The 1153433-nt window shown below is 37.9% G+C and overlaps 47 protein-coding genes and 9 long non-coding RNA genes across 197 annotated transcripts in view; 23 read left to right on the plus strand and 33 right to left on the minus strand.

The window, feature by feature from the left end:
* Positions 1-19156: 19156 nt before the first annotated feature.
* Positions 19157-31107, plus strand: LOC126914597 (uncharacterized). Of its 50 annotated transcripts, none has more exons than XR_007709732.1 (6): positions 19167-19211; positions 21583-21605; positions 23478-24058; positions 25910-25956; positions 27557-28853; positions 30454-30838. XR_007709732.1 is itself a non-coding variant. In XM_050718732.1 (4 exons), exons 1-3 carry the CDS (start codon positions 19621-19623, stop codon positions 28843-28845), a joined length of 750 nt encoding a protein of 249 aa, XP_050574689.1. In that variant the 5' UTR covers positions 19218-19620; the 3' UTR covers positions 28846-28853; positions 30454-30713. The 50 variants fall into 50 exon arrangements, 6 of the variants coding, with proteins under 6 accessions (XP_050574689.1, XP_050574685.1, XP_050574688.1 ...); XR_007709700.1 differs by lacking the exons at positions 19167-19211; positions 30454-30838 and adding exons at positions 19218-20048; positions 21762-21877 and having other exon boundaries at positions 20148-21625; positions 27557-27758; XR_007709729.1 differs by lacking the exon at positions 23478-24058 and having other exon boundaries at positions 19157-19211; positions 21583-21741; positions 25114-25956; positions 30454-30837.
* Positions 22149-29074, minus strand: LOC126914620 (uncharacterized). Of its 2 annotated transcripts, none has more exons than XR_007709742.1 (3): positions 29060-29074; positions 27163-27348; positions 22149-22325 (listed from the first exon to the last, which is right to left on the minus strand). It is a non-coding gene; the product is annotated as an uncharacterized LOC126914620 (long non-coding RNA). The 2 variants fall into 2 exon arrangements; XR_007709743.1 differs by lacking the exon at positions 22149-22325 and adding an exon at positions 23936-23950.
* A 107500-nt stretch (positions 31108-138607) lies between the features above and the next one.
* On the plus strand, positions 138608-231197 carry LOC126914244 (proteoglycan Cow). The gene is made up of 10 exons (XM_050717890.1): positions 138608-138631; positions 139985-140042; positions 158231-158333; positions 161650-161781; positions 201242-201387; positions 204641-204798; positions 223262-223478; positions 226784-226943; positions 228104-228330; positions 228408-231197. The coding sequence occupies exons 1-10, from the start codon at positions 138608-138610 to the stop codon at positions 228536-228538; spliced, it is 1356 nt and encodes a 451-aa protein (XP_050573847.1). The 3' UTR covers positions 228539-231197.
* On the minus strand, positions 187068-197351 carry LOC126914316 (RNA polymerase-associated protein CTR9 homolog). 12 transcript variants are annotated; one of them, XM_050718078.1, is made up of 22 exons: positions 197162-197351; positions 196749-196847; positions 196437-196676; positions 195785-196357; positions 195593-195712; positions 195193-195503; positions 194595-195120; positions 194334-194528; positions 194143-194259; positions 193746-194056; positions 193336-193673; positions 193075-193249; positions 192090-192565; positions 191811-191969; positions 191610-191720; positions 191400-191519; positions 190170-191309; positions 189870-190109; positions 189300-189659; positions 188493-188519; positions 187652-187922; positions 187068-187554 (listed from the first exon to the last, which is right to left on the minus strand). In XM_050718078.1, exons 3-21 carry the CDS (start codon positions 196557-196559, stop codon positions 187813-187815), a joined length of 5532 nt encoding a protein of 1843 aa, XP_050574035.1. In that variant the 5' UTR covers positions 196560-196676; positions 196749-196847; positions 197162-197351; the 3' UTR covers positions 187068-187554; positions 187652-187812. The 12 variants fall into 12 exon arrangements, with proteins under 12 accessions (XP_050574035.1, XP_050574036.1, XP_050574038.1 ...); XM_050718079.1 differs by having other exon boundaries at positions 187652-187919; positions 188490-188519; XM_050718081.1 differs by having other exon boundaries at positions 187652-187919; positions 188490-188519; positions 189300-189329; positions 189960-190109; positions 197162-197350.
* A 55-nt stretch (positions 231198-231252) lies between the features above and the next one.
* LOC126914348 (alcohol dehydrogenase class-3) lies at positions 231253-233297 on the minus strand. Its single transcript, XM_050718164.1, has 7 exons — positions 233130-233297; positions 232640-232883; positions 232333-232553; positions 232050-232266; positions 231845-231975; positions 231486-231760; positions 231253-231398 (listed from the first exon to the last, which is right to left on the minus strand). Exons 1-7 carry the CDS (start codon positions 233148-233150, stop codon positions 231374-231376), a joined length of 1134 nt encoding a protein of 377 aa, XP_050574121.1. The 5' UTR covers positions 233151-233297; the 3' UTR covers positions 231253-231373.
* LOC126914322 (E3 ubiquitin-protein ligase listerin) lies at positions 232834-242260 on the plus strand. Of its 2 annotated transcripts, none has more exons than XM_050718096.1 (22): positions 232834-232981; positions 235597-235806; positions 235881-236147; positions 236233-236348; positions 236433-236787; positions 236858-237042; positions 237114-237249; positions 237331-238017; positions 238088-238292; positions 238373-238724; positions 238795-239272; positions 239357-239472; positions 239548-239701; positions 239767-239927; positions 240005-240188; positions 240271-240445; positions 240517-240853; positions 240917-241063; positions 241165-241295; positions 241372-241775; positions 241872-242039; positions 242114-242260. In XM_050718096.1, the coding sequence occupies exons 2-22, from the start codon at positions 235639-235641 to the stop codon at positions 242171-242173; spliced, it is 4986 nt and encodes a 1661-aa protein (XP_050574053.1). In that variant the 5' UTR covers positions 232834-232981; positions 235597-235638; the 3' UTR covers positions 242174-242260. The 2 variants fall into 2 exon arrangements, with proteins under 2 accessions (XP_050574053.1, XP_050574052.1); XM_050718095.1 differs by lacking the exon at positions 232834-232981 and adding an exon at positions 235151-235299.
* On the minus strand, positions 233549-245158 carry LOC126914361 (phosphatidylinositol-glycan biosynthesis class F protein). Of its 4 annotated transcripts, none has more exons than XM_050718193.1 (2): positions 245033-245158; positions 233549-234783 (listed from the first exon to the last, which is right to left on the minus strand). In XM_050718193.1, the coding sequence occupies exon 2, from the start codon at positions 234763-234765 to the stop codon at positions 234067-234069; it is 699 nt and encodes a 232-aa protein (XP_050574150.1). In that variant the 5' UTR covers positions 234766-234783; positions 245033-245158; the 3' UTR covers positions 233549-234066. The 4 variants fall into 4 exon arrangements, with proteins under 4 accessions (XP_050574150.1, XP_050574149.1, XP_050574148.1 ...); XM_050718192.1 differs by lacking the exon at positions 245033-245158 and adding an exon at positions 235058-235191; XM_050718191.1 differs by lacking the exon at positions 245033-245158 and adding an exon at positions 235079-235183.
* LOC126914364 (uncharacterized) lies at positions 242558-245627 on the plus strand. Its single transcript, XM_050718198.1, has 4 exons — positions 242558-242683; positions 243696-243895; positions 245056-245199; positions 245396-245627. The coding sequence occupies exons 1-4, from the start codon at positions 242677-242679 to the stop codon at positions 245480-245482; spliced, it is 438 nt and encodes a 145-aa protein (XP_050574155.1). The 5' UTR covers positions 242558-242676; the 3' UTR covers positions 245483-245627.
* A 3062-nt stretch (positions 245628-248689) lies between these two features.
* Positions 248690-262921, plus strand: LOC126914342 (solute carrier family 46 member 3). Its single transcript, XM_050718144.1, has 6 exons — positions 248690-250207; positions 257290-257391; positions 258763-258900; positions 259426-259509; positions 261073-261229; positions 261780-262921. The coding sequence occupies exons 1-6, from the start codon at positions 249220-249222 to the stop codon at positions 261964-261966; spliced, it is 1656 nt and encodes a 551-aa protein (XP_050574101.1). The 5' UTR covers positions 248690-249219; the 3' UTR covers positions 261967-262921.
* A 1786-nt stretch (positions 262922-264707) lies between these two features.
* LOC126914336 (angiotensin-converting enzyme-like) lies at positions 264708-274136 on the plus strand. The gene is made up of 13 exons (XM_050718127.1): positions 264708-265160; positions 269347-269534; positions 269652-269810; positions 269877-269958; positions 270036-270176; positions 270264-270446; positions 270525-270619; positions 270689-270840; positions 271749-271876; positions 271941-272187; positions 272277-272366; positions 272448-272555; positions 272628-274136. Exons 2-13 carry the CDS (start codon positions 269349-269351, stop codon positions 273247-273249), a joined length of 2193 nt encoding a protein of 730 aa, XP_050574084.1. The 5' UTR covers positions 264708-265160; positions 269347-269348; the 3' UTR covers positions 273250-274136.
* Positions 274137-275063: 927 nt separating this feature from the next.
* On the plus strand, positions 275064-293183 carry LOC126914323 (uncharacterized). Of its 10 annotated transcripts, none has more exons than XM_050718106.1 (13): positions 275064-275194; positions 277244-277286; positions 286291-286441; positions 286518-286731; positions 287098-287193; positions 287524-287761; positions 287833-288134; positions 288232-290163; positions 290256-290361; positions 290445-290787; positions 290875-291115; positions 291209-292077; positions 292349-293183. In XM_050718106.1, the coding sequence occupies exons 3-13, from the start codon at positions 286311-286313 to the stop codon at positions 292518-292520; spliced, it is 4644 nt and encodes a 1547-aa protein (XP_050574063.1). In that variant the 5' UTR covers positions 275064-275194; positions 277244-277286; positions 286291-286310; the 3' UTR covers positions 292521-293183. The 10 variants fall into 10 exon arrangements, with proteins under 10 accessions (XP_050574063.1, XP_050574060.1, XP_050574054.1 ...); XM_050718103.1 differs by having other exon boundaries at positions 275068-275489; XM_050718097.1 differs by lacking the exons at positions 275064-275194; positions 277244-277286 and adding exons at positions 279110-279255; positions 281600-282403.
* On the minus strand, positions 292774-301403 carry LOC126914343 (activin receptor type-2B). Of its 2 annotated transcripts, none has more exons than XM_050718146.1 (9): positions 300801-301403; positions 300104-300294; positions 299843-300020; positions 299624-299763; positions 299128-299507; positions 298869-299055; positions 298662-298799; positions 298448-298579; positions 292774-298379 (listed from the first exon to the last, which is right to left on the minus strand). In XM_050718146.1, the coding sequence occupies exons 1-9, from the start codon at positions 300847-300849 to the stop codon at positions 298194-298196; spliced, it is 1581 nt and encodes a 526-aa protein (XP_050574103.1). In that variant the 5' UTR covers positions 300850-301403; the 3' UTR covers positions 292774-298193. The 2 variants fall into 2 exon arrangements, with proteins under 2 accessions (XP_050574103.1, XP_050574102.1); XM_050718145.1 differs by having other exon boundaries at positions 299609-299763.
* A 435-nt stretch (positions 301404-301838) lies between these two features.
* On the plus strand, positions 301839-304405 carry LOC126914349 (uncharacterized). Its single transcript, XM_050718165.1, has 8 exons — positions 301839-302246; positions 302330-302503; positions 302613-302815; positions 302887-303040; positions 303126-303394; positions 303517-303732; positions 303808-303916; positions 303951-304405. Exons 1-7 carry the CDS (start codon positions 302198-302200, stop codon positions 303859-303861), a joined length of 1119 nt encoding a protein of 372 aa, XP_050574122.1. The 5' UTR covers positions 301839-302197; the 3' UTR covers positions 303862-303916; positions 303951-304405.
* A 474-nt stretch (positions 304406-304879) lies between these two features.
* On the minus strand, positions 304880-315354 carry LOC126914328 (protogenin-like). 2 transcript variants are annotated; one of them, XM_050718113.1, is made up of 20 exons: positions 314927-315354; positions 313821-314083; positions 313611-313743; positions 313373-313529; positions 313228-313302; positions 312902-313128; positions 312422-312567; positions 312184-312343; positions 311823-312107; positions 311537-311701; positions 311269-311460; positions 310999-311183; positions 310688-310835; positions 310502-310600; positions 310269-310422; positions 310046-310179; positions 309610-309972; positions 309242-309519; positions 309053-309160; positions 304880-308971 (listed from the first exon to the last, which is right to left on the minus strand). In XM_050718113.1, exons 1-20 carry the CDS (start codon positions 314991-314993, stop codon positions 308762-308764), a joined length of 3549 nt encoding a protein of 1182 aa, XP_050574070.1. In that variant the 5' UTR covers positions 314994-315354; the 3' UTR covers positions 304880-308761. The 2 variants fall into 2 exon arrangements, with proteins under 2 accessions (XP_050574070.1, XP_050574069.1); XM_050718112.1 differs by having other exon boundaries at positions 311537-311704.
* A 109-nt stretch (positions 315355-315463) lies between these two features.
* LOC126914337 (cell division cycle protein 16 homolog) lies at positions 315464-318763 on the plus strand. Its single transcript, XM_050718128.1, has 11 exons — positions 315464-315880; positions 315968-316120; positions 316259-316417; positions 316512-316671; positions 316747-316999; positions 317069-317148; positions 317228-317317; positions 317398-317707; positions 317876-318038; positions 318135-318327; positions 318409-318763. The coding sequence occupies exons 1-11, from the start codon at positions 315770-315772 to the stop codon at positions 318690-318692; spliced, it is 1956 nt and encodes a 651-aa protein (XP_050574085.1). The 5' UTR covers positions 315464-315769; the 3' UTR covers positions 318693-318763.
* An 826-nt stretch (positions 318764-319589) lies between these two features.
* On the plus strand, positions 319590-327987 carry LOC126914333 (cytoplasmic polyadenylation element-binding protein 1). Of its 4 annotated transcripts, none has more exons than XM_050718124.1 (12): positions 319590-320051; positions 322007-322310; positions 322971-323107; positions 324672-324931; positions 325012-325138; positions 325215-325581; positions 325657-325889; positions 325971-326063; positions 326145-326310; positions 326372-326499; positions 326575-326655; positions 326723-327987. In XM_050718124.1, exons 1-12 carry the CDS (start codon positions 320031-320033, stop codon positions 326885-326887), a joined length of 2082 nt encoding a protein of 693 aa, XP_050574081.1. In that variant the 5' UTR covers positions 319590-320030; the 3' UTR covers positions 326888-327987. The 4 variants fall into 4 exon arrangements, with proteins under 4 accessions (XP_050574081.1, XP_050574080.1, XP_050574079.1 ...); XM_050718123.1 differs by lacking the exon at positions 319590-320051 and adding an exon at positions 320431-320499; XM_050718122.1 differs by lacking the exon at positions 319590-320051 and adding an exon at positions 321225-321348.
* Positions 327988-329350: 1363 nt separating this feature from the next.
* Positions 329351-331334, minus strand: LOC126914362 (peroxisomal membrane protein 11C). Its single transcript, XM_050718195.1, has 5 exons — positions 331056-331334; positions 330652-330918; positions 330327-330505; positions 330189-330257; positions 329351-330078 (listed from the first exon to the last, which is right to left on the minus strand). The coding sequence occupies exons 2-5, from the start codon at positions 330880-330882 to the stop codon at positions 329862-329864; spliced, it is 696 nt and encodes a 231-aa protein (XP_050574152.1). The 5' UTR covers positions 330883-330918; positions 331056-331334; the 3' UTR covers positions 329351-329861.
* Positions 331335-332269: 935 nt separating this feature from the next.
* Positions 332270-385579, plus strand: LOC126914314 (protein lap4). Of its 16 annotated transcripts, XR_007709627.1 has the most exons (36): positions 332270-332723; positions 333090-333207; positions 366186-366264; positions 366388-366477; positions 366582-366702; positions 366810-367102; positions 367178-367311; positions 367416-367527; positions 367605-367771; positions 367856-368016; positions 368235-368345; positions 368416-368637; positions 368717-368962; positions 369051-369135; positions 369644-369808; positions 369902-370077; positions 370134-370268; positions 370359-370514; positions 370602-370682; positions 370764-371564; positions 372425-372532; positions 372601-372780; positions 373213-373242; positions 373580-373738; positions 373811-374191; positions 374282-374437; positions 377861-378304; positions 378590-378701; positions 378781-378837; positions 378910-379027; positions 380449-380554; positions 380721-380834; positions 380927-381055; positions 381272-381472; positions 382063-382155; positions 382431-382578. XR_007709627.1 is itself a non-coding variant. In XM_050718062.1 (35 exons), exons 1-35 carry the CDS (start codon positions 332562-332564, stop codon positions 382698-382700), a joined length of 6180 nt encoding a protein of 2059 aa, XP_050574019.1. In that variant the 5' UTR covers positions 332270-332561; the 3' UTR covers positions 382701-385579. The 16 variants fall into 16 exon arrangements, 14 of the variants coding, with proteins under 14 accessions (XP_050574019.1, XP_050574024.1, XP_050574022.1 ...); XR_007709628.1 differs by lacking the exon at positions 381272-381472; XM_050718062.1 differs by lacking the exon at positions 382063-382155 and having other exon boundaries at positions 382431-385579.
* On the minus strand, positions 333117-333679 carry LOC126914375 (uncharacterized). The gene is made up of 2 exons (XR_007709642.1): positions 333531-333679; positions 333117-333451 (listed from the first exon to the last, which is right to left on the minus strand). It is a non-coding gene; the product is annotated as an uncharacterized LOC126914375 (long non-coding RNA).
* LOC126914371 (uncharacterized) lies at positions 351481-352968 on the minus strand. The gene is made up of 3 exons (XR_007709637.1): positions 352834-352968; positions 352157-352437; positions 351481-352068 (listed from the first exon to the last, which is right to left on the minus strand). It is a non-coding gene; the product is annotated as an uncharacterized LOC126914371 (long non-coding RNA).
* Positions 359520-361198, minus strand: LOC126914373 (uncharacterized). The gene is made up of 3 exons (XR_007709640.1): positions 361009-361198; positions 360749-360918; positions 359520-360336 (listed from the first exon to the last, which is right to left on the minus strand). It is a non-coding gene; the product is annotated as an uncharacterized LOC126914373 (long non-coding RNA).
* On the minus strand, positions 363992-365090 carry LOC126914374 (uncharacterized). Its single transcript, XR_007709641.1, has 3 exons — positions 364949-365090; positions 364230-364433; positions 363992-364140 (listed from the first exon to the last, which is right to left on the minus strand). It is a non-coding gene; the product is annotated as an uncharacterized LOC126914374 (long non-coding RNA).
* On the minus strand, positions 368645-369322 carry LOC126914369 (uncharacterized). Its single transcript, XR_007709635.1, has 3 exons — positions 369170-369322; positions 369059-369096; positions 368645-368977 (listed from the first exon to the last, which is right to left on the minus strand). It is a non-coding gene; the product is annotated as an uncharacterized LOC126914369 (long non-coding RNA).
* On the minus strand, positions 385249-386925 carry LOC126914359 (axonemal dynein light intermediate polypeptide 1). The gene is made up of 6 exons (XM_050718188.1): positions 386744-386925; positions 386485-386640; positions 386288-386420; positions 386064-386209; positions 385790-385987; positions 385249-385711 (listed from the first exon to the last, which is right to left on the minus strand). The coding sequence occupies exons 1-6, from the start codon at positions 386834-386836 to the stop codon at positions 385676-385678; spliced, it is 762 nt and encodes a 253-aa protein (XP_050574145.1). The 5' UTR covers positions 386837-386925; the 3' UTR covers positions 385249-385675.
* A 125-nt stretch (positions 386926-387050) lies between these two features.
* On the minus strand, positions 387051-389079 carry LOC126914350 (alpha-2-macroglobulin receptor-associated protein). The gene is made up of 7 exons (XM_050718166.1): positions 388793-389079; positions 388509-388650; positions 388266-388436; positions 388073-388183; positions 387873-387984; positions 387597-387753; positions 387051-387519 (listed from the first exon to the last, which is right to left on the minus strand). The coding sequence occupies exons 1-7, from the start codon at positions 388991-388993 to the stop codon at positions 387316-387318; spliced, it is 1098 nt and encodes a 365-aa protein (XP_050574123.1). The 5' UTR covers positions 388994-389079; the 3' UTR covers positions 387051-387315.
* Positions 389080-389437: 358 nt separating this feature from the next.
* LOC126914331 (programmed cell death 6-interacting protein) lies at positions 389438-393739 on the minus strand. Its single transcript, XM_050718119.1, has 15 exons — positions 393510-393739; positions 393073-393188; positions 392788-392915; positions 392399-392677; positions 392220-392321; positions 391918-392140; positions 391717-391840; positions 391471-391648; positions 391242-391403; positions 391011-391154; positions 390722-390937; positions 390477-390626; positions 390265-390406; positions 390000-390188; positions 389438-389919 (listed from the first exon to the last, which is right to left on the minus strand). The coding sequence occupies exons 1-15, from the start codon at positions 393713-393715 to the stop codon at positions 389813-389815; spliced, it is 2466 nt and encodes an 821-aa protein (XP_050574076.1). The 5' UTR covers positions 393716-393739; the 3' UTR covers positions 389438-389812.
* A 414-nt stretch (positions 393740-394153) lies between these two features.
* LOC126914351 (transmembrane and ubiquitin-like domain-containing protein 1) lies at positions 394154-397122 on the plus strand. Of its 3 annotated transcripts, none has more exons than XM_050718167.1 (5): positions 394154-394273; positions 394854-395171; positions 395247-395544; positions 395658-396056; positions 396209-397122. In XM_050718167.1, the coding sequence occupies exons 2-5, from the start codon at positions 394874-394876 to the stop codon at positions 396267-396269; spliced, it is 1056 nt and encodes a 351-aa protein (XP_050574124.1). In that variant the 5' UTR covers positions 394154-394273; positions 394854-394873; the 3' UTR covers positions 396270-397122. The 3 variants fall into 3 exon arrangements, with proteins under 3 accessions (XP_050574124.1, XP_050574125.1, XP_050574126.1); XM_050718168.1 differs by lacking the exon at positions 394154-394273 and adding an exon at positions 394450-394469; XM_050718169.1 differs by lacking the exon at positions 394154-394273 and adding an exon at positions 394618-394641.
* A 130-nt stretch (positions 397123-397252) lies between these two features.
* On the minus strand, positions 397253-401474 carry LOC126914327 (isoleucine--tRNA ligase, cytoplasmic). Its single transcript, XM_050718111.1, has one exon. The coding sequence runs from the start codon at positions 401298-401300 to the stop codon at positions 397551-397553; it is 3750 nt and encodes a 1249-aa protein (XP_050574068.1). The 5' UTR covers positions 401301-401474; the 3' UTR covers positions 397253-397550.
* A 195-nt stretch (positions 401475-401669) lies between these two features.
* LOC126914335 (ADAM 17-like protease) lies at positions 401670-405616 on the minus strand. Its single transcript, XM_050718126.1, has 13 exons — positions 405097-405616; positions 404732-404971; positions 404528-404649; positions 404294-404444; positions 404020-404222; positions 403748-403942; positions 403537-403675; positions 403306-403460; positions 403093-403173; positions 402810-403018; positions 402431-402669; positions 402243-402358; positions 401670-402158 (listed from the first exon to the last, which is right to left on the minus strand). Exons 1-13 carry the CDS (start codon positions 405152-405154, stop codon positions 401850-401852), a joined length of 2217 nt encoding a protein of 738 aa, XP_050574083.1. The 5' UTR covers positions 405155-405616; the 3' UTR covers positions 401670-401849.
* Positions 405617-405741: 125 nt separating this feature from the next.
* Positions 405742-407655, plus strand: LOC126914356 (cysteine and histidine-rich domain-containing protein morgana). Its single transcript, XM_050718177.1, has 4 exons — positions 405742-406080; positions 406228-406790; positions 406910-407098; positions 407176-407655. The coding sequence occupies exons 1-4, from the start codon at positions 406002-406004 to the stop codon at positions 407365-407367; spliced, it is 1023 nt and encodes a 340-aa protein (XP_050574134.1). The 5' UTR covers positions 405742-406001; the 3' UTR covers positions 407368-407655.
* Positions 407656-408056: 401 nt separating this feature from the next.
* LOC126914245 (piggyBac transposable element-derived protein 4-like) lies at positions 408057-409769 on the plus strand. The gene has a single exon (XM_050717891.1). The coding sequence runs from the start codon at positions 408057-408059 to the stop codon at positions 409767-409769; it is 1713 nt and encodes a 570-aa protein (XP_050573848.1).
* Positions 409770-410039: 270 nt separating this feature from the next.
* Positions 410040-411692, plus strand: LOC126914360 (esterase OVCA2). The gene is made up of 5 exons (XM_050718189.1): positions 410040-410415; positions 410519-410678; positions 410782-410976; positions 411086-411226; positions 411291-411692. The coding sequence occupies exons 1-5, from the start codon at positions 410347-410349 to the stop codon at positions 411428-411430; spliced, it is 705 nt and encodes a 234-aa protein (XP_050574146.1). The 5' UTR covers positions 410040-410346; the 3' UTR covers positions 411431-411692.
* A 1259-nt stretch (positions 411693-412951) lies between these two features.
* On the minus strand, positions 412952-414037 carry LOC126914367 (elongin-B). The gene is made up of 3 exons (XM_050718200.1): positions 413874-414037; positions 413684-413777; positions 412952-413509 (listed from the first exon to the last, which is right to left on the minus strand). The coding sequence occupies exons 1-3, from the start codon at positions 413874-413876 to the stop codon at positions 413253-413255; spliced, it is 354 nt and encodes a 117-aa protein (XP_050574157.1). The 5' UTR covers positions 413877-414037; the 3' UTR covers positions 412952-413252.
* Positions 414038-415286: 1249 nt separating this feature from the next.
* On the plus strand, positions 415287-441177 carry LOC126914346 (phosphatidylcholine:ceramide cholinephosphotransferase 2-like). Of its 11 annotated transcripts, none has more exons than XM_050718152.1 (6): positions 415287-415882; positions 433789-434165; positions 437153-437363; positions 437662-437936; positions 438062-438237; positions 438360-441177. In XM_050718152.1, exons 1-6 carry the CDS (start codon positions 415821-415823, stop codon positions 438513-438515), a joined length of 1257 nt encoding a protein of 418 aa, XP_050574109.1. In that variant the 5' UTR covers positions 415287-415820; the 3' UTR covers positions 438516-441177. The 11 variants fall into 11 exon arrangements, with proteins under 11 accessions (XP_050574109.1, XP_050574116.1, XP_050574113.1 ...); XM_050718159.1 differs by lacking the exon at positions 415287-415882 and adding an exon at positions 416555-416935; XM_050718156.1 differs by lacking the exon at positions 415287-415882 and adding an exon at positions 416555-416891.
* On the minus strand, positions 418295-419304 carry LOC126914370 (uncharacterized). The gene is made up of 2 exons (XR_007709636.1): positions 419080-419304; positions 418295-418987 (listed from the first exon to the last, which is right to left on the minus strand). It is a non-coding gene; the product is annotated as an uncharacterized LOC126914370 (long non-coding RNA).
* Positions 441178-441327: 150 nt separating the features above from the next.
* LOC126914321 (uncharacterized) lies at positions 441328-452070 on the plus strand. Its single transcript, XM_050718094.1, has one exon. It carries the CDS (start codon positions 443553-443555, stop codon positions 448962-448964), a length of 5412 nt encoding a protein of 1803 aa, XP_050574051.1. The 5' UTR covers positions 441328-443552; the 3' UTR covers positions 448965-452070.
* On the minus strand, positions 449699-733514 carry LOC126914329 (protein pangolin, isoforms A/H/I/S). 5 transcript variants are annotated; one of them, XM_050718118.1, is made up of 12 exons: positions 731556-733514; positions 731225-731303; positions 696818-696921; positions 488453-488600; positions 478682-478772; positions 476180-476275; positions 474983-475120; positions 469958-470040; positions 469727-469857; positions 467832-467997; positions 462703-462772; positions 449699-456119 (listed from the first exon to the last, which is right to left on the minus strand). In XM_050718118.1, the coding sequence occupies exons 1-12, from the start codon at positions 731703-731705 to the stop codon at positions 455663-455665; spliced, it is 1713 nt and encodes a 570-aa protein (XP_050574075.1). In that variant the 5' UTR covers positions 731706-733514; the 3' UTR covers positions 449699-455662. The 5 variants fall into 5 exon arrangements, with proteins under 5 accessions (XP_050574075.1, XP_050574071.1, XP_050574072.1 ...); XM_050718116.1 differs by lacking the exons at positions 696818-696921; positions 731225-731303; positions 731556-733514 and adding exons at positions 459727-459967; positions 489891-492750 and having other exon boundaries at positions 455976-456119; XM_050718117.1 differs by lacking the exons at positions 467832-467997; positions 696818-696921; positions 731225-731303; positions 731556-733514 and adding exons at positions 459727-459967; positions 465646-465805; positions 489891-492743 and having other exon boundaries at positions 455976-456119.
* A 2868-nt stretch (positions 733515-736382) lies between these two features.
* Positions 736383-742129, minus strand: LOC126914332 (transient receptor potential channel pyrexia-like). Of its 2 annotated transcripts, none has more exons than XM_050718120.1 (9): positions 740866-742129; positions 740293-740545; positions 739965-740167; positions 739657-739878; positions 739242-739570; positions 738628-738901; positions 737719-738009; positions 736735-736994; positions 736383-736605 (listed from the first exon to the last, which is right to left on the minus strand). In XM_050718120.1, exons 1-9 carry the CDS (start codon positions 741244-741246, stop codon positions 736440-736442), a joined length of 2379 nt encoding a protein of 792 aa, XP_050574077.1. In that variant the 5' UTR covers positions 741247-742129; the 3' UTR covers positions 736383-736439. The 2 variants fall into 2 exon arrangements, with proteins under 2 accessions (XP_050574077.1, XP_050574078.1); XM_050718121.1 differs by having other exon boundaries at positions 736383-736602; positions 740866-741760.
* Positions 742130-742808: 679 nt separating this feature from the next.
* On the plus strand, positions 742809-751292 carry LOC126914368 (cysteine-rich protein 1-like). Its single transcript, XM_050718201.1, has 3 exons — positions 742809-742977; positions 750328-750480; positions 750972-751292. The coding sequence occupies exons 1-3, from the start codon at positions 742938-742940 to the stop codon at positions 751013-751015; spliced, it is 237 nt and encodes a 78-aa protein (XP_050574158.1). The 5' UTR covers positions 742809-742937; the 3' UTR covers positions 751016-751292.
* Positions 751293-752120: 828 nt separating this feature from the next.
* On the minus strand, positions 752121-948679 carry LOC126914338 (paired box protein Pax-8). 8 transcript variants are annotated; one of them, XM_050718131.1, is made up of 12 exons: positions 947324-948679; positions 897906-898184; positions 888398-888427; positions 789757-789922; positions 783593-783790; positions 766345-766601; positions 760706-760791; positions 760183-760498; positions 758474-758572; positions 757556-757786; positions 757090-757185; positions 752121-755923 (listed from the first exon to the last, which is right to left on the minus strand). In XM_050718131.1, exons 2-12 carry the CDS (start codon positions 898078-898080, stop codon positions 755694-755696), a joined length of 1884 nt encoding a protein of 627 aa, XP_050574088.1. In that variant the 5' UTR covers positions 898081-898184; positions 947324-948679; the 3' UTR covers positions 752121-755693. The 8 variants fall into 8 exon arrangements, with proteins under 8 accessions (XP_050574088.1, XP_050574087.1, XP_050574086.1 ...); XM_050718130.1 differs by having other exon boundaries at positions 757556-757783; positions 897879-898184; XM_050718129.1 differs by having other exon boundaries at positions 897879-898184.
* A 32844-nt stretch (positions 948680-981523) lies between these two features.
* LOC126914366 (uncharacterized) lies at positions 981524-983886 on the plus strand. The gene is made up of 2 exons (XM_050718199.1): positions 981524-981653; positions 982581-983886. Exons 1-2 carry the CDS (start codon positions 981533-981535, stop codon positions 982895-982897), a joined length of 438 nt encoding a protein of 145 aa, XP_050574156.1. The 5' UTR covers positions 981524-981532; the 3' UTR covers positions 982898-983886.
* A 19961-nt stretch (positions 983887-1003847) lies between these two features.
* On the minus strand, positions 1003848-1007466 carry LOC126914340 (maternal embryonic leucine zipper kinase-like). Its single transcript, XM_050718138.1, has 13 exons — positions 1007227-1007466; positions 1006990-1007140; positions 1006781-1006890; positions 1006554-1006707; positions 1006376-1006482; positions 1006147-1006314; positions 1005881-1006075; positions 1005691-1005808; positions 1005537-1005614; positions 1004973-1005045; positions 1004753-1004903; positions 1004579-1004682; positions 1003848-1004518 (listed from the first exon to the last, which is right to left on the minus strand). The coding sequence occupies exons 1-13, from the start codon at positions 1007368-1007370 to the stop codon at positions 1004251-1004253; spliced, it is 1821 nt and encodes a 606-aa protein (XP_050574095.1). The 5' UTR covers positions 1007371-1007466; the 3' UTR covers positions 1003848-1004250.
* A 619-nt stretch (positions 1007467-1008085) lies between these two features.
* LOC126914341 (uncharacterized) lies at positions 1008086-1015489 on the minus strand. 4 transcript variants are annotated; one of them, XM_050718140.1, is made up of 9 exons: positions 1015307-1015489; positions 1011046-1011349; positions 1010880-1010967; positions 1010101-1010130; positions 1009875-1010020; positions 1009703-1009796; positions 1009361-1009613; positions 1009128-1009223; positions 1008086-1009064 (listed from the first exon to the last, which is right to left on the minus strand). In XM_050718140.1, the coding sequence occupies exons 1-9, from the start codon at positions 1015343-1015345 to the stop codon at positions 1008357-1008359; spliced, it is 1758 nt and encodes a 585-aa protein (XP_050574097.1). In that variant the 5' UTR covers positions 1015346-1015489; the 3' UTR covers positions 1008086-1008356. The 4 variants fall into 4 exon arrangements, with proteins under 4 accessions (XP_050574097.1, XP_050574098.1, XP_050574100.1 ...); XM_050718141.1 differs by lacking the exon at positions 1015307-1015489 and adding an exon at positions 1012186-1012302; XM_050718143.1 differs by lacking the exon at positions 1015307-1015489 and adding an exon at positions 1011633-1011780.
* LOC126914357 (motile sperm domain-containing protein 1-like) lies at positions 1012153-1015912 on the plus strand. Of its 8 annotated transcripts, XM_050718180.1 has the most exons (8): positions 1012370-1012422; positions 1012719-1012736; positions 1012968-1013144; positions 1013212-1013375; positions 1013472-1013631; positions 1013747-1013857; positions 1014176-1014319; positions 1015804-1015912. In XM_050718180.1, exons 3-8 carry the CDS (start codon positions 1013000-1013002, stop codon positions 1015881-1015883), a joined length of 804 nt encoding a protein of 267 aa, XP_050574137.1. In that variant the 5' UTR covers positions 1012370-1012422; positions 1012719-1012736; positions 1012968-1012999; the 3' UTR covers positions 1015884-1015912. The 8 variants fall into 8 exon arrangements, with proteins under 8 accessions (XP_050574139.1, XP_050574136.1, XP_050574140.1 ...); XM_050718182.1 differs by lacking the exons at positions 1012370-1012422; positions 1012719-1012736 and adding an exon at positions 1012153-1012289; XM_050718179.1 differs by lacking the exon at positions 1012719-1012736 and having other exon boundaries at positions 1012274-1012422.
* A 1067-nt stretch (positions 1015913-1016979) lies between these two features.
* LOC126914363 (uncharacterized) lies at positions 1016980-1018418 on the minus strand. Of its 2 annotated transcripts, none has more exons than XM_050718196.1 (4): positions 1018090-1018418; positions 1017688-1017886; positions 1017424-1017617; positions 1016980-1017305 (listed from the first exon to the last, which is right to left on the minus strand). In XM_050718196.1, exons 2-4 carry the CDS (start codon positions 1017882-1017884, stop codon positions 1017127-1017129), a joined length of 570 nt encoding a protein of 189 aa, XP_050574153.1. In that variant the 5' UTR covers positions 1017885-1017886; positions 1018090-1018418; the 3' UTR covers positions 1016980-1017126. The 2 variants fall into 2 exon arrangements, with proteins under 2 accessions (XP_050574153.1, XP_050574154.1); XM_050718197.1 differs by having other exon boundaries at positions 1017978-1018093.
* A 505-nt stretch (positions 1018419-1018923) lies between these two features.
* LOC126914325 (uncharacterized) lies at positions 1018924-1025889 on the minus strand. 4 transcript variants are annotated; one of them, XM_050718107.1, is made up of 22 exons: positions 1025728-1025886; positions 1025066-1025235; positions 1023617-1024993; positions 1023321-1023556; positions 1023135-1023248; positions 1022917-1023069; positions 1022679-1022845; positions 1022515-1022605; positions 1022250-1022432; positions 1022030-1022168; positions 1021867-1021960; positions 1021582-1021784; positions 1021278-1021476; positions 1020956-1021210; positions 1020764-1020883; positions 1020542-1020684; positions 1020267-1020453; positions 1020110-1020197; positions 1019911-1020039; positions 1019669-1019824; positions 1019503-1019592; positions 1018924-1019430 (listed from the first exon to the last, which is right to left on the minus strand). In XM_050718107.1, the coding sequence occupies exons 2-22, from the start codon at positions 1025217-1025219 to the stop codon at positions 1019251-1019253; spliced, it is 4458 nt and encodes a 1485-aa protein (XP_050574064.1). In that variant the 5' UTR covers positions 1025220-1025235; positions 1025728-1025886; the 3' UTR covers positions 1018924-1019250. The 4 variants fall into 4 exon arrangements, with proteins under 4 accessions (XP_050574064.1, XP_050574065.1, XP_050574066.1 ...); XM_050718108.1 differs by lacking the exon at positions 1025066-1025235; XM_050718109.1 differs by lacking the exons at positions 1025066-1025235; positions 1025728-1025886 and having other exon boundaries at positions 1023617-1024633; positions 1024707-1024850.
* Positions 1025890-1026158: 269 nt separating this feature from the next.
* On the minus strand, positions 1026159-1028147 carry LOC126914358 (60S ribosomal protein L7). Its single transcript, XM_050718187.1, has 6 exons — positions 1028028-1028147; positions 1027464-1027581; positions 1027201-1027376; positions 1026876-1027123; positions 1026520-1026617; positions 1026159-1026314 (listed from the first exon to the last, which is right to left on the minus strand). Exons 1-6 carry the CDS (start codon positions 1028036-1028038, stop codon positions 1026204-1026206), a joined length of 762 nt encoding a protein of 253 aa, XP_050574144.1. The 5' UTR covers positions 1028039-1028147; the 3' UTR covers positions 1026159-1026203.
* Positions 1028148-1028652: 505 nt separating this feature from the next.
* Positions 1028653-1073482, minus strand: LOC126914318 (uncharacterized). 5 transcript variants are annotated; one of them, XM_050718089.1, is made up of 28 exons: positions 1072760-1073482; positions 1057705-1057887; positions 1054368-1054508; positions 1052787-1052822; positions 1051520-1051702; positions 1051042-1051185; positions 1050478-1050660; positions 1050243-1050374; positions 1049424-1049738; positions 1049121-1049303; positions 1048581-1048712; positions 1048148-1048462; positions 1047402-1047731; positions 1046717-1047037; positions 1046064-1046246; positions 1036040-1036171; positions 1034904-1035227; positions 1034178-1034366; positions 1033961-1034098; positions 1032569-1032673; positions 1031696-1031793; positions 1031436-1031520; positions 1031227-1031358; positions 1030934-1031116; positions 1030708-1030848; positions 1030317-1030640; positions 1030041-1030223; positions 1028653-1029952 (listed from the first exon to the last, which is right to left on the minus strand). In XM_050718089.1, exons 1-28 carry the CDS (start codon positions 1073187-1073189, stop codon positions 1029765-1029767), a joined length of 5433 nt encoding a protein of 1810 aa, XP_050574046.1. In that variant the 5' UTR covers positions 1073190-1073482; the 3' UTR covers positions 1028653-1029764. The 5 variants fall into 5 exon arrangements, with proteins under 5 accessions (XP_050574046.1, XP_050574047.1, XP_050574049.1 ...); XM_050718090.1 differs by lacking the exon at positions 1052787-1052822; XM_050718092.1 differs by lacking the exon at positions 1032569-1032673.
* LOC126914372 (uncharacterized) lies at positions 1036731-1072034 on the plus strand. Of its 2 annotated transcripts, XR_007709639.1 has the most exons (3): positions 1036731-1036845; positions 1070562-1071053; positions 1071123-1072034. It is a non-coding gene; the product is annotated as an uncharacterized LOC126914372 (long non-coding RNA). The 2 variants fall into 2 exon arrangements; XR_007709638.1 differs by having other exon boundaries at positions 1070562-1072034.
* A 1230-nt stretch (positions 1073483-1074712) lies between the features above and the next one.
* LOC126914347 (kynurenine 3-monooxygenase) lies at positions 1074713-1080135 on the plus strand. The gene is made up of 11 exons (XM_050718162.1): positions 1074713-1075183; positions 1075304-1075373; positions 1075792-1075982; positions 1076098-1076146; positions 1077489-1077576; positions 1077646-1077817; positions 1078100-1078351; positions 1078953-1079039; positions 1079175-1079315; positions 1079654-1079815; positions 1079907-1080135. The coding sequence occupies exons 1-11, from the start codon at positions 1075133-1075135 to the stop codon at positions 1080003-1080005; spliced, it is 1362 nt and encodes a 453-aa protein (XP_050574119.1). The 5' UTR covers positions 1074713-1075132; the 3' UTR covers positions 1080006-1080135.
* Positions 1080136-1080660: 525 nt separating this feature from the next.
* Positions 1080661-1084924, minus strand: LOC126914354 (diacylglycerol O-acyltransferase 2-like). Of its 2 annotated transcripts, none has more exons than XM_050718174.1 (6): positions 1084752-1084924; positions 1083590-1083882; positions 1082631-1082905; positions 1081422-1081608; positions 1080979-1081178; positions 1080661-1080854 (listed from the first exon to the last, which is right to left on the minus strand). In XM_050718174.1, exons 2-6 carry the CDS (start codon positions 1083814-1083816, stop codon positions 1080697-1080699), a joined length of 1047 nt encoding a protein of 348 aa, XP_050574131.1. In that variant the 5' UTR covers positions 1083817-1083882; positions 1084752-1084924; the 3' UTR covers positions 1080661-1080696. The 2 variants fall into 2 exon arrangements, with proteins under 2 accessions (XP_050574131.1, XP_050574132.1); XM_050718175.1 differs by lacking the exon at positions 1084752-1084924 and adding an exon at positions 1084064-1084204.
* A 5651-nt stretch (positions 1084925-1090575) lies between these two features.
* LOC126914353 (2-acylglycerol O-acyltransferase 1-like) lies at positions 1090576-1095013 on the minus strand. Of its 2 annotated transcripts, XM_050718173.1 has the most exons (7): positions 1094832-1095013; positions 1094691-1094745; positions 1093664-1093956; positions 1092873-1093147; positions 1091702-1091888; positions 1091259-1091458; positions 1090576-1091093 (listed from the first exon to the last, which is right to left on the minus strand). In XM_050718173.1, exons 3-7 carry the CDS (start codon positions 1093888-1093890, stop codon positions 1090936-1090938), a joined length of 1047 nt encoding a protein of 348 aa, XP_050574130.1. In that variant the 5' UTR covers positions 1093891-1093956; positions 1094691-1094745; positions 1094832-1095013; the 3' UTR covers positions 1090576-1090935. The 2 variants fall into 2 exon arrangements, with proteins under 2 accessions (XP_050574130.1, XP_050574128.1); XM_050718171.1 differs by lacking the exon at positions 1094691-1094745 and having other exon boundaries at positions 1094832-1095012.
* A 1499-nt stretch (positions 1095014-1096512) lies between these two features.
* LOC126914355 (2-acylglycerol O-acyltransferase 1-like) lies at positions 1096513-1101806 on the minus strand. Its single transcript, XM_050718176.1, has 6 exons — positions 1101528-1101806; positions 1100358-1100650; positions 1099471-1099745; positions 1098272-1098458; positions 1097823-1098022; positions 1096513-1097699 (listed from the first exon to the last, which is right to left on the minus strand). The coding sequence occupies exons 2-6, from the start codon at positions 1100582-1100584 to the stop codon at positions 1097542-1097544; spliced, it is 1047 nt and encodes a 348-aa protein (XP_050574133.1). The 5' UTR covers positions 1100585-1100650; positions 1101528-1101806; the 3' UTR covers positions 1096513-1097541.
* Positions 1101807-1103450: 1644 nt separating this feature from the next.
* Positions 1103451-1107759, minus strand: LOC126914352 (2-acylglycerol O-acyltransferase 1-like). Its single transcript, XM_050718170.1, has 5 exons — positions 1107448-1107759; positions 1106546-1106820; positions 1105961-1106147; positions 1105097-1105296; positions 1103451-1104933 (listed from the first exon to the last, which is right to left on the minus strand). The coding sequence occupies exons 1-5, from the start codon at positions 1107672-1107674 to the stop codon at positions 1104776-1104778; spliced, it is 1047 nt and encodes a 348-aa protein (XP_050574127.1). The 5' UTR covers positions 1107675-1107759; the 3' UTR covers positions 1103451-1104775.
* Positions 1107760-1110072: 2313 nt separating this feature from the next.
* LOC126914376 (uncharacterized) lies at positions 1110073-1111445 on the plus strand. The gene is made up of 2 exons (XR_007709643.1): positions 1110073-1110254; positions 1110348-1111445. It is a non-coding gene; the product is annotated as an uncharacterized LOC126914376 (long non-coding RNA).
* A 2318-nt stretch (positions 1111446-1113763) lies between these two features.
* LOC126914344 (protein GDAP2 homolog) overlaps positions 1113764-1153433 on the minus strand; it is a 67081-nt gene continuing 27411 nt past the window's right edge. For 2 of the 3 annotated variants that reach the window (XM_050718147.1, XM_050718149.1), the window contains exons 2-12: positions 1145154-1145342; positions 1144939-1145081; positions 1144734-1144866; positions 1144552-1144661; positions 1144237-1144476; positions 1143995-1144163; positions 1131902-1132055; positions 1120481-1120620; positions 1119685-1119739; positions 1118920-1119063; positions 1113764-1118463 (exon numbers count right to left, since the gene is read on the minus strand). In XM_050718147.1, the coding sequence (XP_050574104.1) occupies positions 1118401-1118463; positions 1118920-1119063; positions 1119685-1119739; positions 1120481-1120620; positions 1131902-1132055; positions 1143995-1144163; positions 1144237-1144476; positions 1144552-1144661; positions 1144734-1144866; positions 1144939-1145081; positions 1145154-1145338 (1536 nt within the window). In that variant the 5' untranslated portion in view covers positions 1145339-1145342 and the 3' untranslated portion in view covers positions 1113764-1118400. Of the gene's footprint in view, positions 1118464-1118919; positions 1119064-1119684; positions 1119740-1120480; positions 1120621-1131901; positions 1132056-1143994; positions 1144164-1144236; positions 1144477-1144551; positions 1144662-1144733; positions 1144867-1144938; positions 1145082-1145153; positions 1145343-1145402; positions 1145562-1153433 lie in introns of those variants that run through there. The other variant, XM_050718148.1, reaches the window with a different exon arrangement.

Consider the following 1153433-nt stretch of genomic DNA (forward strand, 5'->3'; position numbering starts at 1 on the left):
GATCAAAGAAAAGCTGATTGAATTTTTCGTATCAAAGATATATTATGGTATGCATGTTATAATATAGTCTACGGTATTATAATACGCGTATTCGTATTTGCCTAAGAAGGCGCGATCGTTTCTTGAAGAAAGGGGATGAAACGAAGGCATGAAAAACACGGAGCACATAACTCGAACGTTCTGGAAACGAAGATTATTGCGAAAAATGTTGCCACGCAGGATCATCGTAGAGAGAATTTTTCGTGGAATCTTGTCGGTATGCTTTCGTCGCGACGATATCGTGGAAAACAGCGTGCAAAATGAAACGATTTGCAGTTAACGTATCCTCAGAGGTATAGGAAAATGATCGAAATCCGATGATTATTATTTCTAATATTCTCGGGTTTTCTCGATTAGAAGTTGAAACTCGGAACGACGTTACTTTGATCATTGTATTTCTTATTCTTTGACAATAAGCGAATAAACCGAGTTCGGTTAAGTTGTCGAACTTAGTCTTAGAGAATGTCATGGGAATGGTTAGTGGTACAAAATGAAATTGAGGGGAATAATCGTGGATTAATTTACTGGAGTTAGGAAGGAAAAAGTTTGAAAATATTGTTGACTGGCTGCTAGAACTCGTGGAACTGCTTGCACTTGTTGAAGAGTAAAAGGAAGTTCTAACGAAGAAGCGAACTCCAGGCTTGGAATTTGTTAGGACGGGAACTTCGATAGACGTTGTAACGCTTGTAGGCACTTTCACGTTGAGCTTTGGTAAATCTTTGCCATCCTTTCCGATGTCGTCGACAAACCACTGAAAGTATAGACAGGAACTTGTTGCAGATCAATCTCAAGTATCACGAGATCACGTGAAATCGATTACATCGTTATATAAAAATCTGAACTGTATATTTCCGCAGCTTATGATTTTATTTCGTTGCCACCTATCTCTTTCGTATCGAATACAATCGTATCTGTATCTGTACAGATAAGTTTCTCTTGTTTATTCAATTTAGTGCAGCTTATCAGACAAATGGTGTAACTTCTGCAGCTTGTAGTTTCGTAACACGTGCATGAACTTTCATAAATACCATATACAATAAGATGGTGGAGTTGCATCTGGCAAATACGTAAATTAAAGTCATAAATCTTTGTTTATAATACATTAAGAGCTAACGCTCCATTAATGCCATGTTTCTGAATTTTTGAATGTTCAAATTTTTAAATATTCGAACAACCAGAGACTCAAATTCTTCAATATTGAAATTTCAGAATTTTTAAGAATCGAACTACCTAAATACTTTCATCTTACGAATTTTCTAATTTCCAAATTTCTAAACTTTCAAATTTCCAAATACTCGCTAATTATATACATATAAAATTTCCATTACACATAATTCGTTCTATAACATAGCGTGACCACAACTTACACGCATTATTTCACTGTTTCACCCTTAATCGCTTAACCCGATAGAAAAGAAAAAGAAATTAATATCACCGGTACTAGAACTGTCTCAGAATCGCTTAATAGCGAAGCGTGTACGAAACTTGTGAAATACACGGCGAAGTCCCAGCAGTGGTTAGAGGACGTTGTTAAATTTCCGCAAGAAAATAACGAGCCGGTTTTTAAAAAAGCAGCCGGGGTTGGTTTGCAGGGGTTGTCGCGTGACAGAACGGTGCGTAAAAGAGGGGCATAAAAGGACCGCCTTCCTCATTAGAGAATATAATCCGCGATAAAATTGTAACATGGTCGACACGTTGATGGTAACCAACGAACCAGCCCAGAACGTGATAAGTATTCCCCTTCCTTGTGCCGCTGTGTTACCAGGATAGCGTGACTACCTCCGTGAACACGCAGGTGGACACGCACCTGTAAATATCTTCGACACCCACGCCAAACCAAAGAATCTCCTAGAATCGTGATACCTTTCGTGTTATCCTTGGTTGAGCCTTGTATGTAACGATCGAAACGTTAGATAATCGATGGCCTTGGATGTTGCTTTGATTCCAGAGAATGTAGATTTGCTTACTTATGTAATATTTAAATAATTTTATACGAAGAAATTAAGTGTTTCTTAATTAATTCTGGTTGATGGTTGATGTTGTTTGTTTGATATTTCTTTAATATTCTGAAGAATTAGAAATTTGAAAACGTTTGAGTTAAAATATTGTGACTTGTGGTGGTTCTTAATTACATGGACGGCTCTAGCCAGAAAGTTGAAGCAAAAGGAGGATTTAAGAAAGTTTCTAGTTTACAACGGAAAAATGTGGTTGATAATTAGCATGCAGGCTGGCGAATTCTCAGGCTAGAGAATCCATAATTAGAGAAAGTATCAGATTTCAGAGTCGAGGCTCGTTTAAGAATGATATATTAACAGTTTTCTAGAAAATCTTAGGATCTTATAATTTTATGGGTAGAAAATAAGAAATAAGTAAAAATTTCGAAAATAAATAGTTGATGGATAATTGTCCATAGATATAGTAGGAATCGTAGAATATAGGAATTTGTATGATTTTTATAAGATATTTTACAGAATTTTATTATTATTATACAGTAATTTTTATACTTTATCTAGTGTTTTTATACAATATGTTATGAAATATGTAACAACTACTTTTTCTCCTCGGATTATATATATATATTTTTTATATGCTATTCGTTCTAATCCCTCCCATAAATTTGTTACGAAATCTTAGAATTCGCGTAACTTCCACTTCCACTCACCATATACACAGTCGCTGACTGTTTGCGATGAAAACTCCAGGCAATAATCTTGGCGTGCAATCGGGCAAATTCTCGAAACAGGCAATCGATAAGGAAGGGAGTACGTGAACGGTGTACACGGTGCAGCGTGTCCGGGCCGATGCACGGACATATATTGAGGATGTACGCGGGTATATTGAATTATCAGGAATTTGGGTCACGTTCACCGGGCAGTATCGGAAATTCGTTGTGGGCGGTCGCGATCGATCGCGATTGATTAATTTTGGAAAACTGCCGGAGGAACCATCGTGAAAGGACCGGTCATGTCGAATTTTCCGCGGGTCCCACGGAAGGGCAGTTGAAACGCGAAATATCAAGTTGGCCAGTCGGTTGTGAATTTCCCCGAGCCGCAAAGATGCACTTCATAAACTTTGCTCAATACATTGAGAGCTAACGTTCCGTTAATGCCATGTTTCTGCATTCTTAAGTGTCCAAACTTTCACATATATACATTTTCAAATATCCACATTTCCAAGTATCCAAGTTTTTAAAATGTTTGCCAACTTCCAAAGCTTCGCAATTTCAAATCCTCCAACCTTCACGTTTTCGATCTTCTAAATTTTCGGATCTCCGAAACACGATCTTTTCCTCGCTGTGTCTACGTCATTGTGTAAGAAGTTGACTTTCGTTTTGAGAAAGATCGAAGATGCCTTAAAAATGTCTAAAAATACAGGCGAATACAAATTAATTATTCAGTACATATACAGTGTACCTTCTTTAAACCATATTTATTTACCCAAACTTTTTACTAGAGTCATTAATTTGTCGAAGTAGTTCCTGTTCCACACCGTGTATTTTATTCGTACAAAAATGTTTCTTTTTTCTGTTAATTTTTTATCGTAAGCAGCGTTACAGACCAGAATATAAGAGCCCTTCACCGATCATAAAAAGTTGATCTGAATCCTTAGCTCGTGAACCATAACGAAGAGCCCAGAGGGAGTCGTATCGACGGATTAAGGGCGTTTTAATTTATATTACCATCGAACTAGTCCAGCGTACGCGTTACGAGAGAAGCGCTCGGAGTGTACTGGCTATGCGGGTTAATTGAAAGCAAACGCTTTCTGCTATTGTTTCAGTCTGGCGAAGCTCTATAGTATTCGTCTACAATGAAAATCGCATCGATGATATCCAGTAGTATTTCGAGATATTCGTGAGCCAGGGAAAATTATTTCGGAGCGCAGATGCCAAGGAAGATGGATCGGGTGATTAGTCGCGAACGACCAGGTTTTGTCGAAGACCGTACGGATAATCGAGCGATGGGCGCACTTGGGTGCACCAGGGAAATAATTCGAATTAAGAAACTCAGGCACCGCCCGTCCGAAGAGAATGCCGGATGGATGAACAAAATGTACTTTGATGGCACTATGGAGAATGGGAGAGAAGCAAAGGTTCGAGCACTTAATCGAAGGGTTGCAACCCTGAATTTGCCTCACCTTATCGGTTCGTTTCAAATTAAATTTTCTATAGAAGAAAATACCCTTGATAGTGATGAAATTAAGTTGAACGTTGTTATAAATTTAAGTCGATACCGGTACATAAAAGTTTCATTTCGTGACATTCGGATTATCGTTTCAATTATTCAGAAGCCATGCCGATCGAATCTACAAATTAAAATACAAAGAACAACGACGATTCTAAACACTCTATTCTTTTAAATTTATCTGGAAATTCGCAATTATTTATACTATCTGCCTCTAACAGATAAATTCACAAAAATAAGTGTTATCATCTCCAACAAGTATTAGTTTTTGTTCAAAAAACCAGATCGCGTGTTACTTGCTCGTATTGGACAGGGAAGTGGCGAACGAAAAGTTCATTCTGGTGCATCCTGCATCATCGGCGATGAGAGAAGAAACCGAAAGATCTGGGGGCGTTTTCATCGAGCGCTCCGCGCAACCTTCCCTCGAATTTTCTCCTTTTTCCACCCCTAACCACACTTTCCGGTATTCTCTATCCCATTCGGTCGGATTCGACTCGTTTCCTCTTTTTCGCCGCCATTGGCCACACCACGAGAAAGAAACGGCACGGATAATGGTGGCGCGAGGGGTGGATGCAGAAGGGGTAGTCAGGGGTGGCTGGTGTTGGATAGTAAAATATTGGCCAGACCGGCGGGCGCCACCAACGACTTTTTCATCGGACGACGACGACGACGTCGAGAATGTTCGGTTCTCGCCCTCTTTTTCCAGCCACTGACCCCTCCGTCCGCGCATTCACCCCTTTTCCGGTCTCAACATCCCCTCTATGACTCTCTGTCTCTTCCTCTAGTCGTCTGCATGGCGACGCTGCGTGGTTCAGAAACTTTCGTATCTTTCTTGCCCTCGTATCTTCGCTTGTTAGGTGTTGCATTAACATTGGCGCATGCGAAATGTAGCTTCGACAGTTTGTACCTGACAGTTTGATATCACATTAAATTATGCTCTATCTAATTACGAAGATCACAAGCTGAAAACATAAGTGGTATTCTTCGTTTCTTTATAGAAAAACGAATTTTAAAATTCAATATGTTATTTTTATATTTTTACGAACGTAGTTAAAGAAATAGGATAGATAGATGTAATAGAAATAGAAATAGAACAATAGATGTTATAATAAATATTCCACTCTGGATAATTTACATATTGTTGTATATTATACAACGTATAATTATCGTGCGTAGAAATCCGCAACTTGGACATCAAACAATTCCATATCAGAACTATCTTTTCATTTGATTGTGAGATTAAATATATGTTTCTGTCAGTGACTCGTATATTTAAAGATTATTGATAACGTCAGCCGTGTAGATTATCGTTAATCAAATTGAACTAACTAAACAAATATTATTAGCTTGTTATAAATATCGTGGGATTACCCCTTGTTTTTTGAAGTCTTATTTTTAAAAGCCTTTCATTGTAATCTTTGAATCTACCAGGTCATTCACTTTTTCCATCGTTCCTCTGTTTTCTCGACTGTCTTTCTTTTCGTACGTCTGCTGCAATCGAATGACGTTGCGGTACAAAGGGATGGTTCCGTGCTCGCGGAAAGTGCAGCGAAAATATAAATGCAGACACGGAGGTTAGAGGTCGGGTTATGGAGCGATCCTTCGGTCGATGGCTTCGCAGATCGCTCGTTCGATCTGTTCGCCCGTGGAATTTCGAATGGACTCTGCGGACTTCTCGGTTCCCCTATTCGTCCATTCTAGTAAATCTCTTTCCTTGTGTTTTGGAGAATTTACATTGATCGTGGGTATTCTTTTTGAGAATTTTCGCGAACGGTTTTATTCATGTATTCCGAGATCTTCAGGTATGCAAGTAAATAAAGTTTACGAATCTGATTTTAGTAGAAAGTTGGAGTAAAAAGTTTGATGCGAAAGCATATAGATTCAAACGTGATAGAAAAATTGAAGAGTATTTTTTACGAACAAACCTTCTTATACGATCGTGAATTAAATATATTTTCCTTTATAAATTATAACTCGAGTTTCAATACGTAAATTATATTTCTTGTCGAATGTTCCCACTTTCACGGTTTTAAGGTTACGAATTTATTTGTCCAATTTACTTATTTTATTCTTTCGTTTATTTTTCATAGACCATTCCCCTTTTCTTGTTAGAGTTCCAGTTACATTTCTCTTTGATTTACGCTTATGGTTTACCTTTTCAACTAGCAAGCTTCTCTGAACATTTCTTCTTAACATTTCTTAGCATTTAGACTTAAAATCTGCAACTTAAATTCAACCTCGGTATGTATATATTTCTTATATTCTCTACACCTTTACATACATATGTATGTATATTCTCGCAGTGTCTAAACCTCAATAACATACAAATGCCAACAGAAACATAAAATATGGATCTCCAACAACGTAAAATCTAAAAATACAAAAATATAATATATAATAATATAATATAAGTATGCAGCTATTCTTTACTCTTCTTTGGTCCTTTTTCTCCTGTTCTCCTCTCTTCCTACTTTCTTCTGAATTAATTTTTATTATTCCATCTCACGATTTCTCGCTTGTAATTCACATCTTGATATACAAACAACATTTTCTTTTCTTTTCTACTGAATCCTGAATGTTTCCTGACTTACGATTTTAAGGCAACGAATTGATCTCTATGCGTTCGCCTGATGAATTGCCTGTTCCTTATCACAGTGTTAAAGCATGTAGATTAGATGGCGGTATAATAGTATGATATTGTCCCCGGGAAGGGCGCGAGATAGATAAAATTTTGAAATTTTTATTCCGCGGTACACTTTTATTACCTCTACACCAAGTCTATTACTTGTTTCATCTCCGGCGCTAAACGAAGTTATAAGGGGTGCCCGTGGCCGTGGCAGAAGTTACAAAATAGTATGTAAATTTTAAACTTATCGCCGTATAAATTTTAATATTTTTCGAAAGCCTTTGAGGCGGCACCTGATGAAATTGCGTTCGCCACGGCAGTCGAGTGAAAATTTCATTCAACGCCGTTCAATTTCGCTATATCCTGATGAATTTTATTTTTTCTATCTCGTCGAACATTCTATTCACGCGGATCGTAATTTATTCGCTGACAAATTTGTATCTACTCTTCCTTTATTCTTGTCGATCGTATATTCCAAAGAAAAACACGGCGCAATATTATTATGAAATGTCAAACTTGATAGAGCTATAGTTGACAGAACTGATGTAGCGAGATTGTAAATTGAAACATCAAATAACAGCGAATGATGTGTATTTAGGATGTCTCGTAGGAGCGATGCGAATATCAGGTTCCAAAAATCATTTACTTACCGTGACAGTGCTAATGCAATATTGTTAATATGAAAATCATTTTTTACGTCATTTTAACGGATAACAAGCGAAAAATTGCGGATTACTATTATATAAGTTTCCTTTCTGAAACAACATGTTTTGTTTGAAAAGCTTGAAGTTGATCGATTGTATTATACAAATTTTCCCAGTATACAAAGTTGAAAGTTCTTTGTGATATGCGTGCATTAAGCAAAAGTAGGAAATTACATATTTATAAAACCTGTTTATCAAATCGTATATCGTACACAATTTTCTAAAATACTTTCTAAAGAACAATATTAAAAAAGATTTTTGAATCGATACCCTACGACTGAATCTTATAAATGAAATTTGAATTTTTACCAAAGTTCTATGTGCTTGGAATCGCTGTCTTTATTTGCTTTTGAATCGTGTTTCACTAATTCTCGAAGACAAACTTGCGTCCAACTTTCACCGACTGTACATTCTCTTCGTTTCCTTTCATTACGTCAAGGAACGGAACGAAAAATCGGAAAAAAACAGTGCGAAAAGTCGTAGCTTTCCCTCCGCGGAAGAAGTTCCGCTTCATTATTCCAGCGTTCCACAAAGCGTCTCATCCGATCTCTTTCGCATTGATTCTCGAGGGCCGAAAGTAAGATGAAACAGTCGCGACAGTTGCATATTCGCCATTGTTACTCCACCTTCTGTCTACTGGAGCGGTTTTCGCGTGGGTTGTTTACGTAGACAACCGATTTGAATTGTGCAATCTTCGCGCCCCATTTTCTCTGGATACAGAGAATCGTTTCTTCCGATCTTTATCCATTGCTTTGGTTAACTAAACCTACTATCGAGTGCTAAGGTACTTTTTTATATTTTCAAACGTTACAAGTCCTCAGATAATTTCTCTTCCTGAAATTATTAACAAAACTGATTAAAGGCTCGTGCAAGGATAATCCTTGTTCTGCATTTTTTTCTAGAAAAACGAAGATTATTTTATAAAAATGTTTATTTTTTGTATACGCGCGTTGCTATCCAAAAAGTAGACAAATTTGATAATTATTATCTAAAAGATGAGGAAATTTGATGAGAGTTGTTTTCGTTCCGTGCCTCATAATTTTTGATTACTCTTCCGGATGTTCAGGGAAATTAATTTTTAGTAGGATATTAATTTTCTTGCCGGAAGCATGAAAACGCAGCACGTGCTGCAAATTCCCTGGAAGTACCTTTGAGCAAGTTAAAGTTACATCGTGCGGGGTAAAATAAAAGTTGAGAGGAAACACGCTTCGTACGTGATACATTTGTATCTCGAGTTTGGCGTAGCTTGTGTATACAGCCAATTCGACCGACTGAAATGTTATTTAACAGTGCAAACATTACGGCCGCTATTCTAGCGCGAATCCACGGTAAAGAAAAATGGAGGCTAAAATTTAGATCATACACGGGCTTCAACTACTTCCTGGATAAACTTTGCATCTTTTTATGGCAACGACTCAAATTAATATGTTACTCGAATGTGAACCGTTTTAAGCGCCGTTCAGAGATTATAAAAATAGGAAACATTACGAGAAAACATAATGAACTTCACCCGATACAATGGCTCGTTTGGTTAATAATTTCTATCGATATTTCTCTTGAAAATATTATTCGTCTCTAGCAACGCAAGATTTACCTCGGCAAATAGTTCAAAATGGATGTATACTCGATAAAATAAATTCACAATGTATCAATTCCCGCCATTATAAATATTAATCCCAATTCCACTCAGACAGAAACTGGACGAAAAGTGGCAATGACGAAGAAAATATCTTCAATCGTAAATCATCCTACACGTTAAAGACAATTAGTCTTCGTCAGAACGTGGGAACAAACGATTTTTTGTCTTACCATCGTCGAATAGGCAGCCAGGTAAAGAATATCGTCGCAACACAAAGCTACGTGTCCCAGTTTCTTTCTCGGCTGGTCGTTTCGTGGTAAACGAGGCTTGTTTAATTTCCCCCAGTCCCATTCCAGCAGGGGAGGAAGAAAAAAAGGAAGAAAGGAAGAAAGAAGGGAACAAGAAAAAAAGAAAGAGAAACATCGGTGTTGGCGCAATTTGCACGCGCGCGTGCCATTATTACGAAACTCGTAATACGTGCGAACATCCCGTGGAACCGCGGCCCTTTTACGCCTTGTGATGCAACCAGACTGGCTGTCCCGCGAAGTTGCCGCCACTCGACTGACCGCCTAATGGTCGCGACAATTCCGAATTGCGGCTGAATCCACTAATGCACTCCACGTTGCCCTCTAATACCGTGTGTTCCAGTCGATTTTCAACCCTATCGAAAGACGTTGTTACGGGGCAGAAAGAGTGGAGAATGAAGTTCATGGGTCGACTGGCACGGTGGTAGCTGGTCGTCGGTAAACCACGTTACTACACTTTTTAACTGGAGTTATTAACCAATTAACTGGGTTCGACGTGTATACACGTCAATGTAAAGTTTTATTTCGGTGCGGTTGACGTGTATATTCATGTTGTAAAATAAAAAATTACCATTTACTATAAAAATTGAAAATTTTCGTAAAAAGTGATATAAATGACATTTAGTGGTGTGTTTCCTTTATGCTTCCAGTAAACCTATTATGTATTTTATGAAAAAAAATTTGATTATTTGATTGTTCTCTTTGATACGTATATTGGTTATTCTCCAAATTGTTTTGTGTTTTATACCGGCTTTATACCAGCTACAGCATCAAAAGCGAATCCACTTCGAAGATATACCGTCTGATCAAAAAATAGAATCCGTAAGCAGCTACGTTATTGGTGCTCGACCTGCGAAGTACCACTAGGTGTGCTACCACCTTGCTTTGAAAAATATCACACTGAAAAATCAAACGAATTTCTCAAAATTGTTCTTCTTCGATTTTTCTTCTTTACCAATCTTATTATTTTTTGGTAATTTTTAAGTTTCCAATAACAATATACCTTTTCCAACGACGAATAGCCAACTTTTTATCGAATAAAAATGTAATCCTTCCTCGTTTTGCTTTACTCTTTTCGTCAAATTTATGGTACGATCATTTGCTCTGCTTTCGACCAGTGTACGTTCATCGTTGCTTGATTTTACCTGCGCATCCCGTAAGTGATTTCTGAAACTAAATTCTGCAGTTAATAGGTTAGAGCGGGATAAATTTTATGGACTAGAAGATCGTCAACAATGTCAGGCTATGCGGATACTAGCGACGACAATTTGTCGCGCAACCATTTCGTCGTTCACGAAAAGGTCATTCGTTTATTTCCCATCGTAGAGATATAAGAAACGAGTGCACGAGTTATTTGTTACCGTGTAAGTGGTTCAGATGCAGGAATAGAAAGAGAACGCTGCATATAAGCCCCTTATATGCAGGTCTAATCAGGCATGCACATTGAGGTCGCTCGTTGCTCGCTGTTACGTTTACATATTTACTGTATCAATACGCGTGCATTATTAGACAAGGACACAAGGGATCTCTATGCAGAGTTCTCTTTCCATTGCTATATCTGGTTTTCAACATGCCCATGCTATATCTCTATGGTTAATATGGACGTATGCGCATTGGATAACGCGACTTTAGGACGATCTTCTTGTTATTAGAAACTGTGGTGGACAGTGTGACGTGTTATTAGTTAAGATAATAACAAGACGAGTTAATTTAATTAACTATATTTACAAATATTTTGAAATGCAGAATACAATGATATTCGTTGTGAGATTGCGCGATACTGCGGTACTGATACTAATTGTCATGCTGATTCGCTACATAGATTCGTTATACCTATTCGCTCGACTGACTGATTGACTCGGTACTGATATTAATTCGTGCGACTGACTATGTCTAGAGGTCGTCTATACTGGTCGAGGGGGTACCGAAACGTTCAGATAACCTTAGATAACAGAAATAATATTGCCAAAGGGAAACCGTGAGATGTAACATTTTGTAAAAATTAAACGTTACGACGTAGCATAATTTCGATCTATCGCGGGTTACAGGGAAAAATATATAAAAATAGTAGTTTACGTGTTAAAGGATCTCCTGAATATTCAAGATTATGAAATTGCAATTAGCAACCTTCCGATAAAAGACTATATTTCCGAGACTCAATTTTATCCTTTTCTTCTTCTTTTTCCACAATGTCATTCGCCCTAATCTAGCGACAGACACACGAACATCTGTTAATTTTTTCTCCACGTCTATCGAGATTCGCCCTTCTGCAGACAGCACAAGGACATATCTGCGTCTGGCTCTTGATCCGCTTTGATCGAATATCCTTTTCGCCTCGTGACACAGCGAATAATAATCCCCTCTTACGGGATCACTTTTACGGACTCTCGTCATAATGGCGTCTGAGTCTCGTCTTTTCGACGACCTGCTCTTCTCCTTCCATCTATTACAAAATAATATTTAAAAGCTAATCGAATGAAAGGAAACTTACGTTGACTTTTACGATCCTATTGACTTTTCATTGGCCATTTTGTTACATTCACATTGATTTCTCTAATAATTTCAACATTATACATTTGATCTTTCTGTGTTCTTTGAATCATTGAGTCATCCAAGTTTGAGGAAACTCGCTATCGATACGACGTCTGACTTGCTCCTTCTAAGTCTGCCGAACATTTTCTTCAAACATTAAAGTTCCGTTGTCTATATAAATTTTGTAAATACTTGTATATAATTCTCATGAAGTTCCAAAGGCTTAGTTAAAAAATGGAGCAGGATAGGCACATAAATTAATTAAACAATTCAGAAACCGGGTTTTTCATTTTCATCGTCATTTAGTATCTTATTACGCAAACCTACTATTAAAATACATTTAATTTTTCTCATACGTTTAACATTCCCATTGTAATTGTATTTCGATTGACAACGTATAACGTTACTGCGCGTAACGCTGCAAAATAATCCCCGCACAGAGATTCCAATTACCTCAATTAAAAAAAAAAGAAAAAGAAATTCTTTCCCTCGATCGAAGCGAGGTTGAGTTGAAAAAAAAGAGGAGAATCCCAATAGGGATTCCAATTGATACGAAATCGTCATTTTCTCCTAATTTTCGTACTTTTTGATGGAATTCCAAGTTTGCAAATTTCAATATCTCCGCGCGTATTTTTCAGCCAGGACGCGAGTTGAGAATGGAAAGCGTAATTTTTGTAAAATTCGCCAATTCGAAGTGCAACGTAGATTTGGGGTGGAGACGTGGGGAGAGGTTTGCAAGTGGTGGGCCGAGGTGATATTTCATACCAGTGTTCCGTATATAATTAATGGCAGGTTCTTCCGCTTCCTCGGCCAATTCCGTGGTCCATGAACGCCATTAACTTCGTCTCTTTCGCGTCACACCGACGTAAATGATCGTATTGTGCCGTGTCGTATTCATTTACCTTCTAAATCTCGATTATTACTAGGTTCTGAAGCGGCGAGAGAATTATAAAGAACCCCGTTGCTCTTCGGTGCCATTTATGGCCAATAAAAGTTCCTCGTGCTTCACGGTCCCGGCAATCCGTGAATTTATCTCGACCCGTAATTGTCTCTTTTTTATTACTATTACGATTTTATTAGTTCTCACCAACGGATACCGGTATTTTCATTGAGACCGACAAGTTTCTATCTTGCGAAAGGAGCGCGCGAGAAAATAGCCAGTTTCCGAAATGAAGGATTTGTTCGGGTCATTAACCCTTTATGCCCTGAGAATACTTTTAGAGCGCCGTATACTTTCGTTAGAATGATATCATGAATCAAATATACTTGCAGTGACTCGCGGCAGTATTTCAATAATTATCGTGGTAAATTTTTTTCCATATACGACGTGCGTTACGCGAGACATTTTGAAATTTCAGTAGCAGCGTAGCGAGACACGTAATTATATTGGTAGGATTCGGAACTAATGTGGGAATGCACGTAAGTAGAAATTGCAAGATATTTACTGCAAATACACACGCACTTAATATGACCACGATTATTATCAATTACATGGTACGTAACTTCGTAGCTCGTAGACGAATCCAACGAATTGGAAAACAAATAGTTTTTCATGTAATGGCATTCAGTATGGTATTTAAATGGTACGTAATGAAGCATCCTCGTTTAAAAAATTTCATGCAAACGCTGTTTTACCTTGATATATTCGAAGCATCAACGTTTCTTTGACATAGGAACGTACGCGCACGTCACAACCCACGCCCCTGTGTAATTGTACACTGTACACTCTTCTAGTTGCTAGCTAATGAGTTAAATTGAAGTTAGCTTTGCGTTACACGTGAGTCACACTCTTACGTTAGGCCAGCTTTGTCCCATTAGATTAATGAATAAAATTAGTTGCGTCTTCCGCCGAAGCTCGCCAGTGTGCTTTCATCGCGTACAACATCGTTTGCATAATTTATGCCTGTCTTAACAGTAAAACGTTGGCAACTAGGTGATTGCGGATTTTGTGATTATCACCTAATGACAAAATCCGCAATCACTTAATTGCCAACCCAATAGAATATACCCAATATATATCATAGTTGATCGCGTAAAAGATTTTTGTCTGGAATGCCACTGACCCTCGATTCACACGCTTTCATAAAAGTATCGTAAGCGATCTGAATTACGCCACTTAGAAATATTCCACGTTGATCAATTTTGTAAATCAAAAAAAGCGAAGGAAATAATTCTATTACAAATGTTCGTTTTCTTAGAATTCAGCTTGGAATTTTTTCAGAGAAATACAAATATTTCTGATTTTGTCGCGTTGGTCGATAGACTGCGGATTTTTATGGATTTCTGGGAAAATGCAGAGAACGTACATAATATGCAGATACGTATAAATTATCAGAAGCACAGTGTATTTGTTACAAAATATAGTTTACATAGACAAAATTACAGAACAATTTTCCGAAGTCCATCTTTTTTTAATTAACTTCATAGAAACATGAATTTGTATAAATATCCGTGATCGTCGATCAACTCTTATAAATAAGAAAATAGACAAATTTGTGTATAGCATTGCAAAATTAATTACTTAAACAACGCTCAATAATTTACAATGAAAATACATCGTTAATAAAATACAGCTTGTTAATCGTAACAATAAAGTTTATTGGACAGGTATTTCGATATTTATCATCGCGTTATTCGCGCGTACCTTTCAGCTAACCATCCGTGTCGATCTGTTCGCGAAAAATGGGGAAAAAAAGAAAAGGAAAAAGAGAAGGAAGAAAGGAGAAATGCACAGAAAAGAGGATGGTAGGTGAAAAAAAATGGCTGGACGAGTCTCGTGATTTCCATTCAGCCGGCTGGTTTTCGTATTTGCTTCCCCCTATCATGAAATCGCGTTTATTAGAGCGCCTTTTATTCTACGCGTGTAATTTTTACGCTCCGTTGATGCAACGAGCCTGACCCGTAATTCGAAACCGTGTTTTCAGCCTGGGAAAGGCCGGGCTTTTACATCGATACTCGTCGCATCGACAAATCCAGCGTAAAGTTATCGATACACCACAGCACCGTCGGTACCCATTAATCAGTTCCCCGGTTACGCGCCTCGAAATTCTCGAAATTGCTCGTAATTGGTGCTATTATGGCACCGCACCGTACCGCCAGAAAGCACACGATCATCCCGAACCGAGAATTTTCTATTCCGTTTCACTTTCAGTCGGTTCGTTTCCTCTTTCGATACTGTGCTTTGATAATCCGGCAAATAGATAAGGTTTCATTTCAATAGAACATCTCTTAGATCTGAAGAACTCAGTTGCAAACTCTACCTTTTATTTATTTCGTTAAACCTTTTTAGAAAAAGGTTGATAGGATCTTGTTCGGTTAGTTTGTCAATGGATCGAATTACTTGTTATCAGATGTTAATTTTGTAAAATATCGTAGAAAAACATAGAGAAGTTTGTATTAAATACTATCGTTTATATTCAAGGATTCTGACTGCAAATTATGTATCTTCCTCTGGAAAAGACTGAACCTTTATTTGTTACATGTAGCAATTATTTGTTTGCGATGGTGAAGGTTTGTACGATGAAATATGATTAAATGTATTAGTAAATTATTGTAGAATATCTTTGAATAATTGTTTACAACTATCGCGTCGTGTAATGGAAAAATATTCAACGAAACTTAGACATAAATGTCCGTTATGTAGGAAAATTTATTAACACCGATAAGTTGTAACTCACAGCTTGGAGAATCTCACTAACAATGTTGCGCAAGGATAGCCAACAAACTTCGATTCCACTTTACCAAATTCAGACGGCGTTCCACAATTACTTTACTCCACATAGAATACCACTACAGCGCTTTTACCTTAAAATTCTCCGCAATAACCGTCTCACGAACTCATTTCCTATTTTCTGATTAAAAGCAAATAGGCTTACTTCCACTTTACCTTGCCTTCCTCCAACCAACTTTTATTCAAACAATCGCCAACTTCCTCCAACCTTGTCCTTCCTCGATACACCGCGTAATTGAACGATACAGCGTTAGGTATCGAGGCACGAAGGCGAAGAAAGTCATGTGTAAGGGTGTTTGAATGGGGTCGATACGTCGAAGCTCGGTCTTGTGGATGGTAAGAAGGTGGAGAGGCATGGCAAGTGGTCGATTACACGTTATTGCTCCGTGTGCTACGCTTCCGGGTGGCTGCATCTGCATAAACACGATGTCGTTGCCGAGGCTCGGTCAGAAATTCCAACTTGGTTATTTTGCTAGGGAGTGGCGTGAGCGTATCGATTTTCCGCGCTCACCTCCCGAACCACCGTAAACGGAAAACACCGCCGGTATCGTTCGCGAGTTACAGCTTATACATCGCCTCAGATTCGAACGCTACCTTGTTTTCACGTTGCGTTTCCACGTGTGATGCACGTGTGTTTGTACCGAAGTAGGTTACAGTTATTCGTTTCGCTATTCACAGCGTTATTCGAATCGAAGGTTTAATAAATTGGGGAAATTTATTAGGCAAATAGATTTGAAAAAGTTGGTTCATTTTCGTGGTGGAAGATTTGATTGGATTTCAAGCTGTATAATTACGTCTGTAGGAAATCTGTTAGGATATAAATTTTGTCTGCATATCACTGTGGTTTTACTCATTCGCAATTGTATATGTGATTGGGTTTAAGGTTTCGTGATCCGCGGGATTTATCAGTTTCAATGGATTTGAAGAAGTTGATTTATCGTTCGCGGTGGAAGATGCGATTGGATTGAAAGTTGTGTGATTACATCTATAGGGGATTTGTTAGGATAGAAATTTTGTCTTCGTACGATTGTGGTTTTGGTTATCCCGTTATTCGCAATTGAAAATGTTCTGATTGGATTCAAGGTTTCACGATTGCAGGAATTTATCAGCGAATAGGTTTGATTGACTGTGTTCGGGTGTGTTTGAAAAAGAAGAAGTTCATTCTACGTGGACGAATTTGGATCGATGGTTGTATAATTGTATAGGGGAATTTGTTAGGATGCATTTTTATGGATGTAATTTTCGGTTACTTGTGATTGAAGGCGTCGTGACTAGATCGGAGATCATATCATAAAATTATGCAGAGAAATTTATTGGGAGATTGATTTTGTTAGGTTGCAACCCGATATATCTCAATCTAAAAAACGTAATTTTATTCGCATAATTAAACTTTGAGCTTCAACCGAAAATCAAAATACCCTTTGCGTTTTAAATAATAATTAATGGATGCTGAAATATTTTTACAAGGTAATTCGATCAAGACACTGAAATCACTATCCAACGAAATCAGAGGCGAAAGTTGGAAATTCCGTTTGTTAGCTCTCTTATTTTCAAATGGATTTTCAGGCTCGACCGTGTTTGAAGCGCATTTAAATTGGTCAGACGTAACCAAACAGATTACGGGCCGTGCAAAAGCGTCGGATGGTTTGTCCGTACCGAGTTTTAAGGGAATTAGGTTTTTCGATGCGATCCCGACCGCGTCGATCTCCAAATTGATATTACAAATTACCAGAACAGTTAATTAAAACTATGCCGTAGTCCCGTCCCAATTAAGCTTCTGTCGATTCTTCCGGAGCAGTAACTCATAACTCTGTGAAATCGTATGAAACTCGTTTCAGTTATACAAATTGTTTGAATAGTTTGTTATTCCCGCGTGATTACCTCTAACATTTACAAAAGAAATGCTCCATTAACTTTAATTTTAATTAACAATGCTGTTATAAAAATAAAAGTTGGACGTTTCATTTTCTTTTCGCCTAATAGTCCAAGAATCGGTTTCATCAACCAGTTAGCTTTTTGAAAATACCTAACATGTGTCGCAAAAGATATACTCGTCAAACGCACAGTACGTTACGTTTGTGGTAAGTAGTAATGAAACGACTGTTTTATTTCTTAATTTTATTGCTAACAGAGCTTGTTATAATACAAAATGTTGCCATTTCTTCATGAAGAGCGTGACATATTTTCACGAGTATACTCGTTAAAAACAAATGACTGGTTAAAAATATGAAAATAGTATGTGATCTATCGACACTATCGACTCCAAAGCGAAGATATTCAATCGATAAGTCAAAGCCGAACGATGAAAGAAACTCGGGCATCGTCTTGCTAGTTTTAATCGAATCGCCGGTCCCACAAAGTTGATACGTCTAGTTTTGCCGTTTTATTTGTTCTCGGTTAGTAATCCGCATCGTCGAGTCTCGACTTTTCAAGTGAAAACCTTTGGCAATCGCGTTCGGTACACAAGCGTGCCGAGAGTGGATGAGTTGGGAACTGTGCTCGTAACGAGGCGACGACGCGAGGTTGACTTGCAGGAACCTCTGAAATTGAAACTTGGACCTGTTCGAGTGCTGCAACGTTACAACTTACATCCTCGTCCGGGACTCTAATTTAAGAACTTTATATGGATTCCAATTTCCTCGCGCCGGAAACCGTCGGCGTGCGCGACACTTTCTTTGATCCTGGAATTCTTTGTTTACCCTGTCTATCCTGGCGACCTGTTTAAGGTGTCGCGTCTCGACGATCGATCTTTCTTCAGGCTAATCAGACGCGGTTTATCGGGTTGTTATTAAAGCGATGGTTGGATAAACTGAAACGTAGGATTTCCAAAGCTTGTGTTTTTTCCCTGAGTTCCGGCAACCTGCTTTTTTAATATACAAAATAAAACAGAAACGCAGAATTTTTACAGCTATTGTTTTTTCGTTGAATCGTTATACACTAATATTGGCTTGGCAACTAAGTGATTGTGGATTTTGCCAACACCGCCTATTGACAAAATCCAATAGGTGGTGTTGGCAAAATCCACAATCACTTAGTTTACCCAATAATAGATTCTATTATTATAACATATTGTAGCTGAGCAAAATCTCCTTATTTCGTTCTGATACACATAGCAATTCTTTGGAATTTTCAAAAGGATTGCTGGACACACCTATCACAAACTTTGGATGCAAGAATTTATATTCCTCATCATGCATGGATAATACTCTAAAATAACACAAATTACAAAATAATGAGAAAAAGATATGTTGATGATATGATGAAGATATGACAACGTGAGTTCGTGCTCGCCCTTCGCATGCGGATGCACTAGTTACAAAAAGCAGTAACTAGAAAATTGTTCCAGATGCTATCGATAGACCCGATCGATATTTTTTAGATGCTCCTTTGTTTTTTTCCCTAGTCTACGCAAGCGCGTGCAATAAAGGTTTTTTTCGGCTCAGAACGGTGTGATTATTTATGCAATATTGTAATAACTATTGTGATCCTATCTCTGAATGTAAAAATAACAACAGGTTATGAGCTCAAGTTCAACAATTAGTTATTATTTTTGTTGAAAATATTATTAATAGTAATAATATTGAGGAGCACGGGAGATAACCTAAAAATAAAAAAAAGGGGGGGGTGCGTGATCGATGATTCAGTGTTGAATATCGTAAGGGCGCTTTATCAAATATATAATAATTGCTTGCGTGATAACACAGTTATCAAAAGAACATAAAAATGTCGAGCGGAGCGAGTTCAAGTATCGAAAAACTAAACAAAGAAAATTACGACACGTCGAAATTGCAAATGGAAGCAATACTCATCAAAGATGAATTGTGAGAATATGTAAACGGTTCAATAATCTGACCTGAAACAGCGAATGAAGCCTCTTTATGGGATAAAAAGGATGGTAAAGCTAGGGCCGATATTATTCTTACCATGAGTTCGAGTGAGCTATGTCATGTGAAGCATTGCAAAACTTCACATGAAGTATGGAATAAATTGAAGGAGGTTTACGAATCCAAAGGACCCGCAAGAAAGGCTACGCTCCTGAAGCAATTATTATTCACGAAAATGTCCCGTAGTGAAGATATGTCCGATCACTTAAATAATTTTTTCAGTCACGCGGATAAATTAAAAGAAATGGATATTGTAGTCGCTGATGATTTATTGTCAGTCCTATTATTATATGGCACCCCGAATACATACGAAAATTTTAAATGTGCGATCGAATTACGGGATCAATTACCTACCCCAGATGCGCTTAAGATAAAATTACTAGAAGAAGCTAATTCTCGTCATAATTCAAATGCTGTGTATGATCACCAGGAAGCTCTACAAGTGGAAGATCTAAATAAACACACGAGGTATGATAAAAATAGAAAATCTTCAGATAAAAATGGGTTTATTGAAACTAATCAAGTAAAACACATTGAATGTTTTTACTGCCATAAACGTGGATATAGGGCACATCAATGCTTGAAGAAGAAAAGGGATAATCATAAAGCTGAACAAGCACAGGTTCCTGGAATATCCAAAACTGAAAAATGCTTACGTGCTTCCAATATTCAGTATGAAGATAATCAGGATAGTATTATCACTGTTTATTATCATGTTTCATTGAATATAAACAGGGAACCACTAATGGAATGGTGCATTGACAGTGATGCTACATCACATATATGCTGTGACATAAGCCGTTTTGAATCCATACAGCCAATCAAAAATCAAAAATCAAAACGTGAAATCAACGAATGGCAAAAGCCAGCTGAAATCAAAGGTACCGCAGTATTATTTAACTGTATAAAAAACAAGCTGTGGAATTTTGTCCAATTTCAATTGGAAAACAAGTTGCACGTACCAATATTGAAAGCAAATTTGATTTTGGTATCAAAAGTTGCACCGACTGAAAAAAGGTTTGTATTTACAAACGAAATGGCTACAATATTTGAAAAGAATGATGAAAAATAAATTCAAGCAAATATTACAACTCACCTGAAATTGATTTGAACATCCATCAGTCTCTGATAGGATCATTAATGTATTTCTGCCATTAAGTTGTTTTAATAACAACCCAAAGAAGAGTCATTGGTTATCTGCCAAATTGGTCTTATGTTATTGTTAATGGGAATGTCTAACATTGGTCCATGTTTCAGAAATATTAGTGAAGATCTAACAGGATATGTCAACTCCGACTGGAGAGGTGATATTGACGATAGGAAATCCAGAACTGGCTTTGTATTCAAACTATCGAATGGTGTTATATCTTGGGAATCCAGAAAGCAAGAAAGTGTGGCTACTTCCAACAATGAAGCCAAATACATGGCACTAACAGAATCCATTAGATGATTTCTAAGCAGGTTTGATGTGATGACTGAAGAAAGAGCAACCAAAATATATTGCAACAACCAGAGTGCAGCTAAATTGGTAAAAAATCCAGTGTTCCACGGTCAAAGGAAGCATATAGACATCCGCTATCATTATGTTCGTGAGATTTTCCAAAAGGGAATCATTGGAATTTTCTATATGCCCACAAATGAGATGCCAGCTGATTTACTAATAAAAAGCTTGGACAAGCCAAGTCACAATGCTCACCTAGAAACTATTGGTTTGACGAGCATTCGAATTCCGTTGAGAGGAGATGTTGAAAATAACAACGTGAGTTCGTGCTCATCCTCCACATGCGGATGCGCTAGTTCCAAAAAGCAGTAACTAGAAGATTGTTCTAGATGCTATCGATACACTCGATCGATATTTTTAGATGCTCCTTTGTTTTTTTCCTAGTCTACGTAAGCGCGTACAATAAAGGTTTTTTTCGGCTCAGAACGGTGTGATAGATTTATCCGTGCAATATTCTAATAACTATTGTGATCCTATATCTGAATGTAAAAATAACAACAGGAAGATCCAAATAAACACACGAGGTATGATAAAAATAGAAAAGGTTTTTTTCGGCTCAGAACGGTGTGATAGATTTATCCGTACAATATTCTAATAACTATTGTGATCCTATCTCTGAATGTAAAAATAACAACAGGAAGATCCAAATAAACACACGAGGTATGGTAAAAATAGAAAAGGTCTTTTTCGGCTCAGAACGGTGTGATAGATTTATCCGTGCAATATTCTAATAACTATTGTGATCCTATCTCTGAATGTAAAAATAACAACAGGAAGATCCAAATAAACACACGAGGTATGATAAAAATAGAAAATCTTCAGATAAAAATGGGTTTATTGAAACTAATCAAGTAAAACACATTGAATGTTTTTACTGCCACAATCGTGGATATAAGGCACATCAATGCTTGAAGAAGAAAATGGATAATCATAAAGCTGAACTAGCACAGGTTACTGGAATACCCAAAACTGAACAATGCTTACGTGCTTCCAATATTCAGTATGAAGATAATCAGGATAGTATTATCACTGTTTATTATCATGTTTCATTGAATGTAAACAGGGAACTACTAATGGAATGGTGCATTGGCAGTGATGCTACATCACATATATGCTGTGACATAAGCCGTTTTGAATCCATACAGCCAATCAAAAATCAAAACGTGAAATCAGCGAATGGCAAGCCAGCTAAAATCAGCGAATGGCAAGCCGGCTGAAATCAAAGGTACTGCAGTATTATTTAACTGTATAAAAAACAAGCCGTGGAAGTTTTGATTGGAAAACACATTGCATGTACCAGTATTAAAAGCAATTTTGATTTCGGTATCAAAAGTTGCAGTCACTGGAAAAAGGTTCCTATTTACAAACCAAATGGCTACAATATTTGAAAAGAACGATGAAAAATATATTCAAGCAAATATTACAACTCACCTGAAATTGATTTGAACATCCATCAGTCTCTGATAGGATCATTAATGTATTTCTGCCATTAAGTTGTTTCAATAACAACCCAAAGAACAGCCATTGGTTATCTGCCAAATTGGTCTTATGTTATTGTTAATGGGAATGTCTAACATTGGTCCATGTTTCAGAAATATTAGTGAAGATCTAACAGGATATGTCAACTCCGACTGGAGAGGTGATATTGACGATAGGAAATCCAGATCTGGCTTTGTATTCAAACTATCGAATGGTGTTATATCTTGGAAATCCAGAAAGCAAGAAAGTGTGGCTAATTCCAACACTGAAGCTAAATACATGGCACTAACAGAATCCACTAGATGATTTCTAAACAGGTTTGATGTGATGGCTGAAGAAAGAGCAACCAAAATATATTGCAACAACCAGAGTGCAGCTGAATTGGTAAAAAATCCAGTGTTCCACGGTCAAAGGAAGCATATAGATATCCGCTATCATTATGTTCGTGAGATTTTCCAAAAGGGAATCATTGGAATTTTCTATATGCCCACAAATGAGATGCCAGCTGATTTACTAACAAAAAGCTTGGGCAAGCCAAGTCACAATGCTCACCTAGAAACCATTGGTTTGACGAGCATTCGAATTCCGTTGAGAGGAGATGTTGAAAATAACAACGTGAGTTCGTGCTCATCCTCCACATGCGGATGCGCTAGTTCCAAAAAGCAGTAACTAGAAGATTGTTCTAGATGCTATCGATACACTCGATCGATATTTTTAGATGCTCCTTTGTTTTTTTCCTAGTCTACGTAAGCGCGTACAATAAAGGTTTTTTTCGGCTCAGAACGGTGTGATAGATTTATCCGTGCAATATTCTAATAACTATTGTGATCCTATCTCTGAATGTAAAAATAACAACAGGAAGATCCAAATAAACATATCATATCAACCAATATGTTTATATATTATGTATATAGGAGGTATGATAAAAATAGAAAATCTTCAGATAAAAATGGGTTTATTAAAACTAATCAAGTAAAACACATTGAATGTTTTTACTGCCATAAACGTGGATATAGGGCACATCAATGCTTGAAGAAGAAAAGGGATAATCATAAAGCTGAACTAGGACAAGTTACTGGAATATCAAAAACTGAACAATGCTTACATGCTTCCAATATTCAGTATGAAGATAATCAGGATAGTATTATCACTGTTTATTATCATGTTTCATTGAATATAAACAGGGAACCACTATTGGAATGGTGCATCGGCAGTGATGCTACATCACATATATGCTGTGACATAAGCCGTTTTGAATCCATACAGCCAATCAAAAATCAAAACGTGAAATCAGCGAATGGCAAGCCAGCTAAAATCAGCGAATGGCAAGCCAGCTAAAATCAGCGAATGGCAAGCCGGCTGAAATCAAAGGTACTGCAGTATTATTTAACTGCATAAAAAACAAGCCGTGGAAGTTTTGATTGGAAAACACATTGCATGTACCAGTATTAAAAGCAAATTTGATTTCGGTATCAAAAGTTGCAGTCACTGGAAAAAGGTTCCTATTTACAAACCAAATGGCTACAATATTTGAAAAGAACGATGAAAAATATATTCAAGCAAATATTACAACTCACCTGAAATTGATTTGAACATCCATCAGTCTCTGATAGGATCATTAATGTATTTCTGCCATTAAGTTGTTTCAATAACAACCCAAAGAAGAGTCATTGGTTATCTGCCAAATTGGTCTTATGTTATTGTTAATGGGAATGTCTAACATTGGTCCATGTTTCAGAGATATTAGTGAAGATCTAACAGGATATGTCAACTCCGACTGGAGAGGTGATATTGACGATAGGAAATCCAGAACTGGCTTTGCATTCAAACTATCGAATGGTGTTATATCTTGGAAATCCAGAAAGCAAGAAAGTGTGGCTAATTCCAACACTGAAGCCAAATACATGGCACTAACAGAATCCACTAGATGATTTCTAAGCAGGTTTGATGTGATGGCTGAAGAAAGAGCAACCAAAATATATTGCAACAACCAGCTAAATTGCTAATTGCAGCTAAATTGGTAAAAAATCGAATGTTCCACGGTCAAAGGAAGCATATAGACATCCGCTATCATTATGTTCGTGAGATTTTTCAAAAGGGAATCATTGGAATTTTCTATATGCCCACAAATGAGATGCCAGCTGATTTACTAACAAAAAGCTTGGGCAAGCCAAGTCACAATGCTCACCTAGAAACCATTGGTTTGACGAGCATTCGAATTCCGTTGAGAGGAGATGTTGAAAATAACAACGTGAGTTCGTGCTCATCCTCCACATGCGGATGCGCTAGTTCCAAAAAGCAGTAACTAGAAGATTGTTCTAGATGCTATCGATACACTCGATCGATATTTTTAGATGCTCCTTTGTTTTTTTCCTAGTCTACGTAAGCGCGTACAATAAAGGTTTTTTTCGGCTCAGAACGGTGTGATAGATTTATCCGTGCAATATTCTAATAACTATTGTGATCCTATCTCTGAATGTAAAAATAACAACAGGAAGATCCAAATAAACATATCATATCAACCAATATGTTTATATATTATGTATATACGAGGTATGATAAAAATAGAAAATCTTCAGATAAAAATGGGTTTATTAAAACTAATCAAGTAAAACACATTGAATGTTTTTACTGCCATAAACGTGGATATAGGGCACATCAATGCTTGAAGAAGAAAAGGGATAATCATAAAGCTGAACTAGGACAGGTTACTGGAATATCAAAAACTGAACAATGCTTACATGCTTCCAATATTCAGTATGAAGATAATCAGGATAGTATTATCACTGTTTATTATCATGTTTCATTGAATATAAACAGGGAACCACTATTGGAATGGTGCATCGGCAGTGATGCTACATCACATATATGCTGTGACATAAGCCGTTTTGAATCCATACAGCCAATCAAAAATCAAAACGTGAAATCAGCGAATGGCAAGCCAGCTAAAATCAGCGAATGGCAAGCCGGCTGAAATCAAAGGTACTGCAGTATTATTTAACTGTATAAAAAACAAGCCGTGGAAGTTTTGATTGGAAAACACATTGCATGTACCAGTATTAAAAGCAATTTTGATTTCGGTATCAAAAGTTGCAGTCACTGGAAAAAGGTTCCTATTTACAAACCAAATGGCTACAATATTTGAAAAGAACGATGAAAAATATATTCAAGCAAATATTACAACTCACCTGAAATTGATTTGAACATCCATCAGTCTCTGATAGGATCATTAATGTATTTCTGCCATTAAGTTGTTTCAATAACAACCCAAAGAACAGCCATTGGTTATCTGCCAAATTGGTCTTATGTTATTGTTAATGGGAATGTCTAACATTGGTCCATGTTTCAGAAATATTAGTGAAGATCTAACAGGATATGTCAACTCCGACTGGAGAGGTGATATTGACGATAGGAAATCCAGATCTGGCTTTGTATTCAAACTATCGAATGGTGTTATATCTTGGAAATCCAGAAAGCAAGAAAGTGTGGCTAATTCCAACACTGAAGCTAAATACATGGCACTAACAGAATCCACTAGATGATTTCTAAACAGGTTTGATGTGATGGCTGAAGAAAGAGCAACCAAAATATATTGCAACAACCAGAGTGCAGCTGAATTGGTAAAAAATCCAGTGTTCCACGGTCAAAGGAAGCATATAGATATCCGCTATCATTATGTTCGTAAGATTTTTCAAAAGGGAATCATTGGAATTTTCTATATGCCCACAAATGAGATGCCAGCTGATTTACTAACAAAAAGCTTGGGCAAGCCAAGTCACAATGCTCACCTAGAAACCATTGGTTTGACGAGCATTCGAATTCCGTTGAGAGGAGATGTTGAAAATAACAACGTGAGTTCGTGCTCATCCTCCACATGCGGATGCGCTAGTTCCAAAAAGCAGTAACTAGAAGATTGTTCTAGATGCTATCGATACACTCGATCGATATTTTTAGATGCTCCTTTGTTTTTTTCCTAGTCTACGTAAGCGCGTACAATAAAGGTTTTTTTCGGCTCAGAACGGTGTGATAGATTTATCCGTGCAATATTCTAATAACTATTGTGATCCTATCTCTGAATGTAAAAATAACAACAGGAAGATCCAAATAAACATATCATATCAACCAATATGTTTATATATTATGTATATACGAGGTATGATAAAAATAGAAAATCTTCAGATAAAAATGGGTTTATTAAAACTAATCAAGTAAAACACATTGAATGTTTTTACTGCCATAAACGTGGATATAGGGCACATCAATGCTTGAAGAAGAAAAGGGATAATCATAAAGCTGAACTAGGACAGGTTACTGGAATATCAAAAACTGAACAATGCTTACATGCTTCCAATATTCAGTATGAAGATAATCAGGATAGTATTATCACTGTTTATTATCATGTTTCATTGAATATAAACAGGGAACCACTATTGGAATGGTGCATCGGCAGTGATGCTACATCACATATATGCTGTGACATAAGCCGTTTTGAATCCATACAGCCAATCAAAAATCAAAACGTGAAATCAGCGAATGGCAAGCCAGCTAAAATCAGCGAATGGCAAGCCGGCTGAAATCAAAGGTACTGCAGTATTATTTAACTGCATAAAAAACAAGCCGTGGAAGTTTTGATTGGAAAACACATTGCATGTACCAGTATTAAAAGCAAATTTGATTTCGGTATCAAAAGTTGCAGTGACTGGAAAAAGGTTCCTATTTACAAACCAAATGGCTACAATATTTGAAAAGAACGATGAAAAATATATTCAAGCAAATATTACAACTCACCTGAAATTGTTTTGAACAACCATCAGTCTCTGATAGGATCATTAATGTATTTCTGCCATTAAGTTGTTTCAATAACAACACAAAGAAGAGTCATTGGTTATCTGCCAAATTGGTCTTATGTTATTGTTAATGGGAATGTCTAACATTGGTCCATGTTTCAGAAATATTAGTGAACATCTAGCAGGATATGTCAACTCCGACTGGAGAGGTGATATTGACGATAGGAAATCCAGAACTGGCTTTGCATTCAAACTATCGAATGGTGTTATATCTTGGGAAGCCAGAAAGCAAGAAAGTGTGGCTAATTCCAACACTGAAGCCAAATACATGGCACTAACAGAATCCACTAGATGATTTCTAAGCAGGTTTGATGTGATGGCTGAAGAAAGAGCAACCAAAATATATTGCAACAACCAGCTAAATTGCTAATTGCAGCTAAATTGGTAAAAAATCGAATGTTCCACGGTCAAAGGAAGCATATAGACATCCGCTATCATTATGTTCGTGAGATTTTTCAAAAGGGAATCATTGGAATTTTCTATATGCCCACAAATGAGATGCCAGCTGATTTACTAACAAAAAGCTTGGGCAAGCCAAGTCACAATGCTCACCTAGAAACCATTGGTTTGACGAGCATTCGAATTCCGTTGAGAGGAGATGTTGAAAATAACAACGTGAGTTCGTGCTCATCCTCCACATGCGGATGCGCTAGTTCCAAAAAGCAGTAACTAGAAGATTGTTCTAGATGCTATCGATACACTCGATCGATATTTTTAGATGCTCCTTTGTTTTTTTCCTAGTCTACGTAAGCGCGTACAATAAAGGTTTTTTTCGGCTCAGAACGGTGTGATAGATTTATCCGTGCAATATTCTAATAACTATTGTGATCCTATCTCTGAATGTAAAAATAACAACAGGAAGATCCAAATAAACACACGAGGTATGGTAAAAATAGAAAAGGTTTTTTTCGGCTCAGAACGGTGTGATAGATTTATCCGTGCAATATTCTAATAACTATTTTGATCCTATCTCTGAATGTAAAAATAACAACAGGAAGATCCAAATAAACACACGAGGTATGATAAAAATAGAAAATCTTCAGATAAAAATGGGTTTATTGAAACTAATCAAGTAAAACACATTGAATGTTTTTACTGCCACAATCGTGGATATAGGGCACATCAATGCTTGAAGAAGAAAAGGGATAATCATAAAGCTGAACTAGGACAGGTTACTGGAATATCAAAAACTGAACAATGCTTACGTGCTTCCAATATTCAGTATGAAGATAATCAGGATAGTATTATCACTGTTTATTATCATGTTTCATTGAATATAAACAGGGAACCACTATTGGAATGGTGCATTGGCAGTGATGCTACATCACATATATGCTGTGACATAAGCCGTTTTGAATCCATACAGCCAATCAAAAATCAAAACGTGAAACCAGCGAATGGCAAGCTAGCTAAAATCAGCGAATGGCAAGCCAGCTGAAATCAAAGGTACTGCAGTATTATTTAACTGCATAAAAAACAAGCCGTGGAAGTTTTGATTGGAAAACACATTGCATGTACCAGTATTAAAAGCAAATTTGATTTCGGTATCAAAAGTTGCAGTCACTGGAAAAAGGTTCCTATTTACAAACCAAATGGCTACAATATTTGAAAAGAACGATGAAAAATATATTCAAGCAAATATTACAACTCACCTGAAATTGTTTTGAACATCCATCAGTCTCTGATAGGATCATTAATGTATTTCTGCCATTAAGTTGTTTCAATAACAACCCAAAGAAGAGTCATTGGTTATCTGCCAAATTGGTCTTATGTTATTGTTAATGGGAATGTCTAACATTGGTCCATGTTTCAGAAATATTAGTGAACATCTAACAGGATATGTCAACTCCGACTGGAGAGGTGATATTGACGATAGGAAATCCAGAACTGGCTTTGCATTCAAACTATCGAATGGTGTTATATGTTGGGAAGCCAGAAAGCAAGAAAGTGTGGCTAATTCCAACACTGAAGCCAAATACATGGCACTAACAGAATCCACTAGATGATTTCTAAGCAGGTTTGATGTGATGGCTGAAGAAAGAGCAACCAAAATATATTGCAACAACCAGAGTGCAGCTAAATTGGTAAAAAATCGAATGTTCCACGGTCAAAGGAAGCATATAGACATCCGCTATCATTATGTTCGTGAGATTTTTCAAAAGGGAATCATTGGAATTTTCTATATGCCCACAAATGAGATGCCAGCTGATTTACTAACAAAAAGCTTGGGCAAGCCAAGTCACAATGCTCACCTAGAAACCATTGGTTTGACGAGCATTCGAATTCCGTTGAGAGGAGATGTTGAAAATAACAACGTGAGTTCGTGCTCATCCTCCACATGCGGATGCGCTAGTTCCAAAAAGCAGTAGCTAGAAGATTGTTCTAGATGCTATCGATACACTCGATCGATATTTTTAGATGCTCCTTTGTTTTTTTCCTAGTCTACGTAAGCGCGTACAATAAAGGTTTTTTTCGGCTCAGAACGGTGTGATAGATTTATCCGTGCAATATTCTAATAACTATTGTGATCCTATCTCTGAATGTAAAAATAACAACAGGAAGATCCAAATAAACATATCATATCAACCAATATGTTTATATATTATGTATATACGAGGTATGATAAAAATAGAAAATCTTCAGATAAAAATGGGTTTATTAAAACTAATCAAGTAAAACACATTGAATGTTTTTACTGCCATAAACGTGGATATAGGGCACATCAATGCTTGAAGAAGAAAAGGGATAATCATAAAGCTGAACTAGGACAGGTTACTGGAATATCAAAAACTGAACAATGCTTACATGCTTCCAATATTCAGTATGAAGATAATCAGGATAGTATTATCACTGTTTATTATCATGTTTCATTGAATATAAACAGGGAACCACTATTGGAATGGTGCATCGGCAGTGATGCTACATCACATATATGCTGTGACATAAGCCGTTTTGAATCCATACAGCCAATCAAAAATCAAAACGTGAAATCAGCGAATGGCAAGCCAGCTAAAATCAGCGAATGGCAAGCCGGCTGAAATCAAAGGTACTGCAGTATTATTTAACTGCATAAAAAACAAGCCGTGGAAGTTTTGATTGGAAAACACATTGCATGTACCAGTATTAAAAGCAAATTTGATTTCGGTATCAAAAGTTGCAGTGACTGGAAAAAGGTTCCTATTTACAAACCAAATGGCTACAATATTTGAAAAGAACGATGAAAAATATATTCAAGCAAATATTACAACTCACCTGAAATTGATTTGAACATCCATCAGTTTCTGATAGGATCATTAATGTATTTCCGCCATAGCTACCAGGTCCGATGTAATGTATGCCATGAGCACATTAAGTTGTTTTAATAACAACCCAAAGAAGAGTCATTGGTTATCTGCCAAATTGGTCTTACTTTATTGTTAATGGGAATGTCTAACATTGGTCTATGTTTCAGAGATATTAGTGAAGATCTAACAGGATATGTCAACTCCGACTGGAGAGGTGATATTGACGATAGGAAATCCAGAACTGGCTTTGCATTCAAACAATCGAATGGTGTTATATCTTGGAAATCCAGAAAGCAAGAAAGTGTGGCTACTTCCAACACTGAAGCCAAATACATGGCACTAACAGAATCCACTAGATGATTTCTAAGCAGGTTTGATGTGATGGCTGAAGAAAGAGCAACAAAAATATATTGCAACAATCAGAGTGCAGCTAAATTGGTAAAAAATCCAGTGTTCCACGGTTAAAGGAAGCATATAGACATCCGCTATCATTATGTTCGTGAGATTTTCCAAAAGGGAATCATTGGAATTTTCTATATGCCCACAAATGAGATGCCAGCTGATTTACTAACAAAAAGCTTGGGCAAGCCAAGTCACAATGCTCACCTAGAAACCATTGGTTTGACGAGCATTCGAATTCCGTTGAGAGGAGATGTTGAAAATAACAACGTGAGTTCGTGCTCATCCTCCACATGCGGATGCGCTAGTTCCAAAAAGCAGTAACTAGAAGATTGTTCTAGATGCTATCGATAGACTCGATCGATATTTTTAGATGCTCCTTTGTTTTTTTTTCCTAGTCTACGTAAGCGCGTACAATAAAGATTTTTTTCGGCTCAGAACGGTGTGATAGATTTATCTAACTATGGTGACTATGGTGACTATATAACTATGCTGATCCTACCTCTGAATGTAAAAATAACAACAAGATAAATTTATATAAATTATAAACATAAAAATTACTTTTTACCTTTAATATCTGATATAATATTTTTGCAGTAAATCGACGTTGTACGAAAATAATACAGCAAATTCCTGATCATTAAATTTGTTATTATAAAAGTCCTTTAGTACTGTAGCAGCACATGAGTCAGAGGACAATTCAAATCATGTTGTCTTGCCTCAAAGTATCAAAATCGTTAGGATACAAGTAATGTAAGAACAAATAGACTCCGGGCAAAACAATATCGTCGCTACATGCTACCGTCGAATGAAGACAAATTCAAATTTTCCAATTTCCTTCCGACCAGTTTAAATAAACGGATGCGATCACGAGCAAGAGAGTTCATACCGAGTATCTAACAGTATCTACAGTATCTCCGAATATCACTAGTATCTACCGAGTTACGCGACGAACGTTAACCAGTATTTATCCGCCATTTTATTTTATGATTTATACTTTGTACTAACGACTCACGTATATAGGCTGTACATTAATCTATTATTTTAAATATAATCGACGGTTCCAACAACGAGCAATCTCGTCCTTTAAACCTCGCGTACCAACTATCCTCTACACATAAACCTCTACAGTACTTTGACAAGTTTTCGAATCTGATCAGATGAATAATTGAAATTCCATGATATTGTTTCAAAATATTGGATTGGCAACTATGTGATTGTGGATTTTGTCATTAGGTGGTAATAATATAGTTGCCAACCCAATATATAAAATACGATAACGGTTGTTTACTTTACTTTGCTTTAGTTTTAAAATATGGAATTTTTAAGGTTTCTATTTTTCCAATTGCTATACAATTGTGTATACAAACGTAATATAATTTTTAATTCTTCCATTTTTGTCAAGTATTACGATGCAAAATACAACAGAGAATAGATAGAAATATAAAATTTTCCAAGCTTCTGTTTTTAGAAGATGCAGTACATTAAGACACGGAACAAGGAAGTAACTTATTTTAATTAAAAGTACTTGATAGTTTCTTCGATATTTAAACGATTCAAATTGTGCCTCAAAAATTGTATCGAAATCGATTACCCGGCACAGAACTGCACCTCCAGTTTCAAAGCTATTCATCATGCCAAAGCATCGTTCCGTTGAAGGTTCGGTCTATCCGCGCCAGTCGTAGATAACCAGCACCTAAAGACACCCAGCGCTCTAACGGGGTGATTAATCGTCGACAACCGGCGTCTCCGGTCTCGTCTATTTTCTTATCTCTCGATTAATAATCTGCAACAGAAAGAGCGTTGCTCAGCCAGATGTCGATGACTACAGGCCTGTCTCCTCCTCGTTTCACGAGAGTTCAGCTACGGCTCGGTTCACGATTATTAAAGCACGATCGATCCATGGAATGACTTATTTTTATAATTCGTTCATCGCAAGAACATCACACAAATAATCGTAAATCCCAAGGAAAATTTAAGAAACACAGCGTTTTGTAACACTATCGCCTCTTCAATTCATGAAATCGGTCAATGTAGTTTCCTAGCGCCTCATTCGCATTAAGTTCAAGGCAACTGTTCGTACCGTATCTATATCAGTTTTTTTATTAATCAGCCACGTATTTGTAACGAATTCCTCGTAACTCGCGATCGCTGTAATCTCGACAGTTCTGTTCCGCTATACCACCGATGAAATTTCAGAAATTTTTCGTACGAAACACACGAAGCGTTCAGAAAAAATGTTCTACGGTAAGCGTTCCAATACTTTCGCGATTATCAGTGTATCTCACGGTTAGTATTCTGAGTTTTAACGATCCCTGCGGGGCAATTATGCCCGTGTTCTGCCCCTCGTCACGTAATTGCCTAAAAATTGGGTGAACCTTTCCAATGCACGCGTCGCCAACCGAAAATGTATGCGGAAAGTTTCGCGTTACGGTTTTTCCCTTGGCCAACATTAAGGGAAACTTCGTCGTTGACGATGTTATAATGCGCGACTAGACTCAATGAAAATTCCAAGTTCCTTCGTTCTTGTTCGAACGACGGCGAAAGTTATACCGGTTGATCGCGAAGAACTTGCTAAATGCTGACAAAACGCGGCGAATTTTTGCGGCTGCCAAGATCATTGCGAATTCTCTCGGTGACCTTAATTGACTCAGGAAATAGGCTGGAGACGGTTCAGAACGTTGGTCGATCACTTCGACGAAAGAAATTGATTGGCGATTGTTGAATGGAATTGCCTTTTTGAATAGATGTTCGAGAAGAGGTAACTGATGCTTCGCTAAATCGTAAAATAAAATTGATTTTTTCAAACGAATCTGTAGAAAATTCAAATTGTTACGATAAGTAGCAAAAGCGATAGCGATAATATTAGAAGAATTTTGTAGAATATCAAATAGAAAGGAGTAAACAATTCGTACAAGCTACTGATAGAATAAATTCTTAATTAAACTTGGTTTAGGGGTTCATCCATTTTTATACTTTGTGATAGGGTTTGACGAGTAGGATTCACAAATAAATTCGCTACTCGAGGGACTAAAAATTTCATAGAGGCGAAGAATACGCGAAAATATAATTTATTATAGTAGTAAATAGTCGACATAATGAAATACACGATATATTTCAAAGAAATTCATAAACATATATATTAGAATTAATAAAACTGCTGGCGATACAATATCGGCAAAATAAATTCTCAAACATCACCGAAAATATCGGTGGAAAGTTCATTTAAAAAAGTTCAATTTATCGAGCTGTCTGACTATGACGTTGCGCCAGTGGTAGAAACTTAAAACAAAGCCGACAGTTTGAATCATTCTCGTGCCGTTTCTTTTCTATAAAGAAGAATGAATTCCCAATTGCACGCTGCGTCTCTCAATGCACGAAAATCCTCTCCTATCTATCAACCACACGCACCAGACAGTAACGAACTTAACGAACGCTTCCAATCACGCATAAATCTTCAATCGAACATCGTGAAAAATCCACGAAAATCGATTGAAAAGAGACACGGCCGCTCTTTCAGCGTGCTACGCGACTTCGTTTTGAAAAAAATACTTTTCGCTGCAGGTCCATTGTTCGCGCGTATCTGGTTAACGTCCGCTGCCACGGAGAATACGTACTCCCGGGGTTTATTGTGCGAAACATCCAACGCGAGAAGTTGGCGATAATTCGTAGCCGCGCGGATATCGAGCGGATGTTCTTTCCCGGCGCGAAATGAAATTTCAGTGAAAAGTTGTTCCCGCGCGGTTCTTCCTGTGCCGGGTCCAGGCTCGCCACGAGTTCTCCCATTAAATCGTTGCAACACGCGCCGCATATTTACCGACCTCCTTCTTTTTTTCTCTTTCCTTTCATAAGAGAGACGTACGCGTTGTCGCGGTTGTACAATAACTATACCGAATGTCTAAATCTCCTGGATTTATAGATCCAGAAGAATTTCGTTTGAATGGTCCGGCTGAAAACTTGTGTCATCCGTGATTCCTTTCGTTCAAGAGAGACAGTTCTGGAAATTATTGTACTGTAATTTAGACGTATTGATTTCTTACGTATTTGTAAGAATATCGGAAACTCCGAATTTATGAGAATTACGTATGGCAATTGATGTATTCGGCGAAGTTTTTGTACGGAGAAAGTTTTTCGTTTGCTGAAAATTCCTTTAATTTTATTAATTACAGCGAACTATTTTCGTGAATTTTTAGGTTCATCACGGGACGGATATTTTTCACGGAAAGTGCAACTTATTGTAAAGAATAGTATGAAATTTGAAGGTATGACAATTCTTTCTGAATTTTGTCAACTACAGACCTTCCTATTCGATTCGATCATTCTTTGTTAATTTTCATTTTCGCAATAGAAAAGTGTCTTTCTCAACTAAACGTCAATCTATTAAGCGATTTAAAGATTGGCCTACGTGGCGATTCACGAAAAATTCTCTCACCCCTGACTCCCTTCATTCGCCTTGATTCTACCAATTTTCGTATTCGTCATGGAAAGCTTTGCTTCGCAACAGAGCTATTAACTTTTACAAGGAACACTGTGAAATTCGAGTTATTTAGTGAATAACAATGTCGACATTTTTACCTAGCGTGTAGCTGATACCGAAGGGAACGAGAGAGGAAAAAAAAGAACATTTCAGCAGAAATTTTAGGAACGTTCCGGGGATTACAACTCGGCGAAGCCATTTATTTTAAACAATATCGATCCGCCGGCCGTTTTAATTGAAAATTCAGTCGCGTGTTTGGGGGTGGTTCGAGCGAATATCAGTTATCGATGCTTTTTTTTTAACTTGTGCATAACAATTTCGAAATTTTACGAACGATCAAACCGTTTGTCGTTTCCCTTGGACAAACAGACCGGACGAAAAATTATATCCGAAAGGATATGAACATTTTATGCACGGCATAAAATGCTCGCGTTTACAACGTACGAACGTTTCGCTGTTTCCAACGTGTATAAAAAAGATATACGTCCGGAAGAAGCTTATTTCGATGCAGTACAGAGTCTGGCGAATTAGCTTCTTTTTTTCAACCGGTCTCACATTTTTTTTTTTTTTTTTATGTCGACTAAACTCGTCCACCATACGTTGGATCGGATCTCGTTCAGAGACGCGAGAAATAATGCGCGACACTCGTAATCGCGCGAATAATTGCGGCGTGACATAAATTAAAGGTATAATCTGTGGCCCGTGTAATATCCCCTGGGAAAAATGCTGATAATAAAAAGTGCCTCGGTATAAACATTTGTCGGCGATGTTCATATAAATCTGCAGATTTTGCTTGGGATTTTGTAACACAGGCAAGGGGCCGAGAAGTAATATTTTTTGAAAATTAAAACATCGCACGACGTTTTCCTAGTTTTTTCTTCGAACAAACAATCTAACTACGATAAATTCAATTCTTATAGCTCAGATCGTGATGTAGCGTTCCGAATGAAATTCCGCGCTCTTTTGTTAAGATTTATCGTTACCGTGTGAAACTGATAGGTGTCAAGAGTTTATTCCGACTCGAGATGCGTAAAATACTTCTCTTCTCTTATAGTTATCACAAATTACAAGTTTCTTTCGCCGGATTTTTATTATTTTAATAAATAACGATAAAGTATGATTTATTCGTAATACTCAAACAGAGTAATTTGTCTGGTCGTTAATAATCTTACGGTTAATGAATATCTTAAATGTCATTTTTACAGACATTTCAACGTTGAAGATCTTTTAAATCTGCTACTCGTTCATCAACTATAAAATACGATATAAAATGTATGCAAAGTAAATTGATCAATGAGATATACCTTTGTATCTCTTAAGGATCGCAGAGTGTTTTATTTAAAGGTTTTATATAGCAGAGACGTTGGAATAGGAGCATGTTAATGTTAAGGTCGCACGTTGCTGCACTTTGGCTTACAAAAATTCACGTGAAATTGCAAGCTATAGCGAGGCAAGTTAAAAGAATAGGAAGAAAAAGAAAATGACTTTAGAGCGGCTAGAACAACGTCCGCGTAAAACCCTCCGAAAACCGAAACGCCACATGCACTGCATCTAAAATACGCGAAGAATATACAGGGTGTTTCCGCTAACAATCTACGGTCGCGCCTAGTAATTTCAATTGTTTCGTTGCAACTAAGTTTCGTGACCCGCGTTCGAATTACGTTTCTCCGTTTCTCGCATTAAGAGGGGAAAAAGAAAGTTATTCTGAAAAAAATGTTTACGGATTTTAATTAAAATACACAAATACTAATAGGAAACCAAACTTTGTAATGAAAAAAGAGAAGAAAAAGAAAGAAAGAAGAAGAATAATACGTATGAAAGTTGACACGTTCGTTAATTAAAAATGTATCGCGGGAATCGTTATGGGAAAATTTATCGGTTGATTTAAACTAAATGTCAAGTAACATAATTTTGTATTTCAATTTTCAAATTTTTCGTAATATCGAACTTCAATCGTTGTCAATTTGTTAAGTACAAAAATGGGTTATATGAATTGTAGGTTTTTAATGTATGAAACGTTTCAAATAAAATAGGATGTACGTTTAATAAAATTGAATCTATATAATGCTGCCTCGAGCAACGCGGTTTCCATTATTTCTTTTTATTTTTGACAAATTTCATTTTCTATTTACATTAATCACAAATTAATTCATTTAACGGCTAGTACGTCTCTGTCAGCTGCATAGCTACAGTTTCGCTGTGCGTACGCGAAAAATAAATGAATTCTTATCCTTTTCTTCCTTCAAATAGTTTGTCAAATATTCGAATTCGATTTTGTTGCTCGATACATACGGCGATGATTTCGGAAAGACAGTTGCGTCTAATGCTTTCGTAGCGAAGACTACAACGAGTGAATTTAACAGACGTAAATTTTAAGATATAATATACATTTTAAATAGTACATATTATGCGTATGTGCTGGAAATATATGAACATGCGTACGTACGTGAATATTTCAATTTTTGCGGGAGAGAAAGAGGTTCCGCACCTACGCGGATTTAACTCCACGCAATTAACCGACGTGCCTAACCCTTGTTTTAAGCAACGCTGTCGAGCAATTCTTAATTCTATTCACGAATCATGAATGTCATCCCCGACTGATTCAATGATCAACTTGATAACAAAAATAGCACGTTTATAGGGTGTTTCGCATTCTACAAAAAAGACAAAACAACGTTTCAACGTGGTGCAACGCTATCACATTCTTCTATCCTTTATTTTTGCCTAAGAGATTTTTTTCCTAAAAAAAAACATACTCAGTAAAATAACATAAACGAAATAAACATTGAAAGTTTAATACTTAACTGATACAGTTCGGTGTCTTAGAAGCTGATACAAATCAATTCGACCGAACGAATCGTCGCTGCGTCTTGAAACCTTCTTGTTCTATCGATTTTCTGAATCTCAATCAATGATATCAATTTTCATTTAAAGAATTATTAGAACCAAATTATCCCCGTACGTTATATCCTCTACTCGAATCACCTTGTAGACTGGAGAGTACGCCACTGGATAAACCTTCGCGTGTCACGTACAGAGAGAAAGGAAGGGACCGCATTGTACGTACAGGTGCGATGCACTTTTGTGGACGTGCTGCATCTCCATTGTTGCGTCGTGAACATGGACACGGATTTAGCGCGTTTCACGCCACGGAGAAAAAGGAGCAGACAGATCTGCCCTAGTTTGCATGCTCCAGGATTTTGCATATTATGCGACACCCAGGACTTTGCCTCTATATCGTTACGTTTGTAGCAAACTGACAGAAATCTTCGCTCTTACAACGGTGCCTCCTCTGATCTCACGTTCGCTTGATTATTTCACCGAGTTGATACGAGTTTCGGACAGAATTTGTGGTAAAAGGCTTGATTGTGCAAGGGTTGAAAGCTTCCAAGTTTTTATTCGAAGGCATTCGAACAAAAGAATTTTCTTCTAAGGGAAAACTGGGTTTTGGGCGTGTTGGCTGATCGTTAGTTGGCTGCAGATGTTTGTAGGAGGTATATAAAATTATATATATGTATATTAAAATATTTAGAAAATTCTTCTAGAAAATAAAGTGTTTCTTCAGTGTTCGAGAAATTTACTAGACAGTAAATACGTATCAATACCAGGTGCGGTAACAAAATATTATATTTTATTATATTTTTCCAGTGAACCAGGTAAAATGTCCACGGATATTAAAAAGTACACAGGAACTCGTTTCACGTATTTTCGCAGATACTCCATTTTTCCACTTGAAATAAACTTTCGTTAAAGTTTGAAACGCTTAATGAGAAAAAAAAGTACAAATATTTTAAAGACCATCGGTGAATGACACGGATATATTCTAATCGTTGGTCCCGGAAAAAAATCACAACTTTAAAACACGAACCTCAATATGTGTACACAATATAAAATTCTCGAAACAAATAATTTATAAATCAATATACTTCCTATACCAATATTGAAAGTTCTAGGAAAGTTCAGGCGATACGAAAGTTTCTTTACTTTCCACGTAAGAACACGAGAGAAGGGAAGTTGGTATTCTGCGGTATTTTTGTGGCGTTGGTACGCCGTCGACAGAGAAATCGATGGACGTATAACGCGATGTCAGCCGACGTTCTTACACACAACTAACAGAGTCTAGGCTTCCTAATCTGAGCAGCTTAACCTGGACAGAATACTGTCTTAATCGCTCGTGTTTCGCTACAACGCTAGGCTGCAGCTGCGTCCATAGATGTCGAAGTTGCGCCAACACTTGGCACGATACCGTGGGTCCGCTAGGCTACAACGACGTTATGTTATCCCCATCGCAAATTAATGCGACTCAACTTGCCGTATATAGCCAGAGCATACAAGGTATTGAATTATTTCGACGCCTCAATCACTCTGTTCCATTCTAATACGATTCTAATACACGTTACATTACAAATCTGATACACTGCATATCAGTACAAATGTAATTCTTTTAAATGCACCTATATACGTATATTGTTCATATTATTCATACGTAAGCTATTAGGTTGTCCGAAAAGTTTCTTTCGTTCCATAAGGTGATAATAGATGAACAACAATTTCCCTTTTATATTATTTTATTGAATATGATTCATTTCGTTATATTTCTATTATTACGTTTGTGCATAGTTGAATAAACTAATATAAAAAAAATATTGCGCGTCTATTATTTCCTTATAAAACGAAAGAAACTTTTCGGACAACCTAATACATACTCGAAAATCATGTTACCATTCCTCGCGTATCCATCGACAAAATTCCAAAGCGGAAAACCCATCCTGAAAGATCGTTTAGCTCGATCAGACTATACCAAATCAATCAAACGCAAAAATCCGTGACAGACTAAAATCCCTTTGAAAATTCCCGGAGGGATAACTAACGTCCCGAAGAAGTCAGGTCTCGTGTTCGTGTACATCAATCGCGACTACCGCCATTTGTTAAGTTACGCAGTAAAACGGAGATTTACGATGGCGCGTGCGGACCAAACGATGCAAACAAACGAGGGAGAGAGAGAGAGAGAGAGAGAGAGAGAGAGAAGAAGTTTGAAAGTTGTACATATCCAGTTCGAACGCAGATTCGAACATTTTGCGGCTAATCTTTCAAAGGATAAATCCACTTTGTTCGATGAAGAATGTCGAATGAGCGCTTAACTATGGCGAATCGAGCCGGACCATATCGTTAGTAACGCGCAACAGGGGAATTTCGTTGGGCCTCTTCCCCTGTTTCTCTTGATCGTAGCGACCTGCAGGTACAGCTGCGCAACACTGATTCACCCCGTCTGGTTGCGGTGTAGTTTACAATTGGCGGATCTGTAAACACATTAGCCCCAGAGGCAACGACTACGCGTCCTTAATACAACGAATTCCCCGAGCCTGTTTGTACTCGTGACGACGGTCGTGAAATCGCGATTCCTGGCACGTGCTGCACCCGCGCAATACGAATCACTTTCTGCATTCAACGGCGCTGAATTATCGCGTAAGAAATTACGAAAACCATCGACGCGTACCTTTATTTTCTACCGAAGCGTCCTTTAATCAGATTCTGACTGTACATTTGGTCAAATTTGTATAGTTGTCGCAGCGCAACGATACGATCATGAACCCGTCAAATCCAAGGTTTATAACCAAGGAAAAATCAAGGACGCGGAATTTTTTGGAATTAGCATATTTTTCCTCCTTTGCTTGAAGTCTGATCACTTCAGAACTCGTCGCTACCTAATGTGACTGGTGCGTAGGGGTTGGACTTTCTCCTTCTTCGAAACGTGTATTCGCCAATTGCTTATTATCGCCATCCTGTCCTGTTTTCGGAAGAAAATGCCAAGTCAGGTAATTCCAGGTCCACTCGCAGCCTAACATTAACCATTTTTTCTATCATCGCTGTGTAATGGAGCCTCGACAAGTGAACGCGCATTTCTTCTACAAGTCTATGCGTCTATTATAAATTTTTTCCATCCTTACGCTTCAGAGAAACTCGATCGCGTCCAGTTGAACTTCAAAGTAGTCGAGCGATAGTTCACGCGAACGATCTCTCGTACTGCAACGATAATTATAATACGAAAGTGCTGGCGAATGATGCGAAATTTAACATACTTGGTTCTAATTAATAGTATGTAAATACTAGGATAAATATAATGATGTGATAATACTTCTTATGGCCACATATTCTGGTATTATATATTATTGGCTTGGCAACTAAGTGATTGCGGATTTTGTCATTAGGTGGTGTTGATAAACTCCGCAATCACTTAGTTGCCAAGCCAATAGTACGTGAATTACCAGCGTAGTTTTCCGATCGTTTGTTCGAAATTCTTTGGTTGTTTCGAGGTGACGACGAGAGGTATCGTGACTATTGTCGGCGATACGATTGAATTCTCGTCAGAGGCGAGAGAATGGAATGTTGAGGTAGACACGTGTCTACACGAGTTTGTGTGGCATTATGATGGGACGATGGGACGTGTAACGAGACACGAAACGTTTTCATAATCTATTCAATCGATTCTCGTTATAATTGTATGATTTTTAGACAGATTAATTTTTATATTGGATCATTTGCAACGATAGTTTTCATGGACTATTCGATTGACTGTTGCCGTGATACGTTTTTATTGGCAATTTTTAAACCTTCCTTTTTGATCACTGCGTTTAATGGTTAACTAATGATATTTACGTTGAGGTATTTCCACTGAATTTCGTTCTATTAATTTAAACGCGAATATGAAAAATATGTGGAAGCGGCAAGAACTTGAAAAAAGAAGATAGCCAATTAAAAAGTTGCATGCAAAGGTAGCCAGGTAAAGTGCTAATGAGAGATCATTCGATAGAAAATTCAGAAAGCGTTCGAGAGAAGAAACGAGGAACAGCCGGAGTAACGATCGTATCAACCGACGTTCAAAAGACCCTTCGTGTAAATTGCAATGAAATTTATCCTTCGGAACTTTTCGCACGTTTTGGGAATTCATTATCTTCTTAAAAGCAGTTCAAATGTAATTAGTTTGGCGAACTATCATTAAAAGGACCACCGTACGTAATTAGCACGTTGGGATTTTCCCAGTTAACGAAGCGTCTTAAGTTTCTTTAATAAGTTGCCGGCGATCGTACCGAATAGACAGAAAGGATTCTGTACTAACAATGACTTCCTTTTAATTCTCTGTTTCAGGTGAGTATCTTTTGAAGTTTCCACTGTGAACAACCGTCCGTTCTTCAGCTATTATCTACGTCACTGTAAGTTCTTTTGAATCATGTTCTTGTAACGAGGATATCTTGCCAACAAGAAAAAAAAAAGGAAAAGAAAATGAAAGAAAATTCGATACGATCCTCGATGATGGCTTTTCACGGAAATATTCGCGAACTCGTAAATACTTTTTATAAATATATCGTGTGTGTTGTACGAAACATTTTAAAATTTTGTTAGCACTGTAACGAAACTCGACTATTTTGTCGGTATTGGTAAAGTTTGGAACAAATTTGAAAACGTACATACGTTTGAAACGTACGGAAACTACGAGATATTTGGTGTAAAAATAATATATCGGGGAAAGTCTGAAACAACTCTACAGTCTGTTTTTGAGGTAATACTTTGAACTTTGCTATCTGGCTTTCGTGACATGTAATCAATATCTGTCTTTTATGCTTCAAATTGATAGCAGAAATACCCAGAACTATTTTCGATTTGGAAACGTTACAAATCGAATGAAATATCATACAACGACATATATCTACGTATTTCTCAGAGATCATAAAATTATTTAACCAGTCAATCATCTACTATATTAATTAACGAGCCTCGTTATTTTATATTATCGCCATTAAGATAGATATCCATGTCATATTTTAATTTTCTATTAAATACAATTTATTTAAATATTAAATACAATTTCTTTTACTAAATCCTGCAACTTTCACGTACATATTTCAGGTCGTTTTCAAATTTGACTATTTTGATCGTGACAGTCGTGTCTCGTGTTACAGTGCTAATACAAAATATTTTATACGATCAAAGTTTTTTCTATACTAACTGTTGTACAAATATTTGTTTGACTCACGAAACTTGGATATCTACATTCTTCGAAGAAAAATATTTTGTTTTGATCTTTGAAAAAAGGGAAGGAGCGAAGGTATCGTATGAATTTCAACGCGAATAACCAAGAATGTATAAATAGAGTAATGGAGGAAACAACGCTGGTCTCCCGTAGGGAATCACCGATGTATATATATCTCGCCGAGAACTTATTAAAAGTTTTATCGAGAGGACCGTGGATAGGAGGGAGGAAAGTTGAGGCTCAAACACGTGGAAAACATTTTGTGGGGAAATATGGAGACGGTCGTGACTTTCATCCATTGCAAATTGCACGACCTATCGCGAATCTATTGGTTCCCAGTATTTTATTTCGGTCATAATTTTCCTCTTGAAAGTTGCAAACTTGCCTCTGCCGACTGAACAGCGATGCTCCATTAATTTTTCTTAAATCGATATATTCGCATTTCAAATAAGAAAAATGTTGTTCGCAGGCTGTTCGTTCATTGAATTTGTATGTAAAGAGTGAAGCAGTTAGACGATAAAATTAAATCGAATAGTCTTAGGTACAACATTTTCACCCTCTTGAGCATTTACAGGAAATTTTATTTTTATTAAAAAATCGACTTAACAAATAATTGTACGTTAAACAAACCAACAAGGTCGCCAGAATTTTTATAAATTTTCCGAAAGTCTACCACGGTGCAAAAGAACTGTGCTTTAGCACAAGCGAATCATTTATCAACGAAACGTAAGAAAATAAGTAGATACGATCGAATGAAAGAAGTGAAAATTAAATAGGTAGCAAAATAATAAAATACTTGGAAAATAAGCGTTGAATTATGTATATTTAAGAAATTTATATGCATCGGTACAACGTATATTTTTCCTTAGCATTCAATTTTCCTAGATTTATTTTAATACCATTAATGGCGTAAAAATCAGCGTGCGTAACGACTGTAGACTTTCTCTTCCCCTTTCACGCCATCTGAAAAGTTTAGCTGCGCGCGTAACGCCGGGTAAATTTTCTCTGGCTCCCTTGTTACAACGGCCAGTAAGTGTATTTCCCCTTTTCCATCCCTTGTTTGATTCACGAGCGAGAAAATAGCAGTTTCCACGGTCTATCGTGTCCAATGTGCTTCTCTATGCGCGTCGCACAACCGGTTTTTATATTCTAACGCGGACAGGAGTTGGCTTCGGTGACGTTTTTACGTCCGAAACACGGCAGTATTTTAACGAGACGAACTCTGGAAGTACCGGCGTTCCCGCTCGGTTGCATAGGTACACACACGAAACGCAACGCGGCCTCGTGTGTATCACAGTTGTAAGAAACTCGGTCGCGGAGGGAAAAATATGCACACGCCCGGGACATCGTTTCCCCGCGTTATTTGCGAGCTTTCCCGCGCAAAAATACCGACCCCTTTCGGTCAATTATTTTAACTCCGCGCTTCGACAAAAATCCATCCATCGCGAATTCTTTCATTAAATTCCGTTTCTTCCACTCACTTCCAATTCGAGACGAGTATAATTGTCGCTTGAAGGAAGATATTTCGAGGAAGAATTGGATGTGCAGCTAAGCTTCGATATAAATTTGATTACCGATCGCGTTTACTTTATAATGAAATAGCCGTTTTAGAAGATTGTTTTTATCGCAAGAAGGAAAAGCAAAGCAGAACGGTGAAGTATTCAATCAAATGATGAAAAAGAGACAATGAATGGTTAAGACACTTCTTTAACTTACAAAGTTCTGCTCTACATTTAATCAACGCCGACACAAATAGCGTTCAACCCCTGTGATCTTCTAGTCGATTTTTGGTCCAAATTTTCTACCACTCGCCGCTCCTGTCAATATACCTAAAACGACGCTATGCTTGACAAAATTTATTCCTATAGCCAATTAATTGGAGAAGATCCCTAAAGAAGAAAAATATTTTCACTTTGAACAAAGAATTCCCTCTCGACGAATCAAGAATCGAGCGAAAAGGTGTTTTCAACCCCGTCAATTTCCACGACTTTTCAATCGACTCTACTATTCCTATCCCAACCCTGTCGTTTCGTAATAGATCGAAAAATACGTTCGATTCGCGTTGACACGTTTCGCGGCGGTGGTGACATAGGCGCGTCGCGAATTGTTTCTCGGCGTGAAGCAGGCCGCGATGTGTAATCCGCCGGCGGTTCTGTAAGGAAATTTGCACCGTGCCGGATATGACTGACTCTGTGGAAGAGGGAGACTAGTCTCGGGTGAAATTTTTCACCGCGGAATTTCACGGGGTCGCGGAACCGCCGTAGGCGTAACGTTGGCGTGAAAATGGAAACGCGATACCCGCGCGAGTTCTCGCTGCTCCCTGAACCACTCGCTCTCGAAATGCGCGTTTCCCTTGCTTATTCTTCGCTCGAAAAATATTTGAAACGTGTATCGGCCTTCGTGATTCTTGCCCGTAGCGAGAAACGCTCGGGAATTTCACCGTGTTTCAGCGCGCGCGCGTTCCTTTAGCTCGTTTGTGCAATCTTCTTTTCTTTTTTTATGTAGAAGGATTTTGACTTTCTTTTTCCAAGTTATTATCAAATTGGATGGTTCCCTATTTCTTGATATTTTCTGAATTTTGTATTGAATCGTGGACAACAAAACGCTGATAGTTTTACCTTTCGATAAGGTTGTCTCTTAATCGGAAGATTTTATAGCTGCAGGGAGTATTTTTACAATTTTAGAATTTTTATGTTTCAGAAGATAACGAAGTAGTGAGAATCCGATAGATATGATATGATTATTTATATTATGTTGACAATAGGAATCGCATACTGTTACTATAAATTGATCGATTATTTACCATCAACGATCGATGACTATATCCTTACTTTCATCACGAACCGGACAATTACGTTATTGCTCGTAACTAGGGGAAATTGTGAACTGCGTAATGGATATTTTATTACAATGGCATGAACGATCGATTATTCGTATATAATATTATCGATAACAGTAGTAAAATTCTCGACGTTTATTACATGAAACGATGAGCTTCGTATTTCAACAAAATATATTAATACTGGATAAATATTCGCGATATTCACGCGCACGTGTTCTATGAATTACACTTTGGAAGTTCATTACGGGATATTGCAAATTGTGCGAATTCACAGTGAACGAACTGCTTATCGGAATATTAATTAACATAATGTGTCAGCAGGACTCGATTTTGTTAACAGCCACGTTAATCGTTCCGTGTAATCTGAACTTTTCAATTACACCAAAACTCGTTTCGCCAAATCGTGTCGTACCTCTCAACGTTTTGCTGGAATTTGTATAATTCGCGCAGATTTATCCTCTTTTACAACATGTTCGGTTAATTTCAGAAATTATTCTAAACACGCTCATCTCTCTATATTACCGAACACGTTTCTATAATCGAAAAGAAAGCAAGTTGAGAAACGTTAAAATTCGAGTAAAAATATTATTCGGAGAAAAACAGCCTTCGTTTCGTTAGAGAAACCGAGCATAATTTATAGAAAGGTAACGATTCTCTACTGTCGATTTCTTTCATATTTCTTTCCGATCATTGAAACGCGAGTCTCTGGCGTTTAATTTGTTCAAACATTGTATCGCAAGATATTTGTCTTCGTCTAATGAAAATTAATTTTCGTTGGTCGCGTAATTTATTAGACGATCAAATTGAAATGAAATTCTGGTAATCAAGGGTAGCGACAATTAGTATAATGTTGTGTTAAGTTGATAATGGTATTCAGTTAAGAGGGATAGATAAGAAGTGCTTTGGCATAGGGATAGTGATAGGAGGTAATTAGGTCTTCGGTGTTCAGCATCGGTAGTCGAGGTTTGTGTTAGATTTCTCAGGAATTTGCCCGCGATTTCGATATTAGTGTTTCCAAGTTTATTTACACAATTTCCACTGTAGATATTTCCCTTGATACATTCGTGTTGCACTGATTTAACTAGATTGATTCCTTTATTACCATTGATAAAAGTACTTCATAATAATTAACATCATCGTATCGCTATTATGACAGTATTACAACGGTAATTACATATTTCGTATAGATCAACTAATTCTTCTTCTTTCAGTGAAAAATAAATAATTTATCGACTCAGAAAATTTTTTGAAATATAATTGATTGAACGTAATTGAAACATAGTTCGACGTGAGATTCTATACTATCGTCAATTGTCAAGAATTGTGTATTATTTAAATATGAAAAGAGTATCATAAAAATTGTTAGAAACATGCATTTGGTAAATTTCTAATGCGCAAATTATTCAAAAGAATTTCATTCCAAGAAATTTGTAATTCTCTAATCGACATTTCGTACCAAAGAAATATCTGTAAAATTCACGCAATTGACGCAGGGGGAATTTATATAATGATATTGGCCTAAATAAATATTTTCCAGAGTGAAAATAACTAATTTCGCCATTTTCTCAGTTATTTTGAAGACATTTCACTGTCGTTTCACATTAACACTCTCTACGGACGAAGTAAATAAAATTACCACGGTAGCAGTGGAACGTATCTCCGTTAGGAAAATATTTTTCGTATGCGCGACATCGACTACACCGGAAGGATAATGAATTTATTCGTGCTCCAATTCTGTCGCAGACGTAGGCGCGCCGGATAGTTCGTGTTCGAGCTAATTAATTATCTCCTGTTGATTTTCTGGATTTTCTTGGGCAAACAAGCCTCTCTTTCCCTCTTCCCGAGGGAAGCTTTCAAACATCAGGCCCAGATTATACCGTTCGTACAAGTAGATTAAAGGCCGAATATATATATATATTCTTCGGAATAAGACAAACGTGCGATGTTATAAGGAAAAAATTGAGCCTTCATTAATTATTATTATTTATTGGCGATTAAATTGGTAGGTGGGAAATTGAATTAGATTTTTTTAAAACGTCGTCAAATTAAAGGTGTCGTTAGCAATAAAATTATCGATAAATGAGCTACAAAGTGGAAGTGTTTCTTTGAGATTCGATTTGGAATGTATTTTACCTTCGAATTACTTCACTGGAAGATCAACTCGTATTTAAACATACGTAGCTTCATGTGATTCGCAACTTTCCCATTCGTTGTAGGAAATACACCACCCTTTTCGCTATTCCTTATCGATATTTCTATTTCAATACGTCATACGTCGATACGAGTATCTTGCAACCATCTGTAGCGCCAACTTTTTCACGTGTTAAATACCGAAATCGAATGAAACTATCGAACGAGTGATTTTCTATTTTCATTTATATATTAAAATTTCGAAATAATCACGCAGAAAGAAATAGATCGCGTGGATATTACGCAGCATTTGTCTATGATTTATCTTCTCCGCGTCTTCCCCTTCCAATTTTCCAAATAGCAAAAACTATCGTCGGAGAAACTCTAAATTACGGCGACTGTTTACGCGGGAAGAAGTTCGTTCTTTCGTACAAAGAAGCTACCAGGGATGATCGATAACGTTACGTAAGCATGCAACAAAGTGTTCGTTCATTCATCATCCCCTTCACCAAGCACACAGAGAAAGAGGAAGGGGGGCGGGAATGAAGAAAGGAAATTGGATAGAAAAACAACCGGAGAACGCATCATCTCGAGCTACGAGAAAGTTGATCATGTAATAAATAAAGATTTTTCTCGTCTCGTTCGTTCGCAACGCCTCGTTTGCGTAATTGCCTTTTATATCGAGCCGTTTTACAGTAATTTCGCCGGTGACGTAACGAAAATCCGATTCGTCGGTTGTTAGTTTCGTAAAAACGAAAAAAGAAAAAAAAATCTTATATAACGACGTATCACCGCGAATTATGTCGCAACGAATCGTAGACGAGATCGAAGTTTGACCCGAATTACCTAACACGGCGGAAATCGAAGAAGACGAGGAACTGGAGGAATTGGCGCGAAATTCGAAAGTCGATCTCGGAAATATCAGTCATTTGTCGTTCGATTCGTTAAAAATAACTGACGTAACGACGTGTAATATTACCGCGAATTAATGATTCTTCGACGAGATCAAATTGCCTAGCACGGTGAAAGTGGAAGAGATCGAACAACTGAAGGAATTGGCGCGAAACTCGAACGCGAATCACGAAAATTCCATTTATTTGTCATAATGATTCGTCGACGGGATCAAAGTTTTACTCGAATTACGTAGCGCGATGGTAACCGAAGAATAGGAGAGAGGTGGAGGGACTGGCGCGAAATTCGAACGTAGATCTCGGCCGTGGCCTAATAAAACGGGACAGGAAAACAATGGAGGGTTAACGAGCGGTCTTTACTCCGGAACAACGCCATTTTTTGTTGTTCTTTCCCTGTCAACGGGGACAAAGGCTGGCGTTCGATTTTTTGATCCCACGGAGCCGATGTATCTCTCTGCTCTTTGCTTCCTTGTTGCGTTTTTCCTTTGACAAGCGTTCATCTTTTGTCACGGGAATAATTGCGAAGTGGATTACAAATTTTCGATCTCGATCACGAGGTATTTGTTTCATTCGTATTCTATTCAATCCTTTCACGTCGTTTCCACGATTTTACGCTCGTTACACGAACTTTCTCCTAGCGAATAGCAGTTAGTGAAGCGATAAAGTCACTTACTTAACCTGATTTTCAGTTTACTAAAGAGAGCTTGTTCGCGCCGATTCGTTTTAATCTTGTTCTTTGGTCAGAAAGGATTTATCTTATTTCATCATCTTTCACCATGAATATTTATAGCAAGGATAAATATTTACGAGACATGACCAGAAACTTGGAAAATGTAGTAGCATTTCCCGTATTCCGCCACGTCAGAATAATATAAACCCGGAAAATTGGTCGCCCGTTATATCGTTATATCAGCTAAATGAGTTTTCAGGTGCAGGAGCCGCTACGTTTGAAGATGCGATATGTACGTATGCGCGATGTTTCGTTTGTTAAAGAACTAGGAGGGAAAATCAAGTAGTAGGAAGCAACGATTGCATTAAAAAGCTAAGACGATAATAACGTGGATACAATTATTTCAAACGCGAATTCAGCATGTTGGAAGTTGCTGACAATTAGAAACTCATAGAGACGATCCCGTACAGTCGCGGATCTGCGTTGAAAATACCAGGTTGTTAACGCAGCCTCAACGATGAATTTAGCGAGAACGACCGAAGCGATATTAGAATTATTGTAGAAACACTAATGAGCATCCGCACGCAATACCATAAACCGGTGTACGTGAGCCGTAGGGCTTTGGTTTGTCTCCAGAACGCGCTCGACAGCCCGAAGATTATGCAATTTAGGATGATGTCTTTCGGTCGTGGATGCAGCAATTCCTGCGGTTGAATCAATTAAACACGCTCCCCTTCGAACAAATTCCCGCGTATTTTCCTCAACTTCCGGCTTTCCAACTCTAACCGAATTACAGGCCGAAATAAATTTCCTCACGTTGGGACTTTCGATTATTCAAGTTCTTACGCGTTCAACATTTCGCATATTTCAATCTTCAAGTATCGAAAATTCCAAGTATCCAAATTCTCAAATATTCAAACATCAAAAGTTTCAAATACCTGAGCTTCTGAAATTCTTCATCATCAAGATTGTAAATATTTTAATGTTCAACCCATCGAATCTTCCAAGTTTTATTGTTGATCCTTCCATAATGTTGCATCTACCCAACTTGCACTGTATATTCGGTAGTTCATCGTCGAATCCTTAACGAGTTGATCAAGAAATTTTTAAATTTCATTAACAATAGTATCTCGGTGTTGGAGTTTACTATTGTCGGATACAATCTTCAGGAAGTCTTTCAACGTCTGTTTACCCGCTTATCGCTACTCGTCCTATTGAGAACGTCGAAGTTTGGTTGGCTGGAGGATCGGGAACATTCGAAGTTTCATCGAACTACCTTGTTTTCTTCGGCGGTAGTTGTTCGACGGCAAGAAAACGCTCGAGTCATAAAGAAATTCTGTCAGAAGCTCGTTCGTTTTGCCGGCGTTTCCTGAATGGGGCGCGCGTTTCTCTTCCAGGACCCGGATGACGTTCATGTCTGAATTGCTGCAGAAGTCATCTCGGTTTTATTGTCCTCGCATTAAGTTATGAAACGTTATAACCCTTAAAGAAGCACCGCGCGAGTATCTTCCGCTAGTTCCATGGAATTCTGCCCTTAAATTTATTAAATTTAGCAAAAACACGAACCTCTGTTACTATTTCACTCGAAATGACGCACACGAATCTTTAAGACGAAATAGTCCTGCGAGTCATCTTCCGATGCTTGCAATTTTTCATAGGTTACAAGTTGGATAAAGTAATGTTTAAAAAATAATGAAATATCATATTTTATCCTCCCCCTGGGGTTCATAAATCTACGTCAACCAGATACCTGTTTTTCTTCGCCATCGTTCAATCTTTTTTTAAAGTCGTTTTATCGTTAGGATGGACTCCCACTGTCGCTCAATTTTTCTAAATTCGTCCTAATATTGGTCGAAACTGGTTTGAAGCTTTTCGTATATTTAATACGCATATTTTAATACACATATTCTGTGTAGTTTTCTTTGCGAAAACGAGAACAACAAGCGACACAACATATACGATACCTATAAAAGCGGTGCAAATATCTTTGTTTGTATAGTTGGGATGTGTACAGTGATACAATTTATAGGTTTTGTAAATTTCTTTTTATTGCAGTCTACGCAATAATCTTTTTATCGTCATAACGACATCCGAATATTCGTGAACTTCTTTTCTATTGTAGTTCTATACACAAATTTGACTCCTATAGTTGTATCTCTTCCTATAACTGTAGCCACAGTCTGCCCAATTTAAGGACTCATCGCTCGAACCACTTCTACTTATTCGCTGGAGCAATTTCTGCTTTGCACCGAACTTCCTACAAAATCGTCGTCTGTCTGTAAATAACTGTGGAAACTTGCAACTATATAACGATTGGATCCAAAGCAATCCAGTTACTCAAGTTGCCAGTTTTCACGCTGTGCAAGCTTCCAGTCACATCGATCTACCGACTGGCTTCCGTAAATACACATCTGCAGGTACAAGTTTTAATCGCGAGTCCCAGGCTTCGACTAGTCAGCTTCGAGTTGATGAAACGTGGACTAATGAAGCGTCGCAATGCGTAGGGAAACGTGATACGCACACCTTATAATGGTGGATATGTCGTTATTAAGATTGGTCAGTTCGCACCCCGAGGGAAACGCGATATTGCCGATACGTTTGACACAGAATGCCAGCTGAATTCGATTAAAGCTGACGATAGTGGCAGCCATACGCGATCTGCCTATCCCTCTTTCTCTCGTACAACGTCCTGTTGAAGATAATCCCTTGCCAGTGGAGCAAGGAGAAGCCCCGACAGGTATTTACTTACCTTCGCTGATGTAACCAATAAGGTTGACTCTATGGATTCGTTTGTGTCGCATAGAGAGATAGAGAGAGAGAGAGAGAGAGAGAGACAGACAGACAGAGAGAGAGAGAACACAGCACGTGTAATTTGTAATACCTTCTAATCGAATTATTCGACGTCTAGTTTCATGCAGACGACGTGAATAATGATTGATGATCGCGATGATTAGTGAAAAATGGTTGATCTGCAGTGTGAGTAGAGTCGAGAAAGAGAGAGATACCTTGAGGTAGATTAATTCCAGGCTGAGCTGTAAATCGCGCGTTCTTAGTTTGAAGCATGCAAACACTTGCGTTGTAATCCTAATTTCTAGAACCGTAATCGCGAATGAAGGCGTCCAATTGAATTATTTGCTATCTCGTTTCGCGTACACTTGCAAGACGTGGATGCCACGTGAGCGACGCGATGATTGATGAAAAATACTTGATTATTCTAGATGAGCTTCCAAGTGGGAGAAGATACCTCGAGGTAGATTAATTCCACACGAATTGTATATTAGTTTCATAGTTTCAAATAGAGAAACACTTGCTTTATGATCCTAATTTCTGGATTCTTAATGGGCGAACACGGTTGAATTATTCGCTGTCTCGTTTCGTGTCAACGTTTGAAAGACGCGGACGACACGCGTGGGTGTTGCGATGATTAACGAACGACCGTTTGGTAGGTTCTATGAGATGGATTTATTGCAAACAAACTATAACGTACGTTTTACCATTCTGAAATATAGAAATATTTGTATCCCGATTCTAATTTCTACTACACGTGATTCACGTTATTCGTATATACATACGCGCTTACCAGGAACAAGTTGATCGCGCACGAAGTTGTTCCATATTTCGCGTATACGCAACCGCTATCTTCCACTTCTAACGCGCAAAGATGATAAAGAGGAAGACGAAGGAAAAGAAAGAAAGAAAAGAAAGCAGAGAACAGGAGAAACGACAGAAAGGCAAACTACACGGAAACGTATTACGTATGCATCAGCGAGATGTTAGGGGCACAACAAGGCGCGAGAGCTTTCTAAAAATTGAAAGGAACCCTTTTAACGCTAGCATCTTTGATGCTTCGACCTTGGAACGCGCCAGTCTCTCTACCAGGCTGAGTTTCCTGTCTTCTTTATAGCTGTTTCTATCCCGGGCGACCTCCTTGGAAAGCAACCCTACAAGCGCTCACAATACACACATCTGCATACCGATTCACCGCCGCGTATAGAACCGTACGAACGTGCTGGCTCCGCTTTTTTCCACTTTTTGCATTCTTCCTTTCCTCGCTCTTTCTTACCTCTCTTACCTTCCTTTACCTTTCCGTTTCTTCCACTTGTGTTCATCATCATCTTCTTCATCTTTGTGTCCTCTTCCCTCTCTACAAGGTTCTTTCCTGGTTCGTCCTGTCTCAACCTTTCCCACCTATCAACCTTTCCTGGCTGCTTTCTGTTCTCGACCCTCTCTCCCTCTCTCTCTCTCTCTCTCTTCAGAGTGGTACCAGAGGCAAGCAAGGCAGAGAGGCCCTCTCTCGTTATCGATTCGCGGAAAACCTCCTCCATCATTTCTCTACCGCCCCCTTTTCATCCTCTGTGTCTCTCTTGTGCAACGAAGCGGCAAAAATCTGTCTAGAAATTCCTCGTACTCGGCGATCCTTCGTTACGAGAAATATCGGCAAAGAATCTTCTACTTATTCTTCCTCTTTTTTTCTCTTGCCTGCTCTTTCGCTGCCACTGCTGGAATGCTAATCGAAGCTTGAGCATGGAAGCTTGTTCGTGGTATTCCAGCAGAGAAAGCGTAGATGTTTTCGAGTAATTTTGCGGATCGATGGATTGGGAATTTAACATGGAATCGGTCGATGGATTTATTCATCAATTATGGAAAAGTTATAGTCACGACGCCTTAAGAGCGTACAATCTCTCGTTTTTGACTGTTTTTATTTTTATCTCTAATGCAAATGATGAGCATAGCGACGAAAAGCGTGAACGTTGATACTTAAAGAAGTATGAACAAGCAATTATCAAAGGATTATACGCGCATGAATCGTGTAAATAATCCTAGAAATACATAGATTCCACCGGTTTATTTTCTATAGCCTGTTCGATGCTCTCGATAATAAATTTTCTAGCTTCTTGAATTTTAATCCGCTTAAGCTTAAATTCTAATACAGAAATTTTCTCTCCATTATCAGAAATAAAATTGATCATCTTGTCACTCGTATCATTTTACCTTCGAGCCTCTCAATTATCCTCAGAGGTTCGAGTTTTCTTGAAGATTTACCGCACTCGCTCGCGTCTTTTGAAAGCTATCGAAGCGTGAATCGCGATGTTTAGCGCGTATCGTTTTAAGTACACGCCGTACGTTTCACGTTTCTTCGAGGATAGTACATTAATCTCGACCGAAGGATCGTCTCGAGCGTAGAACTTTACTGCCCTATTGACATCCGGGTCTACAATAATATTTTATGTAATGAGGCCAGCATTAATGCGCGTCACTGACGCGAGAGATAGTTCCCCGAAGACGTAAGCGATTTTTGAAAAGACACCAAGAGTCACGTAGATTATTTCTAAAATTCTGTAAAATTCGTGCGAAAATATTCGTCGATGCTGGAAACTTACAATCTGTAATTTGTACAATTTCATTGATAATTGTATACAAGTGGACTGGGAATTTTTGTCCTTTTGTAGGAAATTTAAAAATGTAAAATTGCACAAAATGCAGGTAATAGGAAAAAACGTATAAAATATCCAAAGCATAGTGATTCGTATAATACTTGATAGGTAAGACAATTTTCCACCGAGATTCTAACTTTTTAATTATATCCTCGAAGATATTAATTTACGCAATTCAAAAATTCGCAGTTTGCGCGCACAAAAACAACTAGCGAAAAAATGTGGAACGTCAATTTTAACGAATTTTGAGTTTAACATTGTTTCGTAAGCTGCTATGTGCGCTCTTTGTCGCTGGCTGTGTCACGATTTCGAATTAAAATTCTCCGAGTTTTACGGTAATTATACAAAATTGAGGCGTACAACGGTGGGGGAAAAATGGGGAACGTGAAAGAAAAGCAAGTAGACGAAATATTTCGGGGCTCGCAAAAGTTGGAAATAGCGCGGGATAAAATAAAGAACGAAACGATGTTCCATTTTAATTTACGAGAAAATATGAACTCGTGATATTATATATCGAAGAATAAATTTCCGTTTCCGGAGCAATGCTATTAAAACTTGACATTCTCCCTTTTTTCCTCCCACAGTGCCTTCGTATAAGAAACTTGTGACAGTTAATTTTCATCTGAATGCTGTTAATTCGCAAAGAAACCAAAAATTCTTGCCACCGACATTTGACTAGTGAACAAAGAACGAGTTAATGAAATGCAGATCTCGCGAGGAAGTAGCTTGCCGCATGCATAAGCGATTTTTAAATTGTTACCAAGTCATCAGGGGATGGAATTACACCGTTTGCACGCTTTGACGTTTTCCTTTTTCTTTCTCCTTTTTTGTTTTCTTTTTTTTTTTTTTTCTTTCTCTGTCAAGAGTTCTCCACTTGCGAGGATACGTCGTTTCTCGTAGAATCTTCAGTTGGATGTCGACGTCGGTTTCGAGGAGAGTCGTGGATCGTCGATCTCGCGGCCACTTTTCTGACACGTAGCAAGGTAACGACGTGCAAGCACGGGGTTGCGGCGACGTGCGTCGCATACAAGCGAGCGTTGCAGAGAAAATTCATTTCACCCCGCGGCCTGCTCTCTTCTCCTGTTTTTTACCCTCTCGACGCGGATATTACGTTGTAACGTTGCTTCATGATTGCATGGCGACGCGTGCCGTTGCGTTGCCAGGCGATCCATTACACTGACGCACTTAATTCTCCCAAGACGTTTCCTTTGGAACTTCTTCTTCTCGAATTTTATTCGCTTCTTCTCGGCTATCCGATACACGACAATAAAAGTTCTTCGGTTATTAGAATTTACAGAGACGTAGCTCAGAGTTAGGATCGTTTAATTCTCAATTGGTATAGTTAGTCGCTTAATTCAGCCAGGATACTCGCTTCGCAACTTCTTCTTTCTAATTTCGTTATCGTTATGAATTTTGTCTTGTTCATTCGACAGAAGGGGATAAAAATGATTTATTTTAAAAATATATAAAGATGTAAATTTAAGATTGTGGTTTTCTTCTCGTAATTGATACCACTAACGGTTCTATAAATTTCAATGAAGTGTCAATGATCAATGCTTAATCTGCATATTTAACATATACAAAGTGTATAATATGCTTCAATTTCTTAGATAAACACGAAAGCCGGATAGAAACTAAGACATTAATTCGTTCAGTACATATAGAAGCACATGTATTATTACCATATTTAATTATTCTTTCTCGTATAATAGCGAGGGTGGTGAACGACACGCGATGCTTTAGTGGATTTTACAGCAGATCCTAGATGGTTGCGGATGATAGAACAAACTGTTTTACAGCTGCTCAAATTGCATCGCGGTATAACAATATCCCCTTTATACGGAGAATTACGCGTTGAAATATTTGATCAACGTTTCGAGATCACGCTGATACACGAGTCGTGTTCAGTATGATTTAAGTCGCGGATAATGAAAATTACCCGGGAGAATCGCGTTTCTTTGTTTACTCGCGCTGGTATTTAATCAACCAGCCCACGGAATTATCTGATAGCACGGCTGTAGCGAATGAAAGAAAAGGTCTACTCGGTACCTGATTCTATCGCAAATTGAGTCCAAAATTGATGGAATTTATCGAAATGTAACGCAAATGAGATTTTCGCGACGTTTGAAAATTCCAAGAAATAATTGAAAGTATTGCACAATACTCGAAAAAAGGTTATTATATCGACACGTCGGATCGGCATAATTTCAATTTCTTCGCACAGACAGAAGATATTGCGCGATCTTTTGCAACGCTTGTAACAATAACAGGCAGCTATCGTTGCACGATATTCATCAGAAAATTAATCACCCTTCGACGACATTACGTGGTAATTTCTATCAACGCGTAACGTCTCCCTGGAATTCAATTAGTTTTATTAATTCATCGATCGGAGAATTTTGCGGGGCGATGAATCGCGTCGCGAATTTCCATGGTATACGCATATAAAAGATTCGAACGTGAGATCGTCGTTTATTAAAATCGTGTGTATTTCACGAGCACGGCGTTTGGTATACGGCTTGTTCGGGCACTGGGCTTTACGTTTCAATGCAGACGTAACATTCTTCTGCAAACAAAGAGAGAGAAAGAAAAGGACGATGAAGCACGGGAAATCTCGTAAATTTCAGTCGCTAAAAACAAGGTGCTTCACGTTTCGTGATTTTGTTCACTCCATTATTGACACTCTCCTACGCGCGAATGAAAATATTCCTCGCGACGAATGAATTCTCACAAATTTTTTCTCCCGGATATCCTTTCTTCCTTCGTTAAGTAAATGAATTATGTGTATATAATTGTTGATTATGCGACCATAAAGTGCACCAAAGTGCACGCGTACCGACCGAAAATTCAAAGTCGATTTTCTTGAAAACAAAGCCTCAAACGAAAAATTTTTATTCTATATTTTCGACTTCTTTTTTCGCGTAGAATCACTCCCTTTCCGCTTGTACCACCAGTTACCAACCACTCTGTATAATAGTAAGGTATGTGCATACTTCGAACTTCAATTATATGATTATAAAGCAGCATTTACGATTATTTTATAGGGTGTGTTTATAATAATATTCGTAGATTACTCCTCAAAGATATGGATGCAAACACAGTGCACCGTTAGATACAAGATTTGTTCTCATTTCTTTTTTTATTGATGTTCTAATAAAAATGTTCAATTATTCAATGGGGCACTTTTTATTTCAAAGTATCTTCTGTTTATCGGTTATATTCAAAATGCCCTAACTGTTAATTTTTATACAATTTTTACAATTGTAAGAAGTTCAAGCGCTCCGGTCATCAATGACCACCGTGGCAGTCAAAGTGTTAAGTTGTAATATTAGTTTGTTCTCTTATCATTTTATCGAGTCAATTACAATTATTTTTCCTTTTTCTTCATATTTCAGTGCTAGCAGTAGATTGGATTTGTTGCTAATCGCCAAATTATCTATGCTTTTTTATTAACAGCATATAGTTGAACGAAATTGATTATTTAATGAAACTGGTAATTTAATGAAATTATACGAAAGTTCCTGCTTGACGCGCTTTCGAGATTATCGTCTTCATTGTGAGAGCTTTTTCGACGATTTCTTTTATCCTCGTTCTATGGCGAGACGATCAAACCTTTCACCGAATCTTTTGTTCCACGTACGAAAGAGCGCGGTCAACTTCTCTGAAAGAGATCGTCCACGTCTTCTTCTCTTCCTCTTTGAATATTCACCTGTTAATGAAAAACCAGTCAGCTGTCTGCCAAGAATTCTCTGTTTTCCTGACGTCCGCGGTAATTAATGATCGAACCTCCGAGATATTATTCGCGGCATTATTCTCGGCGATTCCACTTCGTCTCTTTCTTCCCTTTGCTTCGCCCCGATGATGATAGTTCGTCGATAATTGGAAAATTCATAAAATAGGAGAAGCTCGGAGAATGAGAAATTTGGGGAAACAGCAAAACTCGAGGTAACTAAATAGAATATCGAACGAAAAATTCTGAGGCCCATAGAAAGACTACGACGATTCTCAAGCGCTGGAAGTTGTAAGAAATTTAAAAAAAATCGCGAAGCTTGGAAAGATAGAAGCTTGTGAAATTTTGAAAAATTTTGTTAATTCGATCCAAAGTATACCTTTATTGCGAATTCCCATTGACTGCAGAATTCTTCAAGTAGTTGGGAATTTTCCTCTGTTAAGGGGACTACGAGATTGCCAAAGTGGTGGAAATAGTGATCGGAAATGCGCGTCGCTGTTGTCGGAATATCATGAATTTTCGCGCTGTTAAACAACCATTTTTCGTCGAGTCTCTTTGTGCGTCGACAGATCGTCGATAAGTACATCGAGCATTGCTCAACTGAAAATAGAAAAGGGGAAATATTTTTAGCGTCGATACGAATTGATGACGTTCGAGCCGCTATTTACGTGTATTATAGGTATCACGTTTGTTCTCGTAGCTCGTATCGTATCAGTTCTTTGAAATCATTTACCAATAAATAATCCATCCGAGAGAATCATTCGATAGATACCTATGCAGAATATTTCATTTATTCCAGTCGAACCTTTTCCCTATGTTCTATGACCTATAAGAACAAACAGGAATATATTTTTCTAAAATGTTAGAGCAATAATAAAAGATAGAAGAAATAGAGTTTTATATATGAACATTGAAAGTGTATAAATTATTGACTGAAGCAATGATACAAGAAATTATTTGTACTCACAAAGCATCTTCTATTGCTCGTATTCATAAAGCATTTTAACAAAGTTATTCGTATAACCGATGCTCACGAATTTTCCCCGTTAGCTATAGTTTTTCGTTAACACAGCAATAACCCACGTTCGGATAACAGTGAAACTTGAATCGCAGTTAATCTAGCGAGGCTCTAACTATAAAATTTTGTTGAAATAAATGGTGTTACGTTATAACAGGTTTTAACACATTGCAAGTATATATTTATTATCCACGCTCATGTGTATCCTGAAAAATAAATATATTACGTGGCATATTACATATATTACATTATAACGAGCGAGGTTCGAGTTAGGTTCGTGCGGGTCAATTGTCGCGCGTGTCGTACATGCCATTTAATAATAACGTATAATTAGCGAGCAATCGTGGCGGAAATGTTTACGGCCATTATAACGAAATGCACGTGACTAAAACGTCGGAATGATCGTATATTCGTTAATTTCGAGTTAGTACCTAGACCCTTCGTTGTTATGCATTATCAAATTCGTACCAATTATACCTTTGTAATTGCGTATTAAAATTGGATTACGCGCGAAACATTGGAGAGGAACGAGCTTTTGAGAACAACTGGGTCACAGACGTGACGTTGACGCGAGAACTTCTATTTCCTATCGGAACTTGTATTATTAATTTTTAACGTTTGTGTCTGCAGGGAATAGCGCGCTCGCGACCGTAAGTAACATCGTGTAACGTACTTCAGTACGTTGCCTAAAACAGAAACTTCAAAACAATATGACGCGATTGTTCGCTCAATTAATTCTACTATTCGTGTTATAGTCAAAGAATTTTCTCCTTTTACAAGCGCAACGCCTCTGGTTAGAACGGCTTTCGTAATACGGTTGAAAGTCAATGAGATTGTGAATTAAAGTGAATATATAGCGATACTTGGCATCGCTTGCGATATTTCACCTACTTCGACAGAGATTAAACGAAGGCTAGCGAATACTGAAAGCGACCCTAATTCACGTTTTCGATGCTTATATTTTCTGCTTCCCGTTAATTCGCTCTGCGACGCACTTAGGCATCTAGGTTTTATTCCGATCGATTATCGCCAGATTCGTTCAACTCTTTTTCATTTATTCGCTTAATATTGGCAAAATCGAATGATTAATATTTGGAATAATTAGTAGTCTCCTGGATGCTCATGTATCTTATAAGAACAGTCAAATGTGAAAATAGCACAAAGTATAATCACCAGATGCTATCTTGGACTAGTAATTCCTCGTCGAAACTCATCTACAAATGAATGATCGCGGATCCTTCAAGAACGAATCGAATTAAATTGAACTGAACTAAATCTTTCTTTTGATACCGAACGCTCTAAGCTATTAATTATCCTCTTGCTCGAATACTTCACGTGGATCGCGTCTTTCTCATGCCCATCCAGTGATAGTCTCTAATGACTATTCTCTTTGAAATCATTCTTGACAATTATTTGATTACTATAGGGATTATTGATTAATTTAGGGATTCTCTTCTGGTTCCAGGTATTTTCACGAATAATATACATCGGGTTCAGTGGTGGGAGTTAATTCATTAGTCTGCTGAATTTATTAGTCTCTTACTCTTCGATAATGTTATTCTGAGGCATGTCGTAGCCTAATGAGGGTGGAACTTGGGAAAAAATTATACATTTCAGAAAACGATTCTGTCATGGTGGCGGGTTCTACAGAGAACTTTACCAAAGAGAACGTCTTATGTTTCTAGGGAAGGACAAAGTAAAACGAGAAAGGTTTAAAAAGCGGTATAAGTACACCGGGACTGAGAAATTTCAGTCATAACGACGGCAAAAGAAATGGAATAATAATAAAAAAAAAGAACAGAAGTAATAAAAGGGGACACAATTGGTAGGTAAGAAAGAAAGAAAGCTGTTCACCTATTAACAAGAAAAGCAGTTGTAACTGATTGCCAGAAAAAGGCAGGAACGAATAGTAAAACAGGTTCGGTATAATGGCAGCAAAAGAAGACTCTGAAGTGCGATAGAAACAGCGGCGTAAAGCTACTAGAACAGGAGTTACAGAAACGCGCAAAGAAAGAAAATATAGAAAGAATAGCGCAAAGATACCAAAGAAAGAGCTGCAGCGGTAAAAAAAAGCAGCGCAAATTCACCGCGAGAAAGAATCGCGATAATAGAAGCGCGTAAGAAACACAAACAAGCTTGTACGAATAAAAGCAGAAGAATTCTAACAACGAAGAAAATTATTTTCACACGTAGAATCATCTTCGAATCTTCATTTGTTCAAATTTCACTTTACACGCTCACTTCCCGTTTTTTTTTTTTTTTTTTTTTTTTTAAACTACTATTTCGACAATAAATGTTGATATCACCCAGACAACGTCCACACCATCGTGCGAGGAAAATTGATCCTTCGAGTATTTCCCCTTAAAATTATTGAAAATTATTGAGGTTTCAGGGCTAGTTGGGGGTTAGCAACCCCCACAGTATTTTTTCTACGGTGTCAAAAAATGTTCGTGGCAAATTTGGTGCGTTGAACGGTACACAACATTTTGCAGAACGTACACACATGTATACAAATGTTGACTTTTATATTATACAGATATTTGTCGATTTGTTCAAATGCCTGCGATATGAAGAAGCTAAATCAATCCAACACGTTGCTCGTCGTTATAAAATTATTGTAAATATTAATTAACATTTATTTACTTATAATTCTCAATGAGAATTGATTGTAAAATTCATCCAAATAAAAAAAATATTTATTAACGGTAAACACAACGGAATGATCTGGTGCCGATTACCTTCTGCTGCCCAGCTAGAAATTTCATCGAATTTACAAATACTCGACAAGTTTTCAGATCCCATTGTCCCGGAAATGGCACCATCCGGCGTAATTTAATTATCGTTTATTTTCCTTGATTTTCGTTTCATTTTGAGCCGACGTATAAGAGTACTTCGTGAATCTCCCGGATGTTCTTCGCGTCACGAATTTAGAATCAGTATTTTAGATGTATTAGGAAGTCTTGGTACGTACTAGTGGTAAATTACAAGCCAGTGTAACGGTGTTTTGTCACGATGTTTCTGTCCAGGCCAATAACGAGACGGTTAATCAGCATATTAACGCGGCGGATAATCACGGGCAGGCAAATTGTTAGTAGAAATTCGTGGCCCGTGAACGAAGATTATAATTTAGCCGGGGCAATGTAAACGCGTTTGGTATGCACGTCGCGTGTTTCAAAGCGGACATTACGCACGAGCATTGGTTTCACGTCACGGACGATCATCGTCTAGAATAATCGACGTGATCGAACGTGATCGAACGTGATCGAACATGAAGAACTGCATGCGCGTTTTCAACGGCCAATCAAACTATTATCTAATGATTGTCCAATGGACCGTTGGAAACTCGATTCTACGGAATAAATAAATGAAAATTAAGCACCGGACTAGTGGAGAATGGATTCAGTTTAGTAAGCATTCGAATTTGGTCATTTTGATTTTCATAACGCTATTTAGGACGTGGATGATATCGGTGTTTAAGCCCGGCTGATTCGATACTTCGGACAAACGATCTGTCCATTTTTTTCTGTCCATTTTTCTCAACGTAGAATAACGCTACATGAAACTAACGAGATCGTTTAACATCTCATAGTCGAAATAACGATAAAGAATACTAATAATAAAGTTTCTGATATACGGTTAATTGGAATGGTATTTTTCATTCCGATTTCGTTCTCGTTACGTATCAACGGAACCAGAAAAAAGCCATCGCTTACGAAACGATGCACGGTAAAGACGTAACTTCAATCCATTAACGAGGAAACAATGGAATAATACCCAACAGTTACATAAAAGCTATATAAAGAGTTACGAAGGACATATTAGAATAATAGAGACTTTTCAAAAGTCTGGCATTCAAACCAGAAACAAGGAAACGCTTATGATTTCTGAAAGATATAGTTTATATCATGAAATATAATTAATCCTCCAATTTACTCGAAATTTATAAAATCAGACAATCCACATAGAAGAATGATAGTAAGAAAAGAAAAAGAAGAAGAATTATTAGCAACTATTAATTTATTAATAACTACTAAATAATACTGAAACAATAATTACTAACGACAATGAAAAGAACATACACCATATTCTTAGGCTTCTTTTTATGAACGCCATAATATCAAAGAGATCACGGTTTCACGATATAAATCAACAAAAAGGAAAAAAAAAGAAAAGAAAGAGAGAAAAAAAATGATATTGCGGGAATAAAGCGTTTGCACGTTCGATACGTTGATCCTTATGTAATCGGTTAAACGAACGTAATATCAGCCATAAATCTACACTGAAATAAATCACATTACATTGTAACAACCTCCAACAAGATATCCGTTCGCAACAATCACTTTCACCGGTTCTTTGATCGAACGGCAAACGTTTGAAATTAACCACAACATCGGAATAAATTGAACGCGCTGGGAATTGCTGAGGAAATCACGGGCGTTTAAATCCCCATTGAAATCGGCGGCGATTAACCTGGCATCCAGTGCGAAGACAGAGGTGAAACGAATAGATCTCTGTCGCGCATTTGTGTATTTTAATTTTCCTCGGTTCTGCGAGCCTCGATTATTACGAGAGCTAAATAGAGAAATATTGCATATCGCGAGAATGGCGGTAATTCGGCGAATGTTCCATTCAAAAGCCAAAGAGCTGAGCAGCCATCGCGCAATTGCCAACGATAACGTCGTAATGGGAGCGCGTATCATCGTGAATTTTTGCTACATGTTCGATTAGCCAGCTTTCGACTCGGTCACGCATTTATTCGTTCGTTAACGTACCTCCTGATAACCCAGATACGGCTGATATTTTTCCAGAGGAACGGCCGTAACATTCATTTTATTTGAGGTTTCAGACCACCAAAAAGAACTAGATAATAGCGCGCGTAACATAAAAATTTAATTAACGTATCTAATTGCGACTCTCGTACGCTTTTGGAAGAATGGCTGTAAGATAATTTTGTTTGATCATTGCTTCTGTTTATATCCGACAGAGTGTAATTTAAATACAAAGTTATCGATAAAAGAATTTGCTATTCTGTTCATTGATATAATCGTATAATAACATTTCTATTGTAATCAAATTATTATTATCGTAATAAAATTATGGTTTAGATAATATCGAGTAATTATTCTGCCCCTTATAAAATGTTATTGGTAGAAAATTATATTCCTAATTGGACGTTGTAGAAAGATAGTTAGATTCTGGATGGCTGTTTCGTTATTCGAAAATATGAAATTGAATTATAAAATTATAAAATTGTTAATAGACAGCGAGATATTCGTAATTGTAATTTACAGGCAGGCAAAATCGTTTCAGATTCAGATAACGTTTAAAATACGTTTATCAAACTTAATGACGTGGAAATTATGAATCTGTGCAAGACAAATAAGGCGAGATATTAAAAGTAAGAATTTAAACAGCGACATATACTTTGTCATTGAGATGGATGCTTTTTGTCGAGCAACCTTCTCGATATTTTCCAACGATCGTTGGTGCGTTCCATCGTGACGCAATTCTCGTCGTGGGCGCGCCGGCTAAACGAGTTTAACTTTGTTTACCGGATCGAGAGAACCAGCGAGCGAGCGTTTCGATTAAAAGTGGCACCGTGTCGTTCATTTGAAATGGCAATTGTGCTCGACTGCCGGAAAGAGCAGTCCTTGGAGCAACACGTGCGACTTTCTAGCGAATCGACAACTTTTGGATCGTCTGAATTGCCGACATCTAAGTTCCAACAGTGACAATCTGTAAATGTAACAACAATAAATTCTTTTCTTGTCATTCTATAAATTTCATTGAATTTGTCTACAATTTGGAGGACAGTTTCTTTCTTTTTCTTTTTTTTTTTTTTTTTATTAAACATTAACAAAGTTCGTGAGATCGAAATACTAGAAAATGTTATAGAAATTAAACTCAAAGGAGGAATTGTTACATAATTAGTATTAATTAAGAAATATTTTAAAAGCAATTTCCAAACCGGTATGTTTATTTACAAAGACTTTTCAATCGACAACGGATAACTTTAAGAATAGAAAAGAAGAATTATTATAGAATAGAAATTATAGGAATTCGAAGTAAGAGAAAATTAGAAATTCGAATGATTTAAAAAATAATTTAAAACATTTCCAGATAACGAAGGAATCATCGATAAAGTATCAAGAATTTACAGCCACGTTCAGGAATTTTAGACATTTATTGAAAAAATAAAAACTTCTGTTATTCGAAAAAGGAGGATAACTATTATACGGTACATACATAATATAGCATAGTATAGTGTAGTATAACATAGCTGCACGATGTTTTTCGAGTATATATCCGATACTTTAAGTAATCCGAACTCTCTCGATTTATGATCATTCAGGTGGAAGTATATTTGGAACGGTGCAATTACTCTTTCCCGTGGTCGTAATCCTACGTTGGCAGCTTCGACAGGAAACTTACCCATCTGTTTCGGAGATTTTTTAAAGTTGGTAATTTCTTGGGAAACTTTGCCACCATCCTGTCCTAATTTTTATCTCTCGCGTCCGTTACGTAGACTGTCTAAGAAGTTCCGCGCCGCGAGATAAATCGAGATGACCTACATTTTTGAGAAACGACGCTGTTCCTTTTAAAATATAGAGATCTCCCGGTTTTACACGTTTTTCAAGGACCCGCATAAATCGAGATCCGCCATCAAAACGAGAAAGCTACACCGTTCCCCGCAAATGTCTTGGGCTGGGAATTTATGAAGCGACTTACCTTGGCAAACTATTGGGCTGAAGTTTGAACATTACAATCCAATAACTCGTCCGATAAGAATATGTAATCTCTAAATTGGACTCTGTTCAAAGAAATCGTTCGAGGTAGATCGTATATTGTACATTAGGAGGCAAATTATATACACGTTATTCTTCTTTATATTTTTAGACGCAATTTACCATAAGCATTGGAACATCTATTGGTCATTGAACGATTCTGACAAATTCTATTTTATTTAGTACTCTACGTTAAAAACCTATGATCCACAGAAAGAGATCAACGAGATCAACGAATCTTTGTTGAGAAGAGAAAGTTTAAGAAATTGATAAAACAAAATTCTTCGGTTCTTTAGAATCTAACACCGTTCAAACATATCCCAATTACGCCTTCAAACATTAATTTTCTAATTAAAATATCAGATGTTAATATAGCAGAATTTCTGTAATTACGAAGAGATTTTTAGCAGAAAATACTTCCGAACGCACAAACTTTATCGATACGAGGACACGCGCGAATTGAAAATCAGCATTTCGCTTGTCCATCCCCTAATTTGTGGCCAAAAGACAGTACAGTGCAATGGTAAAAGTAAATCGGCACGGTCAATATTTGAGGGAATTCGATTAATATCGGACAGATTGGCAGAGTTTGCTTGTTTCCTGGCTAGTTTTCGACTTTCCTTCCTCGCCCTAAATCGGCCAAATATTTGACGTTCTCTCTTTTTCCACGTGACGCCCGTTTATCCCTCGTGTGGCCCCTGCGCTCCGTAGCGGCATTAATTAACGCCGGTTCGCCTTTTAATTTGCCACGGCCCCTCGACAGAAATATTGCCGAGGTTTGACGGACAGTATTGATGGAATCTCGCTAGCGGCTGGCTGGCTAATCAATCAGCGGCACCGACATGTTGGAATTAGTCGCGGATTTCCAGGGATTCACCAAATACTCCAACTATTGCGAAAGATTTGGTTAAGGAAGGAGATTATCGTATCGTTGTACGACAGATGTTTTTGTAGGAAATTTTAATCTGTGACACGTTCTTTCGTTCTCGATCATCGAGTTTCTTAGAATATTCCAAAATGAATTTGCATATTTATATACCTTAGATAATACAGTTACGATGGGATTCATAGAAGTTTCTGTTGCTTAAATTTTCGCAAAAGAATTTATATATCTGGTATACATTTTAAAATATAAATTGTACAGTTATCTGTGCGTTTTAAATTCAAATCGAACGAAAAATAAAATACTCCTTTGTCGTCGATATCTTTCGCATTTATGCTATCACACACCAATAATTTGTTCTTTCGAATTTCCACACAATCACATTTAAGATGTGAAGTTTATGCGTGTACCTCTTATTCAGCATTCTGTAAAGAGTCTTTTCTTCAGCGGCTAAATCTTCAGGAAATTTCTTTTTAAAATACTCCCATCTTCCTCCAAATTTTACTTTACACATTCACTTCCCGTTTTTTTTTTTAAACTACTGTTTTGACAATAAATGTTAACATCATCCAGACAGGGTCCGCACCATCGTGCGAGAAAAATTGATCCTTCTAATATTCCCCCTTGAAACTATTGAAAATTATTGAGGCCTTAGGGTTGGTCGGGGGTTGGCAACCCCTACGATATTTTTTCCAAGATGTCGAAGAATATTCGTGCCAAATTCGGGACGGTACAGAACCTTTTACAGAAAGTATCAGAAAAGTTTCTTTCGTCTCATAAGGTGATAATAGATGAACAATTTCTGTTTTATATTATTTTATTGAATCAGGTATGATCCATTTCGTTAGATTTCTATTATTACGTTCGTGCATAATTCAATAAACCAATATAAAACAAAAAACATTGTGCGTCTGTTATTTCCTTATAAAACGAAAGAAACTTTTCGGACAAAATAATACATACGTGAATACAAATTTTGATTTTTATATTATACAGATATTTGATATATACCTACGATATGAAAAGGCTAAATCAATCTAACATGTTACTCGTCATTGTAAAATTATTGTAAATATTTATTAATGGCAAACACTCTTTAGAATGTTAACATTTTATTAGCGGTTCAACAGCATACGTCCGACCGGCAGCTTAGACGCAGATTTTCCCTGGCGCCGGCTCTGTTTCGACTTAGGCTCTCCAATAACATTCTTTTCGTTCATCGCGAACGTTAAGTTTTTCAAATTGGTATAAAACTGTGGGAGCTTAGAAAGCAACGCAACTGAGCAAGGTACCTTAGTACTAAATAACAAATTACTGCTCAAATAACGAGAAAGATTGTCGGCGACAAAAAACCGATTAATAGGCTATCGATTGGTAAGCGTCGACAACAAAAAGACGATCAATAGGCTATCGGTCGGTAAAGTGTTAAATACCATACGTAAGAATATGGGACGAGCACAATGGGTGGAAAACGAGGACAATAAGTAGGATGAAGGAAATAACAATTGAGAATAGTTGATTACAAGTAACAGCTGTTGGCGATGGCTCGCTTCGAGGCTGTTACAGAATCATGAAAAATATCACTTTTGTTGTCAAGCTTGTTGACCAAGATACACGTTCGGTTAATAGGACTAAATTTACCGTAAGAGGTACAGCGTTGTTGTACAAAAAGCGTAAATGGGAATCTGCAAGCTCCCCGAGGAGCGTAGATTTTAAAGAATTCGACAATTGCCGCACAATTTATGGCACCACTTAACACACATTGCGAACGAACAAGATGTCGTACATGGCGCGTCTCTGCTCAAACGTTAATATATTTAAATTAGAAAGAGTAAACGTGCAATTTTTTACGATTAAAAAAACATGGATCAACCCGTACTCATATGTCGCTGCTACCCTTAAGAATCTACGTTGTACAACTTCGACAGCGGAATGTAAGCGATGCTGACAATTATCGTTGAAACCTCTGCCCTTATAACGCACGAATAAAAATGAAGGGACGCGTGGATCTCGTGAAATCAAAAGTAAGATACTCGAGAACAAAAAGATATCAACCGCGCCGTGTATGCAATTTTTTCATCCTAACTTGCTACGAAGAAAGTGTCGAACAGGCATGTGCGACGATGTTCCGTTAACGAGCCGACCTCGAAGCTCGCAGACCATTAAATTCTTCGAGTTTCCACGAAGCGACTCGGTAAAACTGACAAAGCGTCATTAAATCTCCACCCTTACCCTCTTTACTTTACTTGTCGCGAGAAAACGTAATTGCGCGGACGTTGCCGAGATTCCTTGCTTGTTTCGCGGCTAATGCGGCTGCGTAAATACCAGGCAGAACGATAGGTGCCCACTGTGTAAAATGCAAGTCTACCACGATCAGCCAGGGTGAAAGAGAGTGTAAAGAGAATGCATAACGTTATTGGAACACGCGTACACGAAGCTGCGTACGGGGTAAGTCGAAACTCTCGATGAAGTTAGGAAAAGATTCGGTAATGGAGCAGAAACAAATAGAAAATTTTGTTACTCTATGAATTTCTTTAGAAAACTTTGAAAAATACACTTAAATTCTTTAATCCTTGTAAATAGGAAATTTCGTAATTTATTAAATAGGTACATTTTTATGGGTAGAAATAAAGGATACAAAATATACGGATAAAAGAAAAGCGTAGAAACAAATAAGATTTCTAGGGATGGAAGTAATTACTAATTAATAATGTAATTAATAATTGAAATAAGGGGTAGCAATAGACAGAAAGTTTTTCAGGATGGAAATTAATATTTCAACAGCCAGTAAATATTAAGAGATACGAATGGATAAAATAAATTAGGTTGAATTAAATTAAAATTATGAATATAAAATTGATCAATATAGAAACGAATGGAGAAAAGAGTTAAAATAAATAAGAAAATTTTCAGAGGTACATAGAAATATTTCAGCAAAATCAAATATAATATTTCAAAGATAAGAACGAATGAAGATGTTGAAGATGGTAAAAATGAAAGGTATAGTTAAATAGTTTGGTTTCCAAGAGATTGAATAAAGATTTACTTTCAGGGCAATAAAGTTTGGAAGTTAATTGTTGTACACGCATACTTAAAATTCTGTATAGTTCGGTTCTTGCTAGGATTTTAATGTTTACCAAAAGGCTAATAAAATAGGTATTATGTATACATTACTAAAATAGTTTCAAAATGAACAAATGAATTTGTGTTATTACGTGAGGAACCTGCGCTGTACTCGTTATTATATCTTATCCTATAACTTATTCAACAGAGACTTACAGTTTCCGCGGAAAGTTAGCTCGGGAACTTACAGTTACCTGCGCTATCGATCACTCTCGCTAAATAATTAATCGAATAAGTAACTAGGATAAGATAGTTATTTATTAACTAAAATGCATCTATGAATCGGTTCAATCGATATGACATACAAACATATTCGACTGGAGCTGCCATTAAAAAATCTAAATAGGAAAATAAATACCAAAGAGATATTTCCTCTATACTCTGAGTATCCTTCGTACAAGAAGGAAAAAATCAAGAAAGAAGAGGAATACTGCGAAGTTCCCGCGAAACGATGGAAAACCAATTAAACAAAGTATCGAAGGAATCACGTCAATTTCGCCGCGAGCCTGCTTTGCCGAGAAGATTGGAAAGTTAAACGAAAGACAGGAGAGCGTCGCCGAGAGTAAAAAGGGAAGCTTTCCGATAAAATGGTGAATAAGAGAAAGCCGATATAAAAAAAAGACGGAGGAAGACGAAGAAGAAATAAAAAAGAAATAGGAGAAAACATCAAAATCCCTGACACGAGAATTTCGATCGAGCCCTGCCAATAGCACGGAAATCAGGATCCTGATGGATTGCGTTCCTGCCAGGCCCAACTTCCTCGCGTTCTCGCCCAACCGATAGAGAAGAAGTGACCCTGTCAGAAAGGGTAAGAGACCACCTTACCATCCCTGTCGATATCTTCTACTGATTCACGAGGGCACGAGGAACTACGTACATCCTGCACCATAAGTTTCTAGATACTTGATTGGTAGAAAATGGTAAATTAATTTTACCGTAAATTTAGTTATCAAATCTTCAAACTGAAGATGCTTATATCGTAAATTATACATCGTTGTCGCAGCCTACAATCTTGAACACTTTCCTATCTCCAAGAAAAATTGAAATAGTCAGCTCCATATTTTTTATCATTTCGTTTTGTCACAATCCGATGCTCGCACTTAACACTTATACTCAAACATCTTCCTAAATCCAATTAAAATTATGTCCCTGTCACAGGGATTTTTAAAGACGGAATTTTCAAACGCGATCAAAATATCTTTCTCTGTTCCTCATTTCGCTACGCAATATTCGATCCTTCTCACGCAGGTACCTTCAAATTACTCGCACCATAAATTAAGCCAAGAATCTGCCTAAAAACTAATTATAGTCTTGTCAGTCAAATTTTAAAAAAACACCGCACAATGTTCCACATGTCCTCGTGATTCCAAAAGGAATCAAAATATCTGCCTTTTCTCTTCCCCGATTTTTCGTCTCTCGTCTCGCTCAATATAATTCGATACCTCTTGCACAAGCCCCCATGGCTCTCCCATAAAGCCAACCAAGAGACCTTCTAAAAGCTACCATACTGCCACTGCTTGGAGGAATTCAAAAGCCAGAGTCCTCTGTTCCTGGAAAATTCGTTTCGATAACGGCCACCAACAGCAGCAGCCTGGTCGTAGATTATTTCTGCCGGTCCTCGAACAAGTTGCCCTTTACTTTGGCGCGTCGAACCGGCTGAATAAGTTTCGATGCAGTGGCCCGGCCGATCCATTATCGGGAAACTCTCCTTTCGGACGCGGCCTCGTGAAACGCCGCGATAAAACCCCTTTTTCCGGGCCACGGGAAATAGGGTTGCAGCTTTGGCGACGGAAGTGGCCCAGAACCAGGGCGAATTCCATCGGCCCTCTCCGCTCTGCCCAACAGGGATTCGATTTCGGCGTTGAAATCAGCTTTATAGCGGAGAAAGAGGCGCCCGTTCACCTTTGTGCGCTCCAGGGCTAAAAGTCGAACGGTGTCTTCTCCTATTTTTCCAACAGATATTACCCGTCAACTGACCTGCTTTCAACCTCCAACGTAAATGGCTCCATAGTTACTTTTTTCAGGAGACGAATAGCAGGTGGATAGCGTATTGGCACTTGATACGTCGCTGGGAGATCTTTATCGGAGTGGTAACAACGATGGATGATGACGGCGTTTTGTTTGTTTCGCGTGTGCTTAGATTTTGCTGGACATTTCTTTTTAGTAAACTTTAAGTAAATTTTACATTTAATAGAAGATAGTCTCGTGAGAAGCTCGTTCGTCGCTGTAATAGATAGAAGAATAGTAAAGATATAAATGTTTATAACTGTTGATTAATTAAAGAGCGACAGATTTAAAAAGATGCCAAGTATCTTCTTCGCATCCGTGGTTCTTCAAATTAAAACATGGTAAATTATGGTAAAATATGGTATTATGGGGAAAAAATAGAACTACTACATCTTAGTGTCTTGTAAAATTAAACGAGCAGCTTCAACAAGTACCTTTCGTTTGATAGTGACGAAACGTTTCAACCGAACAGTTGCTCTGTTCTAGTTGCTTTTTCACGATCGAGAGAATAGTTGGCACGATCCATCGTGCACGAAAGGAATTCGTGGAAAGGGTGATCCGTCGTAGACGAGGCAGAATGGAAGTGTAACGCTCATAACGAAGCGTGCATCGACAGTATCGGAAAAGCGTTTATATAGAAATGTCCAGCGCGATAGAGTAAAACGTCGGTGAACGCGGTCACGGGAGGAGAAAATGGCGATCGGCCGGAAATTGCTGAAAGAACGTCAGGTCGATTAGCAATTTATTGCCACGACCATGGTACGACGGTTGACCTGCAACCTACGACGTAGAAGAAATATTATTAGCCATTAGATTTGCGGTCCGCGATATTTTCACTCGTCTAACCCTTATATACGGGTGTCCTGGCTGCAGCTTGCTCGTAAAGTCACGTTAAAGTAAGGAGAACTTTCTTGAGTGCCCCTCAGAGTTATATTCTATCTTTGCGAAAGATATAACTGGAATTTTATATGTAAATTTTCCACGGAGCGAATTTATCTTTAAAATATGTTTTTCCTAGAAAAGTGATTTTCAATTTGAACCGCGATCTAAGTGTATCGACCAATTAGTTTTTCGCATGATGGTTTTTGGAACTAATGAATGTTCAAATTATATTTATACAAAAAATTTGATAATCCAGGCATTTGATTAATTATACTTCTGAATGTTCGGAATGATGATTCAGGTTCTGTGAAATTAAAATAATTAGCATCACTTTGTGCAAGTTACGCAATTTGGTTATTTAATAGAAGGTACGAATTCTACAACTCGCTTGTTACACGTGTACGTAATTGATAATTTAATGCATAATTTAATCCAAGAAGTTTATTACTGATTAAAAAGAAAAAAGAACAAAAGAAAATTGACTAATTCTAAAATGGATGCGAATTAAAAAGTTGTTAGTTCCAAAAGAATTGTTACCTCTAAAAACTCTAACGCGATATCTCTCGAACAAAGGAAATTATCTCACGGGCAGCGTGTAGCTTAACGTTCCTTCCAGCAAAACGAAAGGAAGAAGAATAAATGGCCGACCATCACAGTGGTTTCTCACAGAGCGAACGTTCGCTCAAAAAATCATGCAGCTTCCGGTGCAACACATTTCTGCGTGATTACGAGAATAGCTGGAACATTCCGGATGATAAAGCGAGACGACACGACACGCGCACACGCGAGTGCAAAAATTGGAATTGCCCCGGTGTCCAGGTGGATTTACGAGTCAGATTAGCTCCCACATATTTTTATGCGAGATGTGTTTTACGAGATTAACAAGGTTCACGTTCGTATTTTATTTTAAAGCCCCTTCCTCCTTGATAGAAATAAATGTCATTTTTCGAGGAGCGTGCCTTGGAAAATTTATGATCTTGTTTCGTTGCAGCCTACGTTAAACTACTTATAATTTCGCCTAGTTAATCTGGTAACTATTAAGCCACTCAAAAAAATTCAATTTTTGTATTTTGTCCCATATACTACATTTAATAAGTCGACTGCGGATGTTAAGGAAAGTCCTATTTTTATGGATTAAATTAAATAGATGGAAGCCAACATTTTTCACGTGTTAAACGTTCCAACGAGTACTATAGATTAAATATCTTATATATTTTACAGTATTCTATTGAGAATTTAAAAATTCTTTTAAATTGACATAACTTTGGGATTAATCAATTTTTAGTAAATAGCAATTTTTATTTCAAATGTAATTTATTGTATTCCGTACACGTTTGTACCGTTAAATTTCACGTCGTAGCTGCGTAAGGATTGACAATTTTAAGGTAGTTTTGCAATTAAGAGATGCAGTATAATTGCGTGTATACAAGACGGAGACGGCAATTTCATTTGGCACGTTTTTAACGACGAACTCATAAAGTTAATCTTGAAGGTAATCGTCGATGAATTAAGACTCTTCTCTTTAGACGAAGGAATTAATTAAAGGACGGTTCCATGTCCTACCGACAGAAGCTTAAGGCTGTTCTCAAACGAACGAGGGAAAGAAATATCTATATGTTTGCACGATGCGACGGAGAACATCTATTCTCGGGTTTATTTGGACCAGATCTGTTCCGAATGAAAAGATGATCCGCTTTTCTTGGAATAGACGCCGTAAAGCGTGTTACATATTTTAGCGGATATTTAATCCAGAATAATAGCGAATGTATGTTCGATTTATGCCGCGTTATACTTGGAACGTTATACTTGGAACGAGTGGTTTTATTTTATTAGATCGTTTCAGTTGAATGATTGAGTAATTGGGATTTGAAAAATGTATGAAAATGAAACTGAACACGATACAATTTGAAGATATAGTTAATTCAAAAGATGAGAACGAAGATTCAGTGAAATTTATTGAAGCTAACAGCGTTTGAAGTTTGAAGTTATTCATGAGAACGAAGCTTTAACATTCTCCTCGATAGTTCTATTCGACGGAATATTCGACAGAATATTCCCAACTAAATAGGGATAATGATAGCTGGTACCTAAACAGAATGATTCATGCGAATGCGGCTTAAGACCTTCGAAACCGATAACTCGGTAATTCTACCAATTTCTAGGATAACGTTGATCTTCGTGTTCATCAAACAGACTCGCAAATTCGAATCAAATTGAACGCTATGTGAACGCGGCTTAAGTTCTTCTGAACCAGCGATTCAATAATTCTACGAATTTCCACAATACTGTTAATCTTCGTAATACCGCTAGGTTCATCCAGCCGAATTATATACGAATTTAATCACGCTCAACCGAATGTGAACATGGTCATTCATGTAAATGGGGCTTAAGGTCTCTTAAGCCAAGCCAATAATTCAATAACTTCTTTAACTTTTTGTCGAGAATATTTGTTTGCTTATTCGTCTACAAGTTCTATTGATTCGCTGAACTCCGATAACACGGCAACAAAGCGTTCGTGAAAACGCGGTTCAAGCTCCAGTAGATTTAGAATTAAACTCAAAATTGATTATATAATTCTTTCTATCCCTTTCGTAGAATTGTTCTTTCTCTATGCTTGTCCACGAGGATCTTCGAATTTCATCAAAGCCGAATAAAGTATAGGTAGAAAGTTACATGGAAATGTGACCCAAGGTTCGATAGGCTCAAAATTAAACCCACAGTTAAACAATTCTTTCGTTACAAAGAACCTTATCTTCATACTTATCCACTGAAAAGCGGCAGATTTCTATAATCCCAATGAAACGAATGTGGCGACACTCGACCTCGGAAATTTCCAACGGTTTCGCGGCACGAGGCGCTTTATCTTAAGCGCTATGCCGACGAGCCTTAGGTGTCATCGATATCCCTACGGCTCCTTCGCCGAACTTTCGGGAGACCGCACACGTGGCAGTCGTCGCGGACTTCTAAACAAACGCGCGCGATATCGATGGCTAACAAAGAAATGAATCAGCGTGGCTTTTGAATCAAAGAGATTCAGTCTGCCCCGAGCTGCGAAATGCGAAGGATTACATGATACGAGCGTTCTACTTCCTATAACCTGCGTTAAGCACTGATCGTTACCAAGCGAGCTAACTGTTAATTGTTAATTGTTACTTGTGTTAATTGTGTTTGTTGCTTGTTGTTATTGGACGTCAGTTGCTAAGTTAATAAACGTTTTTTGTTGAGACATCTGAGCATTCCTTCTACACCTATCACGACATACCACTTCACGAATTTAAGGAACATTTCATGGAAACGCGATTAAGGTTTCGATAAACTGATAATTAAACTTTCCATTTTTCACGAACGATGTTTTCTGTGTTTGTTCACGAAGATGCGCAAATTTATCTAAACTCGATAAAACGAAAGCGTATGATGGAAACGCGGCTTAAGGTAGCCTTTCCACAGCTTCTGGTAACCACGCAAATTTCTACGAACGACGGTTCCCGGGAGACTCGATCGCAAGGCGGAACACAAACGTCGGTCTCGTGAAATTCTTACGCGCGTTGGAAAGTCGGCTTAATGAATATTGGAAGGTCTCGTTGCATTGCGCGCGCGCACCCTACTCGCCGTAAGTACCTGGAATATATTCATTCGACGGATCTCTCACCATTTATCCGGAACCCTTTGAGGGCAAAAAAGAGGGAGGATGGCGAACGAATGGTCGACATCTTCCACTCTTCAAAACTATCACCGACATTCTACTTTTCCGTCGTATATGAGAGGGTTATTATTATTTTTGCTGGTTGGTTTATTCAAAGGATCGTCACGGTTCGCCCTTGATCCTCCCGCCAGGATAATTATAGAATAACACGGAGAGAGAACGAGTCTGTCGTGTCATTTGAAAATAGAATGTGAAATCTCCAGGCTTTTCCTGTCTATTCGATTTGTTCCAGGAAAACGATGAAAAAATAATATTTTAGGCGTGATTGAGTTTCACACGGATGAATCGTTAAGGAGCGAAATTTGTTTGAAGCTTTGATTAGATTAGCCATGTTATTAAAGTAATTCGAGTAATTAGTTCAGTGTCGTTGATGTCTTTATATTTTATATACAAATATGTCCATATGTTCTGTTATGTTTTTTATATTGTTACATTGTTGCACAGATACTTGGAGTTGATTTTTATATTCTTCTTTACCCTTCGTAACTAGATTTTTTAATGAACCTCAATTACGTAAATGTCTGATTTTCCTAATCAATTTTCTTACACAAATTACCTATATCTTTCGAAAGTATTGTTTTTCAAAATTTTCAACAATTCTTTCATAGTTTCTGTATATACATCGCAGCAAGCTGTTCGATGTTATTTCAGGTATCCTATATACTTAAAGTTAAGATACTTAGTTGAATGCATACTACTTCGAGTCATATATATTCGAAGTAGAAAAGGAATTATCTAGACGGACAGTTAGAATACCGTACGTATTATTGGAGTTCCAGTTATGTCTTGATGAACTCGCTCCATTATCCAATGTTCTCTTAAGCAGACTCCGTTATTTGTCACCAGTTTAAAGTAACAGTTTAAATGTTCTTAGTTTGAATACAACATAGTATCGTTTACGACGTTCTCCATTGCTACGATCATTTATGATTACACGATTAATTCGCCGCATGAGTCGTTTAATGTAGAAATGGCGTAAGTCAATTTTTTGCCTATTTGCTTTAACAGAGCATCCTCGGGAGCTTCGTTCTGTTTTGTGCAGAAGTCGCGCAAATATATCTTCGTTAGTTTCTCGGTGGATAAGGGAATGTGTAAGAATCGCCCACTCGACCCCTTACAAAAGTTTTGCTTCATCCCTCATTATTCGATGATCAAGTTTTTCAACTTACAGCACTTTTGCATTAAGCGATTCATGTACCAGTAATACAATTATACGCTATAGAAACGATTAGAATAATCATTTTCGACTTGTCTGATTACTCTTTATGTCTGTACGTTCCTTATTTCCGAAGTCAATTTTTATATACAGCATCGAAGAACGTGTAATCTGTCTACGCTGTTCAATTTTACCGTCATTTTCTTAGTTGATACAATAAAATCGTTCGTAACAGCAATCGTGCGACAGTTTCAAGCAGCGTGTATTAGTTAAACATATGAATACCTAACATGAGACACGCCTATCGAGCAAATATTCCATTAAGTTGCCGCTCGAAAAAGGAAACTTTAAATTGCAATCACGTTCAATTCGAAACGCAGATCGGAACGAGCCATCGTTTTCAATCAGCGCTACAATTTCCACGTTACCGTTACATCGGAAAAAAGATAGGCCGGCGGGGAAGAGAGGCGGAAAAATCCAGTCAGCAATCGACACAGGGCCCAACGTATTGGCCGGGCGTTTTCTATTTAAAAGCGGCGAATTAGTGAGGAACGCGATCGAAATGATTTACATCGTTTCCCTTTTAGCGTGACCACGCCAGACGGCGTCGTCTCTGTATAAACAGACGCCAATCATTATTAGAGCGTTTCATAAACGATTCAGCCGATAGAATATTTAATGAGTCGGTTGGAAAGCCCGCCGTGTAAAGAGACAGACAGGTAAGTGACACCAGCGAACAGGAGAGAGGAAGATAAAATTGGCGCGTGCGTCGCCGCATTTGCAAATTCTACGTGAAAGTTTCCACGCAGACAGAGAGAATGGAAAGGTTCGAAAAATTTGAAAGCTCTATGTTGAGTCACGGTGGAATTTTTGAGAATCCCTTCCAACGTTGGCCAAAGATAAATTATCGCTATAACGCTGGCTAGCATCGCGCCTCGTGTTCGTCTCTTTTCTTCTCCGTTTAATTTCGTTTCATGTTTCCTGTATTTCCTCTCTTTTCATTTTTCCCCCCGAGTGTTTGAAGTATTATAACGAACGAATATTTCTCCTTGTTGCTATATTTATCTTCCTATTCTCGGTTTGATGGCTAAGACCAAGTACAGTTAGTAGTACATTAATCTGTTCTACTGCAGATGTTACGAGCCGTTGCTTAAGTAGATGCTTACTTCGCTTAACCAGACATTACTGGCTTTTTGTATAGACGTGATATATCGTTCTAGATATGTAGATTTGTGGTAACGATATAAAGTAATGACATCGATAGTGATCTTACTAGATTAGCTACTAAATAGTACATGATACGTATATGTTGAAACCTCCGTTTTGTGTATTTAAATATAAAGTTAGACAAATTGTAGAATCGTAAGTCCTGGCCAGATTCATAGTTACATTATATTTATTTAGTATTTTAATATACTAATATACCAATTTAGTAACTCTTGTTCTTCCAATTTGACCATCGACTAAATACCACATTACGTCCATTTCTCTTTGTAGCTCGGTTCAACTCATCTCCCTCGCATATTTAAAACGCAATGAATATCCTTCTTTATTACACCGTTTACTTTCTCATCAGCTCGGAGATCCTACTCGCTCGCTACTCGCACCAGCTAAAATCAGCAGAAATTAATCAAGCTTAAACGTTCTCATTTAACAATATTAACAACATACCGCCGTCTGAATATCCTTTGTTACAACCAGATTCCACGCAGATATCAGTTACACGAAATAAGTTTAGAAACTATCATCAAACCCAACTGTCGGCTAATTGCAAATATCGTTCCACCGCTAGCCACCATCATGGCAACCGTGTTCCATTCCTCCATGTCCATTTCTCTCCTTTTATTTCTCTCTTTACCTTCGCCCAACCTTCCCAAAAGCCCTTCTCTCTTTGCATTTCCCTTTTTCTCCTTTTTCGTTGGTTCTCCGGCTGGTTCCTTGCGCCACTCCACAGGCAAACGCATCAGGCTAGCTTCCTGGTACTTGTGGCTTTAATCTCGTTAATGCAGGTCCGTGCAGTTCGGCGGTCGTTTCGTTAATTCCCGGCCATTTCAATCGCTCCATCGAGCGAACCCTCGTTATGCCGGATGCATATACAATGTACGCCCCTGGTTAACCCCTTCGTCCAACCCCTCCAGCCCTTCTTGCCGACCTCGTCGACGTCCAATTTCATATCCGATGGCTGATTCGTGTCGGGAACGCGTGTTCGATAAATAATAAAATGACTGGTTTCAGGTGCTACGAGATGATATTTTCGATGTAGCATGCTCTAATTGTTGGTTATACCGCGTTTGATTAATTTGTATTAATTTGGCTGATGGATGGTAATGATGCGCGCTGAGACGTCGAGGATTCCCGTGGTGATTATAGGGGGTAGGGCGGAACTACAGAGGATTTCGAGTAGCCCGGTTGTTGTTGGTTTTCGTTTCTGTCGCGTTCGAGTGATTCTTGCATTAATTGGAAGCTTAATGGGAAGGGATTTTTATCGATTACGGGGAATAATTTCGCTGGGATCTTTGGTGCGAAGAATAATTAACAGAGAAAATGAATAGAAAAGAAGAATACATATTGCGAAGAATTTTTTTGTATTATACGTTATTTTTAACCATATTCCCATACAAAATTACAGCTTTCTGTTTCGTTCAACGAAGAGAGACACACTTCGATACATACGGGAATGCACAAACAATGTGTTTACGCATAAATATGAAAATCATCGATTCCAGGAAATTTCATATTTGCAGGGCTGATTACCGCGTTACGATACAAGTTTATTTTCGCTGTCGTTCTTCGAGTTATGACATTGTAAAAATGCCCTCCCTCTAGTAAACTTGTGACGTAATTATGATACTAAAGGGATGATATTTCTGAAAGTTCAAATACGTGACTAAATTCGAAGTGTGATCTTCGGCCCGTCGTTCAGCGATTTATAGGAGAACGGTAGAGCATAAAGTGTTTATCTATTCTAGTAATTCGAGCAGTAAATCCAGGCTGATCCATCAGGACGATAAGCAATCGTTATCATCTTTGGTAAATTTCGTTGTCGAACGATGTTCACGGCGTGGCATCGAGATATCGATTTTCCAGTGCTTGCATAGAGGATGGAAAAGCGTGCGTGGCTCGTAAGTACCGAGGAATTCTGATTGTTCGCTAATTAACCTCGGGGCCTGGATTGGCCCGATGACTTTTCGATCGCGGCTTCCAATTTATCCGTGGACGCTTCGGTTGCACGCGCGTCCCTCGGAAAATGATAGTTTCGCGTCGTTAACGTGCTCTTCAATAAACAACGCATTAATCGGGCCGTGAAGCGTTTTCCAATTTATCCATCGCGAAAGAAATAATTAACATAAAGGACCGAGGGCGCCGAATGAATTATCGGTTCGAGTGGCATTCCGTTTTTACGTTTCTGTTCCACTCTTTCTTTATCAACTGCGTTCTTATTTTCAGAAATACTTAAACATTTAAAAATGCCAATATTGAGCGGCAAGGGAACGTAACTTTTTAAATATTCATCCGACATTTTTAGGATTCAAAGATTTACAGGAAAATTTCGCTCCCTGAGACGTCTGCTCTAGTTTTCTTTATAAACTGCGCCGGTTACCTTCGTGAACGATTATTTTAGAATATTATTGAGCGATAGAGTGCACAGATTTATTTATTTTTAAAGAGCGTTCAGACGATCAATATTGTTGTCAATATTTAACACGTTCCAGCAGGCGCGATTTTTCACACGTTCCTTCTCCAATAGCATTTGCATTTTATTCCAGTTTTCGTTAAATTACATTTTTGTAAATTAAAATTGGGAACGTAGATGCCGTGAATAATCGGTGGATCAGGCCGATCGATGATAAAAAAAAGCTACGACTCACCGGTGATCTGTCAGATAGAAGCGCAGATCTGTGGTCCATCGGTGGGCCACACCAGTTTCAACGTGTTAAGCTTCTCAACATTGTATTGACAAATTCGCGTATATTGATCGTCTAGAGGGTCCCTTACGTGTGATAATGTGAAGGACCTTAAATATCAACGATAACATTCACTGTCGCAGCGCTCATCAAATTCGTTTGACGTTTTTAGAATCCAGAATTTGTTCGAAAAATCCCGTTTCTCCTATGTTTCAATCTATTTCTCAACAATTACACGATTATAAAAAACAAACTTCGTGCTGTACATTTTAAGTTTGTTTGTCTTAATCCCTGATACATTATCTTCAGCCATTTCATAAAATTCTATTAATCATATCAGGACGATTCAAACGACTCACCTCTCAAGAGCCTTTTCCTCTGTCTTTGAATTCTTTCTTTTCACGGCCCTTCCGTTATCCTTCTCTTTTCCGATTGTTTAAACTTCCACTTCTCGACACTTGGTCTTGTATTTCTCTCGCGTTCGACCGGCTCTTGTTCGCCAAATTGCTTCACCGTCCAAGCGGAACCGAACCGAATCCGCGAGGAAATCGTCGATTTTTCCTGCAAATAGCTTCACGTTCCGCTCAATTCGTGGCTAACCGTCGAATTACTCACTCGGTAGTTAGCGAAGTGGATGCCACGGGGGATTTTCGTCGCGGGAAGCACTCGAGACGTAGGTTCGTTGCCGGGTCGTAAGATCGTTTTTGTATTTGAATTAAAAGAATCAAAAATTGAATGCAACGAAACAAGATTTACGATGGCGTAGTTCGTAGAATTTCTGAATTTAATTTCTTGTAAAATATATGGAAAAGAATTAATTTTCTCATATGCTTCTTTTTAACGATATCCTTCGTTTTATTATCGATCAATATTTTTATCATTTAATTTTATCTTCTAATCATTGTTTTACTTTAATTTTCTGCCGTAAATTTCAATTAAATGTTGCAAAACAAATTTTAGTAAAAAAAAAAAAAAAATAATAGAGCGCTCTGTATGTTCTTTAATCGCGATAGTTCTAATGTAAAGAATATCCACCGCAAAGTATATCCCTTTAGCGCTTTCTATCTTCCACGCTACGGAACTCGATGCCTTCGTTTGCTCGTCTAATGGCGTGTCCTACATCTCGAACACTCTGTCGCCTCTCGAACGATGAAAAATGATAGGGGCAGTTTGTTGTCTCTCGATAGAGCGACGGAGTGACGTTCGGCTCGACGAGAGGGTTGCTCGGACGTTGTTTGCCCAGGATGATTGAATTTTTCCAACAATGGTTTTTTTGGAGAAGTTTTTGGCTCCGCTGGAGTTGTTAGTCAGTGTTGATAGTAGAAAGATCATGGATTTTTAAGCGAATTCATATCTTTAGAATAGAAGATTATTTCATTTTTTAAATATTGCAAGGAACGCTTTGTAACGAGCAATTACGATTATCGAAAAGTTCTCTTGTGTGCAAAGTCAAATTGAAACGATATGCATAGAAAGATAATAGGAAAAGAGCGACGAGAAACTTATTTCAAAAAGAAAGATATCGATCAAGTTGAGATTAATGCCAATATGGATACTATAGATTCATCCTTCTAAAATCATCCAAGTACGTTTTCAACAGAAACCTGATCACTGGCAGATTTTTATTCTCAACGTTTTAACTACTCTAATAATTCTAACATTCTATTCCAGTAGTATTCTGCTATTATATTAATTTCACTAATATTCTCCTAATGTTCTGCTATTCCAACAATTCTAACAATCCCCTACTAACATTCTATTATTTCAGTAATTCCAACAACATTCTACTATCACTCCGTTACTTTAGTAATTTCCAACATTCTAAACAACATTTTACTATCCTAATAACCTCTAACCCTCCAACAATTTACCACTTGTTTAACGTTTCACGTTTCCTCCGCCAGTTATTCGTACTCGAAACTCCGTCATTCGGGAAAATAACAAACCTTCGTATTCCTCGTTCAACATAACCGACCAAGGAATCCCGAAATCCATTGTAGCGACCGCGCCGTACAATAGAAAAATGGATACAAAGATCCTCTCGACCGTTCCGCCAACAATAACCGTATTCCTTAACAAGGTCCAATCGTTGAAAAAAGGCGGAGTAAAATTCAAGTCGGATGCGTTTCACAGTCCGATTGTTCGCCTAATAGCAAAGACGCGTGTTCCCCGGACCCACGAAAAGACGGACGAAGACAGAGACAGAGACAGAGACGGAGACATAAAGAGAGAGAGAGAGAGAGAGAGAGAGAGAGAGAGAGAGAGAGAGGGAGAAAGAAGCAGGAGAAAGGCAGATGGGAAGTGGAACGTCGACAGTCGGGATGGAAGTCTTCGGTAACGCGGATGGAACTCGTTATCATCCTCATTCTCGTCGTCGGGATGCTTCTTATCTGGCCCGTTGGAAGCTGGTCTTCTTCCCCGTTTGTTCTAGTAATAGGTAGCCCGACCTGCTAGCTCTAGGAATACTACTTGCCGTGTTCCACTTGCCTGGCTCTGTCTGCGCTCTACTCTCTGTTTTTACACGCGACCCGTTTCGCAAGGCAAAACCTTCTTCTCTGTAATTCCGTGGCTGCTGTTAGAACTCCTAACCCTTTTTATTTTTACTTTTAAATGTGGCAACGAGATTAGAGACGTCGTTGGCGAGCTTTTTCATTTTTCCACTTTTGTGTCCTGCAACTTATGAATCTTTTAATTTTCGTACCGCGCAGCTTGGGAATTTTTAATCTTCCGAATTCGCGTGTTTGCGGAACTCGAGAATACTTTCAGCAACGTTTGGCGAGTATCGTTCGTTACTTTAGCGAGCAAGTACGTTAAAAATAGGTGTTCCCCGTTGTTTCGTTCGGAGAATTTTAATCCACATCGGAGAGTACGTTCATTAGAAACAGATATCCCGTCTGTCTTTTTATTATTAACATGGCAGCTACTTCGAACAAGTTCCGGCCTGATACTTAACTATTTACGAAGTGCTGCTCGGTTTCTTAGAAACAGCTGAAATGAAACGAATTGGAGGAGCTGCTGTAGTACTCTAGTTACTGTATTCGAGAGTTGCGATTGTTTTTAGCGTGTCGATTAGTGGAATTGCTTTGGGCGTGTAAAGTGTTTCTCGAGAAGCGTTAATTGTTTGGCGATTTAGCGAAGCGTCCCGAGGGTGATCGACGATGCGATCCCGAGCGAAGGGATTAATTTAGCATTGAGAAGCTGACAGGGATCGTTGAAAATCCTCTGGTGGCGAATCTCCGGTCTTGAGCGTTCCTTGTTCCTCTGATATTAATTAACGCGACTTTGTGTTCGGGCAACGCGACGATCGCGGTGAACGTCGTATAACACGCGGTTCTTCGACCAAGTAAACTTTTCTTCCAAGTTTTGGTAGATACGCGACGAAATTCTCATTGCGTTAATTACAACAAATTTACAAATCATTGTGCTAATTTACTCGCACACTTATTTTTCTGTTTTTATTTCTAGTTGTTTCTTTGCATCCAGTTTGGTTTGTTTACGTCCGCTGTAGCCTGCTTGCATCTTAGGCTTATCTCTTTTTCAAAAAAATCTCTTTTCCTTCAATCTTCCCCAACATACTTCGACATCTACAAACTCGTACTTTTACTTTTCCTCTCAACCTTTTTTTCTCGCTAGGAACGTTACGGTGGAACTTCGTTTATCCGCGCCTCGTTTATCCGAACAAATTAATGCTAAGCTTCTTTTATTCAAACTACGATCGAGCGTAATTTCGTAAAATACTTATTCGCATAATGAATATACTCGTGAATGTCTATTATAACAGCTTCTCGGCTGTTTTGTCCACCGACGTGTTCGGATAAACGACCTTCTACCCTATTTGAATTTTCAATTTGTGTATTTACGTGCTCTTTCTATTCGTTTGCTTGCATCTTGTACCTTAAGTAATTGCAATTACCTGCTTATCACACTGACAGTTCCACACGCGGAGAACCGAAGAAGCGTAACATTCGCGACACAAAAATCACTGTAAAACACCTGCCGATTGAGCGCCCAAAATTCCAAAACGTATAGTAACAACGCAACGTTTCAAGCAACCTGAAGAAGATGCTAAATAAGAAGGAAGAAACAAAGCTTCTTCTACAGTTTCCAAATGACACGTATCTTTCCCAATCCACTCTTTTCCAATAATTTAGCCGCTGAAAAGTAACGACATTCGTTACTACTGACAAATGTTATAGGTACATCAGCGTGCCATTAATACAATGTAAATATTACGTACCTATATTAGCAATTAGCTAGTATCAATTTATGTTAGAAATATTATACACATTTCTGACCAAACAACAACATACTAGTCTGATAGAATATCGCATAAACCTATGAAATCCAACAATGGACAACTGTAATTGCTAATAACACTCAAAGGTGAATGAGACTCCAAATAAATAAATTAAGAAAAGGAAAGAAAGAAAGAAAAGAAGAGCTGGATACGCCTTACAGCAACAAACAACTCAACGATTCAACCAACACCCCTTCTTCAGCCATCCTCGACGAACCTTCACGTCTACGAAATCCACGAACTTGTGTACTTCCATTCTTCATCGACGTTTCCAACCCTCTTCAACCCTTCTCAGCCTTACTCATCTCTCTCACCCTCTTGGCATTCCTTGAGATAATCCTTATCCCGAAACAAGTCTCGCGTCTTGTGTAGTTGTTGCGGCTGTTTTTTTGCGCCACAATGGTCGTCGATATAAATGCAGCGATAAAACGTCGCGACGCCGCCATTCGTTACCGAAGCGGGCGTCGCGATGCCTGGCCATCCCTCCACGATCTGTCTACGACTACGCTTTAACGCCGGTTTATTGTTAATTTCGCGTTACGCGTTTTCCGCGCCGTGAATCCAACGACGGGACTCGAGACGAACGAGACGACGAACCATCGTAAAAGACGAAGCAACTTGGCATTCCGTGGAAGGAGAACCAGGAAAGTAGGTTATTACATGGTCGTTGGTCGATTACCTTTGGGTCGCGCGAAGGCTGCTTTGGCGGCTGATTAGATTTCTCCGAGAATTTCGGCTCGGATTTTCCGCGATCCTCCGGAGGAAATAGGATTTACAGGACGGGTAAGGGTACGTGGATTTCATAATGGAAGAATTTTGATTCCTGTTTGCTGGTTGAAGAGAATTTTTCGTACGTTTTAAATGGTTAACGTGTGTCAGGTATGGCGGATACGTTTTAATTTTACTTGTTAGAAAAATAATGGAATCTGCTTTTTTTCAAAGCAGACAATTCAAATCATGTCGTTGTTTTGCCTCGGAGTATCGATATCGTTAGGACATACATAATATAATAATAAATAAACTCCGTGTAAAACAATTTCGCCGCTACGTGCAACCATCAAACCAGACCAGTATAAATAGACGACCATGTTCTCCAGAAGTCAGTCAGTCGTGCGAATCAATACCAGTTATCAGCGATGTTGTTAGCGACCTATACACTGTCTTTAGCGAATTTATTAGTACGAGCGTCTTTGCGAATATTATTTGTATTTATTTATTTACTATTTTAAATACACTTGACGGTTTCAACAACGAGTTATCTCGTTATTCGAACAACAAGCCGCATAACTATCCTCCACACGGTTTGTATTAAAATTTTGTTGGATTAATGGAAGAACGAATTATGTGTTCAGAAAGATTGAACAGAAGTAGCCGTGTTACGCGTCTTCAAATTTTTCCCTCCAATTCATAGCATATGCGTAGGTGTATATATCGTATATCGATAACGATATTTTTATGCTATCTTCGAACTTCAGAAGATTCTGAATGAAATATAAACGCGTTATCATATCTCTGTAGATTTTTTGCTTAAGAAACTCAATTTTCCTGTGATACTGTTTGAATATCTGGCAAAATCCCTGGCGAGTCTCACCATTCACCACAACTCTGTCTTCCTAACGCCCCAATTACAAATCCATTTAAACCGTTCGCTCAACCTCGCTCGGAAGAAGCTTAAAATTTAATTCCCCACCATTCCCACTCTATATCAATATTCATCTCGCTGTTCCCGGAAGAATAAAGGAGCAATAAATTCCAGACACTCTTGGTTCATCGCGAATCCTTACACGATTAATATGTGTTTCCTTGCTGTTCTAGTGGAATTGCTAAATATTCTACAGTTCCACCTAATCGCGTCCGAATTTGTAAAATTTGAGAAAGAAAAGGGCAACTTCGATTCTCCATGCCGTTTTAGAATATAAAAGATTGTTTAAAAAATTCAGTTCAGGAACGTGAACTCTGTTTTTTGAAGGGGGCCCAGGACCAAAATTTTATTATTATTCTATTATTCTTGTTACGTTTTACTATTTAAATTTGAAATTTAAAACTATTTGTTTTACTTGAACGATGCCTTTTGAGATCTATAATGGAAAATTTCAACCAATACAGTAGTTGCTGCCACCAGAAACAGTCTAAGGACTGTTTCAATTAGATATTTTATCGTTGAACTAAATAGCGTTAATTAGAGTTCAAGGCTACTGGTCAATAGTCTCCACGTTTCGGCTAACCTGCTGTGTGCAGGAATACTAGCACGGGAGAGGATTGTTCGAAATAAACAATTATTATTGGCACGCGTGTTGATTTCGTCCGGCTTGATAATGTTGGTATAGATATTTTATGATTTTTATTCGAGAGACAAACCGACAGAAATATTACATAAATGCTTCGATTGGCAGAATGGTAACGAATTATTAATATTAATAAAAATTTGACTCATCTGATGTAATCTGTCATCATCATTGTGCGACATTTTTTCACAAAGACTCGCAGTTTCTCGTGCAAAATTTAATGATCTTTTAATTTTCTGCAGCAATACGTTAATAATGAAACTATTGTTTGTCACAGCGAGGAAATTATTTCTAGGAACAGGTTGGCCGAAATAAAAATTGGTATTAGCGAACTACTGATTTTTATGCATTTCTGAAAAGATTTAAAAGCGCAAAAATACCGAGAATGCACGTAACATGAAAAATGTTAATTAAATTATAATACATAGGAAGTATTCCTATAGTATTTGGTAAGCGAAGAAATTTTTTACCGAGTTTCTATTTTTTTTTATTCGTATCCTCATTTCTGCAACGTTTCAAATTTCGCCCTTAGCATAACGTCCAGACCGCAAAATATTCGGCTAGAATGCCGCTCTTTAGGGATTTTTGAGATCGCCGAAGCCGAAAATGAGAGTCGTTTTTCCCGGGAATAAGACGTAAAAAATCCTAGTCAACCTGTTGATGCGTTATGTCCTCGTGGATTTTGACAGTTTCTTTTTTAGAATTTCCGGCTTTTGACCTACCATACGTACGGCTTACTCTGTATGCGTTTCAATCGCATAAGTATCGCATTAGCTTTGCACCATTTTTTATTATCCGGACGCTGCCGTTGAGGCATCCGGTTATCCCATAATCATACAGAGAGCAATAAGCGGTAAAATTGGCATTGATCGTTTCATTACCTGTCTTGCCACTTACTACCTTCTGTATGTTCACGCTCTTACGCAAATTTCCAAAGTTAAGACCTTGTCGGCCAAATAGAACAGTTTTCCAATTGTGAATCCGTTGAAAAAAGATCTTCATTTTCAGCTTTAGCATTTTGTCATCCAAAATAACTCCGAAAGAACACGTCCAAATTAAAAATTTTGTACTAAATCACAATTTTCTTCTTTTTTTTTTTGGACTGTCAAATTGCCAAACTATTCTCGTGAGTAATATTCTGCGAAAGATTCTTCCTGTCGTTGCTTGCAACGCGTACGTAAGCGTGTCTTCCCTTCTCTCTCTTTTTTTTTTTGTAGAGAAGGGTGAAGAAAAACTCGTTTAGCACGCGTCAAGTTGCACCAGAGGTAGTTTTTGTTTAATTGTAAGCAGGGTGCACCGTTGGGTGCACCGGGCACGAAGACGACGAATACGACGATGCTTGGGTGCAGACGCGGAATCTGCAGTCTGTGCAGGTCGTTTAAATTTCATCCACGTCGTTCGTTTGTACAGTCGCAAGACAGGATCGAGTCCCTTTGATTACTCCTGGGATTCCGTGGATTCCGGTTTTCTATCTGCCTCGCTCTCTGCTCTATTTTTAATTCATTATACGCGGTACGTTCTGATGTTACGCGAATCACGGGATTCCATTTGTAAGGAGATTGCAACAAGCGCGTCAAAGCGAAAACGCGATATGCTTCTCTACATTTTCCTTCTTAGCTTCTTCGATCTAATCTTGTGTTTTGTCTTTTATTTTCATGTTTCTTCTCCTTTGTTTAGTACTGATGTATTTTTGGAAGAATAGGAAATTGGCTCGCTTCCTTTCCAAGAGGATATTTGACGGAACTATCGTTGGGAAACTGTGCGTTTTTACTGGGAAAATATTGGCTTGGAAACTAAGTGATGGCGGATTTTGTCAATGCCACCTAATGACAAAATCCGCAATCACTTAGTTGCCGATCCAATAGCGATTTAATAGGTTGAGGGAAAGCTGTTGACGAAATGAATCGAAGGAACTTTCGTAGAAACTGAGAATAAAATTAATTTGAATAGAAGAATCTGTATGCTTTTAGATATTAACACGTCAATGCCCGGAAAAATGTGGTCTAAAACGAAAGTTCGTAAAAGCATGATTTTTGTCGACTGCTCGCGAAATGCCAGAGACATAAATAGGGTTTTACCTATTGTGCGTTAAATGCCGCCAATTTATAAATCTAATATGTGGTATCTCTTATCGATTAGATTAAAGAAATGATAGTTTTAAGCGTAGTTAAACTGAATCTGTAATTATACTCGACAAGTAGTTTTATGCAAGACACGAAAAAACATATAGTAGGAAGAATGAAAAGTAGTGGAAAAATACGCCACCCATAGAAACGGTGCCGCGCGTGCAGTAAATATAATAAACGCGGCACAACGATTTACATCTGCAAACATTGCAATGTAGCTTTTCACAGATGTACACGCTTCGAAAAATATCGCACAATAAAAAATTACGAGCATTGTAATATCGCAGAATACACACGCTTTATTTAAAATAAAAAATTCAATCGTAACGTTTATTTAATTGAATTTAAGTGGAACTTATTTTGAATGGAGCAACGTATCTTGTAAATTAATTGTAAGATAAAGTTACTATCGAAAAATCTTGTCTTCAAATTTCATGGAAAGATATATCATATTTGAAAAATTACAACGATTTTTGCAAAGCGACGCAATGTAGACGGAAACCTTAAAATATTCCGACTAAACGCATTAATTTTCACGTTGATGCACGTACGCGTAAAAACTTGAAAATTTATAACAAATTCTTTTAGAACTTAAATGAATATTAAGTTGTAGCATATGAAATGTCCAATTTCATGCTGTCATTTTATTTGATTTTTAAGCTGAACATGTACTTTTACATCCACTGCAACAATATTTTCAAAGTACTACATGTCGTAATATTAAAATATCAACAAATTATATCTCGCCTTTCAGAAATCTTCGTCAACGTATCAACGTCATTTTTTAAATATTTATCTTCTAGAGCCTATCAAATTATTTTCTCTTTCGATTATACCATATTAACCTTAAGTTAACTGCAGCGATCTCCTTAAAAAGTGTGCACCTAAAGTGTGTCGCAAAACGTAAACGATGTCGCGTATACTCGTCAAACACGTGGCTGCTATGATGTAGAATTAAGTCGTAACGTAATTACTATCTTATTTTTTTAATTTTATCACCGACTGGGCTCGTCGTAACACGAAATATCGTCATTTCTGCATAACGGGTGTACTCGTCAAAAACAGTTAACTAACTGCGATTCTCTTATTTAATCAGAAAGTAACGTCAAAATAAAACCCATAGAAACAAAATCCTCGCTGCATATTTTTATCAACGATCTTCGCGTACAATGAATCAAAATTCTATCGCGCGATCAAAAACAGAAGCAAGAATTGCCAAGCACAGTCAGGAAATTTCATTCGCGATTATTCCTTTCGTTTTATCGTATCTTTTGGTCTCTTTGGTTGCCGGTGTCTCGTCGCGTAGCGCACTTCCTTCGCGTTATCAGAGCCAGGGCTTCGTTTTATCGAGACGCGAGATCGCTGCTCGCCCAGAATTGCTACACTTTAAATCTCAGACTGCACTTAGCCAGTCTTATCAGCGCCGGCGTATTTCATTCATATTTCATATTGTGTCTCGCGCACGAATAAGCCGCGCTCCGCGTTTGGTCACAGCGATTGCTAGCGAGGAAAAAGGCAGAGGAAGAGAGAGGATAAAAAAAGAGAAAGAAGTCAACGATCTGTATCGTGCCGCCGTATATCGCTTTTCCACGCGAACGAATAAATTAACAGCTGGGTAGGGAAAGACTCTGCGTCGTTCACGGGTGCTCCCATGAACCGAATAATGGTTCTACGATGGTGTTAAAGTTGTTTTTAATTCTGCTCTGATAATACGCTTCTTAATTTCCCATCGTTGTACTCGTAATTTTCTGGATTTTTAGTAATTTTAGCATTTCTGAACAAGTCTCAAGGTGAACTGTCGAACGTTTCGCGAATTACAGATTGAAATTGTAATTCTTACGTTTGTACGCCGTGACTTGCAGTATTGTGTTCGCCATGTGTTTTCTCTCGAAGTAAACGATTGTATATCAACGATTAGCCGGTGACGTATCTTCTCCAATTTTCAACAATTGTTTCCAGTCTTTCGATGAAGTTTCCTATGTCTCTTCTGCAAAAGTTGGACCGTAACGAGTTTCGTTGTTTGAAACTTAACTGGCAGTACTTATGGGATGACCTAATGGAAAAACGAAGGAATTGAAGATGTCTAAAGAAATCTGGATAGAAAAAGTTTCGAAAAAGAAACAGAGAAGATCTTTACTCGAAGGAAATTTTTATAGCGATATGAGAGCAGCGCTGTGTGTTTCGTCGACTTTGTTATAGTTAAAGTTACAATAACGAAAACAAAGTTCAAATTGAAAAAATGAACAATCTTTTAAAACCGCTCGACTGTTTATAGAATTATTTTCTTCTAATAATTCCAATTTATTGCATTTACCGTTAGGAGATTACCATTTTTAATTCGACCATTCGAAAATTTGAAGTTTCGCGTTCCTCGTTTCGCGCAGTGAAAATTTGATCGTTTCGCGTAGCAAGACACAACATACTTTTTCATGAAAGTTATTCCAAGTGAAGGAAATTCGTAAAGAGTTTCGTTACAGTTGTATGGGGGGAGGGGGGGGGGGAGAAATATAGTTTGCAGCTTTCGCACTTGGATTACCAGAAGCTGCTGCGTAGTAGCTGCGTTCTTTTGCGAATTTCTCGAGGGAAATTCTCTGAAAACATCGAAACGCTCCGACAACATTGGCGAAGGCGCTGGCTACCACTTAAACGCCGTTTAAATCATCCCGTTTCTCCCTTTTAATTGTTTGGCTAACGAAAATTTACGGCCAACGATTCATTCTTTAAGCGATATTTATTATTAGTTCCCAGTCTTGGCGAATGCTAGTTATAAACTACAGAAATGTTTAAGAAAGAGCATAGAGAGGAAAATATAACGAAAATATATACCGACGGATAAAAGAAAACTCTCTTACAGAGCGATTCTCAGGTTCGTCTAAATGTATTCAACCGGCAGAAGTTGATTCGGAGTTGGTTCAATCATACAGCTTTGGCCAAATAAATTGAATTCATCTAAGTATAAAAGTACGTATAAGAGTATAATACATCATAAAATCGCGTACCAACATCAAATATTCCAACTGTACTTGCGCTATTTTATTTTAACGATTATTTACGTTATTTCATTTCAACGACCATTTAAGTTACTTTATTTCGGTAACACCCGTTGAAATACAATTTTCATTTCGGCTCGTACAAACCCGCATATAAACAACAGTGTTAAACATCTGTAACGGCCCATGGCCGTAGAAAAAGTTTCAAGTTGAAACGAAAAATTCAAAACTAACAGATCCATAATACTGTGCCTCGGAACACTAACTGTGTTTTAGGTTCTACAAGCTAAAGAACTTTGAATAGCTTGTTATTGCTGTTTCTTGTGGTAACGTCCGTTGATATAAATGTAGGAACGTGCTCTCTATTTTATTATTATCATTTCTTTGATTGATATAGTAGCACTGAGCGAGCGACGATTAAAACCCGCATACACTGTTTTTTCTACCAGTTGCGGGGAGACGCGATCGCAAGGAAGCGCGTCAACGGGAGTCGTAAATTCTCGTTACGATTAGACAATCGACGCCACAATCTGTTCGGTCCCCTATTTCGATTAGGATAATAGAGGTACTTTAATGAGTATAATGGTTGATTAACGGTTCAAAGATAGTATGTATTTCCAACAACTTTGTAGAAAAGATAGTTACGCTGATGCGTAAGATATAAGTTAAGTAGATGAATGATTGAAGGTTGGAAACACGATAAAAAGATGTTGACTGTTCTAAAGTCGATGAAACAGAGAAGTCCGGTGACGATGCTGTTGCAAAGGAAAACTCTTACTCGGTGGTGATCGCCCCACCACTGGTCGCTTGCGAGTGGAATCCCGGGAAACATGGGAAAACCTTCGTTTCCCCAATTTTTGGTTGATGGAACAATCACTGTTACAACTGTTGCGGGGAGACGTGATCGGGAGGAAAGCGCGTCAGCGAGAGGCGTAAATTCTCGCTACGATTCGGATAATCAACGCTGCGAATTAGTCGTTCCCCTGTTTCGATTAAGATAACAGAGGTGGTTCAATGAGTTTAACACCGAATTAACAGGGTTAACATAAACTTGTATATTTGACAATATTTAAAATAATATAATGAACACGCCACAAATTATTTAACGATTATACTATTAGTTTGATACAGGAATTTGACCCAACTTTATAATATTTCTTGATGTATTCGGTAGACTAAGCGACTTTAATGTTATTCGTCAGAACCTCTCGATGCATATCGTTTGAATCCTCAAATGGTACTGATTACCCTTCGATCTTTTCTTTGTCTTCTCTGGGAGACTAAACCCACTACGCTCGGGTCACCCCACTGTTCGCGCCTATGATCATGTAACGTCAATCCACATCAGAGACCAGGCCACACACCGCGGGCAAGATTATAGCCAGATGTCTACACATCCTTGGCGCGTATTCTCAATAGGCTTAAGGACCCACCATGGGTCTTGGCATTTTTCATAGTTAAGGTCCTTTAGACCAAACAAGTATCTTTTATCTTAAGTGCCCCTTTTATATTTATTGTTTACTACGGGTTAACACGGGAAAGTTGGTTTTCCTCGAGTTCGGTATCTTCTGTTAGCAGCTTTCTCTCGAGGGCGTCTAAAACTCTTCCTGGTTCACCAACCTTCTTATTATCCAATCGGAAGCGGTGTCTACTGTCCTCACTTTCCTAACCAAAATTGTCATCAACAAATCCGATGGTTCCGTGTTCTTAGACACACCCCTAGCTTTCCTCAGACACAGTATCGTTAGTAAAACTTCACTTATTCTGTATCCTTAGAAGATACAGAGAGAAGAGTAGAGAAGAAAAGGGTAGACTTTCTACCCTTAGATCAGTCGCGTACTTAATGTATCAGTGTAATTAGCTTTTACATAAAGTTGTTGGAGTGAATTGTGATTTATGTGTGTTAATTCAGTGTGTATTCCATTGTGATTGCTGAATTCATAATAAAGTTTAATAAAAGCAAAATTGATAGTCGTGTTACGACTCAGCTATTTTATTTTATCATCCAACCTTCAAGTTTACGTGACAATCACGTATGCCACCTTCTTCGTGTCGATAAAATAACGCTCACGTTAAACGAATCGACGTTTTTAGAACTCGCTGCTTGATGAACTATGCGCTTGCCGCTACATTGTATATTTTTCGTCGGTCAGACAAGACTGTCTGTAGTGCCACAAGCGACGGTTAGGAATACGGCCTATGGTAAGCCTCGTGGCGTAACAATAACCATAAGGAACCTATTGGCTCGAAAATGTTTTATGTCAATTGACGGTAAATCAAAAAGCCTCGATCTATGACAGTTCCTTAGGATTATTGCGATTCACTTAATTCCATGTGCACAGCTGGTGGCCACCTCGAACGTAAAGAGTCACCGGACGTAACTATCTCTATACTTATTTTAATACATCTGACTATTGCAAATTCATCTACCCATTACTTTATTAAATACGCCTACACGTTATAACTACCTCATATCGACTGAATGGAAACGACCAAGTATGGGCTAAAAACTTTCCCTATAAGAAAAACAAAACGGCGAGAGCTAAGTGGAAACGCGGGGACGAAACAACGTAGGAGCAATTTCGCCGTGTCATCTCGAGTTTGCGAAGTCGACTCGACGAAATCGAGGCGGACAATCTTATTACGGCACAGTAACTGTCGCGAATTGGATGTTTCGATAGACCAAGAGGGTCCTTTCGGTCGAAAGTCGATTCACCCTACAGTGGTGACTGTGTCCAATAAAACGAGGACGTTGTGCTCTCTACTTGGAGACGTCCCGAAGGTTAACTGCGTCAGAATTCTGCCTTCGGTATCACGAACTACGATCTAAGCCCTACAGAACAGAATAGGGACAAGCGTAAATGACCTTCGTCCGCGAAATTTCATAGAAGCAAAGGACGAAACAGGAGACCCGGCATTGCAGGTTTTAGCTTGGGTTTGTCAGCGACACCGGTTTACTGCCGAATGATCTGACTGGGTTCAAAGAGACAGAGGAAAAAGGGTTTCAGGACTGATCAAAGGAGGCTTGTAACGAGCTTGGAAGCTTTCGAAGGACTGACGAGACGTTGCAAGATGGCCAGGATCAAAGCTTGTCGGAAATTTTGGGTTCGAATAAGGGTCGCAGGTTGAATGGATCGTTTATAGTTATCTCAACGAAAAAGCTTTATGTTTTTGTCAAATAAGGTTTTTTTTCTTCCTTTTGTATTTTAGAGGTAGAGAGGATTTGTCGAATAATTCAAGCAGATAAAGATTGTTCGTTAGAAAATTTTATCTCTATATTTATATATTTATAATAGAAAGAAATATAAGAGTGGAAAGACTAGTGAAATAGGTAGAAACGTCAATTTAAAACGAAATTGGAATAGATGTATAGTGGAAATTGTAGAAAATATTAAAATCGCGTTTCAACCAATAATAACTTTCTTTTCGTCCTCTGTTTCAGGTGAGTACTTTTCCAAGTTTCCATCGTGAACAACCATCGTTCTCCTGCTATTGCGTACGTAAAAGCGAGTTCTTTTGAATCATAACGAGATTATCTTACGAACAAAGATAAAGAATGTAAGAAAGAAAGATGAGAAAGTATTTATTCGTTATCATGTGAAATCTCCAAAAACATAGAAATCTATTACACAAAATTTCAATGAAAAATCGTAAATTTCTTATTTTAATCGTTCTAATAGTTGCCAAGCTTTCTATCTTGACTACCTTAATCAAATTCTAATACAACGAATAAACCTCTGATAAAACAAGAATAATATCTTGTAGTAACGAGCTGCGCTGAATTGTTCGTAAAACATGGTAACAGTCGTTTCTTGTCTCCGCTTGCTTCACGAGGAAACAAGGTTTTTGCAGTGACGTTTTGCGTACGGAATCTCAGTCGATGGACAGCGTAGAAACGCGGGAAGAACAAAGACGTGGAAGATCATGGCCATACCACGACGTTTCCCCTAATAAAGGTAAATCCGCTTTCACGGTCCCGGACGCAAACTACAAATTGCTGCGTTCCCAACGATCGACCGTGCTCCCTTTGCCACGACATTATAATCCTCCCGGTTGTCCTGACGTCGAATATTCTTCGCCAGAGAATTTCCTTCTGTCTCCCGCGGCGAACGTCGCCAAGAGATTCTTCGAGTTCGATGCACCCGCGGTTTAATCGCGAATTTTCTCAAATATATTTTCTCTCGAAGATCCCATCTCTTTACCTTCCGAGATTCTTTTTCTTCGAGAGTCGTTTGGTAGCAGACCGTATTGTAAAACGCCGAAGATAGATGGAACGTGAACCGAGAAGGATCGTTAGGTGCGCGTTTCAGAAGAAATTTCCAGAGATATAGCGCGGTACGAAACAAAATTTTAACAGCGGAGTGCTCTTTTGAATTTCACGAAACACCTTCGTCCCGAAGAACCGTCTTTCTTTCTCGTTCGACGTTGTTTCTCTCGCAGATTCGTTCGATAGGGTATGTCGTAAAATATAAAAGATGGCCGGTACGTTTATTAGGTACGCGTCGAAAAGGAAATCGCAGAGATATAGCGTAATGTGAAACGTAATGAAAAATTCGAAGAATTTCGCATTTGCAATCTTCGCGATGATCAATGAAACCTGCTTTTCCCGATCGATCGCACGGGAGGTTTACTTGAAAGAGAAACTTGGTCGCGAAACTCTTCTCCACGATGTTATATAAAGAGAAAACGCTCCCTGCGATTTCTTACTTAGCTTTAATTTTTACGGCGCAATAGCTGGATGGCTAACAATTTTACGACAGAATTCGAAGGATTAAGTCGCGAGATGGCATCGTTTCACGGACCCGTCATGTCGCTACTTTCTCATTCTACGGATAAGATGAGCCCTGGGATCCAATAAACCGTGTGTATCTCTCCTTTGTGCTCTTACGAGCTTGGAAGTCGCCTACAGCCTTTCAAATTCTCGCCAGGCCAGCGTAGTTTCAGCAAAACTGCGGCTCTTACCCCGTTTTCCGCGACAATCCTATCGCGTTTATTACGCCGCCTTGAATTCTTCATGCTCGATTTATCGCCACTTTCATATCCGACCCGAATGCTTCTCCATACCGAACTTCTCTCTCCCTCTCCTCTCGCGTGTTTTCCCTTTTTGCCCTTCGAAAAATCTCAATCCCTTTTCACCGGCTCCGATTGATATTCGATCCGATGGACTCTATGAAAAATCTGTGTCACCGGTTTTTAACATGCCCCTCTTTTCTGCTTGGGAAAAAATTCCCTTTTTTCCGGAGGGAAAATTCGAACGCGTGGTTCTTTAATCGCGAATCGTCGAAATAAGCGCGTTTGGAAGCCAGATACGCGAGTTTTCATGGACTGGCTATAGAAGAGCTTAGGCTAATATCGCTTCGAAGACTTTAACGAGAAAAGTTCACGCGAATATGGTTTATGAGCAGTGGAGTTTTATTTAATACGCGATTTTTGGTTTATTCGATGTTAGATTACTGTTATCCAAAGCAGCCATTTCATATTTTCTACTTTTAAAAACGGTTTACGATTGTTTCCAATTACGTATGCATTTTTGAATATTATTTATGAGAATCTATAATCGTTTAACGAGAGAATTTAATTGTTACGTCTTCAGGATTTTTTCATTATTTTTTCATTTAAATCACGGATGCTTTTCACGCGGAAAATGGATGCTTTCGCGGCTCTTTTTGTTTCAAATTTGTTGACATTCCACCTTTACGGGACACGATCAAACGTCAATTCGAATTTCACCGATTTCTCCACAAAGAGATACAAAGAGATTCTTCACTCAGTCGCTTTACGTTCTCCGAAACTAACGTCAACGCAACTCTGTTTTCCAATGTATGTTTTCTAGGAAACGTAATCCTGGAATTTCAAACTGGCACCTTATACAAATAGGAGAATATTTTTTCACGCGGTCAAGTAGCTTGAAATTTTTCGGTTCAGGACTGGCATCGGCGTCTCAGCTTCTCGAAACACGATCGAATTCCACCGATTCTTCCATAAAGAGTTTCTTCGAATCTAAAATCAACAAAACGCACTATTTCTACAACCGTGCATAGAAAAATACTTTTAAAATTTTCCATCCAAGATTTTTCTTCCTCCTACACGAGCAAACAGCAATCGAATCTCAGTGATTCCATCGCAAAGACTCTTCCATCCAACGTTCTCTAAAACAGTCCAAGAAACAATTTATTGGAAGAGAATGCAATCCTCGAACGTGGTGCTATTTTATACAAATAGAAAAACAGCAACAATAGAAAAACTTCTTTCGCGTGAACCTCTGCTTGCTGCAAGAACACGTTCAAATTTTTCCATCAAAAATGGAAAGTGCTAGTTCTTAAACACAAACAGATATCGATCGAATCTTAGTAATTTCTGCGCGAAAGAATACTCTGCTCGCTCTTTCATCCTGCATTCTCTAAAACCAATGTCCGGGAAGCAATTTATTACAAGAAAAGGCAATCCTCGAACGCGCAACCATTTGATGTAAGTAGAAGCAACGGACAAAAAGCGTCGAATTGAAAAGCTTCTTTCGCGTAAGCATCTGGTTCGCGGGAGGAGAACACCTCCAAATCATTCCATTCGAGATTCCTTTTTCTCAAACACAAGCGAATAGCAATCGAATTTTCCTCGCCGCCCTTTCACGCTTCTCCAAATCCATCACCAGCGAGACTCTTGTCCCCTCGAAAATCCTGCACCTTTGCTTTACCAATCTGCCGATACAACAATCTCAAACTTGAAATCCAATTTCCAAAAACCAACCGTAAACGCGCCTGTCTCCAGCGTACAATCTCACCTTTTCTGTCCGCGATAAGAAATCGTTGAACGAGGTTTTCGATCAGAGAAACCGGAGCAGAGAAAAGCGTGGAAGAGGAGAATCAGTGGGCCACGTTTGCCAGTGTTTTCGATAGCATGTAGATAAATCGATTCCGCAGCGCGGCAACACAATTTCGTGGTTGTCGTCGTGTCGGTGACCTACGATAAGAGTAAGAGAGGAAGGCAGAGGGCAGAAACAGAGAATTGGTGGAAGGAGCAGGTATTTCCATTTGGCGGAGTGCAATCGACACGGAAAAGCGGCTCGCCGAGGCTTCTCCATTTCCGGATGAGTTTAGCCTGACGCAGCGACGGCGGCGGCTATCGAGAATTGATTTGTCCCGGGAAAACACGCGAATTGTTGGCGACCACCGTCGCGATTCACCGCATCGAGATCGACACGTGGCCACCCTGTCACGCGTCCCGTCTGTTTGCTCCTCTTACGCAAGATTTTCTCTTTTTTCATGCTCGTGCGTTTTTCTGTATATACACGGTGGTCATAAATTCACGTGATACGAAGAATAGAAATTCTATGAATATCTCTATCGCCTGCCACGGCTATCGATCGATGCTGTTGCCTGATCGTGCAAAGTGGAGGAAAGTTTCGCGATATTTTATTTGCACGTAAAATGTTTAATGAACTCGTAGACTGTGCCAGAAAGAGAGAAAGGTGGTGGAGGAGAGTGGAGAGTTCCAAAATTAATGTTCCTATGAGAAATCTGCGGCATCGTGAAATTTTCTACGTTCAACCTCGTAAAACTGAGTTTGCTCACCGCATTGACGTAAATCACACGGCCGTTAATATTGATATTCTGCTTTACGTAATTGAAATATTCTTCGAATCTACTTTTACTATGAAAAAGTCGAATTTTTACCAGCACGAAATTGAATTTTTCTAATTTTAATTGTAGCAGCAGTCGCTGTATCTTTTCGTATGCAAATATGTGTATTAACTCCGTGTAGCCTAACGGGTTATCTCCGTAAACGATAAACGACAAAGTAAAGTAAGACGAAAGTCGAGAGCAATAAAATTGCGAGACAGCGTGTTCGAGAAAATCGGGTTTGAAAATTTGCCAAGTACGCGTGTAATTGTTTGGCAAAGTACATGTTCAAACTCTATTTTCTTTAAAACAAGGAAACTTTATTCCACATTTTCCACTTACTTTCGCCGATAGAATAATTTCCTGGCAATTGTCTATTCTTGTCTAATTGGAATTAAGCAATTTACATGTACTCGACAAGTTTTCAAACTTGCTTCTCTCGAAAATGAAGCTTCCCAAGCAATTTTATGTCTTGATTTTTATCTTATTTTGCGCCCTACTATCTGCCCGGTTTTAATTGTACGACGAATTTACAACCACCGTATATATTCGTTCGTAATAATATCAATGAATTAATTGCAGTTTAATATAACAAATTGCAATACTTGTTCCGGTTAATAGGAACATAAATTTTATTCGCTTAACGTCAATACCATAGTGTTCGAATATTAATAAGAGTCACTGTATAACAGAGAATTGATTTGTCTGGGGAAAATACGGGTTGTTGGCAACCAATCGTCAACCAATCCCGAGTCGAAATCGACACGTGGCCATCCTATCACACGCCTCGTCTGTTTGCTCCTGGAATTCAAGAGTTTTCCTTTTTTTTTTTTTGCATATGTGTGCATGAGATGGTGTGTTTTGGGTGTGTGCGGCATGGGAGACAGGTTGATGGATTTCGATTGTTTCGTTTGGTTAAAGTTCAATTCGCTTATCGAACGAATCGTGAGGTTTTAATTTAGTTGGAGCTTGGTTCGCGTGTGTGGAAAGTTCGTCTTTCGGAGAACTCTTCCTTTCGCCCTTTTGTTTCGAGTGATTCGTTGGGAAAAATTTTCGGTACGAGGGTCGTGAAGTTTCTGCTTGATAAGAGTTTTGTTTGTAGCAGAGGATTTTTCTATTTCACAGCAGATTGCTTCGTTTAAGGAGACTGTTCGAGTAATAGTTTGATTAAATTTCCTGTTCGTGATATAAATTGCAAAATTTATATTCGCTCGGAGCTTCCTGTGTATCGTGGAATTCTGTATTCCGAGTGGTCCATAGAATTTTGGCTAATTTATTGGATGAAACTGTAATTTATTTACGTCGTGAGCTTATACAATTTTCTATTTGCCGAAAATTTCATTTCTAGATGTATGGAAAGCTTCTTCGTTGTGGAATCTTCATTTACTTACGAGTTTCGTTCGCATCGTGTAATACAGACATTTGTATTTGCATAAGTTCAACGAATTTTTCTTAATTCGTCGAACGAAGATAGAATCGGACAATGTCGTGGGTTTCGAATTTCTTATTTGCTTGGAATTTGATTTGCACGTATATAAAACAACTTTTTATTCGAGAAGAAATTTCTAGTTTCCAATGAGAATCTTACAAACTGACACAGTTCAGAAGCCATTTTATGCATGCAACACTCATGTAGAAAAGCGATTGCGAGTTTATTTAAGACAGATATATAATGTTGTCTTAATGCGAGTTCGTGTTATGATAATAGTCATGGCTTAGGACGAGCGAGTGGATTAGGCTAGACTACACTAAATTGAACTAAGCTTAGGCTAAAGTAGATCAGGCAAAAGTAAATTTCGGTTAAAACTAGACCGGACTAAATCAAACTTAAATTATGCCTGAGTAAAGTGCAGGAGATTTCTCTAGGTCAGACGAATCTAGATTAATCCAAACTATATCGCAATTAGAATGAACCTTTCTCATATTCCAAAATTAGAATATTTAAGATACTTATAGTCTTCTGTCTACTGTGATATTCGAGAATAATTTTCGAATCTCAGAGAAAATCTGCACGCTACGTAGTTAACTTTGAAAATGTCAGAACTGCACGATACACAGATATACGTAAGATACTCGAAAAAATATAGCAGTCTTTTTATAATATTTCGTAAATAAAACAATTGCCTACCTAGGTTTCGATTTTCTAAACTATATTCAAAATTTGACTATATTCACAAAAATATGAATTTCCACTGTTGAAAATTGTGGATCATAATTGCCGAAATAAAAGTAAAGGAACGCTAAGGTTACACTTAGAATTCATATTAAAATAGTTTTAGATTTATTTAATAAACGATTTCCAGGATCTTCGTCGATATACATTTGCACGCGTCTCAGCACTTTCTTTGTCTCACCATTTTCTATACCACGCTGCCAAGGGAACAGTTACATTCATCTATTTTTCGAGACGCTGTGCACACACATACTTCTGTAGCGGCACTCGACAGCAAAACTTTCCAACGGTTTCTGTTCCGTGGCTTGCTACATGAAGACCCTATCCTTAGCTGGACGATGGCAGCGCAGTGGCTAGCGTAATTGGTTACGAACGTTCAAGACCCAGGTTCGAACCCCGGCACTCATAGTCCTGTTTTTCACGATTCCTAAATGAGAAGAAGTCAGCGGACCGGATGGTTGGAAGAAAATCCCCAACCCGAACGAAGAAAAACATCATATACACCAGCAAGTAACACTATCTATATCCACCTTACTTCCATACACTCATATTCACATATACGTGTGTCACTACTACGCGGCTAATCTAGTCTAGCACAGAAAATTATACATATCTTTATGCACAAATACTCACAGTCTACTCGTTACCATCGTCGCGAAATTACATGCTAAACGTAAGTTGCATATAAGTATAAAATCGAGGAAAAAGGAGAAAAGTTTATCACGATCGCTATATAGACGTTGTCGAAAATGAACAGAGCCGAAAAGTGTTGACCGTGTATCAGGGTTAATTTACCCCTAGCTAGTTCTTCGTTGTTTTCCCACCCCTTCTTTCTTCTCTCTTCGTTCCTCCTTTCTAACCTGGCGCATATTTTCCAGAGTTATTGCAACGCTAGTAAATATAGCGATAAGCTTATCGAAGTTTTCCGCCGGACTGTGAGTTTCCCGTCGAATTTATATCCGGCCTCGTGAACGTTTCGTTACGTATCTCACGATAAATATTTATTTATAGAGCGCTTTCAGCGACGCACATTTCAGCCTCGATAACGAAAACCTTTCACCGATTCGCTAGCCGTGGCACGTTATTTTCTAAATAACGCGAGCAAATGCCCGGCGTCAAATTTTCGTCGCGAATTTATCTCCATCGTCTGCTTGTTCACTCGTTTCATCAATTTCCTGTGTATTGTATATCCCATCGTAATTTTGATGCGGCTATTACAAGAATATGACATTCGAAATATACTCACAAACATATATATTTAGTTTATAAAAGAGTGTCTGTCAAGGAATTGCTGGAATATATTTTTATAAAATTTCCTCTCTATCGCTACAATGTCACGCGCGAAATTCCCCAGAGTATCGAAGATGCGAAGGAAGAACGTTTGCAGTGAGTGAGCGCTTGAGACCGCAGCACGGTCGAAGGGTGAACTACCCCGGTGCGAACGTGTTTGAATGTCTTCTAGAAATGACAGTATCGAATGAAAGAGGTAGAGTACGTGTACGACGATAAATGGTTGGGGAATATGAGCGAGTGTATTAGTTAAGAATAGAATTCAGTTTATAGTTTCCACTCAGATACACAACTCACATGGAAACAGCATACTAAATCAATAATAGACAAAATACAGACAACAAGGAGACAAATGCATTGGCTAACGAGTCGAAAATCCAAATTAAGCATAGAAAATAAATGAAAAATATATAAAACGATCATAAAACCAATCTGGACGTACGGAATACCACTATGGGGGACAGCAGCAATGAGCCACATAAACAAAATAGAGACAATGCAAGCTAAAATTCTTAGAACGAAAGTAAACGTACCGTGGTACGTTAGAAATGAGGGACATACGGAGGAACCTGGGAATCCCAACGGTCAAGGAAGCAATCAGCAGCTACGCTGAAAGATACAAGGCAAGAATAGGAACACACCCAAACAGCGGAAATGATCAACACTTTAAATATGGAAGGAAGGCTAAAAAAGAAACACCCAGCAGACCTCACAAAGGATATAACCTAGCAAACGCGAGGATGGTACTCCGCTGGGGGTAGTCACCCACATGATAATAATACCGCTAAAAAATTCATCCTAATGTCCAAGTGGACAAATTGAGAATGTAAAGAAGTAAATAAATTAAAAAAAAAAAAAGGTTTATAATTTGTATGGATCAAGCTGTTACAGTTCAAAGTTGAAAGTAGAAAGTTAACAGGGGTAGTTTTTGAGTAAATTAAGGGTGGTAAATTTAACGAAATTTAGAGAAAATGCAATATATTTGATACTCGTTAATTAAATTATCATAAGTTATTGTTTTTATAAATATTATTATTATTATTTTTATCGTTACTAAATATAGTTTATTATCTTTCATTTGAAATTTCCCGTTTGGAAAAACTGTTCGTAAAGTTATTACTATACTCTTATACAAAATGTTTAGTAGAATTCAATAAATTAGTCGCACATGATCTATTTATTGCAAGACGTAATTTAATAACAATTTGCTCCTCGATGAATTTAATTGCGGATAAAAAGGAAAAAGAATTTAGCGAAATTTATCGCAGGAAAAAACGACCGGTTCGAGAAGAATGATGTTTACGATGGATTAATACGAGGAAAAGTGTGGCTCGTTAACCGTGTCGAAGATAAATGTTTCGCGTTGAAAAGCCCGGTGACTTTCCCGTGGAAAGCTCAACTTGATTGTTTGCTCGGCGTCTTTTTTCCTTTACCTCCCGTTGCTTTTTACACGTGTTGTAATTCCGCGTCAATGCGATGTAATTTGAGAACGACAGGGAGCAAAAGATGCGAGAACACAGGACGGCGAAAGGAATTGAATTCCCGTTGAATTATTTTACAGCAGAAACAAGGCGGTGTTTGTCGCATCCGCCGCACCGTTTTTTAACAGATTTTTTCGTACCATTGTTCTCGTGATCGCGTAGAATTTAAGAGAATGAGAAAGAATTCGAATAAATTCTCCCATCTAGTTGTTCTAACGACTAAACTTTATTATTGATCGGTGCAATCTAACTTTATATTTCTATTTTTTTCCACCGAATATTTGACCCTTTCCTGTTTTGTTTATATCGCGAATATTATTATTTTGTTAATATTCGAAAGATCAGATAACGTGACATCTACAAAATTCGCGAAAAAATGAACATTCTATTATTGTATTATTTATATACTCTGTTAACCAAGAACGCAAAAGAAGAATACAAATTGATCTTAGTATATTCTAGCAGTCGAAAGACAATATATCCAACGTTTTAAAAATACCAGTAGTAAATCGCGAATATAAAAATGTGACATATACCAGCTATTTATTGAAAAGAAAAAAAAATACAAAGAGAGGGAAATGTTACAGACTAGTTATTATGCACAAATGCACGATGTACGAGTGTAACTCTCAACGCTCTGAAAATCAGTGATAATACTCAACCATTCCATCTACCGACGCTTCAGCGATGTAGGTCAACAATACCGCAGACAGCTTCAACTATTTCGGAGCTACAAGATTCGAGTATAGAATATCTTGAAAATTATTGATCACTCGTAGCACCTAAAATCTACATACACGAGGATGAGTATGTGAATTGTGTATTCTCTTAACACCAGAATTATTTTTAATATATCTTTAAGTATATACTTAAATATGTCGTACGTAGTTCATATAGAATTGAAGCAATGCGACGAAAAGAAATAAACGTTTCGTAAGAGCGAATTAGCAATTTAATTGTACCAAAATACTATTTGATATTTTCGATATTTCATGGCTTTTGGTAATTATAAACACGAAATATCAGAAATCAATCATTTTCATTGGTTTACTACTTCTAATGTTATAATTAGACTGTATGTAGATAATAAAATTATGAATATACATAAACCGCGTATTGAATCAGCCGACATTGGAGGACACTAAGAGAAGCTTGCTGACATTTCTGTTTCATTTGAAATCATCAACGATTGGATCGACAGTGCTTTGTTGCTTCAACCTGATTAATTTCAATGCTTGCTCACGTTCTTTAAAGGTAATACTTTGGTATTCTTGGTTCACATCTTCTTAACTGATTTCAAATTTGGCGATCACGTCACCAGATTACGCAACTGTGCAAATAGCATCTCCGAACGAGTCGATCTCATCTTTGGACCTTGCCATAAGTCAAAGCGATCAGCGTTGCGATTATTTAACTCGTAGCGTGCTATTATAACTTAACGTTTCTCGTCCACATAATTCCCTATATATTTATATATTTCTTTCCTTTTCTTGGTTGTACATCTGTTGTTCATTATCCTAACTCATTTTCTTCTTCGTACCATAAGGAATTGTACCATACCAAAGTAATTGTAGGTAGTAATATAATTATGCTTTAAGCACATACTGTATGCAAATGGAACGTAAATGAGAAACGATCTTAAGCCGCAAGACAAGGATTAAGAATAAAATAACAATAGATGAAATAATTAACGAAGATAATTAGCCAGTTTAACGATTTCGATATTACAATTTCGAGTCACGCTCGAACGATACACCTTCCAGTTGCCTTTCACCGGAGCTGCATTACGAACGAAGAAAAATTCCGCTGGCAATTTTTATTGGCCACACGTGCCAATATATATGACATAGGATAGGATAGGCGCGAAAATGAAATCCGAACAGTTGCTTGCTCAACGATGAATCGACGTCGCCTTCCATTCCTCTTTCTCTATCTTCTCTCTCTCTCTCTCTCTCTCTCTACCTTTTACTGTGCATGCATTATGCATATCGATTCGGGCAGACGTATGCAAAGCGTGCAGCTCGCTCGCACGCGCGTGTTCCTCTGTTTCTCTAGATTAATCGGATTAGAGGGATAGTTGGGAGGCATAGCAAGACGAGTTCTCGCCTGCTGTCAAACTTTTGCATTACATCGTATCGTCGAAAAGGGAGTTTCCAGTGTCCTTCTTGGACGCTTCCGCTCTTTCCAGCACGTCACACGTACACACGATTATGTGTGCACGTGATAACGCTACCAAGCTATGGCGAAAGGCTACTCGTTAATCCTTTGTAGTTTACCGACGTCGTTGTTTCCACGATTGTTGCAAATTCTTACATAGCTTTGTTTCTATTGATGAAACGCAGGGAAGAGAAACGTAGATTCATAAATAATTTACATTCTTGTTTCTCTTTTTCTTCTTTGTTTTTAGAACGTCGTTTTTGGTTTTGGAAGAAATTTCACAAAATTTGAAAGAGAGCGTTGAAATTGTTGAGCTGTTAGGTATATTACATCGGTTGGTTTTTGTCATTATTGGCTCTCGCAATTTTCAGATGGACTGCTTGAGTCTTTATTAAAGCTAAATGGAAACGTTCACGCGGTATTATTGGCGGAAAGTTCAGATATGTTATTGATGCAATATTCGGTCCAGTGGGTTGATAATAATACGCATTTGTAGACTCGACAAACGAGGATGAAGATAAAGGTAAGCGAGATACTAGGTGGAATGTGTTAGATAAGTTAATATAATTTATAGAAGAGTTTTGTAGTATATTCGGATAATATCAATGTCCAGACAATGTGCGTGCAAAGTCTGGTGAGTTGAAAATTCGGATAATTGAGGGGTTTAGTATATCGATATTAACATAGATACCGGTAGCCAGATTAGTGTTTGTAACTGTTTCGTGCCTGTTAAAGTTATAGAAAAATTTTGCCAAGATCTGATTATCGCATCAAATATTACATAGTTCGTGTGTTTCAATCGTTCTTCTACCTCCATCGATTCTTTAAAAAATAATCCTCAACATAATAGCCACTCTGAGATAATCCTAATATTAAACTGTCTATAAAACATATGCTAGCAGATAAACGCCCTTCTACAATCAAAGAATATCTAACAAAAAATATATATATCCTTTATAGAACAACTTAAAATAATAAAGCAATAAGAAACCAAAATATATAAAAATATATTAGTCAGATAAATTCTAATAATTATATATAGTAATTATAATTAGTTATTATATAATAATATATATAATATTATATAATAATACAAACATATACTAGAAGATAAATGTCCTTCCACCATCAAAGAATGTCCAAACAAAAAAAAATATATTCTTTGTAGGACAACTTAATAATAAATAAAGTAAAAATAGTAAAAAATAATAAAGGAAACATAAACTAGCAATAAAAAACCAAAATATATAAAAATATATTAGTCAGATAAATTCTAATAATTACATATAGTAATAATAATTAGTTATTATATAATAATATATATACTATATATAATAGTATATAATAATTAAATATTATACAATAATAATTAGTTCTAATAAATATTAGGACCTAAGGTATGCAATATTAAGTAGAAATAAAAGAAAGAAATATTTTACGACGTCGTACAATAATATATAGTAATGCGATATATTGGGTTGGCAACTAAGTGATTGCGGATTTTGTCATTAGGTGGTATTGACAAAATCCGCAATCACTTAGTTGCCAACCCAATAATAGTGATCGCTAGTAGCTTTAAAATTTGATGCGACATTGTAATAAAGAACTAAAACGAAAGAAGAATAATCCCTACAAATTCCATCGACTCTCCAACTTTCAATACATTTCCTCGCTACTGAAAAAAAGATCAGCCTCATTCAGCAACCAAACGATACAAAACCTTTCGTTACAGGAAAGAAACTTTCATCCACCAAACAGACCCATTCTCAAGCGGAACAACGGTACGAAACGAAATTTCCCTTGTCAATCATCCATTCTCTTGGCTGTTTATAACCAGAGAGGAGAAATTATTCGCGCGATTCGCGAACCGTTTACCAACACGGTAGAGCGGATCGAAAGCTCGCGGAGGAAACAGTCGACGAGGCCGATTCATTTTCCGGCGAAAACGTACGTCCGTCAAAATGTACATCCGGCCGTGCTGTTGGCGCATACGCGCAAAAATATTCGCTTACGTCCGTCAGCGGGCCACGATATGGAAAATCTGTGATGACGGGAGTTTTGCTCGTTGCAAGGTTTTCGCGCGCGCCAATGTACGCTTTTGGTACACACGCAAAGCCATACAAGAGAAAGAGCGAGAGAGAGAAAGCGATCGATCCATGTTTTTCCTTTTTCTTACGAATTAGTAGGACAATTTTGGAGAGAATCGCAATAAGATTCCGATGTGTGAACGTTATACGAAGATTCGCGGACAAAGCCAAACATCAGGAAACGTTTGCTCGTTCGCTGACGTTGGTAGAAGTTACTTTCTCGAAGTATAATAGAGGGATGTTAATGAGCAAAGACAGGAACGTATATTTATATTCCTCTTTTCAACGTTATTCGAGCTTCTTTTTGTTATTCGTTCATAATATTAATAATTTAAAATGAAAAAATTAATAATTAACGGTAGATTATCGAGCGTAACGTGCGTTTGGCGGTGTTTTCGAGAGGAATGATATTTTCATTGTTACGATAGAACCTCGTAGCTACGAACCTCTATAATCCGACAAAATTCCATAAGACTAGAATTTTACTCGTTCTCTTCTTCTCTGCTGTAAGAAGATCTCTGTAAGTCGAAATATTAACTTCCTCTACCTAGGATTATTTTTTCCTCGTTTAGCTGCGTTACTTTACCCGTGTAACTTAAATCACAGACTAATTGAGACTAGATAACTGAAATAACAGAAAAGCTGTGTACATCGAGGTTTGCATCTATAAGTTACCGCGTACTATGATCCCTTTTCTTCCAGATTGTTTTTCGTCACTAAAGTAAAAAGCGCATATGCACAATTTTTACCTTTAATTTTAATTTGTTCCTTTTCTCTGCGTCCTTGGATATCTATAAACCGAAACTTAACTCGTGCGTAACAAAGCCTCTGTAAGTTGAACTTTCGTTTGTAAAAATTGCCTATTTACTCGAGAACTTCGATAAATGGAAACCTTCACAACTCGAAAGTTTAAACTCTTCCCTTTCGAATCGAGTTACCGAAGTACGTTGTTTATTTATAGTTTCGATAAGACAAAGAGAACAACGTTTGCTCGAGGAAGAACAAGCGGCACAAAGGTTGCTAATAAAATCAGCCACGTCGGACTATTTGGAAGCGTCTGATCGTGGAAGAAACAGTTGGAACAGCTGTGTGTCTGCCTTGTGTAACTCATTCGTAGCATGTAACCGCGCATTTCCCGACAACGCGATCCGCGCGAGGAACGCTGGCTATGTTTTACGGCTCGCCATGGAGCGTGCACGAGCGTGTGGCACGAGGATTTGAAATATCGCGACGATCCGAACCGCAAGCCCGCGGGAAAACGCGCCAATTTCTGGTCCATTTGTCCCGTCTTCCCTATGGAAGAGCCGTTTCCACGAGTTAGAACCGAATCTCCGTTTACTTTGCCTTTTAGCGATTTCTAGGAAACATAACCTGCGCGTGAATCTTTCTTAAATTATAAAACTCTTGGTGTCTTAATAATCAGAGTTGAGAAATATCGGATACTTTTATGAATTTTAGAAACTTTCAAGGTAATTTAGAATACGGCGCTGATGTCTGTTTTAAGCAGATTGGAAACGATACTTGGAATATTCTGTAATTTAATGACCAAAGCAGAGGATGGTGTGTGCTGGTATCTGTCTTCGTGAATTCTAGAATTCTTGTAGATAGCTTGTAATAATTTATTTATTCATTTTGCGATAATTAAAATAATTATTGAAATTGTTGGTCAGATAGCATTCAATATTGCTATTTTATATGTCGGAGATGAAAGAACACCGGAACTCCTCCTTGGATTCGCGGGAATACCGCAACTCTGTAACTTAGATTAAACAAATGCCGCTCCGATTATTCGAGATTTATGATCATGAGCTTGGGCTCGAGGCGACAATCAGTCGCCGAACGTAGCCGCGGTCAAAAGGATGAACGTTTTATCTAACAAAGGCACAGAGTAACTCTATACTTCTCCTTAAAAGAAATAATCGTAGCGATACGTGGCAGTAAATACTTCAATAGTTTCTATCCCGCGGCCCGCCACACGCAGATTTTGTCCTCCGGGTAAGATGATCGCCGGGTGTCGGCATGCCTTTGTAGTGTATGTTTAGCTAACGTGAGGACCCGCTATAGATCTTAAGATTTAGTCAAGCGAAGTCCGTCAAGTAGTCTTTGTTGTAACTACGGAAAGATAGGAGAAACCTATCTTCCACGAACGATGCCCCCCGTCAACAACCTCCCCTCAAGGGCGGCCAGCATCTCTTTCAAAACGCCGATATGGAGATCGACTAATTAGCAACAGCGCTAATTTCCCTCTCCTTTGGAACGAAAGCTTTCTTTGACGAATCCGAGGATCTCATATCCTTAGACCCACCCAATATAGTTTTTCTCGACGACATCGTCGAGACGGAGAGTCTTTCTTTCGTACGATCTCATCGACGAATGACAGTGCCACCTTACAACCAGTGAATACCTCACATCTAGTTAACAAAGAGTTAGACTTGAACTGTGCGAGAACGTACGTTTACCATCCCGTGACCGCGGATTCGTTTCGAACCTAAGGTCATTATCACTAGTACTACGAGTGCTTAATCTTGTTAATAAGCCCGTGCTAATAAACTCTCCGTTGTATCACGACAATGGCTAATTCTAATGAAAATTCATTAAACGCCCATCTCCATAATCCTGACTTCAATCCGACATATATAATAGACTAAAGACTGTTTAATCCAAAAAATTTTTTTTTTTATTTGGAAGTAGTTTACAATCAATTCTCATTGAGAATTATAAGTAAATTATTTTGCCGTGGTACTATGACGTGAATAATAAATGATTATCGTATGTTTGATTCTAGTTGAATCTAATGTTTAAATCTAAAGGATAATGTCTTTTTAGCCTGAGGATCTGATCCGTCGTGTTAAGTAATTAAGTAACTAGTGGGTTTTAGTTGTTAATTCTTATGTTATATCTATTACTGAATTTGGATATTTGTTCTTTAACTGCAGGTATCTTAAGCTTGCGAATACAAAAATCGAGAAATTATTCAAAAGTGTTAAGTTAATCGGTTTGACTTCTAATTCTATGTGTTATCAGTGTATTATTCTGGTGGAAAATTTGGTTGATACTAGCGGGATTCTTTCATTTATGTTCTCTTCTTTTTTTATAGCTATAACGTCACGTTAGGTGCTACCTATGGGTATTTTGTTGCTCAAATTGCAGGCTAGAATGAGAAACTGCAAGTTAGAAAGTGGATGTTGTATGTTAAATTAATGCTCACGTTTGATGCAGCAATTGCAGCCGCGGCACGCACATTTTATAGCTGCTACGTCTTTACAGCTCGTGTGGAACGTTCATTTCAACGAATTTAATGCTGGCTCGTTGGTACGATCGCCTGCTCGAAATTCATGCGCATGCATCCCGAGATATTCCGAACGTTCCGACTATTTCCACGAATAATTTCAAGATATCGTAAAGAAGTATCGCATCGAATGGCATAAACCGCCAAAAAATATGTTGTATCCTGTAAAATAATAGGCTCGATGTTCGAAATTAATTTGAACATTTCAAATTATCAAATTGCCGCATTATCGAAGTACAAAATTCATATACACAAAACTTGCCAATTCATGTATTCAGAATTCTGATTAACTTATTAATAAAATGATTATTTCGAATTTTCACTAACTTATTAAAAAGCTAATAATTTGACATTTTGTCTGATTAATCAGAAACTAATTATTTCGAATCTCGACTCGTTTATCGAAAGGGTAATTATTTCGAATTCCTAATGATTTATTACTGCACATGATTCAGTGCTTTAGAAATAGTTGCATCTGGTTTACGGTTTCATGACGTTCAACCGTCCAGCTCAGCCGTGTAGTTGAACATAGTTAACGGTAGACCGAGATTGTGTGGTCTGGGATATTTCTATAGTGACGCGGTTTGATATGGGAGCCTCGAATCGGAGAAATGGCATGCAGGCATGGCGCGCTCCAATTCGAAAGTTGGATGCTGAGGACCGACAGCCTGTGGAATAGACTATATAGCGAGGATCTTAGGATCATGGAAGTGGAAGGTAGAGGTTTTAGAGTCACGGCATCGGATTCTACGACGCGACGGCTAAAGTTGAGGACTCAGGTTGTTTAAAGCTATAGAATTTAGGACAAAGGAATGGGTAAGTTGCTGTTGACGATAAAATAAAAAAATATGAGAATTTGCAGAATCGTAGATGATTATGATAGAAAAAATATGTTGAGCCGTGAATTTTCCAATGTCTGTGGAATTAGGAAACTCAGATTCAACGAAAAAGATAGTACAACTCGATATACGGTATGATAGGTGACGAAGTTTGATAGAAAAGATGGATCAAGGAACGTGATAAAGATATTGGAATATAGAAAAATTGAAAAATGAAATTATATTATATTGTATATTTCTATACTATATTATATTATATTGTATATTTAATTTCATTCGAATCAAATGGCTTTTTAACGTGCGAGAGGAAATTCTTTTTCTATCGAATATTAACTTTTGTCTAATAATTTTGTTTCTAATATTGGGAGCAATTTTACCAGGAACAAATTTCTACTTGTATAATACAAGTGGTTAGATACATCAAACGTGAAAATGTTACTAACACGTAACTAATATGACAGCAACTAGATACTAAATATCATAGTGAAACTTTCTCCTGCTCTGTCAAAAATTCTGACACTCGCTCTGAACTCTCAACTCCAACTAACTGATCTCAACTCTGACTCCTACTCAACTGACGCTTGCATCCATTTTCTCTGGCCGTTTATGCTCGTGCCTGCACATTCTCCGTTTATTTATTTCCACGTTTCGTTGTATACGATATTTTTCAAAAGGCATTTACATTTTTTCAGACCTTTGATACGCATTGCCATCTCGAGTATTCGGTGCAGATATTCTTCTCTCGTCATTCGTTTTACACATTTATCACTCCGTATAACTAGACCGAACACCTCCGATTCGCTCCACGTAAATTCTAACATTCCTTCGAGAAATATCAGAATCGTGGAAGAATGCATATGAAGAATTCCTGAGGTCGTCGGATTTCATGCATAAAATATTTAACGTTAGGATTATGTGACACGTTAACTGCATAATGATCAACATGAATAACTCGTCATTTTTCGTACAAATGTTATACATTTACCTACGATGTTTTTGGCAGATTTGAATAATTTTTTATCAACTACGCGTATCGATGAATCATCGTTTTTCTCTTCAATTGTGTATCTCGTTGTATATTTTCCATCTTAATTTTTCGAAAAATAATTTTTTTCACTGTATTACGTCAAATTAGATTATTGAATACCAAAAAACAGTAACATCTCGCTACATAATGTATCGGAACTCCAGTTTCAAATACAGTAGAGTCCCCTTTATCCAAACATAATATTTCCCGATAACGTATGCCATTTCAAATATGCACATATTTTATTAGCGTTCATATACGATATATTCTTTCCTTTATCCGATTCAGTGAATGATGAATGCAAGAACTTAGTATGAAATTAATCACGTTCTAACTGTCCAAGCAAAACACGAGAATAATCGAAAAACTGGAAAGCGGCGTGATTGGAAGAGAATTAGCAAAAATACACGATGTTGGAAGAGCCATGATCACGGACATTAAGAAACAAGAACACGATATTGGAAATTGCATGCAAACGTTGGTCTGATGCTGGCAACGGTAGAACAACATTGAATATACTGATGTAATGAAATGGTTCCACTGCGATAAAGACAATAGTAACGACGATTTTATACAAATGGAAACAGAGAATGAAAATAGTAATGAGAAGAATTCCTCCTCATGCCGAAACTTTCGTAGCATTCGAAAAAGGTCCTCGCTGATTCGAAGCATAAAAAGAATATAACTCTTCGCGGTTGCCTATGTTGAAAGAAGAATTATATGATTTAGCAGCCAAATAAAAATACAGGATCCGTAAATATTTCATTTATTCGTCCTACCATCTGAAAATTCCATTGTCCGAACAATCCTGTCGTGTCTTCTCATTAGTTCGGGTAAGGAAGGCTGTAATTTCAATATTGACTCTCGTAATTTTGATTTTTCTCCCTTGTGTTACATCTCGTTACACCAAGTGTCTTTCCTTTAGACCTTCATAACCTCTAGTTTCCGCGATATTGGATTCTACAAGGTTGGTGTTTCCCGTACCGAGTCTCATAATCTTGATGTGCCTGGTATCGGACTCGACGATCCTCAGTGTCCTTGCTATCGAATTCTTCGTCCTACTTTTCTTTCTATCGAGACTGCCGCGACTCTGATATCTCGCTTGCCGAGCCTTGCGGGCGCAGAATGCTTCGTATCGAACTCAACAATCGTGGAATTCCCAGCTATCGTGCTTCTCCATCTAAAACACTCTGATCCTCCGCTTATCGATAAATCCCGTTTGCAACTGCGGTCTTCTTATCAGAAAGACATGCTTTCCAAGCACATTACGTGAGACCATTGCGCATCTGTGTGTATACGCGCGCCTGTGTTTACGTTAGGATAGATGATGCGAGCGACCGGATGACGAATGATACGTGATCCAGGACGTAGAAGCGTAAGCCAGTGACCATTCTGCGGCTGCATTCGTACACATAGAAGACGTTCTTAACACTAGAGCTACCACATCAGTCGACTGGTTTTACAATTTTATTTTTAAATTCCTAAAAATTCATGTTATATTTTTTCCCGCAATGATGTAATCACTTTCGCAACGATAATTAAAAGAATAATACGATGAATTTTATTTTGTTTTTTATGTATTTAAACTGAAAATAATTTTGTATCAAGGCTACTTATACCAATATCAGTCAAAATGATTGGTAATTGTCGAAGTGTAAAAGGGTGTTGCAATCTGTTTATCGAACCCCAATTAACCAGTTTCCTCGTTTTGTACAACTTCCCACACGTTTTTACAATTTTTACTGCGTATCATTCGATATGATGATATCAGTTATCACTAAAATCCCGGATCAATCGCTAGATCACTAGAAATATCACACCAGTCAAAATGACTGATTCTACAATTTTATAAATGTGTTAACCCTCGTTTAGAGGTCATGGTCCTAGATGGATTAATAATATGTATTATGTATTACACAAAAATGTATTACATAGCATGGAATTTCTTCTGTAAGAAAGTAATAAATCAATAAATATAAAAATATTCTATTATTACATATTTTTTAAAGTCCAGTCATTTTGACTGGTTTTAGTAGAAATAGCTTTGTGTTAAATATCGGTAGTTCTAGTGTTAATAAACAAAATCTTTTTATACAGATTCCTTGTAAAATCGTCAGAAAGTATGCTCGCAAAACCGTCACTGGCTGAACGACTGTATCTTCAATCACGTGTTATTTGTAATTCGACGCTATGAGTTTTTATGAATATTCTGTGGTATATATTATATTTATTCATGGTCCTTGTTAAATATGAATCCATTTTATAAGACTGTGGTATCTTCTTGTTTTATGAAGCTTCTTTATTAGCAGTTATTTTATTCACCAGTGTATATCGGTTTATAAATTAATTCGACATCAGTAGACATTTGATAAACTATACTTTTACAAAAATTACCAGTATATATACGTTTTTAATTATTTATCATAGTGTATTCAACTTACTGTAACCTACAGATCTTGTATATCGATGTATTATAACACCTTGAAAATTCCTGCGAATAGGAAAAGTGAAAATGGAAAATTGAAAAAGTCGACTGAAAGAGAGAAACTGAACGCTCGCACCTGTCGGATGCACGTCGAAGAAGCAGATGGCCGCGATTTGTCTAGGCGGATAGGATTCGAAATGGACGAAAAACCGGTCGTTTCAGCCGCAGTCGGTCCGTGATGGATGATCGTAGAAACTTTCGAAGCTTTGTGACCGGTTCGAACGGGAACGAGCTTTATCGACTCGATCGACCGAAGGATCTATGCTAGCCTCGATTTCCAATACAAATGCAAAGGAAGAAAACGAGAAGAGATGATTATCACAAGTGGTCGTTAGGACTAGATTTGACCGATTATCGATTATTGTTACGTTTGATTGTTGACTTCCGCTTGATCCATTTCTCCACCTTTAATCATATTGGGTTGGCAACTAAGTGATTGCGGATTTTGTCATTAAGTGGTAATAACAAAATCCGCAATCACTTAGTTGCCAACCCAATATTTTTCTCGCATATTCTTCACACGGTTCCATAATAGTCTTACTATACGTATTTCCATAATTAATTAATCGATTTATTCTATTTAAGATTCAAAGTGAAAGCGCGATTAAAATTCTTATATTGTCACTCGTTTATTATATTTCATCTGTCCAAGCAAGACGATCTGTCAAGAATCATAGAATCGATAGAGAAAAATTATTTCTTGAAAAATGACAAACGTAAGTGACAAATCTATTTCCAGTGTTTTATGGTATTTTCTCATCTTCCTAAATTTTGGCGACGTGGAAACCTACTTCGACACCGATTTAAACCAGTAATATGAAAACGAGGACGATCGTGATGTATTCGCAGTCACGATTCCTACATCTCGAAGGGGAAAGCCACAAATAAGCGTGATCTTTCGAGGCGTGGCGAGGCGAAAATTATAACCGAGCATTTTACATCAGTTAAGCTGGTGGTGGTACGAGGTAGGCGTAAATTATGGATAATGTACATCCACTACATTAGCTCACTCCGACGCAATTAACTCGTCGAGTTGCCCGCATTTCGCCATTTACTGTTCCCTTCCTTCTCCGGCACCGCCCAATTTCTTTGTATTCCTATGCCTTTACCTGTCACGCGTCTTCCATTTTCCTTTCATATATCTGTTCGATCTTTCGCCACGGAAACACGTTTCTTCTCTTCTTTAACGATCCTTCAAATTTTCTATACTTTCCTTTGACTGATTGTCGCTGCCATGAATTTCGTATTATTATCATATATTTGGTTAAAATTTTCATTAAATTTCACGAGACTCTAGTTTCTATCGTCAGAGTTAAAATATTATAAATCTTGGTATTAGATTCTCTTTATGAGTAATATGCAAATGGCGTAGCGTGTACTGAAAATTCAGCAGCAAAAGAATACTCGAGGTTTATGACGCGAACGTTTAGTACATGTTAATGTAAAAAAAGAAGGAAAGTCTTTCATTGCTTATTATTATTATTTCATTAGATTAATAAATTTGTTTAAGTAAATTCAAAAATCAAAGACCAGAAACTATTTTATAAATGCAATTTTTCATATTCGGCTGCTTCTATTTGTATCTTGTATTCGGGTTAGATTTTTTCGTGTATTTCCATTACTGTAAATGATAACAGATATGTCATAAAACAGAAACACGCCATCGGTGATCACTGAACACGGGACTACTCCCCTTTACGTCTGACTCTCCATTGACCTATGCTCCTAACTCGTTACCCTTCGAATCATCTTGTTACTCACAGGCCCATAAGGACTGTCCAAAGGAAATTCATTTACTGATAAGATTAGACATCTGTCCACTATATTTTAAGATTAAAGGTTAAAGAATCAGAAGATCGAAGTACAAAGGTTCAAGGCTTAATTAACCTAATTCGTTGCTGCTGATGCGTCTTGCGTCGATTCGTGCGTTACACATCTCTACAGTCGTATCTCTGCAGCATTTAACAGTTATATTTTTGCAACGGTATATTATGCAGCGTTCTTTCAATAGTAATTTTAAATTATAAAAGTTGAATGACAAGGGGCAGAAAAACGATAGTCGAAGGATTAAAGAAGAGTAAAAACCAGTTACATTATTAAACTCAAGTTGAATTAATTTTCGTATCTATCTTCTTTTGCAACTGTAATTACAATTTACGAGGAAATTCGTTACATTTAATAGTAATATTCGCCGTTGGCGAATAAAGCGTAGAAATCTCGTCTGAGTAATTCGTTCTTCTAATCCGCGGTTCTTCCAAGCGGCACGAACAGTACACGTTATTTCTTCGTTCGTACTAATTTCACGCTGCGTTTCTTCGTTCTTCGTCGCGAGGCTGGCCCAATTTCTATTCCAGCGAAAATAATATCGCCGCGAACGCATTACGGCGTTACGTGGCTTTCTCCTGTACACAATGCGACCAAAATACACGTCATTTCCAGTTTTCCCAGTTTACCTGCAATAGATATCTAATAAAATCAAATTAAAATCTACATACAATCCTTTTCTTCTCCTATTTCGAGTTTCCCATTTTTAATTCAAACTATAACTTACGAACTATATTTAACATTCGAACATTGCATAATATTTTCTCACGTTATCAACTTCTGACCGACGTTATCGCAGCCACAGAGCTAAAGACAATCTTTTAGAGACGAAGAATCCTTTTTGCTAGAGAATTCCATTTCTCGAAGATGCCTCGCGATGCTGGTATTTCGAGATGTTTACTGTAACAGAACTGTTAAAGTAATTACTTGAAGAAAACTTCTACATATTTTTCTTTTGTACACCCGTGACCTGGAGATCGCTGTTACAAAGAGAATAGAATTTAGCGAAACAAACAAAAAATTTCAAAAGAGGAAGAGGTCTATATTACTGTGCCCTTGAATATAAATGTTGTTTTGGGTTGCAAGGTCTAGAAACAAAAGAACTATAAGTAGATTTATATTGCTGTTTCTTGTAGCCTTCAGCTAGAGCTACATACCAAGGTTAACTTTTTTGGTAATGTCCTTTGCTATAAATGTATGAACGTGCTCCATATTACATACTATTGTATTGTAACACTGAAAGAGTGAGGATCTGGATCAGCATGCACTGTACCTGTACTTATTTCAATATATTTTTCTATTAAAAATTCATCCACTCGTTCCTTTATCAGTTACAAAAACCATGCGATAAGAGTCCCGATAAATCAAGCATTCCTTGCCGCGATAGACTTTTATTTATTCCCTTTATCGTTTCTACTACACCTTGGTAAATTGGTCATTTCTTCCATAGAGTGTTTTTGTCCATCGTTTTCGTTTACTTTGTCGAGGATACGATGAACGTTCGAAAGACAATCGCTTTAAAATGTCACACTCGGTAGATATTGATAATAATCACGTGCCATTGATCGAAATTAAGAGATACGCGGTAACGTTGGAAACGGAATTCCTTTCCAACGTGCAAGGAAAAATGGGAAAGACGCTATTTTATTGGCAGAGCAAGGGTCGAGAATGAAAAATACAAGGGCGCCCGATGTATATTCCGGATTAACGGCAACGAAATGCAGTTACCTGATAACTGAGATTAGAAAGACGGATGGCCGGTGACCGGGTTCCCGGATTACAAGCGTATCCAACTTAAATAAATCTGGATTAAGCGTAAAAGCATTAGCCCCATGGCACCCTTCGCGATGTGTACGACAACCCCATTACACTTATGGAATAGTGCACGCTCGATTCCACCCCTATAAAGATGGTGCTCCCTGTGGATCGAAAAGTCTGCCTATTAATATCGATAATGATAGTTTCGAATGGGATTAATTGTCGTTCTAACTTCCAGTATACTGAAGTATCGGATGCTCTAAAAAGTTTTATTTCTTATCGGTATCTAAATATCAGATTCTTAGCCATTAGAATCGTTGATGATATTTTTGGCATCAAACTTGCTGATGTAATCTGTACGAAAGCTTTGGATCCTTTTGGCGGAAATGAAGGAAATTGATATCACACGCAGAGATATCCAATTGTATAAAATAATATTTCTATTTAATTTACAGTGCGAGTGTTTCAAACAAAATTACTTAAATATTTCAACCCTTATTTTAACGCGTCCCTTATTTTCGCAACTTGATATATCTCTGTATGAAATCGACATAACGATAAGACACGAGTGCAACGAACACGAATAATTAATTTTGTCCCTCGTCGTTCACATGCATCCGCACGAATTCTGCTTAATCGAATTTCATTCGCACGTGCTCCACTTCGTGCTGCTTCGATCTTGCCGTTCTTAACTTTGTCTCGCGACAAAGAGAAAAACGAGGAGAAGCCACAAGCCTCTTCTTCATCGTGTTCACACCAAATTTCGATATTCAAAGCCGTACACGTCTGGCTACATGTTGAAGGAACTTGTGCAATGAAGCAGTGAAATGAAATACAGGATCTTTCTTATAACAAATATCGTCACACCTTTTTATCGCGTGTTTTTCCATTCATCAAAACGAAATATATATATTTCTGTAAAGTTATAGAATGGATTCGGAAATACAAATAATTCCCTTTATTTAGCACACAACAGTTATACATATATCTTATACTCTAAAGACCTCGAAATCCTACTCGCACGCACGCTTGTTGTCAACCGATTCTTCCAGATACTTCTAACGACTGACTCTTGTCTTTTGTCCCAACTAAGGCCTGGACGTCCTCTGACGCTTACACACACATTCACATGTACAGTGTAAATATATCACGTTCCTAACAATTTCCAAGTATACTTGATCACATGAAAACTAAACGTTAAATGAAAAAATTATATTCCATATTTTGTTCTTATTCTTTCATAAGGAACCACCTCGTGTCCAATACTTGTACGCGTTATTCGACCGCACCCTGTACATATTATATTATATTTCACGTTAATAAAATAAAAGTCACGTAGTGATAGGTCCAGTTTTCTACAAATGGCAGTATAACGTCATCCTTTGCGTGAAAAATTGACACGAGATACGGGAGGAAGGAATCGACAAATCAATATCTACCAAAATTCGATTTATTCTACAAAACATTCTACATAACTCGTCCACTTACAAACCAAACATTTCGCATAAACCAGTCTTCCTTTCTTCCATCTCAAACTTATCTAAATATTGTAAAGTCCGAGATCGTTCGAACCACGCGTAAAAATCGATGATCCAACCTCGTTGAAACCCTCTGAACCCCTAGGATTCCCCTTTCAAAAGTCCCTCTAGCGGCGAGTGACCGAAACACGGTCGCATCCCTATCGATCCCAACATAGGGCCAGCATTTTTTAGCGAGCCACCCTATTCGTACGCGTTTATAAATAAAGCTTGGCCGTCGAGCGTACGTCAAGGCTCGCGAGGGTTAAATCCCTCTAATTAACTGCAGCGTGGCGTCGTCGCACGTTCTTCCGGTGCGACTGGATTAAAGCGTGCTTATCGTTTCGCGAGGGGCCGCGAAAGTCGCTTGAACGGACGCACGAAGGAAAGTGGAACGAGATTCAGTCGCGAATAGACGGTTTTATTTGACCCTGGCGGGGCACGCGGGGTATTAATCATGCAAAGTGGTCGGTACAATCACATCCAACTTCGAAGGTTACACGGTTAATCCGCTCTATTTTTGGTCATCAAGGTTGCAGGCTCTCGTTTGCTTTCAAGTTTGGATTTTAGCAGCGTCGCAAGACATTAGGTTGTCCGAGAAGTTTCTTTCGTTTCATAAGATGATAATAGATGAAGAACAATTTCTGTTTTATATTATTTTATTTAATTACGTATGATCTATTTCGTTATATTTCTATTATTATGTTCGTGCATAATTCAATAAACTAATCTAAAACAAAAAACATTGCGCGTCTATTATCTCCTTATAAAACGAAAGAAACTTTTCGGACAACCTAGTACAAGGGATACGTGTTTGAGTAATTATTGTATCGGTACTTGAGTATGTTTGTGTCTGTGTAACGATATTTAACTGTGCTGTTGCGTGTTCTTACTAATGTGAGAAACTATCTGAAGCTGGAACAAAATATGAGAATATTGTTATTCGTATGTGTTGGTTACTTTAAACTGGTTTCAACTTTATTTTAAACATTTTCTTGAAACGTTACGAATCTGTTTTGTTCGTATTATGTAATTGTTTAACTGTCCGTTGCTAATGTAGAAATAATAATCAAATTAATTTGTCAGCCTACCGTGGTTAGATCAATTTTAACACTTGAAAGACAGGCCATGTAGATTTAGATATTTGCATCTATCTAGTACGAGCCGCGTTGATTCACGTTTTTTTGCATAGTATGTATTAGGCTGGGTGGCATACGAAACGCGACAGGGCGATGCTATCCATTAAGTTTTTAGAGGATGAAGCGCAGAATATAATTTCTTCGGCCTTTGTGTACGGCGCAGCATGTATCGATTACTCGCACGACGCGTAATTAGATTATTACTCGGCTGTTTTTTTTTTTTTCTTGTTAACCTCGTATTTCCTGAGAATTTTATTTTCCGTCGATGTACGCGCTATGATGTTTCAAAATATCGAATTACGTTTCTCCACGTACAGGCAGAAAATTGAAAATGAAAACATAGAATGAAAAATAAGATATCCAGGTGTAACAATTTACGTGACCCACCCGTCACATGGAACAAACGGAATCTATTAGAAGATGATAAGAAATTTAACGCCAACTCTTTCATTTCTCCATACAATGGTTTTCACCAGTCACGTGTTTCTACCAAAGGCAGCAAAATTTTTCCCCTTTAGAATTTCGAACGATCTCTAGAAAATCATTCTGAACAACAGAATTCATTCCTTTGCGATGCAAGAATTTTTCTAGAAATTTTCAAAGCCTAGAAACTTCACAAACTAATCTTTACACCTCATGTACTTCTTTAACAACCACGCGAGCAGACTTACGAATTAACCCATCAACAAAACACCAGTACTGCTTCTGCTTACTCCACGACAAACTAAAACCTTGACCATACACAAGAAGCCGAGCGTGGAAGTCAAAACAGGAACAAACTCCCTCCGATAATCGAACTATCCTCGCGTCCAAACCAATTACCCTGGAAGCACGTATCCAAACCGAAAACCTCGATCCAACCTTAACAAACCAGATTTCTCAAATAAATCTCAATAAATCATTTCGCAACTTGTTCAAGTTTAACCGAGTATCTCGGCTTAACCTCGTTCGGATGCTTTTATGTTCGGAATTCGAGCGGAAATCGAAGTTTCTGCTAAAGCGGTCGATGCGCTAGGATAATGCAACGAAGGAGTAAATCGATTCGTTTGGAAGGACGAAAGGGTGGCCGGCGTAGAGAAGAGAAGAGGCGGGCAACCTCGGTTGATCGAGCACGAGGCCAGAGGTCATCGTGGTCGATCTCCGTGGACCGAATTGCGGAGGAATGTCGCGCGGTTCCGCTACAAAATGCATTACCTCCGGGATGCTCCCGTGTCCAGCTGTATGTTCCACGGCAACGGAATCCCCTTTCTCCGCGTAAAAGCTGCTCTCTGACAAATTAACTTACATTGTCCTTCCCCGCTCGTCCTTCGTTTGTCTTAACTCGACCGAGGAACAAGAACGGTTGGTCGGGATGATTTTTGACTTTTGTAACTTGACGTTCGTGCGATTGGTTACATATTGGATCAGAGATTGGAGTTCTTACAATTTTCGTTCGATATTTGGGAGAATATTGGGTCGGTGGTGGTGCTTGCGAAAGGTCGGGATAATTTTGGTGGAAAGTATCGTAACGTATAATCTTCTTTATCTTGCAGTTTTGTTGAAGGATAGTAGGACGTGATGATCTTCTTGAGTCAATTAACAAATTGTTTGAGAGTGTATATGTATGTGGTGGTTTATCTGTCGCCTAATTGTGGCGTTCAGAGCAAACTGTTTTACGAAGGGTTCGTCTAAATTAGATTGGTTTTCGCGTAACGTGTAATTTTCTTTATCTCGAGTCAATTATCAAATTGTGCGAGAACGTATATGCAAAAGGTCGTTTATCGATCGCCTAATTGTGGGATTCACAGCAAGCTGTTTTCTGAAGGGCTCGTCTAAATTAGATTGGTTTTCGTGCAATTTGTAGTTTTCTTTATCTCCGGCTAATCGTGAAGTTTAATCCAGTTTATTTGAAAAAACCTGTTTATTTATCACTGAAGTAATTGTTGGATTTAAAGTAATGTACTTTGCGAAACGATAATTCCAGTTACATCGGTGTTCGCGTATGTAAGTATAATTTTCTTTATCTTCAGTGAATTATCGAAGTTAAGGCATTAGTCTAATTTATTCGAAAGCGTATATGTAGAAGCTTGTCGATCGATCGTTTAAGTAATTGTGCGATTTAAAGAAACATGTTTCGCCAAGAGTTTACCTAAATTAAATTAGTTTCCACGCGGTGCGTGATTTTCTTTATCTCGAGTTAATTATCGAAGTTACTAATCTAGTTCGGTCGAAAACGTATATGGAAAAGCTCGTCCATAAATCACTTAGGTAATTGTGGGATTTAAAGTAAGATGTTTTGTGAAGGGCTAATCCGAGTTAAATTGCTTTTCACGTGACGTATAATTTTGTTTATCTTGTGTTAATTACCAAAGCTACTTGCACCAGTCTGTGTATTCATTCGATAACGTTAGAAGCTCGTTTGTCTGTTACTTGAAATTACTCTAAAATTCATGATCGTTCTGTCCCTCGAAAAAATATTTTTCTTCTCTTTAAAAAAGAAAAAATGAACTCTAAAATCTATATCTCCTTTCTATACGTATAATCCAAAAAGACACAGATTCGATGCAGTGCAGAAGGACGAGCGCAAATCCTCGAGAATAATCCGTTTAGGTCTGGTCCGTGGAAAATCCAATGCGATTTTCGAAAATCGCACATCGAGAACCGCTCGATCGTAGTGGAACACAGAGGGTGAAACAAACAGAAACAAAATATTCTTTAGGGTAAAAGCAAATCTACTGGCGAATAGATCGAGAGTCGAAAAGGGGAAATGAGGATGAATTCGACACGGATATTCATCGAACTATCGATACGGGGTTGCATCGGTTTCATCGATCGAAACCTTGAATACTCTCGAATACACGTTCGGCTTGGTTTCATCGTTCAGAGATCTTCAACTATTTTGTACGCCGTGTCTGAAAATAGCCCTTTACACGTCCGTGACTCGATCGATTAAATCGGGACAAATGAAAATTCGGTGTCGGCTGTAATTGGAGCGTGAATCAGTAAATTCACAGGGCGGAAAAATTAACTAATCGAAGATAGTATGTGGAAACGATGAAACCGTGATTTTTCTAACGAAAAAATATTCTCTTCGTTTGTGTATCGAACAAAATTTTGTACGATACAGTTTAGATCTTGCTTTCGTGTTAATGTTCTAACAAGATGTTTTTTACCTGAAATTAAAATTTTTTAACTAGAGTTCTAATATTTTGGCTGTGATAATTCATCTATTCAGAAATAATTTCTTTTCTTCATCTTTCATAAATAATTGCCGCGTGTAGAATGTACTATATCATATTTCTATTCACAAGACATCACTATATTATAATATTTATCGATCAAAATTATTTCCAACTAAGAAATAGTCCGTTCGATAAATTAAACTCGTGAACTTTTATAATTTCATGCATTTTCAAGCCCCTTGTGTTCTTTTATTCCCCGCGTGTTTCAATATCAAATACGTACAATAAAAGAAAACAAAGCTATTGGATATATTCTTTTCTCTACAGTGTCTCAGTCAAACGTAATTCTACTACAGATCAGCTAACATCTAAATAGAACGATAATGTACACGTACAGAATTGATCTCTATCATTGACCTACCCCACAATTAGATCGTCGATCGGATCCACCAAGTTCTATCATAAATCCGAGCAAGGGGTCGAAGGATTTCGGTTAATTGCAGAGGATCCAACGGGAGAAATCTCTTCGACTCTATCTCGTGAAGGCAACGAAATGGTTTTGAAACGTGGCCAAAGCCTTAAGTCACCTCCGATCGGTCGGAGTCCTGATGGACGTGGCCACCGAACAGTTCCATTCGATTATCGGCAACGCCGGTTTAACGTCTTCTCGACACTTTGCGTAGATCCACCGACAACCGCCATTATTTTACCGAAAAATCGTCGACAAACGACTAGTTTCTATTCTTAGCAAATTTTGCGGAAGATCGGATCACAAAAAATGAGAATAGGCTACCGCGATACTAGTTAAATTTGTTTCTAAACTGATTTGATAAAATCTTTTTATTGAGATATGTATAATTTTATGTACTAGACTATGTTAGCTGCGTAGTGGTGATACTTGTATGTGAATATGAGTGTGTGGAAGTATATGTGTGCGCGGCGTCTCGAAGACAAAGGAATGTAAACTGTTCAGTCGGTTAATAGTCTGCTATGGAAGAAAGTGCTGAGACGCGTGCAAGTGTGTATTGATGAGTATCTTTGAAATCGTTTATCAGATAAATATACAACTATTCTAATATAAATTCTAAGTGTAAATTTAGTGTTCCTATACCATTATTTCGGCTATTAAGATCCAAAATTCTCAACACTTTTAACAACTTGCAAGGACAAAGTTTAAGGAAGATTCGTAAGAATAATATTTAACAAGATTTTTTAAGCATCTTCGAGGAGGAAGATATGATAAAATTTCTTCATAGACGTTTATATCAATTTCATTGATGGATTATACTACGCTAGGTTGACAACGATGGACGCTTGTTTCGCGTACGATCTATTTTACTCGATAATCGCGGTATCCTTCAGAAAAGAAATTACAATTAAATAAACCGGTAGAACAAAAACACTGATATGAACAAACTATAAACGAATTATATTTTACAACGTTATATACCAAGAGGAACATCACTGGAATTTGAAACTAATCGGTCATTTAATTTTTGACGCGTCGTAAACTATGACAGAAAACTACCATCATAGATAAAACTATTAAGATAGACAAGTCACGAACAAACTATATTTTACAGATTAAACTACAACGGGGAAATGATTGAAAGTTAGGAACAATCGATCATCGTGTCACTATAATTAAATTTTTGATGCATCGTTTCGCTAACCCGACTTTGCTACCACTTGCGATATCGAACGCCGGATTTTCAAAATAGTTTGAAATAGGGGAGGGGGGCGGGTTGTAGGCGATCCTGGGTGAATTTGAGGGAAACGATGACCGATGACGACCGCGGATAATCACGGGGCACAGAATTTTCGAGGCAGTGATCGAGGCTCGACCCTCGAGCCTAGAATAACAGTGAAAAGGCGCGCGACAGTCTGCTTAATTGGTAAAGTTTCGCGTTTACGGTGACCGCCTCGTTCCGGACACTGTTCCACTCACTTTTAATATAGTGGCAGGCAAAAGGGCAGGTATTAATAGCGGGGAAAAAGTTGATCGTTCCGTTGGGTCGCTTTGCAGATTGAATGTTTAAAGAGGAACTGCTCAGAATACGACGAGCCGACGATATTTGTGCCGATACTTTCGTTCAGACGAGAATTCTTTCATTGTTATACGTAACTTTCGTGTGATTATTAATCTTGCGTTATCCAGACGACGCATGATTAATATTCAACGTCTGGAAAATGATATTTTATTTTCATTAATTTATTTATCATAATGAGATAGCACGCGAAGATTACAGTGGTAGAGTTAATTTGAAAGAATATCGTTCGTTGTTGTCGCTTGTCTATGCATTTAGATTTTTAGAGTTAATCAGAACATGACTTTCGAGCGACTCGTGTATCAGCGTCACGTAAATGTCTTTTTCGTGTCATATCAGTCGACCATCGTTCGCGGAAAATATACCTTTGTGTCATATTTTAGCGTATTATTATATCGCGATATATTTTACATTGGCATTGAACAGCTTCCTAGTTATAACAACGTTTCTCCACATTTTTATCGTACAATTTTCGCTTAAAATTTTAGATTGTCTAATAAACATAGCTATCTCGCGTGATAATATCGCGTAATAAATATGTGACCGGTAAATGAACGCTTTTATTAGGAATAGTAAACATTGCTATATTTATCGTTAGTCGATATCTCTGCTAAAATCCGACGTAAATTGATCGCTCATTGTCAATGTCTGCATTTGTTAAGCTTTACATTTTCACCGTGATATGTCGGTTTATAGTACATCTCGTCTGCGTATTTGTTTTTACATGGACTTTATGTGCAGAAACAAGCAATGACGATAAATGAACCGAAGAGCATCTTTGAATCGAGACAATTCTAAAACTTGGAACGTCTTGCTGGCTTTAACAGATCACCACTTTACCAAATGAGAAATTAACAGTAGAAACGCTTCCAAATTCCTCGGCAATGCCGAACAATTCGACAAACTATTAGACGCTTATCCAATCTCTAAACTATCGTAGATTATCTGCTCGAAATGCAGCCAAAAAACGGGGAGCCAGCAATTGCGAGACACGAGACATCATAGGGTGGAAACGCGAAAACGCCAAACTAGAAAAGTTCCCGACCCAATTAGCTCGTGCACAATTTCCAGACACACGTTTCCACCTTCCTCTTCGGTGAACTCTTCTGCGGAAAACCGTAGACACGGTCGACGTGGTACGTGGAATCGACTTATAAAAATGTCGATGCCGTTCTCCGCGTGCAGAGCCATTTTTACAGGACGCTTCCAGTTGGCGCCTCTCCAACCTCTCTTAACCCTCTCCCCTCCACGTATCATTTCTCTAGACGTCCAGACGACGAAAAGAGATATTTGCCAGCCACCAGAAGAGAAGATCTCTAGATCGGAGGGGACGTTTCGCAATATTCTTGGATCGTGTTTGAGCGCTTCGCGTCCGTGGACGAAATATCTCGCGACGTGACGTCGTGCAATGTTTCGCATGTTTGGATATTCCGTAATACGATGTCATTTATTTTCCGCGTAACGCTGGCTATCATTGCTATTAATACGAATATTAATGCCGTTATTATTATTCGCATTGTTGTATCATTGCTATACTTTAAGGATGGTAGAAAACATATATATTCCATTGATATGAAAATCTTGGGAGTAAAAAACAGTTAATAACAGAAAAATCTTGCTAACGAAATTAATCAATTTAGTGAAATCGTTGATAGGATAAGATGGGATAACGCGATTGATCTTTATTCAAAAAATCATCTCTTTACTGGATGTGAAGAAGTTAATGGTAATTGTGTGAATGTTTATGATTTATTGAAACAAATTTCTATCCGGATATCATCTCTTAAAGTATTAGGGAAATATTCTCACAGATTTCGTAATACTTAATTTACGTCCGACATATAAAAATAAGCGTTATTGCTTGTGGAAAATTATTAGTCTCTGTATTATAGGGGTCCTCGGATGATGGGAAATAATTTTGCTAAATCCACATCAGATTTTTTGTCTTATTTATCGTTATACGTACTTTAAAGAATGTTTATCAAACGAGTGGAAAGAAAATTTCACAAACGAAACTGCATCACGAGATATTTTAGCTGCGGACAAACAAATACTAAAACAAACAAGGGATTCGTCGGGAATGTTTTGTTTCGCCGACGAGTCGTTTACCTAGGAAGGAAACCAGACACGCGTTTGCGGTTCGAAACAAGTTCAGACCAAGTAGCTAGAGCTGTGGAAAGGCACTTAATTGGCCAACTTCCGTGGCCCAGTTCCTCCGTAGATTCTCCCCTTCGCTTTTTCTTTCTTACAAATCTTGCTCACGTCTCGAATTTGGATTTGCGGAAAAAAATTCGTTGTTGATAGAAGAACAAGCTTCAAGTAAGCATGTTAATTGATGATGATCGTCTCGAGTTACTTGACGTCAGACTAATATCCTGTCCTGCAAGATGATAACGAAGTGAGTGGTGAATGTAATCAGACGCGATGGCCACGAGATGAAACGAGGAAACAAGATTGAAGACAGAATCTGCTAGGAAATATTCGAAATTAATTAACAGGAAATTAAACGAATGACTTTTAGAACGAGAAATTCATGAAATATTGCAATTATGATGTTAGATTTTGTTATTTGAAGAGTTTTCTAATTGCATCTCCGTTATTTCTCGAGTTTCTTCGTTGAGAACACCGTCTGACTACACGCAATCCGTTTCTACTTATTCCACTGCGCTATAATTTGTACCGACAGGCTTGTTTCCTTCTTGTTGCTTCTTTCTCTTCTTTCTTTGTTACGTGCCTTGGTATACTTGCTGCATTTAATTCATTATTTACATAAGAAAATATTCACCGTTGGAAAATATATTTACATCGTTCTCATCTGATAGATGCTATTCTTCGATACTACAAAGATCTGTCGGTCTCTTTCAGTCATTTTCCGTTGGTTTTTAAATTTCAGAAAATTCCACGATATTTCTTCATTCCGGATTCCTAGTATTTCTCATTTTCACGACACTATATTAAAATTGAATATTTCTCCGAGCGACAAAAAGCAAAATAAGAAGGCGAATCTAATGTTCTAACTTTAGCCAACAGAGAGAAATCATTCTACATACGCGCAATCGTCGTATATCCAAAAATCATGCAAGCACTTTAAAAAGTCGAGAAAGTTAGCAGAAGCGTAACGGGATGAATGAAACCGGAAGAATAGTGGCGCGTCTCTCGAGAAACGTTATCCGGTACTGTTTAACGCGGCAGCATGTGCCCGGGAATGCATACACCGTAGACGAGTGAGACCTGCTCCTAAAAGCAGTTCTTCATAGACTTGAAAGGCCATTTTCGGCTCGACGAATAATTCAGTCGGCTCGCGTCGGGCGAAAAGTGGCAGGTTATCTCGACCGGGAGTAACGGAATAACGATGCGATAGGAGGTTATGCACCTAGTTGAAACGACGCACATCTACCCCCTCGGAAGAGATCCTCGTGTATCCGGCGAACGACCTTGTTAAATTCATGTGGATCGATACGCGATCTCGTACGAGCCTCGAGAGTTAAGTAGCACGAAAATTTCATTCGACGATAGAGTAAAAAGTCGAACGTGTCAAGTTTATTGATGAGCAATTGGAAAATCTTGAAATCGAGATGATTGGAGGAATTTTTATTAGAAATAAAAATTTTTCACGTCTCGCTATGATTCTAGATAGATAGATGGATAGATAGATACTCGATGATTCTAAAGTTTTAAATTTGTGAATTCAGATTCTATAGTATTAATAATTTTCGTAATTAAACTTTTGCTCCGGCAGAGAGAACGAAACGCGTGTAGAATTTGTCGATGAGGAATTGAAGAATTTTTATTGGCAATAAAAATTTCACGTTTCGGTATACGTGAATAGACCTTTGATATCGCGAATCTGGATTCTTTGATGTTAATAATTTCGGAAATTAATTGAACAATTTCATAAACTACTTTATTGAAGAATTTTTAGTGGGAATATAAATTTTACGTTTCGGTGTACGTGGTGAATAGAGGTTTGAATTCGTGAATCTGGATTCTTTCATATTGATAATTTTAGAAATTAAACCAGGAAAGAGTCAAACGTGTGTGGTATTTATCGACGAGGAATTAAAGAATTTATATTTGTTATTCACATTACATTTCAGTGTATAATTCTGCAACTTTGAATTTCTGAATCTAAACACTATAATATGTATTACACAATTTTAGAAATTAAACCTTTGCTCCAGGAAAGGCTCGAATGTGTAGAATTTCTTGACAAGTTTTTAGTTTCTATCCTCTTTCATTTTCTACCCTTTTTGTTTCTGTCGTTTTTATTATTCAATGGTAATTTTGTAAGTTGCTTTGTAATTTTAATACCTTCAATCTCGAAAAGGTAGCTTAGGTAGCTTTCTAAGAGGCATAGTTATGTATTAATATTTGTAGGGTAATTAGCTCTTAGAGGCTTGAGAGGAAATCCGTGGTACAAGTTGTTGCTGTTAATGTAACGCAATTGTGTGTTGCACCTAAGGCACATTGTTTAACCAACATTGTTGAGCATCTAATGCGACTATCTTCATTATCGTAGTCTTATTTAAACGAAAATATCTTTAACCTTCCTCATCGTATATCTTGTTTCATGAACCGGATTGAAAGAACCATTTATATATTCTAATAATCAGATCAAAAATATATATTGTATGTATAAAAAAAAGAATTTGATTCTTTGATTCTTTTGATCTTAGTATGCTGAACGAAAATGGAGAATCAAGAAAATTCGTATAATGATTCGTGAAAAATCCTTCGACGTTATACAAACATCATTTCTTCTCCCATAAAATAGATAATGAACATTTGATCCGCAGCGAATTATTAAACTCTTCTCAGAAATTTTCCCCTTGAACCACAAATTTCAATTTTAATTGCAATTCTTCCAAAAAGTTGCCCGATTCCAGTTTCTTTGGAAAAGCTATTTTAGTTCAAATCAATAATAAAATTATGCCATGAACCCGAGCAATTCACTATGCATACAACATGGACCGCTGACTGACGTAATTTCTTGAGAAATTAATACCTCGAATGCTCGAAACCAGCTCGGGAATCATGACAATGGCGTAGCCCATATAAAATGATTAATTCTCGATCAGCAGGCGGCCGAATTATTCGGCTGCATATTTTCGGATTGACAGCGACATAATTCCATGCATTGTAGAAGAGATGATTCCGCGAAAGCTGATTACGTCGCTGATTAATTATTGATCAACGGGAAAACGGACATTTCCATAATCGGAATGCCGAGTGTTCCGCTCGTCGTTTGGGGAAACTTGTCGTCCGTTCCATATTTATCGGCGCTCAAAGGCACAAGAAAATCTGTTCTACACTATCGTTCATAAATAATGCGTCACCTGATATAGTTTCATCAAAATGTCGATGTCTTTTTCTATACAGTGGCTCACTGCACGTTTACACCTCACACGCGTCATCACGTTTTAAAAATATTCTACGACTCTGGTTATAAATAATATTAATCTTCAAGAAGACACAAAAGTCAATACACGACAGTTAATACGTACAGTTTAACACACGAGGAGCATAATTTCGAAACCATTATCACCTAATGACAAAATCTGCAATCACTTAGTTGCCAAACTAATATGTCCACTTTGGACCAATTTGAGATATTTATGGTTTTTAGTTGTTAGAATATTTAAAGTGAAAATTTGGACACATTTTCTGCGAAGCGTGATACTAATATTAATTGAAACTATTATACGAAGATTAAAGAAATTATTTTAATAATTTTTGAAATATAGGTGATAGATTGGACATGTCAATGATCAATAATGTCCGTTAAACGTGACCAGAGTTTTCATAGCAAAGTCATTCAGATGTATTCGGATTTCAAAGGCAAAGAGTCAGGGAAATCATGACAGGAGGAAGCGTCTTGTTCTTCACGCCCCCTGTTAAAATACACGAAGGGTGTCTGATAAATTTCGAGAGGGCCGGCATTAGCAACGTTCCCGATCACTGTAATTACTCGCAGAGACAAGGAATTCGTTTCTAGGTGAGGACGATGGTTTGGCTGCAGTAAATTCGACGTTGCGCCGCGTTTCACAAGCTAAGCTATTCCTTATTCCATCCGATGATAATTACAGAGTGTCGAGTCTCGTCGTTTGCAGCGATTCGCAGCAGGGCAATTTGAAAGTCCGAAACGCGGCGAAATAGTTGAAGCGGCACCCCTCGTGTCTTCGAATTTCGCTCGAGAAACTACCGTTATCCTGCTAATTGTAAAATATCATTCCGTTCTAATTGCATACTCGTGTGAAACGCGACGAGAGCGAGGCTCTCTTGTTTAACACGTTGACGATGGTCATCGGTAATTCACGTTCCTTCGCTAAATTCTTTAGAATTATCGAGATAAGTTTCGTGAACCAAGCAATGTTCAACAATGCAAATGATTTAAGGGAGTGTCCTGAATTAGAATGTTCTAAAACAGCGTATTTTTGTGATTTTTTTTTAGAAGGAAAAAAAGAAATGAAGTTATTGAATTTTATGGTATGGTTTTATATATATTTAACGAATACAACAAATTTTTTTTTAAAGTAGAAAAAGAAATTATAACAGATTTCTAAGCCTATTTCATGGGCTGTAGTTTTCAATCGGCGGGAAAGATCCACCTCGTAATTCTTGACCGAAACAAAAAACCAAAAAAGGATTAAATTATTATATACTTTTCTCCTCGATGAACTTGAAAACTGCAGCCTTAGAAATCTTTTATAATTTCTTTTTTTACTTTAAAAAGAATTTTGTTGTATTCGTTAAATATATATAAAACCACACCTCAAAATTCAATAACTTCATTTCTTTCTTTCCCTTCTAAAACAAAAATCAGAAAAAGACGCTGTTTTAGAACATTCTAATTCAGGACATCCCCTTAAATGCACATCCTCTTGAAAATAAGTGCGCAAATATAATATAATATTTCGTGGAAATGAAGTGTCTACGGTGTATATTTACAGTGACTACAAAAAGTATTTGTACAAAAGTTTGTAATTAATTAAGACCCGGTATATTACATTTCGTACTATCTGATAGTACCTTCAAAAATTTAATGCTATGAAAATGAAATGTGAAACTTGATAAAAAATGTTTCGTCGGAAATTAATGGTATGTACAAATACTTTTTGCGGCCAGTGTATTTGAATTTATTGCGACTGCCAGAACAAAATATGTGAAATTCGCGTGGCCTTCCATCGCCGTTAAAATATTTGTCTTTTGAAACTCGTCGATCTTTCCTACGACATTTCAAAGCTATTTGCACGTGACGCTAACATGCCGTCACCCACCTTCCAGGTCATGACGTCAACGTTGAGTCATCAGCAGTCCACGCGTTAATGCTTGTTATGTTACGTTACACAGCAGTGAGAATGTTTAACAGAAAGTAGCAGAAAAATCGACTTTTAACGGAAGCCTGGTAAATTGATGATTCGGACGCGAGTACGCGAACGCTCTTCACCGAAATGCCACGTACATAGCGTGGGCGCAATTTGCATGAAAATTAAAATATCACTCGGTAAATGGATATTGTAAATCGGTGTCTAAAAATGTTACGTTTTATTTTTCCTTGTGCACAGCAGAATATCATTAAGATAGTGTGAGAGTGAGGTAGTTGAGTGAGAAAAATTGATCAGCTCTTGTTGTAGTACCGCGAAGTTAGAAAACTAATTGCAAACAATGTAAAATAAAAATGCAACGGGTATAAGAATCGTTAAAGCAACGTTCACACGTTCAATATTATTGTCAATATTTGAGGTTCTCTACGTTGTATTGACGATATATTTACATTAATCGTCTAGAAGATTTCGTACATACGATAATGCTGAGAACCTTAAATATTTACTAATACTATTGATCATAATATTGATCTTCCGAACGTCCCGTAAGAAATTCTCGAGAAGCAAACAGTTCTCGAAAAGGGAAAAATATGAAAGGAATTCTCTTCTCTTACGTAGCAATAAGATTCATTGAAGAAAAAAACGTCAAACGAAAAAGAAAACAGGGAAACAAAGGAAAGAGCAATACCGTAAAAGGGACGAAAAGATAGAAAATCGAAAAGGAGAGAAATAAAACAACAAACGATGTCTAGAAAGAACGCGAGTTATAGAAGGTAATTCTGAATTCACCAAGCACTCTCTCAGAATTTTGTCCGCAACCTCTCCAATTTCTGCAACCTCTCGGAAAACACGGTCGAAAGATCTCGAACTCCACTCAGTTTCGTTGGAAACTGTTGGTCAGCAATAATATAGCCTAGATGATGAAGCCAGTTTCTCCTTCGGTATTTCAGATATTATCCTGGAATTGTTACAAACTGGCACGTGAACTATCACGCGAGCATTTCGCGATATCCCTTCGTTTCACTCTTGGTATTCGCTAGCACGGGACGACCTCGGCCTAAACTTTGAAACGACTCGTTTTTAACCGCGCAACCCTGAATTTTATGCACGTGATGAGCGATCGTTGTTGGTCATTTCGCCCACAACCGCAACCAAGGTTGTTGCGGTACTCGACGAAAGACTGTTGGCGCAGGACAAGGCTGAACCATGAATCTCGTGACACGAGCCACGACCTTCGATACCGGCCGTGCTAAAAATGCGAGCTGCAGTATTTTAGCTCGCGAAAGTATTTCAACATTTATACAAAATTTTTTTATAGAAAAATCCACATATTATGCGTATAGATTCATCGTCACTGTAGCGAGGCACAAGCGTTACGATTACGTTGGTAAATTCTCTGAAACCGATCTAATAATAAATGTAAGACAACAAGTTTGTTCTGATCATTGATCTCAATACATCTTGAAGATCTTCCAATGTGCTATATATTTTTCATTAGAATGCCACTTTAAACAAGATATAACCACGAAATTATTTGAACGCTTACCATAGAAAACTTTTATGTGAATATCATGTATATTTTATAAAACATTTCAAAATTTCATTAGCGTTGTAACGAGACACGATTGTCGTTATTATATTAGCAAAATTTGAAACGAATCTGAAACTGTTTACTGAAGTTACGAGATGTTTACTATGAATTTACGAAGTGAATATCCATTCTAAGTATTTAATAATCAGTATTAAAAGATGATCCTACTGAATAGCGAGACTTATTAATATTACGGATATAATCATAGTCGAATGTCATGACAGTGCTAATGAGTTTTTGAAAATGTTCCGTATAATACACGTGAAATATTCATGGAACGTTTGTACAAGTGTTTGAATATTTTCGCGAGCCAGCGTACGCTGCTTTTACGACGCATACTTTGCATCGAGAAAAGATCATGGAGGATTTATGAAAATTCCAGGAACGGGAAATGGGTTTTGCTTTAATTGTCTCGAAGGAAGCAACGATCGTTCCGTTTGCTTCCATTTCCTTCCCTTTACTACAGACCAGCTTTGTTATCATTTTCGTGTTTGTAACCTCGGATTACGCAAAGCACGGATTACTCGTTGTTACGTAACAATGAAGAGAATTTCATTATTGGATTTCATGTAAAATCGTGTGCTCGCGGCGGATTATTGAAAAAATACCTTCAGAGATGTTTTAAATAAATAAATTAGCGAAATAGAGCGGAGAAGGATATCGCAGGTGTACGATTTTAATTGGAAATATTCTTTTGTTACAGGATGATACGCGTATAATGAAAGTGGGCGATAAGAAAAGATGGATACACGACCCAAATAGTAAGTATCGAATATTCAATTAGATATGAAAATAAAGCTTCATATACAACGAGACGAGCGTGATGTAGTTGCATTCGTTAAAAAATATTTTTAATCCTAAATTTAGGATTTCCCCCGATAACTTCTAATTTAATTAATTTTAATCAGATCTATATTTTAAAATCAGTGTAATGACATAGAAAGAAAGAGAAAGAGAGATTGAATATTTTATAAATCATAGAATTGCTGGAAGCAAATTTGAAAGAATTTTACAAATACTCTAATAATATTCAGATTCGAGATATTAACGTTAATTAACTGCTCTATAATCAGAATTTTGTTAATCTTGTTCTTTGAAATGATTATCCTATATAAATATATAGAAGAATAAATTTATCGATACAATTGAACGAATCGAATTTCAGTGAAATTTATCTATCAAATAATCGGATTAATTTCAGGATCCAATTTCTTACGATCAGAATAAAGTATGGCTAGATGGTGTAAAATTTATTACATTCATATTTATCAATTAAGATATAAATATGAAAATAAAGAGGTGACTGTGCAAATATTTTACAATTCACTGTATATTTTAACGTTACATAAAACAGTCGGTAATGATCACCGGCTAAATGTCGGATCACGCTATTATTCACATATTAAAGCTGTAACAATTAATCAGATTTTAACGTGCCACCAAATTGCCCATTTTTTCATATCCTGGAAAACAGACCGTACGTTGTAATTTAATAATCGCGATATCTGTTAATTGACGACTCTGGCGCGATCAGAAATTTATCATCGAAAAACGATTAAAATGATTGTTACTCGTGTGATTGGAAAGTTAGTCGCTTCTATTCTACCTGCTCCATCGATGTGTTCTTTTTTATTCCCAGGCTAAATAGCCAATTACTTCGAACTTTGGGTCTAACCCACTTCTTGAAGTGCAAATTCTCTTACTAAAAGAAAGAAAAAAAGAAGGAAGAAAGAAAGGAAAAAAGATAGAGAGAGGGGGTGGGTGTGTTAAAGTTCGCCAAGAAGTTCGGCGAACCTTTGGTAGGGAAATTATGTTAATCGGTCCGAAGGATACGTAACTTTTTTCTTTTCCTTCCAGCTACTTTGTGCCACGGTTGCAAATACTGTTACGAAATTTGCTTCTGATTAACTTTTCCATACGCACCCTACGATGAAACTGTTCTACTTTCCAAACTCTAAGTTTCTTAAAAGAAATAGATTGTTCGCATTGGCTATAGAAGTATTCCCTAATTAACTAATAACTAAGATACATAATTATTTACCAATTAAATTCGCTAATTAATCGACTAAAGTAAAGTTTATTTGTTACAAAATATATATGGTTGTTTGAAATTTCATATTTTATGGATTGGTATGTATGAAGCGTAATGTGGATTTTAAAGAGAATCGATGTATTAAAGAATGTAATATAAGGTAAATCCGGAAATTCTTTATACAAACTCGATAGAGGAAGTCTAGGTTAAATAAATAACAAAATAATATACTAAAGCAACTGCACCATATTAAATGTGCAAACATTATTGACATATTTACGTATTTATAGAATACGTGTAAGTCGTAGTTGCTAATGCCGTATCGAGAGATGTGGTTTAAAAAAATAAACAAAAAACAGATACTATACTCTGTGCTCGAGTTATTGTTAAAATATTTTATCATATTTGAGGAAACCATTTATGGAAGGGTGGATCGTTCAAAGTTTCCGAACTTCATTAGATTCCCCTGTTATCTCTCAAATTTCTTAAACTCCATAAAACCTCGCAGAGACAGTCAAGCAGAAATTGATTACACATTGCTGTTCAATTGTTTCAAATTCGAGACAAAGCTTACGTATTCTACGTTTGTCACTATTTAAAACCATCGTATCGTTGATGGTTTTGTGACCAAGCTAGTGGCGAATTTATCGGTGGAAAAAGAAAGCATAAATCCGGCGGAAAACGTAATATCAACGCATTCTGTCATTTGCGCAGAAAAATCCTATGAAAAGTATATTTATCGTGTTTTCTCGTCTCTAGGCCGGCCAATATGTTTTCAGGGCTGTGCTCGTTTAATGCACACAATGTTGCCGCACAGATTCCATAAATATTCAACATTTGCTAGGCACCAATATAATCCGCAAATAAATTCGTTTGCCGCGGTTTCCTCGATCTATCCGGTTAATTAATCATTTCTTTCTATCGTTCGTTGCTGTTATTATTTTCTTTCATCTACCAGCAATAAATATCGCGCTCCTCTACCCTTGTAATCTAAAAAATCCATAGTGATTTTGCGATAAAAATGCGAAACACTTTCGATGCTTTCATACCTTTCTTTCCTTTTGCGTATATTTCAGTTATGTTCCTCCATTTATCTCCTTTTCTCTTTATTACGCGTTTCCAAAGTATCTCTGCTTCTGCTCCAAATTTCATAATTTTCATCTGCTTTTAATTCCTAGATCCTTTATCACATGTTCACACGTTTCATTAAAAACTCTTCTAAAAATATTTTCCTAGTCGTAATCAGAATGTTCATAATAAAAAATGATTCTCCTGAGCCAATTTCCGCCTTGATATAACATTTCAAAAGGTACGCAAAGTAATTTTTTCGCCTTGCCAATAATAGAACCAATTACTTTGACCAACGAGAATTCATTCATCTCTCGCATATTTTCCTTTCGTTTTAATTATACACAGAGTGCGTCCGATTCCATGCCCGTGTTATTTTTTTCCCCTCTTCTTTTTTCTTTTTTATTTTTTCGTTTTCAGTGAATTTGTTTCACCGCGGAGAGCGCGTCTTTGAAACTATACGAGGCGGAATCGGTGCTGCATCCTCAAAAAGAAAGGGGATTCCGTTTTGAATCGTTAGTAAAGGAGCTATGCGATTGTACGGACGAAACAAATACAATTCTTTTGTAAATTGCGCGGTTAGATCAGCTTGGCGAACGACAAACAAAGAATGAATGTAATCGTGCGCACTCGTTCTGTTATTGCCACGATTACAGTTCTGCCGTTTTATCTTTTATCGTACCGTCCATCACGTTACGTCCTTTCACTGCTTTTACTTCCATATGTTTGTTTTCCTTTCTTCCTTTTCCCCCTGCTATTTTTATTTCTTTCATTTACCAACATGTACAAACGGTATCATACTTTTTGTTCGAACAGGTTTATTGAAATCCGTTTGACTGTTCGTAGGTAGTTTTTGATCATTCGTCGTTTTGTTCCTGAGCTGCGTGTAACGAAGAAAAATGAGTTTACATTTAATCTCATGGTATCGATATTAGACAGGAAAAATCTATGCATTATTTTTTAATGAAATTATTTTAATTTTCACCTTATTTGTATTCGCGCGTTTCTATATACTCTTTGCGGGTTTGAGTATTGTACACTCGATAGATGAAGCATATTTACTTGTTTTCACTATGCATTCCATTTCGTTTTCAAATTGTTAGACTGTCTCTGTACGGGTTTCGTAAATGAACAAATATTTCTTAGAAAAAGGACTTTGAAAGATATAACAGAACTTTATTCTACATCTTCGACTCGCTTCTACGACAGAAATCACATCTTTTCCGCTGTTATCATCATTTCGCAAACGTTCTGTATACTAAGATTATCTTCCGATCAGGATTGATACGTTCCAAACGTATAAATCACTGCCAGTAAATTATCACACTATGTATATTCGTATTCGATTCAGCTTTCCATAAACGCGATCAGAGAAACGGAACCCAGGCAGAAATTCGTTTCAACCACTAAATATCGTAATGAGTACCGCACATTTTGTACATTTTTGCGCGTCATGCACTTTCGCATCCTTAAATTTCTCATAAACGTGCAAAAATCTACAGTCTGCTAATTACAAACGGTACGATGATAATATTATAATGCGAACTTTTACTCAAAGCCGTGTGTCAAAAGTTGAAAGCATGAACGCGTTGCACATGAGTCGCTGGAAAATTTCGCCGAGCAGCAGTCAGAGAACAAAGGTAGAGGAATCGATAAATCAGATTTGTCCCCTTCCTGGAGGCGACGTTTTTCCACTGGTTCGTTCGTTAAATTGAATCGCGAGGCGAGAGAGCCGCGCGCGCGTCCAATCGCCGGTATACCCGCCGCAATTACTTTGTCCCCTTTCGCCGGAAATAACCGCGGATCCGGCCGCTGATTCCTGGCTGGTCATAATAATAGCCCCGTCGCGTCGGTTAGCCCTTTGTGCATGCCGCGTTACGTTCTTCTTGCTACGACCGAATGTAAGCGTGGCAGGGTTGCGTTTAGGGGGTTGAAACGAATGTTACGTGTTCGTCGGTGGGAAGGGGTTGAATAGTCCGGCGTGATTACTGCGAATCAGAGGGAATAATCGATGGGGTTGTTGGAAGGGTTCGATTTGTGCAAGTGTTTTTTTTTCCTGCTTTCTCCAGAGTCAATGGTTAATAGTTTGGGGCAGATGGTTTTTGGTAGCAATTGCAACTGAATTTTTTCTAACGGTGGTTGGTTAGTTGATGTCCGGTTTCAATTTGTGCTGGTGTTTGTCTTCTGTTTTCTCGAGGACGAATGGCTAGTAGTTTAGGGCAAATGGTTTTCGCAATGAATTCTGAAAGCATTTAGAATTAAATATTTCTAGGGATGGTTGGATAATTAATACTCGGCTTCGATTTGTGCTAGTGTTAGTTTTTCCTGTTTCCTCCAGGGTCAATGATTAATAGTTCGAGGCAAATGGTTTTTGGTAGCATTTGGAACTTTTGGAAATTTTTCTACTGGTGATTAGTTATTTAATGTTCGGTTTCAATTTCTGCTGGTGTTTGTCTTCTGCTTTCTCGAGGACGAATGGCTAGTAGTTTAGAGCAAATGGTTTTCGCAATGGATTCTGAAAACATTTAGAATTAAATATTTCTAGCGATGGTTGAGAAGTAGCATATAATCTTTAATCTTTGACCCATCCGCTACGAGAATAGATCAATGAAGTAAGAAGTTGCATGAACTTTAAAGAAACTTTATAAAGATCTTAAAACGCCCACCTCTCGATCGAACTCTTTCGTGCGGATCGCGATTGAGGAAATATCGTTATAAAAATACATTTCTTCTGGAAAATAGACTATTTTTTATTTGCAACGTAATCAAGACTTCGTGACCTGTTTCGGAATTGCAGAGTAGATTGAGAGAAGAGATTGGGAGAAAATTGAAGAAGAAGTTTGAAAGTAAAATGGAAAGATACAAGAAGAGGAGTGGTAGTGTTAGATTAAAAGTGTCTAGTAGAATCATTTATGTTGTGACATGAACTGCCTATGAATTAATGCTGAACGAACAGAAAGTTGTTATTCGTAAATTTGATTTTGAAAATGAAATAGAAAGAATTTGTAGCATCAAAAATTTCGTGATTCCTTTTAACAATGAATGATAACAGACTAAATTTTCTGAATTAAAAAATATCTATCTTTTTTCTCTTTCATAAATTCATCGAATAATTAATTTTAAAACAAGAGAAGCAGTAATGGTAAATAAATAAAAATTTCTTATTAAAAAGAATGGAAAATTCTAATTTCAGGAAATTAATGACTATATTAATATGAACGTGATATCAACATAATGAAACAAATAATTTCAAATTACGAGGATAAGGTACGATACGTATATCAAAAAATGTAATTATAGTGATGTGTTTTATGAATATACTTTTAATTATAAAATGTAATATACATATGAAATATACATGTTAAAATGCATGATCCAACGTCATAAATTTTTTTCCAACTTTTCTACTCTTCCAATTCTTCTTCAAACATGAAGTGACCGGACCACATTGTTCAATGATAATCACAAACTCATCTAAAGAATTAACGCAAAACAAGAGAAAAGGAGATTAGCTCAGAGAATTTCTCCTTCTGTCGCTCATACGTTAAATGCTGAAACAAAGATACGCGCTAACTAACAATAGGAAGAGCTGCTCGACTACAAGAGAAAGTACAGTAACTATAAAAATATAAAAACGAATTTCTTTGCAACTCGGAATAGTTGTGAACACCTTGTGTCTTGATTTAACGCAAAATTGCAGTAAAATCCAATATTCTGCTAAAGAAACATCAATAATATACTTATTGTCCACAAAAACAGGGAAATCGATAACTATATTACAAAGTACTATCGTTTAAAATATTAATAACTGAAGCTGTCGAAGTTTATGTCAACTTGCCACTAATTAATTCTTTACCAAATACTACACGGAAACTATGGTTTCTCCGTAGCTATTTCTCCGTATAATACAGGATGGCTCGTAAGCACCACACTTCAGCAGTGGTTTTACACACGAAAACGATAAAAAGAATGTTCGCGTATCTTCGCAAGCTGCGTTCAAGATGACCTGCATGTGTACGAGCACAGAACGTGGAGACGATTTATCATCGATTGGAAGCTTTTACAAGATTAGAACACAAGCTTCGACGTTAAATATCGAGCTCTGTTTGTGGCCAGATAGGCGAAATTAGTTCAACTACATTCGTCTTTCAATGAAATTACTCCAACGATAAAACTCGTTGTAACTCGGAAACGACATGAAACAGAATATACGTTTGTACGGACATTTTTTATTATTTCTACGTGCAGAATCTACCGTCTAATGCCGAACAGTCCGTACGATCGAAGAAACGGCAAAGACGTTGTTCAACCTGTAAATCTCGTCTCGCGTGACACTAGTTGTCTGATTTTAATGGCGGTATAAATCGCTGTCGAAAAAGCGTGGCCGCTCCCGATCCGCGCGTACAACTTGTTACTTTGATTCCAATAACAGCCGTGCCAGCCGCTCGTAAATTTTATCGGCGTAACGATACGAGCAATTACGCGATATCTATATAATTTAATCGTGTATCGAAACCGGAATAACCGCGTGATCCTTCCCGCGAACGCGTCCACGCTCACCATTCCACCAACCTTATCTTTCCCGTGTATCTTTCGTTGCCTCAGGCGATACACACACGAACCATCGTTCTTTGTGTTACCGTTAGGTACGAATCTAAGTATGTGTGGGCGCATCCCTAATTCGGATGCAGCGGCACGTCGTGACTCTCCGCTGATATACAGCCACGAGGACAGATTTCCTCGCTTAATTTAAGCAGTGACCGAGGAATTTTCTTCCTTGAGAAATTCTCGCGGACCAGGGGGTGTGTCTTCGCGAAATATCGCAAGCGGGTGCGACGTGTTTCTTGCCTTCGTACATTCTTCCTGAGTTATTCAGTCAGCAATATCTATTTTCTTTTGGATCTTTTTTTTTTTCTTTCTGCTTCTTTCGGATCTTTTCTAGTAGTCGGAGGTAGGTTCTTTAGAAGGGAAAGTTTCTTGAAGGGAGAATTATTACTATAGTTATCGTGGACTGCGATAGTTCTATAAATCACGCGACTATTGTAATCTTCTCTGGAACTTTTCTATCGTAGATATCGATTTTTCTGTTTTTCATTGGAATTCGCGAATATTGTAAATGAGCTGTCTAAAATAAAGTATTCTTCAGCGTGCCTTTCATCGAACGCGAAGCTGCCATAAATTCGGAAAATTTGCTATTTTCTCGTCGGCTTCTTTCCTTTGAGGCATTTAAAAGTTTCATAGAAATTATTTAGATACGAAGTGAAATGGTATAACTCTACAAGTTTTATCGTTCGTCATAAAAGATATAATTTTCTGTATCTATAAACAAATTTCTGCGTTTTAAATTAGCCGATATGAACAAAAATCCTTTAAATTGAAACTAGAACAGCCCTTGGCAATATAATTTACTACGTTCAGCCATCAGCATCAAAGTTACGTGATTTCCAAGAGTTATTACAATTAACTTGTATAGCTATCATTTTTCTCTCCTTTGAAGCATTCGTAAACGTGACAGAAATTTTCTAAATACAAAGACAAGTACTGTCTCTCGCAATACTTCATTATATCCGGCCTGAAGGCTAGATTTCCATAAATTTCACAAATACTGTAATTTCCTATACAATTTACCTGAACAGGAAACTTCTTTCTTCTTGGCTACCTATAATTTACGTGGAAATTTTTATTATTATATAACTTTATCACATACATCGTTCAACGTTGCAATTTTCTGTCTGACCTATCTAATTATCAAATAGCTACACTTCTCTTAACTATTTTATTACCTAAACTTATGACACTGTGATATAATAATACATCCACCATTCAGCATAAAGCTTTCATAATCTCCAGAAAAACATTATAATTTCCCTACGACTTTTCTAGCAACCCGATTTTCTCTTCTTACCTAACTATAAGCTTCTCAGAAATATCCCAAATGTAAAGTAAAACACTGTGCCTTGCGATGTTTTCCCGGATCCGCTGTTTGACATAAAAGTTTCACAAATCAAACAAAATATCTCACTATATCTAGCACTCTAATCTCGATCCATCGATTTCCTCCCTTTAACGAGTTAAGAGCAACAGCAGACAATTTTTCTTCTTTTTAATTATCTATAAATTTACCAGCTAAATTGAAGAATCCTCTACACATAAATCAAAACACCATTGGATACATACGTTTAACAGGAAACTTACATAAATTCAAGAGATATTGCGATATTTCCAGTGAAATGAATCTAATGTTGGAAGAATTGTTCAAAGAGCAACCGAGACGCCTATTGTTACGTTCACGATTCAGCATAAAATTTCCATAAATTCAAGAAACATCTAAATATAGCCAGCAACTTCCTTATCCATTGATTTCCCTCGTTCGACTGATTAAAACGGTATCCCTCGCAATATTCGTATAGCAGCGTTCGCGCAACTGGCCATAAATCTGGCCTCTAAATCATCACGCATTCCGAGAATTACCAAGGAGCCGTGGCGAACCAACCGTTATAAATTGCTATTACCTTCGTTACATTGTTCCATCGTGAATCGTGATTAACTTTATCGCGCAACACGATACTGTTTATTATTTATGTCTTTATCAGTGGATACTTAATCGCTATTACTCACCGGTCATAATATTTTTCTTAGCGGTATAGGACAGCCTGGGCCACGTGGAATATAGCGAATCCACTTCTACTACAGATATGATTAAACGTGACTACGAGATAATAATACGATCTTATCGCAGGACCACAGACGCCGACCTTACGGACAGCTAATTATATATTACGTGGTAATAGGCACGTATGAAATTAGATGCGTGATTATCTTGCTTTTATCTCGATCGCCGTTCGCTATGACGAACGTGTCCCTGTCTGAAAATCGAGGATATCAACATATGTTACATGTAAATACGTGATTGGATATCGTGGAATGTGATCGTTCGTATCAGACTATCGGGGGGATTTTATTATATTAGAGTTAGTCGCGTTTGTTGTTATTTCGTTTCGACATTTAGAGTTACTTCGGTTACTTTGATAACAATTTTCAGCTATTTTGTTCGTTTAACGACTGATTTGATTTTCGTCGGCTTCTGAAAGGAAAGGTAGACTTTTTGGAGATTTATTAGAAGATCGTGCGATTTATTTCTAAGACGTGTATGAATCGTCTAGTTTCAATTTGAATTACGCTATGTTATTTTTCGTCGTACAAATTGTAAAAGTAGTTCGCTTGACTGTTTTATAATTTGATTGATCTTGGAGGAAGAGAGCATTTACTGGTGGACCGTAAATCTTGGATCCTTAGTTCGCTTGATTCGTTGGATGATTGCGTGATCGCGATGAATTAGTCGAGATTAACCCGATAACGCCAAATTTTTCCAACTCATCCACCAAACAATTTACTCGAAACAATTTACGCGTGTCATCCTGAACTTTGGCCTTCGTTCTTCAAATAATGGAGCATCGATTCACTCGGATGACTCCTTCGACCTGAAACAAGACCTGACATTATCGTCGATGACTTATCCCACCATCTTGGCCATTAGCATCGTCGATTATTCGTCAGGCAAAATGCACGATCGATCGGCACATTATCTCCGTTTTGCAACGTCTAATTCACGCAGAAGTCTGACCATTTTGGGCCGCATTGTGCGCCGTAATTGTCAGTAGCGTAATATATGCTATAATCGATATCGTAATGCGGTTTCGAAGGGACAAGGGCTGATATTGGGAGAGAGAGAGAGAGAGAGAGAGAAAGGGAGAGGGAGAGGAAGAGGGTGGGTCATCGTACATTCGACAGTAAGATAGACGGATAATTTATGGGGTTAATGGGTTCTTGAAGCTATTACACCGCGGGGTTGAGTGGACGCGAGTTCACCACGCTCGTTAATTTTTTAACGTGACTGACCTTGACGTTAATGAGGCTCAGCGTTTAGTTAGATTGTTCTGAAAGCGGTTACCATCTTCTGAGGAATGAGTTTCGTGATAAGTACTTCATGTTTAAATTTTTCATCGCGGCTTGAGAAAATTTGGTTCGTTTTGAAAATGGTAATTTATGCTTCGGAAATTGTGAAACATAAACCGATGCCTGCGATAATGACGCGGTACTATGAAAGTATCATGTATATGTAAAGTTACATATAATTCAAATAATCTTCAGTGTATAATCATATTGAAATAAAACCGATCTTTTACGAGATTTTTTACTTTTGATTATTAGATATTATTTACGTATTTTGAATTAGAATAATTTTCTCGGTTATACGAAATATAAATAAGGAAGTTATTTGTTGTCGTTACATTCAAATATCGCAATATCCAGCACACAAACATTCTCACAAATAAAAACCAGCAATGGAACAATTTCGGATCAAGTATCAAATATCCCATAAAATATCGAATATCGTGTCCATAAAATGATGAACGCTGCAACAAATAAAACACTTCTTCCTGTATAAAAAAAAAAAGACATTATTTGTCAGGATTCATCTATCTCGATGTTACAAACGATCGATTCTGTTTCAATGATATTATCAATAGACGATAAAAATCGCGAAATTAAAACACGAACACGCGAATGGACAAAGAACAAGTAAAATTTCTGCATAGCAAACGTGGGGAAAGAGGGTTGGAACGACGTCAGGTGGCAGAGGAATTGAGCGTATTATAATTGCAAAGGAACGTCGTATCCGGTGAGCACGCTAATTCGCTTGGAACGATTCCACCGAGCCGATTTTTGTTTCGAAAGTTCCCTCGCGGAATCCACGCCACGGTCCATTGTCGACCGACTTGAGGAACTTCGAACATGGTCCGCGATAACTTGCCTCGATTAGCATATTACAAGCATAGATGTAATTACTTCCGTGGACAGGAAGTTGTTTATCCGCTGTCTCGTTCAGATTTCATACGAACCGATCTTGCGAATAAAATGGGTAAATGCAAAATAATCGAACGAAGAATTGGGAAGATTTCAAGCTGTAAAGTTTCTATCGGAATTTTGAACTTGCAGATTTATTTGGCTTCCGCTCGGTTCGGATATATCGAAAAAGCGGTATTTAAATAAGCAAAACGTCACACAGAAATTATCGTAAAACAAAATTTAACGAATCGCCAAATAAACATGATCTGATTATTATATTTGAGCTATACAGATGAAAAGCATAGCCAATTTATGGTTTTTCACAGGAGTAATTTTATTTGATCGACGTTAACCGCATCAATTAATATATTCAAATGTAGACACTGAAAACAATTTAGAACAACTGAAATTTCGCTGCAATTTATATTGTGACATGTATACGCACGAATTAGTCGAAGATAGAATAGGTTCGAACAAGAAGATGGCACGAAACCCTATTAAATTTCCATGTTGCTCGAGCTGTTTCACTGACCAAGCACGATAAATCTACCTTGGAAAGATGGTTCGTGACGTCTGTCAGAAAGCAAACGTCCGTAGAAATCGTCGAAGAGACGTTGGATCCAATTCACTCGGCGCGAAGCCCCACGTGGAAACTGTCGGCTCGCATCATTGTCTTCCGCCTTCTTTGAAGTGGCACGCAAAGTTCCGGCGAACGGATTACCTTCTTGTCGATTCGTTTAGAATTTCTACGAATCTGACATAAATCTTCGTCATTGCAAATGTTTTACAAATATCGAAGATTCGCTTCTTGTACCTTTTATAAAAAAAACATCGTACTTTTAACTCTATTGTATTAATTTTCGAATTTTTATATCCGCCAATGTTTCGAGCAACTCATTGAAAATTTCAATGATTCTAACGCGAATATATCTTTATAAATATTTTACGAACATCGAAGAACTTCTTCCTTGTTGTTTCTTTTTTTCATTATAAATTGAAAATTGTTAATCTTCGAACGTATAATTGGGTTCTTTGCGCCTGAAAGATTAGGTTGAACAGTTGATTGAATGGGACAGAATTGAAAGAACAATAACGCAGTAGTTGAGAGAGGAAAATAAAATTACCTAGCATGAAATTCAAAAAAACACGGGGCAGACAGATTTAACAGTATAAAAACAGTGATAGGTATTTTAAACCTACGCTCGAACAAAATAATAAAAATAAAACCGATCCTTGTATAAAATATATCGGAACTTTTTTTTATTCGCTGTCTCTGGTAACATATAAAAATGGCATTTTTGAACAGTTCTATGCGATATGTCAAATAAAATATAAATTATATTAAATTCTTAATTAAATGTAAATGAACATATTAAATCCAATTTAACGATAGAAAACGATTCAAAAATACAAAACTGTCATTATTTATTGCCACGATATATATATGTAGTATCTTAATGGGTCTTAGAGGAAAGGACAAGTAATGATGTTTTGATTTAATAAATAATGTTCGAAGCAACGAAATGATTACAATGCTGTCGTACGTCTTATTCTCATAGACGGCTTCCGACTTCCCGATTCACACTCTTCGGCTTCTACACTCGCTCGCTCTCGCTTCTCAATTCACACTCCGCACACCTTTTGCATCCGTCCTCTCCGGTTTCTCACTAATACTGCCTTTAACGTCTCTTTGTCTTTTCCCGCCGTTCGAGACACGTGTCCCGAAACGCCCGTGGCCAGGGTCACGCGGGTCCTTTCCACGAAACTATCCACTTAAAAAGGACCGACGACACATTGATGTACCCGACGATGCCGCGGCTCTCGCGACATTGTTTATGGTTCGGCAGATATCTTAGGCCTTTTGTCCACGATACTACATATATGTACATCGTATCAATATCACATTCTTTCCTTCTCGGTTTTATATATCACACACAATTTCAGATAAACTATTAGGTCATCCCATAAGTTCGTGCCGTTTTTCGAGCGGTTATATATGTTAAGATTATTTACTTACCTTTCAATTTCATGAAAAAATGTAATCCCCCTTTCGTTGTACAACTTCTTTCCATTTTTCTGGTATGGCCATTATTCCGTCTCGATAAAAGTTCTCTTGTTTTTCTTTAAAATATGAAATCTATGCACAAAAGCCGGCACGAACTTATGGGATGACCTAATACGTAAAATTGGCATTCCTAGATATTCATTTACGCTCACCTAAAATCTTCTCTGGTTACAGTAAAGCTCCTTATGTCATTCAAAACGTTTCAAAATGCTCGTTTCAACCCTCTAAACTGTAAAACAGTTTAATGTCTTTAATGTCAGCGCAGTTTTACAACGACTATTAACTTAACTCGTTTTAACGTCAATTTAACTCGTCTACTAAAACAATTCAAAAGTTCAATTCACCTCCCAATTTGCACCAAAATTCCCATTATCGCGCGGAACAAAAGTTCCTGCGTCCGCTGTACGCGAGAGCGCAGCACACCTTTATCTATCAAACGCCTTTATCTCGCAAATCCAACAAAATGCCATCGATCTCGGTATTCCAATCCCCATTTGCCGCAATTACACCGTTCCTCGAGGTACCTGCTTTTTAGCGGCGTTCCATTTGCGAAAAAGTTCGTTCGCAGCACCGAGAAGAAGACTTCGATACCGAGCCCTTTGAACGATCAGGTTTTTTTCCTTTCTTTTTTTCTCCTCTTTTTCTTTTCTTTTCAAATCGTGTACCTATGCAAATGGCCTCCTAAGTCAGAGAAATCGGACCGAGAGGCCTCCTTAATTCGTGCCCAAGCTCCACTTTAATTCTGCCTGCCTCCTTTCCAGCGGATATTACGCGACGAAAACTCGAACATCGCGAGACAAACCTTTAATTAGACGCGTAATGAATCGCGATCTCACGCCAATCCATTGCTTATTTGCGATAGATGTTTTCGAGTCACTGTATTGAGGATGTTCGTCTAGAGAGACAGAGAATGTAAATTAGAGTAATATTTGGGAAGAATTCTTATTGATATTTATTATTTAATTTAATCTAATTTAATTTGATTTAGTTTAATTTATTCTTAAACGGGTTAAATATTCTTTTTAGTACAAAGACAGTACACAGTCGTATAAAGAAGAAAAGTGAAAGGACAAAAAGAAAAAGAAATAGCAAATTAGCAAATAACGGTACAGAGGAAAGAAACACACAGTGGAAGAAGAATGAGCAATTAAGTAAACGTAGACAATAAGATAAGTCGATTTAACATGGAGAAACTCGGCCTCGTTATCGAGTAGTACATTGTATAGCGAAGATTTTTATTTTAAGATTTTTTATTTATATTTCCCGGAGAAAGGTCAATTTTTCTTGTTATACGAGTTAGCAAGGATATGTTGGGCAGAATGGAACGACAAACATTGAATCAAAACGAGCGTAAAGACCATTGGAAAACCATTTAAATGGACGAGCTGGTGTCTTCAAATTGACAAGTGATAAGACGGTGAAGTTGTTGGTTAGTCTGTGCATAATCTTCTAAAGAAAACAGGGATCTGTGATAGTCGTTCAAATTTTGAGTGAAATGATACTTGAACATTTATGATCATAATCCAGGAACGACATAATTTTGTTATTACAATATATAAAGATACGTAAGATATCGAAGGTAGAATATACCTTGTAATTTTTAGCAGGTGGAACGAACTTTTGTTCAAATTAAGTTTACGTAAAAATCCGCGTGAAATAAAATATTAATAAAAACAGAGATTAACGCTGCTGTGATTGAAAGAACGAGCTCGTAATGTTAAAAAAATATTTTAGTAAAAAACATGGTGTCAAGGATTTATACGATTAAAAAGTAGAACTATATATAAATATATGTAACGTATACATATGTGTATATAGGGCAGTACTCTTGGTTAAATGGTTGGGAAAAGCTTTTGTAAAACAGGTTGATGTACTGTTTTAAAATACGGTGACGTAATTTCTCGATGGAAGTAAAATGCACTCAAATCAAGGAGATCCTCACAGTCGCTGTTTAGAATGCGAATATCCGTGAATTCATTGAGGTTACATTAAGTACAGTAGTCGCGTAAAAGCAACGTGGAGACTGTTCTGGCGAAGTAAAATAGACCTGTATATAGTCAGACACGTAGAATGGATCGCATATCTAGAACTACACCTTCTACAGTCAAATGAAATGAGACTGTTCTTGTTTGGACAAGTAGAACATGACAATTTGTAGTTGAATCAGTGAAATTGGACAGTATATAGATCAGACAAATGAAATTTAAGCAGAGGAACGTATAAAGCAATTTTCCTTATCTATCTTCAAATAAGTATTAGAATACGTTTAAATGAATGGAATTAAAAGTAAAGTAAAAAGTAAGTAAAAGTAATTCAAAGTAAAAATCACGAATAAATCTATTACAGTAAACATAATAAATGTAAAAATGATTGGTAGACACGTAAGTAGTACAAATTCGTATATAAGTAAAGAACTAGCAGAGGAGTTAGCCGTAAGATAATAGAACAGATAGAAATAAAGATGAAATAATAGAATGGATAGAAATAAATTTGTACACAGTTAAATAATCAGTATAAATGTATTAAATTAACAGGTAGGAATATCTTTCTATCAATCGAGATATCAGAAATAGAAATTCAACCGTAAAATGTCGTTAATCTGAGAATACATGTTACGCATCGAATACATCAACTATCGACCGAGAACGATGCAAAGTCAAAGGTACTTGGCTCACCAATTAAAAATGAAATCTACATCCAAAAATCCCACGCAGAACCGTCGATCAAAATTTCTGAAACCATCAATAAAAAGAAAAAAAAAATGGTAAAAGAAAGAACGATACAAATCTCATCGATCAATTGCCATCTGAAAAACCTCCGAACCCATGCACCACTTAAATCGTCAATTTAAAAAACCTCAAATGCAAACATTCCATGTGCGACGATCAATCAAAATTTCGAAGACCATCGCTGGAAAAAAGGAAAAGCATGCGTGGTTGCCACTGCAATCGAGTTACGATTTTGCCGAAAAAAATCCTCACGTGGTCGTTGGACATGCCGATCCGGTCGAACGATCGAACACGAATAGCCAACGATCAGAGAATCACGATAGTACGTCAGGACAAATCCTTATCGGTTTTACAGGTGAAAAGGTAATCGCGATTCGCGAGTGCAGATGCGCGATGGCTGAGCCATGTTCACGGGCTCGGGGTTAATGGAGAAGAGAGAAATTCGATCCGATGCGGTATGCTCTCTGAAACGACCAATATCGCTTGTCGACTATTTCCACGCGAATGCAATTGCGCCTGGCCATTGAACGTTCGGCCACGGCACGCTACATCAAAGAAACGAATCATTTCGCCCGGTGAAAATCCCGAATTGCTTCCTTGCGTTCAACGACAGAATTAGTTTCACCCTCTCTCTCTCTCTCTCTCCCTCCCTCCCTCTGCCTCTAGCCTTCGAGTCTGGTTACTCCAACAAACCCGATCAACCGTAACCCTTTCGCGACTTCGAAATCCATTTTCGACCTTTCAGAGGGGAAAAAAGGCTTTTCACCGGTCGCCTTTGAGAAATTGATTTTTGGGCGGAGTCGATGCCGATTGATCCATTGGAATTGCTTGGGGATTTGCGACTCCTCGTTGACGATAGTTGCTGGCATAGAATTTTTGTTTGCCAGACATCTACATAGTTTGGAAATTTCAAAAGGTAGAATTTGAAAGGTGAATTTCATACTACAGCGTGGAAGAATGGATAATTGAGGTAGAAAATTCTAGGTTCGTTGTTTAACGATGGTTGTTCCGCGTGCAAGTCTTGTTCAAGCTTTTTTAGATATTTTTTGGAAAGTTGGAATGAACGGTGAAAAAGAGAACGATCGTGGATATTTTGCATTAATAAGAAATATTTGTAAATATCATTTGGAAATATTTGCGCGACTTTTCTAAATTGCAGAAGGACTATTGATTCGTTATGAGATTGATATTCAATTCTTTCTATCGCCACCCTTTTCACGAAATAGAATTCCAACTTCGAATTACATTATCAACAACCACCATTATCGTCGCATTATCGTCGCATTATCGTCGTCATTCTCGTCGATTCTTCTCTGTAGAAAAATCCTCTCCAACTTTTTTCTACGAGGAAGAAACGAACATTCGTGGCGAACAATATCGTAAAACGCGAGGAAATCAGGTAGATATTCCTCGGCCGGAAGCGGTCTTAAAATTTAATAAGGCGAAACTGCGCGCGTTCCAAGGCGTCAATACGCTGGCGGATTACGAGGCCGAGGCGTAATATCGACGTACGAAGGAAAAAGAGAGAACGGCAGAATTTTTCCACGTCGTCGATCGTGACTACGAATGCTATAGTTTAATTCTGACGAACGTGAATCCGCGTCTTCGACGTCGTTTACAAGCGTCACCGAACGAGAAATTTTTCCGCCTTTTTAATATCGAGCCGCGTTCACAATCGTCAATACCGTTCTTCGATGCTTCCTGGATCTTCCTTTTCTTTCCTCTTTTTTTCTTTTTTTGTTTTTCTCTTCTCTTTTTATCTCTCGGTATTCTATAAAACGAAACGATCGCGGCGTTGCGATGCAACTCTCAAGAAATTGAAATCGATTGGACGCAGGAAGTGTTGTTAAAAATGGCAGAGACTCGAAAGTCTTGGGAATTAAATTAGTTTGTTGTACTTAAGAGGCTGTAATAAAAGATCGATTTATGTAATCAGTTCCGGTTTGTAGTTATAAATTGATGTAACGAAGAGAATTCGCTGTGGGAAACGCAATTAATAAACAAACAATTACCTTTTGTATCTTCCAAACATTACAATTAATATTTAATTGCCATTATACAAATTATTTAAATCACTACTTCGGATATTACTATTGCTGTACATTTTTCCGTATTACAGCGACGAATAAACACACGACGAATAATTTAAAAATCGTATTAGATAATTGGAATCTTTCGCTTAATATGGATTTTTGCTGATTTTAGGTGAACTTTGTCGCCCGCTGAACTGCAAGAAGAAGGACTTGTGTCTTCTGAAGGATACGTTCACCGCTGTTTGCGTCTCCAAGAAGGAACTTGAGAAATCAGGGTAAGCATTCATACGTTGAAACGCATAAATCTGATAGATGCAAAATCGGAAAACATTCTGTCAAGCAACAGGATATAAAGCAATTTTTACGCAAAACAGACTCGAACTCTCATAAATTTCATTAAAAATAGTTGCCACGTTTATCTCCGATAACTGTCTCGCCTGATCCTGCATATCCTCGTTTTGGAATTCGAAATTCTAATTAGAAGCTAACTAGCGTGAAACTTGGATGCCTCACTGAACAGCGATTGACGTAACACAAACCACGAGAACGCGAAAATATAAACCTATACATAGCGATTGCCAGCTGCTTCGCCAACTAATCGCTTGGATAGTTAAAATCGTATTTGGAATACGAAATCCAAAGAAAAGTTCACGTGTCTTCCCTACAATCTCGATTTATCCATAAAAAGAACACGAAAACTCCTATAACCGAATACCTTCCACGATCCACTCTACGAATTAACCAATGCTACACCGACCTCGAAGCCTATCTATAAAATCTGCGAAATTCCTGTTCCCTTCCTCAACGTGCCATCAAATTCCCCCAGAACACCTATTACAAGCCGAAACCTCTTAAAACTTGCAAAACTTACGCTGCAAAATATTCTCCGCCCCAGTAGCCAAACAGCTGCCAGCCCCGTAGATACCATTCAATCCCATTTAATCGCGTCGAAAGTTTTCGACTTTCTGCCTTCTAACGCGGCAAGAGCCGAGGAGTATGGCGCGATCGAGGCGAAGTGCCACTCGAATCCGGAACATCGTTTCGCCGAGAAGAAATAAACAGGAAATAAACGGTTCTGTTTGAGGATCAGTCTCGTGGAATCGGCGAATTCGTTGACGCGGTCACGACGGATGATTAATCGCGGCGATATTATCCATCGAACACGGCATTAAACCGTGCAGATCCTCGGCTGTTGTGGGTGGAGAGGAGGGTGCGGGGACGTTGATCATTGATTTCCGAGCGTGCTTATTGCCAGTTAACGGTGATTGCAGGTTTCCACGTGGATATGGAGGCATTCAGACGGCCCCTGGAATTTATCTTGAACGGTCCGCGCGAGACATTAAACGGCCTTTCATGGCCAATTAACGCGTAGAACGATCCGCGTACCCGATGCTCTTCTCTTCGTGTACCTATGGGAGATACAGGATGAACAATCGCGAGCGAATTCGATCGTTTATAATTGGCGTATTATAACCGGGGAATATCACGTTTCTCGGATGCGTTGATTGGGATTCGGCGAAGTGCGAATCGCAGCGTGAAACGTGTCCCGGATCGATTACCGAGTTTGATACGTTTGTGAATTTGTTAGGACTAACGCGTTGCCGTATTGATATGATTACAGCGGAGTAAATTACGAATTGTTAATTGTTAATGTTATTGTGTTCTCTTCGCGCGTTGATGTATTCTCTTGATGAAACCAGCGAAGAAATTTGTAACTTTTGATTGGCATTTGGTGGCGGAATCTGTCGTGATGTTTGATCAGTTGGCGAATTTGTTGTAATTAGAGTGTTCCTGAATTGATAGGTATTGTTAACGGAATTTGATAAATTACGAATCGCTGGTTATCGATATTATTGTATTCTCTTCACACAGTCATAAATTCTCTTAATTAACAGTAGCAGGTTTGCTAATAAAATATGTAGTGATCAAGAAAGTTTATTAGAGCTTGTGAATCGTGGCGTGAAATATGTTGAATTTCTTAAGTCGAGAATTTTTCTTGCACCGAGATGTCATTAATGAAATTTTATCACTTACTATTGTAGTATGATAAAAGGTTAGTTGCTTATCCTCTTTCGTATGAAATTGTGGAATTATAAAAGAGATCCTTCTGACACGTTGATCGTGGTCGTGTAGAATTATTTCAGTTTTTAAAAGGCAGCCTAGGGCGATTTTAAACACCGCACAGAGGCTCGAAATTTAGTCGAAACATTGCAAAATGTTTCCCAAACAATTTTCAACGTTCTGTTGTAGCGATGAAAAGCAGCCCTTGGCTGCTTGAAATATTGTTCGAAACTCTCGTCAATGTCGTCCTAACGCTCGAAAAATACATCAAAGATAATAATTTTCATCTATCGTTATTTTACTCTACAACATCGTTTAAATATCGTTGAACGTCGTTCGATGACACTAGAACTGTGGATTTCGCGAAACGGTTATTTCATCTTCGCAAAATGCATCTAAAATTCTTTTCTAATTTTCTTCCTGTCTTCTTTTATCGCGTAAAATTTTATATTCTGCTGGAGATATTACGCGCTAAGGAGCAGAGAATGGTACAGATCGACGAGTTCTCGCGTAAACGCGAGTCTCGCAGTATGAAACATGTTATGAGTAAAAATCTTCCATTGGACCGTGCAAACTGAACGTCGTTATCGACGATAGAAATTTTTCACGCGGCCTCCTAGGAAAATTTCTCTCTTTCTGTCTCTCTTTACCACTCTCCTCCGCCACCTCTTCTTCCTCTTCGTTTCGCACTCCATTCTACCCCGGCGAGAAATTATATTCGAAAGCGTTCCATTTTCCGTAGCCAGAGAAATCGCTTTTAACTTATTCCATTCCCAGAGTGCGACCCCGGTATCTTGACACAGTGGATCCGCTTAAATTTTTTAAATTCGCCAGACCTCTTTCGCCCCGAGAACACGAATCGAGGAAACCGGTTGCGTTACTTTTAGCGCCACCCGATCTGCCTAATATTAAATCTGCTTTTAATTATTTTCACTTATTTTTACTTAGATTAATTAATTGAAGCGATTTCAAATAACATCTCGGGATTTTCGGTATTTCTTGCGTGAGAGTCAGGCGCAGGAATTAATTCGATATCTTTTTCGTAGAAACAGAAATCTTGTCTTATTCATATTTATTAATATTTTTTGGGATTATGTACAGTGGCTACGAAAGATATTTCTACGCCGTCGTATTTATCATAGAATTTAATGTGCTAATTAATTAGGTTCGTGTTAATTAATTAAATTTCGTTCCATTTAGTGGTACCTTCGTATGACCATAAAAAGTTGACGATGAGAATGAAATATAAAAATTGGAAATGAAACGTAGGTAAGAGAAACTAACAAACAGCTTCATTGCAAAGTAAGGTTGTAATTTGCGTACAAATACCCTGTTTCTGTTGCTGCTACGCGTGTGGATTTGAAGATTTTAAGAACGTCAAATGGCGGCAAAATAAAAGCGTAGCTTTCAGTGGTAAAATTTAGCGGAAAAAGCGCATTGGCTTGGCAAAAGCAATTGCAGAAGGATAACGTGGTTCAAAAGCTAGATCAAACACAGACCGTTTCTACTTGCTGGTTCTTCTTTTTTCAGAGACATCGTAATCCCGAAATCCCGGGCGATTCAACAGAACCGACGAATGAGAACGGAAACTTCGATTGACGCAGAGGACGACGATGCCTTCTTTGACTCTGAGGACGATGACGAAGATCAGGATGAATCCAAGTAAGTATTTAACACGTCGATTTAAAATAGTATCTACTCTAATCGTTAAATTATTATCCAGATTAGTGTAGTTAGTGAATTATTACGAATATTCAAAACTCGATATCGCTATTAAAATATCGCTTCTAGGTATTAATTATCTTTTATTATCGCGTTATCGACGAGGCGCGATATTAATATCAAATGAAATTAATATGAAATTAATGTGAAATTAATATGAAATTGAAAGGTTGTATCAAAGAGAGAGAGGATTGTTATTATCTCTACGTTATTTGTTTAATATTATTCAGATGAAATATTGCTTGAAACAATTACATATCTCGTTTTTATATTACAATATGAGATTTTATTGAATCGTATTTATTACACATTCGTTATACAGTTACATGTTATCGATTCTTTAGATGTATTTTATATTCCATGTTCACCGTCTTTCTTTTTTAATCAGATGACCAATGTGATTATTTTTCAATTAACGCGTTAACCGGTCCGTCGATAAAGCGTTAACGTATTTCAGTTGTCGCTTATTAATTTCACCATTGATTTAATATTTTTTAACAAGTTAACGGACGAAACTTTTAACAAGTCAAAATCTTGTTAAAATTCCAGTTTGCAATGTTTCCAAAGCATCGAAGATTTATTACATACATAGATATATAATTAAATGATAGATACAAATATGAAACCGCGTTTCCCCTCGTTCCCAAAATTTTCACCATTTTTACTCCGAGCCCTACATTAATTTAAAATTCTATTTTCCCGTTTTCTCGCCGAGAGCTGAAAGAATTTCGTTACGCTCGGCTAAATTACCAGAAAAAAGAAACATGAATTTTAATTAATTTATATCTCGAATGAAACACTTGTGCAAGATGAAAATCAGCCGAATGACAGACGAGTCACTGACGAGAAGAAATAACACATTCGAGCGACCCGAGGCAAAGATAGAGAATCCGGTGAAAAATTGGAACGACGACGGACTATTTTCGTTAGTTTCCAAAAGTTGAAGAAATTTCTTTTCGTAACACCAACCAGTCCGAAAAGTTTGCACCTGGCCTGGTTATTAAAAGAGAAGAAGACTTCAATTTCAAGGTGGGAAGTGAAAAATCTACTTCCGCCGTTGTTTTTCCCTGGGCGTGTAAAGTATCTTTCGCGAAAGCAACAAACTTTCAACGTCGAGAATAAAACACCTGGATCGCGATATCGAAAGTTTTAGTCTTCGAACAATACGAATTTTCTACTTTTATTTTCTTATAGAACACAAAAGGAATTAAAAAAAAAAAAAAGAAAAAACAAACGTTTATCGGTAGAATTTATTTCAATTTCGTCACGAGTTATGCGATGGCAAATAAAAAAAGAATAGAAAAGAATACTCGTGTATGTGACCGCGTGTGCGTAGACTGAGCGATTTTGTGGTAAAAAATAGAGAAATTCTGTGTAACGAATAGTCGAATAATTCGGTTTAATTGGTTTCTCTGTTCCATGTCGCGTAAGTCGTATTGTGTTTTGCTAAAACGAGGAAAGAACATTAAACAAATAGAAGAAGAATGCAAAACAAAAAGAGAACAAACACGCGTGTAAAGGGAGAAATAAAATGCGAAATGGTAGGAAAGAAGAGAAACGTGAAATGGACGAGTAGCAGACACGGCCTCTGTTTCGTTTTTCACGAGACATTAAGCTGAAATTATTGGTTTCGCTGGTTCTCTTTGCGTGTCGAACGCAAACCTACTACCCCATGGGGCACGATGGAATAAAAGGTTAGCTTTATGGGTCACGTTTTCACGGATGCGTGCCTCTTAAGTTTCAATGCGATCATCCGCACCTGAAAAAAAGTGCCGTGCCTTAGTTTCCACCTCGAGTGCTCTGTTTGATGGTTTTCATAGCGTGTGGAAACGAGTTCCGAGAATTTTTTCGACACAGAGAGACGAGTTCGTGAAAACTTTTTAATTAGTCATTTGTGGAAGAATTCTTTTTTTCTTTTTTTGGTATGAGATGACTCGGATATCTTTGGATACATTTTACTAATTAATAATTTGTAGTTATAGAGCGTACAACTTTCAATTTTGTTATATTTCCATTTTTATATGAGATGAAGCTATTTTACACAGACGAACCTCGTTTTATAGAAATGAAATTAAAAAAATGAAACATAGAATATTCTTGACAAATGCATTCCTTTATAGACAATCGTCTAAGGATTCTTATCGTTCTACGTATTTTTCTAAATTATCGAAAATTTCGATCGACCCATCGTCTTTCTTATTTTCATTTTGTGCAAAAGAAAGCTTCCGACGTAAGAAACAAGGTAATGACGATCCAAAAAATCGATGTAAATTTCCAAGACTTTCGTACAGTGCCGCAGCTCCAATGTCTGACGGTACACATTCCTCTACTACTGAAACTACCTCGACATATTCCTACTATATAATGAATGACAACGAACCGTCCAGCAATTTTTCCTATATACAATATGTTTAATAATTCAACGCACTGCTACCATAAACCGTCTGATACGTTTCATTTCTTTGCTAATTTCCTATTTTAAGGCCATACCTGAATGAATCCTAAACCATCAGATACGTACGACACTGTTAGCGATCGTATTAATCCAACGAGTTGCTTGCAAAAAGCAACACATAGAACGATAACATTCATGACTTAAACTCCCAAAACACGTAGCTACATCACGAATGATGAAATATGCAAGACGAGGGACGTAACAATTTCGCGTCGACTAAGAGAAAGCCGTGGCCGAATTCGATATTGTCTCGAAACGAGTCGGATTCCCTTAAAATTCAGACAATCCCGTATCCACGTACACGTACGAATACACGGTACAACTTTGCGAAAGAATAAAAAATGAATTTCGAACGACACCGTTGAGGGCCGGAAGAAGAATAACACGGAAATAGAGGTGAGCGTTGTTGGAGGAACACGTGAAACCGGATGCGTTTACTTTAGCGCGAAGCCACGTCAAACAGGAGTTACCCCGACGTTTTCTGACGAGGATATAGGAAAAGTGAGGGTAAGAGGGTGGGAAAGAGAGAGAGAGAAGGTTCCGAAAGGGAGCTTGGTCGCGGGAGAAAGAAAAATTCCACGGGAAAAACAGCTCAGACGGAAGATGAACGAACGGAGAAAGGGCAGGTAGAAAAAGCCAGCGTTGCTAGCGAAACATTTCTTCCTACTTAAATTTGCACGAGCGAGCAAAGCAAAGAGGGTTTTCCATCCACAGTCTCCCACTTTGTTCCTCTCTCTTCTTTTTTTTTCAATATTTTTATCCTGTATTCCTCGCCCGTTTTCATTCTTCACCCCCTTTTTCGCTACTCCTGTTTCATTCCGAGCGTATCCTTCGGAAATCCCACCTGGAACGTCGTGAAAGATGAGCGAGAAACGAGCCTAATTGCACGGTAATGTGGCGAACGGTGATGTTTCACGCGAACGCCATCTCATTGCCATAAGCACAGCTTGTACCTTATATTATCCAACAGACTTGTCTGTTTTTAACATTAGAACAAACTCGTTGAAATAACGGAATCTCAGGTTTCCTATTTTTGCCATTACCAAAGGCAAAATTAATTTTGATAGTTATTTTCAATAGCAATTTTCAAATTCTCTAGAACCCACAAATAGCCGAATAATCAATTTTGTTCAGAAATGACCAGTGGTCTCCGTATATGTTATAAAACACGGTAATCTGTTACATCACCATCGGACGTAAACGTCTGGTTAATTTTTGGATCAGCGTTGCGTGGTAGTGTCCGACCAGGCACTGTTTTATTGTATTCGCCCGGAGATCCGCTGACCTGTTCTACTTGTCACGCGCAGTCGAACGTGCGATTTCATTGTGCTCGAAGGTGTTTAATGGTTTGTTCTACTTGTCGGCCGGTGTACCGCGTCAAGCTTTTGTTCCGTTTAAGGGCTTAAACTGGAAAGCTGTGACGTGTTTTTATGGACGATCCTCGCGCAGGGGAAGATAGAATGTCCGAACTGAATATTGAAATTTCCGTTTTTTTTTGTCCAGCCGTTAGGCTAGAAAATGCGATGTTTCGATATTTCTAATGCGATAAAAGAAACCAATTCTAACTAAATTAACATTGGACGTAATTAAAAAATTGGCCAAATATGGACCAAAGAACTGAAATTGTAATTCAGTAAGAATCACGCAAACAATATTGGAAAGTTTGGTAATTATACAGTTCACTGACTCGTCCCAATTTTTAATATTTGATTCTAGCCTTCCGTTTCCTTTCTTTTCTTTTTCACGAAGCAATTTTTTAAATTTGACGTTCAATCAATGAAACAATAAAAGCTATTAGGTTGTCCGAAAAGTTTCTTTCGTTTCATAAGGTGATAATAGATGAATAACAATTTCTGTTTTATATTATTTTATTGAATTAGGTATGATCCATTTCGTCATATTTCTATTATTACGTTCGTGCATAATTCAATAAACTAATATAAAACAAAAAAACATCGTGCGTCTATTATTTTCTTATAAAAAGAAAGAAACTTTTCGGACAACCTAATACATTAGTTTCTCAAGCTGTACCCATTAATGTCTTAATTTGGTAATAAAGTAAAGCTTGTTAAAAGCGACTGGAGAAAGTTTACTGTAAATTGCGTCATTTTCGCAAAAATTGCTAACTTCGACAAATTCGCGTACTCGTGTATATGTTTCACATTTCACGTATCCGTTTTAAAACGTCGTTGCAACGAACGTCAGTGTCTCCTTTGTTACCAAAAAAGAATCTTCTAATGGAAATCGACGACAAAAGGGTCGGTGTAGGTCACGTGGAAGACTGGCGAGCACGTACAAGCTTGAACGTCGCCAGAAAACTGTACCAAGGATCGTTAACGAGGAGTGGCCGCTTATCCGCGCCCCTAATGTGCCTTTGTCCACTGGCACGCGACTTTTCCGGCGAATTCCGCGGCATTGCCCGGATTCCTCTTCGTTCCGTACGATATACGAGGAAAAATTATAATAGCAGCCGGAAAAATTTCAAGCTTCTGTTGTATGCAAATTATTTTTGAATTGTACCCGGAATTATCCACCAGTTGGTAAAATATTTTGTCGAGAAGTTTATTAAATATGCGCGAATACTTTTACCGCGATCCTCAAGTAGAATATCTCCGAGCAATACAATTAAGATGGGGCTATTGAAATTACCTAAATATAGTTCACTTTATTAAGAGCGGATGATACTAAACGTCAACAGTTTTCATTAGAAGAGAATAGAGATTAAGAGTTTTTCATTTTTACATTTAATTTAATTTAGAAACAAAGAGGCGGTCTCTCTTTTGAAGCTCACGAGAATCTTCAACGCGAAGGACAATTATTACCGAGACGTTATGGTCGTATCTCACCCCTATTGGCGTCGCAATTGCTTTATTTAATTCCATAATAGTAAATTCCATAGTAAGTAAAATAGAAAGTGATAGAACAAATGATTAAAACATATATTGCAACCCAGAAGGAATAACTATTGTATACGAATATACATATATATAATCTTGAAAATAGTCGTAGAAAGTTGTATGTATTAGTTAGCAGTAATTTAATTAACGATGAAATTAAAGAGCAATTTCATTTAGAATTTTATTTGAAAGTTGATCGGAGAATGTATGAAGAAGAATAGAGAGGAAAAAACAAATGACTAACGCAGAACATAGGAAACGAAAGAGGAATTGTTTTTGAAACGATTGAGAAACAGTGTGAACGAAACAGGCTCGATTCTGCCCGACGACTAAAGGATATTCTCCGCTAGTCTAAAAGCGGATTTTAGCGAGCTTCGCTTTCCGGTTCGCAGAAACGATCTTGGCTGCCCCATTTTCAGAGGAGCTGTGTTCTACCATTCTCCTTTTACGCGTCTCTTTGTTATAATTAACGGAATGCAGGCCTTTCGAAAACGAAAGTTTCGCCCGACCGTGAAATATTACTCTTTCACGATCACGCGTTATTCTCCTTAAAAATAATCCAAACCCAATCTTATTTGATTAGGCGATAGTTTCGAAATGAATAAATGTAGAAAGCTTTGATGATCGAGAAATAGCAAAGGAATAGAATACTCGGAAATATTTTCAAAAATTAATAATGCAAATTGAAATATGGATTGGTGAAAATATCGACGAATGGAATATTGAACGAAAATGCTTTAGAATTCTTAAATAAAATCGGTATATAAATCTAAGGAAAAGAAACGATAAGAGATAAAAATATTTGTAAAAATTGGATGGAATATCGATCGGTGGAAATATTAACGGGAGGGATAATCGGAATTCCGTTGACGTATCAGCAGAATGTTTTTTACTGGCGAGTTGATTGCAGCTAATAAATATAAATCGTTTAATTTCCGAATAGAAATCGCAGGAAACTTTAGCGGTGGCCATAAATCGGCGATCGTAAATGATCGCGCGTAAACACGGATATAAAATGGATCGTGATTTCTTATTTTCGCAGACGGATCTTCGAGTTTGAGCGTGAGACGCGTTATTGCTAATAAATCATTTTATTATTCTTGCCAAATAGCGTCCGCTATATTTCTCGCTCTTTACCACACGAAATACGTCAGATACGCAAGACAATTCCATAAATTTCACCAATCGCGAGATCTAACATTTATTTCGAAATTTCTATTTACAATCAATATTATAAAAAATTGTATTACTCCACCGTATCATTTATTTAAGAGAAGGAAACATTTTTCAATTTCTCCCTTATTCAAAAATTTCAAACATTCCCTTCATTTCCCTACGTACTCTAAAAAAGAAAAAAAAAAGACAAGAATACCAGTTACAATCATAACTTTCGTTGCTAAATATAATCAAACAGAATCGACGTAATGTAGTGTAAAAATAAAAAAATAATACAACGCAAATGAACACGATTAAATATAATAACGAAACATTTGCTTACTTAAGAAAGCCATTACTGCCTTTGAAATCGCAACGTGCCAAACTTTTCCATCGTAACAAGTTTTCCAACTTCGACTAATCACATTTACAACGACTATTATCATTCTTGATTGTCCCCTCCACCGGTCAATTACATTTAATTCGCCGAATCGTTTATCAAAGGATTCCAGCGAACCACGTTTTCCGCTCACAATTTACAGTTCAGTAGAAGTCCTTAAAAGCACCGTGAACAGAGAAAATAACGCGTCCATTCCTGGAGACCGCCGGAAACGCGGCGAACACTCGAAAGACGTCGCGGAGTTCCTTTAATGCCCGAAGTTATTCCCGGACCCACCGTAAAGGATAGTTTCCTTTCCTCTTCCCTATTTTGCTTCTCCTGGCTCGATTCCTTCCGGGAACGAGAAAGGGGAAAAGGCTTTTGGCCCGGCGAAACGTGTATTTACGATTCCCCGTACGGGAACGAACATCCGGCTATCGATGCCGTTTCCACTTCTCCTTCCTTGCCAAGTGAAACAATTCTCGATACGTTGAAACGATAGTGCGAGCAGAAAATGAAATTTTATAAACATCGCGATGTAACGGCGGTTGGTCGCGCTCGTACGATGCTTCTGTGCGCTCTTTGGTCGTTGGAATTGCCTAATAGATGCATCGATATGGTAAACTCGAGACATTTACGATTTTAAATGCAGCGTGCAATGTTTCACGACCTTCCTGACGATTATTTTTCATTATTCTTTTTCTTTTTTTTTGGTGTTTTTCTATGTTTTCTCCGTTTCCCCCGCGTGTTGCATTTTTATTTTATTTTACTTTGTTGGTTTTTGGTAAATTAGTTGATTGGATTTACGTAGAAACTGGTGATACGGAGGATTGTAAAGATTTAAAGGTTTTAGGCATCCCGTTAGGGGAATAGAAAGTATTTGATATCTTGTTCTGTCTTTTTTTTTTTCTTTTTTGTCAATTATTAGTAGATAATGTTACTAATATTGCAACGCGAGTATCGCAAAATTCGAGAGATAAAAGAAGCAGCAAACGGTGTTTTAGTATAACCGTCGCTATTTGAAGAGAAAAATTCGAAAGAAAACTTTTAGATAGAATGTGCAATTCGCAAGATGTGATATTTCCATAACAAATGTGTCAAGTTTCTCACAAATGAAAGATTACATTTTACATGAAGAAAGCATAATTTTAAATTCCAGATTGATCGAACATTTTCATCAAACGTTTTCATGACACTGCGCGACATTCATTTCATGGCATTTTCATTTTATTTTTTAACACGTTGTATAATCCGTATACAACATGTATCGTACGTGTAATATTTTCCTACGTTTTAAAGATGGATCCCTTTGCTGACAAAAAGTATCGTTATTTTCCGTTTTACAAATAAATCAGAAAGTTTATAAATATCATGTATCTACCGTTCAGTAGAATAACAAAATAGATTCGCACAAAGAAGCTTGAACTGCACGTGCGCGTCCGGAGGAAATAAAAATAATCGCTCGCAAAGAGCGGAAACTACTTTTTTTTTCACCTTCAATACGATTTCCATTATTCCCATCAAGAATAGACTGTTTGGTCGATTTGTTTCGACGATCGAACACCGTAAAAATTCCATTATTACAGCCCCGTGGAAATTCATTACAATCGGAACTCATGCGGCCACGCGTATCGTTCAGCGCAACGAAAATCGCGGCGATAATGGAATTTTTATGATCCCAACTCGCGAGCCTTGGCGAAGCTTTGGGATAACTGCGCGATATTCAATGCGACGGCTATCCATCGAGAACCTTGAATTATTCTGGGAAATCGTCATGTGCGAAAACTTTCGAGGGAATTATTCAAAAGTTTCGAATGTGATCGTGGAGAAAGCCGGGAATTTCAAAATGTACAGTATATACTTGTAGATCTTTTGTATGTCTCGTTGATATAAAAGAGATTATTGAAACAAAGATTTAATGACTTTTCCTGCGTTTTATACTATGTCTCTTGAAGCACGGTAACTCTTTCGTTTGGTTTGCACGATAGGACCATTTATAACGGCCACCCTCTAACTACTTTGAACAGTAAAATATTACTTCGTTTATTACTTTCAGACTAAAAGTAGGAGAGTAAAAGCCGAATTAAGAAACTTTCAATCAGAGAGAATGAAAGAGATTTCAATACTTTCATGGAACCTAGAATTATATCCATAGAACAGCCCAGTAGAATAAACTGAAAATAGAAAATAGGACATGTTACATCTTCTGTGACTTCCACAAATAACGAAAGAAAATCTGAATTATGAAACTTTCGATCAGGCAAAATTGAAAATATCGTATTACTTTCAGGCGGTATACTACGTTGAAAATAGAAAATGCTACTTCTTAAATATAATTAGAAATATTACTTGCAGATCGAAAGTGGTAGAATAAGACCTAAATTATGCAACTTTTAATTAAAGAAGAGCGAAGAAATTTCAATACCTTCAATACTATTTCGAACTGTATTCTTACGATTGGGATTAGCCAGTATAATGCTGCCCTGTTAAGCCAAAAACAATGACTACCAGATAGCACTGGTTTATCTATACGTATGTTAAATAAGAAAGCCGTATCTGCATTGAAACTTGAAGATATAAAGTTTATGTACGCGAAATCGATGTCTGGTTGTTGAATAGTAAAAGTCGTTTTTCTCAAAAATCACTTTTTGACTAGATACGTCTTTTTGTATTAAGACGGCAGACTATAAGGTGGACGACAGACTAAGGTGGAAAGAAAAATTCTTAAGGGAGGATTCTCATGTAACAATAATAAAAGCGAGTGATTTTTATGAATTGTCTCTTTTGTGGAGGCGGCTAATTATCAGTTATATGAGACATTGGATTTTTTTGGGATGTAAATATAATCTTGAAGCACAAAAGTAGTCTTTTCCTATTTCAATTCTTCTTATCGTTTACTAACTGGCACGCACGCTGACTAGTCGATTTTCGGACGAAGCTTATTCGCTTCGTTAGAAATTTCCCCAGAGATTGAACCTCAAATTCCTATTTAATTACTCACTCACATTTTCTTAAACGATACAAGCTCAATTTATCCGGCGAAAGAAGTAAATTTTTCTTCTTAACGCTGCAACATTCCAATTTTTCATATTTCTCTTTCAAAAATAAGTTCAATCACAGTATGAATCATCTGGCCTTAAGAAAAATTCCTCACTTTTGTGTTCTCACGACAGTGACAGATTCTACGCTACGCGCCAACGATGGATGCATCATCGAAGACGATCAAAAGACTCGTATAATATACCCACAGCGAACGAGGAGAGTAACTGTAACAGAAAAATAGAATTTACACTTGAAGACTATTTACATTGAAAAAACATCCAGCCTCACATAGTCGGTAGTTATTCTAAGAAAATATTCATGGAAATCGCTTGATTTTATTGCCTGTACACGAGAATCCCTCATAAAACGACTAAAAATATTCCAGCTCAGGCCAGAAATAGTGGAGTGGAAACCTAATTAAATTAAGAAACTGTCGGTCAGGGAAAATTAATGAGATTTCGATACCTTCCTTGTGACCTAGAATTATATTCTCGGAAGCGGCCCGGTTAATACACTGAAAAGTACAACGTAATGAAGAAAAATTCCGACAAAACGTCGTTTCGACAGCGACTGCCAACGGAGTACGGTTCCGCTGGTCGTTTCTGGAAAGTGGAACGACGTGGTAGCAAGGACAAATGGCGGAAAGAGTATCTTCAGTCGATAAGCAGCCAGGTAATGCGATGATGGACGAGCATCAGGGATCCGTGGCGCACATTTTGTCACCGTTTCTCGAGCCCTTCCGCGACGAGAGGGCTTCGTCTCGTCTTTATTGCCGAGTAAGCTTCGCTCGTGCCCAAGGTGAGCCCTCGTTTCTTCGTCATTCTTCGTTCTCTCTCTCTCTCTCTCTTCCTCTCTTTCTCTCTCTTCGACTCTCGTTCCTCTTCATCGCGGCTGAATTGGCAGCTCGTCGAAACAAGCGGCATGTAAAATTGCACTCGGCAGTGCCGAGCTCGCGGTCACTGGACTATTTATCGATTTAAAAAGCCTCTTCTTGCCTCGTGGAAACCTTGTCACGTTTTCGGGACAAAAGGAAAATCAATCCTGTTCTTCTACTGTTCGCCCGTGGCGTGAATAATTGGAAATGGACTGGATGTCAGGGTTATTCAATGGTCTTCTTAGCTTCTTGCATTTACGCGACGAGATGAAGTGGTGGTTCTTTATCTCGGTTGATTCTTTGATATTTTGGGCTGTCAACTGGGTAGCTTTTTTTAATGGATAGAGCACAAGGTGTTTATTCACATTCGTATCTGTGTGAGTGTAAGTCAAAAGAGTAGAAGAAATAATAATTGTTTTATTACCGGGAAGAGAACGAAGGTGTTGGAATTTCTAATTTGCTATGAAAATTTTGGACTATTATCCACTAAAATCCACTAGTATCCACTAAAACTTTTATTCCATACATTTTAGCATAAATTGAAAAGTTTTATTCTCGTAGAGGAAGAAAGAAATTCCAGATAACAAGAACATTTATTTTGCTTTGAAAAAGTTAAAGCCGAGTGTTCTTGGTGATCTTAGGACGAACATTATCCAATGAAAGTAATTTGGAAGATACGATATATTACTCTGCTTTTTCCTCTCTTCAGTTGTCCCCTTGTTCTTAGTAAAATAAAACAGTTATATATATCCATAAAAATCAGAAGTTGCTTTCTTTTCTGTACTTGTGCTGCTTCCAACTGCTTAAATAACGCTAATTAAAAACTAATTCCAACTCTCATATTTTTACCTTAAAATATCTGTTAAAAAGCTATACGATCCTTTAGGACTTCTGTTAACGCAATGCAAAGTAACAATTGTAACCGAACTTTTACGACACGGTAAATAAATTTTATTTATGTTTTATAAATGTTAACAGTTTCGTTCGATTCCCGCTTTCAACACGTTCAATGCGGCACACAAAATCGAAGAGAGTCCCTGGTGGCGGAAATCGATTTTTCTATACCGTGTTTCCATTTATCCAGGCGTCATCCGCAAGGAAAATAGGAAATCCCGATGACGCGTACGTTCACGTCTTTCGCATTGAACGTGTTAGGTTCGAACACTGAAACGAAGAACGTTCGAACAGAGTAAAATATTTTCATTTCTATAAACTGAATATAACAAATGACGAAGATCGATAGATACTTAATGACGTATAAACGTTCGAACGACTAGTATAATCTGAATTATACGATATATATTTCCTCTATTTGCACGAGACAAAGATAGAATTCAATATTCATCTCTACGTAAGAAAAAGAAAAAAGAAGAAAATCTTGAGATAACGTTTTCAACGGATGAATCGAATTCCTTTGATTTCTTTGGGTCGCATCAAGAGGAATATCGTGACGTGCTGAAAAATTACAGGAGACACTTGTACGAGCGCGGTTGAGGACGACATTACAAGCGTCGTAAATTTCGTGGCACCGCGGAAGATTAATTTCTACCTGTCCCCTGACCGCCGCGGAAAAATTTAACTCGTCCTAGACGTCGTAAACAGAAATTTCTTTGAAAGTGCAACGCGTTGGAACATTCCTCTCTTGTTAAAAGTAGCGAAGAAACAGTTTTTAAAGCAGATTTTAAAGTAGATCTTCTATTCGTTTTCTTCTCAAAATTTCGATCAGAATTTACAGCTTAGTAGGAAAGTAAAAATTAAATTTCCCTCGCTAGTGTCTGATTACTCGTTGACCTATTCTACTCTGTGGTCGACGTCGCGTTAATTATAAGACTGTTCTACTTGAGAACGCCTATTATCTCGTTAAAAAATATGCGATATGTCGTATTCGCTGTCGTTTCATATTTTTCCCATATTCTATTAACGATTATATATCTTAACGAGTCTACGATACTGAATTATTTAAAAAATAGCATTATTAAATTTTAACATATGGGAACATTTGTTACATTCGTTTGTAACTTACAGAAACAAGAACGATCCTAATTAGCCTTTTCACGGCATAACGAAACGAAGAAATACACCAGACGAACAGCTGAGAAAATAATTATTTACTCGACAAAATTTCTCCCATTTCCCATCAAACGTACAATATTTTGCCGGTCTCTCACAAGCGATAAATTTTAACACTCTTGTTGCTCATTCTACGTAATGATATGTACAATACACGATTCATAATGCGCCGTATCTGACTTGTCCGAGTTTACTTTACTCTCATGCTACACTGACACAGGATTAAAATTAATATTTGATTCCATGATGGGACCAATTTCATCGATAACAAATACTGATCCCCAGATATCGAATTAAAAAATCAATATCCCTTGTTCTTCATCGACTAACAAAATGCACATTCACACACATATATATAATCTTTTATTTTGTAACCAAAGGAACTTCTGATCAACGTATAACGCAATTCGGTGAACGAATTGAAATAAGAGGAAAAAACAGAGAAACAGATGGGTGGAATTTATCGACCAACACCGAATTACCTGTATATAGGGGTGCAGGATTAACAGCGGGCTCATTTCGAGCGGAAACCGCGTGTTTGCGCGCGGAAACGTATCGACGAGCCACCGTGCGAATTAGTCTAGCCGATTGGATTCCTTGCTGCCCTTTGCCGTCTCTCTGTGCACGCGTCTCGGCCAATGACACTCGCACGAATTAGGCTTTGCATCGTCGTGTATGCGTGTCCCTAACCGGACGCCGAAATGAATGCCGCTACATGCAATTCCAACTGCAATAGACTGCGGTCTCCAAGCGTATTTTGCGGCCATGGCTGCCACGCGCTCGCGGGACCTAGTTAATGCACTGTCGCCCGGTACACTGTGCGCTGTTGGATTCGGTTTCGGTTGTTATTCGTTAATCGATCCCTACGAACGACCGATAAATCGCCACTGTATGCTTTATTTCGGTGTTCGTATTGTTATGTTTCTCGTTTCACTGAAACGGCTGGTAAAAGTTGCGAGAAAGTTAAATGTTAATCGATCGTTGCGAATGATCGAGAAATTACGCTTGTACTAAATTTTGAAAAATTTGAAACTACATAGTTTCTGCTGCGTTTCATTCGGTTCATTGTTTCGTTGAAATTACGAGGAAATTGTGAGAGAGTTCAAATCGTTTTCATCGAGCGATACGAACGATGAATAAATTGTGATCCTCTCTAAACTTCGCCTGAGATTTGTTGTATCATTGGTTTTCAAGAGCAACAGAGATAGTGACGATGGATGATGCCAATAGGTTTGCGTTAGTAGCGTCTGATCATCGATGGGTTTCTTCTACTTAAGAACGTTCTCATTCAAGTAGATATCAATAAATCGTGCGCGATAATATTATTTTAATTTAATAATTGCAGTTAGACAACAATCGCCAGTATGCGAATATGTGTTCTTCTAATAAGAGACCTTTATACCGATATTTTATAAATGGAAGATTTTACGTAATAAATTAAATGACAGGAGCGGTGTCTTCGTAGATGGAATTTTCTAATTGCAATTATCAAAACAATCGAATATTTCTGGAAATCGAGGATATCTACGAAACAGTAATTATAGCATTTTCTTGTGCACAGCGGTTGTTGCGACCGCAGAATGGAATATTCCGGGCGATGAACAAGAAACAAATTGAACCAGACTTTTAATTTCCCCGGAAATAATGGCCTCCGTCTCTGTTACCCGCCAGTTTTACGAAAAATCGAAAATTCATGCTACGATGAACGACCAAATTTGTTCTCCGGTAAACTCTACCTATCCACCATAATATCCTCGCTAAAAAAAAAAAAGATTAAAGAAACGAAAGAAAAGATATATAAAGGAAGAGATGAGGAAAATTATACTTTTTATACGTAATACAAATTAAAAACAAAAACACGTGCGCTTCTTGAGAATTAAAAAAGTATTGAAAGAATTAAACGATTAGATTCTTTAGATATTTTTAGAATCACTCACCATGGGTTAGAGACGTCACTTCGAAATCCATTCACCGTGTGATAACGATCGCCACATTGAAATCGGGTTAACAACGTTTAAACTTTACACGAGCTTGCCATTAACCACTTGAATTCAGCCTGCACGAGCTACCTTCCTCCTTTCGCGGTAATTATTACAAGAACAAAGTAGCGTTTTATACTTTCTACTGGAACGACGCTTCACCTTTCTTTTCCTCGGAATTAGCAGAAGAATAGGCGACGATTCTACGAAGAAACTCTCGAATCTTACCGCCGTGAAACGTAAAGTATTCCACGAAAAGAGATCGTCGCTGAAAAGAACGCTGAAATGTTTAAAAGTATCGCGATGATCCCAGAGATTTTGTTATTCGCTGATCCTTTTCAGATACGATACCATGCGTGTAAACGCAGCAACGTTTGCTTGTAAATTAAACTATAAACGTAGCGTGGCAAGTTCTTCTGTGTAAATTTTCTGTGAAAAGAATATTGTCTGCGCGTTGTTCGCGAGAAGTATTTGTTCTTTGACGAATAGGATCTAAAAATACATTTGTCGTATGTTGAAAGATTGTGCATATAAAGCGACAAATTTTTCATTAACGTTTTGATTAGAAATTGTTATAAAAATAGTCGTATCTTTTCTACACATAGGAAATCTTTCAACGATAGGAAAAAACACACGTTGATTCGAAAATGATTGTATCACGGCCAATAGATATAACGAATATCTTTATTCGTTAATACTGCAATTACGCTAAAACACGTTTCGATTGTTTTCCACTTTTCCCCTGATATTGTTTCATCGAAATTGCACCGTGGAAATAGATTATTTTCCGATCTTTAGATATTTCCATGCGTGACCATTTTCGCGACTATGTGTTTCGTTGGTAGCGAACCGCGTTTAGAAACTATCAACGAAACAAAACGGAACGGAAAATACAATAAAATAAAATCACCTCGTACAGGTATCGCAAAAAGAACGTGGAACGATTGTTGCGTTCGATACGCATTAAAACGTGAATCGTGATTGAAAGTTACGCGTGCAGGTACTCGACGTCGAACACTCGAGCCCCCTATTATTTCGCCAAGTTACGAGCCAGGGATAATTCCGCCTTTTAATATGCATCGAACCGGTATAAAATTTCAATGGCCCGGCCAATAATAGAGCTACGCGGACATTTTACTTCCATTTGTATTCCACTTGGTCGACTTAAACACGCTGGGCTGTAAGGCTTTGCTATTCCCCTTCGTGCCGCGGTTAACATTTACGTCGAACTGTTCTGCTGTTACTGCACGATCATAAAAATAAAAAGAAGAGGAGGAAAAAGAAAAGAAAACACTCGTATGTAAAACGGCAGTGAAAGTTTCTGCTTCCATTTTGTCGGCCATTTAATTGCCTAACAATGAATCGGAAAATGCTTTCATCGTTTAAATAAGTTCGCAGGAAACGAACGCTACGATTAAAACGATGTGATTGCAAGCTGTTTATATAATATACGATCTTCTGTTAATGATCCGTGGCAGTTTATTAATTGGTTAAAACGTTCGAGAGTAATTTGCTGCACTTAAATATAATCTATGGAAACTCGATCGGAGTGCAGGATATACGTGAGAATTCAAGTTACGTTACCAAACAGAGTCAGTAGAAAATAAAGTAAAATTATGACCATGTGGTGAGAGTAATTTCAGGCGCAACAATTATATTGTAACACGGAGGTTACTAAAAGCGGAAATAAAGTTACGAACGTGTAATTAAGAGAATGCTTTTGAATACAAGGAACTAAGTTATCGAATAAATTCTTCGGAAGCTGAATTAAAATTATTAACAGGCAGTAAGGGGAATAACGTTAAGTACAAAAATTATGTTGTTAAACGGTATGGCCAAAAGCTGAACTAAATGACCAACGCGTAATGAGAATAATAACTTTGAACGCAAGAATTACGTTATCAAATAAAGTCTTCGCCAGATGTGGATGAAAATTAGATGCACGGAATAAAAATAATAATTTCCAGCGCACCTCAAGTTGCATCATATTATAGAAAATTGTACGAATATCAGTCTCGACGCCTAATACATACACGTTATATTGCATTTTCTCGAACGAAGCATACTCGGCAGACCACTTTGATTACCAGCAAACTCGTAAAACCATGATATCACTTTTTACCAAGCAGCAGCTTCGCTTCCCACGATCCACCTATATCTTACACAAAGCTGTCATCCTGTCTTTTATCTTTTTTTCTTCGCTTTAGAACATGCCTTTGGCGACGATCACACTTTGAGAGCCACGGAGAACGACAGGGAAACGGGACAGACAATTAGATGCATCCTAAATGCGGACTCTCGATGTCCATTAACCGAACTTTACAGTTTTCTGTGGGTGTTTTTTCTACTGGCGAAGAAAAAACTGCGAGAATCGCCCACAGAGACGTATTATGCCAATGGACGAATTCTTTCTGCGGGAATTTTAATTATTCGCTGAATTCGGTTCGTTAAACTAATTTGCGTGGAATTGTTTTTCAGCTAATTCTTTTCTGTCCCTCTCAGATCCCACCGGTTTTTCTTCGTTCTTCTCAAAATGATTTCTGTCGTGCAGAATTTCCTAATTGACGGATGATTAAAGGGTTTATGTTTGGTTTAATTTTCACAGAATAATTTCCGCGTGCGAAAATATCGTTCGCAAAGGATAGTTAATCGGAGGTCATAAATTCCACGCATTTAGGCATAGAATTTTTGTAAAGGAATTTTTCTACCACTTCGTAGATAACATTTCGTCTTTCCAGCTTTATTTGTTTCTTATACATCTCAAATTGTTAAAAAGAATTTTTATTAAAACTATCATACATTCTGTACGCGATACTTTTCAAAACGAAACCTCTCGAATAATTCTTTACTTTCTTAATTCGAAATCTTCTCTCTCCCTGAATAAAATTTCCTATCACGCGGTAGATATTTCCTATATAGTGAACACACCCTATGCTTCTTATTGCCAAAACTACTCAACACAAATAATCCAATCCCGCTAGATCCAACCACACCTCATTTCCCGCCTCACATCGTAAACAAGCAGCCTTATAAAGACATTAGCAAGCAAGTTCCTCCGAAACTTTATCATCGAACCGATATGTTCGGCGAAAGAGAGCGAACAGACAGGGGAACCATTGGTAAACGTCGTATTTCGTCGCGAAGACGGCTTGACGTCGTTTGTTATCCAGTTGGGCCGATTGAAAGGCAAAGTTTCCGCGGGCCGGTCGACTGCCAGAAATATAGCGACGTAGGAACGCGATGGGACAGAATCATGGAAGCGGTGTAGGAAGGGGCCGAAAGAGGAACGGCCAGAGGATTACATTTCGCATTCATGGAATTCCATGGTGCTCGCGTAAATCAAAAGTTCCGTGTAAGGGTACGGGAACGTGTTCGAAAATGCGTGTTCGACCGAACAAACCGTTGTTCGATCGTAATGCGCTCCGGCATTGCGACGTCACGAGAAATAAAAATCGGCCGTGTACGGAAAACGATGAGAAGTACAGCAACGTAGTAGCATTCGTCCGAAATCGACCGTAATTCTTTCGCTTATGTTCAAATGATCTGACTTAGGCGATGCTCGGTGTCTTGATTTCGATGATCCAACTTCAACTATCTCTGAGTTGGTGCAATTCGAACCTAATAACGAAGGCGGTAAGTGTTGGGTTGACAACTAAGTGATTGCGGATTTTGTCAATACCACCTAATGAGAAAATCAGCAATCACTTGGTTGCCAACCCAATACTACCCCTGTAAATCTAACAAAAGCTTGGCTAACGAAATATAATACGTAGAATCTCGATTATCCGAAGTCTTGTTATCCGAATTCTCATTATGCGAATGTTCCATTATTCGAACACGTCTCGCGCGTGAAAGGCTCAATCTCCTAGAATAATTTCTATCGACCATCAACGATACTATTGGCGAAAAGATGATACAAGCAATTGCTGTTATATGCTGGCATACGCTTGGGTGGACGTCAAATGTGTGGCGCTAAGAAGAGCATGGAAAATCTAGCGAACTACGTTGGAGACACCCTGTAGGAAAAAATGGAAGATAATATTATGATAGATGCGGAAGAAATTCCTTCTGCGTTGAATATAATAGTCCATAATATAATAATCCACAATTAGGGGATTGTGATAACGGCGTGATAGAACGGTTTCAATCTGATGAATCTTCTTCAATTGACCATAATACCATCGTTGTATTACGGCTCGATTAATGAATTGAAACATGAATAGGATGGCGATGATGATATTCCTCAAGGTTTTGACGTATCTGAGACTTTAAAAATAGAGTTAAGATGATAGAAGATGGGAAAGGAAGGTAACTTTACATAGTATAAATCTTGAATCGAATTATACTCCGTTTCGTTATTTGCATTGCTATTATTAACATTTATGTTCTGTTTTAAATATATACATGAAGATGAACATCGGGAAAGTAAGTACTGTATTAGCATTGAAATTCCTTTATCTGCAAACCCTTTTGTCTACCATTTAGTTCGGATAACCGAAACTCTACTGTATATTAAAATTTTTGTAATAAGACACTACCTAGTAAAATTAAATTCTAATAATAATAGGTAGATAAATGGAAAATAGAAATCAAAATTTTCGTTTGTTATGTAGCAGAGAATAACGAACAGACAAAATGTTGCTGGGAACATTCAAAATCCAGAAACAAGAGTAATTTGTCATCCCCTCATAAAAATTTATATTATTTCTCCCATTTATTTCACATCGGCATAATGTGATCTTGCCGTTTGTTTTATACAATATCATAACGTTCTACATTTTCCAGGAAAACTTTAGCACTTCTAATCGGCTTAGTGCTGTGTATTCCATTCAATGGAAATCTTATTGCAAGAGATAGTAAGCAAAAAGGTATTACGTCTTCCTCGTTTGTTCTCGTCAGATGCATTCTCTTTCGTTGTCGAGAGGCGGTTGCACGGTATTCATAGCACGGAATCGATACTTGTTCAATGAAATTTAAGCGAGCATTACTACACAATAGAGAAAGCGAGCTTCGACTTTGGAGAATAAATATTCTAGCTGGTGACAGGTTTTTAAGCGAAACGCACTTTGTAAGGGGGTGCAAAACGCGCTACAAACGTTGTAGGCGAGCTGTGTACGAGTTCTGTTTGGTTCGAGGAAACTCCTTCGGGTATACAGTATGGTAAACGGGCCTTCGTGTAGTTACGGAAGTGGCAGCGAATGAAATTCGGGAATTTGAATACAAATTGAGGCGAGGACACGGGGAATGGAATGGGATTCAGGGTGTGTTGATAAACTCTCTTTTCCCCCTTTTACGTTTTTCTTTTTTTTTTTTTTTTTTTTTTTGTTTCGAGGGTGAGAAATGATGGATCGGTTTTAGCGTAAACGATATTGCGAATTTGATGAAGCGAGGAAAGTTCGTGTTAGCTAACTTTTGATTTTTTGCTGTTAAATATTATTACGACAGAAGCTACATTTACCTTTAGCAGAGAAAAAGAAATCTATGATAAACAGAACGAAGAATTTTGTAATGGAAGTTTACTAAGAAAAGCGTAAAGAACGTTAAGTTGATCCCCAAAGAAAATTGCTGCAGATAATTTTTTGTCGTTACGCGTGATTTGAACGAAAATTGTAGCTTTTCTTTTAAAACTAGCGAAATAAATTCTCGTACCCTCGCGACAAACGTTCGAAGTTAAACAACCTTCGCTTCAAATACGAAAATTTCATAGAAAGAAAAAGAGAGAGAGAGAGAAGAGTTCGAAAGACCGCCGGGCTTGGACCAAAAGTTTTTTTCCCCAATGATAGCACCTGATCGAAGTTTCGTGCTTCTCACGGGCCGGATCGATATAGAAGCCTTGGATTAAAGACGGATTGGCACGTTCATTATCAGCGAAGCTTCCGCTTTTCTTTCTCCCTATTCCCTGTCGATCGAAGAATTTAGGAAGATATGAATTCAACAGCTAAATTGGAAATCTTATATTCTTTCAGTAATAATTATCCACGAAAGTCTTTGTACACTTTATGAAAAGGTCATCTTCGGGAGTGTCATTTGAGCAACTATTTTTATTGAAATAAAACTATTTTTATATGGCTATACAATATATATGTATATATATGTAGTAACTGTGTAAATTAGTACCTGTGCAAAGCTATGAAATTTTATAACATTTTCTGATGTACGAAGACTATCACAGGTCACTGTGTAACGATCGAACGTGTATCAGAATTCTTCGTACTTTGCAAAGAGAAAAATATTTGATGCTATTTTTTAATCGTACACGTTCGTTTATGTGCAAACAGAATGTAAATAAGATAATTTTGTATGTTTATTTCAATTAGATTTATAAAAGGAATGGTAAACAAATGTCGAGCTGTTTGCTTCAAAGTGAGAAGAAAGTGTCGGAGGAAACATTTTCTACGAAAAAATTCGATCTCGGGGGGAGAAAATTCCATTTCCATGGAAGTGAAACATATTGTATCAGGAAACATTTATTTTAATCTTCTTTGGTAAATAGTCGACTAAAAAAATTCCACGGCACTTTGGATTACATTCCTCCATCCTTTTCTTCTTTTCTTCTTTTTTTTTTGCCTTCTAACATTTCTAACGAAAAATTGCCTTTGGATTCGATAACTTCGAATTCAATTATTTCTTGTCACCTGACGTCTATTTAAAAGAATTCTTCCTTCTTTGACAGCAAGAAACTTTGAAACATAATTACGAAAAGTATTTAAATATGTCGATATATTCGACCAGAATCCCGAAATTTTTTTTTATTAAACCATTAATCGTATTAATTATACATATTTATATTATTATATTACATACCATAATATTATGCATGAGACATAGTGCCCTTACGTTAATATACATGAATGAGAAACGATGAAGGCAAAGTACTAATTAAACGATATCAAACTTCCTAAACCGCCCTAATGGATTTTAACTTTTTAATGCGGTGCATCCACCATAAAGCAGAAGAATAAACATTTCGTCGAACGGCGAAATTAAAAGCGAAGAATTAAACGCTTCTATGATTCGCCGCGGCTCCGGCCAGCGTTTACGGAGCTTATCAGGCTTTTAAAACCTTATCGGCACGTTTTAGTCGAGCAATTTCGTCAGGGATAAACTTTGGGAAACGCGAAGGCACGTAACAGTGGCGCGTAAATTCACTTGGCTAAGGCTCGTAACGTGGCCGGTCTCTCTCGTTTCGCGCATTCTATCGTCAGCCTCAAACGAGACCTCAAAACTGGCGAAAGGCACTCGAAACGTCCTCGTGAAAACCCATGGTACACGTCGGCGTGACGGCGATGGTGGCCGCGATAAGAACTCGTTGAAACTGTGGTCGGACAGACGAAAATCCATCCGGCATAATGTGAAAAGACGAGTGCTTTTTCTCTCGGTCCCCGGATCTTCTCGAAAGAGCATTTTCCCCCAAGAAGCTAAAAGAGACTTCTTGTTTTATTCTACCGCAGCCTGGTTTCTCGCAATTTTATCTTCTGCTCCTTTCTCGTTCGACGTCTCTTAAAAGCAAGGTTTAGCAAGGGTGCAGAGGTTAATCCGTGACGTGAATCTGTTTGAAGTTAGGGTAGGCTAATTACGGTTTGATCGTGGCTGTTTGGGATGCGTTTATAGTTTGCGAATATTAAATGTGATAGACAGCGAGTTATTAGAGTTGGAATATTGAAGCTACATGCTTAGTATTTTGTTCTGTGAAGTATATTTTCGCTGATTTTATTCCATATGAAAGTATTAGGTTGTCTGAAAAGTTTCTTTCGTTTTATGAGGAAATAATAGACGCACAACCTCTTTTTATTTTATATTATTTTGTCGAATTACATACGATCCATTTTGTTCTGTTGAGATAAACACCGCGACATTTCACAGACTTTGTTTCACGTTTGTATGAAGGTGCATTGTAAAAAACACGTTTGCGAAAGAAGGACACTTTCTAGGCAATCTAATATATACGTTGTGATAGGAATTTATTAAATTTATTAAGTAGCAGGGTAAACTATTAGAAAATTAGTTTGGACATGATATGAAAAATGCGATGTTAAATGTAAAATTCGTGCTACGTGCATCTACCTGGATGCAATAAATATATAAAATATTGGAATGCTATTTGTTACGCATATATGTTACACGTGTGTATCAACAGTCTTGGAAAATTTATAGGGAAAGAAAAGGAATATTTGGTGGCGAATTCTTGTTCAAAATTTAAACATTTCAGACGTAAGTTTGCGAGCGTCCGCAGAGAAAAGTATAGAGAAAAGGAGGGCGACTAGTAGTTTACATAAATATGAACATTCTAGCCAGTGCGCAACGAAATTCGATTCGAATTTCTCTGTTCCCGAAAACCATCTCCAGGGAAAATTGTGTTCTCCGTGCAAAGAAGGGTCACGAGCGTATTTCTTCTACCGTAAAATTATTGCAAAGCACAGTGCTTGAAAAATTCAGCGAGAATATTTCGAGTAATTTCTCTCTCAGCATAAAAGCAGCAATTTTTTTCTTTTTTTCATTTTATTTTAATACCTTAATCTTCCTCCCTGAGGAAAGAAAGATGTTTAACACTAGGTTTACGGGACCCGTCAATTTGATGGAGTTCAAACTTCGAAATGAAATATCCCAAAAACCATAACATTGATTTTAATCATTTTGCATCGTAAATTAATCATTTCATCTAAAGAATTTATGCACAAAATTATCTTTTTCCTAGGCTTTTTAATTTTTGACATCTGTATGTAGTATACCTATCTCTACGAAAACCCGTCAAATTGACGGGATAGCTGATTTCATAAGCAAACTATTTTTCAAAGACAGTGTGCAAAAGTTTCAGTTATTGTAGACATTCCCTATTATTGTCTCCGCTTATTGTAAGTATTTACAATAGGATAATTGAATTTGGGCACAGTATTTTCTTTTTTTGATCAATCCGCCTTTTCTAGCAATCGTGAGTAAATCCAGAAGATATAAGATATTGAACAAAATTGTCAACATCAATGAAGATTGTTCTGAAGAGACCTCCGAAGAAGATCAATATGAATTAGGCCAAAGCGAAGCTGACAGCGAAAGTTCTGAATACACTGAAAGTGGAGAGATAGAAGGATCTTCGGATAGTGAAGAGGAAAACTTCTTGAAAGTGCGTCGTAACAAGAAAAGGATGCGTATTTTTTCTAGTTCTGACTCCGAAGATGAAACGACGAGCATTCCAAGCACATCCCAAAATGTAACGGGTAAAATTGAAATTGCAATTGACGGGACACAGTGGATAAAATTGATAGCAGGCGGATCTAGAGGTAGGACGCCCGTTCGTGTGATATTTAAGGATATCACAGAGCCTGCTGGCTATGCTAAGAGAAATATTATGTCGGGTTGTGTAACTAGTGCTTTCGAATTGATAATTGACAGACACATAATGGAACACATAAAAGAACACTGAAACCGAGGCGCATCGAGTTTTGAGAAAAGACGGACAATCACAATTGGTGAGTTACGAGTTTTCTAGGATATGAAATGAGATCATTGAAAGTCTCCGAAAGATTATAAACAGATAAATTTGCGCTGATATCCGAAATGTGGAACAGATTTATAAGTAATAGCCAGGCTTGTTACAAGCAATATGAAAATATCTCAATAGATGAACAATTATTTCCAACGAAAGTCCAATGCAAGTTTACGCAATATATGCCGAATAAGCCTCATAAATTTAGCATTAAGTGTTGGTTTGCAGTTGACGTCCAAACAAAACATATTTTGAATGGTTTCCCTTATATGGGGAAAGATCCCTTCGTTTTCCTCAAATTTATATAAATCAGAAAACTGCACGCTTACTGTGTATAAAAGTAAATCTAACGTAAAAGTCCTCCTTCTAAGCACCAAACACAGAGGTATACAAGTAGAAGACAATTATAAACATGTTCCAGAAACCATTGCTTTTTATAATAAAACAAAGTTTGGTGTGGACGTCGTTGACCAAATTGCATGCAAACATAGTGTGAAAGCAGAGAGTTTCCGATGCTCCATTCAAGTATTTTTTCAATATTTTGGATTTGGTAGCGATAAACGCATGGATATTATGCAAAGAGTGCACCAGATTAAAAATATCCCGAAAGGAGTACCGTTAGAACATATAATGCTCTATCAAACGATCTAGATGAATGTCTAGTAGAAAAAATTGAATTAAAAAGCATTATAAATATGTTGTTAAGTTGATTGACTGTTGAACATAATTATTAATGACAACGTAATGACATATGAAGTGGCACCAATGTTATTAACCTCTACAAAACTTTGATTATTTGTTTCATGTAACTGTCTTTATTAATACATGAAAAAACTTTAATCGTGCATATATAAAATATTTTAATTGTGTAATACATTTCAGAGAGACATAATGAAACCGTCAGTTTTTATAATCTTTTATTTATCATTTTTGATATAAAACAATACGTTGGTTGTTAACACAACCTTAACATTTCTTTTATGTTAAACAATGTAAGTGTATAATAACAATTAAAACTATTTGCTTATCATACAAAATATCAACAGATAACTAGTCAAAATTAAAACGGTTTATACAATGAACTAGATAAAATATGAAATCGTAATAATTTTACATAAAATTACCTTACATCGTAAAGTAATACTTCGTTTTAAATACAATGTGAAGAACATAAACACACGGTTTCGACTAAAACTACGAGGTGTTTTTATACCCCCCGAACATAAACTAAATATTCAATTGTCGGAGATATTACGTTCGAAACACTGAAGTCGCTCCATCTAGAGATCGTTTAAACTGCGCTTCGATAAACGATAATTCGCAATTACTCATAAGTTCGAACGATTGCCAATTGCCGCGCCCCATCTTGACGCCAACAGTCCTGTTTCAATTCGAACGGTTCTTTCAAACTTGTGTTAACAAATATATCGCGAAAGTTATATATATATATATTTCATTTATATAAATTTGGCTCTTACAAAATGTACGTAATCCAAGGTTCTTTTCATTTACTTTTCCGATCCACTTGGACTGCGATTTCGAGAACCATTTTCTTTGACCGTGAGCCGGAACGCGATCTAACTCTTGGCACAAATTTAAATTTTGATCGGCTTCTGCTTCTTGATAAACATCCCTCCGACTATGAACCACTCCTTGATCCAGATCTTGACCTTAACCTTGATCGCGAAGCTACTTTTCTGGAACCACTAGGAGACCATGATCTCGATCGTGCACTAACTGCAGAGTCTAATCTCGATCGTGCGCTAGCTGCAGAACCCGATCTTGATTGTGCGCCAGCTGCAAAACCCGGGCTTGATCGTGCACTAGCTACAGAACCCGGGCTTGATTGTGCACTAGGTGGAGATCCCCAACTTGATAGCATACTAACTATAGATCCCCAACTTGATAGTATACTACTTATAGATCTCTGTCTCGATAATACACTACCTGCAGATTCCGATCTGCAAAGAGCACTACGTGCAGAGCCTGATCTCGGTCGTACACTATCTGCAGAACCCGATCTTGATCGTGCGCTAGCTGCAGAACTCGATCTTGATTGTGCGCCAGCTGCAAAACCCGGGCTTGATCGTGCACTAGCTACAGAACCCGGGCTTGATTGTGCACTAGGTGGAGATCCCCAACTTGATAGCATACTAACTATAGATCCCCAACTTGATAGTATACTACTTATAGATCTCTGTCTCGATAATACACTACCTGCAGATGGCGATCTGCAAAGAGCACTACGTGCAGAGCCTGAGCTCAATTGTGCGCTAGCTACAGAAACCGAGACTGATCGTGCACGAGCAGTAGAACACGATCTCGATCGTGCGTTAGCTGCAGAACCTGAGCCTGACCGTGCATTAGCTACAGATCCCGATCTCGAACGTACACTAGGTGCAGAGCCTGATCTCGATCGTGCACGAGCTACAGATCCCGATCTCGAACGTACACTAGGTGCAGAGCGTGATCTCGATCGTGCACGAGCTACAGATCCCGATCTCGAACGTACACTACGTACAGAGCCTGATCTCGATTGTTCACGAGCTACAGATCCCGATCTCGAACGTACACTACGTGCAAAGCCTGATCTCGATCGTACGCCAGCTACAGAACCCGAGTTTGATCGTGCGCTAACTGCAGATGCTGATCTCGAACGTGCGCTGCGTGCAGAGCCTGATCTCGATCGTGCGCTAGCTGCAGAAGCCGATCTTGATCGTACGCCAGCTACAGAACCCGAGTTTGATCGTACACGAGCTGCAAATCTCCATCTCGAAAGTGCACTACGTGCAGAGTCTAATCTCGATCGCGCACCAGCTACGGAACCCGAGGTTGATCGTGCGCTAGCTGCAGAACCAGATCTTGATTGTGCGCCAGCTGCAAAACCCGGGCTTGATCGTGCACTAGCTACAGAACCCGGGCTTGATTGTGCACTAGGTGGAGATCCCCAACTTGATAGCATACTAACTATAGATCCCCAACTTGATAGTATACTACTTATAGATCTCTGTCTCGATAATACACTACCTGCAGATGGCGATCTGCAAAGAGCACTACGTGCAGAGCCTGAGCTCAATTGTGCGCTAGCTACAGAAACCGAGACTGATCGTGCACGAGCAGTAGAACACGATCTCGATCGTGCGTTAGCTGCAGAACCTGAGCCTGACCGTGCATTAGCTACAGATCCCGATCTCGAACGTACACTAGGTGCAGAGCCTGATCTCGATCGTGCACGAGCTACAGATCCCGATCTCGAACGTACACTAGGTGCAGAGCGTGATCTCGATCGTGCACGAGCTACAGATCCCGATCTCGAACGTACACTACGTACAGAGCCTGATCTCGATTGTTCACGAGCTACAGATCCCGATCTCGAACGTACACTACGTGCAAAGCCTGATCTCGATCGTACGCCAGCTACAGAACCCGAGTTTGATCGTGCGCTAACTGCAGATGCTGATCTCGAACGTGCGCTGCGTGCAGAGCCTGATCTCGATCGTGCGCTAGCTGCAGAAGCCGATCTTGATCGTACGCCAGCTACAGAACCCGAGTTTGATCGTACACGAGCTGCAAATCTCCATCTCGAAAGTGCACTACGTGCAGAGTCTAATCTCGATCGCGCACCAGCTACGGAACCCGAGGTTGATCGTGCGCTAACTGCAGAGTCTAATCTCGATCGTGCGCTAGCTGCAGAACCCGATCTTGATTGTGCGCTAGCTGCAGAACCCGATCTTGATTGTGCGCCAGCTGCAAAACCCGGGCTTGATCGTGCACTAGCTACAGAACCCGGGCTTGATTGTGCACTAGGTGGAGATCCCCAACTTGATAGCATACTAACTATAGATCCCCAACTTGATAGTATACTACTTATAGATCTCTGTCTCGATAATACACTACCTGCAGATTCCGATCTGCAAAGAGCACTACGTGCAGAGCCTGAGCTCAATTGTGCGCTAGCTACAGAAACCGAGACTGATCGTGCACGAGCAGTAGAACACGATCTCGATCGTGCGTTAGCTGCAGAACCTGAGCCTGACCGTGCATTAGCTACAGATCCCGATCTCGAACGTACACTAGGTGCAGAGCCTGATCTCGATCGTGCACGAGCTACAGATCCCGATCTCGAACGTACACTAGGTGCAGAGCGTGATCTCGATCGTGCACGGGCTACAGATCCCGATCTCGAACGTACACTACGTACAGAGCCTGATCTCGATTGTTCACGAGCTACAGATCCCGATCTCGAACGTACACTACGTGCAAAGCCTAATCTCGATCGTACGCCAGCTACAGAACCCAAGTTTGATCGTGCACTAGCTACAGGTCCCCGTCTGAAAAGTGCACTACGTGCAGAGTCTAATCTCGATCGCGCACCAGCTACGGAACCCGAGGTTGATCGTGCGCTAACTGCAGAGCCTGATCTCAATCGTGCGCTAGCTACAGAACCCGATCTCGATCGCACGCCAGCTGCAGAACCTGATCTCGAACGTGCACTACGTGCAGAGTCTGATCTCAATCGTGCGCTAGCTACAGAACCCGATCTCCATCGCACGCCAGCTGCAGAACCTGAGCTTGACCGTGCATTAGCTGCAGATCCCGATCTCGAACGTACACTACGTGCAGAGCCTGATCTCGATCGTGCGCTAGCTACAGAACCCGAGACTGATCGTGCGCTAACTGCAGATCCTGGTCTCGAACGTGCACTACGTGCAGAGCCTAATCTCGATCGTGTACGAGCTACAGGTCCCCGTCTCAAAAGTGCACTACGTGCATAATCTAATCTCGATCGTGCACCAGCTGCGGAACCCGAGGTTGATCGTGCGTTAACTGCAGATCCTGTTCTCAAAGGTACACTACTTGCAGTGCCTAATCTCGATCGCGCGCCAGTTACAGAAGCCGGGCTTGATCGCGCGCCAGCTGCAGAACCTGATCTCGAACGTGCACTACGTGCAGAGCCTGATCTCGATCGTGCGCTAGCTACAGAACCCGATCTCGATCGCGCGCCAGCTGCAGAACCTGAGCTTGACCGTGCATTAGCTGCAGAACCTGATCTCGAACGTGCACTACGTGCAGAGCCTGATCTCGATCGCGCGCCAGCTGCAGAACCTGAGCTTGACCGTGCATTAGCTGCAGAACCTGATCTCGAGCGTGCACTACGTGCAGAGCCTGATCTCGATCGCGCGCCAGCTACAGAACCCGAGCTTGATCGCGCGTCAGCTGCAGAACTTGATCTCGAACGTGCACTACGTGCAGAGCCTGATCTCGATCGTGCGCTAGCTACAGAACCCGATCTCGATCGCGCGCCAGCTGCAGAACCTGAGCTTGACCGTGCATTAGCTGCAGAACCTGATCTCGAACGTGTACTACGTTCAGAGCCTGATCTCGATCGCGCGCCAGCTGCAGAACCTGAGCTTGACCGTGCATTAGCTACAGAACCTGATCTCGAACGTGCACTACGTGCAGAGCCTGATCTCGATCGTGCGCTAGCTACAGAACCCGATCTCGATCGCGCGCCAGCTTCAGAATCTGATCTCGAGCGTGCACTACCTGCAGAGCCTGATCTCGATCGCGCGCCAGCTACAGAACCCGAGCTTGATCGCGCGTCAGCTGCAGAACCTGATCTCAAACGTGCACTACGTGCAGAGCCTGATCTCGATCGTGCGCTAGCTACAGAACCCGATCTCGATCGCGCGCCAGCTGCAGAACCTGAGCTTGACCGTGCATTAGCTGCAGAACCTGATCTCGAACGTGCACTACGTGCAGAGCCTGATCTCGATCGCGCGCCAGCTGCAGAACCTGAGCTTGACCGTGCATTAGCTGCAGAACCTGATCTCGAACGTGCACTACGTGCCGAGCCTGATCTCGATCGTGCGCTAGCTACAGAACCCGATTTCGATCGCGCGCCAGTTACAGAACCTGAGCTTGACCGTGCATTAGCTACAGATCCCGATCTCGAACGTACACTACGTGCAGAGCCTGCTCTCGGTCGTATATTATCTGCAGAACTCGATCTTGATCGTGCACTAGCTGTAAATCCCGACCTTGATCTTGGCTGCGATCCACTTTTTTCCGAACCACTACGCGATTTTGATCGCAATTGACTTTTCCACGATCCTGATTTTGAGCGTGAACCACTTTTCGCTGAAACGGATCTTGATCTCGGCGGACTTTTCGACCGCGATTGACTTCTCGACTTGGAACCTGAACGAGATCTAAATGGTGAACGAAATACGGATCGAGGTTGAACTTCTGATCGCAATCGTGAGCTACTTCTAGAACGGCTTCTAAATTTCGATCTGGAACTAGACCTGGATCTTGGTGTACTGGATTCTTGTGAGTCATACATAATTCGTCTATTTATGCGTACGCGACCTTCGTTACGGCTTTCACCTCTAAAAAACAAATTAACAACTCCATTAATTTATTTATTACACACCTCAGTATATTATATTCATGTAGCGGCACATGAGTCAACGTTGTGTTGATTGGCTAGGTTCAAAGGTAAACGAACTCCGGACAAATTATTATCACCGTTATTTGTAATCATCAACCGGATTTGCATTTAAACTTTTTGTAATACTACCGGTCGATACAAATAGACGAACATGCTCTCTAGGATGATTAGTATAACGAACCAGTATAGCGAATAAGTATAACGAATCAGTATAGCGAATCATTATAGCGAGTCATTATAGCGAGTCATACAGTCGAATAACAAGCGTAGAGTTGAACAGTAGCACTGAGTGAGCGACGATAACGACCGGCATACACTATCTCTGTACTTGTACTTAAAATGATTTTAATATACACTAACTATTACAATTTTATCACTCGTCTCTTTAATAAACCAACCAACACATATAATAAACCACCTCATTCTCATAAAATGAATGATCCTTACCTGCTAGCAATTTTAGAACCTCCTGAATTGCTATCAGATTTGTTCATTGATATAATTTCCTTCGATAAAGGCATCTTTCCTGTTGCAATCTTAGCTGTACTTTTCTGAAATGCTCTGTCTTTCTTAATAATCCCTTTTCTCCCACGTTTCGGCTTGGATCGATCACTTTCTGAACCTCAATATTGCGAAATAAAATATATATTTTTTTAAAAACGCAGATTAATGACGCGTATATTCGAAGATCATGAAATACTATCTTACTATTTTCTCCATTCCCCATTTTTTTCTCGCGCATTCCTTTATCCTTGCCCCTTTTTTCTTTATGTTCGCCACTTGCTTTTCTTTTGCGTTTCTTTTTTCTACGAGTTTTCTCGCAACCTTCCTCACTTTCAGAACCACCATTGTCACTAACGTATTGATCAGTGCGTGCTTCTCTTCCTTTCCCTCTAGGTCTTTTTGGAGGCATTGCAGCGATTACCAAAACGTTCTTTGTCTTTTCAACGTACTCTTGACGTTTCTGTATCATTTCCTCTTCTTTTTGTCGTCGCATTTCTTCAGATTTCCGTTTTTCTTCCGTTTGTCGAATTTTAAATACTTGTCTATACATTAATACAAGATCATTATTATGGTGTTTGATGTATTCCATATGCTAATTATGTTCATATAATTACCTTTCTTCTTCTTGTTTTCTCTTAAATATTTTTTCTTCCTCGTCCAATCGTCTAGCTCTGGCAACATGATATTGCGCTTGCGATAAAAGATCTTGACAGCTCCCTGCTTCTGCGTTCGCAAGTTGCCGTATTTTATCACCATGCCTTGATAGATATTGGAAGTATTTATGTGAGAGTGCCAATTCGCGAACTGCCTCGAGCACAGTTGTTAATGTGGATCTCGCATCCTTCAAAGTTTGTATCGCTAGACATCGAAGGACAAATGCAATATTGTATAACAAAACAGTGTCCTGTGGAGCTACTCTTATTCCCTAAATTGATATAATGAAATTGATTAGTTATTCTTTCTTAATCAATATTAACGATATCAGAGCATGACACAATGTTTTTCGCTCACCTTTAATAATGTCAATTTTGCTTCTTTTAATTTACCAGCTTTAAAGTAAGCTCTTCCAAGATATTGCAAAACTTCGACATCATGGTATTTATAGAACTTCCGAAGGCAGTTTACATACTGTAAAAAATATATTTTATAAAATAGTTGCCGAAACATTATCATATCGTATTACATACAAAACGGAAAGTTACCATTTGGATAGCGTTAAAGAATTGTTGTTGCTCTACATAAATGTGCGCAATATTCAACCATACATCGGGAAATTTTGCTGTTGCATCTCGAACTTGAGCAAAAATATCTCTAGCTTCATTTACATAACCTTTATGCGCCAGTACAGCTCCTATTCCATTTGCAGCCCAAATATTTTTAGGATCGTTTCGCAAAACCTATGAATTTCAATATCTATATATGTATATACAAATAGGAAGATTTATTATTTTTTAGTATCATACCTTTTTATACATAGCCAATGCTCTTTTTTGATATTTCTTGTTTCGATTTTTACCTTCTTTATCTTGATACAACGTTTCCAACCAAATGTTACCCAAAGCAATCAAAGAATAGGCATCGGTACTTGTTTCTGGTTCGTTTATAATTCTTTCGAATTTCTTCTGGGCAAGACCCCATTGCATTTTAGACAAATGTAAGTTACCCATAAGAATCCATGCATCTGGGTGCCTGCTATTTATGCTTAAAGCATCCTTAAACCAATCAAACGCTTCATAAATTTCTCCTTTATCTCGAGCCATACAGCCAAGTCGTAAATAACAATCTATATAGTTTGGATGTTTCTTTAAAATGGCTCTGTATAATTTTTCTGCTTCATCAAATATGCATAAAGCTTCGTTTAAACGAGCCAAATTATATTTTGTCGTAACTGTAATTGAGTTATAGTATACAGGATCGTGTAAGGCATCAGCTTCAGAACTCATTAAAGATACCTCCAAATTTTTCTTAGCTTCTTCTAAGTTTCCAAGTCTATGATAAAGTAATAAATTTTAGCCTTAATAGCGGATAAAATAGATTAAAATAAGGAAATATGAAACATACCTATAATGTAGAGCACCAACATTGTTTAGAATTTCTGATGGTATATCTGTCTGGTTTTGTTCTTTTAAAATCCTAATTACCGTACCATATGCATTTAAGGCGGCTTTATGGTCACTTTCCTGCAATATTTGAGCCAATTCAATCCATGCTTCAATATCATCCGGAAATTGTTCAGTTACTTTCCGAAGGTAGTTTTTAGCAATATCGCGTTTGGATTGAGAACCTGAATTTGCGTAAAGAGATCCAAGAATTTTCATTGTTTCACAATTATCTGGATGAACTTCCAACACTTTTTCGAAACATTGTTCTGCCTGTGATTTAAAAACAGTGTATGTAAAATTTATTAGTTTTACCCTATCATATATAGTACATAATAATATATATAATACGTAATGCTTACTTTTTCTACATCATCACGATAAATATACATTTGACCTAAGCCAAAGTGTGGTAATACAAAAGTTGGAGACGCAAATTGTATGGCCTGATAGTAATATTGAAACGCTTGGTTATACTTACCCTGAAATAGTTAAATTATTTTTCAAAATTTTAAGTATGTATGTATGTAATCTTACTTATATCGTACACTTACTTCGATATGAAATACTCTGGCTAATTGATAGCAACTTTCTGCACGTATAACATCGTTTTCAGTATTGTGAAATGCATGGAGGGCTAAGTTGTGTACTTTGTTATAGTTCTTTTTAAAGAAAAAATGATTTGCCAAATGATTCAACACCATGGAATTAGTCGGATCAATGATATAAGCTTTCGATAACATTTGAATACCAGTTCTGATACTATCAGGCTGTTGTTCATTCAGTTGCATAATTGAAAGTCCAACTAATGCTCCAACACATTGGCCATCTAACTGTAAAGCTCTTTCAAATGCTAAACGAGCTTTTTCCTGATTATTTAATTTCATAAAACAATGCCCCATCCCCAACCTCACAGCAGCTGGACAATTTGGATTTATTCTCAATGCCTTTTTATAAAAGGCAAGAGCACCTCTGTAATTTTTTCTGTTAAACGCTACGCATGCTTTTCCTAATAGGCAAGGAATATTGTTTGGAGACAGATTTAATATAAAATTAAATTGGTTATCAGCCTGATTCATCTTATCCCTTTCCAGAAGGCATAAATAAGCTCTGCCAAGTATATGATTCTGTAGCACAAAGAAGTTTTATATAAATAATACATAAATATTTTCAAGCATCAAATAAAATACTAGAAATGATATATACCTGGTCATACATAATAATCTCATCTGCATTTGTATGTAATTGGGCAGCTTTTGTAAATAGATGTCTCTTTTTGACTTTATTCTTTTCTCTGTTGGCTTCCTGCATATAACATGCAGCCAACATATCGAGCACACGTATTTGATCTTGTTCATTGCCACGGTAATCAACACTAGCATTGCCCCGAGAAGATTGAAGTACTTTAATGAAATCTTCGATTCTGTGTTGTTTGTAATAGTCAAGCTATAATGAAATACAATACGTTTAATGTCTTGTAGCTTTTCTATTATATCTATTATAATTCGAGATACCTACGGCCAAACTGACCCAAACATTAAGTTGTGCATGTCCTTGACGTAAAGTACCAAGAACCTCATCTACTTCTGGTAATTGATCCAGGTCTAATTCGATTACCTAATAAAATGTAATTTAATATATTAAAAAAATTAACCAGCGAAATATGGTGATGGATTTAAGTAGACAAAAAGTGGATAAAAGATTTGTAGAGGACTTGTGTAGAGGAAGTTTGATCGGTGAGATTTACTAGATGTTATTGCTCGTTGTCGTAACCGTCGAATATATTTAAAATACTGAATTAGTATACAGTATAGAGTATAGAGCATAAATCGCAAAGTAAAATTGCTAATTAATACTCAGCAAATGCTCGCTCGATAACTCGGTAGATAGTCGATACAGAAAGATACTTGTAGATAGTGATAGATACTAACTCTAATAATAACTCGGATAATAACTCAGATAATAACTACCCGTTCGCGAACGCGTCCGTTTATTTATACTGGTCGGGGGAAAGTCGGAAAATTCAAATTCGTCTTTATTCGACAGTTACATGTAGCGGCGACATTGTTTTGCCCGGAGTTTATTTATCATTACGTTTCATGCGTCAAGGCTGTGTCAATGTCCCGAGGCAAAACAACAGCATGATTTGAATTGTCCTCTAACTCATGTGCCGCTACAGATTCAATTTCAATTAACAAATGTCTAATGTTTAACATTTTACTGTACATGACATAAACGGGAAACATATTGGAAACAATATGAACAAAATAAGATCAAAAAATTAGTCCAAAATTATGCGATGAAAACAAATATGAAACAATAGTAATTTATATTTCATATCGAGGACAAATTTCAAGATATTTAAAGAACGGATAAAGAACCATCCGTTTCCCATCAAAACAAGCCAGGGATTAAATCGTCGATTAACAATCTGTAACGATGCTCGATTAATTACGACCAGCGGTTTCGTTTCATCGAGCGAACGAAATTGCACGAATGCAATCGAATGCACGCGCGAATTAATTCGTTCCCGGAAGCAGGTATCGAGATTACGTGGCCAATCGACTCTGACGTTATCGAACCGATCGAATAATTGATAAGTAACAATTTTAGTCTCGCGGTTTCGACAAAAACTTTCCATTTAACAGACTGCAGAGATGTTAGTTCACATTATTTACAGTCAACATTGTGGTTTCAGAAGTTATCGAGTAAGTAAAGGATCAATGTATTTGCTTTGGATAGAGTTGATTTTGAACCTTTCTGTTGTTAACAACTAGACTGCGAACGTTTGTGCAATTTCTTATTTTTATCGACACAACGAAAGAAATGGAACTTGAGCAGAAATTTTGTTAATCCAACGAACATCATATCTCATATATTTTCGCATATCACGCGTATTATGTACCTTCTTGCACCATCAAACTTCCCATAAATGCGTTAAACAGTCTGTTAGCCAAACAAATTTCCTATCGCCAAGGAACAATCCATCGGTATTAATCGGTATTAAATATCTTCGTCAAATATTTGGACCTAAGAATGATAAATTCTTGAAAATTTATTTATACAAACCTATGAAATTCACAACCATTCTACAAGATTCTTTTTTTTTTAATAAAACAGAGACAACTGGAATCGAAATTTGTTCCTGAAATATTAATATCGAATCTTCCTGATATCAAAGCTTCGTTGTCTTTCATCCTTTAGAAATATGTCCACGAACGTTGCAAGTCACCTAGCTCGAGTCAGAAGGCGAATTCTCGTGGACGACGAGAAGAGGTGGCCGAGAAGCCGCAGGCCCCCGTCTTGATAAAGGAGTTAAACCGGCTTAATTACCGCGTTACTCGGTTTAAACTAATTACGCGTTTGCCGACAACCACAAATTCTCGAGGCGCAACCTAGCGGGTCGGCATTGTGGCCGAATCCGCAGAGCGACCCTTCTTTATTATGCCGCCATAACCGCTCGTAATTCTACGCGGTACCATTTATACCGTGCTCTTCGTAGCTACAACTGTTGATTCGAGCTTGCTAATCGAGAAACCGGCTCGAGAATTTCAGCTGACGCAACCTGAAGGAGCGTAATTTCTTCTTTTTATTTTCGTTTCGAGGATTAAAGATGGAGGATGAAGCGGAGGAATGATTAAGCGCCTAGTGGATTCTCTGTAGAACGAAAAAGAGATTGTAATTTATGGTTGAAATTTTTGTGGTTCGATCGAATGGATGTAATTAAGAAGTTTTTGTAATATCGCATGTACATTTTCATTAGCTTCTGCTATTGCAGGAAAATCGTTGTAATCGGGGACAAGCATTATAAGTTTATGGTTGAAAAGTAGGAAGATCATTGCCCTTTTTGACTGGTTAATTGCGAAGAAAATCGATGTGATGCCTAAGAGAATGAAACGAGCGAAGAGTGGAATCGGTTTTTGTAAATATCGCGCGTATATCTTCGTTAGTTAAAGAGTTGAGAAAAATTGTTGCAATTAGAGCAATTGTTATAATTTTATGATTGAAAAGAAAGAGGATCATTGTCTTTTTTTATTGTTTAATTACAAAGAAAATTGATGCAAAGCGTGAGAGAGTAAAACGAGTGTAACGATAGAATCAGTGTTCTCACAAATCAGTTACACACCCGAAGAAACTTATTGCAATATATTTATGACAATTTGTATCGTTCCATTAGGAAGATTCAACGTGATTTGATTGTAGACAACGACTTGTTTAAATCTACGATAATCACATGATAATTTTGATGATCTAGTTAAGAAGGCTAACTAAATCAGTTGTTCATTGATCAGTCGATACAATCTCAAAAACCATTCTATCAAGAGAATTCCAAAATCCCGAATAACGGAAACATCATCAACACGGTCATAAATCACTTAATTCACACGATGCCTATCGTCTAACGAATAAATTCCAAATACGAGGATGCTTTCATTATCGAAACACAGGAAGAATACACTGATGTTCACAGGTTACACGATTCGCAGCAATATTTATCTGGCTCTCTGCCATGCGCCATCGCGTTTCCCAGTGGTTTCCGGTGTCGGGAACATTTTTCACTGTCCCGTTAAGGGAATTCTAAGCAAAGAAAATTTAATGGCATAATATATGCAGGAAGTAATATTATAAAATTATAATTAACATAGCCGCTCGTGTGAGCACGCTAAACGCATTATAATAGTATTTCAGTTTACGAGACATCCCTGTTCATGAGACGTGCAACATTGTTGGTGCGCGCAGACGGGCGCCCAACCCTTACAGCCTGGTAATTTCGTGTTACGACGATGCAGTGCTTAACGATTATGAAGCTCTCCCTCTCTCTCTCTCTCTCTTTCTCTCTCGTCTAGCGTTACGGAAATTCCGGAATTTTTTCCGCCCTACGCGAGGGAGGGAATGGCGAGCGAATTTTGACAAAGAACTCAACCATCCCTGCTCCCAGTACTTTATCGACGTTATTATGTTATATAATTACGATACACGACACGGGCTGAAAAGCGAAATTTAGTTTTTAATACAGTTCCTTTATTACGTTGAGGAACGCTCCTCGCTATATGCAAAATCCATTTAATTACCCTTTGTTCTAGTAAAAGAAAAAAGAAACAGATACGAAAAGGAATAATAGAGTAATTTACTTTTTTAATCAAGCTATGCTACGCTAATGAAAAGCATCCTCTGAATCGCCTTTTATCGTATTACGTTAAAAGCCAGCTATTTCGACTTGTTTTGGAAACATTGTAGATTTGTTTGGAAGAAAATTCCTCTATTTAACGAATAGGGCATGATCACTTTTGCCTTGGTTATTATCTTTGTACGGTATAATCGACACAGTTTGAGCGAATGAAAGAATAAATCCAAAAATTAAAGTCATTCTTCAACTACTTGCTAGAAATTCGTAATTAACTATTCGTAATTAAATCTAATGAAATTTATATGTTTGTCGTAGAATTATCTCGTTACTCGACGAGTTCTCTCTTTGGTAAATTGGAAATTTGATAGTGGACACCGCTGATTATAAACTGATATTCGAATCCATTGCACGAAAATAACACGTCTTCTATCTTATAACTGACAGACTAATACTTTAATCGAGACATGGAAAAATGCATAATGAGATAACACAGATTTTGTAATATCAAAGCTAAGTTGTTGCTATTATTATCAGAAATGAAATATTAACAACGAGTCGCTAATTGCAGTCGTATCAACGACGACAAATGCAAAGCAGGAAAATACCGCGTTTGAATGTCTACTACCAAGCGAAAGTTTATCAAAACGAGGGAAGATCGTTAAAAGAGGGGAAACAGAAAGATCTAAAAATGTGAGAATCTGCTCGTAGGGAGCGTAGGTTCGCGGTATTTTAATATCGCCCACTTTGTGCGGTGGAAACAAAGTTATGGAAATAGAGAATGAAGGGAAAATAGAAGGGAAATGCACTCGAGCAATTAAAGCGTTGCGCGGAGAACAGTTTCATTTAACGACGCGCGCGCGCGTGCTTCCCCCTTTTGTTCCAGATGTCAAGAATGTCCTGTGGTGAAGCCGACGTTCCTTTGCGGAAGCGATAATCGCACGTACAGTTCGCCATGCCGACTGGAATACCACAATTGCATCCACCACGCGTCAGTTCGCATCGCCTGCAAAGGATTCTGCCCCTGCAAAGGTGAGGATCGCGTGTATCTCGTCGCGGAAACGTTTTCTAAACGCTGGAAATCGGTGTCATGCTCGCGTGAACATCGTTCTTGCGTATCAAACTGCTTATGGAACAAGCCTTATTGCAAGTTAAAAGGTAAAACAGGCGATACGGATAGAACAGATGTTGCTATTTGGTCAATGAATTTGAACGGAAGGAAAATTTGGAATAATAGAATATTAGAGAAATTAGAGATCGAGTATTGTTTCGTTTAGTTCCGTTATTATTTTGGTAAAATTCCATCAACTTTGAAAACGAATCTAATCTATTGAGACGAAGGATTTGTATACGAGATTCTTGGTAAAAATTCAGTTGTATATGAAAAGACCAATTTTAGGATTCAATATATTGGCAATCGATTTTATATTTTTTAAACTTTCACTTTTTTAGTTTGATTTCGAGTCGAAGTACGTTATTTATGTCTTTACCTATGTCTTTTGTATTTTGTATATTATTACAAACGAATCGGTGGATTATTATACATTGTTCTTTAAAGACTCGTGTTAGCTGTACTCCTCTTGTTAGCTACGACAGATACAAATGCTTCTCTTTATCCTTCAAGCGACATGAAAATCAAAAAATCAATAGAGATGTAGCTTTTATATTCTAAAATACGTATGTGGATAAACGAATAACAAATGACCTGATTCTCATAAAGTTTAATATTAAAAAAAGTTACTCTAAAAATAGGGATCATCTATATGGGATCGGAATAGAAATCAACCCCTTGGCGTCAAATGACATTTGAGCGTGGCGTATCACATGTACGTTTCTCACGCCAGAATATAATTTAATTATTAGTACAACGTCATTTAGTATGAAATTCTATCTATTTCAGAAAGAACGTTTTAATTTTGAAATAACATAAATTTCCTTTTACCACAGTCTGCATAGAAACTCGCACGAAAATAGATGGTACTCTGTAGTTAAATATTATTATGTAGTATTATATAATAAATTTAATCATTTCTACATGAATTCTATTTGAATTTAATCACACGCCAAACACGCCAACGAAACTTAACGTAAAACGATATTACAGTTATTTCAGGGTTCACAAAAACTCGCGTGTCGTGATTTGCATAGCGCACCCTTTTAAAGCATCCAGAATAAAAACTACATATATCTAACTTGATATAAAATTTTGGAGGAGATGTAGAAGTTTATACAGTAGTTTCCGCCAAGATAAAGTACCAAGAGTTGAAAATTAGATTTCCGTGAAAGTCTAAAGTAGAAGAATTTTACAGTTCTTTCAGCCTTGAAGAAACTCGCGTGGGGCAATTTATCCGCGACATCCTCTCTTCGCGTGCAGCCAAGTATTCAGGTCAACTTCGTGTAGAATCTGCTTAAAATACTCGAGATACCGAAAAACTTTGATATTTCTCTGCTTGCATTAACCGATTACGTTGCATTTGATCGCTTCGGCTCATTTTCTCTCTGCGTTCATTTCCGATCGGATCGTGCTTTTCTCAACCGTAAGACGCAAAATATTAAAAGAAAATATTCACGTTTTATTCGAGACCTCTAAAACTTGAAGCGTCTTAGGACTAATACGTTAAAAATCTTCTTTCCGATCGGCACGTACAAAATTCATGGATTGCAATAAAGTTGGAAATTGAATTAACATAACAAAACGCAGCTTTCGCGATGTTACGTAAAAAGGGATACAGGAATGAAGGATACACGAAAGATAGGGAAAGGCGAATATAGGCCATGCAAACTCGATTTATTATCCAGAAAGCCGGTTTGATTTATCGCAGACAGCTTTTGAGAGGCGAATTAATGGTTCCAGGATACTCCTTTGTGGCGTATCGAAAATTCAGAATCGATATCGATAGCGGTATCAAACCGGAGAACGTCCCCGATCAATTTCCCAAAACGAATTTTCACGCGTTTATAAATGGAAACATTTTTTCTTATCTCTTTGTAGAACGACCTTTTTTATTTCTTCCTTTATTTTTGTAATGAATGTATTGCAATGTTCTTTTTTCTTATTATATATTTTGAAAATAGGACGCATATAGGGACGGGGGAGACGTTTAATTACCTTAACGAACCGTTCGTAATCTCGAATTCGCGCGAACGTTTTCTGATTTTACAGCTGGAATTAATTCGTTAGTTTATTCATAGGCAACCGCGCATTGTCGGTTTAGCAGTGGAGCTCGTATTTGCGTCTCTCCGCCTGCTTCCACGGACAAACACATCTACTATGAATATTCATAATTGCCTGTTAGAACAATAATGTCACTGTTAAAGCGTACGAGGCCGCGTGTTCTCGAAGTGAGGGAACGAGTCCGAGTCTAAGGAAACGTATTACGCTTTGAAGTTCAGAAACATTTCCATCATTTTCTTTTCTTTCTCGATATACATAGATGAACTTGACGCATCGCTTAATTAATCAGATGGAATATCGTAAATGAAATGACAAGCGTATATCGTACAGTGTTTTCCTACGATATTTCCTGTTAAGGCTGTCCATTAAAGTTTCATACGTTGAATTTTTAATTATGTTATTCTAGAAATCGAGATCCATAAAGTCCATCAACATCAATCTAGTTTACATAAGTAAGAGTACAGTTTGAAGATAATGGAAGGGGTTCATATATTTCTCTGAAACAATAGATTATCGTGGTATTGTTTGAGAAAATCCGAATTGATGGTTCGGTTATATTCGAGGAACGGAAGTTAAAATATCTATCAACGTCAATCTAACTGCGTAAGTGGCAATACACGTATGTATGTTCAAGACATCGATCGAATGAAATTATTGGAAAACATCCACATCCATGAACGTTTCGAGATATCTTCAGAGATTAACTCGATGTTGTCGAATGTTATTTTAAATACTTTTCATTTCACCTCCGTTTTTATGTTTAATTATAGACACGGGCGGAAAACAGCATTGGCAGTTAAACGCGATGCGAACGAACCCAGGTCGGCTAATAAAGCTACGGCGGACAAGGCATAAAATATTCGGAAACGGCCGTGTAAACGTCGACAACCGAGTTTTATCGCATTGTGGCCGACAGTGTCGTCGCGTTTGTTTAAAAATCATGGGAAAGCTTGTCGCCGCGTGTGTCGAATGCAAATGCTCATTTATTTACACGCGTTTAATGAGTCTTCGTTTCGCCATTCCGAATTTCCAGCGGTGAACTTTCCCATGATTTTTGCTTCATCGTGCATTTCGTTTATGAAAATCTACGTTACGAATTGAATTTTCCAGCGACCGACCTGCGTGCACACAACAAGAAGATGCAGCTGCAAAGACAGAAATCACTCTCTGGCAAGATGTCGCGGAACCGTGACATCACTTTGACTCCTCATGTCTTCAACTATGACAATCATCATTATCAATACCTGAAGTACACCAAACGTGCTAAGGTAAGTTCGGTTTTATTGAAAGACCTGTTTGACAACTTGCATTTATTTCTAATATAAGGTTTCCCACGTCTTCGTTAACTGTTGTCCTTTTAAAGAAGACTTTAGATCGATTGACTGTCTAGAGTCGTCATTACAAATAAATTTACGATATTTATTGCAATTCTTATTGTTTCAATAATGATGATTTAAATGTATGATAATATGGTAACTATTACAATCTAATATCAGCTAAAAAGACTAACTACTTCTGAGGTATTTCGTTTCTTTCGGAACGTACTAAATATAAATGTTACTAAAGCAAATATGAAGTTATATCCTAATAGAACTTTCGTCAATTGGCTAAAACGATTCCAAATAAGTTAACTGCTCGAAAAACAGGTTACCAAAGTAGTTTAACTTCTAAACTTTCCTCAAGCTCCTATAACATCTAATACAATCTCCGCCAAAATGTATCCGCAGCGAGATCAAAAGTGGGGTTATCCGATGCCAGTAGCCGCTGAACTGATATCGTAATACCCGTAATAACCTCATGATGTAACGTGTACTATCCATTAAACAGATCAACCGAAACTTCCATCATAGTTTACAATAACCTAACGTAACATCTCTTACCATCTATGCAACCAGTAATCAACCTTTATAATCAAAGTTTCCGAACACGGTAGGAGCAACAAATTTTAATTACAACATTTACGGTGTATACGTAGGAGATCAACTGGCGTTTTCACCCCGTTGTAATAACGCGATAATGCCTCGCGCTTATAACGTAACCTAATATACAGAGAACCGTGTTCCGACTATCGTTTTCGGCCGGTTGTTGGCCGCCGTGGCGAGGATATTAGTCAATTAAACGGAAATTATGACGTATAATCGTCTCTGGTAGGGATGAGAGAACCGGTCGAAAGGAGGATACGGCAAAACTGGTGGTTCGCGTGGCATAAACACGGAAGCCACCGGGGATGGCACCGGATAAAACCGCGAGAACGGGAAACAGAAACGCGTGGCAGTCAGCAATTTCGGATTCTGCTGAATCGTGTCGCATCCAACGCTGTGCTACGCGCGAATCATCGCCACGATCGCAATTTTCAGAGCTAGTTCGCGAAACATCTTCCATTTCGAGACATCGCGTTCCTTCCTACTTCTGTTCCTTCCTTATGCGATATTCGTGACGATATTCTTCCGGAGTTTCTCTTAGGAAAAAAAAACACCAGCTCTTTAATGTTTGGAAAGTTAACAATTAATTTTTATTCTCAAAATCTTACGATCTAGAGAGTAGCTTTGTTCAGTCGCAATTCAAGCAAGATTGTGTATATAGAAAAGAGCATTTTTAATCAGGTAAAAGTATATTGAAAATTGGTATTCCAGAACGCAATTGTTATTAAATATTTAGATAGGCATAAAAATATTTATATAGGTTGGGAATCCGGGTTTTAAAAGAACACACTGGAAATGGGAATTTTATTAGGCTGCAAGAAGAAACGGCAATCTTTTTTCTTCTTGCAAGGTGCTAAAAGATGAAGGAAGTGTTAGTAGGTGAAGAAGGAAGAGCATTAAAAATAATATGGTTACTTTTTAATGTATTTGTTAGCGAAGGGGATGAACGGAAATTTTCTTAGTTTATGGTTAAGAAACTAAGACTCAAAGGTGGAAAGTTTCTTATCTTTTGATTAGAAAATGAAATAGAAGGTAATTAAAATTCTCTTATCTTCTTTTTTTAAATATCTCAAAATTAATCTTGACTACACATATCCAATTATTTTTACATCGTACGTATAATATATTGATACATATTAAAGATCAATGATTCTACCATTAAATTCTCAAATCTCAAATTAAAAGTGTAACTTTTGCCGCATTACTAAACTAAATATCGAACGAAATGTCAGACGTACGGATTCCTTCAAATAAAAAAAGAAAGATAAAAAAGATGCAACAAAAATGACCAAATTCTTCTTTCGATTTCTCTGATTCCAACATCACCACTCGCTCTAACAATGATCGCCTGTTTCCACGCTTCCACCTACCCCCGTTGGTCAGCAACGGGATTCAAATTAATGGTTCACCCTGTCTTTCTCTCGTTGAAATATTCCTGGCGTTGTTTTGATTTACAATCGTTAATTCAATCGTCACGTAAACAGTTATGGTTTCGTTTATTTCGTCGACGGAGGCGATGGAGGAAAATTCTTGCGACCTGAATATTTCAACGAGACAGGGATTTTAAACGGCCGTCATTACTATTCGTATTAGGGGCTATGAATTATTTAAGTTGGAAATTACAGATTCGCGAGATGAACAGCATACTGTCAGGCTAAATTGCAAAATAAATCTGGTCCGAGGGGTTTAAATCGCTTTCCATTTAACCATTCGCGAAACCACCCCTTTACTCCTCAACATTCTCCTCCGCTTTCCCTCTTGAATCATACTCGTTATCCTATTTCATCCGACAAAATGGTGAAACTATACGCGTCATAGAGTCTCACGACAATTTTCTATAGCTTATCAACGTGGATGATCCGCTTTTGATAGATCGTGATGTATAACGGCTGAAAGTGTGGGAATTCAGGTAGAACTGATGCGTGGGAAGTAGCTTACTTCCTATTTAGAAAGTTAAAAGGTACTGGACATCTTCATAATTTGTTATATTAGTGGGGTTTATGCGAATTTATATTATTTTCATGAATACAACTATGCAAAGATCTGTTTCACTGTTTTATTTTTTCTTTTTTTTTCTTATTATGCGCATTCTATGTATTTGCAAGATATTCGAAGGTGAAATTTCTCGCAGAAGTAGACTTATAAAGAGATTTATTACAATTTTTATTTGTAATTTTGCATTAAAATTTGTCAAAACTAATTTATGTATTTATAAAAATGTCTATAAATACATATATTTATATATTTATAAATATGTGATATGTTTCTAATCAATTCAATAAATCAATTTCCGTAAATATTTCAGCAGATATGTCTGGAATAAGTAGCACATATTTTTACCTGACCTACTTGTCCAGGTCGTCTCTTATTTAGAAATTCTTTTAAGAATTATTGATGAAATACATGACTAAGTCAACAACACAGACAAGCCAAAAGAATAGCTTGATTCGTCCTTTCAGACTGAGAAGTTAAAATTGAGAAAAATATTTGTTGACGAGAGGATGGACATGTTTTGACACACCTTGTTAGCCTCCAGTTGGATAACGATGATGAATCTAGGTTAAAATAATACCGAGCAGCTAAATTTCCTGTTATAGAGTCTTTAATCCTTTTAGATTCTAGTGTCGTAAATTCCATGGTGCTAATCCTTAGAACGCTAAATTTCAAGCTCCCAAGATATATAATCCTAAATCCCAGGAACCTAAATTCTAAGGATCTACATTTTAGAGATACGATTCTCTAGAGCCCAAAATCTACCAGTTTAAATTCCACAGTTTTTTCTTTTTTTATCTTACAATCAGAATAAAAATGTCAATATTCCAACCAATAAAATCTTACTATTCTTAGCCATAAAATTCTGAATTTAAAAATCCCACCATTTCGAGATCTCTAATTCCAAATCTGCAGTCGTTAAAAGCATCCACAATCCCTACAGTTAAAAATCTGACAAATTAGCAGTTAGTTCGACAAAATTGCAGACTGAAGATTCCAACGATCGTATTCCAACATATCCCAATTTTTTAATCCTCGATATCGTATAATCTAATCTTCCTTCCAGCTATGGATAACAAGCAATACGTTTTTCGTCAAAACATTCTCGAATGAAAATTCACCAATTTTTTAAATTAGAAACACCGAATTCTTTCGATGAAAATATTTCTATCTATCGAATAAAAATTCATCGTCTACTTCGAAAAGTGCTCAACCTTGAAGTACTCTGTACAAGTCACCCTGTGCGTCGTTCGAATCAAACACGATAGCGTTTCGTTAACAACGTTCGAGTCTTCGTCCCTGACACGACGACTTACACGCTAGGGAATACCTGTGCTTTGCGGGCTTTCTATAGCGGCGACCTTGTAATTTAAGGTTGAAGGTAGGCTGTGGCACGGGAACCGCTCGATAAAACACCAGCAGTGATAGAAGTCTCACGAACGTAGGGGTTGCAGTGGAATCGACCTGGCCACCCCTTGATTTACGCGACCCAGTCGATTCTGCTTACTTCTTTTTCCCCCCTTTTTCTTCCCCTCTTGTGTCTTACGCGGGTCCTTTTCCTTTTTACGTCTCTCCACCCATTCTCTCGACTCGGGAAAATTTATGTATCGATTATCTTTACGATTTTCATTGTCACGCGGGTTCAATGGATGTCGCAAATCTAAATCAGACGGATCCATTTATCCGAAACTTCTTTTCTCGTCTCTCGTTCTTGTTCCCAATGTTTTCTATGATTTCAGCTACTGCTCAAGTTACCCTTGGATATTAATATCTCGTCCTGAGAGCAGGATACTTGCTCTTTGGTTAGATTCGTTGTTCATCGCTGGAGAATTTTGGTAAATCAGATGAGGATTAAATAAACATCGTCGTCGTTTCTTACTTTTTATTTAATATAACTCGTGTCTGTTATTGTGCAATATGTAAATATATTGCAATTTGTCGTAATTCAATGTTTTAATCCTTGGTATACCAGGCTTGGACCATTTTCGGAGACCTCATTCGTAGTACACTCATATAGTAATTTTCTTCTTAATATTTGTATCATAAGAAATTCAACTATAAAAGATATATTCTTACACATTAAAATTCTTGAAGCTGCAACATTTATTTCATACTAAAAAAACTCTTGTAGGAAGACTATTATATATAAAGTTATAGTCTATAAAAACCGTAAATCTGTTACCCATAAATTAGTCCATAAAGACCATTTAGCCATAAATTCAAAGTTGATAAGTATATCTTCATGCACAGTAGAACTCCGTTTATATCAACCTATCAGGAAACAAGTTTTTCTCCCCACCATCTATAATTTTTCGTTCAGTTAATAGGAGTTCGTGTTCGTATCAGAGAATTCCACGAGATATATATTTAACAGGAAATATCTCGTTTAACAGGAAATAATGTTGCAAACTTCTATCGACTGCAAAGCACATGAATGTGTTACGTAACTCGTGCCCTCACTCTTTATGTCTTGTTGTTACACGTTCATATAAGTGGATTGACACTCGGCGATAGTTCAAATAATAAGAGCTGAGCTAAAGTTCAGTTTATCAGACGCTATTAAAATTTTGTCCCTATAAGTGCGAATACATACGAGCGGATTTGCACTGTATGCTATTTCGTATCTTGCTTGTTCTATCATACTGTAATATAATTCCTTAAGCTTCTGCTGCAATCTTCATCAAACTCTAAACCCTTAACAAATCAGAATACTCTAGTTGCTTGAAACTTGAAACTTCTTTCCGCAATTCCAACGATTCTCGTTCATGTCGTCGTGTCTGCTATTCTCTTTTTCAACCCTCCGTTCAAACGTTCGTCACGCTGTTCTGGAGAGAAGGCGATTTCGATCCAGGGGTAGCACAATAACTGCATTTCCCCTTTTCCCGTCCCGTCAACTTAATACGCGGAACCTTTGTTACCGGGGCAAAAACAAACTGAACATATCCAACAGCCCTCCGTGATCCCGCCTCTCGTATTTACCCCATTTCCGCCCTTTCCGTCCGTATAAATAGACGGAGCTCGAGCCACCAAGAGAAGAGGCAACGGTATGGTGTCTTTCACCGTTGGATCGAGGATCTGCATGTCACGTGGAACGACTCGTAATTTCCTGAAAACGTTATCGCTGCGTCAGAGATCGTTCTCCGTCGATATCCGTGGATTTATTTTAATCGTTTTCGAAGAAAGTGATTCGACACTTCGTAAATTGGTAGATTTCGTTTCACATTATTTCGAAGTTGATGTAGCGTCGTGGAAAATCGAGGAGGCGGTAGTTTTGATAATATAATACCGTTCGACATCTTCGCTACTATAATTAAATTAGATTTTTAACTACGACTACCGATAAAACTGTTAGGTTTTTCCTTTGACGAAAAGAACATCGAAAAAAGATGTTAAGATGTTAATTGAAGAAATTTAAGGATTAGGAAACGGACTGCGTGGAAAGGTAAGGATATTAGAGAAACAATTCCAAGTTAGTAATTGCAGAAAGAATATTATTGAGAGAATAGTTCGATATAAATTTAGAGTTTGTGATGATTTCATTGAAACGCTCTGAAGAAGGATAGAAGAATATTATTAAAAACAATTTCAATTTGGTAATTGGAGAAAGAATGTTATCAACAGAATGATTCAATAAGTTTGCAGATGAGTGTTGTCGATGGTTTCGTTGGAACATCACGTAGGGAAGAATGTTGATTTTATGCGTGATTATGAATTTTGCAGGAGCCTGTAGAATGGGGGTTCACCCTTCGAATCCCGTTAACAAGGAAACCACCCTCTATCGTCGTCGTTCGCAATTCAATGCAGGAATATCACCGATAAATCGCCGCCTTCTTCGGGTTGCGCGCGTGCTGTGCGACGAATAAAATCACTTACGAGGGACCGTAGGTTCAGTCACGGGCTAAGAGAGAAGTGTCGCCCTCGTTCGTGACATTTAACGAAGTTTTAACGATGCAACTTTAAAGTAAAAATAAAAAATCAACGGTTATACTAACCCATCTTCGTTGCTAAACACACAATGCGTGTAACAAGCAAAGATATATAAAATATCCAAGATAAAGTATTTATTATAATATTTGATAGATGAAACAAATTTTTATTTAAATTCCACTTCTAAAGTTATGTTAATGAAAATATGGAAAATCACAGCCTAATCATTACAAATTTATGACGCAACGATGATCTTTTTAATGCAAAGGTAATTACAATTTTTGGATAAAGTATAGTGTATCGGGACTGTAAAATTTGTTATCTCAACGTATGTTTTCGACGATATCTTAAATCGCTATGACGAAAATGAGGATCGTTTTTGACGGAAGTGAATGGTTTCGAAAATTCGACTTTATGAACATTTGACACCATAAAGGCGTTAACTGGAGAAATCCGCCTAAGACCGTGACGATACAGAGAAATTTAAAAAAAGAAGTGTATCTTGAAAATCCACGAGGATATTGTACATCAACAAAATGTCTTACGCCCTGTGACCGCAAGCAACGATTATCAGTTTCGGCTTCAGCGACCTCAAAATCCCCTAAAAAGCGTCATTCTGGTGGAACATTTTTCAGTCTGAATACTACAGCCATCAGAGCCCAATTTTTTAACGCGACAACTTACAGCGCAAAGATCGATACGTCTATCTGCACATCGTTCGATTTTTCCGCTCGTATGAGAATCCCTCTGAAGTCCCTTAACATATTCACTTTCAGTTGCTTCTTTCTCAAGACGTATATAATACCGGAAACAGAAAGAAAAGTGGAGTGTAGGCGGACGTCGCGGAGCTGCTCGAAATAAATAACGTAGTGGAAAGAAGGGAAAGCAAAAAGGACGAGCAGGATATCAATAAATAAAAGTTAGGAGCCGAGCGAGAAGCGTCTAAACCGGCGAGGGGGTTGTTTGCGTATGCGGCGACCCGTCTGAAATTCCCTAGCGCGGAAACTACAGCCCCACGCCCGGAATCGGAAATTAGCGTGTTGTGCCGGTAAATCATAACTTTCTTTGGGAAATAGTTTACGCCTCGCAGCCGGCCAACGACGTTTCCAATGCGAATACCGGAGTTCGATAAACGTCGAATTTATACAACGCGAGAGCACCAATTATTTTTCGTCGCCCTTTTTTTGTGAAGAGGCAGTGGTATAGGAAATTGAATATTTCAAATTATTTCTTCTTTGTCGTTAAAAGTGGAGTTCATAAATATTAGGACTCCTTTTGGCTTCGTATGAGACGTCATAATTCGATCGTTAAATCAAGCAGATGATTAACTGATCACAGATTTGTATTCGTGAAAGGAGAAAATTAATGAATAGGTATGGTAAAATTTATGGTTAAATTAATTGTTTCTATGCGTTTCGAAACGAGAGATAAATTCTGTAATTAATGGAGGTATCGTGGCTAGTCAAGGTCAGATTTTCCATCGTGAATTATAACTTTTATCGCGATATTCCTGCCGTCTGATTTTGAAACAGTTTTTCTATTTCTATCGTGAAGGCTAGATAAATATGTCTATTGCAATTATATTCCAATCTAAAAGATATTTTAGAAAATACGACTTCAATGGAAAATAAACGGTATTAAAAATATAATCTTCTTTGAAAGCTTGTTTTTGAACAAATTTCTCATCCCTTTAATATGGATCGTCGACAAACGTTGGAAAAATAGATTTATTTTACCAAGAGCTATCCTCTAGTGCAAATTTCATTAAAATCGACGTGCGCGGATTTAATATATTCCCCTGCAAATGTGTACAGCGAGATGGTGAAATGTGTACAGCGCTTTTTTTATATATTCATAAACTGAAATCTCCTGCTAGCGAAACATGTTATAAAGCATTTAATGGTGACTTAAAATTATTAAAACAAGCCACGTCTATATATTTTTCAACCTAACATACATATATTATTTCTTTCATTATATCATGTTAAAATATTTAACTGTTAAATAAAATAAAAATCCAAAAATCGTATGTACGTGTTCCACAATTCTTTTGATATTCTCTTCATTCGAATAAATGAAGAAAAAGCAGAAACGAAAGATTGAGAGATAACGAATTAAAACAGAAGAACTTGTTATTCGCTCGATTTTCCATCTAGACTCTATATTATAGTCTTTTTCCACTTAGAGCAGAAGGAAATGAAGCGGTAAAAAGTAGCCAGAGGCAAAGTAAACCGCAAAGTGTTCGCGGTCCAAGATGTTCCAAGCGTCTCCACCTCGATAAATGTAACGTCCTGTAGTCGTAACGTCGACTTAATTAAATCAACGCTTTAACAGAGCCGACAAACATTCTCGTATTCTCCGCGACACTTTATTCCTATCTTCTCGAAGGTTATTTCCATTCGCCCTTTCTCTCTTTTCTTCCCCCTATTCTTTCTTTCGTTCTTTCTACCATTGTTTTCCTCTTCGTGGAACATTCTTGAGGAAACCTTAGGATAACGGAGCCCTTCGTCACTGGGGACACTTCACTTTTATGATTTTCATTCCAGACGCGGGCTTTCACGTGGAACATTTGTTCAAACGTCGCGTCGCGCTTCTACCTCGACAGAAAACGATAATCACGCAATCTGGATAACTCACTTCTTCGTACAAACTTCTAGATTATTCAGTTCTTTCTTGTCACAGATTCAAAGATTCAAAGATTGGAAGATTCAGAAATTCAAGGATTCAAAAATTCGAGGATTCGAAGACTCGAAGAGTCGGAGATTCGAAGATTCAAAGATTCAAAAATTCAGAAATTCAAGCATTCAAAGATTCAGAAATTCAAGCATTCAAAGGTTCAGAAATTCAAGGATTCAAAGACTCGAAGACTCGAAGATTCAAAGATTCAAAGACTCGAAGATTCAAAGATCCAAAGATTCAAAGATTCGAAGATTCGAGGATTTGAAGACTCAAAGACTAGAAGGCTCGAAGATTCAAGGATTCGAGGATTCGAAGACTCGAAGATTCAAAGATCCAAAGATTCAAAGATTCGAGGATTCGAGGATTCGAGGATTTGAAGACTCAAAGACTCGAAGGCTCGAAGATTCAAGGATTCAAAGATTCAAAGATTCAACGATTCGGGGATTCGAAGACTCGAAGATTCAAAGATCCAAAGATTCAAAGATTCGAGGATTCGCGGATTTGAAGACTCAAAGATTCGAAGGTTCGAAGATTCAAGGATTCAAAGATTCAAAGATTCAAGGATTCGAGGATTCGAAGACTCGAAGATTCAAAGAGTCAAAGATTTAGCCGTTCAATGACTCAAAGATTCAAGAACTTAAAGGTTCAAAAATTCAGAGATTCATTACTAACCAAACTACTTACTTCTCCACTATTTAACGTGGACTAACTTGTCTTCACCGAATACTTCGAAAGGCATGTTTGCAAAACAAAATCTAAAAATCTGAGAAATTACATCTTCTAATTCCTCGCGACACGAAAATCGTTGACACGGCAATTAATATAATGAGCCTACGGAGAAGCAAGGTGGTTGTTTGTGCAACGTCACCCAGGGCGCGCGATTGAAATTTGTTCGCCGTGTGTTCGGCAGAGGCAAGTGGAAAGTTTCGAACCCTGTATTCCCCCGCCCCTTCGCCTCTTCCAACGGAGACAGGATCGATCGAGTAAAATTAAATTTCGAGGCGAAAGTATCTCGAGAACAGTGAAAAAAAAAAGAGGAAGCGAGAAAAAATAGAAGAAAGTTTAACGTTGGGGGGGGGGGGGGGGAGCGCGCGCCCACGAAAATCCGGGCTTATTGTGAGGGCGAAACAGAACTTTTAACGAGACAAACCTTTTTACTCGCAGTCGACGTTTTACCAACGAGCGCGAAATGAAGTTCGGCCAGCGGTATTTTTAAAAAGACAATACAGCCACCGTGAAACGCCGGAGGTTTGGATAAAAGAACGGAGGAATCTGGTAACTAAGACAAAGGCGGGAATGCATTGAAAATCGAGAATGGAAGACACAGACCGGTTGGAGGCAACACGCGCGGTGAAATGTTCATTGAATCGACTAATCTATTCAAATGACAAGAGCCCGTGAAGCGGAGACTAGAATGGAAAAGGAAGACCGGTGGTATTATTGGACAAAAGCTTTCCGTCGCGTTGCTCGAAAAAAAAACCTTTTTAAATTGAAAATCTGTCGTATTGTCCCTTTCTAATATGGCCAGTTTTCATCTCCTTAGTAGTCGTTCCCGCTGTGTCTCTTTTTTCCTTTCTTCATTTCCTTTTCTTTGGATGATGACCTGTTCACTTTGTAACTTTCTTTCTCTATCAACGACGACAGCTACTTTGTCTAATTGAACGTGAATGTAATCGAACGAAGTGGCGATCACAGAGGTTTGCGTGACAAATTTTTCTAGGAAATTATTTTCTCAAATTTCGAACGAAGAATATTTGACGGTACTGTGACTTCCTTTGTTATCACATAAAACGTAACGATCGAATTACGAACGTTCGTGAAAACGTTCACGAAGAATTCTTCTCATATCGAAGAATTTAGACTTTATGATAGAGTTTCCAATCTTTTGAGTAAATTACGCCATCCTATGATGTCAAGATTACCTGGAGATTCTTTATGTCAAGACTATGAGATCTTCCAGATTCTTCCAATAAATCCGATAGATGGTTTTCATTATTGCACAAGTCTCCTTTTTCTATTTTATCTTTGAATAGTATCCAATCTATTACAATAGTAGAAAATCTGAATTGTTTGTTAACTTTTCAAACTAGAACTTATCCTTAATGCATGTTTCTTTGTTAAGAGTGTTTTTTAGTTTATTTTATCATTGAATAGCAAATTCGTTAAAATCGAAGGAAGTTCTAGTCGGCCGCTAATTATTCGAACGAGAATTTATAGGATTTATAGATCCAAGTTCTGTGAAAGTCTGATGGAGAGAAAAAGGAGAAAGGATTAGGAGCAGCAAGGGCTGGCTAAAAGCGATCGAAGTTCAACCTGCGATTCGGTAATCAACGTTCGCCTGAAATCTGGAAATCCATCGTCCGCGGATTTCCTTTCGAGGATCTTAATTAATCTCCACCAGCTCTTGAACCCGTAGTTTCGCATTTTCCTCGACAACGTGCTGATCTCGACACTTCGCAGCCTCGAAGATTCCATCACTGCGTAGTCAGTAAATATCATTTCGAATTTAACCGCTGTTTTCGGTTTCGATCGACGGTGAAATTTCTAGAAATTCAGCGAGATCGATAAATTTCCATTTTAAAATAGAAATCCAATATCGGTTGGATGATTTTTGCTCGCTTTTAATCGAATTTTAATTAAATTTTTGCGAGTTGATACTAATTATAGGAAAAAGGTATTCGATAATTCTGGATGAAATTTAGAAAGAAGAAAAAGAAAGAAAGAAAGAAAGAAAGAAAGAGATTTAATCTTTGATCTTTCAATTTTACCGATTATTTTCTTGTATCTTCAATCCTCCTTCAGCAAAAGACAATTTTTCTAATGCGGTGCTGCGCTCTTTAATCCTTTTCGATCGCTTTTTCTTCTCTTCCTTTTCTAACGAAATATCCATGTTCTTCGAACTCAATGCCGTCTATTAATCCCATTCGACTATAACTCTGTTTTAAAATTCATTTCTTCGCATTGAATCAATATCTTTAATTTTCTGCGCCAGTAAGAAACGATTTCTCACGTAAGGTGCCTATACTTTAATCCTCTCTGTGCTCTTCTTATTTTTCATCTCTCCACGACCCAATACTTGGAGAGTGTACACGTATCTTGAAAAGTGACAGGGACATTTGGATGAAACCATTCAGACGTGTCTCTGGCCGAGTTCTCTGTGTATAAAAACACCTCTTGCCCGTTTTCTGTGCTGCAAAACAGAAACGATAAAAGATTCAAGCTCCATTCCGCCAGGATTCTCCTATTGGTCCGTGCTATTTCTTTCTTCTACGGGAGAAACAGCGGAGGAAAACGAAGAAAAACAATAAGTCGCGCGGCAAGATTGAAGATAAACAACTGAAGGAAAATGTATAGAGGGACGCTGGTGAATAAAGGGACCTTGAAATAAAGAAAGAAAGAAAATAAAAGAAAAGAAAAGAAACAGAGAGAGAGAGAGAAAGAGAGAGATAAGAAGAGTTTAATTCGGGAAGCTGTACGGGAGCAAAATTAATCCTGGAAGCCTTCTTAAATTATTCCTCACCACGCCGGTAATTAATACTTATCTCCGTTTCTTTATCACGTCGGACTGTCTCCCTTCCCTGTAAAAAAGAGGAAGGAGGGTGAAAGAAATGGGATAATTCACTATTGACTTCCCCTTGAAATTAGACTAGTTTCTGATAAGTACGATTGGTTGAGTTACTTGACATTCTTCCTTCGATCGTATCAAATCACTGTTATCATTCGATGAACTTTGGGAAATTCTTTTTCGCACCTTCAACCCCACATGATCCTTAGAAAAAGAGATTCTTTACAACTATGAAATTACCATCGAATTTAAATCTCTTCGCTTTAAGACTTCCTTGAACCGTACGAACTCCTTTTCGTTCGGATCCTTGCGCGTGATCTCTACAACTTTACAACGCTGTGTATTTACGATCCTTATCCATGCAAAATCCTGATCGATTAACGCGTCGTTATTTTGTTAATCATATCTTACTCGATTATTTTATGATAAAATCCATTCCATACGAGGCGCGTATATCTTGATATATATTTTCTCGAATAATTAAATAAACCGACGAATAAATGATTATTTCCTCAAACAGTGAAATATTCGTGTAACACTAATTACATCGCATCAACGTTTCCACGAGAATTATTCTCGGGGAAAAAAAAGAGGGCGGGGGAAATTACCTACCGCGTGACGCTAATGAACGCTCATCAACAACAAAACCGAACGATTAATTAATCGTTCGGCGGAGTGGCATTGAATTTTCCCGAATCTGGAAGTACAGGGGAAAATTAGCCGGGGATTGTCGAATACGTAACGAAAAGGATCATACGACGCATCGATTATCTTTCATAAGCCGGATTCGTTGGACGTGTACGAGGAAGATCGAGGGAAATTATCGAACGATCACGGTCCATCGTCGAGGTTGTTACCAATTATCGAACTAATTTTACATAACGGACGATACCGGATTATTAAACGCGGATATCCCTGTATAATTTTGCTTAATCACGCGTGCCAACCTGACGAGATTGAAATATCGTTCGAAAGACGCGATTCTCTCGCGATAATTAAAACAACTTTTCGATGCAATAACTTTCCGATAATAGCTTGTTATGAAGAAAAATATGACGTATAATTAGCTATCGTATTATAAAATTAATTTCGCGAACAGCGAAGAATTGGTTCATTTTCATCCTGTCAACCATTTCGATATAAAATTCTAAACATGAAAGCATTAAAAATATTTGGCAGCTCGCGAGCAAAATTTTCAATACAAAAGTTAAATAAACTACGTGTTTGCTTTATAAAATCATTTTATCTTTTTTTTATATCACCTCTTGCACACATGGCGGAGGATTCGTGAATATTTACGTTTTTCGCTGTTCATATCGGGCACGTTTTATTAAATCAACGTATTCGATAAAAAACTCCACGTATGACTCGAGAAATGAGAATGTATTTTTATATAACGTCGGACATGTACGTGCGACTTCGATTAATGTGTAAAATAATTCTCATCATTTACTAGAGGATCATCATTTACTAGAGATCATTTACTAGAGATTGACGATTTTCAGTCGTAAAATACGACAGACGTTTAGAAAATTTTACGTTAAACGTTTCGTGATTGCTACCTGCCGTTCTTAAATATAAAATTTGGGAACACTTGGAAAATTTCTAAATTCGTAAGCTCGTGTTTTCCATGAGATTACAGACCTACCGGCTCTGATTAAAGCTTCGGTCTATTAAGGGGATCCGTTAGATCTGTTATTTTAGCCTTCAGCGTGTTAATAAACTAGTCCCGCTATTGATTCAGTGTTTCCACGGTAACGTAGGGTTATCATCCCTCGAAAGGAAATTCTAGATTCTGCCCCCCTCCGCCGTTTCGAGGTTTAGACCATCCGTAATACACCATCAGCGAGATAAATATGAGTTTTCCTCAGCTAATTAAAGGATCAACGAAACGCCGTTGTGTTTCTTCAAATTGAAACGTCGCTCGTCTTTAATCCACCCAAGAATCCTCCCTCTTGATTACTTTTCTTTTATCATTCGCCCAGTTTTCTTCGCTGGCCAGGTCCCTGCTCCCTCTAATTCAGAAATTAAAATCGATTTCCTCAATTTCTTGCCTGTTCCCCAACGGAAAATCGATCATTTTGCGTTTAAGAAACATTGAAATTTGTATTTCTTCGTGTCTCTTAAAACGTTTTCTATATTCAAGAAACATTAGTTATGAATAGTAAAATTAAATGTTATATATCTAAATGGAAATATGAATGAACAGCAGTCGTAACAAATCGTCGATTTAAAAGGAAAAAGAGAAAAGAAAAAAAAAGAAATACACAAGCTTCGATTTCCTATATCTCGCGCACGTTCTGATAGGAAATAGTTAAGGCAAATGTGGAGGATGGTCAAGATAGTGAAAATAAGGATACGATTCCATAGACGTCTAGCGAAAATCGAGCCTCTATCCTTTATTTTACGAGAAGGTTGAGCATCCTTCAATGGCGGTGAAGCTGCCATTGGTCGACCGTAAGCCGCCACGAGTCGATGGCTCGTATTTTCGAGCAGCCTAGACGAGGCGTCTTTCCCATCGATCCGACGGAAAGCGTCGCCAGACGACGAGGAGCCGTAATATCGTTACGGACGGTTGCAACCCCGTAAGACTCGACGACGTGCATGCCACGAGTAAAGCAGATCCGTCCAACGATTTTAATCCTCGGTGATTCTCATCGTTTTAGAATCGTTTCATAGAAGTTATCGTTTATATAGATCTTACGAGATGTTTTCGGCTTTACAGACGTTTGCATTGAGAATTGAGAGAAAATTACGACATGTATACAAGTAGGATCTTTTGATTCTCGATAAATATTATTAGCCAGCAGTGCAATACATTATATTGTGTTATATATTAGAGTACCGATGACTCAGAATAATTATTTCTTCCACTATGATAGTAACGCATTGGTGGAAAAATTGCATGGAGAATTCCAACGATCCGCAACAGTGTTCAACGTAAATACAGCATAGAATATAAGAGATACAACATTGATTTGCCAAAGATTAGAAGGTGCAATAAGCAAACAGGCGGCGGTGAAATAATATCAGGTCGTCCGAAAAGTTTCTTTCGTTTTATAAGGAAACAATGGATGCACAACATTTTCCGTTTTATATTATTTTATCGAATTACGTATGATCCATTTTGTTCTATTAAAATAAAGATCATAACATTCGACAGGTTTCATGTTTGTATAAAGATGCATCATTGTAAAAGACAGGTCTGTAAAAGAAAGACACTTTTCGGACAACCTAATAGTTTTAGAATAGGAAGAACTTCAAACGTAAACTCTTGATGTGTAATCGCTAGGTGAAGAATAACGTACAATTAAAGTATGGAAGGATGAGTGAGAAGACCAGACGAGGGAGCGTGTGGTTGGAAAAATTGTAACCAAGTGGAATTTCTTAGTCGCCAGATCGAGATCAAATAGTTATTATTATTATCGTAACGTTAATTTGGAAGAACATTGACTATAATATAATTTATATGAATTATGATACGATTTAATCTTTGTATATCGAGAATCATAAAAATCCAAAATAGCGAGTAGGCTCTTTCGAACACCAGAAATCAACTAGAGACGTAATTTTAGGAGAAGAAAATTGAATGAGAAGAATGGAAAACCATAAACGCATGTTGGAAGCATCGAAAGCATGCCCTCGAGGGTTGAACGAAGGGATGGCGAGCTACGGTAAAAGAAAAGAGGAGGAAGAGACGGAAAATGAAGACGAAGCTCGATTGTTTTTACGAGGGGAGGGCAGCGTGTCTAAAGTGGCGAGGTCGGCAAGATTTGTGAGATAGGAATTTAGAATGGGCCGGAGGCGAGATACGTCGTTTCTACTTATTGTTAGCAACTCTCCGAGGGGAGAAAATTAACGCGGTACAAGCTCGACGTTCATGGCGCAAAGAGCTGAGAAGAGAAGTGAAAAACGAGAGACTCGTCGTGCACGAAAGCCTCGATGCTTCAGGACCTTTTATCCTGGTCCCGTGCATCAGACGCGTAGCTACATTTACATTACACCGAAATTACATGTATAGTTAATGATCGCCCTTGTCAACCTTTACATCGTTTTCCCTCGCCGTGATACAAATCACAATTTACTCTATAGGAAACAATAAAAATTGTAACGTTCCTTGGTAATAGTTTATCGATTGCTAGCTTTTCTTATATCAAATTTTACATTGCAATCGTTGATTTAATATTCCATCAGTCTAGTACATGTATATGATAAATTTGTAAATTTTTGTTCTCGGAGTCAAAGCGTCTGGCGTAAAAATCTTATTCTACATTTTCCACTTATTCTCGCACGTAGAATGATCTGCCGTCGATTATTTAGTCCGGTCTAGACCGAAATTAGCCACGTCCAAGTATACTTGATAAATTTTCAAACTCGATTTTCTTCAAAAACCAAGCCGAGAATGAAAAAATTTGATTCTATATATTTTTCTTATTTTATGGCAAAGAATCGCATCGTTCCCGCTTTTACATATCATCTTTTACGTGTTACTCGGCCGGACTCTGCACGTACACGTTTACTTTATTTATGAATTGTCATAAAAGAGCTTGCGAAAGCCACCTCGTAACTTTTAATTCACAACGCGTGCGCAATAAACGTCTGAAAACACAGCGTTATTAATGCGTAATGTAAACCATTTTTCAATAAATGCTACGTCTCGTATTACTAATTGACCATTGCTAGTCCTATTAATCTCAACGAGTTGCTTTAAACGTACATAATCAGGCTCGAAATTACAATCAAAGGATCATTGAACAACGCATTAAAAGCGTGTATGTAAATTCGTATGAAAAGATTGTTGATTAACGGACAACGATTGTATTAGGGTAGAAAGTTATTATTATTACTGGTTCCTACGAATTCGAGCCCGCTGATGATTAATCGCAAACGAAACACGGATGCAGCTTTATTTCTTCGTGGAATCAGCGATGCTTCCTTCGTTTCTCGATGGTTACAAAAAATTTGTAACTTTTTCTGAAAAAAGTGCACCGCTCAGAGGTGGAAATTTTCGCTAGGACGATAGTAACGAGACATTTAATTATTCAAAACGACACAACTCGTGGCGTAACGCAGATGTTCAAACGATATTTTAAAAAATGCAACAATGAGAAGATTATATCTACTAATATAGCGTAAATAATAAATAAGCCTTATACGTAGCAGAAAAGAAACCCAAAAACGTTACTTTCTGTTCCTTGCATATTCATATTTTATGTACTTAATTCCATTTCTATCCGGTGAACAGTAAAATCGTTAAAATTATCCAAAACGTTATAAATCGTTAAAATTATTTCGTATCTCTTTTACAATATAAAAATAATCTTATGAATTATTTAAATTTTTCGTCGTCGAGTTTTCCTATCGTTAAAAAATTTCACGAATCTGAGAAAAACATAAAAAAATCATTGATACACTTAAACTTGTTCAGTATCTATCTGAAAAAACGGAATTAGAATTATCATTTTTCCTAGCGTTCACCTTTCACAACTGAGGCAATTGATTTGCAAATTTACAACATCTTTTCCACTGGTTATCATTTCAAGAAGAATTTTAATCAGTTACTGTAATGAATTATAATTAAGAAGAATAGAATTAAATAGAAATACAAATTCAACGGGATTGTTTACTTACATTTTCATGTTTCAGGCACTTGCTGGAAGTAAATATGACGACAAGCATCTGATGAGCAACGAAGTGATGGAGAAGACACCATCTCCTTTGAAATCAACGTACAACTCCCAATCATCGCGTAACTCTGATTGCCCGCCGTCATCCAAACCCGCAATGGCAAATCGTTTGTTGGATTGGTTCTCCGTCGTGATGGCTGACTCTAAGCACCGTCGACCGCATCCTAAACCGAAAGGTACGAATATACAGACGGTAGAACTAGGTCAATCTTGAGTTTATACTTCGCAATATGACGTTTCAATTGAATTTCGATAATTACTACGGTGAATAGTAAGACCCGTAGATTCTCTATGTCATTCTGTTTCGTTGATTGGTTACCTTATTTAAATAACGTTGTACACGTATGATAAATAATTAGAAAAGTAATAGAAATATGAACAATATATTATAAGACAATAATTTTATCAATGTCCAATATTTATTGAACGAATTTTGAAATCTTTCTTAACATTTTTCGATTTTCGTACGTAATTCAAGAAGAACTTACGATTTGCTTCCATTTGGCTATCCTAATTAATATTTTTAATAACATTTTTTATTGACTGCGAAAAATATATTCATCGGATTACGAGGAATATTAATTAACTCTTCGATGTTGCGCACAAACGATATGCAACGGCCTATAACTTTCGTCAATTTATTTTCGTTATTCTAAATTTCATCTTATTTTTCATTTCATTTAATAGAGAAATTTAATCATCTACTGTTAGCAATAGATTAAAAAAATGTGTACGTAAGTTGAGTGGTCTATATAATATAAATAAATAACGTGAGAAACATTAAATAGAAAGAGAGGGAGAATTAAAAAGGATTAAAAAGACTCCAGTGGCCGTTAATTACACTTTGGAAGTAGATAGCCGATCTGTTTCTCGAGTAATGAGTAAAATATTCCTACCGAGCGATAATTTCAGTTAATTTCAGCCGCGTAAACAATAGACGGGCTTAAAAATCGCGTGACCACTGTAACGATAATTGCTCCGCGTGTTCTGCTTAACAGCTGGTAGAAACGGAAACGGTGGTGACGTGCTAAAAGTTGCTCTAATTATCAGTGAACTGCACATGCGATGACGTGGCGCAGCAAATTAGTAACAGGGGTAACGGCCATCGAAATTCTTGTAGTCATTCGTGTTATCGTGAACGATGTACAACGATGGCAAACTAGTTTGCAAATCATGAGTTTACTTCTAAATAAATCCCGATCGACAATAATCGAATGAAAAGCTTCCTTAGTTTTCGGCGATTGTCTTCGCAAATTTGTGAGAAATATAGAAACGAAGAAAGATATTTTTTTAAAGAAGTAAAATTCTGCTGTTTCAAGAAACAGAGAGAAGAACAAAATTTTACTACAAATAGATTCTTGAAATTTGCTATGGTTTCTATCGCGTAATAATAAGGAGAATAATCTTATCGTTAATTTCCACGTGATAGCAATTTTTCGATATATTTTATAGAAACAACAGAAGGAAAGATAATGTGAATTATTTAAATTTTATATTTTCTGAAACCCTATACTTTTATATTCCATTGTTATGTAATTTAAGTTATTCGAACAATTGTCAAGTGAATAAAACTTTCCTTTTGAAGGAATTACAGTGATATAATAGGGGACTTACAGGGTTAAGATAATCTCTAGACCATTAAATCCTATGGAGATGATTCCCAAGTTGTCAAGCCCGAATCGGATAGCTGGTGATTCGTGAAAGCTCGTTAAAACAGTTCCTAAATCACTGGTCCCGATTAGAACGATCATCAAACCGAGTAATCCAGTCGCGATGACCCTAAAACCGATAGCGAGACTCTTGTAACAAGCCAAAGTCATCAATGTAACTAGAACAGGCACTACGATAATTTCGCTATTTTGTAAAATTAATAAAATTGATGAAATTTATAAAAAATAATTCATGATGCAATTACCATCTGTCTCGATATTGTAGATATAGTGTCATGGTTTATTGCTGTTGATTTTTCTGTCAGTAAACGCTAACTGTGTCGGTGTTATGGAACAAAGTTTTTTTTATTCAAAATATATATATAATTCGTCAACGAGTAGAACGTTTTCATTTAATAATAATTTCAGTCACGAGTATGCACATGACATGTGTATCCCAACTTCTGAACCCATACTACACTTATCGCGATCAACAAGAACTTGACATATTTGAAAAACGTAATGAGAAAAATTGATTCAAATTTTGTTGTAATATCTGTAACGATGTGCTTCGATATTTTTGGGCAAATGTCCGAAAAAATGGAATTTTCTTGAATTAAAATTTCGAAGATTTAAAAAATGCTTAATAATTAATTTTAGATTTTATCACTGTACACCACCATTCCTCTAAATTCCTCGTTTCACATTTTTATCGCTAAAAGTGCTCTAATTACAACTATAAAATACTTAAATCCCACAATACAGAAAATTGATGAACGGTCCCAAGAAGACAGCAAATTTTTACAAAATCTTGTCGATGTTCGAGAAACTGATAGGATTCTCTTAATCTTGTTGACTGGCGATACGTTTAACATTATTTGGAAAAACATGGTTGGCAATAGACCCGTCGAGAATGACCAAGTCTCTCGTTATAGAAACTCGACAATCGAGTTGAATATACAAGAGACTAATTGCTCAGCACGAAAAGGGTGGCCTCTGGACATTACAACGTTCACGATCCGGCGTAGTTTGGAACTGCGGGAACTGCCTCACATCACTGCACGCTATTCGACTTCGGTACAATCGCTTTCGTACCAGCACGGAATTGTCCCGTTCAAAGGAATCGCTTCCACTTGAGATCTACCGATTACTCGGCTCTATCTCCGTCGATACTGTTTCCAGTTTGTAACATCTCCATTTGATCTTATCACTGAAATCAAAGACCATTTATTTATTAGGATCTTCCATCAACTTCGTGTATCGTAGAGTTTTACTTGCTTTCATTTCCAACTAAACATTCTTGAATGGTATTTAAATATGAAAATAGAAATCTTTAACTAATTCATTGGAAAACTTCGAAAAATTGATAAAAGTGTTCGTTATAGTAATAAACCTCGTTATTCAGTAGGTTCATATTTGACATTTATTATACGTCTCACATGGTTATTCATATCGTATGCTAATCTTTTACTGGATACATGTTCGCGATAAATAGCTCGTAACTTCCGTATACATTTTCAGATTGCTTTCAAATTTGACCAATGTGATCGTGCTACACCAGTCATGGCTCGCTACAGCGCTAATGAAATTTCAATATATTTCATACGACACATATATAGAATACGTCCTCTTAAGAATTCTCTATGATAAACGTTCAAACATTTGCGTGAGATAACGTAACTGCATTCGATCGAGTTACTTTCATTTACTATAAAGTACAAATGAACAAAATGTACCTGTAGATGCATCGATATTTATATTGCATTGGTGGCGTCTGTCTGCAGAGGCGCGCGGCCATCGGAATTCATATTTCATTCCCGCACCATTTCCAGGTCACTTCCCCATCGGTTGCCAGAGCGAGGTCAGGTGGATGTTCGGACACTTGGACAGTGACAACGACGGCAGGCTCTCTCTTTCCGAGTTGTACGGCCTGGAACACGATCAGAACGAGCCATGTCTGAAACCGTTCCTCGACGGCTGCGACACCGACGGGTAAGAAGATGACTTCCGCCCATGCGATTATTCCATCCACGTACCTTTCCGCCACGTTGTAATCCGTTTGTCACATCGCGGCGAATTTTTCTTCTTTCTTTGTTATTTTTTTTTCCTTTTTACGTAATCCCGTCGTCCGTTGCTTGTAAATCATTAAACTCCGCGGATACGTGACCTGAAAAGGGAACGAAGAGAAACAGGGCGAGTTGAAGGAAAGGGAAGAAGATAGAGAAACCCTTTCAGTTTTTAATACCTTCGAGGGGCTTGACGCTCGAGCGTAATAGGTCTCGAGCGTACGTGCCTACGGAGCGGAGTGGTTGGTCGTTAAGAGGCAGACACATGGACCGTGTGTGAAACTTTCATTCCGAGTCGATTGCTTTTTACTCGCATGCAAACCGGGAAATAAGAAACGATGCCACGTTGCGTTTGTTACTCTCAAGAAGCGGAATTTCCGTTCTCTGTTCCAGAGTATATATAGAGATTAAGTTGAAATGTTAAGGGGTGTTATGTAGTCTCCATGAAAGGTTTCCTCGCCATTCCGGGACGGTGAACTCTGTTACCCAGTCTGTGGATCGTCTTAAATAATTAATTCATAGTAGCTTCTTGGTGTAAGACTATTAATGAGATATATAATACATATACGGCATACATGTAACTTTCATATCTATGACGAGGACCAAATGTAATAGATCAAAGGCATTGGAGATCCAACTACCACGAGATGAAGGATATTAGCTGAAATGAAGATTAAATTTAGTGGCTTGATTAGTTGACTAACTAACTGGCTATGATTAGGTGATTTAAAATCCTGATAAGATGACAGAATACCTACATAAGAAAGTAATATACTTTGATACTCTAATAAAAATTTGCATAGTTTCTTAGCTTCCATAAATTTGCAATAAACATTTATCTTGTTTCTCCGTTCCCATTTAACGCGATGAAATTTTGTATTTAATTAAAAAATCAAGCTTATGTGGTATGTGACTCGTTATATTTGAGCTATTGTACAGTCCAAAAGTAATATGTAAATTTTAAATGATTTAGCCATCGCAGCCTGAGAGTTAAAGTTGACAGGAATCCCTTTCTGAGAAACCAATACATCACTGTACAATAATAAAGTAAAGTACCAAATATCTATCACGTTCGACAATTTTCAGAGACATTTTCGTGAATGGTCCCGAATGGTGCGGATGTTTCTCGAAGGCTGAACGTCCCTGCGCCGCTGTACGCAAGCGATCATCCCCCGACGTTGCACCTGCTTGCGATTCCCGAGGGTATTACCGAAGCACCCAATGTCACCGTGGTCTAGGACTCTGCTGGTGCGTGGATCCTCACGGCGTGGAATTCGCTGGAACTAGAACACGTGGCAGCAAGCCAGACTGCGGTGAGTGTTCCTCGATTGCCAAGAAAAATACTTTTTCCAACGATTATTCGATTATACTTAACCTGCCGATATTTCAGACACGATCGTGAACAAGATCAGCAACGGAGGATTAAAGACAAACAGCGTGGACTTGGATGACGACGAAGATGGTGGTACAGATTCTGCTCAGGATCTCGAGGGTTCCGCCGATCAGCCATTGGACTTCTAGACTCCTTAGAATCAACCAGTAACAACAGCAACGGGAGCAGCACCTTAACGTAATGTCGAACAGCCGGACGACATTGTTTCCCCTTGTAAAGGGGAACGGGGAATGCTCGTCCTGGTCGTCCGCTGATTTCGAGTATCGCCGTTGTGATTGGAGGTGTCTTCAAGTGAAACAGGTCGGCGAAGGCTGCAACCCACGCGTGAGCCTAAAAAAAGAAAACGTCAGAAAAGCAACGAACAAATACGAGGATTGACGAGATGTGACACGAGCAGCGGATACACCCTCTGGCATCGTGATTGCACGAATTCAATTGCGTCCTCTTTAGCGATTGATCATGATCCTCAACCCGGGAATGATCATTTTTAAAACAATTAATTTCCCGTAGCGATTTGTTGATTGATTATTTATAGATTGAATTGAAATAAGAATACTGTGTATAAAGGTCTTATTTTTCTGATATTTTTCTCGTCATTTTACGTTTACGGTTAATATAAATTAATCTATTCGAAAACACAAGTGCCAAACGGGTTAAGAAGCTGCTGAATCAGAAAATCGTAGGAAACTTGTACAGTGCAATAAACAAGGGGCAACATCGTGCAATGGCAATCTTGTGTGATGCTCTATTTTGGTCAAAGACCACGGTAAGAGATGTCGATGTTCGACGCGATAAAGGAATAGTATCGATGATCCTTGATGAGACACGTTGTATCCTGTGTGCCCGTCGAGGTACCTCCATGCACAACTCGTCTATAAATAATATAATTATATACTATTTATGCATATACAAACTAGAGGTTTCACGAGAAAGGAAAGAAAGAGAAAAGACAGATGAGGAAGTAAGAGGAAAAGAAGGAAAAGAAGCTCATTCTCCATCGAATAAAATTCACATGTCCACTCCACGACATATAGAGATTATAATACCTTTAACAAGAAGAGATACAAAAAAAGAAAAAGAAATGAAAAAGAATGCTCTATGTAATTATGATTTCTAACTACGCTAGATTAACGATATCTCGAATTATAATGTCTAAGCATAATATATATATATAAATATACATATAAATATATATATATAATACTGTCTATGACTTACGATAATACAGCGGACGAAGACAAGCTGGCTGAGAGAGAAAACCTGGCTGATCGTCAGCGGACGCGAAGGACTCGTCTAACACACTCTTAGAGAGATGCACACGCTTGAAGATGTAGAATATTAAACGGAAAAAGTATTTGCATAGTCCGAATCACGAGTTTATAGGTTTAATTGAGCTCTCTCGTAATAAAGCACCTTCGCTGGTTCTTAACACAGGAAAAAACGTACGCCGACAACTAATATAGATTTCCGTCGCCACGCTTATTTATTTTCTTCGCGCTAAACGATTAATCTTTCTCCACCAATTCTGTCCTTTCCTTTTTTAATTGTCTTTTCTCTCGTAGCCATCTTGCGTTGCGAGGTTTAGTGTAAGATATATTGCATAAAAAAGGATGACCTATTTCATACTCGCTAACTACTAAACTGTAGTTCAATCACGACGAGCAAATCATTTTTTAAGCACTATTTTCATGGATATAATTAACGTCTGACTTTTTCTTGGATCGATAGACTTGGTTTCTACTGTTGAAAAAATATTTCTTTTTTTATTGCAATAATTTTACATAATTTATATTGTAACAATCGAGAATACCTGAAGAACAAACATTCTTATAATGTTTAACGAACACGTCGTGATTTAGCTGTGTTTACTATAATTATAAGCATTTTTACTTAACGACTTTTACTTAACGAGTGTGTGGTACACCGTAGGTACTAGAGTATAATAACATGTAACCCGTAGAAAATTGATCAGTGTGACTATGTGAATATGCCCTAGTATTAGATGGCAATTTACGTAGGGATAGCCAGTGCAAATTATACGTATCTCTCATCTAGAACAAACATGGAGATTGAGTTTTCAAGTTTAGGGTACACATTGTTTCGTTGTATTCGATCAAATTCGAGCCATTTAGCGCTCTAATGTATTATTGATTAGAGATACATCTACTCTGAATTTCAGTACTTATATTCTAATCAAATCTCTATTCTTTTTCCAAACATTTGATCGATGGTATATGAGATAGACAACATCGTTATGAAGTATTCACACCGAAAGTAAACTGTACGTTTTATTATTCTGCGTAAACTGTGAGAGTAAAGTTTTTGCATTTTAACGAATAACGTAATAGATACTGCATCACTTTGAAACATTTAAAGTAACATAAAATAAGAATTCGTAGAAACTCTCCGTGTCATTAAACATTTGGTGTACGGGAACCTCGTCCGCGATGAATTAATTAATTAACGTGTATACTCTTTGCTATGTTGAGCGCAATTTATATTCTGCCTGAATTATTATTATACCGTCGACCTAGATTAACAAGCATATTAACTTCAAGCAAACATACATAGTTTTACCGAAAGTCTTGCATATTGTATATACATAATTATATACAATGGAAAATCATCTTCTATGATCTTCGTACCGTGATGATTTTGTAAGGTATGCACCTGATCAAAGCGTAAAGAATTTTTACTTCATTCCAGAGCTACTATTAATATTTCACCAAATTGGTATTGTACATGTGGCTGTAAGAATTCTTTATGAATAAAGATTGTTGTAGAAAACTGGAGGTTTCGATTACTTTCAACCTAAATAACTACACAGAAGTAAAAAAATGTATTTATGAAGGAATATATTATCTTTATTCACAAAAAGTATATGTTACAAAATATCAAATATTTTAAGCCATAATTGAAATACAAATGATACAAAACCTAGTAAAGATATAATGCGCTCTTTTTTAATATTTGAGCACTACTCTTAAGCTGCAATTAAAAAAAAATCACATTTATTATCAAAGAATAACATCAATATTTATTAGAACTTGTTAAACGCAGATTATTGAAACTTACCAGTTGCCTGAATGCAACAAATCGAATCCCTCATTAATCTTATTGAACGGAAGATTATGTGTAATAAATTCATCAAGAATTAATTTTTTTGCCATGTAATCTTGCACCAAGTTGGGAACACTATCTTTGGACTTCCATCCACCAAACGCAGTCCCTTTCCACACGCGTCCCGTTACCAATTGGAATGGACGAGTGCTAATTTCTTGACCAGCTGCAGCTACACCCACTATAACGGATGTGCCCCAACCCTTATGACAAGATTCCAATGCAGCTCTCTAAACATAAAAAATATACTAAGACCTGGGTGGTAAGCCAGCCAGCAATTTATTAAAGATTTTGATTCAATATTTAAAACTTACCATAGTGTTCACATTACCAACACATTCAAAAGTAAAATCTAGTCCACCATCAGTTAATTCTACTAACACTTCCTGGACTGGTTTGTTATAATCTTTAGGGTTAAGAAATTCAGTACATCCAAACTTTTTAGCTGGAAAGAATAAATTTTTTGTATTACTTCTCAACATTTTTCATGCAAAACTTCAATAAGTTCTTTTTTCTTACCCAACTCAAATTTACTTGTATTCAGATCTACTCCAATAATACGCTTGGCACCAGCTTGCTTACAACCAAATGCAACTGCCAATCCCACTGCACCTAATCCCCATATAGCACATGAACTTCCAGGTGTTACGTTAGCAGTGTTTACAGCAGCACCATATCCAGTAGGTACTCCACATCCCAACAAACATACTTTATCAAGTGGTGCAACAGGATCAATCTGAATTATATAATGTCTTTAAATTATTTCAAGCAATTTTGAAATATCTATGTAAAATAGAAATACCTTAGTAAGAGAAATGTCTGCCACTACAGTATATTCAGAAAAAGTAGAGCAACCCATGAAATGGGCAAGGGTTTGTCCCTTGCAAGTAAATCTAGAAGTACCATCAGGCATTACACCTTTGCCTTGTGTAACACGAATTTTGCTACATAAGTTTGTGCTTGGATGTATACAGAATTTGCACTCTTTACATTGGGGAATATATAATGGAATCACATGATCACCTGTAATTTATATATGATATCTCTTAGTAGTTAGTAAACATGTAATAATATATAATATAATAAACAATATAACAGTAGTACAATACCAGGTTTAAATTCGGTAACATCTTCCCCAACACTTTCAACAATACCACTGCCTTCATGACCAAGAACACAAGGAAAAATTCCTTCTGGATCTAACCCATCTAAAGTATAGGCATCAGTATGGCACAAAGCTACAGCTACAACTTTAATTCTTACTTCATGAGCTTTTGGTGGTGCAACTTCAACTTCTTCTAACGAGAGAGGCTGTTTCTCCTTCCACGCTACAGCAGCTTTACATTTAATTACCTAACATACAAAAATATTTTAATTCGTTATTTATTTGATCACAAATTATTGATCGCTATCTTTAACTTGAATAAATAGCTATCAAAGAATATGAAAAGGTATGTATAATTCTTAAAATAACTGTTTTTTAATTAACCGAAAATCATTTCAAAGTAATTTCAACGGCTTATTGTAACAAATGAGTTACTTAGATTCAATTTAATCGTAACAATGGAACAAAACAATTTGTCAGAAAGAAATAAATACCTTTCCAGTTGTGTTTGACATTATTATAAAATGCAATAGTTAATAAACGGTGTAAAAAGAAGTAAAAGTTGAACAAATGGTACTACGATGAATATTAATCACACCGGTCACTATATATTCAACAAGAAATGAAAAAAATTGAAGGTCGTTGTTTTAATACTACTGACATCTAGTGCTTGAAAATCTGTACTCTAAAATCAACACAAAGATCTATACAAAATTTTAATAAATAATAATCGTTTAATATAATTCAAATAAAGTTATTCACAATCTAGCTGTAATAATTTTGTATTATCCAATATATCAACATCCTATTATATAAAAATAACCGTACGAATTCGTATGAATTCTTAAATGAAAAAATAAAGTTTGTTATTGGAGAGAAGATTAGCATATTTCAAAAATAGTAATTAGCAAAATTTGTATTTATGTAATTTATTGAACACAATATTTTAATAAAAAGTATATAACAATTTTTATTAACAAAGTTTTATTCTGGGAACATTTTAATCTCAAACATTATCAAATTATTACATCAGAAACATTATATAATTTGACCTAATATGACTTCTATCGGAGATAAAGCCCACTTTGTATGGTACAATTTTTATTCTGTTTAGCTGTTTCTACAACTTGTACATAGATTTATAAATCATCCTCTTAACATGTTTATCTTTCATATTGCATTGTACAAAGTAGCAAACAATTTTGGTGCCATTAATAAAGACATTAAACAATTTTTCATTGCATATCATTCAAAATGCACAATCACTCTTCAGTAGTTTCAAGTTGCTTCAAAACTATGATAATACAGAAGAGATCAATTAATTATAAACACATCTCAATGTTGAAATAAATTATTCCATGTACAAAATGTTACATCTATCAATTGGAATTTATCACTTTCAATTTTATTTATTTGCACAATCACTAATATTTATCTGTGAACTTTCTTATCTAATGCCAACATAGGTAATGTTTTTACAAGTGTAATAAAATGTGCAACTGTATAGCCAAGGAGAGCACCTAAAACACATGGAATTGGCCAAGTTTGCCATGGTCGATCCCAGTCTAGTGGGATCACAATAGCACCCAACCATGTGCCTAAAAGAGTAGCTTGAATGTTTGTCTTTATAGCATCTACTAAAACATTGCTTTTCTGTGATTGTGCTCCTGTTATTATTTCTAGTGCACCATCCACTCCTAAATGCAAACTTGCAGGAACAAATGTAAGTGTAGTCAGTGTGACAGTGAGCATAGTAGTTTCTTCATGATGCATGAATACTGGCGCACCAAACAATACAATTACAATGTAATATACAATGGATAAAAGGAAACCAGCTAACAGAAATTTGAAAATTACTTTTAGATATCTAGACCAAGTTCTTTTAGCTCTTGAAGATGTCCTTAATTCAGTTTTTGTTATAAGCGTAGTTTCAGAGTGAAACATGGGAAACATCAATTTGATTACTTCTGCAAAAAGCAGAATCAATAGTACTGGAATGAATTTATACTTTCCCACATTATACAAATTATCATTTAACTTAAGTAATATCAGAATACCAGGGAAGTAAATGCAAGTAAATGAACAATATGACAATAGCAACCTTTGACTCAATTTGTTTCCAACACTCATCTCCCTTATTTTCCTAACCTGTAATAGAAAATTGAAATATATTCATACTAACAAAATTTTCAAAATATTTTAAGTATATTTAGTAATTACTATTTACTTGATACAATACTAAATAATTCTTCCTAATTTAATATTCGATACAATGCTAGTTATACTATATATAAGATATATAATAATATACTAGATATAAATATATCATTATATTTTGTTAGATCTTTTTAAATCTTTTAAAAAATCTAACGAGATTTTCATACATATTATCTTTTAATAAAATAGTAGTATTAAGACGTACAAATAAATAAAAATTACGCACAATTTCAGCTTTTAATTGAATGGGAAAAAGTATATCACAATAAAAAAAAATATATTCACATGTACACAAGCATTAATAGATCAGCTGTTCCAAACGTTATACTAGTAAGAAAGTCAATGCTCAAAATTTATGTGTAGTCACAATATTTCTTGTTTCTTGTTGTTTTTGTAATTATCATGGGAAAGAACAAACAAGCACAACGAACCAAAAATAATGTAAAAGTAAGGGAAAATTTATATTAATTGAGAAGATTAATTTGTACAAAAACTTTATAGGTTAAGTTTTATTATTAGGTTAAGTTTTATTATCATAACAATTTTTCTTAATCCAAAATTATTATATTTCCATAAAAAAATTATATAGTAATAACAATTGTATAAAATCATATCTTTTTAAAATAGTTATTTAGTTTTAATTATTGTATCAAAATTTTTTATATTCTTTGATGCAATCTGTCAATGAAAATTTTAAATCATTATTACAAATATTTCAATATTATTGTTATTTATCATTTATAGCCATCAAATAGCAGCAGAAGTGCAGAACTTCTGGGCACTTCGATGCCAAATTTTGTTGGTTTCTCAGCTGTAAAGGATGGAGGATACGTACCTATATTACCAGGTTTAGCACTTTGCAATACAAATGAGGTTGAAATGAACAATGTTGATAGTAATTTTCAAATAGTACTAAAAAAAATGAATAAGAAAGATTCAACAACAAAATGCAAGGTGACAAACAATTATCTCTATTATTTACAAAAATAATATTGAGATTAAAAATTTTTGTTTTTGATATTTTTCAGGCATTAAAAGAATTTGCTATTATGTGTAGAGATTCAGAAATGTCAGCTGTGGAAGGAATGTTACCATTCTGGCCACGATTGTATTGTGCCTTAGCAATTGATATAGAACACAGAGTAAGAGAAACTGTACAGTTAGCACATGCAGCTGTTGTAAAACGTGTAGGCAGAGGTATAGCAATGTATTTAAAACAGCTAGCTGGAGCTTGGTTCACTTCTCAATATGATACATATCCTCCAGCTGCATCTGCTGCTAGTAATTCATTTAATGTAAGTGACTATAATTTATTAATAATAAAAACTTGAAACTATCAAAATTAATACCTACTTTAATGTGAATATTTTTTACATACAGGATACGTTTCCACCAAAAAAAGTTATTGATGCCATTGTGCATTGTCAACATGAAATCTTGACTTATATCTGTGATAATATTACTGTTCATAGTGCCCAGACTTTATCTATACAAAAGTATGTTTCTTATGCAAATATATATTTTTTTAAAAATGTAAGAGATGTAGATTTGAGACTTATTATGTTACAATTTATTATTAGGAACCTTACTACAGAGGAAATGGAATTAAAATATCAGAGTGTGCTAATATCTAGTTTATATGGATACAGTGTTTATTTCAAGAAAGTTCCTATCCAAAAAATTGAGGATATGATTGATATTCATAATAAAATTATAAACAGCAACAAATTTTGGAAACTAGCTAAAAATGATTCTGTCCCAGTCAAAACAGCTTTCTTTAGTGTACTAACATCAATGATTGAGAATGCTAATCTATTACTGCAAAATGAAAAAAAAAGAACTGTAACAACTATCATGAATAATCTTGATGAAACAGAACCTGCATTGTTGACAACTGTATGGGAATCTATGCTTAGTACTATAAATAAAATAGAGGTAAATGATTATTATCTATACTGTCTGACATCATGAGTTTACAATATTAAATGACATATTATCTTTTCAGGACTGGTACACTGTAGTAAATATTGAGAAACTAGTATTACCGGCATTATGGCGTGTTTTACGAAGTGGACAATGTTGCGCTAGTATTGTTTACCCGAATTTATTACCCTTTATTAGTCAATTTCCAAAACTAAATGTTGATCCTCATTACTTGTATATATCATTCTTCAACCATATGCGACAAGGGTATTTAATTAATTAATTGAATTAATGTCTTAATTATATTAAATTACGCAGTATTCATTAATTTTTTCCAGATTTTCCGTTAAAAATGTACAAATGAGCCGTTCTGAGATGCTTGCGGTGACGACATCGTTCGCCGAATGTTTGCGTTATACAGTATTTTCAAATGTTAATAATAGAAACTTATGTAATGCTCTGCTCATAGAACAGGTTTTTATTTTATCCACTTATGTACTACCGTGATGATTTCTACAAAAGGAATATTTATAACTAATTGATTAATTATTTCAGCTCATACCATCATTAGAAGTGTGTTTGAAAGAAAATAGTCCAATGAAACAAATATTTTTTTGTGAAATTACTCATTTAATACGATATTGGAGTAAAAATCGGCACAATGATGATTATAAACTTTATTCTTGTTTGATACAAGAATTTTGGCGAAATCTTGATATATTGTTCACTTCGCTTTTAAATGTCACTGAAAGATCTGAAACATTTGATACTCCAGATACAAATAATTCTCAAATAGAATTTTTAAACATATTAAAGACGGCCCCTGAGCAGGGTCGGAAAAATTTACAAGTGAAATTTTGTGATCCGGAGGAGAATGTAACGACTCAGTCTCAAATGCAAAATGTGGAAAATGATACCGATACTGAATTTGTTGCTGAGCTTAATAAGTTTGTCAGTTCCCTTTGCATAAAATACTTTAACCATATTATTGGGAAACGTGAAAAACAATATGTCACGTACCTAAACAAGCTTATAACTTGTTTTGAAAGCGATGAACTTTTTAAAAATCTATCCGATTTTCTTAAAACTCAAAATAATTTACTTAATTTCTGTAATGAAATTTTACAAAATTGGTTATTGGAACGATCAAAAGAAACTGAACATATAATAGAACTAATATTCAATCTTATGAAGTACATGGATCATTCTGAGAAAAACGAAATTTTAAAATCATTAATAGAGGTAAAAGATAAACATTGTTTTATGTGTTATTAAAAGGATATATATCACTGTATATTTTATTTGCTTTCAGTTTGATGATATTATAACTACAAAAAGTGTCATACAGTGCGCTTTATCTAAGAAACATAGAAATGATGTTATAGTACAGAAATGGTGTTCACAATCTAAGATTAGTAGTATATTGATAGAAGTAGCAAAGGAAATTGCTTCAAACAATTATTCAAGTAAAAATCAGAATCTTATATTGTTATCTTTTGAACCTCTAGAGGATGGTAGTAAGTTCTTGATATTTATTTAATTTGATTGCATTTTGTACAATACAGATAAATATTACATATATATATATCTTTTTTAGGTTTGCTAATAAAAGAAGAAGCGGTCAATGAAATTATATCTATACTTTGCAATTCTTTCTATGAAATAGATGAGATGTGTTTGTTAGATTTCACGCATTTAATTTGCTGTATTGTTCCATTAGCATGCTCTCATAAGGGAACAACAGCAGGAGCAATACAAATATTAGGAACCCTTTTCGAATTGCGTTCACATAATTATTTCAGTAATAATTCTGACTACTATTTGATAGATACAATGCGAGATGTATGGACGAAAGAACTTTTGAAAACAATTCGAAAACTTTCACAATCTGAATTTATTAATTTGACTAAAATGTTTGCGACTTCTATGTGGAAAAAGATATATAATCGGTAAGAAAATATGTTCATTATTTATAAAGTATTTTAATACACTTTTTATAATATTTTCATTATGTTCCAGAAATGAAGAATATGATAAAGAAATATTGGTTCACATAGCCGTTGATTTTCTTGAAACTATACTTCATAGTGGAATCTTCTATGCAGAAGAAATTATTTTAACATTTTTAACAGATTCTGATATCACAACATGGATAGCTGAAACAACTGGAATAATCATATATGGTGAAGTAATAACTGGTGAACTGCATGTGTCATCTCTTGATCAAAATATACAAATTCACCAGAAATGTATGTCTATTGATTTAACCAGTAATACAATAACGGATAATACTGAGAGTTGCTTAAAATGGGCATTGTTTAATATAAATTTATTAAATAATCTATGTTTGAGATCAATTAGTAAATGTAAATCAGAAGAATCCAGTACTGAAGAATTATTGATACACAATTTGAATTTACCTGGCACTACAAATTTATTAATTAACGTTATATATTCGATTATTTTGGGCGAAATTTACTCCAAACATTATAAATCTGTAAGTATAGTCATAACTTGTAATATAGGAACACTTAATTTCAATAAGAAAGGAATTAATATTTCACTGAACAATTATTTTCAGACCAAATGCTATGATAATGTAAATAAAACTTTAGTGACTGTACAAGATAGTTTTAAACAGTTACAGATATATATTAATGAAGATACATTTAATGAAATTCGTGAGTATATAACAATGTATGTATTTTGAATAAGTCTTTTTAATAAGAGAATTATTTTATAAAATATTAATCACTTTGATCATATTTGCAGGAATTTTTCGAAATACGGAAGTATGTTATCATATATAATATACTTTTGTTGTACAGAATTATGTCCTACCAAAGAACCTAAAGAATTATTTGAATGTTACAAAAGTAATGACATATTTTCTCTAAATGGAGAAATAATGCTTCAAAGGCTACAGGTATTGCACTATTAATTTTAAAACTAATTTTTAATTCCATAGAATAACAGAAAATTTTATCTTAGATTCTATCCAAATTTGAAAATTTGGATAATATCTTATATACATGGAAAACAGATGATAATGTTTCTGAATTAATACTGACAAGAACCATGTTGATTAAAAAAGAAGATATTTCGAAGTACTGTAGAATTGTGGAAAACAATCCTTCATTACCAGATGATTGGTAACATGTGTTTTATATCATAAATATCAAATTTCTAAAAATCAAAAATATATAACACTTTTACGTTTCTTTTACAGTGAAATTTCTGAAATTTCCTGGGATAAATTAAATATACCTTTGGAACTTATAAGATTGTCAACAGAACTCGTAAAGAAAATTCCATCCAAATTAACATATAAACATTGGAATTTTATATTAATATCTATAGTCCTGTGGCCGCTTTCTGTTACTAATTCAAAACAAAATATTAATAATTTTAAGGTGCGCATCTAATTATCTATATTGTTTGAAAATAATGTATATTATAAATTTGGCTTATTTTTATTTATATTGGTATCTACAGGTATCTACAATGATAGTAGCCATTTGTCAACTTTATCACGCAGTGCAAGATTTAATTAACAAGCATGAACAGGAAAAAATAAATGTCATGTCACCAAAGATATTAGATGAATGGAGAAATGCTTTCGTCAGTGATGCACAAAGTGGAATTGTTCAATGTTGGATGCTTTATGCAGGTATATTTATGATTTAAATTTTAATTCATTGACTTTTTATTTGTAATTTATAACTATATTTTGTGTTTCAGATTCGTATAATGAAAAAACAACAGCTTTGAAACCTGTCCTATTGTTGGATCACTTAGGAAAAGCTATAAAAATGGTGGATGGAAATGTAATTTTCAAAAGTTACATACCTCTCACAACAACTGTCGAGCTGGCATTGAAATTACTTCAGTCTCCCATAGCTAGTATACAATTAGGAGCATATCATATATTAAAGCACGCAGTACCAGAGCTTGTGCAACAAGACAAAGATACTGCTGAATTAGAAAATTTCGATGTAAATAGTCTGAACATTAAAAAAATGGAACAAGTACTTCAGAATACGCAAAATATCGTAAATATCATTCTAATGGATTTCAAGTAAGTTTTCAGTTATTTTTTTATTCACTGAAAATAAACTTCTAATTTATGATATTTTTTTAGATTATGTGATACTGTGAGTTGTACTATTCAACCATACACAGATTCTTATACTTATACTGTCGGATATTTATTATCGTGGGCTATCATCCTAGAAATGTGTGCAAATGCTCATGGAGATTTACTATATCAATATGCAGAGATACTTAAGTACATATGTTACTTATTTTCAATTGAAGATTCACTTTCAGAGATTTTATTAATTCTAATTAATATTAAGGTTTCAATACTTATATATATATGTGTTTTAGGGATAATTTTTTTCCTAATCTATTAAATAACATATTTCGATTAATGCCAGTGGAAGTGCTTCAAGACAATAAGAACAAGGGTGCTAAATTAATGGAAATTTTTTCTACTGAACCATCTCTAGATTTTTTCGGTACTAATATTTAAATTGCCTTTTGCTTTTGTTACATATAATTTTTGTTTTAATATTTTTCATTTATATCTCATAGAAAGTTGGACAGAATGGAGACTTGACCATATCGTATGTTGGTTATACACGAATAGTTTAAGACATTTACCAGTGTTAGTGAGACAATGGTGGAGTACTGCTGACAGTAGAGTCAGTGCCGCCGTGGATAAGATTACAACTCATTATGTTAGTCCTATGCTTTGTCAAGAGGAACTTCTCAACAATAAATTACAAAGCATCGAAAACATGCAAGTGAAGGTACATCCAACATTCCGCGAAGTGGTAGCTTTGTATCAAATGGATGATACAAAATTGGAACTTAATATTGTATTGTCACCTAATCATCCATTGGGACCAGTTACTGTTGAACCTGGACAACATGCCGGTGGTACAGTGAATTGGAGGAATTGTCACATGCAATTGTCCATATTTCTTACACATCAAGTAATAATTTATCAACATTAATCAATTAAATTAATTAATTAATGTTTATAAGCATAAAACAATTAAGGAAATTTGTATTTTATGTCCTTTTTATAGAATGGATCCGTATGGGATGGACTCATATTATGGAAAAGAAACTTAGACAAGAAGTTTGCTGGCGTAGAAGAATGTTGCATATGTTTCAGTATTTTTCATATAAACACATATCAAATACCAAAATTATCTTGTCATACATGTCGCAAGAAATTTCATACTGCATGCCTGGTAAGTTTTTAGTATCCTTAATATTTAATAAAATTTCGTACGATTAATGTCGAAATATTCACTTTGCTTTTCAGTATAAATGGTTTAGTACAAGTCAGAAGCCCACATGTCCGATTTGTAGGAATATATTTTAATCTATTATATCATTTATAAAAAATAATTTGTACTCCTGTGTAAGTAAATAAGTTAATGTCTGTACATAATAAAATTAATGAAAGAGATCTATTGTCAATCAATTGTATAACAATGTATAAATTTTCTGCCCAATGTAAATTATGTACAAAACCGATAAGCTTAAATTTACAGCAAATGATTCAAAAAGTTGATTCCGATTAAATCAAGCTGCCTATACTTTTTAATGTGTTTCATTAATCAATTGAACGTCATTTAAAATTATAAAAATGTGTACATGAAATGTTTAATATTTCATCGAAAATTATTTAATATCGATAAGAAATTTCTACCTAAGATATGATTGATCAATCTATGGTATTTTCCGCAAAGAACTGTTTCATACGGTTTAAAGAGAATGCAAATAATACAGAATGTGATAAGATTACAACTGCTTTTAATCAGGTGTAGGTAAAAGATAAGCATCACTCTTTTGGAAAATTCAGTAGTATCATCAGGTTCAAAGATGCCAGGTAAGCTGTACTATAACTTTATACAAATCATGTCATTATATCAACTTGTTTCATTAATAGTCAATAATTGTATCTCAATATAGAGTATTTCATGTTTATCTCATATTTATTATATTTAATATAATTAAACATAAAAAATTGTTATATAAACATAGGTTCGTGAATAATTTATTACGAAATTATAACAAAAATATTAAAATTACAAGTGAACGGATTCGCATTCGATCGATTAGTTATGTTTACTGAAGTTCTTGTTCAAATAGTCGTCAGCCCTTGTAAATACAAATAGCAAAGCACTTATTACCCCATGTTTGCATAAAATTTTGTTCTTGTTTTTAATCGTAGAATATGCTGACACCGTTTGGCGGGATAAAAATAAAATATCTTGTATATCTTCAACAGCATATTCTCTATTTGGGAAATTAAAAATGTAAACTCTCCTATTAATCCTATACTTATCGCCAATAAATTGAAAGATATCCAAATTCTAATTCTATATTCATTGTCTACATGTAATAAAAATAATCACTCAGAAATTTCGAACATTAAATAACGAAGAATGAAATAATTCCATTATAAATGCTGATATTTATCTTTTCTTTTTTTCATATTTAGATTTTTATTTTCATTTATACGTATGGGCGCCAGACACCTTTTATTTGTTCTTCTCTTATCACTCGGGAAATTGAATTCTAGAAAAGTCTTATCGAGAAATACATGCAATCGACGCAAAGTCTTATCGACGATTGCTTGCAATATCGTATATGAATCATATTACGGTTACAGTCATACTATTTATATGCTTCTATTTTATAATATAACTTTTCATGCTAAACTTATCTACATTATATTTAAGTACTTATGAAAAAAATAACTTTATAGTTACGATAAGCAAACATCAATTTTTTGTTACGCAACCGATCCAAGCCAAAAGAAAATATAATTATAGATAAGAATATAAATTTGATAAAGAAAAATTATTGGTAAATTAAAAAAATTTTTTTCATCTAAGCCTATAGATGGATTAATCGAAGCGCAGGACAAAATTTGCCGGAAACCGCGGTCAGCGGAGGTCGTGACATAGATGGGTCAACTATCTACGTCGGCAGAGCTTTCCACGACGGTGACATGATTCCAGCGAAAGTAATCCCCGACAAAAATATCGCCTATGTCTGTCACAATGGCGAAGAACACCAGAAACATGATTTCGAAGTAAGTCAAACGCAAAACGCTACGCATCATTACATTCAAATCGTTTTCAGTCTTTTATAGACGACCATTCATTAATCACTAATAATTTAGAAGACTGAAAACTAAAATTAATTCCGGAAAATAAATTTATCTCGAGTGATCATCTTTGAAAAACATTAACAAAATGAGTTGAAGTTAACAAGGAAACTTGCTATAGTCTCCAAACTTTTTAATGAAATTAAAGACATTCTTAATATTTTAAAATAATCCTTTATGTGAAATTCATTTGAGAAATATATTAATATGGCATATTAACAATTATTTCTTTTACATTCTCCTATATCTTCCGCTATCTTCAACTATCTTAACTTTTTATTCCGAGAGTGAGCGATTGGAGGAAATTAAAAACAGCGGGAAACTGAAATTCGGTCGAGTGATTTTAATAAATAATACATTTTTCCAATGACGAACCTAATCATCCGGTGTAACCATATAATCAACCTCTTTACACACACAAACACGGAATCGAGATTTTGTGTCAAGGCGAAGTCGTTTTGCGGCACGGGATTGGAATACGGTTTATACGATCTGCATCATCCTTTAGCTAGTTTGTGCGATTACGAATTACGCGGTTGCCTTGGATTTTGAAAAGCTAAAACTAACGATTCGTTACTTGCATTTCTCATGTAATCATCTTTCTTTCATTTAAATGGCTTACTACCCTACGTTTTCGCTCGTCTGTCCGCGTAAGGCAAAACAGCTCATGAATCATAAGAGATCATTCAAACTCTTCATCAAATATTTTGCATTCCAGATAAGAAGTTATTTTGAATAATCGCCTAAGAAACTTGTTATCATCCAATCCATGGAGAAATATAAAATACTGTCAAAGTATTCAGATAATCGAGTCGCATAAAAGTCAAACTGTAACTCCATCGAAGTTAATCGTTCGTTACTGAAAAATTACATTATTATGTACATTAATTATGTATATTCTGATATTTTATAACTAAGAAACTTTCGGAAAATAGAGTCGATCAGCTGAACCTTTACACCACTCAATCATTGTGTTTCCAATGTGATATTTAAATTTAACAATTGTATTTAGTGACTTATGAAAGAAGATTGTTCAGATAAGATTTTAATAAAATTAATTACCGATTTATTTTTATTTTCTGCAGGTTTTGTGCAAAGGAGAATTCGAATGGGAGTTTTCCTCCAACGGAGCAATCCCAGGCGACGCGGTGATCGCAGGACAGACCTCCGATGGAGAACCTCTGTATGTTGGCCGTGTTCTCCATAATGGATCCCAAACAGTTGGCAAGGTCGGAGTTTACTGTTCCTATAACCGTACAGAAAATTTATATTCCTAATGTAACATTGATCTTAATCAAGATTGATCAGTGTCACAGAAAAAAAGTACAAGAAAAAACATGACGCTAGATCTAATAGAACAAAATACCTTGAATTTGAAAGAACGTTTAAAAATGAGATTATTAATGAAAATATTGTTTCCTACAGGTTCAACCTAGCCATGGATGCTTATACATCCCCTTCGACGGTGAAGAATTGTCTTTCAAAGACTACGAAGTGCTCGTAATTCATTGAGTATAATAAAACTAAGGTTGCCAGTTATTATTAATGGGAATAGCATTCTTTACATGATATGACACATAATATGCCATTTTTATTGAAATTGTATACACTAATCATCTCTCAAAATAAATAAATTATTACCTGTTCTCTTTTTCAATCTTTGACTTGCTGTAAAATCTCTCTTATCCAAACCACACGAATTTAAAAATAATATAAAACTGAAACGTAGTCGATAAGATAAGAATGGTGATACTAATTATTTGTTAAATATTGTATTTAAATGTGAAGTAATTCATCCTGACTTATCGTAAGATATTAATCATCTTTAAGAATGAATTTAGGAAATGTAGCTCTTTTGACGTTGTTAATGGAACGACTTTATGCGTTCAAGAATATTTGGTTGCAATGATGAATAATAATATTAACACAGACTATATGTAGATACATTTCAGTCAATTTTTTTTATAAATTTTAATGATATATTTAAACTTTTGATTTAGAAGTTACATTTCACCAAAAAATTAAGTGAAGAATTATATTTTTTTACAAATTTACACAGAATTTTGTAAGAAAGACTAATCTACGTTAAATAACCGACGGTCTTGTTAACCGACTTAAACGTGCAGGATGAAAGGAAAGAACGAGATGACCGGATTTCGGCTGGTCGCTCGACCATCGAGCCGGTCTGTTCCGAGATGAAGCGCGCGATGTCAGCGGACGTGCCGGAGAAACACGAAAACAACGGGTCTGTTACGACTCTGAATCGAATATTTTATAGCATTGCTTGAATTACGAGCATTACTCACTTGACGGCGTTATGACGATCGACTTAAGAGCCAGGGCCGTAACTTACACCTTTAATCCTGCCACGAGCTATTTTTACGTTTTTCAACCCTACAATTCCTATAAAACATCCCTTGAATATCATATTTTAACTCCTTCGACCTAAACTTTTTCTATTTTTCTTCCTTGCAGAAATTGATAATAATTAGTCTGATAGTTTCAAAATGCGGACATGTAAGACTCGATAGCTTGAATAAGTTTATAGACATTGACTAGGTCACGCTGAAATAAAAGAAAATCCTTTGTCAAACTACCATTGTCTCTCCAAACAAATTTCTAAAGTAACTTAGCAATTCATAAAGGAATCTCCAATTGTAGGTAGAAATAAAAACATGTTGAGACATATTAACGGTAGGATGAATAAAAATATTGTGAACATATTAGAGCATTAGAACTGCCGGACTGCATTATAACGTATATTAGATTAATTAAAAGTAAAGAGATCAGAAACACTCATTGGATATATATGCTCCATTAAGAAAGGAATAGATCATAGCGAATACTAAATCATTGTGTTGATAGTGAAACTCGATGAATATCTATGAAGCTGAGTGAAAAATGTTATAATTGCATTTTTTGTCCAGAAAGCTGGATAAATTTCCAGATTTCCATGAGCACATGTAATAATGTATTTTAATATTTAGAAGCATAGACGTGTCTCTATTAGAATTCATGTATATTCAGTTTTCCTACCCAAAAGAGATATCGTCACTTATATTTGTGAACTACTTATTCATTAGCGAATAGAGGTATCACGGCAATGACCAAATTTCAACGAAAGCTCGATGGTCTAGAAAAATCTTGAGGCCATCGGGCAACGCGGGAACGAAGGAACGTAATTGCCAATTCGTCGCAATTGGTCGCCCAACAAAACGTGATTACGGGACCAGAAAGGTCCGGCGCGCATATCGTCGTCGTTGAGTATATACCTACTTAATACAATCTTTGATTTATCGTTCTATATGGCCTCAGAAGGGTTGGGACACGGCCCTGCCTGAAATAGGATCTAGTCGTAGAAGACAAGACGGCCAGATATGATTATTTTATCAACAAATTGCTACATTTAAACGGCTCTTCGGTACTGCCCTATCGAGAGAAGTCGCACTCAACGGTACTCGCTATGTTTACGCGTATCTTCGACCACGATCAGAATAACAAGGTGTCTTTACATCCTTTCTAGCAGTTAGTAGGATAAATAGACGAAAGGCGACGAGTTGCTTTGGATTTTTATGAGATAGAGGAATCTTTGATTCGTTGAATCGTTCATCGTTGATAAAATTAACTCTTTCAAGATTGAATTCTTTTTTAATCCGTGGAAAAAATTGTTTTTTATTAATTATTGATAAGAGACACACATCTTGGCGGATGGTTTTTTAAAGAAGATCAATAATACATCAAAATTTGAGGTCAGTTTTATCGAAAATAAATATAATACATTTATCGTTTAGTTAATTAGTAGTTTTTTAATTGTTGCGTCATCATTCGATATTTGTCAGGAGATTTACAAAGGATTGCCTGCCCAAGGCAATATCAAGGCAAGGTAAGAATATTGTGGAACGATTTCTTACAACATACCGATTCTAAAAACGCTACCACATCAGGACTAGTTGTCCTCATACTTCTAACACATCGACATAATCTTAATAAAGACGAAAAAAGAACGTGATATTCGACGAGACAAACATGAGTTTCGCGCTTGACCCACATTCGTCTGACTCTAGTAAAACGTTCGGGACATATGAAAACAAACAGAAACAAATCGATGAATTAAAAACCTTACCTCTATACATAAATTACAATTCGTGCTAATGTAAGATATAAAAAAGAAAATGAAATCTCTATAAAATTTTGAAGAATCAAATCTCATATCTATAGACAAATTACAATTCCCTTTAATACATTACAGTATGATTAAACGATGATTTCTTAAATCTTTCTGACGAAACAAAGTCTAAATTAGAAATTTCCTAAACCCTATAAAATCCCAATGGAATTTGTATTTTCCTAGCTAATTAAAATATTGTTTGTAATTTCAACAGAAATTTCTGTTGCATACAATCTCTTATAAAATCTCAAAGACCCTCCGTTGCGATTGTAAAACTGAAAGGAACCCTCGTGCATCGACTCTAAAAGTTAACCTTGACCCGAAAAGCGTCCAAGAGCGGAACCGGAAGCGTGGACGTTAGCGCGTGGTTGTCGATCGTCGCAGAAACGATTGGCACCGACGACGTTTCATCGTGTTACGAGTGTTATATTCAGCTAGGTGGATGTACCCTCGGATGTACTCTCCCCGCACGTGGAGTAGGATCGTCGAAGAGTTTCAGAGGGGACAATATGGAGGGAACACGAGGTGGTGGAGGAACAGCACGGAGCAGGAGGTGGCCGAGAGGAAGAAGAAGGGAAAAGAGGTAACATGCGTATCGTAATGCACAATGGTGCATTAGCCAGGAGTAGACAGTTAGACGGTCTCTCCCGCGGACCGGTTGAAATTCAACCAACCGGTATATCAACGAATAAATACAATTTCAAAGAATACGTACATCTAAAGTCGGTCCAGAGGTAATTAGTCAACGAAGAAGTATCGAAAAAGGAAGAATCGTCCAATTGAACTGATTATCAGACGATGTGAATAATTGAAAAAATCTACCATATTAAAATCCCTGGAGAACGGTTGAATATTTGGTACCAGTTAAGACTGTATCTTCGCATCCATCCGCATGATTTTAATTATCTTCAAAAATTCTTGGAAGTTTCACTCAACACCAAGGATCTGCAAAGGAAAACAGTTATCAAAAATTTGGAGCAAAGCGAGTTATATGACACAGACTCTACAAGAAACGTAGCACACCACGAAGAATACTTCAGTACCATTGACATAGCTCAGTCTGCCCTTATTTATTAAGGAAATGGCTGACACGAATAATTCATCGACGATGGAGAAGAAACGTGGTGACACCACTGGAAACCAGGTAGTATCTGACAAAGCATTGGTCTGGAAGTCCATGACATTGCGCCAGAAATGGTCTTACTTCACCAGTAATATCACCGTGGAGCCTATGATCGCCTGCTACGTGATACCCTGTATGCTAGCTTCTCTGGCCACACAGAATCTCAGCTTGGAAAAAGCGTGTAGAGTAAACCTGGCTTATCCTGATGAAGTCTGCACAGCATTGGCTAGAAGGAACACGACTGGTTATGAGATGGAAGAAACTGCTGTTCAACAATTGGTTGCTGGCATGCAGACATGGAAAACAGCTTTGTCTAGCGGTTTACCTACCATCTTGATCCTCTTCATGGGTGCCTGGAGCGATCGTACAGGATTGAGGAAGCCGTGTATGCTTCTACCTATCATTGGTGAATTTTTAAGCAGCGTTAGTATGTTGTTGTGCACCTACTTCTTTCACGAGGTTCCTATGGAAGCCACAGGTATCTTCGAAGCACTTTGGCCAGCGTTAACGGGAGGCTGGTTCACCATGTTCATGGGTGTTTTCAGTTATATCGCGGATATCACGTCGGTAGAGTCCAGGACGCTTCGAATTGGTGCTGCAAATGTTTTCTTGTCGCTTGGTGTACCGATCGGAATGGCGTTGTCCGGAATACTGTATCTGAAAATTGGATTTTATGGTGTATTCGGTATTTCGACCGTGTGTTACGTGTTGAGCTTCATTTATGGGTTAGTGGTGATTAAGGAGCCACCTAAACCCCATTTGTTGCAAAGGGCGGAGAAAACGGAGACGAAGAAGATGACCGTGTGCGCATCGATCTTGGACTTCTTCGCGTTTAAGCATATTGAAGAGACCTTTCGTGTTGCTTTTAAACAGGGTAGAAATAATCGGCAGAAAAGGGTATTGGTGCTTATGGTCATCGTTATGGTTGTGATTGGTCCACTTTATGGTAAGATTTTTATTTATTTTCTTCTTATTACTAATAGATCATAGGAGTGGAACTAAAATAGGAATTTGTATCTATTTTAAATTCCCATGGGTACTTAGCCCTTTACTTTGGGTATTTCTAAAGAATAATTGAATACTTACGCATTTTGTGTGAATTTTTGCACTTTGAAAGAATTCCTACAAATGCATGAAATCTATAAATCTAATTATTAGACTTTTACTTTTGCGGAAGCAAAATTCTTATTCCTTAAATAAGAATTTCTATTTTGAAGAAAGTATTAGACGTTTGACGTAACAATTAATTGTTCGATGTAATAGGAAGGTTGCTAGTTCGTATCGTAAGTTTGACAAGGGATGAAAGCCAGAAATTTCGAAATCTATAAGAATTTCTTAACTCGTTATCTCGAAAGTTACGCAAAAATTTGATCGAATTAATCCAAAACGACGGAGCGTGAACTAGTTCAGCTAGTTTTGTAAATTTCATTAACAAAAACATATTTTAATCCTTGCATCTGACACGTTCGTAATTACACTTTCCTTTCTCTCTTATGGTCTGTGGCCTGTGTGTATGTGTAGCGATCTCTCTGTTATGTATCTTTATCTATTCTACGTTTACCCTTTGCATCATAATACTCAGAGGTAGATCGTTCTTATCTAATACAATTATATATTGAATCGAAAAGTCTCGTTTTAATCAATTCCTGAAAATCTCCAAATAACGTTGTAAATATTTTAATCTAATGCGTAGATCTTCTTGAGTCTATCGTGTTTTTTGATCGAATGATTATCGAGAGAAAGACATTGAAATAAACCACTGAGAATTTGCCTACAAATCCAAATTAAATTTACAAAGATTCACGATCCGAATATTGGCTACTACTACAATATTTATAATTTTATTCGAAGATTGTTTACAAACCTGATAAATTCGCGCGTCATCAAACAAATACTTGTCCTTCGCTAAACGTCTCTTTCCAGCAACTTTCACGATTTCCATATCGAAGAAGTTTCACACGTCCAATCAAACATTCAGAGATCTCCTGTTCATCAACTCTTGTATCGAAGCCTGTATCGGGCGAGTGAAAGTAGGAAAAGTTTCGCATAACTCTCGTTAATCTCGCTAGTATTATTGCGGTAACCAACAGAAGTTTCCAAAGGTAATTGCAACATTTAGGCCACTGAAAAGAGCGGAAACTGCTAGGTACGGTATAAAAATGATAAAATCGGGGTTTTCGAGGTAGAACGAGATAGAGATAGATGTAATGAGCTGTAATTATCGACAACAAGTAGATGGATGTAGTCCGTGCTATGCGTTTCCAATAGTTTCTGCATATATTCCATACGATGAGCGGAGATACGCACGTAACATGAAAATTGCGATAGCTCGCGCAGGGGCGCTAGTGAAAGTGTGATTAATTGTCCTGTTCTTTCACGATCCTAACAAATGTCCTTGTAACGTTGTAATTATTGCTTTTTTATAGGATGTTCGTTCGACTTTTACTCTTCGATAGATCTTTCGATAAGGAAATTCTTCTGTGAATTTTTCTTATTCTGTAAAATTGACCATCTTCATCTTTCTCCTGTTTTTAAATAAAAATATCTCGAACAGCATACGCGTATCTAGTTCTCAACTGCAATCTTGTAATATCTATGTTAAATTTGTTTTTATATATCGTCCATGTATATATATTTCCCCATTGAACTTATCTTTTCTCTATATTTTAAATACAAATATCTCGAACGAATGTTAATATACATCTTTGGCGTATCTAGATGATAATTATCTCATTAATCCAATAAAAATGTAGTTTAATTTAACCAATATTAAATTTAACGTGATTATCTCTTTTATCAATTATTTTTCTGATCGGAACAACGAGTGAACTTAGTGTCCCCATTTTCTCCGAATGGTTACGATGCTAATCTCGAACGACAATACGGTTCCATCCGTCAATTACGGATTATTAGCGCATCACGAATTCGTATTGCAACAGGGAATTCAAGGCGAGCGTCCTTGTCATAATTTAATTAGACCGCTAATACGCCGGACATTATAATGTTTCGTTGCGTCTTTATTCGTCTTACTAAGAGCACTGAGTAATCATGCTGCTTATAACAATTTCGTGTAATGGCCTTCTTCCTGATTTTGAAAGGCCAACAATTAGACGTCCGTGCATATTCCTATGGTTTCTGTTTGTCTTCCTTGTAATATTGTCCTCGGTTTGACATTACAAAAGGAAGATTAACAAATTTATGTTTCTAAAATGACAAAAAGGAGTCGCAGATAAAGATTTTATCGATAAGAAATCTTGTTCAGTTGTCAGAAGATCTTGGTGGAATTTCGAATTTGTGTCTTGATGTGTCTCACATGTTTGAAATATAATAAACTAGCTTGCAAAGTTCAGAAATACAATATTTATTCTTACATCGTAGATTTTTATACAAATTTATATTTTTATGAAAACGATTAAAGAGAGGGAACTTAAGCAGAGATTTACGTATCTATATGCATTCTGTGCATTTTTAGATTTTGCGTAAATTCGTAAAAATCCGCGATCCGTCTATTATATATTATTTCAACTTATAGAAATAATAAACAATAATAAAAAATAGTAATAAACAATGCTCTAGAAATATGAGATTAAAGAATTGGTACGATAAGTGATCTATTGACACGTCAATTACAGAAGGTACATTAATATCAATTATCCGAAACATTGTATAATTGGACCGTGCAATTGACGTACGCTAATTCATTAATCATCACTGTTTAATTCGATCGAGTTCAAGTGTACTCCCTTTCGACATTGGTTCGCACATGAACGCGTTATCGATCAAAGAAAATCATCAACAAACCTTCATCACGTTATTAATTACAATTACCTATCGACAGGAACGACTACCGAAGGACGAGAGAATGGAAACGATAACCGATACTTAGATATTTTTGTAATTTGTTGCTGTAACATAAATCCACGTTTGTTTCAAAGAAACCCCTACTGAAATTACACGACCTTCTAATACTTCTCTATAAGTATATTTCTTCGTCTTTTAAGAAATTTTTAATAAACCAATGAAACGTTTGAATCTTTCATTAAAAATACCGAAGAAATAAATTATTTTAATTAACGTATTGAAATCTCTACGGCACAAAGAAATATTACACTTATAAAGAAGAAGAGAGGAGAATCTATTTCTTCAATTTTTACAATGAAACATTTAAATATTTAATTAACACGTGATAATAAAACGGAGAAATATATTGTTAAAGAGGAGGAGGAAAGAAAAAGGAAGGAAGATACGAGACCGTAGATATAGAAAGCGAGACAATAAAGACAGTGGCCTGAAATTTATGACCGGTAGTGCGTCTGCGAAGTCAACATACCTATTAGAACTAGATTCTATACGCACGTATGCTAATGCGGTCTGATGGCCTAAGTAGCTTGATGTAATTTCAGATCTTTGACCGTCGGAAATCGGTCTAATCTTGATGGTTTGAAGGGTTATAGTAACTTTTATGATATAACGAGATAGGAAAATCGGTCATGTGTCAAAGTTTATATATTATAAAGAGAAGAAGAAAATTGATAGAAATCTTAGGAGTCTTCTTGATAGAAAAATCTAATTTTTTATTATATAAATTTTCTTTCCCATATCTCTTTGCAATATATTTTCTTTTCAACGATACATTTCTTTTCTTTTTTTTTATGCCTTGCATTGCTTTGTCTATCATATCCTCTATCTTCTAAGGTTATCGCCTTATTACCCTTTTTTATTGCTAAAATTTCTTTTCGCATCCTTATTTAATCACTATTGATCGTAATTGCTTGATTCATTAACGAGTAAATTAATTAAATTAGAAACGAAATATAGTATGAAGCAATCTTAACTCTCTGATCTTCATTATATCAAAACACAAAGTAAATTCCTACATACATTTCCCTTTTAATAATTATTTTAGCATTAGAACTTGGATTTAATTTCTTTGCCGTTTATGATAATCTCCAAGCAATTTTCAACATTCCTTACGGTCTTCAAATGTGATCCTCGAATTAAATGAAATTACACAAGTCGGTACACAAATCGCGCTGTAGTCTGCATGCAAATTAGATCGACGACAATAAGATAATTGACGAGTTTCGTGGAAAGGAACGTGACCAATTTTGTACCAATATCTTTTCGTCGAGTTTTTCTTTTTCGTGCCAATTATTCCTAAATCGTATTGAGAAATTAGTGTTGCAATTTTTAGAGGTAATTTTTTTCTGGTATTTATATCCTTCATCATTTCGCTCGATTAATTTTTTCAAAAACTAGATAGGCATGCCGATCTTCTCTCCTTTCTTCTTTTTCTAGTTCCATTAGAATTTTTGTTTCAAGCGACGAGGAACTATATTTAAAAATACTGCTTCAATGAAAAATAACCAGCATGACGAGCTGTCGAATACCCAACATTATTGTTTTAAGCGCTTATGCTATGATTAAAACAATTACACCGAACTCATATCTAAGTCTAATTATACTGTGTGAAATGAATTTCCAAAGGATGAAGAATTCAAGAAAAACCAGCATTTATCCAGTAACATAAAATTTGAGAGATGAATCGATCGATAAAAATACAATCGTGGAATTGTCTCTGACATTCTGAAGGAATGTTCGTGAGAAAAGCAAAGCAATGATGTGATAATAGCCTAAACTCGACGGAAACGATTAACTCGACAACCTGATGAACGAACTTGTTGTGTAACGCCGTGTATATCCTTATGTAATACAGCTTAATAACGCGTCGAAATCATTCGGAATAACTTTTGATTGTGTTTATAGCTTCTCAAGCCACCCGAAGGTTCAACCACGATTAAGTTATTCCAGTTACCTCTGTGAAAGATCGACGATCCGGAATAGTAAATGATGTAAATTCCAGGAATGGAGATTTTCAAAATCAAAGAAAGTTAAAATAAATAAATAGATTGTTGCAGCTAAAAATTCGAAGAAATTATTCCAACATTTGCAGGCTGGAATTTACCTGTTTTTCTACTTAAAGAACATAACTCTTTTTCTTCCAATACTCGTATCGTTCATCGCATAAAATTCTGCAATTTTTATCGATCATTAATCGTTCGTAATTTCGTTTTTAAACGCTTCCCGTCGATAGAGATTTGCATGCATTCATATACAATGGGATTATGAGGAAAGGAAGTCCGGAGAATAAATAAGTAGATAGGAAAAAGTAAATTTCGTAATGGCCATTGAAGATGGAAAGGATAAAGTCAGCATTTTTAAGTGCTTCTTCCAGTAGGCAATATTTTTCAAAATGTCAGAGACAATGGACGAAACACGCATAATTGTGTTTTCAGTTCTTCGCTCAATCATGGTATGATGTTGAATATTTCATTATTATTGTCGACGTGATCTGACTGAATTTTACATGTATTGGGTTGACAACTAAGTGATTGCGGATTTTGTCATTAGGTGGTAATGCCTTAGTTGCTAACCCAATATTATGCCAGAGTCTCACAACCTTTTTTGAGTCATGACCCTTATTTATTCATAATATCTGAATAAAAAGACAGCTAATATCCTATCCGACGTAAAATCGTAAGATCGTAGAAATTATTCAGGTAATAAAGACCAACAACCCAACAACTCGTCAACTTATCAATTCATTAATGTTATCTAAGTTAGTAAGTTATAACTCAAGACAAGTTAACTATACAATTACGTTGATATGCAAAAGTGTTGGATGAGAAAGATTTCTCGCATCTTGTTCCAGAATTGATATCAAACAGAATTTCAAGTAATGTTGAGTTTAAGAACATAATAAGCGAAAGAAGATAATACAACGAATAGACGCTGTTATACAGCGTTGTTACAGGATGTTAGATAGAACTTGGTAAAATATCATTTTTTAGAGTATAAAGTGAGAAATCTATCTGATTGGAAACCTTCGCACGCTATTGTATACGTATCGCAATATTCTATCAAAGAAGAGGTGTCAATGGTGGTTGATCCTTTCGTGGATCAATTCTCGAAAGCAATAATTTATTCGACTGTAAAAAGTGACAGGCATAACGGGCATAACTTTTTGCTTGTTTCAACGCCTAACCTTAAGCGGCCTTCCGCGTGTCATTTTCAACTTCGAGGCCCATTACGTACAGTGGAACGATGAAGCAACATTGCAGAGATAGCAGCGAACGCGAGCTGCCAATTCTGAAAAACGTTTTGACCATGATCTTTCATGCTGTGCAAGCGGAATCGTTCCACCTACATTGAATTTAGAACATTGTAACCCGTGGTTCGCGAAATTACAACACGTACGGGATGATTGTAGTTTAGAGTAAATTAAATTATCGTTCTTGTTATTCGGAATTCAAACTTATTTAACCCTTTCGCACGCTCGTACACAGAATATATTGTACCTTCGTAAATTCTTAATTAAATAAACGATAAACGTTTTGTTTTAGGTAAAATAGGTCTCAAATTTCAATACAACGTCTTCTTTATAAAACCGTTTGAAAATATGCCCCCTATTATTAATAATTAAGTATTAACATTAATCTTACCAGACCCGGTCAAATGATCGGTTTCAAAATTTAATTTTAAATTGTATATTCGTCGTTATTGCTTTTGTTCATCAAACTTTATGTAAATTCTTATATTATATTATCTGATCAATCAATTTCTCAATTATCGTTAATATAACAATTTACATAAAGTTAGACGAATAAAAGAAATAACAATGAATGTAGAATTTTAAAATAAATTTTGAAACCGGTCATTTGACTGAGTTTGGTAAAGTTCATGATGAATACTAATAATTCATAGGCTAAGAAAAATTTTATCTTAAACTTTGCAGGGTTAACCCTACAATAGTATTCTTTTATTATTAACAAAATTCCTTGCTGTTCACCTTAAATTCTAACAGATTCAAACAAAATTAGAGAAAGAATAAAATTGAGATATAACAATAAGACTGCGGTAGAGCTATGGACACTATTATTATTACTCTATTCTTTTAAATTTTTAATTCGCTAAGAGGTACGAAATAAGTGAAAATCGAAGATCTAAAGCAGATAATTGTTGTTATAGGTGAAATGGCAGTGATGTATCTTTATATGAGATACAGGTACCACTGGAACGAAGTTATGTTCAGCATGTTCACCACGTTCGCCATGGTGACGAATTTAATCGGTGAGTAAATATTTGAGAAATAATATAATCTACAGATCGTCTCGGACTGGTCAGATTATAAAATAAAAAGCTACAATCTCTTCAAGCGAATGAAACACGAATCGCCATAACTCATGATGATTCATCGATAGTATATCAATACATTATCGCACATTTATGAGTAAATGTCTATGTCAATTATCAATTACTTCAAGTAAAGGAGAATTTTTTGTTCACTAGAGTTGATAATAATTGATAAAAAGATTGATATCTGAGAATCGAATATATTAAGGTCGAATATGAAGACAATGTAAGGAAGATAACAATTCCTCCGACAATTTCCAGAATAACATTTAATACCCTATTATTATCGTAGTTACACGTGATTATTAATGAAAGAAGCAAAAAATGCCGTTTAGAATTGGAGGAAACACGTGAATGAATAAAACTCAAGGAACTAACGATCGTCTGGAATATCTTACACGCTCGAAGCTGCATTTTAATAAAATTCAATCCTACACAGAAAACATGTCGTTACGAGTGTAATTATATTTCTTACAAAAATAGAATCTTTGTCGGCGATAACTGCCTCTCAAATAGAAGTATCTTTTACGAAAACAATTGTTTCTAAGGACACATATTCCTAAAAGATATCTTCTAGTGGAAAATTTTTCCAATAAGATCGATTTTACAAGGAAATACTTTTCTAATATAATCTCTACTGCCTTGAATTTTCTTTTCTCTATTTAAATAATTTCATAATTTTTGGTAGATTAAAATTCGTTCACTATTCAATTATGGTACTTTTATACTTTTTTACTGCACCTTTCTAGACGTTTTCTCCCTCTTTTTTTTTTTTTTTTTTTTTTTTTTAAAGACCTTGACGAATTCACGTTAAACTCGTACTCACTCTTTTTGGCCTATTCTATCCATGAAAGCAACGGAAATCGATTATATAATAGGTTGCACTGTTACGAAACGAAATCGTTGGCCATCGTTTTCAAGTAAATCACAGAAACCTCGAAACCCATAGCTATGAGGCTGAAACGTGAATTAATGAACGGAGTTGCCTTTTGTATTTTACTGCCTTTTTGTATTAAACTTATAATTATTTAAAAATAAAAAGAAACTAGTTTTACATATTTTTGTAGTCATTTGCTTCTTTCATAACTGAACAGCTCGTACGATCATTGAACCTTGCAATGTTCTCGTTGACAGAAACCAAAAGATGCAAAAATTGTACTTGTGTCAAGTAAAATTGTTATCAATCAACTAAGCATTCTCAACCATTCTGCTAGAGACTTGGATGATGGTGAAAGGAGTAATTTTTAATTCTTCACAGTACTTATCATGTAAATCACTTTTCAAGAGTGAAATTATTTTTGTTTATAGGAACCGCGGTATCTGTCGGTGTGTTCAGTCACATTTTAAAAATCGACGATGCTATAGTCGGGATTATGAGCTCTATGAGCAAGATCTTAGCTGGTTTCGTCTATGCATTTGCAATCACGGACTGGATGATTTATTTAGGTAAATGTTCACATAAATGTTAAATCAAATGAACATCTCGAACATTAACGCATTACCAATAGCATGAAGTATATTTTACTAGACTCTTTTGAAAATGCATATTTCTAATAAGAATCTGCGAAAATTATTAACGTGAAAATTGAATACAAATGGAATAATATTAAAGAGTAACATTTCTCTCTTTGAAACGGTGCGAAAATATTATTATACGAAAAAAAATACATAATACATACATAAAACAATATTACTATACGAAATTAATAGTACTTGTATATATCTGTATATATAGTATAATAATATATAACTAATATTAATAATAGTATATAAAAATATTATTCCACCAATCTTTTTTGCAATACTTTACTTTCAATGAATTATAATTTTTCAAATGTAGTCATATCGTATATTCATTATAAATTTTAAAGTGAAAGATGGCACATTTACCCACACAAATTGATAATGCGTTAAGTTCCAAGAAAGGAAATCAATAAGGTAAAATGTCTTTTTTGTACATCGTTGTTTCAGCGGCTATCGTCGAGATCGTGAATGGTACATCTTTCATAGCGATGCGATCGATAGCATCTAAACTCGTATCTACAAGTGAACTCGGTAAGTGAATACAGATTTATTACCTTGGCATAGCAGACTGACATTGAAACAAATGCGTCTTTTTTTTGTAAGATCGGAAAAACATGTAACAGGTACCGTTACGTGAACGTTATGATACAAGTGTTAAAAATATTCCTTTATATAATTTGTAAAACATCTATGCTCAAAGGCCTTTGTAAAGTTGGAATAAATTAGGCACGGAAGCATATTACGCAGGTATGACAGAAATACATGTATCACGAACTTGGTATTATACAAGTTTGATAAAACATGCAAAAAAATACAAGAAACTATTTTGTTATTGATATAAATTTAGAAGGAACGACAATGGAATAATAGATATTCCTAATAGATAATCCTAAAGAATAGATCATATTCTTTAGAAACTCGATCAGAGTATTCTATACCAAAATATTTCATACAACTGAGGACAAACATTTAGTTATGAAATGATAGACAATAGAAAAAGAAATGTCATTTTTAAATCACAAATATAAAAGTTTTAAATAGTATATAACATAGCGTACGCTCTAATGTCTTCTAATTTCAAAGATGTCAAGTTATCTAATTTTAAAGATCTCGCTTTTAATTCCAAGAATTTTAAATCACCTTAAATTACAAAAATTATAAATCACTTATAATCTGAATAATTCCAAATTATCTCTCCATTTTCTTTTAAAAAATGAGACATTCGTTTGTTGAGTGGGATCTCCACCGTTCTAAAGCTATGACTTGATCTCATTGCATGAAATATATTGTATATGTAATGAAACGTATCTATTTGCACTTAAATGCTCGAAACATGACACCATGAATTAGAAACTATATAAACTGGTCCAGCGTGATATAGCGGCCTTCGTCCTAATCGGATCATTTTGAGACGCCTTTTTACCTTCGTACATTTTCTTAGAACCGCGTAAATAGGATAATCTTGTTTCATCGTATCTTCGTGTCAAATCGACACCGTTTTTAAGCAATTTTCCACGGGTTTTCCTTTCAGCTGGAATAACGTCTAACAACGTTTTCCTGTCTAGCTAACAATCCAACTATTCTCGAGATCATCTTTCTTCCTGTTTTTTCTAATACCGGTATTTTATCTCATATACTAAGATGTTATCTTAATCATTTATATTAAGACTTAACCAGTATCATGAATCATATATGACAAACATAAGAATTTCAGTTAAATTACTCAATTTTAGCGTACTTTATCTGACTTTATATTCATTTCGTTTTAGTCTATTTTAGTATGATCTAATAATGTTAGATTATATTAACTTAAAGTAATATAATCACAATACTATGATCCTACCATACTATTAAAGATTTTACCCTTTATATTCCATTGGTGCCATTTTTGCGATATTCGTAATATGCAAATTGATTTTCTTCGTTATTTGGTTTGAGAAGAAGAATATTATTAACAAAGAAATATAAATAAAAATTTCAAAGAGCCCCGCTACAGAAGAGTGTTTGGAGTACACAAGATTATGCATAGAAGCGGAGAAAACTGTGTATATTGATTAAATAACGAAGTGTACCTGAATTTTCGTTGATTTGCAGGCAAGGTGAATTCGTTGCTTGGTGTCTGCGAATCTCTGATGCCTCTCATCTATGGGCCTATGTACAGTTCTATTTACGCTGCAACCATGAAAACGTTTCCGGGGACGTTCTTCATTGTCGGCGCCTGCATGACCATGCCAGCCGTCGTCGCGTTCTTGTAAGTTCTACCGGTTGTAAGTCCTCCATATCATAGATATTCAGAATGTGAATCGTGAGCTAATTTTGAATGGGTCGCGTTAACATTATATATTAAAACATGAGAGTAATTTACACGTTCATTAGGAGAGCTTCACTCATAGAAAATCATCAGATAAACGATTCAAAATCGATTCAGTTAAATACCACATTAGTAATGTTACTTCCGTCTAGTTTCTTTCAGCTCGTAGATCATCTCTCGACGGCAATTATATCTCGTGTAATCTTTGAGTGTGTCATGAAAAATTACCATTTTCGAAAGTACTCCATTCGAGACATCCTCATGGTCACTAAATAAATAATTTTATAGAAGTATCAGTTAGTAAAGGAAGAGAAAAATAATAAAAGATAATAAAAGAGGAGGAAATATTACAAACATTTTTTCTAGATTTGCTCACTAATATAATGTACAATTACTGTACAATTAATGTACAATTAATGTACAATGACTACTTTGTCGTCTTTGATAAGACAGGAAGTTAGAGAGCTAACATGAATTTTTGTATGGACAGCTGGCTATACACAGAGCACAGGAAGGATCGTAAATTGCTGGAGCAAGAGAAGAAAGCGAAGAGCAAGGAAGGACCAGAAGAGAACGACTCGAAAACTATGAAATGGCAAGTCGTTGGCGAGAAGAAGCCAGAAGTTCCTACGATGAACGGTGTCGCAAATACAGCTTTCGAATCTGATCATTTATAACACAGAACTTACTATGGAAAATATCCCATTGAATATACATAACATGTATATTTCGTACATCGTTAAGAAAACAAATTTTTCAGTTATACTGAAATAACTTCTACATACAACTAACTTACACCGAAAGAAATTTTTCATTTAACGTACAAAATGCTATTAAGGTATGAGAAAAGATCCGGAATATAATCATATTATCGCGTTTACGCGGTAAATCTGAAATAAAGACAAGACGGAAAAGATGAGAAAGAGAAACCAAAATCTTAATAACAAACGAAGTTATCCACTTACTCGACATGGAAAACGCGTTTTAAATAAAGGATAACTTTATTTATTCAATCAGAAAGACAAAATGGAAATAGGGAATGTAAATGTTGGTATTCATGATCTTTTCAGTCGATCTTGCTGATCGATAATTCGAAACTGTTATCCTTTATTTCAAACCCTAGTACAAACAGTCTCCGGTACTTAATAAATAAATGGTTAACAATAGACAATGTAGAACAGACATGTGTCTGTTCATGTATATCAGTATTACAAATGCTACTTGTGTGTACTATTTCCAAACTATCAATATTGAATGAAAATACGAATACGATAGAGAAATTTAAAAAAGACAAGAGGTTATACTTACAAAATGTAATGTAACTCTTGAACAAACCGAGACATGAGTTTCATCTTGTGTTCGATATTCTTAAATCGATGTAAGTCTCATACTCGCGAAGAGAAACCAACAAGATATCATATATGTGTATCGTTTCTTTTATTTTTCTGTAGATCATGCATTTTACGAGAAAGTACGTCACGTGAACAAAATCGATCTGTTGTACGTTTTTATCAAAATAGTATTTATGTTAAGGTACTGCATCATTCACGTACATACGTGTATTATAGTTTATTATGTGATATAGTACGATAGTTTTATATTTAGGAAATAAAAATGAAGTTTACAGAAAAAGACTACATGCTGTTTTGATTATTACTGCTAATGATGACGAATAAAGAAGTCTAGCGTAAACTTCAAATTAAAAAGGACACTTGAATGAAATCTTATATTTAAAAAAGAAAGAGTTATTTCTATTATTAATTTATATAATAAAATTCAATTCAAAATAATTTCATATTAAAACTTAGTTCCAATTTTAACCACTGCAAATGTTCCACCATTGACAAAGAACAGGATAGATGTGACATTAAATGAAGCTTCGTATCTAACGTTCTGAAATACCGACCTCGAAAATAGTGTTTCTCACGCCCTCTACAATTTATAACGTCGTGTTGCATCGCGACGATTGTAATCAGTCCGTTTATTCAAACAAAACTTTAATCAGTGATCGATTAAAGAAACTTCTCCGACTTTATACTGAATGGGAACACCTTAAAATTCATAAATAAATAAACTTCTGATCATTAGATTCATTTATCTGAACTATTATATGAACGAGAAATCGTAAATAGTAAGGATATAAGTATTTGTCATATGACAGATTTAAATAAACTGAATTCTATTATATATTAAATACAAATTACAGACGTTATTAAATAAAATAATATAAGTAATCAAATTAATAATTGAACGAAAACAATACTTTAACATAATCTTATATTAGAAAGTAAAACAGAATGGTATGCGTGAAAATATTAAATTTATATATTTAATGATTAATTGCTGGACAACGGTATATACTTAGAATTAAGTTAAGAAAATTTATAAATTGTTATAAAATACTACAATGGGTTATAAAAATAAAAAATCTTGTAGAAGAATTTCGAAAACTATAATTATTACAAACTGAAGTATTATATAAATTCTTTTCCCTTTGGAATGCGTGAAACGGAAACTAAAAATTTCTTCTCTTTTGGCCCTCTCGTTTACATAGAACAAATTGTTCTCGCGGTTTATCGGTTCGCAATTGCTCAATTCCTTTGCATAATTGCGTATCCCGGACGCGCGTGAGTCAACGTGTACTTGATAATTCCTTGTATTCGTAAGTCGTTTCAAGGACACCTTTGTCTTGGTACTACTGGTCGAGAACTACTCGCTGTTCATGTCCAGTTGCAAAAGTTATTATCGCGTCGATGACGCTTGCAGAGTCTAAAAAGTCTGCCCGATTGGTACTTCGGGTCGGATTAGAAGCTATAATTTGATGTTCTTCGTAACATTGGTCAGTAGTTCCGCCTATAGGAAGTGGACCTCACTAGTTCTATTAGGACAAGTTCTTCGTAATCCTGTTCTAGTGGGGATCCACTATTCCTGTACCTTATGTCTGTGCTTATACCTCGTCTATGATTTTACTACTATAGAGATATAAAGATAGAGCACATGAATCATATGTTAATGTGTAAATGGATGCGATAGGAGAATAGAAAAAGAAAGCTACATAGAGGTGTCTTCTGTCTTGTCTAGTCAGACATGCACACTGATGCTAGTTCGTTGGTGATGTTATACTTACACATTTACTATATCGCTTTTTCAGCTGGCTAACGCACTCTGTTTTTACATCTCTATAGTCACTACTATACTTAATCGGTAATGTCGCATGTGACACGAAAATGATAAAGAAGTTATATGACCAAAACATAAGATATGAAAAAGTTATCTATCAAGTCTAGCTTGGTTTATATGTACCTCGTCTGCGCTACTTCTACTCTAACTTGAGAAATCACAAAATCATTGAATAATATGCTCTATATAACTATATTCTCGATGACTGTGTATACGTCACACGTCACACGCTACACTACCTACAGTACAGTACGCTGAGTATGCTGTCGAGACGACTAGCATGATGTAAAGGAATTTGGATCGTGCGAACTTTGAACAAATAGTCATATTGATCATAGTCATATAGTATACACGTGATGAGTTGTATATTATTTGCAATAAGATAAAAGTGAGATAATCAATCAACTACTGTGCATATCCGCAGTAGTTTTTGTTCGATTTTAATCATTCTACGTTTTTTACGACAATCTTTGGTCGTACTTCTGGTTTTTCGAGAAATAGAAAACATTCCAACGAGAGAGACGCGAGTAACTTCTTCACGTTTGTGTGCATACGTTTACTCTTTTCCTCTGCGTGTTCGAACGCATTCTGACGTGCAGTTGATCCTTGTTCGTCACACAAATCGAAGCCACTTATCGGAAACAAAATCGAAAACGTGAACGTCGAGCGAAACGACGCTCGGCTAGCTAAGGTGAGCAAGATCAGGAAACTTAAACTAGATCTAGTCTTTTGACAATGGTCCAAGTCACAATTGATTATTCTTTGTGCCTTGAATTAAATAAATTTTATCGTTTATTCTGAACACTTTATTCAAGAACACCATGAATGAGACAAAGATTTTTAATTTTTATTTCAATTCTAAATTTCATAATAATTTATTATTTCTGAATTTATATATTTTAGTACCATTCGTATTCTAAAGATTTTAAGGTAGTTCTAGAAACATATGTATATGTCAAATATAAGTATTTTTTACAATTATTAACGCATCAATGCAAATAATAAATGTAAATAGTGCTTTAAAATACTGTTATAATGTAAATTGTAAAGGTTAAAAATATAAAAGCTTAAAAATTTGTAATTGGGCCAAAAATAACAATGCGTCAAATATCGTGCGTTGCATCACTTACTATGTATGAATTGAACTAAATGCAAGAAATTTTCCGTTATTCAAAGTCACTCATAATTGATGCACATGAACTTATCTTAATCATAAAAAAACAACCTCAGTAGTCGTTAACATATCAATTACAATTTTCATTGAACTTATTTGATTTCGAAGATGGATCGATCGAGTTTCATAGACGAAAGCGAAACGAAAATTCGTTGCTCTCTACTTCTCTAGTCAATGTTATTGAATCGATGATTGCGATATCGAAGAAAACGAAGTAATATATATATATCTTTCCAAGATAAAATCTATAATATACCCCGAGATTACTAAACGACTTTAAAAACAATTTCTTAAAAATAATTTGAATTTCGCGCTATTTATATTTGGATTCCATTTACTATGGGAGTTTGGTTGTTTATCGAAATATTACTATTAAAATCATGTAACATTAGTGTTAATACAAACAATAAGTTATGAAAGTATGTATGCATCTTTTAAATTCTGTGTCTTTGATTTATGAAAAGAAAATTAAAGACGTATTTCATTGTCGGAAAATCGTTGCAGTTATATGTTAACACAGTATTATTTTGGACTTATTCCCAAGGTGCAGACACGAATATGCAAATCATCTTTGGAACGATGCTGGATATAATTTGTTGTACACATCGAATGTTACAAAACTTTAAGCAATTTTGAAATGATTTATTTTTAGATATTTGTGCTTAAAATTCTAAGCGTCTAGTAACATACAATTAGTTACGTGAACAATTTGACCAAACAGCAATTATTAGTATAACCATAGAATATTCAGTTATAGAGTAGCAGATTATATATAATTTTTATGAAAAATTACAAGTTAATTTATTTTCATACTAGGATACTAATAATAATTAATAAAAAATTAAATACTAATAAGAATTACTAGAGTAATTTCTTTATTACGATATTTCCAATTTAAGTAGTATGTAGACTTTATGTAATCTTTGGTAATCAATTGTAAATATCTTAAATTCGTAATTAAATGCTATGTCGGTTTCTGGGAATCAATATTAAACTTTTCTCTTTTGTTTATATATAGACGCATTTTCTGTATTTACTCGTCGCCTAAATCTAAGTGGAAAATAAAACAAAATTAGCTCTGTCTTTAATGCGTTTAACATTTAGTCAATACTGGCTGAAGGTTTATTGTTGTTATACACAGCTATTTTTGCACACACATGGCAACTTGCAAATCCCTCTTAATTTTGATGCGCGAATACTTGTTTATGAGTCTGAAATATTTCATTAAAAAGCATTTACGTTATATATCTATAATAAAAATGCGTCATTATTTCGTTAACATTAATCTGGCTGTACTTTTGAAAGGTACCGGTCGCCGATGAAGATGAAATTTGATGGATATCATGGGATGAGATAGTAGATCTGAGATATAAGATCGTAGTGTTAAGAAATCGTGCATGCAGAAAGTATAGATCTTTATGTAATAGATTTTTATTACTATTAGATGCCATGTTCGGCAATTAGTATAATAATGTGAAGATAGATAATGTATATAGCTGGGGGATAAATATATGTATGTATATATTAAGCTTAAAAATGTTCAATGAGTAAAAAAAATAATCACTTCCTCTTAAACAGGGGTATTGGTGTTGGTTTGGGCTAGGTAAATCTTGCCAGAAACACTGTCGCCAACCTAATAACAGCAAGGATTTATTATATATATCTTTAAGCACCTGTATCTTCGGAACGCATGATTTCCCAATACCAAGATTTTATATTTCAGGCCTATTATCTCATCTAGCGATACCCACAAAATTTTGTCCCAGTTCGCCACCAATGCCATTCGGAATAATATCCATTGATTTCTTTAAAATTCATTTCCTTGAAATCTTTCCTTTTCGTGTAGCAAAAGTTTATTGTATTTATAGGGACTCCCGATTTTTAAGGATAGTCATGTATTCCAAGCTTTTACATGACTCGAGTCCATTTATATGAAAAAATATACACTTTAAAGGAATTCACAATGATGAAACCCAGTACCGGTTGAATCAGTTTAAACAAAACAAATCTCTTCCTTTCATTATTTTCTACGATAGTTCTCATTTAAATGACATATGTATGTATCTATTTACATATATTGTCACGTTGCCTAAATTCTAACGTACATTTCATATGCATTTAAATAGTTAACATATAATACATACCACACAACATTTTAATTAATTAAAAAGAGATCTTCATTGGACTTTGTTGTAATGATTCTAATCATAAGCAAAGATGATTAATAGGGAAATTTCATTTATAGTCTGATGACCCTGATGTACATGGGTTCAAAATGTATTATTTATCATCGTGACGCTTTCCATTGTCTTTCAGATCAACGTTTTTTTATACGTATCTTAATTACACAACATATTTACGCAATTACGTATTTAATAAAAAACAACATTAGATGAATTTTTCTAATAATTAGATACGACAAGAAATTTTTCCGTTATTAATTCTGTTATAATAATTTTCATGTTATTACTATATCTGCAAGATAATTGAAAATAATAAGATTCAAATAACAAAAAATAAAGACAGTAAGCCACCAAGCTATATAGCAGTGAGCAATGAAGCTCATTTTCGTTTATCTGTTAATTAATAGAAAGTGCATCAGTTCTCACTGCATTCTCTCGATTTTCCCATTCACGACGTGTAAATAATATTACTCACGTATTAAAATATACATATAGACCGATGGTCGTTCAGTTCAAGATGTCAATAAGTTCCCATAACGACATTTATGAACAGAATTATTTGCTTGAGCATGGTATCAAATTGAAAGCAATTAAATATGCGAATATGGTGTGACTACGTACAGTTGGTCGATTCATGATTATTATGCCGACTTCTATGAATAATAAAATCGCGCTTGATCTTCCAAGAAAACATAGCAATAGCTCATGCATATATATAGTATCGAAGGAATATATATATATATATATATATAGTTAAAATACATTAAGTCTGTATTAAAGTTTCTATATTTCAAAAACCAAAATAATAATTTTAAACGTATAAGAGAAAATAGGGAATTCGAGATCTTATCCAGGATCATACAGCGTCAAAATAGAAAATTGTATAGAGTATAAAATACACCATACTTCCATAAAATACATACGGATCTGGATGCATCAATCGATATAGTCAAAAATTAATGTGTTAGTTCGCGATCTCTTTTTTGAACTATAAATAAAGATCAAGTATACTATCCACAATAAATTGTGGAATACCTCACTCGTTGAACTCGTGAAAATAAAAAAAAAATAAAAGGGAAAGTATTTTAGACTTTAATTGACTCATGATTACGAAAGTTACATATATAATTTTCACAGAGAAGGATGACCATAATGAAATGAGTCGCTTAAGAACAAGTAATTGCTTTGACAAAATATATTCAAATACGTTTCAATGTACAGTTTTTATCATAAAAATCAATGTTTTATAACAAAAACATACCTCAACGGGCGCAGATATTATTAACAGATATTATACGCGTATGCCTAACATTTAAAAATTTCCCGCGTTGTGTAAGACATATTTTAATTATTTACTTCTATCCACTTTTTTATAATAAAATAATCAAGTATCTTATTAAAATTAGAAATTGAATGAATTGACAATTTTCTATTTATATTTTTTAATATATTTTCTTTTACGACTTAGTAAATATTTCTTATTTTTATAAATAATAATATCTTCTTTCTTCACCGTAAAGGGATGCCATCAAAATGGGTTTGCATAATCTTTAATCTGATAGTGTATGTGGTTGCGTCAGTAGAAGATGAAAAGACTAGAGCTTTCATAAAATTAACCGAATTCGCTTACGAGGATACTTGTATGAGTACAGCTGAAGCGGAATGGGAATTCATCAATTCACCATCGAATGAAACATTATCAAAATGGGTATGTTTTTCAAATTATAAGCACAGAATACATAATTCAACAAATATGCAAATAATGCATAAATATGCAAATAATATCCAATTATGCAAAATTATTAATACAATAATTTTTTTATAGGAAGACGAATTAATTTCTTATGCCTCCTTTAAGAACTTACAAAAAGACGAAGTTGGTAACATTTCAAAAGCTGATATCAGAGATGAATCTTTACAATACAAGTATGATGTTGCTGAAAAAATAGGCGATGCTTTATTGGATACCGAAGATTTTAAAAGCGTGAGATTTCATTTTACTTGAGCAAAAACAATTATTTAAATAAACTTAATAGAATCTTACTTGTAGCTTGTTCATTTTTCTGGGACCATAGAGTTGCTGAGATTATCTACAGTTCATAAAGGAATTTTAAATAATCACACAAGAAAAGGTAACAGAAATTTCAATCCATCATAAACAGATGCACAATTACATGGTAATTAATTACATATATATTGAGAACTTTAGATGTGGAACGTATACTGCCTCGTGGTAATGATATTAGAAATAAGAACACTGTTTGGATAGCATGGCATCAAGAACTAGCTTCATTAGTTAAAAATTTCTCTGTTATCCTACCACTTGTTGATAAAGCTGCCAAAGCAAATGGTAAATATTTTCGGAAAATAAATTGTATTTTGTACACTTTAAAGTTGACAATTTTTAATTAAATGTAAAAATGTTATTCAATTTTAGGTGTCAAGGATGTTAAAGAATATTGGGAACTTTTAAGTGGATATGGTGATGGTTATAATAAAGTTGAATATATATGGAATGGGATTGTCGATCTTCATAAAAAAATATTGAAATTCGTAATAAGTAGCTTATCTCAGAAGTATGATATTGCTATGAATGATACAATACCAGCATACTTACTTGGTAAACTATAACACCGTTCAATTATACTCTTAAATGAATAATACGAATATATTAAATAAGTTGCATTTATTCCAAAAGGAACCTTGCAAGGAAACGACTGGATTCCTATATCAGTTGATGTAACACCTTATCCAGATCTTATGTATAATATTAAAAAAAATCTTTGGAAGAAGGTAATAGTTACATTTGTTGCCTTAATGATACATGAATTGTACAGAAAGTGTAACTAAATTTCTTTTTAGAAACTTCATGCAAGAACACTGTACAAAATTGCTTCTGCTATGAGTACACAAATACTAAGTCAAGCGCCACAAGCAGATTTTTGGAAAAATAGCTATTTCTATGGACAGTGTCCTTCAAAATTAGTTAATTTCTGCAAAGATGCTGTTTTGAGGTACTTTATAAGTAAATGTTTTAAAAATTGTCATTTTTTATTATTTAAGTTAATGTATTTTCGACCGTTCAACGGGAGTCGTAAATTCCTATTATGATTTGAATAATCGACGTCACGAATCGTTCGATCCCTTATTTCGGTTAAGACAATTAGGGTGGTTGAATGAATATAACGCTGATATTAACAGGTCAATATATATTTTCAATAATCCAATAACTTCAATGTTGCATATATGGAATGACAAACTATGAATGAGTACAACAACAATGAATGAGTAATGATGTATCTTCTGTCAATTGACTGTCTTCGACTTGGCGATTCTGCTGACTTGACTTCTGACTCCTTCTGTTCTACGAACTGTGTTTTAACTCTAGCTGGTTTTAACCGTTACTGATGAGCTTTGAATGTTACTAGAATGTTACTGTGGAATAAGTCTAAAGATCAAGTGATTGCTCTGTAGTTGTGAGAACAAGCGAAGTTCGTTCTTGTGTGATTACGAAGGAAAGCTCGGAGTGAATGTCTTTGTTGTATGAAGAAAGCGGATTCATTGCTCACACTTTTCGTTAGGAAAGTGAGTAACGAACCGTTACCCTCTACGAACCGAAAGGTACCTGAGAGTAACGAACCGAATGAGCCATTGGTTATGGCCAACGTTAGGAATGATTCATAGGCGGAAGCACCTTCCTACCTACGTGACCCATGGGTAATATTGTTTATAGGAAAAACCTACTTTATCGTTAGACAAATATCCGCTTTCTCCGTAATTTGTAAGAACGTGCAATAAACCCAAGGACTGTTCTATAATGAGGGTCCAAATAACGGCACGCTGATCCTTGACAGCTAGACAATGAAGAACGGCGCACGGATTCCATGCGACGTAACAGTTAATTTAAATCTTTACATTACAGGGTATCTACTTGCTTTGAACCTACTATAAGTAACTATCTCTCTACTCACAAAAACGTAGGAAAGATTGTGTTCAATCAATTATCTGTCGAGGATACTCCAATACTTAATACGGCTAATCGATATTCAGGTAAAATATTAACAACGAATACATATTTGACTCATTACAAATAGTATTAACATTTTATTTGCAGCGCTAGAAGAAGGTGTGTCGGAACTCTTCGGTATTTTAGCGGCAAGTCCTGCTTGGTTAAATTACACACGTATTATCGATGACTCTAGCAATAATGATCAAAATTTAATTATATCTCTTATGATTACTGCACTGAATACGCTACCGCGGATTGCTTATTATATATCTGTAGATATGTGGAGAATTAATGCTATTGAAAAAAACTTAACAAATCCTGAAGATTTAATATCATCTTGGTGGCAATATAGGTACTAATTGCTTGGAATATTAAGATTATATTCAATATATTTTGAGAGCTTTTTAATACTAATAAACTTTATTAAAATTTTCATTCTAGGGAAAAATATGAAGGAATCAAATCTAATGGATCTAATTTACCCACATTTTTAAATGATGATCATATCACGAACAATAAGCCATATTTGCCGTAAGTAATAATAACAATGTCGAGACAATAACATATTTACGTTGATGTATCGATAAATTATTGCATATTACTCTCTTACAGAAAACTAGTTGGTACAATGTTGGCATTTCAGTTGTATGAATATCTGATGGAATCCACAGAAATTAGATATGATTCGATCGTAAGAAAACAGATAAATATTAATTTTTTGTGAGTACTACTTATAAACAAAAATTTTACAACAATTTTGTAAGAAAGAAATTAAGAACATTTTTTTAACAGAAAAATGATTCAGCAAGGTGCCGATGATTGGATGAAAGTAGTCAATAAATATTTAGAAATAGATGAAATTTCACTGGATTCGTTACTTTCATTTTTCTCGCCGCTGGAAGATTTCATTGACGAGCAGTATGAGGATCTCCAATACAAGGCAGTTACAGCCAAAGAGTCAGAATTAGATGAACTAGAAAAGAAACTAATTATGGAAATAAATGCCACGACTACTGATGCTCCGCCAACCACTACAATTGCCACTTTGAAACAAACTATAAAGAAAAAAACAGAAATAATAAATAGAAAGTCTCTAAGTAGACAGGATGATAAAAAGAGCGATATAAATATTGTGACTAATTCGAGCAAAGATTTAAAGTTTAAATCGCCTATATATGAACAAGTCGAAAAACCAGAAAATCGTAATCCACTACAACCAGTGACAACTGAGGCTCCTTTTGATCCATCACTTGACACCCAAGGCATAGGAAATGACAATAAACCAAAGACAAATACTAGTAAGGCAGCGTGGGCCGTGGGCGCAGTGCTGATAGGAATAATAGTTATTTGTATAATTGCGATCTTCGGGAGACAAAGATGTCGCAAAGTACCAAAAAATAGACGATACGTTTAATGGTATCTCTCTACGCTAAAAATATCTACATATTACGTATATTTATTCTTGCATTTAGTTTGTAATATTTGCCTGTGTAAGTTATTGTTATGGATCGTTTCGTGTAGAAAGACATTTATTAATTCACAATATCTAATATTGTACATTCCTTACTGTTCATTGTAAAAGAAAAGAAAAGAAAAAAAACAGAGGCTACTTTCGGAAATATAGTGTGAATACTAGTCTCTCGATACAGTTGAGCAGTATACATAAGAGAGTGTCGTAAGAAGAAAATTAGAGCTTGATTAACAAAATGAAAAGTATTAACGCGTGGATATATTATATTCAATTATATCTTCTAAATCGGATTTATTTAATTTTCATTGCATTATGTACATATGTATACAAACTTAATATGTATCATTTTTGTAGAGTAATATTAGTCTTAAAAATAAGAAAGGAATGTCGTAACATACATACCAAGTACAATAGTTCCTCTACCACTATGCCAAACTATAAAAAACAAAAAGGTTTTAATAAACGCACAAAGCGGGAAATATCTCCCTTTTTTTTAAATTTATAGGACATGTACTTCAATGGTACCTTTATTAGTCTATACTATATCTACCATATTTTTCAAACTAAGGCTTGTACATAATCACTTATACAAAATTGTAAGATGAATGGGTAATTATACAAATGTGTAACTATCACAACGTGAAGGATGTCACAAAACCAATGTCATATATATTTTTCTTACATAATACTACCATGTATGATACTTATATAAGTATATGTAATTTGTATACGATGTACTCTCTGTATTGAGAATTTATATTTTTTATAAAAGTATTTATTTTGTACCGTATAAAGGTATTTAATAAAGTATTCTTCTGGTACAAAATTAATATGCATCAATTTTTAAATATTAAAAAAATTAATTTATGTTGTCCACGCTATTGAGAACCATTGATCATTTTATCAAATCATAGATATGAATGAAAGGATATGCGTGCATTTATAGCATTTGCTTAACTAAACTATATCTACAAGTCGTACCTATTTAGAAAAGTCAAACCAACAAACTAATTCTAGTTTTAAATAAAAATTTCTCTCTAATTTATAAATCTAATTGATAAATTCTGAAAAATTCATTAACGTCCAAGTGCAATAAAAATGAAGTAGTAATAAAGCAATTTTTTCTTTAATGCTAATATCTACCAGCAAGCTAATAATGCTAATGTCTATACTAATGACTTCCTATAAAATTTTCTAATATCATGAATAAAATATAATACAATCATTAAATTCTTTTCTTGACAATAATAACAATGAAAACAGTAAGATTAGCTGAATACAATAGATCTTTTGATATTCAACAATGTATTAGCGCGTATTTATTCCATCGTTGAACAAGTTTTTTATAGATATCTCGCTGTATACAAGACATTAGTCATATAAGTAAATGTTTTTAGTATCATATTCGTTACAATCGCTCTTCTCTACACCTATACCCCAAGCATAAGATGCAGGTTGTGCAAAGAAGTAACAGCCTTTTCGGACACGGATATCAAAGCGCAGAAAATCAATATGAGAGGCGAAGTCGGTTCGCAATCGTGGTACGATTACATATTCTTGCTCAGAAAATAGTATCGTAAAATCAGTACTGCAAATCAGTAGCATTTACTATTTCTTAACAATTACTTATGCGTAAGCAATCTCAATACATGGATTAACCAATTTCCAAAAGTATTCAGAAAAACATTTGTTGAAGATAAGTAGGAAGCTATGAATCAGTTGTTCGATCATCAACGACTGGAGAGGGTGTTTAGGACATGCGCAGTATAGCTCGAAAACATTAAGGGATGGCCGTACCATCGACGGTTCATTATCATTGCGCCCTTCGCATCAAGCCGGACAACAGTGCTCCAGACATTAGTGGTTAAAATTCGCACGCGAAGAGAACGTAAGTGTGAAACAGAATCATCCCCTTTCTTCGTAAACGACCGTAAATTCGGGAGCATGCGCGTTCGACATTAGACAGGGGTTGTTGTAGTCAGGGAGGGGCTCTCTTCACCAGAATGACTCAGAATATGCATTCCGAAAAGTACATCTTCGAGTGATTTTTAAGAAGTGACATGCATATATGACTACTATATAATCGTACAGTGATATTCTCTTGGAATTCTACACGATGTCATAATTCGTGGCAGTGTTAAGTGTTACGTGGATCGACTGTCAGCTGTCCCTTCACCATGAACGTGAGTACTTTAGGCCGCCTCTAATATCGACTCGTTTTCTAGCACCGAAGAATGTGGGCGTGTGTTTCTCTATTCTCCGGTTAATATACACCTTGTGTGTGTATTAACATAATCAGAAGTAGGAATGCAGTGACGTTTATCTAGTAAATGAAATAGGATCGAGAAATTCTTGTTAGTTGTCTCCTTATCTTAGTAAATTCCTAATTGTAAGACATAGTTGAACCTAATACGTCATTGACCTCTGTTACATATAAAATCGATGTGAAGGTTACTCTAATCAAGAAGCTTTTCGTCTTGTACTGCGTTTTGTGCAAATATACCGATCAATACGCTGTATCTAAAAAATATACCCAATTATTGATACGTACTCCACAAATCTTTAGTTTTTTATATTCGATTATTCCAACATTTCGAAATATTTACTAAAACTTGCTTAGTATTTATAAATTTTCTTTAAACAAATACAATTAAAGATCTTCTCAGAAATTATCTTCTTCTAGCATTAATAAATTCACTTTTGTAAAAGTTAAAGCAATGATAATTTTGCAAAGTACAATATGTATAATAGATTGCAGTTATCATTTTCACCATTTGTTGGCACGACTTTGTTTATATGAAATTAAAGATACGGGCGATAATGATCAATTTACGAAGCTCAAGTAGCTGAAGATAATTGTAACAGGAGTGATTCATCCGTTTCTCATTTAGGCACGAACTCTTATTAGGATCCAGTGACCTTGTTCCCCGGAGTACTCGGCCTTTTTTGTTTGCTTGCGTCGGAAAAATGCTCGCAGCCTATCGTGTTCTTCTTGCTAATTACAATCTGCCACCTTTATTCACTCGTTGAGATTTATATGGATATATCATGTATTCTCTAGAGAAAAGGAAAGAGTAGAACAAAGCCATGTGGGCTGTAGAAAGAAAAACGTGTTTCGGAATTGCAAAAGAATGCCCACATATCTGATAATTTTATCATCTATGTTTTTTGTCTAATCTCTGATTGAAATATACGAATTTTGTTATCAATATAATATTCCTTTTCTATCACTGAAACAATAATGAAAAAATAGTACTGACATAATAAATTTAAACAAATTGCTAGTTGAAAAAGAATTATAATATAAGTATAAATATTTGCTTAAATGATGCAACTGTTATTAGCTTACAAAGACAAGTTCATAATATGTAATTTGATAACAATTAAGGTAGATCGTACCCATAATACATAATGATTATAAAACGGAAAAACGAGAAGTATTCTCCTCTTAACAATATTTATCTTAGTTCCCAAGTTAAGAAAAGGAGAATGCATTGCAATCTTTCCAAGGTACTGCTTCGCTGCATTTGTGAAGGTTCAAAAATAGTATCATATTTTATAACTTGCTACTTATGAAATAACTTAAGAATGCAGATTTCTTGTCTCAGCCCTTCAGTTCAAATTCAATGGTGTTGGAAAAGTGAAAGATTATTTAACTATTGAGAACTTAAAGAACTTAAAGAACTTAAGAACTCAATAAGACCACGCCGTGCTTACTTCCGTCAATAATATGTCACTATATTTTAAATATCAGAGGTAATATCGAATTTGACGAAAACTCAGTCAACCCTAAATGTCATTATATTTCAATCTGAAAAAGTTTCTAACATGGTAACACGATACAACAAAGAAGAACAGTTGGCCTTCATTTTTTTAACATTACATATATTGGCAATACGCCGGCAAACAGGATTAACAATGTGACCATATTTTTCAGGCCTTGGCGACGGGTATTGTCTGCGGCAACGGAGAACGCGTTGGTGAGTTCAGTTTATATTATACATTTTCGTAATTTATGCTTCTGTCAATCCATATCAAATGTAGATCAATCTATGAAAATCAAATACATTGTATTCTCATGATAATTGACGTTTAATTATTGGACGGTGGATATTTATGCAAATTTATGAATTATAATTGTAATTATAATTAAAAAGATAGAATCCAGATAGAAAACTGTTTTACTCCCGACAAAATTTGTATATTCTATATATTTTGCGATTATATGCATTCTGTATATCTATGCATTTTCCGCAGTTTACTAATTATTTTTAAACTCAGATATACCTATTATCTTTCCAAAAAGGTGATTGGAAAATAATTCTATCTTGTGATTTTCGTGAGAATTCGGGCATATTTAAGTTGATATTTACTCCGTTTTAATTCACTTATGTATTTTATTGAACATGTTTATTGCGCATACGCATTAAGGATAGCAAAACATGAATATTTCTTTGTCATTGATATATAAAGGGTGGTAGTTTCTTTTTCAATGTCTTATTGTTCTCATAAGTATCTAGAAGTGATTGCATTATGGTGTATTGATCTACAGTACTACATACAAAGAAAAGCTTGTAATGCAATTGTCACAAACGTGATTATTTTCGTCCTCCTGTTTCTTTCTACCCATTTCTTTAATTTTTTTTATCTTGATCAATTTTCTATTGATCTTCTATTGTATTTCGCGAACTGGAATTAATTGCTTTACTATTATTAAAACTCTAAAGGTGATTGTGTGATAACTCATACAGAATAATCAATAACTTGAAAATTAGTCAATTCTGTATTCACGATCTTTAAATTCTATTGAACTCTCTCGATTTTATGCATATATTAATACAGATATTGAATACGTAATTTCCTTGCATTTTGTTTCATCGGAAAATGTATTATATTCATGAGTTTATCAATTTGTTAAATTGTTTATATTTAGATATCTTAGCACCTAAATCTCAAAGCTAACATTACGGTACTTATGTATATGAATTAATAATTCTTTTTGAAAATATCATTTATATTTACCTATAACAGAAATAAAATAAAAATAAATGCTGCATAGAAATTTGTATTTTTTCATAAATAAAACCGTATTCAATCCAAAAAATGTCGCGTTCTATCTAATTGAAAAGCTTCTTTAAGCTATTTTTAATGTTTATTCTGCAAGTTGATTTTTCGTAACAGCAGTTCAAGCGCTGACTCAAATTTGAACTGGTGATCAACCGATATACATCAAATTTTTTTATTCTATAAAGACACAAAAAAATAAATTTTGAAAAATTTTAATAATTAACAAGATTTAAACTCAGAATATGAAAAAGCCGTAAATTATGTCAAGCTCTAATTTGATCGTACATTGTTTCCTTGTTACCGTAATCTAACCTCTCGCCGTGAACCTATCGATAAAAATTAATTGAAGACGAAATCAACTCGCGTTTGCTACGAACTCCGATATGAAACACCTCGTATGCATTCAATGAGCCGGCAGTGGAGAGCTGCTCTCTATTCTGGCCGAGGCAAAGCGGGTATTTATTAATAGAGATTAAACTCCGCGTCGTGTCGTGCCGTGTGCAAACGCTCTCCCGCGCAGGACACACGCTGTTAGAGCAGTCTGACTCAGACAGCGGTCCAGAAACTGATTCCGCCAAAATAAACGTGGAAAAATTGTGTTGCCCATCGATCATAATCTGTGTCCGTCGTTTCAGATCGAATCAAACCTATCTGTTATCTGAAAACAAGCAAACGTGTGTTTGTGTCCAGTGCCGTTTTATAAACAGCAGTTTTACAAAAATTTATACATGTGATGGTGTATTTGGTGATTAGCGAATAAACTATTATGAAAAGGATGAATTCGTGAGAATTATGTGAGCATCCGGTATGAGGATGTCATTTTTGTACTTGTGTGTTTCTTGTGTAATACGTTCATGAGAACTCTTTTACGAGGAAGTACAGGTTCGCCCTCTTTTGCTAGAGTATTGCACGGAACGTATGACTTGCGGAAGATAGTCTTTCCGTTTTTGAATGTCCCATACAATTAGTGTTTAAGTTCATAAAGATCATTTAGGTTCATTTAGAGAGGGATACTTAACCTAATAGTAGCATCCGTAGTCCTTCATGATTCTAGGGAATTTTCTATATTAATAAATATAAATAGTGATTTATTTTATGTGACCATCTCTACTCTCAATAAAATGCTCGTACTTACATATAAGTTAGATAATTATGGCAAAAAATATAGGCTATATTTTGAACAGTAAAAAGTTTAAGACAAGGCACGAAAGATTCCAGTATGACTCCAGTTTCTAAAATGAGAAGTTTATTTGACATGACAAAAGATGTGAGGAAACTATTTCCGCAGCAGGCATATACATTAGTTCTATGTTTAGCGATGTCGCATTTGATTCAAATATTTTATGCAATTTGAATTTGACAATGGACAAATAGATAGAAGACAATTTCAACTAAATATTTGAAAGTATCGCAATAAATTTTGTGAGATTTTTTTATGTAGTTTAAGCTAGCCAATGTCACATCGAACTGAAGAGACTTCAACATACCATATGATAAAACATACAATAAGTATACACGATTGTTGTTAATTTTGATTTACTAGGTCGTCATTCCTATATACTTTATCGTAAAAATTTATACAGTGTATGTAATGCAATGATAGGTTCGTCGAGCGCATACTTACTATAATGAACGTTTATTTATCTACATTTAGTCTGCATTCGTTTACTATGACACCGACAAGGTTAATCGTTCGACATTATCGATAAACTATCAGCGTATAAACAAATTGTATACTCTTTATTCTTATTGAATATATACACATCTCATCAAATACAATTGATAAATAATTGCTACTTTTTTAAATTTACTACTTCGAATTTGAAGTTCATATTAGACTGAAGAAAATTTAGGATAATGTATTATCAATAGATTTTTTTCAGCAACTTGAAAAATCTATGCATTTTATGCATTACAATAAGCAATTTCGCTGAGTCAGTTACTCCAATAATCTTCAGACGATCAGTGTGACTCAACATTTCAACAATTTTTATCTTTTGCTCGTATTTCAAAGCTTTAATCGGTCCGACGAACCCTCGTTATCTTAACGTTCGATTAACTCGGAACAATTGCTTCACCACTTGTTGCAATTTAGGCAGTTGAATGCGTCTACTGACGTAACAACTATTATTACTATTGTCTTCTAGAATATTAGACCGATGCCAGAACTACATATGTTTCGCAAATATTCTTAATCTTCCGTACCTTTGTTTAAACTTTATACTTCTCTATTTTTATATCTAACATATCTCTTAGTTTGATACCTAGATGTGGTTTTTGTTAAATTCCATGAGTCATCTTGATAGGCACGCCTCTTTGATATGTTACTTTAATGACTGCAAATACTAAACAAATTCTGAACTTTTTACTGTTTAGAATGCAGTTCATAACTTTTTAATATTCCTAAATTATAACTATCAGTACGAAAATTCTGTAAGAAATATGATAATATAACTCTATTAAACGTGCAAAAGAATATAAGCCAAATTTTGGTCAAAACAGGATATTCTGATATATTCTACATTGCTGTCTTTTGTTTATGATTTTAATAATACAAGTCAATTTCATTTCTTTCCCCCTCTTGTATCTGAGATTCTAATAGTATGTACGTATATTCGAAATCTAATACTTGATCTTACATTGTATTTTAAATATTATACCTTGTAATATTGTAAATGCTACTATGTAAAACTAATAATTCTGACTTATACTTTTTTATCTACTAGAGATGAAATAAATCACTAGTTATTTATTTATTATAATTCTTTTACCTAATCCTTTCGGATTTGAACCAACTTCCGGTTTTGCATTATATTACATTCTTTAATTCTTTGGTTCTTCCTAAAATCTACATTTCACTTCACGTACAGCAATGCATAAAATATAAAATTTTAAACAATCATATATATCTTATAACAAATAATAATATCTTATTTAAAACTTTTAAGAATAAGGTTATGGAATTATGATTCTAGTTAGTTTTTACCTATTAGTTATTTATTAATATAAAGAATTTTTCTGGTCCACGAAAGACATCGGTGTGCCATTACAAGATTAATCTACTTACAATATTTGAAACGCCATTTTGTTTCGCGTGTTTAGTAAGAATTAGAAATCAAGTCTGTCTCGTTTTGTTTAATCTTAAAATGTAAACAAAGATTTCGTTTGACAAATAATTCAAAATACATAAGACTTAAAAATTGTAATATGTATCTCTTTTTCGCAGTAGAAATCAGTGTAAAGTGTTTGATACTTGAATTCTTCAAGATTCGTGCGGTTGCACACTTTTCGCGCATGGACATCGCGTTTATCTGGCAGTAAAACCGGAAACGTGGGTTCAACTACGACGATATGCCTGTTCATTGTTCGCGATGTAAACGTAGAAACGAAGTGGTGTGCTATAAACAAAGGCATCTTTGAAAGGTGTCATCGGCTCGAACAGAGACGTGTAATCGACTGTGTTTTACGCGTGCATATTTTGTTCTTCAAAGTGCAAATATCTTTCATATAGGAAAGCGGCGGAAGACCGTGGAGTGTCGCGGGAGTTGTTCCCATTCGTGATGTAACTTTGAAGTGATAAATGTACATACATATGCGTACCGTCTATAGTGAAATAATGAAAAGTGAACATTTTAAAAAGATTAACAAAAAAGCTTCGATATACTCGCATCTGAACGATTAATAAACCTTTGTGTAAATATTATTCATTTGTTAGATTATTAAAACGCGTGTGTCTTGGATCGAGTTTCTCTCGAGAATCTTCGTGAAATACTTTTAACTGGTTACCCAGTGAGAAAGCGTTACTACTATGTTGTAACGTGATAGAACAGTAAAAACGCTGAATATTGACAAATGATGATAGTGCTTTTGTTGTGCGTCATCATGAAAATAGCAGAGTTCTCTGTGGGTCGTATGAGTCCACCATTCCAAGCGCCTGCACGACCGCCACATCTCTACTATGGCAAACCGAGGAAGGAACGAAAGTATTACCGACGACTTAATGAAAAATGCAATTGCCTATTTTATAATCGTAAGAATATAGAAAATCAATTATGCTTTATATGTAACATATTTTTAGTTCATGTTTAGGTGTTAGTATCTGAATATACTGTCAACAACTTATAAATACGAATTTTGTTAATGAGTTGAACAGCTCATTTGATAAAGTAGTAATCTAATATGTATGTAATGGAAAAATTTAGGTTCGAGTCCCAAATTTTTTCTTCGTATAAAATCCATATATGATTTTGATCTTCTTGCTTCTGTTTCATGTTTGGTCAGCTTAATTATCATTAACCTTGCTGTTTTCCTCGCTTCTTCATCACGTTTGCATCTCTTCAGATATCTTCCTTATTTTGAAATACTTCATTTACAAAAAGCATGGAATATACAAAAAGTAGTAAACTCATGTTGAAATTATTTTATTATCCAAGGCTGCGCGTATTAACAGTCACTAATAAATAGCTATTGTTCAATATGATAGAATAATAACATCAATTCAGACACACAGTTTGAAGAATTGCATTTCCATACAAGATATGTAATTGAAACATATATGCTACTATTAAGTTCTCTGAAAAAGTTTAAGAAATGTCTTCTAATTTAAAATTCTCCCACGGCTACATATGTAAGAAATGACGCCTTGTTCCACTATTTCGGATAGCGTATTCGGTGTGGGAGTGTTTTACATGTGTGCACAGGCAAAAATAATTGTACGACATCCGAAACGTTTAAGTATATATGTACGCGCAACATGATCGTATGGTGATTCATAATATATGCGCATCACAATTTCATTTGATTTAAGATCATTAAAAATCTCTTTTTATTTTTTCAAAACAAAACCAAATAGTAAGAAATAATGTTCCTAGATTTTAAAGAAATATTGCAACTATTACGGATATGAATTCGAATATGAAAAAATGTCGAATCAAGTACAGAAGAAGAATTTTGTTAAACTAGAATAGATTTGTTGGATTTATTTGGTCATGAAAAAATTGCAAATGGAAACCAAGCCAAGTGAATTCAGTTTCTTTGGCAAAAAGATCGCGGGGTTAAGTTTCATCAGTTCACGCATAAAATTTTCGTCGAGTCGCGAAGTTTGACTCTTGAATTTCTTCCCTCGCTTCTTCTGCGATTTGCTAAAATTATCCAGTACCTTCGACACTGGCGAACGAAGTACCATGAAAGATTTTTCCTCAGACGGGTAAAACCGCGACTAACACTTGATATTAAGACTTCAGATACATATGTACAACCTTCGACAGGTTCAACTATCTAATACCATATCAATCACGTTTACTCAATTTAATAATATTTAAGTTGCATCTTGAAATAAAATTAGCTAAAGCTTCGCAAAAATGCGAAAAACAAATTACTTAGCAATGTCAAGTTTCTGTATTGCTGAAACATCTTAGTAGATTACTCTTCGTGGTATTAACCTAGTAAGAGACAAGCAGTAAAATAATGCGACTTTAATACATGAAAGAAGAAAGAAACATAAAAATTAAGCAAGAAATAATAATATTTTTGTAACTTAGACCGATATGTCGAGGGTATTTTCTTGCATACAGGTTTTCCTTGTTTACTAAAGAAGTTGCATAAAAATATTTCTTAAGCTGAAAATTTTTTTCATCTATAGTTTCTAGAACAGGTGTCAGTTTGACGTAATTTATAATAATTCTATAAATAATTCAATTTCACTAAACTTCGTACAATTATAAAAGCTAAGTAAATTAGCAAAACCCAACTTTCAATGAAGAAACGTGGAATTCAATAATGTATATTGACTAAAAAGGATTATATATAATAAGGAATATGAATTGAAATATCAACACAAAGATTTTATTAGCATATCCGAGTGAATTAAAGTAGAATTTTAAGCAATGAGGAAGAATGTAGAAACAATCTTTTACTCAAATGTGAATGTTTCCGATAAGCGACAAAAGAAATCTAGCGTATCGTATCGTAGCCTTAATTCAGACGTGTTGTATCCGATTTCCTTTTGCCCACCCTTTACGCTGGATTGGTAATGCTCATGCGCCGCATGAGCAATCGTACTCCATAGTCCATAGGCGCAGTTGAAATGAATTCCTAAGTCCTATGAGTGACGGGCGGATTGTCGCCATATGGTCGTGAGCATGAGTGTTTTCGGATAACATTTATCAAATGTAAATATTTTCTGTAGAACAAAAAAACCAAGCGACCGTGGCGATGCAATGGAAAAGAATTATTCGAGGTACGATTTGGAACTCGTATTCAAAACAATCTTTTTCTTTTTCTTCTCATTATACTATATCAATGCATTATTTTAGTCTGTCTATGAAGATGAATTGAAGATTCTTGAAAACGTGTATGGCTATTCATTGAGTTGTTAACTATAGTCGTTAACTATGAATGACAGTGAACTATGAACTATCTTACTATATCTAGTTTACGATGTTTATAACTTTGTCTATTGTTGTGTCGCCTACATATGTATCTGATACTAAATATAGAAGTAAATCTAACATGTACATACATATAATAAAGTTAAGTCACGTAGGATATTTATACTTTTACTTAATGTTTTTAATTACTTTCATCATATGCATGGTGTGGTATGAAATATTATGTTAACAATCAATTTATGTACGAAATTCATGCTTTTTAATCATATTTAACAAATAATAAGCATCTCTATAGAATATTATCCAATTATTGATTTTGATGTTTCGATAATTCCTAAACAAGTTATTTGTTATGTGCTTAATACCTAGTAATAAACATTTACATTTGAATTTCGAAATGATTCGAACATTTCTACTATGTACTGTGAACATGATTCGATATTCAAAATTCTTGAAAGCCTTGATGGGTTTCATAATCTTCAAAAAAGTCTATCTTATATTTTATATGTTATGTATCTTATATAAAATATTGAAGATCGAATATACTATAAAAGATCATGCATATGAGATATTAAATGCCTCCAAATTTAAGAAATTCAATATCTATATATCAAGATTTAAGATTCAATCGTCAAGTTTTTCAAAAATATCGAATTATATTCGAAGAGATTCTAATTTTTTGTCATACGTGTATATTCAAAGCGATTCAAATCATTTCGAAGCACATCGCTATCTACGTCGTGCATGTATCTCTCACAGCATCATCGATTTCCCAAACTAAAATTAATACATTGCGGTCGATTAATTAATTATTTATTACGAGACAACTAACCTTAAAGCACGCCCTCTTAACTGTCTCGATGACGCGCAGCCTTGATCATCTCCGATACGGGACACGAGCGCATTTACTTAAATGCGTCCGCCATAACCTTAGCCTGACGTCATTGGCTGACACTTCTTTATCTATCGTGAACATTCCACGGTGCACGAAGAGAAACTCCTGACATGTTTATCAGTGCATCGTTGATAACTTTATCAATAATGTCGGAGTAAGTGATCTACCGTGGTGCTCCAGAAATGTAATTCGTTACCATTACCGTGATACTACGACTACGTGAGCGTTACATTAATAAAGAATGGTTATCATGTACCATTATTTTTCTTGTAATAATGTAATAACACCGAAGCCACGTTCAGTTTCATACGCTCAATCCTTATTTTCCTACATGATTTGTGTGGCACGCGGAATACAACGTTATAAAGGTTTGACAGACTTGGGAGCCTGTCATGAGCTGTAATCAGAGTATAAACAATGTAAATACATTAATTTTGGTCAACCCACGTAACTTTTAGTAGCAGAAATCGTTGCGTTATGCGTGATTTCCAATGTTATATTGATGAAAAAAAGAAACATGTTTAACAAACCACAAAAACACTTTGTCTATGCAAGATATGGTCTGTTTTTCATGGTTTTTTAACTATTGTATAATTTAATGATTACTTATTGATGATGCATAATGTATTTTAGGTGCAGGCAAAGGGGCTGCAATGATGGAAGATCCACAAACACCAGGATCTGATTGTAACTCCAATCCTGCAACAGATTCTATTCAACATGATTTAATTAGCTCTGAATTTGTGCAGGACAATGTGGAGTATCAATGGTTCATTGATTATGGGTAAGATTTTAGTAACAGTTATAAAATACATTTATATATTGTAGACATATATATTTATATTTATATAAAATGCTAGCTACAGAGATGGAGGGCTTCATGTTCATCCAAGTGTATTATCCTCACTCTCTGCTTCATATTCTCGAGAAGATCTGGGCTATTATGATGACCTTGCCCGTAATCTCGATGCTAATTTGGCAGAAATTGATATGGAAAGCTTTCGTACAGCAGATATCCATACTCTGCTTACAGCATTGCCTGTCATGTGCACAGATCCAGTTCAGCATTCAGAGGTAAACAAAATTCATTATTATGTATGTTATTCATTTTATACAATCTTTTATTTATATTGTAATATAAGTTATATAATCTAATTATCAGAAACAATTATTTTCATTGTGGATAGTTTGCAAGCAAATATATTATATAAATCTTTTTTGATATTATAAGAACTAATTTAATTAATTTAGTCTAACTAATTAATTTAGTCTTATTAACATTGATAAACTGAGGTATCTTTCGGTAAATGTTATTTTTTTAATTTATAAATGGTTTTTAATAGTGGTTTTTGGTTATAACATTTTAAGATATTTCCTGTTTCTTCATTGTTGCTGTAAATAATATTCTAAAAGTATTCTATATCTTCATTATCATGGCAGTTTAACTATCAAAGGGAACGATATGCCAGTATATCTGGATCTGTTATGGAAAAACTTGACATCGGTTCATCAATCAGCCCTCATACCAGCAGCCAGGTATGATAATGGCTGAAAATGTTGAATTCCTTTTACTGATGTTTCTTTAATACCGAAGATAATATAAAAACATCTATATTGACATGAATTTTGCTTAACATGAAAATAAAACTTGATTTGCTTGCAATTCCTCTGCATGATTAATAGAAGAAATAATTATAAACTGATTTGATTATGTAACAACTATAAAAGATTAAAAATATTAAAATTAATAAATCCAATTCTCAAATTTAAACAGTGCATGAAAATGAGCTGTGCTAGTTTTGCAAAATGCATGAAATTATTTAGGAATGTGTTGAATCTACTCTAAAATCACTCTTTGTATTAAAGGGAGAAGATTCCGCCTGTTCAACAACAGATACAATTTCCATATGCAAATCATCATTACTCTTCTCTCCTCTGAAAGAGACACCCATACTACCACCAGGGGGTAGTTATAGCGTCGACTCTCTGGACTGTGAGGATATGCTACTAACATGCCAGACAAATAATAAAGAGAACTATACTATTGCTTTTGAGGGTAGTATTACAATGTATTCAGATGGTTCACAAGATTTTGATAATCAAGGTATAAAAGTAAATGCTTTAAAATATGTATAAGTAATGTATAAATTAATTCTGTTAACTTTCTTTTTATAGAAAAACAACAAAAAGCTTATGAAACTGTAGAACCATATTATAATAGAAATGCGGATTTGAAAAATGTATTAGACTTATCAATGGCATGTTCTGATTCTAAGATATATACAACATGGAGCAATTTGAAACATTCTTCTATGAATAAAATTATAACCCGTCATCCATCAGGCAATAATAATACAATACCGGAATTTTCACATGGTGTGGAAAATATCATATCTGTAACAAACAAGAGAAGTCAAAGTTTGCCAGATCTTACTCAGGCTACACAATTCCATCTCAATATGCCTCTCAATTTTTCTGTAAGTTTTAAATACATATTATATTCAAATTCTAAGGAAAAATATTTCATAATATAACTTTTTATATTTTGAATATATTTGAATATTTTTGAAACAGGTTGATTCTGCAGAATCAAATAATCACGTACAACAATTACATAGTTCAGGATCTGTAATGAGTCGGTCTATAAACGAAGAAAGTTCTGATAATGGGGAACATAATTCAACAGGAAAGAAATTACAAAATTTAAGTCTTGTAAAATTATTTATGAAACAAAAAAGTATGAGTGCTGAAGGAATGAGTCTTACATTGGATCAATCAGACTCTGCTAGTGATAATGGATGGCCTACAAACAATAGTGCTAGTGATAGTGGTACTAATACAAATACGCAAATACAACGGCAAAATATAAATAATATCCCTAAACGTCAAGTTCCAGAAAGTGATTTTTCTATTAATTGGGTTAAAAGTGATCAACATAACAATCAAGATACGGAAAATCAGAAAGACAGCTTTAACGACATTCCAAAATATACATCAACGATAAGTGAACAAAAGGATGAAATAATATCATCCGCATCTTTAGAAGAGCTATCAGAGAATATGTCTAAATCAGATCTAACACACGATAATGATGCCGACCAAAATGACATTGATATTATTCCTAACGTTTTCGAACATCAGCGAAAAACTGCATGGGTCAAATCATTAGAAAAGAAATATCCAATTTGCAAAACGACAGGTATTCAAGCAATAGCTGAGACAGAGGATAATTCAGTCCAAACATCACTAGTATATATACCACCTATAAAAGAAAAAGAAAATCCATCTTTACGGGAAACGATTGTTAATAAAAAGCCAGTTTATGTTGTATATCCGAACTACGTTTTACCGGACTTATCATTTCTCAATATTAAAGATACAAAGTTGGATTGTGTAACTTTAAAGCCGCAATGTTTTGGAAAAAATAGAGTTAGCTGGAAACATACTGGTAGATCTGGTAGACCATTCTCATGTAATGATATAGACACGTTACGTCAACGTGGATTTTCACATGTTAAAGACTGGGAGTCGTTAACATTCCTTTTGCCTACTGAGTACAAGAAAATTTTGCACGATGTACCAGAAGTTTCGAGGCATATCAATATTCACGAAGAAACGAAGAAGCCTCTATTTTGTTTATCTCCTCCAATGCGTCATAAAACTCGTACTATAAGCGAAATCATACCAAATAATTCATCCTCTACTAGTAGTACCGCGACACAACCATCCTCCGGATATCGAGGATCTTCTACAATATTAACTGATTCTTCAACAAATCAACAAACGTTAAATAATGCAACCAATCCATTGTATCTTTACCGTTATGATAGTATTAGTTCTGAGGCCAGTTTAGTAAGTAATGATAAAAAGATTCATAGGCAAATTAGTAAGACAAAAACAGCCTGTCCATCTTTTCCAAAACGATCGATTTCTTTACCACATGGAGATCGTGAATCCGAATTTTCTAGCGGTAAAGTGCCACCAAGGCCACCTTTACCCAGAAGTATTTTAAGGAAAAATAAGGTTCCTGCAAGTAAGAGATATAGCATGTTCGAAATGGGAGATGTAGAAGAAATAGAGGATCAATCACCTGAAACAAATAAAAGAATGTCTTTACAAGAACCATATTATATGAATAATGATTTACAATTAGCATGTCGTGGTCGAGTCGCTGATCCAGAAAAAGATGTCGATGAGACGGAAGAAAGATATCATACAGAAAGAGTAAATGAAATAGCTAATACCGGAGACTTAGAGACTGAAAATTCTGAAAATAGCGAAGATGACGTAAAACAACTGGAAGAATTTCTGAAGCGCAGCGGTTTCTCGTCACAGAGTAGTGATGGGGATACTGAAGATCCCGATGTTAAATTAAGATCGTATGTAAGAAAGTTTTTAGCTCTCAGGATGAATAAAGATGTTACCAAAGCTACTGATATGATAGAATCACAGAAAAAGACTGTCAGTTTTGCCGTAAACCAAAGGAAAAAGTATTTAGACAATAAGGTGATTTTATTCGACTTTTGTATTATTATTATTATTATTATTATTATTTGTGTTAAATTTCGTACGTGCTTAACTTTTGAAAAATATTTTAGGGTAACTTAAACGTTACTACAAATGAACAAAGTAAAGATATTGTATTCCCAGATGAAAGAAGAGCAATGAGTCCAGATAATAAATTGGATTTAGATGAAAAGAGAAGTAAATATATTACTAATAATTTTAACATAATTTTAATTTTTACGATACAATATAATAAATTATGAATACATGTAAATTTCCAGAAATGATATTATCCGTAAATAAGGCAGTAGATTTGTTACTGAAATATTGGAACACTGAATCAATCCATAGTAGACAAAATTACAATGACAAAAATGAATGTGCTCAAATCTGTGTTAGCAACTTATGTCCAGCTTTGTATGCCATCATGTCAGATGGATTGAAATCACATTTAAATTCAACATTTGGACCAATAACAAATAGTGTTTGGCAAGTGGTTGAAGCATCTTCTCAACAAGGTCCAGTTACTAAAACATTGAATGAATTAGTGCAAAAAATTAATGGTGAAGATGTTATTACTGAGGGAATGCTAAAGTTTCATGCATTTGTATTTGGTTTATTAAAGTAAGTTAATATTGCAATATAAAAAAATCACATTATTTCATATACATGTATTATGATTATATTATAATCGAATTATAAACTTTACAGTTTAAGAGCTTTGGACGCATGGTTTGCATATTTATGTACAAGGGAATCCATCTTAAGGAAACATTATAATAATAACAGCTTATTTGTAGCAGCTTTGGCCAATGCAAATGTACGAGAAGTTGTGGATGCTCTTTTACATATTTTAAATCCTCTTGCGTTTTGCCCATTTCAGCTTGACCTTTTATATCAATATCGTCAACTTCATAATAGTTTCGGCAGTTTAAATAATCATACAATAAACGTTAGTATTATCGAATAATTTCCAATATTTGTTTTGTTAAAATTTTTATCACCAAGAATAGTATTAAAGCTATATTACAATAATATTTCACAGGCTGTAAACTTTAGAAATGTCGACCTTGCTGCAAACGAACATCATTTTGATAAAACGGATACATGTGCAATGGTTTCTAGTCCCAGAAAAGTACGTCCACGATCGTGCGTCGCTTATACAAACTACGACGATAAACCTGGTGGTATACATAAGTCAGATATGGAAACTGTTAAAAAACGCTTAAGTAATCCTATAGGTTCGAAAATATTTCGTGCTCTCGATAAACTGGCTTCCGAAGATTCCGAAGATTATACTGATAGTTTAGAACATTCACCATTGAATAGAGCATCAAATAGACAACCTATATCGAGAAAATCTCATAGTCCAGAAAATAAAATAGATGATGAAGACAATATATCCGGAGAAGAGAAATTTAGGAAACTCCAAGAAAAATGGGAATTAATGGTCGGAAAAGAAGATGCAAAGATTCAACCACCGATATCATCACCCTTGTCACCCACAAGAACGCCTACCAGTGTAGGAAAATCTAAAATACCTAGGCTTCTTACTTCTCCGGTAAAACAATCGAATACAACAACAGGACCTGTTAAAAGCACAAAATCTCCCATTTCGGGAATTCCATCATTGAAAAAACCGGTCATGTTATCAACGACGAAAACTACTCCAAAAAAGCCAGTAGAAGTAAGGAACAAAGATACAACAAAGCGTACTAGTAGAGTGGATCAGGAAATTGTAGGAGCAACAAGAACTCATTTAACACGACCTAGTTCGCTACCGTACAAGTCTTACGGGGTAATGTCTAAGGATAAACATTTAGTATCTCCTCAAAGGCGAGCAGCGTCTACGTCTTTACCACGACCAACTACTACTAGTACCACAAGAAACCATCCTACAAAAAAGCCACTTAAGTAAGTAAAGAAAAAGTGGATACACTCAATGCATTGTTAAGTGTATCAAATCCATTGAACTTTTAATTATTAAAAGTTATAATATTTTTTGTTTTTATTATTTTGCATTTTATTAATTCTTGTACAATCTTATCATATTATTTATAATCTTTACTATATTGTTTCATTATACTCGTTATTTTATTTCAAGTTTAGTGCTTAATCTTTGGTTGTCCTTTCTGTTTCCTTTTTATAGATTAGTAAAATAACAGATCGCGCATCTCAATTCCAGAGAGGTTCGCACACTCACGCATAGAATGCCATCAGATAATGGGCATCTTGCATTTGCGGAAGGAGAGAAACTGAAAGTAATTTTAGAGGTAGATAGTAAGTGGTTGTTATGTGCCAGAGGTGATCGAAAAGGTCTAGTTCCGCGGATGTGTGTGTATAACATTCAGACTTAGCCCCAATAAATATCAGCAAACAGAGAAATAATTTAAGTGGAACAAAGATATAAGACTTTAATGTTATGAAGATATTCGATGATATAAAGAAGAAATGTGTACAGTGTATTAAAGGAGAGGCATAGAATTGTTTTTAAATTATGATATAGTAATTGTTATTACCCATAATTGTTTGAAGCTTCATTTATATCGGATTGCGATAGTATTATCTCAGTCATACTATCATTGATGAGAAAATAGGTATCACTAGTCATAGGCTTTCAAACCAGATTATATTTAATTAATTGAACATACACCTATTTATAACCAAAATGTACATATATACAGTAAAATATGATAATAATGATGATAAAGACGATAATGACATGTAATAACTTACAATAATTATGAATGTAACTGTGATCATAGTGTATAGGTAAGTTTATTAATGCGACTGTGCGATAACGTTGAATTTTATTTTTAATCTTCTAACTTATATTTTAGTCTTATCTATTCCGTACATCGCACGATTAACAGATATCTCGTTTAGTTTTATCTGGTGTATAAATTATTACATCGCGTGCTTGTGGTTCGCAACAATCACATTTTTTTACTTGCTTCATGTATTCTTTAGTATGCTGAAGCATACAATGTAATCAAATAAAATCTAAAATTGTAATTGTATCCCTGTATATTTCCTCCATACATCAGTATATTCCCTGTAAGGCATCTTATTTATTTAGAATATGAAGGTAGTGTAAATAAACGAATAAATATAAGTAATAAATATAGTGTATAAATTAAAAGAAATATTGTTCCGCATTGTCTAAAAATATAAATTCTTTAAAATTCTTAAATACCTTCTGAATTACCTTAAATTATGTTACCTATTTATGCAAATTAAACAGATTTGGTGCAATTAAAGGTATCTGAGAAAAAGAAAATTATGGCTCAAAATAAGCGGCAAACAAAAAAAACGTGTTACTAAATATATGTTTATAAATAAACTTTTCATATTTATTAGATATGCTTTTTAAATGTGTTCCTGCTTTTTGCGAACTTTGGTAAACCAATTTTAATTATCTCACTTATTAAAATGTTTATTTTGCGTGCTTTTAACTATGCAATTATATTATATGTTACATTATCGACAAAATAATTAGTTGTAATGGTATGATAAATGATAATTCGTTTTCGGTCCTAACACATTAATAACGCTATTTTATTACAAACAAAAGCGATGTTATCTACATATTTAGATATTAAAAAATTTTATATTTTATATTATCTTTCCAAGCACCGCTTTATTCCCTCTTCTATAATGTTAATATCTACGATCGATACCATGATCGTTTCAAATGAGGAACTTTATCTGCAACCAACACTCCTTTACATACAATTTCATGGAAATGATTATTTCTGCTAGAATTGATACATTTCATCTGTTACTTCGTTCGTTTGAAATAACATTTTCTTGTATATTCTTAATGTATAAAAAATTTGTCAGGCCAATGTTACAAAAATCTGTTACTACATAATATAATTTTGAAAACAGTTACATCCAATGTGCATAGGAACATTCTATTGCTATGAGTCACATTATACTTAAATTATAAGTAAGAAATTACCTTTTTCTTTAATGGTCTTATTTCTAAAAATTACATTTCACTAAATCCTATTTACAGATCTCCTATCTTAGACTGAATGCAGATATAAAATATGTCTGATTAGGCTATTTATAATACAATGCAATTCAAACAAAAGATATATAATCAAACAAAGTTTACCAAAAATGTATTACACAATGAATTACTCAAAATTGTATATCAGTAGTAACAACAATGCCAAAAGTAGACAATATGATTAAATTACACATATACATATATCATGTATGATATGAAACAAATTATGGTATCGGAAGTATTTTGATATTTTAATACTAAATATTACAAAAAACGTTCATCATATTTACAAATATGATTTTATCAGATATTTTATATCTCACGAGACAAAGAAACTTTGCATTGAACTAATGTGTGAGTATAGAACTAAATGGTAAAATTAATATCTTCTAAATAAGAATTTCCTTTCTGGAGTATATTTTTTCAGTTATGTTTCATGACATTTTTTAGTAGTTTTATATGGGATTGGATAAAAAAATTTAAAAATATGATGTAACCAAATAGCAAAAAAGTAATTTAAATAGCAAAATATTAAGAATAAATCTCTTAATTTATATTGGCGACATCAATAAGAATTACTATAGCCTTAGAAGTCAGAAATTATAATATTGATTTACATTAATATACAATATATTATATGTGACTGGAATGCCATTGCGGTACTGTCAATATTAAAACCTAAATTCTTTATATATTCATGGGATATGATTCAATAAAAGATAAGCAATGTAACGTGATACGTTGTATGCATGTCTATGATTTGTGTATCTATTTATATACAATGCGTTTCAAAATATTACCTCACCATTGCACTCTCTTAAAATGAATATATGCTGAACAGCATAAAATTGCAAACATTCTTCTCTTTCTCTTTATTGTAGATAACTGTTTTATTCATAATTCAGTCTTATGAGAATAGACCGATTTCTCTGTCAAATGCACTGTTTCCTAACTTTTTACACGAAGATATTGTTGAATTATGTAATTACATAACAATTAGCAATGATGAGATTATAACATTCCTATTACACAATTTTTACAAATAAAATTCGCAGCATATACAGCATATATGAAATAAAAAATTTCTTCATAAATGCAGTCACCTGCTTTTCGATATGTAAAAGTCCAAAAATTTGTTAAATTCTAGATAGTGTTGTAATTAACCCATAATTGATTTCCATAATTGATATGAAATTGTGTGATACATAATTGTGTACTAACTGCTAAATAAACTATGATTCATTTGATAAATCAACATTATTATAATTATATTGCATTGTAAAGATGGATATTATACATAAAGTTCTTGCTTTTTTGGAAAATAATAAAAAAATAAAATAAAATTTAATAAAATAATATATAATCAATTACAGGTTAATTTCTCATTTATAACATGTTAAAGATTAATAGGTACATGTTACCGATTTCAGTATCTTACTTAGCTACAAATTAATATACAAAGATGAAGCTATAGTGTGTGCATATATTACCCTTTTGGCACTGCTAAAGTCCAACATCAGAGATAAAACAACCTACCGATTCTCTACTTGCTCTGAGAAATTATAATTGTGAATTATGGAAAATATCTAAAATTCAGTTAGGCCTTATTTATTATTACAATACTTAAATTTTATACTGATTATCACAGCTTGTGTAATGCAACTATCCAATCTTGATCAACTTTCAACTTTCAACTTTAAGTTCAAGAATTTGGCTATTCACAAAATAAAAGACTATTATAACATAAATTTGATTTGTAATGGAACTTTGCTTTCTTTAACTAACTTTTTTAACTAAAATAAATCAGAGCAAGTAAAAGAAATCATTTGTTTAGAATTGATACATTCAAATCACTATTTAAATAAAACAGTATCGTCCGAAACGTGCATCTTGAATAACCATCGTTTTCTTAAAAACAATTCTATATTGTCACTCTTAGACCACTATTACGGAATTATTAGTGAACAAATAAATTAAATATTTTTACGACCGTTTTAAAGATTATCCAGTCTCGTTATACAGTCTTCAATAAAATTGGAAGAAATTATAATATAAAACTTATAATATGAAAAACAACATTGTGTGTATGTGTGTGTGGAACCTGAATTTAGTGAAAATATTTTTTAGTTAGACAATATATGTCATAGAAAAATTGTACATATCGTAGAAAATTGGTTCATACAAAATGCTCCGTTTCATTTAATAATTTCAACATATAAATAACACATACATATATATAAAATTATGTATTCAAGACTTCTCTTACATAACCACTGTGAACACACTGGATGCAAGATTTATTTCAAAGCTAGATCATATATATAATAACTAGAAATCACTTTCCTCAAGAAAACTGTGTGCTGCTATAATGAAATCATTATACTTAAAAGTAAAATACATAAGGAAGACTTTTACTAGGCTTAATAAAATTTAATCCATGAGCTATGAGTATGCAGTATTAATTTTGATTGTTTAATATAGTTTTATAATATACATTTTATATACTTCGAATTAATAAGAAAATTATTAAATTTAATAAATAAAATATATATCATTATGTATTTACGCAATGTGCTTTTAATAAATTTTTCTTCGCTTCTTACATTATATAATATATTATTTAAAATTAAAAGAGATCATGGAAAAAATCTTATTTTGCGAAATAAATTAGTCACCTTAAATATTATACTCTTTAAAATGCAAAATAATTAAAATAGTCATCTACTTCGAGCAGAAGTTCTAATAAATTCCTCATGGCTTCCAATCAGTTAAGTTGACTGTTTCTACCAGGTACTTTGTATAAAATTGTTGAGTTATCTTTGTAACAATTCACATATGATAAGACTTTACAGATAAAAATTATGCATTGAATATCATCTTGGCTAGTGTTTAATTCATTTTGTTATCTCTGACCTATTACTGCGCGATTGCTAATATCAATGAGGAATACAACTGCGTAAACAAACAAAAAGATATTAATAGTATGTATTTTATCATTTGATACAATAACTTGGAACTCATTTCGGCAAAAACTAAAGGATAAGAATCTCAACATTTATGTTTATCATTAATACTGTACATATAAAGAAGTATTTCTAATTGCATTTGAATTTTTACTTAAATGAGATTTATAAGTGAAATGTAAATTTAGCAATGAAGTTTTTGTTTCTCATTGTAGATCCCTAATTTTATGTATACAATACGAATGAAGAATTGATTCAATTGATTCCAAATTTTTATATAAAATAGTTACTAATATTTAATAAACTATATTAATTATAAAATTTTAGTGATATATATATATATATATATATCACGTGAATGATTTATATACAAGTAATCCAGAGATGAGTACTACATTAAGACAATAATTATATTTAATAAATAACGATTATTTAAAAAAGTTATCTTCGTAAAAATATTTCTACTTGATGCTGTAGTATCTAATTAACAAAAACAATTTTGTTCGCGATGATTTACGTTACTTTAAAACATTAACCCATTTGCATCATGGCATACTTAAGAGGATTGATCCCTATCAACGCGTGCGGTCGGACGTAGATGCAGTAAATGACATCAGAATTCTTCATGGAGTTTATCGAAAATTTACTGTTCAAAACGATTGGTAGACAATGTTACTTCGCAAACATCGCATCTTACATTCTTTATAACAGAGGAAAAAAGTAAAAATTATTTAGATTAAAATGAAAATAGAAAAAGGAGTCGTAGCGCGCGTAATAATCCGCGCTTGATGATAGGAGACAGTCGTCCGATTGCGTAATAATCCGCGCTTGGTGATAGAAGACAGTCGCAGCGCGCGGATTAATCTTGGATGCAAATGGGTTAAGACTTATTTTAATTTAAAACAAAAGAAAAAGCCAATAAAAAGATAAAAAATAATCATTACAAAATAGCATGCAATATTTTAACATTCCTCATTGATGTATGCATAAAATTATGATACAGAAAATGGTTGTGCAATTTAACTAAAACTATAATACATGTAGATTAACTACATACTAGATTCCTTAGTGGTAATAGTCTCGTTGGTATTATCAACTCGTATCAACGTTGACGAATTTAAAACAAGCGTCCTACTCAATGTAGCAACCCTTTCCATTACACAAGAAGCTGAAAGACGTGCTTCGGCATCATGATCCCAGCATTCTTCCATTGTATCACAAATTGATTGCAGCCCCTTAAAAAGGAATGAAAAATTTAGTAAAAATCAGTTGCTTACAACATTATGTACTAAAACTTACTTACAGGATGTTTACGCCATGTTTCTAAAATGATTGGCCTTTCTTTTTTATGCACAACACTTTCTTGCATATCTTCCAAAGTGGGATGAAGACCTACTTCATCCTCAAATGGTAATCTATACTCTCCAATTGGTCCCTGAAACAAATAGACATAACACAACTTAGTAATCAATAATACAATAATTAATGAATCAATATATATGTAAATAAGAATTTACATCTTGTACAGTGCATCGCGAAGCTAACTCCCAGAGCACCAGACCACAGGCATACATATCGATTCGTAAAAATGAATCTCTTGTAAAATTAATTGCTCCTTCCAAAACTTCTGGAGCCATATATCTTCTTGTTCCAACCTTCAAATGACAAAAAATATGTTGAACTTTACATGTTATAATAAATGTATGCATATGAGATATACATACCTGTCCATGAGTATCTCCACAAGGTTTCCCAGGATGAAATATCAATGCTAAACCAAAATCTGCTATACAAGCACTCATATCAGCTTTAAGCAAAACATTTTTTGACTTAAAATCTCTATGAGCCACAGCAGGTTTGTATCCATCTGCTTTATTGGCTGGAATTTCTTCATGCAAGTGCATCAAACCCCTAATAAATTAAAATTTTCATTACAAAAGAAGATTATTTGAAATATTGCTTAAATTCATACTAAAACGTTACCTTGCCATAGATTCTGCTATTCTACACATCTCAGGCCATGTAACAACATTTGCCTTTAAATAATCACATAGTGAACCTTTTTCATGGTATGCAGTGATTAACCAGAATTCAGCTTGTAAATTATCACCTCTTTTTTCAACGCCTATGAAACGTAATATATCTTCATGATCCATATGGGCAAGTTTGAAAATTTCTTGTTCAGTTTGCCACGATTGCTTATCTTGTATTGGAAATACTTTAACAGCAACAATCTCATTTTTCAATTGTGCTTTCCATACAGCTCCAAAACGACCACGAGCTTTTATTTCAAGCAATTGTATCGGCCGCAATCCCAAATTAGGAGACGGTTGCGGCAGTGGCAGAGGTTCTAGTGTTGGTACCTACAAAAATCATTTTATGTGATACTCATACAATAAGGATAGTTTATAATTTAGTACGTAAACAAAAGATTTATAACATTAAGTAATTAAGAGATCTGTACATATGCCTTCCAAACCTCGTTGAAATATCCCGACTTCCGACGTCGGTAACACCAATATAATAATGGCAATATAATAGCAAGTAGTAGCATAGGTATCGATATTGACAAAACAAGTATTATTATTTGTTGCTCTGTGTTTGGAACAGGTTCTGATTCTGGAACATAATTATGTATATATATATAATCATATAATGTTTCAATTAATATGATATATTATTTAAAGTGTGTATTTACCATGAAAAACAGATGGTTGAATAGGTTTAGAAGAAGAAGTTGGATGTGGATCCCATGTGAAATTCTGATTGCACATGTTACCATCACAACAACAGAAAAATAATTCCTTTTTTCTTTCTGCACTGTTTTCAATACAATGTGGCCTATCATAGCAATCATTACTATCCAAAAAACATCCCTGAAAATTCAGTTAAGGATAAAACAAACTATTGCAAAAAAGCTATTAAAAAATATAACTATACATATATGTCTTATGTTTACCTTTAATTTAATTATAGATTTCTTAGTAACATTGTCAATTTTCCATAGCACATAACAGTGATTTCTTTTGCCAGGATCATGTGGCCCACATTCTTCTCTTCCCGAGCATTCCTGCTGGGATTCTGCACATATTGTTTCGTTATAAAATTCACAAACTGATGAACCCTTGACATCATGTCCTAATGTAAATCCTAAAAATTAAAAATTTTTTCATACATTTTTAACATTGAAAGAAAATTAATAATTTGTATAATGGTGTCAAAAATTGACAGTTGCAGAAACATTAATAAAATTTAATTAAAGAAAAGAAACATTACTTGTAATTGCAAAAAGTTTATGTTATTTTCTTATACCTAAATACAGCTTTACTCTTTTGTTTGTTTCAAGAATATATAATAAATAAATGCATTCGATCAAAGTCTCCTGTTAGAGGTTGTACTAAGAAACAAAAGGAAATGAAAAGTTCGAACTGGATACTTGTCATTCGATTAAATGCATATATGATAATAAACTACGTTCATAAACATAAAACATATGTATAATATCGGTCCATAAAAGCGCATAAAATTTAGTAACAGTTCGAAATGCATTCGGTGAAAGGAAATGATATTATGAACCCTGGAAAATCTCACATCAGTTGATATTTTAACTCGCGGATGCAACTGTCAAACGAAAGATAATGGGAACAAACAATTACCTAACAATCCTAGGATGAGATATGGCAGTATCGTCGCATATAAGGACATCGTGAACAGATCGTAAAAAGCATACCAGAAATTTTTAAAGTCTAGACGCACGGTGTTCACGACCGTGGCTAAAGCGCCGGACTTTGGTGCGCAAGGTCCGGGATTCGCGCTTAGCCGTCACATCTGGGTTATTTCTACGTAATCCACACCATCGTGCATGTCTCTTTCTCAAATATGACTTTCTACGGCACCATCTTTCCCGTATGAGTACGTCGAAACCGTAACAAATTAAAAAAAGAAAAATAAAGAAATTGAGTCTATTAGCTATTAAGCAAATTATAGTAATTCATCCACCAACACATCTCTCTTCCTCTCCTCTCCCACGTTTATGTCGGAACGCACACACCATGGATTTATGTCATATTTTGACCACTAGAACATTTCGATTTTAGTCACTTTCGAGTTATTACATTTAGCTTTAAGAATGAGCGAGCAAATTTTTTAGTTTTGAATACACCTTGAATGCAATATTGTTCGCAAAAATTGGTAAAGTCAACTAAGATTAAGGAGTTACAAAGCTACATGCCAGATGCACCGCAGATTAATCATAAACTAATGGATCGCAATAGAACTACCACGCTGATAAAAAATTGGTGCGCTTGGTATTTTTACAGTTTGAATTTTATTATCTCTTATAAAACGTAGGAGACGTACAAAATAAAGATATGAACTATTCAATATGTTATCTAATATAAGTTAAGAGGGAAAAACAAAAATCACAAAGTCCATTTCAAAAATGTGTATATTGTGTTATATGAAAACAATAATTATAATATGTATACATATATATCATTATGTTATAAGTTTATAAGAAAAGTATGTTTTTAAATTTATAAAAATTATTAGATGAATCTTATAATAATTTATACATCATCACTCTATCGATAAGGTAGAGAAGTATCTCTATCGACCGCGTTCGCATCAGGTTTGAAACTCGGCCAGTAGCATATTGATCATTCATAATCTCGTTTTTCGGTAGGTATTCTTCATATTTTGTTTGTTAGTGATTGATGCGCGACTTAGGAGAAGGCATTTTTAAACTGCAACCGAGAATCGTCAGTGAACGGTACCTCATGATTCTGTCTTCTTCTAACTTAAGGCAATCAAAAACTACATTCAGCATCGATGATTCTGACGAAAGGCATCGGTATAGAACGGTGGTAGTGGTAACACATTTATTTGCGGCATATTTTTGAGGTTAGGTGAAGGCTGGTCGCACAGTGATTTGATAACCATATCTCTAACTGAAGTCTTTTTATGAAGTGTCATAACGCATAACGTTCTTCTTACTTTGACAAAAGTGGACGAAACTTAACAAAGGAATAACGGATTTAAATGACAAATAATTATGGCAACGTCTGGTTCTAATAAAAAGCCAAGAGTAATAATTTTAGGAGGTGAGCATATTCCACTTCATATGATAGCATACAGCGGAAGTGACAAACAAAACAACTAAAAAGAAGTTTTATCGTTGAAACAGGATGCGGTTTCATAGGACGTAATCTCGTGGAATATCTACTGGATAACGATCTTGTGTCCTTTATACGTGTCGTGGATAAAGTGCCGCCGCAAACTGCTTGGCTGAATACTAAACATCAGCAATTATTCGAGCATCCTTTGCTCGAATTTAAGAGCGCAAATTTAATCAACATTGGTAATTTAAAGTTTGATAAGCGCCTATCTATTTTCAACGAAACAATTACGATAATAATTGTTTTGTTGAACATGTACTTCATAATTAGCCTTTGAATATTTATTTATAGTATCTTGTCAAAATGCATTTTTATCTGACAATCCGATTAATTTTGTAATCAATTGTGCTGGAGAAACAAAGAGCAGTCAAACAGATCCTGTATATAAAGAAGGAATTTATAAGTTGAGTATGAATTGTGCTCAACAAGCTGCAAAATTACAAGTTGATCGTTATGTAGAAATATCTTCTGGTAATTTTAGTACCTCTGACAAAGTATGTGAACTTTGATATTTTTGTATTAAACAATCTATTGCAAAGATTAGTAATCTGTAATATTTCCATAGAATTCTCTCAAAGAAGAAGATGCTGGAGAACCATGGACATTTGTTGCAAAGTATAAGTTACAAGTAGAGAATGATTTAAAAATCATACCAAATTTAAACTTTACAATCCTTAGACCAGCCATAGTATATGGCTGTGGTGATAGAAATGGATTAGGTAATAATAATTTATTGCCTAATAGAAAATGAACAAATAATTTGTTCAAATATTTTATATATGCAAATTAATTTCCCCTATGTAGCACCACGTTTAGTGGTAGGAGCTGTTTATAAACATTTGGGAGAAATGATGAAGTTACTTTGGGGACCAGATCTTCACATGAACACAGTTCATGTGAGGGATATAGCCAGGGCTATTTGGCATGTAGTAAATAGGCCAGAAACTGTAGGTCAAACATATAACGTTGTTGACGAAGGTGATTCAACTCAAGGATCAATCAGTGCTATAGTTTCAGAATTATTTAATATCAATCATGATTATTGGGGTACTGCACTATCTACACTAGCCAAAGTATGGAAGAAAATTTGTTACACTATTTCTTTCTCTTACTACTAAGAAATTCAGATATAATTTCTTTGAATTATAATGCAGGTTTTAATTCTGATGTGGGTTATTTTGTTTATTTATTTTAGACAGATATGAGTTCTGTTGTTGAAGAAGTCAATGACAAACATATGGGACCTTGGGCAGAAGCTTGCAATAAAGATGGTGTGGAAAATAGTCCTCTATCTCCATACATAGATCAAGAACTTCTTTACAATAAGCATTTATATCTACAGACAGGAAAATTATCGAGTGTTGGGTTTACATATCTTTATCCAAAACTCACAAAAGATGCTTTGAAAGAGGTAAATAATTATTTATGTGGCTAAGAGAACATAAATTCTAATGAGGAAGGTATTATGTCAATTATTTATTTATAGGTTCTTGATGATTATGTAAACATGAAGATATTTCCACATTCCTTGGTTCTATGAATTTTAGCAATATAGACTGCCAAGATCAAATATTGAAAAAGCTTACAATAATTTGTAAGCTTTTTAAAAGCTTACAAATACATAACATTTATGAAATAACATTTGGAGCGTTTCACCTTGTGCCTAGTAATCTATGCAAGTTACATACTCTATTGTATGTTACACACCTTACTCGTATTTTACCTTCTAACAAATATTGTTAGTCGAGTTTATAAAAAAGTACAGATGGAATATGAAGATTTCATGTATAAGCCTATTGCAAATGTGATAAAGTAGGAATTAATGTACTTAATTTTACTATAGTTTGAGGTATAAAATTTTTGCACCTTAGGGTTGCTAGTCAGTTTCGACATTATAGGAATAACTAAGTTGAAAAATATTGAAGAATAAAACTAGACTATTTACATGCCTAAACACGATATATTATAACATGTAATGTTATTTGGATAAATATTTTAGAGAATTATGTACATCGCCAAAATGCTTTTTATACTGAATTTTTCAAGACTGGAAGTATAAATAAAAACTGTTAAACAATTAATAAGATCTATAGAAGTAGAAGGATTTTGTGTTTTTATATCCATTGCATTCCACTTAATATGTATCTTCCAAAAGCTGTGACTCATAACTTAGAAATCTTTTTATTCCAAGTAAATGATATCTTATGGTTATATACATTTAATAAATTAGATATATTTAAATTATATAATGTATTAAATCAAGTACAAATAACATTAAGTTAGAAAATATTTCCAAACGCCAAACAAAAAAATTAATAAGTTTATTATATAAAGGTAAACATAATTTTTACACAAAATAATATATAATAAAATGGCAATAACTGCCAAGTAAAATTAATAGCATTACTATTCTGAAGCAATTGTTATTAATTTCATAATAAAGTTACTCATTTACGCATTTATTTACTTGTTTTACCTGTACCTTTGCAGTTCTTCGTAACTGAATGTTTTTCTAGGGCTAGGTATTATTTTTTACATATATTTTAACACAACCAACATCGATACACTGTTTTAATTTTATTTCAATCATTGGTTACAACAAGATACTGCATCAGAAGGGTCAACAATATCATTAAATATTTAGTGTATCGTTTTAATACTTTAAACAATAAGATTATAATTTGATGTAGTTCATTATACATAATATATTAAAATATATACTTTTAATATTTTTTAATATATATACAATCGTAGATAAAAATATTTACAAAGTAACTGCACCCTAAAAAACAGCATAATTATAGCAATACATTAATCGTGTATGTTCCAGTAAAAAAATGATAAGGATTTATGAAAAAATAAATTAATAAAGTTTTCTCGATATAGAATAAGTGCTATAATTAACGGCAATGATACAAACATCAAATTTCTTTTACCGGGTTTGCTTTTTCATATATATCTTATATAAAATAAAATATAATGTCTTGGCTATATCTACTCACTGTAATAAATTTTTTGAGGTAAATCGTGTAAATCTAAATTATAGTGCTGTGTAATAGGTACTGAGATTAAGTTAAAATTAAGTAATATAACATACCTACCCCTTGTATAGGGTGGCAATTATGGAGGTATATTTACTTGACTAGAGTCGCCGTACAACATAATTAATACTTTGTCTGTGTATGGCCAATACTATTGGATTGTTACTTTGTGAAAGAACTATTGCAAGTGAAATGAAATAATATGTACTATGCTCCTTATCATTTAGTAAAGGTACAAGTTCGAATGATATAATAGAAAATTAAATTTGATGCATAAATGACAAAAGTAGTATGAATAATACCTTATGCATATCCGAAACATTGCTTAGCGTAATGCAGTAAAGTAATAGATTATGATATTTCTAAATCAATGTATATAATAATTTATAAGATAAACAAATACTTTTTTTTTACATTGTAATCAAAATAGCCTCAATTCTAATATTTTTCTTTCATATAAATCGTTATACTCTAAATATAACATTTACAATACTTGCTGTTTCCTATTTGTAGCCTAAAGATAACAATGTTTATTGCTTTGTATTTCAATACTGTGTAATCAATCTTTTGAAGCAAATAAAACGCTCAGATAACAGCACGGCGACTCTATTTTTTGCTTTCTCTTTTTTTTTTTTTTTTTTTTTTTTTACAAAGCTTGAAACTTATCACATTCACTCAATTAATCAAAGATATTATGATACCAATCCAACTCCATACGTTTCAATCCATTTCAAATTTACGAATGTTGTCTTATAAATTGAAAACTTTTTATATAAGGTACAAATTAACGCAAATAAATGATTTTTTATATTAAAATTACGTTCATAGCAGACAAAACAATATCGCGCTTAACAAATACAGTACATTATGCTGCTAAAAAGTAAAATGATCAAAATACAATTTAATTCTACAAACATTAGTTAAGATTTGTATACAATAAAATCAAAACATTTTTTAAAATGACAAATGCGTAATATTTGCCATGGAATATTTTGTCGCCATATTAATTATTATATCTCTTTTTCTTTATTAATGCTTTTGATCTATCTTTTCTTCCCTTAAAAATAATACCTTTTTCTTTACAACTATTTTTTTGTTCTTTTTTTTAAATTCCATTAATGTTAGAAAATTGTACAAGCTTAATAATTAACATATACATACAGTGCAAAAAATATTTAAAAATATTTTAAGAATTTTAATGCAAAAAGAAAAATGAATTCATGAGCGATCAGTTACTAGTTGCCTACTATTATATATCAATTCTTGTTTCTTATTTAACTCTAAGAAGAGTAACAAATACCTTCAACAAATATAAAAGTATACCACTATATGTCAGTAACATAAAATGTAACAGGTCGTGTTAAATATGATAACAAATGGAAAACAAATCATTTAAATAAAAATCACAAAACAGGCATTCTATCTGTGAAATGTTTATGTTTCATAACAAACATAATTTGTTGTAGAACTGTCAAGTCAGTAAATAGCTATGATAGTTTATCTTTAATTGAGATTCTAATAATCGTGATCGTAGAATATGTAACGAATTTCATAAATAGTGTTTAAATGAAGTTACTTATTTTCATAAAACTGCAATCAGATCTTGTGAAATTTTTCAGTAATCCACTAGTACTGAGTTTTCATAAAAATAGGTAAATCATGAGTTATATTCAAAAAAGTTTAGTTATAGAATATACAATATAAAAAATCTCTATTAATAGCAACATCATTTCAACACAAGGCAGAATAATTTTTTCAAAAATGACTTTAAATTATATGTTTAACAAATTATCTCGTACAAAGATGTAAAACTCTGTGTAATAAATATATGGTAAAATCTCTAGCATGTGCAGATTGAATTAATTCTATTTTTACATGATTTCATACTGTGCTTGTAGTGACTATATTATTGCATAAATTCAGTGTAATGTGATCATTTAAAATAGTACTGAATGTAAAATGTAATAAATAACAATTAATGGAGGTACAATAATAACATGACATATCTACGTCTCACTCTAAAAGATATAGCTTATTCTATCAGGTACTGTGTTGGGTTTTTCTGTCATGGTAACATGCACCAGTCTGGAATATGTTTATAATTTTCTTTCGCATTTTTCACTTTTTGCTTTTGTATGATGTAGTTAACTTTAAATATCTTGTACAACATAAGGTTTATTTTTATCATATGAACAGGAAAAAATACATATATTATATTATACATTTCTAGTGATTAAATTAATATTATGATTTAAAATTGTTTCGATTCTTTTTGTAGATTTTTTTTATATTACAAAATTTTAATGCTATTTTTACAAATTTCATTATTTTTTCCTGTTCTCAAATGTCTCAATAGTGTATAATACAGTTATCAAACTTGTAGTATAAAAAAGATTCTGCTAAATTATATAATATGGACATTTCAGATACATTTTTTAAAAATGTTTGTCAACGTCTTATTTTTCAATAAAATAAATATTTGCCAAGATTTGCGATGCTATATGTATACTTACAGTATTTGTAATAAAAGAAAAACCTAGACTATACTTTTAATACATAAAATCTGATTATATAGTACTTCTTTTTAATTTCTTAGAACCTAAGAATCATCTCTTGCTAATTTAAATTTAGTTAATGGAAAACATAAGATTTTGGAATGATCAGTACTATTGCTCTCTATAAAAGCAATATATATCATGAAATAAATTAGGCCATACCCGTAATTTGGATATTTAACAATTTTGTCTTCTAGTGTGAAGGAATGCATTATTTACTTTTTCACTATTATTCGAAATATGATATTTTATGAACATACTCATAATTAACAAACACCCAGGTGCACATCAAGAATTTTCATATCATCCCACTTGCTTATTTTTCATTTTCATACTTTTCTTTTTTTAATAGATGTCAATATACATATGAGCAAGTTACCTAATGAATATTATTAAGTATCATTTGCATGATATATCTGTGCCACGGTATTATTTCATACAAAATGAAATCTAAAAATTACTAGATTCCTTGCCGAACTGCTAATGCAGAAATACTGTGTTATCAATAATAACTTGCTTTCAAACATTATATACAAGATAATAGTTGAAGTGTCCAGATTCAACGCACTTTCAAAACATTATTATTTACATTAATCATGTATGCGTTAGTATTTTTATTCACAAGTTATGTCGTGTTAAACTTGTAAAATATAGTAACTTGCATTGCTTCTAACTTCCTTGAGAATTCTGTTCTTGTAATTCATACATACGTATGTATGTACTTTTGTGTGTATATTCATCTTGCAATCAAATGATTCAAGTTGCACGAAAAGTTTTACATCCTACCTGTTGCATGGAAGCATAGGAAGAAAATGTGAACACGCAAATATATTGCCTAATGGTTTCATCCATTTGGTCCAAGCGCCGGAACAGATATACATATAGGTTTTGGTAAGGACGTATCTCCATCTGGACAACCAGAATTATTATTTAAACTGCTATTGCTACTGCCTAAAGTACAATTGACCACCGTAAGCTGTGTGCCATCTAAATCTTGTTCTGGCTCTTGTTCTTGTTTTTGTGTACTTAAGACAACACTGTCCATTGTTTTGTACTATATTTCAAGACATATATTAGTTTCATATATAAAATTATTTAATCATTTTGTATTATTCAAAATGAAAATTTTTCGCACCTGAGAATTTTTTGTTATATGAATATCTTTCGGTTCACCATTTATTTCCCATGATGGTAATAAAGGCTCTTTTACACAAGATTCAAGAATTCCATTAGATTTGCCACCCTGCAATGATATATTTTCATAGAACTGTTTATTCAAATATAAGCTTATGTTTATATACACTACAAAAAAACATTTACATACTTTCGTGTCTAAATGTGGGTTAGTTGTGATTGGAGATGTGGGACAAAGAACAGCAAGTTCAATTTCATTAGGTGTTATTCTGGTATTCATCTGTTGACTCACTGATGTAGAAGACTGATCCGCGCAACATCTATTTCCATTTCGTACCGAAGCACGACCTTTTGTAGATTGCGCACTTTCTCTCAAAATACGAGCATTCTCACATTTTTTTCGACAATATATACTGCACAGGCAAATTGTAATAAATCCAATACTTATGCTTACACCAAGAATTACACCTAAAATAAGTAAATATGAAATAATTATAAGATTAAATTTTATTACTTTAATTAACTTCTTGTACAATTGAAGCAAATAAGTTTGTTTACCAAGACTCTGATCGGGTTTTGTATTTTGTGGTGGTTTTTGTTCATCTGGAGGACTTGGTACCTTTGATGAACCGCCAGTAATAATGATTATAGGATCTGACGGTTTACCATAACCGGCCTTTGTCATAGCTTGAACCATGACAAAATACCGTTTTCCTGGAGTTAGACCAGGTAAAGTTGTCGATGTTTTATTACCAAGTACTGTTACATTTCTCCATGCTGTGGCTGAATCCGTTAAGTCCATTGTATATATAACGAAATAGTTCTGTATTATACCATTTATATTACTCGGTTCCTTCCATGCAATTCGGACTTTTGTATTATTTACTAAAAACCATTGTACTTCTTCTACTTTGCCAGGGACTGAAATAAATTGTTAAATTACCATTTCTGTAATACGAACGTACAAATAAATATAATTTATTTCTACACTTACTATCTTCATTCGTATAACATTCTACAGATTCGCTATAAAAATTGCTTTGGTTTGTATTATTTTGAATGGCCCTTACTTTAAACTGATATAACGTAAATGGTCTGAGTTTGTCAATATTTGCTTTTGTATCATTCCTATCAAGAGGATGTTAAAAATATTTAGTGCAAAGATGTTGATTGAAATTATAATGAAAAAAAGATTATACATAATTTATATTACGTACAATATAAAACATTTAGGACCGTCTGAATTTGCGACATGAATTGCATGATAACATAATTCAAAAGAGTTCACTTCATGCACACCATTTAAGGACCATGTAACATTTATGGAAGTAGGTGAAACAGGAATTGCTTCCAAGGCCATTGGTACATTATCTGATTAATAAAAGAAAAAATGATATATCTAATTAACTCGTTTATGTTATAATAAAATTTATATTTATAATATACTTACTTGTATCAAGTTGAATAGTATGTATTTGTTTTGTTAAACAGCCTGTTGTTTCACCAGAACTTATCATACATAAGCCCATTGTATAAGAAACATTTACATCTAATTATGAACAAAAAATAAATACATAATTAAAGAAGAACACAACATATACATAATTTTTTGGAAATGATTCTGACCAATACCTACCAAGATTAGTAAATACATATTCTGTAACATTTTGTGGTAAAAAAATAGTTGCTAATTTATGTCCACTTTGATTCTCACAATAAATTTGCCAAAGATCAAATTCCGTTTCAATTATGTTATTTTCCCTAACATTTATTTTCCATTTCATCTAACATGACAAAATTTATTTCAATATTATAGAAATACAATATAATATATAATAATATTATATATTATTCATATATATATATGATATATATAATAAATATTATATTATATACAATAATACAATAATATTAAAAAGATTTGATTAACAAAATTTGTATACTAACCTTTACAATTGAAGCATTTATTATTAATACTTGTACATCCACAACATTTTTGATAATAAATTGATTAGATTCAGCTGGTGGCATAGTTACAGTAATCCATTCTAATTGCGATTCGCTCACGTTAGGCCAACCTTGTTTTGTTCTGGCTAGTACTCGTAGGTCGTATTGTGCTCCAGGTATTAAATCTTCAAGAATATGATTAGTAATCTTCAAATAAAATTAATACAAAAGAGTGTACAAAAGACTGTACAAAAAGAATTACATACATACCAGAAAATACATAAGAATCCACGTCAGCGGGTAAGTGAAGAACCCGAGAAGATGGATGTTCATGCAGTCTCAACTGTAATTTATATTGTACCACAACACCACGAGACTCCTTTTTAGGTAATGGCTCCCATGATACATTTAACTTTGTACTACTAAGTATATTCGCGTTTACTTTTGGTGCACCTTTAGGAACTGAATAAAGAAAATAAACTATACTTTTGGCTTTTTGTTACGTTTATGATAAAATTTAAATTAAAAAATAACGCACCACTTGGGTCTGTAGAACACAAAATGGTGGCTGATTGATCGCTAGGACCATAATTGTTCCACACTCGTATGTAGAAGGAATAATTAGTATATGGTTCAAGAAGCTTCGTCACTTCTACTGACGTAGAATTACCCGGTTCAGGTGGAGAAACTTCTTCTTTGCCTCCTTCTTGATGAACACAACATAAGATGTTGAAAAACATTATAAAATATTTAACTAACCACTATATAAAATATTTAACTAATTATATAAATATTTCTATGTATATTAAATCGTTTAAACTTACCTACGGGACTATAATGGACGGTATAAGCTGTAATACTGCTATGTGATAGAGACTTTGGTGGTTCCCAGGAAATAAAAATTTTAACGGGTGACAGAGCACGACATTTTAAAGAGGTAGGTGCAGCAGGACTATTACGAGATGTGTTTACTTGAAGCCGACCTGCGGCCCAAATTTCTCCCACAGAATTTACAGCAACACATTGATAAATACCAGAATCAGATGGAACTGTTGCTGATATTGCAAGTTCCATCTTATTAAATTCTTTTGTATATATAGTCCTACGTCCTGCAAAAACAGTTTATACATAAATTATACGTATTATAATATGAATATAAATAAATATTGTAATGAATAACTTTACCATTAATTGTTATATTCAATGAATCTTTTAACCAATATATTTTAGGCACAGGTAACCCTTGTGCTTGACATTCAAATCTTGCGGTTCTCCCATTTGGACATACTTGATTTGTAGGTATCTTCACAAATGATGGTGGTATTAATATATCCACTGTTACATTCTGAAATGTTTTTTGCAGCATGTTATTAAAATTATGAACAACTATGTTCATACTTAATAATAATTTTTAATAACTTACTTGAATCTTCACATTATTTGTAACAAAGTTCTTTACAGAACATACATAAACTCCTGCATCAGATGCACTCACATTTACTAGTGACAATATATTAATACCAATACTAGAATTAAGCAAAATGCGAGGTTGTGCAACATTATGATTACCTAAAAATGAATAAATCACTACATTTGTATATTATAAATATAATCTATATATAATGTTTGAGTCCCAAGCAGCATGATCGCGCTATTTAGATTTTCTCAAAAAGTCCCAGTACATTTGAACGCAATAATTTTTATTGATCAAAACTTGAAATATTTATAAACTAATTTACGCATATATAATAATATAGATGTATTTCATAAAGTAACAAATATGACAAACGCTATTGTGCCGCAATCGATTAAGGCAAGCACTATCGCGCTGCTCGGGATTTTTCGACCCTGTTTTTTCAATGACCCCTGGGACTCAAATGGTTAATATATGTATATCAAATACCAGTATAGCGAGGAATAAATGACCACATCATAAGTGGTGGTGGATATCCAGATGCAGCACATACTAAACTAAGATTCGATCCATTTAACAACCAATGATTGTATGAAATTTGTGGAAATAACAATGGTGGTATATGTGATCCATTACCCTCTGGTCGTGAAATAACAGTTAATTTTGCTTCCTTACTTTTTTTGGTTTTCTTTAGGAATTCATTATTTACTATGCATCTGTGAATATAGATAATATATTATATAGTTTTCTCTTTACTAATTTAATTTCACGAATTGTTTTGATCACAATTGTATGATACTAGTACGGATACAAACCTATATGAACCAGCATCTGATAACTTCGTTGCTTTTATATACAGAACACCTGGTGGTACCATTATATACTTACTACTGCAAATTAAATAATCTCAATTAATATAAAAAATAATTTCATTGTTAATTCTTGACAAAAATTACTTACTTTAAATTACTCTGATTGGGCAACAATATTTTTTCATTATGCTGCCATGTGATATTAGGAGGAAAAGGAACACTATCTATTAAACAAGATAATCTTGCAATTTCACCTTCTTGTACAGTTATATTTTCTGGTGACTTTTTAAATACATGGGCAAGTTCTAAACAAATATAATTATATGTTTTAACATCATCTATAAAATCAGGAAGCTTAATAACAATATGTTAAACAGAAAACTTACCTGCTATGTGAATAAATGTAGGAGATGATCTTAGAAGCCCTAAATTAGTACGTGTTACACAACGATATTCATCTTTGTAATAATCTTTAAAGTTAACTGTAGTAGAGTTTTTTTCTTTAAACTTTTGCACCATCTATTATAACAATAAAATAAAATACTTAGTTGATTTAATTTTAAGATAAATAACAAATAAAATTTTTCAATATGTACCTTATGTAAGTGAAGAGAACCATTCTTGAGAATAGTACAACGTGCAATACCGCATGGTGGTGCAGGTATTCCATTGTGTAACCAAGAAATATTTTGATTTGGTCCAGTTATACAAGTAAGTGTAACTCCTTTTTTTCCTAATATCACATGACCACTAGGTTGAATTTCTAATGTTATGCCAGAACTTTTGATTGGACTAATGTTGAAACTTTCTGATTTTGACACGTTTTTGTTATATAGACCAGTTCCAATTTCTTTGACACCTAAAGTATAAAACATAAAGCACTATCTAAAAATGTACTAGCTTACAATTTTTATAATGATGTGTTAAAAAATATTTTGAATATTATAAACTGTCACATTCAAGATGGCATTACATCACCCCCCCTCCCCTCTATCAATATTATGAAGATGAAATTTAATATATTATATAATAGAATGTAAAGTAAATAAAACATAAAATTATCAGATGATTCTGCAAATGGAAAATCAAACTTACAGCATAACTAATTTATGGAATACATCTAGAGTATAATGATTATAAAATCATTGTTATATTATATATAGTATATTATGTCACATTTATGTTTTAATTTATATATTTAGGAACAGAAAAAAAGGACATATATCCCATTTGTTTACTAAAAAAAATATGATAATTTTCACATAATTTTGGTATAAAAAGGATGATATGTGATCACTGAATTCAAATGTATACATATATTCATGTAAAATTATACTAATCGAAATTTTAAATCATTAGAGTAAATCTACCATATCATAATTCAAATAATCTTTTACCAATGAAATATCTAAATATTTTAAACTATTTGTTTTACAACAATTTCTTTTCATACATGTCACAGTAATATAAACAAAATATTTAGGAAATATAATTATTTTTCTCAAAAGGCTATATAATCGAAAATATTCGAATTTTGACTCTTATTTTAATCAGATAATGCACAGTTCGTAAAAAAAGAAAGAGTATCAGGATTGTAACCATCTATAAGAGTACAAAAGAACGAACGTTAGGCGCGTGGTCCAGCGTGTATCAGTTTGGCGAATATAAACAGATTAGATTGACGGAGAGAAGGGAGACGCACCTGCGGCATAAGCGGGCTTTAGCACTTCTGTAAACAAGATGCTCAGTAAAAGTACTCGCGCCGCCATATATTCACACTCATTGGCACTAGTTTCACTGACAAATCTTGGCCGAAATACGCCGTCGGTTTGGTAGACTTTTCTGCGAAATTCGTCGCCGCATGTTTGACATCGCCTGCAAGAGTTTTTGGCCGTTCCGTTCGCCGAACTCTTACCCCCCTTTCAGCTTCGCTCTAGCTTCTCACATTATCGTTAAGATTGACAATATATCGTCACCGAAAACTCGAGGACGTCGACAATACCGAGAGTTACACGGTCGTCGCGAATTATGCTCGATTAGCTTCGTTTGCATTAGCACGCGATTCATTCGTTTCTTGCCATCTTCTAATTCGCTACTACCCTTGTTTGTAATTATTCCAGTGAGGAAAAGATGTACAAAATTCTAGATTGCGACCCACAGCGCCGATGCGAGAAATTTTTGAAGCAGAATGATATTTTATTACGCAGCGTCGCATATTATACTTTGCCCAATTTCCCCATATTTTGACCAATAACATTATCAGAAACGTTTACGTAGAAATGATCGATGATGACAACATGCGTGTTATTGTTGTTGTATCGTCGTATAGTTTAAAAATGTAAACTGTTTAGTCTATGCAAAAGCGACTTTATGCGATTATCTAATGTTCTATGAAATGTGAATTTGATTGTAACAATTTAATAACAAGTATTTTTATATATGAAAGGAATACCTTGTAGTACTGTATTCAATTACAAGTATCTTGGTATATATAACGTTGATTCGTTAAGGAAGGAATACCTAACCTTCAAAATTTAAATTAAATATGGCGCGACAGAGTGTTGATGCAGATTGTGAGAAAATGCATAATTTATTAGACAATAAGAATATTGACTTAGATAATTGTAGAAAATTAATTAAATCGTACATTGATTTGGTAAAGTATCAAAATTTATCAAGCTTTTTAAAAGATGTTGATTTATTGTACGCTACTAAAAAAAACTGACTACTGGTTTGTTTACAGCATCTTTATAGTGCTGCTTTATTTTGGGCAGACAAAGTTGTTTCATTAAGTAACGAAGATCCTAAAGATATATGCACCTTGGCGCATTGTATGTATCTAATGAAACAATATCATAGAGCTGCTCATCTTATTAGAAATCGTGGATTGGAAAAGGTAAACTATAACTTTGAAACTTTTAATAATGTCATAACATTGTTATATACATTTTTTTTTATTACATTAATATTATATTACTTATTATTATATTACTATATTAATATTATATTATATTAATATTATATTACTTTATAGACAGATGTAATGTGTCATTATCTAACAGTAAGAAGTCTGTTAGAAGCAAAAGAATACAATGAAGCATTACAGGTTATTAAAGAATCAGAAGTATGTACAAACATAACACAGTCAGGTTTTGGAGATCGTGCAGATATATTAGAAGATGCACCAAAAAATGTGATTAAGTATAAATAATGTTCTTCATAATTTCTTTCAAATATTATTTTTGTAATGTGATGAACTTTATAGATTAGTTTGTATTTTGTGATAGGTACACAGTTCAATATTGTATGTGAAAGGAAGAATATATGAAGCTTTAGATAATAGGGCAGTAGCAACTGACTGTTACAAACAAGCTCTACATTGTGATGTATATTCATATCAAGCATTTGAAGCATTAGTTCAAAATCAAATGCTTTCAGCTGCTGAAGGTATTAAAGTGTATATGTATAAATTTCATGTAATAACAGATACAAGTAATTTTATGATACATATAATTTGAATAGAAAAGGAACTTCTGGAATCTCTTCCCTTTGCTGAACAATGCACAGAAGCTGAAGGAGAGCTCTTACGACTATTATATGAAAGTAAATTGAAAAAATATCAAGAACCAAATACAAAGCAACCACTTGCAACATGTAGTGTTATGGGAGTTCTTGTCACAGATAGATTATTAGGTAATTTGGATATGGAAGTTACAGAAGCAGAGAGATTGTATTATAATTGTGATTATCACAAATGTTTCTCTCTCACAGAAAGGTAATATAATATCCTCTTATGTATGTATATGAATTTATATAATCTTATAATCTCTATCATATATTTTAGAATATTAAAAAAAGATCCATATCATAATTCATGCTTACCAGTACATATTGCCTGTTTAGTAGAACTAAAAAAAACTAATGGTAATTATATTGCACTTCTATATAGAAAAAGAATGTGCAATTAGAAAGAAATTTTGTACATTATATAATCATTTTTCAGCTTTATTCTATTTAGCACATAAATTAGTTGACTTATATCCAGACATGGCCTTAGCATGGTTTGCTGTTGGATGTTATTATTATAGTCTAGGTAATTATGACTTCTATTTGATAATTCTAAAATTAGTTTGTATTCTTACTTTATAAGATATTCCATTGTTTTGATAATAGGAAAAAGTGATCCAGCACGAAGATATTTAGCAAAAGCCACAGCACTGGACAGATTATTCGGTCCTGCTTGGTTAGCTTATGGTCATTCCTTTGCAGTAGAAAATGAACATGATCAGGCAATGGCTGCTTATTTTAAGGCTTCTCAGTTAATGAAAGGTTGTCATCTGCCACTTTTATATATTGGACTTGAATGCGGATTAACAAATAATCTTAAATTGGCTGACAAGTTTTTCCAACAGGCTCAAGGAATAGCTCCAAACGATCCATTTGTTATACACGAGATGGGAGTTATATCTTTTTACAATTTAGAGTAAGTATTATGATGTCTATTGTAGTATTATCCCTGAGATTGAGTTATTCTAATATGCAAAAAAGAGGTTCAAAATTCACTCTGCAACCTGATTAGTGTACTTCCACCCTTCCCCGGTTTTTGGAAATCTGTCTAATTTATCAAGAGTTGTCGTTTCATCGAATACAGTTACAAAACTGCTGAACGGCAGTTTAAGGAAGCCATGAAAAGAATTCAAGGTGGTCTAAAGGATGTTATTCTACCTAGTAAATGGGAGGCACTTTTAAATAACTTGGGTCATACTTGTAGAAAAATGAAGAAATACGGAGAGGCATTAGAATATCATCAACAGGTTAAAAAATTTTAATTGACATAGAAACATGCTGTTTCCTTAAAATGTCAATTTAAATTACGAGCTATCAGATAAATTTCCTAATAATGATTGCAGGCATTAATGTTAAATCCATTAAATGCATCAACTTATTCAGCAGTGGGTTTCATTCATGCATTAATGGGAAATACACAAGAAGCTGTTGATGCTTTTCATAGAGCTCTTGGACTTAGGAGGGATGATACTTTCACAACAACTATGTTAACTTATGTTATGGAACAACTTATAGAAGAATCGCCCCCTTATCCTGGTATATACAAAAAATGTTCAATTTTCAATGTATTTTTATTAAATGTACATTCTATCTGATTATAAATGAATTCTTTTTTAGGTGCACCAGTTGATATTCCAAAATATGAGTACCCTGCGACTGAACATCAAGAAACAGATAATGCAGAACCTTTAGAAAATGCAAATAATGTAGCTGGGTCAGGAAGTCAAGATATTGATAAATTAAGAGTAAATTTATTTTCCGGATGGGGAGAAGATTCCAGTAAAACTGAAGATACTTCTGATAAAGTGGAACGCAATCCGCGTGACGTAGTTGTGAATTATTCCACTGACATTAGTTCCGAAGTTGAAATGTTAGATTCGTCGACTGCTCATATAGAATAGTAAAAATGCGCAAATTTTTTTATATGATAAATAGATTTGTGTATGTAATAAAGCAATTGGTTTGCTACAAACATTCCTTTTTTGTTCAGAGAGTTATCCTTTATTATATATTCTACTCATTTTGTATATAAATTTGATACACACATGCTTAAATAATTAATATTTACCCACTAGAGATGTGCGGGTATTTGAGCTTTGATTCGGGTTGGATCAAGATCCCGAAAGTTCGTCGATAGATAAACATATTTGGGTACCCGTCATTACGGGGATTGGTTTACGTTTGGGAATCTGATGTTCAATTCAGAACATAATTTTTCTGTCATTTTGTACTTAAACATAGTTTAACGGTACATGCTTAAACTTAAAGTACAAGTTTGCCTTAAACTTGGTTTAAGTACAAGATGATAGAAAGATTATGTTCTGAATCAAGCATTAAATTCCGAATCGCAAATCAGGTCTCGAGATTAACGGATACCCGAATACGTTTATGTATCGACAAACTTCCGAGATTCTGATTCGAACCCGAAAAAGATTTCCGACGTAACTCTGCAATTTTAGGTATCCGCACACCCTTATTACCTACATAACCTATTATATTGCTTTAAGTAAAAATCATATTACATGTAATAATAACTTTACAAATTTGTAATTATAATTATTTATTACGAATATTTAATATCTTAAACCAAATTTGTACTTTCAAAAATTTTTGTTTATTTAACATATTATTCACCAATATATAAAATCTGAATTTGAAATATTACATATTAAATGATACAATTTTGTATCTTATTGCACATATAAAATTCCACAATCGCGCGCATTCGCGAACTGCGCCGGTGGTTTCCAAAGATGGAACCTGCGGGTGAAAGGGGGAAAGGGAGGAATAGAGATCTTCAATTCAGTTCACAGAGTGGAGCAATGTGGAGAAGAATGGGCGTTCCGTCTCCATCGTTTCTGTATCGACACTAAATTGAACCCAAGAAAATAAATTTTACTTTCAAAGAACCAACAAATTAATTATAAATGGGCGATTTTGGGAGTTGAAATAATTAAAATATTATCCCCCGGCAAGTAATTAAACAAACCCGGTGGGATTAAAGTATCCCAAAAATCTTTTAATGTAACACGATAATTGTTGATTAAACAATTTACTAAAACTCGTGTATTTGATTCTTCGCTACTAAATTAAATAAAAAAAAATCTTATTAAATTTATATGCAATATCAAGTTTATATAATTCATTGAAGTACGTTACGAGTTACCACTTTGAATTCAGTGGAGAACAGCGATCACAGAACAATTGAAAAATTCGTCAAGGCTCAATCAAAGATCGACATGCTTACGTTAATGCAATTGGTAAGTCGTTATATTCCTTTATAAAAATTCTATATCCCTTTTTTCTAATTGTTTCATATTTATTTTTTCACGTCTATGTATTATTGTTTTAATTACGCCTTATTTTTCTATGGACCTCGTTCTTTGACTTCTCATGCGGTCGATTGGTAACCTACTTTACAATTTCGTTAGTACTATGGTGTCGCTTCGAAAGGAAAATTTGTCATGTAAATCATGTGCTGGTACACGGTGATAATTATAACGTAGAACCTACATAGAATATAAAACCGAATACGAGGAATGTCCTGCGTCCTCACTTGTAAACAAACACGCGAATCGTACGTTGAGCCGCAACGCGTCCACGTGCAAAACACGTTGCGTTTCGTACGCTGATATTCTTCCCCTTTCTCTCCATATGCGTGTCGCGCCTTCTGATATTGTCCTTAACCCTTCGTCAGTCATTTTGAAGGTATTGAACAGAAGTAATAAAGAATTTGTTGCAATTTAATTTCTCCTAAAAACTGTCTGTCTTCAAATTCTACGAAGATGTACGATACCTTTCGCAAACATAGTACGGGACTATGTATTAAGACAAAATTTATATCATTGCAAATAGTTGGATTAGTAAACCAAAAAATTATTAAATTAAGTAAGAATGTAATTTTTATATGAAACCATAAATAAGTATTAGCATATATGATACATATATAAATTTTTGTTACACTATATGTATATATATTCCTGTTCTTATGTAACATTCTTACAATATTCTAATTTCATCTTTCACTTCGTGATGTAATTAAATTTCTCTTCAGAAATCTAAGTTTCTCCTATATTTGCTACCTTGTACATGTATATACATATATATAAATATATACATATACATATATATTTATATATATACATATAATGTCTATAGAGATATATGACTTTTGTAAAAATTATCGATATCAATAATGCAACCCTTGTATGATTCAACGTGTCAGAATGTTATACAATTTTAAGGGCGTAGTAAATGTTACAATGTTAACTGATGTAATACGAAATGATAATTACGTATTCGAATCGATTATAAGCGTCCTTATGTCTAGTACGCCTTTGAACTTGACAAAGTTGAATTCTACGAAGTTTGGAATTCTCGTTGAACCTCTAGAATGCCTCGATGTATTCCCCTGCCCTGCAAAATTTTTTTTCCGAATTCCTCGAACGCAAACTGGGAGTGGCGTCCTTCAGGCTCCTGTTTTCGTTATTCTGTACCGAAAACTCGAAGCATAGTTTGCTGATATCGTTCGTAGCGATGACTTCGAGGAATTCAGTGGTAGGTGATACGCATTAAATTTCACGATCTTTAAACGTGAACGAAACGTTTTTTAGCGTTCGAAATCATTTTCTAATTCTCCGTGTAGTGTATCTTCCGAGGAATCGTGCAAGTTCTGAAATTTCATCACTTTTACCGGAAATTACGCAAGGAAAATCGGTTGACGTAACGAGCGACGCGATCGATTCGAATAGCCGTTAATCAAAAGTATGCTACTAAAAAGACTTTACAAATTAGATAAAAATAATAGCATCAATTTCTACAATGTTTTCTTAACATTGAAATACAAATATGTGTATAATTTACGTAGTGAACCCCGCAATTCTAAACATTCCGTGTAGCGTCCATACTTCCTGTAGCGTCTACTCACATACGCGTTACAGTTAATTATCAATCGTAAAAATTAGTGGTATATTATTTATTTTCAATTGCTTGTTCATAAAGGAAAAATAAAACGAATAATAATTCAATCGGTGCCACTATGGAAGGAAAAATGGTGACAGTGTTCCTCTATTATCTCTTTATAACATTATACCTTGTTATCGCAATACCAAACATACCAAACGTGATCATTTAACCAGAGACAAACTTTGTCTCTATTTCAAACATTCAATTTGAAATATTCTAACGACTGATTCTTTTCTTTTCTCTTTTGCAGCTAGATTTATCGTGTGATGCCGATGGAGTGAAAATATCCGACACACCTGATTGGAACAATGATATATCGCATGGCCAGCAAATGCAAGCGTCACGCGACCAGGACCACATACAGCTGCAACAACGTGAACAGTTGCATCGCGACAAATTACAACAACAACGAGATCGCGACAGTGACCGAGAACATCTACATCAGCTACAGTACATCGGTAACTTGCTATTAGACTCTCCGCCGGCGACTAACTTCCAAGGATACTCACACGATGCATCTTGCACGCAACCCAATAAGAACAACAATATCGATGGTAAAAGTTCCGTTTCCTTTGTCCTATTTTTATATAATCGTATGTGACCGTCTTGTTTTGATTTTTGGATAAATTCACAGATTGGCTGTTAGTCCTTCTGTTATGATGGATACGGTTGACGATCGAATGTGATCAAATAATATACAGAGATAGGAGATATTATTTGATTTGTTATGTGAATATAAGGTTATTTATTTTTACCCGATACAAAGATAGAGGAGGCATTTTAAATGTATTTTTTATCTTATATGAGTAAATCGTGTACTTTTAGATTCATTAGATAAGGATAAAATCAGCGAGAATCTGCTCCTGTGATCTCTCTTCACTATAATTAATAATCTGTTTTACGATTATTAACAAAATAATCAAAGACCTTTGTTTTTGTTTTATAACTACCATCAGTTTTATGACTAATCTTCGTATAAATTTAATTATCGGTTCCAATATCTGCTTAACGAGTTACATTGTTACCTCTTTTTCTTTTTTTTAAAGATTCAAGATATAAGAAAATTTGTTCTAATCGCCTGCTTAGTTGTTTCAAAACTAACGAGCGCGTACGTTCGTCGTTTGTCAATCGATAGTCCTCGTTGCGCTGTGTCGTATTTTCTTGTGATTTTATTTAAAACGGCAACGTATTTTGTATTTTTTCTCTCACGTTAGGAGACATGTCAATTTCGGATTTATTTGGACTGGGTTTACCTCGGGGATCATTGTTAGGCAGCCAGTCAACAGCTGCGTCCGGTTGCCGTAATTATCAGTATCAGGGTCGCAATCAAGGATCTTCTCAGCATTATCAGGTGACATTTCCTTTTATTTTTTATATTATGCCTAAAATTCTCCCAACTGCCTGAGATATTTCAGTCTCATGTAAGTCAAGTAATTTCGCTATTTACGTCATACTTATCAGAGATAATTACCCTTCCAGTAATTTGTAATAATACCTCATAAATAATAATGTTTTTTTTATTTTCGACAAATCACAAAATAAAAATTAAATAATCTATAGTGTAATAAAATAATTATTAAGTAATTATTAAGTTTAATTAAATTCTATGAAGACCCAACTATGGTCTTCATTCTATGGTTGGAAAGGTTCCTATATATTAATAAAATTTGCTTTGAATCCAAAGGTTCTAGAAGGACCATTATACATGAGCGATAATTTAACGATTTCTGTGAATACGTTTTAATTACTCGAAATGTACGAGGAACTCGAAGATCTTTAAAATGTTTTTCTTTCAATTTATGAACGTCACGTGTTGGATATGATAGTGAAAATCTCGAATAGAAATGAAGTAGGCAGTATTCTGAAACGTTTGCCGGCTGGCAATGCAATAACCGGAACAATGATTATCCTCATTGGAGTGACTCCAACTGCTCCTCGAACTTCCTTTTCCGCCCGTCGCGCGGCTAATTTTTTTGCACAATAGGGACCTCCTGGATACCTGATGTATCGATTTTCAATATATTTTGTTGCGACCAATACCTCCTAACATCCATTTAGGATAGCGCAAATAACGATAACGGATGGAGATAATAAAGTCTGCGACGATAAAAATAATATTTTGTAAAATTTTAAAGCCAACCGGAGAAATCCAAAACTAAGTACATGTTGTAACGTACAGCAATATTTTAATGGATTTCTTTTCTCACAGTGATAAATATCATCAGTCATGTTATCAATAGGTTAAAAGTTATTTTCTTTGTAAAATAACATAAATAATAATAGAAAATTATTGCAATTTAAATTGCAACGATAGTTAAATAGTACTATACGCGGTCGAAAGGGGTAAAAGCAAGAGAGATCCATGTGAAAGTCGTGCCTTATCGACCAGACACTTTAATGGACATTTTATCAGGCTCTTCTCGTCGCCTTTAACGTTATTACCTTCACCATTTGCTGGATGCATCTGTACATAAAGGACCGACAGGACATCGAAATGCGCGTATTAGAGCCGACATATAATACGTTGGGCAAAATAAATTACGCATAGCCGCGCGCGTTAGTGCGACCCGAATTCCAGGGTAGCCAAGAATTTACAAGCTTGAGCCAAACGGCTCTATCACAGCTCACTCTTCTTCTATCTTCGCTTCTCTTTGACCTCAGCTTTTCTGTGAACTTGTAATTGCATGTTGTTCCTATTTTTTACGTTGCAACATTATTTTGGACGCGGTCCAATAATGGTGTAGCAGGCTTCTCTTTGGCAAAGAAGACGCAAATATTTTCTTATTGCTTACAAGTAATAAATTGAATGTTTTTATAATTAAAAAGATATTTTTATAATTAAAAGATGATTTTTTGGATTGAAATATATATTTAAAAAATTTTTAATTGGTTTTGTTATATATTTTTGAATATAGGGCAATGATAGGAGCGGAATTTGCTCAAACTCATCGATACTTGAAATTCCAAGTTCCCCAAGTTCTATTACTACACCTGGTAGCCCTAGCACACCTGGAAGTCTGTATTCGAATCCTTATTCGTACTCATCTACGAACAGTAGTAACCAAACGACATCATCACCGAAAAGTCGAGGATCTATGCAGAATGTGGGATCACCCTCATCGCCCATTCATTCTCCTTATTACGGAAGACCCATTCGTGGGTCACCACCTTATAGGTATTTTTTTAATTAATTTTTTATTATCATATATAATTATAATAAAAACAATTACTAACTGGTAATTTTTATTTCAACAGCGACTGCAGTAGTCCTACTTTCGAGTATCCACATGTGATGGGGTGCAATGGATCAAGATCGAACTCACCAGCGGACTCAGACACGAGTGGTATAGGTAGTGTGGATGGGTCTCTATCCGATATAATGGTATTTTTTTTAAAGTTATAGACAATAATTATCTAAGTTCATCAAGGTTAGGAAAAAAGAAATTGTTTCATTTTAGAATTGTTTATCGTTAAATTCATCGTCACACGAATGTTACCCTCAGTCTCTGGGTTCATTGATGTCGCCGGAAGTGGACTTATGCACAAATAATAGAGTAGCCGCGTTCCAACGAATGGCAGTGAAAAAATATCTATCTTCATCCCATCAAAACTCGTCGACACATCATCATCATTCACATGGACACAATCGAGGTCATCACTACGGATCGAATCAAAACGGCGGTTTCCTGAATTCTTTTATGTCGCACGAAAAAAGCTGTTGTTCCACTGGAAATCATATGATGGCCCTGAATTCACCTCCGATAAATATTTTAGATCCACAGCTCTCGCTTGAACGTGTAGCGCGTTTTCATCGAAGTGCCGCTGGTAATAATTCATTTATTAAAATATAAGAAACAGTAGAGAGGATGTGTTAGCAACATTAAAAAATTATTATTTTAGCACTTTGTGACCCAACTTGTACTTGGAGTGGCATATTGCCGCAACGCACTCAAAAACCATCAGGTTACTCATCTAAAGTATTTCTTGGTGGTGTACCTTGGGATATCACCGAATCTCTTTTAATCGCCACTTTCAAGCAGTTCGGTCCAATACGAGTGGAATGGCCGGGAAAAGATCAGTCTGCCACGCAGCCAAAAGGATATGTATATATTATATTTGAGTCAGAGAAACAGGTAGTTAAATATTTTTAGCACTTTACCTCTTTTCTAATTTATTTGTTTTTAACGAGCTAAAACAAATATGTATTGTTTAAGGTGAGAACTTTATTGACATGTTGTACACATGATTTTACCAATGGTGGCAGTTGGTATTACAAAATATCATCTAAACGTATGAAAGCAAAAGAGGTGCATATTACTTCTTTTTTAGTAAAATTCTATTGCATTCCTTGTAAGAGTTATAATATTCATGTAACAATTTTGACATAGGTACAAGTAATACCTTGGATTCTTGAAGACAGTAATTATGTAAAATCCTCATCGCAAAAACTTGATCCTCATAAAACAGTATTTGTTGGTGCTCTTCATGGTATGCTAACTGCCGCTGGTTTAGCAAAAATTATGGATGATCTGTTTCGTGGGGTTATTTATGCAGGTAAAAATCGACATACCTCGATTATTAGATGCATATTAGTAAGATTAAAATTTAATTTCAGGGATTGATACTGACAAACACAAATATCCAATTGGATCTGGTCGTGTTACATTTAGTACAAAACATTCATACATGAAAGCAATTTCAGCTGCTTTCATAGAAATAAAAACTGCCAAATTTACAAAAAAGGTTCGCGTAATTTTATGAAATGTTTATGATATATTAACAGAACAAAATTATAATACAATCTATTGTCTTTAATAGGTGCAAGTTGATCCATATTTAGAAGATTCCATGTGTTCAGGGTGCTCTGTACAACAGGGACCCTATTTTTGTCGTGAAGTGGTATGAAAAAATTTTTTTTTTCCTTTTTAGATAAAAGATATTTTATTATATTCTATCGTATTTGTAGGTGTGCTTCCGATACTTTTGTCGCAGTTGCTGGCAATGGCAACACTCAATGGAATCAATGTGGCATCATAAACCTTTAATGCGCAATTCAAAGACAAATCAAGTGGTCGGATTATCGCCAAACGTAAATTCCTGGTCCCGTGGAACGAATAATCCCACTATTTAAGTACAATTATTGAGCTTCTCTTCCATGGTCACATACAAATTTTTTTTTGACTATTTGTTTTTGCAAGGACGTTGCGCTAGCTGACTTACTGACAGGGTGCAAACTTAGTTTTTTATCGCAAAGCTGCGGGCAGCTGGTTTGACGATATACATTGAAATACCGGACATACCAGCTGATCGGCAAATGCAACGATTTGTTTATTATCGTTAATATCACATACGTCCGCGGTATAGAGACTAATGGATAAAAATCGTGTTTCTCATAAAGTTCCTATTTCGAACGCGGCCACAGTCGCGTTCTCAACAAACAGTATTTTTATTTAGTACGTTTATTTAGGGACTGGTTCTCTTGTTGATCGTTTTATTGCAATAATTGTGCCATTGAGTAACACATCACATTATATGATAATTATGCGTTACGAGTGTGCATTTACATTGAATCCGTGTGGGTCCAATTGTGGCTTTTATAGTGACAATAATTTTTATACGATAAAATGGGAAGCCACTCGATCGTCAAAAAAGAAGCGAAACAAGAGAAGGAATGAGTTCACAATGTTTAAAAAAATCCACAAAAATACAACACGCCGCTATAATAATCTATCGGCGAAATATTACGCTTAATCGTACACTGTTCGATGAGATTAGATTATTGTGGAATTCTAGCGGCAGGAGGAGTTGTTCATTTAATTATTGTTATTTTTTGCGAAGAACGCATTTAATTTGAGTACCAATTAGAACCCAGGCTATATACCGACATTTGTCGATGATATCGCCCGTCGTTGTAGTTTTACGTTACATTGTACAGTGTAAGGGTTATTACCAAAATGGCAATTGTAATCATAATTTATACTCTTAGCCAAGGCGATAAGCCTTTATGAGCTTCGTTTACAGGGACTGTTTAACTGTTGACGAAATGGAGAAGTACATGGTCTACGATTCTGGAGCGGATTGTAGTAATTTGATTCTGTTTTTATTTTTTGTTACGATATTATGTTATGTATTTTCTTTCAAGAAGATTTTGCAATATTGCTTCTAATCGCGTTTCTGATGTTTTGATATCATTTTGTTGAGTGAATTAAAAATCATATTTTTGCAGATAGACTTCCATTTGTCGTTCCTCCTTTTTTGTTTCATCATTTTGTTCCTTTTCTTTTTATCGTTCGAGAAAATAATTCCTCCAAATGAACCTTCTGCCCTTTTTAAACTCCTGGCCTTAAAAATATCTGCTTATGCAAACTGCTAGATACTAAATGTTATTATATGAGAATTTGATAGTTAGTATGAACAAAATCATAAAGTAAATATCAGTTAACAACACAAATTATATTAATCATATTAATTTGTATTTAATTTGTTCAATTTTGATATATTTAAATTAATCCAAATTACAGTACTTCGTTCAAATTGAAGGTTCTTGTCGCAAATAATTACAAATATCCTCGTTATTAAAAAAAAAAAATTATAAGAAGTTCAGAATAATTGTAGGGAATAAATACCGGCAAAAATAAGGTGAATTAAAGTCTAAAATTTGGAACTTAAAATTTTGAAATTTGAAATTATACTGGAAGAAAATTCAAGTTATGATTATCAATTTTTAGAAAATTACTGAAACAGATACAGTATAAAACGATGTTATTCAAGTATTTCATATTCGATATTTATGATAATAGTGATTATGATTTATATATTATATTCTTTATTTTAAATAATTATAGATTACACATTAATGATGATCATACATTAATGATGATCCAAGATAAAAGTATAAATTTAAGATTTAAATAATTTAAAATTCATATAATCAACTGCAAGTTACACTGCTATAGTACTGAATTACTTAACACATATTAAAGGGAAGGTGAATTTATCATATTTCTGAGTCATTAAAATTTCGCCTGGTTTAAGGAAGTGGAACAAATACACAAAAAAAATATATCGTGTTACATCAAATACAATTATCAAACAATATGGTTATTATATACATAAGAAAATACTCCTATGAAGTGCTTTAATACAACATACAAAATAATATATGTATATATATACATATATTCTACAAAAGCTTCGAATGTAATCATAAAGTTTTTAGTAAACAAAAGATCAGTTTTTGCTAATGCCTAAGAATGGTTCTAAACTAATGAACGACAAAAACTCTTAGACTAAAAACTAACGAATTAACGGCGAAAAGATAATGAATAATGAGCCGTCAGAAATTTTAAAGATGCTCTTTTATCGGAAATATTATCTTATTTACAAACTTTTAATAAGTCGTGCCTTTTAATATAATCTCCATAGATTTTATTCTAACGTGGAAAACACAAATTATTTTTAAATCATTGATAACCACGCGATACAGGGTGATCTATTATTAAAGAAACAAGACTGCTACTGGTACGCATAATGTCAAGTTTTCTTAACACTTTTAAGAGATTTAACCACTCGCGAGGCAATGATTACATCGTGCTCTAGGTAGCAAAATATTTTTTATTTATGTTCATACAGAAAGTGCCTCCTATTCTTTCACTTTTATTGATAATAGAACCTATATCTATAATTTACAAATACTGACATTCGAATAACATGTAAAAACGATTCGATCAATAGTAAACATATATAAATACTAATTAGCTTAAAATCAAGTAAGCTTTATCCGAAATATCAATAATTTATATTGCTTTAGCTTTTTTTCCTACTGCATATATCCTTGTTAAAACATACCTTGTAACACAAAATTGATATATTAAAAACAATAAATTGTTCTTTATTATGTTAACAATATTGTATTGTTTCATGATATATAAAATTATGTTTTAAATTACATAAAAAGATTAAACAATTAAGATTTTCTTTTAATTATGATTTATTTGACATTTATTACACAACATTTCTTATATAAATTGATTAACAGAAATAAAAAAATATATTTATACTGATAATTGTAACAATTCTTGCCACCTTATTCTTAACTGTAGATATTATGAACTTTTGTGTTTGGCTCGTTTATTTAAAGCTTGATACAAACCAATCAAGGAAGACAATGTTCCAAGCGCCCCAACTTGCCAAGTTTTTAACTGTCCTCCCCAGAATGTGCCAGATGGCAGATAACTAACTGCATAACTTATATCTAAGACTAATCTTATGCAAGTTAGTAATTCATTCCACCTCTGTCTTCTTACTGTCTTCAAGGCAATTCTGTTCAAAAATAAATATTATATATATAAAATAAAAATAAATAATTGATATTATAAAGTCATATTAATCAAATGAGTATAAAAATATTTGTATATTGTTCCTAAATTTACCTTGTATTGCAGTTAGTTTTACTAAGATGCATCTTATAATTGTTAAACTGCTTTAATTTTCGCAGAGATCTATAAAAAATATACATATAATCAAAGCGTTTAAGTACAATATTTAATTATATCTTCTGTATAACATACTTTAACAATGACAGTTGCAGAGAAATTATCCAGAACCATGTTGAAGCATTATTCCATGCTTCAGTATCAATTTCAATCAATTTATGTTTGCCAGCCCAAAAAGTGTGTTCTACTGGGCCAAACATAATATCCACCAAAATCTGCATTAATTCCACACATCTGATCAACCGATCTGGCTCCTATTAGATGACATATGAAATTTATATGCCTGTAGAAAAATAGTATACATTTGTATATTACATTAATATATAGAAAATGAAACACAATTTGCAGAAATTATTTTCTTTTATATTGTAAGTATATTTTATTTCATTAATATATATACCTCTTTTCCCCATCCATATGTCATTGCATAATGAATGGTTGGTATGTCATCTAATAATCTTAAAATCATTCTGCATTCACTCATTTGACTGCTAAATATTTTTAATTTCTTTTCTGTTTCATTTGAGGATGTGCCCAACGTAGCAAATTTTGCCATATAAGACAATGTTCTCAAAAATTTATCTCTACCTTGATGTGTTTCCAAATATTCTGATATTAATGCAATAGTCATATTGGAATTAATATGTTTGAAAATATAGATCTGACACTGTAATAAAAAAAAAAGTGAGATAATATAATAATTTTATTAAAAATAATAACTTTTTATGGATCTGATTATTATACAGTTGAAGCAATAGTAATATGTATAATTTGTAAGATCAAGTGTAAAAAATGACAACTCACCGAATATGTAATGCAAATAAGTTCTTAGCTTTACCAGCCTATACATATGTGTCCTACTTATTATCAATAAATAACATATGTCACATGACGGAGTATGCGAAGTGAGTTAAGCTGTAGAAAGAATTAGTTTTTTCATATATTTCATACAAGATTTGCGAATTATTTATGTGCATTTACATTTTATTTTGTTATGAAATTTGTAATTAAAAACAATTTTAATATAAACAAGTTTGAAGTGCAACTTTTCATCCCTTCTTACTTGACAATGCACTCTTGCGGTTGTGTCACAAAAATTGGAATGAAAAGGTAGTCGGTAAAAAAGAAACCGTGTCATCTATTGGTAAAAATCAAAATATTTGTAAATATTAAGAAATTGACATATATAGAATTATTAAATAATATTCGTGGTATAATTATTCTTTCAAGAGAACACGATTTCGGTTATTTATAAAAAATTAGTCTTATACAAATAAATAACAAAATTCTTTGGTTTTAGTAATGATTTCAGCTTAATCATTTTTAATAAATTATATTTTGCTGAATACTTATCGAAATGGATTTCCAGTACAAAATTAATTAGCAACATAAATAAAATGCATTATGTTATATCAGATTGTATTATCCAAGTTAAACATAACTTGTAAAGGCCGCATAACGACATTTTTCATAACAACTAGTCCCTATTAGAATAAAAAATATTCCGTAATTTTCAACATACAAATATTTTTAGTTTATCGTCTAAGTATCATAGCTAAAACTTAGTTAAAGTACCTTCTCGATTATAAGTACATATTTCATATCTATACTCCGTTTAAGTCAAGTTAAGAGAGATAAATATACCTGGTCACGTGATTCTCCATTGTGCTACTAATCATTAATTACTGGTGAATTATAATTTAAATTGACTTTTTAAATTTGACGCATTTAATTAAACAATAACAAAAATAATTGTTTAATTTAGTTCTAGATACATTCAGTCTTATTACTTAAAGAGTTAATGTTCAAAAAAGGAGCTTCCTATATTAATAATTCTATCAAAATTAGAATCACGAATTCTCAACAATCTTCCCTAGATTTTAATTACGTGGTTTTATTTACCTTCCTGACTGGATTCCGTGATCAAAGCATATAGTTATAACTGAACATCCTATTTAAGATTCCCCATCTATATATGCAGTAAGTTTATGGCGAACAGGGTGTAGTGGGGGAACTGTCTTCTCAAAGCGTCGTATTCGCTCATTGTTGTGTGTCGCTTTAGAGCAACGTGATCAGTGGTTTGGAGACGTGATGACGTCAGACTTCGAGGCACAAGCCGAGAGCGCGTTTAAAGCCGAGTAGGGCGTGAAAGTGTGTGTCGGTGCCGCTCGTTTTCCTTCTAGTTTCTTTTAATCTAATCCCCGTTCGACGAATAATGTGCAAATAGCATCGTGTGCCGCCGTGAATCAACGTGGGACAATTATGTTCGGTGTTCTTTTAACGTGATTAATAGTGAAAAAAAGGAATACCATGTTCCGCTGCATACCGATTTTTAAAGGGTGTAACAGGCAGGTGGAATACATTGACAAGCGTCATTGCTCTCTGCCGTGCGTCCCCGATGATATTTTACGATATTCGAGAAGCTTGGAAGAGCTCCTGCTGGACGCGAATCACATTCGTGATCTACCTAAGGTAGACAAATACCGCTACATGCCAACTTTTCTGTCTTATAACCCGTATCTCTTTTTCTTTCTATGCGTTTCTCCCCTCTCTTACTTCTCTCGCTCTATCTTTTTCTCATTGTATCTCTTTTCCTCTTGCTATTGTGCCCATGACGTATCATACCATCGGCTGTAATGTAACGGCGAAGAATGTGTACGGCATAGCTGATATTTTTTTTATTTTATTATATTAGCAACCAGAATACAATTCTTTGAGTTAATTTACTGGGTTGGGTGCTGTCTAAAGCACTACGTATGGCGTAAAGGGTAGCTTTTACTGTCATTGTTGTTATTTTCTTATTAAATACGCTTATTATCGTGTCTTTCCTCGTTCCAGAATTTTTTTCGGCTGCAGAAGCTACGAAAGCTAGGCTTGAGTGACAATGAAATTCACCGCTTACCACCAGATATCCAGAACTTCGAAAATCTCGTGGAGTTGGATGTATCCAGGAACGGTGAGTGCACTTCTTTTTTTTTCTTCTTTGAGTTTAGTCATTTGCGGTTTTGTGGCGGTGTGGCGTCCACGACGATAGGAAAGGGTCGATCCCCGGCTTCAATGTTTCGTTAGGAATGAAACATTTTTCTGGACTGTTTTTATCTTCGTCTTTCCGGTTATTTTTCTTTTCGTACACGGTCGGTGAGCAAAGCACTGCTTGTACATGGCTTCTAACGAAGCACGTGTACATGGTTTAGACACGACTGTCAATGAAAAAGTTGAGTGTAATAACGTGCGTACAAAGGCGTCGAATGAAGAAAAGTAGAGTTAAACGAGACAGACCATTAATGGAACTTCATGTTCGAGGTGGATAAACTGCGAAACAGTGCCCCAGTGTCAAATATTAACCCTCGAATAGCATACTATGGACGAGACCATGTGTGAGTCATTTCTGACTTGTGTCTAAAATTCAATTTCTTAATATAATTTTATTATTACATATAAATAGGAAGTAGGAAATTGTGGTTATAAATTTTATTTAAAAAATGTATATATTTATCGCCAATATTGCATCTTTATTGCTAACTTTGAAAATTAAAAAATTACGAATAAGTATAAGTATTACAGTATTGTATAGACGCTATAAAAATTTATATAATTTATTAAATCTTATTGTTAACACATCTTTCCTTTCTGAAACATTACACTGCACTGCGTGGAATACTAAAAGTGCATACTTTTGTTTGGTTTATTCAATCGTAGCTAGTACTAATACTTTATGGGCAAGTTACCGCTATCATTGTATTTTTTTACATTATACTGCCGGTTAGAGTGGCGTAAGCAATACATCGACTATGATGATCTAACAGATTGACTGTTACTTTCTGCGATACAAAAAAATAAATTTTGAACGTTATGGTTATAACCGTATATAGTGCAAAGTTACTATAATTTGTATTTTATTCTAATACAATTCATTAACAATTAAAATATATATCGTAAAAAGTAAGATTTCGATAAAGAATATCGATTCTATAGTCGATATCAGATGTTTCTCGATCATATTTTTGATATGTCGATCGATTGATTCATCGGGAATGGCGATTATTGCATTTTTTTCGAGGGTTTAATTAATAAATCTAAATATTAGTCAATTTGAGTAAAATAAAATCATTGATATACACAATTTTCTGCTTTATTTTTCTAGTAAATAAATAGAGATACTATGAGTTGTCTAGTAACTTCACATAAAATTATACTAAAAGAATTCTTTCTTTCTACTGTTTTATAAACTTATAAATGTATAAATTGGGGAAGGTAAACAAAAATTAAATATTCTAAAGTTCGTTTATACTTCCGTAACATGTCTAAAATTTCATGAGGTCGGTCACACTGTCATTTTAGGGTTAATTATCGATCGATCGAACGTTTCGATTCAAGGATCGATTCAGGAAGATGAAGACACACATTCTTATAGTAAACGGCGCCTCGTTTACTTTCTAACGACGATGCAGCGGCTCGTAGCTCGAAAGGCACGTTGAAACGCGTTTTTTAGTCCCGCCTCGAAGTTGTTTCCCAAGAGGGAAGCCTTTCCTTTCTCGCTGTTCGCTGGATTTACTTACCGTTCCACTTCGGCGTTTTTATGTTTACCTTATGCTCGTCCCTCGCCACCCGCGTATATACACACTACACACGGAAACTTCGTTACTTCACATGCAGCACGACGTGACGGCCAAAGAAGGAATGCACCGTGTAGAGCAGCGATTTTCAACCAGTGTGCCGCGAGAGGTCCACAGGTGCGCCACGAGAATTTTTAAAAGCACGTAATACCTAGTTATTTGGTTACTGATTTCTTTTCCCGTAGATTGTCAAATAAAAAAAAATATATATATATAAAGGAAAGAATAAAGGGCAAAAGAAACTAGCACCCCGGTGTCAGTGTTCCGTCTTGATCCAAATGTAATATATTTTCGGGCGTGCTGTAGAATTTTAGTAATTACAGCGACTACAAAAAATATTTATACATATCCTCATTTTTCAATGAAGCGATCTTTTACTAGATTCTACATTTCATTATGATAGTATCAAATTGTTTTAATCATATGAAAGTATTTGCTCTTGAACGATATGCAATTTATTTTAGTTGGTTCTAATTAACTAGTATATAAATCATAATAGATAAGTACAATGGGATACAAATACTTCTTGTAGTCACTGTAGTTTACGTGTACCATAAGATAAAAACGGTTGAAAATTGCTGTTATAAAGTAGCGGGTGCCTCGTTTTACCATCAGACTATCTTTTTCCCTTCTTTTTCACTGGTCCCTTCTTCTTCTACTACTATTTCCCTGGAATGTTTCCTGCCGCTAAATGCTCAGTAACATTCGTACCTTAGTTTGCGCTTCACTGGACATCTTTCTCTTGAATGTGATACGATGCTCTTGTCAACGTTTCGCGACTATTCCCTTGCGTTCCTAAGGACTCCAGTTTAAAAAAGTAGCGGAAGTATGTAAGAACAATATTGATTTGAAGTTTTATATTTAATTCTTGATATTTTAAATATTTATAGCTGGAATTTTGGTCTGTATATAGATATTTAAAGATATATCTTACCTATTTCCAATAATTTATTTGTTCATGTCTTCCAGGTGTTGAGTACATAGTGGCGTCATTTTTAAATTTTTGAAATGGCGCACAGTGCGGCATTTGTATGAGGATTCAGGACAAAAATCAAAATTCACTGGTCACGTTTGCACGTTCACAGGCAATGTTCGCACGTTCGCAGGCCACGTTTGCAAATCAAATACGTACGGTTTGTAGAACAGGTTCCTACATTCGTAGACCACGTTCGCAGGCCACGTTCGCAGGCAATATTCGCACGTTCGTACGTTGTCACGTGGCATTGTATCGTAAAAGAAATAGTACTTCTGTTGAAAAAAGGATCCCATTTTACAAATCGAGTAAAAAAAATCGAGTTCCTAAAGCCATTTATCCTTTCATACTATATTTTCTCTACCTCTGCTTATCACATTCTATAAGTATAATATATTTAACATATTATCAATTCCATTACAATATTATTCACAGGAAACATTAATCTATTTTCGTATCTTATATTTCGTTTTACGATATTATGAGATTTTTTCACGGCCTATCTAGGAAGCTTTTAAATAATATCCATTCAAATGCATATAAGCTATCCAGTTGACAATATGTTAATTATGATTACGTATACAATGTGTCATAAATACCACGTGAATGAACAATGGACAACAAATGAGCCACTCAAAATTCTGATCAACTTCTCATACACTAAGAAAACGGAGAAAAGTGGTGATGTTGCAAACGTAATTTTTTCAAATTTATCTTGCAATTTACAATTACGCATCTCATCTTGCTGTAAATAAACTCATCATGTGTAGCTCATTTGTCTTTTTATATTATTTAAATATTAGCTATATACCCGAATAATGAAATTAATAAATGTATAAAAAGTAAAGTTGATCAATTTGACTCATTTAAAGGAGTTTAAATATCAAACGACATCGTGTTGTTTTCTTGACTGTATCGCTAAAGGTACAATGAAAATACGCGCTATAGATAAATTCTCTCGCGTAATTACTACTTCCTGATGCACGGTCGGTCTCGTTATCAATAGACGTGCCGCTTTTGCATTCTTTCGTACATACATGCGCGCGTGACACATCTCCGACCGAGTAATTAGTTTCGAACCACGATCCCTGTGGACGCATGCTTGTTTATTCGTCGCGTAAACTGAAATTTTTCATTCATCATGCCGGAATAACAGAGTTCTACTGCCATTAGCGTTTTGTAATTCGTGATTCCATCTTCTACTGCCCAATAACATGATTTTATTTTTGTTGATATTATTTTTGATATACTAAGTGAAAAATAAGCGTTTTGATATAAACTTTTCTTTCAAAAATCCATAGTCCATATATTTTATTTATATTTAAATAATTGTTCATAGAGATATGTTATAGATTATCCTTTACTATTAGCATTGCCTTACAAGTTTTATAAAAATATAAAATAACTGATATATATGAGAATGTCATAAGATAGATTCATGTCTTCTATGAAAACCTTTGGTAGAATAGCTTAATGGTTAATGGGATAATTTGTTTCGTTAAAATAAAATAACTCTGCTAATGCGTTCGTGAATTGTTGGACGATTTCTTCCAAGAGCTTTCACTAACGAGCTCATTACTGAAATCGCTTATGTAATTAATTAAAATTTTAATTCAGCAGCAAAATTATCTAGATAATTGCTTAAAGTTTAATCGAAATTGGCTTCATTTTCTTGGTTACCTGACTCATTCTTTCAATATCTTCAATTAAGCGATTCACCGTTACCTAAACGATAGTACGTAATCTGTAAATATTTCAAATATGTACATACTCTTTAGTATTAGTTCGAACATTCAACATATCTTATTTCATTAGTTTGTGTTCGTTAATCACTTCGTATAATAAGTTGGCGCGAAATGGTGGCAACGTTTAACTGTCTAAATCGAGCTAACAGCCTCCATTTTTAGTCGAAACGGTCGAATAATAAATGAAAAAAAAAAGGAAAAAATGAAAAGGAAGGAAAGAAGAAGAAAAAATAGAAAAAAAATTTCGAACAATACCAAAGTGTATAATAAGCGGCGGCATTGTACATGCTGAAAAATGAATTCTTTTGTTCGCAATGAAAGTCGAGAGCTGGAGTTCCAGCGAAGTAAAACGTTCTGCCGGTTTTACACCACGTCGACCTAGCGATTTTCGAAAATGAAATCGCATGCAACTTCGTTGCTCACTCGCCTATACCTTGTCCTTTCGCCTTCATTCATACGATAAATCGAAAACGTTCCAATTTTTATTCAGTATGGTCAGCTGTGAAATTCTCCGTACTTCGCAGTAACAGATCCTTTGTTCTATTCTAATTGTGCTATATCGTGATAAATGTAAGCGTAGATGGATCAAAAGAGTCCATTTCGAGTCCATTTTATGTAAAATTCATAAATCAATTTCTCATTCTTTTTTACATATTGCTTGTTGGATCGTTGCTAGTGGCTTATATTAAAAAATTTGCAATTTACAGGATAAACATTCTAAAAATTTGCACCTACAAGTTTCTATCGATTTTCTTAGTTTTATTGAATTTTTATTGACTTTCTTAAAAAAGATTATTGTATATATACATGGTTCTCAAACCAGATAAAAAGGCTTTCCGTAGGTCATCGACTGTTCTCTTTCGCAATCACTGTTAAAATTCCTAGAATTCTTATATTATTATTTATCGATAATTTGCTATTTCATGATCGTACAAATGTAATCATTTTAAAGATACAATTGTACGACCACCGAAGATTGAATGTATGTAGTTACCTTTGAATACAGAGAAGATAGGTAACGCAAACTAGATAAGGGGAAATCGATTACCCAAATTTCGATGGACATGTGGTCATTGGTTCGTGTCACTTGATTGTTTTCGAGTGACCACCATCGTGATACATCGATAACGGGTCACGATTTCATCGATAAGATCTCTTCATCGTTGTCCATCAGCTCAATCAAACAGTCGCTTTAACAGTAGCCTTTATGCAATCTCCACTTCTGATTGATTATGTATCGAACTAAGAGCAATTTCCTCGAATAAGAAAGATTCTATATTGAAGTAAGTACAAGATCCTCGGGGAAAGAAAGATCATACATTAAATGAAGAAAAATTTCCTCGAACAAGAATAAGAAAGATTATATACTGACCTAAGAACAGTTTCCTGGAATAAGAAAACTGATCTGTTCTAAAATTACGGATCTTTGAGTAGTTCTTAACTTAGACATCATCTTTCGACTTTGAAACTCGAAACATTAAAGAAACCACTCGAAAAATTTCTCTTCGCCAACAACCTGAACTTCACAGTGCTCGGAGACTCTCAAAGTGTTTCTAGCCGCTTGAGAAGCTTCCATCGGGTCACTTTATGGCTTTACTGTAATAAAACCAAAAAATACCAAGGTTTATTTCAATGTATACAACAGTATATTAATTATTTTTTACAATTTCTTGTCAACTTAATTTGGGAATTGGACAAATTAAAATTAGAATAGATTGGGTAGAAACTGCGACTATTTGCAAACCTAAAACTTTAATTTTACAAAACCTTAACCATATCGATCGTAACCAATTTCTTACGTTTTTAACTTTCATTTCATTTAATTTACATTTCAAACTTTCTCGATGGTGAAATACCAGGATATTAGATTTTCGGGAGTAATCGTGTTTGCACTTTGCATCTTCATTTTGCACTTGCACTTTGCGCCAACGTTTCGTAGACATTACAATCCACTTCTTCGGGACAGACTTGAAGCAGTTTCATATATCTACGAAACGTTGGCGCAAAGTGCAAGTGGAAAGCGCAAATGCAACGTGCAAATGAAAAGTGTAAATGCAAAGTGCAAGTGCAAGTGCAAGTGCAAAATGTAAACACGATTGCTCCCGAAAAATATCATGGCTTCTTACATTTTCTTTCCCCTATTTGCCCAACAAAGGATTAAATCACTATCAAAATAGTGGAGAGACCACTCGTCAATGAAGATGACATTTTTCCATCGTCAGAGAGGAATCCATTTATCGATTTTTATTCGATCATCGATCGATATTTCCTCTTTAGTTCTATGAGAATGAAGAACGATGAAAGAACCAAGTCCTGTACCAAGGAACATTTCGTTGTTCTCTTCATTTTTCCCGTTCTTCTCGTGATTTTTATCGAACGAATATTACTTCTGTCTTCTCAAGGACGTCATTTTATAGCCAGCCATGACGCGCACATACGGGAGATCTGTGTCGTCGGTCAATGACACACGATGGCATTCCCTACGAGACCGGAACTAGCGTTCACCAAATATAGGACGTTCGAAGTTGTCGCGCCTTGGATGTGGTATAGTAATTCGATATTAGAGCACGTTAATTTCCACGAGTATGATAAACTGGAACTCTCTACCTCGGGAACGATGTTTCGTGTACTGTTGGACTAAGTGGGTTGATCTTCTATGGGATTAAGTGTTTCCAGGATTGCACCGTGTGAGAATTAACACGAGGAACACCGGTCTTGTTCCCTGGGGAAGAAAAGAGGCTTGATTTAGTATGATTTTAACACCGGGGAAAGAACAGATGACGGCAGTCGAGCTGAAAGAGAAATCATACTTCCTTACCTAAATTCTAGTTTATTTGAAATTAGAGTATTCGAATTTCAACTAGAATTTTTAATAAAACTTGTCTCAAGATTATATTGGTAGAAATAGAAAGTAATTTCATCACAATCATTTTTTCTATTAGTTTTATTTTACTATTTATGTTATAATACAAATTATTATGTACAATGCACTATAATATAGCTATAATATAAAATGTATTAGAAATTAATATTTTACTGTAAACATTTTTTTGATAACGTCTATTAGATGTGTTTGACAGAGGAATTATAAAACGTTATATATTCAATTTTCTTAATCTTTTGAGAGATATTACTACATATTATGTATGTACATAAGAGCACATAGTTTCTGATTAATTCAAACAGATTCTGGGAAATAAACACGATTGAAGAATAAAAACAATTAAATAATATGTCGATCGCCAAACAAAATACGACGATTTTAAATCATGTTATCAAAGATTTGCTCCGGCATTTATCTCTAAATAGCAAAATTTGTAAGCAAAAGACGTGTTAACGGCTCTAGCCGTGAACTTAATTTTAGAAATACCCTGCGATATACAAATAACTATAAGCAATTTTACGTCACCGGCTGTGAATGTGTTAAAAGGAACTGGAATTTTAAAATTCCCCTTCTAAAATCTACTTCTCTTGCATTCCATTTTGTTGATCACATTCTTCGCGGAAAGAGGAGGCGGAATGGTACCTGAAAGAATAGGGGTGGATGATGAGATCCGGCTGTCTTAGAGTGATAAAATCCTCCGGTCTTAAATTCCACCTGGAGCTTGACGATTTTCATTTGTCGAGTTATTTTTTAAAGTATTTGTGCTTCATTGAAATACGCGAGGAATTTAAAGAAACACCGCGTGTGCTTGTTTTATAGAATGTTCAAGTTCCACGGCGTATTGGGGCTTCTGAAATATTGGACACCTGAATGAGCGATAAAGCTGTTTGAGTAGCTGATCCTCCAGTTATTTTGAGCTACGTATAGAGCTATCGATTGTACACAATTCGCTGTAGCCTGGCCGTTCGGCCCCCTTTATTTTATTTCAATATCGTGCCGGCGAATATAAGCATTCTTCTAAAACCGTGATATTTTTCAACAAATAACGAAATACCAGAATGTTCGTCGATAATTCATGGATAATGTATAGATCGTCGAAATTCGAAAATGGTAAATCGTTTCTGTGGAGTGAAATCACTTCTTGGTTATATAATATGTTTTTTGGAACTGAAAGAAGATAAGACCTTACGCGTATACGAATATATAAATCTCGATGATTCGTTTGGAGAATATTATTTCATAGATTTATTTTATAAACAGAGCTCGTTAAACTTATTTGTTGTTTTCATCGCTCCATAAAAATTAATTGGACCAAGAAGAATAGTTCAATAAGAAGGAAAAGATATAAAAAGAAAAAAGAAAGAAAGAAGGAAATTGGGTTACGATGGATGAAATTTATATAAAACTGTAAATATTCCAGTCTCTCTATCTCAAGTAATGTTAAAAAAAGTAAAGAAACTTGCTTCCTTCTCAAAGAATTAAAAAGAATAAGCATAAAGGAAGACACTGAAGGTGTTAACCGTTCCAATTTCTGTGGTATTAGTCTTCCGTTAGTGATGTAAGATGATAATCATTTTCCTTAAAGTCTTTTATATCTCATACACATGTAAATACCGCTGGTTATCGAGTTCATTGGAGTACTCCCACGTGAAAAGGCTGGTCAGACTGGCTTTTTCGTGACGAAGCACGCTGAATTCTTCGAAAAATTATTTCCTGTTTCGTCTATCTTCTCGAGGGAACGTAACCACGAGAGAATCATGGACGTGCGACGACTCATCACGGCATCGGTTATTTCCTGGTTCCAGTTAGTTTATTGTACCGGTACTATGACAGCTCTAATAACACTCACAATGACAATATACCGCAATATGCTTATTAAAAGCGCCTGTCTAAGACAAAGCCTTAGTTATCGAATAATTCCACTAGTTATCGTCATGTTCTATAACTTGTCTCTATAATCCGAATTTTGTTGACTTGTAAGAGAAAAAAATTGTAGCATGTCGTTAATCGCAGTATTTCTAATTTTACCTTGATTAAAAATTCGATAAGTAAATCGTTCGTTACTGGTTATAATGATATATTAATAATTACAACAAGTGTAGTAGTAGATAGATAAATAAAATTTTTAAAATATAATAATAGTAGTTATATTAATAATTACGTTCTTGTAGTAATAAATAAAACTTCCAGATTACAGACGATTAAGCGCTTATTGATAGTTGACATTCAAACATGTTTCTTGCATCAAAGTTGCAAAACTCGTCAGTTTACGAAAGTATGAAATTATAGGAGACGACGGTATGTAAATTTGTCTGAAAACGCTATTTAAATGGATTGATTGCCCCTCGTTGATGCAATTACCACGAAATGGAATTTCAGGTTTGAGCCACTTAGCTGATGCTGTAGGTAGTTTGTGAGCGTTGCATCGACAGTGTGTTTATCGATATAAAACCAACTAAAAGAAGGCTTCTTTAATATAACTTCAACGAATTCGCAAATAAAATTAATTCGAATAAAGTTATGCGGAAATATGTAGAAAATTTTTAAGGAATTATTATTGGTAGACAGCGAATGTTTATGAGAAATTTAAGGGTGCAAATATGCACAGAATGCACATAATTTGCAAAAGATATAAAAGGTATCTAAAGCATAATTATTCGTTATTATTCCGTTTTCTTCGTTCTGTTCATAAGAATATAAATTTATATAAACATGGGTAGTTTAATTATTGAATTAATTTTTCACGAATTTAATGGCAAATAGAGCGAGTCTGATAATTTTACATGGCGCAAGTTAATTAAAAATTCCTGTTTGTCTAAGTAGTAGCACGTGCGGATCACCACGTGACGACATGGATGAACAATAAATTTCCTTCGCGCGTGATGACATTGATGAACGCATACCATCGTGTTCACGAATTGAACAAAAAGATAAAACTATTAATTGCCACGTATATATCTCGCACGTTTTCGCCAATAAAGAAAATATTTTCCCTGGTTCGTATTTCCTCCTCCGGGGAATTTGTTAATTATTTTTCTAAAATTCACTGGTTCCAACGTGTTTACATTATGCACAGGATGTTTCCATAGCTTTAGATCAAACTTCGAGACTGATTTCTATCAACTGCTGCAAAGGTTTCTCTGTAGCGAAATAGCGATTAAGATTTCACTGAAGAAAGAAGATTTTCTTCTTAATCAAAGTAATTTTCGATGTTCAAAGTAGGTACTTAATTAAGAGTGATCGTTTGATTAATTTATATCAGAGGAGAAGATTGGTTTGCAAAACTAATTGCTTAATTTGACTATAAAAATAAGGATAGAAGGAATCTTAAGTATTAGTGTGATTGAATAAGATCTAAAAATAAGATCTAAGAAGTTCCGAGAAGAATGTCTACTTTTATTCTTTTTTATAAATTAATCTGGTAACCCATTCTTCGAAAAGAACTAAAAGAGAAGAAAGAAGATTGGCTACTCCACTTAAGCTAAAGACACCGCCACATACATACAGACATTATTATTTAAATTATTTTTTTGTAGATATTAGATAGAAAATTGTTTACCTATTAGATATCGTAACGAGTACATATATTTCGTACATTTTATATATTTTTGAATATTATGTGTATTCTGTGCATTTTTGTATCTTCAAATTTCCCATAAATACATAAAAATCCACATTATATTCACTTCTATGAATATTTCATTTCACAACGTAATATTAGTTTAAAAGGTGCTATATATTTCGTAAAAGTTATGAAAACAAAATGTTCCTAATCCATCTAGAAACAGAAGTCTGTTGTATGTCCCAAAATTAATTTCTTATGTTATGAATGTACGACGATGATAATTCTTCATTTTTTGAACCTGTATTCTCCGCAGGCAGTAGGGTGTATCGTCTTAAGCGAAGAATCGTGATCCAGCAATTCTGTTACCCGATCTTCATTCGTTATTTAATCGCGAAAATCGCGTGGGTTGCCGTTATAGTCAGTCTATACCATGGAATTAAGCACCCGGAAGAGACGAGCGGACGAACGATTCCGTTGGAAGCTTTGAAAAAAAAAAAAAAAAAAAAACGAGGGATTGAAATGTCACGAACCCTCGAATGCTCTTAGCATTCTTGCTGGATCCGTGCTTCTCTTCTCTCTCTTTCTTTCCTTCTGTTTCTCCATGGACGGGCAAACGTGGAAGTAACCGAGTGGCTTGAAACTGGCACAGCTTAACAAATAGCCCCCAGACTCCTTCAATTAAACGTACGATAACGCTAAAAATCGTTTGCATAAGGATTCATCGTGTAATTAGCGGTCTATTGGAGATTCGAAAGGGAAATGATCTTCAAAGGGAACAGATATGAAACTTTCAAGCTTTTTTTTTACATAATAGGTTAGCTGGTTTTTGGTAGATTGGACGAATTGCTGTTTACCTTAGGTTAGTTATGATGGTTGTTGTTACGATGTAAAAATATACGACACGCAAGGAACGCGTGCTCTATTCAAGCGTTTTGCGTTTGAGACTCGAATTCGTTTAAGGGGACGAGTTTTATGGGGGGGAAAGGAATGGAGTTCATGAAGATTTCTATTTTAAAGTTTCACTGAGATAATTCTGGAACCAGAAGCAGAGACGAGACAGTTTTTATTAGCATGAATGAATCGTATAACTAAACGTGATATTTAATCCAGAATGATCAATTTAAAACACGGCACTCGTAAATAGACTGCTAAGATTTATACCGATTAACATTTCTATGAATAGAACTCAAGAAATGGAACCTAAGCAGAATGATTAATATTTTTAACAAATTCAAAAACCGTGATCAATATAAATTTTGTCGAATTCGAAGACGTAATCAATAAATGTTTCGTTAACTCCAAATACCGTATTGAACGAAATTTCAAAGCCGATCAATACTTAAACCTGTATTTAGCCTACCAATATATGTACACACATGCATACATACATATTTACCCAAATATTCTTAACTATTCGTGACGCGCATAAAGAAAGAGATACTGTTGTTTTCCTGAAAATTGTTGCGCTGTACTCGACACGTGCATACATCGATAGCATAACAGTTACACTAGTTGCACGAAAAGTAAATAATCTATCCTTTCTCTCTTCTTCTTACACAATTTCATGTATCCTCGCCCCTTGTTTCTCGAACGCGTTGAAAATACGATCGAGAATATACGCCATCGAAATGTCAAGATCGAAGAACTTTGTGAATCCCACTGACAAATATCTTACGCGAAAGTATACGTTGAACGGTAATTACGTAGGATACGCCTAAACATCGTGCCAATTTGAAATGTTGCGCATGCCAGGGCGGAATAATTTGAGCTCTTCCTCTTTTCACGATCGCTTCTCTACGCTAACAATACCGCTACATAGATCAACGTCGAAGGGGTTTCATAATTGCGGCTTTTCGGACGCAACCCGGCTTGAACGGAACGTTGAACGTGCAAGAAATTTAATGGCGAAAAGTTTGCCGGCCGTGGAAGTGGCTGATGAAACTCGCCAGGTTGTGGAATTTGTGGAGGATTGTTGGACATTGAAGAGGATTTTTCGGATTTATGAGATTGATATCCCTAGCTGCAGAGGTTGGGAAGATGGGAGAGGAGGTAATAGAAAAGTAAGTGTGAAATGATGGAATTTTATTCTTATTTTATTTGATTATAAATGGATCAGCTGCGTGGGTGAAAAGTTTTATACTATCGATGATATATTTTAAAATCTTGATGAAGTTTTTTGTTGCGTTCTTGTTGAAATATGAATGGTTTCTTTTGTAATTTTCGATGAATCGAAAGTAGTTTGAAGAACTCTTATTAAATTTTCACTGAATTTTGATTACGACATGAGTGACTTTTTATTTTTAAGCAGGTTTTAATGGGTTTCATTTCCTTTGAGATCAGTGCTTTGACGATTTTATTTGTGCCGATTTATTGTCTCGTAAATACTTCTTCGACTATTTAATTGTCTTTTGTCGCTGACCAATGCGTCTCAAAAACTAGAGACTCAAAGAACCAGAAGAACATTGTAGCTCGTAACTAATATTCCTAATTTTTTACCACAAAAATCACGCATTTTCAAACATCCTGTGCACGCTTTAAATGCATTATTAGCATTTTTCACGAGAGGTCGAGCTTATCGGTTGATATTTTTTTAACAACGAAGCAGAGGCTCCTTTCATGGAGCCTCGTAACGTATTGATGCTTACCGTTGCTAATTAGACGCTGATCCTTGATAAACGAAGGCCATTTTTAATAAGGCACGCATGATTAGTTGTGTAGTCATCAATAAGTCGTGACATTTCTTCTGATTTTGATCTACTTCAAATTACATGATGGCATGTTCTAGTATCGATGAAGAGAGTATACATTAGCGTTACTCCAGGAGGAATTGAGATATGTTGGTTCCTGTATAGTGAGTCGTGACAGCCTGTCACGAGCAATTTATATGATGTAATCGCTGTCGAAATTTAATATGTGACCCTTCCACTGCTGGCAACTTTGCTGGTTAACCTTCGACCTGACGATCTCAGGGCGAGATCGCGTTCTTTGAAACAAGAGGAGATTATAGGGATTAATTCGAGATGGAGAAGATTTGAAAATAAAACGTGATTGAAAGTGATAATAAGAGAATTTCATGTAAATTCGGATTACTGAATTTTTTTTAGCTTTTCGAAAGATACTTCTCAGCGAAGTCTTTAACTTATTAACTGCATTATCCTTTCATGGAAAACCTCTGTAATTACGGGATCAAATGTTAATACAGACAAATCAGTTTCTATGAATGTAAATACGATATAATCTATTTTTAAGAGAAATGAAATGAGAAATAGATAGGAGTCATCGAATAAAGAAATTCTTATGTCCTGACTAACAACTTGACCTTCTCAATCAACAGATTAAAATCGAGCGAGAAATTTATAGTAGTTTGCCGTCTATTCGTTTATCTCTCTAAATGGAAGATTTTTATTTATTTCATTTCTTACTAGAATAATGCACGGAGTATGGATTTAAGAAATTCAGTTTCAATTTCAAGGTCATATTATTGTACATCGCTGAATTCAAAAAAGAAAAATGCTGTTCTTGAAGACTAAAATGGTATAACCCTGACAGAAATAATTAGTGAACCACGATATTTGCCCTTCTTATGGATTTTACAATTTCTTTTAGTTAAGGAGGAAGGTAAAAGTAAAAAGAGAAAAGAAAGACGTAAAAAGGGAAGGTACGAAGAAAATGAAGAATGACACATGTTCTGGCGTTTCACTGCGTAACGAAAGTTAGATATTTCACGCTACATTTGGAAACACCCTGTGTTTGCATCACCATATGGCGGTAGAAAAACTTGAAAAACATCATGCTGACGATGAACAGTCCAGAAATGTTAATAAAGTATTATCCATCGTTAATACCTAATTCATTGCATGAAACTGCTTTTAGTTGACTATTATTATCGAAGCGTGCAATAAAGAAGTACATTCACGAGTGTACAGAAATATCTGTCGCGTTTTATCCGTGGAAGAATTCCACTGGAGGCATTGACGAGCTGAAAAGTCGATACTGTGTCCAGCGAGTCATCGAAATAATTGTGCTAATAACAGTTCCCCGTTGTACCTTCTTTATCTTCCTTTTGCGCCATTTTTAGTCACAGAGATCCCAATTTCCCAGTGTACGCGATGATTCAAACTTGATTCACCCCGTTTAAAAAAGTGTCAGAGAGACACGAATCGCGTTGAATTTCATCGTCGAATCAAATAAGCTTCGTTGTTGCGTTGCATTTGATCGCGACTATGGATCTACCGCGGCAGGAAAATGGAATTCTTAGTAACTGACCTTTTCTTTCTTCTCGTTACGGACGAACCATCCCTTAATATATTCTTGGATCTCCCTCCGTGAGATTCTTTGGAACGATTTCATTACGAAGTATATTAAGGTGAAATAAGAATTTTTCTGATGTAACTGAACATTTTTTAGAATTTGTGTTATTACAATTTTTAATTTCTAACAGGACCATTCGTTCAATTCTATAATCAATTAAATTATAATTTTATTCTCTACCACGAGTTCAACAAATATATTTTTTTTCAGTTCTCTCGGAAGAAATTATTTCTAGAATAAACACGAAGTACCATTTTATGAAAAGTGGTAATGCAGCTTTTGCAAAAATTATGCGAAGATAAAACATTACGAATTATTTTATATCTATTAAATGGAATCTTGTGAAAAACGTCATATATCGTACGTAATCCTCAGCCGGTACATACTCACGTAGAAGCTTTTCACGTATATATTACATCTTTTACGCCTTAAGAAATCAACGCTACACGAACGCGTCTTGCGTAACGAAGATTTCTTTCGGAAGGAAACAAATTTTTCACTAAAAGTTCCCTTTCCCATTCGTGTAATATTGCTTGGGATCAGTAAGGGACGAAAGGCTTCTCGTAATGTGCCGAATGGAATTTTTATTCCCTTTCAATTGGTATTAATAGCGGGGGTGTGATTTTTATTGAAATTTATCGCCACCTTGCGAAAGGTCAGTGCACACTAAAAGTTTTTCTTCTCGCCTCCATCTGTTGAAAGGGCCTTAAAATCATGCGCCTATCTATCCTTGCCATAATCTTTTTATCACCCAGCTTCCACGAAGTCTATTTCGATTCAAGCGGCAATAAAAATCAAGGATGAAACGATCGTGAAATTCATTCACGTAACTTGAACGATGAATCATTAATAGTTTCCACTTGGCGACTCTGTAAATGCACAATCTCCACATACCGTTGAAATTTGCAATAAGCTGGGTCGTTTGAAATTCCAAGTACATGTAAAGAGTCTTCGAGGGATGCTAGACGGTACTATAGGACGTGGATAATCGGCATGCGATTTTGCGTACGAACAGGACGACGTCGTCTTAAGGCTGTGACAACGTTACGAGATCTTGTAGTAAATAATTTTACGGACGGTACACGTGAAACACGACGTTAATCCACACGTATTTACACACACACACACATTCGTCTGGCGGTGACGCGGAGTTCGATGTGTAAGCAAGTGTCACGGTCTCTACGTTGAGTAATCCTACATTCCCTCGCATAGACACGCTATGACAAATTAATAAAAAATGTTGTTCGAATAGTCGAATCATCGAATAACTTGCCACTTTGCATGGTAAGAGCTACAATTAAGTTTTTTGAAGCCTGTCATGAATGAAAATTCAGCGCAGTCTTTTTTTAAATTAGCAAGGTTTAGTAATTAAGCTTTTGTTTCGTATATCTAGTTTAGTAAAAAAATAGCATCTGGTTTTAATATTAATTTCCGATTTAAATAATTGTGAGAATGTGAATACTTTTGTGGCTCACTATATACGCGTCAAGGAAAATTCAATTCTCTTGATCTATGGTCGCGCAGTTAAAAAATCGCATTACTGTAACGTACGAAGATTTATGCGTTTAATGAAGTCTGTAATCATTCTATTATTAGCAAAAATGTACGTAACTGAATCTTCTTTCCAATTAGAAAATATAATTGCCTCGAATTCATCTTGAGGTACATGATGTAACAAATTTCAATACCAATTTCGATGTAGAACAATTATATCGATCAATTTAATTCAACATAAGTTTAAGAGAATATCTATTTAGGTTATCGTATCACGTGTAGAAAATAATAAAACTTTGATCTTTTCTAATTTTCTCACAAACCTAACACTTATGAAACAAACAATACGAACTAATAGCGTAAACACTTTGTATACATGTACATACCCTGTTATTACATTTGTGTAGAGTATTTTCTCTTGAGAAAATTAGTTTTTCTTCCTGTAATTTACGTGATAATAAGTTATTATTGATATATAGTTATATGTAGTTATCGTAGTATGTATTTGTTCAGATTCTTTATCAAGAAACGAAAAATGTATTTAGGACTGGAACATGGTCTACTACTTTAAATAATCAATGTTGATATATGGGATGAAAAGCAATTCGTAGAAATGGTTAATAAAAGTTTCGAAACAATTTCGAAAGGTCAACCCCTGTAGTTTGTTATCAGGAAACACATTGGATGGGAATAATAATGACATCCTCGTCCCACTCGCTAAACTCTATCCCCGTCATTTAATCGTGTCGGGAATTTTGCAATAATTACTTCACTCTGTTAATTAATACCGCGTAGTTTGTGGCTTTAATTACGTACGAACATGTTGTTTGAAAGTTCCACGTCTATTTAGGATTTTTTGTTCAATATGCATCGTTTTCGTTGCTGTATTTTCTATGGGATATGGTCGAAAGACCATATTATAAAAACAAATAAGAGAAAATTTTGTATGCAGAAGTAGTTCAAGAGTGGAGAAAAAAATTCTTTTATCTGAAGTTTGGTTTTCGAGAAACTTGAGTTTGAAAATTCATTGTGTACACATCTGTGCACTTCTCTAACATAACGTATTTAACTATGAAAGTGCATACATATGTGCGTATATACACAGCGAATTTTCAAAATTAATTTTCTCAAAACTTAAGCTTTAAATGAAAAAAATTATCCACGCTTTTAGTTTATCTCAATATTTTCCCATAGAGAACTAACTACTGTTAGCATGTAAAATAGTTTTAGCCGTACCCTCTACATATACCATCTTCCATTCGACCCTTCGAAGTCTCGATAATTACCATTTTCTGTTTTCTGGCTCTTTTCGTGCCGTTATCGATCAATGGAGATCTGCTTCTCTTTTCATCGTTTTTCCTTCGTGCTAAGCGACGGCAATTTTTCAAGTAAAATTCAAGGTAAAGGGATCAAAGATAATGAAAGTGGAGGAAGAGGTAGGAGAGGCGGCAATACGCTGCAAGATTAATGTTCGGCTCGCGAACCGCCGATCGAATTATTTCCTTTTTGTGTACAAGAGTGTGTCGCGTTTCGTAAGGACGGATTTATAGAATATACCGGGTGTATATTACATAATTGTGCTATAATTTATATTCTATAATTAGTCTATAATTATATTCTATAATTAAGACTTCGTTCACAGTGTTTTTGCAATGTTAATTTATTTAATCTAATGATTATATCTGTACACATACCTATAATTTTCCTTATTCTACTTGGGCTAATTTCTTACTCTCTGTTCTCTGAGAGACAATTTTATTCAACAACTATAATTAATTAATTATACATTCAAAGCAGCATGTGATCTCGAGCTTTCTGATATTCGTACATATAATTTATAATAACATCTATTAGTTTGAAGCTTATTCGAAACTTACTTCGTGAAGAAGCTTATTATATGAAACTCATTTACCCAAATAGCTCGTCATAAGCTTATTACGTCTACTCAGTGAACAAACTTTCCAGAGAATACATAGTTACTCTTCGTATTTGCTACTTACTTTCTCGTTTAAAGTCACTTGCATCGATTCGATGACACCCTGTACAACAGTGTGCAGTATAAACCCCGTTTTATCCCGACATTTCCCTCGTCGCTGTTGTACATCGAATTCAATTTGTGTAATAAATTGCATTCCTATGATAATCAATATCATAAATTTTCGTCTGTCCGGACGTGTTCTTCCCGTGGCCTCGCATTATTTCATATTCCATCAGTTTTGTACGATGCACCTATATCGAAATCATTTTGTCTCGTGATACCATTTCAAGAGATAATCACTTTCCAATGCCGATAGAAACGAAGTTCGATGGAGCTTACCAGTTCGAAGAAGATGCTATTTTATAAAACTTAGTTATAGATTTTTCAGATAAAATTGCAGTTAATTTCGTGTGTCCGGTAGCCCAATTTATGGTTAACCAATGCATGTAACATGAGAAAGTAGAAATAGAACGAAAGATACTTTTTATTCGCTCGACCACAAAGTAGTTTCGATCTAATTGGCTTGGTTTATTGGTCTGTTAGCTTCACTAGCGAAGTTTGGTTAACAAGATCGACTTCACTTCGGTTTTTATTATATTTGCGAAACTTCAGCCTCGTTTCTGTGTTAAAGAGAAGCAAAGATTGGTTTCAAACAGGAAGTTTTATTTTCTTTTTACTTAGTTTGATGAGCATCGTTAATAACTTTTCAAGTTGCTTGAGAAATAATTAAATGTTTTACGTTTGTAGAGTCCGCTAAAAAACTATTTGAAGAATAAAAAAGAAATAATTCAAAATCCGCTTTTAATAAATATTTTAGATCAAAATAATAGCGTACTGGTTGAAAATAAAACGAAATAACCAGTGAAAAATATGTATTAAAATCTGAGCACGAAAAATATTACAGCTTTAAAATTCCAATATATATTTTGACGATATAATTAGAAAATGATTGATTTTATTACAGATCTCTTTTATTAAATTTTATGTTTAAAATTTGCAAGTGTCCTATGACTTACGGATGAGAGTATGTATTCCTATTTTTTGTCTACTGCGAACGTTTAATCTGTCAGAAATTATTACAGACATTACGAACGATATAATTATTACATAAATCAGTTACGTGAAGATTGCGTTGAACTGTTTGAAGAAACTACGCACATACTATAATGGCGCGGCACTTTATCAACGGTGTGACAAGAACAGTAAAAAGATTACGCACACGTGGAAAGGAAAAAACGAGGAAAGCGCTAGTCAGTTAAATGAGTCACACGAAGAATGTTTGAACGTTTATATTTCACATGTGGTATCATCGACTTCGATCCGCGTACAGATTCCAGTTCCAGTAATTTCTCTTACCGGGTATATTTCGATCGACGAAAGTATGCAGAAAATTTTCTATTATATAATCCTGTTACGGCTCTCAAATTTTGTATATATGTAATGTCTCCTAGTCTCGATCTTTTCATCTTGTTTTAGTTTTCAACCAAAAAAAGGACATTTAATGTTTTAAGAAACAGTTAGCATCAATCGATAACGAGTTTTCCATATTTTTCTCAAATTTAACAAATTCTCTAACTCTTTTATAAAATTTTTTAATTTCCCAATCTTCCTGTAGAAAAGTACGATCGAGCCGAAAATAACCCAAAGGCTGTGGCAAAGTATTCTTAGAGGATCTTTTCTATTTGAATTTATTTTTTATTTGAATCAAGTACGAACAATTGTATATTTTACTTTAAAATTTTATTGGTGATTAAAGATTTCTATAATGTAAAGGCTCTTATAAGAATTTCTTAGGTCGAATTCCACTTTGCGTACCAAACATTTTAAACTCAATTAGAATCGAGTCGTGATTTCGATCACTTATTAACTCTCTCCTAATCGAAGTTAAAACCCGAATACTCAAAACTTCCAGTTACATAACGTCATGTAATCCTATTAGGATTGAGTCAAAATGCCCCAAGTATTTGCTGATCATTTCCTAATTCGGGTAATTAATAATTTCAGACAGGATAAAAAAGTGAATAGAATCGCTTAAATTTTTGTATGATAATAGAATTAAGTATTTAAAAAGGAATAAAAAGGGAACATTTTAATAAAATGATATCTCAGAATGTGTGTTATAAATGTACTTGCACATAAAAATTCGAGATATACTACGTTATCAAAGATTATATACCTGCCAGTCTTTCCACTCCTCGTAAATGCAACGATAAACGAAGTATAACTTTTTACGCATGAGGGAAAAGTTATAGCGCAAAAGATTCTTCTAAACAGTTATTGTGAAGTTTGCTCACGGAAAAAAACGTATTTATGCATATGTATACATTTCATATATGCGCTTGCGTGATTAAAGAGCAATCTTCGCCCTCTACGTAAAAAGAATTCTCTTACGTAAAAACATTATAGCTTCCCATTAAATTCATCTATATTACATGATTATTCCCACAGGTATAGTGAAGGGACCTTCAAGTTCCAGATTGTATATACATTAGCGCTAAAAATTATTCGAATATTATAAAATTATTATTGAAAAGACTAATGATGATCTTAGTACTTACTGTTATTAGAGATTCGAATGGAATTGAAGAAAGAAATATGCAACAGTTTAGAATTCTCAGGCGTAGAAGATTATGTAGTTATTTTTTTTTCAATTTTAAGTTATTTCCTTAGAATTTATTTAAATAAACAATTTGAATATACGTAAACACTATTACACATTAATGAATTAAAAAACTTCTAAACCTGAAAGATTAAAATTTTAAAAGTTTGAAAGTTTAAAAATTTGAAAATTCGACAATCTAAAATTTGGAAAATTCACAAATTTGAAACTTCTGAAATTTGAAATTTGAAAATTAAAAAATCGGAAAATTTGGAAATTTAAGAGCTCAGAAATTTGAAAATTTAAAATTTTAAAGATCGCATGCATGTATTTATGCATGTATTTATTTATTTATTTAAATTTGAAATTTGAAATTTTAAACGCATAGAATGTTGGAAACATTTAATGGGTCAGTAATACATAATCATAGAACAAAGCATACAGATACTACATTTACTATGCTACTATTATTCTCTACCTTCTTCGTCCTCATGTGGTTTTAAGACACAGTTGCATTTCAGGAGAAATAGTATCAAACGGCTTGTACAGTGTGGAAAATGAGTTTGCATAGGGTTGTTTCGTGATGGTCAACGTATCAACTTGAAGACATTTGCTGTGCATACCAAGTTGCTAGTGGAAACTCAATAAGACGCTACAATCAGGTTACGCGAAACGCGTACACACACTGGCTTCCCGGACGTTTTCAGTTATACAAAACGTGCCGGGACTCTTGGCGACGACACACCGCTTCATTCTGTCTTCAACCTCGCGTGGTGTATAAAAGCGTTGCAAGTCTCTTTTTTCGAGCACGTTTTCTAAACTTGCAACCTTGCTTCTTCCACTGTGTTCACCGATCATCGCAAGTGTCTCTTGCGAAACGTCGAGAACGACAACAGTTTTCAGACTGGATCGATACTGGCCGAAACTTTTCATTACTCGTGTCGCTCTGTTCTAACTGATATCCTAAAGTTTATTATCTCATCCAATGTTTTATAGTTTTGAATATAAATATTTCTGATGTTAATTATTAGTATGTTATTAAATTTATTATATATTAAACAGAATTATATTAAATATTATATATTAAGTAGAAAATCATTCTAGTATGAAATTTTCTCTACGCACACCTATGCTATACTGTACGTATAATGTACGATATTCTCCCATTGAATGTTAACGAATTAGCAAAAGATTACATGCGTGTATTTCTTGAAAAAACCAATCCATCGATCGAGTTACAAATGAAAACGAAGAGAACGCTCAGCGATTCCACGAGCTTTCGAAAATCCTTGTGCAGTTACGTGAAAGCTTTTCCAATAGAAGAGTGTATATTCCCTCTTTTCTCCCCTGGCAAAATTCAGACGAGATCTAGTCGCGGTTCGCGTGTTTTGTTTCGAGCGTGATACGAGTATAGAAGGGAAGGAAAGAATGGTCAACGATATTTGCACGCGCGTGCATATGCGCGGACAAGATTTCTGTGCAATGAATAAAACGATTCGCAATATCTGGGCTAGTGATTGATATTTCTGCGTCGCTTTTGAGAGGCAGAATGAAAGACAAAGAGAGGAGGAGAGACGACAAAAGTGCCCCACTTTTCGAGGCACCCTAGAGTGTTCGTACCTTCGATCGAACCGCTTTGTTCAGCTCTAAGGATCCATCGAAACGGCCATGTATGTATGTACGGACGTGGAAAGGTGAAAATAAACGAGAAAATAGTGGATGATCGCACCTTACACGTCCGTGGACACCTAACGAGACCGTGAAATTGAGATTGTACAACCTGTACAGGTAGTTGAAATTGACGTTCCTCGTGGTCCACGGGGTGTGCGATATTAGACGGACTTAATTAAGAGATAAATATAAATAATGCCAGGATGTGTATGATATCCCGAATAAATATAATTTTAGTCATTCGAGCTGTAGGTACACGAGACGAGAAAGGGTAGTTAACGTAATTGGTATTATTTATAGCGTCTTCATGCACATAAACGGCAATCCTGTGATGAGTAGTAGATACATACAATAATATGGTATACATGTATGCTATAGTACCTACATACAACATTTATTTATTTTTTTTTTTTTTGCTTCTTAATGAAAAACTATCAGCTTACGTACTTAAACGAAGAGATTACATAATTCGATAAACTAATTAACTTTATCATGTTACGAGACGACCGGAACGATTAGGGGAACAAGCGAACTTTCCGCATCGGTTCTAGAACATTTGCGAAACTTGTTATAAATTGTGCGGGCAACTTTCTCGCTCACACTTGGCGCACACTTCGTGGTTGACCTCATTAATGGCTAACAAGTTGCCCGCGAGGACGAGTTTGAGGAACAATCGAGTGGAAACTGACAACTGGAGACGCGTCCCGCGTCGAGGCTGTTCCCAGTATACCGCTCTAAATTTAGGTGTTCGTGAAACCGTGCAGTTTAATTAAAACGTCCATGTATACGAGCAATTTTCGCGACGTGTTTCACGAAGGAAAATTGCTTAAATGAACGAAGAAAAAATAAAAATTCGCAGTACGTAAAAAGGGCCTGGTTGCATTGAAAGCGTTATGTTGAGTTTTAAGAGGTTGTGTGTATGTTTGAAAATTAATCATCGACCAGGAACAACCCTCGTAGTTGCTGGAATAGTAGCATACATATGCAACGAGATTCAATCCATTATCCATGTTGAATATGTAAATAAAACGTGCGTCGTTCGCTTGGTTTACAGTATGTAACATTGTGAGTTTGGTCACTTTCGTTGTTATTTTTTTAGTCAACAAAAAGAATTTCTTTACAATTTTGTTGGTATGAATCATTTGCTAAAGAATGTACGTATACGTTTTTTGTAATATAGAATTATTTGTATTATTTCTATTTATGCGTATTACTTTACAATTAAGTGTACACAATACTTTATTATTCCCGCGTATATTCTTTTTCTAACAAAAGGTGCCTTCAATTCTAAAGATACTGAACTGGAAGAATCAAATTTTATCTTCAATATCTATTTAAATTTTCCTCAATGAATTTCATGTACATATTTCACGTTTCAAGAAATAACGTAGATTTTTATAGAATTACAATTTTAAAGTGTCTTAATCTATTATATTCTCCTGATTATCTGAAGCTCGTGAACGGGGAAATAATCTCATAATATGCTCATACAACTACGAGCAATCTTGGAAAGCTTATTACGATAACATCAGCTTGCATAATTCGGGTATTTATCTCCTACAACTATTGGGTCAGAATTGAATCGTTTGAAGCATGAATTGTGGCCAGTTCTCCCCTGTGAGTTTCTAGTAACAAACAATTTTATTTAAATTCGGAGTTTTGCCAAACCTTACGTTGTGCGCGTCGAATAAAATGAAATCGTTGTTCACAAACTACGCCATTCGCCTTCGGATTTATCTTAAAATAGAACGTTGGAATGAAGATTTTGCATATCCTACGATCATAAGTGATTTAACAAAATTTAACAAAATCTGGACAGGAAGGTCAAGGAAGTTTGATAAGTTCAGGAACGTAAAATCGTTCGAATGAAAATTACACATTTATTTTGTGAAAGCGGTGTCATTGATTAATGATTGCATCACTGTATTTATGTTGATATTATCGCACATTTATTCGATGTTAAAGCGAGACGAGTCTCGTGTAAGCCTCACACGAAGTTTTCACTTGCTTCAATTAATGCGATACGCTCGGGTGAGACGGTTCATTGACCGTCACGAAAAAAACAAGGGAAAGTAACAATTAAATTACGCGAGATTAGATGCGTTCCGGTTAATGTTACGCCGCTTGTAATTCGAATTCAGAATTTTCGATTCAGAAAATCGACGATGCGATTCGGTTACGCGCATGTAACGATAAATCAACGTAAGCATGGTAACATTTTGTGAGAGAAACCAGCGTACTCTCTTTCTCTCGAATACCTAATTTTTATTTTAATTTGTGTTTTTAAAAAGCTGCTATTACCTCTGTTATTTTTCGCACGAAACACTCGCAATTAGGAAAGATAAAATGTTAATTGGATCCTTTTATCTAATTCACAAAATCTTAAATTCTTTTTTTATAATACTACTCTTTCTTTAATATAGTAACATATAATAAACATAGTACATACACATTAACATTCTATGTGTATGATTGAACCGAAGCTGAAACTCGGTGTGTGAGATATCGTTGCCAGAGAAATGGAAACCTTTATGTACGAAAAAGGAAAAAGGAAGAAAGGAAAGAAACTGACAAATATAAATTATTAAATATTGTGAATGTTGAGTTGTTAATTTCTTATTAAATATACATATGGTCAAAATAATAAAATTCAGTGAAATATACGTAGAAAAGCAATACGTATAATCAGCTTTTAACAAACATCTATGTAACAATGTATAACTTCCACGAAGTTTATTCTAACATGTTGCCATAGAATACACCAAAGCATCAGGTTTCAGAAAAGAACTGCTACTGTGCAAAGGATTTTATGCCAAAACCAACGTTAAAATAAAACTAAACGAACATCTTTTCTTTGATTAACAACTTTCATTGCACGCGTTTCATTTTAATGAAAACCGTTCTCCAACCCCGGGGAAATTCCGTTTATACTTCGCCTCAATGCAGCATTCGCATTTATTATTTATCTTCGTTTTCCGGCTCGTGCAAAATTCAGTGAGCGAGCATCGTTACGAGCCACGACGTTAGAAAAGCAACATTTTTCTTCTTTTTCGTTCTTAATCGGCGAATTCTCTTTTCTATGGCTCTCATAAAGGAAACCTGTATGTAAAAAAAAAAAAAAAAGCGTAACGCACACAAGTCGTGTCACGATCTTGTGAAAACTCGTTGCGTGATCATAGAAGAGATAAACCGCGACCGCAACAGGTTCGGGTTCAGGAAACTTGCCCCTTGATTAAGCCACCCACGCATGTGCGTGTGAACAGGCGCATTTCCATGCGTACAGGTTGTCGAATGGTCCAATTTCTACTGGCATCCTCCTAACGATCAATTTTCCTGCCCTTTCGTCTGTTTTCTCTTATCTTGTAAATCTATTAATTCTCTCATTACACATACTTATTTGCATGTTAATTTAAAATCTGTTTGCTTAAGATCTAGTTGCGTGTAAGACCATGCGAGTAAGGCTAATATATGTACACTACAAACATACATATTCATAATTATGAAGTAACTGCTTTTGCAATAAATATAGATTATGATAACAGGTATTTAATAAAAAATGACTACGCATTACATACGTTCTGTGAAGGGAACGTAGAATTATTTTTATTTCCATTTTCTAACGTTGATGTATTTCATTTACAATCTTTTTTTAAACCTATTTACATTATTACATTATTTAATTTCTTGATATCGTAATTGTGAAAAAACTTCCAAGAATTTGTTTGATATTTCTTCTACTACATATTTCTTCCTCTGCTTAGATTTCATAACTTTAAATTTGTTATTCGTACAAATACGTAGCATCACGGTAGCAAATGTATTTAATGATAAACAATGAAGTTCGTGTAAAATACCGTCGACGATTTATCTGTAACGAGCGGCGGCGATTGTTCTTAATTATTGATGATCAAAGTTGCGTGCGGAGTCGCTTTGATTCCGTTGCAAAATTACATCGTGCGTTTTTCTACGTCGTTGGCTCTGATTTAAATGCATTTTTACTTATTTTCTTAGAAACAACCGCCGCTGCGAAATTCGAATTAGTTACGGACTCTTCCTGTAATGCATTGTTCGCTTTGTAACGAGAAAGTTGAGTGTTACGTTGCATCGCTTTTATTGTTCGCGAATTGTTTCTCTGAACTCGATTTTAATCGCGGAATTTCTTTGATTTCCACTGCGCTTTTCCTTGCCGGAAAATTAAATATCAAGCCGCAGAAGCCAGTCTTTAAATTAGGCACTGTTAATAAAGAATCTAAAATATGAAAAATACACAAAAATTTCTTTAAAAAATATTTCAAATAATGTTAGAGAACGCTATTTAAAAATTATACAAGACGCTTTAAAATATTATCAAAAATCTCCCAAAAAAGTTATCGAAAGAATATTAAGAAGTCCCCTGAACGATTATTCAAGACAATAAAAATGACAAATAGCAAAATTTCGTTACAGGATAAGAGAAATATTCGTAAATAAATCACGAGGAAAACGCGGTGTGAAACGTATTTTTCTCGCATTGATCTCCGTAGGTAGAACGCGTTACACGTATACTAGAGTACGGTTTCCAGATTCAGATACAGGATCTGGAATAGTCAAGACTGGTTGACAGTGAAAACTCGTTGCGTGCAAGAAATATAAGTTTATAGCAACAGGTTCAGAAAACTCACCCCATTAATGAAAGGCGTTGCACTCGCGTGTAGGTGCAACGCACGGAGAAGATACGACTGATTGGAATGCAGCCAGTCAGCGAATTCTTTTCCTCTTTTTTTTTCTCCATCTTGTCGTGTATGATTTTTCTTCCAACGGGACGATGATTATTTTTACGCTGGAACGAAATCTAAACGGTCAGAATAGAAATACATACAGACAGGGGAAAATTGATGTTCCCTGCGACGAATGATCGGTAATTGCGATAGCTCGATATTACCTTCAACTTTGCAGGCTTCCAAACACTTCCTTATCCTCTTCTGATGGAAATAGTTCGTTTGTCATTTGATCTCTAGATTTACAGATGTTACCGCGAAATAAAATCGTATTATGAAATGCACGTAGTAGAGTTACGATCAATCGGCCGTGACTGGAATGTAGTCACGATAAAACTGTATTTCCTTCCTATCTTTTTGGGAAGTACCGTTTTCTACGAGCTAACAGTAAATGTACCTCTACGTTTCTTATGGACGACCTCATTTAGATTCTCGGGCTTATTAAACGATAACATCCTCCATCACTTTTCTGCTAAGAAGATGTCTTTCACCTTCGAAAAAGAAAAAAGAAATGTGGGACGAATCACTTCTGGCGTAGGAGAAATTGTAGCTCGCGAACTTTCCAACGAGTTCATCGCGCGTTCACGTGTTGCACGTTATTACATAAGAACGTAGATCGCGCACACAGGCTCAACGCAAAGCGACATGTCACCCTCGTTACCCTTGCCTCATCCTTTTATTCCTCTCTTTCTTCCCGCTTTCTCTTTTTTCCCATTCGAGACGATTTATAATGGTTTCCAATCACTTGCGATTATTATTCGATAAACGTGTAGCATGGAAACTTATCTGAGATGGGAAAAAAAGGATTAAAAAAAGAAACGAGGTAAACATTGCGCGAGATTTAATATTAATAAATGTTGAATCTCGATGAACCCGCGAAGGATCACTGATTGAACGAGTCGACGAGATCTTTTTCCTCGTTACGATCGCTCCATCAATTCCTTCACGTGTGCCGTGGATATTACGTAAGGGGGAAAAAGGCTACGTGCACTGTGTAATCTCTTACCCTTACCGCGGTATTACCCCTGTTCCCTGTTGCGTATCCGCGCCAGAAAACCACAGAAGTGAGTATCTCTTGCGATTTATACGGCATAAAATTACACGTCACGAAAGCTTCGGCTTTAAAGGCTGTTTACCCGATTGCATTTTTTTCCTTCCCGGCGAGACCGAACGAGTAGTCTCTTGATGAGCGTAAACAGCATTGTGTCGGATATAGTCCTGACTATACACGGGGTTAGCTTCTGATAATGAAGCGATGCAAGCCGGAAGATAGAACTAAAAATAGATGAAAGAATTATAGAATGAAATTTGTTTATGCGATGGATGGAAAGAAATTTGTGTTTCATAGACTATAATTAACTTTCAGTATAGATTTATTTTTGCATCTTTCTCTTTTTTTTATTCTTTCTACCCTTTTTTTTATTATTATTATATCTTTTAAGTTAGAAATTACTATATACGTATAATGAAGAGAAAATATATAGTATTATAGACTCAGTAAGAAGACAGATTTGTGTCCTCATGTTCACCACAATAAATTCTATTTATTCAAACTTAGTGCGTGTTCACATGTAACGACTAGTCTTCCCCACCCTGGTATATTTTACACGGCCTCCGCGGCCTCCTCTTCTTCCAAGGTAAATTGCAAAGGCCGAGGGTGGATGTTTCGCGCTATTTATAATGTTTACAGTGACCGACACGTTCAGAGGAGAGAAAAGCTATTTTGTGTTATTTACTGGTTGCTTAATTACAAGTTACCGCAGTCGCCCATAGGCGTGGTAATCGAGCGCGATTCCGCAAGTACTGAAAAATCGAACGGTCCGGTGGAAAAAGAAAAGGATGTAACTACGGTCGTGGCAGTGAATTATCGCCATAGGGTGCGGTAGGAAACGATTTTGTAATAAACGTGAGTAATTTTTCCGCAAACATTTTCATTCTTTCGACAAGAGGAAGCGCCATTGTCGGTATCGGTATCGGTTAATCGCGTTGTACTATTTTACTTGGTCGTTTAAAAAGAGCGCTGCGGCAATTATCGAGCACGCATTACGTATCAGTAGTTCTGGGATCCCATTAAATCCGCGCCGCGTTTTATTCGATGAAAAAACCGTGACAGCAAAAAGCTGAATCATCGCTGAGGTAGCAACGAGGAACTTTTTGTTGCCCGTTGCTGCATGTTTTAAATAGTATTAAACAAATATCAACCTGCAGAAAGATTTCATCCACGTTAGAACAACGTAATTAAAGGAATATTTGGGTTTTGTTTCGATTTCAATGCATTTGCTTCTAGCCAACAAGTATAAGAAACATTTGTTTCAGTCGCAATTTGTTGCTACCTGTTTCTAATTTTTCTCTGACCCTATCGTTTCAACCGGAAATAGGTAGCAAGCAGCGACTTTTGTTACTGGCAACAGAAATACGAAGAAACATGCAGCATTTTCTCGAAACACTAACAGCAGTTTTCTGACTGTTGCCTCAGTGGGTACACAGTTTATGCTCAAAATGAATGCACGTTGCGAACTTTCGTTTTGTCGAATGAAACATCTGAAGAACGACGATAGCTGTTCGATTTTTCTGACGTATTTGTCAGAATGTTGGTTGGCCAGAAAACGCATCCACTATAACGTAATCAGCGTAACATATTTTCTCATCGACAGCATCTTTTATAATCTGACCTCGATATACGTACTTTGAATCAATCATCGTATATTACGTGCATGTAAACGCTCTTAAAAAATTGCCATCGTTGGACGGGCGATATTGCGCATGATTGTCGTCGTCATCGTTCGCCGCGGAAATGTTCGAAATCGCTCGCGGAGCGGTATACGACGCATTAAAAATATTCACGCACGGGCGTACACACGTGCGTTAATAGTGATACATATATAGAACGGTAATCGTATCGCTCGATCAGAGATATTTTAACCACAAAACCCATGAGATGGCGTATCGTTTCCTTGGCCGTACGGTGTGTAGCCAGACAGAAAGTTATCGATCGATAACGGGTCGCCACATATTCGATATCGTTCAAACTCTAGCCAACCATATTACGAGGCTGTCTCTTTTGTGCATCCATTCCTCGCTATAAAAGTCCTCAGACATATACCTTTGTTCACCGATCATTAACATCCTTTTGGGAACAAAGAGATCCGATGAACGAAGGGGTCTGTCTCTTCCGTCTGGCGGAATCACGGTTAGTTTGTAATTGTTCCACGTCGTTGTCGTTACGTTCAACCCGCGCGCACACCATGCGTGCATTCGTGACAGGCAGTGTGTGTACGTGTATGTAATGATGCAGCCTGAAATATTTTGAATCGGTTAGAATATATGTCTATGCAGAAAAATTCGCATCTCTTTGAATATAACTCGATGGTTAAAAAGTTAAAACCTTGGAAAATCTCGATCAATTTTGAATCTTGATAGGTCTTGAATCTTTAACCACAGACATAGAGCTTTAGTAAGTCCTTTTGCAAATAGAGATAGGTGGGTGCTGTGGTTCCACATTAGACAGATTTTATGAAATTAATATTCAATAAAATTCAATTTTTTGTTTTCTACGGTATGTACATTTGTGGAAAACAATTCTCATTAGCTATAAAAAGATTAAAAGTTTGATAAGTCTTGGAAGTATTGGAAGTCTTGATAGGATTCAAGGTTCTAAAAGTTCAGTGGGTACTCAATATAGTACATATCTTATAGTACATAAAATATATACTTAAATACATATGTACGTAGTATTAAGATTATGTATAGCATATAAGATGTTTAATATCTACTAAACTTCCTTAAACTTTGAAATCTACTATGACTCCAACATTTATCAATTTTTTGAAGACCAATATTCAACGTTTGTCAAAAACTTTGAGTTTCATATATCGAACCATGTTCAAAGTAACTTGAATCTTCACGGTATGGAAAAAATGAAAATGTAGATGATCATTTCTACGCGCAAACACGCGCGTTATTACGCCTTTGACGTTATTAACTCAAAAGGTTTTCCTTTCTTTTATATTTAACACTTGATTTTAGAGCTCACAAAGTCGAGGAAATATAACATAGAAATAGTAGTTAAACTAGGAATAAAAAAACAGTTTAGGAATTACATACTTATCGATAATATGTCTAAAACAGCTATGATAACATTCTGTAGTTGCGAACCACTGTGTTAAAAGTAACTAGCGGTTTTCCAAGGTTCGATTTGCTCGTAAAGCCTATCGGCTCGTTTGCTATGCGATACACGGTTCTCCATTCCTCTCCTCCTTTTCCTCCGTGTTTCATCTCTTGACTCGAGAATGCATAATCGCGGTATGATTCATAATACGTTTAAAAACGCACGTGTTTTCGTCATAATTTGATATTATTATGACGTGTGTTAACAGTTATAATGAAATAATGAATAATTAATTGCACAATAAATTTTTCAAGAAACTTATGTTTTTTTTATGAAAACCTTACTATATTTCGCTATAAAATATACATATTCTGGTTAATCGAATCGTATGTATATGAGAAGCTTGAGATTTATTCTTTATATTTTATTTCGTATATACATTATATTATTAAGACACAGATAATACACGTTAAAATTTTAAAATATTATTTTGTATTCAAGCCAAACTCCGTACGTTATAACGAGGAGTTTCTACGTTTAAAATCGTTCGATTTGCCATTCACTTTAATTCGTGAAATTCTTCGACCTTGCAGGGAAAACAACAGGAGGAATGCGTGTACGGTATTATTTCATCCACGATGCAGCATCCTGCATTCTTATGCAATAGCAGTGTTTAGTACAATGAGTCGCGTTTATTTTTTAATGGAGGAATTTGTTATTGATTGATAATCGGTTTTCTGCTAATTAATTAGCCGGTATCATTAAACGATGCAATTATGTAATATGTTGCAGCATATGTTGAGATTTCTTTTAAACTTTTTTTTCATTGAATAATTCCAACGAAGGGTTGAATATTAAAGAAACATGAAATTATCAACAAAGCTTTACATTTGTACGTATATGCTTTGCAATACAACATGTATAACGAGTCGAAAAAATAAAGCTCGAGTGAATCGAAACTGTTTTCTTCGTAAAGAAAATTCTTCGAATTACATGTGGCCATGGAAATTTTTTTAAATAGGAGAAAAGTTATGAATTCAATAAACATCTACTTTCCTTGATGTTTTCTTTTTATGTAATTTATATTTAGGCCATCTTGGTATTTTCTATTCATGCAACAAAGAAAAAAAAGGAATTTTTATAATAATGTGTTCTAGATATACAGATTTTTAATAATTTTTTTCAAATCGGATGTAAAACATAAGTATTACTTAGTGTTCTTTCTTATTCTAGATATACCAGACATTCCTGAGAACATCAAGAATTTACGGGCACTTCAGGTGGCGGATTTCAGCAGTAATCCAATTCCAAGGTTAATACATTTGTCTAACATTTATCTCTTTTCGTGTGAAACACAACTATTTATATTCCATTTTAAAAGTTGTTGAAAACATTTATTTTCAAAATTCAAGAAGGATCAAATTTGTCATTGCAGACTTCCAGCAGGGTTCGTGCAATTAAGAAACTTAACTGTTTTGGGACTCAATGATATGTCCCTTACGAATCTACCGCCTGATTTCGGAAGGTAATAGCAACAAGAACTCGCTTTAATTGCATTCAAACTTAGAATGATTTAATTGAATTACATCATGCCTAGTACTAACAAGTTTGTGCACCGATTGTTCTCAGCTTGGAGGCGTTGCAGTCATTGGAGTTGAGGGAAAATTTGCTCAAATCCTTGCCGGAATCGCTTTCCCAACTTTATAAATTGGAGCGGCTGGATCTTGGTGACAATGACATTGAAGTTTTAGTAAGATAGATATTGAATTAATCATTGTAAAGAAAATTATGGACAAAATAGAATATTTGTTGTCTATTAACATAATATCTATTATAAATTTGGGACTTTTATTTTAGCCAGCACATATAGGAAAATTACCAGCATTACAAGAATTATGGTTAGATCATAATCAATTGCAACATTTACCACCGGAAATCGGAGAATTGAAAACGTTAGCATGCCTGGATGTATCTGAAAACCGTCTGGAAGATCTTCCGGAAGAAATAGGAGGGTTAGAATCTTTAACAGATTTGCATTTATCGCAAAATGTTATTGAAAAATTGCCAGATGGTCTTGGAGAATTACAGAAACTTACTATACTCAAAGTCGATCAAAATAGGCTTTCTACTCTAAATTCAAATATAGGCAGGTGAGATTAATTTTTTCTCCTATAAGGATCTTGATACCGTAGAACTTGATAACAAAAAGTGATGTTTACTCGTAGGTGTGAGAACTTACAAGAATTAATTCTTACGGAAAATTTTCTCCTCGAACTGCCTGTAACTATAGGAAAACTTCATAATCTAAACAATTTAAATGTAGATAGAAACAGTTTGCAGTCGCTTCCTACGGAAATCGGTAAGAAAAGTGTCGTTTAGAACTTCAATTTACGTTAATATTTATTTATATTACTTTATGACATTAAAAATAATTTTTTATCGAATGTTATTGTTTTTCTATAGGAAATTTAAAACAATTGGGTGTACTATCTTTAAGAGATAACAAACTGCAGTATCTTCCTATCGAAGTTGGACAATGTACAGCTCTTCATGTGTTGGATGTCTCAGGCAATAGGTATATAATATAATCTTAAATATCGAAATTTCTTCATATTTTGTTAACGATATTTAGTAATGATATTCGTTTTTCAGATTACAGTACTTGCCATATTCCTTGATCAATTTGAACTTAAAGGCAGTATGGTTAAGTAAGAATCAAGCACAACCAATGCTTACTTTTCAGACAGACGTTGATGAGGAAACAGGGCAAGAAGTATTAATTTGTTTTCTTTTGCCACAATTGGAAATCCATCCAGATGGTTAGTAGATCTATTTCATGAAAGTATATTTTGGTACATTTAGTTATACTTTATGGATTATATGTTACATGATTTGTGATTTAGATTCAGGAAGAATTGGTATGCTTGGTGGTATGAGAAATGTTGTTCAAGATGGCGAAATACGTGAACTTGGTAGTAGCGATGATGAAGGCTGGCAAGAAAAAGAAGCGTCGCGAACGCATTCCGTGAAATTTACGGATGAACCTCCGGAAACTGATAAGGAGGTGAGCACATTACATATGAGGAAATCTTCTAGACTTTTTAGGTTTGCTATATCTAAGTTCAGAGTATTTTCGAGATATTTAATGTGTTGGAAACGTTATTATTCTTACGACTCATTGTATTAAAATTATAACAAAAAATGAAACAAAAGCCTATTTTTTTCTAACCATTCACCTTTTTTTTTTTAATTACGTAAATACAACGTTTGCGCTTATTTCAGACACCATTCGTACGACAAAATACCCCTCATCCAAAAGAATTAAAAGCAAAAGCTCATAAATTATTTAGTAAAGGAAAAAATGACAGCCGATCAGCATCTACAGATGAGCAGGTAATTATTAATTTCATTTTTCAAGATATCATACAATCTTTTTGTAAGAGTTGTTAATAATATCTTTCAGGATGTTTCTCAAACATTTGGTTTGGATAAAACTGAGACTGATATTTCAACAAAGTCCAATGATTTGACTACCGAGACTATAGAGCAAGAATCGTTACAACCTGAATCTATAGAAAATGCACAAAAAGAAACCATACCTGGTATAGTGGCTGATAATGCAGATTTTCAGTCCAGCAATGAACCAGAAATAGTTTCTAATCAATATATTACAGAATCTAATGCTGTAAGTATTTATGTTAATGCTAGTTTATTTATTTACTTATTTGTTACTGATTTGTAAATTATAAAAATTATTTTTTTAGGATGTGAGGACTGAAGGTTCAATATCTGAATCAAAGGATATAAATGACAAAGATGAGGAAGAATCTGAAAATGAAGAAACACAAAGACATGTCGAATTTTCTATCGTAGAAGGTACTGATTATGATGGTAGTGGTGATTCAAATAGACCAAATAGACTCCATCGTAGAGATACTCCACATCACTTGAAAAATAAACGAATCCACACAGCAATAGATAAAGAAAAGGTAGCTTCCATTATTGCACAGGTAATTATTATCTACCTAAAAAAAAAAACATGTTTAAAGCTACTTAAATAATTACGATGAATTTTATACAGTTTTTAATATGTGGTAGGCACTTACGAAGAAAAATGACGAAATCTCCACATCCACGTCAGCACCTGCAGAACCCACAGAAAATTTTGACGCTCAAAGTCAAGGTAAAACAATTACGATTAGTATATCACCTTTTACCTGTTGCATTTCTTTATATCACCTTTAAATTTATCAAATTTAAATTAAATTATAATTCATATACCACGTATAAGATAAAATACTTCAAAAGGTAACATATATCTTTTCCGCGTAAACTGAATTAAATAACGAATCTTCCTAAACTTCCTAGCATCATTGCTTCGTAATCACTGGCATTAAATAGTCCATGATAAGATATTCCTTTCTACTTCTGCTATCTTATCACTTATCCGTTATCAAACTCTAGTTATTTATCAAACTCGATGTAGCAAGCGTACACGCGTAGAAAAAATTGCGAAGTGAAAATATTCAATTAAAAATTTCATCAACATTCTATATTGTGAATAAAAAATATAGTTAAAAATGCCAAAAAAATATAGATGTTTTGTAAGAAAAAAAAGAAAGGGTAAAAGTTAGTAAAACGTGATCCAATTACATAATTAAGTAGTAACGCCAATCAAATTTATTGTGTAGGTGCGATTTCTGATGCTGAGCCGACGATAGAAGTACGAGAGGAACAATACGAAATTCATATCGAAAGAACAACAGGTGGTCTTGGTTTATCAATAGCTGGTGGAATTGGTTCAACCCCTTTTAAGGGTGACGATGAAGGCATTTTTATTTCCAGAGTCACGGAAGGTAAAAATTGAGATAAAAAACCTATTTGTTTTCAGTTGTAGAATATGTCAATTATGAAGTTTCATGATCTGATCATTATATTTTCCTTTATAGGTGGACCTGCAGACTTAGCAGGTTTAAAAGTGGAAGATAAAGTATTGTCTGTAAATGGTGTTTCAGTAGTAAACGTAGGTCATTATGATGCTGTAGAAGTTTTGAAAGCTTGTGGACGTGTCCTTGTGTTAGTGGTTCAAAGAGAAGTTACGAGGATAGTGCCACCATATGAACAGGTACTATTTTATGAAACGCAAATCATTTATGCTGTTATTAACATTATATTTAACAGGTATCGTCGAGAAAAGACTCAGCGTGCTCTAGTTTAAGTACCAGTAGAGCTCCAAGTGCGACGTCTCATGTTTCATCTACAGGTTTACCGCATAATTTAGAAAATGGTGATGCTTTACCTCATGATGCTATTAAGGTATATATTTTTTAGATTTAATAGATGCAACATATACAATTTGAACTAAAGTGCAAAATTTAAAGATCAACAAATTTCTATTTTAATAAGTCTAAGAAAATCCCTGAACCTATATCATCAACAAAGGCGGGCAATGAACCAATGGTATCTGTTCTTGTTCACACGACATTAATACGGGACCAAAATGGACTTGGATTTAGTATTGCCGGTGGGGAGGGTTCTCCACCATTCAAAGACAATAGCGATGTAAGAGTTTTAATTTATGAAAATATTTTATGTTTATTTCTTTCGTTAATTATGCTTAGCAACTTTTTTCAAATATATAATGTTTAGGCGATATATATTTCAAGAATAACCGATGGTGGTGTGGCACAAAAAGATGGTAAATTATTAGTTGGAGACAAAGTAATATCTGTAAGTGTAATATTATTACACAAAATATTATTTAATACAATTATAATTGTTTATCTTTCACATAATGGAATTATTTTATAGATTAATGGAGTTGAAATGAGAGGAGCCAAACATGAGCAAGCAGTTGCTTTATTAACAGGTTTGGAAAGATTCGTTCGATTAGTGGTCGAACGTGAAATTCCACTTTCGCAAGCAAATGTAGCCACAGTTGTAACACCTTCAGAAAAATCACCACGAGTGATCGGTGCACCTAGACCATATACAGGATTATATAACGCCAATAGTTATATAGCAAATAGACCGGGTTACACCGGATATCGACGTTCTATCGATGCTGATAGGACTCTATCGCCAAGTCCTACTTCGAAAACGCCTCCGCCTATGAAAATTGAAACTACTGAGCTACCGAAAATGAATGGTGTTACAGAATCAGGAAATATTAAGAACGTTTCTTCGATATCACCAAGTCCGACAAATAGCCAACCACATCCACAACCTGCCCCCAGGCATAGCATTTCGCAACCTACAATTACACCCACAACAACTACAAGCTCAACGCCCACATCTTCTACAGAACCTAGGTCAACCTCACCCCAGGAAGACATACAGGTACCGAAGCCTATCACCAACGAAGAATTTCAGGCCATGATACCTGCTCATTTCCTTCGTCCTCCTACTTCCTCACCATCACCAGATTCCCATCAAGGCCCTATCGTGACAGTGACAATAAAGCAGCCTGATAATCTACCTGGAGACGTCAATTTTCCTCCGGCTCCTACCACACTTGGTAAAGTTACTGAGACCATCACAAAGAGCACTCTCACCGAGACCGTCGTAACTAGGGTGACTGAAAATCAATTGGTACCACCAGTAATTATTGAGGTATGTGCTTGGTAGCTAGATGCATGGATTATGTTGCACATACATTTCGAGAAAAGTTATAAAATTGCTGAAAATATATTGTTTATCTTTTCAATTAACAAAAACCATGACGAAAAGGAAGTTTAGAAGATTTATTTTATAATTTTTAAATATTACAATTATAATTATTTTTTCTTCGGTACCGGAATAGTTTGCACTTTTTAAATATTTTAGGTAAAAATTAAGTATTTAGTATTTGTAATGTATTAACTTATTTCCATGCTAGGATGATAATCGCAGTCCTACTAAATGTAAACATATTCCAATGCAATCAATTAATTAACTTCGGAATAATTACAATTTGAAAAATGGTGGTCAAGTGGTTTTCTTCCTCTCATGCATGTTTAATTAAGAAATAAATTATAACATCATTCGTTATTTAAAAAAGGGCAATTTAAACATTGTTATGGACGTTATTTATGCATATGTACGTTTTATTTCTATGACAAGTTATATTTCATTGCATGTCTATGTATTTGAAATTGATCGTTATTGGTTTGATTCAGTAAATATAATTTCTCTGTGTGTGCATTATCAAACCATACATTAAAGTATTTGGTAGGAATTGGTTGTATGAAATGTTATATTATTTTATACCTCGGGTGCTTATTCTCTGGCATGGAAATAGGTAAGTAGTATAAGCTAAATATATATTCTTTCATCAAATACCACATTATATGCATCCTCCACTATTATGAAATTCCATCTTTCATTCTTTAATATCCAGGGCATTATATTTTTAAAATAATTAACACGTGTAATTTAAACGAAATAAAGATTCTATATATTCGATGTTTTAATGATTAAATATTAATTTTTAGGACGTAATTCTTGTAAAAGAAGGATCCCTAGGATTCAGTATTATTGGCGGTACAGATCATTCGTGTACTCCATTTGGTGCAAAAGAGCCTGGAATTTTTATATCTCACGTAAGTTTTCTGATATCTTTGTTAATATCCAGAATTTGTATAATATACATTTGTTGTGTTAATATTAGGTTGTGCCTGGTGGTATAGCTGCAAAATCTGGTAAATTGAGAATGGGTGATAGGATACTAAAGGTAAATGGTACTGATGTAACAAAAGCTACTCATCAAGAGGCTGTGATGGAACTTTTGCGACCAGGCGATCAAATAGTGCTTACTGTCCAACATGATCCACTACCAGAAAATTATCAGGTAAGCTATTTATAATTTAATTACTATCTGCTTGCTAGTTATTGCACATATATAGAGGGTTTGCTTCTTAATTACAAAATAGCTGTTTCAATAAAACACGCTTATGAAAACGTAACTATAAATCACAAATTCACAATTAATGTTATCACGCTTAATTCTCAGAACTTACAATATTTTAATATTGAAGTTTGAGATCAACATTAGTCAAAATTCGTAAACGCGCATACATTTAGAATACTTAAATATATACATAAAATAGTATCGCCAGTTAAATAAATAATAGAATAGAATCAGTTCATTCATTGATACTTAATGCATTATGTTCACCAGTGAAATGTTTATCATTTGCAAACAATGGCACTCAAGTGCTTCACTTATAACTGTTTTGTTATGGCATTTCCTAATGCTATTATTTATAATTTGTCCTACAAGCTGGTCGAAATAGAGTACATCCCTGTGACAGTAAGTACTCAATTAATTTGACCTGTTATTTTTTTATTTTTTGATACCACGCTTCGCCCTCTGTTAAGGCTGCAAGTAAGCTCAGCACTGAATCACGAGCAATAGCTTTTCTGCCTAGGCTGAGATTATATAGAATTTAAAACTTTTTTTACTTGCTTTATATGCTTTATGGTAAATTAAAAGAATTATGTAATACAACAATCATATATCATGTAATCATAATTTTTATATAAGTATATTACATTGAAAATAAAACTAGGAAATATTTTGTAAAAAGTAAGCAAAGCAATATATAAAAGATGGTAAAAGTATATTTAAAAATAATGTGATATTTTAGGAATTAGTTATTACAAAAGAACCAGGCGAAAAATTGGGCATGCACATTAAAGGAGGACTTCGAGGACAAAAAGGAAATCCTCTTGATCATACAGATGAAGGGGTGTTTATATCCAAAATCAATTCAGGTGGTGCAGCTAAAAGAGATGGAAGACTGAAGGTAAAATTTAATTCTCATTATAACAATAAGAGTTTTATGTAATAATTTTTTATACTATGTTTTTGATATTAGGTTGGAATGAGACTACTAGAAGTCAATGGAACGTCGCTGTTAGGTGCGACTCATCAAGAAGCAGTAAATATATTACGGTGTTCAGGAAACACAATTACGTTAGTAGTTTGTAAAGGATATGATAAAAGTGAAATTGAACCAGTATTGCCATTATCCGATGGTAGAGATTCTAAAGAATCTAGGACATCCAAGGAATTGAAGGATCCTGCAACAGAGGGTACTAAATCATTATCGCAAAGTATATCTAGTTTGGATCGCGATGATGAAGAAGCAGCAACTCTCAGACAAGAGCAGGAAATGAAAGCTGAGCTTGTAGCATGGGAGCAAGAAGAAAGAGAACGTGCTTTGCTTGAACATAGAGAAAAATCTACCCCTGAAAAAGTAAGACCCAGTATTAAAGAAATTAAACAATATAAGCAATTCTTATTAATCAATGTTAACTTTAAAGTTAAATACTTTCAAATTGAACAGGTATTAGATGTAGTAAGAGCAGCTGAATCATTAGTAAGCAAATCAAGTAGTCCGGTTGACATGGTTGTACCACCAAAGTCACCAGGTGGTACAAAAGATCTCAAAACAACCACTATTGTGATGAGCAAACACACTTTAGCACCTCAAAATACAAATGTAAGTATCTTTTATGATATTAAAATAATAAAAATTTTAAATTGAAATATTACTATATCTGCATGTTTCTATAAATATAAATTAACTTGCAAGCAGTAGTTTGCTTTTATTGGTATATAACAATAATAATAGCTATAGTATTTGAATATTTAAGAATTCCTTTGTGGAATTATATTGTTTAATTTTTTTTATGCAACCTTACAATCATTTTAAATATTCAATGTATATTTATAAATAATGGTGGTTCTTGTATAAATGGATGCTTAACTTTATATAGCTATTACCTCTTCATTTATTTATATTCTTCTTTTACAAATAATTAAAAAATTGCTACTTTTGATTTTATGTTTCGTTTACACAAGATGCATGACTTTAATAACTCATATTTTTATTGAGCACTATTTATTTATTTGCTCATATTATATGTACGTATACGTACATATGTTCACGGGTGCATATATTATACATATAATTTATTAACAAAAATATTCTACATTTTATTAATGGCACTGGAACAAAAGGAGAGACGTTTGAAAATTTCAATTTACAAATTAAAATATATAGAGAGAAGTTGAAAAAATAAATAACTTTTGATCAAGAAATATTATTATGGTACAATATGGTGTTAAAGAAAAAACGTTGCTCTTCCCCTTGTGTACATTCTTATATGGTAGCATAAGCATGGACATTCGTTTTTACATAAACATACTTTATTTCTTCTTATTAAATACTATAGACCTATATGTTTATTTCTGCACACCTTGTGAAAAAAATAAGAAGCCATAATCTAATAACAAATTACTAATTTTTATTTATCTATAAAGAGGAAACAATATTAACTTTTTAATTTTTGTTGCCCTTCGAATGATTGTACATTTTACATAAGTTTATATGAATTTCTCAATTTGATATCAAATAGTTTTATTATTTGTCAGTACTCATACACTCATCATAAGTCTTATTACTTATTTTTAATATATGACGCATGAAATGTACATTTGTCAGTGTTCTTAGCGTCGCATGCTCTCCTGAGCGGCAAAACAAGAGATGTTTCACATGTTTGCAGACAGTGGAAGGTGATAGCGCTACTTTGGCTGCCCTCTAACAGGAGTGAGTCGTTCGACCCTCTACTCATTTTCCCTGTGTCTACGTCCATACCTCTGAATTCGCGGGACTGTGCCATAATAAAATTATTCTAAGGAATTCATGTCGTTAACTCGCATAATCATGGTGTTTAATGCGTTTCATGAGTATCACTATTGTACAATTTAACTATCGTTACTCCGTTTGTTACTGATACTGCCATTATAATATTAAGTGTAATTATTGCGAATATGCTGACTGGCTAGGTTGATTCTCTGTGATTGGTTTCTTGTTTTGGTCCAAGAATGGGGTCAAGATTTTAATCATCACGAAAATGTGATATCGTCTTTAACTACAGACTCTTGTGTACATATTCATCACTCCTTCGTTCATGAATATCGGTTGAAAGATGAACATGAAAAGATACTTCTGTGATAGGTAGACAGATGTCATAGACGACAAGAACTTCCCACGTATTTACCGAATATTTTTTAGCGATATTTGTACATTGATTCTTAAACTTATTTTACAATCTATTTTGAAAGATTGGAAACGTATGTTGGACGACTACTACAATTCATTAAGCTTAAAGAAATTAGATCAACTTCTGGGTACTGGATCAAAAATTACTGAAAGTAAGAAAAGATATAAGACAGCAAATGATTCCTGTTCCAATATGAGTGGCAAGTAACAAGTGTATTATGTTTCTATAAATTTTTATAATAATATACTTGAAACTTACATCACACTGAAGACAGGCATTATTGATCTTTTCCTTTGTGATACACGACTTGATGACTGGAGAAGTAAGAGTCTATATTCTTATCTAAAAAAATAATAACTTCTAAATTATTATATTTAGGGTACCTTTGATATATTATTTTTAATGATCTTATTTGTTTAGTATTCTCTATTTATATAGTGTTAAAAAAAAATCAGTAGTTAATTTTACTGATATTTTTACAAATATTTTGGTATACTATGTAGAAAATATACTAGAACTGTCTTTTTTATTTTAAGCTAGAATATTTTACTACTACCACGAATATAAGCATTATTGTATCATAAAGGATATCTTTTATGTTGTAATTCACAATTCATATCATGTTTCATTCATTTAAAGCTGTATATCATTGAAAACAAAGATAATAATCAATGCGTGTATCACTAAATGGGGAGTGTACCCAAAAAATGTTAAGTTTTAATTATTTATATTACTATATAATGTACAGTTAAAGTAAACAAAGCAAAAGTGAAATGCAACGTCTATTGAGACATAAAATATTATTTGATAAGGTATTTGTGCATCTAACATCTTTTTGTAAGTTATAAATGCCAGTACTCTTGGATGGTTACCTCTACAGTAAACTCATATCATTATTAAAATATAAATCAATGTACTGTATTCTACGAATGTTCTATAAATGTTATATGTTGATATAAATCTAATGGACCAGATGTTTATATATTATTACAAAGTATAAAGATAAGATAGTATTTATCTAATTATAAAAAAAGAATTATATATATATGTTAATGTTGAAGTTCCAGTTGACCGACATAAAGATGAAATACATGCAGTGCTTTATTCAAATGTATCAATGCAACAGGTTCTTCTGAAAGTGAATTGCATTTTATCCCATTAGCGCTATTAACTACAAGAGAATACATTTTTCATGTTCATATTTAGTAACGCAAAGATCACAGTTCCTGTTATTGAATTATAATTTGGGATAAAAGTTACCTAGTTATGACATTTCAGAATATCTTATGGTGCATTGATATATATGAAAAGGTGATGGATAGAGGGTACAAATATGAGGTAACTTTATAAAGTCGATTTTAATATACTTAAAATCATTGGAAGGGTATACAAATAAAAATTATGCGCAAAGCTGCATTAATTGTTGCAATAATAGTACAATTGATATAATATTGAATGTATAGATGGTAAAAGAAGAAAAATATTGAATGAATAAGTTCAAAACTGATTCCTTTTTAATTCTAATATAGATTTTGTATGAAATGTAGTATTGGAAATAAATCTGTTTTTTGAAGTATAGTTACAAATTTTATAAAAAGTAAGTTTATTAAACTCAAAGGATGCAGAAATGAGAAATGTTTTCTTATTTGATGATTTCTTATATTATGATATAAATATTACACATTTTTATTTCTTGTTAATCAATTAGTTGTCAGAAATTATTTTGTTAATCTGTTGTATATAGTTGTATATTTACATAGTGCCTAACTAATAATTTCGCATTTTTACTGCATTCTATATTCCAGTAGAAAATTATTTTAACTTTACTAATACAAATCTTCATGTTATTTACTCAGTCACTGAGCAAAGAGAGAGATGGAACTTCAGTGGACAGTCCATCGCCCCAATCTCCGGTCTCTACTCTTACTTCATCAATGAATTTTGATCACACTACTGCTGTCCAAAGCTTGCCCTCTCCAAAGAAAAAAAATTCCATACCGAAACGTAGTATTACATTTGCTGATCTTCCTCCCAGTTCTAGAAAAGAACCAATTAATTATCCAACTTCAACAAATGAATATCCTTCATCTTTGCATGATAATAGATATATTTCTGATCCTCAAATTACTTCTTATAAGAAAGTCTATCAAAATCCTATCCAAACTACTCAGTACTCATCTCGTTCCAAACTTCCTCCTACACCTTTGACTGCTCCTCCATACATGGGAGATTATGGCACTTCAGTCACTTTTGATAAACGACAGAACGCACGCTCTGTTGGTGGAAGTAATCAGGTTGAGGTGGGTTTTAAGAAGCATGTTTAAAAAATCTAGCACTAATGCACTATCTTTCCTTGTTCTTTACCAAGAATGTTGAAGCGTTTAAACCGCAGAATTTTACTGCATAAGAATTATAACACCCGTGTTAACAAAATTATTTGGTATTATTTAAATACAAATCAAATGCATGTAGTAGGTTCAAATGTGCATATTGAAAGTGGAATTGTTATTAAAAAGATAGATTAAAATTTATATTTTTATAAGAATTATTTTTATCAAATATTAATGTGTTATTTTAAAATACAGCTTTCACCAACACCATCACCAACACCACCTTTAGTGAAGATGTCAGTTAGCGATAAAAAGAAATTGTTTGAAAGTGCCATGGAGGAACATTTGAAACCTTCCCCTAAGCCAGGTAGATATTATTTTATATATTTATATAAACAAATTTTAAATACGATATATTATTTTTGTGTTCATTATCATTTTTCTAGAAAAAGTATTCAGTTTTCTAAGTCAAGATGAAGTTGAAAAAATGAAACAAGAAGAAGGTATAGTATTCGTTAATTATATTATTAAATTCTTAATTCGTACAATTAACAAATGTTATTGTGCATTTTCAGAAAAAAAGATAGCTACTCTAACGCGGGATGAATTAAAATCATGGGCTCAACTCGATGAAAACGAAGGCTTGGAAGATTTAGAAGAAACATTAGAAGATCAGGATAACCGGCGACCTAAGTAAGCTAAGTTGTACTCATTCTACGCATTTGAACGTGTGATTATTAAAACTTTTTTACCTTATTATTTCTTTCTTGTTTCCACTTCTTTGTGTCTGCATATTACAACAAGAAAAATAAAAGAGAATATACTGCTTAATAAAAAATTGCATACTTGATGCATTAATGCTAAAAAATATGATGGCTATAAAATTGATGTTTTGAAATTTTTACAGCTCTAAAAATAATATCTAATAATCTAATAATATAATAATACAATCTCATTTCAACAAATTTTGCTCGGCCATAGAATTTTTTTGCAACAATATAACTTCTTAAACAATGCCCATACAAAATATTGTAGTAATGTATTAAAAAGAACAAGAAAACAGAATTAATTTGCTTTACATAAATGAGTATTATAGCATTTTTTCCATTGTAGTACGTGTTCTGTATATGAAACTATGAAATAATGTAATTATCTTTCAGTTGTAAGATGCTAAACATATCTATCTATTATACGTGTATTGTACAAGACAGGCAATTATCTTTCGATTGAAAAATGATTGTGTTTATATAATTACCAAATGTTTTACAAGTATTAATTGTTAGTTTAAATAGATATTCTTTATATATTTAGTAAAATTGTATTTTTATAGTAAAATTGTAGTTTAAAAAGTACTCCGACGTTTCATACGAAATGACTGGACATCGTGTATATATCAGTATTTTTATACCTGCGATAAATATTATATGTATATATAATTTATATCAGTGCTTTTTGTTGTAGTTGTTACTTCATCATAAAGCGTGCATGCTCATTATAATTATCGTATAAATGACTTTGCTAGGAATTAGCGACTGCTTTTTTTTATAAAATAACGTGTATTTGTACATAGGCTTATGAAATTCACATTCACATTGTACATTGCAGTTCAGGTTGTGGTTGTGCTTACACAGGCATTTACTGCACATTATAATTACATATTCCATTCTTCAATAAGACCAAATCATAAGTTTATAAAAATTATGTATATCGGAATATAATTTTCACAAAAACTTCACGCTTTAATACATTTTCTTCACACGCATTGCAAGCGCACTTCAAAGATTCCAAAGAATAATTATTATTTATCTAATGTTAATACTTGCTTCCATTTTCATTTATGTGAATGTCTTATTACCTCTTAAATCCATAATATAAAAGTAATTCTTCTTTGGAATCTCTTAGCACCGATCCAATCACATTATTCATAGATTTATAGTTGATGTGTGGTGTAGTCTAATTTTTTTGTATTGTTATCTCGTTTGTATATAAGTCGTACAATATTTTTTTAGCCTTTGTATTGAACGTTGCTTTTGTACTTCTTCTTTTAATGAATAAACATTAAAACTGTGGCACATGTATATGATTTGTCAGTGTGCATGCTCGTTACCTTGCAGTAGCCGACTGAGTTCGCGAAGTTCGATCCCCCTTCTGCAGAATCTTCCAAGCAGTGTAAGGACAGCAAAAGCAGAACGTCGCTTGAAAGAGAGACTGATACAGGAGGTATTACTTTTTTAATATATTTTTAACCATTCAAATTTCTCATTTATCACAATTAAATATTCCAAATTGTTCTGTATTTTAAATAATTCTGTTGAGACACTAATGTTTAAAATGACTTAATACAGATATAATATTTGTGTTTCTTATTCAATTTTTTATTGCGTAGGGTATAATTTCTGATGAAGATGAAGAAAGTCATTTGAGTCCTGCTGAACAAAGAGCACTAAGAGCAGAGAAGCGTGCAGCATGGAGACAAGCACGTTTAAAATCTCTGGAACAGGTAATTTTCTTATAATGCTCTTTTTCACATCTGAAAAATTCATATATTAAATAGTATTTACATTTATTCCCATGTTAAATGGTTATATTCAGGATGCTATTCAAGCACAGATGGTAATTAAGAAAATGAGTGAAATGATGGATACTACAAATAAGGCAGATCCTATGCAGGATTCTACAGATGCTGTTACTGCTGTTTCTGAAATAGAAAAGACAGCCGATGTAAGCATTTGTAATGTACCTTTGCTCTAGTCATACCACCAGCAAACTAAAACAATAAACATAATCTAACGATGTGTTTAAAACAGATTAACCAGCATTTTTTTATTGTACTACTAATTACTTCTTTGCTCGCCAGTAGTTCTAACTTAGTGTTCGTATATTTACAATGTTATGTTAACTACAGTGGTACTCCCTTTGTCTGTCTTACTATCATAGTTCACTACGTTACGGCCGTCTAGTGCAGATTTTCCCAAACTTGCTGTACGCAGCAAGGTGGGTCCCCCTAAAGAGATACGCGAATCCGAGAAAGTAGTGGACGAGAAGGTCACTCGACGTACCGAGGAATACGTGGATGAGGTGACGGGTGAACGGCGTGTCCGTACAGTTGAATACGTCGAGAAGCTCATTGAGCGACAGGTATTATAAATTCTAGAGTTTGCACAAAATTTAAGCACCGAATATTATCTGTTCACATCATCGATTCGGGACGTGTTTTAAGTGAAGTTTTTTAACTGTTGTACTGGAACTTCAATATGGCATTGGCATTTAATTGATGAATGAAAAAGTACCAATATAATATTGTTATGGAAGTTTATACTGTAACTAGTTAAAATTATTGGAAAATTACTATGGTGTGTAATATAATTACAATTCGAAGTTTTAGTACAAGCAATGACATAATAAAAAGAAGTTCAAGAATCAAATTAAGATATGGCAAAATCATGATTTGTTGGGGCACTATGTTAATACTCCAATTAACATAATTAGGAAAAGGTGATATTCACAAAAGTTTGAAGGGAAAAGGGAAATAAAGTAGTATTTTTTTAGAGAGAAAGAGAGAATATGTGTTGCTTGTGTACTGTGTCTTATTTGTGTATGTGCACTCATATATTTATAGTTTTAGAATAATTATGTGTGTATATATGCATGCTGCTTTAAAAATATTTTGCTTTAATGCACAAGAATAATGGAAAAACTAGTTCAATGGTTGTATTTATTGTTCCAAGAATCCAGCACTGACCATGGAAGTGCAACCTGCACCACCTTGAGCAATTGATTTCATTTCTACTGATCACTAACAAATTCTTCTCGTACTATTGGTAATGCAACTATTGATCTTTCTTATCCACTACTTACTTAAGCATGTATAAAGGTATTTTCTTTTCAAATAATATTTTACTATAATTATTTTGGTGGTATTGCTATATATCAAGTACTACTACTGTAAAAATGTTATAAGTTTCATCCAATTCTATAATATATTTTTTTTTTTTTGTCGTACGTTTATCGTAATTAAATTAATAATTACACGTATCAATGCAGAAATTTCTCTGGTCTACTTCAGCATTTGCAATGTATATATTTATGTAATTAGGTTGAAACTCTACGAGAAAAAATTATATCATTGGAACTAAGTAATGCAGAAGATGAAGTAGAAAGTATTATCGGAACAGGAGCAAGCGACGCTGAAAGCGAAAGTGAAGAGATTACTGGACAGCCTTCTAATGTGAATACCATGCAAGAGAAAACTGAAACAATTATACCTACAAGTGCCACTGAAGATGCCGCTCCTAAAATAAGTGCAAATACTATTCTAGTTTCAAAGAAAAAGAAACGAAAACGTTCGAAAAAAGGTCGTCATTGACCTCAGATAGAAATGTTGGTGCAAAATGGAGAAAGACATATGGAAGAACGATTGTGAAATATTTTCTTTTTTTTATTATATCATTGTGAAAGTGTGTTCTAATAATGCATACTTTGCATTACATCAATCTACTTCATGCATTTCAGAATTCAAATCCTTACTATATTGGTGCATATAATATTTAAAAGATTCCTCATTGCGCGCTGCTTTTTTTTGAAGCACACATATGTATACATAATACGTAAAATATAATTTCATATTCACTATTTAACGTAACTGATTAGATATATTCAGAATTATGTTTATTTCTTTCATAGATCGTGCTATGTTTCTGATATTAACATAGTGACATAATGCATGTGTGATTAGTATTATCGCATCATATTTTTATCTGGATTGGTGCAACATAGTAATTGTAATTAGCGCAATCGATTTCCTTATTTCTTTATACATCATAGAATTTGTATTTTATACTTGTTTCATAAGATTTGTCTCCTGCGTAATACCGATAAAAAATATTTCAATGGTGAAAAAATTAGAATATAATATCAAAGTAGTATTTTTACAGTCAGTACTATGATCATATAACCTATGAAATATATTTATTGAGATCAGTTTATACAAAAAATTCATGTGATTCAATATTCATTGTTCTATATAAAATGATACACATTCCTTTTTGCAATTTTTATTTTGTTTCGTAGTTTAAATAATATATTTTAATATAATCAATTCCTCAATTTAAATAGGAACACAGGAGCAGTATTTTTGGTCACTGAAACGAACAATATACAAATGAAAAGATTTTAATCAAATCGTAATAAATAATTGGTTTCCAGACATATGTAAAATATGTTATTAGTTAGCTTAAAAATGAAAAATAACGTAAACTACAGCTATTTGTTGTGGTTTGTAAAGTATTTTATTTATTTTTCTTTAGTGATAAGTATATTAATATATATGTTCTGTAAAATTGTTTTAATATACTTTAAGATTCATTTTAAAAAGCACATATATTTAATCTCATTGTTAAATATCGACATAGTTTTTGATCATTCATCATTAGGAAGAAATTTATTTAAAGTTTATTATCCATCCTAATGTCAAAGTTGCCACTAAAATGTAATAAATACCAAGTATTAAATTTTTTAATTGTTTAAAATATATTATTACTATACATATTCATGATTTCGTTCTTTTAAAAATTTTGTTGTTTTAATTTATTTATACTAACGATAACTATATTTTATCGTTGACATTTTTTATTTCACAATATATTCAATAATTTCATGATTAAACAATGTTCTCGCATATTTAAAAGTACACAAAAAGAGTTAGCCAATATGTAACAAATAGATGTAAAAATGGCGGAGATTTGAAGCAAGATTAAAATCTTTACTTTATTAAAAGAATAAAATGTCGACTACAATTGAAGAAGCGGAATATATAAAATATACGCTGTTTCTTTATCGCTGACTATAACAGTACCTTCTAATAAACATGTATGTGTGAGATTACAAAAAATATAATTTCTATATAAAAACTTCTATAATAATGTTAAATACTTCGTAAGTATATTATCTGGTAATATAAACCAATAATATTTGTAATCTCGTGTAGTTCAAAATACTTACCTATGTTGAAATTGTAACATACACAGGTAAAAAAAATTGAAAATCATAATAGTTTTACTATTTGTGTTTTAGATATAACTTTTTGTATTCTTCATATGTTTGCAATAGTAAGATGATTCACCTTAAATATAAAAATATCATTTTATATAGATCATATACATTCTTCAGTGAAACAGACCATATTATTAGTATTAAGATCTTTACAAATTATACATATAAAATTAAATATGTAGCATAAGTAAACATTAATTGAGACAAGTATACTATTAACTGCGGTGTAAAGTGCGATTAAAGGAGCGGGACCAATTTATTAAATTATTCATAAGATTGTAAAAGAAAAAATATATGCAAAACATCTTTTTTCCATATAACTGTTATATGTAGTTTAATGCCTATTGTCAGCATTATAATTGGTCTTGGCATAATCTTCTGGAATTGTATGAAAATTATAATGTGCCAATATTAACTATATCTTTATAGCGGTTTAAAATGTAAACACTTTTCAAATAGGATTTGGAACCTTTTTATAATATTAGGAGTAGCATAATATATAGAAAACACTGTAATAATTATAGTGTTAAATATCGTATAAAATATTTTGGCATAATAATTACTTTTAACAAATTATAAAATTTTATTAAAACAGTTCTCTGAAATTAAATTCATAACTAAATTAATTAGAATGTGAATTTTTTAAAAATCCCACCATTCTTTAACACTATAACATGTTGACAAATCATATCATGTTATGAAATTGTATTATTCTTAATTATAAATGATAAACTTACAGTTGGAAACTCCTATTTTAGAAGTACTTTACATCGACGTTAAATCCAACAATAGGCATAATTTGTATGTACTTTTGGAATCTTTGTATTTGTCTTTACTTTAATAATTAATTATAAAAAGGAATATTACATTCTGCCACGTATATTTTATATTTTGATAATACAGTATATCTGGTTATATTGAATAATAAACTGAAGCTGCTAATTTATATAAATAATAAAGTTTAAAAAATGTATTTTATACAATATGATAAAAAACGTTTCATGCAACTATTACCATAATATTTGTGGTATTACTATATGTTGACAAATTAAAAATGTATTTATTTATCTATGTTTTCTATTGAACAACATTTATACATCTTACAATGTTCAACAAATTTGTAAACGAAAGATATATGTAAGTGCAAATTAATTCAAGAAATAAGAAAATAAATAAAGTATCTTAACGTTTTTATATTGGTCTTATTACGAAATTAAAATAAATGGAATTGAAAGTATTCATAAAGAATAATGTATCTTCTTTTATCGTGCATTATCATTTATGCTTATTTTATCTCTTTGGCGCAATAATTCCCTCTAACTGTGCCTGAAATAAAAATAATGCTAAGTAATGAAATTTTTACAGTTGTCTAGGATTCATATAAAAATTGTATATAAATATTACTTTCAGTTGCTGATTTGTCTTTTTCAAAAATTGTATTTCTTCCATGTGCTTTTTTTCTTCAGCTTCCCGTAGTTCAGCTGCTCTCCTTTCAGCCTGTTCAGATTTCTGTTTTAATTCAATAACTGTTTTTTCTAATTCAGCCTTCTGTAATTGTAGCTCATCTGCAGCAGCAATTAAATCTTCTTTTCCTTGTTCAGCCTTTAAAAATCATGTCGAAGTTATAACATTTCTTAATGCATATCTTCTTGTGTATTAAGAAAAAAACAGTACATACTTGTAAAGCTTTACGCATACCGAAAGCAATACTGCTTTGATACAAAGTTTGGTATGCAGCTAATGTCATCTTAAGTTCGTCTCGAATTCTAAGTAAAAGTAATCCACGTTCTGCACAGTTTATTGTCACCTGGCGTATTATTTCATCTATTAAACAGTATTATTAAACAATTATAATTTCGATAATATGATACTTAAAATTAACGTCCAATTAAAGACTTTTACCAAAACATTGCGTATAAAGTTCTCTACGTACTGGACAAATGCCAGTTTCTCTTGCTTGTCTTTGTTGCAATTTCATGTCTAGATGTTCTTGTAAATTAATAACATCTAGTCTTGTTGCTGGTATACTTGATATCTGATGTGAAATAACATATTAGAAATTGTAGTACATTATTTATCAAAACATAAAAATACCACACTTTTTGAGTCCAAATTTGACCATCCTCTTCCCATTGTTTAGGTGGCAAAATTCTATTGAGAATTTCAGAAGTTTCATGTCTTGTATCAAGCGTAGGAATAGTGGTTTCAACTTTACAGACTGTTACTCCGATTTTGGGTGCTTGTTCTTTAGGTGCCTATTGTAATAAGAAATGTTGGATGATTTGTAATAAATTATAGATGTAACTAGTTTGATAGTAGTAAGAAAAATGGTATTTGCTTTATTAGTGAACATTATACCTTTTCTGGACGGACTGTAACTAAGACTGGATTATCGTATTTAACCAAAGTATCCATATTAGGAATAGTGCGATCTTTTATTGCCGTTGCCATTATATTACTGATTTATCCGGGCTTTATTCGTTAATAATCAATATATTCCACAGAAAGAAATCGTTTACAGGCATCTATAAATATTTAATTGTTTATTTGCACTATAAAGCGAGTTTGAATCTATGAACAATTGTCATAGCAATATTGATGTAACATATGTTACTAAGTAAAATATAGTTAATACAAGAGATTAGGGAAGAGCTTAATGTATTAATTAGATAATACAACTTTTATTATTGTAAACATGATAAAATCATATAAATTATTTATATAATATTCTCTTATGTATGTAATTATTTTTAAAAATATATCATGTACATGCAATATAAAATAATACAATTTTCAAACTAGATATTTGTAAATCTCAAATTCGTATCAAAACTTTTTAATATCTCTATTAAAACTATTAAAATAACTTTTAGTTACAATTAAACTATTATAAAAGTAATAACATTTATGTAAATTTGTTGATATGTATATTATAGTTCAGAATGTCTTTGCAAAATCCTTGTTTCAAGATCTGCATGAAGCTTTTGAACAGTTCTCGAGTGCTTTTTAATATGATGTTCCATAGTAGAATTTTCTATATCATACGGTTTTCCTTGACGTGCGGCTTCTAAAGCAGCTTCCGTGTGTAAATGACGCAATTTCAACAATCTTCCTTCATAGTGTAACAGTTCCTCCTAATAATAAAATACAATATCAATAATATATCAAGTATAGAAATAAAATTCCAATAGTTATACGTGTATATAAATACCTTTAACGAAGCACGTTCTTCTGGAGAGAATTGAGATTTTAATACAATACGCCATAAGTCTTGAACTTTTGGTTCTATAAATTCTTTATGATTTGGTCCTTTTGCAGTTAATCTATCCAAACGATCAAATCCATTTCTAATTTCCAAATGTTTTCCTCTGAAATTATACATTTATTCAATTCAATTACACATTTAAAAGTTAAATTATATGTTTAAAAGTAGTGAAATATCCACTATATTTTTGTAATACTAATTATATATGTGGAATATTTATACCTAAGTAAAGATGCTTTTTCTAAATAATCTAACTTTTTTTCAGGAATCTTGTTAGAAATTTCTTCCTTGTGATCTATTTCGTTCCAACTCTCTGGTTTATGATGTAGACTGTCTGTATATATGAAATGACAAATATGAAATTTATTTTATTTACTTTAAGTTATTGTATTTTATAATATACATATAATGAAATTACTAACTTTTATATGTTTCTGGATCACCAGCTTCTACATCTTTCAAAAGATTCATGTATTCATCCACTTTATCTTGGTGATGCTGAAACTCTTCCTTTAGAGTTTGTAGTTCTTCATCTATATTTTTATTATATTTATTAAGTACAATTAAACAATGTTGAGATTAAAAATGTAAATAGTTCTCTTACATGGCACTTACGTGTAAAACCTGCTAATTCAGCTTTAGCCCACAGTTTGTTCAATCTGCTATCTTTAAAAACATCTCTAGAAATATAATTATTACCATCATTTAAAGCTTTATGTCTCTTTAATAATTCTGGGTTCTCTGTATCTTCAAAGTACTCCAATAATCCATAAGTGCTCATAATTCCTTTAAAAAACAAAAATTCAATACAAAATACATATTATAAATATACTAAAGTCATCTTTTGTTTCAGATTACCAATTAATTTTTTCCTTAAACGCGCTTCTTCTTCGCCATTTGGATCTTTCCCTTCAGACTTAAAATGTTTATACGCAATTTCTTCTTTATCGTGGATTTTCAGATCACTGAATATTGACTGCAGTTTTGTATCTGTCAAACGCTACAAAAAAGATTAATCTACATGTATATATTTTTACATATATTAGTAATATATCTTTACATATATATATATATATATATATATATATATATACATTTTTACATATATTAGAAATATATCTTTGTAATATATTAATTCTTACATTTTTCGCTTTTACCCATAGTACATTTAATTTTGCCATACGAAATGGTTTGTCCAATTCACGAAGAGAGGTTGGGAATTGTAAAGGATCTTCATATTTCGGTTTATTTGCTTCTACAGAATATTTACTAAATGCAGCAGTTATATGAAATAACAGAACACATAAACTTATTGATAAAAAGGTTCTGCTTAAAAATGCCATAATTTTCCACTTTCAACAACTTCGTCTACTTCCGTATAGAATACAAAATTAGGTATGTGATCATTTGCTGACATATGCAGATAATCATCTTCTGACATATACAGATTCATTTGATAGGCTTTTGGAGAAATACGTACATATGTATTAGGAAAATACTCTATTGCAGAATCTTTTCAGTTTATTTTTTTAATTGAGAGAGAAAAAAATATATGTATAAATATTATGCCGTATCATAAATATTTATTAAAATCAAAAGTAAATGTAGTGAATTCCTTAGTAATTACATTTAAAAATTTTACATTTGTTTCAATTTATTACAGAGAATTATCGTATACAATTTAAGAATAAAAACATCAAATTATTATGCATTGAAATACTGCTAATGCATAGGATTGTATGTTTATAAATACAAGAAAGGTTAAAATATTAGTAACAATGAAATAATTACGATTTGTAGGCGTTATAATTATTGACTACAATATATTATGTTACAAAATATATTTATAAATTGCACGAGCATTATCGTATTTAAATCTTTTTTCCTTTCCTGAAGCAACGTTTAAGGCTTACCACATATCACGTAGTAATACATTCTATATCAATATTCAATTGTACAATACAATAACAATCAAGGAATATAATTTCTTCAAAATTGATTTTCAACGTATAATTTCTTTACTGCTCGTTACTGGACAGATTGAAACGTATTTCGCATTAACTTCCATAACGTTATATCATATACATTTTTTTTCATTCTTATAAATTCCGCATGCTATATTATGCAATCACAGTATACGTATATAAAATATTATTCATTCTTCAAAACGGATGTCCTTGGCGAGGATGTTGATTACCGCCATAACGTGGCAGAGTTGCGTATCCACCATAAGGAGCCGGAGGCATATTTTGGTACGGATTATAACCTCCTAAAAGTAAAATTCCAAATATAAAGTATATTCCGAAATGTCATGCAACAATATGAATGATTCTGCATTTTTTATATCACCTTGCGCGGGGTAAGGCATTGTTGCATATGGATTATACGTTGTAGGCATAGGAGGGGAGATATATGTGGGATATGGCGTAGTAGGACCAGCTCCATATGGTACAGGCATTCCACCTTGGAAATGCGTAGGATACGGTAATTGCGATGATCCACTTTGTTCTGTTCCTGATTGGCTTTGTCCGGATGTTGCTAAATATTAAAATTTTTTTTTAATGAACTGTGTAGAGAATATATGCAATATTATTTATAAAAATCTAATCTATACCTCCGTGATGAGATGGAATGTTAGGAGTTGGAGTTGGCCCAGTATGACTCAAATTTGTTGTTAAATCCTTCAGTAGTTCTTCTTTCTCGGTTTTCCGAGCAAAGCAGAAGTCCGATATTTTATTTTGGAAGACTACTAGCAACTATACAAATATAAGAAATTATAAATTTTAATTCTAATATAACATGAAAGGATTATGATCAGCTATTTACCTGTGTTAAATCATTATAAAATTTAGCACCTTCGTTTAGATTGCCTTTCAATTCCTTAAATGCATCATAAGCAGCTGCTAATTTACATAACATTGCTTCTCTTGAACTACCTCTACCAGATTGTTCGGCTGTAAATTGTGTATGACACATCTAAAATTGTTTTCAAAATTAGTATGTATCATTTTAATTATTGTAAATATGCAAAATATTTATTACAATATAATTTTGTAATCCTTTATACATACCTGAATCTCAGCAATTAATTGTTCTTGGCGAGCAACGCTATCTCTCACTTGTTTTTGTAAAGGTCCATAAGTTTTTCCTATGCTTTCAACTGATAAATTTGGTTCATCAATTCCGCCATCTTTTGCAAGCGCTGACAAGAACGTTGCTTTCATATCGGTAATAGCAGATTTCAGTTCACTTTCTATAACATCGCGTTCTGTTTTTAGTGTTTCAATCTTAAAAGAAATTAATAGCATAAGTAATCTAAAAAAATAATACAAAAAATATAACTTTGCATAAGATACCTACATCTTCCATTAATTTCCTAAGTTGAACAACAGTATTGGTTTCTTGAACTGCTGATCCAGTTGGCACAGCATTAATCAAATCATTTGCATGCAAACTTAAAGTTTCCATACTTTCCTTGTGATTTTCATATTTCTCGCGAACAACCTACAAGATATAATAATTATCTTAAAGGTTTGATGTAAATAATTATTTTACAAAACATCTTCCATGCATATATTAATACACGTTTACCTTATCAGCGGATACAGCATTATTGATAATTTCGCGATATTTCCGTAGAGTAATAGTAAATTGCTCTGTTAAACGACTGCTAGGTATTCTTGTCCAACGTTCTTTAAATTGCTCTCTTAATTGATCATCAGACTCACGTTCCTCTTGTAACATTCGTTCACACTATAAAAACAGTAATGATTGAACAGTTATATTGAAAAAAAAGTATATAATCCATGGATTTCTTTACCTCGTCCAAAAGTTCTTTATTTCTTTGTAATAGATCAGGCAATTCTTTCATAGAATTTTCCAAAGCTTGAATTCCGCCTGCATCTTTTACATATTGAGCCTTCTCTAATACGGATTGAGGTAACTCAGTTCCACTTGTATCTTCAATAGCAGCTGGTAAATTTAAACTTGCCAACACACTAAAAACATTATTATTAGACATCAAATAAAAATTCAGCATTTAAATATATTTACATAATCATCATACCCGTTTAAAATTTGTGTCATTTCGCGTAATTTAGATATTTCTGAATTAACCAATTCATTTCGACGAACTTCATAAGATGATAATGCTTGATGTACACTAACAGGTAATAAATCAGCAAAAAGATCTAAAATTATATAATGTATATATAAAAGAAATTATACTAAAAAAAATTCTTTGAATTTGTTATTATATACAACAAACCTTTAAAGTTGGAGCTAAGAATTTCAGGCATTGATAACAGTTTTGCAACATTAGCTTTTCCAACTGGTTCCAAAGACTTTATATCTGGTATTCTTTCATGATAAATGAAATCATTATCCTTTTTTACTTCTGTTAGATTCCTCTGTGCTTTGTTAGCATAGTCTTGGAATAAGTGAGATTTGTTTGAACGTTGTTGCGCAGCTTTAAACAATTCCACAGCATGCTAAAAATGTGCATTTTAATTAATTTTGACTTATTTTCATGTTTACATATTTAATATATTTCCAGCTTTTAAGATTTACCTCTAATCTGGCAATTTCTTCTCCAATTGACTTGTTATTCTTGCATACCAATGATTGGTAAAATTCGGTCATTGCCCGATATCCAGCTTGTTTTCCTGCAATCTATTATTATTATATTATGAACAATTATTTTATATATTTTGTGTAAATTCCATATAAATAAAATTATAAATCCATACTAAAGGAACCCATTCTTTATCCCAAAATGCCCTAAAAATCTCCTTTTGAAATAATTTTAATGTATCCGCATACAGTTCTTCTGCCTGTGCAGCTAGTTTAGCAATAATCCCATTTTTCATAGCATCATGGATTGCTTTATGTACAAATATTTCTTGAGCCTGAGCAAGCATTAATGCAGATAATGCTCCTAATGTTTCTGGACTGATATCTGGTGTTGGTTCTTGTTGAATAGCCATCATAACATTTGCTTTAAGATAATTAAAGATACCAGCAGATTGCTAAAATTCATACAATATTTAGATGAATCATTTTTTATACCAAAGCAAATTGAATATTTATATCATTTTCCAATTATATTATATTTAATTAATGGAATTAAAATATTTACTTGAAATAACTTTGCAGCCAGTTTCAATCCTTCATCACTTTCTAAAGACTGTGCTGCTGCAACTGAACTTTGCAAAGCAGCAATATTAAATAATACACAAACTTTTTCATATGCTAATGTACTAATTGCTGAAAAATCAAATATCATATATTATTTTAAATATCACAAAACCAATATTATTTGAAATATAATTCAAAATATTGATGTAATCAGTAATGGGTTTATCTTATCTTCATTCATTAATCAGTTAAGAATCTATGAAAAAGCATATTTAAAATAGCTTACTCAAACTGAGTTTTCCACCAAATATGGTACGATCAAATGCATCTTTCCATTTAAATGGAATTTGTAATTCATGAGCAGGTATCTTGCCTTCCAATGCACACAACTGATCATAGTAACTAGAAAAAAGAAGAAAACATAAATTTGATTTAAAAAGATGTCACTACTTAGAAATAAATTTTTATTAATTATTAATGATATTATTTTATTATATTATAATAATTGCATATATTTCAACATTAATTTATCAAAATTACATCAAAAGTACAAACGTAATAAAATACCACGAATCGCTAATCTTCGGTTGTTTTTAAAAATTTCTTCATTGGAATATTTCACATTAAATGCAAATTTCACGAAGCAGATTATAATAAAGTAGTCACATTTTTTAGTGTACTGTCATAATTAAAATTAAAATAATAATTAAAGATGAGTCATACCTGTATATAACCTCCAAAGAACTTTCATATTTCTCGAAAGCTCGCCACAAAGCATTATTCCTTAATTTACTAAAATCTGCGATTGCTTCCGTATAATCTTTTTGATCGTTTGCGTTATTATACGTTGATTTAATAATATTTGTAAGTGGTTTAATTACATCAACATCAGACGGTTTCTTCAACGGTACCGCAATTAGCTCAGCCATTTTGACGTGTAGGTCATGTGATTGAGATCGAACAAAATAGTATATCTTGACACATACATCATACTTATATCTGAGGTATATGGTATACATACATATCTTACACGTATTCAATATTATGACATTTATTTTATACTACATTTTAAAATTTTACATTTAAAAATTTTTTTATTTTTACTAAATATGAAGTAATATAATTTTGATTTATGATAAGAACGTCGCATGGAATAGGTAGATTTACGTTATTTTTTAATTTTTCAAGCAAGTTTATAAATACATGTATCTACATATATAAGGTTCATATAGTACTAACATGATGTAACTCGTTACATATTATTATATCATTTTGATTTCTATACGAATATAAAAAGTAATTCCGAATTATACCCTTATATATTATATATTATTTTGAAATAATTAAAAGAATTCGCGCCTTCTTATATGTCGCTGGTTGTCATAAATTATCTACGTCATCTCCAGATGTTTGTAGATGAGATTTTTATAAGTGGTTTTGGTGAAGCTTTAATTTTGTTCTGTTTTGTCTAATTTGTATAAATTGAGGTAAGAATAAGTGATTTGCAAAGGCGGCAAAGAATTATATAGGGTAACGGAAATTTTACTTTACGATATAAAGTAAACCGTATGAAGTTACTAAATTACTATCTATGTTCAAACTTCCTTAAAATGTATAATAACATTCGCTTACTACTCTAGAAAATATTGAAAAAGTAATGCAAATTTATTATAATTGCTCAAGGTGTTACTCGTTTTATTGTGGAATTTTATTCCCATATATTAACTTATGTAGAAAAAATAATATCGATTTCACCTTAAAGACATTGAACTGAGAAATCAGGGTTATTTTTTTTTTGTTCATTACCAATATATGCATGAAAAGATTTTTAAGGAAGTAGCATTATTGTTATGTGGTATGAAAGTTGAATAATATAATTCTAAGTATTTTTGATGTGTAATATTTTATAATTGCAATTGACATGTAACAGACATAATATATATAACAAATATAAACATATTTGATGAATTATGAATCACTATAAATCATTCATGATTATTTAATCTTCTCACTTTCTGTAATGGTATTAATATTTTTGTTATTATATATTTATATTTATTTATACAGGTTAATTTTAGATCATAGAAATGACTCTAATCGAAGGCGTAGGAGATGAAGTAACAGATTTTTGTATTGTTGTGGTTGTGCTCTTAGTAGGATGGCTTGCCTGGTATTCCACAAGTATTACAGATCAACCATTAATACGCACAGTACTTGTAATACATCGAACACGCACACGTCTTGCTGAACTTAGAGCTACTCATCAAAATGCAAGCTCATTTACACGACCTCCAAATTTGGAGGTAACCGAAGAAGAAACTATAGAACCAATTACAGATGATAGTAATAGCACTTCACAAAATTGTCCTGAAACATCTATTGCAGGTGATATGTCATATTTAAAAATACTTCTAAAAACATAATAGAAACATTAGAACTATTTATTGTCTGTCACAATAGACACAAATGGAGAAATTTCTCCTGACACACATAGAATGTCTGAAGCAACAGCTACAGAGGAAGTACTTATTGAAGCTATGGATTCATTTAATGATAGTGCAACAAAGTTGCAAAAACAAACCAAAATAAACCCTCCGAAAGAGACTAGTATATCAACATCAACGTGTAATGAACCAATAGAACATGAATGTGAAAATCTTTCAGACACTAATGAAATTAGCATAAAACTAAAGTTTATAAACGATGATCAAAAAATGGTTACTGGTAGCCTGAAAGAATTACTTGGAGATTTTAAGAGGTTTCTATTATTTCTTTTTCTAAATAGATTTTTCATGTTAAAAAATATTTACAAGTGAAATATATATATATAAATAAATAAATATATATATAATGAATTTTTACATTTTTCAGGAGACATTTTCAAACAGAGCTTGATGCACAAAAATTAGTGCGTCTAGTTTTTAATGGCCGAGTATTGCAACCTGATAGTCAAACATTGGAAAAATGTGGCTTGTATAACAATTGTGTAGTTCATTGTTTGGTTCACCAACCACGACCAAATCCTGTACCATCTCAAGCATCAACATTAGATAATTCGTCGTCAATATATTTTAATCCTCAATCATTTCCTGAAATCCCTGTTGGTACAGGAATTAGTTCAGTACATAACGAATGGGATTTGAGTAGACCATTAGTGATCATTTTGACTGTCATGTTAAGTTTTGCTTGGTATTCCCGATACCACTATGCTCAATTTTTTACTGCGAGTACTACGCTCGCATTGTACGCCCTCACTGCAATTTTCGCAATGTCAGTAGCTTTAATATTATGTCATTAATTAGTAATATCTTTCTCAATCAAGACAAGAGAAATATTGCGTAAATTTATAATTTATAAGAAAGAAACTGATCAAGATATTACTTTGGAACATGATTTTGTAAACGTCGATATGTGTTTTTTAGTGTAACATCATTTGAACACATTGGTTCCGGACATCAAGAAGAACATGAAGAGTTACTGTGACTTTTAACAATGTATAAAAGAATTCACATGAATAAGAGGTGAAGTATACTTAGATAGTATGGTTGCATTTCAAATTTGAAATCAATTTATGTGCATTAAGCTCAATGTTTTTATTTATATATTTAATTTAATAAGAAAATTTCTTTGGGTTTATATAAAATATCACAATCATACATGGAAACATATATAACATTAAATAAATTTGGACGATTAGTATTTTACTAACTACTATTTTACTAACTGTTCGTTTAAATAGGCATATTTGTGAAATTAATTTTCGATAAATTTTATTGAACTGTTAAATTAGTCATAATAAATATTATAAACGATAATTGCAATAGCACTATATCATTTTGAACGCAAAATTTATTATATACTTCTACATTCGTTATATTTTTTAATGAATTTAAAATTTACATTTACCTATTTACCTATATGTGACTTAAACTTGAATATGTTGTGTAACTATTATAAATTACAGTTATTAGAACAAAATCATTGTACTTTTATAATCTTCCAAAAATTTTAACATTAGAATGAAAATTATCTGTAATGATAACATTTTTTAAGTACCATTACGTGAATTGTTAAAAAAAATAAAAGTCATTAACAGTGTGTATATACATAACTCATAATGTATTAAGCAATCATAATTGTAATTTATTAGAAGATACACTTCATATTACTTCCAGAAAAGAAAATTCGTTACTTTTTCGGACAAACGATGTCATTGAAGACGGTGATTTATCATTACTTTTGCAATACACTGTACTATAGTAGTTTATAGAAAAATCAAATTATGTGGTACTATCACAATTTTTATTAAATGCGAAATAAATAGTTATTTATTTGATGTTTTCTCACATGAGTATATTTTATAGTTTATTGATTGATTTTATGTAAATAAAAATTTATTTTTCATTTGAATTTAATAATATTAAAAAATGAATTAAATAGAAAAAGGTATATTTGTATATTGTATGGTTTATAATATAATAATCGTTTATTTCTTAATTATAAAATTGTTGCAATTACATACTGTTCTTTACAAAAACTGAACAAGTTATAAAGTCTTATATAAAATAAATAAATATAATACATGAATAAAGTTACCACCAATCCAGAATTAATATTTAAATATGCAATGTATGATTTATAATGTATTTAGTACCAGCCTTAATTTAAATTTAAATGGAATTATTAAACCTTGAAAACCATTTTCAAAATGAGGTACGTAAATAAAAGATAAATAATTAATGAAAAATCGCTTTTAAATAGAAGTTAACTTAATTGTAGCGTCTTCCCACATAAATCATTTAGCACTTTAGGTATAGGTTCAGAAACATTTAATTTATTAAAGAAGATATTTAATTCTTCTTTTAACATTGTATTATTCAAACAAAAATTTCCTTTTGGATTTTCCAGAAGAATAGTACCTTTCCCTAATGTGCTATTGATATTAATAAAATTACAAACTGGTTGTTTTAATACTGTAGATGTTTCAGTTTCAGCAAAACCTATTTTCATTACTTTTATTATTTGTTTATGTAATGATAAAATATTTGTTTCCTCTGATACTGGTTTATTGTCGATGTGCAAATTATAAGCGCAATCATAAATACCGAATATTAACTCAATTTCGTGTTTTAATTGTTTGTAAGAAATAGGAACTAATGAATTAGGAGTTTCTAACAATACAGTTCCTACACAACTAGTTGCTCCAAATCTTGGCTTTATACCTATAAGTTCAATGTTTACATATTTTAAAAAAGGTTCCACATTTATTTTGTTATTTTCAATTTTATCTATTTTAGTTTTTACTAAGACAAGTTTCATGTCAATGCCTTTAATCTTTTGCATTTCTTCTATAATTACATTCGCATTATTTGGCATTTTTGATATATTCTCTTGTGGAGTTTTAGTTGCATTTTCGATAAAATCTTTGTGACTGATAATTACTTTTGCCAAATTACTATCTTGATCTTGTATTTCGTAATATGCAATGGCTTCATCTGATGGAACTAATTGAGCTTTTTTTCTCAGTTTTTGAATCCTATTGATTACTTCTCTTGCCACTCCCTCATTGTGCATGCTTTCATCAGGAGTAATATCTAGTAATATTAAAATATTTCCTTCGCTATGAGCCTCATATTGTTTACACAATTGTTCAGCTGCTGGTCCTGTGAAACTAAACATCAGTCGTAAATCTTGTTCTTCCAATTTATGACCTTGGACACTAATTTCTTTCTTCGCAACAAACACTTGTAATTCTTCATCAGAAAGCTCTTTAATAGCTTGAGTAACAGATTTAAAATCTCCTTTAAGGCGGGCTCCAAGTATTTTATGATCTGGTTCTGCTCTCAATTTAACACCATACTTCTCCTTATCTGTAGTAACAGTTAATTCTTTTACATTAAGTTCTTCTAGAATATATGATTTCAGAGATTCTATTTCTTTTAATACTTTAGCATCTTGATGAATTACTACAATTCCTGGTAATGGGTATTTAACAGGAATTGTTTTCCTATCCCTGATAACACGTCCTAGTTCAATTATAGTTTGCATATAAGATATAGCCTTTTCAATCTTTTCATCTATTAATTGTAAATTAGATTCTGGTATCATTTGATAATGAACACTATCCATGTTAGTTTTAGATACTGAAAGTAATTTAACTAATCGTTGGAACATGAATTCTGTTAAAAATGGTGTAAATGGCGCATTTACGCGAACCATTATATAAAGAACAGAAAACAAAGTTGACAAAGCTTGTTGGCAATCAGCTGCACCACCATCTCCCTTTATACGTTTCCTATTCATTCTTACATACCAGTTGGTAAGATTATCTATATATTTTATCAAGTGAGGTACTACAGTATATAACTTATAAGCATGCATTTCTTGTTTAAAAAATTGTAATAATGTTTGTGTAAAAGATAAAATCCATCTATCCATTATATTATTTGAACATATTTTTTTAGATTCATCATATATGAAATTAATTTTTTCTTCTCTTTCAAATCTTTCGATATTTTGCATTAAGAATCTAAACGCATTGTACCAAGGCAAAAACACATCTTTTATAATATCCCTAACTCCTTCTTCCTTAAAACGCAAATTTTCTGCTCTTACAACAGGAGAATTAATTAAGTATAAACGAAGAGCATCTGCTCCATACTTATTAACAATTCCCACAGGATCTGGATAATTCTTTTTACGTTTAGACATCTTTTGTCCATCAGATGCAAGTATCAAACCATTAGCTACTAGATTTTTAAATGGAGCTTTCCCAAAAAGAGCTGTTGATATAACTAATAAAGTGTAAAACCATCCACGAGTTTGATCAATACCTTCTCCAATAAAATCAGCTGGAAAATTCTCTTCAAATTCTTTCCGATTTTCAAAAGGATAATGCATTTGTGCATATGGCATTGACCCAGATTCAAACCAACAGTCAAATACTTCAGGTACTCGTCGTAAAGGTGGACATCCTGGTCGGTTTGATGGTATAGTTAAATGATCTATACTTTCTCTATGAATATCTGTTACTTTTGTATTAGTCAATTCTTCCAATTCTGCTATACTTCCTACACATACAATTTCTTGCCCATCTTCTGAAATCCATAAAGGAATTGGGTTGCCCCAATATCGGTTTCTACTAATAGCCCAATCACGAGCATCTCTTAACCAATTACCAAATCGTTTATCTTTGACATAATCTGGTACCCAATAAGTATTACTATTTGCTGTAATAAGTCTATCTTTTATGGCTTCTACTCTGATAAACCATGAGGGTACAGCTTTATATATTAGTGGTGTATCAGATCTCCAACAATATGGATAACTGTGTTTAGTAGTACTACTATGAATTAATTTTTTATTTATCTGGAGATATTTAATGATATCCTTGTCAGCATCTTTTACATATTTTCCAACAAAATCATGTACTGGTTCTACAAAACATCCACAACTATCTATTGGGCATACGATTTCCTGATCTTTTGTTATGACACCAGCTTCCAAACAACATCGGTAATCATCTTCTCCAAAATAGGGTGCTTGATGAACAATACCTGTTCCAGTCTCTGCTGTGACATAGGTATCATTTAATACTACAAAAGCACCTTTCTCTCTTAGATTTTGAAAATATGGGAAAGGAGGATTATATACCTTTCCTTTCAAATCACATCCTTTCCTTTTACCTTGTACAGTATAAGAATCTTTAGATTTATAAACAAGTTCTAAACTTGACTCTAATATAATATAAACATTATCAGATGAATGATCTTTAACTTCTACATATTCAAAAGTAGGATTACAGCAAAGTGCTAGGTTGCTGGGTAGAGTCCAAGGAGTAGTAGTCCAGGCAAGGAGAGAAACACCTGGTTCATCCACTATAGGAAATGATACAACTATAGAAGGATCAACAACATCTTTATAATTCTGCCCTGATTCAAAATTAGATAAAGGAGTGTTACAACCCGTAGAAAAAGGCATTACTTTAACACCTTGGTATACAAGATCTTTATTGTATAATTCTTTAAAAATCCACCAAATGGATTCCATATACCAAGGATATAATGTTTTATAATCATTTTTGAAATCTATCCATCTGCCAATTCTACCTACAATCGTTTCCCATTCGGTTGCATATTTCATTACAATGCTTCGACATTCTTTATTATAGTTTGCTATACCCATTTTAGCAACATCACCAGGACCTTTTATATTTAATGTTTTATCTATTTCAAATTCGACAGGTAGACCATGAGTATCCCAGCCAAATCTTCTTTCCACGTGATAACCAGATTGATAAGCATACCTTGTTACAATATCTTTTATTGTTCCTGCAAGTATGTGCCCGTAGTGAGGTAATCCCGTAGCAAACGGTGGACCATCGTAAAACGAATATTTTGGTCTTCCTTTCGACAACCTTAAAGAGTTTTGAAAAGTATCACATGTTTTCCACAATTCTAAAATGATCTCTTCTTCTTTTGGAAAATTAATCGTCTCCGGAAGTTTTTCTATCATTTTTCTGAAAATTTTAACAACTACTTCACAAATTATTTGGTACCGGCTGGTACGTTGATGCAATTATGAGGTTCAGGGTATCATGTATCAGAGGAAATACGTTACCAAAATTACACGTAACAAAATTTTAGAGGTTAGCGCTACGATTTGTAGCACGTGCTTTTGAAAAAATGAACATTACATTCAAATTGACAATCCGAATAAAAATTATACTCTTTTATGTTTTCGAAATTCAATTTGGCTAAAAATTTTGGTATTTATTTTGGTATGTTTTACAATATATAAATAAAATCTAATGGAAATTTTACATATACATATATAAATAAAAAATTATATAAGTATACATATATTACTATTAAGCAGATAAAATTTTCGCTTAATTATTAATATTATTAAATTTATTTTTGACATCATTTACGTTAAAAACATTCTTTATTTACATAATAAATGAAAACCATCTGTAATATAAAAATTGAAGATATTTATGACTAGAATTTTATGAACCGCCACACTTTCGCGTTCGTGATGAAATAATCGTGGCTAAGACATTTACGATTGTTGCGTAACGTGGGGTATCTTTTGTCGTTGTCCACCAATACGGATAATTTGTCTTTGCTCATCTGGGTGAATAAGTTCATCTGTGTGCTTCCAACGCCACTTTTTTTCACTTTCTTTAATTCGTCTGTGGTCGATGTAACTAATAACGCAGCTAGTGGGAATCCATACAATGGCAGTAATAATTATAACAGCACCTACTATATTATCTTTTAAAAATCGCATAACTTTGTTAATGTTTATGTCCTCAATAATATCCCAAAATCGCTCTACTACATCTTGAATTGTTTTTTCACAAATACCCTAGGAATATTTTATAGGTTCTATAATTACGTGTACAAAGTGTAGTAAGATCCTTTTAAATTATTAAAATTTTTTCAATCCTACCTTATTACAGAAGCCTTGAATACATGGTGTTCCATCAGGTAAAATATCTTGTGGATCTATGGGGAAACATGTTTCATTTAAACTCATTCGACAGCATCTTTTACATGCATCTCCAACTACAAATAAATATGTGATATAGAGATATAATATCTTTGATTATTATTTGTAGCAGTATATAAAAACCATACTTGTATCACACATGCAACTCTGCAAACCCTGTGTCTCACAATATGGTACACATTTTCCAAGTCTGCATTGACCTCTTTCAAGGCAACCTGTACCATCCTTCATTGGTGGAGATCTAGGACATTCACTAGATGCTCCTGTACAGCGTGATTCTTGTTCGCATGTAGCATATTGTGCATCGCGACATTTTACACCTAATGGCATGAATGCACAACTTTGACAACAAGGTGAATTTTTATCACTGGAAAGATATGTAATATTAAATATTTAGCAAAGATATTTAATCTACAAAAAATAGATTAGAGAGAAATTTGTATAACAATGGGTATTAATAATTACCTACTAATAATTACCTACCTAATTATGGGTATTAATAATTACCTACAAACTGCTCCTTGACTTCTACGAAGTTTACAATTTTTATCACAACAAGCATCATTGTCTTCTGTACCAAGCAATCCTGCATCGCATTCTTCATCTCCTTCAACCCGTAAATTACCACAGAATGATTCTTCTGGTTCGGAAAAGCAGCGACCTGACTTTGCTTGTAATACTTTTCTAATAGATCTTAAACTACATGGTGAAAAACGCTAACCCGTAAATAATTAATGATAAATATTTTTTTAGCATCATATTATTCTTGTTTTATATTAATTAGATGTACCTTGTTATTCACATCATATCCACTAACACTATACGTATACATTAAGTATGAACCTCCTTGACTAGCACTTGGACTGCATTCCTATTTAAAAATATCATTTTATATTATCTATTTTTTAATTAATCTATTAATCTAATTATCTATTAATCTATTTTTGTTAGACTAATTATTTTAAAACTGTTCGATAAATCACAAGTAAGTTAAAAAAGTTACTGTTATATCTGGATCATGTTCAGAGCCCCAATTGTGACCAAATTCATGTGCAGTAACTAAGTCTGCTTCTCTTGTGATAACTCTTTGTCCATAGTGATTCCTACTAGAACTTAAACCTGAATTGAGATATAATGTGTAGCCATTTTTGAAATATTCTGGAACATTTAAAATGAAACATTAAAGTTTATATTGATATGTCTATAAATAGATAAAAAATATTCATTAATATACCTGGTGTACAAATTCCACCTACTGAGTTTCTACGAGGTGACCCAACATATGCCAATCCTAATATACCACCTTCGAATTTAAGATCAGTAAATAAATGAGCTAAACAAAAATCTTTGTGACTATATTCTCGACTAAAAACCTAGGTACAATTTATATAAGCCAATCAATTATTAATTAAAATTAAGGCATTTTAAATAAAGAATTGCTTTACCTCAAGCAATGTGCGAACATCCCATTTTTCTCTAACCATATTATAATGTGTCTCACCACCTCTTACACGAGTTGGTTCGCTATGAACTACAATCTTTTTAATGACAAAGCCCATTCCTTTAAATCCATCTTGTTCTTGTCTTTCTTGCCATAAAGTATCATTATAAATTTTATGTACTCTATCAATTAAACTTATCTAAAAACATATATAAAAACAAATTATTATCTAAAACAAATTATTTGATATTTGTATTAAGTAATGCAACTATTTACTAGATAATTAATTGTAGTTTTTGTACTGCTAGCACCCATTTCTTGGTAAAAACGATAGTCAGCAACTAATAATAATGGACATCTTGTTTTTGTTGGAGTATATTCATAAGTTTCCGTCTGTCTCTTTGCCCTGGAATGTTCATGTGATTTAGGATCAGACTTTTCTTCTCCTTCTTTCTCTTCCTCGTTATTTACCGGAATGTCTACAATATAAATTTTGTATAAATATATAATACTCTCTAATATAATTTCTCATTTAAGACAGTAAATTGACCTAATTCCTCTTTTACGTATCCACAAGTTTTGGGAGCACCATGTGTATGCCCTTCTCCATGTTCAAAATGTTCCCAACTTAATTTAACATCTGATGATTTATAAATAATCATTGTTTCATTCCCTAAATGAGGAAGATGTCTCCAAGATGGCTGCAATAGATAACAAAAATAAACTGTAATTTAAATTCTATTAGCTATGTTGAAATATACCACTTAAAGAATTAACTACATGCCTCAATGTGAAATGTTTCATCGGAAATTGTAATGCTGCCTGTAAGAACACCATTGTCAATATGCATTTGTGCATGAGAATCAATTTCACCAAATACTCGTCCATGATAAAAGCTTTCGTGATCTTAAATAAAAGTCATTAATCATTTATGAAACTTATTCTAGAAATTTAAGAAATATATTTATAAATATTGATACTATTTTACCTAAATGTATAGTCTTTTCTTCTCCATTACCATTTACTTCATATGCTTTGAATTTGGAATGAATAACTTCTTTTCTTGGTGTTAAAATTAATCGAAAGTATCGTCCATGGGAGTAAAACTCTAATTCATTTATTTTATTATAAGGATGGTAACTATGCTGAATACCCCGTTTTACAATGTTATGTTGCAATTGGGATAGATGAAGAGTTTCATAATACTTTAAATTTCTATGAAGACCATCTGAAAAGCATATTTTACTATTTGGATATTATATTAAATTGTATAAGTTGAAAATAAGATGCATAATAATTTAATGTATTATAAAATTAAATATATAATATTTGATATGTGATAAAAAAACTTACATGTGTTTTGTATAGTAAATAAAACGTAATATATTAGAAATATATTTTGAAGTTCCATATTTGTTAAAAATGTCACATATTATTGAATTCTATTTATTATAATAGTTACTTAAAATAATACTTTAAAGATTATGATTCATAGTAAAGGCATTTTTTTATCGTTATACATTAGACTGCATCGGTCGCATTATTTATGTTACGTTCTCAAACCTCGATACACACTCCAAACAGTTTTTCTTAAAATATAGAATACATAGAATTGTTGCTTGATTTCGAAATGTATTCACTCAGTAGTGATCAATTGTAACTATGTAAAGTTTCAAATATAAGACAGATATCACTTTTTTATATAAAGAGAATTTATCAATAAAGTAGTGTAAGCTGAATGTCAATTTATTGTCTTTCATATATAAAAATAAATAATGACTGTAATACAATGCACATGAAGAAGATAATAAAATCAATGTTTAGATTTAATTAATTAATTTTATTACATTTCGAATGTTTATTACATTCTTTATTGATGAAATACTGTCTACAAATTGAGATTTATATTGAATAATGTAAGTAATTTTTTGATAAAAATTATTCTTTAACTTGCTAAAGCTGCATAATAATTGTTATAAATGTTAGTCTATCTGTCTTATTATTATATTTTTCATGGCAATATGTCTATCGTATAGTGTGATTGCAATTGATTCGAATTTTTTCTACAAACACTTTATTTAAAAACAAGTTGGGATTCTCTAGAACATGCTAGAAGTTTTTCGAAATTGTAAAAGCAGAAAGGTTTACAGTGTGTACTAGTTACTCGTTGTACTCGGTGTAACTTATACGCTTGACGTACTCGTATTTGTGATCCTATACAACGTGTGTAACTAAGTTAAAATAAGATAAAGTTAAAAATGTCGCATGAAGAAAATTTATTGCCTTGTTATAATCGTGGCTGTGGCAAAAAATTTGATCCGAACGATAATAAGGAAGGTATGTTATACTAAAGATATATTAAGCTATATTAGAAAATTTGGAAATATAATATAGTTTCAGAGGTTAATTGTTTTCCTTATTAATAGTTAGGTTAGAAATATTATGCAAATTGCTTTACAACTATTGTTATTGTCATCTTTTCAGGAGATTGTGTTTACCACTCTGGCTATCCAGTATTTCATGATGCCTATAAAGGTTGGTCTTGTTGTAATAAGAAGTGTACAGACTTTACAGAATTTTTAAATATCAAGGGATGTGTGAAATCATATCATTCAAATATTAAACCAGCAGAGCCAGAAAAGCCTGTTGTTGATAAATCAAAATGCAATGAAATAATCGAAGTAATTGCTCAACCTCTTAGCAATGGATCTGCTTTAGAAAGACCTCCTTTTGAAACTCCACAAGTCAGTTTAACGCCAGATGTGTCACCTGCTTTATTAGAACAAACTAAAGGATTAACTTCTAATATATCACAAAACATATGTGAAAATAAAGTTCAAATTGGACAAAGTTGCAAGAATAATTCATGTAAGGCTACATACAATGGCCCTGCCTCTGATGATGAAGTATGTAATCATCATCCTGGTGTTCCTATCTTCCACGAAGGAATGAAATATTGGTCTTGTTGCCAAAAGAAAACCACAGACTTCTTTACATTTTTAGAACAACCAGGATGTGCACAAGGAAAGCACACATGGATTTCTAAAGTATGTTTCTTCTTATCTTGAAAATTTTTTATTTATGTCTTTCAATGGTATAGATTCTAGTACTATATCTAAATATTGTGATAACTTTGCTATGTAAAAAATAATTTATTATTTTTCAGAATACTGGTAAGAGAGCTAAATGCAGAATGGATTGGCATCAAACAGGGACATTTGTTGTAATTTCAGTTTATGCTAAGAAATATCAACCAGATCAATCATCTATTAAATTAAATCCTATACGATTAACTGTGGATTTGTTCTTCGTAGAAGAAAACTCTAGATATAATCTTGATTTAGAATTAAGAGGAGTATGTATTTAAAATCTTTATATAATATTTTTAAACAATTCCGAAATATTAACTTCTGTACAATTTCATTCTTATAGATTGTTGATATTACACAAAGCAGTGTCAATATGCTTCCTACTAAAGTAGAGATTAAATTAAAGAAAGCAGAACCTGGGTCATGGGCAAAGCTGGATTTTCCTAGAGCAACTGAAGAAGAAACTGAAGAAGATAGCCAAAATGACGAAAATATTAGTGCACAAGTTGAAGCTGTAGATCTTAGTGATCTTTAAACATTCACATCTAAATAATTCATTAAGGACATCATTGTAAATTATGTACCTATCTTATTTTTAAAGATAATACTTTTATTTAAAGATATAACAAAATATTGTTTCTTTAACATGAATGGAATCATTTTTCAAGAAAATGAATACTTAGTATCCATTTTATTTTCATAGTAAAAGACTATTTAAAAAAGTTTATTATTAAAATTCATATTTAAAAGAAATATGGCACCTTTATTACTTCTCATGTTTTAGTTATGATTTCTTTAATATCAATAAATCATTTTTAATTTACTCCGTATTTTAATTTAGTTTAAGGCAACCTTAACATGAAATTTGAAACAATTTCATAAATTAATTAAATGTTAATAAATTACATTTTTGATAAAATTGATATTATTTCCTTATGTATTTATTTTTACTTTTTAACACTTTACCGACCGATAGCCGATTAATCGGTTTTTTGTCGCCGACGCTTACTGACCGATAACCTATTAATCGGTTTTTTGTCGCCGACGCTTACCAACCTATAGCCTACCTATAGTTAATCGGTTGTTATGGTGATAAACAATCTTTCTCATTATATGAGCAGTAATTTGTTATTTAGTACTAAGGTACCTTGCTCAGTTGCGTCAGTTGCGTTGCTTTGTAAGCTCCCACAGTTTTATATCAATTCGAAAAACTTACCGTTCGCGATGAACGAAAAGAATGGTATTGGAGAGTTTTATTTAGATGATCTGTCAGATTGTCCTGACAATTATTCAAGAAATAATAGTGGTGACGAAAGTGATGGCAGTGATACAATTATTCGGAAACGAGGTTCTGTATTGCCACCAAGATATAGTGATTCAGAAGATGATGAGATAAGTAATGTCGAAGACAATGCAAATAATGTTGAAAATAACGATGATATATGGTCGACGAACGACGAAGCAATAATTTTGGAACCTTTCGAAGGTAGCCCCGGTATAAAAATTATGCCAAGTTCCCCAGAAAGTGTGACGGACAATGTCAATTTATTTTTTGGAAATGACTTTTTCGAGCACTTGGTGAGGGAATCCAACAGATATCATTATCAGGTTATGGAAAAATATAAAATTCCATCAAAAGCGAAAAAATGGACAGATATAACGGTACCGGAAATGAAGAAGTTTTTAGGACTAATAGTTCTAATGGGACAAATAAAAAAGGACGTTCTTTACGATTATTGGTCCACTGATCCAAGTATAGAAACTCCATTCTTCTCACAAGTAATGAGTAGGAACAGATTTGTGCAAATAATGCAGAGCTGGCATTTTTGCAACAATGACAACATTCCTCATGAATCACATAGGCTTGCTAAAATCCAGCCTGTTATTGATTATTTTAGGCGAAAATTTAACGATGTATATAAACCCTGTCAACAATTATCTTTGGATGAGTCTATAATTCCGTGGAGAGGTAAGTTATCCATTAAAACGTATAATCCCGCAAAAATTACAAAATACGGAATACTTGTGAGAATGCTGTCTGAAGCTGTCACAGGATACGTATGTAACTTTGATGTGTATGCTGCTGATGGCAAAAAATTAGAAGATACCGCGGTTATTGAACCGTATAAGAACATATGGCACCAGATTTATCAAGATAACTACTATAACAGTGTAAAAATGGCTAGAATTCTCTTGAAAAATAAAGTGCGAGTGTGCGGAACCATTCGAAAAAATAGAGGTCTTCCTCGATCACTCAAAACAATACAACTTTCAAGAGGTCAGTACGAATTTCGTAGGAATCATCAAATTTTGTTAGAAGTATGGAATAATGGCAGAAGAAACGTCAATATGATCTCAACTATACATTCTGCACAGTTAACGGAATCCAGAAGCAAAAGTAAAAGATCAGACGTCCCAATACAAAAGCCTAATTCAATCATAGATTATAATAAATATATGAAGGGCGTAGATCGCGCGGACCAATATCTAGCATATTATTCCATTTTTAGAAAAACAAAAAAATGGACTAAACGGGTTGTAATGTTTTTTATCAACTGCGCACTTTTTAATTCATTTAGAGTATACACAATCCTAAACGGAAAAAATATTACGTATAAAAATTTCTTGCACAAAGTCGCAGTTTCATGGATAGAAGATGGTGAAATTAATTGTACAGAGCAAGATGACAATCTACCTAATTCTGAACCCACAAGGAGAGCACCCAGATTAGACCATCCCGGAAGACTGTCGAATTATGGAAAACATAAACTTATAAATATAGTAACCAGCGGTCGAAGTTTAAAACCCCAAAGACAATGCAGAGTTTGTGCAGTTCAAAAAAAAAGAAGCAGAACATGTTTTGTTTGTAAATTTTGCAATGTTCCACTGCATAAAGGCGACTGTTTCGAACGATATCATACTTTAAAAAAATATTAAACTATTTCACATTTGAATTAAAAACCGTTGTAATAGATAAAATAAATATAATTTAGTATTAATATTATGAAAACAAAAGATCTTATTCAATTTAATTATCCTATAGTAACAGAAAGCGATCAATTTTATCTGAGCATACGAAAAGCACAGATACTCCCGCCCGACAGTGTAAATCGAAACAGAGCCGGCGCCACGGAGAATTTGCGCCTGAAACGTCGGACGTGCGTTTGCTGTTGAACCGCTAGTGGTCAGTAAATCAGAACCAGTCAGTAAGCCAGTAATCGGTCAGTTAACTAGATCGTATAGTTCAAATTGAACTTAATCTAGTTTTTTGACGTTTGAATGTTGTCTAACTTCGTTATATATTATATTCTTTTCTATAATTTTCCAGAGTCAATAGTCACCTATAGTCGTCAACCAAATAAATTTATTTGGAAAGCTTTTTAATTTGTAATTATTTTATTACGAATGAAATAAAATTGTTTCTAACCACTTCGATTAACATTTAAAAAGTCGTGTTTTATAACCTTTTTCACTTAATAAGAAATATATAGAAACTGTATATAATTAAATATATATGCCATATTTGATATTAATTAAACGATTTATTAATGTCATTATGGATAATTCAACAACTAAGTTGCGAGTAAGAAATTAGTATCATTAATATTAGTATGTATATGTGTATGTATATAGATAAAAATATTCTTTATAATATATCTATATATATGTATGTATATATATTTTAGATACTTGCAATTCATGGATATGCTCAATCAGATGTTATTTTTAAAACAAAATTGGGCTCTTTAAGAAAAGGATTTAAAAAAGAGATTGATTTTACATTTTTAAGAGCCCCACATAAAGTTCCAATGAGAAGTAACTTTAATATCGATACAGAAGAAGATGGTATTGTTTTTTATGAATTTTACGAATTAAATTAAATATTGAAAGTGATGTGTTTATAATTAATGTATTTATAATTAGAAATTAAATATTTTCAATATTATAGCATATGGATGGTGGTTCAATACGAAAGATCACATATTTAAAGCAGTTGTTCCAAGCAATTTAGCTGTAGGTTTTGAAGAAAGTATAGTTCTAATAGAAGAGACATTTAAAAAATTTGGTCCTTTTGATGGCATTTTAGGCTTTTCACAAGGTGCAGCATTTGCTACTCTACTCTGTTTTATGCAACAAAAGAAGTGTAAGTCTAAATATACATTTAAAACAAATATAGTAATTATAAAATAGGATTAAATTAAATATAATTAATTCAATGGAATATAAATTAAATGTTATTAATTACTTTGTAGTGTTGCAGATCAAGTTTGAGTTTGCAATTATTATATCTGGATTCAAATCATTATGTACACCTCATGGAATATATTATGATGGAAAAATAAGCATACCTTCTTTACATATTTATGGAAAGACTGATCAAGTTATACCAACAGGTAAAAAATATTTTTTAGTAGATTAATAAAATTAACAACTGTTTCATATCTTCTTTTTTTATAGAAATGGCAGAGGAGGTTAGTGAAATGTTTATAAATAAGACAAATATAACACATGAAGGTGGTCATTATATACCAAGTAAAAAAGAATATTATAAAGAATTTATTATGGGAATGTTCTTAAACAAAAACAAAAATAATTAGTAATTTTTACATATTCTACATTACGTGAATATATTAAAAAAAAGAGTATAGTTTATACAATAATGAAAGTTTATTCTAAAGTATAAGTACTATTGAGCGATATTAGTAAATTTATTCAAATTAATTATAAGTAAACATTGTACATTGTACATTTTATGCATTAGAGATGAGATTTGTTAACATTTTATATTTAAACTTGTATATGACAATTGAAATAAGAGAGCAAGAAGATAACAAATCAAGATGATTTTATGAAGTAATACATAGTTGTTTTTTGTTTTACATTAATCCCTATATGGTTAAAAATTGTTTAATTGTTTTATAAAAGGCACTACAAATTTTAAACGTTCAGTATTTGGAAACTTAAATTATATGTGTATTAAAAATGTATTAAATAGTGCCTTATTCAGTTTATTAAAGTAGAATGTGTTAATTGCTTAGCTTAACTATTCATGCATACTTTCATACAAACTTTATGATTTCATGTTTATGTTACGTTATGTTTATGTTTTATGTATAGCAAGTTAAATTTTTAAGTAGATATCAACTGCCTTGGTTTATATGCTTGATTACTTATTATCTTTAATTCCAAGATATGTAGATTTATATGGTCTACCATTGTAGTAGGGTATATTTATAAATGTTAACATCTTGTTATTCAAATTCTCTTAGAACTGCCTACAGTATTAAACATTGTTTAATAACATCCTGCTTGAATGTATATAAATCAGTAATTAAATTAACTTATTGCACTATAGTGACATCTTAATTTTTTAAAAATATTGTTAGTTTAGTTTAAGCAATTTAGAGCTACTTAATGCATTAAATTATAATTTTTTAATAATGATACTCCAGTATATTTAGGAGCATTTTATATGTTAAATGTTATAATATAACATTCATATTATGAATACATTGAATGTATTCATACATTACATATAAACTGCATATAATTTTTTAAGTTTATAATTCTATATAATAAATATACATGCAATTCTTCAAATAAATAAATTAACGAATATATGTAAGAAAAATTAACAAGGTATCATGGTATAGTAAAATATAATTGATAGAAGTATTGTATTTTATACCAAAATGATTATTTACTTGATGTAATGTATCAAATGTAATTAATTTGTTAAAATTACGTACACTATTTATAATTTATCACATTTTCAAATTTCTATTCTGTAACTGTGAAACCTAATGTTCAAAGTTTTTACAATCAATATTTTTTAATTTTGCACTTTAAGTAATAAGTGATATTGCTACATATATTTTACAAAATTTGAGGCATTTGTATTTCAAGCTTAATAAAAAAATTCATGGAAGTTTATAAGCTAGAATATGTATTGAAATAAGAGTAGATTTGACTGGAAATATTATAAAACGCTGTAAGATAAAATACAATCTACAATCATAAATTACATGTGACTGAGGTATTTGGTCTATCTTGGCAATAATAACAAAGTGTTGAAATATTTTCGTACCTATAAAAGATTGTAATAAACTTGAATGAAGTACTGGATTATAAATTTTACTTTTTATTATCTTTTTCAGACAAATAATCAAGTATAAGATACTTGATTATCGCTCACAAGAAAACAACAAAAACGAAAAAGTTAACAATAGTCTAAAAAATTAATAGTAATCTCACTTAATAAAGTTAAAAAGCCTCAGGACACTTTTAATATTCGTATAAAGTTGTATGTACCTAATATTCACATTATGTTAGCTTAAGCTGTTAGCCTTTCTGGAGATATTTGACAATTATAAAATTGTATTGAATTCAACACTTTATCATCAATTGTTTCACAATGTTTCAAGGTGACTGTTCTTGTCCATTGGCTTCTTGAGATTTCATAACATCTGGTAAATCAGGTGGTAATGAAAATGGTGTCATCTCTAAAGCTTCAAATTGACCATTTTCTTGGCGTACAGCTAATCCTACTAATGCAGGACATTGTGGTTTTGCAGTTGCTGATGTTAGTCCATAATCAGATAAAAATTTACCATCTGACATTGGAACATTGTCCTTATTGAACAGCTGTTGATTCACAGGTGGTATTTTTAATATACCTATGAGGCAGTTTTATTTGATCCTAAATTATTTTAATTCAAAATCGACAGGTGTTCATACATTTCATAAAAATTTGGATAAAGGGAAGAAAGAAGAGTAACTAAACCTTCTCTTGTGAAATGTCATTATGTTATTGTCTGAAGTTAAATATATGTAAATTATGAATTCCTCACCTTCTATAATTTTTTTAAGTTCAAGAACTGTGGTATTATCCTTGGCATCGGTAAATATGGTCATATTTTTTCGCCGAATCATTAGAAACACATCCTAAGAAGAAAATCTCGATTATATTTGAGGTTATCTTACTTTGAGATAAATCATAGAAACACTATAAGAAATAATTGAATATTGATAAAAATATACCATTGTGAATTTAACTATATATTTAGACTGACAAGGAGAATTAATATATAGATTTTTTACAATACTGCTTTGTTGATTATTGTTTACTTGCAGTCCCTCAGGTTAGAGGCAGAAAGTTAAAATAAGGTAGACATTCACGAACAACATGATCATATAAAACACGTTATTTGATTGGTTCTTCTTTCTAAATCCAAACTCCGTTTGGTACGTTATTTGTTTCTTTAACCAATCATAAATTGGTTTTATATTTATCCTATAATTACGAATTTCTAAATCAGAGATAATATTTTTGAATATCTACTCATGCATTGATATATCAAATTGATAAATAAAATACAAGAATATATAGTAATATAGTTAAATTATTATATATATATTTAAGGTAATGAACAAGTCAAATTTATCTTTAATTCAAAGATATATTCAATAATTCACGAAGATATATTTATAAATACACAATTATAATTTTACTATGTCAACAGGTACTATGTACGATCTTACAACTAAGATAATATTAAAAGAATATCACAACCTCTTTATAAACATTAATTTTCATAATTGTCATAAAAGAAATTTATTTTATTTCATAACATTCACATATTTCATCAATATTAAGGTTAGGACAAATATATAACTGTAATAAGTATAATTCACATAAAATAAATCTAAGAAATGAATTTGTATTTACAGGTCATGTATTTGTATTAGGTCATCCCATAAGTTCGTTCCGTTTTTCGAGCGGTTATATATGTTAAGATAGTTTACATACCTTTCAATTTCATGAAAAAATGTAATCCCCCTCTCGTTGTACAACTACAAATCGACACATGAAATGTATACACAAAAGTCGGCACGAACTTATGGGATGACCTAATACTTTCTTAATAAACCACTGCTATCCCTAAACCTTAGTAGTTCTTGGAACTAACTTCGTGCAGTCGGCCTTATAATAGATGTAGTATTACAATATACAACAAATGTGTTTGGGTATGGGCATATCCATATCTTACCTACACTCAATAGAAAAGAGAGATGTTCAAAATTTCTTAGATATATGCCTCTCTCAACAATTAGCTAAGAAAGATTCTAATCCATAACAAGTTAATGAAGTACTATTATATACTTAATATTGTGAAATAATTTAAAATAGTCCTAAAATATCATAGCGAATAAAATCACGATCTACAACTTATATGAAAGTATTTTTCAAGAGGCTTGATTATAGATGGCTAGTTTTTAAGGAAAGTTTAAGGAAAGGTCCTTGGCATTACAGACACGGAGGCGTCAAACATTCCTGAATGAATTTCCTTTTTGCAATGACGTCAGTGGTTGCCATCAGTCCATCGAGTCGCCTATAAGAAAAGCGCGATCTATGAAAGAGCGCTTGCGCTTTTCAAAATGACCTGGTGCGCGGCGCCGCTTATAGGCTTTCCAGTGGAGACTCGACGAAAGCTCCACTGTCTTTTCGTTCACAACTCGAGTTTCACTGTAACGAGACGAAATGCGACCGTGGTATCCATCCGCGGAGTATTTCTTCAAGAAAGTTAAACGCCTACGAGATCGTAAGGACATTTAACAAGAAGATACAGAGAGAAAAAACGAAGAAGAGCTTTGTCGCGGTATGTCCTGGTGCTCGATATATATGTATATATCGTGATCGAAATTTCGGAACAACGTGCAACGATATTCGGGGACTGAAAAGGAATTTACAGAGGTCCGCGATGTGTTTTCTTTGTCGTTAGTTATTCGTCTATCTCTACGAGCACTTTGTTTTTGATTGATCGATAAGCCGTGAATTAGGTCGTCCACGAGTCGCGCCCTGAACAGAAACATACGCATACAATTTGTGAACAGAAAGTTGAAAAAATATTCTAAATTTGGTGTTCGAAAACGAGCATCAATCGACGTGTTCGACGATATTATATGTCTTGAGCGACGTCGACGTATATGATGAAATTTCAGCTGCTTGTAATCGAAACGGATAACTGCTGGAGGAAAGCGTTGCTTAGGTAAGTAAGTGAACGCGGATTTCCGAATAAGCTGCTTATGCTTTTAGTGCTTGTCACTAATGTTAGGATTATTTAACTATATAATGTTTAAACATCAATGTCTTCTTATCGTGTTAGATAATTGTATTGTGTTATATTATATCCGTCATGATAAGAGATTTGTGTTCAAATATTTAAAGTTAAGTCTAATGAATGACAAAAGATATGACCAATTATTATATAGCAATATTAACGTTAATTTTGTTAGGAACAGATATCAACTATCATTAATTTCTAAATATAATAATTATAAGGTTAAATTTGATTGGAAATCATTTGATTGTAAGTATTTTCTAATTAATATCTTTTAAAAAAAAGATTCAATTTTTTGTTCATTTATTAAAAGTGTAAATTTAAGATACATATTCATTTTATATTTTTATAGACTTTTATACAAAAGTATTTATTATTATGTTTTCTAAATATAGATATTATAGCTTTAAAACAATTATTTGACAATTAATTTTGCGATGATGTAGAAAATGAATACACCAATAAGAAAATTTTCAAAATACATTTGAATATACCGCTAATACACAAGTCGATAAAGTCAACGATTAACAACTGTTGGTAGTAAACTCCAATCGACTACAGGAATCGCCGCTATGCGCGTGTCGCTTTAAAGAATGTGATGGCTTGTACCAGAAGGAAAATGCAACAATGATTCAGAACGCTTTGGCTTTCTCAACCAGTTCTTCTCGTTTTACATTTTCACAGCCCTTTGGTTGACGCCATCTTCAATTTTTTTTTTTGTTTAAGTGTCAATTTTCTGGAACTGCATGGTACACAGTGGATCCCATAAAAACGTTGAGTGTGGGCAGTGAGTGTAATGAACAAACATCGTACGGCCGGTCATCTAAATTGAAATGATAAAGTGATCGCGATATGAGTTTGCGTCGTAGATCTAGTCTTCAACCATCCCTGAAAGATTGTGAACCAGAAAGGAGTCGTTAGCCATCCAAGTGCCCATGTAAAAGTTATTCACTTGAATTCTTCCCCTTTCAAGTATTGTTGGTTAGTTTACGTGTTATTTGATACATGTGTTTTTTTGCCTTTCTGTTGCACTCACGCGTGAACACATTGTCCTATCCGAGGAAAGTCGAGACCCACGTTTGTTGGTTATGTTTTTTCTTACAATTGTTTGCCGTAAATCGCACGCTTCTGTAGCACGTTGCTCGTAGTGAAAGAAAAAAAAGATAAAACTGAAATCGTAAAGTAGTGTGTGCATACGTAGAAATAAAATGCACAAGTTAAGATTGCCTGTCAAGGTTGAATTGCCCAGTGCTTTAACAAGGTATGCAGATATTTGATCTACAGGTATCGATACTGTTTTTCTCAACGTTTACGTATGTCGTAATAGATAAAATGAGTGTGTCTCGAAATTATACGTTTTCAGATTGTAAACAATCGTGTTGCGATGATGAACACATTAAAATTAATGATCTTTATTCTAATATTGTAACGTACGACACAATTTTGTTTCGAGTTCGCAGTATGTACTATCCTACTTATGTCTTTTCCAACACTTCAAAGTAGTTAGAGTAATTGTTCACTTTACATGTAAATATAGCATTGTTGTTATATAAAGTTGTAACAGTATAGAATGTAATATTTTTCAAACATATTAGTATCGATACAGTGTTGGTTAAGTTTATTAATGTTTCGAAATATTCATAATAATGTTTGTTCATGTTTGTAGCGATAAATATGCAAGTCATGCAAATTCAGAATTGTATCGTGCATGCTTTTCTTGTTGCTTTCGTCGGAGTAAGCATGAAACCGTTACGTATGCGTATACAGTATAGGATAGGATGCATTATTGTAGTATCACAGTTCAGTGAATTGAAGGATTTAATGCATTTAACTCATCTATGTTAACTCATTAAAAGACAGCTATGCCATTTTCACTCATAATCCAACTATTTTTCTTATATATCATCATATTGTCACTTCAAGCATAATGATTTTTTATAAACAAACTTACTACCTTATCGATTGGATTCATTATCAACTGCTCCAATATACAATTATTATTAAATAATAATATCAGTAATAAAAATAATGTATAAAAAGCCAATCAGGCTTATATACACTGTTTTTGATGAAGATAAGAAAGAAATTTACGCGTATCTATTATTACTAATTGTAAGACGTGGCAGCACGTGTGGTCGAACACGTGATTTGATTATGTTTTCCCCCTAGACAGATGTTTCGTTCGAAAACTGGTCGATAACCGTCATAATATTAATTTCAAGCAATCGTGATGTGCTGTTACTTCTGTCATAAGAAGTAACAGTTGATACATTAAAATTTTCTATTATGAAAATCGTTTAGGAATTTGTTATTTAGAGTTGTAACGGTTAACTCAGGAACTTTAATTGAAGTGAACCATAAAATTTATTTGTTTTATAACTGGATTTATAAAACTGTAATTTACAAAGTTTCTATGTTGAGAGCAAATTCGAGAGCTCCATATACATAGGGCGCACGTGAGGAGACGTTAATTCCAATATCACTACAATTCAGTTCATATGTTCAAATATCTCTTGTGGTATTTCTTAAGCAATTTTTCTTTTATTTAGATTCTAAATCGAATATATTAATTCAATTTTTGTATTAGTGTCAGATAATGTTCCATCTTTCCAGAAGAACGTTGAGCTGCGTAACCATTGGAAAATCGCAAAACATGAATATATATACTTGTCTTGCAAAATCTTTCTTATGGAAGAATGCTAATCATATCTGGATTAAGCTGGTGCTTGTTCCTCTACTAATTGAGCTGCAGTTGTTGAGATGTTCACGGCGCCATTCTTATGGAAAGCAGCTGACCTTGGCAGTCATAAAACCTAATGCACGCTGCAGGGCTTTACCCGCCTCCATCTAACTCTCCTACCATTCAAGTCCTCGTTTCTTGTGATTTGTCAAACTCGAACCTTTCGAGTAGTTTCTCTGTGGTCTTCGCTGGTGAAACATTAAGCACGGTGTCTCCTATGTTCCGGGAAATCGCCTTAACCGCGGTTCATAATTACCGTGTTTCATGTAAGTCGATTGGTAGTTAGAGTAGTTCTACGAAAGATATAATTCTACAATAGTTTTAGTGACAAAGAATTATAATTATTCAGCTTTACATTTTTAAGAGGATCTTGTACCATACATACCATGAGAACTATACCCAATATAACAGTTTGGTAGCTGAAGAGCCGGTAATAAGGTTAATAATTGCTTCCTAGTTTGTTTGTACAGTTTCTTACAAAATTTTCGGAAGTGCAACGAAAAGCTGGGAGTGAAGTGTTAAAAACAAAATGTGTTAAACAAGCAGAATGGCAATTTTTGTTAGAATTGGCGTATTGTGCGTGGTACGTTCTTCGAAGCAAGTGATCGATCGGTCTTAGTCCTCTGCCGAAGGGCGACGAGGTAAAGGCAAGATCCCTCTGAACCACCTGTGTATGTTCGAATGCGCGCGTGCGTGTTTGCTTCTCTGGGTACACGTGCACCTAACGGCTTGACCAGAGAACAGTACGAATCATTTGACTCTCAGTTGCTTACCTACGTTGCTACTTCTCGCAGTGTATTTTTGGCGTCCGTGCTTCTCATGAAACCTTGTACGGCCAACTGTGATTCTCACTTGATTAATGTAAATCAAAAATTGTACCGTGAGAAGTATTCGACGTTTGAATCTTGATTCTTCGATATGAATTTAGTTACAGTCACTGTTATTGACGATATTTGTGTGCTTAAACAGTGTAGATTTCCCAGAACGTTCTTGTTTATATATTTCTTCGAAAATAAAGTTATTTGAAGTACTGTCGGTAACGTGAATCGCGCAGGGACCTTCGAACCTGGCCGAGTAATGTAGTCGTAGTTACGTGATTCGGGTAGTTTTTGGTGTCGCACCTTTCACGAGACCTTGGTACAGTCGATTCGGACTCCTTCGTTTAAAGCTGTGTTGCTGGACATTCGTCACGGAAATCATGACAGTCTTAAGGTGATCTCCTTCTTACTTGTGCAAGTGACAAATCAAGTACTGTTAATGGTGTGGATTTATGTGAACGATTACCATTAAGTTTCGTCGAAAAGTTTCGAGACATCAAGTACGTAAAGTATCGTTAGTAACATGTGTCAAAATTTACTTCTTTCATCTTTCTGAAACGGTGTAAATGTAATTATATATATATTTTCACGATCTTTGCCTTTCGTACACATATTTTCTTTTTTCGTCAATTTCACGATTAATGCATTCGACGAATGCCAACCTATTTACTGGCACTCCCTCAATGTTTACGCGTCAATGAAATTTCTGATCGTATACGAAACAATAGTTTGTTCGATTCCCAAGTATTTTGGTTTATTAAGGAAACTAATCGTGTCCATATTGAGCTGCACATAAGGATGTTATAGTATTATATTTAATAATGCGGTTGCTAGTCTACCATAGTCACGTACCATAACGTATCTAGTGTATTTCCCTCTCTTGTGGATATTGTGCCTATTTCGGTCTCTGTTTACGTCTTTCCTCTTTTTTCTAGCTTAATTATCAAGCTCTGTCGGTTAGTAGTATTATTTACGTAGCACACGAACATGAGACCGGTGCAAACTGTTATTTTGCTGGACATGTAAGTAGATAGAACTGCTGCTAAATAGATTTCGTTTCGCTTCTTTTTCTTTCTTGCATCGATACTGATGCACTTGCAATATGTACGTCCAATAAATTTTGATGCGTATTATCAACAACATTTATTACTTATGCGTATTATCAGTGACTATTCGTCGACAGTCTTCCCTGAAAGTAACGTTTTTTTTTATGGATGTCTTTGCATACCAGCGAAGGACGTTTATTCATCGGTAACTTACGTAAGAAAGTAATTATCTTTTGTTTATAGTTAGATTTGTATGTGTTACGAAAATGTGTGTTTGAAAAAATGAGGAATGATCGATAGAGGCAACACAATGCGTTAGTGTAACTTATTGGCAAGGTGTGACAAATATTCTAGTTGGCATATCGAAGTTCAAGCCAAAACAATGTCATTAACGATTAGAAATATATTTAATATAATTCAATTGTGTAATGCAAATTGGAAAAAAATATTCATATCGAAATACGACGTATTTTTGTATCACCACAAAATGTAAGTTTGTAATATTATATCTTTATTACATATAGAGAAAGAATTGAAAATATCGCTTTTTGTTGACTGTTGTGCCATAACTTGTTTCTGCGTGTTTTGAAGCTTAGAGAGCGTCAAGGTGAAGCAAAGTTGAGTTTGTCCGAAAAGAACTATCGTTTACTTTTTAAAAACGTTATAGTACTGTTTAGATAACTTAGAAACGTATATAACCGATCGTAAATTTGCTATACTAGTTGATACGATGCGCTTGGCTGTGAATTATTGGCATTGATTTATTCGTTCGTCTAACAATTGGTACTCATCCTACACGATTTTTGCATTTGTCAGAAACAGTGCTTCATACTTGAAACCGTGTCTATAGAATGAAATCGATACATACCTATAATATGCGAGAAATTGAGGAAAAGTTGGGACCGTCGTTAGTACAGTACCATGTAATATAGTGACTCACGACATATTTTATGAATACATTATATATGTAACATAAAACATTTTCGAATTTTATTAACATTATAGTGAGAACATTAACATTGTCATGTTAATATCGGTGAAGTTTGAAATAAGTTTGATAATGTACATGAAAGTTACAACATATATAATAGTAGATAAAGTATATATAATATTTCTCAGAGATCATAGGTATTTATGCAATCAATTACCCATTATATTAATAAGCCTCGATATTTAGGTAGGTCATTTGTAGCACTTATTATATGTTTAAGGTGGCTATTCATGCCGTATAATATATATTTAGTAAATGCAGTAAATATTTTGTAATTTTTATATACATTTTCAGATTAGTTCTAAATTTAACTAATATAATCATGGCAATCGCGTCTCATTATATATAGTGTTAATGAAGTTTCAAAATGTTTTATACGATGCACATAATATGCACATAAAAGTTTTCTACAGTAAGTTAAATACTTTCGTGAGCCACTTTATGTATGCCGCAGTAGCCTATATATGTGTAAAATCATTAATCGTTTAGATTGTAGATGTGTGTATGACACTGGAAAACAAGTATCAGGATAGTTTAACTAGTCTTAAGGAAGCAATTCGCGTGTACGGTGCGATCTGAATTTACGGCGTGCATTATTGAGCACTGAGTTAGGAATCGTTGAACCGATGATAAATGGTGAGGTCAAATACAATGTGATAGCGATAGCGTGATTAAAGTTATATCAGATTCTCTGAACGTAGACTGTTCGGTCACGTGATCGTGATTACTTGTCTCGATAAGAGACCACGCAATATCTAATACTTCGAAACAGATTAAAGCTATTTTTAAATATAGGAAATATTAGGAGCCACAGGTTCACGGGAACTTGTACATAAATAGTGACTAGAAAATGTATTTGCATACCATTATATTTATTATAGCATTTACATAACAATTGTTTAGGTTAAAGTACATTGAATTTCATATCATTAATACACTGAAAATAAAATATAAAACTTGATAAAAAGAAAAATATTTTCTTGGAAAAAATAGACTTCGATCTCTTCTTTTTTAAATTTTGTTTTAAATTGTGCACCTGTCGATTCATCGATCTGTTTGAGCCTGCAATAGAAAATTCGAATGTCAATTATTGTAGGTGGAACTGTGAATCAATTACTGGGAAAGAGGAAATGAGTCACAGATCGGGTGTGACGTAAATACGTCTTTTACAATGAACTCCGAGTTTCCGCGCCGTACCGGAATCATTGTCGCGATGACGTTATTGTTGGATGCATTTTACATTCGTCATACTGCGGTCTCGCGTCTGCTGAACTATTTTCTTATGATTAATGCACTGAGAAGTAGATGTATTGGACATATAAGACATTGAACTCATTAAGAAATTCATTAACGTTTCAGAAAATTTTCTATTAATGTTTCGAAATTTTTATACTTTTAAGGAACGATTGTTTAACATTAGCGGCGAGATTAACGTGCATACCAATTTTGTTTGATCATTATCAGACATGAATCATTATTATCGCTAAAAGATTCAGTTAAAACAGTTCGTAATCTGGTTTTAATTGCCTTTAATATCTTCTGAACCGTTGATGATCTTATCGTTTCGAAACGGCCGGTCTATATATAAACTATAACTATGATATACATAAACTCTTCATTTTATTTAATATCGATTGATTAGTAATTTGTTTGGAATTTTAGAATTCTTCGAATGTACTCGGAATGTGTATATTATTTTACGATGGTTCCTGTGCGCGACTAGCTATTTGGACAATTACGACGGCGCCAAACGTCGACACGGATGTTTTGTAATTGTGCACATGTTGCAGCTTAATATGGCGAATTGTTGCGTAATTGTATAAACTTCTAGATTTTTCTTGTCCAAGCCAGCTACGTCTGTGTCGTTCTAGAATTGCGGTGATCTGGAAATATGCAGCTGGATCAATACCTCTTATAGTATCTGCGTTGTGCCTTATCGATTGTTGCTTACCTCGTTGGCTGCATCTTTCTTGATTTCACGCGACGTTACGCCAATGTTGCTTAGGTATGTGGCAATTACCGAAATCCAGATAATAATTACAATTGGAAGTTTAAATCGGACATAAACGATCAGCGATGTAACCGATCATTTAGATAACAGATACTGTTTATCGATCCGTATAGAGGTGATTTATGTAACTTTAACATTAAATCAATGTCTGCTACGATCTGTTTTTCTATTGTTCGCTTTTACTTTGTTGTTGGCTACTATTTCAATTAAATCTTTTTTGTACTTAGTAATCATATAAGAAACTGTGAAAGATATATTTAAGTTGACAATTTATCGGTTATATATATTTAGGATTTGCCTAGTTACCTATAATATAAATATTCTTTTTCTTTTTTTAGAGTTAAATAAGGATTTATATATCGAGGGGAAGTTCTTGCTTATAAATTGATAGTTTTTCTCCATCTTGTCTCTTTACATTTATCGAATGACGCTAGGAAATTATATATGTGTCAGCCATCCCATTTTCAATATTACTCTGCAATATATTTTTATCGGGAGAAGTTATATAAAATTGCATTTCCACAATTTATCGAAAGCATAAGCTAATTGTTTTACGACAGGTGATTCTTAATCTGTCATCATCGTGCCAAGTGAAAGCTATCTGACCTACTGTATAAAATACTGTTCAGTTTTAATAAAAAATTGATAGAATAGCAAAAGATATCGAATTTTCTTCGAATATACAATTCCAAAACCAAAACACTTGTTAGAACTAGAAAGAAAAGGAATATCTCCGACCAGTGGTGAAGGAACACACATTGACTATACAATCGTTTAGCTAGACTATCGGTTTTTTAATCGGCTCATTGTATCGAGAAAACTTTGCCTGGCAACGATAAGAAAATTAATTGCTCGTGGAAGAAGCCAGTTACCCTCAATGCATTCTGCTGTGCGTTGGAAAGCGCAACGATCGTTCGCGAAAGAGATCACGATAAATATTTATTCCGTCTTTCATTGTTACCATTCTTGAAGCGGCTCATTCCCTGAATTATTTTTCCAATTCGATCAACACCGTTTAATTCGTTTTCTCTTCTGTCTTCTTTTGAAATTCTAATTTATCTGTACAAACGACACAAGTATATATATATAAAATTTTGGATTGGTTGGTCATTTTAATTTTTCTTGCTCGATTTCACGGTATTCGATACGAAAGTTTGATCGAAGTAATCGTTTGCTGTTATTTACGTTATGTTTTATCGTTGTGCATTTTGGGATATATTCGAGTTGATAAGCCCGATACCTATACAGGCGAATGGTTCGTTTGTATCTTCTGTGTCACCGTCTGCATCACGACGATGTTGCGGATTATAAATGATTAAACCGTCAGTATTTCTATGGCCTACGAAAATATTACTTGCTACGGGTTTAAAGTTCTTAGCTCTGGTGATTAAATAACGTGTGAGTCGAACGTTGAACGATGTTGAATCGCTTCAGCTTGCTCGATTGGGCTCGATCGAATTGTTCAACGAGCAGTCCATGTGCTGCAATTGCTTCGAAGGATGATGAACATGATGATGGAACGACATTTGATGGAACGAATCAGATTAGTTTGTTTCGCCTCATGGACGTTCATGAGAAAGCAGTTACGGGTAGAAGTAAAGAATTACTGGTTCGTCGGGAAAATGAGGCGGTGCAATCTAAAAGTTATTCGATAAGATGCGCAAATGATGTTCCATTTGGCATAGTGCTCGACGTTAGAAGGTAATTGAAATACACATTAATATAGAATCTACGTAATACATGGAAATATTTTTCTATTTTATAATTTTCTCAGTCGCGCTGGTAGAATAGATATCTTGACAACATTTTTTCTTCGTTTTCCATCATGTCCCGTTATTTTAGCGAGTAGCAAGTTAGGCTGTTTGTCTTTCACGCGAAAGTTTCACGACTTTTACTCCTCCGCGTGTTTTTGTCGACCATTCGCGAGGGGACGCAATCTCAAGGAAACGCGTCAACGTTACGATTTTACAATCGACGCCACGAAACTGATCGATCCCTTATTTCGTTTAAGATAATAGAGGTAGTTGAATTAATTATAACGCTGAGATAACAGGTTATAATGTATTCTTTATTCCAACAACAATTGTAGACAAGATGATTACGTATTAATATTACATATTAATTAGATATATGTTGACTGAGTTAAAGTAGTGAACCCAGTGCGGAGATGTTGACTGATCTGTAGTCGTAGATCCAGTAAAGTTCGATAACGATGTTGTCGCAGAGGAAAACTCTTGCTGGGTGTTGGTCGTTCCACCACCGGTCGCTTGCAGGTGAAAATCTCGGGAAACATGGGAAAATCCACGTTTCCCCACATTTTACCTGATGGAGCAATAATCATAAGGAACATTTTGACTAGAAGGTATTTTATCCCACTTAATGGTCTTAGTGGTCAAATCGAATTGCTTAGTTTTACGATAGTTCCTTATGTTTATTACGTTTATTATGTTTATTTGTTCCTTATTATTAGTTTCGGAATAAATACGATTGTATAGTTCCATGGTTTATTAACCTGTTGCTAAAGTCTCTTTAATAGCGATAGTTCTATACACTTCGTTTGTATATAGCATCGAATCGATAGGAAATAACTGGTTACATCACTCGTTGTCGTTGCATTTTACGAATTCGATGATAAATATTTCGAAAAGATTTGTGTGAAAAAATAATAGCGGCTTGACTCCTCGGGCTTCAATATCCGATAAAAGACAGTCATGCGCTAAGAATGCAGGTTTCCCCGGCATGTTGACGGTAAAAGTTGCTCGATACGGTACGGTTTCAATTTCGAGAATGTTCATATCGATTCGAAATCGACCAACGACGTGGAAAAAGGATAGAATGGAAAACCTTGGGAACAATCGGCTCAAGCTATTTTATTTGGCTTACCACGAAGAATTACGTGACCCTTCGTCGGAAACGCGAATTCTCTCCCGGAAGCATCGCCTGGTTTGTCATGTACGTGGATTTTTTAATAGAATCGGTCTTTTAATCTAACATGATAAATTGCTATTTCTACAGAGCATAGAATTATCTTTGATCAGAAGTAAATAGATAGGATCAAGTGTTGACTAGTCTTAGATGTATTTTGGTTCTTTGGATCAAGGTGATGTTCAAGCTTGAGCAAATATAAATATACTTTGTTCGATATTTCGTAAATACCTTCATACATAGCTAAATGTATTTGAAATATTATCTATCCATATAGTGTGGTATTTTTCCACCCTGAATTTTCCACAATAGCGAGTTAGGTGATTGAAACTGAGCCAAATCCTGTTACTTGTGACTTCGTTTTCTATTCTATCGATATTTCTTGGAGAAACGTTTCGATGAATTCGATATTAACGAGTGGCAAGCTTACGAGCTTTCTCGTAAGTATACTGCGGATGTTCATGCATCTACAGGAAATTTAAACATAAATACATATAACATATACATAATTATATATACATAAATATATATAACATCTAAAGTATAGTGCTATATAGTAAAGTACTAATTTTGACCTATAACGGATGAAACGAATCCCTGTTCTACTCTTCTCTTCTTAGTCCTATTTTTTCAATTGAGTTCACAGTCTATTAGATAAACAAACTAATTCGGAAAAGCATCGAGTCTTGCTACGCGTAATTTTAGAAGCACTTGCATCGACTACTAAAATATCATCTTAAAAGCTGTGGTAGGACTGTTTAAAGCATCACCGTGTGTAAATGGATTAATAAATTTGTGTTTACTCGGTCTGTGCTGAATCAAGGGATCCATGTTGTCCGGCCGACCGGCCGGCCGGCTGGTTTACTTCGATCTATTTTGCTCCTGCGATTTGCTAAATGCAATCATACGAATTCATTGGCTGACAGGTTTAACCCTAATACGAACTGCAAACTTGGGAAGCCTCCTATCGGCGGACAATAATTTCTTTGTCGTTCCCGTGCTCATCGTTAATTATAACCATGCGTCATCGTGTTATTCGCGGCATCTACCGATCGAGCTATTGCTCTCGTTACGAGGTGATTAATTTAATTATTACAGGGAAATTAGTTGTTCGTGTGATTCGTTCTTATTCTTTTATTCATTTTAATCCTTTGGAGATTAGTAGTACGATATGTACCAAGAAAACTTAGGAAAATCGTTGGATTGCGTTAATTCTTCTGGCACCATTCAAATCTACTGGCACATAGAATATTGTACGTAAATGGAACTGCATATCCTATTTTCTAAATTATTGATTAACCTATATTTTTTTAAAGCTTATTAAAGCTGATATTATTATATCACAGGGTTCTTTGCCAAAGGAAAAAAAGCGATATAATTTTGTTTGTTGCGGTGTGTTTTGGCAATAATTTAGATTATAAGAAACCGTCATGAAAACAAGACGACATATTTCCGGTGATTTTTGTTTCAATATGTTTTCCGTTAGAACAAAGGTATCCTTTTTGTTTTGTAAAATTTTCGGACGCAGCTTTACGAGGTCGTCGAGATGATGGAAAGTCGCTCGAAGACCATGAGGGCCATAAAGATTATGTCATTGTTGTGTACCTGGCGCGTGAAATCTTCTGAAGGTTACCAGGATTACGCTGGTCATTATTAACATTCAAAGTCATCTGAGAAATTCATCAAAATTTCGGTATCTTCTTTAATTGTTCACTAAGATATTAATCATCTAAATCGTCGATAAAAGTTTGTAAGCTAAACAAAATTAATGAAACGCTAGAATGTTATACATGTATTATCTTTCTCGGAAGAAACACTCATAACCGATAGTTCGCATGTTTAAAAGCAGTTATGACGGTAATCTTTTACATAATATTTTTAAACACCGCGACCATCTTTTTCACGTTATCGTTTTTGAGCAATACGACTCTGAATGAACCAACGTGACGGTGACAACAGGAAATATATACATGGTGTCTCGGCTAAACTGGACTAATCTTCTTACATTTTCGTCAGCTGATAAACAATGACTCGCCGTATAGTAGCGGGAACTAAATTTAAATACTTACGCACGCGGTCGGAAAATCGAAAGAACGTGCATGAAAGCACAATAGACCTAACGCTGTGCGGCCTACAAAAAATAAATTCTCACATTCTTGAAACGATACAGAAGATTGTATGAAGATTCGTATTTCTCTGCATAATTTAGAATCTCTGACGCATTTATCATTTTATTTGTTTGTTTATTCGACAAACGGAAAATAGCATTTTCCGCGAGTTACACTTGCATGGCAGAAGTAGATTAATCGTCGAAGGACGGCAACAGTTGCGAGTACAGTCTGCGAGATGGGAATTGGGTCATTTATAATCTACATAATTTTGAAGTATGCTTTGTGTGTACGGGACTTGAAGCACCGGAAGTCAACGGAGTCAACTTATTCGGAATACTTTGTTATATTTCACTCGACGTGAGGCGAATCCCTTCTTCTTTTTTTCTTTTTTAGACATCCAAGATTTCTCCGTTGTAACCGGAACTGCACTGCGCACCGGTTTATATATCGTCGTCCATAAATCGTGGTATAAGTGGAGTGAGGGAGATTCTATGGCTGAAAATAAGGCAAAAGCAGAGAATAACAGAATTGCATTGAAGGTTCTTTCGGAGAAAAATGCATTTTAAAATCAATTGAATACACGTGTACATCTCATCGATAATTGGCGTTTGGAATTTGATTATAGATTGCGACTTTAAATATAACTCTTATTTGCTATCAATATTTATCTAGTAATTACTTTTTCGGTTTGTGAATATAATAAGAATAGGTGATGGTAACGAACCTTCTATTCTAATATCAATAGTCAACATTTCGAACAATCGATGACAAATAAGCTCTAACATTCTATAAACCATTTTATCTATACAAAAAGAAACATGTATATAAACAGCGGCAGAAATAGCACACTGCGTGATATCAGTGATATGAATCAAGTGCACGTGTATTATCAATTTCTTTTTGAACTATGTATTCTTCAAAATTCATTTTGCTTGTATTCTTAAACTGTTGGGAAAGAAGAAAGCGCAGAAAGTGCAGAGAATCGATTGATCGGGCGCTAACTAAAATTTCGTTCTTACAAAAGGAGTTCCATTGTATTTGAGCTACGAATTATCGCTCATCTCGTATATTAAGACGGCAATCGGTTCCTCGGCGTAACGTGACATATTTTTCACTACTCCGAGTTGGTGTAATTTATGCGAACGGTCGACAACGGAGGTAAAAAATGACCCAGTTTCCGACAAGCTACGATACAGGCATTCGAGCAGGAAGCAATCGAGGAGATCCCGGTCGAGCATCCTTGTCGGTGTTTTTAGTCTTTCGATCGCTAAGAGCAGTTCGAGCGAGAAACTAAAAAGGAAGAAGAAAAAAAAGTCGGGAACGCTTTGAATCGGAACGCAACGCCCACGATCGCGAAGCAGAAATGAATTGACGCATGCTTTTTCGCGTGTTGCTCGATCAAGAATATTTCTATCCACGCTTAGTAACCAGTTATTCGGAGCGGCCTTCGCGAAAAGCAAGGAGCCATTCGTGAAAGAGAACGCGATAGGAACGAGCAAGGATATCGAGATTAATTCAACAAGATTCGATGTCGAGGTAGACCTGTTCGTTATTTCATTCGATCTCAACATGGATGTCTTGTAGATCATTGAGATTTTTTTGAACGTGACTCATATACAAGTTAAGTTGATTGAGACTTGGATTTGTGGAATCCTGAAAGCATTTTTGTCGTAAAACTATGGAGAAAGAAAGCACTTGTTATGCGATCAATATCCAAATTGTTATAAATTGAACTTTCGCAGCGTACTACGTTTACTATTTACAGAAATTCCGGATATTCGCAACTATTCAAAGTTACCTACGAAGAATCTTATTTTATACTATTTTCCAGTGATTGTTTCTGTAGTTAAACATTCACTTGTATATTACTCTTTCACTTAAATTGATTTCGACCATCGCGTTTTCGACATTTTGAACTTGCCAGTTTTTGTCGCTGTCGTAAAAAAATATTCTAAATTTTAAGTGAACGCGCGAGTCATTTCACGTTGTTTTTCTTTTTTTGTATCTAACGCTATCTAGGAAAATTTATGCGATCGAAAGTTTCAAAGATAAAGTGGAAAGGTTTCAACATCTACCTAGGTTGGAGTGGCTATTCAAGAAATGATAAATGGGATGGATGGAGATTCGAATCTAGGTCCAATAATTTTCTAGATTCCTCTTTATCTCATGCCAGATCTTCCGATAGGGAATACGAAGATAAAGTGGAGATTATCGCGAGTAGCATGAGGTAGTCGTGGCGAATGTTACGAGAAGTTTGGTTGCCACGTGGTGAAGCAACTCGTCGATAGAGTAGCTCCAGTTGGGTCAAAGGGTCGTTGGTTTGGAACGACGTCACGTCGTAAAGGTCTCATTTGGGCGCTTATCGGGTTACGGAGGTTAAGTCCTGAGTTCCTCTGCGAACGGTCACATAAAAGTCGGGATATTGTTTCTGGAATTTCTCCTTCTTCGTGCCTCTAGAGGACGTTGTTAATAAATTCCCGCCTACAATCCTAATTGCCGTTAATTTCACAAGCGTAGTAAAAAAAGGGTTTATCGATGTTACAAACGAGCAATCACTAAGAGTAATTTGACGAATCATTAAGATACAAAAATAATGTACCATTTGAACGTTTACCGAGACTAGAGATTCTCACAAATCCGCAGGAAGTTACATAAACGTTGGTTGTTAGCTGGTATTACTTCTTATGGATGTGCACACTGAAAATAATATTCCATGATAATTCAGTTTACTGTGCTATTTTGGCATTGATGCGTAATTTCTCGTCTTATCAAACGGTATAAAGTACCGCTGGCTTTCATGTCGTTCGAACAGCCATCGAATTATCTGCGCAGGATTTATCGCTTTATTCAGCGCGCAGAACGCGAGATCCGCCTACAAGAAATCACCTTATCGGTGGGTGCCACCCACGGATCAGCTTTTCTTCGTTTGCATCGTTTTACGCCTCGTCACGAACAGCAAAGGATCTTTCGGACGTAAAAAAAGATGAGAAAAAGTGAGTCATCGGGAGGGATAGCATTTTCGAACGAGTTCTCGCCTTTTCGAAAGATAAATCAGTAATTAACTATGATTCACATTACTTGTTGATGAGCGGTATCTCCTGGCTTGGAGTTAATTAAACTCGAATTATCAGATAATAGATCCATCTTGAAATAATTTTTGGAAGAATTTACTACCGAGTCGAACGATTAACGTTGAAAATTACAAATCAGCGTAACATTAAAATCGATAAACGAAGAAATTTAAATTGCCAGAGAAATTTGGATATACCTCCTGTCTCATTCTTTCATTTTGTACTTCTTTCTCTTTTCTTATTTCGTGTTACGATATGTTACTCTTCTGCACACAGTGACTCACGAAATATTTGAACGATGCATTATGTGTATTATACAAAACATGTCGACATTTTATTAGTACCATCATGATTATACTGACAGAATTTGAAATCAACCTGGAAGCGTATATGAAACTTAGAAGACATTTACTGCTAATATACACTTGTTAAAAAATGAATATAAATCCATAAAACAATGGTCGTATTAAATATTGAGGCTCATCAATGTTGTACGTACTATGTTTCTAACAAATATCTTATAACTTTTATACATTTTCATGGAACATTTTCTTGACTTTTCAATCTTCAAACTCAACATTTTTGTTTGGTTCTTTATCATTATGATCATGATATTCTTATCATATCATACGCTATACAAAATCAAATTGTGCTAAATTTTAACAATATAAAAATGATAACCGTATTGACACTTCAAATACTTCGATAGAAACGTGATATTGCGTCATATATCAAATAATTTTTCTTATACAACGCACATAATATATTCGCAAAGGTTTCTACGAGTATGCAAGTACATATATACCTTCATGAGCCACTGCATTCCTTTAACAAATTGCTATGTTATGTTAGTAACGGTTAACATTTCCGTCCATCATCACGGACGCTAAGTACTACCAGCGGAACGTCTTTGCATTTCCCGCAAACTTCCTGTCCGGATATCTGGTTGGCCTCGCCCATCCCAGGATTTCAAAGCCTGGTTGGCTCGGTTGCTTTTAAAGCAAGCCACGTCGACACGTATCCTTAACACGATAACCTTTTACTCCAGCAGCGCGATGATAACTAAAAGTAGAACGTTATACCGGCTGCATCGTACAGCGTCAAATGATCCGGTTAAACGCGGACTTCTCGAATGTTTTATCGAGCGACGCAGACAAAACAGTTTGCCCTGATTTTTTGCTTATAAAGAGCAAGCTACGAATTTCCTTGGTAGGTGAAAAGATTGTTAAAAAGTAGGTAGGAAGCTGTGATAGAGATGTCTAGCCTGATCGAATAGTTGGCAAAGAAAAAGTTTCCTATATAGCCGGACGGTTTGGAATTCAGCGTACAAGCTGTCTATAAATAATCGTGGTTCATCTGCATTTAGATTGATACCGATCGTTCTCCGTGGCGCCATTAAATTGTTCAGTTGTTCAGCGGTTTTCACGAAGCCCAACAGGCGAGTACACGTCTGCCTTTGATTAGAAAATCTCGAGCCGAAGTTTCATTTCGGTTCTCTGAAAGATAAAGAATATATTAATAACGCATAACCGATAAATACACCGGGTTTCTGTAGATAAGTGCTGTTTAAAACAATGCAATTTTGTCGAACAAAGGCAATAAGATTTTCTGACGAAATGGTATAGTATCGCAATCTAAAAATAAATCTTTATTGTGTACTATGTTTATGCTATTTCTAGCGTATAGAATAACAGAAAGAAGAGACAGCGTGTTATTTAAAAAATATTTCACGGTCAAAAAAGCTGAAAATTGAAAGAAAACAATTTCGACTTACCATAAACAATCTCGAAGAACTTTACGGTCTCAAGAAGTCACCAATTTAATGGTAGTTAATCGTTTACGACGTTACGTAATATAATTGTCGATCGAAAAATTCCACACTATCGTTTGCTGCAACCTTACCTTTCATCTTAGAGACTGACATAGGAAGAAACTAAACCAGAAAGAGGAAAACCTTTGTATCTCTGCCAAGATTTGCTGGTTTCCTTTCGAAAAAAAAAAAAAAAAAAATAATGATGGAATCGTTCGTGGAATCCTTCGACTCCTCATGAAAGAGCTTTCAGTAAATCGGCACGTGGAACGACAAGCAATTGCAATGATACTTGCGTTTTTTGTTCACAGGATGGTATTGGACCCCAAGGTCACGAGTCTGCACAGTGATTACGGAAGCTTCGATCGACCATTGGGCGCCGGAGAGGGCCACGAGAGGGACGTCGAGGCGACGGTTGATGGAAGTAGCAACGGAATGGCACAATCGAGCGACATTTATCAACGGCAGCCATTATTACCTGGTGCACCGACCAAGGGCAAGGACAAGTGGTCCGGGGTGGCATCCGGTTCCGACTATTACGTGGATGACGAGGACGAGAAGATCGACAGTCTTAGCCGGCATCCTGGCATACCAAATGGCTCTGGAAATGGTGTCGTTAAGCTCGACATACCTGCGCCTCTTCGGGAAGAGCCCCGTTTTCCTAAAGAGAAATGGAAAACGTTTCTTGGTAAGGATAAACTCAGAACCTTTCCTATACTTCCCATTTACATAGTCTGGTACACGTGTCGAACATATGTCTTGAGGCACAATATTAATCCTTTTGAGAAAGAAGGTCACTGTTCTTCTAGGAGTATCGTTCACAATAGCATCAGGCGTGTAGAGATTGTTCATAACGATCAAGAAGAGTTTTCGTGAAGAACACTTGTTAACTTGGAAGATGGGATTTTAAGGCCTCTATAGCCATGAAGATACGATTTTACGTCCACTATGAAATTGCAAGAGTTTCTTGTGCGAGGAAAACGCCGTCGTTATACTGCAGACCAACGTTCAATCTAGCGATATCTGTCACGTGACAAAATTTTGATTAGATACTGTGGGGATGATAAGCAATTTCAAACAGAATACTGTGCTACAACGAGTTATGTAAAGAGAACAGCTGAGGAAAACTTCTCCTGTAATTTCGTCGGCAATGAACTCTCTTTAGGGCTGGGTCTCCTCTCCTCTATGTACGCTTCATTCACACGACGGGGTGTCCGTGGAGATCGAGATCGAGGTCGCTACGTGGCCTGGTATTTCGATGCAGATCTGCTCGAACGCTGCTCTAATGCAGAGTCATGCCCGATCATGTGTTCTTGAACGATGAATCCAAAACGATGGAGTCATTAAAACGAACTACCTTCGGTGTCCGTTAGGTTCGTTCTGCTTCTGAACTAGATCGTTGCGTGACAAGATTCTTCAACCATATTATCATGCACACGTTTCTTGTTATCGATGTGACGATTGGTGAAAGCATTGTTCGTAAACGTGTTTTGTTTCATTTATTATTATTGTAATATCGGAAAAAGGATAGGATTAGGATAATTTAGGTTTGTAAAATTCTAATACTATTTATTAAGATAAATAAAAATAACAGAGATTAATTGGACAGAGAACGATAAATGTTCAACTTGAACTAAAACACAAAAGTCTTATTCCGCTCAAATCACTCTCTATAACTCTCGTCTTCGGCATCCGCACTCGCACGCTCTCGCTTCTCAACTCATACTGTTCGCCTTTTGCATTCGTTCTCGCCGGCGTCTCAACTAACACCGCCTTTAGCATCTCTTTTGTCTTTTCCCGCCCTATCGCGCACGTGTCCCGAAAACGCCCGTGGCCAGGGTCACGCAGGCCTTCTCCACAAAACTGTTCACTTGAAAGGACCGACGACACATTGATGTACCCGACGATGCCGCGGCTCTCGCGACATTGTTTACGATTCGGCCGATATCTTAGGCCTTTTGTCCACGATACTACATTATTAATAACTTTATTAATAATTTATCTTTGCTTTTAAGGGGTTAAGGATAAATATATGATTTATCTCATAGAATGTTTCAAGTTTATATCTAGGACCAAGCAAACTTTGCTAAGTTTAACTTATAGTAATTTCTACATATGAAGATACATGTTATGGATGTAGAGAAAGTTTTGATTCAATTTGAGAAATGGTCATTAGAATGCATGTCTTAATACATCACCCGGTATGTTAATGAATGACGCAGATCCATTTCTTCGTTGTCCTTTGTAACTTATTGGGAGACTAAATTGTAAACTGTTCCATGAATGTTTGCGGATGTAGGAAACGAGTTTGAGGGTGGACTTTCGAAAAGCTTTTCCCTTGTTGGTAGGAAGCCAGAGCACCAGCTGAATTTTGGCATCGTGCCACTTCCTCTGAATGTGTGTTATTGTTGTACCAGGTTTCACGACGCAGCTTTTGATTAATATACCCAGTGCACCAAGATAAGTGCTCTTCGAAATAACGTTATAATTAATAGTTTCTTACGATGATAGAAGATTTGTCTCGTTTTCTTAACAAAATGCATGTTTGCCTGCTTCCTTCGTCGTGAAATAAGACGGCGAGCTAGATAATTTAATGCAAAGAGTTATTTTAATAATCTATAGAATATTTAATTCCATTCTCAGAGACCTTCCATAATAAGGGCGGAAAACTTTAATAATGAACCATCTTTTATAACAGCTCAATTATAAATTATTATAATGTCACTTCATGCGAGGTTGTTGAATCTTTTATTTAAAAAAAATCGATCAAACAAATTGATCTTGAAATTAACTTTGAAATTAACTTAAAAAAAGTGTACAAATTTTTATAAATTCTTAATACACCTAGTATATGGTACCTAGCATATGGTAAGCATGGGCCCGCGTTTTATTTTTGGAGTATATTGTTATTCGTTGTATCAAAGTAGAAAAGTGTATTCTCCAGAAAAGCGGGAGGCAGAGAGAGAGTTGTCGGTTAGAAATTTCGGAACAAGAGAAGCATAGGCGCGTAAAGTGGAGTAGCTGTACGTTCACCGACAAAAAGAAGGATAAATTGCGCCACGATGACTGTTACCTCCGTGCTGTATCGTGCGCGCACGATACGACTAACTGCGGTGACCCGCATGCTTGAATCACCGGTTTATTTTCAACCGACTGATATACATGTTGGCTACTATTGTTTGGAAGCTAAACGATGCACTATTGTATAGTTTTCTGGAGTGTTGTTATGTATTAGTTACGTCAATGATTAAAGGCACATGTCGTCGATCGATGATTGGATTATCTGGAAAATAATTTGAAAAAATATACATATGCTATTAAAAACTATGTACATATTGATATGATAAGTATTATGATATAAGCAAATTATAAAATTGTTTTTATGATTCATGATCACGTGGTAAGATTAGAGTATTTGCTTAGTTTTAAATACAATCCTTATATTTTTCTATTTCTGAGATATAATATTTGTTTTTAAAGTAAGTCTGATAAATTATAGCTTAAGAACGTTCAAAGTTATTTTATTGTGCTTTCAAAGTTACTATAAATTTTTAGAATGAATAATTCACATTTCAATTGATCTCGTTATCGCTGATAAGGTTTCTTTTTCAATTCGTTTGTTTATTTAGAAATTTGCAATTTTTTGTTCTAATGAAAGTGTAATTGGTGTTGCAGGATTTCTGTTCATGGTCGTGAACTTCATATTGACTACTGCGTCCCTTGCGATGGTGCACGAACGAGTCCCTGATCGAAATACATACGGGTCGCTCCCGGATATAGTGTTGGACAATGTCGCCGCTCAGGATTGGGCCCTTAACGTGTCGGAAGTTTTAATTATGATAATGTCCAACTCAGCGATGGTTTTTATTATTTTTCATAAACATAGGTATGTATTGTACACGAATATCAATGAAACCGATACGTGTAAATTAAAGTTTTTGCTCGACAGGCTTGGGTCAGAAATAGGACACAAGTAATTTTAGTATTAATATACTGCAACAGTTTTTAGATGGTTATCCTTTTAGCTTTATCTCAAATGTCCAAGATCTATTTCATTTTTTAAATTCCATTTTATCTTAAATTAAGCTAAAAAGATACCATTAAATTTTCGAATTTTTGGATGTTATTGTAGGCGATATTTAAAATTATTTTTATTTTACAAAATTTTATGTTGATTCTTCTAGGTTTATCGTTGTTAGGCGAATATTTCTCTTGATGGGACTGTTGTACATGATGAGGAGTATCACAATGTACGTGACGGTACTGCCTGTCGCCAGCAAAACGTATTTTTGCAGTCCTAAAGCAAACAATACGAGTCCGATCCTCGTTATAAAAAGGGTTTTGCAGCTCATTTCTGGCTTCGGCTTGTCTATAAATGGCAAGCACACTTACTGCGGGGACTACATTTACAGCGGTCATACAGTCGTGCTTGTACTTAGTTACCTGATTATAAAGGAGTGTAAGTATTTCCTCTACGTTATGGAGACATTTATATTTTGTTAAAATGTGCTAGGTATTTATCTAGAAAATGAAGAAGTATGAAGAAGTATTATCTAGAATCTAGAAGAATGTTTAAAAATGCAGATTCTCCAAGAAGGTGTCAACCAATTCATTGGCTTGCGGGCATTACTGTTTTTGTTGGGGTAATTATGGTCTTGGTGGCTCACGGACATTATACCGTGGACGTCCTCATAGCATACTACGTAACTACACGCTTATGGTATATCTATCATACGTTAGCTAATAATTCGCATCTTAAGGTAAGTTGTATTGTTTTGTTGAATTCTCTCTACTTTTATGTTAGAAAAAAAAAGTAAAGAAAAGAAAGAGACAAAGATAATGTATTCTGAAAACTGAAGAACATATTGAAATGTATTTACAGCAATATGAACCAAACAACTTTTTGGCCCGACTCTGGTGGTTCCCTATTTTTAAATATTTCGAGAAAAACGTGGGCGGCACGGTGCCACGACAATACGACTGGCCTTTACCCTGGCCTCGACGATTCCTTGCCAAGCACCCTAATCGGGACAGTTAATGTCTGTATTTGATTTCGCGATAGAGGCTGTCAAACAACGGAGTTACTTTGTTGTAATTTGTATATATATATATAAACATATATGTATACGTATCTAGGCTTACAAAAATGTGAAGATAAAGCTTTACTAGAGAGTGGTGCGAGAGATGTGTGTGCAAGTTCTTGTCATTGTAGACGAGTATGTTTGCTCTTTTTGAGACTTGACGAAAACTTGCGGTGTTCATTTCCTTAAAAAAAAAAAAAAAAAACAAAACAAAACTGACAGCAACAAAAAAAACGAAAAACTGTAAAACATGAACGATAGTGAAAACAGATGCTTGTACCGTCATGTTCGTTGTCGTCCAATCGCGAAACCTATTTTTGTTTCTTGATTTTGATACGACTTATACATACACTGTAAGAGGCTAGATAAACGTTAGACCGAGATATTTAGTCTCATGATGAATTCACGTAGAGGGAGGTATTCGAGAGTTACCAACAAATTAGTGTATAAAATAAAATGCTAGATATCTCTATTTTCAGATACTCCGAATGTGAAATACTTAGATGTAAAAAGAAAAAAGAAGGAAAGAAGTTACGCTACAGTAATCCGGTCGAGCGCGGTAAATGCGAAACTGTCTTGTTGAACGTAGCATTAACAAGCAACAGGCGATTTCTTTTATAAGCTCTTACTCCTTTGAACAACGACACGCATTGGAAAAATTGACAAAAGAGAAAAAAAGCGTCACTCCAATAAAATAACAAAAAAAAAAAAAAAAAAAAAGAAAAAAAATAGAAGAAGGTACAAGAGAAAAATATATGAAAGTTTTGTTTCCCGCGAGACCTTCCTCTGGCTAATCTATTCGAAATGCATTCTAATCTTTCGATTTCAAAAACAACCATTTTCTTTATGCTTACATGCATAGCGGCATGCCTTATTCCGATGAAAGTCAACTGGATAAATTGCAATTTTCGAACTTGTTAATCGGTCAATTGCCGTTCGTTTTCTATATTCTAGTTTTTCGTGTTGTAGGACTTTCCCTCGAAATTGAAATCCCTTTTTAAACGAGCATTTTTATCGTAGGAACAATTAGTGGATGATTGGCATAGTTTTAAAATTCAATCAATGATCGTGCAATTTCGTGGGACCAAGTACAGAGAGAACAATTGGAAAAAATAATACTTTTCGAGGTAGCGGCAGAGAATATAATTTCTTTTGTGATGACAATAGAATACGCGCATAACCGGAGCAGTATTTAGAATAGTTTTCGAACGTTTTTGCTCTATTTTTTAAGCTATGATTTTCAGCGTCTTGATCGACGCGTTGGCGTCGCAATGTGTTCCCGTTCGAAATTTCTTGCCTACGGTCAATATGATTAGAAGCCAAGTGTTATACTGTGTGTCAATAAAATTCGTGATTTCTCGGAATAAGGTCGTCTTTACAGTTTACATACACCAGATGTTGTCACGTATACGTGAAGATGTGGAGATGTCGAATTGTGCGAAGAAAGTTTGTGTTGTCGCTAATGAATCTCTGAATAATAATAATTGTAACAAAATGAAGTCTAACAAAGGTGTTTTTTAATAATTCGTTCTTTGTATGATTTCATTCTGTTCCTGTTTTTCTGGCATCTCGTAAACTCGCAACAATAATTCCTCGCGATTCTTGCTCCCCTCTATTCGTTGGAGGATTCTTCGGCTTTATCGTTGTTTTCCTTCGAGATATAGATAGCACAAAAACGCTTTGAAATTTCTACTGAGCCATGTGTAGACGTAAACGAAGAATGTTTTAACGAATCTCAATTATCTGTATAAAGGGAGAGAAAATAATTGCACGATGGAAGAATGATAGGAAATTATTCTTCGTCGTGATTAAAAGCGTCAAACTTGTGAAGTCTGTGAATAGTTTAAGTGATATTGTCAATGATTTGTTGTCTTCTGCACACGCGATTTATTGTTAATGCTCGTGCAAAGATCTCGTTATCCGTTGCCTGAATTGTCAGCGTTCCAGTAACGCACGTTCAAAGTGCGTAACATTTTTCGAAGTGGATGCGAACAACCACACGTATGGCCGATGATCCTGTTTCTCGTTTCATAACTCGTTTTCCGTTTCGATGCGCGCGCGGTCGAACGAATTTGACGGTCGACCGACAAAAAGAAGAAGAACAAAAGAGAGAAAAAAGACATTTTACGAAAAAAGAATAGTCAGAGTGGGATGAATTGAATAGAATCTATTGGCCCTTATATAATTAAGTCTCTTTCCGTCTGTGATGATAAACGAAAAAAAAGAAAAGACATGAGTTGTCGTTGTGCTAGTTTTCGATCGTGGAACGAGACACATTCGTGAAACGATTCGCATAACGTGCCCATTACAGCCATTGATATTTCTCCTTAACCCTCTATGGTCTGCTTTATTTAAATGAATTTTATAAAATCTTCCGGTTCTCTAAGTCGTTTTAACGAATCTGGTGTTTCTAAAATTACGATTGAGTAATTGATAGTAATGACATGTAATGGACCGTAGGGGATTAAAACACTCGTATAGATGCGAGTATCGAATATACATATATATTTTAATAAGATTAAATGTGGTTCGTAGCGATACTCTTAAGTGACGCAATATTCTCGACGATGTTATTAAACTTAAAAAACGACAAGAAAAAAGAAAAAAAAAAAGACAAAACGAATCGTTCGGGCATACATATATATTTTTGGACGTGTGCATAGGTATACACGGGCCATCGAAACGATTTATTACATAGAGACCACGTAGCGTGTAATTGTCAAGAGAAATCTTAAACGCTGATTATCGTACGTGTGAACTATGCCTATTATATCTAAATACGTTTGCAAAATATCTCGTCGTTGTTCTTTTTTGGGCGGACATGCTTGGAAACTAATACATGTATAGATAAATACTGATAATACATGAACGAAACTTGTATAGATTAAAGATATCACGAGTCTCTAATATTATAAGGAGAAAGCGATGTCAGTCCAAGTTAGAGCAGTAGAGTAACCGCGTCACGATCTGCCAGAAAGATATTAATAAGCGCAATCGAATCAGCCAAACAGAAAAAAGTAAACGATTCATCGAGTGTATCACGTATTTACTCGCGTTATAATGTGCTCCATGATGCACGTGTTCGTAGATGCGTCTATCCGTACGCAAACTCGGGTGAGGAGATACATGATGTTACACGCACACATGATAAATAGGTAAATGTAAAAAGAAAAAGACAAAAGATGGTATATATGTATATATACGCTTCTTGAGTGAATGGAAGGGAGTCAGGATAATTATAGAGAAAGTCTAAATCGTTGTATCAAAGAATGATGGGAGAGAAGGAGAAGATAGAAAGAAAGGAAAAAAGACTTAAAGAAAGGGAGGAAGAAAGAAGCAGATACGAATATGCACGTACGCGTGCGCGAGCGCGAGCGAGCGACATACTGTGTATGTGCGTTTATATATGTATATACATATATATATATATATATATCTATATTTTTACTGTGTAGATATTTTTTGGTAACTTGTTACAATAATCCTATTAGATCAGTTAAGCGTATACATATTATATATATATATATATATACATATATATATATATATGTTGTAAATATAAAAAAAATTATAGTTGAAAAGAAAGCTTCTGCCCATGAATCGCGATCCGAATATTTCGATCGGGATTAAAACGAATCAAAATAACAATTTTGTTCATCGATCTAAGAGAAACATTTCTGATGATGATTAAATTATAGGCTTATTCAATGACTCGCGAATTTATTCGTGTTTCTTTCTCTGTCTCTCTCTGTGCCTGTATACAAAATATCAATACGAATCCTATTCTATTCGTGGTTAATCAACGATTGATGATTATGGCTGACAAATATGTACAACCTTGATTTCCGTTGTCGATGATCTATAGGTCGTATGTACATAACGAAAAAAAAGAATATATATATATATATATAAATATTATTATTATCATAAGTATAATGATTATTATTATCATTATTACTATTATTATTATTAATTTTATTATCATTACTATTATGTCTTCAAGATTGTTCAATTGTGAAGGAGAACCGTGGACACTACGTCATTGCATGAATCCATGCAGCGTGTAACAATAAATACGAAAGCAAGTTGATCGATTTTACTTTATACTTTATATTCTATATTTATAATATTTATTACGTTTTTTCATATGTTGATATAATAAATTTCAGGTATATACTTTGCAACGGCCGCTTTTCTGCATCAATGACCTATAGTAAAGAAAAAAAGAAATGAAAAAATAATTCATTGATATACTCCAATTCGCTATTTCGTTCCAATTTATAAACGCAAGCAAATAACTTTGTACCTTTTTTATAGTATGCGAAAGCTTCAAAGACTAGCAAATTTTATATTTGGAAATTTTTGGATTTCATACATTTTCTCACATTTTTATTTGTATTATACGTTAAAATATTTCTCTATATTGTGTGTATTATGCACCTGTTCTTAGAAAGAAGCAGTAAGATGCTTATCAGGTAAGTCGAACACAAATAATTTTATACCACAAGATGTATATATATACTATTTCGTAACGAATAAAGTATCCTGCGAGCAAAAGATTGTGAACCGACTAAGAAGGCTTATAATAAATTTTCTAAGACAATAGATCCTTCTTTTTGTCGCTTCCTATTCCTCGATTAACTATCGATATCAATTCCGATTTTCATCCCTTTCTTCATTCACGTTCTTCGTGACAGCAATCTTTTTTAGTCATGTATAAGGAAAATTTTCAAGTAAAAATTTACAAAAAACCTTCCACGTTCGTCGACTCATTCTGATTTGTTAAAGATGAATATTCTTCGAAATTTATACTAAAATTGGTCTTATATAAAGTAGTATCAGGCAAGTTACTGGTCATTCTCAATTTTCATCTCTTAATTATGTATTGGTTAGGAAAATTATCGTAGAAATTTTAACGAATTACGAATATCTTTTTAATAATAGAAAGAGAATTATTTTAATAAGTATTCCGATAAAATAAACTCAGAAACAACATGACGGACGCGGCAGCCGAGAAGAAGGCAGGGATGAAGGGTGGACCGGGGACATCCGGCGAGGGCGACGCTCTTCCAAAAAAGAAAAAAGCAGCACGCTTCGATTTTGGCAGACGATGGCACAAATTCCGTGTTTTGACGCCGAACTCTGCGATCCTTCGTGGTTCTTACGCGATGAACGATCGCCACTTCAAATACAGAAGTCGTGGTCGTCAAGCTGCTCCAGCATCGATCGTAGCTATCGTCTATGGCCGTTTATTCGAGCCGAAAGAATGGGTGAAAGAATACGTAGACCAAGTGTTGGAATACGGAGACAAAGTGTTCCGTACCAGCGTAATGAGAAATCACGTAAAAGATAACGAATATATGAAAGCCAGTCTTGTCCATCCAGAATTCTACATTTCCAATTACAAAGTCTTAGTCTGCGTAGAAGAGACAGGAATTTATGGAAACCTATTGAGTGAAACTGTCGGTTGTCCAGACTTTGCGGATGGATTGCAAAAGTTCTTTCAGAATAATGACGCGGGAGTAATCACAGCTCAAGGAACATCTATGGCCATGTGGCGTCATCCTGAAATCGGTTTTCTATTCTTTGATCCAGCACCCTGTGACGAGGAAGGTGTTCACCATCCAGATGGTGTAGCCTGTGTCATGAGATTCAAATGTCTGAACGATATTCGCGATCATTTCCTCAAGAGTATGGACCAGAGATACGATTCCAGATATTGCATCGACAAGGTGACCGTGTTAAAGGTCACCGAAGTAGGTCGTGGATATATTGATCGTTTACCAAGCAGTTTGTATGTTGATAGAAGCGTTTTAAGAACTATCAATCCTGTCGACATCGATGAGAATAAAATGGACTGCACCAAACCGGTACCAAAGGGACAGAAGAAGCAAGTTGTGGTAGCAGCTAAGATTCATAGAGAACCTTTACAAATTACCATTTCGAACTACAGTATTGATAAGCGTTTTGCAACAGATCCTCTCGTAGATCAGAATAAATTTGATACTGGTTATAGTTACGAGGACATGCACGTGAACGTACCATCGACGTTTAGGGAGCTTCCGGGTTCTATGGCGATTCTCCACGGGCTGACTCACGAGCACAGTGAGATGTACAAAGGCAAAGGAGCTCAGAATGTAGCAAACTGTGTTCTGGCTATCGCCATGAAGAAGGTTCACCCGGTAAAAACGTGGTTAAGGCCAAAGTTAGACGAAATATTGGCTTTGGGCGATATTTTATACGCTGAGGTGAAGTCTGCCAAGCCAATGATGAAAAACATGACTGCTCCTGATTTGAACGATATCAAAATCGAATTAGAAGGGAGAAAGTTGGTTATAGACGTAGATTTGATTACGGTCACTGGAACGATCTCTTCCAAGATACCAACTGTGTTGAATCTGAAACAAGCTTTGGAAGAATTCTTTCTGGTTAATACAGAAGGAGTAATTGAATCTTCTTCCATGTCCGTGGCGATTTGGAGTCAAGATGATTGTTTCTATATGTTTGATCCTCGCCAATGTGACGTGGTTGGAGTTAGGATTCGAGAGGAAAAGGGTGGAAAAGGCGCCAAGGCTGAGAATTCTCAAAGGAAAAAAGGAAACTGTTGTGTGATAAGATTCCCTACTACCGATGCGTTGGCTGCTCTATTCTTGAAAAATTTGGAACAGGCGAAAAAAAACGATCGTTTTACCATCAGACATATTACAATTCCAGATGACGTTCCTGGAACCAGACCGTGGCACGATTTCCAGCCGGGAACGCCAGGAGAAACGTGGGTTCTTCAGGGAACTATATCAAACGACAACGAAGAATTTGAGGATGAAAGTAGAGGAATTCAGGGACTGGCTATGCCAGTGATAGCTTTAGTTGCTGCTAGGGAAACACCGCCCGCGAAATGGACTAACGAGATCGTTGATACCGTAGTTAGAGAAGGAGACGCTTATTACAATTGGTGTAATCCGCTTATGGAAGTTGGTGAAGATGTTGAACGATATTTCTTTGTGCCAAATTTGAAGAAGAATCTGTACTTTAAAAATAGAAAGGTAAAAATTGATGTGGAAGAAGGAACTGTTGTTGGAGACTTGACTTCACCAGCCGATTCTGATGTTCCAAATTTGGTCTCAGCTTTAAACCAATTTTTCGAAGAGTACCAGTATGGAATCATTGACGTGAAGAATATGAGCGTGGCCGTGTGGAAAGTTGAAGAAGAAGTAAAAGAAAAGGACGAAATGGTCCCACAGAACGTTTATTACTGTTTCGATCCTAATCCTCGAAACAAGCAGGGTTTATGGTTGATCGATGAAATGGAAGATGAAGAGAACGCAGCCTGTGTAATTCGAACTTTGGATCTATCTGTTCTGGCGAGTATAATCGAAACGAATGCCGGTCAGGATTCAGAAACAAACAACGAATTTGGCATTCATAATATGAAAGTCATCTCTATAGGTCAAGAAATGACCGAAGAAGAAGTTGAAGCAGATAAACAGATTCCAGTGAAGCCTGATTTGAACAATTATTTCAACATGGGTGACAACGGAGCTATCTTACTAGGGAGTTTTAATCAAGCTAACGAAGTGATGTTTAAAAGACAAACTAGAGACAAACAGCAAGCTGGAAGTGCCTTGGCAACATTAGGAATGACCAAACTATATAATCCTCATTTATGGTACAGAGAAGTGGTGGACGATATTCTTAAAATAGGTGACAAGATTACTACAGACAATTTAGAGAATCTTCCAGAAGTAGCAGATGAGGAAGAGACTCCAAGAACTTATCTTATTCCTAGTGAAATTAGCGAAGATTTCGCTGTTGGAGTGAATAGAATATACGTTAGCCTCGAAGAAGACGCCGTTACTGGCAAGGTAACTGATTTACAGTCGCAATTGGAGACTTTCTTTGAAACGAACGCTATGGGAATATTTAGGCAAGATCACGTAATAATGCCTATTTGGAGAGAAGGCGAAGTATTCTTCACGATGGATCCTAAAGGAAGAGATACTCGAGGAGAGCCTCGAGAAAGAGACGGCACTGCTGCTGTAATGTGGTTCACTGACATAGAGTCACTCGCTAACGCAATTACAGCGGTTGCTACCGGTGAAGATTTCACTTTGGACGTGGTCAGCCTGGATAATGCATACGAGACACGCGTAGCTGAAGAAGAACGTCCAGCGAAGCCGACTTCAGGAGACAATCCGTGGTATCATTTCCCCAAAATGACAGAAGGCGTATGGACCATCGACGGCACAATTGGTATGGACGATATGAAGTTCGAGAGAGTCAATCGAAATAACCAAACTGCTGCCATTGCTGTGATGGCCATTGTGTTTGCGAAAGTATATGAACCGAGATACTGGACGCAAGCTGTGCTCGATGAGGTTATAGTGACTGGAGATAAACTACACTCAAAATGTGTAGATAGACTTGGAGAGGGTACCATTCCAAGGATCAACGATATTATGACAGAGTTCTTCCTTTCGTCTCGTCGAATAAATTTAAGCATCAAAGACTGTGTCGAAGCTGGGAGTTTGACAGCCAAGCCACCTAAAGTTCAAGATTTAAAGACTGGGATAACTAACTTCTTCTCTAAGTACAAGTCAGGCGCGCTAACTATCAGTCCAAATAGAAATATTGCTCTTTGGAAATTCAACAACGACTACTATGCTTTGATACCAGATTGGACGACCACTTCAGGCGAGACAGCACTAGTGAGACCCAAAGTGTTACGTTTTACTAACATTGCCACACTTATAGAGTATCTTCAGAACTTCTTAGGAAGCGAAGGCGATTATGAAATGATTGCTATCGACGTGGTCAATTGGAACAAGCTTCCACCGTGGAAGTTCGACCCTAGTTCTGCTGTTCGTCCTTCGAATCTGCCACCTTTGAACGCTTACAGAAGAGTTCGTGGCGAAGCTCGAGCAATTTTAAGAGGAAGTTATCATCAGGGTGACGAGATCTTCCCTGAACAATTAAGAAACAAACAGGAAGCCGCGAATTGCGTCGTTGCCCTAGGGATGTCTGTAGTGAAGAACCCAGTCACTTGGACGAAGAAGACTATGGATGAAATTTTAGCCATGGGCATCAACGTTCACAGAGAAACGAAAAAAGCAAAGCCAACGATAATTCGTGTGAAACCGAAAGACATTATCAGAGTGTTCTACGTAGGAGTTAATATTTTGACAGCCGATATAGAGTCAGGAACAGTGGCTGGAATAGTCGCAATTCCTCCGCCGGATCCTGAGGACAAGAAGAAGAAGGGAAAGCGAACGAGGCGAGCTAGAACTAGAAAAACCAGGAGTAGAAGACCTCAAAGGGTTCGAGCTCCACCTCCACCACCGATACTTCTCGAACAGGGTGTACCTCTGTTCTTTGAGAAAAATCGTGCTGGAATCGTGGTGACTGATCGTGGAGCAGTGGCTATTTGGAAAGATATGGGCGTCTACTTTATGTATGATCCTCGTGCACGAAGCGATCAGGGTCTCCAAGATTTCTATGGTACCTCGTGCGTCATGTGGTTCGCTTGCTTAGAACCACTTTACGAGGTTTTATTCGCTAACATCGACGAACAAGAAAAGTATGGTCATTACGAGATTTGTAGAGTTATTATCAAGACCGCCATGATCGAACCTTTACCATGTCCAGCTGGTTTTAGACCATATTTCGACTGCACAGGCCCGCCAATTCCAGTAATTCCAATGGTGGGAGCGAAGAAGAATACTACATTGGATGTGGAGACAGTTACAGAATATAATATCGTAGATGAGGAGCTTAGCGTTCTTCGTGGTACGTTGCACATGCATCATAGAATTTGGAGTACGGATACAAGAGGCTTCCAAAGTACAGCAATCGCTGCCGTGGCTATTGTGGTTGGTCTTCTTCACGTGCCATCTACCTGGACACCTGAATTAATCGACGCTATTTTGAGATACGGAGATTTATTACATTCGGACAGTGTACGAGCCACACTTTCAGGGAACAGGAATTTATCTCCCAGTGAATTGTTGACTGTCTTCATTGTCGGGGATTTTAGAGCTACGATACATATTCATAATCATACTACAGCTGGATTGCTCCATACCTTTGATTTGTCTGAGTCTTTGGCCATGTTCTTCCGATCGAATTGTGCTGGGATTCTTCATACAAATAATATGGCGGTCGCAGTGATGCAGCATTATGGCAAGTTTTATCTATTTGATCCTTGCGCCAGAGATGATCAGGGAAGGCCCAGTTTCGATGGTGCGGCCTGTGTGATGAAGTGTGAAAATATTATGAACATGGCCAAGGTGTTTGTAACTAATTGCAACTTGAAGACACCGAACGTGTATACTTTGAATGCTGTGAATGTGCTGAGCTTGTACTTTTTCTCAGACGCAAAGACTCAATGTCCGCCCAAGTGTATTCAATGATAAGAATTACCTATTTTTGTCCTGTTTTTGGTTTTAAATGGGAAATTTGTTTAGCTATATCGTAATAAAGGTTCAGTCTGTTCTTCACATTCATGTTTGCAATATGTTTTGAATAAATTGGATTGATTATTAATCCTTTATATTCGTGAAATATTTTACTAAGTTCTCCTTTATTTATTAATTCGATAATTTTATAAATTGAACACATTTATAAAATTCATATTTATGGTCAAAAAAAAAAAAAAAAGAATATCGTGTTATCGTAGCTAACAATGATGAGGTATTCTTTGAAGAAAAACAAGAATTTTCGGAAGACTAGTACTTTTTATTTAATTTTCATTCCATTTTTTCCTTCTTCTTTCATGGGTTTCCACCAACTGTTCAATAATATAATCGAAAACGAAGTTTCATCGCAGTTCAATGCGAGCATCGGTCTAGAGAAACCGATACGCCTTACTTATCCTTGAAACTCCAAAATAGAACCGGTAATTTCTCCAGAATCATATCAAAATTGTATCCCGTTACGTGTTAAACCGTTCTTTGTCCAAACAATCAATCAAGCCATGCAATGTCATTTCAAAACCACTCTCGATCAGAAACATGATTAGTATGTAATTACATACTTGGAAACATTTTCCCAAGTAAGACACTTGCGTCTTTAGCAACCACATTGACTTGGACGCGAAGAACGGGCAAGCAAAGGTGAAAACAGACAATAAATCGACGCGGTCGACAACATTCTCAAATTGCTAATTTTATTTATAGGTTTCTTTATGACACAAATCACTTTTAGCATCTACAATGAGTAGGAGTACAGGCTATACGAGAATGAATTTGATACAGATCACTTATTTAGTGTAAATACAATGTATCCTCTTCAATTACACGCTATATAAACTAGATACTTAGAAAACACTGTACAACGCAGCTGAGAACTGTCGGTGATACTTTACAATATGTTACAAGCACTCCTTGAAGCGAGACGAGCCTAACCGCGCCCGAACCTTCTTCCTTTTCCTCGCCATGAAAAAGAAGAAACACGATTCATAATCGGTAACAGTTAGGGCGTTCCCGAGTGACTTTTCGTATGACTTTTCTCACGTGGTCTGTAGGCCGTGTTTACAAGCGGATCTCGGAAGCTATTCCACGTTTGTGAAGCTCTTATCTACCATTCTTTCGGTTCATGAACACGTTTTCCTCCCATCTGCTCCTTCTTTTTTTCTTAAAATGTTACCGATGAGGAATAGCTTCCTCGTCCCTGACCACTCGTGAGGGCCATGACGGACCCTCGTGACGTCGTCTCGTTCCTCGCAAAGTGAATTAACGCCGAGTTTCGCGGGCAGAATTCGAATGAACGACAGACTTGCGGGTTTTGATTCGGTAAAAATAATCGTCCTGACTGTCTACGCGTTTTTCCCATCGATTCGCCTGTTTACCACGAGTAAAAACTGACTTGAAATTGCGCACAATGTATTCATGGTAGATCTTTTTCGATAGATTATTTATGGTATCACCATAAAAAGAACGAATAAACGAATCTTCGAACGAATGCGCGGTAATCAGGACGATATTATGGACAATGTGTCGCGGTTACAAGTGTAATTCTCTCGTCGATGAACGAGGAAATGCGTTTAAATGCTTTTCTATCTGCTGTTGAAAACGAGCGTCTACACGTTCATGGATGATCTCTGCCCCCGTAACTCGGTTTTTCGCGCACACCAGTCATCGTCTCATGCACACACGCACGCATACATACACGCGATATACACACGGAATAATACATCACACGGATTAACGAGTCTTTTTCTTTGTGGCTAACGTCTGTCAGTACAATCGGTAGTCCTTTTCTTGCTCGCTCGATAGCTTTCTCTCTTTCTTTCTTTCTCGCGATCGTTCCGTGAACCGCTGGTCGTCCTTGCCCGTACTTGTTCGTTTGAAGCCTCGTCCGCTCGATCGTATCTCGATCCGCGATTCAAACCGTTTTCTAGCTGTCGATTCCATTGTTCTCTTAGTCTCCAAGTATGTTCGAGATAAATATTGAATTCTTTTTTTTTTTCTTTTTTGAGAAAATTGAAACTCGGAAGATCATTCCTTTCATTCCATAGGATTGAAATACTGTAACTTAATACTCAAAGAATATAAATTACAAAATATCTCTGTTTCTGAAAATTTAATACAAGATCTCTATGTTTTGAACATAGTACAACTCTTTGCAATCGAAATTTGTGATATTTATAGGAAAGCACGCTTTTGACCGTCTTGGTTATTCGTACATAATATGGTAAGCTTTTGTCCAAATTTGAGAATTTATTTGAGAATTTGAAAACTATTCAGTGAGAAGAGAAATTGCGCGTACGTCTACATTTTTCAAAACTTATTTCATTTACGTGTCGTCATGTACAAACGCGATAAATATATCACAACCATTACTTTTTAATTTCCAGCTTAAAATGGGAAACGGCAATCGATCTTCACTCTTCGGTTTCAACACGAACCAGCTATATAGAGATTTAATATCATGAGATTTAAATATCATCAACAGAGATTCGTGTTCAAAATCTCACGATAGTTCGTCGAACTATGCAAAACCTTGGATCAGCCTCTAGGATTATTAGACAGCATTTATCAATTTACAGAGCACGGTAGCCGAGGATCGTGGCTGGATCTCGAAGAGCCTTCATGATTCGTGACGCTAGAATGTAAGGATCGCGTGCAGAGGCGTTCGCGATCGAGTGGGAACGAGGCAATGAAGGGAGAGAAGAAATCGGTGGCCGAGGTAAAAACACGGCAAAAGAACCAAGAGGCGCAGACCCGTGGTGAACGCAGAAACAACCGTTTCGTACACGACTGACAGAGGCTTCTAGAGGTTCGAAAACGGATCGTAAATCGTAAAAAAGTATTGTATTATCGTTATAATATTGGCATGATGTCGTTATGGCACGTTTCAAGTTTAAATGTTCGATCGACGCGTATTACAAGCTTTTTATCTTACGTTCTCGCTATACAGGCATTAATTGTGGTCGCTTCAGTCAAGATTTTTATCGAGAAGGAAAACGTGGAAATAGAGAAGAACATATACATGTATAAAAAAAAAGAAGAAACAAAATGAGGTACAGTGAAGAAAGGAAATGAAAGAAAGGAAAAATGTTCCTTTTAACGTTGCTTTTCGTTTTGCGCATACGTACACACACATACACTTTCATTCTCTCTTTCTCGCGCGCACTTTTTCTTATTTTCCTTTTAAAACATACGCTCGCGAGACTTCGACATAACGCGTCTCTTTTTTTTTCTTCCTCGTCTACGTCTTCCTTTTCTGCTTCGTCTTCTTTCTCTTCTTCTTCTTCTTCTTCTTCGTCTTCTTCATCGTTACAGTCCTCCATTGCACATTCCCATTAGACGTAACAAATGCACCTTTAAACAAACGTATCTATATCTTATGTACATAAGAGCTGCACCGCTAATGAAAACGCACGAGAGAAAAAAAGGGGAAAAAGAAACAAATGTTCGATAGTTTTCCGGGAGTGCAATTTCTCTCTTATTCGACGCATGCTTCATTTCTTCGTTTCATCCTTTTCGTTTTTATTTCGTCACATCTGATTTTCCTCTTACATTTTTATCTAAACTCTTTTTACAAGAAATATGAAAGAGATTACACCGAGGATTCGATATTTCCAGGCTACATGGTATACGATAAAGAAAACAATGGAAATATCTTGGGAAAGCTTCCGGAGATTAACAATTTCGTAGAATCGTTGATTAATTTATTGAAACTGAACCAAGGTTGTTCAAATTAAAATAACATTTAAAATGTTGATTGTAAAGTTGAACGAACAGAAAAGGGATCTTTAATTCATGATCATTGTAAATAAAACCAAATCACAACCAGCTTTATCGAAAAGATAAAAATAAAAAAAAAAAGACCTATGAAAACGCAAACGTAACATTGTGCAACGGTCAGCCTCTTTCTCTTGCACACGAATAACGATGATCGTCGGTGAATCTCGATTACAATACGAAAAAGTACAGAAACAAAATGACAATATAAAACGAGAAATACAAACATGTCGCGATGTGTGCAGAGACGTATACAAAATTCACGAATCGGTTCGCGCCATTATTTCACAGTAACAAGGATTCAAAGAGAAACGCAAAAGCCCGATTAAAAGAAAGGAAAAAAAAGGAATAATACAGAAAAAATGTTTTAAAAACATGAAAAAAAGAAAAACGGTCGCTCGATCGGCTAAAATATTTTTCTTTCTCTTTTAATCGTTCCGCTATACAACAACAATGGACATCGCCGCTTAATTACACATAAAAACAACACGTCATTAAAATAATGAGACAAAAGAAAGCATAGCGGAAACTCATCGTTCCAACCATCCGGATGAACAAACATTTAATCATACCATAATCACAATCATTAAATAATATCGATGAATTTTCGTAATTTCCACTGTCCATGTATTCAGAAAATTTCTAAACAAATTTTTCTTTAATAGAACGCTTCCTCTTCTATGCAAGAATAGATAGGAAAAAGATCTTCGATCTCTGCCCATTTAAAAATTAAAAAGTGGGAGACAAGAAAAGAAATAAACGAAAATAAAGAAAAGAAATAAAATTATAATTCGCTTTTTACAGAAAATTTTCTTCGTTCCAATGAGGTACGTCGCAAAGAATCAAGTTTGATTAATTCCGTAATTTTCTATGGAGGCGACGCGACTCCTGGCGCGGAAGATCATAAGACAAAAATCAAGAAAAGAAAGATAAAATAAAAGGAAAAAACGAATATAAGCGAAGAGTAAGAGGAATGGATTGGACAGGGGAAGAAGCGAACGCGCGAAGAAACGATCTTCGCTCGATCAGGACGACGCTTGATAAATAATGCAACGCGTCTGCGTGTATGTTTGTCCCCTTCTGGCTCGATCGTGAACGATCGAAGAGGAACGGAGACGAGCACAAGGCTACCCTCGGACACGTTTTAATGGAAGCTCTGGTTCACGCGTTCGACGCCAGAACAGTCTCATAGTTATTGTCTTGGTCGATTAACAGCTCTAAAGCACGCGTTGGCTTGTGCTCAGGTTTGTTCGCTCTTAATCTTTCATTTTTTTATATACTTTTATCTTTCCGTATAATTTAGTTCCTTGAATTTAATATTATCCTAACAGGAACATAAATATAGAAGATTGATATTGTTATCGAAAAATGAAACAGATCGTTCACGAAGGAGAATCTTCGTTTAATTGTCAAGTTGAGTTAAGATTCCTGAGACCTTTTAAAGTTCTCTAAATAATTGATTATCATCATTATGTAATGGAGATCGACCGAGAAAAGGAAACTAGAGAATCATACGTAGACGAATTCAATTTTCCACCTGCCAATCCACAAGAAACTATAAAAAGGGATGGTTGGACCGGAAAAGAATGGAGTAAAGTATTCATAGATTTATATATAAAAAAAAAAAAGAAAAAAAGGGGGAACTTAAAAGATGAACGATTTCCCGGTTAAAAATAAGAAAAGAAAAGAGATCTTACACGCTAATCAATCGCACAGTGTGTGTGTGTATAGACTTTTAAAAAAATAACAAATTACATACAGAAGAATAGGTATTTTGATACCGTGAGGTTGAATAAAATCAATGATGAGAAAACTGTCCCGCTCTCTTGACTCATCATCATCATTTATTCCTCTTGTTCTCTTCTCTTACTGCTTTTCGTCATCCTTTCGTCGTACTTTCATTCTACCTTGCATACGCGATACATACATATCTTCAAACTTCCCTTTCGTTCTTTCTTGCTCGCTCGTTTAACCTTTAGTTATACGTCTGCGGTATAATTATTTTATAGAATATAGTACCTGGCACAGGAACATGACCTCTCAGTCATTGGCATCACAACGTAACAAGGACTACAAGCTGTGTCACGCGCACTTTTATCGCCACTCTGTATTCTCCTTTCACGCATATCTCACTCCTTTTTTCTCTCGCACTCGTTCATACATACCAATCCTCTGATCCATTCTGCTTCTCACTCTTGGAAACACGCTAGCAATCTTGCTCTCTTTCTCTCTCTCTCTCTCTCTCTCTCTCTCTCTCTCTTTCTCTCGAGTGGGTGACTACAGCCAGACACTTGGTCCTGAGTATTTCTGCATCGTATTTTCCTCAAAATTCTCAATCGCTTGTTCGCATTGTCCGTCAGTTCGTTCACATCATCATCGTTACACATATAAACGTCTCACATTGCCCAGTTTCCATGGAACTGGGTGAAGCCCCGGGCGAACGAACATCTCGAGGCTGGACGCTATTCTCCAGAAAAAGCTCCAGGTTCCCCCCTGTCGTCGATCAAACCATCCTTTCTCCATCATCGAAGATGATCCTCTTCCAACCTGACACTCCTCCGCTTCGACTTGCAACCTCCTATCCGATCAGGCCAAGTACAAAGCGCATCTTCTCTGAACACCTCCAACATCCTTCGTAACCTGGATTCTTGTTTGCTGAGGATCCCAACGAAGAAAACCATCAGAGGTGATCTCGATAAGAGGCAGCACCCCGCCGCTTTCTCCGTGCTCGCCCAGATCGCGACAGTAATAATCGTCCACATCGTCCAGCACCTCGTTTGTTCAACACGTACACGGACCCTGTTGTCGAGGACACACGCAATGACGGTGCCAGCAACAGACTTGTCACGTGGTTCCGGCCGGGGCTACGTAACACTGATCGCCGGGTTGGACGTGCCCGACGGCGCCGACACCACTTCACTCTTTATACACTGTCCGGTCAGTTGGTTCACGCTAAGGGGATTGTTGATATCGTGGGGATTGGTACCGACCGGGTTACGGTGCGGCGGCGGCGGTTGCGCCGGCTGATTGTGCGGCTGGCTGCTATGGTTGGACAGAGGCGGTGGCGGCACCGGGGGCGTCAAGGGGCAGGGACACGGGCTGGCCAGGCTCGAGGGCGACGGTAACACCAGTGACGGGCTAGCCAGACTAGACAACGCAGACAAACCCCCGGGACTGCTCAGAGACTCGTCATCTTCGGGAGTGCCTGCCTCCCCCACGCTGCCAAGGTTGTCCTCCGAATGATCGTCCTCGCCTTCGCCGTCCGCTTCGCCGTCGCCGTCTCCTCCCTCCCCCATGTATCTGATACATTTCTTCTTACGTCTGTGAACAAGCAGTCGGAGATTAGTTTTACGTGTTCTGTAAGCTTTTCTGGTGTGGGTGGTGGTGTGGTTATACGTAAAATAAAGGTAGCTTCGAAGGTTGCTCGATTTTTGCGTTTGGTTAGTTATTGGTCTTTAAATTTCTCCGATTTGTCTGGTTAGATGAATAGGTTTCTTTCTTTGTCGTTGCAGCGACGTTCGAAGCTTACCATGGAAGGTTACATCCAATATTATTATACCAACTAAAAGAACATGCGTCACTCGTGGTCGTAGCAGGACTAACCGCGCAGGCATCTCGATTACTGGTGTTCGATGAGATATCTCTTTATCTCTTCCTTTCGCTTGGATTTTTATAGAAGTTTAAATTTTGTGATTCGGATCTTAATACCTTAGAAAACTTCCAATCTTTAACGCGTTCGTTGCCGAGTCTTCGATGATGTGTCACGAAAATGCGTTACGAATTTCTCAAGCTACAGAAAAATGAATATGCTCGGCAAAGAGCGTATTCGAAATTAAAAGCATTGCTTTGTAGACAACTGACTAGCTAGTTATTCCATAAATAATACTATTTTAAACAACACGTTGACCGAGATCTCTGCGCTGCCAGCATTGGTAATTGATTGTTCGACACGGAATCACTCGCTGTAAATGCCATGCTCAAAAAGTTCAGACACGTAACAAGCAAATAACTGTGGTGTAATAAATGTATACGTGAAAAACGAAAGTCTCAACAAAAAGAATTCAATTGCCAAATGGGCATAAGGGTAGGGCAAGGTGGGGTTGTCGGGAAGGGGGATGAGAACGCAGTTTTAATCCGCAGGCGAGAACTACGTGTCCCGAGCAGCGTTGTAACGCTGTTTTCTATGGTGTCGTCTAGAAATCGATCACGGAATCAAGCTTGCAAAAGAAAAGAAAAAAAGATAGCTCACGGGAAGATCTACTCTCTTTCTCTTGTACTTTTTCCACACTTTGCCCGAAGAAGAATTCGCGAAAGTGCCCGCGTGAATCGATGTGATCAATGTTACGTGGAACTTGGAACTTTCATCAACGAAATGGCACGCTCTCTTCCTCTCTTTCTCGATCGATCATAGTAAAATCTTTTTCTTTTGGCCTTCTTTTTTCTTTATTCCGTTTCATATCGAAGAAAATCAACGGAAATGAAAATGGAAACGAACAGAAAGAAAAAAGAGAGACGATAACCGGTTCTAAGTATTATTTCGATCGCGAGAAATCTTTTCTTTCTTTTTTTCCACACATTGATTTTTATATTATTTGAATCATTAATCGCGATTTATAAGTACGAAACGAAAAGGACATATTATGTATCTTTATCTATTTTGCTACTGCAAAGTTCCCGAAAAGTGAGCCCGACCGACCTCGTGTGCTAACTGCATCGCAGTCGAGACATTTATCGCTCTGCCATTGGCTCTCATTATTCATCTCTTAGCCAGTTAATTCTTTTTTTCTTTCGTGTGTTCATTATGTAAACGATAACCACGGTTGTTGGGGCAGGACGTCAACTGTACGCAGGCACGACTGAATTCAAAAAGCGTTAGAGATCGAACCTCTCTATATTTCGATCGTTATTCACCCGTACTATCATCCAGCTGCTTAATTAAATAAATAGTTCTGTTTTCTGGATAAGGAATTTCAAGTAAAATTTGTTATCTCGATCGTTCACTAAAGAATAAGCCTTCCGCTTATACGACTTTAGCTATTCTGTCTCTATGTTTCTTGTATCTTCACTTCGTGCTGGCTTCAGCCTATGTATTGTTTCAAAGACCATTTGAAAGAAAGTTGAAGCACGTGGCAAGTGGTCTTGAGCGGCCAATTAATTTTGAGGAACAATAGGAAGAATGTAGTGTGTTCTAAAAAAGAAGATCTGAAACTTTAAGACTTTTCATGCTATGTATATGCGTTAAAGTTTTTAAAGTATTTAGTTTTTTATCGTCACATTTAATATTTTTATTATGTCAGCTATGTAATAAATTTTCAGATGAACAAAGCAGAAAAATATAATTTTAATAAAGTTCGATACATCGGTATATTAATTCTAACTTCAGCAAAAGGATAGGAGCGGAAATAAAAACTCTAAAATTTCCTTGATAATTCTAACGTTAAATGGACACAGATCTCAATTTCCTTATTTTATTCGCTTTTCTAATCCGCTTAAATTCTTCTTAATTCCAAACATTCTTCCGGCTTAAATGCGTCAATACACCGAATTTATTATTGAATTGAATAAAAATGTTGTTTTTCTAATTCACAGAGATAACAGCTGGATGTAGAAGCACGTACCGAGAGTAAAACACGTTCGAACTCCAATCCAAGTTTCTACGAAGCGAAAGAGATCGCGCCGTAAATTCGAGATCATAGTACGAGCTTCCTCGAGACTTGGTCTGATCACCGAGCGTCCCATTCTACTGAAGGGGACAGACGGCGGCCGCCTCGAGTCGGATAACGACGCGGCTGTGACACGATTATTTAAAATGCAACAATTATAATATCTTACGACATTACATAAAAGAAACAGCAGATGAAAACTAAAATAAAACAGAGAGAACAAAAAACGTCAAAGGTAAAAAAACAAATATTACAAAAAATCGAGAAAACAGGAGATAAAAATTGGAATAAGACGAAACCATGTGTATACGTACTAGTAAACGAAAATGACAACAAAAAAAAAAAAAAATAAATTAAAAAACGAAGAAGATTCAACACATCCGTTACCAACACATTAATTGACGTAATAATTACCGTACACGAACTGTCATGCCATTAAAATCAGATTTATAATAAATATAAGTAATATATATATATAATATATATAATATATATAAGTAATATATATATGTATGTATATTATATGTATGTATATTGTATACTTCTCTATAGCCAAACGTTCCGAACCGAACAACATAACAATTAAACGAAAAGAATGTTTGTTGTAAACAGAGAATAATAATAATATATATCTTGGTTACACGTAGTGGACGTACGTAACAACGTATATATTTATATATATAAACACAGACGGTATATATATAATATATACATATAGATGTATTATATGTATTACAGACCAGCCATGCTAAGGGCAACACTGAGTAAAGTCCAACTAAACGAGGGTAAATCAAATGTAACAATAATAAGCTGTAAAGAGCCACAACAATGAGAAACAATGCGAGCATTAGAGCTTAGCTGCGCCGCTCACTATGCCAGCCAGCCAGCTCGTGTTCAACACTTGTCACCCTTTCTTTTCTCTCTACCCAATGAATCCAAAAATTATTATATGTTCAAATTACTAGAGTACGCAAAAAAGATGAATTACCCGAGTACAAATTGGGAGATAAAAAAATAAAAAGAAATACGTAAAAAATAGTAGTACATTGAATAACGACAGTACACTCTGTAGAAAATATCTGCAAACTACGATACTATAGTTTTTATTCTCTTTTCTACTTTTTTTTATTTCTTTTTCTTTTTCTTTTTTTAATTTTGTGTTTCCACATTTTTGGATTATTTCACACAATTTTTTCGGGCAACGAGGAGAGTTGGCTGAGCATAGCGAGGGCCAGCTACGCCCATAGGTTTAAGTCGGGACTGACCACTGTTTAAGAAGAAGTGTTGCAGTAGAAGGGAGGCGATAGGCTTGACTAGAGATTAACATAAGTGGGTTCTTGCTGAGGCGAGGAGGCATTGGAGGCAGTGTTGGTGTTTGGAGGGGCAGACGCTGCCCCTACTGTCCCTCCACCGCCTCCAGCCCCGACCCCTGCCCCCGCGCTACTTCCCACACCGTGATGGATTATGCTCGCGTGGATGCCCATCCCCGCTCCATGCTCCACTGGGCTGCCAAAACCAACCACCAGCCATTAAAGGGGCGCTCGTCGCATCGACGTTATCACTTTAATCCCACCTTAATCCCACACCGTATCGTCGTCACCCACACGCATCGGCCCGAGTCCGTCGACACGCGAGAAACCTGTCTGCGCGAGCGGACTTGCGGCTTACTCGCTCTTTTTTCTTTTTCTTTTTCTGTTCTTTTCTCTTTTTTTTTCTTTTTTTCCGTTCTTTTAACCCTGTTTTTCCTCGCGATTTACACGCTTTTCCGTTTTACACGCTTGTACGATTAATTATTAAACTATTGGACCGCGAATAACACAATGGATGATTGGACGATTGTTTCCTGTTCGAGGTACCAGAATTTTTCTAACTTTTTGATTTACTTTGGTATTTGTTTATTTGAATTTATATATATTATTATTTGTTTATTTGGTGAATTTGGTAAATTTAAAGCGATAAATTATTGATAAATTCGTATAAAGTTGGATTACTTTGGCACCTCGAGGAATAATCATCCGTAAAGAATGGAATATTCGTCTGACGCGAAACGAGGCGAACGTGTTAGCGATTCTGGTCTATCTGATCAGAAAATATGTCTCCCAAGTTGGTCCATGCTTATGAAGCTTCCACTAGGCCGCCACTGTGTCGAAGATGCTCTCGACGATGTACTCTATAGGTATGTGTGTTAAAAGTATTTTATGGTTTGATAGCTACAGTGGAGACGAACAATACCATGATCGAATGGAATGCCCGAGAGCCAAGTGCTGTTTGACAAAACTACAATTTTTATTTCATTTCTATACGTTTGTTATAATATGAAGATCATACAGGAAAAACATGACAAGCCTAATTTGCTTGATTCTATATTTTTTTACCAAGTTTTATATAAAACCAACGATATAATTGATGTTATAGCCAGACTGGAGTTTTTTGCATTTATAGGAAATTTGGAGGTGGAAAAATGCGTAGAAAGCACATGGTATACAAAATCGTATAAAATATCTAAACTATAGTATCCGTTACGATATCTGGTAGAGAAAATCTTTCTGTTTCTTTAATTATACCCGTAAAAATATGAATTTACAGTCTAGTTATAACTATCCATGTGTTTAAAATATACGTAAGAATTACAAACTAAAAATTACATTTACACAAAAAGTTACTCTTACAAAACCAGAAAAATATCTGACGTATCATGTTTTCCCTTTTGATGTTTATATCATTTTTGATTGAACATGATTTGATCAGCACGAAGAAAAATTGCAACTGTAATCGTAAAAAAACAGTGGTTGGGATTCGTCATCGCCCCTTTAATGAGGTCCATGAGATTCACAAACCCAGCCGGCAGTTGGGGCGTTTGGGCGCACTGTGCGATTACGTACAGTGAGAACGGAAGTTATAGTGGCGCTAAAACGGGTGGCTCGTGATGCCGCAATAAACTACAGTGTGGTATCTAGTAGAGATATTTACAAGCAAGTACAAGTGGACGACGTCGATTTTCGAATCGATCCAGTAGCGTGCGAGAAAAAAATTTCTTTCTTTTTCTCTCTTTTTTTTTTCATCTTTATACGCCTTTTCAATTTCTTCGATTCTTCTCTATATTCTATCATCATTATAAATTTCTCTTTCTTTTTGGAAGACACATTTTCTGACGGTCGCTTTTAGTTCGTTCTTCTCTTTTTCTCTTTGCATTCTTTCCTTTTATCTCACCGAGAAAATGACGGACAAGCTAGATTTTCATCGCGAGGACTCGAATACTCATTTTTCATCTGATTCGTACCTCGAGTGATCAGAGTCGCATCACTTTCGTTTTCTTTTTTGCAATTTTATACTCGCGGCGAAACTTGGACTTTCTTTATTCAGATTATTTTCATCTTTTCTTTTTTCAAGTTCCACGATAACATGTGGATGACGGAACGGAGTAGAAGACGATAACAGTAAGAAGTGGTGATAATCGAGAGATACTAGTTTTCGTGCCCGGGTTGCAAGTCTCGAACGGCGAACGTGATGGCCCGCGATTTGTCAACTTGTATTTTACATCTTTTCCCGGCTACTACGTGCTACCTGCACGAGTATCTTCTATTTTCTCAACGTCTCATCTAATTTCTCCAATTATTAATTTATACGAATTAATCTGATGCCTTTTAAAATAAATTTCAATCTACAGAATATACAAGCAAAATTTAATTGCAAATTTCATATAAAATGTCATTGGAATTGGAATTTTCATAGAACTTCATATACCAAACATCTTCGGATTAAAAATATTTCAATTTAAAATTCCCTTAAAATATATATTATAAATTCAAAGGTATTGAAATTCATTTACACATCTAATACAAAAATCATCTCTTCGTTCTTAAATAAGCTTCATTTTACGCTGTTGTAAAAATGTCATACAACGGTATCGCGAATATTTTAATAATTTTCGAAAACGACTTGAAAGAAGATGTATCGAAAATTTCTGAAAACATTCCACGGAAGATACTCGTGCACGGTAGCCAAGTATTTCGTATCGTTCACCATCATTCACCACATAGAAAGAAAAGTAACTTCCTCTAGTGTTCACACTACTATGAAACCGAGACGTGAGACTTCTAGTTCCTTCTCAACACTTCTCAAGATCGAATACGTATGTACACACGACCGGAACAGCGTGCGCAGCTTGTCGACATGACGTTATATAAATTCTCTTCTCAAGAAGCAACGAGTTCAAAACCCTCTACACGATGCACACGTACCTGCACGGCTTGCACCACTGGCTTTGCTGGTCTAATCCGTACCTGGCGCGACACTTCTTCATGTTGTTACCTAGAAAATGCGAAACGTGCACCGATTAGCTGACTGTACAGCATCTTCGGCTGTGAACAAGGGCTGGGGTAGCGTTTATTCCTTATTTTTCTTTTCTTTCTTGTTTTCTTTTCTTTTCTATGTCACGTATAACATATACATATATATATATATATATACACATATATATATATACATATAAATATATATATATATAAAGAGAGAGAGAGAGAGATGGATCATCGAATTTCCCTCGTTTTATCGAACGGATGACGATAATTGACAGAACGATCGTCTACCATCGTTTTGCGCATTAATTGTAAGATAATTTTCAAGAGCAAAGAGTTTGCTTGATTGGAAAAAATTAGCAACGGTCGTTCTCGTAATTCTACGAATATTGTACGTAATATTCTCTTTGCAAAGTGCAAAATGACTCGTTACCGATGCAACGATGTAAACTTGTTGAGAATACGGAACGAATTCAACGTTTGTCAACTAGTCATGCGTGCAACAGAACGATCGCGACCAATTGAGCTTTACTCGTTGGAAGTTTCGTGATTTTCTACAGAATCGAGAGAAAGTCGAGGTTACTTAAAATCGGAAGGTGATTTGAAATTGCGAGTTCAAGCTCAAATGGTCTAGAAATTTGACAATATACTAGTGAGGCAGGACCTTCCCGGAAGACGTCAATATTTTTTGATATTATTGTTGATACTGCGATTCATAAGTCACCAGACACTTGATAGGCTGATTAATAAATTACTAGAATGAGAGGTGAATTTTGAATGGACTGAGAATCACAGTGATTCGTTACAGTGGTTCGTTACTATTTTTCGTAACACAGTATTTTGTATTTATCGTTATAAAATGTTGAACGCACTCTTTGAAATTCTGAAGACGTGTCTCGGTATTGGAAATCCTAATGAAATATTTTAATTCTTTGCTAATTACAAAATTAAGCGGACGATGCTTTTGGAGTAATTCAAATTCTTCAGATTCCGTCTTGCGTCATTATGATTCTCAGTCTATCAATTATTAGTCGTTTACAATAAAAGATCTACTATGTTTCTAAGATCTTAAGAATAAACAAATCTCCGGTGACTCATATGCGTGAATTCTCGATCTACACGAGAAATCTTGAATTACTTCAACTTCGAACATTGTAGTCTTCGAAGAAGGACTCTGCGAATCGATAAAAAAAAAAAAAAAAAAAAATATTGAAAAAAAATAAAAAAGAGATATTTTGTCAAGCTGAGTAAAAATAGCATGCAGCGTAAAAACGTTAAAAACGGCGTAAAAAACACGATCAAAGATCATATCTACTCAATTAATGTCGTGATCTGTATTAAAACGCAAGCTCTAGACAATAAATATTAAAGATGAATGTAAAAAACGAAGTTTAAGAAAAAAATTAGAAAATATATGAAAAAAAAGATAAAGAAAAAACGTTCGAGCGCTTAAACGTCGTGAACGAAACAACTCGCATGTAAGGGTCGAGAATAATTGAGTGATTGCTTAGAGGTGACCATAGAAAGAATCAAAACGAAGAAAAAAAAGGCGGGCAATGGGTCAACAAAGTACAATCTTAATACAAAAAAAAAAAAAAAAAAAAAGAAAAAAGAGATTAAAATTAGAGAAAAAATTAACAGGGGTCGACAGGCAATGTTGAAACGATCAAAGGTGATGGCGAGCGAAAAAAATGAAGAAGGGGTAAAGGTATGAATCGAAACTAGCGTATCAGAGATGAAAAAGTAACGGAGAGGAGAAGGAAGAAGAAGAAGAAGAAGAAGAAGAAAAGTGAGAACTGTGGAAGAAAAAGAAGAAGAAAAAGAAGATATACAGGAAAAAGACAAGAGCGCAAGAAAAAGGGTAGAGGCGAAAGAAAAAGAAGGAGAAAGAAGTGGAAGAAAAATAAGAAAAAGAAGAAAGAAAAAAGATAGGTAAACACAGAGAGACTGAGTGAAAATTAAAAACGCTTAGGATTGTCTGATTGCGGAGTATAGGTCCCTGTAAAAATGCAAGATGGCCAGCGTCCCCAAAGTTGTATACGTAATTAATAATTAATAAATGCTGTGTCATGTGCGTGTACGTGTGTACTGAATGCGCTCGTGTCCCATTTACTTTTTCGTTCCCGTTATATACTTGACAGAGCAATATATATAATGGAAATCTGTCGAACACCATGTTGGCACGCACGTGCGCATGCGTACGTGCACGCCTGCTCGCGCGAGTGTTGATCATTCATTACTATATATTCTTTTTTTTTCTATTTTTCTCGAACATTATATATTTTCTCTTATTATTCTCTTTCTTTTTGCATCTTTTTTTTTAATTCTCTTCCATCTATTTTTGTATGTATATATAATTTTTTTTCTCTATATGTTTCGTTCGTTATTTAAGACAAAAAGGAACTAAAAAATATATTACGAAAGACCATATACAATAATAGATATAAGTTAAATATACATATATATGTATATATGAAGGTATATATGCGTGTGCATGTATATAATATAGTAATAATTATAATTAATATATAATCGTATATATATATATATATACATATATGTAGAATATGTATTATATATAATATATATATATATATCGACCCAAAACCCCAAGACGGGGGGAAAACATGCAACATAATGTAGTGTAGCAATAAGAATGTATATAATAATTATATAATAGTATAATGTAATAATGAGGGGGTCGGGGGCTGTTGAAAAAGGGGAGGGGGAATATATTTCAATAAATTTCTGTAGCTGTGTTGGTAGTATGTAGTAAGTAGTAAGTAATAGTAGTAATAGTAGTAAGTAGTAGTAGTTGTAGTTGTTGTTGCTGTTCGTGGGGCGGGGGGAGCTTGTAAGAATGTGTGGAGTGAGGCATGTGGGTACCTCCAGGATCACTGTTTGTGTCTTGTTTGCGCTTCCTCTTCTTAGTTCGGTTGGTATTTGCGCGGGAAGACCAGTCAGGGTACAGCTGCATGTGCAACTGTCTCTCCCGTCGCGCCAACTCATAATACTTGGCCTGTTCCTCTCGCCCTAGCGCGTGCCACTACCGAGAGAGAACCAAACACTATTTGTAATTGTGCATGAACCGTGGGCTAAACAATTATTTTTAATCAAGAAGAAAAAAAAAAAGAGATTCACTAATGCTACTACCGCCACCCTAATTTGCATCTTTCGTTTGTATTTTTTTTCCTTTTTTGTTTAAACTGTTCGCTTATATGTCTTTTGCATCTTTTCTTTTAGTTAAATAATAAAAAATCTCGTTTATCTCGTTCGTATGCGCTTTGTATATAGTATATTACGTATGCTCGTTCGACGCATCGTCGCCATTATTTTGCTCGAGCATAGATTCAGTAACACTGGGGTCCCTACTTTCCGTTTAAAGTGCTAGAAGAACAGCCTAGATTCTCCCCTCCCCCTCGCTTGTATCGCTACTCATCGTATCGTTACTTTTAGCGTGAAGAACTTTGTCGATACAGGGTGTCTGATAGAGAGAATCGCCGATACGGCGAATACGGTGGATTTGTTCGCGAGTACACGCGGGTCCAGCGAAACTGAGGATTCTTAGCTGGTCTATACACTGAAAAAGTGTCACTATATATATAATCACACGTTACACTACACGAGCATAACTACTCAAAGCAATAAACACACGAAACAATTCTTATCTTAAAAAGAAATTGTAATTTCCTTCCCGCTTTCAAAGCGAAACCATTCCTTTAGAACTAGGTATTTCAAGCTCACTTCTTTCCCTTTTTCCAGTGTATTCATATCCTCCACTCAACGTTCTTCAGAGGAGTCGATAGAAAGGATATTACGATCACAAAACGTGTTCACTTACCGTTCACGATCGTAGAAAAAAAAAAATTTTTCAAATCGTTCGAAAGAATAGTAGAGAGATAAATAGTTGAAAGGACGTCGAGAATCAGCATAGAGTTCTCGCTGGACCAAAAATTCACTCTTATCGCAACACGTCTCGATGGGCCAAGAAGGAAAACACTGCGGTCCCGTTCGAAATGATCGTGAAGAGAAAATCGATCGGGAATCGGATTCTTCCCCGGGGCTCTACCAGACATCCCATACCTAAGGCTCCTCGCATCATCATCGTACGTCATCGCTCTCGTTCGAATTAATCACAGTCGATCTATGTTCGTTCGTTCAACGTAACATTTCTTCCATCTATATTTTTTCCATTTTTTTCTCACATTCTTTTTTTCTTTTGTCTCTCCGTGAACGGATACCGCTTTAGGGAGTTTGGCCAGATACACAAAAAAAAAGAATCTGCGTTAATGATCGGTCGCATGCCGCGAGACTCCGTTCTTTCCCTGTTTGCTGCGCCGCCGCGCATACAATTGATTCGGCCGCATATGAATCCGCCAAGAAAAATTCCGCCCCCCAACAGACAATCCAATGTGAACCCAATAATATGCAATAATCGAGTCGAAAAAAAAGAACGGATAACACGTGTACGTAGGCGCGTGCACGCGGATTCCGGCGCGCGGATCCATATGAGCGCGTGCACGCGTATACGTGGCGCCGTGTGTTTGTTCGACAGGGCTCCGCTCGGTATTCCATTTGAACACAATGAGAAAAACAAAAAAGTCCGCACGAGTCGAAGAGTGAAAAATGTTAAGACGGAATATAAAAAATAAAAATGAATGAACGAAAAATCGGAGAATTGAAAAAAAAGTAAAAAAAAAAAATATATATATATATATGTATATAACAAAGAGAACAAACAAGAGGAACATAAACGAAACAAATACAAAAAAAAAAATGGACACTTAAAGAACAAGAACGATAGACCGGAAAAAATTCGAAAAATAATGTAGAATATATGTTCGTTAGAATAAAAAAATATTAAAAAAAAAAAAAGAAGATAATAACCAGAATGAAACTTTGCACAAGAGACTTTGATCGTTTCAATATCAACCAGTAATAGATAATCTATATGAATTATTATTATTATTATATCATTATTATTATTATTATTATTATTATTATATTATGATTATTATTATTATTATAATGAATTATTAAGGGCCTGCTGTTCTAGCACTGGAAAGTGGTACCTCCGGTGGGATCTGCGGACCGTTCTTTCTTCCTCTTCTTCTTCTTGCTGCCGTATCCGTAGTTATCCCTGGCACTCCAGCCGGGGTATCGTTGCTGATGGAGATGGCGCTCCTGCCTGGCCGCCTCATAATACCGCGCCTGCTCCTCCCGGCTTAGCGAGTGCCACTGCGTGTCATACCCCCAAAATTCAGATTCACAGATTCACAGTCTCACAGTATCTATCCGTGCACCGTGTGTCCCTTTTATTTTTTTTTTTTTTTTTTTTCATTATTCACGTCCCTTTTTTTCCACGTGTATATTTTTTACGATAAGTTTTTTTTTAAAGGAAATTTATTATCGTATTACTGTATTTTTCTTTTGTTATTATTACTCTTTAGCGACTCGTTTTTACCCTCACAGAGTGGATACACACACCAAGAGAGAAGTGTACATATTTACTTTTTTCTTTATTCGTTATGGTGCCGACCCAATTTCGTTTGGAACCCATCCCCTAAGAAACTACCCCCTCTTTACATCGACGAGACACTTCCTTAGATCCCACCTACGATGCTCTTTTTCTCTATTCTATATTCTAATCTAGCTATCTAGTCGTACTGAGATTACTAGCAGATACGGTTAGTGCTTTGATACTTTTTTTTTTATCAATCTCGCGGATCCAACGAAAGAGTTAACAAAACGCATGCAACTTTTTATTTTCTTTCCTTTTTTTTGTTTGTGCTTTTCGATCGTCCTTCGAGACACCTTCTGTGGTTTCGGGTGCTCTGTGGATTCTGATCGTCTCGTGCTCCATCGAGTCAAGATTTTACTTCCAGACCAATATTACCGATTTCGTTGCTCCAATTTACACGTAAACTTCAATCCTTTCTTGATAATACTCAACGTGACTTTTTTCATTTTTGCTTTGTGACATTTGTTCTCTATTAAACCCTTTTAATCTATAATCCATGGATAACAATCATTTGGTATAAACATGGAAGAAAATCTTGACTTTGATGCGCTTCTGCTTTACATCAGGGCTCGTTCGAGTACATTTCTGAATGTTTTCCATTGCTACTAACGATACAGGAAAGCGTTTCAGCAACTAACTATTCTGAAAGTTTTCTTACATGTAGATCGTTCTTTCGTAGTCTTGAAATGAAAAAAAGAAGAAGGAAACATTTCATTATAGTTAACAGCAATTTAAATAGAACTTACACAAAATGTGACGTAATTCGTGGTATAATCGAGTTTCTGTAATGTAAAATAAATCAAAATGATCGAATAGCTTTTTGTCAATTAGAAGTACGTGCTCATAGATGATACTTTGAGTAACTTGAGTAATTAATGATACTCTTTTGTGTCAAATATTTGCTCTGACAGATTAAATATTTTTACTCTCGAAATTTATTACACAAGCAATATAATCCACAAATTAATCCACAAATAATGGATCGTTTGAAATCTTTATACGAAAGAGTCAATTATCAGTTTCGACTGATTACGTTTTAATATTTAAAAGGCTAAATAGGCAGAATATCGCAAAGTGATCTATTAACAAATTACTGCTAATAGTATTCCAATTACAATTATCGCATTATTATTACTATATTTAATAGCATTAGTAACTGTATCATTTATCGCTTATCGCTCTCCACTGTCAGTTTCCTACAAGACAAAGCTTCAAAAAGCTATTTTACCATTTCAATTTATTTTACTCTCATGTCACGAATCATGGTCCATCCTATACAGGAACAACCGTAATTCTAACTAGAACTGAAAGAAAAGGAATATCAAACAGACATAAATTTCATAAAAATTTCTTAGTGAACTCGAAAATCGTACAAACCCTGATGCAACAGTTTCTTCAATACTATACAAACACTTATCAACGAAAGTATAGTTCCATACTACTCACTCGTCTTCCCAATATTTGGTTGATCGCGGCGCTCTCTTTTAAGGTACACTCCGCCACGACCTTCGCCCTCATCTCCTTCATGTACAGCATGAACGCGTTCAAAGGCTTTTTTATATGGGGTTTCTTTTTATCTGTCAAACATCATCGACGGGTATGAGAGGTGGCCTCTACAGTGTGAAAATCAACGGTAAACTGATCACAGAAGCCCAGATCCGTTAAACGAGCCCTTACCTTGATTGTTCTGTTGCCCTGTGTCCTGTGCTTTCGCGTTATCCGCCGGTAACGACGTGGAATTCTTCTGTTCTACCGTAGACCTATTAACAGAATACCAAAAAATTACGTTACTATCGATTTGTATCGACATGATTCGACGATGAAGATTTCTTGTATTGTTGATACATTAGATACATGCATTTTTAATTTTTTACGCCATCATTACGTTACGTTTATAGTACTATAAATATACAAATCTATTAAAATTCATAAATTAAAATTTCAAATTCGTAAACATATTCAAATTTATGCAATTTCTTTTCTTTTATTTTCTGAACCGTTCATCTTGAATTCTTATTTATCTTATTATGCTAACGGGGGGTTGAACGAGGAAATGTTAGAAATTTCCATCGTTCCAAGATCATTATCATCGTTCAAAATCCCTTTCCATCCAGTAAACAAACTAAATTCCTCGTTTCTCTCTGCCCAATTTGGATATCAATCTACAAGCAATTTGTATTTCATCAAACATCCCCATCGTTACCGTTTGAAGTAAGGCTGCTTCGACTCGCGGTTCAGGGGTTGTTGGTCGGGTTTCGTGCAGGATAGGGGAAAGGTCGGCGTGGAGTTCTGGGAATTGCACAGTTGCTCCGTGAGATTCGTCGTAGGCCCATCAAAATACGGCTGGGCGGGCAAGGTCAACGGGTTCCTGGGGAAGTTTTGCGGCAGTGGCCAGTTCATCTGTTGCCACATACGATGCCTGGCCTCGACCATTGCCAGCAGCTGCATGAAGTTGTGCTGGGCACCGTATGGAGGCGGTGTCACGCTCCTTGGCAGACTCATGTTCGACATCTGCATCAGGCTGCTCATGTAGAGTGCCGTAAGGATTTTGTGATCGGCCGTGGGTAAGCCAGCCTCGCCAGCCTTCATCGCGTCCTGGAGTATCGTCATGTTTTCCTCGATCGTTTTGCTTGGATCAGGATTGTTACATTTCTCCTCGTCGATCCTGTTGATCGATGCCTCGCTGCTACCTTCCTCGATCGTCACGTTGGTCGCTGGCCCGCTCTCAGTGTTGTCGTCCTTCTTTATCACCAGGTTCAATGGCTCCAGACACTCGGGCTCCATCGCACTCGTGGGTCCCCGTTTATACCCACCGGCACGCTCGAAACTGATCCATCGAACCGCGATACACCGCGTGTGACAACCTCTACTCTGTTTTATTCTGCTCTTTCTATTTTTTCCCGTTTTACGTTCTAGTCTTTCGTTTTTCGTGTTATTCTATTCTAATCTATTTAATCGCGTGCCAAGTATCCCGTACACGTGAACGTTCATCACGCAGTGATCGACACTGCGGTTCGAGCAACGTCTCATCATCCTTCCGCTGGCCGATTCGTCAGTGTTGCAAGCATCGTCGTAGGAGCACGTTGCCTCGCGTATCCTAACAGGATCGAGAAACTCGAGAACATCGGTATTCACACAGCCCCTCGTTGCTTTACACTCCACCACGCTCTTAGTCTTCGCGTCTTCGTGTTCTATCATCGTATCGCACGTCGGCGAATAATCTCGACGGAACAGTCCTTGTTGTAAACAGCACACATACACGCACAACATTTACCCCCAAAACGTCTACACCGACATGAACGGCGCCTGGTTCGAGACGACGACACCGGTAGTGACCGCGTCAACCCGGAAGCAGTCGAATAAGCACTGTTCACGCCACGTCTTATTCATCGTCGTCTGCGCGTCGCGTATCGTCCATCTGAATCGCTCCATATCGTCGTGCGGATGGCATTCAAACATTCATGAGCGTCGAATCGCAGGGTAAAATGTCTCCAGGGGCGGCATCTCGTGCACGGGCCCTCCGCCGTCGGTATATATCCTTGCTCTCTTGCTCTTTGGTCCTCTCGGTTCTCACTAGCTCCGAAAAAGAAGAGGCAGAGAAGAGAACAAAGCCTCTTCTCGACGATTCTTTTCGTTTCTCTCTGTCCAAAAAGACCTTACTCCCTGGACACAATATTTTCCTTCCTTCGGCTTGCCTCCTCCTTCCGGACACACGCGCGCGGTTATATCGTCTCTCCCTTTTACTGGCACGACTTTATATTCCACACGGAACGAGCACACGGCAGTGATACAAAAATATGGTAGAAGAAAAATAAGAAGAGAATCTGTCTCGTCTTTCTGTATGTTTGGTATGCTGTTGGTTGGTACTACCGTCTGTTTCCGCGTCGTGCCTCTTTTCCACCACCCTGTGTTATCCCGCATCCAGCGAAAATGCGTCGTTCCTGGCGTCGGTGGAATCACCGAGCGGTGTTACGACGATTGATTATCCGCGAGTGCGGAAGGGGCGGCGGGGTGGAGGGCTGCACCGTGGGGCCATCATCGCGATTCATGGCTCCGCAGCAACGACACCCTACCATCCGCCGATGTATAATTCGCGCGTGGGGGGTGAAGATTGCATTCTCTCCGCTTTCCCTGCGTGATGCCTTTTTTTGGCGGGCTGCGTGGCGCTACCATCGGCACCCTCACACCCCCGCCGCGACTCTCTCTGCCTGGGACCACCACCACCACCACCACACGGAACGATATATGCCACCTGCACAGGGACAGAGCGTAGTTTCTCTTTAGTCTCCACGGATCAGCTGCTTTTATTATATATCTTCGATATTGATCTGTCTCTTTTTTTCTTTATATATGTATATATATATATATTCCCTTTTTTATTCGAAAAGAAAATGCAAGCGCCAAGAGGAAACCTTCGACATCTGCTCTTGCGATCCTGACACGTGAGTCTGATCGATCCGTGACCTCGTCTCACTCCCGCGTAGATATTCCAACGTGAAGCATCCAGTTTAAACGGAGCCCGAGAGCACGTGTATTACCAGTGTATTTCTTTCGCAGGTCTCTTCCTTCCAGATCACGATTATCTACAGACGTTAGAAATTTAGTGCTATCAAATGAACAGTTGATTTTCAATCACGTGACACGTGGCTGGATCGAAGGTCAAAATGGAAGACAAGAGAGCACGCGAGGTTCACGAGGCGACTCGTAAAAGTCCGTCGCGGCGTCCCGACGCTTCGGCGGCACGCGACGCTCCCCTCTTCAAGAACGGCCTTCGTCGTCCAGCAGCAGCTGCCAGCTGATCACACGGCGTGTCTCGTGTACGGCCTTGTACACGCGTGCCTCGAATGTAGGAAGCGCGACCATGCGGCTTTGTATACGATGCTCGGGCCAGGCGATCGGCCGGGTACTAATGCAAATTAGAAATCTGTTTAAGAGGGTAATGATCAATACATAACCGGCGGCGGCGGCGGCGGCGGCGGCGGTGCTGGCGGCGCTAGCAGGCGCAGACGCTGTGCGAAGAGAGTCATTCAATAAGTGTTATACGTCGCTCGACGGTGAAGGGGGAACGACTGTACGAGGGGTTGAACACCCCGTGACGTGCTACCCCCTATGGTCGTCAGTGAAACTATCCGTCAACCCGTGATACACTGCCAGTCGACGCTTCTTTATCAACGGACGGGCCGAACTAAGCGTTTTCCTTTATCGATGGCAGGATATCAAATCGTACCTGATGAAGAGCAACCATATATATATCCATGTTTTTCAGTTTATGTCCAGATAGACATCTATCTGACGTAAATCAGCCAAGTGTCTTCCTTTATCGATAGAAGGATATAAAGTAATATCCGATGGAAAGGAACCATCGATTATATTCGCGTTTGTAAGTTTACGTGCAGTTTGATTTATCCGGTGCGTATCGGTGAAAGTGACTTTCTTTATCGATAAAAGGATATGATATGGTTGCTGATAAAAGGGAAACATTATATCTTTACGTTTTTACGTTTATGTTCGAATATAGTGTTTCTCTTCGTCTATTTACGAAGTGTCTTCTTTATTGATAAAAGGATATGAAATAGTAGCTGATGAAAGGGAACCATCGTGTATTTATGTTTCTTCATCGATGTTCCTTTGTAGCGTACCTTTTATTTTTATCCACCGATAAAACGCTTTTCTTTATCAATGGAAGGAGATTAAATAGTTAGCAACCGATGAAGAGGAACCACATCACATATTTACGTTTGAATGTTGATTCGATTATCGATTAAGCGATTTCCTCTACCAATATTTTATGTGTATTTTACGTTCATGTTCATTTTCGCTATCTATCACCATCGAAGAACAATGAAAGATCATTGTAGGTAAATGTTTCGTTCGTTTTATCATCGTACACAGAAGATATCGTCCAGAGATATTGGTTTTTGGTTCAGTAGAACGAAAAAGAGAGATAGTCCCCTGGTTTAGTTTCACCCTTCTGGCATATCCATCGTGCATCCAGTAAATTATCGACTGGCCTCGGTAATGCTTCCCCCGACTGCGATATTTACCAGCGAATGCGATCAAAGCATCAGGTTTGTAGAAAGCCGTGTTATACCTTTGACAAGCTGCTCTTCGCAATATATTGATGTATCTACGTTTCTTCTCGTTTTTTCCCCTCGAAACTTTCTCTCGTAAATTTCATATCAACTCCGATCCTTCCAATCAACCGAATGGTTACTCCACTCGAATTACGATACTTGATACGTTATAAGTATACTCTGATTTGTTTTCAATTATTGAAATTATTGGGATGGAAAATTACACAGATTACGTACGATACGAAAAAGGTATAGAAAACGTGCAACGTACGGTGCTTTCTATAATACTTGGTAGGTAAAACAATTTTCTACCGAGGTTCTATTTTTTTCTTTTTCTTTCCTTTTCATTATACTCTCAAAAATATGAAATCGCATAAATATTCGCAGTTTAATTGTTAGCATCGATTAGAATTACTCCAAGGTTTAATCCGATGGAATATCTTTCCGATCAGTAGACGGTAAGGGCGAACTGTTTGACTGTGTCAATTGTAGGGAAGGATCGATATTTATGTTCTGCTATACGTTATGAATAGGGAAAAGGAATAGGGAAAAGGTTATTGAAGGAGATAATATCGTTTGATTCGGTGGAATGGACGTAGGTGTCGCTGAAATATCGATAGGAACGAACCTGTGATTGTGATCCAGGGTGGAATGATCCGTTTTCGGCGCCGAGGATACCAGTGCGTGGGACGCCAACGCGTGTGCGTGCGGACTAAGTCCAGGGTGCGGGGGCATCAGTCCCGTCGGCGAAAACCGGTAGAGATCACTGAAAAAAGTTGCAGAAAATTTCGTTATTTTTGCGACGCTGAAGAATTATCGAATGATTATTACGATGTCGCAATAATAATTAAACTACGAATGCGCATACGAATTTACACTCCCACGAGCACAACTAACTGAACTTTTTTGAACTTAACGAAACTTAAATTTTCGAATATTTTATTCATTCTTTGGATATTTTGTACAGTTTTCTATGTGTATATTCTCGATATTTTTCTATTAGGTCGTCGAAAAAGTTTCTTTCGTTTCATAAGGAAATAATAGATGCACGACATTTTTTGTTTTATATTATTTTATTGAATCATGTATGATCCAATAGAATCATAAAACGGAAGAAACTTTTGGGACAACCTAATGTCGTGAATCTATTATTTCCTTGTAAAACGAAAGGAATTTTTGAACCTTGAAAATTTTCATCCATTTTGTTCTATTGGATCATACATAATTCAATAAAATAATATGAAACAAAAAATATTCTGCATCCATTACTTCCTTAAAAAACGAAAGAAACTTTTGGAACAGCCCAATATCTTTAAAGCTTTACATAAATGCGTAAACATTCGTAGTACCAATTATTTTATAAACGACGTTCGGTCGATGGTTTCAGTGTTTTTCACCTCTTGAGGGATATTAGATAATTTTTGCTTAATTCTAGAGTTATTACAGAAGATATAAAACAATCGAACGATTTCTAGTTCTAATAGATTCATCCCTGATGAGGTTAAAAATGTAAGAAAGTTACGAGTGTTATTGTTAATTGAACGTGTCAACGCCGTTTAAGGAATAATAATAATTTAACAATATGAGATTCTTCAAAATAAACAGATATTACAAATATTATTAAATAATTCGTAATTAATCACGTAGATGGTTGGCGTAGGTAGTTGAATTTGCAATATCGAAAGTTTATTGCAGGATACAAGTTGAAACGTTCATCGATAAAATTAGTTGTGTAGACGTAGAGAGACGCGGAGTGAAGTAATGTGTAACAGAAATTAGAGTGTTTGTATGAACTTGAGAAATCCGATTTCGATCACCTACTAACCTTGGTAAACTAGAACTTGTGATGGGCAAACTCGTGGGATATGGACTTCGGAAACCAGTGCTTGCCGGGGAAATAGGGTACATGCTCGGTGTGTGCCTGAAACGAAATCGTTGCTTGTCAAACAAAAGCATTAGTCTGAAAGCAATTGTCTTCGTACAGTACAGTCTCTGTTGTTAGAGCGGTTTTCATGATTTCTCAAGCGTTCCCTTCTCGATTACCATGTAATTCTATTTAGAAAGGAGAACAGATAACGAATGAATTTCACGAAACTGAATATACAGAAAGTTTTGGAAAAATAACTGAAACGCTTATTCTTCGGAAAAGCGGCAGATCAAGAAGTTGAATTTTTTAGACGACAGAATATATGGAATTTTTTTTTAAATTCTGTTACCAAAATAGTATTTAAGTTTCAATCTTTCTAATCAAATTTCCTTGGCGCATGTGTCTTCGTTACTTTTATTGAAGTGTTCCGACACGATGCTAATCTTCCATTGCAAGTATCAGCATCATAGAATTACGTCTAAACCTGTAATCTATGAAGTAAAAATTCATTCTATTACGATTATATTTCAGTTATCACAAAAATCATTGAGGAAGATATTTAATCTTCTAAATTTTGCTCCACAAAATTATGCTTTGAATTTCTTCTTCACCTTGCAATAATCCATCTAAAAGAAAGCAATCTTGGAAATTCGATTTCCTTATAAATTTCAACGAAATTAAAATCTTCACCCTTAAATTCAAAATTCCCGCCATCGTATTCGTTTCTTCTTCAATTTACAACAATCTCTTGAAAAAAGGCTGGCAAATCTTTCAAACTCCAATTTACAAAATTGAACACGGCTTTTACTCCTTCAAACTGAAATTTCCTCTATTTCTTCACTTCTTCTTTCCACGATAATACTCCCCAAAAAGATACGAATCTTGCAAACTTCAATTTACACGATTAAACCTAAATTTCTAGCCCTTTAAACAAAAATTCCACCACAATTTCCTCTCCACTCGACCAGAAATCCTTGTGGAAGCTGTTCGCGGCGTGCTACTTCCTCGAACGCGACGAATGGCTCGAGATCGCCGGGGAAAAGCGCGGTTCCGCCCTCCTAATTGAGAAGAACGAGCCTAATCACCCGTGGAAAATCTCAATTTAGGACGATTCGAGCAGAAAGCAAATAACAAGGAGGGAGGCAACCTCTAGAAGAGGGTTGGTTCATGCGGTCAGCGTTATAGGTGGATCGGCGACGATGGCGACTACGTCGTTCACCAGCGGTCTAATAGACCGGAATTGAGAGGATGACCAAGGAAACGAAGCTGTGATTCGGCCGGAAAAACGAGAACTGAATCGAGAAATTTGTTGGCCTATTCTTCTCGAAATTCTGATTTTTCTTGCCTCCATCGCTTTGATTCGTAACTTCTTCTCTTAAATAAGGTAGAATTATTTGAGTCAATAAGATACCTGGATCAAGTCAGGTAATTTAATGTGTTGTAGTTGGCCAAATTTGGCTATGATTTTGGCATATTTTTGGTTTTCTGATCTTAACGTTACTGTCTGACTAAGCAGAAGAATATGACATAATTGAAAACGAAAACAAGGTGTAAGTATTTTAAAAATTATATATAAGTATAGTATTTAAGTATATGTATAGTATTTAAGTTGATACAGTTTCGCGGAAATGAAATATAATTATTAAGTATAATTACTATACATAACATAACATATAACATCTTCGATATTTGAATATTACGACGAGCGATGTTTAAAAAAGCGTTGAAGAATATATGAAAAATGTGCGTCCTTCAAGCACAAATGAAAAAACAACCTTTATAACACGAGATGAAACTGCTCCCTTGTAAAAAGTGGAATTTATTCTGTTCTTCGCCTATAGCCTTTCTCTGAAAGGTCTTGAGCGTCTCATAATATATTTGCAAATTCCATAATTCTGTGCGAAGTTCAAGATTGAATTTTAAAATAATGGAGCACAGCTGACTCAAATAATCTTTTCAACGACGGAGTACGAACGCACAATCGGAAGATGAGAAAGAATAAAAGAAGGAAGGGTTGAAAAGGGGAATATCTGCGAGGTTAAATAAAAATCACGTTTATCCTGGTCGAGTGGCGCGTTCGAGGGTTGAATCGTTAGTACGCGAAAGGTAGAATTATAATATCGTTCGAGAAATTGGACGTTTCTCATGTAAATCGGTCCACTTGTCATCGAACTCGAATCCTTGGAACTTTTATTTCGTTTTAAGCGTATCTCGTATCGTGGGTATTCGATCCGTTTCTTTTATCCACGTTTCCCACAATACGAAAATATGATAAACGGCTCTTCGTTTAATCGTGGCGGGGACGTGAAATTATCGGGAAATTGTAATATTCCAATTCTGGTACCTAAAGTCGACAAGAAGATTAATTATCTCTGTTATTTCATAACGAGAGATACGTAATGAGATTCGTTTAAGCAGCTTTTTGCCAGTGACGTTTTATATCGTGGTATATTGACTTACCAGGAAGCGGCGACTTGCGTCATTTCCGGACTAAGCATGGGGTACGGATATTGACCCGTGGAGAAGGGATACATGGGTGCTCTCGTCAGACCTGCAACAAAAATCAGTGATGCTGTTGTCCCGTTCTCTTCAAAAGTTCCTTTATCTTGTCACGAATGTTAAGTAACTAAATATGCCAAGCGATATCATAAAATGTACAACGGGGATATTGAAAAATATTAATGGAAGTTATACGTGATTTAACACTAAACCTATCAGCGCCGGTTAAATTGACCGTTTTCGAACTTCTACACATATCGCTTCATAATGTCTGACCTTTGCCTAACACAAGCATACAATACATTTTTTGGTATTTACTTTTAGTTCGCTTTTTTCTTTTCTAAGAAAAAATTGTATTCTGCCTTGCCTACCACGGACGATCAATTCTATCGAACGATTTCTACGTCGTGAATTTTGTTATGAACCTAGAAATTGTATATGAAGTAATAATTGTACTGGATAAAGATAAGATTGTCCACCGTTAATACTGAAGTGCTTTCTAAATAGTAATATCGAAATTTAAATAATTAAATAATATTGGTACACTTGCTATCGTCGAAGAGTAGTTCTTGCATTTCTAATTTGCAAATACTTGAATACACGATTGAATAGTAAATCAGAAACACGATATATAGCTGTATCAAAGTCCATTGCCTATCTAAAAATAATAATAACAAAATTTTATAAATTACTGAAATACTATAAATCCAAGAATTTTCCTCTATAAATTCAAAAAACACAACTTTTTGTAGTTAAAGAATCTCATTTAATGATATATTTTAAGTGATATTATTTAATTGTTTAATTGTCATCATTGTGGACGACTTTCCACTAGAAAGAGATCGCCAATTTACCGAGGATATATTTTTATGGGGTTGATCGGTGTGCCGACGGCGTTGCGTCTCCTGGCCTCGCATCAACGGATGCAGGATAAACATTATTACGGACGAGATCAAAGTAAAACGGTCCGATTGGAGAAAAGGAGGACTATGTATTTAATATCGAGCCGTTTTGCACTACAAACGCAAATCGGATGACCCGGCGAGCGGACATTGATCGCTGGCCACAGTCCCCTCGACGTTCGACACTATCATCCGTCTAAAGAAAGTCTGTTTGATAACAATTTGCATCCTATATCATCTTCGTAAATGATTCTCAATTGTATTTCGTAGAATATACATTAGAGAATGTTAGGAACGTTTATCTGAAGAGAAGAAATCTTTTCTACATGTTCTATAAGAAATAATTGCCTTTATAGTAAGGAAAAGATTTTATCTAAATGTAAGTAAAATAGAGCGAATTATTAATTAAAGTGTCTCTAAAAGTTCTCGAAATTATATGCTCAATTTACACCAAGTTTAGAATTGACGCGAAGCGTATTAAAAACCTCTAACAAAATTCTCTCACGTACAATCAGTTCCTCAAAATCTAAAACTAGTTTCTCGAAGCAGAAAGATCTTCCTAACCCATCACGAAAGAAATAGAAAGATCGCTATCCGTCGCTCAACCTCTTCCACCCTGTTGATTGTTATGGAAAATCTTCTGTACCCGCACTATCACCTTGGACCGTCGTATAATCGAAATATTACGCGAGTTAACCAGACGATGAAAATCACTGGTACTCTCTACGATTCAAAACGTATTAAAAGCCTTCAAGATGTTTCTTATACGCCGATAATGTAGCAATAATAGCCTCAAAAATCCCGATAATTACATTTTAAAATTCCAACCAGTAGCCCAACCAACAAAAGCCTCATCCAGCAAAGAAGAAATAAAAAAAAAAAAAAAAACTGAATATCTGCTGTTGGAAACCAGACTCCACCCTATCGATAATTACTGGAAACCCCGTGTATCCACACTGTCACCCCGGATCGTCGTTACACGAAGCTGATGACGTAGGTAGAAGGAAAAGGGGTGAGCGTAGCTTTCACAGTGGCGGTATCTAATACATAACCGGTATACGTGCTGCAGAACCGGTCGCGGCCCCCGAAGAGCCCCAGAAACGTCGACTGCCGCCTATAAGTGGGGTGCCTTTGGCGAGGCGAAGTGTAATTGGCTTCATAAGGGTCGACGAGAAGCGGCCGGAATATCGGCAAGCCCTGAAACCGCTTGACGAGGCCAATACTTCTCTCTTTCCTCCCCTTCCGTCGTCGTTGCCCCTCTATAACGTTCGTATACTGTGGATGGACTCTCTTTCCACCTTCCACCCGGTTCACCCCGCCTTCGTGTTCTTCCTTTTTGCATTTCGAATATGTCCCGAAGGCTACCGTCCCACAAGCGCGACTCTCCGGTGGCGCACGAAATCGGTCAACGCGTGGTTTTCTACGATAGGGCCACTCCAAGCCCTGCAGTGTCCGGATAACGACCGTGTCTATCGTTAGACGAGATAGAGAGGCAGAGATGCTGTGGCTCTCGATTAGTGGACAGGGTTGCTTGCAACGTTTCGAGAATAGAGACGCGCGATGAAAATCGAAGCTTAAGAGAACACGTTGCTGGAGGAAGTTCCGGCTAATTGAGCGTTTTGGGACGTTGTAAGCGTTGTATGGTTTTGGGATTGAGGCGAGGCAGATTGTTCGGTGATAGGGTGTTATTTTGGCAGACTCATGGTACAGTTTGATGGAACTTTGGAAAGTTAGCGTGGATTGTATCGCAGGTGTAGTATGTTTGCTATAGTCCGTTATACATATCATGACATTTTTGTGTCTTCTTTGTTATGTTCTTCTGTTCTTTTGATTCGATATCTCTTGATGAAGTTAGATGAATAATTGGTCATTGATATTTTTAATACACATTTAGTCTTTTTCAACGTGGAATGAAGTAATACTTTATGTTATGTTTGGTATGTTGGTATATTATTTTTTATATGTTTTCTTGCATCTTGTTTGTTATATCCTATTTTGCGTTTGTTATAATTGGAGGATGAAGAAGGATAGACGAATTAGCCCATTTGATATTTCTCAATCCTTTAATAACAATTTCCCTATATCTTCTTCTTCGTCTTACTATTTGTCTGTCCATTACAGAACGATCTATTTAAATCTATACGTTCTACTCTGCGCTTCCATTCTACTATTTTTCTAATTACTTCCATTATCAACAACTTATAGACTAATATACCAATAAGCCCCCCTCCCCCTCTCAACGAATCAATTCAAACCCATTCTTAATAAAAACTATATCGAATTAACTACGCAGCCTTAAGAATCATCTTAATCTCTCTGTTAACTTCCATCTTTTATTCCTAAAATGAAACCTGTAAGATTACTACCTACAATTGAAGATGATTCATTAGCATTCGGAGTAAAGGGTTGCTAGCCGATCTCCTTGGACCCGGAAGAATCGATGCCGTGAAACCGAAGACAGACGAGTCGATATCGAGACCGAGAGACTCGATTCGCAGACTAAAAAGAGAAAAATGGTCTGAGGGGGTTGGTTGATTCAGTCAGCTCGTGGAAACGCAGGAAGGGGTCGTTATCTGTCCGATACCGTGTACGAACAAGGTAAGGGACGAGAATTAGAAGTACGAACCGCGGCTGAGTGCAGAGCAGAAGAAGAACTGGATGATATAAGGGAACCTACGGAGGGTTGTGGGGGCGGGGGTCAGGTCGGGTGGGTTGAAAGGGGTGGCTCGTAATATCCTGGCGAGTCCGCGGGCTCCGTCATGTGTGCTTAATCACTTTCCAGTCGACTCGGCAGTCTGCAACCCCATTATCGGGGTCTCACCACCCGGAAAATTACTCTTTTATTCTCGAACAACTCGAGCTCCCGGTGTTCCGTATACTGCGATATTCTCTGTCTTTCCGTCCCTCGTCCCGCTTCTATTCCTTGCCTTCTCCCTCCGGTCGACGACTTCGATGCTTTTCGACTATTTTTTCTTTTCTTCCTATTTTATTTCATAGAAGAGAGCGGACAATTCTGTGGTTTGCTTTTCACTGATTCAGTTGCGACTATTACAGGATATCGTTAACATTTAATCGGTTATAGTTACCGGTGGAGAACTATGGGGTTTGTGCCTGTCTCCGCAGGGGAGGAAACATGTTTCCCGGGGCGAAATCGACAAAGGGATGGTTTTTGAGACGGAGGGTTAGCATAGGTACCGCTGCAGATTCTGCTGCTTTAATCGTGTCTCGATATCAAAGACTAGTATGAAATGGAGATTATTGTGAAAGCGTATATACGTGTGTATAATTGAATCGTTGAACGTTAAGATAACTATTACCTAGAAATTTCTTTATGTGAAAATTTGATACGAAAAATTTTGCATAACGATATATACCACCTACTGTTATTAACGAAATGACAAGTTACAAATTCCAGGATAATCGATAGGATAATCAAGTAACTTTGAATTCTTCAAATTTACGTGTAAAATTTCATTCGTTTCATTAGTAAACTTGTTACACTGGCGTGTAATGAAAATCGTATCGTGTAAGGATACTTATTAACTTTGGTAACTCGTAACTTACAACTCGCAAAACTTGGCTAATAATATTGCGTAAGATGTAGTTCGTAAAAAAGGCGGTTTCAACGATCCTAATATTCTAATCTTGAAACCAACGAGAGGATCGTTAGTAGGAATCCGCGAAAATCTCAAGGGCGCGTACTTGGTTCTCCCCTCGAAGGTGTAGGGCTGCCGAAAGAATAACTTTCGCGAAAGAAGGACCTCGTTCTCGGGCTGACTCGCGCACTCGAGCCGAGGTACTCGACGTCTGCTTGCGATGAGGATACGTTCAAGTGGTATTTTAACACTCGAACGAGAGGAAAAGTGTATTTACGGCGGCGCGAGGCCGCGACATACGCGTGGAAAGCCCGACAAAGATGTCAAAGTGACCGCTCGAAGCGGCGAGAAAACTGGAGAACCTACTCGTGAAGGATTACGGTGCTCGAAGAATCGCAGCCACCGGTGAAAGAGGCCGAGTGGCTTTCTGCTTGTAACACGCGCGCGCAGGGGTGCCACAGGGGTGGCTATGATACTCCTCCTGGTCTTGTTTGACGTTCTATTATGTCCATTAATCGACTGGGTTGATTTGCTTTCGAGAGAAGATTCGTGAAGTTAGTGTGGCTCATTCTCGTGTAACGGAATAGGGTGTAAATTATTTGGGGTGCCTTTTGTGAGTTGCCAGTAGTACGTTTGAACAATCGTAACTGCTACGTGCTATTATCGCAGTTGTTTATGATGTTTATTGTATAGGAGGGATTCCGGGTTGGTTTAGGTAAAAGGGGAATACGATTACTGATATTAATATTCGTATTATCAGTTTTGTTAAAACGACGAATTCATGTAAGATTTAATGAAAGATACGCAGTAATAACAATTATTCGGAGGAATTTAAGGATTGAACAATATCGCACTTCTTTGAGTGCCATTGATTACAATGGTTTAGATAATAATTGAGAAGGTTAATTTGCCTGTATAATTTGTAACATAACTGCACGATTATTTTTGCATATAAATTAGCATAAATTCAAACCTAACAAGTCAGTCAATTGCCAAACCTCTGAAACTCTACCTACACCAGAAATTGCCCACACTAAATCATGCCAACCAAATATACAAAACTATCAGAGCAAAAAAGGCAACAGGAGGAACAGTCCGAAGAAGCGGCTGATAATCGCGACGGAAGCTCGAATCGACAGAAGTACTACGAAAAAGCGAGAAAACTTAAAAGAGAAAGCTCGCCAACGTTGGGGAGGGGGTGGTGTGAGAAGAGGAAAATTAAGCGGATCAATGGTGGAGCAGGGGCTTGACGCTCTCGACTCTCCGGTACCCTAAACCCCACCTTTACTGTCATCACTCAACTCTTTTCTGTTTCATGGAATCCTGGAATAAACACGTGGCGAAGATATAAAAGTGCAGCTAATTAGAAATATATTCCTGAAAGCGAGAACATCGAGCGAGAGAAAGAGCTGGGGGTGTCTCCATAGACGCCGACCGGTTGGTTTCGAACGCTGGAGAGACAAACAGAGAGAGAGAGAGAGAGAGAGAGAGAGAGAGAACATGGACCAAAGCGAGAGAAAATCTGGAAACTAATGCGTTAGACGAAGACAGACATAGTTATACAACACGTACATACAATACCAACCTTAGAGAGGACACATGAACAAGCAATGGTGGAATAAAGTGAGAAAACCAGAGAGCTAGTGCGTTAGACAAAGATAGGCATAGTGAGTAACACGCATACAGACATAGTAAAGGAACGGAGAGGGAAGGAAGACAGGGACGAAGAGATGACGTGACGTGGGAGGAGGCAGAAGAGGAGTAGAGAGAGGTTAGGGGAAGGTCTGAACGAGAGAGGTGGTGGCAGTGCTCTTGGTCGGGTGCTACGTAGCACGAGTGAACGGGTGAGTGAGTGGGTGGTGGCTGAACAGAGCCGAGAACTTCCTAGAAGAGGAACGAAGAGGAAGAAGATTCTCTCGGTGGTTGTAGGAGAGGGTAAGAGGAGAACGAGGGTGAACTCGAGCTTAGAGGGAAGGAAGGAGCTGGAGGAAGTGTAGGAGGAGAAGAGGGTGGGGACAAAATGCTCGCTCGTTTGCAAGACAAAGAACCTGAGCCGCCGTACGAACTCGTAGTCGTGCATAAACGCTATCAACCCCATCTACATATTCCAGGGACCTAGGGGACGTGGGCGAGCAGAGGGTGACACGAGAACTAGGCCCGAGGCAGAAGGAGAGAAGAGAAAGATAGCGCGCACGCGCACAGACACGTCCAGAATCTCCGGGTTGGCTTTCTGTCTTCGTTTCTACCGATTTTTTTCCCTCCTTTCGCTGTTGTAAGTTGAAATGATCGCTTTAGGTGGAGACGAACTGAATTCGAATCGTTCTCCTTCGGCGATTTTAGTTTTGTAGGGAGAGAAACGTATTGTAAGGATAATGGAGCGTAATAGAAATTGGTGAATGGGGTGGTTTCGGTGAAGTCAAAGGATATGGAAGATTTCGAAGTTTGTGGTAGTTACGGGGCTAAAAAGGACGCTAATTTGAAAATAGTACTACTCATACTATTGCTTTTACTACTAATTTTAATTCAGCTGTGCAAGATGATCCTAATTAAGAAATACCAATTTTGAAAGTTAATTAACAACTTGCCCGCAAATTAATGCGAGATCACGCGATGCTACAAAACCGATTCTCATCTCTCTCGACCTCGTGCTCCTCCTAAAAATAAAGAGTCAGAAAAAAGGCCTGAAAAATTCTGTGTCACCATCAAAATCTACCACTATTTGCTACTTTCCCAAGCTTCCTTTTACCCATATTTGGCATTAAAATACAGTGACTACAAAGAGTATCGTCGGCTATCCTTATTTGAAGTATTTTTTTGATCAGGTTCTACATTTCATTATTATTATTATTCATTCATTGGTCTTACATAGACATTTATTTCGCCTATTAAATGCTGTAACGGTACTGTACTTTGTACATTTTTCACATTTGCATCTGTAAATCTCCCATAAACACGGTAAATACAATGGTGTACCAGTACCATATGTAACCACTGTAACTATCATTATCTGTGAAGACCGTTGGTACGCGAAGAAAATACACCGGTCATCGACTGTTAATCCACATTGGCTGGCGAGTTGATAGCGAAGGGTTCCCAAAAGAGGCAGGGGAGGCGGTCTCGGGGGCGGGTGCAACGAGAGTAGGAAGAAGAGAAGCTGTAGAAATAGAGAGGCGGGTTGAAACCCCCTTGACCCGGCGCCAGAGGGAGGCTGCATGCCTGGCTGATTAGCCTAATGGTGAGTCCTCCTCTTATTCTCCTACTTGACGCCAGTTCGCGAGCCTCTCTTCTCTCTCTTATCCCACCACCGCTTCCGTTCTCATCTCCCTCTAACCTTCTTTGTTAACCTCTCTAGGGACGCCCGGTCTCTTCCTACTTCTCCATATCTCTCCCTCCGAGTTCGAGCCGTGGCATCGACAGCGGACCCTTCACTCGATAAGAAATATTCCTTCAATTAGAACCCCGCAGGAATACCAATGTTTGCACGACCACCACCAAACGAGACCACGTAGAGACACAGACGTGTTTTAATTTGCCTCGAGAGCAAAAGACACTGTGCAGCTAGCTCGCTAACCCGGCCTATGTACGTAGCCGACTCTTGAGAGAAGATTCTCTTCTTTGGAGGCTTCTGGAAATGCTGGATCGTTTTATCATACGGCGAAGGCTGTGGAGATTGTTGGTTTGTTTTCGAAGAGAATTCTTGGTTGTATATTTGCTTGATTTGAAGTGGAATTATGTGGGTAAGAACGGAATGCATCTTTTTAGTTTTCTGGTACGTGATTGGAAATTTCGGTATCGATATTTTAAAGATAAAAATTCCCATATTACTATACTTTTCTAAAAAACTAATTTTTAGAAAAGTTCGTTTTATAGCTAGATACTTTGTTTAAAAACAAGCAACCTGATTAAAGTTTCTGATTTCAGTGATTTCACTTTCGCTTGCAAAATTTCGAGTGTTAAGTAAAGAAATTTCATGAAACGAAACTTTGAATTAAAGTTGCTCATTTGAGCGCGGTTTTAGGTAAAAGCATGGATGAAACATGTTATAATTTGAATCGTTTCGTTGCTTATTGTTGATCGAGACAAGCCGCAGACAAAACCTGTTTGTATTGTTCGTCTAGGACAGGGACGATGTTTAATATTTGCGCGGATCGATACAGTGAAATGATACGCGAAGAGTTTACCGCTAGCCAGACCGTGTTGCTCTATTACAGGGAACGAGAGAAGTATTCCATCAATTACAATTTGAGAGAGTTGTCAATATTTGCGCCGACACTAGTGGTTTAACTTCGTAAAAGAATTATTGATTCAACCGATAGCACGGGGTGGAACCTCTCTGTGTATGTTTTGCGGAAAGTTGATGATGGTTTAAGGTTAACTTCCAGAATCAAGAGGCAAAGGGATGGGTGCTGTTGGATGCCAATGCCTCACTTGGAGTTTAACAACTACACGATAGCTTCATGGCCACATTGTATTCATAAAATTAACACGATCTAATTCTTACTTTTTCCTAATTGTAAACACTTATCGGTGGTTTTGTTACTTTAAAATTTGAAATTTCAGAGATCTAAAAATTGAATGCACGTAGATGGAACACGCGTTTTTGAACCCGACATGCGAATCTTCACAAGTTTTTGAAATTTACATCTGAATTTTTGACATTTGAATTCGAGTTTCTGAAATTTAAATTTGAAGTTTTGAAATGTAAATGTGAATTGCTGAAGTGTAGATTAGAATCTTTGAGATTAAAATTCGAATTTTTGAAATGTAAATTCGAAGTTTCGAAGTTTCAATTTGAATTTTTGAAATTTAAATTTCTATGTTTAAATTTGTACTCTCGGAATCTCGTAGATTCGAAACTTCTACGCCCTTTTATCGCGTGGTTATCAAAAACTGAAGACCACCGAAACACTTCTTCGAAATCAAGAATTTAGAACTTAGAAATTAGTAAAATTAAAGTAAAAAAAATCTCTTCGTGTAAATCAAGCCCTTTTTGAATAAATATTTCATTTTTCAGAAACCCCAGCTTCTATAATTTTGAAATTTCCAGTCTTAAATTTAAAAGTACTCGTGTAAATTTCAATCCTACTTGAACCATTAATTCGACCACTGAGTTCAATATTCTCCCTCCAAAAATTTCCAACATACCGCTGCAAGAAAGAACTAAAGAAAAAAACGATATAACCATCATTGAACCTGTTCGAAGGTACAATTTAAAGGCGATATTCAGTACTCACCTGCCGCTGCGGCTGCTTTACCCGCATCGAGCGTCCCGTACGGTGGAATTCCCATATGAGCAGGCGGTGGCTGAGTCAGGTGGTCCCCATTGGGGCAGAAGAAGGGCAAACCGCTCGGATGCGTCCCCGCCAGGCCCATCTTGCTCGCCTATAAATCAAACAGAGAAAGGGGAAACGGTTAGCATGAACGGGCGTTGTGAAATCGAAAACAAGTATATATCCGGCGTCGTTTTCGACACGGTATAGCGTACAAGCCTCGCGTGTCGACGTTGCATTATCGTTATCGAGTAATTAATTAATACGGTGTTGATTAATGCTTCGTTAATGCAGCCAGGTAATTAGCAATCCGCCAGGGGATATCAATTAATTAATTGATACTCCGGAAGCATCGACAGGTGTTTGCGTGAGACGATATAAATTGATTTCTTTTCTCCATCACCTCCCCCCTATCGTTTGATCGATGATGCGCCGCCTGTTTTGCTAATTGAACTTTGAAATTTCAAGATATCGACGCGTTATGTAGAAGAAGATTAATCGGGTCTTAATTTATGGATTATTTCTCCGTTCACATGTCATTAAGAAATATAAATTTAAAATATTCAAACATTGGAACATTAAAAAATATCGATACCGTTTTAATATTGAAATATTAAGAACGTGAAACATGTATAATTAAAACGGATCGTAGAGGTTAAAAAATAAGAAGAATAATATCATAAAAGATCCCTAAAAACGAAGAATCTGCGATTGATCAAGTGGTGACTATAAAGTTACCCTTGATCAAACAACGATCAGCCAGTTACCATCAAAACCATCCCATTTACCACAACCTTCCTATCATGAACAGGTTGGCTTAACGATCGAACAAAGGTAGTATCCGATTCTTTGATCGGCCCTGTTGAGTACCATTTCCGTTCTTCCCTATTTAACATAGACATTAGCATCGTTGTCCTTGACGGCATTGGACGAGTCGTCCCATCGGCGAGGAGGACGACACGGAGGACTAAAAAGCCCTCGTTCTCTCGTCGAGGAGGAAATATAATATACAATTCAATAAACTCTCGAAGGGAGAAAAGCGCGCTTATCGAGAGGACGAGCTCGAGCATTAATTTGCAAAGACGGCGGCAGCGGCGCGCGCTCCTCGAACGTTCGAGGGTTCGTTCTCTCGTTCGGCTTTCCATTCGCCGGCTCGACGACGTATCGCCGAATTCGAGTGGCCCTTCAACGTACTCTCGCGCGACGAGTCTCATCCCTTCTTGTCCCTTCTCCCTTCTCTCTTTTCCTCTTCCTAACAGTTGAGCAGAGAAGAGAATTAGTTCAATCTAGGCACGGCGCGAGGCTCGCAAGGTCGCATAGCCTCAACCCCACCGAAGTTTCAACTCTCGCGGCGGCGATCGATACCTCGTCGAGTGGTTGTCTCTTATCAGTCGGTGCTTACCATAAGTGCGGCGGTATCGCGCATCGATCTGACAGCGAGTAATAGTCCTGGATCGAGAGGCTCCCGCTCCATCCAAGTCAGCACCCTCGACAGTAGACCGACGGTCTCTTCCGCGGTCGGTTCGTCTTCATCCTCCTCCTCTTCCTCGTCCTCCTCGTCGTCTGTCCCTTGTTGCTTCCCGCCCTCGTAATCGGCCCACTTCTCTTCCGCCTCGATCTTCACCCCGCGGCAATGATCCTCCTCCAACTCCTTCTTCCTGATGCACCAAGCTTCGCCGCTCTCGTCGTCGAGGATCCATTTGCTCAGTTCGTCGTCGCTGACCTCCAGACCCATTTCCCGAGCGACGTTCTGCAGCTCGATTAGAAGCATCCTGTCTTCCTCTTGATCGGACGCGTGTATCCGAGATGATAAAGTGAGGCCGATGATATTGTTCGAACAACCGATCGAGGGGTCATCGCGATCTCGCGGCAGGATCCAACTTCTTGCAAAGGTTTCTGACCTGACGCTTAGCCATGCTCTGTGCAGATCGGCGAAAGCCTCCTTCAACGTGAATCTCTTTAAATACGTGGTTAAAGTATCTGTTTCTTTATTAGGATTGGAGATTTTCCGATGGACTCCGTAGCAGGCTCTAGAAAGAACACCCGTCGCCAGTCTGACTCTTAACTCTCTAATTACGATCCTCATTTCGAGGCAATCTTTCGGTACCACAAACAACCTGACTAATCCATCCGCAGCCACGCAGTCAGCCTCTGGTGGCAAATAATCCGCGGTCTCAGCGACCAACACAGCCCCGTCGGGATGCATGGCCATCGCCGTCACGGCAAACTCTCGATGAAACCACCAGAGGAACAGATCCACCGTGAGAGAACCCCTGCCACCACCAGCGTAGATCACAGGCTGGCTCAGCATGTTGACTCGTCTGAGGCAACGTGGCCGCCAATGGCGACCGGTTACCAGCAGTCGCGTCCTGTGGTGGCCCTCGTGATCCGCCGCCCCCACTACCCACACCCTCTCGGAATCGCCAGCTGTGGAGGTGGCGCGACGTCGTCCAGGCAGGTCCCGCCAATCCAGGAAGGACACATGTGCGAGGTAGATTCTACTACGGTCATAGCTTTCCAGAGCGTTCCTCAGGCTCTCTATAACGGACGAATGAGTGACCGGAGGGCAGCCTCTTATATTAGCTTGCGTGAACTGCTCCGTGACCTTGTCGGAAGTCGTGGAGACAGAAGAGGAGAATGGCGAGGAAGAGGAGACCGCCGAAGAAGTAGGAACACAAGTAGACAACGTTGATGGCGTAGCAACCGCAGATTTCTCCGTTATCACCTCTCTAACACTTCGTGACCTGATGAAACACTGTCTCTCCTGTTTCCTTTTTCTGATTCTATCTTGATGTGACTCGTTACCGTACCTTCCAGAATCCACCGTATTTGCTTCTTCGTTCGTTCGATCATTTCCTCGATCATTATCTTTGCTTGAATTGTTCTCTCGGGAGATAGCTCCGGTAGACGTAGACGAGGTGGAGTGTGCCGGCGACGAGATGCTCGACGGAGGCGAGATAGACCTTCTAGACGACGCGTCCGTGAAGGAGGACGCAGCTGGTGAAGACAGAGACGTAGACGAAGATACCGTACCATCGCCTTGATTGGGATCATCCTCGGTAGTAGCGATCCGCTCGCGGCGGCGTTGTCTGCTGGTCGGCCATCGTTGCACCAGGGTGCCGTTTTCACGGGGCTCGAGGCCACTCTCCAGGGGCTGGCGCATGCGCGCCGCCCACGACGATCGACCCTCGCACGCTGCCACCGCAGACTTATTCGTTCTGGTCGTCGTTGTCGTTGTCGTTGTCGTCGTTGTTGTCGTCGTGGTACCTTCATTCTGAGACTGGCCACTTTTAACGGTTTTCTCTTCTTCGTCAGCCACGTCCGTTGCCTGTCCTGTTTCTTCCTCGGCTTGTCGACGTTGCTGGTCATGATGATGATGGTTTGGCTGATGACTATTAGCGCCACGTATAGCGATAGACCTCGATTTGGAGGTCGCCCTGGCGTTGAGGCGCGTGCACTTGCTGCCACGGGGCGACATCGTCCACGGCGGAAGCGTTCCCGCGGCGGAGGAATCTCCTGGCCAGCGGTGGCCTGCGAATCCCACGGATTCGGTGAGCGTTGGCGCGCGCGCGACCGTTCATCCACGGCGTGCCGGCTTCGCCTACCAAGCGATGACTGAGCGAGCGGCCGCGACGCAGCCGTCAAAGGCCGGAGCGGGAACTAGAAGGCTTTGATGTACCGCCGCCCCGGCGCGCACAAAGCGAAAGCGGCCCCGGCTCGTTGGTTGGCATGCTACGGGGGCGGGGGCGGATAGAGCGAGAGAACGGGAACACGGGCGAGCGCGCGCCACGGGTACCCAGCCAGAGAGAGAGTCGGAAAGAGAAAATCGGTGCGAGGGCAGGAGAGAGAGGTACAGCAGTGCCGACAGGAGGAACTGGGCGGCAGGAGGAGGATGAAGGAGGGAATACTCGCAAGCAGTTGCGAGACAGAGACAGAATACACCGCCGGATGTACAGTCACCAAGTGCTTCGGAGAAGGTTTAGTATCTCTCTCTCCTCTCTCACTCTCTCTCTCTCTCTCTCTCTCTCTCTCTCTCTCTCTCTCTCTCTCTCTCTCTCTCTCTCTCTCTCTCTCTCTCTCTCTGGTGATAAAGATAAAACAGCCAGCGGAATTAGCGTATCGAGTCGTGGTGCTCATTGATCTCATGGTGATATCATTTATACATATTGCTTCCTTATCTTTCTCTCAAATTTCATAGATTGCAGTTTGGAATTATATATAGATTGGTGTTTGTAATTTTGCGGTTCCAGGTTAGTTTTTAGATTGTGATTTTTATTTCACGCTGTGCACGTATTTTTGACAAGGTGCACATGAAACAGATTTCCATGATAAACGAGAGAGGTACATACGTGTTTAACGACGCGAGGATGGTAAGTTAGGTAAGGTTAGTTCGAGGATTTGGTGGATGAACGTGAATAGTAATCGATGACCTATTTTAGAATCTTCTTAGGCGAAATTCTGTTGTCAGTGGTGTTTCATCTGCTTCCGAGTTTGATAGATTGGTAGAACGTATTTATGAAATCGTAGAAAGCATGTTCAAAAGATGTTTAAAGCAATTGACGTTATCATAGGAGTTCGACAGAGAAACTTGCAATTGAATTTTAATTTGAAGAGTACGTCTCGATGAGGACTCTACAGAATTTGGAGAAATTCATCTTCGTATCTATTGAAATGGGTCCCACTTCTAGGAAAACTCTACATCTTCTTCAGTGTTTAGTTTTTCTTAGTCCTGCGAAAGCTACAACTAGCGACGAACGCGTCGCGTTCGTTGGCCCTGGCACAACGGTTCTCTTTCCAGCGGCTTCTTTAGTCTCTATTGTAGTACCGCGGAAGATCGCCGACATACACACAATGTCGACGATAAAGCGCAACTGTCGACAAGCCGAAAGGGCCGGAAGACTTCAATAGGCCTAACGACCATCGATATATTTTCGGCACCGCAGTCGTTGGTCGTCAGTTAGCCACCGGAGAGTCAAGTGTCAAGAGTCGTTAATCGACAGTCGAGAGTTATCGTAGTGATATCACACTACCGCATTAAGTTCACGTTAAATAATCATCGTTTTCCGTTTCATCCACTGTAATAAATCCATTTATCGATAAACTATCATATTAGGATAGAGATCACTAGAAATCCTAATTTCCAATATTTCTGAATAAAGAAATCCTATAATACATTCATCCACGCATTTCCTCTCTCTCTTTATTTCGAGATAAAACTTCAACAGTATCTAGAGAATTAATCGTAATAATCTACTTTTCCGATTTCGTTCATCATCGTACAATGACATACTCGTGAGAATTCGCTGCTTATAAAGAGGTCTCGAATTACCTTCTAGCGATAATGAAGACTCGACAAAGATGGAAGAAAACGCGAAGATCCTAACCTATCTTTTTGAGTGATACTTGACTCGGAAAATGGTCGTACTAGTAGGTTCACGACTAACAAGTATTCAACGATGATATTATATGCGCCAATAAAAATTATACTTAAACCTTCTAATCTTGGAACAACCTTTCAATTTGATATTTATCAACTGACTTTTTAGATTCACACGAATATCTTTCGAGTACAATTTGACAATAAAATCTCGTTATATCTTCAAACTATAATACAAATCCTACGTACTTCATAATATATACATGTTAAATTCTATCGGTAATCGTTTCGTTAAAACGTTCCATATTGTCAACAAGCACTCGTATCGAAAACCTTAAATAAAGAAGAAAATTCGTGGAGAGATAATAAATTGCAACAAACCAATAAACACTATCTGTTATCGAGAAAAGTGCACGGTTAAGCCTGTATAAATGCTCTCGACGATCGCAGAGCGTGCACAAGGGGTGAGTGTACCCGTCTGCGTGTCGCAGATCGTAGTTACCGGAATAGACGTTCCCCTTGGAAAGGGGGTTGATCGAGCGAGCCACGTTTATCGGTGCTCCAATTTGCACGGCAGAGAGGTAGACTCTCGCGAGGCTTTTTTTTCGTAACTGGAGCGAAAGATCATCGCACCGAGCTATTCGAGGCCGCATATTGTCCGATGCTTCGTTTTCAGGGGAACAAGACGCGACCGGTCAGACATTCGCTTTAGGAACTCTCTATATGGAACTTCGTTTTTATTAAATTCTAGCTTCATTCTTATCTTTTTTGAAGATTTTTAATACTTGGTGTTTGACTTTGTATAGGTAGAATCCCTTATTATTAACGGGTTAATTACTTTTTACATATGTTACGCTTATTTTTATTAAGATATTAGAACCTTGATAATTAGAGTGTGAATTTTCATCCAAATTTCTATTCACACGATTACAACTATGTACAGAGTTTTAATTTTTATATATTACTATAATGAGAAGCTTATTTCGCGGATTTTACACATTTTTGCATATTAGATTTCTAATAATAATTTCACAAAGATCCATAGTTTATTAATGATATTTAAAGATATTATTTTCATGCAGTTGTATATATATGCATTTGTCAGATGATGATGAGAGAACGATCTTAGAAATTAAAAAAAAATGTTTTTACTTAATAGACGTGCAATTTCTATTTAAAACGTGGATACAATTTTTGTATTAGAAAATCCGAGCAATTGGACAATTTGTTGGAAATATATATGTAGTACGTCTTTTTTACTACCTATCATTTTTATAATACCGCGAGCGCTTTTAATTTCGAGGGTGCCTCGACGGAAAAGTTAAGAGTATCAATTTCTATATTGGACGATTTTAATAAATATTGCCGCAAATATATCGAAGAGGGATTTTTTTATCTTCTTCTAAAAATGTACGCTACGGTTGAGGAACAGCTTTACTAAAATTTCAAACCGTGTTGGTCGGTAAAAATTGAATTCGAACGTAGACACTCGAAGTTAATGGAGCTTCAGGACGCCATCGAGCTTCGAGCCAACACTCGACGCGTCGTTATCGGCGTCGATTTCAATTAATCGTTTCACCAAAGTGAATAGATAGCGAAGCGGGTGGATAGGTCACCTTTTTTCTGGCTTATAATCGGGCACTGTGATATTCCACATTGTCCAATCATCTTTTTTATCTATGTCTATCAAATTTTTCACAAATTCCTCCCTCAGATGGTAATTACAAAAAATTTTTCAGTTTTTACATCCAATTTCCAATCGTCATCAATTTCGTCAAATATTCCGTGGATTTTTCCCGCATTATTATGCCAATTCGCAAAATCTTCCAATTTCAACATCCAACATCTCCAACGTGAAATTTCCATACAATTTTTACATGTTTCTTAGTCACCAATTCCTTCAAACCATAAAAACAACGTTTTCTACTATTCTCATTTAATTCCCAATCTTCCTAATTCTATTTAATTCCAAATCACAAAATTTTCAAATTTCAACCCACCACTCTCATCAATTCCTTCCTAAAGTAATCAGTTCTCCAAGTGAAAGTCTCAAATATCTACAATTTTCCTTCTACCAATACGAAAAATCTGCCCCTTGCGTCGTAGCTGTTAATCGCAAAATCTTCCAATTTCAATTCACGACTTTCATAAATTTTTCCCACAAATATTTTTTCGCAACTCGGTTCTTCAGATCGTAATCACAAAAAATTCCCAAATTTCTATCCGACTTGTCGATAGATGTTCCCCTCGCGTCATAACTGCTAATTACGAAATCTTCCAATTTCAACATCACTATCCCCTACGTCCTCGCCTCAATATCATCAACCAATATTCCGGAGAGCATAGGAGATTCTCTTTATCAACGATCTCGACCACGTGTCGTTCGTGCGATCGGCGTGGTAGCACAGCCCCCTATCGGCCACGCTAATTAGCCGAAGGCCGAAAAACTGTCGTCGCATGTACACTCGCTTCCTCGTTGTCCTCCGCGTGCGGGGAACACGGCAGTGGCTTAATATTGCAAATCGGATTTAGCCTTGGGCGCTGGTCGCGCATGATTATCGGCGTGTCGGCATTTCATAAACGCGTCCACATCAAACGCAGCTGGTCGGTCGATCGCGATAATATTTGTCACGTAGTTGCGGTGCGCGGCGGCGGCGTACGTATCGCGGATACAGGCTAATCGATCGGCCTTCCTCTCTGTAGCCCGGTCTGCTGGTATATGCGTGATTACTTTCCGGTACGCGTTGTCTCCTCCACGTCCGGAATTCGAGTCTCGCATGCCGCCGCGATCCGATCTAAAGCCCCGTCCATACGACACCTGGCGGCCCCATTCATCCACGGAAAATCGAGATTCCCATAGCGTTGCAAACGATATGGACTCGAATCGCTGAAGGGAAAGATATGTTTACCGTGCGGGTGGAAAAGATTTGAGAGCTTGTTAAAATTTTCATAGGATTTTCATCTCGTCGAATTTGTGGAAAACTTACAAAGATCGAGGTTCGGAGACGCATGATGTTAAAGTTGGAAGATCTCGTAAAAGTGATTTGTACAAGTTTCTGACAATTTCCTAGAGGTAACCCTCGGTAAGTATGATTTTCTGGTATTTGTTATTTCCGAAGATCAATGAGATTTTTATAAAGTAGGAAATTACAGCCTTTCAGAAGCGCTATTGATCGTAATAATCTGCTGGATTTCAGAATAATTTCGTCGAGTCTAGATTTTTAGTTACTCCTCTAGACACGTTATTATGATCTATACTAAGAAACAAATATAAATAAATTATAATAAAAATATGAAATATTGTTAGATCTTAGGTGCACAAGTTGTAGTATCGTGAAGTTTCGACAAGGTGTAACACAGCTTAATTATAACGTACTTCGATAAAGTAATTTGTGAAGTATCTTGATATTTTGTGATCTTTTTTATAAATACGTCTGTAGTGTACTATTTTAAAAAAAACAATTTTCTCAAAATTACCAAATTGGCCAAAAGAATTTTGTTATGTTCGAAACGAGCAGTTCGTCGTAGATCGGAATTTTTCGTTCTTTCTTCTCTGAGTTTATGACGAAAACTAGAATAAAAAGGATCGGAAGAACGATGACTCATGCAAAACAGAGCTTGCATAAATCTCGAAGACGAGAAGTGGTGTGTGGATGGCCCTTAAAGCTTAGACAGTGCGGCTAAAAACCGCTTTGTTCGACACAGTAGATCCGGACCGTGCGTGGTACGGCATTAGTCGGCGCGGCTCTCCCACGGAAATCGTTCGACGCTTTTCATTCGTTCGATTGAACGCTGCGCATTTGAGTCATTAACAGCTGGTATTGTGCGCTAGTCCAATGTTTCAAAATCCTTCAGTTTCCAATTTTTCCAGTTTAAGATTTCGTTACCGAACGAAAGTCTCAGATCAAATAAAAGAACTTTTTCAAAGAACACTTTCTATCGATATACATTACATTACACAATACAATACATGTTCTTTCCATATTCTTCTCTTACATATGTATCTACGTGATATCTTCAAATTTAAATTCCAATCAACTAACTGTTATGAGATAAAAAGATTAGGCAAAATATTGATTATATTGAAAATATATGAAATGAAAGGAAAAAAACCTTCTTCGTACAAAGATATGGATATTATAAGAAAAGAATGGATTTCATGCTGAATTATTTTTGCTGATACGCTAAAGAAAGTGACGTTATCAATAAGGAACATATGTAAAAGATTCTCCTAAAAATTCTTCAAAGCACAAATTCGATTTTCTACTAAGAAATTCGCATTCTCAAATCCAAATACCAACTATCGCTTAACTATCATAAGAAAGAAAAAGAAAAAAACATTCTTTAAAAAAATCCTGCAAGAATGCTATTGGAACCATTAGTCACGATCCACGACCGGTGTACACCGATATCACGTGAGCGAGAAGTCGCGCGTTTCACCGTCGAGAGCAAAAAAATAGCAACGACGAAAAGAGAGAGAGAGAGAGAGAGAGAGTGAAAAAAGGGTAAAAATACGAGAGTGCCCCCGTGGTGTACAAGTGTCCACACCCCAGGAAGGAAACTGGCCGTACCCGTTTCTCTTGCCGCGATTTTAAGTCAAGCGGGGAAAGTGTACCAAATCACCGAATGATACAACACGCGAGTTGTGTTCGTCGGCGAGTGGCGACGCGTTTTCTTTACACAGAAACTTCGATGCACAGGCGCCGCGTATCTTTTAATTGGGTTATCTGTGCCGGAACGCCGTCAATCCGCGCGGTTATAGGCCTGATATAGAGAGCTTTTCCATGTACCGCCAGTGACCCGAGCGGAACCGCGTTTTAAAGACGATAATCGCGTATCTACACGCCCTTTTTCCACTCCCTCCATTGTGACACCGCGCGTGTGTATCGATAGAGAGAAATTAATGACACGGTCTTTCGCAATAGCGATAACGTTCCGCTGGCAAAAGAAATATGTATATCGCAGAGTGAAACGTACGGAGGAACGTTTGTGAAAGAATAATGGAAAATTGTCGCGTGATATTGCTTGCCTCTCTTTCAGCGACAGCCTGTTTTTAGCCTGTTACGCTCTATGAGTCATTTCTTAATACTATTCTGTGTTTCTTTATCAGTAGTTTTTCAGATCGAGGAATGTAAGAAAGAATCGTTGTTTAATTTCTTGCTCGAAGAAGAGTTTCCTTGCTTATCGAAACAAGAATAAACCATAGATAACTTAACTAATCAGTCTTGTTAGTCCTAACTATCTCTTAATCTAATCAATATCCGCTTACAATTTACCGACCATCAGCAATTAAAAGATCGAATTAAACATCTCATCGAGAAAATTTCAAAATAATTCGAAATTAACCCAATCTGACTAATCGATCTTATTAGTCCTAACTAAATTTCATAAAGAGATGGAACGAAATATCTCAAGCAGGCAAAAGTAATTCTAAGAGGAAAACACAGGTATCCCAGCAATAAAGATTCCATCTCGTTTCTCTTCCTTTTCCGCGTCGTAGTCGTCGCGAACCGAATAAGAGTTTACCACCGATTTAACCCCCTCGGAAGCGGTGTTTCCCTTTCGTGGAAAGAAATCGCGAGATACTCGCGACTCCTCCATCCGGAAGATCGAATACGAGCGTCGTTCAGCCTCTTACGCGGCGTCAATTCGATTCACCCTATTTCAGATAGAAAAAGCGTCGAAGGAGCAGCCGTGTTCTCCACCCTCCCTTCCATCCACGTAACATCGTAAGAAACTGCTTCGGCGACGTTAAGAGGGTTGTCGCTTTTGGGAGCTACAGCCTGACGCGGAGAGAAACTCACGCACGCTCTTTTCCCTTCTCCCTTCTTCTTTTTCTTTTTCCCCCTCCCTTCACGTGTTTCTTCCGCAGTTGACACGCACGTGGAAATTCGATTCGCTCGGCTGCACCAGAGCAGCCGCGTAGGTGCAACACGCGACACGTCGGAGAAATTACGAACACGCGCACGCAACAACGTTTCTCAGCTTTTTTGCTTGGGGGAAATTTATGGTCCGATGAAAGGGTGTGCTGCAGGATTTATTTGCGCTCGGTTAAGGGCTGGTAATTATTAACCCTTAACGCTTGATCATTTTCGTTAGATTATCGTGAAGGAATTGTGCGAGGAAAGGAACCTTCTACACGTGCAGCCGGGCTCTCGTTTTTCATGGCGTAAAGACCTTTCGACATTAAACGATTAACTAAGGATTTCAGGGAATAAATAAAAATTGAATATTAGGATTGGCGTAATGTTTAATTTCTTGTAATAAGTTTCTCGATTTTTATTTATGAGTAATTTTCACTGAATTCGTATCTTTGAAGTTATTATATTGTATTAAAAGTAAGATCTCATTTGATCGTCCGCAGTATTTCAATTTACAGTACAAGACTAATCTTGTCTGTCTATATACAATTCATTCTACTGATTTTTGGACTGCGGACGTTTATAAATCTGTAAAAAATTTGTGCAACATGTACAGACTACATAATATGTATAAGTATATGGAATGAAGAGATTAAAATGAACCGCTATAAAAATATGAATTTTCATAAACATCTATAATCTACTATTTGCATTGAACAGGATAAAAGACATTTCAATATACGGGTCCATATTTCTCAGTTTAAAATCCCCAACAATTTTCAATCCCACCTTAACACATTTAAAAAAATACATATAGCCATTTAATTTCAATAACAAGTTTATCATAACTACATAAGAATTCTCTCCACCTGCACATCGACAATTTCTCTTACTATCCAACAAAGCCAGAAATATGTCATAAATGATGTGATCATAAAAGCCGTATTATACCTAAATATACACGATGTATCTAAAAATTCTACAGCATCCCCTAAAAATTACGAGAGACGGCGATTCGCGAAATATCGGACGAGTTCGCCGCGTCTCGCTCTGCATTCGTCGCACGAGTTAACAATCCCAATTTGCCCTTCCGACTTTCCTTTCCCCGATTACCTGCGCGCCCCGCTTCCGGTCGGTTCGGCGTTCGCTTACGTCCCCGAACTGCGCATCGTCGTCCCATCGAGGGAAGCGGGATCGACCACGTTGAAATTCTCACGTTCACCCTCCGCGGGCGGCACAACCGCCCCCGCAGGGGCGGTCGCGCGCGCGCGCGCGTCTGCTCTATCTCACTCCCACTCGATCGATAATATTTTCTCAATACAGCGCGAACACGTCACCACGGACAAGGACGATAATATTATACCAAGCGAAGAACGTCGCGTCCGCTTGCACTCTCTCCGTTATTTCCTCTTCTACTCGCTTCTCGTCTAACCCTGCCTTTACCTCTTTCGTTTAACCGGACACAAGTCGGGACACGGGGTTGGAAGCTGAAATTGGCCCGTGGAAGGTGGTGGCCGGTTCTTGTACGGCGAGTATGCATGAATTATTCGAGATACGGTAATCCGGTTGGCTTCCAGAGGAGCCGACATCCTCCCTCGACCTTCCTTTTCCTCTCTCCTATTTCCCTACGCTGTTGCACACACGATCGTGGCGAAGTCGTGTCGCCGTGTCGTCGACTATGACGACGACGACGACGACGACGACGTTCTTCTCCTCTCCTCGCTTCTTCCCCGCGCGAAACGAGGCTAGTAGAAGGGCGAAGAAGAGCGAGGCGTGCAAGGGGGGTTGGACCAAGCATAGTGGAAGCCTGCTTCGACGAGCAGGGTGGCCGAGGAGGGTAGCGAAGCGAGGAAGCGCGACCGTAGGAGGATGGTGGAAGAGATTACTTCTCTTTCTCGCTCCGTATATATCTCTTTATCTATCGTTGGTAGCCGTGGTGGCACGAGGAGAAGCTGCTCTGCAGAAACGACAGAAGGGACGAGGAAGAGGGGGTTGCCGTGAATGGAGCCGCGGAGCACGGAGGAGGCGGAGGCCAACCCCAAGCTGGGGTTGCCGGGGCAACGCGGGAGGCGTAGGCGCTCTGGGGGCAGGGAGGAAGGGTTCTCTCCCTCGTTCGTTCGGTCGACCAGGGCCATGCCACGAGGGTTGCAGAGGAGTGGGTTTCTCTGCCGAGCAGCGAGACCGTGTTCGTCGCGGGGGTGGTTATATGCTCGAGAAGAGAGAAAGGGAAGGAGAAAGAGATAAAATCTGTGGTGGGGGAGGAAGAGGAATCATCGAGAGCGGGGTGGAAGGACCGTTCCGCGGCGGACAACCACCACGATCACGGGTAATACGACCGGCGGACGTCGTACTCTTGCTGTAGTTATACTTTAAACCGTGCATTATCTTGTCTTCTTCCATTTGGTTATATGATCCTCTTTCTTGTTTGTTACAAGAGTTACTAGTCGCGTGTGTGTCTTTTACCCCTATATGCTTTCGAGTATTTATCTCTCGATGGTTATTTGCATGAACGGCGTGCCTTGCGATTCCTTGTTCAAACCCAACCGCGAAGATCGATCTCGCCACTGTTCTGTCATGAAACTTCCCTCTCGCTCTTGTTCATGCTCTTTCTCGGCGTTGGTGTTTAGAGTTAAAACAATCGGTCTTGTAATTTCCTCTTTGTCCTTGCGTCACGTTACGTATACACCATTTTCGTTTCCTATGGAATCTCACGATGATAGGTCGTCCCTTAAAAGATGATTTTAAACGAGAGAAGAAAGGACGGCTGATACGTTCGTTGATGAGAGTTAAACGTCGAAACGATGGAATTATCGTCGGAAAAACCGGGCCACTGGCAAATATTGGGCGAGATTGCGTTTTTTCGTGCCCGCGAAATTACGCCGCCGTTCCGGTCGGCGCGTCGAAAAACACAACAATTATTTAACGGTAAATTCGCGCGCGGGGCTTTTTCAATTAAACGTCCGCGTCGGACCCTTTAATAAATTCGCGAAAAATGCAGTCCGCTCTGTAAATTCGGTAAAAATAAATCATTACCCGACGCGCTTCGAAATTCTGTTCCATCCCCCGACGCGTTCCATCGTCCGATTCCGTGTCTCGATGTCACCAACCCCTCTCCCTCTGTCACGATTCGCAGGCTCTGGAACGTAGAGCTTCTCGTTCCGGAGGATTTTGCAAAAACAACACAGACGGGCGCGCGTGTGTACCGCCCTCGCCGTTTCCCCGCTGTGATTTTCCCTTCGAATATCGATTGAACCGTTGCCACCGAAAAATAAAGGGAGAAGAATAACAAAAAAAAAGAAGGGAGAGAGAAAAGAAAAAAAAATATTGGAAAGGGGATACAAATTTCTGGTTTCACCGTGGAACCAGTTACCCAGAAAGGATTAATCGTACGTCCACCTGTGGCCGCTGTGCGTTCATCGCGTATCATATTTGTGCTTGTGTGACAATTCGTTCTTCCCTCTGTGTGGATATCATGAATTGCTGTAGATAAATCGATGCGAGTTTCTAAGTTTTGATTCGTTGCGTGGATATCTGGATTTTTGTGTACTTTTTTCACATAAATGACATAAATATAGAAAATTACATGCAATATTATAAACACATGAACGTTCACAAATTATGAATCTCTACATTTATACGAATTAACAATAAAACGTATTTATGTATAATAATGCGCGTTTGCTAGCGTAATAATGTATAAAGTTCAGAAATATGTAAATCCCTTTCTTATAGTTCTACTTTCTCTCGAAATCTTCCTACTTATAAATGAGAATTCATAATTTAATACGATTTAAAGTTTGGCAAATGTGATCGAAATGCAATTCGACTGTACTTTAAAATTACAATTTAAATTACTCGTGAATTGTAGCGGTGCATATCGATTGCAAAATCTGATTACATTTCCTGTGAAAAATAAAAAAAAGGAAAAAAGAAAAAAGAAACTGGAGTGATATTAAAGTCTGGGGAAGTAATAACGCAACGAATGTTTTCCCTCTTCGTTCGACTACTGTATATCTTGGGAAATAATTGAGCGTGCGCATTTAAACCGAGCATACCGTATATGGCCGGCGTTGCATCGGTGTTTCACATTTTTCCTCTTTCTTACTCTTTTTTCTCGTTCCCTCTATTTCTCTCTTCCTTCTTTTCTTTTTTTTTTTTTTTTTTTGAGTCGACGACTATCCGAACACGGTTCTCGCGTGTTCAGCTTCCTAGTTACGGCCCACATATTTACCGACGTATTCGACTGCACACGGTCCATCCATGTACGCCCACCCACGCACCTCCCTACTTGTATATGCATCCAACTATCTGCCCCTTCTTACGCCATCTTTCCTCCTAGACGACGAATCGAATAATTTTTAGAGATAAATCCTGAATCTCATATGAATTCTGAATTTATCAATATATTCTTTAGATTCTTTCGAAACTAATTGCAATTATCAAGTAATTTTTCTATACTAACGTTATTTTCATTTTTGGTTACCTCGCAGATTTTTTCTGTTTTATAGTTGCTAATTTGAAAATTCATATTTTGTTCGTAATATAAAAAAGTATAAAAAAATATATGTAAAATCTAAAGTAAAATTTATTGTCGTACAAAATTAAAAGTACCATAAAACTATGAAAATGCACGAACATTCTTAGTCTAATAATCGATCTATTTATTCTATCGTCTATTCTATCGTATTATATCAAACGTTATATGAAACGTCCTCGTGGCCCATTTTCCACTCGCAGGATACAGTTTTCCTAAACCTTTGTTTTAACCCCTCGAACGAAACAATACTCGTCTTTTCTCAGGTTTCTCCTTGTATTTCCAGCCAGACGTTGTCGTTTCTTCTTCAATTTCTTCCTTTTCCCTGCTTTTATGTTTAATTTTTTCAGATACCTCCATCTCAACTTGCATAATTATTTCACTAACGTTCTTCGTCGCTAATATACGATACAATTATTACTAACATCTTTTGTAAAATGTATTTAACGCTTTTTCCTTCAACGAGTATAATGATCAGACATCGAATGGCGGATAGTGCAGCCATCTCGAGCATCTTCGTTTCCGGTATCGAATGTTCTCTCGCATTTCGAAGCAGCGTGCTCGCGTTGCACGATTACCGATTCGATCCTCCGACGAGATTCTTTTCGAATTTTGATTGCAAACACGTTTCCTCGTTCCCGCTTTGGATTCGGTTACTCTCCGGCTACGGTAATTCTAGAGGTTTGCAACCTGCCACTGGTCTCCTCGCGCATGATAATGATCGATAGCCTCGTCTAGCAGATCAGCTTGATAGCATGTGATATTTGGAAAGCGGTTATTCCGAGTTTGATGAACATCATACTGCACTGTATCGTTTTGAAATGATATTTCGTGGAATTTATAAGTTGAAGTGGAGTTAGTTTCGAGTTTGAAAACTGACAGGAGAATCTATATAGGTAAAAGTTTCTTTGATGTAAAATAAATTTGTTCTATAATTTTGCGAATACTGGATAAATATTTCGATGTTATTTTATCATTAAATTATTTATAACGTTACTATACAGTTGTTGATTCTTGTTTGAGCAAATTTTGCTAAATGTCCGTTTAACATGATCTAACGCGACATGTTTCAACGTTTTATAAAGATTTTTAAATAAAGTCGAAATTACACATATCAACGATGTTTCCTATTTTCCTGGAACTTAGAAAATGTTCAATTATACTAAAACCAAAATTGAACCGAAAATCCTGAAACTGCATAGCAGAGTTAACAGTAGAACGTGCAATGTGTGTAATGTGCATACATCAAATTTCACAACGTACAGATAATTATAATTGAAACGGTACGACGAAACTAAACAGGTACACATAATCACGCACCAATCTGAGTAAAAGCCAAAATTAATTTTCTCAAAAGCACTTACTATTTCTAATTGCAACAACAACAAATCTCACTCAATATTTTCACAAGATGACTGGTTCTAAATTTAAATAAAAATTTCTGAGAAACTCGCAGACGTTAGCAATAATAAACTACCTAGATAAAATAAAGCTAAGATATTTACCAATCTCAAAAAGGTCAAAAGTTGAAAGCACCTATACCTAATTGGAGGAACAACAAATCTCAAATCCATCACTTCGACAAGTTTGCTAGTTTTAGAATGATATAATATTTCTGAGAAAGTAGCCAGATGTTAGCAACGATAAAATACCTAGATAAAATATGACGATAAGATATATCGATGCAAGAAACGAAGTTTCTCGAGTAATTAACCGTTTGATCTTCTAAAACAATATTTCCAACTAAAACGCATCTCGTGTCGTTGCATCCGCACGCATCCTCCGCGTAGACGCACGCAAAGCGAACCAAGGATTAATTATCGTGTTCGCTTCCGCGTAGCATTCTTCGCGAGATCAATGGATGATTTCGGTGTTTTAACGAATCTATTCAACTGTGGCGGGTTGAAAAAGTCAATTTTTTCTTTCATTTTCTTATAGTCTAACATTTCGGAAATGTGTTCACGAAGTGTCTTAAAGTCTAACCAAATTCAATTTGATTTTCAAAAAACATATAAAATTAATTATTCGCTATATTAGAAAACCACTATGTTTACTGAGACCATTTTTAATAGTAATCGTTTATTGAAGAACACTATTCACGCTGTATACTAATTTTTTACACACTGTAATTTTGTAACAAATATTTGTTGTAACTTTTACATACAGTTCCAGATTCATTCTCATTGCAGTGCTAACAACTCACATAATAATATACTCGAACAAATTTTCGATGGTAAACATTCGATATATTTAATATATTTTTGTATATTTGTATATAATAGTTTAATATTTCTGTGAACTAGTATATATTTCTTTTTAATTAATTAATTAATTTATTTATTTATACGTATACTATAGTACGCACAATGTAGAAGCAATTTACAATTCAACCAGTTACTCTTGCACTTTCTTGGCAGAAAGCAGCTGGAACAACGAAACGAGGTAAAATGGAGCGTCGTCGCGGTGGTAAACGTTTCGATGACGACGAACGAAGCTCGTTAATGAACGCGTATACCAGCCGATAATTTAAAGGAACCAAGGAAAATGGGTTGAAAGCACGGCCGCGGCCGAAAATCGAGCTTGTGATAGAGAGGAGAAAATTTCCCGACGATGGATGAGTTACTGTGTTAGTTATTGTTCGTTAATTGCATTGTGTTTGTTTCGTCGTGGGAAGATCGTTTGACATTCTACCATTTTAGATCTTTTGCCAAAGTTTAGTTTGTTATGAGAAGATTCTTTGATATTCTGATAATTTGAAGATTTCCTAACGATAGCTTACACACTTTACTAATTTCATATACGATACTATATCATTTGTGAATTGGAATCTATTAGTAATTTCTGGCACGCGTAGGTAATTCATTGCATCTTTAAAAATTTTACCCGAATAAACAAATTATATAATATTCGACAAAACATCGGAGAAGCAAATCTTCGTAATTTCAAGAAAAGTTTGTTCGACAGATTTAGAATCGTTTTATTTAACAAACGTATACAAACGACAATCGAGTAACACCTAACGTAAAATTCCAAGCCAAATTCCCTTTTATAATAATAATAATTATCACATAGTGTGCACCTGTATCCTTACATACACGAAATTCCATGCTCACCATTGGAAACAGAATTCGCGTGTTTCCACGATACGTTATGGCTTTTTTCGATAACAATGACGAGCGAAAAGGCTGTTTTCGTTCGCCACGAATTAAACGAGCGCGCCGCGTTCGCGCGTTTACCATTATTTCCGTCACGAGCGGCCGACGATTTAACCGCATTTTTCTCGCGTCGCGAAAAAACCTCGTTCTATACGGTGATTACGGACGACGAGGATATTCGTTAGCCCGTGGTACACGTCGGGAGCATATTCGAGCCATCGTGAAACCGGACGGGGATTGCGGGGCGCGTTAATCATTATGTCGGCAGTTGCAACGAGTAATCTTGTTTTCAATTTTTCCTCTTAAAAAAAAAAAAAAAAAAAAAAATAGATCCTCGCGATCACGATTCCGGTTTTCACTGCATAGGTTTGCAGCAGTCCTGTTAATTGCAGGTGAAAACTGTCTTAATCCAACTCTTTCTATTTTATCTGCACGGTTTCTTATTCTATAAATTACTTTCAAATGCTATTCACAGTTTGAATATAGTTTTCCATATTCTTGTAATAAATAACGTACGTATTTGTTGAAATAAAGTTTCGAGTTGCGACTGAAAATCGCGAGTCGACTTAAAATCCTGTTTATAGTTTTACGTAAGCGAAGGAGCAAATATTCTGTCGTGTTCAATTTCTTTCAATTATTTATTATCCTATATTAAACGTGTCCTTTGTAATGAAATTTTGAATAATAGAAATCCTGTAATTTGGAAGAAGATCGAGACACGGCTATAAGGTCCACTTGCAAGTAGTTTCTCAAGCGTCGATTCAATGAAACTTGAGGAGAATTTTGAAAAGAATTTCCTAATTTCGAATGCAAGAAAAGGAGACTCGAAAATGGAAACTTTTGGAAGATCAGCTCGATCTCCTCCCTATCTTTCGCAATAGATCAATAAATAATCTAATATTTTCAATATTACTGAAATAAAAATTGAAATAAAATTCTTCGATATCTGAATTATTTTTACAATGAACATATTGATGAACCAGGCTGAACGTAAGCAATTATGGTTGCGAGCAACAGGCGAAGCTCGTGTTCGAGATAGAGAGATGCGCAAGTACAATCGCGACCAGAAACGGGGGTTGAAAGGGCCGTGTGCGAACAAGAAGCCGCACGTTTCTTCGTATTAAGCAGAATGCTAATTGGTCTGAGTGGCATTTCACCTGGTCGCGTTTCCGCGTGCGTGCGGTCGCCACGCACCCGGAAGTGGTCAGACCTTATCTGCGCCGGCCGTGTTGCCAGCGCTGCACGTTAATAATGCAATGCGAGTTAATTAATCGCCAGTGTGGGACTGTTTTTCTTCGTCATTTCGACCGTTGTTGAACGAAACTTTCTTTATCAAGCACAGTAATCAATGAATTTATTTAGTAGCACGCTGACTCCTTTACGAATTTTTTTTTCTTATCCTAGCGTCGAAATATTATTGACACGATATCATATACTTTCCCTGAATAATCTCAGGACATCTTTTATTTCAATAAAATCTTAGTCTATATTTCTATTATTTTTCGGTTGTTCGCTGCCACGGAGAAAGAACTTGGCTTACATATTTCTAACACCCATTCAATCCCATATAACACAAAAATCTTCGAAATCGATACGAATCGATCCCATTTGCAAAATCTTATCCAACCTGCTGCCATTAACCTCCCCACCTGCGTTCTTAAAAAATTACCGAACAAAACAGATAAAACAATCTCGATCTTAATAAAACCTTGGAAGTTTCCCAAACTTCGAGTATCGAGTCCAATCTAGAAACTCAGAAACCACGATCTGAAGGCCGAACAAACCAAAGAGAAGTTCTCTGTTGAGTTCCCACGTAGGAAGGTGGAAAACCGTGGAAAGAAACGTGAGCGAAAGCGAAACGTAGGAGGAAACTGGGAAAGACGACGAAGAGGGAGCGCGACGATGGAACGGACATGAGAAAAACGAGAGGGGAGATCGTAGACGAGGCGGGGGTGGACCATGAACGAGCGAGTAAGATAGAAAGCTACGAACCAGAGGGGTTATCGATGGTGGCGGATAGTACGTCAGAGCCGGAGGCCGGCTGCGGGGGTCGACGTAGGGGATTCAAGTGGAAGCTGCGGCCAATCCGAAGGAATCGTCGCCATGGCTACCGGCGCCTGCGTCCAGACGTTCCTCACAAACGTAGAGCGGCGCCCTTACACACGCACAACCACCCTCTCTCGTGTATTTAAATATATCGGCCGCGTGTCTGTGAACCTATGGAATGTGCAAATACCTCCTGCATACATTCACACATACACTTGGAAGTACACATATATGAGCAATAATCCATATACCTATGTATTTAATATATATAAACATATTTATATATAGAAGTGTGATACATGTTCGTATGTACATACATCATTTGGGTCTTATATGAGAAATATGTTTGTATATATATATATACGTGTCTGTACAGAGGTATCTACAAGACATATATCTATATTGTATATAGACATATATCAATAATAATCCACATGTATGTATGACCGCATGTGTACATACATACGGTTCGATTGTTGTCCGAGTATATCTGTATATATACATGCCACTTATGTATCCTCTATGTACACGAAATTGCGTGTGTGAACAAGGGGTGGTCGTGAGTGGTCGTGTACGCGTGGTCCAGAGGATAGACAGGCGTTAATACGATTTATCTTTGTTTCTTTATGCCGATCCTCCGTATCGTTCTTCCTCTTTCAATATTCTTCTTTTGTCACACCCCCTCGTGCAGTATTTTTGTTCTCTGCGTCACCGAAGAGTAACAACCATTGTGAAAAGTCCTCCCCCTTTAGAACGGGTATACTACGTCGTCTTTAACCCATTTTCCGTTGCGACCGTTTGTACCTGGGGAGTCAGCTAGCCCGAGTTTAGGCGGAGCATGCTAGAGAAACAGCGCGTTTGAAGAGGCTGGTGGTCTAAAAAGAGCGATTCGAGAAGCAACGGCGAGTTTAAAAGTCATTTTTCCGGACACCCGGTGCATAAAGCTGCGTAAATAAAGTTATCGTCTTGGTCTTGTTTGCACGCCACTTAGGATCCGGCAACTTTCTCCCTTTGACGTGCCTCGATTCGACCCACCACCCCTTTCTCTGATGTTTTCCAGATTTATTCTCCGACTTTTATGCTTCGATCCAGCTATCCTATCCTCTAGCTTCCCCCCTCACTGCCAGAGATGTTTTTCTTCTTTTTCTCTGTCTCTTTCCTCTTTCCTTTGGTTCCGTTCGGCAGAAAAAAGGGAAAAAGGAAGAAGATTGCGTCTTCCTCGATTTAGAACGTTGGAGTTTAATCGACGATCGCCGGCCGCGAGATGAAGAGACGCTCTTCCCTCTGATCTCTCCCCTTTCCATGGCGACTGCATCAGCGGCTGTTCGACGAACCGTGCTACGAGGAAGTACGATGGAACTTCGTTTAACCCACTTTCGCGGAGCCGTGGCCGCGAGTTATAACTGTGACAAACTTAAAACCAAAAGCCGGCAGCAGCTAGCTGTTGCTTCGCCGGCTGCTCTCTTCGCCTTCGTACGCTGCTCTCTTCACTTTCCTTTGCCGCGCTTCGTACCTCTACTTCGGACAGGCGAAGTACAAAAGAAGCTATTCACGAGATGAAGTGGGAGGACAAGAGTACCTAAATTGCAGCCGCCGCGACTGAGACGTGCCCGATCGCAAACAGGAAGGTTTCAATCGTGTTAAGTAGCTGTTTGCTTCTGCCTTTTGGCAACTTCGTATTGAAAATATCTTCTACGCTTCTTGATCTTGATAATCTCGATTAAACCTTAAGTATTAGAGGATCATTAATCCTTAGATACAAATTCTATTTCTGAGAGGAATCTGAATCTTTATTTCATTGCATAACATAGTAGGAAATTTTTGAAACTTGCGATAAATAAACATATATGATTATATACAACAGCTATATTAGACTAATTTTTATACTACAACGATTAGATAAACAAAACTTTCTAACGTAACTAACAAACTTTCAACATAAACTGAAATCTATATTGTAACTTAAGTGTCTGTAACTTCCAGAAAATTCACGTATAAACATAGAATAATTACAAAGTTCTGAACTTGATGAGATTTTTCAGTGTCTCTAATTTTTGGAGAATATGTACACTCGATAATATCTGCAACTTGTTAAAAATTTTAATCCAAGGAAAGTTTTCGATATGTAACATTTTCATAACATTCATACGTTTAATAATATTTTCAAGTCATCGAACTTAATCAAAGCTCGAATCCAACAAGAGTTTCCTTCGTTCCTTTTATGCACCAAGTGAACAAAAGAGGATGTACGAAGTTTTAAACGACATCTATACGATATTATGAACGATCCAGAGATATTTTCCTTTGAATAAAAATTCAGGCCGGGATAACCGTTATATAATTTTCGCGTTTAGGGCTAGAAAGGATCCGCACAATGAGCATCGACTGCGCGTGCGTTGACGAGGGAGTGTCCGCCAACCCTCTTACGAAAGGGCTCTTTCCCCTAAATCTTCTCAGGCCGGCATTACGTAATTATATATTCCGTGAAAATGCAAGGGCAAAAGTAATGGTCCGTGCTCGCCTCGTTCCGGAATCGTTCGCTTCCACGGGACTCACGGGAACCTGTAATTTTCCGTTTTCCTCTTTTCCCGCGGCCTTCATCGCTTCTTTAATGGTTACGCTCCCTGCTGTTAATTAACATCGCAACAGGGCCCCGAATAGGACTCGCGTTTTCGTAAATGTTTCCTTTCATCGAGATGCCAGTGGTGATTATCAGAGATTTTTATCGAGCAATTGTTAGTTTGAATATGGTACAATAATATCGCAACAGCGTGGTAAATACATGGAATGAATACGAATAAAATGGTAAATATAACAGGGAATTATTAACAGTAAATTATTAAGACGGTAAATAGCGAAATTGAAATTTCAGAGTGGAAGAGAATAAAATAGGATTATTGAAATTTTACCGACTGTCATTGATTTTTATTGAATAATTGTTTATTTTCAGCGCATTGGAATATAGCGTGATATGGAAATAATAAATAAATATGGAATAATAAATATTAAAATGATAAATATCGCAAGGTGAAAATTTTAGAGTGGAATAGAACGAAAATTAGAATTTTATAATAAGAAATTTAGGTATTGTGCAATATTTTATCTCGAATTTTCATTGAACGTATTATATTTGGAATTTTGAAATTGATTAAATGCTGTATTTAAAAAAAGTACGATAAATAAAATTGGATTATAACAAAGTTAATCATACATCGTAAATGCAATTTCATGAATAAAATTCATCTTAATTTGAAGCTGTATTGAAATTTCGATTGCGTTAGCGGATGTCAAGTTTGTGTAATTCTTCCGGTCCATTCGGTCATAAGTCAGGAACTATTTGCGTTCCGCGGAATCTGCCACTTCGAATTGCGAATCGCCCTAATTTCACCTGCTGATACAACTCTCACCGAGCCGCAGAATTCGCCACTACAGATCGCTCTAATTTTCCTCGCCACTGCAACTGATTTCACTGGGTTTCCCGGTTTGTTCATTTGATTGCAAGTAACCGTCACATGTTCCTGAATTTGCGTACCACACACTGTGCGATATAAACCACGAACGTGCGATATGATTTATTTATTTAAAGGCATTTATTTTTGTAAATAATTCAGCGTTTGAGTGAAAGCGTAGAAAAAAATTCCACTGCATGTTTTGTAACGGTTAACTTCGATTAAATTTTTAATTAGAGGCAGAATATTGACAAACAGAATTTAAATCTAACGGATGTTAAACTAGTCGGCACTTTCATATTTTATTTTATATGTCATAACATTATTTTCCACGTTACTTAATATTTCATCGTTTTACCAGATATATAATTAGCGTTCAATCTCTTTAGAAATTTATTTTGACGAATCTATTTGTCGCGAAAAAGATTACATAAATAATATTCTAAATTGCAAAATAAATTTAAAAATATAATTTCTTAGTCACCGATATTTTGCAGTTTCCTATGGCTTTATATGTAAATATGAATCAGCTTAAGCTTAATTTGTTACTGATGAACAAAGAATATGAAGACTAACTCTCGTTCAATTAAATTCTGTTCTCAACTTCTCATTAAAACAAGACGAATTAATCTCCTGAAGGATACTGACATGCACGTGTATGTTTAATTTCTATCTAATTCAACTATAAACTCGAAAGATCCAAAGATCCAATCGCGTCAAAATATGACATTTATCTTATCAGATATGACAAAAGTCATAATTGAAATAAATACAGCGAAATATAAGAGAACTAATTCTATCCTTCTCGAGTCTCGATAAAATCTCCGAAAGTATGAAACAACCGCTTAAATTTAACGTTTTAAATCTCAATATTCCTTAATAATTCAGAATAATCGCGATAGATAAAGTAGAAAAAGTGGTACTTCCTGGAGAAATATAATGTTGTCGGTGCATCGAACGGAAAGTTTCAGAAAACTGGATGCTCTCCACTTTCACTTCGCTTCCTGTTCTAACCAACCCCGTGGCTGCTTGGCAACTTTGTACTTTATTTTATGACGGGACCCAGAGCGTGCATCGAAAGCAGTCGTAACCCTGAGGAAAAGTTACCTTGCGTTTAGCCCCGGCATGCACTTCGAGCGGATAAAGTATCCTCCGTTCTGTTTAAAGCGGAGATTTTTCTCGGTGCTTCCTCTTCTTTTCCTCTATTGCCATCATCTTATTTTTTATTTCTCGTAATTTCTACCATTTCCCCCTCTCCTTTCCTTTTTCTTTTTTTGCAAAGAGACTATATAGGTAGTTAGAGTGGTTAATTCATGAGGAAATTGAGCGTGCACCGTGACACAAGTGGACGGTAATTAATTCGTTAAAAATGTCTGGTTCGGGGCTGACCAGATGCTAATTAAAATTTTGTCTCGGCTCAGCAGCTTGTTCGCCAATTTGCCGCGAGAATCGGCCGGAAACCTTTTAATTAGACCGACGATATTCGCGATAGAGTGGCCCCTTCATATTACGAATTACTGGGAAAATGGAGCTAGAATTCGAGATAGCCTTCGTGGAAAAAAGAAGAAAAGAGAACGCCGATGCGCGTCGATTAATCCGCTGGAATTCGTTTTCAAATCTACAGCAACGTTACGATGATGAATGACTATATTTCAGTGGATTAGATAATATCTGTGATATTAATGTAACCGCGGTGTGTTCGATTTTAAACGTCATTTGCATTCCTTCGACCACCCCTTTTCCGCCGCCTGTTACAAAAAGGTACGCGTTAATTGTGCGATAGAAAAATAGGAAGAGAAATAAACGAGGGAGGAGAGAGAGAGAGGGAGAGAGAGGGAGAGAGAGGGAAGGCGAAAAAGAGGCATTTCCGTATAATCCGCGGTTTCAAACGCAGAAAAAGCTTTTGATTCGGGGGCGAGGGTGGTGGTGGTTCGCTCACTTTGCTAAGTGTTCGGGAAAAAGTCGGCTGCCTTCGAGGGTGCAAACAGTTTATTTAATCTGAAAAACCTATTTGGGGGAATATAAGGGAGGCGATACGCGGGGGTTGATGAGCAAGAATGGCATCAAAGACCACGCACACAACCCCCAGTCACATCCATTTTCCCTTACCTTTTCTCGTCCATAACTTCTATTCTACTCTTCGCCTTTTCGACGCGGAAAGAAATGTTTTCGCAACGCGACGTACCCGGCAGCGAGTGTTTTTCAACGGAAGTTTTTCGGCGAAACGGAAGAGATTGCAAAGTGCAAAACAAGGACAAGTTGGAAAAACGGCGGTTCTTCGCGTTTATTTCCTTCTTCCACCGGCGTGCTCGCGCGTGAAGCATAACCTTCTTTCTTCGTTCTCGTTTCAACAGAGGTTGTCTTTCTCGTTGAACGACTCGAATACGATATTATGAAGTTTGAGTTATTGACACACAAAAGAAGAATAAAGCGTAAGATATAAACAGAAAAGACGAAGATTTTCCTGAAGCTTTATATCGTCTTTTCATTTATTTACGGAGAATACGAACGTTAATCGTGCAATGAAAACGAAAGCTATCCGTCTGCATATTGCAGCGATACGTGAATTATAATCGCAGGGGTAGCGCAAAGCGGTTTTCCCCGAGCGGCGGCAAACGCGCGCCGTTACTTCCCTTTTGTTTTCTAAACATCGCGTGTGCTGGTATTCGCCGTCGCGTGCACGCGGGAGAAAGTGCGTTTCAGCGGCGCCGGAAGCCAGGCGGCGCAAAAGAGAACGTTCTGCGGCGCGCGAGCGTCGAAAGACGGTTGAAGCGTGGAGGCAGTGCAGCAGCAAGAGGATCGACGGCGACGGTGTGTCCCGGATGCCGAGCAATCAACCACCTCCACGGGCTGCCGCGTTTGATCTGCGAAATCGTGGCTCCTCGTAAACGAGGTTTCTGTCGCGTCGGTTTTAGATCTCTTCCACCTTTTTCTCCTCGCCGTTTTCCCTCGCGCGCAATTTCCCGTTACCTCTTTATTCCTCCTTCTTTATCCACACATACATGCCGCACACCCACTCCTTTTTCTTTCGTCGAAACTCGACTCGTAGTTTTTTTTCTCCGTTTCTGTTTCTCTCACTTTTCGTCACTTTCTCCGCGGTTTTTCCTATTCTTTGTCCAATCTCGTGCGTTTAGTGCCAGCTAACTCTCTACGTTCATTCTTTCTAACCGTGGCTCTCGTCCCATCTTCATACTGTTTTTTCGTTTTAATCATCTTACCAGCTTTTTCTCACTTGCCCGTCCATGCAGTGCGGCTCTTAATGCTCGTTTCTCTGAATTCTTCCCTTCCTTGCTTTGGACTTTTAGTTGCGTGTATACAGGATGTTTTAGGAAATAGGTGGTAAATTTCAAGAGCGTAAAGTATTCATCAAAAAGGCTGTGCAATTTCATTGAAATTTCGCTGGGTATTACGTTTTTTATAAAATACCTCCTTTGAAAATCTTTCGGCTAGCTAACTATACAATTTTTCCTTAATCCTCCGAGTTCAAATACCGCTAAAAAATACACAATATTCCAAGTTTTTTCAACGCACCACACAACAGTTAGCTTTTAAAACCTAAGTAAGCGCTAACAAAACCAGATGAAATATTGATCAAGCCTTTTGCAGATCTTCGCATCTTCACAAATTTGAGGCGTTTCAAATTTACGTTACTTTCAAATTTAAAGAATCAGGAGCTCAACCGAAGGATTAGAACCTCAGCCCTTCTTTCATCTCGATCTAACCACCAAATCGATTCTATCGACGCTCTCAAAATAATATTTCTGAACAATCCTTCGCATAAATCGACCAACTCGCCCTCGTCAGGTACGAAAAGCGAGGAAACGAAATCTTGCCAAAAATAGAAAAAAAAAAAAGAAATATACAGAAAGAACCGGAATTGGAAATCCGCGGCAGGAAATAGACTTCGGGGGCCACAAAAATTCCGGGGAAAATTCCGAGGGTTGAGCGTCGGAAAGGAGGGTAGAAATCGTGGAATAAAAATGAAAAAGAAGAGAGAGGAGAGAGGAGCGGCTGGAGGAAAGGGGGTGGCAAAAGGAAAAACGCGATCGCGGCTGCCTGACGGCGTACAACCGGGGCCCCGGATCAAACGCGCGCAAGTTAATTGAGCCTCGTGGCAATTACGAGCTTAGGTGGCCGCGCTTAATACATTTTCGTTTACAGAGATTTCCTCGACTCCGCGGTTCAGCTCGTCTCGCGCCTACGGTGCTGTAACGGCCGTGTGCCAACCGGATACACGTACCACGCTCGCTTTTTCGCGCCGTTCTCCGTTTCTCCTCTTTGTCGAGCCTTCTCCGGTCACGGAGAGGCGAAGGGACCAGGGAAGAGGGAGAAACCGACAGAGAGCTTTCTCGCTGAAAAAGGAAAATAGAGGAAGAAAAATTACCGGGAAACGTGAAACCTTTTACGTATGTATGCGTACGTGCATGTAGATACATCGGGGTGTTTCAGAAAGTTGGTGCCAGTCTTTAGGGGCGTAGTATTCATCAAAACGAGCAAAAGGCTCTTAATAAATATGGCCGCAAATATCGTTAATTTTGCAGTAGTACGGTATAGTTACCGAGACATAGACAAAAATACTTTTGATACTGTGTATTGTACTTCTTCGCATTGGACTTGAGTTACGCTTCGGTTAGATAAATAAACGAAAAATCTGATTACAATATGGAATTTTATGGGAATAATATGGAAGAGAGAGACATTATGTCGGCTATATGGCAGAATTTTTATTTCGTCCGCAATTCGATTATGAAAACCCAGTAATCGTATATTTTATTATTATGGCACGCTATAAAATTCCATATAAATATTGTAACAATTTTCTTTACTTATTAGCTCAATATAACTTGATACAAATTTATCTAAATGCAATTCAAGCTTTAAGTATATTCTTTCGTATAAAAAGATCTCAAATCGTACCATTACAAAATTTCCACGCAATCCTTGGCAATCCTTGTTTAAAGCCGCAATGAGAGAGCATAGTTAAGTTTTTAGAAAAAACGCGCCGGTTTTCCTAACGTTAGGGAAGAAAGAGAGAGACAGAGAAGATTATCAGGCATGGTGTCAAGGAAATCTCCGGTGAACGAAAATGTAGCAAAGCTCTGCGAGCCTGGGGCCCGTAATTGCTACGAACCTCTATTAACTGGCGCACGCGTTTGATCCGCGCTAGTTCTTTGTGCAAACTAATGTAAAGGTGTACGCGCGCGCGAGCACAACAAACGTATTAAACTTTTCTTTCGGGATAGCGGCGATCTCGATGCAAATTCCTAGCGTATCGTGTTAATTACGTAAGTGCCAGGGAATTTTTGCGTGGCTGTTAACTAGAAAGAAATCGGCGTGATTTCAAATCAGCTCGTCGAATCGTGTTGTTTCGGAAGAATTCACTCTTTTTTTTTTTTTTAGTGCATGGTATATTGTTGGAGAATTCTCGGTTTTATTTTACAGCGATTGTTTTGACAGAATTAAACTTCATGGTATACCGTTGAAATTTTTTGTCATATTTTTTTCATTTTTATTTTATTTTTTAGTTTTTTATTTTTTTTTTTTTTGGCTGGATGTAAAACTTTCTATTCGGCGTCCTTTTCTCTTCTCTTTGGGAAAAGGTATAAAATAGCGAATATAGAATATTTTCAACTATTTTTCAATATTTTTCGAACCCTTTTTCCAGGTGAAATATTGCTTACGCATAATTGTATTATTCGTATGTCGCGCGCTTCGAATTTTATACCGGGACTTATCAGGAATTCGCGTGCTACGTCGATTTTTCAAATACTTTCATTCGTGCCAAATTGAATTAATACGCAATACGTTCGCTATCCCATCGTTCACAATAATATCCGTAAAATGAACAACATTCATGTCAAAATCATCCTTCCTAGTATCGTGTTTCTCTTCAGAATATTTCAATGTTTATTCTTACTTCTATTCGTCATAATAAATTACACTCACGGTACTCGTATTCAATATCAAAACGAACATTGGTATTTCACAGAATGCGTCAAGAACAGTCAGAAGAAACGCTAGAAAATATGAACATTTGGCCTTCGTTGGAAAACTGTATCAAAAGTGTAGCCAAGAGCAGAACTTAAAAAGAGGAGGACATTTTGTATGAATTAAACCATTAGATTAAAGCATCAATTTCCTTTAGATTAAAATATCAATGAAATCAAAAATTCATAAAATTCATAAAAGGTAGATTTAATGGCTTTGACCTGAAAGAGACGAATATCTTTCTCATCATTAACACACGTCAAAATAAATTCTTATTTTTCGCGTATATCGTGCAATTATAATCCGCTAGTATCCCGAAGATGATCCATTTAAATCTCCACAACGTGCTAACGAGTAAATCGTCCCTAAATAATACCATTTTTCGAGGATCTGGTAACGAATGCCATGTGATTTCATCATGTACATAGACCGCCTCCTCGATTCTCTTAGTCCTGGTTACACCCTCTTGTGCATCTTCTCTGTCTTTCTTTTCCAACCCTTCAACCTACCCCACCTACCAGCCATATCTCTTTCACTCTCTGCCACTCTCTGTGCACGAGCAGCGCGCTGGTATTGAGTTTTCGCGGTAACTCGTTTAACTAAGCAGTACGCCGATATCGGTAATCTGCCAATGGCCATTTAAATACCCGTGGACTGGCCACCTCTTTTTTTCGCGCGCATTTTCACCGGCAAATGTCATTGTTGACTCAGGCCGGACCGTTTAAAAACCGGTTCACCATCGGGTATTAAAAGCTTCTCCCGCCGAAAAAAGAATGAAATTATTCGGTCACTCTTTCGTACTCGACCCTGCCTCCGGCAACCTCCCACCCCATATTTTCCTCCTTCTCTCTCGAACTTTTTTTTTTAAACGCGAATTAAACAAATAATGGGGATATCTAGGAAAATGGGCCCATAAGACTAAACGGTGAAAATGATGAATTGCTTTGGAAGGTTGGGATAGCTTTCTAACGTTAACCACGTTTCACTTGATAATTACAACTAGAATTATAATCACAGTTGTCAAAGATCTCTGTTCTATGTGTATTTATGGGGTTGACGACTAAGTGATTGTGGATTTTGTCATTAGTTGGTATTGACAAAGTCAGCAACCACTTAGTTGCCGACCCAATACAAATGCGAATATAACTTTAATCCAGATAACCAGGAAACGAACAAAAGTACATTATCGCATTCTTCTCAGCTGTTGTTGCGGGAAGCATTTCAATATGAAAATAAAAAGAATAAAATACACTCTGTAACATATTATGAGATAACTCGCATCGAACGAAGCTTGGTGAAATTTTTATTTTCAAATAAATATTAAACGTGACAATATTCGAAACAGTGAATTATCTCAGGTATTTTATTATTTTTATTTTAGAAACAACAAACGAGAGGTAATTATATTAAGATCAAAGTAAATCATATTCAGATAATTTCCTACTTTAGCAAACTTCATTAAATAATATATTCAATGATTTATGTTCGAATATTAATTTGAATTTTAAATATTGCATTAGGTCCAACCTCCCACCAATATCGTTCATATACTCCCAGATTATAACTTCTATCTACAAAAACAAAACCGATTTTATCATCGTGAATTACGTCACGAGGGGTCGATGAAGGGAAAGGGGCATGGAAGGGTAGTCGAATGAAAAGAACGTGGGATGAAAGTTAAAGGAACAATTTATAGAAGGCATATATTTAGAGGATATTTACGCCGTGCAATTAATTGGTCGTTTTTAGAGCGCGTTTACGGGGTGAGCCGGAAGGTTTTTGTTTTCTTTCAACTCTTTTTCCACCGTTCCGTTTGTTCGGCTCGGCTCCCCGGGTCTTTCCCGGGGACACGCGGGGGTGGGAAATGCGCGCGGGTGAAATTGGCCGGTTAAAAGGCCGTTTTATTTATGTATTCAAAAACAGCATTAACTTAATTTGTTAAACGCGACCGTCTCGCGTCGCGCACCGCCGCCGCCAATTTCCCTGCTCGTTAAAAACCAGTTAATGCAACGCGCGGCAAATTAATATTCCCTCCCGCGCTCGCCGCCTCTTCAAACCGAACCAGCAAACTGCGCGAACGGCCCGAACCGAACAATTTTTCGTGAAAATCCTTCGGCGAACGCCAGGCAAATCGGCGGATGCTGATGCGATGGCGGAACGCGATCGCGAAATTACTACTTGTAAATCGTGAAATTACACGGTCACTTTTAATATTACGCGAACTGATCTGGGAAATTGTGTAGCAGTGTTTGATTTTTATGGTTTGCCGTTGGAGACTTCGGTTTATGACGTTTTTATTTTGGAATTTATTAATTTGAGGGAAGAGTAGGATTTATCTCTATATTTTAATGGTAATTTATAATTTTAACAAGTTTTTGTATGTATTATGGTGAATGCTTTTCCTTCGTTTAATTTTCTCTGATATTGTGTTTGCGTACAGCGGTTAAGATGTAAAGAGGAAGTCTTTCAACCCCATAGAGGAGACAATTAACTACCATACTACTTTTTTTTGCCATATATTACAGGAACTGGATCAATACTGTTTCACTGTTACGTTGGAAACTTCGATTTTTAATTTTATTATTAAAAAATTAATTCGGCAAAGTTGAATGGCTAGGATCTTTCAGTGGTTAGGTTACATGTTTCAATAATTACGTAAAATTTGAACACAATATTTTCTCGTAGACGCTCTTCCGACAAATTTTATTAATGAGTTGTCCCAATAAATTAGGATTTCTCGTACATTCCAGCGTAATACAATTTTCTCAATTTATAAATCCCCGATAAATTATAACATTTTATCTCTTTCCAATACTCTTGCGCAATATAAATTTACCAATTTACAATTCTCCAATAAATTCAATTTTCCCGACCCTTCGCTACGTAACCTTGCCAATTCACATTCTTCCCACAAACTAATCTTCCTCGTTGATGCTTTCACAACATAAAACACTCGCACAAATTTAATAATTATCTGTCATAAGATTTGTCTATCTTATTTAATCACCCCGTATCTCAAAACGTTCTCAATTCCAAGAAAAACTAGATCAAGCCAACGAAGGAAACAGAAGAAGAAGAAGAGGATGGAAGAAGGTGTTCCGCGAGAAAATTTATCGAAGAAGGAAACGAAACGTTTGCGAAAGAAAGATGGAGGGAGATGAGGCAAGGGGAAGAAGGGTGGTTTAGTTGGTGGGCTTGGGAACCGTGGGGGATGGAGTTAGGTCGGCGGCGGAGGGTTCAGGAGGGTGGCTGTCGGCAGGATCAAAGGGCGGTGCTCGTTCGAGCTTTCGAGGCACGGGGAGGGAGGGTGGCGACGAGGGTGGACCGGTAACGGGGCCAGAGGGGCGAACGATAGGGTGGTAGGTGGGGGGTGGCTCGAATGGAGCCGGCAGACCGGAGGTAGGTGGGTGGCGATGCTCGTGGGTGGAGGCGACAACGAGCAAATCTGATTTTCGCTCCACTTGCTATGCCTCTGGGTCCATGGCTCTGCACCCCCCATATATATATGTGTGTGTGTATATATATATATACACACACATAATATATACATATATATATATATATATATATATATATATATATATATATACACACACACACACACACACACACACACACACACACACACACACACACACACACACATTATATTATATTATGTATATAATGTATATATTATATCTATGTATATATGAATGTATTATATGTATACCCTCGTTCATAAATATTAGGATACAGCAAGACAAGATAAAGCTGACGAAATATTGGGAACTTATTAAAATTTTTAAGAATTGTTATCCCGTTTGAAACCTTATAGACAGCAAAGAATTTACATGTTCGATATATAAAAAGTATTACCATTTATGTGTAATAAAATAAGTTTCCTTTTATTTATATTCATTTCCTACTCTCGTTAAACTTGAATGCTATCGGACTAATTATGAGAAATACAATTGTCTTATCCGCTTATATATAATTGTTAATTAGTTTTGTAATATCGTCGTTGTCTTTTGTTATCTTTAGGTTTTTACAAACTATCAGCTTACAACACGGTTCGCCGTAAATAATTACCAATTTCATATTCCATTTTATCATTTTCCTTCCCTTCTTTTTCATTTATCTATACCACTTGTTGTCTTGTATTGTTCTTCTTTTTCTCTGATTTCATCTTCTGAAATATTCAGAGATATGTAACACGAAAGATTTTTCTGGCAATTACAAGTAGATATTATTATTATCATATTAACCTTCTCGACAATATTTATATTAATTTCTTGGTGTTTTTTCTATATTAATCGTCATCGTATGAGTCAAAATTTTTAATATGACTTACAGTAAATGACCGGATACGCATCTCATCGTAACTTATAAAGACAAACAGGACACGCGTCTGCACGAACTTCTCTATTATTTTCAGGCGTAAAATCCATTTCTCAAGCGAGTCCTACATGTTACACAGGATATTCTGAACATTTCCATCGCCAATAGGAATCCGATTTTCGCTTTTCCTCGCCGATTCCGCCACGCTGTTCTCTCGTCTTACCCTTGACTTTGGCACACTTCGACCGGTGCGTTTCGATTTGGCGCACTTGGTCTGTCGAAACTTGTAACAACTTTCGCCGCGTTAATATCGCGACTGGAAGCGATGATGGCGGTTGAGTGTACTTGCGGATCGAGATGCGTCAAGGTTACCCAATTTTCCGTTTCCCTAGCAAAGGGACGATGTCTCAAATTAGGAATCTTGAAAAGGATGTCAAAGGGGAAATTTCCTATGAGGGTGGATTGGTTAATGGATTTTTATGCAGGGGGTTGGTTGCAGGATTGTTATGAATCCTGTAATACTTTGATATCAAAAGAAATCTAAACTGGAACGCAAGTTAATCGTTGGATTTTAAATTTTGAAAACGCGATGACGACGACGATCGAGATGAAAAATTAGCAGGTTTTTCAAATTTATATGTAGGGGATGATGAGCGTGGAGATTCAGAATCTCATAGTGTTTAATGTCAGAGGAAATCGAATTTGAAAAGCGCGACCTTATGTTCTAGAGTCGACGATGAAAATCTCTCGTGGAGCTCTCACGCGCGTTTTCTGAAATTGAAAAAATCGTGAACGTATTGGTTAATGAATTCCAGTGCGGACAGGAAAGAAGTTGTCGGTCTAGAGTTTATTTATCGCAAAACTCTCCGTGGCTTTTATATAGCAGCGGTGTTGTTTGCGCGGGAACGAATATCGGCTGTATTGTTTTTTTTCGAAAGCGCGACTGGCGGTCGTTGAAAAATCGCTGCGGTTCGCGCGAAGAGGGAACGATTTCATCGAAATCACAGGTGAGCTTTAATCCCCGGTTCACCGGGATGAAAATCGATCGATTTCGATCTCAATAGGTGGCCCGATCCTCCCTTTCCTCTAAATTTCTTCAAAAATTGAATCTCGTTGCTGGATTCGACTATATGGCGTTAATTTCGTGGCGATCGGATGCTCGAAAAGGACGATTAAGTTGAGAAGCGGAGAAGGCTGGAGGCGTACACAGATTAATTATCGGAAATCGAAATTGAACCGATAGGCGTACAAATTATACGCCTCTTAATGGAAAATCAATTTTCCAGCGGGCCAGCGGCTGCCTGACACGCGACGCTACTTCCGGCGAACCGTCGAAAACGAAATTAAAAAGCTCCATCCAATCACGACGAAAAAACGCTTGCCTGAACGATTTAGGATACAGGCGCGTGTTGGTAAAAATTGGCTACTTCTTTCGTACAGTCGATTATATCGCGCGAAAAAAGAACGAACTGGATAATTAGAATACCGTAAATTCGCAATTATAGGAATTGGTAGGATAATCTTAACTGAAATCAAATACAAACTTTCGCAAATTTTGCTAACAATCAAGCTTCCGTGGTTTACAAATAATCATTAATAAAATGGTGATCGTTGAAGGAATAATTTCTAGAATCACAAATATATTTTACGAATTACTAGGATAGTTTCAATGAGAATTTAATTACTCGAAGATTTCTTTACTTTTGTTGAACATTTATAAAAATTACATATGAAATCTTATTTTACATTACATTCCACACTCCTGTTTTACAAACAAGGACAGAAAAATTTCCTTAATTTCCAACTTAAACAGTGCTAAAACGGATTACCCATCATCGGATAATTTCCTGAATTTCTCCAATCCGGAATTATATATCCTATTTTAAAAACTATACTAAAACTACCACTTTTTCTCTATCTTTACAAGCTCGTACTATTCGCATCAGTGTAGTATTGAATTTATTAGCAAGAAAAGAACTGAACCTAACTCGAGTGATTGATTCGAAACCCTTGGAAAAGGAAGTAGAAGCGGGCAGCAAGCAAGTCGGACGGAATCAGTGTTGTAGGAAGGAAATCGCGCGTGTAGACGACGTCGAACGCGGTTGCTCGTAATTGATTTCCACGGGGCGTCGTCGCGCGTCGCTCGTTAATCATAAATCCAAGCTCACGCCTATCCGAGTAAATTATACGCCGGTACGACGAGCTGGAACGAACGAGCAAGCAAGCGAGCAAGCGAGCGAGCAAGCAAGGCAGACAGGTGAGGGAGATGCCGACAAACCAGTCGACTCTCTTCGGTATCATCGATTCCTCGGACGCGGTTGAACGGCGTGGAGAACCGGCGACATTGAAAAGTTTCGCGGGGGGTTATACATCCTATGGGCTGTCGGCGGCTGCCAACGGGCCAAGGCAACCGCTACTACCTGCTAATATACCTGTTCGTCTCGGTACAAGTGATTCCGTCGATGAATGGACAAGTTACTCAGCAGTCTCGTCCACCGTCTGTTAACGCTACCTGTTAGTTGCAGAAGAATGAGTGTTCCAGGTGAAAGTGGACGAATAGAGCGAACTTTGTTGCGGTGGGTGAATCGAGGGAATCGGAATTTTTGGCAGGCAATTTCTTGGCTTATGGAATGTTGACGTTGCGTCGTCGATAAGATGTGACTTCGAGGAAAGAATTTTTAGCGTTGAAGATTTGTTCGAGGGGAGTTTGGCACATCTTGTAAGTAGCAAACGTTGAAGTGTAATTTTTGGAGAAATATCGACGGAAAGAACAAGATTCAGGGAGCAACTGAAAATTGTGGACATAAAAGAAAACGAAGCACGGATGATAGAGCGAACCAAAAACAGAACGGTGTGTCACGGAACGTAAATGATTCCATTCGGGAAGAAGGGAAAAGACAATGATTTGTGAGTGGAGGTTGGTTTGAAGAATGTTTCTTTGAAGAATATAGTTTTCTACACCACGAAACCATGAATATTATACAACATCGTTATAAAGTGATCTATAAAGCAAATCTCTCGCATAGAAATCGTATTTGTGTGTCATTGGGATTAATTTAGGACGAAAAATGAGCGGAAGATAGATTCGCTAGATAAGAAGGAGAAAGGGGATGAAAAATCTGGGCGCAGAAGGAAGTGGAGCACGGTCGACACAGCGATCCAAAAACGGATGTGTCTGATGGGCGTGAAGCAGGGGATGGTGGGACGGGGGCAGGAGGCTTTCAAACACATCGACCGATAAATTAAACGGTCGGCTGGTGACGTTCACGGCTTGACATCAAAGTACAAGGGAAGAGGGTAGTATCCATCGTGGAAGACGAGGGTGGTTGAAATGTTGAGCGAGACAAACGAAGACGGGAGATCTCGCAGAAAGGTGGAACCGTGGTAAGAACGAGGCGAAAACGAGAGAGAAACGGAAAAGAGAAGGCGGGGAGATTCGCAAATTTCCTCGACGAGGAAAAACTTGATTACGAAATTTAGAAGCGAGCGTTAAAAGGATCGACCCCTTGGAAAGGAGGGGTGGCGGCAGATTGTTATACGGCACGGCTGGAAATGAGGCGCGAACGAAACGTGACATCATCAAGAGAAGTTAATTGCAAACGACGAGATAGTAGATTATAGCGCAAACTAGCTCCGGCACTTTGTGCGGACCCGATACGCCGGAGCGCCTCTTTTCTCTTTGCTCTCGTCTCCGCGATCTTTATCCAGCCGAGGCAACAAGATGGAGAGAGCCTATTTTCGTGTTCATTTTCTTCTTCAGACGACCGAAAGAAACGGCCGTGAAACACGGAAGAAGAGCTGGAGAACGGAAAGCGTGATCGGTGAAAGGTTCTCTTATGGATCGTTGTTTCTAACGCGGACTTTATCTTTTCGATATTCTAAATATTTTCTAAATAATGAAGATATAGGAAAATTACAGAGGAGAAAGAACATATGAAGATATAAAAAGTTTAAAATAAAAAGTTCTAGGAAATATATAATACCATTCTACTAGTCTATGCTATTATATTGAAAATATTTCAATTTAAATAAGAAAAGAAATCTGCTATACATCAAGGCTTCTAGAGTCAACCTGAATAGGTTCCATCCTCCTAAATAATCGTTTGCATCTAAAGGAAAAAGAGAAAAGGGAACGAAATCATATTCTCAGCTAAGCTCGCACGATCAACGATCAACGATCACTGATCGAACGCTGAATCAGTGACAGCATCCAGCAGCGTGGCTCACAATCTTCTAAATTGTGCCAGGCAATATAACAACCAGGGGATTTTTATCGCAAGCTCGATCAGAGCGGCGGCATTTCTGGGCCACCTGGCGCACCGTCCATCGGCCCGTTATTACCCGTTTAATAACATGTCATAATAATATGTAATTTCCTACGGATTACCCGGGCCGACCCACCCCTGCCGGACGCGCCTCCATCACGAGCACACCAGCCTCCGTAAACACGTATAAAACGCAGCACGTATATAGAGCTGGGTCTCTGCAAAGCGACAGGGGAACCGAAACACGGATGAATGGACGAAGAAACGGAACGCAGAAGCAGGGGTTGCGCAGGAGGGGTTGCAACGAGATCGACAGCAGGCCCGATGCTATCGCCACTCTTTGTGATGAGATCCAGCACAATGATACAGAGAGAACTCGTATCTTTCTTTCTCTTGCGTGTATACCAAGCGCAATACCCCAGAAGAGAGATCTCTCCCTGTACTTTTTTTTTTTTATTTCCAAGGACCCCGGTTGGAGAGAGCCACCCCAGCCCATTTCGCTAATAAGGCGTTTCCCGATCTACGCGCGTTATGAATCGACACGGGGTCAAGCGGAAGAATCGTTGGATTATGATCGAAACTGTGGCAGTGATTCGCTTCCGGGACTCTACCGGCTGATTAATAGAGTGCTCGACTACGCGCTCGCGTTATGAGTTTTCATTTCTTCCCCAGCCTCCCTTTAGCTCTTTCTCCTTTTGCGTGCGTTCATTTCTTTCTCTGCGTTTTTTGTGATTGCGATTGGTTTGACCTTTGATCGGTAATGGGGTGGCAGAGCTTTTTTCCAGGGGCAAGCATTATCAGCGGAGGATGATATTCGTTCGGTGATTTGGAGGAAAGTTCAGTGACTTTGGTTGTGATCGTACGACATTGTTTGGATGAGATGGTTTATGATAATTCGAAGGTAGAAACAAAGTTGCGCGTCGATGTTGGGACAGGGTTAACAGCGTCTGAGTTGTTTCTATCGAATGCTGTCGCAAAATCGAAATGATCGGATTTAACTTGAAGTTACCGCTGCAGCTCCATTTATAAACTTTACTCGCTCCTTCGGTCGGAGTTATCGAACTGCTATTTGAATACGCAAAATCTGATTCTGCTAATTGAAATTCCTGAAACTCCATGTCTTATCAAGCTGGTTGTAAGCACGAGCCTCTTTATCCTTCCACCACAATTACCTGCTACTTAGTAGTTACTTAAATGATCATTAATTATTCATTGTTCGATAGCCGTATCCGATGCAAATTTATTTAATCGTTATCTCATAATCTAAAGATTTGCAGCTAAAGTTAGAACTGAAACTAAACTCTGTTACGAATGCAATCTACATTTGTGGAACGTAAAGTGCCATGTTACATACAATACGATATTAAAAGTCAAGATGTTAATTGAACCGCACACGAGTTTATGCTGAGTTTACATAGCCAAGTACGATGTATCATTTATAACCTACTATCATAGTCAGAAAATCGATGATTCTAATTCCTCATATAACATAGAAACCTAACTCCCTTCAGCTATACAACCAGGTATCCTTGCAAAACCTCCCGAAATTCAGTAACCATCGTGAACCTGTACAAACACCAAATTCATCGACAGTCCTTTATCGACGACGTTATCCCCTCGTTGATCATTCTCGCTGCAAAGATCCCCGTCATCCTATACATATATCTGTCGTATTATCCACGTCCCGTGGGCCGGTTGCGTGTTGCTAGCTCTGGGGCCAGAGAGCGTTCCAGAATAGAGAGACGAGACGACGGACGCTCTAGCCCCGGTGTAGCATTCGTTCTTTAGTCAAACCTCCGCCCCTTTTCAATCGAGACTTCAAACGGTGGAGCGTGGAATCATGATTGGAAGCGGCCGGCTGCTAAGCAAGGGGCTGCTGCTGCTGCTGCCGGCTCTGGTCCCGTTAGTTCGTACAGAGAGAGCCGCTGGTGTCCGCTGGCCTCGGGATCGGCCGGGGCTATAGGAACCCCGGGGGCGGTTCTCCGCCGACGGCGGCGTATCTCTCCCCCGCGATTCCTCTCTCTGGTCGTCGGTTCGCTCCGCCGACGTCGTACCCCGCCGCCGCCGCCGTCTCCACGACTCAACTCATGATGAAATTCCTAGCATTCAATCGCAGCACCGGCCGCAACTACCCACATAAAGCAGAGAGAGGGTCACGACGGGGAGAGAAGAGGAGAGTTGGAGAGCAATGGTGGTCTGAGGGTTGAGGGGGTGAGAAAGAGGAAGAGAGGAGGCGGTATCGCGGGGCTCAAGATACTGGAGAGATAGACCGTATATATGTATATATCGTATATATTTTGTGTGTGTGTATATATATATATATACACACGAGAGAGAGAGAGAGAGAGAGAGAGAGAGAGAGAGAGAGAGAGAGAGAGAGAGAGAGAGAGAGAGAGAAAGAGAGAGGATGTTGGTGTTGGTGCACAAGCTATCGGAGGAACCAGGTCTGACACACCATGGCCACCGATATATCCTCTCCTCTTCGGCCACCCCTAGGATGAGAGAACGGTACACAGGGCCGTGAGCTAACCAGCTGCTGCTTCTATGCTCTATGCGCCGCGCGCGTCCGAGCTACGCGCTGGAATTCAAATACAGTCGTTGGGGTAGTGAGGCGCGGGGAGGCTGTGTGCTTGCTGCTTGTTGCCGGGCTTTCCGGGCTAGATAGGTTTCCGCCGAGATTGGAAAATACGATCGATCCACCACCGTTCCTCCACTCACCCCCTCCCCTCTTCCTGCCCCCGCGACTTCCCTTTTCTTTTCGCTCTTATCCCCGGATACCTTCTATTGCGTTTCGCTGGTTTGATAGAGGAGTTCTTGACGGTTCGACGATGGCGATTCCCGGCGATTTACGTAACTCAGCCCAACCCTGATCTAGAGAGAATGGCGCTGGCTCGATGATATGTTGCGTACTAATGATAGGCAGAATTACGTGCGGTTAGACGTTTAAGGTGAATCGGTGATCAGCTACTCGGAGATTGATTGCGTTGTTACTTGGAAGTGGAAGGGAAGAAAAGTGTATTCATAGGAGGTTCTTTTATGATGTTCTTGCGAGGATGATGTCATGCTTGATCGATAAGGGAGAGTATTTTAGTTGCGGAGGAACAAGTATATTTAAGTTTACTCCTTTTGTCGAGTAAAAAAGTAGCTGATGCGAAGTCTTTCAAGAAACTCTTCGAAGAGGAATAACATAATATGGAGAAGTTGTAAAGAAGACATCGAAGGTATAAAATAACGAAGTGCCTTTTTAACACTTGGATTGTTGTACGTACATATCACTGGTTCACGTATAATAAGACGCTTGATTAAAATACCTTAAAATTGCCACAAATATCACACCTGCAGCCTATTTATCGATTTAGAATTCAAAATTTCGGTCTTCTATTAATTGAGAATATCACTATCTCTATAGTTTGTTCTTATCGTAAACTGGTCGTCTCGCAATAACCGGCGTCAACAAGTTAAACAAATTGATAAATTTATCGACGTATCATGAAATATTAAATTCCCTATTAAAACTGTCTCCATTATTCAACAGATAATCTGTAATTCTTTTGATACTACATAAACATAGAGGCCGGTTCTTAAAACGCTCTTCAAAACGCAAGACCGCGGAAACAGTTAAATCTAACTGTCCAAAATAAATTTCCACACCCAGCGTATCCTTAAAATTGTCACTTCGATTTCAACCCTCACACCATCGCGTGATCCGGAGCGCGTTAAGACGCCCGTGTCCCGGAGCTAAGAGCACACAGGTCCGGATCGTTAGGCGACAACTTTAAACATTTACCATGCAGGTTGTCGCGACACGTCGGCTTACCTTGCCGTGATTCGTGTGTGTACAAACCTCGCCAGCTCGGAGAAGGAGGCAGCGTATTCCTGGGACAGGTATACACACGCGATGTGGCCCACGGACGGGCCACGCGAAGTAAAGTAACCAGACTTGCGCCGTAGTTCAAACACACGTATACATACAACAACACAGAAAGCACCAGAAGGAGAGAAAAGGGATGGTCCGCGAGATTGTAAAATCGGATCGATCCTCATGTTTCCCTCTCCCAATCTCGTACCATGTTTTCCATTGTATTTCGTCCAGCTTCGAGCTCCTGATATACCCTTCTACTCTGTGACCGGTATAAATACCTTGCTATCATTCTGGAGTGAGGTCGATATGACAACGCGTCAGTCTGATGTGGCCAGGAACTTGCTATATGTCGCGTGGCCACCGATATATGGTTTTGTCATTGAAAAGGAATTTCCTGCTTCTCTTTTTTCCGCCCTTCCACAAGCAACGATGTGTCGTCGTGCTCTCTGACAGCCGGCGACCGGTTCTCTCCCTTTGCCCGGTGGATCCATTTGCGGTGATTTCAATCCATGGCAAACGGCGTTCCGGTTTAAGGACGGGCCGAGCAGCAAGCACCACCACCAACCCTCGAGCTTTCTCTCTCCCTCTCTCTTTCTCTCTCTCTCTCTTTCTCGATGGTTCGCGGCCGCTCGTTCGAGGAGCATGATGTGATTACATGACGTACGATGCTTCGTTGCTTGCTGTCGCAGAGAAAGACACACGTATTTTGCGTACACGTGTAGACGGGAAATAGTAGGACCGTGGAGGAGAAATTGGTGCCGATGTAAGAGCCTTAGGAGAGTTTCGGATTTTAACGGATGAAAGCTTTCGCGAATTACCGTTCGCACGCGAACTACCCCTCCCGCCCCACGTGTCCCAGTAGTAATTCGACAGAGTGGAAGAGAGAAGCGACGTGGCGCGATTTCAATTCGACAGAACTGGCTGCTGCCTCTTCGAGGAACTCGAAATGGGGTAGAAAGATGCACGACGAGAAGAATTGGTTTTCTTTTTAGAAAGAAGTCACGGAAAGTAAGAAAAATGCGTAGGCTGATTTCGGATATCGGCGATGGTAGTAAGTTCTCATTATTGAAATTACGTCATATCAGGATTTATATCACGCGTGTAATTCTGTTAGAAATATAAAATAAGTTTCTTCTTCGCGATCGAATCTATTTATCCAACTGTAAGTTTCTATTATATGGACGAAATCACAAACCATAGGCGATACCAGTTGGATTTACGTAAAATAACACAATATACTATTCATAGATGCAGAAATTTATAGCTTCAATAGTTTATTTAACAAACAGTGTCCCTTCCATTCCAATCCAAACGTACAATATTTGCGAACGTTCACTTCCCTACGCGTAAGAATTGCCATTATCCACACGTGAATTTCTATTTTCTGATACGGTTATCGAGGGATTTGGCTGGGTTTCGAAGTGGTCAGGGTGGTTTACGGAGAAATGTATTCGCACAACGCAGTGAAGTTGTATTATGGCTGGCACTAGAGAGTCGAGAGAGAGTCGAGCGTCGGTTGGAAGTTGAGAAGTCTTTGGTGTCAGCAACAGAGCAGCACACCACCCGCCTTGTGCTCACTCCCCTCGACCCCTTCTCATTCCTCTTTCGTCCCTTTCCTCGCCAATGAACTCGCTCAGTTGTTCACCGTTGTAGGATCAGGTAATTAGTTACGTAGCCGTGAGCCTTGTACCGCGGTACAAGCCCAGCACAGCCTAAACCTCTCCATGTAGCAGTAGGAACAACAACAACAACAACAATAACAACAACAGCAGAAGCAGCATCAACGGTAACTACAACCAGCGGCGTCATTCTCGGACCAGCCAGAGCGAGCGACGAACGAGCTGCCAACAGCCACCGGTTTCCATTTGTCACGTCCGCGGACTCGGTCGCCACAAAGCGTTGCCCGTCCACGAAATTTCCACTGGCCCACCCATTACACACCCCTCGCCAATCCGGGAAACGACCTCCAACCCCGCTGTTCTCTATAGTTGGCTCGAAGATCACGACAATTTAATCCAGAATATTCCTGCTTCGTGAAATCCGTGAACGCTTCTGAAGCTTTACCTTACGTGGTTTTAGCGAAGCTTTGGTTCGTTTAAGATGTCATTGGAAGATAGTACAAGTTATTGGATAGGTCAGTTTCATGGATTGAGTACGGAAACATCAATACAAGTATTTCAGACGAACGAAGAATATGACGAAGATGGTTTAGGATACTTGATCGTTGTCGAAGACTGTCAGGCAAGAGCATCTAAGATGTTTCATACTTTAGGTAATAACCTCGAGGTGTTTTGAAGTATTTCAAGAGATTCATAGTTGTAGTAAATTCGGTTTTTAAGCGATAATTTTTTTAATTTTCCTACTTTCTACCAACAAGATCAATTCTCCATTCTATTATCCACCATTCGTAATGTAACCAAACAGGTGTCGAGTGAGCATAGGAGAATTTACGTTCTAGCGAGGATCAAATAAAAGAATTGTAGCGTGGAAGTAGATAGAGTCAGTAATGTTATAGTCGTCTCTTCTTTGAAAATCTATCACTCATGAAAAGATAGTAATCTGTGTAAATTTACGATATCCTCAATTATACGTTAGCACGTTAATCTAGGCATTAGAAAACATGTACAGAGTCTCCGTGCCAAATTTTTTCAGCTAATATTGCACTCGTTGGTGGGCTTATGTGACCCAAGCGAGCCCTCGTTAATTATTCAATCCGATTCCCCATAAATTTAACGACTCGATTGTCAAAGTGGCACGACCTGCATCGAGATGCGAGAATCATCGAGCCTCGCTGGTGTCGCGGATCATGCGCCGCGGTGACGCTCGTTAATTAATTCCTCCTCGTATCATACCCGCGTCTTCATTTCTATCATCGTTAACCCCCTAGAACTCGAAATACATTTCTCGCCAAACGACAACAAATCGTTTTGCCACACCGTTTGCACGAAGAAACGAAGATCATCCCATATTTTCGCCCTTCGCCTGTAATCCGGGATTTGCGTATTTTCAGGGATGCTCGAGGGTTCCAACTCGTCTCTCACCCTCTGGAAGAGGACTGCTGCTGTTGCTGCTTCCTTTCCAGGGCAAGATGAAAACCTTACAAATATTAAGAATAACCCCTCGACGACGTCCACCCCTAGGCCTCGATTCCCGGAAACCCGGCCAAAGCCGATTTGTTTTGATCTCTTTCCTCCGAGCCTTAAGACGTCTCCTTCTCGCGGAAAACACAGGACTTGCTCTTCAAAGGTAACCACCGATCGTCGAAGCAACGAAAATTTAATTAAACATGCTGCTGAATCCTCGACCCGGAATCGCGATCGTTTCGATTTGAAACGTGGCAGATTTTTAAAAATTTTAAATACAGAAAATTTTTTTTTTAAATTCCTCTGTAACGAAGGTGAATGAATTTCGATATTTTTGAACGTTTGAAAACTCTCCGATGTAATGGATAGAAGACACAAGGGTTTTAGCTATGATAATATGCGTTAGCAGGAAACAGAAAACGATTTTTAAAATAACTACTACAACAGTTTTAAAACCTAATAAATTGATCAAGTTACCTACGTACAATGTACGAACTTTCTATCTTCTATTTTCTCTTCAATACAAACTTTCTATCTTCACCTAAGGAAACAAAAAGCTAGAACCAGCTTCTTTCTTTCGACGAAGAATGGGTACAATTGCGCGAGAACAAATCGGCCATATAGTCGTCATTCTCTTCAGTAGCCGACATGGCACGTAATGGCCGCGTTGTTATTTCGCGCGTTTCGTTCGAATACAAATTAGTGGGCAACAGTCAATGACGTTGACGTGTTGCGAGTCGGTTGTGCAGCTACTTTAATTGCTGGTACAATGGCCGCTTTATACCTTCCCACCCCTCGCTGTATTCCTCTTTTCCGCGTTTGCTATTCACAAATCTTTTAATATAACGAGTCAACACGGGTCGTCGACGTTTCTCGTTGCCTATTGAATCGCTCCTCGAGCAAGTGCTGCTTTTATGCGAAGGCCACGGCGTGCCTGCCGCGTTCGTTTGTGACGTTGGCACGTTTGATATGCCCTGGCAATTAAGTTGCCGCATTTCCTGCCCGCCATCAACTGTCATCGCGCCACTTTCAGCTCGCTGGAAGAACGAAGGAAAGAGAAAAATAAAAAAGAAAACGAAGATAAAGATGGAGAAGAGTTGGAAGAAGGAAGAATAAGGAAGGGGGAGAGAAGATTAAGGAACGTTTTCACGGATGAGGGCACTTGCATGGAAAAACAGGGGCGTTCTAGTTTTCCGTTGAAACGATCAATAACACGGCGACCCGCTAAGGGCTCGTTCAATTAGTTCGGTAATTATCGATTCCAGCCGTAATTGACTTACTTAATGCAGAATTCGTCCTCCGTCAAACGAAACGTTCCACTAGCCGCGAACGATGCATATTTCGCGGCGCGTTTCACCTCTCCCAGCCCTCTGGCCTCGCGAAGTAGTGCTTCGCGATTCTTCAAAGGAAATCCAGGCATGTTTGCCCGGGCCGACCGATGGGACGCATCATCGATGCCATATTTAATTCCGCCGGTAATGAAACGACTCTTCCTCCTCTGTCCCCACCCTTGCTGCTTGCCTCGAAGAGTGATTGGGTCGTTAACCCTACCTTTCTATGTATTTAAATACAAACCCGACAAGATTTCGGTCGATTTCTTCTGGATCGGCCTGATCTCTATTGTAAGATCTGACGTCTATGCTAATTCGTGATTTCTCGGCGAATGAATTTTTAGGACGTGTTATGGGAATAGATTCAAATACTGGCATATCTTTGACGATTATACCAGATTAGGGTAGTTTCAGTTAAAACATTGATTTTAGTTTCTATTCTAATTTTTATTCGGCCAAACTCCATCGATCGTATTTATCACGCAAAATGTGTAACAAAGTCGACCGAAGGATCTTCAATAACTAGAATATTATCAGAAATCTGAGCAAAATAAATATAAATTTATAATAAATGTATGTTACGTAGATCGTGTTCAAACAATTCATTCGATAAATCTGTAACTCCGACAGATAAAACTACAGATGTTACACGTTATCAACGACACTTCGTAGCCCAATTTTCCATCTCGTGCATACGAAACCGATTCCATTTCGAAACCGAATCGTCGCGGGAGGAAGGAATTTTGGAATGGGTCCGGGCAGCAAGAGGAAGCTTGGATCGGCCGTGTATACCGGATCAGCTTGGTCACGGGAATCGCTAGTAACGTTGCCAGTTGAAGGGGATGGAAGGGGGCGCGGCACAGCGTCGCTGTGTCGCCGCTAATGAGCGAGACTTCCAGACACCCCCTTGAATTCAACCACCGTGCCTCCCACGACCCAACTCTCTCTCGCTCTCTCCGCAGCAAGCACAACCTTTGGAATATGAAACCACCTGGTCGACCATTTGCATTTGCCAGAGGATTCGGGTTTCGCTAATTCGGCAAACGCTCGCTTTCTGCACCGACGTTCAGCTCAGGCCGACGTTGATTGGGGATTAAGGCGGCTAGAGAACTGTAGAGCACACAGAACCGGTCAACGTTCCAGAGGTTGCCTCGTGTTTCACGGGAAAAAAGCTTGGAACACGCCTTTTAGACACTGAACGAAACGTTCGAATACTCGTCAGTCCGATTATACTCAAAGATTTTATTTGTTCGTTTTTCACTTGTTGAATTTTACTTGTTGCGGGTATGATGCGTTTTCGTTAGTTGAACAAAGTACACGCGGCTTGTCCAGGTCTCGTTGCGAGTTCTTTCTTCATGCAGGCCGAGCTGCATGTGTATGTACGGCTGTGGATTAGGATACGTCGCCGTATGCTACTACTCGTTACGCGACCGCGCCTCTCGTTAAGTCCTGCAAATCCGCTCGGCCCGCTCTTTTCCCCGGGATTTTTCTGAATAATTGATACGACTACGCTGTGTGTTTGCATTCTGCGACCGTTTCCCAGCGCACGTTGTAATCGAGGTGGAATAGTAACTTGCAATTCGAAATCTAGATTATTAGAGATAGGTTGTCGCTTAGATATTGATAGCGTCTTATGGAAGAAGAAAATTATCCGTGAAAGTAGACTGCGGGTTTTTATGAATGGAATTAAAACATAGAATATAAGTGGAGATTTGTCTCACATTTTACAAATTCTTAGTAATATTTTGAAGAAGAAACGAATTAAGAAACCAACTACCGAGTCACCTATTTCTAATCATGCTCGATATTCAATCCATTAATTAATTAAGTAACAAATAAATTTATTTTTAAAAGTTCTCTCGAATTCTGACGCACTAGGCGTGTGTTTTTTTTACAAAACTATTTAAAATGTGTCTTTTCTTAATGACTAACAAAATACAACTTATCTTATAGACAAGTTTTCTCACAGGCTGAAAGTTATTTGCATATCGAAATAACGAATTAATATGATTGCAAAATCCAGTTGTTATGCTTCCTTAATGTATACTTTATAATTTTCATTATTCTCGAGATGAGACTCTAAAAAGAGACTTTGATGTTCGAATTTATCCACGTAGCGAGTTCGAAGGACTCGATAGAGTAATCGCAGAACGAGGGGGCGTATGGGGCTGCGCGAGCAAGCATCAACCCCTAACGCGCTTGTCGAAGGAGGGAGGAAAAAGAAAAGCCGAGACGTACGTGTTCGCCGAAAAATAAAATGGCGGTTCTTCTGACATTACCATTAATCGGCAATATTTTCTTCTTTTTCTCCTAAATTAATGCCAATTGATCTTATTTAGATTTCGGCGATTTTACTCGTCGTTTTTGAACGGTTGCGACGATTTACAGTAAAGTAGAGGGAACGTATATCGTGAACGAGACTCGTGCGTGCTACCGAATCGTGTGTCACGGTGAATTTAACCTGAGCAAAGTTGGGGAGGTGTCCTCGAAGCACCCCGTAAGTTCGTTCGAACGTCGTATGAATGAGGAAAGATATAGGAAAAGGACGCTTCTTCCTATTACGGCCCTTTCATCCACGGATTTTCATTTAGACGTATAATTAATGTTTACATTTTGCCGAGGTTTATCCATCGCTATGTTATTTTTATTCTCATATAGCAGCAACTTGTTACTAAAAATTTTGCAATTTAGATATCTATACGTTCATAATAAAAACGAGGAAAAATCCCGATGCATGAACATTTACGATGAAAATTTGCTGCTTTCGAACTTGTTATATCGGTCGTCATAATTATTCACCACTGTAAACCTTTACTCCTGTGCCAAGTTTACTCATTCCATGTCCCACATTGATATAATTGCGCAATGTGACAATTCCAGTAATCATAGCAAATAGACCAAGCGCGCCTCTAACTACATTCTCTTGAATACGAACTATAAACAGCATCATTTGCAATACGATCACGAGATTCGACCACATCGTATCCTGATACATTCGTTGGAGTAATATGTTTACTGAAAATCCGCTGTATCACTATATCCATCAAATAAACAAGCCTCGTCTGATGAATTATCACGAATTTTCTTCCATCATTCCAAAATCAACATGCATACGTATCTAAAAGATCAAATAAGAATACGATCGACGAGTACTTGTAGAAAATGTTATAGGTGCTAAAATTGAAAAACTTTGATTTTTCTTATTGAAAAATATTCTACGTATTTATTGTGGTGTAAAATTTAGGTGGAATTTCTTAAAATTTTCTAAATAGTTATTAATAATGCTAGGAGACGGTATCACGACATCTTCTCCATACAGAGAAATATAAATGCCAATAAAATAATTAATTAATTGTTTCCTCACTTTTGTCTATGTCATGTACCTAAAAGAATGAAATATTTAAATTTTCTTCAGAATTAAGATGTGGCACAAGATTTTCTATAGATACACTTTTCTTTTTCATAAATTTCGACTACGTTAATGCACAAATTTTCTTTTCCTCCTGAAAAGCTTGTTTCTTGCCACTTGCATTATTTTCTACGAGCGCTTTTCAATTTTCGTAAGATTTTCATTATTGATCAACAACATACTGGCTTTTAAAACTTTTTCTCTGTAAAAGATAGGAAACGTGACCTATCAGATTCTTTCCCCGCAGTCCTCAATTATTATTGTTCAAACTAAGCCCATGTTCCCCGATTATCTCTCCTCCGACTCAACGAGGACACCGAAACGGTCGTAAGAAAACGTCTGTACGTAGCTGGATTCGCCGATAACCGGATGGAGCGGCATAACCGCAGCCAGAAATTAGTCTATCCCGAGGATGTTCGTTACAGTAAGCGGGGCGGACGAGAGAATCAAAGCGGTTAAGCCGTCTAACGATTTCCCCGGTCTTCCATTGTGCGATCTCATTCTCCCCCGCTCCTTATTTCGCTCTCCTCATTTTCCAGCCGCGCGTTCGCCAGCGCACAACGTGCATTAAAAAGAGGCCTTAATATACCGCGGGGAAACGCGCGCATCATTGTTGAAACGCGGACGACGTTCAACATTGTTCGTGGTGGTCGTTCTACGTCCTTCTTTCTCGATGTGACGTAAAGCGGCACATACACATATAAAAGAGGATGCGGCACTTAAACGTCGCGGATTTTAGATCCATAAGACGCTCTTCCCGCGACCGACTGTCCCCGCGTCCGCTTATGAAAGCCATAAACCGTGGATTTCCGCTACGTCGGCTGGTTTGCCCATTGGGGCTTCGGTTGACAATCCTCCCTTCGATTTTGCCCGCTTCGACGAACCTCGAGCATATAATCGACTGTCGTTCTTTTCTTTCTCCTCTTTCGCCCCCTTTCTTTAAGGGGATGATGGTTTTTAGTTGGTGATTTCGTGGATGAGAGGTAGATCACGTGTTACGTTTTTTAAGGTATTGGAAGGTTATTAGACTGATGAAGTGTTAATACGTTTCAGGTTACGCGTTTTATCGAAGATATGGTGGAAAAACGTTCTTTCTAATTAATCTGTGCATGAAGTGGTTTACGATAGATCTTTTCATACTTCATCCATCCATTCTATTAGATCTATCGATTCTAAGCAACTTTCTCGTTTTTATTTCTTTGATCGATGCGATAGGACTGTTCACAGTAGCAAGTCTGCAATTGCTTCGAACGATATATTTATTTTGAAGCTGTTGGCATGAAAACAGATATTGTATGGAAGTATGGAACGAAAGATAAAGCATCAAAGATGACAATGTATATTGCATAAATAAGAATTTGTCGAATTTCAAAGACGACTATTAGAAATTCTCTGCTACACCTTTTTGACAAGGATATCCGTGATCGACCCGAAAATCCATCCACTCGTTCAATGAAACAAACCCGTAAAACGGATCAACCGATTCGATCAACGCCCTGGTAACCAGGAATAACTTCAATCCGTAAACCGTCGTACAAACAACACAGCCCGACAGAATACTTTTTTACAAGCCATTCGGTCAACACCATTACACTCCGAATACACCGATGAAGCGCGCGCGCGCTTCACGGTTATAGAAAATCGTCGTGCAGCGTTACAAGCGCGTTTAAAAAAAAATATCGTCCGCAGTTACAGATATTTCGCGATAACGCTGCCGTGTCCGCGTTACCATCAACATTTCAACGAGGTACAAAACGGGAAAAAAAAGAATGGAAAAAATATAAAAAATATATGGAAGAGAAAGAGGGAGGGAGGGAGATAGAGAGAGACGAGAGAAGCGTAGGAAGCTCCGACAGGAAAATTGCAATGCGTAAAGCAAAAGCCTTTGCCAGGATCACTCGTTTGGGGGGATGGCCGAGGGGGTGGTGGAATACGCGCACTTTCTTCTCTCTTTCTCCCATTCTACGGCTCTGTTTCTCTCCCTCAGGCGTACACACCATATCCCAGCAAACCGAAGTGTCCTTCCTTCTCTCATCTGGTCTCTTTTCACTTGCCGCTTTACTAAGTGTTCGCATTTCAAACAATACCCAGGCTACTCTTGCGCCCTTGTTCGCCGCCCCTCGCGCGCGCACACGCGCTCAGATATGAACACACCGCCAAAACCCCCTGCTCCTCTTCGTCCTACACCACCTTTCCTCCCCCTACACCCCATAGTAGCCGGAGAGCTCGTTCACTGCCACCGCCTATCTACCTTTTCGTATCAACCAGCCATCCCTTCGCGGGCGTTTTTCATTACTGCATCTCTGCCGCCGTGGCCGTTGTTCTGCCGGAGACCGAAGGGGCCAAGAGTTTTCTTTCGACACGTCGCGGATATTGGCTCGAGCAGCGTGAGCAGCCAAGAGACTTATCCCCTTCGTGTGCTTTGTATTTGGTTATTGGCAGGTATTAAGACAGATATATCTTGCCTTCTTCTTTCCTATGATTTTTCGAAAATCCAGCGATACGAATTTTTCCACAGGTGTGTTTGATCACTGTTGCGACAGATAGATTTTTATTTAGGTAGAAATTTTGCCACGTCGGGGTGATAGATGATTCCTTCATTCAAAAAGGTTCGCTGTGGAGATTGTTGAGAATTGTGGATCTTAATTGCCGAAATAAAAGTAAAGGAACACTAAGGTTACACTTAGAATTCATATTAAAATAGTTTTAGATTTATTTAATAAACGATTTCCAGGACCTTCGTAGATATACATTTGCACGCGTCTCAGCATCTCCCATATCAGACTGCCAACAGTGACATTCGTCTGTTTTTCGAGACGCCGCGCACACACATACTTCTACACAATTATATTCATATATGTGTGTCACTACTACGCGGCCAATCTAGTCTAGCACATAAAATTATACATATCTCACTAGAGATATTACATTTATTAGCGTGGAAAACATTTACATATTTGCAATGTATGACTTATAACGCATGACGTAGTCATCAATTTAGCACGAAATTTGAAGTTATATTAAAATATTAGAATCATAGTTATAACATTGTATTTCAGACTATTCAAAACGATATTTAAACAATACCAGGGAGACTATTTCGCCGAATAGAAAGGCAAATTTTTTTTAAACGATACATTGCGATCAACGTCAAGTGGCAATGAACGGTTCGAATATGGATCGAAAGTCGCGGTTCGACGGATGAAAACAGTATGGGGACACGACACTCTTGCGGAGATTACTTTGGGGATTTACAGCTTGCTGCGGTTTCGTTATCGTACGCAGGATTCTTTTTATAGGGGGTTGTAATGCATATACCCTGCCTCCTCGGCCATTTAAGTGGCTCGCAAACGGAAAGTCTCCCCCTCTGGATGAAAAAGCCCTCGTGTGCTGGCTTTTGTGATATTTCACTTCACCGGTTCGTTCGTTACGTACACGTGTAATACCTTCAATGCTTCTCCCCGCGGCCAGCTAAATGATTCTTTTCTCCTTGCTTCTTGCAACGCATGGATGGCAGTTTAAGGAAATTCAAGACGAAACGCGAACACGGAATAATGTCTTGATAGTGTTTGGAAATAGCGAAGAAAAGAGGCAGTGAAGTTATGTGAAAAAATTGTAAAATTCTGAAATAATTTCGAACCTATAAATATTTTTACGATTGGCTTTCGTTCGACGTCTGCATTTAGCAATACCAGTACAAACGAATATCTTGGTAATGTTTAAAAAATGCACAGTGAAAAAAGGAAGGAGGATTTGTGAAATTTGTTGATTCTGAATCTATAAATATTCTTATAGTTAGCGACCGTTTGATGCGTCCGTTTAGAGGCACGACAACGAAAATCGCCAATGATAATCGTCGAAAAAATTTAAAGTAAGAAAGAGGGTGAATTTTTAAGCGATATGAATCTAAAACATTATATAAATGTTAATGTAAAATGTTAAAAAAATGTGTACAACTTTAAAGTAATTTTGAAACGATTTGTTGAATATTGCTTTAGGGTGTTCACAAAGTTTACAAAGTCCCCGTTAAGGGTTTTGTTCAATTGGCTATTGCAATAACACGAAGTTACTCACGTGATTGTTTATTTGAAAAGCCGACTCGATACTACGAAGTGTGCCAGCTTTGTTACAACACCTGCTTCACTCAGCGATATCACGAAGTCGGCTCACGACCCGAAAATGTACTCGCTGGTGCAACTTTGCTTACAGTTAGTTTCATAAGTCGTTGACAAGACACTTGGAGAAGCTTAATTTCAAAATCCCCAAACTATTACTAAGTACAGTTACAGTTTTCATCATACTTCATAGATCACTTTCATACCTCCTGGAATTGCGAGCTCTAAAATTTCTCTCGTGTCCCCAAATTTCATCATTGTCCTCGTTCGCCTTGCTCGATTTAACAGAAAGTCTTATCTTATCTAAAAAATCTGCCATTTCACATTTCCACTCCTAAAATTCCACTCATATATTCTCACATCTCACAGATATTCCCCTTCGCACAACGTCTTCACCTGCAAATCGAAAGTCTCTCGAGCAGATAGAATCAGCGATTTAGCGGAGTGGCCAGTAATTTTAGTAACTTACCGTACGTGAACGTTAAAATTTTTGTAAAATTTCAAATCTGTAACTCAACTATGCTAACTCCAGACACCGTCTATCCACTAAACCAGCGATTTGTAATCTTTCGTTTACCACGGACCTCGTTTAAAAAATTCCTTGTCGTCGCATGTGTATTTAAAAAACCCATCGATTGTTTGTGTTCAAATTTAGAGAGTACTTTTTATTCGAATAATACGATCACAACTCGCGTGTACGACTACTTCGTAGCCTGGCGTGGGTTCGCGGACCACAGGTTAAGAACTGCTGCAGCAAATTATTTTGTAGCGAGTGGCTACTCCACTAAATTACTTAACGTGTTCGTACGAGCTTCGAGAATCATTGAGAACGGTACGCGATCCAGCGTGAAACTGACTCGGCGAGCGGTCTAGTCTCGAAAATCGTCGAAGCGTAGCTGGATGTCAAGGTCGCGCGACTTTTGGTACACAAACGACCAGGTGGCCGGCAGGCGGACCTCTGCGCGCACGATGACAAATAAACTGCGAGCCGTGCGCCGACGGTTTAATCCATTTATCCTGCCGTTATAAACGATTGAGCAGGAGTAATTTCATTCTGCGGTTTTGGCTTTCGCACCCGGACAGCTTCGAGCCTGGCCGATCTCTCTCTTTCTCTTTCACCCGGTCGGCTATCGTTCTATCTATCCCTCTCTACACGGTGAAATCCATGTCCACGGTTCTTTCTCTGTTCGTTGTTCGTCGTCGCGTTCTCGCCTATGTCCCTTGCCCCGTGAAAATTGCAGGGCGAACTTCTGAAAACCGCATATCGAATTTTACATAGCGTCGTTTTTGTTCCCCTAGCGTTTTTCGAGCAAAGGAACCGAAAGAGGATGAGCAGGGAAATAAAGAGAGCAAGGCTTTCGTTATTCACAGTTGGATGCTGCGAAAACGCTGCGCGTATCGGCCAACGTACTTTTGCCGAAATCGGCGCAGGTTTGCGTGAAAATCGGTTCGGGGTTTAGGATCTCGTGCTTTTTAATTGAAAAGTTTGAAATTTGTAAACTCAAAGCATAGGAATTCTCTTCTCTCTTTGGCTCGTTAAGGTTGAAATATAAAATATATAATATCAGAATCTTTGAGCTTCCCCTCGTCAAGGGATAAATTTTGAAATGCGAAAAGATAGAAATAATGCAGCGGTTACAGAAATTTAGGATAAATGCACAGAGTAAAAGTTCGTATGAACGACGACTGAGTGAAAATCAAACGAAAATTTGTACAGAATCTCGCTATAAAACCGTGTGTAATAGACATAATAATAGAATATATTACGAAACTACTTAAATAACTTGTTGAACATGTTTCCAATTCTATCGGAAGATTTTGATATAATACAAGTATTAAACAAACTGTATTCTACGTTTATTTTACGTCTTGCATTTTATTTCATATTTTCTTATCACACTCTGCTCTGTGTACAATCGTAACAAATTTTCTCATTATTTTTTCGCTACGATAGAAGCTACAGATCTACCAGAGAACGACTTCGATCTGCTCGATCAAAAAGCATTGGAAGATATAGATTACAATGAAGAATTTGATAAATCAAGCCGCACATTTCATATTTCACGAGGGAATTTTTGCCAAAGATCCACGCGAACGAATCGAGGGTGAGTACAACCGGATCACGGGAAAAGAAAGCGTAATTTACTTGGCCAACTTCTCGTAGACGATCTACGGTCGTTGGAACGTTGCGAAGGGAGACACAGCATGCTGCTCCTCTCTCATCCACTTTTGCAGGGCTTCCCATTCTATCCAATCTCGTTGCTCTATCAGTTTCCCATACCCGATTCCATCTCACGGGCTATCCTCTAATCGATTTAAGTCCGCCTTTGCCGCCCGCGCTGTTATTCCGTATCGCTGTTTCGTACCCCCCCGTTGCCCGCCCCCTTGGCCTTCGTAAGGATCGAGGAAAACTGCCGAATCGGGACCAAAGAAAATTCTGCGCTTGTCGAATTAAATTTAATAGTCAACTTTTTAAACGGAAGTGTTCCGTCGAATCTCTATGATTATTCCTTGTATTTTATCGTACGTTGTTATTTTCATTCACATTCTATGTACGTGTGAATCTTTCATTTCATTCGTGGATCGTACGATGAAAATTTAATCGTCAAAGCAATCTTCACTATTTAATTATGCGTCGAGTTATGTAAATGCAGATAGTTCCTCCGCAAACTATCGCCGGACGAGAAGATTTTCAATTTGACTTGGAGATGTAAATCCGAATCACTTGACGCACCCAGTGTCTCGTTCCATCTTTCTTTACTGCGTTACTCCAAAACTTCAGATCTTTCGCGAAACGATTGGTACGTAGGTAACTTTACATCCTGAAAATCGTGAATAATATCTCAGTGAAGAATCTGCCGATATTTGCGTGGGGATAACATAACATAAACAGGATTCGTCTGCTTTAAGAAGTTTCAATAAACAAACCAAACCTAACCGCGCAATTACCACAACCATGTACCATTGCTATAGTTCAAAGTGAACGCTGGACGTCACTAGCCCATCAGACTATGTACGACTTCAATTCACACAGTCCAAGAAATCGTCCGAGCAGGAGTCCAGGAACGTTAGGATTGGTAACTGGAGGGTCCAGAGTGTCCCTGACAGAATTAAGGAAGCCAGGAGCAGCCGACTATCTCATCAGATTAAAAAGTTTCAGAAACGTAAATAAATGGGCTCCGCCGTGCACAATGAGCAGACATTCTACGAGCGCAGAGAGAAAGAAAGGGGAAAAAAAGAATGAAAAGAAAGGAAGAAGGAAGAAAGAGAGGAGCAAGAGTAAGGCAGCAGCAACAATGGTGCTGGAGGCAGCACCAGCGACAGACGGCGAGCAACAACAACCACGTTGAACAGCGGGGTACTGGCCGTCGACCGTGGGTTTGCGGATCCGCTCTTAGTATATTGGAACCAGCCTCTCTTCAGCGTCCGTACCGTGTTCCCTGTCGTCTCCGCTCTTCGTTGTGTCCTTCTTCTTCTTCTCGTAACATCTCGATTCCTTCTTCTTGTTAATCTCGAAGGGACGACTCGGTTCTCCTTCTCTAGAAAGGACACCAAACTGGTACCTCCACTGGACCTCTCCGCGTGTACATCTCTCTCTAGTCATTTTTTAATTTCTTCGACTTTCTTTGGAATTTGTATCTTGTCTTTTATTGGTTCTCTTTTGTAGATAATATCACGGTTTCTTGAATAAGTATCGCTTTTCAGGTTATTTAATTTATTACCCTGGAAAATCCTCTGATAATGCAATTTTATTGCTAATGGGCTGAATTAATTAATTGTTCGGTATTACGCTTGCTGGTTTGGGTTTGACGAACATTGTTAGCGGAGAGGATACTTTTATTATGGTCGTAAACGGATGTAAAGCATCGAAAGAAAATATGCCACAATATTTGGAGGATCAACTGCTGGTTCATGTCTGCATGTCTGTATCTACACTACTTATCGATATAAGTAGACTACGCATATATATATCAGCCTTTCACAAACCTAATTGATCAACTTCGCTCTTCATTGTTTTCTTAATTTCAGTACGTAAGTACATCGAATAATATTTCCAGTTTACCTCCATTACAGAAACATTCCAAATTCCAAGCTAAGAATAATCACAAGCAACCAAAAAATTCCCCTCTCTGCATTCTAACTTTCACCGAAGATTTCAAATTCCAAAACCAAAAACGATACGGCGTTTTCTGCCTTCTACGAAAATATAAAGTTTCCAGGAGCTTAAACCAATCATCATAAAAATCCAAAAATGCTGCTTTACCCAACCTAATTTTCGCCAAACTCTCGATCCCACCCCATACCCGTCGTATCCTTCCCTTTCAACTCGCAACAAAATTAAAGTAGCTGTTCGTACGAGAACAATTTCAACAGGACAAGGCGGTACACTCCTGGCGAGAAGAGTTATTCGCTCCCTTCTGGAGGCGGCGCCGCGTCCCATAGAATTCCATGGGCATCAGGGGATATATTGGCGAGCATACCTAATCCGGCGTGATCCAAGATTCGCAAAGTTTGCCAATAGAGCTCGCACACGATGGCACGGACATCGCCGTGAGTTTCTACGGCGCACATAGAGGCGATCAACGGGGGTTGAGGATCACGGGACCAGAAGAGCGAGGAGGGAGAAGGGGATGGTCTGGGGCTATCTCGTATCTCGTATAATAAAAGCAGGAGACCCGTTGGGCTTTGTGTACGTGGCCGAGGATCCTGGCGGGGGTGGAACGTAGAAAGGAGAGAAAAGAGAGAAGAAAAAGGGGCGGAGAGGAAAGCGAGGAGAAAGAGGAAGAGAATCGTGGAAGCGGAGGCAGAGTGGAGAACAGAGAAATTAAAGCGGGCGAGGAGGAAAAAAAAAATAATGAAAAATAGCGAAGCAGGAGAGGAGGGGCGAGGGAACGTGGAAAATAGATTGGAATGGAGAGCAAGGAGTGGTAGGTGGATTAAGGAGAGTAGAGACACTGCGTTTGGTGGATAATTTGTTTCTAGTAGTTGTTCTCTGGAGTGTCTCGTTTCACGTTCCAAATTTTTCATTCGCGCGGACCGGATTATTCGGACCTGAACAACGTTTTTTTTAGATTCTGTACTCGTCGCCGAAGTGTACAACCAGGCTATTTGCTTTTTAGTTTTATCGTTCTGCTGCGAATAACTGAATACGAAGGTAATCGATTCGTTCGAAAAGGTACGGTAGAATGTCATACTAAAAACTGTATCAAGGAAAAAAGGAACTTGAACTTTTTCAAGTATATCGGACAAAATATCAAACTTTATCGATAAAAGACTGTTCTAAAATTCTCTTTCCTTTTTCAAATCACTAGCACCGTATTTATTTCAAATAGAAATTTCGAAAATCAAATTCTTTGTCAACACATTTGAAGTCACAGGCATTAACGAGTACTCGATTCTCACGGGTGATAACGTTCCTAAAAGTACTTATGATAAGAAATTGCTTCCACTGCACGCCCAAACATCTCGATTTTATTTGTTTGTTTTCACACCTCGCTGCACGCAATGCTACTCAACTTCTCGCGCTCTTTCGTTTCTCTTTCACTATAACAGACGGTTTTATTCGTTTGCAGGCAGCAGGGTGACTGGAATCGCGCCAACAATCGCGAATCGATTCGATTGGCACGAGACAGTTCGGTCAGCTGTCCTCTGGACAGTTTGGTCTTTCATCGATGTTTCAGAGGCGCCTCTTTCGATGTTTCCACGTTACAAATGACTATGAGATCGATACTATTCGAATGTGACTCCCCATTCTTTGACGGCAATCTTGATAATAGCTACGTGTTTATATTTATCCCGTTAAATGAACGCAATTCTTCTGGCAATAGGTTTGCTAAAGTTGATGTATATCTTTGAGAGAGGTACAATTGCGTGTGAAGCGATTCTCTGCGAAATTTTTGTATATAATTTTCTGCTTAACGTGTTATTGATATCTCGTGCCTATATTTAATTTATTATTTCAGATTCTTCATAATTCTTTGATAATACGCGTGAATGTTTTTATGGAAATCGTCCTATATATCCCGTATAAACAGAAAATGCCGGAAGTGCAAATAATGGTAAAGGGAAACGTAAACAAACAAACTGAAAACGTAAACGAATATATTGAAATGTAAATGAACAAATTAGGAACGTAAACACCATAAGCAAAGGGAGATGCAAACAAATAATCTGCGAATATAAATAAACAAATCTGAAGTACATTTTTGTTTAAACCGTAGATTATAGGACGCTTATTTTCTTCCTCATTCGTCTGCCTTAATCCTTTTACCCATTCACGATTTTGATTTAAATCTAAGACACCAATAGATATCGAATTCTGAATTATAAACCACTTGTTTATCGTATTCATTCACAATTTCCAGAATTATTTATCCAAAATCGTGTTCCAAATCTCGAACATTTATAAATATATTTTTTAAGAACATTAATAAATTATAAAACACCCTATCTTTTCGTACTCCTGTTTACTCACGTCCTGTTTCCAAACCATCTGTTCAGCATTTTATTCCAAATCTTCAAATTTTATTTCCACGAAGAACGTTTTCATTCTTCGTCGTAAGAATGAAAACCTAAATTAAGCAACGTTCGTGTACTTTTTTACTTATTCTTCGAACAATGTATCCAAAATCTTGTCTTCAATCTCAAAGATAATCCAATAATCTCGTCAAGGGGAAAACGTTTGTCAGTCATTCGTAACAGGTTCTGGGCTACGCGTCTCGATTGATCGTTCGCTGGGAATGGAAGCGTTTCGCGAATTTCGCCGGTGAATCGTGGAGAACTGCGGCGAAGTTGCTGGGAGGAACGTCGTAACAATGCCGGGCCAGTCGGTCGGTCGGTATGATGTGGGAAATTCCGTGGAAGTTGCAGCCCCGAAACTCAAACTAGCGGGCGAAGTTATGAACTATTTCAATGAGTTTACCGGAGTTACTCGTTGGCGGTTAGTTGATTACCCTGGCCCTCTCCAATTTGCGAATTTACATTAAACACGAGTAGCCCCGGTCGACTATCGCGTGAAAACTCCCACGAACCGTTAAAACGCGCGCGCCAGTTGCCAATGCAAGACTCGAGCCAAGGCGTCCAAAACCAACCATTTCTTTTTGTCCATCTATTTTCTTTCAGTCGTTTAAACCACTTTCAATTTCTTGCTCCTTGAAGCGATGAGTGTTTACTACAAACTAGGTGCAATCTCTAAGAGAAACAAATTGGAATTTAACGACGCTCGCAATGCAAAGTTTGTATTATACTAATAAAGTAAAAATGACAGATGTATAGTAAAATGTATAACGCAATGGAGAAGAACAAGTCTTCGTTCATATGCTCTGCTTATATTTTCAAATTCCACGATTATCTTCCTTTCATTGTAACAGAACATAAGCCCTCGTTCGTACGTTTTACGAACACTCGTTTAAATTTCCAAAAAAGTACCGTAGTAAATCTGCAAAATCTCAATTAAAAATTTAGAAAGCTTGCGAATATTCTGTTCCAGCGTTAAAAAGCTTCGAACGTTAGTAACAGGCAGAATAATGAGAAAGTTGACTGATCGTTTTATAACGATCCAAAACTCTTCTCCAACTAGCCTAACCGAAAAATCATTCCATCAGCAGGTAGCCATCAGACGCATGCCAGAATTCGACAGAGCGAAAGCCCAAAGAAAATTAGTTCGAATGCGAGGATCCCGTTCGACAATGGTCATCCAGCGCGACTTTTCGTTGAATCCCGCGAGGTACTCAGTTTCCTCTGCAGTCGATTCGTCGTCCGTGGCCGTGGAAACCGACACAATCGACTTCCTGTTGAAGAGGATGGGCACACAGAAATATAGAAGGAGAGGGAAAGACGCGAACTTGTGCGAGTTGCTCGACGACGTCCTGGTCTCCTCGTCATGGCGTGGCTGTTGAACGGATAGGAAAAAGAGGAAGATGAGAGAGAGAGAGAGAGAGAGAGAGAGAGAGAGAGAGAGAGAGAGAGAGAGAGAGAGAGAGAGAGAGAGAGAGAGAGAGAGAGTCACAGTCAGTTGGAGAAGACAGATGCTGGCCCCTGCAGGCTTGCTTTAATTCGCTGATTAGGCGGGAACGACAAGGAGCGGAAAATAATCGGGCTTTCAGTCGCGGCACTTTTCAATCCTCTTCCTCCGCGCGGCGAGTTGTTCCTTTCAGCAGCGGGTCCCGGTTTCTGGGAGGGATGGTAGTTCGAAGGAAGGATCCTGAAGAAGTCGCCTCCCTCCCTCTCATTCCACCGCTTTTCCTGCTCCCATCGACGTCGTCGACGTGGTAGCTCCCTGTCAATGTCGTTGTCCCTCTTTCTTTTTCTTCCTCGTCTTTTCTCTTTTTTATTTTTCGAGGCCCTTGCATACGCGCTCCTCTTTCTGTCGTCAGTTCCTAGCTCCTTGGGCGAGAGAGCGTCGTGGCAACCTCGTTATCGTACGCTCACGCGGAGACCTGTCCCTTCGCTCTCATAATGCCATTCAACCTGAAATATGAATGTGCTTTTCTAACTAAAGTTTCCGAGCATTCGACGTGCTAATAATGCGAGCACCCGACCGCGCCTCCTCCTCGCGCGCCTTTTTTTTCTTTCTTTCTTTCTTTCTTTCTTCTTTCTGTCCGTTTCCTGCGCTCGTTCGTTTCACTTCCTTCTCGTATTCAGGCTTCTTCCATTTCTCTAACATGCTTATTTCTATCCTTCCTTTCCATTTTCTGCGTCGTTCCACGTTCTTATTTCGTGCATCGTTGTTGGAGACCGGTGCGAATTTGAACACGAACAGGTGTGGAAGTTGGCAGACGTACGTAGTAATACGGATGTGCATCTTGCGGAGTTTCTTCGTTTTTACGTGTTTTCTATAGAGCTGGAGAGTTGCGGTTGGAGAGCCGAACAAATGGCAAGACATCTACCTCCTTTTGATGTTCCACGGAGTTTATGAATGGTGAACGAGTCGATAAACCTCCCTCGCGTTGGAAAATATGGATGGTAAGAAAGAACGAAAGTCTGAAGGTGAACGTGTATTAAGTCGTGATTTGTTTTTCCTGCACTTGTCGCATCCCATGCGAATCAACCTGGGTAATTACGCACGTGTAATGAAATTAACGAGCGTACTATGAGAACCAGGAATTCCGAGGAGGCACCTTCCTGCTGGCTCAACCTCCCCCTTATTCAATCTCAGTGAGAACTTTTTCAAAACCGATGAAATTAAAATTCTTCGCAATTCTCTCTTTCGTCAGATGCCATTGTTAAAAATGAGAAAACTGTTACGTTTCGCGAAAAGAAGAACTTATGAAATATAAAATGCTAGAAGATAAATATACGCGACATCGTGGACCTACCATCGTGGACTTCTTCGTAGTAAAACGACGAAGAAGACGAGAAATCCAATTTTGAAGAATATAGAAAAGGAAAAAAGAACGATCAAAATATAAAACGTTCCATCAGGGAACCGTTTTCGGCCGATTTATTAACATAATTCATGAAGGCCAAGAAGACAACTCATCGAGGTGTGAGGCGGTAACAAGGAGGGGCCCGCTGGTGTCTGGGTAATTGGCGTCAGCGGGAGGAGCGGCGTCACGCGTGTGCTCGCGCCGCGCTTAATTCGAGCTGGTCTGGTTCCGGAGGGCGCGAGGGGCAAGAAATTATGAACGCGGTTGCACGCACGTAGCCGCTCTCTCAGCGTTCGCAGACTTAGCGCGGTGCACAGCCAGCGCGTACGTGTACGCGCGTACACGTAATGGCTGCAAAAGCCGTAATTTTTTCATTATAACCGACGGCGGAACAAATACCCGCGCGCCCCGGTAGCGGTTTCTGCTTGAAGCTCGTCCTCTCTCTTGTCAGGCTCCTCTCTCGTCCCAGCAGCGGAATTTACGCGTATAAACTGGCCATGATGCGAGTGTGTGCGTTTTCCTGTCCTTTTCTTTTTTTTCCCCATCCTCTCCCTGCCGCTTTCTTTCTCCCCCGAAGCAGAGAGAACCCCCTTTTCTACCTCGCTTTTACCTTTCAATCGTAAACCCCTTCTCTACCTTTTCTTCTCTGTGTGTATTCTATCCTCTTCTTTATACGTGTGTTTCACCAACCGAGTTTCTCTCCGTGTATATGTATCGAACAACCTTCTCTCTCACTCTTGCTGAGCGTTCCTTGAACGCGCGTAGCTCGCGCGCGGTCAGGTACAATGAGGGAAGCCAGAGGCCTCGGCACGGCCCATTAAAAACTTGCAATTAGCATTTAAAATATAAACCTTCGGAAAGCCAGGGAGAAAGAGACAAAGTGAGATGTCTAATGAAAGGGGAGGCCTTTTGGATTGGCTAAATGCCTTTCAGCCGCGGCTGAGCACCCTGAGCGCGGTTTAAATGGAACTCACCCCTGATTGGCCGGCACCACCACCACCGACGCCGACGCCGCCGCTCGAGCACATTGCCAACACAACACAAGCATCGCACACGCCCGGCACACCATTAGCTCGAAACCAGCGTGGAAACGGGCGCCTATGCCTAGCTGCCTGCAGCCGCTTCCCCGGCTAGTTTTCCTACTTCGCATTCCTTCGTCTTCCCAACGCCATTCACTCGTTTCCGTGGAAGAGTCGGTGTCCGGGGTAACCAACGAGTAGAGAGGGTGCAAGGGTGGAGGGGGTGAACAAGGGGTCAGAAGGATTCTGCACTTGGATTTGTGCCGCGAGAAAGAGAACCAACCCCGAACGTTTCTATCTTTGCTCTCTTTCATCGTTTATACTCTCCTCTTTTCCTCTGTTTCTTCTTCGCCTCTACCGTCCCTTTCTATCCGCTAGGACTTTCTCCTTTTCCATCGTATCCATTGGTTTCTCTCTCGACGTTGATCCATGGATAAACAAAGCGGGCACAGACCATTCGACTGGCAAGTATCGAGAACGAACCAAGCTCTCTTCCTCTCTCTTCGGTATTCTCACCAAAGCTCATGGTTTACTTCTTTCTCTTTTTCCTCTCCTTTTTGCACGTTCTTTCCCTCGTCTCCTTTTCTTTTTTATTTTACCGGTTCTCTCGATTCGACCAGCCCACGCGATCGTCTTTTCAGCGAATTCGCGTGCATTCAAGATCAGTTCTGATTTCCGCCGGATTGCAGCACCAAACCAGCCAAACTTTCCAGGTCTTCCAAGTCTTTGCATTGATACCGTTGCCCCCGAAAGCGCGATTTTGTACCTCCGTATCGTCGGTCATTCTCTTCTCCCTTTTTTTTATTACTGTTTCGGATGATGTAAATTTAGGGGGAATTTTTGATATTTTTTATGGAAGATCTTTCTCTAAAAATTCTTTAGAAATAGTATGTTAGGAGCGATGAATCGTTAGATCGAAGTTTCTGATGGAAAAATTATCGAGAAGAAGTAGCGTAGGTGTCAGAATTTAATTTATACTGGCGTGTCTGACTAGGGTCGACTCCTACTCTACTGAAACGCGAGACAAGCTCGTATTACTCGTTAAGCGTTTAGAGGCTTTCCTTCAGATAGGTGTAAGAGTCTATGATTTGTGATATTTCTTTGTAAATAGAAGAATGCTTTCCGAATATTTGTTATATTACCTTTTATATTATTTAATTCTATATACAATTGTAAAATGATTCTCTATATGAATTCAAATATCGACTTCTGTAAAGTACCTCGAAGTTCCATGTTCATGTAAAAAAAAAAAGACTAATGATTCAACCAAGTCACATTTTATCAAACCCTATTTTCCGCGATTAATTCCAAAACTTAAATCTCCGTCTAACCTACTTCCAAAAACCTCTCAAATTCTAAAGAAATCAAAGTCACTTCCAAATCTTGGCTACCTCGAATCCTCTACAACTCTCAACCATACATAATTAACACACAAAAAAAAAAAAATAAAAAAAATAAAAATACAGCCCAAGGAAGAAAGAATTCTATCCATTGCAAGGAAACTGAGCCCAACTGGAGACCCAAGGAATTATACAACGTCCCTCGGGAGAACCCTTCGTCATTCAGAACCTTCGAACTTGTCTCCATTTTCCAGCGGGCGAGCAGGTGGGCCAACGAGATTTTCTCGAGGCAGCGCAGCCTCGTGGTAGAACAGGAAGCCTGCGGAAGAGGGCTGAGCGCGCTAGAAGGAACCGGGAAACTCGGTGCAAAGGATGAACGGAGAAACGAAGACGCGGAGAGCGAGTGAGAGAGAAAGAGAGAGAGAGAGAGAGGGGCGCGTTAATAATTTGCACTCGGACGAGTCCATTGTCCTGCGGCAGGCGCACGCGACCGTTCCAATTATGGCACTCCGGCTTGTCGACGCTCCAACAACCGGGTTGCGTCCTCTCTCTCTCCTTTTCTCATTCCCCTTAGGAGAAGAGCCTCGACATCGTCGCTCTTATACATATATATATACATCTATATCTATATACGTATATCTATATATATATATACATATTCTTTCCACCCCACGGTTGCTCTTCTTTCCTCCTCTCTTGCTCATTTCTGCGCGGATACCGACCGGCTGCAGGCTCCTTTTCACCCCGAGAATTTTAATTACAATCGCAATTATCCCCCCAAGAAAGTTTTGCCTGAATGCCCGCGGACTAACAATCCGACGACACGTAGCGTCGCTGATCATCCTTCCAACAACGACAAATGGAGGAACGACGACAACGACGACGACGACGATGATGGCTGGTGTTCGTTGGATTCAGCTGGATTCAGAGACGAGGAAGAAACGTCGCGAGTCGTCTAATCTGACGTTCGTCGTTCGTAGGACGTTGCCACTATCCATCTCTTCTTACTGTTTGTTTTCATGGTCTTCTCGGGGAGTTCTTTTTAAAACCTCATTACCGACGCGAAGGAAAAAACACGACGAAGGGCCAAGAAGAGAAAAGAGGGAGATGTATGGAGGAAGTTGTACGGCCCAGATCACGAGCCAGTACTATTCCTCCATTTCGTGTCTGTCGACTTCTGGCGAAGCCTGAAAAGACTGCAGTCTTGGCTCCGCCTTTACGCTCGATGAAGATCAAGTGCCGCTGCTTTCTGCGGACAGTTCTCTTTTATTTTTGTTTGGATTCTTCAGTTTGGCAAGAGATGGACGAATTAAGGGGATATGGTAGAAAGTGGAGTCGAAGCCGAAGATCTCAATTCGATATTGCTGATCGGTACATTTAATAAACGATGATCTTTAGTTATTGTTATGTAACGAAAGAGCTCGTATAGCAGAATAACTGTATTTTAATTACTTTGCCATTTTCGAAGATAATATATTCCCACTGTTAGTTGCCTTTTATCAAAAGATTGAATTATTTTTACTAATAGTCGAGGAAAATTTGCTCGTTGCGTGGTTTATGATTAATTGGCCACACTTGTTAGTATCTCTATAGCACATTTATTATGTTACTTTCAATAAATATCTCTTGCGTGACGAGTTTGAAAATAGAAATTATATAAAATACGCAGCGTTAACTAAAGGAATGTTCATTTTCATAACCCATGATGCAGCTCTTTTTAGAAATTATCGAATACATTTGACAGTGGAGGAATATTAATTTAATGAACGGTATGTAACGAACCAGACTTTTTATAAATAGTTTCATCGTATTGAAAAGTATCTTTTCACTCGAATCTCTTCTCTTTCTATCTGTACTATGATCGGTAATATTTCTTAATTCAACGTAACTATTGTGAAAGTCAAAGAGAGAGACGAAGAACAAAATTGAAAGGCATATTCCACTTTAAGTAACGAAAACATAAAGCTTTCATAGAAAAAGAATTATGTTAAATAAAGAACCGAATTCGTTAACGTATTGGAAGATCCCGGGGCAAGTTACAGTAATCCGGGCTGGATTTTATGAATGAATCGCGTGCGTGCCAACTGGCCTATTAGCGGCGGGCCTCGGCGAGAACGGTAGCCAAGACGTGGTCGAACACGAGAACGTTTCTCAATTACTCCGCGAACGCTCGCGATACAGCCACCGTCGTGATTATTACCGAACCGTGACGTGCTTGCTCGCCAGCGAGCCTTCACGAAGGTCTCGGCCAAGCCATCACGACCTGCTTAACGCCTTTGGCGAAGATTTCGTCATTCCTCTTATCCTTTCCATCTCCGTACTTCTTCTCCATCTTCTGCCAACGTTTCGTCGTTCTTTCTGTTATCTACGCTTGGAATTATTTTCAAATAATTCTTCTATCGTTGCTACGATTTGCATTTTATGCGATAAGATATCAGGATAGTCGACTTCGTTAAATTTATTAGAACGTTTGAAATTATTCTTAGTTTTCGAAAGATTACATTTTTTAGCCTCGTAAGGACGTGAGCGAATTTGTTGAATTTTGGTTTGTCTTACTTAATTCTTGCTCGCTTCTTGCGAACTTAAGCAGAAATTAGAAGATCACGGATGATTGACTTCGTATGAAAACCACAGGTTTCCAAGAGAATCAAAATTTTCATTTCTTTACTACAATTTATCGTAGTACTGTCACGTAGTATTCAAGTAATTTTTAATCGTAAAGAATCTTAACAATTCCGACAACATACTTGGTAGGAGTAATCATTGGAATTAACCGAATTAACGAAGTCTCAATGGAAATTCCTCAATGGAAAGAAGGCTCAAGAACATTTAAATTAACTGAGTCGATTTAATCAAACTCGATATCATTTCAATTAACCGAATTAATTAAACCAAGATTTAAAGATATGTTTAGAAAGCAATCAGAGATCTCAGCATAAAAATAAAACACCCTCTGAAATCACAGATCCTAGGATAGCATCCATATTTACGATTGTACACCTTTTCAAGTGACGCATGACCCGTTCCATAGAGCGACAAGGTAATCGAATTCCCTTCGGGACACCCAAGACATTCCATTCTATTCAAATCAGCTTTCTAAAAACGTCATTCGATCGCATTCCGTGGCGATCGAGCCGTGCCTTCGATAACCAGGAAGCTCGAACGCTCTCCGTGATCGGGTTCGGTCAACCGGGACACTCTCTGCTTGTTCGCGATTAGATTCGTGGAACGATCAGAGGTTAGGTTTGCACGGGTACACCTTTATGGCTGGAGAGCTATGTATTAGAAGGTGTAGAGATTATAGGGAGAAAAATATTCGGCCAATCGGGTGTGTTCCTGGACCTGGATTTGAACCCGGATCTTCCGCTTGTCTATGGGTGCTTTCCCAATTAAGCTACTCAGGTCGTCGAAGATCGTTTCTTCTGAAACTCCTAAAATCCCAAATGACTACAAGGTAGAAAACTAATTGAAAAGGAAGATAAAAGTAGATAAAAGTAGATAGTAGATTGATAGGATTGGATTAGGCAAATGATCGCGCAACTGTGGAACGTATATTAAATTAACACTAACCTTGTCGAAAGTGAAGAAAAGAAATAACGATGAATATACAATTTTTAATTCAATTTTGAAACCGGTCTTTGGAGCTTGAAAGCTTCGCTCGTCACACGTTTTCAAATTATTTTCAAACCTCTTCTGTCTCTATCATATGTTCCAAACTTCTCCGAAACAAACCTCCTTTAGTAGTTTCATCACCAAGAAGAACCAAATTCAAAGATCTTGCCAATACTCCGCGAACAACAGCTCCAAACTCCCTTCAACAAATTTGTCAGCAATTAATTTCCATTGAATCTACCAAAAAAGACTAAAAACTATTGCAGCTTTTTTCAGCCCCATTGGACTTCCAAAAATAATCTTCAACATCCTTTAAACTTTAAACCATTCCACAACCTGCACGATCTCACAGCTAGGAGAACTGAATGGAAAGCGAAAAAGAGCAACGTCGGCGATCTTACTAAGTGGTGCACGACCACTTTATAAGCGATGTGCTAACGAAGTGTGTAACAGGCGGTAAATAAGGAACCTATAATTACGGGCAGCATGCAGCGGACGTGGACCAGGGGCCACCCACGAGCGGCGGCCCGCTTCTCTCTCGTCACGTGAGACGAGGTGAAAAGCAAGCCTGAACTGGACACGCTGCGTTCTTCCGTCCTGGATGGGAACATCTGGGTCAAAGACTCTGACTACGACTGGTCTTCGTGAGTAAAAACCACGCTGAGTGACGCGTATGGCGAATCTGGCTTCTTGCCGCGAAGAACTTCCTACCCTCTTCGTATCTTCGTTCGATGGTATGCATATTCTTGTTTTAATGTGTTAGCGCACTTATTATAATGAGAATCTGACCAAATTTTCAATTGGATTTGTGGGATCGTATATAATATACACGAATAAGACTAATAGAATTAATCATAAGAATAGAAACAGTTATTATTTAACGAATGAGAGTACTATAATCAAGAAGGAAATATTTAATCTGTAAATTAATCTGTAAAATGTAAAGATCAACTGAAATTGGATCAGAAATTAAACTACCCTTTACACGATTAATTCATTTCTCAAAATCTCCAAATATAAAACCTTCGAATTAATGAAAGAAAAATAGCAATAAGAAGATCGTAATTGAAGCACGCATTTAAACTCGAACGATTTTCCTCAAACGCGAATCTATTCGAATCGCTGACTGCAGGAAGCGGTTAATCCACTTTCAGCTGATTTCTACGATACGAGTCGGACTGATCGCTCGATACGAAGTGCGAACGCAAAGGTGCCCGTTTCCGGCATTAGCCTAGTCTTACAATTTAAGCGTGGCTGAGTGTGGCGAACTTGGCCAGCGAAAGATGGTGAAAAGGGGTAGGTTTTTTATAGCGATGCCAATCGGTAGACTCGAGGGAGCCATAAAATTTCTTTCCATCGTCCCGTCCAGGCTTGTTCTCACGCAACTTGAGCGCGAGCTTCTTGCCTCCCGGTGATCACGAAGAACGGAAACGTTCGTGGCCGTAGAACAACGCTTTTTACCCGATAAACGAGTATACTTCTACGGTATGTCACGCGTTACACGCCTCGAACGATCGCCAAGAGATATCGTGGAATAGATTGTTTCTATCTTCGTTTCCAAAAACTGAAAATGCATATTATAATTCTAACTTAATTCAGTGTCATGCTACGTGACTTGGAATCTATGTATTCGTATCTTTTAAATTCTCATTTGGTTGTTTTAGAGTATTTCGTTAATAGATTGTCGAGTTCTATGCAATTTTACTACAAATAGAAATTTATTTCGCTTTGAATATTTCATATGTTTGCAACAATATTGTTAATCCTTTACAAATTTCCATTAAACGTACGAACATGCACAGTATATTTATTAATAATAATTATACCGTTAGTATATTCTGAAGACAAAGTGAAAGAGATATTTTCATAATATAATTATTATTCCTCAAATTTGTAATTGAAATAAAAGATCTATAATTATAATTTTAATTACATATTTTAATTTTAATTATACATTGCATAATTATTATTCCTCAAATTTTTAATTAATATATAAGATCTATAATTATCATTTTAATTCTAGACAAATTAATACATCATATTGCTTGCTTCTTAAAAGTCGACAAAACTATGGTCACAAAGAACGAAATATTCTAATATTTCAGGAAACTTTCTAATTCCGCGAATCTATGAAATTTTTCAACCGCCAGAGGAACGTTGATACTCCAAAGTATCGGGAAACTATCATTACTAGTAATCGTGAAACTGCGCGATAACACGAATTAGCAATTCTTTAAGCTCGGTTAAATGGCGCAAAGCGGACGGTAACCCGCGACCTTGCAAGCCCCGAAGATAATTGCCGGAAGCACGCGTGTAGTCTGAGCCAGCCAGTCTCTGCTCTTTAGCTCGTCATACGGTTTTAGCGCACTGCTATCACCTAACATAACTCTCGTTTTTTTTCTCTAGCCACCATTAAAACGCTCCTCCTTCTTTCATGTAGCCACTTTTATTCTCGAGTATCGAGCATCCGGGACACTTTTCTTGCCGCTGAAACGTCCTAACGGAACATGGTTAGCGACAGAATATCGTGTGATCCTAATCTCTTCTCGATCCTTTCTATTCCTTCTCCATAATTTCTCTTCCTGTTTTCTTAGAATTTTATCCTTGTATTTTCCATATTCTTTTCCATTGCTTGACTTTCTCCAAATCAATACATCCTCTGTTAGATTTAATTTTAAGCTACGAGATAAATTAATATATAATCGGCTAAACAATAATCAAGCATTCATAGTTCACAATAAAAGTACACTGAATCGCTAGATATTATATCATACGGATGTACAATATAGGTAATAAAACACAATTTATAATGGACATTATGTGAATATACGATAAATTACACTATAGCCTAGCATTCCTAAGAGAAGAATTATTTTCATATCAAATATGCACACTTCTAATAAGCTTTGCTATTTTCCTTCCAAACCGTTTCCTTTCGTTTTGCCAAATATTTGCTCAAACGTAATTACAGTTCCAAAGTCGATCTATCTTTTATCCTCTAATTAAACTTCTAATGAAAGCTTACTCGTACGAAACTCTCACTTGCGATATTATTCATTTTTCTTTATATATATGTCACACAGTTATCAGGAAAAAAAAAGATCGAATTCCGTCGTAAATGAAAAGGCTGAAAGACGAAGTGTTGGAAAACAAACCGGAGCAAGGATAATTAACCAGATAATCATAGACTCGAAGACGACTATGAATAATGAGAAAAAAGGACGTCGTCACGTTAACTTGAAAGCAGTCTCTAGCGGCGTCCTTGCACGCTGAAAATTACGGCGCCGCGGAGCGCCAGACACCGCTCATTAGCTCATTATCGTGCTGCCAGCAGCTACTAGTGCCTCATCCACTCTCACTGTCTCTCTTTTGCACGCGTACGTCCTGCCTTCCTCCTGCCCCGCCCCCGTGGTTTCACGCAGGCGTCGCATAGGTGTATCGGTTACTGCGTGCCGGCGTACGTGAACGAAATAGCACCACGTGGATTGTCGGCAATATCCACCGGACGTGGACGCGCTACCGACCCTGACAAAACCGTGCCGTCGTTCCGAAATCAGGACGAGTATGATTACGTGATAAAAACGATGACGACAGATTTTGTTTTGAGGTGGATTTACCAAGTACCGAAGATGGAGGATGAAAAAGATGCTTTCTATTACGTTGAATTACAGTTAATCGCTCCATCTTTTACTATAGTCTATATTATTATTATTGTTATTATTGTTATTAGTATTTTGAAGAATGATTTTAAAAATTGTTTGAAAGCTGCAAAAATATGAGCATTTGAATTTTTTGAGGAAAAATGCGATATTTACTGAGATACGTGGTAAGAAAATTATTTCTGGATCAATAATATTCAACGTACGCTTCTAAGAGTAATGTCGAGGTTGACGATCTTTATAGTGTGAATCATTTTACGTTGCTAAAAACTTGAAGCTACGGTTTGCTTAGATTACACATTTAGATATACAAAGACTTTTGTTCTTTTGTTAGAACAGTGATTTATTTGAGAGATCCCAGGAACTGATGTTCTTTTCAAGGAATTGGCCATCCTTACGGGCATAATTCAGACGGCCTACTTCTGAATGAAATCGAGATTATTAGGTTCGAGAAAGCGAGGGGAAGTTGATGATTTTTAGTTTCGATGGATATAATTTTCTGCCAGTCCTTTTTGGGAAATACGACATAATGAAAGTTACGATCACCGCCTACGAACGAACCTTTTCTAAGACTTGTTTTCGTGAAACGACTTATGAATGAACCCCGAATTATCAGGTGTTCGTCAGTGTTTCAGAAACTGGTATTTCCCGGTTCGGACCTTTTTCTCCTTTTTTTTCTAATAGGGTACAAATTGCCACGGGACCCTTCACGAATTTACCACCATAATTTGTTTCTACTTTCAGAAATCACTCGTGAGTGATAGCATCCATCGCGTTTCTTCGACTCGTTCCAATTCAACGTTTCCTCTTGAACAAGATTAATCACTTTTTTAAGTATTCTATCAAAAATTCGAATTATTTATAAAACGTGGAATATATCATTACAAGTTAACAATTCTATTTGAATCTGGAATACAAATAAATCGAACGCTTTCGAGAAATTGTAAAGTGAAATTGGCTACCTCGCTGCCATGTGATGAGATACATCCCGGGTTCTTACGCGCTTTTACAAAATACACAAAACTGTATAAAATATCCATAGAGTATTCGTTATTACTTTTAGTAAACAATAAAAATATAAAATTGCATAAAAATTCACAATCCGCTAATAACAAATTAAATACCGAATACCCAATCGTATATGTGGTTTTCAGTAGCATCTACTTCAAATTTCAGCCTAACTATTCCAGAAACGTTAGCTTTCTGTCGGACAGCTCGAAATGCTAGAGGTTTTGCCGCAAAATCCAAACTCGATCGACATCACTAGGCTTGCGGCTGAATTAGCTTAATAGTAGACATGCCGCATGAAAGTCGACGTGTTAATCCGGTTGCTTTGAGTCTCGCCGCATAGTTCTGCATCTAGATAGCTAGTGCGGCCTCGACGACGTTAATCGCGATTCCGCCATTCAACGAACGGTATACCCGCTCGAAAATCGTGCGTACCAGCCGCGACTCCCTGGCCAGAGGCGGATTTGAGAGCTCACGGCGCGAGTCAATCCGCGGAAGAGCCGCTGATAGCGCGTTTCACGGCTTCCTGTCCTCGCTAATAGAACTAGTTCGTCGACCGGATGCCGCTGAATAGCGTGTGCTTTCGAATAATTACTTACGCGAACCGTATGGCTATACATGCTTCGGCTTCGTTAAGATAACACGTTGACTCACCTGAAAGCAGACGCGAAGAGGTATTAAAACATGCGCCGGTATTAATATCATATGGGGTACGAATGGAGTGCATGAGCTTATCTGATAAGGTGTGCAGGGATAGTATGTTGTATTTTTATTAGATCGTTGGAATTTAACGTTTACGGTGGCAAATAATTTAATGGGAGTGTAATGGAGCGATTAAAAGTTGCGACAAGATAGTGGTTGTCTCAGTGCAAATTCAAGAGAATTGGTTTTAATCTAGGAAAGTCTTGCATCTTTTGCCATCTCTTTTTTTCTCTTGTTGTTTTGTCAGTGAATTACATCCCTTGGTTTAATTAGTTTTTAGAGTAGACCAATACTACATCAATGCAAATATATTAATTAAGGGATTGTGCTTATCGTAAGCTTTATCGGAAGGGAATATGTTTATCAATAAATGTATAGCTTAATTATGAATTGCTTCTCAAACGGAACCAAAGAAATTAATATATAACGCTGTAAATAACGAAAGTTCAATTAACGATGAATCCATTAGAGGAAAAAGCAAGCAAGAGTCCCATCTACTCTCACCCCTTCCTCTCATGACCAACTTATAAAATTAATGAACGATAAGGAGAAAGAAAACAAAAACACCATTAATATAATAGAACGTATAACGATAAACACGTATCCAATCCGATAATAATAACGTCCTACGATAATTACCCTACAATATCTAGAAACAGAACGCTGCTGGCCTACGTCATCATCTGACCTGCTACCAGCAGACAAGAGGATGACTGGAACACGGTAGGAAGGTAACCCTGACTCTCTCACTCTCCTTCTCTATCCCTCTTCCTCTAGAGATACTCAAAGGGGAGCGATCGTACACGATGTCTCTCGCGTGCTTAGCCTTACATAATGCACGCGTTCGAGTTTCACGCATCCAAGAGGGGGGAGGGATGTTCCGAACGATGAGGAGGGAGATAGTGAGGGGGGAGGGGGTGAGTTGCAATTATTTGCTCGGCTGCAATACTATCTATATCCGTCCCGATCCGTGTTTGCCGTTCCCATGTTGACAAGCGTTCTACGCTCGGACTAAGCACGATGAACCGTTTATATTTGCCCACCGTGGGCCGGTTTACACTCTGCTACGGGGGCGACGCGCAGCCGCGTGTATCCATGAAGCTGTCGCACGCCCCCGTGCTACGCGTGGAAAACAAAATCGCCGAGTAAAACGTTTAATTGGCCGGCTTATTACCGGCGAATCGACCGATCGACCAATATTCCTGCAGAAAATAGCCTGCGACTGGGTATTTTTGTGAAAGAGGGAGAGAAGGTGCGAACGCAGAGGGGTGAGATTTGTTAGAGCAAAAATAGGCTCCTGAAGAAACTCGGTTTATGGACTCAGGTCACGTTGCAACGTTTGTTATAGGGAGATGTATGATAAGTTTTTATATAAGTGTTTAAAGTAGAAATTTAGGGGTGTGGGTTCTGTTTCAGAATTTGTTCTTTCTTTGCTGTTCAGTTGCTCGTATTGTGGCTATTACGGTTATAGGAAAACGTGGTTAAATAGAATTTTATTTGTTACATGGTTTTATAAATATTTTATTTGATACAGATATTTAGCGTAGATTGCTGTTTTACGAGTTGGACAAATTGTTCTTATCCATAGATAGATAATGCCATTGTCGATATCATGATTATTATAAGTATCCCAAGATTGAAGTGTCATGGTACATCATATTTAAAGGTAGTAGGTCTGTCAATAGCACCATATCTGGTATAAGTACCCCACGAAAGAACCACGAGGGTTTAACGAAGTAAACCGTGTAATTAGACTTCACTTTCATTCGTTCAACTCGTCTAATCGTAAACCTATCATAAATAATCACCTGTGTTCATTTAACCAAACATTTTACTTAGAAAATATCTATATCTCTGAATTTACACGAACAAAGTAATTACTCATTTGTAAATTTCATCCCTTCCAATACTAAATACAAATTATCATTTTCACTATGATAGAAACACCTGGAAATATCGATCGGATCTCGATTTGAAACGACAAACACCCAACGTGACGCACAATATTTGCATCAACAGAGTCAAACGGAAATACAGGGACGGAGAGACGCACGATTAACTAATCGGAAGCATCTCGATGGTCCGGCAGGCGATCGACCGGTGCGATCGACGTTTCCCCGTGGACGAGCGGCTCGATAACCCGCGGTCTACGACGATATATGGGAGGCACGCGCGCGTCTCGCATGTCGGCCCTATTACACGCCGCATTACCACTGTCAACATACGCGCGCACGCACAATAACGGTTATTAGATATGGCCGGACCCGGTTACGGGGTTTGTCCTACGTATTACCGGTGTCACCCATAGAATCGAGCGTCTGGAACAGATACCTTCGTGGTTGACGATTCTTCTATGTGGAAAATACGTGTTTTTCTATGGAATAAAGATATGGAAGATCGATTGGATTTAGATAACGTGATAACGATTTATTATCTCGCGAACACTGGATATTTTGGATTATAAATATTAGCAGTGTGTTACTATACTGTATATAGCGTTTTATACTTTGTGTAGTTTTTGAATTGGACTTTTTAGACTTTATTTAAATCCCAGATTTCTAATGTTATTAAATTTTAAAGTTCTAAATTTATTAATTTACTTAAAATCTATTATGATATGTCTGGGTGAAATTTGTATCATCATTGTAGGATGTGTATCAATTGATTTCGTGTTCATTTATTTATTTTTGTAAACTTAATGGAAATGTGAAACGTACCATACATGTTCTATGTGTCATGTAGGATACGATATCGCATATTCTGATTGTTAATATCTGTTTCTGAATTTGGACTTTTATCAAGTACTCTTGTTGGATGTATACGATAAACGATGGTTATCAATTTGATCGTAAAATTACAGATGTAAATTGTTATAAAAGGATTGTTAATAACAGATTTCACACTATAGTTCACATTCTCGGATATGACACAGGTAAATTATATCCTTATGACCAAAGGTCTTCCTTTGGTAAGCTCTGGCTCTAACGTATCTGTAACCTAATATCCTTAGACAAGCGGTCACGAAACACTTGACCAGTCGTGAAGATCAATATGCAACTTAGTAAAATAAGTAATAGAATAAACGATCTATTTTCAAAAGGAATTCTTTAAAAGAATTTTAATGCGTTCAACTTTAGTGTCCCCGATATTACAGTGATTTGGTAGTTGGCTGCTACGAAGAACGAGCCAGACGACGTTGAAAGAGATTTTTAGAAGCATTACGTTGACTGCGAAGAATATGGGAATTGGTCAAGTTTAGAGTGGTTTTGAAAGCAGCACCAGAGAAAGTTTGGGCCACTGTGTATGTGGGTCGCGAGCAACTGGTGATTTTCAAAAGGAACCAGCGTCAATCGTAAATACATTCGAAAAAAAATTAATATTGATCTGATAACTCACTTAAAGAATCGAATCATCTTGTAAAATACAAAAGATCTGTTGTTTTTACTCGACGCAGAAGAACATCGAACGCTATAAACGTCACAGTTTTGAGTTTTCCGGAACGATACGAAGGAAAACTTGGAAACTCTACACATTATATTAACTGAACGTTAATTTCAAGCTCGATGATCGTTGTGCTCCTCGGAAGAAAGAGAACTCGGTAGCAAAGAGATACGGAGAAAGTTGACTGACTGACGTTGTTATCAAACTATTCGCACTCGGGGCGAACTGAAATTTTATTTGGAACTTGGAACAAAGTAACTGCTTCAGCTCGAATTCCTTTGCTGCTCAATTATGCACACTTAGAGGCACGCTCCTTTCGCGCGACGCCTGTCGTGCCTCGTTGGTAATCCTTTCGCTTTCATTCTAAATGAAACGAACTTCACCTTATAAATAACCTTTACAACCACTCGTGTATCAAATCTTACTTAAAGAAGAGGTATAAAGAAACTTTTCTCTATCGTACATTTCCAAAAACGAGGAACAGATAATACAAATTTTCAGAATAGACGTGTATCGATATTTATTGAAAACTAGAAAAGTACAAGCCAAGACTAAACGACTATGTCTATATCTTAATGCTCGCATATTCTCCCCTCTTCTATTTTACAATTTCTTTCATTAGTTAGAATATTCAACGATGTCCATTCAATCGTACACTTCCTCTTCACTTTTCCTATCTTTCCAATTTCAAATATACGATCCTTCTACTCGAAAGCATTTCTAGCTCTGAAAGTTACCATTCGATACAAAATACTAAAGGAATTAAGAAATTGCCTCGTAAGATTTTCATTTCTACGTAGAACGATGAAATTGAAAGGTTTCCTAGTAAAATCGTCGTCATCTTCCATACACCTTCATCAGTCAACTACATCGCTGCAACCCCTCTGCTGGCCCTGAGCGCCGTTTAAGTACATTTCGTCAACCTAATAGGGCAATCCCGTCTCCAACCCCAATGCACCACCCTATGAACGCGTATGTCGCAGTGACCGTGGCAAACAAAGCTGAGAACATCATATGCAGGTAGGATTATAGCCGGCGATCCCTTTTTTTCGGTTTAGCAGGATGATGAGCCACCCCAATTCGGGCCGATGAACTTCTGCCAGTCTCTCCGATCTACCATCTTTCTCTTTCTATCACAGATCCGTGCTCCATCCATACGATTGTCGAACACGCGTATCAAGGGGTGGATTGCTCGATCCTGACCGTGAAGAGACAAGAGGACGCACTATTGGGGGAGGATTGTATGTGGGACAGTGCACGGATGTTAAATGCACAAAAGTGTAACTGCATTGTCGGACGGAAAAATCCCCCCCGGGACGTCGATGACACAATAATGGGACCGATTATAATCTTGTCTACCCCCTAGGGCTAGCCTTTCTCTCCCGGTAGCTCCGTGTCATCGTCTGTGTCCAGGACCTCGTGTCTCTGGCTCACCTTGCTCTCTCACCCTATCTCTTCTCCTCTGTGTACACGATTACACAGGGTGTATCTTGTTCGAACTATTGACTGACAGGGTGGCTCTCTCTCTTCGTCGATGTCTCTTTTTTTTCGTAATGTCTCTGGGACAGAGGCAGAGGGTTGCTTAATACCTCGTACGCGTCGTTCTCTAATTAAGCGCGCATAATGGATGCGACAGTTGGGCACGCGTATTGAAAATGGATGCAGAATGTCCCTTGGTTTGGGATGTTTGAGGAAGACCAAGAGCTTCGAGCGGGAGGTGAGTTTGGTTAAGTTGACTTTGAGGATAATTCTTTCAGTCTTGGCTATCGGTAACATCATAATTTTCTTTCAAGGGATATAGTTTGGAATATTTCGCATTAAATTTTTAACGCAGAGAAGTAAATTTTAGATCGCGGATGGCTCTGATGAGAAAATACGAATCTTCGGTTTTTCGTTCGTAGAAAACTTTGAGTAGTAATCCTCGGTAACAGGAAACTTCCAATTTTGATCTCCAATATTTTCTTACCATCTTCATTTTCTATTTCTTGTAGGTTTCTCACGGCAATTTACTACGAAATCTAAACTACCTCGATCTCTTACTTACAATTTTTCTTCGCTCTCTGTAAATTTCAACTTTCAATTATCATTCTCTGCCTCCTAGTTTTTCTCTAGTTTTCTATCATTTTCTAATACCACGTCTATACTTTAATCTTCCATTGATTTTCTAGTTCTGTGTTCTGATTTTCTATAATTTGCTTATTATCCTCTTTCTACTCGTAAAATCCTAACCTTCTACCAATTTTAGAGATCCTACAGCTGATAAATATTTCAAAAATTCCTCATCCCACTCATATCCAATTATCGCTTTTCAACACTCATCCTACATCAGTTTAACCTACACCATGCACACCAGAATCTTGCACATCCACGTGTCCATATATGTCCACGTCAGAGGCAGTTATCGGGCGACGAGTTTTCCTCGGCGCGTTACGAGTCGCTATCTTCGCGACAAGCGACCGACAACTTGTCCATGTGTATCCAACAACCAAGAGGACGTCAGCCTGTTGTCAGTGCAACTCGCGACTTTCCTCAGGCGTTATCTGTTCACGGGATCTACGATCGATCTTTATTCGCGTCTGGCCGAGACGAAGAACGCGACATCAACGGGATCGTTTCGAGAACGAAGAGGAAGCAGTTGTAATGTATGCGCGGTTAGCTGTCTGAAACCAGTTTAACACCGAGCTGGCTCATTAAATATACCTTTAGCTCGCGGATGATCGCTTCATTCGCAGCGGTATCCACATGCAACTTGTAATAAGCAGATCGAACCGTTTAATGAGTCGGCCAATGCGTTTCTGACGCCGAAGAATCCTTGACGTTCCTGTCGCAACTGAGCTGGTTAATGGAAAGATCGTGTATTGACAGGTATTGTGTATTGATTATATAGAAATTTAAATTTCTAAAAAGTATACAAAATATCTGAAGTATTCGTTATAATACCTAAATTTAGTAGAAGGCTGATGAAACCCGTTAATAATATCTAGTAATATTAAACAGAATTTTATATAAATATTATATATATAATATTTAAATAGTAGTCAAATGGAAAATTATTAATTACTCGATCGTTTAGCTATGAAATATGAGGTACTGCTCTCGACAATATTTGGAAAAAGAAATAAATTTCCCATAGTTGTGTTCGTACAAATATAAATATTCCTTCTAATCGATGATTCTCAATGGTAGACAAAAAGGAGGCAGACCTTCCATTACGACTATGAAATTTGAGTATTTCGAAATAACGCGTCACGGGTTATGCCTGATGAACTTCCGTGCTTGGCTGAAGCATAGCAGTGTGAACGAAGTTTAGTCGCGTTTTAGTTAACCATTTGGAGCATCTGGTTTGTAAATTTTGATACAGGAGGAGAGTACTTTGTTGTAGATGAATAAAGGGTTGTTTAACTTAGAATTGCTCTGAAATGGTATATTTATAATACTGACAATGGTATTGCTATTGGTTTCTACTAACCTTCTTTCTACAAAAAGATAACGATACGATATTTCTCTAAATAAAATAACGTACACGTACGCTATCAAAAATGTCTATTTAATACGTTTCCTACTATGCACACGAGCAAGCACAAATTATAAACTTCCATTGGTCTATCCCTATATATAGCCACCAACACACACTGCATTAAAATAAAAAATTATACGTATTATCATCTATAATTCTCTTTCGCCGCAACTTGGTTGAACCAACGTTGAAGAGAAAATTCCTAACCTCAGCTTACTTCATAGATTGCACGACAATTAAATCCGAAACCCCGTCAAATCGACCCCCTTAAATGCAAAAGAAAGCCATCGACGTTCAGCAAAACTCTGAGGGCATCGAGAAGGGGATGGCGGCTCGAGGGGAAGGAAGAGCGTCGAGTGTAGGAGGACGAAGCGGAAGGGGGCGGAGGGGCGGCAGGGTTTCCAGCTCGACGGAGCCAATTCAGACCCGGAATTTATCCTATCAATTTCTGCTCGGTGGAGTGGCAAAGAGCTCGCCAGTTCGGCTCGGCGTTCGCTATATTAACGCTACAGAATTCTGCCGGCCACGAAGAGGCCGCGCGCGTTTCCACGCTTCTCGCGAATCCCACCGCCATCATCGTCGACCATCCAGCCCGGTCCAACCTCCCCTACTAACGCCATTTCTCTCTCTATCTAGCTGTGCTCAGAGAGCAGCCCTTCCATCGGCATCGTCTGCGTTCGTTCCACAGAGATTTCGTCGTCTTCTTGTTCGAGTGTACCCCGATTACGTGGCCGAATACACTTCCGGCAGAGTTTTTGCGCCTGCCAGCCAACCTTCCTTTCATCGTCGAGTATCTTTTCGGCCGGTTAATTACGCCTGTACTTCCCCTCTTTTCGAAACACAACTTGTGCGACGTTATTAGTTGATGGATGGGATGGGGGGTGGAAAAGGTGGAACGACAAGACTGATCGATGGATAATTGGTTCGACCAATGTCTTCACGATGACGGTTATATCGGTGGTGATAGAGCTCGGCAGGATATTTTTAGTGATTCGTAGCGAATCTCGCCTCGCCATCTGGTTCCCAAACTCCATCACCTTCGTAGAATCATCGTGAGAAAAATAGCATCGTCCTTGGCCAAAGGCAAGGTTCATCGTTTACAATTGGTCTTGGATGGATAGTAGCGGCAACGGTGGAAGTTTCGGTCGACATCGACTTCGGAAAGAAATTAAAAACATAGCAGTTTCAAACATAGAATCCCATCTTGCGGGATAACTCGAATCTCACGCGAAGATCACCCTCGTTGGATGCACCATCCTCCGCTTGCCTCTTACACGTTATCAAAACAACCTTTGTACAAAACCAGGAAAGGAAAGAGCAGATAAATACGAGAAACGCTAATTACTCCTAAAAATGCTAGAGTAACATGCTGTTGTCGATGTAGCTACGCCTATCTATTATTTCTCTGGCCAGATCGTGCTAATCGGCGAGACGAGAGGAACGCTGGCGTGTAAAGAAAGAAAAAAAAAAAGAAGGAAAAAAGAGGAGAGCGATGAGGAAAAACAGGAGGCTGCGTTCGAACGAGCAAAGAACGCGAGACAGAACGGAAACCGGGAGCCGAGACAGAGAGACAACGAGAGACAAGAAGTAACGGGAGAGGCAGGAGGAACAAACCCTGGATAGGATGAACCTCTTTAGGTTTAGCGAAGCAAATAATGCAGCAGGGAGAGGCTTTCCATGCGGAAGACCAGCGAACCGATCACACTGATCTTTGCCAAAAACAATAGCCTGCCCGCCTTTGAATTCCGCTGGCAAAATACGGGCGCTAGCTGAGTCACTGCTCGCAACCGCGCTCATACATGCAAGTAAAGAGAGACAGAGAAGGGGAGAAAGGAAAGGGGGGCGTGTGCTCTCGACGACGACCACCGAGACGAGCCCTTACACGCACCCTTGCCGTTATCTAAATACGCGACCACGCAGCTGTGGCTGATCCGAGAACGCAACGCTTCGGGATTCTGCAACCGGTTCTTTGCATAGCGAGCTTCCGCCGCGTTCTTTCGTTCGACAAAATATTTGGACTGTGTCGTTTTGAACTAGGCGGGAGAGTTTGAGTGGGAACGAGAATTGCTGGTGTTGATTAGAGTGTTTGGAATTTTGAGCGTTGACATGTTTTAATTGACCAAGACAGCAATTTCCTCGGCAAATTAACGCAAGAAATGGAAAACCGATTTCAGATTACAAATATTAAGACTACCTCGTTTCATCTTTAATTTAATTTTATTAATTTAAAAAAAAAAGGAAATAGTACAGTTATTGATATGATAAACGCAGGAGAAACAAACGAAACGAAAGGGACGATGATCTACAATTACGACACTTTACAGAGCGACGAAAGTGATGTGAAATAAATGAAAAAAGGAAGATCTGAGGAACTAGGAATTACTTTCCTTGATGAAGGTTTAGGGTCAAATGAAGACAGATTGGGTTAAATTTGAGATAAATTTTAAGATCGAGGAATTATAATATAGTAAATGTAATGTTTTTCAGTATAATGGAGAGACGTGGATTTCTAAGTTTTATGAACTTTTCTTATGTAATTTAATTAATGTCTCGTTTTAATTCAAAATCTAATTGGAAGCTTTATGTACGAAGTAATATATAAAATAAAATGAATCTAAATCGAAGAAGAATTGTGATTTGGATCTGAATTCGATTGAAAAACTCTTCCAATGGCTTTTTGCTTCTATTACGTGTATATCATTATTATGATCAAAAAGAAACGTACACCTATTCGAAATATGAAGAATACAGGGGCATTAAAATCAGTAACAAAGCAAAGCAGCCCTTCACTTTTATACCAGATGTTATCGATACGACACGCGTGAAGCGTGTCGAGATTAGGATCTGGAAAACCGAGAGAATTGGTGTTATTTGCTTGATGCGTTTATCCAGGCAAATTTATCAGTAAATCGTGAAAAATGAGGGGAAATCGACAGCACTCGTCGAACGATTCGAAATCTGATCTTGTTTGGTGAACAATTGTCACGTTTTGTTCAATGGTCATTGATTGAGTTCAAAAAGGTGATCACACTTATGAGATTGAGTTTGTATTTAACAGGTAACAAAATAACAAACTTTTTTTTTTTAAACCTCTACATAACAATTCGTTGAACCTTTTTGAATCTTTATTTCAAAAGCTGTGCTTTGAAAATCTCAATACTCAATATATCGCTGCTAGATATCGATGCATTTACAAAAATATATAAAGATAGAAGAATTCACTCGAAACGTATAACACTAAAAAATACATGGAATATTCAAAGTGTTACACTTTGTTACAATATTTAACGAATAAACTAGATTTCACTTTGCGTTCATAAAGCTATGAATTTGCATAAAGATACGAGGTCTATACATCACATTCTTCTACGATAACGTCAGATATCTGAGAAGCATTAATCGCGTGCACACAACAACCATATTTCACAAAAAGAAAAGAACAAAGAGCAAAAATCTCTCGGCCGTTATCACGATACATCGATTGAAAATCATCCACAAAACGCGGCAGGGGTGAGAGAGTCATTTTTCAATCTAGGTTCTCGAGCCACCGGCGTCACCGAACCCTTTGACACGCACACGGAACGTGCATAATAAACGGACACGTACGCGCGTATAAATCTCCGCGACGTGGACGCGGCTCGAATAAAAAGCCAGTTAGCGATTTCACGGCCAGCCAAGCTCCAAGTGAAAAAACAAGTTGTGATTCCTCGACAAAATAAATTCGACAATGTCGGGTCGTCCAATTTCCGTGTCCCTTCCCGATCCCCTTTTTTTTCCCGCCAAAGAATCGCGGAAGCGAGAAGAGTCGTATGCTCGTTCACGTTGCAGAGAAAAAAAAAAGAAGAAACGGAGGGAAAAAAGAGGGGAAAAAAGATTGATAATGGATTAATAACTACAGCCCGGTCGATGGCGTTAATTATTTTCAACCGGAAAAATGCCATGGAAGATTGACTGTCGGGATGGATAAGGGACAACGTCAACACATATACACTTCTGTGAAACACATGGAAGGGTTGGTCTAGTGAAAAAAAAGAGCGGTCAATTTTCGAAAAACGAGTTTTCGAGCGCGTGTTTCTGCACCGTACCTAGCCACGATCCGCGTGCTTTTTCCCCCGCGTAAAAGTCGAATTAATCCAGTTAACTCGTTTCACGACTGTGCGTGCGTTGGTTACTTCATTTTTATTTTTCATTAATTTCTTTAACTATTTTGGAAACGCAAATATGGTGCCTCTATCGGTAATTGTAGTGATGAAATATTCCTCTTTAAATAAAATGAAAAATTCATTTGTATGAGTTCTATCGTTTTAAAGGTTCTACGGCAACTGCAAACAGTATATGGCGTCAATAAAATCATAGATCACCATAACTATTCACATATTCTATCTACAAGCACACGACCCTCGACTGATCAATGGAACCAAAATCACTGAACCTTTTGTCCGTACTACGTAACTAGATATTCGTTCCTTGTTTCGCTTATTAAATCATGCAACCAATACTTCGCTTTGCATATTTTACATATTACCAAACATTATGTGCATTCCGTACATCTCGACATCCTAAAATTTGTTATAGATTCACGAACGGTCAAAATCTCGGAAACAATCTCTTCTTCGATCACGATTCACGCAACGAATACCAATGGCAGCCTCCCCCCAAAAAACATGTTTCATCGTTAACGACGAAAAAAGCACAAAATAAGTAACACGAGAAAAAGATAAAAATCAGAACAAAAATTCGTATAATAATTCATGGCCGTCATGGGAGGAGGACGAGGGTGGTGGAAATGGCTGAAAGGGGGTGGTGGAAGCACGCGAACGAGAGGAAAGCGGCGGAGAGAAACGTAGAAAAAGGGGGTGGACGCACGAAAAACCCGGTTGCTCCGACGGCGGAGTCCCTTTTTTTATGAATATTCGAACACGCGCCAATAAATTCGAATGTGCACGACGAAAGGGTCGCCAGACGTGAAGTGGTAGTCCGTTTGCCGTCGATAGGTTCGCCCGTTGGTCTGGCAGGGTTTTTGCCAAAAGGGTGGATGTGCACGCGTTACCCCCGTGGCCGTGGCTCGGGTGCGCGTGTGCGTCCCTCGAGTTCGAAGGTGAAGAGGGGCAGGTACGGCTGTGGCTGCCGTACGTCGAGGAACCATCGAAAACCGGTTGCTCAGCCCCTACCGGATCCACCCCTGTGTGTCGCCGATTCCAGGTCTCCTTGGCCGACGCAGAGCAACGATTCTTCAACCCCCCTCGTGAAATATTGGAATGTTCGCCCTGGTTCGGGTGACTGTTCGGGTTATTCGATCTCCAATCTCTGCCCGAATCCGAATACTTGTATGAACGACAAGACGAAAGGGTTTAGAGGCGGTTTATCGAAAGGATTTTTGGATCGTTTATAACATGAAATCGATGGTGGTAGGAAAGTGTTAATTAAGGGTTGTTTTGCGATGCTGTTGGGTATATGTTGAATTAGAATCAAATGATGAGAAATACTGGTTTTAATTAGAGAGTGATACGAGAGTGATGTAAGACGTAATTTTAAATAAACAGTGATAGTATTTAATTATATAGATAGAAGATATAAGAAAGTTTTATGGTATTCTATAGAATTTTACGTAGAAAGCAGTCGACGATGGTTATTGCAAAGCACAGTTGTAAGTAGAAAGTGGTAGTCTTCGCAAGACACGACAATAGACAAGTAGAAAGCGGTGGTCCGTATAAAGCATAGTAGAAAGTGATAGTGGCGGTTAGGCACGTTTTTAAGTAGAAGGTGGTAACTTTTAATTATAAGCATTATTTTAAGTAGAGGGTAACGATTTTTGTCTGTAAGATGTGATTTTCAATGGAGAGTGATTGTAAGTAAAGGATGGCGTTTCTTGAATGGAAGACAAGATTTTGAGTACAGGGATTACCAAGGAAAACGCCATTAGGTGTTTGACTGTAAGGCATGATTTTAAATAAAGGTCTGATCGTTTCTGACTATAAGACACGATTTTAAGTACAAACCGATGTCCTCTGACTGCAAGATGATATAAAATAGAAAATGATAGTGTTTAACAGCCCTCTATGAGGATACAGCTAGACGTCTCTTTCTCCATTATAACTATAATTCATTCTTTTAATTCCACACCATGCGAATTACTTTACAAGAAACTTTCCAAATGAAGAATTAAATTCGCCACGATTAATCATCGTTCTAAAAGCTCTAGATCAAATTCAAAATTCTCGCACGCGAATAGTAGATAGATTCCAATCTTCCATCAAGAAATGCTCAAACACTTATCCTAAAAATCCTCCAAAAAACTGAGTATGGTAAGAAAAAAAGAAAAGAAGAGTTACAAAAGACTGTTTAACCATCCGTACCCCTACCAACTATCCAGAGAACCAACACCGTCAAGAATCCATCAGCGGCCAAGTCGGTTACGCCATTCGCGCTTCTTGAGCGGTCCGCTCACACGTTGCACACGCGGGAATCCTACTCTCTGTAAGAATACAAGGGGTTGGAAAGGGAAGAAGCGAAAAAGGGGGGCGGAAAGCGGGGGTGGCTGAAGAGAGGGGGCAGGGGGACGCTGTATGGAAAGTGAAAGAGACACACACAAGCGCCTCTCGCTGGCTAATGCAGCGCGGTGAAATATTCATCAGTCTGCCTGCCTGGCTCGGTGGCGCGGGCCAGCCCACCCTTTATATTTCGTAATTACCCTCCCAGCCCCGTTCTTCCACCTCGAGCCAGTCTCCCTTGCCGCCTCCATCTCTTCCAGTCGCCAGCTACCACCTTCAACCTTGCCTGGTCCCCTCTTTTCGTCATCGTCGTCGACGTCGTCGTCATCGTCGTCGTCGAACTGCTCTCGTCTCTGGACTCTCTAACCATCCCCTTACCCTGCATACGTCTCTCTACGAGCCACCCTCGAATCTATAGCGGTGTTGGTTCGTTTTCTGGCACCACAGTGGCAACCGGCATTTCCAATCCCCGCTTACTGCTTTTCTCTCACCTCCCCAGTGAACGACGCGAGAAAGTGGAACGCCGACAGCACGGAGCCAGCTTATTTCTCAACGACGAGTGAAGGTGGATTTTTGGGAGGTTGGATTCTGATGGGTTACAGATGGTGTTTGAAGATCGAAAGGAACTTGCGGAATTGTGGTTTGAGGTTACGGTAGGCAGAGTTTAGTGTGTCAGGAGTATGATATTGCCAGCTGTATAAAGACTATTTCTGAATTTTCAAGTAAAATTCAGAAATTATCGTAAAAGACAAAATGATCAATTCATGGATCAAAGTTTCCCAATTTTTAACAATCCACCGTTAACCAGTGATCGATAAACAATGATTATTCTCAAAACAATACTTGTAATCTTTTCTCTACGCTATGATTAACAATACAAAATTTAAAACTTACATTTTCACAAATTTAATCAATGCATATAATGCACAAAAATTTCTTAGCCCATAAATTATTACCATAAGTACCACAGTTCAACTCTCTTCAGCTCTGAAATCCAAATCGCAGCAATGGAATCCACGTTTGAAAATGATATCAGACCGACGGCGCCAGGGAGTCGCGTCAAACAGGCTGACCCGGCGCAAGCAGGGCTACCAACCGGCAAGAAGAAAGTCAAATGCGGCCCCTCGAAAACGGCGATCAGGCAAAGGCGTTCGACAAAGGCACGATATCGCGCGTTGGGTGAAAGTCGATCGAGAGACGGCCTGGGTGCAGCAACGAGCAGCAGGTCTAAATATTTATACGCTAATGCCTATGCGTCGGTTCGAACATCAAAGACGAGCCAGCGTTGGCGTCACGATCCCTCGCTGCATACTTCGTAAAAATAAATTCCCGTCGATCTGCGCGTTCGCTACCCCAACGACATTATTCGACGACGTCTCTCTCTCTCTCCCTCTCTCTGATTCTGGTCTGTGGTAGTGTCGAGGGATTCGAAAACCGAGGGGGTGCACAACACGGGGCTAAAAACTGGAGATTCCGCGCGTCGCAACGCGCGCGGGAACACAAGTTGTGTGCCCTTAGCAAACACTAGATGAACGGCAGTAGGGGAAAGGCGAAAAGAGAAGTCGAGGAGGAAACGAAGGAACCGCCGCGACGTTAAAGCAAACATGGAGTCACACATGCAACCACAGGTTCGGGGGTGACTTGGGATCTTCGTGGTGTCTTCTTGATCGCTAGAGTTTTCCCTGTCTGGCGTTATGTTCTAGCCCGCATGGGCAACGAAAATGTTTTCGCGAGGAGAATTCAGGTGAACCGGAGTGTGTGTAATATATGATAACTGAGAAACATCTATTCGACTGTACATTGGTATTATTAGAACATTTCTATATTTGGAAAATCATGGACAAATGTTTGAGGATGTATAATTTGAAAATGACAAAATGACAGCGTGTTCTATTTTACATTGGAATTTTTGCATTGATAAGATACTACAATAGCACACAGAATTACATAACATGTCTGGAGTTTCCTTCCCACCATATATAACATGATCTTGCAATGCTTCTTTTAATTCGACTCAAGAAATTAGAAGACAACTTTTACAAAGTCATGTTAATATTCAATATATTATGCGATGAGAAGAGAGAAGAAGAAAAATCCATTGAAATCAAACCAATCAAACTTGGCTGAACATTTCGAATTCAACCTAAACCCTCGACTTCTAGAACAGGTGGCACTTGTTATTTGCCCGCGAGAAACCGGTCAAAGCACAGGCCTCCTCGAGAGTCTACCACACCGAGCAAAACCTAGAAAGAGACACGGCTGATTAGTCCCGGGAGAGGATCGAACGCGCGAGGACCTCAGGACCATGGCGCCATTGAATCGAGAAATCTCTCGATCCGACCACGCATCGTTGCTTCTTCATGGCAGCCATACAATACCGTGATGACGCTCCTCTTCTCCTTCGTTCTTTCACGGTAGTTGGGAAAATGTCGAACGGGGCAGAATTCGTCTTTTTCACACGACTGTGCGGTTTATAAATTGCAGGAGTCCTGCACACAATGAAAACCGGGGCTAACTCTGTTATCGCGGTCCGCTAAGCGACTGGACACTGTCCTCCAAACCCATTCTCTCTTTCTTCGACGTTTCCAACCTGCAACCTTCTTTTTTTCGATACTCGAGGCGATGGGCATGTCCAAATATTTGCTCGAAATCCATATCCCCGTTGAAACCCTCCGTCTTGTCAAAAGATCCTTACGGGTCGCCTTTATTATTCCGGAATAACCGTGGCTCGCCTCGTCGGTCGTGTATTTAGGGTGAAGGTTTTTTTTTGTCACTGAAGTGGGTTGCTCGATGTGGTCATACGTATAATGCACAAATTTGGTCTGTATTGTTGGTGATCAATTTTGGTTGGATTTGTTTGGTTGGTATAGAAAGAAGGTCTGAGGTTGTATTAGGAAATTTAAAGTCACCGAAAGTCACCTATTTTGAGGTGAATGAACTGCGAATAGGAAAGTAAAGGCTTGCAGGTTGTACGAGGAAATTTTGAACTTGTTAAGTTCGCTCGTTTGTGATTGCATAAGATTTTAACCCTTCGCAGTTTTACTTGACACACTTTGATTGAATGAACTTGTGCTCGTCAAGCTACTTTCGAACGGTGTTCACGATTTGTTTATGGTTCCTTATTTTTGCCATCAATAATGTATCATACAAATGTGTTGCGTCAAATTAAACGAATGTTGAAAATTCATATTTATATATGTGTATTTGTTTAATAATTGTTCACTTTCCCAATTAATAATACATTTACGTAGATATGTATATCGGATTGAACAAAACTTGATATGATTAGTCAAGATAGAATGCAATATGTATAGAATTCTAGTGCAAAGAAAAGAAATACAATGTTATTTAACGTTGACTCCAATTCAATGAAGAATTAATGGACATTGATAAGTTGGGAAAGATGGACAGAAATTTGATAGCATAGAATCAACGTAAATATGATGCCAATACAAAAGAAGTAGAACGAAGAAATATGATGCTATTTGAAATTGACTCCAATTCAATGTAGAATCGTAAAGAATTAATGGATATTGACAACTTTGGAAATTAATTTCCCCGGTGTTTAATGTACTGAATAATTGAAAATGATTTTCTGATAGTCGTATAAAGGTATATATATCGATATCTCAATCGTGATCGCTAGAATTTTAATGACTCTTACTCCCCATAATTTACATACGCGAAGCTTGTAGCACTATATTTGTGAAACTTATTTTCGAGGCAAAGATGTCACGCACTCGCACAATAGGTTATAAAGCATAGGTTGTAAAGTACCTGTTATAAAACATTATTTTTTAATCCCGCGCAACCACGCAAAAGGTGGTACATGATTTTTACGACACTTTTGAACCCTCTTAAATCGTAATAGTCCATTATTATCAATCCAAGAACCGATCGCTTTCAACCTAATAAATAATATCGCAAACTTTGCTCTTTAAATGGCATTCGTCGTATCATCTGCTTAATTTTATCAGTGATCCTTTATCTTATAATTAAACGTAGTAGGTACAATACAAAATTAGATAACCACAATATTTCGAGTAATTTATAGATAAGTAAATTATAAATTAAACACGATGCAACCAAACCTAGAAATTTTGTCCAAACCTAATTCGAATCTAATCAGAAATTTGGATCTAATTAAACGTAAGAAAATCGAAAAGAATGTTCAATCCTTGCAACGTTCTGGACGATACATAGAAAGAAGAAGCTAAACGTGGTGAAATCGATTGAAGCGTAGCTCAAATCTCTTCTTTCTCTTTCGTTCCTCCATCATTTACTCGTTATTTTCTCGACGGTATGAACAAGTTGCACCGTTAACATGATCCAAAACGGTAGCTTGATGCAAATCTAATCTAAAGCCAATCCAAGCCCAATCCAACTTACCAATCGGATGCGATAAATGTAATAAGAACGTAGACTTTTTAGAGAACTTTTGTTCACGCAATTTTTTCAAAAATCCAAACGAAAGTAACGATAAATATAAGCAAAACAAAACCGTCCCAATCACAGCACGTTGGCGTTGTTCAACCGATGCACTGCAATTACGTGGAAAGGAAAATATTTTGTAGCGATTTTTTCGAGAGTCGTACACAAATTCGAGATACTGTACTAGCGTGAACGACACGCAAAGGCCCGCCTATACATCATTTCTCGTTGAAATGTGCAAATGCCGGTCATTCGCCCTTGATACGTGGCATTTCGCAAATTGCAGCCTCGTCACGCATGAAATAGACGTCGGTGCCGCATAATCTTGTAGGTGGGATACGCGTCGTGGCACGCTGACACGGCCCTATCAAGTATTCATCGATAGGGACGGGGAACACGGGTTTCGTTGTCAACGGGGATTCTCGCGGTGACACGCAAGCAGGAAGCACGAGGCCCTGGCGTCGTCGAACATTCGCGAGGAATAAGAAAACGGTCAACGATAAGAAATCGCGGGCGACGATCCTAATGGGGCCTGGTATGGGACCAGTAATCGATGGATCTCTCGTACCTGACTGGAGATCGATGCAGCTCCGATTGGAGATACGTGATGGTATTCTAACACTTTTCTTTGGCTTAGGTGCGATCTATAGGCGTGAAGATACTTCTTTGATGAAGTTTCTGTTTTCTGCGTGAGAATAGCGTTCGAAGGTGATAAGAATCGAAGAGTTTGTAACGTTTGAAGGTTTAAGATGCACGGAATGTACATAACAGAGATATCTAACGAACGAAAGGGATTTCTGTTTGGGATGTCTTTCTTTAAATTCTGTTCATACAGTTTGAAACTCGTTGAGTTTCTGGTTTTCATGTCGTTTAATGGCTAGAGGAGACTATCGTAACGTGACGCAGGGAATTATCTGAAAGATCTAGGAATGCGAGTCATTTGACTGAATCTTGATATTATTGGATTTTATAGAAACATTATTGAGTCGTAACACTATTACAACTGTTTCAGTTAGATTTATACCGGGGATTTCTATATTATATCAAAGATTCTGTTATTCTTTTTATAGAACACGCTATCATGATTCGTCATCGTGATATTTATTGTGTACCGAAAATTGGTTCAAACGTAGCGACTATGATAATCGATGCGAAAATGGTGTAGGAATGGCGATAACGTTTAACATGAAGATAAGTGAAGATCGTTTTGGTCGTAGCACGTAACAGTGTGTTAGATGATCAAAATTAGTCTTTTGCTATTTGATCAAATTTTTACAATCAACTAGGAGTTAGATAGGTTGAAGAAGTTTAAGAAATAGATTATCGACAGAAGATTCTGGTCTTCTACTCACGAAAAATTGTAGATGTTGTGATTTGGTTTGCTGTAGTCAGCCACACTTACCTGAAACAAATAAAAGGGAATAAAAGAATTAATACACGTTAACCTGTAATTATTCTATTTAAAGGATTATGTAAAATTGTGAAGACACGATACTATATTATGGGTAAAATAGGTAAAATGAAAAAATTATTTCAACAAAATTTTGGAAAATAAAGAAGAAAAAATCCAAGTCACTATATTGCACAACTTTCAGAATATTGTCTGATTAGGTGCACCTTTTATCTGTATACGTGATTAATATTGTAATATTATATTTCTGAAGAAACAAATCTACTTATTCGTACGTATTTACATATTGCCAAAGGATGATATAAAGAATTATACATTTTTATACTATATACCATCCTCCTACTTTCCTACTTTTCTTAAATGATCTTAATCATTTCAATTTCCAATTCTGTTATTTTCCAAAGACAATACCTATACTAAATTCAGTAGAATAAACTAGAGACTTTCGATCTTTCCATCCTTGGAAATTTATTACCAACGGCTGTTTCTGAATCTCGACGGAAGAAACCACCCTTTCTGACACACCATTGCAATTCCAAATTTCTTCTGAAACCTGCTTCTATTCTTCGTATTATCCACCCCTTCGAGTGACGAAGCGACGCATCTTCAGAAATATTGATGTCCAACAATGGGGCGCGTATGGGGTGGCCCTTTCACCGTGGCCGCGCGACAGAGTCACCGATATTGCGAGTATTTACGAAAAAGCGAAAGCTCTTTGTCAGTCAGATTAATAAAGCCAGCTCATCCTCGGAGCAAAGCTCGGCCCGCCGTGAATTCACCGATTTCCGCTGATCTGGCGGAAAGCAGATCGTATTGCGAATACTATCGTTCTCCCCGCAAAAAAACGCCCTTGTAATTCCCGTGGATCACGCCATTGATCATCGACGATTAAACGTGCGTGCCGTTTACGCTCTGTGTTTCTTCGAGTGTTGCGGATTAAGACATTTTTTTCTTCCTTTTTTCATCGAAGAAGCGCTTACTATAATAAATATTAGGTTGTCCGGGAAGTGTCTTTCTTTCGCAAATATGTTTTTTACAGTGCACCTTCATACAAACGTGAAACCAAGTCCGTGAAATATCGCGGTGTATATCTCAACAGAACAAAATGGATCGTAGGTAATTCAACAAAATAATATAAAACAAAAAACCTTGTGCGTCTATTATTTCCTCATAGAACGAAAGAAACTTTTCGGACAACCTAATAAGAATGTGCATGCATTTATTTATTTATTACAACCTGATGACCCAAAAATTGAACTTGATTTTGCATGTATAAACATAAACGAGGTTGAAACTAAAACTAAATTCGCGATTATCTACGGTAACATAAATCATATGTATTCTTTGGTTATGCCTCTTCTCATTTATCTCCTTAATACTAAATACTTTATGTTTATATAAACATTCTCACAAATACATTTCATTCAGTTCGCCGTTCATTACTTATATACTATTTATACTTGTACTTTAGTTCTCAATAACTGCATTTTTTTTCAACCATGTGTTCCGCCTCTACTCCTCTCTGTATTCTTTTCTCGTTCTCCTCTTTCTACCTTCCTATTCTCTGCAACCAGCTTATTGCTTTCATATTTCCATCTTTATCCAGGATTTCCTCGACGCTCAAATTCATTCTGTCTATCGTTTCTTCCCTCCAACGCTTCAACGAGCCTTCCCTTTCTTCATGCAACGTACATTTCTTCTCCTCCACTTTCAACTAGAATTTACTTGTCTCTGCTTATTATAGAAATAGAATACATCTCGAACATACGTGCATTCAAATTTCCTAATAATTCAGAGTAAGAAGATGCGAATTTTTTTTGTATCTTAACTGTACGCGCTTATCGAATTTTATAATAGTTCCCGATCAAAAATTCTACTTCGTTTCTACTTTCTTCTCTTAAACGATAATATTTGACTTTCTATGAATATCAACTTTTTATAAAATCTATTAGTTTATGAATCGTGTAATACATACATTTACGGGTTTGAAAATAAAAATGCAGAAATGGATTTCTATCCCAGAATTTTTGCGATATTCGTAGCAATTTCAAATTTAAAATATTAAAGTTAATTCCTGCGTTGGAATTTGCGAAATTCTAAAGCTAGAAACATAGAAATTAATTTCTAGTTAAATCCGTTGACCAATAATCCAGCGAACGCAGTTACCCGAAAGTAAAACAAAACTGAATTCGCTTTGATTTCACGTTGTCTCTCGGCAGGTTTTCCCGGCGGAGAACGATCGAGGAAATTAAAAGACGTTTACCGGAAGACGCCCTCCTAATGTCTTCGGCTAAATCGATTGGTTATTCGTTCAGGCGAAATCGCATCACGACTCGTCATTCAATAAAAACAAGACGGCCCGGGGAGCGATAAACCACTTAAGGCCACTCGATATCCCCGACCCCCAGGAGTCAAGCTTCGAAAGAAAGGGAAAAGAAGAAGGTTGCAGGAATGAAGCGTGACGATGCACACCTACTTGCTGATACTCTTTACCGAAGCCTCGTGTGTGAGTGGGAATCTTTGCGACAGCCAAAGAGAAGCAAAATACGAGCAACATCTATTGTATTGTATTGTCAATACCACCTAATGACAAAATCCGCAATCACTTAGTTGCCAAGCCAATATTTTGAAAAATGAGAAAGGGATAAAAACAGTGGAGACTGTGGAAGAATTCTTGAAGAGATCACGAAAAATAACGTTTCAAAAATTATCGTGAAAGAAGAATTTTTGTAGATCAAACAAGCTGATCAAATTTTTAATCTCTGTCGATTAGAGTTTTCGTGTGGCATAATCTGCCTGACTTCCATTTTACAGACAAAGTAAGAGAAAACGGTAGAAATATATGGCAAAGCTTGTAAACGTGTAAATCGTGTAAATAAAAGTTCACAGATATTTATAATCTTTTTCTTTTTCAGCTTTTCAAAGAAGCTCCACTGCGAAAGAGTACTGGAATTGTTAGAATTACTGACACTATCGGTACCGTAAAAAATATTTGTTATTCGAAATAACAATACTTCTTAACAATACTTCTCGCTCAATACAATACTCGCTTAACAATACTTCTCTGCGATTTTAATACTTTTATATGTTCAAAAATGTGAATAAAGCTTTGTAAAAAAAATAATGGAAGTGTTCCCTTTGCAACTTTTTCTACGATCTGCTTGATAGATTTTATAAGAAAATTCTATAAATGGAAGATAAAGGCACTTGAGAAGTAGAAAATATTATTTGTCAAAATTTTCGTAACATTTCTAAAAGGAAATATAAAACGTTGTATGAACGTAAAGATTAGATTAGATGTATCAGAACGATCAAATCGTACTTTTAAATGCTCAGATTTGTTACGGATCGTTCCTTTTATCAGTCGAGATAGATACGCGTTTTTTGTCAATGACGTAAACATATAATTGCCGGCGATTAACACCGATACCATTCTTATCACGAAGGAATCTTTCTTTCTTCGTACCTTCACGTGTAATGGGTACCCTTCAGAAATCCCGTCGCTTTCTAGAAATTACGAAACCGCGCTTTGTAACATAGATCCATTACAATTTCAAGGAATTCCAGGTGATAATGTCGACTAATCAAACGAGATTAAACTTTACTTGGAACATCGTACAATTAGCCAACGGAATCTTCCTCTTCTACTAAACAGAATTCAATAAAAATTCTGTCCTACTTCCCCCAAACTTAAGAAATACCCAATCAAAAATAATCCAAGATATATAACAATCGTTGAATCAAAATAAAATTGAAATTCTACTCAATCACGATGTTCTTAGAATAAAGATCAATTATATCAGGTTGTCCGAAAAGTGTCTTTCTTTTACAGACACGTCTTTTACAACGATGCATCTTTATACAAACATGAAACCTAATCTGTCGAACGTTGTGATCTTTATTTTGATAGAATAAAATGGATCATACGTAATTCGATAAAATAATATAAAACGAAAGAAACTTTTCGGACGACCTAATAGTTACAGAAAGTTACATAATCACTGGACTGTGGATATTTACGTAAATTCATACTTTTATAAAAGTAAATAAAGGAACAGGACCTAAACAGAAAATTTCCCTTACTTACAAACTAAACGTCTCTTTTATTTATAATAAATGCTAAGCTTTGTACATTCAATATACCTGCATGCTTCTGCATATTACGCGCATTCCGTGTATTTTTGCGCTGTTAAATTTCCACGTTTCGAGGAATTTATAAATGCAACAAATCCTCGCGATATCCCAACGATTAAAAATCCCAATAATCGTCACTCTAATTAACCCACTCGGCAAGGCCATTCAGCAACCACTATTTTTCCCTATTTCTAATCGGCGACCGAAGCTCTCTACTGTTACGCGTCGAGCAGCATCCACCAGGACAGGCGGCGTCATTGGCCGCTTTATTTCCTCTTCTGGGTCGTGGTGTGCTCTCCAGCCACGATGAAACAGAGAGAGAGAGAAAGAGAGAGAGAGAGAGGAAGGTTTTCTATCCGTCTTCTCTTCGTCTTCTTTCCTCTACTTCCGTCGTTTCGTTAAGTCCGTGCGCGCGCGGCCACACTCACACACGCTCAAGAGCCACGTGCACAAACACGCAGTAATAAGACAGTGGAGTAGGTAGGTGAGCTATTAAATATGCATCTCGCGTCATTTGGGGGACGCGGGTCATTATTCCATCCGTTGTCTGTCGTGCTGCTAACTTAAGTCCATCCGCAACGATGCCGTGCCTTCGTTGCAACCGCACACGCTCTCCCTTTTCTATGAATCGATGGATGATCCGATGGAACGCAAACGCGAGACAGGTCGTGAAATCATCGACAAGGTCATTTGGAACCTTTGTGGGGGTGGTATGGTGACTTGTTAAGGGAACGAGTTAGTTTTACATTTAATTTGATCAAATTTGCGAGTTTGCTTGGTAGGGAAATTATGATTGTCAAGCACGGTACTTACAGTATTAACTGTTATATCTTTCTACGTTTACCCATTGCGTTAAGGATTATCATCCTTAAGGATCGAACATTTAACCAGTTTGACCACCATCACACGATTGCATTTGTAACAACGTCTAGTTTAAATACTAACTTTAGCTTCAACCTGGTCACGATGTTGCAACGGTGATGGAGTAAGGATTGTTTAAATAATTATTAGAACAATCGCAAAGCAAAGGATTAAAGGTTATATACTGTTGAGATAGTCAATAGATTTTAATCCTAGGATGCTTGCTCATCTAGAATTTTCTTCGTCTAGAATCTGTCTCTCGTACGTTTTCATAATTGGGGTATTCGGTTCCTAGTACACAGTGTTGGAGAAATGTTGTACAGTCGTAGATTTTGTACGGTGTATTATCGTAAGATTAATAAATTAATAGGAATACGAAGACGTTAAAACGACTTTGCAAGAAACATGAAAATGTAAAGCTCGTTGATAGGTGTTGCGTGCGATCACATGCGAAGAATATGAACGTACTCGTGAAAGTTTTTCCTCTGTAACGAAGATTCAGTCACTCTACAAACATCTTCAGTCACATTATCAGACACTTGGGAACTTCGTCCTAAACGTCCACTTGACTAGATCGTTCCCGAAACAGGCCAATCTCCGCCCATTACAAAGCTCATCGATCACTTTTAAAGCCACCCAAACTGCTTCATTCTTCCAGCCAGCAAGGACCTACCTCCCATTAACCAAATCTTCCATCCCGCCCTCACAGACTCCAAACTGAACCACCTGACTAGAAAACAACCTTCTATATCTGCAAACACATCCACACATTCCCACAACAATCACAAAAAACAGAGCAAAAAAAGTGGGCAACCACTCCGGAATGCAGTCCCCGAAAAATCCCAGTTTCCCCAGTAATCGCGGTGATTTATCCTCGAATCGTGGAGGGAAAAAACGTGGAACCTTTCGTTCCGGTCTGCTCTTCCCGGCCATTCGAACGAAATGATGCGCAGGTAAGAGGGTCTCTCCTTTTTCTACTCTCGATTCACCAGAATACGGTGCATTCGATCGTGTGTACGCGACGAAAGAGGTGAACATCCCCTATTCTACGGTACACTCTCGTCCATAAGTCACGAGAATGGATAGTCTGAGTTGGATTTTATTATCTATAGACGAATCACTGGAAGTTCGATTAAATTGAGATACGGATGAGTTTGTAGTATGAAATAGCCTATATCGTGCTTCTTCTTGCTTCGCAGGTTAAGAATTATTTAAAGAATATAATCTTCCACGTTTCAACGCTTATAAAAGTTTTAAGAGAATTTTGTCGCTGAACAGAAATAGGAGTAAAACAGCGACGACTTCTTCGGGTTTCCTATGTAATTCATCTAAATTCCTTTTCGTAGAATTTAGAGTAGAAGACTGTGAAGCATTATTATCATATTACAATTGTAGTCTTTCCAAATAGTCTTAATTAATATATATAATATATAATAAATAATAATAGTCTTAATAGTCTTGTACGAACAACAAATTCCGACCGATGAATTATTTTCTAAGCACATTAGATCGATCATCGAGTTTCCCATGAAACCAACAACGATCAAGTGTCCGATGACTTATGCACAGGACTGTACGTATCACGAATAAGTTGATGTCCAGAAAAAATGTGGAAGAAGGTCGAAGGTAGGTTGAGAAGCGGCGTCGCGAGGCACGGCGTCGTAATAATCGCTGGATCGAGGCGAAACGGGAGCCGATCATTAAATTGTTCCGGCCCCGGTTAACACTAGGAAGAGGCGATCAGAGAGAAAGAGAGAGGAGACTATAGCTCGGTGTGGGTGGCGAGCTTCCCGCGATTGGTCAATTAACAAGTGCATTAGAAAATAATGAGGCTTCTCGTGTCGCGGAGCGCACGGTCACCTCTAACCTTGCACCCACGTATAACCGCCATGTGCATCGCGTGCGCGTTTGTGTGTGTGTGTGTGTGTGGATGGCATAGCGTAGGCACGCGTGTGCAGCCGTTTCGTAGCGCTAATTGAAGAGGATTCGTCGCGAAAGTAATTCGCAACGCTTCATGGAGAAGCACACTGTGTCGAGCTTCGTAAGAGGAGACACGTTGAAGCAAGGTACCGAGGAGAGAGTTTGTTGTGAAATTTCTTGTTGGGTGGTTGGAGAAAAATTTTCCTTTAGTGAGAGAATAGTAATTGGTATAACTATAAATTGGTAGATAAATTGGTAGAACTCCATGTATTTGTGATATGTGCAAATGCGGGCTATGCGGAAGAAGAGTCACAATTAACTTTGTTGAAACTCATCGTTGCATTTTTCAATTTCCATGAAACAAATTATTCAACTCTATTGGAACATGATCATTAGCAATAGAATATTATTATTGTTAATAAAAAGATACTCGTTGCTTAAAAATACATTCTAAACTGATCAAATAATTAATGTTCTTGTACACGATGTACATAAATAACAATATTTTTATTTTCTAATATAGTGCAGCTTTCCATTTCGTACCATTCAACAAGTTCACAAACGTAATAGCACAATCTACCGCAAGGTAATTGGTACATTCCAAATTGTCATTACATCAAAAACATTCTCCACCGTTCGACCGATCGTACAGCAAAAAGGTGACCTGAACGAGGATGGAACGATGGACGAAAGAAGAAGGAGATTCGCGCATTTCCACCTGCTTACATCGGTTGCTTATTGCCGACGATGTATACCTGAGCGGCAAAACTAGTTGTCTAATTGCGAGACGCTCCCTACGGCGCGGCGGTGGTCATCCGTTTTTATCCTCCTCCGAGAGCTCACGGTCCGCTGACGACGGTCAACGAGACCGTACACTCCGTGTCGACTTACACGCGCGACTAACGAGCGAAAACTGCACCCTTTCGTTGAATTTTCTGCTCGAGAAATTGCAATTTTGCGATTTCGGATGATAACGAAGTTGGAGGAAGTGAGCGGTAATTTTTTATACAGAAAACAAAAGCATAATTCCATTCGAAATTATTTTTCATTGTAACGACCAATGATGGAAAACTGAGAGATCGATTTGAAACTTTCATGACGTACTAAGGAACGACAAAATAAAAGGAGGAAACTACGAATATCTTCTACGTTGTTCTATCCAAGTTGCGAGTGAATTACGAGTACACGATTAAGCCTGAACTTTAATTAAACTTCCTCTTTTTCCAATGGCGCGCCATTTCGCACAAAATAACTTGTACAATTCTACGAAGCTATTAATTGTCGTTCGAACGAGATCCACATCTTTCTATAAAGTAAACAGGAATATTCGACAAACGAGGAAAGAAGAAAAAGTAAACAGGGAAAACCCGAGTTCTAGGAATGAACTTAATCGAACAGTGGATTTTCTATAGAAGACTTCATTTTCAACTCCTTATCGCTATTCGTCGACTCGATTTCTCAGCGTCGAAAGCGGAAATCAAGAAACAGCTTGGCTCGATCAGCTTCCCGCTAGATTAACGCGTAAAACCGGTAAGTCGGTGTTCTGGTCCCGTATAATCCGCTCGTTTCTTTCTATCTGCGCTTCCTGCGCCCGGATCGCGCCGTGAGAATGCGAAGCCGCGCGCACACCTTCGGGAGAAGCTCGACTTTTTCCCGGGACTCGAGTTTCTTGGATCGACGCGCGCGAGCCGCTCGAGAGCCGCATGCTAATGCGATCGATGATCGCGCGTCTCGCTGGGCATTCCGCGCGATGCATTAACGATGCCCGTCGATAAATAACCGGCAGGAACGGCGCGTAATCGGCCTCTGACTATTTTTAACCGCTCGCACGTAACACGCCCCCGCGAGCCTCGATTAACCCTTTCACCAGCTTCGAGTCTTCGAATCATTCTTTTAGACTTTGCAAAATTATCTTTCATCGATTTTTAGCAGTAGAGACATAGATCTTTTACCGATATCTCGTCAAGAATAAAATCATCCACTCAAACGTAAGAACAATCTCTAATATTTGCTTACGAGTAACGTTGAACGTGAGAGATTAACACGCTAACTTCGGAGCCGAAGTGTTGTGATGGTTACGTGAGACTGTGTTTTCTCTTCTCTTAACACGATAGGTTTTGTTGACGGCAGCGTAGCGATGGTTGCCTTTGGAAACAACCAAATCATGACGCCACAGTAATCCGTAATCATTCGTGATCAATGTGTTATAGGATAATCGTTTGTATTGCTTATTCGATTACTGATAAATTGTTTAAATGCTACTTGCTGTTCGCATTTACGATCCCAAAGTCGGCCAACTTTATAAACGGAATTCGTTCCGCTTCTAAAGTACAACATCTTCAAACTTTCAAATACGAAAAGCAAATTACGAAACCTATGGGAAAAAAGGAATCGAAAATTAACCAGTCATAATATCGGCAGTCGCATACGGTTACGCACATCGGTCAACAGAATTAAATGAATTTATACGGACAGCGTAATTGCATTATGGAACACCGTGGCGAATTATCGTCGGCGGGTTGGGATTAATCCGGCATAAAATAAACCCGATACCGGGCGAAAAACTCGAAAAGCCGCGAATATAAATATCGCTCCGAGCACTGACCAAGCGCAACTCGTCATCCCTTTCTCTCTCCCTCTACTCTCTACAGAGAGGGGTTGCACAAAAGTTTTCGCAACACGCGCCACCCCTTTCTGCCTCGTTTTATACCCTCTCCTTCCTCTTCCTACGTTCTATAATGGCGCAAAAATAGCGGCATCCGTGCAAATAATTATGCAGCCACGATTACGATGCGCTAAGGTATATACGTAGGGCTATTTGTGTTATCGCCAAGTTCCTTCTTTAAATACAATCTCGAATATTTCATGCAGTAAGCAAACTCGTGCAGTATGAGACATCGTTGGTCTTTGAAATAACAACGAAAGAGTGAGAAAATATCGCATACTTTGGACCGAGCAACAAAGAATATAAAAAACAAGAAAATGTGTCGAATATGAGAGAACTACCCGAGTGAGCGAGGAGATATATTGGGTTGGCAACTAGGTGATTGCAGATTTTGTCATTAGATGATATTGACAAAATTGGCAATCACTTAGTTGCTAACCCAATACAAAAATAAATGAAATACAGGATAAAATAACTTCCAGAAATAGAATAATACACGCTACTAAATTATCGTAATTGCAACCGAGAATATTGACGCTATTGGTATAAATTTCCAGTAGACAATTACAGCCGTCAAGTGGTCGATGTAAGCGCACGATATATTTCGCTATTTATCACGCCACTAATAACCAGTTAAACCGTCTGTTTCCAGACGTACGTAGATCGTTTAAAAATTGCTCATCAAGGAAATTTACAAATTACGAGACAAATCACCTAGCTCGGCTGAAATATCCTTCTGACTGAAATAACTCTATTCGTTGGATCCGAATGGAGGACGATCCTCGAGCGTACGCGCGAGTACGCGTGGACACGCGCGGCCGATCGTTATTAATATTCCAAGAACGCCGCTCCCAGCCATTCCTCCGCGTGTCAGCGCGCGAGGAGACCGACTGTATTTCCCTGGCTCTGCTTCTTTCACGACCTTATACGAATTCCACGTAGAACGCCTCGAGGATTTCCAGAAAAGCTTGCCTCTCGCCTCGACCTCGAGCCCTTCTTCTTCTTCTTCTTCTCCGATGCTTTCTCTTTCTCGTTTCTTTCCAAAGCTTCTCTTCGTCGGTAAACGTTTGCAGTGGTTCGAGTGGCGATCGAGGAAGTCGATAACCGTGTCGTAAATCACCATGATCTTTGTAACTGTTTCTTTTGTCCGTTTTTGTTTTAAGAAGAGCGTAGGTAGCGAAAATTCGTCGTTTGCATGCCGTCGAGGATTTCGACGCTCGCCGAAATGGTTTGATAATGCATGGCGTAAAATATTGATTACGTGAGACTTTGACTTGGTCGGATTTAGCTTGAGGAGGTTTTCATGCCGAAGTGCTAGGCAGGGAGGAACGTTGTTGGAAATAGGGTTGGAAAGTTGAGTGTTTGGCTGATTGTAGGGCAGGCTGGTGTTAGTCTTCTCTGTTTTTATGCGACTTTTAACCTAATATTAGAACAAATAATATAGCTATTGTCATAATCGTAAAAGGAAAGTATTAAATTTCCATATTTCACTATTTCCATATTTCCATATAACACTTGCTTCGTTTTCATAATGATAAATTCGGTTTAACAATGATAGGATCTATAGATTCTAATAATCGTTCGAAAACAGATAGCCATGCTCAAGCTATGAATGTTTACCCACTTGTTCAGCTGACTGGGTCCATGAAGATACCATCGTTCAATTTCTAAACAGTTAAGCACCAATTCCACTTTGTGGTACTAGGACGAAGAAACTTATGAGAAACATTATCATGTATTTTATTAATACTAACGATCTGGCAATCCTCGTTATATCGATCAACCGTAAACAAACGATTGATCAGCAACGTGAAAAGATCATTAGAATGTCGGAGAACTTGCACCGCAAACAATCGCAAACAATATCCATGCAACCCACCTGCAGCCCACGAGCCATCCTGCTGACACGTTGATAGCGTCAAAACTCACTTGGACGAGGCCGGAGTCTCTGACAAACCCGACGCCTCGTTGTCGCGCCTCTGACAGACTAAACTGTGGAAAGATCGAGTTCCAACGGTGTCAGAAAAGAATGACGTCGACCGGTTACGGTAACGTAACGAGCCAGCGCAAAAGGCGGACACAAAGCGGACGCGAAACATCGAGGGCCGAATTCCTAAACGAACCCACCCCCAGAAAAACAGAGAGAAAGAGAGAGAGAGAGAGAGAGAGAGAGAGAGAGAGAGACAGAGAGAGAGAGATCGATGTTCGATATCTCGCGCTATTATCAAACTCTCTCCTACCTCGTCTACTACCGAGCTTGCTGTTCTCCTCGAGCGATTTTTTCCTTTCTTTCTCTTTTTTCTTTCTGTTCACGCTCGACACACCGGAGGCAGCATCGATCAACCCCAGAGGACAGTTTGCTTCGACGGCCAAGAGAGACCCCCGACACCGGGGCGATCGTATACAATGGCCTCGGAGAGATCCGTGAATAACGGATCGTTCCCCATCAAAAATTCCGTTTGTGCACTAGCGCGCTGCTACGCACGCTCCTCCGCTTCATCCCTCTTCTACACCGGAATATCCCTCGGTCCCTGTTTTACCTTCTCCCCGTGTCCTTTCTATTTCTGTCTTTGTCGCATTCTAACCCCTCCGTATGGTGCACCGCTCGAACACGTTCGAGTCAATTTTCCTTAAAGCGCAGTGCAATTTTCCCTTGCACGTTCGAGTGTTCAGTGACTTCTTCCGGGAGGTATGTGCATGTTGTTGTTGAGATATTGGAGTTCTTTAGAAGGTGAGCGGAGCATGGAGTTCGTTTAGGGTTGATTATTGAAGTTTCAGTATTGGAGATGGTAATACGGAGAAGTTTCAAGCTCTTGGCGTGTAATTTTATATGTAAACTATAGAAGAGTTTTCAAGCTCCGACGCGTGGCGAAATGTGTGTAACGGCTAATGATATTAGGTTATCCAAAAAGTGTCTTTTTTTTGCGGACACATCTTTATACAAACATGAAATCTAATCTGTCAAACGTTGTGATCTTTATTTTAATAGAACAAAATGGATTATACGTAATTCGATAAAATAATATAAAACGAAAAATGTGCATCCATTACTTTCTTATAAAAGGAAAGAAACTTTTTGAACGACCTTTATAGAATAGAAGTAAGACCTTTGTTAAGAGGAAATGGAAGTATCTTTGTTGCGATATAACGGACATTTATTATGCGTGACATAAGAATACGTAAACTCTTAGAGTATTTTAAAGAATATCTAATATCGTTCCATGTTTTTCAGGGTTATTTGTACAATCAACGTGTTTGCAATTACTTTTCGTAGCCACTGTGAGTCTCTACCTAAATACTACGTATATCTCTAAATCTCAAATATCTCTAGTACCTAAAAAAACAGCATTACTCTTCCCAAACGAATAATACCATTCCAGAGAAGCAAAAAAAAAAAAAAAAAAGAGAGAGAAGAAAAGACACAACTCCGTCACTTTTGACCTTCGCTATCGATCGAACCGCCTCTCCGATCGCTCCGAAAGAAATCGCCTCACCTGGTGTCACTGAATCAGAGACCTGGAGACGAAGAACCTTCGTGTTAGGATTAAAAATCGATTTGGAACGTCGCCGATCAAATAATGTTCGCTAGGTGGATCAAGGGGTCGCGCAATAAAAAGGGTGGTTCCTAACGCGGCAAGAGATTATACGGCAGGAATCGTGCACGACATATGGAAACGCGTCGAAGGTAAGAACCGTGAAGAACTGTCTCGTCGTCGAACAGCAGAGAGGGAAAAGAAATGCCTCATCGTGGATGGCAGGTCCGAGCAAAAGACAGAGTCGCGCGCGGAATTAAAGGTGAACGACGAAGGTGTGCCTATGTATGTTTAATCGCGATCGAGTATTCCGTTTGGAGGACACACGCCAGGGCCAACGTGGTGGACAGGGGACGCGTGGCAAAGGGGTGGGAAAGGCAAGTCGAGGGCGGGAACGAAGCCAGGGTGTTCTCGATATGTAATTTTCCCTCTTGCGCCCTTATCTCGCTCTGCGTGAAGAGAGGAGGACGTACTACCATAAAACGTTGTCCACACCCACCGTGGAATAGGTACGTACGCGTTTACGAAGCCGTGTGAGATGCAGAAACGACGACACTTCAAAGTTGTGTAAGCTGGTTCGAAATACATATATGAACTACTATTGGCTTGGCCGAAAAGTTTTGAGGTGGTATGTCGTGATAGGTGCAGAAGGAATACTCCGATGTTCAACAAAAAGTTTATTACTTCTAACAATCAACGAGTCAACAATTCATACGATTCACACTTATGATTAACCATCGAGAGTTTATAATCGCGTATCTCGGCTCGTGTTTGCTTCGCTATGATACTGAACCTTTCGCACTTCGCGGCTTGAGGCAGAATGACTCTTTGTTCGAAACCAAACGGATTCTTTTCTTAGTTGCCCTTCGATATCCCTACTACACACGCGTTTATTAGATGTACCGCGGCGGTTGCCGCGCGTGCATTCTTCCAAACATTCGGCGGAAGAACCATAGGAATATCGATGGCACATTAGGCGCGTCGGCCTTACGCTTTGAAGATATAGCGCTTTGTGTCGCGAAGCCGTTGAAAAGTTCCGTGCTCGTGTGCCGCCACAGTTTCTTTCGTTTCATAAGGTGATAATAAATAGATGAGCAACAATTTGTTTTATATTATTTTATTGAATTGGATATGATCCATTTCGTTATATTTCTATTATTGCGTTCGTGCATAATTCAATAAACTAATATAAAACAAAATTATTTCCTTATAAAACGAAAGAAACTTTTCGGACAACCTAATATCAGATCAGAATCGGTGTTTTTGTATTTGAAGATCGCACAGGAAGAATATGATAAGTCCATTTTTGTTGATCTTTTTGTTTTGATGTTATTTAGTGGTTGAATAGAAGTTCAGTGGTTTAGTAGTTGAAAATAGTTCAACGAACAATTCGATAGATTCGAAGATACAAGCTTCTTGAAAATCGATAATAAATGCAAAGTGGATTTTACGCCAACTGGAGCCTTTCAGAAGTCAAGCTGATCAAATCTACCTTTTATTAATTTTTTAATTTCATTACATAGGTACACGATTAATATTTTATGCAATCTTCCTTTTTCCCCTTCTTCTTTATCCTTTCTTTTAATTTTCTTGCTCCTCTTATTTAATCCTTTGTTTTCTCTTTCGTCTCCTCCACTCCCACTCTTGCCTTTCTTATTTTCTCCTCTTTCCTCTCTTGCCGCACCTTACTCGTCTCTGACTTGAAACTCGTCCCTATACCTTCCTAATTGCAAATTCCTATATATTCAATAGCTTCTTCTTTTCCCATTATATTTATCGTCTCCAATAATGAAACCCCCGTAAACTCACTTTCTCGACACTGGGTATTAAAATGTCGCTGACAGCAATAACATTTTCATTTCTTCGATAGGAGCATCGTTTTGTTAGAACCAGCGAAAATTCCATGGAATAACTGGTAACCGTATCGACATACCTCACAGAGGCAACGCGACGATCGCGTCGCTGACAACTGAAAAATCCTCGCTTTCGACGATTAATTTCGCGGTCGAATTTCAAACGGCACCACGCAACCAACTGGCGTCGCAGAATAATTTTACGGCCGGTTACTTTGTAACTGGCATTAACAAAACGCGCGGCCGGGTTTGCGGTCGGATTCAATTTCCAAGTTACATAATTAATGTCAAAGCATGCGCGTCGTTTAATTACGGACGAAACAAGCCGCGGTTCGCGTTAGGATACGATTAACGTCGTGTCTCGTTTGACGACGAACACGTCGACTAACGATACAAGAATCCATCTAGATATCATTTTTTTTTAAATCTTCTGACCAGTCATCTTTTAACTAAAAATAACTAAAAAGATTTGGGATCTGTGTTAATAGAGAATTAGCTGCTCGTTCTTGCTTAACTTGTCTAGACAGTAACACACGCACGCTGATATTTTTCGATGAAAAAAAAAGAAACGAAAAAAAGTGAAATAGTGATAATTGAGTGAGAATCAGAAAGGATTTCGATTAATTAGCATCGAGATTCTCGGGAGAGCGGCAATTTACTGATCTTTCATGTTAAACTGTTCGAGGCCCGCCGGCTCCGGCAAAACTGGTAATTGCTCGTCGCGTCAGAAGCGTGTAATTGAAGAAGCTGCTACCTGATCGCTGGTTGCTCGGTTAAGCTTGATAAAAAAAGAAAAAAAAGGCACGCAGAAGCAGTGGGATTGTATTTATCATGATTGGTGCGTGGAGTATAATTTTCGGTGAAATTTTGAGCGCGAATGTAGAAATTGAAGTAGGAACGAGTAGAGCTCGTTATGAATCACTTTTAATAATAACATGTTATTCAAATTACTTGTTATCCTTATTTTCTGACGGAATTAAGTTTAATATAAATGAATTATATTATTAAATGTAGTATTAAGTATACCAGCAATATTATATCATTGACCACTTTCCACGGTATAAAACAATTACAAATTTCCTTCAAATTAATTGCAATTTACTGTCGCTATTAAAAATCCTTAATCGCTAGAAACAACAGCACTTTTGTATAGCTGAAAAACAAAAGAAAAAGAGGATCATAATTATCCTTATGGAAACCATCATTAACAGAAATTGCTATAGAATCAAATATATGTTAATATATATAAATATGTATATGGGTATAAATATCCATAATATTCCTCACTTACCTAAGTAAAATTTTAACCCTTGTCTAAAATAAAAAAAAAATCATAATTTCCATAAAACAAGAAATGTCCTAAAATAAAAAAAAAGAAAGTTCAACTAAGCAGTAAAAAGGAATCCACTGACAAACATTGACTACTGTTGATAGTGTTAAAAGCCGATAATAATAATAAATAATACATAAACCTAAAACGACACCATGAATCTGCACTCTTACAAAAATAAACCTACCCCACGAAGAAAGACGTCAAACGTCGTGCAGCAAGAGGGTAGATCAGAAATCAAAGAAATCACGGTGGCTCGTGACGTACGAAAGGCAACGGAGTTGCAAGGGGTGGCGGTCAGCTTTTAGGGAGGCGCAGGCAGATTCGGGCAAGCCAAATGCACACGGGCCAAGGATAATGCCTGTTTAGTTGTCGCGTTGTCCACCGCACAAAGTCGTCCCCTGCGCGCGATGCAACATTAATGTTCCTGGCCCGGATTACATGCCGCATCGAGGATGTGTCGCACGTACTAACCTCCACGGAACCAACACGGCCATCGTAATACACACGCACGCAAGTCTATGAACACGCACAAATACGCGTGCAAACATCGAGCAACGTAGACGTGCGGGAATAAAAGACGACGAAACCTACTCTCCACCTGCGGCGTGGAATCCCTCGGGATAATCCACCACCCACAATCAATCATCGTTGCTGCGCCGGGATTTCAGCGCGTCGAAGGAACAACTGTACCCTGAAAAATATGTTCCATACGGCGGAAAAGTGAGTTAGCTGGGATACTTCGTTTTCGGGGTGGCTTGGAAGGTTTCTTACGGCTTCGGATTTGCCGAGGATTAGTCCTGTGATTTCTCGTAGCTGGATTGCAGAGTTTTCAGCGAATTTGCAGTTTCGCGAATACAAGTAAAATGGTAGAAGTTAGGGAGATCCCGAAGACTTGTTCGATTATTGGAATGGGTCATTTGGTTTGGATACTTTGCACCTTCGCTACTATTATCTTGGTATAACGCGTACGGTGGATATTTTTGCATATGTAAATGTTTCATGAACATGTGCATGAACATGTGCAGTTTATAAGTGGTTATGCGCGTAAATGTAGACTAGTAGTTGCTGAGAATATGTGGACGAGTAATCGTAAGGAATATGTAGAAACGTAATTGTTGTGTCTCGGAGAAAGAAGAAATTCGTACGTATTTTGAAGACCCGTTTGCAAAATTCAAATTTTCAAAACATTCTGACGGTGATTCTACCGACGCTTTAGAATTCCCAACATTTTCCACGCTCTCTTTCGCTAGAAAAGACCCAAATATCGCACTGACCCTCCAACTACCACACCCTCTTCCACCCTTCTCATATTCAACGTATAAACAAATTTCCTGGAGCCCGTCCACACATCGTGCACGATCTCCAGGCTCGTGAAGACCGCTTCCTTTATGCGTCAATTGTTATCTTTATTTACAGCAGGCTTGCCGGAAGCGGCAGGGGTGCCAACGAAAACACGGAGAGCCCGGGTTGAACCGGCTGACGTCGTACAGGGTGGCGATAGGGGTTCTCCTTCAGTGAGCCAAATTGCCCGCTGAATAATTCACAGGCGAAGGTTGTGCACGGCTGTGGTCCGCTGGAAATCCGTCTAAAGCGACCGCTTCGAGCGATTTGCCAAGCCTAGAAACAGGAAGAGTCGCACTACGAATCGGATGATTCTCTCAATCTCGAATTTTTAAGATTTAAAAACACGGAGAAGGAAAAGAACAGAAAAAAAAGAAGAGAAACTGTACTCGATAATGGATAGAACGTTAGGAAAGAAGGCAATGAATGTTCGAAGCCGTAAGAGGGGTTGAATGTTTAAAGGCGCAGCGGCGGAGAATGCAAGTTGCTTCGATTCGGTATCCATTATTCAGGCGAACCGATCAAGGGAAATTTTTCTCGCCGCTGAAAAGTCATGTGCTTTTCCGCCCCCTCGTCAAATCGTCGCGTTTCCTTCCAGAGAACGATCGTTCCATAATAAATGGCAGAAGACAGACTTGTCCTTTTATTTTTATTTCAATTCTACCCTCTTTGCATCCACGCAAATTGTGGAGCCACACAAGACCGCGCGATGTTTGGTTCGACAGACGATGCGAGTTTCTTCTTCTTCCTCTTGCAGTTCCTTTTCCTGTTATGCGGTAGTAGGCTCTTAGCCGGGGACAATAGGGGCGCGATAAGAAATTCACAAGGCACACAAGCCGCGCACCGGCTCGAGGGCAAGGGCAGGTCAGGGAACAATGCCTTCTTCGAAGTGTGCCGCCCGCTCGGGGACTACCTCAATGGGGGTTGCAACCAGAAGAACCAGGGTTAACGGTATTACGCACTATTCTTTATCACGAGGAAGCTTCCTCCATTCTTTTTGACCTTTTACGCGGTTACTGAACGCGTCTATGTGTTGCTTGTCCAGGAAAATCTTCCAAGGCTAATTGGTGATGTTTTAACGTAGCAACATGCGGAGATCGACAATTTTAAACCTCCATCAATAGTTTGAGTTTACGTAATTGAAAGAATTTTAGAATTCAAGCCATATTTAACAAGAATTATTTATGAATTAATTTGATAGAGAGTTGTATATAATGTACGACTATTCTACGACCATAATGTAGAATGTCAAGTTCTAGTATTAATTTCTGGAATTTTTACCGGCAGATTGAACATGTACAAACAATTAATTATTTACTATTTAACTAACCTTCCTTGCGTGTATAATTTATACTGGAAATGATACGTGGAACTGGCAATAATGCCTATTAAAGACATAGACATCTCGATTTAGTGATTATTACAATGATATCGTGATCATCTGCCTACGCGGACTATCGAAGATCCCTCGAAAATTACGAGGAGCTAGATCCAAAAATATTTTCTTAGACGCAGATACGGATATATATGTAAATATATGTTTGAAACGTGCTCATCGAGTGTAGTTTGTTTTAGCAAGAGATATGAAGATAGCGATGATAAAGAGGCGAGAAGGGCAAGTTAAAACCGGCAGTTCAAGGCTGGCGGAACTTCGCCCGGAAGTTAAGGATCGCTGTTTAAACGCGCAAGTTCAAGGCTAGGGAAACTTGCGTCAAAGAAGCCAAAGTTTGAACTTAGATGCTCCATCAACCAGACAGGCTTCTGTAAAAAGCTCCAGTAAACCAGGAACACTCATTTCCCTAGTATACTTTCGAAATGATTAACACTAGAACTAAGCGACAGAAGTTTGTGCCGAAGATATGAAAATGTAAGGTGTATAACTTGGAATGGAATTGTTCCAATAATTTCACAAATATTTCAATCGAAGCATAACGATATTAACATAAGACCACGTATTAGGTCGTCCGAAAAGTTTCTTTCGTTTTATAAGGAAATAATAGACGCACAATGTTTTTTGTTTTATATTAGCATATTGAATTATGCACGAACATAATAAAGAACGAAATGGATCATACCTAATTCAATAAAATAATATAAAACAGAAATTGTTGTTCATCTATTATCACCTTATGAAACGAAAGAAACTTTTCGGACGACCTAATATTTAAAACAACAAATTCCTGCTTACCATTTTATTTTACGTTCTTTTTCTTTTTTAATTTCCACCACTATATTTTACAATAATTCCTACTCAAAAATGCAACATTACAGAGCTACAAAGGTTTTATGAAAAGTTACCATTCTATTCGTCAGTCTGGTAATTCTACTATTTGAATCCCGCCTCTTTCAAATCCCACTTTTTGCACTCTATACGCACGCATCGAGTGAATCTGACAAAAAAGATGAACCGAGCATCTCCCCTTTTTTTCAATCCGTGAATTCAATCGCGATTCAATTATCGTAGCCCACGAGGGGGTCTCGGGCGATTATCTCGCGGCACGATCGCTCGTAATCCCGCCAATTTTGGATTTCGTAATTTGTTCCTATCATCCGCGACGCCCCCGAGAGCCGCTCTCTTCTCTCTCTCTCTCTCTCTTTTTCTCTTTTTCTGTCTCTCTTTCTGCTTTACTCGGCTATCAGCGAAACGAGGCAAGAAGACGCATTAATAATACGATCTCGTCGGTCGTTTCACCGAGACGGACGGACGGGACGGGACGGTGTTAGGAACCACATTTTTCAAGTCATGCCTGTTAATGCGGCGAACAAGCGACCGGGGAAGAGTGTACCAGGGCCCGTCTCAATGGCGTACGCGTCGAGGGACCTTGACGGACGGCCGACAGCAGGCGAAAGAAAAAAGAAAAAAAGAAATATTAATTACGCCCACCACTCTCCGGCTCTGTAATTCCTGATAATCGATGATTGACACCTCGATGGAGAGACTTTTTAACCCGCTGATGGACTGCTTGTCTAGATCGAGAGGCAAGGGATGAACTTTATCGCCGAATGTCGATGATTGGAAGTAGGAGAATATGGTGTTTGAGAAGATCGAGAAATGTTCAAATATTGCGGTGCATATTGAAAATGTTTATCGAGCCTTGCTACGTCTATGGTATTACCATATCGTTCGTGTTTCCTTATTCTTAACAAATTTCTTAAGTTTTAGAAAAATATGGAGGAGTCTTTCTCAATGTGCGGATCTCAATAATATGCTAAAGTTTTTGTCAAAACGTTCGTTTGTTGAAACAGAAGCGATACTGGGATATAAAAATTATAGGACTGCGGTAGATGATATTTGATACTTTCTCGATTTGTATACAAATTTCAACGATATTGCGACTTGATTTTTCTGCCGTGTTTCGAAGAAAACAAAGGAACATGTTCTCCCTTCGTTAATATCTCAGCAAAATCTATCGATTCACGAGGAACAAAGCGGAATCCATGGAGCAGACAGAAAACGAGCGTTCGCTTTCTAGCTGGTGCATGGATCCCATTACCTACCCTCTCGCAATCTTTTCGAGCAACATCTGTCGCAGTTTGCGAGCGCCACTGCTGACCATCTTGTCAGCTTTCGACACAAGGTCGCATACGAGACCGATCCTCAACGCTATCGCAACGAGTAAATCAGTTAAAATGAAATTAGTATCCTACAATAATCCGTGAAATACCTGAAATTTCATTTCTCCAATGACAGAAGAAGACATTTGCACCAATTGCACCTTTTTGAAAAAACCATCAATCTGAATAGTTTCACGCAGAATGAGCACGTAAGAGCGATCAAATTTGAAACGCTTCGATAAACACGCTTCTCCTGAAACTACAGAAATATCGCGAACTAGGTTACCGATACTGTATCTCGTTCCGGCCGAGTCCATATCTTTAACGAGCGCGAGACCGATCCTTAATTACGAGGAAAGGTCAAAGAGCGAAGGCGACGTTGCGTAAAAGAAACGTGCGGATCGTTGCTGGTCCGGCGCGAAGACAGATGAGAAGTATTAAGTGGCACGGTCGTGATGATCTACGGCCAACGAGATCCCACGCGAAGCATTGTTTCGACGTGGACGATGATCCTGGCGTGTAGAATAGCCGACCGTGAAATACAAGATGTTTCAGAAAGCTGGTGTCGAACCTCAGGGGCATGTAATATTCGACGAAACACGCAGAAAGCTCTCAATAAACATGGATCGAGATATCGTTAGTAGACTGCGGATATCTGTGCATTCGTAGGGAATATAAAAGCGTAAAAACGTACAGAATGCGCATAATACGCAAGAGTACATAAAATATCTAAAGTAAGGCGGACAGTATAATGCGCGATATTCAGTAAATAGAAGGAAATTCTATATAAATTCCAGTTTATTAGCTACTACCATAAAAATGTGAAAATGAATAAAACTCCGTAGTCTAATCACTAGTTTTGAAGCCGTAAGACGTTTTTATCAGTGAGATATTATCAGAAATATTACACATACAGACTGCGAATATTTATACAAATTCGTGGTTTTACGAGTGCGAGTAAAGATTGCGAGACCTAAGCGGAGAATATTATATTTTGATCTGTTTAAATATTTCTATGAATATCGTAATCTACCTAATAATTCTTCGCTTAGACATTTTCGTTTGTTTTAGTGAGCACTACGTACTCTTCGAGTTTGATATCAGCTATCTGAAGCACCCTGTATACAGAGAGAAAGAGAGAGAAAGGAGAAAGAAAATCGTGGCCCACACGTCACGCGTTCGCCGAGAATCTTTGGGTGCCGCGCCTCGAAATGGAGATCAAGAGGAACTCGATGTGTAGATCGTTCCCTTCTATACTCGTTTTTCTCGACTCGTCGACGACCTCGGTGTTATTGTCCCTGGACAAGGTCTACCGCGAGAACGTAGAGGCCACCGAAGCTCCTCGTGCATCCAACGTAATCGATCGTGGATCAGCCACGGGAAACAATGCCGCCGCGATCCACGAGAGACCGTTTAAACCGCTTCCTCGTTGCCGCGCGATATGCATCGTAAATCATCGGCCCCGCGGTGCACCGATCCCTAAGATATACCCGCTGATGGTGGCGGGTTCGTTTGCAGAAGAGTTATGGGGTTGCGGCGATTAATCGCGATCACGTGAAGTCATAGGGATGGAGGTTGATGTTTCGGAGTTTGAGTTTCTAACGACGCTAGAAATTTCATTTTCTTTCTCTACTATTTATCTTAAGTATATTGCTCTTGTACTTTGACCTCTTTATTTACTGCTAGCATAATACGTCCGAAATTGTCGACATGCTAATTACAGACTAATACGATGCCATCAAAAAATTCATTGGCTTTATTTTTAATATTCGGCGATGAAATCCTCATATTTCTAAATCGTGCCAGAATTTTGAAAAAAGTCAGCATCACGACACGAATGCATATATATGTAGAACACATTTATCCATCTAACTTTACGTTCACAATAAATATACGGTTGCTGCTTTTTAATATAACGTAGCAGCTCCCACGTTGTGCATATAAATTATAGCCTTTTGAAGACAACATCACAGCTAGCTTCATCATCAGCCCGATTTTCATTAGTATGAAACAATTCCTGAAATCCTTAGATTCTCTGCATCGAAGAATTTCAAAACACCATAAAATTTAAGCATTCGTTCCATTATCAGGTTCGAAGAAAGAGGTTCGAAACACTTGGAGAAGCAACCCTTGTGGATCATCTTGGCAAACGACGATTACGATGAGCCGTCCCCACGGAAGGCAGAGCGAGTCTTCTCTTAACGCGGCCGTTAATCCACGTTAATGACGTCGTCGACAAAATTCATGATTACAAAACGGAGACGAAATGAGATGAGATAGCGAGGAGAGAGAGAGAGAGAGAGGAGGAGAGGGAGCTTGTCGCGAATAAAGTGGCAAACCGCTCGTTCGCTCGAATCTCTTTTTCTCAACAGCCCTTTCTCCCTGTCAGCGTGTTTCTTTTGCCCTCCTGGAGCGAGACGCGATCCTCAGGCGCTGATCCTTTGAAAATGAAATATTCCCTCGTTAATTTCCGGGCCGCGAGAAAAGCGTCGTGGGGGAAAACGCGTGAAATACAAGGACACATGGAAAGAGAGGGGGAGGGAGGGAGGGAGAGAGAGAGCGTGGCGAGCAAGTAAAGAACACACGTGTCCTTCCGAGCCTCGTCAAACGCGGGAATCCGTTTCTGCTTTCAGCCGGCAATTTTTCACGCGCGAGCACGCCCCCGTCAGCGACTCGAGACCGCCTTCGTTAACGACGCATCGTCTTCACAGAAGCGTTCGCGATCTTTCGAGTTCGATGATCGAAAATCATCGTAGGCGTACGATGAGTACAGCAGAGCCTAATTTAGAAATTCCGTCATACATAAACATGTATATAGCTACGAATTTCTTAACGAATGCGTAATTTGAAGATTGTTAAAAAATATAATCCGTTTAATGAGTAATCGAATAACGCAAAAATCAAACTGACATTCTCATAGTAGAATTATTTTCAACCACGAAAGCCACAAATTTCTGAATCGTAGCACAATTTTGAAAAAACCAATACCACGAACGTTTAATATAATATAACACCGAGAAAATTCGTGTCACTTTCCCTCATTCATTTTGCAAATTATCGCCGAGATATTCATTCGAATCCAATACCGAGTTAAACAAAACTGAAATTCCGCCTCACTACTTCTCTTCATCAAAATCAGGATTCTACTCGCCGATCCAATCCCTTCCACCAAAACCGACTATCCACCGAAAGACCTTTCACCCACACCGTGGAAAAAACGATGGAAATAAAAGGAATGCGAGAAACTGTCGGGGGACGATAACTCTTGCAGGAGGCGTCGGTCGAAACACGATCCACGTGGCGCCGACGTCGCACAGAGGCCTCGAGTATCCCGCGTCCCAATCGACGCGCGATTTACATTTGAATCACGCGCGCGTCTCCTGCGTCTGTGTATCTCCACGAAAAACCCAGGGCCCCGTCGTAAATCGTCCGGCTACGTAGCGGGCCGCAATTTTCGGGTGACACACACGCCCGTTTCGTTCCGGCTACGCCACTGGCAGCGAGGCCACACCATGGCCCGCTATGGCGTGGTGGTAGTTCGTCTGGGTGATTACGCTGTCGCTCGAGGCCCCATCCCCACCCTAAGGCCCAGCCATCCCCACCACCCAGTCTCCAAACCTGAGAGAGATTCGCGTACAAACGAGCACGAGGTGAATATACACGAACGTAGACGATGAACCGACTGGACCACCTTATGTCCTCAAACCGTGAAGAGGAACCGGTGAAGTGGTTTGGTGGAGGGCAGGTGAAAGGAGGGAAGCGAGCAAAGACGGAACGAGAAGGGGGGCAGGCTCATCTCACAACGATCGCTTTGGTCACGCCAACGCTACCCCTCTCTCCGACTTTAATCAGGTGTTAAATACGAGCATCGTTGCACACCTCGAGTGTTCCCACCACCATTGCGGTTTCAGAGGTCTCCGTACTTCTTTCTTCCTCTCTCTTTTCCTTCGGCTTTTTCTCTGTTCGTTGTATGAAGTTGCGGTTCACTGGTTCGGAGACTGCAGTCTGGGCGATGGGGTTTACACGATGCCAGTCGGCTTGGAGAATTTGGCGTGCTCTCTGCTGGGTAAGGGTAAGGGCGAGAGGAAGAGGATACTTAGGCTGAGCCCACACTGGACGACAGGTGCATCCAGAACATCGTTAAGGGTTACGGATTCGGGGAACTGATCCGGATTGGCGGATGGGGTGCGGAGGAAAATGAGACACAGTGGCGGATTAGAATGCGTTTCTTCATGGCATTGCTTGTTTCGAGATGTTCTAAGGATTTTTAGGCGGATGGGGTAAGTAGATGGGGTTTCATTTCGGAGAAGCTTTCGATGATTATAATGATAGGATTGCTTGAGAAGATGAAGGACGAAATTTATTACAGAGAAGACATATTACGTTGTCCGAAAAGTTTCTTTCGTTTCATAAGGTGATAATAGATGAACAACAATTTCTGTTTTATATTATTTTATTGAATTAGGTATGGTCCATTTCGTTCCTTATTATGTTCGTGCATAATTCAATAAACTAATATAAAACAAGAAACATTGTGCGTCTATTATTTGTTTATAAAACGAAAGAAACTTTTCGGACAACCTAATACATATTTGTTAGTCTTACGAAGATCGTGACGTCAATGATGATTATTCGTACGTACATGGAACGGTTTTAATTTCTCCACTTGTGGTAGTTCCCTAGTTAAAATTGTTGAGATCATTTTCTAGGAAACATTTTCTGTAACTTGCAATGTACCTACGATATTCTTACAATTAATAAACTGAAGAATTCCCGATCAGACTGCTAAATATAAACTTGCTTAGCCCCAATTGTATTAAAATCTTCCCTTGCCCAGCCACCCTAACCTCATCCTTCATTGATCAAACAAGATATCCAACAAGCTGGACAAGTAAAATTTCAGTGGATTCTCCGGCGGTGAAATGCGCCGTGGGCTGTGAAGCGAATCCGAAGTCGAAGTCGAGGAGAAGAACGAAACGAAGGGACGAAAGAAAGAGAAGAGAAAAACAAGCCCCCTTCCCGTGAAGCTGGCTTGTTCTGAAAGGAGTCGCGATGAAAAGGCCGACGACGACGGTGTGTAGCAACACGCAGAACACCCGTAATTATCGTGAGCCGCGAACACAGCGTCGGTGGTGCGGCCGGTTCGATCGGAGCCCAACCAACGACTGATTAGCCTCGAGTGGCGCGGTTACGCGACACGCGAGGTCACGAGCCGCACTTATGGAAAAGGTGGTGAGTAGCGAGAAGTCGAAGGCGCCCCTTGTCGAGGCGAAGCGGGAGAAACACGCCCCGCGGCGTTCTCCTCTCTCGTCTGAGTTCGATCATCGGGAAAGCATGTGTTCCTCTTCTGGTATCCAGAAGTGTACGAGTACGAAAGAGAAGACGAAGGAAGAATGGAAGGAGAAGAAAAGATGGGGGAACCCGTCGATGAATAAAAAAAAAAGTAAGGAAGAAAGGAAGAGGTAGTAAGTAAGGTAGAGAAACTGAGGAAAGAACAAGGAGAAGAAGAAGAAGACGAAGAAGAAGGAATCAGTCAGGCAGCCAGGCCGCCAGTCAACCAGCCAGTCCGTCAGTCAACCCGTCGCGGCTCGTTCTCCGTCACTCGTTCGCTCACTTACTCGCTCGCTACTCGGTGTGTTAATTAGTTAAGGTTGTTGGTCGGGGACTAAATTACACCTCCGGAGCTACTCAAAGGAAGCAATTACTGGTGGCGCAACCCGGAGGGGGACTCGTGAGTATCGCTAGGGAAAGAGCGAGAGCGAAATGCAGCTACGCATCTACCATTGAGGGGAGGGAGAGGAGGATGTATAGTATACAGAGAAGAGGGAATGTGAGAAAGAGAGAAGTTAACGGCAAGCACAAGCAAGTAAGCAAGTAAGCAAGCAAGCAAGCAAGCAAGCAAGCAAGTAAGCCAGCCAGTCAGTCAACCAACCAGTCAGCCAGCCAACCGGCTGCTGGCTTAGCCTGGCTTCGTGCACCACCTATGCTCTTCGAGGCTGCTGGTGCACCAACAGCAGCCAACAACTCCGCTTCTGTTACACCACTGCCAGCTCTAACACCGGCCACGGTTTTCCTGTCGATCCGTCTCAATGCGCTCGCTGTGCTACACGTGACTCGCTCTGTGCCCACTTTTATGTTCAACGACCTACCACCCTTTCCTTCTTCTCTCTCGTCCCTCCTGACCCAGCCTCCCGCCATTGGTGCACGTCTCGTTCGAGTACCCCGTCTCCGATATATACAGCGCGTGCCACACACAACCACCCTCTTCTTTCTTCCTCTCTTTCTCTCTCACCCCTTTCTTTCTCGCTGTTCGCGCGCCCACCCCTCGGTGCCACCTTTCTTTTCCTACGTTATTTCACGGGCCTGTGTGCGCTCGTTACACCATATCGCCGGTTCGGAGGCGGAGGGTGGCATTGATTTTCAAACTGGGAGCGCTGTCGGCGGTAGTTTGCCAAAATACCAGGCTCCCGCTGTACAGAGCACCGACTCTATACCTGGTCCGTTCTCTCCTACTACTGTTTTCCCTCTTTTATTTTTTGCATTTTCCCTTTTTTCTTCGCTACCTTCCGTTTATTCTTTCGACTCGCTCTGTTTAGCGTAGATCTCGCTCATTTTCGCTCCCGATGCCCGTCGATCAAAGGTAAATGAGATGGAAAAGCGACGGGGCACGTTGTCGCGCGCAAACCCGGGCATTATTTTTCAAGAACGAGCCTGTGTCTGTGTAGTACTCAGGTTGCGTAGAATAGATCGGAGAATGTATTGAGAATTCTTGAGAACTGCCTGATCGCACACAGATTTACAAAAATTGACTAAATTCCATGCAATATGCGTAAGGCTATGGTTACTGTAACTTGTAACGAAGTAATCGAATATAATATGTATATATATTCTTATAAACGTTGCCGTTTTCAAACATTTCATTCGTCGGAAAACGCATTTATAACACAAACGATTGACTTCAGCGTGAAATTGTATAAAATAGCAAAATTATTCAAAAGAACACGAAACCGGATGTTCAACTGGTCATGCTAGGGTCAAAGAATTTTCATGGTAGACCTAACCCCCATTTTTTTCACCGTTACTCGTTCCTCTGACCTCGTTTAGCGAATAGAAATCGTGTTTCTTTTCCACCCCTGGTGAAGTCCTCGAGGAAGGTTGCTCTGTGATTAATAAGAGGGCCTCGTCTCTTCTACGAGGCTCGAAGGAGGAGACAGCTGTAATCTTCAATCAACGACGGTAGACCGTGCAATTATGAATTAAGGATGAATCGCGACAAACAGAGAAAAGTAGGCAGGCGGAGTCCGAGAATTCTCCCTGGCAAGGGTTCCCGTTTCTTTTCTTTCCTTTTTTTTTTTTTATATCTCTATCCTGTTCTAGCAGGCAATATCACGTTGGTACAACGCATATCATCCGTGTGTGGAAAGACTTTTATTGTCGAGGTTCGTGTATGAGTGAGCCGTGCACCCTCGATCGTGATGGAGCAGCGAGGAGACTGATTGGGCATCACCTTGCGTGGCTTCAATCCGCTCTCTCTCTCTCTCTCTCTCTTTCTCTCGTCTGCTCTGCTCCCTATAATAAATCTCCGGAAATTTCTCATCTCTTTGCTTCGTAGACCGGCTCTTTCTCTCTGCCTCGTGACGCCGGCTGGCTATTATCCGCCACGTGAAAGGGAAACGAAAAAAATCAAGAAAATAAAAAACGCCAGGGGTAGCGCGGGGGGACGGGACGAATTTTAAATAAATCTTTCTAATCTGCATCGCATATTTCCCGGGCTTCTTTTAATGGGATAATAACCGGCGAAGAGGCGAGAGATATATTCCGTGTAACATTGAACGCTTTGAGGGGTGGAATGATTCGTGTGTGACGCAAATCATTAATATATTGGACAATTTATCTACTCTTTAAACACTTTTGTAATCTCTGCGAGAAACGCACTTGTACTAAATATGTATATATATCTTGCAATTTATCCATATATTTTTTAATTTATTTTAAACTTTGACGAATTTCATAGCAGTGTTAATGAGATTTCAAAGTGTTCCGTAAAACTCGAATAGTTTCGCGAGTCTACGTAAAAATGCTTCAAGCCTCCAGTTTGTTTGTACTCTCATCGAATAACTATAACGTCGAATAACTTTTGATTGCCTGTGTAAGGATTAACGTCAAGTTTTCTCTGGTTCATTTCGATAGTCTCTCCAGATATTTTCTGGCATACATTGAAAAAACCGCATGTGGTAGCCTGGCACAAAACGGCAAACGACTCCTTAGCGAAGACGTCGTTTCGAGTCTGAATGTAACCTCGCAGTTCCTAGAAGTCCCGAACCTTCTCGGGTTCTTCCCGTTCCTCCGCAGCCAGGACACACAATGCATACCGGTACCCTGCACCCCCCATAGGCCCATCGTCGAGCACGGTGGCCACTCCCCCACCGTTTGCTAAAGTCCTTCGTCCTACGCATTTTTTATGGGACAGTTTGGCAAAGCTGGCTTTCTACCAGTCGAAATATCCGACGTTATCGAACGTACTCGAAGTTTTTTCCCGAGTTTCCTAACGTTTCGATGGATCGCTCAAATCGTCTGAGATTTCTGCAGATTTATTGTTCAAGAAGACTCTTATTCCAGCATATGTTACTTTGTAAGGAATACTGCTGGTTGTTACGGTATCGTGACGCGTATAGCTTTTAGAGTTCGATAGGGAATAAATTATTCTTTCTCTGTAATATGTAAAATAATAATTTTCGATTTTATAAGAGAGAGAAATTCGTGGATTCACAAATGCGAGGACGGATAAAAAGGTACCTGTTCCATGTATTTTTGATTAGTTCTCTATATTCTCTACGTTTAATTTTTTCAATTTTTAAAACAATATTTTACGCGTATCAATAATTATTCAAATATCCAGCAAAGTATTCCAAATTCTAGCGATTCCTAAATTTCTCTTTTCATATTCCTATTGTTTTATCCATCCACAGCTAACTTCCATATTTCTACTTTTCATTCTCTATACCTTTTTATTATTATTAAATATTCCAAATATTCGAAAATATATTCAGAAACTAATAAGAGAAGAAAACGAAATTAATATTCGCCGCGAATAACTTTCCACTAGCTGAATGTGTTGAAAAGCAGTCAATGAACATTCTAACACGTATACTTCGAAATGCGTTTGCTTCAACCCCGAAATAGGTTTCACGTGTTACGTTGCAGGCGTGGCGTTATCGGTGAAAGACTCGCGTTTCAGCGTCCATTTGCTTGCATTAGCAGCGGAGAATGTTGTTCTCGGGTACAGTGCTGGCCTTATACGGTCGCCTCTTCCGCACAGAGAAATCTTCAGAGAGTTGTCGTGGGATTCTAGACAGAATGGCAATTAGCTGCCGTGGAAAGGACACGCATTACGAGTTCCGCTCGGTTCTGTCGCTTTGCCCTGTCAGCTTGACCAGTGGACAACGCGAGAGCAGACTGACAGGTTCGATTGACGCTGACGAACAGTCCCTGATGAGCTCTGCTCGTGATGCTTCGTTCTACGAACCAGCCAGAACGTCTGTAAAAGGATCACTATAGCTGAGAGCTTCGTGGACGAATATGTTTTTGAACGTACGACAATTCGTTTGATCTTAGTAAAAATAGATAATAGGAGTTTCTTGTGGACATTATTATACATATTTGTTATGAATATATTTTTGGTTGATTCTGATAGTTTCCATTGGGAATTTCATTCGTAGAATAGGAACAGAGATAGTTTTGAATGTACCTTGCCGGTTAAATGTGTAGGTGAATGTGCGGCAACTGGTTTGATCCTCGACAATAAAAATTCGTATAACAGTTTCTGAATGATTCTGATGATTTCCTCGAGAATTCGAGTAGGTATTATATCATACAAATTAACAGATCCAGGTTCAATTTCGTCGACGTGCCGGTTATATTTCCAATAATGGATATAGCGATGAGTACTTTTGGTCAATTTTTATACCTCGACTATTGAAGTTCGAAGTTCGTTCGAAGATTCAGAGAACGACGTGCAAAGATCGTCAAGTATAATCAAGAATACAAAACCTCCATTGCTTTTCACACAAAGCAAGCTGTCTTCTACTACAAAAAAAGCTACACGATCCGCAAAACATCATAAACCAATCGCTTCAAAACGCCTCCTCGAGCAACCCAAACCCTACAACGTTGTAACCCATCCCGAAGAAAGCGAGCTGTGCGAAATTCCTCGTCTCCGCTCGGTTGACAGCGTCCCTCGCGCCGTTCGCGCCAATCGTCGCGGAATAGTTAAAAAAAAAAAAAAAAAAAAAAAAAAAGGAAAAAAGAAAGGGCGAGAGAGGAAACGAAAAAAAAGAGGAGAGAGAAAGAGAAAAAAGGAAAGCTGGCTCGGGGGCTGAGAACAATGAAGCGGCTTGATTTGTTCTAGCGCCTCGCCGCGCGACGTTCCGGATTATGCCCGGAAGTCTTCTCTTTATCTGGCCGGCCTGTATTCGTGTGTCCTCGGTGTGTCTCTGATTCTCCGCGACGCACACACCCGCAGGAGGATACCCGGCCGCATCGGTAGCCGGGAAACGCCTGTGTAGATAGCAAAAGTGAGATGGAGAACAAGCGAGAAAGAGGAACACGTGTAAGGAGGACGACACGCGCGTAGAGCACTGGTGGTTATCACGGCAGCCTGGAGCGAGCAACCGGGACACACCGAGATCCTCACGCACATCAGCTCACAGCCATCACTGGAGGGCCGACGTCAGCATCAGCAACAGCCTTCTCCGTCGTCAGCGTCCGCCTCGTCACCGTCATGGACCGATGCATTGTACGAGGACGACGTGTCTGTTGCCGTGGCTCGCGCCTATCCTTCCCCTCTCCCCTTCCTACTCTATACTCTATCTGTACGTTCTTTCGTTCCTCGTTCTCTGTTTTCCACACTTTCCGTATGTATGGTCTCGCTTCTTTCACTCTGTGTGTGTGTGTCCGTTTGTATGTTGGCAGCAATGGTTCTGGTGTGGCTCCGCCGGTGAATCCTTGTGAATGACAGCGGCGCAAACATCGCCCAGGGGAATATTAAAAACGTTCCGTGGGACAGCGTCGGCCTGGAAGAAGTATGGAGCCAGAAGAGATGCTGGCATCCGCCGCCACCGACTCTGCCACATAACACGTAAGCATGACGAATAACAAGCCCCCAGGTTCTGTGTCATCGTCATCGGCCGATGGTAGTCCCGCTCGACCGCGGAGATGCGAGACGAACACCGAGACGGAGGTCTCTTCTTTCTTCTTCGAATCCCGGATTTCATTTAGAAGGACGCATGTCTGGAGTCTCGTTTAGGATTAGCGAACGGAGATCAGAGGTGTATCGGGTATTTTAAACAGATCAAAGAGTTTAGATATCATAGTGGGGAGAAGTATAATTAGAGCAATTAACTTGGTATCGTTATAAAATAGAGTATCGAGGATATGAGACAGTGTGAGAGAGTAACTAAAGATACATTTTGTAAGAAATATTAGTTTCTTCGTTACAAACCACAGACGATATTCCGACGTTACACCCAGCTCTCTATAATCTCTATGCTGTTTCGATGGCTAAATATACCTTATTATACCTTTTCTATAAGATCACATGAATTCTTAGAACTTGCGTCAATAACTAAACTTCGAATTGTTGGAAAATTCCAAATCTACGAAGCAAATTCCAACTCGACGCACCCCGATACAATCTAACTTCTGCAGATCATGAACCCTTTAACTTCACACGATCCTATCCTCGAAATTTCCGTTGGCAACTACAAAACCGATCGCTTGACAGCGTGCACGCATCGATAAAACCGGTGGCACGCAGAGAATCGAGTCCAGAATCGGGGGAAAGGGATGCCACGGAGGCAGCGCGTTCTAATATTCACCGGGAGAATTCCACCGCGTCTCTGGTTCAAAGGGCTGGTTCGCCCCCGAAAACGCTTCCGATCGTTCGTATGCGGGGAACTGGTGGATCTCGTGGAATCCTGGTATGTCCTTGAAGGCCGATCAGACCGAATCTACCGAAGGTTCGCGTTTACGGGGCTCGCGGACCACAGGGGCACGTTATATACGAGCCAGCGAAAGCAGGCAGAAGAGACGGGAAGAATCAGGAACGAAGAGGAAGGGGCAGAAGAAGAAACGAGAATGGAAAGCGAAGAAGAGAGAAACGGCAGGAAGAGAAGGAAGGAACGAAACGTAGGCAAAGCAGCCGTAATAATGGACGAGAAAACGAGACGTGGACGAGTCGAGGCGAGCCAGGGCAAGAGCAACACGATGGAACCGAGTCGAGAGTCGGGACCAGAGAGAAGAGAGAACGAGACGAAGAGAATCGAGTCGTCGTACGGGTGAGAGAAGGTGAAGGAAGAGGCTTGAAGTAGAAGAAGACGGAGAAGGACGTTGCGATGTATATCAATGAGAAAGAAAGAGAGGGAAACTCTCGCGAAGGAACAGGGAGACGACGAAGAGAAGTTACGCGAACCTGGTCGAGCGAGAGAGCGTAGCCGTTGCGGAGGCGACGTGGCTCGGTCGTGTTTTATTTACTTAAGACCAGTAGCGAGCTCGGCGCAGGTAGAATTCCACAGCTGGAATCTTAATAAGGGTGGCCAGGGGTTCTCCCCCGCTTCTTCTTCTCTCTCGCCTCTCTACCCCCGTCTCTACACACCGACGTGTCCTTAACTCCCTTCTTCTTCTTTCGGGACTCGTATCTCGCCAGGGACTACCGTCGCCCTCACCAAACTCGATCCTCTTCGTAGTCGTCGTCTTCTTCTTTTTCTTTCTTCCATGCATTGTTCCTTTTTCCCTTTCTCCCGCGAACACGTCCAAGCCAGATGAAGATTATCAAGCGGAAGTTTTGCCTCGTATATGACCAAATGTCCGCAGCTGCCGCGCACCTCCTCCGCACGTTCATTCCGATTTATTTTTGGACGCGCTCCTCTTGCACACCCCTCGCGAACGAGCACAGCGAATATTTTTCTCTTTCTGCACGAACGAAGATCGAGGATCTGTTGTGGTTGATGAAATTTGGTAAAACGAGCTATCTTCTTCCGTTTTATCGGATACGAATGTTAAACACCAGACCTCTTTCACATGCAAATACATTGCTGGCCACAAGTATCTATAAAGAAGAGGCCAAGAAGTATATACACAGATCGACAAAAGAAAACCTTTGTATCAGTTGAAATTCAATTTAAAAAATCGATACGTATCATCTGTTAAACTGTATACACGTATTAATGCATATTTGTACTCCCTCTGCGTATCAGGCCATTTGCTGATATTTACTGCTCCCACAAGTAAAACAGCTACATGTACCCTCGATATCGATAATATAGTAATACGATGATATCGTATCTCCCATACACGTATTATTTGCCTACAGAATTAGCCTAACAAAAATCCAACGACAACCCTGTGGAAACCACGAAGACCCGTTAATTCTTGATAACGACTGAACTTTTCAACGATCATGGTTATCAACGTTTATATTTATCAAGATTGTAGAACAGATCGCGTTCCAGTTGGCGCGTGGAGAGCGTGTCACACGATAGAAACGAATACTGGGAATAAAGGGATTCGCGGAACACCCTTGGAAACGTAGCCCGGTTCTCCATACTCTCTTCCATGGAACAGAGACGGATCATAAAGCATGGAACGCTAAAAAGAGAGAGGGAGATAGAGATTGGCTAGTGGGTGCTGGTAAAATTATTGTGTCCGCCTAACTAATCCATACCGCAACGTATGCAACCCTCAACCCCTGCGTGCATGGAGTGCGTGCTACAGTCAAGTGCGCTACTGCACGGAGCTCATGTACCGGGTGACTCTAAAGGATCGTTAAAACAACGCGCGTTAGACGGCCGGATGATCATCGAGATTTTTTGTTGCGCGTGCAGCGCCCACTGCGACCGCGACAGTCGATGATGCTTCTCGTCCCGTCGATTCGTCACACGAGGCTTGTGTTACCCTTCCCCCTCGCCCCGTTAGTGCATACACAGCAGAGGGGAACGGGGGTGGTCCACCTCCGTTTCTCGTCCCCCGGTTTAATTTGCCATTGGTAAATGGAGGATCCACGCTCTCGCGTTGAAATGCGCGACTATGAAGCTGGGAGCGCGCGATTTTTCCCGCGTGATTCGTATGCACTCGGCACCAGTGACGATTGGTCACGTTCAATTAACGCAGTGTCGGATTGTCGAGTTTCCACCGGATGGAAAGAGTAGATGCTTTTGGAGGTTGTTTTTTTTTGAAGTCGCGGGGATTTGGCAAAGGTTTTTGAGCATTGAGATTGAATATTTGTGATTTGACAGGGTTTGCATGTGTTTGGAGGCTACTAAACTCGAGATTTGTGATCTTTCGATAATTACAGAGATCATGGACTCATGATCGTATAAATATTTCATGCCTTTTTATTCACAGTTGAAAGAAACTACATGGAATGAACTTTCTTTCTATACGGCGTGGAATGTGACGCTCTTTCGCCTTTTAATATTCTATGGGACTCGTCCTACGGATTATAGATCAAAGGTGAAAAACACGTGTCATACTCCTAGTACGTATTACAAGCTACAATGAACAAATACGAATCGAGTTTGCGGCTCATTTATAGATCCAGTGTACAGCTGAATGACTGTTTATCTTAGCGCATAAAAGACTTTGTCGTTTATTATGTCAAACGACCAGAAATTAAATCGCGAAGGGGTTGAATTTCTAAAATTATCGCAACGTTTCTCTATCTCCAGAGTAAATCTTAGAAGATAATTCAAAACGTACCGCGCCTCTGATACGTACAGAAATTTTGTACATCTATTTTTCAAAAGTTACATTATTTATTTCTAAAATTATTGGCAGATTTTACGAATTAAATTTTCCAGATAAAATTCTAGATAATACTAGAATTATTTAATTCATCAACAATTCGCGAAAGTCGAGGCCTATGCAGCGACAGAAATCCAAAATGGCCCCAGGATCGCGCCAATTAAAACGATCGGGACTTGGCGCGCGCGTGCGTGCACGTGTGCACTGTTGCACGCACGTGCTAAATCATGGGGTCGGCTTTTCTTCGAGGAAACCGGAAACGCGACAATAATGACCGCGTCGAGAACACGTCGTCATTGAAAACCTTCGGGGGTGGCGTCCGCTTCGCATAATTTACTAGAATTGAACGGAAGCCCTTACACTCGCTGCGCGTGTTTCCGGCGTAATCGTTAAGTCAATCTTGACGATTTTCTTAAGAACTAAATTTTAATTACACGCACAATTCTATCTATAGTTTATACCCTGTTTCTCGAAATCCTCTTTGGAAGATTTTGATAAATTATTTCAATTCAATCCTCACGATTTTGTGGCTTTACGATGTTTGAATTTTCAAAAATTGTTTAAATAAAACCTGTAAACATTATCTAACTACATGTTATTTTTAACGTTAACAGTAACAATTTTACTGTATTTCACAGTTTAAGATTGAAATATTACAATTTTTCGAATCACCGATCTATTCTATATTCAAGTTTAAAAACATAATAAATTGATTGGTTCGACGTGTACACGTTCAGGAAGAAAATATTTGTCTAAAAACCAGATTTTGAAGATTTAAAACGAAAGAAACTAAACGGCGCGAAATTCCTTATTTCACTTCGCTTTAAAGCAGTTCGAGGAGAGATTTTTGTAGCGATTTGTCTCACGCTTGTCTCGAACAGTTTTTTCTTTCCAGTTAATCCTGCTATGTTCATCAGTTTGCAGTCGTGAGAGTTTTACCTGACCAACTGGTAAGTTTCCATAGCTGGTTGCTTTACCGTTAACCGTGGAAAATATGCGCCTGCCGTCCAGCTTTTCTCTCAATCTCCCTACCCCCCAAGCGTAGAATTACTACCTAGACGTCTAAATATTTTATTAAGCTACAGCTTCTTCTGTTCAGATGGTAATTGGATCTGAAGTCTCCATTATTCCAAGAACATAAATTGATTCGGAATATATCTTAAAATAATGCCGATGATCTATCTCTAGATCTGATCTAACTCTATTGCCTATTATTTTCTTAGTTTCGTTACGTATGCACATACTTGATATTCGAGAAGGAAAAAGATCTGCTCTCGTAGGTTTATTTGTCGCAACAAGCCGACATAAATAACCGTAGATCCTAAAGATAAATTTAAAGAACAACGTTCGTAACATCGCTTCTCTATGCTTTTCGATTTATGAAGTCGAACGAACGATACGTCATCCGAATATCGCACGCAATACGAACTACAGAAATTCAGCTGTCTCGAGAGATAACTGCAAGTCTAACCAGGAAAACACAAGCATATCAAAGACACGAACCCCACAATAACCTCGACCAATAACCTCAGCTCCCGATCCGTGTAAAAAATCCTGAAATACGCCCAACCGATCATCCAATAAATCCATCACCATACAGTGCGGATGAAGCAAAGAACACAACAAGTGAATTGGGGCCCCGGCTGCGAGCATCCCGGAAGCGGAAAACCGAGGGCCTGCGCGTTTCTCGAGGGTAGCCGGTTACGCAGAAACGATTACCCGATACAGTTGTAACCCTCGACGGTTCATCGATATATAAAACGAGCGGCGGAGCACTAGGCCAGAGGGGGTTGCGCGTTCGCAGGATCAGGGCACCAGGGGCGGCATGGAAAATAGAGGGAGCGGGAGGGGGTTAACTTAGCCAGGACCTGGTATAATGTGCGTGTAACACACCCTACTCATCACGCGCCACTTGCTCCCCTCTCTCTGTCTCTTTCTCTGGTTTATACTCTCCCCTTCGATGGCTGGGATCGACCCCAGAAAATCAACCCGGCTGCACGCTCGTCTCCCTGCGGTGTAACTGCGTCTCGCTTCATCGTACACCACCCGGTATCCGGCTCGCTCGCACGTTGCCTCGCTGGCTCGCACATGCGAGTTATGTTTATATTATGATATTAATAGAGGATAATACGCGACCTCCATCGTCGGTGTCGGTAGTAGCAGGTTGTTTGTCGGCTTCGAGAGGACGGCCAGGGATGTGCACCGTGTTACACGCACCCTGGTCTACAGTCAGGTACCAGGCAGAACTGGAACGACGATTAATGGGACAGGGCCAACGGGCAAATAATCTCTTTATGTTTTCTTATTTACAGTGCTTATCTTTGTGATTGTGTTGAGTCTATCAGAAATAATCAATCGGATCCAAAAGATTCCTTGACCTAATCATTCTCTCAGCTCTTCATTGTATTTAGCTGTCTAAGAGTTATCTAAGAGTTACGAGTACGAGATAGGATCAAAATGAGACACGTTCAATCGTCGATTGGATAATTATAATATGAGATTTCTAAGGTCTTAGCTAATTACATTTACGAGGCAAAGTAGCAGGGAATATTTTAGTTGAACGTGTTATGAGCAGATTATAGAATTCGTGTATTTTTGCACGATTAAACAGTATTGCTCGCAACGAGTTAAATGAAAGAAATAGGAGAATAGAGAATAGAAAGAAATAGAGGTATTGAAGGAATGGTAGGGAAGACTATGGCCAGTTAATAAGGTGGAACTTGAGCCAATTAGCAAGATAGTAGTGTACTTCCTTTTATAAGAATAAAATAGCACTGGATCTTCCAACTTGTATTCTATATAAGTATGTTGTAGTCCATGGAAATGGGAGGTTCTCTACAAGGAGGAACGTAGAATGGAAGTTGGAATATCGAGTACTATCGCTTCCAAAGATACAGTATAGAATTGGAAAGTTGATACGAAATAGTTGGTGGGATTCCGCTATACCTCCATCCATCTTCGATACTCCCAAAGTCTTGTCTTTTGTATTCTTCATAGTGTACTCTGTCATAGTATTACAATGGATTTTGTTTCGTAATTCTTATGTTATATTAATGGTTGGCGCGTGATTGGCACGTATTCATCACGTCTCCTTGTTGTCCGACATCGTAATAAAAATTCGTGCGTTCACAGGGATCATGAAAGAAAAACCAAATTTCCCTCTTTCTACCTGGCATTCTACTTCTACGCTCTAAAACCACAAACTACCATTGTAAATTCAGTGAGTATCAAAAGGCACGGTTGTAGGAATTAATCGCGAGAGTAGCTACAGGAAGCTAGCACCCCGACCAGAATACCAAAGAATCCCCGGAGTCACATCACAATATGTACATTCTATTTACAGTCACGCATCAGGGAACGCGTCGTCCATCTCCGGGACCTGACAAAACCCATGCGGGTGTTTCCACATACCCACAACCATCCATCCAAAGTGCACGTAAACCAACGTAAGAATATCAACCGGAATATCAAAGCACGGTGAACACTTTTGAAAGATCACGCGGGTCTGACGAATCGACGTGGATCTACCGCAGTTCTGGCAGGTCCCGAAAAGGGCCGTGACAGGCAGCATTAATTGTGCGTTTTAGAGATGGAGGCACGAGCTCGATCTCGAAGAAGGAAGAGGAACCTAAGGAGCTTAGGAACGGTTGCTTCGATGGAGGGGACCTCTTCCGCTATAAATTACACGGCTACGAGGATCTCGTGGGCAGGCTTGACCTGGTCGATGGCGTCTCCTCGCGCAGCCTGTGATTTCAGCCAGGCCGAAATGCGAATTTTTGGCGGCCAAGAAAAAAAAAACACGCGCCAACAGAACAAGGATATCGCTTAAGTGGTCGAGGAGAAAAAGACGTAGGAGGTCGTCCTCCCGTTTCTGGTGCAGTTAAAGTCGTAGTTGGGAAGGAGAAGTAGAATGAAAGAGAGAGATAGAGGATACCAGGAACTGTTAGGGCTGCTGACTGGCCTTCCTCCTTCCGTCTCTCGACTGGCTGGCATCTAATTCGAAAAGGGCAACCCCCTCGGGACCCGCATCTCGTTACGCGGAACATCGTGTAATTAGCACGTCGTTGCGATCCCGTCTCCAGACGAGCGCATGCAGGCGCGCCAGCCACTGTCTATACGTGATGCTGCATCCTATATACGATATAGTACGAGCATAGAGAGGTCTACGTTCTCGCGAACCTATCTTAAACAAGTATTCATGTAGAAACGAGATATCAGCGAATTTTTAGCGTTTTTATCTTGGAAGAAGGAAAAGACGCAGGATCGACGTAGGAATTGAAGGGTTGACGGCTGGGGTTGCTAGTGACTTCCAATTGGAAGAGATTTCGTGGGTGCGAAGAATGAAGGTGAATTACGAGGCGCGTCGCGACTAATTCGCAACGCCACGCGTGGAATACGCGAAGATTCCACAGGAAGGGATTCGCGTGTATCAGATGGAAAGAGGGCTACGAGAATCGAGGCATCGCTGTGTACCAGGGATTTTTCTCGGGGATTTTTCCATCCATTCAGCGCGGTTATCGCGCGACCCCGTTTAGCGCGGGGGCGCGGCATTCTCGTACTCATTAGTCAAGAATTATTAACGTACGACGGGATCGAACAATTGGCAGGGCTCGGTCTTTAAATGAATACCGCTCGCTGAAACACGGTATTTTTAACGACGTGCTGCGAGGAGAAATAGAAGGAAAGAGAGGAAGCAGCGAGAGTTGCGCGAGTACACGGTCATAGATGCGTGCGAAAAAGTGTACTCCCGCGGCAGCCCTACCACCCTCCGTTACGTAGTTCGCGCGCGCCTGGCCGCGCGAGCGCACGCTCTCCCTGAAAGCGAGAAAACTTTCAGCCAGTAAAAGAGCCGATTCATGCGGCAGAATGTGTACGCCCATTCATTCCGCCGGCGGAACGCGGTGAATACATCAACTAGAGAATCGACGGGAATAGAATCCGGCCTGGGCCGCGCGCGGGATGAATAAATACAAACGCGTAACTATTTTATTCTCCATTTTGTAGGAAAACGATTCTATGCCTGGTGCTGGTACGCCGCGCGCGAGCTAACCATCTCTCCTCTTCTCTCCGCCTGTTTCCTCCATCGACCTCCTCTCGCTCACGGATCCCTTCGTAATCATTTAGCTTTAAAATTCAGCCTCTTCAACGTACACGCCACTCTACAACCCACTCCCGCCCCTTTTCTCCTCCTCCTCCTCCTCCTCCTCCCTTCATCTCCACCCAGCCACCCTCATCACGCAGCAGCAGCAGCGAGTTCGTTCGCTTCATTTTCACCCCCTTTTCCAGCCGCCGCGAATTCTACCGAGTTCCCCGAGTGCCGGCAGTTTCACCCGAAATTAATCCAGCGATTACGCTCTGCGTCCGACCACCACCACCACCATCGTCATCAACGGATTCTGCCGTCGATTTTATGCCTCCAGGAACCTGCTGCAGCTCGATCTCTAATTAACGATGAACCCGTAGAATTCAGCGGCTACGTCGAACGAACGCATCCTTCAGAGATTTCCGCGGCAAAATAGAGAGAATACGGAGTTGTTAGGTTTAGTTTTCTGGAGAAATTGATAGAAAAATACGAAGGGACATGTATCAGAGGCGTGTTTCAACTGTTCCATGGTCGTTGTTTAACGATATCGAATTACCAGGTGTGCACCACGCGTGCAACGCGATCAAACTTTTCGCATCTCGTGGCAGATCGCTCACGCTCCACCCACGATGGGTGAAACCACCCTCCATCCCTGCCTCTCTCTCTCTTTCACCATCCCTGCGCGATCCTTTTCATTCGAGCCTTTTCCCTTTGTGTTGCGTCAAATTCGATATCGAGTTGTTTTTCACCGTGATTACATTAACTAACCGGCGACGCAGGCGCGATCGCTGTAACGCCGTTCCAATGGTGGCAAGAGGTGTTTGTATTTTCGAGATTCTAACGCGATTACAGGGCTGCACGCGCCGCACGGTATTCGTCGCTTTTCTCTGCCGCGATTTTCCTTCGCGTCTTTCATCTTATCGGTGCGTGACTGCGTGGAGAATGAAATTGGCGTGGAATTTTTGGTACTCTGAAGAGATTATTCGATTTCAGGAGTTTGATTCTGCCCAGGGATCTATTGGATTGGCAACTAAGTGATTTTGTCAATACCACCTAATGATAAAATCTGCAATCACTTAGTTGCCAACCCAATAATTATTGCATTGCATTAATACTTTGACTGCCACGACACCCGTATTCGGGTGACAACAAAGTTACCGGTAGGTCCGCGTCACCCGTATTCAGGTGGCGCTTATTTGACTACTTGCGAAGGATCGTCGTAGGTATTTGAAAAGATATTCTAGAAAAAATAATAAGACTATTGAATCGTTATAAAAGTAATATGAAAATGGCTTATTATCAAAATTATTTACTCGCATTACTAAAATATCGATGGCAGTACGCTTGGTACTGCGGCACGCGTGGCCTGACGGAGATTTTAGCGAAAACACGCGTGGCCTGACGGAGATTTCAGCGAAAACACGCGTGGCAGTCAACGCGTTAATAGAACAAATCCGTATTTTCGTTCGCAACTTAGCTGAACTTTCTCGGTAAACGATCAAAGAGCGTCGATTCTTACCAATATCTAACGTGTTGATTAAATATCGAATGAAGATCAAGACGACTATCTCAAAGATATCGTAAGCGATATCGTAACTGAAAGACACGATCGATAAAGAAATTCGATTGCTTGATATTACCATTATTTTGAACCCTTTAATCTTTCCAAGAAATTTAATGATAATCGCATTTCAATCCTCAAACGAGCCAGCGATCAAAGATCGCGTAAAAGCATCGATCACCTCCTCCTTCCCTCTTCTGCGCTGAAAAAAAAACACTTTACTCTGAATGTCGACAGCATCGAAGGGACAAACACGGTGTCAACGGGCGCGCAAAGATTAACAGACAAAAAGCGAGCGCGGCCGGCGGGCGGAGAGTGATTTAAAACGTTGATTTTCAATTTCATGGCCGGTCGGACGTTTTTGTAGTTTTTGTTTTCCCGACCGCGCACGCGGCCGGTTTAATCATTTTTGTGGCGCAGGTGTAAATGAATTTTTCTCCGGGATTGACGAATCGAATTACCGATTTGTCCACGGAACAGGTTGAAAAAGCCGAAGTTCGGCCAATGTTCTATCTAACCCGTGCGCTATTACCCGCGCGTTTCCATGCGCTTCGCGTGTTTATACGGTGGCTTGCGAAAATATTGAAACATTTGTGGAAATTTTTATGGATAACGGGCGTGTATCATTATAGCGTTAATGAAATTCTAAAATATTTTACCGTAACGCACAACATCATAGAAATGTTCCACGTTTCATTACTTTCGTGAGCCTGTACATGTACGAAAACCACAGGCAAAACACATGATGTACAGCTTTAAAATTGATTAATCAATTTCATATCACCAAAAGTGCCCCTTTATTTGGTTGTGACATTATTGGACATTCCGATGATGATACTTTACTTGACTGTTTAAAATTTTATCGATTTTTCGCCTGTTTTCAACGAAAGTAAACTAACAAGCTGCTTGAAATCAAGAAATTAAACGAAAAGAGACTTGCAAAGCAGAAAAAAAAACGACAGACGTGATATTTCGAACTCTGTTTGTTACATTTATATTGCAATTTGATATTATTTATCCCATCTTTGTGTAATAAATGAACTCAGAGAAGCAATTTGTTCCTTGAGAAGCGAATATTAATCGTATACTTGTGTAATAAGATTGAAAAATTGACAGCAGGTGCAGTTGATCAATTTGATCTCTGAGAGACGCACTTTTCTTACACGTGTGTTCGAAATGACTGGAAAGCTGTCGTCGAAACGCGACGATCTCGACGCATTCTACTCGATTATTCCGAATAATTTCGCGTTAATTTCCAACTTACGCAACCACCACCGCCGATTACGTGTATGCACACGTTGGAAGCAATCTGCGTAAACAGTGGCAGTACGTGCATTACAACCCTATTATCCGCTAATCCAACAGCGATGCCGAGCTAATTCCCGTTGAAATTCACGCACCGTTTAATCGTATCGGTGGTATAATAATCGCGATGGATGTGCGCGGTCGTCGTGAAAAATGCGCGGTTTTTGACGCGTCGTTTGGGAATGTTCGATGTTGGTTCGAATGCTCGTTGCAGAATCAGCACGCGTACGGTGTACCTACAGCATCTCATCCTTACAATCTTTAGAAATTTCGTAGCATCGAATTTCGGAACCATACAATTCCTCTTAGAATTCTTAGAATCTCATAGTGGTACCGTACTGCAAATCCTGATAACTCTTAAATCTATTGAATATCAGAACCGTAGGATTTAAGAATCGTAGAATCGCCCAATCTTAAGTTCAAGAATCACGGAATTCGAAAACCATAGATTCCATTAAATTTGATCGTTCTAGCCCTGGAACGTTGAACCTTAAAAATCCTAGACACATGAAACACCATAAACATTTGAGAATCTTAAACTTGCAACTTTAACAATTGAAACACTGATACTACAGAATTCCAGAAGATCAAGGAGTTTCCCAATAAAATTCCACGAGAGCAAACGAACAAGCCGACCGAACATCCTAAACGACCAATTCTCTAATTTCATCCCTGCATCTCTTATTCGCCATAGATCTCTGGATACTTGGACACGGTCGTTAGGCCAATGGCATCGTCCATTTAGCCGCTCCTCTGTCCCTCTTTAATTCTCCAAACGACATATAACATTCATATCGGTAACATAGCGCCCCCCGCAGAAGTCGTCGTCGAGAGAGCAGTGGCATCGTCGCCGCCACCGACGTTGTCGTCAGCGCTGCTACCACCCATCGTCATCATCCGCTGCGCCCAAGCTATCTCGGTGACGATGGGCCGGTTCCCCAAGCGAAGCGGCGTTGATGCTAAGCTAAGCGAAGGTTCGCTCTTTGATCTTCTGCTTCCTATATATAAACACGAGTGCAGCCGCAAGAAAGAAAGAGATAGAGTACCCGAGGAGTGTAGGAGGAGAGAGAAGCGACAAGGAGGAGATGGAGGGTGAAGAGATGGCCTCCATTCCGTCGTATCTCCTGCGTGGGGTCTTTATACGTCCGACTGTATTCCCCCACATCCATTATCTGCATACATATACCGGGGATACATCATGCGAGCGTAACGTGCCCGCGACTTCGTTCTTCCTCGTACCCTAAACCTTCTCCTTCTAGCTCTGTTTCTCCTTGTACAGTCGAATCTCGATAACTCGAACCTTTGTAACTTGAAACTGCCTGTGAGACTACAATTTTCTTCGCTTTCACGCCACTCTGTACATATCGAAATATACAGGAAAATAAGAATTCCACAGCTTACGAAGCACCAAGTTTAAATCTACAACTCGAGATAATCCGCTCTAATCCATGTCTCTTAATTGCTATCGTTGAACCACTGTGAACCACAATATAGAATTAGACTAGTCAATTTTCGAATTTTTAATACAGTTGAAATTCCTCATTGAGTTTCTACCACGGAGAACGTAAAATATAATTAAATACCATAAATTTTAATAATCTAACAAATTATTATAGTCCTCGGTAACTCAATGATATTATTTGAGAATCAAGTCATACTTGTTTGGTAAAGCTCTGCTGCATGTACAATTCGATCGGACGAAACTTTCGTAACTCGAAGATTTGAACTCCTCCCTCGAGATTCGAGTTATCGAGGTTCGACTGTATCTTCCCCCGCTCTACACCGCCGCCACGTTTTGTCTTTGTCTCCAGCGTAGTCATCCACTTTCTAGGATCGACCGTGTCTCCAGTGGTCATCGTAAACGTCGCCAAAGATATAAACCGAGGCCCTGGTAGCTCGGATACCAACAGCTTCTAGACACATCCGCGTGCAAACGATAAATTATAGCGAACGAACGAGCCTGATTGTTGCGCGAACACCGAGTATCGTACTGCTTCCATTCGGCGAAGATATTGAAATCGGTAGGTCGATTAAACACGTCACAGGTGGAAATAACCGTGCAGAGATGGCTGAGGAAGTAAATGTGAACGTAAGACACATTGATATCGAGAAACTGGGTGTGACGCGAGAGAATGAGGAACCCGATACGCTCGTTAGAAGAACCGAGAACACAGGTGATTCATAGTGAGAGATCGTCTATGTAGTTTACAGGATATCGGTATTCCGAGGATCTGGAATTTTGGGATTCTGATATCCTGGAGTCTTGGAATTTGAATATCTAGGAATCTTGGAACAGTAGAAACTTGGAAGCTCAAAGCGTTGAAATCCATCAGCGAAATTTTCGAATCTCTGACCGTGCAATTTTAAGGTTCATAAATTTTGGAAAGGTGGAATTTCAAAACTGTTGAATTTCGAAACTGTAGAGTCATCGAAACTTCGAACTTTTGAACTTTCGAATCTTAGAACATCAAAAAACCTCTCGAAAAGATCCTTCGCCATTCTACCGATAACTCAACCAATATTTAAGCCAATTAGAACCAATCAAAAGAAAATAACGGAGAAGCAGTCGCGAGACAAAAGCGTGCCAACGTGTTCCTCCCAACAAATTGACTTTCTAATGAGCAGCATCAAGTGCCACGACCACCGACACGGCGCACCTCGAATGCTGTCAAACGGAAAACAATAACTCGATCAGGAGACTAGAAGAACCGAGACACTGAGAGTTACTTGGAAGGTTCACAGAGGCGGATAAGACGTTGCTGCTGCGAGTAAAAATAGCAGAACGAGCTTCCGCGGCAGCGCGACGCGGATATATTTCGTAATTGGACGGGGGCCGCGGTCGAAGATGAAAGAAGGAATAATCGGAAGGATGTAAATTGGTTCCAGTTTAGAGGCGTGCTCGTTTCACGAGGTCGGTGCAGCTTGATTCGAGCAAGCCTCGCTTCCAAGCCGAGGTCTACGAGTTGATTTAAAACAGTCGTACTCCCTCCACTAAGATGATAATTGATGTCGAGCCATTGATACTGTATAAAACTTTCAAAAACGTAATATTTATGATGGTGGGTTTTCTAAAAGAGAATTTTTTCTGCCAAAGATTTATCTGATTATATAGGATAATATTTGTCGAATCATTGATAGTAAAACACTGAAAAACATAATATTTTTGATCGAAGATTCCTGAGAGAGAAATTCTTTCTGCGAAAGATTTATTAGCTCTTGCTGTGCACGATGTTGCAGGAAAAATATCTGTTTTTAAGATTGTGTTTTTCGAAAGAAGAAAGAGACGTCGAGTTTAAACTTAGAACGGTATTGTAATTTATGGAACATTTAATACCCGAAGCAAAGTATTCTGCAGAATATTAGCAAGGCGAGATAAATTACTGTTCAGCCTTATGCTTCTATAATCGTGTTCATAAAAATGCATAAGACCTATGCATAAAACTATCGGCAGTCTACTAATAGCAGACACGATTTCCAAATCTCAAGCAGCTTCAAAAAGATCACACGTTTCGAAAATCTTAAAAAGAAGAAAGAAATTAAGTAGAAAGTACTGGCTTTAAAGTGGTCAATTAAAAATCACTGTCTCCACTCTTCTTGATTTATAATTTCACGCAAACAAAAAAACGGTGAAAGAAAAAAGAAAGGCAACATTACGCTATGGAAGCAACGTCGAAACGTATCATCAGCGACAGCACGTTGTGTCCCGGGTCGTTAGGAACGGTTGACGCGAGCTTTACTTTGTAGATTAACGTTAAATTGATTATTTATTGGACACCGTTGACAATAGCCACAATGATTACATGCTCCCATCCCGCTCATTTGTCCGTACGCATATCTCTGTCGTTGCATCCTATTATCTCTTTTTCCCCACCAATCCTTCCATCTTCCTCTCTCTCTCTCTCTCTCCCCTTCCTCGCCGTTGCAACCTGGTACACGGGGACGCGACTGTTTTTATTTGCTTCGTTCTTTGTGCAAGAGAGGCGGTCAGCGAACACAACATGGACAAAAAGGAAGAAAAAAAAAAGTACAGAGAGGAGAGGGAAAAAAAATCAGTGGAAAGCGAAACGCACCGGTGATTACCGGACGATAATTAACTTAATGACGTTGCTTTGCTGCAACACGCCCGAAATTTTCTGGGCTGAATTATTCAAGTGTTTACAACATAAACGCGTCGCCGGATATACCGCGTCTGCCACCCGCTTGACACCCCCGGCCAACACCGACACCCGCGCCCCTGCCGCTTGTATGAATTTTACAGGGATTTATCGAGCGTGAAGTATGCCGTACCAATAAGCTTTGTCTTCGTTAATGAGCTTTCCGATCGAAGGATGGCAAACGCGAGACAATTGCCGGGAAATTTGACGTTGCATGCCGACTGGATTTTTCAAACTCGCGGGAAACAGGAGCAAACGCTCGAACGTGGAGGACTGAAATCCTGGCGAAAGAGGTACGCGTTTTCTTTGAAATAATGTCCCTTTGGGAATTTTTAGGTGCGTTCGTTACAATGTTTAGAGAGCGGCTGGAATTTTCGGTAGAAACTGTTGAGACATCTGGGATATTTCGTCAGCGATAAATATTAAATACGAATGGGGAGAAGTTCGCAATAAGGGAAATTAATATTCTGTAGAATTTCTATCCGGTAGAAGCAACAGACTATTTTGTCAAAGATAGACGGTGCTTTCTACGCAACGAAATATCCCACTTTGACAATTTTCATAATTCTCGTCAGAATTTTTAAAGAATTCCGGATATTTCGAAAACATTAAACGTTAATGTACGAAGAAGGAAGAAAAATTTCTAACGCGTAAATTGCATTCTGTGGAGTTCCAAAGGTACTATTAATTAAGGTTATCTTTCTATAATAATAACATTTAGACGCTAAACAAGTAACATTTATAGCTAATGAAACTCACGAAAAGAAGAAGAAAAAGGAAGAAAAATTTCTAACGCGTAAATTGCATTCTGTGGAGTTCCAAAGGTACTATTAATTAAGGTTATCTTTCTATAATAATAACACTTAGACGCTAAACAAGTAACATTTATAGCTAATGAAACTCACGATTATCAATTCAACGCAAAAATTATTGTACTAAAAATACGACAACATAAGTTAGTACAATGATTAAAAAAAAAAGTATGTAATAGCTCCCTTAAAGACTTCTTTCGCAATAACACCAATCGGCCTACCCTGGCATGCATCAAGAGTTAATTCAGAAGATCTGGATAGATAATAGCTGTTCCTACAAAATGATACCTCTCCTCTCTCGATTACAACAGGACAAGAACCCAAGAACGTTGTACCTGCGCACGACACCATGTAATAGCTCGAAGAATCAGAAACAAGACACGAAACCTTCGCATTTACTCGTGTTCCTCGCGAGATTCCTGTTCTCTGGCAGAATGTCAGATCAGAAAGACTAAGCTTCGCCGCTCTTACAGTAAAAAAAAAAAAGAAAAGAAAAAATGTGAAAAGACAGAAGGGGTGATATTATTGCGTGGCCGGATATCTATCCAGCGGCGGGCGAAACCGAGAAAAATCCCGAGTTATGATTGTCGAGCGGCAAAAAAAGGATCGCTACGATGGTAAGACTGGAATTGCGGTAAGTGGTCTTCTCGAAAGATAGAGGGAAGGAATAAACGACGAAAAGAAAACGGGCACGAGGAAGGGCGCAAAAGATTCTTTAGCCGGGCTGGCCGCAACGCTGATTCCTCGCGAGTACGCGCGACCGCAAACTCGTGCCAATGCTCTTTCGCTGACTATCGTCGCTGCGTTCCATTCGTTACCGTTTCGCCGACCCACAGGTTTGAGAAACCTGGGCAAAAGCGGACAGCAGAGATCGCAGATCGATGAATCGTGAAGAAACAGTGGACAACGTGACGCCATCGAACGCAAGAAACTAAGAAGTGATCGTAGAGAAAATGGTACACTGGGTTTTGCTGCTAACTATGTAATTTTGTAGATGGAAACAGCGCTTCGGATCTATATTTATGGAAATGTATTAGTGCGTGCCGCTATTCTTGCTGTTTTTATTCTTGCGAGGATCGTTGTGCTTTTGTGTGAAGATGTTTTTAAATGTTAGCAACTCTCGAGGATCGTAAAAATACGTGCAGCAAGTCTTCATTAAATGAAGAAATCTTAGAAATGGGTGAAATTAAAATGCGACACTACGCTGCAAACATGTACGTATTTCAGAGCTGAAGATATTCTACGAAAATTCCATCATTTGGGAACTGAAAAATCGAAAAATTAGAAATATCATATCGATTCTCTTTGAAAAACACAATAGGAAAAATAACTTCGATGATCTTATAAGAGAAGATAATACAAGAAAAGATACGGAAATACTTCATTCCGTTATAATAACCGAGAAAATGATGATTAAAAATGTCGCAGCATTTCTCTGAAGAAAGAACAACGCCAAAATCAATTGAAAAATCTTCGATGAAAAGAAAATGAGAGAGGAAGAAGGTAGAAGGGGGAATTAGCGGATCAGAGTTTAGCCCCTGGCGCCGATTAGGCCGCAATTAGGTCGACCATTGTTATGTTAATGGCGGACGGCCAAGGGGGATAATATTAGGGTGTGCCGTGGGGGAATGATGTTATAATATTTCAACACCAGTACCCCGGGGTTGCCGGTGCTCAATTGATAAATCATTTCGTAAGTGGCGGGGTGCGATATCATATTCATATTCGGCAATAGAGAGACGAAAGAGGGGAATATGAGGGGAAAACCCGCGGAGTGGCAAGCCGGTGGATCACCCTGGTACACCGTATTTACCGAGACTCCCATTCACGGATCATGGATCACGAATCACCGAGAATAATCGTCACGCCCGTCGAATGGGCCAGCTACGACACACAACGACGATTTCCGCCCTGATGATTTGGGTGTTCCGCTCGGATAGGGCGGACCATTAGCTTTACAGGCAAGAATCGAGGGGAAAATTACAAGTGTCTTATTTTATGGCTTGTTGTTTGGTTTCCTTGTCTCTTTTGTCGTGCAATTGACAGCGTCAATAGGTTGCAATATGCTTTGTGATTGACGCCACGATTGCCAGAATAGCACGAGTTTGTGACTTGATGAATTTTCTTAGAAGAAGATTTGGTTAAGACGATGAACAGAGTGAGTTACCGTAAATAGAAAGAATATTGTTGTGTTCATTACACCATTCGCATATTAATTAATTAGTATCATTAAATTACGTTCATCAAATTACGTATCGTTTGTCAGTATTTTTAGGGAACTATAAAAATGTACACGTACTACGATAGTATGGACGATGCAATCTACGAACTCATTTAAAAAACGCTTCGTTATATATAAACGTATATGCAAATATTTTTCTAGCCGTACTGCATATCTCCATATCTGCTGCATTATGCAACGTTTCATTAAGTCGAACGTTAGAAACTTTCTCCAGTAGAAGAGCAAATTTAGAGGGAAGGAATTTTAGATCGTCGATGGCCGAATTTGTCTGTGCAGGATTAAAGTCAAACGACTCTTCGACTCTTCCTACGTTCCTCGAGAATCGACAAACCTCGAAACAATTTCTACAGATTTCTAGAATTCTAGAGACTTCGAAAAGATTTCTGAAGATAGTGGATAGAAAAGAGCCCCAACCCCTATTTCTCCGAACGTAGGGGTCGTTAAATCGAAGAAATCCGACGAGTGTCCTGGAAAAGGTTGATCCGTCAATTGATTCCATCCCACGGTTTCCACGATCGTCGTCCACCAGGCAGTTTGTACTAATCTGTACAAATCATCCTCGTGGCCCCCTTCGGGGTTTATTCGACCGACTGTGAGAAGTATGTATCGTGTTCACCCCAACTGGCGTGAAAACGGCCCACTTTGGCCGGCCACAATGGGGCCGTATCGTCCTCCATTGGGGAAGAAGAGGGTACCCGATGAACAGCCCAGCAGAAATAATAACTCGTGTAATAGTCGCGGCCGGTCGGAACCCCCTCGAGCTGGCCGCGTATTAAATAAATATAACACCCGCGTAATATGACTGTTAGAAGAGGCCGTCGGGCGCGGTCGACCCCGTTTGCACCCCATCAATTGCACGCGGTTGTCTATCACCCCCCTCCTTTACGCTCTCACCGCAATATAAACCACTATCCGCACGAGGCACACTCTCTTCTCTCTCTCCCCCTCTCTCTCTCTCTTTGCCTATACATAGGGATGGATCGAAGTTTGGCTACCCAATGATTCTAGTTTAACGCCGAAATAGTGGCGAACAAGTGCCAGTTGTTTATAACTAGACTGACAATTTTTCTGTATTTATGAGATGCGAATTTGAAGATGTGATATTGCGGTGGAATGCACATGGTACGTAGAAATGTATCTATAATTTAAAGCACAATGTTTGCTATAATATTTCGTAGGAGAAACATTTCTCTAAGAAGTTTCCGTTTTTTTTTTCATTATATTTTGAAAAATATGAATTTACATAAGAATCCGCAATCTACTTGTGACTGGGGTATCTACTGGATCACGGAAGTATCTTAAAATGTTTCGTGTAACGTACGTATAATATACGCATAAAAGACTCCTACTAGTATTTGAATACCAGACTGCGTACGTGCAATGAAGTAGTTTTCAGATTGCGTGGATGTTAGTAGTTTCCAGGATGAAGTTACTGGGGGTTGTAGCAGCGAAGATAAGTTTTAATTAAGTCGTTAATCTAACTGCGATGTAGGAATGTATGCATATTTTGTTACATCGTACATAATCATATTATTGTAGAGTATAGTAAATTGTCGTGTAAAATTTCTGAGAATTATAACGATATCGTTCTACGATCCCGTCGTCTCTTTTACTATTACCACGAATTAAAATTTTATCATCATCGTATGTTTCATGTTCTTGTAATATAATTGTACTACCGCAGCACGTAGTAACTTGTCTATTGCTGCCACTGGCGTTTTACTATTGCCTCAAACTAATCAATAGAAAATAAACGATATTTATCATCCTTATCGATCGTGAATTATACCCTTTAAAAAAATTCCGTATCTAATCCAGCTTCTGCAGAACATAAGATAGCAAAAATACTTCAAAACTGAAAAACCGAAAGATCCAAATGGGAGCGTCTCTCAGACCCTGTTAATGGCCGATTAATGTCCGAGATCCGCGTGCCGGAAGTGAATTCTCGCGAGTCTCGCGCGTACTTGAGCAAGAACATACCGCTGGCCGAGTTTATGCAAATTGTCGAAGACGGGAAGAGAAACAGCGAAGAAAGAGAGAAACGAAACGGAGCTCGTAACTGCGGCACGTTACACTTAACGGCCGTTACAGGCGCGCCGCAGAAAACTACCGTTCATGCTGACCACCCACGAAGGTAGACGTTACGGATAGATGCTGATTGATTCGGTAGGGTGAATACGATACTCTTCTCACAGTCGACGAGGATCGTCGGATTAGGCTAATGCACCCTTCCCGACCTACGCTCTGTTTCTCTCTCTCCTGTTCTATTACGCTCTGACGAACCTATATCGCAACTAAGTAAGAGTCCATCGACTCTTCGACAAAGCCCCCACGGCCGTATTACCCGGGATGGCCTGCTGCTCCAGTTATAGTTAATATCCTCCACATGGGCTACTACAGAGTATAAGCTCTATCTTTCTCATTTCGTAAGATTGACTGATTCTCGAGGTACCGAGATTTTCGGAATGATTTTTTAAATAAGGGACAACGCGCTATTGAAAACACGAAGAATCGCAAACTTTGTCGTCTAATAATTATCTTGAGAATTTAAATTCAAAGAAGGATTGTTCTTTGGGAAAGATTGCATCTTACCAGCTAAACCGATCAGTCTCGTCTTTTATTAATTTTCTAAGTCGGTATAATACATGATTGACATTCAATTTGTAAAAAACAAGTATTTAAGAAATAGTATTCGCAATATCATTACTTTTCTGGACTTTATGTATATCATTGCTCTGTTTCTTTTTTATGGAGTTAATTTATGGGGTTAATTTATGGAGTTGATCGATACGGCCTCTGAGCTGTCCAAATTCAGCTTGACATCTTTAGAGGGAATTTTTTAACATTTTTTGAAGCTCCGTTTTCAGCAAATAAATTAATCCATTAAAGGTCTACGAGGTTAAGTATAAAACAGTTCGCGTTATGCTGTCGAAAATTGCTGTTAATTATATTAGTTAATTAGGTAATTATTATTACATATACAAGTGATGGAAAGTACTTGTTTGTTCGTGTGTTGCAGCCGAAAGAAAGTGCTTTTCATTACGCTAATTATATATAAAATATTTCCTGATAAGACACTCGTTTCATGATACTCTGGAATGCCAAACATACGAATAGACAGATATTAACAAGCATGTAGCCCTAAAAATCCAAGTATTCAAACTTGTCATGTCGGTATAATAATTTCCCACTCGTAAATAACAGGTTATCAACTGAATATCCACTTTAATTATATCTTACGCATCCGCATTCGCGTGTCTATCCCACAAAAGGTCCCCAATCAACGATTCATCCATCTTTTCAACAAAACCCGCCTCAAACAAAATTACCTTTTACATAACGCTTACAAGTACAAGCTGTCCCGTAACGCGTCTACCATCTTCCAATCTCGCCTATCCAGAAGCATAACACGATCCGAGTTGCAACCGGAATCCACGGATCAACGATCGATTATGAGTTTCGCGAGTCTTGATCGTGGTCAGACGCGCTCGTAGCTGATAACGTTACGCTTCCAGACGACGCAAATGCATACAACCTTCTGGCGGATATCGTTGCCGCGCGTGGACCAGCAAAGGGGAAAGAAGAAGAACGTTGTCTCTCGAACACTTACCTGGAACAGAAAAGAAAAAAAAGAAGAATGAGAACGGTTAAACAACAAGAAACGACGAAAATTCCAACGAAACAATGGGATAGGACCGAACAATGGACTAAACAGAGAGAAGAGAGAAGCAACACGAGGGGGACACGCGGGTTGCACGGACCCTCTTTTCGACGCTTTTGCTACTTTCGTTAGCTCCAGGGAGGCTATGGCGCGTCAGGTGAAGCTAGGGCCGAGAAACTGTGCAAGGCACGTCATATTTTATCGCCGTCATTACCAGGCCCCCTTTTCAAGTCTGAATGGGGCGTCCCTTTGAGATGCAGGGCACCAACGTGACGAGGCGCTGGGACTCATTACACGATATAATAAAATGCGCCAAAAAGCCAGTTAGTCGACGGCTCTCGATAAAAGCCAGTGGCGTAGGCGCGGAGAGAAAAAGAGAGAGAGAGAGAGATGGAGGAAAATCTGCCCGCGCTCGTGCATAGGAGAGGAAGGAGAGAGAGATAGAAAGGGAGAGAGACAGACAGACAGACTGACAGGCAGCAGGGTGCTTTTTAACCGGGGAACGAGCGTAGCGTGGAATTCGTTTATTCACGTTTGAAAAATTATGCAAACAGAATTTTAAAATAATGCAGTGTCGCGCGAGCGCGAGTCCGTGTGCCTTTGGCCTGCGCCCGGACCCCGATGGAAATGACGACGATACGAGGTTAATTAATTATCCGCGGCGCAGATTTAAATGGCGGCCGCCCCCAAAGGGCGGTCCTTTTGAGCGCGAAAAAACTTTTTTCCTTCCAATTAATCCCAATTATCGCCTATCGAGGAACTCGCCAAGAGCCCCAAGTGTCGACATATATGAAATCGGCAAATGGCGAACAGCCGCGTTTTTTACCCGATTTCGAAGAAACTGTCGAAACGAAGAACGAAATTAAGGTTCCGTCCTGTTGTTAAACTGGGTTGATGGTATTATATGGTCAGTTACGGAGGAAGGTATAAACTGTTGGCCACAAATATTAAGACACCTGCTATGGTACAAATTACATGCTTTTCACTGCTTTCGTTACCTGGTTATTTTACCGTAAACCTGATTTGTAATGTAAGAATCTAAGTAAAAGGAAGTTTCTTAGTCTCATGATAGACGTTTCTCTCTCTTTTTTTTTTTTTTTTTTACATAACTTTTGTTCTATGCCGTGTCCTAATATTTATGCTAGAGTGTGAATGTCCGTGCAAATTCACATTTTTATGAATATAACGACGAAGGAGATAGGATCTAAATAAATATTCGCAGTCTACTTATAGCTTATAACAGCCGGCAGTATAGTTTCAGAAAATCCTCTCTTCTGCATGAAGTGTAAAACCCGCTCTGTCCACGGAGCGTCGTTTCATAGAAGCGTCTATTAAACATTGCGATACGTCTACCCCGGTGGTCAGTCTACGAAGCGTGCAGTAAGATGTATTTTGTCTTACTATTAAAACATCGAGCGACGAGGAAGACCTACACCATCCTACACAACTACACTCGTTTATAGCTGCAACGTACGCCTCGCTACTGACTATATTAACGCCAGTCGTCATGAGGAAAACACGTAGCGACAAAAACAGTCTGTTGCTGTTTCGTGGACAGGTGCGCGTCGCTTTACAATGACCGCTGCATGGAATTATTGCAATAAATCACTGTTAGCATTAATAGGTCTATTACGCGTCTATGAAGCCACGCTTCGTGAACAGTGGACCTCATTTTACAATATTACAGATTCGACGAAGTTAATTTTCCAAAAACTAGTAGCGATAAAGATGGTCAGCTCAACTCGAGTTGACGAAAGTCGATCAACGAGATTCTATTCTGTCATTGGAAAAACTAGACGTTTTCAAAGTAAAGATCTTCCCCACCGGTAAACACTCGTTCGAAATGCGAAATAACGCAATAACGACGTGGCAAGAGCGGCAAGGAGCATCCAGCAAACGACGCGACGCGACGGGGCAATCGAATCGGCCACGCTCGAGCAGAGCAACGCGCGACGGATAACGCGAAGCCAGATAACTGTGGCATGCCACGGTAACACGTCGAACACGTTGGGCACGATTAATGATAAAAGGGTGTAGAGAATTCCTTATCGGCGGTCGAGACTTTCCTCCAGCCTTGTTAGAACCACTGTCTACGTCCCACGAGCCACGAACCGCGTTTAACGTGCCAGTAAGTAAGAGAAGGAAAACGAGACATAGTTTAGAGGCGAAAATCAAACCAGAGGTGCCAGAATCTAGGTAGGTCGACATGGGTTGTATATTGTTCATAAATTAAGTACATAAAACCGTCGCGTTGTGTCGGTCTCTTTGATGCTGGATAGGCGGCGAACGCGTTTCTTCTATTTACAAGGCTGCCTCGCCAGGCAATAGACAGACACGACCAGGAGAAGTAGAGAAAGAGAGTTGTAGAGTAGAGAGGGGGCAGCGAGGGCGAGAGTCTCGCGTTCGCGATAAGGTGCACTGATTAAGCATTAAGAATTAAACAGGGCTGCGCCATAGATTTTGCTCTTGTCGGTGCAGAGAACGCTTCGACTCTGCACGCGCATACCGCGTCGCCGGTATTACCTCGCTGCAAGATTTATGCGTCTCGCATATGTAATATTCGCGACCTCGCGCGAGCTCGCTCTCCCTGATACACGCTGGTTGCCTGGAGACATATTATCGGCATCGTTGACGCTCGCTAAATGGAAAACGCCGCGTCGATCGGTTCCCGTTCAGCCTGTTGAGACATCGGAACAAATAAATGTGGCGCAGGTACCGAAGGAAATTGTACTCCGAGTGGGATTTCGAGAGTGTCTTTTCCGTGAATTTTGTTTCATTTCTGGTGATTTTCGAAATATTATGTATAGATCAGATTAGAAAACTAAATCCAAGCGTAACTCAAATCCAAGTTATCGTGTAATCACTTATAACTCAAAGAACATCAACCGATAGTTAATAAATTTCTAAAACAAACGATATTCGTATTTGCAACTTGGTTTTCGTATACCTAAACTAATCCAAATTGCTTAACAAATCTTCAAAACGATGTTCCACGAATCTTCTCTTACAACATCTGTCAAAAGATGTCGCAGCCTTTAGAATAAGCCACGCTCGTCCAACTTTCCTCTTACGGCTTCCGTAAAAAAACCTCTTAGGCTCTGCAATTCCTGCAGACCTCGCACAGTCATGCGATTTATTCGTCGCGTGTCACGGAACCTCCCCGAAGATCTGTAGCATAAACTATCGCGCGTGTCGCCATCCTCCCATGCGGCCGGTCACCACAGCTCGATATCCGCGTGTCGCGAGAGGCGGCTTGCACGCCCGCGCCCATATAATATGTCGAAAAAGCGGCAATTTGCCGGGCCGCCGCCAATTATCGACGAGACCACGCCGGCCACGTGGAATCCTGGTCGTTAGGGTAGTTAACGAGTTCGCCGGCACGTGACACCGAGTGAGGCGGCCTCCACCTCCTCGTCTCCTCGTGCTTCCACGACACGATTGCATATACACAGTGGGGAAAAGGAAACCTTAGCTGGTCGACGAGGAGCCACGATTGAGAACCACTGAACGGTACGTCCGGTGGGGACTCAACTCGACGAAGCAGGGACGAAGGAGACGTCCGTGGAGGTGAAGAGAGGGATCGAACGGCGGGAAAAGGGAGGCGAGCGTGAGGGACGAAGGACGGAGGCTAAAGGGGAAGGGCAACGCGAGAGGAAGAGCACAGGGCCGTGCTTCAATTCCTACGTGCCCTCCTCTAGATAGATTAGAATCGTGGAACCGCATAGATATGCAATATTGGAAGACATTTGCCTTCCAATATGTTAGGAAATAGAAAGGAAGTGGCTGCTTCTGTTTAATCCTTTTAGGGATTCTTTTTTACGTTGTAGAGAGAATTTTATTTTATTAGTTATTTTCTGACGTTTTTGCGAAGAGGTGGTAATGTACTGAAATTTAAGATCAATTTTAAAGACAAGGAATATGTATGAGCTTCTTGGAAACTTTAATTTAGAAACACATTGCATGAAACTTAAAGGAACAGTACTTTTTTAAAGCAGAATTCATTCTGAGTAACCAAATAATGGAAAGACTTGAAGGCATTAGTCTGAAGACCGATAGTCTGAAGAATATTAATCTCTTCCTAGTAGTATACATGTAAGTGTACATACTTAAATCAGATAACACCATGTTAGATTGCAAAATATTGAAATATTACGCGTAATCCGTATTTAATAATTCCCTGTCTGAAGAATTAAGACTAAAATCAGACTATCTCGCAAAAACAATTTTCCTTTGTCATACTCCATCCACAAGTACAACTGGAATAAGGTATAATAATAATGGAATAATAATGGAATAAGGTAAGGAACTAAATAAATTTAATTGCAATACTAAATATTCATCTTCATCAAAGAAAAGCTGTAATAAGACTCGGCTGCTCTTTTCCATGTTATCCATACTTCTTCAACCCATTCTTAACATACAATCGCTTTGCAATTAGCACTTATCCCCGCGCAACAATTTAAAAGATTGACAATCATCATCCAAGCTTAAGATAATAAGGAACACGGTTTTTTCCACTGCCGGCGCGAAATTGAAACAGAAGACCGTTCCTGGAAGTAAATTGGATTCTACGTTTATCGTAGGCCAACGAGAGAAGCCAGCGACGATTCTCGTCCAGAAAGTTCGCCGTTGCTCTCGCGAAAACGCCATGGAGGATGAGACAGTTTTTATTTCGGGACGCGAGCCCGCCTTTTTCGCGCTGTTTGCAATTGACCCAGTGCTCTGGATCCATCGTAGCTCCCAGAGAAGGGTAACCGATACCAGGAACACAACATTGGATCATCAGCCTCTTGACTTCATAATACTTCACAATAGCCAATAATCCGAGTAGAATACATGTAACGATACCACCAAACGAGAAACTCAAATTCTCCTAACATATCGAAACCTTGTTTGATCCTTACTCAGGGTCCCAAACGAATAATCAAAGCCAAGTCTTCGCAGTCGCGGGTAACCCCGAAGAATGGCACTCGTCGAGTCCAATTACCACTTTTCAGGGCGAGAGCTCCGTGGTTAGCCGGGAACCGAAAAAATCTCGAAGCGGAGGGAGCTTATCAAGCTCTCTCTCTCTCCCTATTCTCAAGCCAAGAAGAGGCGTGTAAGAGTGTATGCGTGCGTATGTGCGCGATGCGGCTTCAGAGAGTGCAGAAAAGAGGATGGCGAGAAGCAGCACGGTGCCGCCGCCGCCGCCGCCGCCGGGAGCGGCGAACGGGTGCGCGAGGAAGAGGACAAAGAGTGTGCAGCGAAGAGGGAGAGACGAGTAGTTGTAGAAAAGGCTGATAGATCATGTCGTGGGGGCTGGCGGAGGGCGTCCAGCAACTGCGTCGGTAACGAGGAACGGCAGCGACGTCGGCGGCAGCAGAGGCGACACCCACTACGTGTGTGCACACATTCGCGCGCGTGAGTCCATCCGCGTGTCTTCTCTCGGTGTTCTCTTCTATCTCGTTCCTCCATTCGTTCTATTCTGCAAACTTGGCCCATCGAACGTATATCCAAGATCTGACCGTATTTTTTTGCACAAATCTCGCCACCATCTCGTTTCGTTTCTCGTTTCCTTCGTTTCGTTCCGTTCGCGAAATTTGCTTAACTATCTGTTGTTTGCGTTATATGTATATGCACAAGTTGTAGCAAAGTTTTGGTTTGGTGTAAGTCTTCTCCGGAAGCCTGTCTCTTTCTCTTTCTCTCGTTTACTGGTCTCTCTATACTCTCTCCAAGCCGTCGTCGCCCTATCTCTCGCGCGCGAGAGACCGGCCGATACTCTCTCTGTGTGCTCGTTTACAATGTTGCCGCGTCTGGTGCGCGGCACCGCCGCGGCCAACTCAGGGGCGTACGCAGCCCGCGCGCAGCCCGTTAGAGCCACTTCACGGATTCGTCGCGTGCTTTGCGATTTGCAACGCCTGCGCTCGCGCGGCTAATTGAATCGCTCTGCTCCGCTCGACGGACGCTGCAGCGTCCCGAGGCCGCTTCGAGCCTTCGACCGGCCCGTCACTTCGTGGAGCCTATCACCGCGCGTGTAACCATCTCTCACGTGCAACATTTAGGAGGAGGACTTATGGTTTTATCGATAGACAAGTATTCTTATAAATGTGATTATCTAGGAATAAACGGTTGATTTAAGTATATTTGTCTAAATTTATCGGAGAGCAGATCTTACTAAAACTGAACGATTCTTTCATGACATTCTTATTTGTTCATCTTAATCTTCTATTGATATTATTGAGATATAGACAAACACGATAGTTGAGATTGGATTTCCATTAGGTTATTTAATTTGTGTTTGAATTCTGTGTCTTAGGTGATGAATGTTACTAATGATTATTATCAGAGTACTTGAGATAAGATTTGAGTTACGTTACTCAATTTTAGGCTATTTAGTTCGCATTTGTATTCCGTACCTTACATGACAAATGTCATCGATGATCTATATCGGTTGGAGGCTATAATAATAGGAAGCTGAGTGCTTTGCTCGAGGCTTGCCAATGGAGCCACGAACAAACTAGACTCGTGCTTTACACAGTGAGATAGAGGAGATCAGATGAGAAGATGTAATTGCAAACTGAACCGGTTAACGAACGCTATTAGAAGAATCGTATATGTTGTTCATAAGTAGGAAACTCGACATAATTACACGACGCGTGGATACAAATGAGAATGAAATATTTCAAATTAACGTGTACTAAAATATATGTACTAACATACTTTAGACGATGAAAGTAAACGCATATTTGTATCTCAACATGTCGGTAATAATTACACCAACAGCTTTTGTGTATTTTCATCAACTGCACAAACAGGATATCTATGTAAATGTGATATATCTGATTAACGCAAATCTAACCTAACCTAACCCTATTATTAACCCTAACCTTTGTATCATTCGTGAACCAACAACACCAATTAACCTTTAATAACTGAAAAAGCCTATTATACTCGTACTTACCAATCACCCAACCCCTAAATACCATCAAACTGACAAAGTACAGCTCAGCGTCAACCAACAAACCGCGAGCGTTTGATCGGTTTCCGAGGCGGAACTCGGCGGACTCGTGGGCGAACGGATAACGGTTAAAGTTCATTTACATTTTCCAGCGACAATGTGGCCGCTGTGCTTGACACACCGCGCAAGTTGCCGCGAGCGAATAAGATTAAGTAAGAAACGCGTCCGAACGGTAGTTCCCGGTAACCAAACAGGAGAGGAGAGACGCGCACTGAGCTCTGTTTCGTTCGCTTCACGGATCTCTTCGTGTTCTTTTTCTCTTTCTCTTTCGGTTCGATCCTCAGCGCAAGCACGAGCTCGACGTGGGCGTCGCCACTTCGTAACAGTTTATCGGAACACGAAACCACGTTACTCGACTCGATAAATAAATCTGAGGTTTATTCGGGCTTGTCGATAAAACGGTCGAAATGCGTCCAAGAGGGCGCACGTGCACCTTGCATCGTTACGAACGCGCCGGTACTTGCGGAAACAATGGACCACGCCTGCACGAATCCGCGAGGAACACGACGGGTAACCGATATATACGATCCGATGCAATGAACGAAACTCCATAATTCATCGGCGATGTCGGTGAACTGATTGGATCAAGCGAACCTTCGTCCACTCGTTAAATTCCTTTTTCGGGGGGCTTCATGAGGTTGGAACGGGTTCCTGTTTAGTTTCGAGTATTTATTCGAGGATGCTGCTTTTTACCGTGCGAGGGTTCCAGAGATAGACCAGCTTCTAAGCATTGTAAATGACTGAGTTCTGTCTATTTATGGAGTTCCCTCGATTTTCATGGTTTTGAGTTTTAGAGCCTGCGTGCGAAGCTTGTTAGTAGAGGTAACGTCATTCCTCTAGAAAGACGTATTCCTATTTATATGTCAGAAATAATATTCAGGGCTTATATCCGTTGTAATCAAAAGATTTAATCTTCTAAAGAATGGTATGATCGTATAACGATAACAAGTTTGAATGAAATTTTAGAAGTCAGTTTTACAAATAACAGGCAACTACCTGTTTGACATCTTATGTAGGAAGATTGTAATCTTCTATTTCCGACCCGATTCTATACAGAGACGACAGTACCAATCCCGAATCAAATCTCTGACGTAAATTTCCGATCCATCAAATTTAATCGACAATCTAACCCTCTACCTTTATGAACGGAACAGCACCAGAAGCATTTAATCTCAATGGCAGATCACTATCACCTCGATCGCAGCAAACTCGATTACATAATCGACTCACGTCGCGAAATCCCGTGCACGAAATCTCGACTCCTACGCGAGATGACAACCATCTCCTTCCAATCAGAGAATAAGCCATAGAACTATAGGTAAGGGAGCAACGTAACCAAACTTCTGTTTCTAACAAGTGACTGGAGTTAGGAAAAACAAGCCGCTATCCGTTCGCCCGGCCTCGATTCTTCTCGCAATCGGTTGATACGCGAACGTGGGCGCTTCTGAGCGCCGGCGGGGCGGAGAGAGCGCCGGGGCGCGTTCCTCTCGCGTTGAATGCGTTCGCCTCGTGCCGGATATCCCTCGCGGGACTCGCCGGAGCACTGAAAGCGGAGCAGCAGCTAAATGAGTGCTTTCCACGCTACTGGATGATGGATGAATGCCTACACGTTTGCCGCCGTCTCTAGATAAGGAGACGAATGATTGCTATACGCGGCTGGTTTGCTCTAAACGCGCGCCTGGGGAATTGCTGCTCTCTCGAAGAACTCGCGGACGCGTTGTTGTTGCAGCTGCGCCAGCAGCAGCCTTAGCAACCATCCGTACGGCAAGAGAGTGAAAGAGGAAGAAGAAGAAAGGAAACGTACGTGTGTATTATTCTTCGTGGGCTGCATGCGACCGATGTCTCGCAGCGGTGGTAGCCGGTGTCGTTGTTACCACTTATCGCAAAAACTGATCCGACGCGGTGTGCCGAGCCACGCGAGTTGGCCCGTGGAATATGTTAGCGCGGCCGTTTAAGGGAGCCCGCCAACCGGTCACGGGGATGTTCCTCTTCTTGGATCTGAGACGAGTGGCGAACGCAGCGCCGTCTGTCGCCGCTTTATCAGACGCACCACCGGAGATAGAGGGAACACGACGTCCGATGGAAGGTTCGAAAAGGTGTGTATCGCTGAGTTATTGAGCGCCATTGTGGTTAAGATTGGGTCGAACACGGTCGACACGTCGTAAATTCCAATTAATCGCGTGGATGGACCAGAGTTTCGGATCGAGAAGAAGTCGCGAATATAGATACTACTAACGGCTCGAAGTGGGACGAGAGGATGTTGTTCCAGGAAATCAGGAAACGGGTAGAAAAATCTACCGCGCGATGATCGAGAACGGAAGTAGTTAAGGGGAACCGTGGTCTGGATTTAGAGTAGAAGGATTTAGAGCCGAGGATGGCAAGGCTCGACGACGAGGGAAATACAATATTTATGTTGATGCTGCGCGCCGGCCGGGCCTCGGTGTTTAAGTTGTGTAAATCCAATATAAACGCCAAACCTGTAATAAATAACCTCTCGGCTAGTCGAGAAAGGAAGAGGAGAAGAGGAGCCGGACGCCACCGAAGAAAGAGAGGAGCCTCGCGTTACGAGAAAGAAGAGCCGAAACGCGCTGGAGGAACCAACTGCGAGCAACAAGGAGGCACGAGACGAAGGTGGAGGTTATATTATACCTGCGCCTTTGGGCCTTCGGGCTTTGCCTTCGAGAACGAGATGAGAAAGTATCGTCTGCTCTCTCCCCGCGTTCCGTTCAATAGAACGAGAGGCAACGATCCAAGTAGGAGGAACGAAAGGTATCCTCGAAAAAAGAGGGCGGAGGAGTTTTGACCCTTCGCTAACGGGACCCTTCCTCGCTTCTTTCTCGCTTATAACGCGAATCCCTCGACCCTCGGCCCAAATAATAGTGTTCGACCGGTGAGGCCCACATGGAAACGAGACACCTACGCTACTCTCTCCACCTCGACTCTCGCGCGCCGCACAGCCTCTCTATAAGTCTTTCGGTCCTGTTTCCAACCCCCGTTGTACTTCCGCCCCCGACGTGCCGCGTGTCGACGACTACTCCAGTTTCTCTGTTACGCAATGTGAAATCGCGCGGGGCAGGTGCCACTTTTAGACAAGGTCGACGTCAGTCGGAATAACTCGAGGGGAGGCTGTTCGTCGAAAATTCGAACGGTACCTACCTACTACAGCCATGAACTTACGTAATTCCAAAGAAGATTACGATATGAATGGTGGATATTAGATTGGCTTAACTCTTTGAGGCGCAGATTTTTGTAACACAAAAAGTCTCCAGTTGCGCATAAATTTTATTTTGTTATAGTATGTAAAAATAGGATTACTTATGTCAGAAGCAGTAGATATATGCATTTAAGGAAACAGCAATTTCATCATTTCTATGAAAATATTGTGTATACCTAAACTAAACTTGCTTCTAAATTTTTAAGCATACAGAGGAACGAATTATGCGACAATGCAAAGTACACGAGTCTAGGTAAACTACGCATTTGTACCGAGAAGCGTAAAACAATATTTTTCCTCCTCGGCTGATCTAACATTTGCCGGGAATGTTCCTAACTAAACAAACTGAGTGCGACACAACACGAACCTCTGTATTTCCAGTTATTCTAATTTCTCAAGGTGAGTTGCAACATATCCTACCGTGCATATCAAGATGTTTAAAAGGATATTTTTTAACTCTCTACGTCCCAAAGAGTAAAACGTTCACTATCGAATTACGTTGGATATAAGGAAATGCATGGATTAGTATGAGAAGGTATAATTTTAGTGTCTTATGGTCTAATATCGAGTTACATTCGTAAAACGAATTAGGGTCTCGTTTCGAGGAAGAAGCTTGAACTTTTAACAAAGTTTGGCTTAGTATAATTTTTCACGTTCGATTACAATATTCCAATATTGGTATCCAATAAGCAAAGAATTATAGCAAGCTTCCAACAATCTTCAAACTCTTCCAGACTCTCTCGTGAACTGGTTTAATTCCAAACAAATAATTCTTCACAAAAAAATCTCCCTTGTAATAAAGAATTTCTCCAAACAGAAAAGCTCCTCTCATCAACATGGAACATTAATTTAAAAATCTTCCAGACTACAGTACAGTACAGAGAATCCCGTGTCTACAAAAGACACTCGACCCAGTCCGTAATTCATTCTCCATACCGTTAGGTGTCTCAATAAAGTCGTACGACACGGACAAAAGCTAACAATTGCCAGTATTTCCTTGTGTTGGTTTCTAACTCTGCTCTATCTGTCTCTGGAAATCTGCTTTCTTTTGGAGCGCACGATTCTTGGCATCGATCGAGAGCGCAACCTTGACTCCGGAGGCGCAGAACACACGCGGTTTTGCTCGTTGCTAGCCTTGGTTTCGGTGTTCGCGAGCCGATTTCGCAATTCCGCGTCACGAACGATCCAGTTTGCTGGTAGCAAGCAACGGCTGCGATCCACGAGACTGATCGCGCCGGAGACCGAGCCCTACATACATATTACCATTAGGCGAGTCGAGGTCGGGAACCGGAGGGGCGGGGTGTGGCCGGCGAAATGCAATTACGCGAAAGCGTACCCAACGACGACGTCGACGACAGTGGACCGTACCCTGTGTCGAGACACAAGCTCCTTTGGAGCCATCAACGACGACGGAATGACAATGCTTCCATAATTAACGAGCCATTTTTCGAGTGGCATGTTCCACGTAATCGCTCGCTGTTGGCTGAAATTTTTCCTCAGGCAGGTCACGAACAGTGACGTTTTCGAGCGGTAGGTTTGATTCGATCGTTAACGAATATAACGCAAAGAGAATTTTTCTGATTGCGGCATGAAAAGCGACAATAACTTTAAGTATAAGTAGAATTTTCTAAGAAACATGATAAAAACTACTATAATGTTGCTACGTTTACATTATTCACGATGACAGGGTTCGTAAGGAATTTCTCGTAAGCAAATCACGGAAATAAAAATGTCGATGGATAGGAAGTGGACCACTCGAAACTTAACGATCCGCCGATTTTCAGAGACGGAAGCTGGAATGACGCTCGAGTAGACGTGATATAATGAATCCCGGTCGTAAAGAGTGTCTCTTTGTTACCGCGGGATAGATCCGGCCGCTTTTTCTTGTCTCCATTATCGATACGTACCCGCGGCCGGTTGCAGTTCGTTTTTATTCCATGTTTAGAGATAGTCGCGCGCGCGCACGCTGCTTTTCATCCGGCATGATCTGCATCGAAAGGCGGCACTCGATCAAAGATAATGAGGAAAGCCAGAGAGAGAAAGAGAAATATGGAGTCCACTTCGTTAAAGCGGGATTTATCGCAGCGGACACCGCGAATCTGCGTATTTTCTCCGTTTCAATCGTCGATTTAACGGTACTGAATAGAGTAACGAGACCTCTTCTGCATATACCATAATCGATTTACCCGTACAAACTACCGCAGAAAGCTCCATTTACAACTAGATTACAAATTCTTTATGATCTAGGGTTATGATTAATCCAGATGGAGCATCAGATTTACCCGTTTTAAAATTAAATCGACAATATTATGATTGTCTTATTGGACTACGATCAAAGCAGTGTATGCGAATGTATCTATGCTTTGAAGGATTAAAGATTATCATTAATACCGCTGGATATTTAAATGCCCAAATACTTTCACCGATACTTATGCTACCCCATATCTTATTATAAGTTAATTCTTCACGAGCAAATTGAGTTATTAATAACACAAGTGAAACTTCTCGCTCAAATTACTCTCCACGTAATCTATCTATACATAGCGAAACGAGTGCCCTTTTCGACTTATCGATTATAATTTGTCCACCTTTAAATAACAGCATCAATAAATTCCAAATTCGATAAACAACAATCGCGACGAGAAATCTAGTTTTCCATAATAATTGTACGATGCAATAGAGAGATATCGAGAAGTATTTCAGATAGTAAATTCCAGGTAATAAATACTAAACATTCAAACATAAGCGAAAATGAAGTATTTATAACATTATACAGATTTTTATGCAAATTTATATATATATATATTTTTTAATACAACTAAAAAGATAGAGCTTAACGAGTGCTCTGATTGTTCTATTAGGTTGACCGAAATGTTTCTTTCGTTTTATAAGGAAATAATAGACGCACTATGTTTTTTATTTTATATCAGTTTATTGAATTACGAACGTAATAATAGAAATAGAACGAAATGGATCATACTTAATTCAATAAAATAATATAAAACAGAAAATATTGTTCGTCTATTATCACCTTATGAAACGAAAGAAACTTTTCGGGCAACCTAATATATATCTTTTTACACATCTGCATCTTTGAATTCCCCGTAAATGTGTACAAATTCGCAATCTAATTCTGACAAACTATCGCTTGGTTCCTAATAGGTTAAACCCAGAAGACTTTCCCGTCTGACGACGAAATGAATGGCAGTAGGCAAGGCAAGGTTAACGGGGTAAGAGCAGCATCGTTTCTGGCAAACTAGCAGCGAACAGCAACAATGGCCGTAGCACGACTATCGAAGCGTCCCTCCAGCGTCTTTGCGCCGCTGATATACAAGCTAGGCACTAGCATAGGGACTACTGGCCTGTTGGTAATTACCCATCGTAAATCGTGCCGTTCACCGAGGTCGCTCCCTCGAGTAACAAGGCGGCCAACTTTGAAGACGAGAACTCGCCGCGGCAGCAGCACCCGTTGAAATAAGAAGCGCGACCACGGGAAACCGCTTCCAGCCGTATACACATACAGGAAGAGAATAAATTTTCGATATATATCCTCCTCGTGAGTTTATCTTAGTTCCGAGTCTTCGGTAGGATAGTCGTTCTCAAAGGGTTCGGGTTAAGACGTGGTTTGCGCTTTGCAGCAGAACGAGAAAGTCTTTAATCGTTGGTGGATCGGCGACAAGTTGTTGGAGAACCTAGGAGAGATAAATCACGACGGTAATTCGATTCGCGGGATAACGCGTTCGACGACGATGCAACGGCGTGAAATTGATTTTTAATTGGCGGATAGGAAGAGAGAGACGAGCGGTCTTTTTTCAGAGGAGAATTATTTATGGCTCGGATATTAAGTGATTTGTGCGATTTTAATGTGCAACGTGATCCTCTTGTAGGCTTCTTGGATCTTCCAGTATTGCTAGTCTACATCAGTCCGATATCGATATCGAACTACTTATAGGCAATTTCATAAATTATGAACAGTTAGGAACTTCGAATAATTAATATCATGGTGTGATAAAATTTGAAGATCAGTTGCGTATTACGCATTAATTCCTCGATGTGAGTTATCCAACAAGCGCGTAAATAAGTTTGGAGCTCTTCACACAGCTGTCGATGCTCTTATATTTTTATACAGATTCCCACCTTTCCATCGATGTAGCAATAATCCACGTTTCTCGTGCCATAACCATCACACGATTCCATCGAACTTACTAAAAATTCCCTTAGAGAAACACAGGCTAAATAAAAAAAGGAAGCCTATACCTGCCATTTTCCACTCGATAACATTCTTCTTCGTCACTCTCACTCTCTCTCTCTCTCTCTCTCTCTCTCTCTCTCTCTCTCTCTCTCTCTCTCTCTCTCTCTCTCTCTCTCTCTCTCTCTCTCTCTCTCTCTCTCTCTCTCTCTCTCTCTCTCTCTCTCTCTCTCTCTGTGCCCTAAAATACGAACTCGAACCCAATAATTAGCCGAAATTCCGTCGATAAAACAAACATCGTCGACAATCGGCTACCGAGATCTTCGGACGGTTATTTTGGCCGCGTGGAAAGCGGCGGAACAGCGATATATCGCGACGACATCTTGCCAGGCCGTGTGGCGCGCAGCAACACACAGCTGCTGGCTGCATTTCGCTGCGATGTTTCGGCGCGATTACGCCTGTTAATGGCGCGGCGTTATGGCGTCACACGGCTTCTCTCCCCCCCCGCGAAAGTCCGCCGAAGAGAGGAGAGAGGCTGCTGCTGCTGCTGCCGCCGCCGCATAACGAAAAGTGCGAAGGCACCGAAGTTACAAGAGGATAAAAGGATGCACGCCTCGAGCTTTTATGGACGGCCGATGCTCGAAGCAGAGTCGGAACAGAGACGGGACGAAGGGCCCCGAGAAGAACAACCGGAGAGAAAAAGAGAAAGAGAGAGAGAGGAGACGCACGCATTATCTAAATGCGCGACACTCTGCGAGAGCTGGTACGCTCGCGCTCTCGTGCTACCACCCTCTCTCCTCCGCTTCGTCCGCTTCGCCAACGTCACACAAGCTACCAGATTTTCTCCTTTTTTTTCATCGTACCCTCCGCCTCTTACACCGTCACCGCTCTCTAAGTACCGCATGTCCCGAGTGCTGTCCGACCATCGTCAAGTGGACAATCTCTTCGGGAGTCGTCCTCCTGTTCGGCAGAAACCTACTGCTATGGTGTATTCGTCAGCCTTGTTTGTTGCTCGTATGCTGGCTCGCGTGAAACAATCAGACTCATACGGAGTTTTCGAATAGGACGTGAATATGGAACGTCGGCACTATGAGCGAATGTAGCATGGTGATGTACACGGATGTTTGAAAGTTTTGATCAGGCGTGTGGTAAAATTTAACTTTTGCACTGCGGGTTTACTGTGTGCACGGTGGAGGATTTGATTGTGGACAATGTACTGTTAAAATTTCCTCTTCTTCGTTGTCAGGACTGGTAGTATGTGGTAGTATATACCAGACAAGTTGAAAAAGACTCCTTTATGAAGATGTTAAAGAATTTTCTTTTTTTCTTTAAATAGACGCTTTAAGAATTGTCGAGGGAATAGTTGGAATAATAATCCTTCCTCGTGATAGTAATCCTTTCGAATCGATTATGTATTTGTCAGGACATTTAGCTTGTATCGTAACTTCGATTTCGATGTTTCCGATTGAGAATTGTAAAATATAAATTACCATTTGTAAGAAATATGTTATAAAGACTATCTTCATAGCAACGATAGTTTAAGAATTGTTTTACCAGCTCATTCTACGATGTACGAATTGTGTATTGTATTCGTAAGAGAGATGGTGCGAATCGCCTGCCTCGAAGGCGAACCGAATGTTATACAGTATAACCATGAACGAATCTGTAACAGGAAATCCTAACTAACGAGGTTAATTAAGATTCCTTTGATTAGATTAACCTTGATTATCGGCGCTAAACAAGTGTGACTGACGAAGTATACAGGAGCTTCAAAGAGAAACCAGAATTAGAAATGAGGACCAATTCGTCTCGAGCTTCCTGCGAGTTTAGTAACCATCGAGACTTTACCTCTTCACGATCTCTGCACAATTATTCTTCTTCGATCGCCCCCCCCTCTTTTCTTCTTTCTTTTTATTCAAATCTGACCACACCAACCAATTTCGTTTAATTTTTCTATAAATCCTGTTATTAATGCAATACTAATCATCCAGAAACGAACCGAACAACATTATTTCTTCTAAATTTTCCAATTTTAATATCGTAAAATATCGATATAGATCTTAACTTTCTAGAGACTAAATGATCATCGATATTGTTACTAACAGTAAGATATGGTTTTCTTCTTTCTTAAAACCTAGACTTCTTTATCAATCAGTGCTGTTTTTCATTTGTCTCTCTGAATCTTTTTATCGTACACGTAAGACAAAAAACTCAAAAATTTACGTCGCTACTTTTTGCTTAAAGTCCATCAAACATTTTTTAAATAATTAATTGGACACGCCATATGCGATAGCAGAAGGAGACGTATTAATCGGGCCAGCCTCTACATATCTCAATTAACTCATCAACTCATATCGATCGGTCTATATCAATTTCAACAACATTCGCGAAACATATCGTCCAATCGACAGCTCCGAAATCCGCCCTCGAAGCGGAAGATCGCGTCTGCCAGCTGTCTTCGGCGACACCTGTCCCCACTTGGCACAGAAATCGAAGAATCTGCGTGATTGTACACCTCGAGCTGACCAATCGAAACAAGATAAGAGGGGAAAGAAAGCTGTCCCCCGGGAGGACTGGTAATTAGGTACGTCGATGAACGGACAAATTAGTTGACTGACATCTGCTGCCACGGGCGAGTCAAGCGTTGAGGCCTTCATCATCATCTTCGGTTCGAATTTTCGTCCCTTCTTTAGCTTCTGTCGTAAACTTCAGTTCAGATGCAACGATATGGGTTCGTCTGGCACCGTGGGCCCATTTCTCTGACTCGAAACGATGCACGAGGACTTGGAAGGCGCGTCCACGATCCCCGAAAGGTGTCGAAATCGGCGAACGTGCGATATACGACGCCGTGTTGCAGCTGCAGCTCCGCGAGAGAAGGCCGTGGCCCCGCGAGGCAAAATATCAACGGGGAATTCGACGAACGATCGCTCGTAAATTACTGTAGCCGGCCTCGCGCGCGTGTACGTGCGCAAGTACGCCGAAAAACGCAGCTCAAGAATTCCTCCCGAGTCCCTGTGCAACGAACGTTACGGACGATTTCTTCTGGATCGTTAATTCGTGAATTTCATTAGATAGAAACGGTTCTAACGCGATTAAACTTACGCTGTAGCTTGAAACAAGAGGAAAATTATTTTATGGCTCGACATAAATAAGGGCGGAATGAAGAATAATTACATCGGGCGTCCGGTTTCTGAGGAATTGGAGTTTGGAACAATAAGAGAAAAATGCGGCACAAAATCGAGAAAATCGGATTTGAAAATTCATCGAACACGCGTGTATTAACCCATTATAGGATACGGTAATCGTAGAATGGTAATCGTAGGATGATACTATGTTTCCACATTTCATTCTAAAATGATAGTCTAAATTATGTCAACGCTACAACAGCTACATTCAGAAATACATTTCAACTGGAAAAAACAAGTCTCTTATTCGTACTTTCTTCTGAAACTTAAGCACAACGAGCACCTATGAGTTACAATAAGTTTTTTACTCCGTCGCACGGGGGATACAGCAATTTCTTGAACGCGTTTCGCGAGCACCCAGAGGATGTTCGCAGCATACTTTGTCAGTATTCGAAAAAAAAGCAAAGAAAAAAGTGCAGAGAGAGAAGGAGAAAAAGGGAGAATAGGAGTACAGCGTCGAAACACCGGGCGAACAGTCGTAAATGACTACTCGACGTTTTCGCGATAATGACGTAACAACGTTCGTCGACGACTAATTGGGATGTTTCAGCGCGCGCGGCGTTCGACGAACACAGGAAGCGCAATTGACGCGAAACGATACCGCCGCCCCATAGAGGGACAAAGACAGAGCAAATAGAGTGTGAGGGGGTGCGGGAGGAGGATCGATTCGCTTATCCGGCCGCGAATATCCACGCGAATATACTTAATTGAGGCAGCACTCGATTCAAGGACCCGATAACACGGGTCGAATCAAACGGCCGAATGCAATCGAACGGAAATCAAAAACCTGCATCGGTCGCGCTCTCTTTGCGAACCGACAGGGAAAACGCGGCTGAAGATTATTGATTCACCACCTACTCCATTATACGTTGTGCTTCCTCTCTCTTTCTCTCTCTCTCTCTCTCTCTCTCCCCCTCTCTGTACTTTATATCACTGATTAGACCGCGGCCTGGAATCAGACGCCGGTAGTGCTCGTCTTCGACGTCGATAGCACTTTACAGACTGGGCTCGTCGAGATCTTTAAAACGAACTCTCCACAGATTCCTACCGACTTTTGCTACCGGCTCGTTACCGATATTGCCTGTATTTTATATCTGATTTGCAACGGTAACAGCTTTTCCAGGAATAACCGGTGGAGGATGCAGCGAGGTCGTTATATCGATAAGGAATCGGAGTTTTCGTGTTTCAGTGGATGAAAGGACGAATTGATGGAAATCTGCGGAGAAGACATTAAATGGCCGATAAACAAGGAATAAATAAAGAATTACTCGATGTGGAGTTTGGCTGGTAATTAGATAGACACGCATTGAAAGAGCAGGAAAGACGACTAGTGAAAAGCGCAACGTTCTGCAAGAAAAATTGAAGAATATATGGAGAAAGATAGAGAAAGTGTCTGTCAGCGATTTAACCTGGTTATACTATGTAAGCGGTAACCTTGTTTCAAACTCTACCGAAGTTCTTGATTTGATTGTATCAACGTTGCTATTGCAGTCTTGATTGTCGTCAGACTATAGACAGTGATATACCTAAAAACCTTACTACCTCGGCTCACGTAACAAAAAACTCGATAATCGATGGACTTGCGGCAATAACGAGACAGCAGTAACATTTAAACTGTACCTGTTAGAAGAGGTAGCAAGGTACAAGTCCTATATTAAAAAATGCAAAATTTTGTCGCTACAAATATCAATGAACAAACAAATTTATATATATCCAACAAGCTATCATACTGCGATACTCATCTTCAGCTACGAAGATCGTCATTCCACTCTGCGAAGTCCAACATACGATATAAAATCCTTCAAAGAGCCATAAAAATCGCCCAGTCCGACAACCAGAAACTTTTCCAAACAAACGAAACGACCAAGATCCCAACGAGAAGTCGATCGTGGAACCGCTTCCAGGAAGCAGTGGCCATCCGAATCGCGTGGAGGCGATCGGAGCGCGAGTAGTGCTCCAAAGCCCGAGAGAAGAGGCTCGACGACGGGCGCTCGAACGAGCAGAGGAGGCCAGTTAAGGACGGAGGGACGAAGATCCGCAACGAACAGAGAGGGGAACTCGGCAGCGAGACACACGGTGTGCAGAGAGGCCGGGAGAAGATCGAGGGACCGAGAGACAATGACACGCATACCGCGCGCGGTGGCCGCCTCTATAGGGGAATGCAAATAACAGGAGGCGGCGATGTTTTCGAGTCGGCTAGTAAGGTTGGTAGGGGGAGCGAGAGCAGCGAGAGAGCGTGTTTCACCGATGGTTAGCGTCAAATATTTGGTGCGTGCGCGAGGTATGGCAACGCTGCGCACTCCGAGGGCCTCCGTCTCCTCCTCCTAGTCCGCAGCCAGCTTCTCCGCCGCCGCCTCCGCCTCCTCCGCCTCCCAGCGACGAGCCGCCGCCGCCGCCGCCGCGATACACGCCGCGCGCGATAGCGTCACGCCACGCAAACTAATTAATTAGTTGCTTTTCTAACGCCGAGGCTAACCACCGAGAGAGCGGACCTCCCCGTCATGCGACTTTTCACGCGTGTTACCGCCGATTTATCGATGCTTAAGAGCTCTCCTACACTATGATACGAGTCTCACGATACGCGTATGATGGATACCGATCGTATATTATCGCCTATAGAAGCGTTTAGATTGAGATACAGTATCGCGATACGGATTTTCGTTATCTTTCACCGCTGGCGATTTTTAACGAACGTGCGAAGGCGACAAAACAAACAACGATCGATCGTTTCACGCGCTCGAGAGATACAGCGTCGTTAAGTTTGTTGCATCCTCTTTCGTCTTAATCTCTCTTTCTCGGTTTCTTAACTAAGAAATAAACGCTCGGTACCTAGCTACCCTCCCATTAGTCGGATACTGCTTGCACGAGTATCTTATTGTCGGTGCACGTCTCGTGGTGTGAAAAATTAGGTGACGGGATGTACATCCTTGTTCGAAAGTTTTCGGACAATTACTATATTTGCTTCAGGAATAGAGAAAATTAAGTAACCGGTAGAAAAATCCAGAAGAATAGCGAGCAAGAAAGTATACGACGACGGAATGTCAAAAGTTTTACTAAAAAAAAAAAAAAGAAACTAGAACTGTAGACTCATAATCTGCATGTACTACAAAGTATCTTTAGATCAGAAAGGGGTTAAAAGGCAACTTTAATCCAAATTCGAAGAATCAGTAAAGATTACTTAAAAACGAAGCAATTCTTATTCCAAGCACGCGGAGCAAGCATCAAGATCCGACGAGAGAAAAAAAAATAGAACGAAGTGAAGCGGAAACGCGGAATAAAACGCCGATATTTCTCCCTGGAACTGTATTTGATACAATCTGACGTAATAAAAGTTTAAACGGACGAGAGAGCACGGTGAACGTTGCGCATGCATATCATCGTGAAAAAATGCGGGAACCGAGCAGGACGAAGATTCCGTGGATAGATTTCAACGATCCCCGCGTGGTCCCGGCGTTTCTCTCGTCCGACTGCATTTGTATGCGTTACGGTTCGCAAAAAGTTCTGCTGGAAGTGGCGAGTTCCTTTGTAGCCGGTGGACTCTTTAGGATTCCTGCCCCTCCTTAGACAATTTGCCGGCCGCCTCCATAAACGGACGCCGTAGTTCGTTCGCATAGTCAACCCGTTTCCTGTCATTAACGCATTGAAGGTTCACCGACGACGCCAGAGCCACCTATATATTGCTTTAATATCGAGATCTAACGGCCTGATACTGTCAGAAAATTGAAAAACGTATGGAAGAAGATTTATTATATGTTTATTATGTATATCAGGAATTTATTACGCACGCACTTTGCGCTATGCAAGGGTTAACTTCGTTTCAAGTCCTAGTCCAGTTCTCGATTTGATTGTATCAATTGATGCCACTAAGTAGTATCTGCGATCTTACATATGTACATATAAAAATATAACTCCCATTCACGACATACATATAATAATAGCAACATTGTATTACAATGCGGTTCAACTCCATTTATACGGACTCTATTTACTTACAATTACTGGCTGATTAAATGAATTCTTACCAGTTGAATCTTATTTGCACGTGAACTCCTATTACACGAATGGAAAAAGTCTCGCAGAGTACGTTAGTATGTACAAGCCTGATTTTATCGGGACGAATTGTTCCTAATTTCAGGAATCAGAGGATCTATGTAGATCTCTCTTGAGATTTCATGACCCCTGATACATGAAGAACAGACATGTGTCTTCCGTTGAGAAAATTAAAGGTTAGAACGAGTATCTCAAGATCTGATGATAGACTGTTTTGTATGGGGATAAAAGTGTAATTCGACTGTAATTGGAGTGTAATGTGAGTTGATTCCTGCGATGAGAACGATATTGAAACTTTACTCTAATAAAAATTGATCTTTTCTCTCTTATTCTACATCTATCTCTCACATTTAACGCTATTACAACTACCAATTAGGTAACGACGTATATTTAAACTCATCATATACAGATATTTGAAACGAGCATACATAGATACGTACGATCAAACATTAGAATTAATTTCGTTGAAAGCGTACATATATTTCTACGAATAAGAAAATCCAAAAATACGAAGTATCCGTATCAACGTCCTAGTCGATGACCCTGTCACACGAGGATAATTGCAACGTATCCCCGAAAAGAATCCGCGCTTATTAGCATTTAACGTGGGTCCACCGTGTAAAACGAAGGTTTTTCTGGGTCCGGTGGCCATCCGTCTGGCGATGTGACGCGCCGGTTTCGACCGCGCGCAACCACGTGCCGAGCGGAATCGGCAAAAACCGGAGAAAAGTACGCGCGAAGCGCACCGGGGAATACCAAGGGACCAGCGATACCGAACAAATTGCGAGAAGCACTGATGCCATTAAAGGAGCGAAAGCGGCAAAAATGCAGCGGATCGTCTCCTCTCCCTTTAGCCTCTCTGCACACGGGTGGTTCCCTGTGCTCTTGGCTTGAACCCTCCTCACCTTTCACAATTTGTTTCCCGCCTTGTCCTGCCCGCGATACACCGGCAACAACACGAGTAATGACACGCGGGATCCACCCGGTAACGTAATCTTCCATCGTATCATCTGTTTAGGGAAACGCTTACAGAGGGATGAAGAAGTAGCGATCGTTATCGCTACTTCGCAGGCTGTTCGAGTCAGCGCTCGTTTATCGGCGTGCGTACAAAGGGAGGAAAAGTGAAACGTAATTTTCGTTGGTTCGAAGCGATATGACGGAGATTGTGATTGCTGCAATGCCGGATAAGTTAAGTATACGTTGCCAGGGATAGTATTTAATTTGAACTTTTTATTGCCGAGTAATCAAATAGACTTTTATTTACGACCAAAGAAGTCATGGAAATCAACTGACGATCGTAAGTCAATGGATATTTGCTTTAAGATGATGTTTATTAAGATAGGTATTTCATGAAAACAGGTATTAACTTTTTCAGAAACGAGTTTATTACGACCAGAAGTAGGTGATTATATTTTATTATTATGAGAAAAGTAATATATATATTCGCGTGATTATTAATTGTAGAGTGGTTATATATACCACATTGATCAATTCTCAAATTGGAAAGCGAAGAAAGATGATAATTTACAGCGGCATTATTTTGAACATTTATCTGGAAATTTGTCATTATTTGTTCCACCTGTTTGTGATAGACAAATAACTAAATAAATCATTTATCTTCTTTAAATATAATCGATTTGACTCATGAAATGCTGTTTTAGAAAAACGCTAATTGCTTTACGATTCGTAATCGCTTTGTAACGAGTGGCTGTATTTACCGGTAATATTTAAAAGGCTTTAAAACCTAAATCTAAAAGCAAACGAAAACCTTAAACCTAACGGATCCACAAGAAATATGCGAAACAGGTATGACGACCAAACCTACAACAACAAATGCGTCCAATTTGCATTATCTCACATACACGTACAATGTCGAGCAGCGAACCAGATCGTTCCAAGGTACCAGAGGCATCGGAGGAACGATTCTGACGATAGTTTCCAAAGCGAGGGTCCGGCCACGGATCACGGAAGCTTGGCGCCGACGCACGAAGGGCGGGACAAGGGCGCGGCCAGCGGTCGTTCTCCCAATTTCGCGGGGTGCGCCTCGAAACGAGGTGCCGTTGCAGCGCAAGGACCCCCTCAATTATCGGACGCCGGTGATTTAAGGCGAAACCTTAGCGTAGGAGGGCGAGGAACGCTTTTCGCGAGAGGAACCAGCGTCAGACGCCAGGCAACCAACGCAATGGGCAGCCTAACGGCGGTAATCAACGCGTCCAAGATTAACGAGATGCTAAAACGAACCGTGTCTGTATGCACGCGCATCACATGCAACGTGCACGTGTGTACGTATATGTGGTTTGGTTATGAATAAATCAATATCGATAAACCGCGTAAGCCGCGTTACGTATTTGTAATAAGCTCAGAGGATTTATGTGGCGACGGCGACGGTTCACGGTTACCTTCCTATTTCTTTTTCTTATTTTCTCCTTTTCTTCTCTTTTCTCCTCTCCACAGTGTTCTCTCTCTCTCTCTCTCTCTCTCTCTCTCTCTCTTTCTCTCTCTAGTCTTCTTCGACTTCCTGCTGGCAACGCGTCGACCGATCAATTTATTTCACCACTCGTACCGGTATCGCGCGTTTACGCGTCGCTCAACGATGGAAATTAATGCGTCCAGGTGACCGCGGCATTTCGTAATTACAATTACTCGCGGCTACAGAGTCGGGCCTAATTACGCTCGCCGCTTAACAGGTTCGCGCGGACGCATTAAAGTCTCGTATTTCAATTCGTTACGGGACCATCACGGGGATAGGGTTGTTCCTTCCGGGCGGTGCCTCGAAAGTTCATCGCGTTCTTCCTTTTTCGTAATGGTGGATTTAGAGGGTGCCGGTATTAAAGTGCAAATGAAAGTATCTGCACGAGAGATCTGAGAGTAGTATTCGCGGTGCATAGGAGAATCGCAGCGGAAAATTGCAGGATGTTTCGGATTAGGGAGGCAAGCTTAGAAATAGAAATAAATATTCCGTTTTCCACAGACATAACAACTTGCAGTTATTACATGAAGTATGATAAACGTTTATGGTTTAAAGTCACTTATAAGTAGATTTTGAATATTTATGTACTTATGAGCTTGAAGCAAATTAATGTACACATAATGCATAAGATATTTTCCATGGAAATATACATAAGAAAATGCGTAATAAAAACACTTTTACACAATAAAACTATAAACATTCATAATCTAGATTTACAATTTAATCAAACTATTTTCCTATCCCTGTAAATTAATTGAGAAAAATTTCACAACGCCCTTTATTTGTACCGTCAAACTAACTCTTTTTCTATCCCACGCAATTAATTCCACATTTCCGATTGAAATCTCGTATTTTACACATACCTCGCGCATTAAAATCACAAAGATGTTAATTCCTTCTTAAAGAAAACAAGATATCAACACATCACTCGGCTGCCTTTTCCCAGCTCGTAATTCTGTTCTCTTTTTTCACGCCCTTCTGAAACTCCCACGTGAAGCAGTCGTAACTAAGGGAAGTACGAGCCACGTCAGCCAACGAAAACGGCAATTCAAACTAATTAGCGTGGCATCAGGATAGACGTCTTCACTGTCGGCCACTGTCGGACCTTATTATCGAACTGACTCTACCTGGACGATTCTCTCGTTTGTCAGACGTCGCTGGATTAACACGCGTGCAACGTGTAAACGATTATCTCTGTCGGGAAGCAAAGGCAAACAACGCTTCGATATCAGCTAGTCGAGCAGCCGAACATGTGCGAGGAAGAAATTGCTCGGCGACGACGTTCGAACGTTCGAGACATAGAAAAAGAACTCGTTCGAGCCGACTTTATCCAGTAGGAGGCACGTTGGCCCGTGAATGGGTAATAAATCGACGTGGTACCGTCGCGAATTCAATGACTGCAGAACTAACGGACCAGCTACGCGTCGTTCGACACGCTGAGGTTCCTCGTCGATAGAATGGAATAAAAAAAAAAAAATCACGGGCCAAGGATTGTAAGAGAAATTATAAGTTTGCGTGATATGTTGGTTCGCTTCGTGACGTTGGATTTTCAAGAATATCGTAAAATTCGCTTGTGTTAGTCACGTGGAATGGATAAATATACGACAAGCGCTATTCACGAACATATACTGGATCATTTAATAAGAGCAATACGTGAAAAGGAAAAACATTAGGAGTTTTTAGTAAAGGAGTTGTTTGTCTAGTAAATAGATTTAAAAATAGTGCGTGAATTGTCAATTAGTCAATATCCTAAATGTCCGAGTTCGAGAGTAGACCGTCTGAAGATCATAAGGGAAGTATGGTACAAGAAATTATGGTAAATAGCCAGTGAATTTAATTGAAAAAGATAAAGTTCTCCCCTGTTGGTAATTACGTATGATTAATATTCATTTATAATGAAAGTACATTGATGTGATCTAACGAGTAAAGTCAAGAGCGAAATGTAGAACTCTATCTCGCTCTTTCTTTGTAAGATTTAACTGGGCCGTAAAAAGTGATGGCATCGCATCTTACCTTGTCTCTCCCTTTCGTTACTTTCCACCTTATCGTATTATATACCGCGATGCCAATCGATAATTAACAAATACTCCCCGGTAATTATCTTGGTCTAATTACTGGTATTATTAATATCGTTTATTCCACGCAAAACCGTAAAAAAATACGCGAACGATAATGAACGATGGCAAAGGGCGAGACACACACTGTGATCCGGCTGTTATTAAGCAAGATTAACCCGTGTTAGCAGTCACGGTAGCGTGAGGATTCTTCACGCTACCTCGACTCGTTCCACCATCTACCGGGTGTCCGTGAGCAAACAATCGACGAACCGCGTGGCCATCCTGTTCGTCCTTTCGTTTCTCAATGATAGAAGAAGAAAAGAAGAGATTGCTTACGAACGTTCCTGTATAGTACGAGATAAGACCGTCACAGTTTCGTACCACCGCACCATCACGATAACGCGGAAGATATGCGTAAACAGTAGCGTTAGTATTCGATAACGACCAGACGTATAGTCACGACGAGGTATACAGCTCTACTGACGAATAAGCAAGCAAGAAACATGGGTTCTCACTAGTAATCGCAAACAGGTCGTTGTCTGTGTGGGTATTGAGCGTGACATGTTCGTGAAAGATAGTTTTGTGAAGCGTCTACACTAAAGCTGTTTTTGTAAGTTTACATATTACGTAAATACACCAGTGTTACATAGGCGAGCTTCGAACTTTCGAATGCATCTCTTAGTCCATCTTCGTTACTATGGCACACAGCGTTTTCCTAATCCAAACTTATAAATCTTCTACTTGGTAAATAACAAAAGAAAAATATTGATATATATTTTCATTAAAAAAAAAAAAAAAAAATTCATTCTTATGACGATTGATTTAGAACATTTTATGACAAGGATACATTCTGCATAGCCTCTACTACTTTTTACATGTATCTAAGTGTACGTATTTTTAACCTAACGTATCCTACTATAGGATATTATACTACTGTAGTTCTTTAACTATAATGTATATGTATATAAGGATATAAAATATTTCCTGATAAAAAGAATTGTTAATCAACGAGATATAATATCCATGACAAGATTTGGTCGCTACTGGTACACAGAATATTTTTGTCGTATTCCGGGAGTTATTCTTGAATTCACAAGGCTTGCCACAAGTGGTATTCACGAAGAAATTATACAATAGAATTACCATAAGTCGTTTGTGAACATTTTGCAAGTAAGAGACACAGTTCACGAACGCGTTTCTTAGTGAGTATATAGCTGAACACAAGCAACGAAGCTGCATCGTTGCGTGTGCTTTCTGTTCGCAGCCTAAGAACAGGGGACGAGTGTGAAACCAGACGAATCACCAGGTGTTTCGTCGACATTCAATTACGATATTGAAAGCGGCGGCTTCGGGGAGTGTAGGCCACGTATTATGATATCAACCGGCTGACAGTAATTCGTGTCTTTCGACGCGTTTAGCGTCAGGCAAAATGGGAATAAAATGGCTACTTGTTTCGGTTTTGACGAATATCGGAATCGAACGCGAACCTCTGTGATCTGTCTGTCACAAAAGCCGGTAATCATGTAATAAAACGTTTAAGCTCGATAACATCTAGAAGAACGTAGTTAGAACACACGCTTTGAGGCTGGCAATAGATCGCTAATTACAAAACCAATAACGAATTAAATTGCACCTCTGTCACGGAGATATCGTTAGATTTATCGCCTGGATCATAGCAAACAAATTAGAACCCCCTGACACCTGGCTTGCCATTATACTACTGTGGTACACGATATTGATTTGCGTTTCTATTCCTGTAAAATTTGATCGTTTAATTACATGTTTCCTATCTTATGCGAGGAATCCGCAATGTCACGGATAGCCTTAATATTCCCGTACCTTTCTTTTTTTTTAACGAGGTACCTAATTTCTGACACTTTCTTCCTTATCTTATTAATTTTTATATAACACTTTCTCGCTCCACCATTATTTTTTTCATTTACCATCGAATCATTTTCTCGTTATTGATATTCATATTTACTTCCCTAATTTTTTGGTTATTACGTTCAACCACGCAGTACTTATAGCGTATCCTGTGCAAAGTTCAAGATGCATTTTAAGTCATCGAAGTATAGCTAACTCAAGCAATCCTATCCTAGCCTATCGTAGTGAACCAACAGAGTCACCGATTCGTGGCTAATAAAACAATGGGTCCCATCGTTGGGGCGGTGGATTTCGTCGAAAACCAACAAGGACCCCCAGAGTCCGCGATCCAAACCTAGTCTGGGACATGTTCCTTTTTTTTTCAAGCTCTCTTTCCCTCGTGGAACCCGAGAAACAATAACCGAAACCTGCCGACCGGTCCTCGGTTCACTGAATGAATAAACCAATGTGTCCTGAGAAAAAGAGAGAGAGAGAGAGAGAGAGAGAGAGGTCTGTGTTGGAGAACGAGAGAAAAAGGAAGAAAGAATGGAAGAAAAGAGAGGATAGAACGCGTTTGGGCCTGGAGGCCATGTGGACTCGGTCGAAAGGGCGTTTCGACCCGATGGGACGGAAAAGGGAAGAGGAAGGGCGACGAGCCAGGGCCCCGGTTGCCAAGGGCTATAATAATAACTAACCTGAGAGGTTGCGTTAAATGCCACATTAGTCACATCCGATAATGATAAAGTCTTGGCGGCTAGTTCGCCGGCCGCCGATATAAACAGACCACCGCGTGCACACGCGTGCGTGCCTCCCTTGACAATTTTGTACGGTTGTTACCTGGCCTAGGTGGGCAGAGTTCGCGCGCACCGGCGTCAAACGTTGAAAGTCGTACGCACACGCGGGATCTATTAATGAAACTAGGGATTCTTTCATTGATCTCAAACCTTTCGGTGAAATAATGGCTGAATTGATTATCGCGTTCAACTTGAACGATGTGTCACCAGCATGAAACACGGTCGGAACGAAAATTTATCCAAGAGATTAGTGAAAAATAAGTGCATCGTTTTAATAATAAGACGAGTAACTACGAGAAGGTTGGTATTATGGGTTTCTAAGTTGTCGCGAATATAGCTGCATTTTCCGTATACAACTTAGATTTTTGCGAAGAAGCAACAATTTTGACACGAAGCAGGCGATATTAGGGTAAACTACCGACTTTTCCTACAGAAACGCTTTCAAAAATAAATAGAAGTTTCTTAGAGAACAAAACGAAAGATCAGAGACCAGTAAAAGCTTCCTATCGTAAACCTTCGACTTTACGATATTCCCTTCCGGGAAACTTAATTATTACGAAACCCGTGCTCTTTTCTCGAATAAGTAGATATTTTTGCAATTAACAGATTTTTCCAGGAATTGGCAGAGAACTGGAGATCGCTCCAAAAAAGGAAAAAGAACGCAACGAGTATTCGGAACCGGGTAAAAATCCGGCCTCGATTCCGGCCCGAGTTCACTAGCACGGCTAATCGACAAAGAGGCGACTGTGTAGCACCAGCCATGGTTAACCATGAAGGGCTCCGTCGGTCTCTCTGGTCGGGGCGATTCCAGGCTGTGGGCGTTTCAACGCTGCTCCATGTGCGACGGCCAGAGGGCACGCGTCCTACGTGCCCGATAACAACGATAGCGTTGTCTTGGCCCTGACACTACCAGAAAGCCTGCACCGTTCACGTTTATCACCGGATTTAGATGGAAATTGCAACAAAACGACAGAGGAAACGACTCGCAAACTACACTACGAGAATAGGCTCTTGAACGAGCCACGATAGCGGAACGAATAGTTAACAACCGTTGACAAAGAGAGAGAGATAGAGAGAGAGAGGGTGAGAGCCCTGTCTGCTCACTGTTATTCCGTAACTTGTAAATTATAGGACAATTAAAGTCGTCTAATGTGAAAGTTGTTTAATTAATATCGAAACTAATATTATGTATTTGGAACGTATATAGAACGTATTAAGTTTTATTGAATGATAAATTTAACGAAATGGGTTTAATACAGACAGTAGGCCACGTCGTTATATAATACCTATTTATGAGAGATAATATTATTTGAGTAAAATGATCGTATATTTTATTTAGTATTTCAGCCATTAAGTATTACAACAGGTATTACTATTCTGAAGAATATTTTATGTATCTTTGTATATTATTGATATTCTGTATGGTTTTTTTATTAATCATAGTATACTACTTGTAAAATGTTCAATCGATTATTGAATCCAAAGATCCAAATTTATTGTTCACTGACTCTACAAAAAGGTATCAAATAATGTTCCGATTTAATTTATTGGATTCATTAATTTATCGTTGACTCGTATTCTTTGGTGAAAGCTATTGTTACTGAAAATCACTCGTGACCATCGACTCCAATCACGAGACAAAAAATACATACAAGAAAGATCTTTCGTAAAGATCGAGTGAAACGCATGCAAGCAACAAAGCGAGCAAAAAGAATCATGCACAGACGGGCTGAAAGGCGTAATAACGAAGGTGGTAGGTAGACGCTCGATCGAATGAAACGATAGGAACTTGGCGAAACTATAAAGTCGTCCGGTAGGTGATTCTTAATTAGAGCCATCAGTTGATCGTTCTTGGCAATTAGAAATGGGGTCGGCGAAAAGTGGGAAAACATCGAAGTAAGATATAAAAACCGTGGTTGCCACTCCACCGTGTAATTGACCAGCGTACGACGTGGTAATTACGTAATTACATAATTCGCCACGGCAATTACCAAAGTTTTAATTGCCGTAAGCCGTAAGCGGCTCCGCAATAATATCATTATTCTCGGTCACTCGCGACCAAAAGAGAGAAAAAGATTATAAGAGACGAGTGGTCTCGCGAAGAACATGAATACCACTCACGGACGAAAAAAATATTAGCATCCGAATTAACGAGGAATTTACAGCCTGCGTATCGTAACGAGAGAACATACCTAACAAAGATCTCCGGGCGCAAAAACCGGAACCAAGCACCGGGTAGTTTATCGTGTTCTGGCCGGTTCTCGTTGTCGCTGTACCGCGAATTTCGGCGAAAAGAAAGGAAAAAAGAAACGCGGAGATCGAGAGTAGAGGAGGATGGAAGAAGAAGCAACGAAAGAAAAAAAGAGGAGCAGCGGAGCCTTTTTAAACGGTCTCTCTCCTCTCTCTCTTGAACGCGTCCATTTATGAATATGTATCCGAAGCGTGGAAAGGCAGGTGCGAAGTTTCGCGGAGGCCTTCTTCCTGCTACGCAATTCGCCCCTTAATGGCCACTCTCTCACTATTATCTACGCCCCAAAAAGCCGTACACGCTCTCCTCCAACCCCCGTTCCGGGGCTACGAGCTCGCCTCATCCTCCGTTTCACTTGGACACCGGAGATGGGCCGTAGGTATAGTGCTTCTGAGCACCGGAGACTAATAGCGACCATATCGGTTGCCCATCGGAACACAGAGCTTCGAAAGACCTGTTCGGCAGAGAGATGCGCCTCGTGTACTACCCAGTAAACCCTTTCTGCGCTTCGTGTGCACCATCACAGAAAGGCAGAGGAAGAGAGGGAGAGATAGAGAGAAAGAGAAAGGGAGAGAGCCCAGCAGAATATTGCTAAATTTCAGCAATAGCTCTTATCGCCTCCGACCTCCACCATTGCCCCGAAGAGCTCGATCATCTCTCCCTTTCGACCATGTATTGGTTCCGAAAAAACCATCGAATCCCTCGAGGTACGGCTTTAGCATCGATAAACAATCTTAAATGAAGGGTTCCTCGGCAGATTTTTCTCAAGAGGCGTTTAAACTCGCGTTATTATATATATATACACACACATATATATATATACGTATATATATATATGTATAACGTTGAATACGTGGATGATGCTCGAAAACACGGCTGTTCGATTTCAATATTCCAGCAAGCTGGAACGCATAGAGAGAATGGATAGAGGGGGAGAGAGAGAGAGTAACGGTGGGGGTATATTAAGACGCCACACGGTCGTATTGTCACTCCCTTTTAATTAAGCCGTGAACGATGGGAATGTAATCACATGGACGGCGGCGCGTAATGACTCCACGACGTGCAAACGAATATTACCGCGGCGATAATTACAACCGTCGGGAATAATAACGATCGACCGGGTATTAATACCGAAAACCCGATTAAACGTGAATTTATAATGGAACCGCGTGCCGTGTTACGAGGGCTCGTCTCGTAACTGTTTTAACCGGCGGATACGATGTACACGCCTGTGAAATCCTGTCGTGTATAACGAGTTGGGTTCTTTTCCCCAGATTAAACCGACTGACAAAGAATACTAATAAGTACGAATTGCCGCTCGATTGTATATACTCGCGAAACTCGAAAGGGATTTTAGCACTTTGCGGTTCGAGATGCGTTTTATCGATACTGGTTCTGGTATTGAATAGCTTGGATTCAAAAGCTGCTTGCGATTTGGCTGTAGTTACAAATTTTCGTAATTAATAACGCGTCTATGTTGATGTATCTCACTTAACTCTTGCACAGGTAGTCGGAACGGCATGTACAAAGCTATGATTTTATGATAGCATTACACATCCTTGAAACTTGTCATTTCTCTTTCTATAACATACCTAGGACGATCTTTAACAATTTACTACTTCTACTGTAAAGAAATTACTTGGAACTACGATATAACTTCATAATTAACGTCTAACTGCGTCAGTCTCCACAAAAATATTCGTTTTTGTTCCAGCGACGTATAGAAGTAAACACACCCATGATCTACTAAAAATGATAGAGGAACGCGAGGAAGCTGTCACAAGTATCTGCAACGAATTACCTATACAAGGATTAACTCGAGTTTTCGATTACTTGAGGGAAAAGTTATTTTTACGAAAGCAACGGGAAGTACAATGAAAGTAAACGAAGTACAATATCAAGTTGATATGGCACCTCAAAATTAATCCCAGTTATTAGATGAAGAGGATAGTGCATAGGAAGGCCGGTTTGTAGAATCAGCGAGGAAGTCAAGTTGTTTGTTGAATTTCGTTCGAATTCCACGAAAGGGGTGGCTGTCACGTGACACGAGAGAACAGGTAGAACAAGTCAGCAGGAGAGAGCTACCGCGAAATAGAGGTTCGAGTCACGCGACCACGAAACCAACCCCTCGAGACGTAGCCCCCTTCCCCTTATAGAGGCCGGGCTTCACCGAGTTAAGACGGTCATTAATTAAAGGCGGCCGAGTTGTCATCTTCGCGTCACGTCGCGGACAACTATATATCACGGTTTAGGGTTTATGCCATCGGAAAGTTGCGAGCTGCCGAGGAATTTCCTCGCAAGTTTAGGGAGGGAGTTTTCGTATAAAGACTTTCGCAGAGAGCTTGCAGAAGTCTGGTAGATTTATTCGCAAACTTGATGTTGAAAGGATCCGAGTTCTACGATATTTGGTCACAGCGAAAGCAGAATTTAAATCGACTTTGACCTTGTAATGGCAGAGTAGAAATTTGGTACAGCTGGTGATGGAATATAGGTTTTGATTGATCACTGTAGCGGTAGAATTCGAATTTAACTTGATTTTTCTAATTTATTTTTATTTTTCTAGTAGAACTAATTCCGCTCTCATCTTGACGATGGTAGAATCTAATATTAATCTCTTTCTCTCTCTGACCTTCTCTTAATAGAACCTAAATCCACCTTAATCATGGTCATAGTAGGATGCAAATTTACTGGAGCCTAAATTCATTTTGACCTTGCCAATGACAAGATATAAATTCAATTTAATCTTGATAATACACTTTTTCTCCTTAGTAGAGCCTAAATTTGATTTGACCAACGCAATGAATCCAAGGCTGACCTAATCTTAGTAGTATTAGAATCTAAATTCTAATTGAGCAAGATAGTACCATAAATCTAATTTGACCTTAACGACGATGGGATTCATTTCGAGCGTCACTTGAGATTCGATACAGGTAGAATTTAAATGTTGATTCATTATTAATGAGGTTTTACATACTTACTTCGTGGGAGTAGAATTTACAATCTACATTCAATTCTACCATTTACGGCTATAGACTCCAAGCTTAACTTCTCCTGTCCCTTAATTATGAAAATCTAGGTGTAGTATAAGACAATTGGAATTCATTTCTATTGTCCTAGTCGTCGTAGAATTGAACCGCACCTACCTTCGTAACAGCTAAGAAGGTGATTACAGGTCACCTTTCAGGAATGCGCGCTGCATAATTTTTTTTCTCAGTCAAATTCTTTACAGTGATTTTTCTTATTTCTGTATCTACCATTAGGTCAAGAATGCACCGATATTCATTATCTAAATAATCATTGTTATTTTTAAACACAAACGTCGGTATCATAATATTCATATTATTTTACAAGACAATTTTTATAAAGTTTTTCTTTCCATATATAAATTTATACCACATAAAACATATTCGTAGCCCTTTAACGCACGGAAAATAAAAACTTTCCCATCTCTATTGTTTTTCTTGCTATTTTCAGTCAATATCGATCGTTTTTCTTCTTTTTTTTTTCATCTTCCTCTATCTCGGACATCTCTTTTTCCTAGACTTTTTTTTCCATAGCTATGCTCCATTTTTTCTTTATTCCACTCTTTCTCAATACCCTTTTTTCCTTTCCTCTTCTTTTTTTTCCATGAAACCAAATACTTAATTCCTCTTCATTTTCTTCTCCATTTAACAGCGAGTAAAATCCAACCCTTTCATTTCCTTTCCTATATCTCTTCCTCCATTCTTAAATCATTTACAACCTGTCCATTCTCTCCTTTTTCCTTCTCCCTCCGCATTTAACACCGCCACTTACGTATTTACGCATAGCCGCGTAAGAAAATCTTCCCGCCTTCGCGTTCCCGGTCGTTTCATTTGTCAACGACCTGTATAATGGAATACCGGCGATATACCGCGCAACCACGCTAAGAGAATCTTCCAACGAATTCAAGCATCCTGTATATCCTTTAGAAAAAGAATTTAAAGGTCAACTCCGTGTGTGTGTATATATATATAATATATGTATATATACAAGCTACAGATCAAAAAATTCCAATCGATTTCCAAATTGTATATCGGATACTGGATATATACTGGATCAACTACGAATTATAGTGCTATGAATAAGTTCGTAAGAAGTAATCCACTTCTGGCAATTTCTCAATTTCATTTTACTTTAGTTGGTATTTCACGTCATAACGAACGAGATAACAGATTGAAAATAGGATAAATGAAACGTACCCAATTTATATGAAATATCAGTAGGTGTCTCGATACTTATGATCAGTATACCTATTTACCCCCTTTCTGGGCATCGAAATCTCCGAAATACCAAATGTAATCGATCCGTCGCAAGTCCGACATAAAGTGCAATAATCAATCTATAAATACAGCCTGGTTGGAAACGTGTTTCCAGATCGTAGCCCAGTTCGATGCACGTCGTCGTAACGATGCTATACGTGACACAGAATTTCTTCGACGGAGGAATTTCTTCACGCAACGATAACGTTCGAAATAAAATTACTTCGTCGACTACTGGTCGCTTTTCCACGAAGCGTAAAAATATCCGGCTCCGTTGAAGGGTTAAACCCCCTAAAGATTCACGGCGCATCGCACGACGGCGGCGCGCTTATGCTTCTTTACCCTGCTCCGCAATCTACGTGCACGCGGACGTACACCAACTAGAACTTATATACATACAGGACACGTGCGTCGACGTGCACAGAGGCTGATCGATTTTTCGCACATTCAGTTTTAATGGATCCGCCACAGGCCGCGTTTTCTTTTTCCCTTGCCCGCGCGCGCTGTGTAAAGAAGAAGCGTACAGAGGATTTATATTCTCATAGCGTGGCACATATTGTCGCGAGGTTTTTCGAAAGAAAGGGGGACACGACGCGCACAGCGGCTGAAGAGCGAGCGAGCGAGCGAACGACCCGAGGAACGCGACGCAGAATCGCCGTGACGAGGTGCTCTATAAATATTAATTCCTCGGCTCGGCCTCTCCTCGTGATTTTCTTCAGCGAACACAGAGCCGAGAAACGCACCACGGTCCTCGAAGAAACCGGCTAATTTCTAGCCCCTCTTCGGTTACAACGTTTTAGAAAGCTCACGTGGGCGAGATCTCGCGTCTGGGGATCCGACGTAAATTAAAAGGATACCCAGGCGTGGTCCTGTCCCCGTGATCTTCCACAAAAAAAGGAAGAAAAAAAAAGAAAAAGAAACTTTTACGAGCCGCATAACAAGGTTTTTAGAGGTTTCTTGGAATTCCAGAAAATTTTATACGTGGAGTGGTAATATATTGGAGAATGTTAGAGTCTATATACTATCATAGTGATTATTACGATAGAAGTATAATGATACGAGGTACGCTGACGAGAATGAACGTCGAGTGACGTTGAAGAGATTGATCGAATACTACATGGGTTTACACGGTTAAGAGGCATGGCTTAACCTTTTAACGTTCAAACTTTTTCACATATACGAGGAATTGATATGTGCGAATAATGTTGACGAGACAGTTTATACGTGCGCCCTAGAATAAAATATTATAGCGTTTATTCAATAATAATAGTAACAGCCAAATTAAATAAATCACCAATATTATGGTATTATACAAATTAAACGTTTCTATCATCATTATGGGACACTTCGTATTAAGAATTTAATTCTGATTCTCACGTGGATTTCTGTGAGAAGGAAACACTGAGATGTACGGATTAAGATGTTTGAATCTTGGATTCAGAAGCTTATTGTCATCTGTTTTCCATAAATGCACTGTCATGCGGTATTCTCGGTGCGTGTCAACACAGCTTCAATGCGGTTAAAAACTCTCTTTATAAATCGGGACAATGTTTATTAACATAAAAAAGCACATGTGTAACCATTTAGGCACCTCGTATAATTAATTAAAGCGCTAGACGTGCAAATGGGAATAGGAACGTCCTTTCCAGCGGGGAACATGTGTATAACATGTGAGTCACTCAGAAAGTAGACGTATTAATTCCAGCGAGATTAATCGTTTATTCCGACACAAAAATGGAGGAGCTGTCAGAACATGGAATCGATCGGTGATTAAAAAAATTTTCTTATTAGAATAGAATCGATAAGTCATAAAAAGATTCGCAATCTAAATTGGAAATGCTTGACAGACGAAGTATTATAGCCCAATATCGTCACGTGCTGCGATATTTTCAACGCAATCGTTTCCTTTCTGCATCCTCGTTACCACATGTTCCAATACCAGAACATTTTCAGAAAATTTGATCGTTAAATTAAAAATACGGAACAAGAGAACGTATCACAGTCGAATGTTACTGCTAGCGTATTTTTACGCAATCGTTTACCCTCGCATCTTTCGTTTATATCGTAATCTTTACGATGGTCCTCGTTCCCTTTCTCTTTTAACCCATCAGCCAAACCTTCACCCTCTTTCTCTTCGTTAAACCTAGCTAGTCCCTTTCGTGTTCCCCGTTGAAAAATCCATAAACCGCGTGTCCGTGTTTTGTCTGCGTGCACGGTGTAGGGAGATACGTATTTATCGGGCCATTAAGCGTACGACGTTGCGGGGAAAGCGTCTGCGACGCTCGTGTAATCCGCGGGAAAAGCTATAATCGTGCGCGAGGTCGTGTCACCGGCGAGGTGTGGGTATAAGGCGCGTGTGTTAGCTGGGGCTAAAGAGGTGAAAGAGAGCAAAAGACCGGAGGGATGGAGAGGGAGAGAAGAGAGAAATGTATTAGCGTGGTGGTGAACGATGAGAGGGGCGTGCCAGCCGCGGTAATAGCTGGTAAGCTGTGCTATTATGAGCAGCCTGCAAAAAAGTGACGTCATGCTAGGCCACTCCTGTGGTTGACCAAAAGAAAAAAAAATGTGGAAAAAGGAGGAAAGAGAAGAAAAAAGAACGACGATGAAGGGAAACGAGAAAGAAATCGCATTACGATTCGCCGCTACTTATTGTTTCATCGCAATTGATCACTGTCTTTCTACCCCCCTCCTGCCCCCTCAGCCCGTACCCTGTCATCGTTTTAGCGAGTCCCTAGCATTTTCCGCCGCTTCATTATACCGCTTTGTCTCGCCGAAGCTGTGAGCTTTCGTCATGCTGTTTAATATTTATTCCTTAACGGTGCATGTTCCCGGACAATTTCCTGGTGCATCGACGACCATACAGAATATTATAGAATATAGACCGATCATCGCGACCGTTCTTTCCTCTTATCGGTTCGGTACATCTAACTCCTCGAAAATTCCGCTGCCAATTGGCGTCGTAGGGAGAGTTGGATCGCGAATTCACGAGGGAACACGAATTACAACGATTAACTCGTGTCTGGTCGATGCGGAAGATAAGCTATCGGGCCTAATTGGCGTGAAAGGCATTTTTGACGGCCGGTAAATGCTGTTTCACGCTGATTCCTAATTGGTGAAATGGATAATAGGAGGAAGAATCGGTTTCGTTCGCGCCTTAGGCTATGCGGGACGAGTTTTTTCATTTTATCGCCAGCGTTTTGGCAGTCCATTGGATTACGTAGAGAAATATACTCGCGATGATATCATGCCAATAAAAATTAACTGATAAAATTATTTATATTTGTATAGATTGTATTTTCTTATCCATCTGACAGCCACAGTGTGGAACGTCAAAGCCAACGTGTATTGCGGTAGATGTGTACGATCAATCAAGCGTAAGAATACCATGTATGAGGTAATTACGTGCCACTTTATAGGTCCTAAGTACGGAAACCTAACTATGTATCGTCGATGAATCTTTGACCGTCTAGATCTACCGACGCATACGTTATATCCGATAGATTGGGTCAAATCTATTTTTAGTTCTATTGAATATTCACTACCATCTTGTGTTAACACTTAGAAGAATAATGATACATCATAATGATAATTACTCGCACATTTTTGACAATTGTTTGATCGATGGGATGATTGTTAAGAAAGCTAGATCGAAACATATTTCTAAAGGGAAGAAAATAAAATTCTAATGGCAGACAAAGACGAAGAAACAAGAATGCGAGATTCTGTAAAGTATCACATGATACACGCCATGTCTGTGCGTTCTTCAACCGTGGAAATTAAACGCGAGTGATCGAAATGTAATTCGAGAAATTCGGCGCAGCCGCGGAATCGCGCGCGTGTCGGAATAGTTTCATTCGGGGCGATTTAGTTTTCCGCGAGCGGCGTGTAAAAACAGCTCCGGTAGAACGCACGTATCGAGGGCCGTTTAACCGGATTGATGCCACTCGGCCGATTGCTCGTCCGCCCCGCGACACTGAATATAATTTTACTAGTATCGCGCGTAGCTTTTGTCGCTTTTTGCCCGACCCCGCTCTGATACCGTGCAATTTTCAATGGAACCAAAAAAAGCGAGCGCTACAACAGAGAAAGAAACGGGGAAAACCTACAAAAAAAAAAGAGAGAGAGGAAAAAAGGGGGAAAATATGGAAAAGAAAAGAGAGGAAGAGAGAAAATCAACGTGCGCGCAATTTCACAGTTATTAAGCAAGTAGTTACGTGACTAATGACTTAAACTTTAAACGACTGCTCGGATAATCCGGTCGCTAGTTAGGGAAATTTCTTTCCACCCGCCTGTATTTTCACTCCTTCCACTATTTTCTCCCTCTTCTCTTATCTAGTTTCTTCTCTCTCCCCTTTTACGTCGTTCCATGTCCTTCTTTTTCCTCTTTTCGTTTCCTCCTCTGATCTTGAAACACGTTGCACAGCAACAACCCCCCTAGGTTAGAGGAAAAAGACGAGAAACGCAGAGAAAGACGGGAGCACGCTGCGAGGGAAAACTTGTTCGGTAGTTAGAGACCGCGAGGCAACGCGCGATTCTTTTTTTCGTTACACCGCTACGAAACTTCTCTCCTTCCCCTGTTACGTTACTCTTTCTATATTCTCCACTTCTCTCTCTAGTGGCAACAAAAAGAATCTGCTGTTGCGTGGAAGCGAAACACGGCTGCGGTAATGCTGTGCACCAGCGTTTTCACCGTCGCGTCGCGACCCTTTCCAGAAAAGGAGTTTAAAGCCACCAGGCAGAATATTTTAATTGGAAGATCGTCCCGATTGCGTTACCGGCCGCTTACATAATTCCACGCAGCGTCTCGGTATCTGCGATCCGTACAAACAAAGTGGACAGCGCCGCGTGCACGGCCCCTTTTTTTTTTTTTTCACCCTCGCGCACCCACCGATGGCAACGGCCAGCCACCAACCACCATGCGGATACGCGAAACGCTGTTATTTTCCGGATAACAATAATCTCACGCTACGAACCTGCGTGCATGCTGGGCTCATAGTGTGAGAAAGCTCGTTTCCTCTTTTATTCTTTTTTCTTTTTTTCATTCGGGGCGACGAAATTACTCGAGCGGTATCAAACGTCGCGGCCTTTATCTCGACTTACAAAGAGAGCAAACGAGCACGGATTCCTTGGAAAATAAATCGCCGCAAAGCAACGCGGCCTTTTGACACGGGCTACCACGATCGAAATTATTTCTGCCCTGACGGGATCGAAGGGACGCGACTCACCGTGAATCTGGAATCTTTAAGTAAGGACGCTGTTTGTCTTTCTTTTTCTTTTTCATAATGATGTACAACTTGAGATATTTTAATGTGTATCGCGAACGAATGATCGTAATTGGTTTAGGAGGTGTTTTGATAAGATTGTTTGACAATTTGGAGAATAAATATGTCGAGTAAATATGTATGGATTTGCTGAGATATTGTGAACAATGAATCGTAACTGATTCAGAGAATCTTTTAGTGAAATTGTTTAATGTTTGTCAGGATGGATAAGAATTATTTCGACGTGAACTTTGAACGTTTACATAGGGGGGTGAGCTTATCGCGTACTGACTCACGGTGATTTTTGATACAACGTTCTGAACGAAATCAACGAACAAGGTATTGGGACGAATAAAAACGCAATAGCATGGTGTTAAAGGAATAAACGAGTCGGCGAGTAGGGAGTATGCTATTTCTATTCGTGGAACGAATTGCTCGCAGAAAGCCTATGACCCCGAAGACAAAGTGCAGTACGCGGTTTTTCATTGTTCACGTATCCTGAATACGATTTCTGAGTCGGATACCTTTCACAGGTTGAGAAACACCCAGTATTGCGTGATGTGTTATATTCTACTGCTTCGCTACATTAGACTTTTCGAAACATTATATGTATACTATTATCGGTAGACCAATAAATCACTCTGTCACCATATGTAAATCTACGCTTATGAGGAAATGTCCAGATACAAAGACACTGATATAAAGAGTATACGCTTTCTACATTTTGTCCATTATAACTGATAATTAGAGAAAATGTACAATTCTCAACGAGAGTCGAGCTAAAAACAATTCTCAAGAAAAATCTTGAACATATGTTTAGTCAGATTAACTTGTACAATAGATTGATCGATTAATGTATAGACTAGACAAAGTTATAATTTCTCTCAAAAAGATATATAAATCAAAGAATCAACAGTGTGTCTAACCAATTCCTTCTGCGTAGACGAGGATCTTGAAGAAAAAGTCGAAAGACAAAAATGAAAACCGCAGGAGAAAATTTCTGTGATCTTCACGGTCATCGACACGAGGATCTAGGGTTCATTCCAACGAGTCCGTTTGTAAATGCTGTTGATCTTCAATTACCCGTTAAATTCGACGTATATTCCATAAGCGTGGAGAGAAAACAAGCCAAACGACGAGTAACGTGGACGCGGCTCCAACCGCACAATAAATTCCTTCAAACGTAATCCGCGGTACGCGACACACAAGGCTCTCTGCCGTACTATATTCACTTCTCAAGGTGAATGATGCAAATGCCAATGCGGTCGACGGTCTCTTTCAGCGGTGTGCAGCTCGTTGCATCCGTTCACTTCTCTCCCTGGTGAACCCAATAAACAAACGACAAATACTATTTTTGCCTAATCGCTTGTCGAAGCGACTGATGCTCTCTTCCTCTTTCTTTCTCTCTTTTAATTTGTCTTGTGTGTTGTATTCAGCCTATATCATGTACCATGTATTACATACATCCATAACCCCAGCGATAAAATTCATGAAATTCATCGAGAAACTCGTGATAGATACATCATAGCGCATGGAAGACTCTCGTCGTCTCATTAACTCACCTTTCTAATGACTTAATCTTCATCCTAAAGATAAGAGGAACGCGTAGTTTCCATTTACTGTTCAACCCCTTCCAGACCTTTCGACCTTGCCTAATCACAATACATTGTCGTTTCTATGCTGAACCCAACTCTCGTTCGAATATACAGGGTGTTTCCTATTTCTTTGGATTGAAGTGTAGGGGCGTAACGTATGAATGGAATTTAGAGGAAAAATTTGCAAGAAGTTTTTATTTTGACACAGCTATCAGAAACTGTTAAACCTAGCATGAAACATGTGCATAGCAGTGAATTTGTCATTACAGGTTTTCGATATTTCCTTGTAAAGTTACAAGTTATAATACAGTTGTAATAAAGCGTTTACAACAAAGCTTCGTACAATGTTTCTCTTCTGAAAATTATGCTTCTATATTTTGAAAAATGAAGAACACGGGAAAAAGATAACAAGTGCGTTTCTCTTGATCTTTTTTATCCTATTAGCTCATAATTAGTGACTAAGATAATTGGAAAGGAAACAACGTCCTATGATCAAAGATATTAACCTTCTAAGAATAGATGGTAATAGATGAGGAAATTTCGTAAACGATAAAGATACATCGAATATCGTGACAATTGGAATGTTTGATAAAATATAATTTTATCATCGATCTTCGAATGGAAACACCCTGTATGTATACGTATACGAGTAGCTTTCCCGAAGCCCTTTTCTCGCGGACAGAGAGTGATCGATCATGCTCCCCGACAGCTGCGCTATCGCCTCGAAATTCCTGAGGTCGCGACAGCCCCTTAAACCGCGCGCGAGCACGAACCGCTTCTGTGCGCAAGCGGCGCGTAGTCGAAACGGGCTGTCGGGAGTTCGCGCTGTAATAACCGAGCCCCGTCGAGAACGTTTCCATTGCAAAACGCCGGGAAAAAGAAGGAGAAAACGGCCGGTACAGCCAACCCCTTCTCTCTCTCACACACTTTTACCCTCTCTTTCTCTTCCTTACACAATCTGTACTGTGTTTAGGTGTATTTGTGTGCACTTGGCGAGTAACATTTCCACCGGCAAGACCGCTCCGGTTTTTTGTCCGCTGGAGGAATGAAAAAGCGGCCAGCATGTGCTTGTTTTGTGTCCACGAAAGGTATCGACGGTTGGCCGACGATTTAAAGAAGGCAAAATGCCAAACTCTCGCGCAAATCTCCCTTCCAACTGCCACCCTCTCTTCGTGTGGTTCCGATGAAATGGTCCATCAGGTCTCGTCCAGACCTGATTCCAACGACAACATCACCACCCATTGCCACCACCTTGCTGCTTTTCATCTGCCTCCAGTCGTAAAAACTGTGCTTTACGATTTCTCGAAACTGACCGGTCTCTTCTTTTCCCTTTGTGCACCGTGCAAGAAGTCTATGGGTAGCTTGAGATGGAAGTATGCCGAGGTTTACAAGGATCTTGACGAACCGTGACGAGATAGAACGAAACTGGGAGGTTGAAACGATATTGTGGCCGACAATGAGACGGGACGATGAAGCGTACTTCGAAAGATCTTTTCGATGACTACAATTTCAGGCTACACAGGTGCCCCCCTTCGTGTTTCAAGAATCCTGTTTATTTTTTGATTAAAAGGACGGTTCTTGGGAATTTCGCGCAACCTTCTGTTTCTTGGGGATATGCAAAAGAAGATATCAGGTATCGTTGGGTATTTTAGAGCTTATTGCATAGCGTGAATGTAAGAATGTAAGGTGAGAGAAACCGATGAATTCCTATCACACGAATGCCAATTGTGTGAACTGTTTGTTCGGCCAACGTGTTCAGATAAATGGAATTCTACTATATTTAGAAATGTCACGATGACAAAAGTTGCAAAATTGTAGAAGCCAACGAACAGTGAATGGTCCAAAATAGAAAAGTTCGAACGGAACCGATTACGATTCTCGCGAACGACGTGTGTCTTCTATTTGAAGAACGCTCACTCCGTTCGTGTCTTTTCAAAGGGAGAAGTGGAACCGCCTCTTCGTGCCCAAAACCGTGCGCTACGCTATAAACTTCCTGCGGTAAGGAGCTTAAAATAACCACGTGGAGAAATAAGAAGCAGAAAGGGCGAGGCAGATCGTTCTTGTACTTCGATTAAAGGATTCCCATTCTCTGCGAAACAGAGTCAAGTTGTTGCTCGGTTACGTGCAACCGTGTCCAATCGCCGGATCATCGTTTTTCCTTTCATTTCTGCTTTCTTCGATTCTTATTTCGAAACGATTCATTTATCTTGCTTTTTTTCAAGACTTGTTCCCGTTCGACGAGTCAGATTGATCGTTAACAAAGACACGACACGAGGATTCCGTGATTCAGGTTCGTTCAACCTCGACCACGGGCACGACGATCCTTGCCTCTCTCTACGAGGAGCGAGGAGCTACGAAAGCCGAAAAAATTCCACAGAGACGCCTGCAGTTCAATTTGTTCGCGGTTCACGCTTCGTTATTGGCTTTAAATCACGAACGGCAGTTTCGATCTGCGGGTGGTACCAACTTCTGTAAACAGGTTTGTCTCTCTCCCCGTGAGTTTCAAGCGTTTCGAACGTTTCTTCGATGTAACGCCAAGGCAAATTGAATTTTCTGCTAAAACAAAAGTCGACGGCAAGGTGTAAATTTTCTTACCTGCCCGTCCACCACCTGCCAGCATCTTCCATGATCACGCACCTCCTAACAGCATCTAGGAGAATCTATGTAGATATTAATTTCAATTTACTCCCACGTGACAATCGGCCAACGACTCTGCTGTATCTTAGCTGAGGAAGCTTTCCTCGATGATTCGACATTAATTTACACGAGTAAGGTTTGATAAGAGTAATTGTATATAGTACAGTTTCTCTATTTTTCTGTTACATAACCGATATAAGATCATTGGGTCATCACACCATTTTTCTTCGTATCCTTTGTTCCTAATTCTTACATCTAATCTCTATATACACAAAATGCATTTGTCATATGTCAATTATAATTAAGCATACCTAATTCCTCTCCATTATCACGACAAAACTGCAAAAACACGTCACATTCAAAACACCTAAATCTCAAAATTAAACCTCAAAAAAGAAAAAAAGAAAAAGAAAAAAAGAAAAGAAAACAGGAATTTTTCTGAACTTTTCTGCCAACTCACGTCGCGTCCGCATATGACATAATAAAGATAGCCACATTACTATTACTATTATTACAGACTGACATCAACGAACGTACACAGCTGTCAAGCGCGGATTATCTGCGATCCGCTAGTCGGTGTCACGTGGTTAAGAAGTCCCATAGCCGGCGTCCCACACAACGGACGTGACCCACTTGATCCTGTCCATAACCCGTGTCCGGCAAGCGGTAGCCGTCGATCTGTCGATCGATCGATCGATCGATCGATTAATAAATATACGGTTGGGCGAGGATCGCGCGGACAGGCCTCGAAGGCACACGAGAGTGCATTCCCGGCGTCGGAGCTGCCGCTAGAATTACGGTCGACATTGTCCCAGATTCTCAGACGGTGGCATACGGCCGAGCCACGGATTCCCTTCTCTTATAGCAGCGTGCGCGCGCGCTAGTTCGCAACAATACGATTTATTTACGTTGGTGCTCACCTGGAACGGGTATAGAGAGGTTTTTCGCGTGCCACACGGGCCTACGGTAAGTCACCGTTAACGAGGCGTGAACGCGCCGCTGAATTACGATTGTTTTCCATTTAGAAACGCGAAACGCACCACCGCCGCTGGTGACAACGTTGCGTATAATACGCGCGTATCAGTCGAGCAATAATGGCGAGGTTACTTTGAAGCACGCCGGTACACACGAATATAGTGGGTTGTACAAGAAGAGAGAGAGAGAGGGGGAGGGAGGGAGAGAAAGAGAGAGAGTAGCATGTGCGATACTTTACATGATCGACTAATATGCATGCGTTGCATCGTCAACGATCGACGAACGACGATGACGACGACGAAGAGGACCATCGTACACACATGCGTTATAAGAGAGACAAGGAAAGACGTGTGTGCCACTGCATCGTATACCGTTGCTATCTCTGGTGTACCATGGTAATTTTTCATCGTACGTTGAATTATTAATCAGAAAACGGCAAAAGAGCGCGAACGTGTCCCCGCGAGATTAAAGAAGTCGCGCGGAAAGATCGGCCGAAGAAGAACGAGGCGAGCGCGCGAAATTGAAACCCGTATTACCCGCGCCGCCACCTCCCTTATAAATATTCCGTGTAACGATGCCTCGCGCTAGATTGATTTCCCAATTAAATGTAAATGAACTCGTAGCCTGGCGAAGGGGCGGAGAGGGGAGGGGAGCCGCGGAACGAGTTTTATAATGTTCAGTTGCGCGCGCCAAGGAGGTGCGGGCTTGAAAATCGTAGGCTAAGCACAGCGTGGCTCTGGTCAATAAATTAATTATTCGTCGAGGGCATGGAGAAACAGAGGGAGAGAAAAAAAGAGAGGAACATAGAAGAAGCCTGGCACCATCTTCTTCAACGCTGTTCCTTTCACCCCGATCCTGGTCAGCCCTCTCACCCTTCTCGATATTTATGATTCTCCTCGGTATTTATTTTGGCTCATTTGTCCATCGAAAACTGCCGCGTCATCGGGCCAGACTTTCAACTTCTTCTTCTTCTTCTTCTTCTTCTACTTCTTCTTTTTCCCTTTTTTTTCTTTCTTTTTTTCAAGCCTCTGCTACCTCGAGGAACCCTTTCGAAGTCTGGTTGGCTGGTGAAAACCGAGGTAGACTCTTCTTCTCCTAACGATTTCTCTCGTAACTAGCGAGGGACATTGGTGATAGATGTTGTCTAACATTGAGTCATCTTGCGATTCGGAAGATTTTAATAGCGGTCGAAGGAACCGATAGGAATTGTTACCAGCGCTATTATTCACAGGCTTTTATCTCCAAATAAAAATGACTGTGTTTTTGGCCTGGTTTGTTCAAAGTAATAACAGAGTAGTTTGTGGCGTTTATTTTTACGATACAAAGAGAGGAATACTAAAAGAACGAGAGATTTGCGATGAAATGACATGTCATGCGCGTCGATTGTCTCAAAGGTAACCGTAACGTAAGTCCAAGCACGTCGCTTGATCTCGCTGTTTAGAAGTGGTTCTTAACGTATAAGGGCACACACTGAAATGGAGAACGATAACGAAACTATATACATACTTTACAATGATATTTAACCATATTAGCACTACATGTACGTAGATACCAAAGAAACTGAAATGCGACGAAGGAAACAAGCCTTTCTCCAAATACACTGAACGGACACATAAGCCCATAAAATTTCTATAAAAAATACAAATTGATCATTTCGATCACCCTGATATTTCCGGTGTATTTAAAACAGCAAGTAACTTTCAATCGCTTTGATTGCACTCGTCACACGCGTCTATCGGTCTCCAGCGGCGAGTGGTTTAAAGCCATTTCTATAGATGCTCCTTACGAAACATTCTCGTGGAAACATTTGCCACGCGTGATCTGATCTCCCCCGCAATTGTCGCGAATCATTTGAAGAGGCTCGTTCCGAAGGGGACGTAATCTTCGGACGGATCTGAAGAGAAGCTGACGAACTGAAAACGCGAACGATCTGTTTGCAGAGATAGCGAATGGCTATTTACAAAGAAGTCACCGGAATGATCGTGTTTTGTCCCGTTGGAGAAGCGCGACACCATGTTTCCCATTGGCCATCGCAAACATTTCGGCTTCCGTTTTCAGGGTGGTTAACTCTGGACATTCTCCTATATTCACGGGGCCCACCCCGGGTATTTATTCTGGCTCATTTGTCCCTCAGGAACCGCCGCGTCATTCGAGGCAACCTCGAGCCGCAGGGAGACCTTTTTTTTTCTCTTTCTTGTACACCAAGGATCGTCCCTTCGAGAAGGTCTCAGGTGTTAACTAAAAACGAGTAGTGGACCGGCTTAAACGCGAGACGCCTGGAATTCGTTCATCCACGAAATTCCAACACGAGTCGAGGAAGAAAAGGAAAGCTTTAAAGGAAATCAAGGAAATTCTTTTCGGGGTAGATTACCATTCGTTCTGCCATCCCTCTAGGAAAAAGCCCCTAACAACGATTTACAAAATCCATTAATATGTCAACGACCAGCTCGACGTTATGTTTCCACGAACACGTTCGAGATACCGATCCTGTATGGACGTTATTTCGCATACTGGCGATCGTAAGAGGGAACGTACAACTTCTGCAAGACGAGACGCGTCGTTTTCTTTTTCCGTTCTCTTTCTTCCTTGAGTTCCTCCTTCTCTTTATTTCTTCTTTCAAATCGTGCCATCCCCTTCGCGTTCTAACGCCCGACTGCCGCCCGTCAAAAGGAGAACACGTCAAAGAGCAACGATGGCACATGGCCCGGTAGGAGCGTCGCTCGAGAGATCGAGAAACTCGTTCAAAAGTAATAGCCAGGTCGTTTCAGCTAGATGAACGATCAGCCACCAAGACGGAAGGATCGCGACGAGGCACGTAAGACTTGCGTAATATCGTCGGGTAAACGAGATTCCTGAAATCCAGCTCGACCGATTATGTCAAATGACGAAAAGAGAGAGAGAGAGAGAGAGAGAGAGAGAGAGAGAGAGAGAGAGAGAATTCTCTATGGTTTTCTCTCTTTGCCGCGAAGGGTGGACGATCGTCCAACGCGAACGCGGGAAGGAAATAAATTCTGCCAGCTGAGTATTCTCGGTGACGCATGCTCGGCGAATTGCTGCCCGTAATGAGCGGCAGAGGATTTGTCGAGCTGTGCGCGATTCGTACGAAACGCGGCGAGTCCCGCCTCGGCAAAAATAACTCCTGGCTCGCCAAAAACTTCGTCGTAAGCACGAAATTGTATTTAAAAAACGACAGAAACAGAAACTCTCTATGTATTTGTTCCTTTTTCGATGCATGAGACTTCCTTTTTAAATAGAAACTATTATTGTTAGATTTATTAGATATTCGGTAAAGATATATATATATAAATGTGCGAAACGAAGATAAGCGAGGTTATAAAAAAAGGATTAGAGGTAACGAAATAAAATTAAACAACAGTTATTAAGAGATTTGTAAGGAATGTTAAACAAGAACAAGTTGTCTCGGCATAGTCAACCGGGAAGACGACTTAAGTCTAGCTTATCGGTATCTTGGACATACTGGCAATTCCTTGCTTATGTATGTGCTCTTTCATTTTTATTAAAAATAAATTTATTAAATTTATTTATTAAAAAAAATAAATTGTATCATACTCAGATCTGCAACTAGTACAACTAACTAAAATGGAATGAATTCTCACCCTGCGGTCAGTTCTCTTCGAATCTACATGAACCTAAATTGATGTTACATTTCGATGACTATTAATTAACATATAAATAATTTTTAAACGTTTGGTTTTAATATTCGATAGAATTCTATTGTCCTTCGCGTGTACCACGTTTTTTACGAGTAAAGTATTTCAAAGAAAAAGACGATATCTGAAGAGATAAGACGTGAAGAATAAACGAGGTAGCGTTAAAGATTTGTTTATTTCGAAGAATTTAGCGATCTCGAGGTGTGGCATCCGGGGGACCGATTTTCGGCGGATGATTCGTATCTGTGACCGCACATCTTGCAAATGTTCCCACGTTAAATGAACGAACAGGACAACAATTAGCAGGGTTCCAGAGTCTCGGGGCTAGAGAAGGGCAGAGAGCGTACGTAATGGAGTCGCGTATCGCACAGCCATCTTGGCATTAACAGCCCATGCGGTATTATCCCTTGAAAAAGGACAATCCCCGGGGGTTTCTCTCTGTGCCCCCGTATAACAGAAGAGGAACGGCGGAGAAGGAAGGTCGGTCAGGTACTTAAACACAAAAGTACTTAACCACGAACACCGAAACTAATGGCGCCTTCGCACCAGGTAAAATTTGCGGTCGTAGGATATCGGGGGAGGGCCTGTTTTCTATCTCGTGCTCCATCATCGTCGATGGAACCACAATTCAAAAGATGACGACCTTCGGCCAGACTCTAGAATTCTTCACAATTCTTCTTTTTCTTTTTGTTTTCTTCTTGCTTCTGCTCCTTTATTTACGACGAGTTTACGAATAACGAGATCACGAACGGAACTCGAAATTCCTCAGCCCGATGTACTCGGTGGAATTTAATGGCCCCTCAAAAATCCAATCGTCCAGCATGACGAGATACTATAAAGAATGTCTGAGCGATGAATTTTCTGTTTCTAGAAGCACGCGAGCTTCGTCATCCTCGCTATTCACTGTCTAATCAAGGAAGAGAATTGCCTCGTTTCTGGTTGTGACGAGTGAAAGAGGGACTCGTACGGGTCTCTGGTCGGAAGCTGTTGGTCAAGGTCGCGCATTCTCAACATAAAGAGAATATATAGCTCGGTGTAAAAATGAATCGACACGTGAATGCTAGGTTCACGAGGTGTCTGTTCGCTAGTCTCTTTTGCTGTCTAGGAATTTCATCTGACAAAGATCCTGTCAGAGATGAAAAAAGAAAATTCCATCGGCGAAGAGAGAGGGGGAATAGAGAGAAAGAGAGAGAGAGAGAGGAGGAAACGGCGGAGAAAAACAGATGGAAAAAGAGAAAAACTCTTCCCACGAATTGAATGCCGCTAGGAAGTACTACTCCAGGCAACCCTATTACCTATCGAATAAAAGCTGGAGATCCAAGAACGGAGGGATAGAGGAGAAAAACGCGGAAAAAGCCGGACAAAGGGGAAACGTAATTTCACAGATCAAGATATAGACCGTGCACCGTTCGACTGGATCTAAATCGCAGGACCGTGACCAATGGGGAAGACGGTACACCACTAGGATAGAGAATTCGCGTATTTCCAGAGGAAATCTCGAGCAGCCACGAAGCTCACAGATATAATGCAATGGGTTCTTCTCTTTGAAGAGAAGTTCCTCTCTCCCTCTCTAGGCTCGAGAATGGCATAGTCGATTCCGGAGCAGAAAACATGCTGCCCAATATGGCGAAGAAAAGCCAGCGGACTCTCTTCCCACGAGCTAGACTTGCCGGACTGATTGGCAAACAATTAGCAAGGAGGACGGTGCTCACGGTGCGAGAAGGGCACGATGAAGTACTAAACGCGGGATAGGCATGTATCACGCGGGCATCTTTGCTCGTGCATAGTGCGTACCAGCGAGCCCTCTCACACCCCTTCGCGTCCGTCTCTCTGCCGCTCGTGTCTCGAAACAATGAGAACAATGCCGCTGGTCTTCCGCCGGAGCGGACAGACAAAGCCCAGTTCCACGACAAAACCATCGTCACCATCGTCACCATCGTCGTCGTAGTCGTCTGCTTCCTCGTCGTCGGACGTCGTAGCGACGCGTCGGTCTCCGGGCTTGGTTAAGGAACCAGAACAACGCTTGACAACGGGACCAGAGAGAAAGCTTACCAGGGAGCTAGACACTGAGGCATGGAAACAGCGTCGCTTCGCTATTTTCAACGTCTGTACACGCTTTATGTGCATGCTGCTAATAGAACATGAGTATTGCCTCCAATTTTAACGAGAATTCTGTCAATTGTTTCATTTTGTGAAACTTGTTGGAATTATTGCTACCGGGAAAAGTCTCTATACAAAATTGGCCAATTTTACCCTCATCGTCTTGTCATCTCCCTACTTAGAATCTTGATCATATTATACAGCAACGAATTCTTTTTTTAACTCATAAAAAGCTCGTAAATCTGTCGTAACTAATCTGACTTATAAAATCTTTTACAGTTACGTTCCCAAACTTCGAATTAAACCTGGAACCTCTTCTTTCATTAAATACACGCGTATGTATACCAGAAACCGGTGAAAAATGGAGGTAAGGAAAAAAAGAGACAGGGAGAGAGAGCAAGAGGGAAGCAACAACAGCTATGTTGCTGCGTCCATTATATTGTTTTGAATTAAGCGCGCCGTGGCTGGTTGGCTGGGCTGTGTTTTAATATAAGGGTTTTGGATTTCACGTGCATCCACCGACCCCAAACCTACGCTCCCTTCGCGACCCCCGCGCGCCAGTTTCAACCCCCCCACAGAGCAGGTCGTCATGTTCCGTAGTTCTCCACGCAACGTAGAGCCCTTCTGTGTGTCCTCTCTCGTTCTCTATCTCCGTCACCCGTTGCCCTGCACGTTTCCCTTCCTTCCGCCCTTCCTTCTCACGCGCCCTTCCTCCTCGTATCTCTCTCTCACCCTTTCTCTCGCGAAACTGCACTCCGATACGCCCGTTATTTTCAGCAACCCCGTCGAATCGAGTTCTTTTTAATTGGTGGGACGTTTGCGCGTTTCCGTGCGCGTACACGTATATTCTTTCTCTTTTTCTCTTACGTATTTTAGCCTTCTTTCTCTGCCGTTGATTTCTTTTTTTCTCTCGTTCCGTCTTTTTTTTACCTCTCTTTCGCGTTCGTTTCCTCCCTGTGCCTCTGCTACCACACGACGTTTCTTTCTCTACCAACACACGACAGTTTCACGTTTTCTCTCTTTCACGACCGTTGTTTTTCGACGGCTGCACGAATTCTAGGCGTCGCGACAAAGGAACGACGAAACGGTGGCAGACCACACTTCCCTAGCATTAGTCGATGTCGCCTAGTTCGTAGCAACAGACAGCCAAGGTTCCGGAATGTTAGCGCGCTAATGGCGAACGCGGCCCCCGCGACGACGCGCGGTCCATCCGCCGCCGCCTATCGATCGTTTCAGGCCCGTGTTTTTATTCCGGCCGCGATCATCGCGTCAAAGAATCCCCCGCAAAAAGGCCTCGACAACTCGCTGAACAACGTTTCACTCGCTAACGCCTACCTTCCTTCCGGGAACGATAGGAATTTCGCATATTTCCATGCATTTCCCAGAAACTCGCGTCATCCTGGAATAACGATCGTATTGCAAACTGGAACTAATGTGTTGCGACGGTTAAAGTATTCTTTTGTAAGAAGTGCTCTATCAATTTAGAATCTTATACAAACTACGTAGGCTACAACTCTTTACAACATGAGCGTACCTGTAGTATTTTTTGAATAAATGGCTGTACTTTATAAATACAGTTTGTTAATTTCGAAAGGAGGTACGAATTTCTTATGGTCATCGGTTTGCTGTTACTACGTGAGGCGAACACTCGTATACAATACACGGAATAAATGATCAAAGGGTTCGTAAATCTCATGGTGTTTCATTGAAGAATTCCACGATCAACATTACGAACGATCATCACGGTATAACTTTAGAAGCGCTATATTTTTAAAATATTCAAAATTCGAAACACAAACACGATAGCGAAACGTCCAATAAAAAGAAACAAAAATCCTAACTTTGAATCCCAATAAAGGCAAATTTTCCCTATAAATCACTAAGGAAAAATTTCAATCGAAAAGGGAAGCAAACGACCCTGATAACAACTCGAGGAAGGGCGAACATAACCCAATGCGCGGATTATGAAACTATTCAGGGCGTGAGAAGTAGAAGGAGAACAAGAGCGTAAAAAATGCTCACGGTAAAAGAATGCAGTCCAATTTGCACGCGACTTCCTAAGAATCTGCCAGCGGATTCCTGGTCACCTAATTGCCATTTTACGCGCGGCCTTTTATCGTGAAAGCCCCGGCCACGAAAGCCCCGGTTGGTGCCACCTCTCAAAGGCGTTGCCAAGGCACTTTGTATTCCGCAAAGAGCGCCGCTCACGGAACACGCGTTGTTTAGCAAATTGTCGCCACCGCGGTGCTTAATCAGCAGAAGATCGCACCTGCAAACCCCGAACACAAACCAGCTACTTGATAGTCCCTCGGGAACGGTTTGATCTCGTGACGCTGGCGGCGCACGTGGGCTTCGAGATAGCGCATGTCCCAACATTCCTTAGGAAATGCGTTTAAAATCGTTGGCATCGTGTCGTTAACGCGTTTTCTAATCGGCTCACGAACACCTTGGGAAACCGAACGTTTTTTACGAGACCAGAATTTCTCATTCCGGCCTCCGGTGGTTTAAAACTGTCGCACCAACCGGGACGAAAATAGAATGAGAATCGTGGAATGAAGCGGAGTAACTCGTTCGTTCTCTGGATTCGATCAACCGTATATACAGGGTGTTCCAGGGATAAACCAATCAAGGATCAAATTGTGAAATAGTATGTATGTTATTGGTTATCGCTATAGTTTTCAGCGTTACGATAAAGTAAGTTGGTTTGTCAAGATAATTTGATAGAAAAAAAAAGGGAGAGAACTTGTTACGAGTCAGATTTGAAAGCGTAGCTAAAAAGAGCTGAATAAATTTCTTCAAAACCAATTGGTATCGTTTTTATTTTCTATGTGTATAAAGTTTGATTGTGATCCGATAAAGCTATCAATTCGTTTGACCAGTGAGTTAAACAAAAATTTGGTCCTTAATAGGTTAATGCGGATGCTCGTTGTATCGATTAAACCGTCCATAGGTAATCGGAAAACAACAAATTCGACGCAACGATAACAAATACTTCTATCCATAATATAAAATCAAAATATCATATACTGCATATGCCACTGATCGTAAACCACGATTACTCCAGACAAATAATTACGATTTTTCAATAAATCACATTGCTAAGCACTTAGACAAATATCCACCCACTTGCTGAAAGAAATCGCTAGCGCCCGGTTTCCGGTCAATTATTCGAAACAGCATATCGCTGCGCTTCCGACGATTACAGCTAAAGAAACTAATGACCAAGTGGTGGTAGAACAATAGAACCAGTCAGCGAGCCAAGAGGCAGCTACCCGACCGTCTCGTCCATAGCATCGTACGTTCTCTATACGTCTATGGTCTGTACATATACATATACATTTAAAAAAAAAACCGAGAGAAGAGAAAAAAAAAGGAAGAAAAACAGAAGGAAATAATCAGACTGGGAGCGTCCATTGACAGATTGTCCACGGGCCCGTGGCTCCTGTTCCGAAAGATCGACCGCGACAGCGATTCATTCACGAGCCGCGTGTTTGCAGTCGGATTTCGGGCGAAACTGCTTTCGCGCCCATTTTTGTTGGAGGTAAGCGTACGAGGGTTCGTCGAGACACGCTCGTTGTCGGAAATAACGACATAATGACATGGTAGAAGATGAGTGCCCGAGGTAGGTAAATCCGAGACAAGGTACGGGCCAAGGGTGCGAGCAGGACGGTGAAAGGGAAAGAGAAACCAGACTGGGTGCTTGGCTCTGGTAGGGATATCCAGTAAGGAAGAAGGACAGACGTAATAAGAGAAAAAGATGGACGGTTGGGTTGTGTGCGCACCGACTTCGAGTCGGAAGCGTTGCTGACCATCGCTGGGTAGGCCGGTGGTTCATCAAGTCCCGACCAGTTGAAGAGAGCTCAATAGGCACTCTCCGAAGTTCTTGGCTACGTCACGCAACCCTTTATCGCATCGACTCGGTCTAATTTTATTTACGGTTGATCGCCGGTCCGTAGACGGGCGTGATTCCATTAGAAAATTCACGGGAAGTGCATTGAGCGCCACGTTTACGGAATACGATGCACGAACGAGTTTCTGTGGTAATTATCCGGGGCAACTAGACTCCGCTAGAAATGTGGAACGATATCAGCACCGTCTTAAGTACTTAAGTACTCTGTACTCTGGCGGGCGATGACTGGTCTAGTTGGCTGATGTCTGACGCCTGTAGGTTTCCAGATTTCATTAGCTTATCTTATCTTTCTCTCCGCGTTACAACCGTGGTGTAAAAATAAAATTAAAAAAAAAAAAAAAAAAAAAAACGCACATTGTTAGGATCCATACGTCACGCATTAACAAGCATACTTCGCCGAAAAAGGAGAATAGAGAAAAAGAGGACGTATTCCGAGTCTGAACGTAGAAGAACCATTACCACCATCACTTCGTCACCCGTTCCCGACGACCGTCGACGTTAAGCATGATCGATACGAGGCGAATCGCGGAAAATTAATGTCCGTCTCGCGGCGGCGGTGCTTCATCGACCGTGAAGAATCGACGAGGAGGAAGAACGGGTTCGCGGAGGACCCTGTACTACTACTGGTTTCGCGAGCAAACGCAACAGCTCGAAGCACGTGAGATAGAAAGATTCGGTATAGGATCGTCCTTCGTTCGTAAGTATTAAGATGCCTGCTGACCTTGCAAAGATCCTAGGTCATAGTAGATCCAAATTGTTGGGATCAACGAATAAAGTCAATCGATTAAAATATCGTACAAAAATTAGTAACTCATAGTATATGCAAAATTATAAAAATTGTTTGCAAAAATTTTAGAACGAAATAACAATTATACGAGCCTTTCAGTAGTCATGTCGATCGACTCCGTAAATTGAGAAGTACAGAAAAGTGATTATCTCGAATACAAAGTCTTCAACGTTTTTATCCATCGTGTCGTGACTGTACCTGGTTTCGGTTGTATCACGAATTTAGAACCACGTTATACGGAACGAGAAAGAGAGAAAGGGATCGAGGGACACAGAGGAATATGGGATCAACGATGCTGAACGCGGCACGCTCTCTTTAACACCGAATCGGCCCAATTTTGCCCACTATTTAGCGACGCCATGCTTCACCGCAGTCAAATTAGCCGTCTGTCCAAGCACGCCGCTGCACTCGTATACACTCGCGTATACATACACACGCAGAGATAAACGCAAACGGACCCGCGAATCCACTCGGCGCAACAATGCTATTCGCTCGCGTGTACACGTGAATCTGCAAATTTCATTCATCTCGACGGTTCACGGGAAGAGGACAAGGGGGTGGAGAGGGCAGGCTCTCTCGATTTTAGCCGGCTTTTTTAACCCGTCCCCGACAACGAGCGTCGACATCCGTGTGGCACACCTATAGCGTGTCTCGTTTCCCCCTTTTCCGATTTCACGCCGATCCTCGTTAAATCGCTATTGTCACGTACTTTCGATGTAAATCATTCGCGAAACAAGTTCTCTCGAGCACGACCGATTTCCCGTGTCCGATAAACCGAGCCAAGTACAAAGTGACGAAAGCTCCTACAATGGCGTGCAAAAATCTTCGTTCTCGTTGATTTCCTTACTTTTCTTCTATCGTTACATAGAAATTTTCTATTTGGATATTATCATATTATTATTGGAAAGTTTCTGTTACTGAATGAGACGATAATTTGAATTATCCTTCAATACATAAACACTACTGAATCGTATTAAATTTAAAGACTGCAGAAGAAACGCATAATAAATTTTCGCTTGTCACATGGATTAATTAACTAATCTTACATCTTGAAAGTTATATCTGTATTTCAATTTGAGAGTAAGTATATATTCTACCACTTTCTTTAGGACGTTTTACGACGCTGACCTTTTATAAAATGCCGTTTACTTTAGAAGTTACATCCTATATAGTTTATCGTATTGTCTGTTATCTAAAAGCGTTATACCCATAAAACCAGTAGAGTCTCACTTTTCAATCGCAATCGTATTCAAATATTCTCTTTTAATCAGTAAATAACAGGATTCAATAAATAGACGATAAACAGCTTTCACTCTGAAATCTTCATTCGTAAACTTGCATCTCGATACAAACTAGATCACTCTAATCAAGTAAAATGTATCCTAGTCTTTCTGTATGACATAACAAAAACATTCAGATTCGCCAAATAACGCGCATACACTCAAGTTGGTAAAAATCAAAGTTGGTTCTCGGTAATCCGTCGCGATGCTTATAATTCAATATTCGTTAAAATTCCTGAAATCCTCGCTCACGGAAGAAAAATCTTTCCGAGCGAATAGCTCTCGACGCCACTGTACGCAAAACACAGTTGACGCACACACGATTTTAACGCGGAACGAATTCCATTCGCGTAATCGCTAATGCAGCTAATTGCGCGCGGCTGACACGATGCGATACCCTTTTACTTTCCCTTAGATATTTGCGGCACTAACGCGGCTCTTTCCTCTCGGAGAGCAGAGATAAACTAATGGAGAATGCGCGCATTGAACCGCGCCGCGAGTTTCTCTGGAGCGTAAAAAGAAGTCACCAGAATGTTCTCCCGTTTGGTTACGATTAATCGTTTTAAAGACGTCGCGGAAAGAGAAACAATCCTAAGCGCCGTTTCCAGGCGGTACTTTATCATCGGGACCGAGCAGACGCGCGAACGTTCGCTCGTAAATAAATCGTGAATCCAATTTGTGGCCGCCATAAATCAATACGAGAATCATGATTCTCAAAGGGCACGGAGAACGCTTCGAACTTCGACTGTCTGACGAACCGAGACCGGCGACGCGTTCGAGTTCTTCGCGATTAAAACCTTTAATTGCCTTGAAAACGTCCGTTTTCTGATCCAAGAAAATAATCCACGAAGCCATTAAGTCCGATATAGAAGAGCAACGCTATACGACATCTTTGTAATTTCTTAACGGTGATGTTGTGCAACTTTCTTATTTCTATTTATGTTTCGTTTCATCGGAACGTTCACATTTGTCGATTTTAATCGTCACGGACGAAATTATTGGACATGTAAACTATCGAATAATTCCCGAAGGTATCGTATAGGGAAAGTCAGATGTTTCGAAATTGCGGTCGTGTCTTGTACGAACCGACACTTTGTCCTTGAGCTCTTTTCTCCAACAGGTAAAACGATACGAGAAACAATAAAATGATGAACACTCACCATAGACACAGGAATGGGTCCTCCGGCGCCATTGGGGTAGGGGTACGGCGAGACGAGGTAGCCCATGTTGAACGACGAGGTATGTGGCGTCGGATCCACCTTACCTGTTTCACAAATCAAGAGAAAAACAACAGGTGAGCAAGACAGCTTGAATATTATTAAGAATTATCAAGAAACAGATCTCGAACGTGCATTCGTTGACCAGAATTATTCTTAATCCTTCGAAGGCTGACTTTTTCCTTCCATCTACTAGTTTCGGAGAAAAAATATTTTAAGCGCTTGATTTTTAAATATTCGTTCATCTATATTCGTTCGTTTTTCATTTTCTTTTATCTTGCGAATTCATTCGTTCGAACCTTAGATCCGAAGACCTGATTTTTAAACAGCCTACGCAAGCAACAGCTATTTTTGATTTAATTTCGACAAAAATAAAAGAAAATGTTAATTGCTCGGATTGTATATTTCGCCTCATTTTTATCTGTAATATGATAACGGAACGTCGTAGCTGCGGTTAAATTAAAAACGCGTTAAAAGGCGAGACACTCCGCTACAAGCGTGAAAAACCCAACGAACCAACGACGTTTATCTTTTCACGCTTACCCGGCGTAAATGGTCTCCGAATAATTACATCCTCTGATTTTTCCTTGCCAATTAAACACAGCTACTCGCACGCAACTTACACGCACGATTCCAGGCATTCCTCTAACCATCTTCCGCTGGTACGTCTACATTAAACCAGTTCCATTTAATGGACTTAATTCGCGCTCATCTAGTAGATGCCACCTCGACAAGTCGTTCGAGGGATACCGAAACGATGCGTATCGCGACATCCGCCCCTTGCGCAGTTTACAATTCTTCCCTAGAAACCAACCGGTAGTCTGGGCCCTTTAAGCATAGTTCGAGAATGGATCACGATACCGGAGAAACCTTTCGAGTTTATCCGTTCCGCGAAACTGGATCGCGGCGAGCAACAAGAATCCGTCGGCGAGCGACGGAGGACTCTCCTTGCCAAGTGATACCGATCGTCTCTTTGGTCCCGGGGCCTCTCTTCTCCCGATTCGTTGAAGGCGTATCCTGTCCCGCTCGAGAAGCCAACAGACACGGTCCCCGTTCTGCGAAACTCGATCGTTTCGAGAGGTAGAAACCTGCTTTCAGGATTCGAACTGATAACTATCGTCCTTTCTTCTCTTCTTTTCTGCTCTCTCGATCTGTTGCTCGTAGTCGCGCACGAGGGCTGGATGGTGGAATCAGGATCGCATCCCCTCGGGTCTAAGATCGTTATCAGAGGCGAGCGACGAGTATCTTTAGGTGATCGGCAACGCCATTATTTTATGGAGAGAAAGTATCACCCGTCGGTGGTTAGGGCTACGCGGTAGCGGCCGCTATTAAGTCGGCCACGATGGATCGCGAACGCCGCCATAAACCTCTCGCCGCCGATGGAGTAATATAACAAGCAGAGCTATAAAGAACGGTTGGAAGATTCGCGGCCGAAAAATCCTGACAACGAGCTCTGGACATGCTGTACGGTGCGAGTATCGGCAACGATAACAGCCAAATGATCTCGGTGATCGACGTAACTGCCTGAGTATTATCCTTCCGCGACACCCGATCCGCGATCGAGTAAGGAAACATAACGTACAACTTGCGAAGGTTGAATGGAAGGTGAGAAATAAGATATTGATATGAAATCAGTTGTATGTTGATACGTTTATTAGTATGTATGTACGTATTTATGTAGTACATTAATGCGATTAGTTGGATAATATGTAAGAACAATTTTCCAGATCAACGCTATCTTTGTTATGGTAGATCTGTTCGCGTATAGTTGGGATTTATTGATTTTCCCCGTTATCAATGATTTCTTATCCAAACAATACATGTTCAAATGATTTTATTTAACCAAATATCAGATATAACTAGAATGACCATGACTAAAATTTCCTTATTTATGAACTTTTTTACTTTACTTTTTACTTTTTAAAATTAATAATTATGTCATATTTATAATCGCAAAAATTAAAATCGACCGACCCGGAACTAATGTAATTTTATTCGCCAACCATATTGTTATTATAAATAAAGCGAAGAAACAAAGTTTGGTTAATAGATAAGCCGCTCATTTAGTAACTTTGAGACATCCTGTATGTCAATATCAAAACCATCGAGGTACGGATGCTCGTTTTACGACGGAGATTCATAGTCGCGAATTTTGACCCAAGTCACGGAGCTCGAGTCTAGCCCGGCATGGCGACCGAACGATTTAATATGTTCTGGCAGTACGTGGCGCGATGCTTCGTCTCGTGTTCTCTGGAAAAGGTCAATGGTCCCGCGTGCTCGAGGGACGATCGAGATCATCTCTCCGCGGGCCTCGAACGAAGAATTAACTCTTTCATGGTCGTCGCGAGTCTCGCCGCGCGTGTTTCACGCGGCTGCTGCAACCGCTCCTTGCCGAAGTATTAATTAACCGCGTGGTTCTCGGCCGCGCGACTGATTTATCGCCGTTTACCGCTAGCCATCCGGTCGCATTGCTCTCGTTGCGAATTGTCGCGACGCCGTTACGACCCATTTTCACGGGCGTCGATGAGAAATCGACTACGAGGGAACATCTACTCGCGCTGTAATTTCCGATTCATGGCTAATCTTCCTAGAACTGATGGCCCTTGTGAAGGCTACTATGTATTAGTTAATAGAGGCACAGTCTACGATGATTCACAGAGTCACAGACCGTGGATGCTATATTTCTCTACGGAAATGAATTCTTTCGTCCTTGTTTTGCAATGATTGAAAATAAACTTGAAAAATTAATATTTAATCACCTTCAAGACGTTATATGAATCGCTCCATATATCATATCTATGTTTCTGCATTTACATTCCCTAGCTCGAGTGAATTGTTGAGCGAATTGACAGTTGAATCATGGGAATACGAGAAGATATGGTATAGTAACAAATTAAGTAAATTACAACTGCAATATGTATGTAAGTACACGATCGTCCACGTATCTAGTAATAATTTGAACAAACCAAGAATACTATTCCATTTATCTGACATACTTAATATGTGCATATATAATGTATTGCAGCTATAGAAATGACATCTCTGCGTATAATAATAAAGTATCGTTTAATTTCATCGAATCGCAGTGTAATATACGGAAGAGCAAAACAACAAACCGCGTACACGAGCGGTTAAGATGAAGGAAAAGGAAAAAGACACAGCCTGAACTTATTAAGACGCGAACAGGCGCGAAGACCGTGCCGCATCGGCGCAATTCACACGGACTGCGGACGATTAAATTGTCAGCTACGCGGCTCTATAAATAACGCGACACGCAGCCACTCGACTGGCTCACGCACGCGACATACCGGCCGCGAGGAATCGCGTCGAAGGATCCTCGTTTTACCGCCGCGCGATGAAAATCGTATTTCGTTCCGTGCTGATCGCCAACGGAGCAAATAGACTTCGCTTTTAACGAAAGTTTTATCCGAACCGTGGCTCCGAGCGTCGCGATAAAATTGTCGCTAAATCTTCCGCGAATTTGTCCCGGTTTACTCGTGCGTCGTAAAGCTTCCGTTTTATTGGAACACGCTTCCTGCGCAGAGTGAATCGCGGCCGCCATTTTGGAGGCTGATAAATCGGAACAGCTGAGGACAACTGTTGAACGAGAGTGGCGATGATTCTTCGAATTCTTTGGAAAAATTTCAGAATATATCCCGATTATCATATACCATTGGTGATCCTGTTAATACTTTGCGCTTGAAACACGAGATGTTGGCAGCGTTAAAATGGCTATTCTGTTGCAAGTGAATGTATTTAGGGATGAACATGTTCCTTATCGAAGTGATATTTCTTACGGTATTTACATTTTTAGAAACAAATTTATTAGAACTAATTATTATTCGTACGACATCGGTTTAAGACACGTACAATTTCTAACTATACAATAACGAAATAAAAAATGTAAGGTGGTTTATTATACGTGTTGGTTGGTTTGTTAAAGAGACGAGCGAGGAATTCGTAATTGTCAGTTACTTTAAAATCACTTTAAGTACAAGTACAGAGAGAGTGTATACCGTTCGTAATCGTCGCTCGCTCAATGCTACCGTTCAACTCTACGCTCGCTATTCGACTGTCTGACTCGCTAGAATAATTGTCCCAGAGAGCACGTTAGGCTATTTGTATCGACCGGTGTTATTATAAAAGGTTCAAATGTAACTCCAGTTGACAATTAGAAATAAGGACGATAATATTTTGTCCGGAGTTCGTTTACCTTTGAACCTAGCAAACCAAAACAACGTTGGTATTCCAAGGCACAATAATACGAATCTCTTCCGATTCAAATCTTGCGTTGGTTCATGTGCCGCTACAAATGTGTTCATTGTTTCGGTAAAGAATCGTACGTACACGTATACGGTCATAGAAACCATTATCGAACAAAAAATTATATATCGCCAAAATTTTCGAGAAAATAAAAATCGCTAACAACTAAGCATCAACGCGTGATTCCATGAATTTATGAAATATTCTATACCAGATTTATTACGGGAAATATCTGGCTTGGCGAGAAAATCCAGCGTGAAGCGTACGCTCATGTATTAATACCAAATTGATTTTATTTTACGGAGTTTTTACAGCAAAAATTAAACGGATACCTCCCGCTTGTTAACTACGCGAAAATAATTCGAAACTATAAAATATCAACAAGATTCGTACGCTCGAATTTTTCTCTAACTACGAGGCTTGAAAAATTCACCACTGGATAGATAAAAAGGTAGATTTTCGAAGCTGTCAGAGATTCGCTAAACTGGAAAATAATTCAAAATTATAAAATATCAACGAGATCCACATTCTCAAATTTTTATATTATCGAGAGGGTTGACAAATTCGTACTCGGCAGGAAAAGAGATAGATTCGTTTTCTCTGTTCACAACTGCGAGTTCCGCTCGTCTCTTTCCGAATGCATATCCTGAGTGCACATGTGCGCCACACTCCTCGCGCCAAAGTTTATTGCCAGCCCGTCCCCCACGGCCCCCCTGGTTCCCGCCACATCCTTTCCATCACGATCAGCGATGCCTCCTCCACCACGCTCGTCCTACTGCGTTCCATCGGCCTTCCATGCTGCACCGACTCTCCAACACTTCGTGATCGTGTTCTCTCGCTCTCGCCCCTTTTAAACCTACTGCCTCCTCGTTCCTCTCCCGCGGCTTTGTTTACCTCGCAGTCTTGTTGGAATAATACTTCGGCTCGGTAATTATAGATGAACCGGCGCTACGCGACCCCATCGTCCACCAAAGTTCCTCTTCGAACGATTAAAGTATGGAGCATTGAAAATTTTCAGCGGACACGTGCGAATGGATGCGGAAGAAGAATTGTTTGGCCACTAGAAGAGTGGTTTGATTGATTTCTAAGAAAAATAGGATATCGATATTCCATTCTAGAATAAATTAGACTTTTTACAGCGTGCAGGGAATTATACTTTTATGTTTGATGTTTAATTTTTTATAGCGTGTTATCGTTCCGAAAAATCTGAAAATATTCTGAGATTGATACCAGCGTTGTTATTACATTATACAAGCAGTTAGTAAGTCAAACAGTGGAAGGTTCTTCGCACAAAAATAAAAATTTGGGAGGAAAGAAATTGAAGAAGGAAGTTTCGCTTGCATCTTTAATCGCTCAAGTTTGCGTATGAAAACTTAGACGAAGCTACAGCGATCGATCTTAGGATATTCGTGAAAATACTGACACAGTTTACAAATTGCACGACATTCTTCAGAAGAAGGACGAAGACAAGAAACGACAAAATATGAAAGGCGAAGAAGAAAAAAATAAATTAATATAAAAGGTAGGAAGGATAATGTTCTAAATCGAAATAAAAGTTAGAAAATGCACGGGGATACAATTTTCAAAGTACGCGCTTCCATACGGTTGGACCGGTAGCGGTCTGACGTAGAGATTGCGGTGCATTCCCTACAGAGGAGCGATGCACGGGTTCTTAAACAATATCCACGGGTTTCCCCGCAGAGTAACCCGCGAGTTCTGCATCAACGATCCCTGGAAAGGCGCCATTGCAACAGAGAGGAGGCAAAGAGCGGAAGCCGCGAAGAGATTATTATGGATTCGCATGTTCTGAGTGCCCTCGATTTCGAGCCGAGTGTTCTCGCGGGCATTGTCTGCGCCGGGGATCATTTTCGTTTGATGAAAACGGGAAAAACGATGGGTCGAGCCGTGTCGCTCCGTTCTCTCTATTACAAACGATAAATCTATCCGTTCCCTCGCTTTTTCCCCTCCATACCATTCTCTTTTTTTCTCTCCTTTTTTTTTCTACCTCTACAATTTCGTGACGAGAGGGGCTGCAATGATCATCACGGTGTTCGGTAACGAGGCGCGGGTGGCTGATATAGACTTCGTTTGTACCCGACGATGACTCGACGGATAAAAGAACGAATGTCCCGTGTGTCTCGAAAATATTCGAGCGGAACGACACGCACGAGATATTCCAAGTTACAGCTCCTCGTGGAATGCCTGAATAGCGAAGTTTGAGAAAATGAATCGTTTGGAACCACGTAGAGAAGATGGAAGAGAGATCCATGAGATTCGAAGATAGAATTTCTTATACACTGGATATGCAATTTATTAGAACTCACTCGGAAGACAAACAGCTCGTGCAAATAGATTTTACCAATTTTCCCCGTTATCTGTTAGTCTCTGTTCGTAATAGAAATTTACGTTGGTGTAACTGAATTCGACAGACAGAAGTTCAATTAACTCTGCTATATATTTTCGAGTCTATATGAAATGAGAATGTTATATTTCAACAGACATTATTAAAATATAGATAATTCTAAAATACTTGATTCTAGTATTCAATATAATTTGGCGATCTTTATGAATGAAATATACTAAAAAGAAGATACCTGAAGAGATATATATATAGATACAAAGATGCGAGAAGAACAGCAGAATTAATCGGCATCGACCAAAATTTCGTACGAAATTTAGTTCAGATAAGTAGAATTCTATTGTAAGCGTGGGGCACGTATCTACGTTTAACGCCAATAAGAAATCCCACGTTAACGGAGAAAAGGAAATGGCGTGAAAGCTCGTAAAGCGTTCACTGGAATTCGAGACTCGAATCGGGGCTGGATTCCGGTTAAAAAGGACACGGGAGCGAAAGAGCGTGCCGTTAATGCCATTATAGGGCAAGCTTGTGTGTACAGCTTGTTGTCGGCTGGTAAATTACTATAATTGTGAAGTTCCGGCGATTTTTAGATTAGCTCTGGTCCATCAACGCTATATGCCTACCTACCGACCTGCCGACACTGCACCGCCACGGCCCGGCGGTTCTCAAATTCATGGCCAGTCGAACTTGCCCATTTTTTTAGACCTCTCTGATACCGAGAATTTGTATCGTAACAGGACCGAAAACATTCAAACGCTAGAATTGTTCTATCGTTATATATCTTTTAGAAATATTCGATTCATCTTCCGAGGACGTGACAATATTTCGTCTTATATCACAAGTCCGAACGTACACATTTTAATTTCTTTTTAAAAATCTGAGTTAAATGCTTTTTTCTTTGATTAAAAATAACTGTACAATATATGGATAATTCGGTTAATTTACGTTCAATCGCAAATTTCTATAATCTATTTGTCGCAACAATACGAAGATAGTGGAAAGGAAGTTTCACTCAAAAGAACAAAAAATCAGCAAGAAATCCGAGGAAATATAAGAAAGACGATATTGTAACTAGCAATACGAAGCATCTCAGGAACATTTTAGATCCGTTAATATTATCCGAAAATATTACATCCGTTACGCATGACGCGAACAATATCGATCTACGAATCAGAATTTTCATTTCCCTCAATACCAACAACTCCGAGGTTCGTGGAGAAACTTTCCGCGGTAGGGAAATTAATTCCGTGAGTCGATTCGTGCCAGGAATACAATTTCGTCTGAGCAGAATTCTCGCAGATTTATCACAGGTTCTTCCGTCTTCCAAAGGGGAAAATACGATGGTAATAGAGAGAGGAGAAAAAAAGGAGCCAAGGATTACGACGCCCCCTTCACCAGTTTGGAAGCGACGTCCAAAAAAGACTGTACAAATTCCTGTGGAGCCGGCAGGCCAGACCCTATTGACCTGTGTCAATAGAAATCCGTACTTGTGCCTCTCGTCCACGAACGTTTCGTGACCTCTCGACACAGGGGGCCTCCTGTTCAATTTGATAGACGAAGAAGGAAATCGCAGGGGAAAAAGAAGCAAGAAGCTAGAGGCAAAAATTTTCGGCACCCGATACTCTTTATGCAACAAGTGCCTGGTCCTAGCCGCAGATGCCGAATATTTTCGTAAAGCAATTTTCTTCGAGAATTGTTCCGTGAAACCTGTAACACTGCCTCTTACAATTAGTCACGGAGCCCTTGATGAAGGACCATAACATATTTAGTTACAAGGGAAAAATATGGGGTTTTGGTTATACGGAATGAGATGTTACCGGATTAATGTTGCGGGAGTTTTGTGTATCCGTTTGTAAAGAGTAAATTATTCTTAAAAATTATCGTTTGTATCGTAGATCTGGCAATCAGAATTTCTAGAAGAGATTTACTGAACGAAATGGGCTTTATTATTTCGTTAAGTAAATCGTTAAAGGCGATTTATTATTGAAAAAAGTGAGAACCAAAAAGGAAAGAAAGGAACCGCACAATCTCTCAAACAACGCAATGAGAACTTACAACCCTCTATTGGAATTGTTTTCAAACAATACACACTGTGTTCAAACTGTGTACCAATCCTAAATCTCGAATGACCAGCGTAACAACGTACGAAATAATTACTAAATAATTACTCAGGGATCTTGTAGAAATGGCGTCCAACTCCCAAAGAAACGGAAGAGATGGTTTTAATTTCATTACCAAGTAAAAGTTCTAGTGAAAGTCCAGAATGTGTTTTACGTATTCACGAATCAAGCACGTTTACGAAGAATCGTGGCAAGAATTTTTGCCAAGATATCTGGTGGATCACAAGGGACCTCCTTGCCTGACGGTGAATGGCTCCAAGAAATCCAGCAGGAGTCAGGTTTCTAGCATGGAAAGGACCGAGCTTTCGGTAAAACGTCGAAATGGGAATGCATGACAGCGTGTAACCTGGTGACCCTCGACGCGGGAGGTCCGTGTACAAGGAATTAGACAGTAAAAGGACGAGAGGGGAGAGAGACTAACTGAAAGGGCACCGAGAAATTTCGTCTCCAGACACACGCTTTTGTGCAACAAGTGCCGTGTCGTAGTCAACGCGTGCTTCTTGACTCTGATGAATTTCCCTGGAAATCTGTGTCCCCCTTTGTCAGCCGAATCACCGGAACCGGACATTTCATGGGGTCTTACTATCGCGTGTAAATACGATAGTATTTACCACGAACCGACGATGAGACACCTAACTGCGACGCGTGATTGAATAGAATCGCGTTTTCCAGCTACTTTCAAGTCGCAGCGTCTGTAACTTTCCTAACAATCAAGTAACTTGAGATCCCCGTATTCGATCTTAAATAAAGCAAAAACACTAAAAACAGGTATTATATGTCAGAACATAATTGTTCAAAATTTTCAATTAGAAATAGTCGTGGCGATCCGTAGAATTTTCTTTGCGACACTCTTGGATGTTCACAGGTTGCAACACGAACGATGGAAGATCGTTCGTGACCGCGGTACGATTTTCGCCGGGATAGGCCTGATTTTCATTAGAGAAAGCTGCGCGATTATTTATCACCGAAGCGAGGACGGAATCTCATTATCGTGCACCGCGGTATTTGCATAATATAAAGGCGGACAGGAGAGAAGGCGAAACTAGTTCTATGGTGTCTGCTGCAATGAAAGACGACGCTCGGAAAAGCGCACGTGCGAGGAGACGTTGGATCATCCGAAGACAACGAAACGGGTTTTCGCCGTGTAAAAGATCAGCAAGTAGGCGCACCCTCGTAATGGGACCCGGAGATTCCTGACAGGCCTCGAGGCCAGACCCACTGTCACGTACACGGGGCCTGCGACGTGCTAGGCTGGTTAGAATCCAAGAGCGACTGCGAGGCCATCGAGCAAACGGACCGATCGAGCCGATCGGAAAGGCTGCTGTACGTCCATTTTAGACGTCCATCGAATTTTAGAAATTTCTTACTTCGTATGTCTGATCGTGTACATGTCACATAGGCTACGAATAGTTCATCGTGGTCACTAATAGTATTGTAGGACTTTAATTAACTTGTTCATCGGATCATCCCTTAACCAGAAGCTTCAATAATCATGAAACTGTAAGATAACAAAGATAAATCAATTTCAACTAGTAATTCTTCTTAGGTTAGTAATTCTTCTAAATATAAACGTGATATAACTTGCTTTTAGTAGAAATAAAAGAATGCATTAAAATACACGAGTTCTATAACGAGGTAAGAAAATACAAATAATAATACTGTTCTAATAAAACGGGTAAAAAATCAGAGATCTATGTCCCTCTAATTCAAAGACATTCAGGTGAAATTCTTTAAAGCAAGAAGAAGCTCGATAAGTTGGAATACGTAGTTTTTAACATAGTACTCGTAGAGTCTATCTATCAGAGTCTATCAAGAGACATGAATCCGTGGTATCCCCAAGAAATTACAACAACGCACATTCTCCATTTCTATGGTTCAACCTGGATGAACTCTTGGACCTAAATATCCGTGCATCCACTGGATTCTCTCTCCAAACATGAATTTTCTGGGACCGAGTAGGATGCAGGTTCTCGAGAATTTTCAACAGTTCTGTCATCGATTCGGGCGAGAGGGAACCGCGTACGAAAACCCGACTTGACCGGAGGTCAATGTGGGCCCAGTCTGAGCCTCGTTGCAATCTACAACGACGAAGAGGGCACCAACGTTGGTGAAAACGAGACGGGATAAAGAGCAAGGAGAAAGAGGAAGAAAGAGAATGGAGAAAGATCGTCGTTGAAGAGAAGAGAAGAGGGCAGAGGCCTCGAGGCAACAGACCTACTGCCGGGGGCCTCGCCAAGCACATAGGTGGTTTTGACTCGGCACGGTCCCCGGCATGGCAAGACCCGCGCGAAGGAAAGCAACAAAAGAAAGAGAAGACGAGCACACCACGAGACGAACGGAGAGAAACAGAAGGAAAAGAACGAGGAGGAAAGAGCCTGGGTCTGCCTGTTTGACCGCCGCCTGGCTGGCTCTCTCTGCTCTCTCGACTCTGCCATCTTTCTGTCTTCTTTACACTCGGAGAGGTCTTTCGCTCTTGGCTCCTCCAGTGGATGTACCTCTCTGTCCCTCTGACTGGCTCGTCTCGTCTCGTAACAAGAGACGGCGCGGACAATGGGTGCCGTGCCAGCGCCTTCGGCCAAGGCTGCTTTGGCCAGTCCGCACAGCTTCGAAACACCATTTACGATTGCCGGAATCACCGAATTCCCGCCGAGTGAGAGCGTCCTCTTCTGCATGCCGGTCCTATCGCGTCGTCTCGCGCCATCGATCGACCGGAGCGGACTGTACGGATTTTTCGTGGCCCGGAAAATTGCCAATTACAATCATCGTCGATCGCATTGCTGGGTTTCGTTGATTGTGAGAACTGCTTTATTTTCCAAGTTGGTTACCATCAACCACTTGTCTTATAACATTAAGGGAATATCTTAGAAGCCAAACCGATCAACTCCGCTATCTACTAATTTTTTTATTTCAGTACGTAAGTACACAATTAATGTTCGATTCTTAAGAAACGAATTGATCACTTCGTGCGAAGATAAATATCATAAAATCTACGAAGTTAAGACACTTACTATTCCAGATTATTTGAATAAATTTGAATAAATACCACAAAAATTCCACTTACCCGGAAACTATTCTTCAAAAATATCAAAATTTCGTTCACCGAGACGAACATCCTGTCTGATACACCAAACGTAAACCTAACTGAAAACTATAAACGGAGTCGCGTGTTCTCCAAAGGGTGTTTCTCCTCCTGAAACCCGACGAAGTCCGCGGCGCGAATTCAAATCTCGTTTACCGGCTCTCGTTTCGCATAGTTTACGAGTATTCCGCGCAAGCAGATCAAGATAGAAGCAGAGTACGAGAGGAACGCGGTAATAACACGAGAAAACGTAGCGCGCTCGCTTTCGCGTCCATGGCCGAGGGTTTTACGATGGTAATGGGGCGAGATAAAAACGAGATAACCGGGGGACGCCTTGAGAAGAAAGCGAGAGCGTGACGCGTCTACGATAACGGTTAAAAAAGGAAAGTAACCGGCCGGTTATTGCTCGCCGATGAGTTTTTAATCGACCGCGATCTCTTTCGACAGTCGACCGATCAAAGAAGAAGAGAAGGTCAATAACTTTAGCTTCGCTATTTTTCTTATTTTCCAGTCATCCTTCCGTTTAACTCTTAGAATACGCGACAGTTCAATGGTTAATTCGATCTTCCATCCTTCTCTCTTCTTCCTTATTTGCCAGTAGACCTAGATGATGATACGATATGTAACAATCTGAGTCTTCAGGTATTAAGCGATAAAAGAATAACGTTAAACATTGTGTCTGTAAGTACATTTTCTCTAAATGTACCGTGAAGGCATCTAAGAATCTGTCCTTTATTGCTTACAGCATCTCTACATCTATACAAATCGAATGCTAAACTAATCATATCAACTTTGTCCACCGGAAGAGCGATCTATTTGATCAATTCCTATTATCTTTGAAACATTTGTCGCAACGTATAGTAAGCAGTTTGTTCTTCGCTTGTTCATATGTGACAATGTGTTTTTCCGCTACGTGTCGTAGAAAATAAATAAATAATTTCACTGCGAGTGAAGCATAGATGGAGTAAGAGGAACAGAGTCGATCGAAATAGAAAAGGTTTTGTTCGAGATTCATCAGGCATTGAAGGCGATGGCGAGCTACACGAATCTGAGATCTTCGTGACGACGTTTAAAACCAGGCCTCGTCGATCACGAGCGTGTGACGAGACTCGCTATCGGCGAGATCCGTGTCATTCGAGCCACAATAAACTCCATCTGACGGAGCACTTTCTTCGTGGGTTTTTACAGCAGGTAGCAGCACCAAAAACCCAACGTTGTTTTCAAACACGAAATTTTAACAGGGTCGGGCGACAATTTCTACGGTTCCGATCGCCCAGTTTGTCGCCAAACTGAATCGAACTGTGTTCCCTGTGGGCGTACTATGGCGAAGTACAAAAGGAAGGCCACGAGAAGAAACAAAAAGAGGAGCAAGGGTGGCGAGCACGGTCGTCTTCTGTTTAGTCGAACGATTTTAGTCGACACAGAAATGCGACCAGCGGTAATTTCCAGAAAGAAATAAACTAACCGGAGGAATTCCTTGACTCGTGCACACGCGTGATATTTTCGGTCCGACGACCTTCCGTCCGGAAAGGAGCGATCCTGCCAACATCCGCTGCTCTCAGCGACAGCGGAATCGGATTCTCGACGCGTGGACCACGACACGCTCGGTCGTTCAACGTGTATACGAATTTACGAGCCGGTTCCCGGTAAGCTCGTGACCAGGCGAGAGATTGAAATAAGAAAATGCTGAGAAATCAGCGGTTGTGGTCTACGCGTCGATCGCCGAGTCCGGAGGTCTCGTTCGATCCCAAAATTGACAAAACAGGCTGTAACGCGATAATGTTTTCTCTAGGCGGGTCACGAATAGATTCGGAAGCAGACTCGTTTTGACGCAGAAACTGACGTCCGAGAGGGCATGGCAAACACGTAGAATTCAACGGAAACACGGGTGGTCGGGAGAATCTAAGGTGGCAATCTCCATTACGAGTTAACGAGCACACAAATACACCTGCTGGCGCGCGCAGCTGTGTGCCAGGGAGCGGATCTCGTGACAACGATCCGTCGTCCTCCATAAATTTCGCGATGGTTGCTACAACGCGCGTGCTCCCTCGTCCGAGAAAACTGGTCGAATCGAGGCAAGAAAAGCGAGCACGAAGAGAAGGGTGCTGTGTGATGTTGTGTCGCTTCGACATGGAGCGAGATGGACAGAGAGCGTGTACAAGACAAGCCAGAACAGACCACTGTAATAGCCACTGTAATCGTGTGCAAGGAGAATCCCTTCTCTCCTCTGTCTCCCACCCTCACTCTCTCTCTCTCTCTCTCTCTCTCTTCGTTCTTTAAAATCAATTCTCCCGCGCTCGAAACGGGCCGCGTGCGTGTGTGTATAATACGTGACACGTCGAAACGGCTCTCGTACGGGCACGCAGAGCGGTAATTTATGCGAAACCGGAGCCCCCTCTCGTCGAAACGAGAGTGCGAGGAGAGCACGAGTGATCGAAAGAGGACTCGGCAACACCGCAAAGGCTACGAGTAGCCGACGGTACCGAGGTTGGGGCCTACGGCCCTGCGTTCTTGGCCTCGGGCTGCCTGAGGAAAGAAGAGGAGAAGGGGAAGGGGCCCCACTGGGTCCGAGTGTCCACGGAGAGGAGGCAAGGAGACACACGAGCACCCACTCCTCTACCATCCTATATATACATACATACATACATGCATATATATATAAATATATATGTATGTGTGTGTATATATATGTATATATGTATATATATATATATACTTCCCTCATCTCCCTCTTCACTTCATCGTTTTCTCCCTTGTCGCATCCTCTTTCCTCTTCAATTTCTCTCTTTTTCTCATTCCCTCTTTCCTTTTCTTGTTCTTGTCTCTCCCCTTTCCACCGATTTCTCCCCGTCTCCGTCATACGCGTGCGTCCAACGCATCGTACGCCATATCGATGCATTCTCCGGGACCAGAGAGCTCGCCTTCTCTTGACCATCGATGAAAAGGTGGCGAGCACAGTGACACCGGGACACCGAGAGCTCGGTCGTCAGCATCGTAAGGTGCAAGGATAACAAGACGATAAAGTCCCAAATTAGGGGCCTGCTCTTCTATACGGCCGCCGCGAAACTCCTCTCGCCCCCTTTGGTGCCATCGCATCCGCGCCTCGAGAGTCTCGCTCGAGCACCGTTCGAGAATGGGCGTATTAGAATTTAACCAGTTTCAAGGAGCAGTTCCCCGGGGCACTGATTCCGTCTCGTCGAGGCCGAGCGCACGCGTGTTCCGTTACCCGGTGCATGTAAATAAGCGATCTCTAAGATGGAATTTTCGCAAAAACCTCCAACAACTCCAATCGGAGCGGATCGGGTCGTTGAGATAGTGATGCAACTCACGAGAATCAGGAAAGTAGCGTTTCTATAATATTTATATCAATCGATAGTGAAACAATGTGATAGAAAATTTCTAATCCATTAGGAAAATGCTAAGAATATAATAAGATGGAAACTTTAATAATTTAAGAGTTCCGCGTAAAACATAGAATATACAAATGTAGAAAGAGTAGTACTTCGAAACGGCTTCGTAACTACTGTTTCATTAGAAGAGAAAGAGTATTGAAATTATTACCCATACTAGACTTAAAAAATTAGAACACCATAAATGCAGCGCTCTAATTAAACCTAAATGATAGATATTAAAAATAATCGTGATACTATATTCATGTTGAAATGGTTAATATCAAAGAGTTCTGCTTTGAAATGACACAGTCGCTATTCCATCGAGGATGTGTAGTCACAGGTTGAAATGTCGCAATTGGGAGGCATAGAAGCTAGAAAAGAGGATGGTCACGCGTGGCACGGGACACGCGGACGCGTGACTTCCGGTGTGCCGCTCTATCTACTCGGAAAAGGGTTTCCATTGAATAAATTAAACGTATATAGCTATTGAGATCGCCCTCGGAACCAACGTTTTTACTGCTGAAACGAGGACAGGCTGTTAAAGAGCGGACGATCGCCAGCCGCGATTTTATCGGTTTACGAACGGCACAACGCTATCTTGGTTCCGATAAGATTAGCGAATCCACGAGTGTGAACTCATCGGATAAAGAGGGAGGGAGAGAGAAGGAGCGAGAAAAAGAACGAGACCGTACAAAAGGACCTTCGAGGCGGCGTGAACTCGCCGGACAAGCCGTGACTAATAATCTCCGGGAGGCTCCTTCGTGCACAATAATTAATTTCCCAGATCGTTGATCAACGATCGAGGGGGCAAGGCTTTCCTTTTTCCCGCGTGAGTTATCTTTCTTTTTTACTCGCCTATCGCTGTATCGGCCGCGTGGGAGTAAAGGGTGCAGCGATCCGCAGCGCGGAAACTTTTTAATTCCATTAAAATACGCTGGACACACGAGGAATTTCGTGTTGCCGGAAAATACGATTCTGTGAAATTTCTGTCTTTTTCTTTTTTTCTTTCTTTAACGAAAGGTAGTAACGAAGCGACATGGCATTTCAGCATACGACCGAGAACATAACTCATTTGAATTATCTTTTATTTATGCGATTTACAATGTTTTATGGACAAAAGTATTATTTTAAAAAGATTCGACGATACTTTTGAAAGATAATTTACTGTCCAATATTCGCGAATTAATTACAAATGTTGCCTACACAATATTCTACAACTATCCGTGGAACAGGACAGTCAGGTAGCTTGTGATTCATAGAATTCTCAACAACTTTACTTATTTTATTACGAAACTTGGTACTCTTGCGCAACAGAATTTATTATCACCGCTAACCTGTAACATGTAACGTATAAAATTTCCCGACAGATATTAGTCCAATTAAATTCACTGCAAGCCTCTGACCGTACATTCGTAAAAAATCATCTGAGAAGCGATTGAAATGCCAAAACCAACCTCCATCAACCTCAGCCTGCTCGGCTGAGTAGGAAAACAAACACGGCTGGATAAAAGCACGTTAGAACGAAACGAAGCCGCGACTGCCAGCGTCCCCTCATCGAAGCGATAAAATCTAGCGAATATAATTAGCCGCTCGTCCAGATATCGTTGGTTAATTTGCATGACTGAAGTTAATCCTTTGATACAACGTCAACCAGAGGGACAGACCACCATTAACAACGTACCCTTCGACGGCCACCACCTCGTGCCACGTGTGCACAACCGCGGCTATACTCGCAGGTTATGTTTCTACTGGAAGGAAAGGAAAAGGATGAGAAGGAGGTGGTGTAGTTGTAGCGAATGGTGGTGGTTGGTAAAGGAGAGGAACGAGAGGGAAGAGTGGCGGCCGCTATGCGCCGTCGTGTATCGAAGTAGCAAGTGTCGGCCCCGTCGGCTACGCCCATATAAATCCTCGGTTACCTAGTCGCTTTACGAGATACAATTATTTACCGAGACCGACCAGGCTACCTTATTTAGTCCTAGTTAACTCACCGCCGGATGGCAGAGGATCCGATTGATCAGCCCCTCTCCCTCTTCATCGCTTCGCCCCCGCCTTTGTCTCCACGCCGTATCACCTTTTTCGCGCGCCCATCCCCCACCGATCCCATTTATTATACCATTCCGCTACTTCCTGCCATTCCACTCCTGCTTTTGTGGATATACATAGTTGAGGAGTCTCTTTACGGTATCTAGCGACACGATCCTCTCGGTAGTCGAAATGATCAACTTCGCTTTTTATCTGTTCTACAAATTCATCGTTTGTATGTATGATCATTTATTAATGTTCAATTCTCAGAACGTAAATCGCTTGTTCTCATAAGTTCGTTTGTCGCAAAAAAGATGGTATACAAGTAGTAAATAAATTCGAAGACACATTTTGAAAAATAGGGTAACGTCATCGCTTTCTCCTTATTCCACTTTTGGAGTTGACCAATGTGACTTCGGAATAGAATAGTATAGAAAAGTAAGAGAGATAGAGAGAGAGAGATTTTATTTTACAAGAGTATACTTCTTCGATTTTTACTCCAACAACAGAGTAGAATTCCCATAATGAGAATGATAAAAGTACCGTTAAAGAGCGTAAAACATATTATTAGAATTGGTAGAGCTAGGCTATCTACAAATCTCAAGTTTTAAGACAAATTCACCAGCTAAATAAACCACGCATCTGCCAATAACGTTAAGACTTCAAAAATAATAAAGTCCAATTGTAGTTCCACAATATTCGTCAGCCTGATCCACGAATCCATAGCTTTATCGCCACCAAATACACACTATTCCTCTTATCGTCAGAACGTACCGAAATGATTCATGCCACGAACTAACAAGCGCAATCGTTCCTATCATACACGGCAGAGATATCAACGAAACATCGAGGAATCAATTGGCTACAGCGCCCCAAGAATACCACCCATGAAACACATCGCGCCACTCGGAAATCGAGCAAATTGAACAGCATCGACAAGTGATCCCGCGAATCAAGCCGACTTCGCGTTTCGACCGTAACGAATACATCCGGAAGCCAGTGTCGGTAAGGCATAAATTATTTTAACGCGTCGAGGTGGAAGAGCGAGCGAACGAGCGAGCGAGCCCGAGCGATCGAGAGGGAGAGAGAACGTCCACGCGACGTGTCTCGCGCGTTTAACCTATCGACGCGGCGTATCTAGCGGACGTTAATTGCGCCCGAGCAATAACGTTGTTATAACGAGTATCGCGCACACTGGGTACCGGTGTGCGAGAGAGCGTTCGAAAGCGCGCTCGCGAGCGAGCGAGCGAGTTGCACGCGCGCGCGCGCGCCAGAGAGCCACACGGTGTAACGTTGCCGGTTCGCTCCAACTCGCCGCTTGTAAATCATTCTCGCCGCTTAACCTGACATTAGCGTGACAGGGTGTTATCCGGGCTCAGTCATTTTAGCATATGGTTAGCAGATGCCACTGGACGGAGCGGTTTCTTTTCCTCCTTTTTAATGGACCGGCGCGGAGTCGTCGATAATTTTCACGTGTAAACGCGCCCTTCGCGTCTCTCCGCGAACCGATCGCTCACGCGTCCATCTACCAACTGGATATCGTTCTATCGCGACCGAGAAACGAGGTTGGACTTCGTGTTAGGATCTAAGGCAGTTGCATTTTAGAATTGAAATTACGTATAGGACGTTAAAGCAGAAAGTTACGCATTGCCAAGGCGGAACGTTGACATGACGATTCTTGATAGATACGACAGAAGCGTACATCCTGTTAATGGAACGAACGTGAAATTTTCTTGTTCCCGTTTCAACAGCTTTTTTATCTAGTTATTGAAAAGACAAAGTTTCGATCTCATTCATTTTTACAAAGATACTTCACGCCAGAACATGTTCTTAATTGCTATCTTAATTACTTTAGAGACCCTGGAGTACTTGAAATATCATAAACACTAGTCTTCAATTAGGTTGAGACTTATAATTATAAGCTTTGCCAGAATTTTCATTGAGATACCTCGAAATCTCATCGGAAAATAAACATAGGTATTTCTATTTAACGATGAAGTAAGGAACGAATGATCGGCACCCAACGAGCAATATTAGGTGAATATCACGTGAATAGCTTTCTATGTATATTTTATTCCGGGACACGTATCCAATACAAAAATCGCGATAAACGTATCGCCATATGATACTCGTCTAAAAGGTTATTCAGGAGTAAAATTCGACGGAAAGAATCGGTTACACTGGCGTTATTGTCGATGGATAAATGGCCGATCTCTAACAGAGCAGAAGGGCAGAGTTTCGAAAGCCGGAGACTAGCTGCTCTAAACAAAGAGCTTTACAGCCATATTTATAGTTGTCGTAAAACACTACGCAGATTGCTAACCTTCGTTCAACGGGCGGTTGTGCTCTCCCTTCTCTCTGTACCTCGTTCCCCGTTCTCCTTCTTTATTCCTTTCTCGTTACTCCCTGCTCTTCCCTTCTCATTCCCCGTGGACCACGATGTATCTCCACAGCTCTTGGTTCCCTCGTTCCTTTCCTTCCTTCGTTCGCGCTTCGTTCTATGCGATCATCCGCCAGCTTTCTCTCGCTCTTTATTACAACTCCACCTCCTTTCCTCTTTCTTCTCCACTGACTCGCGTTCACCAAAGCTCTGTCCCTCTTGTTTTCGACCACGTTCCCTTCATCACCCCTTTTACGCTCTGCGTTTTTCAATCTCCGTGTCGTTCTTCCCGTTCCTCGACCTCGCGCCGACCATTTTGGTACCGAAACATTTTCGACGTTTCATTCTTTCGTCCGCCGAACGAAATTTTAAATCGGGTTATAAATTATGCTCTTTTAGTCCTCTATAAATTATCTTGGAATTTCTGTAAGGGTACTCGGTCGAATTTAGTTATCGCTGACATCGTTATTACACTCGTGAATCTCTTTCAGATTCGATTCTTCGTCCATCGAATGAAAGTTCAGGTGAAATTTTTGACGTTCTTCATCTATTAACAGTCTGTTAAATCGTCCTCAAATTTCTCCAGAGATTTTCAGTCAAGTTCTGTGGTCTCTGCCATGGTTATTGCACTCGTGAACCGTTGGAAATGCTGCAATTAGCGGTCGAGGATTGATTGGAACACGGGCGTTCCCTTCTCTTCCCGTAACCGGTGCTTTTTGCCCCGCTCGATCGGTCCTTAGAAATTTCTTGTTTCTCGGGAGAAGCTCCGTGGAGTTGTACACTCGGTTCTTTCTCTTTCCACCGAGACAAGAGTTCGACGACGGTCTTCTGGCGTTAATTGACTGGAGAGCCGTACGGTCGAGCGACTTTGTTTGACGAAAATCGTTTCGACAGAGTCTCGGAAACAGGCAGGACAAACCTGAATCGTAACCACGGGCCCGAGAAGGAAACCGGTATTTTTGGTGGGCATGCCTTATTATCATACGCGCCTTTTGCTTTTTCATTCTTTCGCGGTGGCGCGATTTCTTCTTTTTCTTTCTCCCTTCGTGTTCTTTTCTTTCCTTCGTTTCTTTTCTTTTCTTCCTTTTTGCTTTATTCTTATTCATTCTCGGCACGTCGAATAAAAACACGCGTCGTAATACGTTAATGCGTTTATTAGGGTACTATAGGCGGCAATTAGACGATCCGCGATATTATAAAAGCGTAAAGAGTGTCGTCGCGCGCCTTTACAAATGGAATTTTACGATGAACTGAAGTTTATAGTCGGAGAATCCTCTTCCTGCTTATAACGATTCCAATTTATTGCGATTGAAGCACTCGTGATATCGCGGCTAAATGGGCCTACTAATTTCCTATAAGGTTTTATAGGACGTGGTCAGCACCGTTTTGTTAATTAATTTTCGTCTTAACCAGATATGTTCGCCATGGACTCGAAACTATCATTAAATAACAAACGAGCTCGATGGTATATATCACTTAAGTTTCTCGTTTCTATTCCTATTGATGTTACTTCTGTACATTAGTAACATTTTCTCTGATGAAACTATTTTCCACGATCCTACTTATCTCTAACATAGAAATAATTGAAAGAATGAAAAAGAAAGAAAAAACGGGCAATCTGAGAATATAAATGTAAACCAGATATTTGCAAAAAATCTAAGCTTTCACTGATTGCGAATTATCGTGCTACCCATTTATAAAAGGGCAGATTAAATAAAAAGAATCGATGAAATTCAAAGAGATAAGATATAGATACAGTATAAGTAGATTAAGATAATATTGTAGTACCACAAAATCCCATTTATTCGCAGGCTATAATATTATGATGAAGCTAGAATCGCAGCATGATATAAAACTAAAAAGTTTAACAACATTTAAAATAAAAATCTTCGTTAACATTTAATACAAATTTTCATGAAGAAAAATATACATATACCTGCTATTTTCGCTAGGTACACCTGTAACGTATTCTATAAATGAATTTCCAAAATTATACTACTCGTTTCTAAAATTATTTTTAATTGTCAATTTCTTAAATGTCGCTCCATCCACCAAACAAATTTTCCGGCCAAATATAACATTCGTCTCGACCTGTGTAACATCATCCCGTAGCGTATACGAGTTCACGCTGGAAGACACGTGCTCGACCGAACCAGGAAACGCGGTCGCGGAGCCACGGTGTGTACACAATGAATGAATCTCTTCCTTTAAATAGCGTTAATGTTTATCCATGATGCAACTAGGCGCGCGTCGCAGTCGCGCACGCTCGTAATAAGTTATTCAATTCCGGCTATTATTAATCTTGTCGAGGAATACCGTTCTCGTGTAAACAGCGCGCGTGCCGTGCGTCGTCGTGCGATAATAGTCGCGATCCTGCTACGCGACACTGTTAAACGACCATCTTCAGTTTCCTTCGCGCGAAACTCATCTACCAACTTCTTGCGTACGCATCCTTCTGCATTTCTCATCTCCCCCCTCCTCCGTTTTTTCATATGTACAATAGTTTCATATTCACTTCATGTATATGCATCGATCAATGAATTAATCGTCCGCATCGTAGTTATTGCGGAATAAATTCTGAGAACCGCAAATGCATCGCGAAGTGTTTTTTGGAGAGGTTCACTGCGCCAATGTTTAATGTTTGCTTATTATAATACGACTAAAACGCCACATTGAATAAATTAATAAATTGCCATATTTTATTAAAATTGCTTTTTTTTTAAATATGAATAAATGTCATATCTCACGTATCCTCTTATTATGAAAAGGTTGAGAAACATTGATTTAGAGTATATCGAAGTCGAGATACTGAGAAGAGAAATTAGAGAACCGGGAACTGAAAAAAACTGATGAAACTTCGCGTGCAAGTACAGCGAGTCGTCAACCATAACACCCATTTTTGTTGCTACGATAACGCGATTTTGAAGGTTCAAATCACCTGCTCGAAGAACATGCAGAATTTTGAAAAAACGGAAAGTGGCGAATCTGGACTCTCTGAATTTATACCAAGCCGCTTTACTGAAATTTAAGCGACACTTGTCGTATAAAACACATTTCTATTCGTGAAAAGCGATAAAATCAGGAAAAGATGCTGCGAGATTCCAAAGATCGGCGCTTGAGATCGGTGGATGATCGAGTTGATGGCCTGAACGTCCATAAATCCGGAGCAATCGGGAATATCATGTCCGTATGTGACCTCAGTGAGGAAAGATACGATCCCTAGAGAGAAGATCGACCGACGATATACCGAGGAGTTGCGCGTCGTGCGAACGTAGCCGAGCTTATCTTGTTATCAGCGTTGATTGGATCACGCGATTACGCTGCTAGCTCGCGTCTACGCGTGGATTAGCGGCTGTGCAACACGGCTCGCGTTACTCGCGACGTCTCATTCGAATTTTCGCTACGATCCGCGACGATTGCAAGGATTCCACGGCGCGTGGACCGTCTCTGTGTATGTATGGCTCGATCTGCGGCGGCGGAAATGTTTGTTCACGCGATATCGCAACGCGCTTATCGCGGTACGCGAATGTTGAACATGTTTGTCGACGCACTCTGGCCCCGATGATAAGTCTGTTGACCGACTGCCTCTCGATATAGGTGAGAACGATGTGTGAATTCGTTTATCGTTGCGCATGTATAGGGCTAATTGTTGGAGAGTTCGTGAACTCTTTCTTTGCAGTAAAATATGTAGTAAGTACACATCGGAGGAAGGAGTGAAATATTTCTTGATATTGCCATTGAGAGATTAGAATCGAGGAGCTTTCTGGGAAAGCAGTTCATACGACAAAATCGAATACGTATCGAGCAAATTGCGTCGAAAGCTTTAATCCCAATTTTGTAATATCAACTACGTTTGCATGGATAATTATGATGGCTTTTAAACAACGTTGTCTTTTTTACTTGCGAAATGAAGACAAATTTCGTAACAATCCAACTCTGATTAATATTTTTTTAAGATCTTTTTTCAGAGAGCTTATGAACTATCTTTCTAGTATCGGATATCTACAAAAAATTATGACTTCTCAACTTTTTGTAGGAAATAGATGTTAATAATCATGTTATGCGTGTACAAATCTTTCAGACACTACCCTGTAAAAGGGTTAAAACAGGTGATGTTATTTTTCACTGGTAGAAAAAGGACTCCATTCCACCGCCAATTTAGATATGGCAAATTACTTATTCCAAATTGATCAAATATCACGTGTCTGTTGCGTGACACATTGTGTGACAACGCGAATCAAAGGACCCACGTGGTCAGCACGTGTCGCAGGTCAGGGACCGGATCTTTCGGCCTCCATCGAAAGCGGAAACCGTTCGAGGCAACTCGTGCTTATCGATCCTAACGAGAAGTCGACCGCGACGATCGAGATTCTACCGTATCGACAAGAAACTACGAGAGTCCCCTTTCTTTTCTCGATCAACAGGAACTTTGTTCTCATTCGTTTGAACGAACTCAGGCAACTTGGAATCCTAAACCGTGTTTGATAAAAGACGGTTTATCGTGAAACGCGGAAACTTAACTTTATAATTTATAATACGAAATGTAATTGCATATGGACTTGACACGTATTATTCTTCTACGCTTATTACTTCACGTAATAAAGATGTAAATAAAGTAAGTTGGACAATCTGTCTTGTTAGGATATAAAAAGAAATTTTCGTAACCTGAAACGACATATACACAAAAATATATACTTGTGTAATTTAAAGAAATAGTTGTCCGTAGTGCTAAGAATTTTCCAATTTTCTGTAATCCAGGTAGGAGAAGATATACCGACGGGACAATATTAACCATATTCTTAGAATTTCCTTTCCTAACTACTGTTAAAAAATAAAACTCTGTAACATAAATTGACTGAAAAGAACTCGCAATTATATAAATAAAAAAAAAGAATAAATAAATCCTGAATATACTAAATGCATCTGACCTATGAACAATAGCGCCCGTTCAAAAACTACAGCGTATCGTAGTCAACGAATAAAAATACAACGAGTAACCGAAAAAAAGGAAAAAGAAAAAGGGCACACGATAGAATATCGAGAACGCTCGGCGTCGATACATCGAATTTATGTTTCGCTATAAAATTTTTCAAAGTCCCGGCCATCTCGCGCACTATCCCATAGGCACGTTAAGCAAGATCAAACATATTTTCTCTCGGATCCTATCTCCGTTTCTTTCCCCCTGTCTGGCCCCGATTTTCTAGGAAAGCCTGGTTTTTAAGGGAAATTTGTTTAACCGTTTATAAAAGACGTAGGTGCAAGCACCACCGCGGGGTGTAGTTGGCCGAATCCATGGGGATGGGGCCCTCTCTTCTTGGGCAACCTCTTCGAATGCAAGAAGTCCGGCAGGTAGGCTCGTTAGCGAGCAGGTAGGTAGGTAGAGGCGAGTCAGGGTAGGTGTATAATGCTGACTGTAGTCGGTGTGTCTGTATTCATGTACCGGGTGTTCTGTCAGTTTCCGTCACAATGGAATCTCATCTTGATCCAAGAAGGGAGCTTGGAACCGTGAGGCTGATGTTTGACTTGGAAATAGTATATGTTTTGTGTAGACAGATCGGTGCACTGGGTCTCGGTTTACTTTATTTGTTTGTTTTATCGAAATATTCGGAGAGAGTAGAATATTCTGGTCTTGGGTTGCTTTCATATTTATACCGTCGAATAACGGATACGCGATTGCTTTCTACGCTGTCGTATCGCGTGGCATATTATGCCAATATATCGTACTTTATAGTAATTCAATTGCATTGTACGCCCAGGGTTATTGAAATCGAAATTAATATTCTTGAACGTAAGAGAGTCGAATAAGACAGGAATTTCGCAATTTCCTCGAGCGTGTTAGAAAACCCATGGCGAGTCTATTTCGAGCGGATTCCTGGTAAGAACGTTAAATCACGGATCGTCCAGGCTCCCTCTCCCTTCGTTCGGTAACAGGCCGATAGAGGATGACCGCCAATAATCCCGCGTCTCCTCTTATATTACAGCGGAAGTTGGCGTCGCTCTTTTAGGCTATCTATATCCTCGAATATTACGCCGACACCCGGTATACGGTGCAGAGCGTAAGAAATGGGTGGGTTAACTCCAAGAGGAGGCGAAGTAAGAAGAGAAAAGGAAGCAGACTGAAAGGGCGAGCGAGATTCGTGCGAGCGAACGAACGAGCGGGATAGTGGAGGAGGCGAGGAGAATCGAACAGAGATAGAGAGGCAGGCGTGAAGAGGATGGTAGGAGAGAAAGAGAGAGGAGAGAGAACTCGCTTGGGTGCCATGTGCATTGGTGAGCGGATACACACCGTCGCGTCGTAAGGTTCGGAGGGAAGGTATTCGGGCAAGTTCAGGGTGATGCAGCTCCTTTCCTCTCTCCCTTCTTCCCATTCTCCTCCTCTCTTTTTCTCGCGCGTTCGTTCACTCACTAATTCTCTATCGCGCGCATATATTCGCCTCTCGTTCTGGTACACGGTTACTCTAACCCACTCTCAATTTCTGTCCTCCTCCTCTCTTTCTCTTCCTGACTAACCGACTCTTCTGTCAATTTCTGGCCCTCTCTCTCGTACTCTCAAGCCCTTTCTCTCTCGTCTCGTTTCCTCTCTTCTCGCGTGTACACGCGTGTGTAACCGTATACAAGCGCATATGTACGCACGTGTATAAAGAGCATGTGTCTGTATGCGACCCGCGCGAACCCACCTCCTCCTCTGCCCTTTCCGCCTCTCAGCTCCGCGGCCGGTATCAGGGCTGCTCGTTTCGTCTCGTTTCGTTTCGTTTTTCGTCTCTGAGGATAAGCCTACGGTACGCTCGAGGCGATCTAGGCGCCCAACCGCCTACACGCGAACTCGTCAATTACTTCGCACAACGAGACACATCGTTTATGGTTCTCCCCTCGGTCCTTCTCGCTCCCGCCGCCTTTCTCCCTCCCTCTGGTTCACACGTTCGCGCTCTGTCTCACCCTCCTTCTCACGTTCGTTCACGCTTTCTCTCGTTCTGTCGCGCGCGCGACCGGCTTGCATACGATATTTGCAGCGAGGTGCAATCCGGAGGCGGAGGCAGTTTCCAAGTAGCGACAAAGTGTATATCGCGGTGGCGCGCGAGCGCTCTTTTCCGACCACGGAGAACGGCTGTGTCTCCCAACCGGCGGAAAATCGAAACCTCGAGGAAATCGTGAACCTGCTTCGTACCACTTGTGACGTGATTATTCCAGTTTTCTCGCTTTTATTTTCTCTCTTTTCCAGTGTGATCGTAGATTATTGGGTGTGTTATTATTACGCGCAAATTGCTCCATTAATAGGGCGAAGTATACAGTGTGTTAGACTAGAGTATAGGAAAGCAGTAACGTGGTTAAAAGTCATTGCCATTTATCTGCATGTAGCGTAGAGTGAACAATCAGGCTACGCCTTCTATCAGAGTTCAGCAATAAGGCGGCGAAGAACGAGAGATAATGTTCTACGCACGCATCGTATAAAGCTTTACGCTATCTTGCTAAAGTAAATATTATTCTTACATGAAAGTAGTCGACTGTGTGAACTGTGTAACGCAAAATCTAATTGTCGAGAATGTGCATTTGTTACTACGATATGAATGTATATTATGCTTCATTTATTTAATCACCTTCATAAACATACGAATTTACGTAAACGTCTAATAAAACCTATAGTCATAGAGCGTTAGTTCATTAATATTCTTAACTCATGAATTATTGAATGCAAAGCTGTTTAACAGATTAAATCACGATTTTCTAATCTCGTTTTACTAAGATTAGAACTGAACAGTTTCCTTTACTACGATGCAAACTTTTATTTCACGATATACGTACTAGGAATTTTCTGAACATGTAAATTTAAGAAATTCAGAATCGGAATAATGTAAGGCACCGGATATTCGACAACGGTTCGTGCAACGCTTCAATATTTGTCTTTAGTCGCAACGTCGACGCAGATAACGCGACTCGCGGAATTTCCTCTCGCTCGACGCTCTTTCGTAACTCATGGACAAGCCCGATGACGATTTTCTCCCACGATAACCGTCCGATTTCGACGACAGCCCGCGCGGCGCGGCGCGTCACGTCGCGCGATAATACACCGTATAAATATACTTAGTCATTGTTATGTCCAACGAGCCGTGCCTGATAATTAGCGGTAGTTAGGCTGTTGCACCGAACGAGCAACGAGCCAAGCAATCCGACGAATCTGCGTAATCGCTGGTCGAGATAACGCCCGGAAGATTTGTCAAGTCAATGTCCCGCGCATGCAACAGTCACGCGAATCTGAGAAAGCTGCAACGAGTTGATGAAAGTCGTATACAGGATGATTCTCAAAGCAGAGATCTCGAACGAGAAAGCCGTTGATTGAACATTGTTTCAATATCAAACACGATACTATTGGGTTGGCAACTAAGTGATTGCGGAATTTGTCATTAGGTGGTATTGACAAAATCCGCAATCACTTAGTTACCAACCCAATACCTATGTTTCGTACACGTGACTCTATTAAAGTCATTTATATGGAACGTTCGGTCGAAACAATTTTTATAATCTTTAAAATTATATATAATTTGTATTAATTTCAAAAAAAAACTTCAACGTTTAGATTTCTAAATCACTATTACATATTACGAATTGATTGATTTGCTACTATTTTACTACTCTGACAGTTCTAGTAATTTGCACCGTCAGTTGGAAGTTTATAAAAACAAGTCCGCAAAACTTGGAAAAATGTTTAGTATGAATGCATTATAATAGAAGAATTTTTACTCTGATATTCTTAATGCTGATTTCGAATGAGTGATGGAATTAAAAGCGATAGCAAACTTTTGGTCGATAATGTACAAACAATGCAAGCGAAATGAAATTTTTCATAGGAAATTTCGAGCATTTACATTGAAATAACTGCGAGCAAGAAATAAAATAAAGCATTTAAAAATTCCGCTGGCAGAAATGAATTAAAAATGCAACGTTTCGCGCTGTTTCGATCACGTTGTTACACGACACAAACCCGTCGTGTGAAATGTAATTAAAGAATGGCATAAAATTCGGCAGAAATAATGCTGATAAAATATCCGTGTATATATTAAAGTAGACATTGCCTGTTGCGCAGAAACGTCGATTTGTAATTTTAATTTCAAAGGAGGACGAAAAAGAAGAAGAGGCGGAGAGAGAATAATAAAAAGCCTCGGAGAATCCTACTACCGAAAAGCAGCCAATCTTCGTATTGATATTGAGATGTTTGCATTAAAATTCCGTGTAACCTGTATATCGTGCCCGTTTTGTGGTATTTTTATTTGTATATAATAATTTTCAAGTCATAGTTATCGCGTCGATCCGCGCACCGTCGAAAGACGCAATTTTAAACGCGTTCGTGCATTTCGAAATTAGCGGAGGATCGGTAGCACGCACCGGCGACGCGTCGAGAATGAGAAAGGCGAAGAATAGCGCGAAACGAAAGAGGATGGGAGAAGAAAGAGCACAACATTCTTCTTTACATTTACTGCTATTATACTGATACACATCGTTAGTGTACCTCAAGCCTGGCTCACGCGACCTTACCAAATTATAGCCAAAAATGTGGATCTTCCAATTGTTCTTCGTTAAAAGAGAAAAACGAAAGAAAGGAATGAAATAACGAGGAAAAAATTGTAAACAGGTTGTAGTCCTTGTTACACAAACCTAAGTAAATTCAATAGAAGAAACGAGACACGAGTGGCGCATATTTCGAGAAATATCCTTTGATATAAACCAAGACAAGTTCAACGGCCGATCCTTTGTAGAGCAAAACGCGTCTTAACGAGCGTACAAAAATACTCGCAGACCTTCGGCGGAGGAAAGATCGTACGAGTGTACAACGACGTTTAATGAATGGGGAAAAAATATCTGACGCATCACGCACCATTCAGTAGCGTGAACATCCTGTAGGAAAACTAGTTTCAGTGAGCGTAAGAAAAGAAAGCAAAAATGAAAAGGAGAAAGGGAAAATAAAGGAGTAAAAAGGAAGGAGAACACGAAAGAAGGAAGGGGTCCAGAGTGAAGTAATTGATGCCAAGATTAATCCCACCTCGGCCTCCTCTAGCCTTCCTCGAAGCACCATAATTAACCACTTAAGCGATTACGACGGATCCCGACGTAATATTTTGCACGTTCCCCCCTACGTTCCACGTCCGTCCATCGCGGGTGCAACGAATTCTGATCCGGCCGCGTTATTTGCACGTAATTGTACGTCACAGAAAGTGATTTTCGTGTCGTGCCACAAGGCTCGCCGCGCGTCGCTACCGTTCAGACAAGATAAATTACAATAATTTAACACTCCACGGATTCGTTTACACTCGTACGCGACCAACTCTCATTTTCTCTCTTTGTCCGTGCATGGATCTTCGACCACTTTGTTAAGGGGAAAATAAACAGGTATAGTTTTTATGACGACAACAAGTACACGAGGTTTAAAACAATTAGGGTTATCTTTTTAAGAATGTGAAATATATAGGTTCGAACGTTAAGGAAGGAAAAGCCCATGTAACCTCTACTTAACGATCGGAAAAGACGTATTTGCTTAACGTTTGATGTATCACGTATTTCATCGAGCGATAAATTCAATCTGTGCTTTTATTGCAACAATTTATACACCGTTCCAAGTAATTAGACTTTATTACTCGGTAGGGCAACCGCGGCGTGTAAATCAGCACGCGATTAAAATATTATTACGTTCTACGAGAAGAGGCACAATCTCTCTTTTTCTTTCCAAAGCAATATCCGATTTGACAGCGAGTAATTTTCGCGAAAACTATCGTCACGTCGATACATCGGGGCAGTTCAAACCGCCGCCACAATAAATTATCTTTCTTCGGTACAACTGCATTCGCCTGGCGTATAACAAACAAACGATTAACAAGATCTACGATAACTCGTCTTAAAGTGACAAGTGACCATCGATAAAGCCGCGATCAATATAATCGCAGTCTCCTTCGATTACCTCTTATCGCGTCAAGATTATCTGAAACCTCGAACGTCTCCCCGAGCAAATTCAATCGAGGGAAAAGGAAAAACTATTTCTTCTAATCATTTGTAATCAACTTGATTTGTCGAGTAATCGAGTTTATAAGAGAATGAAAATTGTACTTGAAAACGTACTTACGAAAATTTAACTTGTACGTACGACTTGAATTTTAGCAGCGTCATTTAATAACTATGAAATGGCAATAACAAATGAAAAAACTCGACATAATTTTAAACGAGATGAGAATTGTATCTTTTGCTTGTACGAACGATTTGAACGATTTGATTGTAACTATCGAAAGAACACGACGCTCTCTGCAAAAGCAGAAATATTAGAAAAAGAAAAATTTAAAATATTCCACGACGCGCTTCTTCTAAATCCTTTGATCGCACACTCTAGGTGCCTAGCTTGGATATTAGAGGTAAGTCGTTGGAATCACAGTAACTCGTTAAAGTGTTTTGGCAACACGGTGACAGCGTGTACGGCGTCACACGACATCGATTTGTCAGTGACAAAGTCCAGCCGGGAGGAGGACAGTACCGAGAGAGAGAGAGAGAGAGAGAGAGAGAGAGAGAGAGAGAGTATGTATGCGTGTCTATGAGAGAAGAGAGAGAGAGAGAGAGAGAGAGAGATTCTGGCGCGTTTCATTGTATATACCCGTTGCGCTAACGAGTTACAATTTGTTTCAAACCTGTCGCGAGAATAATAGCGTTCCGTAAACTTCGGTCAATTTCCCCCGGCAAATTGGGATTAACTTTGCCCGCGGTTTCTCGCCGAAAACCCTTTTCGCTTTTAACCAACGCCAATTCGATTTCGCTCATCCTCCGGCCCCACCCTTTACCCCTCGTGTTCGCCTGCCGATTACTTTCTGTTCTTGCGATTACTCTTCCCTCTGGCCGTGTGATGTAACGCGAAATTCGAACAACAAAGAGTGGAGAATATTGTACGTGATAATAAAAGAAACATCAAAAAGTAAAATACTAAAAAATTATCTACTCTATATGATTAAAAGATTCTACATATCGCTTTGAAACTCAAGAAAATGTTTTTCCATCTTTGTTTTTTCTCTTTTTCTTTTACTCGTTGAATTATACATGTTTCAACATACCGTGAAAAATTAAACGATACTACATAGGTCATTTTAACTAAGGGAAGGTGTACATTATGGTTACATAGAATTGTAGACGATGAAAGGTTTGACTATGACGGCATGTGAAGAATTTTATGTACATTTCGATTTATTTATCGTAGCTATAGTCGTCGTGATAGTATCCACCGATAGGAAATGTCAACAATTATACGAGGTTTCAAGATCTGAAGTATTTATTTGCAGTTCAATTTAATCGTATTAATATTTGCTATTCTAGTAGCTTTAAAGCTTGAAATACGCATAAATTGCGGCTAACATCCTTTGTTCCTAACTTGTGAAAATTTCCTTCATTTATTCTTCCTTAAAATATTATACACAGCCAAAGAATCGTAACAGTCGAGAGATAAAATAAGAATTTCGATTCCGCATTTCTAGAGAAACAAATTTCTACAAATCATAGACAGTGTATCAAAACCAAACCTACCGAGAGTTTCGATAATTATTCTGGACGAGCGAAAATTACGAAGAAGAGGATCGAGAGACGACAAAGTTTCAAGCGTGTCGGAACGTTCTCCCGAGAGTTTCAAACCAAAGGGGAACAAAAGAGAGCGTTGTGTCTGAAATTGGTCGATAAATGGCTTCGAAATTTTCAGTGCGCGATACGAAGCGAGAGCACACGATGTTTATTGCCGTTTCCGCGAACCCGAACGTCATCTTACTTGAAAGCAGCGGAAAGAAAACAGTATCGTATGCCCTTGTAAAAACAGCAACAGAACCGCGGGCTCGAGTTACTCTTTCTTGGAAACGATCGACCTCCGACAAAAAAACCGCACGTTATCACACGAAATTTTTACGTTTGGGTAATTCGCTAGGTACAAGAGTAAGTTCGAAAAAACAACGCAACTCCCTGCCATAAAAACTATGAATGAAAGGACAACGCGCAAGGTTAGAATACATCGACAGATAAAGAAACTTGAGAAACCCACTCGCAAGATTCATTCATGCGTTTCTACGCACGTGTCATGTATGTAATTCGGAACATCCATCCAAGAAACTACATATTTTATTCTCTTTATGGATAAAGTCACGTCCATTTAATCTGTCGGCTGAATTCTTTTCTTAACGCTGCGCTGTTCCTCATGTATGTACCAAATATTTTCAGATTACTGTCGAAGTATAAGGCGACGCATGTACGTATATCGCGAGAAATTAATGCCGCTTTGAAAGAGTATAAATTATGGACAAAGTATTATTAATATCTCCAACACTTCGTTCCAAAATGTTTACTATTTTTTATATTTGCACGGACTGTGAAAACCGTATTCGTAGAGTTTAATTTTTTATATATTTCTCTGTTATTACTACTACTCTACTATTCATGACAATAAACGATAATCGAAATAAAATTTATGAAACTTCAACGCTTATGTCTTTGTACGGATCTTCGCTGTTTATTGAAAAATTGCGTCAGAGTTTAGGTGTCACGAAATTTCTCGCGTCGAACGCGTGCAGATGATGCATGCGTGCGCGTTGTTTCCGCTGGGAGCGCGCCAAAACGGAAATGAGAAATACGCGCGCGTTTTCGTTTTTAGTCAAGCGGCCACAATAAACGATAATACGTAGCAGGCTCGTTAATCTCGTTCAACGATCGGAACACGACTAGATTGTTAATCGTCTAGCTAGAGTTTAGAGAAACGGCGCGGCGAGAATGCTCCTCCGACAATTTCAGCCGTCTATTACGGCGGCGGGACCAGACTAAAGGCGTCTAAATTATCATTAGGACGTAAAAGCGATTTGCCACAAGTAGATTACGTTACCAGATCGTAAGATAACCACCTACAATGACGTTAATTTATATGAATCAGGGCCCTGCCCCTGCGACACGCATAAAATATCATAACGCGTTATCAGATTTCATAGGCGAGTGAAACTGGGCGCGATAAACGTCCGACGGGACGAATAACGTCCGACGACATTCGACCGTGTCGTATTGTCGATCAATCTTCCTTTGTTTCTAATTCGTTCTTCGTGACTTCGTGACAATTCTCCATTTTTGTACATGCAACATGTGTACGCAACGATTTGATAGCTTAAATTACATGTTAAATTGTACGGCGTTATATGTACGTATATAATATAGCGAATGTATTAATCCAGTAAATTTCATTCATTTACAGTCCAACGTATACATATACTAATTTAAAGTAAATTACAGCATTTACAATGAGATTTAAACGTTTGTTAGTAGAAACAGAATATATAGATTTATTAGAAATAACAGTCACTTTATATTTGCCAACTTCTGTCTCTGTTTCACATTGACTGAATTTTCTTAACCAAATTGACGACTCGATCAAATCGCTATTAAAAGTCAGTGCGCATATTCTCTAGACTTTTCTCTCACCATGGCATGTGCGCTTTGTAATCTCCTACTTCTCTAAAAACGAGTAGCTGCGTTTATCCTAAACTTCGGTCGTTAAAAGTTACACGGAAAACGCTTAGTCACGATACAATTTAAAAAGTTATCATAGCGTTCTTGTATCACGATCCGGTATCTCGTATCGCTAAATATTTATCTGATACTAGCGCGAGACAATTGTAACGGAAGGGGAAGATCATCGGTATAGTTCCTTAGCGTAGACAACAAGAAAGAAAGATACAATAAATAAGACTCACCGAAAACGGGGCTGAGGTCGGATCTCGCTGACGTCTTGCCCGTCGTCGCGTAACTTCCACCGGCGAGCGAGCCCTTTTCCTGTAAACACACGCATGCACTTAATGGCGACGTCCTTATGCTGTCACGATCGAGTGGGTGGATCAAAGAAGAAGATACGTTGCACACGACGATCAAACAGAAAGAGAGAGAGAGAGAGAAAGAGAGGGAGAGAAGAATGACACGTTGTGTTATGCACAGGTAAAACTCTATCGTAACGACAACACGATATCTGTTGTACGATAAAGTAGAAGAAAAAAAGAGGGAGAATTTTTTAATCTCATCGACACGCACCTCAGACTCCGTGAGGTCGATGAGGGAACTTTTCTCCTCCGTGAGGTTCTCGGAGGACCTCTTCTCGTCCTCGCCCTCATCCTTGAAGACCTTGACCTCGTCTTCGCTGCCGAGATCGTCGCCGCCGCCGCTGCTGCTCACGTGCGGCATTATTGCTGGCCGAGCGACGGCCACCGTCTTTCCTGTCTTCGTCGTTCGGCGACTTAACACAAGAGGTGTGTCCGCCTCGAGTAGCGGACCAAGGAGAGGTTAGGCAGCCGATACGGCCGACGCGGGAGTTTCGAAAGCCGGTCCTCGACGTGCCGGCTGCGAATCGTTCAACACACGACGTTCAGAATAGCACACTAAGCGACGAGCGAACAACAAGCGGAAACAAAACTCGACGAGAAGACGGTGGTCCGAGAGAGGAGAAGACGACGCACAGCGACAGGCAGATTCTTCTCTCTTCTCAACAAGGCTGCTACAATCCGTCGGAACGGGGCTGCGCTGCCTCTCTTTCTATCACGGACTGCGTGCTCCTCTGTCACGCGCGCACGAGACTACGCGACGAAAGAACGCCACCGACGCGACAGACACTTCCTCCCTTCGGTACTTCTCTGTGTCACTAGTGCCGCACAACAACGAACAATACGATGCGAATGACGCAAGGACGACAGCACAGAGCACACAGAGAACGGTTCACCGTCACCGTCACCTTAGCCTCCACCACCGTCGCCACCGTCGTCGACGGAGGAGGTTAGGCTTCTATATATTTGAACGCACACTTTTCTTTTCTTTTGCTTGATTTCTGCTTTCCTTTTTTCCCCTTCGACGTGAGGGGCACAAAACGAGAACGTAGCACCGTAAGTATAAAAAAAAGAACGCCGCCGTGAGACGAGATCGGAACACGACTAAAAACGCACCACCAGTCAAAACACAAAGACGCGAGGATAGGGTAGTAATCTCGATGAAACGAATATCACCGATGATCATCGACGAGACACGCAAAAGAGAGAGAGAAAGAGATGTATATCACCGTGAACGACAAACGCGGGCCGACAACGAGCCGAAGGTTTAACGGCCGACGCGCGTTTACTCGCGTATTAACCGAAACGTAATCTCGGCGAAGATACGAGGACCGCGTGGGAAGGCCGGCGCACACAAGGGAGGAGAGAAGGAGGTGCGATATACACACGGCCGGTGGAAACGAGGGGACAAGGAAGAGGTAACGATGGAACGTGTGTGATGTAGGTTGAGTCGTGTGTAGAGTGGTCCCTGGACCCCGTGGTGTGTGTCGTATTTAGCGCGCGCGCTGCCAGCAACTTTCCGTGCGTTGTCGTCGTGTACGTATACGTGTTGTAGGTTTTTCCTCTCTTTTTCTTTCGTTTATTGCGTGCACCAGGCGCATAGTCCGCGCGCCACGTATCCGCACGATGGTGGCCACGATGCTTTAGCGAGCGCGCGATCCTGCTGCTGCTCTTGCTTCGATTCCGTATGCAGGTAAGTACGAAGAACACGCGCGACGACGAGTACGGCACCACGACGACGGTGACGACGTTGCTGCTGTTCTTGCTGTTGTTGTTGACGGTGCACGCGCCGGACGGCCATCGTGCCCGTGGTTAGGTCCCGAGGTGCGTGTTTGCGTATCTCGCCCCGACTCCGATGGCTCGATGTGCTCTGCCTGGATGCTCGGTGCCGACTGCCGGTCACAGTGAGCTCGGGCGGGCGGCTCTCCCACGCGACGACCAATCACGACGCCGGATTCACCGCCGCGGCTTCCCTCACCGACGCGCCACCTCACTCCCACCCTCACCCCCCGCGAGGCCACGACCGGCCAGTCATGGCAGGCAAGGCGGCGAACCGACTCCACCCGAACTCACTCGAATTTACCCGAACTCCTAGTACCGTCTTCGTCGTGGTCGTCGTCGTCTTCGTGATCGTCGTCTTCGTGATCGTCGTCGTCGTCGCCGTCGCTGTCGTCGCCGCCGCCACCATCGTCGCTGCTACCGCCACAGCCACCGCCACCGCCACCGCCACCGCCACCACCGCCGCCGCCACGGCTGTTGCTGCCACCGCCACCACCACCGCTGCTGCTGCTGCTCCCACCGCCAGTGCCACCACCGCCACCACCGCTACCGTAACTCCTGCGTGCCGTTTTCGTCGTGCGAGAGGACCAGCTACGATCCTCCTATCTCCCCACCTACCACACGCAAAGACTTATATTCTAACAAACAATAAGCAAAACGTTTATCTTCTATTAAGTTCCACTTAAGGCCGTCCGATTTGTCGTCGAGCTTTTTTCTCCTATTCGTACTATGCCATTTCTTTTCACCGACGGGTAGTTTGCGGTTGTTTTTTAGTGGACATACAATCCGTTGGTTTCCTCTTTTATTTAATTATTAAGGTTTTATTATCGACTATGTAGACACGAATTCCGATCTTATCTACGAAGAATTTCTTGTTGCTTAATTAATCTGGAAGAAAAAGAAACGCACATTGATATGCCGCATGAGCCAGTACTACCAACTTTGAAAACCATAATTTATTATAATTGAAGACGTACATAAGCGAGTTTCCGATACTGTCGATGGTGAATGACTTTACGCGAGGTGCAAATTCTCCTATGTTATTCGTTCTACCTAGGAATCTTTCCTCCGGTCGGGGAAACTCGTTTGTGAATTTTTCTTCGATCCCGGTTGCGCGTTTCAAAGTCAACCCTATAAATTATGCGTCCTGTTAAAGTAACCTTTTTATTCTGTTCGGTGACGCCTCTTTCTCCTTTCTTTCTCTTTAGAGGCGAGCGTGGAATTTCAAGAAACGATTCCACGTGTAATGTCATTTTTCTTGAAAATAAAAGTGTGGCGTCAAAGCAGTCGCGAAATACGTCCAGTTCTGTTACAACCGTTAAAGCAGGTGCACGTTTGATTTCTTTACAGCCGCGGGTGAACGACAATTTATGGTAATGTATGCGCTGGCCACTGTCCTATCCGATTTCCGTATTTAATTAAAATCTGAACGAATACACGGGTCCCCTTATTAGCCGCTAACAAAGCTGACTTTCGTGTCATCTCTAGGAATGACAAAGAGAACGAATCGCGTGAGTGCGTGTGATCGTTTGCGTACGATCCGCTGGCATTCGCCTTATATCGAAATAAGCGAGATAAATTTCAGACAGATCGGATGACGTGTCCTCGGTTTAATCACCTGGACGAACAATACAACACATTATATTCCGTTGAAATAACGCGTTCGTTCGATCGTACTTCATTATTTGCACGCAAACATTATACCCGTATTAATAACCTCAAATGTCAGAATCACTGCACGTACCTTTGTTAAGAAACCTTCGCGTTAATTATTCCTGGGACAACCAACACGACTCGCCTTCACGTGTGCCTGGATTAACGTTTTTGTAAATTTTCTGCCAGCTACATAAATCTTATCGATAAATTGCAATTATCTTGCCTGCACGAAACTCTTCAGTACTTTCAGGTATATCGCATGAATCACGTTCCGTGCCATACATTCTTGGAAAGTTATGAACTAATTTAGAGAAAAAAGGCAGAAAAATGGAAAAAAGCGACATTGAAGAAAAGGGGAAGGAAAGAAGACTTACTAAACTTCAAATATCCAGAATATTCCTCGATGCGAAGAAATTACAGCCTTTCTTTGAAAGCCATTGTTTCCTGCATTTCCCGCCAATTTTAATAGCACAGCGATCGTACAAGTATTTGATTGGTTGGTTGACAATGTTGTACGTACTACATATCTGTCGGCGTGATCTGTAACGTTTTGAAAGCTATTTATCAATATTCTCGTCGAAATAATGAATTGTGTTTGAAAAATATATACGACGATAAATTTATCGCATTACCATATACGTTGGATTACTGATGAGGGTGACAGGTATGGTATCAAACATACATTCATTAAAATCCTATTTAATTATCGCTTCAATTGAAATATAATGAGGAATCTGCATGCTATCATAAATGTAATTATTTGTAAAATGTAATTGCATAAATTGCGTTTGTTGTTCGCAAAATTATTCGTGACTGTAGTCACTTGAGAATTATTGAGGATAGCACGAAAATTTAAGCAAATACGATAAAGATTGAATGGATAACAAAAAATCCTGAATTATACAATAATTAAAAGGCTGTGCTATTTGAAATATGTTACATATTTTAAGGTATAAATTTAATAAACATGCTTACTTACAACTTACAACATTCTATGATCCTGCTAAGAAACGATCAATGTGCTATGACACTTTCGTACGTTACAACTTTGAAAATCTAAAATAGTATCGCAGAGACATCTATGCTCAGATCGATATCTAATGAAATCTTTGCCAGGTTACGTCGATAACATTATTCTTCTACTGTACCGACATTTAGCAATGCGTATCTGTAATTCAGAGCTAAACTGATATAACTCAAGCCACCGACGAGGTATTTTTTTTTTGTTATTTTTCAACAGAGCACAATTATTATAATTATCACACACAGATTTTTGTAATATCTTAATCCGGCTACTATCATTTTCAATAATTAAAGGTATGCGAATAACAGTCGGGTAAAGATAAAAAATAACAAAACCTCTCACTGAGCGTTACATATTTAGACATAAGTAGAAACGTAATTAATACCTCTCTTTTTTTCTAGTGATTTCAAAGTTCCAATAGAGGTTATACGCCATACTTCTACCTATTATTTGATTAAATCTGGGTAAGTTTTCATGTAATATTCATTTTCTAAATATTTTTTTGCAATTAAGCAAAATTAACATAAATTAAAGATATTTCCATAGGATATACAATAAATAAATATATATATATATATATCATAGAGTTCATCGATATTTTAATAAAAACATAAGAAAAAGATACACATATATATTTCTTCACTGGTTAGTAATTTTCCTCTGCCCCGTTTGAGTTCGTGCATTATAAGGTACTGAAAACTTTCTCATGGCGGACGGATAATAAGGTACCCTTAATTGCAGCAACACTTCCTCCAACAGCGCTTTTAATCCCACGTTATCGTCCCCGTTGTTATTTTCACGCCTGCTGGGAAAACAGCGTTTTCTTTAAGCCAGCTGCAACTTTGGGTCGTTATGGATGAAATTATTAATTAAAGCGTAAAATGATGGTGATCGACCGAACTTTTACTCGTTCGTCGCACGACAAGTTGCTCACCTTTCGGTGTCGCGCGAGTTTCCCAAGGCGAGCAGAAACAACGCCTCCTTCAGCCTCGCTGGCACGCCGAGGGATGATTCATGGAAATAACGTTCGTGATAACAGAACGTAATTTTTGTGGGAATGCCTCGCCTCGAGTCTAGCAGCCTGGCTAACCGAGGATGTAGCCAATTGCGGCGAAAGATTCGATGTGATGTCAGCACTAGTCTTTCTAAATGAGCCACAAACTCGGCCTGCTTTAGCAATTGGCGAATGTGTCCCTGAATTCACGCAATATTCATTCTTATACGGGCACTCGCACACTTTAATTAATTTAATTAACTTCTAATTAAATTGGATATTCAATTAGAAACGAAGACTACAGGGAGAGATCATGATGACCTATATTTTCCTCCCTTGGTAGCACAGTTTAAAATTTAATGCGCTGTCTGCCACTAATATATTAGTAGAACTATCTTTTTAATGGACTTTGGAATTAAATGTACGATTCCATCACTTTCCTAAATACTTCAAAGATATAGGATGTTTATGTAAATTCATATTTCTTTGAGCATTACTAAAGGAATCGATGCTGAATAGTTTATTTTATTTACTAGATATTATAACATATACTTTAAATTGCATCTTCTACGTATTTTTCCAACTATATAAACATCCGCAATTCACTCAAAACATTGATGGTACTATATATATTCTATTTAAGAAATACTCAGTGAATATATTTTTCTATTTCAACTATGATATATCGAAGTACTCCTCTTTAGCTTGTCATGAAGCGTAAAAATTAGAAAATCAACGAAAGTAAGCTTATTATATTTGTCCCATTTGATTTTTAGATATAATCATCGATCGTCAATGTGCTAGTGATTCGTTGCTATTTCCGATATTACTATGGAATTATTCATCCAGCATTCCGCAATACCAAGGAAACGTTTACGTAATGAATATCGAAGGTAGGTGAGTAAGAGTATCGACGGACCGTACCTCCTTCTCGAGGCCTTGGATGTCATTGACCGCGAGGCCGATCATCAGGTTCATCAGGACGATACTAGCGAGCATGACGAAAGCGAGGAACACGACCCTGCTCGTGGCTGGTAGGAAGGAACTCCCATTCTTCTCGTCCGAGAACAGAGCCCCGTACTCGTACTCACCCATCATCATTACCACGGTCTTCACGACGGCCCTCCAGGAATTGCGAAACTGGTCGTTCCCGTGGAACAAAACGGCGAAGCTGAACGCGAATCCGACAATCAGGCAGACGAACGCTAGGAGAACCTGAAAGGAAATAAAAAGCCCCAGATGCACGTTGTTATAATCGCGAAGTAGAGAGGGTGGTAGGGCTGCGCGAAGTAGGGGTAGGCAAGTGGGTCCTGATGGGAGCCATATCACCGACCAGACATTTAGAACCTTGCTTCTTCCTTCTTCCCCCTTTGGCTTTTCATTTCTAACGATATTCGCCGAAGGGAAGAGGCTCGTCTCTCTCTTGTACCTTTCGTTTCGGCTAAATGCAGGATCTTTCGCCATACAGACGGAATTAAAAAAAAAAAAAGAAAAGGAGAAAGAGGAAGCAAAGGAAAAAGATACAAGAAAAAAAAGCCTCCCCCGGCACATTAAATCAGGGTTAACGTTGCTCCTGTTGAAACGACTCTCTTCGGTGAAAAACGGTGTTCTTGCGGTGTCGGACGTAGCTGCTTTTTATTCGCACCCGTTTAACCGCGACTCGACGCGCTTTAACGAGGAAAATTGGGAGTTCTTCCTTCAACGGGGGATTCCTCGTTACTTTTTCCTTTCCCCAAGTTCGATCCTGACGAGCGAATAGGGCGAGGAACAAGCGATTATTACACGGCGCACCGGGAATCAAACGCACGTCGGTTGATTACGTCTACTACTGACCTTCAGAATATTCTTCAGCACCGTGGAGAACATGAGCGCGTAATATCCGCACATTGGAAGGCGGCCGATTAACAGCATCATTTGCATCCAGGCAAGCAGGATTGCCAAGCTGATGGAATGCAACATCCATTGAGGGGGCTGTCGAGCACCGTGTAATTCCTTTTCCCCTGATGAAGCCGTAATCTCGCTTCTATAAGCGCTACCCACTGAAATCGTCAGAGATATCGCCGCGCAGGTGAACGATAGCCACGTTTCGTACTGTCTCAGATAATATCTAAAATATATAGGTTTCCGGAGTAATTGTAAGAATAAATAAAGTGAAGATACTGATGAAAAGACGCGACAGATATACAAGATGGACAAGGTGAAAATTATTTTTATTATATCAAATTGTATGGGTACCTTGTGAATCTACGTTTCAAATGAAATGATAAGTTTTACAGGTTTGACGATTTCCTGATCATATTAACTGTTGTTGGTTCTCGCGAGTGTCTCGATACTTACGAACAAGGATGAAGGTACGTATCTGATGTTTATGGGAAATTTACCCACGTTAAAATTCTAAGAGAAATGACGAAGGAACAAACTTAATTTTATTTTGATTCTAGACGAACCTAGGTACCATCAGCACTTGGACGACATTGTGAAGGAAGAGGACGCAAGAACAGGAAGAGAGAATTCTCCGCAACAGGCTGCAATCAGTCTCGTATTGCAATATCGTTATGGAATAACCAGACAGGGAAAAGACCAGCAGGGCATGGACGAAGACGAGACTAAAGAAGAATACTCTCAACTTGGACCACTTCAACCAGAGGAACGTTTCCATCAGCGGATGTTGTAGTATCGTCAATTGTTCCACGTTCGAGGCTGCTGCAATAAGGGACGTAACTACTCCCATTTGCAGCTCTTCTTTTGGCGCTAGCACGTTGAAGTCAATGGTGATCTTGAACAGAAAACAATAAAATACAGAAAACAGTAAAAGGGAGGAACGACATCTTTAAAACGAGTAAATCACGCTGTTTCTATTACCTGGGAATTTTCCACGGAACTTTCAACGGAACTCATTTTAACGCGGGAAGACAGAACATCGTTTAGAAATAAGACTGGTGTTGGTATGTGAGCAAATATGGCATCGATGACAGTAATTCCCGTGTTCGTTTCTGCGCCTAAATTGCCACCGTGATCGATTAGTATTCGAACGCACTCGTGGTGACCTTGGTAAGCTGCTCTATGCAATGGCGTTCGATTGATCTGGATATCAAAGAAAGGAAATGGGACAATTAAGTGATTATTACGTTAAATTTAACAAATACATAGAAGGTTAAATAAAGACTCACGTTATCTCGAATGTCGATATCACAAGAAGGTATGCTCTCTAGAAGGATCGAAAGCGTCTCTGGGTTACCCGTGCTGGCAGCGAGATGAAGAGGAGTACTTCCTGTGCTTTTGCATTGATAAAGAGGCCACGCACCACCGTTCAGTAACCTTTTCGTCGCCGAACAACTTCCTAGTGAGGTCGCAGTATGCAATACGGTAGTACCTGTAAGTTTATAAAAAGAACTAATTAGGATCAAACACAACACAGAAGAGATCAGTACACGGTACGCGATAAATGAAATTGAATCAGCTTAATAATTTTCATAATTGACGACCTCTATATAATACCTGTATTAGGATCGATGACGTTAGTCGAAGCTTTCGCTGCTACGAGGATGTCTACGATGTCATTAAATTTGGAAATTTCGTTGAAATCTTCTTTTGCGATTGCGGTCCCTGCTAGTAGCAATGGTGTGATTCCACGTTCGTCTTCCACGTTCACATCAGCACCAGCTTCCACCAGGATCTTGACTACCGCAGCGTGATTGTTCTTCACAGCTTGGTGCATGGGTGTCCTTCCCCAACACTCAGGCGTAGGTAACTAAAATTCCAATCGATTAGTACTTTCATTTGGAAGATGATAAATAAGCTAGAAATATTTATAAAAATTTATATTTTCACGAACACAAGTAATGAAACAGAACCTACGCGAAGGTTTGCTTCACTCATTAGATAATATTATACTGCAAGTATTATATCTTGGATATTTAAATATTTTTGTTTATTACGTGTACTCCGTACATTTTTTAAACTCTTAAAATATTTCATAAAAATTGTATTCATAAAAATGTATCCAAAAAAGCTTTAAAATTGCTAATGAGTGGCACAGAAATGAAATTTTATTTAATTCACGGTACTCACGTTTTGACCAATAAAACACAGGTTCGAAGGTGAACGAATATTCTTGTAACAAGAATCAACCCCGACTCTATTTTCCGTGGAAGCTCCATGTTCCAACAACCAATTCACCACTTCACAGTTTCCATGATGCGCCGCGTGAAAAAGCGCACATCTGCCAATTTTGTCCGTGGCATTGATATCAGCTCCATTTTCATACAACAATTGCAATAATTCAATATTCCCTTGCCAAGCAGCCAGCTGAACGATAGTCACGCGCAGTACTCCAACAGGCTGTAAGAATTTTTTATCAAATCTCGTGGTGCAGATCTCTATCGCCGTTCTCACGTCGTCGTTTTCGATAGAGGTGATCAATTTTAATTGATCGTCATCATACGAATTCATTTCGGTTGATAATCTTTTATACACCCTGTTCTATGACCTATGTTTCAATTTTGCGTGTTTGCTTTTCACTAACGTCGAATCAAGAGTGGTGCAGATATATATTGCATTAATCAGAGGATGTGGTCAGTTATAAAATCTACGTGCCCCATATGTTTTTATCGCCTGCTTAAAAATATGTTGCCCCGTTATTTACTGACGATAATAACCACTCAGAGGTAGCCCAGGTTTTATTTGCGTTTTCGACACACCGCAGATATTAGCTCTAGCAAATGAGCAGCCAAGACCTATCTCCTCGTGTGTCTACTATTTGGATGTTGGCAGGTATCAAGATGTATATATCGTGTCTTATTTTTTGCTACGATTTTTCGAAAATCGAGCGATACGAATTTCTCTAGAAATGTGTTCGATCAGTATTTTTTCTGTAAAACAATCAGTATTTGTATCTACCTTCATTTTAAACGCTTGAATTCAGAATAGTTTCTTAGAATCTGTAAAGCTCTATTGTTTATAAAACCTACAAAGAACGTGTCAAATGACAATGTAATTAATTCCTATAGTATCAACTACGTAAGTTATTAATTAATGAAATGCTGAATGTACAAGTACAATCAAATTTTAGCGTTATATGTCTTCTTTACGAAATTGTTCGAAATAATGATTTCTATTATATATTATAACGATCAGTGACGACATATTAGCTTAGTGCAAGTCACGTTGCTAAATTTTGAAAATGAAATATTTCAAATAATTCTATCTCTCTGCGAATACAATGTAACTGAAATTAGAGGATCGTGATATCGACAAATATCGATTAACAAAGAAAATCTCTAAAAGGTATAAATACGAAATGACTCGTTACGAGGATTGGATGCTATAAAAGAGTGAAGATTGTTTACTTCGTTCAAACCCGTTTCAATGCACGTTAATATCTTTCACCAAGCTCGAACTCGCTCTTTCGTCAACTTATTCCTCTCTCTTCTTATTTCATCAACCACGCTGTCCACGGCCTTAGCCCAATTCCTCTTCTCGAGCCTCTACGTACATACATCCGCTCCATCCTCAACAATCTCGTTCGGTTGCATTCCTATTGTTTCTATCCGCCCCGTTATTTACGTATACACGCTAGTATACCGATCGACTCAGACCATCTCTGAATACTCATGAACAGCCCTGTACTTGGCTATGCGTTTTCGATAACGAATCTGTCAACAATGGATAACGGGATAGGTCGGTCAGAAGAGCGATTCATCGGTCGAAGAAGTCGAACCTCTCGAGTAAAGCGACCGTTAGCGGTTACGAGCGCACTTACCTGGTACACGCACACAATCGCGTCGATGACACTCTACTGCCGCCGCAAGTTCAGGTGCACGCACACTCGATGTACATTCATGTAGAGACATGCATGCGTGTGTGTGAATGTGTGCGTGTGTGCGTGCATGGACACATACATACACACGTACATAGACGGGATACCAGTTTCGAAGTCGAACCGAGGCGACCTTAACACGGGTTTCTCACACGCGCACACACATGTACGACCGACGTTAACACACGTTCGTACGCTCAATCAACTAGAGAGAATCGCGTTACCTTGCAGAACGCGCGGGCCCAGTACGCGCTTGACCACGCTGCTGAGTGGAGCCTGTTCGACGCTTCCGTAGTTGTTCCAACAAGAACCAGACCGTTCCATCATGCCCAACTGTCCTAAGTGCGACAAGCCAGTCTATTTCGGTGAGTGCTTGCTTCTTCTTCAAGCGTAATTTTCATCGAAAAGTATTTCTCAGCAGATTCTGGAATAGATTTGTTGAACGTAATCCTATTGTAAATTTTGCGAAACATTCCAAGATACAGAATTTTATACGCTAACTTTTGTGGACACTTTTTACATTGTGGATTCATCAGACCTCAAACTCTCGCGGTATTCTATACAGCGAGAAGCAGAAAGAGGTTTAAAATTGTTATTTACGTGTTTAAGTATCAGTAGTTCCTGCAGAAGACACCTTGTATACTTACTGTATTATATTTACTTAATGATCACGTTATGTTGTTTCTCGTACTGCTTATCCTTTGTTATCTCTTCTTCGCCATCGTATATACGGAGAAACTATTCAATTTGTTGCGATTATTGCTTGAATTGAATATTCATATCGCTATCTATATAGAAAGTCTCACGATTACTAAAAAAAGATTAGAAGTGTCTGTGTATCGGATTTCGAATAGAACTAAGCTTCAGTGTGTAAAACCGCAATATTCATAACTATACTCGCAATCCACTTAGTATTCAAAATAATTTACATTTTTTTTCCGCGTACGATGTCACAACAACAACTTCGTAAGAAACAGATTGTCTAATCGATAATTATAAACGTTGCCCAATCTCGCGCAAATCGTTGACGCATAATCCGGCTATAACGTCCCATTCTACACTCACAGTGTCCACGAAATTGCTCGCCTATGTACGATTGCGTACATCCTGCTGCAGGAAATTCGCGTCACGAGTGCTACGCTATCCACGCAATAGTGTGCGTGAAATGACGACAGGAATGATATCATTGTACGTCCTCGCGATTCACCTTGACAAATATTATGTCAACCTCGTTCCGTTGTGTACGAGTAAATACGCAATGGGAATTTCGAGTAATACGAGTTATTAGGAAGGAAATTTTATGTAATGAAATGCGAATAGCATGCGTCCTCCTACGTGTCGTCAGTCGTGTCGTCGATGTGCAAAGTTGGTTTTCAAACGATCCTTTGAACCATTTTGAGTCTTAAAATACTAATAGAGAGAGAGAGAGAGAGAGAGAGAGAGAGAGAGAGAGAGAAAGTTGGTGTATATTGATCTATATGAGATCGTTGGTAAATGCTGATTTATATAATTTGGAACATATGTACTTTGATCCACGATAATATGATAATGATCGGTTATCAAGAACATACATATATTTTCATCGTGATGGTTACCATTGGAAGAACCTGAAGTTATGAGTTGTCCTCGATATTTATGATAATGCCTCATTCATTAGTATTATCTACAGAATTATTACGATACTAATCGTCGAGGTAATATTCTGTCGCGAATATCGCGCAAAACGTTTTGCTGGAATCCACTTTGGTAGTATAATACAATAGTATTATACGTACAAGGTAGCATAATACGTACAAATAATGCTCATTTTTATTCTGGAATGTTCGACAATTCTTTCGACCATCGCTCTTCGCAATTTCTTAACAACTATTCGTTGTCATTACCTAAAATTCGTAAAATTCCAACTCTAAGATCAGCTTATAATTTTCTATTAACCATCGACTTATACCACGCGTTCAATAGTTCTTCGATAACCATTCGTCACAATTATGGAACATTTCCAAAATTCTATCTCTCGAACCAATTTGTACACACGTTCCCGTTAGTCAACAAATTCCAGTTACCAAAATTACCATCGCTACGTTTAACGTTCTAAAGTCCACGCGATTAGCCTTAAAACCACAGTAGAATCTTCTTCAAATTTTCCACGATAATTCACCCACATTTCCACGATTGTCGGACTCAAAACAAACCAATTCAAACATACGACGACAAATGAACACCCACGACGACAGTGGAGTTCGACCTTGAGGCGCTCGATTCCGCTTATCGCGGTCGTTTTTCGCGAGGGGTCCTCGCGTTCAGCGAACCTCGTCGCGATAACCTTATCGTCGTCCAATCAGCAGGCTCGCGCTTCCCCTTGGACGCTTAGATAAACGTTGCACCGTGGTGGCTGCAGAACGATAGCTCGCTTTCGTTCCCTTCGGGCGGCCGATGTTGCTCGCGCCAGCTCGCGCGCTCGCCCAGAGCCATCGTATTCAGGGAGGTAGGCTTTTAATTGCACGCTTCCTCTTTCGAGCGGCCTTTTAGACGGCCCCGTTAAAGCACTATTAGCGCTGAAAGCGGATTTTTTTGAATACAGGAGAGCCGCTGCCGACGGCTACGTATATGGGCTTTCAGATCGGGCCAAGTAGGCGTGCGAGGAATGGATGCCGTGGCAACGGGCGAATTAGAGGGACGACACTCTTTTTCCGTGTATCGCGGGAAGAAGAGGATGATAGTTTCAAAGGGGTTCAGAGAAAGAGAAAGAGAGAGAGAAGGTCATTGGCCTCCAAATCGAAGACTCGCGAACGCGTTTTTAGCTTGTCACCGCAGGTCCACGACCGACCGTTAGGATTTGAGCGAGAAACACCGTTTAGTGGACGCGCCGAGAGATTACGCTTCTCTTTAATTAGTAGCTGCTTCAGCGAACGAGTCACTCAGCTTGGAATTTTGACAACTTCTTGGTGCTCGGCTCTTGATTAACTGTGAATTTATGCGAGTGTGTCGCTGTTGAGGCATTGAAAGAGCGAATTCAGACATTATGGCTGTGTCTTGGAGGATGAGGATTTTCCGAGTATCTTATGGATTTCGTGGTGTGATGAATCGTAGGAAAAGATTTTTAAGAAGTTTCGCAAACGATCGTTTGCGTTACGAGGATCGATGTTGGTTCGTGAGAAAGATATTATAAAGGATTGCATATCTACCCAAGCAATTGGTAACGTGCTAATTATTTTAGCAAATAGAACGTCTATCACTAGCTAGCTATTGACCCGAGAAATGCAAGATTTACGTTTCCCGCTCGATATACACCGCGATATCTTCGCAACGAGTCGACCTCGACCGCTCCATAAATTATTGCTAAATACGAATATGTACATCTACGTTTTTACGAATACCAAGCAACTTTCAATAAATCAGTGATTAAATTCTTAACCTCAACCTTACATAACGAGCTCGCCAAAGAGTATTCGTACTTTAAACGTGTTACACTTTTCAATAGCATTTTATTTTAAACTTACAATTAACCATGGGAAAAGGATGTGGACCTTTGAACCGTTGATCTTTGTATTCAATTAATCGCTGACACGCTGCACCGTGTTACATTCTCGAGCAAAGTAACTTTTGAAGTTTCGGCCTTCTTCCTCTTGATTCGCGTAGGCGGCAAGCGCAGAAAGCGAACTCGTGGTGAAGCCACTCGCAGCTTTCTACTCGTATTTTCTTTGTTTCGAGCGAGCATTCTACGGGTAACGTGCACCCGCAAAAGGTAGAAGCTTTTTTCGAGCCCGGTCGCAACAGAGATCCTTTGAAAAACCAAGATCCGCCTTCAAATAAAACTACATTCGAACGATCTCGTGGCATTTGACAAACGACTCGTGTTATCCTCTGTCGTTTTTCTTTTTACGAATATTTAATGAATCTTCTTAACGTGGTTCACTCTTTTACGTCGACACATGACTGATTTTCAGGGAATTGCTCACTATTCAACGAACGAAGATTTCCTGGATTTTCTCCGGATTTTATGAGTCGTTGGTTATTAGGAAAAGTAGAAACGCTCGACATCGAGATTCTACGAAATGTTATACAATAAGCATCCTTTTTGGTAACTGATGCTTAATGAATCAGCAATGAATGCCGTCACTGTGAATGTTTTAGGGTTTCAAAGCCTCCTTGTCCCTGAGATATCTCTATTCGATATTTTAACGTGCCTACGGCTCACGCACGCTATGTAGAAATACGCAAAATACAATAGTAACAATAGTAAGACTATAAAAATAGGAATAAGGCTCCGCTACGTACGAATCTTTGAATGTAATTAAAAATATACCCAGAGAAGTACAATTCCACTGTCTTTAGCTTTTGATTTGTTCCAACTGTCATAACAATCCTGTAAAGTTTTCTTTAATTACTCGTCCCTTCATACGCTTTGCATTTTATGTCAAAAGCAAAAATACACAAAGAACGATAAAAAACAGTTCTTTTAGATTTAGAAAACGATGGATACGAACAGCTTCCGCGCAAAAATTCTTCGTTAATTCATTTCGTACACGGAAGGATGTCTTAAAGGGAGATTCGTAGATGGTAACAAGCCACGCAACCGAACAAAAACTTCATGGTCCGGGTGAACGCGCGTTCGCGGCGAGCGAGCTTGAAAACCGCGGATAGGAGAAGCGGACGAGGAAACCGAGTCACGTTGCATCGAGAGCAACGACAATAAAGTGTCCAGCGGCGAGGAGAGTGACAACGGGACAGGCTTCAGGAAGCAGTATCGAGTAATAATAAGAAGAACAGAGGAGGAAACAGGTTTGGAGAAGAATAGCCGGATCGTGGTAGTGAAGAACGACGCCAAGAGGAGAGAGGAGGATACGGGTGAAAGGAAGAAGAGAAAGAACGAAAAGAAGGGAATAGCTGCTTCCTTTTCCCTCCTCCCTTTAACCCTCCTGTTTATGATGTCACGGTGGGGGAGGTAGAGTTACTACGACGAGAAGTTTTTCACGGCCTTTCCTGGAGAGTTGGGCGAGGGCGGAGATGATGGAGGCGGCGGATCGGCAGTTTGAAAGACGCAGCAAGAAACGTGGTAGTGGGAAAGAGGATAGGTGTGGGGTGGGTGAGCGGTCTGGGTGGGGTGCAAGAGGTGGAGAATGGTCTACCGAGGAAATAAAGAGAAAGAAGAAAAGAGAGAAGCAGGGAAAGACAGCGGGGGATGATGTTCCAAGCCTATGCAATCAGCAGCCGCCGATTGTTTGGCGCCCGGGCGCAACGATCCGTGCACAGCGCTGTCTGCCTTTTCGCGCTGCCACTGCACACCAGCAATGCTTGACGATTATGCACTCGCTTCTCCGCCGCCAGATAATTAGGAGTTAATTAACTAATGGCCCTTTATGCGTACCCTTCTTGCTCCACAGCCTCTCTTTCCTTCATCCGTGTACCATTCTGCGAGCAAGCTGCCCGTTCCTCCGTCTTTCTTGCTCCTCCTCGCTCCTATTCGCTCTTCGTCCATCTCTTCCAACGCAACCTTCCCCCATTTCTCTCGCTCTTTCGCCTCTTCCGCCCTCTCTCTCTTTCTCTCTTTCTCTCTCTCTCTCTCTCTCCTCGTCTACATCACGACCTGTTCCACCCCCCCTCGCACCCTCTTTACGAACCTTCCCCCCCTTTGCCGACGTTGGTTCCCGACGTCGACCCCTTTAGACCCGTTCCCGTGTCTCTCCGCTCCTCGTCATTTTCCAATTCCCCTCGCTGGCACCACCGTCCTTTGTGCTCCTCCTTAGACGCGGAGGAACGTTTGAATGCCAACCACCGGGCCGCCACCGGTCCGTGGCTTTTTTGTCTTCCCCGCGAGGTTTGATATGTCGTAATGGTATGACGCAGCGCGGTGCACCCAAGGAAAAAAAGGCTACACTCGCTCCTCTGATTTCGCGGCCTTTTGTCAACCGAGATCCGAACCGCGTACGAGCGTCAAACACACGCAAGAACCACACCAGCCGGATAGAAAATGCACGCTGCTTTCTTTATCCGTGTTTCGAGAGGTTCGGCTAACACGATACTTCGTCGTTACAAGGTATTGTTGATGCTACCAGTCAGCTTCATCCTTGTTACGTTCGCTCGTATTCGTCTCGATACTGGATCGCCACGCAATCGTACGCATGATCGACGCGATCGTTGAAAGCTGCACAGTGACATTTCGGAAGGAAAATCACGCCACTCGAAGTCTTTCTCGATCCTGTTGGTCCCCGATAATAAACGTATTTCCTCCTTTTCTTTCTCTCGGCTCGTGGGATCGACGCTCTATTCGATTAATCAGCCGCGTTTCTGCGCGATGACGCGCGACAAAAGCGCTCGGCCGTGTCGCTGGCTCCTTGTTTGCGTCGTCGACACCACCTTTAGCTATTAGTCGCGCGACGTCGCCCCTTGCGCTCCAAGAGAAATCCTGGAAAGGCGTATAATTCGCGCGTACTCGCTCGCACGTGGGAATTCGTCGCGCGACAATGCAGCGCGGATATTTTGTAAAGCGGCGTGGCTGTCGTGCTTTATCATGGCGAAGGCGTACAGGACGCCTCGAGTTCGCGCCTTCGCTGAATGGAACGCGTTCACCGAACGTCTCCGCCGGGAATCAGCCATTCAATTTTATAATTACGAAATTGCTAATGGAGCAGTCGGCGGCGAAGCTCGCGACGACTCGGGTCCCGCCTGGGGATCATTCTGTGTTCCGATCGTCAAGGGAAAGCGCGTTAGCGGATTCCAAACGTGCAGCTTATTGTACGTTTGGATCGATCATACCTCTTCTAGATGACGCGTTCGTGAAGTTACTCGACGCTTTCGCTTCTGAGTGAATGGTTGATGATCAGGATTTTGAGGTTTCTCGAAGGTTTCCTTCGCATTCATAAATATTTGGAATATTTCTCGGTTTCGTTTGGTTCGTAAGTTTAGAATGTTTTTGTTTCTCAATCTATTCCAGAATGATATAATAATAGGACGTTTAAAGAACACGTGCTTTGATAACAGAAACTTTACTGTACGCTAAAAATTATGTGGCAACCTTCAGGTTGCTTTGATAATCGTTCGAAACTTTGAAATTTTTCCACAAGCCATTCGATACACTGCTACTCGTATACAACATTAAACATGTCGTTTCACAACATTAAAATTACTTCACAACGTACCTGTTTGATAATTTGAAATTTCGCAAATTATGGAACTACCTTATCTGAGAAATTATCGTATCTTACGAATTTTTCCAATGTCCAATCTTTTAAATTTAGAAACAAGAATTCAAAATAATTTAAATACAAAATAATTTCAAACGTTCTATGTATAATATGAATATCGTAAATGTTTGAGGTTTTGCATTACGCAACGATGGATCGGTGGTAAGCGGCAATTCCGCGACACGTGGTGCGACAATCGTTATCCAATTCCGCCGCTTATTATTATGCAATGCCACGCGTTTGCCGACAATCACCACCGTTTGCACCGGTTTACTTATTGTCAGTCAGGGGTTGATAAAACTTCGTTCAGGCTTCTTTATCGGGAACGCAGCCGTACATGGCTTTAGCGAAGTGGATTGAGGCCAAGCGAATAGACCTGATCGAACGTAATAATTTCCCCGTTTTCATTTCACCCGGTGAATCATTCGTGGATCGGTGACATCGAAAGCGGACAATCGACTTATACGGCACGAAACGTGAATATCAAATTAAACGAAGCTTATACGAACGCCATTTTTCTGTTTGTTACAGCTGAAAGGAAAACCTCGTTGGGAAAGGACTGGCATGGTTCCTGTTTACGATGCGAAAAGTGTAATAAAACTTTGACACCTGGTAGCCATTCGGAACACGAAGGCAAACCTTACTGTAATCATCCGTGTTATTCTGCTCTGTTTGGTCCTGGAGGTGAGTGACGAGTGAACGTTCGATGGAAGAATTCGTGTTTACTCAGAACTACTGGAAGTCTTATTCGATTTATTTGTTGGACTCATTCTGCTTTGGATCTTGTAAATTCTATTCTGTTTTGGTAGATTCGATTTATACGTGAACGTCGGTGGTTCTAAAACTCATGGCTTCCATAATGGCCATTAGAAAGTAATTTTTAGATTTCCTTTTATTTTTTTTATATCTTGACTTTCTGTATCGATTTCTTAGAATCACGTTAACACAATTTATTTAACGTCGCGTCTCTTGGTACAATTTGCATTTCGATGATTTAGAACTCGATGGATGATGGTGATCTTAATTTCAAATGCTACTTCTTAGTACTCATAGAGAATTATACGTGAATCTGTTTAGGAAAATTCAGTGAAATTAAAGCATTTTTCTTGGTCCTCTTTTTTACTTGTTGCAATCTCGATGAGCTCTGCTGAAACATTTATTCTTGCGCATTGCAGGTTTCGGTCGAGGCGGCGCCGAGAGTTACATTTACAAAAAGTGAAAAACCCGAGGGCTTCATGACGATGTAATACATAATGTTAATCTAATCGCGTTACCTGTACCGTAGTAATTATATTTAATGGATAATGAACATCTAGATTGCCTAAGCGTGAATTATGTACAATATTTTCGTAATGATTACGAAATGTGTGGTTGCTAAGTATGGTATACTTAAGATAATTAATTTTTTATAAGGTTGTATATTACATAATGTATATCTGTTTACTACATATGTAGTTATAAAATGGAATAAAACTTTCAACAATGCCAGTTTAAAATCCAATGTAATGAAACTTGTGTCTACGTTTTTCATAATGGGTAAGGAAGATATCTGTATCATCTTTCGATGATCCGTTACCTATTATATCGACGATCAGCTAGGCAGGTCTGACATACAGAGCTCGTTTCTACCCCATAATGGTGCTTTCAGAAAGTAGTCAAATAAAGGTAGGTGGCAGCTTGTGCTTCGTGCATGCTTTGCATAATTGAACGGGTTACCTTAATTCATTGTAACATCTGAATTATTTTTCAATATTCTAACATTCATTCACTAACTTTCTTAGTCACTATAATATGATATAAAACGAAATTTTGTAGAAGAATTTTGCTTTTAACCATTACTGTAGGTAGGAAAAATATCCTTTAATTGCAGAGAAACAGTTGCAACAAAATTTTATATACGTATTGTCGTTTAATAAAAGTTTCTTTATTGGCTAGAAGACAACACGAGACGAATTTCATATAAACCTCATATTTATTTAAAAAGGATGTACAGAGTTTTGTTTGCAAGTATCAACAGCGAGACTCGGCAAGAGCGGCGCACAGAACAAGAATATCACACGGGACGAAATGACAGCGAAATGAAGGGGAAAAAAATAAAATAATAAAGAAAAGAGATAAAACTGCTTGTTATTCGGATAAAAAGTCCACGGGACGCAGCATCCAAACCGAAATCTCGATTTCACAAGTATTTTCCTATTGAGGGTACATCCTCTTCGTTTGAACGCTGCGCGAAAATGATTCTTCTCGTGACGCAACGGTTTTCTTTTCTCTTTTTTTTTATTGTTCCTCTTCTATTTACGATTCGACGTTAACATATCGTGTGCTTTCCTCTTTTTACATCTTCCATTTTTTTTCTTTTTTTTTTTTTTTTCTAAAACGCTTCCATTCGATGGAAGCTGCTCTTTTGAAACGTTACCGCGATATTGCTCTATCCCTCTTTCTCTCTCTCTCTCATTCGACGGATTTCTTTGGCAAAACTTATTACACATAGGTCGTCGATACTAATTAATAAATAGTAAAAGGCATTAAATAATCGTATAATAATAGTGATGATAATAGTATAATAATAATAATTAGAATAATAGTAATAATAATAATAATAATAATAATAAATCATGAGAATAATGGGGGGAAAAAGTAGCGATAATAGCAAATAGAATAAAAAATAATAATAATAAAAAAGAAAATTCATAATCATCTCATCGTTACAATAATAATAATAGATTAACAATGTCAAGTCCGCATTAATCAATTATAATCCCGATAAATTATAAAAATCGCAATAAATGTCAGATCAAATTCACCTGGCCGATCTTCGACCCTGCGATTGTGTGCTGTGTACAGGAAGTATCTTTAAAACGCCAGACTTGAAACGAGGATAAACGAAAGAAAGCATGTTTCCCTCTGTTGGGAGGCATATCGCGATTTATGAAACTATGTAATATTCGAATTTGTTGCAGCCTCGAAACACTAACGGTATCGCAATTTCTTTCTCCTTCTCTCCTTCCATCTCGTTCTATTTCTCTTTCACCTTCACTTCGACTTGCCGATTTCGATACCCATGGTTCTTCCTGTACACGATTTTAGGACACGCAACGCTACCATACGACAATTTATAAATAGCAATTATTCAGCAATCAGAGATCGTATTTACAGATCCTTCGTCCTTATGACAAACGCGGCGGAACATAAACTCACAGGCGTGCTGTACACCTAAAAAACGCAAGTAGCAAGAAAAGAAGAAATAACGATTTTTGAAATCACTGTGGATTTGTTATTTTTTACCTTTAGTTTGGATAATCGACAGAATAAAGTGACCAAGTCGAACGAGATAAATCGAATAAGTTGTTCGTCCGACGCTCGGATCGATGAACGATCTGACAATTGGTTGCGAGCACGCTTGGGATCGACATTGCCATTTCGATCGTTCCGTTACGATTTTATAAACTGCATACGTATAACGACATCACGCGAACATAAAACTAGCGATGGAAAAGGTGAAAGACCCTACGAATCGTTTTTTAAACGTTAATAAATATATCGTAATAAAATGGAATTTAAAAAATGTTGATAAAAAATAATAAATATAACAAGAAATTCCGAACTTATCGAATTCGTATCGTTCGTGCGAAATACACTTGAGAAATTCTAATTCGTCAATTATGAGATAACTGTGAGGCGAACAGAATTGTGCTATGAAACCCATTTCATGGTGGATTTCTCAAGCGAAACGCTACATTTTAATTAACGATCACCTCTATATATTCGGATAACATTTTTATGCGAATAATTAAAATATTTTGTCATGTTGATTGCACTACTTCCAATTTCTATGAAATGGAAGGGACAACGTATAATTATCTTCGTAGACGGATAAAAATTGTTTGTATAATCCCGGAATTAAAACGAAGAGAATGTAGAGTATTAAATAAGTAACATTCGAATTATAGCGCGCATCACGTGTGCGCTTCTAAACTTATTGCGCATGCTCGGCCCATATCGTATGCGTGGATCGAAATGGGCTGGAAATGCGCGCGTAAATTTTCTTATTAAGGTTGCGAATTAACATTTTTGCCCGTTAATCATAATGAAATTGCATTGCACGTAACTTCTCATTAAAGTCCGATGGTCAGACATTAATTACGGTTCCGTGATTGTGCTTTTTCTTCTCTTTTCGAAACGTTCCGCTCGAAGCGATGCCGGAAGCAACTTGATTTCCGTAGTGGTGCGCGAGAATGGTGAAGCCGTTGGACGGAACGCGGGAATAATTGTGATCAACCGGCCGTCACGGAAGTATCCGTCGTTTAGTTTAGAAAGAAAAAGATTCGTGCCGCGAAAAGAAATTCGTTACACGCACGTGAAAGCCTATGGACGATTTATAATCGACAAAGGATGGCAGTTTCAATCAAGAGGTAACCTTTTCTTTTGCATCGTATTCTTATTAAGCGTTACTCTCGTGGTGGCGAGAAAATCAACCGCGATGACGAGGAACGTTGCACGACTTCGTTTCGCCTTTCACGCTTTCCCGATTTCACGATTTGCATTCCCCTCATTGTTTTGTACATTTACGTCGACCCTGTACGTCGCTCGCAAACTCGCGTATTCGTTTACAATTTACAAGTCGCTTTCGAACCGCCATAAAACTCTGCCTCAGCCACTAGCTACGCGATTCGCACGCATTTCTCGTTTTTCGGCAATCCGTCTGTGGTCTTTGGTTTCTACAAAAAATATATATAATATCCTTAACAGTAATGATCGTTACGTCGATTCCTGATTTAAAAATCTCAATAAACTTATCCGTTATATCTACTATATTACTTATATCGTTTGTTGATAGGGGGTGGGGGAAGGTCGTCGTGCTTATTAGAAGAAAGAACGTGCCGTGTTAGGCAGTGACTTTGTCTGTCTTACACGGTTAATATATATATATATATCTATATATATATATATAAATTTTTTCCTTCACTTTATATATATGTACACATTCTAATGGCGTCGGTAACAAATGTGCCCAACTACATTCGTGTGATGCGATGATCGTTAACAACGAGTACGATATCTTTGTCGGCAATGCACGGGCACATTTGGAGGGACGACCGATCGCGGGCATTGTGTAGAAATTATACTAACTGAGGATCGTTAAATTAAACTACCTACGATTATGCGCACTCTACATGAGTACCGATACTGTCGGTAACGCATGCGGGCGAATCTGTTATCCCGACCGCGTAACTAGACAGCATCGTCTTTTAGTGTCGCTGGACCAGACACTCGTCGAGTCGTTACTGTCCATTGGGAATCGTAAATAATATCAGTGATATCGGCATCGAAGCTACAGTTTTGAACTCCGTGATGAAGGTTTTGCTAACAATGATTTTTAGCCACAATTATTATCATCGATTCGATGAATCGTAACAGCGTTCGATGTTTGATCGTTTTGTTCTATTGAGCGCTGTCATACGTTGTAAGCTTATTGTATACGCAAGATGGTTTCTGATGTTTTCGATTATCGTCTATTATGTCCGTAGCGAATTTTAAAAAGTCTCTATCTCTCTCGCGATGCTCGTATTGATCGATACGAGATCCTCAAGCGTGACACGCGACTCGATCGTGAATAATGTCATATTGCATTGACGTGAACGCGTATCTGGTCACAGTTTGCCCATCTTTCCATACTTCCTCCTGTTCTTAACGGGAATTCGCCATGGTTATCGGGTGTTAACGTTTCTATTCGACAATAATGGTTCGTAGTTGTTCACTCTTGAACCAGTTAGTTAAAGAGATCATTGCTTAATTTCAGCGTGGTTTCTCGTGATATGGCGTCTAGACTCGTTGGTCGCTCCTCCCACCCGAGGAAAACACTCTGCCCGAAGTCGATCTTCTGTACCATCGTTTAATCAGGCCAAATAAAGATCCGTCGGTGTGGAATTGTGATCCGGCTTGGTGCATGCACTTCCGGTCGGTGAAGCGGCACTAGCACCGCTGCTTGCTCTAGTAGCCGCCAAAGGCGAGCGACTAGCCACATCCGTGCTGTTCTCTGGCCCTGCGTTGTTACATCCGCCGCCCTGCTGCGAATTGGTGTGGGAAGACGCCAGCGTATCCCCGTTACAGTAGTAGTACGTCGAGTCTGCAAAGTAAGATGTTATTTATTTCCCAATACCATCGAGCCATCTGCCACTAGGGCTCTTACTTTTGCATGCTATGATACTTTGCGTATTATTCTTTGGCCAAAATTAATTTCCTCCATGTCCCTTTTCGAATTGCAAATATGAATATTATAAATGAGACTGTGGTTAGAGTCATACATATAGAGAAATACATACACCGATAAGAATTTACAATGGCTATGAAAAGTATTTGCACGCTAGTTAGATACAAGTATGTTCAATTTCGTATGATTAGGTAGCACATTCACATGACTACGAAAATTTGGTTGTATAAAAATGAAATATATAAATACTTTCTGTAGAAATTGTATACATATGTATACACGTTTGAATGCTCTGGCATATTCGTCACAATGATTGTTCGTCAGAAGACGCTTCCATTGTATCCATAGTCTTATTCGGTAAAGATTATAGTTGAGATTACGTTTAACAAATTCGAGTTAATTCATTTTGGACAAAGAACAGGAACCTAAAATACAACTGGACGTTGTTAGCTCGCACGAAGCGCGAGCGAATTTCCATTCTTCACGGGATAACCATTTTAGGTTAGTTACGAGCGCGACGAAATTGCGAAATAACGTTCTAGAAAGGGGAAAAGTCGAGGTACGCGAAACTTCGATTCTACGGTGTCGAATACGGCGCACGTGTTACATCACGTACTAGAAACGAACTAGGAACGTATCGCATGTCCGATAAAAAATTGTTTATTATTCCAACCATTCTTATGTACCGAATATGCATAGTCAGGCATTTCACTCAGAGTTATATATCGCGATCTATGAAGTGCCAGCAATCGTCCGTTATGAAAGGCGAGCATTGAGTCGTGGCTACTTTGAAACCGGCCTGTCCACGATTCCGCGAGCTTTTTGCAGCCTGATCTTATCCGCGATATCTTGGAACGTAATAAAATAACGGTGGGTTTCTTCAGTTTTAGAAAGTTAGATCCGATTGTGCCAGACCGTTTTTCCTCCATAATGCACGCAAAATATGTACGACAGGCATTCGCGTAGTTATTCGAATAGTCCGTTTCATCGACACCGAATCTGATATAGCCTGTCAATGAGTTAGTACTTTGACATTTCGTTGACCCTAATCTAATCGGTACTCATACTCACTGTTTACTTACTGAGCAACCCGCTTGTCGCTGCTCCATAACCGTAGCCGCTATATGGTGCGCTCGAGTATTGAGAGTATGCTGCGCTGTATGCATAGTCACCACCACCTAAACAAATATCGATTGCAATCACGTTAGACGGTAACTTAAACCCCTATCGAGCAAACAAAAAGAATTCTTTATTCTTAACTCTAATCGTAGGATAAGCGATTTACATTCTCGATTCCATTTGCGTTTCCTCGCTTAGTTCGTAAAGGGGAAAGTATCCAAAGAGTAAATTAACACACGTTGGCAATGATTGGCCATTTATCCGCGTAGTTGTCTAATTTTAACTGCTGGGTCGATAAGTCAGGGCGCTATAAGGGCGAACCCTAACTTACCTTCCGCATGGATACGGACATTTTTGTTCCTTTTTTTATCGTCGATAACGAAAACGAGAGCAAAGGATGAGAGAAGGTGGTTTGTGTTCGGTACTCACCGGTGGCGTAGTGTCCGAAACTGGGAAGCATCGTTGAGTAGGGCGGTATCGCAGATGCTACCTGGGGTTGAGAAACTGGCGGCTGCAAGACCGTCAGTCCGGGATCCCCTCCTGGGGTGTTGGGGGCCGCGGGGGTGGCGTTTGTCTCGTTCTGCAACGAAATCGGAGGACTCTGCTCGCCCCCGCCGGCCCCCACCCCTACATACGACACTGCGACGGTACTGCTCTCTGCTATGGCCATGCACAACACAACACGACATTCGAGTCAAGCACTAGCTAACGATCAGCGCCTTACGTCTAAAGCTTAATTAAATTGTCTCTGTAGTAAGTAATAGGTCTAGAGAAGGTGGGGATGATGAGCGGTCATGGGACACGATGGTAAACCGTGGTTACATGGAAATTATTCCGGCAAAACGGACCAACGTACACAGCACGAACACTTTCTTATAGAGAGTGGTGGCTCGGACGAGGCCGTAATTGTCTACATGCGATTTCTTGACAAGGGAAAATGGGTGCAATTACGTTCTGTACATTATGGATCTTCTCGACTTTCTCGGAACGTTTCTACGTAAGGAAACGTCCGGTTACAGAGAGCAAGGGGAACACGAAGAATGTTCTTTGGATATTTAGCGTAGGAGTTTTGTTTAAAACTCCAAAGGATCTAAAGGATAGGATAATTAAGGACGAATATCTTTTTAGTTGAATCAATGTTCACGATTTCATATACACTCAAAAAGGAAAAAAAAAGATAGGAAAAAGAACAAAAAAGAGAATGACATATGTAGTATATTATTAGTCAAGAGACACGAATATTTCCGGAGCGATTTAAATTGATTTAAATCGCACGTTTTTTGAGTGACTCACAAGGTGTGACACCGGGCTAGAACCGTAAGAAAACTAAAGAGGTGGCGAACTCACCGGTAGTGTGGTAAGGAGACATGTTAGCCCCGTCCAATGTTTGGCTCAATTTTAGTTCTTGCATCGTCAGTGGCGCGAGCGGCGTCAAAGTACCACCTGCTATTAAGGGATCCCCATTTTTCCGTTATTTGCGATTTTCGTATCGTTGGCTGGCGATCAAGGCGGAACGACGAATGTCACGCGTGATTTTCGTGAAAGCATCCTCTAATATAAATTCTCAATCTCGTTCTGCACTTAGTTTCGTCGAAATTTTACAGTTGGTCGGTGTGTATACAACGTGTAACGAATGAACGTTTAGGTTTCCAGTGAAATTATCGTAACGAGACACTAAACGATTTAGATGGTCGTTGTCACGCCCTCCGAACACGCTTTCGAACAGTCGAGTTGAGGGGCGAGAGTCGGTTTCCGCGAACTGCAGATCAAGAGATCTGCTACCATCGATACGTTCGGCTCGTACATATTAACGGTGAGAGCCAGCAAGCCGTGCAATCGACTTGGCCCGGTCGCGTCGTCCTTCAAAAATTCTTCGATCTCCGTGGCGAAGATCCTCGATTGAATTTCATGAGATGAAGCGGCCGTTACACGGCTCGCTTCGTCCATTCCGAAAAGCACCGACCGAAAGAGTTCCGCGGCCGGCGTGACCGAGTTGCTCGCAACACGTGCCACCCGGAGAAAGTTCGTTTCGTTTCTACCGTATGTTTATACACGTATGTTTGCAACTCGTTTAATATTGGCGCGTACAGAGAGAGAGAGAAAGAGAGAGAGAATATCGTCGATGGTTGCTTTTTAATAGCGTTTGGAAGCAGTACGCTCCGCCGTTGATCGACCGCCGTTAAACGGCGCAAGGAAGACAGAAACGAGAGAAAAGGAGCACAGAGCGAGAGAGACTAGACGAAAGGACGGTTAAAGAGTCCGACGATCAAGTGTCTCGAACTCGATAGACCAGCGGCGTCTAGTTTCGACAGATTCAAAAGAAGAAAAAAATACAAGAAACTGAAGAAAAGAGAAGGTACGAACAGAATTCCCTGTCACCAGCCTACGCGATGTAGTTGCAGGTGTCGCAAGCGAAAGTGGTTCGAAAAGAGTCGAAAGAGACGAGATTAGGTGGATAGTGAGTGTGGTAAGAGAGACCTAGAGATATACCCTTAAGCCGAGATAACATTAAGGAGAGAAAGAGAGAGACCACCGAATGGATCGTTCTGCCACCTCTTCTAGCACCGTAGCCGCTGCTCAGCACAGCTCATGCATTATTAAAGCCATGTATTTAGGCGATATGGGTATGCAAAGCAAGACGTAAGCCGCAATAATAAGCGTAAAGGGAAGAGAGGGATGTGAAGGGACGTAAAGGGAGGTTGGAGGATGAGGAAGGTATGGAAGAGGTGGGCAAATGGAGAGAAGGAATATCGTCGAAGAAGGAGGAGGTAGGAGAGATAGAGAGAGAGAGAGAGAGAGAGAGAGAGAGAAAGAGAGAGAGAGAGAAAGAGAGAGAGAGAGAGAGGAGAATGAGAGGCTAGCGAACGATGAAGGAAGGGACGATGATGGTGGTTTGCTAGGTCGACTAGGAAAGGGGCTTGGTACACGGGGGTATTATATACAAGAGGTTGTGGTGCACACACTGTCCGGGATTTTGTGCGAAAAGGTGGAGAGAGGGGTGAGAGAAGAAAGGAGGGTGTGCAGGATGTTGAACAGAGAAAGAACGAGTCGCTCACCTATGGTGCCCCCTATGGGCGGGGTGTAGAGATGGGGCGTTTGCGCTTGCGTCATCGTGCTGATCGTGCCCAGGGAGTCGTACAGCTCGGCGGAGGTGGCAATCGCGTTCCCGGGGAATCCTCCGTGTTCGTAGTAACCTCCACCACCGCCACCTCCGCCTCCGCCGCTACTACCTCCGCTACCACCTCCGCCGCCGCCACCTCCGCCGGTTCCAGTACCGTTCGTGCCGCCGCCGCTCGCACCGCCGCCTCCGCCGCCTCCAAGCTCACTCAGGAGCTTGTGTTCGTCCTTGATGCTCCATTTACTCGACCATAGCTGCAACAGAAGCCGGATCCTCCAGGCAAAGTTCGAGTGTCGAGGAGAACGGACTACTTGTTCGCAAGAAACGCGAGGGATTGACTTAGGTGTTAAGCTACCTTCCTGATTCTTTCTTGCCCGATGCTTCTAGATAGTTTGCTGGTTTAATGGACACAGAGAAAGAAAGAAGGAAAAGATAGCATATATGGAACTAAAAATACGTACGTTCGAGTATAATTGGTCGCCGTTGTAGTTGGTTCTCTGTCTCTTCAGGTCATCCTCGGGATGATCACTCAGGTCGCGGTTGTCGTCTGCAATCAAAACCGAAAACCATCTGCATTGCGGTCTCTGTGTTCAACCATCCTCGTCATGGATGCTACGTATCGTAGCATGCGATACTATCGCTATAACGAAATCATAGAAGCTAGCCGTGTGGTTGTCGTATTCGCAATGGGACGCGATAATCGGGCCAGCGAACGAATACTCTACATTAGTCTCTGCATCTACCAACGCCATCCCATTGGGCTATCTACGTCAGGGAGCATATGTGGTCCGCGTATTACCCACGAATCAAGACACAAATTAAACGTGGCCACGCGAAACTAAATTGAATCTGTCGGACGGGTTGAACGGTGGCGCATAGAGACGGTGTATGGCATTGATAGATAGAGAAACAATTTCGATTCCATTATATGTCTTTATTATCTCCCGGCCATCCCGTCGGTTTAATATAGAAACAAGCACGTGGGACGAGTGCCGGTACATCGGTGGGTGGATTGCCGAAGGGGTGGTCGGACATATACCGTTATACCCTTTTAGTGTTGGACCGCGGGGGTGGCGGACATGGAAGGAGGATGAAACTAACCAACGATTTCAGCCTGTGTAGAAGGGGAGGGAAAACAGACGAGGTATACGTGGTGGGGGTAGATGGTCCAACGTTCGGGTATCTCGAATAATTAAATGACCATCCGAGGGTAGATGGGTGGAGTACGTAGCATAGGGCTCGTTAAACCTCCCTGTCAAGTTGTGATTGTCCGGCCGGCCGACGGTCCCGACCATTCGACCGGCAGGGTTTGTTCCTGGACCGCTATAAAACCCCCGTTTCAAACACGGCACACCGGTACCGTGGGCTTCCATGAACTTGCTTGAATTTTACGATTCGATCGGCCGAGTTAATCGTCTGCCATTTCTCTCTCTTTCTACCACTACGTTCTATGCTCCCGCCGCGGACCCTGGTTTTCGTGTAACGTTGCCGTTTCTGGATTTCATTAGAGTTTAGGGTAGACGTGTTCGGGAATTCGTTTAAAATAGATCTCGGTTATTCGCTGGAACGTAAGAACGAAATGGGAAAAGAGGATAATAACGAACAAATCCGTCGACAGAGCGTCTTTAACGAATATTTAACGCTCGATGAATCCAGAGTGCTTAAATTTCTAAATATTTACGAAGAGAATGGCAAATCTTGGAGCGGTTTAGGTTCTATCGGGCTGATGCCATAAATTCATCGATAGCTACGCCCGCCGGCCGGTTATGCTGTCTAATGCAAATTCTTGTAACTTCTGCAAAATTACGGTCACTGGTCCTTGACAGATTTGACAGTGGTTGAGTTATGGCGGAAGGAAGGTCAGCGTTTCTCCCCCCGAAAAGAGCAGTAAATCGAATAATTCGATTGATGCCCGTGGAGGGCAAAAGCGTACGCGCGAGCGAGAGACCAGGGCCGCGTTATTCGAAAGCAATTGAGTCAATGTTAAGCAATACAATACACGGGTAATAATGGACTCTGGGGTGAATCTGGTCCCGGTGTGCTGTCCCCTACGCCACGAATATAGGGTGGGACAACGACGGCCTTTTGGATTTCTGTATGGGGCAAAAGCGCGCAGATGTAACGCGACAACAAACAGCCCCGATAGATTGCAATGCTTCCCTCGAGAGGTTGTTTCGTAAATTCGTAATAAGCCCCCGGGATTCTTCGATTCGAGTACACGTCTTAGCTACTCTATCGAACGCATAAATAACGCTGTCGATACATGATCAAGCTGATCGCGGGACCTTCGATTCGAAATTCGGTTTCTAACATTTCTCTAATACGTCTAGAATTATAGTCCGAAATTAACATATCGTTGGCTGGCTATCTTATAGTATAACGTAGCGTAACTACGAGATATCTTCAGGAGTGAATAAATTTTGATATCACTATTTGCATATTACGTGGGTTTAAATATTTCAATAATTAGATAATTGCAGATTAATGTGTCTACAAATATGCGAGTATTCTCGTGCCCACTCGATGGTATATTAGAAGTTAATAATATTCTAGTCACAGATTCGAATAGAGTTTTTAGTGAATCGAATCTCCAGATCATGCAAAAAGAATTTTATTCCTTTCGGAAAAACAATTACAAATTTTACCATAGAATTGTTCGTCGAAGGTAACGAATTGTTAATGCTTGTAAGTAGTTTGAAAAACAGCAAGAACGACGCAACGATTTTATCACATTTATTACACTCATTTTCCCTCCTCGATCTTCCACTGCATCTGACAAGTATCCGTCAAAAGACGGAAGTCTCCGCATTCCACGTATAATACACGTGTACCGAAACGGTTAAATTGGAATCAGAGAATTCCACTTTGCCTGAAACACGAAGATTCCTTTCATACCGTTCGTATCATCGTATCACGCGCGTCTTGTACAAATAAACGTAGAATGTCCACAAATTGAGCCTACCGATACCATCGATTTACTTGACGCAAAAAGGAATACAAATTTGTGGTTTACCGATCCTTTACTAAGAAAAAAACCTAAACGCCGATTTACTCCACATGTCGCGACTGATATTCCTTAGCTTAGTTCTAACGACATAGCCCTTTTTGTTATACGCTGAGACACAAAACGTATCGCGCACGAGAATTCACCGCAGATCGCGGCAGTGCTCGTTGAAATTCCAGCCGGTTAAGAGGCGCAGGCTCGCGAGAATAACGCCGATGATCTCCCCGGAGGACAGGGAGACTAATGTGTCGTTGCCTAGGGATAGAAGCCGCTGTGGTCTGTGAAGTTTATAATCTAATACGCGTACCCTCGGCCGGCCACAAAACACTGAGTGCTCTCACCGCGGATGCGACCACTTTTGCGACCGCATATCGCTACTCTCATAATCCGATTATATCAAATTACTCGCGTACCATCGGCATCCCTGCGCGAGCCTCGCGATGTACGAATCGATACGCCGTGTGAAACGCGTCCATGGGATTTATCATCGAGGAAACGTCAATGCTTTTCTCGTAGCCTTCTTTGTTTTTGTTTTTGTCACTCTTACTTTTCGGAAAAATTAGCTAAATATTTGTGCATGTTGAAGGTTGGTTTGATCCTAATGCGTGGAATTTTGATTTTAACTCTCCATAGACAATTTGAATCATTTTTGGCCTTGACTAGATTTCACGCACGAATTTTTACCATGCCGACAAAAGATTGTTGTCACTTGACACAGAAACTAATTGTACAACGTAGCAAGGTTTCCCATAAGTGTTCTATAATTTTCCTAGATTTCTTGAAAATCTTGGAACGAAATAGTTCGCGCACGCAGTTAAAAGACCTCGCTAGAGGTTTGCTTCATTCGCTAAATATTATTACAAAAAGTACTATATTTCCACTGTGTATTGTGTATGTTCTGTGGATTGTCGCACCTTCGAAACTTTCACAAACGCATAAACGTCCACGGTATAGCCATAACTTCCTCCAAATGTACTCAACAATTTCCCAAAAGTTGTAAAACGCCTAAAACCTGACTTCCACTTCCAAAATAAGAGTCTACATTTTGTAAAGAACACGATGCAACGATGATTAGTGCTGGATCATGAGAAACAACGAAGGGGTGGAACGATTTAAAGGGGTTGGGATGATTCGATTCGGACCGGAAAAGAAGTGGACCGCTAGCAGCGATTTCTGTTCGCACCTCTCCGAGCAACGAGCAGCGAATTGCACCGGGATTAGTGTACGCGTACAAAACTCGGGTTCGGAGTTAGTCTTCGGGCTGAAGCCACGTCGGCCACGTGTCGAGTGGCACGTGTCGGGAATATTTCGGGACGCGTTATTCACGCAATGACAGCAGAATGAATCGCAGCACGTGCTGCTCGACGTTTGACTGATACTCCCCATGTGTGAGTATGTGTGTGCGTTTGTGTAGCTAATCTTGGTCGGGTCGCGGCAACACTCGAAATCGTTCGATCGTTAACTGTATCTAGTTTGATTAAGGTCGGGATATGTTTGGATATGTTTGTAATTGGTGGTCGAAATTTGATCCGAGATCGAAGATTTAAATTCGAAGATTAAATTGGAAGGTAGATTGTATTTAATTTGGAAAGTATTTAATCAATCATACAGATTCTCTTGTCTTTAAAATCGAGATTCTTATTTAAAATCCAAAAGAGTAAATTAATAATTTGATCTACGATTAGTTTGTCGAGTTAAATTTAAAACGAAACGCGAAAGTTTTACGAAATATTCAGATCCTCGATTAGGACCGAGATTAGGAAATGGATTAATAGCATTTTCATAGAAAAATGATTCTTACTTGAATCAAATAAATGCCGAATATTTGTCTCTCTAAAAAATGTAGATGAAAATAGAAGGATGTTGTAACCTGAATTTATCGTGAACAATAACGCACAAGCCATTTGAAATTATGTTATTGAATCAGATAATCATGATATCAGATGATGGATATTAGATCATATTGATTTGATATTTTAAGACTATGATAAAATCTGTGGCTATTTACCGAAATAAAATATAAATTGTACGCGATTCGAGAAGAGAATTCAAAAGTTTCCATTATATTCGTCCCTGTTTCCGTTGCAAACTTGTAGAAGACGACGATCCACAAACCCTTTTGCATGATACCAAATAAGGTGACGAAAATTCGAGTTTTGCGGGGAGTGCAGACAATGGGAACTTACAAATTGAGCGGGACAAGCGATGTAACGTCACTGCGGTATCATCGTCTTCGCGAAGCACACCGACTTCTCCATTGTTCGGTGTTCCGAGGGGCTCCGGCGAAACTCGTGCCGATTTACTCGGCTGTAACGTCGATCTAAGCGATATCTCCTTTCTTGCTCGGCCTTATATAACCTCCTGGGCAACAGTCGCGAGTGAAATGTAGCCGCGACGCCTTCTGCGATTCGATCTGACGTTTACATAAGCTCGTCCACCGTTTCTTTTTCTCCCCGGGTACCGTCACTACGATTGTTCTTCTGTTTTTCGAATACTATGCCACGTTTGATTCATACGATAAGTGCATTTCTGTTTATAAATACTACGATGACTGTTGATCTTACACAGAACGTGATAATTCGAATAATTGTTATATTTTTTATACATCAACCGTAACTCAGATTATTAGAGAGACAATTAAAACAGGATCGAAGTTTGTATTCGTACGAGATAGATACATAAAGAACAAAAATTTGTAAATATTATTTGCAAGAGTTATAGGATTAATGACATCGCGTCTGCTATTTGGTGAATGTCCGATGACACTCTGATTTAAGTTTTATAATCTAGCATGATTTAAATACTTAAACATTATTTACACCTTGTGTGAAATACTATGTGGTATGTAATAAATTATAGTAGAAATAGTATATTTAATAGATTATCTGAATCTAAATATTACCTAAACAAACGTAGGTAATCATTTTACCTAACTTTACCTTTACCTAACTATTGCCTAAATGCTGAAACACTCATGAACAGAGGCGTAATAGGATTGGCTTTCGAATTGCTTGGATCGCGAGAGTGATCGCGGTGGTATCGTAAGAGTAATCGCGGGTCGAGGGATCATCGACATCGAAGAATTCAATGACTCACCGTCGTCGGTGCGTTTTCTCTTGATGCTGTTGCCATTGGGGTCCTGATGGTGCGTCGGGATTCCCAGGATGCCACTGATGCTGTAAGCGTTGGGAGCGGTTGCTGCTGGGTGACCCGCTGCAGTGGCAGGTGCATGGGCTATCACCGACACGGAACCACCTGATCCTGGCTGACCTTGCTGCTGACCTTGCTGCTGCTGCGCCTGCTGTTGTTGATGCGCGTGCTTCGCCTTCTCCGCCGCTTTGTTCCTCACGATTCTGCGGACAATGGAGTCCAGCATAGTGTATAGAGTTACACTTGTTCATTAAAATAACCGCGATCAGCTTGGTCTTCGCGGTTTTAACTACGTTGTACCGAGTAATGGAAACGGGTATTAGGCGTGACTTGGTCGGTTTAGATTCAACGAATCGAATTCTCCGAAACTTTTGGAGTAAGAGAGTGGTTGCATTGAAAGGGGTGAGACCTTTTTGTATTATATATTCTCTGGGATTTTTCTATTAAATGTTTGGGAATTAATTTGTCAGATACTCTGTATCTGTAGTTACTTATAGAAGAAGTCTTCGTGGAGTTTTCGATACGGTTATTTTTATCAAATAAAATGGTAAAAAATTTCATTGCAAAGTTAATGCAGTCTGAAGGTCTTAAGAAAAGATTTTAATATCTTAAAAAGTAAAAATATATGTGCGATTAAGGCATATAAGCTTCATTTAAATAAACATGGTCGCTTTATAGAGGTTGGTTTCTGATGAAAATTATTTGTCAGCATATGACAGAGATAATGAAAACACGATCGAGTACACGTTACGATACAAGTACTCGCAACATGTTTCCAAAAAGTACGTATCGAATATTTGAATAGAAGAATATAAGAATTAAGCTACCGATACACGTTATATAGGTACCGTTCTATTAGAATAGGAAAATGATAAATTGAGATTTCGTGCGATAGCGTGCATCTCACATTTTCTCGTGTGCACATTTTCCCTCGTATAACTAGAAACTAACAGATACCGGTCTTCCTAGCTCACAGTTGCGGATGATTAATTACGATTACGCGGGTCACTTCGCGCACGATCATTCTCTCTACCTACCGCGATCGCTCGAACGCGCATCAGCACTCGCTTCTACGATACACGACTCTGTCATTCCACCATTCTACGTTGGTATTTGTGAACCAACACATAACAACGGAAGTAACGCGTGTCGTTCGCCATTGTTCCGGACAGGCATGTCAGAGCGCCTCCACCTTCGATATAGAATAGCTACGTGACTCTGCGGAACGGTCGCGTATCATAATCGCATCAAGGAGTCCGTAGACATCAGACAGAGCTATAACGAAGTCCCGTGCCTCCTCCCCAACTCCTCTTCCCGCCCTTCCGACCCACCATCCGGCCGTGCACCGACTGCTTATTATCCATGATATATTATGCGTCCGGTTTCAATGGTCAGCCAGTCCTACGACGTCGGTATCAATTATCCTGGCGAATATTCACGGCGTAACGTTGTTAATCTCGCCGCGTGCCGGTTGTACCTAGGTAGCCCGGTTCACGGAAGAAGCTGCCGCAAAGAGGCTACAGGCGTCGATCGTTCAGCGACTACGCCCTCTCAGGCTTCACCATGGCTTCACGGCGAACGGAAGTGATCGTGTACCGCTAGTTAAACCGTTTTGGAAGTTGGTAGAAGCTTCTCTATGATGATCAAGTAAGGGTGGTCGAGCTTTGGAAGTTCTCTTCAGCGAAGGTTGATCGACCAATTGCGCTTTTTAATAAGCTTTTTGCTCGCTTTAATTGGTTTTTGATAACGTTTAAAAAGTGTGGTTATTTTATTGATTTAATTGTTTAAGCAATACTATTTTGATTTGGTGTGGATTTGTATAGATTTACTTAGGTTTGGAAGCTGCAAAAGACGTCGATGATGATTTTAAAGTCAGGAAACTAGTGTGGGGAAGCCTAGTTACGGTGATCTTTATATAAGTAAAGTTGATCGATTGATAAACAGAATTGGGGAATTGAAAAATATAGTTATCATATAGTTATCACCTTTGAAGGTGTGACAAGCATATGTCGATTGATTCATGATCGTGCTAGTGTCGAGTAGGAGTGATATTAGTCAAAAGGTTTTCGCGCATAATAGGTCAGCGGTTTCGCGCGGTAATGGGCGAGCGCGTAATGGATCGACATTAAGTCGTTCGTTTCTGGCGTGGATGTGTTTGTGGGCTAGGTAATCGTGGGGGTGCGAGCTACGGCGATCAATCAGATGACACCTGTTGCCCGATCTCCCTGGTTCGTTCGCTACCTTCGCCAATTCGCAACAATTAGCAACGATCCTTATCAGGGCTAGACTCTGGGGTGACGCTGGGAGCAACGATCCTAAATCGTTCAACCTTCCAATGTTGATATCTCTATACCAAGTTTGTACAAGTGCTTCGGTTTATATTACGATTCATCTTCTCATACCAATATTTGTATAGTAAATTTGAATATTAAAAGTACCTATTTAAGAACTACGGTACGAGATTTATGGGGAATTAAGATTGTTTTACGATTACTTTATTCGTCGAATGATTCGAAGAATGTCGCAATTAAAATCGCCAGAAACAAATCAATCTTCTCTAAGTTCAATTTTCTCCAGTTTATGGATACGATCAGAGCTTCTGTAATGTTTGTCTGATTAATTGCTGGAAATGGGCATATGTAGTTTTAATTGGATATATTCTGACCGACGGACGTGTGGATATGTTTGCGAAGATGTACTTATGGTGGAGAAGATAAGGAAATAGAAAGTGTATATTTTATAAAATTTCCCAATGATCAGAGATTTGGGTTATTCCCCTTCAGTTGATCGCCAGCTGTTCGGATCTGAAAACGTCTAACGTACGTTCGGTTACAAAAAATCTGGTTGCCAGAATCAAGTTGGTCCCGAGGATATAATTTATTATTAGGATATAATTTATACTAGCCAACGACTTAACAATTGCTAAAGTATTGCGTAAAAGAGCCTTGATATCTTCATCTACTTTTACCATGCTCTTTCTCTTCTCTTTCCGCTCTTTTCCACCAAACACGGTATTATAAAAGGAACAATAGCCGCATTGCAACAGAACGTTAATAGTCGGTTCGTGTTTTAATTACCAGAGCTTCGAGGGGTTTTGATTTAGCCAGAAACGAAACGACCGATGCAAGGAACGATGGAAATCGTGGATCGTGTGTGTTCCGTGAAACGCGGCAAAACACAACGAGAGGGCCGGTGGTATAATGAGCGCGATCGACGATCTAATAAGTGCTACGACGCCGAAGCGTCCGTACAACAGGTGCAGATTTTATCGCCGTACAGATGGTGCGAACCGTTGCCACACGCTGCGTTTCGAGAGCCAAATAAACGGCAGCTTTTTGAGCTGAAACTCACAGGCGTGCACGAGCCGCTTCCTATCTTCTAATTAGCATCGCGTTCGCTACGGTTTTGTTCGCTATCGATGCATTTATAAGTATCAACGACCGTTAACTATTCCCTACAGACGCAGCTTGTATGATTTATATAACTCCGCGAAATTTATTCGAAATTTACTCCGAGCACACGGACTGTTTAACCGTTCTTTCTTCGTTTAAATTACGATTTTTCGTCGATTTTTCAGCGAGAATTCTATTTCTCGATTCTTCGTGAGCTGCAGGGAAGAGAAAATTGTTTAAAAGGAGCAAGAGCGTATTGATTCGATAGGGAAACAGGGAGAATGGTTGAAGCTAGCCGACAGTCCTTTATGGTTGGATGTCGACGGGAAAATCGAGCAGCGGATGGGAATAAAGTTCGTACGAAACCCCAACGTTCTGTCGTTAGGACAATGTCTTTCCCTTTTTAGTCTTTTCTCTCTTCGTCCTTCGGTTTAGTCTTCTTCCGGATTTTTCGTAGTTCGTTTAACCATTCAACTTTCTTTCCTATTCTATGAAACAAAAATCGTTGCTATCTTACGTGGTCTTTCATTTCGTTTTACGCTCTTGACCGATTGACATTTAACCGGATAGTATTGTTGAAAGATCTGTAAGATCTCGATAAAAGATTTCCCTGTCAGGAAGATTTTCGTAAAATCGTACACGTGCTAATTGATTCGTTTTCTGCCTCGATGCAATATATAGGTCGATCCAATCAGATATTCTTTTATCAAATTCCAAATAACCTTTTTCATTCTTCGTCCCAGAAAATTTCGATCAACCTTTACCCTTTCAATAGTACACTTTTTATCCGATACATTTTGCATATCTTTGAAATCCCTTTGCGTATCTCAACATAAGATGTAGGTCGATTAATCCAATCAGATATTTTCTCGGTTTATGAATAACTTCTCTTCGAAGTGACTTTGTAGCCCCACCATGGATGTAAGAAAGAGGATAAAACTGTCGTTGCTGGAAAATCACATGGCGGTTTCCATTCACGAGGGGGAATGGGTATAGAAGCTTGCCAATCCTTCGCGGTGGTGAACAAGGAGCGAATTCACTCCGTCCCTCTGGCATCCCCACGATGTTCCTCGTTGCTCTTACGACTACGACGCCTTGGAGAAGCCAGAGGTGGCGCCTGGAGGAAGGCCGAGCAGAATTATGAGGGTAGAGCGTGTCGAGGGTGCCACGTGGGAAGAAGCTATGCCTCCCCTGGCGCCATCAGATCGTTCCCCAACGGCCACTCCTGAACTAAACTGCTCGACTATCTACCCCGAAGTGCCACCAATCGCCTCTGCGAATTCAACTTTTCATAGCTTTCGTTTCAAGTTTCTGGATATCGTTCGGATATCGCCTAAATTGCGTTTAAACAAATAAACGGATATTTAAGTGATTCATCTGATATTGAAATTGCAATTAATGCTTAAATTAGTTATTTATAATCGTATTGAATATTACGAGCATACAAGGTGTAATTAGTGGTAGAAAATTCCTCTGGAATGTTTACCTGCTAAATCTTAATTTCTCTTGAAACTAATATTTCTGTATTATGCTTCTACCTAATTGGAAACCCGCTTCCTATTTGTACCATTAGTTACACTCCATATATATACGTAATATATTCGATACGATAAGAAATTATCAAAATCAAATATTTCAAGCTAATTTGCTCGTATAAAGAAATTTATTATTTTCCATTTATCTCTTCATATAAAACTATTTTCTATTTATCTATTTAACTATTTATTTAACTATTTCTATATTTTCCATTTATCTCTTCATATAAAACTATTTTCTTCCTTCTGGTGATTCTTGACCACGTCGATTTCAGGATACTCTGTATACATTCCAAGAAATGAATTCGCCGCTGTAATATCCACGATTGTTTACTTTGACGTTAGAATCTCATAAAACAGACCATCCTCTGGATCCTAGAGGGGATGAAGTCTATAACAGACGAACGCGAGCCATGACGTATGATGCATAACGGCTGGTAGCAGCGTAGGTCGATACTTTAAGACGTTCCCCGGTCGCCTACCTTCTCGGGACCAACGTAAAATCGCAGAGACGTTCCGAGAGTAGTAGCAGCATAGTTCGGTGGCAGAGGATGAGGTTCAGCCGTGCCACGGCTCTGGAACCACAAACTTTAATGTTGGCATTACTTTTATGCGCGACTTTATGCCAAGTATCCCATCAAATATATGACCCAAGCTCTTGCACGCTTCCCGGGGGGCGAGCACCTCTGCAACCTTCCTACTACCTTCCCTTTCCAACCCTCTCTCTCTCTCTCTCTCTCTCTCTCTCTCTCTCTCTCTTCTATATTCCACCAACCCCCGTTTCCACGCGCGGCTAAATTATTGCGAATAAAACTTTATACTCAAATTACCTCTACGCCAACTTTATCGCATTTCACCGGTACCAGCGCCACTCCTCCGCCACCCTCTGACAGTTCTCTCCCTTCGTCGTCGTCGACGACGACGAAGCTCGTCGCTGGATGGACTAAAATTTTCTCCGACGAACAGGAGTTAATCTCTATGGATTAAATACTAGCTCTTATCGCTTCGATTTTACTATGGAGCTTTTCTTCATGTCTTCATTATCATCCCTTATGATCCATAATTTGTGACGGACCGAAGAACAAGAAGATCGATACTGTTTTGTAAGTCAGTCCAATGGAAATTCTCCGTTTGTGGAAGAATTATTGAACCGAGGAAAGAGTGTAATTATAGCATCGGGTTCCATGTTGGACGTGGGTCAAGATCGAATCCAAGTAGAATGTAGAAGAGAATATATATCAGGAATTCTGCTTTTGAATAAAACGGATAGAAACGGGTAGTTTGTTAGATACGTTTCGTTAGAATCCCATGGAGACAATTTCGAAACATAATAGGGATAGCGATGGCCAGCTCACGTAACATTTCTATACAATGCACTACGCGAACTTTCAACCTTCGATACTCATTAGTTGCGAAGGAAAGTCACTAAACGGAATATACTTATTATCATTGAAAATATCATGACTATGGTTTTATTCTTAGTAAAGACAATAGCCTGAACCACTTGCTCGATTATTGTTCGTCGATAGAAACGAATTCACGCCACTAATGCAGGGTTAAGAAGTTATTACGTGCTATTATATACATCTTCACGAGGATTGCGGGGGATTTCGGGTGGCTTTCGAGGATTTACCAGTCTCTTTCGGGTGCAGATGCTTCGAGCGTGCAACATCGGAACGGAACTCCCCTTTCTCTTTAACCCGAGGAGTCAAGGAGAGAAAGAGAGAGAGGATGGCGAAACGGTGTGGCAGGGTAAGGATAGAGATGGAAAAGAGAGAAAGAAGATCGGAGAACGCGGATGTTGAAAAGGGAGGGAGAATCGCAGGGAACTATTTCGTTGAGCTGTAGACACAATACGGGACTCGCTCCACGGCCATTGTACGCCCTTCAGAGGAGCACAATGGCTGGAAAAGGTGTATCCTGATATTCCACCACCTCTCGAGAGGCTGTAATATACCCCGGGACCGTGCTGTACTTGCCGCTTCTCGGTGTAGTACGGTGTGATTCTTGAACAAAAGCTACGGAGGAGGAAGCGGGGTTTACCGTTTCTCCCGCCAGTGTTATCTTTCACGGCGGGCTTAATTATTTTTTTCTGCTTTCTTACCGCGATCATGACCCCCGCTCGTACCAATCGACGCAGTTTACCTCGTCATTTACCTCGTCAAATTTTTCCCTCTCTGACTCTTTAATTCCCTCCGCTTCCTCCTCTGTATCTTATCGGTGAAGACGAATCGTTTTTCGAACGAATAACAACGAGAGGAACGTTCGACGTCTAGAAGTAATTCGTTGTAAATTCGCGCTTCGCCGTGTCGCAAGAAAAACGCTTCCTTCTATGACGAATAATCGGAGGAATATTCGATTTCTACGAGTAATTTCCTGTTTCATCATTCATCGTGTCGAAAGAAGGGAACGTTTCTTCTCTGAAGAATAATTGGAAGAAGAATCAACATTCGAGGAACAGTACAACGTAACTGAAGAAGGGTTTGAAGAATAATTGAAACTGAATGATTGTAAATGAAAACATTATTACGTACTTCTCTTTTAGAAAAGAGATAACTCGAAGATGAATTTCACGCGGACGAAAAGCTGCATCTATGTTCCACCCTCACGAAAGAAACAAAATGTTTCTTTTCCGACGAATAATCGATGAAATAACCAATGGATCTCGACCTCCAGCGCTAACTCGATGTAAATGAAGAAATAATACTCTCATCTGTTACGTATATCCCAAAGTCGCTTCTTCAGAATCGTACGAATGATAGTAAGGCCGTCCTGGATCTGTAAGGGTGTGTCGAAAGCTATGTCTCCAAGGTAGGAAGTCAGGTATAGGTTAGATTAAAGCAGAGCACCGTGGCACGGTACCCTAGTACCGCATCGTAGTCAGTTTGATGAAGTGTTCCCTTGCTCGGTACCAGGGACGAGTATATTATTATATCTGGGGACGTAGTTGGCATTGTCAAACAGCAGCTGCCCGTTTCGTACACACAACTATATTAACTGTGACACCCTACAACCACCGTGAAACTACTCACTTGTATTCTACGTGTCTCCGCGTACATGTTAACGCGTATACACATAGCTAGCCAAAAGCGTGTTTGCGTGTTTGTTTGCGATGGCTGGAGTACTAGCAACAAAGGCCGCTCTTCCAACAATGATACCGGCGAGTCAACAGTCACGAGGATCCTCTAAGCACAATGTAACACACGATTTATAATATATCGTCTCGGAACGACACCTCTCACCCCTCAACACGCAGCGAAGAGGATACAGTTCTATCTACAAGCCATTATGCGTTTCGAGGGCATCTAGATTTATGCGAGAGTCGTCGAATCCTATAGAGTCGTCGATCCTTCAAATTCTTCCGGTATTTGGTCCCGGTCATTTGCATTTCGATGCAAATTTTAAGGTTCGCGTTACGCCACGATGATCTTCACGACACTGAAAAGCCCCGGATGGCTTGTCGTTGTCGGTTAAGTCTTTTCGTCAACAATGATGTCAAGTGGGACACTTTAATCCCCATTTTTCTAGTTATTAGACCCCATTTACATTCATTTTCTGATGGAAATTTGCGTTGGTTGGATCGTGGTTGCTGTTACGAAACGATGCGATTCCTATTATCGTGCGAATAATACGTTCGGTGCTTTCTTTTTTCCACAGACGAGCATTCTTAGTCTATGTTTGTAAGTATCGTTCGGTTTATCGGACATCTAAATTTTACATTTATGTAAAATGCTACAGTGTTTCGGCATTGCTAAATATTTAGTATGAACTGATTTTAATGAATGAACCATTGAATAAAAAAAAACACACGTGAGAGTTATGGAGATGTCAATAAGACGTAGGAGACAGAAGAAATATAAAGCGTACAATGTATCATTGAAACATCTATTATTTTAACGAGCGAGGCATTGAAAAACTAGATAAAAAAAGCTACTTGAAAAATTACATAAAAGGTTGTCTTTATATCTTCAGAGATTGACTTATTGAACTGCATTGAAACGTTTGATTACGTTACGAAACGATTGATATTACGTTAATAAATAAATAAATAATTTTTAATAAGAAGAAAAGTATCTACTCCTAGCAATATAAATACTTTGGTGTAGACTATCTCGTTTGTAAGAGATCATAGATGGCAAAATCTGAGTTGAAGCATGCGAATCGTAGTAGAGTGAGTTGCCATTTTGTTCCACGCTCGACCACGAGGTATATTACGCCGCGCGCAATAATATTCGATTAAACTTCTCCGTGATTACTTCATTGGAGATAGCCGATTAATCTTCGAATATTCGACGGTTCATTAACTGTCAATCATCGGGCGTCATCGGGTTATTAAACGGCTGTATCGGCGAGTCATCGTCGGTCAACGCGCAAATGCCGTCCTTTCCTCGTTAGCGATATCGTAGCGTTGTAATAGTTTTCGTGTTAGTCATGATGGCATTGTTCCATCGCAATGAAATCCAACCGAATGTTTTCACCGTGGGATATTAAATCGGAGTTGCGAGCGTCGTTGACGGTTTCCTTAATTACTCGCGTCATAAAAGTTTCTTTAACTTCGTCTATTCCGCTTTCCATTTCACCTTCGCGTGTCCGCCTTTATCCATTCGAGATACGATCGTTCGTACAGAGAGGCAACTGTCAATTAAGCAACCGAAATAGGATTTCGAAACATTCCGACGCAGACTCAAGGCATAGAGCAATCAGTCCTCAAGTAAAAATGTACGATTTAATCGTTTGTCTATTAGCCTGGTTCATTTTGATCTAATGCTATTGTAATGATTAATTGGTGGCATCCCATACTTGGTTTTTATTGTTTTCATCGTTCTAATAAAGCAATCGTGTTGTATAGTGTATCATATAAAAGTAAAGTTTGAAATAATATAATTTTGCATATATGAACTTGTTGGGGGATGAACGATTTATACGACTAAAGTTCCTAACATCTATAAATGTTGGTTCATACAATGGAAGTTCACGTTCAAATAAACAAATGCAATCGACAGAAGTTTATTTAATAAGACACTAACTACAATTTCCTTCAAGTATATGAATTCGTATAAACGAAATTCTATCGCATAACAAAACTGTAACACGACACTGGATCATTTCCGATCTTCGAGGATTAAACAACAGAGACATGATCCATTTCTTAAAGAAGTCATTATAAATGCTACAAATCAGGTTTCTACTGCAATTTCATCACAAATTCCATATCAATTATGTTTTCGCAAAGAAAAAATAAAATTATTGGATAAATCCTACATGTTCTTCGTGCAAAATCTCGCAATCCATGGCGATTCACGTGCAAGCGTGGGCGATTGCCGCCACGGCAATGACGATAGTCGTCCGGTAGGAGGATTTTGACGGTACAGTGGCCGAATAACTTTAGTATTCCAGCTCTCGGCCAAGAACAAAAGGGGACGAAGCATTATGGGCTGGCAGAGTAGGCGGCCATCCGGTTTCATTGCGGTTCCGTCTGTCCTCTGACGTTTCCACGGCAACCTGGATTGCGTATCTCGGCCGGCGGCCTGGTCCTCTTCGTCGTTGTCTTCGTTGTTGTGGTCGTGGCCGCCGTCGTCGACGTTCAACCCCTGAATTCGTCTTTCTCTCTCTATATCTCTTTCTCTATGCTACGCAGCATCGTTTCCCTTGGTTCGACGCCGGGGACACGAAGGATACCGTAATTGTAACTTCATTTGAGGCTAATTTCGACCGAGGGGGGCTATGATGAAACGCGGTAATAATTGCGTTATCCAGACAAAGGACGGTTATGGATACGCGCCGCCGCCACCGCCGCAGCTCTCAACGTGGAGCATCATCCCCGGATCCTCCGACCAACCCCGAGGGTGCTCCCGCTTTACGTAGGAGGGGTCTATCCGCGCTCTGTCGCTCGTTCTGCAAATATGGCTGCTTCAACGAAACTTCACCGCGCCACGGTGCACCATATTGTTTCCTTCCGACCGCGTGTGCCGCGCTTAATCGTCATATCACACGAGATTTCACTTTTGACTCGGTGCCAATTTTAATTTCCAGTAATTGTAATTTTTCTCTTAATTTTTACTTTTATATCAAAGTCAACCAAATATTATTTTAATTTTATATTTTAATTCGGAAAGTAAAGAATTGACACAGACAGTGATAGTGGATGTATCTCGGAGGCAAGATCTCCTGATTTTATCAACTTTGCCTGTGCTTCAAAGTCAATCAAAAATCTAACTTTTCCGAACAGTAAAAAATTTATAGAAAAAGCTATATATCCCGGTGTCGTGAGAAAAGGGTCCAAAGGAAAAATGCTTTGCTTCCTTACTGAAATCCTATAGTGTGCGGCGATTCGTCAGCTACAAAGAGGGAAGACGATTCCTCCCGCGGAGTCGATGGAATGGTAAATAAGGCAGTTGGTGGGCAGGCGTTATTTATGGCGATGTAATTTAATAAGCGAAAGATGAACAAGGGAGATACCGGTGACGCGGAGCGGAAAGTCGAAAGTGGCATGAAAGTAGCAGCCATCCTATTGGCCACCCTTGTCTCTGGAGTCGCGGAGTATAGCCGGCCATATGGCTCCGCGGCGTTGGCTGCTCCTGCGCCAAGCTGCGAGGTTTCCGGGGGTGCGAAATGATATGGAAGTAATGGAGAGCAAGGCGCAGAGCCTGGTGCCTCGTCCACGGGAGATTGACCCGGCACGATAGGAGAAAAAGGAGAGCGCTTGCTACACGTTCGCGATGACAGATTGATACAATTCCATCGAGAGATTCCGAGCGACAGATTTCCTACCAACTGTTGTTGCCTATGCTGGTCATTACGTCGAATTAAAGTTACGGAGGTGGGAAATGATGAATCGACCCTGACGATCAACGGTTCCGATTTCGTTTCAAAATTTATTCTTCAACCTGTTAACTCGTGTGTTAATAGCGGAGCCATTAAATTCGATTTTAGATCTGGACTTTAGTACTAAGTTTAAGTAAAATAAAATAATTTTGATGTGAAATTAGTTGACGAGACGTTCAGTCTCAAAATTGTTCTCTTACAAAAGACAGAAATTATTTTGTTTTTCAACATATAGCCTTCGCGTGTTTCTGTTATTATAGCCATATATTCTATTATTATATCAACAGATATTTGTTCTGCAGCTCGGACAATTTGGCACCAGAAGGTTTAAGATACGCCAATGCATTTGAAAAACGTAGAATCCCAGCTAAATATACAGTCACGTGTAGAAACGTGACGAATGAAGTCGTCATTGGCTAACAGGTTAAGAGATAGGTTCGATGAAAGTAATGTTCACGAATGAAATAACAGAAAGTCGAGGGAGTCATCCTGCCTTAGGCCGATGCTATTGACTCTGTGGAAGCCGCAAGAAAGGGCGAACGCGCGAGGCACACGCGAGACCGTGACGTCTCGGGGGTTGCGTCGAGGAAACGAGAAGAAGGAGGCTGTGAAGCCGGCGTAAAGCTCTCGGGCGAACCTCGCTCCTTATCGATCTGCCCCTGAGACTTCCTCCGCGGCCGAAAGGAGGAAAGCGTTCGGGGAGAAACGTAAAGAGAAACGCGAGAGATAGAGAAGCAGAGAGTCGAGCCTCTACACGTTCGGTTTCGTGTACGTGTGTGTTAGATAGACCTCAACTGAGAGCCGGCTACTCGAGCGTGACTCCGCAGCCGAAGCTGAGCCTATCAATATTTCCTCCCGAAATCCGCCGTTGTACCATCGTAGCAATTTCTCTTTTCTTACTTCTCATTCAATCCAACCCTTCGTGATATTTTTCTTCTTACAATGTTTATTACAAAACGAATTGCTCTTCGTGTTTCTTTGCTACCAATTTACTAGGAGTTTCATTCGTGTAAGAACTTTCATTAACACTAGAACTACTTAGTCGTGGGGTTTCTATGTTCGTAATTATTAAGATCACGCAGGTGCTTTTCACAAAATTAATATTGTTTCTTGTGAAGGTGGAAATATGATTATTTTTTATTTTTATCACACCGCTTTAATCGTAATTATTTACGTAGGCAATATTTCGGTACACTTAAGCATCGATGGGTGTAGTGTCAAAGAAAATAGAGTCGATATAAATTCGACAAGTGAAAGATGGTACTAGAATAAAATGGATGAATAGAAAGGAAAAAGAAAAATTGTCCGATTTATTCAGCGTTATTGGACGATTGAACGTTGACAACGCATTACAAATAAAAAGGATACGCGGTTTGAAACGATTAGAGAACCACTGTCATTTTCATTTTTATACTCATTCCTTGTATCTATATATCTTTTTTAGAAAGTCTGTCTGAAACATGCCTCTATCATAATGAAGCCTATACAACTTCGCGTCTTTAGCCTTAGAATGAAGATATTAGATGATACGATAGAACCGTTCATAATATTAATTTACTTAATACATTTATACAAACATAATACAAACTGAAGAAATCCAATATATTAATTTCGATAAAATCAGTGATTTAATTCACGCATGTCTCTTTGAGGAAGACAGTGTCGTTAGTAGAAATTGGAAAATTAAAGAGTAACAGGATGGTGAATAAAGGAAAGAATGAAAAGAAAAGAGGGAAGGTTGTTCGGTCGATTCAGCAAAGTAGAAACAAGGCTCAAACTGTTACCGTCCAATCTTGGCCGCGTTTTTCGCCTGTTTTTCCGCGCCCCTCGATCCCGGGTTGATACTCAGGATATATATCTGTTATTTTTCGCGAAAGCCACTCCATTATTTCGCTCTCCTCGGCCGTTGGTTTTTTACCGCGGTGGCCAACGTCCCGGTTCCTTTCTCTTCGTTTCTCCGTGTCTCCCGTTCGCGGCCGGTCTCATTCCGAAGTGCCCCAGCAAAAGCAGGACAATACATTATATTAGCCGTATCATTATTTCTCCGTACGAAAGCTAGCTCGAAGTTAGAAAAACCGAGACACGGTCATAATGGGAGAAATCCCAGCGTTACTCGCTACCCTCATATTCCCCCGTTTTCTGCCTTCGACCAGAGAAATCCTGCTTTGGAACCGTTTGTGTGTTTCATCCGTTTTGACTTTTTCTAAACGAATTCTTCTGGAACATCCTCCATCGATGTGTCTTATCATTTTTGTGGTCATTCCTCTATAATATCGAAACATTCAGAATAGTCAAAAAAAGAATTTGCACGCTCTTATGGAAATTTTGGAAATTTAGCGCGATACATTTTTGGGGTTGTACATTTCATTTTGATCACTTTGGTACAAGTTTCATATTTACAGCGTTAAATGCTCAATTTTTTCACCTTATAAAGAAACTGCAATTCCTAGGCATTTACTTTTCTATAATACCGACAGTCTCTGAATGAGATATCCATAAAAAGTCAAAGTTAATTTTAAGAAACTAACGTTCCTACGCTACTGAATCAAATAAACAAGTATTTCTTGGCATTGGAATTAGCCGGAGTTTTTATAGCTCCCCAGAATTTCATCACAGAAACCCTTTCACAGGAAAACCATTTCTTCTCGTACAAATTCCTATAATTTTGCAAAATGCTTAAAAGTCATTAACGTTCGTTTCTACGTATGAAAATCGATTTCTCGGTCGATCGTCGTGCGCGATCAATCGGCGTAAACAATCACTTAAGGGCATCCGTGGAGCACGTTTTCCGTTCTGTGCATTTCAGGTAGCGAAGCATCGGGCGCGTTTCTAGCCATTGCTCGGCGAGCGGAAATACATTTACCTACACGTAGACACCGGCGGAAGGTTGCGGGCTCGGTGTACGTGAGTTGGTGAAGGTAGGTTAGATAGGTGCATATAGATAGCGAAAGGTGGGTAGGTAAGTATCCGCGGGGTAAGTTTTTCCAGGCGATCTGCTCTCCGGATTCAGATCAATACCCGCCATCTGGGCCTTGGGTCGGGGATACGAACAAGGAGGAAAAGGAGAAGTTTCGATGGAGAGAAGACGGAGTGTTAGACAGAGATAGAACGAGGAGTGGAGAAGGTGGAGGAGTCACTCGAGCAACAAGCCACCGCGCCGCACCCTCCGCTGCAATCCTAGACACATCGAAAACCTCGGCCAGAAAGCAATTCCTGTACCTACATACGCCCACGTTTCACGCTATCGTGGCTATCACGACACCATCCACGTCCTCTTCGTCGGAAGAATGGGAAATATGCGCGCGCGACCAAACTTCGCTCTGCAGATGATAGTTCGAAATTCTTGTAAATTGGCTGTCGAAAGAATGTGGCGGAAAATTATCGTATTTTAGAAACTTTGGCGTTTGATTTTGCGATCGTACGTACAACTGCTTGTGCGCTTCGTTTTTTACATTATTCGTAGATATGACGAATCTACTGATTATTCAAGAACATTCGTATGTACGTGGTAATGAATTTTCTAGAGTTTATCTTCGAGAATTGTAAATATACAGTATACAGTCAATCATAAAAGTCTTCTAAAATCGTCAGTTTACAAAGAGGCTATCTTTATTGAAATAAAATGGTACAGAATTTTCGTTGCAAAATTAACCTGTTTTCTACCAAGACGATTAATCGTATGGGTTGCTTTATTATTTCCTCATCTGTTAAAAAATGAACATGATGTTATGCGTCGCTATGTTCTCTATTGTTCTCTATTGTTCTCTCCAAATAATGTGTGTATACTATTCGAGATGTACAGTACAGTGGATGAAGACTTTTGCGAGTACAGTGTCTCTTAAGAGAAGTGTAAATGCTGATGAATATTAGATATAGGTAGGAAACACCGCTTCGAACAAGATGAATCAAATCAAAATTCCTCTTCTGGAGGAATTGAAACTGAAGATCAAGATTCCCCAACCTGACCAAAGTCTCGTAAGTTCAACTCCGTCGTCAGCAGACATCTAAATATCCTTGAGTACCACTTTCGCCTAATGCGGGCCAACTAATTTGCGTGCGTTTCCATTAACGCTGGTGGCTGCCGGAAATCGCGTTAGTGGATTTCACTTGCGCCAACCAATTCGATCCGTATTACGCTCGATTACATTATCAGACCGGCGGCGTGTTCGAAAGTGGCGCAGGGTGAAGAAACGATGAAGTAGTAGATGCGTACAGGGGGCGTCGGATGAAGCGGGAGATAAGGTCTTAAGTAGCGACTGATTAAATCTCGGGACATATGTGTGCCGATCAATGGTACCCCAGTGGTCTCTCTTCGTTCGTTTTCTCTCTCTTTCTTTTCCTCGTACTTCACCGTGCTGGCTTTTCTGTTGCTCGAAAAGGGGATCCACTCGTTCAGTTTGCGCGGTGCTGATACGCTGTAATGTCGTCTCATGGGAGCTCACTCCCCGTTCCATAGGGCATCCCTTTACCCGTGGATACTCGTGTTCCTAGCCACGCCACCTCTCCCCACCCCCCGGTTGCTCGATCTATTGGGCGACGTAAAAACACTTGAATTAATCGGCCCCATTCCCGAAGGAACCTGCGAAAGGTCAATAGGATCGGGGTGGCGGACCGGCTCTCTGCACACGCTTATCTCGATGCACGGGACGTGGGGATGATTCTTCCTCGTCTCCGAGGATAACTAATCGCTCCCATTGCCGCTCGCATCAAGCATATGCTCTGTTCACACGCCCTTCTCGCTTTCTTCAATCGTTTTTCACGATAAATTTCGTGTCTCGACGAGTATCCGTTCATCGACTTGGAGATGACGAAGAATCGGTTTGATTTTGATTTGGGAGAGTGCTTCGGTCGAACTTTGTTTGTGAACGATGAAAGAAGAATCTTTGTCCGCACTTTTGCGAGGATCGTAGAAGGAATCAATTTAATTTTGCAAAGACTCGATTCTCGTACTAATATGTAAGTATATTACGTAGATTATGGAATTTTTGTGCGAATTTATAGATTTATAAAACGTCCGTTATTAAATGTTATAAGAAGTAGCTACTCCATTTTCGATCTTTACATCGTTGAGTTCTCCATGAACGAATAAACGATCGAAGAAGTTATTTGCTCGTTCGTTGTTTTGAAATAATTAGCGACATCTAATGCTAGTTGTTACCTTTCCCCATGACTGATAAAGTAAGTTTCTGCAGGTCAATTATTAACAACTTTGAGAAGAGGGAAATTTCTTATATCTATTTCAATTAGAACGAATTCATAAAACGTAGTCATATTTGAAATCGAACTCTTTAACTTTTCATCCTTGTCTTTATTAAACAATCTTATAGTTTTATAATTAACCGAAAGTTTGTAGTTTTATGGTTTTGTAGATCTCGGTCAGATTACTGGATTTTGTATCAATTGGTCAGTTTTGATTAATCTGACGGGAAAATTTGGACTCACCGATTGATCGAGGAGACGGATGGCACGTTGTCTTGCGAGCAAATGCCTTCAGCAAGCAATCGATCCCTGATCTCCCACGCGAACATTGTCGGATTGTCCCTCTTGTAGTTAGCGATCGCTTCGACCACCGGTGGAGTTGCAACCTTCGGTTTCGAGCCGCCTATTACACCAGCCTTGAAGCTGCCGGTTTCATAATACCTGCGAACAAAAAGAAAAAAGAAACCAACTTGATGGATCTATGTCGCGATTCTATTACATTCCTACGTCTACGTGACTTTTCAAAATCGTTAATGCTAACCGTCTACTATTTCCATCACCTTTAGAAATCTCCATAACCAACCAGAAATTCGATCCTGCTACACTTACAGAAACTATTGTAAGAATGTCAGGTTGCGAGCAGGCTTTTTAAGAACAGAAAATAAAAAGAATATTTAAAAGTAACGTAATAAGTAAACTGCGGATTCTTATGCAATCTTACATCTTTTTCAACATAGCCAAAGTAATGGAATTTAAATAGGAACTTGTTTTAGTCACCAAATATTTCTGTTATAAATATTATAACAAATACTTCAACGAATTAAATATTACATACAATCTGTACATTTCTGCATTTTAAATTTCCCATAATTGCGTAAGCATTCACGGTCTAACAATGAAGAATGATTTTTACTTGGTTATCTTTGAACTCTCGCTCTTGACCTTTTCTTTTTCTTTTTCTTTCAATTCTCTTAATTCTTCAACGACTCAATACAAAATTCTCATTCCTTTCGATCATACTCGTTTAAAGATTTCATACGCATGACACAGATTCTTACTACATACGGTTACATTTTTACAGGACACCGTACGTTCTAATTTACTCGTACGCTAATTTTCCAGAATTAGCACAAATATTTACCAAATTCCCAGTACGTATCCTTCGTCATTCGCACAAATTCTCACTGTCACGTAATCTTCAAACCACGATATCAAAAGAGACTGCACCCCATCCCAATTTTTTCCGATCGAATGGAATCAAAGGGAGCGAGAATGGAGAAAGAGAGAAACGGCTGGTTTTTCCCGCGACGTGCGGCCAATGCCGGAATAACGAATCGCCGTCCAACGGCGCGTCAACGACCGGCTGTTTTAAAACAAACGGCTTCTGCCTCCACCCTGTGTTTCTCCCTCTTCTTTCCCTCCATTGAGCCCTCCCGGCGCGTGTATGCGCGTGCGATGGCCAATCGCGATTGGCCCGCCGTGAACGCGCCCTTTGTGCCTAATTAGTTAAATAATATCTTCGCTGGTGCTTAAATTCAATTACGGGAGAAAGCCCGCAATAATGGTCCGCTTGTGGGCCGCCTTGATGGATGTGGGTCCGCCGCCGGCGTCGACTCATGCTCGTTCAAACTGTCGGCCAATTTTGTGCCTCTCTCATTCTCTCTTCGTCTCTTTCTACCTTTTTCCTCTTCCATTGCTCGTTTTAAAAACAAAAAAAAAAAAAAAAAAAAAGAAAAAGAAAGAATAGAAATAAAAAAATAAAAAACATTGACCGGTGAAATTCAACGGTGTCGTTGTCAATTTTCAATGTGTTTCTTTTCAGCGTGATACATTTGAGCTCGAGTATGGTGTCGGTTGACGTACACGCGGCTCGTTAAAGCGTGAGAAGTTGATTCGAACTGGCTCGATTGACGCGACGACTGTCGCTGTCAATTCCACGGAGGAATTAGCGATTCACAGGGAAACCGGTGTTGTCTGGTAGCGATGTCAGTTATGGAGTATGTGATAGTCGAAGAGAAAGCGGTCATAATCGGTCGAGGGAAAGCTCGAAACCGATCCGCCACTGTTGGTAGATTATCAGGGATCGTTGCTTCGATAGAGATTCGTTACGAGGAAATAACGAAACGATAGATTCTGTATATTATTTTGTACGTATCGGCTTGTATAATAATATCATTCACGTCTCTTTAAGAGAAAGGAATTTGTTATGTATATAAGGTAATTGTTTATAAGGTCTGCTTAATCAACGATGTACACATTGTCTTGTTGTATCATCCCGTGCAAATGGATTGACTATCTTCCTAGCGCGTATTCTACAAATTTGTAATGAATACAGTTCTCTCAATATTCACGTATCAACACTATTTATTTATCTATCTATACGTTCCTCTATATACGTAATGTGTACAGATTTAAATAATACAATTATAAGCAATATTTATACATATCACTTGTCATATGTTTATTTACTATCAACACAAGTAAGTTTTCTTTAATATTTCTGTTGAAGTGGCCACCACTTCTAGGAAAACTCCACATCTGGTCTTTTTAGCTTTCTCAAGCGCTGAAGCCATCGACAGCATATAGACAAAAGAATAGCAGGGAGGCAGACCATAAACAGTAGACAGGCGACGTTGGCTTCGGGGTTTTCAGTTATAAAGTAACACTGCTAGCGTGCGGATCTGGACCAGCTCAAATTGTATTTCTGTATTTCACTATTAAATCAAACATATATATTTTGTATCTTACACTTTATCCACGTGTTTTTCTCTCTTTATATACCGAATAACCTCAACAATTTCTCGTAAGATAACGGTAAGAGACGAACGAACTTACAATCGTATTCGATAGGGTGTAACCACTTGTATCGCACGTTAAATCGTGTCACGATGGTTCAACAATGTATCATTCGGCAATATTCACCCCGAACAAAAAATGATCGCGAACCTGTTACAGTCGAAAGCGTCGGAGGGGTCTTTTAAACGATTGGGACCATGTCGCCCCGTTTCGAAATTATTACGATTATATCTGGCGTAAAACCCCATTCCAGGTCCACATGGCGATGCTCACTCATCCCTACCGTCAAATGCCCATTACGTTGCGCAGTTACAATTTTTTAAATTGACCAAACTATGACCATTCGCCCTATTCCCATTAATCTTGGTTTTCAGTTTAATCGTTGATAGTTCAATCGACAATTTTTCTTTTCTTTTTTTTACATCTCTTTCGTATAACTCTATCAAGTTGTTGGAGAGAAGATCGTGTCAGGGATGTTTGGGTAAGTTAAATCTCCCGTAAATTTTTAAAATTTCCGTGTATTACGAGCTTTATGTAGATTAAAGTTAATTAATTTTTTTATGTTACTAAACTATATTCGGGAGAACATGGCATTTTGGCTACGTTTAATTTCCTATTAACCGTGGCTTAGAAAATTAAAAAAAATACATTATTATAAATTATACATGTTGTAAGGGATTTGTATTTTTATAACCAGCTAAAATTGGCTGAATAAAATTAACTGCAGAAAAGTTAGTCATTATTGAAGAAACGTTTCTCAAAAATGTTTTAAGAAGCCACTTTATGCATCCGTTATGATAGACGTTTCTCCGTCAAACGAGGGTTGGCACGATCTTTTCAACGCCGTCTCCGTGAACTATCACCTAGCCAGGAACCGGCGTTTCCGTTTCGTTTGTACATGTGCGTCGAAATTGTCGCGATTCCGCGAAAATCCGGGGCACACGATGTCGCGACGTATCAGTGGTGCGTGACTGCGTAAAGCTTCGGTGTTAACAGCGTCTCGTCGCCGAGGTCTACGACCGTTTTCACCGCAGTTTCGCTAGAAAAAGTGACTATAAACTTTGCACCTTGTAAAGTTACAAGCGTACGAATAGTAGAAATAGGAAGTCTAAGTTAAACGTCGTTTGAAACGTGACGTTCGTGTGTTTGGAAATGTAAAGGAAATATTTGGAAATACGTAATTTAGAATTATCGAATCAATTAAAATAAGGAATTTAAATGTAACATTTCACAAATTTATAAATATCCCATCGTTGAAAAGTAGAAAAATATTAAAATGATTTTTATTCTTTTACTTTCTCTAGGCAATTATTTTCAATGCCTTTCGCGTGGATTAGAAACTTTAGCGTTAATCGTAACTTCTTTATTCCTGACGAAACACAGTCAGAAAAATAGGAATTTCAGCTGTGGTTTCTAAATTTTAATTTACCAGGCGTAGATTCAGAAAAAGCGAGAAGTGCCAGCGAAAAAGTAGCAATTGCTCCATCCTGGTTGACTTAATTTATTCTTACTTGGTGTTTTTGAATAAGCGATTAGGAAATCGATTGCGAAACAATGGCCGTTGAACCGCGTTTTCTTTTCAAGTTTGATTCACACGTCGCTCGCCACCGCGACTTATCGATCTGATCGGCTGTAAGTCCATTGAAAAATAAGTACACTATTCGACGTTAATATAGCTGTTAATTTCTGTTTATAACACATTGCTGTTAATACGGTTGCGCAATAAATCGTTTCGACATCGCGCGTTTGATTAAAATCGTCCTGGATTTACGATTAATCGCGGACCCACAGGCAATTTCGTCTGAATGAATTTCGCTAATTTTCTGCGTCGAACTCGGCCACATGGGAAAATTTCTCTAATGATCCTGTCGGTGTTCCAGGAACGAACATTTTCACGTTTACTTACGGTTTATATAAAAGCGCGAACCGCGATCGACTCTTAAGTAGAATGGGTATCTAGTGGTCAGACGTCAAACTTCACTGATGATCACGAACTCTTACGTGTAAAATATTTGAAAAATTTACAACGCAAATATCATACGAATATATCTATTCCAAAAAAGATGACAAACGCAAGTTTGTTATAAATGTTTAACCTTTTACGGATAATTATAGCGAAAACAGAAATCTTTCTATGAATGTGTAAATTTGCCCACAATTTTCTCAGGTTAAGAATTGCATACTGCGAAATTCTTGTTTATTATTTCCTCGTTAAAAAATTGCTTACTCAGAACGCTTCTAAAATTCATCGGACGTTATTCCAAATATCCCTTTCGCCCTAAAAGATATCTATCAACACATGTGATTTCACATTTCCGAACGCATCGAGGGTAATAAACTATTCAAATTCGTTTCGCATGAAATCCAAAGAAAAAAGATAGGAAAATCCAAGGGATGGTAACTTGAGAAGCAATAAAGTAGTAAATAATCCCAGCCGGCCTATTACACATATACAGGGCATATACGTGAAAGAGCTGGCTATATACGACAATGATATTCTACCGGCGGGGACGTATGACATTCGGGCCATCAAAACGGCACGAGGCCACCCGTTATGTAACGCGGGGCGGAGGGTGGAAAAAACATGGAAACCGCATATCGTCGCACCCGCTGGCACCCCCCACCGCGGCCGGAACAGGGGTGGTTCCTTCCTTCCGGCGTCGCAGTTTTCGTCCCTGGGTTCGTTCGCCTCATGCTCCTAACAGCGTCTTTAATTAAATCACTCCCGAACCAGTATTGGTCTACCTTTTTTTCCTCGCCTCCTCGTGCACCCTATTCTCTCCTTTCTGTCTTTCCCTCGACCATCGCATCTTTTTCTTCGTTTCGGGCATCCTTGGCCACTTCGAACGCATGGGAACTACAGCGTTACGTCTGCCATGGAAAATTTGATCCTCCACTAAATCATTTGCGTCATCGCGTCTCCAGTGTTTCGTTTCGAATTAGCGAATTAGACATCCATCCAGTTGGTACGGTTTCCTTTTTCTTTTTTGCACAACAGAATTTTTATGATGATTTTTAATCAAAATCTAGCTATTGACGCTACCTGATTATTTGATCTGTAGTGAGTTCCGTTTCTCCGAAGAGAAACTTCTTTGGAAGAATTAATAGTAATTAACGATATATAAATGAAATTTGTGGCTAACAATATCATAACCCAAAAAATTTCAAAGAATCTAGACATTCATCCAACAAGATCGAAGAAAAACGTGTATTATCCTCAAAACGCAAATGAATTCCTACTCAATTATTGTAATTCTACGAAATTAGATCTCCCTCCAACAACAAAAAATTCTAATCCATTTGCAACATACGTATTCAGAATCTAACTCGTCGAACAAGCTGTAAAGAAACCAATCTTCCGTCAACTACCGTTCAAACTTGTCATTCGTTCTTTCAACACGTAGTTCTTCATTCATCAACCAGTCGATCGTAGAAGAATCATGCATCGATGCAGTGACAGGAGGATGGACGAATCGATGGAGGAAATCGCCGAAGCGCCAAACGACGGTAGAGCAAAAAGCAAGTCTGTTGCCGTCGGGACACCACGGGGGTTGCAGTTGTAACGGATACGACGGAGGTCTGGATGGCGCCGGAACGGTGTCGGTACTCACCTCGACAGTATCTTGGATACACAGCCGTGAGATACCCTGAGTTGTCTGGAAATGTCGCACGGTCGGACGCCGCTGTGCGCTAGCTCGACGATCCTCTGCCTGACTACATCCGGTAGGGGCCTTCCGTTCACGAAGACGCCGCCGAGCTGGTTAACTCCGCCGTGGCCTGGAAAATGGAAATCGATAATGCATTAGCTCGAGAGGATACCGTTTTACGAAACGTCCAGGTCGAACTTCCGCGATTGGAGAAAGATCGCGACCGATCTTAGCATTACAGATCGATTTTACTTTTACACTTTGGATTACTAACTGTTTCCTTCTTACGATTTCAGCTTTTTCTTAGCTGCTCTTAAATTTTTTTTAGTGTTAGATCGAAGATGGTATAAATTCATCGTGCAACGAAATATTTGTAGCTTTATGATCTAAAAATAATCACTTGTTACTTCATGGATCAGTAGAATAACTCCTAATGAATGTCGAATTTGTAGTATAGCGATAGCGTTAAAATATGATTTCTGTGTGTGTACAACGATGGAATCTCATAGAATATTGTTAATAGGCTCCATTTAGTTTTATCGATTTTGATTATACTGAAACGAACCGTTTTTGCTTTTGACTTATTTACATCGTGCTTTATTAACGGACTCGCATGTATCGATCAAATATTTCTCGCTACTTTTAATAAACGCTATACGTACATTTATATACTCTGTTCGATCCTCTGATCGAATCATTTTACATAGGGGCAAACACTAGACACAATATATACTAAAACCTCGTAATTCAGTGACCCATTCTTGTATGAAAACATTTTCTGTTCCCCAATTCCCCTTCGAACGAGTGCATTTGCTAATAATGGAAGCAACGTGTGCCAGAACATTCGATTTTCCATCCCACACGCTACTGTTCGTTCTCTTCGCGAGACGACTTTATTTTCGCGCATTACGGTCTCCTAACGCGTTAACTTCGATCTAATATCGTAATGGAGGGTCCTGGACCGCGACATATGTCCCCGTGTACGTGCCAGCGCACCGATGATTCGATGATCAGCGCTGTTTCTAACCCCTGACATCGACGAACCAGGCCTGTTCGGTTATAGTATGCGACGGGACCGCGCGATTCGTCCCCTTGCTTATGCTGCTTCTTTTTGCCCGGTCAATCGACTTCCTCTGGCAAACATGTTGATGCAGATCAGACTGAATTGTCAGGGGAAAGAAAGAGTCGTGATAATGGCCGACATTCGATTTAACGTGCTCCAGTAACGCAGTAGAGTATAACAAGTCTGATACGAATCTTCTTGTTGTCGTGTCCGTGCGCGACTGGACTATTCTACTGGAAAATTAATTCTAGATTTGCCTGATCGTCCAACTTTCACGAGACACGGAAGATTGAAGTTTTTCGAATTTTTATGTACCTATTCGTATATTTGAAAATTAACTTTTTAATCGTTTTAATTATTTAAATTCGGTTTTTCATTATTATGTATTTTACACGCGTGAAAGTTAATTTTTAGGTTGTGTCGTAAAGTAATATGGATTACAGAAGTATTTAAAGAAATTGTAAAATATGAAGGAGCACATATTTTTAGCTACATTGCGTGTAATAAATTAGCTTGATACACGGAGTGTCAGCTCTACCATTAGCACTGCCGTTTAGATTTGTATATTTTGTCGAGAGTGGCTAAGTGCTATCGCTTATTTTAACATACCACGTTGTTATTTGCAAATGTAATATATAGTTTATCAAAAAACAAAATTCCCTAGATATATATACATTTTATAATACGTCTAGTATTATACTTTACACTTTTATTACGACAGTAGCCAAAAACATCTAAAATTGTGCGAATGTCACTGCTTGACTGCTTGAAATGTTATAATCAACCGACAGTCAATTTGCTAATAGCTTCAGAAATCTCGAGATTTATGAATTTCAGAAACTCTATCGAACCCTAAATCGTCAACTTCCCAATCCTCAGCCGTGCTCGCTAAAGCCAACAAAATTACCATTTTCACTTTCATACAAATTAAAACTCCATCGAAACTCTCGTTTATAAATTCCTCACAAAGAAGACAAGACTAAAACCTCTGCAAAACGAAGTCTCTGTTTCCTCATACCAAGGACCACGCGTTTCACGTAGCCAAACAATCGCGGCTAATTACCGCGATGATCCGGCCATTCCGATGAGAAGCATCATTGTTGGCGAAACGGGGCGCTCCGCGACGCGTGAACCACCGATTCTCCTTTTTTCCTCCATTCCCCCATAACTGATACGATCACGACGCAGCAAGACAATGAAGGGATCCGCGATCATTACTAGAAACGATACGCGCTTTCCGGTCGCAAATCAATTCGCTCTCGCGTTTATGGTTGCATCCCCGCGGCGTGGCCGGTAGTCAGGGGGATAGTCGCGCTTGGAATGATGGTGGCGCGGGGCAAAAGCACCATGACCACCCTACGCGGCGCACACACGCCGTCACGCCTGCTGACCACAACTATACGAGGGCCCTGGATTCGAGAGCCGTGGACCACCCCCGGAGGTCAAATCCAGGGCTACCAGTGCTACGAATTGTCGTGCCGTTGCTCTCTCGCAGCAACCGCGTCACCGACGCTTATTATTGTCCCCAAGCTGCGTTCCTATCCTGAATCTCCGTCTATGCGCTACCGTGCTGTCTCGTTTCGTTAGCTCTACTAGCATGCTTGTTAACTTCGGATTTCTTCTTTGTACTTCTCTCTTTTGCACGTTTAAGCGAAAGAATTGTATGAGAATTTGTGTTCTTTCGATCATTCTCGACTCGATGATATTTTTCTAATGTTGCAAAATGTCTTCACAGTTTGAACAGTCCTGCGATAGTGCGATGCGTTACGTATGATTTTTCATTTCAATTTTATGTTAGAAATACTCTTAAGATATTAGGAATGCTTTTTGTTCGTTAATCCGAGAGCAGGATCTTTGCATAATGATTTAACCTTTCTGTTTCAACAAGCGAGAAGTCTTACAATATTTTGAGAAAGGATTTAACGAAAGATCGGAAGAAAAATTCACGCGTATCAACGATTTGCAAAGAAACGTTAAAAGGAAATTAACCAGGTTTCGAGCGGCACTTTTTACAGTTAATGACGGTATACTGTTGCAATATCGTTTCATCCAATCCAAAAGATCCGTCAAACTTTCCCACAGTAACGACACGGTTCTTCAACAAGCTTCTCAGTTGGCGAATTAATCGGATGTTCATCGGTATTTCGACTCGGTACCAGAGAAAGCTGGTCAGCTTCCTAATTCCATAGCGATTCTATCTGACTGCAAGAACGACGATGCAAAATGAGTTGACCTGGCTGCCTGGCCAACTGATACGAACCACTTCCGGGCCGCCACGCTTCTCATTCGCGATCTATTAACACGTCCGCCATTCTGATTTCATGGAACAAGCATGAAGCATATCGTTACATCTTCACGGTTTATCCTAATCGACGGTATAAAAGCTTTGTAGCTACGTTTAGTGTAAAGATCATGAAAATACTTTTAGCAGTCAATTAGCCTAAATTGTCCAATAATCAGCCCATCTTAAAATCGTTCTTTTCATTGCATACTAACTTCTCCGTAAACATATGTTTGCAGTAAATGCCTCGTAACTTTTATGTACGTTCTCGGATCGCTTTCGAACTTTACCAATCTACTCGTGACAATCTCGTTACAGCGATAATGAAATTTCGAAATAAATTTATAGAAGCTTTCTATGTCAAATATTCAAATACTTTCGTGAATATATCGGACGTACTCTACGTATCAAGTATCGACAATTAGATACCCTTGACGATTGGTTTTAATCGCGTCGTTGGAGCGGAACGCGCGAAACTAACGAATTCGACGACGATGTCGGCTCTGGTTTGCGAGGAAAAAGGTATTGCGACGACGAAAAGAAGGAAAAGAGCGATGGACACGGCACGATAGGTGCGCGAGCGAGCATCAACGAAGAATTCTACACGATATAGATTCCCGACTCGGTCACACGATATTTCTCCAGCAGCTTTGTTCCTGTATTACATTACGGTCTGGCGTTACGTATTGCCGGGCGCGCGTTGGAAACACGCTACACTTTATTACTCGCTCGCTTGAAAAATACACGGAAAAGTACGGGCTGCTGGTCTTATTTTTCAGAAATTCGTGGCCCGATCGGTCGTATGTCTAATTTAATAGTGGAAATATCAGAGCGAACGAAATGATGCATTCGTAATTTTTTTTCGAAGAAATTTTTGGAGATTTACGACGCTGTTTTTTTGGAGAGTTTTTTTTTATAGGTAGATTGTGGATGTTTCTGGGAATTCAGATTTTTAAACATGTTCTTGAAGCAATGGAATTTAAATGGAGATTTGTTTCATCTTCTAGCATTTCCTTTTAGTATAGAGTACCATGTATTGAATATCCTGCACGTTCATGTACATCGTGTGAATTCTTCTCTTTGATTTTCTTCGGTAATTCTCAGTATGAACACGTAAAACGTATTCTTTTGTCTTATAAATTTATTAGAAATACGTCAAGTTAGAGATATATTATTGCTCATAAATATATGGAAATCGATCACAGTAACGAGCAGATCTTAAACATACTTTTTCGAATACACGAATAATAGTTGAATTGAGACAATAAATGTTTCTCAGGGGAATTCAATTTTCCATAACTGCGCGAACATCTACAATCTATTTACATTCTCTTTATATTTTTCATTTGCCATTTTATACTTTAATCTCGATTACTTCAGTGTCAATAACATCGATATCATCGAAAGTCTATTCGATATATTAGAGAAAGTCAAGTTTATACTCTTCTAATTTTACGTAAATCGTAAAAATGTTTCGAGTATAGAGCGATACAAAGTTACAAATAGAATGGTCGATTTGTTTCACCTGCCTCTGTAGCAGATATCGACGATAATTTTTCTGGTCTTGAAACGTTCAGCAAATTCTGCTGCAATTACACGGATAATTTTGCCTGTTCAATGAAAGGGATTGGCTGACTGGTCGCGGAACGATTCAGCTGCGATGCACTCGCGTTGACCGCGCCGTTCTTGTTAATGTTTCATAATTATTATCATGCCATTAGTTCGAACGGAACCGGCGGACGGTCGCGGCCACGCCGCTTGGAAACGACGACCATGGCCACCTAATTAATACGTTTCCACCTGTAATTAGACGAAATCGCGATCGAAAGACTTTTCCTTTTTTCTTTTTTTCCTTTCACACAATGATCAGTGTATCGTATGATTTTAACACATTTACGACATAATAAAATGTAATTATTCCTCCGCAAAAACTGCATATCTTTTTATCTCACAATTTTCTAATAATATTTGCTGTAACTCTCTCTTTATTACTTAGTATTTTATTTGTATTTTAAAATATTTCTATTAGCACGTTCAACTTCGTACGAGCTGGATTCGAGGAGACATATATTTTGAAGAAAATTAAATATATATCGAAAAGTACAAAATTGTGAAGAAATATTTCACAAAAATTCATGTCAAATACATATGGAGAGCTGAGAATCATAGTAGAGTATGTAACACGGTCCACTGCTAGTTTTCATAAAATAGTTTCCTAAGTTGATTATTAGAAAAAATTGATTATATCTTTTCGACTCATGTACACGTAGATACAATTAGCAACTTAATTATGAAATTAAAGGGACGATACCTCTAAAAGTTTAAATACGTAACTCAATGTAAATTCTTTAAATCCTGACTTGGAGCATTATGACGCAAAGTTTTACAATATACAAACAAATATCGTACGATACTTATTTATTAGCTTGCATCATCGTAGATAGCGAATACTGAATCTGCGATAAACATGTTAACCACGTTGTTTCGTCTTTCTAAAAATATTTCTATTAAAACACATAGAAATAAAATCTCAACGATCGCGTCTCCGATTGTTACAATAAAAGTGCGCAAACTAAATTCCAAATAATTAAGAGGACGAATTCTATGCATCGGCATCAATGAACGTGTTAAGCGTTCACCGAGTCAACACATTTTTCTCCGTTTTCTTCACACTTTTCTCTGTTCACGCGCGATTACGCCGGACACGCTTCCAAAGTCGCGTTCTCGCTTTCGATTGCTGCTTACCGCGCACAGTGCGGAAGCGTGTGCAACACGGTTCCACGATTCGGTCCGGTTTAACCCCCTTTTTCTCCTCGAATTTGCCGGATCGGTTCAGAGCGATGTGAATTTCTCCGAGATATAGCAAGACTGACTTTTTATTCGGCGGGGGAAAGAAAGTGAGAGAAAACGAAAGTACGAGAAGATTCTGTGGCCGAGTTTTTTCTTTCTTTCGCAAACTAGAAGAGATTTTCGTTTCGAGCGTTTGCTACGCTGATTCGGAAGCTTTCACTGACGATTTAGGGAAGCGAAGAGGAACAACTTGATAGGAGGTAGCCGAATGGTTCCGCGAAAGGTTCCTACGCGGATCAGAGACTGCAACGACGTGCGGTTTTGCTTTTTCATCAACCACTGTACCGCTATGAATCGAACGGATCGGACGAAGGTCATTGAATTTCTCGTTTTCGCATTCTCGTTTGCTTGACGACGATACGGATTTGTCGCCGAACGGATCGTCCGCTCGACTTTCCTCGTTCTATTCCACGGACCGTTTGATCGGACAGAAAATACCGGGAGAAATCGATTTTTACGCTAACAAGTTCGCTCTCACGATCCAGGGAAGAGAGTTGATTGTTTTCTGCTTTTTCGGTGTTTAAGTTATTCCGTGCAAAAACGAGCGGTGTCTTGCCGCTTCTTCGAATGTCGTTTCCTATTCCACAGTTATTAAAAGACAAGAAGAGAATCTTCTAACTTAGTTCGGGTCAAGCGATAACCTAGGCAAATCTTAAATATTCTTCGTATCACGGGTTTGAAATATTTTTTAATTGACCTAATTCGTTTCTCTGATTGTCAGATTCTCTTGGATATAGTAACTCGCCTATTTAGGAATTTGCTATTTCTCATGTACCAAGTTTTAAGTGAGTGAGATCGATTTTTGCGCTAGCTGAAATTGATTTGTTCTTACTAATTGTTAATTGATAGTGTAAAGTTCCTAGGGAAAATTTTATCAATAGGCTAACTCTGTATAGTTTTTAACGTTTGTTTACTTAACTAGCTACGTTTAATGAAATAAAATTTGTTAACGATAGAAGAAAATTCTGGTTAGAAAGACCTAAAGAATGCAGCAAGGTTAAAAGCAGTAATTTCGTCGATGAAGACGAACGTAATAAAAATTAATCAAACAACTGTCGCCTGTCAACTATGCAAAAATAATTCGAGGCCGAGACACAAATTCGAATCTTGTTTGCTGGAAAAATGTTGAGAATGAATCAACCAGAATAAATATACGAGTAAATCGGAATCATCTGCTCTTTACCCATGATATCACGAAAGATGCAATCCAATTTAAACAAAGATAAGCAAAAATATGCAACCAAGGATTTCTGACAAACGAAAACAATCACAAGCAGGTAGAAAAATAGAAAAATATGTCCGGAGGACCGCGCGTGTTGTCAGCTTACAGGTGTAGTATTCCATCATATTCTGATTGTAACGATAGGCGGTGCTGAGGTCCATCGTGGCCCCTCAGTAGCCGACGGCCGTCGGCTGTGGGAATCCAGGTGGTTCCTCTCTTGATGTCGCGTATAATATGTGAAACGCGTCCAAAGGACGGTCGGTCCTATTGACCACCGACGATGACGTTTCTCGCAAGTTTCCAGAGGTGATGGTTCTCGTCTCTTTTTTAACCGTAGCCTCCGAGACTAGTCTATGGCGTGGCGGTACAATGACCGTCATCAGGAGCGTCTTTGTGCCGGACGACGGGTGGCTTCGACGAGCACCCGGTCGACCGTCGCTTCATCTTCATGAATCGAGAGCTGAATCCGTCCTCGTCTGCTAGAACTTTATCTATGGGACACTTACGGCTTCTCAAATCTCTTCTCACAGCACTCGCGGCATCACTGAACTCCACTCTCGCACGATGTCCACAATGATACTCTGATCGAATTCTCGAAAGGGTTTTTGACTCTCTTCATCGTTGGATTGGTAAAATGAGACGTTTTCTCAAATTAGTTTCTGGATGTTGGAATTTTAATGACTCGGATTTTAACGGTTCTTAGCCTTACGATTACTTCGAAATGTACGATGGATCTTAAAATTGAGATTCCAATAGCTTCCGAATATTTTGGACACTGCTTTTAGAAGATTATTGACGAGTTTTGGACGATTATCTGCGCGACATTTAGCTTGCTGTTAGTCACTGCACACTGTTCTTCGCCGATAACACAGTTCACTTCATCGTATCCAAAGGATCACTTGAGATTTCATTTGTATTCACTTATCAACTATACTTCGATCATCCCTTTCTTTCTCCATATAAAGACACACAGAGTCCATCGTTAGAAACAATTCAAAATAATCCAAGAATCTCGTTCACACGAATCGTCTCCAAAAGAACCATCTCTGTCCCGTCCATAGTTGTCACCAAGGAATCCGAGCGAAGAGCAATCCAACCATGAAGAAGTATTCACGAGCAAAGAACCGATGAAAAACAATCCTGGATACTCTTCGGACACTTTGAAGCGACTGTGCCTGGTAACTCGTCAGTTCGTGTCGTTGGGTCCCGTGGCCAAAATAGGCAAAAAGGTTCTCGGTCACGTCCGACTCTCGTTATCGTTATCAGCCGCGGTGACACGGTGGCTGGACCCCAAAAAGCGGCACGGTCGTGCGGGTAACAACGACGTGAAAGCACGAACGAGGCTTCTGGCGACGGGCACACGTGACTTCGCCAAGCTTTTCGACCCCCGCCTCTATCGTCGAGCTTTCATCCCCACGCGGGCTGCAACCCCGCCTTTTGCATCCCTCGATCAGCATCCAGCCACGAGATTCCGCGCACACCATTGGCTGGATCGTGATCACGTGTAGCCGAGGTGGGGCGGCTCTGTGACGCGGGGTTTCTACGGAAACGGCTTGAGCGTCGCGCGGGATAACGTCGTTATTGGCATCCACCGCGGTGCGACGGAGAGAGCGAGGCCGGCTGCGAGAGCAAGAGGCAGAATCCGGGATGGAAGAGGCAAAGGTTGCGAAATAAACGTTCGCCGGCTGGTCTACCGCCAACAGTCCCACGCGAAATCACGCGGCGCACACCCCCGTGAGCACTGCTTATTCATGAGCTTGTCCCTCTCCGGGAGGTTCTACCTTGCTCTCCTTGGATACGATGTCTCGCCTTATCGATTTTATTTATTTAAGAGTTTCCCTTTGTCGCTCCACTTCTTCCGAAACACTCGCCTCCTCCCCAACCTCACTGCTCGACCACTTCGTCTCGATGCTCTTTTACCCCCGGTCGACGATCGAAGAATGTTTCGATTACCTTAGTTCGCTCGTTATTGGAAACGATTATTACCAAAGAGTGTCGCTACAGTACAGAATATTACTCTTAGGTTTATTTATAGATTAGAATATCTTTCAATACAGTTTTCACGAACACCGGCAATCTGCATGATAGTTCCACTTAGTCTCTCGATCATCGTTTCTGGTGGTACATTATCCTATCGTAATTATGTCACTTTTCTTTCTATAGTTTTCTTTCTATACCTATTCCCTTATATTTTCTTTCGTTTTAAGTTTCACAATGTACCTTTTCTACCTTTTTCCGTACTTTTTTCTACCTTTTTAGGAAAGTAAAAAACCTTCTAAATTTGTATATCGTTCATTCCGTACTCTTCGTCACATTATCACACAGTCAGAGGGTTAAACGATTCACAATCACGAAAGATGAAACAATTTCGATCAGTGCACGATACAGGGAGCACGAGGCGTATCAGACTCTGACGCGGCTAATTACGAGACTGATTACGTTGCGGGACAAAATATGGTGGACACTGTCTGTAGTCCGTGGAGGATGGTAAAAGGTGGATGAGGGAGGAAAGGGCTAGGACTTCGCAAGTTACGCGTGTCACGTGGGGTGTGTGGGGAGGGGAACAGGAGGTGGGGGACGATATACTGGTTTACAAACTGCGGCGCGCTCACCGCTAGGATACTTTTACTTGGGAACTTTGTGTATATACCGTGCGGTGTGGTATAACATTTACGGTAATCTATAGATGCTTATTCGCCGGAAGAGACTTATCACTTTTATGCAGGCTATAACTCGAAAGTTAGGCAATGCACGATGCATTCCAATTACCCTTCAGCGGGTCCGAATTACTCATCCCTGGCCCCCGGCCGATTTTTATCCGCCGCCGCCGAGTTATTGCGAGTCGCGAGTACGTGGCCAAACTTTCAGCAACGATTTATGGAAAGGGTTTGACCGCGATCCAGATCCAGCGAAAAAATCTCTGTCGTTACGAGCAAGTTGCTCACAAGAGAAGCGTTCTATGTTTTAGTGAAAACACTTAGGCGATTTAGACATCTTTTTCCGCTTAACCCTTTTTGCGAAATATCGAAGTATCAAATTGATATCGTATTTGAAGATTACAGCAGAGAATACGGAATTTTACTTTGTCAGCCTTTTATTCTTGTTACCTGCCGAACGAGATACCATATTTGAAGTTAAAGGTGACGACAGCTTTGTGGGACCAGAGATACGGTATTTTAGAAACGTAGCGGTGGTTTGAAGAAGTTCTATCGCAGAACCGGAGTTCAAATAATATTGCGACGATCGATATTTATGAAATATTCTGGAGGATAATACAAATACATATTTAATTGCAGAACCAAGAGAAAAACCTGCATTTGATATAAAAATTGTTTCCGCAAAAAGGCGCGTAATTTCATTCGCTATATTCTTACGCTATACTCTTCATTAACAACAAAGTTTAATCTCAACCTCAACTATATAGTCTCCCTTTCTAATCTCAAAAGTACTACCAAGCGTATAAATTGCATATACCTAACACATCGCGTCTCTCCCATCCAACACCATGTTAAAAAAAAACCAAGAACTCATATTCCAGGAATCTGGCAACTGAAATAAGGAGCCCTTAGGTGGCATTAAAATCCAAAAAAGCCTATCGTCTTCGTAAATGGTGCATGAAACGGACACAATTTGCAACCGGATACAAAAAAGCGTATCGAGATCCGTGGAAAGAAGCTCCGGGGTTCGATCGAGGATCGAAGAAGAGGTAGTCTGCGAGGGGGCCCCCCACCTATCTAAAATGTTAGCGCTCTGGGAAGGTCTGGTGTTCGGAGCGACTCGGATCAGCCGGAAGGTGCGGTCAGCCATCGGCGTCGGTGGGACCGCCACTGGGCCGCGAATCTCACAAGGGTCCGGTTTACATTCGAGTGCGTTCTTTCATGACTCCTTTCTTCGTTTCATTCCTACGTTCCGACTGGGGGCCACCTCGTTCGTTCCTCCTCCGCGTTTCGTCCACCTCGTCGCGTCTATCTTGCTCTCAGAAACAGAGACGCACAGAGGCCTCCTCCATTGACATTAGATACGTGAGATCGGGAAACGCGCCTCTTGTCGAACGCGATGTTCGTTGCGTAACCGGCTTGCATATCCGACACTCGACGTAGCCGGCGGGGATCCCGTAATTTCCTAGCCGGCCGATTCTGCGTTTTCGATTGTCCGACGAGGCTTGGATCGATTGCACGCCGACACCGCATCCTGTTACCACGGCTGCTTTTTAACCTTCGACGACGCAACATTGCCGCTCCGCGGAGGATTGGATTCATCTTAGTGTCTTTTGGACGTGTGAGAGAGTGTGCGTTCGCTTTCTTGAATCGCAGTTACAATGTTGGCGTAGATTAGGATCTATCGATGATTCCTCGTGTCCTTTAAATGCGCGGGCGAGCTGTTTCTAGCGTGTGAAAGATGCGTTTCCTGGGTCGTAGTTGGGCGTCGGGTATGAGTTTCGATTCAGGGGTGGTTTCGATGGAGTGGCAGGCTGGAAGTTGTAAATTATTCTGCTCGAGGATTGAATTGTCCAGATTTGACGTGGGGTTTGTTAATCGAAATGTAGAGAGGAGTTTCTGGTTTCTGGCAGAGAATAGAGATTACGGGCTACTTGGAATGTTTTTAATATTGTAAGAGATTATTAATGAGAATACTTCGACAGGCATTCTGAAGATAATTACATTTCGATTGAAACTTTGTTTCTGAGTATTTTGTTCTCCTAGATTCTCTCTAAACGTTAAAATATATCAAACCTTCTGAGAAAGACTTTTCAAAACAGATCCCCAAAATTGTTTAATAAAATACATACTTCGCGTTAATCTGTCAGCATAACGCTCAAATAAACAGGAAATCATTAGCACTACCGAAAATCTTACTCCCCTTACCGCCAATTACAAATAAAATCCCTGCTAAATCCCACCGAAAATCCCTCGAAACCAGAACTAAACCAGTTCTTGGTGTGCTTCCCCATATCACGCAGTCGATTCTTCCCCTGACAACAAACCCTCGAAAGAATTCTTGGTTCACCTGGCTCGTGATCCTGGGGAACAAAGAGCAGGCCGCGGCAACGGGGATCCATTCGTCATTATCGCGTCGGCCGACCTAATCTCTGGAGGATCTCTCGAGATTACACTTTGGCATATCATTTGCCTGAACGAACGAGCGGCTCGGTTCGCGTTGACGGGCAATATGTCCTCTACATGAGTGCACCGGCACTCGACGTGAGATACATTCGCAGTCGAATTTAGGGGAAACACGCACTTGGAACCCGTAGCTTTGGGGCTGGATAGTAGTATTCGAAGTGTGCAAGCGATACAGTGGTCATGCAGCGCTGTCGCAGGGCAGATGCAGATGAGCTCGTTGCTCCGGGTGCATCGATCATTGGGGTAACGTGACTGCATCGTGCTCTTGGATGGCTAATCTGTAGCTTGGAGGTTCACTGTCCTTCCTAATCCGTCGGATAACCGCTGTATTAATCTGATTTATCATTGGCAAGACGTAGGAGTTACGTAGGATCTGCGATATGCATGATCGTTGTTATCTGTGGGTAGAATATTGCAGCATTTTGCTGATTTATTAGAAGAATTCTAAAAATTGGCACTTTCAGATAACTGCGAAACTTAATACGAAATCTATGATTTCGATGATCTTCGTTTTGTAAATGGAATATCAGATTCGTTCACCTTTTATTAGTGTACGCAAATACGCATTTCGAAAAATGTCGTATAAATTGCTCGAAGAATAAAGATACACGTGTAAATTTTTTTAGATAGAAAATATGTATTTTTGGAGATATTAGATAAATTAGATATTAGATATAGCGGTTAAACTTGTTTTTAATATCTGAGTTAAGTATTTTTTTTTTCTATATGTATAGTAATATGTAAGTAAATAACAATTCAGTATCGAAGAAACTACGAAAGGTTTAGTATGTAGAAGGTTAATCAATAATATGCAAAACCTATGTTGGAAGAAAATTCTTCGTAAGAATTACCAAACAAGAAACTTGTCTACAATTCAGATAACAGTTCCGCTCATATAACAATTAATAATCTCCTCGCGTAGCAATCAGTAATTTCGGTCTCCTCTATGTACAATCACGAACAACCCTCTAAATCTCGGGAAACCCTCTAAATCGTTGTTAGAATTCTGTCCGTAGCTGGAATTTCATTAGCTGCTTCAATTAGAGTCCTCGAAACGTCGTAGTGGTTTCGCGAGAATTATTTTTCTGTTTGCCGTCGCGCGACCGAGGATAATGGGTCTCCGATGAGAATCTCGTTCACGGCAAAAACGGTCCGTCCGAACGATCAAAAAAAGAGGAAAAAAGGAAAGAAGCAGAAAAACAGAGGAAAAAGCACCGGACGAATTTATCCCCCTGTTGGCTCGCCGCTCTCGAAACCGCAAAAACCCGGAGTGCTCGTTGCGAGAGCATCCCACGGAATTCGGTGACTATTCCGTAAAAGATTAACCCCTAACCGTATTACCGTACCCGTGACATAGTAAGAAGAAAAGGGAAAGAAAGATATAGCGGTGGCGGTGGGCGATAACTTACGAGATTTGATGTAAATAGCACACTTACTTATTCGCCAGTGTCGCGCGGCACAAGTTAAAAATACGAGGGGCAAGGCGAGGGATGCCGAGAGATGGAGAGCGAAAAAGTAGATGGCGAAGAAAAGGAAGGATATATACGGCAGGAGGGAGAGAAAGAGGGAGACAGGGAGGAAGTGACTTTTTTGCGTAATGAAAGCAATCAATTCAAGTCCCTGGCTGCAGCGTTCTCTCCTCTGGTAAGGGAGAATCGTGATCCAGCTTCGTTCCTTCTCTATCGTTTCCTCTTTCTCCTTTTATCCCCGATTCTGCGTCTAAGGGCGGAAAAAAAGCTTGGTAGGGGTAGCAACTGAGTCTCGCCTTGCTCGTGCCACCCTCTTTCTCGCCGCCCTAACAGTGGCCGAACCACTTTTGTAGTCATCATAAAATGCCCTGCTTTCAAGTTCCGACGATTGCTACTTTTTTGTTCCCTTCTCTTTCTCTTTTTCCCTTTCTCCGTCTGTTTCACCCTGAACCTCCCATTCGAGGGTAGTGCGGCGGTAGGAAATAACGAAGTGGTGAGTTCAGGAGGAGACGAGGGTTTAGGAGGGTGGTGGAACAGGTTAATCCTAAGTATTTTCTTCGGGGGGTTGCAAGTACCAGAGGTAGGAGAAAGTCCCGGGGGTTGCCGGGGGTGGTGGGTGCCTCTTTAAAACAGTACTAAAGTATCGTTAATCTTGAAAAGAGAGGCTCTTACTTTCGCCCGGACAAACTAGTTAGACACATCCGCCTGATACAAAAATAAATTGCGATCCGCGACGATACGTCTTGCCACAGGCCGTACACTGTGATCTCTTTCTGTAGTTATTACGCGATCGTCTTTCTTAAGAAACGAAGTTTTGCGTTAAAAAGCGAGGACATTATACTATAAAAGTTTCACAAGTAATTATAGGATTGTTTTCTTCGTTGACAAGATTTTTATCTCGAAATTCTTTAGTTTCCAATTTTTTAATTTGAAGTTTAAATTAAGAAGGTTTTTCTAGACTGATAGAGACTTCTGACGTTAGTGTAAACAGTTCGAACAGCACACCGTAAAATATATCACTGCCATGCTTTAAGTGCTTTCGATAAAGCATTTAAATTTACAGTTTACATTTTACAGTTTACAGAAGTACATCTTCGTTCCATAAAAATACATATGGCAATTTCTAATTACTAATTCGTCGTTAATTTCTACGTTTTCAAATAATGTTACTACAAGGTGTTCGAACATTATCGTAGCGCACGCGTTAAAAGGATAGCGCAATTTTAAATTTTAACGAAAGATGAAATCGCTTAAATTTCTGCGAGAAATGGCGAAAAAGTTATCTGGTAAATGTTACGACAATGGAATCTCTCGATGGTAAAAACGTAGTCTCGAGCTTCCCGTGGGAGATGCTAAATATCAAACACACGACTCTCCCCCGTCCCCAGGAGAGCTAAAGGCCACAACATCATAATATGATTACGCGTTGTCCGTCATCCCCTTGTTTAGAAGCGATTATTACGCGCTGCGTACAGATTTACGACTGGTCCGACGACAAACAATTATTCGAATCTCCTTTGGCCTTGTCTCTGTGACGGGAAGCGTTGCTTCACAGGCGTAATTTAATTAAACGAGTAATTAACCACGACAAACGTACATTAAGTTATAACATACGAGTTCATATTTTACTGGATTTACTGAATAAACATTTTGTATACGATGATATTAAGAAGTTAATTTTAAAATAATATTTTATTAATAAATGAATAAAGTAACCTTATATAAATCATCGATGACCGGACTAAATATATCGAATGAAAAGACTATGGTTACTCGATAATCGAAAGAAGCATAACGATCCTGTGTTGGTTTATCTGACTAAGAAAAATTTGCATAATAAATTCCTCCGATTTTTCTGACGATTGAGGCGATTATTTATATATTACATTATTTATTTAATATTACGTAAATAAATAAGAAAAAAATAAACTTACTATAACATAAAATTGGCCATTCAATTTTCTGTTGTTCCTCTTTTCGTGGAATATCACAATAATTATTCCATATTCCGATCACATCTATCACTTCAGGCATCGTTAGTTTTCATTCAATAAGTTTGTTAATTTCTGATAGAAACTAATCGTTTGTATACAAGTAATTAATTTTTTTCTCTTTTTTTTTTTATTTTTTAAAACAGTACAATACATGATTGTCCGTGTCTTCTTCGAACGTCGACTAATTTGCGAATACTAACTGATTATTCACTGGATCGTCGTATCCCACATGCTTAATGATAATATTTATTATTTACGCGCGTGCCTTTTGATCGACTGAAATTCTTACGACGAACACATGGAAATTACGACGATTTGAGTTTGATGTTGGTAGTAGTTGTGTTGATCAATACGGACGTAAAGGTAGTTACAATACTTCTAGAATTAAAGTTGTACGTATATTTGTAATTCGTGCAACTTTTACTTTTATCGGATTGTATTAGGTCGTCCGAAAAGTTTCTTTCGTTTTATAAGGAAATAATGGATGCACAACATTTTCCGTTTTATATTGTTTTATCAAATTATGTATGATCTATTTTGTTCTATCAAAATAAAGATCACAACGTTTAACAGATTAGGTTTCATGTTTGTATAAAGATGCGTTGATATAAAAGACGTGTATGTAAAAGAAAGACACTTTTCGGACAATCTAATACTTTTAGTAAAAATTCTCAATTTCAGTGAAAATGAAACAAAGGCTCGTTAAAAGAAAGATATTAATACTTCGTTGGCCATAGTTTTATAACCACATTCCGAGATGAATTTCTTTTTAATACATCGATCGATAATCGTGATAAGTTGCAAAAATATATTTACGCAATACTATAATATATCATGCTAATAATACTATAATATTGGATAACCAAAGAAATCTTTCCTTCACTGGTACTGTTACAACAACATTCTCGTATTATTAGTGTCAAAGAATTTCTTGATAACCTATGCTCAAGTCCAATTTTTGGAAAATATTCTCTGGTGCCCAGCAACATCTCGACTTTCTCTGTTTAAGGATAAATCCCGGAGATCCGTTGTATTAAGCATGAATAGCGTCACGGTAATGGTTGGAAGAAGGGTTATGCCACATACGCGTCCAAGGGGGATCCACTCGAGTGGTTTGTCGTTTGTGGTGGGTGGAAAGCTCATGAAGTTCACCCTAAGTGCACAGGCACGTGGTGGTCCAAAGGGGGTGGGGTCAGAGGGGCAGAGACCGAGAGAAAGAGAGAGAGAGAGAGAGAGAGAGGGAGAGAGAGAGAGAGAGAGGGAGAGAGAGAGAGAAAAGCGGTCGCTGGGAGCACGTGCTGTCGCGTGTCGGCGAGCCCTTGTGATCTATGTGCCGTCACTGCACCACCTACGTGTATATATGCATGGAAATTATTGCTACATCGGCCAAATATATCCCTCCTAATGTTCTATCGCGATACTCCTCTATTCGGGGTTGACCACCTCGATTTGCCAAAACATTTTAAAAGCTATCGATCCCTATTCGTCCGTTGATAGTCGTTTCTTGAAGAATTAAAGTGTTTTTATGGGCTAGTGGACAAGCTGGTGGACAAAGTTAAATCAGAGCATCTCGTGGACTCTCACGTTTCTCGATAGGTTTGTAAAGTTTGTTTTAATGCATATAATGATTGATATTTTTTGATTATGTTATTATCAATAAACCAAGAGAAAGAATTTGTTTCCAGATTATAAAAATTACCGAATTAGTCTAAATGTCTGCTTACAGATTTCTTATTTCTGAAGTTACTGAAAACGTACAGGTGTTTTTGACAATATTAACGTTTAAATTTTATTGAGACAGAAACATGGTTACGCATGCCTATTTATTTTCATCGTATCGTCATAATCCTACTTAGCTATTTGTGAAACGTTCATACAATTTAGTGTCAGTAAAATCGACAGACAACGTAAAGAGGATCGAAGAGAATTATTCCATTGCATCTTAATATATTCACGAATTATTGGCAAATAAACCCAATACATTAATTACGATTAAGACACCCTCGCGTAAGATTGATATTCGAATCGAGTCAAGGGGACAGGATTGTGGACCAGCATCCCCCGACAGGAGAGAAGACCCTGCAAGCATCTCTTTTTGCGTCCGAAGGTGGTGATGCGGCGGTGAATAAGGGTGGGCGGCGTGCCTCCAGGGGGTTTAACCCGGGGGTTGGTGCATATTTCACGGTCGGTGGTCCCATCTCGCGGAGACAATCTGAACCAGCGCGGATACATCATCGCGTGACGCCACGTAATAACCTCTTGGGCCACGGCGACCGCCTTTCAAAACCCTCTTATTTATTCATCTCACCTCGTGCTCGCTCTGTCACGCCAGCCCCCTCTCAGAACACTGCCGTTTCTTCCATCCTCGCGATTACGCGAAGCTTCGAAGGTGCGACGAGATTCTGATAGATCCACCCTTCACCGACGTGATCGATAGATCACGGTTGTTTATACAAATTGATGTTCTTATGAGCATAACCAAAGAAATGGAATCTAAATAGAAATGTGTCACCCTCCAAGTGTTTTAATAGGTGGGAATTTTGTACGTCAAATATTTGCACATTTACATTTCCTATAAATGAACAAGCATTTATTTCAAAATTTGTATTTTATTTAATTGGAATTTAGTACACTGGATTAATGAAGCTTCGTTTCCAAATACATTCTCATACAGTGTTTAATTTGATACATTCTCAAGCTTAGTTAATCCTTTTTATTTTCACATTTTTATCATACACAGGTATCAATCTTTTAAAGTTTGGTAAATATTTGGCAATTTGGAAAATACGAATACTTCTATGATATACATATGGTACACGTAATGCTAGTAGCAAATGATTAAGTGCAAGTCCTGTCAAATGAACGAGCGAAGATTGTCCTTTCTTTCAATTCTAATTTTTTCTTTTTCTCAGGATGATCTTAAGTAACTTCTGTATTCGGTGTTGCGTGAAATTCCCGCAATCCCCGCCGCGATATTTCAACGTTTCGCAAATTACGCTTGTTATTTCGCGAGAATGCAAACAACGGCGATTCTCGCGTTGTTGGCACGAATAATTACCAGCCAAGGGAGCTGCTTGAACGAAGAAATCATCGATCAGCCGGAGGCTGACTAGCGAGCCCAGGCATTCCTCGAATAGCGTCTAATCCATCAGCGAATTCACGTATCGCTTACCAGTGTCGTTTCTTCCGCTTTTTATTTTTTGGACGAACGACGTCCTAGTGATACTTCGTCGCCAGATGTTACCGCGTATATAAGTACGTCGACGAAGGATCTCACGGCGAAAACGAACAGCGAAAAGCCGAACAGCCTACTTTTCACCCTGGACGATGTCGCGCCATCCTAATGTCATGCTTCCCAGAACTCCTCTAATGCGATTTCTCGCGAATATTTTGTCTCCTTTTTTATTGTCAGCGTTAAATGTTCCTCTGAATTAGCCAAGAATTAGAGCAAGATGATATTCGATAAAGATATGACGAACTGAAAATCACAGTGGTCCTAGTTAAGATTTTAAAAAGTTGTATTTAATCGTTTGTTTCAAACATATCATCGAATTAGTTTTATAATTAATAAGCGACAACTCGATTCTCCATCATGCCACGGTTTTACGATCTGAAAGAAGACAATGAATTTTTATATGACAGTAAACGTAGAACGCTATTTTCCGAAAACTGGGAAATCATTGATTTATAAGATTCTTAACCCTTTGTGTACAGAAAAGGAAGTAAGGTGTAATACTTGAGCATTTGATGTGCTAGGTCTTCTTATGAATGAATATTAGAGATTAGAAGCGTTTTTCAAATTTACTCACAGATATTTTATTAGCAGATAATCTGATCGAGTATTAAGAGTGATAGAATTGTAGGAAATTCTCACCAATTTTTTATTAAGCTTAATTGGCCTACGATATCCTTTTATTGTATTATAACTCTCCGAAATCTATCGATAGTTTTAACACACTGCAAAATAAAACTTGTACAAGACTACCGCTCGAAAGTAGATTCTTTTTGCTACTCGATATTTCGTTTGAATTCCTCGAAACAAACCTTCTGTTTTTCTCTCACTGACTTCAATAACAAGTAACAACAATTCGACGGACAATTCAAAGCTTCAAGACGCGTCGAAATTAATGGGTAGGAAAGAAGAGGTATTTCTGTGCCGGGCGAGAAATATCGTCGGAGCGGACCGCGAGCGGCCCTGGCCGTTAAGATAATAATAATCTTACGAGCGCGAATCCTTCCGCCACGAGACGACGCCTGAGACACGCGTATATACGCGCGTGCGGCCCGTTGTCGACACACGTACTTGACTCTTCTCGTGTAACGCGGCCGGCAGAAAGGCTATTTGTCGGATGACAAACGAGCGGCGGGCTACGTGGGTGGCTTCGCCTCGCGCGGCAAATGGTGAGCACCGCTCCGTGTCGCCGCGCGCGCTCTCGTGTCGTTCGGTTTTCAGAATCTAGCCGCGAAACCTCGTTCAACCTTCCATCGAGTCGTTTCGTGCGATCGAAGAGGATGCGAGCCTGGAAATCCCGATTTATTTTGATTTATATCGCGAATGCTTCCTCGGTGTACGCTCCTCTTCATAAGTATCAGCATATTTATCGCTGTATTAGGAGAAACAAGGTGAACCAGACAAGTTATTGGAAAACTACGAACCTTCCAACCGTGGACGACGCGACGTCGAAATCGCGTTCTATTTACGCTGTTAACGCGTTAAGAATATGTAAAATTCACGTGGCGGTCAACGTGTCAATTTCGCCGGGGTATGCTATTATCGCGTTGCGCTTTTCATGTTACATCAAAGGTCTCCTATGCGGTCTTCTATCCGCGATATTTGTACAATAAAATTTGATTGTAGTCCGTAGATGCGATTTGGAGCTGTGAACTATTTAATCATTTTGCACTTGAATCGCAAAAATAAAAAAAAATCGAAGAATTCTACAGGGGTAAAAAGAGGTGAAAAACAAAGATTCTTAATAAGTATGATAGAACAGATATTATAACATTGATTCGTTTATGTAATGAAAAGAAGATAATTTATTTCTCAATCGCATTTTGCACGAGACTAACAAATATCCTAATACTCGTGAATGAGGATGTACGTAACCAGAAAGACTGTTCAAAACGAACGAATTCGACGATTTGTAGGCACGAGTTTCGATAGAAAACAAGATTATCGATCGACCTATTGGATAAAGAGGAAATCGAACGATTTCGATTTGCTTGCGAGATAATGATTTTTTGAATCGACGCTTGGCTCGTTTGAGAGAGAATCGAGAGGAAGTCGAAGGAACAACGTTTTGCCTTGTTTAATCTGAGATCTCTTTTTCCCTATGCAGAGGAACATGAGTGATAGATAGCTAGGGTAGATTGGAATCGTCTCGGACAGGTATTTCTGGCCGAGTTAATTCGTGACCACGGAGTCATTAAATGGAAGTTGAAGCAGCGATTCGTAGATTTAAGTGGACGATTACTCTACTGCGTCTTAGCGTCGGTGTATTTTAGAAGCGACTCTTTATACGAGGTTTATAGGGATTCGTTAACAATATTTCAAAGATAGTTGTTGTACCTTGATAAAACAAATAGTTTTCAAAAACAAAACACGATAATAAAAATAGATAACTGGAATTGATTTACTGTATGAACCATGACGGTGATGTCTTTCTCTGTTTCTCGCCTTTCTTCAACTTGTCTAAGAGATAAGAAGTTAAACAAACAAGGAGAATTCGAAGCTAAAAATTTGTTTAGTACACGAGTAATGGTTTCTCTTTCTACTATTATCTTCGTTATAACGAGAGGTTACTAAAATGTTAACCAAATACAAATTCAACAAGAAATTACAAAATTAACTTGCAGTTAAAAACTGATTTAATAAATTTAATTTCTAAACCAATGCATTTCATCAACGGTTACTAACAGTCCTTGAAAAGTTTAGAAACCGATAGACTTGGCATAAGGGTTCAACTTAATCTACCAATAAATATAAATACACAATATATTAAATATAAAACAGAGCGTGGATTTATCAAATATGTCGGGAACCTTTCCGTTTCCAAAGGAAACCAAAAAATCAACTTCGCAAACAACGCAAGTATCATCTACCTTAGCACCGACGATTAATTTCCAATCTGTCAAAAACGACGTCCTACCAACACCATAGTCGTTCCACCGCCGAATCGAAGAAGCGAATCACCTCGTGGTCGCCGTTAAGGACGCGAGGCAGCGCAAATTTGGATTCGTTGCAACGGCGTCGTGGTCAGTGCCGTAGATCAGCACCGGTATCATAGCTCAGGGTCCACGTACAGAGAGAGTGGATGCATTTCGGTGGCCGGCAATGGTAACGCTCCGCTCGCGCACACACGCTCGCCGCGGCACCTACGTGAGCGCTACGTAAGTGCGTGTACGTGTGGCTGGGAGGCACATAATGTCTAATGGGGGTGATTGTGCTCGCGCTCCGTGACGGATCAATCTGCCACCCCCTTCATCCCGCCCGTTCTCTGCTCTTCGAAGAGTGAGACCAAGGGATGCGAGCGAAAGGGAGAAGGAACGAACAGAGACGGGGTTAACCCTTGGTCTGGACGTAGCCAAAAGCCAGGCACGGACTCGCGTGGATAACGCGCCTATTCGTCATACCTACCGAAGGGCTGGGATTAGAAACGTTATTAATCGACTCGCGTCCGCAGTCGCGTCGCGTCCTTAGAGCCGACCGTGGAATTTTCCTTCATGCAGTTAACCAATACGCGGTGGTTGGAGGATGGAGGAGAGAAAGACCGTGAAAATCTTTTTGGAGGGTGGTGTTGCGGTAATTAATCCTTATGCTGGGAACCGTCTATCCATTTCTAATTTTAACTTGATAATTTTTTATTTTATGGTGAAGGATATCGTAGGATTAGTCTGGATCACTGATTTCTCGTCGTTTCTATGTAGATTCATCTTTGGATGTTCTTTTGGTTTTGGTCCTGTTGTCCGTTAGTAATAAGCAGCTACAGGTAGAATAAGAATCGTTGTAGTTGATTGTAACATTGTAAAATTTGTTTATTTATTCTCGTTCATTCATATTTATAGTACTATGTTAGATGAAGTTGGAATAAAAGAATGATACAATAAGTATGAAATGTGTATAGTAAGATACTGTTACTACGAATGGAATAAAGTACCCGGATACCTATGAACGACGGTGTACGATCTAAAAATCTAAATACTGGAAGGGTTAAACACCGTTACGGTGCGTTTCTCCTTAGCAAAGCGCATAATGTCAACGCGAACAGATAACCCGCGGTATCTTTCGAATTTTTCCGCCGGATGATAGAGTATTTCTTCTGCAAGAGATTCGATCTCTTCTCTCGAAGAGATTTGACGCGGAAAGCGATCGGGGACTGTAGATACCGGCGTGTACCGTATGTTCGAGCACGCTATAAATAGTCGGTCGGTTATCGGCTTTGAAATACACACCGCCCGCGGGAAAAGCAATTTTAATTACCGGGCTGGACGCGGCCAATTCGCCGGTCGGCGACTTTCCGGAGCCCCGATATCTCGGACACCCAACTAGTCGACCAGGAAACGTAATATTTCAGAACGCACTCAGAAACATTTATAAGCGTATCTGCGTAACCTGTTTCGCTGTACGGTTTCCAGGCTCAGTTCTGGAAGCGGGTTATACGGTGGAAGGTAACGAGGCGATCTCTCATATCGCGCCGCCCACGTGCGCCACGTTGACACAAACACGACCATACGGTGTACAACCGATCCGCCTGGAAAAAAACGCGACGATCGCGGGACCATCGGAACGTAAAAGATCTCTCGATCGTTTAATCTCTCGCGTTTTGTTCTCGTTGGGTCGTATATGGTGTGGACACTTGCCAGGTCATTTAGCGATATGGAGTGGATTAGGAATGACTCTTTCGTGGACTTCGATCAGACGGAAGAATTGTATAGCTGTGTTTGCTGGAAGGGTTGCTTCGTGAAAGTGTATTTTGTTACTTGTTCCTTGTTTAATGGTTTATCTAGTTGCCGCGACTTGGTATATACGTTATTTTGAATTATTATTAGCGAAACACGAATGACTGTATACATACTAAGCTTTTAGACGTATGATTTGGTTTGACGATGTTTCATCATATAGTAAAATTTCTTCTCTGTTTAAGTTAGTACTTGAGGCCTATTACAAACAATTTATAACAAATACGCAACTGTACTTATGAATATTAATAAAACATTAATAAAATGTAATAATAACACACTGCAATAGATATGAAGGTATAGTACATATACCTAAGGCTGTCATTATGAACTTCAATTCCAGTCTTAAATGAGAGTTGTTATCTGAGAGATTCTTATCATATATTTTCCACTATTACACTTTTATCCTATCCTTCTAGGGGATCGTAAGAAGCGTGCTTTCCATATGGATAATCGACATCATTTTTTTCCTCGAATTTTTTATGTTAACAATAAACGAGCGTTACTTGCACGAATACTTTATAACCACTCAAATACAAAACAAGGCATAAGATCCTAACAGAAAATATAATTGCCAAGGTTTGACCATTTAAATTGCTACAGTGAGCTCCTGAAATGAAATAGAGCGCAATTCAAAGTAATAAATGAAAGATCTTTAACCGTTCGATTTCCTGCCCTTTAAAACACATGTAGCTCCAGGTATGACGCAAACCGATTCGTATCCTACAACGTATCTAATTATGCTATTCCCATGTGATTTAACACTACAAACATTTTACAATCCTTACATCATACACGGTGCCAGCTATTCGCGGTTCAGACTCGTATGTCGTATATATCGATATTAGTATCGTATTATAAATAAACGAAATATCGTAACAGGCCGACTCTAAATCTCCAATTTGACGCCATATCTAAATCTGCTTCACCTTTAACTTTACCATTGCTTATAACCCAGATACCGCTGCTTGCCTACCATTTCTAATTGGCAATATTTATCCAACATCCAAGTGCACCCGCGTTGCATATCTATACATCTAATACCACATTCTTTCCCAGTTTACGCATAACTTTCTAAGCGATCAGTGAAAGGACAGGATCGTTTACCATTGAAAAACCATACTGTGTGGAAGGTTAAATAGCGATTGATCGGTCGGCTACGATTATAATTCGAACGATATTGCCCGGAAGAAAGATCTTCCATGCCTCGATAATCGACGAATTATTAACGAATATTCCTATATACCAATTTATTCGTCTTTTATTTTCATCGTGCAATTTTTGTTCCTTTTTGATACGACGTCTTGCGTGATTATCGATGAATATTAATTGTTAAGATGATCGAGGATTTGGAATTTCGAATCGAGTCGGAAGATCGGCGTGGAGGATGGACTTCCGGAACATGCTCGGTTTCGTTCTTACCCACCGAGGTTGCAGCGACGAAAGGTACCAAAGTATCGAGACACAGATGGCAGCAGAAGGTTCACGCGAAGATGGGTGAAATTCTCGATCTGTGCAATCAAGGGTGCAATTTTTATTTCTTAAGAGAACAGCTCAATTATTCTTCGATGTTGTTTTGCAATATTCCATTAATTTTTGGGAAATGCATATAACGGATATTTAGTATTCGATAGCTGTTAGAATTTTATTTACATAGAACGAACGTAAATTTCGTACTTAGGGGATGCTGGATGATCCCATGGAAATGGGTATCGAACGAATGCTACGCTAAACGTTACTTTATTTACGGTATTTTGTTTCACGATGATAAACGTAGGAACAAGGTTGCCCGAGACTCTTGATAAATTTATGATTTGAAAAATTACTGTAGCTCGAACGTTACTCGATTGTCCTTGTTTTTTTAGTTCATCTACATGGATAGTACAACGTAGAAGCGGTGAACTAATACCAAAGATTAGTTATCTTGACTCGTGATCTTAATAGACGGTATCAGTTCAGTATATAAGCGTCGATCAGCGAATCTAGGGCGTGTATTATCTGTTCTTCGATTTGAAATAACTCACATGGCTGGCTGTTATAAAGATTTCTCAGACAGTAATGTCCTCATATTTGTCATCGATGGTAAAATCCGTTGATTACTGACTGTTTAGTTGAAATTGTAGACATAAGAACGAACCTAGAAATCGTTCGTTTTTTCTCAATTCCTCCAAGGATAACGTCGGAGACAAGAAAAATCCAGGTCGAGTTTCGTTGATTACGAAGGTCGCGATAGCGTCATAGAAACATCGTATTTTAGCACGTTCAGCCATTAAGTTTGTCAAGAGCGATTCTTTGAAGCTCGATAATTGCGTGCACAGATTGCTTTGACTTTTTGTCGATCCTGCAAACAATAATCGATATAATCTACTTTATGCGAGTGTATATCTCAAGTAATGAATGTAAGAGCCTTTCGTAATCCGATGAATTCGAGGTTTCATTGAACGAATAAGTTATTTGCAATATCGATCCTTCGTAATTCGACTTAACTCGTCATCTTCATACGAATATAAAGCGATTACTTTTCAGCCCACTTATCCAAAATTCATTCACGCTCTCAATAAATCTCCAAAACACTTCTCATCACAAAATTAATCAGCCTAACTCCTTTCACACTGATTCAAGCTGCCAACCACTCTAATCACACTAAAACCAAACGAAAGCAAATCAAACCGAATCAATCGAAGACACCCTCGATTCCTGCACAGGACCAACCCAGAACAAGAAGACCTGTTTTTCAAAGTATCTAAAAATCGATACATCGTTCTGCGGTCCGTTTTTCACCGTGCTCGTTCGTGCACGTGCGTTATAATCACGCGAAGCGCATCAAAGATTTTTTGTCGATTTGGCCCGACGACTCGAATCATTCTCACCAAATCCCCGGTGTGCAACTCTCCCTCAACCTGGTGCGGTGTGTTTTTGCGGAACGTTGAAAAGTCGTTGGATCGCGCGTTCGAAATCAGGCCGATATCGCGTCGCGTCGCGTATCGGGAGTTTCTGCGGTCGTGTCCGACGATAATTGACCCCTGCACGGCGGTTCGTCCACGCCGCGTACATTATAAATGCGTGGCGCGGTGCTACCAAGCAGGTATCCGGCGTATCGTGAGCCGCGGTGGGTAGTTAAGAAGTGGCTGCAGCTTCGACGTGACGTGTTATGGCTTTAACCGCAACAACGCGCCTCCGACCGCAGGAACCCTTTACTTTGCTCTTTACTCCTTGTGGCCCTCGTGCTACGCGAGCCTCCCGCTTATTCTCCATCTCTGTTCCCCCTTTCCAATGTTTTCTTCGTTCCTCGAACAGCCTCGCCCATAATTACTCGCAGCGATGATACCAATGGTATCGATCATCATCCGGCTACCCTTCTCTCTTTCGCCCGATTCCTCCACGACCGGTCGTAATCCCCATTAGCCGCCGTAATTACCCCGCTGGTATTATGTACCGATGCAACGCCGACGTTTCTACGAACGTCTCCCCCCCATAGACTATATTTTTCTTTTAGTTTATCGTTCTTCTTTTGATTTTTTTTCGGATGGGGGTGCATGAAAATGAAAGGGGACATTAAAGATGGAAGACGTTCCTTTTGGAGGGATTTTTTCGATTTCTTTTTAGCAAAGAGGAAGAGAGAGTTAATCGGAATGTACTGTTTGTTAGAATTGAACTTGAGACAACGATACTCGATATATAATAAGAGATTTATAGAAGAGGAACAGGAATCTTGATAGAAAGATGATCGTAGAAATTGAAGAAACACATTATTGTTAATTATCGAGTAGTTGTTACACGTATGGAATAATCCCTATTACGTATAATCTATAAACAGATCCGCGTATATTGAAAATTTAAATAAACAATAACCCATTCAGCAGGATACAATCTTTTGCTAAAACAATAGTAAGAAAATATACTACTGAGCACAAATCATCTCGATTGTTAAAGCACATTCCTCGAAGAACAATCCCATTATCATCCAATAGAGCACTATACTTTATTAAACTTCAGAATCTTACTTAACCTCTGCTCTATCGTTAAAATACATTCCTCGCGGAACAAGCGCATTATCATCCAATGGAACACTATACTTTATCAAACGTCAGTAACTTTACTTTAACCCTACCGTATTTTCATCCACCGATAGAGAACGTTAAAATGTTGATAGAAAAATCTGGTTCCGGAGTAATACGTTCTTATCAAAGCAGCAGCCTTTCGATGGAGGAATGTTACGCGAAAGCCGCGGCGCCCTCGTTGTAAATCACGCACGCACCGGAGGCGTGGATTTATTTTAGAGACCATTTCGTGGCATCGGCTCACAGAGGATGAGTCATGGTGGTATTGTTCGGCCGGACGAGGAGATACAACACAAATCATTTCCTGCCGTATCCCTATCTATCTGCCTTCGCGTTTACGCGGCGCCGCTCGTGTGCGTGCGGCACGTTGCACGCGTGTTGTTCCGCGCTCCCGCGTCCATACAACCGCGCACAACCACGCATCTCACGCTCGAGTGCGTGCGTCGTCTAGCGTCGAACGCGTGCACGCGACGCCTCGCGAGTAATGCTCTCGCGCCAAAGCCTTTCCCGCTCTTTTCTTCGATTCAAAAAAATCGTGGCCACGCGCCACGGACACCTGCGACTCTTTGAAGCGACGATTTTTTATTAGAAAGAACTTAACCTGTTGATTCTGTCGTTTATTAATCGGAAACCTGGATGACGATGGAATTAAGAGGACGGATATATTCGGAATAAATTCGAATTATTAGATTGTCCGAAAAGTGTCTTTCTTTTACAGACACGTCTTTTATATCAACGCATCTTTATATAAACATGAAACCTAATCTGTCAAACGTTGTGATCTTTATTTTGATAGAACAAAATGGATTATACCTAATTCGATAAAATAATATGAAACGGAAAATGTCGTGCATCCATTATTTCCTTATAAAACGAAAGAAACTTTTCGGACGACCTAATATAGTTTTATTGAAAACTTCCTTATGAATATATGAATTAATTGTCATTTATTTAATCGTCCGCTCGTATATGTATCAACGATGATTGAATATTTGTTGTCAGAGTTGATTCGTGTGTCCCAATTTTTAGCCTGAAACAACAGTCTGACTAGTTCTATCGTCATTCTACTGTATGGCTTAAATATATGATCCGAATTGTCCAAAGAAGCTTTCCTATATTCTAGCAGTATACATGGTAGAAGAAGATTTTGTGTAAAGTATTTATGTAAATGAATTTTACTATTATATAAAGTATGCCGCGTAAATAAATTCTACTGTGACTTTACATCCAACTGAAACACATGGAATCATCGACCGAAGCCCAATTCAACGCAAAATACATTACACTCAGCGTCTGTGTTCCCCTACAATCGCAATGTTTCATAGCAAAAAATAAATCATACAGCCAATCCAAAGTACTTTTACAGAAGCAACGGTCGTCAACGATACAAAAAAGCAAAATATAGATACAGCAACGAGAAGATTAGCCATGGCCACTGGCAGAGGATAAAACGCGGCAGCAGTCGGTTTAATAGATGCCGGCGATCTATGGAACAGGGCCCATAGGCTGACTATAATATTTCCCTCGCGTCGGAACGAATGTTCGCGCTTCTTCATCCAGCGTATCGGAAGCTGGATCTGTCGACGTTAATTTGTCGTGGTCGCGGCGGCGGATTCCGCGCTGCGGACGCGATGGCCGAACGAACGGTCACGCTGGGCCGCCGATATATCTCGCGAGCACGGTCGTGTCTCAATTCTATTGATTCAATTATATCGAGGAAGCGGCGGCGCGCGATAACGGGGACCCAATAACGAATCGTTTCCTCCGCGAGCGATCGTTCTCCCGATCGAAACATTAATTACATGGACGCGATCGTAGACCTGTCGTTGCTATCGGTTTATTTGTTCATGAGGCCTCGAGGAATGCCAGTTTTCTACAGCCGACACGCTACGTTTCGTCTCTCATTTTTCTCATCGATTCGACTCGCGTCTATTTCGCATTCCATCGTTTCTAGACGCGACGGTACGCGTAAAAGAGCGATCGTTTCGACTGGTAGGCGACTGCAGCACGCTTCATTGCTCCCCTTTATGAAGTTATAAAATGTTCCGGTCTTTTTAACAGTTCGTTGCACGATCCTCCTTCCGTTTGCTCTCATTCCTTGCACGCTGATCACGAAATCGATGGAATTTATGAAATCCTAGCTGGTCGTATATAAATGCGGGAACGAGCGGTGGACGCCTCTTAATCGGCTCCGAGTAGGAACACTCGCCTTAGCTTCTTCAGATCGCGCCCAACGGAAATGGTTATCCCACTTTTCCAGCCAGAACCACTCTTTACTGTGGTAATGACGTTCTTAGGAAAATCTCGCGGTCGTCTGTTTGACTTTGCTCGTCAAAATCTGACTCTGTTATTATTCAGTGGACAAACGGATAAAAGGGGAGAACAAATAGATAGTAACCGTTAAGATGCGGACCGTTATATCGATCGAGGGTCAATTCATCTGCACAGAAACGTCTCTACAATTTAAAATATTGCAACAGGAAGAATTTAAATTCAATATCGATCGAATTCAATACAATTTCTACAATAAACCAATATCCTACTATCAAGTAGAAATCACTGAACGAATAACAGAATGTTACAATGTCCTCAAATTACATTCGTAAATGGGGAATTCGAAGAAAGAGGCGGTACAAGCAACAAAATCTTCAACTCCAGCAACCTGTGCAACATTGAATCTTAATAGAGATATTTGTATACTTTCCAATATCCAAACGTTTCGAATTCACAGAAGTCTAAATATTAACGACAAAATCCTCTAGATAAATATATATCGTTGCCTATCATTTAAAACGAAATTCACTGCTACCACTCTTCCATCGCAGCGGAAGAAATCAACGTGTCGAGTACAAATAATTCGCTACCAATCCCAGAAGATCTCACGTACGTAGTAAAAATAAAGCCAACCAAGGGATGCGTAAAATGAATCACAATAACCATATCGATGCTCGTTACGCGTTCTCGCGAGACCTCCTTCCAAGGAAACGTTCGACCACGAGAATCCACGCTGGTCGGAGACATCGGGTGTCGGAGCATCACGGTGTCCCATATAAATAACTAGCGGCGGATCGGTGTCTAGCACAGCGAGAGTTCCCCTCCCCGAGACGATACTGTAATGACATGATTGCATACCTTCCACACACTCTGCTTCCATGTTTTCCTTAGCTCGACTCTGCTTACGCTGCTTCGTACGCATACATGTAGGGTGAAGGAGAAGGACAACGTGTGTGGAGGGTGGACGGGGTAGCAAGGGAGAGACAGTTCGTAGGGGCCTTTCCCTAATAAGATACTGGCACGTACCGCCGCTTCAGGTACACACATCCTACCCTACACAGATCGTACACACATGATGTTCTACACACGTGGTGGTTCCACACATCGTGTAGTCTACACATCGGTTGCACACGCGAACGTGCACGATCACACAGTATCGCAACTGGCTAGGCAGCGCGGCTGGGAGTAGGCATACCAATACAGAACTTTGTGCCCGGTATAACCGCGAATAAATCCTCTAATCTAATTGATACGGCCGGCGGTATGCAGGCTCGCGTAGCTACACGCTAAAACGGTCGTTGTTAAGTAGCCTAGGCCGGGGTAGATAGGGCTGCCCGGTTGCCGTGCCGTAGCTGAAGGAAAAACGATGCCGAGGTGGGATCGTTGGACCGCATTAGAAGCGAGGAAGAACAAGAAGCAGAAGCAGAAGAAGAAGAAGAAGAAGAAGAAATGTCTCCCGTGGTGGCTGTAACTCCTCGGATGAGGAATGTTTCCAATAAGATGTCGAGAAATAATTTGTTTATATTATTATGCGAGTCTCTGAGAAGCGAAACTGATCGAGGTTATCTCGTATGAAGTTTCGAATATAGTTAGTCAGGCACGCGATTAATATTCAGTATATCGTAAAACGAACGACTTAGTTTCGTGAATTTATCTACGAGATAGTGTAGACGATTGCGAATTTTAAGGTGAATTTTGGAAAAATAATGTTTACGATTGTCATTTTCGAGACAGGAATCGATCAGCATGCTTTCTAAGCGCTCCGGATGAGAAAACTAAAGATCATGTACATTTATATCTGATAGACATTCACTGTATTTTCAAAAAACTCCGATAGTGAAGTTCACGGATTCTGCACATACATTTACTCCATAAGGCCAATAACATTTTGACAAACTCTTTTATATTCTTATATGCAGAAACTAAATTACTTAAGAGATTCGTAACTGGCAAATATTTTTTGCATTTTCAAGTAGCTCTGATAGTAAAGTTATCTAATTCCATAAATACATATTACTCCATCTCCTAACGTCGAAAACGATGGCGGGTTCGCTGTGCCGCATTAGAACGGAGGAGAAACGAGAACAAGAAATAGAAGAAGAAGAAAACGAAGGAGAAGAAGAAGAAGAAGGAGACGAAGAAGAAGAAGAAGAAGAAACGTCTCCCGTGGTCGTCGCTGCCGGGATGAGGAATGTTTTCCTCGCGGGTCGAAGACGCTCGCGGGGAGAGATTGTACGTGCGTTCTCTCATGGTGGACATAGACGGGTGGATCGGTTTTTGAAGTGCTTCCGCTGGGAGTGCCTGGTCGGTATCTCGATCGTTGATAGATCCATTAAATGTCTTCATCACGGATCGCGCCTCGCGCATGCTCGCAACATATAGAAGAGAACGGGATCGCACATTTTAACGCGAAGAAATTTCACCAATTAGTTTTGTATTCTCATTTCTTTTTGCTTTTTCCTTACCGATTTTGGTTAGTTTCTTTGGCACGTTTATCTCGTTGGAGAAATTGTGGCAAACTAGGAGAAATGGTCGGAGGATTTGTCTTTAGGTTTTTCAACGCGGCTGACGATAAATTAACCTCGAGAGGAGTCGCCAGTCGTGGAATATTGAATAGCATCGGCACGGAGAACCGGTTCGCGTCCTGTAAAACGATTCGCGTTCTGTCCCGCTGCTGATATCGTCTCTTCAGCCAGGTATCACCACCAGACGCAATATCTGTAACTGTTGCGTAACATCGCGCGTTACGTATGCACAAATGGCAGGTTATCTTTATGTCTGTGCAGCGCTCGCGGTCATATATAGTTTCAGCATTTCTTCATCTGTCCCGTTTCGATCTCGTTTCTCCACCTCGTGTCTGTCCAATTCCATTTTACATATTATATTTGCCAATGTAGCTTTTAAATCTTCGGAAGAATATCTCGCAAGCGTCTTGAACGAGTACCGAGACTTCGAACTATGTTTGTTAGGCAACGGGAATGCCTTTCATTCTGGATCGTTCTTGTCGTATTAAACACGCGTACAATTTATTATGTTGCAGATTCTACGTTGAGCGATTCTAAATATCAGCCACATTAACTGTCAAAAGCTTGGATGCACGTGTAATGGTATTCTTAATCCTACTCTTTTATTGTAATACGTATTAACGCTCCGTTTACGATACGCGAGTGTGCGTATGAGAAATATTCGTACGATTAAAGATATAAGAACTAAACTACCGTTACACGATATTAGATTAGAAGCTATAATTTCTGTTCAAGTCTCTCATAGCATAGCACAAGAGAGAATATAGTGCTATAAATTTCACGCCTTGAATGTTATGATACTGTACTGTGCAAACATGTTAGAATATTTACTAAACGGAAGTGTTTCAGTTTTAGGAGCGGGCAGAACGCTACTTTATGCTATTTTAATTCCGTCGTCGGTTCTTTTCTACGATACGCGATAAAAATAGGAATAAAACGGAATATTAAGATACAAAGAGTATAGAAATATAAAATAGGAATCGTCTACAAACTTTTAAGCGTCGGTGTATGTCGTTTTCTTTGACGTACCTGCACGTACTCAGCGGATTGAATGGAACGGTCCGATCTAATGGCGAGCGAAGAGAAGCGATCGAGGGAATCGAATAGCCGGTCGCTAATGATCTTCCTGGCCCTGCAGCCACGTTGCACGATGTCGACCGCGATAGAGCTGTTTTACGGCGAGCTTCGTTCGTTTGTCGAAATCGAACGGAACAGAGAAAGGATCAGGACCTGGATCGAGCTTAAATCAGGAGAATCGTCCTTTCCGGTGAAATTATTCGTCGGGTACACCGGCGGAAGTACAAGACGTGGTTCGAGGAAATATCGTAAACGGTTTCATTAACAGCGAACGAAATAAGAGAAGGGATGAAGCACGATATCTTGCAACAAATTTTCGAGGTAACGTTTATACCCGGCGTAGCCGAGTAATTATCCCTTCCACCATCTCTGGTGAACGACGAGCAATACCTTGGAGAGGAATCTGGCGTGGCCTTCGTGTTACATCAGTGAGAGCATCGTCGTGTGATCGGCCTCACCCTTCTAGATTGAGCTATCGAGAAACTCTTGAAAACCTCCTTGAAATCGTGAAATCTTTATCCGCTGTTTAAACAGAGATCGCTGCGATTTACGCATCGTGTAGAACTAGAAAGACATTTTTCGGAGGAACGTAGACTCGATTGATTATTTCTGATAGGTAAATCTAATACAACGATGATATTAACGATTACGTATATGGAAGTAGACGGATTTATTGACTTGCAATCTCACACCTACAAATAAGATCACGATAGTGAGTGAGAGAGAAAAGTATTATCATTGATGCTATGTTATCTTAAGAGGCTTCTTTCCAGTACTATACAGTATTAATTATAGTAATTAACAAGCGTTAATACAGTAACTACAAAAGAGCATCAAGCAGCTCCAACGAAACATTCTTCGTTAGAACTGCTAGAAACATTTCTTCGTCATAGTATCAAATCTTTGTAGTTATACGAAAGTATTACCGGTAAATCACACAAAATTTAACATACTTAGACCTGATTAATTAGTATGTAAATGCTAGTGTAGCGTGTAGGTACCTTTTGTAGCCACTGTAAGTAGAGCTAACACTCTTTCATCTCCGTGTCATCTCGCTAGTCTCTTTTACAGTTCTGCGTAATACAAATAATTGTCTAGTAGAATAGTCCTGTCCCGCACGGACGCGATGGCAAGATGACTCGTACTAAAACTCTTATTTTCGTTCGTTCGTTCATTGTTAAAACGAATAGCACTGTAATTCAAGCACCCTGTTCTTATATTCTCGCTAAATTTCTAGATTCTCAATGAAACTTCTAAATTACGAAAGGTCCAGAAGATGAAGGACTATAAAGACAGTTCGATAAAGCTTTCTGTCTCTATATTTAACATCTGCGAATCTATGCTATCGCTGTTTTATAGTATCGTTATAGAGAAAACTTCGTTCCAAGTCAAAAAAGGGGTAAGAGAGAGTAAAGTCTCGGCGAGAGAGCCGGAGGAAAGTGGAAGGAAGGGCCCCCCACGAGCCACGAGCAGGCCCGGCTCTCCGTGTGGTCTCCGCTACGCCTCGCGGCGACCTCATCCCTTCTGCTCACCACGACCATCCTCTTTCTCCTCCTTCTCCATAGTCTCCTTCTTCTTCTTCTTCTTTCTCTTCTCGCCGCGGCTCACTCTCCTCTCCTCGGCGGACATAAATCTCGGTAGGTTGCATTTATACTTAATGTTGCCAATATCCCGCTTGATCCCCTCCCCTCCCTCCACCGCACCCTTCACCCTTCCATCCTCGCTATCGTTCTCTTTCTCGCTTGCACTTCGCTTTCTTTATTAGCCGAGAAGACCCACCACCCGGCGGAATCGAGAAGAGTACGACACGCTGCTCTTCAGGTTCACCCGGTCAACCCTGGCGAGGGTGAATTTATCGTCCCCCTGGTAATGGATAGCCACGACGCCGTACGTCATCGACGTCTCGTGTAAGATAGTTGAGCTGTGCGCCTAAGATTCCTCGAGGATCAAGATCCTGCTACGCGGACAGGTTCCCATTTCTGGGATCGAGGTCGATCGGAGATGCGGGTCTTTTGTTGACCATACCTGTGCGCGTAATTTTAATAACAATAATAATATTTGTTTGTAATTAACGGGAAAGAGGACTCTTTGGTACATGTCGTTGTATGTTACAGAGTACTGCAGAAGATGGAGTTAGGATAAGAATTAAGATATAGATAATACTACGTAACGAATGGTATAGATAAATGAGAAAGAAGAAAAAGAAAATAGTAAGATGGAATGTACAATTGGCGATTAATGGTCAGGGATCATGTTACAAGCTGATAGTTCGAAAGAACCTAAAGATCTACAAAAAAAGTCGATGGTATTACAAAATTGGTTAGCAATTACTTTTATATGTATAAGCGATTAAGAGAATTATAATTGTTCGTAATTAGTTTGATGAGATTCAGGTTTGAAAAGAGTAGAACTTCTATGGAGACTAATAGGAATTTTCGTGTATTATCATTTGTTAAAAAGCAAAAATATTGGCGTATTCATTTGGTAGATACATTAATAAATGACGTATGATTATACTTTTATTAATTGTAATTTTTTAAAATCTCTGCATTAATTGTAATGTTCTGTTAGGAGATCATGAAGTTTTGTAGTCTATTTAACAAGTAGATCAAGACGTAATGTAACTTTCTTGAGATGAACCTTTCTTTTAATAACGAGTGCGATAATATAATAAGACGAACTATATTGCATTTACATTTGAAACAAATTAATTAAATTAACGGGGTTCTACGTTCCAATATTTTTCAGTGATGCCAGAAAATTTATAACCCTACGATCGTAGAAATTCTATTTAATAAATACTACGATGCTTTTGTGTTAATAATGATTCTAAACACTGATAGCCTCGAAAATTTCTGACAAAGATCAAATTTGAAATTTCCAAAGAAAAATTAACCAATTATTTCCATCGATAAATAATACTTATTAAATTCCTTATCGAATATATTGTATTAAAAATTCTACAAATATTTATGTCACTTTCACACGAACGAAACAGAAACCTATTACACGAAATAACCATCTACTATCGACTTATACGTAATATTCCATGAACGATCTCCATTAGCGATCATCCGAGTGCTTATTCATCGAAAATCACTGGAACGTTTTCCCACGGATAACTACCGCTTGAATTCCATAGAACTCGGCGGTATTCGCCGGAGGAGTGTCCCTCGGCCCGGAAAAAATTAATTATCGCGATCTCGACGAACGTACTGAGCTTCCTCTCGGATTAACGCGTGACCGTTAAATCGCTGCGATGATTTAGAGAGTGCAACGCACAACGTCTCATCTCGGAGGTGTGACGTACACGGTGATAATGTTGGATGCAACGTCCGTACGATGGACTCTTAAGAGAGCGAGAGGGTTGAATCGCGTTGCTTGCCAGTCAACGGTTTAGGTTAGGTTAGAGGATCAAGCATGGAGATCACCTAAAGTGGACGAGCACGATCCACGTGAAGGATGAAACTACATCACTGTCCACGTCTCGGCACGAATTCTACACGGCACATCGGCAGTCGGCATGTTCGGTTTGCCTGTGACCTTGAACGACCCTACAACCACCATGAGGATTTACTTATCGAACTTCCTCTCGCTATGCTTGCACGGTTCCTGGTCTAGAAATAGCCGTGCACCTGTTCGTGGATCGGTCAATGATGCTGATTGATCGTTCGCAGGCTGTTCGTGGTTGTAACACTAACGAACGACTTTACTAGACCAACTAAAATTTTCCTTTTTATACAGAGGATATATTTTTTTTCTAAGGGAATTTAAATCTGAGAATGATATAGTTTGTCATTAAATTATGAAGTATAAGACACATTGATGTAGGAGATTCTTGGTGTTTGGTTGTAAGCTGAGTTGAATAGGTACAGTCATACACTGCATCAGACGTGCAATTTCTAACGGACGAACCAGGCATTCTTATAAATTACTTAACTACTCTTGATTTATCTTTGCTATCGTTTTCCTCTTTCCTGGATTATTTAACATCATTCCAGTTTGAAGATGTTTTGCAAAGCTCCTTTTGTCTTCTTACAAACACCAATCTGGCTCAAATTTGTTAACTTTTCTTTCTATTTTCTTCATTTAACTAATTATCCAATCACGAAATTATTTGTTGTACATTGTAACTACAGCACTGGAGAATCATTTTGTAACATGAAAACACTCATCGTAAATACATATCTGGACGTTTATCTCCTAACGTAAAAACATCTGAATCACACCGTATGTGCAAAAATACAATGACTTAAAAGACAATCTATTCAATCATCGCACACCATCTCAATTGACAAAACGTTCTCACGCCATTAAATTACCGCCAATTCAGTTGGAAATTCGCAAGATCACTGAATACAAAAAATTCAATGCAAATTACCGAGTCCGACGCTTGGTACATATCTCTGTGTACCATCGTCAATTTCACCCACACCAAAAGTACACACCAAGTCCAAGTCCAACCTAAAAAATTCTTACAAAATCCTACAAGAAAACCTGTTAAAACTTCAAGGGAACCGCATCTCTCTGTTCTCCCTAAAAGCAGAAAATGGAGTCTTGAAGGGGTTGGTTCTCACGTGTGCTATGGCGATGGTCTGAAATGGGGTTTATCGTGCGGGGCCGGCCGCGTTCGCTATCTACGAGCACTCCGGGGCCGTTTTTCTGTCAATCTCCGCGTGATCCCTGTAATTTCCTGTCTAGAAAACCACGCCGTGGCTTTAATGCTCCATTGTCTCAGCCGGTCGTTCCCTCCCCGCCCCTTCTGCACTCTGGACTGTACACTGTACTACTCCCAGTTTACTCCCACTATTTTAGCTATGAGCCTCACAGAGGCTCTCATCCTTCTTACTGATTCATCGAGAACGCGTCCAAGGTGCAAAGGACGAAGGGAGAAAACGGACGGCGGGAGAAAAACGAGCGAGTAGTAACCCTGGTCGTCCATTTGCACTCTAATTACACGAATATCGGGCAAATTGCACGGCGCGTTAACCGGCTGGACGATCGTTCTCTCGGCTGATACGCGCGTTATATGCTCTCTCTGCTCGAACCTCGAACACAGCTCGCCTTTTTTTGCACGCGTCGACCTCGTTTCTCTGATGATCCTATCTTCATTTACTACGCAGTACGTTCCAGGAAACACTTTACGACGCGGCAGCAAACGGCTCCCCGCTAGATAATGCCCATGCCCGTTTGTTAATTGGAGAGACACGAGTTTCAAGCCCGTGATCCACGACAGGACGGTTCGATCTGCCACTCTCAACGAACTGCTCGCGTTATACACGTTGATGAGTAATCGCTGCAAATTGTTCTTCTTGGTGATACGTTCGACGATATGAAGTGGTAGTTTGGTCGTCAGGCTTGCGGCCGTTTAATAAGGAATTCTGATTCGGGTCCGCGTGAGGATTAAGAGGAGTATGAAGGTTTTATTCTACACCACTGCTATTACTGCTGACTTATCACATGCTGGTTTAGCTCACCGATATTTCAAATTTCTTGCAGAAGCTTTATCTAATTTGCAGGCTATTCTTATAATTAATTGATCGAGAGATTAACTGTACTACCTAACCGTTTACTAGCTTAATCCTCAATTGCCATCGTTAGATCACGGATGACGTAGGTAATCATTTTTAGAATATCTCACATTAATTAGTATTCCGTATTTTACGGCATAAAGATCATCAATGGAATCTATCATTTGGACGGATTAAAATTAAGTAATCTAACTGAAAGCGAATCCAAACTATGACGATCATAGTTACTTATTATCTACTACTTATTACCTACTTATTATCATATTTCGCGTTCAAAAAAAAGTAAAGGAAACCGCAGAAATTACACGTACAGGGATGTTTAATCGAAGAAAAATTCTGATACTTTAATTTTTCTTTGTATGTACCTTACTTGATTAATGTTGCAAAGATTGGTCTCAATATTCTAACTGACATTTATTTTTTTGTCAATTATTGCGTTAACTATGTATGAAGAAGGTAAACAACGAAGAAAATATGCCATTCGAAAACAAAATTCAATATTAAAAATGCGATATTAACTCGAAGTGGAAACCAAAAGCCACTTGTTTCGAAAATCATTTGGTGTCGAGATGAGGACATTCTATGCAGGGTTGCGTTCAGAAACAGACATAAGGTGGCTTGGTTGGTGCTTGACGGAGGGTCGACGAGGGAAGGAGCACGAGGAAAGGGGCAGGGGCATTGTGATGTGCAGAGATCGGTCACACGATAGACCCGGTCAAGGACGTGCTCCGTGTCGGGTTCCCAAGCGAGCTGTACACCACAATGTGTATACACGCGTGTGTCTGAACGCCTCCTCTTTTCTCTTCGCTTTTCTTCCCGCCTGTCTACCTGCGACTGTGCGTGTAAGAGTCACCCGTGGAATCCGGGCGCCATAACGTGGAAAAAGACGTAAATTAGTTCGTTAGGCTAATGAAAAGCGAAGTGGAGGCATAGTCAGGGGATTGTTTTAATAATCGCCACGGTTAGAATGCCAGGTCTCGTAAGTGTGCCTCGTTCGTTACGCACGTGGTGCATTTTCCTTTTTCTAGGACACTGGAACTCGAGCAATGGCGGCTCTAAAAGTATGTCTATGGTTTTGGTTCTGTGATCTTGTACAGTGATCGTGTGTAACTTTTATTCAGACCTGTAGAGCTTGATTTTCGATAGAAATACGCTTTGCCAAGATAACATTAATTTTTCGAAGAATTTTTTTCTTAGAACGTAAATGAAGAAACGAAGGGTAGGAAGCATTGACAAAAGGAGAAAAGGAATGGAATAGGAAGAAAGAAAATATTGGAGGAGCAGGAACAGAAGGAAAATCATTAGGAGTACCACTTGAGTAATAAATGATTTTCATAGGTGTGTTAAGAAAAAGTGTAAAATATTCAGAGCTCCGAAAATTAAACAACTCGATACAACAATCGTTATCCACTGGTTGCACTCTATACATTGAATTCAGAAATTTGACAGTCAACGAGTTGTTACTTTCATTGACCTAACATGTTTGTCCTTTATTAGACTATACGTGGACTATCGAAAATCGTGGTTGGACAATGTCTGAAAATGACTCGGATTTGAATCGGAAGCTGTGCGCTGTTTGCGAAATCGACGAGATCCTATCGTCATCGAAGTCTGGTAAATCGGTGTCATTCTAACCGTAGCTGCCATTCGCGCTGGCTAATGCAATTAGATAGCTGGTGGTGGTAGCACGCGCTCCGTAATCCATGGCGCGGTTAGGGCGGCCGTGTTATGTACACTTTCGCTACACCGCGCCAGCAACCTCATCTGACCTCCCCCACTCGTCCTCGTGCCCCTCTTCCCTTCCTTCCTAACCACGGCCAGTCGATCGTGTTCTCGATTTGCCTTTGTATCGATTCTGATGCATTGCTCCACTGGGAGCACCGTGTTTGTCGAATATGAAACCGACGATCGTTCCCTTACATACGATTTGTCTAGATTCAATTTTAAACGTAGCTTGAAATTTCGAATCCCTTTGGAATCAAGTAACAACGATAGATTTCTGAAGCTATAAGACACAATTTTTCGTTTTTTTAAATAGTGTGTTTGTCGGAGCTTGGTCCTCTTTTCATTGGTGTGTGTAAATATTTAATCAATATCGTATAGCCCTTAATACACATGTTTGTAAAGACGTGAAATTAATAGTGTGAAACATTTTGTTTAAAGTTATTAAAATGTCTCTGATTCGGAGAATTTTAATTAATTATTCAACCATTCAGAATTTTCAGAATGCATGTGCATGGAATTAGTAAGTATTCATGTAGATACTCTACTGAAACAACAAGCATCAAAGGCATTCGTTAATCTACGATTAATATACAATTTCCAACAATCAACGTGGAACAAAAATTACTCTCGAACCATCACCTACAACCAACCAACAATATTCTAACTCCATCCATTGGTATCCAGTATCTTCATCAAAATTTTCACCTCTACAGTAGTATCGCTCCAACAGTATTCAACACTGTACACCTTACACTGTTTCCAAAGTTCATTCTTTCGCGAATCTCGTTTCCAGAGCTGACCGAATGTCGGCAACGGAATAAAGCTGGCCAATTCCAGAACGTACAAGATCCGCGAAGGCGCGTGCAACGTCGTAGCTCGTTAAGTCGCTGGAACGATGTCGTTTGTCACAATTTTACGTCGGATGGAATAAAGGGCGGTGGGGCCGGTCGGAGACCCGCCAGAAAAATCCTTCGCTCACGAACTGCTCCCGGAAGTCTCGCGTTCCTCCCGGTCAGCTCACGAGGTCGAGCCAGGCCCTGGAGTCGAAGCGGCGCTCGGTTGCAGGTGCACAGGTGCATCCTCCGTCGAGCGTTTGGCGCTCGTTTCATTGTATACATACATACGTAGTACAGTTCAAGCGTACTTGTTCCCCACGGTCCGAGAAGCGGCGCCGTCGAACCGATCTGACCTCTCGCTTCCTGCAATTTGGCGTTCTTGAAAATCAATGTGCGGACGGCTATCTCGCGGTTCCCATCGCCGTACAGTTCGCTCTGACTGGTCCCCCCATGAGAAACCTCGAGGTCGTCACTTAGGGGAGCGCCCGAGATGGAAAGGGGAAGCCGCGGCATTGAACCTCATTTACGCCGCTGGCTTGTTTGACCGAACGTGTTCCGGTCGAAATTCTGGTTGTTATATGTATGGCGAGAGCAGCTAGGTAATTTTCAAGTAGGTTCGTTGGTTAGGAAGTAGGTCGAAGGTTGGGATCAAGGAAGGTTTTTATGGAAATTAAATTTTGAGGAATTTTGGAATTATGGAATTAAAAGGCGAAATGTACGGCTAGCGTTAATAATTTGAATTAAGATTTAGGATTGACAATTGAATTAGGAGCTGAGTCAGGATTAAAGGAAATTTTGTAGAGGTTGCCTTGTGAATTATGTTGTTTCACCAAAGATTATGAAATGAGGAGGATGAAAGGAACGATTTAACGAATTTTTACTTATTATCGCTCGATTTCTCTGAATTATTGGAGGGTACCAGATAAGTACTAATAATTTCAACACTGATAGTATTGCTACAATAATTAGCAATAAATAATAAACAACTGCAGTTATTAATCGCGTGATACGTAATTCAATTTGATAGAAGAAATATCGAACGTCATACTAGATGTTTCATAAATTTTCCTAATAAATACTACTACATAGGAGAGTCAATTGCCACATAAGACATTACTCAAATCAATTTATAAATCCTTTGCCTGCATCAACAGAATTTCCATGACACAATTAACGCAAACGATCGCCCACATTAAACATCATTTTTGGCATTCTCGACTGTTCAAATAATTTCAACCTCGGCTACTTTCCCAACTTAGACGAACGACTGAATACATACGCCGTAATCATTGGTCATTAACGATCCCGACTGTGTCAGTCATCGTTAATCGTCCACTTTTAATTTTCGCTAGCCTATGTTTTTTTTCCTAACGTTTCGCCGGGCGTTGTTGAATCATCACTTCCTTTTTCGAGCGATCCGCTCGAAACAATTGCGAAAAGTAGGCGCGCGATTGCGCCTCTCCTTGGGAACGCCTTGCGAAATCGATGTCGCGCGATAGCGTCTGCGATACACCTGCATATGATGATTATAATGGCGATTACTCGTGACCGGGTTTTCGTTTCAGATGCGCGCACGCACCAGGGAAAATCGTTATGAGAATCCCTTTTGTGTGCGCCACGTCTCGTGAATTCTTTGCTAATGATCCACGCCACGGTTACTCACTTAAAATAAACCTGCTTACGATTTCACGTTAGCACGAGGTGTATGTTGTTGGAAGACGTAAGTTCTCAGTTTGATCATTTAGGCAGTTTATGACTTTGAAATCGCGTATGGCAATCTTTATGATTAATTGGAAATTAAAAGATCGAGCGAGGTTGATATAGTATAATATTTTCATAATAATTTAATCATAGTTAAGGTATACATTCTGTTTTATAGATACAATGCAATTGTAAAAACAGGCAAAAATAGGTAAATAGAATCATATACCATCGCGTGACGATGTGTGAGCAAAGTAGCTACTCTTTTTGCTTTTGTGTCATTTGAAATGCCATTTTCTGAGGAATAAATGATACCTAATTAAGGACTAATTGAAGTTCAAGGAGAAAAAGAAACGAAACAGAAACGTATAACATTAAAAGGGAACGGACGGGAATAATATGTATACAGAGTTTTCACACACGAAATTTGGTATAGTGAGTTAAATTACTATATCAAAGTTACTGTATGTGTTTGGAGCAAAATTTATCTACAGCGAATAGTTTTAACGAACCTATTCGTCGTCAATTGTTAAATAGACATTGATTTCCAAGGGCCATTGTCCCGGCGTTGAGCAAGCCGCAGAAGATAAATCGAACTGGACGTTGCGTCTGCCCTGACCAATAAATCCATCTGGCTTACGCAACAGGTGGATATCCTCTTCGCGTCGGAGTTTCCATTTCTTTCAACAGACCTCCGGTCTCGACGTTGCACAACCCCTGTACAACTAATTAAATTCGCCCAACTATTCTTCTTAGACGTACGACCGCGTTAGTATTTTGCTATTCGAATAAAAAGCATTGTCTTCTATTACATCGTACCAAGATATCGGATCACAAAATATCTTCAACTTTGATATTCATTGTATGTAAATTTTCAAATATTCAACTTTTCAAATATTTAAAGGCTCAAATGTTTAGATTTTTATTGGTTTAGAGTAGAAGAATAGACCAAATATGGTCTAGCAGTAGACAATTTATGGCAGAGCGGGATAAAATAGTCCACGATAATTTTCGTATTAAATTACTACCCAAAATAAAGATTTTTTTGAGGAAAAAAAAAAGAGGAAAGGTATAGACGAGGGATATATTTTAACAGAACGCGTTAACCGTGCATTCGATGCTTTTCCCTCTTGCGCGATTGAGCTTCAAAGATAAGCCCTGTTCGGGGGAGAAATGGCATAATGAGATCGGTACGTGGCCGTAACACGCGTTGCTCGTATAGTGACGTCGGGGAAACACGGGATGACGACGACGTGGGATCGTCCTTGCGCTCGCTCCCGCGGCCCCCATTGTTCCCCTCGAATGGCGGCTCGTTTTGCTCGCAGTGGGTCGTGCGATCATCGAAAGTGCCTCATTTTTCCTTCAGAATTGTTTAATCGTTCGACTACGTCTGGCGGTATTATTCACGCCTAAATTATTTAATTCTTGACTTTTGCTTTTAACACTTTCTTCGTGGGCCACCGTATTTTTCATTTTTCCATTCATCGATCAGTTACGATTCTATATACAACACACCTGTGGGAAATTAAAAATGCCAAAGTACACGATTCTTCAGTTTTGTTCATAAGAATATGTACGATTAGTAGAAATTCTTTTATATTTAATTAATAATAATTATATTGTACCCTCGTTCAAAGGCAATGAAACTAAAGAAGATTAATATTTTAAAATATATACGATGAATTGTATTGGAACATCATAATTAGACTCTGTATTCTTAATCAACAGTATTATCATTTTCATATAATCGTATGAAAACCCTGAAGAACTTTGTCATTGTGACAACTTGAAAAACACGTTTTCCGAGCTCTATCACTTCCAGAGCAGCAGTGTTACATATCTGTATATAGCATTTGCCTCTTTTAATATAATTTTAGTATAATTCACCACAATATCTTTGTGCCGTAACAAACCAAAGTATTAACTTGAATACATTAGAAATGAATTTACTTCCACTTGAAAACAAGAAGAGGAAAAATCTATTCCTAAATGCCTTATTCCTAAACAATTCGTATTCCTAGCATTCATTTCAACAGAAGCTGTGTATCTAGCATTCCTATGCGAGAAATAATTGTTTGAAAACGATCTTAATTGTGTAACAAGGCTACACGGCGACGTTACTATGCGAAAACTGGCAATTGAACGACAAAGACATCCGTTGCGTCCTTCGAGCAGCCAGAATGCGTATATCACGCGTCGAGTAATCCAATGTAGATTAAATGCAAAGTAGAGGAATCGTAACACGTACGGAATCGAAGCGTGTATCGAGTTCGATTTGGCGAGCCTTGAATGAACTGGGCCGATTCTGGCTGCCCTTTCTCCGACTGTGCTCACACTTTGATCCCATAAACTATTTATGCTAATGACAATGCTAATCGTGTGAAGTCAACGCCTAAGACACCATCGTTGTCTCGAAGCCGGTGCACGAGATCTCGCTGGGCGTTTCAGAGTAGAAGAAGAAAGAAAAAAAAGGATAAAAATAGAAGCAGTCAACGAGCTGCCGCTATGCTAATGTGCTCGTGGCATTAAATGGCGTGAAATTCGATTCGAAAAATGCCTCGTACATTATCGTGTCTGTCTGTCTGGTGCAACTGGGTTTCTCTACTACGGCGCCTACGGAAATTGCTTAGAAAACTGTTCGACTTTACATGTGTTGTTTGACGTTCAATATCGACGGTTGCATAGCTCATTTTCGTTTACTTCAATCTGCACCTGTTATGATCCACACTTGCGGATCAGAATAAATTTCCTTACATAATTTAACCCTGAAGGAGAATTTTCCTTTTCAAGACGCGAAATATCTCGAAATTCATTATTCATCGATCGTGATGATTTGTAGCTCAATTAGAATCTATAGAACTATATAACAATCTGGATACAAAATTGACAATTAATGGGTTAACGTTACATTGGAAGAGGTCGTTACAATGATCATACCACAAATTATACAATTAAGTACAAGTACAAGTAACTGTAGAATAATACAGTGAAAATATAGAAAAATTAGATATCGAAAACGGACAAAAGATACAATGAATACAGAATGGATCTCGTTAAAATATCGAATAAATTGAAGCAACAAAGATCTTATCCATGTTTGTCGAATGGAATTATCGATCAATTAAAGAATATCCTTTCGCGACATTCCACAGCAGATGCACGCAGATGCATTAAGGAATTTTATCATTCCTTTAATAAACTATTTCATCGTATCTTCATTATGGTGTAATTTAATAAATAACTTTCCTATCGATATTTAATCGAGTGTGAATTTAGAAAGGAAACGGACTTCAAGATTAGTCATTAAATATAATATTTCGCTTCACAATCAAGCATCGAGAATATACTTCACCGAACCAGCTGCGACGAGAACAAGGGTCTCTCGAGGAGTAATTTCAGATGGTTTTTGCCAGGTTCTTCTATCCGATTGGTCGTTTTTCCACGCAACTGAAAGCGGTATCCTTCATCATTAGTCGTTCCCTGCTCCGCTAGATTGGACAAGCTAGTCGGATTCAGGCTCGCACGGATCGCCGCTCGCGCCTCGCGATCCCGCCCAATCGCGGGCAAAAAGCGGATGAATTCAGCGCGTAACAACGTAACGACAACGATCCTGGCTAATGGTCGTCTCTCTGCGCACCACGCTATTTCATGGATATACCCGAGAGGTGTTGCCATTAAGCGTTCACCGTCGGTAGCCAAGCAACCTTAATGCGACGATTAATTTTTCCTTCAGTGGTCTCGTTGCTCGTATTCATCGAATGATCGATAGCTTTCGATTCCTTCGTTAGACTTTATTCTTTATTTTCCGGCTGCCTGATCGAATAATTTAATAATTATGCTCTACATTTTCAGACGAGTTTTTGTAGTTACACGTATACATTTGAAGATAATTTTTATTTAAATGAGCATTAGCTGTGCTCGATGCTGCGAGATCGTATCGGTGAAATAATATTGAAACGTTGTACGTAATTTATATTTTGTAATTGAAAATTGCATTAAATTACATTCTTAATTTTACCACTAAGATATAGTGCTCAAGTTGTTATAGAAAGCAAATGGCTGTCGTCGATGAAATGAATTATCTTGACTTCCACGTGGCTCGATATTCAGCTTGAAATTAGGGTTCAAATCGAATTTCCTTACAAATATATCCTGTTTTTCTTGAAATTTTAACTGTTAGCCCCACCATCGATGTGATGATTATACAAATGTATTCGCAATTTTTCTACTTCCAAATTGTCGAGTATACGCCTGAGGCGATTAAAAGTTTGGACGCTTAAAATTAAATATTTCTCAATTAATTAAAATGCTCATTAACGTATCAATTTTATCATATCACGCTAAAAATTCCAATCTCTCTTGACACTTTGTCCCTCAACTTCGCTCAAAATGTCATCCCATGTCCAATCGTCACAGCTGCGATTAGAATTACTGACGACAGCGCATATATTGCGTCGTATCAAACGTTCCACCATCCAGGGAAGCAACCGAACAGGGAGTAGGATCCAATTTGCCGTGATCGTCGCTCGTAAATCTCACGGTTCGCATAAGTGCGCGCAGCGACTGGCAATTTCAGATAGAGACGTTCGCGTTTCCACGAAGTAGCGCACGGGATCGAACGTTCGTTTCCACGGAATCGAGCAGCTTTCATTGAGAAGTCGCAAGTTGGAGTCGCGGAGAAGCGTCCACGCGTCCAGGTGACTCGTCGCCTCGCCTCTTATAGCTGTGCTGATCCGAGAAACGATTTCTCGGTTCGCGGAGCGCTGCGGCGGCCAGAAAAGTCATACGGTCGGCGATCGGTAGGCTGCACGACTTTGCGCAGCTCGCCTTGCATCCCATTCCGAATAAATTATCGATACGTATACACGTCGACCGTCCTCGGTGCACGCTCGCGACCGGGGAACTTGTCGCCGGCGAAGTGCAACAAGCTGGCCCGCCCAATGAGACGGAAGCTGACTTCCGTGACGAACGTGACCGAGCTCTCTCGAAAAACGTCCCTCGGATATAATATCTGCGTAACGATTTAATAGTCTGTTTCGCGGTCTTTTTAGTTACAGTTCCTTTTTCATTTCATTCACATTACCCAATTCTGTTTTTCTTTAAATATCGTAGCTAAGAGAATTCCAAGAATTCGTTTACTATCTTCCTCATTAGTATTTATTCGTTTAGATTGTACAGTTTTCTGAAATTTACAGAAATCAAGATAATTGTAGCGCTATGACAAACTAATTTTATTCCGTTATTGACGTGAACTTTTCAGTATTAACAAAACCGACAAGAAACGAAGACATTACGATATCTAAGAGATCGACAATTCGATCGACGAATCAACCGACCAGGTGCCGGTTTAACAAGTTAAAAACCAAATAAAGAACCGATCAAACTCTCCCTAATCCTTGACACACGATCGATCACGAGTCGTGGCAAAAGGTTAAACTCTGGTTCCGCCAACGATTACCGAACAACATCGTTCTAGTGACGACATTACGATTATCCCACGGCGTTGCAGACCGGAACGATCGTTTAAACCCTTGGAATCGCGATCAACGTCCGATATCCAAGTGTCGATTTTCGATCACGAGACTCGGTCAACTTCGTTTGCCCTTGCGAATGAGGAGAGAGGAAAGAAACTATTAGAACCATTTCCTGAAGCTGTTTCTTCTCTTGTCTTCTTGCGCCTGTCCGCGAAAGAGGCCTCTCCCCCTTTCGGACGATGCTGTTTTCACTGTGTATTTACGGAAATTGCCGAGCCCGTGGGCTGCTACTTTTCTGCCGACAGTGATTCGTATACTGGCTGCAACAGCCGCCGGGGCAAACGATTACAGTTCTCTTGCACTTCTTGGAACCGTTGTCCTTAAGACCCATGGCAAAACTTGGGCCGGTCTTCGCCTCCTTCCTCTTCTTATCTCGGTGTTCGCGAGCCGCTTGCACGACTTCCTCAAAACACGATAGGAAACGACGCCAAGGATGCAAGAGACACTCAAACGTCCTCGAGGCAGCTTGGTACCGTTCCATCCGGAGAGAAATTGCCCGCTCGTAAATTCATCTACTTTGTTAGCTTCATCATCCGACCAGTAATGATGCACTCGATTGCTCCGACGGTTATATCGTGCGATTTCTACGGAGATACCGCGGACGAAGAGAGTCTTTTATTAAGAGGGACTTGGTGGCTAGAAAGAATCGATAGATTGCTTTAGTTCGGTTATTACGTCACTGTGGAGGTAATCTTGGGTGGAATTTTTGTTCGAGACATGTTAAAGAACGAAGAGACATTGTGGTGAAGGAAGAATCTAGTAAAAGCTATCATTTAATGAATTTTCTTCATATAAATGGCAATATCGACGAACGTAGAGGATAAATCGGTTTGATTCGATTGATATCACCTTGTAGAGATTTGGATTGAAAGATTCCTTGTGACACATTAAAATTTCGTTAAACGATACATTCTCACTTTCTTTCAAGTAAAATATAATCCATAGAAACATAACCAAATAGTTTAATTCTTTTCTTCGTCCCAACTTTAAGAAATCATTTTGCTTATAGATTATAGAAAATCAGAAATAGCAATCGTTCGAAATCCTATTGTTATGTGAAATTTGATAAATATTGGGATATAATACATGACACTCCCGTAGGCAGAAAGTATCCCACTAGCAACAGAGTTCGATTGAGTGGGAAACTTAAACTGCGGACAAGTTTCTCACAGAATCAAACCGAAAACGCGCGAAACGAGTCCCTTAACTATCCAGACCGAGTTGAATTAAAATCATGGAACACCGTAAACGGCCAATGTCCTTAAATAGCTGAACAGGATTATGGGTCGCGCGAGAAATTCTGGATTGTCAGCTCGTTAGGCGAATCTTACCTGGCCGTTTTCTCGATTTTCACTGCCGACGCGGCATTTCATTACTGCCAACCGGAGTTCTCTCCTCGGTCCGCACGGAACGACGCTAATAACCGCTCGAACAGCTTATTTACATGATATATCGGGCCAGTGGCGACTTCGAAAGCTCGCCGTTAACCGCGTTCCAGTCAGTGCTGTATACTTCTCTTCGTTTCTAACGTCCTACACTAGTTATCAGTTGGCGGGTTTAATTGCTAATTAAACAGAACAAAGAGGATGTTTATAGGAAGCTATAAATTGAGACACTAGAATGTTCTGGAATGTGACAAGAGAGAAAGCGCAGGAAACTTGGAAAGCAAGAAAATAGAAATTTGGAAAATTTCTGGGGAAATGAGGAAAAAGAATTTAGGAAAGAGGGAAAGTCAAAATTTGAGCAATTCCGAGAAAAGTAAAGAAATAGAAACATAAAAAATAGAAATTGTTATTTTTCCTAATTAGAAGCGTCCAACTTTCTAGAAATTAAAAATTCAACTCTTAGAATGTCGAGTATTTAAAATTCCTTCCGTGCCTTTCTTAAATCTGAAAGTTTCTTAAATCTTGCATTTTCTCAAACTCCCGCATGCAATAAAATCGAAACGTAGACTCGTATCAAAGACACCAGATACTATGTATCATCCTGGAACCTCTTCTCAAACGAATGTCATCGTCGAGCAACAAAACCAAACTGGATTGCACTCATAACGGCACCAAAGGCACCGTCTCTGCAAATGTCAGAACCCTTTTCACCATAGCGTCGTCGGACAAATAGTAATTAACAGTCCCGTTAGAAACAACCTCCCCGCTTATCAGGCGTTAGGCGAGTCCGAGGCAATGATCACGAGATAACAAGCTCGGAAGCGGCACGATGGAATACGTTAGCCTGTGCGTGTGCCGAGGGCGGAGTATCGAACATCTTCTAAGCGGATCGCGCGTTTATCGTGCAGACGATTCGATCGTCTGGCCGATCGTCGACAGGTAGGCAGGATCAGAGATCGGTCGGTGGAATTTCAGTTCGGTCGCGCGATAAGGGCCACAGATTGTATATCTCCAGCCGCTCTCAGAGTATATGCTACCGCTGGAAAGTAAGTACGTGTGGATGTTTGCTTAGATTTGATAAAATGTTTAGTCTAAAAAATTGCAGAGGATAGAGGGACGACCAGAATGAATTTATTTTTTATGAAAACTGTCGTAACACGATAGAATTTACTCTTTAAAGTTTACGCGCAACAAAGATACTGATATGCGTATATGTCAAGTATTATGAATTAGTCTTGTTATTCAACGACTGAAAAGCTACCGTCTTTTATTGTGAAAATTCATAAAGCGTTAAACGTTTTATTGTCATTTGGGATTAAATCAAAAGAAAGGATACATATGTTTTGCAGTGGTTGTAAAGTGGTTTATACGATTAATTTTATACGATTAACCAAGGCGACGATATTTAATCTCGTTTAACGCTTCGAAGTATTTAATTGTAATGCATCATCGATACAATTTTAAATAAACAATTTTCATATCACATATTATACATCTATCGATTTTGCAAGAAGGTAATAACCGTTGCTTTTGATCGCTAGTTTTCTATGAATTCATACATTTCAATATCATTCACGTATTGTTAATACAAATAGACCAAACTGTCCGCTTATATGACTTATGTATATTTATGAGTGGTAGTGTAGGTATATACACGAGGCAACGTTCACTCAGGCAACGGAGCAGCAACTGGACTCTCTCTGAGCAGGGAGAAACGGGAACGAGCCGCATCCGCTACATAAAGGCGCGGCAGCAGGCCTTAAAGCCCGGAAGAAGGTTCGTCGGAGCTTCGAGCATGTATATACGGTCGGTTGAGAGGCGGTATTCAATAGCATCGATAATAAAATCATGGCAGCGGCGTGTTCGCGCGTGTTCGCGGCTCGAGCGTGTGCCCGCGATCTGTACGTGGGGGCCAGTCAGAGTGCAGCTGCGCGCATCATCGTCATTAGGCCGTTCGCCTCGGGCTAATGACTGTATTGGACCCACCGGGCTCTGTCGTTAGATCGATGGGATCTTTGTTTTCCTCTTCGACCGTGTCTTTAACATTGCGTTCCTTTTAAGCCAGCTTTCAATGCTTTAGTTTTATAAAAACGGAGTTAATACGTTAGTTGTAGTGGGATCAAGCTCAATGCGTAGTCATTACGATATTTGTTTCTTATTATAGCTGTGAAAGATTGAGGTATTTGCAGGAAATTTCAGCGTATTCAGTCGAGGTTCGGCTATACACGAAAGTGTCATTCACATTTTCTTAGATAATTGTAAAGATCTATCTTACTTAGAACTGAATCTACTTAAAGATCAGACGATAGAACAGAGTCAGTTTTTGATTCTTCATTGAATTTCTCATTCAATGTGACGGTCTGTATTATCCAGAATCAACTATAACACAGACGATCACTTTTGACTCTGTCTTTAATTTCGAATTATACGGTGGCGAATTACTGTGTATAATTTCTTCAGACATAATATTAAGACGGTAAGAAATATAGAATTGTTAAGGTTGACGTAAATACCCATAGAAAGAATCATAAGGCGAGAGATCGAACATCGCAAATAATCTATCAAATTTTCCTTTGTATATTGAAATTCGCACTATACTTTTTCTATGCCACTGAAACAAAGAAAAGCTAAAAACGATTCAACATACCGTTTACAATAGTAATCACAGTGAAGTATTCGCGAGATGTTCTAGTCAGATTCGAATTTATTCTTCGACATATTCGATCCAATCTCGGCTCAAGAGACAGAAGAGATAAAAAGGATCAGTTTTCTTTCCGTGAAACTTCCTTGATGAAAATCGGGAAGCCATCAGTTCAGAAAGAAGCCGCTTCCGAGACGTATAGCATGGCCTCCATTGGCACAAGGTAGAAGAAATAATATCGAGCTTGCAACATCGGCTATTAAGTCGCTCCTCCGTGCATTGTTATGCCCGCTCTGCAGGCCATGGGGCATTATTAGTCGTGCGCACGTGTAATTTCAACAAATCCCCCGTAGCACGGCTCGAAATTGTATCGTCATCACAAGCCAGAGACTCGCCTGCCATGCTAATTAGATCCGATCTTGGCAATTATCTGCTTTCTTCATCGTGCGTCTTTCGCGGCTAGCCGTTGTTGAATCGATAAGAAGGAGGAGAAGAGGAACCTCATAGCCAGGCAAATTATACCCGGTTCGAAGCGGACCAGGCCCACTAAAACGCTCAATTGTAGCTCCCGGGCCCAACCATGACCTGGCCTCACCGGCAGCACTCTCCCTTTCGATCTTCTCAGCGGTTGATGCACCTGCGACCCGTTGGACCCGTTCTTTGGTCGGACATGAGCCTCGTACGTCACTTTCGTTGAAATTCCTCGATGCTTCCGGGTAATTAGAAAGGTTCTAGGCTCAATGATTTTACACGAGAATATTTGTATTTGGCATTAGATGATTTTCATAAAATTACAACGATATTGTTTAAATCGGATTTCCAAGCTTGGAGATAGTGGATTATTTCTAAGGTTGGGGAATTTTCACGAATTCTTGAACTTTACGGTGTTATAGTAAAATTGAAATTGTGGCAGCTACTTTCAGTAAAATGGTTCCATTTGTATTAAGCTTTGAGGATTAGAAATTTCGTCGATTCATCCCTTTTATGCGAAATCAAGTCAATGGGTTAGTTTTGAGATTAGGAAATTTCCACAACTTGATATGCGCTAACTCGATGTAGCTGGTATTTTAGTAAAAACTTCATGGTACTTTTAATCTTGAAAATTCATAAATTTTCAATTTTTACAAAACTGACACGATGACGAGAAACAGGAACTAAAAAAGTTTCATCGTCATCCCTAAACGTAGTTTTCGATAAACCTGAACCACACCGATTCATAGCCATTAAAAAACAATCAGAAACTACAAAAGATTTATCGAAAGGCTGCCTCAAATCGGAATGAAAGTGGCGAGACCACCCACGAGACGGCGCATCCCTGGCAAGCTCGGTGACCGGAGGCAACGATGGATATAAAATTTCTCCTATCTGCTCGGAAGGATCAGGGCTATAGAGGCGTGCTCGAGGTGGCGTTTAAGAGGTCAGTCGCTAGTTCCGGAGGGTCTGCGCGTTCCTGTCCCCAGAGGCAAGGACGCCTACAGTTCCCTCACCTTCGTCTTCGCCATCTGGTCGATCGTGTTGTTCGCTGTGTAGCACCTGAAGCCAGCGCCACGGCAGCCTGTTGCTTTCCAAAGAATTCGCGCATTCCGCTATCCGAGCGGCATTACCAGCAACAAGAGCAACTCGATCGAACGACTAATGCTACCTACGCGATCCCCTTACCCCACACCCTACCTTCACATCGTAAGAGCTACAGCACGCTTTCCTTTGGTATAGCTTGAGCTACTCGACGACGGACACGCCGGCGGAATTACGAGTAACGCGATATGACCCCTCGTATATACCGCGAGGCCCGTTGCTCGAGAGCGGCTATACGAGGAAATACGTTGCAGTAGAAATGGCCCGTCGGGGTCAGACGGTTCGCGTGATGGAACCTCGTCTTCGGACTTTGTCTTCGCACGTGAGTCTTCTGCCGCTATAGACGATGGGCGTGGATCGGTATTAATCCGTTGAGTATAAGTACACTTTCATAAATTGTTTCATGCAAGCGTAAGAAGATAGCAATGCTGAGTAGAATATCATATTATAAATACAATACGTGTGGATAAATGAACTTAATTTTGAGATATAACCTTCTATGAACTTTTACACACGAATACACATGCTCATACATAATATAATAATTTATATTTATTAATTTTATTTTATTAATATTTTATACCTTGCAGCATGTAGAAGTGCATCGATATCGGTGATTGTATTTCAATTCAGGGCTTCGAGATGATCATTTTCACTGTAAGCGGTATCGTATAATTTCTTTGATCATCGTACTTATGTTTATCTATGCGGTAAACATTCTTCATTTTTAATAATACGTAAGAGTGGCAATTTCACGATTCCAGTCAGCCAGGGAGTCCGCTACAGTTTCCTTGTTTTCTTAATCTACTTGTAGAGTTATGAAGATGTATTTATTTTACGTGAAGACAAGATATTATTAGAACAAGTGTAGATATGGTTTCGACTGTCCTTGCGGAGAAAGGTGTATATGACCGCCCGAGCTCGGTCGCCGAGTTATGGAAATGGCTCGACGTTTCTATTCGCATTGCGCAATCCATTGTCGAGGATAATAGGATTACCGCGGGAGGAGCATGGTATACCGTTCTGGTGACCTTCTCCATAATGTTGCACGGTGCTCCGGGTGAAACACACGCTGGTTTACCCTACAGTGAGTCAACATATTAGCACAAAAGCTCGAAAGTTAACGTAATATAGGTTGGAATGAAACATAGATCAAGCTACAAGTTGCAACTTTCATCGCCATTCCACTTCGTATCTGCCATTGTACCTTGAAATTTTCCTAGAAACGAGCGTACTAATTTTCTCAACTGAAATATCACGCGTGTAAATTAATTCGCTGCTTTTACATTTACTTGTTGCTAATATACCGTTTTAAACTCAAATAATTGCCTATGTAATAACAATTTCTAATATCCTACAAAATAAAAAATATTATTTCAGTGATTAAATTAATATTCCATGAAGCATAAATAAACGTTAGATTTTGCACGAAAAGGCATCGATTTCATTTATAAAGCTAATCAATTCGCAACAGTTTGTCGTAGTTTCCTTATCTCTCGATAGTTAGGAAAGATAAGATACACGATCCAGTGAATAAAATCGAGAACGACATTTTAGAAAGTTTCGACGATATTTTATCATGCTGTGTGTTCCACGAGGAAAAGGTTTATTTCCCAACAGCCTTCTCGAAGTGCAGATATATCGCGTTACTTGTAATTTCCCGAGTGTCCGGCCGATATGGGCTGCCTGAGATCGATCGGGTGAGGTCAAGGAAATATCGTAACCATGCTAGATCCCGATTGTTTCACTTGTAATTCAACTTTTACGAGTGCAATCAATACGAACCGATTTTATTACTCGACGTAAATTAGCACCTCGATCTCTCAAACACGTGGTATGACTTAGTGATGATTTACATTTCAGACACGTAGTACGGATGTTTCCTCGTTGAAATCGTAAAAACGTTCTCAGTACTAGATACCACTTACAGCATCCTTAGATAATAAAAGATAATAAAGGAAGCAACGATTTAAACGATCAAAAATATGAATCGTAACAATTCCAGTAGCAACGAATAAGAGTGTCGTTATTCCTGAACGGCGAAACCGATCTTGCTCTCTAACCAAGGCTCCGTGAACGTCAATTAACGAAACGAGCGAGCGAATATCGGCTCACGGTTTACCCGTGGCACGCATCGTTGCGCTCGATCACTCGATCATGGCACTGGCCAGCCGGTAGCCGCGTCGAAATTATCTGCAATTTCAAGCAGTCGACGAGGCCGCGTTGCAAACGATTTATCCGCCGTCCGTGTATTAGCATAAACGGTTTATTTTAGATGGCCGTTGCCTTCTGGGGAAAGAGGTTGGATGAATTCGCGCTCCACTGATCTTACCGCTCAATCAACACCCCGTTCACGCCTCCACCAAGTCACTCACGGTTGAATCTTATGTCACGACATCGTATAAACGTTGGCTCCGACAGATCTACGCGCGTCTGCTTGAATAAACGACCGAGTCAGCTGCATCCTTTTGTCGAACGTGACTGACGCTCGCTGAATTTCGTAACTCTCTCTCTCTCTTTCTCTTCTTCTTCTTTTCTATCTTCTTTCTTCGATTGCATCAATCGATGAATGTTGCGTTTGAGTCGAAAGGTTTGATATATTAGATACAGGAAAAATTGAATAATTTTGGACGAATGATACAAAATTGTATAGTTTTTAAGAAAATGACGAATGTACTATGTATTAATATATACTAATAAAATTATACTTATTACTATGTATTAATAAAATTATAAAATGATTATTATCTTCCAATGGTCTGAAAGAAATATTATATGTTCTTTTTTTAGGAAGCCGGATAATCCTCGGAAAGAAGATACATCAATCACTGGTTCGCGGTTTCAAGGTCGGAGAAACAATTATTCTTTATTGTTCTGACGAACATAATATACATTATACATCTACGTATATATTATTAATCGTTGGTCATTAACATATTTATGATCGATAACCTTTTATTTATCTTTCGCAATCTTTCTTGTTTCGAGGAAGACTTGAAATTTTTTGATTTTTCATTGGTCTTTCGCTATCATAATTAAAAATCTTTTTCGTTTCTTCCCGAATAAGACTATCGATTACATAATAGTACACGATAATATTAATGTCGATGAATTTGGATTTATACGTTGGTCGCGATGCCTGCAGGCAGAAACTGTTATCGAGGTTGCATTAATCTAAAACGCGAATCGATTAGTCGCGGAGATAGTTTTACGAGCCGCAGCAGGAAGTGAAAGCGCGCTAATGAAGCCGAAAGGACACGTGCTAATTGAAAAATCGACCGATGCGAGTGGTTCGCTATGACAATTATCAGAGAAACATATTCAACACCTACTAATTTTGATATTATGTTACAATCCTAACGTAGTGAAAAACCAAAGGAAGTCTACTTATTATTGTTATAGTCTTCGAATTTGTATATTTCAAACAATCAAAAAGAAGATATTCATACTTGGATCGTTGAGAAACCAAGTTCGTTGAATTTATTTTAAAAAATTTCTTAATTCTAGTAGCAAAGTGTCTAATTAGACTCTTTTGAGAATCACACAGTTCGATACGTGATTTAAATCTGCGGAAAGTAAACGATCAACCTTAATGACGATGATGATACAGCATAATTAACAATCCTTTCATATTCTCGTCAAACGAAATAAATCGTCTGAACGATAGAAAAATACCATTGATCCGCAAATGACTGGAAGTATGTAGCAAAGTTAAATGAATCGTACAATTTACTTTTACTGACTGACATTTAGCAACAGAGCTGGCATTTGCAATCTGCTAATCTCAATATTACAGTAGTAAACTCTTAAAAATTGTAATTCATGCAAGAGAAGCCTACCTAAACGACCTATAAAACCTAACTGCAACCCGCTAACCTACGTAAACCGATGTAAACTTGTAAAAATAATGTAAAACACTGTGTATAACGTGAAACATCGTCGGTGTTATCAGCTCGTTCGCGCCTCGTCTTCTTCGAAATCGGCTTTGCTTCGCTCGATCCCGTGTACCAACCGGCGGTAATTAATGGATCCACGCGGCACGTTCTCCTCCACCTGCTCGGCTCGGTCGTTTAGCATAAAAGTCTTCATTTGCGGTGTCGTGATCGCGGCCGAGACAACACGACACCGAGTCCAGCCTGGCAATAAATTAACCGTGAGAGGGCCGCGGCCGATCGATGAGGACCCCCTCCCGACTCTCCTTTAACTGTACAGGCCAATTAATCGAAGTACCAGGAACCTGGGTAATAGCATATCTCTCGTTACTGTTCGTCCTCGTACTAGTCCACCGCCAGCGGGCTCCTCCCTTCCCCGCCTGGCTTTCTCGCCTCGTTCCCTCGGACAAATTCCCATCGACGCGGATCGACAGCTTCGAGGAAGTCCTTGGTCTCCGGGGGACTTCTGTTGATCGTTCTTCTGTAGCTAAGTTTCGCGTGAACGTTGGTAACTTGGTATCTACTAGCTCGGTGTCTTCGTTTTGTGCTTCAAGTATCGTGGATGCATACAAATATTTGACATTCTTTTCTTTATTTTTGCGAATTCTTACGTAGATATTCACCAATTCTCTTCTCTATTATGTTTTCCAAAGTGATGTTACTTTTTTTTCTGTGTTTGGAATTTGAATCGAATTAAATTTCTGAATTAATATATATGTATTATGCATTTATTATTACAAGAAATTCTTTGAGATTCCTTCGATCGAAAGAAAGGATTAATATTGAACCTGAGAAACGTCGTGAAAGATTATAATCGTTGAAAGAACGATAAGCATATTTAGATTAGTATAGAATTGTATATTACAAGGGAATTGTATTGACAGAAAATAATCACATTTTTGTAATAGTTATTAGTAAATATTTCTCCTTTCAATATAAGTTAAATCTCACAATCAGTGAGAGTGTCCGAACGACGAAGAGTAACTGCCATTAAATTCGACGGTTCCAGAAGGTAAGGAAGCTGAGGCAATTGCGACCGCGGAGCATTTTAAGATTCCGAGAAAGTGGCGACAGCTTGGAATCCACCTACCGGTTCCGTTGTCGCTGCTACTAGTCTGGGTTACGTAAATCCGGTTATGCGATTGGCGTTTAAATTTTTACGCTCAAATAATCCTGATATGGGAACGTTGCTATATTCGTTCCTTACACGAAATATCTAATACCAGTTCTTGTGTCGTAATTTTAATTTCTACCCAGAAATCTGAACTTTTTATTGAGAAGATTAAGGTAAATACAAAAACGTGTGGCTGTTAAGGTACCAAATTAATTTACACGCTAACGTATGAATAAAATAGCGTCATCTTAAAGAAACTGTAACAGTACCCATGAATCATTCGTGAATTATTTTTCGCGTGACTTCTAACAACTGCAACGATACATCTGAACTTCACGGCACACTTTTTCGTCCTTGTAACAAGAAATTCTTTCCCCTACCGTAAAACAGTCACTACCAACGAGTATATCTAATTCTTCCTGTTAGAGACAGCCTGTAACACGGCCCCAATTAGACTTCCATCTAATCATGTAATTACTACATTAGAATCGAGGAAGTAACGCGCAAACGAGGAACGGATAAGTGGTTCGGCGATGATTATTAAATCGTTGAGAGCTGCTAAAAGGCAAGCACGTAGGCGCAGAAAGAACGAGCGGTCGCGCGCCACAGCGTGAAAATGATATGCGGAAGCGAGCGTGTGGACGTTCGAGGATATTGTGCAGAGAACTTTAAGGTTGCGCAGGAGGAGGACCACCACCGCCTCCGGACTCGTTTTAATGCGATGCGCTGTGTAGTCGCGGCTACATGCGAGATCCAATGCGATCTCATGTTTAACAACGCTGTATCCTCGCTCACTACGCTACGATACTGTTACGCTTACAAATTCTATGACCGAGTCGAACAACTCGCTTTTGCATTATTGTACGCAGCAAAGAGCATCTTGATCGATCGATCGCGCCCGTGAAATCCATGAAAGAACAAGTGGTTAATTTATTGAATTTAATACCAGTTTTTGTAAAGGAGTCAATTGTACTCGAGTAATGGTACGTAACGTATCGTCAGGACCGTGCTGTAAAAATCATATAAAATTTCGTGGTAAGTGAGTACTTAGTCTTATCGAATCACATTTTTGCGAATACACGCCCTAAGTATACTATACAGGTGTCAGTAATTAACCTCAATTCTTGAAGCTATCAACGATATTACACTAACATTTAGACACCAGTTATGATACTTTAAAAGTGAAACCTAAGATCAACATGTGGAGGAAATCATAAAACACAAAATTAATTCTCCACCTCATAATTTCCAGATTCTCGATATCATTAATTATATCACGATACACAAACTAATAATTGTAGGAACTATTAAGTAGTCTTCCAAATTAGATACACAGAGTATCACCCAGATTTGCCAATTATGACGTTCCAAAAGCGAATTCTAACTACTCTACATCCAATAATAGAAATGACCTTGAAACGACAAATCAATTCTCCATGTCCTTCGTATCGTTCAATTCAATCCCAAGCCCTTTAGAAAAAACAAAAAAAGGAAAAGAAGAAAGGGGAAACAGAAGCTACAGAACCATATCCTTCGGTACAAAAATCGAATCACTACAAGGTTCGGTCATTCATGTTCGAATCTGGTCTTGCTGTGGCCGGCGATCGTTTAAGTGGATCGCGGTGCGTAATCCAGGAGGGTAGCTGGCCCGGAGGCGCATGTCGTATTTTCGAAACGATCTGCTCGTAGGAGCCGCTGTTCGTCCACGTTTCCGACGCGGTTCGCCGTCGGTGATGGCTGATAAACACGGACAGGTCCCGTCGTGTACCTACGTGTCGGCTGTTCGAACGTAGTCACGCGAGGAGCTGCAAAGTTCTTCTTTATTTTTATCCCATTCTCCATTTCTTTCTTCGTTTTTCTGTTGCATCCCTCCTCTGCGGTTCGACCAGTCGGTCGGTCGTTGGTCTCTTCCGCGTGTCGATTTAGACGTCTCCGCTATTCGATTCCGATCTAAAGGAGATCCGGCGAGAGTAAGTCTCGCGATACTCTTCCAGTGATAGGTTGCTTTGTGCATTAGATATGATAAACTAACTTTAATAGATTAATCGAGCGTCTTGATGGTATCGTTCCACATTGTGTCTTGGTAAATATATCCAGGAGAATTCTGAGATTTGATGGAAAAAATGTAGAATAGAAGTGAATTGTAGATGAGATTTGTCAATAAAGAAAATTTACATCAATAAGACATTTCTTTTAAACGAGGGTTATTTCTTAGACAATTTTTATAAAAGTAACATACAGAAGATAATGCATAATGTATCCTTGAAGGTAATAAAAGAAAAAAGAAATCTGGACATAAGACGTTTAGGTTTTCTTTGCAAAATTATTATCATTTCTAGCTTAAATCTCTGCTATTGAACCTCGTAGAGTACCACAATTCCCTTTAATAGGACTTCTCTTACAGGATTCACTTGCCTGTCAAATTTCTTCAATTAAATCAATTCTTTTTAAGAGAAGAGAACACTTCTCCTAGAACTCTAGAAGAACCCACATTTTATACACTTCGCTTACCAGCAAAAAGTTAATCCCCCATTATCTCCTCATAAATCTTCTTTTACTATCCTCTCCAAACATCAACGCACATTTACCCTCCAGTCCTTTGCAGTACCAACTCAATTAAAAAAGCTAGAAAATTCCCTTCAGCATCAGGTCGTCAAACGAAATTCTATCGAAGGCGTACCTAAGAAAAACATCGTAACGTTGTGTTAATTTGTCGACGAATGAACTCAGTGATCCGAGAAGTTTCTTCTAGATCTACATCCTTCGTATCAGCCTGGAGGGATCAGAATCCTGAAAAGAGGATTAGGAACGACGAGTGCCTGGCTAATAAACACGGAAATGATTCGAGCGGCTTGGGCTGGTTCCCATGAGGAACAGGGGAGAACAGTTCCGCGCAATAACCAATAATCGTCGACTGTGACCGCAGAAAATGTCCATCTTGAGATGAAAGAGAAGGAAAGGAAGTACGAAGGACCTGGAGGGCAAAATTCTCCCTTCTTCTTTCTTCTTCGCTCGCCTCCCTCCTCCTCTTTTCACTGATTCTTCGATTTCCTAGGATCGATTCTCACAGCGTGAGATCTCGAGCGTCGGCGCTGTTTGTACGGCGATAATCACGAAAACGATCATGCTGCTCGATCGCACCGATTATCCCGGCTCGCTCGATCAACGCGCGAAACGCCGGTTTGATAAATCGATGGGATGATAAGTCTGATTTCCGTTTGAATTGAAACGACGTGTTTGCGTTAACTGTTCGATTGGCGTAGTCAACTTCTATCATTTAAACGATGCTATTTAAAATCAGCGAATGGTGAATTATTTGAATAATTTTCACGAACTGTATACTTATGGCGAAATTCCAAAATTTATACGGATTAATTTCAATCAATAATACAGTAGAATTTTATTTATTTGTACTTCTGAGAAGACAAGTAGTATAGCTAAATACAATCGATTTAAGACAAATCGTATACACCGGTTCTTCCCATTATCCATGATTTATCGTATAAACATCTAGTAGCATTTTACGATCATAAAGATGCATTCAGTCGACAAGATTTCATTTAATTAATCGCTAACTAAAATTTCGATTTAATAAATGAACTCCTATGATGATCGATGATCTAATCGACGTATAAACTGCAATCAAATACGAAAGTTATAAACAACACCAATTCACCACAATTCACCGCGTATCAAGTTCATCGGTAGATTCAATAAAACATCCAGGAATACGATCACCCATAAAACGCACAATCGTATCATAAAACCGTAAACACCTCACAGAACCTAAAATACTAGGCAGCGTTAGACCTCTAAACCGTTTAGAATTTCTCGAACTAGGAGTTTTCTTCTCCAGCAGAGCATCCGCTAGATACCCTGAAAGAATCCACTCTCCACCTGTTACGACACGGAGTATCGGTGTAAGGTCGGCAAATTGCGTATTTACTCGGCCGTATCCCCATCGAAGGGTAAACCGACAATCTAAGCCGGTCGTGCGCCTGCGTGTTCAATAAAATAACATTGATATTTCCCTACACGCTTACCGTACCTACGACGCCTCGTTAGAACGCTTGTTTATCGTCGTTATTATTACCTAGCTCACGAACTTATGCCCGCGCACGGTTTGATTATATACGTATAATGCACAGGTGGTTGCAAAATCATCGTTTTCCATTGGACGTTCCATTGGCTCGAAGAAACTAAGGCTTCCTTCGAATCAGTCAAGTCACACGAATTCTAGTTAAGCTGTTTGATTTGACTTGATTTCGAATAGATATTCAAAGAATCACGTGTATGTAAACTGTTATTATGCGAATATACAGTAGAACTAATTTATTCGAAATTTTAATCAACGCCTGATTAATAGAATCCTTGCCGATTCAATCCAGTAATCCGAACGTGATTATTGAAAAACGTATTATGCGAACGAATGGAATACCAGGTAGTGAAGAATATTATAAACTTCTTTTATACGAACTTATATAAGCTATTTGACCACAAGTTCAGATAAACGGAATTCTATTGTAATAAAAGTATTATCTGTACGATGACTTATGGCTGACTATAATGAGAACGCTATCGGTAGAAATTCTAACATAAATTTAAATAATCGAGAAGCAAACCGTAATAAATAACGCAGGAAAACGCAACAGTGAGGAATAGTTATCAAAAAATAGATCTGTCCATCGACGCATCGTTAAGTAAATTCGTTGACACAAAAATCGTTCGATCGAGGGATCCGAATCGATCAAATCGTGCCACCGTTCATTTGCCAACGGGTGTCGACGTTTCACTTCATTGACCAGAGAATCGTCGATCTGATGGAAGAAAACGGCAATTCCCGGCACGTCGCACATCATCCTTGCCTGCTATCATCATCGGCTGCTTCTCGCGACAGCAAAGATCGTAGGAGCGTGCGAGTGCTAGATCGTGGGCGGATAAAGGCTTCGCTCGACAAGCTTGGATTTAACCGTAGATCCGGTCGATGCCGCTGATCTACGGGATGTCGATGCTTCTTAGGCTACCACTACGGCTTCCTACTATCCCATAGAAAAGAAGAAAACATAGAGGACAAGGTACGAAGATAAGGGAAGATAAGGTAGATCGCTCCTAAACGTCGGTTAAGATCGATCGTACGATCTATGGTTGTATGATGAAATTCATACACGTTGAAAATCATGCTAGCACGTATCATTCACGAGCTCGTCTTCTTTCAGCCTCGTTCAGATTAATTCAAATAACTCGACACTCTGTTAGTTGCTTCGCTATTATTTGTTCGGCTTGAAACGTTCCATCTAATTTCTACTTTCGTTCATACGAAATGATCAATTTGAGATAAAAGTATCTTGGAATTTCCATATCCATATGCCAGAAGAGTACAAACTAATAATTGACTAAAGTAGACGATAGCCTCCGGTTCTCTTTTTTCTTCGATCTTTTTCAAAGATCAGCCCATTCTATTGTAAATTGTTCACAGACTATGGAGAAGTATTAAGCACCACTTTCCCACTGCGAAAAAGAAAGTTCTATGGAGCTTAGCGGTACTCGACCGTAATCTCTGATCGATTCCATCGGTGAGCGGAACGTGCATAGTAAATTATACGAAAATAACGCGTAATAAAAGGAATCGATCGCGTAGCGATCGCCTTATTTTCGAACGCTGTGTGGAACTTTCATGGTTAACCTGTGCACGAAGTCAATAATAAAGAGCGCAATAAAACGAGCGAATTGCTGGTTAAACATTCGCCGAATCGTAGCCTGCCTTGACAAAAGGTTCCTCTCGTGTAACTCCATTAATTTCAGCCCTGAATCCACGATCTTCGCATGATCTCGTTTCTCAAGGGTACGCGGTGTCTCGTAAATCATCGTCCCCGCGATTTTCACAATGTTGTTCCAATTTTTATTAGTCGAGTGTACGTGTTACGTCGTAACGCCGAGCAGAGAGCATTTTGCGAAGCGATTCCTCTTGGAATTACGGAGATAGCGGTGGCAAACGCCATCCTTTGGCTACGTCGCCCTCTTTCTCGCAGTTATTGTCGCAGCCGCGGCTCGTAAACATAATTACGAGCCGGTTTTTATTTGCACCGCTTCTTTTTTCTTTATGTCCGCCCCGTTCCCGCTGCCTTTTACGATCCTGGCCTTTTCTCTCTGTCAAGGTGTGTGACGTTATTAGGCCGGCTTCTCTTCTTCGCTTCTCCACCCTTCCTTTCGTATACTTTCTACCAGAGATGCGACATTTACGACGACGGTGACGCAACATGGTGATCCGGTGGACGAACAGGAAACGAGGGATGCTCGGGGAGAAGAGATCAACGTATAGGTATTTAATTTGGCGTTATCTTTTAGAAATTCTTTCCATTTTATGCGAAATTTTATTCGATCCGGCTGTTCAAGATGTCCAACTTTCGATTTCATATAAAATTATATCTTTAATTTCCCAATTAACCAAATTTTTGCTTCTGAAGAAAGAAATTCCAGGCTATTATCGTTTCTTATTTCTTACTTTATCAACGACGAACAAATAAAATGAGAATTAAAATAAGCTTCAGATCGCGTGTCGTTATAAAGAGCGAAGGCATTAAATTCTTAAGTTAATTCACTTATTTCAATCGCGCAAGCGGAGAAGTTTGATTTTTCGCTTGTTAAGGATCTTTCGATGCGATCATGGACTGTATCGTGATTTACGAGGCTGCCCACAGATCTAGCCTTAAGGTTCTCGTAACTCTTCCGAAGCACGTCATGACGCGGTTTCGATAACGTTCTACCGTTTGCGTGTCGTAAATTCGACAACTTGTATCATAACTGACGTCTTCATTAAATGTTCTACGTTCTCCTGCTTAGCTATTAACCAACACACGTGCTATCGCGTGATAACCTCGAGTTTTCAAAATAAAAATCGATAGCTATAAACATTTGTTCATTTTCATTGTATAATAATTAATAGAACGTTTTGTAATATATTTCAATTATTAGATATTTAAATATAATGCAAGAAAAATTGATAAGGTAGGAAATTTAGCCGAGTATACCAATTTAATTTTAGTTCTCGATTTCGCGCGAACGTTCAACGCTCATTCAACCGGCAGGCATGAAGTTATTATCGTATTATAGGCAAAGTATATTCCTTGTGAAATATAGTTTACGCTGATCGGTTGGCTAGGTCCACCAAGAGGCGCTTACCACGTAATGAGCTATAAAACCTACGTGGCCGCTGTTTTACGCTACGCGTTCGACAACCACGATTTTTCCCTTGTGCAAGAGCTTAATGAAGGCTTTTTAATCTATGACCGATGCTACGATATGATATTACAGTTTAGTGATATCCCAGTCGCTATGATTGTAACTTTGTACATTTTATAGCAAAGAAATAGGGGCCAGGGCAACGTATGGATTCTATTGAGAATATTCTTAGAAATTAATTATATTTTAAAATTCGAAAGTTGAAATTTCCGAGTTATAATTTTCAGATTTTGTATGAAAAAAATATCAACGTAGATAGCTAGAAATATCTATGGAAATAGAGCTTTTGATTCCTAGCCTTTAATAGGAGAGTAATTGTAAAATTCAATTCAACAGTCAAACAATTCTACATAGAAACTATATTTCCATTGGATTTTGGAATTAAACGTTAAACATTTCAGATATATTAATAATATTACTTATGCGAAATAATATTCACGAAGTTGAAACTAATACGATAATTAAATTAATATAATTCGTATTTAAAAAATTTTGTAAGTTTATCATCTGTTTTATATTCGAAAGTCTTATACAATAGCGTACATGGCGGCAATGTTTCTATAGATATTTGACTTCGTTTACGAGTTATAGCGAGTTTCGTATTGGAATAATTCAATGAATAAATCGTTATAAATGAATAAATTGGGATAATAAATATCGGAATAAATAAGCAGTTGAATTAATTTCACCTGCCTATTTGGAAATAGAATTTAATATTTAATGAGCAATACCTTGACAAGTGGAGAGAGTAAGACTTCGAGTTCAGCAGCAAGTTCATTTTGAACATCTTCTGTGGGAGTATGCAGACACAGTTTGTCTAGAAAGTAAGTCACTATAATTCGAAAATAAGCCACATAGCAAGAATATAACTTTTTTTTATTATTTTCGAAACTGCGTTCCTCGATCTTACGGAACCCTGTATATATCCTACATCTTATCCTCGAATTTCTTAGGTTAGGTGCCATATTCAAAACATTTTATTAAAGATACTCTAGCCACCAAGTGACATAAAAACCAAAGGATCAGCAACAATCGCTATCGTACCTTTATAGTTCTCGTTCGTCTTTGCATTTCGTTTTTCCTTATGATTCCATCTTCAAGAATTTCTTAAGAATCCTGTGTCAGCATAGAGTATCTTACCCTCGTTACTCGACTCCAAACTACCACCCACGAGCGCAGGTGTCACTTGGCGCGCCATAAAGCGGCAGATAATAACGCGCGGCATAATGACGATCGGTGGACCATTGTTGGCGGCTGTTAAGGAGCCGTGAATGCGCTGTGTTCGCGTGGACTCAACGAGCCATGGCGAGAAGCGCATGCTCCGCGCTTCTGGCCAACCTTAACAATCGGGATTGTTAGTAGTGGCATCCTCGAAACGCCAACCATTCGTCTACTGCTGCTGGCGCGCGCCCTAACGAACCGCTAAATTCATTACATGCTCGATATTTTTTAGCCAAATGAAATCGGGTAATTTCAATTGCAGCATTGAAAAAAGTTTCACATTGTAGATTTAAATTACGAGGCTGAGAGAGGTTCGTCATTTTGGATAAAAAAAGAAGCGTTAACAACAGCTCGTGATATCATTATTTCGAGTAGAATAATAATGGCATGATTGTCTGGAAACACGTGTCCAACGCAAACATAACGAGCCATATGATGATTGTCCATTCTCAATGTGTTTTTTGTCTGTGATATTGGAGTTATATTGTTAAAGAGACGTAGCCATTTACGGTAGGAGTTACCGAGTTGTAATACATGTATTCCAATAAACAAATATATAATTATAATTAAAGTAATCTGATAAATGTATAATGGTGGGTAAAAATTGCCGGACAGATGGATTATTCATTTCGTATTTCAAGAGACGTTCTAAATTTCAACTAATATTATATGACTACATAACAGTTTTTGTCCGTTCTACCGATTTCTAATTTTAATTGCCGCAAATTAAAAAAGAAGGAGACCTCAATATATTTCCGTCCAAATCGTCGTCACGACCGCATCGAGTCGTTCCACAAAGAATCAACTCCGTTTTCGACGAGAAACGAACCAGAGCGCGTCGAGATTGTCGCAAATTGTTCGAAAACGCGGTATCCGTAAAGTAGAAAGCATGGCGGTAGGCGAGCATCCGATACTCGACTGTATTTCCTCTTTAACGAACGTATCGCCGCCTTATCGACTTATTGTTAGCTCGTGTCCAATCAAACACAGTTTGAAGGTCGATGCTGTCGAAGAAGAAAAAAATTCATCGTAGAACGCGAATTGTTATTTGTCCGCGTTTCCCGCTAAGCAAACAAACTCGAGACCGCAACGAGCAGAAGAAATATCCCGTGAAAGTTTCATACACGCCCGGTGAGCACCACCTCGAACGGCATACATTGTTCTTTCCTCCTTGTTTCGTGGACAGATTGTGCAAAAGAATCGCTCATTAGTATATATTGCTTAGAAACGAATTTTTATATAATGGATGTAACGAAACATATAGAATATTACCTAACAAGTTAGAATTTTTAGGCTGCTATTTAAGATGTAGCTTCGAGATTGCATTGCGAAACCTTTACCAACATTAAACATTGGAAGCATTTAGCAACTTTTCATGGAAAAGAATTCTTATACAATGGGGGACCATTTATTAGTTTAGAAAGTTTCATTTCGAGAAGTATCTAACTCTTAACGCTTCTTGCAATATTTTTTAAGAAAATGTAATTTTTTCGTTGTTTGGCAAACATCGAAATTGAGTGTATTCAGTGTATTAAATGTATTGATTGTGCATCCTTTTAAACGGATATAGGAAACAATATATTGTTATGATTGTTGTCATTAGGTGGTATTGACAAAATTCACAATCACTTAGTTGCCAGTCCAATAGATAACGCTACTCAATATTTCTTTCGAAGAAATTTCCAATTTTAATACGATAAATAACAAATTACCGAAATTTAAGATTACCACATCGATCTATCAACATAAAAAATGTCCATTTCTAGAAACATAGTTTATTCTTCAATTTTACGCTCGACACATTAAGAGTTCAGATATTATTTATTAAGAAACGAATTGTATATTAAATATGGAATTTTTGTTGCCATCTAACGTGGTAAGGAAATCAACAGAAATGCGAACGCGAGATTTTCGACTAGTTTGCCTTCGAATTCGGAGGATGGAGAAACGGTACAGCTTCCACCGAAAATCATTTGCAACGCGGCGTGACAGCCTATCATCCTGAAACCGCAATCCCGGTTATTGTACACCCGCGTACCAGTACGGATGGGTTCGGTGGACTCGGCTCTGTGGCCACGCCAGCCATTATCCACGTCCGGTCAAGTGTTTCTAAACTACGATCACCAACCCCGTGTCCAATTGGCGCGGAACACCGTGAACATTTAAATTCGACGCCTTCGTAATTGCTTCTGGATCGCCCTCGAAGATTGAACATGCCGCGGCTATTCTTCCTTATCGTATAAATCAATTCTACACATATAAATGAAAGAGTTTACATCTTTTGTTTTATTCATATACCATAGCGTATACAAAAAAAAAAAAAAATCTCACTAGTAATTTTCCAAAATCAATGTAAAATTTCTAATGAAATTGAAAGCTCAGGTGATTAAAGTTTCGTTTAACAATTAACTTTTATCAGATGTACAATTTACATATAAGAATATAAATTTTCATTATTAATATTACATTTCTTAAAATATATTTTCAAAATTAGTCTCGGATTTCTGGCAGAAATCTCGAGAAACTGCCTCGGAAAATTCTCTTCGAAATTAATCCGTTCAATCCTTATAAGGTCGACATTTGTTCTAGGCAAAAAAAAATTGAAAAAGGATGGAATTACAAATCTTAACGTTTATATTTGCATAATGCTAACAAGATCTCGGATCGCGAAAGAAAGAAACAGTTAAAGAAGCGGTGACGATAGTACAGTATTTCCATAATGTCGATGTATGATCTATTACTCTTCATTAATCGTTGCGTAATATCGCGTGTATATGATTGAGGCACGAAGCACCTTCCAGCTGTTCGTTACACTTTACACACGGCTAATTGCGTGAATTATTTAACGTCGTCGAAGCGAACGCACAATCACAGCTGCGCCGAAGGAGAAAAAAATCGGCGGCGATGGACGGCGATCGATTTCCGGCATGCAGCGCGGCCGACCGTAATCGTCTAATTATTAATCCCCTTGCGGAGACGCGATGGAATTTATAGGGACAATTAATGCCAGTCGAGGTTTTATGATAAGCAGCACATGCTGGCCCAGAGGGGATTCTCGCGAAATTGCATCGTGACAATCTTTTCGTTGTCGTGAAATGAAAAGAACAAACGAGCGTAGAGGCGGAAGAACGAATTTGAAAAGAACGTGAAAGGGAAATGACAGTTGAATATTTGGACAGATTTAGAATGGCAAACAAATGCGAAACGTTTGGCCAAAATACGAGTACAAAATATTTAATGACGGCAAATTAACGGAACAATTGTTGAACAACGATTATTGGAACGTGGATAAATGGAAAATTTAAAGGATGCTAGAGAGACTAGAAAATAAAAGTAGAAACTAAAAGGAATCGTCACATTTTTACTCGAGAGTCCTTGTTTCTATTTAATATTCATTTTTATGAAGTATTTCAAAATAAGTATTTGTTGTCGTGGGTGAACGAAGTTATTCGATTATTCACACAGAGTACGTCACGATTAGTTTGAATAATCAAGTTTCTACTATGATACATCGTCTTGCATTTTCACTAGTCAAAATGTGATTTGGCTGTGTTTTGCATTTTGCCTGTAACGTATTAAAAGGTGTGTATCTCTGGCTAAAAGAATTCTTTGGCGTTTAAAGTAGATTGCTCAGTGATCCATGATCATTGGTGTGTGACAAGTACGTCAGTTTGTTCTTCGAACCTTCTTTCATTAGCTCCCTCGTGAGTATTGGAAGCGACAAGAACTTGTTTTCGCGTACTCTGTATCTGAAAACAGTAAGGGTACTCTTTTTACTCGGTTTGTGTATCTTGGAACAGTAAGATGGTTTTCTCCTGTCCCATTTGTGTCTTACAGTAGCTGTTTATGACGTTCTTTATCTCCATTCATATCTGACAGACAAATAGAAGAATTTCACGTTACATAATTTGTGTCTAACAGGATCGTTTCTTTCTACTTCTGCAACAAAATAGTAGAATGATATTCTATCGTTCGATGTATACTTTTTACCATCGTAAGACTACTTTACTGTTTTTTCACAAGAATTCAATGTTAACTGAAATTTACATATATTTTTATCATTGGATCGTTCGATGTATACTTTTTACCATCGTAAGACTACTTTACTGTTTTTTCACAAGAATTCAATGTTAACTGAAATTTACATATATTTTTATCATTGGACATTTTCATCACGTCAAAATACAAAACAACACTGAACAAAATAAAATAATGCGAAAATAAGTGCGTTGTATTTTCTAATGCAATAATACCAGATGAGGGTTAAGAATATCAAAGAAGAAATTAGCTGAGAAAGATATCAAAGCTAACCGTATCGATGTCGAATTCTATGGTCACATAAGAAGCACAAGTGCTGAAATACCCGTTAGGAGAGGTTTCTCCGATGAAAGAAGCATCGTCGAGTGCACAAGCAGCGGCGGTCCGTAATTACACGCTGTTTACATCGTCAGCAATTGCAATTTATTCGCGCGGCCATTAACACCAATCTATATGGAAATTCATGTGAATGGAGCACGCGGTGAAAAGTCCACTTGTTCCACGTTAATCAGCTAACTTCGACACTTACATAAAAGAGCACGGTCATGAAACCAAGTCATCGCGCGTCTAATGAAAACATTCGAAACACCTTAACTCGAATAAAGAAGACATTAGAGTTAAGACATTAAGAAGAAAAGGAAAAAACGAAGCAAACGTGAAGAGGAACAATTTGTCGTGCAACGCGAGCTCCAATTGAAATTTAAAATAAGAATATTAATAACGTTTAAGTTATTAATATAACTATAAGTATAAGAATATTACTAACTCGCTTATTGGTCAATAAAACGGCGGATGATTTGTTAGATTTACAGTCCAGTTTGCTATTCGTCAGCAAATTGACTAGAAATCGATGTCAACGAACGAGAAGCAAAAGATCTGTTATTTGCACATCCTTCGTACAGTTCGGTCATCTTGTTTATGGTCTTTAAATGCTTAGCCGATCTCGGTCGAGTTGAGACAAATGGCATTTTCCGGGATGTCGTGCGTTATTCGTTACCATCGATTCGAATCTGCTTCACGTTCCAGCGCCAGCAGTTCATTAATAAATTTGCGATCGTTTGGGTACTGTTGTCAACTGGAAATAACGGTGGTTACCGAGCGGATCGCTGATAAAAAATCTGATAAGATATTCGCCTCGTTGTTAAAGACGGCGTTATTAATCGAGTGTAGCCACTGTATTCTATCGTATATCGCGACGTTTCTGTTTCTTACTGTTTTCTATAGTAATTAATCGCGACGACTGGAATATTAGATACTAGAATTTATAAATTAAAATTCCAAAAGAAGAAAAATATAAGAACTAACGTTACTTACGCAAATCATCAAAGTACACTCTACTAGTAAATCAACTAAAAGTAAGTCGACTTTGATAATCCACGAGAAATATCTCTCGCGCGTATATTTAATAAATGGAGTGCGAACATATTTATGGAAAATTCATACTTTTATGAATACTTCTTAAAAAATAAAATCTGGGCAAAAACTTACCTACCAAGTGCCATAACAAATACTTCGCTTTGGATATTTCGTATGCTTTTGCATATTATACGCATTCTGTTGATTTTTCCATTTAAAAATTCCTTACATATACATAAAGATCCGTAGCCTATTGATAATCAACCCTTGCACGAGGATTCAGCATCCCTCAACAGAAATTCTCTACAATTTTGCAACATTTCGCCTTTTGAACCAGCTTTTTCCTCGATAGGAAGGATGATAAATCGTAAAATGGAAGTAGCCAGTATGGGAAAGATGGCGAACACCCGGGCTGTTTCTGCGAATTCCGTTCGTCTACCCAGTCAAAGGATGAACCGACTCTCCAGGAGCTTCTTCCTCAGCGGAATAGAAGAGATCAGGTTATCGGGAACGAGGAAAAGGGAAAGGGAAGGGTTAAGAGGCTCGAATGGTATTCCGGATCAATTAACCGAACGGCGCCGAGGTTAACGCGGATATGAAAAGGGACGACGGCGTTAGCCAAACCAGCTGAACCAAGCCTTTGGTATGCGTGCTCGCGGATGCTTGGCTAGATCGTAGCCAGCTCGTATGGATCGCTCGTGATAGCGTGTGAACGTGCAATGGAGCCCGATAGGCAGAACCTAGAGTTTGATTGGTTGTATCTATGTTTTGAGAAATTAATTTTGATTCGACAGTCTGTTGCATTTTGATATTTTAATTTCGTGATTTTTCTTGCAATATTTTAGAATATTATTCGTTCGTGTGATCAGAATCGTCGAAGAATTAAAATCGAAGATGTATATCATCGTGATTAACTGAAAATGAGGGAAATGTGCTTTGTTGTATCCATATTTCGCAATCTTTCCTTCCATAAATATTTTTATCTCTGTAAAGAGTTATTTATCGCTTGACTTTAGGTCCGGTAATAAAAATATCCGTATTGGAATCCTGGTTCAGCACCTTGGTCGGTCGTTACTTTCCTCCTGACATCATTCGTCAATAGATCGTGTTTATCAGATTATCAGATCACAACTTGATCCATTGTTTTTCAATACCAATAAATATTAAAATAATCCGCATAAAATTCAATGAAATCCTCTTGTCGTTCTAAAGCATCGGCAAAAAAGCGAAATTACTTTCTGTGAATGGCATATTATACAAGAAAACATTGTGGATAATATAAATTCTTGTAGGAAACTTGTATTGCACGCGAAGAAAAGGCGCGAAATCTCAGTCTTGCAAGTAGCAATCTCTGGTGAACGGTCATAAGATACGTACGTCAGAGGTCCGTGGCACAGGCGAAGCGGCGTTTATCATGTGAACACAAACAAGATTGTCACCTGCACAAGCGTGAGCACGCGCCTTCGTACTCGCCACGTTTCGTTCTTACATCAGGTGTCGACCTTCGCAGGATCTTACCTCGATTCTTATCTGTTGACCTGTCGAAAGTGGAGTTTGCGATTTCACGATCGAGATATACCACGATGCAATGCGATTCACTTCCTGTGAATTTGTTCTGTCATATAGAAAGACAGATGCAGTTCGTACCACTGTAAATGCAATTTTCACTTACATGTATGAATATATAATATACTCGAAGTCAAGTAATTTGATTTATACGAACGCAAACTCAATTGTCAGACGAGTTTGTTCACTGTTATATGATTTAACATACAGAACACAAATTTGTCTTGTACGAACAAAGATTCATATTCTAATTACGCGACTCAAATAAACATGAACCCGAAGTCAAACTGAAGTTAGTCAAACTGAATACGCTTGAATAAAAGCGACACTACATCTTCCTATTCGAACTTTCCTCCATTCAATTCCATTCAATTTTCTCATTCAACATCTGCGAATCGGACACTATGATAAACCCAAAGATCAGCCAGACTGCATCGCCTTCCCATAGCGAATTATTCCGATTCTCATGGATACACGATCGAACCGTGCACACAATTCCGTCACCCGGTACATATGTAACAGGCTGGCTCGCGGATGCATTTGCTAAGCGGATGCATTCTCGCTTGGTGCGTTCTCCATATACGCGGTCGGTTGCCACTTGCCGCCTAGTCCACCTATCACCTACCAGGCGAAACACAGTGGTCATTGTTTACGAGATTGTTTGTTAATACGACACAACAGAGCCGACGTTGGCGACTTAAAACCCACGTTAACACCATCGCGGTTTGCATCAAAGGGAAATCGTAAACCAACGATGCTAAAAGTTTCCCATTTCGACGAAACTGTAACTCGATGATCCTCCCATCGATTCCTCTCCCCATTTGGAACCAGTTTCACAGCGTACACTTCTCGCATCGTACGTTTATGTACAGTGAAATTACGGCGATATAATCCGCGAATTATCAAAGTGGACTAATAAGCTTGGCTTAGCTGTTTGCCCTAATTATGAATGAGTTTAATTATCTAGTAGGGCAATTGCTTGTCTATAATTTGTTATCTACCGCGTGTGATTTGTGTTCTGCGCGGTGAGATAGCGAGAATACATAGAGCAATTAATGGAATTTTGCTTCGAAATTATTGAAATAGTATAAAAATAAGATTTGAAAGTTTAGTGGAATTAAGTGGATATTAAAGGTCGAAGGAAAGGGATATTTGTGAATTATAAATGGTCGCGATTTTTCTGTTATTTTATGAAACATATGTAGGATACATATAGCTCTGATAAGCTGTAATAAGTTGTAATTCGCGTTCTTGATCTTTCGATTTGTGTGATCTCAGCATTCTCGATGCACAATGAATTTTCATTTATCTATATTCTGTTTAATCGAACTGCCAGCGAATGAATTGACTTATCCGATATTGAACTTCTATCACTTGATTGAAGAACCAGTGAACTTTTATTGTACAAACACCATTTCTTTTTCCCTTTTATCGAACCTTTCAAATCTCGAAGAAGATTCATTCGTTGTGCATAAACTATATTTCCTATCGAGTTCAGACGAAAGTAATTTTAACGTAGATGGAATTTTGTAAATGATTCAAGTCAACGCCCCAAAAATCACCGATCTGTTCGAAACATCGTAATAAAAATTTGTATAAATCTTTCACAAGATGAACACATCGATCGATCTTACGATATCACAGCCACTAATTTCTAATTTCTTTCACGAAGTATACATATTGAAATATGTAACAAAAGATGAATTCAAATGGCTGAACAGAATCGTTACCTCTAATTCGACTTCGCGAGGCACGAGCACCACGGCCATATGTTTAAAGCGGGACTGGTTGGCAGAGGCGTTCGCCAGAAGGGTCTTACGGTAAGGTCCAGCCACGCCATGAATGTTTTCTCTATAAAAAGAATACAGGTGGAAGATGGAGAAAGAGAATGAACCCGGTCAGCGATCGAAGAGGGCAGAAGAGTAACAGAGTAAGATAGAGAAAGAGGGAGAGAGAGGCCTATTTGCATAACCGCCCCGACTCACAAAAGTCTATGATAAGTTGGCCCGATAAAGACGACCACTTGTAATCCTTGGCTTCCGCGCTCGCGGGACCGTGTACGTGGAATATATCACAATCCTACGAGCTCGTGGCTGTTCCTAGCTTTATTTCGATTAAGTATTCAACATCAGTAAGTTTTGTCCATTCTTGGATCGAGCCTTTTTGGAAATCGTGGCAAATCATCGTGCGTCCAAGAGCTTTCATCTCGAAAATACGACACGAGAGTTTGCTACTTTATTTTTCTTTCATTACGATGAATGCTAGAAGATGTAGCGATTTGCAAAAATATTGCAACAATATTATAGTTACAGACAAATTTCGAAGATTACGCGAGATATTTCGAAATTTCATTAACTCCACAACGAAACATGACTGTCATGATCATAGTGGTCAAGTTTAAGACAGGTATAGAAGCTATGTGAGATATGTAACGAATGTATCATGTAGAGATCATAACAGTTTCCTATGTGTGTTCTATGGGTATTCAAAGAGAATTCAAATGAGTGAGCCATTATATCTAGTGTTAAAGTTTTTAATATTCACGTGCCTACAGAAATATCAATATTACGCTTTACTCTGTCTAAGACCAATTCAAAAGTATCTGGTCGAAGGCGACTTTCGTTTGCCATGGCATTATTGTTACTTGCCATTGACGCTTCCATAGAAAGTTGCTAACGGATCGATCGGATTTTTCCAAGGCACACTGATGCACGCCTACAGAGTACATACACCGAAGCACGGGATCGCTCGATTGCTCCCGGCTTCTAGGGAAATCAGCCGCATTATCCGCGAGCACGACGAGATTATGATAATTCCCGGTGGCCGTGCGCAGGGTGGACGAACGATTTTTTCTCCAATCGCCTCGAACCGATATATCAACGCGGCGAACCAAGGCCTAGCTCGATGGACGGCATCGATAAGAGGATCGACCGAAATCTGCGACGATCTCGAGTGAAAATCTCGCGTACCAGTTTCTTAATAGATGTCATCCCACTCGTTCCCTGTGGCGAAATTTTCTAGTCTCTTCTAACCTTCCATACGTTTGAAAAAAATGTATTCGAATTATTTACACACAAGACGCTCCTAAATTTTGAAATATACGAACGAATGCAGTCGACGTGGAACGATAAGAAGTAAAACGTTTCGTTAATTGCCCCTCGCCAAGACCAGAAAATAAATTCACGTTAAAGTATAGTCGATTACTGCGAAATTCCACGAAACGGACAGACTTGATACTACTTGGTATCCTGCTCGAATTTTATATTCAGATTATGGTCTCGACGTGTTTTCCTTTGGTCGGTTACGACTGTCGCCTTCGTCCTGTTTTATCGTTTTATCGATTCCAGGGGAAAATATTCTCGTGATAAAATATATCGAGCTGTGACGAAAAACGTCCAAGGATATATGAAATGTCGTTAGTCTTCTGATCGATTTTGATAGGAACTTACGAATACTTGACAAGACTTTTACGATGTGATCACGCGTTGATTATATCGAGATTATATTAAGACAGATTTATGACGAAATGGCTGTCTAAGTTGTCAAGCTGGTCAATGACATTTATATACGCGTTGCATCCGCGATTGTAGTTATTTGCTTACTGGATTTACTTAATGTACTATAAAATCTTCATGGGATTGCGTCAGTCACACCGTGGCTTGCTTTAGATATATTTACATATAATTTAGATATACTCGGTTCCGTTAGTAAGTCGAAGAAATCGATTGGGTTACCTTTTCATGTTTTAGATTCATTCGTTGAGAATTTTCATTATATTTCCTGACTTATGTTCTTACATTATTGAATATCACAACATCACCGCAGTCAAACTATTGGGCAAGATCAACGACATTATCTGTACTCGGTAGAAAAGTTAGCAAAACGTGAAGGAAATCAACACGAATTGTGTATAAATCTTATTATCGCTCTAAATAAGCCCAATGAAAGCTTAAGCTTTTTTCTTCCCACTAAGCACCATCCACGTAACAATCACGTGATGTCTATTATCCTAGACGATTAAACCCTCGCTGCACAATTTTTTTCACAAATTAAAAGATCCTTATAATATCAATTACCCTTTATTTATATGTAAGAAAAGAAGTAAATTCGAACCTACAAGAATTAATTGAAAATTAAATCTAAATTCTTACTCAACTATTATTTACTTACTTACTTACTATTTTCCATATTTAGATCGCAAACTAACGAAACAAACAGCAAATAAAAAATTATAATTCAAAATATCGACGATCGTACATTATCCAACATCAGGTTACTTAAATCCTAAGCAAACGAACGAAACACACCAGTATGGCGCTCGAACCAGCCGGAGGAAACGAAACAAGTATACCAAAGCAAAAGAAAGAAATCGCGATACGATCTTTAATTGTTCGCGCTGGTCGTGCAAAAATCGTGAACTAAATCAGGGAGACCCACACGGTGGGTCCGGACACGCTTTTACCAGTCGACAGCCGGCCCATGGCGCTCACCATGGAGAAAGGTCACCATAGAAGCTAAGGAGCTACCACCGTGCTCCACGACTGTCGGACCGAGTTTCATTTCGCAATAATCGGCTACGATTACGACGCTCGCCGGCTCCGTATGCAAAAGTTAGTAGGTATGTGCACGTTGGTAAGAGTGTAAGAACGTGTGTCGGTTGGTCGATCGTGTGACGGCGCACGGCGAATTGCGGGCACGCACGGTCTGTCGAGCTCCACGATCGATCGATCGATCGCTTTGTCGATCGCTGGACTTCGATTGAAACGTTCTTTCTTGACGCTGGTAAAAGTGGCGCGGCCTGGTAACGCCTGTCCAGTTGATTCGACCACACTTCTTGGCTGGTTAGAGCCATTATCTTTGAGAAAAGATATCTCTGAGACTTTTTTCGGTTAATTTAAGATTCTTTCGTGTTTTTGCTGGAATTGTCGAGTGTGGGAAATTTTTCATCCGTTTGAGGTGTGGGTTTTATAAGATGGCTAGAGCCATTACCTTTAGAAAAGATATTCGTGGTACTTTTTTTTAGAATAATTTAAGATTCTTCTTTGTTAAATTTGTGCTGATTTTTTAATTTATTCGAAATGTGGCTTTCGTAGCATGACTAGAGTCATTGGCTTTAGGATAGGACTTCTGTGCGGATTTTTACTATAATTTGATACGTGTTAGAACTAGAGAGGAAAGAGATTTGTTCTTCAACCTATGAACTAGAATGAAACAGTAAACTTTATCAGAACGAGGTTTGTCAGGTCCATGGTTTCCAAGTCATCGATCGATCGCCGGTAGAACAAGGAAACGAAAATTTACATTGTCCCGCGGACATAAAATCTGGCTAAGAGCGTAACGGAGTTACCGATCGCGATTAAATTCTATTTATAGGCAGAACGTTAAAGCTGATCCACCAAAAAATCTGGCTATCGAGCCATCTTTTTAACTACTAGGTCCATTAGAGCGACTGATAAAACGCGTAAGACCGCGAGATAACTATGTATACAGTTAGTCGTTCGATGGAACGTGTATAAAGCACGGACCACACGCCCAATGAGGATTTCCATTCCGAGTCTTGTCACAGATTGACGCTATTATAATCGTATCATTGCTTTAGAATCAGCCTCGAATAAATAAATCTAAATAAATCCTCTCTCATTATCTGCTTATCCTCTTCTTCCTCTTTCATCCTCGTCCTACTTATAGAGTCATATCACTATACATTCAGAAGTATTTGCACTTTCATGCAAAAATTTATATTTTTGTGATATATCCAAAATTGTATAAAGCGACTGAAAATAATATACTTTCAATAGTTTCAAGATCCCAACATCGAACAAATGTAGTCTTGAACTACTTATAATGTAATTTATAGTATAGTTGATTAGTAATACAAGCCATTGAACACACATGTCCATGCAAGACGAATTTTCATTCAATTTCAGTTATCGTTCCTTTATCTATACTAATTAATATCAACTATTTTTCATTAATATCTACCGAGATAAAGTCACAAATGAAAATTGGATTAGGCAGAGTTTTATTTAAAAAATGTTTATTTTATTTATTCGATAATAATCTTGAAGAGTTCAAATGCTTCTAATGATAGTATATTCACAGACTCATCGGAAGAAATCGTTGAGAACTTGTCCCCGAGTTTTTCCTCTTGTCTTTCCTCCATAGAATCGACTAGGAGTCGAGCGGCAGAGATCAGGTGCAAAGTATCGTAATTGGATTTCACCGGAAATTACAAGGATCGCCGTGACCAGAGGTGGAAGCAGCGGCCTACTTGGAGCCGCCTCTGGCGTCCAAAAAAAAAAAAAGAAAAAAACTGTAAAAGCAACACCGTAGATATTGCGTGGGCTAGACATGGACTTTATCTTGTCCCTCATCGCCTGTCGGACAAGCTCGGGGAAGCTAGCGATCGCTACTAAAAAAGAAGACCTGGACTTTCTCCTCGAGCGAGCTTACGTTCGATCGTGGAATAAACGATACATACCACGAATCCTTTTCACGATCGTCCTCGTCGCGACCTCGTCCCGTGGGCGTGCTTCCACCTGCTGCACCGATCGAAGACGATAGATCCTTTGGTCAGAATTCGCGGATCGATTCCGTAACAACGAGCCTTCCGTGATTTCAAGTAGTTTCTCGTGGTGAACCGTTATGTTAGTCAGGCGGATCGGAAATTTCGAGCTTGCTCGCTCGGTTTTCCGGTTTGTAGGTCGGTTGATGATAGGGGAATGTGTAGATGATTGTAGACAGGTGTTTTTGCGATCACAGAAGTCGGCCTTTCGAAAGGATGGCGTGAGTGAAACTGCGCGAGGAATTAAGGTTCTTCGGTTGATTTTTGGTATTTAATGTGGTGTTTTAAATTGCGAAATTTATGGCAGTCGATGAATGAGACTCGCCTGTATAAAAGCGGATTAAGGTTTCAGAGTTTTGAGAATGTTTCTGGAATCTTAAGTATGAACGTGAGTGGCATTAAACTACTTAGGGGCTAATATATAAACAGGTAATATAATTTGAAGGTTTTGGAAATATTTATGGAAAATTAAGTTTGAGTGTGAATGGCAAGAATGTACTTAGAGAATAATATAAATAAGAGGTTTACAATGTCAGGATGTCAGATCGGATAGGTAGTATAGCACCATAGTATAGCATTCTAGATCTGACTATGAATGGTATTAATCTTCTTTAAGTCGAATTTCACATTCACAACTCGTTCAAGTTTCTGTTGCTCGTTTCATCTTAACCAGTCTACCAGATTGACTGCTAATTAGAAACTTCTGTAATCAGCAAGTTAAAAACTAATAAAAATAATGCAGATCGATTTCATACCGCGTAAATGTGAAAGTAATTTATTTTTAATAGAAGTGAGACGATGCACTGGAAACAGGATTATCGTTCACAGACAAACCACTATGTCCAAGATAGACGCCCAAGATATTGGTCATCAGAACACTGAATTGATCGGTTTGCATTAGTAATCCGAAGTTTCTAATCTAGATTAGATTTAGATTAGGACGTTTACAAACATTTCATATTTTCTTCCACATTTACTTCTCCCCCACGTTTCATCAATTTTTCAGAACTTGAATCAGGAAGCTTTAAGTATAGGGATTCGGAAATCGCCAAAATATTCTACGTTTTTCCGTTCGTTTTCGTTCGATTCGAGTTAAAGGGTTTGCAAATGTCCAACTTCCTCCTCAATTTACATCTCGAGGTCAAAGTTTCCTGAAATTTTGTTCACGTCCAAGTGAAAACCTATCGAAACATCCAACGCTTCCTGCTTCAGCTTACACGTTTGTAGACCAAGTTACACTCAACTTTGCGTTAGATTCGAATCAAAACCTTTCGGAACACCCAACATCTGCCTCCTCAGGTTACCTCCAGGTCAAACATCTGAAAACGATCGATGCCAATATTACCGCAATCGGTCCACACCAAGATCGATATTCAGACCAGGAAGAGGCAACAACGAACAGACACAAAAGGACCCTTTTGCAAGATCCATAGAAACCTAAGATCATGCTGGTCTCCGTTTCACCTTGCCGGCTCCTTCGGGATCGGTGGTTTCGCGTCTCTGACAATACTCGTTTCATATTCGCTGAACTATGTAATGCAGGAACAGAGATTAATAATTTGCAGTTCCCACCCCGGCATTATCGGGGCACGAGGCAGGCGGATTGCGAACATGATGCGCCGGGAGAGCGAGGCGGTGTGTTCAGCAGCCGCGGCTGCAGGGTCGACCGGTCACGATGGCTTGGGTAATGATAGCCTGCCCTCGCCTCATAATCAGTCCCCCATCTTAATTTATGTTTGCCCCCGCCCGTATAGACCGGCGCGGTGTACCGACTTCTCTCTTCGATGTAGGTACCTGCTGCTCACCGCTTCGCCTCTTTACTCCCGCTAATTTACCGTAATTCGACCGCGAGACAGCCAACGTACTTTTGATTCTGTCGCTGATTTGTTACGAGCACGTAGAATGACCCGGCTGACCCGTGAACAGCCGCGCGGGATTCCTGCTTCCGGTCGAGTCGATCTCATCGAGACCAGAGATTCGGTCTCACGAACGTTTCACATCGATTCAGACGAGTTTCGTCCATTGTGAGAATGTTCGTGATTAATCGGCGATAATGGGAATGATTATTGCTTGTATTTTTGTATTTCTTTTCGCAGGAAATAATTGTCGATGTTGTATTAAATATTTGGTTGGTATTTTGCGATGTTTGTTCTGATATGGCAATAGAATGCCTTTTTATTAGCACGTGTTTCTTTAAGGAGATTCATATTTTTTATTTACTAAGAATTTAAGATATTCAATATTGATTAGCAATTTCCTAATGGATAAGATAGAGAAGAATGTTTTTATGGTGAAATATTTTCTTACGCAGATTTCACATTTGATTTACTAGCAGTAACCATCTGACATTAACTACCAACTTCTAAGCAAACTGAATAAAGAACTCGGTATATTATTTATACATTTTTATATTGTATTTACTAGCAGTTTCAAATATTCACCGTCAACTTTTATAATTAAATAGAATAAAACATTGCAGCTTATATCTACGTTCCTACGAAGATACTTTTATTTATCGGACGTCGATCCCTTTTCACAACTTTTTGCCATACATTCGATAAAAAACCTCTTGAAGAAACCAAACTGCCAATTTTCTCAATCTTTCTACCGCTATGCTCCAACCAGCCATTTCCTTCTTCTCATCTACTTTTTCCACCTTTAACCCATAAAATTGAAAACAGAATCTTTTCTAACGATAAGGAAGCGAAACACGCGCTATGTTTAAACGTATTAGAATCGTAGCAAATTTCCACACACAGCCTACGCAGTTTTTCCAAGGAACCGGTACGGATGGAATCCGTGAAATCGATCGCATTAATGAATTCAATTGCGCGGTTAAACGATGCCCGAGCCTGGAATTAAGAGTCCGTCGTATCGCTATGGCGCGTTGCGTGCGGATGATAGCTGACAGGTACACGCAGTTTGTTGACCCTGGCTTCGCTCGCCTCGCCAGAACTATTTGCTAGCTTAACTCGACAATTCCACGCTCCGAACAAGTTGCAAAGGTCTACTCGTAAAACCTTAAAGGCCACTCTCGGCTCTCTTAACCTCGGGATCGCTTCTGAGATCCGAAGACTGACCCCGAGCCTTTCTGTGTTGCTCGCCAACTTACAATTAGTCGCTTTTTCTCTTCGACGTTCGGCGTTTAATACTGTGTGTTTTAGTGCATTATATGCGATAATTTGTTTATAGCTTATTATTTAGCGATTTACTTTAATCGTAGTTTAACCGTTAGGGATTCTTTATTTAGCGTTGTTAGTTTTTCCGAACATATTTTATCTGATGCAGTTTAAAGGCAGTTGTGAATTCACACGGTATAAGATAGAGAAAATTTAGCGGAGAGGGTGGTTTGTTGGAATTTTTGTAGAGAAAAGAAAATTCGAGATTTTATCCTGTATTTTACGTTATTCCATTTTTATTAGATTCATTTAATGTTCGATAACATGTCGTTTAATGTTCATTAAGCAAAACCTGGTAACGACTCGACGTTCCTAAAATATCAAGCAATAGAAACTATAAGACCAAAAGGGATTCTTAACGAGTAGCAGATATCGTACCAAAATTAAGGAACAAATTCATTCGAGACACGCGCGACGTGTACACGTGAAATTGCATACGCGTAAAGCACGAGAGGATGCAGATCAAGGCGATCGTTTCGCCGCGACATCGTAAATCGCACTCGCGTCCCGATCCCGTCGCATTTTCGCCATGCACGAGCACGTTTCACGTGCCTCACCATTGATTTGCATACGATCGATCGTCGATTCTGATGGTCGCGTGGCGAATCGCAATGCGATCCGTGCACCGGGCCAATTATGATGTTCCTCGGCACTGTTATCAGATTATTCGCCCGTCATTTCTTCGCATCCCCTGTCGTTTCCTTGCGCTAATGATTCCCCCTGAACGCAATTTGCGCGTTGATACGTGTGCAAACACTCTTCCGGCACCGACAATGTCGTTGAAATTGCAGCCGCCTCGTCGGTGTCCTGATCGTTAACGATTTAACTACGTGTTGGGAATTATTCTTATTTCTTTCCTCGTAAATCGTTGCTTTAAAACTGTATAAAATATGTTTTGTGAATATCTTCGTCTGCTTATAGAATGTTCGATGAATATTTGAATATTATTTAATACTATTCGTTGTATTAATATCCTTTCTTAATTTAATGAGATTTTATTACTAATGTAACATCGAGATACAACGTTCAGACTTTCAATATTTTTTAAGAACTTGTAATATTTCAATACGATACAATCTTTTATTTCCGCTTGATGATTTGTAAGTATACCGCGTACGAACTTGGCCGTAAGTAGATCGATGTCGTTCATAGTCAGACCTAATCTCCTCCAGACGTATCATTCTCTACGCTGTATTTCTCCTTTTGTTTCTCTTAGATACAGCGATTTAACAATCGCGTTTTCATACAACTCTAAGCAGATTGATATGGTTCGTAATCAGACATACAATTTCATCGATATCTTCGAAAGAAAATCGAAGACCTACCACTGTCTTCCACATATCGAGGCCAAACGCACACATAGATTATTCATATATTATATCATGAATTCCATCAGACTCAAAACTTCATTACACTTGCAATTCCATTTCTTGCACTACACAACATATCCTTCTGTTTGCATAATAATATCTCGAACGATTAATCTTCGTTTTTCTCGTTCATCTCGAATCTTTTTTTTTTTTTTTTATTCCTTTCACTCGTATTAAGTCCTATCGCGCGATTGGTGTTCGCCAACGCAAAATCCGAGGAAATTTCGAACGAAAATTGGGAACTGCCGTTACCGTGACGCGGACCGACACAACACCGCGTCCGTTCGTGTCGATCGAGTGCGTTAATCTGAGAGCGGACGAAACAACCGAACTGCGGAAGAAACGCGTCGGCCATTAATCGAACGGTTCGATGGTCAAGAACCAGTTCGCAATCAGTTGAAGCGGAAAACTAGGGCGGGGGAGCCGTGCGCTGTTTCACGTGGTGCGTACACGTGCGTGCACACGAACGTAAACATGCCGGCTGGAAAAAACCAACGCGAAACGCGTCGCATTGAAGTACATGGCCCCGGGAACTTTATTGCATCGCGCTGCACAGGATTTAACGTTCTCATCGATCTTTCTCGCTCTACCAGTAACTCTTCCATTTTTTTTTTTTTTTTTTTTTTTTTCGACCGTTGTAAACTGTAAATACTGAATGTTTCGAGGAACTTTGATTTTAAATTCCTTTAGCTTCCAATCTACGGGTTTCAGCGTCACAATTTCTGACCTGAACTTTCTTTCGACTTACGATACTTTAAGAAATCTTAACGCAAGTTTCGTGTGTCTCGTGATTCGTAACGTACGTCCTATGTACAATATATGTACGAAAATATACTTTTCGTTCTGTTCCAAAATTTTTAGACTTCTTATGACAATCGATTTTTAATGAAAAGGTTTGCTGAAGTAACAAAATTATAAGCTAAATTTCTATTGAATTGTTAGACACTATATAGTAATTCCAAACTTTTGACCTACCATTAGCTATGTATTAGTATAGTTGTGTAGAATTTTTGGTGAATAATATATCTCGATGGGGTTTGTATCTAAATTTTGGACAATGTAGAGGAGAGGTAAAGACGTAAGAACATGTAACAACATAAAGTGGTTCGAGCAATGTGTCCTTGGGGTGGGGTAGAATTGCGAGATATCGGCTAACTGGACGTAGGTCTAGGTCTAGGAGTTCATTGCGAGCCTAAGCACTCGGGGCTGATATAGTCGAGTGCTCGCGAGGGTGCAACGTGTGGCCTCGTTACGTTAATGGCGTCATGCTCTGACGCCCTACAGACTGCTCCATGGACCAGTCGGCTCAACAACCGGCGAGTCAATGAAATCCTTTCGATTGTTGCAATTTAACGTTGTTCTTTAACAGAAATTTATACCCTAACGTAATATGAAAAAGTATCGAAAGAGAAGTTATCGATTCAATTCTTCTCTATGTTATAACTTAATTTAATAACAATGTTTCAACGCGCATTTCAACTTATAATTACATTCTTACTTTTAAATTGATTATCAACGATCTTAACATTAACGTTGTGTACTTTTAAACTGTTAATTTCCCATATTATTCAACGATACCTAAAAGCATCATACCTCTGTGTAATTTGATTCCTTGCCTGTACAAATTTTACCAAAATTCCCAATAGAGTGATTTATCCTCCCTATCATATAAATTTTATTTAGTTTTCACCGTTTTACTTTATTAAATTTTATCAAATCTCCGACTATCTCTGATATTATTCAGTGCTATCTTTTCCAAAGTTGACTGGTCTGAACAAAAAAGTGAATAAATCTCAGTAAATACACTGCATCTGAGAGTCATAAATAACAAACGAAGGACAATCCTTAAACGCGTTAGCGTTTGATCACACTCACCGTAAGGAGAATTTACTTGATCGTCGCTGGAAGATTAAGACGTCGAGTTTTCTCTAATTGTTTCGCAAAAACAATCACCAAGGATGATACAACTCTCCGCCTTTAGCTACATCACGTTTCGCCATGGCTACGTGTTATTTATAGGGGACGGGAATCCAAACGATTCGCCGATTAATCGGCGTTTATCTCTGTGAAACTGGAACGCGACTGGTCGCTAGGAGAGACGACGATGCATCGCGAAGAAGAATTTAAATAAGCACGATACGAAGGGGCGAGAGATCGATAACGGACTACGGGCCGACTAATAATACAGATCTACGAACCAACTGTAGGTGAAAGTAGCCAAGGAGTCTGAAAGAAGGTGCTCGTCTATGCTAAGACGTTATATTATCCGTTAACGATCGCGATTCCATCGTAGGAACGGAAGAATCGACGCGAAGTTGATCGCATAAGTCAGATATGGAAGCTTCAATTAAGGGTCGAACTTTATATTTGCTCTGTGAAAGTGACGCTGGAGTTTCAGCTTTTCTTTTATGTCGAAGATGACATCTAACATACTGTTGCTTATAAACTTTCAGACATTTAATATACCTAGGATAGGTGTTAAATATTGCAATTGGAAGATAAGGTCGACAGTTATTAATAACGTGTACTATAAGAGCAACTAAGGATTTCGTTATAAATTTACTTCAACGAATCTTATCGTATTATTATCAAAATTATATATGTGAAACAAAGTCTGCTTTATTAATCTTCTGCAATTTGAACGCTACTTGACTCTTTCATACTTGATTACTTACTTGTAGAAGTGGTGTTAATAATTTAGATACGCGATACAATATTAAAAATTGGTATTTATCCGTAGAATTTTAATTTAAATTATATTATATAATTATATTTAAATCATATTATATAAAATTTAATTGAAATTACAAGCTATAGGAGTTAGAAGATCTGTATAAAAATTCTATATACAGTGGAAAAAGGATGCATCTCAGAGCAGCAAGAAGTAACTGATTTCGCTTTTTGCATCGTTTAAAGGAGGACGAACTTCTTTTAAATAAAATCAACGCAACGTATGTTGGTCAAGATGCAAAGAAGAATATTTCAACTTTACATCGAACATTCAAGCGGCTTAACTATTCACATCGGTCTTCTATAAGTCCCATCTCGGAATTGTATTGCTACATAAAATCGAATGAATCATCCGAGTAAGATCAAGTTAATAGTAAATTAAGCAGTGAGTTCGCATTACTGTCTGACTGGCGAAGTGCGCAAGAAAATAGCACTAACTTAGCACTCGACTTCCGTCGTCTGGATTTATTAATGATAATAAGCTACTTCGAAAACGGCGGAAAAAAGGGTGTACGAGCATCGTATAATTAACACGGAGACAAGAAGAAAACACGATTATGCGTACGCCAGTCAGTCTGGCCGACGACACGTCGCATGTCATCGATTTCCATCGAGTTCTCATGTATTACTCATACTACTATGAATTCAGTTATACGTATTTATACTAACGGGACGCGATGCATTCAAGGCGAGCCAGATCTATCGGAACGATGCTTCCTTCATTGAAAATTCACCTGTCCGCCGTTTTATTTAATTAGTTAAGGTAACAGGCCCTCGGTCCTTATCTCAACACTAAACTTTTCCATACGAACCGTGTAAAGAGATCAGAGTGATGGAACAGAGATCAGAAGCTCGGTAAAATCTGTACTGTTATTAGTATGGTGATCTTTGTGAGGATTCTCTCGAATCTACTACACACCTTGGCTGTCATAATATTCATGAAGCTAGTTACAGCGTCAAAATAACTTTCTTGTCCACCGAAATGTTTCAGTGATAATGATGGGTAAATAAGTTCACAGTGTACAATTCAACGAAACATAAGAGTCCGTATAATGATCTTAATGTAGAATATAAAAAAGATTCCCTTCGAAATATGAATTAATTGTCACGTTTCGCATGAAACTAACGTAGATGTCCAAATATAATACGTATAAATAGGAATGTATCTATCCGTGCATTTAGAGTAGGCTTTACTTCGTTATACCAAACAACGCACATTCCTTCGCATTACAACAGGCAACTGCACTTGCTTCACAGCTTGTGCAGATACGCAAGGTACATACCTGTACAGTGGCTACGAAAGGTATTTGTACACCATTGCATGAATATTATTCTACTCGCATGAATATTATACCAAGCAATTAGATCCAACTGCAATAAATATCGTTTAGTAGTACCTTCGTATGATTGGAAAAATTTCAATTTATCGAAATGAAATGTACAACCTAATTAAAAAACTATTCATTGGAAGATAATGGTATGCACAGTATTTCTCGTAGCTACCGTAGCTAGTTGAGCATTGCGCAGCGATGTTCACGTGGCGTCGGCAGAAAATCAGATATCTTCTCGAGTGTAACAACGCGCTTATTCTCGCGACTAAACAAACGGCCACGAGACGTTCGAACTTTGAATTAAGTAGGACTCGCGTGTGGGTGGCGATCGTGACTTTTCGAGAGTGTGGCCTCTGGCCGCGCAAATTTATGACGAGTAACTTTGTCGAGGAAAGCGCGGCGCAAACCAGTCGATTGCCCCGCGAAATTAATGGCACGGTAATTAGCGTGGCGGTGGTTGTTGCCTGATTGCTTTCGGGAGAGTCGTACACCGCGGTTGTTCGGTCATTTTGAGAAATGAGTCGAGAGCGGCCGTGGTTCAGGAAGTTTTTGTTGTTAATTAAATGGCGGCTTCGCGTTGAATAGATTGTGCTACGTACGCTTGATGTAAGCGGGGAGTGTTGGATTAGACGATTAGATTGATAAATCGGTGGTCAGTCGGGATTCTGTGAACGAGAATTTCTTCGATGGAATGTCAAGATTCTGTCATAACTGTATGATTTAAATCTTCCTGGCGATATTACCGGGAGCTCGCTGTTTCTGTGTATTACAATATCGTTAGCTTTATAAATTAGTTTCTGAATAAACGATGAATTTTTCCATAGAATAACAAGATTCCGAGTACTATAAATCTTAATACGTGATCTCTTAATATTACTCGGAACTTTTAGTTTTTAATTAATGTCCATCCAGTTAAATGCACAGATCAAGGTACGTGTAATTTTTTGGATGATTAAAAGACATCGATATTCTATATCCTTCGTTACTCAAATCAGACAACGAATGAAATTCTTGTACGAAATCTGCAAACATCATTCAGGTAATATATTCTCACGATGGCTGAATTTGCATAGTGTCACAATAGAAAATCTACGATATTAAACTTCAGATTTTCCTTCGATTAAATTCCTAGTTCGATTAAATTTCTCCTCGACTCGATATGTTCGTCGAAAGCCTAAAACTCCACGTTAATCACATGTCTAAATCAACGCACTCGTCAAGTTTTTAAATCAATACACTCGTGAAACGCGTAAGTCTCGAAGAGAGCATCGGATACCGAAATAAAATCGTCCATCGTCTGTCCCAAAATCCAACGAGCAATCAAAATCGTTTGCAAGTTCGTTTTCGATGACCGGTATGCACCAACGATGATACCGTTGCGAAGCAAAGAGCCACACCCTTGCCCGGTGCACACATGTATCCGTGTGCACTGTACACACGCGATGGAAGTCAGCGGCAGATACACGTGACTATGTGTACACCGCTTCACGAGTTGTACCGATTGCATCTAGGCGTCGGGACGCAGCAAGATCCACGCTGGAAAAGGGAAGAGACTGGATGGAATTCGAGGCGAAACCGCCGATTCCTGCATCGATCTTCAAGTTCCCCGTTCTCCATTCGCCGTTCGTCAGATATACGAATTCCACGACCATTCCTTTCTCCCCCTTAACGTTCCTTCAGAGAAATCCTCTGAATCGCGAATCAAAGGAAAATCGAACTATGGTAAAACCTGGTTTATACGAACGAGAAGTTGATACCCGGTCTCTGTTATCCGAGCTAAGCTTGTAATTTCAATTATACAATACAATTATACGGCACGAACGCGTGCTCTTATAATCAGAGCACGGATTTTTACGCGTTTGTGGAACATACGAAGGTGCAAAAAATGCGCACGACGTAACGTACAAAAATATATAAAATAGCTAAAGTGAGATAATTATCGTAGTATTTAGTAGATGAAACAAATTTCCACTTAAATTTCATCTCTTTGATTATATTCGTAAAAGTATATAAAGAATGGATGGAAATCCGTTGTCTACTTAGAACGAATATTTGGATAAACGACGGCTGTTCGATTACAGGGGCACAGAAGTGGCAAATCGTTGGAAAATTGGAAATTATTCGAAAATTGTTGCAGAAATTGGAAATTATTCGAAACTATTCGAGGCGCAGAGCGCGATGGATGTGTTGAACGAGGTAAAGATTCCGCATTCGTTCGATCGTTTCTCCGCTGTCCGGCGTGGAATAATTTACGGGCTCGTGACGCTCGAGAAAATCGAACGGCGGAACAGAAATTACGCGGTTATCCCGTCGAAATTGGCACGACTACGGTCCGTGGCTCTTGAACGCGTGCACACACGAGTATACGCGAGCGTGTCGTCGAACGGCTCCCTCCACGACGCGTGTCATTAAACCAGTATCCTAGACAACTGGCGCTGATTATTTAGCAATACAAATCATTCCGCGTGCGAGAGCTCTATCTTTCGCTCTTTCGTTTTATCCTTCTTCTACGCGTTTCCATCTGATAGTAGTTTCTTCTTCGTTCAACTCGCGTTACAAGCGAGTTTTCGCGTGCGCGGGCGTGGTACGTACCACTTACGCGCCGACGAAGAAGGAAACACACGCGGCCGTGCAGGTACACGGCGAACGTGGCCCCGTGTAAGTACGTGTGCATCAGATAGCCGAGCGGAGAAACAGTTTCGTTGATTAGCGAGCTCGTTGAACCGGCCGTATTATGTACTTTGTCGAATCGCAGAAACGCTTCGTCGAGAGACTTATGGCGGTCACAGGGCTTAAATATCCTTGCTCCGTGTCGAGAACGTCCAAACGTTGCTCCTGCACGGAACACGGGGACCTGATTCAAGTATAAGTGGGAATTTGTTGCCAATTCCGAGTGATCGTGCAATGCGATTGCTAGAATGAATGTTACTTTCTTGCAGTTTTCACGGTAGTTCTTAGTTCTTGGAATTTACATTTCATTCTGAGACGGATTTTGGTGATGAGTTTATTATTCAAATAATATCTTTCATGCAAAATTGAATATAAGTTAGTTGAATCTATGTCACCTGGTTAATTTCAACGAAGTTTTAGAATCTAGAAAAAGCTCTAAAATATGACCTCGTTATCTACTCAACAAGTACACCGTTGTGCGTGTCTTTCGATCCATTCAAACCAAATAGACAACAGCTTAAACTTTTATTAAATTCGAAAAAATTTTTTCAGAGAAACTCGACTAATCCGATGGAGACTTTATGATGACATGACGAGATGTATAGAACCTTCTTTCGAACTAATTTCTCAATAATTACAAGTCTCCCTAACACGCTTGAGCCAAGTTACACGATCAACGCTCCAAAACGAATCATTTTCATCACATTGTAGAAACATTTCCTTAAAATCAATAAACCGCGAAAACCTTTGACTCTCATAGGAAAAGCGTAATGAGCTAAGAACATCGAAACATCCAACAGGCGTGCTGTCGAACATCTGAATTTCCGCGTGCATGACGATGATAGCTTCCAATAGAAACGCTGTTGGAGCATCAAGCTACTCGCAATACTCGTTCGATGAGTCATCTCGCGAGCAGAGAGATCACTGGATATTGCGTTATCGCAAGGGTCGTCGGCCAGATCGATGTTATCATCGTACTAATCAGCGCGAGGGCATCCGTAGAATGAGACGAAGAAACTTTGCTTCTTCGGATGAAGCTTCCTGAATCGTTGCAGGACGTCGTCTGACAACGATAGACGAGCATCTACGATATCTTCGTTGTGAAATGGTTAACTCTCGCGACTCAATATGACTAGATCATCTTAAACTCAGATGGTTTTAAAATAATTGGCAGGAAAATTATTTAGATTGCTTATGACTTTGACCATTAGAGAATAACTTTTTAGAAACATGTTTCACATACAGTAGAAGGAAAAAAATGACATAAATAGCAATAGAAAAAGCTTGGAAAGTATCCTAGATGCTATATACGCGTTGGAAATGATAATAAATATCACGCAACACTTGATAATTGTAATAAAAATAAATACTGCGTAATATCTGTGCTGACCCAAATACGCATTAAATACAAATTGCTTATTAATATTTAAAAAATATTTATTTATAATTTCCAAATCTATTACTCTATTTTTCATTCTCTATATATCAATAAAGTGTTTGCGAGCGGAAATTAGATAAATTTCAATTTGCTGATACGGGTCCTCCTGACTTTGACCAGTTTACTTCGGTCTCCACTCCGGTGATTAATTCGAAGGTGAAATCAAGCATGAACCGATGGAGATATCAAGCATGTAGATACCACGGTGGACCGTGGCTTTTCGACGGCTGACCCGGAATATGTGCTCGAAATAATCGTCGGCCATTAGTTTCTTCGCGCGGTCATCATTTACACGGGACCGCTATCACCGTCGACGTCCGGTGGAGTCGATCTTTCATGCTCAACGTCTTTCTCGCACTGAACGATATTTCCTTGGCACCGGCTCATTTGTATTTATTAGCCGAATCGCGTGGATGCTTGCCTTTGCTCGTATGGCACTATGTTTATGTATGTAAAAGATGGAATGTTGAATAAAACGAGGACGCGTTGTGAAGTTATCTCCAAACTGATAAGAGAGACGAAGCTTGTTTCATAAATTGAAAAGTTCAGGTTGATAGATCGCACTCTTTTTTTGTCACAGTCATTAATTTCATGAAATTAGAATTTTCCGCAAAGTTAAGCTGAATACGTAACCTCGATTCTTTCAGAACCATCCTCGCTATTTGTGGCGTAAATTCATCTAGTAAATTCACGCGGTATACGCATAAAAACAGAACAACGCTACACCTCTGTTCTACATCTCTATGTTTCAAAAACCCTGTCACACTTTCTTTTTGCTACAACAATTCCTTCCACAAAGCGTCATTAATCGACGCAAACATCCGCCATTCCCCTTATCCTTGTTTCCTCGGGGGAACCTGAACAGCGCGATTGCCGGTTCGACTTAATCGAACGCGGGATCTCGCGGTATCGTCTGGAGGATTTTTCGCTGCGTCGCCGACCGACTCGTCGTATCCGATGTCATTATCCTAGGAGTAGAGATAATGGCGGCGTGGCCGCGCGAATACATGGATCGGCAGGCGAGGCATGCAGGAGCCTGGAGCCGCATTATCGCGGGATTACGTAAGCGCGGCATACGGTACGCTTGTGTGTTACGCTATAATTAGGACCGGCCTGGCATAACCGCGAGCCGCCGCCGTCCAGCGCAAATACGCCCGCCGTGTAATCCGCGCCCGTACTAGCGGGCAACGATAAACCTTAACGGGGGATGAGTCCTCCGCCGTCGAGGTACGAACAAAAACCAACCAGCCACGTTCGATAGATGACTAGAGAGAAAAAGAGAAAGAGAGAGAGAGAGAGAGAGAGGCGGGGACGGTGAAAGGGTTTTGCTTTGACGAAACGTTGTAGACAGTATGGTGAGTCTTGGTGAGTACATATAGCGATATAGTGCAACAGATTTTTTCCTACGATTTAAGATATTGTATTTTAGTGGAAGCGTTTAACGTTTGCTTTATGAACTGACACATCCCTCAACTACTAAATCGGTGTATATGAAATGTCGCTTTTTTAAAGTAGAACTTCAGGTACATGTACTTTATTCGAAATATTATATCTTCTATTAGAGGAATTTATCCGGAACGATCGACATATGTGTGAACGAACTTTTATCCGTTTCATCATCGCGAATGCTTCGTAGAATTTGTCCAATCTGTATCTATCGATATTTTGTAAGTTATCCAACAATTTTTAAAAAATGTCCACTTCTCAAAAATTATTCGTTAATTGTCATTAATTCCACCGATAGCGCCGTAACATTCCAGTCTACCCTCTAAATATCACAAATCGAGCCGCGAACCAATTGAAAAAGATGTACGTACACACGCAGACCGGCTACAATACAATCGTAACGCCATAAATCAAAGCGATGCGAGAGGCCCTAACCAGGCGTCTCCAATAAATTAATAACCTGGCGCGGACCTCGGGGTTACGTCAGGGTTCCGCGAGTTGGCCGCGCGCGCCTGCAAGTGGCGAAAATCAAGATCTCGCGGTTCTCGTTCCCGACGTACGCTTGATTAATACCTAGATGTAATTACTGGCCGGGAGGAAGGGTGCACGCGAGCCAAAGAGAAAAGGGCAGGCTCACGCCAACGACGTCCGAACGACCTAACACACAGAGAGGAATATCTTCCAGTGCAACGAAGACAAAGTGATACGATCTACCAAAGGTGACCAAAGAGGAAAGACAAGGAAGAAAAGGAGGAGGTAGGAGGGCGGAGAAGGTGGAGGCTGTTAAGCTGCCGAGGGAACGAAATCCTGACAGATTTCATCGTGGGCTGACGTAAACAATTTGCGAATGTAAATACCTGTTGAATATTGAGCGCGCCGGCTCCAAGAGAGAGAGCTCGAGGGGCCTCACACCTTACGGCCCGTTTACCCTTTAAACTTGTGATTACCTCCACCATCTTCCACCTACCGCGGCTCGCACACTACTTGCTGCGACGTACGTGTGTGCAACGTACGTAGGAACATGGAATCGTTTCCACGTCATCGGCATAAATTATACGCGAACATTGTGCTGCCACGCCGGATCCGCGGTGCTCGACGTGGATCGCGAACCTATCCGTCCGCATCGCGCGATTCGCAGGCGCGATCGAGAGCCTCGATAAACAAGCGAGAACCCTTATTCGAAAAGAAACGACGACGGTGGGACCGGCGGCGTTGGGCTCCGGGTCGTTTCGTGAAATTACGTGCTGCGTGATCACTCGGTGGGTTCTGACGTTTTCGTGCTGGCAGTTTCCGCGCTTTCCCAGTGATTGATTTCGGCTCTCTTTTAACTAAAGAAATTTTGCTGCTGAGGTATATGTATTCGAGTGGGAATTGTAATTTTGATTGCGAAATTTTCAGACATTTTTAAATGATAACTTAGATTTGAGAAGAAGCATTGTACACCAAGTGAGTGTATAAACGAATTTCTATTATTTTGTTTCCTCCAATTGACTGTAGGCTTGGTTACTTTTAACGAAAGCGTAGAAATAGTATTCGAACGAAACTCCATCTTTGTAGATGAAATACCTTCGTTTCTTGATACACGTCAGTTTTATGTTTCTCCTTTTAAAAGACGATACCTGTATGTAGAATTTTATATCTTTCAGTTTCTTCTAGTTTCGCTTCCAGTTTCTATATTCACTTGGGATGTTTCCGAGAGAATGCGACATAATCGACTATCTCCAATTTCAATTCTAATCTGCATGTCCGTTAAAAATAAACCAAGCTCGCATTAATCTATTCCAATAATAATCCAGTCCGGTATCCATCCCATTCCATAGTTGTTTCAATTTGAAAACGCAACGGTATACTGATTTCTGTGCATGATATGCTCGTGACAAATGAGGTTATATCAATTCAGTAGCAGGCGCACGAGCACGAATGTGTAAAAATCGGGGGAAAAATAATTAATTCAAGACGCGCGATTAATAACTCAGTCACCGAACTCGGTTCATCCCGTCGAAACGAGTCGCAGCAGTAATTTATCGATACTGAAATTAAGGCTGTTTGCCAATTAGATCGCGGTCACGGAAGTTACGCGTTTCAGTTGATAAGGACGCGTGTGAAGATAATTGCTTATTTCTGTAGATCGATCGCCAACCCGATAGAGTAGCAGACGCGTCCGATAAGCGATTCACCGCGCATTTAATTATAACGGGACCGATGATAACGGTTCGGGCGTGTCAACGCCGAACTTAGGCGCTGATCGGGTAGACAGGGCGTTGATTTTATATTGTTCATCGTGATTTAGGAGTCTAAGATAGAAGAGATTACTTTTCAGCAGTATTCTTCTCTACATAATTTTCAGCGATTTGCGTATTCGAGATGTTGTATAGATACCGACTTTATGATCCAACGTTGCTGCATGATAGCGTATTTAGAGAGCGCTTACGATCGAAGATATTGTATTTTAATTTATGTGTCAGTATTTAAAATCAAGTTCATTGTCGTTCTCTGTAATTAGATTTATCAACTAGATCTTATTATCGTTGTTGACAATTTGTATATTTAAAACGAAGTAAGAAGATATTATATTTCGACTCACCGTCCTGGTTCATCCCGTGACCGCTGTCATCTGTTCAAAAAGAAAGAAAACAAAAGAATTACATCATTAGAATGTAGAATAGGTGCCAGTGGGGGTCTTAATTCGTTCTTTTTCAATGGGTCTTGTCAAGTTCTGCGTTCATGGGTCTTTACTTAAAAACGTGCACCATAGAAAGGCAGACAAAGTCGTAAATTCATACTTTTCACATTCTGTGTAGCGCTCTACGTTGAAATATTTCAATTACTGCAAGTATATTAACTTCTACAGTTTAATCGTGAAAATATAGCAAATACATTGTACAATTTATATTTCAATTACTCTAAATGTATAAACATTTTATAGCTCGTGTACGTGTACACAGTACACGAACATTTTAATCATGACGGTATACCAAGCGCATAATTAACACTATAAATCTCAGCTACCAGTTGAGTGTTCCAAAAAAGTCAATTCTCCCTGTCGAGAATCTAAAGCATTCGCCTAGTTGATACAGCGATTCAAGGTTGTCTCGAAGTTCGACGAGAGTACCTAGGAAAAAAGAGAGATACTTCTAAGGTTGCACGTTGCAGATCACGAGAACTTGCAACGATAGCAGACTGCAGAGTCGAGCTGCAACCTATTTGTACTGGCGGCTGGTATCGCGGCATCGCGCTGTGTTCCTTTATTTAACCCCATAAATAACCGGCCGCTATCTCAACCCCGAACGTTTCCTCCGCTAAATACGAACACAGACGCGGCTGGCGAAATATTACGTGCTGCCAGTCACTCCGTTACGGGGTTGCCACGATGGGAATCCCCGCGAGGGCATCTCACCAGCCAAAGAATTCCTCGCCATACTTCCCTTTTTCCTTTTTTCTTATTCACGGTGTTAGAAGAGCATCGTCCCTTCCAATAAAATCACTCGAGACGTTCCTTCTTCGTATGAGTTGAAGCGTTTAAAAGAGAGATAGATATTACATCCTCGCTGAGATAAATCTTGATTAGGAGTTATGGTTGGAGTTGTGGAAAGTGTTGAATTGGAACGAGTTTATTAGATTAATACACGTAAGATGTCGTCTCCTCGGAATAGCTCGATAGATTTCTCTTTTATTGGCAATTATCAACCACGTTAACGAAGATGAAATTTGCTGTATCATCTCTATATACTCGACGTTAAGGAGATTTCAAATTTTTTTGATTACGAATCGAAATTTCAATATCATCCATTAAGGTTCTACGTCAATTATCAGCCACTTTGAGGAAGCAGGAATTTTCCACAGATTAAGTATATTTAATATACTCGGAAGATTTGTAATAAAAATACCAAAACTTTAGTGTCGTTCATTGAAGTTCTACGTCAATTATCGACCACTTTAAGGAAGCAGGAATTTTCCACAGGTTACGTATATTTAATATACCCGGAAGATTTCTAATAAAAATATCAAAATTTCAATATTAGACAAAGGTCTAGTTCAATTATCAACTACTCTAAAGAAGACATTTTCGGATGATTCACGTATATTCAGTATTCAGGAGTTCAAACAGTATCAAAACCTCGTTATTTGTCGTCACGAATAAATAGGATATTTATTAAGAAGAACAATTTTCATCCCTTACCATTAACATCTACCCCTTCTAAGGAAAGTAGTATGGAAGTAATATTCCAAACGAGCCAATTTAACTTTCCAAGTGAAACATTCTATAGCAAACAAATGAACAAATAAGGTGGATCGTAAATGGGGAAAAATTTGCAGCTATACTTCCACATTGCGTTACGTCCCTCATAACTCGTCGATGGTTTCCCGTTTCGAGCAACAAAACACCATGAACTATGTACGCTTCCTTAAGCGCGAGTTATGAAATGAACTTGTTAATTTCAGGGGGCGTTGAGTACCAGGGGCAGGTTTTACAACGTTGCGTGCATCGTCGTATTCCTTCAAAGAGGCGGACAGTTTCGATGCATATGAAATTAATGTTCGAACGTAGGATTTAATATCTCATGGCGGACGTCGGGTGTCTCCACACTTGGCGACATGTTACGCTGCTTTCGAACGCGATTTCAACGAACCAGTGCTAGATAATGCAGCAGCGGAGATATTTTTCTGTGCCAGGCGTGAATTTTATTCGTGAAAATGAACTGTTTTCTTTGCAAGTTTATATGTATAAAGAAACGTGTGGCAAGTAAGGGTGAATGTGAATAACGGTGAGCAGCTTTAGGTGAGTGAGAGTTTCGCGTTTTTAAAGAGCAGAGCGGGTAGAGCTTGTTTCTAACGAGTCCCGAGAGAACGAGTTTCGGCGGAGAGAGAAACTAAGCTTGCTTGAAAAAAATCGAATTTTTGTTAATCGCCGTGCATTAATTACGCTTACGTAATAGCTGTTTCAAGTATCTTCTATGATAACATTAATATTATGATTGTTATTCTTTAATTACGTACTTATTACCTTTTTTCACACGAATATCTTTCATCGAATAGGATTTTCTAAAATATTTTTTTCCGATTTTTCCGTCGTTATCTTACAAATACTTCTTAGCAAATGGAAACACCTCTAGACTCAACTAGTTAAAACTATCTTTTCACTATCTTTATTATTGTCCCATAAGAAAACAGTCCATAAAAGAGCAACCATTACACTTTCTCTGTATTTTAACTACCTAAATGTATACCATAAAGATCCCTCTTTTAAATTTGTAGTGGATGGTGTAAAGGATTAATAAAATAGAAACGAAAGATTGCTGTTGCCCGTCAAATATATTTGGAATAAGGCAAAGACAGTGTATGATCGCTCGCGGATAACTCGATAACTCGTATAACTCGTGAAACTGTTAATAACTGATTCGCTCGCGATCGCGTCCGCTTATTTATACTGGCCGGGGGAGAGTCGGAAAATTGGAATTCGCCGCGTAGCGGCGACATTGTTATGCCCGGAGTTTATTTATCGTTACGTTTCGTGCTTCAAGGCGGTGACAATGTTTCGAGGCAAAACAACAACATGAGTCGCTTTCGATTCGCATCGTCCTCTGATCCATATGCCGCTACAAATCCATAACGAAATCACCAAATGATTACAACTTCCATACGACCAAAATTTAAAGAAAATCACAGAAGTGTCACTTTTCAATTTCTTCTCCATTACATATTAACCACGTATTAATCGCCATAAAATTTTCTCTCTCGAATTCATAATCGAATGGCCAGGTAATGACAATTTTGCAACCACGAACGCATGATCGATCGATAGATTACAAAGTCGCGGACAAGACGATAGGATCTCGTCCTTAAAGTATATAATTCCATGCGGTGGTCACCGCGTACCTACGCTCTGGTATTAATTACAAATTAATGCAACTAGATAACCGCAAAGCCATTAGAGATAATCGAAGTCGGATCGGTGCTGCGGCCGGTCGATTCGCAATTAAAACATTGTCGCGGCGGTGGTCGACGCGAGAGAATCGTGAAACGAACGAAAAATTTACGGTGAGGCACGGGAACCCAATTTATGCTCCGCGGCGAGCCACGATTTTTCCGCGCACGGCTAATTAAGCGCGGTGTCCGCTCGTTAAGGATGTACTTCGAGTATGCTGCCCCTATCGATACTAATTGCTTGCAGGGGAAATGCACAGATGGAAAATTCTACCTGCACAATTCTTTCTACCTTTCGATTCTGGCGTTTTAAGCAAGTCTAAAGTATTACATATATATCATCTTTTAATCGAGTAGATGCCTAAGTGGAGCGATATACTTGTGGTTGATAGCTCAGAGTTTCGTCTTTCTCTTTTTGTGGAAGAAATATTAATATTAATTTATCGATAACAATTTTATTTCATTATATTTATTTAATTATAATTTATTAATTTATTGAGTGATAATATTATTATTAATGAAAATATTACTTCTTAATTCAATAAGTCAAGTGATATACTTTGTTTAGATAATTTAACGAGCTTTTTGCTTCTCGTGGAAGAAGAACGTTATTTTCTAATTCACTAAGAGGAACGATACCACTTGGTTTAAATAATTTAAAGGATAATTTAAAGGAATTCTTCACGACGCTACAATCTCTAAGAAAAATAAATAGACTAATTCTCTTCAGTTTTCAATTGTTAATATGACGTTCGTTTTTTGTCTTCCAAACTTCATTTCATTAACCCTGCTGACTCTAACGAGTCAAAGTGAACTTTCGTGTAATCGAATTATTAATTTGGTCATAGAAACTGTGGGAAGGAATAGATAAAATAAGGAAATCGGTGGATTCCCGATCGAGACATTGAATTATGGTCTTTGTCCGTCACTATCGAGACGATCTTCCAACATGGCGCTCATCATTGGCCGCAAAGACGAACGATATCGATCTCCGACGATCGAGATATAGGTACAATGGCCCGAGGTGGTCCCGCATGATCAATTTAATTCGAATAGCTGAGACGTCGCTCAGCGTGAGACGACAAATATTTAGAATTGCATCAACAATGTTTTCGTGCTTTGATTAACGTTAACGTCAGCGAATGCAATTAGTATCAGCCGCGATACGATTGTCTGATAAATCGATTCGCTGATGAGAACGGATCACGAACGGCGATTATTGTCGTTTAAACACATAAGCGATCGATCACACCGCTACAACGTCCAGAGCAACTGATGTTACAGCTTAGACGTTATTAAAATTCATTTAACCATTTTATTTCCTACCGTCTATGTAAATTTTCCTGTTTCAACAAAATAATTGCGACTCGTACTATTAAATCGATGAAATGAGAAGCGGTATATGTAAAAAAATTACGTTAATGAATCATGCTATTCACGCTTGAATACATAAAATGTGGAATAGCAACGAAGTTATGTTTCCTTGTAACCAACAAGAATGTCGAGGCGACAATTACAATTCTAAAAGAGAAAGATAAGATGAAATCGTCGTTCCAAAGACATCTCCAAATTAACATACTCCAATAGGATCACGAATCTCGACGAATCTCTAGAAATAGAAATCTCTCTGAAATCATTTTCATAAAGCCCTAAATAAGCTCTCTCACGATCAACAAGAAGAATAATAGTCCAAGCAATCGAATGGCATATCAACGCGACAATTATATCCATGCAAGAAAAGAACACGGAAACGATGATTGTGAAATAGGAACAAAGTTGATGGCGAGTAGACTCGCGAGTGCCACACGCGCGTGTGGTCTCCGAACTGATCCCGGCCCTCTCTGTCAAATACTTGATATCATTAGATTTAACGACCCCTCCTGGATGCCTCTTTTCCTCCGTTCCCTCCCCCGTACAGGGCCGTTCACCACGGGCCATGCCGCGTTAGCGGCTGCTGCCACGGCGGCAGCCTTTCATCTTCCTTAACCAGCGCCACTCTCTTCAGCGTCCGGAACGACTATATACGTGTACGCGACTCGACCACGACGAGAGTCCACCAAGCGACGGCTGGTTCCGGAGAACTACTGCTTCACCGTGCTCTTTGTGAGCGCATTTGCGCGTCTATACAGGGTGGTTTCGTCGAAGAGATCCTCTAGCTCGTCGATATTTCGTCGTTAACGATAGAAACAAACACGGATCGATATTCTTTTTCGGTATGTTCGGTGAAATTGGAACTATCAAAGTGGTTGAAAGTATTCGTGATTTTTCGTGGTAATTTGATAGATTTATAATAATACTTTTCGTGTAATTTTTGATTTGACGTTTGTGATACAGGTTTTATGTTCTACTTGATAATAGATAGTTCTCTTTTTATGTGTTAGAAATAGCCATTTGATTTCTTAAAGAAGCGTGTGTAATTTATTTTAAGCAAAGTAGAAATAACAATATTTCCTTTTAAGTGAATAATTTGGGATAATAGTACTTGTCAGTGGAAATAATAACTTTGACTGATTCATTAATCATCAGAATGATTCGCCTAGACTTTTTACGCCTGAAAATTTGTCGAAAATTCTTGGAAGGATGACAATTATAGAAGAAGAATAATAGTATGGTAATTAGAGGTATTTCATGGTTACACGTCGATTCGGCTGGGAAGAAAATGTGGAAGAGCCAACAGCACGTAATACTTTGTCGCGTCATATTTAACATACAGAGTCTATTTCATAAATTAAAAACATTTGAAAACGAAATACAAGGGAAATCATAACAGGACAAACTAACAAGAATAAAAAATAGCAGTAATAAAATAGCAAATGTTCTACATGCTATCTGTCATTAATGGAATTGCTTAAGTGTTGGCAACGTATCCAAAAAACAAACTAAATGTTAAAGAACAAAGGAAGATATGTATATAATCATTCACAAGAATCAATGATCCCATTTTACTCGTCCGAATTACCAACAGCTGCGAGACAACTTCTCAATGACTATTCCCATGAGTCACGCGTTATCGAACGAATTTTTCATGGCGAAGTAGGTGAACCAGACGCGACAAGCACACCGTGTATACGTATACGTGTGCTCGAAAAGATCGTTGCCGTGGAACTCGGAGCAACTTCAGCTAACTCGATTGTTCCGTTCGGAACAAGGAGGCCTTTCACGCGGCTCTTGTTCTGGCGGTCTTTGATGAAGGATCGGCACGTATCGCCCGGGCTCGATGTCCCGCGAGGATAAGATTCAATTAAGTCGATATCGATGCGGGGATAAGCAACCCCGGATAACAGGCTCCTTTACGTAGCAGCGTGTCATTACGGTTTAATGAAGAGATTTTAGAGGAATCGCTGTTTCTGCTCTAGAAAACGACAAATCTTTTGCTATAATTGTAGATGACGGTGGATGAGGAAAAGGAGATTAGATATCTTGAGGAGATTTATTTCAAATTTAGTTTCTGGAAAATTTCCACTTTTTCTTTCTATCAGCCATGGGATTATCGTACAGTAATAAAAAAAAAATGTAGCCATTAGCGACCACTACATAGGTTACGATTACGTTGAAAAATTGGATTTTGTTGCAGAAGATTAAGTCTTTTAAGAAGGAAATTTATTTAATATATATATGTTTATACATATTGTTTGTAATTATTAAGAGACTGCTTCTGATATTTGATGATTTATAGAGCGAATGAAAGAGAGTTTTGAATTGGTAATTGTACATGAACCATTTAGAAATTATATCGATCCTTCCCACCTCTAAATTAATTTGCTATTATATATGACGTGACCTCACAATAAATACGCTTATAGAACAAGTCTTCTGTGTTTTAGGAATTGAACATTAGTATTGTACCTATATAAATAATTGTCACGTTTCTCTACTTATCGATTCAGATAATCCATCGACACAAGTTCCTAGCGACTAATCGTAAAGAAACAGGCGCAAAGTCTCCGTGAATTTTACATAGATTTAGCACGAATGAGAACAGAAACATTTGTTAGCCGAAAATTACGAGTCCTACCGGGAAGATTGCAGGGCTTCGCCGAACAGAAAACTTAAATCTCATCAGGATGAAAAAAAAACGCGTATCAAAACCGTCCCTTTGCCAGTCGCGAAATTAATAAATCCATAAACCTGAACGCGGCAATTTTCCTCGACAGACGATCAGCCTCTATCGAGCAGGACAATTGCGCCGTAAATCATCTCTGGTATCGGGCTAATTGACAAATAAATCGCGTCCGAAAGTGGATCCATTCGTCTTCCACGAAGACGTATAACGTCGATCGTAAAATCTCCTCCTCTTATACCGCTCAGAGAGCGCCGTGCACAGAGACTCGTCCACGTAAACTGGGAACAAGGTCGATTTTCTGCGGGGAAAGAGTTATTCCCGCGGCACACGATCGAACGTATTCCTGAATTCCAAGTTGACTCAGCGAACACGGTGCACCGTCATCGCGAAAGATCGTGCTGGAAGAGCAACGTGGACGAAGATTTATCGTGGCTTTCCGCGAAGCACGTGCCCCCAGCTTTTTGCCTGCTACAACATTCCTATTGACTTGGAATCAAGCGAAAAATATGACCGCGTTATTAGCTGTCGCTACGTCGCGATCGAAAGTAAAAAGCTTGAAAGTGCCTATTCGATCGAATAGCGCTGTTGACCCGTGCCCGCGAATTATTGTATGACGTTTCTTACATACTATGTTGCTGTTTGCTTTTTATCGTACATGATCACACAGCATCGAATGAAGTTTTTATTATCTCTTTATCGTCTTTTACGTGAATGTCAGAAACATTTGTTAGCCAAAATTACGAGTTCTCCGGGATGATTACAGAGCTTTGCCGAACAGAGATCTTAAATCTCATCGTGACTTTTTATTTGTTGTACAATATTCTGAAGAAATTTTAATTGGGCAATAATATCTATCTATAAAATTTTCCTATTATATTTCCAATGTCCAATGATGCTTTTTGCTGATTGCTTTTTATTCATACGTATTCATATTCAATCCAGTTTTCGCTGTAATAAGAATAATCTTACTCCTTCCAAACGATAAAACACGGTTTTTGCACGATTTTTAATTATAGCGTCCACGCGTTCGCAAATTTGGAAAGTTTCTCAATGGGGTAGCTATTTTGAAAGTTGGTAAGTTCGAGAAATAGACTTCTCCTTACGTGAAACTGTTGGAACATCGAAGGATAAAATGCAATAAGAAAAACGTATTACAAAATGAAATTGCATGCCTTCATTATCAGAACACAAATTTCTACGATAAAGTTATCCTCATATTTATGAGATTCAAGTTAGAGGAAAGTGCATATACGTACATGTATACCGAACGTTTAAGTCGATCTTAAATATAAATTTACCTGCGTATGGAAAAATACTTGGATAAAATAGTGGAAGTTGTGGCAAAGAGCAGAAGAAATTTAGATTGCAACGTAGTAGAAGAAAGAACAAGTTGTAGGGAAAGGAATGTGAGGAATGTCCAGAAGTGTGTTGATACACAGAGGCAGGCGAAGAACCAGTATACAAGTGTCGGCATCACCCGTGGCTCGTTTTTATAGGGTGGACGTCGACTCGACAACGCGGACAAGAAGAAGACCAATTACCGTGATGAAACATTAACCTGGCGACTTGCACGTCGTACCCAAACTCGTTTGTCCCGCTAATCGACGAATGAAATTGTCATGAACTCATCTATATCGATTTTATTGAAGGACTAATGCTCAACAAGAAGAAATTTATTCGTACAAGTTCTATCAGAGTCCCAAAAAATGTGACAGATTCATGAGCCATACGTATATTAAATTATATTTAAAATTAATGAGAAGTAAAATCGCAAGAAGTTGTCTTCGTCTTATGAAATTCCGTTTCGTGAATTCTATAAAAAAAATTATAATATATATAATAAAAATGTTTTATTAAAAAAAAAATGTTTGACGCAGAAAATAATTGAATATACTTACAATTAATTAAAACTAGAAACGCAGAAAAGTGTCTTCATCTAATAGTAACATTATATGAAGAAAGGATTGAATATTTTTAAAATAATATTTTCGAGTTTGAAATCAAGTTGAACACTTTCCTACGTTATTCTTATAGTAAATAAAAAATGGGGGACATGGATTCGAAAGAAGAAACATACGTTTTTTCTTGGAGTCCTCGTGCATACCTCCGGGTGTTGCAGCTCCGTGATTATGGTGGTGGAGGGCCAGGGGATCCTGAGGATGCGGATGAATGGCGGTCAGAGCACTTCCGGCTGGGTCACCTGGGTTGACCCCGACCCCGACCCCCAGGTGAAGAGCACCATGCTGCGTCGTATGTGCCGGAAGCTCCATGCTGATCATAGCACGCCACCCTCCTTCCGACCCTCGTCTTCCGCCACCCTCCTCCGCCTCGGACAACACCCCGTCGATTTGGACGAGGCGTCTGTTCAACCCCTCGTCTCCTTCTAAAACATATTCAACACCCAATTACGTTAAACTTGCCATTTGTATCAAACAGAATTAATTAATGAAAGGGGAATTACAAAAATATTATATTTAATAAAATTTATAATCTAATCCATTTTTAATTAAAAATTTTAAGCACGCAAAGTAAGGTAAATAATAAATAGCGTTTATTAACTATATAAAGAATTGTTTTTTTAAGTTAGTATACGACGAAAATAGCAAATTAATAAATTGCATGGTCGAAATAAATTTTTATTAAGAATATTATGTAGTAAAAGATTTTTTAACTCGATAATTTTGGAAATAATTTGCGTTTAATAGAGTAACGAAGTTGCCTTTTTTTCTTTTGAATTGCCACGCAAGGAGAGTTATGAATCAATAACATACACATTCGAAACATAATATACTTGTATTTTGAATTTTAAAACACGTAAACACAACCTTCGATATCCTTCTGCGTAGTGTGTCTATCCCACCCCAAAAATTTTCGAACGACAAGGGCAGTCACGCTCGAGCTCGCGTACACGAAGCTTCGTGTCTGTAAATGTTAACTGCGCGATTCTGATTAAGTAATTTTTGATTCAGTGATGTGTTCCAAAGAAGATATGGGAGTGGATGCTGACGCTACGACCTTGGCGGAAACATCCAACGTCACGATGACGGGTAGTTTTCTACACTGGTGAGTTCTTCTATTAATATTTATTATTCTTGCGATTTTTGCCATCTCTGTGACTCCATATGGTCACTAGATCCTTTTATAATACTGCGTGGTCACCGTTTCATTGCGTATTTTTAAACTTTACTTTCGATATTTACAAATTATCAGTGCAATAATCATTAAGAAATCTACGAATATTCCCTTTAATACTATAAATCAGTTATAAATTTCATAATCAGAGGCAGGATTGAGCTCGAAATAATTTACAACGATATCGTTTTATTGTTTCCTCTTTGTCATATTTCCTTATAATCCTTGAATACAATTTCCCTTACATGAATACATTACAAAATTTCGAAGTAACCATACGCATAAGCTAATTAACAAATTCCGTAACTTCAAAAATCCTCGTGTAAATGCAATATACGTAGAGCAATAGCAGAAGGTAAACAAATACATAAACGATTCTAAGGAAAGAAAGCAAAACAGACACAACGTGCTATTCTAAAAATTCGAAACCTTAAGTTAGCTCTCGTTGGAAACCTCCAATAGGATCTTCATCGATCCACGTTTTAGCTGCTCAACCAACATGCTTCGTCCGTTCAGCCATTCAAATGACGAGCAACAAAACAAATTCCTGACGAACAAAGACTTCTCGAACGCGAACGCAAGAAGCTTCTCCCCCATGAAAAATCAACTCCCTACCGCGTTTTCTTTCCGCCGTGTCGGTTAGTCGCGCCACAGGTGCACGGAGCTCCCCCCGTCACCCCCCTTTCAAGAAAATGGTAACACAGTTTCGATCTGAAGGTAGTTCTCGCGTCTTTTCCCGCGCAAGAATACCGTAGACAATGGCGGGCCGTGTCTAGCATCGTCGCGGGCGTTGCAAAGAGGGAGAGGAGAGTGGCAGAAAAATGAAGCGGCGGCGGTCGAGCCGCGCTCGAATCGCCTTTGCCACGCTTTTTACGCCCGCGGTCGACGATTTCCTCGCTCTTCTCCGCGTAATGGCCCGGCAGGCCTCTGCTTTTTTGCTTATTACGGGCCCGAGAAGGCCGCCGCCTGCGAGGGCTTAAGCCACCGCTGATTCCCCGGATGAATGAAAGGATGAATGGAGGTGTCCGTTTCGGCCGATACTCTGGCCGGATCGCCGACCTAGATGCCAAGCAGTGGACGCTTAGCCGCTCCGTATTTCGGTTCCACCGTGGTAGAATTGCTTTTCTTGCGACCTCCGTGCTCGGAGGAAGTTGAAATGATTCGATTGTTTCAGGGTGTAAATTGAATTTTTGGTTCGTTGGTGGCCATTCGATTGGCCAACGAAATCCGATTTTTCGTTAAACTTGCTCCTGATGAGGTTTTTAATATTCCAGGGAATGGAAATTTTATGGAATTTTAGTTTTTAGACTATCGATCGAATGTTTCGTTTCGTTCGTGTTTGCAATCGTTGAATTCACTATAAACGTTTTTATTCCTCTAGACGTTCTTTAATTGCAACTACGTTTCTAGCGTTCGAAGAAAAAGAAAGTTTGTGGGAGATGGGTTATAGACACTACTCGTATTCTATCGTGACGACTAATCATCACAGATATCTATATTGTCTATCTTCCATAGAGTCACAAGACTACGGATGCAAATTTATATTTGTATACATTTGTCATGTTTTACAAATTGTATCCTCAATTAAAAACTTTGTTTCTTGTAGAATGTTGCCTTTGAATTTCTCAAATGACATCCAAGAACGCGATCGAGTCAATCAAAAAGAAGTCGTCATTACGTTAAAACATCTAGAATATACTTTTCATTTCAATGGTATTCCAGATCATTTTCATTGTCCGGCTAGATTATCGTAATCGCGTTGGTGTTCCGACGATACAACAGTGAAAGGCGGCGTTTATTTACTCTACTTTTCTAGGCCATTGCAAATACTATTCTAAAACTTCGTCAGAGTCAAGTTACGTGGCAAACAGAGAAGTATCCGCTTATAACAGAAAATAATTCCCGTATTTGCTTTAGAACCGATTCGTAGAACTCGAGGATTCTCGGGGCAGCGATACTCTGGCGGCGTATTAATAAACGTACGGTAGAATCAGTAGCTATAAAGACGAGAATATCTCTCGTTCCCGCGGTTAGAATTGCTCCGAAGAATCGCGTAAAATCTTCCCGAGCTGGCTACGTTGGACTAGCCAATTGTCATTGGTTGTTCGCCGGTCATCCGTGAAATTCCAAACAGCACCCGTGTTCCGCAATTTTCGCAAGGTATCTGTGAATCTTTTTGTGCGTGGGAGTAAGATCTGAGAACCATTTGAAGTATCAAATTCTCGTCGTTTGTTTTTTATTTGTAATTGAACAATCAAATATTGAACTGTTATGGACACTTGTAAGGTGGACATTTTTATTGAATTTTGTTTTCAACGATAAAGAATGGAGAAAGAAAGAAAGACCGCTGAACGTGATAAGAATGAGAAGGCACGTTCATAAATGTTTACAATCCCCTCTTTTTTGAAGCAGAATTTTTAGTTTCAAAAAGCTTTTCGGATCGCGAAGGATTGGTTAAAATTTGGAATAATTTTTCGTATCTCACGACAGATACAGTTTTAATTAATATCTGGAGTAATATTTTATTTTTAATGATCAACATCTGCATCTTGATATTTGAGATGTTTAAAGTGATATTTAAAGTATCCTATAAATAAATTATCTGCGAAAACTTTGTCCTGTTTGATACAGAATTCCTTGTAAAGAGAAACCTGGAATTCCCTTTAAAAGCCCTAAGTTTAAATACTCTAAATAGAATCACATAGATATTATGAACAATGTCTGAACAATTTCATATTAAATTCAATCCCATTCAGATCCCTCTCGAAATAGCGACAAGAGAGCGCGCACCCAACACCTATTCGAATCTCAGGTAACCAGAGAAACTCGCCTAGTTCTATAGCTGTCTAAACCTGAGAAAACCGACGATCATCTCGTCGTTTCCGCGCCGAAAAAACTATCGGACGGCTAACGTCGGAACGACAGGGCTTCCCGCCGTTGGGCAAAGAAACTGCAACGTTTGCACCGGGGGTAAGCAAAAAAGGCAGGAACTTATCGGAAATGAGGACGGGTGAGAGGGGAAGGATGATTGTTTAGCTGGTAGGCAATCGGGATAACCTTCTGGTCCGCGGCGTGGTTTCGAACAAGGGGGGCTCGTGCTGGTCGCCTAATGGACGTTGGAATGTAGCTAGAACGCCGAGTAAACGTCGGGTAAAAGCCCAGACGATCGTTGAGAGGGAAAGAGAGAGAGGAAGTCTCCACGGTCAGAAACGGCCTTAACTAAAGCCAAAGTGGGTGAACGTCGGACGGGCAAAGTGCGCGTAAAGACCAGGCTCGTTCGTTGGAGGAGACGTTCCCGTTTTCCCTGTTGCGAGAACCGTGGGAGTCCGGCTGTGTGTACGCACTCGCTAAAACCATTGTTTATGGCAGCCCCGAACGGCCGCGCACCTCGCTAACTAGCCCCTCTCTTTAGACAGCGAGCCTCTAACTGTCGGAACTCGCCGGGACTGCTACGAGTCAACAACCAGAGAATTGTGTTTGCGTAGGAAAAGAAGCCTCGCGTGCGGTCACTATCTAGAAGGAGGTTGTGGAAGGTTTCTAGGATGCGTTTCGCAAATGGGTTATTCCGTAAAAGAATTTGGTCGCGTACTACAATAGGACTGCAACCAGCCAACGACAGGAGAATCCTGCCAGAGAGTTTGCATAGAGAAAGAAGCTTCGCGTGTGGTCACTATCGAAGGCAAGGTTGTGAAACATTTCTGCACTGGGTTTCGTAGATGGGTTCTTCCGTGAAAATATTACGTTCCACTAGGACTGCTAAGATTACCAAGATTGCTATATGCCAATAACCGATCGTGTTTGCATAGAACAAGAAGCTTCGCGTGCGGTCACTATCTAGGAAAAGGTTGTACGACATTTCTTGACTGGGTTTCACAGATGGGTTACTTTATGAAAGAATTTGGTCGCATACTAACGTACATAGAACCGCAACCAACAAACAACGAAAGAATCGCGTCTACGCAAGGAAGGAAGCGTTGCGCGTGGTTGTTATTTACAAGGAAGTTGTAGGAGGTTTCTAAGCTTGGTTTCACAGATAGTTTGTCCAAGTAAAAGTTTGGATACGTTAATCGATTTTTTAGGAAGAATTGCACGTTTCTAATGTGGTTTGTGACGAATGATGAGAAGTTAGGATTACTCGCGAAACTGTGCTTGGTTACTGTTAGGTTACAGGATAAGTTTGGGTTAATGGAATAATTAAGTAAGGACTCCTGAGTTTTATAGCTGGAATGGATATCGAAAATGTATTGTTAGTTAAACAAGCATACTCATATTTAACGAAGAATGTTATATGAATGAAATAGTTAAATGATATTTATGGTACTAGACACGATCGGAAAATTTACTTGTATAAGCGAAATGGTTAAATAAATACTTTTAAGAGTTGTATTGTATAGAACCACCATAGAAATGTATTTATAAAAAGGAATAGTTTGCATTGAATTCCCGGTATAGTCTAGTGATTATGAATTAAAAATTTACGCAGTTACAGATATCGAAACACTTAATCGTATTACAAATTTCACCTGATCGTATCGATTAGAAACCAGCTTCATCTCACAGCGCCTCGTAAAGCGAAAGAATTTCTCATATAGAGTCTCGGACATTCAGCGTACTTAATAAACCCTCGAATTCCACGGTAAGAAACAAGAAGCAGCACATACCAACCAGGCCTATTCAACCTATACGAACAACTAACTAGAACCTGTAACGCTTAATATTCCACCATGAACAATATTAAAAACAGATCGACCTGGCCGGACCGGTAGAGGAAAAGATGGCCGTATTAACCGACGCCCGATTTCCGGCTTTACGATCGAACTGGCTAACGTGAGAAAGAATGCAACACGGAAGTTACAGAATCCTCGTGGAACGCTTTGCCATATAGATCATCGCTGGAATACCAGAGATTCCACTGGCCGATTCGAATAAATTAATAAACATGACCGACGAACCATAGTATAAGGGAAAAAAATAATCCAGGCGTCGATATAGAGTCTACCGAACCTCGAAATCCCATGGGATACGTTCCAGAAGCGATGAATACTTTCCAGAATCCCATTTTCGATCCCAAACGTCGAACGTTCTTTTATGGGTTCCACTGGTTGCATAATGTATAGGCGTTTTCGCGTGAGACTCGCCACAGTTCTCCCTTTCGACTCTTCAGCTTTTGCTTTGCAATCGGTTCAAAACGTGCTTCTACATTGGTGTACCGCGAACAGGCAAGGTATGGATCCATTGTGAAACGTTCAGGGTACTCGGGCAATTTCTTGATGCATATTGTCACGCGTTGTTAAGCGCCGAGAGCACCGCCATTACCGCCAGTCAAGGAGGATCGAGCTGCCGGCGAAGAAAGATGAGCAGGAAGAAAGGTAGCGTTCAGACGACTACTACCGGTGGCTAAGGCTATCCAGTGGCTGACTAGTTAAGCTGCCAACATCGCCTTCCACTATTTACTGTTTACGTAAGCGCGCGATCATCGCCGCTGTTCTCCTGGAAATTCGAGAGATACTTCCTTTACGCTCTCTGGCTCTCTTCGACGTTAGGAAGGATGAAGGTGGAGCGATTGAGAGATTTTGAAAGTTAGAAGGTTACATTTTTGGACGAAGAGTGGGCGAATAAAAAATATTAGCTTCCTCTTTATCATGTGGGTGATGCACATAACCGTTTCGAATGATAACTTCGTTATCAGTGCAGTTAGAGAAAATTATCGAAGGTAGAAGATGAACAGCTCAAAAAGTATCACATTTATAGAACGATACTTTTTAATATCTATAATGTTACATGTACTTCCAACAACTACATTTTTTTCCTTTTGTTGATAGAAATGGTTCTTTTGCATAAATCGAATCCTCTCGTTATTCTACGTATCTCACTTTTACATTTTACTAATTAGTACATCAAAAGATATTTTAACTTCAACTCGCGTATTACTCGGATGAAACACAAGGAACATCATAATTTCTCAACTGCAGCTTTATGAAGCCTTAATCGACGGATGAACGGGTCTACCACGATTATTTGCACTAACGATGGGGTAGCGAATTACGATCGAAGAATTGAATAATTCATAAAGATCGAAGAATTCACGAACTCGTTCGTCCTTATCATCAATGTTCGCTAGTTGAGACGATGGTCGTGGGCATATCAAGGCGACGATGATCGCGCGACACTCGATGGCCCACATGAATATTCAGTCGAGGCGTAGCCTGCTCGTCGACGTAATCTACGAGCGTGCGAGGTATTAGCATCGGCGTTCGGTCGAGCTTTCATCAAACAAAAAGATCACTGTGGTTGCTCATTAGCCTCATTACCCGTACTTGGCCACAGCGACGACGCACGTGGTGCAGGTACACCAGCAATTCACAAACGCATATATCTACATTAATAGCGAGGTACAGTGACCAACGTGAACCGAACACGAATCTGTAGCTGCCGATCGTTCTTCGAGATCGAAAGTTTGAGAATTTATGTAGTTATAACGTAACTGTTAAATTACATGAGTTTATAGGAACTTGCTTTACAGTCTTGAATTGCGATTGGATTATTATGAGACTGCATAATGTGTAAAAACAGAATAGATGAAACGAGGTACTTCATTTAGATTCTATTTTCTTGGGTGTGCTCATAAAACGTGAATTCACATAAATATTATCAATTCAATATCATGATTAATTATTTATAGGTCTAATGTGTTTCATACTAGTTAGAAGTTCAATATTTTTTTTTAAGTCTAGTAACAATTTTAAAATTAAATGTGTAGGTTTTGAAAAACCATTGGCAAGTAGGATTTTTGTCTATACTTCGTTAAAATTGCAGTAGTTGTTTGAGAATGTTTACTATTATAGTAACTGCATTGGAATAAAATATCTATCACAGAATAGTTTCCATTAATTGTTACCATTGTTTTCGCACATACTAAATCTAATCTCTTAATCGCGCAAAACCTACAATGCGCAACTGTGGAAAAAGGCAATAAATGCAAAAACGTGTAAAGACTGTGTTCATTCTAAGAATCCAAACAAGTGTAAGACGAATAATTTCTTTGAATAATTGCAACTACTTAACTAACATTATATTTGAATAAGATATAAATTCTGCTAAAGTTGCTGGATATACTTACCACCCTTGAACAACTTATAATAATCACAGCAAGAAAATTAGTAACTATATCGTAAGCTATCAACGTTTAAAATGCTAATAGCTAAATCTATCAAAATTGATGATCCACGAATTGGTTATTTAACGAATATTGCCTCCTTCACAACCCATAAATCTAAACACCCCAAATCGGTTAACCTTCGCAAGCCAATCCCTCCAAATCTGCACGATATCCCATCGAAGCTGGAACAGCTGCTGCAACTGCACGCTCCACCTTCGAACTCTAACACCAGGAAACGTCATAAATCATCGATCCATCGTGGAAGTGATACATCGTGGACGAATCGAGTAGTTTCACGGTTTATCAGGAATCGGCTCATAAATCCCAGGAACTGTTATCGCGCGCTGTACGTCGATGCTGGCTCGACCTGGTCGACAATCCGGTGGCGCGTGGTGTCCTGTTAATGAACAAAAATCCACGAGCCTACTGGAGCATGGCGAGAGAGGCGGCAGCCCACGTGACAGATACGTACTGTATGTAAGTGCGTTCGCGTCGTCTGTCGCGACGTGGCACCGTTCGAGCTTCGATTCCGGTTTCACAGCTTCCTGTCTAGCCGGTGGACCAGCTAAAAGGGAAAAGACGCGCCTGGTTTCGCGAATCACCGGTTCCGGATGAGCCAGCTGTGGCACGTGCCGTTCACGGCTGTTCTTGCACGATCGGATCCCCCGAGACTTCCATCGAGAATCTCGTGCCTCGTTCTACCGATGCAACGGTCAGATAGCGTGCGATGTAGAGGCGTTGTTTCACGTTGTAATGTTATATCGAAGGTGTTTTGAATTTTAGGGAAGGGAAGATTGCTTACGGGTCAAGTTGTTTCAAGATGTAGAAATTTGTTGATTTCTTGAATTATTCTTTTGGCGATTGCTGCGGATTATTTTAAATCTGAGGTGAAATTTGGAGATGGTTTGAGTTTTTCGTTGATAATTCTGGATATTCTGAGTTTGATAAGGAGAATTCACTGGAATTTGATGTAATACCTTCGTTATGGAATAATTTCCTCTACCGATAATTTTACAAATCGTGTCACTTGGAGCAGGATATAAGACAGAATCTTTCGAACTAGAATTTATGATGGAATTCTTTAATTAATCTGTTATTTAACTTGATTGCAACCCTTCTAAAGTAATATCTACTCTTGGAAAAATTAACATTACAGTTACCTTTTTAAGTACGTCTTTGTAAGATCCGCGGTATCTTATATCAGGAAAGACCACGTTATCTGCTGCCACACAATTCAATTTTTATCTACTCAATACCAAACGAAAGATATCGTACAACTTCCTGACATAGATTTCTAACAACCAAGCAATATCAAATTAGAGCTACTATAAACTGTTTAAAGACACCGATGTTACTGTCACAAGCTTCTCCGCCAAAATAATAAACTTTCGAGTCTATTATACAACCAACCTAAGAGAACATCGCATCAGACGATATACAGAACTTTCAATCACACCATCGTACGTATCTCTGCTCGATAAAGCAACTGTAACTTTCGTTCAATTCTTCAGAATTTCTCAGTCAACTCTTCTCAGCCTTTGCTCTGTGCTCTGATTCCGGTTTTCTGCTACTGAAAGACCATGACAAATATCACTTTCAGATATTCACTATCTCTTTCACTGATATACGCGTGCCATAAACCAACAGCACACCGCTTATTACACGCAACGTATGAGATTTCATTGGCCAGTATACAAAGTCACATTTCAAGGGACGATCGGCAACATTAAGTTCGTAAGGATCGTAATGAACACTGCACGATTAATCGCGTGAATCTCGACAGTAGCGTCAACCTTATCACCTTAGTATCTGATTAGCAATCTGAAAAGATAGGTACTTTGCACGTGCAATGAGAATTAACGATCATTTCGTGGATCGTTTGGCTCGGAACGCGATCGTGGTTCGTCGACCGACTCGCAAACTCGCGATTGCATACCGCTTAATTAGGTTTCCCGTCGATTTTTCGATTACGTAAAAACGCGAACCTTGCGGGGAACCTGTTTATACCGACGCCCATTTCTTGGTGTTTTTTCTGGAATTCTAATGGTTTGCACGCCTCGAAGTAAGAAGCAATGAATTTTCTGCGAGAAAGGGTAAATTGGATCAAACGATTTTTCCATTGGTCCCTCTTTTTTGGCTCGTTTGAGCGGATCGACTTACAAGATCTCTGAGCCGATCGATTTACTTTTTTACGTTACAGAGGCCCACACGTCTATGAATCAGAAAACTGTCGGCTCAAGTAGCGTTCCGTTGATTGCCAATTTTATGAATACCGTTGCAAAGTAGAAGTTTGCTTATTGCAGCGAAATTTTCATTGGAGTTCCATTAAATAGATTTCCCCACTTATCCGAACGTCAACTCTTATTAGTCGAATGAAACATTCTACACAGAGGGGAAATATAATAAACGTAGACGATATCCCGTTACGGGAACTGTTCGTCGTCTAGCAAGTTCAGACAAATGAAATTCCTTTCAATTTCTTCGTTGCTAACAGAAGAACTCAAGAACACTAGGGCGTGATTCCTAATTTTTCCCAATATTGCTACATGTAAACTTCCAAAAATTATCGAAATATCCATTCTTTAACTCTTTGTGGATATATTTCTCTACTGCCACTACTAACTCTGGTCGAAGCGAATGTAAATATTCACCGCAGTCACACTGGCTGTGTCATTCGACATCGAAGACAAAGTTCAAGCGCCTCCTCCGTGGCGGTCTAACGACAAAGGATTAATCTTCCTGACCGATGCCTGTCAATTTTTCTCGTTGAAAATGCGCGCCACGAAGGATAGAGACGCGTGCGAGGGAGTGACTAGGAGAAGGAGGCGGATAAGTGAGTTTTAAAGAGCCACCTGTAGAAGTAGTGGCACGTGGCACGCTCTAATCCCATGAGTGGTTTCGTTCTCATCCCCCATCGTGCAACGCTAGGTAGCAGGTAACAGGTACCAAGCTGCATCCCACCAACGTTGGCAAGGATCAACATCTGGCCTCTCGTTCCCCAAAGGAAGAGAAAGAGAGAGATACAGAACCTGGGTTGCGTTCGAGAGTCTCCTCTGTTTCGAGTGCTGCGAGCCCGGTGATTACATCTACATTCTATATAAACGCCGGTTCCGTGATTATCTGCTGGTTCATCTGCCGATTCCTTGACCCCGAACGTTTCTATCTTCATCGAGAACTCGGCTGTGCTTGATCTTTTTCTTAGTGGACAGAGGCAAGCGGAGATCCACGGTAGCTAGAGGATCACGGATAGGGATCTACCGTTGGATCGGTTGAATTTGCCGGACGGCTTGGAATTTCTTGAGTAATGGCTTTCTAAGTACACGGAAGGGTGGAGACTGGTCGAACTCGTTGAGATTGTACGCATCGTTTTTGGATTTTAAACGTTGTGCTAGACAACATTCTTCCTGGTGAAAATATGAGAAGATTTATGTTCTCATGCAGGTAATGTAGGTATCACACTTCGTCCGTCGTTTGTCATCGGTGACACACGCAATGATTCCGAATTTGTTACTCAATCGATTATTGTGAATTATTGTTAGTAATTTTATTGTATAGAAAATCTATTATTTTTTATATTCGAGATTCTTTTGTATTTTCTTCTTGATTATTTGATAAATTACATGAAATATTCTGATCTTATATTGAGAAATAATTCGCCTCCTCCTTGTTTCATTAGTGTATGGATAAATAATAGTATAATTTTTACAATAATAATCTTAAATTGCTTTTATAAAGAGTAACTTGTTTGTCTTTGTTCCTTTACTATTTGGTAGAACACTCTATGCAACGATTTTCGTAACTTCGTTTTAAAATAACGATAACGGTAGGGAAAAGATTCGAAAGTTATTTTAAATATCTGTTTCCCTGAATGTTAGAATTCAGCGGTAACGCGAACGTGCCGGTGCAATCGCAGCGGACTAATAACCCGTTAAACAGGCACGTAACACGGGTGCGAGCGAAAGTCAAATTAGCAAAACCAACGTCGTTCCTGACATGTCACTTATCGTTTCGGAGAGCAAACGCTTGCTTGGAGAACGAGTTCCGTCTAATGGAACAATAACTAATGCAACTTGATACGCTCGATTAGTCGTTCGATCTCGATACCTTACCCTCCCACTTTCAATCGAAGTCACAATTATTTTCAAGCCGTACTGTACTTGCCGATCTCCATCTTCCAACAGATATATTATTGGTTACGAAAACGTTTACGAAAACTCTTGCGATAAAATATCAAATGCTGTTTATGGTACAAAAGGATTAATTAACCGATAACGGTATTTCTGCTCAAGAAACTTCCATCTGGAAGTCAATTTCCTTTCAAACCATACTGTACTCTCAAACACTTAACGTCCAGCGATCTCAATCTTTTAAACCAAATCCCCAACAAGAAATCCCACGGATATCCATCTCGAACTAGTTCAAACCTCGTAAAACAAGAAAAACGGTATCAAAGGCTGGATAGTAAATCGATCAGGCGATCTAAATAATTACAAAGTCGATCGTAGATCGAACCAGCGATCTCGTTCAGTAATGGCCGGTCCAGTCACCCATTTATCGAACAGAGGAGGGACGAGGCGAGTCGTTTACGAGGCGTTCGTGACCGGAGGTGGAACTATGACAAATCCATCAGAGCTACCGGAAATTAATATTGACTTTTTGCTCACTGAACCAGAGTAGACGTCTCTCGAAACCGCGAGAGGCGTCACGGAACAAGCTTCGGCCGCGAATTTCTACCTTTTCACGGGCTCAAGGTGAACCGAAACGCGTATATAAAAGGAGCGCAGAAAAAATTAAGATCGAGGATAACAAACAAAATAAAAATGACTAGGAACGATTTTCTTAGGTTAATTACAGATGAGTGCGTCGTTGGTATAAAAAGATAAAATGGCAACCATATTACCATATATCGGCTATAAATACATTAAGACACCTACCACTGAATATTCTTTTTAAAGCGACTGCGTTTTATTTCTGTCGAATAACGATGATGTGTTTTCAAGTAACAAAATATTTGGGTTATTTTTCCTTACGTGAATAAAATCTCGAATATAAAATCAAATTGCCATTTAAAAAGCAAAGAAGCTTCGTAAGGAGCTACAAACAATAAACTTACACGATACTTTGACAATTTAAAACGATGGATTCCACCAGACGTTTGATTTCATGATTCCTAAGAAATGCTATTGGAAAGATGAAGCATAACTTCTGCTAATTGTAAGATAGAAAAATGATTTATCTATTCATTTTTCTTGCTTCAATTATTATCATCTACGTATGATATATGATAGTGCCAGTGCTAAAAACTTTCATTTTTAATATAAGTCGTACGTATCGACATCTTTTATCTGAAAAACAATATCTGCTATACAGTCGTGTAATAAAATCGTGTCAGCCTTCACAATACCACCGTAAAATTCCTATAGTGTGTTTTATCGTTGAAAAATCGTATTGATATTCATAGAAACAGCCTCCGCTGCGTGATCACTTCTCGACACCTGGTACGTAGATACACTTTCCATTCTTTTTTTTTTTCATCCAAGAAACGATATCTGTAGCCGTTATGAAAATTACTAAATAGCATACGGCATAGCCCACGCGTTTACAGCCGCGCGATATGAGTAACGCGGAACGTTCGATACAGATTGGAATACATATTCTAATGCGGTCCGCGCCAGACCGTTTCTGCACGCAACGAATCGCGACCCGTTTCCCGAGCCCCTCGACCAGCTATGCAACTTTTCTATCTTCAAGCACGATCGTCGCATCTATGCGCTTGTCTCGTGGAACCGACGCGACGGGGCCACGTATCTGCCACGAAGAGAAATGAAAGAGCCGGGGCGACGCGATTCGTTTCGATACCTGCCGCCAAATCGCGCTTTCCGCTCTACAGTTCGTACACGTACGAGCGAGTTTCCCTTCCGCGAATCTTCAGCTGAAAATCACAGTGGCGTAGGTCAAGATTTTTAGCATTTCAAGCTTGTCGTCTCTACGTTTCAACTCTTTAAAATTATCATCCTGTTAATTTCATATACGGTAAAACTTTATTTATGGTAGTTTATACCGACAAGTTAATGTCGAATAAATTATCCGAACTACGATCAAGCGTAATTTCGCAATACGAATCTACAACACAAACACATATTCTTATAACGAGTATATTAATATATCTTTTGTTTTTATACAAATTAATTTATGTGTCGAGAAAGGAGAATGCAATTGTAACGCTCGTATTTGAACTAATAAAAAGAATTGGAGAGGATAGTTATCCGGGAAATCTGTGTTATCGAAACTGCCTTGTGTCCAAACCTGTTCGAATACACGAGGTTCAGCTGTATAACGTACAATTTCATACGATACGTTTTCATGCTTGGAAAAATTTTTCATGATAACGAACGCAGGACACTGTTTTACGATCGCATTGTATATTGTGATATATTGTGTACGTGATAATTGCAGAAACACTCAGGTACACAGGAAACAATACAGATTTCTATGCTAATGGAGGCGTACGCCAGATTTCAAGGCCACCCCCATATCTTTTAATGGAACGGTACAGTTTTTCATCGTCGGCCGCACGGTGATCGTTTAGACGATTTTAACGATCAGTAATGAAAGGTCGTCCAAGGCAAACTCGTGTAACTCCACGTTGTAACCTACTCGCTGTCATTTCATGCAATTATACGATCTTTCTGTATCTTCTGTAAACCTTAAACAAACCAGAGTACACGCGTTCAACGTGATACAACTATCGCTGACGTGCTGTAAAAAGCACCTCAACGTAAAATTAACTATGAAAAAGTCAGGCTAACGACAACCTGGCATTATCTTCGTTCTACCCGTTAAATTGTTTCATGCATCCAATCGAATATTCTTTGCACACGATTCTAGCAAACGAGGAATTCAAAGGCGTAAATTAAAAATCCTCTGCTCGATTCTTTTTATTCTCCTGTTATAGTTGTTATTCAATTATTGCGCGTCTTTATATCGTCCACTGATTAACCAGTTTATAAAACAAAAAAGGCTTTCGTTTACCCTCGTCATCGAGAATGAAGAAGAAACCTTAATTGCATATGTATGTGTAATACATGTCGCGTTCCTGTTAACGATTACGGGAAACATCGTGTCAGACGACTTTGTTTCCATTGAAACGATTTCGTCATTAGTATATCCGGATTAAAATTGTACATCTTACCGGAAATATCTAGAAGCACTGTATGTCTTTTTATTTCTACGTACAGTCTAAAATAATTTTACTACGACGAGGAAACGTTCTATATGTTTCGATCTATTCGAATCTTCAATGATTATTATAGCCAAGTAGAGTACCATAGACTTGTGTTAAGAATCTGAAAGGTCTTTGATAATAATGAAAGAAACTCGCTCTTACATAATTAACGCAAATAGATAATTGTTAAGAAAAGGCAATCGGTTTAACGCCTTAAAATATGAGAAATATACGAATTTTTAAACTTTAGCTTCGTTATTGCGTTGTTTCGTGAAAATCGCAGGGGCAACATCTTCTAAAGTGAAAACACAATATTTTTATTATACAAGAAATAGTGATTTTTATTTTGGATTAAAGATTATTTTACGTAGGATATCTGCTACTGTTTCCTGGTCACGGTGAAGCAGACATCGTGACATGGATTTTTGCCATGTTTGTTTTTTATCGATTCGTGTGCATTAACGGTAAGGCTACGAAACAGAAATTCATTGTAGTCGAAGAGATTTCGACCGATAGAATACAATGGTCCGATCGCTTGGGATCAGGTGGATAATCGGTAGATTATACACGTGGCTAACTGTAATATCGCGGACTTCCTACTGAGTTTTTCCCGCCTAGAAAAAGGACCGGTTGCGTCTATTTCTTCTTCCTCTATTTTCCATCCCGTCCACTTTGAATACCAGTTTCTCGCCAGCGAAAAGACATTCGATGCATGCAACATTCTCATTCCGTTCGGTTAGGTAGAGGATTCTAAATGAGAATCGACTGCTTTTAATTTTGTCTAATTAAGTCACCGTACATCGATTCATTCGTCTTTAGCTTAGAGCAGGCGGTAGATTTTATCTCTTTAGCTTGAGCAAAAGATTAATATACTATCTTGATAATTAATCACCACGGCACTTAAATATACACTTATTAATATATTCCTCCTATATCCTATTCATAAAAAAAGGTAGTTACCATAATATATTTTTGCTGATCATCACACTATTTCTCTTACTGTTCATATCCGACGATTCACAGAACCTTGTCCACCTTTCTCAGAACTCGTGAAGCTTCGAGTAAAATCAGTATAAAATTGCAACCTCTAAATGTTCACGTTACCGAAGATGGAAATTTTTTCTAGAACTAAAATTCGCAAATTTCCGTCAGAACTCGTAAAGTCACAATTAAAAATTTCTTAATCGTTTAGTAAGCATCAAGATATTTCCAATCGTGCTGCTTTTAAACCGTTCTAACTTCGTCTCTCAAACAAACGCAATTAATCAATCCACATATATTTCATTAGTATAAAGAATACAAATGCGTAACAATGTAATTCTGCTTAGAAAGTTCTTCAACAAACATTCAATTCTTTTAACTCCTCCGCGCAATATCGAACTTCATCAATTTCAAACTCAGTTTTCCCAGTCTACAAAGTGGTGCAGATGCGACAATTTTTACTTAAACTCCACCAAATCAAATCACCAACCCTTAACCGAATGAATTGCAAAATCCTTTCAACACTCCAAGATCAACCTCGAAACGCGAAGCTCGAAAATTTTCAGCAAACCGCAATCGTTAAAATCGGAATATGATCGCCGGGCTACGATCAGGTGACAATTGGCGCAACGATCGATCGCAGGAAACAGTTTCTCCGTTGGTTGCGTGGCGCCTGAAGGAATCGGAACCCGTTGTATCTCGCTAGTCCAGTTCAGTTCAGTCGCCTTGGTCGTTGCTAGTCCGCCCACCGTGCCGCTTGCACAGGCAGTGAAGGTCCAGGCCGCGTGCCACCTTGCATTTTTATCGATGCCTGGCCGATAAACGGCACGCGGTGGATCTGCAACGCAGTTTCTTACACTTTCACGATCTTCCAGGCTAGGAAACGACGGGTTCGGCCGCATACTGACTTGGCATACGAAACACTTTCGATTGGCACGCTTCTCTTGACCTTCCTGGATCGCGATCGTAATCCATGATTAGAAAAATGGACTGTGCTGTCGATGATGCAAGGGAACGCAATATTGCATTGGGCGTCGTTCTTTCTTATTTTTGCAGTAGCACACACAGAGAATTTCTCAGTGAGGATTTCTTCTTTGGTTGGAACGGTGGTGAGAACGGAGTGGAGTTTTACGGTTGGCATAGGCCGAGACGTCTATAGAGGTTCTATTTGGTTGATCATGCGAAAATAAGTTTTGGTTTTGGGTTTGCGTTATTTTTGCACGTGACAGAGAATTGGCGTAGATTTCGATTTTAGTCGAAAGATATTAGCGAAAGAAAAACGTAGGCTTATGATTAATGGTTCAAGTAAAAATTGAGAGGATTCTAGAGATGAGATTGGACAGAGCGGTAGTTTAGTTGAAACATTTTTTATTTCTTTTTCAAAAATTGAAATTACAATTTCGGAATATAATGCACAAGTTTGTTACAAGTTCGTGGCAGATAAAAAACTGTTCGTTTTTCCATAGTGTACTTTGTAAAGTATCCCCAGTTGGGTAAGAAAATCTCGAAGCAAAGGATACATTATAGGAATTTCCCTCTGCCTTGCAAATCTCTACTCCGCAAGGTCACGTTTTGAAAGCATTAAAACACCTGTGCCTACGCATCAAGATCCTTTCGTTTCCACCGGCGACTCTCGTTTCATCCACCCACGCCCAACACTATTGCACCCAGCTCAGAAACAGAAAGCCACTATATAATTCACAAACAGTTACTTCCTACCATCTCAACATCGTGTCTTAAAGTACAAAACTCGTACTAAAATCTTCTCGCATCCGCGAAAATTCCTTACGCCAGCTCTGACAATAACCGACGACGATCAAAAACAAAGGCTTCGTTCGCTTGACGTTTCGATGGAAGGAGCCGCGAGAAAAAGATGAAAAAAAGTTAGGAAATCGAAGTGGAGGGGGAAAGAAGAAGGAGACCGGCGTGTACAATTGATTGGTCCTGGCACATCCTGCCCCGCGTCCTCCACCCTGAGCTTCATAGGAAAGTCGTCCACCGCAGGCCTCTGCTACTTTTTGTGCTCGTCCACCTCTCCTCTCCATTCAAAGGTTTTCTCACCTTCCATTCCTCTCCTCTCGTCCCTTCTTCACGATCGTCCCCGCCTTGTGAATTGGAAGCTAATATCGATCGATCGATTCAAGGTACCGCTCCGTTTACGCGAAATCGTTTGGAAGAGATCGATTAGGGAACGAAGTAATGACTCAGAAATTATATTGATCCGGCCTCATGCCTTGAGGGATATAAAAATGCTACGATGTTATAAATATTATCTTTCGAGTTTATTTTCAGATTTATCGTTATTTATTTATTCGATGGTTTTATCATCAAAACGGATCGAAGTTCGGGACGAGAAAAACAGCGAACTGTGTCGAATCGTGACGAGAGAAATTTAAAAATGGAGCAAATTGGGCAAGCGTGTAAGACACGATTAGAAACGAGCTGGAATAGGTTGCGAATTTCTTTTCTTGCACAGAGAAATAATCGATATGGAATAACAGTACCAGCCACAGATAAATCCTAAAAACTTCTTTCCCATGAAATTACCACATCTCTGCGTGACGATTAACAAGCAAATCACGTCAGACCGTGACTAAACCTACGCGATCCAATACAAAATCCTAGCCTGCGATAATTCCAAATAAGCTACATTCAAATCGATTATATTATAACAGATCAGTGGAACGTAGATCTCACTTCCGTGAGAACATTTTCCATTCCTGCACATCGTAAACAAGCCTTCGCGAACCGAATTTGCCACAAGAAAATTTCTATTTTCTGAGAAACAAAGAGTATACTAAACTCGTTTGCGATCCTCGAGTCTTTGATATACGTGTTTAATCTCGGTGCAGTTTGAAATTTTGATCGGAAAGAAAGCTTCTAACTTTTTCAAGAAAATCCTCGGCATACGATTAAAACGAGAAATATTATATAATCGAACTAATTAATTTCCCTGAATTTCAGACATCTTCTCAGAAACATACGATTCTGTCGAAATGATCTAAAAAGTTGAATATCATTCTGCGTTATGTAGTCCATAGAATCAACGTAAAATTACACAGAAAAATCTTATGAACCAAAAATATCATACATCTTAGCAAACTAAAATTCTCACGATCCGCCCTAATCTAAATAAGATAAAATAAAATACATAAAAATAAGAAAATAAAAGGAAACGAGTACAATTGTAAACAATTGAAATTTAAGTATCAAAGGGTACCGACAGTCATAGAGGGGATACCTAAAAAAAGGTATCGGAGGCGACCAGGTGTGCACGCAGGTGAAGCGTTCACGAATGTGTCTAAACGCAGGAAAGACCGATATATCGACGGATCGGTTATGCCCGACGGAGACGAATCGATTGGTGGCCGGCGCGCGAGAAGTAACTGGATTCGCCGGCGATGATGACCGACTTCGAGAGCAGACCGACGGCCCGCGATCGTTTCCTGCGGCACCAGGAAGGATATCGACTCCGCTCTATCGACTGTTTCTATTATTCTGGGATTTATTGGATCGCCGGATGCTGTGTCGCTCATGGGAACGGGAACGCCGCTCTGTGCGTTTCTCTCTGTCCCCGAGCTCCGTTCTTACTTAATCGAATTGCGGCGGAATGGCTGCTACGTGAAGTAATCGGTGAATCAATCGACACGTTGATTGCCATCCGAATTTTGCATATTCTACCCTTGTAGCCACGATAGATTGAAATATACTTCACCGTGACATTTAATGTTTGCGAAATATTGGACTGTATTTGCGCACTTTCTCCCAACAATGTTACTTAAACCGCCCATTGAAAGAGGTTTCGAATATTTGACTTAACGAAAAATTGTTTCATGCAACGAAGACATCTTGAGAAGAATATAAGAAAAATATATAAAATATAATATAAGGATTTTTTTAATTCTAGAAGGTTAAAAAAGTTTCGAGGTTTTCTGAATAATTAATAAATAGCCTAAAGTCTAAACTAATAATCGAAACTATTACACGAAATATAGAATTGAATTTCTAGAATCCTTTGCCAGAATTTCGAACCTAGTGACGAGAAGGATATAATATCGCAGATTGGAGGAAGAAAGATCATTTGTATGCCGCAATCTACAAAATATTCTTCCACTGGTATTTTAACGTCTGACATGAAACGGTTCCGCGATTACGTTGATTCAGTGCTCGACAAATTAGAAAACAGGCCGCGAATGATGTAACAACGACGCGCTAGCGTTGATGATCGCGACTTGGAAACTCGCGCGAATCACGCAGGCCTTTGGACTTCTGAAGAGAAGTTTATAAAGACAACGACGAATCTAACAAAGGTGTCGAGTTTCCAAGCAAGCTGCCTGCCGTGGAGCTTGGACGCAGCAGAAATACGTGCAGTTAGGCAGCCATTCCGACGCATTATATGTCTCTCGTAAATTTATCACGCGAGAAGAAAGCTGTCACTGTGCCTATTTTTGCCCCACCAGAGCCGCGATTGTTCCGCATAGGTGTTGCATAGATCGTGGCTATCTATCTATCTGATCGAGATTTCTTTCCACAGCTTCTTTTCTTTTTCTTCCTTTTCATTCTTTAGCTACTGTTCGCCTCGAATTCCTTTCTACTTTGAACGCCACCGAACTCAGCGTAATGATAAATTTCGATCGATCATCGAGTCTGTTCTAACGATCATGATGATGATCGAAGAGAGGAGCTTTTAATGAATACGACGGTGAAAAGTATTCTTTTTTAGGTCTCCTTCGATATTTTTTCTTTTCTTCTTTTTTTTATGGAGAATCTGTATAACGTTCCCAATGAGAATCTTGCGCATATATCTATACGTGTTTCGGCAATGTTCAGAAATATCTCTTTTTAAAGAGAACCAATCGAAATCGTCGGTGAAAACCATTGAACGTACTAGCTGGTTAAAAATGAAGAAACTTCACGCAGCTTCCATCAATTTCATTTCAAAAGGGATGAGATTGGCTAGAAAGCTGGTAGAAAGAGATACAGAGAAACGTCAATAATTTAAAATATGACTACATCTTGCTATACTATGACTACCCATCTTCTATATTTTTCGTATCCTCAGCTAAATTTTATTACCGGCGATTTTTCAGAACATTCGTTTCATGAGAAGCTTCGCCTCTAAAAACTTTCCTCCAGCTTATTCCTTTCGGCTTCTTAGGAAACATGCTCGTAACACAAATATTTCAAAACGAATAAAATAACTTAATAAATATAGAATCCCATAAAATACAGTAATAAAATACACAAAGAGCGGCAACCTCAAAGCTTCTCTTTCAAACGACAAATATCCAAATTTCCTCGTCACCAGCAAGCCAATAAATTTCCAGAATTTATTATTCCAATTTTCTCCAAATTCATCAAAAGTATCTTCCGCGAAAGTAACACGCGTTGCGTGTACGCGTTGAACGGGACCACCAGACAGGCGGTGGCCGCCCTCGCAACGGATAGAAACACTTATTTTACTTACGAGTCGGGCTCCAGGCTGTCAGGTACAGTACGAAGAAACGAAGCTCGATGGAATGAAGCAGACGATAGAAGAGGAAGAGGACGAAGGCGGAGGTGGTGTGTCCGGCGCACCAGGTTGGAACTAGGCTTCGGGTTGAGTGAACGGACGGGCGGATGGATCACAAAACATCCATTATTTTTACGCTTTAACGCAATCGACCGCGTCTTGTCTTGCGCGAGATTCCGATCCAGGGACGTGTCTGTGCGACCATGTACGAAATCTTTGATTTTACACACCTTTTCCGCTGTAATTAATCGCATCACAGCCTTTTCATGAATCCAACAGTCCTTCTATTTGCTGTATTTTATTAAAAACGTCCTTTCCTTCTTCTTCTTAAAATACACTTTCGAAAATATATGCGCAACGTTCGACTTCCAAAATTACGGAAGTTATAGTTACTTGTGGGATTATTTATAGGAAAATCAGTGATTGAGATATGAGGATTTTTTTGAAACTATGTTTTCTTTTAAATAGTTTCTACAATATTTCACGATTTTTTTTTTTTATTTTTTGAAATTTCCATAGATCCTACATCTTTTTTTTAACTATACACAATGGAAAAATATAGACTCGATGAGAGATCGTCATCAATCTTCCGCGTAAAATATCCTTACGTCAGCTTCCTTGCTTCATATCTGAACCGCCTATCACTCATTCCCCCTAATCGTTCGACTAAAACGAAGTAACATACGCATCGTCGTAACTTTTCCTCGCTGATGATCATTCAACCACATAATGAACACGTGCGACGCGGTAAAAAGACGCAAAAGGATCGATTTTATACGACGATATTATACTCTGCGAACAGGTAGTTTCGTTCGGCAATTCCCCAATCGTGAGGCTCGGTTCAATAGATCGATATCTTAATTCCACGACACGCGGACGAGCAGTCGTTTACCGACCGATGAGATTCATCGATTCGCCCATTACGAGATTCAATTCCTTCATCCTGCACGCTAATTCTACATGGAGCAGTATTTTCTTTGTTGATTACGAGCTTCGACTCGTCCGATCGATATCTTTAGCCTGATTTGCGCTTATACAAACGAAAAGCACAGCAGAAGAACGCGATAAATATATATTTTTATTTTAATGTTATTTCATGGTTAAACAAGACGATTCTGCTATGACGTAATTGAAAAGAAGAAGGTTTTTTAAAAATGTTGACAGATATTTAGAAATAAGATTAGAAATACGTTGAAAGAGATTTAAGATAATTAGAAGATCAAAGATATAATTAAAAAGACAAGCAATATCTTAATATTACGAGAAATATCTTAATAATTTCGGAAAGTATGGAAAAGTTGAAATTTCGATCGAAAACCAAATAAAGAGACAATTTTGATAACGTGCGATTAATTGATAATGTACTGAATTTTAACATTGCTTGTCTGGGAAAAATAAGACATTTAATTTATCGTATTCTTCTGCTATAGTTTTGGGATAAAATTATAAATGGTCGAAACTCGTTAGAGAAGAAATAAAATTTTGAAATTTGTATTCTTTCTACATATCTATTTATCGTTACACTTATCACTTTTATTACCTATTTTATTATTTTTATTATTTATGTATATCGACTACAGTATTGATTGCTGGAGTTATTATATATTATATAAGAAAGCCTAGCGGTTGTTAAGTAGAGCTACTTGAGCAAGTACATATCCGCGTGCAAAGTGCATCGACTTGGATGATTAAGCAGAAACTGGTGTGTTGCGTTGTGAATATTATTGAACAACGTTACACAACGTTTACGCGATATTGTAACCTCGAATACATTGATCGGCTAATTTATTGATTAGAAACAGAATTACATTTTGCAATGGCTATTAACTATCAAAGTAAGTATCTACGATACATCAGTTTTCGATCAACTTGATCGAAATGGAAAGCAAAGAGGAACCAGAATTACAAGTATAGTTCCTCTTGGTTTCTCAGTCAGTTACCATTTCTTCTTCATACATTCCCATTCTTGCTTCCTTACCTCTACGTTTACTCTACGTGTCAACTCATGCTGTTCCTTCCATCAAGCAGATACAAATCAAACACGTACAATAATCGACACTTAATAATTCTAAATTAATAACACGGTGTCAAAATAGATCATATCTTTCGTCTATATATTATATTAAACGAATCGTTCATTCCAAGCCATTAAAATATTTTCTTTGAATAATCAATAAAATCGTCTTCTTTTTACGAAATATTTGTAACACTTTTTAATGACAAGTAAGTTCCGAGTCAATAAATTCTCTATCTTAAAATTAATCTTTTTGATCGAATGCAAATACTCGTACGTGTGAAACTGATCGAAAATTTGTAGCGCTTTAAAAATGTCCAATGTCTGGAGAAATAGACATTAATAAAAAATTGTTAGTAACTGAAATTTAATTTTATCTCGTGTCTGTTTAACCATCGAATGAACACGTGCAGCACATGAAACAACCAATCTATACATATTCGAAGCTAGAAAGGACGACGACGACCCGTCACTCAGGAAATTCCTCTCTTTATCAATTCACCAATTACGATCTATACATGTGTAACTGCTATACGTATACTATAACATATACGATAGTATAAATAGATGCAAGCACGCACGCACGAGCAGGTTAATGCACACGTGGAAGGACACGAATGCACGTAAGGTATCGGTAACACACGTGTGCCACGATCGGCCACGCCACCGATCCGCTCCGCGTACGTACGCGTTAACGCGCGTTCTCGTAGCCTGTACGCCTGTGGCGGTCGCCGCTCGATACCAGGAAGAGTTCTGGCCATCGATACCGGAGATCTCGTCTCGTCTTCCTGACAATACGACCGGCTGTTACTTCGTGCGATTACCGTTCGTCCCGCTGGCAATTACTATTCCATTACGCTCGCACGGTCGCGTGCAGTTGTCGCGACCCAACGGGACAACGTGCTCTGCGATCAGATTCTAACGTGGATCTTTTCTTTATTTTTCTATTTTTCACGAGTTTGTGTTCGTAGAAGGCAATTGGAAAATTGTACAATTTAGAGATTTAAAAAATTAACAGACATCGGAGTTCGATGACTTAGAAAAATTCGTAACGTTAAGAGTTTAAAGGTGGGGAACTCGGAATTTCGAAAATTTGGAGATTTAGGAAATTTAAGGCTTTCAGAATTGGGTGATCTAGGAATTAAGAGGTTTGCGAATGTAATTTAAGAACTCGGAGTTTTGAAAATTTAGAGGTTTATGAAATTAAGAATTTCGGAGTGATTTAGGAACTCAGAGGTTTGAGAATTTTAAGCTGTAGGGACTGAAAATTTTGAAAATTTGAGGGTTTAAGAAATTACGAGACCCCCAAAAAACAAAGTGATTCGGGAAATATGAGAACTGTAGGAAATTAAGGTCCTCAAACTTCAATAATTTTGCAATGTAGAGATCTGAAGATCTAAGAATACAAAAGTTAGAGTGTTGAGGGATTCAGTTTATCTCAAAGTTTAGATGACTGTCGTAGTGAAAATTTAGAAAATTTGACTAAGGTGAAATTTGTGAAAGGTTTTCTTCAAAATTTTTATTTCTGAACGAGATAGTTTCAATTCGAAGGAGGAGTTTTATAAAATTATGGCGATTTATGTGAAAATACGAGGAATTGTATTACGGGGACGGAACATGTGGGGAATTAGATTAAAGTGGGGAATTAAATTTTTGAAACGATAGTTTGAGAGTTTATATTTATAATTGGAAATAGTTTCGAAGTAGGAAACGTTTTTGTGGAATTATAGCGACTTGAGTGGAGATACGAGGAATTAGGAATTATCAATTATATTATAAAAGACGTTCATATCCTGAAGAGGTAAAAATTCTAGCTTATAAATTTCCAAAGAAAAGAAGAAAGAAGAAATGGCAACAGTCTTAAAAGCCGTCGTGGTAAATTTAATGTAATAGACGACTAGAATTTGCCGAGCTCTCTAATTAAATATCTTCTGCGTTAAACTGGATGCCAGAATCTTGGCCAAAGGAAAGAAGAGCTAAAACTATTAATGTGTGCAACTTTTCATTGCACAATCTCGACTTATAATTCCAGAAGAGTTATCCTCGAGAAAACAAACTCTGCTTTCAGCTGGACGAGCGTATTATCACGCTGCTCTGTAACACCTTTATGATCAATTATTACCGTAAGTTCCTTGCCACAGTACTGCCTTAGGACGTTGTAATTACTAGAAGAACAGCTCCATGCAACGTAAGTGGCATGACTCAACAGTCAAGTATTTTCAGGTGAAAAGTTACTCTCAACTCGAGTCTAACTAATAATAATAATAATAATAATAATAGTAATAATAATAATAATAATAAGATAGGGACGATCGTTTCAATGATAATAATAAGAATGGTTTTTTGAAATAAAAGATTTCGCTCGATCGAATGCTATGGAATTTAGACGGGGAGGGAGATGCAGACAGCTTGAAAATCGAAGAATTTGCTTAGTGGAATTTGAAGATTTGAAAGTGTGAAGTCTTGAAAATTCAGAACTCTGGGAAATTAAGGATTTCAAAATGCAGTGATTTAAGAATTTGGAATTTTGAGAATTTAAAGCTACAGGGATTCAGAACATTGACAATTTGGAGACTTAGGAAATTAAAACGTTCGGAGTTCAGAATGAACTAGGAATGCAAAATTTTGCAAAATTTTACAATTCGGAGGTTATAGCGTTCGGGGATTCGAGAATTTACAGTTTACAGAATTTGATGGTCAAGAGTTTCGAGATTTGAGACTGGAAAATTCTGAACTTGAGTCTAAGCGACAATAAGTAAGACGGTGAAGATTGTTGGACAATCGAGTTAAAAATCATTGCTTGAAACAGGTGATTTTGTTCGGTCGAATTCCATGGGATCTAGACGATGAGAAGTTCTTTAATTTACATCGAAGAGAAACGATTCCCTTTGGGTGGCCTTGGCAGGTTGATTAGCCCGTAAGATAGGAGTATCTGACACGTAATAAGGCGACCTTGCTTGAAGGCGGGTGGCACAGGAAGTCGACAAGGTTTTTATCGTGTCCGGTACTCGTTGATGCTTCGACTAAATAGCTAAGTCAGCGAACGAATTCTCCTAGATTTATTTTGGCCTTCAAAATTATTATATTATTTGGCTGAGAAACATTTCGAATTTTTCAATTTCCTAACGTGTTTCTATTCGTGTCAGTTTTCTGTAGTAGTAGAATATTATTCTTGATGAACAACGTTTCAATATATATACAGTATCGTTAAATTTTATTTAAAATTTAGTTGCTTTCAGCAGAAAGTAAAACATTTGCTAGATTATTTAGCGAAATATTTTTCAAATTTACGTGTGATGAAGTGGATTCGATATAATTACAGCAAGAAATTATAATAGTTCGTGGTAATAACTAATGGATAATTGAGATACGAAGGTTGCAATTAGACAGTCCGATCAAGGGCATGCTTTCTAGTATATGAATGCCTCCCATACATCACCATACAAGTACAAACTATGTGTAATCCTACACAACTGAATCCTACAAACTTCTGATCCATTGAAATTATTCCATCCTCATTATTTGTGTTCGTATTTGTACCTGACTGCTATCAATTTTAACTCAGATCTCCTAGATAGTATAGCGAAACCCATCATCATGGTTTCTTTTAAAAAATTACGGGGAATGACGGATACAGCGAATAACTTCCAAATTACCACAGAGATAAAAATTTCTAAACCTTAGTTGCTAATAACTATGTCAGTTATAACGTAGGAAAATACAAAAGCTTAAACCAAGCTTATTCGGTTCGTAAGGAATACATAAATCGATTTCATAGTTAAATTCGATCGTCCATCGCTCAGGCCTTTCCCTTTCGCTCTCGAGTACGATTGCGTCACGGGTTCCCCGCGCCGGATGCACCGAGCGGACGTCAAATTCCTTCTTTTTTTCATTCGACATCCGGTCGGCGTCACGGCGTAATTCAGTGAAAATCAGGTCGCTTTGACGGTTTCGTTCGTCGCTGTCTGTTTCGTCCATTATCGTCGTCCAGACGACGACGGTCAGAATGACGATACTGGACGAAGGTCGTCGGATAAACGAGACCTCGCTACCGTAAACACGTTCTCACCGATCATAACGCGGTGGAGGACTTTCGTGACTTTCAGCGTGTTTTGGAAAATTTTTTAGAAAAGTGGTACAAAGAATTTTAAAGTAGTATCCAAAGCCTGAGAAGATTTCTGCAGAGACAGTGGAGGCTTTGGTTTAGGTCGAGGATCTTCCAGATTTGAAAAAGAAATTCAGCAATTAGAAAGTCTCTCGCATTTCTAAACGAATTTGAAATTTAGTACTTGAAATCTACGTAGGAATAAAATATTTATTTCGAGGATTTAAGAGAAAGACAGAATCTCTCGCAAGTAGAATAATTCAACATTCGTAAAATTCTCCTATTTATAAATAATTAACCAACTAACTTTTCCTACGCCGCATTTCCATATCAAAAATCTAAGGACTCGTTGTCATTTGTATCTCGACAACAATCTTACGGAAAATCCCTCATACGGAACTGCAGTTTTCCAAAAGAAATCTCATCCCTTCAATCCTACAATCTCGCAGCTATCATGAAATTTATTTAAATTCCCCGAAAATTGCTTCGATATAAAAAATTGCCTCCGCTAAACCATCAAGCAAACCAAATCGTACCGTTATAAACCAGAGAACCGCATCCGAAAAACGAGGTGTAGGGTGGTTTATGTGGGGGCGATCTCTCAGAACCGTGGCTGTCGTCCATGAGAATCGATCGCGGGGAGGAACACAATACGGTCGAATCGAGCCGCAAAGAGATTCGATCTGATCTGTCCCCGATACCGGTGTGTCGGATTGTAACGGGTATCTCGCAAATAATGATTGTTAAACAAGCGGCTGGTTATATAGGGGGCCGTTTGGCGCAATGGTGCGTGCCACGAGCGCTAAACTCGCGTAGCGCGGCACCTCGTTAAGAGCGCTACAGAATTTCCAAGTGGAGATATACAACCCCCGTGGCGGCTGTAAGTTGCCCTCTCCCACTACAGACTTCTTCCCATAGCGAAATCTAACAAGGGAAATATCTTCCTTTCCCTGTACGTTCTTCTTTGTCCCTCTCGCTCTTTCTTCTTTTTTTTTTATTTAAACAATGGTTTAATTCGAACGATATATTCGAAGTTTGAACTTCAAACACTGAACATTTTTTGAATTAACCCCGCTGTTCACACTTCTTTCTCGCGTTTGTATCTCTTCAGATATCCACTTTCTTGTGAACTATTTTATCCGTACAAAGCGTGAAATACGCGATAGATACAAGAATAACGTTGGTTAGTGAATACGAATATTTGAAAACCATCTATATTTTAATAACGTGTGTTGAAATATAACGTAATCCATTTCGGGTTATGTAGACCCGAAGACAGCAGGCTTACGACGAGGCGATGCTGATTTTACGACGCTATATCGTTTCAATCTAATATTATATATATTAACAAGATAGTAATTAGACACTTGTGTAAGTTGATTTAAGATGGAAATGACGCTAAAAACTTCTATTGCTACAAAAAATAACTCGCGTTTATGGGACTGATAACGGTCGAGAAAGTTTTGGAGAGAAAGTCGAAGGAAAGTAAAATTCGGATATCTTCCGCTTCGCTTGCTACGTTACTGATCGACGTCTGAAAGTTACAAATTACAAACACATATTTATCCAAACAAATTGACCCTCAACCTATGTAACATCCCGCAAAATACCAGAAATAATTCTAATAATAAAATCGAGTTTATTTACGGAAGACGAGAGCCACGGTCCCGTTCCATCAAACCGTTAGAAACGAGTAGCTACCGAGGTGAAAAGAAAAAAAAAAGGAAAGAAGTGGACAACGGAAGTCTGATCGCCGGTTTCTTGGCAGAAGCCGCGAGAGGAAGTTCCTCGTTGGAAATTACATTATATGTGCCAAGGGGACCTGCATTGATAACGAAATACTCGATCGTGCGCCACGGTGTACTTCTTATGATCGAAAGACACCTGGAAATGCTGAAACGACCGAGGCAAGAAAGAAAGAAAAAAAAAAGAGGAAAATGAGCGCGACGAGTTGCAAAACGAGTTACCTTCTAATGATGGCAACCGTGGCGGAGGTTGTATCTCGCGAGGATTGCCAAGACGGCCATAGTTTGCATGCACGAGCACCGGTATGTGCAGCGAGCACTAAATTTCCTTTCAACCTTGTTAAGACCGCGCCTCGTTAGAGCCCCTTCAGAAAATCCGCTATGGGGTAAAGAAAGATCACCCACGCGTCCAACGAATTATAGAAATCTTAATAACACCGTGATGAATGGTGCAAAGCATGGTTGAAGCAAACTTTGTCACGTGGTTTGCGATAATAGTTTCGGTTCTTTCAGAGAGCTTCAATTAAGAAGCGAGTTGTTTAAAGTGTTTGAAGCTTGAGTTTATGGTATGTTTTCCACGCTTGAAACGTGCTGCTACGTGTTCGTTTTAATCGGTTCTTGGTGATTCCAGAAGAACTTGGAATTTCTTTTTTGCCGAGAGATGTTGAATATTCGCGTGATATCGAGAGCGGAGGTATGAATTCTCAAGAATATGTCTCTGGTAAATTAAAAGGTCTTTTATTCTTTATTTTAATATGTATACTGTATACTGATTTTAGTTAATACTGTATACATTAAATATAACGTTGTAGAAATATACGAATTTCATCGAATAATGAATGTAAAACGTATAGATTTGTGCGAATGCTCCAATTTCAAATAATGAGTATTATTCTGGAAGGTCGTGTGAATAAAATGTTACAAATATTTCAGTTACAAAATTCTATGAATATATGAATTTTAACTTGCGATGAGTATAAAATTCTACGATACAATTCTAAAGTACCAGTTATAGTTAATAATCAACATGGAAAGTATAAAACTGTACAAAATCACATTCATTGGACGAATGTGTCTCAACTCTCGTCAAATCGTGACTTTAACCTTCTCTACTTTAAACCACTCTCACACATAGCCTCAATTCAGAACACTCTTCACCGATCAATCTCGATATTTCCAAGCTAAAAAAAAGTCTCGCAGAGCACGAACAAAGAATCCTAATTAATATAGTAACGAAAGATAAGGTCATACTCAATGCCCCTTGTCAAACCACGGCTGTTCTCAATCTGGTAAAAGACGTCGTAACAGATCGAATCGAGCGTCTCTGTAACTCGAGGTTCCGTGAGTCATTGTTGGAACCTTTATTTGAGGCCCGTGCCTCTATCGATCGATCGTATTGTCGCGGCGTGCACTTCCAATTAGCCACTCTTAAACCGCCGTGAGAAATTTTCATCACCTATCACCACTGTTTCGTCACGATACTTCGTTCATACTTTCTTCATTCTCTAGCTAGCTTTGTAAATTCGAAACTTTAGGAACTCAGTACGTGAAAAACATGGAACCTAGAGAATTCAAAATTTTTCGGAATTCAATTTGTTGGGAATTCGGAATTTTAAAGATTGAATGCGAGCTTTAGGAATTCAAAGCGTTGAGAACTCGAAATGTCGAAAATTCAAAGTTTTCGGAACTCGACGCGTTTATAATTCGAAGCTTTTGGAATTCAATGCATAGAAAATTCGGAGCTTTAGGAATCCAAGGCGTCAAGAATTCAGAGCTTTGGGAATTCGATGCGTTGGGAACTTGAAGCTTCGAAAATTCCATGCACTGAGAATTCGCAACTGTAGGAATACAATGCGTTAAGAATTCAGAGCTTTGGGAATTCGATGCGTTGGGAACTTGAAGCTTCGAAAATTCCATGCACTGAGAATTCGCAGCTGTAGGAATACAATGCGTTAAGAATTCAGAGCTTTGGGAATTCGATGCGTTGGGAACTTGAAGCTTCGAAAATTCCATGCACTGAGAATTCTCAGCTGTAGGAATACAATGCGTTAAGAATTCAGAGCTTTGGGAATTCGATGCGTTGAAAAGTCGAAGCTTCGAAAATTCCATGCACTGAGAATTCGCAGCTGTAGGAATACAGTGCGTTAAGAATTCTGAGCTTTGGGAATTCGATGCGTTGGGAACTTGAAGCTTCGGAAATTCCATGCACTGAGAATTCGCAGCTGTAGGAATACAGTGCGTTAAGAATTCTGAGCTTTGGGAATTCGATGCGTTGGGAACTTGAAGCTTCGGAAATTCCATGCACTGAAAATTCGCAGCTGTAGGAATACAATGCGTTAAGAATTCAGAGCTTTGGGAATTCGATGCGTTGAGAACTCGAAGCTTCGAAACTGTAGAAATTCAACGCATTGCAGTTTCGGAACTTCGAAAATTTAGTACATACTCTGAAAATGTTTCCCCTCTAGCTTCTATTTTTAAATACATCAATTTACATTCTTTTAAGTTTTCTAATAAATATTAATGCTTTCACAATAGATATACTGTACCTGCTACACTTAATCGTGCTGTATGTGTTTGAATATTCATAAAATTTTACCAAAGGACTTTATTGAACCAACGAAGAATTAAATGCGTGTAGAAAGATTGTTACCGTTTCAAGGATGGTAATTAAACAGGCTGTCGCGAGCTATTTTAGTTAGAAAATGTTCCCACGTGTACACACGGGGCTTCTGACTTCGCGACGGGATCCTGGGGTCGTTTAATTGCACAGTTCTTACTTGCACTTTCGTTCGAGACGATCCTAGAATGTGTTCGCGCGGACGCGAGTTATTGCTCGAGTTATTGCCCGTTCTAGAAAATCGTTGGAACGCGAGTTGGTTCGAACAATCCTGCTAATAGTAGGCCGGTTTTATTGATTGTTTGCTCTTCTTACACGCTGCGGAATAATTATACTCGTAAAAATGGTACATAATTTAACAGAAATATATAGGAAGATTTAAATAAAAGATTGAAATTCAAAGCTGTAGATTAACTCGTAACCACTCGTACGTTGACTATTTCAAGCATTACTTTCAAAATTACAGAAGTTGTTAATCCGCGGGCTCCAATATCTAGGAATACCATCTCGAATAACTAACAAATCTGGAATTTAAAATCTATACTCCACGAACATTTTATCAAATTCTACTTTATTCGATCTGCAAAATCAACAGTCGTTTAAAAAACAAGCCGAGGTGCAGAATTTTCTAAAACTGCAACGATTTCTAATTCGGCCGATTCGATATTCGAAAATGCACACTTCTAAATCAGAATTAAAAACTTCTTCAAAATTGGTACGTTGGAAACTTACAAAAATTATTTCTACTTCGATCAATCCAGTATTCAAAAATTCGTATCTCGAATAGCTAATAGAAATCTAGAATCTCTTCACCAATTGCTCAATGCCCGATCTCCAAAATCAGCAATTTAAGAAAAAGGAACACGCGATATCGAATAGAAGGAGGGTAGCTGTTGCAACGGCTGGAAACTTTTGCCACATATGGTACGTGCGAGCAACAGGAGGTTATTTGCTAGATAAATCTTGACCCGCCTCCTTGCATGCCGCGCGATACCCGATCGACGTTCGACCGATCGTGTATACGTTCGAGAGAATAGACCTCATTCACGTGCCCGGCCGGAGCAACGGCTGCGTTCACCGTGTGCGCCTATCCTACGCCCTGCACCTGATACCGGCCACGAGAGTGTCGATGCATCGAACCATTCTCTCGCTCGTTCTCTCCTTCAGCTCGCTTTGCTTTAACGCCCGATCATCGTTTCCGCGCTTCGCCCTTATCGGGACCCCCTTGCGTTTCCAACTGCTAATACTGTTACGCTGATAATTACGAGCAAGATAGTAGCCTGCAGCCGCTTCTACGATCTTACGGTATCGGACGGTATATTTCTAAATACTCGTTGGTTTTCCTTGATTTCACTGTGATTTATACGTGATAAGGTTCACCGGGTTATATTAGGGAAGTTTATTTTTTCGGGAGATTTTTAGATTTATTTTCAACGCACTGGAATTACGGAAAATGAGAAGTCAGGGCTAGAGGAAGTTGGAAGTTTGATAACATGGAATTGAAAATTCGAAAGTTGGGGATCTTTGGGATTTAAACGTTCGAGTACTCGAGAATTCGGAAGAATTCGCGGGAGATTGAAGGAAGATGAGAGAATTTAGAGAACAGAGAGTTCGATGATTCGAAGCTTTGAAAGATTAAGTACTAGGATCGTTGAAAATTCGAAACTTTGAGATTTGAAAGTCTTAAAAAAATTCACCTTCAGTAATTCAACTTGCAATTAGAATATAAAAGATACGAAACTTCCAATTATAGAAATATCCAGTACAACAAATACCAAATACCTTTCGTCTTTATTTCAAATAATTTCATACGAATCGCCCCTTTCGTTTCCCGTTTCATTTGCGTAACCGCAACGAAACGCAAGAGGTATCCTCCCTGGTATATTCGAATCGAGTCTCAGTCACGTGCTAAGCCGATCCTCTAACGGCCGCGTTCAACGTACCATATTCGTCCAATGGTGCATGCACCTGATACCTATGAGTCGCACTTGTTGCACGACCTGCCATTATATCGCACTAATTCGTACTGTGACCATTTCATACGCTACGGTGACGCACGTACCGACACGGAAAATATCCGGTCATTTATGGGGGTGAGCGCTACACCTGCTGCCAGCCAACAAATAGGGGTTTCAGACGGTGACGCGCGACCAGGAATGTAAATTGTCACTTCCTCCCGACGAATAATTACGTCCTTTCCCCTTTTGAGCCGTTCCCTTTTCTCATTCCCTTCTTTCCCTTCGTTTCCCTCTCTTTCCTTCTTTTTTTTTTCTTTTTTTTTGGTGTCAATGAGGGACGGTTCGTTGGCTGAAATCTGACGAGGGTAATTGAATCGAGCGACGGTTGTTACCTTTTGAACTCGGCGCTTCCTCTTAACGATTCAGTTGCGAGTTATATCTGCTGCATTTAAACTCCTTTGTAGGTTCAGAAAGAATAGGGTTTCATTTACGATTTTGTAAAAGTCGAGACTTTAATGATAACATGGAATTCAGGAACACGGTGATCTTTAATGCCAACGTAGTACACGTTGCTTCGAATACGTTCATTTTTCAGCTATTTTAAGTCCGAACTTCTTACAAGCGAATCTGAATATCTCAAACATATTCGATTCGAGGATTTCAAAGGACATTACAAGTTTCAACTTAGACTTTTCTAACGTGTAATTACTTTTCCCAATGAGGCAATTATAAATCAATATTTTAGCGAGTTTGACAGAAATACAAGAACACTGCGAATACAGAATCTTACTCTGAATATTTAGAAGGTATCTTGAAACATTTATAGAATGTTCAGACATCTTGAAGACGCCCGTAAAATGTTCTTATCCTTATTTATGAAGAACAAAAGTCTTGGAGTAGTTGTAAAAAAGAATTTACTCAGAGACTATGGAGAGAGAGAAGCTATGGGACGAGAATGTTTTTAGAAAGTACCACGGTACGATTATAAGTATTTGAGACGAAGTATGCTTGTTCTTCGAGACAGAAATCAGCGAAGAAACATTTACTAAGTGCAGGACCATGTCAGGGGATACGCCTAGCCGGCGTGCACACCCGATACTGGTTGCTTGTTACGCGCACGTCGCCACACTCTCAGGCAGAATACGCGCAGTTTCCCACGGAAATTTCCGGCAATTTGCGAAACGTTCCGACGCGCGTCTCCGCGCCGTGCCAAGGTCGCGCCGCACAGCGCGCCGTAACACTTTCTCGAAACGCGCCGCTTCTCTCAAAGTTCCTTCTAACAAGCCATCAGAGTGTCTGCACGAACTGCCTACAAAGTTTAAAGAAAAGGAAAGAAGTGGAAATATTTTTATATCCAGAATATCTTACAACGAGGAAATTTACGTAAAAGTGGAGACTGATTTACGTAGACGCAGTCTCAGATTGATTTTTTTATTGCAGTCAGAGTAAAATGATTTTATTCGGTGGAACAAGTAAGAAACATTATTATATTATATACGTAACTAAAGAGATTAGATGAAATGTTTGTATCTGCTGAACAAGCTAAAATTAGAAAAGTACAAATAATAAAGGACTACCATATCCTAAAGATCGTTGAAACAACCATCGAAAAATGTAATATCTATTATGGTATCTTATCTTAATCTCCGAACGTTCAACAGAAAGTTCAATTGTAGAATTTACATAACTTTTAAGACCACAAATATTCACATACACCACTTAGAGAGAAAAAGATTTGAAATATAAATAGCGAAAATGTGGAGAATCAGAGTTGAAACAGTCGGCTTCTCGGTGACTTGAACGCGTGGATAAGAGACTAACGTGTTCATTATCTGGCGGCGCGGCGCGCGATTCGAACGGCGTATTCGCGCAATAGGAAGTCGATTCTATCTCGCGCAGCGTGATTGACACGCTTTTATGATCCTTAATGGATCGACGGATCGACGCCGGTGCAACGACATGGCGCGCAACGAAGGAGGCCACGCTATCTCGTCGCTGTAAACAGTTTTAGATCGAAACATCGGGAATATATCACGTTTGACACGCACGCATTCCACGCCGCACCGCGTGAAGCATCGCATGCAGCGATCCATCGGTCGGCTTTTTAAAACAGGACATTAATTAAAATCGACCGCACTGAAATTAACGCGATTTTCGTGTCTCGTGCGCGCACGACAGATATTTCTGACACGCTTCATTGGATTTCAAAGAAAATTTTAATGTGCTTGACGGGCGTTTGATATATATGATACGATAGTCAAGATTGCAAAGTTAAAGTAGATCGAAGACAAATTGATACATATTTATTTTAAAAATTGTTAAAATGATATGTAGTTTTAGAAATGTGACATTGTTTAGAAATTATATTTGCGATGAAAATTGGACAGATTCGGAAAATTTTACAGTGACTATCAACAAACAACTTGAAAGAGTACAGGTTCTAGATTCAACAATTTTCCACGTAAATGAACCGAAGTTTGTTTTTAATTTATTTACGTAGGTACGTATGTAGTGGTCAAAAGAAACGTTAAATATGATACAAAGAATGTCAGAAGTTTTACGAACAAATTTATATTCGACAAGAACAATGAACAGATGTAATAAATATTCCAGAGCAAATAATTCTTACCAAGATTGTAAAAATTTATATCGCAAATGTTATTATACAACGCTCATATATTACACATGCGAGTATCAATGTTAAACTTCCTTTTCTTCGCTGTATGTTGAATATAAATGATAATATTATATTTAAAAAATATTCAACTCTACCTACAAAATCTATTCAGAATGCAATTGCACATTCTACATTCACAACTTTATACCATAAAATATTCAATCTCATGTTGCAAGCAAAATTTGTTCAAAATTATTGCTCATTACAATCCAAAAAGATATTCAGAATAATCTTCAACAACTACATCCAAGATCATCAAACGGCGATTCCTCTTCCCAAAAGCGTGCACAAAGAGGCACACCATGGGAGCTGCTTAGCGGCACGAGAACACGTCTCTCGCCTCTCATTACCGTAACAGCGCATTAAGTCATCCTCGCTTTCATAACGTCTGCCCGAGTGATTTACGAGATTCAATTGGCCGTGGTACTCGCTTAGCGGCCGCGTGAGCGCGCAAATAAAATCGACGTCTAAAAGCGAATATTTACGCTCGTCTCATACAGTGGCAGCACTGACTTCGCACAGTGCTTCCATTTAATTTCGCAAATACGTGCACTTAAAACTTGCAATCGCAAAACCAACGACCAGAATTTTCCCGCTAATTTTTCCTTATAATTTCCAGGTGAGAGGACAGATTAAATGATTTTGAAATGTCAGGAAAACACACGTCGATTGCTCGTTCGTAGATCTATTACAGATATACCTATATGGATAACCAGAACCCCCTTCTTGTTACCACTCAATGAGCCGTGTCTAATTAAATCCGCAAGAAATTGGTGGCAGATTTACAATCGTCGTTTCGTTTTACCGATCTATGGTCTCGTTGATCGTTGCGTGATATTGGCGTACCGTGATTACTCGTAATTTTATTACTCAATTACTAGCGTTAGATTCAACGATACAATCGTTGACATAAAGACGATCTAACGATTGCCGGATAAAGACGTATTATTTTTGCTAGAGAAGCCTCGTTTTTCACAGTTAACGCAGAGAATATCGCAATTAGAGAAAAGAGTGGCGGATTAGTAATTGAGTAGGATAATAACTGTATAAGAAGAGTAAAAATTCAAGGGCACCCAGTGAATCTTTGCAGACAACCGAGAATCAAAAACCGAAGAACAATATCAATTCCAACAGACTTCCTCCTGACTACCAAAAATCATTCTCCCTCGAAACTTTGTTTTTATTTATTAATCTCTGGCATCTATTAACCAGGATCTCTCAACTAGAGTCTCTCGGTCATAACTAACGCTATCAATTCGAGTCAGATTCAACTTACCTGTATTTCCCAAAATTTTATTTTCATTCGTTGCTCATGCTTCGACATGCATACGATATGCTTCACTTCTCCGTCGCTACCATTCAAACGAACTAACATCACTGATGTGAATAACATGTAACCGAGATTAGAAGCACGAAGAATAAAGTGCTGCATCCGAACGAAGAACCTCTACTATATTTAACTGAGATTAAAAACTGAAAGAATAAAGCGTTGTACCCCAACCAAGAACACCAAGAACCTCTACATAAACCAGAGTCTGCAACGGGGCGAATCGTCGCCTCGTTTCCCGAGTTTATTTATTGCCCGGCCACTTTTTCCCTCGCGAAGGAATTACGAGCGCCATCCTGCAAAGAAATCGGGGGTATCGACGTCGTGGTGGAGGCGCGGCTTATTTACGAAGCGAATCGCGGACCCGCGCTCGTGGCTAATAATTCAATAACGCGACGCCGGGCAATAATTATTCCACTTGTCCGATGCAATCGAGCCTGATTGGAGTTAACTGCGCGCGGTGTGCGTGCCCGTGGAACACGCGGCGCAAGAAAGTGTATAGCGGCTTGGTACCGGCTCCCTGATTGATACAGATGACTACATCCGACTGATGTGTGGGTCCCGCGGAAGGAGGCACCCGAGAACAGGTTCGCGCATCCCCGTGGATGCCTGTTGAACACCGCGGAAAAACGGCTCCTCCGCGCCATTAATGCTACTCATACGGCTGTCACGGGCCCTCGAACGTTTCCACGTTCTCCTAACAGTTGCAAAACGCACCTTCGTTTCGTGTATGGCAGTGTCGTGATACCGTGAAATGCGATAGCGTCGACAGAGACCCTACGTGGAATTGATTTTCTATGGGAATTATATGTATAGGGGAGGATGAATGTGGTTTATGGAGTAGCCTGACAGTGAGTCGAAGAGTTAATTTTGTAGGGAACAGGTCGATCAATGTGACGTTAATAGGGATCGTGAAGCGTTGTAATGGTGTATTCTGACAATTTCCTCGTTCTTCACGTTCCTCGGATTCCGCTTGTGTTTGGGGGTGATGGATGAGTACCGTCGTCGTGCAAAGCTGAAGAGATTGGAGCTTTGTATAATGCGTTGCGTTATTAGAATATTCAGTGGACGAAGAAAATTGCACGAACAGATTGAAGACAATTTTGTCTTGTTGTACGAAGACAATTCTTTCGTGTTGTATGAATCTATTGTACGTAAACGTCGTATTAAAAGAATTTTTAATGAATTCTCGGAAAGCTGTTTAATTTCAAAAGTTACAACTCCGTTCGTCAAACTTACGACGTTAAACCTTCGTAATACTTGGTAATAGCTTCCAAGCAGCAACTGATAAATCGTAATTACTCAGAAATTACTTGGTGTGCAGGGTTTATCGATTCATCGGCTTTAACAGATCAGTATCATCGGCTTTAACAGATTAGTATCATCGGCACAGGCAACGACTGTTTATCAGCTTTCGCGATATATCGCTTCTGAAAACCATTTCTATCGTAGTGGAGGTGGAGAGCGCGACAGGTGGCTTTTAAACAGATCGAATTTTTTCACTCGACGCTTTTCGTTGCGCAGGCTAATATCGCTACATTATAGATCATGAATCTTTATTGCACCGGTTTCGAGTGCCGGCCGAGAAGCCGCCTTTTTCCGCGGCGGAACTCGTTTTACCCTGAAAACAGTGACCGGTCTGGTTGCAAGCGGCCACCTGCGCAGTATGTAAATGCACGACAGCTAATTTCTAATTCGCGACCGAATGGTTTGCGAGTATACCGTCGTTCCGACTCTCTCGCCCCTCCTGCCTTACGCTTCTACGATAAAACTGTCTCTGAAGTATCCGTATGCTACGACTTTCCGCGTTTTCTTACATTGTTGCGACTCTTCACTATTACAATTGTATTTCACGTATTACGTTGTTCGTATTATCAATATTATCAAGGTTTAACTTTGCGAATTTTGAATCGAAACCCAAGTAGAATTAAAAGTAGGCAATCCTTGGATCTAAATTGATAGAACATCGGTATCTGGTATATTGGCATTTAGTATATTCAACTACATTTTATGTAGCAAGAAAATTGGAAGTTCAGTGAAGCCATAAAGTATATAGGTATTTAATTTATTTATGAAATTAATTTGATAGAAAATTGGCATCTTTGGATTTAGCACGCTCGTGATACATAATGTGAGGAGGAAATTGAAAATTTCGTTAGAACTTTGGAAAAATGTCGGTAAACTACGATTGATAATACTGCATTCGCGCAACTTTCGTCCGTTATTCCACTGCTCGGTCATCAATGGACTACAAAAATATCTCTGCACGACATCCATCAAGCAAAACCACTCGACCACATTTTCTGGCAAGAAGAAGAATCTTCGCTTTTCTGAATGAACAGGTCGCCGTGCATCAATTCGTTTCCCGCGGTGCTAGGACGAAACAAGAGCGATCACTCAAAGAGACGATAGCCACCGGTTCGAAAGCCATCGGAACACGTCTGTTCTACAGAGAGATGAAGTCTTAGAAACGGCGGCGGGCCCGGCCAGTCGGAGGCGAGAGCAATAACCACGCGGTGATCCGAATGACCGGCGGGGCGCCATTAAAACCTCATGATTCGTCCATCAAGCGGCATTTATCTCGCTCTTGGAACGGTAAGAACAGTAATTCCGCTGAAAACGCGTGTTCCCTGCCAGAAAAAGCCGTCTGGGCAAACAGCTAGAGCTAGAGGAATGCATAAGAAACGCGAGTCGGCCGAACGTCTAATTAGACGCGAGCAAAACGACCGGAACGCCCGGTAAGAAGCCGTCTTTCGGTTTAAAACGATCGAAGCGAAAACAAGACCGAATCGCCAGTTTTGGGACGGAAAGTATATAAATTCGAAATTTCGTGAAAGAAAGTGCAGATACGGAAAGAATCTTATTGGTCGCACTGTATTCAGTAATGTGTCTTTATTAGATTTCAGACACTCGTAGAACTAAAAACATCTGTTAGGAATGTCTCCAGTCTGTATTAGAATATAAAGAAATAAAAGCTCAACCCATAGCAATCGCTATAGCAATGAATAACGATAAAGCAATGGCTAAAAACATTAAGTAATCAGTGAAATAAATAAGAAGGAAAAATAAAGTTTAAATATCACTTGGAACTTCAACTACCAGGTTAACATTGACGGGGTATTAAAAATACATTGAGGTGAACAAAAATAGTAAAAACGTTGTGAATCTTTCTAAACGCGATAACGTTACTATTACTATTGATTATAGTACGTGGCAAAGACTATATATATAATAATATACAAGACTACATCAAAATGAACAAATATAATATTTCCAGTTGTATGTAATGTTCGTCCCTAGTTGCGCGTGATATTAATTTCTGCACACGTACACGTGGACATATTACAAAAAACATACCAATGTTCACCAGTTTAAGATACCATTTTTAGATATCATTGAACTGTCGCTGACAAGTAGAGGTTAACGAAAGGAGGGAGTAATTTAAAGGTATCCCGCGTCATGGAGCAACAGTAAAACCGATTGTAGCCCGTAGTAAATCCATCTGGCGAGTCTAGCCGCGTCTTAGATACCGCGAGTAGCTGGCGAGTACGCGGTCAGATATACTAGCCAGCAGCAGGCCGGCCGAACGAGCGCATAGTTGAGGAGGTTTGCAAGTGGAATAGATATATAGGTGGGACGCAATCGGGGCCAGGTGTGGCTCGGCCTGATGCTGGAAGCTGGAGAGCCAAGATAAAGCGGAGCGTTTGTTGGTTCTGTTCGATCGGAAGGTATTTACTTTCTTCTTGCAGGATTTTTGCAGCAGCCGGCGCCCATGTAGCGGAAGATGAGATTAGGGCTAGCTATATTGATGTACGAAGCTTGGAATTTTCGTAGTACTTACGTTCTGTAGCTAGTTAGAATTCTTAACAGACGAAGGTGATTTTGTATAGCATACTGTTTCCATAAATAAAGTAGATACTCGTGATATCCAGTTTGAGTATTATGCATCATAAGTATGTTTATCGATATATTTCAGCGCAGCATTTACATTTTCATGTGTGACTGTAATGGAGCATTTACACCTTCCAATTAGAAAATGAAGTAGGTGTTACGAGTTAAACACCTACCAGCGATAACATGCTGGTAGCAAATCTAACATTTCCATGAACAAAGTGATTGCCGATTATATCTACTGCTTCTACCATAAAATGATATGAATGATATGATACGAATATGTTTATCAGAATACAATGATAATTAGGGAACGAATGAGAAACTATAGCGATGACAAAGTCGATTCTAAATAATAATATTCTCTTTACATTCTGACCATCGCCAACGACGAACACAAAAACTATCAACCCTCTTAACCACCCCATTTCGACAAAATCAGCCGCAAACCTTCATCTAAAATCGATTCTAAATAACGAAATTTTCCTACCACATGTATCGTCCACGCAAATAAACACCATCAACCCTTTAATCACTTCCGTCCAAAAATGTCATTTGAAAATTACGATTTCACGTTCTCCACGACAAAACCACTCTAAAATATTTCATGAAACGATCAGAGGACCCACAAAAGGGTCCCTTAAAAATACACGAACAACTAAAATTCCAAAAATCACAAAAATCCGCAAACGGTCAAGATTGAAAACGGCAAGATCGACGAGCGTGTATGTACCAGCGGCGACTATAAATAGCCTCGAGCTACCTGTGGACGCTCTCGGCCCGGTAGAGTCGCGGGCAGGGCGACGATGTAGCGTGCCACATGCGGCGAGCACACGCGGTTAACTGTATAACCGCACGACGCCGCGCGAGCCGCCGCAATTAACCAGCGGACAACTGGCCGGTCGAGCGGCTAATAAACGAAATAAGAGAAGCACGAGCGAAGAAGCACCCGCGCCGTATCCTTGACATGGCCGCGATCGAATCGGCCACCACCTAGACCGCATTCCTGCTCCACGGTGACAACCGATGAACACTCTCCGACGGTTTGCGATTTGACGCTTCTCTGCTGCCGATTTCATTATTGCGAGGAAATGATTTTGAGATGGAATGGACCGAGTTTGAAAGCGTCTGGGAACGTTTAAGGACATTGGGCGAGGTTTGAAGAACTTTTTCTTGTAGGGTTGCTTCAAGTTCGAGTGAGTTGAATTGGATGGGATTTTGGTAGAAATTTCGAAATATTTGGGAGAATTGGAACGTACTTCGAAGGGACTTTGTTTGAGAATTGAGAAAAAGTTTAAGTGAGATGTTGAGACAAGTTGATGTTGGTTTGCACGAAGTAAGGGACAACTATAGCGAAAGAGTTATGGAATGTTTCTACCAGTTTTTCATTGGAATTTTTATTATTGGTTAATTATAATTTAATACATGTTAGGATAACGTTTAGATAAGAGCTAGACTATCTACCATAGAAATAATGCTAATTACGAGAATAACCGCTGTCATTAAATCTACAATCGGACAAAAAATATGGAAAGAAACAAGTTTGTAATTTTAAATAAGTGTGCATATTTAAGATTGATCAAGATTAATGTCTCACAAGCAAAGATTAAAGAAACAATATAAAGGTAGCGTAATATCTCAAGTATCTATTCTTTGCATCCCTACTATCGTCTCGTTCAACCCTACTATCATATCATCGCGAAGATTAGAAATACTTACATCTCTATAAACCAAACAAGATAAACTAAAGCATTTTCAAATTATCTACAAACTCGATAGCTAGTGAGAAAAAATCACCGATATCTCCCGAGTATCCATAAACTTAAAGAGCAACTTCATCACCTTGAACCCTATTAAAACAGCAATCTTAGTGATCCTAGCTGAATGCTCGGATGATCGCGTTTCAGTCTCACCGATATCAGAAAGATGGCAAAATCTCGAGAAATGGCGGTCGTTGTTCGACGTGATCGCTTCCTTAGCCGCATACCAGGAATACCGCTAATATCACTTTGTAGCCGATGAATGAGTCTATGGAACGGTCTGATGGACGTCAGATTAGATCAGTCGAAGTTTTCGAGACGGTTTTACCGGCGGGACCGCATTCCGGTTCCCGTGCATGACACGTAATAGGTGCGTAATACCACGGTTCGCCATCCCGTGTAATTTCTCGTGCGGCGAGAGAGGATTTTCAGGAAGAAGGTCTCGCATGAAGCCGAGCTCGACGCGCTAGAATCGTTAAGCCGCTAGACGCACGTAAATTTTCCAATAACGATCGCGTCGCTCGAGAAAACGACGCATTAAAGTTGCATGGGCCTTCGCTATCGGCAGCGTCTATCGAAAAATCGCGCGATTAGCCTCGACCATCGATTATCCGTACTGATCGGGCCACGTTACGCCATCGTTCTAATCTTTCAAACAATTTTTCACGATATTCTTTCTTGGGAAAATTTGCGTAGATACGCGAAGCGGAACAAAATATTATAATATCTTTCTCAAATGTTATTAAATGAGAGACAGGAAGATTTAGAGAATAGCGAAACACACGTTTTGCTGAACAGTTAAGCGAGGATGGTATTCCATTAGAAAGAAAAGTCCAAGTGGAAAGAAACTCGTCCACGCAACCTATACCTGTCATTAATAACCGAGCAGTTTTTTAGAGAATTTGCAATGTTCTTATCGGTCAGCCGTGTATTTAAAATTAATAGATAGAAAGTTAGGAACTGCGCGTATTTTGTATCTCTTCTTAAGTGGAATCTTTGGAATCTATCATGGTTGTGGCTTAATCTTTCTTACGTTACGTATAAATGTATGCGTGTACAAGTAACGTGTGTAAGCACAGCGATAGATTGGTAATGGATAGAGAAGCACACGGGAATAAAAATCATTGTGAAATCTAATTACACGATCGGGTCGCGGGAAGATAAACAGGTGCGACCCTCGATCGATCGATTACGAGCGGGTTTGACGGATTGCACGGTGTCGCGGACTCGCAACGAGAGGAATTGTATAGTTCGATGCGAAATGACAGTACAGAATTACTCGGATGTCCAGCTGAGATAATGGTCTTCAAGTCAGGCGAACGTTTGCCGTGTGATTGGTTAAAGTTTCCAGCGACTTGCCGCGCACCACCGTGCTGACGGGCATTATTTATTACGAGCGTTGAACGCTTACGAAGCGAGACAAACGGAATAATCGGTAATCCGAAATTCCACGACTTCGAGTTTCAATTTTTCATTTACGAGATGAAGAAAATTGCTAAAAACTTGCGCTATCGGTTCATTTTCGTTGGAATTTCTCCGTTTCCTTAGAAAATTTGTCTGATTTATCGGATAAATCCCTAAGGAAAGAAAATTCTTAGGAACCTGCTCTGTTTCTTATACATATCTTGATTTTCATTGAAATTTCTTTGTTCTTTTTTTCTCAATTTTATAAAAATCTACTCAGAAGATGAATAAAAGTGACACAATTCTTCGTCTTCTTTTTTCATTTCTGTGGATTTTTATTGAACGATCGATAGTTTGAAATACATACACCGGAAATTAAAAATTTCCTTTAAAACAAAAGGATATAGATAGCTCGAAATTTATATTTCATTCTCTTCGATTTTATTTTGCAATTCTTTGTCTTCTTTGTTCGTGTTCCCACATACAAAATATTGCAGTATTGTTTTTCATTGCGAAAATATTTATATAGAAGAAGAATATCGTTACGTTGGAGAAAAGTAAAGTTTCGTTGGAGGAAAAGGGAAGAAACGGAAAGTAACGCGGAACGGTGCGTTAGGTAGGCATCGATTGGAAAATCGAGATTATGTGGCGCAGGTTGCGAGGAAAAGGTATACAGCAAAATGAATATGGTTGGCGCGTTAAAAAATACAAACGGTGGAATTATAAGTATCGTTAAGCGATGTAACGCACGATGACGCTGTACGATCGGTGCAACCTATTAATCCTAAGGTGCAGCAGCAATCGATAAGACCATTAACAGACCGGAGAGAGGAACTGAATAAGATAGAATTAATAAAGGATCAGCAAATTCGATTGGATCTTTGTAACCGAATTTTGTATGCAAAACTAAACGTTATCCAGACGTTTCTTGTTCGATATAATGAAAAATTATAACAACGAATGCACATCGAGTCGAATCGAGTAATACGATGAGAAATTGCAATCCGATATTTCAGTTGCATGTTAAGTCATATAACAAAGTTACTCGTAAAGAATACAATAAAGCAACAACCCTGCGACGACTAGGAACAAAGTGAAATAACTCAAATGAGTCAACAAAGTGGTTCTTCAATAATGTGGTGAAAAATTGCAGCGACCCTATAATAATCCATCAGGTGCACATAAAGTCAAGCGGAATAATACCGTGAACGATTGCAACGATTCTTTGACAATTCAACATTTTAGTTACGCGTGATATCAAATGGCAAAGTCGCCTTTGAATAATACAGCGAAGAATTGCAGTAACTATGACAACTAATAATAAAGTCGCTTTTATGTTATACAATAAAAAATTGTAAGAATCCTCTACACTTGAAAATTTCAGTAACTCATTCGGTTCACAATATATTCTTCTAAAGCGATAGGAATTTTCCAATACCATTGATTAACAAATTATCCATATTATCCAATCTAATAACAATGTGACACCTAATCCCCTAATACCAATATAACATTATCGTAACATCTATTAGAAGGAACACATGAAAACCTACAAAAACTCCTACACTCATCTGCAAAATTTAAGAAACAAAATCACTGCGTTACGCTTAAATTTTCTAAAAAGACAAAAAAAAATTTCTAACACGAGTTTCGTAATATCAGAAATATAGCAAATGTAGCAAAACGACTTACCGATGCTTACAACATCCCAATTTTACAAAACCTCCAAGTGTCGTTATAACAGAACATCACGACACAATATAGTACATCGGTCATCCCCCTCGTAGACTAATCACTTTAATCGCTCGCCCTAATGTCTGTTATCAATTCTAACGGAAGCCAGGGCACCGAAGACTCCGGGAACCCTTGAGAACCCTATCGTCTGTCAACCCTTGTTCCCTTAAACGCGATCAACGTCCGTCTTTAACGACCACCACCTGACGCAACAACTGCCTCACTCGGAGATAGCAGTTGCCTTGGAAAGCGTGGGCTTGGTAAGGGTGGAAAAAGGACAGATGCCCCGGGTGGCGCGCGATTAGAAACGAATTTCTCAAGAATAATGGGAACCGGTTGAAGGAAACCGGCCACCTCACCTCGCGATCGTTATCCGTTTTGTCTGATCGCGTTCGAATTTTCGATGACGCGCCGAGATACAGTCTAGTCGGCGAGGACGCAGGAAGTCGAGGATGTTGCCGGTGAGCATTGGTAAGAGCAGTTTCTTGCGAGTATACGTATCTCGCGCTCGGTTACATGAATATTCATTTGATAAATCGACGATTGGAGAGGATCGTTAGAGGCCAGTGTACACGGTATCTATAGATTGAATCCGGTATACTTATCGTCGGAAAAGCTCGCACAACCGATGTGCAGTGCAATTAATTTTGTTTTGTGTAATTTCATCGGCGAATAATCGGCGAATTTTACTCATTGGTGTGCGTTAATTTCAGGGTAAATGAGGAATAATTTTTGTATCTATTGTATAATTTTCTATTTGAATCATAGATTAATAATAATCGATGATACGAACATTCAATCTGTGTTTCAGATAAAAATGATATTAATAATGACATTAAAAGACATTAAAAGGATAAAAATGACATTATTTGGAAAATAAAGAAATCCAAAAATATACGAGTTAGATATTTTCTTCAAAGTGGACATTCGTGGAAAATTCCTTTGCGAAGAAGATTCAACCTGTGTTTTCCTCTAGCAATTTCAATAATGGAATCTTAGTTGAAAAATTTCATCTCGAAGATTTTTCGCCTTAGAAAGATGAAACGTCCAACGCATTGGGATAAAAGAATTTGGGATAAAAGTTCGTTATTGATCAATTTATTCTCCTCGACAGTTTTAGTAATCGAATCTCAGTAACGGAATTTCATTTTGAAAATGCTCCGTCTCAAAAGTATGAAACGTCCAACAAATTGAAACGGAAGCCATAGACTGTGTGTTTTGCTAATTCAGCAGGTTGTAAAACCGTTTGAATAGCCTGTGTCTCGCGGGACAGGATCGTTGGGCGTTTATTATAACGCCTGAATCTCGAAGTTTCTGCCGTAATGCGCTCAAAAACGTTGTCAACGAAGCTGTTCTTGATACTTATTACCGCGCTGAATATGCTACTGTCGAGATAAACTAAAACGAGAAGCCCGCACCAAGTGATTCAGTGACGACGCCTGAAAATTTATAGACCCATTTCACATATCCAGATTACGAAAAAAAGGTCTTAACAAACATGAATTCGCGGACCTCGCGTTTTTGCACTTTAAAACAGTTATTGCGTTGGAAATGGCTACTGTTGGTAACTGTACATCGGATATAAAGGAATTCCGTTTCTTATTACGACCCAAAATTTTCTAGTATTCATTTAATATTCAAGCTTCGTGATGCATTTTTGTTAATAAAGGAAAGTTTCCTCCAAAGAGAGAAAATCATTATACGTATATCTTTCGAGTAACGTTTTCAATACCGTTGATGATAACTTGAGTCTCATCTCAGCATCTGTTTCTCGAAAATCATCCTTACCACTTGTCAAAGCTTGTCAGTCATTAACCGCGTTCATAGATCTATCATTATTACGTAGGCGAGCAGTTGCCTATAATCGGCGAATGTAAACACAGAGTGTGCCAGCCTATGTGTGCCCGTTTATGCGTGTGAATTGCGTGCATGCAACTATCGTTGTTCCATTCAGCGTATTCTTACACATACAGATATATTGCGTTTCTATGTTTAATATTTTCCGAGATTTTAACGTTAAACTTTAACTTCAAGCATGCCAAATCTCATTTAAAATATACGTACATCGTCTTATTCTAACTAATCTTTGACTTAAACTTATCAGAACATTCATCGTATCGAGTTGAAGAACAGAAGAGATGCTTATAGAGAAAATATTATTCGTCGTTTCGAATCGAGTCTCTCTAATTTAATTAATTACCTTAAAACTTGGAAATATCAATACGGAATTAATAAGGTGTCTAAAATGAGGAATTTGAGCGGGAGAAAATGACAAACTCACCCGAATTCGAACCGCTTCGTCGTCGTGGTCGTGTTCGCCGTCTGCTTGTATCCCTCGGTTACCTTCTGACCGCGCGTCGAAGTCTCTGAATATTCACTGAACACCGCGGCAACACTTCACCGTTCGCGCGGCCCGTCGCACCGTTCACAGTCGTCTGTCATACCCGCACAGATTCTCCTGGTCACAAGAACAAAATCTCGCCTTTTTATTTTACCTATTTTTATCTAGCAAGTTCTTCGTTGATCATTCGCATTCAAGTTTCTAACCAGCAGAAGCACCGTTCTTCGCAATTAAACAAATCTAACAAACTCAACTCGATTTCTTTATACCTTATCCACAATGCAAGATACGATCTTATCCAACTTTGTACAACTGCCCTGTTAATTATGCAGATCCTGGAATCTTCTTTGGTTCACCAATTATTTTAATCGATGAACCACGGCTTAGTGGATTTCCTCGGGAAAAATTGGACAAATTCCATACATCGCATCCGTCGGTGAACGTCGATGAAGGACGACACCGGTGACGCTTCGTAGACACATCCAAACGAAAGAGATGTTCAATCACCGTGGATCAGATGTTCATTAAGAGTGACCGGCTCGTTGGTCACCGTTGCGCGAAACCTTCCGGATCGCTGGTCCCGGTGATCGCGTGGCTGGACGCGTGTGATGTCAGGGGTGGGGGCGGTGGTGGTTAGAAAGAGGAAGCGTTCAGCGATGATCGCCGTCGGGGATGGCGATAAAATCCACTGACAGGATCGATCACGGTTCTTCGACCAAGAAACGCGCGAACAGCTGACAAGTGTGAGAATTCTATCGCCAAAACTAAACCGTATCGTTCTCCAAACTGATTCGAAGAACTCGAACGACCCTTTTTACAACTCGATATCAACGCCGAAACTCGAAACTGGAATTCACAAGAACAGTCCACAAATCAACATACTCGGAATAATCCCGCGACACCCGAACCAAGTTCACGAAGCATGTTGAGCCACGAAGAAATAATCAACTGCACGAGGTGATAATCGGCGTAGACCAGAGAGATCCTGCTCCTTTATCCAGACTTCCCTTATCTAGATTTATTCAATGATTTGTCGAGACTTAATAAGAGTCGACGACACCAAGGATCGAATGGGTGACGACGATCGATGAAGAAGGACCCAGTTGACAAATGATCCCAGAGGATGTCTGTTCGTGGTTATCCTGGCGAAGGGAGACCAGCCAACGTGGTAGCACAGGATCGGGTCGCCTGGTCCCGCGCTTACGTCCTACGTGTTCGTGTCTACGTTCGCCGTTCTACCTCGTGGAGCGTGCAGCAGGAGGCGTGCTGTCCCGGACTGGACTAGCCTGGGCCCCTGGAGTAGAGAGGGCCGGTCGCGCTTCACCTCCGCTTCACCGGCCTCCCTCCACTTGGACGCGAGCTCTCCTGCCTCTCTTCATCTCTCTCTCTTGCTCTCTTTCTCCTGGCGACCGGCTGGCTTCGTTCGCGTAAGCCTTCGAACGGAGCACCGAGGCTTACCTGTCTCTCTGTCTCCCCTTCTACCGCGACCTCTCTGCGATATCAGTGGGCCGACAGGGAAAGAGAGCCCGCAACGGGGGAGAGAGCAACAAGGAGAGAGAAAGATAGGATAGTCGAGGGGCAGAGGGAGAAGGTAATGATGAAAACGACCCCTCTCTTGCAACTTTCTTGAAGTCCTTTGGTGGACGCTCGTACCACGACGCCCCCACACGCCGCCGCGCGAGGTGTGGAGAGCTTGGTCTATTCTCGACGCGGTTTGGACACTTTGGAGCTGGTCTGCTGACGCCACAACGAAGTATACGGATAATCGAAGAACGAAACGGAGGATTGTCCCGCTTTTTAATTTTGTGGACGATAGTTGGTAGGTTTCGCTTGCTGCTCTTCTCTCGCCGCGGTTTCCACACTTTGGAACTGGTTTGCTGAATTGGAGTGATCAGTTGTGCAGCGTTGTCTTCAGGATCATTCAATAGCGCTCATGATAAGAATTGGTTGGAAAATGTTTTTGGAACGTTTGATGCTGTCTAAGACGCTAGATTTCGATATTGAATTGTGACGAGCCTTATTAGTAGGCACATGGTTATTAGGTATTATAGTAGGCATATAGATATAGGTAGGCAGATAGATATTTCATTGAATTGGACAAAGTATTAGACATATTTTATTGCAAGGAGTTTGTGATCCGTGAATATGCAGTTAACTGCGTGACAAAATGACTCAGATCCACAGATCGAATCTCATGTTCTTTATCGAGGCACAACATCAAAGGACCAACTGTCGTCACTCTATTAAATTATTCATTAAGGCTAGTCGTAAACTCTGTCGTATAATATATATTCTTCTGCATCCCCTCGTCATAGAAAAGTATTTGTTCAAAAATAATTGTTAGACATAGAAAAGTTACCGAAGATCGAACGAATAAGACTAAAAAAAAGATGTTTGATCGTTCGAAATTTGTATCAAAGACGTTCGTGTGTCCAAAATTGGACGTCGATCGGGAGGTCCACTCGGAGTTGTTCACACCGTCACCGTTATGGGCGGAACAGAGCGGAACCACGCTCGGTGCACAGTACAAAACTTCCCTCCCTTCACGGTTTAAATTGGACTTTGGCCAAAGTCGCTGCTTCTCGTTTATATTCCTGCGTCGCTGCTTATAAATCAACGCGCTCGTCCATCGAGCCTAACGAAGCGCGTGGGCGTGTGAAACGGATCGAACGGAAGGCCATTGAATTTTTGTATAAATTTCTCTGGCAAACTGTCGAGACGCGCAGGATATGACCGGTGGCAGTTCGATTGCGGAAACGCGATATCCCGACGATATCCTGCCGCCGATCTTTTCTGTTCTCCACTCGTGATGTCCATGGAATGTTTTAATTTAAAAACAGCGTGCAGAATTTATCGCTGAAATTAGGTTCCGATTAATTATTCTGTATGCGTACATTTTACAAATACGAACGATAAGGAGCTGTGAGTAATTAAAAGTTATGTCGCCAATTTTGTGTCATCGAAATTGTTCTGTTATTTAATTTTGAGGTAAACATGTATTTTTTTCATTCGTTTTATAAACTTTTTAAAATTTCGCAACATAGTATGTAGTCATTTAAGCGGTAATTAACTGATTTTTAAAATAACTCCTTGTCAAATACTATACATATTTCTCAATTTCAGGTTTCAAATTAAAGTATATTACATATACAATCTGTCTTTGTTGAGTAGAAATCATAATTCATATTACAACTAGACTGTGACGCGATATTATAAAGAGATGTTAATTTTCAGAAAGAAAACTCTTCGAACCACATATTTAAATCTATATTCTTCTCTAATAAAATCAAATTAAAGAAAAATTCATTAAAGAAAGAGTATAATGAAATCTTTCAGTTATCTTAAAAGAAGAAAAAGCAAGAGAACGATAATATACGTCTCAAACGTCAAGCAAAAGAAAGCTCTTGATTCATACAATGCTGCGCTCTTAAATCGTTGCAGAAAATATAAAAAAATCTTGCCCAGAATACTTTCCATAGAAAATATTCCATAAATATACGCAGAACAGAAAATATTCCATGAATATTCTTAAATATTCCATAAACATCCATAATGTGCTACGATCTATAAAGACGAGACTTACTTGGAACATAACATATCCGTAATTAATTCTTAACGTATTCGAGGAAGCATTAGCCTCGTTTTGCCCCCGAAACTCGATGGCAGACAGGCCTCGTAGAATATTAAAACGTCTCGGCCGGCTATTTAACGATGTGCGTACCAGATGAAAAGTCGAGCACACGCATCCTGTCCGGCTGGTTCAACGGTCGCCGGTGTAAAAAGGTATATGCTCGCAACACCTCGGATAGTTATGCACCCCTTTTGGTCGAGACGGCCAGCCTGCAACAGTTCTAATAGCGGCCGCCGCGTTCTATCTTCCGCTGTTCGTTGCACTTGCTGAAACAGCTGTGGCACCTGTTCCTCCTGGCTGGTGGCGGCGTTGTAAGGTGCAACGTTCCCTCGTCGCGTTTCCACTCGTTCGACCCTGTAATATCCGGAATAGACGATTGGTCCCGCGTTAATGCTAACCTCTGCTCGTTTCCTTTCCTCCGACTCTAATAGCTTTTTACTAGCTTCAGACGCATTCGTCGAATAGTGTGAAGAAATTGAAGATATTTGGAGAATTCAACTTAGATTCGAACGATCATTGGACTATTTCAGATGAGATGTGGTTAGGCTTGATTGATCGCTGCGTAAGAATTCAGTGATATACATTCGCAGATGTATTTTCGCTTCTTTACTCGCTAGGTTTCTTTGTCGCGAGTTATCAAACGTCATTAGCCATGGGATTCGAGAATTCCTCGAATATTGCTTTCGTTGTGCCTTCGATAAGAAATAGGTCACGCATCAAAAGATTCTATAGATAATAATCAGTCAGGTTTCCTCAGCCTGGATTCATAGAATCGTTCCAATTTAATGTTTTTGAGCATATTCCACAATATCAGCGCGTTCTTTGACTCCTGAAGAAGCTACCTGTGATATATTAACGAAACATTGGCGATGTAATTCCTATTAGATATAACTCATACTTGGCAGCGATCAATTCTAGCAACATGGCTGCTTTACGCCAATTTCCCTGCCACGTTAAGAACATTTATCTTTTTCGTCTTCTACGGAATCTTACCCGCTCGAAATGAATAAGAGCGGTCAAACCCATACGTATAAAATATCCATGAAGAACGCTTCCACTATAAAGTTACAAGTATCCCCAACACCGCAGTCTCTTGTAAAACATGAACAATCTAACTTAACTTCTAACCCCTCGCTAATAAACCCTCTGTCCATCGACTTAAAACTCTTTAGAAAGAAAACAGGAACAAAAAAGAAGGAATTGTCCATTAGAGACGATCGTAAAGTTTCCGGGGGTGGAAGCGCGGGAAACACATGGTCGAAAGTACCATAGGGAGGAACACGTGGATCAGCTGGTGTTCGCCGTGAACTATCGAGACATGTTCGACCGTTAAACGCCCTTCGCCGTTCGCGAAGGTGAGCACATGGCTCATACGACGACTAGGGGCTCCTTCGAAGACACGCACGTTCCTCCTTCCCCTGTGTGTTCTCTTATTAACGGCATGCGTTATTACGGGGATGGATAGTAACGGCCGCGTCAACGGTCCCGGGCACCTGACGCCTTGTAACGAGTTGGGCCAGGCCAGAGGCGGGGCCCTTTTCGTCCCTTTTCGTCACGATCACGTCGCCAGCTCGTTCCACGCAACACCGGTAGCCACAGCCTTTTCTTGTCCGATGGTTCTTTCTCTTTCTCATCGGATGGTTCTTTCTGTTTCTTGAGCCAGATATGGAGAAGATAAAGGGACAACGACCGTTCGCGAGCGAAAGGACGCGTTTAAGTAGGTCTTTAGGAATAAATTTATCTAGATCTAATAAATATTTCTGTATAAGTGTATCTAAGATCTAAGAAGGAACAATCTAATAGGAAATGGATCGATGGTTTTAGATAAGTAAATAGCGAGGGGATATTTGAATAGACTGCGAATAGTTGGGGCAAAGTTTGATCCAAAGATGTGTAAGAATACTAATGATATGTGAAAGTATATAAAATGTGAGTAATTAGTTATTACTTGAAGAGTGGAACCAATTTTTATTTAAGTACCTCTCTAGTTATGTTGATAAAATTATGAAATTGCATAGATACCCGCAGTCTGGTAACGAGTTCTTTGGAATTCGATAGAAATTGCACTTTTTAGGTGCCTGTAATATGTTTGAATGCTCTTGGAAAATGTTTCATCAAATATGTGAATTTTTTATTTGATTTGGAAAGATCGTCAGCCGAAGTTCAAGATCAACGATATTATGTTTATGTTCTTTTTATCCAATTAGAATAGAAATCATGAATTTGAACACCTTGTCGTCGAGTTTGCTTTGTTAATCCAAAATGCAGTGTAACTACTTTATGAAAAATACTTAATGGAAAAAGAATTCCATATGTGTGTCATCGCGATTAATTAATACACAAGAATATACCTCGATATCTTTCCAATCATAGCGTGTTCGATTTCAGACAACCCGTAAATCTTCTCGAACGGCCGTAATGGATCGAATCCACGCCGTCTAGCAAATTAGGCAGTTGGACGCGGCTATTAAGCATCGGAACACGGGGATAATTCGCAGGGAGGAGATAATTCCGTTGGCTCGAGCAGGAGGATAGAGATCGTTTATAGGCTGAGGATCGAAATAGACGCTCGAGGCGAGATGTGAACGCGTGAATTGCCACCTGAGAGGATGAGGGGTCCTGCAACTGGACGAGATAAACGCATCACGTTCGATGAGACAGGGGAAAATGACGCTCGCAGGGGTGTGCAACGTGTTGTTTCGCCCCTGAACGTGCCAATTGCCCTGTTGATAGTGTAAATGAAGTGGTCAGCAAAACAGAGAATGAAAAATCCTGACTACAAGTATCAATTCTGATTGCTGGCGTGTCAGTAGAGATAAGAGAAGCGTTTTCTGGGTTTGTGAAGGGGCGTGAACCGGTGGACGATGTGCCCTGTGGACGCCGATTATGTTCGTAGCGGTAGTGGTCAGTGAGGAGTAGAAAATAGAAATTGGAAGTACCTGTTGGAGTGAAAGCAGGCCGTTTCGTTTGCGGTGGAATGGAAGTTTTGATGCGTCGATGTGTATCGTTGGATCGTCGGAAGGACAGAATCCACGGTGTTTGAAATAAACGAGAAATTAATGTGAAAATTAATAGATTGTGACGCAAAATTTCAAACGTTAATTAAGCTTTGAAAATTCGATTTTCAACGTTACTTCAGACCTCTTTAAACCTTCCTTTCAAAAACCCTTGTCCATTCTTCGTACCTTCAACTCTAATTCCGAATGCAAACCACCAATTACAACCACTCTTCTTACCAGTGATCAATTTCCGATATATAAATTATTGTTTTTTTTTTTTTCAAACACAACTCTGAATACTGACAATTCCAGCTAACATTCTCACTCCAGTTGATTACAGTTGCTTATCAGTACACCAGAACTTTTATTTCAAAATTCCTCTAGGCTCCACCAACCATTATAACCTTATCTAACACAGCCAAATCAATCCCTCGAAGAAGGATCTCTAGCGAGCGAGCCGCCATTCTGCTCGGCATAACTTAAACAGCATCAAGATGTCTGATATTCGCGTTGCTCACGACGATAGAACAGCACGAAACGGTGTCGAATTACGTGAAAACTCTCGATGGCAGATTAGCAGAAAATGGATCGTCGCGAGCCAGAGTGAACCGCTTAGATCGATATCTGACCGGGAAAACGATTCCTGGAGCAAATGTCGATGTAATCGTAGGTCAGCAAATGTAGCACCGCCAGCAGGTGCACCTTTCTTTCTTTCTTTCTTTCGTTTTTTTCCCCTCTTTCTTTCTTTCAGCCCTGCCGGACGTAGGGTAGGTAATGTCTTTCAAGCCAGCCTCGTGTATCCAACCACGTTCCCTTTTTTTACTCGTTCTTTCTTCCTTTCGCGCTCCCTTCCCTCCTCCTTCTCCATTTTTTCTTTTTTTTTTTTACTCTTCTTAGCTCGTACGTGAATTCATTATCGTCTAGCAGCTCGCGAGAATTCTTATCCCCGGATCTGCGAGCCCGGTTTATTAATTATACTTGTTCCACGGCGTAATGTAGTTAGCTACCGATAATTGGTGACTGATAGGGGAATGTAAATTCATGGGACAGAGCTTAATTGAGTGGCCGTTTATATATAGACTACAGATATCGAATTAGGACCTCGAAAAGTCTGCAATATTTATTTGCTTTAATAAAATCGAGAAACGTAAGCTATCATTATATTTTAATAGCGAAGATTATTATACATAGTTGCTGTTACAATTAAAGGTGCAGTGTACACATACATCGTCGTTCAAAGGTATTAGGGCACCTGCTACTTTCGTATGGGGTAGCAAGAATCGATCTAAATTATCAAGAAAAGTATCCGAGCAAAATAACAGGTCAAGATGTGCGATAAAAGTTGACGGAAACTGTACGCAAGAATTGCAAAAAGGCAACGAATTAATGATTACGCTTTGAACCCACGATGTTCGAATCCAAAAATTGGACAGTTTTGGAATCAGAAAGTTGAAGTAATTGATTTTGAGAAATGTTGGAATTATCTTTAACAAGATCTATAAAGCATCAAAGAAATTAATTGATATTAAAGACGTATATACCATTGAGAATATTTGGATAAAATATTAATACTTTTTGAAACTAGTCTATTGACAAAATTGATTCATCTGTTCACCGATAGGTAAGCGTAATGAGTAGTTGGTTCGATGAGAAAGTACCGGAGAGAAGATCGGTGAATTCAGAGCGTAGAATAACAGTTTCGCTACGAAATCACTGAGCCACGCGATGCAGTATGATCGGGACAACGAGAAAACAATTTCCTACGAACGGGAATTGAATCGATTAGATTCCATTATCTCCTTTTTGTGGCTTACCTGGTTCGACCGAGAAAGTAGTAGAAAAACCGTGTCGTCACTGTCGAGCACATCGTTGAGACAACTAGAATCTGTTATAGATAACATTGTGAACAGTCACCTTTACAGATCTAAAACATGAGATCTTATTTTTGAAAAACTTTTACAAAAATTAAGTATAAACTGAACGACCCATTGAAAATTTTGCTTTCATTATCAATTATTATTCTTTATTTACAAGATATATATATATATATATATATACATATACTCCGAGTTATATGAATAATAAAGATTAATTATTGATCTTTTAAACGGCTGGAGATTTCAGAAACAACTGGTCTCTGTAATCCCCATAAATTTTTCTATTTATACGTAATTATTAGTCATAATTGTTCAGAAACGTAGAAAGATTTTTGTTAAAATATTTTGTATCGGTCTCCAGTGTATCAATACGATTTCTTAATTTTTACTGTGAGCTGAAAGGAGATCGAGCGACGGTGAGTTCGCACGATTTGAGGGTGTGAATATTGTGATCCAATAATTATAGAGAAAAATATAAAATTTTCTATAAAAATATGCTAATCTTCGATGTATTAAACCAATTTCTTAATTCTTAACGTAAAATAATAAAATATCTACTAACGAACTTGGACGATGAAAGTGTGAATAATCGTAATTCCATAGTTGTATAAAAAGATACAAAGATTCGTATAAAAATACATCGATCTCAAATGTGTTACATCAATTTGCTAATTTCTAACGCGAAGCGATAAAGAATCGACTAAATACGAATTCAGGTGATGAAGGTGTGAAGATCGTGACTCCATAATTATTTTTGAAATTTAGAAATTTTTGAAAAAAATACATCGGTCTCGAATGTGTTAAAACAATCCCATCATTTTTATCCTGAAATAATAAAGCACCGACTAAGGACGAGTTCACGTTGTGATGAAAGTGTGAATACGGTGGTCCCATTTCACGTTTTGGTCCGACGGTACGCTACTTATCGTTTCAACGCCTTCATCGGTATCTTTTGGCACCGGATTACGCAGCCGCTGGCAACATCCCATGTTCGTCGTTGCTTCAGTGTAATGAGAAAATAACACGAAATTACACACCCCGATCGAGCGTGGCACTAACCGGTCCGCCACGTTCGGTCCCCGGATTTTCAAGCGGCATGGCGCGGCGAACAGGAAGTTGAGGAAGGTCTCGGCGTTCGTTGGCAGCTGCGTGAAATTTATTCGAAATTCCAGAATTTTTAATTGATCGACCGGTAAACGGGCTGCCCAACTTTCAGGAAATATTCTTTTTAAGAGCCCATTGCATTTCATAATTATATGTTAGGCGAAAATTAAGAACGTCTACAAGGATGGAAAAGTAGAAATTGAATAGAAATGGCCCAGATGCTTGTGGATACTAATTGGTTAACTTTTCGTTAGATAATTCTAGGCAAATCATTTAAATAGACAAAATATTTAAGCTTTAGATGAGTCTTCGATTCTTTTCAAATATTTCAAATATTTATAAACAAACGGATAAGAAATTGAGAAACGAGACAGCCTCGTGAATGTATAAAGTGGAATGATGCAGTACACGCGAGATCATCTCGATTCTTAAGTGATTAAGCTTCAAGATTTAAAGAAGTTTCGTGATACTTTACAATAAAAATTGATTGTTACCGAAACAAAAGAAAATTGTGAATATGAAATTACGAATTAATTAGCTTAGCTAGTTACATTACGAATCGTAGATTGAGTTTCATAAATCGTCTGGATTTCTTCTCCGTCGTAAATAAGAAGGAACAGGAACAGCGTTTCGCTAATGAATAAATCCTGAATAACGAGCAGCTTGTGCATTTCTTCTGGTTAAAGTGTCAAACGTAAAGACGTTGTTAGTCTCCTAACGACCTCTTAACCAACCTGTCTCTCCTATCAATCGACCAAACACTTGAGTGTTTCTCGCTCGCGGCTACATTTATAGTGGACACTGATCTCAGGTGTTGCACAAGACGACATGACGTAAACGAGCACGCGTATGCCTCTTCATGTGTAATATCAGTGATCGTTTTTTGATACGCATATATCAAATCCTCGGCGACTAACGACAGTGAATAAGTATTTAACAGGGTTTTATCGAGAGTCGTTTTAAATATATCATCCTGATATATATTATTACGCTTCTTTATAATCTTTACGATACCGCATTAAGCTCTAGATTTACGATTTACTTCAATTATTGTCAATAACTATATCATTAAACGTTCCCTTAGTTTTCACCAATCACCAACCCTCGATCATCATCTAAAAACCACTTCAAACTTCTAAGCAATATCATCGCAATTCCTGTTGTCTCATAATACAACTTTAAAACAATCTTACACAATCTTATGCAACAGTCTTATACGACTCTCCAAAATAATCACTACGGCATCGTACAAATATCTAAAAATTACTATCATTCTCAACCTTCAGCAATTCACCAATCTACAACCATCGGCCAAGGGCTTTCTCAAATATCTGCTACAAATTTATATCCAATGTTATTCCAATAATTGTAATCTCGCAATACCACTGTAAAACAATCCTACCTACGTAACCTGCCAAAATACTATGATCCTGCGCATACATCTAAAGACCACGTCAAACAACTAGCTAAATACTTTAAACCAATATCCTTTCAATTCCACTTGTTTCATAAATCAACTCTAAAACAATCCTATGCAAATCCCAGTATAATCGTTGCAAACGTTCCATGGACATTCCATGACCCCGTTTACAACCATAAATGAAGGACCCATTATCAGAAGCTGCCGAACTCTAAAACAACCCTATGCAAATCCCGGATATAATCATTGCAAAGGTTCCACGGACAATCTACGATCCCATTGACAACTATAAATGAAGGACCCATTATCAGAAGCTGCCGAACTCTAAAACTACCCTATGAAAATCCTCAATGTAACCATTGAAAACGTTCCATAAACATTTTACGACCCCACTCACAACCATAAATGAAGGAACCATTATCAGAACCTGCCGAAGCATCATTTTAATCGAAGGATAAAGTAGAAGCCGCGATCAAAGTTCGCGACCTGGTCGGTGACCGTCGTGGCTACGTAAGCTCCTCGGGGTCCGTGGTGGGGTCACTCTCGTGTCGTGTTCGTGGAGGGAGCTGAAGGGGCCCGAACCACGGGCGGAGGGAGAGGGAAGAGGGCCCGGAGGGGCCAGAGAGCAACGGCGAACACGGCCGCGGGTGATTACGTCGCCTGTCGGCGCGGAACTGTCTCCTCCTACCCGCGGCGCCCACCGTGCTCCGATTGGCCAGGCTCCCTGCCGAGGAAACGTACACCTGGCTTCTCCTCGTCTCTCTCTCTTTCTCTCCTTCCCCCTTTTTCTTCTCCTCTTTCGTCTCATCCGGGGCCCGATTCTCCGTCTCGCTTTTTCGAATCGCGTTCCCCCATTTCTTTTTTTTTTTTTTTTTTGCCTCGTAGTCCTCGTAGTCGCTGCCCCCGAGAACCCTTCCTCGTAAGTTGGTCCTCCTTGTTGCCTGGCGGCGACGATCTTCGTTCTCTCTGTTTCTCTGAGACGCAGCTTATTCTGCTTTCTTTACGTTTCGTTCACCTTGGCTCCCTTTCGTCACCGGGCCTGACCACCGCCACCATGGCCGCTTCCGCTTTCAGAAACGACGCAGATCCGGGGATGGAGTTCGGATAAATCTCCTCGAGCTTGAACACGTTGCCGAGGGGAGCGGTTAAGGAGATAAAGGATGCGACCACTCGAAATCTGTTCGGACTGATTTGAACGGGTTTTTTTAGGCGGATCTTTCGTGCACCTGTTCGGCACCGTATCCTTTGCCATTTACTGGGTTGAACGGTCTTTTAGGTGGGAGCAAATGGGGCTTTCAGGCAGACCCCTCGGTTCGAACGTTGCTTGTTCTTCGGTCTCCTTGTTGTTGAGTTTAGTGAGTTTTTAGATTGATTTGAAGAAGCGTTTCTTTGATACGAAAGTAATCGTAGTATCTAATTACCTGGTTGATCGAGCACAACTTAGTTGTTATACAGATCGTTGTAGGTACTGGGATTTTTAGTCTTAATATCAAAATTTAATGATAAGCAGACATCAACTTGGAATTTCTTCCATCTTCTTCGAATCGTCCTCCAGTTTGAATTTAATGGATAATGTTTAAGACAGTTCCAAGTAACTTCCTCAGTTATTTGAATTAATAAAGAAATCTTGCCTGTCATAAATATGTTAAACTATTCTAAAATATTTTAACTACTTCGTTGATCGATTCTTCATTTCTAATCCCAAACTTAATAATTCCAGGAATCAATTAATTTATATAGAAGACCATCGAGGAAAATATGATAGATGTCGTGCCTTGAACATATCCGTTTTTTTCTACTGGAATATTCCATCATTTGTCGCAATACAGTTTCCTAAACGTAATGTCTACAAACATGTCGAAAGAATCAAGCTTCTCATTCGAGAACTATACCATTAAATCTTACTTCATGACACCATCCTATCTTCAAGATACCATAAAGTTAACTCTCTGGACTGAATCCATATGCTTTGCACACTCTATAATGCAAATCGTATAAAACCAACTTGCCCAAAATATAAAATTTCGATTGCCACAATTTTTCAAACGTCGTCAATGCTTGGCAAACATGGTCAACACAAGGGATTCGATTTATCGGATTTATTTGCGGAGAACGTACGAGGAGGAAGGGAAAGATTGAAGACGTTCTAACGTGAAATTACGTCCGGTCAAAAGACTCGCGTGCGCTGGTGTTGCGGCGCACATGCGCGAGTCGTCCGAAGCGAATTTATCGGGTCGCATCGCGACCGTTTGCACGCGATTCCGCGCGGAATAGCGCAGCGCATGCAAAAGAAATTTCACTCCCGTAACGAAGTGAAAATTGTGCTCGACCACCTCCGTTTTCTGTATAAATGATAGCCCAGCGTTAGACGCATCATCCTACTTTCGTTTCAGGCGGATGCTACGAGCCAACGAGAACATTCGACAACCAACAAAGCAAAGTCCCTTTCCTGCTTTTAATTCTTCTATCTATACTCTCGCCAACGATATCTAAATTTTATAACACCCTGAACATAATTTATTCATCCAAAAATGTATCCTCCCGCTGTAGCGTATATTCTTCCATTTCTGTAAAAAAGTAAGTTACCTTATTCTCACGTTAAGACCAGGTAACTATCTTTACGTTACTCTCACGTTGGAACTAGCTGATGTGAAACTAAAATCAATTTATAACTGTTAATTGATTGATCTCGTAATTAATAAAGTGATCGATTACATAATGATTGAATTAACAAATTTAGGAAAGTCATAAGTTTCGAATAGAATCGTAATTAAATTAACCTCGGTCGATAGACATGAAAAATTTGCTGAGAGTCTGTAACACGATGGACTTTGTTTTCATCGATTTCGTCGAGCGTTAAACGTTTTCTTGGCCAAGTGACCGTGACACACCTCGCAGACCCGGTGGTACGCGCCGCGGGATCGATTTACCCGAAGCGATTCTTCTCGTGGTGATCCAGATCGAACGACTCTCCCACGGCGAGGATCTTAGCGAATTGTGATTCTTCCTAACGGATGATGACCACGACAAACGGGCAAACAACGATGCAAAACCAACCGAGAAGCATCGGTCGTACTGGGAAGCGCTCAGTTGTCATCGACGTTATTACCGTGTCGAAAGAAAATTACCTAACGCTTAAACTTACTGCCAACGAAGACTCCACCGTGATCATCTTATTACACGAAGGAATTTGTGAGAATCAGAACGATGATAATAGGAAATGTCGATACTTAATGTCCCTTGGTGGTACTCTTTTTAATTAGTAAATCAGAATTCTTAGAAGATTTCTTCTCCTAAGTAATAATCGTGAAATGTAATAAAAAGTTATAGAGAGAAGATCGGACGTTATTTTCGTAAATGCGAATGGTAATTGTACTATTTATACAATTACTAATACCTATATTTTATTGTATAGTAAAATGAGTATACTTTACTATACTGACTTGTTCTCTGTTTTTTTAAATCAAATATAGTGCGTGATATTTATTTATCCACTTACACGTTCTTTAAATTATTTATTATTTTATTTAAAAAACCATATTTTATCAATCCTCGGTACAGAAATTCGATACTGGCCTATTTTCAATATATCAAAGTATTAAACAAATATCGATCTCCTAAGGAAATCACTAAACTGCGAATGTTTACGCATTTATGTGACATTTAACCATGGAAAAATGGAAAAATATTTAAGTCCAGAATAAGATACTTATCGTAATAACTAAACCATGAAGCATATCTTTATATTCATAAGAATACCAATTCTCAGAAACATCTCATAAATGTAATACGAAACAATATCTAATCTATCAAAAGCACTGTTAACAAATTAACGAATAAATATCTCGTAAATTTGAAAAAAGAATTTTTAATAATTTGAAATTAATGAAATTAATATCCATAATAAAATATCATTCGAAAAATCACACGCGTGTCGGTTGGCCAATAGTTGGCAGCTAATAAACCCAGGCAAACGATCACGTTGAAAGATCGTGTGATCGTTAACAACAGGCTCGATAAATCCAACGCCTCGTCATCTACTTTACGAGTTGTGAATTCCGGCAGGCGACATCTATCTGTAGGGATCGCGACACGACCAGATACACGAACAAGTTATTGCAACAAATTCAGATAGGAATCGGTCTGATCGCATTCGCTCCCGTTTCAACCAGCCCCGGGACAGCCTGATAAAGTTTAGGAGCTCGTAGTCGGCACGCTTCTGAAAACAACTTTGCACCTGGTCGCACCTGTCCATCGATAGGATCGTCGGCGACGCGTGTCCACGATCCACGACCCACGATGTGCGAGGAGAAAGCAAATTTACCGGACGTTGAAGGTATTTGTTTAGCGAGATATAAGATATCGTCGCCGAATTCGATGATTTAGATGATCGGAAGCGAAGGTTAGCTGCGTCGGTGGCGCCCATTGTGTGGAGATTTTGTGGAATCGTATCATAGATCGGCGAAGATTATTTTATTTTTGCTTTTCTCGAGATTCCTTGATTTTGTTTTATTAATAAATTTTTTTCGAACGCGAAATCCAGTATCGTGCAATGACTTTAATATTGTCTTCACTAGAGCATCCCTTGGATTATAAAATATACATACATAAGTATTATGTTTTATGAGATGTTCTAAAACGAAGAGTTTAATACTGTGTGATATCGCTATTTAAAAAAATTTTAGACACTAGCTGAACCATACAACTGAATTATTATAAAGTGTAGCAAAGCATATGCATAAATATACCAAAATTTTATTTTATTTATAATATATACCATAATTTAAAAAAAATATTTGCCTACGAGGAATTAAATCTAATCGAAACAACCGGCTTAACCAACGATACCACTTAAGAATTGCACGAAAAAAGAATCAACCCATGGCAACAAACACTGAAAAAGGAAGAGCCGAACGTGAAGAAGCATCTCAGTCAACGATCTTCAGCCGCAAACTACAAACACATTTTTGCTCCAACATATCCGACTCGTTCTTCTCGACTCATCCTCTGCAACAAAGTTGCAATTCACCAGGCCGTAAGCAAAAAGAAGGAGTACTCTCTCCAACGAGTTCGCCAGAAAAGACATCTCAACAGGTTGTCTGAGATCACGAGGCGAGCATGATCCACAGGAAATCGATGGAAAAGGGCAGTGATTGTCCGCAGGTGGCAACGATAGAGTATCGTTTCCAGTGGCACGAAGCAGCGATAAAGGCTGAAACGAGGGTGTTCAGTCGCACCTGTCTCACGTCGGTTCGACAAAGTCTGTTCAGTTTGCTGGCGCGAGAGCCGAGGGTTGCGGTCTCTGGACCGTAACGAACAGCTCTCTGCATGCTTCTAGGTAACGTCGTCGACGTCCCGTGATTCCACCCTGCGATTGATCGCATAGATTCGATCGTTCTTGCTTCTCCACAGCCGGTGAACAATGAACGTTTGTGATATCGTTTAGCTCGACAGCCAGACAGAGTGTTTAGTGTTGCAATTTTGAAAACGTTGATGACCGTTGATAGGAATAACAAGGTTTACTTCTGTTAGACTTTATAGATAATAAATTTTATGCTAGCTGGAATTTGTTCTTAGCGGATTTTATTTTTGGATCTATATTTCTTTTTTATAGAAGTTTTAAATTTGATGGTTTATGTAACAATTAATCATTATTCCCTTTGTAATACATTCACTAACATATATACTAGGTTAAATAATTAGAATAATTTGCATTACATTTACCAAGCATATTACGTTGATAAGAAAAATGTTAATTTTGGATTGTTGCACCTATTTCAGGTGTTTTATCGAATCTCAACTTGAGTTTTTGAGAGATTCAAGAACTTGCAGTCGGCCAATTTTACTGCAATTGATCTGTGGACGCAGTCGAAAGGGAACGGCATCGACTTTCGTCGATCTTGGTGCCCTTGCTTTATTCTCGCGATTACTCATTAAAGTCTCTATGTTACCGTGAAATTATCTGAAAATCCCACGGCCCTTCTGTCTGTTCAGCTAGAAAACGATTTTAAACCACTCGGGGGTAATTAAAGAATCGAAACGCCTCGATTTCCATTTTTCTAACAGTAATACGCACCTGAAGCGGAGAAAAGTGTTCCTTCCCGAAGAATAACTGGAACTCGTAGTGTATTCTTCGATGAACTCAAGAAGAAACTCCCATTGTCGGCTACCGCCGGCCTCGTCCAAAAACAAGCGTTGAACACGATGGCGATGCGACTTCACGGAGCGTGACACGGCGCGCAATTTTTCGCGCGGACAATTCGGTCCGCCCCGATAAGAAACGTGGTTGAGCATGAACAGCACGAGGAATCGTGGCTGTGACACAAGATCGTTTAATCACCAGCTGGCCAATCACCGGTGTGTCACGGCTGGGAAAGCGATTCCTTTGATCGTCGCTTTAATTATCGACCACCGATTCACTATACCTTTTACGAGGTCGGCTCGCTCGGACACGGCCAGAAGCAGAAAGCTTCGTCGACGCTACGATCGATTGCCGGGCTTGAAACACCTGTTGAACCGACTACGATCCTCCCCTCCCTTATTAAAACGATCTATTCAATAAAATTGTCGATCTCGTCTCGCTACAAAGAGGACGGTGTATCGGATAAGACGTACAAAACGAACATTTCCTAGAATCGTCGCGCATTCGACTTACTATGGTTTGTCGTACGTTTCAATAGAGTTTGTACTGTTTGCAGAGTGTATCTTGCTACTTCGATGTTTATATGCTGAATTTTCATGAAGCTTAGAAACGTTACGTGGGTTTTGCTCATTTTTTTAGTGGAAGATACGAGTCGTGTTTTCTTCCAAATTTTGCTGAGATTTATTCGCCATGCATTGCAAATATAAATATACATGTGCACTTTATACTTTAATGTTACAGTTTTTGAGAAACGACAAGACACGGCTGCACGCAGATATATTTGGTGCGGCAAGTAAAACAGTCATACTCAGAGTTAGGAAGTTGTGTTTTGCTTTGTTGGTTAATATTTTGATACCCTATATTTAGATCCTTGTTTATATTAAATATATGTATATATATATAATTGTCTGACACAATTCGATTTTTGTTAATTAACATTTTGTTATCTTGTTCTTAAAAATTAATCAAAAGTGATAAAAGTATGTTATACGTATTTATTTAACACAATTCAATTCCTTTCTAATTTTTATCTGTTTCTTAGTGACGACGTAACGATCTGATAAGGATACAAAGTAGCACAAGCACCAAATGGCAAAAAAAGGAAACGATCACATGCCGAGCATCGTAATATATTATACTATTTATTCGTTATTGCTACACGCTCCGCTTGAACGAACAATTAATTTTACAGTTACGACGCAATCAATTACAGCTACCACACCTTCAGCCGAGTAACTCCTGGTGGATGTCAGTTTACTACGTGCCATTGCCTCGTTCTTTGCTTTGACAATAATAATTCAGTTTTGTAAAATTTGTATCTTCTTCGTTTCATCGTTGAAACTTCCATTCTGTCCACCACTGTATGTCACGGTTTTCAAGACACATTGTACTACCGAGGCCAAGCCAGGGTCTTTCGTCCATTCAGCGAGTTTCTTCTCTTATGAATGAACCCAGTGATCCGTCATTAGCATAGTCACGATCCACGGCGACATCGCGCGTCCTCCCTAACCCGTTATTCTCGTTACCTTGCCACCGGCTAAATAGCTTGCCGATGCAAATTGCCCCGCTTCAGATTGCATAATCATCTTTAACGGGCCGCGTTCGATCGTATAGAAAATCTCCACTCGATTCTTATCTCTGCCTAAAATACCAAAGATAAAAAATATGCGAAGCTTCTTCGCAAAAGTTACGATATTCGTTTCCTCGTTCACACGAATTTCTATTTCCGTTGCTATTGCTGCAACGTATTGTTACGATATTCAACGTTGACATTTGTTTAAAAATAAAATAAAAGAATAAGTCTGGAATCTTCGATATCGAAGATTCGAGCAGATAAACCAGTTTCTTCGCAAAAAATAACCAGAACTGTGGAAGAAAAAGACGAAAGGGTGCAACGGGTGGTCGAAGAGGGAAGGCTGATCGAATCACGAATCACACGAGAGTAACCGAAAGTGATTTCAGGTGTGAGATCTTGATCGATCTTCGAACGGGGGCATAATTCGGGGCGCTACTATGAACCCGTCGTATTATAATGTCGATATTAGCATTCCCTCTGCTGTATTATTTACACGTGTAGACGAAACAGAGCTGCGGTTGTGAGCTGCAGTAGTGGTAATCGCCACTGGTCGGGACCCCGGATAGATTAAATTGGGACAGGTAGCAAGCTGAGGTGAAGCGAAGAGTATCGAAGTCACGTGCGGCCTCCGCGCGACCGGAAACATGGTATAAAGGATCCAGGGATCCTAACAGCCACAACACCGATAGCAGCTTCTTCTCGTGGCTTCTGATTTAACGATGTTTCGCGAAGATGAAATAGCCGATTATAAGTTCTAAATTCTAAGAACGTCATGGAAGTAAACCGTATTTTGCAATCAAATTTGTTCGAAGCGTTTCGTAGGTCATGTTACCCGAAAGAAAGATTTAGCACGTAAATGGAATATCGGCATCGTGTTGCAAATAGAATTATATTTGACAATTGCAAGGAATAAACGTGTAGATATTGAAAATTCCGAAGAAAAATCAAACGATATAAACGTTATACTTATACGAGGAATTTGTATCAAATTTAGATATCTATTGAAAATTAACCAAAACGTATTTTTGACTGATATTGGAAATAGAAATTTTAGTTTGTATATTTATATAGACTTTGCAATGTTCTTCCGAAGCAATGGAAAATTAAAGTGTCAGATCTCTACATCGATAATCTACATCATAAGATATCTAAATATTAGATTTACAAATTAATTCGATGACTTTACATTGAATAGGTCACGAAATCACTTTAAAGATTATTTTCTTATTATTTTGGATCTTAAGATCTCTGAACCTATATAGATATAACATCGGAAAACATTAAGAAATAAGATCTTTCCGTCCTTCGATCAAAAGTAAGAACGCTAAGATTAACACAAAGGCAAAGTAGATAGGTAAATGATGAAATGATGAAAATCCAACAATTCTTTCGACATAATAGTGGCATAGACTGACAGGACGGTGGACAGGTTGTTAGACTCGGTTTTACCGATCAGAGCGACGATCGCCGCGTGCTCGCGCCGAGCAGAATGCACGCAAGAAAGTGGCGGGATGAAAGACGAGGACGCCTGATTCCGATGTTCACAGGAAGAACCTCGGCCACGGGATTACGTGGATGTTGGTACGGCCGTGGTGTTTCTCCGGCGGCGGAAAAATTAACCGGATTCCAAAGAAATTATCGGGACAGCTTCTTGCGGAAGTTTCGAGGGCGTCGCGAGCAAACAACAGGGACGGAATTGAAAAAGCTACGAGCTTTTTTTACCAGCGCCACTTCCTGTCCGCTTCTCGGCTCGTTTCGCGATAGTTCGACGCTTGGTATTTCAATATTCGTTTCCGGTATTAAATTCAGATGCATAGAGATCTTGGTGGAGTTTGTAAATTTCATCTGAATGAAGAGAAAAAGAAATATCTTCGTAATTTTTGTACATAGAGGCAATGTTCTATGTCTTCTCGTGTTTCTCAAAAATCATATAATTCTTCATTCTTTGATTCTCGTAATTAGGATTTCTTATCGCTTTTTCTATCATATTCATATTTTGGGATTTTTATTTAACTATCTTCTTTTTGTTGGATGAGACTTAGATTAGGTACGTTATCCGTTATAGTTTCTCATTCGTTTTTTACACCCTTTAATTTTATTCATTCTATTTGAAATCAAGTATGCACTTAGTCTTTGAATATGTTGATAAAATAACCGGATGTATCAACCTACGCATCAAAGTTATAGTTACATCGGACAGAAAACAGGATCCAATCCAGTTCCTCTTTTTTATTCTTCCTTTCCTTCTCAAACATCGCGATGTTCTATTTCCGACAGAAACTAGTATTACACAATTTTTTTTTCATTTCAACTTTCCACCTATGTTCATAATCGGTTTATACCTTAGCAATATTTATTTCAGCTTTATCCGCGTGAAATGTCTCGCGTTACTTCCGGCTGTTAGTTTATCTACATCGACTCGAGCTTATATCTTGATTTCCTGTATGTAATTATTCGTTGCTATGGCATTTTCTATGCGATATAGCGTTTCGTTAATTGACAAAACACCGATATTTATCTGATTAACAAGATCATCGATGTCTAGCAAAGAACTTCCTCGTCGTGAATTCACCATGATTTACAACCTACCAGCTAAAAAACTTGCCACTCTTTACGACCTTATTAGTGAACTCGAGATGTTACACGCTTATGGAAAGTTTAAGGGTGCAAAAATCAACAGAGTGTTTTTACAAATTACTTTTGCACGAGGAATCGCATCTGTTCCGGTCGTATCACGATTACGGAGACATCTTATATTTCTCACGTTTCATATTTCATATTCCTTTCTCATTTCCCAATTCTGATATTCTCCAACCTATACATTTCTTCATTCCTCGCATTCGCTCATCCTTTCTTCTGTGTATCGCATTCCCTTTTCCACATTTTAGTTCAATAATTCCACCTTTCCAGAAGAAACTTGGAATATCCGCAAGAAGTATTTCCTCCCATAAAACGTAAAACGCAGCCCACAAACAATCTACGAGAAATTGCCACATTCCACAAACTAAATTTACTGTGCCGCAAAAATGAGATTTGTTTTCAATAAATTTCCCATAAAAAGGTCACCATACGCTACAAACCAAATTCGCTATCCGACAAAGCAAAATTCGTTTGCCACAAATTTCTTACAAGAAATCACCATCGCACAAAATCTAATTCGCTTCCTACAAATTTCTCATAAGAAGTCATCACATTCACGAACCAAACTTTTTATCATAATATACAGAATGAAATTCGTTTCTTAATGAATCAACCACGAGTTTCTCGAAAGGCAAAACACCAAAATGAAAATTGGCTCAGTGGCTACATGTATCAATGGCCGGTCGATCGACTCTTACTTTCGACACGTTTCGCGTGTCGCCGACTGGAAATGCGACATTTCTATGGTCGCGCCCTTATCACCACGCTTTGTATCATAAATTAAGAGAAAGTATCGCAGCCTCCCGCTGGCCCACTGCACCGTAAACCACGGCGAATCAGAGCTGAACTATCGGCCTGTATCAATGCTCGAGAACTTCGAGTTGACACGGATTGTTGGCCCTGGACGAGGTTCGTGTCATTTGTGCTTTCTTTATGGCACACGTTCGAACTTAAAGTGTTCGGGCACAAGACGAAGAAGAGGCAAAGGCAACGTGAAGTTTCTTGCGAACAATAAAGTTCAAAATATGAGAGTTGGTTCGATAAAGAAGGGAAGTAGAATGTCTAGAGGAAAGGAAAATTGCTATTGAGTTTATGGGGCAATGAAATTGAGAAGTAGTATAGTGGCGTAGCATGGCAATAGTTGTCTCTGCTTCTTAGGCTTTCTGTGTGGGTATTCTACTATAGTATAACTATGCTTTACTTTATTTTAGCTTCGCACTGCGACGTTCAACCACAGTCTAATTCTACTGTGTATGTGCTCACTGAAAGTTTAAATTTCAGATCATTCGCTGTTAAATTCTCTGACTGATTCTTTGGGCTGAAAATCGTAGGATTTTTTGTTTTTAAAATTGAAGGTGTTGAGAAACAGTTAAAGAAATTAAATAACCAATATAAGGGTAAAAGGAAGTTAGGTAATGTTTCATAAATATTTTAGACGTTCTTTGCAGTCACTCTATTTCAAGTAATTGAAAATACTTCAGAAATATTTTAACGAGCTTTGAGTTATCTCTGTACCACTGATTTTTATGAATTTGTTCCACATTAAAAAATACAAAATTACACAGAATGCACGTAGCATGGAAAAATGTACAAAATATCCAAAATACAGTGCTTTTTATAACATTAAATAGGAGCAAATTTCTATCGAGGCTTTATCTTTCCGATTATATCGTCAAAAACGTAACTCTGCATAAAAATTCGCGGTCTGGTTATCTCATTCTCGGAATACATTGTTCCTTTCACAATATAGTTGGCACGAAAATACACGTAAGCGACAGACAGTCAGAAACAGACTGTCACAAACAATACAAATTAATCTACAACAAATAGGAGCGAAGTATCAAAGGAACGAGTAATAATCCTGATCATTCTTTGCGCACACGATAATGACAGGAACGTGTCTGCATAACAGAAGGGAAACAGCTGCAGTAAAGTATCGGCGACAAGCGTTAAGGTGTCGTAAAGGCGATAATTCAACGGGTTTATCAAGCGCGGCCGAACACGGTCGCGCACTGTCTTTACGACTGATCGATATTAATGCCCATTGTTAAAAACGACCGGTGGATATCGATCGACCAACTTGAACGCAAATTGCCAGGCCACGAGAGCCATTCCCGCGTTTCAATTCGTATTAATACAGAGGTTATAGTTGGTTCGATGATTTTCACGGACGGATCTCGTTTCGATTCTCCTTCTCCTTCTTCTCTTCTCTGTTTCTACCTTCTCGTCCGTCTTTATTTCGCCATCCGTGAATTTAGGCTACTGGCCAATATTTGTCGTGATGACTTTTCCAATACCTTTACCCTTTTGCTTTCATGGTACGTGGCGATTTCGCGGTTGGATTGCCAGGGAACGACCAATGATTTGATTATTCGGATTTCCGTGCTGAGTTGTTTGTCCTTAGTGTTTTATGGGGTTTACAGGTAGGATATTTTTCATCTGGATGGTGAAACGTGGTCGTCATTCGAAATAAGAGATATTGAAAAGCGTTCATTTTGACGATATTGTTTGGTAAAATGCACGAGAATAAAGACAAAATAGAAAGAATGTAGCATTGAATGGTAGCATTTTCAGGTAGCATCTTGTTTGCGATTTGCAGTGGCCGTCCGTTTATTACTCAGACAGCACCTCTGCCTTTTTTGCGGAAGCCTGAATTATCTACCTCCCTAAGCTGTAAACTTTACGATGCTGACCTCATTAAGAGGCTAAAAAACACCTGAAGTGCCCGATGGGTCAGGGTAAAGGTAAACAATTGACAATAAACAATTTGGAACAATAAACGATGGAAAACCCGGAGGAGGAAAGTTAGTATATATGGACGAGACGAAGCTTCGGGGAAGAGTAGCAACAACATCCTACGACAATCTTCATCAGAGCATCGTACTACACCGTATTCAGTGTCAACAAGATCGTACTACTATCGTGATTAGAACGTGAAACTCTTCGTGTATACTAAAAGTGTAAATAAAGTACCAAAGATATATTTAATTTACTTCCACCTTGAGCGTTAACTCATTCAAGGTTCGCGATATTAACCGACCGGTTGAATCTGACCGATCGCTATTTAGTTGAGAATTCGCAACACCCTTCGTTACATTGTCGTATCGAATCTTTTTCCAAAACATTGAGACATTCTACTATATAAACGAGAAATAGCTATTTCCTAACAAACTGTCATCAATATATTCGCGCATCTTATCACACAAGACTATAAAATAAAATTACCGGAAAATCAGGAAACATATATATCGTATAATCAAAGAACAAAGCTATACAGTGAGTAAAAAAGTATACGTAAGAGTAAGTAAAAGCAAACAAAAGTGTACGATAAAATTCGTACAAAATCAAAGAACGAACATCTCTCGGTAAACTAAACTCTAAAACAGAGTACGTACACGCGAAATCAGAGAAACGTTAACAGAATGAAAGAACAAAGGCATCTCTTACTATACGAAACTCTCATATAATAAAATTACTATGAAATCAGAAAAATACGCGTACACAAAATCGACGAGCGAACATACAGGATACAAACCCATCTCTCTATCGTTCGCTCTATCGTTTCTTTCCCCGCTTTTCAGGTCGATCGCGGTTAGAGGCTAATAACTCGATGTCCGCCCCCTCTGATCCGCAAAGCAGTGAAAGCTAGGTGTGGAACAAGAGGCGTGACAAATCGTAGAATCGGGTCGATCAATGTACGAGCTGCGTAAGTGCGTGGTGGCTCGAAATTGCACGGTCGTGTCTACCTCCTTGGGCCGTGTCCACGCGTGTAAATCGCGCGTGTAGGTGCAGGGAAGCGTGTCTGTGTCGCGTGTATCTCGCAGTCCAGTGATTAATCCCCTCACACACGCCCATAATTCGCCCCTGAATCGGCTCGTATACGCTGAGACCCGAACCGACCGGATTAAATAAGAGCTTTTCAATACGGCTTCTGGTCTTATCTATCCCCGATTCCGCGTTATTAGCCCTGACATAAATCGATGTATAAGCGTCCTCGAATCGACTAGTTTACCGGTCGTTGTATTTTTCACATTGGATTTCCCTGAAATCTTTTTTATTCCTGTTTTTCCCCTCTTCTTTTTGTCTATGGTTGTTGCGGTTTGTTTTAATGTGAGAAGGAAGTGGATGAAGGTTTAAGACATTCTACATCGGCCGCGTCTTGTTACGCTCCTGTCATTGACATTCAGTGGTTGATCTTTTATACTTTGAAGATTATACAATTTTAGTCTATACTTTTTAACTTCCTTATTTTATTTTGGAATTTTTTGACGCGCAATCCAAAGTGTTTATCCTCGTAAAGTGTTTCGTAATTTTAAGGGAACAGTTGGCAAATTGACGAATAAATAAATCATAATATTTCATAAATCGAAAACAAAGTTTGCCTGTATAATTATTCTATATATATATATATTTAAAATAAATTGCCAAACAAAAGGTATCTTAATTTTTTAAATTATTTAATTCGTAATCGATATACTTTTAAAAGAGACCCAAGATCTCTAAAATCTCAATTCAATGCTTGTTAAAAGAAGGACCACGATCAGAATGAAATAGAGCAGCGTCATTAAAGATCATTCGTTTGTACGCAATTCAACGTGCAACGTAATGCATATATACGTGTGATTTGTCGACTGGTACGTTCGTAAAAACGCGACTTTACCCTGAAAAGGCATTTCAACCGCGACTATACGATAGCTTGCACCAGTGGCGCATTGTGGCGCACATCATAGACAAAGCCGGATTATTTTTCACGGTTGCAAAGGAAGCGTGCAGTGGTATTGTGGACGGGAGACGGTAACAGGAACTAGTAACAATGGTTGTACTTTTTGCCTTCGTTCTTCGTGTTACACTGGTTTGACTGGACTTCTAGAAGAACAGCCCGTACGCGAGATGAAGAATGGCCGTGGACGGTGCAGCTGTCGTATTAAGCAAATTTACGTAACTTCATCGTTTGTTCGTCTTGTTCTTCATCAACTTACATTTATAAATCTCTCTATCGGAGAATCATTTTTTTTTTATATATATATATTCCAATATATCTTTCCAATCGTTCCTTTCTTTTCGATCGTTATAATATCGTAGAGATCTTTGGAAACTGGTTAAAAAACCAGTTCAATTTCAGAAATTCTGAAAGACAAATTTTAATTACTGTAATGGAGTTCAAATTTTCATACGGAAAAAATATAACGGTTTTCTTATTGTTATATCATTCGAGGATTAAAAGAGAGTATTTTAATTCGACTTAATTGAAAACAAATTTGTTTTAATTTTGTATAAAAGCAACAGAGCAATTAATACTGCGATTACCAGTACTAAACATCAGTACCAGAGTATCAGTAATAACCATCTGATCTTACGACAATATTTAAGAATTATTTCGTAATTCATTGTTCAACCATCTCATTACCCTTCGTTCTCTTCTCATCCTTGAAATTCATTAATTTGATGACTTCCGAATTTCATCAGCATAGTTAACGAAAATAGAGAACGACGATACTCGTAACGAATGCTCATTGATGTGCATCGACGTACGCGAGAAAGACGAGACCACACTCGCAGGTCCATGCGACTTTATTAATTCGTTCGTGACGGGTGAAGATGCAAACGCCATAATCCATCGAGAACGAACCGCCCCAACGCCATTAAGCCACGCTAACGAATGCTCCCTTGGGCGATGGTGAACAGATATTTAATTTCGTTTCATAAGCAAACGAACCTCTTTAAAGAACATTCAGTTCCTTGGGTAGCCTTTCACCACGAGCATGGCGATATTGAAATCAATTCTTCTTGTTTTTAATCTCTCAGAAAATTTATTATTCCAATTTAACTCGTTGTTTAGTGGATGATTTTAAGTAGTCGACGAGCAAACGCTGGAATTGAAAATCCATAATCCTTGCTTCTCTAGTATTATATACGTGTATTGTTACAAATCGAGAAACTAAATTGATCAACTCCACTTGTTGCCAATGTCTCAAGAAATACACGATTAATTAAATAAATAAATATTCGATTCTCAAAAAACAAATGACTTACTCCCATAAGTTTACTTGTTGCAAAATTGAATAGTAAAATTTTACAAATAGTAAATAACAATGAATTCTAAGATATATTTAAAAACCTTTTCCTGCTTATCAACCTATTCTTTACGAACTTGATAATCAGTATAGTTTCTAAACAGTTGAATTTACGATTGAAATTCAAATGAACCTTGGCTTTACTTGCTAAAATGATTAATAATCGTTAAAGACAAGAGAAAGAGTTAAAATTTTGAGATTTATTCTGTACTAAAATACCTTCGGAAGAGATAAATTCTTCGACAAAAATTTGGTAGAGGATCGATATTTCTTACGAACCAACTGCAATTTGCCCGCTCGAGCTGCACGGCTAATTATAGGATGAGCATTTTGGCGGGCAATTTAATTTCGCAAATGATCCGTCCACCATTAATATTCATAGTTTGCGCACGTTGGATAACTGGTTATACAATATATGTTACATAACAATATACAGTCGTGCACAGAGAGAAAGAGTAAAATAGAGAAGTGAAAGGGAGGCATTAGAACGGCACTGCGTTGCAGGGCTGACAGAAACGGGATTTTGCTGAGTTAATTCGAAATAGTGGGACAGGAAGACGAAATTCGGCATGGGTTTCAACGATACTGGGTTAATCGTCACAAAAAACTACCAAGACCTCCCACTAGAAAAAGGAGCCATGAAATTTGTAAAATTATTTCACTGCTGGCCACCTATGGTGGTATAGTTATTGTTCACTAAATAGCGACATTTCTGAAACTTCTACGAAACTGATATCTCCGTATCAGGTAATCGATCTCTCACTTATTCCATTCAATATTTTGAAATTGACGAAATTGCACAATCGAACGAATATTGTCAGATTTCTAAACCTTTTAAATTATAATGCATTCCGTATAGTATTATAATTGGGAGCTAGAATCGCAACACGATAGGATCTTTGTAAAAAATCTACATTCAGATTTATTTTTGAATTTGAACCGGTTCTATAAAAACTTTGATCACGATCTTAGTTTGTCACTTGTTGATTCGCCGATATTGCTAGCTGTTGAATTATTATACGAGAAAAGCCAGACGAGGCCAGAATCAGAAAAATCCTCGATTTCTCCAGCCGAAACCGAACAAACAAAATATAGATCTCTCGTACCACCGATCACGATCTTATCAGCGACACCCTCGTTGCAAGACTCGGGATGACGCTCTTTGGAGAATACTCTGTCGATGTCCACGAGTTGATGATTTACTGCAATTACACGTAAATCTTCCGCCACATAATTACAGATACGCATATAAAAATTATGATAAATACCTTGTTTAGAAAAATTTCGAACGTACTCGGTAATTGAAGATGCTAAAGTGATGCTTTGTTTCTTTGGAAAAAAAATTAACAATTATTCTCTGTTATTGTTCTTCTCAATTATTCCCTATTTATTTATATACTTGTAAAAAGAAATCATTAACAAAGTTTCTGCTGTTGTGTGCAATTTAAGTATTGATTTGTAATTGACGTAACTATTGTAAAAGATTGTCAGAAGGATTTCTCGGCCAATGTAAGGATAGCATAGAAAATAGATTTGAGAGGCAGGTGGACGAAACCGTAGGATTAAGTCCGGCGATCGATTTGTCGCCTGATTTCTCTTTACAGAGCTGAGTCACTGGCCTTTTTGCTCGCTTCACGGTGAATCGAAAGCAGCTGGGATTACCTAGATATAGAAATCTTTGTTCTCTCACAGAACGGGATCGAACTGCCGGCGTCTGATCATTATCGATCAAAATCAGAGACGCGACTCAATTAATTAACTCGAAAAAAAACTTAACCAACATTCTCAGATTCCACAAACCTGATACCCAAAGTTACTAAGGAATAAAAAACGGCTCTCACAGAAAAGAAAATGAAGATAGAGAACAAATCCTTTGTACGGAATGGTCGAGAGCCTGCAATTCCGTCGCACAATCTACTTCGACTTTCCCAAAATTCCAACACCAAAATCATCTTTCACGATTGAATTAATTATCAGAGATATTTTACAAGGCACGAGTCAGTCAAGTTACCAGTGTCAATAAATTCCTCCTTATTCCAGTAACAAGTTTGGTAACGAAATAACAATTTATGATCGAATTTTGCAAATTATACAAATTGATCGTTCTATTTCACGTGAAACTGTAAAATTTATAAGAAACTGTTTATGCAACAGAAATCTATAACGCACTGTATATTTGAAAATCACAGGGGAAAAACATGATCGGTACATTTCTGTTAATCTTCCCATTTACATGTCACTTTATGACTAAAAACGAAAGACCATAAGCGAGAAGAAACCGTTGGATTCGACTATATAGACGACAAAGTTTAATAGCAATCAAAGCTGTGACTATTGGAACAAACAATATTTTAATGGAATCACACGTATCTAATAAATAAGTGTCAAAACCAAAATGGGTAAAATAACCGAAAGAACAATTTTGATAACACAGAACTACTTGCTACTGTACGTTTTATAATTTCTCCCCCATAAAGAAAGGAGAAATGTATCTGTCATATTCCTCCTCTGCATTCTTAGTTTGTCACTTGTTGATTCACCGATATTACTAGCTGTTAAATTATTATACGAGAAAAGCCAGACGAGGCCAGAACCAGAAAAATCCTCGATTTCTCCAGCCGAAACCGAACAAACGAAATATCGATCTCTCGTACCATCGATCACGATCTTATCAGCGACACCCCCGTTGCAAGACTCGGGATGACGCTCTTTGGAGAATACTCTGTCGATGTTCCAGGTCCTCACGATCACACTCGCAAGAGTACACACGTACAAAGATACAAAAATGGGGAGGAGGAGAAGCACGAGAGTAAAGGAGAAACGAGGCCGAAAAGATCGAGACTCTTTATTCTCGTATCAGCAACGGGGAACGATGGAAACGACGTGGCCTATTATGAGCCGATCGTGTGAGACACAATGATCAATGCCAATCGGGCTGTGTGGAGAGCCGCTGAATGGACGCCGCTTCTCGGTGCGGGATTATGGCACCGGAGAGGGCCACCGAAGATCGACAAGGCCGATTACGTCCGCGATGACTTTAAGCCCCGTTTAAACGCTGCCATTCTTTTCCACCGAAGTCGGCTTGACCCCGTCTGTCGAGGTACTCGTGCGCCGATTTTCTCATTCCCCCTTCCTTCGCTACTTCTTTTTCTTTTTCTTCGTTGCTTTCTTTCTTTCTTTGTTAGACCCCTTTCTTCCTCGATCTGCTCCTCGAGAAACGAGAGTTCGGTGCGTGAGACACGAAGTGGATCGGGTCCCGGAAGTAAAGTTTCTCGAGGATGGCGGTATTTCTTTATGGACGAGACGATTTGTATTTTTATTTTATTCGTCTTTGAGAGATATTCTTCTTAGACGGAGATGTATATCTTCATGTAAGTAAATATTACTCTGTTGGAAACAAATTCATTGTACGATATAGAATAACATGTAACTTCCACGAACTGTACGTGGAAAATGTATATAAACCGAGATGTATTCTATTATCAGAAATTGAAAAATACTGCGAAGATTGGACAAAATAGATTAAGCTTCCTGTTTCTCACGAAACTTCAACCTAAAACCAATAAATTCTACTTTCTTAACTCGTTAAAATTCTAAATCAATCGCGGTGTACATCGAGCGAAACTTCGACAAATAATCATAAACTAAGCCGTGTTTCGTCGGAGAAATATTGTAAAATACGTCAAGCGTGGCAGAAAATAAAAATGTTTCCAAGCTTCCTATCTTCTATAAAGCTTCAACTTTTCACAACCAAATTGTACTTCGACCTATAAAAATTCTAAAATACACGGAGCACCTCACAATATAAAAAAAGATATCGAACCTCCTGTCTTAAAATTGATAGAAATCTAATCTAACGTAAAATCGGCTAAAAATTTAAATCGAAGATGGAGCGTAGGTTTTCCAAACGAAAACTCCGACAGATTTCAGTGAGCGAGTGCATCCCCCATGGCGATCAAACGTAGGAGTCTTCAACACGCGAATGTGGGATGAATGGAAATACGGGTACTTGAGTAAGCTTAAATTACATTTCATTCATGCAGGAAAAGCAGACACGCGGGAGTCGGCCTTCCGGCTCGGCGTTGCGCATGTAGAAAGAGCCAGGGAGCTCCTGCGTAATAATGGCCGGCCTATAATGTGTATTATCCCGACATCCTGCGGCGTCTCCTTTCGCGTGCAGCTTTTCCTAGCCGAGACATTGCGACAGCAAACGCTAATCGGACACTGTATCGCGTTTTCCCAGCCGTGGACACTCTTGTGTCTCGTACGAGGAGGCGAGTCTCGTTGCGCAAACCGAGTCGAAAAGTTGGAAATTACAAGGCAAACGCGGTGAAATCAACGTTTCGATGCCTTTATCGAGGAAAATGATCGTGCAAATTGCGTTTCTTCGCTCGGCCTTCCACGTGCAATCTCTTTTTTCCCTCTATGGCGGTATTTTTTATGCTCGTGTGGTAAATCTTTTGGATGCAACTGATTCTTCGAATAGTAGCCGATATTATTACGAAACTGGTATAAAACTGGAAATTGTGTATAAACAGTTTAAATTACATTCTTAGATTAAATTTTTACTGCACTCGCTGTAATTTCTCTGCCGTAAGTTCGATGAGAATTTCTAGGGAAACGTGAAATGGATTTGTTAGAACAAATACAGATTCGATTCGTTATTTCGTTAGATATTATCAAATAGTAGTGTACTTCGGATATTTTCGATACTTTTGTATGTCACGTGCATTTTCTATATTTCCGTATATTTCAATTTTCTGAATCTGACACAAGTATATAAATATCCGCAGTCATCTCCAAGTTGCTTGGAATTTCTATCACACGTCTTGTATTAGGTTGTCCGAAAAGTGTCTTTCTTTCTCAAACGTGTTTTTTACCACAGTGCACCTTCATACAAACATGAAACCAAGTCTGTAAAATGTCACGGTGTTTATCTCAACGAAGCAAAATGACCGTACGTAATTCGACAAAATAATATAAAACAAAGAACGTTGTGCGTCTATTATTTCCTCATAAAACGAAAGAAACTTTTCGGACAACCTAATATTATAGAAATAATTAGATCACATAGATGTACATTGTGCAGGAACAGCTACCATGATATATCTAAATTACTGTTAAATGAAAATCACAATATTCATTGAAATCGTTACATAAAAAGAAATAGCCATAGGATCTGTGAAATTATTGCTCAATAAAAATCTAGCAGAAAATTTCCTAGCTTGCACCGAAAAATTGTCAAACATCTCAAACGTTGTCAAACGACATTTCAAATATACAATTGAAATATTCTATAACTAATTTGAAGAAACACGTACTTTCAACCGTGCAATGGTAAGTACAAAACAGATAAATCAAAGTATATAAAATGGTTTCGGGTATAGTCCATAGTGTATCGTCGTTGGTGAAAGTGATCGTCCTTTGCGAAACACAAATTCTGGAAACCACTGCAGACTTTAATCGCGAGCCATCGAGCCGCCGTTTCAATGGGGGAGTATGGTATACAGGGGACAGGAAGGGGGTAAAAATCGGTGAAGAGGAATCATGGCTGGATGCACTCCCTCCCTATGTTCACGCACTTTTACCGCCGGCTAGCATCGGCACTGGTTCTGCGTTTTTCGAGGGGGAACCGACGACCTGTTGAGCCCGTTGTCCTAACCGAGGAAAGTTCGAAACATTGTAGAATCTTCACACAATTACATTATATAAAAATAACTCGACACAAATTTCATGTCACAATTTTTGGAGGAAAAAATCTAAAATGAATCGTTGGAAATATCTTAAAAACTTCGTAAGAATTTTGTGCAAATTTTATTTCCTAATTTGAAAGAGAGAAACTAAAACGAGATATCACAGGAGGTTGCAGTAAGAAACGCGATAGAATTTGAAGCCACCATTTCGCTTTTAATTTTCAGCTCGAAGATCAACGAATCTGGAGTCCATCGTTTTGATGAGTCTGGTAATTGTGGCATTAAATTCTGATTCAGGTTATTTTGCTGGGTTTACTTAAATGACACAATAGAGTAAGATTATTCTTTGTTTTTTAAAGTTGTTCGCAATTCTTTTGTTCGAAGATTGTTTCTGCATCTTTAATCTTTATTTAGAATTACATTATTAAAATAATATTCTATCTAAATTGTATCGAAGATCGCTTCATTTTAATTAGTAAAAATATTATATTATTAGTAAAAATTATACTTTAACAAAACTAACAATCCTAAATTAAGATCCTTAGCCACAGATATAAAAAGAATTTTAACTCAAAGGCAAAACGTTATTCTCACTAAAATCTATAAATATCAGTCTCAATTAAATTCTCATTAAAATCCAATTCGTAGCATCCAAAACGTATAGCAATTTCGACGTAGATTGTTACAAACCGCTTTGGCGCTTTCACGTGGCTGCAATTTTCCCCGGTATAGTAGCTTCTTCTCCCTCCATGGATCACCATGAAAATCAAAGTAAACCGCGAAACAATATACTTTCCTACGTCACGTTGCTCCACTTTCCCTTCTGTCTTTTCCTTTTAATGACACTCATCGGGATCGTTCGTAATAATCGGTTCCGACAACGAACGAGAAATTACAATTTACATCATACGACGATGCACACGAACCACAACGTGGCTAGCTGTAAGTATAAAAAGAGAAAATCGAATGTCGTACGACCCGCAGTTTCGACCGATGGAACGTTCAAGGATGGCAAAGCTCGCAACGATCACGATCGTTCTTGCAACTTGCAGCGTACCGCGATCCAGCGGGATTGATCCACGTAGATCGATCGAGGGCAAGGTAGCGACACCAGGTGAACGAAATATTCTTTCCTCGATAATCCATCAGATTCTTTCGTAAAGTTAACGATAAGAGAAATTTCGCTGATTTGTAAAGATCTTTCGATTCTTTTTTTATTGTGTATATTTGGAATATATTGGGAATTTTTGAAAGGTTAACTACTTGGAGATGTCTTCTTAACGTGTTTCTAAAGAAATAAGAAATATAGAATTAGAAATAGAGGAGTGGAATTGTTTTTCAAAATTAAGAATAATATTGATAGAATAGTATTAAGATTGACAGGGAAATTGAAGTTGTACGATATTGAGATTAAAATTCTTGGATGTTAAAATCGTGAAATATGAAATTTCTATTGAAGAAGTTTCAAATGGTTTCGAATCAGTGAAAAGTTGCAATAGCTATTTCTTTGTCAGAGAATTTTTGCAATGAATTTTTCGGTATTTTTGAAAAATAAGTGCGATCAATATTTTATATACATTATTGACTAAAAAAAATCTGCTGTAATTTCCTCGATTCTAGTGAAATATATCAATAGATATGTTTTTTACTTTGCTATATTTTTTATTAAAACCGTAAAGTGATTTTGTCTTCTAAATTGTCAAATTCTGCGAAGGTAATAATTCAAAAATAGACTGAGCAGATTTGTACAAATATCTTTTCATCAGTAGCGTATACAGTGTAGCTTTCACTAATTTTGTAGGTTGAATCTCATTAGAATTAATTTATTCAAGGTTGAATACCAAATATTTCAAGAAACGATAAAATATCAAACTGGCAAAAGTTCCTCCTTGCTAAATTTTCTAAACAATAAATCAAAGTAACTTGAGAAGAATAAAGCGAGAGAATCAAAGGTTACTTCGGCGAATTTTAAAGCTGCACGAGGGAAATCAATACAAAGGGAAATCGAATCATTCGTTGTTTCAAGAAGCTTTTATTTCAGGTATAGCGGACGAGGCCATCAGACAGATTTTTCATATTATTTCCACGGAGACGTCGAGCAGGAAGGACGACGAGCAGCTAGTGAAGCTCATCAAAGAGGAAATCGTAAGGACAGCGCACAGCATCAAAACGCCGTCAGGTTCGATCGAAGCCGCCGCCAAAAGAGCACAAAGATTGGTCACCGAATTGACAGCCGCCTACACCACTGCCATTTACAAATCGACATCCTCGGAGGAAGCCAAAATAAACTTCGCCAGATTCCAGAACACCGTGCAGAAGATCGTAGACTTTATAAAAAATGGTCAATTTATTGTTTAGATACAATTTTTCATCCTAGGATTATAAAGGTTGTTAAAAATGTCAAGTATGAGTTTATTTTTATAAAAAGAATTTATTCCTTGGTATGAGCAAGTTGTAAAATAAACTTGATTAAAACTGACGAGGAAATAACTACGAAGTAATAAGAAGAATTAAACAAAAAGAGATTTAAAAATGTTAAAAAACAAGAGAAAGTAGAAAGGATAATTCACAGATGAATTTTAATTGGTCTGAATAAATATACATAATTCCGAGGTTCTAAATAAAATTAAACCTAACACGATTTACCACCGAAGAATCGTCGATTTGCAAAAATATCTTTAGACCATCCGACAAACGGATACATTGCAGATATTAAATAAATGAAGTTTCCAATAATCAAATCGAAGTTTCGAAACGTCTAAAAAATCCTTGACACGTGTAGCTCGTTTCTTGATACATCATTAAAAAAAACAGCTGATAAAAATATCTAAACGATCAAGCGGATAAAAATTCCAACGAACCTAGTGAAACACATAAAACCCATCGAAAAGTTTAAAATATAAACACCGTCTTCCTCGATCGTTAACCACGAAGAAACTCGAAAGTCTAACCGCAAGACAATTAATAATTGAATTTAATGAAAGAACCGTGAATCCTGAATTCGTAAAAATATCGAAAAATGTCTATCAAAAATCCAACGATCTATCCTCGATCGCACAACGAAGCCACAGAAAGCTTCTTTCTTACATCAATCATCGAAGACGCTCTGTGAATCTATCGGGAGCATCGAGAACACGTGCCAGGAACTTTTACTCGAGTAGGAGAGATCGTACGATATATATCTGCTTTTTTTTAGCTCCGTCGACAACGACACTGCCTGGGTTACACGTGTGTATACGCGTATGGCAACGAAATTATTCTGGCTGACGTATGAGTCAGGGCAGACGATCCATTGTAAAAGCGGCATGGGCTCATAATCTGGCGATGTAGGATCTCCAGGCCGAGCTGACCGGAACTGCGCCTATGCTCTCTCGCCGGAAGTGCCGCTGCCACATGTAGTAATATAAATTATAATGCCCTTACGGTTTTTCCTTTCGCGGATTTGCATTTAAAACACCGGAATGGCATTGTCGTCGGGATCGGCGCGAGCGATTTTCATGGAAATAAGAAAACCGCGGGGGCCGACGCTCCTATCCTGCGTTTCTATTCTCTTGACTCTTCTGCTGCCTCGCTGTATTTTTTTTCTTCTTTTTTCTCTTTTTTCTTTTTTTTTCTAGTGATGTGACGAGATAAAATGGCATAGAGGAGAGGGAACACGCGCGTTGATATCCATCGAATCGTGCCAAGGCTAATCGGAGATCAAATCTGGAAACGGTTCGCTTTCACCAGCTCGGACAATGGCCACTAAAGCTTTTCTAATTCGTTTTGTTTTCTTGCCTGTCTCTATTTTCCTTCGGCGTTTTGTTTTTCTTTCCTCGTTTCTTTATCTTCCGGAGGACTCGCGGCCGGTTAGGATGCGTGAGATATAGGAGAGTTTCCTTAATTAATTAGTTGCCATGCTAAACGCGAAAACACGAACGTGCAAACCGGCTAATTAGAAATTATTTATTAACTATTTATCATGGGCGATGGTAATTGTTGATTGTACGAGGCCCGCGTTGTTGCGAGTTTTAAAATAGATACGATGGAAATCTTTGCCTGCAACGTAGTTTTCTTACTATCTTTGTAACTTCTGCGAGAATTACGTGTCTGAAAAAATCAATCTTCGCGATTGCGACAGTGTCGGTTGTGAAAAATCGCATATTTATGGATTGATTGTAAGGAAATGATTGTGAAAAGTTGCACGTAAGGTGTTTGGTTTTGCCTGCACATACTTTACAGAAATACTTGATCTTTTTGATATTTAATTTTTCATTAATTCAACTGTGATCGCAAGAGATACAATGAACGTTATTGCGAATGTACATTGCCGAATGAATTAATTAACGTGCAACGATCACATAAACTAACATTATCTTCTTCAAATGAGACGAATGGTAATTTTCCTCAATAAATCCTCAACTAAACACTTTTCTAATCTAACTTATAACGATTCCAAGCTTTCAACCATACGATATATTTTACTTGTAACTATTTATATATTTTATGATAAAACATCGTAGCTTGAATTCTTAAAATCCAACGGCTAAAATAATTAAATTCATAAGTAAAACGTCTTAATAACATGCACAACGTCGCCAGGATATCATAAACACTTTCGAAACATAAAACGAAGATTAAACGAAGTCCAAACACTGTTGAACAATCTTCAAAGCACATCCTCAGGCTAACAAAGGCTCTCCACGGTGTATCTGGATTTTCCACGTAATCCTATGAAGTCCACTTGGTGCTGAACGAGAACCAAGGACACCCTGAAGGAGCAGAGCAGACTCTCGTCGTGGCCAGTTCGAAGTTACGATGGAGTCCGTGGCATCTCAGGTGGATTTTATATGGGAAACTGATTCGACCACGAACCGGAGGATAATATAACACCGAGGGCATTTTGTTTTGTTGCGCAAGAGGATAATAAACATCGTTCGGGCCCGCTACCGTGCCGACTAGATAGCTACGACGATGAAACAATGCGGCATTGTCCCGGCAGGCTGAACCGCCAAAGCACAGCCGAACCCAAGCACCGTGTTAAGTCATGAACGGCGTTGCACGCGGCCTTAGAAACGTCCAAGCCACGTATCTTCGATAGAACCAGGGACCTGACCCCGGCCAAGCATGCTCCTTCACGGAAAAATCACGGTAATGGCCTCTATGTTCGCCGGAAACGGAAGATCGACTTTATGTTCGCGCGAGATCCCCGAACCGCTCGACAGAAAAAGGAAGGATTTCTTCTCAATGTGCTTCTTGACGAAATGACGACAAGCAGAATAGGAAGAGTTTGCAAGTATCGTACTCCTATCTTATTTTCGACTAAAAAGTCGAATGGAAAGTTTTTGGTGGTATTAGGTCGTCCGAAAAGTTTCTTTCGTTTTATAAAGAAATAATGGATGCACAACATTTTTCGTTTTATATTACTTTATCGAATTACGTATGGTCCATTTTGTTCTATCAAAATAAATATCACAACGTTCGACAGATTAGGTTTCATGTTTGTATAAAGATGCATCGTTGTAAAAGACGGGTCTGTAAAAGAAAGACACTTTTCGGACAAGCTAATAGTCTCATTACGACTGGATGTTACAGAATAGTCAAATATATAATTTTGAGGATATTTTTAGTGACAGAGAAGAGCGATTTACAACGATGGAAAGGATTACTCTCGAAGTTGTATCTTTGAAGGCATTCGAATTGGAAAGTTATTTTTTACAGGTAATTTGTATTGAGAGTTGATTTGCATTGCAGATTGGACGATGTAAAGTGATGCATTGGAACAGTTTTATGTGGGGACATCGAGAATCTTTTTTAAAATATTTGCAACGGAAAAAAAAAGTGATTTACGAAGGCAAATAGAAAAGATTAATCCCAATATTGCTATAATTTCAATTCATAATCATTGCATAATATCCAAGACAAACTGTGAAACAAAGTTCAAGGCAGAAGCAAAACGCATTTTATCGTGTTATTCCTTCTGTATCCGAAGCACGTTCGCGTGCACCATTCTCTGGGAGAGAGAAGAAGAAGAGCGTTCTGTGCGCCGCTTTACAAATAATTCGAAACGGGCTGGCTCGAAGGACGATTCCTTCGGGAAGGGGATTTTTCCAGTAGGGCAAGCGGCTCTTCTCGATTGTTCGCGTTGTTCACGGCGCAATGAAAGCTCGATGGTACGAACAAAAAGCCGTGAGGTAGACATAAATAAATAGGTGGTGGGTGTGGTTGGTAGGCCGCACACATGGCGTCGTGACCCGTCTCTTCTCTTCGTGAGCTCAGGGCTCGCTTAAGTTATGCCCTGCGGAATGCTGCTGCTCCCGCTTCTTTCGGTGTCGTGGCTAAACGCAGTTTCACCGTGCCCCGGCTCAGTTTCGCCTCCTTTTTGCTCCTCACGTTCGATTCTCTCCTCTTGCCTCCTAATGTTTATTTAGATACAGAGTAATCCTTCAACTGGACACGTGATGTTATGTCGATACAATGTTCTCACTGCCACGCGAGTTTTATACGTTTTGATCTGGAAGCCACGATAGATTGAAATGTACAAGATATCATATCTAAATTATTATCTAAATTATTCACACCGTCCAACTTCTTTTGGTCCATGAAATTTGTCTTGCTCCGATCGGTGTAAAAAATTTATTAGCGTGGGCCACCGGCGACCACCGTCGATTGATCAAATATTTTCATTTTACAATGACTTATACTTTTTTAAATAGTTTTTATCTCGAAGATGATAATGTACGATTGATCGAACAAAGAATTACAAAACGCGCCAAAAAAATTAACATTTCCATTTCTCTTTCTCGAGTAATCGTAATTTTAATCGTCTTCGTAATGGGAATTTTTCGCTAGTCTTTGAAAAGAAACTGAACCGTAAAAATGCATCGCACGCGTCGCGTCCGTCGGAATCGTGAGGACGATGTCGACCAGATAAGACCTTCCTTTTGCAGATAGCAACGCGGAAGTCGTGAACGCGGAAATATTCCCTTTGATAGTACGACGATCTGGATCCAGAATATTCGTTTACTCTTATCTTCGTGGGAAACCTTTCTCCTGAACGATCTTAATTGAGACTAATATTACAGATAAATTTTAAGTTATCACTCCGAAAGAAGCCGCCATACAGCGAGGTAGGATTATTTGAGTAAATAATTTTCCTGATAATTCCCAAATTCGGTTCTGAACAATTTTTAAGCGATTTAGTTCGAAGGAGCTTGTACTTATCCAAAGGTAAATTTCTTCGGTCGATGTTAATATCTTCGGTTGTAATTAATTATCACGATTCAATCGTCGTGTGTACATTATTTTATTTCGGAAAATTATTTCGTCGTTTATCTTATTAATTCTAATATAATGCTTTCTGGCTGACTCGAATAATATTTTTGACGATTCTTAATGGATAAAACAATTTTCTACTTAAATTCCATTCTTTCAATTACGTCTATAAAAATACAAATTTGCATAAACATCCACGATCTACTTGTCGCACTGCGAACTAGACGAATGATTGATGATCCAATAGAAATTTTCATTATTGCTGACCATTAATCCAGAGCTCGTTTCGAAGTTGAGACGAGGAGAGAGTCGAAAGAAACGTTCGCCAAAGGCGGGGAAAAGCTGGCTAATATTCTGGATGAAGCAACGGTAAAACGGCCGGCCGTTATATTATAAATTAGAGTCGAATGGAAGATTCGCTTCACAAACTGCGTGAATAATTTATGCGAGGCGTATGTTAGCGAACAGCGAAGATTCAATGGAGTGTCGAATAACGTTGAAGATATCGATTACGAAGATTCTTAAGGGGCCACTTCCAGTTATTAACAGCCAGTTGATACGCCCCATTCGTATTCGATTTTTACATTCGTTGATTTTTTCGACGCCATTGAGCAATTAAATCGTAGAAAAGGATCTCTTGAAAGTTTGACCAGGAAATTGATACAGAGGCTAATTTTTACAATCGACAACTTATAATTTTTACATTCGTTGATTGTTTCGTCGCCATTGAGCAATTAAATCGTAGAAAAGGATCTCTTGGAAGTTTGACCAGGAAATTGATACAGAGGCTAATTTTTACAATCGACAACTTACAATTTTTACATTCGTTGATTGTTTCGACACCATTGAGCAATTAAATCGTAGAAAAGGATCTCTTGGAAGTTTGACCAGGAAATTGATACAGAGGCTAATTTTTACAATCAGCAACTTACAATTTTTACCATGCCATTGAGCAATTAAGTCGTAGAAAGGATCTCCTGAAAGTTTGACAAAGAAATTGACACGGAGGCCAATTCGATTAGATGAGATACGAATTTCAAAGATGACCAAAGTCGTTAGGATGTCGTGGTGGACGTTGCTTGCTAATCCAACGCGGGTAGGTGGAGGAAAACGTAAGAAGGAAAACGTGGTTGACCCGAGACGATGTGCAGCGTTTAATTATCACCCACCCTAGAATTTGCTCGACCGTTTACCGTTAGAGGCGGCGCTCCGTGTATACACAAATATAGCACGGCTCGTGATTCGCGGCAAACCGTTAATAACGCGCGAAGTGTCTAAAAGCTGCAACATTCGTAACGCTGTGGCAACCGTCGCGTTCCAACCGGACCATAAAATCACGAACATCCCGGCCGTCGAGTAAATTCTGCCTCTTTCTGACGCGAACGGATAGATATTAAATATGGCCGACTTGGTTTCTATAATGTTGCATAGAAATGCATTAATGTCGTCAAATAGCGTTAAATGATATTCTTCGACTGTAACAAATGTGAAACGGATATAATAGATGGAAGTCGCAGACGGAGAACCAATGGAATATGTTACGTTTCTCGTCTTCTGTGAAAGAACAATTTTAGAATGTAATACGTTACCGATCAATCCTACGTCGGAAACTATCTTTTCGTTTCATTTTATATTAACGGCGTTTTTTGTCATCTTAATATCGATCGAGTTGAGATAATGCAACAACTGAAGTAACATTATACGTTTGCTAGAAAACGTTGCGAGTTTATTATCTCTTTTCAAAATGGTTATTCCTTCGAATCTATCAGGTTACTCGTTTTTTCGACTGTGTCGTATTCTTCGACATATATTCTTCGTGGCATTCAATTCTATCTTCGCTCTATCTTAGCAACGAGACGAAGATTCAGAAATATTAGAAACCTAACAAACAATTGTACTAACGAAGATGTTTAAGAAACGTTTCAAGTAGCACGACGATTCGATGAATACTGTTAACGACGAAAAAGAAAGAAATAAATAAATCGACGGTCGCCATAGAAGAGACTCGCGCGATTTAACGAGCGGTCTGGCTCGCGCGTGTCCGCGGACGAAAAGGCCGCAACCCTCTCGGTACACAATCTCCGTCAATTTATCTACCGCGGCGCATTTAATTCCCCAATTACGGGAAACTTTCATTGCACATGATAATTGCGATCCCGCTTGCTAATTAAACCCCATTAATCTCTTATTACGGAGCTACCGTTGAATCATCCCCGTGTTATACAACAGGCTAGACGAGCAAGCGGACGATAGAAAGAAAACAGAGAAGCGAGAATAAAAAAGGCAACAAATTAATACAAAAAGTCACGTCCTTATCTGGTATTCTCGAACGACCGACAATCGAGAGAGCCGACTGTGTTCGTTTTAAAACCTCCAAACCGGAACAATGGCCTGACTGGATGGATAGTGGAAAAAAGCAACGACCGAGGAGGATAGAGGATGGACAAAGGAAGATGGCGGAGGAAAGCAAAAAGGAAAGAAACTGGCTGAAACTGCCTATGGTAGCGCGACAGACTTACGATCGTACAACGAAGGCGCACGACCATACGCGGCCAATTTTCTTCTTTTATTTTTTACCCTGCCTCGTTCCCTCTTTTCTTTCCATCTTCGCTTCTTCTCTACCCCTTCCTTTTAACTATCGTCTCGATTAACTCGCGTTGGCGCGCGAGCACTCGCGTCCTTATATCGCGGCTCGATCGCCGCGGAGGAGGCGGCAGCGCTTTTTAAATAACTATAATGAGGGCAATTATCGTGTGCGCCGGCAAGCAGAGTGTGACGAGTCGTTGTTACACATTACGGCACGGAGGATGATCGCTCGAGCTAGATGAAGGAATGGCACGGAGAACGGGGAGGAAGAGTTGCGGGAATCATAAAGAGTAGGGGACTTCGAGAAGAGAGAAAAAGACAGCGTAGAAGCTTCGTGGCGAACGACGAAATGCTGTATTTCTATCAATTGGATAGAAATTTGAAACGATTCTATGTAGAAGATTTTTACAATCGGTAATTATAGTTGATTTACAATATAATTATTATAATTATTGTAACTATTGTATTACTTATGTTATATATATTATATGTTACTTATAACTATTCTAACGTACCTTTGATAATTTACTTCATTTCTGTTATAGAAGCTAAGAAGAGATTCATCGCTACTGTTAATCCTCATATATATAATACGATCCTTCATTTGGAGGAACTTGCTTCATATAAAATTCAAGTATAATTACGATTTACTGCTATTATTAATACATTCTTTATTGGGAAGACGAACACTGTTTTCATTGCATTATTGATTAGAGATTGTACCGTGTTTTATATTTGAATTATCTAAGTCGTGTCTGTGGATTCTTCGAGTCATTTAAATATGGAGAACGCAAGAAAGGAAAACATCGTGAAGACGTTGAAGAAGTAGAATAAGACGGTCTAACGCGGGCAAAAAGAAAATGGAAGATCAACGTTTTCTATAGACGATGAATAATCGAAAAACGTAAAAAAGGAGGAAAAATGTATTGAAAAGAGTGGAGCGAAAAGTGGAAGAAAGTTTTCTATCGACGACAAAGAATTTAGATAAAAAAGCCAAAGACATAAATGTATATTAAAACGAGTGTATAAAATTTGGATCGAGGAGGGAGGAGGAAGTGACGAGGTGGAGGAGAAGCGGAGAAGCGCATCAGAAGAGAGAGGAGAGACAGGTAGCGCGTGGCAGCAGGCCTCTCCCCCTGTCGACCCTCTCCTCCTCCGGTAACTAATGCCTCGATCCGTGCAACCACCTCCGCCAGTCGAGGCCTTAACTACTTTCTTATTCGCTCGTTTCAGGCCAGCCTTACGGGCCCGTGCATAATGCCACACAGCGCTCCTTACGCATGCTGAACGACGAACACGCTCCTTCCTCCGCTTCTCCTCCCGCGCCATCTTTCTCCGTCGTCCTTCTCCTCCACCTCTTCATCGCGATGCTCGTCCACCTCCGCCTCCCCGGAACACTATACCTCAAAGAGGAACTGCGGGTCAGAGACTGCGAGGCATATTCGACGCAGACTCGTGGCTCGTGCCTAGATCCATTGGCGTCTGACTCTACTGAATTCTGCTCACTGGAATATTCTACTTTGAAAAGACAGCTTATTACATTTATATTAACGAAACATTGGATTCTGGGCATTTTTAAATATTTAATAATAATGATTTTATATAACTAACTCAAGCTGTTATATAAAAATAGTTTTATGTAAAGATACTTGAACTGTTATTGGAATTATTCCATTATCGAAGCATTGAAGTTTAGGCGTTTTTACGTAAATATGTTTCCGTACGACAGCTCAACTAAGTTACATGAAAATATTTCAAAGTCAATGTTTCGGTAATGTAAGTAGAATAGACTATCCTACCAGATAAAGTAGAATATTTCAAATAGAATTCTGTAGAATTAGACGCTATTAGACTGTAACGTATAAAATGTCTGGTTACGATCTAACGTTAACGAGATTTGATCGAGTTGATTAGTTTGGTTTCTAAACGGTTCTATATACACCTTATTAATTGTTATACCATTTCGCAGAGAATATCACGTATGAACAAATATTATAAATTATCGCGCCGGAATCATAAAGACGTCCTAAAGAATATTAACCACAGAACCTTAATTAAAGACTTACAGCGTCGTAGAAAACATCCAACCATTTCCAACTATCCCCAGAAAATCAAAAATCTTCGATCTTGCACAACTAAATTAAAGAAGAGAGGAGCAAGAACTATTTCAAAAACTATGAAGAAGAAGAATGAGAAAGAACATGGTGAACTGGATGGAAGAAGATGATTCGAGGATGATTCGTTGGCTTTAGTCGGGCGACGCCGATGCGCTAATATAACAAGAAACGTGGCGGCTGTTGCGCCGAGCGTACGGGAGCGAAGTAGCCTAGCTTATGGTCCGGTGGTGCCCGAGGAGCATAACAGTTCGCGGAGCATAACGCCACGAGCCATCATATCCTCCTTCCAGAAACCCTCTCCGGAGGTGTTCCACCTCCGCCTCCTCGTCTACCCCTCGTCCACGATGAAATCGGTGCTCCCCCCGGTCGTCGCGAGAGAGCACGAGTCCTCCTGGTGAGTGTACGCGTCACGCGTGTCCGTAGCCGCGTGGGGATGCACGCTCTAGGAAGTGGAAGAGACGCATGCAAACCTGACCACCTGGGACGAGTCTCCGACCAACCAGACAGGTGATTTTTGGAACAGATTTCGTCGAGATTTTTCCGATTTTTTGGTAGCTTTGAAATTTACTTAATCCTTAACGAGTATCATTGGATCTGGATCGAAGATTGTGAGAGTAGTTGATTAGGTTTGGATTAGGTGCTGGATTTTGAATATTGTTGGACTACTAGTAGTCGTGAAAGTTATTTCGGATTAGATACTGAACTTTTTTTTTACCAAATCCAATGAAACTAACTAGAATTTTAGGACAGGTTCCTTCGCAGTTTTTGAAACCTTTGGAATTTGTTTTTACCCATAATTGGTATCGTTGGATCATTAATTACGTATCGCACTTTGCGATATTTTAGGTATTTGAATTAAGAATGTCCGATTTTATTTCGTACTTCGTATTTTACGCGATATGAATCATCGATGATAAGATAAAACGCAAACTAAAAGTGCAAACTTAACTGTGAAATATTCAACTATGGAAAGTTGAAGTTCGTAGACCAGTGAGAGTGTTAAGGGTTGCGTTTTAATAAAACTGGACTTTCTATACGATATTTGTAACACACCTCATCTATACTAATTAAAAATAAAAGCCGAAACATCGAAATTCCTAGACGACGATAGAAATTCGAGCGAGCAAAAAACAACGTATCCGTGGAACGCACGCGAATCGAAGGGGACAGGAAGGAGAGGAAAGAAAGAATAGTGGAGCGCATGTACATACGTACACTGTGCTTATGGTCGCGTATTGCGTATGTAGTGGAGAAGGTTTGAGCGCGTGCACATACCAACATACGTACCTACATACGTTTATGCACAGGTATCGCCGGCTTCCGCGAACTAGATCGGCCGAGCAGATATTAGGAGCGCGTCTGCCCCGTTGCCATTGCGGCAAGTGCTGGTCATTGTCCACCCGGCAGGTACAGGAAGTCGACGCCGACCGACGACGGTGCACACAAACGAGAGAAGGAGATTTTTCGGTAGGATAATCATGGAGAAACTACAACGAGGTGCAAGATTATCGTCGCCCCGCTTTTGCGAAAACAACGCACGGTCCTATAATTAAGGGTGCGTTTTGTGTTGCGAGAGATGGGGTTGAAAAGGGACGTTAATGTGCAAAGTTTTATAGCTGTTCTATAGGCTCTCTGTTCGAGGGAAGGGTTGAAATATTTAGGTGGATGAAGTTTGTTCGGGGGTTGAGTGGATTAAGTTTAGGCTACGCTGAGTTCAGATTAATTAGAAAAATAAATGACGTAGGTATTTTAAACGCAAAATATAAAATTCGAGTGGAATATTTAAAAAATAGCTAAATATGATGGACTTGAAAGTTTGTTGAAAATTAATTAAAGGTAAATCGTGCACCTGTTGGGGTAAGTTTGAAATAATAAGATATACAGAAAATAAGGAAATAGCTAGGCACAGAAATTGAAATGTAAATTGCAAGAGGATTCGTAAGCAGTAGAAATGGAACGTAATAATTGGAGTTAATAGAATTAATCGATCGTATTCGAAATTCAGGATACCTAAAATAACGAAAATTCAACATTATCTAGTGACAAATGTTAAACTGTATCTGCCTGTTCGTTCTTCTATAAAAAGAAACCTTTTCAATTTAAACATTCAACACGTCTGGTAAACGGCGATCACCAGGATGGAAAGCTGTCATTCCTTCCACTAATTTTCCGTTTTCCTTCCTCTCTGGCAGAATTTACGGTGCTGTTGCGACAAATAATCGTTGTCCGTCGCAGGCAGGAAGCTGACGAGGAGTTGGTTGGCCAGCGAGAGATTTTCGGTACGATAATCGTAGGGAAACTCCGGACGCCCATTGTGACAATGGCCTCCCGAGGCAGCGCGATAATTACGACGGTAATAACCTGGTAAATAGAAAGAAACGTTCGGTATCTTCTTTTCTGATGCGAACTGTCGGATATTACTGACCAGCGAAATTCGTTTGTTTCCTGCTATCCATCATTCTCGATTCACAACACACTGAGAATCAGAAATAAAATCTGAATCTAACACAGAGGCTATTTAATTCATTGTTGCAAGATTTTCGAGTGATTAGGAATGTTAAAGTGTGCTCAGCTAATATTACTGACCACTAGTACGTACACACTGTTGATAAAAGGAATCAAAACGACGGGTACACGAGAAAATATCTAACAAAAAGTTATCAGAATACCCAAAAATGCAGCAATTTGCGAATTTATAGAATTCCGATGAAAAATTTGAATTTCTACTTTGATTCTGTAAACATCGTCTTTTATGTTTTTTTCTCTTCTCTTTTTTTTTCTTTTTCGTCTCGCGATCTCGATTTAGAAAGGATTAATTTCCTGTTTTCTTCTGCGTGCACTCTATTTTCCTTCTTACGACGAGGAGGACGATTCAGGAGGAAGAGACCGAGAGGAAGGCAAAGGAAGGAGGGTAAAAGTAAGTGAATGAGTGGATCTAAATGGAAGTTGGAAGGAGAAGGATCGTCAGGGCGGCACCTGACCGGAAAGCGTCACAGTCACCGCATTCAGCCTCGTTCTTTCCTTTCCCTTCCCTGACTGGCTTCGCCTCTTTCGCCAGCCTTCTTCCTCCTCCGCCATCTCCTTCGATGAAGGGTTGCTTGCTCGTCCCTTCTTGCTTGACGATCTACAAACCGGAGGAATCCTCGTACCTCCTGACCACATCATGTATGAATGAACTGAGACTCGAAGCAATTTCTTTTCGAGTGTCCTTCCTACATTCTTTCCACGAGATTCTTTTCGAAATCTTATTAAAATAAATTTTCTAACGACCTTCTTCTCTCAAAAATGTTTCCTTCAAATTCTGTTCTAAAAAGTTCCTTTCCATTCAAGTCCATGCTTACGAACGTAAATTTTCTATACAGCAATCTTCTTCCTTTAGAAATTCTTCAAAGCTTATTTCTATATTTTCTTTCTTTCTAAGACTCTTCCTCAATTTCTATCAAATTAAGTTTTCCGTATATTTCCTTCTGCCAGGAATTCCTCCAATATAAACCTTTCTTCTTCTTGCTTCTTTTCGAATCTGTACCAAATGTAGTATTTTAAGAATTCTTCCCCAAATCTTTTCTCTTTTCTAAGATTCTTTCCGTACTTTGATCTCAAGTTAGCCTCAAGTTAAATTTCCTAGCTATCGTCTCCTACAAATCTCTCGAAATATTTTTCGCAAACTTACTTTCGAATCCTCGTAATATTAAATCTTCTGACCATCTCTTCCAGAAATTTATATAACAAATGACCACATATCTGATAAGTAAATTGAAAAATAACGATTCGCGATAACAGTTACAGCTAATTTATCCGGATTTTTCAGCGAGAATCCAAGTTAATACAGGAAAGAGGCAACGACGCTCATCGATATGCGCATAAACTCGAGCATCGAACGAACGCCAATCTATAAAAGCGTATGACGCTAGCAGAAGGTGGCTCGACGAAGGGAGGAGGCGAGGTAGGCGATAGGGAAGCGGAGGAGGAAAGACGTGGAGGAGGGAGGAGCAGTAGGTAAGGACACATAATAGCAGGATGTTACAACGCCCGTGTCCGGTACATAAGTATCTGGTTTCATAAATGAAAGTGTCTTCATTCATAGATACATATTTCCATACAATTGCCGCTATTGGTTCGTATCTTATGATATCGCCATTATGTGTGGGCCGGCGCATTACATATGTACATAGCACCATTATATACAAATTCCTAGTAATGCGCCGCTACTGCTGCATTAATGATAAACTTGTTTAGATATCGCGATATTGCGAGCAAGCTTATGTGGAAAAATAATAATAAGAAAAAGAAAAGCAAGAAAAGATTGCGTGTAAGACGTCATGAGCAGTGGACGCGTTATGCCTACGATGATATGGAACACGTGTTGTGGAACGTGTCATCGACGAGTGCGTACAGGCATTAGTAGCGTGGTCTGAAACGGATCGTCTGATTCTACTGTTAGATGTGTTGAGAGGATTGCGGATGTTGATCTCCTGGTTAATCTACTTCGTACAATGTATGTTCTATATTTTGGTCAGATTTGATTGATACAAGCGTTCAAGTTACTTATGATTGGAGAAATTGAGATTGTATTCTGATTGAATATATTGGATAGCATTCCAGAATACTTTATGAGGTATATCTGTACTATCTGTAAAGTTACCATCAGATAAATGAAACCAATAAAAGAATAGTAGTAAACTCGAAGATCTCCAGTTCCTTGGTTTCCAATTTATACAGACATTCTGTATAATTTATACAGAGCTCGTGTTGTATAACATTTTCTGCTTCATAAAAATGAGTAATACGAAGGTTAAAAATAATGTATCTTTTTCTATGTCTATTTAACAATAAGTACAAGATAAAATTCAGAAATTGGAATCACAGAACGATTCATGGAATATCATAAGTAACGGAAGATTTCTGATTATTCATAAAACATTCCATCAAAAATACCAGGTATCTCAAAGTATTTGTAATAATTTCATCGCTCTCTTTCTCTATAGATATCTACGAAGTTCGAGATCTACGAGCTCCGCAAAACCTACGAACGAACACACGTACGAACAAACGTACGCGCAATGTACTTCGTGCTATATCAAAAGATAGTCCAATCAAGGATCATGGCAGGAAGTTGAAATCGAAATGGAAAGAAGCAACGCTGGATCGCGTGCGTTGCAAGAATAAGATGAGCCAGCGCGAGAATTCTTGTTACGCGTTCCCTCCTTGTATCGAATAAATCTAGCTCGATGACGCCAGCGCGCAGCGATGGACGCGCCCTGTACGTTAGGTAGGAAGTCATCCTTCCTAGCATCCAGAGTCCGCACAGGAAATCTCGGACGCACCCACCGAAACAGCCCGCCCCCTCCGTCGGAGTCGATTTAATGTTTCGTTTCCTCTGCGACGATAAGGGGCTACAATTTTATAGAAGCGGCCTCCCCTCCGCCGCAAACTCTCCACGAAAACGAAAGGAAGACGCCAGTGTACCAACCGATCCGCAATTAGACCCTCGTCAAAGTTCCCGCCACGGCAGGATACGGAGAGGTCGATCGAATGTTAGTTTAAACGATTTCGAAGGTATTAAAAGTGTGCATTATTAGGTATTAAGTACGTCATGGTGTGAAAATGAGCATAAATGGTGTATTTAATTGGAGAAGTTTCACACAGACCAAAGTGAAAGATTGTACAGGGTTGGAGCTGGAAAATTATATTATTATATAACTGTTACGAAAAAAAACGTCGTGTCTGGAACAATTAGGAAAATGAAATTTTGTTAAGAAAAAAATATGATACAAAATGTCCGAAGCACATATCACCTGCCATATGACACAATCGTGAATGAGCAGATTTTTACTTTCTTGCTGTATTAGAGTGGACCAATGTTTCTTTCTTTTCTTCTTATCTAATATTAATTGAGACGGACGATAAACGTGGCATAACAAGTATTATACTATATTAATCGCATAACATCATAAGAATTTCGATCGATGATTTTTTCGCGTCTACAATAAATATAAAATTGTGAAAATCCAAGGGATGCGTATGATGTAGAAAAATATATAAAATGTCCGAAGCACACTCATCATAATTTCTACTACTTTTATTAAGCAAAGCAAATTACTATATACATCTCACTTCTTTCGTTCTCTTCGCTGAGATAGAAAATCCGTAGTCCAATGACGAGGCAATAAAAAATTCCTGCTAAAAAAGAAAGTGAAACAATACGAGAAGCAACGTGCACCGAAAGCTTTCTTCAGCTTCGGCGTGCATTCGCAAGGAGTTACGAGCGCTCGAAACCATCCAAAGTCGAGCGTCGTTATGCAGCTTGCACACGGAAGGAAGGAAGTCGAGAAGTGCTAATCATCCGGTTTACCCGGCTTTTTTCGGGTCAGCCTCGGTTGTTTGTTCGGTCGCGGGACGCGTACACGGGGTATAACGCTGGCAGGAAAAATGAAGGGCAGAAAGCTCGATTCGCCGAGGCGTGACCAACGGAGTCGAGCAGAAGCTCATGCATATGTAGACGACTCAGGCCGGACACCGGGAACCGTGGGGAGGACCCTCCGGAAAAATGAATATGCAGCCCCATAGAGGGTATTATTTTATAAAATTTACTATCCCGGCCAGGTATTATGTACTTTTCTGTCGTCCATTCTCTACCGCGAACCGAGCGCACGTTAATAAGCCCACCTCGACAGATGTGGTCCCTGCGACCAACCACGTTTTCCACAGTAAGAATCGACGTAAAGCGAAACACGAAGAGAACACGATTTCAAGTCAGCTTGATAGTAGAAAGATTCATTGACCCTTTGACGGTGTAATCAAGTGTCAAAGAATTCACGACATACGATTCAGAGAATAATTATTTCTTTGTCGTCGAGAATTCTTCGTTTTCTTCGACAGATATAAAAATACGTACCTTTAGCTATTTATGGCAAATAAACATTAACGATTTTGTTAAGACTTATTCGAGAGTCTCCTACGCTTTACATATCGTAGAAGGGGATGGGACTCTGTTCTGTATCATTGATCGGAAGGAAATCTGCTATCTTTGATTAATTTTTTCCAATCACTCGATCTTTATTTTTATAAATAGATTTTGTGGTTTTTGGCATGATTTTAAAGAAAATTGAGACGGAACGGAGCACAGAAGTTGTTTCGAAATACATTATTTTTTAGCATATCTCGTTATTGTGATAAAGAATAACGACGAAACCAAAGACGGTGTCAACGCTACTATAAATTAACACACTGAAATTGATACTAAAATAAAGTCATTAATCCATAAGCCAACAATTTGCTTATGCTGTCGAACGAATAAAAGGGAGCACCTGTTGGTGCTTATGAGAATCGGAGGGTTAGCGCGCATGGTCAACGTGTACGTAGATATAAAAGAATTTACAAAGTGCTAAACTGAGTGGGGATAGGAATTGACAAAATTATGCAAATCACCAATGTAACAAAATTGAAATATTTCTGAAGAAACCATTACTCAACATCGTGACGAATATAGGATTTAAATTGAAACAAGAAACTTTCTACGATATTTCTCAATCTCTACGCGTATTCCTCGGTTATTAGCGATATTGTAATCTAAGTATTCAACTGTAGATCGATATCAGAGGCACAGTTATCCGTCGCAATTAAAAAGAAGGAAGAGAGGCACCGAGAGTTTTCTCAAAACTAGAACCATGTTCCAAACAAAGCGTAACGAAAAGTCCGGGGGCCGGCATAAATCTCGCATATTCTGCTTCTTACAGCCGTCTAGGACGGCGGTCAGTTTCTCTCGGCGTCTAAGAAAAGCAACGCGCTCGCTCGCTCGCTCGCTCGCTTGCATTAAAGAGCAATTAGCCGCGGCTCGCGAGCACGCTGATGCCCGGAAGCGATAGAAGCGGGCCGCGCGTGCCACCCTTACCTTTTCTTCGTCTATGAACGTACCTGTTCGTGTCTGCACACATCCACGCCGATCTCGTCCAGTCGTTTTGCCTGCAGGCTCGCTTCGCGGCTATCCACGAGGTTCCCCTCTTTCCTGCTAGAATTACTCACCTAACTCTCCTGCTTCAGGAACATACGTATTCAGATAAAGAAAAGACGATTAGTCCAGGCTGTTGCAAAGGTGAATTATAAATAAGAGGATTTAATTTGACGATACACCAACTTGGAATTAGTACTTGCTACGTAGAAGAGAACAAAAGGCTAAAAGAGAATGTAACTTGAAATTTAAATGCTTTAGGGAAATCTTTAGACAAAGACTTGTTAAAGTGAAACAAATGTTTATCGAAATACGCATAACAGTGTTAGCTTTGAATTATCACTGGAAGCATCGAAGAAAGTACTAAAATACCAAAGTATTACAGAGTTCAGTAATATAAAACAAAAGATCAACGTAGAATCCTTTTTATCCTTCTTCGCCTGGATATTCTCCATATGTTTGGGGGTCAAATGAATTTGGACTACGAAATGAACAATTTTAAAGAGAAAATATCAAACGATTATATATCTCAAATATAAAAGTATATTTATCAATTATTTATAACAAATATAGAATCATTTTTACATTTCTATATTTTCGTTTTCAGTTATTTTGGACCGTCCTTATATTCAAACTAAAAAGAAGAAAACTAATTTCATCGTTTCTTCTTCTTCTTCAGTTTCGAAGTTTTCTTCTTCGGGATCTTCCAAAAACAAGATATCAGAGGTTTCCTGCTTCTTTATTCTCGACGTTCTATGGTGTCTCGGTTTGCTGGCGTAACAGCTCGCTCAATTACCGTCGCAGATAATCATTATCACGGAAACTGCATCGCTGGGCCTCATTGCCCCAATCCTTAATTAACCGGCGGCCAGACGGTAATTGGTACGAGCCGGTGTACGACACCCGATCCATTGGCGAGAACGAAGGGCACGTGGTGAATAACGCACGTCCATCAACTACAAACTGCCTGACTCGCGTCCTTCTTTTCCCTGCGAACAACCGTAACGATCGAACGTGAGGTAATTCGACGGACAGATAAGAAAACGGTGATATTTATTTGCGTGCGTCCAGTTTATATTATAATTTGTATTAGCCTGTAGACGCGGTATCAACGACGTCGTCAAAGAAATATTGATATTCTGATTAGGAGATTTAAGTTTCTATTTTTTATTTTCTTGTTGGAAGATGGTAAAACCAGTTCCATACATCGGAGAATTAATTGGACAATAGAATTCATTAGAAATAAGAATGAATAATTAGAAAATAAAAGCGGTGAAAAATAATTGGCTGTTCGAATGGATGCTATATATTAAACATTATTTTCAAAATCTCAAAAATTTCAAAAGTTTAATTCCTTAAGATATCACTGAATTTTAGAAAAAGATAAAACACACATTGTTGCTTCATTATTTCTATTTATCAGGAACGATCTTCTTCCGAGAAATCATTTACCGTTATATTCATGACGGAAAATGAAATATATCAGACTCGCCTAGTTACATGACATCACGAAAATAGAATTTTCAACTAATACACTGCGAACATAATTTCACCTTCAAAAAGTTAATATTCTTCGTACGTCTAAGAACGATTTCTTACTGAAACGTTATTTTACAATTATCCAATCAATGTCATTAATTCACCGCCGGATTAAAAAAGGCAAAACGAATGGAATCCATTTATAACGATCGTATATATGTATATTCTGTGAAATAACGCGAGCAGTTGTCAAAGACTGGTTTCTAATTTTTTGTCTAATTCGCTCGAAATATCGATATCGTAAATCGATCGTTTCGAAATTTTCCTTTCTCAGAAATTATACGTTACTCGAGGGCTACCGTATGATATGCAAATGCCGTCGTAATAATCGTTAGACAGCTTAATTATTAGCCTGGAAACATCTTTGATTGGATCAGACGAAAAAACTTACAGGAGGAATCGAGTATAACCACCGATGGCGTTTCTCCTCTAACGCGATGCTCTTCGCCACGTCCCGATAAAATGCAGGATGAATTTAATACCGTAAGTTGCACGTGCGTGCGCTCACGCGAACGCGCACGCATGCTACGGTTAATTGTAATTTATGCCCAGAGACGACTTAGGTCCGCGTCTCGAGCGGTTGCTTCATTTATACCGTCCACGGTTTTTGTCTCCGTACCGTCTGATTAATTTTGCGAAATAAACCGTTTAATTAATCGGCAGCCGACTCATAAAACACGCACCCCACCGAGATATTATTCAACGCGAAGGGACACGTCTGCTACCGTACTCGTGACTTTCTCGTGGTGGAAAATCGATCGATTCCGCTGAAAATTAGTTAAATAATCTCGTAGCGATTCGACGATTCCAATGGTAGATTTAAAATTTCCGCAATAAGATGCTTGTAATCTAATGCGGTCAATTTGTTGCATTTGTTGAGCGTTTACGATGCTGTGAGGTGAATGAAAGTAGAGAAGAAAATGTAGATATTTTAAATATTACTCTTTTCTGAGCGAAAAAATAACTGCAGCATATTGCGACTTACGAGGAAGGTTTTCTAAATATTCTGTTAGAATTTCATGAGATCGCCGACTAATCTAAAGTTAGGAAAATTGAAAATTAATTTTAGATGTATTATATGAATGGAATTCTGTAAAAATGTCTGCGATATAAATATCGAATTTACTACCTTCAAAGCCTGTACTGTCGTTCCAGCGATTTCTAGTATCAAAAGCGTGATCATAATGCCTTTATTTTCACGTTTACGTCTTTCTTTCGGTAAAACGGCTCGATTTTCTGCGGATCTCGCTTTGTTTCGATCGATGTTTAAGGGAGAAAAAAAGAGCGTGCCAATCGAACCTCGGCGGAATAGAGCTTGGCAAGACTGCCTACGAACAAGTACCGACGATTATTGAGCGGCCAAAGATAAAAGGTCGGTTTGACTGCCATAAAGCAAAGTGTACGCGGCTCCACTTTATGCTGATCGATTTGTGGTGATTTTATAACTTTGCCTGTCCATAGCAGTTCCCGTGCGGATGCCGCGGTTCAAACGAGCCGCGATACTTTATATCTGCGGCGTGAACTCAAAATGGAGCTTTACATATTCCACTGCAAGTGGCCGAGGTTCGTAGTTTTCTTTTAAGACATTTCTTTGTGCTACGATCGAAGATGAAATCGCCGTTCGTGTTGCTAACTTGTGTCTAGTAAGAACTATGGCGTTTTATTCTTAGTATTTTATACAGCCGCTTTGATTAAATTAATATGAATAGTTTTCATTTGTAGAAATATATATATATTTTCACTTTTATTGTCTGATTATTTTTATACAGTTAATAATACATGATATACTCTTGATGTTTAAAAGTTACTTTTAACGTTATTTTATTCCTATTGGACTGTTCTAAATGAAAGATTGTAAAAAATATAATCTCTTTGTAATTCTTTTATACTGTATAAACAATATTACACAATTGATGATTGTAATAATCACTGAGACTTTAAGCTCATTATATCGCTCGAAGACCGGCGAAATATTTACTACAGATTTTATATTTTTCGTAATATTTCTCCCGTTTCTTCTCAGAAGAAACTACGTTCTAAGACACATACAATGCAGATATACTTGTAGTTACCAAAGATGCCGTAAACAATATCTGCCGAAATTATAGATGCAAATATTCATATTCTTTACATCTCCCTTATTTTTTAAATCTATTTAATATAATTAGTGGAGATCAGAGTATAGACGAATAGTCTCATTGACTTTTCGTGATGTATTATTTTAAATATATATTTATATTATGAGGGTTATGATTATCAGGAAGACTTTATATAGGACATTTTGATTCTGTCGAACCTTCTGGTTCCGTAGAAAGATCTTCAGCTGCCAGAGCGAGAACTTCTTCGCACACCCGTTTATAAACCCATGCATCACCCTTTAAACGTTTTCTTCGAATACCGACTAATTTCTCATTTGAAACACCCTCCAATAAACAAACTTCTAATTCGAAAGAACAAGCATTCCTCGATGAGAATGGTCGCATCGTGTCTTTATAATCTTCTGTACAATCTTCCGTTTCTCCTTGTAGAATGAACCTATATGGGAATATTTTTATAGTAAAAATATTAAATGTTATTAGCATTTCTGGACATTACCCTTTTTGATGACACATAATTCCTTTGCGACGAAGAGCACGACGTAATTGTGAAAGAACATATTTAGGGTCATCACTGGACGTTGACGATACATTACAAAGACCCTTATGAAAGAAAGTCATCATAATAAATTTAATTCAGAATTATCAGTTATATAAGGAATTAGGTATGTACCTTTCCGGAAAGTATATTAGGTTGATCAGGATCAGTACTTTCGTTCTTCACGCGTCTCTTTGGCGTAAGGACGCATCGTACACGATTCAAACCACGTTCCAAGCCCATTATTACTTTTCTTGCACTTCCCGGTGTAGACGACTGTGACCCCCTAAATATTTTTTTCTCAATATTTTCCTTAGCTATTACTTTGCTGTTATAATTACTATGATACAAATACCTTGAGTCCAACACTGGAGTATTAGTAGGAGTAGAAAGAAGCCTATCTTTTTCTGCAATTCTCTTTGCTGGAACTGTAATCAATTTTTTATTAATCGTTATATAAGTTGCACGAAAAATTGGAATCATATAAAAAGCATGAATAACTAGAAATTGGGAGGAACCAAAGAAAAGAGATAAGGAATAGTAAAGAAGGTATTATATCTTGTAGAAAGGAATGGGATAAAGAGTTCTTACACATAACTATTTGTAACTCCAAATTGTGTTTGTTCACAAGTCGTTGCTCTCCTCTAATTATCTGCTTTTCACACAACTACAGCAATTTATGGCACTTGGAAACTTTAATTAAAGTTTCTAATTAGGTGGCTAACATCACCTAATTAGAAGTAAACCTTAGAAAACATATAAAACTAGGCAATATGGCTATAATAAAACACAAAAACTTCTGAAAGTTCATTAATGGGAAGAGATGGGTATTATAAATCAAATTTTTCGTAATAAATAAGAGTTCAGAATAAAAAACGTATCGGTAATGAAAAAATAAATGTAATTTTATGAAACATACCAGGAGAATATACATCATCTCCTTCCTTACTTCGAAGTCGTTTTCTACCAGGCAAATGTGGTTCCATGAAATCGTTAGCTATATAAATAAACAATATACAATAACACATACATAATATATTAATCTGAAACATACGAAAACGAATGTAACTTACTAGTTTCGGGTGTTTTTGGCAAACTTTTGAAAATAGTATCTGTTACTGGTGATCTAACAGATTTGCTTCTTGGAGAGCAATCAAGTTTAGTTATAATACCATTACCTTCTTCATCACACTATAAATAATAAAAAAACATGAAACAATTCTTGCTAACTTTCAAAGATATATTTAAACCACAATACATTACCTCAGATTTAAGATGAGATTTTGCAGAAGATGATATTCGAAGTGATAATCCACGAAGTTTCCTATCCAAAAGTAAGAGATATGTCGCAGTTTTATAATCAGTTCTATCACTTTTCATAAGTTTTCTCCATATATCTGAAGGATGTTCACCGCATATTGCAGACATAGTACTTAGTACATCATCATCTTTTTCAAACTACAAATGTATTTGCTTATTGAAATTAAAATTAATATTACATACAGGTACATTACTGTAAAAATATATACATTAGTTTTATGAACAAATGAAACAGGATTAAGAAATCCTGCTGTAACCCATGGGTGATTGCACAGTTCTTGAATAGTAATTCTTTTTTTTGGATCTGTTTGTAGCATTGCTCGTATCAACCTCCTACTACTGTTTGATAACCAGCATGGTTCGTCATATTTACCACTCTAAAATTATTTATTATCAATTACTTTTTCTGCAATGTTAATGAAAACTGAAAAGTCTTACAAGGATCTTCCTGTATAAATTCTCTATACTGTTATCATCAAAAGGCAAAAAGCCACAAAGTAGTGCATAAAGAAGGACTCCCATACTCCATATATCTACTTCTGAACCTATGAAGCAAACATTAACTTCATTTTCAACATAACATTGTCAAATTAAAGCTTGAATAATAAAGTGGTACCTAAATATTTCTTTCCTAATATAAGTTCTGGTGCTGCATACGTTGGAGAGCCACAGGATGTTTGTAAATGTGAATCTATCCCATTTTTTGGTTTTGCACATAATCCAAAATCTATGAGCTTTAAATTCTCTTCTCTATCTAACAAGACATTCTCCTAGATACATAATAATGTTTGCCATTTATACAGATATTGAATTGAATAATAAAAAAAAAGGAGTAAAACCTACTGGTTTCAAGTCACGATGAGCATATCCTAAACTATGCAAATACGCTACTGCAGATACAATTTGACGAAAAAATTTTCTCGATTCTGTTTCAGAAAGCCTATTTTTTTCAACTGTAAATAACAACAAAATTATAATTTTTTTATGGTACTATTAATTTTAGGTAACAAAGTGATAAAGAAGTAAAAAGTTAAATTAATATATAATATTACCGATATGATCGAATAATTCTCCTCCTGAACAGTATTCTATTATCATAAAATAATGACTTTCTGTCTCTATAACTTGATACAATCGACAAATGTGTTGATGTAATAAAGTTTTTAATGCCTGGACTTCTAGTTTAACCCTTGGCAAGTCGTCCTAGGAATATAAAAGATTTATTGCAACTTCATTAGACTTTATTATTGCGCTTTTCATAAATGTATACTATTTTAAAAATCACTTACACCCAATGATGTTTTGTCCATTATTTTGATAGCAACTTTTTCGCCGGTTGCAATATGCGTGGCAAGTTTAACTTTAGCAAAACCTCCGCTACCGATGGTCTTTTCCAAATCGTACAAGCCTTTAAGTGCAGCATATCGTACCATCTTAATAAATTTATGAAAAGTTCACTGATGAGTACTAATTATTCGCTGTCAATCACATCACTTTTGAACTCACAAATTTTAACGTAAACAAGATTTGAAAGCCAATCAAAACGTACCAACATATAAAGCTACCTTCAGAGTATTAATAGTACCAATATAAAAGTATAGTTAGAAATTTGTATGGATGTTTTATACACTACGTTGGAGACTTTTATTTCATATATACATAATTTGTATTGGCAACTGAATTAGTGATAACAGTGATAAATTAAGAATAATCTTTTAAACATAGGATATAATACCTCTTCTTTATTTTGAATAATGATTATACAATATATTAGTGTATTCGTTTAAATCATATGCAAGTGGCAATAATAATTGTTTAATAATTATTTATATTTTCATCATTTTATCTATATTTCTCTTGCTAAACTAAACTAAAACTTGCTAAAAATGCCAAATAAAATATATATACTTCCATTTGTAAGATTAGATATTTTCTAAGATTACATACAAAGAATATTGAAAATGCATAGGATATTCATTTGTAAAAAACATTCTCAAATTTAACTTATAAGTATATATTAAACACTAACTACAAAAGTACTTTTAATTTACAATATAATGCTATATAAATAGAAGATGTACTTGATATTAAATATTTCAGCTTTATGTTCGTTTAAAAAACATATAGAAGTAAAGAATCAAACAACTATAGCTTTCAACACATTGTATTCGTCTTTGCAGAAGTACAAAAATTATATTAATTATTCTAATTATGAGAAAATTAGAATTTACATTTAAACACCATAACCAATATTATGATTTAAGTATTACAAATTTAAATCAGTATTTCTATACATAAATTCATAAATCCTATAAAGAAACAAATTCTAACAAAAAATTTGAAAACATAATTGAAATTCGTTTCATAAATTATATTTTTTTCTGTATTATGCAGACAAAGTAATAAGAAAATATTGAATTTAGTCTTTGGAGTGCTGACTACTAGAACTAGTTGAACGTGAGCGGCGTTTAAATTTTGGTTGATTGTTAGAGTCTAAGGTATTATCACTTTTTCTTCGATTTTTATCATAACGGGATGAATTCATATCCGTATCGTAGTTAGGATTAGAATTGTTTGTTCTTCTATAATCATTGCGTCTATCATAATATCTATAATTATCTCTGCCAGGCCTGTTAATCCTATATGAATCTCGCCTTCGAGGATAATAGTTTCTTCTATTTCTTCTGTCACGACTATTTCTACGGTCATAATCTCTATCTCGAGATCTCCGTCGATCTCGCGATCTGGACCGACCACTTCCACGTCTTTTGCTTCTATCGCGCGATTCTCGCCGTGACGATCTATCGCCATATGATCGATGTAAGTCGCGTTTAATTATCTTTTCATTTTTATGTTTCGCATCTACTTTGTCTTTTGTGATAGCATCGTTAACATCTATACTAGCATTTAAGTTATCTTGATCCTGGTCCGCGTTTTTACTGACACTCTTTTTTTCATCTGACTGATCATTTTCTTTATTTTCTAATTCTTCAGATATATGTGCTTCGACATCAAATTTGTCCACTACTTGGTTATCTTCATCAGGATTTTCAGTAAATTTTTTAATCCTATCGGCTTCGCGTTTCTTTAATTCCTCCTCTTTCTTTAAGCGTTCTTTCTCTAATTTCTGTAATATAAATTAGAATATACAAAAATATAATTATGATTTCATTAAATATACTGCACATACCTGAAATTCATGTAACTTAATAGTACGATTTTGAGCTTGTTTCCAATGAGGTGGTGTGACACTTCTCGAACGGCTACGTGAAGGCGTATGATATCGCTAAAAATATATTTATTTATTCATTTACTTTACTTTAACTTTAAAAAGCTTTAAAAGCAAGAAATGGTTTATCATGATGAAATTCATTCACAAAATTTATACATACCATATGTTGTATTTTGCATAAAAATACTTACAAATATTCCTCTTCCTTTAAAAATGCGACCAGTTTTTCTATGTGATCGTACCCGATCTCTCCCATAGTGTTGTCTAAATTCTTTCTGATTTGCATTATTGGTAGGTCCTGCTCTATATAAAAATTTATTTGCTGGTACTTCAGGAATTTCATCAGGATCGATTTTTGTGACTGAAACAAGGGGATGAGGTTGTCCAAGGTCATCTTCATTTGAATCATGAATTTCACCATCCTCTGATTTTGCTCTTTTTTTACTGTAACATAAACAAGTAATGCAGATATTTCTATAGTAGATGCAATATTCTTAATATTAATTTAATTATAGAGCTTGAATGCACTTTACTTTTTCTTCGCCTTTTTCTTCTTCTTAGGTTTCTCTGCATATGAATCAGAATTAGAATCAGACGAACTGCTATCCTTTGTTTCACGTTTCTTTGCTGCAAACATATATATAGTTAATTTTAACTATCTCATTAATTCTATTAATATAACAATTTACAGCAACTAAAACATACTTTTATTTTTTACTTTCAATACAAGTTCTCCACAATTTACAACCTTCGCATCTTGTAACGGACGAGACATGCGGTCTACTGGAAGTCCCTCAATATGTGTAACAATTTCCTGGCCCGATACTACTTCTCCAAAAACCACATGGACACTAGAAATTTAACGTTTAAATATTGAAAGCAGTGTTTAAGAATCTTTTTAATAATCAAAACATTATTTATTGTTACTTACTTGTCGAGGTGAGGCGCTGGTTGTGTTGTACTACAACAACAAAATATGATTAAGGGGATGAGAGATGAACAGAAAGAGCCAGCTTTCATTGGTCATTGTGTTGTAGTAGTGGTGTGCAGACCCTTCCCTCACGACTACACAGAAATATAGCTAAGTTATTCATTCCTTCAAAGATATTCTTACTTCTATACTTTTCAATATTCACCGGAAAAATTAAGTGTTTCATATAATTTATTAAATACCAAACAACTTTACAATGACATTATTAACATCAAGAGGTGATAGAAGATAATCAAATTCTTTGCTAAAATTAACAAACCCAATTATCCTTTTATTTAATTATATCACCTGTTATTTAGTTGGGATACATTTGAAAATATATTAGCATGGAAAAATGTTGAGATATGAAAATAAATGTATATTAAATTCCTATTACCTTTACCTTTGAGGTTGACAAAGTTTACATCTGTCAGCAGAGAAACATAATTTTAAGCCAGTAGAAATATTAAAAAATAAAATTCATACACAAACAAAAGTTCTCTTTGCAAGTATAAGTATTAACCTTTAAGCTGATCATTTTTGTTAATAGTACATGCAAAATAAATGTTTAGTAAAACAATATAATGCATTAATATCTTATAACTTTTAAAGACATATATTACACCATCCTGCACTTTTCTTTTACTATAAATCTAATCAATTATTTTATGCTATTTAAGAAATACATTTTTATATTATTTTATTAAAGTTTGTATACTTATTTTTTCATAAATACTCACATAAAAAATTGTGAACCATTTGTGTCTCTACCACGATTTGCCATAGATAATAAAAATGATTTATTATGTCTTATAACAAAATTTTCATCTGCAAAATATTATTATAAATAAATCATATTTATTTTTAATTATAATAGGTAAAATATATCTGTTTATATAAATATACCTGCAAATGTTCCACCATAAATTGATTCTCCTCCAGTTCCATTACCTACTGAAAAATCACCACCTTGAATCATAAAATCTTTAACTACTCTATGAAAAACAATTCCTTTATAATGCAATTGTTTGCCAGTTGTTTTCCCAAGTCCTTTCTCTCCAGTACATAGGGCACGAAAATTTTCACATGTCATCGGACAAATGTCTGCAAAGAGTTCAAATACCACTCGACCCATTGGGAGACCGCCCACCTCTATATCAAAGAACACTCTGGGATTAACATTAACCATGGTTTCTTCTTTTGTATACTTCTGAAAATGTAAAAGAAAATAAAATCCATGCTTGTTATAAATATCATCCAAAACATAATAAAAGTTATTAATTCATTGGAAGATTACAAATGTTTTTTTAGAAATGTATTAATCAAATTTGAAAGTGATTCGCAATAATATAATGTTTAAATATATTTATGGGAAAAATAGATTGTTACCGTGATGTTGAAAAATAAAAACACTGATGAAATTCGGAAACCGAAAGTTCCGGAAAAAGGTTAGAATCGCTATGCGCAATTACTTCTGATACTTAGTACACTACCTATTTATTAAAATCTACGTAGTATGTCAATCATTTTTTTATACGTTAGCACAACGTTATTATAGTAATACGATAATATCAACATTCGATCAACGTAAGCACGGACGTAATTACTTATAAACCCGATGACCCGATGCCATATTGTTGAAATCGTCGGAGTATTGTCAATATATTACGTACTCACGGTTGCCAACAAAACATACTAGTATTTTTTTCCCTATATCAGCACACGATTGATTTATCGCCGAATTTTGTATAGACAATGTGTTGTTATTAGGAAAATTTTAATTTTAGGAAATCTACTGAAATCTGTCATGAAATCTATCTTCAGATAAAATCCTTTATTTTAAGTAAAACGAAAACTGGGCGATAATAGGTTGTTTTTAATATTATCATTAGTTTTCATCAGTTAAATTTCTAAACGATATTCAAAACATTTATAACCATTTCACGTATTAAAATTTTTAAGTATGTATTTGCATTTTCTTATTGCTAAATCGATTGATTGATTTGAATAGAAATGACGTATGAATGATAAAGTGATTTTTGATACCATCTAAATTTTAATAAGACTGATGAAATTAATCAACTGATTCGTAATGATAAGCTAGGGAAAGACGAGAAAATCACACAACCAGCTTGTTCACACGCACAATAGTAAGTGTTGGTGATGAGAATGAAAAGTGATGTATAACGAGTGACGAATACCATAATACTGTGAATAATTGTTTCACTAGGAAGATCAACAGTGCAGTATTCAACCAAATGGACCTATAATGCTAACAAGCTTGTAAATATTGTACTTTACAGAAGTTGTTATACAACTAATTAAGTGTTTAACGCAACTCATTAAGTCATTCAAGTCATTTGTCAGAATAACTAAACATCTTTTTTAAACGAAGCACTATTGGACATTTACATAGTTATCAGTGTAGTTATTATAATAGAAATTATCAGTTTTTAAAAGTTTGTTTAAATACGCTGTAATATATATTTCTATTTTTATTCATTTTGAGCAATTGTTATTATTAATTCCGAAAATTTGACGATACATAAGTTTTAATTTAATTTCAATAATCCACAAAGTACTTAATTTTTTTTTAGGTAAGTCATATTAAGCATTTAACTATAATTATCTATCTATTACAAATTTTCCAATATTAAAATATAACAAATCAAGCACACATTAAAAGCAGTTTGTGCTATTAAATCGAATTAAAATATATAAAGTAAATGTTTAGAATGTTTTAAAGTAATTAAGTTTGTATATATATTATAACATAAACTTAAGCAATAAATTTAGACATCTGTGTAATGACAAACATAATTCTATAGGTGCATGGACGACACAAAATTAAACAAATATAATGCAGCCCCAATTAGTTACAACTCCACGAAAACTACCAGTGTTTGTATTTCCTCAAAGTATCACTTTTTTTTTAGACGATCAGTCTACTCACAAACAAGTCTTAACTTTGTATAACCCATATGATTTTCCAATAAGATTTAAAGGTATATATTGTTATTATGCGAGCTAATAGTTAAGTAAAAGTTTCAACATAATTCGTTATAATTACAGTATTATGTACTGCACCAAATAAATATAAAGTTGTTGAGCCTGAAGGAACAATAAAAGCGAGATATTGTATTGATATTGTTGTCAGACATACAGCTCTTGTGTTTAGTAATTGTAATGTTGTTGATAAATTTAGAATACAAATGCAAGAACATCCAACTAAACAGGTAATTAAACATGTAATAAAATGATTATGTTTAAATATGAGTAAATATAATTCCATTAACAAAATAGTATAATCTTATACTTTTGGAAATTAATAGGCCATAGGACAAAGAGATGTTGAAGCTAAATTACTTCCTGGAACAACAGAAGCAGCTGGAAGATCTACACCAGATCCTGAAATGTTTCAACAGCTTCCCATAAATGAAACCAGACAGCAACAATCATATGCTCTTATAGCTCAAAATAAAGCCATTGATAGTAAGTAAAAAATATCTATAAATTGTTACTTATTATACATTATAATGTACATCATTTCTTTATGAGCAGTATGATACATTTTTTTGAATGGCAAAATTATTATTTACAATTACAGAATACACACTGAAACCACCAAGATCAAAACATGATTTATTTCGTGGAAATATTCAAAATAAGAACACAGAAATTTACTTATCTTCAGATATGAATTATGTTACGGATAAAGGTTAATAAGTTAGTATTTAAAATTAGTTTTTGGATTTAAATACTATTTAATACTAGTTTATTTAATACCAGCTTAATATTTAGTTACTTAGTTTGAGGTCATATAATACTTCATATCTTTAATGCCATTCAATTTTAATATATGTGATAAGAATAAATTTCTTTAGCATATCTATTTCAATTAAAAAATTCTTTTATATGCAAATTTGCATACTACCCCTAGTAAGCTATAAGTACAAAAATAAATGCTCTTAAAATAAAAAATTAAATATTTTAAATAAAAATAAAGTATTCTAATAAGTACTTTAATAACTTTTAGGAGGGACAAATTATGTAGCACTGATTGCTGGAATCATTTGCATAGTTGGATTGCTCTTACCTACAGAAGGAGAGCAGAATAATAGAGTGCCTGATTATCTTCATCTCTCCATAAACTTTAAATTAATATTTTCATTTGTATTGGGTAAGTATTCATTATTTATGTTTTGGTTAAGAAAACATAAACAGTATTTTTTCATTTATTACAGGTATGGTTACAATTATTATTTTAAGGTTGTAATTTCTGTCTTTATATATACAAAACAAGCTTTATATAATGATTAGAATCATGAAATAAAAGCACAATTAATGTTAGGTTTTCTTGGCATTGGGCCTCATTATTTTTACTGAATATACTACCTGATTCTAGTCTAAATACAACAAATCATGACGATACACTGTCGCTAACGCAAATATTTATTTACATATATAAAATCTTTTATTCTTTTTATGTATGTGGTGGTAAATCTCCTTGTCCAAGTTTGTGCTTCATTGCCTCAAGCGTATAAAAGAAATTTGTATATATATTAAAATTTTAACAAAATCACAGTCTTTTTATATATTTCAAGTTAAAATATAAAAATACATTAATTTTTATATCGGAATTAATATTTATATTTCGATTAAAATGCTTTGTGTATGAAAGCATTATGTACAAAATACATTAATAATTATGCATATATTCTAAAGAATCACGATCTCGTGTAAAAATGTATAAATATCCTATGTAAAATGGGCTCCAAATTTTAAGTACTCTTAAATAAAAGTATTTGGCATATAGAATGATTGTTTATTGTTATAATTATAACATCATAATTATAACATAATCCAACTATATATAGTAAAAACGATCATTATAAAAATTTCACATATACATTTTGTAAATAAGATTATTTTTTTATTATCAACATGTATTTATTATTTACATAAGTTACAATGGGATACTTGTGAATCAAATGTGTTATCAAATAAGATGGTCATTTAAATTTTGTAGTTGTAAAATATTTTCCACCTAAATGTCATCTTTTCACAAGTATCTATGAGCTAAATATAGAAATACACAAAGAGTGCTGTTTTATAAACACATATTTTTTCATTGTGATTTTCTTTATAATAGTAGAATATAATTTACCTGAAAGTCGACAAAGAACTTGAATCTCTGAGTTAGCATCACAAGATTTTAGAGCCGATGAACATTCTTCAAACTATCAGTATGAGTTTTGTATTCCATTGAGGCACTTGTTGGAAGATGTAAGACCCTCCTTAATGTATCTCTAATACGTGCTGTTATCGCATAATCAGATGCAGTCTTATTCCATAGACATATTATGTCTTCCTGTTAAAAATAAGAATACCTAATGACTCGTAATATACATATATATAGATTAATATTTTCAAATAATAAAAATTACCATACCTGAAACCTTATAGATACAACAGCTCCACATATCTCTTCTCCAACCATAAATTGTTCTCCTAACATAGCTAATACAAGATTTTCCCAACATCTAGAAACTAAACCCTTTCTTAACCGTACTATCCATTTACCACCTTTCTGATTTGCCTCATCCTGGGAAAAAATCATTTGTTATAATGAAATTACTCAATAAGAATAAATTTTTTATACAGTACAAGAGGCACTAAACACATACTTCCCACATTGGTTTTATGCCAACTTTGAAAAGATGAAAATCTGTAGATGTTGTTAACTCTGATGGCCGGACTAAATGACTGTAAAGACTCCAAAACTGCTCCACGCTTGCAAACCTACCAACCAATTTTAAATTTTGGTCGTAACTTTGTATACTTGATTGTTTACCAGGACTGCGTCGACTATACCATAACGCATATGCATATTGTAATTTATGCTCATTTGGACTAATTTCTATAGAGGGCTATAATAAATATGTGCTATTTAATTAGAGCATATCAATAGAATGAAAAAAAAGTACAATACTATTTACTTACTAGTAAATCTTTTTCAGTTTTTTTATTATTTTTTGATTGTGTTTCATCATTCCCATTGTCTTCATTAGTTTTTAACCTGCAAGTACTACTATAATTTACAACATGAGTTTCACAAATACTGTTATTAAATCATCTTTATAATATTTTATGTAATTTTTTATTCACAAAACAATATGCTACAGACTTTATACATTTGTTTCTTATAAATTATAACATATGATTATTGATTCTATATAGTCGTATGCAGAAAAATGAATTTAATTATTATTTGGTAATTGATCAAAATGTCAAAAACAAATAATAAAAATAACAATCGAAAATTCAATAGACGTAGGTGTATTTAGGTTCTGACAAATGTCAAGGTATATCACGTGTTTTGTTATTTTGAACTAGTTAGACAATACTGTGCGCAAGTTAGCAATTAACCCATCAAATGTATAAAAAAAAGCACGCTGTGGGCGTTAAACAAGACAGTATATTAATGAATTTTGATTTCTATTTAAAACAGATCTAACCTCTAACTAGCCTAAACAAAAAGGCACGACGAATAAGAACGCTAGTTTCACTTACGTCTCAAATTTATTAGACATGTTTCACGCTGTAATATAAATCTATTGTTTAAAGGCTATGAATGATATATATTTCAATAAATACAAATAAAAATAGAAAGACTTTTCAATGTCTGTTTCCTTTTCACAGTTTCTCTCATGTGTATGTTTTCGATAAATTGTTGATCTCCCCCTCTATTTTCTTTTTTGTCACTTTGTTATCGGAGATTTTACATTTTGATGTTGGTCATACTAAATATATATATATATAAACTAACAGCGCGATATATAAAATATTGTACAAAAATCGTTATAAAAATTATTATTTTTGTATAAAATATATTACAAGTACATTGTGAATCTAAAAACAGCGTAAACTATATATTTTAACTTTCTTAAGGTCAAAAAAGTAAATCTATGACAATATTAACTGTTTTTAATTTTTAGCCTCTGAGAATTTTAATTTCAATCTTTTCATAATTTCTTCTCGTTGATACATAACTTCTCTGTAACATAACGGTGAAAATGCAATTGGACATTCATATTGTACGGTTTCGATACACTTTGTATCTGTTGCACCATCTCGATCAAATCTGAATTGCGAGATCGACTCCACTGAAACGAAAATCAGAATTTAAGATTAAAATCATTTGAAAGTCTCATTTGGTGTCGGTACTGGTCTCTAATGTCATAAGGAACTTATTTTTTTCCTCCGATAGAAACGATCACTCACAGCATCCAAATTTGGGAAAGAAACACGTCTGATGTTTCGAAGTAATCAAGTAACCATTATTATCTTCACGTATGGCGTAATGTCCATGCGCTATGTTTCGTATAATTGGTATATGACTCAAATGTTCAGTATATTCGACCGAATATTTCCAATGATCGTAATTGCCGCTTTCTGCGATAATATTAAATTCTTCTCTGTAAATATTAATTAAAGTTAAAAAGAAAAGAGAAAGAAAAAGATTGTGATGTGTAATGTTTTACATACATTGTTGGATTTAATTTTTTCATATTACTAAAATCCGCTACGAATTCCCATACATGTATAGGATTTGAATTTTTTATTATTCCTTCGAACAGTACATGATGTTTTTTCTTATATACAAAGAGAACATAAAAGATAAAAAGTGTTAAAATAGTATACAGTACATTTCTGGTTTTCCACTTCATTGGATTGATACCCATTTCTAAAAGAATAATTTTGTAACATGATAATAATTCTATGAAAAATTTTTTTACGCACAATATAGAAGTAAAACTATACTTGCTGACACATACAGTTATCATACTCGTGCTGTTAATATAAACATCCGAAACGAATAAAGAATGTCTCATATTGTGCATTACAACTTTTTTTAAAAACTAGAAAAAGAAGGTATTCTTCACTTACTTGCACCAAATATTTAAAATGAAATAAAGACGGTTTCCTTTTTATTGAAAATGAAACAAAAGCAGTTTTCGAGTGAATTATATTTTTTATTACTACACGAATTGAATTTATATCTATGTATTTGATATTGTGAACTTCCGCCAGTGAGATAAACTAAATATGTAATGATACTGCCTTCGTTTCAAATATCAAAGGAAGAATGTTGAAGTAGCTACTGCTTCACAATTCGCTACGAAATATTCTATTTCCCTCCGCTACTTTAGCTCTGGCCACGACGTTTTCCGTCGTTTGATTGTATATACATGTGATCCCTACTACCTTCTCTAGTGGTTCTGTAGCCCCACCTCTTTATCAAACTAATGTGCATGTGTATGTATACGACAATGGTATATAGGTATATGCGAAACCTAACTGTACCAAATGATGTGATTAATGGCGCGAAATGGAGCATGATATATTTTAAAACTCGATAGAACATTTAACAAATATTTTAAGTATGTAATAATATTTTACAATGTTTTATCCACCTTTCTATATCGTTTAAAAGTATTAAAACTTCTGTGGCTAGATTGAAAAATATCGATAGCCGAATTTCAAAAATTTGGAATGATGAATGCAGATAAATGTTTCAATTTTAAAGGATTATTCCTCGAGTTTCGACAATTATTTGGCATGTAACAGACCATCTAAACTATTTTAGTTACTAAAATATTTTTCGTTACTAATATGCCAAAAGAGTAATATATTAATATTATATAAAACTATCACACACTTTAGAGTAAGCGAAAAAAAATAACATAAACTGAGGTCGCTTGTATTAACAACTATTCAGGCTTGTAAAAAATCCTGTTTATTAACATAATTTAATCAGAAGTTTCACATTTTAAATATTAAAAATTACAAAACGTGCAGATATACATATTATACAAAATGCGTTACCTTCTCAAGTGGACTATGATAAATACATTCAATAAATTTTACATAGTTCTTTTAATATATACATAACAATGAATCTTGTTGAAGCATTGGCATGCCAGTCTTTATAAAATTGGCCTATAAAATTGTAAAAAATAATTTGCTACACATTAACAACGAGTAGGCGCATTCGCCATTAATTTCATAATACTTGATTTTATTATAAAAGATTGCTTTTTCTTTGCGTTAACAACGTTTCTCTGTTGTAATTTTTGCTTTATGAAGCATAGACTTTACGTATTGAGGCAATAATGTTTTTAGTTCGCGCGACACAGACATATATCTGAAATTTAATAATCTTACTAAACCATTCTGGTAACCAACTACCATCCAGAAGTAACTCCATGCATTCGGATTCCAAGACATCTAGAATTTATTATTTAATTTCAGTATCGAATAAAAATATCAATTAAATGAAAACAGTTATGATATACATACTCTGTTTACAGACATAAATGGATATTCTTCAAGCGGAACTTCTAGTAGTTCCTCCTCATTCGGTTGTTTCTGCTCATGATGTTCAACGCTCTTTAAATATAATAGAATAAAATAGTAATGTGAAAATAATAAAAAATAAAATACATTATGCAGTGAGACTACTTACTTTTAATTTATCACAAAAAACAATACCAAATCGATCCTGGCACTGATCATAAGTTCCTGGCATATAACAATAATCTTTCGAATTCTTTTTGTGCTTTTTATTATCTTTACTATCTTCTTTTTCTGAGAAGTCCACTATTTTAACAAATGAACTCACCTAGGAGAATTATTTATATTTAACTTTGTAAGAAATGGTTTAAATTATCAATAATATTTAACCACGTTAAACACAGAAAGAAATACCATTTTTTTCTTCGTTAAAGCTTTATCAATATCTCTATTATATATAAGTCCATGTGCGAAAATTGTTTGTATTTCTCCTGCTAGTGTGCCATGTGCAATGCTATTTGCATAGTCAGAAGTGGCTACAGCCTATAAAATTTTTAAATAGAAAAGGTTACTTTTTAATAATATCTAAAATATACTTTCTAAAATTACTTACATATGTGGTAGAATTTGTTTGTAAAATAGGGTAGTATTTGTATTCGTGTTCTCTTAATGAAATCAAATAAGTATAAGTATGGTTGTACCTATAATAGAATAATATAATATTAAAAAATAGATTTCATCAATTGAAAATATTCTTTTATGGTCCTTACCCTAGTGCATCATCAAAAGTAACAATAGCACATGGCCAGTGTGTCATCCATTCACCATTTACTATAATAGACTTTTGCATACTAATTTGAGGACTATTTATGTCTTCTAAATTCCAAAATTTGTATGATCTATCTAAACTGCCAGAAGCTAGAAATCTTCCTTTATTATACGGAATTAACGCTAGCACTACAAAAATGGTACTCCTGTTGAACTTGTTATTTTATTTTATATTACTTTGCAAAAAAGAAAGAAATATATATATGTATATACTTACTACTCACAGCATTACCATGAGCATAAAAATGCTGAAACGCATTTATGAAATATGTGTTCTTCCTTTTTTGTATTGATAATGGTGATTTATATGTTAAATCCCATAAAGCTATATATCCATTTGAAAATCCTGCAGCGATTGTACTGCAAAAACGAAAGAAATTGTACAAGTCAGTTATTATAAAATTAGGAAATGGATCAGAATATAGTGAAAGAATTGTACTTATGACCGTGTTCTTTTGTCCATGATAACTTGGTACATTGCCAATTTTGATCATTGTTATCATACATTGAAATATTTACAACTAATGTTATTACTGGATCAGTGGAATATATAGGCCATCTACAATAACATATATTCATAATAGCAACACACGTACAGGAATTTATTCATTTGGATGAATTTGTTATTTACTCATTGTCTGTAGTCTTCTTAAATTTAAGCTCTTCTGGAAAAGGTAATGAATAAACATTTACATTTCCGTTCGAGCAAGCTGCTGCAAGCATACCCATTCGCTTAAGATTACTGGGTATTTTGTTTTCATTCTTATAATTATTTAAGCTTTCATCTTGATAACATCCGGAAGGACACCATTCTAAACACCATATGGTACCACTGTTGTGTACAATAGCATATGACAAAGTAGGAGATTCTACTTTACTATCAATCCTAAAAGAAAAGAAAAATTTACTTTGAAGAAATTTGATACTAGCATATTCTACTTTTTGTTACTAACTCGTAATCCAAAGACCCGATATTCCAAATTTGTATCATATTAGGCTCAGAGTGTGATTTTCCTACAGTATATTCACTTGTCATTTTTGGATGAGTACTAATCGCGATATATTGACAAGGTTCCTTAGAATACATTGGTGATGGAATAGGTAACCAAGCTAATGACCACACTGGTCCACCAGTAAAAAATATTGGAGTGCCTGAAAAATTATTTTAAATTTAATATATTGAACATTATGAAATACGTAATATAATATAAGTAATTAATTATAAGTAATTACTTGTTTTTATCGCTAAGTAATTACCTTCATCTAAACCACCTTCAAATCGTTTCCATTGCTTCCATGTATCTTCTGTATTACACAGTGTTTTAGACACACTTTCTTTTTTTGTTCGCATGGAAATTTCTAGCTCTGGCAAATATTTAAGAATATCGGAATTGTTTAATAAAGTAAACTGATTAGGAAAATAATCATTAAATAGACAAAGTTCGTAATTTGTTTGTTCGCTGTTAAAGAAAATAATATGGACTGTTACTTAAACATATTAAAGAATTATATATTTTAACTCTAAAAGATATAGATATTTACAATTCCATAGACCATTGCACACCGAGCAGATACGGTTCTTTCCATTTGATTTTACGAAATTTTTCCTTGTACAAAAATTTCATTGTAGATGTTTCTAGAAATAAAAATCGTGTGTGAAACTTAACAATTTAACTTCTTATTTTATAATAAAATTTATCCTTACTTTCATCCGAACTACAATCTTCCTCTTCAAAATCTGAATATTTATCAACTTCATCTGTTATTGAATGCTTTTCTAATACGTGCTTCTTTATATCTTCATCAGAGGTAGTTGAAAATTTACATTTTTTACATATATAACTCTGAAATAAAATTAAATATGTGTTAAAGTTAACATTTTAGATATGCCATAGAAATGAAATTAGTATTATTGTAATATATACCTCCTCAGGAGTGAAGTTACACTTAGAAACATGTTCACACATATCTTCAAGAGAGGAACATGTATAAGTACAGCCTACTTGACGACAATTTATTGTTCCCCCTGAAGATAATACTTTCTTCCACATGCCTTTCCACACAGATGGTATAGGTCTTTTATGTTCAGGCATTTTGATCAAACTTTTCTGTAATGTTAGTTTTATATAGTTATTCATTTGGTAAATTAGGTTTTTTTTAGGAAAAGATATTTTTAAAAAAGTAATATACCAGCAAAGAAGAGTCAGGCTTCATTTTCTTTTCAGGCGGTAAATTGCTGTCTTTGACAAGCTCAGTAAATTCAGAAATTTTTGAAATTGCTCTGTAATTATAATGCTATATGAATATTTTTATTTAATTTAAATTTTAATAAACTTCCAGTTTATATAACTTACTTTTCTGCAGCTTTGCGTTTTGTTCTTTCATTAGTAGCAGTATTTAATTGCAATTCATTTATTTTATTTCGTTCTGTTTGCCTATGTACCCTTTCATGCATTTCCATAGAAGATGGCATCATAACAGCACCACAGATAGGACAACTTACCATCAAAGCTTGCCTTTCCTGGTAAAAAGATTATTGTATGTATAGTTACATTGCATTACGTTTCAAATTCTAATTGAAAAATTGCATACTTCTTCTGATTTTCCACAAAATTGCATATGAGATATAAAACCGTTCGCACTACGCTTTACAGCACCGCATTTTTCGCAGCACAATTGACCCCTTCTTTTTTGAATAGCAGTCATTAATACTTTTCTCCATAGTTTAATATTATTTTCGAAGTCCTGAAAACAAAATTCTTTAATAAATAGTAAGTTTACAAATTTATTTATATTAATCTTATATTTACAATAGGTTCATCGTCCTTTTTCCAACTCATATAATTATGCTTGCGCAGATTGTGTGAATCCCAGTTGACTTTTAATATATCTTCTTCACATTTGGCGCAAGTCACAAAATTTACCTGAAATAGAAAAACATATATTTATGTAATTTGAGAATGACATATAGTTCCAATATTTTATATAAAACTTACTTCTGATGCACGAGTTACAGTACTATTTTCATTTGAGTTTTCTTCTATAGTAATTGGTCCCTCCGAATTTTCTATATACTCAGTATCTAATGCAGAATAAGATGACCCTCTACCTCTACCCCTGCCTCTGCCTCTACCCCTGCCTCTACCTCTACCTTTACCTCTACCTCTTCCTCTTCCTCTTCCTCTTCCTCTTCCTCTTCCTCTTCCTCTACTTGTAGATGTATCTGGATTACCTGCAGATGTATTTTATGATCTATCACTTTTTTTAATAGTAATTGAGTTAGGAATGTTACCTTCAGTGCTGTTATTATCATCTATGTCATCGTTATTACTAAAATTATATGATTCTTCACTATGTCTGTTACTATGAACAGGCGTTTCTTCAATAGAGATATCATTCATTTTTTGTAAAACCCCTAAGTTTTCTTGTGATTCCTTATTTGAAATGTCTGCAGTTTTCTGCACTGTAAGCAGAATTTTTCTAGGTCTTCCTCTTTTTCTTACTACTGGTCTAACCGTCAAAGTTTGATTGCTATTATTTTGACATATTGAATCTGTGTTTAAAGTTTCTTGATTTAATGAAGTATTTGATGTTATAAGTGATGAATTGATTCTATCTTCATTAACACTTGTATCTTTAACATTTAGATTTTCATCTCCTAACTTTCTAGATCCTTCATTTTCAAATTCAAGCACAGAGGTACTCATTGATTTCATTTGTACTTCATTATCATTCTTATGATTCAACCCTATACTTTCTAAATTTTTACATTCCAAATTTTTATTATTTATTTCATTTTTATAATCGTCCTTCATTATTCCTTCACTATTTATAACATTACAATAATTTCCAGAAGTATTAGAGGAATTCAAAGGCAATGAACGTTTTGTCACAACTGGTGTAACAGAAGTAGAAGATTTATGTGAATCAAGTGTAATTATATTCCTTTCATCAGCTTCATTTTCAAGCTCTTGTTTTTTACATTTAATGTAATGAACAACATCAGTTGTTTCAGTTTTATTTGATAAAGTATTAGAAATTACTGCTTGTTTTGATTCTGTATTACAAGAACTCATTTTTCTTTTGTCTGGAATTTCTTTTTTATATACTGTAATATAATCATCACATTTAGTTCGTTTATAAACATGTTCAGGTTTATTAAGTAAATTTCCATCAATTTCATATTCTGCTTTTGTTTCCTTATTCTCTTCTAAACTTTCACTTAAATATCTTTTACTAGTACTTTGTTCTGATCTTATATCATCTCTCTGAGACTTTGGTACATCAGTTGAGGTAGTTTGATTATTTTCTAAGGTTTTAGCAGTACATTTTAGTTCTTGTGATTTTCTCTGATTTCTTGAAATATTTATGGAGTTACTTACTTCTGTGCTACCCTTCTCTTTCCTTCTACTATTATTAAGATTCTGCATTTTCTTTGTGTGATTTGATTTTAGTTCTAATTTTTCTTCATTTGTATTAATTTTAGGCACTTCTGTTGCACTTTTTAAATTTTCGTTATCTGCATTATTTGCTGGATTATTTTTATTAATTTTTATGACAGTGATTGGTTTTATCACAATGTTTGAGTTTGGATATCCACTGGGTGTGGAAATCTCAAAATCTTTATGTTCTTCTTTTATAAGTTCTGATTCAGACATTATGTTTCCATCTGCAACAGAACATTAAATTATAAATAAAAAGATACTTATTTTATTCTAAATTGTGGTAATGATTAACTTACTTTTTCCTATAGAATCACTGAGACAAATATTTTGTAATATATTAGGAAAAACCATTAACTTCCTTGTATTATCAGATAATGAATGAATAGATTTAGTAATAGCTGAATTCATACCATCAGATGAAGGGTCAGAATCCACAGTCTTTTTGCTCATTATTACTATGATCTAACTGAATATTAAAAATATAGAAAATATTGAAAATATTATGTAATCTTAAATATTATACAGTATAGGACCAAGAGGGTATTAGATCAATAAATTTTTCTATATTCTTCTAGAACTCTATATTTAAAATACTACATATTTTTTTGTTATTATTTTAGAACATTTTACAATATGAAAAAAATGTCTATGATTTATTAACATAAAATTGATATGGACAGGATTCGAACATAGAATGTGCGACGATGAAATGCGCTTTTTATAATCTAGTCCAAAAAGCCGTAAAAACTGTCATTTTCTTGAGACACACACGTGGGACAGACTTGTTAATTTCGTATGAAATATTGATTGTAATGATATAAAAATTTATTCTTTTATTATTAATCACATCCTTTTATTAATGATAAGATAAGGTTAGGCGTTTAATACTATATGCGAGAAAGTTTGTCACTTAATTGTAACATTCAATAATTTTTCAATCTTTCTGTAACGCACTTACCAGTATTTATTAAAAAACTTTTCTTTTACATTGAAAATGATATTCTGTTGGAAAATAAAATATTTTATCCAAAATCTCTGGAACAAGATTCGAACCAGTGCACTTTGCCTTGACACACCATTCTCACATTGTAGTATGAGCATGGAGCCATCTCTCATAGAGCATCACAGATTATTCGATATATTTCAGCGCATGCGTTTATGTTTTAACGTTCTCAAAGAGAAAACTTTCCGATTGTAGCAATAAATAACAACCACATTTATATATTTACGCATTATGGAATTCTTTGTATTAACGCGTTATTTGATATTCAAAAATCGTCAAATAAGAAATAATTAACGGATAAGGAGTACATATACCTATAGTTGTATTTAGTACATTACACAAATAAGTTTACAAAAAGGGGACAATAGGTAAAATATGACACGATATAACAGGTTTTATTTAAACTTTTATTTATCAAGATCTTTATAAATTTAAATCATTCTCCTGAGGAGTTCATTGATTTTGTCTTCACGATTACCGAAATCGCCACCTTCAACGTAGTGGTTAGTCTTTTTACGCCATCCACCACTAGGTGTGTTGAGCTAAAGGCAGGAAGGTTCAGATTAATAATGTAACATAGACGATTATTAAATGAAATGTTTGAATTTGACTAAGGAATGCAAAATTACATGTATTCCATAAAGAGAAACTCGTATTATTTTACGACATAGTAGGAGGTTAATAGAATAATGAATATTTCCACAACCATGCCTATGTCGACATTTGAGCAGTCAAAAATTTATATACCTTAAATGGCCATAAGAAATTGCTTGCAAACTTGAATTTTGGTCCAACCATGAATATTTCGTGGATTAAATCTTCTATACAAATAATACCAGAGCGACCTGTAATAATTTATTTCCCATATTACTATCGCAGTAAATATTGAAAAAAAGAATTGTTTAATGTGATTATAAAATGTGTGAATCATCGCAAACCTAAACGTAAAGTATACGAAAAAGTTTTTCAAAGATTCTCTTACTTTTTGACAAGATGGAAGGGAGCAATAGAGTAAGAAATACGACTCCCATGGACTTGTCAAATGTAATAAATTAATTTTAACTAATTTTCTAATGACAACAATAAATTAGACTAATACTAACCAAGTTTCTTTTCAATGATTGAATTACTTGTAATAGGAATACGCTGCCTATTTATTTTGGCAAATCCTCTTTTATAGATCAGTTCTCTAACTGATTTTAGATTTGGATAGCCCCATGTGATATATGGTTCAATGATGCGGAGCATGTTAATTGTTGCCTTGTTCAGTTTCACAAATACGCCATTATTGATCTGTTTCAGGCGGAACAACTGAAGTACTTTACGTACTTTAGGAGAAACTTGGTTCACACTAAAATAATATAAAATGATTACTGTACTATACATAAATTTTAATCATAACTTCAGTGTGCTAGGAATTATATTTACCCCCGAATACGGATAACAAATGCCAGACGTGCTTCGTTAAAGATATAATAGTTGCCTTGAGTCTTAGCTTGTCTTGCCAATCTGATTTGGTCTCTTTCTTCCATTCTATATTCTTTCACATATTTTTCGGCATTCTTAAAGATTAGTTTTCTTTTCAGATATCGACTCGCGCGTTGCTAAAATTAAAAAATTTATTTAATCATTTCCACTAATTTGAAGCATTCATTTAATAAAAAAATATAAAGTACAGTTCCAAAAGCTACCTTAATCGATATTTGAAGACGTGCAGCTCGTACTGCTTCACGAGTTTTCTTTCTTTTAAGGACTGATTCCGGCACTGCCGGCAGCTTTTTAGCTGCTGCGGGCTCAGTTTCCTTCTTCCTATGTACAAAATTATTAACCAAAGTTAGAAATTACATATTTTGTTCACATAAATTTCAACAAGTCGCATGGTATACAGAGCTTATGATATAATAAGTTAGGTTAAGTTATAATATAGGTTATGCTATTAAGGAATATAACTATCATTATAGTATTATAATTATAATAGATGTTTAATTTGATGTAAGATAACAATTCATGTTTCATTAAAGAATTAATATAATTTTTAATATGTATGATGAAATATGAATTGTTTTATATTGATCAACAGTATGACTTGTCAACTTCGAGTAATAATTCTTCATTCTTGTACAAAAAAACAAAAATTATAATATAAATATAACAAAGAATTTCAAAAGAATGATTAATAATATATTTCGTAAATGTTAGGATGGTATTAATTATCGATGTTTTTAGATTTTATTATGACTTAGAACAGGACTTACGTATCCGCCATCCTGCCACAATGTAAAGAAGTTCTCGATCGTTGATCACTTCACAACTGTCGAAAAGTTAAGCTTGAAGTTGACCGCAATTCTTGCTACTTAATGCACAGGCGGGAAATTTGAAATTTGAATTTATCTTGAAAGCATTTTGCTTTTCGTACTATTAACAGTAAATATGTTGTAATAATTGACATGAATGACGTAACTAATTATAGGGCAATTAATGTACGCAGTGACACAATTAATGTGATCCCTGTTGTATTTAAAAAATTCAATTTTTCTCAAAGATATATATATATGCTTTAATTACAGAAGTTTCTAATTCAAAGATATATTAAAAAAAATTAACTTCCGAAAATTAATTAATCTTAAAACTTTCTTAGATCAAAATCCATAAGTTGGAAACAGAAAAATATATGATTTTAGGATCAAGAAGTTTCAAGATTAATAAGATGCAGATTTTCATGAACAGAAAAAAAGAACAAGAGCACAAAAAAGAAGAAGAACATGAAACATAAAGTAAAAGGAAAAGAGTCGTCGTATTCTTTTTTTATATAATGCATCGTTCACACTATTATATTATGTACAATTGGCAGACAGAAGTAGCACTTTAAGCAGTTTGGAATTGGTCCAAGGATTTGCTCTTTATTCCTGATGATCGTGTTAACATCGTTTGCCTTCCCTTGATTATATGAGCATCGATAGGCAATATTCACCCGTCTCGTGTACATCTTTATCCTTTTGTTTTATTCAGAAGATATTGACGGCGATCCATCGTCAAAAGGACGTACGGATTATCGATGATCATCTTCGCGAACAATTAATTACACGTGGACCAAAGGTGATCACTCGAGACAAAGAACAAGACCACTGTCAATACTAATCGACGGTGACAGTTAACGTTACAAGAACACGTACGAAAAAAGAAAAAGAAAGAAATAAAAGAAACCATAGATTGCTTGTCGATCGAATTGGCTAGCAACATTCCATGAACATCAGCAAAATAACAATGTACACATGTGTCGATCAGTTTTATTCACTCTAAAAACGCAGCAAAAAATCATCGAGTCAGCAAAAGTTAATACAAAGTGAAATGGAATACGATACAATATAATATCTCTATCGTTACAAAGCAATACAATAAAAGAATATCAAACAACGTTGTCGCCGTACGGTAATTTGCACGCGAACTAAGAGACATTATGGCAAACGTATACTTATAATGTATAACTGTATATAGCTTATACGCTAACATAATTGGTAATTCGCTTGGAATATTATAGTCGAGTAAACTCCCGCGAAACGTTGCCTCGTGTACGCTCGCAACACGTTCGCGCCTTTTTCAATTTGACAGAGGTCTAAAATCTCCTATAGAAAATCGATGGATTTGGTCCACGTTGAGCAAGCATACCACGCGCTCACGGAATTCACGGACAACTTGAACCCATTACGGTGCAAAGTATACGTTATTTATTTTATTTATTTATTTCTTTTAAATCGTTCGTTCATCGTCTAAGCAAAAAGAGAAGTACATAGACAGGTTTCATCGTCATCCCCCGTAGAATCGTCGAGCTTTGGTACGAGTCGTTCGTTCCGGACGAACGGCCGCTAATCAATCTTACGTAAAGCGAGTCGGATCAACAACAACAACAACGCACATTCGCGCAGCAGCAACAATTCATGAGTCTCAACTCTTTCGTTCCTTTCTTTCTTTTCCTATCACGTTCTTTTCTTTTATCACGCTTGTTTCGGATGTGGCGTGGGCGCCGTTGGTTCTGACCGGAAACAGGACAACAAGAAGCCGGTGTACATGGCAAACAGGACTGTGATCGCGATCAGCATATACATGTAGATGTTCAGCTCCGGTTGACGGTACCTGTTCTTGCGCAGCCAATCCAACACGTCTTGTTCTTTATGTAGATCACCTGGTTAGAGGAAAATTGTTTAGGAAAGTTGCGATTAGAAATTGAAAATATTCATAGTTTCTTCTTGATATAGAAAGAAGAGTTTTACCTCGATAGATACTGGGGAATCTTTTGCGGAAATAAACGATGGCAGGAAGCTTGGTAACGCCCCATTTCCTGGCGTATCTTGGATCAGCCATTTTGACGAATGTAATGTCTAAATTGTCTGTTTCTCCGTCGATGTTCTCCAACTTCTCGTTCACTTCTTCGCTCTCTTTACTATTGTGTTCATCTAGAATAATTAATATGATTTTTTTTTATCTAGAAGTCAAATTGGGAATATTAAGAACATGATCTAATACAAGGATGTTCCTTCTCTACTTACAGAAAAAGACAGTAAGGAACTCGTTCTCGTCTAACAGTTTGTCCAGCATCTTTTTGTTAACTTCTTCGATTTCATTTTTAATTTCGAACACATCCTGAGAAGTTAGCCATTGTAGAATCTTGTCTTCTTGAGTGAGATCGCCATCGTAGATGAGGGGCGTCTTTTTGCGGAAATAAACCAGAGATGGAACGTTCAGAATTCCAAATTTCTCTGCGGCTTCCGTACTAAGAACCTTCACGAAATCAATACCGAATAAGTCCGCTTCACCATCGATTTTCTCCAAAGCTTCCATAATTTCGTCACACTCGGGGCAGTCTTCGTCGTCTGATTAAATTAACCGATTTAAGTGAAACTAGCTTCGTCAAAGCTTACCAAATTCTGTGATACTTACAAAAGAAAACAGCTAAGAATGGTGATTCATCGAGAAGTCTTTCCAGCATCCTCTCGTTCACAGATTCAATTTCGTCCGCTAGTTCTCGGTTATCGTCATCGATCAGCCATTCGAGAACTGATTCCTCGTTTTGTAAATCACCTGGTAAATGCAATAGTAAATTCTTAAAGATGCAAACGATTTTGTGTAATTGAACTGATAATGTTGCAAGGAAAATTTTAGAGACCTTCGAACAAAAGAGGATTGCCATTTCTGAAGTAAACTAAGGCAGGGAAGGTTTTGATGGAATACCGTTTGGCCAGCTGAGGATCCTGAATTTTTACTAACTGAATACCAAATACATCGCATTCGTCGTCGATCTTCTCTAATCCTTCCAAAATCTCCTCGCATATGTGGCAGTTTACTTTATCTACAACGTAACATTGTAATTTTGTTTTCGTTCTATATGAATATTACATTAATTTTATGTATTATATCGTATATTATTTAAATGATTATAAAAAATACTATAGAACTTACAGAAATAGACCGCGAGATATTGAGTCTCTTCAACAGACGTCTCTAACATTACTCTGGTAATTAATTCTATTCGATCCTCTGTCTTCTGGGTAATCAACCACTGCAGAACCTCTTCTTCTACTTTTAAATCACCTTTACAAACAAATATCTCAAATAATATGATATAATACAAAGAAACGTAGTGTTGTATTAACAAGAAAGTAGCGAACCTTCGAACACATTTGGTATTTGATTTTCGAAATATACCAATACTGGGAATTCCGTGACACCATAATCTTCTGCCACCTTGTAATCCTACAAAAATGTCATAAAAATTTCTCATTTATATCCCGACTGGAAGCCCAAATTTCTAAAATATTTCATATATTTTATGTATATGTATTTCTAATATAAATTCTTCTATATTTTCTATACTAACGAAATATTTTATGTATCCAGAAATAAATTACTCAGTCATTTTTATACTCACTTGCGTCTTCACGAACGTGATACCGTGTCTGTCGCAATCATCGTCAATGTTCTCCAATTCTTCGAGAATCCCCATGCATTGCTCGCAGTCTTCGGCATCTAAAGGGAGACTATATCGTTATAAAATTCACGAACAGATCGGAGAGATATCTACTCGAAGTACTGCGATCTATGATGATAAGATGAATCGATCGATTTTACTGATTGGATCATCTAAAAAAGCGTTCTCCGGGCCTTATCTATGGGAGGGAAACTAGCTCTAACGAAAAAATAACAACGATGAACAGATTCGTATGGTTTCAGCTTGCGATCGTATACTAAATCTAATAAAACTCGGACAAACAAAATGGTTAGCATGCTGGTCGTCTCTAAATGGTAACTATGGTGGTTTTTGCTTCCTGTTTCTATAATGTTCTCATGCTATCTAATCGTGCAGGTACACCTGTGTGATATTGTGAACGTGTAATAAAATGTAGGGAAAAAATTGGCCTGGTAAAATTGTGACGTTGATAAAAGTTCGTACATACACGTGTACGTTTAAAACGAAAGGCAGTGGTTAGATTATTCGGCGATTAAACGAATAAAAATTTTGTTGCGAATAAAAAATACCGCAGTGGCCATCTGAAAAAATCATGCACTTTAAAAAAGAAATTAGATAAAAATGTACGGTGTTGTATTTCACTGGCAAAATTGTATTTGCAAAAATATGGACAAAAATGTATGTGAATGGTGCTGGAGTTCTGGGTAGTGCACACGGAACATGAATATCTTGGATGAACTATCTGCAACATATTCTAAATTGGTAGAACGGTAAAGAAAAAAGAAATCGGGTCGGCAACTCAATTGTTCTCTTTGTCTGTCTTCACGTGTGTACCATCGAGTTCTTCGGCTGCTTCGTGTTCGACGATCCTGCGCTCCTTGTGGCGGCTCTGCTTCCGCTGATATTTTGCCTGACACAAGTCACAAAGCGTTCTGTTCCCTGCGGCATTAGTAGACAACGTGTACAGCGTATGGACGGACAAGAAGACGAATAAAAAAAAAGAAAGACAAGCCAAGTAGCAATGGTCGTAACGAAACGTATAATCAAACGAAAGATCAAAAGACAAGGACGACGGACAACTTAGAATAATAAAAACGAAATCTGGTTAATTGTTGCGACACGTTAAGCGTAAACCGTAGACAAGTACAAAGTAACAAAAGTTCGCGGTAATGTATGTATGTATATATGTACATAGTATAGTTTCGAGTCGCGTTTCATCTGAGTTGAACGAGAATTTGTTGCTTTGAAATTCTGGGCTGTTGCTACCAGAGCAGGAATTAATATAACGCAGACAAGTTGCTGGCTGCGGTCAGTCGTTATTCTCTTTAGCGAAGAAATATGATCAATAGCGTGGTGTGAAGAGAAGAGGAGAATGGGATAACAGGAAATCCGCTCGATGTGTAGTAGTATACTTGTTGTGGTATTAACACTAGAACTACCTTCGATATTTTATAATAAATATAACACACATAGATAATCACAGATCACAGGAAAAACACGATAAGTGCGTTTATGTTGATTTTTTGATTTTAATATCACATTGTGGCTAAAAAGGAATATTTTAATATAAAGTAGCTGACGATGGGGAGAACCTGTTGGGTCCAGCCAAAGGTGTATATATATATATATATATATGTTAAGACAAATAATATTTTAATAATACGTCAAACGAATTTTTTTGAGTTATGAATAGGATGCAAAAAATACATGTTTAGCTGTAGAATTAAATAAGAGCACAATCTTGACAGCATGAGGTTAATTGACAATTAATTAACATTATCATTAAATTGACATTAATTGTGTTGAATTTTAAAACTGCTGTCCATTAAAAAGAAAAACAAAGAAGAAAAACAGAAAAATCAACATCAATCCTGTTAAGAGCACTTGCATATTTTTAATAATTGTGAAAATAGAACATCTAGAACTCATTATCATTGGATCAATCATGTTTGGTAGTTCTAGTGTTAATGGTCAAGTTGTAGAGACTAAAGAATTCTACTGAGATGATCCTCGACTTTATCGATTATTATCGATGAAGCAAAATGTGGATACGAATATCTGAATATTTGAATGATAATATTTACAATATTTACAATCAAATATAGAAGAAGAGCGGGGTAGAGTATAAAAGTATAAAAATATTAGAAATATAGTAGAGCCACGCAACAGGCTAGAGATACATTCCTGCTTGGCAGTTGGCCGTAGCTGAAGGACTGTCAGACTTACAGAAGTACACTGCTAACGATTCCGATTCTCTTATCAAATGCAGAAGTTCTTCACCCTCCAAATCCTCGATTACCTCTCCGGATGGATCTTTCTGTGTTAATAACCATTGCAGTATCTGATTTTCGTCGTACAGATCGCCTTTGGCCGAAGATAAAATTTAATTAATTATAGACTTCGGATTCATTTTATTTGCGAACTAATTTAATTTATAATATACCTGCATAAATGACTGGTTCCTTCGAGGACATTTTAAAGAACAATATAGCGGGTAATGCGAAGACGCCATATTGCTTGGCCAGTTGCTTGTCGTCGATCTTCACGAACTTTATTCCCGCGTTGTCTGCTTCGTCATCGATGTGTTCGATTTCCACCAATACCCTGCCACACTGTTTGCAGTCGTTGCTGTCTAAACATACGCGCGCCATCGCGTTCGATATGCTCGCAAGTCTCGTTTTTTTAATAATAATCGTACCTATTTTGCCGGATTTTTAATTTCTCCATTCTCACACTGTACTAACCCGTAATGTGGGCAACCTTCTAACAATTTTCTATTTTCCAGTAAAAATATCACAAAACCGTTCTGCATCCCCCTTTCTTTGGATATCTTTATGCCGAAATTTATATAAACGTTTCAAATATTAAAGCTTCGAACGTGCTTCTCAATTTATTGGATAACATTTTGGTTGCTCACACGAGGATTGAAATAAAAAGAAATAAAATTGGAACTTTCCAAATAGGTTGAAATTTCTTTTACGATATCAAATTTAAATATCATCGAAGTATCGATTAAAATATTCTCGTCTTCATCTTAACCGAATAAACACTGTAATCCCAATTTTACATACATTCGATCCGATTTATAATTCTTGTTCTAACATTTTATTATTATCATATATGATTTAAAAGATATTCATCGAACTTTTTCCTTAAATTCGATACTCACAGAAAAACACAGCCAAATAATCAGTGGTCTGTCGTATCTTGTGAAACATCTTCTTATTGATTCTTTCGATATGATCGGTGAGCTCCATGTTCTCCGGATTGGTTAGCCAATCGAGAATTTCCTCTTCGTCGTCGATGTCCCCGTCGTAATTAATGTTCTTGCCCTTGCGGAAGTACGTGATACCGGGTGGATTCCGGTAGCCATATTTCTTCGCCATCAATCGATCCTTCATCCTTACGATCTTTATACCGTACTCAGCAGCTTCGTCGTCGATCAACTCGACGTGCCTGAGCACCCTAGGACTCTCTGGATCTTCCTCCTTGTCTACGGGAGCGAGATGTTTCTTTTTTCGTTTCGAGACGACGTAATATCAACCCCTTAACATTCTTATGGGAGAAATTTACGAGCAAACTGGACATGTTTATGCAAATTTATCTTTGCGAATATAATTAAAGAAGTGGAATTTAAATAGAAGTTCGTTTTAAACGCTAAATATCACAGCCAGTAATTTTCTATATTTTTGCATACTACATTTTTTCATATTTACTTTTAAATTGTACGCTAAATGCATGTTTATTCAAATTCGTATTTTTATGAACAGAAATAAGGAAATGAAATTTCAGTAAAAATTTGTCTCATTCTTTAAATACTATGACGTGTATTTACTTTACTGTGAATATTTTGTATATTTTTATGTCGCGCGATTTCTATATATTTTTGCACATTTGAATTACCTATATCTAGATGCATAAACACGCATAATGTACTCATAAGATTTCTAAATTTGAAATGTTATGTGGTCGATAAGAGAAGAGACGATGCGAAGTTGTTACTCGATCATTCAAAAGATGGATTTAACTTTCGAAACGTGTCAAGTTATGATTTTAATAGAATTTGAGGGATGGGTAATTAAGAAACGAATATAAAAAAATTTTTCTTGTACTTTACGGTGTTGGACCGATTTTAGATCGTTCGATTGGCCATTTAATTTTACCGACTATACGACAATTCTTACTTACCCCATACAACGATTAAATTCGAAACGAACAATTCGCCTTACGAATTATGTAACTTACTGCGAACAATCTACGACTTTGCACATTTTCGCAATCTTTTTGATAGAAAACATATCTTACAGAAAACGACAGCCAAGAATTCTTTCGTTTCGATATATTTGCTCAGGGTGTCACGATCGATCTCTTCGATGCTCTCGTCTGTCTTCTGCTTCACCATCCAATCAAGCACTTCGTTTTCGTCTAGCAGATTACCTAAGTTATCATAAGGTTGCTCGAATGTACTATCATCTTTTATCGAACTTTTATTCATCATTATCAAACGTAATTAATTAAAAAATTAGTCAAAGAAACTACCAACTCTCAGATTTTTATAGATTTCATTTTATTCAAGACCTGGAATGGCTATTCTCTTCGTTTTTAAATAAATTCTGGAGATTTCTAGATGTTCAAGGAAACTTACCCTTCGTGTACAAGTCGTTACATAGTTCATCGATCGATGTCGGAATTAAAAGAGAATGTTTACTGATAAATCTCAGATCGCTCGCTTTACGATTCAGATATGATAAAGACTCTATGATTCTTTCCTCCATTATTGACGATAATTTTTCAATTTTGATAAACACATTTTAAGTGTTTAGTACATTTTTATCTGGCACTTATTTTTGTGAAGGATGACGTTGAAAATCTTCGATGAGTATTTGATGACCGTGTGGCTTGAGTATCGTGAATTGTGTTCGTCGAGTGCAAGCTTTTAGTTCATCATATACATATATATTCTGACAAGCTTCTAAATAGAAACAAACGGGACAACGTGAGAAACTATTATACAAGTGTCACATATGAAACAGTGTAGTTTCATTTATTCGTTGGACGTTCACGAGACACGATTTTCGATTTTTAATAATCTATTTCTGGAGAAATTACAGGTAAGGGAGGAATTCTACGTCTATCATTAGCAGTAGTAACGGGCAAAGCAAATACAAAAGGATACTAATTGGTACTAGGAAACATATTTATTATCGAGTTTTATTATTGTACATGTTGCTCTTATGCGATTAACGAGGATGCCGTACGGCAGAAAGTGCGCAAAAACGTTTTACGAGCAGTAAAATAATTCCATGCCTTGATAATCACGATCACAGACGCAGCGCGATGATTAAAATAATCAAATAATTCCTCTCTGTTGACTAAATTTCTCGTGTGAAATGGATTAATATATTTGATCTCTGTCAAATTTTTATTTATATATCCTATATATATTTTTTTATTCGTTTCTATTCCTCATACTTTTATCTATGTTCTTAATTTTCGGGTCATAAATTTACTTTGTAAATTATCATTTACTGATTAATTATCGCGCTTGAGGATCGGTGACCGCGATAAAAGTACAGTGTCCACGCGATGTTACTTCTGTATCAACGTAGCTTTTGTACAGATTATTATCGGCATTTTCGATTTGACGTTCGGCGAGAACCACAATGAATACAGAACTCAACAAATAAGACATTCGTATAAATAAATAAATAAATAAATAAGGTGAGCATGTTTTTTTTCGATTTTTCCTTTTCCTAACTTTCGTTCGGGACCATCGGTGAACCGTTCGAAAGGGGAGAAAAAGAACAAGAATACTCGATGTGTTTCTTTTTTACTCCTTTTTTTCGATTTTTCTTCTACTATCGTTTATTTTATTTTATATCCTTTTTTTGTGATTTTGATATTGTTTAGTGCTGGCTCGTGCGGCCCAGTAAGCGATTAAAGCGATTAGTGATAGCTGGCGTAACAAGAAACGCACGTGTTCCTCGACGTTTTACTGTTGAGGAATATTTCAAAGAAGGTATGTTTATGTCGCAGCCACGATCATGGTAGCACTAAGGATAAGAACAGCATCGTGTATCGATGTACTATTAGGTATATGAAAGCCACAGGTGAAAAACGTGACAAGTTAAACCCTTAAACCTTCTTTTATCGAAGAACGATCGTAAAATTCAATATGTTATCAGTCAATAAAAAATCTCCAGAAATAAACTTATCATGTTTTTCCCGCATGATTTCCATATGTTTTATGATATGATAATAAAATTTATGATACGTATGTACAAACTCGAGATATTGTATTGCGCGTGTATGTGCGAGTGTAAATCATAAGAAAGAAAAGGAACGAGAATGAAAGGAAAATAGGGGATGCGACCCCAAAAAGGAAAAGAAATATCACGAATATTACGTAAATTCGATTGGCAGACTCTAATTGCGTAGGTTCGCGTAGGCGGAGAATCTGAAACGAGATAAGAAGTAAGCTTAATCTCGAGTCTGAAATGAGACTAAAAAAAATCGAATGGTGGATCAAGCAGTCGTTTATTCCAGATCAATATACGATTGTCATGATCATCAAGTTGCTACAAACCTATATCGCTCGCGTTGCACTTGACATAAACATACTCTTAAGAGATCTGCAGATTGATTAAGGAATTATATAGTTAAGAATAATTCATTTTAATCCTGGAATCGAACCACGACGCCTTCAAAAGAGATTATGCGATGAATCTTTATCCATCAACGTGAATCATGAAAGGATTAAATGAAGACTGAACGATAATTGTATTAGCGACAATATTAATCAATAATCGCTTTAGATTCCAGGATTAAAACCAATGAGAGAAGATAATAAACGAAACGAGAAAGTGTTCGTCGCTACAACCTATACCGCGAGATCTAGGTAGAACACTACGAAACGTTCGGCAAGAGCGAACAGCCACATCTTCCATTCGATCGTCGACGATCGTTCGTTCGATCGATCGTTTCGCGACCAAGAAAAAAGAAGTCCTACCCCGTTCTTCCGCGAGCGTTACCGATCAAAAATGCAATGGGACGGCGGTATCGTGTCGTCGCGACGATATAACAATAGAACAATGATACGCAAGACTAATTTATGGCAGGACGATCGAAGTGTATGGCCGATTTCGGCCATTATTTGATTAGAACGCATTCTTTGATTCACGCGCACGCGGGCATCGAGATTTTCTCTGTTCGCGCGAGAAATGCATGTGGATTTCTTATTTATATATGTATATTATATATACACATAAATCCTTCCTTCTTTCTTTTTAAAAATCGACTACTAAAAATCGCCTCGTAGACTGAACAAGTCTTATGTTTCTCGAGAAGCGTGTGCGCTTTGTTGAGTTTTTTTATATGATTTAAGAACGCTTATTATCAAGAATTGAGCGTGACGATGATGTTGTTCGAGTTCGCTGATTTGTATTCGCAGTTCTTTTTACTTTCCTTTTTTACGAAAAGTTTAGTTACGAAAAGTTTACACGTGAGTACTTGGGTATATCTTTTTGTGAAAAATATAGGAGGGTGTCTCGGGGGTTACAGATATGTTAAATGAGGGTAAAGGCGCATGATTTTTTCGATGATCGATGCCGGTTTATAGGTATGCGACGAGATTTTAAAATAGTTTGTTCGTGACGATGAGCGTAGGGGAGACAGATGGTTACGTCGATGATGATGATACTTCGATATATCGATGACGAATCAAAATGACGATAAACATGTTTCAGGAACAAGTTTGTTCAACGAACGAAACATTCGTTTCTTTTTTACAATCTATATTTCTTCAACCGTATCTTCGTCTCTTCTTCTCTTCTAGTTTCTCTTCTTCCCTTCTTCTCCCTTTTTATCTTCCTTTTCCCTTCGATTTATCGGTTACTGTCTCTTACTCTCTGATCCAATTTCGTCCTTCATCTCCACCTCCTTCTGCTCGTTCTTTAGACTTTCATGATGTACGGAAGTCCGGCCACAACTGCAACAGGCCACAACCCCCGACCCAACTCTCAGTGAGACGTAGAAAAACTGTATCCTCACGATCCTTTCTCATCGCGGCATATTTTTCCCGTACAATTTCGTTTATAGATTACCTAGTTTAGTTACATTCTTCATTACCGCGGTACATTTACTTTTTCTTTTCTTTTTCATTTTTGTTTCTTCAAAGCCGAATATGTATATATACAGTTCGGCGAGACGCGACGTGTAAACAACCCTTATTTATTCCTATTATTACGGATTCGATCAACGATTACAAGGTTCTTGGACAGACACACACAATGTAGTAGGAAGCAGGAAAGGATCTGGTAGATATTTAGACGGAGCTATAATTGTAATTCTCGAATCACTTCGGTAAAATTCAAACGTATCTAACATCTCAAACAAATTTAATCAAAAAATATTTCTCAACGATCCATTTGTAAATTGAACACGCTATAGAATGAACTTCTAGAAAATCCTTCTAGAATCATCCTCTAAAAATTGATTGTAAATTATAGCTCCGTCGCGGTTGAATCGTTTTAATAGTTACGTATATTATATCCGGTGCGCGGACGCTCTAGAACGTTTACAAGATGTTCGATCGAACTTGTGTTAGAAGGCTAGAGACTCTCGCGAAACTGTTATCCCGACGATTCGAAGAATCCGAAGAGCCTGCCCACCGGCTTTCCTAGGCACGTTTCTTGGATCGTCTTGCTTGTCCAGAACTTGCGGCTCGTGATTCTCTTCATGGACCGCGCGACACACCTGTATTCCAGATACGAAGACGTTTCGTCAGCCGGCCCTTTTCTCACTCAACGTTTCTTTCCAGCCCCCGTCTTCATACAGATCGGCTGTCACTTCGCTTTTCTATCATCTAATACCCTCTACTATGTGTTTCCTACGTTGCCAATTAAATCATTGCCCACTCTCCACGTGGACACTGATTTCCTTTAGCTTCGTAGTTTACTCATGATACGAATTACGTACACAGGATGTTCCATGCAACTGGACCAATCTTGCAGTTTTGAGGAATAGAAAGTAGAAAAATGTTCATGGGGTAAAATTAAATAATTTAGGGTGATGCATGACCAGAACCGTCTACTTGTAGGTACAATAATTTACTAGCTGATAACGTTAGTAAACTGACCAGTTGCGGATTATAAACTTGTCTTCTACGATTTCGTAATTTTTTGTCTAATAAGATACAATTTTTTGTAAAATTTTTCTGCGTAGCTTCATTTGCTTCATTATCAACCTTAGTTGTTTTATTAACAAAGTGAAAATATAAAATAGTAAGTGACTTAATATTTTTTACAGTGAACAAAAATTCGCGTGGTATATAAAATAACATGCAGTTCAATTAAAAAAAAAAAATAGGGGTAACTTTGAAGTTCTTGAAACGGTTCTACATTCAGATTGAACATACTTCATCTTGTATCTTGAAATGTACCTTTATCTTCTACCTTACTTGGAAAACTAGCTATGCCCAATTACGTGGAACACCCTGTGTTCCTTTTCTTTCTCAAAATAATTCCTCATGGATTATCATCTTTATTAAATCAAAATTTAATCTTCCGTGAAGAACGTTGATTCAATTTGAGTCACTTTGAATCAGATTCTGGATGTGTATGGGCAATGATTTAACTCCGCAATTACCACAGCCAGTTGAGATATTTACCGCTTCCGAAGAATCCCTTCTTGGCCTTGTGGTCGCTCGATTTGCTAACCCCCGATGACACCGTGGCAGTTTTTCTGCTGTCCTTTGCGGTGAGCTTGTTAATCGGCTTCAGGCCGGGCAGCCCCAGCTTTTCGGACCTCTCATGCACTTTGCCCTTGTCCTTGGTCACCGGGCTGACTTTTGTGACTTTGGCGACTTTTGTGCCGTGGGCGACCTTGGCAGGACAGCACTGGTAGGGCTGATAGGAGGGAATCTTGGGTTTCGCGCTTTTACCTCCCATGCCGATGTAGAAACAGCCGTCGCCTGCAGTAAGCAAATATACAACGAGTCAGATACAGAGAGATTGATTCCAGACAAAGATGTGTGGCAAAAAAAGAGAGCAAAAGTTGGTAAGAAAATTGGCTAGCCTACGGCTGATTGATTCGTCTCTTCACGAGTTAATACGGATGGGGTGGGTTGAAAAATTAAAGAAAAAAAGAAGAAGATGTGAAGAGAAAATAAAGAGAGAGAAACAAAGAGATTAGTGACTAGTGCAAAGAGAACGTGTCACTCCAACCCCAATTGCGCAGCAAAAGCCAAACGTGCATATTTCTCACAGACGAAAATATCTCGCGGCGAGTCGACGACTCTTTTATGGCAGCCATTTTAGCGTGAACCAGCCTCCACTTATATCTTTATCGAATTATAAAAAAGAATAAAATCCTAAATGGGAAGAAAAGATGACTTTTACATACTTTGACATGTTTCTCGTATGATTTTCAAATTATTCGAATTTTAATCATATTGAGTTTATTGAATCGTATCGCCAAATACTTTTTTTTTAATAAATTTTAAATTACTCATATAAAGTTTCTATGTCGTTTCCAACTAGTCTATGTATGTTTTTATCCGATTCCTAAGTATTTACACGTGTGAATCGGAGTTTTCTGCTTTTGAAGTTATTGAAATCCCGCGAGCAATGGAATTATTGGCATGCTTCACCGCCGATATTTATCGGTCGTGAGATATTCCGAATGAACCCCTTCCGCGTTATTTTTTTTATTTCCCCGCTCTTTCAAGCGGAGGCCAGTCCGAATCTCTTCGACTCGGTGCTCGCTGCAGACGACAGCTGTCAACTACAACAGGAACCATCGGCTCGCTTTGGAGAAATTTGTTGTTATTTCATTTGTTGGATTGTAAAAGTGCGATCGAGGTCTTCTGGAGCTACGGTACCATCATTCTAACAATCAACGACAACAACTTTACTTACCTCTATAAAAAAAAAAGAAGAAAATGAAACATAGATAAATAAAATATAAGTTTGATACCAACGAAGAAAGCCGTATCGATAAGTGCATGTAATCTATCTACTAATTACAAATGAATATACGAACGAAACAGCGAGTTACAGTAGTCGTACGATAAGAATTTTCAAAATGGCCATTGTGTTTGGTCACGTAGCTCCATTGACAAAAGGGATGTCACAAGGGTGGCATGCAAATGAGGGAAATTCAAGACTTCTAGACGGTGGAAAGCAGAAAATAAGAGGGAGAAGGAATTCAGACTGATATAGTTAAGGGAACGAAAGAATTAAAAAAAATATATAAAGAAATAGAAGAATTTTAATTTCCATGCAGGTACGCCCTACGGCCACTGGCTCGACCGTAAACGGCGAGCAGACGGCCACGTCTTTAATTAATTAAATCTTTCATTTTAGATTATTTGTTACGACTAGCCCGAATCGCTCTAGATTGTAAATATATACATGTATCTCTACGTTCTGTTTTCTGCAGGGATATCATTGTATATGGTACATTATTTGTTTTTTTATTTTGTGATTCTTTATATCGCGCAGCGCAAAGCCCGTCACACTTTGATCTCTCACGTGAAATCCTCTTCGGCCTTCTTGGTTGTCGTCCTACCTTTACCTTTGTCCAAGATATTCTTCAGAGCTTTGTTTAATTTCTTATTTTTCTCTTCATCTTCGTTATCATCATCTTCATCATCGTCGTTATCGTCATCGTCGTCGTCGTCGTCTTCGTCTTCGTCTTCATCATCATCGTCGTCGTCGTCGTCATCATCATCATCATCGTCATCATCATCATCATCGTCATCATCATCATCGTCATCATCGTCATCATCATCATCATCATCATCGTCATCATCATCATCATCATCATCATCATCATCATCATCATCATCATCATCATCATCATCATCATCATTATCATCATCATCATCACCTGCGTATTAACAGGGCCATCGATAATGTTCTGCGCGGCCGGAAATGAGAGCGTGTACCTACGTTTTTTGTGATCGATACGGCCTCTCGGTCCAAGGGATTGCATGCGTTTAACGACTTACAATGAATCACGTTATTTACGTGTGTATTATAACAACGAACACGTATGAATTTGTTATCGATATCGTTTCCGACATGGATAATCGCGACATAACATACATTTAGTGGTAATATACTTCGTGCGAACGAAAGCAACAATCTGCATGTTCGCGTGTATCATTGTGTGCATTCATGGAAGTTCCTTCGATTTTTCTTTTCTTTTTTTCTCACACTGTTTCGTCGTTAACGATCTTTTTTTTTAAATTAGAGGTTAATATCGCATCAATCATCAAAAGAAAATAAAATAAAAGATTGATTTTCTCTTGAAAGTGTCTTTACATTTACGTAGCCATGAAAGTGCAAAGCGAATGTTATTATTCAGCTTTCAAAATTTTCTTAGATATTTATTGATCGATTAACGACAAAACAGTTCAATGGAAACGCGGTGAAAGAAAGATCTTGCATCACAAAACGGTTAGATATCGCGTGTTCGTAAGTTTTTAAACAAAAAAGAGCTTGATCAATTCTCATTTCTTCTGAATATTACATATCATATATTATATATTATAATAGTGAATATTACATATTAATAGTAGCTATACGCTCTGTTCCCATATTTTCATCGAAAAAGTTGCGCTCTCGCCGAGACAGATGTCTAAATTGCTGTGGAACGTATGTGTATAAATTGCTGTATGCTGGTTATATGATAGAGGGAGTGGTAATGGAGAATAGTGACGAATAAAATAAATAAATAAATGAGTCATAGAAACAGATACTTAAGATAATCATTAAGATAGAAAAAGAGACAGAGAGTAAAAAGTGGAGGCAAGAGAAAAAGTGGAAGTTCGCATTGTACGGGTGTGGCTTTTAAATGCATTGTGAACGGGTCAGTTGGTCAGAGCGATCTTGCGCGCGCGTTAGAAGCTATATCATGAGTCGACATTTTCAAAAAATCTTTTTCACCGAGCTTTGTGAGATCTTTCTTTTTTCGTTCTTGTTCTTCTCAAAACCGAGCAATCAATTTTTGTTTCATTGTCCATACACCGCCGATCCTCTTCCAATCTTTTAAGCCCTTATCGCTTAAAGAACAACTCATCAATTAAATTTAATTAAACCTCAAATATCTTTATATAATAATTATTAGTTCGTATGTAACGACTAATAATTTTTAATTTTTTATCAATAAATAACTCCTATTTTCATCGATCGAAATAATATCGATCGGTTTAAAAGAAAAAAATCGAAAAAACCATACACTTTAAGCACTTTAAGCGTTATTATTACACGTAGAAAGAAACTGCAAACGTAAATTATCATAGTTGTTCTTTTTGAAAACGCGGTTATGGGGATTGTGATTGTGGCAGAGTGATCGGGGTGATCACCACGGCGCGAGTACTGTACTCGTAGCCCGGTGGTATGGTCACGACCGAGATTAACGTCACAAAGAACAGTACACCAGTAATAATAATCATCATCCTAGAAATCTCCTTACTTTTCTGTTCGATTAGCCATTCCAGAACTCTCTCCTCGTTCTTAAGATTACCTACAAAAGGCACACACGCATATCAGGATCAGCTCAGTCACTTGGTGTACCGAGATTTCATTTGTTCGGTTGCAGGGGGTTAAAATAGTTTTGAAGGGGTCGCCAGGTTTTTGGTCGCGGGGTACCTTGTGGGATGGATAGTGTTAGTTGTTCTTCCTTTTACTTTTTGTAATTAAACGTGATCTTTATCGAAAGTGTTTGTATCATTGCAAATATTACTTTGAAAATTACTTGAGTACCAAAATGAAATTCCTTATTATTTTCTCTATTTTTAATTTTATTTTTAAGTGATGATAACGAATATTCTAATTTAATTAATAATTAAGGATAGCTATTTGAGGCAAAAGATGTACAAATTTTAGAAAATATCATTATATTATCTATCTTTTTCTGATATTCAAGTGTTTGGTAATTTGTTTCAAATGAAAACAATATTTACTGTGCGATGAATCAATTTCCTTAGAATTGATTTACCGGGTTTTCATGATCTAGTTTCTCAACCTTAGCTACGAATAAAATCTGAAACTGACTTTTCATCATATGATCCAATTACAATTGATCGAAATTTTCTTGAGAGTTCAATGAAAGAACAACAATGCAGATCAAAAAGGAATGTCTACGAGGAATGTAAAGCAGAAATTTCGTCGTGTCTTTGTTTCAACGATATTAACAAACAAAAAGAAATATAAAAAATAACCACTAAAAAAAAAGGAAAGAAAAAAACAAAGACGATCGAACTAAGGGAGTGCGGGTCTTAATCGCGATTGAACAAGCCAAGGATTAAGCAATCGAGACTTACCGTCGTACATGATGGGCACCCCAGTTTCGTAATAAACGAGCGCCGGGAACGAGAAGACGCCAATTTCGGCAGCTAATTTCGCGTCGTTCGACTTAACAAATTGTATACCGTGCTTGTCAGTGTCATCATCGATGGTCTCTAGTTCTGCGAGTATTTCCGGGCACATTTCGCATTTATCATCGTCTGTTTAAAAAAAATATCTTATTTTCTAAAAGATACTTTACTTCAGGAAATGTAACTTCTTAGATTACTGTTATCTACAATCTGTTAATTTTATTTAATTAACCATCAACTAGTATTGTTGGATCATATGCAAACATAACAATTTGAATTATAATTCTTAATTTTAGAATGTCATGAATTATAGCTTTATTTGGCCTTCTATATTTTATAATATATAGATATAAATGCTGTTATTAACAAATACGAAAACTTATTCACGTTATTAATAAATTTGAATATAAAACATAGAAAACTAAATAAAACTAAATGCGAATTATTTTAGTAAATAAAAAGTATGGAATGAAAATAAATAATTCTAATGAAAGTACGGTTTCCTAACTTGACGATATCAATTGGAATTTAAAAGATTTATAGAGAAAGATCTGTTGAAAATGTATAGAATATAAAAGTATTCATTATAACAGACTTACAAAAGAATACAGCGAGATGTTCAACGTCGTTGATCAACACCTGTAGCGTCTTTCGATCGACGTTCTCGATCACATCCGGTGCCTGACTTCGAAGTTCCAATATCCACTCTAAAATCGCTTCTTCGTGCATCATATCACCTGAATAAACCTGACGGAATTTGTGTCTGTAGAACGCCAATGCTGGTAGACCAGGAAGATCGTATTCCTTTTCGATTCCATCATCTGAGATCTTTACAAAGTCGATATCCTTTTCTTCGCACTCGTCGTCGATATTCTCGAGCTCTTGGAGGATCTTCTGGCTCTTCTTGTCTCCTTCCTTATCTGGAATGGAAAACATTAGTGTAGACAAGATATTTTTTATTTTGGTCGTTCAGAAGCTATATCGATCAACTCCATAAATTAAAGAATAGAGAAAAATGATTTAAATATTTTTAAACATTTGTCTTGAATCATTTATTAAGTATTTCCGTGATTATTTGTGCAATCTGATTACGATCAATGAACATATAAAAATTAATTTCTAATCACAGTAATAATCACATGCATAGGTAATAAATTTGACATAAAAAGTGGAATTGTTCAATTTGAATTCCGAGAAATTATTTAATAATCTTCTGGTTTGCCGATTACTAAATATAATATTAAATATTATATTTATTAATTCTCAAAAAGTAATAATACTAACAAAAGAAAACAACGATATAATCGTTCTCCTCAAGAATATTCTCCAACATCTTGGCATTCACTTCTTCAATCTTCCCTGGGATTTCAAGAGTATCTTCATCGGTGATCCACGAAAGAACCTCGTCCTCATCCTCGATATCGCCCTTATAGATCAAAGGCTCCTTGTTCCTGAAAAAAGCCAGTGTAGGGAAATTCTTGATTCCTTGTTTCTTCGCGAATCCTGTGTCTTCTGTAGTGACGAAGATGATTCCAGTTTCGTCCAGCTCATCGTCGATATTTTCGAGCTCTTTGAGGATTTTTTCACACTCGTCACCATCCTCGCAATCCCCACCTAATAAATGAAAGAATCTTTATTATTAGACGTTGCACAGGTAGTTTAGGTACCAAAATAAGATTTAAAAATAAAGATACAAATATTGAAAATAATTCATAACTTGCAAATTTACCATTCTTTTTATTCAGTTCACATTTTCTTTTATTCTATTTGTAATATAATGAAAAGGAATTCTATACGATACTTGATAATTTTCGAAACAAAGATAAGATATTCGTGACAATTCGAGACAAACTCGAGAAAAGATACATTATACTTTTTCGTAACGAAGTCGAAGACATATATTTAAGATCTATATTATGAAAATTACATATATTTAACCTAATTATATTCAACTTATACTTCAAAAGCTTAAAACTTAAACTGTGTTTTCGTGACTAACATAAACTAACGAAGTGAAGGAGTATACTTACTAAAGAATGCGACGACGTATTCGTGTTCTTCGATCAAATCGACCAGTATTTCATCAGTGACTTCCTCGATGGTGGCAGTGTTCTTTTGTTCGATCAGCCATTCAAGAACTTCGTCCTCGTTCAATAAATCTCCTTCGTAGAGAGCCGGGATCTTGTTCTCGAAGTAGACCAGAGTCGGAAGGTGATCGATACCATACTCCTTCGCCTCAGCATCGTTGTCCATACGAATGATCACGATTCCTTCCTTCTCCAACTCGTCGTCGATGTTCTCCAACTCGTTCAGGATACGCATGTCCTGCTTGTCGTCTTTATCGTCTACGGAAAGGAATCAATTCGTGTCTCGTTTTCGCTCGCGATCGACCAACAGCACCTACCTAACCGGTAACAGTGGAAGAATGTTAAAAGGAGGTAGAAAGACGAATCGATCGCTTACAAAACAGGACTGCCAAGTACGGCGAGGTCTCAATCAGCTTCTCCATCATCTCGTCGGTCACCTCCGGTATCTCCGAGTGCTTCTTTTGATGCAGTAGCCATCCGAGCAGCTGATCCTCGTTCATCAGATCGCCTGCAAAATTCAAATACCATTTGTTGCAATTTTTTTTAGTCTTTATCTAATCTAGATTATGAGAATGCCTATGATTATAAATGAGAGTGCTTCAAGAAGCTTCGTATGTGTAATTTTTATTTCATCTGACATATTATATATTATACAGTGCTTTTTTACGAGGGATATAATTTTTATTTGAAAGACGCGCTAGGTTTTTAAGTTTATTTTTATTCCCTTCTTTGAAACTTCACGAAACTTCTATCTCTCTTCTTATTTGCTTTTTTGAATCTTTCAAAGATGATAAGGAATTTTTTACTTAAATTTATACAAAACTGCGAGAATCTTTACAAAGGACGCGATAACTTTTACTTCAACTCATAAAAAATTTGGAAAATTTTAGGAAACGTATAAAAATTTTCGAAGTACCTTCGTACACGTGTGGTATTCTTTTCTCAAAGAATACCAGTGTAGGCAAAGACTCGATGCCGTATTCCTTAGCTTCCTCCAGATCGGAAATTTTCACGAACGCTATATTGTGCTGATCACAGTCATCATCGATGTTTTCCAATTCACCAAGGATTTTCTGGCTCTTCTTCTGATCCTTGTCATCTGTTAAAGGAATAATGCAATAAATTCAATGCATAAGATGATATTTCATATAAATATCTATTTTATATAATGCGAGATAATTAAATAAATCTTCAAATAAAAAAGAAATTAATCACTGACAAAAGAGGACGGCTACGTGAGGCATCTTCTCGATGATCATATCGAGCACTTCATCTGTGATGTCTTCGATCTGATCGGTTTTTTGTTGAGTCTCCAACCACTTTAGAACCTTCTCTTCATCCTCTAGATTTCCTTCGTACAACGTTGGTATTCCCTTTTCGAAGTACAGCAGACTGGGAATTTTTTCGATACCATACTCTTTTGCTTCCTCTAGGTTGTCGATCTTCACGAAGATCACCCCAATCTGATCACACTCGTCGTCAATGTTCTCCAGTTCATTGAGAATCTTTTGGGATTTCCGGTCGTTGTTGTCGTCTAAGGATCATTTACAATAATAATTTGTAAAACGTCATTGTTCGATTTATTATAGAGAAAATTAATTTTATAAATTAGTTAATCTTATTTTACTTCAAACAAAAGGTATGTAAGAGCATTATTAAGTTCTGTTATGAAATAATTAATTTTCAATCAATTAAAAATTTATTCTAGATATTTAAACCATTTTTTACAATTTAACTCTGCTATAGTCCTAGAATTTTTGTTTTCTCAATTTCACTTTTGCTTTGACAAATGAAACTTATGATTTCAATCGAGTCTGTAATAACTTACTATAGTGGTCCATGCAATCGTCAATAATTAATTAAAAAGAAAGACCTGCAATGCTTTGAGAAGCACTGTAATATAAAACATCTAAACTGTAGAAAAGTTGAAAATTTGATTGAAAACGTAAATGACAAAAAAATACAATTGAACAAGAAAATTAATTTGAGACATGTAGCAGAGTTAATCAATGGATTCTGTGCGAATGAAAAATCTTACAGAACAGCACGGCAAGGGTTTTTCCATCCTTGATCAGACGATCCAACATTTCGTCGGTGACATCCTCGATCTCGTCCTTCTCCAATTGCGACAACAACCACTCAAGAATTTCATCTTCATTCTCGACATCCCCTACGATCATCCAATTTCATTTCATTTAATTTCTAATCATATATCCAGTTCTCTTTTCTTTTGTCCTCGTCGGTTTGCCCAATTGCTCCACCCGCCTACCCACCATCGTAAAGATTCGGGATTTGCTTTTCGAAATACACGATTGCTGGGAGAGAATCGATGCCAAAATCTTTCGCAGCCTTGTCGTCGTCAATTTTCACGAACTGGATCCCGTGCTTATCGCAGTCGTCGTCGATCTTCTCCAGCTCGTTCAGCACCTGCATCGAATCTTCGTCACCGTGGTCGTCTAAAAGATTTACAGGATAACAGATAGTATCGGTGTAATAAAAAGAAATGATTACTGGATAGCAGATCTTTACGCATTTGTGAGAAATTCAAAGATACAACGCGTACAATAATACACAGAATGAACATATGAACATACGTGTAAGGTTGTACAAATGTATAAAAGGCGTAACCATGTAAAGATATATAAAATATCTATATCTAAATTAAAAGTACATATGCGTCTGTAATATTTAATAGGTGAAATAAATTTTTGCTGAAATTTAATTTTTTAGTTGCGTTTACAATAATATGAATTTGCATAAGTAGTTGTAGTTTAGAATTGATATTACTATAGATTATTATAGCATGGAGTATAAAAGACGAATAAAAAGTTACATACAGAATAAAACGACTAGGTTATCGATATTTCCGATCAAGGTTTGCAGAGTCTTCGCAGTTACATCCTCGATTACGTCCTCTTCGTCTCCTGTGCTTTTGTTCGCCACCAACCACTCCAACACGTCTTCCTCTTTGCTAAGTTCGTCTGTACAAATTTTTGATTAATATCATGGCAAGTAAATTATCGAGATTTATTTTTTTCAGTTACATATATAATAGCATCGATCGTCCTAATATTAGTAAAGTTATATTAATATATTCTTTGTATTATACAAGAAAATGTAATTAAAAAGAATTTTCCAACTTGAATCTAACTTTATCTAGAGATTCAGATACGAAAATTATTTTAATAATTTCAGTATCATGTTGTTCAAGGTAAGAAAATTACTAAAATACGTTTTTTCAATTGTTTAGAAATTCAAACGTTTCACAAATATTTTTAATTTACTTTTGCTTGTTTTAAAGTCGTCAATGCTTACGCTCGTAAATTATAGGAATCTGGTGCCTGTAGTAGACCAGAACCGGAAGAGGACCTAAATTATACTCGTCGGCGAGCTGTTCGTCCGCGATCTTCACGAAACCGATTCCCAACTGATCGGCCTCGTCGTCGATATTCTCCAGCTCTTGAAGGGCCTTGAGACACTTTTTGCAGTCAGGCTTGTCTGTCCCATTTGAAATAAAGGACAATGTTATTCAGGATTCGTGGTTCTTCCGGCTATTAAATATGGAAGATAGAGTCGGGTAGTTTCTGGGTCAAATCGGGTTAAATCAGGTTTCCTCTTACATTTCCTTGTTTCGAATTTGATAGAAACTTGAAAAAAGTCAAACGATAATTTATAGGAATATTTTGTAATTCTTAAGAATAAAAATTATTCTATGTCATGTATTTTTTCATAACGCAAGGATTTTGTGGGGCAATTAGTATGCAAAATTTCTCTTAGTCATCATACGCATTCCTTCTATTCTAAGGGGGCAGGAGGGATACAAAATGATACACATCCTAACATCCAAATCGTGACCATTTTTAAGTACACAAATTAGTAAACTGAACATATATTTCATTTGATTTTTAATCTAGGAAGTATAGTTTTTCGAATTTAAGAAATATATCTACATTATTCATCACGTTATCGTCTTTACTCGTGCTTCTTTGTCACCATTTTTCCTCTAGGCTTTCAGTTCTTCTTATTGAAGTGAATAGATAGACAAATAATCGCTGAAAGTGATGCAGTCGTTCTTCGGTGTTACTTGAAAGTTGGTTAAGTATGTATATTGGAGGAATAAAAACGTATATGGGAACATATAGCCAAGCGTTAGTGACGAACCAATACGTTTAAGAAGAATACAAAGTGTTTACTTCATAATACAGAATACGCTTTATTATTATATTTATTACACAAAAATTTTGACCCTTAAGAGCCAAGGAAAAAGAATTTCGCTGTGGGGAATATCACACTTACCTACAGTGAAAAGAATAATCTCAGATAAATTTAGCACAATATTCTGCATTATATTGCATTAAATCATTCTACCATCATCCATCGATGAAAAGTATTAATATTTATACAAATGTTTGAAACTTAATTTCAAATCAATTGACGCTAAATCGTCAATTATTAAGAATCAAAGAAGATATTTCTTTTCTTCTCAAACGTTTTAATTGATTCATCACGGTGTGTGTACAAGCATTCGAAAAGAAAGCTGTGCGACATTCATAGCAGTGATTTCATTGAAATGTGTACTTACTAGAACCGGCGCCAGCACATCGTTGCGTATCCGGACCTATCGATATCAACACACACAAGAACGTTTCACATATATGTATTATTTACAAGTATGTTGTAAGTGATCGGATCGCAAAGTGGAACGAATTGTCGGAAACCCTCATCGAAGCATAAAAGTACAAAGTTAGTTTTCTTTTGCGTCACATCTACGCTTCTTGCATTTGAAATTCAATTAATCCATCCATCTTTGCGATGCGTTAATTATACCACAACGGACAAAGTTTTACAGACGAATAGGAAAAAGACGAATACTGACAAAGGATCGATGGTAGTCGGTAGTATAAAAGGAGAACTTTTGCTGCGCTCTTTCCAACGAAGAAAAATTTTGTTCACGATATACAGGTATTCACAATGCTTCTTTGAACGAATAAAAGATCATAATAGTACATTTTTTCGATGTTTCGAGGGAAAAAGAGATTGTTATTCGACACGTAAGATATTTTTCTTCGCAATGCAATAAAAAAGGAACGTTCACACAATGCTCTCTTGAAGGAAAATTTTAATGGCGATGTTCTGCAGAATTTTGAGAAAACAAACCGATTACTCGGTACGTGGAAATTTTTCAATGAAATAAACAGAGAACAGCTACGAAGTTCTTCTGGACAAATAACAATTTTGATCGCTCGTTTCTACAATGTTTCGAGGGAACGGAATGATTATGCGATACGTGAAATATTTTTCTTTGTTAAAGAAAAAAGAAAAAACAAAAGAAGGACATTCATAGCGCTCTTTTGGGCGAAGAAACACTTTTATCGCGCATTTGTACAATGTTCCAAGAAAACGTAAAAATATTTATATAGAGAGGAATTTGTATAGTCTTTTTACAACATTTCGAAGAAAGATTTGTTATACGATGTGTAAAAAATTCTTCTTCGTATTAAAAGCTAAAGAGAGCGTTAAGGCGGGAAAGGAAATGTACGGTGATCCGTAACATCGTGATGAGGTAAAAAACGTATCTACAAAGTAACGCTGTAATGATATTTCGATATCACGAAACGGTGTCATTGCATTGGAAAAAAATCTCGCTTCTCGTTAATATCAGTGAAAATAAAACCAAAGAAATTGGCTTGAGATGTGACATGTTAATGCGACCGAGCTTTTCAGCTGCTTGGACACTGATGAAAGCTCTGTTAATCGTAATCATACACTGACAGAGCGTCTGCGCAGACGTATTAGTCAGACAATAAAATAATAATAAGAAAAAATATTGCATATTATGTACACGAGTTGTTTATATCGATATACACATATTTACATATATATTTGAGCACGTAATTCGATAATGAATTATTTACATGGCTGAAATCAAAATATTTCCGGTGGTATTTTTATTATTTTTGTACAGAAGAGTGTATTGATGCAGACTGAAAAAATATATTTCATTCGTTTTACCTTCGAGATGATTTTATGATTCTTCTACATTCTTCCTGATGAAAGGGAAATATATGTAAATTTGCTTTCAAGGGAGACAGAAAGAGAGAGAGAGAGAGATGATTTTTTTGACAGAAGATCATGTTGGAGTTACGAGGGAAAGAGAACTCACAGAACAGGACTGCCACGAAGTCTGTTTCCTCGACGATCTTCTCTAAGATCATTGCGTTCACTTCCTCGATACGATCGGGTAGATCCATCGCTTCTAGGCTCGTTAAGAAATCTAACACATTTTCTTCGTCCATCAAGTCACCTGAAAAAGTGAAACGAATGACGAAGGAAATTTGTGTAAACTTATAATGTAGAAAATTTATTTTGTATTCTCTGCAATCGTCAATGATCTACGTAGAATGTATACCTTCTTTTAAGAGAGAAAATTTATTTTTGATTCCATTCATTTTTAGTTGTTAGTACTCCTCACTTACTAAGATTTCTAACATAGAAGAATTATTTCTTTTGTCGTTTCCAAATTACTTTCTTTGCCAAAGATTTAAATAGCAGAATGAAATCTCTAATACAGAAAAATTCTCTTTTATCACTTTCAATTATTAAAATTCTAAATGGAGGAGTCTCTGGTGTAAAAAGTTCAACTCTGTAGAAGTTCCGCATCTTTAGAGACTCTAAATAAAAAGCTCTTACAATTAGATTTAGAAAATTACTTTTCCATCTCGAATAGTTTCGAATCGTAAATAGAATTCTACGCGATAATTTCAAAAGGGCAGGTTTAAATAACGTGATTGATTTATTGCAAAATCAGTTCCACAGCTATACATTTCATTCGCAAAACAAAAGAGTTACTTAAGACGTCCGTTGCACAAATCAATTGACACTGTACCAATTCTACGCGGCTTCTACGCGTAGAATAAATCGGTTCATAACATGTATCTTCGATCGTGACTTCCTGTCGCTTTTATTTACCATCTGGTAACGTCGAAAATAGTATCTGTTGCATTAGCCACAATGGAAATAGATGCAACTTGTCGTTACATCATCGAAGGTAAAATCAAGCCGAAACGGTTCCGGGTGAAAGCTAATTCTATCGAGGTTCTCTTTTTTCCCCAATCTTGTTTTATTTCGAAGAGGACGGCCGAGTTATATCTCGCGCATCTACTTAATAAATCTGCAAGGTTGCGTTGCCAAATGCGGGTTTTGTTGATCACAATGTAGCACGATTGATGATCACACCTGTCCTTTGGTCCGCTTTCGCGTTTCTTGTCCAACCGCGTTCAATTTCCGAGCTTCTTCCTCCGATTTTATTAATGTGACCCGCTTCATTCTCACTTCTGACGAATATCGTTCTTCGTCAAATAATTTAGTTTGGGTCTTTTTCATCGATCGGATGTCTCGTGTAGTCGCAGAATATTGAGTTTCAAGCAGATAGTTGTTCGATTTTTAAGTTCCCTCCTGACCTCGAATGAATATCGTCTTTTCTAGACTTATTCGTATTACTTCTAGTCGATGGAAATTTTGTTACTTTTTTACATTTGTGTTCATAGTGATTCGTAAGAATGTATGATGATGCGTGTGAAAAATGTGTTGGCTAATCAAACGTATTATACAAATATATCAACGAGTATCGACGTTGTTATAGAACAAAGAATATCGCCCAGTGAAGAACATAATATTATTCTATAGAAGAAAAAATTACATAAAATAAAGTATATTATGCTGCACAAAATAAAATGTTTTAAACTTGAACGCGTCATTTTCGTAATAAACTCGATGCAAGTAATTATAGAAAGTTACAGTTCGGCTTATTTACGGCTAATATAGTAGAACAACAGCTAGTTATTTCCATCCTAAATGTACCGAGTGCTTGAAGACTTATAGATTACAGCGTACATATGCAATTATAATAACAACTCACTGAATGTATAATACATGCATTACACAATGTGTAACTTATAACGCACGACATTACAAGAAATATACAAAAGTGTTAGAAAATTTCGTTGAAAGTCTCTAATAAAAATCACCAACATCATCCCTGGTAAATAAATTTCTTAATTACCAGAAAAATTAACATAAGACCCTACAAGCCGCGTCTCCTTGAAAAATCAATTTTACATCAAAGATATAACGTTTGTATCATCCCCTAATAATATTTTCAGAATCATCCTGTGCGACAAAATTTCCTGATACAATTATGGTCGTGTTGTTGGAACCGATTTCTCGCTTCTATTCGATCCGAATCCTTAGCAATGTCTCCAGAAGAGAATCATATCCTGCGACAAATTTCGACACAATTGACCAATTTTTAATGACGTTCGAACCGATTTCGAGATAGCAAGCGGCTCAATGAAACTGCGAGTCACAGTACGCGCCGATGTTGTAATCGGGTTGGTTACGTAACACGCACATTCCTTGTTGTATCCTATTAATTTCTCTTAGCTGGCTGTTCTCGCGTCACCGGCCAACCGGAATCGCGTTCCCAGCCGGCGATCTCCGCGAATCGACATTAGCGGTTTTCGCATTGTGTAGGGGGTGGTTATGTCGAACAAAAGTCGAGCATACGGCCATCGCCGTTCTACAAAGACTAACCTCACCAAATACCAACGCGTGGGATTAGTGCCAGATCACGAAGGTGGTCTGACCAGTGCAACGTTTCACTACTCGACTTCGCGAAAATCTGATTCATTGCGAACTTAATGCAACTGCGATCGTTATTTCTTGGTTCCTATTTCTAGTTTATTGTTACAGAATTTTGATATTATTGCAGAGGTGTGATTGTGAAAATGTGGAAATATAGATCGCATAGAATTGTATATATATATAGCATTATATATGGTATAAATGTTACACTTAAGAGGTTACTATAGTATTTAGTATATTTTAATATTGTAGCATGAGGAATTGTTGTTTAGAACTGGTAGAAATTTAGATTAAAACAGCAAGAGGATAAAAATAGTAGAATGAACTCTTTCTGCTTTTCTTTATATTTTTGTAATACTTTTCATATGAATTCTTTTGGAAGTAGCATTATATTAGTAATTTTTTGTACTTATTGGAATATTATTATAATAACAATAAAGAATTATGGGTTAGAATTAGTAGAAATCTAAATTTAAAGCGAAGAAAGAGTAGGCGGTAAAATAGGACGTTAACGGCTGACTATAGCGGGTTTGTTCTACTGGAACCAGACAGAATGTTTAAATCGCGAAAATTCGAGAACCCCGACGATTGTTCTGCGAATTCTGGGTCAAGTACTATACTGCGGCGAGTCTCGAACCTTGTTTCTCATACCTGGCAAGGTTACTGAGATCGCGGCCGGATTCCAATAAAAGTTTGGCGAACTTTCAGCCATTAGGAATCATTACTATCCGCTTTTGTTCGTCGTACGCGTGAACATTTTGTAAAAGGAGCTTCCGTTTTTTATTTTCTTTTAGTTTTTCTTAAATAATTTAATATTTTATGTGGAAAACGTATAAATTGTTGATTAAAGATCTAACCTTCATAGATGATCGGTTCTCTCTCGCGGAAATATGTGAGGGCTGGGAAGTTTTTGATGCCATATTGCTTGGCCAATCGTTTATCGTTGATCTTGACGAAGTCTACTCCGAAGTGGTCGGTGTCGTCGTCAATCTTCTCCAGCTCGGCCAGCACCTTGTCGCATGTTAAGCAACTTCTCGCATCTGAAAGACAATTGTATCTACTTATTCTTAATTCGATTGGTATTTTGAAGGCTTCACTCGAAGATCCTTCGTTTATCGTGAAACTTAATATTTATTTTTACACGAAGAATCTTTTTTCCGAGAGATAAACAATTAAGATATGGGTCGTTAAATGGGAAGCTGAGACGCCCGCTCTAAGTTGAGAAGATCGCCCGAAGGTTTAATATTTAACTTGAACAATATACTTCTTATCATATACATATATTTATTTAAAAACACCTGTATCGTATCTTCCTATAAATGAAGGGTTATCGAAACCTTTATTAGAAAGTTCAGAGGTCACTAGAATGGTTAGATTTCCAATTTGCAAAGATTGAATATTTATGAACTTCTTTCATAGTAAGATACATTTAAACATTTCAAATAGCATTGAAGTCGTCCGATTCACCACCTGCAAAGAAATTGGCCTGGTAAAACGTGTGTCATTTTATTCTCCTCGAAATAATATCACCAAAAAATCGTCTCGACAATGTTCGAATGGCGTCAGAAGTGAGTTGGTAGGAGGCAGGTGTTCGGGAGGCTAACGATCATTTCCCTGCGGACAGTACAAATCCTTGGGTAGTGGCCTTGTGTTACAGAAGAAGGAAAATTAATCCTTCGCGCGCGAGTTTTATGCTTATCGCCGTGCGTTGGCTCGCCAGTTCCAAGCGTTCTTGGCCGGCTCTGATTCGTTCTGTTCGTCGTCGCAGCGACCAACTTACGCGAGTGTTGGGTTACAATCATTGGATATGGACACCAAGGTATCCCATCGCATGGTTTCTCCATCCATTCTCACCGATCTTGACGCTTAAGGAGATCAAGATCTAGATTTAAACTCGTCCAAACAAAAAGGATCACGAGAAATGTGAAAGAAGGAAGCGAACGAACAGGTGGACGTCGCCATTTTTGGCGACCACGTCCTCAGAATAGAGCTACAAAGACTGTGAGAGGTGGATTCGACTCTCTTCTTCACTCTTTCTCTTTCTTTGCTCTGGCTGCTTCTTCTCACGCGGCTTGAATACGCTACTGTGTTCTCGTGTTCGATTCTATTTTTGCGGTGGCTAGCAGGGCTTATCTAAAGCAACGGCAGAAACAAAGTTACCTTTGTCTTTCTCGGTCGATTCACCCTCGTTTGTCTGCTTCTATTTATTTTTGTTTGTTTCATTTACTTTTGTCCTTTTACGTTTCCTTTTCGTTGGGACGTTAGATCCATGTCGTTAAGATGAGCAGATTTAAAGGCTGGTTGCAGACACCTCCGCGTACAAGCCTGGCAGAATGCAGTCTGAGCGAGAAATAAAGACAGAGAGAGAGAGAGAGAGAGAGAGAGAGAGAGAGCGAGAAAGAAAGAGCAGCCGAGACGTTGAAGTACATGTGCCAATTAAATTGGACCTATTCCACTCGCTTCGTCTCTGCATTGGTGGAAAGTTGGGAGAAATTGTGCGGTAATAGTTACGACGATGGTTACATTAGAGAATTTCTTGCTGGTTAGTCAGCGTATTAAATTTGTTGAAATAAATGTTGAATAGAAATAAATTGAATTGCTTAGAACTTTTACATGCAATCTGAAACTTTTAAAGATTAATCCGTCGTATTAAACTCTTATTTGATTTCCGAATTAATTAAATAATCGTGAATACGAAAGAAGAGGTCAATAATGGTTATAGTGAATTAAGCTTTGCCTTTGGATAAATCGTTTGTTTGAATTATAATGCAGAGTTACGATAATCCTCTCAGATTCGTCGAATACGAAAGCTATCTCGAACTGATTTTCCCGGTGAAGCAGAGACTTGCAAACAAATATAAATAGAGCGACACAAAACAATTCTATTTTTATTTCCTATCGTGTCTACCCACTCGTTCTACTCCTAAACGAATCGTCGAATTGAGAACGAAAAATAAGCGATATGCTAGAATTCGATTTCACGCTCACCGTATCGATGATCGCGGTTCGCTCATCATGAATCATCGGTACTATCGCCCTGGAAATTCTAGCACATTTTCCTCTATCTAATTTCTTCTACGACAAAGAGAAACAATCATAGATTAATATTCAATTATTTCAATTATTTATTGAACGCAATTATGTGCTGTAATTGGAAAGACGTAATCGTAAAGATTTTGTAATTGGGCACGCTCCTAGATTTTCTACAACAACACTCGTATAAAATTCCATATACTAAATATTATCTAATCTCTTTTTTATCGCATTATTCAGCACTTTTGGAAGTTTTCTGATTAATTCTCAGTTGTCTATTGTCTTCCCAATTCTAATTCTCGTAATTCTTCAACTTCCAATCTTCCGTGGTTTCTCGAAATTCTAAATTATCAGATTTCTATAATGTAAGTTTTTATTATTCCCGCGAATGCAATTTCTGTTCGCCCCAATTTTCCATTAATTCCTTGCCATTTTCTGACTTTGAATTTTCTACTATACTTCTGTCGGCCCTATACGACACTTATCCTGTTTTTTACTTCAGATTTCCTTCTCATGTTTCACCCATCAATTTTCTTCCCATTTACACCCCAAGGCGAGAAGTGCTCGCGAAAAGACGTCCACAGACGAAATGTAAAGTAAAACGTCGCGATGGACGGCGAGGCCGCTCGTTCTTGTATTTTTAGTGGCTCGTAAACTAGGCACTGGCCGCCGTTCGATCTAGTCGTCTCTGTTTCTCGTTGTAGCAGGGGTTATCTTTTCTTGCGTGCGAAGAATCGCACGCGCGCGCTCTCTTAAGTGTCTCCGCGATTTCGCCACCTTGAAACGTCGAAGAACGTGGCACGTGGACCAGACGCGATTATATCGGAGAAATTTCCATTCGAATAAAGATCAAGTGTTGTAATGCTGATATGTACAAGTATTTTTAGGGTACAGATATGTAGCTTTAATCGAGTACGAAAGTACGTGGACACTTGTTATAGAAAAATTATATATATCATATGTGTTGTATATATAAACTAATTTGAAATTTCATTGCACTGTAACGAATAGGCTATCGATTTTTATACATTTATGAAAAATCTGATGGTGCAAGAATGCACAGAATATAAAACAATATGTGAAACATCGAAAGTATAGTACTGGTTGTAATTTTTAGTGAGTAAAATGATTCTCTGCTTAGGCTCAATTTTTAAAAATATATTCATAAAAATATGATTTTGCATAAATATCTCTCTGTCCAGTAATGAAATACGATCGTCATGATAATATTGAAAACATTTGAAATCAGTCTGAGGATGTATATAGAAGCTACAAGATATTTATTGACGACATATATTTAATAAAAAATTAATATACAGTTTGAGTGGCTCGCTAAATATTGTGGCTTACCAGTACAATGAATAATTGACTGTTTAAATTACTTTTCTGATCTCTGTGATATATATGTACTACTCTGTGATTATATTTGTACTAAATATCTCGTAGCCTTTATGTACGTCTTTACATTTGTTTCAACCTTTGTCGCTATAATCGTGATAATCGGACTTTATCATAATGTTATTAGGATTCCGCAATGTTTTGTATAAAATTTATAACATGTATATTTATAAAAGATTTCTACGGGTGTTTGAACTTTTTAGCGAGCAACTGTATGTAGATCGACGTGCTTCGGCCAGATGTGTTGTTTTCAACGATTAGGCGAGATTGATTACGATGGACAACCGCTGCGATTCGTACGAGTGCCTCGTTGCGGAAGAGAGAGACTTTAAACTGGAGATTAGGTTAATTTTAAGTTAACATGTGTTTTGTACTGTTTTGAAGCAGGTTTTCATGGCTTTTATTTCTGGAGTTTAGTAGATACTTCATGAACCGCGATGGTGATCCTTTTAGTTTCGTGGTAGATGGTGGGAAAAGTTAAGGATTAACATGTTAGATGGATCGTTAAAAATGACGAGATGGTGCGAATTGCAAGCTTGAAAATAACAGAAAATTCCAAATTGATGAAAAGTCGTAGGACGTTAAACGAATTAAAATTAAAAAAAAATGGGTAAGAAATAAATAGAAAATTCAAAGTGGAGAAAAATGAAACTTTGGAAAATAATAGAAGATGAAATTATAGAAGTCTGATAACTCGAAAATTACAGAATATTGAAATTTAAGAGATCATAAATAACTAAAGGCCTTTGGGAAATTTTCAAAAGCGAGTAACGTGATTTACAGAAGAATTAAATAATTTTCAATCTAATGTAGAAATGAATTGGAAGTACCTATATGATATTTTATTGTATAAAATTATAAATTACATACATAACCATTTTTTAAGAGAAGAAATACGTAAAAATAGTAAAGGGAACAATTGATAGGGAGAAACGTACATAGAAAATTTAAAGATCCTTTCGATAATGATCTTAGTCGAGCAAAGGGGAAAGAAGCGTGCAGTCGATGGTTTTATTTATACCGGAAGAAGCATTCGAAGCATATCTTCAGGGTCCCAGTCCGCTTCTAAAGATAGTTACTCAATCGGCCGTATTTCTTGTCTCGCGTAGACGCGTGGGTCGCGATTGTGTTGGTATTGGTGAGCTTTTGATGAACCAACGATTTGGGACATTGCGTGGGTGCTTCGAGTTTGCGCCACAGAACAGTTAAACCCATGCACGATCGTCGGACGAGTATCCACCATTGGGGCTCTTCCAGCACGTGCCGCGATTATTTTCCTTTGATACCGTGGTACACACGTGTGAAATTATTCGTTTAATTTTTTTTTCTCGCTGAGATAAAATCGAGAATGGATTGAGATTCTAATTGGGGAGCTGTCTTATTTGTATTTGAATTGGAGCAAGGTCGAGTTGTGAATATTTTGAAAGAGTTAGGCTAAATGCCTCTATAGTTGATATTTTATTTATTTTACTTAGTGAACAAGTAAAAGAGCGAAGAAGCATAAGTGCGCTAAAAAATTTTATTATTAAATTAAGGGACTTTGATTTATATAGAAACAGACCTTTTTGTAAACTCTGAAGTAGAATAAGACGAGGGTTTTAAAAAACTCTAACTACCATTTTTACTTTCTTTGTGAAATTTTACGAAATCAGGGCTTTAATGCATGTATATATATAAGAAGAAGAAAGAAAACAGAAATTTATTTGTAACTAGTATTTAAAAACTAAATTCTATAAATGAATGTGTGCTCTTAATATCTTTCTGGATTTTTTAATTGCTGTTTGATTTTAGTGGAACTGCAATTAAAAAAAGATTGTAAAAATCTGGAGTATGAATCAATGGAAAATTTCGTGGTCAAGTTCTATAATAACCAGGTGCAGTGACCTGTACAAGCAATATAGTCTCTGACCAGCGCAAAGGAACAATGTTACCCAACAATTCTTTTTACGGCTATCGCGCCATATTTTATAGTCAAGTTTGGCACATTTCTGTTTTTTTATCAATTTCTGTCTGTTTTCCTTCATAGCATGTGGTTTCGAATGAATCTTTTGCATGTCTGCGATCGTTTTATTACCGATTTGTACTAGACATTAAATAATCTCGGAGAATCATAAATGAGTCGGATAAACATGGAATTACCTGCTACAAAGCAACATTTTCATCAAGACCATAAATTTCATAGTTCTCCTATATAGCGAAATATTTTCTCTTCCTTTTCATTTCGAAGTCTCCAAGCGTGTCTTGAAGTATCCAGGTTACGTTTTCCTTTCTACCCTTCCTTTAATTTAAGAATCATTTAAATTACACATTTCTTTTCATTTTCCCATCCTTTTAAGTATCCTTTAAGATATTCGATTATGGTGTACATCTTTTCTAATTCTACTTTTACCATGCCGAACCTCTCACAGATCGGGACGATGATTCGAGAGGAATAGTTTTGGACAAAATGATTGAGTGGAATTATTTTTAAATGAGGTTTCAAGGCAACAACGCGGAGGAGAGCGCGGTCGTTCTTCAAGAGTAGGCTATAAAGCTATTACAGGGAAAACGTAACTGTGCGGTAAGTCTATGATTAAAGTAGCGACGACATGCTCAAGCAAACACACCACCGACTATCTATACTCCTGAATAAACAACCTATAGTATCGCACGTATATATATATATATATATCCAAGCAACGCGAATAGTTGGCAAAGGATCAGCGGTGCTTATCATTGAATTAGCAATTTTCTCATTCTCACTTTTTCCTGGCAGCCCGATAATTAAATTAACCGGCAGAACAGGTGGCCAACTATTCGATATCTTCAGATGATCAAAATCTAACTTATAATTCCCTTCCCTGCTGTTTTATTTATTTCTTAGGGGTAACAAGCAATGGGCTATCTTATCTATACGTATGTCGATTAAATGTCCTTTCCTTTGGGTGGTGATTGATTTTTTACCTTTAGATCTGTCACTTTTCCAACTTTAGACGTTTAGCTAGATTGCTTAGATTATTTGTCAATTAGGCCAGCTATTGTATTTCTTTTTCACCAAAGAATTATAAAAATGCTACACAATGATATTTTGTATCGCTTCTCCAAATAAAAAGTGTCGGAATTTTTAACTAACTTACACATTTTTGTTTTCTTCTCTTTCGCGAGAGGATCAATTTTCCGGTTACTTCTCTCTTCGTCCACCGCGGGATTAAAAAAATGTTAGACGATAATATCTACATCTTGAATAAATATGTTCCTTGAATACAATATTCTAGTAAATTCCTGCCACTTTATTTCCTATTTTCATGAAAGAGAGGATAGTTGTACAGGTGAAAATATTACTTCAACTGTCTCGCGCTGCCAAATGACGCGGAAGAGGAAAATCATCGAAGCACCGTCATGTGAAACAATTTTAGATCCTAGTCGAATCTTCGAAAGATGCTCCACGTTCCTTTCTAGCGATCTTTGCGCGATATTCGGCCTTGAAAACGATGACCTAGCCTCAGCGGCCGTAAATCGCGCGGAGATACAATTCTCACGTTTCTCTTAATCGTAAATCCATTAAACTAACAGAATGTTACTACGGAACGAAAATTTTCAGATTCCTCGTGCAATTTCGAGGTTAATGAGAGTGAAATTCGAGACGACAGTCGAATCGGTTGCACGCGGCTGAGAAAACAGAACAGTTTATTAGTGGAACGAAAGCTATAGCAAAGCCATATTCTTCAGCGAACAGTGTTTCTAAGCCAATGTTACCTGTTTCTAGTCCGACCTTTCCTTCTTCATTCGATGGATTCCTACTAAATCATCGATGAATTGCGAGATTTCATACCATTTGCACATAAATCACCATTTACGTGGTTGTAACATTTATTTATAGAATGGTACCTTGTCGAAGGGTTTCAGAGGAGGATCAAAGGGTAATTGTTCCATGTTAATGACGCGACAGGAACGATTGACATGACTGGACAAGGAATCTTCTCCTTAATTGATGGGGCGGAAAGAGCTCGTCTTTCAGGAAGTTCAAAACGAGCCAGTGCGGCTGGAAATATCTCTTCCAGTGCCCTTGTCTTCTGGTACGCGTTTGATCTTTCATAATCGTTTCTACTCGCTTCGAAACCCTTTTCGCTTATTAGATACATCCATTGGTAAAAATCGCGTATTTTTAATAGAATATTTTCATCTTACGCGAAATAACTTCTTTATTAGATTATTTTTATTAGATTATATGACGCTTATTTGTTAACATCACTCGATTATAGAGTACTTCATCAAAGAACTCGTAACAACCTCTACCAAAGAATCTAAACAATTCTACTACATTAAACACCAAAAAGTAAACGTAATATACAAGATCTGGATGAAATCTGCACAGAAAGGATAGAAAATAATGATACCTTGCACAAGAATAAATCAGAAGTATCGTTTTGCAACTAAGTAGAAAGAAAGTTTAGTATGCAAGAGTGGCACGTAAACCTTATGATTTTATGAAACGTAATTATGTTTGACACGAGCAACGAATAGAATACCGACTTAATAGACTGTGCAAAAAACAACTATAAATAGACAACTATAATTACACTGTGAATGTTTATGCGAATCGATATTTTTACGTGCTTCTATTTTAGAGAAGTAAATTCTAATCAGCGATTCGTTTTACCTGTTATATGCAACAATGAGCATTCTACAATACTTGAGATATTTTGTGTATTTTTACATATTTTTGCATCATCGCAACATTTCAATCTCCTACAAATGTATAAAAATGCACAGTGAACCTGTAACCCAAATCAACTCTGTCGAAGCAAAACTCGAAAAACAGAAACAAAATTCGAAAATTCAGTTTTCTATCGAAAAATCTCCAAATACGATCTCTCGCTCTCCCTATCTCCTTTATCTTGTCAAACTTAATGAAATAACCAGAAGAAAAAGCGGCGTGCACGTGGCAAGGAAGCCGCGAGAACACGGCGGCTGGAAATAGGCCCGCATCTCGAGCTCGTCGTCCGGGTCTTCACGGCGACTCTGTTAAAAAAGTCTCGCTCTTTATCCCCCATCCTAACCATGTTATCCCTCGAACCAATTAAGATTTTCATCTACCTGGAGGTGGTTCCAGTTGCACGATCTCAACACTGTTAACTCGAGGACGATCTCGGTTGTAGGGTGGTCGAGGACGGTATGTTTTCAGCCGAGACGATAGTGATAGGCTTGGCGGCAAGCGCTAAAATAACTCGAACGTGTGCTAAAAGTGGCGGCTACCGGAGCGCCGGCCTTGCTACGGTAAGCTTCGGGAGAGGTGTCGTTCTTCCTTCCCTACCGATCGACCAGAACCCCGGCCAATGGAGTTTTCTATAAAAGTTCACCGAATAAATAATTACGCGTCCACGTCACGAGAAAAATAAAGAAAAAAGAAAGAAAAAAGAAGAGGGAGAGTGCGGGAGAGATTTTGCGATGTTCGAGAGACTATTTTTACAGGAGGCTAACAGAGGCGAGGATGAACCGCAACGAAACGTTCCTCCTCGACTTCGCGCCGGTGTATTTTCAGAGTAACTCCGTTACGTCACGGAAACGACGTCGAAGATCTCGAGGAAAAAGCCAAAGAAGCCCCGTTTTTCAGATGGAAAAGAAATAATCGGGTTTAGGCTTGGATTCTTTCGATTGTGCTTCTTTTTCTACTTAATTGGTGGAATTTGCTTTCTGGCTGGGGTACGTCTTGCTACGTTTCTCATAGTTGCGATTTGGTGAAATTTGATAAAGCAAAGGGGTTAATAAAATTGTTATGATATTCTTCAAAATGAAATGCTTTTTCACTTATCAAAATTTTCTGTCATTTCGAATATTTTACAGATATAGCTTGTCCTAATTGCATGGGACACTTTGTACATATCTTTCCTAGCAAAAGAGTTGATAAATTCTATCCGTTAAGTTGTATACTTTATCGCAGTTCTACAATTAAAAACTGCTGTTTTATCCGATTTCGTATGATCATTCGCTGTTGGCAAAGAGCGATAGCAATCGTCCGAGATATTTCGATGTGAATCGTTGCTGTTGGTTATTTTGTTCGTCTTTTAGCGTGTTAGCTATTACGTCAGGAGGTATTATGAAAACGTGATTCAGGGGAGAGTCTCGAGAAGAACGCGACATACGTGAGAGACGTGACACACGAGTATACACTAAGAACAGGTTGTCAAGAGGCGAAGAGGAGGATAACCAGTGACCTCGTGCCTTCGAAAGGCTTTAACCCTTGTTAGACCAGGTGACAGTTTATCTTTACATGTGCCACTTCGTCATGCTCCACTTTGCCATTTTACCAGCCAGTGCCTTTAAATCTTTGTCCCTTTCCTTCTAATGTTCTTCGTCTGAGCTTCTCGATCTTGAATGTGAAAATAGCGATAAAAAATAAAGCAAGATGATTCGAGATAAATTATTAAAATTAATCGTAGAACTGGGAGCTTCTTTAGAACGTCGATCTTGTATAACTGTTACACCACATCATAGAACCCGTGTTACCGGTGTATTAATTACATTTTAGTTACTAATTTGTTGGATTTATTTTTTAAGAAATATATAATATTTTAGAAAATTTAGTTTTCTTTTTATAAGAAATTACGATTTGTTCCTCAAAGTTCCGTTTATAGCGGGTAGATTAAGCTTATGGAGCAAAGAATACTTGTTCTGAATTTATAATGAGAGCTTTGACTTATAATTTGACTGATTAATCATTTCTAATTACTCGATTTCTTCAGAGAGATGAGTAATTCTCTAAACTTAAACTCAACGTTTACGCATCTTCTTGAAATATCTCGTCTGTCAATGTTAATTAAATTGTCATACTCCATGTTACAACGAATTGTTTTGCAATTACATACGTGAAAAAGCTCCTTGACCCGACGATTTTCGTCGTCTCGTCGTTGAATTATGAGCACGATGTACGCGAGTTCTATCGATTGAATTAAACGAACGGCTGGCAACACATCTTGATATGTCACGATCGCTACCCGTTCACATTTGTGTGCGTCACGACACTGTGAGTCAGTGGCCGGCGTATTTCTTGCATTGGAGCAACAAAATCATAGCCAGACCAACTTCATAAACTCCCATCGGCTTTCGCCTCAGCTGTAACACTATCTTTCACTCAATTTCTCGTATAAGGTTAATCCATTTGCCATTCACTTCCGCTTTCGTGCCATAATTGTCTAACAAGCGATGGTTAATAGATTCTTATTTCTATCTTTCCATTTTTCAGTTAATTAATCACACATTATGTCATCATGTATCTTATCATATTTGCTATAAAGTTCTTCCTATTTTCAAAATTATTCTAACATGTGTATACCTATATGAATGTAGTATTCTATTTAAAACATCATAAAGCAACTCTATCAAATATTTCTCTGTTTTTAGAATTATCATATTATACATAGTATTCTCTTTAAAACGTCATAAAACTTTATGGTCATCCACGCAATGTGCCAGCTATTTTCATATGCTCTGTTTATATCCCACGTTTCAATGCTTCGATACAGGCTTCACGTATTGTACCGAGGTAACCCTGGCTTCTATATTTACGCGTTTAACTACGATTTTAAATGATTCTGTGATTAATGCATTCGTTAAACTTCCATTGCACCGAGCCACCTTGCGAGCGTCTAAATTTACGTTCTCGTACTGCAGACGGAGTATCAATGAAAGATTCTGCGGTTGTCCTCGAACCAAATGTCAAAATCGATACGTTCATCGTCTAATCGTTACACCAGTTTCATCCACGTGAAAAGATCCACTGGATGCCGCATTGGAAATTTTATGTAAACGTTTTACCTTGCGTTTTGTGTTATATAGAAAGTGCAAACGATTTTGTTTGTTCATGTTCTGATAAACGTTCTATTGTGCCAGCTTCTGTTCCCAGCTTCTATATTTACATGCTGTATCCAAAAATTTTGTAGGATCAACAATTCGTTCGGCGCCTGTTGGGTACATTTTATCCTCAGAGATAAATAAGTCAGCGTGTGAAGTTAAAATTATTTGTATAGCAGAAGATGTAACGAAGATCTATGAAATCATAGGATGAGAAGAATTTTTCGATACTTTAAATTTAGAAATATATATATATATAGAGTTAAGATTCTGAGATAACAAAATAGTAAGAGTGTTTGTAAATTTACACTTTTACATATTTTCACAGAGTTAGAAAATAATTGGCAAAAGATTCGCAAAAGAACAGGTCAAAGTTACAACATAAAAATTGCGTCCTATTAAATAATCATTTTACTATGATAAGGATTTTTGAAAATACATAGGATAACTTTCTGATGTTAAAACATGTGAGGAGTTATAATTTGTTTTTCTACTATTATAAGTCGTAATTCTTCAAGATTCTCTTACGATTTTATTATTTTTAGAGCCTCGACGATTTACAAATAAAAAATATATATATTTCTAGATAGAAAAATATTAGAAAATTCTTTCCTGTCTTATTGCCTCATACATTTTCGTCAACCTGTATATTTCGACCGCGGGAATAATTTTCTGATTCACAGCAAAAATTCTTCCGTTGTTTTGACATTTGTTTTCTTAAAAATAACAGAGAATGACGTAATCACGAAACGACGAATGATGGAAAAACAACAACGTACAGTTTGATAGAGAATTATTATTAAAGTCACATTATTTCAATTGTAGACGCAGACGCTTGCGAAGATTCGCGTTTACCTCGAGACGGCTTGTCCTACTGAGTCGACCCCACTTGGCAAAGGGAGAGAATTTAATACTTGTTAATTGTCATACGAATGCAATCCGCGTGAATAACGCGTATATTACCTCCTATATATAATTGTACACTCCATCAACGTCGTTGTCCCAAATTGAAATTCGAGACCAAAAGAAAATATCGAATTTATCTATTACTTCCTTGAAAATGTCTCTATCACCGAACTTATGAAACATTGCCTTGAAAAGAAACTACCGAATTTATATCCAATCGTTTTCTTCGAAAATCTATTTCATCCATTGTTAACCCCTTGCGAAGAATTTTGCGTAAAAATAATATTAAACGAAAAGTTAATATTACTTTGCAAATTATTTATTACGACAAACTGATTTTTTAAACATTGATTTTGATTATGTCGAATACTATGATCTATCAACAACCCCAACACACTTGCACAATGAAGTCGAAGACTTGAAACGAAGACTTTTCATTCGGAAAGAAACAAACAAGAGTCTAAATATTTTTAAATTTATTTGTGCAATAACGTTCCTCGATTTTCTACTTTTTATCGGTAAAAATAACGCAAGAAACAATTTGCAGATTATTAACGTCGCTGCAATGGAGTCAGCAAAATGGAGTCAGCAACGGTTTGGATCGTCAGGAATGGCATGATCGTTCATTCTGGAGATTTGTCGAGGACAAAAGGTAAAGAAGATGGTCGAGACCAACGATTTCAACGAGAAACAGAGGCGTCAAACTCCTGCCGAGAGATTTATTTATAACGCGTGAACGCGCGTCCCCGCCTTGGTACATTAAACCGTGCACGTATTGACGTCTCACTTGTCGTCTTTTGCACGCAAAACGATCTCAATGACGAATCGCGTGCTGCAGTTCTGGCTTTCATCGACACCCACTACGGCACCACCACGGATTATGTAATTCGAAGAAGAAGAAGAAGAACAAGAATAAGAAGAAGATGAAGAGGACGAAGAACGTGGAAGGGTGGAACAGGCGTCTTGCAGCCAAGAAAATTTTACAAATATTCGTGCGATGGTCTGATAAATTCCATCAATCTTTAAAAATACGCTGTTGGTCAAGTATCTGGCATTTAAATGTAATAATTGATAGAAGAAGTCAGTTTAGAATTTTGATATGTTACAGATGTCTTCAAATAATAATTTACAAAAGTAAAGGAAATTTCTATCGATTGACTATACTGTCTAATTGATAACAAAGACAGTTGAAAATTCGTGGAAGATGATTCCAAATTATGTTCATTGAATTTCGAGATATTATTATCAATATGGAGCAATTATTTGTGTGTCACGTGATTTCATTGTCACGTTAAATGTCTCGGACATATCTAACCCAATTTCCGAGAATAAAATATCTACGTTAAGCATGTAGTTTCTTAATTTAATATAATCTTTCCTCGAAGAATTTCGATTCTAACCCAGATTTCTTTTAGAGGAGCGAAAAAGTTGGAAGACGATGGAGGAGGATCGAGAGCCAGCTTCGCCTTAGAGTCGCTGAACCGAGAGGAATGCAAGAGTGAAAATGGAGAGTGAAATAGCGAAGGCAAGAGAAAGAGGGATGGAGCACACAGCACGAGGTACCCCGAAGAATTTGGTGGCTGTACCAGAAGCAAAAGGGCTGAGGCTATAAACGGGTTATGTAAGATTGAGTAGCTGCCACGTGTCGGCGGACGTCGCATTGCTTCTGCACTTCCTGAATTCACTTTCGCAATCGACAAACCTAATGCCTTTCCAAAAGTCTGGAACATCAAAATCTTCCAATTTTTAAAGTCTGTAATCCGTCATTCTTCTTTAAATAGTCTTTGAAAATGAATGGAACATTGTTGAAAATATTGTTCATTGACAACTATGATCTTCGAGGATTATATAGCCAATAGGATTGCTTAAATCTTTTCAATGTTTATTAATCTGGTGATATTTCACCTATATTATATCTTAATTAAAAGAGATTAAATGACTATAGTTTAGGAACTAAATGATGAAGTTTATCAGTTTAGCATGTGACTAAAGTAATAAAGAGTGAATACTTCAAAGTTAAGTTTGAAGTAGTATTTTATTCTCATTAATTCTGTTGTGGTTGTTCATGAATTATTGATGGTGTGTATGAGGTAACGCGTGTTTATAGTGAAATACATTCTAGTCCATATTATGTTTGAAATACTTTAAACGTCTCTTTAACAATGCAATATTCGACATAATCGTAAAATATAGAATCTAAAATGTCATATTATGAAAGTCAGAATTATACAAATATTTCTTCCTGCAAATGTTTACACCCACAAATGTATGAATCACAAATAGAGAACCGAAACTATAGTACCTAAATATCAGCTTAAAATACTGGAGCTAAAAGACAGGACCTAAATACAAGATATTAACCATCGATTTAGAATTCATAACTATGTGTTTTCAAAACTCCAATAAACACTTTCCAATTATCGAAGTCAGAACTATTAAAATTTCCGCAAAACCTCAACAAGCATCTACAAGACAAATCCTCAGAATCAACTATTTTACGAATCCAGAAACTAAGAAAATAGCGCTAGAACGAAGGAGGGACAGCAACCATCGTCATCGCCTTGCTCCACCCTCTTGCCAAAGCAGAGAATCCAAGTCGCTCCATGAAACTTCTGCCGTTGGAAAAGGGCAATTCAAACTAAATTGGAACCAAATTAGAATGAAATTGGCACGAAATTTCTTATTAGAAAAGAATACCAATCAAAACGAAAACATCCACAGCCCCAGGATGAGAGGAACACTTACACCAATACACGGCAACAAAGTCCTTCTCGTTGAGGAGTCGCTCGAGCTGTTTGGCATTAACTTCCTCGATGACAGGCTCGGCGTCCTTGTGGCCACCCTTTGACCGAGGCTCGTCCGGTTTCGTCCTCGCGACGGCGTCCACGGTGCCTAGGAGGGCGCATAACACCGCGAAAACACCGAGAAGGACGATCGTCTTCGCGTATCCCGTCGGCATCGTCGTTGGCCCGTAGGTAGTATTCCTCCTTCGTCTCCGCCAGCACCACCACCACCGGCCGAACCGTACCGTCGAAACGTCGTTCGCCGTCGACATCGCCGCACTGACTGGCACACCGGCTATTTTTGATTTTTCGGACAGCGCCGCAGAGCAAACCGACGACGACGACGACGACGACGACGAGCACGCCACGTTCGTCGCCGTTTTCAGCTTCATCGCGCTACCCCCTGGCGCGACCGGCCAGGAGCACCTCGAATCTCTGCTATGAGCCAGCGAGAATCTTTTTCGCGCGTCTATTCCTTTATTATGGTTTAGATTTCTGTTTGGGCTTTGGGCTTGTTGCGTTTCGCTGGGTGAGGGTTTTCCCTTTTTATTCTTCGCGTTGAGATGGTCTTTTAAGGATTTTTCTTTTCTTCTGCGTTGAGGTAATTTAGTATTGTGGCAAGAACTTTTATTCTTGTAGTTTTATGTACAATTATGTGCAAGCGATACAAGGTTAGATTATGCGAGACTTGGCCGGCGGATGTCGACCGAGTGACACTATGCACGGAACTCGGGTTGACCATTGGCCTATCCTCGGAGTCTCTGTCCAGTTGGTCCACAAGGGAGCGCATCGAAGCAGGGAACTTTTCCGTCCGGTTAGCTGTCCACGCAAAGGAGCGGTTGGTCAGAGCAGAAAACAAAAGGAATAGGGGTAATCGTAAAGGAAAAGATTGGTCAAAGTGGATTTGCGCTTCTACTTATACCGATTATTACGTATGCGTTTTAGTTTATGAGTAGGTTTATGTCTATTGTTCTCGTGTAACATGTATGTTATTTTTTGATTATGTATAAGTTCTATGGTTATTATTCTACCGTATAGTGTAAATGGAAGTCAACATAAAGTCGGAATACAAACAGAAATAAAAATCTCGCATCAATCAGTGAGTGGGTATGTTCAAGGGAATTGTGACCTGCGATCAATCGTCATGGACCGCGCACTCGGTTAAAGCTTACGTTATTATCATTATGCTATACCGTATACTATATAAAATGTAGCGTACTATAGCAGGACCTTTCTTCCTTCTTGGATTTCGGATAATTTCTTTGGATTTTTCTTTTTTCCTTGCATTGGGATAATTCCTTACGATTCTTAAGAAGTTTCTTTATTCTGGGATGATTTTTTAGAATTTTTCGTTCTTCTTCTATTGGAATAATTTCTTATCTTTCTTTCTTCAGTTTTATAGGAAATTGGGTGGGTTGTTGATCTTCTTGAGTTGAGTGATCTATGATGATACTTCTTTCCTTTTGCGTTCGGAGTTCCTACGATGATCTCGCTTATCTTCTTCGTCGAATAAGTCTCTGATTTTTTCCATTTTCTCTTGCGTTGTGAGATTCTGTGAAAGATTTATAAAAACATTCGAGAATTTCTGTGTTTCGTGATTTAACTACGCTACGTATATAAAACCATAGTATCTCGGTTGAATAGATACGCGAAGGTCAGATTGAACCAACTAGTTTCCACTGAGAACGGTGTCAGAATTCAAGTCGTATTAAAATATGATCTCCGGATAATCCGTTAATACCTCTCAATGCATTTAACGAAGAGAAAGAGGAGATGTCAATCTATAAAATAATTTATACGATAAATGTATGAAATGCAAGAATTATGAAATGCAAGAATTATGAAATGCAAGACAACGAGATCTTTAAATTTTAAAGATATTACAAGAGAAAGATATTAGAACGATATAAATATCGATGTAAAGATACCTTCAGATATACACACCTGCTTTTAATCATACCGTCGCAAAATACGCTGGCGAAGATCAAAAGTTTCTTCTATCTTATCTCTTCCAAAGATACACTTCAAGATACTATTTTTCCGTTAACGAGTTATTTTAAACTCTCAAATATTTCCCAAAATTCAGAAACTTAAAAATTGTCTCTGATAAAAATCTACTCTGATCCACGGTAAATCTAATCGATTCTTGCATCTTCTACACCTCCAAAAAAAAGTTGCGTTTCTCCCAAAATTCTTGGAATTGTCGAAAAATTACAACGATATCTGAGATTAGTATTAAGTAGCTCGCCATGTACGCTAGTAAATGTGTACGGTAAGACGAGGATCTTGCTAGGATAGGTAGTTGGTCAGCGGCTTCGGTGCAGAACGGTATACCATGGCAGCCACCAATCGAAAGTCGCGAATCGCTATCGTCGGGGGTGGTTTGGTACGTGTTTTGACGTTCGAAAATAATTTTTTTGCGAAAGAAATAATATTTCGAAAAACTTTTACTAGAAATTTCAAACATAGCTCGGAAAATTGATATAGTGAGTCTTCGATCTTTTAGGTTGGTTCTCTGGCAGCTTGCTATTTCGCAAAAAGAGGCCATTCTGTGAACATTTACGAGTATCGCGCAGGTAACTTCTTAAGAATTTTCACTATTTATATATATATATATATTCTGTTGTGTCTTCTTTTTCATTTTAAATTAGCATATAACTTGCTTTTTTATGTATTTAAAATAATTTCCGGTTTTTTTTTTTACTTCACAAGGATTGTTTAATAACTTTGAATTCTAAACATATATTTCCCACAATTACGATGATTTAGAGAAGCTTTTTGTATTTGTATAGCTTTTGTATTCTTGTTATTCAATGTTCAGTTGTTGTGATAGAAGTGACTTCGGAGCACTAAAATCCCTTCATATTCTTCCATACGCGTATTCACTTTTTACGAATAACGCAATATCGTGCGTTTGCCATTTTTTTTTTCTTTTTTTGTTTTTTAGAAAGATAATAGAGATGTAAAGATTAAAATTCGCTTGTCATCATTTAGACATCAGAGTGGAGTATTCTCGAGGTCAGAGCATTGACTTGGCTGTGTCGGTCAGAGGGCGGGAAGCTTTAAGGGCAGTTGGTCTTGAAGAGGCAGTGATCGATGGTCATGGCATTGCTATGCATGGTAGAATGATCCATAACAAGGATGGTACCCTGAAGGACATACCTTACGATATTGTAAACGGAAATGTGAGTAATTTTTTAGAACTTCTACTCTTCTATGAAAGTTTCTATGTATAATATTTAAAAGGCAATAGTCACTTTTGAATGTTTCTGGCATCTTCTCTTTCTATCTTCATTGCAGTGCATTTACTCAGTCAGCAGACGACGCTTAAACATAGTTCTATTAAATGGTAAGTAAATATTCAGAAATTCGTTGACGTACATTGTTCTCTCTCAAATAATTAGATAAAGATAATAACTAACATTTATTGAAGTAATCTAAATAAGTACCAATTAATTAGGAACTTTGTTCGTTATTTCTCAATTTTATAATAAGAAAAAGCTGCTTAAAACAAAAAACAAGACGTAATATGATAAGTATAACAAAAAATATGAAAAAGTTCTCGCTTTCGTTTCGCAATATTATACAATCATAATGATGGTTTTGCAGCGGCGTTTGAAAATGATCGTCACGGATTATTAATCAGCCGATGTGTAGATTTTTTGAGAACCGATTAATCGGATAGTCGGCAAATCAGTCAAAACTCTAATCTAAATTTAACTAAAAGATTTTGTAGCATCGATCATTTTGATAAAAATCGGATCTTGATTTAAAAGAATCGCGAACGAACACTAGATGCTCTTATGTTGAAAGAAAAATGACTGGATATCCGATAACGCGGTGGTGCGTGAAGCCACAAGAATTCGAGCGTGTCAAGTTTCTTGCTACTACTAGCTCGTGCCTCTTACGATCTTCTACGTGAAACGCCCCAGTGCCATTTTAATCTGATATGTACATGAATACGTATGAAACTTTCCGTACAAGATAATATCTACACATTCTATTCTTCAATCCGTACAGCTTTAAATTAATCGGCGAGGCATTAGACTTTTGTATCCTTGTTTTTTATCTTATTTTGGTTTGCACAAGTACCTTTAAATTTTCTACCATCTGTTGTCAAAGATCTTGTAGATTTAGGTAGCTTTGTGACTGTTTTTCCAAAAGATATGCCTTTTTTAAACAATATTTTCTACTAACATTTACAGGCAAGATTTTGAAGTATTTAATTTTTTGTGGTGGAAACAATGTTCTCTAAAAATTAAAAGAAATTATAATGAAATGATAAAGCAAATTTCTGAACGAGCCGAATTGAGTCGGACATTCGAGCTATGGCTTCATATATTGTTTACTGGATTTTCATTAAAATGTTGAGATTTAATGTTTTCATCGAAAAATGACACCTTTTCTATTTACTAATCTGGTCATCAATTCACTAATCTAAAACTTTTTTTAGAAGTAGTATTTATGTAGCACTATTTTGCAAATAGGGAGAGATAGTAGAATATATCGCTACGAATTTTTTGAATTTAATAAACATGATAGGGATTCTTTTTATTCGATTTGATAAAGAATAGAAAATGATATTAAATTTTCTACAAATCAAACATTTCAAAACTCGATATTTAATTATCCTTTATTTATTCTTCCTCCGTTTTTTTTTCTTTTTTTTTTAATTTTACCTCATCGAATAGCTGCCGATAAATACCCAGAAGTGAACCTTTTTTTCAACAAGAAAGTGGTGGATGCGGATTTAGATAATGGGAAGCTGAAGATACTAGAGTAAGAATATCTTCATAAAATAATTTAGAAAATTATTTTGTGTTACGTATAGCTCGTTGAATTTTGTAGCACGAAGACTCAAACAACAGAAGAGGTAGAAGCGGATTTGATAATCGGCGCCGATGGTGCTTACTCGACTGTCAGAAGAGTAATGGCGAAGAGGCCGCTGTTCAACTTTAGTCAAACATACATCGAACATGGTTACGTCGAATTATTCGTCCCCATAGGGAAAAATAACGAGGTAACTGCAATTTTTCTTTTCCACAATTTTTTTTACACATCTCAATTAATTTCTTCTATATGCGATTTTATTTAATTGAATTTAAATTGGAGAACGGATTTTTAATCCTAAAGAGAGTTGAAAAATATTGCTTGGAAATTTTCATATTATTTGATTTTTAATTTTCGATCCCATGTACAATAATGTAAAAAGAAAAGAAACGAATAAATAAAATAGATAAGAGTCATTTGACATTGTTCACAAAACCTCGAAAATATATGAAAACCTCGCTTGGATTGCAAGTTTGCGATGAGTGGTCAGCATTTTCATATTTGGCCACGAGGACAATTCATGATGATAGCCTTGCCTAATGACGACCATACATTCACTGGTGACATATTCGCCCCTTTCTCGACGTTGGACAAGTTGAAGACGCCACAGGATCTCTTGGAGTTTTTCGAAGAGCAATTTCCGGACCTACTGGAATTAATTGGAAGGGAGAAGATAGTTAAGGATTATTTCGAAAAGGAACCAAAGACATTGATTACTATTAAGGTGAGTTTGAGTGGATTTGTTGTTAATTGGAAAGGAGACGTTAGTTGAGATGATTTTTATCTTATTAAGGTACGTTTCAAAGCTTTGGATTGTTTCGTTATATTAAGATACTGAAATGGAAAGTTACACAAGATTATATATTTTTAATACTCCAGTTCCAATAATTTATCCAGTTTCTTTTTTGTGATTCGAACTAGTCATTTGGACTATTTCAAACAAACCCGGAATAAATAAGATAAATTTATGGAATTGATTAAATAATAACATCTAGTGTGTGTATGGAATAGTATTCCATTCGAGTATCGTTGCTGTTAGACTGGAAACGTTTATTTATTTATATCTATAATAAGTATGAAATTAATAAATAAGTAAGAAACATGACAAGCTATATAAAGATAAGCAAAGGTATAAAAATTATAACAGATAAAATATGTAATACCACATTTTGAAGATAAGATATATGTTTATCCAAGTTAAATACGCATGAGTATCGGTTGTCGAATTATAATTAATCAAGTACATATGTACTTGGAATGATAACCATCTATTTAGTCTTAATTAAATTTATCTTATCTTTCTATTTTGTGTAAACACGCTGTAGTGCAAACCATATCACGTTGGAAAAACGCTTCTCGTTGGGGATGCTGCTCACGCCATGGTGCCTTTCTACGCCCAAGGAATGAACACGGTTAGTTTCATTTGATTTCACGTCTATTTAGCTTCATAAAAGATATCTTCCATAATATTGGGCCTGTTACTTAAATAACCGTCGTTATTAATGGTCTCACGAGTCTTTTCATAAATTATTATCTTACTTTGCCAGGGTTTCGAGGATATTTTATTACTGGATGAGTTAATGGAACGCTACGACTCAGATTTCAGTTTGATTCTTCCAAAGTTCACGGAACTTCGATGCGAGGACGCACATGCTAGTTCCGATCTTGCCATATACAATTATATCGAGGTATTTTTCTCGTATTGAAATGCTATCGAAGTGAAAAACAATTTTTATCTTCTACAGTGATTCTCTTTTTTCTGAAATTCTTAATTATCATACGAATGTTTATTTCATGCAGTAAAGCTTGAAGACTTAATGAAGGAAATACAATTTTTTAATCGATTAAGGTCAATTTTAATAATGCAAAGTGTATTTATTTTGTAGTTTTGAATAATGTCATATTTATGGTAGAAGTAGCAAGATTTGAAGGATTTAACGGAGGAAAGAAAATTTGTTAATTGATTAAAGTTGATTTCAACAATATCAAATATTATAAAGATTAAGTACAGGTGTACAATTTTCAGATGAGGGATCTGGTAACGAGAAAATCGTTCCTTCTTCGAAAAAGATTAGACACGTTCCTTTATAGACAAATTCCAAATACATGGATACCACTTTATAATACGGTTCACTTTTCAAGGATGAAATTTCGCGATTGCGTCGCGAACAAGGAATGGCAAGACAAGGTGAAATATTAATAAAAATATCAGGGATATACATAACAGTTGTAAATATTGTTAAAAATATATATGTGAAGAAAGAATTATATTTTTATAGATCGTACGCAGGGCTGGTTGGTGTACACTGTTCTTGATTTTTGGAATACTGGCGGCTCCTGTAGTTGACGCATTTGGAAGAAGAAGCATTTCCTATTGAATACAAATATATAAATTGTACCATTACCTGGATGTACAAGTGTGTGCATTGCTTTTGCAATAAGATATTATCGTTTAATATTATGGCGATCCTTTCAAAAGGGTCCTTAGAAAATAAATTATACGTTTAAGTTCCATACAAATTTGAATTCTTCTGCTATATTTTTTATTACTGAGGATTAATTAATTATTTATATATTTGGTTTATTTGTAAATGTTTATTTGTAAATTTGGTCTAACATTTTCACTTATTACTATCTTTTTCTGTACTAATAAATATTAATTATAAAATATATCAGCTAAAAATGACACATTCACTACTCCCTAATCAAATTCTTTATACAATCCTTCACTAAAATTTCTACAAAATATTAAATAGATAATATTATTAAACCAATAAACATCCCCATAACAGTGTCTCCAAGCTCCAACCACATTCAAAGTACCACAAAATATTTAAAATATTATATAATTTTTCCATTAAATAGTATAAATATCTTCGGAGATAAAATAATTGCACTCCATATCTTGCCCTACTTTCCCTTCATGTCTTCATCGGAAACAGCAAATTCTCCATCTCGTGAGCCGAAAGGTGAAACATCAATACACGTTTAAGCAATTGAGCAGTTTCTTGGTCCTTCGAACAATCACTGCGCGGGTCCGTTATAAATGGTCATTATTTCGTGATATCACTATACGAACTCAAGATGCACCGAATCCGCGTTCTCGATGTACTTGTGTTTCTCGTTCTCGAAAAAGTTCTCCAGGTGCTTGACGAATTTCTCGTGATATTCCTCGACTTGTTCTCTCGTTGGTTCTTCTATCTTTGGTAACTCCATCGGACTACCGACTGAGAAAAAATAATTAATTAATATTAAAGAAGCTTGGAATTTCCTCTATGAGAAAATAAAAATTTTCAAACGTATTCCAAACACCAAAGTCTCCTCCCTAAAATTATAAATTTGAGTACTTACCAACGACAGTAATTGGCTTCCGTCGAGGGATAAGACCGAAAGTGTATTGGAAGAATCCTCGACCAACCGGTACAACCGGAGCTATACCGATTTTCTTACGAATGAACTCCTGTAGTCTCTTCACGTACGAACCATCTGGCCAGGTCAATTGATCGTAAGTATCCGTTTCTCCGAATAAACAGACAGGAACCAGAGGGTTTCTGAAACAAACGAATTCCGCGAGTGTCACTTCGATTTTTAAGTAACAGATGCTCTTGATTAAACCGCTAATATTTGTGACTCTATAGGGAAGTAACAATTGCAATAATGTACAAGTGACTATACTTCATTTACGCTAAATCAGATTTATGTACCCGCACGATGTTCAAAGGGACGAGGTTTCTACCGTTTTAAGTTCTCATGAGATTAAGATTCGAGTGAACGAAAAGAAAGATTATACCGACCCATTTTGCAGCGCGAGCTTTACGAAGCCTTTTCTCCTTTTTATCAGGATGCGGTAAATGCCCGGCTTACATTCGAATGCTTCTGCTGCACCACCAGGTATCAGAATTATCGCCCTTCCGGTGTACGGTGGCGACGGTCTCGTCGATAGTTGTTGTTTCACGCACTCTGCACTGCTTTCAAGAGCGCCTACATTTCAATTGAGTCATAATTAAATGGTTGAATCATAATAGTTATTTGATAGCAGAATAGCACAGGTGTAAAATTAGAAGAGTCAACAACCAAAAAGAAATCGTTGAAAAGTTGATATGACGATTTAAGAAATGTTAGGAACTTGGACTTCGTGTTTTATCGCTTTGCCATTTCATTAACAGAAATTACGCAGTAATAAAGTATGCGCATTAACAGTTGTATAGTAGGTACATTGTACAAACTATTCAAAGCATTTCGGTTATTAAATATGTTTCTTACGTTAGAGATAATTTATACCGGTGGAGATCACTCTTTTGCACAGATTCGAAAAAATACACATCGCGTTCAGAAATGATCGTCATTAACAAACAACAGATATTTACATGTCTCAGACGAGATGTATTTGCAAAATATTTGCAATGATTTTACCCTTCGTATTAAATGATATTATGATTCGAAGATGCAACAATAGTAAAATTAACGTTAGAAATCATTAAAATATGTAAAAGCCATATTGTTACTTGGCAAGCTTCTTCCTTCCGGATTCTTTAATTTCTGAATTGTAAATCAGAGGAAGAAGTTCCTTCTAAATTGATAGATAGGTTGTGAATGAAATCCAAGCAACGATATTTAAACAGTAGAACCATGCCATATGGCGTAGATATATAGAACAAATAGAAAATATATGTGTATATTACTAAGTAAAATAAATTTTTCATCTGTTCATTCCAAAAAGAGGTATTTATATTTAAATGTAAATATAGCAAATGTGTACCTTATGTAACAAATAGTGAGAAACATTGTTGCTATGTTTCTCAATATTTAATGAAAATTTGTAATCTATTGATTCTATGAAAGATAATGAATACTGTTTGCTGAATTATTAATTAATTAATCACATGTATGCTATGATGAAATTCAAATACTGTTAATGAAACAAAATGTCTCAATACATATGAATAATGGCGTAAACGTACATGCACTGCGTGGTCAAATAAAAAGTAACAGATAATACGTACAGGTGGTGCGAGAATACTCGCGGTAAAGCGGCGTTTTAAAGTGTTGGGCCAGTACGGCGATTCTAAATTCGACACCCGGGAAAAGTTCTCTACAACTGATGATGTCTGTTGCGAATGCACCATAAACTCCTAACGATAAGATCCCATGCGGGAAAGTACAGAATAAATATAATTTGTTCGGATCCAAATCAGTGGTTTTCACTAATTTTATAGGAAAGTAGTTACAGAAGTGTCGGTGCCACGCACAGTTTCTGAAATGTGGCTCCAATATTTTCCTGTAACATAAAAATCCAACATATCAAGTCAGACGTAGCTTATGAACCTTAGCCGATGAAAATAAAGCGAGAGTATATACGGATAGATTGCAATGATTTTTTATCAGCTCATTGCATAATGTCGTTATGTTCACGTAAGTATTAACCTCACGTAGTTTCTTTTGAAACAGCATATGTTAGGGATATTAGTCATTTATTAACTAACCTACTGTTTTGTAAATTTACTCAGTATTCATAATGAAATGAAACAAATGAAATATAAATCATTTTATATAACTGAACTGAATTAATTTTTTCCATGATTCCGGTTCAACGTGCGTATCAAATCGCGTTTCAATCCTTATTTACACGTTTATGTAACGAGAAGGAATATTATCGATTTGTTGCCTAAACACATTTATCAAATGGTAAGATCTTAATATAAATCTTCGAATTTCTAAAAGATGCCGCATACATGTAATGGTATCTCTAGCCAACTCAAATTCTTCTTTAGTTCTTTCTACATGTTCATCGACAGGCTTTGCAGTAATGTAACTCTTAACAAGTTATTATATTACATTATTTTCCGTATTTATTCCTTTACTTCTACGCTTAAAAATGTAGTTCTGTTTGTTCATTTTGTAACATAGGGCTGAACCTGGTAAATAAAATAAATAAATAAATAAATAAATGTTTTGAACTTACCGTATTTTGCCTAGATCGAATTTATTCCAATCGTAATACATCCAGACGAAGTAAAGTAATATGAAGTAACGCATAGTTTGGGTGAAGAAAAGAAAATAGGCGGCGAGAATATATCCTATGAAGTTTCCAAATCCCAAAAGTAGGATCCAAAGCGCGACTGAGAGCGTTTCTAATCGTCGATTTAATGGAACGTTTAACGGAGCGAATTTCACTCCCAGAATCTCCATCGTTTCTTTCTGAGTTCCTCCTCTTTTTTACGGTGGTATCAATTAGTCGATTCTCCTTTGGGCCCGCTAATAATAAACCAATTCGTAATATTTTTATTATAAATCGTCATATCAAGTTATTATCAAATTGTACAACAAACACGAAACAAGTGGAAACGAAAGAATTGGAGATGAAAAGAAGTAAAAACGAACGATGATTAAAAATTTGAAAGAGAATCGTATTCGTAAAATTAATAGAAATGATTACATGTATGTATATCCAAATGATAAAATAATGAAACGGATCGTTATCACCAACGAATGATCAAAAGCCTGAAATAAGCAGAATAAAGATATGAAATCCTATTTTTCATCATTGCTATCACAAATAACAGAATGTTTAGTTCCGAACTTTTGTAACGATAGATCAGAGGCATTATTTTGAAGAAAATTTTTTACTTTATTTGAATCACGTTTCTTCTGCGATGACATAATGAATGGCATTGCTAATTAAGGCATCGGATAATCTTTGCACCTCTTTTTATATAATGTCTTTGAAGATCCATCGTCAATCATCCGAATGTCTTGAATATAACATTTCCTTAATGTTTCTCTTGCATTATTATGTAAAGTCGCAACGCCAAAAAATAATCACACGGTACGGCGAACAGGATGGACGATGCAAGATTTTATTTTATTTTTTTTGTTTTCAAGAAAAGTAGCTACAGCCACAGCGATGTATTTTAATGCTTACAAGTTACCAAGGTATTTTAATATTTAGAGGTATCCGAATTCCTTTATGTTAATGATCAAAGTTACTCACAGTTTCTTTGAATCAAAAAATCTCTTCGTCTGCCCAAATCACATTTTGTCTGAATATATTTGAAAAAGTCAATGAAACGACGTAAGGTTCTCCGTTCCACCGAATCTAAAAACTAGACTATGAAGGAACGTACCTGAGTGTCGTTTCCTAGCAGGATTTATCAGTGACTGCCAAATGACTTCTGTCTATTTGGGAGGTCGGCGATTTCCGTTTATGACACACTTATGGTACGTTCCGATATTGGAGACAGACTTCCACCGAGAACACAGTTGAAATAAAGAACACTGAGCAGGAACTGTGTTCTCTAAGCGGCGTGTGCAAGAGTTCGCGAACGCAATCACGTGTTTCTCGGTAGCTAAGCAGCATTTTTTGAACAGGAGTGAATCAATGACGAGAAAGGAGAAGGCCCCGCCTTTCTTTCTCTGTAGGAATGAGATGTTGAAAATTGATGCCAGCTAGTTTGATGCAGTTTAGTCCTGATCGATCCGATCGATCGATAATCCGTTGATCCAGTTGGTCGAACGACTGGGCGATGGTAGTTGCAAAGGGTGAGTAATGGGCGCCTGCAAGACACTATGGGCGGAAAAGTTAGGAAAAGGATTTTAACAATTACTAGATTTAGCTTTTCTAATCTTCGATTTAATGGAACGTTTAACGGAGCGAATTTCACTCCCAGAATCTCCATCGTTTTTTTCTGATTTCCTCCTCTTTTTACGGTAGTATCAATTCGGCGATTCTTCTTCGGCCTAGCTAATAATAAACCAATTCGTACTATCGTTATTATAAATTGTCATATTAAGCAATTATCAAATTGTACAGCAAATACGAGCGAAGGGATTGGAAGCGAAAGAATTGGACTGATAACAAGTAAAAACGAACGGCGATTAAAAATTTGAAAGAGAATCCTATTCGTAAAATTAATAGAAACGATTATTTGCGAAACGATTATATCCAAATGATAAAATAATGAAACGGATCATTATCGCCAATGAATGATCAAAAGCGTGAAATAAGAAGAATAAAGATATCAAATATTGTATGTCATCATTGCTATCATTAACAACAGAATCTTTAATTCGGATAAGCTGTGTCTAGAGATCAAGGTTTACCAAAAAACCTGTATGTTTTCAACCATTTAAGGTGGTATTCTAGTCTAGAGGCATGAATTTCGGACGGGTTTTGAAGCTCTGTACAAACGAAACAAAAAATATTTTTACTATCCATTTTTATCATTTGTTTATTGATATTTTATGATTACATAAAAAATTAACCGAAAAAACTCAAAATTCGCAAAGTTATGGGCTGACAAAGTGGGGCGTCCAAAAAAAGGATGTCCTGGAGTTTATGATTTCAACCCTTCTAGTCATCTGAAGCAAAAAAGTCGTATTGGTTCTTAATTAGTATAGATGCGGCTATAGCCTGAACCTTGGAAAAGTCAAAATAATATTTTTTCACAAAACGGCTGGCGTTTGAAGAAAAAGTTTCCGTTTTCGCATGTTTTTTGGCAATTTCGAATTATTTAAAAATAGTAAAATTAAGAACTTTGATCTGAGCATGGTTTAAGCGATAGAGGAATATATAAGAAACATTTACATCAAAGTTCAAATAAATCGGTTTATTAGAACTCGAGATATCGTGCACGCCAATTCGAAAAAAGTAGTTTCGAGAAAAATGCGTTTAAAGTTTTGAGACATGTTTCTGGCAATTTTACTCATAGAATGGTACAGCATATTTACATATTTTTAATCGACGATTCCTGCTCTATACAAGAAACCTTCTTCTACTTCAAACTGCTCATTGTCTGTAATTCTTTCATGGAGACGAGCAGTTCTGGTTTCCTTTGATGCCTCTGAAGCTCAGAGTTCAGAGCGCTCAATGCGAACTTCGTCTCGCCTGACTGCGAACGCATGAGATTCTGGGGCATTCGTGATTCCCATGACACTTAATGACATTCAATGCGTCAGGTGGTGGACGCTACTCTCTAAAAATAGAAATTCAGTACACGATGGACATAATCGAGATTATGTAATATTAACACAATCTTTCGACATAGTGCCATACATAGAAAGTCATTGACCTTGAGTTCCTATGGCTAGCTAGCATCATCATCAAATTTTACGCCCGAAACTATTCAACTCCGGCTGCTCCGCAGCCAACGTGGGTTCTAATGATATTCAAACGAGCGAACTCCACGCCATACTCGGGAAAAATTATGATTTATGTGTTCTGGTCGAAATGATTGTACATTATTCGCGTGTTGTTCGCGCAATGCAATCGAATTATTTATAAAAGCTACGCACGAGAAAAAAAATTGAATTGACTGGTTGGAGCAGAGTAAGCACGTCTTTTTCCATTGTTTCGAGGTAGATCGATTTTATAGAATAAATGATTTTTACAACTCAAAGAAACCGTATCTTTTGTTTAACTGAAGTTAAATGAGAATGTTATAGAGAGCAGCTAAATGATATAGGGAACCTACTTTTTTATATTTCGCAACGATGTAATTGTAAAATATATTATAAAATTATTTGCAATATTCCGCGGAAGCAAATGTTTGGATATAGAAAAGATTAGTTGTCTGAAGACGATTAGTTTAAAAAATATTTTGACTTTAGCTTTGTCAATGTTAGCTTATGAAAATGTAGAAGCGTATAAACAAATGATACTTCCTGTATTTGAATGAACTATTCTCTATAATTAGGTCTTTTATTTCTTATAAGTTTTTATTCTCTAAATATTCTGATTACTTTATAGAACGTGAAAGCAGTTGAATCTGAAAGCGTTTTCAATGGCGAAAATTAGCGATAGAAAAGCTTCCGCATAATTTTAACCAACTAAACGCATTTAGAAGTGAGAATACCTTATCCTACGGAGCACCGTATTATAACTGCTAATTAAGCCTGTTCTCAGAGCTTGTTTCTCCAGTTTATTTTAAGATTAATATATTCTTTATTTATAGTTCTAGTACTATTATTTAATTCATGTGAAATTATTTATTTATTGTAATATAATGGCATATGTTATAATGTAGTCATTACCTTACGTGTAGCTTTATCATGTACATAATGTATGGTAATATATCATAATGTATATGTTTGCCAAGATTCTCGTTCTGTATTGATTAGAATTACTCATATCTTCTTCGACGAAGTCAATTAAGTGGTTGTTATTAGAATATAAGTATTATGAAATTATCGTACTCTTGGTGTGCTCTTCCGAGGTACATTTTTCTTTAAAAATATACGGACGGATATAAATACGTAACTGAAAAGTTAAACATGTTGACGACTCGTTAAGGTTCAAGTTGATGAACTATTATATATGATTCATTGGTCAAAGAGTAGATTTGAAATAACGAAGAAAATGCCTGAATTGTTTTATCTCAGGTGTTTCTTGAATAATAAAGTGTTACGTCGCGCAAGATATCTGCACTCCATCCCGCGCGGCTTAATTAACAGCCAACGGTCTACGTGCCTTCCTTCGAAACCTCAATAGGCCCAAGGACTCACCATAAACATGAACTCCTAATTGCATTGTTCGCACATATGGTTTAAGTCAATCTGTTTGCCCGAAAAGACTTTATAATCCTAGAAGTGTTTTCGGCTGCTTTTTAGAAAGTTCCTTGGATTTATTACGCGCTCTTAAGAATTACAGAGAAAGTGGGTAGTGACCTAACGCAAAAAGCGGAGATTTACCTAACGGAAAATCCGAGTTTTCCCATAAACTAATTGGTAGGAGGCTTCTTCTTCCTATCTTCATTCCCAGCATTGGTCATAACCAATCGGCATCGCGGATCATTGCTCTCACTTTCCTAACTAAAAATGTAAGCAACGAATCCGCGTTCTTCGTTCAAAGGGCATACCCATACCGAGCTTTCCTCCGTAATCACATCAGAACGAACTTCAGAGTCCCTATAGCTTCCACAGTGCCTACAGGTCCGAAAGTTCCTACGGCTCTCAAAGTGTCTAGCTGGTCAATCAAAGTCAACATATACACGAATTCTCTCATCTACGAATGATCCTTTTCTTCATCACCTGTATCTTAATCAACGGTGTTACTAATTTGTGTGAGTGTATAAAGTGTTGGAAATATACATTTTTATAACCCTGTGAATCGCAGTGTTATACTACAACAACCACCCCTATTATCCTAACCGAAATAAGGGGATCGAACTATTCGTGGTGTCGATTACAATCGTAACGGGAATTTACGACTCCCGTTGACGCGTTTTCTCGCGATCGCGTCTCTCCGCGATAGCTCGAATTTACATAAAGGGTACAGACGTATATTAGATTTTTCCAAACAGTAGATAGTTCGTAAATCCATAAATTTGAGGAAGTCGTTAAGAATTTGTCTACGTGTTGAGTAAGAAATATACTGAGAAAGAAGCAATTCAAATACTTCGAAAAAATTTTTAATCGCATTAAGAAGACATGTAGAAATAATCCTTTTCAAATCACTTTAGTGTAAAGTCACATCAGTTATATGAATATAACATGCAACAAAGTATGAAACTTTCTAGACGATTTTAATGCGCGAGAAAATTTACTTACAGACATTTTACATTTTGATAATTACAGATAAGTTGAATATTTTTCATGCAACTCTCTGTAACTCTTCTCAATTACGTTTTCTCTCTACCTTCCTGCTATTGAAACAAAAATGTCAATGAAACAGGAAGAAAACATAAGATTCTTCGTTTCTCTGAATGAAAAAGATAGACATTCGAGAGACGTACGTGAGTGTCGTTTCCTAGCACGATTTATCAGAGATTGCCAAATAGACTCTTTCTATTTGCGGGGTCAGGGATTTCCGATTTTGACACAATCTGATCGCGCTCTGGATATCGTCTAAGACTGTTCGTTTCGAAGCCAAACTTACGACACGATAATACGGTTGAGATGATCCGAGCAAAGTGAATGTTCACGACGAAATGCTGGCGGGTCGCGTTGGTCAGCGTAGCAGCGTGACGTTGTCCAACGCATAAGCGCCGTATGTAAGAGGTCGCGAATGTGATCTCATGAATCTCGGTAGCCACGCAGGTGTCACGTAAAATAAAAAGCAGGAGGCTCGAACGAAATGAAAAAAATTAAGGTAACAAAAAAAAACAAGAGAATTTATTTCTTGTATTCTGAATTTACACTGACTGCGATTTTGTTCTGAGCTCCAGCCGTGATTTTCCAAGACTGAAGCTCTTACAATTTGACTTTCGGTAACATCTGTTTCTTCTTTGTTTGTCATCCCTCAATATCCCGACTACCCTGTAGGCGTACGTGACCGTTGTCACACTTCTAGGACATTCGGTGGAAGGACCGTTAGGATACAGATGACTCATTAGGCACTTCGGCGATATACATTGTCGCTAAGGCCGCCACATTTCTATCTCCATCATCGGTCCATCGGATTTGAAGTATGCCGGTCGTGACACAGGCATCCTCTCAGCGGAATCAATGTCAAAAAAAGGGAAAGCGTCCGTCGTTTTTTCTTTCCAGGAACGCGCTGAAGAAAGTTGATGCTGTCTCGTTTGATGCGGTTTGGTATTGACCTTCTCTGGATCGATAATCCATGAATCTAGCTGAAGGGATGACTGGACGGTCCAGGTAGTGAAGGGTGAATAATGGGCGTCTACAACAAGCTATGGACAGAAGAGTTAGGAAAAGAATTTTAACGATTACCAGATTTAGATGCCATATTTATGATAAGTAGACTAAGTAAAATTTTGAATGTTTATATACATGATAGATACAAATGTAGGAAGTATTAATAGTTTAATACTTATAATGATAATTAGTAGGTGAAGTCATTTTCTGCAAGATGTGAACATTATTGCGTGGTTGAGTTTTTCGAGAAAAAAATACGAAGTTCGACAAGGATCTTTAAGGCTAATAAGGGACAGTGGTATCGACCTTAGAATTAGTCAGATTATGGATTTTTTAATAAAATTAAATTAATGCATATAAATTTGTGCGAATTTTTTTAATAACTTTTAACACCTTATTCAGAACATCTAGTTTCCTTGTTAACAAAAATTACTATATATATACAAGCAATATACAATTACACGATATCAACAAATGTTTGTACAGAGTCAACCATACTGCGACAGAATTCATCCATTTTTCGCTCATTGAAAGAAAAAAGGCTTGTATGATATACACATGATTATTATTTACCACCCCATTTAATCGCTTATTTCTATCACTTTTATATATAAGTTCCCAGAAGTCCGTATAAGTATAAGCAATTGAGCAGTTCCTTGGTCCTTTGAACAATAATTGCCAAGGTCAGTTATAAATGATCGTTATTTAGTGGTATCACTATACGAATTCAAGATGCACCGAATCCGCGTTCTCGATGTACTTGTGTTTTTCATTCTCGAAAAACTTCTCCAGGTGCGTAATGAATTTCTCGTGATATTCCTCGATTTGTTCTCTCGTTGGTTCCTCTATCTTTGGTAACTCCATCGGACTGCCGACTGAGAAAAAAAAATTAATTAACATTAAAGAAGCTTGGAATTGTCTCTATGAGAAAATAAAAATTTTCAAACGTATTCCAAACACCAAAGTCTCTTCCGTAAAATTATATTTCTCGAAAGATTATTTATTATAGAGCTAGATATTTCTCAGCTTTGAACATTTACCAACGACAGTAATTGGCTTCCGTCGAGGGATAAAACCGAAAATGTATTGGAAGAATCCTCGACCAACCAGTACAACCGGCGGTATACTGATTTTCTTACGAATGAACTCCTGTAGTCTCTTCATGAACGAGCCATCTGGCCAGGTCAATTGATCGAAAATGTCCGTTTCTCCGAATGAACAGACAGGAACCAGAGGGTTTCTGAAACAAACGAATTCCTCGAGTCTCACTTCGATTTTTAAGTGACAGATGCTCTTGGTTAAACCGCTGATGTTTGTGACTCTATAGGGAAGTAACAATTGCAATAATGTACAAGTGACTATACTTCATTTACGCTAAATCAGATTTATGTACCGGCACGATGTTCAAAGAGACGAGGTTTCTACCGTTTTAAGTTCTCATGACATTAAGTCTCGAGTGAACGAAAAGAAGGATTATACCGACCCATTTTGCAGCGCGAGCTTTACGAAGCCTTTTCTCCTTTTTATCAGGATGCGGTAAATGCCCGGCTTAGATTCCAATGCTTCTGCTGCACCACCGGGCATCAGAACCGTCGCCCTTCCAGTGTATGGTGGCGGAGGTTTCGTCGATAGGTGTTGTTTTATGCACTCTGGACTGCTAGCAAGGGTGTCTATTCATTTACCGATTTTAAATGAGTCATAATTAAATGGTTAAATCACAATAGTTATTTAGTAGAAAAATGTAGATGTAAAATAAGAAAAGTCAACAACCAAAAAGAAATCGTTGAAAAGTTACATAATATAACGATTTAAGAAATGTTAGGAACTTGAACTTCGTGTTTTATGACTTTGTCAATTTCATTAACAGAAATTATGCAGCAATAAAGTATGCGAATTAACAGTTGTAAAGTAGGTACATTGCACAAACAGTTCAAAGTATTTCACTTATAAAATATGTTTCTTACGCTGGAGCTAATTTATACCGCTGGCCATCATTTTTTTGCACAGATTCGAAAAAATATACATCGCGTTCAGAAATGATCGTCATTAAAAAACAACAGATATTTCCATGTCTCAGACGAGACATGTATTTGCAAAATATAGTGCAATGATTTTACCCTTCGTATTGAATAATGTTATGATTCGATTTAGGATGCAATATCCAATAGTAAAATTAACGTTAGAAATAATTAAAACATGTAAAAACCATATTGTTACTTGGCAAGCTTCTTCCTTCCGGAATCTTTAATTTCTGAATTGTAAATCAGACGAAGAAGTTCCTTCTTAATTGATAGATAGGTTGTGAATATAACAACTTTATGTGTATATTACTAAGTAAAATAAATTTTTCATCTGCTCATTCCAAAAAGAGGTATTTATATTTAAATGTAAATGTAGCAAATGTGTACCTTATGTAACAAATAGTGAGAAACATTATTGCTATGTTTCTCAATATTTAATTGTAAAATTTGTAATCTATTGATTCTATGAAAGATAATGAATACTGTTTGATGAATTATTAGTTAATTAATCACATGTATGCTGTGATGAAACTCAAATACGATTAATGAGACAAAATGTCTCAATACATATGAATAATAGCGTAAACGTACATGCATTACATGGTCAAATAAAAAGGAATAAATAATACGTACAGATGACGCGATAAAACTCGCGGAAAAACGGCGACTGATGGAATTGTTCAAGTATGACGACTCTAAATTCGAGACCGGGGAAAAGTTCTCTACAGCCAACGATATCTGTTATGAATGCACCATAAACTCCTGACGATAGGATCCCATGCGGGAAACTACAGAATAAATACAACTTGTTCGGATCCAAATCAGTAGTCTTCACTATTTTTATAGGAAAGTAGTTACAAAAGTATCGGTTCCACGCGCAGCTTCTAATCCACCCCATGAATTTTCGCCTGAAATACAGAAATCCAACTCGTTAAATCACATCTCCGCCGATGATTATATAAATAAACGGGTTCAATATTTAAATGAAATTTTCATTATAAACAGTTCGTTCGGGAAATGATTTAAATAAATTTTTCTATGATTCTTATTCAACGTTCTTATCAAGTCGCATTTCACTCCTTATTTAGTTGTTTATGTAACGAGAAGGAATATTACCGATTTGTTATCTAAATCACATTTATCTTAACGGTAAGATCTTAATATAAATTTAGAATTTCTAAAAGATGTCGCAGACATGTAATGGTATCTCTAATCAACACGAATTCTTCTTTGGTTCTTTCTACATGTTCATCGACAAGCTTTGCAGTAATGTAACTTTTAACTAATTATTATATTACATTATTTTCTGTATTTATTCCTTTACTTCTACGCTTAAAATGTAGGTCTGTTTGTTCATTTTGTAACATAGGGCTGAACCTGGCAAATGAAATAAATAAATAAAGAAATGAATGTTTTGAACTTGCCGTATTTTGCCTAAATCGAATTTATTCCAATCGTAATACATCCAGACGAAGTAAAGTAATACGAAGTAGCGCATAGTTTGGGTGAAGAAAAGAAAGTAAGCAGCGAGAAAATATCCCAGGAAGTATCCAAGTCCGAAAATTGGGATCAAAAGCGTGGCTGAGACCGTTTCTAATAGTCGATTTAATGGAACTTTTAAAGGAGCGAATTTCACTCCCAGAATCTCCATCGTTTCTTTCTCAGTTCCTCCTCTTTTTTACGGTGGTATCAAGTCGGCGATTCTCCTTTGGGCCCGCTAATAATAAACCAATTCGTACTATCGTTATCATAAATCGTCATGTCAAGTTATTATAAAATTGTGCAACAAATACGACCTAAGTGGAAACGAAAGAATTAGAGATGAAAAGAAGTAAAAACGAACGATGATTAAAGATTTGAAAGAGAATCGTATTCGTAAAATTAATAGAAACGATTACATGCATGTATATCCAAATGATAAAATAATGAAACGGATCGTTATCGCCAACGAACGATCAAATGTATAAAATAAGCGGTATGAAGACATCAATTTCCATATTTCGTCATTGCTATCACAAATAACAGAATCTGTAGTTCCGAACTTTTGCAACGACAGATCAGAGGCATTGTTTTGAGGAAAATGATTTACTTTATTTGAATCACTTTCCTTCTGCGATGATACAGTGAATTGCATTGCTAGCTAATGCATCGGATAAACTTTGCACCTCTTTTTATATAATGTCTTTGAAGATCCATCGTCACCCATCCGAATGTCTTGAATGTCGCCATAACGTTTTCCTCGCGTTATTACATAAAGTCGCAAATCCAAAAAAATAATCATACGGTACCATGTCTGGCGAACATGATGCAAGATTTTATTCTTTTTCTTTTTTGTTGTCATGAAAAACAGCTACAGCCACACCCATGTATTTTAATGCTTACAAGTTACCAAGGTATTTTAATATTTAGAGGTATCCGAATTCCTTTATGTTAATGATCAAAGTTACTCACAGTTTCCTTGAATCAAAAAATCTCTTCGTCTGCCCAAATCACATTTTGTCTGAATCTATTTGAAAAAGTCAATGAAACGGCAAGAAGACGTAAGGTTCTCCGTTCCACCGAATCTAAAAACTAGATTATGAAGGAATGTACCTGAGTGTAGTTTCCTAGCACGATTTATCAGTGACTGCCAAATAGCCTCTGTCTATTTGGGAAGTCGGCGATTTCCGTTCACGACACAGTTATGATACGTTCCGATATTGGAGTCAAACTTCCACCGCGAGAACACGGTTGCAATAACGAACACAGGACAGGAAGGAAAGAAGATAAATGCTCGTGACGAAATACGCGGCTCGGCGTCACACTGTGTTCTCTGAGGGGCGTGTGCAAGAGTTTGCGAACGCAATCACGTGTTTTTCGGTAGCCAAGCAGCATTTCTTGAACGGGGTGAATCAATGACGAAAAAGGAGAAGGCTCCGCCTTTCCTCCTCTGTAGGAATGAAATGTTGAAAATTGATGCCAGCTAGTCTGATGCAGTTTAGTCCTAATTGATTCGATCGATCGACAGTTCGTGGATCCAGCTGATCGAACGACTGGGTGGTGGTAGTTGAAAGGGGTGAATAATGGGCGTCTGAAACACACTATGGACGGAAGGGTTAAGGAAAGAACTTTAACAATTACTAGGTTTAGCTTTCATATTTATGATAAGTGGACCGAGAATGTTTATACATTTATCGGCATTTGTGGATGGGAGAGTGCTCGCAATGTTTAACTACGTGATAGATAAAAATGTTGGAAGTATTAAAAGTGTAATACTTATTATGATAATTAATAGGTATAGTAAATCTCTGCAAAATGTGAATATTTATGCCTGGTTGAATTTTTCAAAAAAGAAATACAGAAAGAGTGAGGGGGATCTCTTACCCTAATAACAGCGGTATCAATTTTTGCATTAGCGAGAGTATGAATTTTTTAATCAAATTAAGAAGAAGAAACGAAACAGGAAAAGTTAAACATGCTGAATTAAGAAGGAATACGTATATAGATTATGATCTTTAGACATTCCACTTTCTGATGAATAGAAACTTCCAAGCTTCATCTGTACTGTAGTGTTGTTACTCATACTTGTTGTTGTAGCAATCTGGTGAAATCTCCCCAATGTTCCGTAATCAAATGTTCCATAAAATTCTCCATGCAAATTTTTGCAGAATATTTAATAGGAAATTTAATAGGAAATTGCCTCATAAGAGTGTATGCTAACGGCATAATTATTCAAAGACACTAATTAAACAAAAATGATTGTTCAGAAGTAAAGCACCAATTTTAGGATTCTGTATAATAAAAATATCTTTGTCAATAAGATAATAGTACTCCATATCTTTCCCTTTTTTTTTTCCTTCCATATCTCCAGTGAAAAGGTCAAACTCCTCGTCGCGTGTACCAGAAGCGTATCAAACAATTCATCTACTGAGGCAATATGTTTATTGCACAATTTATATATATATACATATAAAAAAAAAGAGAGATACAAAAAGAAAAGTTTACCTTGATTAATTATTTGTATTTACTGTATTATCATCGCGACAGCACCAATTAATTTAATCATTGAATCGTGAACGTACACATACTATAACGCATTCTAGTGCATAACAATTTGTATGAATCTTTTTAACAATTTCTAACAATAGATCTTTTCTAAAAAAAATTCAGTTTTGTTTGTAATGAGGGTTGCTATATATAAAAAAATGTACCATTTCATTTTGTCAACAAATATATTTGTACATATGTTTATCAGTCATACTGAAAAAGATCTCAGTTATATTGCGCCTATTGACAAATACGAGGCTTGCATGCTACGCGTGTGATTATTTATGACCTCGTGCAAACGCATATCTCTATTGCATTTATGTATATCTTCCTAGAAACCTAAAGAAATAGAGCATTTTAGAGGTCACGTAAGGTTCTATGCAAATTACAAAAAAGTAGATACTGCAGGTGTCATCAAATCGCATGCACAGAGTACATAGTAACTATTCTAATTTACATTCTCTGTTATCTGCTTTATGCATATGTACAATTATTGTAGTATCAATGATACTTAAATTCCCTGATTTTGTACAAGCAATCATCGAAGAGAAGTGCTCGCTAAGAATGTATTTAACATCTTCTGATTCGAACTTAAAACCCTAACAGGGTGGAAAAATGCGTGACAAGTAAATCAATTTATGTTGCTTACGAATGTAATATCTACAATATTCTGCTTCGGCAGCACGAGATCCTAAAAATTCTTAACAACCGCATCACATGAAATATATATGTTCCTATGTAAAAGTATAATCACATATGGAAAAAGTATAATTGTATATGGAATATGTTCAGTTTAAATACATACATCTGAATGCTATTGTTTCTTCAACTATTAAAAATACAAACGTACTTTTCGTATAAAAGTTATTTCATTGGATGATGAATTAAGCTATGGATTCAAAGAAATAGATTAAACAAAATTTGGAAAGTTTTCTTCGACAATAAAACCTTCATACAAAAGTTTATTCATATTTCTAATAATTAGAGGTATGACAACGTGCGTACATTGAAACAGGGCAAACTGCATAGCTCTTCGGTCCTTATCCATGATACCATAACTCTATTGGTTCTTTTCTATGCAAAGTTCTTAAGACACGTTATTATCGAATTGACTAACATCGCCTAACAATTGTCCATTCTCTGCTTAACTATTTCACATCAAAAAACTTATTTAATACAGAAATATACGTTGTACGTTTATACTTGAGCAATTTCTTGGTCCTTCGAACAATCACTGCGCGGGTCCGTTATAAATGGTCATTATTTCGTGATATCACTATACGAACTCAAGATGCACCGAATCCGCGTTCTCGATGTACTTGTGTTTCTCGTTCTCGAAAAAGTTCTCCAGGTGCTTGACGAATTTCTCGTGATATTCCTCGACATGTTCTCTCGTTGGTTCTTCTATCTTTGGTAACTCCATCGGACTACCGACTGAGAAAAAAAATTACGTAGCGTTAAAGGGGCTTAGAATTTCCTCTATGAGAAAATAAAAATTTTCAAACCTATTCCAAACACCAAAGTCTCCTCCCTAAAATTATAAATTTGAGTACTTACCAACGACAGTAATTGGCTTCCGTCGAGGGATAAGACCGAAAGTGTATTGGAAGAATCCTCGACCAACCGGTACAACCAGCGCTATACCGATTTTCTTACGAATGAACTCCTGTAGTCTTTTCATGTATGAGCCTTCTGGCCATGTCAATTGATCGTAAATGTCCGTTTCTCCGAATGAACAGACAGGAACCAGAGGGTTTCTGAAACAAACGAATTCCGCGAGTGTCACTTCGATTTTTAAGTGACAGTTTTTAATGCTCTTGATTAAACCGCTAATGTTTGTGACTCTATAGGGAAGTAACAATTGCAATAATGTACAAGTGACTATACTTCATGCACACTAAATCAGATTTGTGTACGGGCACGACGTCCAATGAGACGAGATTTCTATTGTTTTAAGTTCTCATAACATTAAGATTCGAGTGAACGAAAAGAAAGATTATACCGACCCATTTTGCAGCGCGAGCTTTACGAAGCCTTTTCTCCGTTTTAGCAGGACGCGATAAGTGCCCGGTTTACATTCGAAAGCTTCTGCCGCTCCGCCGGGGATCAAAACTGTCACCTTTCCGGTATACGGTGGAAAAGGTTTCGTCGATAGTTGTTGTTTTATGCACTCTGGACTGCTAGCAAGAGCGCCTATTTATTTACCGATTTTAAATTAGTCATAATTAAATGGTTAAATCACAATAGTTATTTAGTAGCGAAATAGCAGAGATGTAAAATTAGAGAAGTCAACAACCAAAAAGAAATCGTTGAAAAGTTGATATAACGATTTAAGAAATGTTAGGAACATGAACTTCATATTTCATGACTTTGTCAATTTCATTAACAGAAATTATGCAGCAATAAAGTAAGCGCATTAACAGTTGTATAGTAGGTACATTGCACAAACAGTTCAAAGTATTTCGCTTATAAAATATGTTTCTTACGCTAGAGCTAATTTATACCGCTGGCCATCATTTTTTTGCACAGATTCGAAAAAATACACATCGCGTTCAGAAATGATCGTCATTAAAAAACAACAGATATTTACATGTCTCAGACGAGATGTATTTGCAAAATATAGTGCAATGATTGTACCCTTCTTATTGAATAATGTTATGATTCGATTTAGGATGCAATATCCAATAGTAAAATTAACGTTAGAAATAATTAAAACATGTAAAAACCATATTGTTACTTGGCAAGCTTCATCCTTCCGGAATCTTTAATTTCTGAATTGTAAATCAGATGGAGAAGTTCCTTCTGAATTGACAGACAGGTTGTGAATGTAAATCCAAGCAACGATATTTAAACAGTAGAGCCATGCAGTATTGTGTAAATATATAGAACAAATAGAAAATATATATGTATATTACTAAGTAAAATGAATTTTTCATCTGTTCATTCCAAAAAGAGGTATTTATATGTAAATGTAAATGTAGCAAATGTGTACCTTATATAACAAATATTTAATGAAAATTTGTTATCTATTGATTCTATGAAAGATAATGAATACAGTTTGCTAAATTATTAGTTAATTAATCACATGTATGCTTTGGTGAAATTCAAATACGGTTAATGAAACAAAATGTCTCAATATATATGAATAATACCGTAAACGTACATGCATTACATGGTCAAATAAAAAGTAATAAATAATACGTACAGTTGGCGCGACAATACTCGCGGAAAAGCGGCGACTTAAAAAGTTGTTCAAGTATGACGACTCTAAATTCGAGACCCGGGAAAAGTTCACTACAGCCAATGATATCTGTTGCGAATGCACCATAAACTCCTGACGATAGAACCCCATGCGGGAAACTACAGAATAAATACAACTTGTTCGGATCCAAATCAGTGGTTTTCACTAATTTTATAGGAAAGTAGTTACAAAAGTATCGGTTCCACGCGCAGCTTCTAATCCACTGCTGGAGTTTTCGCCTGTAGTACAGAAATCCAACTCGTTAAGTCACATCTCCGGCGATGATTATATAAATAAATGGGTTCAATATTCGAATGAAATTTTCATTACAAACAGTTCACTCAAGAACAACATATATTATGGATAAATTTATTACTATGAATCTTTAATATAAATCAAATTTTATCTAATCAAAAAAATAAAAAGTTTATTCTATTTATGAAATTGATTTTAATCAATTCTTTTTGTAATTCTCGTTCATGTACGTATCAAGTCGCGTTTCGCTCCTTATTTACTCGCTTATGTAACGAGAAGGAATATTATCGATTTGTTATTTAAATCATATTCATCAAATGGTAAGATCTTAATATAAATTTTCGCATTTCTAAAAGATGTCACAGACATGTAATGGTATCTCTAGCCAACACAAATTCTTCTTTGGTTCTTTCTACATGTTCATAGACAAGTTTTGCAGTAATGTAACTCTTAACAAGTTATTATATTACATTATTTTCTGTATTTATTCTTTTACTTCTGCTCTTAAAATGTAGGTCTGTTTGTTCATTTTGTAACATAGGGCTGAAACTTGCAAACAAAATAAATAAATAAATAATTAAATGTTTCGAACTTACCGTATTTTGCCTACATCGAACTTGTTCCAATCGTAAAACATCCAGACGAAGTAAAGGAATATGAAGTAGCGCATGGTTTGGGTGAAGAAAAGAAAATAGGCGGTGAATATATATGCTGTGAAATATCCAAATACGCTAATTAGGATCCAAAGCGCGACTGAGAGCGTTTCTAATCGTCGATTTAATGGAACGTTTAACGGAGCGAATTTCACTCCCAGAATCTCCATCGTTTCTTTCTGAGTTCCTCCTCTTTTTTACGGTGGTATCAAGTCGGCGATTCTCCTTTGGGCCCGCTAATAATAAACCAATTCGTACTATCGTTATTATAAATCGTCATATCAGGTTATAAAATTGTGCAACAAATACGACCTAAGTGGAAACGAAAGAATTGGAGATGAAAAGAAGTAAAAATGAACGATGATTAAAGATTTGAAAGAGAATCCTATTCGTAAAATTAATAGAAACGATTACATGTATGTATATCCAAATGATAAAATAATGAAACGGATCGTTATCGCCAACGAATGATCAAATGTCTAAAATAAGCGGTATGAAGACGTCAAATTCCATATTTCGTCATTGCTATCACAAATAACAAAATCTGTAGTTCCGAACTTTTGCAACGACAGATCAGAGGCATTGTTTTGAGGAAAATGATTTACTTTATTTGAATCACTTTACTTCTGCGATGATAGAGTGAATTGCATTGCTAGCTAATGCATCGGATAATCTTTGCACCTCAATTTATGTAACGTCTTTGAAGATCCATCGTCAACCATCCGAATGTCTTGAATGTCGTCATAACGTTTCCCTCGCGTTATTACATAAAGTCGCAAATCCAAAAAATAATCACACGGTACTATGTCTGGCGAACATGATGGGCGATGCAAGATTTTATTCTTTTTTTTTTTGTTGTCATGAAAAACAGCTACAGCCACACCAATGTATTTTAATGGTTACAAGTTACCAAGGTATTTTAATATTTAGAGGTATCCGAATTCCTTTATTTTAATGATCAAAATTACTCACAGTTTCTTTGAATCAAAAAATTTCTTCGTCTGCCCAAATCACATTTTGTCTGAATCTATTTGAAAAAGTCAATGAAACGACAAGAAAACGTGAAGTTCTCCGTTCCACCGAATCTAAAAACTAGATCATGAAGGAATGTACCTGAGTGTAGTTTCCTAGCACGATTTATCAGTGACTGCTAAATAGCCTCTGTCTATTTGGGAAGTCGGCGATTTCCGTTCACGACACAGTTATGGTACGTTCCAATATTGGAGACAAACTTCCAGCGCGAGAACACGGTTGAAATAACGAACACAGGACAGGAAGGAAAGAAGATAAATGCTCGTGACGAAATACGCGGCTCGGCGTCACACTGTGTTCTCTGAGGGGCGTGTGCAAGAGTTCACGAACGCAATCACGTGTTTTTCGGTAGCCAAGCAGCATTTCTTGAACGGGGTGACTCAATGACGAGAAAGGAGAAGGCTCCGCCTTTCTTCCTCTGTAGGAATGAAATGTTGAAAATTGATGCCAGCTAGTCTGATGCAGTTTAGTCCTAATTGATTCGATCGATCGACAGTTCGTGGATCCAGCTGATCGAATGACTGGGTGGTGGTAGTTGCAAGGGGTGAATAATGGGCGTTTGAAACACACTATGGACGGAACGGTTAAGGAAAGAACTTTAACAATTACTAGGTTTAGCTTTCATATTTATGATAAGTGGACCGAGTATGTTTATGCATTTATCGGCATTTGTGGATGGGAGAGTGTTCGCAATGTTTATCTACGTGATAGATAAAAGTGTTGGAAGTATTAAAAGTGTAATACTTATTATGATAATTAATAGGTATAGTAAATCTCTGAAAAATGTGAATATTTATGCATGGTTGAATTTTTCAAAAAGAAATACAAAAAGAGAGAGGGGGATTTCTTAGCCTAATAACAGCGATATCAATTTTTGCATTAGCGAGAGTTTGAATTTTTTAATCAAATTAAGAAGAAGAAACGAAACAGGAAAAGTTAAACATGCTGAATTAAGAAGGAATACGTATATAGATTATGATCTTTAGACATTCCACTTTCTGATGAATAGAAACTTCCAAGCTTTATCTGTATTGTAGTGTTGTTACTCATACTTGTTGTTGTAGCAATCTGGTGAAATCTCCCCAATGTTCTGTAACCAAATGTTCTATAAAATTCTCCATGCAAATTTCTGCCGAATATTTAATAGGAAATATTTTCCATTAGTAATTTCCTCATAAGAGTGTCTTGCAACGTCAAATTTTAACGGCATAATTATTCAAAGACACCAATTAAACAAAAATAATTGTTCAGACGTAAAGCACCAATTTTAGGATTCTGTATAATAAAAATATCTTTATCAATAAGATAATAGTACTCCATATCTTTCCCTTTTTTCCCTTCCATATCTCCAGTGAAAAGGACAAACTCCTCGTCTCGTGTACCAGATGAGTAACAAACAATGCTTCTGTTGAGGCAATACATTTATTGCACGATCTATATATATATGTAGTATCGGGGCCAAAAGGCCTAAAGTATCGGCCGAACCGTAAACAGAGCTGCAAGAGCTGCGGCATCGTCGGTACATCAATGTGTCGTTGGGTCTTTTTAAGTGGACAGTTTTCGTGGAAAGGGCCTACGTGACCCTGGCCACGGACGTTTCGGGACACGTGTTCCGAAGGACGGAAAAAGGCAAAGAGACGCTAAGGGGAGAGTTAGTTGAGAGGCCGGAGAGGACGGATGCAAAAGGTGTGCAGAGTGTGAGTTGAGAAGCGAGAGCGAGCGAGTGTAGAAGCCGGAGAGTGTGAATCGGGAAGTCGAAAGCCGCCTATGAGAATAAGACGTACGACAGCATTGTAATCATTTCGTTGCTTCGAATATCATTTATTAAATCAAAACATCATTACTTGTCCTTTCCTCTAAGACCCATTTAGATACTATATATATATATATAAGAAAAAGGAGAATCGGACGAAAGGGAAAGGTGTGCAGCTATTAGAGTGCACCGATACCAAAAGAAAAATATACCTCGATTTACTGTATTATCTGTATTTACTGTATTTACTGTATTATTCGTATTTACTGTATTATCATCGCGACAGCTCCAATTAATTTAACCACTGAATCAAGGACGTGCACATTATAGTGCATAACGCATTGTAGTGCATAACAATTTGTATGAATCTTTTTAACAATTTCTAACAATAGATGTTTTTTAAAAAAGACTCAGTTTTGTTTGTAACAAGGTTGCTATATATACAAAAAATGGTCCATTTCATTTTATCAACAAATATGTTTGTACATATGTTTATCAGCCATACTGAGAAAGATCTCAGTTATTTTGCGCCTATTGACAAATACGAGGCTTGTATGCTACGCGTGTGATTATTTATGACCTCGTGCAAACGCATATTTCTATTGCATTTATGTATATCTTCCTAGAAGCCTAAAGAAATAGGGCATTTTAGAGGTCACGTAAGGTTCTATGCAAATTACAAAAAAGTAGATACTACAGGTTTGTCACCAAATCGCATGCACAGAGTACATAGTAACTATTCTAATTTACATTCTCTGTTATCTGCTTTATGCATATGTACAATTATTGTAGCATCAATGATACTTAAAATCCCTGATTTCGTACAAGCAATCATCGAAGAGAAGTGCTCGCTAAGAACGTATTTAATATCTTGATTCGAACTTAAAATCCTAACAGGGTGGAAAAATGCGTGACAAGTAAATCAATTTATGTTGCTTACGAATGTAATATCTACAATATTCTGCTTCGGCAGCACGAGATCCTAAAAATTCTTAACAACCGCATCACATGAAATATATATGTTCCTATGTAAAAGTATAATTACATATGGAAAAAGTATAATTGTATATGGAATATGTTCAGTTTAAATACATACATCTGAATGCTATTGTTTCTTCAACTATTAAAAATGCAAACGTACTTTTCGTACGTTATTTCAAAAAGTTATTTCATTGGATGATGAATTAAGCTATGGATTCAAAGAAATAGATTAAACAAAATTTGGAAAGTTTTCTTCGACAATAAAACCTTCATACAAAAGTTTATTCATATTTCTAACAATTGGAGGTATAGTAACGTGCGTACATTTAAACTGGGCAAACTGTATAGCTCTTCGGTCCTTATCCATGATACCATAACTCTATTGGTTCTTTTCTATGCAAAGTTCTTAAGACACGTAATTATCGAATTGACTAACATCGCCTAACAATTGTCCATTCTCTGCTTAACTATTTCACATCAAAAAACTTATTTAATACAGAAATATACGTTGTACGTTTATACTTGAGCAATTTCTTGGTCCTTCGAACAATCACTGCGTTTGTCCGTTATAAATGATCATTATTTCGTGATATCACTATACGAACTCAAGATGCACCGAATCCGCGTTCTCGATGTACTTGTGTTTCTCGTTCTCGAAAAAGTTCACCAGGTGCTTGACGAATTTCTCGTGATATTCCTCGATTTGTTCTCTCGTTGGTTCTTCTATCTTTGGTAACTCCATCGGACTACCGACTGAGAAAAAAAATTACGTAGCGTTAAAGGGGCTTGGAATTTTCTCTATGAGAAAATAAAAATTTTCAAACGTATTCCAAATAACAGTCTCCTCCGTAAAATTATATTTCTTGAAGGGTTATTGTGTTATAGAATAAGATATTTCTCAGCTTTCAATACTTACCAACAACAGTAATTGGCTTCCGTCGAGGGATAAGACCAAAAGTGTATTGGAAGAATCCTCGACCAACCAGTAGAATCGGCGCTATTCCGATTTTCTTACGAATGAACTCCTGTAGTCTCTTCATGTATGAGCCTTCTGGCCATGTCAATTGATCGTAAATGTCCGTTTCTCCGAATGAACAGACAGGAACCAGAGGGTTTCTGAAACATACGAATTCCATGAGTTTCAACGATATTGTAATTACAATACCGTGGTTAACCCTGAAACGTTCAGTCTATTGTTGAGTCATAGTGCTTATCATTGTACCGCGTATTTCTATGCGTTTAGAGAGAATTTAAAGTTGCAAAAATGTGCAGTGTCACACAATGTACAAAAATATACAAAATACCAAAAATATAACATACAGTGGATGAAATAAATTTCTATGTAGTTGTTTGATTAGATTTATAAAAATAGGAATTTGCATAAAAATCGGCAGTTTAACGATCACAAAATTGGAATCGTGATGCACAATTGTACAATGGATTTTATTGAGTCTTTATCGTAGTCTTCTACTTTATGCGATAAGGTTCGTTAATGACATCTATTACGCGAACCATAGAATATAAAGTAAAATTATCTATTTTAATCCGTCGATGTCAGTTGAGGGTTAATTTCATTGTGAATTAGCGATTCGTTTCGTCGAGACTCAATTTATGCATACTGATAAAAATGTTAATAAGTTAAAGGTTAAAGGCGAGTATACTTTATGCAGGGGCAATTACATTTGCGTAGTGTTTCAACATTCAAACAAACAAGATTTCTATCGTTTCATGTTCTCATGAGCTTATGATTCGAATCAACGAAAACAATGATAATTCTAACCCATTTTTCAGCGCGAGCTTTACGAAGCCTTTCCTCCTTTTTATTAGGATGCGATAAGTGCCCGGCTTACATTCGAATGCTTCTGCCGCTCCACCGACGATCAGAACTGTCGCCTTTCCGGTGTATGGTGGCGAAGGTCTCGTTGATAGTTGCTGTGTCAAGGTTTCTGAACTGCTTCCAAGAGCGCCTGCATTTTAATTAAACCATAGTAAATTATTAGTGACGAAGTATAAAATTATAAAAATATAAAATTACAGAAGCCGGATAAATTCAAAAAGAAATCTACTATATTTCGTGGAATGACGATTTAAGAAATGTTTCTGCAGATAAAGAAAAAATATCGGTGCTATATATTATTGCTTGCTACAGTGATTTAATATTTTGTTATTTAACAAATAACAGAAATTATCCGACAATAGCATATGCATATATTAATATTTGTATATTAGGTACATCATAAAAACAGTCTAAAACATTTCAATGATGAAGTATCATTTACCCTACGTCTTTTTGTTACATGAGATATGTAACTGCACCAGCTATTTATATATGATGGTCAAATAAAATGTAATAAATGATACGTACAATTAGCGCGACAATACTCGCGGAAAAGCGGCGCTTTAAAGTGTTGGTTCAGTACAACGACTCTAAATTCGACACCCGGGAAAAGTTCTCTACAGCCGATGATGTCTGTTCCGAATGCGCCATAAATTCCTGACGATAGGACACCATGCGGAAAACTACAGAATAAATACAACTTGTTCGGATCCAAATCAGTGGTTTTCACTAATTTTATAGGAAAGTAGTTACAGAAGTATCGGCTCCACGCGCAGCTCCTAATCCACCGCAGGAATTTTCGCCTGTAGTACAGAAATCCAACTCGTTAAGTCACATCTCCGCCGATTATTATATAAATAAATGGGTTCAATATTCAAATGAAATTTTCATTACAAACAGTTCACTCAAGAACAGCATATATTATGGATAAATTTATTACTATGAATCTTTAATATAAATCAAATTTTATCTAATTAAAAAAATAAAAAGTTTATTCTATTTATGAAATTGATTTTAATCAATTCTTTCTGTAATTCTCGTTCATGTACGTATCAAGTCGCGTTTCGCTCCTTATCTACTCGTTTATGTAACGAGAAGGAATATTATCGATTTGTTATCTAAATCATATTCATCAAATGGTAAAATCTTAATATAAATATTCGAATTTCTAAAAGATGTCGCAGACATGTAATGGTATCTCTAGCTAACACAAATTCTTCTTCGGTTCTTTCTACATGTTCATAGACAAGTTTTGCAGTAATGTAACTCTTAACAAGTTATTATATTACATTATTTTCCGTATTTATTCTTTTACTTCTACGTTTAAAAATGTAGTTTCTTTTGTTCATTTTGTAACATAGGGCTGAAACTTGCAAATAAAATAAATAAATAAATAAATAAATAAATAAGTAAATGAATGTCGAACTTACCGTATTTCGCCTACATCGAAATTGTTCCAATCGTAATACATCCAGACGAAGTAAAGCAATATGAAGTAGCGCATGGTTTGGGTAAAGAAAAGAAAATAGGCGGTGAGAATATATCCCGCGAAGTTTCCAAATGCGAAAATTAGGATCCAAAGCGCGGCTGAGAGCGTTTCTAATCTTCGGTTTAATGGAACGTTTAACGGAGCGAATTTCACTCCCAGAATCTCCATCGTTTCTTTCTGAGTTCCTCCTCTTTTTTACGGTGGTATCAATTAGTCGATTCTCCTTTGGGCCCGCTAATAATAAATCAATTCATAATATTGTTATTATAAATCGTCATATCAAGTTATTATCAAATTGTACAACAAATACGAAACAAGTGGAAACGAAAGAATTGGAGATGAAAAGAAGTAAAAACGAACGATGATTAAAAATTTGAAAGAGAATCGTATTCGTAAAATGAATAGAAATGATTACATGTATGTATATCCAAATGATAAAATAATGAAACGGATGTGTCAGGTTGTCATCGCAACACTTCAAAAATGGAAATTCAGTACACGATGGACATAATCGTGCATAAGTAATATTAACGCAGTTGTCCGGCATAGATTCATATTTAGAAAGTCATTGACCTCGAGTTCCTGTGGCAGGCTAGCATCATTATCAAATTTTACGCCCGAAACCATTCTTCTCCGGTTGGTCCGTAGCCGACTTGGGTTCTAACGGTACTCAAACGAGTGAATTTCACGTTAGACAGGAGAAAAATTATGGTGGTATGTGCCCTGGTCGAGATAACCGCACATTATTCGCGTGCTCTTCGAGCAGTGCAATTAGATTATTTATAAAAGCTACGCACGAGAAAAGAAATAGAATCGACTCGTTAGAGTGGAGTAAGTATGTCTCCTTCCATTGTTTCGATGTAGGTCGATTCTATAGTGTGAATGATTTATACAACTCAAACAAATCGTATCTTTTGTTTCACTGAAGTTAAATAAGAATGTTTGAGAGGGAGGAGATAAATGATATAGGGAACCTATTTCTTTTTTACAATTTCAATTTTTTCGTAAGTGCAACGATGTAAATTTAAAATGAATTATCAAGTTCTTTGGAATATTCTGCAAAAACAAAAATATGGAAAATAGAAGCTATTGATTGTCTAAAACCGATTAGTTTAGAAAATATTTCGACTTTAGTTTTGTTAATGTTAGCTTATGAAAGTTAAGGAGCATAGAAACAAAAGAGGCTTCCTGCGGTTGCACGAATCGTTCGCTATAACTAGAGCATCCTTTTTTACTTTCTAAATGTTCCGATTACTTTATAGAACGTGAAAGCAATTGAAGTTCATTTAAAGTTTGGATTGTAAAGAATCGAGCATAAGATCGATTGTAATAATACCGGTTACAAAATGTGAGATAATAGCTTCTGGTTAATTTTCAATGACAAATATAAATGATAGGAAAGCCTTCGCATAACTTTAACTAACTAAACATATTCAGAAGTAAGAATATCTTATTCTATCTTGAAGCACCTTATTAAAACACAGCTAATAAAGTCTGTTCTCATAATTTGTTTCTCCATTCCATTATAAAATCGACATATTATTCATTTATAGCACTGCCGTTATGTAATTCGTATTAAATTATACATTTATTATGTAATGACATATGTTATAATGTAGTCATTATCATACTTTTAATGTTCTTGTGTTTTATCGATTAGAATTACTCATATTTTCTTTGACGAAGTCAGTTAAGTGATTTTTATTCGAATATAAATTTTACGAAATTATCATGCACCTGATGTGTTCTTTCACGATAGATTTTTCTTTAATAGCGAACGTAATATACAGACGAATATAAATAGGTAATTGAAAAGTTAAATATTGTCCCAGATTTTTACAAATATTTTGCTTTCCTTGAATGAATCTAATAATTAAAGTTTTCTATAATACAAATAACATTATAATATGAAATTTTTAGTTTGATCCTCATCACACAGAACAGACGATACAAGCACCTGAAGAACAAAGTTCGTCAGGATTAGTTAAACACCAAGATATACGATATATATGCCACGTGCAGTTTAATAATGCTAATCGACAAGTAATTTTGCTTCTCTATAAAAAGATGACACGTGAACTATTCAGAAGGCACACAGTTCAATTTCATAACTTACAAAGTCAGAAAAATGACGATATCATAAATGTTAGTTTTTAAAATTCACTTTGCAGTTTCGGTGCGCTACTCAGCTTCCGTGGTTTATGTATTTTCTGGCAAGTTCTGGTTAGTAACTACTGGGCAATGGAATTGGAAAATAAACAAAAATAGAATCAATCAGTTTGGTTTCGTGACTTCTCAGAGACTCATACGTTTTTTCTTCCGGAAATCATTATACCGATACGAAAGAATCTACATAATATATGAAGACTCTTTCTCTTGCAGTGCATGGAATTACCACGATCAGATTACGTTCAATCTTTGATCGATCTTAACATATCAATATTCATCGACTAAGGGTCGCTAATTATCGATTTCTACTTTAATGTTGATAGCAATTGGCGTTGCATAAAAATCATATTTAATCCAATTATGATCACCTGACGATTCGTCACTCAATATCGTGTATAGTAGTATAGTAATAAACAGCATTGAGCAGTTTGAACCAGTGTCTAACTGTTGTGTTGAGAGCAAAATGCGTGACCTGTTGGTAAATGAATGGATTAGAGATTAAAATTTTCTTTGTCACGATAATATCTCTTTAAATAATCCCAGCACTTAATTCAAAATAGAAATCCTTAATGTGCCAAAGTATGTAGCTATATTTAAAACGCTCATTGACTTAACGTTGACATTAACAATTTTCAAATTTGGAGGTGAGAAGCTCATCATAAATAAATGCAGGAATGGAATATAACCACGGCAAAAGTGCAAGGAGTGTTGGAATTGGTGATGTCGATGCCGATGTCGATGCCGATATCGATGCCGATGCTGATGCCGATGTCGAGCTGCGACACGACACTTCAGTTCCTAGCAGGGACGACTCTATGTGTGTGTGCGAGTGGATCGTGGGGTCAACGAAAAAACGGAAGATATCTTCGACTGGCGTGTGAGAAGAACATACGTGTTGAACTATCCCTTTCTATTTTGTTATATTATTTTCAAATCTTCTCTGCGCATTTCTTACATTTCTTACATAAGTAAATACAAATACTAAATATTATTTATTCGGATGATACAAAACGTTGCGTGTCTAAAGATTTCGTGGAATTGAGAATCACTGAATTACAGAATATCAAGAATTATATAAGAACACATTGTTATAGACCTTTGTTTATTTCTTTCTCACATACGATTAGATTATAGAACGATGATCATTGAAAATGATTCGATAAGGTTTTTTTTACTGTCGTGATGTTATGATAAATATGTAATTTCTAGCCATCGCAAACTAATTTTCTTAGACCACTTCGTCATATTTTTTATAAATATCCATCTCATCTCAGAGTTTCTATATCTTTAGATCGGTGCTATTGTAATAATCTTCGGATGATCAATTCAAGAGATAAAGTTCCTACTTAAAACACCAATACTTTTGTTTACGCGCTCGGGTATCTTGTTAGAAATTAAATGAAACCAGGGCAATGGTCTTCCAAATATTTTCATGCCACTCGTATATTCGATCAAACGTCAACATTCGCTCGTGCAGTCGTTACTCGTCTGAAATTCAAATAGAGCTTAACTTTCAAGGATTGTTGGTCAAGCGATACTTATTGGTTCGAAAAGAAATTGGAAGAATTCATTACTCAGACTTGCTTCCTACTTCTTAAGGAATGATCAACATGTTCACAACTTGTCTAGAGTCCACTTGATTGACTGTACGATTCATCGAACAAAGAATAGAGCTGAGATAATGAAGAATGTATCGAATAGAGAATGGAAATGTACAAAAAGAAGTGGAGGTATTTACCAGTATAATCACTGAGTCGTGTATCTAAGAAATTAACAAGATTTCCTCAGCTATTTTATCTCAAAAGTTTCTTGAATTTTGAAATGCATATAAATGAGGGAAGAAACAACTAATTTTTAACGAGGTGTATTGGCATCGCTGGATGATTGTTAGACATATATTAGATATTTCACAACAGTAGATAGTTCCTAAATTGTTAAATTCAAAGAAATTGTCAAGTATTTGTCTATGTGTAGATTAAGAGACATACAGAAAGCAAAGCAATTAAGATAATTTGACAAAATGTATAATTACACGAAGAAAGTACATTAGAGATCATATTTTTTTAAATGACATAAATTCGCATCAACGATATGAATGTAGTATAAGATGGTGAATTACATTTTCCGGAAAGAACAACTTTAAGAGCGAGAAATTTTATTTACCGATATTCTTTGTTTTGACAAATGGGTACAGAGAATTTTATAGAATTCTCGTACAGTAATTTTCTTGATGCTCAACTATCCTTTATACCTATCCACACGGCAATGAGGAAGTAATCAGAATCATTAACAAACGACGACGCGAAATCTCCAACAAATGACACGACCTAGTCTCATGCTAGCTCGCTTGAAAAGTTGCTGCACTCATCAAAATCACTTCCGTCGACGTTAAAATTAATCAAAAGCGTCCACTGTTCATTTTAAATTTTTCTCCACTAATCAACTTCAGAACATTATCACCATTCTCTGATATAATCAGAATGTATTACATCACAAAAGTCTCGTAGTTCATCATTCATGCCCACTTATATACTTCACATACAATTCAAAAAATTAACGAAGTTGAAAGAAGACTCAGCAGACTTAGTTAATTATTGATACATTGATACTCAAAAGTATCAACTTCAGATTCTAACTTTTCTCCAATAACTAATTTTCCTACACCATCGTCATTCATTAAAATAAAAGTAACATATATTCGTCAAATACAAAACTCGCCATTGAATTTTTTACTACTCATAAATCAAACATCTCGTATATGACACGCTCATTGGAAATGTAGAAAATTCATCAATCATCCTCTCAAGATCCACACGACGATAGGAAACCGTGAATGACACCGTGTTACTCAAAAGATTCTGTCATAAATTTCCAGACCCTTATGACAACATACACCAATGTATTTGTATATTTAGAAGCATCCTGATTCTATTCTATTAAACTTCAAAATCACTCGCAGTTTTTTTTTTTAAATAAAAACCTCTGTATCGATCACTCTCGCTCTGTGTCAATCGTATCTTTTCTGAACCTTTTCGCTATTGAAACAGAAAAAAATCAATAAATCTGAAAGAAGACGTAAAATCATCCGTCTCACTGAATCACAAATATAGATAGCCAAAAGACGTACGTGAGTGTCGTTTCCTACTAAGATCTAGCAGTGACCGCCAAATAGTCTCTTTCTATTTGCGGAGCCGGCGATTTCCTGTATTGGCACAGTCTCGTCGCACTCTGATTTCGTTTGACAGTGTTCGTTTTGTGTCGAAACTTTCACAACGGGAGCACAGTTAAGATGAGCTGAGCAGGACGAATGTAAGAAGGTGAATGTACGCGACGAAATGCTCGGCTCGGCGTCACGTTGTACACTGGCTGAGCGCCGCGAGTGTAAACGCACGTCCCTCGGTAGCCAAGCAGGCATCCTAGCAGTGGAATCAATGACGAGAAAGGAGAAGGGTCTGTCGTTCTTTCTCTCTAGGAACGCGCTATTGAGAGTTGATGCTGTCTCGTCTGATGCAGTTTGGTACTGGCCTTCTCTGGATCGATAATCCGTGGATCTAGCTGAGGGGACGACTGGACGGTGCAGGTAGGCAGGAAAGGTGAATAATGGGCGTCTACAACAAACTATGGTGGGAAGAGTTAGGAGAAGAATTCTAACAACTACTAGATTTAGCTTTCATATTTATGATAAGTGGGCCAAGGATGTTTATGCATTTGTGAGAAATTTTAAATGGGAGAGTGCACATAATGTTTATATACATGATAGATAAAAATGTAAGAAGTATTAAAAGTGTAATACTTATGATGATAATCCGTAGGTGAAGCAATTTCCTTCAAGATGTGAACATCTATGCGTGGGTGGATTTTTCGAAAAAGAAATACAAAGTTGTCGTTCAATGTTATACTCCAATGTTTCACATTATTCCAAATTGAAGCACTAATTCCCTATTTGTGTAGCATAAATATCGATAAGATAATCACACATAAATAGCGATAAGATAATCACACTCCATATTTTTCCCTTCTTTCTCCTTTTGCACCTCCACTGGAAAAGATAAACTCCTCGTCACGTGATCCGGAAGTAAATAAAACAGTTCTTCTGTTGAAACAAGACGTTTATTGCTCGATCTATAAAAAAACAGACGAAAGGGCAAGGTGTGCACCTGTTACAGGCCGTGCATCGGCACCGAGAGAAAAATATACCTCGATTAATTAAAATCTATTACCATCGCGACAACAATTACAATTAGTTTAACCGGTATATCGTAATGCGTACGACGTATACACACAATAATGCACGTGTAGTTTCCGAAGCTTCCGATCTTGTTTCTTACCGAGTTGATCTTCGTTTCTTGTAAAAAACTTTCACCTAAAAAACATAAAGTTTGTGTTTTCATTCTTCTTTGTCGACGATATTTCATTATCCGAAAGGAAGAACAACAGCCAAGTAGAAATTTGCATGAAATTGCGTGTAAATCGATTGACATTATAATTTACCTTCTTTTCTTCTTTGTTTTTTTTTTTTCAGGAAAGAATACATCGGTTAAACGATTGATAATCTTAATATATATTTTCCCTCATATAAAATTCACCTTTAATAACGCTGACTGCGTTCAACGATTAATTTTATAATTACGGTTTAATTAGTCAAATTTGCGATTAGTGAAACGCAGTTAACAATGAATTTCTGCACAATTGATAGAACAATATCTCTTCTAAGTTATCTCGATGATCCACGTGGCGATCTTATCGTAGACTTTTTGATTCTGTGAAAAAACCAGATTGAAAACATGAAAATCATTTTTTTTTTTTTTATTATTCGCGTGACTCTTTCAAGAAAATATTATTCTGAGCCCATTCCCTTTTTTAACAATTTTATAACAGATTTTCAATCAAGAACCTTAGTTTCCTTTTTAACGAAGGTTCCTATACATATATAGAAAAGATTCTTCATGTCATACTTTCAACGTGTATTTTTAGACAAGAATCAATCAGTTACTATTTTTTTAATTTACTCTGAGCTTCATTTGGTTAATGACTCACAATCGAGTGCGTTCGATCGCGAAACGAGCCATCGATCACAATGCTTTATGGTTGTGCATAACCAGAAAAGTTCGGAAAGTAAACGTGAATCTCGGGATTCTAAAGTGCACAGCAGCACCGATCGAAAACGCCTATCGCCACACATAGTTTTACAAGCTCTTCTCGTTCGGTCTGGCCGTTTCCATTTCGCAACCCCTAAAAGCGAGGGAACAGCGGCTTCGATTTAGTTTCTTTATTTTTTTCTTTTTTTCTTTTTTCCAAGCCGTAGATTATCTTCTAAGCGTAAAGCCTAATGCTCGAATGTCTCTTTTAAAGTCCTATTACAGTCGATCAAAGAAGCAAAAATCTATAATTCAATGTTCATTTGTATTCTCGTCTTTTCTTTTCAAAAAATTTTTTTAAAAGAAATTCTTGAGGATCGTGATCGAGATTTCAAGGTCATTTCCGATTATCGTTTTTTTAGCACCCAACCTAGGTAGAAAATTTAAATGTTCATTACAATAGTTTACGCACATCGTTTGCAAATTATCTTTGGTATTAAAATCCACTTAAATTACTAAATTAAGTGTGCATCAAGGTGTAAAGTTAATATGTTTCAATATTTCCATTGGTTTAGTTTCTAATCGTACTTGACCTCGATATTTGACTAGATTAGGACTTTAAAGAGTTTCGGATAGAATCTCAGCCTCCGCTAAGCACGCAGTAATTGCATATTGTCACGAATCTTCGCCTTATCTACGACATCAACGTACGAATCAATTCTCTGCTTCAACATGTTTACATGGCCGTAATTAGAGCAACGTCTGATCGTCCAAACCGTACTCAACAATCGATAAGTATCTCTCTTTTTCAAAAACAACAAATGGCAACGAGGATGTTTGGACGACACGTTGCGCGACGCTTGGCTACTTACTATAAACGATTGTCAGGGACGGACAGTGAGGTCGTTCAACGCAAATCGTCGAAAAGAATCGTCACGTGACACGGTCGATAGACTAAACGAATGACTTAAGATTTCATGTCACGCTCAAGTCCATTCGTGACCCGTGTACGCAATTTTTAAACTGAAAAATCTTGGAACAGAGACACGGACCGAATATCATGGAAATGTACGTGTATCGTAGAAATTATTGTGGAAACTTAAGGAATTATTTTTCGAGAAGATAAGATGTGGACTCTTTAATGACCGTAACAAGTATCTCATGTTTTATAGATGAAAAAAAAACGAGGTGGGTGAAGGCTTATGAAGTATTTAAATCAATCATAAAATTGGTCTACAAAGCAGTCAAATCCTTGCAGAATGTCCGTGGAAGATTTTAGAAATAGCTGATTACATGATACGGTTCCTTGAAGCGAAATTATTTATAGAAGAGTATCAAGACGTTCAAAGAAATTACGTCAGTAGCATGTTGTGCATGCTGTGCAGGAAATTCATATATGCAGACCTATCAAAATGGTTTTACCAACGCAAATGAATCGTGATATGCTTGTGATATAATACTCAATGACATAAAAATAGAAAAAAATTCAAGTACGTGTCTCTTGTTCGATAACATCGAAATAAAAAGCTTGGATAATGTGAAATGAGTTTTTCAAAACACCATTTTCGTCGCAGAATAACGAGCTAGTAAACTGATCTTTGTTGAGATGAAAGGATACTCTCATTCCACGTTTGTTTCAATGAAACTCTATTCTAACGCTATTCTAACGTCAACGAACATCACCAACACAATAAAAAGTAATAAAAAGATATCTCAACGATCAAGCATCCTTGAACTATATTTGGAGTTAATAATAATAAAATTATAACATGTACACACATCTCTGACTCGGAGGTACGGTCAATTATAACCCATTATTCTTAGTTCGTTCATTCACTACGAGCCAATAGTTCTTGTTCTTTTTTGGTGGTGGTCGCTGAATGATTCTGATTCGACAAAACCCTTAGGAGAGTGAAACGGCGCGAGAAAAATGGGCTAATTGACGTGGTCTACGAACGCGATATCGTCAACATTTTGTTTCGCCACTTCGAGCTCCTAAAAATGTTTAACAACGAGTATAACGATCCTGTCTCACGAAATATATACATATGTGTATAAAGTACATCCGATTATATATAATATATATAATATATATATATTATATATATATATATATACACACACACGCTATTAATTTTTTAACTGTTAAAAAATGTGAACAAATTTTTTAGATGAAAGTTATTCGATTTAACGTAGATCACTGAATAAAATTTGAAACATTCGGAAGATGATTCAAGTTTCAAATTAAATTTCTCCCATCAAATCAACTTTCATATGAAAAATTTGTTTATAGATTTTAATAATTAGATGTAAAATAGTGTATTTATATTTGAACTGAACACGCTATACATATGTATATAGATCGCGAGAAAGCTTTTAGAGTTTATTGCTTCATCTAATCTAGAATTGAACCGCGAGTACGACCTCGGCGCTCAGCCATTGAATTTTTCTGGCATTCTCATTCACGTCGAATATGAATCGATTAGGCGTCATTGGGGTTCGTTTCATTTCATTAGAAGATTGCAATATGGAAATGAACGATCTTAAGACGACGCTAAATGGACCCATCGTGGACAAACCCGAAGTACGTACTGAACGAGCACTTAACGTTAATCAGTTCTACACGTTGGATTAAACGATCCACCCTAAAGAACCGAAGCCGTAGTGCCACGGGAGGAACCTGCCATTCTTTACATCCTGTCAGCCGAGAAGTTGTAACGTTATATACCATTCTCTTCATGATTTTCTTTTTCTACATATATCGAAAATACCGCGTGCCAGCGGCCCGCGACTTATTCACCAACGACGTGACATAATAAAATACGATATACAATAATCGAATAGACACTTTTTGCTGTACAACGACGGATAAGAAAATAACAAAAAAGCGATCGACAGTTTTCATATTAAGCCGTCATTTAATTCTACGGTTCGTCGTCGACGCCCTTTTCCTCATATATCCACCAACAACGCTCCTTTTCTGATTCTAAAACCGTACAATAGCTACCTATTTATAAGAACAACAAGATCCCACGTTCCATCGTAACAACGACGACGAGAATACTGATTATTGGTGTTTTGGCAGCCGATATCCGCGCAGTACGCGAATAGCAATTTCCTGATTCTCCTACTCCCTCGATCTTCGATTTCATTGATTTCTTGGTGTTTCTCGAGTAGTAGTTTTTTTTTATATAGTCCAGCATCGGTCAATGTACGGCCAAATGTTCTTCACAGGAAACCTAAAGAGCCGGAAGAAATCTCTTTTCCTCTAGCAAAGAGCATGCGACTCGTAGCGAGTAACAGACAGATGGGCAGTGGTTTCTTGATTCTTCAGCGACCAATTGGGAACCGTCGCGCGAAGCACCGACCATTCTTCATCTTCCAAAGTCTTCGACGTTTCCCGTCCATCACCAGGCACTTCTGCCGCTTTTGAGGAACCGACTGTCTTTGATCGATCAGTAACTCGCCTCCTTTGGCAGATTTCCTTAGAACGTGATCGTGCCGAACTGGTGGAAGCGATATACGGTGGTCGGGACACGAGGGAACACGCGCGTGTCATTACGGACACCATACTATCGAGCGGAACGGTCGATCCGACAGCTTCGTTCTGTCCAGTGCTTCGCTGGCTGGGAGGCCGGGTCGGAGAGTTACGTGGATGTCGAGGGTGACGACGAGATTGGATCCGGCTGGTAATACCTCATGCCGTTTATCTGCAATATTTCATAATTCTTGGTGTAATTAGGAATTATCTTCTTAATATGTATTTTTTCATAGAAAAAAATTGCGGTCAATGGTGATCTTTAATTGTAACGCCTGTTCTTTTAACATTGTGAGTATCAAAGATAATTCAAAGAATTTTGTTAATATTTTTATTATTCTAACACATCTTCTTTCACATCTAAATCTTTCAATCTTGTAAAGTTTGAAGAAATTGATATATTTTTAGCGCTATGATAAACTATTTTTTTTTCTTGATCATGACATTTTTTTATATCTGTGATATATATACTGAACTTCTAGAAATATCTACTATTTTAATACTTTTTTCTATTATTTTACTACTTTATACAATACGCCGGTTATTTTTACTTTATTCAGAGTCTAGTTTTTAGAACTTTGCGTAGCTCCTTGTTAATACCATAAAAGAAACTGTAAAGAGACCGTACCGTCATGTCGTATTCCGTGATATATGCAGGAATCTCCAATTGCTCGGGAGACATCACATCATAAAGATACTCTACTCCAGGTAAGTTGTGAACCTTCTGTTTGATGGCTGGAGCCATGAACGTCGTGAACCACCACGTCACCATCTGCAATAGATAACAATGGAATTACTGCATTTATAATCGCAAGTTCGATATTATCACATTTTCACACTTGTTTAAATCAACGAGATATTTCAGTTCAACAATTAAACCGTATTAGAATGATCTATACACTATCATTATTCTTAAATTGACAAAGAGAAAGAAAAGCGGAGAAGCCTAATTATTTTTCTTCACTTCATCGACATCGTCGTTTGCCTTATTTGGCGGTTCCTTTGAGAACATTTTGTCTCGCTAACAATCCAAGATCCAGTTCACAAGATGCTGACTGGTCTCGCGGAGGGTCAAGGATGTGTTTGCATGAATTTGCAAATCGCAAGCGCGAAAACGCGTTTGTTAAATGGCTACCGGAAAAGCAGGAAGTTCGATACGATCGTGTGATTAACATGGAACACAAATGTGGGAAATACAATAATAGAAGACGTTATTACGCCTTAAAACTTGGACTTTATCGACACTCCTTATCGATTCTTATTCAAATTTATTGTGCTGAATTATGATAATGTTTCTGAATGTGTAAAAATTTTCCATTAAAATTGATATATCGATACTTATCAGTAGGAAAAATTGATACATTTTTAAGTAGTTCATTGGTTTCGTATTTACCTTAGTCCAGAAAGTCGGGTGGATAATGTAGAAGTGTTTCAGGTTCTTCTTATACCTACAATAGAAACATTTTAATATTAATATATATTGATATATATTTAACGTGTATAATTCATTCACATGCGTTTGATTAAAAATGTTGACTGATTCATAACACATTTAATGAATTTTTCATTTAGAATAGAAAATTTTCTTTTACAAGAACTAGCTTTGCCGATAGAAATCCTTGTCAACATTGCATCACTTCTGTTTATCTAATACGTCAATTAGTTTTCATGATCATAACGTTGAATTATGCATAAAATTACGTATCATTTAAATTAGTGCTATATATGATTAATTGCTACGAACAGTATATAACACGATGAAATGATAAATAAATGTCCCTGAAGTAGGTATATTTTAAAATTTAATTCCTAAAGTTTTAATTCAGAGAATGGAATGGGCTGTCGTATTCTATAAATATTAGTATTAGATTATACATATTTACGTATTTAAAGGTTTTGTAAAAATTGATTGCATGAATTAATCTTGATAAAATAACTTTAGTATTATATATTTAATAGTATTAAATATACAATATATCAAATCAAATTATCTTTAGAAATAAACGTTAATTAATACACGCCTTCTTAAGTTTGATTTTAAAATTTTGATCTTAGCTTAGTTCATCGAAAATCATGATATTTATTCTCTAAAAATGACGATCATTTAATACTGATTTGAGAAGAAGCAGGCTCATTTGTAATGAAAATATAATTATAAAAAAGATAGAGTTACAAGAAAAGAGACCCACTTGTAAGGAAGCACGTTGTACACTTCGCGCAACCAATGTAAACTGGGATAGTTGTTGCTAGTTGTTAACGTGTGGAAATAAGCGATAACATAGTCGCCTTTAACAATTGGATCCAACAATTGTATCAGGTATAGAAGTGCCTGAAACAAAATTAAAAAACTCTTGGTTAGTAAATTTTTAACAAAATCTTGACCTGTCGAATTATTTACACGTTGGATTAACCATATAAATTATCTTCTAATTTCCATGAACTTTTCTCTGAATAAAGTCATGTGTATTACATACTAGCAAAAGCTTAATGAAATTTATGACACAACGTAGCTTAAGCAAAGCGAGTTGCGCAATTGGAACCAGTCATATCTCTTTCTCGTATGTATATAAAAAAATTGTAACTTAAGAATACAAGTGATAAATGTGGTAGTGCAAACCCGTATTATGGTAATACAAGGCATTATAATTTTTGCAGCAAAAACAGTTGTTTGTCCTTATTCATAATTCTCTGCTTGAAAAAGATTCTAAATTCAGGTCCCTAAAAAATAATAATACAATATTACAAAATTACTTGTTTTTTCCTCATTTCTTTTTATTTCTCTATTTTTTTTAACAGGTCTTTAAATAAAAACTACCCCTTGAAAGAAATAATTAATTCATGCTGTCTATTCTCTAAAATTCTCATTAATTTTCAACCCTCGACTTTAATTTAATAAACTTAAACACTCCTATGCATATGTTACAATTCTCCAAAATGATATATATATCACCTAACGATATAAATCACCTAACGATATAAATCATCTAGTTCATAAAAAATTCTTCAAGATCAAGACGTAAGTTACATTCGATGATAACGCATCAACTACATTTCATCGTTTAATCCACAATCTATTCCTGAAGAAATATTTCCAAAAGATATTAGTTTGTGTATTGCAAAACATCTTTTGTTTTATATTATTTTATTAAATTATATATGATCCATTTTGTTTTATTAGAAAAAAATGTTGTGCATCTATTATTTCCTTATAAAACGAAAGAAACTTTTGCGACAAGTTAATATATTCTTTTCGCAGAAAATCTTTATAAATATCAAAATCAGTCACTGTATAGAGTTCTGTGCGAAGGTTCGACGAGTGCTTTGCTCTTTTCGGTAGCAAGGCCTCTGACCTAATTTCCACGACCCCCGTGACTGGGGCGAGGAACCGGAGTACTAATTCGAGTTGTGGCGGTGCGATCGATTAAAACGTGATAACGAGTGCGCTTTGCCGGGATCAAAGACTCCCGTTTGCAAGCATCTTGTGTACCTCGTGACATTTGACCGATTTCATGGCGCAGTTCAACAAGAGTAATTTCGATTTTCTGAACCAGACGGAAGGACGTGTGTTCCATTAGTGGAAAGGCGAATAAATTTACCAAGGGACTGCTGCTTCAACGAGTCGGGTTGCTATTGTAAATAGATCAGATGGTGTTCGTCTGGTGAAATGATAAAACGGGGATGCCTTTGATGTCAGAGAATTTTTGGAGAATAAATATTGATGAGGGACGATAAAATAGAGGTAATTCTGATTTTATTTTTCAGAACTTTTGGAAAGTTAAATGACAATGTGCGTGTTACACGAAACATTTTGAAATTTCATTAACATTGAAACACGAGTAGCGTGATTAATATTAGTAACATTTAAAACGAATTCGAGAATATACGTAGAAATTACAACATTAGATATTTATAGCAAGTGTAGGTTTCGCAAAAATCAATTATCGATTGAATCAGTAATCTACGATATTTAGTGAGATCATTCTTATCATTTATTTCTAATGCAATAAATGTCTTATAACTTCTATTATACATTATCGGATTGCTTTCAAGTTTTACCAATATACTCTGAGAGCTTCAATTTTATGACACATCGGAGAAACTGCTAAAGATTATAGACATTGATTAAAAAAAAAAAGACACTAAATTATCATGCTATGAATGTCCCACAATAGATCAATAAAGTATTATGTTATGAAGCATAATTGAAAGTTAGGTTTACCTAAGCAGAAACTTCTACATGTACGTATAAATTCTATGCAACGCACAGAAATGCAAAACCGCATTAAACATACTTAATTACATTTTTGTGTTTTTGCAAAAATGATTATTTTAATAGACGTTATCTAAATTGTAAATTTATTTCACAAAACTAGCACAGATACCTACGTGCGTAGGTTCTTGCTGCAGTTAGATCAATTTATGACCCTACTTAACGCTTTACTCTATGACGTCATTCATATCGTTTCCACCAAGTATTACACACATGTACGAAAAGTTTACGGTTGAGAAAGGGAGGAAGAGAAAGTCGGTCGTTTCCTCCCGTCAGATATCGTTCCAACTGGAATGGGTGGTAGTGTTGGTTTTGAAGATTCGCCAACCCTCTGATATGTTTCTTCCCTTTCGTTCCTCGACGTCGTCGTCGGTGACGTCAAAAGGTCTGCACGGGTCAAACGTGTATTTTAATCCGATATCACGGCCGACGTCGTACACATGTGGGTCGAGCGATATTGTGATATTAAATTCTACGTTCTGGTAAATTGGGGCGGTTCAAGGGAGAGATAGGCAATGTAATGTAGATTCCTTTTATAGATAGGTTGTTTCAAAGATTTATTTTTATTTTGATTGGTATTGGTATTGGTATTTTGCACTTTTTTTTTTCAATCGATGAGATTCGAAAAGTGGATGGAGGATAGGTTTAAAATGCGAAATGAAGCAAAGATTCGATGTTCGATAAGGAAGGTACATACATGATCATCGGTATCGGTGTCTTAATATCTATTTACCTGCTGTTGAAATATAAATTGAAAACATCAGCGACTCATATCACAGATATTTCTTAAGACTCAATTTGCGTCAAGAGTTTGATCCTAAGCAAATTGAAACGTCACGAGGCGTCGTATTTTATACGCAATCTTTTCACAAATAAAAAAGGGGTAAATTGTATACCTTTTTACGTTCGTCAGAATGGATTTGTAGATTCGCTTTGATTAAACAATTTTTGCTGATTTCCATAAATATTTCCCCTTTCACTCCGCGGAAACATCTGTTAAGAGACGAAAAGTTCGTAACGAAAGAATCTTTTCAAGTATCACGTGAAAAAAGTATGAATGAAGTATCAATGAAAAAAATTATTGCGCTTCGTGGATTCTAAATTTTGACCAAAATTAATTTATTCAACGTTTAAATTCATCTTCATCATTCTTTCTACATGCACGAGAGATTACAAGATAAGCAAGAAAACTGGAAACGAGATATTAGCGAGTTGAGGCTCGATCGATATTCTTAGAGTTTGGTTTAATCATCTTTGTAAATACCGAGCTTGATATAATTAAATAGTTGAATAATCGCGAACCATCGACTAGTCGCTCGTTAAGATTAAAGCGTCAATTATATTTGACTTTATATGTAATAACATGCATTATAACCTACGTCACAATGTGCGAGAAGTGTAACAGTTTGTCACTCGAGAAGAAAATATGTTAGAACAAAAGAAGGTAGGAAATTTTGTTCTAGATAATCGAACGTAGAAGTTCGCAAGAAGTTCTGAACGATATAAATGTATTCAATCGAGGTCGAGTTTACTTGCACTGTATTGTCAGCACGAGATCTATTGGGTTGGCAACTAAGTGATTGCGGATTTTGTCAATACCACCTAATGACAAAATCCGCAATTACTTAGTTACCAACACAATATATAACTCGAGTTCTCTGCTAAATATATGGGAATTACGCGTATGTTCGTGGACGAGGCTGGTATCGTTGAAAGAATGGACGATCGTTAATCGAAATTGAAGGTACAGGCGGAAAGAGTAAAGCGTGGCCTTTGTATATTCTTGGAATATTCGAAGTGCTCTTGCACGATGACTCATCATGATTTTGCTTCGAAAAAATGCGAATATCGCTAACCTCGTGATTCGACGTATCGCGTATGATGACGCAATGACCGTGTTCAGTCTCGGAAGTGTACCTGTGCCTGTCGTGTCGAATTGGAAAATTGAGAAATCATTGAATCATCCGGCTTTAGTATCAAATTGCTTATTTCATCGACTAAAGGTGTACGAAAGTTTGGAGGTATAAAAGTTAGAAAACTTGGGCATAGAGAAGTTGGAAAATTTGAAATTTGAAATTTGTGGAAAATTCGATAATTGAAAAATTGGAATATTTGAAAATTCAGAAATGTATAGACAAGAAAATTTGAAAAAACATGACGACTCTAAAATTCGGAGATTCAAAAATTTGGAGATCCACAAATCGGAATATGCAAAAATTCAGATAAATTCGAGGATTTAAAGTTCGAAAATTTTAAAATTTGAAAATTTAAAAACTAGAAAGTTCAGATTCGAAATTTAAAAAATTCAGGAACATTCCATTTTAAAATCAGTTTCCTTTTTATATTGAAGGATAACTAAAGTAAGATCCTTTCTAAGATATAAAATATAAGATGAATAAAACAAAAGTGCTCAAAAATTCTCTCAACATGAATCTTCGATAACGCTGGTAAAAGAAAATGAAATATCCAACACCTACTCAACTACGAAAGGTTCAATAACTCCTGTATCAAAGATGGAATATTAATAAATATAGGCTACGATATTCTATGTAATGAGAAAAGAAGGTATTCTGAAATATCGATGATTTAACGATGGTATAAAATTAAGCCCTGCGACGAGCTTTAAGAGAGCTATCTGTATCACGACCCTGAAATCTTATTATCTCGGCAACACGTTTAATTAGCGTACACCGGTTGAACGTTTCGACTCTCTCTTTCTCTGTGCTTCTCGATTATGTATAACGTTCGAAAAAGTCTAAGTAGAACGAGAAACAATTTTTGGAGAACCTCTTCTTCGACGTATTTATCATACATAGTGTGTGTGTATATATAACCATAGACTAAGATTATTTTTGGCAGCAGCCTTCTACGACGCTGTTGTAATTTTTATCCTGTTTCGTTTCAAGGCGGCCGAAAGTAAAATTAGTCGCACGTCGAGGAAATAAATAATAAGTATCGAGCCGTTTAGTATTCCTTGCGTTTCGCATCCCCAAAGAGTCCTTTGTCTACGCGGAAGCGTGTACCGTGGAAATTGAAAATTTGCATATAATTCTGGGTATCGCTTAGCGTTCCAATAAAATTAGTACGATCGTGTTTGAACAAGGAAATTGTGTTATTTGATTAGTGGAAATTTTCCGTAGGTTTTGAATGTTTATTTGACAGTGTAATCTCAGATGTAATCAGATTAACGAAGATTTTTGTTTAAGATAGATGAAATTAAATAGATTAATGAATTTCTGTAAGAACGATCGTTGTACTCGAATTTCAATTTACCAACTACAATAAACAATGAAGGTCGATTGTTGACGTCAGCTACAACTCTATGAAGTCTGAGACGTATAATGTTATTTAAAAAAACTGAAGGTGATCTTGATTTTTTATTGAAAACACTGCTTTCCTATGTGCTACATAGCCTACAACTTGACGGACACGAATCGATCGGGTCTTGTAAACGTAACAACGTTTTTAAGTTCGCAGAGGCATAAACAAACATACAAACATATGTTAAGGCTAAACACAATGGTCTCTTCGTAGCATAGTGGGTTAATATAATTTTGTAAACTACATATATGCAAATTACAGTTATGATTGTATTAAAGGATGAATTAGAAACGATACAATTGTAAATTATTCACTTCGTTAATAATAACAATATTCATGCACCAATAATGTTTCATTATACCATGTATAATGGTCATATGATGATGTGTACGATTTAAATTTAGCGACTGAATTTTGCGAAAATTGTTGATACAGTATGTCTCATATAAACACCTATATAATTCTTTGTGAATTTCCCTCTTAACGATTTATAAGACAAACGTGAAAAAATTCAGAAGAATAGCAATATACGATTAACATTTTTATTACTATAAAATGAATAAAATTATGGTCAATAAATATATCTAACACTAATAGACAATTTTTATATAAATTTATTAAAAACGTTGAAACATCTAACCTGATTTCTAACGTAATTTCATTTGATGAAAATTTAATCGCTTATTAATGATGTAATTTTTTACTTATCCTTCTCAACCTCTTCTATATATAGTGGTTTCTCGTAAATTCAACTAATTATATTATAAATTGTTTCATTCCAATTCTTTTTCCATAATATAAAATTCTATTTCCAAGCAGTATAATATAGAGCTAATATATAAATATAGAGCAGCTTTCAAATTCTAAATTTGAGCAATAATCACAAAGCAAATTAAGTGAAATTTGATGTAAATTCTTTCCGTATGCTTTCCGTTATACCTAAAATCTATTGAAACTCAGCTATTTCAATTTCCAAAGTGACAAGATCAAGCAATATATTCTTCTCTCAACGTGCTTTGAAGGAAAGTAAAGAAACAGATCAGTTCTAGAAAAAGGAGGCGAACGACTGGCTGGGAAATCAAATTTTCCACAGAAAATATCGTGGATAGGTTGTCGATACCTTAAACGTCAGGACCGTAAGAATATTGAATAGACCGGGTGATCGTAACGACGTGGAAGTCAGGCGAGAGCATATCCTTTCGTCGTAGTTTTTCACGAGCCGATAAATGTGTGACCTGAAATTGCTCTTGCGAGGTCAGGGGGAGAATGATCGAGTGCGTCCTTGAATCTCGGACAGCGACCTACATCGAAGCAGGAGGAACCGGAGCCGCGACTTCTTTTGCCTTGTCCTTTCGACAGCATCCTATATATTTTTTTTTTTTTTTTTATTGTTTGATCTGTCACCCTGGGGATGGAACCTTACTGCTCAATCCTCGCGCAATTTCCTTCAAGAACATATACGTTCATTCCATGTCAGTTGGCATTCCATTGTATATAATTTCGACGATTCACGATCGCTTACAGAGTTTCACGAATCTTGGAAAATCGGGAACAATGAATCATCGTTGATACGATTTTTATATTAATGGATGTGTGAGAGAGAGGTGGAAGAAAAATTAATGAAAAGAAGGATAAGAAAAGGAACGAAAAGTAGAAGGTTAGGGAAGAAAAGAGTGAAGGAAAATAACAAGAAAAAGAAAGACGAGGTAAATTGAAGGAACGTTAGACGAGCAATATCGAACACTGAGCCCTGAAACAGGACAAACTTCTATCACCTATTCAATCCTCTCAATTGCACGATCATAGTTATTCACCCGTATATCGATCAATATAATTCAAGTGTAAATGAATTTGACATTAAGTTACAACTGCAAGCAGATTACTTGATCGACCGTTGCCACCCACCTAACAACCTGATTCCTAGTACACTCGGCAAAATCCACTAGAAACACAACTGCAAACCTCTTCTTACCATTTCAATTCACTAAAACTATCTCTAACTTCGATTACCTCGATATATTACGAATAGAAAGGAACAAACGAACAGAGAAAAGAAATTACATTAGAAGAAAACAGAGATTTTTGTTAACGCAAAAAAAAGGTGGACAGAGGCTCGTTAGCATGGCAATTCGTTCGGTCCATCGATTACGATCGACGTCAGCCATGGAAAAAATGAGTTGATCGGCGCGTGATCGGGGCGAGGTCGAGCAGATGTTTCCGTTTCGATCGGCCGCCAGTTATTTCCGGCGTTGTCCACTTTTCCTCAAAGGAAATAACAGTACGCACCACGCAGAAGAGGGTCACGTGTAGGGACCAGAACAAAGTTTTTCCCAGGGCGGATCCGCCGGCACGACGTTGCAGAGGAGCTGGTGCGCCCTCGGCTTGGGAGTTGTTCCGTGGTCGGTCTATTTCTGGACGTGTAAATATCGATTCGCCTGGCGGTACTGCGCTCGTCGCCACTCCACTGGGATGAGGACAGAGCCGAGAGGACGAGCAAAGATGATATTGATACACGCAGGAGTAATGAGATCCTCGCGAGTGAGACTGACATGATGCTTCGTGGACGTATTGTGTATCGAATCAATGGAAAGTTGTACTCGACAGAGGCAGAACGCGTCTTTCGTATTTGCTTGGTTGGGACAGCTTGGAAGAGATAGCGAGGTGAAATGCGAAAATGATAGTAAATTATGGTAGTTTGTTTGAGGTAATCTGGAAGAGTTGACTAATGTCGAGATTGTCGTGTTTTTCTTGGAAGTTTCTCTGTCAATAAAAACTTTGTTTCTTTCTAGATTTATATTATATAAAATTAGAAGTTTGTCCAAGTACGCGGAAACAGTAGTGTGGAATAAGGTAAGAGAAATGCGGAAGAGATTTGTTTAGATTACTTTATATGAAAGACATAAAGCCTTTTTTCTTGAACTGAAGTAGAATAGGCTTTTAAATTTCATGAAAAGTATAGGTACTAATCGCTTAGAGGTCACGGTGATTCATTCCACAAATTAAAATGCACAGAGCTATTAAAAACTATTGATTTAAAAACTAATTATTTTTGTTAATTCCCTTTAAAATTTACAATTCTTTATACCATCTTCTTATGACTAATAAATTTATGAAAACGAGGATTCGTCTCCTGAGACGTATTAATTATGTACCTTGACAAGGTGAAATCGATATTTTTGTATATAGCGGAATTAATCAGTTTGACTTTTAAAAGGCTCATATGTATATCCAAAAATTTGTAATTTGATTACTCACATAATTAATTATACAACAATTGAATGTAACGTTCGTGAATAATTTATGCGACAATGCATGGACACAATTTCTACCACGAAACATCTATGTACGTATTGGAAGATTTCACGAACGGAAGCTGAACTTTCGCATATCACGTTCAACTTTGAATCTCGCCAGTCTGGCTATTGAGAGGCAGCGTCAGTGATGCAAGATGATTCACTTAAAGGGCTGTCCGTTCAACATGCTATCCTATGGTCAAAGCTATCAAACGACGATCGCATCAGTGACACATCGCGTCGCGAAGGATTTGGTAGAATCATCGAATAAGTGTCGTTCTGAATAAACATTCGATCTGGCCAATGAATAATTCTAAATCGTTTCCGGTCCTTCCTATTGTCGCGTTCCTCTGCTGAATAAACAATTTGCTAATTCCTTCTACCAACGTTCGCTCCACGTTTTATCATATATTGTTCACTATTTTTCGAAGAGAGCCTTCTAAAATTAAATCCAAAGAATCGAACGTCCTTTTCGAACGATTTCCAAGTCCGTTTGAATATTTATAAACGTCCTCCCGATTCCGATATCTCGATGCCGACATCCGATGAAATACCGCCACCGTATCTCGTATACGCCGACACTTTCATTTATTCTGAATTTCAACATATAATAATAATCAAATAATAACAACCAACACATCAACAATAATTAACATATAATAATAATAATCAAATAATTTAAATTCCTAAAAAAGAAGATTCTTATAAAAAATTGCGAATGTTACGCTTCGCGTAAATACATAAATCGTCGTGTTATCATTGTCATCACATTGTCTGTGTGAATCTCCTTTTGATTACTGTGTATATATATATATATATATATATACGTTACAATCCAAAAAATTGAAAAATCTGTCTATGTATAATCTGAAAAAAGTGAAGAAAAAAAACAGTTTTTACAAACCTAATTAGGAAAATATAACCAGACTTCTATTTCACCTACTAAATGTTATACTTTAGGTATATTTGTATAGTATCTCCGTAATATATTTGTGTGCATTATATAAAATGTATTTATATAATGTGAAATTTTAAGCTTTCCATAAATACATAAACATCGCAAATCCACTAATGATATTCCATTCTAGCATATTGTGGGTCCTATGTTCCACTACTAGAAAGTATAATAATCTACAAAATCGAAAAGATTCTGTCGGTAGTGGTTTTTATGCCCCTCAATCTTCTTTTAATGTCGAGATATGTTAAACGAATCGATCTACTCATAAAGAACCGCAAAACACGCTAGGCCCATAATAAAAGAGGCGAGGTTAGCCCCCTACAGCGCAGTGTATTGATTTCAAGCTCTCACCAAGCTTTCCTCTCGCGACTGTGTTTCATTACGCGTTCTTTTTTACGTTTTTGAATCACGAGACGATCACTGCCTGTTCACGTGTTCATGGTACGTTCGTGGATGGTTAAGAATAGGGCCGGATCAAAGGTGAAAACTTTAAACATCGATTACACGTAAACTAGGGTTGATTGTTCTTCGGAGAAATCTACTCGATTTATTCAGCAGTGTTTGCGCGTTACGATCAACGATTGTAGTGCTTTTAATAACTATAGCATACCTTTGTTTACGATTCCTTGAGAGATTTAATGCGTTGGAAAATACACAAAGTGTATTTTTATACAGAGATCGTCGTAATTTGTGAAATTTCGGAGAAGCTACGTTTTTGCAGTTCACCGAAGGATAAAAAATATATTTTTGGAGTGTTTGATTGTAGAAATATGATAATAAATTAGCAACCTTCTAAGGTTTGAACAATATTCAATGTTCGTGCTCAAAAAGATAAAATAACAAGTTCGATATAAGACACTGCAGAGTGTTTGCATTATATCGACGTACTGCAACGAAAAACACATTGTCTTGTACGAGTAGAATGCTGGAACATTCGCACGAGTTTGTTTGGAGCATAAACGGAATCTTTTAGGGTGTTTGTGAGTAAACACTATCTGCGATTTCCTGCATTTTGTATCTTTACGACGGAATGGTGCTAATCTCACGAGCAGACATGCTAATTCAAAATATCATACACTTATATGTACGGTAAAGCTAGAATTCATTATCTCTCGAGTAACTGCTTTACATTGCGTATTCGGTAAGCAAAGAAAAATAACAGAGTCGCAAGAGAATAAAGAAACAAGTAGTCGGATAATTTTTCGAACACTAGCATCGAAAATTATCGACCTAAAGTGGCTCGTGAAAGTATTTCAACACTTATAGAGAAATTTTATGAGTACGATCCTTTTACGTTATCCAAGTTTGATTTAGAATTAGATAGAATGAATTCATCTACTTTTGTATGGTGAATATAAGATAAATTAATCTTATTAGAATAAATTAGATGATATACATCTATGTTAAAAAAAAGATATGGCTTGTTCTCCTTTGTCCTCAATGCCTTAATTACACGTTCTCTCGAACAGAGTATCCATTATTCATTCAATAATTATACGCATACATTTACTAACTATACTCTATACTAATTTTTTGCTAAAGATATGACCGCGATAAACAACTCATAACCTACATTTACAGATTTCCAGATTGATTCCAAAGTTCAGGAATATATTTATGATAGTCATATTTCGTCATGGTTGGAACGAAATTTCAAAAAGTCTCGTATAACGCACGTAATATTTTGATAAAAATTTCCTATGCTATGTCACTATGTCACTATGGATTTCACCTAGCGTTTTCGAGGCTTGATAAATTTTGATCTTACCTTGTCTAGATTGACTTTAGTGGCGGGGAACCATTTGCCGACGAACACGACGACCGGCCGACCCTGACGATCCACACCACTTTGATAGAGGCAGCCAATTCCTGAAACTTCCGACAGATCCTCCGTTTTCGCTCTCCTGAGGAGCCTCTCGTATCTGAAAGAATGGAACAAGAGCCACTTCGATGATTGTTCTCAGAATATTTAGTCACTACAGTAAGTCTCATCGGTTATAGACTGACAGTTGATAAAGTATTACTTGAAATATTGATAGAAGCCTTATGTTGCCTTATGTCGTTTTGTTTCAGTGTGTTTTTTCTTCGATTAAAACATTCAGGAAACTAATTTGTTATTCAACGATAGCATTGATCACGTATTAGAATTGATTGTTTTCACACTTTCGGCCTTTTTAATATTTCAGGAAATTTTTAGATCTTTGAACCTTTAATCAATGTTACTCATATACATAATCCTAATATAATATAATCCGACACCATAATCATAATTATTTTTTCACATAGTATATAGCCAGATTATGGGATTGAAAATAAAAATGATATTTCCTATAAAAATACCGATTTATCGATGGAGAAATGTCAGACACTGAGAAGTATAACTAAACAACATATTACAGCAATAGAACTGCATCCAGAAATATAATCTTCAATTAAAATTTCCCTCGAATGAATTTTCATTCATTGTACCAATTATGGCTTACGTTTCTCTTCTTTTCTACGATTAATAAGACCTTGTCGTATATTTGTGCATACGTTATAAATGGATTTTTCAATTGTATTTTAAATGAAATGAAGATCGCCTGATCCCATTTGCACAGAAAACAGTTGGAACGATTGATATTTAAGCAAAGAAGTCTTGTTTACAAATCGCGTATAACGTAACTATATGGACCACGTCACTCTCGTAACCGAGTGAATCAATAAATCGTCTGACATTTTCTAACAAGCCTGACATCCGATGTGTATTCGATGCATCATACGTTATAATTATATTGCAAACAATTACGACTACAACATCGAGACAGGTAACGTTTGTTCGTCTAGTCTGTCTCCAGAGGCAATAATCTTACTGTGCAATGAATTTCAAACAAAGGATCCAATTGAACGTAATTTAGCAAGTGACGATACGCGAAGTAGCTCGTTTGAATTCGAAGGTTGGAATCTTGAAATTTCCATTTGTCTTCGAGAATCGAATATTCACGATAAGAATCGAATATTCATGTTGCTAGCGATGTAAGTTTCACCGGTCAGAATCTCAACGGTGCAGAATCGCACCGAAAACTCCAGCCGGTGGCGCAACTTCATCGCTAATTTCATTCGTTACGGATTGTTCGTGAACAAGAAACATAAAACTGGTCGACTCGTGTCTGGAATATCGACGCCGTATCACGTAGCGTTAATCGCGATGACGAGGAGAGCGTGCGGTTTTGCGAAAACATGCGACCCACTGGATAGCAATCTCGCAGCACGAACTCGTATAATCTTCTAAATATGTATCTCATAATTGAAATGTTATAATACTGACCATGGGAATATGAACTATGCCTATATTTATGATGGAAATTTTATTGTACCGGTATCGTAATTCGATGTTTACCATGTGAAACTCGTCCATAATAGAGAACATAAAATGTGAATTTCATAATACGATACTCGTAGTGATGAAGTTCAGAATATGTGGTTCATAATATGAAGCTCGCAATACGAGGTTCTTAATATAAATTTTTCTAAATGAAGATCGTGACACGGATGGACGTATAATTTGCGATATAAAGATTAAGAGTAAGAACATTGCGATACAAACCTAATTACACGAATCTTATTATATAAAATTATAAAATTCATCTTACAGAAACTCGTTGCATGAAAAGTTCACTATACATCGTGTCTCATAAAACCATCCTATAAAATGTTCGATATTCATATTAGATACGAGGTAAAAGATTAAAAATATACAAAATAGGAGAGTTAAATTTATGAAAAATGTTAAAATTTCATTTTACTATATCCCGGGTTCAATTTTTATATAATAAAATATTTTGTCACGCCCATTTTAGAAATATCAAACAAGAATCAGATAGTTTTTCATTTTACCAGTATAATGTATCCTTTTAGAGAAGCAACAAGATAAATTGTTTGCAATACGATTTTAAAATATATCAAGCGCCTTTTCTCCTTACTATATCGATATATCAAAATTGGAATATTTGGAGTAATTTTATAGCTACGAAACATAACGTACAATCTTATCAATACAAACGTCACGATATGTGTATAATTACACAAAACGAAACGACATGTTCTTTCGGTTATAATCCTCCGATTGCCTCAAACGTATCCAATAATCAGTTGCACAAAACTCACGACGAATTTCTTTTTTGTGAGATATTGTATTATATTTGCGCATTTTTCCTCCGACAATATTATCTAAGTGATTCAGATTGTTGACAACAAATTACTAGTCTATGGAATTTATCTTATTTTAATGATCCTAAGAAATGTAGTAACGTGCGTCAGCGACGACTAACACGGCAGTCAATGTGTTAATCGACCCCTTGAATCGAGCAGCGCCATTTCGCCGACACGCGACAGTGCCGTTTTGTCGCGTAGCGTCGCGCGTGGACGCGTCCATGAATATTCCATTCGACTAAAATCAATGAGCACGTTTCACGTGCGCTCCGTGAATCGTTTCACCTAACGTCGTTAATCGAGTCAAATTACGGTTAAACGGGGTTCATCCAAAGAAGCAGAATTTCCCCTCTCGCTGACACTAAGTTACACCGCATCGTTATCGACTTTTCTCGTCGCAATTTTTAACTTTTTTTTTCTCTCCCTACAAAGCTAGTTTCAAGGCCGCAACACAGACCACAGACCACACACACACACACACACACACATATGTACGACTGATACGAATTCGATGAAACCGCGAGCAGAACCTTATTTACAGTGATTCGCGAAACTATGCGAACACCTATCATAGGAAACTTTTATGTACCTACACGTATGTTACGAGTTACAGAAAATATTTTCAAATTTCGTTAGTTTGTATCAAGATGACGACTGCCATGATTATATTGGTCAAATTTCAGACCAAGTTCAAAATTTACGTAGTAGTTACAAGATATTAATCAGAAGCATATGTAAAGAATTAGTATACACAATGATTAGTTATCTTAAACATTTACTCTTAAAGCATTGAGGACTCATTAAATATTGAAGATTATTAAGGACATAATGAATAAGTGCAAAATGTACAGTTGTACTACATATTTTGTAACTTTTATATACTACGTATATGTTCAGATTTGTTTCAAACTTTGTCAATATAATTATGTCATTCGAGTCTTATTACGTGATAAAATTTAGATATATTCGTTAGAGGCTCTTAGAAGTGTTCGAATACTTGCGTGAGCAACTGTATTTTTCGATGGAACACAAAGCATTCCGTATCAGCTGATTTTCACAGTGACAATTCGTGTCTGACAATGGACTGTCGTATACTACTGGCGGAGTGCGATTGTTTCTTTAATTGTTACGTCTCCCATTGTCCTTCCAATGATGTCTGCTCACAAAACGCGCTCAACTATTGTTCCCCTTGTTCACCGAGAAAAGTAGAGAGTGAGGTGAGCGTTTTCGCGAGTTTAACGCGTAATCATGTTCGTATGCTTTCTTGAGTTAACATCGTTAGCGCGATCAATGTTGTATAAGATTTAATTAGAAAAATTTTGATAAGAGATTAAAGATAGATTTTTGCAGAATTCGATTAGATAAATCTATCTACTCGGTTTATTTTAATTTATGACGCAAGATTGCATGTATTTATGCAAATTTATATAAAAAATTATGGCTGTCAGACGCTCGCGACGTTTTTAATGTGTTTCATTAAATTTTGCCTATCGGATACAAAACGAGTTTGATTGGTTAATCTCAATATACTTTAGATTTATGCAAATTCATGTTTTTATAATATAAATTAAATTAGAATATAATTAAAGAAATACAACGTAAACAGAAATTTGTGTTTTTAAATGTTATAACAAATGTTCCATAAATGCATGAACATTTATAATCTATCAATCATCCATTATAAAAATTACAGATTCATAAATAAATAAAGAGAAACAAATTACGATTCGATAGGAGAACGTCTCATTGAATGAACCGAATTACGAAATGGTTCACGGTCCAATTAAACATTTTTCACGATTATTGGGTCATCGTGAGCGATCATGATTGTACGTTGATCGTTCAAGATTCCGGCTCTATTGTTATTCTCTCAACGGTCGATACGATTTTCCTCCCATGATCGTGGATTACGTCCATGAAAGGCTTACGATACGTAAATATACTAACAATAAGCTCGAGTCATCCTAAGCTGCCCGTCTCCAAGTTGAAACCGTCGAAGAAACCCATGCGTACACAAAAAATACAATAAAATAAAACCAAATCAAAGTATAGTACTAGTATCATTATTAAATAGTTGAAGTATAATATTTTTCTTCAAGTAGCAAAACCTGTAAAAGCAACGCTACTTATGGAGAAATCAGTTTGTTGGAGCATTACCAAAAGTAACGAAGGGCGCAAAACAAAACTGGGCGTTGGACCAAAAATAATGTTCCCGCGTATTGGAAAACGATTAAAGCTCGGCTCGGAAATCCTCGTTATATACGTGAAAGCTCCAGCGTTTTCCACCCCCCCTCTGTCACCCTTTTCGCAACCAGTCGCAACATCGGCAAATGTCCAACAGCGAAATTCTCCAAATTAAACGAAGCTGAGCGCACGAACGTCTCTCGCGACGTCAAAGATCAACGCGTCAGATGCGGTACATTTACGTAACACGGAAACACACGACTCGACGGGGAGGGCGGGTTACGACAAATTACCGATGAAAATCGGTATATAACGAAAAAAGCAATTTTCCAATACGCACCGGTCCTCGTCTTCGATCACGTCCACCATGTCAATCATGACCATTCTGACAATGTGCACACTCTGTTATCGAAAATGTATCTGCCTCGTGTATCTCGAGCAGACACTCTTCCTCCAATTGCAAAATGGAATCTTCACAAGTTCTACCAGTAAAACTATAATTCTCTTCGCCACTGATGAAAGTTTATATTTCTACTTCGCTCTATATATCATTAAAAGAGAGAGTCTTGATAGTGTCATCGGTCCAGATGCTAACTTGCAGACGATTTTTGCTCTATTTTGTCCCGACTTTAACCTACTCTCGACTCGTAAATTTATACTTGATTACCGATACGAAGTCTCGAGAGTTGAATCGACGAAAGAAAGTTTTGTTTTTCACGAGAACGAAAGTTGGTAGAATTCGCGGATGTGTGGACAAGGTTTGATACGAACGCACGTCTGAATTCGTCGATGGACACAACAAGCCTCCGCGACGAGTCGCAACGCACTGAGCTGCCTGAACGAGGAAGACGGGACTATGAGGCGAGAAACGACGTCGGGACGCCGCGTCTTCGTTGGGTTTGTGGGCGCGCGCCTTCGCTGGCTGCGTCACGGCGCCTGCTCAGCTTAGACTATTGCGTGTTCGATGAGTAAAAAGCCGGCAGAATAGGGGCGCGATCCACGGCTCTGTTATTACGCTCGATTCGTGAGGCGTTGACTAATTACTCAGATGTTATTATTATAACTATTAATTTCTTTTCAACCTTTATCGCTTCGATCGTCAACGATGTTGTCAAACGCAAGCATTCTACTTCAACTAACAACATTGACAAGGATTAAGAATGATGAGGGTCAACTTCAAATAAAAAGTAATAATATAAGTTGACAATTTTTAAACAAATTTCAGAATTCATGTTCTACTGTTAGTGGCATACGTCCGTGATAACTTAATTATTTATATTATACCTTTAAGCAATTTTCATTTTACGACAAAAATTATATTTTTATGGATGTTTGTAAAGATTCTACGTTTATCGAAATCTTTTTGTACAAAATTCTGATTCAAAATTTAATGATAAAGTTGAACATATCTGTCTAATAATATAATGGAATAACATGATTTAGAGTAAAGAATTATTTGCTGTGAGTAGCAAGGTGAAAAATAATTACGACATTTAAAAACAAAGTTTTCTAGGAATATGAGTCGAACTTCTATAAATAATATTTTATGCTGTAATTTTAACTTCGTTTCTCAGAAATTCAGCCAAATTCTCGATAAATAAATTTCATACGATTTTCCACTTGGAGAACAATTTTTCCTGTACTGCGGATCAATTGAAAACACCTGCATTTACCATTACAAATACTATTAATTATACAGACAGCACATACATTAATTCTAAGTGCAGAATTCCCTGAATCAATGACACTGTGATGCATGACACGCACGTGTCACTGGAATATGCGAAATTGGGAGCGTTCCTAAACAGAAAGCTGTCGCTTTTCATCTAGCCCTATTGACTGATTACGCGAATAACATTTGGCTAACATAGCAGGATCGATGCATTATATTTTCTATCACCTAACGTGAATTTTTAGACGTGGGTTCGCGTAGGAATGCGTGATGCACGCGTTTTGTACAAGAGTATTTATAGCTGCTTCTATTTTCCAATCCGATTCTTATGTCTGATTCTTGTACGTTGACTAATTCCGACTATGTCAGCCAATGACCATAAAAGTACAGATCTAATACGCTTTTTAGTTGCAATAAATTGTTTGGAAATTGTTTCAATATGTTTCGAAATTCTAGGATTATCTTGCGTGACTTCGTTAACTACTAATATCGATAAATTGACAAATTCTATTGCAGAAACAATTTTTATAATTTCATTTTTTAACATCAAGTGAGATAAATACTTATCCAAAATAAAATAGCTTGTAATTTGTAAGATAGACACACGGGATTTTACTTATTTTATTATCACTGTCCTTGTCGAAATATTAGCAGCGAAGGTCTCCGGCAAATGTTTGGTTTGCATAATACACATACGAATGCAACTTATAAAGAACATTCTAATTCGAAATACAACTGTGATAATATTAATTCTGATAATGATACAGCACAAATTAAACGTAGAAAAATTACTACTATAAGCGTTAATATCAAGTTAGAAATGATTTTAGAAATGTTACTTGAACAATTTGACAAAATTACGATGATACATTCTGCTTTCTCCCCTGTAAATTCGTGCAATTGTCAGAAGTTTGGAATTCGAGTTGACTATTTTCTTTCGCAATTGGTTAATTCTATGGCAGGTATTGTTGCATTGATGGCTCAACGCGAAATTGCGTTACGCTTTCACATTTCTGGGTCGATTGGTTCTAATCTAATAAAACGCGGCATTCGTTTGGTGGAAACCAGCTGCTGCTGCTGCTACTGTTCGATCGTTACCCTCGATTATCGTCTCAGACAGTGCGATTGAAACTGTCAAGATACAAAGCGGACGATTGAAATCAATGTCTCCTTAATGTTCCGTTATTCCACGTTATTCTAAACCCTTTTGCCATGAGTATACGTCCCAACGATCCCTAATAGTCGATTTCTTCCACGTGATTTTCGATTAAAAGTATTATGGTCGTTTCTCAAATAATCGACGAGAAATACCGAATATTCCAACAATTATGGTACAATCGAAAAGAGAGCGATTCTATGTGAAGAAATAAGCGAAGAAAATAAAATACAATATTTAGATATGAGGTTTTCAATATATTTTGCCTATGCGAGCACTTAATCTCATTGAAGTTCCCGTATTTATATATACATTGTATGTCCGAATTTTATCCTCGTTTAAACAAACAAAGAAATTTTTAACGTTTTAAGAAAAATCATAATAGCATTCGAATAACAATTCTCTTATATTTTTCCAAAAATTAAGAATTCTTTTGACGATAGAAAAAAAAGGATTGTGTTAAATCTGATCCTGTGTCATGGACGAACGAATCGTTAATAGATTATAAAAACTCACATTTGAAGGTAAAACACATAATTGAAAGATTAAATCGGATAATTCTCTTAATCAGATAAGGCGATAAATCAAGCTTAGAGTACAGTCATCACTGTTCTACTATATTTGTTAAATACATTCATTGCCTTAATCTATGTAGTAAAACGCAAAAGGAAAAGATATCGTGTCCTTTTCCTTACTAAGAAAAACGAATATTTGCACATTCATGATTTTGTCACAAGGGAATGATGTGTCGTTTACAAATAACGTTGATATCTTACTTATCAGTCTTTGTATGGTACTATCTATATCTATATACTCACAATGAGTGTGCAAATGAAAATAAGGTATAATTTCTAAGATTCATTTTACTAATGCAGAAATTGTTCAAAATACATGATGTTGCATACGATGACTCTCCTTGAATTAAATTACTATACACGGTTCTCAAATATTTTACATTGTTTATGTTTTACGTATTATTTATCTTCAATTTTTCTAACATCAAAATAATCTTCACTATCAATTGCAAAGGAAAATATTCAGAATCTTCTTTTCTTTACTTATCTTTTCCTTAGGGTCATCCTCTTTCGACATTCATTTTTATAATGATTGCACACCTTGTATATACGATTCGTCCTTAATTCATTCTCATTGTAATTATTTCAACACCATGCTTTTAACGAAATGAAAATAGAACGTCGTTCGATTTTCCGGTATGCGTCGTTGCTTTAAAGCTCTCTGAAGGCTACAGGAAGATTCATCATCGATATACACGCTACGCGATAAATTGAGCCTTTCCTCGAACTGGAAAACAGAAAGCAAACGATTTTCGAGGTTCCTGCGGAAGTCGGAAGCATAATTTTGCCAATATCTCGCCATTATCTTGGATTATAACAAACATTGCTAATGTTCCTGAAATACTTCGTAATCTATGCCTGTGCTATTATTAATTTTATTTTATAAATTCCTGCTGTCACATAAAAATTTATTATGAGTTTCAGTGTACATAATGAGAATATATAAAAAATCAGGTACGATTTATGTCCAATTCATAAAAGAGATAATTTTCCCAATTCGTGATCTATTATAAGATATAGAATAACTATAGTTATACATTTAAAATATACACAATTAGCTACGAATTTTATTGAACATAGCGAAACTATAGAAAAAAATAAATATTGGAAAGAAACAACTACTTTTTACGATAGATTTCTCATTTAGGTTGGAACAAATGAATTTGTAGCTTCATAGAAAAGATAATGATCACGACGACTCGGGACGATTTCTCAATCGATTGTGTTCACGATTTCGCGACCGTGGCCTCGATTAAAATGGATCCAAGGTGCTCCATCAACGAAATGACCGATTCGAGACTCTCCCTCGTCGAGAACTTGCTTTTAAGACACACCTTGAATTAGCACAGAAGGTAATAAAAAATCGACGTTTCCCGGAATTTACATTTACTTAATCTGAAAATCAAGAAATTGGCTGTTCACGTGATGGAACGTAGAAAGTACTGAACGTTTCTGTCTATTCGATATACACGGTAATAAAGGAACGGTTGAATTGTTAATGGTGTGGCAATGTTGCTGTAAGTGGGGCAATTTTCATTCGCAAAATACATATACGGAAGATCGTCGTTAATGGAGCCAGATGTTTCAATGTTTACGGCGTCGTTGAAATCACGCAAAATAAAGTACGTACATCCGGCATGAGAGGCGTGTGAACATTTTGAAAAACATGAGATACTTCTGAGTGACCAAGGACATGAAGATAATTTATACTATTATTTAGCAGTTGTTCATCTTGCAAGAAGTTGACAAAGAAACCGATGCTACCGATCTTGTAAGAAATTTATTAAAAAAATTAGCATTCTCGATTTTACAAAGAATTAACACAACACGTACAAGATTTATTATAGCAAGGATTATTTTATACGAAAGTTTGTAACGTTGTTATAAATTTTAATCTTCTTTTATTAAAATAAAAGATTAAATTTTCAACATCGAAAGATGAACAACAATGGTGCAGGATCTGCAAGGTTCACATCTTCTACTTGTATATCTTTTGAAGTTCCCTATGTAAAGATAATGTTTGCAGCGATTCATTTATTTTCATCAATATTGCAAGGTATTAAATTAAATGGAAAATTTGAAATTTTTAAGTGATTCTGATACAGCGATTTTAATAATGCACGCTAGTAAAACTGTGTTATTGTTGTGAAGTACCCTTAACCCTTTCACTACAAGGGTCATATATACCTGCAAGTATCGAATAATAATTTCCTAACACACATACAGCATGTGTATTCATTTTTTATAAGGTAGACTCATATTTTTTCCCTTTATGTGCACTATACTATGATTGACACACTTAGATCTTCACGCTTGTAATTTTTTCATGTTATTTAAAGACACTTTTAACTCAAGGTATTTTTAGAATTTTGAAATTATTGAATTCGTTATCCAGGGTTATGTCTAAAAATATTTTCTTTCTACAAACTGAAGTTTAAGTTTAACATTTTGATTTTACACCTGGAAGGTCATGTTATTAAGAATAACACCAACTCAAGAGAGGGCGCGATGTCTTTGACTACTATTTATTACGAAGACTGTTACAAAATCTTTGTAAGAATATAGCAGATTTTAGAAAATTGTATATTTGAAATTACTTAAGAAGACTGCGTATACATATTTGAATAATTGCTGAAGATCCTACAAGAGTAATAGCAAAAGGACAACACATTCTATACCAAAAATTAGACTTAAATTATCGAAATATATTTTTGTCAAGGTGCAAAACTGCAGATTAACAACCTGATTCTATCGTTAGTGCAAGATATGCTAAAACAACATCAGCATTCTTCAGTGAACCTCAAACTTATCTTGTTTAATGAATCATCATGATTAGACGCATGATTTATCTTGATGGCGTGAATACAAAGACATTATAGTCGTGTAATAAAGTGGCGACTATGGGCAACGAACTTTCGTGGAAAATAGGATGAACTGTATTTTTCAAATGGTTTAGTTATTGAATATTCTTATAAGTGACTTTGCTATTTCTAGTAAACGAGTTTGTAGACATGGAAAGGTTACGAGGCCGTTTCCATCGATGATATTATTGATAGCAGCTGTCTATATAAAGATAGACAGTGTTTCCTTCGTAATGAGTAGAGAAGAATTCCATTGACCGACAGGAAATCGATATTTACATTTCGATCAATATGGATATATATATAATAAATAATATGGTGTGAGATCGCTTAAAAGAAGACAGAAATATCAATCTATAGAATTACGAATGTAATTGTAAATATTATATTGTAATAAAACAATATTATGTAATGAATAGAATAATTAATTGAACGAACAACAAATTGTTCAAATTGTAGGAATATTTTAGTGGAATTATATAATCATGTGAAGTTAAAAACACCCGGAGAAAATTAATATCAAATATGAATATACAAACGCAGTACGTATTATTATGCAAATAGTACCGGTATTAAGATATTGATTTTTTTTTAACAAATATGCATTTATTCATTGAATGAAATATTCGTGTAACAAAGGTTGATATTAAAAAAATCTGTATTTAGTAAATGAGAAAGTATGTTTTTTGAAGCATCTTATCAATATATCAGTAGATAAAATATGTAATCGTACGTAAAATGTAGAAACAGAAACAGTGCAATTCCATTTCCTTCCTTATCGACTCATGATGCATATACAAATTATGAAATATTGATAAGTAAGGATTTTTTTCACCGAGATGATGCATAGATCACATACGTATTGGCATGCAACATAGCAGCTTGTTGCTAAATAGTTAAAATAGCATTATGACACGCAAAAATGATGTTGATTTTGTACAGAATTACATTCGTAACATTGCATGAATAAAATACTATGTTTATTAGCATCCTGGCAAAAATAAGTAGAAAATACTTCTCTGAATGAACAAACAACATATTGCAATATTGCAACAGTGCACTATTAAAGTTGACTATTTTGCAATACTTTGATATTCTATATTTAAACATTTTACAACACCAAGCGAACTGATACAGAATTTCGTCAAATTTACCACATTAAAGTAATAGAGTAAATCAAACGAGAAACATTGATCTAAAAATATTTTTCAAACAATCATACCTTTCTTTCTGTTGCATTTGCTTCAGCATGATATCCGCAAGTGGATCAGCTGGTGGCCTTTCTCCGAGGAGTCTTTGTCTATCTAAATCACCCTGCATTTGTGCAAACGCGTGTTCACCAATGTTAACGGATGTTTCTAATTGCGCAGATAGTTCTATACTTTCATCGCCTATAATAAACAGAAGATTTCAATAAATAACTGCACTAATATACACATTTTTAGTATTGATTTATATTATTACCATGCAAAGCATGTTGAGGATTGTCGATGATTCTAATTTGTCGATCAGGAAGTAAAGGTTCACCATCTATCCCACCTATATCGTTTGGTAACTGCCAACACGCATTATCTTGCTCTGCTAAATTTCTTGGGAAATAAAGAGGAAGAAGAACTTCGTATATTCCAAGATCACACGGTTCCAACACAAATATAATACATGTTATAGAATCACCATATTGCTCCAGAAATCTCCTTATTGTTCCTATTACAAGGGAATGTATGAATTTATACTCATTAAACTTAGAAATTTATACTAATTTACATAATTCATACTTACTAAGTGCAATATGTGCTCCCGCATCAGGAGGATAATTTCTTCGCACAGTATTAATTACCGGTAGCGCAATCGTGCGTAAACCAAGCTCTCGTGCCTTTTGTAAAACATTTCTGCAAGAAACGTTAAGTACTATTTTATGCTATTTATCTATATATTATAAATACATTTGCTTTAAAATTTACCTATAGCAGCAGTGCAACGTATTTTGAGCTGCTGTTTGGTACTTCACGTTGTATACTGGTCCAACAGTATGAATAATAAAACGTGCAGGTAACCCATGGGCTTGTGTTACTCTTACTTCACCTGTTTTGCATTCTGTAAACATAGTTATTCATACTGTATGTTTACAAAGCAATCTAATTATTTCTTATTTTACAAACTATGTACCTTTGATTTCATTGAATATTTCCATCTTAAGTGCCGAACCAGCCCGAGCAAATATTCTTTGGCACATAAGACTGTTATCATCCATTGTTTCATTGGTAGAATTTACCACTGCATCTACTTGTAAAACAGAAATATCTCCAGCCCTGAAATACAATATTGTTTATAATCCTTCATAGGCAAAGTAAATTTATTCTTCATACTGATTACAACTTTACCATAGCGCAAGTTTGTTGTTAAGTGCTGGTTGACATGGAAAAGGACTGATAGTATGATGCGTAGGTTCTCCAATGGAACTGGAGTAATCAGTGAATCGGTGCTGGACAGGGAAGTCGGACCATTTTTTCAATGCGCCCGTCTCCACCATATCCGGGGCAACACCCAAGGGTTCCATGAGCCTCATTCAGCTGAAACAAACAAATTTATCATTAAAATCAACGAATCGCTTGTATTGACCTTAGTCTAACCTCATTCTTCTGTCAACTAAAGCTAAAAATAATCCGATGTAAATTCCTCATGTGTTGCTCGAGACATTTACAAATCCCTCCATCTCCTATTCTACCATTCTTCCACATCATTCATTCACGAATATCGAATTCTTTTTGTTATACTCCTCCGCAAAATGTCACGCTGCCGACCAAAGAGCATGCGCAGTGTGGCGCTTGAGCTGACGCGAAATTCAAATCGCATCGAACGCCACGTGTTCTATCGTTCAATGAAATAAGACACAAAATAAGACACTGACACACATCGAGGGAAATAACAAAATTAGATCACACGGGGAAATTGTATAGATATATACGCAGGAATACAATATAGGGGAAGACTTTATCGAATTTAATAGGGTCATAAAACGCTATAGGGAGGCAAGGTCGGGAAAGTTACCCCAAGCCGAAGATGAAATAGTTGCTGACGCGCGGACCATCTCCGATATCGTGGAAACCTAAAAATAAACAGTGCTATCGATGAAAATCTGGGGCACACCCCGGGCTAACGGGAGCAGCGGGCGTCCAAGGACGTAACCCCGATTGGGAGTTTCGAAAAACAACTTAATTCGTGGAGGACCCGTGTCGTCCTGTGCGCATGCAATCACGTGCTGCGCGTTAAAGCCCGTCTGTGTGAGATCTCCCTCCACGGAAACGATGAAACGTGCGTCCGTGTTGGACACAGAATGTAGGCTTCCCTAATGGCAAGGAGACAGAAGCTGGCGCCGTCTGTCCTACTGCGGAACTTATATCCCGACAACCCCATAAAGAACAGGATCATCGACCTCTTTGCGTTACTAGGTCCCTGCTATCCTTTTTAACCGTTTCGTAACCATGGACGAGATATCTCACGACACAATATTGTTTGTACAATGCCACGGACGACATAGTAGAAGTTACTAAACCTCTACTAAACAGAACAAAACAGAACATACCAAACAAAATTTTATAATAAATGTCGATACATCAGAGATAAACACTAACAATACAATATAATACAAGAACAATAATCCTAAAAATTTCAATTAGAGCATCGTGTAATTACATATATGTACCTTCTAGTTATTAATTTATAGTGGAATTCCTGTTTGCTTTCAAGATAATTAAATATAAAAATTACAAAGGTACTATTTCAGACCAAAACAGAAGAAGATGGTATACGTGTAATTAAATTAGAAAGAGTTTAAAACTGTTAAATTGTGACAATTAATTACTTTCATTCTAAACATTTTTATCACATTAGTATCAGTGATCTAGTCTGGGATATACACTAGATCTCAATAATTTTGTAAAATTATAGTGCCTTTTTCTTATTTTATAAATCAACTATCTCTCCATCCATTGTAAATGTCAGAAACGAATATTTCTAATAGCAAGCAAAAACTTATTCCATTTATTTTATCATTTAACGACTAATTTATTCAACCACCTCAGGTGGCTCCTAGCGCTAGAGATGAGCAAAAGTAAGAATTACGTTGATTAACCTAATCTATTATATTCTCAACAAATTTCAGTTTTTGCTTTAGAGCAAAAGTTAGTTAATAAAATATTTATTGTTCAATTAGAAAAGAACTTTTGAATTCTAATATTTTTGAAGAAAGCACAGAGGGAAAGAGAAAGTAACTTTTTATGAGAGACAAACAGTTTCTAGCGTATATCAATGTAATTCATTTTTTAGATATAACATATTGCTAAATGTTGGAAACAGGGAGGATCTGAAATGCGTATTCAGAATGCGTCATTTGCGAAGATCCACTTCCCATTGATCGGACCCTACTCTTCTTCCATCAAATTCCTGAAAACTCCTCTCTATCGCGCAAGAAACTCTAGATATTATTTGCATAAAACCATTTGTCAATTTGTTTTAGAGAAACTATCGATGAAAATGGAAACGGTGTAGGAAGAAGAAAATGGAACTATGAAAACGTGACATTCCATCCATAATTTTTGCTAGTTCGTGTCAACAGAGACGCGAGAAACCGCAAATTGTTCGCCGGTAGAAAATTCTTATCAGTGGAACATTGGAGTAGCTGGAGTAACATTGCACAATGGAATAAATTAGCATTTTTATGGCAGCGCCGTGTACGAACGGTTAAAACCTTGACGAATGTAGAGCAAGATGCTTCATCGATCGTATAAATGAATTCTGATGTTTACCCTGCAAAGTTCTTGGTACGAGTGCGCGCGTTAAGAACACATCCGGTTTAATCGATTTTAAAGGGAAACATTGTCTGCCAAGATCGAACTAAAGCTACGTGGGGGGTCATGGCCACGTATTCTAGATATTCGCCAGCGATAACATGCAATTTCAATATTTCTTCTCATAAGAAAATTAACCCATGTAGTTCTACATTGAACCTCATTGGATATTCTTTTTCATCAATGTTGATACGATCACTGAATCTTTGATTTCTAATATTGTTCTTATTTCGATTAACAATAAGAGCTAATAGTGTGTGAAGAAAAGCTTTAGCATAAAATTAAAACTTTTTAATCACCTAGATATGAAAATATGAAAATAAATCCAAATTATAAAGTTTCTACGACTATAGTGTTGAACACGTGCCAATTGAGAACAGTCACAAGAAACATAAAAAATTGTACTGATAAAAAAAATCTTCTTTTTAATAAATACCGACGTTTATCCCAGCAGTTTCGTTACTTTATTACTCCCATTATTATTTCACGATCGTCGGTTGCACTTGCCAAGAGCGAGAACTTTGAAACGCATACGGCTCCGGAATGGCACCTGTATAATAGATGAGTGTTGTGACATTCTATTTTGTCCAAAGTTTTTAATTAAATTTAATCTCGTTGGGGCGAGCGAAAGGTTAGTCACGTCAACGTGCAGCATCTTTAATTAAATCAAACTATCAAACATGCTGTGTACGTATCGTACATACATTGGATTTCAAAACCTAAGTCGGTTGGCAGATACAAGAAATTCTATTGCAATTCTAAAATAGTTGGAAACAATTTTTAGAATGATAGAAACGCAGAGGTGCGGTAGTGACGCTTTTGAAAGATCACTTCAACCTCGACTTACCACGAAAGGGTTAATGTTTCAATCTATTCCAAGCACAAAGGCAAACGCCGACGAGCTAATCGGCCGTAAAGGGCCCTCCACTTTTACCACCATCATCCTTGAACATGCATTCGAAATCGAGCCTCATACTCCACCTCCAAAGAACTCTTTCCACCTTATCTCTCGTCCTTATTCCCAACAAACTTCCAGACCATCAATCATTCAAAGGAAACTTCCAAGATAAGTGAAGAGAAAGGAAGAGACAGCTCGAGATTTCATTTGCTTTCCACTCGTATATACTACATGCAACTATCGCAAAGTTTTCGTATGCTTGAATTTCTTTTTTCCACAATTTCCAGTTCGATATAGAGCGATCGAACTTTGAAATGTGTCGTGTACTCGGCTGCCTAGAAGAATTCCCATTTCTCCGAGGGAAAACTTCCTTTTGTCCCTTCTTTCCCCTCGGGGACCACTATTTCTACAGTTTCGACTATCCTGGAGGGAAGATAAAGATATCTCCTGCTATGACCTAGATTAAACGATTACTAATAAAGATTTTTTTTCTTTTTCTACCTCTCAGAAGCTCACCTATGACGTTTCGTGTGATCTTTATTGCCCCCTTATAATTGCAATTCCATGATGCAAGTGGTTGTTAGCAGCTTGCGTGACTGTGCTTTTTACGGCTAAACTCGATACGTTTGCTGCTGCTTAACGCTGCCGGAAATCTCGATTTCTGTGATATTTGGCTTAAGTCGAGATCTTATCATGTTTCTTCCTTAATCTTTGTGATTACAATAATCTGTGTATTTCGTTAATTGTCTTTTTATCAATATTTAATTGGAGACTATTCGTCGTTAAGGAAGATCTAATTTTTATTTCATTATTATAACCTATGTTGTCTGGTAAAAAATCTTCAGAAATAAATATCCAACGTTTGTAGTATATTTTTAATTGTAAAAAACTTTAAGAAACAAAAATTCAGTGTTCGAAGATTTTCAATTGTTAAAGATCTAGCAAACAAGTACGTAACTTCAGATAAGATAATTATATTGGGTTAACCTTTATAATGTAGTGATCTAGAAATAAAACCGCCAACTAATCTGAGATTTATTAACATGTGTGGCAATGGGTCTCCACATAAAGGTTAATCTATATATTTATAATAATCTTTCTATTTTATTAACGATCATCTTATAAATCACTGAGTTTAGTATACATTTCACTCAATCGCGACAAATCTAATTTATGAACATTTGTTGGAAATATGATACGGTTAGTCGTGTGTTTAATTAGAGTAAGATATCGTGTCAGATTGGAAATAACATAGATTTCTTGCGTCCACGCAAGACAAGCACTGAACAAGTTGTTCTTCGATTTAATAATTTTATTCTCTCGGGCTGAGTTTCCATTGCACGTGAAACGGGGTAAAACGAATCCACTGTTTCGAATAATTCCGGAAAAATTAATTAACCTCGAAGATAGATTTTCCTCTCGGTCTTAACTGCATCAGCTCAAACGAGTTACTGGAAATTGCCACTACTCAACGAGGTACCCAGGACAGTATACCTGTCGAAGAATCGATCGGAAACAATAAACGCAAATTAAGTTCGAAAAACACTCAAACCATACTTTCCGCCTCAAATACTCTCGATTTTCTCCATTCTATAATTGTGTTCACTTTAAGCGAACCACTCTACAGAATTTATTAAAAAAATTCTCTTCTGCAACACGGTTTGATTTAGTTTTTCAAGTATCGATCGAATTATTTGCCTAATTAATGAATTAAATCACATGAATTAAATCGCGCGAACTGTGACGCAATTCATTTTTTCAAAAACATGGGTCTTTTGATATTAAAATTATTAGAATGAAAATCTAATAAATGAAATGAAAATTAAATCACAATTTTATTCCTTTTTTTTTTTTTTTTTGTAAAATGTATCAGACACTTTTTCTTCGTTTTCATCTCTTTGATGCAAGTTCTATACTTTAATCATCAGTACAGGACGCGTCTACCGTGCAGGCAAATATTGTTAGATACTTTACTAAATATACAGCATATTCCGGAGAAGTTTGTTTAAATTTCATTATAATATTATATAAAAGTAAACGAAGAAATTAATCTCTAAACAAATACACGAATAAGACAGTATTCTCATTAAAAGTTTCTAGGAATATTGAGAAATGTAATTTGAAACTATAAAATCCGGTACAAAATACTATAAACAAACGTTCCTTTCTGATAAAAATACTTGCACCAAACAATCTCGACTATGCAAGAATCGGTCTGATTAAATTCGTCGGATTAACGCTATCCAACTCATCGAAAGCGAGTTTTCATTTCTTCAAAATCCAAATACAATCGCAATCGAATTTAATTAAATTTAACGAACTGATACCATTAACACCGTGGCTTTTATCTATTTCTCGATTAGGTACGTCTGCTTCGAACGAATTCTGCGTTGTATCAATCCCTCGCTCTACTTTGCTAAAACATGGTTTTCTTCGATCGAAAATATGGAAAAATAAATTCAACAGGACGAATTAACGTTCGAAGTTGTTCTGACTGTTCCCGTGCCGCTGGGCGATCACGATTACGTCGGGTCGTAATTGGCCCTGTTTCCTAGCGAGTCAAAAGGGAAACCAACCACGAAAGCCACCCCAAGGCTCGAACGAGAGAGTGTACGACTTTCATTCGCCGCGTGTCGCCAGGGCCGTGCTTTCAGACGAGCTTTGTTTCCCATCCGCCGTCGCCCACCCGGAGACCCACAGCCGCCTTTCTATTAAACAACAAACGACCTAACACACACGGCTCACCGGTCAATCGATGTTCCACATTCGAAGCAAGGTGAACATTTGCGAGCTACTTCGTGTCTCGCTTCTCACCCCGCGGGGCTTCTCGTTCAAAATGCCTCGCCAACCAGAGAGGAAACCGAATGCATCCCTCCACCCGCCCCAGGCCAAACAGACTGATCATTCTGCGTCAGAGTATATCGAAGCCATACTTGCAAAGGAATTTTGGTAGTTAGTGCAGAAATAGAAAGAATTTTTCGGAATTATTGAGATGGTAAAAGTTTGAATGGCGGTGATAATAAAGTTCAATGGTAACTTAAATGTCTAAGGTAAGAAATGGTGATGTTTAAGTTTGTCTTATGTTAAATAAATAAAAGTGTATCTATTGAAATAATGATTGGGGTTCGATGTTAATTCGAGCATTCAAGGTATGTAGAGTACGGTGAAGTTTAGATTAAAAGGTTAAGCTTGATACGAGAATTATACTGATCAAAATCGAACGCTACGTTGTAATTCAGCTATTTATCAACGCTGGTGTGTTATAGTCACTTAATAAAATTAGTTTTAGCAAAATAAGGCTTTAAAAGTAGGCCTCCAATAGCGAAGTAATAGAATATTTTGCTAGGAAGTGTTTGACCTAGACTATTAAATAAATTGTAAAACATGAAAGATTATTTGACTTTGTAAAAAGTGTACTACAATATAACTTTATATATAGAAACGTGAAGTGCCATATTTTCTCTGCTAAAAGAATTTATTAATTGTGGTATCGTGCGCCAAAATTTAATCGCACCTCTAAATCAGCAAGCGAATAAACATGAGCATCGAAACGCCGGGATAACGAGAAATCGCGAATGCATGTTTATCCCAATTCCATCCGGCACGATATGCATACTCGTTCCCATTAATATTCCCCGATGAACGCGCGCTCAACAAATCTGTCCGTGCCTCCACCTGTACAGATTTACATACGTAAACACGCGGTTTTCATCGTTGAAACAAATTCCTTGAATAACATAATTGCTCCTGTCTATGTGCCTAATCACGCAAATGTTTCATTCCTACGAAGAATCATAATCTTTTGGTTTTTCCTTACACTATGTGCTTTCTTATTACATGACTATGCTTTTTTATGAAAATGTAGATGAAATCATTTATTCATGATGCTAAAGAGAATTTTTATTCAAATATTTTATTCGGGGTAATACACATTAGATCAAAATTGCGAATCGTTGGAAAAATTATAAGACGAATATTTTTGAACTCTGATTTTTCGAATTTATATATCTCAAGTTTTATATTTTCCTCAAATTGGAAAAAAGAGCTATTTAATATTTTGAAAGATATCATTTGGCCAGAAATAGCCCAAAAAAGCGGCGTTTGAAAGGTAATTTGCTAAATCAGTTGATTAGAGGGTCGACAAAAGGAATTACAAAGAATGCCTTGACTAAATAATTTATGCTGCTGAATATCATTGGAGATGTCGTCAACTATTAATAAACCACGTCGACTAACGATAGTACGAAGAATCCAAAGAATAATGAATGCATCATTAATAACTCACAATGAAATACGTAGATAACGAAAACATTGATGTTCCCTATTAAACTGTGTGTATCTCCTTTACAATTAATTCAATCTAATTCCAACACTAACACAAAGAATTTCAAATAACACAGATAGATAGATTAAAAATTCCTGTTACTTATAATCACGAAATAATTTACCATCACTGTGGCGAGTCATTGAAGTCGTTCGAGGTAATTCATTATGACGAGGTATAAAAATACCCATGAGCTCGATAAATGTTAGATAAAGAAAAAGAATAATAGACTCATGGGTAATTTCCACAATTAGAGTACAATGAATTACGTATAAGGAATATTTTTTTTTAGATATTTTCCCACTTTTATAGATTCACATATTTTCGATATTTTGGCCTGGGAGTCGCGATAGATTGAAATATATATCATTTAATCCTTGCAATATTATACTATGTTTGTCCACTTTTTCTCTGACGATGTTATCAACGCCATTCACTCTGTTATTTATTTGTTAGTGCATAAAATCTATTGTATTTAAAATTTATTCTGAAAAATTTATTTAAATAAATTTATTAATTTAATAAAACATGGGTCACCGATGACTACCGTAGAATTCAACGTGTTAACGACTAAACAAAACGAAGAAAGAAT

This window comes from Bombus affinis, chromosome 3, assembly GCF_024516045.1.
Source record: "Bombus affinis isolate iyBomAffi1 chromosome 3, iyBomAffi1.2, whole genome shotgun sequence".
In the NCBI taxonomy this organism is placed as follows: domain Eukaryota; kingdom Metazoa; phylum Arthropoda; class Insecta; order Hymenoptera; family Apidae; genus Bombus; species Bombus affinis.

Bases quoted from the DNA above. Each gene is read 5' to 3' on its own strand.
- LOC126914338 (XM_050718129.1), bottom strand. From the start codon at position 898,080: ATGATCAGCATGGAGCTTCCGGCACATACGACGCAGCATGGTGCTCTT. The intron at 766,602-783,592 runs GTGAGTCCAAAT...CATTGTCCGCAG, and splicing joins TCCGTCTCCTCGATCAATCG to AATCGTGAGGAACAAAGCGG. The intron at 758,573-760,182 runs GTGAGCGACTCG...ATCCCTTAATAG, and splicing joins GCCCATAGGGGGCACCATAG to CAGGTGGTACTTTGACGCCG.
- LOC126914363 (XM_050718196.1), bottom strand. From the start codon at position 1,017,884: ATGGGTATCAATCCAATGAAGTGGAAAACCAGAAATGTACTGTATACT. The intron at 1,017,618-1,017,687 runs GTATGTAAAACA...TAATATTTACAG, and splicing joins AAAAAATTAAATCCAACAAT to AGAAGAATTTAATATTATCG. The intron at 1,017,306-1,017,423 runs GTGAGTGATCGT...TTTTCGTTTCAG, and splicing joins CTTTCCCAAATTTGGATGCT to TGGAGTCGATCTCGCAATTC.
- LOC126914353 (XM_050718173.1), bottom strand. From the start codon at position 1,093,890: ATGGAGATTCTGGGAGTGAAATTCGCTCCTTTAAAAGTTCCATTAAAT. The intron at 1,091,889-1,092,872 runs GTACGTATTATT...GTAAATGAATAG, and splicing joins CGAGTTTTATCGCGTCATCT to ACACCCTTGCTAGCAGTCCA. The intron at 1,091,094-1,091,258 runs GTAAATGTTCAA...TTTTTTTCTCAG, and splicing joins GAAGCCAATTACTGTCGTTG to TCGGCAGTCCGATGGAGTTA.
- LOC126914329 (XM_050718114.1), bottom strand. From the start codon at position 491,966: ATGTCGCCCCGTGGCAGCAAGTGCACGCGCCTCAACGCCAGGGCGACC. The intron at 488,601-489,890 runs GTAAGCACCGAC...TTTGATTTATAG, and splicing joins GCGATACCGCCGCACTTATG to GCGAGCAAGATGGGCCTGGC. The intron at 476,276-478,681 runs GTAAGTCAATAT...ATTTCGTTTCAG, and splicing joins ACGCAAGTCGCCGCTTCCTG to GCACACACCGAGCATGTACC.
- LOC126914597 (XM_050718728.1), top strand. From the start codon at position 19,621: ATGAGTTCGAGTGAGCTATGTCATGTGAAGCATTGCAAAACTTCACAT. The intron at 20,049-20,147 runs GTATGATAAAAA...ACGTGGATATAG, and splicing joins GATCTAAATAAACACACGAG to GGCACATCAATGCTTGAAGA. The intron at 20,598-28,980 runs GTTTGTATTTAC...CACTGGAAAAAG, and splicing joins GTTGCACCGACTGAAAAAAG to GTTCCTATTTACAAACCAAA.
- LOC126914366 (XM_050718199.1), top strand. From the start codon at position 981,533: ATGGAACGTTCAAGGATGGCAAAGCTCGCAACGATCACGATCGTTCTT. The intron at 981,654-982,580 runs GTGAACGAAATA...CTTTTATTTCAG, and splicing joins GGGCAAGGTAGCGACACCAG to GTATAGCGGACGAGGCCATC.
- LOC126914352 (XM_050718170.1), bottom strand. From the start codon at position 1,107,674: ATGGAGATTCTGGGAGTGAAATTCGCTCCGTTAAACGTTCCATTAAAC. The intron at 1,106,821-1,107,447 runs GTAAGTTCGACA...TCTGTACTACAG, and splicing joins TTCGATGTAGGCGAAATACG to GCGAAAATTCCTGCGGTGGA. The intron at 1,105,297-1,105,960 runs GTTAGAATTATC...CGTATGTTTCAG, and splicing joins AAGCTCGCGCTGAAAAATGG to AAACCCTCTGGTTCCTGTCT.
- LOC126914351 (XM_050718167.1), top strand. From the start codon at position 394,874: ATGACTCTAATCGAAGGCGTAGGAGATGAAGTAACAGATTTTTGTATT. The intron at 395,172-395,246 runs GTGATATGTCAT...CTGTCACAATAG, and splicing joins TCCTGAAACATCTATTGCAG to ACACAAATGGAGAAATTTCT. The intron at 395,545-395,657 runs GTTTCTATTATT...TACATTTTTCAG, and splicing joins TTACTTGGAGATTTTAAGAG to GAGACATTTTCAAACAGAGC.
- LOC126914327 (XM_050718111.1), bottom strand. From the start codon at position 401,300: ATGATAGAAAAACTTCCGGAGACGATTAATTTTCCAAAAGAAGAAGAG.
- LOC126914350 (XM_050718166.1), bottom strand. From the start codon at position 388,993: ATGGCATTTTTAAGCAGAACCTTTTTATCAATAAGTTTATGTGTTCTG. The intron at 387,754-387,872 runs GTATAAATATTC...GTATAATTTCAG, and splicing joins GAAAAAGCATCTTTACTTAG to AGGAAAACATTTGGAAATTA. The intron at 387,520-387,596 runs GTATTTATATAC...TTTTATTATTAG, and splicing joins AAGAACGTGCTTCGTTAAAG to GAGGAACTGTTACACTATGA.
- LOC126914343 (XM_050718145.1), bottom strand. From the start codon at position 300,849: ATGTCCTTATATGCGACGATACTGCCATATCTCATCCTAGGATTGTTA. The intron at 298,580-298,661 runs GTAAATTCTTAT...TATTTGTTTCAG, and splicing joins CGCGATGCACTGTACAAGAT to GGACCAATTGGAGAGTATAG. The intron at 298,380-298,447 runs GTAAGTAAGTTT...TTCCTTTTTAAG, and splicing joins AAACATGGCGTAAACATCCT to GGGCTGCAATCAATTTGTGA.
- LOC126914356 (XM_050718177.1), top strand. From the start codon at position 406,002: ATGTCGCATGAAGAAAATTTATTGCCTTGTTATAATCGTGGCTGTGGC. The intron at 406,081-406,227 runs GTATGTTATACT...TCATCTTTTCAG, and splicing joins TCCGAACGATAATAAGGAAG to GAGATTGTGTTTACCACTCT. The intron at 407,099-407,175 runs GTATGTATTTAA...TCATTCTTATAG, and splicing joins TTGATTTAGAATTAAGAGGA to ATTGTTGATATTACACAAAG.
- LOC126914342 (XM_050718144.1), top strand. From the start codon at position 249,220: ATGGCTGACACGAATAATTCATCGACGATGGAGAAGAAACGTGGTGAC. The intron at 257,392-258,762 runs GTGAGTAAATAT...TTTTGTTTATAG, and splicing joins CATGGTGACGAATTTAATCG to GAACCGCGGTATCTGTCGGT. The intron at 261,230-261,779 runs GTAAGTTCTACC...TTGTATGGACAG, and splicing joins CCAGCCGTCGTCGCGTTCTT to CTGGCTATACACAGAGCACA.
- LOC126914367 (XM_050718200.1), bottom strand. The intron at 413,510-413,683 runs GTGAGGAATTCA...ACTGCCTCATAG, and splicing joins ACTTAAAAAAATTATAGAAG to GTATATTAAAAATACCACCT.
- LOC126914358 (XM_050718187.1), bottom strand. The intron at 1,026,618-1,026,875 runs GTTAGTATTAGT...AAATTATTACAG, and splicing joins AATCATTGAAAAGAAACTTG to GTCGCTCTGGTATTATTTGT. The intron at 1,026,315-1,026,519 runs GTATATAAATTT...TCCTGCCTTTAG, and splicing joins ATTTCTTATGGCCATTTAAG to CTCAACACACCTAGTGGTGG.
- LOC126914362 (XM_050718195.1), bottom strand. From the start codon at position 330,882: ATGACTATTGCATTAATATCAGAATATTTGGAAACACATCAAGGTAGA. The intron at 330,506-330,651 runs GTATATATATTA...GTCATCTAATAG, and splicing joins CATATGGATGGGGAAAAGAG to GAGCCAGATCGGTTGATCAG. The intron at 330,079-330,188 runs GTAAATTTAGGA...ATTTTTGAACAG, and splicing joins AAAACTAACTGCAATACAAG to AATTGCCTTGAAGACAGTAA.
- LOC126914323 (XM_050718097.1), top strand. From the start codon at position 282,226: ATGATGATAGTGCTTTTGTTGTGCGTCATCATGAAAATAGCAGAGTTC. The intron at 286,732-287,097 runs GTAAACAAAATT...TTATCATGGCAG, and splicing joins ATCCAGTTCAGCATTCAGAG to TTTAACTATCAAAGGGAACG. The intron at 290,788-290,874 runs GTAAGTTAATAT...TAAACTTTACAG, and splicing joins TTTGTATTTGGTTTATTAAA to TTTAAGAGCTTTGGACGCAT.
- LOC126914355 (XM_050718176.1), bottom strand. From the start codon at position 1,100,584: ATGGAGATTCTGGGAGTGAAATTCGCTCCGTTAAACGTTCCATTAAAT. The intron at 1,098,459-1,099,470 runs GTACGTATTATT...GTAAATAAATAG, and splicing joins CGAGTATTGTCGCGCCAACT to GCGCTCTTGCTAGCAGTCCA. The intron at 1,098,023-1,098,271 runs GTCGGTATAATC...CGTTTGTTTCAG, and splicing joins AAGCTCGCGCTGCAAAATGG to AAACCCTCTGGTTCCTGTCT.
- LOC126914347 (XM_050718162.1), top strand. From the start codon at position 1,075,133: ATGGCAGCCACCAATCGAAAGTCGCGAATCGCTATCGTCGGGGGTGGT. The intron at 1,075,184-1,075,303 runs GTACGTGTTTTG...TCGATCTTTTAG, and splicing joins CTATCGTCGGGGGTGGTTTG to GTTGGTTCTCTGGCAGCTTG. The intron at 1,079,040-1,079,174 runs GTTAGTTTCATT...TTACTTTGCCAG, and splicing joins ACGCCCAAGGAATGAACACG to GGTTTCGAGGATATTTTATT.
- LOC126914314 (XM_050718062.1), top strand. From the start codon at position 332,562: ATGTTCCGCTGCATACCGATTTTTAAAGGGTGTAACAGGCAGGTGGAA. The intron at 367,312-367,415 runs GTAAGAAAAGTG...GTTTTTCTATAG, and splicing joins GTCGCTTCCTACGGAAATCG to GAAATTTAAAACAATTGGGT. The intron at 380,555-380,720 runs GTATTACTTTTT...TTTATTGCGTAG, and splicing joins AAGAGAGACTGATACAGGAG to GGTATAATTTCTGATGAAGA.
- LOC126914360 (XM_050718189.1), top strand. From the start codon at position 410,347: ATGCCATATTTGATATTAATTAAACGATTTATTAATGTCATTATGGAT. The intron at 410,416-410,518 runs GTAAGAAATTAG...TATATATTTTAG, and splicing joins ATTCAACAACTAAGTTGCGA to ATACTTGCAATTCATGGATA. The intron at 410,679-410,781 runs GTATTGTTTTTT...TCAATATTATAG, and splicing joins TATCGATACAGAAGAAGATG to CATATGGATGGTGGTTCAAT.
- LOC126914331 (XM_050718119.1), bottom strand. From the start codon at position 393,715: ATGGCTGAGCTAATTGCGGTACCGTTGAAGAAACCGTCTGATGTTGAT. The intron at 393,189-393,509 runs GTATGACTCATC...TCTTTTTTCTAG, and splicing joins TCTTTGGAGGTTATATACAG to TTACTATGATCAGTTGTGTG. The intron at 391,155-391,241 runs GTAAACGTGTAT...TATATCTTGTAG, and splicing joins ATGCTGTATCCGCTGATAAG to GTTGTTCGCGAGAAATATGA.
- LOC126914346 (XM_050718150.1), top strand. From the start codon at position 424,978: ATGTTGAATCGCTTCAGCTTGCTCGATTGGGCTCGATCGAATTGTTCA. The intron at 434,166-437,152 runs GTAAGGATAAAC...TTGGTGTTGCAG, and splicing joins GAAATGGAAAACGTTTCTTG to GATTTCTGTTCATGGTCGTG. The intron at 437,937-438,061 runs GTAAGTATTTCC...TTAAAAATGCAG, and splicing joins TTACCTGATTATAAAGGAGT to ATTCTCCAAGAAGGTGTCAA.
- LOC126914322 (XM_050718095.1), top strand. From the start codon at position 235,255: ATGGGAAAGAACAAACAAGCACAACGAACCAAAAATAATGTAAAA. The intron at 238,293-238,372 runs GTAAGTTCTTGA...TATCTTTTTTAG, and splicing joins TGAACCTCTAGAGGATGGTA to GTTTGCTAATAAAAGAAGAA. The intron at 240,854-240,916 runs GTAAGTTTTCAG...ATATTTTTTTAG, and splicing joins ATCATTCTAATGGATTTCAA to ATTATGTGATACTGTGAGTT.
- LOC126914336 (XM_050718127.1), top strand. From the start codon at position 269,349: ATGCCATCAAAATGGGTTTGCATAATCTTTAATCTGATAGTGTATGTG. The intron at 270,447-270,524 runs GTAAACTATAAC...TTATTCCAAAAG, and splicing joins AATACCAGCATACTTACTTG to GAACCTTGCAAGGAAACGAC. The intron at 272,188-272,276 runs GTACTAATTGCT...TTTTCATTCTAG, and splicing joins TCATCTTGGTGGCAATATAG to GGAAAAATATGAAGGAATCA.
- LOC126914337 (XM_050718128.1), top strand. From the start codon at position 315,770: ATGGCGCGACAGAGTGTTGATGCAGATTGTGAGAAAATGCATAATTTA. The intron at 316,418-316,511 runs GTGATTAAGTAT...ATTTTGTGATAG, and splicing joins TAGAAGATGCACCAAAAAAT to GTACACAGTTCAATATTGTA. The intron at 317,708-317,875 runs GTAAGTATTATG...CATCGAATACAG, and splicing joins ATATCTTTTTACAATTTAGA to TTACAAAACTGCTGAACGGC.
- LOC126914368 (XM_050718201.1), top strand. From the start codon at position 742,938: ATGCCCAACTGTCCTAAGTGCGACAAGCCAGTCTATTTCG. The intron at 742,978-750,327 runs GTGAGTGCTTGC...TGTTTGTTACAG, and splicing joins CGACAAGCCAGTCTATTTCG to CTGAAAGGAAAACCTCGTTG. The intron at 750,481-750,971 runs GTGAGTGACGAG...TGCGCATTGCAG, and splicing joins TGCTCTGTTTGGTCCTGGAG to GTTTCGGTCGAGGCGGCGCC.
- LOC126914335 (XM_050718126.1), bottom strand. From the start codon at position 405,154: ATGGAACTTCAAAATATATTTCTAATATATTACGTTTTATTTACTATA. The intron at 404,650-404,731 runs GTAAAATAGTAT...CTTTTATTTAAG, and splicing joins AGAAAAGACTATACATTTAG to ATCACGAAAGCTTTTATCAT. The intron at 403,174-403,305 runs GTAACTTTTTTA...ATTTTTAAATAG, and splicing joins AACATGATCCAGATATAACA to GAATGCAGTCCAAGTGCTAG.
- LOC126914325 (XM_050718107.1), bottom strand. From the start codon at position 1,025,219: ATGAGCAAAAAGACTGTGGATTCTGACCCTTCATCTGATGGTATGAAT. The intron at 1,022,169-1,022,249 runs GTATATATTACA...ATTTTATTTCAG, and splicing joins GTAACTTCACTCCTGAGGAG to AGTTATATATGTAAAAAATG. The intron at 1,021,961-1,022,029 runs GTAAGGATAAAT...TTTTATTTCTAG, and splicing joins AGATTGTAGTTCGGATGAAA to AAACATCTACAATGAAATTT.
- LOC126914245 (XM_050717891.1), top strand. From the start codon at position 408,057: ATGAACGAAAAGAATGGTATTGGAGAGTTTTATTTAGATGATCTGTCA.
- LOC126914321 (XM_050718094.1), top strand. From the start codon at position 443,553: ATGACGGACGCGGCAGCCGAGAAGAAGGCAGGGATGAAGGGTGGACCG.
- LOC126914364 (XM_050718198.1), top strand. The intron at 243,896-245,055 runs GTAAGTCAAACG...TATTTTCTGCAG, and splicing joins ACCAGAAACATGATTTCGAA to GTTTTGTGCAAAGGAGAATT. The intron at 245,200-245,395 runs GTCGGAGTTTAC...TGTTTCCTACAG, and splicing joins GATCCCAAACAGTTGGCAAG to GTTCAACCTAGCCATGGATG.
- LOC126914361 (XM_050718193.1), bottom strand. From the start codon at position 234,765: ATGAGTGTTGGAAACAAATTGAGTCAAAGGTTGCTATTGTCATATTGT.
- LOC126914348 (XM_050718164.1), bottom strand. From the start codon at position 233,150: ATGTCAAACACAACTGGAAAG. The intron at 232,554-232,639 runs GTATTGTACTAC...TATAAATTACAG, and splicing joins TGTTACCGAATTTAAACCTG to GTGATCATGTGATTCCATTA. The intron at 232,267-232,332 runs GTATTTCTATTT...TATATAATTCAG, and splicing joins CAGACATTTCTCTTACTAAG to ATTGATCCTGTTGCACCACT.
- LOC126914328 (XM_050718112.1), bottom strand. From the start codon at position 314,993: ATGGCGGCGCGAGTACTTTTACTGAGCATCTTGTTTACAGAAGTGCTA. The intron at 313,129-313,227 runs GTTTGTATCCGT...CTATATTCACAG, and splicing joins TCAGATGCTGGTTCATATAG to ATGCATAGTAAATAATGAAT. The intron at 312,568-312,901 runs GTATTTGATATA...ATTCATTTTTAG, and splicing joins ATTTATTCCTCGCTATACTG to GTAATCATAATGTTGCACAA.
- LOC126914341 (XM_050718140.1), bottom strand. From the start codon at position 1,015,345: ATGCTAACTCAGAGATTCAAGTTCTTTGTCGACTTTCAG. The intron at 1,009,797-1,009,874 runs GTATGTTTTAGT...ATATGTTTGCAG, and splicing joins ATTGAAAGTAAAAAATAAAA to CAAAGAAACGTGAAACAAAG. The intron at 1,009,065-1,009,127 runs GTATGTGCAGTA...TTTATATTACAG, and splicing joins TTAAGTTACATGAATTTCAG to AAATTAGAGAAAGAACGCTT.
- LOC126914332 (XM_050718120.1), bottom strand. From the start codon at position 741,246: ATGAATTCGTATGATGACGATCAATTAAAATTGATCACCTCTATCGAA. The intron at 740,168-740,292 runs GTATTATATAGA...ATAAACTTACAG, and splicing joins CGTCATCGATCCTAATACAG to GTACTACCGTATTGCATACT. The intron at 739,571-739,656 runs GTAATAGAAACA...TTTCTGTTCAAG, and splicing joins GTTCCGTGGAAAATTCCCAG to ATCACCATTGACTTCAACGT.
- LOC126914333 (XM_050718123.1), top strand. From the start codon at position 320,446: ATGCGTGTCGCGCCTTCTGATATTGTCCTTAACCCTTCGTCAGTCATT. The intron at 326,064-326,144 runs GTGCATATTACT...ATTTTGACATAG, and splicing joins AACGTATGAAAGCAAAAGAG to GTACAAGTAATACCTTGGAT. The intron at 326,311-326,371 runs GTAAAAATCGAC...ATTTAATTTCAG, and splicing joins TCGTGGGGTTATTTATGCAG to GGATTGATACTGACAAACAC.
- LOC126914318 (XM_050718089.1), bottom strand. From the start codon at position 1,073,189: ATGAAGCTGAAAACGGCGACGAACGTGGCGTGCTCGTCGTCGTCGTCG. The intron at 1,052,823-1,054,367 runs GTGAGTTCTCTT...TGATATCGATAG, and splicing joins CTTCGTGGCAGTCCTGTTCT to GTCCGGATACGCAACGATGT. The intron at 1,030,224-1,030,316 runs GTAAGTAGAGAA...TAATTATTCTAG, and splicing joins GTTCCTTACTGTCTTTTTCT to ATGAACACAATAGTAAAGAG.
- LOC126914340 (XM_050718138.1), bottom strand. From the start codon at position 1,007,370: ATGGTACGATATGCTGCACTTAAAGGCTTGTACGATTTGGAAAAGACC. The intron at 1,007,141-1,007,226 runs GTAAGTGATTTT...TTATATTCCTAG, and splicing joins TGGACAAAACATCATTGGGT to GACGACTTGCCAAGGGTTAA. The intron at 1,004,904-1,004,972 runs GTATTTGTATCA...AAAAATATTTAG, and splicing joins ACTCCAGTGTTGGACTCAAG to GGGGTCACAGTCGTCTACAC.
- LOC126914359 (XM_050718188.1), bottom strand. From the start codon at position 386,836: ATGGCAACGGCAATAAAAGATCGCACTATTCCTAATATGGATACTTTG. The intron at 386,210-386,287 runs GTAAAAGTCTTT...ACTGTTTAATAG, and splicing joins ACTTTATACGCAATGTTTTG to ATGAAATAATACGCCAGGTG. The intron at 385,712-385,789 runs GTAATATTTATA...TTTTTATTTCAG, and splicing joins AGACAAATCAGCAACTGAAA to GCACAGTTAGAGGGAATTAT.
- LOC126914354 (XM_050718174.1), bottom strand. From the start codon at position 1,083,816: ATGGAGATTCTGGGAGTGAAATTCGCTCCGTTAAACGTTCCATTAAAT. The intron at 1,081,609-1,082,630 runs GTACGTATTATC...ATTGAAATGTAG, and splicing joins CGAGTATTCTCGCACCACCT to GCGCTCTTGAAAGCAGTGCA. The intron at 1,081,179-1,081,421 runs GTCGGTATAATC...CGTTTGTTTCAG, and splicing joins AAGCTCGCGCTGCAAAATGG to AAACCCTCTGGTTCCTGTCT.
- LOC126914316 (XM_050718077.1), bottom strand. From the start codon at position 196,559: ATGTTGGCTGCATGTTATATGCAGGAAGCCAACAGAGAAAAGAATAAA. The intron at 191,970-192,089 runs GTTCTGTAACTG...GGTCAAGCTCAG, and splicing joins TAATGCACGGTCAAGCTCAG to GTTCTGCAGCTGGCGCGCGA. The intron at 191,520-191,609 runs GTTCTGTAGCTA...GTTCGAGATCAG, and splicing joins TAGTGCACGTTCGAGATCAG to GTTCTGCAGCTAATGCACGG.
- LOC126914357 (XM_050718182.1), top strand. From the start codon at position 1,013,000: ATGCAGCCCCAATTAGTTACAACTCCACGAAAACTACCAGTGTTTGTA. The intron at 1,013,145-1,013,211 runs GTATATATTGTT...TTATAATTACAG, and splicing joins TTTTCCAATAAGATTTAAAG to TATTATGTACTGCACCAAAT. The intron at 1,014,320-1,015,803 runs GTAAGTATTCAT...TTTTTTATACAG, and splicing joins AATATTTTCATTTGTATTGG to TACAAGAGGCACTAAACACA.
- LOC126914244 (XM_050717890.1), top strand. From the start codon at position 138,608: ATGATGAAGCCAGTTTCTCCTTCG. The intron at 161,782-201,241 runs GTAAGTATTTAA...CTTTTGTTCCAG, and splicing joins GAAGATCAGGATGAATCCAA to ATGTCAAGAATGTCCTGTGG. The intron at 204,799-223,261 runs GTAAGTTCGGTT...TTCATGTTTCAG, and splicing joins AGTACACCAAACGTGCTAAG to GCACTTGCTGGAAGTAAATA.
- LOC126914349 (XM_050718165.1), top strand. From the start codon at position 302,198: ATGGCAACGTCTGGTTCTAATAAAAAGCCAAGAGTAATAATTTTAGGA. The intron at 302,247-302,329 runs GTGAGCATATTC...TCGTTGAAACAG, and splicing joins AAGAGTAATAATTTTAGGAG to GATGCGGTTTCATAGGACGT. The intron at 303,041-303,125 runs GTAATAATAATT...TCCCCTATGTAG, and splicing joins TGGTGATAGAAATGGATTAG to CACCACGTTTAGTGGTAGGA.